The 1,153,433-nt window shown below is 43.5% G+C and overlaps 3 protein-coding genes and 4 long non-coding RNA genes across 23 annotated transcripts in view; 5 read left to right on the top strand and 2 right to left on the bottom strand.

Annotated features, from left to right (window-relative positions):
* LRMDA (leucine rich melanocyte differentiation associated) overlaps positions 1 to 103,467 on the top strand; it is a 1,095,033-nt gene extending 991,566 nt beyond the window's left edge. Inside the window, exon 7 of the mRNA XM_082425763.1 lies at positions 90,483 to 103,467. Within this exon, the coding sequence (XP_082281889.1) occupies positions 90,483 to 90,562 (80 nt within the window). The 3' untranslated portion in view covers positions 90,563 to 103,467. The remainder of the gene's footprint in view (positions 1 to 90,482) is intronic.
* A 98,031-nt stretch (positions 103,468 to 201,498) lies between these two features.
* LOC309643219 lies at positions 201,499 to 272,665 on the top strand. Its single transcript, XR_014253629.1, has 3 exons — positions 201,499 to 201,650; positions 256,046 to 256,209; positions 270,037 to 272,665. It is a non-coding gene; the product is annotated as an uncharacterized lncRNA (long non-coding RNA).
* Positions 256,219 to 356,841, bottom strand: LOC309643208 (uncharacterized protein). 2 transcript variants are annotated; one of them, XM_082425791.1, is made up of 4 exons: positions 356,413 to 356,841; positions 333,443 to 333,556; positions 279,883 to 279,961; positions 256,219 to 264,522 (listed from the first exon to the last, which is right to left on the bottom strand). In XM_082425791.1, exons 1-4 carry the CDS (start codon positions 356,573 to 356,575, stop codon positions 264,462 to 264,464), a joined length of 417 nt encoding a protein of 138 aa, XP_082281917.1. In that variant the 5' UTR covers positions 356,576 to 356,841; the 3' UTR covers positions 256,219 to 264,461. The 2 variants fall into 2 exon arrangements, 1 of the variants encoding a protein (XP_082281917.1); XR_014253618.1 differs by lacking the exons at positions 279,883 to 279,961; positions 356,413 to 356,841 and adding an exon at positions 339,824 to 346,908.
* On the top strand, positions 286,693 to 289,750 carry LOC309642442. Its single transcript, XR_014253204.1, has 2 exons — positions 286,693 to 287,936; positions 289,135 to 289,750. It is a non-coding gene; the product is annotated as an uncharacterized lncRNA (long non-coding RNA).
* A 7,674-nt stretch (positions 356,842 to 364,515) lies between the features above and the next one.
* Positions 364,516 to 1,115,915, bottom strand: KCNMA1 (potassium calcium-activated channel subfamily M alpha 1). Of its 16 annotated transcripts, XM_082425676.1 has the most exons (31): positions 1,114,739 to 1,115,303; positions 893,191 to 893,352; positions 738,338 to 738,399; positions 674,305 to 674,398; positions 673,342 to 673,453; positions 609,712 to 609,787; positions 601,855 to 601,930; positions 599,622 to 599,792; positions 597,938 to 598,029; positions 578,977 to 579,087; positions 576,329 to 576,434; positions 574,502 to 574,584; positions 570,487 to 570,556; positions 563,656 to 563,811; positions 534,826 to 534,935; positions 522,229 to 522,297; positions 512,934 to 513,020; positions 506,297 to 506,373; positions 495,702 to 495,875; positions 465,091 to 465,184; positions 445,046 to 445,169; positions 440,542 to 440,766; positions 436,796 to 436,988; positions 406,326 to 406,439; positions 405,476 to 405,556; positions 401,420 to 401,550; positions 384,547 to 384,741; positions 382,412 to 382,530; positions 380,297 to 380,521; positions 377,970 to 377,998; positions 364,516 to 370,935 (listed from the first exon to the last, which is right to left on the bottom strand). In XM_082425676.1, the coding sequence occupies exons 1-31, from the start codon at positions 1,115,108 to 1,115,110 to the stop codon at positions 370,781 to 370,783; spliced, it is 3,945 nt and encodes a 1,314-aa protein (XP_082281802.1). In that variant the 5' UTR covers positions 1,115,111 to 1,115,303; the 3' UTR covers positions 364,516 to 370,780. The 16 variants fall into 16 exon arrangements, 13 of the variants coding, with proteins under 13 accessions (XP_082281802.1, XP_082281804.1, XP_082281806.1 ...); XR_014253611.1 differs by lacking the exons at positions 377,970 to 377,998; positions 405,476 to 405,556 and having other exon boundaries at positions 364,516 to 370,117; positions 370,730 to 370,935; positions 1,114,739 to 1,115,292; XM_082425678.1 differs by lacking the exon at positions 495,702 to 495,875 and having other exon boundaries at positions 1,114,739 to 1,115,294.
* LOC309643231 lies at positions 585,763 to 596,897 on the top strand. The gene is made up of 2 exons (XR_014253642.1): positions 585,763 to 592,788; positions 594,560 to 596,897. It is a non-coding gene; the product is annotated as an uncharacterized lncRNA (long non-coding RNA).
* On the top strand, positions 835,455 to 846,770 carry LOC309642441. Its single transcript, XR_014253203.1, has 2 exons — positions 835,455 to 845,421; positions 845,481 to 846,770. It is a non-coding gene; the product is annotated as an uncharacterized lncRNA (long non-coding RNA).
* Positions 1,115,916 to 1,153,433: the final 37,518 nt, after the last annotated feature.

Raw genomic sequence — 1,153,433 nt, 5'->3', positions numbered from 1 at the left:
GCCCTCAACTCTACTTCACATCAGACCCAGTGCAGAAGACCCCCTCAGACCGCTGCACTGTTGAATCACTCCTGTTGGAAACCCAGCTGCTCAGGGGCCATAGATATCTTGGTTGTATAACTTCTTTGGCTGCAGTTTGTTTTCATTTCTATTTTTTTGTTTGTTTTGTAAAAGGAGGTCCTTAGTAGACACTTTATAGAGCTTTCGAGATGTATTCATAACCTTTGTCACTTAATGCACAGATACCAGGAAGGCCTGAGAAGCCTGCTAACCCACTCTGAAACTTTGCAGCCTCCACCCTTCTGATTGTGAATTCCCGGTGTCAAGACAAAACAGCGATAAGCAGTCAGTAAAATGTGAAGGTTTTCTCAGGCCCTTACTAAGACCCTAGCCAGATGCACATTTCTTATTCCTTTTGGTAAATAGATTCAGATTTGGTATGATTCAACGAACTAAAACACATTCCCTACTTGGAGCTCGTTTCTGCCTGCTAATTGCATGAAGCTTAGCAGATCTTCCTCATACAAGACCAAATAAGGGCTGACTGGAAATCAAAACTGCCTTGCCAAGCACTTCGGATTTTCCAAAAGAGCTGTAATATTCCTGGAGCTGTTGATTAGTGGAAATGGGGAACTGTGTGGACCGGGGGTTAAGCCCCACAGGTTGATAGCCTGTTCTAGTGTTTATTATTTTTGACTCCAGGTTTTGACATTTTTCCCCACATCCTCCCTGAAAGGAACTTTCTCCACCATGTGGGATGGATAATGGGAGTGGGGTTCGATAACTCATGGAGAAATCCAAAAGGGAAGCACAGAATGTTAATAGGCCCAGGATTTTGCCCTCTGTTCTGTATCGCTGTGCCCCAAAATACAGAACCTAATTAGTGCATCCAGACAAGCGTTAAATGGATTTCATGCTGTTTAATAAATGCTTTACGTGCTTTGGTGCCACTGCAAAATGTGCGGTTGTGTGAGGGTGGGAATCGGGAGAGGAAATCGTTGCTATGAATGCTTGTGTACTTGAGGGTGAGCATCAGAGATGTGTGTTTATAACTCAGGCAGTTGTTTTTTTTTTTAATTTTATTTATTTATTTATTTATTTATTTTTGGCTGTGTTGGGTCTTCGTTTCTGTGCGAGGGCTTTCTCCAGTTGCAGTAAGCGGGGGCCACTCTTCATCACGGTGCGCGGGCCTCTCATTATCGCGGCCTCTCCCGTTGCGGAGCACAAGCTCCAGACGAGCAGGCTCAGTAATTGTGGCTCACTGGCCCAGCTGCTCCGCGGCACGTGGGATCTTCCCAGACCAGGGCTCGAACCCGTGTCCCCTGCATTGGCAGGCAGATTCTCAACCACTGCACCACCAGGGAAGCCCACTCAGGCAGTTCTTGTTTTCACCCAAGTTCTCCTCCCTTTGGCTATCCTATCATTTTCATGGGCTTTTTCCCAGAGGCCCATTTTCCAAAGACTTAACTCACAATTGTTCCCACTCTGAATAAGCAGAAATTGCTAGTGACTGGTATGCACTGAGCAACCCCTGTGTAATAAGCACAGGGACACTGGAGTTAGAAGGTGATTCATGTACCCATTAAAGTCTGAGGAGAAAGAAGAGTCTCTTAGAACTAGACTGGGAATTAGGAGACCTGACTTGGAATTGTTTTAATTCCTTCTGCCCCTCAGTTTCTCCATATTGAAAAGAACAAAAAAAAAAATGAGTCGAATAAGCCCTGCTCTTTCAGCTGATGGGAATAGTTAGTAAAAGGGTACCAGTAGAAAAGGTGCACTGATCCAGTGGCCAGAAGATCCATCGTCTTCCTCCTTACCCGCCTCCTCTTTGGCAACTTTCTTGGGTGCCCATCTCACTTTAAGCTGCTTTGGGGTTTGGCAGATAAGATGTCCCAGCCATATCCAGTTCCAGTTAGGAGGCGTTGAGAGTCTCCCACGGATGCCCAGATCTCCTGGCATCCTGCACCGTCTGTGCCTGAGCCAAGAGGAGTCGAGACTCCCCTCCTCAGACTTGCCTTCAAGGCAGCCTGTGCTTCAGGAGAACAGATGAGGACAGGCTCTGTCTCTAGGCCACCAGGAAGCACTTCAGCCAAACAACGGCCCTCGCCAGTTACTCAGCGCGTCCCGCCTTGGACAACTGGGAAAGCACAGTGGGGACGGTGGAGGTTGTTGAGCTCAACCCCTTTCCCGATAGTGCATAATTAAAGAAAACACCTGTGTGGCTGCTAAGTCACTTCCCACTGTTCCCCTGTGCAAATGCTGTGCTCAGTAACCCTACAGGTGCCTCATTCCTTCCACCCAAGTGAGGCAGCACTCAGAGCCGCAATGCAGAGAGCTGGCAAATTATTAGCTCAGGACCCCTTAAAGGATCTCTTAAGATTGATTTCTTACCAGTCCTCTGGGTGGGCCCCTCAGTCAGTGTGGCTTCCATTTGCCTGACTGCAGCCTTAGGAAGGCTCATGCATGAGGAGTGGACCTTCTCTTCCCAAATGCTCTGCTTTGGTCAGCAGTCTCTGTATCCCAAGCAGGCTCACGGAAGAGCTCTGGAGCTGCAGGAACCAGAAAACCTTGGACCACAACTGAAATACTGTAACCGTGGGCCGGATGCCACCCCAGGGGAAAACAACCAACCACAGTGAAATGAGATACAAGTGGGACGTATGGATTTTGTTGGAAACATAGGAAAGGGAAATGATAGTAAATCAAAAGGCAAGCCTATCATTCTTAAAGGGCCTCTTCCTGCCGCTGAAGTTTATGGGATGCTTTGGTTACCACCAGGATCTTGTGGGGCCCCAGCTGCCCAGAGCAGAGGAGATAGACTCCCCTCTACCAGCAGCTGCATTGGTAACAGGATTCAGTGTGATGACAGGCCAGCTTTGTAATTTACTTCTTCCAGGGCAAAGCAACACTGCTTTCACTGTGAGCTTTAGAGTATTTGAACAGATGAGTGAGTGAGCCTAAGAGACCCAGTAAAGAGAACTGCTGGATGTCAGAGGGGAGGGGAGGACTTCAAAGGAGCAGAACTGTATTCTGAAAGGACAGCTGTTTATTCACCCCACCGACTCCGAGCTACATCACTGCTTTAGTTTCTTCATAGCCTTTACCACTAACTGAAATTACCTTGTTTATGTTTGCTTACTTATTTATTATCATCTTACCAACTAAAACGTGACCTCTGCAAGAGCTGGACTCTTGTCTAACTTGTTCACAACTGTATCTTTAGAACCAGCCCACTGTCTAGCACATAGTAGGTATATAATAAATGTTTTGAATGAGGAAATGAATTTTTATTATTTGGGGACTGTTACCTTGAATAATTCTGCTTGGGCAACTTTCAGAGCTGGCATAGATCATCTTTATATTTTGGTGAATGGTAGGTGTGAGGGTTGTTTTCCTTCATGGAGAAGAGAGCATAGAAAATAATTCAAGGCCATTTTCTGCCTCCCAAAGGAGCTCTGTGGATCCTGTTTTTCTCCTTCAGTCTGTCAGGACTTTTGGAAAAGGTATGTTAGGTGTTCTGGCATAAAGTTCATAACAAACATTTATTAAGCACAGTGTACTTGCACTCTACGAAGAGTAGGGAGATAGAAGATGAGTATCAGAATTTCATGCTCTTAAGGATTTCATAGTGTGCTGGAAAGTGATAGATGTGCAAACAGACCAAGTCCATTTGTGCATAAGAGCTAGAATGGAGATGTGCATAGGTTACACCTGAGGGAAATACTTTGAACTTGGGAGAAAGATGGACAAAAGGTTAATAGCTTCCTGGAAGAAATTAAGTCTATTCTGAGTATTGAAGGAGGAATAGGAATTGGCTCCAGGTTAGATGACAGGGAAGGGTATTCCAGTTACTCAGGTAGACATATGAGCATTATGATGCTTCAGAGGCAAAAGAACCTGGTGTGTTGGGAACTGCAAGTGTAAGGTATGAGTGGACAAGCGGTGAGAGACTGGATTGGCTTGGTACCCATCCGTCATGCCTACAATAGACAGAGGACTTAAGAAAAGCTCTCTAAGGTAGAGAGGGGTTCCCAGATGAGAGACGGCTAGGGGAGTTGGGTGAACTCCAGTGACTGAATGCACTCAATGGACAGTTTAACCAAGGATCATTCATTTGTGCTTATATACCTGGATCGTCTTTCCAACTGTGACTTCTTGCTCTTCAAGTTCGTCTGTTGGCCATCATGTCATTTACCCTTTGAGCAAAAATAAGGAAAGAACCAGAAAAATGAAGTAAACTCAAATACCTCCGTAATTTCTCAGTGAGCAGCCCTGTCTGAGGTGTGAGTCTTTGTGTATCCATATCCATATGCATATTTATGTGATCATCTCTTGGAGGACATGTAGCACAAAAAAGACAGTATGACACATAATACACTCCTTACCCAAGGGACAGAGTAGCTCTTCTCTCCTCCCTGTTTCGACATGGCTTTGTGGACATACAGGAGAAGCAGATAGCAGTGCAGAGGTCTACCTACAGAACTGCTTCCCAAGGTCAAAGAAGAGAAGCTGTACAGGGCTGATATAAGTCTGTATTTTGGCAGACACATCCCCTTGGTGGCCCGTCAGTCAGTGCTAGAATACTCTCACTTCTACACTAATTATTGATAAATTTATATCGTACAAATACTTATTATCTGGTATTACCATTTCTCAGAAAGATATGTAGGAAAAGAAATCAAGCTTCTGGCACCTCGGTGACCTTGAGCTAAGGGTCCCAGAACATAAATAACATTTATAGATGAACGTATTTTCCTGAATGGCCTCTGACTTACTTTTCGGATTTTTGAGTGCAGTTGGCAATTTGAATCCAGTGTAATTTTTGTCTCCTGGGTAATGGGCAGTGTCTGTCTCCATGGTTCTTCTGGGATCTCAAGCACTCAAGTAATTAACCCCTATGATACTACTCTTGTGATACCAAGGCTTTGGGGTCACCAGGAACATTTGCAGCTATGGGCATATGAGTCTCCCCAAATAAAATATTCACTAAGTGCTGCCATGGAGGCTTTCTGGTTTCCTTGTGACTTGGGCTGAAAATTTAAGACCTGAGCATGTGGTTTTCTTTCTATAATTATTCTAGTGCACATAGGAACAGCATCCTGGCCCACGGTCCTTGCAGCATCACTACTGCCTTAACAGCTAAGTGCCACAGCCATTTGTTCACCCAAGACACTTGGTGCAGGAGGCACAGTCAACCACAACGATAATTTGATTAACTTGGTGCAACTGTTTACAATGGAGGCAAAATAAGGATATGTCCAAAATTACCCCCGAATCCCATCTTTGAGGGTCTGTTTCATAGGACCACTTCTGAGCACTGGCATACCAGTTATTTTGAAAGAGAGAATTTAATATAGGAATTGGTTAAACAGTGTAATAGTTTGCCAGGGCTGCTTTAACAAATACCACATACTGAATCACTTTAACAAGCAAAATTTATGTTCTCACAGCTCTGGAGACAAGAAGTCCAGGGTCAAAGGTGTTGGCAGGGTTGCTTTCTTCTGAGGCCTCTCTCTTTGGCTTGTTGATGGCTGCCTTCCGGCTATGTCTTCACACGGTCACCCCTAGGTTTGTGTGTTGGTGTCCTAATCTTCTTTTCTTATAAGGAGACCAGTCATATTGGATGAGGGCCTACCCTTATGAACTCTTTCTACCTTAATCACCACTTTTAAGGCCCTATTTCCAAATATAGTCATATTTTAGGTACTAGGAGTTAGGTCTTCAACATATGAATTTTAAGGGGATCCAAGGCAACCCATAGCAAACGATTATTGGAGGACTTGAAAAGGCAAGGTGGGAACATTGAAAAACACAGAGACAGTAACCGTAAGAAGTAGCTATCCTGCCCTTAGGGCTAGAGGAATTAAAGGAAGAGATTTAAGAGAACCTGGATGCTTAGATAAGGGGTCTTGCAGAACTGGTGTACAGACCTCTGAGGATCAGGTGCTAGTGACTGGTGCTGGCATCTTTTGGGGGTGCAATGCAACTGGTACTTGGGAGCATATGAAAAACTGGAAGGAAAATGTCCTTCCTCCATCCCAAAGCCTTCCAATCTCCCTTTAGTGCCCTCTATAGGTAGATCCTAACAGGTGTCCACTGGTAAAGGACAAATGTAACCCCCAATTCACAGCCCCAGCAATTATACAGCATATTACTGAAGGATAGATTTGAGCTGAAAGACAATATCTTAATAACCAGTATAAGTTCCTTTAGGTTCTTTTTAAAAAATCATGTCCTGCTCTGTAATCTTGCTTTTATTACTTAGTAACATGCGAAAACATTTCCAATGTCCATACTCTTCTAGAGCATGAATTCTAATGGCTGCATTATGTATTCCATCATAGGGATGTATCATAATTTTCTTAACCAACTTCCTATTCTTAGCCATTAGGTGTTTTGAAATCTTATTTTTATCAATGGTAATGCAGCCCACTAAATCTAAGCACATATCCTTAAATAATCCCTTAAGATAGATTTTTAAAGTGTAATTACTAAACTAAAGAACAAAAATATTTCTAAAATAAAATCTCACTTTTTCTAAGCTACAGAAAACATGAAATATGTATGGTTCCTTCTGTTCTGGAATATAATTGGGTGAGATTATACTGTCCTGAAACATTGGGTACAGGGGAGGGTTTAAATAGTGCCTGATGAATGCAAGCAAAAAGAAGTGGGATATAATTATTTCAGAGTGAAACAAAACCTTTCCTTTAAGAAAACATTTAAAGGCAAGGGGACTGTTAATAGTAGCATCTGCCTCAATTGGTAGAGACACCATGTTGTTACTGATTTTAATACAGTTGCATTCTTAGCAGAACTAATTTTTTAAAGCATTTCCCTAAACAATCCAATTTTGCTTGGTGCTTATGGTTTGGACAAAGGAGCAGGCAGGGTTTGTATTAGTATTTATGGAGTGTAGCCTTGTACAAATCACACTGGCCGGAGGATATTGCTATAAATCTATAATGATGGTTGTTTTTTTTTAAAATTTATTTATTTATTTATTTATGGCTGTGTTGGGTCTTCGTTTCTGTGCGAGGGCTTTCTCTAGTTGTGGCAAGTGGGGGCCACTCTTCATCGCGGTGCACGGGCCTCTCACTATCGCGGCCTCTCTTGTTGCGGAGCACAGGCTCCAGACGCGCAGGCTCAGTAATTGTGGCTCACGGGCCCAGTTGCTTCGCGGCATGTGGCATCTTCCCAGACCAGGGCTCGAAGCCGTGTCCCCTGCATTGGCAGGCAGATTCTCAACCACTGCGCCACCAGGGAAGCCCATGATGGTTGTTTTTGATTCCATCTTTAGTTTCTGAATTTTAGCCTTCATAATTAAAATTCCATATCATAAAATGTTGGCCCATGACAATTTAAATTTTCTCCTGGGAGGCCCTGATTTTCTGAGGTATGACACGCTCGGCCCTCCGTGAAGGACAAAAGTCTTGATGGTTCTGAGCCAGATGTTTGAAGCCCACCTTCCTGATGGAGATTTGGTATGCAAATTTGGGTGCTCCCTTCAGAAAATCTGAGTCCAAGCCTTTGTCATCTCCCTGAGGACAATTCTTAGAAAGTCCCTGCCCCTTGTGCTGGTTTCCTGGTGCTTGGGTATGCTCAGTTTTCATAAGACTAAATAAATTGATAAATTCAGCCGATTCAGAGCGTTTACATAATCTTTCCAATGTCAACAGTCATTTAAATTATCCTAACTTTATACTGAATCTCCAGAATCCAATTACTAGCTAATAATAATTGTCAGTTTTACTTTAAACCTCTAATGATAGGTCACCAGAGATGTGTAGCAGCAGGATTAAATCGCTGTAGACTGTAGCTATGCCCAACCTTAAATTACTCGCCTCTTATCTCTGGCTAACAGAGCCACTCTATGTTTTGTCACCATTTTTGCTAAATAGAATAAACGCCACCAAAATTAATTTCATCTCCCTTAAATTAGCTTCTTAGTGTGATTTCTCACTTCAGTCAAAATTTATTTCTTAAAGAACTTAACTTCATCTCTTTTATTTGAGACAGCGAGACTGTTCTAGAGCAAATGTCTTTTAATCACTGGCTGGCAAGTTTTGAGTCTTTCTTTTCATTAATAATTGCTGACCCTTTAGGGGGAGTGTTGGAGGATATTTCTGTTTTCTTTAAGCTATTGTATGCTTTTAAGCAGAGTAGACTGGGATCTTTCTGAGGAGTCTCAGAATAAGTTCTGAACCTTGCATAGACCAGGAAAGATAAAGTTACCACACACAAAAAAATTTTTTCCACATAAGGGATGATTCAGCAGGGAGTTTATAATTAGGTAGTTTAGTTGCTTTTACTACTTTTTAAATCATTTTCCAGTATATATCTCTGGCAATAGCTATCCTTTAACTGAAGCATATGTTTGGAAAGACTGGAGGGAGTGTAAAGTTAAACTTCTCGTAGAACACAAGAAAAACACAGAAGGGCCACCTAAGTCAGAAACATATCCTAAAGACAGGATGATAGCACCTGTAACAAATTCTCTTTGCTCATCAAGGGAAATCCCAAGGCACCAAAAGAGTTGGGGGAGGGGAATGGTTAAAAAAAAAAAAGGACTAAAATAGAGAGAGAGAGATCCATTTCCAGAAAGGCAGTGTGAGGAGCTCTGTGACCTGCTCCCCAGTGAAACAAGCATAACTAGTGACAATTATGAAAGAAAAAAACCCAACCATTTAACATCTCTGGATACTATCTTAGGGGTATACGGCAAATAAAGAAACATTTATTGGAGAAAGCCCAGTAAAACTCAAAAGAAATGATGAGATTCTGTGCCACTTGAATCATGACCCATTCCTTCCCTCCCCTCCCTAGCTTAGTATGATGAAAACTCTACAGTGAGCTTGTGTGCCAAGAAGGTGGGGATACCTAACCCTCGGCTCCCGGTCAAGAGGTATGGTATATTACTAAGAGAGACAGCCTGCTACCACTCCGTATTGCCTTCAACTCTGAGTTGTAGATGTTAAATTCCTGGTAAGCGCAACCATAATTTGGGGGGCTCCTTTCTCTACTTAACCCCCAATTATGGGGTAGAGGCTTTCTTCCAAGTGAAGCAAGCTAAGAATACTGGGGTCTTAATCACTCTTGCCCCAGTCTTATGATAGGGTACAGGTTCCACACTGGGAGAGGCAAGCTGAGAACACCAGACACTACTGACCCCTATCCAGTGGCTTAGGGGGAGAGGCAGTCTGTAAGAACAGAGAGCTTTGAAATGTTCTCCAGTGGAACTGACCTTGTTTGGAACAGAATGTGGAGAAGTTCAAGGCTAAGGGTACTTTGATAAAGAGTGGAGATTTTGTAGTAAGCAAATATGAAGAGTCCAATAACTCTATGAGAGCAAAAATCTAAACCAGAGTCTAGTGAATTTACCATAGAGAACGACAGGAAAAAGACAGCTAAGAAGAACTCTCCTGGCTTCACTATATAACTTAAAGACTACACTAAAAACTACCCCTGCCCATGTACAATTCAGTGGCATTAATTATATTCACAATATTGTACAAGCATCACCACCATATACTTCCTAAACTTTTCATTACCCTGAGAAGAAAATCTATAATCATTAAGCAATAACTCCTCACTCCCTCCCCACCATGGACAGAGATTAACCACTAATTTATCAGAAACAAGAGGCCAAAAACACAATAGTATGACGTATTCAAAGTACTGGAAAAAAATACCTGTCAAACAAGAATCTAATATCCAGCAAAACTATCTTTCAAATATGAAGATGAAATAAGACATTCATTTTGTTTACAAATTAATTCATTTTGTTTACCAAACAAAAGCTCAGTTTTCATTGCTAGCAGACATGCCTTACAAAAAATACTAAGTGAAATTCTTCAGGCTGAAAACAAAAGGACCGCACACATTAATTCAGAACCACATTAAAAAACAAAGATCCATTTACAATGCTTGGTGTCAGTCTATTTATCTCTTGTAAAAATAAAATACAGTGTGTGTGTGTGAAAAAAAAAACAAAAACAAAGAAAACCAGTGAAGATAATTATATAATAACAAAAGATAATATAGATGCATAATACTTCTCCTTTCTTCTCTAACTGGTTTTAAAAATAGGATATATGATCAATGTAGAAAAAACTCAATTGAGTTTCTACATACTTGCACTGAACAATCTGAAAGTGAAATTAAGAACACAATTACATTTTTTTTAAACATCTTTATTGGAGTATAATTGCTTTACAATGGTGTGTTAGTTTCTGATTTATAACAAAGTGGATCAGCTATACATATACATATATCCCCATATCTCCTGTCGCTTGCATCTCCCTCCCTCCCCCCCTCCCTATCTCACCCGTCTAGGTGGTCACAAAACACCGAGCTGATCTACCTGTGCTATGCGGCTGCTTCCCACTAGCTATCGATTTTACATTTGGTAGTGTATATATGTCCATGCCACTCCCTCACTTTGTCCCAGCTTGCCCTTCCTCCTCCCCATGTCCTCAAGTCCATTCTCAAGTAGGTCTGCGTCATTATTCCCATCCTGCCCCTAGGTTCTTCATCACTGTTTTTTTTTTCTTTACATTCCATATATATGTGTTAGCATACGGTATTTGTTTTTCCCTTTCTGACTTATTTCACTCTGTATGACAGACTCTAGGTCCATCCACCTCACTACAAGTAACTCAATTTCGTTTCTTTTTATGGCTGAGTAATATTCCGTTCTATATATGTGCCACATCTTCTTTATCCATTCATCTGTCATCGGACACTTAGGTTGCTTCCATGTCCTGGCTATTGTAAATAGAGCTGCAGTGATAATTGTGGTACATGATTCTTTTTGAATTATGGTTTTCTCAGGGTATATGCCCAGAAGAGGGATTGCTGAGTCTTATGGTAGTTTTATATTTAGATTTTTAAGGAACCTCCATACTGTTCTCCATAGTAGCTGTATCAATTTACATTCCCACCAACAGTGCAAGAGGGTTCCCTTCTCTCCACACCCTCTCCAGCATTTATTGTTAGTACATATTTGATGATGGCCATTCTGACTGGTGTGAGGTGATACCTAATTATAGTTTTGATTTGCATTTCTCTAATGATTCGTGATGTTGAGCATCCTTTCATGTGTTTGTTGGCAATCTGTATATCTTCTTTGGAGAAATGTCTATTTAGGTCTTCTGCCCATTTTTGGATTGGGTTGTTTGTTTTTTTGATATTGAGCTACATGAGCTGCTTGTAAATTTTGGAGATTAATCCTTTGTCAGTTGCTTCATTTGCAAATATTTTCTCCCATTCTGAGGGTGGTCTTTTCATCTTGTTTATGGTTTCCTTTGCTGTGCAAAAGCTTTTAAGTTTCATTAGATCCCATTTGTTTACTTTTGTTTTTTATTCCATTTCTCTGGAAGGAGGATCAAAAGGATCTTGCTGTGATGTATATCATAGAGTGTCCTGCCTATGTTTTCCTCTAAGAGTTTTATAGTGTCTGACCTTACATTTAGGTCTTTAATCCCTTTTGAGTTTATTTTTGTGTATGGTGTTAGGAAGTGTCCTAATTTCATTCTTTTACATGTAGCTGTCCAGTTTTCCCAGCACCACTTATTGAAGAGGCTGTCTTTTCTCCATTGTATATTCTTGCCTCCTTTATCAAAGATAAGGTGACCATATGTGCGTGGGTTTATCTCTGGGCTTTCTATCCTGTTCCATTGATCTATATTTCTGTTTTTGTGCCAGTACCATACTGTCTTGATTACTGTTGCTTTGTAGTATAGTCTGAAGTCTGGGAGCCTGATTCGTGTAGCTCTGTTTTTGTTTCTCAAGATTGCTTTGGCTATTCTGGGTCTTTTGTGTTTCCATACAAATTGTGAAATTTTTTGTTCTAGTTCTGTGAAAAATGCCATTGGTAGTTTGCTAGGGATTGCACTGAATCTGTAGATTGCTTTGGGTAGTATAGTCATTTTCACAATGTTGATTCTTCCAATCCAAGAACATGGTATCTCTCTCCATCTATTTGTATCATCTTTAATTTCTTTCATCAGTGTCTTATAGTTCTCTGCATGCAAGTCTTTTGTCTCCTTAGGTAGGTTTATTCCTAGGTATTTTATTCTTTTTGTTGCAGTGGTAAATGGGAGTGTTTCCTTAAATTCCCATTCAGATTTTTCATCATTAGTGTATAGGAATGCAAGAGATTTCTGTGCGTTAATTTTGTATCCTGCTACTTTACCAAATTCATTGATTAGCTTTACTAATTTTCTGGTAGCATCCTTAGGATTCTCTATGTATAGTATCATTTCATCTGCAAACAGTGACAGCTTTACTCTTCTTTTCCAATTTGGATTCCTTTTATTTCTTTTTCTTCTCTGATTGCTGTGGCTAAAACTTCCAAAACTATGTTGAATAATAGTTGTGAATGTGGACAACCTTGTCTTGTTCGTGATCTTAGAGGAAATGGTTTCAGTTTTTCACCATTGACAACGATGTAGGCTGTGGGTTTGTCATATATGGCCTTTATTATGTAGAGGTAAGTTCCCTCTATGCCTACTTTCTAGGGCGTTTTTATCATACATGGGTGTTGAATTTTGTCAAAAGCTTTTTCTGCATCTATTGAGATGACCATACGGATTTTCTCCTTCAATATGTTATTATGGTGTATCACATTGATTGATTTGCATATATTGAAGAATCCTTTCATTCCTTGGATAAACCCCACTTGATCATGGTGTAGGATCCCTTTAATGTGCTCTTGGATTCTGTTAGCTAGTATTGTGTGGAGGATTTTTGCTTCTTGTTCATCAGTGATGTTGGTCTGTAGATTTCTTTCTTTGTGACATCTTTGTCTGGTTTTGGTATCAGGGTGATGGTGGCCTCATAGAATGAGTTTGGGAGTGTTCCTTGCTCTGCTATATTTTGGAAGAGTTTGAGAAGGATAGGTGTTAGCTCTTCTCTAAATCTTTGATAGAACTCGCCTGTGAAGCCGTCTGGTCCTGGGCTTTTGTTTGATGGAAGATTTTTAATCCCAGTCTCAATTTCAGTGCTTGAGATTGGTCTGTTTATATTTTCTATCTCTTCCTGGTTCAGTTTCAGAAGGCTGTGCTTTTCTAAGCATTTGTCCATTTCTTCCAGGTTGTCCATTTTATTGGCATACAGTTGCTTGTAGTAATCTCTCATGATCCTTTGTATTTCTGCAGTGTCAGTTGTTACTTCTCCTTTTTAATTTCTAATACTATTTTTCTGAGTCTTCTCTTTTTTTTTCTTGATGAGTATGGCTAATGGTTTATCAATTTTGTTTATCTTCTCAAAGAACCAGCTTTTAGTTTTATTGATCTTTGCTATCGTTTCCTTCATTTATTTTTCATTTATTTCTGATCTGATCTTTATGATTTCTTTCCTTCTGCTAACTTTGGGGTGTGTTTGTTCTTCTTTCTCTAATTGCTTTAGGTGTTAGGTTAGATTGTTTATTTGAGATGTTTCTTGTTTCTTGAGGTAGGATTGTACTACTGTAGACTTCCCTCTTAGAACTGCTTTTGCTGCATCCCATAGGTTTTGGGTCTTCGTGTTTTCCTTGTCATTTGTTTCTAGGTATTTTTTTATTTCCTCTTTGATTTCTTCAGTGACCCCTTGGTTATTAAGTAGTGTCTTGTTTAGCCTCCATGTGTTTGTATTTTTTACAGATTTTTTCCTGTAATTGATATCTAGTCTCATAGCATTGTGGTCGGAAAAGATACTTGATATGATTTCAATTTTCTTAAATTTACCAAGGCTTGATTTGTGATCCAAAATATGATCTATCCTGGAGAATGTTCCATGAGCACTTGAGAAGAAAGTGTATTCTGTTGTTTTTGGATGGAATGTCCTATAAATATCAATTACGCCCATCTTGTTTAGTGTATCATTTAAAGCTTGTGTTTCCTTATTTATTTTCATTTTGGATGATCTGTCCATTGGTGAAAGTGGGGTGTTAAAGTCCCCAAGTATGATTGTGTTACTGTCGATTTCCCCTTTTATGGCTGTTAGCATTTTCCTTATGTGTTGAGGTGCTCCTATGTTGGGTGCATAAGTATTTAGAATTGTTATATCTTCTTCTTTGATTCATACCTTGATCATTATGTATCATACATACATCATTATGTATGTCCTTCTTTGTCTCATGTAATAGTCTTTATTTTACAGTCTATCTTGTCTGATTTGAGAATTGCTGCTCTAGCTATCTTTTGATTTCCATTTGCATCGAATATCTTTTTCCATGCCCTCACTTTCAGTCTGTATGTGTCCCTAGGTCTGAAGTGGGTCTCTTGTAGACAGCATATATATGGGTCTTGTTTTTGTATCCATTCAACCAGTCTATGTCTTTTGGTGGGTGCATTTAATCCATTTATCTTTAAGGCAATTATCGATATGTATGTTCCTATTACCATTTTCTTAATTGTTTTGGGTTTGTTATTGTAGGTCTTTTCCTTTTCTTGTTTTTCCTGCCTAGAGAAGTTCCTTTAGCATTTGTTGTAAAGCTGGTTTGGTGGTGCTGAATTCTCTTAGCTTTGCTTACCTGTAAAGGTTTTAATTTCTCTGTCGAATCTGAATGAGATCCTTGCTGGGTAGAGTAATCTTGGTTGTAGGTTTTTCCCTTTCCCATATCACTTTAAATATGTCCTGCCACTCTCTTTTGGCTTGCAGAGTTTCTGCTGAAAGATGAGCTGTTAACCTTATGGGGATTCCCTTGTGTGTTATTTGTTGTTTTTCCCTTGCTGCTTTTAATACTTTTTCTTTGTATTTAATTTTTGATAGTTTGATTGATATGTGTCTTGGCATGTTTCTCCTTGAATTTATCCTGTATGGGGCTCTCTGCACTTCCTGTACTTGACTGACTATTTCCTTTCCCATATTAGGGAAGTTTTCAACTATAATCTCTTCAAATATTTCTTCTGACCCTTTCTTTATCTCTTCTTCTTCTGGGACCACTATAATTCGAATGTTGGTGTGTTTAATGTTGTCCCAGCGGTCTCTGAGACTGTCCTCAATTCTTTTCATTCTTTTTTCTTTTTTTCTGCTCTGTGGTAGTTATTTCTACTATTTAATCTTCCAGGTCACTTATGCATTCTTCTGCCTCAGTTTTTCTGCTATTGATTCCTTCTAGAGATTTTTTAATTTCATTTTTTGTGTTGTTCATCATTGTTTGTTTGCTCTTTAGTTCTTCTAGGTCCTTGTTAAAAGTTTTTTTGTATTTTCTCCATTCTGTATCCAAGATTTTGTATCATCTTTTCTATCAATACTCTGAATTCTTTTTCAGGTAGACTGCCTATTTCCTCTTCATTTGTTTGGTCTGGTGGGTTTTTACCTTGCTTCTTTATCTGCTGTGTGTTTCTCTGTCTTCCCATTTTGTTTAACTTACTGTGTTTGTGCTGTCCTTTTCGCAGGCTGCAGGTTTGTAGTTCCCGTTGTTTTTGGTGTCTGCCCCCAGTGTCTAAGGTTAGTTCAGTGGGTTGTGTATGCTTCCCTGTGGAGATGACTGGTGGCTGTGTTCTGGTGGGTGAGTCTGGATGTTGTCTTTCTGGTGGGCAGGACCACGTCCGGTGGTGTGTTTTGGGGTGTTTGTGACCTTATTATTATTTTAGGCAGCCTCTGTGCTAATGGGTGGTGTTGTGTTCCTGTCCTGCTAATTGTTTGGCATAGGTTGTCCAGCACTGTAGCTTGCTGGTCGTTGAATGGAGCTGGGCCTTAGCGATGAGATGGAGATATCTGGGAGAGTTTTCACTGTTTGATATTTTGTGGAGCCAGGAGGTCTCTGGTGGACCAGTGTCCTTAACTCAACTCTCCCACCTCAGAGGCATAAGCCTGACACCCGGCTGGAGCACTAAGACCCTGTCAGCCTTGTGGCTCAGAAGGAAAGGGAGAAGGAAAAAAAGGAAGGAAGGATGGATGGAATGAGGGAGGGAGGGAGGGAGGAAGAAAGGAAAGAAGGAAGGTAGGAAGGAAGGAAAAATTATTAAAATAGAAAATAATTATTAAAAATAAAAAAAATTAAAAGTAATAAAAAAAGGAAAAAAAAAAAGAAAGAGGAGAGCAACCAAACCACAAAACAAATCCACCAATGATAACAAGCGCTAAAAACTATACTAAAAAAATTAAAAAAGAAAAAAGAAAAAAATGGACAGACAAAACCCTAGGCCAAATGGTAAAAGCAAAGCTGTACAGACAAGATCACACAAAGAAGCAGCATACACATACACACAAAAAGAGAAAAAGGAAAATAATATATATATCTATATATAAAAGAAAAAAATGGAGGAACTGAGCAAGCAAATCAATAAACAAATCTACCAATGATAAGAAACTCTAAATACTAAACTAAGATAAACATAAAACCAGAAACAAATTAGATGCAGAAAGCAAACCCCAAGTCTACAGTTGCTCCCAAAGTCCACCATCTCAATTTTGGGATAATACATTGTCTATTCATGTATTCCACAGATGCAGGGTACATCAAGTTGATTGTGGAGATTTAATCTGCTGCTCCTGAGGCTGCTGGGGGAAATTTCCCTTTCTCTTCTTTGTTCGCACAGCTCCTGGGGATCAGCTTTGGATTTGGACCCACCTCTGCATATAGGTCGCCTCAGGGCATCTGTTCCCACCCTGACAGGACCGGTTTAAAGTAGCCTAGCCGCTGATTAGGGAGCTCTGGCTCACTCAGGCTGGGGGGAGGGAGTGGTACGGAGTGAGGGGTGAGCCTGTGGCAGCCAAGGCTGGCGTGACATTGCAACAGCCTGAGGTGCACCATGTGTTCTCCCCGGGTAGTTGTCCCTGGGTCATGGGACCCTGGCAGTGGCGGGCTGCATAGGCTCCCGGGAGGGGAGGTGTGGATAGTGACCTGTGCTTGCACACAGGATTCTTGGTGGCTGCAGTAGCAGCCTTAGCGTTTCATGCTCATCTCTGATGTCCGTGCTCATAGCTGTGGCTCGTGCCCATCTCTGGGGCTCGTTTAGGTGGTGCTCTGAATCCCCTCTCCTCGCGCACCCTGAAACAATGGTCTCTTGCTTCTTAGGCCATTCCAGACTTTTTCCCGGACTCCCTCCTAGCTAGCTGTGGCGCACTAGCCCCCTTCAGGCTGTGTTCACGCAGCCAACCCCAGTCCTCTCCCTGGGATCTGACCTCCGAAGCCCAAGTCTCTGCTCCTAGCCCCAACCTGCCCCGGCGGGTGAGCAGACAATCCTTTCAGGCTGGTGAGTGCTGGTCGGTACTGATCCTCTGTGTGGGAATCTCTCCGCTTTGCCCTCTGCACCCCCATTGCTGCACTCTCCTCCATGGCTCTGAAGCTTCCCCCTTGCCACACCCCATCTCCAGCAGTGAAGGAACTTCCTAGTGTGTGGAAACTTTTCCTCCTTCACAGCTCCCTCCCAGAGTTGCAGGTCCCATCCGTATTCTTTTGTCTCTGTTTTTTCTTTTTCCTTTTGCCCTACACAGGTATGTGGGGAGTTTCTTGCCTTTTGGGAAGTCTGAGGTCTTCTGCTAGCATTCACTAGGTGTTCTGTAGGAGTTGTTCCACATGTAGATATATTTCTGATATATTTGTGGGTAGGAAGGTGATCTCCACATCTTACTCCTCCACCATCTTGAATGTCTTCTCCACAATTACATTTAAAATAGCATGGATGTGAGAATGGCACTATTCCCCCAAATTGATCTTACAGATTCAATGCAATTGACTTTCTTTCTAATTTCAAAATTTACACAACGCTGTAGAAATCAAGACAGTGTGATACTGGCACAAGGACAGACATAAAGATCAATGGGATAGAATTGAGAGTTTGGAAAGGAGCCATCACATTTACAGTCAACTGATTTTTGATGAGGGTACCAAGACAATACAATGGGGAAATAATGGACATTGCAGTAAGTGGCACTGGGTAATTAAATAAGTCACGTGAAATAGCATGAAGTTGGGACCCTTAGCAAGATTTACTCAAAATGAATCAAAGACCTAAGTATAAGATCTAAAAGTATAAAACTCTTAGAAGCAAACATGGGTATAAATCTTTGTAGCCTTGGGTTAGGCAGCAGTTTCTTAGATATGACACCAAAATCACAAGGGCCAAAATAAAATTAAATAAATAATAAATAAATTGGACTTCATCAAAATTAAAAACCTGTATTCTTCAAAGAACACCATCAACAGTGTGGAAAGACAAGCCATAGAATGGTGGAAGACTTGCAAATTATATATCAGATAAAGGGTTTATATTCAGAATACATAAAGAACACTTATAACTCAATAATAAAAAGGCAATTATCCCATTTTAAAAATGGGCAAAAGATCTGAATAGATATGTGATCAAAGAAGATACACAGATTGTCAGTAAACAAGCAACCAGATGCTCAACATTATTAGTCATCAGGGAATTGCAAATCAATACGTCAGAGATACCACTTCATACCCACTAGATTGGCTTTAATTTTTTAGAAAAGACAGACAAAAACAAGTGTAGGCAAGGTTGTAGAGGAACAGGAACCCACATGTGCTGTCGCTCGGAATATAAAGTGGTGACGATGCTTTGGAAGACAATTTATGTTAGTTTCTCAAAGGTTAAACATAGACTTACCATGTAATCTAGCAATTCTACTCCTACGTATATACCCAGGAGAACCGAAAACATATGCCCACTCAGAAAAACTTGTGCGTGAATGTTCATAGATTCATTACTCATGACAGCCCCTCTCCAAAATGGAAATAACTCAAGTGATGAATTGGATAAAAAAAAATATCCACACAGTAGAATATTTGGCAATTAAAGAAATGAAGTACTGATGTATGCTGTAACCTGGATGAACCCTGAAAACTTTATGCTAAGTGAAAGAACCCAGTTACAAAAGACCACATATAGTATAATCTATATTATCTATATGGAATCTATAGAGATGGAAAGATTAGTGGTTGCCCAGGGCTGAGAGGGTTGGGGGGCGGGAAATGAGGAATAACTACTAATGGGCATGAGATTTCCTTTTGGGTTCATGAAAATGTTCTCAAATTGTGGTGACGATTGCTTAACTGTGAATATATAAAAGAGCTTGAATATACACTTTAAAACAGTAAATTTTATGCCATGTTTATTATGTTTCAATAAAGCTTTTATTAAAAAAAACTAAACAATAGTCAGAAAACATGGATTTAATCCCCCATTTGCATTTTTCTGCCAATATGACTTTAGACAGTTTGCATATTTGTGGGCCTTAGTGTGATTATCTCTAAGACAATAGCTTGGACTAAGAGGTTCTTAAAGGAAGCGGTTGACAAAGTGGGGCAGGAGAGGGGGGCTTAGTTAGGGGTTACAGTGACCAAGAAGGCTCCTCCCACACAGAGCCAGCTTCATGGGTGCAACCTATGTAGTCACACTGGTCCCCCTACTCAGAATGTCCAATGCTTGGTTTAATTCTCTGCTGTTTCATTCTTGAATTTCTTAAGTTTTGAGCAAAGAGTCATGCATTTTCATGAAGCACTGAGCCCCATGAATTATGTCACCAGTTCCGATCCTACAGCTAGCGGGAAGGGGCTGGGGATCCTTTAACATCCTGCAGTGCACAGGGCAGCCCTGTACGGTGAATTAATTGCCCTGCCCAAAATGCCATGATGAGAAACACTGATTGCTAAGGAATGGTTGATCTCTGAAGTCCTGTGGTTTTTAACTACCTACTAGAAAACTAATCTGAAACTTTCAAACATAGTATGTGTCCTCAAGAAAGTTGCTTTGATGTATTTCCTGTACCTAAAAGAAAAGTGTAGAGGTTACAAGGCATTTGGGGGTTTTGTACCTCATTTTGTTTCCTGAGCCTGATGATATACTCTATATGAAACATCTATGCTTAGCCCTTCTTCTCTTCCATTAACTGGCCTGTCAAAATTTAGACAATTACAGCATCAACTTGTTTTATTGCTGGTATTCGGAGATTCCTTAAGAAATTGCCAACTTGGTAGGCTCTGTGGCAAAAGCAATTATGATTCCTAGAGAATTTCTGATGAATAATGAAGTTCTAAGCTGATGGCTTTACTTAGGTTGTTTCATCTAGTTTTCCCATCAGTCTTTAAGGTTGATTTTGATTATCCCAACTTTACAGGTGAGGAAACTGAATCTCAGAAAGGTTAACAGAGAAAGATCAGAAGAAAATAGGATGTCTTCTTTTTTAACTTCTCAGTGGCTGTTAGATGAAATCTGAAATCCATAGGTAGCTCTTTCCTTCATTGCCCTTTTTCCCAAACATACTAGGTCTTACTAGAAGAATTAGTGTTGGAATCCACTGATATACGATAGTGTTGTACAATTATAAAACCATATGGTGGTGTTACTTTCGTGTTGCACTGAGATTTATTAAATGCCCAGGTTGAGTATTTATTACTCTACCTGAGACAAAAATACTGAATTGGAAAGTGAAAGACGCAATCATTTATAGAGTCATAGAATGTTAGATCTGGAAGAAATCTCAAAGAACTCCTCTGCCAACCCGCACATTTTACTGATGTTGTAAAATGTGAAATCTGGGTAGGTTTAGTATCTTACCTGTGTTGATATAACTGATGCATGACATTAGTGACAAAGCCAGGGATATAATTTGTGAAATAAAGTCAATTCTAGGTTCATCAGCCTTTCTAAACATCACCTTGTCTCTCTGGTCAGTTTTGTTTACTTGAAATAGAATAACCGATTTGATGGTTTGACAGATTTCTTCTTCAATAGAAACAACTTATGTGAGGTTTAGACAGACTGTGGATATCCTGTATGTGTGATACATACCGGATACATAAAATACATCATTTTATTTTTCCTTGAAGAACTCTTTTAACATTTCTTACAGAACATGGTTACTGGCAACGAATTATCTCACATTTGTTTGTCCAAGAAAGTGTTTCTCCCTCACATTTGAAGGATAATTTCACTAAATGTAGAAATCTATTTTTCTGAAGTGTACTTCAGTTCTTTTCCTTGTTCGTTCACAGGGGCTTTTTATGTCTGTATTTATTGGAAGTTGGAGGGCTGCTATTGCTCCCGGGCTTGTATATAAAAGAGGCAAAACCAAAACAAACAGAAAAAGCAAAACAGGGAGCTTATCACTGCGCTATCCTTTGAGTACTGAGATTCTCACCCACTCCTCGTACTGTGATTCCCCTTTCCGAATCTTCCGGTGGATGCTTTATCATTTTTTATTCTAGAGGTTTTAGTTACAATTATGGCAGGCATAGGATGAAGTGTGTTTACTCCATCTTGTTTGGAACCAGAAGCGACATTTTTAGTATTATGTACATGAAACTATGGTCCTTGTTAAAATTCTCTGGAATGTGTTGATTTTTTTTCTTTTTAAGTAGGCACTCAATCCACTTAGGTTCACACTACAAATTCTGTCTTGCCTTCTGTACATGGTGGTTCTGATGTTAGTTAAGATTCATAGTGTTTGCTATACTTCTTGACGCTACCCAATGTATGCATCAGCCAGAGTTTGTCCAGAACTCAGCTCGTGGTTTATATCGTAATTAGTTCTCAAAGGCTTACTATTTTAGTTTAGTTTAGTTTAGTTTAGTTTGTTCTGCACATTCCCAGCTCAAGGTTGATTCTACAACTTGTGTCATATCATACACAGAATCAGAGGATTTCCTTATCCAGCTCTCTTCAAGATTCCCCTCACACTTTATGACTCCCAGGAGCCCCCTTTCCTGGTTTCTTTGGCTAGAAAATCAGTTTTCTGTCAGAGTTTAAGTCCCTGCACTGTCACACAATTCTATGTGACTAGGACCATTTGGGGGAAGAAGCATTGGGAGAAAAGAAATAAGAAATGGGCATTCCCTCTGTACTCTTTAGACAACAGAGGCTTCTTTTTCCAGTAACTCTGGCTAGGGAGACAGGTCTTCTCTCAGGGTTTTAGGGCACTCGCCTTGGGCACTGGCCTTGGGACAGGGCTGATAGGGAAAAAAGATGGGGGTGAAATGGAGAGTCCTCTTATATGCTCTGGTTTGTAGAGTCTCCCAGATACAGTTTCAACTACTTCTATTTGGACAACTAATAAAGATGTTAAAGCTAGATATCTGAATAAAGGCCAATTTACTCTAACTGAGATGGAAATTTCTTCCCCAGGCAATAATAATGTGCAGGACAATGATTATCAAAGTATGGTTCACAGTTCAGCTGCATTAAGTCCCCTTGTGAAGGATGTTAAATGTGCATATCTCTAGGCCTTAGTGTTGGCCTCTTTAATCTTGATTTCTAGATTTGCGTCCTGTATTCCTATGCATACTAAAGCTTTCAGACATTACTTATAGGTGATAGTGGATCAGCAAGACATCAAAGTTAAAGAGACTGACTGGTAGATGATTATAATATTGTAAGCATAGAATATCAAGGGCTTGAAGTTGGGCCAAGGCCATAGAAAATATGGGGGGAAACAAGAGACATATTTTGGAGGTAATGTCGAAGGTACTTGGGAGTTGACTTTTCCTGGAAATGAAGACGTACATCAAAAGATGATGCAGAGGAAGGATTTTGGATGTATGTGAGGATGATGATACCATTATTAGTTGAGAGAATGCCAACGTAAAGTCTAGGAGATAGAATGAGACTGTATTAGAGATAAATCTAGCATGTCTGTATGAAGCTCTTGAGAGCCTATTATGTTTTTGGTGGTGGGTATAAGATACATCTTCCAAGAATTTACGATCTGTTAGTGGGAATGAGAAATAGGAAAAAACATCAACTAAAACTAGCATTTGTTGAGCTCTTTCTATATGCCATAGCCTTATAAAGTAGGTACTGTGATAACCTTACCTTTTCAGATGAGGGAACTAACACTTGGTTGGTTTGAGCAACTTGCCCAAGATCACACAACTACTAAGGGATAGAGCAGGGATTCAAAACACTCTGTGCTTTTAATCTGTTTAAGATTAGCACATTCAAGGTAACTTAACCTCGCTAGCCATCAGCTTCCTCCTTTCTAAGCTAAGCATAATAATCTAGTAGAATTTGTGAGATAACAATGACATCATATATTGAAAGCCTAGAAATAGTACTCAAATTACATAAGTTTTTTTTTTTCTTTTTCCAAGGGATTCAGATAAAAAATGGTATAGGAAAACACTGTAGCTACAGGTCCTAGTTTCTAACTTTTCCCTTATTTTTGATGATCTCCACGGACCTTCATTAAAACTTCTGTAACACTAGAAGAAAAAAAAAATCTCTTTTTCCTCCTTCTTTTTCTATAGCTTTATAAAGCTCCTCTTGAAATACAATATAGTACACATATTTACAGTATACATTTTAATGTGATTTGTTGTGTGTATGCACTCATGAAAATATCTCTACAATCAGGATGTTCAGCATATCCGTTACCCCCAAATTTTCTTGCTACCCCTTTGTAATCTCTTACTACTGCCTCTAAGCAATCTGTGATCTGATTTCTCTCAATATAGATTACTTCACATTTTCTAGAATATTATAAAAATTAAATCATGCAATATATACTGGTTTTGGTCTGCCTTCTTTTACTCAGCATAATTATTTTAAGACTGAATCAATCTTACATGTATTAATAGTTTCTTTTGAACTTTTACTGCTCATTAATGCTCTATTGTACAGATATACAATCACTTGTTTATTCATTTACCTTTTAATGGGTATTTGGGTTAGCTCCAGTTTTCAACTTTATTTCAAATAAAGCAGCTACAAACATTTTTGTATGAATGCTTTCATGTGATAGGCCTGTGATTAGCTTTTAAAGAAACTGCTGAACTATTTTCCAAAGTAATTGTACCATTCTACATTTCCACCAGCACTGTGGAAGAGTTCCAGTTGCTTCAAATCCTTAACCAACACTTGGTATAATCCGTCTTTTAATCATAGCCATTCTATGGGTGTGTAGTGGTGTTCCACTGTAGTTTTAATTTGCATTCCCTTAACGGCAAATGATATTGAATAATTTTTTCATGTGCTTATTTGCCACCCATATATCTACTTTGGTGTAATGTCTATTTCACATCATTTGTTTATTTTTTTCTAGCGGGTTGTTTTCTCAATTAATGAGTTGTAACAGTGCTCTATATATTCTGGATATAAGTACCTAATCAGACATGCATTTTGCAGATATTTTCTCCTAGTCTATAGTTTATTATTTTTAAAATTTTCATAGGTGTCTTTTGAAGAGTAAATATTTTTAATTTTAATAAAGTCTAGTTTATTGATTTTCTCTTATATAGTTCTTGCTTTTGGAGTCATAGTTAAAATATCTCTGCCAAACCCAAGGTTACTTTTCCTGTTTTTTTTTGGGGGGGGGGGGTTTGTCTAGAATTTTTATAAATACTACTTCTTACATTTAGATTTATGGTCTCTTTCCAGTTAAATTTTACATTTTGTATAAAGGGTGAGGTAATGAGCAAGGTGTTTTGTGGGGTTTTTATATGAAAGTTGTTTTTTAAATTTTTATTAGATTATAGTTGATTTAAAATGTTGTGTTAGTTTCAGGTGTACAGGAAATTGAATCAGTTATACATATACATATATCTACTCTTTTTTTTTTTTTGGATTCTTTTCCCATATAGGCCATTACAGAATATTGAGTAGAGTTCCCTATGCTATACAGCAGGTTCTTATTAGTTATGTATTTTATATATATTAGTGTGTATATGTCAATCCCAGTCTCCCAATTTACTCTTCCCCCGCCTTATCCCCTGGTAAACTTAAGTTTGTTTGCTACATCCGTGACTCTACTTCTGTTTTGTAAATAAGTTCATTTGTACCCTGTTTTTAGATTCCACCTGTAAGCGATACCATATATTATTAGTCTTTCTGTGTCTGACTTGCTTCACTCAGTATGACGGTCTCTAGGTCCATCCATGTTGCTGCAAATGGCATTATTTTGTTCTTTTTAATGCCTAATAGTCCACTGTATATATGTACTACTTCTTGTTTATACATTCCTCTGTTGATGGACTTTTAGGTAATGGGTAGAAGACCTAAACAGACACTTCTCCAAAGAAGACATACAGATGGCCAACAGGCACATGAAAAGATGCTCAACATCACTAATTGTCAGAGAAATGCAAATCAAAGCTACAATGAGGTATCACCTCACACTAGTCAAATGGCCATCATCAAAAAAAATCTACAAACAATAAATGCTGGAGAGGGTGTGGAGAAAAGGGAACCCTCCTACACTGTTGGTGGGAATGTAAATTGGTACAGCCACTATGGAGACAGTATGGAGGTTCCTTAAAAAACTGAAAATAGAACTACCATAGACCCGGCAATCCCAGTCCTGGGCATATACCATAATTCGAAAAGATACATGCACCCCAATGTTCACTGCAGCACTATTTACAATAGCCAGGACATGTAAGCAACCTAAATGTTTTGTGTTTTTTTGGCTGACTAGCTAATTGTGTCAGCACTAACACCGTTTGTTTAAAAGATTATTAATTGCTCATTGAATAGCCTTGACATATTTGTAAAAATGAATTAATTATGTACATGTGGGTATATTTCTGAACTCTCTCTTTTGTTTCACTGATCTGTCGATTTTAATGCCAATACTATACAATCTTGATTTCTGTAGCTTTATATTAAGTCTTAAATATGGATCAGGTAAGGTAAGTTCTCTAAAGTTCTCCAACTTTTTCAAAGGCATTTTATCTATTTTAGGTCTTTTGCATTTATGGATAAATTTTAGAATTAGTTTGCCAAATTCTAAAAGAAAATCTTGCTGGGATTTTGATTGAAGTCTTGTAGATCAATTTGGGTAGCACTGAAATATTAATGATATTGATTCTTCCAATCCAGTTGCACATTTCATATTTCCAATTTATTTAGGTGTTATTTAATTTCATTCAACAATGTTTTCTGGTTTCAATTTACAGATTGATCCCTTAGTATTTTTTTTTTTTAACAGCTTTATTGGAGTATAATTGCGTTACAATGGTGTGTTAGTTCCTGCTTTATAGCAAAGTGAATCAGCTATATATATACATATATCCTCATATCTCCTCCCTCCTGTTTCTCCCTCCCACCCTCCCTATCCCACCCCTCTAGGTGGTCAGAAAGCGCTGAGCTGATCTCCCTGTGCTATGCAGCGGCTTCCTACTATCTATCTGTTTTACATTTGGTAGTATATATATGTCCATGCCACTCTCTCACTTCGTCCCAGCTTACCCTTCCCCCTCCCCGTGTCCTCAAGTCCATTCTCTATATCTGCATCTTTATCCCTGTCCTGCCCTTAGGTTCATCAGAACTATTTTTTTCTTAGATTCCATATGTATGTGGTAGCATACGGTATTTGTTTTTCTCTTTCTGACTTCACTCTGTAGGACAGACTCATGTCCATCCACCTCACTACAAATAATTCAGTTTCGTTTGCTTTAATGGCTGAGTAATATTCCATTGTATATATGGGCCACATCTTCTTTATCCACTCATCTGTCGATGGACACTTAGGGTGCTTCCATGTCCTGGCTATTGTAAATAGAGCTGCAATGAACATGGTGGTCCATGACTCTTTTTGAACTATGGTTTTCTCAGGGTATATGCCCAATAGTGGGATTGCTGGGTAAATGGTAGTTCTATTTTTAGTTTTTTAAGGAAGCTTCATACTGTTCTCCATAGTGGCTGTATCAATTTACATTCCCACCAACAGTGCAAGACGGTCCCTTTTCTCCACACCCACTCCAGCATATATTGTTAGTAGATGTTTTGATGATGGCCATTCTGACCGGTGTGAGGTGATACCTCATTGTAGTTTCGATTTTCATTTCTCTAATGATTCGTGATGTTGAGCATCCTTTCATGTGTTTGTTGGCAATCTGTATATCTTCTTTGGAGAAATGTCTATTTAGGTCTTCTGCCCATTTTTGGATTGGGTTGTTTGTTTTTTTGATATTGAGCTGCATGAGCTGCTTGTAAATTTTGGAGATTAATCCTTTGTTAGTTGCTTCATTTGCAAATATTTTCTCCTATTCTGAGCGTTGTCTTTTGGTCTTGTTTATGGTTTCCTTTGCTGTGCAAAAGCTTTTAAGTTTCATTAGGTCCCATTTATTTATTTTTGTTTTTATTTCCATTTTTCTAAGAGGTGGGTCAAAAAGGATCTTGCTGTGATGTATGTCATAGAGTGTTCTGCCTATGTTTTCCTCTAAGAGTTTTATAGTGTCTGGCCTTACATTTAGGTCTTTAATCCATTTTGAGTTTATTTTTGTGTATGGTGTTAGGGAGTGTTCTAATTTCATTGTTTTCCATGTAGCTGTCCAATATTCCCAGCACCACTTATTGAAGAGGCTTTCTTTTCTCCATTGTATATTCTTGCCTCCTTTATGAAAAATAAGGTGGCCATATGTGCATGGGTTTACCTCTGGGCTTTCTATCCTGTTCTGTTGATCTATATTTCTGTTTTTCTGCCAGTACCATACTGTCTTGATTACTATAGCTTTGTAGTATAGTCTGAAGTCTGGGAGCCTGATTCCTCCAGCTCCGTTTTTCTTTCTCAAGATTGCTTTGGCTATTCAGGATCTTTTGTGTTTCCATACAAATTGTGAAATGTTGTGTTCTAGTTCTGTGAAAAATGCCATTGGTAGTTTGCTAGGGATTGCACTGAATCTGTAGATTGCTTTGGGTAGTATAGTCATTTTCACAATGTTGATTTTTCCAATCCAAGAACATGACATATCTCTCCATCTGTTTGTATCATCTTTAATTTGTTTCATCAGTGTCTTTTAGTTCTCTGCATACAGGTCTTTTGTCTCCTTAGGTAGGTTTATTCCTAGGTATTTTATTCTTTTTGTTGCAATGGTAAATGGGAGTGTTTCTTTAATTTCTCTTTCAGATTTTTCATCATTAGTGTATAGGAATGCAAGAGACTTCTGTGCATTAATTTTATATCCTGCTACTTTGCCAGATGCATTGATTAGCTCTAGTAGTTTTCTGGTAGCATCTTTAGGATTCTCTATTTATAGTATCATGTCATCTGCAAAAAGTGACGTCTTTACTTCTTTTCTGATTTGGATTCCTTTTATTTCTGTTTCTTTGCTGACTGCTGTGACTAAAACTTCCAAAACTATGTTGAATAATAGTGGTGTGTGTGGACAACCTTCTCTTGTTCGTGATCTTAGAGGAAATGGTTTCAGTTTTTCACCATTGAGAACGATGTAGGCTGTGGGTTTGTCATATATGGCCTTTATTATGTTGAGATAAGTTCCCTCTATGCCTACTTTCTGGAGGGTTTTTATCATACATGGGTGTTGAATTTTGTCAAAAGCTTTTTCTGCATCTATTGAGATGATCATATGGTTTTTCTCCTTCAATTTGTTAATATGGTGTATCACATTGATTGATTTGCATATATTGAAGAATCCTTGCATTCCTGGGAAAACCCCACTTGATCATGGTGTATGACCCTTTTAATGTGCTGTTGGATTCTGTTTGCTAGTATTGCGTTGACGATTTTTGCATCTATGTTCATCAGTGATATTGGCCTGTAGTTTTCTTTCTTTGTGACGTCTTTGTCTGGTTTTGGTATCAGGGTGATGGTGGCCTCGTAGAATCAGTTTGCGAGTGTTCCTCCCTCTGCTATGTTTTGGAAGAGTTTAAGAAGGATATGTGTTAGCTCTTCTCTAAATATTTGCTGGAATGTGCCTGTGAAGCCATCTGGTCCTGGACTTTTGTTTGTTGGACGATTGTTAATCACAGTTTCAACTTCAGTGTTTGTGATTGGTCTGTTTATATTTTCTATTTCTTCCTGGTTCAGTCTTGACGGTTGTGCTTTTCTAAGAATTTGTCCTTTTCTTCCAGGTTGTCCATTTTATTGGCATATACTTGCTTGTAGTAGTCTCTCATGATCCTTTGTATGTCTGCACTGTCAGTTGTCACTTCTCCTTTTTCATTTCTAATTCTATTGATCTCAGTCTTCTCCCTTCTTTTTTGATGAGTCTGGCTAATGGTTTATCAATTTTGTTTATCTTCTCAAAGAACCTACTTTTAGTTTTATTGATCTTTGCTATTGTTTCCTTCATTCCTTTTTCATTTATTTCTGATCTGATCTTTATGAATTCTTTTCTTTTGTTAACTTTGGGGGTTTTTTATTCTTCTTTCTCTAATTGCTTAAGGTGTAAGGTTAGATTGTTTATTTGAGGTGTTTCTTGTTTCTTGAGGTAGGATTGTATTGCTATAAACTTCCCTCTTAGAACTGCTTTTGCTGCATCCCATAGGTGTTGGGTCGTCGTGTTTTCATTGTCATTTGTTTCTAGATATTTTTTGATTTCCTCTTTGATTTCTTCAGTGAGCTCTTGGTTATTTAGTAGTGTATTGTTTAGCCTCCATGTGTTTGTATTTTTTACAGAGTTTTTTCCTCTAATTGATATCTACTCTCATAGCGTTATGGTCGGAAAAGATACTTGATGCAATTTCAGTTTTCTTAAATTTACCAAGACTTGATTTGCAACCAAAGATATGATCTATCCTGGAGAATGTTCCATGAGCACTTGAGAAGAAAGTGTATTCTGTTGTTTTTGGATGGAATGTCCTATAAATATCAGTTAAGTCCATCTTGTTTAATGTATCATTTAAAGCTTGTGTTTCCTTATTTATTTTCATTTTGGATGATCTGTCCATTGGTGAAAGTGGGGTGTTAAAGTCCCCAAGTATGATTGTGTTACTGTCAATTTCCCCTTTTATGGCTGTTAGCATTTTCCTTATGTGTTGAGGTGCTCCTATGTTGGGTGCATAAGTATTTAGAATTGTTATATCTTCTTCTTTGATTCATACCTTGATCATTATGTATGTCCTTCTTTGTCTCATGTAATAGTCTTTATTTTGCAGTCTATCTTGTCTGATCTGAGAATTGCTACTCTAGCTTTCTTTTGATTTCCATTTGCATGGAATATCTTTTTTTGTCCCCTGACTTTCAGTCTGTATGTGTCCCTAGGTCTGAAGTGGGTCTCTTGTAGACAGCATATATATGGGTCTTGTTTTTGTATCCATTCAGCCAGTCTATGTCTTTTGGGTGGTGCATTTAATCCATTTACCTCTAAGACAGTTATTGATATGTATGTTCCTATTCCCATTTTCTTAAATGTTTTGGGTTTGTTATTGTAGGTCTTTTCCTTCTCTTGTGTTTCCTGCCTAGAGAAGTTCCTTCAGCATTTGTTGTAAAGCTGGTTTGGTGGTGCTGAATTCTCTTAGCTTTTGCTTGTCTGTAATGGTTTTAATTTCTCTGTCGAATCTGAATGAGATCCTTGCTGGGTAGAGTAATCTCGGTTGTAGGTTTTTCCCTTTCATCACTTTAAATATGTCCTGCCACTCCCATCTGGCTTGCAGAGTTTCTGCTGAAAGATCAGCTGTTTACCTTATGGGGATTCCATTGTATGTTGTTTGTTGTTTTTCCTTTCCTGCCTTTACTATTTTGTCTTTGTATTTAATTTTTGATAGTTTGATTAATATGTGTCTTTGCGTGTTTCTCCTTGGATTTATCCTGTATGGGACTCTCTGTGCCTCCTGGACTTGATTGACTATTTCCTTTCCCATATTGGGGAAGTTTTCAACTATAATCTCTTTAAATATTTTCTCAGTCCCTTTCTTTTTTCTCTTCTTCTTCTGAGACCCCCATAATTCAAATGTTGGTGCATTTAATGTTGTCCCAGAGGTCTCTAAGACTGTCCTCAATTCTTTTCATTCTTTTTTCTTTATTCTGCTGTGCAGTAGTTATTTCCACTATTTTACCTTCCAGGTCACTTATCCATCCTTCTGCCTCAGTTATTCTGCTATTGATTCCTTCTACAGAATTTTTAATTTCATTTATTGTGTTGTTCATCATTGTTTGTTTGCTCTTTAGTTCCTCTAGGTCCTTGTTAAAGGTTTCTTGTATTTTCTCCATTCTATTTCCAAGATTTTGGATCATCTTTACTATCATTACTCTGAATTCTTTTTCAGGTAGCCTGCCTATTTCCTCTTCATTTGTTTGGTCTGGTGGGTTTTTACCTTGCTCCTTTGTCTACTGTGTGTTTGTCCGTCTTTTCATTTTGCTTAACTTACTGTGTTTGGGGTCTCCTTCGCAGGCTGCAGGTTCGTAGTTTCCATTGTTTTTGGTGTGTGCCCCCTGTGGCTAAGGTTGGTTCAGTGGGTTGTATAGGCTTCCTCGTGGAGGGGACTGGTGCCTGTGTTCTGGTGGATGAGGCTCGATCTTGTCTTTCTGGTGGTCAGGACCACGTCTGGTGGTGTGTTTTGTGGTGTCTGTGACCTTATTATGAATTTAGGCAGCCTCTGTGCTAAGGGGTGGGGTTGTGTTCCTGTCTTGCTAGTTGTTTGTCATAGGGTGTCCCATACTGTAGCTTGCTGGTCGTTGAGTGGAGCTGGGTCTTAGCGTTGAGATGGAGATCTCTGGGAGAGCTTTTGCCGTTTGATATTATGTGGAGCCGGGAGGTGTCTGGTGGACCAATGTCCTGCGCTCAGCAGGCACAGGCCTGACACCTGGCTGGAGCACCAAGACCCTGTCAGCCACATGGCTCAGAAGGAAAGGGAGAAAAAAAGAAAGAAGGGAAGAGAGAAAGCAGATAAAGTTATTAAAATAAGGAATAAAAATAAATTATTTTTTAAAAAATTAAAATGTAAAAAAAAAGAAGTGGACAGACGGAACCCTAGGACAAATGGTAAAAGCAAAGCTATACCGACAAAATCACATAGAGAAGCATACACATACACACTCACAAAAAGAGAAAAAGGAAAAATATATATATATTTATTTTTTTAAAAAGAAGAGAGCAACCAAGTCAATAAACAAATCTACCAATGATAATAAACTCTAAATACTAAACTAAGGTAAACATAACAGCAAAAACAAATTAGGTGCAGAAAGCAAACCCCAAGTTTACAATTGCTCCCAAAGTCCACCGCCTCAATTTTGGGATGATTCGTTGCCTATTCAGGTATTCCACAGATGCAGGGTACATTGAGTTGATTGTGGAGATTTAATCCGCTGCTCCTGAGGCTGCTGGGAGAAATTTTCCTTTCTCTTCTTTGTTGGCACAGCTCCCTGGGTTCAGCTTTGGATTTGGCCCTGCCTCTGCATGTAGGTTGCCTGAGGGCATCTGTTCTTAGCCCCAACAGGATGGGGTTAAAGGAGCAGCTGATTCGGGGGCTCTGGCTTACTCAGGCTGGGGGGAGGGAGGGGTACGGATGCAGGGCGAGCCTGCGGTGGCAGAGGCCGGCGTGACGTTGCACCAGCCTGAGGCGAGCCGTGTGTTCTCCCGAGGAAATTGTCCCTGGATCACGGGACCATGGCATTGGCGGGCTGCACATGCTCCCAGAAGGGGAGGTGTGGAGAGTGACCTGTGCTTGCACACAGGCTTCTTGGTGGCTGCAGCAGCAGCCTTAGCGTCTCATGCCCGTCTCTGGTGTCTGCGCTGATAGCTGCAGCTCACGCCCGTCTCTGGGGCTCGTTTAGGTGGTGCTCTGAATCCCTTCTCCTCATGCACCCCTAAACAATGGTCTCTTGCATCTTAGGCAGTTCCAAACTTTTTCGTGGACTGCCTCCTGGCTAGCTGTGGCGCACTAGCCCCCTGCAGGCTGTGTTCACACAGCCAACCCCAGTCCTCTCCCTGGGGTCTGACATCCAAAGCCGGAGCCTCACCTCCCAGCCCCCACCTGCCCCGGCGGGTGAACAGACAAGCCTCTCAGGCTGGTGAGTGTTGTTTGACACCAATCCTCTGTGCGGGAATCTCTCCGCTTTGCCCTCTGCACCCCTGTTGCTGCACTCTCCTCCTTGGCTCTGAAACTTCCCCCCCTGTCTCCGCCAGTGAAGGGGCTTCCTAGTGTATGGAAACTTTTACTCCTTCACAGCTCCCTCCCAGAGGTGCAGGTCCCATCCCTATTCTTTTGTCTCTGTTTTTTCTTTTTTCTTTTGCCCTACCCAGGTACGTGTGGCGTTTCTTGCCTTTTGGGGTCTGAGGTCTTCTGCCAGCGTTCAGTAGGCCTTCTGTAGGAGCAGTTCCACATGTAGATGTATTTCTGATGTATTCGTGGGGAGGAGGGTGATCTCCACGTCTTACTCCTCCTCCATCTTGAAGGTCTCTCTCAGTATTTCGTATTTTTATGCTATTGTTTAATTTCAATTTACGACTGTTTGTTGCTTTTATGTGTTAATTCAATAGATTTTTGCATATTCATCTTGTACCAAGCTACTTTAATAAACCCATTTTTAGTTCCAATCGCTTATTTCTGTACATTCTATGTGATTTTCTATAATATATATACAATCATGTCTTTGGCCAAGAATAGCAGTTTTACATATTCCTTTTGTTTCTGTTTCTTCCTTTGAAACACTGGTTAGAACCTCCACTGAAATGTTGAATAGAAGTTGTAAAAGTGGCCTTCCCTTGTTCCTGATCTTAGGGAGAGATTTTAGCTCAAATTAAGTTTATTTAAGATGTGTAGTACTACTCAGGCTCTGTATTTTTTCTTGAATGAACTTTCATGTTTTGTATCTTTCAATGAATTTGTCTATTTTATCTCAGTTGTTGAAATTATTGGCATAAAATTATTCATAAATTTCTATTATTATCTTTTTAATTTCTGTAGAATCTGTATTGATGTTACTTCTTTCATTTCTGATGTAGCTAATTTATGTTCTCTCTCATTTTTTCTGATTAAGTCTGACTAGAGTCATATGGTTTATTGATCTTTTCTAAGAACATCTTTGGTTTTATTTTTTCTTTCTTGTTCTTCTCAATCTTATTGATATTTGCTCTTATCTGTATTATTATTTCTCTGCTGCTTACTTTGCTTTTAGTTACCTCTTTTTTAAGTTTTTTAAGTTAGAAGCTGAACGCATTGATTTGAGACATATTTTTTTCTAATACTGAACTTTAGTGTATCAATTTTGCTCTAAATAATGTTTCAGCTCCATTCCCCAAATTTTGATACATTGTGTTTTAATTGTTAATTAGTTTAAAATTCTTTCTAATTTCCAGTTTGATTTCTTTTTTGACTTATAGCTTTACTTAATATTTTGTTTCTAAGTATGTTGGTATTTTTCAGTTACCTTTCTGTTATTTACTTCTGATTTAATATAATTTTTGCCACAGAATATACTCTTTTCTTTGTATCTTATTAAAAAGATCTTTCATTGGCCAAACATTTTTAATTTTGATGAGTTTCAAAATATCAGTTTTTCCTCTGTGGACTGTGCTTCAGTCTGAACTGTAAGAATTCTGCCTAGTTCTGTATTCCAAATATCTTTTTGGAAAGTTATGGAGTTGTATTGTGTTCTAAATTTAAGTTGATGTTTCAGTTTGTGTTAAATTTGTGTAAAGTATGAGATTCAGGTGGAGGTGTTTGTTTGTTTGTTTTGGCTAATGAATGTCCAGTTGCCCCAGCACCATTTACTATAAGTGTTCTTTCTCCTCCATTGAATTGTTTTCCTCCTTTTTCAAAAATCAAATGTTCATATTTGTTTGGATCTTTTTCTGGGTTGTCTATACTGTACCACTGATACAGCTGTCTTTCCACCAATAACATACTATCTTGATCACTACACTTCTGTAATAAACCTTAATATTCAGAAGAGTGATTTCTCCCATTTTATTCTTTTCAAAATTGTTTGGCTATTTTAGCTCCTTACCTTTCTGTGTAAGTATTAGAATAAGTTTGCCTATGTCTATAAAGATATTTGTGGAGGTTTTCATAGGTATTAAACGTGTAGATCTATTTAGGAAGAACTGATATCTTTACTATGATGAATCTTCCAATCCATGAACATGGTATCCCTCTCCAAGTGTTTTGGATTTTTAAAAGTTATTTTTCCCAGCATTTTATAATTTTCATCATAAAGATCCTTTATGTACTTCGTTAAATTTATACATAAGTATTTCATATTTTTTCAGCAACTGTAAATGGTATGGCATTATTCAGTTCAGATTTCTCTTGTTCATTGTCAGTATGTAGAGAATACAATTGATTTTTTGTGTTAATCTTATTTCCTGCCACCTTATTGAACTCACTTATTTTAGGAGGTATTTTGTAGATTCACTGGGGTTTTCTAAGTAGACAGTCATGTTGTCTGCAAGTAGAGAGTTTTATTTCTTCTTTCCAATGTGTATGCCTTTGGTTTCTTTTAAGTTATTGCCTTTCAAGGTTTGCTTTTAAATTTTGTTGGTTGGGACAAAAGCAGCCTTAATCTAGGGATAATTTTGCCCTACAGTTAAACCTATATCCTCTGGGTACTCTACCCAAAGTCCCATGATTTAATAGATTTTCCATTCTAGGTAGTGAGAACATGAACTATTCCCAGCTCTGTGTAGTGTCTGGTGATTGTTCCCTGTGTTCTTTTCAGACTCATATAATTGCCTTATGCACATGCCCTAATCAGCTGAAGACTTGAGGCTGATTGTCTGCAGTTTTCTGGAGCTCTTTTGGTGCAGCTCTCTCCTCTTCACTAGTCTACCCTTTGAACTTTAGCTACCTTACCTTCCTTTTGCTCCCAGCTCTACCTCTTCTCTTCATAGAGACTCTGGCCTCCATTTGGGTCCCTGTTTCCTGTGGTGTGACCTGTAAATTCTCTTTAGGCAGTAAACTAAACAACCCTGGAGATCACTTCATTTGTTTCCCCTCCCTTAGGGCGCACCATCCAGTGCTGCCATACATTTAATGACTGAAAACTCTTCTTTCGTATATTTTGTACAATGTTTTAGTTGTTTCAGGTGTTGAGGGGTAAATCTGGTCCCTGTTATCCCTTCTTGGTTGGAATTGAAAGTATCAAGAAAGCCCTCTTTTGATCCAGCATCTCTTTGAAGCTCATTGCTTATTGATTATTATACTTCAAAGTCTACTATGTGCTTGCAAGCAAAGGAGGCATAGACCAAGCCATCTTTGTAAGGAACTTGTTAGTATTTCCTGAATCTTCTGGCCCTGATGCTTCCTTTAAGGGACAATGCCTTTGGGATCTAAATATGGATGTTTGTTCCACCAAGAAGAATCTGCATATTTGGCTAAGAAGTTTCTGTTTAAAAAGGCCTGGGTGTGCTCTGCTAAGTATAGAAGCTAGAGAGAGCACTGAGTTGGCAGGCATAACATGGAGAAAGAGGCTTTGATGTTGTACAGTGACTTTTAAATTGTCTAAGAAGATATTTCCTCTATTCTTTAACTTTGTGTTGGTGGTGGGTTGGGGTGTAAGTTTCTTGCCTTCCAGTCCCCTGAACAGATTCATTATGGTTAGTTTTGTGTATTATATGGGAGAATAATGATTTGAAAGGAAACAAGTAAGCATTTAATAGCTAGAATTGTATCAGCAGCTTTAAATTGTCCCCTTTTCTTCACCCAGTTCCTTAACATTCCTTTAATGGGGGGATGTACTTCCATGACCCTAGTCTTTTTCTTCCCTATAAAAAAGTTCAACTTTCTTTTTATATATTTATATATTTTAAGCAAGGAGATGGAACACAATGTTGCCCACAGTCTTATAGCCGAAATATACCTAGGCCTATATTTATAGCAACACAGAATCCTGATCTGGTTTGACATTCCAAAATTATGGAGGAGTTGCCACTCTTCATACCATTGTTTTCTGGCGGGACTCTTAAAGACTAATATGGAAAATGTTGCCTTCGTCAAGGCAACTCAAGCCCACCCTGCCCATCATGTCTTATCTTCCAGCCTGCCCACAGCTGCAACCCAAGTAAACCCTCGCTGGTTCCATTCCAGTGTAGTGGTGGTGAAGGTGTCAGATTGTATTCTCTTCCTTCTACTTCAATCCCATTTTTGAAGAGGATACAAACCAACCAACCAATTTACATCTTGAACTGGCCCCAAATAGTATATTTATAGTTGGAACCAAGTCTTAGTGCTTTCTTAATGAAAACCATGCAGGGAAATAGAGGCATCTCTGGAGCTGACATTGCATTTGAGTTAAAATCTGGCATCTCCACACCATTGACAAGTCTGACAGCTGGAGCAGCAATCACCTCATCACATCTCTCAGTTGTGTCTCTCCTGGTTTTTGGCATCCTTCCTGTCTAAATTTTTATCAGATGAGCACTTTTCCTTGGCAAGCACTTTAAATGCCTTCAACTTGTTTTATCTCTGAACTGTTGCCCTTGCCCTCAGATGTCATTCCTCACATGTATGACTGGAGGAGATTCGGAACAAATTAGTTAAGAATGTAGCTTCAGAGAGCAATTCCTTTTGGCCTTCTCCCCTTTCCATTCTCTCCCAAAATATCAGAGCTTCCTTTTGAGGGGCACTCCATGGACATTTATTAATTTCAGAAAAGCCTGCTTCATGGGCTTGTACATTGGAGCAGTTGTTTGTGAATTTTGATTGTGACACCTCAGGGCTAGCTCTGCCTGTGTTCAGCCATCAGCATTGTTTTCTTTGGCTGTGCTTCATTCGCAATAATCAAGCATGGGGTGCTGTGACCAGCAAAGAGCAAGCCTCAAAGTCCTCTCATAAATTCCAGCCAAATACTGTGTTTGGAGGCTCCACAAGATTAACGACAGTCCTCAGCTCTCTGAGGCTGCACGGAGACCTGAGAGAAGGTGGTGTTCATGCTGACTTCAGTGTTACCACTTGCATAGATGGGAGATGGTCTGCAAGCCCCAAGAGCTAGAATGTGGGCCTGTACAGGGTGTCACCTTCATATGTGATCATTTCCTCCTGCGTGGCATGCAAAGCCCTTTAGAGTTTGCCCCCAGACCCTTCCTCTAAAAATTCAGCTTTTTGTCACCCTGCTCAAGTTTTGCACCTGCAACAAACATACCTGGAGCTTTTCTTGCCTGGTACATTGAGGGCTGAACAAGGATGCATGGCAGTAATGCAGCCCTTTGAAAGCTGAAAAAATAATTTAAATTGGTTATTTAGTAAACAGAAAGACAATTCAAAAGAAATCTGTAAAAGCTAAATAGATGAGTATCTCTCTCCTGGGTCATAGTTTGCCCTAGTTTTCTAGCATCTTCATCTGTGCTTGATGAAACGGCCCCTCTTCAACCCTTGTTCTTTTCTCAGGGGAGAGAGAGATTGTTTGGTATCCCCATGGAAAGGAAAAGACAGTTAAATAACTACGTCATTTTCCCCCAGCCTATTTATAAGCCTTACAAGTTAATGCTGGACAGGCCATGAGTTCCAGTGAGGAAAAATTGACAACAGCAACAGTAATAATACTCGTGATCATTGTTAGCAGCAGCAGCAGCAGAATGTACCACATTTTTTTAGGGCATTTATATGTGCCAGACACTACTCTTTTTTTAAAAAAATTGTTTTATTGAGATATAATTCACATACAATAAAATTCACCCATTTTAAGTATGACAGGGTAGTTGTTTTTTAGCAAGTTTACAGAGTTGCACAGTTGTCACCATTATGTAATTTTAGGACGTTTTCATTATCCCAGAAAGGAATCCCCTATTCATTAGAAATCACTGTTCATTCCCCTATACTTTCCAACCCCTGTCAACCAGTAATCTACTTTCTGTCTCCGTAGATTTTTCAGTTCTGGATATATCATATGAATGGAATTATAGAATGTGGTCTTTTGTGACTGGTTTCTTTCATTTAGTATGATGTTTTCAAGGTTCATCTATGAGGTCGTATGTGACAGTACTTCAGCCCTTTTTCTAGTTAATAATATTCCATTGCATGGATATACTACATCTTGTTCATCCATCCATTAGTTGATAGGCATTTGGATTTCACCTTGTTAGCGATTTGTTAGATATCATGCACTATAATTTTTTCAAATCTTTCATTTTGTATTAATTTCCAACTCACAAGAAGTTGAAAAATTAGTCAAAAATATTCAGAGTCCCCAAGTGTTAACATCTTATATAACCACAGTACAATTATCAAACATTGATACAATACTATTATCTCATCTAAAGACCTTACTCAAATTTTTCCTATTGTTGCACCAGTATTCTTTTTCTGGTAGAGGATCCAACTCAGAGTCACTCATTACGTTTAGGTGTCACATCTCCTTACTATCTTTTAATCTGAAACAGTTCCTCATTCTTTCTTTGTTTTACAAGACTGATTTTTTTTAATTAATTAATTTATTTTTGGCTATGTTGGGTCTTCGTTTCTGTGCGAGGGCTTTCTCTAGTTGCGGCGAGCGGGGGCCACTCCTCATCACGGTGCGCGGGCCTCTCACTATCGCGGCCTCTGTTGTTGCGGAGCACAGGCTCCAGACGCGCAGGCTCAGTAGTTGTGGCTCACGGGCCCAGCCGCTCCGCGGCATATAGGATCTTCCCAGACCAGGGCTCAAACCCGTGTCCCCTGCATTGGCAGGCGGACTCTCAACCACTGCGCCACCAGGGAAGCCCGAAGACTGATATTTTTGAAGAGTACTGGGCATTTATTTTGTGGACTATCCCTCAATTTGGACTTTTTAGGTATTTCTTCATGAGTAAATTAAGGTAATGCATACTTGACAAGAATAACATGCTGGGGCCTTTTCATTGCATTATATCAAGACGTACATGATATTAATTTGTCTCGTTTCTGGTGATGCTAACTTGGATAACTCAGTCTAGGTGATATCTATCTGTGAGGTTTCTCCACGGTTAAGTTGTGATTTTGACTTTGAATTTAATAATTATCCTGTGGGAAGATACTTTGAGGCTATATAAGTAGTCTGTTTCTCATCCAAGTCTCATTCGCCAATCTTAGCATCCATTGGTGGTATCTCCCTGCAACAGTTATTACTGTGGTGTTTGCCAAATAGTGGTTTTTCTACTTCCATCCTTCCTTCCATATTTACTAGTTGAAATTTTACTGTAAGGAAAAGTGTACCATGCTCTTCTTCCTGTCTGTCAATGTATTCATCTAACTATATATTTGTTTATTTCATTATGGTCTCATGGAGTCTCACTTTATCCTATGGGTTATAATCCGTTACTCTCATTATTTATTTTGTCTATTGAATTGTCTAAGATTTTCCCATTTGGAGACCCTTCCATTTGGTCTTGTATTTCTTTTGTTGTACTGTTCCTTATTTTTTGTTCCAGGATTATCTTATACTTTTCTTGTCCTAACCCTGGAGTCAGCCATTTCTCCAAGGAAACCTAATAACTTAAAATTCTTTTTTAACATCTTTATTGGAGTATAATTGCTTTACAATGTTGTGTTAGTTTCTGCTGTATAACAAAGTGAATCAGCTATATGTACACATATATCCCCATATCCCCTCCCACTTGTGTCTCCCTCCCACCCTCCCTTTCCCACCCCTCTAGGTGGTCACAAAGCACCGAGCTGATCTCCCTGTGGGATGCAGCTGCTTCCCACCAGCTATCTATTTTACATTTGGTAGTGTATATATATCAATGCTACCCTCTCACTTCGTCCCAGCTAACCCTTCCCCCTCCCCGTGTCCTCAAGTTCATTCTCTACATCTGCATCTTTATTCCTGTCCTGCCCTTAGGTTCTTCATAACCTTTTTTTTTTTTAGATTCCACATATATGTGTTAGCATCCAGTATTTGTTTTTCTCTTTCTGACTTACTTCACTCTGTATGACAGACTCTGGGTCCATCCACCTCACTACAAATAACTCAATTTCATTTCCTTTTATGGCTGAGTAATATTCCAATGTATATATGTGCCACATCTTCTTTATCCATTCATTTGTCGATGGACACTTAGGTTGCTTCCGTGTCCTGGCTATTGTAAATAGAGCTGCAATGAACTCCATGACTCGTTTTGAATTATGGTTTTCTCAGGGTATATGCCCAGTAGTGGGATTGCTGGGTTAATGGTAGTTCTATTTTTAGTTTTTTAAGGAAGCTTCATACTGTTCTCCATAGTGGCTGTATCAATTTACATTCCCACCAACAGTGCAAGACGGTCCCCTTTCTCCACACCCACTCCAGCACATATTGTTAGTAGATTTTTTTGATGATGGCCATTCTGACTGGTGTGAGGTGATACCTCATTGTAGTTTTGATTTGCATTTCTCTAATGATTAATGATGTTGAGCATCCTTTCATGTGTTTGTTGGCAATCTGTATATCTTCTTTGGAGAAATGTCTATTTAGGTCTTCTGCCCATTTTTGGATTGGGTTGTTTGTTTTTTTGATATTGAGCTGCATGAGCTGCTTGTATATTTTGGAGATTAATCCTTTGTCAGTTGCTTCATTTGCAAATATTTTCTCCCATTCTGAGGGTTGTCTTTTCGTCTTGTTTATGGTTTCCTTTGCTGTGCAAAAGCTTTTAAGTTTCATTAGGTCCCATTTGTTTATTTTTGTTTCCATTTTTCTAGGAGGTGGGTCAAAAAGGATCTTGCTGTGAGTTATGTCATAGAGTGTTCTGCCTATGTTTTCCTCTAAGAGTTTGATAGTGTCTGGCCTTACATTTAGGTCTTTAATCCATTTTGAGTTTATTTTTGTGTATGGTGTTAGGGAGTGTTCTAATTTCATTGTTTTCCATGTAGCTGTCCAATATTCCCAGCACCACTTATTGAAGAGGCTTTCTTTTCTCCATTGTATATTCTTGCATTCTTTATGAAAAATAAGGTGACCATATGTGCATGGGTTTATCTCTGGGCTTTCTATCCTGTTCCATTGATCTATATTTCTGTTTTTGTGCCAGTACCATACTGTCTTGATTACTGTAGCTTTGTAGTATAGTCTGAAGTCTGGGAGCCTGATTCCTCCAGCTCCGTTTTTCTTTCTCAAGATTGCTTTGGCTATTCTGGGTCTTTTGTGTTTCCATACAAATTGTGAAATTTTTTGTTCTAGTTCTGTGAAAAATGCCATTGGTAGTTTGCTAGGGATTGCACTGAATCTGTAGAATGCTTTAGGTAGTATAGTCATTTTCAAAATGTTTATTCTTCCAATCCAAGAACATGGTATCTCTCTCCATCTGTTTATATCATCTTTAATTTCTTTCATCAGTGTCTTATAGTTCTCTGCATGCAGGTGTTTTGCTCCTTAGGTAGGTTTATTCCTAGGTATTTTATTCTTTTTGTTGCAGTGGTAAATGGGAGTGTTTCCTTCATTTCTCTTTCAGATTTTTCATCATTAGTGTATAGGAATGCAAGAGATTTCTGTGCATTAATTTTGTATCCTGCTACTTTACCAAATTCATTGATTAGCTCTAGTAGTTTTCTGGTAGCATCTTTAGGATTCTCTATGTATAGTGTCATGTCATCTGCAAACTGTGACATCTTTACTTCTTTTCCGATTTGGAAATGTATTCATAGTATTGGATAGAGGAGGAGGTATTTCAGCTGAGCCTTCAGAGATGGTGGGATTTAAATGGTCATAGTGGAATAAGGAAGGCTGGGAGACGGGCACTTGGATTATGGCTCAGGACCACTTATTTTGACATCAGAAATGACTTTGGGGATAGGGGATGAATTTTGCCTTCCAGATGCAAATCATTCCTTCTACAAGAGCATAGTCTTCTGTGGGAAGGTGGCCTCCATCTTGTCAGATATCCAAGAAATGTGGGTACCTCTGTACTATACTATATAGGCCTTCCATCCTATTGGCTTGATCAATTTTGCAACACATATCATTGGCAGCAATTGAGGAATATATATATATTATAATGAGGACAGATGATCTTAGGCAGAATTAGAATTTTAATTTATTGGTTTAACTTTGCCAGGGTTCCTAATGTTCAGTATCACAGTTGATTCTGGGTCCAGAAAATTGGTTTGCTGTTTCAGTGGAATATTTTTGTAATTCATGTCTTGGACCTCAATCTATATAAATCTGTGTTTTCATTGGTTTAGAAAATAACTTGCACATGATATACTTAGAGATGCTTTATTTTAACAGTTTAACTACAGCTTACAAATTGTAAATTCTGCTGGAAATTTTGGGGCTGGATACTTAATGGATTCTTTTGAATGTCCTGCAACTTCCTTGAACCTCCAGAAATTGTTTACTAAATTTTGTTCATTGGAATACATGCATATTTTCTAGGGATAGATTTATAGTTTTCATAGTATTCTCAAAAAGTTCTCAGAACCCCTAATATTTAAATACTACCATCCTAGAGTTATGCTGTCCTGTATGTTGGCCACTTGCCACATATGCTTATTTACATTTAAATTCACTAAAATTCAATAAAATTAAACATTCAGTTCCTCAGCCCCACGTTTCAAGTGCTCAGGAGCATCACGTGGCTAGTGGCTGTGATATTGTGCAGTACAAACATGGGACATGGTTTCCATCATTGCAGAAAATTCTGTTAGGCAGCATTGCAAGATGTTGGTTCTCAAATGTTGGCATGCCTCAGAATCACTCAGGTGGCTGTCTTAAAAAGATTGCTGAGCCCCAGTTCCAGAAATTCTGATTCAGTAAGAGAGTGAGTGATGTGTGATTAGGGAAGTATGAGTGAGGTGAGTAAGCAGTCAGTGTAGGAGTCAGTATGTGACTAAGGAGGGTCGGGAATTTGAGTTTCTTGCACGTTCCCACGTCAGACTGATGTTACTGGTCTAGGAACCCCTGGGATAGATGAGGGTGGCTGGGTTAGTGGGGGGTTGGCTTTAGGTCATGGAGGAGAGGGGGGAATTTCTACCAGAAATTTTCTGTGACTCAGAACTTCTTGGCAATCAAGTCATGGGTCTGGACAATGCCCATGGGTCTATCTTTATTTATCTCCATTCAAGAGCCATATATATATATATATATATATATATATATATATATATATATATATATATATATGTATGTATGTATGTATGTATGTATGTATGTATGTATAAAACAGCAACTCTACTGGGGTTTTTTTTTAGGATTTTTTAATTCGGGAAAGTATAATGATGACTGATAGTAAATTTAAATAAATAAATAAAGCAATCAATCTACTGTTAAAACTACATTGTGTCTGCCTCATAACCAATTTCGATAGGCCGGATATGAACCAAGGACGATACGCCTTTTGGAATGTTTCCTTCTAAAGCTTATCTTCAGGAGAAATACGGATTTTATAGTGGCTTCCATCTTATCTAGAGTCCAAGAGGTACTCGGGCCTTGTTATGTATGGAGTGTTGTCATATTACAGAAGACAATGGTCTTTTCAGTGTATGAGGGGAGAGGCAGAGTGGATGAGAACAAGGCTAGGTGTGTGGTGGTCTGTCAAGCCAGTGTTATCCTGGGAGAGCAGTAGAGGCCTAGCCCAGAACTCCACAGAATGAGTGTGCCCCTCCCTCATCTCTACCTTTAGCTGTAGTCTCACATTCTACATAAATCAAGAACCAAAACCATGCAAGAGACTCGCTGATTATTTTCCTATAGCTCAGGCCATCATACATCACTAATACATTATGTCACCCCTTCCTTGGGAGCCCAAACAGGGCCCCCAAATCCTTTCCAAGATAGGACTTAGGCAACTATACCAGTCAAATGAAACATATTTGCTGTCCTGGATGTGAATGATGAAGAGTTGAGAGGGCAGATTTTTCTCTACCAGAAAGAGGCAGAGAACACTCACCCACATTTAAAGCATCTTACAAACTTACTTTTTGAACATCTTCCACCACTTCTTGAAATTAGGCTGAAATGGGGACTTCTTAGCAACACTGAGGACTGGTTGTGCAAACTAACAAGGAGGATCCTAACTTGTCAAGATATGTTATGCGAAATGCAGCCCCTACAAAATGCTAGCTTTGATTAATTTGGGGAAATGAGAATCAGTTTATTCTTCCCCTGCTGGCACTGAATGATGGTTTGTAGGATCACTGCATGAGAGATCTGAGAGTGGCAGCTTGACTGCAAAACACTGAACCTGCCTTTGTGAAGGCAGAATTCCATGAGTTACATCATTCCTGGGATGGTTCCCTTTTGGCCTTCTGGCGGGCATAGCATCCAGGTCACAGCTGGTACAGGCAGACAGGCTCAAGCCAGGATACGTGATATTGAGAGTGTGTGTGTGTTGAGGTGAGGGGTCAGGGATGGGTTCAGTCTGGATTTTCTCAAACTCAGACCCCTAACTGAGTGCCTGGGCTGCTAAACAGGGATGGAAATGAGAGCTCTGAGCTGAAGTTTAGGACCAACGTGCTCCAACCAGGCTGAAGAGGTAGCTGAGTGTCCCAAATCCCCTGATGTGTAAAGTTTCAGACACAAACTTGCAGCATATTTTTTTCAGGAGGCTCATGCCAAAGTCATTTTCTTCCCTATCAGAGAGCAGAACAAAGAGCAGTAATGATTGGAATCCTTCCATTGGTGAAGACCATTTCCAGAGAATCTCAGGAAAGTCTGATCTTACATGTAGACTGAGTAAATGTAGGGAGAAGAGCACAGACAGGGAGTCCAGAAGAACCAAATTTTAATCCTGCCACAAGATCGTGATGTGACCCAGTAACCTGAGAAAGCCACTTAATTTCTCTAGGGATTCATTCTCTGCTTGTACAGTGAGTAAGACAGATTAAATAATCTTATAATTCCTTCTGGCTCTAAAATTCTGTTGCATGAATGGATGACTCACGATCATTGTTGAGGTGAGGTCTTCCAGAGTCTGTGACTCCAGATGTGATGCCTTGCCAGAACTTTAGCCACTCTCCCGTCTATGACTTTCATCCTGTCACCATGTCCTACCTGATCTGCCCTTTCATAGCCCACATTTTCTGTCTGCCCAGTCTTCTTCAGGTTAAGCTTTAGAGTTCAGGGATTTTAAAACTATTGACCTCTGTCTTCCAATGTATTCCTTCTTTGAAGACCAGGTTGTAAAGTAGAAAAAGAATCAACTCCTTTTGATAAAGCAGGAATGAGGAGGTTCTGTAACCTCCACCTGGCTTGCCAACATTGTTTTCCCAACATTGTCTTCCCAAGACAACCTCACAGAGATGCCAGGAGTCAGAAGAGTTGAGTTAAAACCACACATCTAGACAAAGACAGCATGGAAGACCAATGGCCAGATGATGCAAGGAAACGTTTGAAAAATATTATTCTACCACACAAGTTACTTCAGTGCAGTGTGGTAAGAGCTACCACAAAGGTAGCTTATTGTGTATTTGTTTAATATACAATAAGGGCACGTAGGTGGCAACTAAAGATGCTGCTTGGATGGAGAGAAATCTAGAAAGACAGTAGAAGAAACACTTGATCAGAAAGGTGAGGAAGATACAAAGAAGAAAAGACATTCTGAGCAAAGAGCACAGGGCTGTGAAAGCATGGCAGGTCATTTGATATCGTTGAAGAATTAAGTTCAAGGTGAGGGAGCATTAGAAAATAAATCAAGAGTCATTTTATGAAGAGTACTCTCTGCCTTGAAAATCTGAAATGTTGTCAGGGGTATAAAAGAGCAAGGGATCTACATTTTACAAGTGTACCTCTGGCAGCAGCCTTCTTGGGAGATCTGGGAAACAGACAGCAGAATTAGAAAACCTTGAGTAGAGTTAGCAATGGATAATAAAGGGGAACTGAGACTTACAGCTGCAGAATGGGGCATGGGGACAAAGAAAAGAGATGTTAAGAAGGGTGAATCTGTAAATACCAAAGCTAATCAAAAGCTTTCTCGAGAGATTGTTTCTTTCCTACCTTCCTTCTTCTTTCCTTTTCTTTTTTTTTCTTGAATGTGTTTGTTTTACAAAGGTTATGCTAACCACATGCTTTTCAGAAGAAAACTTGTTCCAGTGCTTATTTTCATTGGATGAATAATTCAGCACCAATGGAAATTATACTTAAATAGATACAAGGGCCTAATTAAGCTAACAAAAGACAGGTGTCTCAGAAAAAGTCTCAGGAATCTATATTTCAGCCAAATCAAGCCACATAGCACCCAACTCTATGTTTTAAATTAGACCTATGGCTCCCTGGTAGGATTTTTAGCTCTTATCTGTTCTTATTAATGATAAAATAAATAATAAACATTCTTCATAAAAACTTTGAAAAATACATGAAATTATAAGAAATAGAAATAAACCTGTGATCCTACCACCCAGCAGTAAATACTTCTAACGTGTTTTCTTCCATTCTTTCTTGTACACATGTATGTGTGTGCATACATTCATAATGAAAATTGCGATTATATTGCATATTGATTTTTATATTTTTTTCTCACAATATTTTATCATGAGCATATTCCTCTATTATTAAATAGTTTTCAAATATATAATTTTTAATGGCTGTATTTAACCTTGTCCCTGTTGTAGGATGTTTGAACTGTCTCTATTTTTTGCCCTTTGTCTTATTGTTGCCCCATAGTGAGTGGGATCAATATTTCACTTCCTCCCCAATTGGTTCAGATGTCAAGATTAATGATGCCACACATGAACCAAGTGAGTATGGAAACATTTATTGCTTACATCATCAGGCTTTCTGGCTATAGGAGGGGAAGTACCAAGCTGGTGTACTTGGCCTAAGTGGGGAAGGGGCAAGTGGCTTTGGCTTTTTTTTTCTTTTTTTTTTTTTTTTTTTTTATATTTTTATTTATTAATTTGGTTGCACCGGGTCTTATTTATTTATTTATTTTTATATTTATTTTTGGCTGTGTCGGGTCCTCGCCTCTGTGCGAGGGCTTTCTCCAGCTGCGGCAAGCGGGGGCCACTCATCATCGCGGTGCGCGGCTCCAGACGCGCAGGCCCAGCAGCCGTGGCTCACGGGCCCAGTTGCTCCGTGGCATGCGGGATCCTCCCAGACCAGGGCTCGAACCCGTGTCCCCTGAATTAGCAGGCAGATTCTCAACCACTGCGCCACGAGGGAAGCCCTGGCTTTTATTATGGTTAGGAGTAGGCTGGCATGAAGGTTCCCATGTGCAGGCTAGGGTTTGTGGATTTGAACTTCCAATGTCAAGTGAAGGAGTACCTGGACTTTCTTATTGGCTTGCCCAGATGTGGGGCAAAAGGGAGTGGAGAGGGATGAGGTCTGAAAGCTTTCAGCCACCCGATGGTGAAGTCAGATGATCTTACACGTCAGAAAATCCCAAGGAATCCTCTAAAAATCTGCTAGAACTAATAAATGAGTTAGCAAGATTGCCAGGTACAGATCAATATACCAAAAAAGAAAAATATTCACATGTATTTCTATACATATGCACTGAATAATCCAAAAATGGAATTAAGAAAATAATTCCATTCACCGTAGTAAACAAAAGTATAAATTACTTAGGAATAAATTTAACAAAAGAAGAATAAAACTTATACTCTAAAACCTCAAAACATTGAAAATTAAAGAAGACCTAAATGAATAGAAAGACTTCCTATGTTTATGGATTGTAAGACAATGTTATTAAAATGAGAGTGTTCCACTACGTGTTCTACAGATTCAACGCAATCTCTGTTAAAAACCCCAGCTGGAATTTTTTTTGGTAGAAATTGACAAGCTGATCTTAAAATTTTTATGGAAATGCAAGGGATCCAGAATGGAAGACACAGTCTTGAAAAAGAAGACAGAGTTGGAAGACTCACACTTCCCAGTTTCAGAACTTACTGCAAAACTAGTCATGAAGGAAATATGGTACTGGTGTAAGGATAAACATGGAGATCAATGTAATAGATCTGAAAATCCAGAAATAAACCCTCATGTGTAAGGTCAACTTATTTTCAACAATGATATTAAAACATTTCAGTGAGGAAAGAATAGTCATTTCAACAGATGGTGCTGGGACAGCAGAATAGCCATGTGCAAAAGAATAAAGTTGGACCTCCTCTTCCTTACCCTTCACCCAGAAATTAACTCAAAATGGATTATAGACCTAAATGGAAGAACTAATAATGTAAAACTCCTGGAAGAAAACATAGGAGTAAGGTCCTCATGACCTTGGGTTAAGTAAACTCTTCTTAGCTATGACACCAAAAGCACAAGTGACAAAAGAAAAAATAATGATGCACAATATCGCTATTAAATGGGAAGATGGTAAAAACAAAAGCTTCCTCCTTTAAGTACATCTTGTATCTTGGGTCTTAATTTCCATAAGTATTTTTTTAATCTATATTAGGCCATATTAAGTATTTTCACCAGAGGTAGTATTCCCATTTTGGACCCGGGAGGTCCCATTCTGTCAAGCTGATCTTAAATATCAAAGATTTAGTTTTATTTCAATTGATTACTCATTGGGTCAGAGTATCCATGTCCACTATGGGATATGCTAAGATGGTGGGCACTAAGATCATGGGGAATTTAGATGAGGCAGTAGTTCTAATGATTAAGATAATGCATACCTGTCTGTCTTCTGTTTTACATTTGATAACTCTTCTAAGAATATGGGGTTCCTTTAAATTTAGTGAAGTCCCCAGTTACAGATGTAATTTGAGCCCCAGTGTTAGTTGAGGCCAGGAACGTTTGCCAATTTGTGCACCTCAGCAGAGATTAGAGTTCATTTAGAACCTGTGTCTTAGAGACAACAAAAGCCAAAGCACACCCTTTTAACTTTTCTATTGTTAAATTCTTTCAGTGAATTTTAGATTTCTAATTATGGACTTCCATTTTAGTTTTCTCCTACCCCTCGCTTTTTTTTTGGTGGTTGCTGGATATACTTTCATGGGGTTCTTCTCAACGTTGTTCAGATTTATGTAAGTTGTCTTCCTCCAAAGAGTGCCAATTCCATGTCATCAGGGTTAGGAAACTCCCCCCGTGGCAGTGGTTGTTTTATTGGATGTAGAAACACTGGCTTAAGTAGGGTTTGAATGAACCCTTTGGCATGCTGATAAGCCACAGCACTGAATGTGATGGAACATCATATCTTTGTCAGTCAAGTTTACAGTTGTCTGGTAAGGCGATGATGTCCTCTGCCACTTTAAGAGTTGTGGGGATAAAGCGTTCACGGTCATCCTTTATAAGGGTCTGTACTCCATGGTGCATGAATGTTCTTTCCCTGTAACTCTGAAGATCAGGTTTGGTTTTGGTGACAGAGACATAGGCAGCAGCAGTAGAGGCATTTAAATCTTTGTAGGGACCTAGCGAGTGATCTGTTTCTAGGATGTAGACCTCAGCACAACCACGTGGTGAGTGGTCATCTTTACAGGAGCATCACCCAATGGGCCTGTATACTGCACAGGGTATCAATGTTGATCTTTCCCCTGATTATATAACAGGGCCCGTGCCTGGTTGAGAGACTCAATCAGTGGTCTCAGGGTAAGAATTTTTTCCCTGAACAGACCATGGGTCACAGCTTATGCTGGAGCTGAGGTACAAATTTAATCTGAGGTGCAAAGATAGGTCTGGGCTAAGGCTACTTTAAGGAGATCCCCAATCCCCTATTCCTGTCCCTAGACACCAATATTGAAACTTTGACTTAGGTTGGTTTCAATATAAGAGAGGCTTGATGGGACTCAGCAAATTCAGCTCAACATGTGCGCTAGCCTGCAGGCTTCAAAAATACACACTAACCAGCAGGCAGCAGAGCCTGAAAGCAAGTCAAAAGCAAAAAAAGAAAGTCCCCCAGATGATGGTGGTCATCACCCTGACCATACTGCACACAAGGCCAGTTGTCTTGTCACCCCCTCCCAAATTTGGATCCCATGTCAAGACTGATGACACCACACGTGGGCCAAGAGGATATGAAGACATTGATTACTCATGAGGCTTTCTGGAGAGAACAGGACAGACATCCAAGCTGGCCCATTTGGCTTCAATGAAGCGTCTTTGGTTTTTATTGTGGTTAACAATAGTGCCAGGGAGAGGGTTCCTCTATGTGTGCCAAGGTTTGCGTGATTTGAACTTTCCCACTGGTGCCCAGGGGAGAAAAAGGAAACACCTGGGCTTTCTTACCAGCTTGCCAGATGTGGGGCAAAGGGAAAGCAGAGGAATGGGACCCGTAAGGAAAGAGACCTGCAAGCTGTCAGCAGTCAAATATCAAAACTGGAGTCAGATGCTTTATTACACCAATATAAATAGTTCTGTAATAACTATCCTGGTGCACACACATTCATGGGACTCTGACGAAATGGGCTTTTAGAAAGCTAGAAATATGGAGATACAGTATTGTTCAAGTACAGTTGAGTATTGACTACTCTCCCCCCCTGTTCAAGAACCAGAAGAGTCCTGTATCTGTAAAACTTCTCCAACATGGAAGCACATACATCGTTGTTATGCCTCCTTCTGGGATGATTATGCAGCGTTTGAGAAGTAAAAGGGCAGGAACATAAAAAAATGGACTTTTCAATACCTTGCATGGACATGTCCCAAGCTACTAAATATACTCCTTAGGGGCTCTGAGAAGTAAGAAATCCTGTGATGTGCTGTATCTACTCCTATTCTGTGTGGCCACCTCACTTATGATAGACTTTTTGTCCTTGGTTATTAAATTGGGAACTTAATACAATCTTAAAATTGAGTCTGTGGAGGGTTTGTTCTCGCAACTCCATAGGCCACCTAAACTTCAGTTTACAGTATCTCTGCATATCTCCTTAAGCTAAATTTCCAGGAGATAAATGAAATGGCCAGTCTATCTACCAAAAAAATTTTTTTTGGAAAACTTCATTAGTTAAATCTCATTATTTGGGGGTGAATTTTTACCTTGAATTTAGTGCTATCATTCCCACTAACTTAAGTGTTTATATTTTTGTGTGTGTTGAAAATAATGTGTATTAGAAAGCATGACAGACTAGGCACCCTTAATACCATCCTCTTTAAGATATCTAGTTTCTAGATAAATAGTTATTGTTAATACATTTCTGGGTCAGCTAGAAATAGGAAATTTCGCCAAAAGGGAAAAAAATCAAGAAAAACATTAAGCTGAAGTCAGTGAGGGAAGTAGGTATTTGCTTCAGATCCAGACACTGAAATATGGAGATGAAGACTTGGACCCACCACAAAACAGGGGATGTGAACCCAAAACTTCTTTATTAAGTCTGGATCTTTGAAATTTAATCAAGTGGTCTCAGGTCTGTAGCACAGATCCTTTCTGGAAGAAAGCATCATCAGTTCAGGCTGTCAAGATTTCCACAGGTTGAGAAAAGGAAAATATGAGCACACAGTCCGAAATCACCAAACAGTCGAAAACACGTAAGTGTAAGGTAGCCAAGAAACAAATTAAACTCCCAGTGACATCAGATATTAGAATTATCACAATCTGAATATAAAACAAAGTTGTATCAAATGGTTAAAGAAATGAGATGGAATGAAACAGAAAAAAAACCCATAAGAGACAATAAAAAGTAACCAGTCAATTTGAAAAATATCTATTTAAAACTTTTCATATAAAAATATATATATTAAATAATCTGGTTAGATTAAATAGATTAGATCATTGAAGGGAATTATTAGTAAACCAATGAGTAGATCTATAGAAAGTATACAAATGCAACACAGAAATACAAGGGGATGGAAAGTCCAACAGGTTAGATGACATGGAGGCTAGAATGAGAAGGTTTTCCATTAAGGAAATCAAAGTCCTAGAGAGAATAGAAAAGAAATCGGAGAGGCAATACTTGAAAAGATGATAGTTGAAAATTCTTCAAAATGTTGAAAGACATGAAAACATATCGGAAGACATGATATGATAGAGGAAGCAGGATAAAATTTCCAAAACTGCATCTAAACAGAAGTATTAAAATAAAACTGCAGATTACCAAAGACAAAAGATTTTATAAGTAACTAGAGAAAACACAAAATGCCCTACAAAGAAATGACAATTAGAGTGAAGGCAGAGGGCAAGTTTCTTACCATCAAAATGAAAGCCAAGAAGCAGTGGAATTATATTTTCAGAAAATTGATAGAAAAATATTAGCCTAGAATTTTGTTAGAAGTGAAACTGTCTTTCAAGAATGAGTGCAAAATAAAGAAATACTGACGTGTACAAAATGGGAAGAATTTACTACCCATATAGTCAATTAAAAGAACTTCAAAAGCATGTACCTGAGAAAAAATGGAAATAATCCAGGAAGGAATATTTGGAATGATGTTCAATGTGGGGAAAAAAAGTGTCTTACAATCAATGTACTATGCTCACCTCATTGCATATAAAGCAAGTATTTACATAAAAAGTAAGGAATAGAAAAGTGTATATAATAGTCAAAGATTTCAAAATATTTCTCTCAATTTCTGATAAGTCAAACAGACAAACAGTAAAGACATAGAAAATCAATACAGTTAACAAGCTGGGTGTTTTTTGTTTTGTTTTTCTTTTTTTATTGAAGTGTAATTGATTTTCAATGTTGTGTTAGCTTCAAGTGTGCAACAAAGTGATTCAGTTATACATATACATATTATTTTTCAGATTCTTTTCCTGTATAGGTTGCCACAAAATATTGAGATAGTTCCCTGTGCTATACAGTAGGTCCTTGTTGTTTACCTAAAGGTAAACATCATTAGTTTTTTAAGATCATTCAGTGATCTTTTCAGTGATCTAATCCACATATAAGTGATAGCATATGATATTTGTTTTTATCTGTCTGGCTTACTTCACTTAGTATGATAATCTCTAGGTCCATCCATGTGGCTGCCAATGGCATTATTTTATTCTTTTTTTGGCTTAATAATATTCCACTGTGTGTGTGGTGTGTATGTATATATATATAAGTGTATATATATGTGTGTGTGTGTATATATATATATATATATATATATATATCACACCTTTTTTATCCATTCGTCTGTTGATGGACACTTAGGTTGCTTACATGTCTTGGCTATTGTAAATATAATGGGCAGAAGGCCTAAATAGACATTTCTCCAAAGAAGACATACAGATGGCCAACAGGCACATGAAAAAATGCTCCATGGGACTTCCCTGGTGGTCCAATGGTTAAGACTCTGTGCTCCCAATGCAGGGGACCCGGGTTTGGTCCCTGGTCAGGGAATGAGATCCCGCATGCCACAACTAAAAATAAAATAAAATAAAATAAAGGATCCCAAGTGCCGCAACGAAGACCTGGCGTAGCCAAATAAATAAATAAGTATTTAAAAGAAAAAAAAAGAAAAAGAAAAAATGCTCCACTTCGCTAATTATTAGAGAAATGCAAACTAAAACTACAATGAGGTATTACCTCACACCAGTCAAAATGGCCATCATAAAAAAGCCTACAAATAACAAATGCTAGAGAGGATGTGGAGAAAAGGGAACCCTCCTGCACTGTTGGCGGGAATGTAAATTGGTACAGCCCCTATGGAAAATAGTATGGAGGTTCCTTAAAAAACTAAAAATAGAGTTACCATATGATCCAGCAATCCAGACAAAACTATTTAGAAAAGATACATGCACCCCTATGTTCACTGCAGCACTATTTACAATAAACAAGCTGATTTTAATGGACATATGAAGAACTGTGCACAATTAGAGAATAGACATTCTTTTCAAGCATATAGAGAACAGTTTAAAAATTGACCACATCCTAAGCTATAAAAGCAAGTTTTAACAAATTAAAAAAACTAGGTATCACTCACATGTTGGACTATCATTTTTAGTATTTGTACATTAATAAGTTAACTAGAAAAACCTCATAAGTTTGGATATTTTTAAAACAGCAGTTATAACTCATGCTCATAAAAATAATAGAGATTAAAAACTCCTAATGATAATAAAATGATATGATAATTTAAAATGTTTATAGAAAACTAGTAGCATGCATCCATTTATAATAAAAAATCTCTCATGGAACTTGAGGAATTGAAGGGAACTTCTTAACTAAATAATGAGTGGCTACAAAAAACAACCAAAAACAGAACAAAACAAGTAAAGCATATTTTGTTCTTAATGGTCAACAGTTGAAGCATTTCTTTTAAAAATAAAGAGTTTATTCAGTAAAAAGTAAATTGTCCTCCTAACCCAGACTATATTTCAGAGTATGAACATGCTGAACTACAGTCTGAACATGCTCAGTCAGTTTATTGGGTATTTTTATTTTTATGTTGTAAACAGTTGTTTGTATTGTTTACCCATTTCCCTAAGGAGATGTTAATAATTTTCATCTTGATTTGTAAGAAATATTTACTACATTAGAGATAGTAACCTTTTGCCTGTCTTAGATGATAAATCTAAGACATCTTTTTGTTTGCAATTTGGATTTTTCTTTTTTATGATGTTTTACCATGTAGAGACAACTTTTTACAAGACCAGATCTGACAATATTTTCCTGTATTATTTCTGCCTCTGACTTTATGCATATCCGTAGAGATTGGAGCTTCTCCAATCATTTTTTGTTATTATTATATGGATACTTTTTGTACATTTGACTCTCTGGTTAGGATTGCAGATTTATTTTGTCCCTTTAACATTTATTAAACAGGTCTTCATTTCCTCACTGATATAAAATATCAACTTTATGATGGTCTAAATTCCTTTATAATGGAATCTTCTTTTGCTTTCTTTTTTTGTACCATTAATCTCCCTTTCATTTTTTTACAAGTTCCATGTTTAATTATTGTAGCACTGTTATTTATGAGGCAATGATAATTTTCATCACCCACCCCATTCTTCTTCTTTATCTTTTTTCCTCCATTTTTATTGGACACTTTGTGAAAAATTACAAACACTATGCCTGCTCTTCTTTTTCAAAATGATCTCAACTATCCTTTTTTAATTTATTAACTAAGTCGAAAGTCACTTCCTGAAGTTGAAAACTACAAACATAACCAATCCTTTTGATATATTATTTTTAATTTCATTTGTCCCATAAACTTGGATAGAGCTCAGGTAGGATTGTAAAGTAAGAAATACATCTATTAGTTTGAAAAGGAGAAGGTAGAAAGGAAATAGTTATGCTCTGACATAACCAAAGTTTTTAAAAAATTATCCAGTATTATTTAGCTAACATTATTTCTCCAAAGCATCCCATCTACTCTAGCCAGACAAATCTCTTCATTATTCCTGCTTTAGGCCATGCACATTTCAAATTCTCGGCCTTCACTGAGAATATTCTTTTCCAGGGATACTTTTTCTCTTTTTTTCTGTGTATTAAGAATTGTTTCTTTAAAGAATTTTTAGGGCTAAACTTTAGCTCCTCCAGCATGAAGCTTTCTTTCAATATTCATAGCATTTATAATCTGTTCTATACACTCTAAACATTTTAGAACTTTTTCTAATTATAAAAACAATAAAACAAACTCACAGAACATTTGATAAAGAGAGAACACATATTTTATATAGCTCTAACTCCCTCTCTCTTGTATATATTCCCTGACAGTATTTTTAATATGAATACATAGTTGTAACCCTGGTGAACTTATAGTTTTGTAGGTGATTTTAGCAGAGTATCAAGCTTTTCTCTGTTGCTTCATAGTATTCATTACTACCATTTTAATAGCCACCCAATATTCTATAGAGTCAATGTACTATTATTTACTTAATCTTTGCTTTAATCTCTGTTCCTTATAACAGAAAACTCTGCAGTAAAATCTTTGTTGTGTAGTTTTCCTCTCTTTGGGGAATGATTTCCTTAAAATAGTTATCAAGAATTGGAATCAAAGGGAGAAATTGTAAGAGTATTTTCAGGGTGTCAATATATGTTATTGGATAACTATCAGCCATCAGTTTCATGTGTGAGAGTTCTGGTATCCCAGCAGCTTTGATTTCACTGGGCATAAATATTTTTCTATTGATGATTTAAAAGAGAAGAGAAAAAAAAGCATGTTAAACATGTTTGTCCTTAATTCTCTGTTGTGTGTATTAGTTAGCTTTCATGATTTAATTTTTGTTTCCCCAAAGAGATTGTAAGGTCCTCAGTGAGAGTAGAGACAATGATTTTTGTTTATTCTTTGTGACCTACAATATCCTAAAAAAAAAATGTAGCAGACGTAGTTGTCTTTGGTGTTTGCTTCCTAATTGACTGAAACCTTCACAAAATGTCTTTCCGTTGCTCAGACTCAGGGTCAATAGTGATAGATGCATTTGGTGAGCAGCAAATTCGTGGCATATCATCTCCAAAAACAAACACTTACCCTAAGCTCACCTAGAGAGGTTATGCTTATCCTTGGAATCAAGGTTAATTGAAATTTCCTAAATAAATATGTATTTTGAATTCTTTTTGGAATTTCAGACTCATTTATTCTAGCTATTATTCAATTAACAAGGCATAGCTGTTCAAGCACCATCACTTTCAGTGTTTGGCCATAGAAAGATCAGGCAAAAAACAGGGCTCTGGTCCTCTAAACCTCCTGCCCTGGGATTCGAGAATGAACCTTGGCTCCACATGAAAATAAAAGTTATCTGTGATAGAGAAGTACCCTATTGCTGAGAGTTTGCAGCTACACTTCTTCCCCACTTTATCCTTGGTTAAGAACAGTGTCAGGGGTATGATAGACAGTCCATACATATGTATTCGTTGAATGGTTGAATGAATGAATCTGTGTGCTTAGGTTGAATTAATCAGTCACTCTGCAAATATTTATTGAGCTCCTGTGAGGTGCAAAGCCCAGGGTACTTGTTACTGTGAAAAAAATAGATAAAGTTGACAGATCCTATACATAGCAGGGGATGGATCTAATGACCTTGAGGTTCCATCCAGTGCATTTTTCTCCAATTCATGTGCATTCCTTTTGACACATGTCACATCCACAGGCCAAATAAAACTCCTCGAGCTGTGTTTATATGATGCACGATGACCCTACCCCACCTCCACCCTCGCCACACATACCCATCTCCCCCAAGGGCCTGAAAAGGAGTTGTATGATGTGGATTCTTAGTGCCAGCGACTCCTGGGCTGGGCTGAGGAGGGCTCCAGATGGAGGCTTTTGTGGAGGGCTCCCTTTCATCCTCGGTTGTAAGCAGCCTGAGCTGTTATATTATAAATGAGTAATTTACAGCCTCCTCCCCAAGCCCTTCTCTGTAGGCTGTTTCATGGACTTCGTTACCACAGGCTACCAGCGTGCCTGGTGCCTTTGATTTCTGTGGACACCCTGGACCAGAGAAAAGAGTTGTCGCCTTGAGCATCTGCACGTTGCCTTTCACATGTCCTGCAAATGGGTACCTGCCAGCCCTCTTCCCCAGATGTCGTCCTGACCATTGATTTTTCGCTGCTCACTTTCGCAGTTATTAGCCAGCGTGAGGCCAGGGCACTTAGCTCTCCACTTTAATTATTCATCCTTATGAAGAAAAATTTCCCTCTCGTGCTTTACCCTCCTCCAGCCCCAACCTGAGCACACGTGGACTCCTCCTTCCTTCCCTCCCCGAGCGCCTGGTGTGCTGAAGGGCCTTTCACCAGGGTACTCGTTCCATTTATGCCTTTAATATGCATTTTGTGTTTTGCCAAGGGGGTCAGGAGGGCACATGGAGAAGCCAGATGGCTTACCTCTTCCCTCAGGAAATGCAGTGCTATTTAGCTGGGCACCTTCCCAGCTCAAGGCAGGGTAAGATTCCACTGTTTCAAGGAGAGTTGATTCAAATGCCACTGTCTCTGAGGGTACAGCTCCAAGTTCCTCTCAGGCTGTGCGTTTCTGTCCTCCTCTGCCACTCTGGAGTTTCCTGCCAGAAACAGAATTTTAGGAAATACTAGGAAAAGGGTGGGAAGGCGTGGCGGGGGGGGGAGGGAAGGAAAAAGCAACGCATTTTATCGATGGCCTTTTCTCAGACACAAGTTTCTGTTATTTTAATCCGACTGAAATAAGAAACCACAATCCATGGATGAAAAGACAGTGGACAAACTCAGTGAAGCCATGAGGACGTATGTTTTTTCCCCCCATTTCTGGTTTTTAATGTTCCTTCCCGGCTGCCATTTCCCAACTTCAACTTTTGAAAAGCCAAGCAGTTTAACTGGCCAGGCCCGGGAAACTTATTTGTATGCAGCACAAATTTCAGAATCTGTTCTCAGCCTGTGCCGAGTGAAAAATGGCCTGCATTTTCTTGATAGCCCATGTGGTTGTAAAGAATAAATGGCTAATGAATTACAGATGAACATTGACGCAAATTAATCTTCCTGCTGTCCCTGGGTTATATGGCAGCCATTTAAAAGTTTAATCAATACACTAAAGTTGAAAACATGCAGGCACTGCAGTTGTTTGGATGTAATAAACATCAGAGGGAACCGGGAGGTTTGCACTCAGTCCATGTATCATAATGACAGCTATTTATGTTTAATGGACTAAATATTTTTTATTGGAAGGGAGCAAATGTCAGCTTAACTTTGTGAGCCCCGCATTCAACTTTCCTTTGAGGTTGGTGAAAGATGGCTGACGTGTCATTGGAAATGAAATGTTAAGGGGGGAAAAAGCACAGCGGAGACAAAGTGAGGAGAAGGCGTCGTTTGGAGATGTGATGCAGCACGAGCATTCGGCAGCAATTTATTAACGAAAACGTAAACTCTGATATTTCTAATGTTGTCGTAAAATGGTTTACTAGGAACAACTTTAATGGTTATTAGGGAAAACAAGTGCCCAGATCTGCCAGATATGCCTTTTGGTGCAGGCTTTTGTTTGAAAACTCTTTACCAGGTCATATTTGCTAGAGATTTATAATTAGTCTTTTTTCTTAATGTGAGAAGTGGGGGAAGAAACAACGTGATGGCTCTCAGCCCTTGTATTCCATAGATCTTTCCTTTTGAATCGTGTCCAATGACTTTAAATAACCATGTGTTCTCTTTTGGAATACTTATATCTTAATTACTTTCCAAGTCGATATTTTGTAGCACTGCTGTGAGTCTGGTAGGGCCATGGCGGCTAAAAGAGAATGGACTTTGCCAATAGCCATGCCATCTCGCTGGACAGAAACAGACTGAAGTAAAAGGAGAGAAATAGCTTTGTCTGAACAAAATATCTATATCTATATCTATATATATATGCGTGTGTGTGTGTATGTGTGTATATATATATATATATATATATATATATATATATATATATATAGACACAGTTCAGCTTTGCATTTTCTTTTCTTTTCTTTCTTTTTTCTCCCAAAATAAAACAGGCAAAGTATGTTATCCCTGTGGAGCATCGGGTCTTGGAAAAAGGCATACCCTTTATAAAAATAATTAGAAACATTTCAAACAATGGAAAGCATGTTTTTAATGTCCCTTTTGCAACCAATTGTCTCAGACCCTCTTCAGTGTCTGAGGGTTCCTAAAAGTCCTCACATTTTATGGCAGAGCTTTGAAGAAAATAGTTCAATAGTTATCAAGGTGGACCTGTAAGATACCTAGCTACTCAGTGTTCAGATCTTTAACATACATATATGTGTGTGTGTGTATGTATATTTTATACATATATATATAATATGTATTTTAATGTTATTTATAGATATGGCATCTTCTTATACATTAAAATACATATTATATGTATGCATTAAAATTTTTAAGGGCGAGAATTTGTGTTCTAATTGGGACTAAGATTTGGAAGAACTCGGCACTATGTGACATTAGGTTAGTCAACCAAACTAATGGATTCTCTGGCCCTTTGTCTTCCCATAAGCAAAACAGGGAGACACTTTTTATTCTGAAGATCAAAGCATCACTCTTTGTTCACCGTGATGATATCCCACCCAACCTGCTACTTCTCATGCCTCCCTCCCTGTGGCCCCTGAACCCTTCTTTATTTTTCCTCCTAGTTTTTCTCACTGTTTTAGGTGATTGATTGATTTGTCTGTTTGTTCATTTTGTGTTTCCACCATGTTACTGTACAGTCCATGGTGGGTGATGGGAGAGCAGGAATGGGGGAAGGCAGGAACGTGATTTTCTTCTTTGCTCCCATGGCCTGACCCATAGTAAGTTTTTATTAACAGCAGTTAAGTGAATTTCAGGCTATTATTTCTTATTGCCTTTAAAATAATAACTACAGTCATTTTTTGGATCACCTGTTATGATTTCTAGGCACTATGATAGTTGTTTTACAGATAACACTGTACATGATCTTAGTTGGAACCCTAGAAGGTGTGTGTAGCAATTCCAGAATTTGACTCCTGTCCTGTCCGTCTCTCCTTCAGCTATTCAGGACTCTCTCATGTTCCTGTGCCTCATGTTTTCACTGGGGACTGAAATCTCACTCAGTAACCCTAACTTTTTGTTCTAGTCTACGACCAGCCAGCTCTCCAACTGGCTGCTAATAGACAAAGGGATTTGATTCAGACTTTCTCACCTAAACCTGATGTCCTGAGGCCTACCTGTGGAGAACATTGAGCCCTTGACTCTAAAAAAGTAAACATTGGATGTTTGGTGATGGACAGTGTGAGTCTCGGATACGTGTCTTCCGTGGTCCGGGGAAACACAAGAGGCTCTGGCAGATGGTGCGGAAAGTGTATCAGATAAATATATATTCAGCTTCAAGCAAGTAAATCCAACAAATAGTGACCTAAATGTTTGTGTTTATTTTTGTTACATAAAAGTAAGCATGGAGGTGGGCAATCCAGGGCTGTTGTAGTGGCTGAAAGAGCAGCCCAGTAAGCACCCAGGCTCTTTCTGTCTATCCTACTATCCTTCGCATGTGAACTTCATCTTCATGTTCTCAAAACGGCTGCTACTCTGCCTGGAATCATTTCAGCAATCCAGACAGGGTGAAGAAGGAGGGTCTTTTCCTGTAAGGCATTCACTTTTTATTTGTGGATAGATAGCTTCCTAAAGGCATCTGCCTATTTCTCATTGCCCAGCCCACATCACTGGAAGGCTGGAAAATCGAGAATTTTAGTTTTCACACTTTTACAGTAGAGGGAGGCAGGATAAAAGGGTGTCAGTCCATAGTGTCTGCTACATAAGATAAATCACACTTTTTGTGTTCCTACAAAAGGCTTGAAATTGTGCTAGATGCCCATTTGTATAGCAAGTTACATCATCTTTACAACTACTGTGTAACAGAAGAATATTTATTCCCACATTCTAGGAAGTGGTAGAGCTGAGGTTTGAAACTACATTGTCTGAAGTAAAAAGTCTAGACCTTTTCTATAGCCATGTTATTTTTGATTTCACAGTGAAAGATGGTAGGGTCACCAGCTCTATCTGAATGTGCTGTCTTGTGAATTCACTTAATACACTGGGTCTACTACTTTGACAGTTAAGTAGTAGCAACTTCTATTGTTTTGTATTCAACCATGGAACATTCTTTACAAAGTGGTTGAGAAGGTGGGCTCTGGCATCCGTCTAGATTCAAATCCTGGCTCTATCACTTACTACCAAAAACAAATTGCATAACCTCTCTGCTTCAATTTCTTTATCTGTAAAATGGAAATAGTAGTAGTATCTACAGCAGGAATGTTTTCAGAAGATTAAGTGCTTAGAACAGTGTCTGGCACTCAATAAATGTTGGTTATTACTATCACTATTATTATCCACGTTCACTGTCTTTGGTTTTGCCTGCATGACCAGATTTAACTTTGGGAGGCCAAGACCATGTTTTTCCCCCTCTCTGTATCCCCAAAATACATAACAAGTTTCCAGGCACATTGGAGACACTGAGTGAAAACTCATTCTAGAATCACACTGCATAAGTTCACATCCTTGTTCCGTTGATGTAACGTCTCTTTGCCTCAGCTTCCAAATCCAAAAATGGGGAGACTAATACTATCTACCTCACAGGGTCATTGTGAAGATGGAATGCAATAATGCACTTAAAGTTTTTAGAATAGTGTGTAGTAAATAGAGAAAGCTCAGTGTTAGCTATAATTATTGTAATCATTCATGGATCACTAGTACTCAAAGAGTGAAACTCCATGGGATGTAATCTAATCTGTAATGATTCCAAAGGCAATTTCTCTCAGGCCATTTCAGGTACATGATTATTAAAGAATAACCATATCTTTCTGGTGAAGCCATGTAGAGTCTATCCTATGATCCAGGGCATGTGATAGTGGTGATGAACATGAGCAACGTTCACCCTCAAAAATAATCAAGCACTTGAAAAGTAAAACTACCCTAGGATATAATTTTCCATTTATTAAGCTATCTAAAATGATCTAATAAGCCATCCTTTGTGCTATTGAATGGATTGGGTATATGCTGGTATGTTTTAGAAAAGCATTTTGACTCTATGCACTGAGTCTAGAAAATATTTAGATCCTTTACCTAATAATGAAATCTGTCCAAAGGAAGGAATCTGAAATGCATAAACAAAGCATCTTTATACATTAAAATGTTCAGTGTAGTAATGTTTATAACATCAAAGCACAGGAAACAGTCAATATCCAACTAGATAGGAATGCTAAGTAAATTATGACATATCCACGGAGTGCAATGTTATATAGCATTCAAGTGATGTTTAAAAAAATTTTAATATGACAGGCAAATATTTATTCAATAAAAACAAATGAAAAAATATATATATTGATATATATGTGAACTCATCCATGTTTATGACATAGGAGTAGAAAAAAGACTAGAAGACAAAACATCAAAGTGTTAACTGCATTTAGTTCTAAGCATTGGAGTTATACATGAGTTTTATTTATTTTTCTTTGTACTTTATTTTTTAACAATGAGCATATAGATCTAATAAGAAAAAATTGAAAAACAAAGCCTCCCAAAACAGAATGGTTTTTATGAAAATAGTTCTAGAAGAAAGAGTAGTGATAGTACAAAAAAGGTTTTACATACGTTAGGAATGGTATTCAACTGCAACTAATAAGCACCCTAAATAGCAGTGGCTTTAATAAGATACTTTTATATAACATGAAACCCAGATGTACACCTTCGATGGCTGGTATGATACCACCAGGAATCCAAGCTTTTTAAATTTTTATTCTGCCTTCCAATAGACTAGCTCCCATCCTCAAGTTTGATTTAGGTCACAATATTGTTGCTGTAGCACCAGCCTTTATTTCTGTGTTCCAAGTAGCAGAAATAAATATCAAAGTAGGAAGGATATTACTCAAAAGCAAGGCAATTCTCTTTTAACGAGGTGTCCCAGGAGTCCTTCACAATATCCCCCTTTATCTTATGCCCACCATCAATGAGCATATTGCCATGCTCAACAGCATAGGGTATCTGTGTGTGAGGTAAAAGAGGAATATGCATGCTGGGTAGCTGACCCTACTTTGTGATTTTAATTCCAACTCTGCAACTCATCAGCAGGTTAATTTAACAAAGTCTGTTGCATCAGTGGCACCAAGGAGGCCTCAAGGAACCTTTTTCAATACTGCATCATAGGCAATCATTATCATAAATTGTGCTTTGTATACAAGATGAATCCTATTTGTCATTCTAAAACCCTGGTATCCCTTGTGCTTTCATTTCTTCCCCTTTAAGATAGGCATAATGAAATTTTTATCGCCTTTTAGGATTGTTGTAAAATAATATGGTTTTATAATTGTGAAAGTCTTTTTGGAAAGGGTAACTCTGTTATGCAAATGTAATTTTTATAAGGCTAGTAGCTAATGGAAATTGAGTGCTCACTCCATGCAAGTCACTGCTGGGCTTTTCATATGCAATATCTCATTTAATCTTAGGAATTAGATATTATGAGTATCCTCATTTTTCAGGTGCAGCTATTGAGGCACAAAGAGATATGAACCCAGGTTGTCTGGCTCCCGAGTCTATTACACTGATTCCCAAACTTTAGTGTGCTTAAGGATCACTATATACTTGTTAAAAATACAGGCATCTGGGATCAGAAATCAGATTCTGCTGCAGGTGGGCTGCAAACTACACTTAGTTGGTCTCAGTTCTACCAGCTGTAAAGTCTTGATTTTCCAGCAATGTGGCTCTGTACCTCAGAGGAGGGCTCCTTCTGGCCCCTGAATTCTTCTCTGGCAGGGAGACTACATCCATTTGAGCAGCTATTTTAGCAGCATGCCAAGTATCTGGGAGGCTTTGTCATCTCACATGGAAAACAGGGCACTCACTTCTGAGGCGACCCCATCTACAGTATTTTGGGTACCCTCAGAGGTGACAAGAGTTGGGCCGATAGGTTTGATTTTGTTGATTGGATTTTCATTATTTTTCAAAGAGAATCTCTTTGAGGTCAAGCATAAGGACTGATGGGCCAAGGGAAGGTGAACAGTTAGCTTCCAGGAAGATCAGGAGTATGTACCACACATTTTACTTTTGAGCTTTCTTCTTGGCCTATGAGTAACAGATATGCAATGAGAAGGTCTGTGTTTGTCAATGGACAGGCTCCCTGGAATAGAAGACAAGGACAGTGCCATTCAAAGGTCTCAGGAGACTCATTTCCAGCTCGAAGGCAGGAAGAATATAAGAGCAACTGAATTTTGGGAACATTTTCAGTTCTTTTAAAAACTGTTCTTTCTGGCAATGGATAAGAACCATCCATTCAGATCGTAGGCTGTGATGTATTTGAGCACCAAGGGATGTAGGGAGAGGGAATGAAAGCTATGGATAAGGATTTTTATGAACTACATTGTAAACCAACTTGGTGGCCTTCAGGGAGAACACAAAGTTTCTTAAGGACTCACAGATTTGAATTCCGTTTAGATCCATTTTATAGGCAATCTGTAAAAAAAAAAGGGGGAGAACAAAAATAATACTAGTTATCTCATAGGGTTGTTTAGAGGATCAGGTGATGAGTCAATCCATGTAAAATGCTCATTACAGTGCCTACACACAGGAAGCTCAGTAAAGTTAGCTATGATGACGATGGTGATGAGGAGGAAGAGGAGGAGGAGGAGAAGGGCAAGTAATCTGCTATTTTTTTCCATAAAATGTCTTTCAGTTGAAAAATTGCATTGTAAAGGAGAAGCTGTTTATATAACTGGAAAATTCATTTTGAAAATACTATCATGAAATGAAACAGAAAACTTTTTTGAAAAGGTCCGAAGTCACAGAACCACTGCTCTTCGCATTCTTCTCTGACGCATCAAACCCTAAAGTGATCTTTGTTATCATGGAAAGAACCCTGAATTTGTAGTCAGAAGAACTAAAAGCTAACCATAGCCTTTCCTTATAGTGTTTGTGTCTCTTTGAACACATTATTTACCCTTTGTAAGTCTCACTTTCTTCTAATGTGGACTGGGGCTAATAAAACCTACCTAGTGGTCATGGCGATCATACAAGAACGATATATTCTAGAGTACTTGGTATGGTGTCTTGCACATAGAAGGTGATCAAATAAATAATTGATGCTGTGAAGACAGCAGACAGAGCTCTTCAGAATGTGCTGTGCTTCTGGGGAACAATCTGTCTCCATGTCCAGGAACACGCCTTGATGCAGAAGACAGTTCTACGAACAACACTCAGAACTGAGAGCTCCCTTTTTTATGTTAATGATTAGATGGCCTAAGGACTTATTGTTCCATGTTTAGGGGCAGAGATTTTGTTATGATGTTCCTCTTAGTGTTAGAAAGAAAATCCTCAGGCCCTCCCCATCATCACCACCCAACACAGTGCTGCTCAGCGTGTCCCAAGTATATACTTCCTGCTCTTGGGAATCTACCTAGTGCTTCTCCAGTAAGAGGAATGGTCTTCTCTGTGCTGCAGCTGTCAGGGACTTCAATTGCCTTCAATATCCCAGAGTGGATTGCTAGATATCATACCACACGTGCCTATAGCACAATGGCATGGGTAATTCTGGATGAGAAGACTGTGAATGTGTGAACTGAATAGCAGGAGTGACAGTGGGTATCCCATCTTGTTCCTGATGGAGGGAAAGTACTCAGTCTTTCAATATTCAATATGGTGTTAGCTATGGGTTTTTTTGTAGATGACCCTTAGGAGGTTGAGGAATTTTCGATTTATTCCTATGTTTTAGAAAGTTTTTATCGTAGATGAATGAATGTTGAATTTTGTCTGTTTTGTTTTTCTGCATCAGTTGAGATGATTGTATTTTTTCAGTCTGTTGATATGATGAGTTATATTTATTTTTGAATATTGAACTAACCTTGCATTTCTAGGATAAACAGTAATTGGTCACGATATATTATTATGTACACATACACATATTTATTGTAGATTTTATATGCATGTTCATGAGGAATAGTGTTCTGTAGTTTTATTTTCTCATATAATTCTGGACTAATAAATTGGAAAGTGTTCCCATCTCTTCAATTTTCTAGAAAAAATTGTGTAGAATTGGTATTATTCTTTGTTAAAGAGAAAGTCTGGCTCACTTGCTCATTCAGACATTCCTGTATTCATTCATTTAGCAAACATTTTAACCACATTTTAAATTCTAGGACCTGTGATAGGTATTATGGATTCAAAGATGAATAAGAAAGTACCCCTGAGTAACTCCAAGTTCAAGTAAATTACATTGAAGTGGGAAATAATAATGAGATGATGGGTTATGATGCAGTGAGATATGGGTACTGGTTGTGTAATAAATAGTACACAGGAAGAACAAGGAAGGAACCACTAATTCTGCCTGAGGAAATTTAGGTCAACTGTGTCTAGATCTTTGCCATATAAGACCCGAGTTCGTGTTTGTTGTTATTGTGGTTGTGACTGTTTCTGTTGCCTTTCCACAGCCATGTTGGCCTCCTGGAACATTACACTGCCATCCAGGAGGTTGCAAATTCATTGTTTTAATTAATTAATGGAGGCTCTTTGGAAGTCAGTGCTCTCTTGTTACTAATTTTCAGTTAAAGGCACCTGTTGTGATTTCCATTTTAAAAATAGATGCTGTCTACTTGATTTGCTTGTTACTCTTTGGTACTAAAATATAGCTATAATGGCTCTGTGGAGTTGTCAGTTATTTAAGTACTCATGCATATTTAGGTAAAGCCTGGATGGCTTGGCATTATTTTAACATGACTAAATGTGTCATAAAAATTTTTGCTCCGTGAGTATTCTGTAAATGCCTCTGCTCGATTTGGGGAACAAAATATAACTTTAGATTTCAAAACATAAACGCTTAGCAGAGGCTTATTGTTCCCTGTATGCTGAGCACAGTGCTAGGCCCTCCAAAGACTGCATTAGACAAATCAGATTTCCTGCTCTCATGGAGCTGGGAATCTGGTGGATATACATTCATTCACTAACCTTGAATACATACTGAAATTCCTATTGTGTGCCAGGCTCTGTTGATAGGTGCTGTGCTTTGCTATACAGGTGAAAACATCAGTATATTGTGCCTGGAACATAGTTGGCACATAACAAATATTTAACTGATTATAAAATTACCCTTTCTATTCTCTTTAACATATGACATTATTTCATATTAAGGAAGAATGTGGAAGGAAAAATCCATTTTGGTCATAGTAGCAGAGATTGCTTTTTGCTCACTAAAATACATGCTTTCTTCCTGTTTGGGGGCTACAAAGCTAGACTTCATTTCAGTCTCCCTTGCAGTTAGACATGGTTAAATGAGTGTGTTTTAGCCAAAGCAGTGTTAGTGCAAGTGATGGTGTCATTTCATAACCAAGCCTTGTGAGAAATGGCTGTGCCTCCTTCACTTTTTCTCCAACAGGACTGATGCATGTAACAGGACTTGGTAGGAGATGGCAAAACCACAAGGATCACACATGGTGGAAGCTTCCTGGAGGAACCTTCCTGAGTAAGGAAGAGATGAACGTCTATTGTGTTAGGCCACTGAAATTGTGGAGCTTGTTTGTTGTAACAGCTTGCATAATCCTTACTAATACAGTAGTAGGACAGTTATAAGATGGCTCATTCTTATAACAATTATGACAAATTGTCAAGGTATATCTAAGATATGTTGTCATTTGGCAACGATAATACATATTATTCAGTAGCTGGCGTTCCTCATAGTTACCTTACTGGGGGTGAGGGCTACATAGGCAAGGATTATCATTCCTATTCTAAACAGGAAAATTGATGTTCACATAAGTCATGTGACCTGCCAAATTTCTCAAGCCTGGAGTACAGAGCTAGCCCCAAGGTGTTCTGTTTCTTAGTTCTGTCCTTTTACTCTTTTACTACCTTTATTATAGGTTTACCACCTTTGTTATATTTATATCTAAAATTATTAGTTATTTATTTTTAACTTTTGTCTATTTGCTTATTGCCTTTCTTCCACCACTGGGTTGTAGTGTCCATGAGCTGAGACTTTATCCACCGCTGTATCACCATCTATGAGAACACTAACTGGCACATAGTAGGGTCTCGGTAAATAATTGTGTAATGGAAGAAGGCATGACTCAGTAACTGATTAAATAAATCCCTTTATTAGTCAGGCATGTTGTAATGCAAATTAAACACAGACCTTATATATTTTTGTGAAGGAAAGTTGGAAGGAAGGAATGAAAGAAGGATGGGTTGTATATGTGGACTGTGTGTGTGTGTACACACAAAGAGGAAAACACAGAGTGATGGGATTGGAGCGGGAGGGACTGATAATGTTTCACTCTCAGGTATTTTGTTTTGAACAACAGAGTGCTATTTGTGGAAAACACACATTGGCCTGAAAGAGTCTCAATCATTGCTAGCTTGAGATGCTTAAATAGGTCACCTAACAGAATCAGGAGAGGAGCAGGCAAAGAAAGTTAGCACAGATTTGAAAATTATTCCTGTGGTCATTACTGTATAATTACAAATATCATATGCCGAGATAAACAAGCTTTTTCCTCCAAAATGATGACTGTGAACATTTTCAAACCTACAAAAACGTCAAAAGACTAGTACGTTGAACATATATATATATATATATTCTTTACCTACACTTATTGTTAATATTTCGCCACATTTGTTTCTCTACATGTATATCTATGAGTCTGCGAGTGTATAGAGACATTTATGTAAATCACAGACATCATCATACTTCATCCCTAAATACTTCAGCATGCATCTCCTAAAATAAGAACCTTTTCTTACAAAATAACAAAAATGCTACGAAAATTAACACAAATTCAAAACCATTACCTAATACAGTCCATGGTTAAATTTCCTCAGTGTTTCCAATGGTGTCTCTAATAACTCCTTCTGTGTTAATCTAATATCCAATCCAAGTTTGCATTTGGTTATTAAGTCTTTTTTTTTTTAATATAGTGCAGTGCTTTTTGCAGCAGTCCCCAGCCTTTTTGGCACCAGGGACCGGTTTCCGTGGAAGACAGTTTCTCCACAGATGGGGGCGGGGCGGGGGGGTGGGGTGGGAGGATGGTTCAGGCGGTAACGTGAGCGATGGGGAGCAGCCGATGAAGCGTTGCTCTCTCACCCACCGCTCACCTCCTGCTGTGTGGCCCGATTCCTAACAGGCCACAGACCTGTACTGGTCCGCAGCCCTGGGGTTGGGGACCCCTGCTCAAGGGTAAACTCCCAGATCAGCAGCATCAAGTTCACTAGGAAACTTGTCAGAAATGAAAATACTGGAGCCCCGTCCAGACTAAATGAGAAATGAGAAACTCTGGGGGCAGCCCCAGCAATCTGTGTTGCAGCAAGCACTCCAGCTGGTTCTGAGGAAGGTGATTCTGAAACTGAAGAATCAATGATCTAGAACATACCTCCCACACTTCCTGGTTTTCATGACATTTCGTTTTTTTGAAAGCCTTGGTCAGTTTCGTTGTAGAATGTCCTGCATTCCAGATTTTTCGGATTGCACCCCCATAATTTGGTTCGGGTTTAACATTTTGGCGAGTATAGGTGATGTTGGAAATATTTCATCATGTCGAGAGGCACATGATGTTAATGATCTCTTTTGTAGTAAATGCTAAGATTGATCATTAGTTAACATGGTTATCTCCATATTGATGTCATGTAAAGGTGTATGTTCCCCTTTATAATTAATAAGTAACCTAAACAGTGGTGATCTGAGGCTGCGTGAATATTTTCTTCCTCAAAAAAAACTTTCACCCAGTATTTGTAGCATCCATTGATAATACTTGCCTGAATTACTACATTGGAGTATGGTGATTTTTCTAATTTTGTCATTCTTTCTACATTAAATAGCTTATGTTCTTTAAATAAGAGCTTGCTCTTGTCTCTTGTACTTACTTGTTTATGTGTTTAAGTATCATTCTGGATTTAAATTCTTTTTAATTCAATGTGGCAAGTTAATTACTGTCATTACTCTCTTTGATATTCAGATAGTGCCAAACTGGGCCAGAGACATCCTCTTCAAGCCACTGACTGTGTTCTTTCCCTGCTTTCTGGAACAAGATGTTCCGGGCTTACTTGTACATTTCCTGCCCACAACCTGAATTAGCCATTTCTTCAAGAAACCCTGATTATTTTTGGTGGAAAATATTTTCTGGAAACCAGTATCCAGGTGCTAGATGTCCTACACAAATGTGTGTACACACATATTTATACATGTATAATTTTTAATTATGATTTCTTATAGATCCCTCCAATTTAAATTCTTAGAGTCACCTTCTTCATCTTCGTCTTTGTTTTTGTCTTCATCCTCTTCTCCTCCTCCTCCTCCTCCCCCCTCCCCCCTCCTCCTCTTCCTCCTTCCACCTTCAAAGCCAGTGGTGTTGCGTCTCTCTGATCATTCTTCCATAGTTACATCTCCCTCTCTGACCACAGCCTTTCAAGTTTCTCCCTTTTAAGGACTCACGGGATTAGATTTCACCCGCCCAGAAAGAACAGAACGTCTGCATCCTGGGTCTGTATCCGTAGTCACCTCTGCAAAGTCCCTTTTGCCGTGTAAGGTATCATATTCGCAGGTTCTGGGGATTAGCATGTGGACATCTTGGGGACCATTATGCTCTCTACTACATCTTCTCTCATTCTTTGTTTGGTTTCCCTTCTCTCACAGTGAAAACTCTTGACTTCCATCCATTCCAATATATTTGCACATTTCCTCTATCCTACAATATATATAAAATAATTTGAGAATTGTAACAATACCACTAACAACAATAAGCCTGCTAAGTAAAGCTCAAGACTTCTTTGCAGTTTTTGTTGTTGGTGGTGGTGTTCTCAGGATACATCTCACTCAGGTGTGTAGTTGAAGTACAGTGTTCCAAAATTAATTTCTTTTCCTGTGTCATTATATTATCGATTTGGTATATGGTTAGGTTCATTTTTTTCTGTTTGTATCCAGTTTTAGGATTTGTTTTTTCCGTCCTTTTTTCAAATTTTATTTTTAAATATGCAAAATATATGAATATAAAGAGAGATATATCCAGAGAAGTCCCATCCCAATACCCTCCCCCCTACTTTTACCCATCCACCACATATATCATTCTTAGTAGTCTATGGTTTACGCATTACCCTTTCTGTGTTTCTTTTTGCAAAACACATATGAACATTTTTGTTGATTTTTAAATCTTATTTTACTTCTTCGTTACTCAAAAGTAACTAAGTTTATGCACAATTTTTTGCTCCTTACATTTTCACTTAGCTGAATATTCTGCATTTGTATCTATACCTATATCTCTCCAGCAGTGTATCTCCATCAAATGTTCATGGAAATCTTGAAAGAGGTAATTATTGTTTTTAAATATACCTTCTGTATTGTTTAACTTGTAACAAATATTATGTTTGTGACTTAACATGACTAAAAAGAGAAATACAGAGGAAATGCCCCTTTTTTAATGCCTCTGCTCACTCACCTCATGACATCTTCTTGTTCTTGTTGTTTGTTTAAACATTTTGTAGATAACATTATTATGGCAAATTTTATTGGAATTATCTTTACCTGACAAGTTGTCTCCCTTTCTGGCTTGTTAGTTGCTCACATGTAGAAAGAATCTCTCCGTTTCTTCTTTATTTTGGGTTTCATTGATTGTGCCTGGCACGTAGGGCTTTCCCACTTACCTGTGTTGCCTGAAATTCCATTAGAGATTTATTCGGTTGGTCTATTTTTTAATGTGTCTATTTTTTTTAAGTAAAATATTTTATCTGAAGTGATGAAGCTCTATTTCATTGTCAACTATTACCATCCTAATGTGAATTAGTTGATCAGAGAACTAGTTGTTTCTTAGAAAAGGTGTAAAAGAAGATGTGGACAGGCTTCTAAGAGAGGACAGTTATATTTTGATTCTGGAATTAAAACCCCAAGAAAGGCAAGAGGGTGTATGGGGATCATGAATATTCTAGGAGGGAAGGAGACAAACCAAGGAAACAAAGAGAGGGGCATGTAAAAAAGGTCTATATTGCTGTGTCAATTATGTGAGCTATGCATAGCATAGAAAACCTGCTTAGATGAAAATAGGCATTATATTCATTGGGACAGAAGTAGCTGTTAGAGAGCGTTTTCTCCAGATGCTAAGAAACTGAAGCCCAGAAATTGACACGCTGTGCAAGACAGTTACTACAACCCAGGAACTAGAACCTGACCTTTGGACTCCACCACACTTCCCAGAGTTGATATGCCCTTTCTTGTGCTTCCAAAGGGATACTTGAGGAATCAGAGACCCCCCCCACTGCCCTGAGGATGGCCTGAGCCTTCTGTCCTCTTTGAGCCCATCGAAGTTGGGCTGCTGATCTCAGGACTGACATATACTATATCTCCATCTTTGCTGACCTCCTTCAGTCAAGTCAGCTGTATTTGTGGAGGTGCACTGTTCAGCCTCAGAGCATTGTTTCACTTTCAAATCAATAAAGAAAAGTGAGCCAGTAAGAGTCACAGACTAAGTGCCCTCTGTATGAAGAGGTTTATCCTCTGCCACATTTCTGTTGAAATCCCGAGAAATGTGAAGAGGCTGGAGCAAAATGAAAACAGACTAAAAATGATGTCAGAGACCAAAATGCAGTAAGGTGACTGCACCTTTGGCAGGTAATCAAGAATTGGGTGGCTTCGAGTTCTGACTTGGCATAATGGTGTCAACATATTCACACCAACACACACACCATGTGCACACACAACACACTTGTGTAGGAGATGCACACACACAAAAAGGACCCACACAACATGTATAACACAATTCATAGCAAGACACACAGGGCACACATACAGCAGTACATATACAAGTACCGTGTGCCCACATGTAACTCTCATGCACACAAAACACACACTTGTGCATACACACACGTGAATTGGTTCTTGACTGGTTACTATAAAGATGTAACCCTTCCATGTGCCAATTTATCCACACATTTTTATTTTGATGAAAAAAAAGTAGCAGTAGAGGGGAGAAAATCTCTTCATCAGAAAATTCAGTGGAAAAAAAATTTCCAAGACATTGTCATGTACTTCTGGTTATTTTTGGCGGTTAAGAGAATTATTTGAAAACAAAGAAGCCTTTCACAAAGCCTCTAAAATACAAAAGATTTAATAACATTTACATCTGTGTATCAGCCATGTCTGTAATGCGAGTCATGAATAACACATAAACCAGAGCACGGAAAGAACAGAAGTGCTCACACATCATTTAAAATCTGACCCACCCCATCGTCAGTGGAATCAAATACACAGCAGGAGCAGTTCCAGTTGACACACACACAATATAGTCATTGAAAATGAAAACATATTAATTATGTTCCTTAAGGTTAGGAGAGAAATGGCAGGATCCACTAACCTGTTCAACTTCTCTGTTGAAATTCTGTACCAAAAAGTACATCATGAATTGCTTCCTTACTTTTTAAGAAATTACAGAATGAGCATTTGTGTTTATTTGTCTTGTTTTATTGTTCATTTGAAATCTGCACTTGGGGCTCTGTCCTGCCTCCTTGCTGAGCTGAAAACGGGGGGAACGTGGCTTAAGATCCTTGTTACAAGTGAGTAACTTGCAAAAAAGGAATTCGTTGTTGAGCAATGGTATTTTAAAACAACAATACCTGCATAACCTCCAGGTGGTATATGTGGAAACCCACGCTGCTAGGGGAATAGCTGTCAGTTACCAAAACCTAGAGCTCGTGTAGCAACATGTTTGAAACACAGGGAAATCCTCTCTTATCCTGATTCGGCTAACGCTCTGAGGCCCAAATTTGGAATTGTACCTTTCTAGATCCGTTCACCTGGCTCACGTGAATTTCCAGGCATCTCCTACGCTTTTCTGTAAGCTGCAAGATCCTGAAACTCTGCCAGAGGGAAGTCTCTGGTGCCGTGATGGAGAAGGACTAGTGGAGGGACATGACTTTTGTTGGGTGTTCACATCTGGTATTTGTTTATACTTATTCTGTGAGTGTTGTCACCTTTTACTTCCGGGAGGCAAGAGAATATTCAAATGATGTTAATCTTGAATCGGCACTTTTGTGTGCTGGCTTTTTTTTTTTTTTTTTTTAATTGAAGTATAGTTGATTTACAATGTTATGTTAATTACTGCTCTACAGCAGTGATTCAGTTTTTATATATATATATATATATATATATATATATATATATATATATATATATACACACACACATATGTACACACACACATTCTTTTTTATATATTCTTTTCCATTATGGTTTATCATAGGCTATTGAATATAGTTCCCCATGCTATACAGTAGGACCTTGTTGTTTATCCGTTCTATTATATATTGTTTGCTGGCTTTTGCTTTGATGTTTGTTTAACGAACCTTTCCTCCTCTGGTTGTTTCCCCTTCTGTCTCTAGGCGGCCTTCTGTTGGTGCCAGACCCTCTCATGTGGGTCCTGAACAGCTTAAAATGAGCTCTGTAAATGTCAGGGAACCCCTTCCTCTTCTACTTTGTATCTCATTTCAGTGTGAAATTTCAAGCATCTCACAGTCGTCACTGCAGCAAAAGGTTAATAGTCATCTCTTTTTTATGTACTATAAATGCTCAATTCCTAAGGACAGTGTTTCAGGGCAAGTTGAGTGTAATTGCTAAGTAATATAGTCATTCTCATTTTAAAGGAGTAATACTTCCGTTGTTCCCGATGCTTCTCCCTGGGTGTGTGTACGTGTGTGTGTGTATAGGCAAGCGTGTGTGAGACCTCCTCTGGGGGGAAGAAGCCACAGCCATCCCATAGGAGTTTGCACATTTAAGCATTTGGATTTTAAATGTTGTGCCACATCCTGAGCCTCTTAGGCGCTGCAGATTATGTGTAATAGATGACCTGCATTTACAGAGATGTGTGCTATACAGATGTAAATGTTATTATAGCTTTTATATTTTATGTTCTTGTTGAAAGATCATTTTGTCTTTGAATAATATGGCCGTTCAGTTTTTTTGGAGGGGAGGGGGTTATCTTTAAAAGAGGATATGAAATGGATATTGCACATCATATATTTCTTCAAAGTAATTTGGAATTTTAGGGTCTGGGATTGGGGCTGACTGATACACTGCCACGATGAGATATAACCCCTGGAAAATAACAGCACCAGCACATGCCTGCATCTGTCCAATCTCATAATTCACTTTCACATTGGATTATGGATGTCTGCGTTCAGTGGGTCTATCTTCCCTTTAGGTATTATTTCAGCCCTTTGAGATAATAAGGAAAGTTTAATTGCGTTGTTAATTGATTTTTTGCACAACATTATTACCTTGATTGATTGCCGAGTTGATGAAAATGTTAGACACAGGCAGCGTGGAGTATCAGCCCAGGAAGGAGTGGGAGCCTTGTGGAGAATAGATAACCTTGATGTTAAGAGCTATATCCTTCAGATATGTCTTCCCTTGACATATTGATGGCCCTTGAAAAGGGAAAAGCTGATTGTATGCAGAATGCAATCATTAAATCCACTTCAGCTCGCTGTTGATTAATTTGTTTTTTCCTGAAGGATCTAGTTATAGGGAAGGCCTCACTTGTACCAACAGAAACCATTTTCTAGGCTCCAGCCTGTACTTAACCCTCTGGGTGCAGAGGAATAATGAGGCTGGCATGGCTAAGACAGGAAGATGGTCTCAGGGTGTTTAGAAGGAGGACTTGACTCTCACAGACATCCTCACCCTCAGCAATACGTTCTTTCCCCCACCATAGTGCTTATTTTCCCCCAAATACCAATTCTTTCAAAATTCCAAGGCCAGGCAGCCTTTTATTGAGACCTGGAGTAGGACGAAATGGAAACTTTGGATGCCCAGGAAGGTTTATTAACCAGGCTTCCAGTGGTTTCTGGAGAAGACACGGCACTCAGGAGTTTTGTTGTACATTAGGTAAAACCTTGCATAAACTTACTCCCATGATTGGTGGATTTGGTTGTTATCGGGGGGTGTGTGTGTGTGTTTGTGTGTGTGTGTGTGTGTGTGTGTGTAGGGGGGATTTGTATGTACATGGATAAGAAGGGATTTCTGGAAACCGTTCATTATATTTTCAGTTACTCTTCTCCCCAGCCCTATGTAACTCTTACCAAGAAACATTTATTGAAAGTTGTCATGGTAACTACAATCCAGAGCCGTCCTCATGGTACCAAAAATCAGGTTGATTGATCAGCTGCATGACTGATTGATCCATTGGACTCCTTCCCTCTTTCTCTCTCCCAAGCCCACACTACTTCATCCATAGCTGCCCAATCCTGTACAGAGACTGAGAGGGCAGGCCTTATGGGGAAAGGAAGTTGGCTTGGCCATCTGCAGAAGGATGGAAGCTCATATACGCGCAGTGACTCTAGACAGCCCCTATCTTCTAGGGAGAAGGGTGGAGTCCCCCTTCTCCTCTCCCCACCCCCACTTCTACACTTCTAACTCGTGGAGCATTCTGGCTTCTTTTGCCCTCTTCTTCCCTGTGTGGCTATCCCCAATACTCATTTAAACCAAATTTTAATTGTATAGCATTGTTGGAGGCCTACCAAGAATTACATCATCTTCCTGGGGTCCTGAGCCCCACAGGAGAGGTCACGTGGGCTTCAGGGCAGAAGAGAGACAGCTCACGAATCTCCTAGAGCCACGTTGTAGCCTGCAGATGGAACTCACACTATGGTCCAAAGCACAGTTACTCCTCCGTCGGCCACCCCCGCCTCCATTCGGAGTCTTTCTTTTGCTGAACTAACGACTGGCGCTCGGGGAGTCTAATATCCGCGGAGTCTGGGCCCTCAATTACCGTAATGGCTTATAATGAGATTTTGGCCAAGTAGCAGGTAGCGGGTTATTCCTTCCTGCTCAGCATGGGCAATGTCTACGATGTTAATTTGTGTGGCCGAATGTGGTTCAGAGCTGGGCATCAAACTGTCAGAGCCAGATGTATTCTATTAGGTGGGAGGCTCACATTGGCCCACGGGCAATTTTTTTTTTCAATATGGAGGCATGTTAACTCACCGCAGGGTGAATCCTGACAAACTCAAGCCAGCCAAATAAAAGGGGTAATATTCCAAGCCGTCAAAGTAGTATGTTCCAGAGACAGATAACACCTGGTACCACCCACTGTCAGCAATGTCTCTCTGCCCCAGGCCATTCCATCGATAGGCAAAAAGTATACCCCTCTTAATATCGCTGGAGAGACTCTGGTGCCTTCATTAAGTTTTAATGAGCCTGACCCTAATGAAGACCCTTATAATATGCTCTTCTGTTGTTTACTTTGTCTTTATTTTGGCAAGAAAAAAAAACGTACAAGAGGTTCATATTGCTCGTATAAACTGCTTTCTGCTATTAATTCTTACTTAACCTATAGTTTCTTTCTTTGGCGTTAGCATACATATATATATGCTTTTTGTCCAAAGCAGGTTAGAGGTTGGGGAGTTGAAGATCAGGAAGTAATGAAAAATCTTTTGGCATTTTGCAGTGAGAATTGCTAGTGCCCAAGAGTTATTCTGTGCTCCCTGCAATGACATACTTTTAGTTATTTTTTTGTAATGCAGACTTCTTTCTGTTAGATCATATATCAGCAGATTCTCTTCGTGTTCCTTTTGGAGAAAGCAATTTAAAGTGTCCTGGAATTAGGAAAGATTATAGTAATATCAGTACAGGAAAAGTTTGTTTGGAGTCTAATGAAGGGCAGATGGAGGCTGGACTAATGGGCCTAAGAAGGAAGGTCTTGTCCTCAATTCTTGCAGAGTTTGAATTATGACAAACCCAGTTGTTACTGGGTCTGCTTAATTTTATTTGAGAGGTTCTTTTTTGCAGCTTGAACAATGAAAAAAAGAAAAAAAGCAACTTGTCTTTATTTTCAATGACTCTCTTGAGAAATTTTAGCCTGAAGAACCAGACAGAACTGTGGATGTTTTCTCCCCTTTTGATGTGAGCTTTCTAATGGGAACAGACCTGAAACCCAAAAGCAAATTTCTGCTTGAGAGCAAAGCCAAAATTCCCATTCAAACTCTGCAGGAGGACCCCCGCTGCTCACATTTGTTCATATAAGATTCTGTCATTTTAGAGGGAGGCTAGAGACTTTCTGGGAAATTTTTTCTGCAAGTTTTTTTTCTTAGACTTCATAAATTATGGTTTGTAGGTTCAGTTCCAATCTACTTATCCAAAAAACTCTTTTCTTCTTTTCTTCTGTTAATGTAATCTGCACATCACTTAAATTTAAACTTTCATGTTTTTTGTTTTATATTAAAGAGCTGGAGCAATCTATTATTATCATTATTATTTTAGGTATGGTTTGTTTTCAGGCTGCTGTTAGGAAGACAGTAAGACCTCCATTTACTAAAACTTGATACGCTAGGAATCTCAGTCAACCGGATTTTTAATCTCTGAATTTGAGTGGTGTTGATTCTACAAGAAGAAAAACTGATGTCAAGAGTTTTACTTTTTAAAAAGGGAAAAGGGGGCCCTTTTAGGTTGTCCTAGAACATTGTTTCTTAAAGTGTGGACCCCTAATCTGCAGCATCACTACCCCCTGGGAACCAGCAAAAATGCCAATTCTTGGCCCCGACTCAGACCCCCTAAACCAGAGACTTTGGGGTGGGGCTCAGCAATCTCTGTTTTAACAAGCCTTCCAGGTGACCCCGGTGCAGGGGAAAGTTGGAAAATCGCTGTCCTGGGGACAAGCCATGCAATTCCTCCACCTGTCAATGTCCAGGAATGTGTAGCAAACTCTGGGGTTCAGAAGAAGTATTCCGAGATCCTTTCATCTCTTCTACAGTAACAAGCAATCTATTGAGTATCTCATGAAGCATGGGTGAAAAGCCGGCAATTCTGCCCTTGGGGAGCTCCTATAAAAAAGTGGTCTTAAGACCTTGAGAAATGTTCAATGAGCAGTCTTCCCACCCTAGTGAGACCTCTGAACTGTATCATCCTCACTATAAATCCTCAAAGAAATCCTCACGGAGTGACATGGACATATATACACTACCAAATGTAAAATAGATAGCTGGGGGGAAGCAGCTGCATAGCACAGGGAGATCAGCTCGGTGCTTTGTGATCACCTAGAGGGGTGGGATAGGGAAGGTGGGAGGGAGAGGCAAGAGGGATGGGCTATGGGGATATATGTATACATATAGCTGATTCACTTTGTTATACAGCAGAAACTAACACAACAATGTAAAGCAATTATACTTCAATAAAGATGTTAAAAAAAAAAAAAAGAAATCCTCATGGGTGGTCACCATGAGATACCTAGTAAGACAGTAAAATTGAATTTGGTTTTGTATAGTGTTTCATGTGTGAGAGAAAACTCAGAAAAGGTTTCTACTGAACCACGAATTAATGAGATAATTTAATTAATTAACTGGAACCCAACATTTCCCTACTGGCTAGTCAAGCTCATGACTGTTGTATTAGGAAAGTCGACAGGAAGAAAGTGTGAGAGCCATTTTATATTTGCTTCACTGACCACTGGAGCGGGTTCTCGGCTGACACGGAGAGTCACACCTGGACTCCACTTTCCTCTAGGCCAGTAGATCCAATTTTTGTTTACTCCCTTCTCTGATGGAGTCCACTCATTTATTTGAATTCTACAAATTCTCATTTAAAATGCCATTCCCTAGAATGTCATAACCTTTATTGCTGTTTCAAAAATAATATGTTTGAAATCCCTGGAAACCCATGAATACCTTTTTTCTCCTGAAGGGGGGGTGGTCATTTGTTGTTCTAGGCGTGAAAATAATCACTAGCCCATGGGCCAGAGACCAGTGATAGGGACCACATGATGATCAAACAGAAGCTGGAGTTATGATTTTATTTTTATTTGAGTAGTTTCTACCTCTCTTTTCTTTCTTTCTTTTCTTCTTCATTTTTATTGGAGTATAGTTGATTCACAATGCTGTGTTCGTTTCAGGTGTACAACGAAGTGAATCAGTTATACACCTCCATATATCTATTCTTTTTCAGATTCTTTTCCAATATGGGTTATTACAGAACATTGAGTAGAGTTCCCTGTAGTATTCCGTCGGTCCTTGTTAGTTATATATTTTATATAGAGTGGTGTGTGTGTGTGGTAATCCCAAGCTCCTAATTTATCTACCTCTCTTTTCTGATTAACCTGGGCATATACTCTGAGAGGGACGACAACAGCTGTGGGTTGGAGGAAGCCAGGGTTTGCTTGGGTAGAATACATATGCTTTCTGTATGTTTTATTGATCCAGGTTTTATTTAATTCTTATGTTTTTCACTTTTTTCACTATCAAATGATGATTAGTAACTCCATGCCCTTGAGTGGCATATTTCCTTTTGGACTTGCCTGATAAAAATCTTTTTCTAAGAAATGTGGGAAGCTATCTCTGTTTATCTTTGCATGCTTCTTTACATTTATGCAGGTGATACGCAAATTTCCCCAACTCCTGAGCCCAGAAGATTAATTTGAGCAATTGATAGTAAAGAAAATGAGTCCCTGAAATCGAGATCAGAGGCATCCAAAAAGCGGGGGGGTGGGGGGGAGTGGGGGGAGTGTCTGGGAGCCCCATTCCCAGAAAGCCTTCAGCACAGATTGAGCAATCATGACATATTGATCATCGCAGAACCTATAACTGGTGACCGAAAGCACAGTGTGACTTTAATGGCCCTCTCTGAATCGTTGCCATCGTTTATTTATTTATTTATTTTTTTAAAGCAGCTGTTTTTCCTAAATTCATGCTGCCCTCTAGTGGCCGTGCTCCCAACCTCACTTGAAAGGTGGCAAAGATGAATGTGGAGATAATGGTGGGAATGGCAGAGGTGGTGAAAGGGGGAAAATTGTTTTCTTTTTTCTCTCCTGTCTGAAAAATTTCTGAGTTCCTTGGTCAAAAACCAAGAAATAAAAACGAAGGTGTACCACTTGACCACTGTCTGTTTTGACTGACAGCCTGGTTTGTGGGACGTCCATCTTTGAGCAGCGCCGAGGGAACTTCATAAATCTGAACTCATTTGCATCCCATCTTGGTGTGCCCTTTGGAATCCAGCCCATCTCAGATCCATTAAACCCCACTTAGAATAGGGAGGTGGGAGAGGGGAACACAGGCACACCACATGGTTTTGAAGATTCGTTTCCCCCGTTGGAAAAGTAGGTAGGAGTCAGGCTAAGTCAGGCTGTGGATCTTTGACATTCTCCTGTCCTAAGGGCAATGTCCTATAATTCAGAGGGATTTGGACTAGAAAGGTAGCATTGCTGGAACTTCCCTCATGGTCCAGTGGTTAGGACTCCACGCTTCTGCTGCAGGGGGCACAGTTCGATTCCTGGCTGGGGAACTAAGATCCCACAAGCAAGGAAGAAAGATAGCATTGTAGTTGTCTAGTGTCTGGTCAGGTACTGTGACTTTGGGGAAGCCACTTAGAATCTCCTCTTCCTCCTTAACGAAAATGAAGATCTTTAAATTCTGTCCCAGGGAGAATTCTTCAATACATTTAAAGAAATACTTTCAAAGAAAATTTTCCTCTTCTGTGTTCAAGCTTACTAGGAAGTACAGCAAAATAATAAAGTGTCATAGGAGTGTAAAAGTAAATCATTGTTCAGGAAGTCAGAGTGAAAACTGTTTCTGGCTACCTTCTTAACTGGCACAAAAAAAGGTAACCTGAGAATAAAACCCAAAATCTGGATTGCTAAGAAGATTTAGTAGTGGTGGGTTGTTGGTTGTTTTTCTTGTTTTCGTTCCGGTTTGGTTTGGTTTTTTGGAGGAGGGATGTTGTTGGAGCATGGAAATATTTACTGTGGTGTTTGACCGCTGATATTTACATGTTCCTCCTTGATTGAAATATAGCATGTGTTGAGGTAAGAGCCAATCATATTACCGATGTTCAAAACCGGGAGCCAGGGAGCCCACCCTCAGACCTGGAATTCTTTCCCATCCGTCTGGCCTACCCAAACGACCTCCAGTACAAAATAATTTAAAAAGCATTGACATCTGAGGAAAAGCATGTTGACTCTGTTTCCTTTCCAGGATTCACATCATGGAAACATCCGCTGCCAGATAACTTTTAAATCTGTCAGCTTAATATTTCCTCGATGTGGAGAGGACATTGAATGGCCTGGTCAAGTCTGGGTAGGGCCACAGCATGTGCAACTGGAGCACAGAGACCAAGGACTCACACTGGGACAGCAGATCTGGTTACTAGGGATCCGCTCAAAGGTGCAGTTATCTCTCGGACTTGCACCCGATTTCACATTTCCCACTAACAGGTTATGTGAGGGAGAAACTGGCCCTGCATTTTTTTTTTTTTTTTTTTTTTTTTTTTAATCCTCTCCTCCCTCCTTCTCTTCTTCTAAAAGAGCAAGCCTCATTTCACCTGCCCTGGGAGCCCGGAGTGCATTTTCCACAGGCTCTGGCTTATCACATGACAACTTGTCTGCCGCTCACGTGACCATTCCTGCAGCCTCCCTGGGCTGGGAGATTGGCTTCTCGGCCTTGCATTCCTCTCACCTTCAGTAGAGATTTTGCCAGTATACTTTCCCCACTGACTGGTTTCCTTCCTCTGCTTTTTTCTTCCTTACAAACACGTGAGTGAGACTTGACAAGGCCCAGCGTTTGTCTAAGGAGGCTGTATAATCTGTTTTGTCTCAGTGGAAAGTTTAACCTTACATCGAGCCTCACTGGAGGGGGCCGAACAATGGGGCCCCATGTCCTTTTCTCAAAGGGATATGGTGCCTACATTTGTGTCAGCTTTCTTCCAGGATATCCAAACCTTTGATTAGGTAGCTCCTACTCTGTTTTTTGAATGGTGCTTGGTAAAAAGCATCGTATCATAACCCCACAATTTATTTCCTCTCCTGCATCCAGAATGTTTACATTTGTCCTGCGTACTCTTTGTGCTACAAATAAATAGAAACCACCATTTACTTTAATCTATAATAAACTGACAGCAACTAAGCCTGCACATCATACAATTTATTATGGATGAAAATGTGACCAAAGATTTATATCTTGTCAGTGTATTGAAAACTGCACAAATTCACGGGAAGGAATTAGCCTTTGTAGAAATAATGAAAACAAAATAAAGTTGAAGTGAACTAAAACGACACACAATAAAATGTGTTGTCTAAATTTCAGCAGAGGACTCAAGTCTTCCTGTCACAATTTAGATCTGCAAAATTTTACTCAAGGAAATGTAACCTTGTGAAAATAAATAACTTAAAGAGATTTAGAAGGTAGAACTGGTAAAATTTGATATTCGCCAAAAGCTGATGGAGGATTTTCACCCTAATGTAAAAAATCACATGGAAAAGAACTGATCCCATTGAAAATAAATTCAATAAAAGAGAAATGAAAATGTTCAAAATAGAATATGGTTTTAACTTTGAATTTAAAAATTAAGGAATTAAATTTGTGAAATGTAGTAGTAACTATTTCTACAGAAAGTAGTAACTAATTTCTAATTAGTTCTGAATAAATAATGCTTTCTGAAAGAAAAAGTACCAGGCTGGTTTATGTGTTATATTCATAAGCCTGAAGCCAAACCATCCTGGGGGTCAAAATGGCAGAATTCAAATGTCCACCCTTGCAAAATACCAGGGTCAGCAGAGCAGGGTGAGAATACCCCACCTCGGGTTGTTTTGTATAATAAAGGAGAAGAGCTCAAAAGAGTGAGCTCATTTGAGAGACTAGGCAACCTCCCTAGAGCAGTGTTATTTGACGTGGTCACTGCAGTACTTTGCAAGGACGGTGTGCCCACCAGTCAACGGAGAAGACAGCAGGTGCCCTTATAGACGTTTTGGGGTTTAGCAAGCATTGCATGACCACGGCACCGCATTCCAAGCTAAGCTGCAGATTATAAGCTGAGACGCTTGCCTGAAATCATGCTCAGCTAGTTTGGGAGGAAGTCCCACTTTCTTTGTCTTCTCTACTCTTCTGTGGGTCAGGCAGAGAGCCTTTCCCTGTTTCATTTCCAACCTAAGGCTTCCCAGATGTGTCTGCAGATGAAAGGGAAATATGCCCCTCCCCACCCCCGTGGGGGATGGACTTTGTCCTTCCCCCGAAACTGCTCCTAAGCAACCCCTTCGCTTAAGACCATTTTAAAATCTCTCTTCATTTTGCCTTAGTGTTGAAGTAGCTTACTCTGAAGGAGGACGTTGTCCTGGGATCCTGTAATTCTGCAGGCTCTGCTAAATCCTGTGCGATGTCCACAGCAGAGCTGATACTCCATCACACAGGCTGACCTCAGGGTATTGCTCCAGCCACTTCTCAAGATCATAAAACATGGGTGTTTATTCCTTCCCAGTTCCCAGTTTACTCAGGACCCGCACATAACAAAGTCCAAGGAATGTGCTTTCTGGGGAATGTCCTTTCTCCTGTATGATGTTTACAGCTCTTAAGCCTGGATGGTAACATTCAGTCCACCGCTCTCTTTCCCACCAGACATCGTGATTGCTTTGTTTTTGTGGGAGGAAAGTGTTGAGCATAAAAACAACACCAGTGTTGAGGAGCTGAGGCTGTTGCCTTCTGTTACTTTGCCCTCTTCTGTAGTAAGGCAAGCATTTAAGCGGCGTATAGTTTTTAAAAATTTCAAATGCCTGTCGTCTTAACAGAGGTTAAAATAGGAGTGTTTAACAATTGAAATTCCTTACTTTATGGATTCTGTCTAAATTGGGGTATTTAATGGTATTAATTAATGTATCTATTCAAATATTTATTGAACACTTCCTTGGTACTAAGCACTGTTTCAACCACCACCGGGTACTAGAAATTGGGGAGGAGGGATTATTGTAGAGGTGACATGTTAATGGTATGTATGGTGTCACGTGGAACCTTCCATAATAGACAGGAAGACTCTCTGAATACTCTTTCCGTCTCTGCGCCCACCCACTTCTTCACAACACTGTGAGCACTCTTCAGAGGCCGTGAAGAGGCTAGTTCCTTGCTTGCCTCTTACAGATTGGAGAACAGGAGTTCCGTGAGGAGCCCCCTGCCCCTTGCCTGTTTTGTAGCACTAGCTGGAAGGTGCTAGTGATCACAAACAGATTAAAATCTGTTTGTCATTGCACAGTTACACTTACAAACCTTTGTGATAGTAGCGTCTAAAACAACGATTGCCGAAACTAACATTAATAGTGATAATAAAATCGATATTTTACTTTTTCTGTTTTACAAATATGAATTTATTGGTCCAACCCATACTCCCTCATCAGGTAAGTTTTCGCATTTGTATGAGTAAAGATGATTATTCTTTCACAGCTAAAATATGAATGGTAGACCACTTACTCTGCTATTTAGTCTTTAGTTCTGTTGAATATGGAGTTAGAAGACTAGAGCTTATGTCAAAGCTAGGGAGATATAGGCTAATTAGTGGTAAGCACTTCCCAGGTCTGGGTATGAAATACAGATTGCAGGAAAGTTAGTGGAAATTCTTTCCTTGGGGATTTTGAGGTCCAGCAGAGCTCCCCTTCTCTATCTAATGGGAAAATGGACTGGATGTGTTTCAAGAGCTGCCTTGGTCCAAATCAAATTTTGATTAACTCACCACTGGTTCTGCCTCCTACATCAGGCAGTATGGTACCTGGCATCCTTATCTTCATAAGGGAGACATTCAGAAATGCTAAATCATCTATTTCAGAACTAAGGTGGAAATCTGGGATACCTGGCCCCTTGCCCTCATTTTACAAATGGGGAAACCAGCCCAGTGAGGGAAAGGTATGTTGCACATGGTCACTTAACTGTTAGGGGTAGAGCTGGATTTAAATACAGGTCTTTCTCCCCCTCCCCTTACTAAATAGATGGTAGGGCGAGGCCATCCAGAAGGTCAGGGAGTCCTGAAGTGTTTGCTGGACTCTGCATGGCCGTGCAAAGACGTCCTTCCCAGGACACTCAGGGTTTTCCTTAATACTGTCCCTGCCACCATCACAGTGGTGCATCCAAGAAAAGAGGCTGATTCCCACCCCCACAGGCAGCCCCAAGGTCATAACTTAACCTGCATAAGTAGAACACTCATTCCAGTGAGGGGAAACATCTAAAAGAAAAAGGACCTCTTTAAAACAGATTCTTCCCAGTACATTTTTTCCCATAACTATAGTTTTAAGAACTTACGGCAATGGCAGAGCCGGCTACTTAAGCAAAATTAGGGGCCTCATTTGGCAGGAGAGGATTCCCGAGGGGACAGGGCACTGTCATTTTTCCAGGGCCCCCCAAAAGAAACCCCCCCACAGACAGCTACATGTCAGCCTGATGCACGGCAAGCCTGCTTCGTTTATGATGGGCAATGCCAGATATTTTAATTAAAAACACTACATACACCATTAAACGTGTTGTTCCCCTTCTAGTCCCAAGACGTGTAGAGTCCGGGGAGACACAAACAAGGGAATGCATTGCAGATGTACACGGAAACCACCGCCTACCGAGCCACCGCCCGCGGGTTCCCGAATTCCAGCCTCAGAGCGCCTCCCCGTCAAAATGTTCTTTGCCAGCAAACTGTTTCCTCTGTAAATTTTCTCAGTTTATGGCAGTGGCCGTGTTGGAAGGAGGAAGGCCAGGGGGAGAGCAGAAGAGAGAAACCCCCAGTCACCACGTGCCTTCATTTATGAGCAGCTCCTATGAGTTTACAAATAGCCTTCGTGATAAGTGAAGTCTTATGGCCACACATGGGACTGGGCAGGGTTTTTCCCCCTCCCTTGTTAATGTTATTTACTTATTTATTTATTAAATACAAAAGTCCCATTTTGGGGGGGGGGTAATCCCTTCTGAGCTGTGAGCTCAGGTAGGCAGCTCAGTGGAGGCAACCACTTGGTTAATTTAAGCAATCGTAGGCGGTGCAAGTGCAAAAATCTCATCCGATTTTAACTGTCACTAGCCGGACCACCTGTCTCCACAGGGAAACAGCAGCGGCAGCTGGATTTCATTGTCGGCTGCCAGGCTGTCCCCACGCCTTCCTTTAGGAGCCCGCAGCCTGAGTGCCTTCCCTTTCCGGATTTTATTCAAGGTGACAGTTCCTCACACGTTGGCGCTCTGATCACCTCAAGTAGCCGGGATATCGGCGTGGGGGGTGGGGGATGAGTGTGGTCCTCCTGCAGAGCCCAAATTTAGATTGACTGAGGTCATCCTCGGGCCTCGTGACCCCGGCGCTCTGACAGAACAGGGCTGCCAGGAACTTGGCCGCGGCAGCGAGTTTTGTAATGATGTCTGGGGAGAAACGTTCTGCAGGAGCAGGCGAAGAAGACCCCAAGTGCTAGGGAGTGATGTCAGCTTTCGTTAGCGGGGCAGACAGCGTTAGAATATCCTTGGCATAATATGGCTTTGGTATCTCTGTCAGCATCTCTGTTTTCTGTCACCACACACAATCCTGGGCCTGTCTCGAGCCCTGACACTGTCTTTTCAGATCAGGTTATTGCCAACCCAGAGACTCGTTCTGCCTCCCACCACACAGCCCCTTTGTTTGAAGTCGGCCCTCTTGTCATTAATGCACTTGATGTCTATTTAAATCTGAGGGCGAGCACGGTATCTGTTTTCCCGTCAAGAGATCATTGACAATGTTAATACCTCATGTCCTTGCCTCGTTTTCCAAGCTCTGACACTTTGCCACAGTCTCCTGCATTCACCAAACAGCCCTCTCTCACCAGGGTGTCTATAAACATTCTTGCTTCCAGGCCCAGAGGAACAGGGCAGGCCTTAAAAAGGGCTTTTATCAATGCTGACCAGAAGGCAGGGCTGGGGAGTGTGGCCCAGAACATGTCACCTTCTTCCACATTATGGCCCATGTTCAGGAATATACAGCCTGTTTCTAGAAGGGCACTTGCTGTCCAGGTTGTATCTAGACTAGGCAAGGTCTGCAGTTGAGGTTTACCGTGGAGAGAGCGCAGAGAAAAGAATTCAATCCAGAATGTGCTGGAGAGTTTCCTGGAGCAAATGCACCCGCTGGTGTGTTGTGTGTGTGTGCGTGTATGTGTGTGTGTCTGCCTTTCCTTCTCTTCTGTGTTCTTTATAATATCTGACAGCCCTATCCATTCCTTTTTATAAAAATTCCTGCTATCCTGGTGCTGTAGAAAGAAATTAACATCCCTCGGCCTCATCCTTCCAGATTCTTGAGGGTTTATTGGAATCAGTTATGTTTAAGGAAGCCCCTTGCAGATTTTCAGAGACTTCTGAGACACTCCCACCCAGGCCTGCAGGGGGTGCTGTTCCCGGAATGCAGCCTCGCTGGCCACGCCCACATCCTGTCCTAGCATTGGTGACAATATCAGCACAACTCCAGGTGCTACGTAGTTCAGCACAATAAAGGGAACAGCTCAGTGACAACAGGCAAAAGAATAATTTAGGCCCCAAGAAGGGTCTCACTCAGGGAGGTTTCATCCAAGCTCAATGTTTCCAGGCGCCAGACCAATACTGAAAAGCAGAACTTGGGGATTGGGGGCCAAGGAAAAAGCATAGCCAAAGGGGAAGAGTGGTCCACAGTGAACTTGCTCAGGGGACCATGGCAGGAAGTAGAGGTGATGACAGCCAGCTCAAGGCCCAGTCTGAGGCCATGGAATGGTGTCGTCCCCTCCCTATTGCCAGCTTGCAGAGATTCTGAGACCCCAGCAATTCTCCACTTTGTCCCGAGCCATCTGAACCAAGGAGCATCTGCCTTGTCATTCAAAGTTTCTGAGAGTCATTTTTAATCCATGTTTAAGAATACGGTCTACAGTTCTGTAGTGGAGAAACATCTCCTGTACAATGACCCAAGTATTTACCACGTAGGACTTCTGATTTGAAGAACCTGAATAATTTCAAGTGCTAATTTATCCCAGTTGAATAGTAGATGGTGGTTGCTGGTTTCACACTATCATCAGAATAATGGGGAAAAAAACATGTATATAGATAGCTATTTTTACAGACAGATTTGTAGCTCATGAATTTATGTTTTATGGACACTTCTTTGGGTTGTTTCTTTTTTTTCTGGTTATGCACACTTCAGAGACTCGCATAGTATTAGTAATAAGACAATTCCATGAAGCTGAATTTTAAGTTTGTTTTTCTAAAATTAAAAGGAAAAAAACCCAAGGTGGCAAAAAGCAAATTGTAGTTACAAATATTTTCTTGGAAAAACTGATGTTTTCTTAATAATACTGTCAAAATAACTGTGGCAGGTGATTTCTTATAGATATTTAGAGTAAATATTGAGTTGATTGAAAGGTTTGACCTTATTCTAGGGGCATTGTTTATAGTTAAGTCTTCTTATGATCTCCGTGAATGACGGGAAAGCTGTATATGGAGCCACAAAACTATTTAAAATAAAACTGAAGATGAAAATCAAGTGCATTCCAACCTGAGAATACAGTTCAGGATTCCCCTGTAAGAAGAAGCCATTTAATGTCGGAGGCTCCGTTACTTTCCGTGTGGCGTTTTGTGAATACCACCATTCTTCCTTAATCATCCATTATGTACTTGATGTCTGCTGGGATTTGGAAGGTTCTCTCTGGAAATTAACAAAATTGATTCATGATAAAGAATTTGAAAAGAGTCACATTCTGGGAAGATTGTTTTATATCTTTTGTTTGGGCTGGGCCCATCTTTAAACTCTTAATTTTCCATTTTTAGAAATTCTACCAAGAGAACTTGGAGAGAGAAGAGGGTTTTGCTTTGTTTTGAGAAGTAATTGGCCAAACTAGAAAATTCTCTAAAATGTGGAAAACAAATCATGCAGGAAAATGTTACTCCTAGGAGCCTGTGCTCTGGTGACATTTTATTTGAATGTCAACTCTGAGGACAAGAAAGTAGGGTCCTTCCCTTCTGGGGCTTAATCCATTTGCTGCCACCCATGGGATCTGTGATTGTGTTGTATTTCTGCCTTGCAGCACCTGTGTTTTCTTGCTATACTACTTGTGCCACCTGTAATGATGTGTATCTTTTTATTTGCAGGTATCCTGGGGAAGTGTCGCTATGTTTACTATGGGAAAAACTCAGAGGGCAACAGGTTTATCCGCGATGACCAGCTCTGAAGGCAAGTTCTATATGCCTTAGCCAGTGACATGAGAGTAAAAGAAAAAAGGGGAAAAAAAAAATAAAGAAAAAGCTAAATGAAAAGACAATGGCCCACATCGCTTTTCTGTGGGAAAGCTATGACTTCAGCTTTTGGTACCTTCAGCTGACTTTGCCAGGCCTGTCAAGATCATCCTTCTGCCTTAGACTGAGTGGTCACATAGAGATTGACATGATTGCCCTTAAGCAGGTCTCATCCACCACAGTGACAGACAGCAGTAGCAAAGCACCAGGGCTGACAGGATGAACACCATGATAGATTGCCTGGCCCCTCCACTGCTCACAGGGGAGCAGAGGTCACACCTGGGGCCTCCCTAAGCATGCTCAGTGGCTTTAGTCAAGTGAGAGAGACTGTGTCTTTAGCTTGCCTATTGAGTAGAGATCCTCCTGATACCATCGTGCTGTGGGTTTATTTTTAGTGAAAGAGTCACAGTTTCAAGGAAGGCTCTACTCCCTTATTTCCCTTAAATCTTAACCTCTTGTATTCTGCATGGTCCCCTCCCACCCCACCCCCATCAGCCTTTAGCATCTTTATCACGGGCAATGCATTTCAGTTTGCAGTTTTTCAGAGAACAGAAGAGGTAAGTTCTTAGACACGTTGTACGTTTATGGTGAGCTTTGTGTTCTTACAATTCGTGTATTGGAGTAAATTGCTTTCCCTAAATCCCTGACTACAAAAACATGGACTTTATCATATTTTGTTCACTTATAAATCCACTTCTTGCCCTGAATACTAGGCAGTGTCAGGCATCTTTCACAACACCGGGTTCTGGTTGTACCAAAGACTCTTATTTATTTATTTTTAACCACACACCCTCCCAGCTATGTCTATGGCCTTATGTGTGTTTGGAGCTGGCTTGCTCCTTTGGGTGCTATTTAAAGGGAGTGAGGTGATAAAAGATAGAGTGATAGGTCAGGAAGTTAAAAAGGAAAGTGAAGACTGCAGAAAACACTCACCAGACCAAACAGTTTTTAATAAAAGGCGCAAAACCCTTTGAACTTGGTATATTTCTCAGGATCTCTCAGAAATGAAATCCACAGCTTGTGAGATGGTCTTTGTGCACCTTTGGCTATATTCCAGCCCTAATGTTACAAGGAAAATCAGCGTGATCATACTGGTTGGGTGGCTATAATTCCATTTAATATACTGGTACACCAGTAGAAGATGTTTGAAAGGCTTGTTGCTCTTGACACAGTAGCATTTATTTTTGCTTTTATTTGGACCAGGTGTTCATTGTCCTGGGTCTCCCAGTATTCGGTTAGTTTGAGGACAGCAAAACATGAAAGAGAATCCTTCCCAGTTATAGATACCAAATGACTAGAGAGCTGCTATGGTAAAAGTCTTTAAAGACTCAGAACCCCTGAGACACCCAAGAAGAACCTGCTTTCTCTGTTTTAGTCCGTTTACACGGCCTCTGGCCTACTGAGTCAACACAATCCTTGAATGACTTGCGCTGGGGCTGGCAGCAGTCCGTCCTGTAGATTACACAACACTTGGTGATCAGTTATTGAGACAAATTTAGATGGAAATCCTTAAGACCATTAATTATTAGAGGATATTGAATGTTTGGCTTTATCTCTCAAATCCGTTAATAACCAGAGTCAAGTACCTTTGCTCTGATCTACAAAACAGCATTGGGATAATGCTTTAAATGAGTTGTATTCAGTCCCACCCTGGTCCTTTGTTTGGAAGCACCAACACATGTTTTGTCTGTGGCATATTATGGGCAGCCAGAGTTCTGTGCAAGGGCAGCTAGACTAGTCCAATGTCACATCCAATCTAGCGGCACGTATATCCTTGTCTTTATAAAAGGCTTTAACCCTGCCTCAAACAATAAAAAAGCACTTGTGAACTGACCACAGAATTTTTCCATCTTTATTTTTCTTACTTGTTTACTTTTCTTAATGTCAGAACCATTTGTATCATGCGCAGGAATGTCTCCCTCAATGCGAGCTTTGGAGGCGAAAAATATTTTTGGAGTGAGTTATTGACCACATTGTTTCCCTCTCTTTGGGTTGTTTATTTTCTTCCAAAATGGTGTAATAACTTTAACTGAGACTAGCTTTAATTATAATTTACGTAATGGCCCTCACGACAGTATATTCATCTTAATGATAGAATTATAGTGAGTTTTGTTTCTCTTAAAAGAGGGATAATGATAATGAACTTGGGTTGGGTTGTTTACAATTCCGCTGTTTGTTAAGCAAGATTTTTCTGTGCTTGAGCTAGATTTTGGTCTGAATTGGCAGAGGAAGAAGCAATGTGGCATGCTTATCTTAAATCCCTAGGAATTTCGCAAATGTTGTATTTCAAAGTAGAGAATTAGAAGGTAATAAATTCAATGCAAGCTCAGACATATTTCATACCCCCTTTCACCGCTTGGTCTTTCTGCTTTTGACCCTATTCCACTGAGCTTTTTCTTTGGGGATCATGGTGCCTGGCATCCCTGTGTCCTCTCTCCCAGGACACCCATCTGACTTGAGAGCCCCCTGCAGTACAGGCTGTCCTGGGAGTCCTCTGTTGCCTCAGCAAAGTCAGGGCGGACTGTCTCTTTCCTAAGTAATGTAATTTTATAGAACAATTTGTTCCTTGAGGAATAATGTTTTCAATTGTGGGGAATCCTATTAAAAGTACAACTATTACAATCATTTGCTTTTACTTTTACCAGCCGTGCTCATAAACCCTCCATCTGTTTGTTGCTTTAAATAGAGGAACATTATAAGAGATTATTACTCGCTCAGACTACACGTCTGAATGTTGCACATTTTCACACATTCACGTGTGCTGAGGAATACAAGAAAGCAAGCCACAGATTCTGGATGAAAGGATTTTTTGTTTGTTTTGTTTTGTTTTGTTTTGTCTCTGTGTGTGTGTTTTCCAGCAGAGATGTATCTTGCACATTTTCAAGGGAAAATGTCTTTCTTGCTGCTTCTGAGAAATAACCTGGCTTTCTCGTCTTTGTTAATATGCAGATCAAAAACAATCCACAGGGCTCTTTTCATCAAAACAGTAACAGTGTTCAGTGGTTGCTCTTCGTAAGAGCAGCCTAAGTCAAATGTGTGTCGCTGCTTAATGCCCAGGGTGGACAACACAGGGTCCACTGAGACCCTTACGTGTTGGCCATACAGCACAGCTGATCCAACATGACATTCACCATCTGCTTTTCCCAATTCTCTTGCCAAGAAGAAGCCTTCACCAAAGAAGGCTGTTAGCATGACTTGACTCTGGTCTCTGTAACGTGTCTAAATACCATGTTGTAAACTACCGTGACTAAGACCTAGAAAGGGAAAGAACACTGGAAGGGCACAAAACATGTTGGTTACCTGTTTGTATGACAAACAGACCATCAGCCTTTGGTGGGGTACTGTATGTTATTTCTAGTACATCAGCAAACACTTAAGGTATTTGAAGAACATTCAAAGACAGTCACCTGTCTGAAATGATTATCTTCCTACAAATTTACCTGAAAATTTCCAGCAGTAGTAGTTCACCTTTGGGTAATTATAATCCTAAATGTTAAGTTGTCACTTTGTGGGTGGGGTAGGTAATGTTATGTGTACATATTAATGTATTAGCATATGCTAATTTTTCTAAAGTAGCTTGGAATGTGGCAACCTAGGACAAGGGAGTTTTCCTAAGAAAGAAGAGAAAATTCTGAGTTTGGAGTGTGTCTAGGGACGAGTTGTTAAGGTGAGAATGATGCAAGTGGTAATACATGGAATTATACCAAGGGAGAGCATGAAGCAGAGCCTGACGCAGAATTAAAGTGGGGACTCTTAGTGGATAGTGATATAGGGGGCTGAGGGAATAAGGAAGAAGGAAGGGAAAAGACAGTTGATGCCAATTAGAAGATTTGCTGATGTTTAGCACTAAAGTGGTGTTGAGCAATATTTTCTCCTCAAAATGGAATCATCCTTAAGTGAGGAGTGCCACCATTCAGTGACGTTTTACAAGTTTCTCTGCCTAAGACAATGAAGCAGTGTGGAAAAGGTTGATGACAAAGCGCTGTGGGAATAAATGATCATGCATGCGATGGCTACATGTGAACAAAGATGACTACGGTTTGTGTACAGTCTTCCACAGAAACCAGCATCCTAAGCTTAGTTCCCTAGCTCTTTGTGGGACTGAAGATCCTGGCGATAGGATTTGACTGTCTCTGGGTGCAGGCAGTAGATGAGAACTCAACTCATAGGAGGAGTGGATAACATCCAAGTTCAACTGGATGACCTGAATTAACATGCAGAATATTCTGGAAATAATTAATGTTTATGTTGTGTCACATCGATTACTTTAAATCAACTTTTCCTTCTTTATATTGGAATAGGAATGAATTTGAAATGCACTTGGGGATAATCTCCTTTAGACACCAACTTTTCAGTTTGAGTATTTGTAATGAGAGGGGCAAAGGCACCTTATGGTGGGCTTAACCAAGATATTCAGACTATTCAAGTTATGGAGCCTTGAAATAGATAAAAATTAATATACATTATCCATTTACAAATGTTACATTTATTAAATAATAGTTTAAATAATAATAATTAAGTGGTGCTATAAAAGAAATTACATTTGGAAAAATGTCTATTCAGTTCTTTTGCCCATTTATCAATCAGGTTTTTTTGTTTGTTTTGATGTTGAGCTGTATGAGCCATTTATATATGTTGTATACTAATCCCTTATTGGTTGTATCATTTGCAAATATTTTCTTCTATTCAGTAGGTTGTCCTTTTGTTTTGTCAATGGTTTCCTTTGCTGTTCAAAAGCTTTTAAGTTTCATTAGGTCCCATTTGTTTATTTTTGCTTTTATTTCCTTTAGGAAACAGATCCAAAAAATTTTGCTATGATTTATGTCAAAGAATGTTCTGCCTCGGTTTTCCTCTAGGAGTTTTATAGTATCTGGTCTTACATTTAGGTCTGTAATCCATTTTGAGTTTATTTTTGTATGTGGTGTTAGAGAATATTCTAATTTCATTCTTTTACATGTAGTTGTCCAGTTTTCCCAGCACTACTTATTGAAGAGACTGTCTTTTCTCCATTTTATGTTATTGCCTCCTTTGTCATAAATTAATTGACCATAAATGCATGGATTTACTTCTGGGCTCTCTATTTTGTTGCATTGATCTGTATCTGTTTTTGTGCCAGTACCATACTGTTTTGATTCCTGTAGCTTTGTAGTATAGTCTGAAGTCAGAGAGCATTCCTCCAGCCCTGTTCTTCTTTCTCAAGATTGTTTTGGCTATTTGGGGTCTTTTGTGTTTCCATACAAATTTTTTAATTGTTCTGGTTTTGTAAAAAATGCACTTGGTATTTTGATAGAGATTGCATTGAATCTGTAGATTGCTTTGGGTAGTATGGTCATTTTAACAATATTAATTCTTCCAATCCATGAACACAGTAAATCTTTCCATCTATTTGTGTCATCTTCAATTTCTTTCATCAGTGTCTTATAGTTTTCCATGTACACGTCTTTTACCTCTTTAGGTAAGTTTATTCCTAGGTATTTTATTCTTTAGATGTGATTGTAAATGGGGTTGTTTCCTTAATTCATCTTTCTGATGATTCACTGTTAGTGTATAGAAATGCAACAGATTTCTGTATATTAATTTTGTATTCTGCAACATTACCGAATTCATTGTTGAGCTCTAGTAGTTTTCTGGTGGTGGTGTGTTCAGGATTTTCTATCTATAGTATCATGTCATCTGTGAACAGTGACAGTTTTACTTCTTCCTTTCCAACTTGGGTTCCTCTTCTTTCTTTTTAGTGCTTTGATTTTTTACTGTTACTATTATTTAACTTAATCTTTCATGAAAAAATGTACTCCAACTTCCACCCTATATTTAAAGTTTGTCAGGCTACTTTTATGCTAGAAAAAAGGTTTTTCTGGGCTTACAATAACTTAGTCAAAACAACAACAGTGAGAGCTACAAAATCTTCTAAAATATTGTAACTAATTACTTGACTTATCAGAAAGAGTTGTCAAGTCATCCTAAATAGCCTGAAAAGTGTGCGTGTGTGGGTGTGTGTGTGTGTGTGTGTGTGTGTGTGTGAGAGAGAGAAAGAGAGAAAGAGAGATCAAGATCTGTGTAGAGAACTCCTATGACTGTCATTGTAAATAACTTTCTAACTTTTTTGTAAACACCACAGTAAGTTAACGTTTACTCCTGTTATGATGTTATATAGACAAATGTACGTTTCATACCTAATTAACTAATGTCTACTTTGTGCCCTCCTTTCTTATAAATTGATTAGCTACTTTTTATGACTTACTTAGGCTCTGGTGTAACAGTATCATGATGTTTTTGGTTTTCCTCCTTCTAGACCTTTGAAACCTAGTTTGAACACAACGAGATCATTGTTCAAAGTATAACATAGAGCTGTTTTGTTCCAATTAGGTGATGTCTTTGATACCCAGTGAAAAATAGGTATGTGAGTTATTTCAGAAAGTTAATATATAAAACCAAGTTTTATTCATAGACTATCCATATTTCCCTGTTTACGTACATTCATTCCCAATTTCCATGTCTGCCTACTTGCATATAAAGGCAGTCTTCCAAAAAACAATTCCATTATCTGCAGAGCTGTAGCATATAACCCACATTCTGTAGCCACATTGGCTTTCTCTATGTTGCTCAAACGTAATAAATGTAGGAGCATGCCTCCAAATGGAATACTTCTCTCCCCTTCCCTTTTTAAAACTTTACTTGGTATATACCCACTGAGAATGATCCATTTTCAAAGGATCACATTATACTGTAAAAGTTTTGAACTTAATAGTCCATACATTCCTTGAAGGTCAAAGAGTGTGTGATGATGATGGAGGTTACTATCACAAGAGTCAGTGTAGGTATCTTCATAAATTAGGTTTAACTGCTGCCTAACAAATTATATTTAACTGAAAAAAATTAGAATCTCAACTCCAATTTATTAGCCAGGCTTATAGGTTTACACTTGTGAATATTTGTATGTATAATATAGATATAGGACATTGACTTATCACATGTTAAAATGGATTTTGCAACTCTCTTTTGGCAGTTTGGTCAATGGACCACTTCAGTGGGTAAAATTATTACTGGATTCTTTGCTCTGCTTTTTTTATACACACATGCATAAGCACATATGCATATTATAAAGATATAATTATTTTCCTAGAATTATTTTATGATATCAACATTTACTCAAGCACTTAATACCTATTTTATTAAAATGCAGTAGTCAAGAAACCAGACCAACATATATGGATGACATTTGTGGGTACACAGGGGCTCTAATTATTTAATTTAAAACTCTTTTTGCACGTACTCCTCATTCCCTCCTACCCCTACTGGGTTACCGATTTCTCTAGAAATATTTTCTAAATAATTCCATGGTTCAGGTCATCCTCTCTGGATTTGAAACTGTCTTTAAAAACTATGCTAATCCATATCCAGAAGGATGCACTTCGGGCTGCACTTACTCCAAAGATATTTATTGGGCACCTTCAGCATACTAGAAATTAGAAACACAAGAGTAATAAGAGGATGACTTACTTTTGGACAACTTTTATCTGGAGAAGGCTGATATACATAAACATAATCATTATATGCTGTGATAGGTACAAAGTTAGAGATCGCACTAAAGAACTATATGAATTAAGGCCCAGAAATGACAGTGAGAAGTTAATTCCAAATGTAACCATATTCCAACCATGTCTACAGTTAACATCTTGATCCCAGCTGCCATCATTTCTTACCTAGATCATTCATCCCCACTCTGTGCTTACCAGTCTCCTGACTCTACCCTTGCCTTTCTACAGCCTGTTCTTGACAGAAAGTCAGTGCAATCCTTTAAGAAATGCTTAATAATATCGTGTGTCTCCCATACCCATATCACATCACTCATTTCCCAACTCACTTGGAGTAAGAGCCAGAGCCCTTATGAGACCCTACATGGCCTTGTATGATCTGTCCTAGAGAAATCAGTGTCCCAGAGCTGTGAGAGTGAAGCAAAAATAAATGCAAATACCATTCCCTACCACTCTCCCTGCCTTCTCTCTGTTCCAGCCACACTGGTCAGTACTGGACTTTGTACTTGCCATTCAGGTCTTTGCTCAGATGCCACCTCCTTAGAGAAGCCTTCTGGGACCACTGTATCTAAAGTAGCACCCCCAACACAGTCCACTTACCTTGCTTCGTTTTCCTCTGTTGCACTTGTCATCACTTGACATATTATATATTTATGGGAAGGGACATTTTTTGTCCAAACAAAGGGAAGGACTTGTTTTGTTCTGAGGCTAAAGGGTGCCTTGCATGTACAGGCACTCAATAAATGTTTTATGAATGAATGAAAGAACAGTTCCCATTCACAGAGGTCTATTAGGCTATGTTTACAGACATACCGTTGCACATTAAATAGGATGAATCTCTTTCATCAAAGGGATTTTCACTTGAAAAATTTCTACCTCTTTTCTTTATCTTGGATCAAGCAAACAAACTACTTCATTCTGTTTGGGAACAATGTACAATGTAGAAGCATGAAAAATGGGCAGTGGAAATGGGTTAACAATGAAACAGGAAAGGAAAATGAATGTCAAGAAGTGAAATGACAAGATGATATGCAGCTTGACCTTGGATGGGTTTGAGATGCAGTGTCAGCTTTATAGGGCCTTCTCTAGTTACACCTCATGCAACCAGCAGGCTGTATGGATTTGATTGTGGACACACCTGTGCATTCTGTATCAGCGATTGTATGTATGGACGTGGAAGCTCTTCTCATTCATTCAGGTAAAATTTTTCAAACAAAATCTAATCTTTATAATTCTTATATACCATTATAATAATAAAATATATACAAAGCAAGATTTAAAGAGAAATTCAGTCATATTATTTATGAAATGAACTCTTCTCAGACATTATTAAATTATTATTTTATCCAACATGAATAGAACTAACTTATTTTAACTTTGTAACTTAGCCTCACAACCTTGTCAAAACTTCAGATAGGTGAAGGTAAAATAATGAGATATTTTTCCTGTCAGGAGTGGGGTACAGAATTTATGAATCTAGTTAGGTAATTACAATTATCAGTTATATAAATGCTGTAAAAACTCTTTACATGTATTCGTTAATTTAATCATGTAACAACTTCATCCGGTCGGTGCTCTTATCCACATTTTATTTATTTATTTATTTATTTATTTATTTATTTATTTATTGGCTGCGTTGGATCTTCATTGCTGTGCACGGGCTTTCTCTAGTTGCAGTGAGCGGGGGCTACTCTTCGTTGCGATGCGTGGCCTTCTCACTGCAGTGGCTTCTCTTGTTGCGGAGCATGGGCTCTAGGCGTGTGGGCTTCAGTAGTTGTGGCTCGTGAGCTCTAGAGCACAGTCTCAGTAGTTGTGGCACTTGGGCTTAGTTGCTCCGTGGCATGTGGGATCTTCCCGGACTAGGGATCGAACCCGTGTCCCCTGCATTGGCAGGCGGATACTTAACCACTGTACCACCAGGAACGCCCCTCTTATCCCCATTTTAAAAATAAGGAAAGCAAGGCCCTGAAAGGCTCAGTCCTGTGGACTAGGTCACATACAGGTAGTAGTTGTGAATTCCAGGAGGTTAATTAGGCTCTCTGGGTCCAGAGTCCATGCTCTTCACTGCTGCAATATCTCTGCGAGAGGCATTCTCTTACTTCGTAAAATTCACATTTTTCTGATGATGGAGATACTGCTCAAAACATGTTTGAAAGTTCTCTTTTGGAACAAATCTTAAAACTCTTTTACAAATCATTCATAAAATGAGGCTTAGTGTGAACACAAAGAATAAGTAGCAGTCTATAACTCAATGACCCAATTCATCCCCTGGAATATGTTTTTTACAAAAGCACTCTATAAATAAATCTAAGTTACCTTCAAATGAAAAATATTTTCTATGATTTAAGATTTTTTTAAGACTTCCTATGAACACTTAGCACAGTGACTTGAAAGAATTAATTGCCTGGAAATCTCACATCCTGGTTTCTGCTTTCAGTTAGGAAATCATTAGTTATGTTGAAAATTTGGGAAAACTCCATCTTAGTGGATGGTTGTGAATGGTGCCCCAGAACCTACAGGCCTGGGTTCTCTTTCTGCTCTGCTCCCTGCTTTGCCCCTCTGTCTGGCCTTCACTTCCTATGCCAGGTAAGGGACGAAATGGAAACTGTCCAAAGGCAGCTGAACTTAACACCGTTGAAGGCGAAGCGGATCCCCAGTGTCTCTCCAAACTTGGAATTTAGTGACTTTGGGAGATATGATGTATATGAAAGTGCTTTGCCAAATAAAGTGCTACCCCAGTGTAAATAATTATATGGTAAATTGAAAATTCTGAAGGCATTTTCAAAAAGGAAGTTTTGGAAATGTTTTAGGTGGTCAGTTTCATTCTTAGAGTCAGGGCATAGTCTCTCAAGTTGGCTACTTTAAAACAGACAGAAGCACAATATTTGCATCATTCCTAGAGTGGGGACTCTAAAATTAGTCACCTTTTTATAGCTGAGTCTCATATACTCAGTTGCCTACTGCTTTAGTGTTGTTTAGACTTCATGGGTGGTATTTTTCATGTGTCATGTTTTCACTTGGTAATAATCGTTTGTGGCTTTTCACTTACTTTATGCAGTGACCATACTTGGAAGGAAGGAATTTAACATTTCCTCTAGTTTCTGTTTATTCACCAGGGCTGGACTTGGGTGAGGTAAGTGAGGCCCTCACCTTGGATACAAATGTAAGTGGGCCCCAAAACTCTCAGTAATAAAGAGAAATAGTATTTTAATCCAATATCTTAAAAAGCAAAGATTAGTGCAAAAAAAGTTCATGATGAACAAAACATTAAATGTTAAATAAAAAATGTTTCCCTTAGCCCAGGCTCCAGTGTGGCTCGACACAGCACTATATTCACCTGTTCTGTTCTGTCCTTAAAGCATGAAAGCCAACAAACTCACATTCTATGTCCTAGGTCTTGTGCTTAGTCGATACTTATAAACTAGACCAACATGTTTTCTAAGTAATCACTCAGAAATGCCCCTTTCCCTTCTTGCTTCCAACATGTTTCATCTGTTCCAATTTCTTTGACTCTATACTCCTTGTATGTCTGAACTTAGTGCCACTTCTAATTTTGGCCATCCATTCTCATTTAGTTTTACTAATTTTTCAGAAATCCCTCCTGGCTTGACTCTTCTACCTTGGGCCTTGACAAGTCTACCCAGACCTTTACTTTCCTTAATCCTTTGATGTCCCCAGTTGCCTTGGGTAAGAAATTTCACTTCAGACTACTGTAATCCCAACCCTGACTAGGTCATACCCCTTGGGGAAGGTAGGGGGGAATTTGGACACCACTTATTTGATGTATATTTTAAAAATCCTTAGTCCTGTCAACACTCAACACTGGTTTAATTTACAACTAAAAATCCTAAACTGTGGCTTGTAGCTAGCTTCATTACTGCAGGCTAAGTTTTATCTGTGATGGTTTCTCTTATCTTTACATTTTCTCCATTTAGCTATTAAAGCAATTCCCAGTGGTTTTTAGTTCTCACGAAAGTTGTTTTCCTCTTCCATAGATTGGCAGAAACTGGGAAAGACTGTGGCCTTTTGTTTGTCACTGCCTGTATATGAAGAGAATAAACCCCACATTTGCTTTTTCCCTCCTAGTTATGAAGTGCTATTTTTCCCCACCTAAGGAGGACTGAGAACTAGTGTATGTATATATGTACGTACATATATACACATACATGTGTGCACATTTATATACTTAATCCCTTCTTTTTATACAAATGGCTTCATATGCAATGTCCTGCACCTTCATTTTTTTCACTTAACATCTCTAAAGAGCAAAATGGATGATGTGATGGTCAATTATATGTGTCAACTTGACGGGCCATGAGTGCCCATGTTAAATGTTATTTCTGGATGTCTCCATGAAGGTGTTTCTGGATGACATTAGCATTTGAATTGGTGGACTCAGGAAAGTAGATTTCCCTTCCCAATGTGGGTGGGCATCCTCCAATCCATTGAGGGGCTAAATAGCCCCTCAAAAAGCAGAGGAAGGAAGACTTTACCCCTTTTATTCCTGCCTCACTGCTTGAGCTGGGACATCTCATCTCATCTTCTGCCCTTGGATTGAGATTTACACCACTGGTTCTTCTAGTTCTCCGACCTTTGGATTCAGGCTGAATTACACCACCTGCTTTCTGGGGTCTCCAACTCACAGATGGCAGATTTTGGACTTCCCAAGCTCTGCAATCGCATTAACCAATTCATCATAATAAATATTTATCTATATCTATATCTTATTGACTGTGTGTCTGGAGAACCCTGACCAATACAGATGGTATATTACTGCTAAAAGAGACACAAAATCAAAAAGATATGATCATGTGTGCATATATATCTATCAATATAGGCTCACATATACAAAAAACAACTGATAAAACAATGCAGAGAGGAAGAAGAATAAGCAGTTTTTGTTGGAAATTTGTAGGCATACATTATTCAGTGTGTTTCAAGACTTAGTAAAGTTTTAAGCTTTAGTGACTCTAGAATTTTAAAAGCTACGCAGTTATGAATATATCATTTGGCAGTATATTTACATTGCTCTTCCACTTTTTTTTTGTGGGTTTGAAAAGTAAATTTTTAATTTTAACTTATTTGGGTGCAGTAGTTTGTGATAACACTTTCTCAGACAATGGCTCAGTGGAGGAAACCTCTTGCTTGGTCACTTAGGTCACCCGATCTGTCTCTATTAGATTTTTCCTTGCAGGGTCATGTTCAAACTGTCTGTCACATGCTCATCAAAACCTCCTTCTTTGGAGGATCTTGAGGCCAGAATTATAAATGCAGTTCTTTCTGTCACTGAGAAGCAGCTGAGGAAAGTTTTTTTTTGTTTTGTTTTGTTTTTTGTTTTTTTTGTTTTTTTTTTTTCCTCTTTAAAGATATTAGTATATTTAATGTACTTGACTAGTATATTTAATATACTTCAACACATAAATTTAAATTTTTAGTCGTTGAAAACTTATTGGATACGTTTGCTTATTTAACCAGTACAAGCAGTACAGGAAATTTAGGAAGTCCAACGTAACTCAGATTTTCAAGCCAAAATAAAGCCAAGACTTACATAACAGTATATTATACCACCATTATTTTCTACATCATAACATAATCTGAAAATATATATATAGTCGTTTTTAGACCAAAATTATTAAACCAATCTAATTTTTCTGAGTAACCTCGATAAAAAGCACACGACATGACATAAACATTTTAAATGTCATTATATGTAAAATGTATAAATTATTTAAATTGCTTAAAAGTATTAAGGGTCATCTTTGTAATCCATTTCATTTCGTTTCTCACTGTTGTTCCGAGTAATCAAGACCATTAATTTAATCTACAGCTAAATCTGTTATTGTTCCTTGTCACCAATTCCACAACAAAATTTTTCCTTATATAAATACCACATTGAAAGCATAAGTAGTAAAGCATTCTTCCCAGAAATGAAAGTTTTTACAAAGTTTGAAAATTGACTAGAGTGATGGGTAGCACAAGACAGTAGTTACGTTGAATTTTAGAAAGAAAGATATCAATATTTTAAAGTAGTTAACTTTTCAGGTATTATCATTTAAGTTACTAGCACATGCAGTTCTGAAATGATTAAAGCTTAACACTGCACTAAGACTCTTGGGATTCCCTGAATAATCTAGATATGAAAACTTGGTTTTAATGTGTTAACAGATCATCTTTTGTGAGTCTTTGGTTTACCTTTTAACTTTATTGTCTTTGAATGCGATCAGATTGCTTAATATTTATAAAATATAGGTATGGGAGAGTGCCAGAGCTGTGATATGTCTGAGGAAATTCTTGAAATACCTCGAAATCATGAAGTTATTCTATATTTTCTTCTAAAAGCTGTAAAATTTTGACTTGCGTATTTAGGTGTTTGATCCATCTGGAATTTCCCATGTGGTGGTGTGATGCAGGATAGAATTAAACTTTTTGACTACATGGCTGGCTTATTGTTCCATTTCAAACTTTCTTTCCTTTTCAGTGCCACCTCTGGCATTGCCAAATTTGTGTATATGTGTGGAATTATTTCTGGGCTCTCTGTTTTTTTCAAACGCGTGTAATTACCTTTTCTTGTGCCAATATTACCCTATTCTAATCGCTATGGCAGAGTGATTTTTTTCTCCTTCCTTCCTTTCTTCTTCTCCCTCCCTTCCTTCCTTCCTTGCTTTCATCTTCCTCCTTCCTTCTCTCCTTCCTTCCTTTCCTCAATTTTATTGAGGTATGATTTACACACAGTAGAACAATAAATTACTTCATTATAAGTTTAGATTTCAATGAATTTTGCCAGATACATTAACCTGTATAATCACAATGCCAATCAAGATTTAAAACATCCCCATCACCCCTAAAAGTCCCCTTGTACTACTTTACAGCCAGAACCCCCAATCCTACTCAATAACTCATTTATTTTTGTCACTATAGATTAGTTTTGCTTTTTCATGAACTTCATATAAATGGAGTCATATAGCATATACTTATTTTGTGCCTAGGTTCATTTGCTCCCTATTGTATATCTGAAATGTACCTATATTGTTCGTTTTTATTACTGAATGGTATTCCAGTGTATGGAGATAACACAATTTGTTTCTCCATTTTCCTTTGTGGACATTTGCCTTTTATCAAGTTTGGTGGTATTTTCTCTTATTCTTTTATTTATTCTTTTATTTTTTTCTTATTCTTGATAAAATATATATAATATCAAATTCGCCATTTTTAACTGTATACTTAAGTGACATTAACTACACTCACAGTTTTGTGCAACCCTTGTCACTCCGTTTACAGAACCTTTTTATCATCCTGAACAGAAATCCCAAACCTGGTAAACAATAACTCCCTATTTCCTCTTTCTCCAGCCCCAAGTAACTTCATTATACTTTCTGTCTCTGTGAATGTGCTTTTTCTACATACCTCAAGAGAAATAATTACAGTATATATCTATCCTTTTGTATCTGGCTTATTTCACTTAGCATAATGTTTACAAGGTTCATCCATGTTATAGTGTGTATTAGAATTTCATTCCTTTTTACAGATGAATAATATCCCATTGTGTGTACATATCACATTTAGTTTATTTATTCTTCTTGATGGATATGTGCATTGCTGCAACCTTTTGGCTACTTGGCATAATGCTGCTATGAACATGGATATACAAGTATCTGGTTAGGTCCCTGCTTTCAATTCTGTTGGATATATACCTAGAATGTGAAATGACTGGATCATAAGGTAATTCAGCTGTTCAACTTTCTGTGGATCTGCCATACTCTTGTCACAGCAGTTGCGCCATTTCCAGCAACAATACGTAAGGGTTCCAATTTCCGGATTTATTCCTTCTTTGTTTTTTCATTTATAAGATCCATTTAGTGGTGTGAAGTGGTGTCTCATTGTGGATTTGATTTGCATTTCCCTCATGACTCAGATGTTGAGCGTCTTTTCATGTGCCTGTCGGCCATTTCAGTATCTTCTTTGGAAAAATGTCTATTCAAGTCCTTTGCCCATTTTTTATTTGGGTTGTTTTATTTATTTATTTATTTATTTATTTATTTATTTATTTATTTATTTATTTATTTATTTATTGTTGTAGGAGTTCTTTATATATTCTGGATCTTAATCCCTTATCAGATATATGATTTGCAGATGTTTTCTCCCACTCTGTGGGTTGCCTTTTCATTCCCCTGGTGGTGTCCTTTGTTTCACAAAACCTTTAAATTTTGGTGAAGTCCAATTTATCTATTTTTGTTGTTGCCTTTGGTGTCATATCCAAAGGCAATTAAGAAATTATTGCAATAAGAAATTATTGCCAAATTCAGTATTTTGAAGATTTCCTCCTAATGTTTTCTTCTAAGAGTTTTATAATTGTAGCTCTTTCTTTCAGTCTTTGATACATTTTGAGTTAATTTTTCTATATAATACAAAGTAAGGATCCAATTTCATTCTTTTGCATATGGATATCCAGTTTTCCTAGCACCATTTTCTTTTGTTTTTTAATTTATTTTTATTTTTTTAACATCTTTATGGGAGTATAATTTCTTTACAGTGGTGTGTTAGTTTCTGCTTTATAATAAAGTGAATCAGCTTTGCATATACATATATCCCCATATCTCCCTCTTGCATCTCCCTCCCACCCTCCCTATCCCACTCCTCTAGGTGATCACAAAGCACCAAGCTGATCTCCCTGTGCTATACGGCTGCTTCCCACTAGATATCTATTTTACATTTGTTAGTTTATATAAGTCCATGCCACTCTCTCACTTCATCCCAGCTTACCCTTCCCCCTCCCCGAGTCCTCAAGTCCATTCTGTATGTCTGCATCTTTATTCCTGTCCTGCCCCTAGGTTCTTCAGCACCATTTTTTTTTAAGATTCCATATATATGTGTTAGCATACAGTATTTTTGTCTTTCTGACTTACTTCACTCTGTATGACAGACTCTAGGTCCATCCACCTCACTACAAATAACTCAATTTTGTCTCTTTTTATGGCTGAGTAATATTCCATTGTATATATGTACCAGATCTTCTTTAACCGTTCATCTGTCGATGGACACTTAGGTTGCTTCCATTTCCTGGCTATTGTAAATAGAGCTGCAATGAACATTGTGGTACATGACTCTTTTTGAATTATGGTTTTCTCAGGGTATATGCCCAGTAGTGGGATTGCTGGGTCATATGGTAGTTCTATATTTAGCTATTTAAGGAAACACCATAATGTTCTCCATAGTGGCTGTATCAATTTAACTTCCCACCAACAGGGCAAGAGGGTTCCCTTTTCTCCACACCCTCTCCAGCATTTATTGTTAGTAGATTTTTGGATGATGGCCATTCTGACTGGTGTGACGTGATACCTCATTGTAGTTTTGATTAGCATTTCTCTAATGGTTAGTGATGTTGAGCATTCTTTCATGTGTTTGTTGGCAATCTGTATATCTTCTTTGAAGAAATGTCTGTTTAGGTCTTCTGCCCATTTTTGGATTGGGTTGTTTGTTTTTTTGATATTGAGCTGCATGCACTGCTTGTAAATTTTGGAGATTAATCCTTTATCAGTTGCTTCATTTGCAAATATTTTCTCCCATTCTGAGGGTTGTCTTTTGGTCTTGTTTATGGTTTACTTTGCTGTGCAAAAGCTTTTAAGTTTCGTTAGGTCCCATTTGGTTACTTTTGTTTTTATTTCCATTTCTCTAGGAGGTGGGTCAAAAAGGATCTTGCTGTGATTTATGTCATAGAGTGTTCTGCCTATGTTTTCCTCTAAGAGTTTGATAGTGTCTGGCCTTACATTTAGGTCTTTAATCCATTTTGAGTTTATTTTTGTGTATGGTGTTAGGGAGTGTTCTCATTTCATTCTTTTACATGTAGCTGTCCAGTTTTCCCAGCACCACTTATTGAAGAGGCTTTCTTTTCTCCATTGTATATTCTTGCCTCTGTTATCAATAATAAGGTGACCATATGTGTGTGGGTTTATCTCTGGGCTTTCTATCCTGTTCCATTGATCTATATTTCTGTTTTTGTGTCAGTACTATACTATCTTGATTACTGTAGCTTTGTGGTATAGTCTGAAGTCAGGGAGCCTGATTCCTCCAGCTCCGTTTTTCTTTCTCAAGATTGCTTTGGCTGTTCAGGGTCTTTTGTGTTTCCTGTAGATCTTTTGTAGCAATCTGTAGATTGCTTTGGGTAGTATAGTCATTTTCACAATGTTAATTCTTCCAATCCAAGAACATGGTATCTCTCTTCATCTGTTTGTATCATCTTTAATTTGTGTCATCAGTGTCTTATAGTTTTCTGCATACAGGTCTTTTGTCTCCTTAGGTAGGTTTATTCCTAGGTATTTTATTCTTTTTGTTGCAATGGTAAATGGGAGTGTTTCCTTCATTTCTATGTCAGATTTTTCATTAGTGTATAAGAATGCAAGAGATTTCTGTGCATTAATTTTGTATCCTGCTACTTTACCAAATTCATTGATTAGCTCTAGTAGTTTTCTGGTAGCATCTTTAGGATTCTCTATGTATAGTATCATGTCATCTGCAAACAGCCTAGCACCATTTTCTGTAAAAACTATTTGAAAGCACTTGTCACCCGTGTTGAGAATCAATTGACCATACATGTGAGGGCTTATTTCTGGACTCTCTCTTCTGTTTCATTGCCGAATATGTCTGTTTTTATGCCAGTACCACACTGGTTGATTATTATAGTTGGAGGTATTTTGAAGAGTGCTGCTATGAACACTCTTGATCATGTCTTTTTCTGGATATATACTTTTATTACTTTTGGTAAACACTTAGCTGTGTAATTGCTGGGTTATATGCTAAGAGTATGTTTACCTTCATTTAAAACTTCCAAATTATTTCTAAAGAAGTTGTACCATCTCACACTCTCAACAGCAATGTAGGAGGGTTCAGTTACTCCACATGTAAGCCAACATTTAGTGTCATCAGTCTTTTAACATTTTAGCCATTATATTTCGAATGTAGTATTCTAATATTGTGATTTTATTTGCATTTCTGTGATGTTTAGCAATTTTGAGCATGTTTTCATGTACTTGTTGGACATTCATAGGTCTTCTTTTGTGAAGTATCTGTTCATATCTTTACATTGGTTCGTGTGTCTTCTTATGATTGAGTTGTAAGAATTCTTTATATAGTCTTGATACAAGTCTTTGTCAGATGTATGTATTGCAAATATTTTCTCCCAATCAGTGGTTTGCCTTTTTGATTTCTTAACAGAGTCTTTCAAAGACCTTTTTTAAAAAGTTTTCATTTTTGAAATAATTTCAGATCTACAAAAATTTGCCCCAAAGTAACACAAAGGGTTTCTGTATACATTTCACCCAGCTTTCCCAAATGTAACATCTTCATAATTACAATGCAATTATTAAAACCAGAAAATTAACATTGGAAAATACTTTTAATCTATAGACCTTACTTACATTTCTTTGGTTGTCTCACTAATGTCCTTTCACCTATCAATGATCCAGAAGTTTATAAGAAATTTATTAATTTTTCTTATCTTTTTTAAGAACCAGTTTTGGTTTCATTGATTTTTCTCATGTGTTTATTATTTTACATTCTTACTTTGTTATTTTTTCCCTTTCAATTCCTTTGAGTTACTTTTCTTTTCCTAGTTTGCTAATATGATAACTTTGATAATTGACTTTTAAACTGTCTTCTTCTCTAATAAAAGCATTTAAAGCAACACATTTCTTTCTAAATACTATTTTAGCTTCATCCTCACATTTTGATTTGTAGTGATTTTTATGTCATTCCTTTAAAAATATTTAATAATGTCCTTTGTGATGTCTTCTTTGACTTATGGATTATTTAGAAGTGCCTTGTTTAATTTCCAAATATTTGAGTATCTTCCAAGTTATTTTTCATATTCATTTCCTGTTAAATTTGTGTGTATGTGTGAGAAAATGTACTCTGTGTGACTTTGATCCTGCTAAGTGTTTGAACTTAGCGTATAATCCAGCTTGGTGGATGTTCTACAAGCACTTAAAAAGAATGTGTCTAGTGCTATTGTAATGTATTGTCCTACAAAAGTCAACTAATGCAAGTTGGTTTATATTTTTGTTGAAGTCCTTTATGTCCTTACTGATTCTGTACATAAATTTTAATTAATTACTGAGAGATATACATTGAGATCTCTAACTATAATTGTGAATTTTTGTATACATCATTTTAGTCTGTAAGTTTTTGCTTTATATATTATAAAGCTGTTATTAGGTGCTGTTTACTCATTTAGAATTATTATATATTTGTGATCATTTGTCTTTTTTAATTTTTAAGTGTCCTGCCATATTTCAGATAATATTTCTCATCCTGAAATCTGCTTTATTATTAATATAGCTATTTCAGTATTAGTATGATTTCTCTTTTTTCATTTTTACTTTTAACCTGTGTCTTTGTATTTAAAATTACTTTTTTATTCGTAGCATATAGTAGCTTCTTGCTTTTAAAAAGTTGAACAATCTCTGCCTTCTAATGGAGTGTCTAGATAATTTACATGTAATGAAATTATCAGTATATTTGGTTTTAATTCTACCATCTGGCTATTTGCTTTCTATTTGTACTGTTTGTTCTCTGTTCCTGTGTGGTCTTTCCCTTCCTTTTTATTGATTAATCGTTTCAGTATTCCATTTTACCTTTTTTTTGTGGTTGTTCTAGGGTTTACAATAACAATCTTCAACTTATCACAGTGTGTCTTTAATCAATATTTATTTCTCATGCATTGAAGTGCCTTACAACAGGGTACTTCCATTCCCTCCTTCTATCCTTTGTGCTTTTATTGTCATAGATTTTATTTCTATGCATAATGAAATAAAATGCATGCATAATGCTTTTAAAATTATTTTTATTTAAACAGCCAATTTTATTTTATTTTTTTATTTTATTTTTTTTTCTTTTTGCTAAGGGGGCGGGTGTGAACGAAGCCAGTGGGCAACCGGCAGCCGAGTGATGTCCCCTACTTCCTCTTCCTCCCCTCACCACTCCCCCCACCCCCCCACCCCACCCCTGAGTCAGCCTAGCTTCTCCTCCCTTAAACAGCCAATTATCTTTTAAAGAAGTGTTTAAGAAAAAAAAGGTTTATGCACACACATATTTTTCTAATTTAGGTATTTACCATTTCTGGTGTTCTTCATTTCTTTCTGTAAATATAAATTCTCAGTGTTCTTTTTTGCTTTATGTAAATCTGAGTTTCCATTTCGAAACTTTAGCGTGAAAACTTCCTTTTGATTTTTGCTTGTGATAAATTCTCTCAGCTCTTGCTTGTTTAGAAATGGCCTTATTTCACCTTTGTTTTTGAGGGATATTTTCACTGGATATAGAGTTGTAGGTTGGCACTTTTCACTTTCAGCACATGAAATATGTCACTTCATTGTGCTCTGTCTTGCATCATTTTTGATCTATGGTCATTCTAATCTCATTTCTCCGTATATAATGTGGCTTTCTTTCCCTGACAGCTTTTAAGATTTTCTTTTTATCATTGGTTTTCAGCAATTTGATTATGATGTGCTATGGTGTGGTTTCTTTTTGTGTATTCTTTTTGGGGTTTGTTGAGCTCCTCAAATCTGTGAGTTTATAGTTTTCATCAAAATTGGAAATTTTTAGCTACTTTTTTTTGTATTTAGAAATATAGTTTTTCCATATTTGCCTTCTTCTACTCCTTTTTTTAAAACTTTCCTCCAACTTGGTTTATTACCTGTAGTTCATGGGGTGCAATTTGCCTGGTTTTTGTACCAGCTGACTCTCATTATGATTTTTTCTTTATAATTTCCTTCTTCTTTCCCCTCTTCCTCCTTTTCCTCCCCCTTGTTCTTTTTTTTCTTCTTGATGTTTGTTTGCCAAGATCACACTTGATGCTCTGCATCAAGTATCTCTATTTGGGCAATTCCAAATTTGCCTTTGTTAGGAACTTGTGGGTATTACCAATTCCAGAGTAGATATTATGTTCATTTTCTGCTTGTAATTCTTTCCGTAGGAGTGAAGTGTAGTTTTGAACTCTCCACATCTACCACTGCACAGACTTGGGTTTCCAATTTTGTGTGAATGAATCCTTTACCACATACTGTTCAAAGCAGTTAGTTGGATCACATGTCACATCCTTTCAGGCTCAGTGCCTTATTCAGGATCTTAGGTTCAGTTCATTGTGCTTAAGGGCCTGGAATCTAAAACTTCCTCCCCTCAGTATTTATGCTTGTACCCTATGCCCCTGTGGGCCACTTGATTTTTATTTTCATACTCATCTATGGCTTTCAGTTTTTTGTTTTTATTTTTGGGGGTTTTTCTTTTGAAAGCTGAAAAATTTTCTTTCTCACTTTCAAGCTCAGGTGTGTGTATGTGTGTGTATTCCAACACTTTATAATGTTTGCAGTGGTGAGAGTTTCTTTTTTTTTTTAACATCTTTATTGGAGTATAATTGCTTTACAATGGTGTGTTAGTTTCTGCTTTATAACAAAGTGAATCAGCTATACATATACATATATCCCCATATCTCTTTCCTCTTGCATCTCCCTCCCTCCCACCCTCCCTATCCCACCCCTCTAGGTGGTCACAAAGCACCGAGCTGATCTCCCTGTGCTATGTGGCTGCTTTCCATTAGCTATCGGTTTTACAATTTTTTCATGTTTTTATTCTTAAATATTAATGGAAAATCAAGAATCCTTAAATACTTGAAGAAAAAAATATGACATGAGATTGAGTCTAAGATAAACAAATGAAAAATAGTTTCAAAGGAAATAGAGATATTCAAGAATAGGGGAGGAAAACACACAAGAACCCCTTTATTAATATCCTCAGAGACATGTGAGCTGATACTGCATCCACAGTACAACAGGATGCTATAAAAAAAGGAAGATTCATAGAACAGGAATGAGATCTTGATGATTAAAATATTATTAACACAACAAACATTGAGCAGAAGAAATGAGTTGAAGGATTGAAATAAAAAATCCCAGGATACCTTCCTTCATAAGTAGAATAAAAAGAATGTAGAGATGAAAATATGACAGAAAATATAAATGACAGAGGACCAATCCAAGAGGTCTAATAGTCAATTAATAGAAGTTTTAGAAAGAAAAAATACAGGAAATTAATGAAATAAAATATTCAAGTAAATAATGGAATACAATTTTGAAGAGCTAAGGGATATAATAATTGAAAATAAATGGAACAATCATTCTCTTGAATGTTGAAATTTCAGAACATTAAGGATAAAGAACTAAAAGCTTACAGAGAATGAAAATCAATCAATCAATCAGACAAATATGACACCTCTGTAGGACTAACCTCTTGTCATAATAGTAAATGCTAGATGTTGGTAGAAAAATACTTTTAAAGTTCTGATGAAAATGATTTTCAAGTGGAATTCTATACTCTGCCAAAATACAAAACAAATGTGAGTCAAGTAAAGATATTTTCAGACATGAAAAATGCAGAAATCTGTTCCTCACAATGATCCATTCTTTTTATTTTTTCTAGCTCAGCAATAGAAAACATTTTTTATTTAGACATATTCCAGCTAAGCTAAAAATATTTCCTTCTTCTGCCTCCCTTGCAGCTATGGATGGCTATATAACCAAGTTCTGGCCAATGTTGTGGATGGCCTTCATGGAGATATTGTTAAAAGAGAGGGCTTGTTCCTCCTTCTAATTTGTAGGCATGGCCACTGGAGCTCTAACATTCATTTTGACTTGGTTGGCTTCCTTGAGAATGAAAGCCACAGTTGGAGGATAATGGAAAAGAAAGATGGGAAACTATGTCCCTGATGACAATAGGAGCCCACCATAACAGTTCTGTACTGCCTACCTCCAAATTTCTGTTTGTAATAGAGAAATAAAATTTCATTTTGCTAAAGTTACATTAATTTTAAAATATTCTCTTACATGCAGCTGTACCTAATCCAAACTGACAGAGAAAGCTATTTGAGGTTATATGTCAATTAATGATGAATTGATTTTTATTTTTGTATTGATCTGTCCATGTGACCATGATCTATAATGGAAGTACTGTGAGGGGACTACAAAGAACCAGTACATTTAACTCAAGGGAATTATCCAAGGAAAAACCAGGAGCATATCTGTGTAAAAGGCATTAAAAAAGTGGGGGGAAAAAACTTTAAGAAATAAAGGCAACTAGAAACTCCAGGGAAAATGTAAAGCATTTTAAAAATGGCATTACTTTGTTCTATAGTGAACTATAGTTATACAATCAAAATCATTTAAACAACAATAAAGGTCCTTACAAGGGGAAGCTTTCTTCCAGAAATGATCACTATTTGCTTCTGCTAGGAAACTTTATTCAAACTAAGATAATTACTGAAAAAATTACAGTTCTTCAGGATACAGTTAAATGTTGATTTTCTTTCATGAATTTACCTTCTATATGGTGACTCCTTTGTAACTCCACTCTTATTCAGCTTGAGAACATTTTTTTATTATACATCAATTATTATTTATATTCCACTGATTCTGATAATTTCTTAATGATTGTCAATTATAGCATCTTGCAAATACCTCAGTAATAGTACTTTTAACTTTTATTTTACTTGTATGTCTACCTACTTTCTTTCCCACTAGACTGTAACTCATTTGTCACATAAACAGTATTTTTCAGTTCCATATTTCCGTAACTTAGCCCACCATCAGGCACAGCGTAAGTGCTCATGCTTATTAAATGGATTAATCTGAGGAAACTTGATCTGATTATTATGAGAACATGTTACCTTTTGGCTGTTTCCTCAAGAAGGGAGAAAAAAAAGAGTGAGAGAAGATGTGATTGAAGAGGAAAGGAGAATACTGAATACATTTAATAGATGTCCCCTCTCCAAAGCACTTAAGCATCAGCAAGCATACCCTTGGAGCATGTCTGATGATATTTCAAAGCCTCTCTTCACAGATCACCTTGCAATCCCAGGTCACAAGGTGGGAGCTGCCAGCAGTCCTGGTATTAAACCACTGCACCGGCTTCCAGTCCGCCTGTAAGTGAGGTGGCTTGCGATGGACTAGCCTAGAGTAACTATGCCAACTTGCAGCTGCCCTGTCCTTGTCTCCCTGCCAAACAGACTCAGATTTCAAATGAGTAGTTTCACTTGAAGGAATGGATATTTATAAAGACAAGTTATGTCATGGTCATATTCACATAGCATCACCATCAGCTCAGCATCCAGGCAAACCAGAGCCATATCCTGTGAACTGTTGGCTTTATGGAATGCAGGAAGCTGGGAAGAGAGACACACAGGGAAAACAGGGGGCAGGTGGGTCTGACCAACTTAACCACATGGAAGCATACAACCTTTCTTCTTTTCATATAGGACCTTTGTCAGAGGCATTTGATCTACAGTGGAAAGAGCATGCATCTTAGAATTAATGGACCTTGCTTTAGGTTCAGGGACTGCTACTTACTGGGTCTGTCATTGAGCAAGTCCCTTCCTATCTCTGGACCTGGTTTCCTTGTTTGGAAAATGTCAACCTCATAAAGTTATTTGGGGGATTATAAAGAAATAATGGATGCGAGCATCCTTTGTATAATTTACATCCAATGTAAATTATATTGTCCTTTTTCACACTGGGGTATGCCTCAAGGCTGTTCAGCATATTGTGTTCAACTCATGTAAATAATGTTAAAGAGAAATATTACCAAACCAGGACGAATTGCTTGTGTTAATAAACAGTCTGAGGGGGGAAACTTTGCTAATACTTAATGTTCTTATTTATTAACCCACTAGTCAAATATTTTGAATATATCATCACCGTCATCAAAAAGATTTGGGTGTCTATTATTCAGTTATTCAGGCAACATTTATCAAGTGCTCAAGTGAAAGGCACTAGGTTAGCTCCCATGAGTGAACTAGTAAGGAAAAAGGAGAAGAGAATCCACATTCAGAATTAGATAGTTATAACATTTCAAGGCTGTGTGGACTAAGTGTTATATTTCTAGTAATTTCTAGAATTACAACACATCAGACATGAATGCCTCTATAATATCTCACCCCATTCAACTCTTACCGAAGCCATGAATTCTGTCTATACTGTACTTTGATAATTAAAAAACTCACTCCATGGGGGATATTCTATTTCTAGTAGACCTAATTGTTGGAAAACTCTTCCTTATATTCACCATTTGGTCCTATCTTACAACCACGCAGCTAGCTTCCTTCTGTACGTGATGGTCACCACTTGGATATTTAAAGATGGCTATCGTGCTTCTTCCCATGCCTCCTTTCTCCACAAGGTATACATAGCCCATGATCCCTTCCTCTCACCATCCTGCTCTGTCTCTTAGGGGCCTGCTCAGTTTTTTCCTGTGTCCTACTCAAAGTGTCACATTCAATCTGGCCTCAGAATTCCACGAGTGGTTCCACCAGGGCAGAATGGGGTAGGACTGTAGTCTCCATGGTGAAAGTCCTCGCTGTCATTCATAGTCCTAGAGATACTGGCAAACCCTAAATTTGTTTACTATAGTGTATCTCCTTTCACATGTATTTGTACCCTCATTCTGTATTTGTGAAGTTTGTTTTTTAGAACTGCAGTCACAACTTCACAGTTATATCTACTAAATTTTATTTTCAGATGTTGGCCTAAGCTACCTCTAACACACGTCATTTCCACTATAGTACTGTCCCCACTAGGATCACGGGGAGAATGATTCAAGCGTCAATGCATAGTTTGTAACTCATGCTTTGCCTCTGAGAATTCACCGGGGATTCACTTTTAATTGCTTCCCACAGTTCTAGTTATGATGTCAGTGTTCTTCAACGTCCTACAGAAGTTGCCAGGGAAAGGGTCCATGTGATTTATACCAGTAAGAATCTCCCATTAAAATTTTGAATAACCCTTTTCTCCAGGAGTCAAAAAACAATGAAAAATTGACATAGGAGTCAGATAGGGACAAAAATATCAGCTTTATTGTTGATATAATTAAATGCAAGTATGTGGAATGGCACCAGCAAAGACTGTACAGCCCTTTTGCCAGTTGGCCACTAGAGGTGCTCTCAGTGCTCCTGTAAGCTTCCCTACCTCCTGGCAACCAGAACAAAATAGGAAATCAATACCCTGCAGGCAGGCAGATGGACAGCATAGAAAGAGAGCCCAGAGGGGCAGAGCTGCACAGGCTATGGCTGGAGCCCAATTTCCCACAGCAGATTCACTCCTCCCTTGGGGTGGGCTGAGGCACTACTTTTGAAGAGCAACCTTCTCCCTTTTCTGAGCCAAAGAATACTGAGCAAGGGAGAGAAGGGTTCCCTCACATCTCCTTGCACTCACATAGAGGCACTGAGTCCCTTTAGCCTTGTCAATTGCAGGATGGTGAGGCTGGCTTCTGTGGGTGCAGGGACCTACTCTGAGGTGACCTCCCTGTCCACACACAAGGCCTATGACCATGCCCCTTTGTCCATGGCCTGTGAGTTTTTGTATGAGGGGCTGACAGCCCCCATGTCAGCCTGGGAACTGCTCACATCTGGCCCAGCACATCATTTCCTCTCCATGGAATTTTGTACTCTGTAACAGCCAGTGTTACTTGATGCTGGACACCTGGATGTGGAGGGAAATATCTGCCCCATGGCTTTGCTTTTCTCTCTCTGAAGTCCCTGTCCTCCACTGTGTGGTCCTGTGTGTGAGCCTAGAGGGGAAACTGCTGGCTGAGATGAGGAGCATTGCTGTTGACAGGCCCCTTCGTCTGCTCCTCGGGGACCTTTGAGAGTTGCCTGTTTATATTCCTCTCCCTTCCAGATTTCCCTTTTACCCTGGAGACAAAGCCCGGAGAGGCTCCCCCACTTTCACTATCACCCATTATGATCGTATTCTTCTCTTTTTATTCCTGGGATCTACTAGTTCTCCTATCTTGTGAAAGTTACCTGGAGGCTTTTGCAATCTCCTGTTCTACCCTAAAGCAATTCAAATATATAGTATGTCTTTTCAGTCTCCCCACTCAAGCTGTGTGTCTCTACTTCTCCTTCACCTTCCAGAAGGTAGTCATCACTCTGTCATACAAATGTGCCTTCTGGGTCTATTTGCTTGTCAGATGTGATGGTTGAAGAAAAGCTTGGTCATAGAACCCCATTTGCAGTATTTAGAAGATATGTGTTTGTACTAATTATCCAAACTTTCTGCACCCAACCACCCTCCCCTCCCCTCCCCCCCCCTTTTTTTTTTACTAGTGATACCTTTATTCTTTTCAAAATAATTTCATAACCGTTATCTCATTTGGGCCTCAAAAGGATCTCATGAGTGAGGCAAATCATGATTCTATCTTCCCATTCTATATCCAGGGACAGAGGCACAAAAAGGTGAAGTCATGAACCCAAGGCTTAGAAAAGAGTTGGGGCAAAACAACACATCTGACCCTGAAGCCAGGACACCTTCTACTGCATCTGTGTGTACAGACCTCACAGGACAGTTACCAGTCACTAGGGCTCCATGATTGACAAGATCCCCACAAGAAGCCAGCCCCGTCAGCCCCCAGTTGAATGTCCTGCTTTGAGAAGGCACATCCCCTGAGTAAATGGAAAGAATATTTATTGTGGGGGCCAAAATAAAACAACAAAATGAAGCACAGAGGTTTGGGTTACATTTAGGTGGAAAGAGCCAGGGTTTAAGCGAACTGGACCCTGAGGGGAGATGAAGCAGTAGAATGACACAGCTTAACTCTCTGAAACCTGTTTAGAGTGTTGTAATAGCTCAGATGGACTAAAGGAAAAACAAAACACTCATTTTGTCCGGAAAGAACCCTAGTACTATCTGTTAAATCCACTGGGAAAAATTTGGATGGGCCAGAAGCACCACTTCCTCATTTACATGTTTGTCCAAATTATGTTAATGAAAAGAGTGAATTACAGACACACATCCACATAGAGCTTGCAACATTGTGAAGGTTTTACTTTAATTAAGACCTGTGTTTTTGCCCCTCCATCCTTTATTAAAATGAAGAAAGACCATAGACAGCTAAAACCTCCCACCGAGAAAACCTCTGCTATTTTGGATAGCTCATATGCCAAATTATTCCACTTTAATGGAAAGAGAAAACTAATGCAAAGGAATCCATGTGTACAGATGACTTCAGTGCATCCACCCATCTCCCAAAGCAGCACATTTCCAAAGGCCACAGATAGCCTCCTGCGATGCCTCTTTTGTTTGCTTAATTTCCTCACAGTACATCATTCTCTAGAGAGATGTGCCCAAGTTCTCTGTCTCCCACATTGTTTTCAAACCTTGTTACCACCGCATGCATTTCTAAATGACAAGGCGACTGGGTCTAAACTTTGATATGTCGCGAGAAAACCCAAACTGACAGTTGGAGGGGGCAGAAAGAGGAAGACACTGCCCATTCCTCCCTCATCCCAAATGTCATCCCTTCCTAGTGCAGGCTGCCCAGGCAGCCCTGATGAAGAAACAAGCAGACACTTGAAAGTTTCTGACAGGTGTCATGGGCGCAGGCACTGAGAAACCAGGAGTGATGGAGCTTGACGTGACAGTGGCAGAGCCATTGAGGCTGGCTCCAGGACATGCAGGGTTTGGTGTATGTCAGTTCCAATACTTGTCATACTCCTACTCCATAATGGTAACTGCAAACGGACAGAGCCAGCGGGATGTGTTCAGAAAACTTAAAAACATCCTTTCCTGACCAAGTGATGTTGCCAAGCCGCAGTAATGTAGGATCAGCCACCCACAGTGGGTGCACTCCAGCTGGGTGGGGTCAGGAGCAAGAGGCAGGGCTGGTCGCACTGGTCTGGTTTGAGTTTGCTTGTTGTCTTTCTTTGTACCCTGCCTTGCCCTCCAAGCCAAGGGTTTCACTCTCCCAATTCCTTTCCACATCTCTGCATGTGATTTTTGTTCTGCCAGTATCTTCCTCCACCAGTAACTTCTGATGACTCTTAATTCCTTGCATATAATGATCTGTGCAGCAGATCCTGCTTGATCTAAATATTTGGCAGTCCTGCTCTTCTGACCCGGCTGGAGAGTGATTTATGATGGGAGAGGAGAGCTAGCTTCTCGGTAACACTGTGCAAATAGTTTCATAAATATTGCTCCATTGCATTAGTTTGAAATATTACTTATTTTAACAGTCTGCCAAAGTCAAATAATTCTGCTAAATAAAAATCTATGACTAGGCCTCTCACCCAGCCAAAGTAACAGGTGGTAACCAAGCTCACCTGGTGGGAGAACCTGACTTGATTAACTCCAGCCCAGAAGTGATGGTTAACTCGCATTAAGGCATGATGGATGACAGCAGGTGTGTGTATAATCTTTTACCCAGCCTTCCAGCCTACTAACAGAGGGTGTATTTATTTAATAGTTCTTAACTCAGTACACTGGCTTGTAGTTAAGCATTTTCAAATAACATAAGGACTTTATAAGTGCATTTATTTTAAAAAAATCCAACCAATAATTATTTGATAAAAAGTCAGTGGCACATATAAACTCTGAGTCTGGTTTCCAATGAAAATTCCTTGGAGCCTCAGGCAGAGTGATAAATCAACTATGGTGTGACTCTCTCCCTCTCCAAATGCCAAGAGTCAATGCTGAAATGGAAAGAGAATTCTGGTGTCACAGTGACCCAAGATGAGCCTGAAATTTGAGAATGGCAGGGGCCCAGAGTGGATATTTTTATTGCAAACTGCACTGTGGAGTGTCAAGATAGGTTTAGGCCACATGTGCTGCTGTATCATAGCTTCAGCCAATTTCTGCTCCGGTTTTGTGTTTGGTGACTGGAGGGGACCCTTTTAACAGAATATCTCCTTTCCAGGGGGCCTGCCTAAAAGCAATGATGTTTTCAGCTCATATCAGGACCCACAAGTTCTCCCTGTGTACACACCACTCCTGGAATCTCATCCTTTTCCAATAACTCCAGCTCAAACATCTACAGTGTTGACTCCTAAATATGGTTTTCTAACCAGTTTTATCTTCCAACCTCTGACTTTGCATCTCTATGCTGACAATAACCCCTGAAACACATATATGAATGTACCTGCTTGCTCCCATCAACCGTGTTCTCTGCCGGGTTTCCTACTCTGTGGTTCTTCCCCTCTCCCTGTGGCCCCGTCTCCAAATCTCAGCAGGACTTTGAAATCTCCTCTTCCTCTGCTCCCTAGAGTCAAGCAGTCATCCAAGCCTGTCAGTTTCAGGTCGGTGCTTTGTGTCCACCTAGAGGGCTGGGATAGGGAGGGTGAGAAGGAGACGCAAGAGAGAGGAGGTATGGGGATGTATGTATATGTATAGCAGATTCACTTTGTTACAAAGCAGAAACTAACACACCATTGTAAAGCAATTATACTCCAATAAACATTTTTTAAAAATTAAAAACAAATTATAAAAAAAAATCAAAAAAACCTTCTACATCTGCCCCCCCACTTTAATTTTTGAAATAATGTTTGTATAATTTGTTTTGTTTGCATGTTCATCATGAACTTTTCAAACAATATGGCAAAGCATAAAGAAGAAAGAAAAGTGCAATCAAAACCAAAATATTTTTAAATAATATCCAAAATCATATTGCTCATATAGAGCTCATAAAATTAGATGACATTCTTCTAGATTGCTCTTATGCACACGGATGGATGGATGGAAAGAAATCTTAATAAAACAAGATTATGCTACCCATGTTATTTTAATAAAAATATTAAATATAATCTTATTTGATTTTGACAGGAAAAAAGTAGAACAATGAAAATGAAGGGAACTGTTTAACTTCACCTGTTTCTTTACACAAGAGATAATAAATGTCTAAATTATCTAAGGATAAAAAAAAGAACTTCCAACTTTAAGAGATTGTGGAAGTAATATTCTTCTTAAAATTCCACTTCAATTTTAATCAGTAGTGACCAAATTCACACTAAGGGAAGTAAGAGGGTAGCCCTTTTATACTTCCTGTCAACACTTCTACTCCCACTTCCCAAATTTACTTACCAAGAGGCATAACATTTATATTCTATAGTCAAAATGTCCAGAGTTTAATCATCTCAGTTCTTCATTTGAATTAGTTTATTGCCCACGCTCAACACCAGTCATTTCTCTGAATTTTCTCCATTGTGGTGTGTTGTATTTTTATTCTCTCTGCTTGGTTAGATTTGACTGTGGAGTACTTTTCTCTAGGAAGAACTTCAGTGCTGCATTCATTGAGTTCTTCACATACTAAAGGCAGACTATCATTCTGTTAGCAAGATGTAGACATTGTACTATTGGTTTCTGAATTTGAGTACTGCATGCTCATAATGCTACATCATCACCATTCTTTTTCTTTTTTTTATGTATTAACTTAATATCTTTATTTAATTGCAGATTTAATTGCTAAATCACTATGTCCCTCAGCTTAAAATGCAGAGACCAGACCTTGTTGGATGTTTGTTAATTATTATTAGAGCTCAATTAAACTTCTTTTTTTTTAAACATCTTTATCGGAGTATAATTGCTTTACAATGGTGTGTTAGTTTCTGCTGTATAACAAAGTGAATCAGTTATACATATACATATGTCCCCATATTTCTTCCCTCTTGCATCTCCCTCCCTCCCACCCTCCCTATCCCACCCCTCTAGGTGGACACAAAGCACCAAGCTGATCTCCCTGTGCTATGCGGCTGCTTCCCACTAGCTATCTATTTTACGTTTGGTAGTGTATATATGTCCATGCCACTCTCTCACTTTGTCCCAGCTTCCCCTTCCCCCTCCCCGTATCCTCAAGTCCATTCTGTAGTAGGTCTGTGTCTTTCTTCCCATCTTGCCCCTAGGTTCTTCATGACCTTTTTTTTTTTTTTTTTTTTAGATTCCATATATATGTGTTAGCATACGGTATTTGTTTTCCTCTTTCTGACTTACTTCACTCTGTATGACAGACTCTACGTCCATCCACCTCACTACAAATAACTCAATTTCATTTCTTTTTATGGCTGAGTAATATTCCATTGTATATATGTGCCACATCTTCTTTATCCATTCATCTGTTGATGGACATTTAGGTTGCTTCCATGTCCTGGCTATTATAAATAGAGCTGCAGTGAACATTTTGGTACATGACTCTTTTTGAATTATGGTTTTCTCAGGGTATATGCCCAGGAGTGGCATTGCTGGGTCTTATGGTACTTTTATTTTTAGTTTTTTAAGGAACCTCCATACTGTTCTCCATAGTGGCTGTATCAATTTACATTCCCACCAACAGTGCAAGAGGGTTCCCTTTTCCCAACACCCTTTCCAGCCTTTATTGTTTGTAGATTTTTTGATGATGGCCATTCTGACCGGTGTGAGATGATATTTCATTGTACTTTTGATTTGCATTTCTCTAATGGTTAGTGATGTTGAGCATCCTTTCATGTGTTTGTTGGCAATGTGTATATCTTCTTTGGAGAAATGTCTGTTTAGGTCTTCTGCCCATTTTTGGATTGGGTTGTTTGTTTTTTTGATATTGAGCTGCATGAGCTGCTTGTAAATTTTGGAGATTAATTCTTTATCAGTTGCTTCATTTGCAAATATTTTCTCCCATTCTGAGGGTGGTCTTTTCGTCTTGTTTATGATTTCCTTTGCTGCACAAAAGCTTTTAAGTTTCATTAGGTCCCATTTGTTTACTTCTGTTTTTAATTCCATTTCTCTAGGAGGTGGGTCAAAAAGGATCTTGCTGTGATGTATGTCATAGAGTGTTCTGCCTATGTTTCCCTCTAAGAGTTTTATAGTGTCTGGCCTTACATTTAGGTCTTTAATCCATTTTTAGTTTATCTTTGTGTATGGTGTTAGGGAGTGTTCTCATTTCATCCTTTTACATGTAGCTGTCCAGTTTTCCCAGCACCACTTATTGAAGAGGCTGTCTTTTCTCCACTGTATATTCTTGCCTCCTTTATCAAAGATAAGGTGACCATATGTGTGTGGGTTTATCTCTGGGCTTTCTATCCTGTTCCATTGATCTATATTTCTGTTTTTGTGCCAGTACCATATTGTCTTGATTACTGTAGCTTTGTAGTATAGTCTGAAGTCCGGGAGCCTGATTCCTCCAGCTCCATTTTTCTTTCTCAAGATTGCTTTGGCTCTTCCGGGTCTTTTGTGTTTCCATACAAATTGTGAAATTTTTGGTTCTAGTTCTGTGAAAAATGCCATTGGTAGTTTGATAGGGATTGAACTGAATCTGTAGATGGCTTTGTGTAGTATAGTCATTTTCACAATGTTGATTCTTCCAATCCAAGAACATGGTATATCTCTCCATCTATTTGTAGCATCTTTAATTTCCTCCATCAGTGTCTTATAATTTTCTTCATACAGGTCTTTTCTCTCCTTAGGTAAGTTTATTCCTAAGTATTTTATTCTTTTTGTTGCAGTGGTAAATGGGAGTGTTTTCTTAATTTCACTTTCAGATTTTTCATCATTAGTGTATAGGAATGCTAGAGATTTCTGTGCATTGATTTTGTATCCTGCTACTTTACCAGCTTCATTGATTAGCTCTAGGAGTTTTCTGGTACCATCTTTAGGATTCTCTATGTATAGTATCATGTCATCTGCAAACTGTGACAGCTTTACTTCTTCTTTTCCAATTTGGATTCCTTTTATTTCGTTTTCTTCTCTGATTGCTGTGGCTAAAACTTCCAAAACTATGAGTGGTGAGAGTGGGCAACCTTGTCTTGTTCCTGATCTTAGTGGAAATGGTTTCAGTTTTCACCATTGAGAACGATGTAGGCTGTGGGTTTGTCATATATGGCCTTTATTATGTTGAGGTAAGTTCCCTCTGTGCCTACTTTCTGGAGGGTTTTCATCATAAATCGTTGTTGAATTTTGTCAAAAGCTTTTTCTGCATCTATTGAGATGATCATATGGTTTTTCTCCTTCAGTTTGCTAATATGGTGTATCACATTGATTGATTTGAGTATATTGAAGAATCCTTGCATTTCTGGGATAAACCCCACTTGATCATGGTGTAGGATCCTTTTAATGTGCTGTTGGATTCTGTTTGCTAGTATTTTGTTGAGGATTTTTGCATCTATGTTCATCAGTGATATTGGCCTGTAGTTTTCTTTCTTTGTGACATCTTTGTCTGGTTTTGGTATCAGGGTGATGGTAGCCTCATAGAATGAGTTTGGGAGTGTTCCTCCCTCTGCTATATTTTGGAAGAGTTTGAGAAGGATAGGTGTTAGCTCTTCTCTAAATGTTTGTTGGAATTCGCCTATGAAGCCATCTGGTTCTGGGCTTTGTTTGTTGGAAGATTTTTAATCACAGTTTCAATTTCATTGCTTGTGATTGGTCCGTTCATATTTTCTATTTCTTCCTGGTTCAGTCTCGGAAGGTTGTACATTTCTAAGAATTTGTCCATTTCTTCCAGGTTGTCCATTTTATTGGCATAGAGTTGCTTGTAGCAATCTCTCATGATCCTTTGTATTTCTGCAGTGTCAGTTGTTACTTCTCCTTTTTCATTTCTAATTTTATTGATTTGAGTCTTCTCCCTTTTTCTCTTGATGAGTCTGGCTAATGGTTTATCAATTTTGTTTATCTTCTCAAAGAACCAGCTTTTAGTTTTATTGATCTTTGCTATCATTTCCTTCATTTCTTTTTCATTTTTTTCTGATCTGATCTTTATGATTTCTTTCCTTCTGCTAACTTTGTGGGGTTTTTTGTTCTTCTTTCTCTAACTGCTTTAGGGGCAGGGTTAGGTTGTTTATTTGAGATGTTTCTTGTTTCTTAAGGTAGGATTGTATTGCTATCAACTTCCCTCTTAGAATTGCTTTTGCTGCATCCCATAGGTTTTGGGTCATCGTGTTTTCCTTGTCATTTGTTTCTAGGTATGTTTTGATTTCCTCTTTGATTTCTTCAGTGATCTCTTGGTTATTAAGTAGTGTATTCTTAAGCCTCCATGCGTTTGTATTTTTTACCGATTTTTTCCTGTAATTGATATCTAGTCTCATAGCGTTGTGGTCGGCAAAGATACTTGATATGATTACAGTTTTCTTAAATTTACCAAGGCTTGATTTGTGACCCAAGATATGATCTATCCTGGAGAATGTTCCATGAGCACTTGAGAAAAATGTGTATTCTGTTGTTTTTGGGTGGAATGTCCTATAAATATCAATTAAGTCCATCTTGTTTAATGTATCATTTAAAGCTTGTGTTTCCTTATTTATTTTCATTCTGGATGATCTGTCCATTGATGAAAGTGGGGTGTTAAAGTCCCTTACTATGATTGTGTTACTGTCGATTTCCCCTTTTATGGCTGTTAGCATTTGCCTTATGTATTGAGGTGCTCCTATGATGGGTGCATAAATATTTACAATTGTTATATCTTCTTCTTGCATTGATCCCTTGATCATTATATAGTGTCCATCTTTGTCTCTTGTAGTAGTCTTTGTTTTAAAGTCTATTTTGTCTGATATGAGAATTGCTACTCCAGCTTTCTTTTGATTTCCATTTGTATGGCATATCTTTTTCCATCCCCTCACTTTCAGTCTGTATGTGTCCCTAGGTCTGAAGTGGGTCTCTTGTAGACAGCATATATACAGGTTTTGTTTTTGTATCCATTCAGCCAGTCTATGTCTTTCGGTTGGAGCATTTAATCCATTTAAATTTAAGGTAATTATCGTTATCTATGTTCCTACTGCCATTTTCTTAATTGTTTTGGGTTTGTTATTGTAGGTCTTTTCCTCCTCTTGTGTTTCCCGCCTAGAGAAGTTCCTTTAACATTTGTTGTAAAGCTGATTTGGTGGTGCTGAATTCTCTTAGCTTTTGTTTGTCTGTAAAGGTTTGAATTTCTCTGTCAAATCTGAATGAGATCCTTGCTGGGTAGAGTAATCTTGGGTGTAGGTTTTTCTCCTTCATCATTTTAAATATGTCCTGCCACTCCCATCTGGCTTGCAGAGTTTCTGCTGAAAGATCAGCTGTTAACCTTATGGGAATTCCCTTGTGTGTTATTTGTTGTTTTTCCCTTGCTGCTTTTAATCTTTTTTTTCGTATTTAATTTTTGATAGTTTGACTGATATGTGTCTTTGCATGTTTCTCCTTGGATTTATCCTGTATGGGAATCTCTGTGTTTCCTGAACTTGATTAACTATTTCCTTTCCCATATTAGGGAAGTTTTCAACTATAATCTCTTCAAATATTTTCTCAGTCCCTTTCTTTTTCTCTTCTTCTGGGACCCCTATAATTCGAATGTTGGTGTGTTTAATGTTGTCCCAGAGGTCTCTGAGACTGTCCTCCATTCTTTTCATTCTTTTTTCTTTATTCTGCTCTGCAGTAGTTATTTCCACTATTTTATCTTCCAGGTCACTTATCCTTTCTTCTGCCTCAGTTATTCTCCTATTGATCCCTTCTAGAGAATTTTTAATTTCATTTATTGTGTTGTTCATCACTGTTTGTTTGCTCTTTAGTTCTTCTAGGTCCTCGTTAAACGTTTCTTGTATTTTCTCCATTCTATTTCCAAGATTTTGGATCATCTTTACTATCATTACTCTGAATTCTTTTTCATGTAGGTTGCCTATTTCCTCTTCATTTGTTAGGTCTGGTGTGTTTTGACCCTGCTCCTTCATCTGCTGTGTGTTTCTCTGTGTTCTCATTTTGCTTAACTTACTGTGGTTGGGGTCTCCTTTTCGCAGGCTGCATGTTCGTAGTTCCTGTTGTTTTTGGTGTCTGTACCCAGTGGCTATGGTTGGTTCAGTGGGTTGTGTAGGCTTCCTGGTGGAGGGGACTAGTGCCTGTGTTCTGGTGGATGAGGCTGGATCTTGTCTTTCTGGTGGGCAGGTCCACGTCTGGTGGTGTGTTTTGGGGTGTCTGTGTCCTTATTATGATTTTAGGCCGCCTCTGTGCTAATGGATGGGGTTGTGTTCCTGTCTTGCTAGTTGTTTGGCATAGGGTGTCCAGCACTGTAGCTTGCTGGTCATTGAGCAAAGCTGGGTCTTGGCATTGAGATAGAGAATTCTGGGAGATTTTCGCCATTTGTTATTATGTGGAGCTGGGAGGTCTCTTGTGGACCAGTGTCCTGAACTTGGCTCTCCCACCTCAGGGGTACAGCCCTGACGCCTGGCTGGAGCACCAAGAGCCTGTCATCCACACGGCTCAGAATAAAAGGGAGAAAAAAAAGAAAGAAAGAAAGAAGATAAAATAAAATAAAATAAAGTAAAATAAAACTAAGTTATTAAAATAAAAAATAATTATTAAAAAAAATTTTTTTAAGTAATAAAAGAAAAAGAAGAGAGCAACCAAACCAAAAAAGAAATCCACCAATGATAACCAGTGCTAAAAACTATACTAAAGAAAAAAAAAAAACAGCCAGATAAAACCCCCAGGACAAAGGGTAAAAGCAAAGCTATACAGACAAAATCACACACAGAAGCATATACACAGACACTCACAAAAAGAGAAAAAGGGAAATATATATATATATGTCATTGCTCCCAAAGTCCACCTCCTCAATTTGGGATGATTCATTGTCGATTCAGGCATTCCACAGATGCAGGTACATCAAGTTGATTGTGGAGATTTAATCCCCTGCTCCTGAGGCTGCTGGGAGAGATTTCCCTTTCTCTTCTTTGTTCGCACAGCTCCTGGGGTTCAGCTTTGGATTTGGACCCGCCTCTGCGTGTAGGTCGCCTGAGGGCGTCTGTTCTTCGCTCAGACAGGACGGGGTTAAAGGAGCAGCTGCTTCGGGGGCTCTGGCTCACTCAGGCCACGGGGAGGGAAGGGTACAGAGGAGGCGGGGTGAGCCTGCGGCGGCAGAGGCCAGCGTGATGTTGCACCAGCCTGAGGTGCGCTGTGCGTTCTCCCGGGGAAGTTGTCCCTGGATCCCAGGACCCTGGCAGTGCCGGGCTGCACAGGCTCCCGGGAGGGGCGGTGTGGAGAGTGACCTGTGCTTGCACACAGGGTTCTTGGTGGCGGCAGCAGCAGCCTTAGCGTCTCATGCCCGTCTCTGGGGTCCACGCTGATAGCCACGGCTCGCGCCCGTCTCTGGAGCTCCTTTAAGCGGCGCTCTTAATCCCCTCTCCTCGCGCGCCAGGAAACAAAGGGGCAAGAAAAAGTCTCTTGCCTCTTCGGCAGCTCCAGGCTTTTTCCCGGACTCCCTCCTGGCTAGCTGTGGCGCACTAGCCCCCTTCAGGCTGTGTTCACGCCGACAACCCCAGTCCTCTCCCTGGGATGCAACCTCCGAAGCCCGAGCCTCAGCTCCCAGCCCCGGCCCGCCCCGGCTGGTGAGCAGACAAGCCTCTCGGGCTGCTGAGTGCTGCTCGGCGCCGAGCCTCTGTGCAGGAATCTCTCCGCTTTGCCCTCCGCACCCCTGTGGCTGCGCTCTCCTCCGTGGCTCCGAAGCTTCCCCCCTCCGCCCCCTGCAGTCTCCACCTGCGAAGGGGTTTCCTAGAGTGTGGAAACCTTTCCTCCTTCACAGCTCCCTTCCAGAGGTGCAGGTCCCGTCCCTATTCTTTTGTCTCTTTTTTCTTTTTTCTTTTGCCCTACCCAGGTACGTGGGGAGTTTCTTGCCTTTTAGGAGGTCTGAGGTCTTCTGCCAGCATTCAGTAGGTGTTCTGTAGGAGTTGTTCCACATGTAGATGTATTTCTGATGTATTTGTGGGGAGGAAGTGATCTCCACGTCTTACTCTTCTGCCATCTTGAAGCGCCTACCATTCTTTTTCATTAGCCTGGATGTCATCACTGAATGGTTTTATTCCCAACCCCACCACCCCACCTCCAAAAAAGGAAAAGGACTACAGGTTGCTGTATGCTCAAGTTGTATCACATATGAAAATGCCTTTACTTTGCTCCTCTAATTGAATAACATCTTGACTCCTTGTTACATTCTTTTTTTTTTTTTAACATCTTTATTGGAGTATAATTGCTTTACAATGGTGTGTTAATTTCTTCCTTATAACATAGTGAATCAGCTATACATATACATATCTCCTCCCTCTTGCGTCTCCCTCCCACCTTGTTACATTCTTAAAGCTTGTTTGCCCCGCCCTGTAATGTTTTTTGACTTAGTTCCATTGTGTATTATAGAAATCAGAGGTCCCTTTTTCTTTTTATCCACTCTCAATCGTTATTTCTTTGTTTCTATGTTTTATCCCAAATGAATTTCAAGAATAGAGGAAAACACCTAACAAGTTTGATGTAATAATCAGCACTCATTTTCAGCAAATTTTAGCATTTTGATTTATTTACTTTGAATATCTTTACCCTATAAAATAAAACTTACAAACTCATGTATATTATCTTGTGCCCCTCCCTCATTTTATTTCCTAATACTCTTCCACAGAGACATCTCCTGTCCTTAATTTGGTGTTTACAATTCCTATACATGTTTTTGTAGCATTCTTACATATGTATGTATCCAAGAATTATAGATACATAGTATAATATTTTACAGACTGTTTCAGATTCCTTAAATGTTATCATACAGAATTTATAGTTCACACCTTGCTTTTTTCCTCCAGTATTACCTTTGCAAGATCTGTCAGTGTCAACATACATAGTTCAATAATTTTCAGATTTCTCCTATTGATGGATATTTAGTTTGTTTCCAGTTTCGCTATGAAAAATAATGCTATAGCAAATAAAACTTGTTCATTTGTAGTCTTTGAGATGTGTGAGAATTTATGATAAGCATTCAGAGGTGCATTTGGGGCCATGTGTGGACTGCGTGTGTCTTTCACTTTGACATTTCTAAATATCTAGGAACATTTTATATCATAATCAGGGCTGTATTATACTTCCCAATAATTTACATCCTCACAAGCCCTTTAAATTGTCATACTTTTTTTTTCATATTTTCCCATTTAATAAACATTAAATGGTACCTTAATATTGGTCCCTTTTACATTTTTATGAGTACTGAGTACCAGTGAGATTGGGCATATTTTCAAATGTTTAGTGGTCTTCGGTACTTCTTCTTTTATGATGTATCTGCTCATATCCTTTGCCAATTTTTCTACTGGGTTGATTTTTTTCTTATTGATTCTTAAGGGTACTTTATATATGCTGATTTCCAATTCATTAGTCGTATTACATGCTGCAAATGTCTTTCATAATTCCATATCTAATTGTTTAACATTTCGTGTGGTATCTTTTGGAATAAGAAACATTTTAATATAGTTGAATTTATCTATTTTCTTTCTTTGTGATCTGCGCTTTTTGTATATCTTTCTTAAAAAATCCTTTTGAACCATGAGACTGTAAAGATAATCTTGTACACTCTTCTAAAGTGAAAACTATGTTTTTTGTTGACAATCACAGCCAACATTTTGAGTTAGTTTATTTTATATGTAAATCTGGAATCATATTCTAAATAATTTTGTGTCCTGATCTTGTGAGCATTTTCCCTTGATACTAAATGCTCTTTATTTTTTCTTTATTTTTTTATTGAACTGTAGTTGATTTACAATATTGTGTTAGTTTCAGGTATGCAGCAAGGTGATTCAGTTTTATATATATATATTTATATATATATATTTATATTTATATTCTTTTTAAGATTCTTTTCCATTATAGGTTATTACAAGATGTTGAATATAGTTCCCTGTGCTGTACAGTAAATCCTTGTTGTTTATCTGTTTTATACAATATATAGTGGTGTGTATCTGTTAATCCCATACTCCTCATTCATCCCCACCTCTTTCTTTGTTTTCTATGTCTGAGTCTGTTTCTGCTTTGTAAACAAGTTCATTTGTATTATTTTTAGATTCCACATATAAGTGATATCATATAATATTTGTCTTTCTCTGTCTGACTTACTTCATTTAGTATTATAATCTCTACCTCCATCCATGTTGCTGCAACTGAAATGTTTCATTGTTTTTTTTTTTTTAATTTTTATTGGAGTATAGTTGATTTACAATGTTGTGTTAGTTTCAGGTGTATAGCAAAGTGAATCAGTTATAAATATATCCACTCTTTTTTAAGATTCTTTTCCCATATAGGCCATTACAGAGTATTGAGTAGCATTCCGTGTGCTATACAGTAAGTCCTTATTCATTGTCTGTTTTATATATAGTAGTGTGTATATGTCAATCCCAATCTCCCAATTTATACCTCCCCCTCTTACCCGCAAGTAACCAAAGTTTGTTTTCTACATCTGTTACTCTATTTCTGTTTTGTAGGTAAGTTCATTTGTACCATTTGTTAGATTCCACATATAAGTGATATCATATGATATTTGTATTTCTCTGACTACTTCACTCATTATGACATTCTCTAGGTCCATCCGTGTTGCTGCAGATGGCATTATTTTGTTGTTTTTCAAAGCTGAGTAATATTCTATTTCATATATATATATATATATTTAGGTTGTTTCCATGTCTTTGCTATTGTAAATAGTGCTGCTATGAACATTGGGGTGCATATATCTTTTCAAATTAGAGTCTTCATCTTTTTCAGGCATATTCCCAGGAGTGGAATTGCAGGATCACATGGTAACTCTATTTTTAGTTTTTTGAGGAACCTCCATACTGTTTTCCATAGTAGCTGTACCAATGTACATTCTCACCAACAGTGTAGGAGGGTTCCCTTTTCTGCACACCCTCTCCAGCATTTATTATTTGTAGGCTTTTTGATTATGGCCATTCTGACCAGTGTGAGGTGATACCTCATTGTAGTTTTGGTTTGCATTTCACTAATAGTTAGCGATGTTGAGCATCTTTTCATGTGCCTGTTGATCATCTGTATGTCTTCTTTGGAGAAATGTCTATTTAGGTCTTCAGCCGATTTTTTGATTGGGTTGTTTGCTTTTTTAATATTAAGTTGTATAAACTGTTTGTATATTTTGGAAATTGATCCCTTTCGGTCACATCATTTGCAAATATTTTCTCCCAGTGTGTAGCTTGTCTCTTTGTTTTGTTTATGGTTTCCTTTGCTGTGCAAAAGCTGTAAGTTTGATTAGGTCCCATTTGTTTATTTTTGCATTTATTTCTTTTGCCTTGCGAGACTTAGTCACTCTTAGTTTTTATTGTTGTAATGATAACCTAAAGGGATAGCAGTCTCTTAATTAACTTCTCTCTTAATCATTATTGCAAGACAGTGATGAGGATGACAGAATTTTGAAAGCAACTATTGTAAAAGTATCTTCTCAGCAGACATTTGCAACATTTTACTCTGATTCGGAATTAAGAGTTAAGTGCTGCATATCATCTAACATGACTCTCCTGGTTAACAAAACATACCTGGTTTTTCATCTTCAACTGGGTTTTTCTCTGAGATGTTATTTTTCTCCCTGAATATTATTTGAAGTTTGGGCTGAAGTATGATAGGCCACTTCTGCCATTAATTGTCTAGTATTAAAACAGCAAATAATTTTAGGCAGTAGTATTTCCAGATTAAGTGTGTGTACATGCATGTGTGTGTGCATGTGTTGCTTTTCTTTCTTTTGCCTTGGGAGCTTGATCTAAGAAAATATTGCTGTGCTTCATGTCAAAGAATGTTTTGCCTATGTTCTCTTCTAGGAGTTTTATGGTGTCATGTCTTACATTTAAGTCTTTAAACCATTTTGAGGTTTATTTTTTTGTATGGTGTGAGGGAGTGCTCTAACCTCATTGATTTACATGAATGAAAGCTTTCCCAACACCACTTGCTGAAGAGACTGTCTTTTGTCTATTGTGTATTCTTGCCTCCTTGGTCAAAGATTAAATGACTGTAGGTGAGTGGGCTTACTTCTGGGCTGTCTATTCTGTTTCATTGATCCATATGTCAGGTTTTGTGCCAATACCACCCTGTTTTGATTACTGTAGCTTTGTAGTATTGTCTGAAGTCTGGGAGGGTTATGTCTCCAGCTTTGTTTTTTCCTCAGGATAGCTTTGGCAATTCTGAGTCTTCTGTGGTTCCATATACATTTTAGGATTATTTGTTCTAGTTCTTTGAAAAATGTTATGGGTAATTTGATAGAGATTACATTACATCTGTATATTTCTTTGGGTAGTGTGGCCATTTTAACAATATTAATTCTTCCAATCCAAGAGTATGGGATATATTTCCATTTCTTTGAATCATCTAAAGTTTGAAGACTATGCTTTTTAAGCTTATGTCTTTAATCCACTGAAGGAGTGAGATTATGGCAGATTGGCATGAGATAAGAATTGAATTTTTTTAATAAAGGAAAACAGTGGGAAGTATTTTTCTTCTCCCACTAATTCTAGGCTCTTTATTCTGTTCCATTTGTTTAATTGTCTATCCCTGGGCCAGTAGTTTTAATTACTGTAGATTTATTGTTTTCATATAAAACAGGGTAAAACTCTAACCTGTTTTTCAGTAACCTACTAACTATTATTTACTTTGGCCTTTGTTGGCTTTATATGGTACAAATGTCTTCTCTCACAGTGGGATTTGCCTTTTTATTCTCTTAAGTGTGTCTTTGAATGAGTGAAAATACTTAATTTTATGTACCCTAGTTTTTTAATCCTGTTTTATGGTTAGTATTGTTCTTTCCCATTACAACATCTTTGTTGCATCAGCCTCAGAAATATAGTCTTCTATGTTCATGTTATCTTCTAGAAGCTTTAATGATGTGCCATTTATATTTAGATCTTTATTCCACCTTGAGGATCCATCTACTATTTGTATGGTGGAAGGTAGTGATCAAATTTGCTTTAACACATGAATATCCAGTGGCCAACACCATTGATTAAAAAGACCTTTCTGTGATGTCATCTTTGCCACAGATAAAGTATCTCCGTATGTGTGGACCTGTTTCTGGACTCATTTTTGTGTTCCATCAATCTATTTGTCTTTCCTTGAACAAGACCACATTGTCTCAACTAATGTAATTATATAAAAGCTCCATAACTATTAGAGAAGTTTTGTAATTCGGTTTTTTTTTTCTTTAACATTATCTTCACTATTTTTGGTCCTTTGATATTCCATATAAACTTTAAAATCAACTTTTAATTTCTGTAGAAAACAACCTGCTGGAATTTTGATTAGGATTATATTGAATCTATATATCTCTTTAGGAAGAAATTGTGTCTTTGCCATACTAAGTGTTCAGATCTCTGATGATCATATATCACTCAATTTTCTCTTTTTTTAAAAATATTTCTAAAATATACTGTATTTTTTTGCAAAAGTCTTCAACTTCTTTTGTTAGATTTATTTCTTTGTATTTGATATTTTTATTAAATTATGAATTTAAGTTCTACATTTAACAGTCCATTCCTATTTTACTGAAAGTTTTAAAATTCAGGAATAGATGTTTAATGATGAAATGTTTTTTTCAGCATCTGTGGAATTAATCCTAAAATTTATTTCTGTAAGTCCATTAATATATTAAGTTATATTACTATATTTAAAATACTGAATCATCTTTGCATTTCTGGAATAAATTCCACTTGTTCATATTCTGTTATTCTTGTAATATACTTATAAATTATGTCCAAAATTATTTAATTTTAGAATTTTCAATTGATATACATGAGTGACTTTTTATATAGTTTTTTCTTATTGTGCTGTCTTCATTGGATTATGATACCAATGTTATACTCACTTCATAAAATAAATTTGGACTTTCCTTTTTAGTAATTTTAAATGGTTTATAGAGATTTTGAACATAGAGTTGTGTTTTGCTTTTATTTTTCCCTATCAGTGTTTATGTACAAACATGTCATTATGAAAATTTTATAATGATCAGCAAAATTGAAAGACTTTTACAGTGAATGCCCATGAGTTTTGCTTTTTAATCCAACCCAAAATTGTGTCTTAAGAGACAGATTTAGTTCATGTGAAAATATTTATATGTATGTTCTTTTAATTTATATTATTCTATAGTTTGCTTTTTTGTTATATCACTTAAAATATTTCAGTATGTGCTCTTTTCTCTGCTTTTTTGATTTTATAATTCTCTAAATATTTAGGAAGTGTTGTACTTTTGCTAGAGATTACTTTCATATCTATAACTACATACTATACCCTTAATCATCTCTTTTTGGAAATTATTATTTTCTGTGATTATCAGCTTTATGTGTCAACTTGACTAGGTTATAGTACCCAGTTATTCAGTCAAACACTAGTCTAGGTGCTGCGATAAAGGTATTTAGTAGATGTGATTAACATCTGTCATCAGTTAACTTTAAGTAAAGGATTATCCTTAATAATCTGGGTGGACCTAATTTAGTCAGTTGAAAGGTCTTAAGAGCAGGAAACCTGAGGTTTTCCTGAGGAAGAAGAAATTCCCACTGTGGACTGCAGTATCAGTCCTGCCCAAGAGTTTGCAGCTTGCCTTTTCTGTGGAGTACACAATACACTAGGGCTTGCCTAGCCAATCGTACAGTCACTGAAGCCAGTTCTCTGCTCTATGTGTGTGTATACATATATTTTTTTTCACTCATTCTGTTTCTTTGGTGGAACCCTGACTGTTACAGTGTCCTAAAATGGGCAATAAATAAATTGTTAGCTTACTTTAAATTTCTCCTCCTCCTCTGCTACCTGATTTTATTCAATTATATATCCTTTATAATGTTTCCTTCTTAATATTTTAATTTTATTGGAGTATAGTTGATTTACAATGTTCAGGTGTACAAAAAAGTGATTCAGTTATGCATATACAGATATTCATTCTTTTTTAGATTCTCTTCTTTTATAGGTTATCACAGAATATTGAGTAGTTCCCTGTGTTATATGGTAGGTCCTTTTTGGTTATCTATTTTATATATAGTCGTGTGTGTGTGTTCATCCCAAGCTCCTGATTTATCCTTCCCCTCCACGTTTCTCCTTTGATAACCATAAGTTTGTTTTCGATATCTGTAAGTCTGTTTCTGTTTTGTAAATAAGTTCATTTGTATCTTTTTTTAAAAATTAGATTCCACATATAAGTGATATCATATAATATTTGTCTCTCTGTCTAACTTACTTCACTCAGTGTGACAAGCTCTAGGACCATCCATGTTGCTGCAAATGGTATTATTATTTTCTTTTTTATGGCTGAGTAATATTCCATTGTATATATGTACCACATCTTCTTTATCCATTCTTCTGTTGATGGACAGTTAGGTTGCTTCCATGTCTTGGCTATTGTAAATAGTGCTGCAGTGAACACTGGGGTGCATGTATCTTTTCAAATTAGAGCTTTCTCCAGATATATGCCCAGGAGTGGGATTGCTGGATCATGTGGTAGTTCCAGTTTTAGTTTTTTAAAGGAACCTCCATACTGTTCTCCATAGTGGTTATACCAATTTACATTCCCACCAGCACTGTAGTAGGGTTCCCTTTTCTCCACACCCTCTCCAGCATTTATTGTTTGTAGATTTTTTGATGATGGCTATTCTGACTGGTGTGAGGTGATACCTCATTGTAGTTTTGATTTGCATTTCTCTGATAATTAGTGATGCTGAGCATCTTTTCATGTGCTTTTTGGCCATCTGTTCTTAGTGTTACTAAGGTTTAGTGTTTTTGTGCCTACTGGAAAAAATCTCATTTCTATAAAACTGTCTCCTAAATATAACAAGCTTTGGGAAAAATAGAGTTAGGCTCAGACTATTCAAAATCTATGTGACTTTGTTATCAGAGCAAAAACAATTATAATCCCAACAAAAACACTTGACCAGTAATGAAGCAATCAATCAATAATGTTAAACTTCTAATAAATGGAGGAATGGAAAATAAATACAGTATTTTTAAAAATAAAAGTGCAAGTAGTTTGAAGGGAGGAGGTATAAGCAGGTTGCTGGGCTTTATGTGTAGTCTTGTACTCCTCCGGGGCTTTCTACATTCATCTGCTGTTCCCTTGTGGTTTGAAATTTAACACTCTGATAAATATCATTCATGGATCAATGTGACTTCCTCAGTATGCCAGCATCATCACTACCAGTTTCAAATCAGGTACATATGATCAAATTCGTGTAACAGAAATAGCATTGGGAAGAACAGATCATACTTGATTTGTGAGCTTTAAATGATGTACTTTGAGTTCTAGCTGTTAAAAATCAGCAGACTTGTCTACCTCCCTTCTTTTTTGCCTTTCATTGCTCAATTTTCATTTGTATAATTTCTGTATTATTGGAGCATGTATTATTTGCATTCTGTAATGTTGTCCTAATTGCCAAGCTTATTTATTTACTTTCAGTCCTAATTTTACAGTTTAATCTTTGTTATACACTCAGTATTTAGCTATTAGATGAAAGAATGCATGTCTTTTGTCCCTCTTAAAGGGCCCTGCTCTGTGCCTGTCATGGACTGAATGTCTGTGCCCCCTTAAAATTCATACGTTGAGGTCCTAGCCCCCATTGTGATGGTGTTTGGAGATGGGGCCTTTGAAAGATAGGTTTATATGAGGTAATAAGGGTAGGGCTGCCATGGTGGGATTAGTGCCCTTATAAGAAGAGGGAGAGAGACCAGAGCTCTTGTTCTCTCTATGATGTGAGGACATGGTAAAAAGGCAGCCATCTGCAAACCAGGAAGAAAGTTCTCACCAGAGACTGAATCTGCCAGCACCTTGATCTTGGACTTCCTAGCCTCCAGAACTATAAGAAATAAATGTCTCAAATCTAAATCTAAATGCTGCTCAATCTATGGTATCTTGTAGCAGCTCAAGTTGATTAAGGCAATGTTCCTCCTCATGGAATAAAGAATCTACAATAGCCAAGAGGAGGCACCCACCCCAAGCCCACATACACCCATCTACACCACGTTCTGATCAAATACTCTAGAGTTGTCTGCGCAAACCACTCTGAACTCACTTCTAGGACTTGAAAACAGCCAATATAAAGATGCATTACCTTTAAAAGAAACAATAAAAAACAGACAGCTGAGGTCCCAAGAGAAACTATAGCAGCCTGAGGATAACAGAATGATATACTTAAGGTGCTGCAAGAAAACAACTGCCACCTTATAATTCCATACCTAACAGAAATATCCGTTATAAGTGAAGAGAAAAATAAAGACACTTTCCAGACATACAGAGACTGAGAGAATTTGCTACCTGCAAGTCTGGGCTAAATAAATACTAAAGAGAGCTCTGATAGAAGGAAAATAATCTGACCATGTGTAGTTGAACCACACTGACTCCATTTGGTCAGCTCCATCTTAGCCCCGCTCTCCTACACCCTCCCCTTTCCCTGTGACGGAGCTTTAGCCTAACTCACAAGGAATGCGCCTACACTAGATGAGTTCCCTATCGAATTCTACCCTTGCCTTCATCTAATATGAAGTCTGGAAGAATGCCTTTTGGTGAGGCATATGGTTAAATGGTCATGAGACCCTCAGGGAGAAGAAAAATCCCTGGTTCCCGTCTTGCCTAGCCAGATTCTATTTTTACCTTTGGCCCCTTGTACCCCTTTCAGCTTCTCAGAGTGCAGCTGCAAACGCCTCTGGATCATTGTGCCCCCACCCCCAGTCTTGCCTGTATGTAAGTTCTCCACAATAAACTTCGTAATTACACTTTATGGAGTCGCCTGCTTCATTTTTCGGTCTCAAATTTTTTTCTCAGTTTTGGAGGATATTATTCAATATCTCTGCCTCCCAACAGACGGAATCAAGGATATGCAAGAAAGAATGAAGAGCACAATGGGAAAGGTAAACATCTGGATAAACACAAGGGCGTATTGACTGTACAAAAAAAAATGTCTTGTGTGGTTTAAAATATATATACAAAGTGAAAATGTATGATAACAACACAAAAAACACCAAAGATACTAAGAAATAAATGGAGGTTAAGTGTTCTAAGTTCAGAGTTATCCGGGAAGAGGTAAAAGTACTAACTTAGGTTAGATTCTAAATAATGCATTTTTGTAATATCTAGGATAATCTCCAAAAGAATAGAAGAAAAAAATCCATTGTAATAGCAAGAAAATGAAGAGGAAAGAAAGATAAAAATATTCAATTAATCAAAAATGTTTGAAGCAAGGAGAGAAAAAGGAACCAAAGGTAGGTGATAAGTGAAAAATATCATTAAAAGATGGTAGCTATAAACCTAAATACATTAGTAACAATATTAAATGTAAATTGCATGAATATTTCAATAAAAGGGCAAATGTTATTAGACTGGATATGGTATTATACTTAAAAGAAGCAAGACAATTTATAGAGAGATTGAGAATCAAAAGGATGGAAGAAAGATATGGAAACACTAACCATAAGAAACCTGATGTAATATCAGATAAGGCATGAAACATTACTAGAGATAATTTCATAATGACAAAAGGTCGATTAGCCAGGAAGACAGAAAAACTGTATATTTTTATGAACCTAAAAATTACTTTAAAATATATAAAGCAATAATTGAAAAAAACTAGAAAAGAGAAAGAAAGAAAACCATAAGCAAAATGGGAGAATTTAACATACCTCTCTTAGTAACTGGTAGAACAAGCAGACAAAAAATTATTATGAATACAGAATCCACTAAGAATGTAATTAACAAACATGAATCTAATAGAGGAACGAATTGGACAGTGACAGAGTCACATTCTTTTCTAGTAGGTGTGAAACATTTACCAAAATTTGTGACAAGCTAGACTTTAAGATTAGTGTCAACAGATTTCAAGGTTTCTCATCCTGGATACTCTCGACATTTGGGGCTAGATAATTCTTTGTTGTGAGAAGCTATCCTAGGCATGCATTATAGGATGCTTAGCACTATCCCTGGCCTCTATCCACTAGATGCCAGTGTCAGGGCCCCTCCAGCAATTTTGACAAGAACAAGTGTCTCCAGATATTGCCAAATGTTCCCTGGGGCGGGGGCAAAATCAAGACTGATATAGAGTATATTATTTTTAAATGGTTTAATGAAGCCAGTAATCAATAATAAAAGATTACTAAAAACTCCCCACAATGTGCAATTAAGCAATACAGTTGTACATGACCCATGAGGCAAAGAAATAATCAAAATGGAAATTAGAAAGTACTTTAAATTGAATTATTATGAAATAAAACATATCAAAAAGTATTTAATACAGCTTAAGCTGTTCTTAGAAGGAAATATGTAGGATTAAATGCATATAGTAACAAGAAGAAAGTATAAAAGTCAAGGATATGAAGGTCAAGACTTCTGGCTATGGCCAAATGAGATCAGCAAATCCTTTCCACAAAAAGTTGGACAAAATTGAAAAAAATTATCAAGTCATCAAAGTCATATAACAATCTGCTGAACTTAAGGCAAGAACAATGGGAGTCTATGGCATTCAGGCTTGCTGCTGGGACTGCTCTCATTAACCCCTCCTCCAGCAGGTGATGTGGATGTTGTGCCAGGTGGGGCAGACCATGAGGACTAACGGCTTCTCTGACACAGTTGAAGGGGATTCTTTCCATTTGGGGCAGTGCATAATGCTCATGTTCAGTGGAAATGATGTCTCGGAGACAAGTGGAAAGGCCAATGGCTTCATTCTAGTAGCTTGAGGTTGTAGTCCTGATGGGGGCAAATGTATTCTTGGCTGAGTCTGTATATATGCTCAGTGGAGACACAGCATCTCCAAGCTATTCTCACACTCCTGGCTTACTCTGAGGCTGCACACACAAAATATGAGACTCAAAAGGGACTACAGGACAATAAAAACCAGGGGAGACTGAAAACAGCCTGGATTTTTAATGCCTCATATTTAGCATATTTAAATCATTCCTTTACCTAATAATAAGACAGAAATCCAATTAAAATATAGGTAAAGTATTTGAATAGTCATTTTATCAAAGAATATGTAGAAACGGCTAATAAGCACCAAAAAAATCCTTAACATCATTAAATATTAGAGGAATGCAAATTAAAATCACAATGAGATATCACTACATACCCACTAGAATGGTTATAGGCAAAGAGAAAGATAATATCAAGTATTGTTAAGAATGTAGAGAAATCGGAACCTTAATGTATTGCTGATGAGAATGTAAAATAATACAGGAACTTTGGAAAATAGTTTGGCAGTTTCTTTAAAATGTAAATGTAAATTTACTGTATGATTCGGTATTTCTACTCTTAGTAATCTAGTCAAGAGAATTATCTAAGAGAGCTATGTGTTAATATTCAGAGATGCATTAGTCATTTATTCATGATATTTACAATTTATGCCTTTTCTCTTGATAAGCCCCTAGGAAGATCGATCAAGGAAAAAGAGAAAAGGTACAAATTACAAATATCAGAAATCAATAAAGGGATGAAAATACAGATCCTATAGACATTAGAATGAGGAAATCATAAACACCTTATGCCAATAAATTTGAAAAACTAAATGAAACATTCAGATTTTTTTTTAAAAAAGCAACTCACTAAAACTGACACAAGAAGAAATAGAAAATATGATTCATATATCTGATAAAGAAATTAAAGTTGTAATTAAAATCTCTCCCAAGAGAAATCTTCAAGCTCAGATGGCTTCAATAGTGAATTATTTCTATTGTATGTGGAAAGTAGAATCAATAATAATCTTACATAAACCTTTCAAGAGAAGAGAAAAAGTGGGTATCATTCTCAACTCATTTTATATAGCAAAAAACTCTTGACACAAAATATGACAAAGACATTACAAGAAAGGGAAGTTATACATTAATCTCACTCATAAGAAAGATGCAAACTCTAAACAAAACACCAGCAAAATGAAATCTAAAGATATAAAGAAACAAGATATATCACAATCAAGTTGGGTTTATGCAAAAAATGCAAGTTTGCTTCAACATTCAGAAATAAACCCAATAATGTGAGGAAGATTCCTTAACAAGGGTATCTAATAAAAATTTACAGCTAACATAATTTTCATTTATAGTCAAATGTTGAAAACTTCTCCCCTGAGATCAGGAACAGACAGATGCCACCTATCACTACTCCTATTTGGCACTGTAGGTAAAGTTCTAGACGTTTCAGTAAGGGAGGTAAATAAGATAAAATGTATGAGAAGTTTGGAAATTAAGAAATAAAACTGTGTTATTTGCAGATGATGTCGTTTTTGTGGAAAATTTAAAAAAGACCCACAGAAGGAAAAAACATTAGTGTTAATAAGTGAATTTTGCAAGAATGCAAGAAATGAAGTTGATATTAAATAATAAACTATATTACTATATACTAGCAACAAGCATTTAGAAAATGAAATTTTAAAAATATCATTTAAAACAGCATCATAAAACAGCACATTCTGAAGAATAAGTCTAACGAGTAGTGTACAAGCTCTCTACACTGAAAAGTACAAAGAAATATTGAGAGAAATGTAAGTAGGAATAAGTAAAGATAGGGTTGGATATACCCTATTCATGTATTGGAAGATGTAGTGTTGTAATAATGTCAGTTCTCTTCAGATTAATCTATCAATTTAACAATGCCAAATAAAATCCCATAGACTTTTTTATCATTGAAATTAAAAACCTTCTTCCAAAATTGATGTGGAATGGTAAAAGGCAAGAAGAGCCAAGATACCCTTGAACAAGAAAAACAAAACTTTATGGTAAACTTTCTTATAAAGCTTCAGTGATTAAAGCATATTGTACTTGTGCAGGGGTAAAATATAGGTTGACTTATGGGAATAATAATATGAAGAGGCAGGATGATTACTCTCACAGATGACAGTCATAAAAACTAGACTAAATGATTAGATTAACAAGAATTATCTGAAGGCACAGGAAATTGACCAATGGCCATTTCAATGAGAGGAGTTGACTCTTGCTAGACTGCAACTGCATCAGGTAAGCACTGTGGTTTTCTTGTCTTGGGGTGCCCCTTAACCACCATCCTGTCCCCAGGCCTGGTGGTGGAAATCCACAGCCTTACTGGCTTGAGATAGCAGGTGGCAGAGTTCACAGCAGCAGAGCCAGGTAGACATTGAAGGAATAAGTTGGGAAATGAGAGAGCCACATAAGGGCTGAGATTCAAAATCTTGCACAAATTCTCAGCTAAATAATACAAGAACCCAGGGAGTCTTTTTTAAAAGCAGGCAGAAACTAGAGAAGAAGGCCTAATCTTGAAAGATAAAGTTCATCCTGTTGAGATTTGTCAGCTTGCTGCATCATTATCTGGGTATGTTCTCCAACTTGCACACAACTCAGGCAGAAATAAAGAGGAAAACTTACATACCAGAGACATCACAGGGAAGAACTCAGGGCTGGCAGAGTAACTGGCATTTTGAGGGTGGAGAAAAGCTCAGAAGGAAGGTCGCCACATGAAGCATGTGCCCTATCATCCAAGTATAAACTCTTCCCAGATTTCCTACTGTAGAGGGGTACTAGGCAGGCAGAGGGGAAATTCACTCCCCTTCCCCTTCAGTGGCCAGGCTAAAAGCAGCAACCTGAGGCTAAAAAACTGTATGATGACATCTGCTGCTATACACTAGGGGGTAGGGCAAAGGAGTTTTTGCAGATTGTGTCCAGGCAAGCAAACTGTGTTTTAGTACAAAACAAACAAAATGACAACAAAACAAAAATCATTGACCCTCAGAAGAATAAAATAAATTTTAGACTTTCATCTCAATATTTTATCTACAATATCCTATTGGCAAGCAAAATTATTAGACATTTTAAAATGTCTAACAAAGAAAGAGGAAAGTATGACCCCAATATGGGGAAAAAATAGACAAGAGAAACTGACTCCAAGTGGGCCCACATGTTGGACTTAGTGGACAGGGGCATCAAAGCTGCTTTTGTAAATATGGTCAAAGAAAATATGTTCAAAGTATTAAAGAAAAATATGTATTAATAAATGGACAGATTGGGGTTATCAACGAAATACTCTTTTAAAAGAAGAAAAACAGTAGAAAGTCTATATATACAAGTACCATTTCTAAGTTAGATGGAATAAACACATTGCATCCTGTCTCTCTCACTGAAAGCAGCTCTAAACTTTAGGAACTTTTTGAGGACAGTGAAAAGGTAATAGGTAGACTGTGGAAGAAGATCTGAATTCAAAATACCACTGAACTAGCAGTGGGTTTACCACGTTTTTCCCTTCTGTTATCCTTGGTCTGGACTCAGTACAGTCTGCAACACAGAAGGAGATATTTACATGAACAGTGAAGAGCTTCAGAAGAAGTCCTGTAGCTCTGATGAGGAAGATGTTTCTTAATGCTCAGTAATAATGTGGAAATCTCTGGGGAGTATTTGCTCTGTTTCTCTTCTCTGTCTCTCTCTCATCTATCTGTATCTGTCTGTCTGTCACCTCTCTCTCTGACTCTCTATCATCTATGTTGTCTGTCTCTATCTCTTCTCTCTCTCCCTTTCTTTCCTGTGTTCAATTGCAAGCTAGCCTTCAAACATTTCTGGATGGGGTGGTGACAGTAGTGGGGGCAATGGAGACTGGTAGAAGCCTACGATTGTGAAGGAGGGAAACTTCCTCTCTGACTGGAGGAGTTTTAGTTCCAAGAGCGTGGAGCAAATCTCCATTGCTTTTCTCTCTCTGTCCTCCTGCCACTTGGCTAACACAGTTTGTGGGAAGTGCACAGCAGAGGAATCATTCAACTCCCAACTTTCTTGTCAGAGGACTAGAAAAGGAGAGCCCCAGGAGGCTGAGAAGTATCAGGAAGTTTACAGAGAGGGAGAACTCAGGAAGATGACCACTGAAAGTTGTTCGTAAACTCCTAGTTCACCCCCTTTGCAGTCCCAAATTTGGCAATACACATAAACCTAGAGATGCAAAAATCTCAGTGAACCCCAAACAGGAGAGACACACACACACAATCCATGCACAGACACATCACAAACTGAAGAAAACTAAAAACAAAGAAAATAATCTTGAAAGCAGGAAGAGCAAAATGAATCATTAATTAGGGCAATAATTATTAGAGTGACTTGATTTCTCAACAGAAACTGTGTATGCCAGAAGGGAGTAACATTTTAAAAGTACTGAAAAAACAAAACAAAACTGGGCAACCCATAACTCTATACCCAGCAAAAGTATCCTTTAGGGATGAAGGTAAAATAAAAATGTCTTAGATGAAGAAAAACTAAGAGATTTTATTGTCAGCAACAAACCTGATCTAAAAGAATTGCTAAAGGAAGTTCTTCAGACAGAGGGATATGACAACAGAAGAAAACTTGTAACTACAGAAATGAAGGAAGAACAACAGAAATAGTAAATATCTAGGTAAATAGAATGAACTATCCTTGTCCTATTGAGTTCTTTAAAAATGTAATCCTTTGAAATAAAAAACTAAAACATTGTCTCAAGGGGTTTTCAATGTATATAGATGTAATATATGAAAAGTATAACATAAAGAGGGGAGGGTAAAGGGATCAATATTATGGTACACTTCCTACATTACCATGAAATGGTAAAATATTGATTCTAAATAGAATGTTAGAAGTTAATATTGTATTTTGTAAATCCCTAGAGCAACAACTAAAATAATTATATAAAGAAATATATTTAAATATACAATATACAATTTAAAATTGAATACTAAAATAGTCTAAATAACCCAAAAGAAAGCAGGAAAGAGGACCCAGAGGGAAAAAAACCACAGAAAACAATAAAATGATATACTTACACCTAAACATGTTAATTTTGCTACATGTTAATGGTGTAAACACAATAATTAAAAGACAGAGATCATCAGAATTGATATATATATGATATAACTATAAGAAACTATAGAAGTCTGGAAGTATGATATATAAGTAGATTAAGAATGTTTTAAAAGATACACTTTGCAAATACTAACAAAAGAAAGTCTATTTTAATATTAGACAAAGTAGGATTTAGAGAAAAAATTACCAAGGATAAAGATGGACAATATATAATGATAAAAAAATGTTTACCAAAAAGACATAACAGTCCTAATTAGGTATGCAACCAACTACAGAGCTTTAAAAATGGCCATTATAAGTTGAATCGTATCCCTCCAAAAGATCTGAGTGAGCCCTAATCCAATATAAATGGTGTCCTTATAAGAAGACGTAAAGAGACACAATATGATAGATCTTTTAATAGTTGTTACCTTTGGAGGAGCAGTGACTGGAATGGGTCATGAGGGACCTTTGGTGGTACCAGTAAAGTTGTATTTCTTGATCTGGGTGGTGGTTATATGGCATGGCAGTGTCCACATTGTGGAAAACCTATTGAGCTCTACTCCGTTATGTTTTGTGTAGCATTCTGCACATACATCATATTCCTATAAAATTTTTACTCAAGATATCTAAAAATAAAGAACTAATATGCCTGTTATTACCATGCCTACCTCATACAGTCCAAGAGCTAATTTTGACTTCTAATAATGTACTCCAAACAAATAAACAGATTGATACATGATAGATGATAGTTACATACATACATGATAGATGATAGATAAGTGATAGATGATAGATGGATAGATAAAGTGATAGATGATAGATAAATGAAGAGATAGATGATTGATAGATATAGATAGATGATGGATGGATGGATAGATAGATAGGCAGATACCCAGGGCTCCTTGGAGAGTACTCATTACATGTTTGGGCCAGGAGAGAATACCTTGATGTTGGCATAAAACAAAAATATCAGAGCAGTTCCTGGGAATAGTGTTAAAAAATAATAGAGCAGTCAGCCTGAAGAGGAGGATGCCTAGTTGTCCTGTAATAACAATTGGAGGCTTTATAAAATAAAAAAGCAATTCTTACAATTATGAAAATTTGTTAACCCATGAAACATTGTAAGTCTATTTCTAACCTTCAAAACAGATAGATATACTCACAAAAATGTGCAAATTGTTCCAATGATAATGTAACTGACTCATTTGCTTGATACTGTAGTCTCTCCTTATTGTGTAGTTTAAGTGATAGCTGTATACTACCCTTAATAAAAAAAGATATTTTAGAAAGACAAAACAGCATAAAAACAAAACAAAACCACAAACCAAACAAATTTTTAAAAATCTACTGAAATGATACTACGAGAGTATTGACTGTCAGATCAGATTATACACTTCAGGAATGGCTGTTATGCATGCTTGAAGCATGAGCCTGCTGGAGTTCACCAGATCTGGAAAATTAACCATTCATTTATGTGGTCCTGAAGCAGAGAGGAATGTGCTAGAATGTATAGCATTCATTACTTGCATCCGATAAGCAAGCAGGACCACATTTAGAGACTTCATATCAGGCAGGTAGGTTAGGGAAGGGGAAGACAGGAAGGTATTTTTAAGAACAGGAGGGTGGCAAAAGCAGTCTTCTTGCAGCTGGTTGAATCCTCCTTCCATGGGGCGTTGTTCACCACAGCTGTTCGTTCTGTGAAGGGCTTGGGAACTGGGAAGCCCCTTCCTGTATCTGGTATCTGGGGTCAAGCTCTCATCTCATGCATTGTCAGAACATCATTTCCCATCCTTGACCACTAGAAAAAGTCATATTCTCTAACCATGTTTGTTGATGTCTTTCGCTCAGTATTATCATCCTACTGGCCAACCATGCATGTAGACACAGGTACTCAGGGAACCAGGTTCTGAGACTCTGAGGTTTGCATGCAGGTCTACTGGAAGTATCCTCAGGAACTAGTCCTATAAGGAAGTGAGAGGAGTGGGACTGGGAGAGAAAGTAGTTAAGTTGAATGGAGCTGCACCCTCTCCCATAAGGGCCTCTTTAGCTGGGACCTTCTTCAGAGTTGTCCTGCCCTGAGGCAAGGGAATCAGGCCTTTGTATCCCCATGTGGACCAGTCATTGGACGCAAGTGCTCCAGGAAGGGTGGGTGGGGAAACTCTCTTCAGCTTAGAGCAATTCCCAAGGATGGAGGAGGGGAGGATTAGCTTCTTGGCCCTGAAGTAAAGATTCTGCAGGCTGATTCCCACCAACCCTTCTCAAGTAGGTCCCATGTTACTCTTTTTTTAATAGCATGCTATTATTTTCCCTCCTAGCTTTATTATGAATCATAATTACGTATTCATGTGTATGTACCTGACTACTGTCTGTCTCCTCCAGTAAGCTCTAACAATCATGAATGTAAGGACGAAGTCAATCATAATCATCACTTTATCCCTAGCATCTAGCAGGGTGCCTGCACATAGTAGATACTGAGCCAGTATTTGTTAAATGAATGAACGAGTGAATATTAAAATAAAGAAGTAAAGCAAGAAAGCAGACATGGCTGACACTGGTGGTTGGATCAGAGCAGCAGCTCGGAGTGTAGCCTAGACCAGGGAAGGGGGGTGCTGGTATTACGGGTCACCTGAAGCCCCTGGGAATCACAGAGGTAGAGACCACAGTGAATGAGGTAGCGTAAGAGAGTGTGAGTCTAAGACATACCTGACCAGCCTTTGTTTTGTGGAAGACCAGCCACCTCTGACTTTGCTGACAATACCAAAGGGCTCACGCTAACAGGGTGTAAAGCATGAACCCTGAACCGGAAGAACAACCGTGAGATACTCTGCAGAGGCTGGTGCATCATCAACAAATCTCTAGGAGAATTCAGAGTACTTCCTGTCAAAAGATGGTTCGTCTCTCATATCATGGGGCTGACAAGTGGTAAAATTAAATGTCAGCCAGATAACTTCCTGTGTGGGTGAGTGGTTTCCCAATCTATAATGCATGTTCGCATGGTAATACATTAAGGGTGAGGTTTGACATCAAGGCTAAGACACCAGGTAATTAATCAAAACCCTAATTCATTCCCACGGACCTCTGTGCAATGCATCGAGCTGAACGTTGTGGTTGATACAGGACTTTCTATTTAAATGGGACAGACTATACAGCTCAAGACAATATGAGGTGGGAGTGTGGAAATAATGTCATTTAGGGGGGAGTACCTTAAAGACTGAGGGCACAGGCCTCACGCCCCATTTCACACAATCTTGTGCTGCAGATCACAGATTCAACCTCCCACCCAAGGACATGTTTAAGCAAAATATTTTAATAAGAAATTTAACCAGGCTTATAGACAGTGTAAACTCATAGCTACTATCAGTTTGGATATAAAACAAGGAATGGAAGAGGGGCATTTTGTTAAGCCCACAGCTTAAGCACTGGTGAGCAACTCTGGGTACCTAACTGAGGCCTTTTGATTGGAGGCAGTGTCAGCAGAAGTTCATCATTTATAGCCAGCACATACACCAGGGTTGTTCCCCCACTTGCAGAGGGTTTGTGCTCATAAATCTTCAGGGCAATGTCTGTGATTCACGGAATCAAGATGACACCAATTCATCTTGGTGTCAGAAGAATAGATCCTGGTAGCCTTGCTAAAATGGTAGTATTCCTAAAAATTTACTTTTCTGTACATGTTGACTTTCCAAGTGTAGCTTCCCAATGAGAGCAGCACAGGCTGTGAACATCACAAGGTTTGGGAAAGAAACCGAGTGTTGAGGAAAAAGCGAAAATGTCTCAGTGTAAACTGAAGACACGCCACTGCAGAGTTCTGTATGGAGTTCACGTAGCACAGTGGCAGAAGCACAGGTGTTACAGTCAGACCTACTTAAATTCAAATGCCGTGTGACCTTGGGGGTATTACTTGACCTCTCAGAGTCAGTTTCTTCATCAATATCATAGGGCGTTAACTCCAGTCTCAGAGGGACACACATGATGCCACACACTTATTTTCGTAAGAATGGTAGATATTATTATTGTTGTTATTACCATCTTGCCTAAAATACAGTGTCTCCTACATACAAACGAGTTCTATTCCAAGAGCGTGTTCGTAAGTCCAATTTGTTCATAAGTCCAACAGATTTAGCCTAGGTACCCAACTAACACTATCAGCTATATAGTACTGTACTGTAATAGGTTTATAATACTTTTCACACAAATAATACATAAAAAACAAACACACACAAAAAAACATTGTTAATCTTACAGTACAGTACCTTGAAGAGTACAGTAGTACAGTACAACAGCTGGCACACAGGCGCTGGCATCGAGTGAACAGGCAAGAAGAGTCACTGACTGGAGGAGGGAGAGGAGGTGGGAGATGGTAGAGATGAAGGATCGTCAGCAATGGGAGACGGAGGGCAAGCTGCAATTGCACTCAGACCGGACATTGATGGCACAGGTTCTGGTTCCTTGCTCAACCAGATGCACGTTCACATCTTTGCAAGTTCACAACTTGAAGATTTGCATGTAGGGGACTTACTGTATAGGAGCTATAGAAGTGGGGATCTCTCCTGAGCAGGTACCCCAGAAAATGGAGCTGATCCAGTGCCCCTTAACCCTTTTGCTGTCAGTCTCATGTGTGGTGTCCTACCCTTACAGCTGAGTGCTGCCTGCAACTGCATTTCCACAGCAAAATAGCTACCCTCGACAGAATGCAGCTTTGGACCGAGTTTGCACTTGGCCCTGGAGACATGGAGAGTAGCGAGAATCACGGGGCTCACAGTCACTGAGGGAAGAGACAGGGAACAGGTCACTCCCTGTGACATGTGGTGGCGTGGAGGGGGAAGCCTGCAGAGGTCAGAGAATGCTTTCTGGAAAAGGATGAGTCAGATGGGTGTGACTGCCTAAAGGTTGGCACCAGTTCCGTCGTGCCTCCATGCTCCAGCAGGTACCTGCAGTCAGCCCCTTCCTCGCTTGAGTAAGAAGGTCTTCTTCAGATCCAAGGTCACCTAGAACTTGTCATGCCTTCAAGAATCTTGCTCACAGAATACTTGGAAATTAGATGAAAACTTGCATGATTGAGATACAGAGCATCCTAGTAAAGAGCAGTAGTGATGCAGGACTTTAGTGACTTGACAGAACTAGGTAGGAATCATGGGAGAATCACTTGTCTTATAGGCTTTCTTGGTCCGCCACACTGTGTCTCGGGTACCTCGCCAATTGCTGGAATGCACCATCATGAACTCGGTGCCCTAGCTCTGGGTCAGGAGGAGGCGACAAGTTGCCTTAAAGAGAAAGTCCCCCACTGCCATGGAGCTCTTGACTTGGTGAGTTTTGCCTGGAAGAATGTTTCCAGTGACTAGAGCAGGTGCCTCCTATGTGAATCCTATAGCAAATCCCCCAGAAATTCATTCCCCTCTCAGCTAGACCTTAGACATCTCCACATGGTGTTTCCAGAGAGGGATTTCACTTCCCTCTTTCCCTCCTCCCTCTTCCCCTCCTCCCACCCCTCAGTGGGAGCTCAGGGCCTCAGCATAGCCAGGGGCCCTCCCAACGCACCCACATTGCTTATGGTTGTGGCCCCATCTCCTTATCCAGGATCCATGCTCCTCCTGTGTTCCTCATGTCCTGGGATTCTGACATCCCTCAAGGTGAGTGAGTGGTCTGATGCCAGCCAGAGTCTGGGAAATGAATCATCCACCCCAGTTTTGGGTATGGGAGGGAGTGGGTAGGGGTGGGGATGCAGCAGCAATCCCATTACTGGTTCCAGGGGCAGCAATCGCCCCCTCTCCACATTCTCAACGTAGTCACATTGGTTGCATATTCTAAAATGATAGAGTACCACACGCTTAAATACATCACTGATTTGCCAATAATAGGTATCAGTGTAGAAGTCTAACTGGCGGAACAGCCACCTGAGGGATTGATTTTACTGTCTAACGGTTGAGAGAGATGTTATCTTGATTAATTAGAAGTCAAAAACAAATGCATCTTCTATTAGATCTCTTGTGGCATTCACCGGAAAAAAATTCTACATGTGTCTCAAAAATGTTGGAAACCTAAAAGGACAGCGTGAGGAGGGAACAAAACACCCCTTCCACTGCCTGTTCTGGGTAAAGATAACATGGGTGAGTACTGGGCAAGGTGATGTGAGCTTATCGACCCAAAGGAAAGGGGCTGCCCATCTTTCTTTTCTGTCTAACTGCAGCCTTAAATACAGAAATTAAAAAGAGAAAGCACCACTGAACACAGAGCTTCCCTTGGAGTCGATACTGTAGCCTTTCTGATCTTGGCTGGATGTAACTGTCCCACTTACCCTGCCATCCCAAAAACTGGTAAACAGTCAGGTACAGGATTACAAAGGCATTTCAGAAGCACCTATGGGATTATTTCCAGAAGTCGTGGATAGAGTGCTGAATAATATTATTCTTAAAGATGAAAGACATATGCATATCATCTGCATGATGGCTAAATTGTGGTCAAAGGATACTTATACAGAAAACTCAAAGGAGTTTAAGAAAGAGAAATATTACTTGAGCATTTTCAGTGAACTTTAAAAAAATTATCCAGTAACTCTAAAATACCAATTTATCCAAGATGATAAGGCATCATATAAAACAGAACTATCATGAGGGCTGATTTTCTTTTGGATTTGTGAGCTAATTTCTAAAAAGCAATCTACGTTAGGTTGTTGTTTTTCTGTATTTTTCTTTATGATCTAAAACTTTCTCTGCTCTTCAACTTGAACTCTACCTGTATCACTGAAGCTGAAGGTGAATCTCCCTGCCATGTAGGCATGGCAAGAGGCTGAGGTATGAGCACACCTGGGAAACATTTTGAGTTACCTATGCCACAATGTAACTGCTCTGCCATTTGTGAGCTGTTTGCCATTAGAAGAGTGATGTGGCCTTTCTAAGCCTTAGCATTCTATCTGCTCTCACTGGTTTATTCAACAAATATCTATTAACAAGTATTTATCAAACTGAGGAGAATCCGGTGATACTCAAAAGATGCCTGGTCCCTGCCCATATTGGAGCTTAGTGTTAGTTGTGCCATTTTAAATGGGATAATGTATGTAAGAGGACTCGGGGGTCTGTGATCTGTATACTAACTATAAGGTACTATTGATATTGTTATTGTAATCGCTAGATGATTTCTGTCTTCACTGGGGCTAAATTTAAGCCATTCCATGTCATGTTTATTCAAAAGTCTACAGATTTGAAACACTGTTTCCCAAGTTCACTTCCCAAGTTCACTTTATTTTTTTAAGGACATTTTTCCAACCAGGAGAGAAGTGTTTACCTGCAGAGCTCAGGTTAGAGAACAGTCACCTGGGTCAAGGTCACCTTGCTGAAGGCAGCCCTCCCCTTGAGCTTAACTGAGAGTCTATTTTTCTTGCTAAGTGTCAGGATGCTACACTTTCCCAGAATGCTTCCCCAATCTCCTTGCCATCCTTCAGTTTCCACATTAGCCAGATCAGATCAAACCAGATCTTGGCTTGAAGTTAATTTGTCTCTTCAACTGCCAGTGCCTGAGTGCCCACTTTGGGCTGGGCTGTGTGCCATGGGGCAGGGACGTGGTAGACTCTTCTGCCCTCGTGGGGCTCACCGGTCTAGCAGAAGGCCCTCAGAGAAGTCCCCCTTTCCTCCTTTTCTGTCAACTTTGAGGGAGAAGCACAGAAATGAACCCTGGGCTGCCTGGGGATGAGGTGGGAACTTGCATAATAATCTTCCCCCGATCCACCTATTTCAGCAGCTCTGCACACTCAGTGAAAAGAATGGCCTGAGAAAGCTGCCCTCAGCACCACACAATTTATAGGCAGAGAGTGGTTTAAAGGAGCCAATTTTTAAAGCTTCATGTTAAATTTATGTGGGTTTTTCCAAAGAGTTTACCAGGAGAAAAAATAATATATATAGTGTAAAATGTCCACAGTTTAGCTATTCAATTATCCCCTTCTTCCTTGTGGGGAAGGGACTTCACAAAGGGAAACTCCTTTTCTCTGACCCACTGAAATCATTCACTGAAAATAAGAAGCACAAATTCCTCCCCAAAATGCCGACACATTTATCAGACCGTCCCCCCCGGGCAGGTCTAATTGACACTCCATCATCTATCAAGTCTTCATATCTTGGCCCATACAATGAATGGGCAGCGCCCATAGCAACCATGGGAACTCACACTTTTCCTCTGATTCTTGTGGGATATGTGTGTGGCCATGGTTAATGGCAAGTGGCTTTTGATTCTTACGTGTTCATCTTCTCGAGCAGAGTCAAGGCTGTCAAGCTAATTCCTCCATAGGGATCATTCATTTGAATCTCTCTATTTCATAGAAGAAGAAATTGAGGCCTGGTGATGAAAAGAATTCTCCCAAGATCAGCGAAGAAGTAGAAGGGCCCATGATAGGCCTTATTTCTGTGTCCACTGAAACCTCACCCATTCTTCAAGATCCAATTCAAATCCCACCTCTTCCAAGATACATTCTCTGAGCCCTGTTCTTCCCCTGGGTGAGCTGCTCCTTCCCTACTTGGTGTCTGGCTGGCTCCTTCTCATCCTTCAGGACTCGTTCTCAGTGACCCATCACTGAGGTGGGTCATCTCAATGATGACCCTCAATGATGACCCATCAAAGAGGAGGATGATGGGTAATCATCCTCCTCTTTGATTACCCAATAAGAATTAGATCTCCCCCCACATTTTCTCTGAGGGAACTCATTACTTTCTTTCATAATACTCATTCTTTTGCTTGTGTTTTGTTTAATGTCTGACTGTCCCATAGATTGGAAGCCCCATGAAGGCAGGAACGGATGTCTACCTGGTTCACCAAATTAAAGATGGCATTTAGCCGTGTGCTGCCTCAGAGTAGATACTCCACTGAATGAATGAATGCAAGAACCTCCTGCTCCCGTATAATATCCTCCCACAGACTCTGGTAGCATGTGTTTTCATCATCACTTAATGCTTATGATTACATCACATATGGATTTTTTTCTTATATTTTTATATATTCATGTGTTACTTTTTCTGATAATATTACTTGCTAAGTATTAGTAACAATATATTTAGTGTTATTATTTGTCAAGAACTGCAGTAAGTGTCTTACACCTACTAAAACAATTTATACTCGGATAAACTATTTTGGAAGTGAAGAAACAGAATGACTGAGAGCACTATAATTCTGGCTAACTCTTAGGGCAAGAAAGTAGTCTTATACTGAGGGTCATTGACTATCCCAGTTTGCTCTTAGCACAGAAGGTCCAGGGACCCATGAAATCCCTCAGCCCTGAGCACAGTGGGACAGTTAGTCACCCTATTTATACTCCTTTGTAGGTCAAGTTTCACTGTGCTGTTTATTGGATAAATAGGTTACATTTATAGACTATCAACCCTTCCCATGAAAACAAAGTTCATTTTCTAGCTACACAAGTGTTTGCTGTTTTGGACTCAAAATATTAGGTGTTGTCTAGGTATTGAAAGTTATAAGGCTCATGTTTCACACAGTGTTTCTTCTCTCATTCGCCTTATACAACCATGAAAATCAAATCTCATGAGGCACATTGATGTCCGTGTCTTTGTAGACACAGGAGCCAATGTCCTCTCCCACATGCTTTACTGTCCTTTACTGGAATATTTGTCCACCAGGGGTCTTGGCTCTTGCACCAGCTGTACAATGAGTAATACTGAGGACATATAATAATAATAATAATAATAATAATACTGATATATAATATATATTAATTATATTGATACTAGTATATATATCATACAAGTGCTGGGGCCTAAAGTCCATGGCAGACAGCCAAGAAATAAAGACAGATATGGCATGGGGAAATCAAGGACAGGCTGGAACCTACAAGGCTGAGCTGGAACTCGGGAGGACAGTCTGGAACCCATGTTGGTCTCTTACCTCCTATAGACCTCCAGCTTTGAGCTGGGGGTGGGGGGTGGGCTATAAGAGAAGCTGGTCCCATTTGTCAAGCTGGCATCTGTTTTAGGCATGAGGAAAGCTGAAGCAGAAGACCCAGCAGGAGCTTGAGATGCTGTGGGCCTGACTTCTGTCCCAGGCCACTTAGATGAGCAGACAGATAAGTGACAGCACATGAGCTGCCTCCACTGACCTCCCAAGAGTAAAGGGATACAGCCACACCTCCACTTCCCCCTTCCAAATCTCGTACAAAATGTCTTGTGTGGCCCACGTTAGCTTGGATCTATGCAAGGGAGAGAATTCTGGGAAATGTTGCAGTTTAACTGAACTCATACAATAGAAATCCTCCACAGTCCACCCCTTGTTGAGTTGGCTTCCATCAACAGCCCCTTTGGCTGTAAATAAAGACAATAGCAAATTATGTGAAGGATCCCAGTGTGCCTAAAACTGCCCTAGAGATCCCACAGTCTCAAAGGCCTTCTAAGATCTTTCCTGAAACAAGTCATATCCAGTGATTTTCCTGTTCCAAAGCTCATATTTCACCCTTATTCTCAGCACTCTACTTTGCAGGTGTATGACAGAGTTCTTTATTCAGTGTTTTTATAATTTTTCTCAATTTATTCCTACCAAACTTTGTCTGGGAGGCAGGTTGGGTTTATTCAACTTATGCAGCAGATTTGAATTTTGAGAGCTTGTGTCTTGCCCAAGGCCCACACGGAGGGCCTTGAATTCTGGCCTCCTGACTCTCCTCCCGACTGGGTAACAAAGCACAGGTGAGCCTTTCTTTTCTGAAGTGCCTTAATCTTTTAAAAAGAGAATTCATGTTGCCCACTTATTTTGGACAGCACAAAATAGAGCAAAAGTACCCATGGCAGAGAATACACTAGGTGGTATTTCCAAAGGAGAGTTGCGTTTTGTAACGCTTTCCGTCTTGTAAATATATAACTTTCGTGGGTTTACCTAATGCTTTGAGAAAAGACTCTGCATCCCTGTTTGTGTGCATGTCTTGTCTTCCAAATTAGCATGCATGCTCCTAGAGCAAGAGAATCACATCATTTCTTGTGCCTCCTCCAAGTGTGTCACACACGCGGGTGCCCGCTTTTCACAGCAATGTCTGACGGAGTAAGGTGTCATGCCTCCAAAACGGTTTACTAAAATTGCATGCCGAATAAACTTGAAACACAAGGATAGTTTACACAATTAACTCACAAAAGGGCTTTTGGATGAGAGGTGGCCAGGGAAACTATCCACCTTGCCTTCCAGTGAGCCCCAAATGACCCCACAGCAGCTAATACAAAGCATAAAAGGCATTTCCCCAGCTTCCATATCATCACCTGAGTTGAATGCAGTTGATGGTTAGAAGAGCTTGGCTAATTCAGTCGGCTTGGCTCTCTCTGCCCTGCTCTGACTGACAGGCTGGGCCCCTGCTCATCCCTGAAAACTAGCATCAGGGAATGACATACAGTTTGATAACATAAGATGCTTAGGTTTTTTGGCTCAAGTGAGATGTTCAGAGCTAATAGCCCTGTGAGCTGAGTTTTAGCTGCGATCTGCACCTTGAGATATCTGTTATGTCTGGCTCAGGGAAAAGGGAAAAGAATGAGAGCTTATTTCTAGAAAGGTTTCCGATGAGCAGCATTTGTCATTGAAGGGGAAGATGGGTATAATTAGCTTGTCAGTCTAGTTTGGGCTGAGCAGGCTGTCTCTGCTAAGAAAGATGGACTAACTGCCAGAGCCACTGACAGGCAGTCGATAGCGCAGCAATTAATGTCATAAATAATTCCAGAACCAATTACATCAAAATGGACTCAGAGCTTTAAAAAGGTACAGAATTCTCTTATTCTTCCTGCTAACAGCAAGAAACAGCTTTCATTTTTCTCTGTAATTACTTTTCATTGTATATAGCAATACAGCGGAGCTTTTCTGTCCATATTTAAGCCTTGTCTTTCTCCCAGACTCTTCCCCCACCGCCAGGCTCCCTCCTTCACCCCGCAGGACAAGGCTGTTAAAGTCGATCTTCCCTGCCAGAGCAGTGGGGGTGAATGTATAATCTTTTAACTTGGCCGTTGCTGGAGAACTCCAGCTACACCTAAATGATTAAGAGCCAAGTTTTCGAAAATGTCATGGACGATGACAGCCGAGTACCCCAAACAATGGCATTTGGAAATGAAGACATTTGTGAAATAAATGGATTTGTCTTATTATTTTAAAGGTTGCTGTGACTTTGCTTACACTGAATTTATTGATTTTTTTCCCCCTTCTCCTTCTTCTTCTTCTTCTTCTTGCCCTTCTCCTTCTGTGTAGTTGCAAGCATAGAAGCCAGGCCAAACTATTCCCTCTACACTGCAAACGCCATTCAATACCGCCCATGTGTGCTAATGGGCATTTTTTTTTTTTTTTTAGAAAGACGATCAGTCTCTTTAGCATAGCGTTTTGCTTAAAAGCTTTTCTCTTGAGCTGTCTCAACTCTTCGTCTCATTCTCTGTGCATTACAGTACACATGTAGATAACACAAAGGCTATTATAGCCATAATCGCAACGACGTACCAGTTACCCCTGGTGCTAATAGTCTTTTTTTTTTTTTTTTTTTTTTGCTCTAGCCCCATCAGTTGCTTCCCTGGCTGGTTTAGAGAAAGGAGGGGATTGTGGGAAAGCAAATTACTGTAGTATTCATTCACAGCTTTGTTCCAGGCCTGACAAACATTTCCAACTTTTCAACCATGGTGGCATTTACTCCAGAGGGACCAGAGAAAATGGCTTATGAAGCTCCCACAGCTTCGAAACCAGAAACAGCTGCTGGTGTCGCTGGCAGTTTGCTGAGTGGGCTCTGGCTTTGAGCTCCTGCAGCTGACGGCTCTCCCTTTAGCAGGAGGTGTCACTGTGGTGAGTGGTAATTACAGTGGAAGATTTTAGAGGACATGGGATAATTAGGCCAGCCCGCGCAGGCATAAACACTGACATTTACCATATTAAAAACTGGAGATGTGGGCATTTCCCTCCCTCCCCCTCCTAAGACCACAACAATAGCAACCTCACCAACAAAGACACATTTTCAAGAGAACAAAGGGTCTTTGCATTTGGCAGAGTTTGGGCGCCTGGTGTTTGGCAGTTGGTCCCGAATGGGTTCTGCTGACCTCTTGGGAGAGGGTCTGGCTGAGGTTATGTGGCTTATGTCCTATACTCACACTCCTTCCCCTTGGATATGCAGAATGCCATATCCTAGGTTTGGATGATGGAGGGGAAGGTAGACATGATAAGTGCTACCATCCAGAGAGCACCTCTCCCCTTCCGCTTCCAGTGGGACATTGGTAGGCTCTCTCCTCCACCTGGTACCAAGGTGATTCCATGGCAATAATATTAGGTGTATTTCCTGGCTCTTTGGCAAATGACAGTCAGGCAGGAGGAAGGTAGGAGACTTCAAACACTAGTCCTATAAACCCAAACCACCCCTCCAAGGGCTGAAGCTGTAGGGGTGCCCCTCACGCTCTGTCCCAAGTAGAAACGGAACAAATGCCTGAAAAAAAGTTCAATACTACCTAGGGTGCAGCTGAAACCTCAGTAGGCGATACCAGCCCGCATCTATTTCTGAAGATACACTTTAAGTGTGATGCTGTAGAACCAGAAGGACCTGTGTTTGAATCCCAGACTGGCCACTTTCCTATTAAAGGGCCCTGGGTAACTCAGATCTGTAGTTTATCCCCTCTATAAAATAAGGAAATACAACTATCTAGCTCATAGGGTTGTTTTAAGGATTAAGAAGTATAATTGTATATTTATAAAGCGTTGTACACACAAAGAGAGTTTAATAAACTGCTAAATAAAATGGTAGGAAGAATTTGATAAAATGGTAAAATGATTTATGGTTGCAGAAGTTCATTTGCCCTAAACAGGGAACTGTGTTTGAGCTTGATTTTCCCGAGAAGAAAGAAGGCTCAAGTCCAAGTTTTCTATGCTGGGTAGAGATGGCAGCGGTTAAGTGAGGAACCCTGGGTGCTCTCCGAGTACAAGACCGGGAGAGGTGTTTGTGCTGGATAATGAAGTGGTGTGAATCTCTTCTCATATTTCTCCCTCGCTGACCCTGCAGATGTAGGGGAGGCTTTTCTTCAGGCTGAGACCAGACTCTAGCTTCTTGGATGGGAACTTCTCAATATGGTCTGGATTTTCAAACATACTCCTAACCACGGAGGCCTTCATGGTCTATCCAAACGTCTTACTTCTCTACAGTGAGGGCTCAGGGCCTGCATCCCCTGAAGTGGGTTGTTGGGAATGGGGTCATGGAGGCTTGTGGTCTGGAGGGAAGAGCAGTGTGGACCCGTGGAAAGACGTGGCAGCCTCGATTTAGGTGACTATGTGCTAACTTATTACTCTGGGCAAATTACTTTAACTCTCTGAACTTGAATTTCCTCCCTTATACATGACAGAAGATAACTCGCCTCCACCCACCGGTGCTGTGGGAAGGGTAAATGAGCCATCTCAGGTGAAACACCTGCCTACTGGATACTAAATCCCTGGCCCTTCCTTTGTGTAGTGCCCTTCTCATCTGTAAGACACCTGGCCTACCGCACAAGGAGTTTGTGAGGATCTGGTGTCAAGTGGCGTATACATATGGAGTACTTTCTTGTTTCTATTCATGGTACCCTGAGGAGCTTTCTCCATGTGGCTATTCCCCTGTTCGGGATGTCTGGCTCTGCGTTCCTTGTCCCGATGCCTGCAGCAGTGCAGCCCTTCTGAGAGATCAGAAGCCGCACACGCTAGCAAGCTGAACTGGAGATGGGTCCTGGCTCGATCAGCTGTACTTTCCAAATTAAAAATAAGCCCCATTAAACTTATTTCAACTATTTTTAGCTATAAAAGTTAGCCTAAGAGTGTTTTGGACACCTAAAAATCAGAATTCCCAGAATATTTCAGTGACTTGTCAAAGAGTCACTGTAAAAGGACCACATATTTTAAATGGTTTCTTTCTTGGACAATTTAGCCCCACTGCAGATAGCGATCCCCACAGATAGGAACTGAGAGGATGGTCCAACAGTGATCTGTACCAAACAAAAGTTTGCCAGCACAGAGAGGGTCAAGGCAAGATTTGTGGTGACGCCAACAAGAGTATGTGACCTATGAGCAGCATTCAGCACTGGGGTGGTCTTTTTGGATGTTGTCTAAGATGGTCCAAAAGCCATGCTCCCTGTGGCCTTCTTTGCTCTACTAACAGTATTTTCTGCTGTTTAGGATCTTGGGCATCCATTCTTCTTCCCCTCTTTTGCTTGGCCCAAAAGAAGCTGAATTCTTGTCCACCCTATAGGTATTATGGCTTATTGGACAAGCACATAGGTTTTGGGGTCAAGCAAACTTGGATTGAAATTCTAAACCCACTATTTTCATTCTAGACAATGTTGGACAAACTAATAATTCTTAGTCTTGCTTTTTCTTTCCTAGGGTAGAGTAATATCTGCTTCATAAGGTTTTATGGTGAATTACATAACATCCAACAAAGTAATCATGAGAGTAGTACTAAAAGTAATAGTTGTAAAGTAGTAGTAATAATCATACTGGTAGAAGATACTATGATTTACACTCTTACTCAAGTTGCAGATAAAACTGATTGTAGCTAAAATCCCAACCCATTTTCTGACTTGAAAGCCCCTTTTGAAAACACCGTAAAACATGCACAAAGCACTGGGCACACGATAATCTGTGATTATTGGTTTCCTTCTTGCTTGAACTGGATGACAGTCCTAGGTCCTCTGGTTGAATTTTGGATTCATTTGAGACATGTGGATCCTCTGTTGGACTTTTCTTCCTCCCAAGTGGGTTTGGTGGAGATCCTGGCTGTGATGTACCTGAAGATGCATAGAAGTGGGTGGAAAACTTTAGCCCAGGGTCACAGATACTGTAGAGTATTGGACATTTACTAAACTCCTCATTTTGTTTTATTTTCTTTATAATTCAGAAAGTACCCAGAGCCTACTTCCACTCCCACCCCAGCTAGTTTCTCTCTCATTTTTCTCATCATCCAAGTCTGTCCCTTCTTAATTCTCCTGCTAATAAAGGTGGGTCCCTCTTGGTATGTTCCAAAGTTACTTCTTTCTACTTGACTGTAAGCCTGAGAAGGGTAGGAAATTTTACCATTTGTGTTTATCAGTATATCTCTACAGTGGAACATGGAAACCATTCAGTAAATATTTGTTGAGTGAATGAATGAAGGAATGAATGAATGGCTTTAACTAGAGCCCTTTAAAATTTCAGATGCTCAAAGAGCTTCTTTTCTCAAAATGAGGAAAACCATGTTTTCCAAGAGCAAACAAAACCCAACCTCTGAAACTTCTGGTTAAATTTAATTCTCTCAAATGACCAAGCTCTATTCTTATCAGAAATGATTCAAGTGCCTCTATCTGGTAGGCTTTCTACAAGCTCAGGCTGCTGGTGGCTGACTTAAAACTACACTGTAAGTCATATATATTCTGAATTTGAGGACTAATGGAAAAAGCATTGTCGGTATCTCTTTGAGTATAGATTCCTTCATCAAAGCTATGTGTCATGTGTAGATCTGATAAGTATACTTCATTGTCATCATTGAAGTCTTTGTACAGGAAAAATAATATCAACAAAAACATTTTGAAAAGTTATCTTTTTTTATCATGTAAGCTATAATACTTATACATATAATTACATTAAATATAAATATTTATTACTAAATATGACTACTAACTACGCACATTTTCTGTGCTTCCTGACTAGGCAAAAATCCAATTCTGTGGGGTTGTTATGTTTTTTTAGATGGTAACTTACCCTTTCTCACCATCACTCTCCATAAATAATCTCAATAGTCCAGCATAAATAAACTTCTTTCTCTTCTAACAGAACCAGCTCTCTGAATGGACACCCTAGAGTGACACTTGTGTTTATTAACCAGTGAAAATATCACCAGGAGCAGCACCCAAGAACAGGAGCTAGGATATCATTGAGTAATGCAGCTCAAGAATGTGTGCATTGTAAAGAAGGGAGACACCCCCCTCTTGAGCCTATGATTAATAAATAGAATGCAGAATTGAATTCTGGGCTTTCAAACCATCTATATGCCAACTTACTTGACCTGACTGTGCTGCTGCTCTTAGATTTCAACCTGATTTGAACACATATATTCAAGACTTAAGAGGACATCTCAAAAACCAAATTTAGAAATTTTGTATTTCTTATACTGAACAAACTGTGTCCATGTTTGAAGAGTAAAGAAGATACATTTACTTGGAAACCCTATAACAAGGAGCACAGGTGTAGGGTAGTACAGAATGATCATTCCTCTGGTTTCGTAGAGAGCAAACATTTTAGATTTCTCATGACATCATATGAGCCCTTTTTAATCCAGAAGCGTCTGAAGCCAGTCATGTGAGCCTGTAGATTGACTTGAACTGGGTTTCTGTCTCTTGTAGCTGAAAAAGGCCTAACACAGTATCAGATGGTTCCCTTTTCCATTGAACTTACATTATCTTTCTTTCTTCTTTTCTCTTTCCTTGTTCAACTCATAGGAATATCTTACTGTTTTACACCTTCAGGAAATTTGCAATCTCATTTATCACCATTGCATACTTTATAATATTGATTTTTTTGATGTAGATGCTTGTTTTTTATCAATAAATTGCAAGTTCATAGAAAGTAAGATCATATACTTTGAATTACACCTAGTATAATTTCTTTGCACACAGTAGGTGTTCAGTTAGCATTTGGAAGTGAGAATTAATGGCAGATTCATGGAAAAGTTCACATGCTAAAGGGTTAATGAAGTCTTCACTCATTAGTTCATTCATCAAATATTTATTAGATATTTACTATATATGTGGTACTATGATAATGAAACTTGTCTGAAGATACATGTGTTCTTCAGAAATGTCACAGATTCCTGGCATATTTTCATGGATCATTCAGGAGAAGGAGATTTTAGAAGAACCAGGTCTTAGTATCATTTCACATTCAAATACAACATACCGCTCAGCCTACTGGAGAGAATACAGATGAGAATTCCCTGTGTTTAATATCTGTCATTAAAATGACAGCAATAAAGCCTAAAACCCAAAAAGGGAAAATCACCTGGGTCCTTATAGATTGTTGCAGCCAAGAGCAATAAAAACTAAATCAATCACAGATCATGGCAATAGATAATTTAGCTAGTACTGGAAATTAAACGAAAGGACATTTCCAGCACTCAGACCCCATTGTGGGAGGATGAACACACTTGCAGAATTCAGATGGGCTCACTGAACATTCTAGGGCGAAGATCGGGGAAAGAAGCGAAAATTATTTAAATGAGATTTAAATTGCTTTGTTTCCTTATTCCTCCAAAGGTTGCCTTTGTTATTATATTGCGATATTTAGCCATCAACATTTCTGACGTACCATGGGTTTCTTGGCATTTCCACTCTCTTTCAAGGGGAAGAAAAGTAGCTCTGCTGAGAGTGGGCCTGTAGTCTGGGCAGCTAGAGGCCAGTCATCAGCTTATTGCTAGGGCCAGTTTTGGAGAAGGGATTTTTGGTACAGTGGCAAACGTGGAGAGGAGTGAAGATTATTCCTAGGAGCCAGGAGATCTCTGTTCCAGACCTGTTTCTGCCACTGTCAATCACAGATCAACAAATCTGGGCTTCCAAATTCTCATTGGCAAAGGGAAAAGGTCAGACTCAATGACCTCTCAGATTTGTCTGGTGGTTAGACTTTGTGATTCCATTATTAATGATCAGTATGTGTCCCAGTATCATGACCTTGACCTTGAGGAGTTTGGCTCTCTTGAATTTAGGAACTCCTCCACCCCACCACCCCAGAAGACATTATATCTAGAATTAATGGATGAATGAATGACCAATGGGCAGTCTTCCATTATTTGTGGATTGGCTGTAGTTCACTGCAGTGTTCCCAGTGAGGGACCATTTTCTTATTCCAAATACAGTATCACTTTTTCCTTTGGGCTGATGTAAGGGGAATCTCTGCATCCATTTCCAATGTTTGCTTTCTCTGAAAGGGGACTTCCATTGGATATTAAGCCACCTTCTCTGACCCGTCCAATATGGGCTATTTGCTTAGTATTACAACATGAGAGAAAGAGAGTTCATGCCACTTTCAGGAGAAGTGGATGGGGCTCAGGGGTATTACAGCTACCTGTGCAGACAATGAAGGAACAAAACACCTGCCCCCTCCCATTGGCATGAAGAGTTGATGTAGGCCAGTCACTTAAATCCAGATGAATGAACTTAGACATAAGACGTGTTACCAGTAAGGTGGGGAGTCCAAATGATAGTGGGTAGTGCCAAGAACAAGGAATGGAAAGGACAGAGTAGAGGAGTGATTGGGGAGACTCCTTGGAGAATGTCAGCTGATCACTGAATTTTACAAGTATGTCCAAGGCCTCAAGAAATTTCTTTGGATATGAAAGTAAATAATACCTAGTGAACTATTAGTAAAGGGACATGGATAGCCTCTGTGAAGAACTTTAGGAAAGGGGCCCAGTTTGGGAATAGAAAACAAGTTAGGCTCTTAGACATTCTGACTTTCATTTCTAGCTTCAGCGTTGTGACATGTTTCTGGGACCCAGCAGGCTTTCTGTTCTTCCGGGACCCTGTTTTCTCCACCAACCTACATTATTTCGTTTTCCTCTTTAACTCCCATTTCAAGTCCTCTCTCAAACATGAAGATCTGCCAGATGTTCTCAGCAATCTCTTCACCATCTATTCACAGAACTTACAATAATGGCAAATATTTGGTGAGTGTAGCAGCCTTTGAGCTAGGCACATTACGTGTATTACCTTAATTGACCCTATCAAGAGGAAAGTACACTTATTATCCTCATTTAAAAATAAGAAGGCTGAGGCTTAAAGAGGTGAAGCCAATTGCGCCCAGTGGAGCTGGACTCAAATTTAGGCATCCTAAATCTGGGCCCATATGTTGAACCCACTACACTACTGCATTACCTCTACAGTAATGGTTAGAGCTGGCCCTTTAGAAATAATTATCCACTGTTTGCTTTTGACATGGTTTTTATTTCTGCATCCCTGTAATGCTATTTAGATCTCTTCTGCCAACCTAGCTCTAAAGACCCAGGCTCATGCCCTTTCCTTCTTTGCTGCTCCCTCCTCTGTCCCCTCCATCCTGCAACCACAGCACAATGACACCAGCATGGCGGGTCTCTCCAAACCCACTCTCTCCTTGGGGCCCTAACTAATTGCTCATTCAAGACCAATTTCCTTCAGAATTGTCCTTTTGTCCCCCTCCTTCTCTTTGCTAAGCTGCAAGAAGCCCAGGAGGCAATGTGAAACGATTAGTCCCCATGTGTACATAAAGCCTCAGCGCACCTGGGCTGCAAAGCCAGTTTATTATCTTAAGGAGAGGATCTGGTTTAGCCTGAGTTTACATCTCATCTGCCTCCCATTCACTAGATGGGCTCCGGGCTCAGCTTTCATTGCATAAACTCAGCTGGTATGTATACAATGCCAGCAATATGGAGGAGGCTAACATGTGTTGAACACATCTACTGCATCTTAGGTCTCTGAAGGTCACTCACTAAAGTAATATATGGTGCTAGTGTTGGTGGCTGAAGGTCAAGTCATCTTGCTTTTCATAATGCATAAACCTGAAACTCACTCAGACACCAATCATATGACCTAAACCTTGGAACAAATATTTTACTAAGTAAATCAGTGAGCATGCTGGCATTTCTATTAACCTTCAATGCACTGCTGACAGAAAATGAATAATGATAAATAATAACTCAAGCCTGTAAATCATGCTTAGCATCAGAAGCAAGAAAAAAAATGCTCATGTGTGCTACCATCTGTTAGGAGGAGAGCAGGGGGACAGGAGGAGAGGGGCGGGAGAAGAGGAGAAGGCTGCTTGTGGCTGGGGTAAGCACCTTTCGGATTCAATAAACTGACCCAGGAAGGGTAGGCCACTCAGAGTAGGATTGATGGAGTAAGAAAAAAAACCCTTTTCCTCCTGTCTCCTGTTTGATGGACATCGGTTCCTGACTTTGATCTGCCACCCTTGGGTCTTTCCTTTTTTCCCCATCTTCTGCCTCATTAAATCTGTTTCCACTTTACCCGCTAGGTTTCAGGGCCATTTGTAAAGGAGTCTTCTAACTAAGCAAAACCCTCTTGGGGACATTCCTCCCCTCCCCTCCCCTCCCCTCACTTGCAGCAATTGGTTCTTCTTGCCCCATGGGCAGGGGTAAGAGCTGAACTGTTGCCCCCAAGTTGCCACCCTTCCTCATAAACATCTCTGCAGAGGGCGATCCCAGGCAGAATGGCCTCCAGCCTCCCAGCACAGAATAATTCACTGTGATTAAAAACAATTTCACAAAACCAAAACCTGACCCCTAGGTCTCCAAGGCATATGAGATGGTAAAGGCTCCAGTGAAACATTCCCCCTATGGGGAAACCCTCAGTTCACTTGGGTGGGGAAGTTCTAGAAGTTGATGCTTGGCATCCAGGAGCACCTCTTCCTGGGGTTGTGGACATGCATTTGCTCTTCTTTCCTCTTTCTTTCAGTGGGGTCAACATTTGCCAAGTTGTCATCACCCTCAGATGCATTCTAGCCAAGAAACAAACAAAGGCATGCCCTATGTTCAAATTTCTTGGAAAAAAAATCCCCCCTACCATTTTTGCGGACTCTGTGGGCACCCCAAGTGCCAAGGCAGCTCTGGCCCTGGATTCACTGAGAAGTCTGACTCGAGGTCACACTGACCCTTTCTCTTTTCCTGATGATCCCAGCCTACCCAGACAACAGGCTGCTGGAAAGGAAGCCAGGACTTTCAACAGGCTTTCCATCTCAGACCTCATGTCTTTTTCTCCACGAGAAATGGGGAGCAGCCATCCTTGCAAGGGCACCAGCTCATTGGATTGAAAAGGATATTGCTGAGTGTAATGTGTGGCCCTGGGGTTCTATCCAGGCTGGCTACTTTGTGAGTTAAGTATGTTCTTCTCCTTGGGAATTATATAATCAAAGAGTGAATGTATTCCTTTTATTGTTTGAAACATGAGTCTTCTTTGAATGCCGGTAATTTAAAGTCATTCTCTACCCCTCAAGATCAGAGTTGTGCTAAGCAATGATAACCCAGATAGTGTAAATGGGAGAAAAGTAGTGCTAGCTGCTCACAGAAGTTTTGGCTTTGGCCTTTCCTTTATTAGCTATTGGATCCATTTTCCCATTTGGATTTGGGACAAATTGCCAGGGAGATGCAGCCAAAGAGCACTGAGTGTACAGTGGGAAACCTAGTGTGAGGTCCCCTCTTCACTGAGTAACTGTGGGCATCACCCCCTGGGCCTCAGTTTCCCCTTCCATAAAATTGTGAATTTGTGTTATAGGTTTTCTTCTCATTGTCTTTTTCCCCTCCCTTTCTTTTTATTTCTTTACCTTCCCCACTTTTTAATTAGAAGGGAAAATAGATGAAAGGAAAAGCAGAAAATTAGCATTTTCTTGGCTGTACATTTCAGTTATGAATACTGCAATTTGAAGTAATGAAATTCACAAAATGTAGGAGGTTTAAGGTTTTCCTGGTGGGGTAAACTCTGTCTCATGGTATATGGCTTGAATTTCAAGGTGAGGTTCATTATGCAGAATGCACAATGTGGGCAAGCTAGCAATGCCATAAAACCTTCACTTCTGCATTTCTTGACTTTAATGTTGCATTACTGTGGGTTTTGGGTTTTAATATGCTGTATAAATACGGAATACCTATTTGTAGTACAGGCGCCGTGCAAGGGAGGATTTTTCTGTTTTAAATCTCAGGCTTTGAAAGCCCAACCGTGTTTGCTCTCTGCTTGACTTTGTTAGAAAGCAGGTGGGAGAAAGTAGGGCAGGGTGAGTTACCTAGGAACAATCCTCATTTATGTCCAAATCCATTATGAAAGGCAGAGGCTTGCTTTTTGCCCTCACTGCAGTTTGCGGAGGATTTAGTAATGGAGACCGAAGGCTCCTGGGAGGGGAAGCATCAGGATAAAGGAGAGATTCTGCTTGGCTCATCCCTGGCACCTGCCCAGGCCAGCCCTTCCTCTGGCTCTACTGATCATCAGTGCCAGCTCCCTCCCTTGTTGTGTCTCCGATTAATGACGTTGCTCCCACTGAGCAGTGGGTGGAAGTCTCTGGGCAACAGAAAAGATGAGAGTAGCTGCACAGTTTGCCTCTAGCAGAGGGCATGGTAAATTCCCTGTACCTTATTACATGGCGGGTCAGTGAATATGGGATGGATGCTTTACGGGGGGTAATGTTGGGTCCTCCTAGGCCCCCAGCCAGTCTGACTAGGTGCTCTCCACTGGCAGAGGCAGCAAATGGACCACTCTTTTCTCCATTAGGGACGTCATCGTCAGTCTCAGCACTCGTGGTTGTCTGATAGGAGGCCCTTTGACCAATGGCTGGGCTCCTAAAGTTATTCCTATCGGGCATGGTCTGAGATGGGAAAGAGTTTGATATTGTAAAAGAGACTCATATTGCTGGAGATACTTTTGGGGGAAGAAAGGCAAAAACCAACTTCTAGAACTCCAGAAGGAGATGCTTTACACCCCCCAGGACTTCATTTGTGAGCCCTTATGCGTGACTCACCAATCTGCCCCTAGCACCGTTCTGATCCATGCCATGCCTCCAAGGTGACAACATCTCTGCGTCTCAGCATCACACATGCTCGGAGCCAAGGGAGGCCCTCAAGGTAACACGGCTCTTCTCAGTTCTTTCCTCCACTAAACTGCCATAACCTTTAAGACACGCACCTCTTCTAAGATGCTTGGCACCTTCTACTTTGCCTTGACCGTTGGTTTACTCTCCTATCTCCTCTACTTGCCTTTGAGGTAAGATTTTCTCATGTCCTAATCAATCAACTTAGCATTTATGGCACCTACCATATGCCAAGCCCTTGATATCCATGATATCCATTTAATAATACATAAGACAATGGTCCCTGCCCTCACAGAAGGATATTACATGAATAAGTGGTGCCCATTCATTGCGATGGTGCTGTGGTAAATAAGCACACACATAGGGAGGAGAAATTCTCTCTGCCTCAGGCAGTGGAAGCTGGGAGAATGAAAGTGCATTCAGGAAATGTCAAATAGTTTACTCTAACTGTTACTTGGGACAAAAGGGTGGTCCCAGTGAAGTTGAGACTGGAAAGTAGGCTGAGGCCGGGAGGTCAAGGGCATGTCTATGTCCTTGCCTAGAATTGCACACTAATACCTGGTGATCTCAGAACTGGATCTTGAGGCCTGAGAGGACCCACATCTGAAGAAGGTCTTCATGAGACCAAACTTGGGCCTTCTAGCAACTGCAGCCAACCTAGGGCGTCCCCACTGCAGTTAGTAGAGTTACTGGGGCGCTCTGCAGTCTACATGCTGCATTTTGAAGAGCAGACATAGTCTCCCCTCTCCTGAAATACTTTTCTATAACCTTATCTCAAAACTCAACATTTCCATTGTTGGTGTTATTCATGTGGGTTCATGTATGGTGTTCTAAAGGCATAGGTTAAGCTCCAAATATTTTACCTGGTGAAGATAACATGTTTTGATGTTATCTGTCATGAAAACCTGAGACCTTTTCAGAACAGCTGTAGCCACCAGAAACCCAGCATGCATCGCAGGGCGTCTGGAACTAGAAGATACTAAGTCCATGATAGAAGCCCTCTTGAAGGGAGTGGAAATGTGGTTCTAGAAGCAAAGATTACTATCTGTCCTGACCTAGAACAGCTCTCAGAGCTCTACCTCCCCAAGTCAGAACTGGGGACCACGCCGGGGCATGTGTTGGTGTGTATTTGTGCTAATCGGAAGGAAATTACCCTCTCAATGCTAGAATACAGAGGCGCCAGCTGATACATTAACATCCTGATCTGACATGGCTGTCAGAAAAATTATCCATGACCCAGAAGGGCCACCCAAAAGTGATTTATCCTCTTACTTGGCTTAGGCTGAGCTCTCCCCAGAGAAGGCCACGCCAATTAAGCAAAAACTAAGGCAAATTGTGTGTGTTGTGGTGCCTGGTGTCAACTGCCTCCCAGAGAAACTTACAAATTAATTTCCTCATCGTATCCTTGTTCTGAAACCAGTTTCAAAATGGAAACCTCAGCAGTTTATCTTCTTAATCTCTTATTCCCTTCTTCATCCACTTTTTTTTCCAAAACAAAATTAAATCGTTTAACCATTTTAATAAGCACTAAAAAGTGTAATGAACCAGATAATGAAGAAGGACTCACATTATTTTCTTTATCTACTTTGCACTTAATTTATTTTATAGTTTCCTTTGCATGCCTATTCCCTGCGAGTGTTTTCAACAATATTAGGATTGTAGGTAAATGTTTCATTTAGTTGCATTGAAACCTGGTAAAAAATCCAGATTTGAAGGCTGGATGGACTCCTGTCCAGACCACCCAGGACAGAATTTCAAAGCTCATGCCCAGGGCATAGCTCCCCATTTTGGGATTTGGAGTCACTCAAGCTCTAGTGAATTCCCCCTCAAGATTCAAGCCAAATAGGTCCCTCCTAGGGCTAAGGAAGCCATGCTCGTTTCCACTTTTAATGTGAGGTACAGTCGGAATAGGAAGTGTGGCCCAAGCTGGTCTGGACTTCTCCTAGTCTGTGATTATGATCCTTGGGTGAGAGGATGCAGACTAGGATGTAACTGAAACAACAGGATCCAAAGTCCAGGCATTCCCATCTCCTAGGAGTCCCGCCACGTGGCTGAGCATCATTTTCCCATTCTCTGTAAGATGCTTATTACTATTATATAACCTGTGAAGCGTGTATATTGGGTAAGGGGAATTAGGCGGGTATTCCTTCCTAAAATCCTTCAGTGGCTCCCTGTAAGAATGGTCCAGGCGATAGGACAAGCAGAGTGAACAGGCAATTGAAAGTGCACTGCTCTAATGGACACTGTGTCCACATTACAGTCCCTGGAGTGAGGCAGACTGATCAGCCTGGGGAATTTAGATGGGATGGATAATAGAGAATATGCACCAGAGCCATCTTTTTTCCCCAAGTATATAGTATTTCTGTTTAGGTAAAAAGAAAATATGAGTACATTTGTTAAACCCAATCCCTAGGTTTAAAAAAAAACATGAAGGAAGGGAGGAAGGAAACAAAGAAGGGAAGAAGGAAAAAAAAGAAGGAAGAAAAGAAGGGAGGGAGGGAGAAGGAAGGGAAGGAGGGAGAATGAGGGAGGAAGAAAAGTAATTCACTTATTTAGTTCACTTACTTAGTTAGCTATCAGGACATTTTTTTAAGGAAAAATAAGTCTATTAAATGGCAAGAAGCATGACCCTGTTTGGAATATCCTTGAGGATGGGATCGAGGACGAGGTTCCCCGAGGCTGTTTAGTGTACAGGATCACTAGCGCCTCTGGAAAAATTACAAAAGGAAAAGAGGTCAATTGTGGAAGATATTTGCCTCCCAGAGGGGCAATCTGGGGCTATGTCTGAAAGGAGAAACAGAATCTGTGTAGCAGGAGGACCCCTGAGCTTCTGGACTCTGGGGAGAAGTATGGATTGAATTATAGAGAAATATTACCCAGCTCTCTCGGGGTCCTTCATGGAAGCCTGGCGTGGAGCAGAATGGGTCATACAACCTGGCTGTGAACCCTGGCTTTGCCTTTACTGGCACGCTGGTTTCTCAGGGCCTCAGTTTCCTCATCTGCACAGTAGGTATGAAGAAGATTGGCCCTATCCCATGGGCAGCTCATGAGTATTACATGGGATTAAACTCGGTGACCCAAGACCATGAACGCTGGTGGGACTTAAAGCCACTGTGGCTTGTTTGGATGCTTCCTGTTGCTCTGAGCCCGTTCCTCTCACCCAAACAAAGGCTCTCCTTCTCCCCTGCCAACCCCTGATGTCCTCGGCTTTGTGCTAACAGGGTGTTTTCTGGAGCGGGGATTGATTAAAATGTAGTGGCATACCCTCATTTTGCGTCACCGCCTGTGTGACTAATAACCATGGAATTCATGCCACAGATAAATAATTGGCCCTTCAGCCATCTTCCATGTCTTCAGAGACGTGCAACCATGATCTATCACAGCCGCAGACATCTCAATGAGCATCGTCTCTAGATCATAATAGATCATGTTACATTTATATATGCTCTGGAACATAATTTACTATTATATGGGGCCAAGATCAGCTCCAAAAAAATTATCCTTCCACGAAGGTGGACTCTTCGACTACATTATATGCACACTGTGCTTCTTAAAATATTAATTATATTGTAAACTAAAGGTTTACTTTATGTATCATAAATCTGAGCGTCTCTTCTTTCTGTGTGCCCAATAAATATACTTCTCATCAACTTTTAATTATGCTGTTTGCATTATTCTGTGCTGAGGATGAGAGGGCATGCTAAATCATGGCCTTCTAATGTGGACTACAGCATAAGTTTAGTTAATTAAACCATATATTTTATTAGTTCTTACACCTCCATCTTGTAGAACTATGCATTATTATGTTGAAGTTGGGGGGGGCATAAAATAACACAGCAAGGGTGTTTTTATTGTTATTGTTATTGTTATTATTATATCTGGAGAGTCAGATAATTTAGGAAAAGTTGAATTGTGTTATCTCTGTGTGGTCCTGCTGTCCTCTGGACTCTGGCCATGCTGTCTTTCCGAAAGCAGGAGAAGGGTGGACATATTATCAAAAGGCCAGGATGCAGTTTTGAGACCAGTACCAGAGCCAAGGATGGAAACTCAAGCATGTGGTATGGCGTAAGCCCTCTGCCAAGCCAAGAGCAGCTCCCCAGATAGACCAATCCAACCTAACTCTTTTCTTCCTTTATTTTGTGCCTTTGGGCAAATGGCCTTTGGTCTTTAGGACCATTTCTCTCTTCAATTCACACACAGAATAACAGGGGCTTTGAGATATAATAATTCTTGTTCCAAGTTTTAGAGAGGTTGGCCATGGGTTCTAGCATGGAAGTCTGAGCCATCTCTGCAGGCAAGAAGTTTGAGAAGCGAATGAAGTGATAGAGAGACCCAAAGCCCGATTGGGTGACATTGCAGTTCTGCCTCTGCATCGTAGGTCACGTGGCGCTGGTAAGTATCGATAGAAGCTTAGGAGCCAAAGGAAATTGAGTTGAAATCTTGCTCTGCCATTTACTAGCCATGTGACCAAGAAAATAGATACATGGTGCCAGGCTCAGTTTCCTCATCTGCAAATGGGGTGCATAAAACTACCCCTTCAAGCTATTGTGATGAGTAAGATATAATGTAAGTCAAGTGCTTGACACAGTGCTGATACACGTGTAATAATTGGGGTACCTGTTGCTGCTACTGCTGCTGCTACTCTTACTGTTGACATATGCAGAATCTAACAGGTCTAATGAGTAGCTACACAGCACTGACCTGAGCTGCAGGCCCAGAGGACCAAATCTGCAGGGTCACTCAATGGCTGTACCACAGCACAGCTTGACCCAAGCCACTCTCGAGTGAAGGCGACCGACGCTAATAGCTAAAACTATTGTTTCTGGAAAATTCTCTATGTTCTCTTTTGTGCCCATGTTGACCACTGATTTGCATTGTCCTGTAAGGTCCCAGTTGCCCCGTCAGCCCTTCCCTTGGCATTGTCTATAGCCATTTTTCTGGCTTTCCCATGGGGACATGCATCCCCATCCTCTTCTCTGCAGGAGTAGAGGGAGGCCTGTCACAGAGATGCAGGTGCCATCCCATTCAACAGTGAGAAGGTCCCTTTTGATGCCTGCTCCTCTCTAAGGGACTCCCGAGGAATGTGCTGCCTTTATCAGTTGCCATATTCCCCTCCCCCTCCCTCGCCACCAAAAAAGTAAATAAAGAGCAGAGGCAAGATCTGTTCTGTTTCAACTTTTAAAAGGCTTTGAAGGCATAGCTATTTGAGAACATAAAAAAAAAAAAAGCATTTTGTTACTTAGCTGCAGCTCAGGTGGCGAAGCCCCCCTCATCCTTCCCACAGGGAGGGGAAGAAAGGGAGGCTGTGTTTTATGGTTGGCTCAGGCTTTTCTGCTGTCCCCTCCCCCCTCAGAGGGCCCTCCATGTGTGCTGCCCTCCAGCACAGAATCCTCAGCAGAATTTGCAATAAGTAAAGGCAGTGAGTCACAGCAACATGGCCAGGGTTGACTGGAAGAGCCTTTGCATGCAGCCCGCTCCCCTGCGGGAATGTGGGTGGAGACCAGGGGAAGGAGTTCCCAGAGGAAGACTTCGTGCGTATGATGGATCCCATATGCCGAGGGCTGAGTTCTGATATTCTCCAGTCCCGAAGCACCTAGGCTTTGATTTTTATTTTATTTTTGGATGGGTGGAGGGATAGAATCAGTGTGCTTGAGCCTCAGATCTCAAGTTGACAGTTCAGCATTAAATAAAGCATTAAACACAAATGTTAATTTTTTTCCAGTGTGCTTGCGTGTGGTCTTACCTCCTCCTGCTGCCCTGTGAAGCTCTCAACTCCCTCTCCTTAAGACTTTCTTTATCTACCAGTTTAAAAAATTACAAAGAGGTTCATGCTCTTTAACTATGAGAATGTCACTCACTTCCCCCTCATCTAAGGATCCTAAAAGGAGGCTGACACTTTCCATAATGTATCTCCCTGTGGATGGGATAAAGCTGGGAAAAGTAGGGGAGAGGAAGGGAAGGGGCTTCAAAGGAGGTCCCATACCCAAGTGTTAACGATTCTAGTCCAATCGAGTAGTTGAGAGCATAAAAATCTAATTTGGGAATTTTTTGTGCCTTGAACTAAACATTACATAGACTCCTCCCATTTTTGATGCTATTTTGTAGAAAGGAAAGCAAAGAAAGTTATAGCAAGATCTAGCTTGTTGACAAATAGAAGTCTTCAACTATGTTCTAAAAGTTTATAATGCATAAGGCCAAGCAAGGGCTCCCCAGCTCTATTTTTTAATCTAATGTCAAGTTCACACCCATTTGTGAGTGTAAGGAATTTCAGTAATCAATGGCTACAGGTGGGGAACTTCTGAAAGGACATAAGCTTGAACCGTCATAGACTGAAATGCCCCCCCAATCCATTGACAAATCCAAGAGGACCCGGATGGAGCACAGACCTGGAGCAGTTTGCATTTGATCTGATGGACTCCTCCTCATCTCCGTCAGGACAAGGGGGCTTTGCAGGAAAGCAGAAGCCAAACTAAATTCCAGATGGAAAGGAAATCCAAGTGTCACCCTGGGATGCCGATGATCTGGTTTAGTCATTAAGAAGCCACAGCTAACAGAAAGCTTCAATATGAGCCGTAAAGAATTTACTAGTTTTGTCTCTCAACCCCTACTGCGGGAGACCCCTGAACCTTTATTTTCCTTCGAGGCTGTCCTGGGTTTTCTTCTTTAACATTGTCCCTGATTTATGGTATGTCCACATTTCCCTGGATAGTACCATCTTTTGAGTTATACATCATCAGAGTGACTCATTCTGATGATGTATGGCCCCAATACATCATCAAAGCTCCTTGCTCTGCCGTTGCACTAATGATATGTTAGTGTAATACATCACCGGGCTGAGCCGCAGCTGTGATGGATGGCGCCAAGGGTGATGGGAGCCCATGGAGAGGGGAGCTGAGGAGCAGGCTCTGGGTAGGAACAGGAGGAAAATCAGTCAATCCCAAGTCTACCTTCTTTCCTGGTACCAATGCCCATATTGAATTAGTACTGTGGCGTGCATCCTGCAACCTTAAAGAAACACAGAAACATGCATTACTTGAGTATATGGGGAGGGGGAAGGGTAAGATGTGACAAAGTGAGAGAGTGGCATGGACATATATACACTACCAAACGTAAAATAGCTAGCTAGTGGGAAGCAACCGCATAGCACAGGGAGATCAGCTCTGTGCTTTGTGACCACCTAGAGGGGTGGGATAGGGAGGGTGGGAGGGAGGGAGATGCAAGAGGGAAGAGATATGGGAACATATGTATATGTAAAACTGATTCACTTTGTTATAAAGCAGAAACTAACGCACCATTGTAAAGCAATTATACTCCAATAAAGATGTTAAAAAAAAAAAAAAAAGAAACATGCATTATCCCCAAAAGGAGTGTTGGCTCAGGGCTCATGCAACTTAGAGGTACCTTAGAAGAGATTAGATAGATAGATAGATAGATAGATAGATAGATAGATAGATAGATAGATAGATAGATAGATGTCTATATCTATATTTATATAACCATAATTAAAAGGTAGGAGGCAGCTGTTGAATTGAACTAGGCAAAGAGGAGCAAAACAGAAGGTGTGCTCTGGAATAAGGACTTCTTTAGCAGAAGGGAAGTGAGGGCTTACAGAAGAATGCAGGTATCAGAAAGCTGCTACCCTTACTGGTAACTCCCCAGCAGAGTTTGGATGGGATTGCTCTGTGGTTTCTCAGCTGCTTTTCTCTCTGCCTCGTTGTCAGTGCTTAATCCTGCCCAGAGCTCCTGACTAGCCGTAAACGTTGCCTTAAGGGGACTTTGAAGCATGAGTGTTTGTTGGTGGACGGACCTAAGTGCTGGACTGAACCCACGTCGTCCATTAAAGAGCTGGGACTCAGTTTCCTTATCCGTAAATGGGATTAATAATATAACCTCCCTCGCAGAGCTGTTGCGAAGGTTCTGGGAGTGAAGAGCTATAAAGTGCTGGACAGAGTTTAGGACACACGCTCGCTAATGTTAGCCATTACTATAGCAGCTGCAATACCACTGTCAAAATCAGACTTCCTAATGCCACCCTGAAATCCTGTGTGTTCTATCTCTTACTTGGAAGATGTCAGTGTACACTAGTTTATTAAAACAGCTGAGGTATTCTGCCATTAAAAAAACGAAATGCTACTTCTAATTCCAATAGACTTGGTACTCTGACAAATCCCCCTACTAAAATATACCTGGAACTGGGAAAATTACTGCAAATAAATATTTTTTGAGCTGAAATTCACATAACATAAAATTAACTATTTTATAGTACAATTCAGTGGCATTTAGTGTATTTCCAATGTTGTGCACCACAACCACTGTCTAGTTCCAGATTTTCATCATCCCAAAGGAAAACTCTGGACTCATTAAGCAGTCACTCTCCATTCTCCTCTTTCCCATTCCATGGCAATCACCAATCTTCTTTCTGTCCCTGTGGATTTAACTCTTCTGGATCTTTGCTATAAATGGAATCACATAATTCGTAACATTTTGTGTCTGGCTTCTTTCGTTTAGCTTAATGTTTTTGAGGTTTATCCACACTGTAGCATATAACAGTACTTTTTTTAAAAAATTGAAGTATAGTTGATTTACAATGTTGTGTTAGTTTCAGGTGTACAGCAAAGTGATTCAGTTATATAAATATATATATATATATGTATATATATATATATATGTATATATATATATATATATATATATACACACACACACACACACACACACACATATCCTTTTTAAGATTCTTTTCCATCATAGGTTATTACAAGATATTGAATATAGTTCCCTGTGCTATACGGTAGGACCTTGTTGTTTATCTATTTTATATATAGTGGTGTGTATTTGTTAATTCCAAACTCCTAATTTATTCCTTTCCCCCCTTCCTTTTTGGTAACCATAAGATTGTTTTCTATGTCTGTGAGTCTTTTTGTGTTTTGTAAATAAGTTCATTTGTATCATATTTTTTAGATTCCACATATAAGTGGTATCATGTGATATTTGTCTTTCTCTGTCTGACTTACTTCACTTATTATGATAATCTCTAGGCCCATCCATGTTGCTGAAAATGGCATTATTTTATTCTTTTTTATGGCTGAGTAATATTCCATTGTGTGTGTGTGTGTGTGTGTGTGTGTGTGTGTGTGTGTGTGTGTGTATTACATCTTCTTTATCCATTCATCTGTCAGTGGACATCTAGGTTGCTTCCATGTCTTGGCAATTGTAAATAGTACTGCTTTGAACATTGGTGTGCCTGCTTCGAATTAGAGTTTTTGTCTTTTCTGGATGTATGCCCAGGAGTAGGATTGCTGGATCATATGGTAACTCTATTTTTAGTTTTTTAAGGACTCTCCATAATGTTCTCCATAGCAGCTGCACCAATTTACATTCCCACTAACAGCATAAGAGGGTTTCCTTTTTCCCACACCCTCTCCAGCATTTATTATTTGTAGAATTTTGATGATGGCCATTCTGACTGGTGTGAGGTGATACCTCATTGTAGTTTTGATTTGCATTTCTCTTATAGAGATGTTCAACAATTTTTCATGTGCCTGTTGGCCATCACAGTACTCTTTTCTTTTTATGGCGGAATAATATTTTTTATACACACACACACACACACACACACACATATGTACACACACACCACATTTTGTTTATCCATTAGTTCATTGATAGACTTTTGGGTTGTTTCCACCTTTTGGCTATTGTTAATAGTGCTGCTATGAACATTCCTGTACAAGGATTTGCTTGTGTACCTGTTTTAAATTCTTTAGGGTATATACCTAGGAATAGAATTGCTGGATTATATGGCAATTCTATGTTTAACTTTTTGAGAGCTGCCAATTCTTTGAGTCAATGTTAGTTCATGGAAATTGTCTGGAAATCTCTCTCTCTTTCATTTTCATTCTGGAGAGTTGGTTTTTCTGGTTACACATTCAGCATTTTACATGTATTATCCATCATCTTCTGGCTTCAATTATCGGTACTGCTTTTATCTCATATCATTTTTTAGTGTCTGATTTTTCCCTTTTGCTCTTTTTAAGATCTTTTGTCTTTGGTGTAATACGGCTTTTATTATTATGTGTCTAAGAGTAAAGTTCCTGCAATTTAATAGCATATATTACGTCCTATATCTGTGAATTATATTAAAGAAGATTAAATATATAATTATTAAAGAAAATTACTTGATTGTATCAATAGTTACAGAAAAGTCATTTGATAAAATCAAGCAACTATTAACAAAAAGGAAACAAAACAAAATGAACAAACAAGACTTAGGAACAGAAGCGTTCTTCCTTAACTTTACAAAAGGTATTTTTTTAAAAACTACAGAAAATAGCATTATTAACAGTGAAGTTAGAGTTATTCCCTAAAAAGTCAGGGGGAATAAGGGAGTCCCAATATCATCACTTCTATTAAATATTGCAGTTGAGATCCTAGTTGGTGTGGTAGGAAAAGGGTATAAGGATGGAAATGAGGAAATAACATTGGCACAGATTGTCTAATCATTTACACTGGAAACTCAGAAGAATCTAAAGATAAATTATAAAAATTAGTGACAACTTTCCAAGGTGGCTGGATATAAGATCCATATAAAAGTACACCATTTGTAATAACAATAAGATATACCTAGGAATAAATTTAACAAAATATCTGCAATTCCTTGGTATAGAAACATTAAAATAAATATTGTAAGACATTAAAGAAACTTAAACACATGGAAAGTATTCTTTGCTTATGAATTGAAAGACTCAAAATTGTAGAGATGTCAGTTCTCCTAAATTGGCAATGTAGAGTCAATGCAATTCCAATAAAAATTCCAATTGAGGTTTGTTAAGATACTTGACAAGCTGTTTCTAAAATGTATACAAAAGAGCAAATGCACTCAAATAGCCAAGGCACCTGTAAAGAAGACGATTAGGATGAGGGGACATTATCTACCTAGATATCAGGATTCATTTTAAACCAAATAATTAAGGTACTGTCACTATTTTGTAGAGAAAGTTAATTTGGAAGAAAATAGAGTCCAGACAGAATTCCATGCATAAATGAACACTTGATAAATGCCAGAGGAAACATCACATCACTGAGGGACCAGTGAATAATTGGTTCAGGGATGGATGGCTTTACTTAGGAAACAATGAACTAAAATTATATACTTACTTCATACCACACAATCAATTCCAGATGAATTAAATACTTAAATATAGATATTAAACAATTAAAATTTGGAAGGATATATAAGCAAATATCTTCATAAACTTGAGCTAGGAAATGATTTCTTAAACACAACTCAAAAAGTGCTAACCAAAAGAGTTAAATCCAGCGACATTAAACTAAGTATTTTTGTTCCTCCAGGGACTTCATAAAGAGACAAGGAAAAAGTGTTTGTGTTGCGTGTTACCAAGGTTAGTATCTGGGGGGGAAAAAATGAACTTCTCCAAATTAAAAAAAAGATACATTTTTTAAAGAAAATAGTTAAAAGAAACCCTAATGATCCCCCACCACAAAAAGATTGTTAGAACTAAGAATGAGTTCAACAAAGTTTCAGGATACAAAATCAACATGCAAAAATCGGTTGCATTTATATACACCAATAATATATAATCTGAAAAGGAAATGAAGAAAATTCCACTTATAATAGCATCAAAAAGAATAAAATACTTAGGAATAAATTTAACAAAGGAGACAAAAGACTTGTATAGTGAAAACTAAAAAATGTTGCTGAAAGAAATTAAGACAAGACAAATAACTGGGAAAACATCTGTGTTCATGGATTGGAAGATTTCATGTTATGTCAATACTACCCACAGTGATCTACAGATTTAAGGCAATTCCTACAAAATCCCACTGGCATTTTTTTTCAGAAATAGAAAAATCCATTCTAAAATTTAAATGGAATCTCAAGGGCCCTGAGTAGTAAACGCAATTTTGAAAAAGAAAGATAAAGTTGGGTCTCACACTTCCTAATTTCAAAACTGGTTGAAAAGGTACAGAAATCAACAAAGTGTGGCACCAGCATAAAGACAGACCTACAGATCAGTGGAATAGAACAGAGAGCCCAGAAATAAATCTTGCATATATATATATATATATATATATATATATATATATATATATATATATATATAGTCAAATGGTTTTCAAAAAGGGTGTCAAGACCATTCAATGGAGAGAGGACAACCTTTTCAACACTATGTTTTTTTATGACGATTGCTTTTTGCAACACTTGAGAAAACTGAATATACAAATGCAATAGAATGAAGTTGGATCCTTCCCTTACACCATATACAAAAATTAACTCAAAGTGGATCCAAGAAAGATGTAAAAGTATAAAAGTCCTAGAAGAAAACATAAAGGAAAATCTTCATGATATTGAATTTGGCAGTGATTTCTTGGCTATGACACCAAAAGTGTAGGCAACAAAATTAAAAATAGATAAACTTGGCTACATCAAAATTCAAACCTTCTGTGCATCAAAGGACACAATCAACAGAGTGAAAAAGCAACCTACAGAATGGGGGAAAATATTTGCACATCATATATATAGTGAGGGGTTAATATCTAGAATACATGAAGAACTCCTACAGCTCAATAACAATAATAACAATAACCAGATTTAAAAAAGGACAAAGGACTTGAATAGACATTTCTCCAAAGAAGATATACAAATGGCCAACAAGCATATAAAAAGATGCTCAATATCACTAATCTTTAGGCTAATGCAAAACAAACCACAATGAGGTATCACCTCACATCTATTAGGATGGAATTTACTTTCTAAAAATTTGGCAAGAATTTGAGAAATTGAAACCCTTGTGCACTGTTGGAGGGAATGTAAAATGCTGCAGTCACAATGGAAAATAGCATCGTGGTTCCTCAAAAAATTTTTTAAAATTACCATATGATCCAGCAATTTCACTTCTGGGTATACATCAAAAGAATCAAAGGCAAGATCTTGAAGAGATATTTGCACACCCATGTTTATAGCAGCATTATTCACAATAGTTAAAATGTGGAAGGAGCCCAAGTGTCCATTGATGGATGAATGGATAAAAAAAAGTGGCATACAGACAATGGAATATTATTCAGACTTACAAAGGAAGTTCTGACACATGCTATAACATGTATGAACCTTAAGGACATTATCTTAACTGAAATTAGTCACAAAAAGACAAATACTGTATGATTCCATTTACAAGAGATATCTAGAGTAGTTGAATTCTATTAACAAAAATAGACTTGTAGCTGCCAGGGGCTAGGGGAAGGGGAATATGGGGAGTTGTTGTTTAATGGGTATAGAGTGTCAGTTTTGCAAGATGAAAAAGTTTTGGAGGTGGGTTGTACTATCAAGTATATGAATATACTTGATATAACTGTATACTTAAAAATGTTTAAGATGGTAAATATTATGTATATTTTACCACAATTTTAATGAATGGTTAAAGGACCTGAAAAAACATTTCACAGAAAAATTATTATAATGAAAAATAAAAATAGGAAAAAATGATCAAATTAATTAGTAGTCAGGGATATGCAAATTACCACCACAATGAAAGACCATTTCGTACCCACTAGGTTGCAAAAATTAAGAAGTTTGACAGCACTAAGCAGTGATGGGATTGTGGAATATTGGGAACTCTTACACCTAAAGTGAGTGGGCTTCTGAGCAAATATATTTTTCAGGAACTGTGTCTGTATGAACAATTAGAATCACCCTAAATCAACTTGTCCCCTCTATTCTAGCAGCCCAATCTCACACAGTCCTGCAAAAGAAATACTATGTCAGCCAGCAGAAGCAATGCGCTGGCCAGGCCAAGCCCTGGAACAGAGACCCCACCTCTGGGCCCCAGGACAACCCCATAGATGAAAGTCTGGGGACTCTTCATGTGTGGGTGGGGCAGATGGATTGGGGTGGAAGGTTAGAGGGACAGAGAGAACCCTAAAAAGACTAAATAAGGCCTAGAATGCCTTACCAGTCACTGCTCCTGGGCTGAGCCAGTGTTAGTCACAGGAGAGAAACAGAAAATTTTCAGGAAGGCAGTTCAAAGTACACAATCCCTGTGGTACAGGCCTGGGCAGAGACTTCTTGCCTGGGTATAAAGCCAGTACTGTTCTTATATGCTGCTCCTAGAGAATGCATCAATATAAGCACCTTAGGAAACAATGTGCTTTTATCTTGTCAAGTTAAACATGCACATTACTTATGACTCAGGAGTTCTCTTCATAGGTGTAGACATACATGCTAGACAATTTCTTGCATGTTTTCCATAGGCATCATTTATAAGGCTATTCATTCCATCATTACTCACACTGCCTAAAAACTAGAAACAACTCAATTGTCCATCTACAATAGTACAGATAAATAAATAGTAAGATTTTACATCATGAGACATTAACAGTTTCATGATCTACAGTTACATACAATGACACGGATGAATCTTAAACATATAATGATGAATGAAAAAAAAGCAAGTCTTTCAAAACTATGTACAGTATAATTCAATTTTTATAAAATTGCAAAAAAGTAAAATTAAATGTCTAACCACAAACACATATATATACACATATATGTATATATGTATATTATAATACATACATATATATGTACGCACACATATTGGGGGGCAGTTGAGGGAAACAGGGAGGAGTTCACAAGTAGATTCAGAGATACTGGCAATGTTTTCATTTTGAAGTTGATTGGGGGTTCATGGGTATTTATTTTACCATTAAGCTTCATAGCTTATATGTGCCATATATTCTTTTCATGCATCAAATATCACACATTAATTCACCTCCTTTTTAAAAAAGGAAATAAACTTAGAAAATCCTTTAACTAAGAATTTCCCAAACATGTTTGAGGACAGAACATTCTTTCTAGGGGACTTCATCAATATGCAGAACCGGTGCCCTTGGAATGCTCTAAGTGCCTGATTTGAGAGTAAGCTGAGCTTTATTAATGTGGTTTCCCAAGAGAGCGGGCCAGGATGATGTTTGGTTTTGCATCTCCTCATTTCAACAGCAGTGCCACCCAGGAGGGGACCATGTTCAACCTTGCAGCTCTCCAAAAATGGGAGAGGAGACTATCTGAGACGATGACAAATAATCTAAACCTGATGGTCCTCAGTACTTGACTCCTTTGCTTTACCTTCCTTGTGAGTCTGAAGTATTTTCTATTTAGAGAAACATTAGTTCACTCTGAAACAATAAGCACTATTAGTGCCTTTCTGCCTAAATCCAATCCATCTTGCCCTTACCCACAGCCTATCTCTTCTCTCAAAACCTAAACTGTGAATGAGAAATTATGTGTAAATTGCCCACCACACCTTCATGGTGAGCAGCGCTGGTGTTTGGAGACCCAGTGATGTCAGCCTAGTGCTGGATAAGGAGGTGTTTTGACTCTTTGATCAACATGTAACTAAGGAAACTAGTTAGGCACAATCATCCTTCTCCCCGACGTGAGAGCAGAAGACCTCCAGGGAACATGGCAGTCATGTTCTCTTCTGAACAAACTCAGAAATTTGGTTCTTGGCCGTGTAACCAATGCTTACTCATTCCCAGTTGAAGTCAACAGATATCTATTGAGATTTATTGTGTGTTGGTTACAATTCTTGGACTGTGTGATGGAAGAACACAAAGAGGAATTTGAAACTATCCCGTCCTCAAGGAAGTTAAATGAGAGGCAATGTTGAAAAGGAAAGAGGTTCTCATCTTAGCTCTGCTGTGAACTTGCTGGGTGGACCCAGGCCACTCATTTTATTTGTCTGGGGTTCTTTTTCTTTCTTAAAGTGTTGGGACTGGATCATTTCGAACATTCCTGCCAAAGTTAGAAATTGATGTTTCTTTGAATCTGGTTGAGTAGATAAGACTAATCAGAGAAACTTCTGATTACAAGCTGTAAAGGTCATTTAGTGATCCAGTTCCCTAGTTTGCAAACATGGAAACGCAGGCTCAGAAAGATGACGGGACTTGTTCAAGGTCACGTTAGCCACAATATAGGAAGTACTGGGGTGGGGGGTGGTGGCAGGGAAGGAAGTGTGACTGGGTGTTTTGGATGCACTGAAGTCTTTATTTAGTTTGGAATATAGTCTGTGGGCTATGTCGGAAAGTCAGTGGACAATGGGAAGTTGAGCTGACCCTCCTCCCTCTCATATTTCTGCTTTAGAAAGGGAGAGAAAAATTGACCCTGTAGATGAAAGAGTTACATGATGAACTGTGTCCAAAGGACCATGTTGCCAGAGAGAGTTTGCATATAATATAATGGAAGATCCTAAGGAAAATTAAAACAGCAAATGAATAGATATCAGAGCATTTGCTCTCCTTTTAACCACAGCCAGTGTGCCTTCCCCTCTTTTTGGCCTTGGCAACTCAAAAGCACTTATATTCTATTATCATCTCACTTCCTTCTGCTGATGTCCTTTCCTGAAATTAACCTGAGTTAATAGAAGGATTCACTTCCCATGAATCCTGCCTACAGTCATTTATGAACAGTGGTCATAGGACATGGGACAAAGTGGGTCAGTTGAGCTCACCACAGGACACTTACAGAACAATTCTGGAGGAAGGATCTGTGGCCTTATTTCCCAAGCCTTGTGTGCAGGGGACAGTCATCTCGAAAAGTTATCAAAGATTGGACTTGAGACCATGTCTGCATTGATAAGAGTATCAGATCCCAAGGATCATTCCAGAGATTTTAGAGCAGGCCAGGAATCTCTCCTTAAGTATTGAGAGTTGGCTCAGTTAGCTGCTGCTGTGTAACAAACTATCCCAAACTCAGTGTCTTAAAACAACGATCATTTATTATTATAGCATACATATCTGTGGGTCAGCTGGGTGTTCCTGATGAAGACTAGGTTTGCTTCATCTCAGCTGGGCTTGCACGTGTGTCTGAGAGTTGTCTGGGGGCTTTGTCCTGAGGTGAGCTTAATTGAGGCACATTGGTTATGGCACCTCAGGATTCCTCATCCTCTTCTCAGGACCAGCAGTCTGGCCCAGGCATATCTTTCCTATAGTGATGGCAGAAGCCAAAGAGACCAAGCAGAAGCACACAACATCTCTTAAGGCCCAAACATGGAACTGACACACTAAATTCCTAATTCCACTGTTGAAAGCAAGTCACAGGGCTGAGCCCAGATTCATAGATTCCACTTCTTTAGCAGCAAGAATTACACAATCCCATGATCGAAAGGTGGATGGACAGAGGAAGGTGAAGAATTTGAGTCATTAATGGAATCTACCACAGGAGCCTGGAAAGGGCAGTGCTTTTTATTTTCACTTATTTATGCATTTATTGTTTGTTTATTGAAGTATAGTTGACTTACAACATTACATTAGTTTCAGCTGTACAAGGTAGTGATTTATTTTTATAGATTATGCACCATATGAAGTTAATATAATATTATTCACTTTATTCCCTATTCTGTACAATACATCCCAGTGACTTATTTTTAATATAACTTGTAGTCTGTACCTCTTAATTCCCTTCACTTATTTAGCCCATCCCTCACCCCCCTCCCTTCTGGTTTGTTTTCTGAACCTGTGAGTCTGTTTCAATTTAGTTATATTTGTTTGTTTGTTTTGGTTTTTGGTTCCACATATATGTGAAAGCATATAGTATTTGTCTTTTTCTGTCTGACTTTGACTTAGTTCACTTAGCATAATACCCTCCAGGTTCAACCATGTTGTCGCAAATAGCAAAATTTCATTCTTTTTTATGGCTAAGTAACATTCCATTGTGTGTGTGTGTGTGTGTGTGTGTGTGTGTGTGTGTACCTCACATCTTCTTTATCCACTTCATCTGTTGAAGGGCACATATCTTAGGTTGGGTCCATATCTTGATTGTAAATAATGATGCAGTGAACATTGGGGTGCATATTATCTTTTCAAATTAGTGTTTTCGTTTTCTTTGGATAAATAACCAAAGAAAATCTTGAGAAAGAAGAGCAAGGCTGGAGGTATCATGCTCCTGGACTTCAAACTATACTAAAAAGCTATAGTAATTAATACACTATGGTACTGGCACACAAAAAAACAGACATATAGATCAATGGAAGAGAATAGTATGCCCAGAAATAAACCCACCCACATATGGTCACTTAATCTGCAACAAAGGGGGCAAGAATATTCAGTGGGGGAAAGACAGTCTCTTTAATAAGGCAATGCTTTTTAAGGCATGTTTGAAAAATTGATAGACAGTTTTGGGTGAAATATAAAAGAATGCAACCTCTCCAAGACAAATCTGTGGTATGTAAAATATACTTACGTCTCTGGGATTTATTAATTCCTTGAAGTCTATTCATGGACCTCAAATTAAAATTCCTGGCCGAGGGTGTCAAGATGGCTGACTAAGGGGTGGCTCTGTATTTCTACTATGGAGAGAAGGACACTGGCGCACAAGTGAGTCCAGGAGGGCGCTCCACATTTGAGATGTGCTAATCTATTGAGAACAGGGATTTTTCTATCAAAGGGTTAAAAGTCTTGAGATCAACAAGTATAAGATTCGGTGCCAAAGTATGTACAGAATAAAGAGCTCTGTGTGGGTGGCTATTCTAGAATGTACCACACTGACATTCTATCTTGGCAGTATTTTCATTACATACAGTACTTTATGAATTCCAACTTTATTGCTTCATTAGCATAGTAACAGGAAGTTATATTTCACTTTTCAAAATAAGATTGTCTCTCCTTAATGGCTTACTGCTTCTAGAGAGGACATAAGCAGTGAAAGGCAGTTAGGCCTGCAGGATAGGTGCCAGAGCTGGTTCTTAAGAAACGCGGCTCTATAGGCAGAGGTCCCCCCATCTCCCACCAGCCAAGGAAAATGTGACCAGGCCCAGTGACCCGCCAATCATGCAGTTGACATGATTGTGCAGTTGACAAAGGAAGCTTGAGCAATTCCAGTGAACTCTAAGGATAACTAGTGAATCAATAGCTCCCCATAAACTTACCTCAGTTTGTCTATTTTCAGTGAATCGACCCTCTGAGTAAAGTAAGTAAAATAATATCCATTTGATTTATTCATCTTTCCTTGGTTAATTAAGTCAAAACAGATGGATTGTTTATGAAGATGTCATTTTAAAAAGCAGGGAATCTCAATAAACTGACTTAGGAAAACAAAGTAAGAAAGGCTACATGACAATACTCAGTTGCTTACATCTTACAGCAGCAATTGCCTTAATCTACAAAACCAGAGCTCAAGCTAGAAACGTTTGCTCCTTTTAGTACTCATCATGTTTTCAATTCTTATTTTATGTCTGCATCCTTCTCTGGATGGTGAACACCATGGAGGGTTGAACCTGCACCTGCTTTTGTTCCCTGTTGTATTTCTAGCACCCACACAGCGTCTAGCACACATTGGGTACTCAGCAACTTTGTCAAATGAGCAAAAAGAATATGTGCAAAGCACTGGGAACAGTTCTTTCCACACAGTACGTGCCTTATTGCATATTAGCCATTTAAAACACAAATGAACCTATATTTATAACTAAGATCACTCTCCTTGGGTTTTGCAGTATTTTCAGGATTCCCTGGGGAGGAGTAGGAACTTGAAAATTGTGGTATTATAATGGTATAATTTGGAGTCAAAAAATTTATAATGAAGCCGAATTCAACCAACGATTAAAATGCAAAATTTGAAAGCTGTTTTCCCACAGCGGCTGTATATGATGAAAATATTTTTAAGGAAATTTTTTTCTTTTGACTCAGTGTTTAATCAGGAAATTTTAACATGTTCTATTTTACATAAAAAGTTGAGCTTATTATTAACAATAGGAATATTAATTGATAGTCCCTGTGCACTCTAATACTGTCTAGCCTTTGGGATGAACAATTAATTATCATCATTTTTTTAAATTAATTAATTTATTTATTTATTATTTTTGGCTGTGTTGGGTCTTCGTTTCTGTGCGAGGGCTTTCCCTAGCTGTTGCAAGTGGGGGCCACTCTTCATCGCGGTGCGCAGGCCTCTCACCATTGCGGCCTCTCTTGTTGCGGAGCACAGGCCCCAGACGCGCAGGCTTAGCAGTTGTGGCTCACGGGCCCAGTCGCTCCGCGGCATGTGGGATCTTCCCAGACCAGGGCTCGAACCCACGTTCCCCGCATTAGCAGGCAGACTCTCAACCACTGCGCCACCAGGGAAGCCCATCATCATTTTTTTGTTTTTATTTTATTTAAGCGCTTATGCAGCACTTTACATGTTTGATGTATTTGATAACCATTAATTACAGAATTAATGTGCAAACATAAATTTTACATGTTCAGGAAAAAGAATCATCTTTAAATTACGAATAAAGGAGCTGTTAAGTTTGTGTAGTTTTTCTCTTTGGGGAGAAAATTCTGCCCATATATAATAGGAGGTTCAAAAAGCATTTTCCTGTGAAGAATGACAGGACTGGTAAATGTTAACTGATCGTTATTGAGAAGGACTTGTGGCAGATACTAAAAAATAAGTGGTTTAACTTTTTTAAAATATCTGTTGTTTTCAGAAATACATCTTTTTAGGAGCTTAATGGTTGATAAATATGCCCAGTTACCCTTGTGCAGCTGAGTGATTAAAAGAGGAGTATTTGTGCATTTTTCCTCCTCAATGGAGGATTTAGGGGAAGAAAAATGGAGACACAGTTGGAGGATAAGGTTCACCGTGCCTTTAGAAGCAGGGGAGAAACCTGGGTTTGGGATGCAGAGATTGGCTTTGTGAGGGTTTTGACTATGAAGCACAGAGAGGCAGGGACTAAGGGCTGATGAGCTGGGGAATGTCTGTCATGAGCCCTGGCAGCCTATTTGGTGGACCCAGGAAGGAAAGGGAAGCGTCTCAGAAGGAACTGTGCTGAGAAGGGATTGGCCTTGGCTGGTAGAAAACAGTCCTTGGAACTACCCTTCCTGAGCTAATAAAAAATAGACTGTGGGAGGTAAAGTGTGGCCTCTGGAACGGGGTTCAGTTATCCACATGATTTTGGGCAAGTTCTTCCATCTCTCAGATCCTTAGTTCCTTCGCCTGTGAATTGGGAGCAATAATTGTATGCATCTCATAGGGTTGGTGTGAAGGTGAAATTAGTTAAGTTGTGTGAAATGCTTTAAACAGTAGCTGGTATATAGTAAATTCTCCTTATTAGACATTTTTGTTTGTTGCAAAACTAGGCAGCTGTTTGAAAATGATGCACCAGAGTCCCTGTCATAAGAGAGCTTCCTTGAGAAAGATGACAGTCCTGCTTTGACAGGCATCAGTGCAGGTTCTAAGTTCACCTGCTGGCTGCTAAGGAGATGAAGTATATGCAGAAGAGGGGACTCATAAGAGGAAAGCGATGGAAACCATCCTACATGAAGGGCTCTGGAGGAACTGGGGACATTTTGATTAAAGAACAAACTTAGGTTCAGATATCTGAAGGAAATAGAGTTGTTGCATGACCCCAGGCAGCAGATCTGGAAGACCTGTGTTTATAGAAACATACAGTTCAGTACTTGGAACAGAGAACCCAATATGTTTGTTGAATGGAGGAATGAATAAATGAGAAAGTAAATTTGCATGAGAAAGAACTTTCTAAAAGCACCATTGAAAGAGAATGAGCCCCTTTCACTGGAGGTGGGCAAAAATAGTATAGGAGAAAACAGTGACTGAGAGCTGGACTCTTTGGAATCAGACAGACTTGGGTTAAAATTTGGCCAGTGCCACTTAAAAGCTACATGACCCTGGGAATTTTACCCAACTCTTCTCAGCTCTTACTCCTCTACCTGTAAAATGTGTACATTAGCTGTAGCCATCTCATAGGGTCGTCGGGAAGATTAAATGAGATAATGCATGTGCCGTAGGAGTTCAATAAATCACAATCATAATAGCAGTAGGATAGTTATTATTGTCATCAGGCTGGGAAAATACAGGTCAAAGACATTGTAGGTGGACCTGGGGGATCAGATCGGAGATGAGACGGAATGACTTCTAGCTTTCCTTTCAAATTATAGGTCCTCTGCTTCTGTTTTCAGTAGCTCTTATTCTCTTTTATAGAAACTTTTGAGAGTAGAAAGTGCGCGTCTGTGTGTTACAGAGAGAGGCAGAAATCTGTCTGGTCATAAAGAGAGCAGCTTGTGGCCAGGGAAAGGAATAACAATAATAGGTACATCTGAGGAGGGATTACCTATGTGACCATTGTTTTATTGGTGCCGTACTCTAGCTACTAAGCTAACCAACCATAGAGCTAGCCACGAGAGACCAGAGGTCAAAAGAAAAGAACTAAGAGTGGTTTCCCAGCAGCTGTGAGCTTACCTGACAAGCTCTGGGTCCCTCTGATTAGGGCCATTCTCCATGGTCTCTCTATGATTCAGCGCAGGATCAACTAGAAACATCTTCATTCTCTTACTGATTTGCTCACTCAGTTCTCCTTGGTGCTAGACTCCAAGCTGAAACTTCTTTTGCTAGAAGGAATCCCTTCATAAGACAGATCCAACCTGTTCTAGATGGTCCTAGACAGCAGAACCCAGGTCCAGGATGTGAGAACCAAGCAAGGCGGGATAAGGAAGAACTTTCTCATAGCCATATCAGGGCCACCATGTTGCATAATTCCAGGAAGTGTCATTAACGTGATTCTGTACTGCAGCATTCCTGGACCAGCATGGAGGTCTTCAAAGTTACTACATGCCTTGTCACCAGAGATGGCCAGGGGAGGCTGGAAGACCAGGGAGTTACGATGAATAGACTGAATATTGGCTCTCTCCAAACCAGAAATTTTGGATGCTAAATCATTTTAAGACATACATAACTGTTTTCCCTCCTTTGGGGAACTCACATTCTCTCTAGGCAAAGGACTCAGTTAAGATACAGTCATCGTCATCTGTGACTGAATACCATCACAGTTGCACAGGTAGTATATTATGTATTATCTAATTTGAAATAAAATGTTATTTTCATAATCTGGGCAAGGCAGGAAAGAGAGACTTTACTAGTGATACTGCAGTTTTTTGGTGTTTTTTTTTTTTTTTTTTTTTTTGGAGGGGAAAATTGCTTATTCACAAAACCATATCCTAAAAGAGAGAGATTGTCTTTTCACACTTAAATATTTGCCTCTTAAAAATACAGATTGATAAGGCTTGAGCAAGTGCAGTTTGGTACATACAACCTCTGGGTCAGAACCTAAGGTGGTGAGTAAAAAAATAAGAAAAAAGACAAGATGAATTTGTTTACTTTGGCATGTGTTAACCTGGAGAGCCAGAGGTGGGAATGGAGCGCAACATACGTACAAGAGGGTAGTTATTTCTAACACGTGGAATTTATTTTGGGGACCTTTGGAGATGCTCTGTAAACTGTGGCTGTTATCCCCAGAAAAAAAGGCATGTATGTGTGCATTTCTGTGCATGTAAATGTCTCACACATACATGTGCACTCTTACATACAGAATCTCCTTTACGGACCCTGGAATTCCTGGATTCCACGTAAGGAACTCATGTGTAGAGTAACCTTCATTGCTTGGCAGTTAGGCTCCTGATGTTTCTAGGGGGAAGATTTTGCTTCTGCAATTTGTCTGGACTCTCCCAAAGAGTAAGAACTTCATTTTCCTTTCTAGCGCCTTGGTACCTAGTGCGATGCCAGATATAAAGATAAGTGTTTAATAACTTCAAGTCAAATGAGTAAATGTACAAAGGCTGATTCCAACGTTAGACCCAGAACTAGCATTTTCTCCAGCCACCCCAAGCCTAAAGAAAAAAAATCGTGTTTTGATATGATTTTCTCCTCTCATAGAAGGTACTCACTGGACAAGCAAGACCTTTCAACAGCTCTGCTCGAAGGAGCACAGCGATTTCTTCACTCTAAAAAGAATCTAAAACCTGGCTCCAAGAAGGAGTTTTCAAAGCAGGGAGAAACAGCCCCAAGCATGCAAACAAACATCAGAAAATATCAAAATAAAATGACATTAAAGAGTGACTGTGCCAGGGGTGCCAAGGAGCTTGAGAAAGTTGCCTTGGGGAGGCCTTTAAGGGAGGTTCCCCCACCCAGTTCCCTGCAGTGCCCTGGTCACAAGGGCTGGATTTTGGAAATGTGTCTGCCTCCTTGTTCTTGGCCAACCATCCCCTCAGCCAAAACCAACTGGGACATAAGGAATGTGTTCCGAGGGAGTGCGAATGTTAACAACTGGCTCCTTCATGAGCCTTCCTGGAAGCCCAGCGGTGCTCCAGCCCCACGGCTGGGACTCACCAGTTGGGACAGCCCTTTGACATGAACCTGGAGGCTCTTCCAGGCCGGGGCTCAGACCCTGGAAAGTGGAAAATGCCATTGAGACCGTTGGGAGCAATTCAGAGAAGACAGGGTGGGAATGCTGCAGTGGGTCAGGCCCCTTCTGTGGAAGGACCAGCACAGGGTCACTGATTTGGCGTGAAATAAGAGAAAAGATGCCTACTGACTAGTTTCACTGAACAACAATGGGCCTCTTGTGGGGAGAGAGAAATAAGAAGGGAATTCAACTTCCCAGCTGCCCAGATCTGTCCTTTTGGGTCCAGGCTGGGTAAGACTTATGTCGCCTGGGGCCGAGACGCTGACTTACTCATTGGCATTTCTGCCAACGCTGGGCTCTTGATCAACCCTCACAAGGCATGTATGCGATTATTTGAGTTCTCAGAATCTGGAAGACCAAGGTCTTGTGGCCCATATTAAGCATGAGGCCTTGGGGAAATAACCCACTTAGTTATATGCCCCATTTGTGAACTCAATCAACATTTACTTAACATTGGCTTTGAACAAAAATGAGCAAAACTCAGTTCTTTTCCTCTAGGCATGTACAGTGTGGAGAGGGGAGATGGATACGGACCCAGGCAATTGCCATGACAGAACATGATGATGTACAAAGGCCAAAGAGCAAAGGGAGCAGATTTCAATTATAAAGATCAAGAAGGCTTCATGGAGGAGGAGGTGTTTGAACTGAGATACAAAGAGGATGATGTGAGAGGAAAATAGCACATGGTCCACCCAACCTTTAGAGGTTCTAATAATAAATACATACGTGATTATGTAGTTACAGGGCTGAGATTTCCTTGGAAGAAAACACTGAAGACCTTGGTCTTTGATAATCACCTAATGTAATGACAACATACTGCTTGTCTGATACATCTCAATAGCCAAGCATGAGGAGCCAGCTGAGGCCTGACAAATACCGTGCCCTTCCGAGAAGAGAAGACACAAAGGCGAGAGTTAAAAGTGGCAACACTGACTTTCAGACAGAAGGTGTCCACAGCTTTGGGTCAGATTAACATCTTCAATATCTTTAAGACATAATGTTTTACACTGGGATGGTCAGACTCACCTGAGTTTGAATCCTGATTCTGCCAATGCTACATGGGTGATCTGGGGCAGGCTACTTAGATACTCTGAACCTGAATTTCCTCAACTGGGCAATGGTAACAGTTTTATTCACCACACAGGGTTCTTATAACAAAGTAAAAGCAGTGATGCTTGTAAAGCACCTATCAGGTCCTCAGTAGAGGTTAGTACCTCTCCTAACATGTCATAGAATTATGACTCTTGATAGGCCTAATTCAAGCTACCCATCACGATCCCCAATCTACAGCGATAATTCTCTTACTCTTACTCCAGCTTCCATTTGTATAGAGTAAAAACCAAACTTCTTGGGCCTGTGTAAATTTCATGTGTGCCTTGGACTTACAGCTAATTGAGTTTAAAATGACCACATGGAGGCTGCAGCCACTAGGACCATTATTCTCTCCCCTGTCAATTTCCCACTGGGGTCTCCCCCGAGATATTCTCTCCAGAAGGGGCTTTCATTTAGTCAATATAATACATTTTTACCACCTTTAATAAACAGAATTTGAGAGTAAAGCTATCCAGTGGGGACCAAAGCTTTTGATTTCCATAGGCTTAGATCAAGCTGTAGAAAAGATCAGAGTTTTTTATGGTCTGAGAGGAGTCTGTTCTCAGAGTGTTGATCCCACTGTGACCGCATCTGCCCACATCACCCTGTCAATAAATCTGTTAGTGCAGACGCTGCTGCCAAGGAACAGGGACCTGCTGGAGACGACCTGACAAGTGGCAGCCTTGATTCTGGAAATGCGGACCATGAACACCTTCTGTCGAATGTGCAGAATCGCTTTCGCTCCTTGATTCATATACAAGCAGACTCATGGGACTCAATGCAGACCTAAGGGATAGGGCGGTGAATTGCATGCTTGATGTGTCCTCCAGTAGATTCTCATGCCCACTAGAGTTTGGTATTTACCATCCAGATGAGGATAACAGTGGCTTTCCACCAGCATCAAGCGATGGCCATCAACAAGCCTCAAATTCGTGGAAAGACGCTATGGCTCAAATTGAGGAAGGTTAGAGGGGCTGGTGAGGTCATGTTTGGTATAGTGGGATGACAGGTACCTAAGGGCAAAACATGACAAGAGGTCAGAATCATGCTGAGCAGACACAGCTGAGGAAACAAAGGGTCAGAGCAAGCAGTAGGGAGCCAGCTAAGAGTAAGAAAAATATACTGCCATTTCCAGAGATGTCATGGGTCCTGTGAGGATTCTCCAAGGTGCTTGCCCGGGCTCGCGGAGGAGAAGAGAGCAAGATATCAGATGTCTAATCAGAGAGGACTAAGATCGTCTTTGGCATTTGTTCACAAAATTCCCCAGACAATCCTGAATCCCAGTGTCCAGCTCCCATCTGTCATTTAGCTCTGATCATGGGACATTCATTAAACAGCAGCCACGGGTCACATCGGTGCAAGGAGCAGAGGCATACATCAGACAGTGTCCTGCACATTTTGGATATTAATCCTGACAGAAAAATCTTTTGCATTGTATGGATTAGTCAATGTAAATTCATTAACTACTTGTCATGACTGGAATATAATCTGGCCTGACCGTAAAGACTCGACAGCACAGTGTTAATCAAATCTACGCAGAAAACAACGCATCTCTGTTTAGACTCAGCCACTGCTCCTTTTGCCAGATCACAGGCTGGTGCTTTCAGGAGGAGAAAAGGGTGCCCCTTTGCACATCCCCGGGAGGGGCCCTCCTGTCTGCCGACGAGGATCACAAGCCGTGACAAGTTGAAGGCACCTTCCGCTTCCAGCCAACCTCTCATCTTCCATGTAAAGGAAGGCCGTCAATCTCCGGTCCCCATCAGTGAGAAGTTCACAGATAATAAAGCAGAATGTATTCTGTGGGGTTGAACATTTTCTCCCAGGATGAGTCATTACCAGGTTTTAATCACGCTCATTAGCCAGCCATTAGAGTCCGGTCCAGGTTTTCACCGCCAGAAATGAGAGCAGAGAATGACCGTGGTGGGGCTGCACCCTACCTAGTGAAATACTCACCATCTGTTCCCAGTTGTAACTCTCTGTATGAAGCATCTTGGTTTATGGCTACAGCAAGTCTTAGATCCCCAGCACTGAATCTCCTTATTTCTCCACATTGAGCCAGGCCTGAGCCTGTCAGAAATTGAAACAGTACGAATGTGACAGTCACAAAAATCAGAGGCAAGCCGGCACCAACTTACCAATCAGGAGCTTTCCGTTTCAGCAGAAATATGCATTTTCATTTCTATAACTTGGTACATGAAGGATCCAGCTAGAACGTGGCTTTGAAAAAAATGAGTGCAATGGATATTACAATGAACCTGTTTTGTTTTTTCCTGTTCTGGAAGCAACTGCCACTGAATAAACCAACACGTGCCTTATAAATGCAGAGTGAGTGAATTTTTAAGATTTCTAATATCTTACTGTTTGTACGCCATTCTCTGTCACTCCCCAGTTGTACTTTGTCTCTGATTGGACTGTTCTATATTATCTTTATACAAATCTATGTTTTATTTGAGTAGAAAACCTGAGAGAGGGCTTCATATACTATAGGTGTTTTATAAAGTTTTGTTGAATGATGGAATAGCACAGCTGTATTTTCTTAGCTACGAATGATGAATACGAAGTGATTTCATTTATTTCCAGCCTAAGAGTTTTTCTTTTTGTGCTTAGGGCTAGTGCCCCAAAACATCCTGCCTGAATGTTACCTTACCTTACCTATTACAGTACCTTCGCCTTTTCATTTTATAACCTGTGCATTTAGAATTGTGTCTGTACTGTAGAATAGCAAAATTAATTGAGGTTTTCACTGTCCTTCCTTGTTGTAGCAGCTATAAAATCTCTTCTTCCTACTTTTGCCTCTTCCTTAGACTCAGATTCTAGTTCACGTTAATTTCAGTGGTAAGTTTTCCTATCTTTTCTCCTTGCTCCTCATTTAATCCCCTGGAGTGCTCAAGGCAGTAAGATGGAACAGGTGGGCAAGCCCTTGACCTCTAACTTGATGGTCTCCCCTTCCGGTGTGGGAAGTCCAGGCGGGTGGTGAGCATCCCAACAGCACAGTGTCCAGGATGGTCCAGGAAAGAGTTTGTATATTCCTGCGGGTCAACAGGTGGAGTTTGCTAATGGGAAGTAAAGGAAAAGCCACAGGAAAGTAGACCCCCTGAGTGGATAGCAGCCACAACAATCAGGAATAGGACACTCCAGCAAAACTAGAACATCGCCACAGTTCCGAAAGAATGTGGTCTTAAAGTAAGACCTAGTCATTAGAACTGGGCATTTGGCCTCCGGAGTGAGGTAACCAGAAGCAAACCTCATACCCAGAGCCAGTGTGTTCTCTGAACATCAAGTTTGAGCTCTTAGTTACCTCCTGACCTAGGACAGGAAGTCAAGAGCTCAAGTAGGTTGTAGAAAAATGGTCCCAGCAGGGGGAAGAACCTAGCTGTGAAGGCTCCAAAACCAGTTTTCTTTCTTTGAGAACAAGCTGCATTCCAGAAACGATATGCCAAGAGATAAATGTTGCAGAAGGAACCATAGTGAAACTCTCCGTATGGCCATGATTGCTGTGAGTTCAGTGGGGTCACTTACTGACACAGAAGTACCCCCATTTCTACTTTTGGCCAAGAATTGCCTCTCTGAAAATGAAGACATGTTCTTATCAAGAACCAGATTTTTTCCATATATACTCTTTTTCCAGTGCCTGTGAATTGGTAGATAGTATGATTGGTGCAAAGTGTTTCTTTTGTTATAAAGATGGTGCTATAATTCATTTTCCAGGGAAAACTTTTAGTTCTCCATTACAAAGAAGGACAAAGAATTTTTTAAGGAAGAGAAGGGATAGTCAAAGCCCTCATCCCTACACCTTTTACTCTACCCCAGACTCAGCATCCCAATAGGACTAAGAGAAGCAAGAGGTTGGGATAGTGACTGGGGCATGGTGAACAAGGAGTATAATGAGGCAGGGTGTGCTGGCAACTCCAGATTGCACCTTTACAACTATGGTGTGAATGCTCATTGCAGCTCTATTTACCATAGCCAGGACGTGGAAGCAACCTAAGTGTCCATCGACAGATGAATGGATAAAGAAGATGTGGCACATATATACAATAGAATATTACTCAGCCATAAAAAGGAACGAAACTGAGTTATTTGTCATGAGGTGGATGGACTTAGAGTCTGTCATACAGAGTGAAGTAAGTCAGAAAGAGAAAAACAAATACCGTCTGCTAACACACATATGGAATCTAAAAAAACAGTACTGATGAACCTAGTGGCAGGGCAGGAATAAAGACGCAGATGTAGAGAACGGACTTGAGGACACAGGGAGGGCAGAGGGAGCCGGGACAAAGTGAGAGAGTAACATTGACATATATACACTACCAAATGTAAAATGGATGGCTAGTGGGAAGCTGCTCTATAGCACAGGGAGATCAGCTCAATGCTTTGTGACCACCTAGAGGGGTGGGATGGGGAGGGTGGGAGGGAGGCTCAAGAGGGAGGGGATATGGGGATATATGTATACATATAGCTGATTCACTTTGTGGTACAGCAGAAACTAACACAACATTGTAAAGCAATTATACTCCAATAAAGATATTAAAAATATATATATGGTGTGGGGAGCTCTTGAATCAGACAGTGGTGGAATCCTGTCACTGCACTCACTAAAGGATTAATGAATTAATGGATGTAATGCATTCAGAACAAAACCAGATCATGATAAACCTGCAATCATTGTTATGATCATTACTGTGATTCTTGTATTAAAATTATATACTCCAATGGTTCCTTTGTTTGGCAGGAAGGTGTTGTGGACTTGGCACCAGGGAAAGAGAGAAGCTTTTTTGATATTAGTTCTTCTGGTATTAGCAGGACTTTCAGCAGAATCTTGGATTATTTTGGAAGCTGTTGAAGGTATTGGGGAGAAGGCTGTGGGAAATGATCCAATTTAGGTACTGAATTCTATAAGTGATGTATTTTTTTTTTTTATTTACTGAAGTTTCATTCATATTAGTAATAGAGTCACAGTGTTATAGAATGTTGAGACCCTTCCTTTTGCTCATAAGGAAACCAAGGCACAGAGGCAAAGTACCTTCTTGGTTGTTCTTTGTATTTTCTAACTCTTTGCTGAAAACCTCTAACTTCTCGCTCTGTGCATCCATTCTCCTCGCGTGTTCTTTGATCATCTTTACAATCATTACTGTGAACTCTTTCTCAGGTAGATTGCCTGTCTCCACTTCACTTAGTTCTTTCTCTGGGGTTTCATCTTGTTCCTTCCTCTGGAACATGTTCCTGTGCCACCTCATTTTGTCTAAGTTGCTATTTGTATTTTCATCTATGTGGTAGGTTAGTTACGTTTCTCGGCCTTGGAGAAGTGGTCCTCCGTAGGAGGCGTCCTGTGCATCATAGCGGTGCACTCCCCTCTCATCACCCAAGCTGCATGCTCTAGGGCTTCCCCCTAAGAGGGCTGCATGGGTCCTTCTCTTATGGCAAGCTATGTGGTTGGTCTTGTTGGCTTGGTTGGCCCCTAGTCTGGTTGGTCGTCAGGTCCTGCCTTGTGCGGAGGCTGCTGGCTGCTGCAGTGGTGCCCGGTCACCAGGTGGCTGATTGCGGACTCCTAGGGGGCCCCGGGGCTAGTGCTCGCTCACTGGTGGGCAGACTCAGGGTCCCGAAGGCTCTGGGGCTGTTGCCCGCCCACTGGCAGGTGAAGCCAGATCCTGGGGTTAGTACCGGACTACTGACAGGCAGAGCTGGTTCCTGGAGTCTGGCTGCAGGGCCCAGGGGTCCCAGAGCTGGTGTCAGATCACTGCCAGGTGTGGGGCGGGAGGGTTCATGTCACAGCTGGGTATGGGGCCCGGGGTGTCCCGAAGGTCATGTTGGCCTGCTAGTGGGTAGGGCCTGGGCCCAGCTGGTCCCAGGGTAGCTCTGGCCTGGGTTGCGGATCTTATTTTTCTTGTTTCTGGAGTCTGTCCCCCTGGTGGGTGAGGCTGGCCTAGAGGCTTGTGCAGGCTTCCTGGCGGGAGGGGCGGGTGTCCGTCCCCTGGTGGGTGGAGCTGGGTCTTGGCCCTCTGGTGGGCTGGGCCCATGCGTAGGGGCGAGTCCAGAGGCAGCTGTGGGCTCTTTAGTTTTTAGCCTGTTTGCTGGTGGGTGGGGCTATGTCCTCACCTACTTAATTGTTTGGCCTGAGGTGTTCCGGCACTGGCGCCTGCAGGCTGTTCGGTGGTGCTAAGCCTTGGTGCTAAGGAGCTGAGATACCAGCCACCGGCAGCAGTGTTCACGCAGCTGAACGGTCCCCAACGTGTCTGACACCAGTGCCTACGCCCCCAGGGTGAGGCACAGCCGCCCCCGCCTCTCCAGGAGGCTCTCCAAGACCAGCAGGTAGGTCTGACTCAGGCTTCTATCAAATGACTGCTTTTGCCCTGGTCCCGGTGCGTGTGAGATTTTGCGCGAGTCCTTTAAGAGTGAAGACTATTTCCCCCAGTCCTGTCGGGCTCCCGAAATTAAGCCCCACTGACCTTCAAAGCCAAAGGGTCTGGGGGCTTGTGGGAAGTACCTCCTTGGGCTTGTGCAGCAAGTAGAGACAGAGGTAAAACGAGAGCCCAGGTCTTCCAGCTCCTGCTCTGAGCCGTCTTCTCAACTGTTTTGTAAGGTGTGCAGGCCTGTGAGGACAGGCCCTGGGGGACAGCTTTTCTGCAGGGCCCAGCACAGCCCCGGGCAAAGAGAAATGCTACGTCAGACCTTGCTGGTTGATCAGACGTTTGACTAGGGCCTCTGCAATGATGCCTTCTCATTCTCCTTCCACTCAAACACCAGCCCCGGCTGCTTAAGACGCCTCCTCATTTCAGCTGTGTGGCTTCCCTTACAGCTCAATCCTTGCCTCTTGAAAACCTGGTCTCCCTTTCTGTGACTGCTTTCCTACAAGCTTGTCAATCACCTTCACTTTGTTTCTGGTGCCTCGGCGGTATCAGGTGATGGCTAAGAGCTTGGACTGTAGAATCAAGCCAGCCTAGATTCAGCTCACACTTCAGCTCTGAGACGTCAGGCAAGTTATCTAACTGCTCTCAGTCTTGGTTCCTTCATCTGTAAAATGGAGGTGATAATGTCTATGTGTTTATGGGGTGGGGGAGGATGAGAATTACATTAGACGATGTTTTTTTTTTTAACATCTTTATTGGAGTATAATTGCTTTACAATGTTGTGTTAGTTGCTGCTGTATAACAAAGTGAATCAGCTATACATATACATGTATCCCCGTATCCCCTCCCTCTTGCGTCTCCCTCCCACCCTCCCTATCCCACCCCTCTAGGTGGTCACAAAGCACTGAGCTGATCTCCCTGTGCTATGCGGCTGCTTCCCACTAGCTATCTGTTGTACATTTGGTAGTGTATATATTAGACGATGTTTTAAATTGGATTAAGTTAGGTGAAGTATGAGGAATGTCTGGCTCATGCAAAGTGCTCAAAATCTGACGTCTGTTCATTATAATATGCGTCCATATTAGAGGTGGGGGCAGTAGCTGGCAGGATTCAGTGCCCAAAAGCTATATTTAAAGATGTCCTGCTCTTTTTCTAATCCTGTTTCCTGATATCTAGTATTCCATGTTGCCAGTCATTTTTTCTCAAATCATCTTGAGCTCAGAGATAGGAATTCAATACTGTCCTTCATTTATTACACATTTGCCAAGCACCTGCTCTGTCAATCAAGGGGATAGACAGCAGACGCCCTGCCTCCAGCCCTGCTTCCTTTGCAAAGTTGGGTTTGCTGGACTGAGGGTAGTTCACAGATTCTATGATCCAAGGGTCCTAGGAGTGAGATGTGACATTTGTCAGTTGTATGGGAGGGAGTTTGTCTGAAGGTCTCCCCTGAAGACACCACAGGCTCCCTTGTCTCCTCTGGAGGGAATCTCAGTCCAAACAACAATGTACTTACACATCCTTAGATACAGAGTCCTCCATGCTTATAGCGAGAGGGAGGGAGGGGGGTTTTTCAGTGGCAAGAAGAGGAGAGCCCTCCGATCGCTGACCCTGCATTGCCATGACAGCACCCCATCCTTCCATGGCCCATCTATGGAAAAACCACTTGAGAGTCACTCCCATTCTCAGACCCTGGGGCTGGGGCCTCCATTGGCCGCAGAGCCCGGTGTCATGACAGCCCTAAACAGGATAGTAAAGAAACATCACTTAGAAGACATCACCAAGCCCAGGAAATGAACCACTCACTAAAAATAGTGACTTTTACCCTTTCTGTAATTTCACGTTTCCAGGTGAATCACATGAGCTGCCTGAGAACAGGGACTCCCCCTTGCAAAGCCGTGCATTGCTTTTACTTCCACGGTGCCTCACACAGTACCAGGTGTAGTAGGTATTCGTAAATATTTGTTGAGCAAATGATTTCCAGGTGTCTAGAGGTGATCTTCCAACACTGAAGAGCTTATTATATGCTGGATACCACTGGGCACACCTTACGCAAATTAACCTCTCCACCCTTCAGTATTCTCATGAGTAAAATTGGCATGATATTAGGAATAAGACTTATTGTCACGTGTTATGAGTTTAGTAACTTGTCCAAGGTCACATGGCTAACAGATGATGAAGGCGGGCCATCCAGATATCGGGTCTATGCCATGTGGCAGTCCTATGGGAAACTCTGGATGTGAAGTACTGCAGAGCTCTTCCCTCTTCTCCCAAGCGCACTTCCCTTACCCTTATCACAGACACAAGTCATGAGCTAGACTAAGCTCCGCCAGGACAAGGGTTAAATCTGTCTCATCCATCCTATAACTTCCTTGCCCAGAATAGTACCTGACAATAGCAGGGGCTAAAAACAACTTTGTTGAATGAATGAATGGTGAGATTACTGTGTGATGGGTAAGGATTTTTTTAAAAACAAAGAACATCGAGTGTAACTGTTCAGGGTTCAGGAAGAAAAAGCCAGTAGACATAATTTTCTTTTTTTGGGACTCAAGTTTTGAATTAAATCCCAGAACGCAGATTCCAGAAGAGATGACAAAAATAATTATCTTTAAAACTCACATTGTGTAGTGTGACTTTTCCTTGGAAATATTCAGTACACAATTTTGAGGATGCCGGTTGGGAGGGAAGATTTTTTTTCCCCTAATAAAATAGTACAGACCACTTCAATTATCTCTGGGAAAGGGATGTTTGTTCTTCCCTCCGCCCGTCTTTCACTGAGCTCTGCCTGCCTCGTGAGGAACTATGGGAAAGAACGGATGTGTCTGCTTCTTTCCTTTCCTCTAATAAAGTTTGTCATTTACTGAAAACTAAAATGCTGTCCTCTTCCCTGCATGATTCATACCCATCCTCTCCAAGTTTGGACCTCTGAGCCACTGGCGAGGGATGGAGCCCCATTGTCCTCCCTCCCACTGGAGGCTGCTCTGTGCTTGTATTAGCTTGGGCCAACATATTAGCCAAAGGGGAAAGATTTGTGTTTCTTTGCTCCTTACCAGGACTTCTGGGTTGTTTTCTGGCTCTCTGCAGATAGGAAAAGCTTAGATCAAAGTTGGCCTTTCTCTTCTTTGGGGGATCTAGGGAAATATAGAGCATGCCACAGCTAGCTGTCTTGGAGGGGGCCATCCCAGCCTGCGTGAAAGGACATGAAGAGATGGCTGTTGAGTCTTCTTGCTGAAGCAAGGGCAGCATCCGTGATATGTTGACAGCACATAAGTGCCACAAGGACAGGGATCCTTATCTGTTGAGTTTACTGATGTATCCTAAGTCCCTGTACGTGTGCCTGGTACCTAGTAGGTGCTCAACAAATACATTTTGAAAGGATGAATAACTCTGGATAGTTTTTCGAAAAACACATCATCTTTCCTCTCCTGGAATGTCTTTCCTGCCTGGAATACCCCTCCCTCTTCTACCCTTCCTAAGGCAAAGTCCCATTTTTATTTCCTGGGCAGTACAGTGTGACCTCCTCTGGGGCATTTTTCAGTACTCTCCGCCCCAGGTGTAGGTATTACTGCCTCTTCCTAGCCCTCAAAGCACTTGATGCATTTCACTTTTCTTAGGGAAATGGGCACGTGAAGTTGCAATTATGTAGTTACATATTTTTGTCCTCCAAAAAGGTTTTTTCGATTAGACACCCCATTTGTTCATTTCTTTGTCCCTAGCATCTACTAAAACTATTACCAGTCATTCTAGCACGGTGACTAAATGCTGCCTCTGGAGCCAGAAAACCTTGGTTTGAACTCCAGCTCTGCTATTTGCCAACCATGCAGACCTGGCCAATTTCTCACTTCATGCTTTTGTTTTCTTTTTTTGTAAAATGGTAATGTTAACAGTATTTGTCTCCGAGAAGTTGTGAGGGCTTTAATGAATTAATACATGTAAAGCACTTAGAACTCTGCTTTGTGAAAATTAAGCACTCAATAGTCACTTTTATTTTTTATTTTTTTAGAGTGGTACTTATAGTTAGTATCTTTTTTAATTTATTTATTTTATTTATTTATTTTTGGCTACGTTGGGTCTTCCTTGCTGCACGCAGGCTTTCTCTAGTTGCGATGAGCAGGAGCTACTCTTTGTTGTGGTGTGCAGGCTTCTCATCGCAGTGGCTTCTCTTGTTGCAGAGCACAGGCTCTAGGCGTGTGGGCTTCAGTAGTTGTGGCATGCAGGCTCAGTAGTTGTGGCTCACGGGCTCTAGAGCACAGGCTCAGTAGTTGTGGCACACGGGCTTAGTTGCTCCGCGGTTTGTGGGATCTTCCTGGACCAGGGCTCGAACCCATGTCGCCTGTGTTGGCAGGTGGATTCTTAACCATTGCGCCACCAGGGAAGTCCCTAGTATCCGTTTTTAATTTCTTTTTAACAACGTACTTGTCTTTTGGTTGTTTCCTATTCAAGCAATCTTTTACCAGCAGTAACCTTTGATTTTTGTTTGGGAACTCATCTCACCCTAAATCCTAAATCTCAGTCTCTGTAGTTTTCTCAGAGCTACATTCTCCTCTCCCTTCCCCAATGCAGTGGACCTGTGAATCAGGTCTGGCCAGTCATTTCCCTGGTTCCATGATTGGGTCAGAGATGGATACCTGACCTCATCACAGAGAGGAAAGTAGTGTGAAGCTTTTGTTGGGATTCCTGGGATGGAGGAGATTGCCCTCTCCACACTGCACTGAATCTGGAAAGATTTGAGTCACTACTCCAGCTTTCTCACCTACAGAAGGGTAGGGATTATCTGAAAGCATCAAGAAGAAGAAGAGCTGGACCAAGAGACAGAGAGGAGAAAGCTGGATCTTTGATGACACTGTTTGAGCCCCAATCAATCTAGGCCAGGAGCCAGCAACACTCTTGGACATTTCCTTTTATGAGCCCTATTCCCATGGTGATGGCTGCATAACAATTGCTCCTCAATTTAGTGGCTTGGTCAGTGGCAAACTGCATTTTGCTCATGAATCTTCAATTTGGGGAGGGTTCAGCAGAGATATCTCAGATCTCCTCCATTAGGTGTCAAAGGTGGTGGCCCGTGGGCTGGGACCATCTGAGGGCTTCGTGGTTGATGCTGGCAGCAAGGGGATGGGGGATCAGCTCCTCTCTTTATGGGTCTCCTCCTGTGGATTTTCCTCATGAGCTAGTCTGGGCTTCCTCCCATCATGGTGGCAGCTTTTCCCCGAATGAGCATCCCACTCTCACCCCCAGTAAAAGAGAGAAACAGGCAAAAACTGCATCCTTTTAATGGAAAGTCACTCGGCACTGATTCTGCCATCTTGATTGGTTGGAGCACTCACAAACCAACTTAGGTTCAAGAGGAGGGGAAGATCAAAGTTCTGGAAGAGCATGTGGGACTGGAAATATATAGCTGTGGCCATTTCTGGAAAATGTTATGTGTCACAGACCTTTCTGATAAAGTTTGTTGTTTTCCCCTTTAATCAAGCCACAACTTTTATCATCTTTTGTTCTGCTCCAAATTTGTTTAGGAAGAAAAAAATCTTGGATTGTAGGGAAACCTAACAACAGTGGCATCTAAATAGATTTATTCAAGTAATTAGCTTTGCCAGTCAAGGCAGGCTCACTCTGCAAGCCTTAAGCAACATGGCACCCGAGATATATTTGTGCAAGCATTCTAAGCCTCTCAAAGCACTTTCATACCTATGAAATATCTTGGCCCATCCAATAACAGGGGGCAGGTATTGTTAACTTTGACTTACCTGACCCCGTTTAAAGATTAGCAGAGCTTGATAGCTAGAGAGAAAATAATAGTACTATGTAATAGACGGTAATGAGTTTAATAGAAGTCCTAATTAAAATTGCTATAGGCTCATATACATTTGGGGAAAGTTGGGATGAAACAAAACAAAACAAGGGTTTCTTTTTAATTTTCAAGCTAGGACTTTCAAAGTCCTTAATGTGTCATTCACCACCAGAGACTAGAGCACAGACTATTCTGAGCTAATTGGACCCTGGAACATTTTCTTCTAAGACCCTCTTGCTCAATTCTAGTGCTCCTAGGAACACAGTTTGAGAAATGATGGCATTCCTAAGGTCTTGGAGGCAACTATAAACTCTTTGTATTATTTTTCCTACTTGCTTTTTTTAAAAATGCTTTTTTTGTGTTATTATTTTCTCCAGCCTATTAAATTTCATAGTTTTCATATAAACACTCCACAAATGGTGTCCATATGAGAATGACATCTTCTGATTTATTTGGGGGAGTAACTGCTATCTTCCTGGGTGGGATAATGTCTTTCATCTGTAGAATGTGAGACTCTATGGTACGTGGTAACATTGACATGCCATTGAGCAAGGTAAGTCTGCCACCAAGAGAAGTGCCCATTCCCAGTTCGGAGGGGCTCTAATTCTTTTTGACAGTCTCATGGGTGCGCTGTGTCTGGTATATATTTCCTAGCTCTGGAAACTGGATCTAATCCTTCAAACCAGGACTTCCTTTTAAAGGCAAGCCTATGAGCCAACAAACAAATAGTGGATATTCACTTTTCTTTCATAACAGTGTTGCTTTGCTAATACTCATTTGTTGTGTTTATTTAGTTATCGTTTGCTTGGCACTTGGCCCGTTTGTGATTGGTTCTTCCAAGCAGACAGGGGAGTAGAGCAATTCTAGAAATGTTGGCTTCCTCTCAACTTTTTTCATTTCCCAATGAAGTTCCCTGGTACTTGCTGCCCCCTGAGCATTCTTATCAGGAAACTCCTCTATGGTTTCACGTGGTATTTGGTACCTATTGTCAAATATTTACAGGCTGCCAGCACTCAATGTGTGACATGGAACACATCCCCATTGGATTGAGCATCGACCCAGCAATTTAGAGTTCTTCTGTTGTGGGTTTCTGATGGAGAGAATATCACAAACAGCAGGAAGAAATCTTATCCACCAGATGACACAGAAGTGTTACTCTGTTCCAAATCTCTCTCTCTTTAAGAGAAGATTCAGCCCAATAATACAGAGGTCGTTAGAAAAGAGATTGTGTTCCTTATTTAGATCTTGTAGGCGATGATAAGAGAAAAGGGCAAGGAAATAAACAAGGGGCAGAGAGAGAGGGCTGATATTTGAGCCCAGCATTGCTCAAAGTATTTTCCAATTAATATCCATTCTGCAGAATTGTCATCAGTTGAAAAAGAGAGAGATTGTTTAGTCAGATGAATTTAGGAAAACTGCCTTTAAGAACAGTTTTTAGTGTAGGACTCAGGGAAGCCCTTAATACATTAATGTGTTTATGCATCTCCACAAGGAGGTAGTCCAAAAGGACAATGTTCTAGACATTTCACATGAATTAATTTCTTTTAATCCTCACAATTCCATGAAATAGGTAATATAATTACCCTCATTTTACAAATGAGAAAGGCGAGGCACAAAGTTAAGACATTTCTTGCCCAGAGTCACTCAACAAACAGGTAGTGGAATTAGAAATTAAACCCAGGTCATCTGACTCCAGAGCTATTGCCCTGACCCACCATACCATACAGGTTTGATAAATAGTGAGGAAAGTGTGAATGCACCATGGGAGTTATTTCAGGGAAGTGAAAGGTCATTGCCTTTAAAGTGGTTTTACAGCATGTTTCAAGGAGAGAATCTGATGGGAAGATATTTGTGCCTTTTCATGTGATCATCATATTCCTGATTCTTTCTAATGGCACCAGCTTCTCCCACTCGCATCATGTCCTTAAGCGTGCAGTGAATGGTCTATGGGAGGGCACTGTGAATCATGGTATTGTATCTGGTGGCTCCTTCTTGACCTTGGAAAACGAATATTCAGGCTTTCCTCTTGCTTAAGATGTTCTTAAATTATACCAAAATTTCATGTGTCTTTTAAAAGCTAACAGACTTTATTTGTTAAAGCAGCCTTAGGCTTGCAGAAAAATTAGACAAAAAGTACTTACAATTCCCACACACCCCCTCTTCCCCACTCCCATAACCAGTTTTTCCCATTATTAACATCTTGCATTGCTGTCGTACATTTGTTAGAATTGATAAACTGATATTGATATATTATTATTAATTAAAGGCCATAATTTACATTAGGGTTCACTTTTTGTGTTCTGTGGGTTTTGACAAATATGTAATGTCATGCATCCATTACATGTGCTATTACAGTATCATGCAGAATAGTTTTACTGCCCTAAAAATCTCCTGTGCTCAAATGATTAATCCCTCTCTCCCTAGATCCAAACCCCTGGCAACTGCCTTTTCCAGAATGTCATATAATTGGAGTCTATAGTATGTAGCCTTTGCAGATTGTTGTCTTTCACTTAGCAATGTAAATTTAAGATTCCTTCAAGTCTTTCACAGCGTGATAGTTCATTTCTTTTTATTACTGAATAATATTCCATTATATGGATGTACCACAGTTTATTGATCCATTCACCTTTTGAAGGACATCTTGGTGCTTCCAAGTTTTGTCAATTATTAGTATAGCTGCTATAAGCACCCATGGCCAGGTTTTTCTGCAGATGTAACCTTCCAACTCATTTGGATAAATAACTAGGCATGTGATTACTGGATCACATAGGAAGAGCATATTTAGCTTTATAAGAAACTGCCAGACTACCTTCCAAAGTGACTGTACTGTTTTGCATATCCAGCAGCAATGAATGAGAGTTCCTGTTGCTCCACATCCTTGCCAGTATTTGATGTTGTCAGAGTTTCAGATTTTAACTATTCTAATAGGTGTGTAGTAACATCTCATTGTTTTAATATGCAAGACATATGATGTTGAACATGACATATGATGTTGAACATATTTCATGTGCTTATTTGCCATCTGCATATTTTCTGTGCTGAGATCTGTTCAGCTCTTTTACCCATTTTTAAATTGGGCTGCTTTCTTATTGAGTTTTAAGGGTTTTTTGTATATTTTGGATACAAGTCCTTTATCAGATATGTGTTTTGAAAATATTTTCTCCCAGTCTGTGGCTTGCCTTTTCATTCTCTTACTAGTTTCCCTCATAGAGAAGATTTTTAAAAATTGTAATGAAGTCTGACTTCTCAGTTTTTCTTTCATGGATCATGGTTTTGATGTTTTTGAAAAGTCATTGACAAACCCAAGGTTTGTTGATTGTGTTAGTTTCATGTGTACAGCTGTAATGGTATTTTGTTGTGGCTTAAATTTGCATTCCCTTTGTGAATAAAGATGTTGAGCACGTTTTTTGTGTACTCAGCCACTTGTATATCTCCATTTTTCAAGTTACTGTTCAAATCATTTTCTAATTTTGAATTGGGTTGTTTATATTTTGAGTTGTATAAGTTCTTTACACATTTTGGATGCACATTCTTTGTCAGATATATATTTTGTAAATATTTTCTCATCTGTGATTTGCCTGTTTTCTTAATGTTGTCTTTTGACAAGCAGTGTTATGAATTTGGTGAAATCTAAAAAAAAAAAAGTCATTGACAAACCCATGGTCACCTATATTTCTCCTATATTATCTTATAGGAGTCATATTTTTGTATTCTACATTTAGGTCTGTGATATATTTTGAGTTAATTTTTGTGAAAGATGTAACATCTATGTCTAGATTAATCTTTTTTTCCATGTGAATATCCATTTGTTCCAGCACCACTTGTTTAAAAAGACTACTTTTTGCATTGAATTGCCTTTGCTTCTTTGTCAATGATCAGTTGACTATATTTGTGTGGATCTATTCCTGGGCTCTCAACTCTGCTGCATTGATCCCATTATTTCACCAACACCACACTGTTTGATAATTGCAGCTTTATAGCAAGGCTTGAAATTGGGTGGTATGAGTGTTTCAAATATCTTCTTCTTCTTCTTTGACATTGTGTAGGCTATTCTAGTCTATTGCCTTTCCATATCAATTTCAGAAACAGTTTGTAGATATCAACAAAATAACTGGTGGAGATTTTGATTGGGATTGCTTTGAATCTAATATAAAGTTGGCAGCTCTACAATATTGAGACTTCTTATCCATGAACATAGAATATCTCTCCATTCATATTTAGATTTTTTATGATTTCTTTCATCAATGTTTTGTAATTTTTCTCACATATTTTTGTTTATTATTTGTGTGTGTGTGTGTGTGTGTGTGCGCATGTGTGTTTGTGTGTATGTATGTAGTATATGTTTTGTTAGATTTATACCTAAGTATTTCTCTCTTTTTTTTGGTGCCAATGTAAATGATATTGTGTTTATAAATTAAAATTTCAATTCCAATTGTTCATTGTTGGTATATGGGAAAGCAATTGACTTTTTTATATTAACCTTGTATTTTGTAACCTTGCTATAATTACTTGTTAGTTCCAGGAGGTTTTTTGGTAAATTCTTTGCAATTTTCTACATAAACCATAATGTCAGCTGCAAGCAAAGTATTATTTCTTCCTTCCCAGTTGTATACCTTTTATTTCCTTTCCTTGTCTCATTGCATTAGCTAGGAATTCCAGAATAATGTTGAATAGGGTTGGGTAGAGGAGACATCCTTACCTTGTTTCTGATATTATGAGGAAAGCTTCTAGCTTCTCACCATTAAATATGATATTAGCTGTAGGTTTTCTGTGATGTGTAGTTGTGGAAGTTCCCTTCCATTCCTATTTAGCTGAGAGGTTTTATCATGAATGGATGTTGAATTTTGTCAAACACTTTTTCTACATCTATTGATATGATCATCTGATTTTTCTTCTTTAGCCTGTTGATGTGATGGATTACAGTAATTGATTTTTGAACATTGAAGTCACCTTGCTTAACTGGGATAAATCTCACTTGGTTGTGCTGTATAATTCTTTTTATACATTGTTGGATTTAATTTGCTAATATTTGGTGAAGTTTTTTGCATCTATGTTTTATGAGATATATTTATCTGTAGTTTTTGTTCTTTTATAATGTCTTTGCTTGGTTTTGGTATTAGGGTGATGCTGTTCTCATGAAAAGCAATAGGAAACTTTCTCTCTAATTTTATATTTCTGGATAAGATTGTAGATAAATGGCACAATTTCTTCCTTAAGTGTTTGGTAGAATTCACCCAGTGAAAACATTTGGACTTCACCAGTGAAATCATTTTGGCATCACTAGTGAAACAATTTGGGCCAGGTGCTTTCTGTTTTAGAAGGTTATTTATTTTTTTATTTTTACCATAACCACCCATTTCACCCACCCCTGCCTCTGGCAACCACTAATCTGTTCTTTCTATCTATGAGTGCAGTTTTTTGTTTTTGTTTTTTAGATTCCACATGTGAGATCATACAGTATTTGTCTTTCTCTTTCTTACTAATTTTACTTAACATAGTGCCCTCAAAGTCCATCAGTGTTGTTATAAATGGCAGGCTATCCTTTTTTATGGCAAAAAATATATACCTATGAATATATATCACGTTTCCTTTATACATTCATATATATGCATTTCCTTTATGCACTTATATATAATATATATGTGAATATTTATCACATTTCCATTAAGCATTCAGCTGTGTATGAACCCTTGGTTTGCTTAGCTTGTTTCCATGTCTTGGCTATTGTAAATAATGCTGCAATAAACATAAGGTGCAGATATCTTTTTGAGACAGTGATTTCATTTCCTTCAGACAAATACCCAGAAGTGGAATACCCAGAACGACCATACTAGATTGTATGGTAGTTCTATTTTTAATTTTTTGAGGAAACTCCATGCTGTTTTCCATAGTGGCTACACCAATTTACCTTCCCACCAACAGTGCACAAGGATTTCTTTTTCTCCATATCCTTGCCAACATTTGTTATTTCTTCTCCTTTGGATAACAGCCATTCTTACAGATTTGAGGTGATATCTCTTTGTGTTTTTAATTCACATTTCCCATTATTCATTGTTTTAATTTCTTTAGTAGATATAAGCCTATTCAGGTTACTTATTTCTCTTGGTGTGAGTTTTGGTAACATATAATTCGAGGAATTGGTACATTTCATCTTAATTATCAAATTTGTGGGCATAGAGGTGTTAATAATATTCTTTTATTATCCTCTTAATGTCCATAGGGTTAGTAGTGATGGCTCCTCTTTTGTTTCTAATATTAATAATTTGGGTCTTCTCTCCTTTCTTCTTGGTTAGTGTGACTAAATGTTTGTCAATTTTATTGACACTTACAATGAACCAGCTTTGTTTTCATTAATTTTCTCTACTGATTTCCTTATTTCAATTTCATTGATTTCTGTTCTAACTTTTATTTTTTCTTCTCTTCTTATTTGGATCTAATTTGCTCTTCTTTTTCTAGTTTCCTAAGGTGGAAGCTTTGGTTATTGATTTGGATCTTTCTTCTTTTCTAACGTGTCCATTCAACGCTATAAGTTTCCCTCCAAGCACTGCTTTTGCTGCATCCCACACATTTTGATAAGTTGCCTTTTCATTTTCATTTGGTTCAAGATATTTTAAACTTTCAATTGACACTTCTCTTTGGTCTACATGTTATTTAGAAGTATGTTGTTCGGTTTTCAAGTACTCAGAGATTTTCCAGCACTATGTTATTGATTTCTAGTTTTATTCCATTGTGGTCTGAGAGACTACTTTCTATGATTTCTATTCTTTTAAATATGTGAGGGTATGCTTTATGGCCCAGAATGTGGTTTATCTTGGTAAATGTTCCATGTGGGCTTTAGAAAAATATGTTCTGCCATTGTTGAATGAAATATTCTATAAATGTCAACTAGATTCAGTTGATTCATGGTGCTGTTATGTTCAGCTGTATCCACATATAGTGGACCATTAGATCTGTCAATTACTGTTAGAGGGTCGTTGAAATCTCCAACTATAGTAGTGAATTTGTCTAGTTCTCCTTGTAGGTCTGTTAGGTTTTGTCACATGCATTTTGACACTCTACTGTTAAAACACATACACATTAAGGATTTTTATGTCTTCTTAGAGAATTGACCCCTTTATCATTATGTAATATCCCTATTTATCCCTGATAATTTTCCTTGATCTGAAGTCTGCTTTGTCTAAAATTAATATAGCTACTCCAACTTTGATTAGGTTTAGCATAGTATGTCTTTCTCCATCCCTTTACCATCAATATATCAGTATCTTCCTATTTAAAGTGAGTCTCTTGTAGACAATGTATAGTTGGTACTTGTTGCTTTTTGTTGTTGTTGCTGTTATCTCCTCTCACAGTCTATCTTTTAATTGGCATATTTAGACCATTCACATTTAAAGTGACTATTGATATCATTGGCTTAATATCCACTGTATTTGTATCTATTTTCAATCCAGTGCTCTTTTTTTTTTTAATATTGAATTTTTTTTTAAACAACCTTATTGTCCACTTTATTTATTTATTTATCTATTTATTTATTTGTTTGTTTTATTTTTGGCTGCTTTGGGTCTTCGTTTCTGTGCGCGGGCTTTCTCTAGTTGCGGCGAGTGGGGACCACTCTTCATCGCCGTGCGTGGGCCTCTTACTGTCGCGGCCTCTCTTGTTGCAGAGCACAGGCTCCAGACGAGCAGGCTCAGTAGTTGTGGCACACGGGCTTTGTTGCTCCACGGCCTGTGGGATCTTCCCAGACCAGGGCTCAAACCCGTGTCCCCCGCATTGGCAGGCAGACTCTCAACCACTGCACCACCAGGGAAGCCCCAATCCAGTACTCTTATTCTTTGTTTCTTTTCTTCCACTCTTTTTCTGTATTCTATGGTTTTAATTGAACAGTTTACATGATTCCATTTTCTCTCCTCTCTTAACGAATCAATTATAATTTTTTTGTTAATTAGTGAAAACTATAGTTTTCAGTATAAATTCACAACTTATCCAAGTCCACTTTCAAATAACACTTTACTGCTTCATGGTTAGTGCAGGTATTTTATAACAGAGTTTTCCCATTTCCTCCCTCACATTCCTTATAGTATTGTTGTCTTTCATTTCACTTATCTAAATGACAGTCACTGAAAACATTGTTGCTGTTATTATTCTGAACAAGTTGCTGTCTGTTAGACCAATTAAAAATAAGAGAAAATAAGTTTAATTTTACTCTCATTTATTCATTCTCTAGCACTTTTCCCATCTATTATTTGCTTGTTTGTTTATTCATTTTTATTACAGTTGATTTACAGTATTATATTAGTTTCTGATATATAACACTTTAAGTATTTTACTCCACTCTTTTCTTGCTTGCATGATTTCTGTAATTTGTAATCTTGTTCCTCTATATGTAAAGTGCCCCCACCTTCTTGGCTCCTTTCAAGATTTTCCCCTTTTTTTAAATTTTCTGAAGTTTGAATATAATATGCCTAGGGGTAGGTTTCTTAGTGTATATCTTTTTTCAGTCTCTAAGCTTTCTGGACCTGAAGTTTGTTGTCTGTCATTAATTTTGGAAATTTCTCAGCCATTATTACTTCAAATATTTCTTTGGCTTGTTTTCCACTCACTTTTCCTCTGGTATTGCCATTATGCACATGTTACATCTTCTGTAATTGTCCCACAGTACTTTTATACTCTGTTCTTTTTAACTTTCTTTCATTTTTCTCTCTACCTTCAGTTTGGGAAATTTCTGTGGATATATCTTCAAGGTCACTGATTCTTCTCTCAGTTGTGCCCAGTCTACAGATGAGCTCTTCCAAGACATTCTTAATTTTTGTTACAGTGTTTTTGAATTCTCACATTTCCTTTTGATTCTTTCTTATGGTTTCCGTCTTTCTGTTTATATTACCCATTTGCTCTATACTCCACCTATTCCATTAGAACCTTAGCATATTAATCAAAGGTATTTTAAATTTCTAGTCAAAGATATTTCAGAAATTTCTAATTTCTGCCATAGTTGAGCCTGGTTCCAATGCCTGCTTTGCCTCTTAAAACTGTGCTTTTGCCTCTTAGCATGCCTTATAATTTTTGGTTTAAAATTAGATGTGATATATTGGGTTAAAGAGACTGAGGTAGATATGCCTGTACTGTGAGTTTCTATGTTTATCTGGCTAGAATTTAGGCTGCATTTGCTACTTGCTGTGGCTGTAGGTATCAGAGGCTAATTTTTCCTCTCTTATTTTTGTTTTTGCCTCCCCTGGTCTCTCTGGGTTTCCCTAGAGGCTTCTTAAATAAACTCCAAGCCTTGAAGTTCATTTCCCTGTAAAGCACTGTTAACAATACAGGAGTCTGATAGATGTGGTGGAAAATGTGGGAGCAGTGGAAGCATCCTATAGGCCTGTAATTAATTCTCATTGTTTTAATGAGACTGTGATCTGAACTGTGACATTCAGAAGAGCTTCTCAGCTTTTTTCTCCCTTAGATGAGACAGGAAGTCTAGAGCGTGATGTACATGGACATTTCCCTTCTCCTAGATGAAGTCTAGAAGGGCCTAGAGTTGGGTATTTTCCTTCCTCCAGGTCAGTTAGTCTCTGATAAAACCCAAGTCATTAGGCTCTGATAAAATGTTTCTTTTCTTATACAAATTTATTTATTTATTTATTTAGCGGTATAACTGACATACAATATTACATTAGTTTCAGGTGTACAACATAATGATTTACTATTTGTGTATATTGTGAAATGATCACCACATTAAGTCTAGTTAACATCCGTCACCATACATAGTGGTTTCTATGTACCACCATTCATAGTGGTACATAAAAGTGTTTCTTTTGAGGGAAGTCCTTTATTAAGCAGAATGGAATATTCTAGAAGTATTTCAAAATCGCTATTTCCTTACTTCTCTTGCCCTCCTCCCCACCAGAAACACAAAAGGATGTTTCTCCAGCATACATCCTGAGAACTTAGTGGAGCTCCTGGAGGTGAAAGCTCACAAAAGTGCATGGTCCATCCCCGCACCTCTCCTCAAGACTTTGTCTGTCAGACTAGTCTACATTGAGCTTCTGGAAATTTTTCCATTACACTTTAAGTGTTCCTACGAGAACTGGCTTCAGTGGCAGCCTCTGTTCCTGGCCTTCTGCTCTAAGTATCCACCTCTGTATCCATCTCTCTCTCTAGCTTTCAGGGCAGTGATTTATCCTATACCTCAATTCTCTGATGACCCAAGAAGAATTGTTGATTTTCACTTTAGTAGCTTTTTTATTGTTGTGAGTTTGAAAGTGACAACTTCCAAGTTCTTTACATGTCATACCAGAAACTAGAAGTAAATTTCATGTGCTTTTGAGGAGAAACACTTCCCACACTCCATCTGCTGTCTCTTTGGATTATTTTTCCTGCTTCTGCACCTTCTCTTCTATTAGAAATTCTCTTCCCACCTGTAAATAATGATAAACATTTTACTGCTCATTTGTTCCTCCACCAATGCACAGTGGATTCTCTTCACAGAAAACGTTTGTAGTACTTATTCCCTATACCATCCATCTGACCCAAACTTTTGTTTTGCTTTGACTTTTTCTGATCATTTTGTGACCCGATCTTTCCAGAGAGACATGTAAAAGGCTTAAGGTGAACTAAAACAACCTGAGAGTTGATATGATTCCTTTCTCCCTAAGGGTCTCCTGAGACCTTGCAGGGTGAATTCAGAGATGAGAATTCATGAATTCTGACCATAAAGGGCATGTCCTCCCTACCTCTCAATCTCAAGCTTCCAGCCACCCATAGGGTGACTTTGTAAGAATAAGAAAAAGGCATTCTTCCCTTAAGAACTCTACTTCTAGCTCTCATTCATTAGCATTGTAATTTTGTGAGAGCAAGTTACTTTACTACCATCTGCAAGGAAATGTTGTAATACAGGCACATCCAAGATGCTTACCCTGTGAATGGAGCCCTTTTGGATATGCATGCACAATCTGTACATCCAAACTGGGAGGCCCTGCCTCTGATTGCTTAAGACATTTAGAAAGGATTCTCAATCAGAACCATAAAAAAGCAGACCTCTGAATCCCTCTTACTAAATTTAAAAGCTAACATTTTATTTCTTTAAATGTTCTCTTTTGATGCTCAGTTAAATCTCTTCTCTGTTCATTTCACTATTATCTGTTCTTCAAAACCCAGCCTAAGTCCTACCTTCTCTAAGACAATTTCAATAAATGCTGCAAACCTCACTGATCTCCCACATCTCTTAAAATCTACACCACTGATCTGCCTCATAGAATCCATTATATATTGCCATGTCTTGTTCACTGTTATCTCAGAAACGTTAACTTTTCTACCTAAGGAGGTTTGGATGCCCTGAGCACAGAAACAACACTTTTACATTGTTTTATGTCCCCCATTGCCTTTATCTGGGGGCACTGAGTGGTCTTTTTGTAAACATATTCTGGTTAGATGATAGTATCATTAGAAGACAAATGAACTGTAGGTTCTCCTAAACTTTTGTTGCCTCAGCCTTTGATGGTTGACTCCCTGGGTCTCAGCTATAATTAATCCTCTCCATTTTTTTTATAACTTTACACCTGGATAAAGACATAAGACACCTCTGAACAAAGAACAATACCCTAGATTGAGAGTGTGAATGAAATAATCACAAAAATGTAAAAGTGAGCAAAAGGAGGTTCATATACATTTTTAGTGAATTTTGGTGGTTTTCTTTTTTGTCTGTTTATTTATTTAATTTTTATTGGACTGTAGATGATTTACACTGTTAGTTTCTGCTATAGAGTTCTGTCCACTTTTTTAGACTCTTTTCCTATATAGGTTATTACAGAGTATTGAGTAGAGTTCCCTGTGCTATATAGTAGATCCTTATTAGTTATCTATTTTATATGTAGTAGTGTGTATATGTCAATCCCAATTTATCCCTCCCCCCAACCCTTCCCTCCTGGTAACCATAAGTTTGTTTTCTACATCTGTGACTCTATTTCTGTTTTGTAAATAAGTTCATGTGTACCATTTTTTTAGGTTCCACATGTAAGTGGTATCATGATATTTGTATTTCTCTGTCTGACTTACTTCACTCAGTATGACAATCTCTAGGTCCATCCATGTTTCTGCAAATGGCATTATTTTATTCTTTTTTATGGCTGAGTAATATTCCATTGTATATATGTACCACATCTTCTTTACCCATTCCACCACCAATGGACATTTAGGTTGCTTGCATGTCCTGGCTATTGTAAATAGTGTTGCAATGAACATTGCGGTACAGGTATCTTTTCAAATTATGGTTTTATCCAGATATATGCACAGGATTGGAATTGCTGGATCATATGGTAACTCTATTTTTAGTTTTTAAGAAATCTCCATACTGTTCTCCATAGTGGCTGCACCAATTTACATTCCCACCAACAGTGTAGGAGGGTTCCATTTTCTCCACACCTTCTCCAGCATTTATTGTTTGTAGATTTATTGATGATGGCCATTCTGACTGTTGTGAAGTGATACCTCCTTGTACATTTTATTTGCCTTTCTCTAATAATTAGTGATGTTGAGTATCTTTTCATGTGCCTCTTGGCCATCTGTATGTCTTCTTTGGAGTAATGTCTATCTAGATTTTCTGCACATTTTTTGATAGGTTTTTGGTTCTTTTTGATATTGAGCTGCATGAGCTGCTTATATATTTTGGAGATTAATCCCTTGTCAGTTGCTTCATTTGCAGTGTTTTCTCCATTCTTTGGGTTGTCTTTTGGTTTTGTTTATGGTTTCTTTTGCTGTGCAAAACCTTTTACATTTCATTAGGTCCTATTTGTTTATTTTTGCTTGTATTTTCATTACTCTAGGAGGTGAATCAAAAAAGATCTTGCTGTAATTTATGTCAAAGAGTGTTCTGCTTATATTTTCCTCTAAGAGTTTTATAGTATCCAGACTTACATTTAGGTCTTTAATCCATTTTGAGTTTATTTTTGTGTATGGTGTTAGGGAAGTGTTCCAATTTCATTAATTTACATGTAGCTGTCCAGTTTTCCCAGCATCACTTATTGAAGAGACTGTCTTTTCTCCATTGTATATTCTTGCTTCCTTTGCCATAGACAAGTTGACCATAGGTGCATAGGTGCATCTCTGGACTTTCTATCCTGTTCCATTGATCTCTATTTCTGTTTTTGTGCCAGTACCATAATGTTTTGCTCACTGTAGCTTTGAAGTATAGTCTGAAGTCAGGGATCCTGATTCCTCCAGCTCCGTTTTTCTTGAGATTGCTTTGGGTATTCAGGGTCTTTTGGGTTTCCATACAAATTGTAAAATTTTTTGTTCTAATTCTTGGAAAAATGTCATTGGTAATTTGATAGGGATTGCATTGAATCTGTAGATTGCTTTGGATAGTATAGTCATTTTGACAATATTGATTCTTCCAATTCAAGTACATAGTATATCTCTCCATCTGTTTGTGTCATCTTTGATTTTTTCATCAGTATCTTATAGCTTTCTGAATACAGGTCTTTCACCTCCTTTTGTAGATTTATTCCTAGGTATACTATTCTTTTTGATGCAATGGTAAATGGGATTGTTTCCTTAATTTCTCTTTCTGATCTTTTGTTGTTAGTGTATAGGAATGCACAAGATGTCTGTGTATTAATTTTGTATCCTGCAACTTTACCAAATTCATTGATGAGCTCCAGTAGTTTTCTGATAGCATCTTTAGGATTCTCTATGTATAGTATCATGTCATCTGCAAACAGTGATAGTTTTACTTCTTCTTTTCCAATTTGAATTCCTTTTATTTCTTTTTCTTCTCTGATTGCCATGGGTAGGGCTTCCAAAACTATGTTGAATAAAAGTGGCAAGAGTGGACATCTTGTCTTGTTCCTGATCTTAGAGCAAATGTTTTCAGTTTTTCACTGTTGAGAATGATATTTGATGTGGGTTTGTCATATATGGCCTTTATTATGTTGAGGTAGGTTCCCTTGATGTCCACTTTCTGGAGAGTTTTTACCATAAATGGGTGTTGAATTTTGTCAAAAGCTTTTTCTGCATCTATTGAAATGATCATATGGGTTTTATTCTTCAGTATGTTTATGTGTTGTATCACATTGATTTATATATATTGAAGAATCCTTGCATCCCTGGGATAAATCCCACTTGATAAGGTGTATGATCCTTTTAATATGTTGTTGGATTTGGTTTGCTAGTATATTGTTGAGGATTTTTGCATCTATGTTCATCAGTGATATTGGCCAGTAATTTTCTTTTTGTGTGGTATCTTTGTCTGCTGTTGGTATCAGGGTGATGGTGGCCACGTAGAATGAGCTTGGGAGTGTTCCTTCCACTGCAGTTTTTTGGAATAGTTTCTGAAGGATAAATGTTTGATAGAATTTACCTGTGAAGCAATCTGGTCCTGGACTTTTGCTTGTTGGAAGTTTTCAAATGATAGTTTCAATTTTAATACTTGTGATTGGTCTGTTCATATTTGCTGTTTCTTCCTGGTTCAGTCTTGGAAGGTTGTACCTTTCAAAGAATTTCTCCATTTCTTCTAGGTTGTCCATTTTATTGGCATATAGCTGCTTGTAGTAGTTTCTTATGATACTTTGTGTTTCTGTGGTGTTCATTGTAACTTCTTTTTCATTTATAATTTTATTGATTTGATGAGTCCCTGTCCCTTTTTTTCTTGATGAGTCTGGCTAAAGGTTTATCAATTTTGGTTATCTTTTCAAAGAACCAGATTTTAGTTTTAGTTTCATTGATCTTTTCTATTGTTTTCTTCATCTCTATACTATTTATTTCTGCTCTGATCTTTATGATTTCTTTCCATCTACTCACTTTGGGTTTTGTTTGTTCTTCTTTCTCTAGTTGCTTTAGATGTAACGTTAGGTTGTTTATTTGAGATTTTTCTTGCTTCCTGAGTTAATAATATTGTATTGCTATTAACTTCCCTCTTAGAACTGCTTTTGCTTCGTCCCATAGATTTTGGATCATCGTGTTTTCATTGTCATTTGTCTCTAGGTATTCTCTGATTTCCTCTTTGATTTCTTCAGTGATCCATTGGTTGTTTAGTAACATATTGTTTAGCCGCCACATGTTTGTGTTTTTTACAGTTTTTTCCTGTAGTTGGTTTCAAATCTCATAGTGTTGTGGTTGGAGAAAATGCTTGATATGATTTCAGTTTTCTTAAATTTACTGAGACTTGATTTGTGGCCTGAGATGTGATCTATCCTGGAGAATGTTCCATGAGCACTTGAGAAGAAAGTGTATTGTGCTGCTTTTGGATGGAATGTCCTATAAATATCAATTAAGTTCATCTGGTCTAATGTGTCACTTAAGGCTTGTGCAACACAGAAAACAATGAGAGAAATCACATACAAAGCCTTAGAAAACTAGGCAGAGGGCAGCTTAGGAAGTAGACATCAGCAACTAATAGCTAGAAGTCAGTGGAAGCAATTTAAAGATACCTCGGAGGAGCACAAGCTGGACAGAAGCATACAGGAGAGTTTGTAACATGGAATTGGGCAGCCTTTATAGCAATGCAGCCCCAGCACCAGTACTCTGAGAGCATGATGATATTCAGTGGACTTTGCTTTCATTGTGGTCTCTTATCTTCGCTGTCTATTACAGTAGTCACTAGCCATATGTGGGTATTTATATTTAAATTGTTTAAAATTAAATAAATTAATTAAATTTTTTAAAAATTCAGTTTCTCATTTGCACTATCCACATTTCAAGTACCCAGTAACAACATGTGGCTGATAGCTACCATATTACAGAATACAGAATAGACTGTTTTCAGCATTGCTGAACATTCTAATAGGTAGCATTGGATTAAACTATCGCTTCCATCATTTCAGTTAATTTTCCCAAGAAACATATGTGCTCAGACATCACACTTCTCTTTTGTTTGCTGACCAGTTTAAAATAATGAGAAAAAGAGAGTAGAATTATTCTGTTCATGATAGATCCAATATAGAATCTCCAATGAGAGGCTTAAGCTCAAACCTGGAATTCAGTTTAAAATGTTGATTATCTATCCATTGCTACACTTATCCCCCTGTGTGCTCTCTTTTTCTCTTCCTCTAAGCATGTCCTGTCAAGTTAGAAAATAAGTGATTATTGGAAGCCAGTCAGGTTGAGTAACAGACACCAATTAAGTATCTATTGAAAAGAGCAAACATGATGCTGGTTAATTCTGGCTTTTGGACTCCATGGCCCCCTATTGGTATTATGCAGACCTCCAGCAGGGTTTAGGATATGGTTCTCCAGTTCCTCTGTCAGACACCCACAGGGCACCCTGGATGCTCTTGACAGCATCAAGGGAAGCCTGGAGTTCCAGGACTGAATCTTCTTGTAATTGCTGAAAAATATTTACAGCTGCTACATCCCCAAGTTGTAATATATGTTTCTTATCTTAAAGGAAATGTCATGGCACATAGAAGATGTCCTTTTGGTTTTATAAATGTACTGGAGATGAATTGGGAGTGTTTTGAACCATCAGTTTGCAGGGAAAAAAACGGGGAATGGGATGGTAACAATCATGGCCAGACGCTATGCTAGAGACTTGACAACAAAGAGTTCCCATTTAAATATAACAAGAACCCTGCCATGTAGGAATTATACCCACTGTTACTGATGAGGAAACCGAGGCTTAGTGAGGTCAAGCGATTTTACAACCATTTCAGATGTTGCCATTAAGTGGCAGAGGTGGGACATAAACCCATCATTGTCTGACACCAGTTTTGAGTTCTCCACCTTATACTCCAGCAGTATTTGCTGTACAGATAAGAAAGCATGGCCTTTTGACTGGGACCACCTCCTCCACTTTATCAGAAGTCCACACAGGCTCCAATTGGGAAGTCCTAAGAATTTGGGCACTGTTAAAGTTGGAAGTTTTTTACTTTTGTCAGGGGTATATATGTAGGGATCTTGGCCCACATCTTGTATTTATTGAATCATTCTTCTTCCAGCAAACAGTTATTAAGAATCTATTGTGCATCAGATGTTGGGGATATAGAGATGAATAAATAAAGCATGAATTCTGCCTTCAAGTAGCTCAGAATATCCTATATGATATAGATACATCAATAAACTATTACAAAGCAGGGTGACAGATGTAGTGAGAGAAGGAACCATAGGGTGCTCTGCAGTGGCACTCCAGAGGTAAGATGGCAGGAGGAGCAGACAGGAGCAGGCAACGAGGGGATGCATTGTGGAGAAATTAAAAGTAATAACAGAAACAACTAAAAGTTAAGCTTCTTTTTAAATATCACCACGTGGTAATAAATTCTAGGCAATGTAAGCAATAAAATTCTCCTACTCCCCCAAATAATTTCTTGGTCTAACTTCTAAATAATTGCTGATGTTACTGTTGAATTTAAATAATAAATACATAAACAGGAAATTGGCACATTTTTGTTACCTTTCCTTTAGGAAACCTTTCACTCTACATGGAAGTTAATTCAGAAAACTCCCAGTTGTACCATCAACTCACCCCCCACACACCTCCATCCCCCAACACATACCTAACTACACTCATTTGTTTCCAGAGTCAGTTCATGATAGTACAGATGAGCTCACCTCTGATGTTGTTTGTCTCCAACCTCTGAAGTACTATGTATTCCTGCATTTAAACAGTAGATTCAAAATAAGCAATGAGAGCACAATGGTTGGAAGGATGACAGGACTAGAGTTACTTCATGCTAAGTGACCACTTATTTGATTTAAAATTAAAAACTGAAACAGTACAAACCTGTAATAGTTTTATTACAGGTCAGGAGAGATTTTAATTCATACGTGAAATATTTTACAGATTTTGTGAAAACCTTTTAAATTGGCATTTATTCTTTTAAAATTGTCAATTGTTTTTAAACTAGTGAACACATTAGGAAAATAATGATTATTATGAATTATTATGTGATTTCAACTGAAAATAATTTCATCATTTAGAAGAGAGAGGTGTTAAAAAGAAATCTGCTCTGGATGTTTGATACACTAGGTCCAGCACTGGTGCTGGAGGTTCAGAGAAGGAGGCTCCTGACACCTATAGGTCTGAGAGAGCCCAGTGCATTTGAAGAACTCAGGATAGTGGGAATCTAGGATAGGTGTTAGGAGGAACAAGAGCTGAGTTTGATGAGGCCAACAGGGACCAGGTAAGGAAGGCCAGAGGCTTAGAAGGTTTTGAACAGGGAGAGAAATGGTTAAATTTGTGCATTGAAAAGTCTATTGACAAGAAGTACGACATAGGCAGCAGCCTGTTTTTTTATGTCACTTCTGTTTTGTTTTTTTTTTAATTTTAATTTTTTAATTTTTTATTTTTTTAAACATCTTTATTGAAGTATAATTACTTTACAATGGTGTGTTAGTTTCTGCTTTATAACAAAGTGAATCAGTTATACATATACATATGTTCCCATATCTCTTCCCTCTTGCATCTCCCTCCCTCCCACCCTCCCCATCCCACCCCTCTAGGTGGTCACAAAGCACCGAGCTGATCTCCCTGTGCTATGTGGCTGCTTCCCACTAGCTATCTATTTTACATTTGGTAGTGTATATATGTCCATGACACTCTCTCACCCTGTCACCTCTCACCCCTCCCCCTCCCCATATCCTCAAGTCCATTCTCTATTAGGTCTGTGTCTTTATTCCCATCTTGCCACTAGGTTCTTCATGACCTTTTTTTTTTTTTTCCTTAGATTCCATATATATGTGTTAGGATACTGTATTTGTTTTTCTCTTTCTGACTTACTTCACTCTGTATGACAGACTCTAACTCCATCCACCTCATTACAAATACCTCCATTTCATTTCTTTTTATGGCTGAGTAATATTCCATTGTATATATGTGCCACATCTTCTTTTTCCATTCATCCGATGATGGACACTTAGGTTGCTTCCATGTCCTGGCTATTGTAAATAGAGCTGCAATGAACATTTTGGTACATGACTATTTTTGAACTATGGTTTTCTCAGGGTATATGCCCAGTAGTGGGATTGCTGGGTAGTATGGTAGTTCTATTTGTAGTTTTTTAAGGAACCTCCATACTGTTCTCCATAGTGGCTGTATCAATTTACATTCCCACCAACAGTGCAAGAGTGTTCCCTTTCCTCCACACCCTCTCCAGCATTTATTGTTTCTAGATTTTTTGATGATGGCCATTCTGACCGGTGTGAGATGATATCTCATTGTAGTTTTGATTTGCATTTCTCTAATGATTAACGATGTTGAGCATTCTTTCATGTGTTTGTTGGCAATCTGTATATCTTCTTTGGAGAAATGTCTATTTAGGTCTTCTGCCCATTTTTGGATTGGGTTGTTTGTTTTTTTGTTATTGAGCTGCATGAGCTGCTTGTAAATCTTGGAGATTAATCCTTTGTCAGTTGCTTCATTTGCAAATATTTTCTCCCATTCTGAGGGTTGTCTTTTCGTCTTGTTTATGGTTTCCTTTGCTGTGCAAAAGCTTTTAAGTTTCATTAGGTCCCATTTGTTTACTTTTGTTTTTAGTTCCATTTCTCTAGGAGGTGGGTCAAAAAGGATCTTGCTGTGATGTATGTCATAGAGTGTTCTGCCTATGTTTTCCTCTAAGAGTTTGATAGTGTCTGACCTTACGTTTAGGTCTTTAATCCATTTTGAGTTTATTTTTGTGTATGGTGTTAGGGAGTGTTCTCATTTCATTCTTTTACATGTAGCTGTCCAGTTTTCCCAGCACCACTTATTGAAGAGGCTATCTTTTCTCTGCTGTATATTCTTGCCTCCTTTATCAAAGATAAGGTGACCATATGTGTGTGGGTTTATCTCTGGGCTTTCTATCCTGTTCCATTGATCCATATTTCTGTTTTTGTGCCAGTACCATACTGTCTTGATTACTGTAGCTTTGTAGTATAGTCTGAAGTCCGGGAGCCTGATTCCTCCAGCTCCATTTTACTTTCTCAAGATTGCTTTGGCTCTTACGGGTCTTTTGTGTTTCCATACAAATTGTGAAATTTTTGGTTCTAGTTCTGTGAAAAATGCCATTGGTAGTTTGATAGGGATTGAACTGAATCTGTAGATCGCTTTAGGTAGTATAGTCATTTTCACAATGTTGATTCTTCCAATCCAGGAACATGGTATATCTCTCCATCTATTTGTATCATCTTTAATTTCTTTCATCAGTGTCTTATAATTTTCTGCATAGAGGTCTTTTGTCTCCTTAGGTAGGTTTATTCCTAGATATTTTATTCTTTTTGTTGCAATGGTAAACGCGAGTGTTTTCTTAATTTCACTTTCAGATTGTTCGTCATTAGTGTATAGAAATGCAAGAGATTTCTCTGCATTAATTTTGTATCCTGCTACTTTACCAAATTCATTGATTAGCTCTAGTAGTTTTCTGGTAGCATCTTTAGGATTCTCTATGTATAGTATCATGTCATCTGCAAACAGTGACAGCTTTACTTCTTCTTTTCCGATTTGGATTCTTTTATTTCTTTGTCTTCTCTGATTGCTGTGGCTAACACTTCCAAAACTATGTTGAATAATAGTGGTGAGAGTGGGCAACCTTGTCTTCTTCCTGATCTTAGTGGAAATGGTTTCAGTTTTTCACCATTGAGGACAATGTTGGCTGTGGGTTTGTCATATATGGCCTTTATTATGTTGAGGAAAGTTCCCTCTATGCCTACTTTCTGCAGGGCTTTTATCATAAATGGGTGTTGAATTTTGTCGAAAGCTTTCTCTGCATCTATTGAGATGATCATATGGTTTTTCTCCTTCAGTTTGTTAATATGGTGTATCACATTGATTGATTTGAGTATATTGAAGAATCATTGCATTCCTGGGATAAACCCCACTTGATCATGGTGTATGATCCTTTTAATGTGCTGTTGGATTCTGTTTGCTAGTATTTTGTTGAGGATTTTTGCATCTACGTTCATCAGTGATATTGGCCTGTAGTTTTCTTTCTTTGTGACATCTTTGTCTGGTTTTGGTATTAGGGTGACAGTGGTCTCGTAGAATGAGTTTGGGAGTGTTACTCCCTCTGCAATATTTTGGAAGAGTTTGAGAAGGATAGGTGTTAGCTCTTCTCTAAATGTTTGATAGAATTCACCTGTAAAGCCATCTGGTCCTGGGCTTTTGTTTGTTGGAAGGTTTTTAATCACAGTTTCAATTTCAGTGCTTGTGATTGGTCTGTTCATATTTTCTATTTCTTCCTGGTTAAGTCTCGGCAGGTTGTGCATTTCTAAGAATCTGTCCATTTCTTCCAGGTTGTCCATTTTATTGGCATAGAGTTGCTTGTAGTAATCTCTCATGATCTTTTGTATTTCTGCAGTGTCAGTGGTTACTTCTCCTTTTTCATTTCTAATTCTATTGATTTGAGTCTTCTCCCTTTTTCTCTTGATGAGTCTGGCTAATGGTTTATCAATTTTGTTTATCTTCTCAAAGAACCAGCTTTTAGTTTCATTGATTTTTGCTATTGTTTCCTTCATTTCTTTTTCATTTATTTCTGATCTGATCTTTATGATTTCTTTCCTTCTGCTAGCTTTGGGGTTTTTTGGTTCTTCTTTCTCTAATTGCTTCAGGTGCAAGGTTAGGTTGTTTATTCGAGATGTTTCCTGTTTCTTGAGGTAGGCTTGTATTGCTATAAACTTCCCTCTTAGCACTGCTTTTGCTGTGTCCCATAGGTTTTGGGTCGTCGTGTCTGCATTGTCATTTGTTTCTAGGTATTTTTTGATTTCCCCTTTGAGTTCTTCAGTGATAACTTCGTTATTAAGTAGTGTATTGTGTAGCCTCCATGTGTTTGTATTTTTTACAGATCTTTTCCTGTAATTGATATCTAGTCTCATAGCGTTGTGGTCGGAAAAGATACTTGACATGATTTCAATTTTCTTAAATTTACCAAGGCTTGATTTGTGACCCAAGATATGATCTATCCTGGAGAATGTTCCATGAGCACTTGAGAAAAATGTGTATTCTGTTGTTTTTGGGTGGAATGTCCTATAAATATCAATTAAGCCCATCTTGTTTAATGTATCATTTAAAGCTTGTGTTTCCTTATTTATTTTCATTTTGGATGATCTGTCCATTGGTGAAAGTGGGGTGTTAAAATCCCCTACTATGATTGTGTTGCTGTCGATTTCCCCTTTTATGGCTGTTAGTATTTGCCTTATGTATTGAGGTGCTCCTATGTTGGGTGCATAAATATTTACAATTGTTATACCTTCCTCTTGGATCGATCCCTTGATCATTATATAGTGTCCTTCTTTGTCTCTTGTAATAGTCTTTATTTTAAAGTCTATTTTGTCTGATATGAGAATTGCTACTCCAGCTTTCTTTTGATTTCCATTTGCATGGAATATCTTTTTCCATCCCCTCACTTTCAGTCTGTATGTGTCTCTAGGTCTGAAGTGGGTCTCTTGTAGACAGCATATATATGGGTCTTGTTTTTGTATCCATTCAGCCAGTCTGTGTCTTTTGGTGGGAGCATTTAATCCATTTACCTTTAAGGTAATTATTGATATGTATGTTCCTTTTCCCATTTTCTTAAATGTTTTGGGTTTGTTATTGTAGGTGTTTTCCTTCTCTTGTGTTTCTTGCCTAGAGAAGTTCCTTTAGCATTTGTTGTAAAGCTGGTTTGGTGGTGCTGAACTCTCAGCTTTTGCTTGTCTGTAAAGGTTTTAATTTCTCCATCAAATCTGAATGAGATCCTTGCTGTGTAGATTAATCTTGGTTGTAGGTTTTTCTCCTTCATCACTTTAAGTATATCCTGCCACTCCCTTCTGGCTTGCAGAGTTTCTGCTGAAAGATCAGTTGTTAACCTTATGGGGATTCTCTTGTGTGTTATTTGTTGTTTTTCCCTTGCTGCTTTTAATATGTTTTCTTTATATTTAATTTTTGACAGTTTGATTAATATGTGTCTTGGCGTGTTTCTCCTTGGATTTATCCTGTATGGGACTCTCTGTGCTTCCAGGACTTGATTAACTATTTCCTTTCCCATATTAGGGAAGTTTTCAACTATAATCTCTTGAAATATTTTCTCAGTCCCTTTCTTTTTCTCTTCTTCTTCTGGGACCCCTATAATTCGAATGTTGGTGCGTTTAATGTTGTCCCAGCGGTCTCTGAGACTGTCCTCAGTTCTTTTCATTCTTTTTTCTTTATCCTGCTCTGCAGTAGTTATTTCCACCATTTTATCTTCCAGGTCACTTATCCATTCTTCTGCCTCAGTTATTCTGCTATTGATCCCATCTAGAGTATTTTTAATTTCATTTATTGTGTTTTTCATCGTTGCTTGGTTCCTCTTTAGTTCTTCTATGTCCTTGTTAAATGTTTCTTGCATTTTGTCTATTCTATTTCCAGGATTTTGGATCATCCTTACTATCATTATTCTGAATTCTTTTTCAGGTAGACTACCTATTTCCTCTTCATTTGTTAGGTCTGGTGTGTTTTGACCCTGCTCCTTCATCTGCTGTGTGTCTTTCTGTCGTCTCATTTTGCTTATCTTACTGTGTTTGGGGTCTCCTTTTCACAGGCTGCAGGTTCGTAGTTCCTGTTGTTTTTGGTATCTGTCCCCAGTGGCTAAGGTTGGTTCAGTGGGTTGTGTAGGCTTCCTGGTGGAGGGAACTAGTGCCTGTGTTCTGGTGGATGAGGCTGGATCTTGTCTTTCTGGTGGGCACGTCCATGTCTGGTGGTGTATTTTGGGGTGTCTGTGGCCTTATGATTTTAGGCAGCCTCTCTGCTAATGGATGGGGCTGTGTTCCTGTCTTGCTAGTTGTTTGGCATAGGGTGTCCAGCACTGTAGCTTGCTGGTCGTTGAGTGAAGCTGGGTCTTGATGTTGAGATGGAGATCTCTGAGAGATTTTTGCCGTTTGGTATTACGTGGAGCTGGGAGGTCTCTTGTGGACCAGTGTCCTGAAGTTGGCTCTCTCACCTCAGAGGCACAGCCCTGATGCCTGGCTGGAGCACCAAGAGCCTTTCATCCACACGGCTCAGACTAAAAGGGAGAAAAAATAGAGAAAAAGAAAGAAAGGAAGAAAGGAAGGAAGGAAGGAAGGAAGGAAGGAAGGAAGGAAGGAAGAAAGAAAGAAAGAAAGAAAGAAAGAAAGAAAGAAAGAAAGAAAGAAAGAAAGAAAGAAAGAAGCTATAATATAGTGAAGTAAAATAAAGCTATTATAAAGCAAAGCTATACAGACAAAATCTCACCCAGAAGCATATACATATACACTCACAAAAAAAGGAAATGGGGAAAAATTAATATATCCTGCTCCCAAAGTCCACCTCCTGAATTTGGGATGATTCGTTGTCTATTCAGGTATTCAACAGATGCAGGCACATCAAGTTGTTTGTGGAGATTTAATCTGCTGCTCCTGAGGCTGCTGGGAGAGATTTCCCTTTCTCTTCTTTGTTCACACAGCTCCCGGGGTTCAGCTTTGGATTTGGACCCGCCTCTGCGTGTAGGCCTCCTGAGGGTGTCTGTTCCCCACCCAGACAGAACGGGGTTAAAGGAGCAGCTGCTTCGGGGGCTCTGACTCACTCAGGCCGGGGGGAGGGAGGGGCACGGATGTGGGGCGAGCCTGCGGCGTCAGAGGCCCGCGTGACGTTGCAGCAGCCTGAGGCGTGCTGTGTGTTCTCCCGGGTAAGTTGTCCCCGGATCACGGGACCCTGGCAGTGGCGGGCTGCACTGGCTCCCAGGAGGGGCGGTGTGGAGAGTGACCTGTGCTGGCACACAGGCTTTTTGGAGGCGGCAGCAGCAGCCTTAGCGTCTCACGCCTGTCTCTGGGGTCCGCGCTGATAGCCGCGGCTCGCGCCCATCTCTGGAGTTCATTTAGGTGGCGCTCTGAATCCCCTCGCGCGCCACGAAACTAAGAGGCAAGAAAAAGTCTCTTGCCTCTTTGGCAGCTGCAGACTTTTTCCCAGTCTCCCTCCCAGACAGCTGTGGTGCGCTAACCCCTTCAGGCTGTGTTCACACCGCCAACCTCAGTCCTCTCCCTGCGATCCGACCAAAGCCCGAGCTTCAGTTCCCAGCCCCCGTCCGCCCCGGCGGGTTAGCAGACAAGCCTCTCGGGCTGCTGAGTGCTGGTCGGCGCCGAGCCTCTGTGCAGGAATCTCTCTGCTTTTCCCTCTGCGCCCCTGTTGCTGTGGGATCTGCTCTGATAGCCGCGGCTCGCGCCCGTCTCTGGAGCTCGTTTAGGCGCCGCTCTGAAGCCCCTCTCCTCGCGCACCAGGAAACAAAGAGGGAAGAAAAAGTCTCTTGCCTCTTCGGCAGCTGCAGACTTTTTCCCGGACTCCCTACCGGCTAGCTGTGGTGCACTAACCCCTTCAGGCTGTGTTCACGCTGCCAACCCCAGTCCTCTCCCTTCGATCTGACCTAAGCCCAAGCCTCAGCTCCCAGCCCCGCCCACCCCTGCGGGTGAGCAGACAAGCCTCTCGGGCTGGTGAGTGCTGCTCGGCGCCGAGCCTCCGTGCGGGAATCTCTCCGCTTTGCCCTCCGCACCCCTGTTGCTGCGCTCTCCTCCATGGCTCCAAAGCTTCCCCCCTCCACCACCCGCAGTCTCTGCCCGCAAAGGGGCTTCCTAGTGCGTGGAAACCTTTCCTCCTTCACGGCTCCCTCCCACTGGTGCAGGTCCCGTCCCTATTCTTTTGCCTCTGTTATTTCTTTTTTCTTTTGTTCTACCTAAGTACGTGAGGAGTTTCTTGCCTTTTGGGAGGTCTGACGTTTTCTGCCAGCCTTCAGTGGGTGTTCTGTAGGAGCAGTTCCACGTGTAGATGTATTTCTAATGTATCTGTGGGGAGGAAGGTGATCTCCGCGTCTTACTCTTCCGCCATCTTCTCTACCTCTATCCATTTCTTTTTAACTTAAAAATTTTTAACAACTTATTTTAAATTAACTTCAGGCTTACAGAAAAGTTGCAAAAAGACTTTTCACATATCCTTTGCCCAGAATCCCCAACAATTATATCTTAGCAGGATTGATACAATACTGTAAATACACTACCATTATCTAATCTATAGACCTTATTTGAATATCACCAATTTCCCACTAATACCCTTTCTTTTGGTCTAGGATTCAACACTGAATTTAGTTATTATGCTTTTACTTAGTATCCCCTCGAATTTGGGACAGTTCCTCAATCTTGCTTCGTTTTTCATGACCTCAGCACTTTTGAGAAGCACTGGCCATTTATTTTGTAGCCTAATCCTCAGTGGGAGTTTGTCTGCTGTCTCTACGTGATTATATTCTGATTTAATTTTTCAGCAGAAATACTGAAAATTTGATATTATGTCCTTCTCTAAACACATATCAGGAAACACTTGTTGATTTGTGATGTTACTGATAATGTTAACATCACTTTGTTAACAGGATATATGCTAGGTTTCTTCAATGTGCTTATTATTTTTTCCACTTGTCATTAAGAAGTATATTGTGTGGAGATATTTTGAGACCATATAAATATCCTGTTTCTCATATTCTTCCACCCACAAATTTTAGCATCCACTAATCATCTTTGCCTGAAACAATTTTTGCCATGATGTTTCTCAAATGATGATTTTCTATTTCCACAATTTCTTCTATATGCCTTAGTTGGAATTATGCTGTAATGAAAAGCTCTCTTATTTATTCATTTATATCAGCATAGAAATGTATAAATGTACATCTATGTAAGTATCAGTATGTATGAGTATAAAGCCATGAATTCTTATTTTAATCTATGGCTTATAATTGATTACTGTCATTATTTATTTTGTTCCTTCAAATTTCCCAGACTTGGCCATTGGAAGCCTCTTTATGTTGACTTCTGAGTCTTTGTAACATGTCCCCAATGTTTTTTTCTTGCTCAAGGTAACTAGAAAAAACAGAATTTGGATATATTAGGTCTCTTTTTTCTATTATTGACATTAGATCATTTGATATTGTCTTGCAGCTCTAGGCTGCTCTGTTCTGTGTCTCCCCACTTCCATTCTTTTTTCAACTTGTGTTTCAGTTTGGGTAATTTCTCATGACCTATCTTCCAGTTCACTGATTCTTTCCTCAGCTGTGTCAATCTACTGATGAACTCCTCCTGAGCACTATTCATATCTGTTACCACGTATTTTTATTTCTAGGATTCACCTATGGGTTTTTCTTATAGTTTCTTTATTTCTTCAAAAATTACCCACCTGTTTATGAATGCTGTTTGTTTATGAATGCTGTTTACCATGTTTACTGGCAGCTTTAGCATGTTAATCATATTTATGTTTAATTCCCTGTCCAATGTTTTCAACATCTGGTTTACCCTTGAGCATGATTCTGCTGATCGCTTTGTCTCTTGGCAGTGGGTGCATTTTCTTGCTTTTTATCATCTTGTCATTTTTGATTGAATGGCAGACATTGTGTATAGATCAGTTGTGGCTGAGGTAAATAGTATTTTTGCCTAGAAACAGGCATATTTCTTCTGTTGGGCCATTAGTAAGGGGGTTTGGTCAGTCTAGTTAGGACTTGAACTGGGTTTGGGTTTTATTGTTACCTATAATGTACTCTATCTTTAAATTCTTTAGCATTACTTTGTGTTTAGGTTGTTGGCTCTGGCATGGGTAGCACTTCTCAGTGCCCCTGTTCCACCTTCAGCTGTCAGCCTTCCCCATGCACCTGTGCCACAGAGTGGCTTCTCTCCATGCTTTTAGCCATTCCGTACTTTAGTAACTTCTGTTTTTGATCTGTGTTATTTTCTTCCTTGTGCTTTCTTTTAGTTTATTTTCTTGTACCTTTTTTATATTTTTGTTGAGCTGAATATTTAAGTTTTTTACTTTGATTGTTTCATTTTTATTTATAAGAGTATTTATGGCTATGCAGTTTCTGACAGTCATTGCTTATAGATTCTGATAATCGGTGTTTTCATTACCATTAATTTTTTTAAAATTCTGTATTTTCAATGTGTACTTTACATGAGGTTGTTTTCAATTACAAGTGAAAGGGCATTTTGGATTTTTTTATTTTCTTAATGATAGCTAAGTGTTCATTGGTTTTTTTGCATAGTGATCAGACAGTATTAGCTATATTTCTATTTTATGAAACTTATTGCTAGTTTCTTTGTAACTTAATGTGGGATCAATTTTATGATGACTCACAAGTAGTTTAGAAGAAGGTATATTCTCTGTTATCAGTGTGGGATGTATGTGTGTGTTATCAGTGTGGGATGTTTGTGTGTGTGTGTGTGTGTGTGTGTGTGTGTGTGTGTGTGTGTGTGTGTGTGTATCCTTGAAGCTCAAGAATTTTTCTTTTATCTTTGAAGTATAATAGTTTTATATCATTATCTCAGTGTTGATCATCCATGGTTAATTTCCCAGTAATTTTATGGGCCCTTTCAATATGTAGATTCAAGTTTTTTGTTTGTTTGTTTCTGGAAATAGTACTGAATTACAGTTTTAAATATTAGATATGCTCAATTATTTTAGTTTTCTTGTTCTGGGCCTCCAATTATATGTATGTTATTTCTTCTTTGCCTGTTTTCCATTACTAACAGTTTTTCTCTGTCTTTCTTCCTTCTTTCTTTACCTCATTTCCGTTATCTTGGCTATTTCCAACCTTTATTCAATACTGTTTATTAATTTTCATTGAATCTACTTTCCCCTGAGAATCTTACAATTTACTCTTAATTTCTGAAATAATTTTGCTTGTTTTTATTCTTTTATTTCCTTGGTTCAATAAAATATCCTTTTATTTTTTTCTTGCTTTTTATATATTTTTGTTTTTGCTTTTTGAATTCCTGATTCAAGGTGATTTTTCATATTTCCAAAGTCTTGCTCATATATATTTAATTAACTTTGCAATGTTGTCTTGCAAGTTATTTCTACTTCATGATTACTTTTTGAGGGAGAATTTACATCAACTAAAATATGTTGACTCTTGCTTTCGAATTCTTATTATAATTTTGAATAACTCTTGTTTTCCATTGAATTTTTTTTAAGATTTGATGATATTTAGATTTCTAATTCAATGCTGCCCTCTTCTGCCAATTCTAAAGTCCAGTTCTTTAGTGGGGGGAGAGAAAGAGAGAGAGAGAGGGAGGGAGGGAGGGAGGGAGGGACAGAGATGTGGGGAAGATGTTCCATGTCCTCTATTTTTTTTGTGGGTTTTTTTTTTTTTTTTGCTTGTTCTCTTGCAGAACCCTAAAATATTCCAATTTTTTTCTTTTATCCTTTACTATTTAATTGTCAAGGGGGTCGTCTCCCTTTCTTTTTCCCTGTTCCTCTCCCTGAAGCCATGCCTTTCAAAAACTGCTGTTTCAAATCATGTGTACTTTTAAGCACCTTTCTTGTCATCAATAATCAGATTTGTCAGTAGAATTTTTTTTAGTACTTTCACACCTAAGGTGAACTTTCTCTTTCTGGCTGTGGTTTTGAGAAATTTTTGTCCACCTTTAGCTTCCATCTTCTCATTTTCTTGTAGTTTTTTTCAAACTTGTTCATCTTAAACAGTTTTTGTTAGGAGCACGAGTGACAGATCACTGGGATTTGATAATTGTTATTTCCCCAGTTATTTTGAAATTTGGTAATTCTCTGTGTTCTAGTTAGGCTGAGACTGTGGGGTTTGTATAGTTTTATTTGTTCTTCTTATTGTTCTCTCTTATTTTTACAGGATATATGCAAAATGTAGACCTAGGTAGCTGCTATTGTTTTCAACTCCCCAGAAGTTCTCAATGTATCATTGTAGAACAACACTCCAATTTTAAAATCAAAGATTAAAATAATATTTTAAGCTGTATGGGTAGTATACCCAAAATCATGCAGTTCATCAGTGACAGAAAGTGAGAACAATAGAGTGTAGCAATAAGAGTCCAAATGATAGGTTAAGATACATGTGGTTTTAAATACAGGTTTCTACTGTGTGACCATGCATGACTTATTTAACTACTCTAACCCTTCCATATCTTCATCCAACAAATAGAGATTATAGTACTTACCTCACTGTTCTCTAATGAAAATTAAATTAGATACACTTTTAAAAGTCTGTACTACATTCTCTAATATGATATGTCTCCACAGGTATAAATGGAAGCCCCTCTTCGAAACAAAAAAAATGTTCTCTTTACAACTTTTTCCCAGAGTTTTATAATATCCTACTGCCTGTCTAGCCAGAAGGAACTTTGACCAGTGCAGTCTTGGTTTACTCCAAGAAAAAGTTAAGTTCATCCTAGCATGCGAGTATTAAGTGTGACCCCAGTATTTTCCACACATCAAAAGTAATGTCTCAGAATCAGAAGGGAACGTGAGAGTCTAATCTCCCATAGCATTCCTAAACCCCTCCACAGGGTCCTCAGCAATTGGTTATTCATCTCATCTTGTGCGTCTCCAGTTGTAAACAAAATATCACTATTTCCTAAGCAGCCTGTTTTTCATTTGTTGTTGTATCTGTGGTTACACAGATGTCTTTGTTTGTTTGTTTGTTTACTGGATATCTCCCTCCTTTAAACTTCCATCCCCTGGACCCAGTCTTCCCATCTAAAAGTCACTGTAATAATTCTTCTTCCCAGTGCTCTGAAGGCCTCAGAAATAGGTCTGGCTCACAGATGTTGTGAAACCGAGTTCTCCCTTAAGCCTTTCTTCCCAGACTGTGGAGCCTTCATTGTTTTTGGTGGCTGATTCTTCTCTATTTGTAGAAATAACTAGACTTCTGCATGATTGAACCTAAGGTGGGTTGTAGGATGTTTTTCCCTATTTACTAATTGTACCAGACCCCTGTCAGAAATGGTCATTTTGGATCTTTTCTAGATCCCAGCCCTTCCATACAGAAGTACATCTGTGGCGGTGATTTCTGCCACAGATGCTGAAGTACATTACCTAGTTATAGGATAGAAACATGTGCCCAGCAGGGCTCAAGATGAGTAATGAAAGCTATCATTTCTGATTTTCTCTGATGCTTTCTCTTATTCAGACTTTTTCTTGGGGGGCGGGGGGTGGGTGGATGGATTCTCTCACTCTCACTCTTACTCTCCCCACTCCTGGCAGCATTTTATTGTATATGATTGAGTAGGTCAGTAATATAAACTGATAAGTTGCATAGAAACATGATGCAAATATAAAGACAGATTTCATCAAGCACGTTTAGAATGGCTCCAAGTTTTAAAAATAGTTATAAATAGACTTGTCATGGAACCTCAGTTTAGCAGCAAACATGACAACAAAATAGTCAGAACACTGTCTAAAAACTTGTTACCTGTATATCTACCTTACCCACCATATCTATTACAATGCCCTGATTTCAAATAAATATCTTTCACCACTTTATGTCACATGTCATAAAATTTTCAGTTAGTCAACACAATCACCAAACCCATAAAGCATGTGACATTCCTATTTCCCCAACTCAGTCATTATCATCCACAAAATTGTAGTATTGTTAGTAGCTGTGGTAATAATGATGAGAGATAGCTTTTATTGAGTACTGTGTGTCCACTGGGCTAAACACTGTATTTAATTTAATCATCATAAAAATCCTATAAGTATTCCACAGGCAATGCCTTTTCCTAAGTTTACTATAAAATATCTCTTTCTCTTCACCAAACTTCTTGAAAGAGTCTCTACTTCATGACTTGCCTTTGCAGCCCTTTAGCATATGGCTCCTGCCCTCACCACTCTACTGAGACTCATCACCAGTAATCACCTTGTTGACCAATGCACAGGCTTCTCTTTATTTCCTATCTAGGTGGACCTTTCCTGAAGCCTTTGACATTGTTGACCACTCACTTTTTCATGCAGTTTTATAATAAGTGTTGTTATCTTCATTTTACAGATGAAGTTGAAGCTTCCATGGGTTGAATAACTTGCCCAAAGTTACACAACTATTAAGTCAAAGATTCAAGTTTGACAAATCTAGAGTTCATGTTCTTTACCCTGTTAGGCAATCCCGTATCCCCAAACTCAAACTTCATAGTTCCTTAACCAACTCTACTCCAAAGATAGTCACTTCCACTCCACCTGGGTAGGTCATCTCTATGGCTATACTTTGTGGACTTGAGATTACAAGATCATAAAATAAAATCATGATTTACTAATCACAGCCATCCCCATGTAACCATGTCTTCTTCTTTTCTTCCTCCTCCTTCTCTTCTCCTCCTCCTCCTCCTCCTCTCCCTCTCCCCCCCTCAATCCTTCTCTCCCTGGTCACATTGCTGCATTCTCTGTCTCAACCCCAGCACCAGATAGAGAATCACTTAGCTACCCTATTTCTGAATAGTTGCCCTCTGTTGAAAAAGGGAATTATTTCGGGAACATCTTCAGTGCTCTTAATTCTTGTATTCTCATCCACTCCCTTTGCCTCTTTCCCTAAGTCCAGCACTCCACTTCTGTCCCTTCATTCTCAACATATGGAACCTTTTACTTCTTTCATAGAGGCCACAGACATATGAAACAGTATAGTTTCCTCCCTTCTTCCTCCCAACTTATTTTTACTCATCCTCATCTTCCCGCATCTACACCTCAAAGTTAGTTGCACATTAGAATCATATGAGAAAATTTAAAATTCTCAATATCCAGCTGGAACTCTAGACCAAATAAATCAACATCTCTTGGGGGTGGGACAGGCATTGATAATATTTAAGGCTCCTCAGTTGATTCCAATGAACAGTCAAGTTCAAGTGGACCACTGCTCTAATCTCAAATATTCCTAGAGCAACTTCCCAAACCTACTTGATCCCCAGGTCCCTCTGGTGGAAACACTAATTTAGGAAGTCTGGATTGGGGCCCAGTAATATAGTTTAACAAGTATTCCACAGGTAATTCTTGTTTACAGGTTAATTTAGGAAACATTATCCCGGATTTTCTGTATCTCCTCTCTAATATTTTCACACTCTATCAGCTTCTCTTCTGACCTCAGATATCTAAATATGCCTCATTCTTAAATATCTTTTCTCTGCTGTATATTTTTCTAAAGTTATTACCATACCCCTCATCTTTTTTTATCATCAAAAGTCTTGACAGTGGCTCCCGTTGAGTCCCCACCAAGGATAATCTGTCTCTTATCCATACTACTCTTCTTACCCAGGGTTACCAACAATTAGCCCAAACTTTTCAGTTCTGTTTGGGTTTTTAACTAAATTCATTTTCCGGTAGCTTTTGCTGTTAACCACCCCTCCCCTCCCCTCCAGAAACATTATTCTCTCTTGATTTTCCTCCTACTTCTCTGACCAGTCTTTCTCTGTCTCTTTCCCTGTTCCCTGTTCTCCCTGTAAGTGCTTAAGTGCTTTTCATAGAATTCTACTTTTCTCCCTCTTCTCCCCAGACACATTTGGTGGTGGTGGTGGGGGTGTTCTCATCCATTTCCATGGCTTCAACAACAGCTAAATACTGACTAGTCTCAAATTATATCCTCAATTCTAAACTCTGTATCATTATATTCAACAAGCTACCAGTTAGCATGTAGGTGTTTCTAATTCATCATGCCCCAAAGTAAACTCAATATCACTCTGCCTACATCATCTTTCATCTTCACTACCTCTGTTAACATCACCCTGCTTTGAATTGCCCAGCTAGAATTCTTGATATTCTGGTGCTATTGATTGTATGTGAGTCTATATGAGCCCATGTATTATTAAATCTCCCCACACTGGCACCTCACCAAAGTAAGGAATCATCTCCTGCTCACCTTAGTTCTGAACAATTTGTCCCAACCATATTTCCAGCTCTACCTCCTGACCTGCACCAACTCTCATGAGCTTCTCTTACCTCAGCAATCCAATACCTCACTCTTACCTTTGTATCATCTTCCATACTTGGCTTTTAAAAGCTGTTTCCATGGTGACATTCTTGGCTATGCTCTTAGACTACATTTCTCCCTAGGCTGTGCTGCCTTAGTTGGCCCTGTGCAAATTCTCCTCAAGGTCCTACACTCCTCCAAAGCCAACCTTCTTGGAACAGATACTGGGGTAACCCTCCAGCCATACCTGCCCTATCCCCAAGAGGAGACGCTTGATAGAGTCTATTTATAAAACATTTCTCATATTTTTGTCCTTCTCTCTATTCCCTGACCAATCCTAATCCAGGATTTTATTCTTTTTGCCTGGAATTATTATAATAGTCTCTGTGTAGCCTTTCCTTGTGTCCACACAGCCATCTGATTGCATTATTCCCCTGCTTAGTCATTAATTGCTCTCTATTGCCTATAGATGAAAAACTCTGAATTCCTTAGCTTGCCATACAGATGCCTTCATCTTGTTCCCAGGTACCTTTCCAGTCTTTTCTTTTTTTTTTTTTTTTTTTTTTAATATAAATTTATTTATTTATTTATTTATTTATGGCTGTGTTGGGTCTTCGTTTCTGTGCGAGGGCTTTCTTTAGTTGCGGCGAGCGGGGGCCACTCTTCATCGCGGTGCGCGGGCCTCTTACTATCGCGGCCTCTCTTGTTGCGGAGCGCAGGCTCCAGATGCGCAGGCTCAGTAGTTTTGGCTCACGGGCCCAGTTGCTCCGCGGCATGTGGGATCTTCCCAGACCAGGGCTCGAACCCGTGTCCCCTGCATTGGCAGGCAGATTCTCAACCACTGCGCCACCAGGGAAGCCCCCTTTCCAGTCTTTTCTACAACTACTTTGTCCCCCAAAGTCTTCTTCCCCTCTCATTTCATTTGTCTTGTTTGTTTCCTGCCCCCCCATCTGTCTCCCTCCCTCCCTCTCTCTCTCCCTCCCTCCCTCCCTCTCTCTCTCCCTCCCTCCCTCTCTCTCTCTCTCTCTCTCTCTCTCTCCCTCTCTCCCTCTCTCTCTCTCTCACACACACACACACACACACACACACACACACACACACACACACACACACACACACACTATAAACTTTGGCCACACTAAATCTGTAATGCCCTTACGCACCTAGAGTTTCTTAAATGTATAGCCCTGATGTCTCCTGTTTTCTATCATTTTCTCTGACCTCTTTTGGCCTAGGAAGAATGTATCACTTTCATTTCTGTTTTTTAAACTACAGCACCTAATGTACAATATTATATTTATGCACTCAGTTAGCGGTCTTCTTCATTACACTGCACGTTCTTCAAATGCAGGGACTATGTCTGTTCCATCTTTAACAGCTAATCCTGTGCCTCACGAATAGAAAGCATTCTATTAATATTAGCTGGTTAAATGGAAATGCTACAATCTTTTCGGTCAAGGGTCTGCAAACTGCAGCCAGCAGGCCAACATGGTCCAGCCTGTTTTTGTATATAAAGATTTTCTTGGAACACAGCCACCCCTACTCATTTACATATTGTTTATGACTCCTTTTATGCTATAATAGTAGAGTTCAGTAGTTGCAACAGAAATAATAAGGTCCTTAAAGCCTAAAATATTTACTCTCTGGCCCTTTACAAAAAGAAAAAAAAAAAAAAAAAAGCAAATGATGAGCCTTGTTTTGGGTTATTGAAGGGTATACTTAGCAAATGTTAAGTGTAATTTTCTATATAAAATTTTCATCCTTGATATCACTGTTCTAATTTGTTCACACTAGATCCCATGACTTTAATGCATCAAGAATAAAATGTCCCAGTAAGTTAGAAAAAAATAATAATTTCTCTCCAAGAATCTCACACTGCTCATTTCCTTCCTCAGGAGTTCTGTTCTGCCATGAGGCACTTCTCTTATTTTGCTGAACCATTGGATGGTTTGGGAAAAAATTGCTGTGGAATCACGGTCTTAGAAGATTTAAAATAAGGCAAAATGTTTCTCCAGGGAAATATATTAAAAGATCATAAGTCTAAAATAATCAACCAGAGCCACTGGGAAGAGTGGGCTTCCCGGCTGATGCAGAGGAGGCATATTCAGTGAGTGCCTTGTGTCCTTACATGTTGCTTTGGCAGGGTGTTAATGGGATTACCCACGCTTCATTTGGAGGAGGCTTGGCTCAGAATACATATCTGGATGGTACCTAAATACCAAAGGAGAGCTTCCTCCTCATAAACATACCTGAGCCCTTGCACAGATGTTAAAACCTTGGGTGCCTTTGTTGTGGTCCTTAATTTTGTTAATCGCCCTAGGTACAGATTGGCTGCTCTTGTCAATTTAATTCAGCTTCAAACAAAGCAACAAGGTCACTATTTTTTCCCCTTCTCTCTCTCTCTCTCCCTCTCCCTCTCTCTCTTTGCCAGCAAACAGGATTGAGTCCTCATGTAGCTCTAATAGGCAGCGTGGGGAATCGTTAGTCCACCTCAACGCCCTGACTGATGGGCACTTCACTTCAATCATCTGCCTGAGCAGTATGGCCCAGTACTATTGACACTGTGTCAGCTGCGAGAGAAAATGCCTTAATCGGCCTTGACACCCTCTGCATTGATTTGACAAGTTGCTGTAATGACCTTCTTGTTTCTCTGAAGGATTACTATTTACTCGGGAGGTGCTGCTGACTAAATGTACTTCATTGTCATGGAAACGCTGATGGTAGATGCTGGCCTCCCCACCAGGCCTGGGTGGAGGGTGACATTGATAGGAGACTCTGAATATTTCAATGAACTGGTCTGTCCCAATAGTACTAATTCCAGCCCATTAATCAGACCTACTTTGAAGAGCCAACTGGAATTAGAGACCAGCCTTGTCAGGTCCCCTGTAAAAGACAGTTTGCTGTAAAACTCATTATTTTCCCAAAATTCATGTTGAGGTTTTCCTTGAAGTGAGAAGGCACTGTTCATTGTGGCCACCTCCTGGGTGCACCTGGAAATTATTATCATTTACATATTATTGAAGGAAGTTGCTTTCTCCTTCACAGACTCACCCTTGCATTAGAAGAAGGGATAAGAATGGAAGGAAAGAAAACACTTTGAACACCTACCATGTAACTGGCAGTGTGTCAGCACTCTTACATTTAGGAATAAGAATTGCTCTATAAATGGTAGGTTTTGTTATTATTTTATTTCACTGATTCTAAGATAGACAATTTGCCCATCCTAACATTTCTGAAATCAGGCACCTCATAAATCAATCTCAGTGTACATTTGTTGTCAGCCAGATGGCACTTGTGACACAGTTGGGAGAAAACGTTCCATTGACATTTTCTAGTAAGAATGAAAAACAACAGCATCAAAGTGTCTTAGATTCAGTATTGCAGATTTTTGCAATGAGTTCTTTATACAATACTTCTTTGAATCCTTAACAGATCTTGTGCAATTGCATGTTGTGTTTGGCTACAAGTAACAGAACCCTGTCTACAGAGGACTAACCACAAACGGATTTTTTTAATCAAATAACAAGAAATCTAGAAGTAAGAGTTTGTTGGCATTGTCTCAGCAACTCAAGGATGTCAGAGCCAAGGTCTCAGCAATTCTCTTTGTCTTTTCCTCATGGGCCCAAGATAGCTGCTGAAGTTGAAGACATAACATCCTAATTACAGATAGAAAGAAGGAATAAGACAAATAATATAGCTCTCAGCTGTATCAGCCCCCTTTAAAAGGATTCCTGTACATCACTCTTAACCATTTCCGCTTATATCTCATCTACCACTTCTATCTGCAGGGAAGCCTGGGTCTTTTAAAAATCATGCATGTTGCCATCCCTCCCAAAACTGGGATTATGTCACTAAGGAAGAAGAGCAGGACAGATATTGAATAGGCAACTCTGACGTATCCTATGAACAAGATATTACTGTATGCCCATTGTACAGATCATGAAATTAAAGCTTAAAGAGGTTAAGTGATTGAAGCCTCACAAATGTCCCATGAAATAAATATTCTTATTCCGATACTACAGATAAAGGATAAGCCAAGTTTAGAGATTAGGGAACTTGCCCTGATCGTCACAAGTCTGTCTTATCCTCGAACTTTGGCACCATGTACTACACCACAGGTCATTCTAGAGAAGGCTTAGATTCAATGGCAAGACAATTTGAAGATGGAAAGAGGAACTGGGCTAGGAAACACGATTGAGAGGATGTTTTCCTTCTTGCAGTGATCCAGCCAGTGGTCATGAGCAGAACCCATTTTGTGGATGTGTGTGATTTGTTTCATGTTTATTAAGTGAGCACAGAATGTCTGGCTGCTTTTCCAAGAGTCTTGAATGGAGACCATCTGCCCACTTTTACTGCTTCTTTTAAGGCTTATTGGCCATGCAAATGTTTTGTCTCTTGGGCTCTTGTTGACTCCTGACTTCCCTGGAAAGTCCTGAGCAATGTCATCTGTGATTTAAAGGATGCTTAGGAGAGAGAAAAAAAAAAAAAAGTTGAGACCTGGGTGGAGGGAAAAGGATTGTAGAGTCCTGAGTGTGGTTAAATAAGGAGAGATGACCATCTGAGGTGATCTGAGTCAAGGCACCTGGGTAGGTAAGTTGGAGAGGTGGTTTCTACTTCTAATTCCCCTTTTCTATGAAAGCTACTCTTCCCACTCCACCCCCCAACACACAACCATGACATGTGTTTCCGATGGGGCTGTTAATCATGGAATCCCACTTAGCCCCCTGCCCTAAGCTGGGCTCAAGTCTCCAGGCTAGACCCAAAGTGTAAACAAATCCAGTGATTAGTCCAATGACTGGCAGTGTGAACCTAGTAGGGCCATTCGGAAATCTCCCTGAGATTCGAAATCTTGACACTGAAAGAATGTCCCTATTCTTTTTGATGATGAGCTATTAGTATAAGGGTCTGGGGATGCTAACAACCATCTTTCTCACCACCTGGAAAGAACTTACCTGAGAATGATACGCACACTGGAGAGTGAACCCAGACACGTCAGGATAGCCAGAGCCCTGACAACATCATTTGAGCACCTGCATCTAGCATCACTTAAAGTTATATATCTATGACCTATTTCAAACTAGGTTAAATGAAGCAACAGCAACAAAAGAACAACAGCAAAGAAAGCCATTGGCTGGTGTAACTGGAAAGGCTCCATCACTTTTGATAACAATGATCCCGACTAATACTCAAGGGATGAAGCACCATTGCTAAATAAAGCCAAGGCACAGCCAACTAAAAAGTTTAAAGGAACATAAACAAGGCAGTTATCCAAGACTGTTTGGAGGACAAGTGAGGAATGAGTTGAGAAGAATGCCTCAAAACTGAGTTTGAGAACGTGGAAGATGAGATATAACTTTTCTTCACACAGTGAGTGTATATATTCAAGTATATATATGAATACATATACACACACACACATACATATATTTGTATATACACATATGCATATGCACACACATACACATATATACCCTGTAGTATCTCATGGGTGTATGTGTGCATGTGCAGGTGTATGTATGTGTATACACTGTTATTTTTCAGATCTATTTAAGTGCTACTGTGATTGAATTTGTGGTGCTTATAGACAAATCTGAATTTTCTCCAAGGTCCTTTTTATCATTTTCTAAAGCAACAAATAAGAAAAAATGGTTCCTACCCCAGTCACAAAAAGGTCAATGAATTTTTTGTTTTTTTGCTATGGTCTAGTGGCTAACTGAAAACTCTCCCCATCTCTTGCCCCGGAAAGAGCTTCAGAAACACAAAAGCTGATGCAGTGTCCCTAGTTCTTAAAGCTCCTCCTCCAGGCTCTTTCCTTTAATGGGTTTAAAAATTCAATAATGACTATGCATATTGGACCAGAATCAATTGTGTCATCCTTGTTTAAGTTTTTCACTATTTTTTTAACATCTTTATTGGAGTATAATTGCTTTACAATGCTGTGTTAGTTTCTGCTGTATAACAAAGTGAATCAGCTACACATATACATATATCCCCATATCCCCTCCCTCTTGCGTCTCCCTCCCTCCCACCCTCCCTATCCCACCCCTCTAGGCGGTCACAAAGCACCGAGCTGATCTCCCTGTGCTATGCGGCTGCTTCCCACTAGCTATCTATTTTACATTTGGTAGTGTATATATGTCCATGCCACGCTCTCACTTCATCTCAGCTTACCCTTCCCCCTCCCCGTGTCCTCAAGTCCATTCTCTACATCTGCATCTTTATTCTTGTCCAGCCCCTAGGTTTTTCAGAACCTTTTTTTTTTTTTAAGATCCCATATATATGTGTTGGCATACGGTATTTGTTTTTCTCTTTCTGACTTATTTCACTCTGTATGACAGACTCTAAGTCCATCCACCTCACTACAGATAACTCAATTTCGTTTCTTTTTATGGCTGAGTAATATTCCATTGTATATATGTGCCACATCTTCTTTATCCATTCATCTGTCAACGGACACTTAGGTTGCTTCCATGTCCTGGATATTGTAAATAGAGCTGCAATGAACATCGTGGTCCATGACTCTTTTTGAATAATGGTTTTCTCAGGGTATATGCCCAGTAGTGGGATTGCTGGGTCATATGGTAGTTCTATTTTTAGTTTTTTAAGGAACCTCCATTCTGTTCTCCATAGTGGCTGTATCAATTTACATTCTCACCAACAGTGCAAGAGGGTTCCCTTTTCTCCACACCCTCTCCAGCATTTATTGTTTGTAGATTTTTTGATGATGGCCATTCTGACCGGTGTGAGATGATATTTCATTGTAGTTTTGATTTGCATTTCTCTAATGATTAATGATGTTGAGCATTCTTTCATGTGTTTGTTGGCAATTTGTATATCTTCTTTGGAGAAATGTCTGTTTAGGTCTTCTGCCCATATTTGGATTGGGTTGTTTGTTTTTTTGATATTGAGCTGCATGAGCTGCTTGTAAATTTTGGAGATTAATCCTTTGTCAGTTGCTTCATTTGCAAATATTTTCTCCCATTCTGAGGGTGGTCTTTTCGTCTTGCTTATGGTTTCCTTTGCTGCGCAAAAGCTTTTAAGTTTCATTAGGTCCCATTTGTTTTTTTGTTTGTTTGTTTGTTTTTAATCCCATTTCACTAGGACATGGGTCCAAAAGGATCTTGCTGTGAGTTATGTCATAGAGTGTTCTGCCTATGTTTTCCTCTAAGAGTTTGATAATGTCTGACCTTACATTTAGGTCTTTAATCCATTTTGAGTTTATTTTTGTGTATGGTGTTAGGGAGTGTTCTAATTTCATTCTTTTACATGTAGCTGTCCAGTTTTCCCAGCACCACTTATTGAAGAGGCTGTCTTTTCTCCATTGTATATTTTTGTCTCCTTTAGCACAAATAAGGTGACCATATGTGCGTGGGTTTATCTCTGGGCTTTCTATCCTGTTCCATTGATCTATGTTTCTGTTTTTTGTGCCAGTACCATACTGTCTTGATTACTGTAGCTTTGAAGTATAGTGTGAAGTCAGGGAGCCTGATTCCTCCAGCTCTGTTTTTCTTTCTCAAGATTGCTTTGGCTATTCAGGGTCTTTTGTGTTTCCATACAAATTGTGAAACTTTTTGTTCTAGTTCTGTGAAAAATGCCAGTGGTAGTTTGATAGGGATTGCATTGAATCTGTAGATTGCTTTGGATAGTAGAGTCATTTTCACAATGTTGATTCTTCCAACCCAAGAACATGGTATATCTTTCCATCTGTTTCTATCATCTTTCATTTCTTTCATCAATGTCTTATAGTTTTCTCCATACAGGTCTTTTGTCTCCTTAGGTAGGTTTATTCCTAGGTATTTTATTCTTTTAACTGCAGTGGTAAATGGGAGTGTCTCCTTAATTTCTCTTTCAGATTTTTCATCATTAGTGTATAGGAATGCAAGAGATTTCTGTGCTTTAATTTTGTATCCTGCTACTTTACAAAATTCATTGATTAGATCTAGTACTTTTCTGGTAGCTTCTTTAGGAATCTCTATGTATTGTATCATGTCATCTCTATGTATAGTATCAGTGTCATCTGACAGTGAGAGCTTTACTTCTTCTTTTCTGATTTGGATTCCTTTTGTTTCTTTTACTTCTCTGATTGCTGTGGGTAAAACTTCCAAAACTATGTTGAATAATAGTGGTGAGAGTGGATAACCTTGACTTGTTCGTGATCTTAGAGGAAATGGTTTCAGTTTTTCACCATTGAGAACAATGTTGGCTGTGGGTTTGTCATATATAGCCTATATTATGTAGAGGTAAGTTCCCTCTATGCTTACTTTCTGGAGGGTTTTTATCATAAATGGGTGTTGAATTATGTCAAAACCTTTTTCTGCATCTATTGAGTTGATCATATGGTTTTTCTTCTTCAATTTGTTAATACGGTTTATCACATTGATTGATTTATGTATATTGAAGAACCTTTGCATTCCTGGGATAGACCACACTTGGTCATGGTGTATGATCCTTTTAATGTGCTGTTGGATTCTGTTTGCTAGTATTTTGTTGAGGATTTTTGCATCTATGTTCATCAGTGATATTGGCCTGTAGTTTTCTTTCTTTGTGACATCTTTGTCTGGTTTTGGTATCAGGGTGACAGTGGTCTCGTAGAATGAGTTTGGGAGTGTTCCTCCCTCTGCTATATTTTGGAAGAGTTTGAGAAGGATAGGTGTGAGCTCTTCTCTAGATGTTTGATAGAATTCGCCTGTGAAGCCATCTGGTCCTGGGCTTTTGTTTGTTGGAAGATTTTTAATCACAGTCTCAATTTCAGTGCTTGTGATTGGTCTGTTTATATTTTCTGTTTCTTCCTGGTTCAGTCTCAGAAGGTTGTGCTTTTCTAAGAATTTGTCCGTTTCTTCCAGGTTGTCCATTTTATTGGCATAGAGTTGCTTGTAGCAATCTCTCATGATCCTTTGTATTTCTGCAGTGTCAGTGGTTACTTCTCCTTTTTCATTTCTAATTCTATTGATTTGAGTCTTCTCCCTTTTTTTCTTGATGAGTCTGGCTAATGGTTTATCAATTTTGTTTATCTTCTCAAAGAACCAGCTTTTAGTTTTATTGATCTTTGCTATCATTTCCTTCATTTCTTTTTCGTTTATTTCTGATCTGATCTTTATGATTTCTTTACTTCTGCTAACTTTGGGGTTTTTTGTTCTTCTTTCTCTAATTGCTTTAGGTGTAAGTTTAAGTTGTTTATTTGAGATATTTCTTATTTCTTGAGGTAGGATTGTATTGCTATAAACTTCCCTCTTAGAACTGCTTTTGCTGAATCCCACAGGTGTTGGGTCGTCGTGTTTTCCTTGTCATTTGTTTCTAGGTTTTTTTTTGATTTCCTCTTTGATTTCTTCAGTGATCTCTTGGTTAATTAGTAGTTTATTGTTTAGCCTCCATGTGTTTGTATTTTTTACAGATTTTTTTTCCTGTAATTGATATCTAGTCTCATAGTGTTGTGGTCAGAAAAGATACTTGATACGATTTCAGTTTTCTTAAATTTACCATGGCTTGATTTGTGACACAAGACATGATCTATCCTGGAGAATGTTCCACGCGCACTTGAGAAGAAAGTGTATTCTGTAGTTTTTGGTTAGAATGTCCTATAAATATCAATTAAGTCCATCTTGTTTAATGTATCATTTAAAGCTTGTGTTTCCTTATTTATTTTCATTTTGGATGATCTGTCCATTGGTGAAAGTGGGGTGTTAAAGTCCCCTACTATGATTGTGTGACTGGCGATTTCCCCTTTTTTGGCTGTTAGCATTTGCCTTATGTATTGAGGTGCTCCTATGTTGGGTGCATAAATATTTACAATTGTTATACCTTCCTCTTGGATTGATCCCTTGATCATTATGTAGTGTCCTTCTTTGTCTCTTGTAATAGTCTTTATTTTAAAGTCTGTTTTGTCTGATATGAGAATTGATACCCCAGCTTTCTTTTGATTTCCATTTGCATGGAATATCTTTTTCCATCCCCTCATTTTAAGTCTGTATGTGTCCCTAGGTCTGAAGTGGGTCTCTTGTAGACAGCATATATATGGATCTTGTTTTTGTATCCATTCAGCCAGTCTGTGTCTTTTGATTGGAGCATTTCATCCATTTACATTTAAGGTAGTTATCGATAGGTATGTTCCTATTACCATTTTCTGAATTGTTTTGGGTTTGTTATTGTAGGTCTTTTCCTTCTCTTGTGTCTCCTGCCTAGAGAAGTTCCTCTAGCATATGTTGTAAAGCTGGTTTGGTGGTGCTGAATTCTCTTAGCTTTTGCTTGTTTGTAAAGGTTTTAATTTCTCTGTCGAATCTGAATGACATCCTTGCTGGATAGAGTAATCTTGGTTGTAGGTTTTTCCCTTTCATCACTTTAAATATGTCTTGCCACTCCCCTCTGGCTTGCCGAGTTTCTGCTGAAAGATCAGCTGTTAACCTTATGGAGATTCCCTTGCGTGTTATTTCTCCCTTGCTGCTTTTAATGTTTTTTCTTTGTATTTAATTTTTGATAGTTTGATTAATATGTATCTTGGCATGTTTCTCCTTGGATTTATCCTGTGTGGGACTCTCTGTGCTTCCTGGACTTGATTGCCTATTTCCTTTCCCATATTAGGGAACTTTTCAACTATAATCTCTTCAAATATTTTCTCAGTCCCTTTCTTTTCTCTTCTTCCTCTGGGACCCCTATAATTCGCATGTTGGTGTGCTTAATGTTGTCCCAGAAGTCTCTGAGTCTGTCCTCAATTCTTTTCATTCTTTTTTCTTTATTCTGCTCTGCAGTAGTTATTTCCACTATTTTATCTTCCAGGTCACTTATCCATTCTTCTGCCTCAGTTATTCTGCTATTGATCCCTTCTAGAGAATTTTTAATTTTACTTATTGTGTTGCTCATCCTTGTTTGTTTGCTCTTTAGTTCTTCTAGGTCCTTGTTAAACGTTTCTTGTATTTTCTCCATTCTATTTCCAAGATTTTGGATTATCTTTACTATGGTTACTCTGAATTCTTTTTCAGGTAGGCTGCCTATTTCCTCTTCATTTGTTTGGTCTGGTGGGTTTTTACCTTGCTCCTTCATCTGCTGTGTGTTTTTCTGTCTTCCCATTTTGCTTAACCTACTGTGTTTGGGATCTCCTTTTCGCAGGCTGCAGGTTTGTATTTCCCATTGGTTTTGGTCTCTGCCCCCAGTGGGTGAGGTTGGCTCAGTGGGTTGTGTAGGCTTCCTGGTGGAGAGGACTGGTGCCTGTGTTCTGGTGGACGAGGCTGGATCTTGTCTTTCTGGTGGGCAGGACAGCATCCGGTGGTGTGTTTTTGGGCGTCTGTGACCTTATTATGATTTTAGGCATCCTCTCTGCTAATGGGTGGGGTTGTGTTCCTGTCTTGCTAGTTCTTTGGCATGGGGCATCCAGCAGTGGAGCTTGCTGGTCATTGAGTGGAGCTGGGTCTTAGCATTGAGATGGAGATCTCTGAGAGAGCTTTCGCCGTTTGATATTACATGGAGCCGGGAGGTCTGTGGTCGACCAATGTTCTGATCTCGGCTCTCCCACCTCAGAGGCACAGGCCTGACCCCTGGCCAGAGCACCAAGACCCTGTCAGCCACATGGCTCAGAAGAAAAGGGAGGAAAAAAGAAACAAAGAAAGAAAAACATAAATAAATAAAGTTATTAAAATAATTTTTTAATTATTATAAATAAAAAATATCAAAAAGTAATTTAAAAAAAGAAAGAAAGAAAGAAGAGAGCAAGCAAACCAAAAAAACAAATCCACCAATGATAACCAGCACAAAATCTATACTGAAAAAAATAAAATAAAAAACGGACAGACCAAACCCTAGGACAAATGGTAAAAGCAAAGCTATACAGACAAAAATCACACAAAGAAGCATACATATACACACTCACAAAAAGAGAAAAAGGAAAAATATGTATATATATCTATATATTAAAAAAAAGGAGGAGAGCAACCAAATCAATAAACAAATCTACCAATGATAATAAACTCTAAATACTAAACTAAGATAAACATAACACCAAAAACAAATTAGTTGCAGAAAGCAAACCCCAAATCTACAGTTGCTCCCAAAGTCCACTGTCTCAATTTTGGGGTGATTCATTGTCTATTCAGGTATTCCACAGATGAAGGGTACATCAAGTTGATTGTGGAGATTTAATCCGCTGCTCCTGAGGCTGCTGGGAGAGATTTCCCTTTCTCTTCTTTGTTCGTACAGCTCCTGGGGTTCAGCTTTGGATTTGGCCCCGCCTCTGCGTGCAGGTCACCTGAGGGCGTCTGTTCTTCGCTCAGACAGGACGGGGTTAAAGGAGCAGCTGCTTCGGGGGCTCTGGCTCACTCAGGCCGGGGGGAGGGAGGGGTACGGATGCAGGGCAAGCCTGCGGCGGCAGAGGCCAGCGTGACGTTGTACCAGCCTGAGGCGCGCCATGTGTTCTCCCGGGGAAGTTGTCCCTGGATCACGGGACCCTGGCAGTGGTGGGCTGCACCGGCTCCCGGGAGGGGAGGTGTGGAGAGTGACCTGTGCTCGCACACAGGCTTCTTGGTGGCGGCAGCAGCAGCCTTAGCGTCTCATGCCCGTCTCTGGAGTCTGCGCTGATAGCCGCGGCTCGCGCCCATCTCTGGAGCTCGTTTAGGCAGTGCTCTGAATCCCCTCTCCTCGCGCACCCCAAAACAATGGTCTCTTGCCTCTTAAGCAGTTCCAGAGTTTTTCCCGGACACCCTCCCGGCTAGCCATGGCTCACTAGCCCCTTTCACGCTGTGTTCACGCAGCCAACCCCAGTCCTCTCCCTGGGATCTGACCTCTGAAGCCCGAGCCTCAGCTCCCAGCCCCCACCCATCCCTGCTGGTGAGCAGACAAGCCTCTCGGGCTGGTGAGTGCTGGTCGGCACCGATCCTCTGTGCGGGAATCTCTCCGTTTTGCCCTCCGCACCCCTGTTGCTGTGCTCTCCTCCATGGCTCCGAAGCTTCCCCCGACCCTCAGCCCACCCCCCGTCTCCACCAGTGAAGTGGCTTCCCAGTGTGTGGAAACTTTTCCTCCTTCACATCTCCCTCCCAGAGGTGCAGGTCCTGTCCCTATTCTTTTGTCTCTGTTTTTTCTTTTTTCTTTTGTCCTACCCAGGTACGTGGGGCGTTTCTTGCCTTTTGGGCTGTAAGAGGTCTTCTGCCAACGTTCAGTAGGTGTTCTGTAGGAGTTATTCCACATGTAGATGTATTTCTGATGTATTTGTGGGGAGGAAGGTGATCTCCATGTCTCACTCCTCCACCATTTTGAAGGTCTCCTCAAGTTTTTCACTATTAACATCGTGTATTTATAAATATTTTCATGGGAGGATGCATGCATTTTTCATATGCCATGCTGAATGTGCTTTCTATACAGGTTGTCAGGAGGCAAAATACAGGTACACATGAAATGTTCAACTAGATCATATACAACTCAGTTAAAAATACTGAGATGACAGACTCTAACAGTGATTCACTGTAAAATTGCTAATAGACTGTACATTGTCTGTTATGCCCATATTGTGTTGCCACTGAGTCAAATTAAAGGAGGAAGAAAGTTAGATGTTTGTGTCACTTTAAATTGAAGCCTGCTTCAATATGCTATTGAGCATAATAAAATAATACCTATATACCATCTTCTGTTGGCATGGTAATGTATTGAGCTAAGATAAATGGGGCAGCCATCTGAAGCAGGAACTAGTGATGGCCAGAGCAGCAGTTAACAAGCTGGGGACCTGACATGTATCAGGTTTTGAGAGACAGAGAAAACATTAACAGTCCTGTTGATCAAGATCTGATGAGGGTTTTTAAAAAAAAGTTCATTGGGTCTTGCTAACCCCACACCTAAAAGAAAGAGTCACTTTTTGTATTAGCAGTGGTTGGGAGGATTGGACCTCCTTATCCATACCTCTCCTCATGCCACCACCCCACCTATGTCATCTCAGGATAACTACCAGATGCCTTAAGGTACTTAATGAAGTGTACCTCTTGGCAGAAGGAAAAGAAAATTCAAACTGTGAATTATGTTTCAGACCTTAAATGATGGGGGTTTGGTTTTGGGGTTTTTTTTTTTTTTTTTTTGGTGTTTTGGATTTTTGTTTTGTTTTAGTTTATATCTTGAAAGATTTGTCCTACTCCATCACTCCAGGCCAGAATGCTGTCTCATTCAGAGAGCAGGGTAGTACCATCATGCCTCTGCTGGGCCACAACCAAGCCCACTCCTTCCTCAGCAGACTCTTAGGCCATGAGCCTGGTAAAAAGGAGTTTGCATTCAGTGCCCCAGTGCTGCCCCAGTGCTGCCCCATCTGTTTCCTTTTCTGTCCCTCTCTCTCCCATTCCATTCTGAGTGGTCTCCACTCCTCTCTTTTTCTTCATGCTGTATTTTTACCTATTTGTAATGAGCACCCACTGAGGTACCCAACCTCCCATTCTACCCCTGAGATACACCTCCTAGAATTTTGTTAGGAGATTGGGGCCATACGACAGTTCTGGAGAGAATGTATATATCTGCCTATATGAGCCCCGAGGCAACTATGACATGGACTGAAATGAACTGGTCAGTGAGTATCACATTGATTGTGTGTACATCTAACTGATCCTGACACAGTTGTGTATGCACGTCTATCACAGTCTGGGGAACATAAAGAGCAGTGACCTCTGTGCCGGTGAAGACATTTAACGGGGGCCAGATCGGCCCTCTGCTTCCTCAACCCCAGTCATGGATAAGTAGATATCCCGATAAACCCTTCTCTACAACTGTATTCAGGAGGATTTGATAGTCATAAATTACCTTTCCTGCATACACATGTGCATGTCATTAGGAGTCCCGTGGTGATCGGATAGATTAATAAGAATGCTACAATAGTGGGATTTGGAACCTCTTTAGCAGCCATTGGGACCTTCCAGTTCCTCTCAAAACCATCTGCAGAAGCAGTCACACATGTGATCCCTATAAAGAGCTGGGTTTTATCGTGGACAAAACCCCATCATTAACTTGTACATGTTTATTTTTCTCGTGCAGCAACAGAAACATGAAGTCGGTCCAGCCTGAGGCAGTTTCTCCAAGAGAAGATGGAGGAAGGACTGCTAAGTGATTGGAAGTCTGACTTGCCTTTCATGTCAGAAGATGACTTCATCGTTTGGAAACAACAAACCCTCTGCGGTACCTCAGTGGGATCGTTAGTGGTGAGTGAGCCTCTCCTGGACTGGGTGACAGCTCTGTTACGTTTACCTGGCCCCGAGCTGCCTCTTCAGCGTCACCTCCTTTCCCTCACCAGCTATACATTTCCGGTTCCAGCCAACACTTCCATTTCCCCAAGTGGCATCTGCCTATTGCCTCCAGATTTGTGGACATTCTCTCCTCCTGCATCTTCACCTGGAAACCTCTCAGTGATAGTCTAGGTCTAGGTCTCAGCTTCTGTTCTCTCTGCATACAATACTATCTCTAGCCCAGTAGTTCTCAAAGTGTGATTCCCAGGCCAGCAACACTGACATCGTGTGAGAGCTTATTAGAAATGCAAATTCCTGTGAGCCTATCTTGCTTATCTTTTTGAGAGCATGGAGACAAATGACCATGCAGTTACCTTTCATCGTGAGGTCTTATTCATCAGACCCATTGTCCTTTTGAGCCGAGATTGCACCTGTTCTTGCTTGTGTCCTTTGTGCCCAGGTGTTGTTGCTGGGGGAGGTTCCGAGCCTGGCTGATGGGGAGCTCAGTAAGTGTCTCTTGAATGAATGAATGATACAAAAGTGATTGGGAGGCAGAATCATAAGGTGGTCCAATGCCTACGCTGTGTAGCCACATTGCCTCGGAGCAAATCCTGGCTCCTGCATTCCTGGTTCTGTGACCCTAGACAGTTACTCAGTCTCTATGCTTGCTGGCAAAATAAGCACGGTAATGGCCCCAATTTTGTAGGCCCGGCATGTGGATTCGATGCATTAATACTGATAAGTACTTTGAACAATGCATGGCATCTAGTAAGCACCCACTATTATGAGTATTAAAAAGGACTTTAAGTATGACATATTCCAGTAGCCAGAAGGATTTCATTGGATTTCCCCAAAGAATACTTGGGATTAGAGTCTGGAATATACATATAGACAGTCTGTGACTTCCGATGGTTCAACTTATGATTTTGCAGTGTTACGATGACGTGAAAGCAATGTACATTCAGTAGAAACTGTACTTTGAATTTTTCATTTTAATCTTTTCCTGGGCAAGTGATATGCGTTGCAAGACTGTCTCATGATGCTGGGAGCGGCAGCCATGGCTCACGGTCAACCCTGACTGACAACCAACATACAACTACTCAGTACCCAGGCAGCCATGCTGTTTTTCATTTTCATTGCAGTATTCAATAAATTACACGAGCGATTCAACACTTGATTATAAAATAGGCTTTGTGTTAGATGACGTTGCCCAACTGTCGGCTAATGTAAGTGTTCTGAGCATGTTTAGGGTGGGCTAGGCTAAGCTGTGGTGTTTGGTAGGTTAGAGGAACTAAATGCATTTCCATTTATGATGTACTCAACTCACGATGAACTTATCGGGACATAACCCCATCATAAGTCAAGGGAGAGCTTGACTTATGATTATATATATAATCTTCTGATTCTATGTCTTGGCACTTTTCAACACAGTGTCTGGAGAAGAGCTTTGTTTGGTGATGTCGTCTTCCATCCAATTAACAGTGTTTATAAATTTGTAGCAGAGTTGAGGAGAATAGGATTTGCTGAAGAGTCTCTCACTACTCCCTTCACACCTCTCCTTTTGCTCAGCCCCCTTCTTCTTTTTTTCTCTTTGTCCTTCTATTTCCTTTTTCCCTGTTTCCCCTTTTTCTTTCTTGCTTTCTATCTGTCTCTCTCCTCTCTCTGCCCACCCTTCTTCTTCTCCCACACTAATGACTTCCTCCTTTCTCTTCCTCTCTCTCCCCCAGATGCTTCTGGATCTATCACACTGGTTTCTGCCAAAACTCTTAAACGCCACAAAGAGTCTGAGATATTATAAATGACTCTTAACAGCGCATGGTTTTTAGCCCAAATGAACATGCTAGGAAGGTTCCAGGGGAAAGAAACATTAATGCAAATGAAGTCCCCAAAGTTATTTTTCCACTGTACCTGAAACTGAGCTTCTTTACTATGCTTTCAGCTGAGAGCATCTTGTTGCAAATTGTCCCCAAAGCAAAGGCAGGAGGGGCTGTGCGGGGGGCACTTGGGTACACCTGGTATCCCAGCCCGCCAGCAGAATGCCAGTCTCACCTGCCTTGCAAAGCAGACAGACTGCAGGTTGCTGTGGCTGCTGCCTTGCATCGGATGCTTCAACCACCCCTGCAGCTTGCAGGGCGCCTATAATGGAAAGAGTCCGTGGTCCCCCTGTGTTCAGAGGCTGGGTCTGCCCCTCACGAGTACTGAGCAGAGGATTCTGATATTTAGTGGGAGGTTGGACAAGATTACCTCGGAGATTCCTTCGAAGTGGAAATTCTGTGATCATGTCAATTCTTGACTTCCAAACTCTTGCTGGAGGGAACTGGAATTCTGCTGTACTGTGGGTCACCCCACCTCACCTCTCTAACCACGGAGGCCTTTCTTAATGGTCAGCATCCTCTCAGCCCTCTGGCAGTCAAACGAATCTCCTCTGGGTTCCACCTTAGCGCTGTACTCTTTCTCAAGTATAAACAATAAGTCAAACACCACCTCCCTCTGAAGTGGCCAAGAAGATGGGGCTTTGCCCACCCAGGCCAGCTGATGGTGGCTTATCAGCTCAGACAGGGTGTGGCTCGATACAGGAGGGAAGTGATGGTGACAATGGACCATGCCCTCCCTCACCTCCCCTCTCAGCAGAGGAGCCCTCTCTTCCTCCTGGGGATGCGTCCTCTTCCCTTTTTAAAAGCCAGACCGAATTTATACCCCCTTGTCTCTCCCAGCCAAACAGGTGACTCCTGCCAGGGCAGGGAGAGAAAAAGGCCATTGTCTGCGTCTACCTCTGGCTCCCCTTCATTTCATTGAGCTCACGCGTTCCCTCTTCATGTCACTGAAAATGTTATTTATCGATCCTGCTGACAGCAGCAGTAAATAGAGCCCGGGCTGTTTTACATCACTGATGAGAAGGCAGGCTCCATAACTCATCAGGCCCAATCTGATTCTACATCAGTCCTCTTCCCCTTTTTTCTCTTCTGTATCTCATTACAGAAACAGGAATTAATACACATGGACAGAAGAGAAATGAGTTTGGCTGCTCCTAGGGCTTTTGTGGGAAAGCGGGCATCCTCAGTGGCTCCTTAAGAAAAATTGACAGAGGGTCAGCCCAGTTGCTGTCTGCAGGCACACCCTCACCCTCGCTGAGGACCATTAGCTGTGCCCCGATGATCGTAGGCTGTGGGGTCATCATCACACATGTGGGCTGGAGCTGAGATTTGGGGATTACTCTAGAGATAGCCCTCAAGCATTCTTTTGAATCTCAGTGTACAGCTGTGGGCCAGGGGTGGCCTGAACTGTAAGAAAAAATGGTGCATTTTCTTGGAATACCTGTTTTCCTTTAGATTGAAGGAGGAAATGTATATTAAAAGAAACACACATTTTAATGTGGGTTTGACGCAAATGGACATGAATTTTAACGGGAAACTTCCAAGAAATTTCGCTTTTGTGATGAGCCCCTTGGAGCTATGGTTCAGACCTCAGTGACGGGCAGTCCCTTTACTCAGGCTTTGGAGACTTCTCAAATAAAATACTTCCAGAAATGAGCCAACCTACTTATCCTACTCTTCTGAAAGCACCATCCTTAAACAGGGACCTCGCTTTGTGTTGAACCCACAGCAATAGACAGTGAGTCTACCCCAAGACAAGGGGTATCGAGTGGAATCCGTGCTGGATGTAGGGTGGGAACCCTGAGATTATTTTCCAGGCCCATCCCTTTGTTGCTGGACTTCAGGCATATAACTCCTTTTCCCCCAAAACTCACTGTCTTCCTCTATTTAATGGGGGGGGGTGGTATCTGCCTGCCTGGGCCCTTGTGAGCAATAACTGAGACAAAGAGGGGAACTTTGCTTGTCAGCAGTCTCGTACATGGGATTTTTCTGCAGTATTAAAGCACAATCAGCACCAATTTCTGTTGGCAGGTGCATCATCATAGGGATGCGTGAGAGGACTCCATGTTACAAACTGTCCCACCATGTAAAACACAATTCTTATCATTATTGAGCGCCCACTAGCTGAATTAAGGCCAGGCATGGAGAATACTAAGTGGGACTACAAGACGACTCTGATCTAAGGAACTCCCCGTCTAACTGGGAAAATTAGACAAATGTCACCCATGTGGGACAGCTAGCAAGCAGTAGCTAGATTGTGCAGGTGAGCTGCGTGTTCAGACTTTATAATAAAGGAAATAGGACAATCGCAGTGAATCTTTACGGAGGTTTAGTGTACACTAGGCATTGTCCTAAGGGCTTTAGCTGTAGTTATCTCTTCTAACCTTCTAACAAACCTCCAAAATGTATCTTCTTTTATAATTGAAGAATGGAAGCTTCATGAGATGAAGAGCCTTGCCCACGATCCTGTAGTGTTTGCACCAGATTTGTTTGACTTGAAAGCCTCTGACTAAACGGCTTTCCCAGGGAGCTGTGACCACGTGGGGCAGGGGGTGCATGAAAGTTGCCAAGAAAGTCCGATTTTCTTCACTTCTTATCCCCTGAGCACTAGAGCTCCGGGACCCCTCATTGTGCCTCAGTTTCTTCATTTGCAAACTAAAGTGATTGACTTAGTTGATCCCAGTTCTGAGGCTCTAGATACACTTGTGACAAAGGAAACTAGGCAGATTCAACCTCAGTCTACAAAAGCTCCTGATAGGTTTTGAAGTTTTTATTCCAAATGGAATGAAAAAGGGCATGATACAACCCTAAACTAGGCCTCATTTATCCCGCAGAAGATGATGCCTTTAATTTTGGAAAAATAGAGGTAGGGCAAAAACTGCATAACTCATCCACTGCTTTGAAATAAATTTTGAATATATATGTGTACGTGTGTGTGTGTGTGTGTGTGTGTGTATATATATATATACCTATATATATGCAAATATAAAATATAGATTTTTGTATATAATATATATGGTATATATGTACGTAAGTCTATGTATATACATACAAACATTTATCGTTACTATCATTGCAATTTTTATTCCCCTCCTTGAATTTTAGGCTGACTCTCCCTGTCCTATACTCAGAGCTTAGAGCTGTGAGTACTGAGACATCGGGAAATCCCAGCTTTTACCCCTTTGTTCGCCATCTTTAGAAGTTGCTGCTGCTTGTTCTCTAGCTATTTCATAGTTCCTAACTTTGCTTAAAAGCATTTCTAATTCCTCACATTGAAAAGTGGATGGCAAATGAAGTTTAATACGGACTGTTTTGTACCAAGAAAACTAATGCCCCATTTTCCCCCCTAATGAATGCCAAAATCATCACAGACTCAAGGCTCATGAATAATGTATATCGTCCAATTAAGTGCAAATGCTGTTCAGTTCTTGCAACTGGTATGTGATGCCAGTTCTGGCCTCAGAATGGGCCCTGAGGGTGGGGATGGGAGAAGGGCTTGAGGAGGGTTGAGGTTGTGTGTGTGGATGTCTGACAGCTAAGCCCCTACAACTTGTAGCGTGCTCATTATGTCCTGGGAGCTAAACTTCCCATGCTCAAGTCCACAGAGAGGTGTTTTTTTCCAACCATAAATAGAACTTATCTTAAATTTCTAAATCCTCAGTCTCTAATAGCCTGGGAGCTCTTGCCTGGTCATGTTGTCTTCTGCCTGTAAAACCATCAACTCTAATTGGCCAGCAGACCCCTCTCCCCAAGCTGAACTGCTTCAGGTGGTCAACCTCTGGAGGCTGACCCTCCAAGGGAGATGCAGCAGTGACTCTTTGTACCCACAGAGTACATTTTATCCTTTTGGCTCCTGATCCAGATGTCCTTCTTCACCAAGAGATCCTGGCAGCCTTTTGAGGCTGCTAAATTGGGTGTGATTTTGGTTTTGGGGTTTTTTGTTTGTTTGTTTTTTGTTTTGTTTTAGCATTTGTTTATTTATTTGCATACAATACTGTGGTCAGGAACTTGTTACTTCTCCAGGGAAACTGTTTGCAATGCATCACTGACAACTTAACAATTCACACTGATCATTCCCTGTGGTCTGCCATGGTGACGGTGATGCTTTCATGTGTCATGAGCATGAATTGGGTGTGTTCTTGATCTTCCACTGCCAAAAACACAGAGCCAGGAGGACGTGATATCAAGTCACTGCTTTTACACACCTGGTAAAGGTGGTTATTTCACATATCTGGGCCTCAGTTCCCTCATCAGGAACAGAAGATGGTAACTAACGATTGTTTTATCCAGGTGGGTGTATAAAGTAAAAGCGGTATTATCTGTAAATCCTGAAGCCTTGTGCAAATGTTTGTAATTGCCCTCTTGGCTTTGAGTGTATAGACATTCTCACTTGCAGCTTCACGACTGGACATGACAAATCTCTACGCCTTGGGCTTGCCCAAGCCTGATTAATGCTGTTCATAAAAATATTCATCCATCAGGGTTTGCATTTGTAGCATTTAGTTGTGTCAAATAACAGAGCCAGCCAGCGGTTTCTTAGAATTACACCGCCTAATAATGAATGCTGGAGACAGAATTTTTTTCAGCCTAAAATCTCTTCTTACAACTCAGGGCTGATGAGTACTGCCCTACATTTCTCGATGGATCCAATTTAACACCAGACGAAGCAGTGACTCAGACTAACTTAAATATCTCAAGATGAGTTTCACCTTTTCCTCTGAGGCCGTATCAGTTCAATTGCATAAGTGCAAATTTATTGAAAGTGGTTTGGTGCTTAGCTTTTCTCTATTGGCAGTAATGGACTTTAAATTTATAGCAGGCTGATGAATTTCAGATAAGAGAACCATTACCTTACAAAAACATTAAGGAAAAATATATAACTACAATTGCTGAACCTCAAATGCGTATTGTTTGAATGAGGGGAGATGGATGAGGTAGGCTGACATTTGCAAATGCGATTCCTTTCCATCCTCATGGTGCTAGCCCAGGAGTCTGAAAGCATGGCATATTCCAGAAAGGGCTCGGGATAGTTAGGCATTACAAGTGCATTATAACAAAATAGCAGGAGTAGGATATGCTCTAGAGGTGAGGGATTTTTCCTTCTCTTAATTAATATAATTGAAGGTGTCTTTTGGCAATGGACCAAGGCTGTCATAGGGCTTGGGTGGTTCATTTGGTACCTGTGACGTCCTTTCCCATATGTTATTTTCCTTTTATACATGGCTTTGTCTTCCCACGGGGTGGGACTCTGGCATTGTGTAGACTAAAATGAAGGATACCCAGTACAAATGTGAGGTCCAAAGAGACCTAGGCTTCTCCATTTTCTTGGGGCTTCTGGTATACTGGTGGGGTGGGCGGGTAAGGAGTGAAATTGAAACAGTTATATTTTAAAATATTTTATTATACTTTTAAATATGCTGAACAAATGAACTCTTTAACTTAACAAAATGCAATATAGTTGTGCTACACATAAGATAATCACAGAATTGATAAAATAGGGGTTATAGACAGTATTTTTCCACAATGGAACACAAGTTTTGGGTTGTGTGATGAACTTTATTTTTTCCCCAGTTCTGTCACGCATCTTAGCAATTGTGTGAACAACCTCGTTTGGAGATAAAGTCTCTTTTTTAAAGTTTATTTTTATTGAAGTGTAGTTGATTTACAATGTTTCAGGTGAGCGAAGGGACTCAGCATACATATTTTCTTTTTCAGATTCTTTTCCATTATAGGTTATTACAAGATACTGAATATAGCTTCCTGTGCCATTCCTTGTTGTTTATCTGTTTTATATATAGTAGCGTATATCTGTTAATCCCAAATTCCTAATGTATCCCTTCGCTGCTTTCCCCTTTGGTAACCGTAAGTTACAAACCGTAAGTTTGTTTTCTGTGTCTGTGAGTCTGTTTCTGTTTTGTAAGTAAGTTAATTTGTATCATTTTTTTTTTCTAGATCCCACATATAAGTGACATCATATGATATGTCTTTCTCTATCTGACTTACTTCACTTAGTATGGAGGTAACGTCTTAACATGAGATCCTTTGTGGGTTTGTGTGTCAAATAGCCTTTCTGCTTTTCCATTTCCATCCCATTCCCCTATAGGACATAGCTTTCCAAAAAGTTTCATTCTTGGGCAAGTTACTTATTTTTCTGGCTCTTGCTCTCCTTATCCATAAAATGCATGTGTGTCTGTGGCAGGGGTAGAGGTAGGGGATTCCCAGCGCCACTGTGGTCCAAGCTGAGACCCCAAATTTCCCCAGGATGCTAGGCATTTCCCTGCTTTTGAAGAGAAAAGTCACTTCACCCAGCCTCCAGGAAGACCCCTCCTGGGGTGGCTTCTCTGTGTTCCTCCCTCAGTCCAAGGCCACTTCTCTGTAGTTGATGCTGTGCAGGGGGAACCAGCCACATCTGGCCCTGAGAATGAGAAGAAATGGAGGAAAAAGACATTTCATTTCTACGAATCCCCCTGACCCTCCTGAGAAGCGAGTGGCTGAGAGATGAGCCATGAAAACTGCCTGTGTCATTTTATTTATTTATTTTATTGATGTATAGTTGATATACAATGTTGTGTTAGTTTCAGGTGTACAGCAAAGTGATTCAGTTATGTAGATAGATAGATAGATAGATAGATAGATAGATAGATATTCTTTTTCAAGTTCTTTTCCCTTACAGGTTATTACAAGATATTGAGTATATTACCCTGGGCTATACAGTAGGTCCTTGTTGATTATTTTATACATAGTAGTGTGTATATATGCTAATCCCAAACTCCTAATTTATCCCTCCCCATGCCCCTTTCCCCCTTTGGTAACCATAAGTTTGTTTTCTATGTCTATGAGTCTATTTCTGCTTTGTAAATAAGTTCATTTGCATCATTTTTTTAGATTTCACATATAAGTGATATCATATGAGATTTGTCTTTGTCTGGCTCACTTCAATTAGTATGATAATCTCTAGGTTCATCCATGTTGCTGCAAATGGCATTATTTCTTTCATTTTTATGGCTGAGTAATATTCCATTGTATATATGTACCACATCTTCTTTATCCATTCATCTGTCAGTGGACGTTTAGGTTGCTTCCACGTCTTGGCTATTGTAAATAGTGCTGCTAGGAACGTTGGGGTGCACGTATCTTTTTGAATTAGAGTTTTCCTCTTTTCCAGATTGGAATTGCAGAACATATGGTAATGCTATTTTTAGTTTTTTAAGGAAACACATACTGTTCTCCATGGTGGCTAAACCAATTTACATTCCCACCAACAGTGTAGGAGGGTTCCCTTTTCTCCACACCCTCCCCAGCACGTATTATTTGTAGACTTGGATGATTCTGACTGGTGATACCTCATTATAGTTTTGATTTGCATTTCTCTAATAATTAGCGATGCTGAGCATTTTTTCATGTGTCTGTGGGCCTTCTGTATGTCTTCTTTGGAGAAATGTCTATTTAGATCTTCTGCCCATTTTTTTGATTGGGTTATTTGTTTTTTTGATATTGAGCTGTATGAGCTGTTTGTATATTTTGGAAATTAATCCCTTGTTGGTCACATCGTATGCAAATATTTTCTCCCATCCCATAGATTGTCTTTTTGTTTTAGCAATGGTTTCCTTTGCTGTGCAAGAGCTTTTAAGTTTCATTAAGTCCCATTTGTTTCTGTCGATGGATATTTAGGTTGCTTCCATGTCTTGGCTATTGTAAATAGAGCTGCAAAGGTCATTGGGGTGCATGTATCTTTTCGAATTACAGTTTTCTCCTGTGTCGTTTTAGACACTGCTCCTCTGGCCTTTGTCCCAGCACTGCAGGCAGGGAATGGAAGTCCACTCAAACTGCCTTGCACACAGAGGGTTCTTCCTGTGTGGCTTGAAGTCTCTGTCCTAGGACACCAGAGGCAGCCCAACACTTAAAACGCAGTTAGCTTTAAGAGATAATCTTCAGTTTTCTATAAATAATGCCGGAGGGATTTGTGTAGAATGAGACATTCATTAGTTTTGTAGTTATACACACAGCAAATTTGAAAGAAAGGGGGCTGAATTCAGTTGGCTGGTGGATTATTATGAAAAGAACTAGCTATTAATTGAACTCAGCAAAGTTTGAATGAAATTAAATCGGCAAACACATGATGTTTTGCCAGCAGTTTTCTCAGCCAACAGCTTTTGGTGTGGCCCAATCTTGGAAAAGTTGATACTGTCATTCTGGGCCAAAGCAACTGACTGTGGTCCCTTGTTATAATAGCCCATTAGAAAAAACGCAGACTAACGTGGCCTTGAGGAGAAAATTGTATTTTAAATGCAAATTGCAGAACAGTGTCCCTAGCTGATCCAAGAACATCAATTATCATTTTAATGTGGAGTCTTTAAGGCTCTATCAGTAACCCTAGGTTGTTTGTTTTTAATGTAAGGACAATGGCACACACCAAAATAGTAAAATTAAAAGTAACCATAACTATCATATTACACTTTGATTCACAGACAAACATAATTTTGAAAGTGAGAGATTATTTAGTTCAATTTTCTTATTTTACATGTGAAGAAACTGAGACCTATAGAAATGACCCTGCCTTCCCTGGGGTAGAGATTCCAGCCCCATCTCCTCCTTTTAGTGTCTTGCCTTACAGAAATTGACATCATGGAGCTTCATGAATTAGGAAGGACAGATTATTTTTTTGGTCCCATTTTAATTTTTCTCAAAACTCATAAAATATCATTAGAGTGCTGTTTAATTTTTTCTGAAAAGCAGGAAATCGTAAGATTGATAAATAGTTTAATGTGAACCTGATGGCTTGATTAATTAATCACCAAGCTGAGGAACCACTACAATTCATATGTCAATTCAGACTATTTTCGAGAAATGATTTGAATCAATTGCTAATGAAATTGAGAAATTTAGGAGCTGCTTTCTGACTTCCAAATGACAGGGCTCATATTTAACTCAAGAGACGTGACAGTTAATGACAACATTAAAAAGTGCCATGAATTATTTTCCAGATCATGGGAAAATTACAGCATCTCCCCATTGAAACAGCTCTCAGCTCATCAGCATGAAAATAAACAGCCTTAAATCACATGCTAAGAAATCTTCGATGCTGTTTAAAATCTAGGTTCTTTTGCTGAAATAAACAAAGACCATAATCCTCAGGAATAATTGTAATATTTCATAACCTCTTCCTTAATACAGAGTTATTCTAACTGATATGACTTCTGAAACCCTATGGAAAAAAAAAATTGTGGATCAGTGTTCATAGATCTAATTACTTTAAATCCTTAAAATAGGTAGAGTTTAATTTTTCTTCCCTGCTTGAATTCATAGGCTGGGGTTTCCAATCCTGTTTACGTATAAAAGGGCTAGCTTTGTACATCTTTCTGTAACTTTTCATTTCCAGCCAGACCCTTTAATTAATTTAAAGTTACATCTAGATATAACAAGACAGTTATTATGTGTTAATGAAATATCAGTGGCAAGTGGGAAAGTGCACTGATCAATATTTAATCTAATTAAGGTGTATACTAAGGCAATATTGTTATGTAATTAACTCAAAATAGCATAAGTAATACATGCCTGTTTAAATTTTTATTAATATATTTGTTAAAAAATTTTAGGTCATGCTGTTTTATGGGCTTTCTTGAGAGATATAAAATTAAAATGTTTGTCAAGATGCTACCGGAACAACTATTAAATGTAGCTCTTAATCATCTTAACAGTCTTTAAGGTTCCCGTGCAGTTCTAATGGTCTCACTAAGGATGAAAGATGAGTTTGCCACAAACAAGAGTCCACATGTAAAACCTTTCTGGAATGGTCTTTTAATATTTTTCTTCCAAGTTCTCATGCTGCTTTGCAAGGAGAATGTATGACAGGACTTGGACATGTAAGAAAGTTTGAAATATGTTTACTATTTTTAAGTACATTCTTTAAAGAGCTACATGTTGCTGGGGAGAAAAATATATGGAACTGTAAATATCATGGGGTTACTCTACATATATCTTACGGGATTTTAATACCGCAGCTTCACAAATTCCTGTAGAATTGCAATCTGGGGGGTGAACTTTGGTAGGACAGTGATTATCTCATGCAAAGACCAGAATTGATTGTTGTTATGATTTTCAGAGCTCCAAATATACAAAGTTACAATATGGGAAAACACTTAAATGAGGATCTTGAAGCCCCAAATCCAGGAATAGGCCATTGTGCATAGAAATTAACATGGGTAGTGCGGTGGGATGCACATTTGTACTGAGTATGGTGAAGAACGGGTTCAAGGTTACAAAGTCGAAGCTCTTTTTTAGGGTCATTGCTCACAGAGTTTGCAGTGTCTCATGGTCCCCTAAACCCCACAAACAAATCTAGCTCTTGAACCAGAGAACCATCTCCTTGAATCTACCCATTCCATGTACAGATAGGTGTGGTTAGAGGCTCTCTGATCCCTGTAGCCGCTGGAACACTGAAAATACAGGGAGAATTTTTATCCAAATAAAGATTGAATGTGGTGGCACAGTGATTTTATTCCAAAGGCTTCCATTGCTTCCCTCCATCCTACCATTTTATTGTGGAAAGAGTATTGGAGTTGCTGGGACAATTTATTGTTCTCCGCCATTCCTGGTGTGTATATCTTGCCTAAATGCTGGGATGGCATTTCTATGTTCTTATCTCTGTGAATGAGGGAGTGAGGGGATAACTCATAACTTATGACTCCCCATCTCTCCTGTGCGCGGTGATAGCAACAGGGTTGAATCAGCATATATTATACACACAACGTATTTTTCTTCCTCTCTCTTGAGAAGGGCTGCAAACGCTGAAGATGACAGTTAGGGAAGATGAAAAATCCATAAAAGGATGGAATAAAGATGTTCCAAATAGAAGTAAACTTTTAAATACTTCTGTGTGACCGTGTTTGGTAATGAAGCCATTGATACGTGTGTAGCAAGCTAACAAGAATAGCTGAAAATGATTACCTTCGCCTCTGGGCTTTTTTCACTGTAGGTAGAATTATCTTGAGTCCACACTTCCTGTTGTGCTACAGATCTTTTAGAGCTAGACAGTTTTTAGGCCTAAGCAGCTGTTAAGGCAAGTAAGGAAAAGATTCACAATGTCCTTCCTTCTGTAGGTTCATGTCTGATCCCAGTCTTATGGTGGGGCAGGACAATCAGTCTTGGAGTTCGTGGGGCGAGGGGGAGGACTTTACCAGCCCAATCACAAACTCCCCCTCCCCCATACTGTCTCCCCACAGAAATGAGGAAAAGAGAATACTGGCATTTCTTTACCCTTTTCTTATCAAAACTGAAATTTTAAAGGTTCTTGGCCAATAAAGGAAAAATTGATCTTTAACCTTAAGGACAAGGAAACAAACCAGTGGAACTAAGAGAGTTTTCTAGTAGTCACTTCTGAATCCGACGGAATGAAAGTATTCCAACTGGCTTACTATATTATCCTCAGCTCTTAATTCCCAAAGAAAAATAGTTCTTTATTTTCTCTGTCATTCCTGAGCCTTTCTTTTTTATCAGCTTTGTTGAGGTGAACTTGACATAGAAAAAAAAAAAAAAAATCACGAATTTTAAATGTACAACTTTATGAGTTTGGCAAACATGTACAGTCGTTTAATAACAACAGTCAAGATACAGGATAATTCCATCACCCCCACAAGTTTCCTCCTGCCCCTTTGCAGTCAGCACCTTCCTGTGACAGCCATAGGCAACCACTGATGCTTCCTATTTCTGTAGTTTTGCCTTTACTAGAATTTTAATCCAATGGAATCATATAAGATGGTCTTTTGTGTCAGGCTTCTTTTATTAGCATGATGCTTTTGAGATTCATCATGTTGATTATTTCAATAGTTTGTACTTTCATACTGCTGAGTAGTATTCATTGAATGGATATGCCACAATATGTTTATTAATTCACCAATTAATATACTTTTGGTTTATTTTCCGTTTTTAGCTACGAAGACTGAAGCCCATATGAACATTTGAGTACAGATCTTTCAACAGACCTATGTTTTCATTTCCTTAGAATAAGTACTCAGAAGTGGGAATGCTGGACCAGCGGTAAAGGTAAGTGTAAATACTTAGAAACTGCCAAGATGTTTTAAGTGGCTATATAACTTTGTATTCACACCAGCAATGTCTGAGAGGTCTAGCTACTTCACATCCTCGCTGAGACTGAGATTGGTGGTCTTTTTATTTTAGACATTCTATTGGATGTGTAATAGTTTTTCATCTGGTTTTAATTTTCATTTCAATTCTGTAGAGATGTTTAGCATCTTTTCATTCCTCACTTAGTCATATATACTCTTTGGTGAATTATCTGATCAAACGGTTTGCCCTTTTAACAAAGTATTTTTTCTTAATAATCCATTGTAAGAGTGCTTTTTTCTGAATACAAGTCCTTTATCAGATATGTTTTTTTTGCTTTTTTTAAAATTTTATGTGAGTGTATATGATTTACAATGTTGTGTTAGTTTCAGATTCTTTTCCCATATAGGGTATTACAGAATATTGAGCAGAGTTCCCTGTGCTATGCAAGAAGGTCCTTGTTGATTATCTATTTTATATATAGTAGTATGTATATGTTAATCCCTACCTCCTAATTTATCCTTCCCCCAACTGTTCCCCATTGGTAACCATAAATTTGTTTTCTAAGTCTGTGAGTCTGTTTCTGTTTTATAAATAAGTTCATTTGTATCAATTTATAGATTCCACCTCTAAGTGATGTCATATGAAATTTATCTTCCTCTGACTTACTTCACTTACTATGATAATCTCTACGTCCATCCATGTTGTTGCAACTGGCATTATTTCATTCTTTTTTATAGCCAAGTAATATTCTGTTGTATGTATGGGTGTGTATGTGTATATATATATATACATATATATGTGTATATATATGTATATACATACACACACACACATATATATACCACATCCTCTTTATCCATTCATCTGTTGATGGACATCTAGGTTGTTTCCATGTCTTGGCTATTGTACGTAGTGCTGCTAGGAACGTTGGGGTGCATGTATCTTTTTGAATTAGAGTTTTCGTCTTTTCCAGATATATGTCCAGGATTGGAGTTGCAGAATATATAGTAATGCTATTTTTACTTTTCTAAGGAAACACATACTGTTCTCCATAGTGGCTAAACCAATTTACATTCCCAGTAACAGTGTAGGAGAGTTCCTTTTTCTCCACACCCTCTCCAGCATTTATTATTTGTAGACATTTTGAGGATGGCCATTCTGACTGGTGTGAGGTGGTACTTCATTGTAGTTTTGATTTGCATTTCTCTAATAATTAGCACTGTTGAGCATCTTCTCATGTGCCTTTTGGCCATCTGTATGTTTTTGGTTTTTTTTTTTTTGGAGAAATGTCTATTTAGATCTTGTGTGCATTTTTTGATTGGGTTGTTTTTTGATATTGAGCTGCATGAGCTGTTTGTATATTTGGGGGATTAAACCCTAGTCGGTCACTTCGTTTGCAAGTATTTTCTCCCATTCTGTAGGTTGTCTTTTCATTTTGTTTATGGTTTCCATTGCTGTGCTTTTAAGTTTCATTAGGTCCCATTTGTTTATTTTTGTTTTTATTTCCATTACTCTAGGAGACGGATCAAAAAAGATATTGCTGTGATTTATGTCAAAGAGTGTTCTGCCTATGTTTTCCTCTAGGAGTTTTATAGTATCTGGTCTTACATTTAGGTCTTAAATCGATTTCGAGTTTAATTTTGTCTATGGTGTTAAACAATGTTCTTAATTTCATTCTTTTACATGCAGCTGTCTAGTTTTCCCAGCACCACTTATTAAAGAGGCTGTCTTTCCTCTATTGTATATTCTTGCTTCTTTGTCGTAGATTAATTGACCATAGGTGCGTGGGTTTATTCTGGGCTTTCTATCCTGTTCCATTGATCTATATTTCTGTTTTTGTGCCAGTACCATACTGTCTTGATTACTGTACCTTTCTAGTATAGTCTGAAGTCAGGGATCCTGATTCCTCCAGCTCTGTCCTTCTTTCACAAGATTGCTTTGGCTATGCAGGGTCTTTTGTGTCTCCAAACAAATTAAAAATTTTCTGTTCTAGTTCTTTGTAATTGGAAAGGCATTGCATTGAATCTGTAGATTGCTTTAGATAGTGCCCTGATTTTAACCATACTGATTCATCCAATCCAAGAACATGGTATAGTTCTCGATCTGTTTGTGTCATCTTTGATTTCTTTCATCAGCATCTTATAGTTTTCTTAATACAGGTCTTTTGCCTCCTTAGGTGGTTTATTCCTAAGTATTGTATTCTTTTTGATGTGATGGTAAATGGGATTGTTTCCTTAATTTCTCTTTCTGATCTTGTGTATAGGAATGCACGAGATTTCTGTGTATTAATTTTGTATCCTGCAACATTACCAAATCCATTGATGAGCTCTAGGACTTTTCTGGTAGCATCTTTAGGATATTCTATGTATAGTATCATGTCATCTGAAAACAGTGACAGTTTTACTTCTTCTTCTCCAATTTGGATTCCTTTTCTTTCTTTTTCTTCTCTGATTGCCATGGCTAGGACTTACAAAACTGTGTTAAATAAAAGTGGCAAGAGTGGACACTTACAAAACTGTGTTAAATAAAAGTGGCAAGAGTGGACATCCTCAGAGGAAATGCTTGATCTCAGAGGAAATGCTTTCAGCTTTTCACCATTGAGAATGATGTTAGCTGTGGGTTTGTCATATATGGCCTTTATTATGTTGAGGTAAGTTCCCTCTATGCCTACTTTCTGGAGGGTTTTTTTATCATAAATGGGTGTTGAATTTTGTCAGAAGCTTTTTCTGCATCTATTGAGATGATCATATGGTTTTTATTCAATTTATTGATGTGGTGTAATCACACTGATTGATTTGCGGATGTTGCAAAATTCTTGCATCCCTGGGATGAATCACAGTTGATTATGGTGTAGGATCCTTTTACTGTATTGTTGGATTCAGTTTGCTTGTATTTTGTTGAGGATTTTTGCGTCTATATTCATCAGTGATATTGGCCTATGTTTTTCTTTTTTTGTTCTTTGTCTGGTTTTTGTATCAGGGTGATTTTGGCCTCATAGAATGAGTTTTGGAGTGTTCCTCTGCAATTTTTTGAAATAGTTTCAGAAGGATAGGTGTTAACTCTTCTCTAAATGTTTGATAGAATTCACCTGTGAAGTCATCTGTCCTGGACTTTTGTTTGTTGGAAGTTTTTCAGTCACAGCTTCAATTTCAGTACTTGATTGGTCTGTTCACATTTTCAATTTCTTCTTGGTTCAGTCTTGAAAAAGTGTACCTTTCTAAGAATTTGTCCATTTCTTCTAGGTTGTCCATGTTATTGACATTTATTTGCTTATAGTAGTCTCTTATGATCCTTTGTATTTCTGTGGTGTCCTTTGTAACTTTTCCTTTTTCATTTCTAATTTTATTGATTTGAGCCCTGTCCCTTTTTTTCCTGATGAGTCTGGCTAAAGGTTTATCAATTTTGTTTACCTTTTCAATGAACCACCTTTTAATTTCATTGATCTTTTCTATTGTTTTCTTTGTCTTTACTTCATTTATTTCTTCTCTGATCTTTGTGATTTCCTTTTTACTAACAAACATTGGGTTTTGCTTGTCCTTTCTCTAGTTGATTTCAGTGTAAAGTTAGTTTGTTTATTTGAGATTTTTCTTGTTTCCTGAGGTAAGACTGTATGGCTAGAAACTTCCCTCTTAGAAATGCTTTTGCTGTGTCCCAAAAGTTTTGGATCGCCGTGTTTTTGTTGTCATTTATCTCTAGGTATTTTTTGATTCCTCTTTGACTTCTCCAGTGATCTATTGGTTGTTTAGTAACATATTGTTTAGCCTCCACGTGTTTGTGTTTTTCACGATTATTTTCTTGTAGTTGATTTCTAATCTTATAGTGTTGTGATCAGGTAAGATGCTTGATATGATTTCAATTTTCTTAAATTTACCCAGGCTCTCCTTATGGCCCAGCATGTGATCTATCCTGGAGAATGTTCCAAGTGCACTTGAGAAGAGTGTGTATTCTGATGCTTAAGTTCATCTGGTCTAATGTGTCAGTTAAGGCCTGTGTTTCCTTATTGATTTTCTGTCTGGATGATCTGTCCATTGATGAAAGTGGAGTGTTAAAGTCCCCCACTATTATTGTGTTACTGTCAATTTCTCCTTTTATGGCTGTTGGCATTTGCCTTATGTATTGAGGTGCTCCTATGTTGGGTGCATATATATTTATAATTGTTATAGCTTCTTCTTGGATTGATCCCTTGATCATTATGTAGTGTCCCTCTTTGTCTCTTGTAACAGTCTTTGTTTTAAAGTCTATTTTGTCTGATATGAGTATTGCTACTCCAGCTTTCTTCTGATTTCCATTTGCATGGAATAAGTTTTTTCATCCCCTCATTTTCAGTCTGTATGTGTTCCTAGATCTGAAGTGGGTCTCTTAGAGACAGTATATATATGGGCCTTATTTTTGTATCCATTCAGCCAGTCTCTGTCTTTTGGTTGGAGCATTTAATCCGTTTATGATTAAGGTAATTATTGGTATGTATGTTCATAGTGCATTTTGTTAACTGTTTCTGATTTGTTTTTGAAGGTCTTTGAAGCTTCTCTTTATTAAACATTTCTTGTACCTTCTTGCTGTGTGACTCCATTCTTTTTCCGAGATCCTGGATCATCTTTACTCTTGGCTGTTCTTCTGGGGTATTATCTTGTTCCTTTTTCTGCAACATATTTCTCTGCCATCATCTCATTTTGTCTAATTTTCTCTGTTTGTGGTCTCTGTTCCTCAGGCTGCAGGATTGTAATTCTTCTTGGTTCTGCTGTCTGCCCCCTGGTGGGTGAGGTTGTTCCAGGAGCTTGTGCAGGCTTCCTGGTGGGAGGGACTGGCTGGCACCTTCCCATTGGTGGGTGGAGCCAGGTCTTGTCCCTTGGGTGCACAGGGTTGTGTCAAGTGGTGTGTTGATAGGCAGCTGTTGGCTCAGGACGACTTCAGGCAGCCTGTCTGCTGATGGGTGGGTTTGTGTTCCCACCCTGTTGGTGGTTTGGCCTGCGGCACCCCAGCACTGGAGCCTGCAGGCTGTTGGGTGGGTCCCCATCTCAATGCCAAAATGGCAACCTCTGGGAGAGCTCATGCTGATGAGTATTCCCTGGGGCCTCCACCACTGGTGTCCTTGCCCTCACTGTGAACCACTGCTGACCCCCACCTTCACAGGAGACCCTCCAAGACCAGCAGGTAGGTCTGGCCCAGGCTCCTGTGCAGTCACTGCTTTGCCCTGGGTCCCAGTGCATGTGAAACCTTGTGTGCGCTTTCCAAGAGTGGACCCTGTGTGGCTCCTGCACTCAAGCCCCACTGGCCTTCAAAGGCAAATGCTCTGGGGGCTCTTCCTCCTGATGCCAGACCCCCAGGCTGGAGAGCCTGATGTGGGGCTCACGCTCACTTCTGTGGGAGAACCTCTGTGATATAGTTATTTTCCACTTTGTGGGTTGCCCATTTGGTGGGTATGGGATTTGATTATATTGTGAAAGCGACCCTCCTACCATCTTGTTGTGGCTCCTTTGTTTTTGGATATAGCATATCTTTTTTGGTAGGTTCCAGTCTTTTTTGTCCATGGTTGTTCAGCAGTTAGGTGTGATTTTGGTGTTTTCAAAAGAGGAGGTGAGCTCAAGTCCTTCTACTCTGCCATCTTGTGTCCTCCTCCTATTATGTCTTGAAGTTTGGTAATGTGAGCCCTTCAACTTTGTCCTTCTGGATTCAGCATTGTGGAACTGTTCTCTGTCTTTTGCTTTTCCCTATAAATTTTAGAATTAGTTACCAAAAACAGCTTGCTGGGAGTCTGATTGGGATTTCAGCAACTCTGTAGAACAAGTTGGGAAGAACTGACATCTTAACAATTATGAAACTTCTAATGCATGAGTTTTGACTTGCTCTTCATTTATCTAGATCTTCTTTTGATTTATCTTACCAGTGTTTTATAGTTTTCCACATACAGATCCTGCCCATCTTTTTTTGATTTACAGCTAAGTAGTTCCTTTTTAGGTGCTATTATATATGGTGTGTTTAAAATTTTTTAAATTTCAATTGCTTGTTTGCTTATGTAAAGGAAAGCAGTTGAGTTTTGTATACTGAACCTTGTATCCTGTAACCTTGCTGTATACCCCCTTATTAATTCCAAGGGTTTATTTGTTTTTTATAATATGGTAGAGTTTCTACATAGACATGTAATCCATGAATAAAAATAGTTTCATTTCTTACTTTCCAAGCTGTGTAACTTTTATTCTTTTTCTTTTCTTATTGCACTACCCTGGGATTTCTATTATAATATTGAATGTATGTAGTAAGAGATGGCATCTTTTTTTGGTCCAAAACTTAAGAAGCAAGTATTCAGTGTCTTATACTGTTAGCTATAGGGGTTCTTTAATATATCCTTCACTAGTTAAGGAAATTCCCTTTAATTCTAGTTTTTAAAAATCCTAAATGGGTGCTGAATTTTGTTAAATGTCTGTATCTGTTGATATGAGAATATGGTTTTATTCAGTCTGCTAACTAACATAATGAAATTGATTTATGATATCAAACTGTCCTTGACTCCCCTGGAATGAACTCTGCTCAGTAGTGCTCTATTATCCTTTTCATATGTTGCTGGAGTCAATTTACTTGTATTGTGTTAAAAATCTTTTGTCTACCTTTATGAGCTATATATTGGCCTGTAGTTTTCTTTCTTGTAGTGTCTTCACCAAGTTTTTGTTTTAGGGTAATGATGGCCTCATAAAATGAGTTGGGATGTGTTCCCTCATGAAGAGAAAATTTTTCTTTAAAAGTGTGGTTGAATTCACCAGTTAAATCACCTGAACCTGGTGATTTCACTTTTGGAAGGTTGTAAATGATGAATTCAATTTCTTTAATAGTTGTGGTACATTCAGATTATCTATGTCTCTCCTTAAGTGAGATTTGGTAATTTTTGTAATTTAAGACATTAGATCATTTTATCTAAGTTATCAAATTTGTGGGCATAGAGTTGTTCATAGTACTTCTTTTTATCCTTTTAATGTCCTTGGGAGTAGCATGACCCCTGTCTCATTCCTGATATTTGTATCATCTTTTTCAGATTTAGCTGTGTAGAGCCTCATCAATTTTTATTAATCTTTTCAAATAAGCACTTATTGGTTTCATTCATTTTCTCTGTGTTTTCCTAGTTTAACTTTTGTTGCTTTCTCTTCTAGTTTTTATAATTCCTTTCCTCTGCTTGCTTTAGGTTCAGTGTGTTCTTCTTACTGTAGTTTTCTTAGATGGAGATTTAGGTAACCAACTGCAAATCTGTCTTCTTTTCTAATGTATGTGCTTAATGCTATAAATCTCCCTCTAAGCACATTTTGATGTTATAGTTTCATTTAGTTTAAAATTTCTTTGAAACTTATTTGACCTAGTGATTACTTAGAAGTGTGCTGTTTAATATCCAAATATTTGGGCATTTTTCCAGCTATATCTTTCTGTTAGTGATTTCTTGTTTGATTCTGTGGGAATCTGAGAGCATACGCTACATGATTTCTATTCTTTTAAAAATGTTAAGGTGTATGTTATGGCCTAGTATATCATTCTTTCTATTTTGGTGACTATTTCATGTGTTCTTGAGAAGAATGTGTGTTCTACTCTTGTTTGATGGAGTATTCTACTTATGTCAATTTGATCAAATTGATTTATAGTGCTGTCCAGGTCACTTATGTTTTTACTGATTTTTGGCCTGCCTAATCTATCAATTACTGACAGAGTTGTGTTGAAGTCTCCAAATGTAATAGTAGACTAACCTATTCTCATAGTCTCGTGCATTTTGATGCTCTTTTGTTAGTTACATACATGTTTATGATTTTTTATGTGTTCTTGGAGAACTGACTGACTTCCCTCTATCATTATGTAACATCCTTCTTTAATCCCTGACAATCTGTTTCATCTGATATTAATATAGTTACTGCAGCTTAATTTTGATTGATGTTAGCCTTATATCATTTACCATTGCTTTACTTTAGCTGGAGTCTTTATATTTAAAGTGGCTTTCTTCTAGATGGCACATAATTCTGTTTTTTTCCTCTGGTCTGACAATCGTGGACTTTTAATTGTTAAACTGTTTAAAGTGATTATTGATATAGTTGGATTAAAATCTGCCATCTTTTTCTAAACATTACATTTGTTCTTTCCTCCTGTTTCTCTTTTATCTCCTCTTGATGTATCATATTTCCTTTTAAAATGTTTTTAGTGGTTTTCTTAGGGCTCACAATGTATAGATTAAAAACAATCTAAATCGACTTTCAAATAACATTATACAACTTCATGTATAGTACAGGGACTGTATAACAGAGTATTCTCAATTCCTCCAACCATCCTTTGTGACATTTCTGTAATACATTTCACTTACCGATATGCTGTACTTACCCAATACATTGTTCCTTTATTGCTTTGAACAAAAAGATGTCTTTTAGATGAATAAAGAATAATAAAATATTTACCTCTATTCCTTCTCTGACACTCTTCCTTTCTTTAGGTAGATCCAAGTTCTTAACGTAGATAATTTCCATCTGCCTGAAGAAATTCTTTTAGTTTTTTAATAGCGAACTTGTTACCAGCAGCACAGTCCTATATTTTTGTCTGAGAAAGTCTCTGTCTCCTTTACTTTAAAAGAATACTTTTGCTAGACATTGCATTGAATTCTATGTTGGACATTTTCTTTCAATATTTTACAGTATTCTACTTTTGCTTGCATGGATTCTGATGAGAAGTTTGCTGTGTTCTTACCCTTGTTCCTATATTGGGAAGGTTTTCTACAGGTGAAGATAATACACCTAGGTGTGGTTGTTTTTGGTATTCTCTGAGCTTCTGAAAATTGTGGTTTGGTGTCTGTCAATAATTTTGGTACCCTCTCAGCAAGTATTACCTCAAACATTTCTTCTCCTGCCCCATTCTCTCTTTCTGCCAGTTCTTGGCTGTTCTCTCTTTTTCTGTTTGTGTTTCAATTTGGGAAGTTTTTATTGATCTATCTATCTTCAAGTTTACCAATTCTTTCCTTAACTATGTGTTAAGTCTACTTATGAGCCGCCAAAAGCATTCTTTAACTCTGTTTTTGATTTCTAACATTTACTTTTGAAATCTCCACAACTCTGCTGACATTACCCATTTGATCTTGCATGCTATTTTTTTTATTAACATATTAATCATGGTTATATTTCAAATGCCTTATCTCTTACGATGATTGCTTTTTCTCCCCAAACTGCCTTTTAATAAAAAAGTTAAAGTTGTCATGTATCAATAGTAGCTACAGGTAAATAGACCTTTTAGGGGCAGGATTTATGGTAATCTGGATATGAGTTGGACTGTTTTAATGTTTGCTATAGCAGAATGTGGAGCCTCTACTACCTAGTGTCATTATTTGTTTCGTCTTATGGCTTTAAGGCTTTTCTTTGTCCTATTCATACTTCTCAGAGGGAGTCTATGTTTTATAGCTTTTCAGTTATAATTCTCTGCTATGTTTGTTGGGTGCAGAGGAGGTAAGAAATAGTCTTTTAGTGGAGCTTCGTCTCAGGGAGTGGCCTTCCCAACTGTTTCTGTCCCTCTTCAAGGCACATAGCTCCTCCCATCTTCCTTGTAGCAAGTTCCCAGTATATTTCCTTGAAGTTCTGTCACCTGTTAACTTTGTCTCTTAGGTGAAATACAAATGCTAGAAGGGACTACAAGGGGAAGGAAATCTCTTTCCCCAGGTGAGATAAGTCAGTCTTTGTTATAGAGAAGAAAATGAGAGGATTACCCTTGCTGCTTTCCCCCTTCCCTTGTCAGAGCCACAGGAGATTTTTCTTGAATCCATACTGTGTGAAGCTGTAGGGTTCCTAGAAGGAAAGCCCAAAAGAGTGTAAGTACTGATTGCAGCTCCCAGGAATTTGTCAGGATCAAGCTAGTTAGCACTCAGCTTACAGCAAATTGTCAAGATTACTACTGTGTTTATACAACTTGTGGCTTCCCCTCCAGGTAAGCAAATTTCTAGTGCTATATTTCTCTGGATGCTCCAGCCTCTCTGATTTTAGAGGGACAGTTTGCCCTGTGACCCCAGTTCTTTGATAGGCTCAAGAACAGTTGTTGGTTTTCACTTTTCCTAGCTTTTTCTTGCACTGCCAAGAGCAATGACTTGTAAACTCTTTCACATGTTTGTTAGAGCTGAAATAGAGAAACCCATGTCTATCAACTTGGAACGGGAAAAATTAGATGTGCTTCATTTCAAGCCTAGAGACCCACATAATTTGCACAAATAGAAATATGTACATTGAACAATTAAAAAACTTTATATGAGATAAACAATAAAAACCAATAAATACATAATGTAATACAGATTTATTGTACTCTCCAGAGTAGGTGGTGTTCAGTAGAGAAGAAGGCCAGGGCTTGCTCTTTGGAAGGTGCATTCATCATTCTGCACCTCTTTCTTAGTTAACAATTTGAGTTTATGTTTTTACCACACACTCAAACTCTTTTATAAATAAAATCAAAGAACAAAACAGCAATCTAGGAAAAATAAAGGGTAAGTCTAGAAACATATGGAAAAAGTGCACAGACTGAAGAGCTGAGAAAGCAACTCTTCATCCTTCTCACTTGGCATAAATTTACAAATAAAAATGCTGTGGCTCATTGAACCGTGACCTGCAGTTTAAATTTGTTTCATATGATATTCTCTGACGAGAAAGTATGTCTAGTAAATTTGGTGAAGGGCTCTGCTTGAAAATGTAACATCTTAGAAAACACCACGTCTCAGATGGCATTTACTTAGTGTGTTTTTAGGTGATGTCAATTATGCTGAAAAAAAAGGAGTGGTGTCCAGAAAATGGTATACTATTTCATTTGAAGAGCTGTTATGGGCCAACATCATTAACTGAGCAGTCCCTATGTGAGGTAATTCTGTAACTTGCTGTAGTTTTTATTTCATTTCATTTAAAGTCTAGAATCAGCTAATTAGTAACTGTGTGTCCTCCAGACCAATGTAAAAATTTCACACGCTTTCAGTTTTCTTCCCCTCGCCTCCACCCCAATGTCCGTGTGGAAAATGCCTAGAATATTGGTTCATATTATTGTTAAGATTCCTTTCTTTTCATAACAAATACTTATTTAGACCTAGCAACAAGTAGTTCTCACTTCTGTTAACTGTATCTTCACACTTACTCCTGGCTTCTTTCTGGATTAACTTTCTTTCCTGATGTAATTCAGCCTCTAAAAAGTAGGTATTTTCAGACACAGCCTATGAACTCTAGAACTGCTGAGTTCAAACTCACCCTTACCTGACAGTATCTGTGGGCATAGAATTCTAGAATCAATCAAAGAATTTCCATCTGTACTTGCAAGTGTTCCACTGTCTTCTTGTTTCCAATATTGTTGATGACAAACCTAGTGTTGTTACCTGAATTCCTGAAGCAGGTCTGAGGCAAAGATGTGAATACGTAGATTTTCTCTTTACTGACAATGCCCTGATGTGTATACACAATGCATCAATATAGTTTTGGTGCTGTTGTGTTACTTTATTTTTTTTTAATTAATTTTTGGCTGTCTTGGGCCTTCAATGCTGTGCGGGGGCTTCTCTTGTTATGGAGCACAGGCTCTAGGCATGCAGGCTCCGTAGTTGTGGCACACAGGCTTAGTTGCTCTGTGGCATGTGGGATCTTCCCGGAACAGGGGTCGTGTTCCCTGCATTCTTAACCACTGCACCACCAGGGAAGCCCTGTTGTTGTGTTACTTCTATTGCTTTTCATTCATTCTCTCTATTCTTTTCTGCAAAACATAATATGTATTATGGTGGGACTTCTAGCCATGAAATAGTCTATACCTATTTTAAATTGGGTTGTTTCTTATAATGAAATATTTGGTGTTCTTTATATATTCTGGACACAAGTCCTTTATCAGATATATGTGACTGACTGACTGCAGATATTTTCTACCACTCTGTGGCCTGTCTCCTCATTTTCTTAACAGTATCTTTAGAAGAGCAGAAGTCCTTAACTTGGATAAAAAGTCGGTTTCTCCTTTTGGTAAGGAAGCTTTTCTCCTACAGTCTATTCTAGAAATGTTATAGTTTTAGGTATTAGATCCAGAGTTTGAGTTAATTTTTTGTAAATATTGCAAGACATGAATTAGTTATTTTTTGAATATCGATATCAACTTTTTTCAGCATTTGTTGAAACAGCTATTTATTCTCCATCAAGTAATTTTTGTCTAAAGTCAGCTAACCATATCTATCTATTTCTAGTTTCTCTATTCTAGTCTAGTCCATTTATCTTGACTCTAACATCACAGTTTTTGATTACTGTAGCTTTAGAACAACTCTTGAAGTCAGCTAGTATAATCCCTCCAACTTTTCAAAGTCTTCTAAAGTTGTTTTAGCATTTCTAGGTCCTTTATGTTTCCTTAGGAATTTTAGACACAGCTTTTCAATATCTACCAAAAAGCCTTTTGGAAGTTTGCTTGGAATTGCATTGCACTTACAGTACACTATGGCAAGAACTGATAATATACCTATCTCACCACTTACTTATGTCTTTTTCAATTACTCTCAATAGGAAGAAAAATTCCTCAACCTGATGAAAAACCTACAGCTGACATCATCCATAAGGCTGAATGCTTTATGTCCATGATTGATTGATAGGAAAGAAACAAGGATGTCTGCTCTCACCAGCTCAATATTTAATTTTGTGTGGGAGATCTACTAGTGCAATAAGGTAAGAAAAAATAAGTAAAATGAACAGATTGAAAAGAAATGAAGAAGACTATACATATTTGTAGATAACATGATCATCTAAGTAGAAAAATCCAAGGAATCTACAAAAAACTATGCAAACTGATGAGTGATTTTAGTAAGATGGCAGGACACAGTGTTTGTTAATACACACGATAGTATTTCTATATACTATACTAGCAACTGACAATTGGATTAAATAATAATACCATTTGCAATATCTGAAATATTTACAGATCAATATAAGACAATCTGTACAAGAAGTGTATGTTGAAAACTGCAAAATATTACTGAGAATTATACAGTGTTCATACATCTAGCGACTGAATAAATGTTAGAATGTCAAATTTTACAAAATTAATGTGGAGCCTCAATGCAATCTCAGTCAAAATCCCAAGAGATTGACAATTTGATTCTAAAATTTATGGAAGTGGAAAGCCCAGCATAGTCAAGGCTATTTTGAAAGTGTTGAGCCTTGGAGTGTAATACTAGTTAGCAAGACTTTATAGTAAGCTACAGTAATTAAAACAGTGTGATAGACATATAGTTTAATGGAATAGACAGTCCAGAAATAGTATTGCACCCATATGGTTGATTGATTTTGAACAAATCTGCCAAGGAACTACAATGGGAGCAAGAAAATTCTTTTCAACAAATGGTGCTGAAATAATTGGACCTCATATTGAAAAATAAACCTCAAACCTCAACCCTAATCTCACACCATATACAGTGAATAACTCACTCATCATAGATCTAAAACAACTGTACAATTTCTAGAAAAATTTAATGAAGAAATCTTAGTGGCCTGGAGTTAAACAGAGCTTTCTTGATATGATTCATGCTGTTTTTGTGTCCTAAGAAAAAAACTGAAGTAGTTTCACGAAAATTTAAGGAACACTGGAATAAAACCTACATAAGGAGGCTAAAGATGTGTACTTTGAAAACTGTAAGAAAAACTAATGAAAGAAGTTGAAGAAGACACAAACAGATGGAAAGATATACTGTGTTCTTGTATTGAAAGAATATTGTTACAATAACCATACCACCCAAGGCAATCTACAGATCCAGTGCAATCTCTATGAAATTACTAATGGCATTATTCACAGAACAAAAAATTTTACAATTTGTATGGAAACACAAAAGACCCCAAATAGCAATCTTGAGGAAGAAGAACAGAGCTGGAGGAATCAAAGTCCCTGACTTCAAAGCTACAGTGAGCAAAACAGTATGGTACTGGCACAAAAACAGAAATATAAATCAATGGAACAGGATGGAAAGCCCAGAAATAAACCCACACACCTATGGTCAATTAATCTACAACAAAGGAGGCAAGAATATACAATAGAGGAAAGACAGCCTCTTCAATAAGTAAGTGGTGCTGTAAAAACTGGACAGCTGCATGTAAAAGAATGAAATTAGAACATTCTTTAATACCATACACAAAATTAAACTCAAAATCAATTTAAGACCTAAATGTAAGACCAGACACTATAAAACTCCTAGAGGAAAACACAGGCAGAGCACCCTTTGACATAAATCACAGCAAGATCTTTTTTGATCCGTCTCCTAGAGTAATGGAAATAAATAAAAACAAATGGGACCTAGTTAAACTTAAAAGCTTTTGCACAGTAAAGGAAACCATCAACAAAGTGAAAAGGCAAACTACAGGATGCGAGAAAATATTTGCAAACAAACAATGCAACTGACAAGGGATTAATCTCCAAAATAGTACATGCAGGTCAATATCAAAAAAACAACCCAATCAAAAAATGGGCAGAAGCTCTAAGTAGACATTTCACCAAAGAAGACATACAGATGGCCAAAAAGCACATGGAAAGATGCTCAACATCACTAATTATTAGAGAAATGCAAGTCAAAACTGCAGCTACCTCATCATACCACTCAGAATGGCCATCATCAAAAAGTCTACAAACAATAAATGCTGGAGAGGGTGTGGAGAAAAGGAAACCCTCCTATGCTGATTTGGGGAATGTAAATTGGTACAGCCACTATGGAGAACAGTATAAATAGAGCTACCATATGATCCAGCAATCCCATTCCTGGGCATATATCCAGAGAAAACCATGGTTCACAGGGATACAGGCACCCCAATGTTCACTGCAGTGCTGTTTACAATAGCCAAGACATGGAAGCAACCTAAATGTCCATTGATTGATAGATGAATGGATAAAGAAGATGTGGTGTGTGTGTATATATATATATATATATATATATATATATATATATATATACACACATACACACACACGTATACACATACCTACATATGTATGTTTATGTGCACACACAATGGAATATTACTCAGCCATAAAAAATAATCAAATAATGCCATTTGCAGCAATGTGATTGGATCTAGAGATTATCATACTAAGTGAAGTAAGTCAGACAGATAGTCAAATATGATATCACTTATATTTGGAATCTAAAAAGATGATACACCTGCAAGCTGTGCAGCATGGCCAAAAATAATGGCTATACAAGAATAAAAGATGATACACATGAACTTATTTATACAACAGAAACATACAGACTTCAAAAACAAACTTACAGTTACCAAAGGGGAATCATTGGGGGAAGGATAAATTATGAGGTTGGGATTAACATATACACACTACTATATATAAAATATAATCAACAAGGACCTACTGATAGCACAGAGAACTCTGCTCTGTATCCTGTAATAACCTATATGGGAAAAGAATCTGAAAAAGAATGGATATACGTATAACTGATTCACCTTGCTATACACCTGAAACCTACACAACATTGTGAATCAACTATACCCCAATATAAAATAAAAATTAAATTTTAAAGAGAGACATAATCACCTAACTTTTGACAAAGGTGCAAAGGCACTTCAATGGGGAAAGAGTAGTCTTTCCAATAAATAGTACTGAAACAACTGGACATCTCTCTTTACACATAGACACCTCAAGAAGAAAACTAGTATGATATACATTGGTTATGACCTTTTAGGTACAAAAACCAAAAGAATGATCCATGAAAAAATGGCTAAGTTGGATGTTATTAAAATTAAAAACGTGCTCTGTGAAATACATTGTTAAGAGAATGAAAAGCCACAGACTGCTAGAAAATATTTGCAAATCACATATCTGATAAAGGACTTGTAGCCAGAATGTACGAAGAATTCTTAAAACTCAGCAATAAAAAATAAGCCAATTAAAAAAGAGTAAAGTATCAAGCACATCAGCAAAGTGGATATACAAATGGCAAACAAGCATATGGAACAACACTTAACAGCGTATGTCATTAGGGAAATGCAAATTAAGACAGCAATGAGATACCACTATCAAAACAAGAATGAAATATCACTACACACCTATTAGGATAGATGAAACAAAAACCCCAAAACAAAGTCTGACAACTAAATGCTAGTGAGAATGTGGAGCAACAGGAACTCTCATTCATTGGAAACAAGTTGGAAGGTTTCTTTGTTTTTTAAACAAAGCATATTTGAATTGTGGTAAAATATACATAACATGAAATTTACCATTTTAACAATTTTAAGTGTATAGTTCAGTGGCATTAATTGAGGATATTCACATTATTATGCAACCATCACCACCATTCATCTCCAGAACGTTTTTCATCTTCCCAAACTGAAACTCTGTATCCATTAAAAATTTATTCCCTGTTCCTCCCTCCCTCAAACATCATTCTCCAAGAAGAGAAACTAGGGCTTCCAGGAGAAATGACAGCCTTGAAAGCCAAGGCAAGGATATACAGGATGAGCCTGGAGCATCTTACAGTGTCAGAAAGTAAGGAAAACAAAACAAAACAAAACAAAAACCAGTAGGGTATGTCAGAGGGACACAGGAGCCAACTGAAAGAGCTCCCAATGTCCAAAGCTGAAACCTTGAGCAATAAAATAAATAACATGTATTAGAATATAACCCAATGTATAAATCTAAACATAAATATCTATGAGTCTATAGTGATGTAATAAATAATTAATTAACAAGAATAGGCAAATCTCCCATACAGAAGAATTCCTGACAATTTATGTAGTTACTCTCTCATCAAATAGGTGGAGCATAATTCCCCACTCCCTTAATTGTGGGAGGGACTGACTTCCCTCTAAATATAGTACAAAAAAGTGAGGGGAGTAACTTTACAGTGGAGAAAGTTGACAAACACTACCTCAGCCATGTGATCACAGCCATGTGATCAAGTTTAACATCTTGAGTGATAAATAATATGGGTAGCATATGCACTTAATATGATGTGAAAAAGCTATCACTTTACAAACACTGTGGTCTTCCAAGTACCGGCAAGCCCGATGCAATCAAGAGAAGAAAAAAAAAAATCAGACAAACCCAACTTGAGAAGCATGCTACTCAATACCTGACCAGTATTCCCCTAAAGTGTCAAAGTCATCAAAAACAAGAAATATTTGAGAAATTGTCATCCTCTAAAGAGCTCTAAGGAGTCATTAGGACCAAAGGTAATGTTCTATTCTAGATGGAATCCTGGGACAGAAAAGGGACATTAGGTAAACACTAAGTAAATCTGAATAGTTTGCACTTTAGTTAGCAATCATGAGTCAACATTGGTTAATCTGTTTTGACAAATATACTAAAGTAAGATAGTTAGTTCTGCTCTAGAACATGAATGATTATGGTCTTTAAAACATGATATATTAATACTAACTTTCCGTATTCAACCCCCAGAAGTTTAATAAATGCAGTAAACTATCAAAAATAAATGATCTCTTTTTTCTTTCGGAATCCCATTTCTCATTTCCTCAAGGTCCAATCCTCACAAGCCAGGACTATTCAAGCACATCCCAAACCCATAGTCATTCGTACTGTGACCCAGTTGAACGGAGCTATTGGTTTCCCTACAAGTTTTCCTTCTGTAGATCTTTGTGAAAGCTTGAACATCAAGCTTTGTGAAATGACTCTGATTCTTCACCATATCTGTATCTTGTTCAGTGGAGGACATGCAGTCCTGGAGCTGATTATAGAATCCATTTCAAAAATAAGCGGAGAGAGAGAGAGAAAGTGACTCCAAGCAAAATGTCCCTGACATTTCTTCATTCCAAGAAGGTATTTTTACCATAAGAAGAAATCATAGATTACTGGAGTTGGAAAAAGCCATGGATAAGATCCTTGTACTGGATGTAGAGATCAAGCCCCATAGAGATTAAATGACTTGCCCAAGGTCACAGTTTGTTAGTCTCTTAGAAGAAATAATACATTTTTCTAAAATAGGATGCTTCTCACATTTTAGTCTTTTACTGTCCTTAGCAAATTTAACCTTTTCCATGCAGCTGTTGAGATAACCTACTGGTTGTATAAGCTACATCAACACAAGGGACGTATCTCAGAAAATGCCCCCAGACTGCCTCCCTTTTCATTATTGAAAACCATGAGATGAAACTCTTTAATAACTCACTGCACAAGAGGACCATTACTGTCAGCATATACCACTCAGCCATATATTATAGCTTTTTACGTCTCCACACAAAATTGCCTTGAAATTTACATTTGCTATAAAGGATTCAAGTCCATCACCGTTAATTTCCCTCTACAAATTATGTTTAATTATCACCTCTTTCCACCTATAAAGAAGCCCCTCTTGTACTTCTGTCTCCATATAGCTCTCAAGAAGAGTTTCCCCAGCATGAATCTTTGATGGTGATTTTATATCCCTTACATGCCCTTCCTTGTCAAGCTCACACAGCCCACTTAGAGATATGGAAATGAATGGCTTGCCTGGCTCTGCATTTCCTGCATACATATGAAATCTGGTCTCCCTAAGCAGGAGAAAAAGAGGAACATTTTCCAGCTTTAGCCTGTGGACAATTAGGCTAGAAACATCCAATTCTAGGATTCAAAGAAGCTTTGAAAGTCTATCCATGATTGATTGCTTAACAGGTCATATACTACATCTAATCTTTCTGATGCTTCAAGAATCATCTTTATTCTCTCCCTCAGTTGGGAGCCCTAGAAGAAATCAGTTTAAGGGAAATATTGAGAAATCCAAAAATTATATTTTACTATTTTTTTCATTTAATTTCTATGCTTCCTTAGTACCATATAAAGAGCATGGTCTTCAGAGTCAAAAATATTAGCAGTCAAATCATAACTCTACCAAAAATTTACGTAACTTCAGGCAAATCGCTTATCTCTGAGTCCCTGTTCTCTCAACCTTAAACATAAAGCTATTTTAAGTTTAACTAAGATTAGCATGTATTATGCTTGGCACATTCAAGGAATTCAAATGTTAATTGTCCCCTTCCAGATTCAATGAAGCAGTATTTTTGTCTATAATCTACTGTCTGCAACTGATGGAAACTCAACTCAAACTAGCTGAAGCTAAAATGGAATTCACTGACTCACATAACCAGGAAGTCCTGGCATGTCTTTGGCTCTGGACATAGCTGGATTAAACTTCCCAAACAGTGTCACCACGGCTCTTGACTCTGTTTATCTCTGCTTGGAGTTGCTCTGAACATAAGCACTGACCAAATGACTGGCAAAATAGCTAGTATAAGTTAAAGATCTTCAGCCCCCTCTCTTAGTAGACGCTCAGTGAAGAAAACTGTCTCCTACTATTTACGTATCAAGTTCAGGGAAGATTCTAATTGGCCTTGCTTGAATCATGTGCCTGCCTCCCAGTCACTGTGACCAGTGGGAAGGGACTACTCAGTTTGGCCAACCTGGGTAAGGACCTACCATTGTGGTAGAGAACAAAGTGCCATGATTTATAGTCATAGGATTAAATGGAGTGAGGGATCCTGAAGAAACCAGAAGAAGGACAATTAAAATAATACTGGGAGAAAAAAATTAAATAAATGACAACTATAGCTTCCAGTGTGCATTTTTGTCAATCAGTAAATAAGTTCTTGGTTTCTTTATTCATAACCAGATTTTCTTTTGCACTCGAGATTGTCTTGTATGGGGATCTGTAGTCTATGTCAGGGATTAGCAAACTACAACCCAGACACCAAATGTGGCCCACTGCTTGTTCTGTAAATAAAGTTTTATTGAAACACAGCCACACTCTTTCCTTAATGTATTGTCCATGGTTGTTTTGACACTACATTATCAGGGTGGAGTAGTTGCAACAGAGTTCATAGAGACTGCAAAGCCTGAAATATTTACTATCTCACTCCTTTCAGAAAAAAGTTTGCCAACCCCTGATCTATGTTACAATAACAAGCTGATGAGAGAGGCAAAAAAAAAAAAAAAAAGAAAGAAAGCTTACTTAGAATATTTGCTTGAAATAAAATACAAATATCGATGACACTTTTTATGTAATTTGCATCCACAATCTGTTAGTAATAAAAGTATTTTAGAAGTTAGAAAAATATATCTTGTCCAACAAAGTGTCCTCCAAACAGTAGATGCTCAGGATATATATATATATATATATATATATATATATATATATCTTTATTGGAGTATAATTGCTTTACAATGGTGTGTTAGTTTCTGCTTTATAACAAAGTGAATCAGCTATACATATACATATATCCCCATATCTCCTCCCTCTTGCATCTCCCTCCCACCCTCCCTATCCCACCCCTCTAGGTGGACACAAAGCACTGAGTTGATCTCCCTGTGCTATGCGGCTGCTTCCCACTAGCTATCTATTTTACATTTGGTAGTGTATATATGTCCATGCCACTCTCACTTCATCCCAGTTTACCCTTCCCCCTCCCCATGTCCTCAAGTCCATTCTCTACATCTGCATCTTTATTCCTTTCCTGCCCCTAGGTTCTTCAGAACCATTTTTTTTTTTTAGATTCCATACATATGTGTTAGCATACGGTATTTGTTTTTCTCTTTCTGACTTACTTCACTCTGTATGACAGACTCTGGGTCCATCCACCTCACTACAAATAACTCAATTTTGTTTCTTTTTATGGCTGAGTAATATTCCACTGTATATATGTGCCACATCTTCTTGATCCATTCATCTATCGATGGACACTTAGGTTGCTTCCATGTCCTGGCTATTGTAAATAGAGCTGCAATGAACATTGTGGTACATGACTCTCTTTGAATTATGGTTTTCTCAGGGTATATGCCCAGTAGTGGGATACTAGGGAGAAAATATTTGCAAATGAAGCAACTGACAAAGGATTAATCTCCAAAATTTACAAGTAGCTCATGCAGCTCAATATCAAAAAAACAAACAACCCAATCCAAAAATGGGCAGAAGACATAAATAGACATTTCTCCAAAGAAGATATACAGATTGCCAACAAACACATGAAAGAATGCTCAACAGCACTAATCATTAGAGAAATGCAAATCAAAACTATGATGAGGTATCACCTCACGCTGGTCAGAATGGCCATCATCAAAAAATCTACAAACAATAAATGCTGGAGAGAGTGTGGAGGAAAGGGAACCCTCTTGCACTGTTGGTGGGAATGTAAATTGATACAGCCACTATGGAGAACAGTATGGAGGTTCCTTAAAAAACTAAAAATAGAACTACCATATGACTCAGTATATATTTTTAATACATATTTAACAGCACAACCATCCACTAAATTCACTCAAGCTCCCGAACTAGGAGCTCTCCTTGAAGCATCCTTTTCCCTCACACTCCACTTCATCTATATCAAATATATATATATATATATATATATATATATATATATATATATATATATATATATATCTCAAATCCTCTCAGGTCTACCTTCACACTACATCCTAAATGCCTCTACTTCTCTCCATCTTTCAGCTTCCTCCCTAGTGCAAGCCAACACCATTTCTTATGTAGACTAATGCATTAGTTTTTGGGTTTTTAAATAAATTTATTTATTTATTTTTGTCTGCATTGGGTCTTCGTTGCTGTGCACAGGCTTCTCATTGCCATGGCCTCTCTTGTTGCAGAGCACAGGCTCTAGGTGTGCAGGCTTCAGTAGTTGTGGTGCACGGGCTTAGTTGCTCCGCAGCATGTGGGATCTTCCCGGACCAGTGATCCAACCCGTGTCCCCTGCATTGGCAGGTGGATTCTTAACCACTGCACCACCAGGGAAGTCCCTGCATTAGTTTTGTAATGGTCTCCCTGCTTCTATTCTTCCTCATCTCTACTCCATAATCCCTTCAACATCCAAGTTGGACCCTTTTAAAAACAAATCGGGTAATACTGCTTTCCTCCCTAAAGCCCTCCAATGGCTTCCCACTTTGCTTTGACTGAAACCCAATTTGTTGTCCTTGGACTGCAAGTCACTACGTGAACTGGTCCCTGCCCACCTCTTAGCCTCAAACAGATTCACTCTAGCCCCTCTGCCCCACTCCAGCTATGAAACACTTCTTTGGTTCCTAGAATATGCCATGTTCATTCCCTCTTTAGGACTTTCCCTTCCCTCCTTCTGCCTGGACCTTTCTGCTCCCATCCCCACATGGCTGGCTGATTTTGCCTAGTAATTCAGGAATCCAAAGGTTACCTCTTCACTGGAATAAAAGATATTTTCCCGTAACTTTTATAGATTATATTGTGGTATTAAAAGTTATGTTCTGTTTTCTAACTGGTTACCACATACATTATGAGATTTGCATTATGTGTAATTACAAAGTAATTGACATCCATAACGTTATTGGTTATGACTTATCATCACATGTTAATAGCCTGACTTTCTAACATGATCTAGGTGGTGATTGGAGCGATATGAACATGATGATATATGCTAGGCGAATGACTCTTTTAATGAGATGTAGCAATACAATATTCATTTATTATTTTCATAGACTTTGACTAATTGTTTCATAATTAGCTCCAGCTCATTTACAGGTTTTGTGAGCTTGTTGTTGAGGTTAACAATCATTGGCTAAAATAGATTTGACGCTGATGTGTACTATGAAAATATGGGTCTATATAGTCTGTTTAGATAATTCAATGAAGCTGTATATTTTGACCCAGGAGCTTTTGACTTCAGGTAACTCAGACAAAAAAAAAAAAAATCATCATCATGATTAAAACATCAAATCTTATGACTTTTTAGAATATTGTGAGACAGGAGGTGTTTACAGATTTTCTGTTATAGGACATAGAGTTTTAATTGACACTGAATAAACTTTGATCTAACAGGGTGTTAGCACTACATAAAAAAAGCTTTTGTTGCACTACGACTGACCTCTGCCAGTTCATAGTTATTCTGAATAGCCACAGGTTGAAATGAATATATTAATGCAGGTGAAAACTAATATTTAAATCCATACCTTTTGGACTTCAGCCAAGTGCTAGCCACCTTAACTGAGTATGTCAACCCCATATTTGTCCACAAAGACATTTTGACGACTTGGTGAAATGCCATTTAAAAAAAATCCAGATACAGGGCTTCCCTGGTGGCGCAGTGGTTGAAAATCTGCCTGCCAATGCAGGGGACACGGGTTCGAGCCCTGGTCTGGGAAGATCCCACATGCCACAGAGCAACAGGGCCCGTGAGCCACAATTGCTGAGCCTGCGCGTCTGGAGCCTGTGCTCCGCAACAAGAGAGGCCGCGATAGTGAGAGGCCCGCGCACCGCGATGAAGAGTGGCCCCCACTTGCCACAACTAGAGAAAGCCCTGGCACAGAAACGAAGACCCAACACAGTCAGAAATAAATATAAAAATTAAATAAATAAATAAAGATTACTATTAAAAAAAAATCCGGATACAAACGCTTGATCTACAAACAATATCAAAAACAGGAAATGGGGTTTGTCTGTCATGATTTTTTTCTTAATGACCCCATCTTCGGTCCTGGTGGGAACTGCTTTTTCTCCTCAGTGCTCATAAAGCAGCTTGTAATTTTAATCAAAAATATCTCAGATCTGCAGTTTGTCATGCCTTTCAAGAAAACCAGATGTTGTCTCTCTCTTATCATCTAGCACTTCTCTTAATGTTAGGGAGCTTATTTGGAAGCTGCCTTCATACCTCAGGATATAAGGCCAACCATAAGGAGCTATGCACTCAGATAGAATGACGGCTCACCTCCTACAATCTTGCTAATTATCTAGGGTCTTAGTTGCCACACACTCAGTACTGCAGATTTCAGTATGAAAACAAAACAAAACACAACATTTCTTTGACCAAAAATACCAAAGAAAATGTGAGTTTTGCCCATTATATGCATTGTTATGAAAAGACTCAAAGAAAGAGCTCTAGACATTTGGGAAAAAACCTTAGCCTTGTCACTACATAGAATTTGTAGCATTTTCCCCACCATGGAGTCTCATCAGGTGATTGCTTCTCTTACATAAACTGAGAGCCACGTGTCTACCACTCACTGATTAATTGCGGAGACAGAGCTTTAATGGTAGACATTCCTGGAGTCTGAGTCATCTGTGTGTGTGTGTGTGTGTGTGTTTTAATAAATATGTGACCAGTTTGGGGCAGAGAAGAGGAGAATCCCTCAACAGATAACAAATCCAGTTTCCATAAATGGATGAAAGCTTGGCAGTTTTGTTTGTTTTTTTTCCTCACCTCTACTTCCCCCTCCTAAGCTCTAGCCCTTCTCTTCTCCCAAGGGCGGGTCATGTTGCCCGTTAATGGTTGCCCCAGTTTCCCAAAGAGACACTTCCAAACCCCATACATAAAACTTTGTTTTCCTAATTTTTTTTTTTTAATGATAGACTCTTAGAAAGGAGCTACTAGAAAATTTTGTAAAAAACATTTCTAAGGACCTTGTTATGTATTGCCAAAATGGCATTCCATTTATTCATCTCAGAACAGAGATCTCCTGTGGTTACAAAGTTTAACTCCCAGGACTGAGAACTCAAGACAGTTCTAGCAACATGATTTTACTCTTTCTTCCTGGAAGTTGTTGCCCACGAAGATAAGGCTATAAAGCAATAAATCACTTCACTGTTAGCTTCAGAACTTGTCTGAAAACTAAGTTATATGAATAATTAATTTTCCCATCTAGATAAACAGACCTTCTTGTCAAAACAATAGATTGTTCACAGGAGCAAACAGCTCACATATCAAACTATTTTTACTATTTTTACTTAGAAGACTTTCTTAAAGATCCTTATCTTGCAGCGCTCACCAATCTTAAGCTCTTGCATCATACTTTGGCCATTCCTTATCAGATCTTCACACTAAACCTGCCTTAAACCACTTGAGCCCAGATCCTCAAATCGTAGAGATTTCTACCCATGACCATCCTCTTTTGTGCCATGACTAAGACTCTGTTGGGGTACGTTCTCCCTTATTGCCATAGGTTTAATCAAGTTGGCTTTGCTTAAGCCTCAGTTTATTCTAGTGACATTTTGGCAAGTCAAAGTCAAAGCATCCAACAAATATGTATTAACTCGCTTTTTTGGGCTAGATATGGGGAATTGAGTGTTGACTAAAGGTGACAACAGTCCGTGTAATCCTGGGAGGGAAAAATATATTTGTCAAACCATTACAAATATATACATTTCCATTGTGATTAGTGTTATATGGGACAGTTATAAGGTGTTGTGAGAGCAAATAAGTAATTGACAAGTAAGTAACCGAATAATGTGACACTTTCAGGGAGAATAAGATGAATGCATTAAGTAATGTTTGATCTGAGATTTCAAGGATGAGTAAGTCTCAACTAGGAAAAGATGGAGAGAAAGGGGTAGAGGAAGAGAAAGAATGGAAGGGAAAAGGGATAAACACGGAAGAAGGGGAGGAGCAAGGAAAATGGAGGAGGGGGGAGACTAAGGAAGAGGGGAAAGGGGGAAGAGGGAAGGGAGAAGAGGAGGGAAATGAGGAGGAGGAGGAAGTGAGAGGGAGGGGAGAGAGGGGAAGTCGGAGAACTTTCTAGGCATATGGAAAATCTGTGTGAGGACAACTGAAAAAAATAAATAAATATATTCCCCTCATCCTAGAACAGAGAGCAAAGGTAAGACTGGGGAGGTCAATAGGAACAATATATAGGCATATAGACCAGAAAAGTCGTACAATTTAACCTTCAACCTTAAGTGTATGAGAGTGTCTGCTTTATCATATTTTCACTAACATTAAGTATTATATTTTCATCTTTGCTAACTTGATCCATGAAAATTATCCCATTATCTTAATTTTTAATCCTTTGTTTACTGGTGGATTTACAAAGAAAAGCTAATTTAACATTTTTATTTCCTCCATTATAACTTATCTCTTCGTTTCTTGACCTTAATATAACCATTAAGATTCTTGTTTTTCTATCTATTTGAACAAGATTTTATATGTTGTGATATTAGCCCATCAGCATAATTTTTACAAATATTTCTCCTAGTTCGTTGTTGGCTTTTAATCTTTGTATTGTTTTATAAATACATAGCAATTTATTTTTATGCATTATGAATATTTTTATTTGTGAGTTTTCCTTTGCTTTTCTGCTAAGAGAGTCTTTCTTAATCCAAAGATTTAATCACCTAAATATTTTAAAGAGTTTTATAATTTGCATTTCTCCATTTAAATCTTGAAATATTTGGTATTTATTTTGGAGCATATCATCTGTTAAGGATCTAAATATACTTCTTCCCCTTAATAAGTTTCCAATTGTTGTAGAATTATTCATTGACTAATCTTCCCATCTTCTCTCTACAAGTTCTTGATACCTCCTTCATCATATTTTGCCTTTTCAAATACTAGCTAGAAGCTTTTATAAAGCCACCTGTTCTACTTAGTCCGTTTGTTTATCCCTAGGGCTACAGTGATTTAATTATTGGAGACTTACACTAAGTTTTAATATCTGGTTGCAGCCTGTCCCAGCTCTCACCTGGTTATTCCTCCAGTAGCACTTTAGAATAACAGTATCAAGTTCTGAAGAAACAAATCCTTTTGAAATGTTAATTTGCAGGTTGTTAGCAGGTCCACCTTCTTATACTCTAATGCCATTCCAGACACTTCATGTAGCACATACATTATTTAGCCTGCTAATTCAGGTTTCCAGAGCTGTAATTAGAAATACAAATACCCAAAGACCTGTATTTGAGGTCAGATTTCACCACTTTCAGCATCTACTTATGGATGCCTTCTAATTTCTGCTTTCCCATGTATAAGATGGTGGGCCCTGTGCATCACGTGACGCTATCGCGAGGATGAAATCATGTATGAAAAAGCTTTTGTGAGCAAGAGGTCAAGGTAAGTGCTAGAGTCTGGAGCTAGGCTAGGCCTTCCTCTTGTAGCCATGACTGGGCCACAGTTACACCAGCCTCTTCATCTTCATCACCTTACCTGGCCTCTTCAGCCTAAAAACCTCCCAATTGTCAGGATCAAGTTTTGTAATTAATATTGTAAAGGCAAATACCTCAACGCTTAAACGGTACTACAATGTAACCCTGCTATAAAGTGGAGAGCCTTAAAAACAAACAAAACAGTGGCCCCTCAACCTGAAAGAGCTTGGATTTGAGGCCATTGAGTTTTCTCCATGACCAGAGGGGAGAAAATGATAGTTTCCTGTGTGCTCATTCTATGTGGAGAAAGGAAGAGACATGGGCCTGCCATGAGGTCAAGCAAATAGCTAACAGAAAAAAGAAAAGAGCAACAGGAGAGGCCCCTTTAAAATTCATCCGGCCCCCTCACCTAGGGGGCAGAGATGAATTGCAAAGAAGATGAAATTCCCTACCCTTTCCTAGATGGGATCTCTCTTCCTCCAGCCCAGAGTGCTGTTTGCCCAGGTCCAGCCTTACAGGAAAGCGGATCCCAGAGAGGCATCCCTGAAGGCACAGCCACCCTCCTCTCCTCTGAGGCTGGGCTCCAGGTTGTCACACACCCCAGCAAACCCCAACAAGTTAATTTGTAATCTTAGGGGGAAAATGATGGTCACACTATGTTTGTCACTGAGCACTCTCCCTGCCAGTTTAAACAGCTGATTAGTTAGCACCACTGGAATCGATCTGCATCAGTTCCACCTGCATGCACCCACCAGGAACCACTTTATTGTAAATCAATCATTCTGCAAACATCTCACAAAGGGACCAGGCTTTGCTAACAAGCCGTCCCTTCCTGCTGCCTGTTGGCAGCGCCCAACAAATGAGGAGTGTGATCAACATTTATTCAAAAATTCTCTCTTCAGGGTCTTTTGAGCCTGGGCAGGGGTTAGAGAAGCAGGAATGGATTGGGGCTTCTGAATACAAGCACATGCACAAGGTTGTGGATTGGTCTCCCTGGAACCAGGGCCAAGGTTTGACCAGACCCTTCCTTTAAAAAAAAAAAAAAATTGGGCAAAAGTTTTGAGTAGACAATTCACAAAAGAAGATATGTGGATGGCCATAAGGACATGACAAAACGCTCAATATCATTTGTCATCATGGAAATGTAAATTAATGCCTCAGTGAGATACCTACACCACCACCAGAATGGCTAAAAAGACTGACAACACCCAAAATCAGTGAGGATGTAGAGCAAACTGAACTTTCAAACATGGTGGGCGAGAATGTAAAATGAGATAACTACTTGAAAAAAGGGTTTGCAATTTCTTATAAAACTAAACATACATATACCCTATCGCCAGCAATTTTACTCCTATTTATTTACCCAAGATAAATGGAAGCATATGTGCACACAAAGGCCTGTACGCAGAAATTCACAGCATCTTTATGCACAATAGCCAAAATCTGGAAACAGCCCAGGTAATCATAACCAGGTGAATGGATAAACAAACTATGGTATATCTATACATACGGAATACTACTCAGCAGTAAAAATGACTGAATTACTGATACACACAACATGGATGAATCTCAAAAACATTATGCTGAGGGAGGAAACTTACCCAAAAGAGTACCTACTCTATGATTCCATATATATGACACTCCAGAGCAAACCAAACTAATCTATAGTGGGGAAAAAATTGTAATATTGATTGCCCCCGGGGAGGTGGGGTTGTAGATTGAGTAGGATGTGGCATGAGGAAACTTTTTGGAGTAATGGTCATATTCTATACCTTGATAGGAGTTTGGATTACACAGGTGTATGCAGATGTCAAAACTCAGTGGAGGGTCCACTTAAGATTTCTACACTACTGTATGCAAACTTTACCTCAAAATTCACAAGTAAGAGAGAAACATAAATAAATATTAAATTTAATTAAGTCTATGTGTGCTGAAGTATTTGGAGTGAAGTGTACCAAAGTCTGCAACTTACTTAAAATGCACTTTAACGTAAGATGGATTGGTAGGTAACTGGATAGAAGGATGGACAGAGGGATAGATGTGACATGAAGCAAGTGAAATAAAACCTAAGTACGGGGCTTCCCTGGTGGCGCAGTGGTTGAGAATCTGCCTGCCAATGCAGGGGACACGGGTTCGAGCCCTGGTCCGGGAGGATCCCACATGCCGTGGAGCAACTAGGCCCGTGAGCCACAATTACTGAGCCTGCGCGTCTGGAGCCTGTGCTCCGCAACAAGAGAGGCCGCGATAGTGAGAGGCCCGCGCACTGCGATGAAGAGTGGCCCCCACTTGCCGCAACTGGAGAAAGCCCTCGCACAGAAATGAAGACCCAACACAGCCATAAATAAATTAATTAATTTAAAAAAAAAAAAAAAAAAAAAAAAAAAACCTAAGTACGGGTGAGGGGGTTATTCACTGTAAAATCCTTTTAACTTTCTGTATGTTGGAAATTTTTTCATAATAGTATGTCGTGAGAAAAGAGAGAGAAGAGATAGAGGGTCTTCCTCACCTGGTCAGCATTAATAGCACACAGGGGCTTTGTGCCTTGTCTGAGTGTCCCATGGTCTCTAAATCAGTCTTTACCCTATCCACTGACTAAATAAAATGATTAAATTTTGACTACCCAGAAGACAAACCTGCCAGGTATAACACTGGAAACACACTCCTAAGTGAAAAAAAAATGTGCAGGAAATATTATAATTGGTTTCCAAGAGCCTTCTATAAAACAAGTTCAACTCTTTAATTAAGGAGACGGGACAAAAACATTTTGTCTTGAGGTATTTTCCCTCTAGCTTTGTGGCTTCTATGTGAATCTCAGTATGTGGGCAGGAAAGCCAGAGAAAACTGTGCTCCCATTCTGGGTAAGGGAGAGCTCTATTGTTTGAGTTTGGTTAGAAGGCATGAAGGTCATAACCTGATTTTGCCAAATGTGGTCCAGACAGCCTCATGCAGGAACCACTCAGCTCATTTGCTGACAGATGATTGCATTGTCAGCGCTGCACGGTTGAGGGTAATTGTGTGACGATGACTCCCCTGTAAACCTTACATCAGAAGGCAAAACTCTGGGCGTAGTGTGAGCAGTGGGGAAGAGGAGAATTGGACTGCAGGGGAGAGCAGCTGAACGCCTATGGTCCATCGACTTCGATGGGGGTTTGTGGAGGCACATTGGGGAGAACCACTGGCTCACTGAGGAAACAGTTATGGTAATACAACATCACAAGGTAATGGTTACAAGATAACATGGTTAGAAGAACCCTTGGATTGACTAGGACTTAGCAACCGAGGTGGAGCAGGATTTAAGGAGGCAGTAGGTGTGTTAAGACTGCTTGTACTGGTTTAGGAGTTAAGCACCCGGCTGCTAAATTTAGCTTTACCTGGGTTCAAGTCCCAGCTGACCATTTACCAGCTCTGTGACCATGGGCAAATTGCTCTAACTCTCTAGGCCTCTGTTTTACTTTATCTGCAAAACGATTTAAATAATTGTAGCCCATGTATGGTTATCGTGAGGCTTGTGAGCAAGGTAAAAAGCTGAGAATAATGCCAGGTGTGTGATGGCATCGTGTCAGTGTTCACTGTGACTTGAGGCAAACTGCCCTTCTTCTGGGCCTTGGGCCGTCTTGAGTTACAGTAATACAGGGTTAGGCTTCAAATATTACTCTCTGTTGCTTGGCTACTCTCAGCCCTCCATTCCGGTTGGATATTCTTGTTCTGGGCATGGGCCATAACTTATCAGGGTATAAATGCAAGATATGAGCAAGTCTGTTTTAGGCTGAGCAAGTACACCTTGAGGATTCTTTTGGAGAATTAAGGCACAGGGTCCCTAAACTTCTGGGTGCTTATCAAACGTTTCTAGGCCTTAGCTTTCTCTTGTTAAACTAGGGATAATAATGCCAGATTTTGCAGAGTTATTGTGAGGATGAGGACAATAAATAAAAAAGTGCCTGTCACCATACCTGGCTCATAGTAACTGCTTGATAAATCATATTCGCAGGGCTTCCCTGGTGGCGCAGTGGTTGAGAATCTGCCTGCCAATGCAGGGGACACGGGTTCGAGCCCTGGTCTGGGAAGATCCCACATGCCGCGGAGCAACTAGGCCCGTGAGCCACAATTACTGAGCCTGCGTGTCTGGAGCCTGTGCTCCGCAACAAGAGAGGCCGCGATAGTGAGAGGTCCGCGCACCGCGATGAAGAGTGGCCCCCACTTGCCGCAACTAGAGAAAGCCCTCGCACAGAAACGAAGACCCAACACAGCCAAAAATAAATAAATAATTTTTTTAAAAAATCATATTTGCATATATATATATACACACACACATTTATTGAGCAAGTAGTATATGCATATATATACAAAACGTAAATATATACACACATATAGCTGTAGTAATAATTATCGTATATAGTTATAACTAGATGAATGAGGGTTGCAGGTGAATATTTATCTAGATACATGAGTACCCTTTTCTTCAGGCCTAGGCAACTTAGAAAGCAAGGATCCAGCAAATGATCCATTTACATATGTTTGGTAAATTTTATTTAATTCTACCTGATTCTATTTAAAAGCTATATATATTATGGTACTAAAACTTATGAGATATTTAATACTCCATGTAGAGCAAAGGTTAAAAGAAACAATTTTCTGTGAAGCACCTATTAATAGTAATAGATTGGTAGTGGTTGTTCTGATATTGATGGTAACACAAAATACACAAAGTATTTCCCAGTTTAACGATGTATGTTCATTCAAATCCTTCTCCTTCTGAACATGTTAAAACCACCAAGCAAAATAACATGTACTCTTACTTCTACATATGTCTGATGAGCAAATTGAGAACTCGGGAAAACACGGAACTTCACTCATTCTTTCGTTAAACATGTTTGGTAACCCGTCATGTGCCCAGCATAGTGCACTGAGTTTAGGGCACAAGGAGGACTAAGTCATTATAACTGTGGACAGGGGATTAAAATCTAGGTAACATAGTGTTTTTCCAGGTCCCACCAGATATGCCCTAAAAATAAAAGTCTCCGGTTCAAAAAAATATGTGAATTGCAACATACTGCTTATGCCCCTGGTGGAGATTTGCAATGCATGTGGGCATATTAAATGTTCTAAGAAGTCCTAGGAAATGTTCACTATTTAACTCTGCACTTCAACAATTATTTGACCACAGAATCTTTTTGCCAACAAGACGTATTCATATAATCTGGGAATTCTGTACTAGAAGAGGACAGACATACACACACATGTGATGGCATATGACAAAGGCTGGGACAGCTTGGTGGCCTGAGCAGCCTGAAATCAGGACAAGGGAGTCAGATCTGCCTCTCTGCATTAACCAACGGTTCAAGAAACCTCCCACATTTGAGCTAAAGTCCTGTAGCCAAATGATGGAAGTACTGGGACCATCCCAGAGCACCTTGAACCAGACTACAGTGTTTCTAACAAGAAAAGACAGACTTTCCATGTTTACTCTTCACACTCAATAAGTATGATTTTTTAAGGTTTGTGCTCTCTTTGAGAAGTTCAGCATTGACTTCTCAACATGTAAAACAAAGAGGTTGAACTTGGTCATTTCTTACTGCATGCCGGCCTTCCATGATTCTCTGCTTTAAAGGTACACACATTCTGCAGGGTTTCATTAAGAGCCAGTGGTCCACAGGCCAGCAGAGCAAGGCATTTCTGCCCCAACCCCAACCAAGCTGAAAACCAAAGCTCTTTACAAAGATGTTGAACTTTTTAATGATGAAATGTATTGATTTAGGCTGGAGAGGATGCCAAATTGCATCATAACAGATACCACGAGAAAGAAGCTTCCAGGTTCGATTTGACTGTAATATAGAGTTGGGAACTCAGAAAGCCATAAGATAATTGCTTTGACATCTCCACTTATGAAGGATTTCATCATACCAATGGGTAACTCTGGGTTACTCCAGAACGTAGAGTTCTGTTCAAAAGAAATACAAAGAAATAGACTCAAGGACATAGAAAACAAACTTATGGTTACCAAAGGGAAAAGCAGGGGAGGGGGGGAGATAAATTAGGAGGTTGGGATTAACACATACACAGTACTATATATAAAATAGGTAAACACACTACTATATATAAAATAGGTAAACAATAAGGACCTACTGTATAGCTCAGGGAACTATACTCAATATCTTGTAATAACCTATAATGGAAGAGAATCTGAAAAAGAATATATATATATAAAAAATATATATAAGATATATATAACTGAATCATTTTGCTGTACACTTGAAACTAACATGGCATTGTAAATTAACTATAATTAAAAGAAAGAAATACAAAGAAGAGGTACATGTGTGAGTACCTTGTAGCCCCACACATATAAGCAGCACTCCCATGCAACCATCCTCCTGTACAGTCTTCACAGAGATCATTAGCATATATGGGATACCTTCTTACTCAAACTAGGGTCTCTAACTCCATAGGCTGACTACATATTCTCAGGAATTCATAAAAGGAGATTAAAAGAAGATAAAAAGAAGATCCTGAGGAAAAAGAACAAAGCAGGAGGCATAACGCTCCTAGACTTCAGACAATACTACAAAGCTACAGTAATCAAAACAGCATGGTATTGGCACAAAAACAGACATATGCATCAATGGAACAGAAAAGAGAGCCCAGAAGTAAACCCACACACCTATGGACAGTTAATCTTCGACAGAAAGGGCAAGAATATACAAGACAGTCTCTTCAGCAAGTGGTGTTGGGAAATTTGGACAGTCGCATGTAAATCAATGAAGCTAGAACACACCCTCACACTATACACAAAAATAAACTCAAAATGATTTCAAGACCTAAATATAAGACAAGGCACCATAAAACTCCTAGAAGAGAACATAGGCAAAACATTCTCTGACATAAATCGTACCAATGTTTTCTTAAGTCAGTCTCCCAAGGCAATGGAAATAAAAGCAAAAATAAACACATGGGACCTAATCAAACTTATAAACTCTTGCAGAGCAAAGGAAACCGTAAACAAAATGAAAAGACAACCTACAGACTGGGAGAAAATATTTGCAAATGATGCAACTGACAAGGGCTTAATTTCCAAAATATACAAACAGCTCCTACAATTAAATAACAACAAACAAACAAACAACCCAATCAAAAAATGGGTAAAAGACCTAACTAGACATTTCTCCAAAGAAGACTTACAGATGGCCAAGAGGCACATGAAAAGATTCTCAGCATCACTAATTATTACAGAAATGCCAGTCAAAACAAGAGTGAGGTACCACCTCACACCAGTCAGAATGGCCATCATTAAAAAGTCTACAAATAATAAATACTGGAGAGGGTGTGGAGAAAAGGGAACCCTCCTACACTGTTGGTGGGAATGCAAATTGGTGCAGCCACTATGGAAAACAGTATGAAGGTTCCTCAAAAAACTAAAAACAGAGTTGCCATATGATCCAGCAATCCCACTCCTGTGCATATACCCAGACAAAACTATAATTCGAAAAGATACATGCACCCCTGTGTTCATAGCAGCACTATTTACAATAACCAAGACATGGAAACAACCTAAATGTCCATCGACAGATGAATGGATAGAGAAGATGTGGTACATATATACAATGGAATATTACTCAGCCATAAAAAAGAATGAAATAATGACATTTGCAGCAACATGGATGGACGTAGAGATTATCATACTAAGCGAAGTAAAACAGAAAGAGAAAGACAAATACGATATGATATCACTTATATGTGGAATCTAAAATATGACACAAATGAACTTATCTATGAAACAGAAACAGACTCACAGACATAGAGAACAGACTGGTGGTTGCCAAGGCGGGGTGGGGGGAGGCTTGGGAGTTTGGGATTACCAGATGCAAACTATTATATATAGGATGGATGAACAACAAGGTCCTACTGTATAGCACAGGGAACTATATTCAATATCCTGTGATAAACCATAGTGGAAAAGAATATGAAAATATATATATGTATAATTGAGTCACTTTGCTGTACAGCAGAAATTAGCACAACATTGTAAATCTACTATACTTCAACAAAATTTTTCTTAAAAAGAATATATAGGGCTTCCCTGGTGGCACAGTGGTTGAGAATCTGCCTGCCGATGCAGGGGACACGGGTTCGAGCCCTGGCCTGGGAAGATCCCACATGCCGCGGAGCGACTAGGCCCGTGAGCCACAATTGCTGAGCCTGCGTGTCTGGAGCCTGTGCTCCGCAACAGGAGAGGCCGCGATAGTGAGAGGCCCGCGCACCGCGATGAAGAGTGGCCCCCACTTGCCACAACTAGAGAAAGCCCTTGCACAGAAACGAAGACCCAACACAGCCATAAATAAGTAAGTAAGTAAGTAAATAAATAAATAAATAAATAAATAAAATTAAAAAAAATAATATATATAACTGTCACTTTGCTGTGCAGCAGAAATTAAATGCAACATTGTAAATTTTTAAAAAGAACCTAATAAAACAAATATTAACTAATTTAATTCTCATAACATTATTATGAATATAGGTATTATTATCATCCCCGTTTCACAGATGAGAAGACCGAGGCAAAGAGAGTTTAGTGATTTGGCCAAGGTCACATAACCAATAAATGGTAGATCTAAGATTCAAACCCAGAAGGTGTGGCTCTTGCATCTATGCTGTTACATAACATTAATAATTTAAGGTAACACAAGGAGGATCTGTGAATTTTTTAAATATATTGCTCAAGTTTGAGAAACACTGTCATAGACCGTTTGATTCCTTGAGCAAAATGTAAAGAAGATTCAGTATAACATTCTTCTTTTTATCTAGAGGGAAAGAGGCAAATATTCTTTGGAATTATTCATTTGTTGCCTTGTAATGTTATTCAAGTTATTTCAATTGTCTCTGATCTCCCTATTCAGATTATGAAGAGACAGGGTTAGTGTCCTTTCTGTCTTCAAGGACCCTAGGACAGCACTGCACACAGAGTACAAAATTCACCACAGCTTAAATAGGCTTGTGTGAGATTTAGACCAGTTAGAGATCTAACTGGCTAAGCAGAGCTGGGACACATTTCTCTCCTCCCAACACAGGAGGTCCTTAATATGAGACAACACTGGCCTTTTTGGGCCACTGGGTTGACCCTAAATATCCACCCATATCAAATGCCCATTCCTTTCCTCGTCCTTTCCCGTTGACCTGGAGAACTCCTACTCAGATGGGAAGACCCAGTACAAACACTGTCTCCCTCCTGGTTCTCTCTGTGAGTTAAGGCGACTTGACTTGCTGATTCTCCTCTGTGCCCTCACTATACTGAGTATCTGCCTCTATTGCTACACTTCTTCCACTATAGTGTAATTAACTTTATTTCTGTTTCAATGACTGGATCCTCAGGGGCAAGAACTATGCCCCATTTATTTTTGTTGCCTTGCATCTAGTGTTATGGGCTGAATTCTATTCCCCCCCCCCCACATTTAAATTCTTATACTGAAGTCCCAACACCTCCGAATGTAACCATATGTGGAGATAAAGAGGGCATTAAGTCGAAATGAGGCCAATACAAGAAGAAGAAGAGGCACCAGAAGAACACACAGAGGAAAGGCCACATGAGGACAGAGCCAGAGCACAGCCAGAGCTCAGCCATTCTCAGGGAGACTGGCCTCAGAGCAAACCAGATCTGCAACACCTTGCTCTTGGACTTCTGGTCTCTAGAACTCAGGAAAAATAAACTTCTGTTGTTTACCACCTCATCTGTGATATTTTGTTATGGCAGCCCTATCACACTAATACAGTTAGTACAAGACGGTCGCATATGATTGGTGCTAAAGATGTAGGTGGGTATATATTTGTATTTACAATTGTTTTATGTTCATATCTACATTTTAAAATAAAAGTGACTTGTCCAAGGCCACAGAGTAAATTGTAAGAGACTGTGAATAGAAAACCAGCCCTCTGCCCATCCACCTCTCAACCCTGCCTTCAGCCCCAGGTTTCTGTGATGATATGATTCAATTCATGTGATTTTCAGTTTCTGTGAGGACCCTCCGAGAAGTACAATGTTTTGGCTTTGGCATCATCAACTAGATAAACAATTTCTTACATTTTGGGAGAAGATGGCTGGCTGATTCGATTATAAATATTAGGACCAATTGAAGTAAAGAATAAAGCAACAGAAGTGTGTGTGTGCACGGGCGTGCACACAATCACACCACAAAATTACACTTATCAGAATCCTCATGGGCTCTTTTTGGAACCACGATCTCATTCATACTTTTAATATTTCCCCCCAGTAAATGTTTGTACTTTAAGCAGCCCCTGAAGACAGGAAGTGCCGAAGGCTACGATAACCCTCTAAGAGTAGAAAAAGAGATGGAAAATCAGCGAATGCAGACATCTGGGTTCCTGGCTGGAAGCTAGAGCCAGGACAACCAAACGCCTGAGACCTGACTCATAGGAGGCACACATGGAGAGAAACATTTGGAGACAGAGCTGGTGGGAGCCAACACAGCACATTTAGGCATCTTCTCTCTGAAGCACACTCATGGCTAAGTTCAGTGCTGCCCTTTCTCAGACTTCAAATGCATTCTAAGTCCAACTCTGCACGCTGTTGAGTCTCAATAAGTATGTGTTGAATGGATGAATGAATCAAAGGAACCGATTTAACTGGGAACACTTTAATGCTGATCCTAGAAAAAGGAGGTAGGCTCACATACTAGCCCACAGGAGAGAAAGCAATTCAATTACCGACACTAACAGACAATAAACTCGGGCTAAAACATGGCAATTTTATGAGACACTTGGCTGCAGCAACTTTGCCTTTCTTGTCTTGGTTTCTCCTTTCCCTTTCCACCCCCTGTTGACTATGTGTAAGCACCACAGCGTGGTATCCCAGCATTTTTTTCCCCCCTGAATCTCCTCATCACTGTGTGGGCTATGGGAAGCCTTAGTTGTCTGATTAGTCATTTGTTTTTCTTTTTCCTTCCCATACAGTTGAATAACTCATATGGTCTACAGGCTTAGGTATTTGGCATTGCAAACACTGCACACAAAATGAATGGGAACCTTATTTGTTTAGAACGGGGAAATAGAGTCGGGAAGAAGTTTAAAGCACTGAAAGGCCAGAATTTGCCCTGACTCCCTGGTGGTTGAGCAGGTCAGAGAATAAATGTAACCTTAAGATTTCTGCATCCCTGAAAACAGGGCAAAGGCATTCAGTCCAGGGGATTAGCAAGTCTGTTAGTTAACACATGAAAATACCTTCACAATTTTCCCTGCAGGAGGTCGGAGAAGTGGTAGGGAAGAGGGATTAGTTGGGAGGGAAAAGAACCATGAGGAAAGAAGGATGCTGATTTTTAGAAGCAAAGAGAGGACAAAGTCAGACGCTCTTTGGAATCTGTCTTTTGGATGACTGAGGGTAGGATGGGGCTTTGATCTATATTTAGTCCCCAAAGCTCAAAGCTGCACGGCAACCTTTGTTAGGCCAGAGAGACTCATGTTGAACCCCAGAACAAGGGCAAGAGAGGACAGTGGGAGGGAAGAATTACAGGAGAGAGATGAGGGCTCACAAGGAGGGAGCTGCAGTTGGGGGAAGGGGAACGCTCTCTTTCCCTCCTTTGTGGATATACAGACAAGTCCGTCAAACCGGTGGCAGGCTGCAGTGATGGGAAAGATACGTAATATGATAAAGCTTGGTAGCAGGCATGTGTGATTGAACAGACCAATGAAGAGATAACATTTGAAAGCTTTACTGCTTGGAAAGCTGTTAGCAAGCTGGTGTCCCTCCATCATGTTTAATTTTACTTTTACTACCCTTCATTTGCTTTGACGGGTTGATGTTGCCATGGTGCGGTTGGAATTCTCATAAAAGTGCTGTTACCCTTTCAAGATGGCCATTTTTTTCTAGGGTTTATACCACATTTTATAGTTATGTCAGAAGGTTTACTTGGTTTATGAATTCTCCAAGCTCTAAGATTGCTCTCAAAAAACTCCGGGTTGCCTTCCATTTTCGCTGGTTAATTTGTGATCTCTTTGCAACAGTCGCATCGTTGGGTGATGTCCTGACATAATTAGAAATGCATTTTTTTGGTTCATGCAAGTAAACAAAGGGCACACAGAGAAACCAAGCCCACTTTTCCTAGGTTAGAAGCCCCTGAATCTATGTAACTGTCTATATGCTTCTGAATATTGCATTTGATGCATAAAAAGGTAATAAATAAAATAACTATGACCAACTATAACATCTAATGATTAATATGTAACCATGTAACTGGATGACTCCTTGATTTCCTCTCTAACAATTTAAGGCTGGTAAACTGTGTGAGAGGAAGACACTCTTTATTAAATCCCTGAGAAGCCCAGGCTATAGGTTATGAGTAAGCCTTTGAGTAGTTCTTCAACTTCATCAATTATTACAGTCTATTCACTTACTCAAAGAAATTTAATTTCTCACCAGATCTGGGTCTAAGAATTTTAGAAAGCAGAGGAATTCAAGGCACTATGTACCACCACGTGTGAGAGGTAATCCAAACCAAGACAGCCAAAAGAAAGACAATATGCTAAGATCAGTTACATAATTTCAGTGAACTGGGTTGTGGTTTTAGGTTAAGATTTGAGGTGAGACCTCAGAAATGTATTTTAAAGCCCATCTTTCAGGGACTTCCTGGTCAATAAATATTTAGTCTATTTTCCCACACTGCCTTGCAAGGTCTGAAATGTGGAAGTAGTTTTGAGAAATGACAAACTACCCATCTGTCTTAGTTTCCTATGGTTGTTGTAACCGATTACCACAAACTTAGTGACTTAAATTTATCATCTTAGAGTTCTGGAGGTCAGAAGTGTAAAAGGATCTCATTGGGCTAAAGTCACAGCAGCAGGGCAGCATTCCCCTGGAGGCTCTAAGGCACAATCTGTATCCTCACCTTTTTTAGCTTCTACAGGCTGCCTGCGTTCCTTGGCATGTGGCCCCTTTCCTCCATCTTCAAAGCCAGCAGTGTCCCATGTCCTCTGACCATTCTTCCAGAGTCATTCTGGAAATACATTCCAGTATCTGGAGATACATTCTTCATGTATCTGGAGATACATGGAGATACATGTATCTGGAGATACATTCTTCCAGTATCTCCTTTCCGACTCTCTTCGTCTACTTCCCTCTTTCACTCTTAAGGACTCTTGTGATTTCACTGGGCCCACCCGGATAATCCAAAATAGCCTCCCTATTTTAAGGTCAGCTAGGTAGCAACCTCAATGCCCCCTGCAACCTTAATTCCTCTTGGCCATTTAAGATCACATGTTTACAGGTTTGTGGATTAGGACGTGGAAATCTTTGGGGGGCTCTTTATTCTGTCAATCACACCATTCATGGGAGGTAGCAAGTAAGTCAGAGGATCCCTTAAAGCAGTATGTAGAAGACGCTCACATTAAATTAGAGTTGGACTAAATGACCGGAGGTCAACTTTTCAGCATAGGGATTATATGACACTTGAACATTGTACCAGGAACTGAATCTATCTTTAACTTCCCCCACTGCTAAAATGGGTATGGTAACATTTTACTACCAACAAGCAAGAGTTTCAAAAGCTGCAGAATATTTAGTTGCATATACTTAAAGTATTTAACCTTTCTCTATTTTGCATTTTAATAGGTTTGAATTTTACTATTAAAAATAACACTGCCATATACATCCCTATAGGGCTCTGATTATTTGCTTATGATAATTTCCAAATTGTAATCGTACTTGGTCCAATGGTATGAACATCTTTAAGGATCTTGATATTTTCCAAAATGGCAGCATAGGCACAAGTGTACATCCTAGAGTATGGACAAGGCAGGACAAATGAACCTGCTTATGCCCAGGCCGTGGTTCTTGAGGCCTGTCATGAAAGGCTTAATGATACACATTTTTATACATCATGGCCAGTAAATGCAAAGGAGTCACTTTTACGGTGCTGGATAAAAGAAACTTTAGAAAGAAAAAACCCTGTTGGAGTTATTATGTAGAAAAATGGCTAAAAATGTCAAAGTTCAGTGAGTTTTACAAAGCCCCCCCCCCCATATTATTCATCATGTGGTCATTTTTATGACATGCAGCTCCCCATTACAAATTGTCATTGGAATCTAACCTCTGTGTGAGATATGGTTCACTTGCGCCAGTGTACATTTGCACCAGCCTAGTACATTCAATGCATTTATTCAACCATATTTATTGAAAGTCAACTATATGCCAGGTCCTGTTCTAGACACTTGTGTTGCCTGAGTAAACCAGAGTCCTGACTTCATGGGGCTTACATTCCAACAGACTACATGTGGCTACTGTTGAGTACTACTGATTGAGGAAGGCATACTTAGATCAAAGCTGATTCGACTAACCCTAACTTGACCCATAAATAAGGCTAGAGACCCAGCTAAGCCATGTCCAGACTCCTGACCCCACAAAACTGTGAGATAATTCTGTAGGTTTTTAAGCCACTACGTTTTATGGATAACATATTCCTAACTTAATCTCCTACAAATGTCCATTGTCCCAGCCATCCTTTTGGTTGAAAGTAGTGATATAAATTGCTTTAATCTACTCAACATGACCTCTTTTTGGGAAATGCTCCTCCCCCATCACTTGTTCTGATGGGACTGACAATCATAAGACTTTTTCCCTTGACAGCAGGGGTAGGATGATAATCCAAGTAGAGCTAATCAGAATCTCTCCCCTATGGATTTAAATATCGGTTTAATCAGAGAAGGCATACAGGAATATAAGACATTTGGTGCCATACCTCAATATGAAAGGGCCCCAGAGAGCTGGACCCACTGCTGCAAGCCCTAGAGGGGGCTTGGCTGCTTCCCTTCCAGTGGCCTAGTTATTCTACTCTTCCTTTCAGTCTATGAACCCCCCCCCCATTATCCTTCCAATAAATTCCCTCCTCCCTCAAACCATAATTTTGAACTCTAGTTAATGAGAGTCCATTTCTGTTGCTTAGAATAGAGAACCCTAACAGATAGATACTGGATGCAATCAGCTGACCATATTGATCATAAAGAAATCCAGCAAGGTTTTCATTAGTGCTTCTTTTGATGGACCCAAAATTAAAACCATATAATGACAACGCTGTAGGGAGCGTAGTCCCCATCTAAAGTAAACTTCTGGCTTTTCAGGGGAGCAAATTTGGATCCAAAGTGGGGAGATGACTTGCACAAGTAGCCACAGGGATTTATTGGTAGATTCAGAATATTTTTATATATTTTAGGTCACACCCGTATCAACAGCAACTAAACCATAAGAGTTACTAGTGTAAATTCTGAGAAATAATGCAACAGTGTAATTTTAATGATTATATGGGAAAAGATTCCATTTCAAGTAGTAGCTGTGAAGATCACACATGTGTAGGTAGTAGCGGAGATGAGAAGGAGCACCTATAATTGATGATTCTATTCTTCCTAGAAGGATGATTTTGCTCTAAAAATTGGGAAGGAGGCTAACTGATTAGACCTTAGCTTTTAATTATTGTATGACGATTGGTCAAGCCTTGGAACCACATTTTTCCTTGTAGTAGATGACCTCTAAGATGACACCCAGTGATCTCCACCTTCCTGGTATGCACACCCCTGTATAATCTTCTCCCCTTGAGTATGGACTGACTGACCTAGTGACTTACTTCTAACCAATAGAATATGGAAAGGTGATGTGATAACAATTCTATGATTAGGTTACAAAAGATTGTGACTTTGTCTTGCTAGCAGACTCTGTCTAGCTGGCCTGGATGAAACAAGCTGCCACGCTGAAAAGGCCATGTGGCAAAGAATCGAGGGTGGTCTCCAGCTAACATCCAGCGAGGAACTGAGACTCTCAGTCCAACAGCCCTCAAGGCACTGAAGATTGACAACAACCAATGACTAAGCTAGGAAGCAGATCCTACTGCAGTTAAACCCTGATTGCAGCCTTGTGAGAGACCCTCAGATCGATGACTTCACCAAGCCATACCCAAATTCCTGACCCCCCCAAAACTGAGAGACAATAATTTTGTATTTTTTTAAGCCACTAAGTTTTGCAGTACTTTATTACCTAGCAATAGATTACTAATACCATCCTTGATGGAATACAATTTTTTTGCTTTCCTGGGAGACTAGGGCTTTCTTACCATGGTCACGTAAGAAAGGAAGTTGGGCTATGGGTTTTGAACACAGTCACCCTGATGGCCCCTGTGCAAAGCAGCAGAAAGTACATTATGTCTGTCAGAGCCAACTCACTCTAAAGTAACTAAGGATTGGGAAATGGGGAATTGGGATGTGCAACTTTTCCATTACCCACACGCAGAATTTACCACACCTTAAGAGAAACTTCTGCAGGCAAGAAAAGAATCAAATGGCACTAGAAGGAGAGAGAGTTTTTGAGAGATAGTTGGTCTCACCAGGGCCCTTAACTGCACATTTTTATTTAGTCTTGGCCAACTGGCAGTTAAACACAATTTTAATTATGTTAGCACTAGAAAAAGAAGAGTATCTAGTTTGAGTTTCTTGTTCCAACTTCCTTTCTTAATTGCCTTTTCATTCAAGCCGAAGACTTACGGTGGCAGCCACAGCCCAGCTGAAAAACAATTCATTGTATCAGTGACTGGACCTCATAACAGAGCACCTTAATAAGACCAAGTTCTGTACTTCCTGACTCCCCAAGATGGATTATGTTTCTAGCCCATTATTTGAACAAGGGTATCTGACTTATGGCAAATCTATCTGAAACAGCATTGTAGAACTGTATTTTATCTTTAAGAAATGCATTTTATAAAAGTAAGATATTTACTTCTGTTGCAGGAAGGAATTTAAGCAGAAAAATTTCTCTCTAATGTTTGTGGAATCATACGAGAAAGATGGGGGGAACAGAGTGATACATCAACCCACTAACTTGAAAAACTCAGTTGTATTTTTATTTCAGGAAGAAAGGCTAAGCTAAGGGTGCCCTATGGTATTGCATGAAATACTTTTCTTCTTTTTCCAAGTCATGCATATCACCCAGGAATTCACAAGGGTAGCATCTCTGTGCTCTATTACTTAAATTTGCACAAGCATGCGATCAATTCTTCTTTCCTTTCCTTCCTCTTTAAGGCTTGTGAAAGGAGTTGAAATTTACAGTCTTGGGGGATGGCAACCTTTGTTTGGAATCATAGAATCATAGACTGTGAGAACCAGAAGGAACCACAGAGATTATCTGGTCTGACCCTCTCATTTTACAAGTGAGGTAATGACCAAGGCCCTTTAATGAAAGATCTTGTCTGTGATTGAGGCTTTTAATGACACCTGGGGCCCTGAACCGGAAATCATGCATACCAGTAAGGAGTTTTAACTTCATTTTAGTTTTTTCGTATTCTTTGAAGGAAGTGAGAGCAAGAATAGAGGGACAGAGTTGCACAGACTACAGTGGCAGAGCCCTGGGGTCTCAGTCTGGCTCACCCGCTAACACTGTGACCTTGGAAAAGTCACTTAATGTCTCAATTTCAGCCTTGGTAAACCTGGAGAAAAACAATAGGACCAACCTCTTGAATTGTGGTGAGGATGACAAGAGTGACTGCATGTAAAGCTCTTAGCACAGGACAAGAGCTCATAAAGTGTGTGCAATCGTTACTGTTAGTTCCTACTAGTATTATACCATCTTGGCTGTGCTGATTCTTGCCAGTAGCAAATCATTTCACCTGTTGGGCCCCAGTTTGGGCATATGTAAACTGAAGGAATTTCAGCCTCAGGACTCTCTTGATCTTGAGTCTTACCTCCCACTGACCTCAATCTGAAAGCTATCTCCTCAGCCTTGAGTGGCCTCTTCCATCAGCTTCTACCCCAGCTGCCTCTGCACCACTGGACCGGAAGTACATTGAGGGTAAAGCTCACAGCTGACCCTTCACTTCTTTTCCCTCAGACCTAACACAGAGTCTTTGACTCCTAGGTTCCCATTTTAAATCAATACTTAGCTATTGAATTTTTATTGCTTCTAGAGACAAGGCAAGCTAGATAGGTTCATGCAGATGCAAAAGAGAAGATTCTGGCTAAATAACAGCTGAGGATAATATACCATAAATCTCCAAAGAGAGCTCATAATTAGCGCCAATAGCTCTGGGAATAGCGGGCTATCAAAGCACACAAGGCTACGGGAAGGCTGGTAGGCGGAATATGAAACAAGAATTGGACCAAGACGTCAATTTAAGAGTTGGGGTTGAATAAAAAGACCAGTTTTAATGGAGAGGGAGCCTCTAGTGGGAGGTTAAGCCAGGTTTAGTGGAGGAAAGGGATTCACAAATATTTATTAGTTATTTTTAGTCACTTATCCCTGAGGCAAAAGAAGAAATGGTGCCTTGGTTGATTTTTTAAAAAGTACTTGAACTGTAGTTGCAAGCATGAGCCTTTTTAGTTACCAGCAGAGCTTATTCCACGGAGTGGCCCTGGGGTGATTTTTCACCCTTCTCTCTTGCTTTCCGCAGAACTTCCATGACAGGCAAAAGTTTTGGAGAAAACAAGGTGCAGCGTGTCCCCTATTGTCAGGGCTTAAATTTTAAATCATTCTGGCCGCTCAGTGTGGAACCCAGCAAAGAGCCTTTGTCAGGGAAAGGTCAGATGCAGTTATTAACACAGAGTGACGACTGTACTTCAGAAAACATTTGCCCTCGCCCGGCCCTGCAACCTTCACAGAAGCCTTTGCTGACAATCTCTTCATTTCTATACATTGTCAGCAGGATATCTGACAGCACTTTGTTGTCCGTCTTTGCTCTCTCAGAAGCGTGGCCTGAGAGAGTGCAGTGTAACTTGGGAGAATAAAGGAGAGAAAGAACATTTTAATCTCTGGCCAGGTCAATTCAATGCCACTTCAGTGAACATTTCCCCCCCCCTCTGGCTAGCAAGACAGAGCCAACTCTGAGTCACAACCTTTGAGTTTTAGAGCTGGGAAGAGTTCCACCTACCCCCTGAGGAACCCCAAAGAACCCCAGGAATCTTTGACCCTGTGGCCAATGCTGTGTTCTCTATGGGGTCCATTCTCCATCACTCTATCTGCCTGAGATCTCAGTTACTAGTGGAAGCTCTTGGTTTCTGGTGACGCCAAGTCAACCAACGTGCGGCTGTGATTTCTCAACAGGTTGCGTCCTGGCGCTCCTTGCTGTTCTCTACCGTCATGAGGTTTAACTGAAACTATCCTGAATGGATAAATCAATGCATTTCTCTAGACTTTCAGGACTGGTTCAAAATGATCAAAGCTGGGAGGATATTTTGTCTTACAGTTGGTGGGGAAGCGACAGGGTTAACCCTTCTTGAACAAGCTACGTGTAGGAGAAAGGCAGTAATGCAAAATCTCGCAGCTTTCTATGACTTTGAGTTATGCATCGTGATCTAGGTAAGCAGGGATTACAGAAGCAGAGCAGCCAACTGTATCGATAACCTCCTGTCTAAATGTGTGTCCGTGTGTGTGTGCAAACATGCATGCAAGCATGCTCATGTTCCCAAGGCCTGTCACAGCTGGGCATATGAAGGGAGGAAGAAGACTGAAAGTGTAAGGAGGAATGACACGTGAGCTGCTGGCAGCCAGTATTATTTTGCATAAATTCCCAAATCAAGTAGTGACCGTGAATTACCAATTTCTGGTCCAGATGCTAGTATGAGTCAAATCACTATTCTCAGTGGAGGAATGGCCTCTGTAGCTCTCTGTTTTGTTAGTGTGCTGCTACCACGGATCCCTGAACCTGGCCAGCCCTGTCCTAGGTAGATTTTATAGGAAACTCTTTCCCCTTTGGAGCCTGTGGAAGAAAGGGAATCTGCTCCGGAGAGCAATGTTGAAACTGAACAAAGCTGTGACATGTGATAAAGTGATGAGCTCCCCGGGGAAATCTCCACAGGCTTGGCACTAGCTCCATGATTAGTCTTGTCCTCGTTGGGGGATGTACGTTGTCTTTTCCAGCCTCTTGGAAGGAATAAGGTATGATTTGGATATTACTCTGCTGTTGACATGCTGGCATTTCAGCTTTAACAATTTTTAAAGAAACAAGTAGAAGTTTACAGTGCTGGGTACTTAATAACCCTGGAAGACAGCTGAGGGAGGTTGCATGAATGCATATCACATTTTTCCCCTGTCTTCTTTCGGTCATCAAATGTACCCCAGGCACCTCATGTAGCAATTTGCACCCTATCTATACTCAAATAATAATTGCTGATAAGGTGGATTTTCAATAGATGGGGTTAGGAATTTCAAGTCAAAATCCCTCCCACATCTGATTTCTTCCTGAAGGTTGGAACTTTATTGCACTAGTGTTATATACACAGCTGATATGTTTCATAGCAGTTTAGTGTCAGGGACCATAATTTCCTCCAAATCTGTACAATAATAAGTCTTGCCAAAAATGGGTTTACCTCTGTTTTATCCATCAGAGATTAGATACAGAACCACAGGCAGAGGTCATGGTTTGCAAATCAGTTTTTGGAGATGTCATTCATTGGTCATCACCTCTAATTAGCTCCTGGTTCTCTTAAATGAGTCTGAATCACTTCAGGTCAATGACAGAAATGTATGTTCATTTCCTATGTGGAGGGTGCTGAATGAAAAAAAACACTGAGTTGAGAGAATAGAAAAGTTTACAGCAAGAGGCGAAGAAAGATTTTCTGGTTTACAACATTTTGGTGTTGTGAAAGGATCATTTTTTATTTGATTTTTTTAAAAAAAGAACTTGTTCCTGTTTATGAAGTTTAGATTCATACTTCTTACACATTAATGACTGTTTGCTTGCTTTTGTTAGGCATAAACACTGAGACCAAAACCACTAATCCAATGGCTCTGAGGGAGTGTGCAATTGTGGGTGCTGACGAATCTAAATAGTACTAAATTCTTGTTGCACTACCATTCCTCTATACTTGAAGATGTTATCACATGCCATGAAAACCCAAGGCTTCCATCCGAGGAGGTATTTGTTGGCAGTGGTCTGTCTTGGCACTTAAACGCAGGTTCACAGCAAGCATTCTTGATCATTTTATCTGCCCTCCGCTTTCCAGCATTAATGGAAGTTATTTTCCCTCACACATTTTGATTGAAATTGCATGTAATCTATTCATAAATTTAGAGAAAATTTTAAAATTGTGAAGATTGAAACTTTGCATGATTAAACACAGTGTATCTCTCCATTTATTTAGGTATTTTTCATGTCCATCAATAAAATTTATTTCTTTTATCCACGATGTTCTAAAAGCTTTGCTGCTGTTGGGAATTACAGTTCTTAAATTGTATTTTTGAATTGGTCACTGCCAGCATATAGAAATATTACTAATTTTTATGTTGATCGTCTACTTAAAAATTTTATTTCTAACACTTTGTAGAGTCTCTTGAATTTTTTACTATAGAAAGAAAATTTTACTGTAGAAGAAAAATTCTCAAAGAAAGGAGTTTGCTCCCTTTCTTTCCAATATTTATACCCTTTGTTTCTTTTTCTTCTCTTACTGTGTTGGTTAGGAGCTCCAATAAAATATTAAAGAGAAGCATCAATAGCAGGAATCCTAAATTTGCTTCTAACTTTAAAGTTACACCACTAAGTACACTGTTTTCAGTAGGTTTTTGAGAAATAATATTTTATCATATAAGGGAAAGATTTATTCATTTTGCATTTTGGTAAGATCTTTGCCTTCTTTTAATATCCACAATGAATGTTAAATTTTATTAAATTCCTTTTGTGTTTATTAAAATGACCACATACCCTTTTCTTTACTCTTTTTATCTCACGACTTACATAGAGAGATTTCCCGATATGAAATTATCCTTGCTTGTTTTAACATAGATATAAATTTCTTAATATATGTATTGATTTCACTTAATAAATATATGAAAGTATCTATTATATATTCAACACCTAAATATAATGTTTAGATACTTAATATATTCAATGGTAATATAGTAGAATGCATAGGGTTTTCTTCATAATGGACTATTCTTGCATAGCTCTCATAAATAAGCAGCTAAACCATATACATCACATATATTAATCTTATAAATATATACTCATTCTACTGTATTTAATATAAATGTTTGACTTCTGTATATAATACAATTAGTAATATTATATATAGGATTCTTGCATCTATGTTGATAGATAAAACTAATCTGCAATTTTATTGTCTTGATCTATTCTCATCTGATTATATTATCTAAATTATACTAACCTAAGAGAGTGAGCAGGACATTTTCCCCTGTTTTATAATCTGAAACAATTGAATTTGTGTAGGCTTGGTTTTGTACTTTCTTAGGGCAGACCTATGAAAATCTTAAACTCTTTCTTAATTAAAATTTTTTTTACTTGGAAGGACTCATCTTCCAAACTCTGCCCTCTCCATAGATTTTGTCAGGTCTTGGCTTTAGACTTTATTAGGGAGGATCTCTAGAGTAGGCTTTCTAGAGTAGGTCCCTATTCTTAAGGTTTGGCCTTTTTGGTATCTCAGTCGGATGCCTGAGATGTCAGTAAGGAGTTAATGAGAACAGCTGAACTTGTCTTGTGCCCTAGCATTGTGTGACCTCTAGTTTCTCTGTTCTACTCTCATCTCTGATGAACTTGCTTTTTGGAAATCCTCAGCGTATTTTGTTCTGTGCAAATATAGCCCAACACTTAGTCACAGACTTCTAGGGGATTGCCATGCCTGCTTCTGGGGTCTCATCTCTGCACAACTTCCTCCTGTCTCATGTCCTACTCACAGACTCCAGTCTCTTCAGCTGCCCCAAACTCTTATCTCCACCTCCTCAGTTCAGCAAGATGGCTGAACACGGCTTGGACCTTAGCTTACTGCACCACGATTTAAAAATTGCCCTCAGGCAGAGATCTAAGACAATCACTCTTAAGTGTGGCCTACTTCTTCCGTTTCTCTTCTTCAGGGATCAGTCTCATGCTTCCTGTTGTCTGATGCTTTATAAACTTTTGTGGGTTTTTTTTTTTTTTTTTTAATTAATAGTGGGAAGGCTAGTTCAGTACCAGTTTATCATAGCTAAAAGCTAGATCCAGATATAGTATTTTTTTTTATTCTAGAAATTTTATTTGATCTTTTTAATAGATTCTGCTACTCTAGTGACATTTTCCATCTTTTATTTTGGCCATCTTTATCTCTATTGTCTTGAATAAACTAATCACATTGCTTTTAAGGCCTTTGTCAGCCAAGTCACGATGGGTCTGTTTCTATTTTATGTATTATTTTCTCTCAGTTTTTGGTTAGATAGTCCTGTATTTTTGTTTAACTAGTATTCTTTTGAACTGACGTATAACATAAAAAATTCAAAAATCTTAAGTTTACAATTAAATGAATTAATACATATGTGTAATGAGTATGTAACAACCATTTAAATCAAGATAATAGACTATTTCTAGGTCCTGGAAGACTTGTTTATGCTACTTCCCAGTCACTAGTCCCCTAGAGGTAACCATTATTCTGATTTTCTATCTCTACAGATCAATTTTAAATCTTCATGTAAATGAAATAACATTTTAGGTACGCTTTTGTGTCTAGTATTATTCACTTTATGATGTCTTTAGATTCATCCGTGTTGGCCTGTGTATCAGTAGTTTGTGTTTTTTTTCCCCAATGTGTGTATTATTCCTTCACTCTTAAAGGGCACACATTATTTACTATTCCATTCTTGATGGACACAACAGTTGCTTCCAGGTGGGGGTGTTTAATTGTAGCTTCTATGATTATTCTTGTGCATTACTTTTGACATATATAAGCTCTCATTTCTATTGGGTTCATATCAGAGAGTAAAGTTATTGGCTTATAGTGTATATGGATCCTTTACTTTAGAAAATATTTCCAAATAATTTACCAAATATTTTATTCTCATCACTGTAGAACCTGCTCTTTGGGAACTTACAAATAATCTTGTCTTGTGCAAGTACAGCCCAATTCTCAGTCACAGACCTTCAGGGAATCCCCAGACATAAGAAATCCCACTTGTTCTACATCCTTTCCAACACCTGATATTATCAGTTGTTTTAATTTTAGCCATTCTCAAGGGTATATAGTAGTATATATACAGTATATAGTGGTTTTATTTTGCATTCCTGTGATGAATAATGATATCGGGCACCTTTTTACATGTTCATGTCCAATTCCATCAATTTATTTATTTTATAAATATATAACAAAAATGTAGAGAGGCAAGCTGGTAGTAACTTCTTCTAAAGAAGAATTCCTTTCCCTTCACGGGGCAGGTAGAGTGGAGTTTTAAGTGATGATATTTCTCTTATAGGTGTTTTCTGTTCCTCTGACTGTAATCCTGTGATGTGAGAATACACCTGTTCCTCCAGGCCTTTGTCCAGCCTTATTTTGTTGGAGAACTCCTCTTCCCAGGCTCCTCTCTGTTGGAATCCTATCACCACCCTAGGTGATACTCAATGGTAGAATTCTTAAATGGCCCCAGGTTCACACTCTTTCCTCTGATGGCCTTCCGTGGGCCCATAGGAAACACACGATGCCACGCGTTGTTGGGTGCAGGGTTATTTTCAAATGCAGACCTTTACTTTCCCTTGACCCTGATGCTTAGGGCAGCAGCCACAGTCCTTTCTTTGAGATTCCTCAGACATGGATCTAACAGTGGTCAAACTCCAGGGTACATACATCTACTCCCCAGGTGGTTTCCCGTAAGATATTAAGTAATGGAGCAGATACTTCCTCTCTTTTCCTACTTAGGACGCATAGCCCAGCTTTCACCAATTAAATCCTCATAATCCAGTCTTGACAGGTTTATGCCCAGCAAGTGGTTAAAGGTTTCAAGAATCATGAAGTCAGCTCAGTTACTTGCCTTGAAAATTTACTTTAAAGTTTAAAAGTGTCAACTTACTTTAAAATTTTATATCTGTGTTATTGTGGTAAGCGGAATAATGTCCCTACAAATATCTTTACATGCTGGTCCCCAGAATTTTAAAAATGTGTTACTTTACACAATAAAAGGAAGTTTGCTGAAGTGCAGAACCAAGATGGCATAGAAAGACCCTGAGCTCATCTCCTCTCATGGGCACACCAAAACCACAACTATCTGCAGAACAACCATCGATGAAAAAGACTGAAACCTACCAGAAAAGATCTTCTACAACTAAAGCCATAAAGAAGAAACTGCAATGAGATGGACGGGGGGACTCACGGTATAATCAAATCAAGTCCCATACCTCCAGGTGGGTGACCCACAACGAATAATTACAGTGCAGAGGTTCTCCCTGTACTTAGGAGTGAGAGCTCTGAGCCCCATGTTGGTCTCCCTCAGCCTGGGGGTCCTGCACAGGAAGATGAGCCCTTAGAGCATTTGGCTTTGAAGGCCAGCAGGGATTAATTTCAGGAGTCCCACAGGCCTGGGGGAAAGAGAGACTTCACTCTTAAAGGGCACACACAAAATCTCACAGGCACCAGGACCCAGGGTAAAAGCAGTGATTCTATAGGAGCCTAGACCAGACCTACCTGCTGAACGTGGAGAGTCTCCCTGAGAGGTGGGGGGCATGGGGGTGGCCGCTGAGGCTTACCCTGGGGATGTAGACACTGGCATCAGTCATAATTGGAAGTTGGTTCTACCACCTGGAGGAAGCCAGCACTTGGGTGACATCTTGGAATCCTCCCTCTAGCTCATTGGCACCAAGACCTGGCTCCACCCAATAGCCTGGAGACACCAGTGCTGAGATATAGAGGTATCTCCCACTTTTCAAAAGTTTGCTTTACGTCACTTCATGTTTAGGAAAGACCTACATTAGTACCAATTTCAAACTGAAAGAAATCCGAAGATTTTTGCTTTTATGGAAAAGGTGAAAAACACAAAGAGCATCAGCATTTGTTTTGCAGCGGGCCCTTATAGAGACATCCCTCACCCCAAGTAGTGAGAGTGGCACCGCCAAGCTCTTCCAGGAACAACACTCCACATCTCAGTGTCAAGCCCCCATAGCTCTGAACTGTGTCTGTCAGCATCTGTGCTTCAGCTCCATTTATTTAGTGTGTCAGTTAGCAAGAGGTGTCCTAAGGTAATTGCTATTTCGCTTTATACCAGTTTGGTTTATGAAAAGTTTTATAGCATGGCTCTACTTTCAGTTAGTGGGGGAAACCTGTATATAGATATATGGGGAGACACCAGCCTAGGCAGCAGTCATTGTTTTGGGGTCTCTGGAAGCCCAAGGTATGTTTTTAATAATTCATTTACCCTGGATTTTCTGTAGAAGAAAGAAAAGTTGTTTTGTCAAAAAATGGATTTCTCATGTTCTAGCCTAGGCTTGCCTTTGGCTGATTGCATTTGGGCTGTTTCCTAATGACTCCTTTCACCATGTGTCTAGAAAACCCATAAAAGAGTACATCCTCATTATGTGGAGATATTTTCTTAAATTTGAATGCCAGGTAACCTCTTAAAAGCATTTCCAGCCTGTGTGTATGAATTTATGTATGTGTATATATGAACGTTCTATGCATGTGTTTCATGTATATGTTTGTATATGCATGTAACATTTTGCTTCTCCCTACCTCAGCTACCCTCTCCCAGTGTCACACTCTTTACCTTGTAAACATCAGTCTACTACCTTCAGAATCATGATTTTTAATATTCCATTCTTAAGAGACTGTTAAATTCTTAATAATTCCTTAGCTCTCATCTGATCTTGTCAAAAGTTCAGTCTCCAATTCATTAATCCTACCATTCTCTCATAATCCTTTAGTTTTCTGTCCTTCCATTCTCTCCTCATGCAGGTAAGAGCCTGTCATCTATTACTATAATTCAGTGTTTGCAATCTCAGAAGTTTACGGGGTCAGGCAGAAAACATAAACAAGTGAAACAGGCAAGACAGAACATAGCAAGAATGTGTAGGGACATGGTGAACCAAATTGTGTTCCATTGAGTCATTTGAATGCTTAGTTTTAATACAATGGGCTAGCCAAACAAAGCCTGTCTCCAGGCTAAATTTGCCCATTCATCTCTCCCCTTATTTCCACTTATTGCTATCCTCCAAAACCTCAACTTTTGTTGAACTCACTCCCTGCTTTCTCCATGTCTGCATCCAAGTTGCTTCAGATTGCAGAAGGGAAAAATCATACAGTAAGGCTGACCATTCACTTTCAATTCACATCCTGAGGTGGGCATTCCACACTGAGCATCCATCCTCCCACACTTCCTAAAAAACTTTCTGTTCCACTCTCAGAGATGACAATTTCATACTTTCTCCTCTCCACGTACCTCCTTATTGGGATGCTTTTAGCTGCAGTAATAGAGTTCTCACCCACAATGGCTTCTATTTATAAGAAATCCTCTCTCTAACCTCAGTTACCTGTTATCCTATTTCTTTCTTTCATTGCAGTCATTATAATCTACAATCATTTGGTTTTGCTTGCTGATTTTTGGTGTTTTGTTTTTTTTTAATTTCCCTCCAGCAGAACACAAACTCCCTGAGGGCAAGGACCATGCCTCTCTTATTCACCAAGTAGCTCTAGAACAATGGCTGCCATATATTATTATAGCTACTTGTTAAGTAAGGAATTAACAAGGATGAGGACAAGGTTCAACATGTTTGAAATTCCAAGAAATTTGGGATAAAGCATTGTTTCAGGTAAGGTCTAGAATAAGGCTTGGCAAACTTTGTTCAACAAAGGGACAGATAATAAATATTTTCAGCTTTGCAAGCCATACAGTCTCTGTCACACCTCTTCCATTCTGCTGTGATAGCATGAAAGCAGCCATGAGTAACACACTTTGAATAGTACTGTCCAGATTTGGACCACGGTCATCATTTGCAGACCCCTGTTCTAGATGAACAGATTCTTTGTACAAACCAAAATCCTGGGCTCATACTATTACTTGTGGGTGCTCAAGAAATGATATATGCATGCCTAAATTCGCATCTGTACTATCTACTGAAAGGCAGCACATCAGAGGGGTTGAGAGTATGGACCCCAGAACCAGGTTGCTCTGTTCAAGTCTTGGTCTTCACATACGTGCTTTGTGACCATTCCATTTCCTCATCCTTGAAATAGGGATAAAAACACTATGTTGTAGAGGTAAATGAGGATTAAATGAGGTAATCTTTGTGAAACACTTAGAACAGAGCTTGGCACATAAATGCTAAATGTATGTGTTGAATAAATGTGGAATATGTTCTTGCTAAGCACTTTGCAGACATTGTCACATTTCCTTCTCACAGAAGCCCAATGAGGTAGGTATAAGTATTATCTCCATTTTAAAGATATGGATAATGGGATTCAGAGACATTAGGTAGGATTCCATGGTCACACAGTTAGTAAGTGATAGTATTAGGGCCAGATAAATACATTTAGAAATAAAAAGCTCTGAAAAGTATAATGCATTTCTCATCCTCAATATCAATTCAAAATAAAGGTAACTAATATAGACCGGCTTCTGCACTGGTTTTAAAACACAGCTGCAAATACTCTGATACAATTCTCATCAGGAGGAATCCCCTCCTCTTGAATCTAGATGGATTTGAGACTACTTCAACCAATACAGTACAATGAAAGTGACACTATGCGACTTCCAAAGGGCCACTCGGATTTTGTCTTGTTCACTGGAACACAATCATGTAGAAATCTAAGCCACTATGTAAAAAGTCCAATTACCCTAAGGCCCATGTTGCAAGGAAGCCCAAGCCAGGCTCCTGCCATGGAATCCTTGGGGCTGCAGCCTGGCAACTCGTAAGAGGTCATGGAGAGGATGTGACTGCCAGTTGACCTGCAGGCGGGTCCCACACACTCAGAAGCACCTCACATGCTCCCCTGACTTAGAATGTCCTTCTGCCCACTGTTCCCTCAGTGGGAGCTGTCCCAAGGACACAGCCTTGAGAGAGCAAGGTGTTGTTGAGACCATCTGGACTGAATACATGACTGAACCCAGGGACAAGAGACAAGATGGCAGAGGAGAAGGACTTCAGCTCACCTCCTCTCACAAAGACACCAAAATCACAACTAACTGCTGAACAACCATCAACAAAAAAAGACTCAAACCTACCAGAAAAGATATTCTACACCTAAAGACAAAGAAGAAGCTGCAACAACATGGTAGGAGGGCACCTTCACGATATAATCAAATCCCATACCTACCTAGTGGGCGAACCACAAACTGAAAAATAATTATATTGCAGAGGTTCTCCCACAGGAGGGAGAATTCTGAGCCCCACATCAGGCTCTCCAGACTCGGGGTCTGGCATCGGGAGGATGGGCCCCCAGAGCATTCGGCTTTGAAGGCCAGGAGGGCTTGAGTGCAGGAGCTCCATGGGAATGGGGGAAACAGAGAGTCTACTCTTGCAGGGAGCACACAAGTTTTCATATGCACTGGGACCCAAGGCAAAGCAGTGACTCCATAAGAGCCTAGGCCAGACCTACCTGCAGGTCTTGGAGGGTCTCCTGGGGAGGTGGGAGTCAGCTGTGGCTCACTGTGGGGGCAAGGACACTGGCAGTGGATGCCCCAGGGAATAATCTTTGGCATGAGCTCTCCCGAAAGTTGCCATTTTGGCACGGACACTGGGCCCCACCCAATAGCCTGCAGGCGCCAGTGCCGGGACGCCTCAGGCCAAACAACCAACAAGGTGGGAACACAGCCCCACCCATCAGCAGACAGGCTGCCTAAAGTCATCCTGAGCCAAGAGCCACCTATAAACACACCCCTTGACATGACCCTGCCCACCAGAGGGACAAGACCTAGCTCCAAACACCAGTGGGTGGGCACCAGTCCCTCCCACCAGGAAGCCTGCACTAGCACCTGGACCATCCTTGCCCACCAGGGCATAGACACCAGAACCAAGAATTACAATCCTGCAGCCTGAGGAATGGAGATCACAAAAACAGAAAGTTAGACAAAATGAGACAGCAGAGAAATAAGTTCCAGGCAAAGGAACAGATAAAACCCCAGAAGAACAATAAGAGAAACGAACATAAGCAATCTGTTGGGGGGAAAATTTAAGAGTAATGATAGTAAAGATGATCCAGGATCTCAGAAAAAGAATGGAGGCACAGATGAAGAAGATACAAGAAATGTTTAATAAAGAACTATAAGCTTTAAAGAACAAAAAAACAGATGGACAATAAAATAACTGAAATGAAAAATATACTAGAAGGAATCAATAGCAGAATAAATGAGGCAGCAGAACAAATAAGTGAGCTGGATGACAGATTGATGGAAATCACTGCTGTGGAATGGAATAAAGAAAGAAGAATGAAAAGAAATGAGGACAGTCTAAGAGACTTCTGAGACAACATTAAATGCACCAACATTCGCATTATAGGGGTCTCAGAAGGAGAAGAGAAAGGGCTTGAGAAAATATTTGAAGAGATAATAGCCAAACTTCCCTAACGTGGGAGAGGAAACACTAACTCAAGTCCAGGAAGCGCAAAGAGTCCCATACAGTATAAATCCAAGGAGGAACACACTGAGACACATATTAATCAAAATGACAAAACTTAGAGACAAAGAGAAAATATAGAAAGTAACAAGGGAAAAGCAACAAATAACATACAAGGGAATCCCCATAAGGTTAGCAGCTGACTTTTCAGCAGAAACTCTGTAAGCCATAGGGGAGTGGCATGATACATTTAAAGTGATGAAAGGGAAAAATCTGCCACCAAGAATATGCTACCCAGCAAGGTTCTCATTCAGATCTGACAAAGAAATCAAAAGCTTTACAGACAAGCAAAGGCTAAGAGAATTCAGCACCACCAAACCAGCTTTACAACAAATGCTAAAGGAACTTCTCAAGACGGAAAAGAAAAGGCCACAACTAAGAACAAGAAAATTGCAAATGGGAAAGCTCAACGGGAAAGGCAAACATAAAGGTAGGAAATCATCCACACACAAATATGATATCAAAACCAGCAATCATGAGAAGAGGGGAGGACAAATGCAGGATACTGGAAATGCATTTGAAATTAAGAGACCAGCAACTTAAAACAATCTTGTACATATATATACCAAAACCTCATGGTAACCACAAAACAAAAATCTATAATAGATACACATACACACAAAAAAAAGCAATCCAAAACACAACACTAAAGATAGTCATCAAATCAGAAGAGAACAAAAGACTAAGGGAAGAAAAAAGACCTACAAAAACAAATCCAAATCAATTAAAAAGTTGGCAGTAAGAACATACACATCAATAATTACCTTAAATGTAAATGGATTAAATGCCCCAACCGAAAGACATAGACTGGCTGAATGGATACAAAAACAAGACCCATATATATGCTGTCTACAAGAGACCTACTTCAGATCTAAGGACACATACATACTGAAAATGAGGGGACGGAAAAAGGTATTCCATGCAAATGGAAATTTAAAAAAAGCTGGAGTAGCAATACTCATATCAGACAAAAGAGACTTTAAAACAAAGACTGTTACAAGAGACAAGGAAGGACACTACATAATGAACAAGGGATAAATCCAAGAAGATATAGCAATTGTAAATATATATGCACCCAACATAGGAGCACCTCAATACATAAGGCAAATACTAACATCCATAAAAGGAGAAATTGACAGTAACACATTAATAGTGGGGGACTTTAACACTCCACTTTCATCAATGGACAGATCATCCAGACAGAAGATCAATAAGGAAACACAGGCCTTAACTGGCACATTAGACCAGATGAACTTAAGCATCAGAATACACACTCTTCTCAAGTGCACTTGGAACATTCTCCAGGATAGATCACATGCTGGGCCACAAAGAAAGCCTCAGTAAATTTAAGAAAATTGAAATCATATCAAGCATCCTCTCTGACCACAATGCTAAGATTAGAAATCAACTATAAGAAAAAAACCATAAAAAACACAAACACATGGAGGCTAAACAATATGTTCTAAGCAACCAATGGATCACTGAGAAAATAAAAAAATACCTAGAGACAAATGAAAATGAGAACATGATGATACAAAAACCTATGGGACATGGCAAAAGCAGTTCTAAGAGGGAAGTTTTTAGCAATAAAATCTTACCTCAGGAAACAAGAAAAGCCTCAAATAAACAAGTTAACCTTACACCTAAAGCAATTAGAGAAAGAAGAACAAAAAAAACCTGAAGTGAGTAGAAGGAAAGAAATCCTAAAGATCAGAGCAGAAATAAATAGAGATGAAGAAAACAATAAAAAGGATCAATGAAACTAAAAGCTGGTTTTCTAAAAAGATAAACAAAATTGATAAACCATTAGCTAGCCTCAACAAGAAAAAAAGGAAATGGATCAAATCAATAAAATTAGAAATGAAAAAGGAGACATTACAACTGAAACCACAGAAATACAAAGGATCAAGAGAGTTTACTACAAGCAACTATATGCCAATAAAATGGACAACCTAGAAGAAATGGACAAATTATTAGAAAGGTACAATCTTTCAAGACTGAACCAGGAAGAAACTGAAAATATGAACAGACCAATCACAAGTACTGAAATTGAAACTGTGATTGAAAAACTCTCAACAAACAAAAGTCCAGGACCAGATGGCTTCACAGGTGAATTCTATTAAATATTTAGAGAAGAGTTAACACCTATCCTTCTGAAACTATTCCAAAAAACTGCAGAGGAAGGAACACTCCCAAACTCATTCTATGTGGCCACCATCACCCTGATACCAAAACAAGACGTTACCACAAAAAAAATTATAGGCCAATATTGCTGATAAACTTTGACGCAAAAATCCTCAACAAAATACTAGCAAACCAAATCCAACAGTACATTAAAATGATCATACACCATGATCAAGTGGGATTCATCCCAGCAATGCAAAGATTTTTCAGTATCTGCAAATCAATCAGTGTGATACACATTAACAAATTGAAGAATAAAAACCATATGATCATCTCAGTAGAGGCAGAAACAGGTTTTGACAAAATGCAACACCCACTTATGATAAAAAAAACTCTCCAGAAAGTGGGCATAGAGGGAACCTACCTCAACATGATAAAGGCCATATATGACAAACCCACAGCTAACATCATACTCAACAGTGAAAAGCTGAAAGCGTTTCCTCTAAGATCAGGAACAAGACAGGGATGTCCACTTTTAGTCAACACAGTTTTGGAAGTTCTACCCACTGCCATCAGAGAAGAAAAAGAAATAAAACGTATACTAATTGGAAAAAAAGTAAAACTGTCACTGTTTGCAGATGACACAATACTATACATAGAAAAACCTAAAGACGTTACCGGGAAACTACTAGAGCTAATCAGTGAATTTGGTAAGGTTGCAGGATACAAAATTAATACACAGAAATCTTTTGCATTTCTATACGCTAACAACAAGAGATAATAAAGAGATATTAATGAAACAATCCCATTTACCATCGCATCAAAAAAATAAAATACCTAGGAATAAACCTACATAAGGAGGCAAAAGACCTGTACTCTAAAAACTATAAGACACTGATGAAAGAAATTTAAGATGACACAAACAGATGGAAAGATATACTGTATTCTTGGATTGGAAGAATCAATATTGTGAAAATGACTATTCTACCCAAGGCAATCTACAGATTCAGTGCAATCCCCATTAAATTACCAATGGCATTTTTCACGGAACTAGAACAAAAAAATTTTTAATCTGTATGGAAACACAAAAGACCCCAAAGAGCCAAAGCAATCCTGAGAAAGAAAAATGGAGCTGGAGGAATCAGGCTCCCTGACTTCAGACTGTATTATAAAGCTACAGTAATCACACCAGTAAGGTACTGGCACAAAAACAGAAATCTAGATCAATGGAACCAGATAGAAAGCCCAGAAGTAAACTCACGCACCTATGGTCAATTAATCTATGACAAACTAGGCAAGAATATACAATGGAGAAAAAACAGTCTCTTCAATAAGTGGTGCTGGGAAAACTGGACAGCTACATGTAAAAGAATGAAATTAGAACATTCTCTAACACCTAACACAACAATAAACTCCAAATGGATTAAAGACCTAAACGTAAGACCAGATACCATAAAAACTCCTAGAGGAAAATGTAGGCAGAACTCTCTTTAACATAAATTGCAGCAATATCTTTTTGGATCCACCTCCTAGAGTGATAAAAATAAAAACAAAAATAAACAAATGGGACCTAATGAAACTTAAAAGCTTTGGCAAAACAAAGGAAATCATAAACAAAACGAAAATGCAACCCACAGAATGGGAGAAAATATTTGCAAATGAAGCAACCGACAAGGGATTAATCTCCAAAATATACAAACAGCTCATGCAGCTCAATACCAAAAAAACAAACAACCCAATCAAAAAATGGGCAGAAGCTCTAAATAGACATTTCTCCAAAGAAGACATGAAGGTGGCCAAAAAGCACATGAAAAGATGCTCAACATTGCTAATTATTAGAGAAATGCAAATCAAAACTATAATGAGGTATCACCTCACACCAGTCAGAACGGCCATTATCAAGAAGTCTACAAACAGTAAATGCTGGAGAGGGTGTGGAGAAAAGGGAACCCTCCTACACTGTTGGTGGGAGTGTAACCTGGTACAAACATTATGGAGGTTCCTTAAAAAACTAAAAATATTGATAGAACTACCACATGATCCAGCAGTCCCACTCCTGGGCACATATCTGGAGAAAAACATACTTTGAAAAGATACATGCACCCCAGTGTTCACTGCAGCACTATTTACAGTAGCCAAGACATGGAAGCAACCTAAATGTCCATCGACAGAGGAATCGATAAAGAAGATGTGGTACATATATGCAATGGAATATTACTCAGCCATAAAAAAGAATGAAATAATGCCATTTGCGACAACACGAGTGGACCCAGGGATGATCACGCTAAGTGAAGTAATTCAGAGAAACGCAAATCATATGATATCACTTATCTGTGGAATCTAAAAAAGTGAGACAAATGAACTAATTTACAAAACAGAAACAGAGTCACAGACTTCAAAAACAAACTAATAGTTACAAAGGGGAAATGTGGGGGGAGGGATAAATTAGGAGTTTGTGATTAACAAATACATACTACTCTATATAAAATAGATAATCAACAAGGACCCCTACTGTATAGCATAGGGAACTCTACTCAATAATCTGTAATAACCTATATGGGAAAAGAATATGAAAAAGAATAGATATATGTATATGTATAACAATCACTTTGCTGTACACCTGAAACTAACACAACATTACTATACTCTAATATACAATAAAAAGTAAATTAAAAAAAAAGGAAGCCCAAGCCACCTGGAGAGGCTGTATATAGCTTCTTAAGTCAGTAGTCCTATCTGAGCCCAGCCTTGGAGTCACCCCTGCCCAGGAGCCAGACACGTAAGTTGAAAGTCTTCAGTCCCCAGTTATGGAGTAACCCACAGACATTAACTCTTCCCAGCTGAGACCCAGACATCATGGAGCAGACAGACCATTCCCACTGTGATCTGAGTTCTTGAACCACAGAATACATGAACATAATAAAATATTGATAATTGGTGGTTTATGTGACTAAGTTTCAGGGTGCTTTGTTAGCACATAGACAGACAGAACAGCTTTTTTTTCCAGATTTCCCTAAACTAGAATTATAATTAAGTTCATCAATGCTGGTCTCCCTTCATTTCTCAGTGACCTTGCTTTGCTGCTACCCTGAAAGTCTTTTGAATCACCCAGCATTAGAAAGAGCTTGGATTTGTACCCAGGAAGTCTTCCTTTGGAGCAGGCTGCTGACCCCTACACACTACTAGATGGTCACAAGCAAATCATTTCATTTCTTTGGGTCAGTTTCCTCTTCTAAAATGTTGAGCAAAGCCTGCTTTGCAGGATTGCCATGAGAATCATGATACCATGGGCACAAAACTGCTTTCAAGGAATTTAGACTCCAGGCTTACGGCAAGAGATCTGGGGCAAAGGGTAGTTTTAATCTTCCTGGAGTTCCAGTCTTACAAAGAAGCACATTTGCCCAAACAAATCCATAGTGCTGATGCCACAGCCATCAGAAGAGCAAGCACGCTTCTCACCACACGCTGGGGGCTCCTAAAGGGTCTGCGTGTGCACGTGTATGTAATTTTATAGTGGGCCAGCCTGGTGATTCTGAAACAACTCAAGTGTCTGACATGAAAGTGAGTGACAGTACTTGGAACCAGGGCCATGAAATGCAAGTCCATTGCAAATCACTCGGTCGTGCTGTCAGGGGAATCGTAGTCACCATATATATTTTCTAAAATGTAGTTTCCCAGCAAACCTTTCATAAAATTCACGACTGTGACTGACCTCTGCTACGTGCTTGCCTCCACAGCTTCCCCTTTGCCCTCCAATATAACCCGGGCTTGTAATGCACTTGTGGCAAACACCATTGATGGGCTGCTGAATCGCCATTCCCAGCACCCTTCTCGCTTTCTGCCCCCTTCTAGAGAATCCTGAAAACTGATACTTGCCATCCCAACTTCCCATGCAGCTAGCGGCAGCCAGCGTCCGTGAGGAATAAGCAAAAGTCTTTTGGGAAAGGTCATTCGTAAAATATTTTTCTTTCCTGCTATGAGGATACATAAAGTCACATAAAGCCGGCACAGCCTTTCCCACTTACCCTTTCTCCTGCCTTGAATGCAGAATGGATACAGCTGTAGCAGCCACTTTGAGACAATGAAGGCAACTCCAAAAGCAGTATCTGCTCTGATTTCTTTGAACCAACCACCTTTCTCTGGAAGAAAACACAGGCCCAGTTTGTGTAAGCCACTGGAATTGTATTTTTCTTTTACTTGCAGATGCAGAGAGTTCTAATACAAAACTTGTACCATGAGCAATTGAACCCTTGTCCTATGTGAGCAGGTAACTTTCCTTTCCCTGCCCCTTATGAGGAAGGTCAAAACAAAAACCCTTGAATGTAAAGTCACACTCAGAGGCCACGGATTTCTCTGCCTCTACGGTCCATGACCTCACAGACAGTCCCTCCCGTAAAGTTCTGCCACTCTGCTTAGACCACTGCCACAGCCTCCCTGATTTTCTTCAGTTCCCTATCCCAGTGCCCTCCCGTCCTCCACACTGAATCCACAGAGGTCTTTCCAAAAGCAAACGTCCATCCATGTATTCCTGCTGAAGGCAGCAAGCCAGGGCTTGCTCATGAAATCCTGAACTTCTTCACTCTGCTGAGAAGGCTTGCCTTGACCTGGCCTCTGGGTCCCTCTCCAGCTTCTGTTGCAAGCAATTCTTTTGAACTTTCCCCTCTCTATTCTCAGTTCTTCAAACTCAGCTTCAGCCACACTGAACTTAAACATCCCCCCTTCTCACTATTCTAATCCCTCTGCCTGGGTAACTCACTCTCACCCCAGACTTCTCTGCTCCAGACAGACAGACACACACACACACACTCCGCTCTAGATTTGTTCGTCCCACCACAGGCTCCCATAGTACTCTACACCAGTATTTGGAGCAGCAAATACAAAACACAAGTAAGTATCTTTCCCACAAGATGGTAAGCCACCTAAGGGCAAGGCCTGAGTATATCTTGTTCACTGTTGTGATGCCAATACGGGTATTCTGATCAACTCCTATGCACCCCCATTGACGCGGGACGAATCCTCCACCGTAAATAGTAGGTGGCTGAGCACCTAGCACCAGACAGATTATGAGCCATAAATACTCACAGAGAAGGGGAGGAGGACGCCTCAGGCCATGCAGGACCACACGAGGATTGCGCTTGGGAGCAGAGAAACCCGGCAGGGACTGTGGGACTCAGGCTCTGCGGTGAAGACAGTGAGGTAACCCTCCGTTCACGTGGAGGGATGTGATTGGCTTGTTTGAATAATTTCACGATTTGATGGGGAGGTGAAACCCATTAGGCTGAAGACCAGGTAAGGCGCAGCTGATTCTGCTGATCGGGGAACTTGTCAGGGAGGGAGGCTTTCCTGCTGGGCTGGGGAGGTGGGGCATATCTGGCAAGAACAGGGAAGCTCACAGCTAGGCATTTGGGGCCGAAAGAGGCTCAAAGTTGTCAAGGCAGCACTTGAAATTTGAGATTTTACAATACAGAAGAGAGAAAAAGGGGAAGAGAGGAAAGGAGGGAGGAAGGAAGAAAATTTCTCTTTATAGTCTGGCCTGACTTAATTCAGTGGTTACTGTGATAGACTATTTCAAGACCAAAAGTTAGGGTGACTTTTCAGTTACCACCTGGAGCACTTATTGATTGGCTGGCCCCAACCCCATTCCTAACCTCCTTTTCTTTATCTATTTTCCAGCCAAGTCTGGTCATGTGTCAAAGTGCTGGCCAATGGGACATGTGTAGAATCATGCTGTGGGATTTCCGGGAAAGTTTTTGCTGCTTGATTTAGGCAATATCCTTTTCTCCTTATTCCTCCTACTTTGTTCCTGCTGGAATGTAGATATGATGGCTAGAGCAGCAGCAGCCATCTTGTAGCCACCAGAAATAACCAGGAGAATCATAAAGATGTGCAACATCTCAAATAATTTGCCTTTTATTCATTACTTCTCAGGAAGCTTTTGTATAATTGGGTTTTACTTTTTTTCATTTAGGATTTAATCAAATATTTTTCATATGCCACTCAGTAGTCTTCAATAAGTATCACATTGTCCACATAGTAAGAATGAAAACAGGAAATCAGAAATGGAGTCATCAGTTGGGAAATCAATAAAGCATAAAGTATGTTGTGTGGTTGCAATCCAGGATGAAACTATGGACACTGAGTCAACACTAGGCCCTCTGTTACAGGATGCCTGCCTACAAGGTGGAAGTGGATACAAGAGGACCCTCTTCAGCTAGATAATCTTACTCTTCATTTTTTCTAGCTATTTTTCCAACTTGTGTATAGTGTAAACCTATTTCTATATGAAAAAATAAGTTTTAAAAATTGCTCTTACTGAAGTTGGGGGTAGGGTGGGGTGGGGTGGAACTGGCCCTATATTCTCTGTCCTTCCCTTCCTGCCCCCAGTGGCAGCCCTTGAGAATGTTCAGTGGATGTGAAGGGATCATAGACCATCCCCCATCATTCCTCTGAGCAAAGCAAGGCAAGGGTAATTCACAGTCCTCTGAGAATCTGATGAAATCTACTGACCCTCCTCTTAGAGAAAAAAATGCCCACATAAAACTGCTCACAATTTCAGAGGGTTAAGAATCCCACTTTAAAAACAACAGTGAAAAACAACAACAACAACAACAACAACAGTGAGGGGCTTGGGCTTCCTGGTTTGCACCTTGGTTAAGAATCTGCCTGCCATTGCAGGGGACATGGGTTCGAGCCCTGGTCCGGGAAGATCCCACATGCCGCGGAGCAACTAAGCCCGTGCACCACAACTACTGAGCCTGTGCTTCAGAACCCACGAGCCACAACTACTGAGCCTGAGTGCCACAACTACTGAAGCCTGCACGCCTGGAGCCCATGCTCTGCAACGAGAAGCCACCACAGTGAGAAGCCCGCACATCGCAACGAAGAGTAGCCCCCGCTAACCGCAACTAGAGAAAGCCCGCATGCAGCAACGAAGACCCAACGCAGCCAAAAATAAAAATAAAAATAATTTATTTAAAAAAATTAAAAATAAAAACAACAGTGAAATTCAGGGGCCATAACTGCCTCTTTCTTATTTCCTTCTGCTACTTTTTTGCTGCTCTTTCTCTGCTACTTTTATCAGTCTGTTCTTTAGAATTATATTCTTGGATCCCAGCCTATGACTGGACATCCAGATGTGCCAAGGGTCTCAGGAAGTGCAGAGGCAGAGTCACTATGGGACACTGTCTTCCTACCAATGAAACGAAAGTGGCTTATATCCAACAAGAGTTAAAGATTAGGGATAAAGAAATTGGGTAAACATGACTGTGGATAGCCCCAACTACGCTGAGTGCCCCATAATTCACATGGGAACTGTCTTTCCCCATCCAGGTGTTGTGAACCTCTGTCCTCACACAACTTCCCTCCAAAGAGTCCCCATGCTCTAGGGGACTCCTCACACTATAGAATATGCCAACTCTCTTTGGGATAGCCATCAGGTACACATCTGTTCCTCTCCTTTCCGGGCTTCATCCTGCTTTCCCCCTGCAAGGATTCTATTTATCTTTCATCAAGCCTCACTCTACCTTTGTGAAGATGAGCTTTTTCCTGCACTGATCTTCATCTAGACTCAGTCCCCAGCTCCTCACCTACTCATCGTCTGGGCTCCTCTGCAATTATATTTCTCCATGGGCAGAGTCAAAGGTAGAGATACATGGAATAATAGGCCAAGGAAGAAAGGCTACCAAGTGAATCAAAAAGCCAAGACCTAAACTCGATAGAACAGACAATAAGTACTAATTGAGTTCAGAGGAAAGCAGAATTAACAAGGGCTGTGTAAAGCAGGGTAAGGGTCACAGTGATGCCTGGATTTAGGTGAAGCCTTGAACCTACTAGGCTTTATTTAAGCATTTATAAAGCTTACCATGTGTTAAGCTCTGCACCAAATATCTCACTACACAAGCTCTTTTAATCCTCACAGTATCTCAAGGGAGGAATTATTATTATGCTAATTTTGCAGATGAGGAAACTGAAGCTCAGTATCACAGAGCTGGGATCTGACCCAGGTCCATCTGATGCCAAAGCTTTTTATGGACTCCAGAACATGTGATTGATGGTGCCTGGCACATAGGAACTGCTCTATGAATATTTGTTAAATGGATGAATGGAGTGAGAATTAATGAATGAAGCAGTCATGTGAGAATGAGAAGGCTCATATATCTTGTCATGTGGATTATACATCCATGGCGGAGGGGGGAAGCTTCCATGCAGGAAGTGGTTGGTCAGCTACTGAATCACTGATATTTATTGAGAGCTTACTATGTGCTAAGTGCTTTAACACTTCAGGACAATCCTCTGGAAGTCAACAGAAATATACTGAGCACTAGACACTCTGGCTGGCCCTGTTTTGGGCCCTGAGGATGGCAAATTATCCTCAGGCATTCTCAGCCCAAATGCAGAAGAAAGACCTGTACTATACTTCACACCACAGATGGGGCTACCTGAGGGTTTAATTTACCTACTCTCCTCACCCTCTACAATCGTGAACAATCCATCAGGAGTTAGATTTCTTTGGCTCTGGAGATGTTAGCGTGGTCCATGGGCTCTGAATATAGTTGGAATCCACGCCCCCTTTCCCACTTCTCACAAACTCCTCGTAATAGACTCCCATATAGTGCGAGTAATTTACAGTATAATGAATTTGTTTTATTCTGGTTCGGTCTGGGCACTGCGGCCCCTGGCTGCCTTCCTGTTGTTTTATTTACTCCTCAGCCATTCTCATTTTTGTAGCTATTCCCTTTAGCTCTCTTTTTTCTGTAAGGTCATTCTAAGGACAGGATGTTGCCATGGCCAAGATGAGTTGTGAACAAGTGCAAGCCAGGTGCGTGTTGGTGATTCTCTCTCTTCTTTTGGGCTCTCTGAAATGTGGCGCATAAAGAAAAACATCACACGCTCAAGATTTAAAGCCCAAATTCCGATTTTGAGGTTGGTGTCATTCAGATGAATGCCCCTGAGCCCAGGCACAACAGAGCAGTTACTGGGAGAGATAAGGTGATTCAGTGTCATACCTTAGTGAGCTATAACTCACAAGGGGTTGGGGAGACATTTTTGTAACCACTAAGATGTGTAAGGCCAGCCTCAGCCCTATATATTGCTGTTTTCCACAATGGTTGTTTCCTGGAGAATCCATCTCTTTCACCACAGGGTGCTAGGGGCACTGAGCATTAGTCAGTTTGCTCTGCTGGCCTTGTTAACACCTGTGGCAGGACATTAATACAGGATAATAGTAATCACATTGGTGTTAAATATTTGCAGTGTTAGGGCAATAACTTTGAATCTCAACTCACTACATACATTTGATTAATAGGGATGCTGATGGCGGCACCAAGGAAGATGGACTCCTCAGCCTTCTCATCCAGACAGTATAAACACTCCCGTGCTGAATGCTCCATTTATATGTGAATACAATTAAGATTAGCTTCTAATTATTTCTGGCACATGCTCTTTAATGCCAGAGCCTTTAAGTCACAGCGGTCAAAGGGTAATGCATCATAACAGGTTACAACATCCCCAAGGATTTCTTGATTGACATAAAAATGGGTTTTTTCCTCCAACTGATTGACACTATGGCAGGTGTGAAGTGATGGCTAAGTTTCTAGCTGTCCATTAAAAGATCTTAAATCAAGGAGGATGTGACTTCAATAATTAGCTTCCACATTTGAGGGTTGAGACCAGCTGGGCTATAGATAGTGTTCTTTTAGGAGTTAGGGTACGTCAGGGATGGTGGGACAGTTTTTCAGTTGAGTCTCTCGGTGCAAGCAACTTGAGAAATTGGTTTCCAAAATTTCTGGAATGTCTGTTTTATTTTCCTGGAGGAACATAAATTACAATAAAGCAACAGGATGAACTCCAGCTAGGGGTAGGAAATTTGCCAATAAGAAGAGTTAGCCTTTGTCTTTGTAGAAACCCTGTGCAAACAGGTGGGGTAATGTGTTTACCTTCAAATACTGGACCACGTATTTCAACCATTCATTGGTAAAGGGAGCAGATGTTGTGTCTCAGGAACTACAACATACTGTAACCAAATGGGTATATTTGGGAAGGGTTGCAGGACTAGCATCCCACTGTGTTCTAAAGCTCTGTGTGCCAGGAGGACAACATTCCCTTGACCTTCCACAACTAGTCTCCCATTCTCCTGCAACTTGATCTATATCACTGCTTTGATTTGGACAAAGGGGCTTCAAATGCATGTTTGTTCACTGGAATGTTGGAAGTTTTGGAGGCAAGAAATCCATGGATCTGAAGTCTGCTGTCCCCTCAAAACCTCCTGGGGAAAAAAGACCTGGATTTTTCTTATGTTTGGGACAGATGAGCCAATAAGAGGAAGGAAGTAGTACGAAGTAAAGATGATTCTAACATCCTGGAAAGGCAAACTATATATTTTGCTTAAAAATTAAATCCAGGCATACCTGTTCAATGTGTGCGATTGAGTTAACAGTTCTTAATCTTCTTGCCTTCAAGTTCTCTACCCAGCTAAACTGAATAAAAATTCACAGTGTCTCCTATGCATGCTGATGCTATAATCAAAAGAAAAAAGGCTTTTCAAGGAGCTCACTTTGTAATGAAATAGTAAGATATAATACATATACCAAATAATGAATCCTTAGTGCTAAAGCACCTGGAAAATGCATTCACCAAGGGGTGTGGAAGTACACAGAAGGAAAGGATTAATTTCTCAGGAAGAGAGAAATGATCTACAAAGCCAAGAAAGGCTTGATAGAGAAATTGATATTTAAGTTGAGCCTGAAAAATGAGTATGATTGTGCCAGGTAGAAAACAAATGGGAAAGTGGGAAATTCCCAGCAGCATGCCTAAGGTGGTGGCATCATGCGATCTTCACCCACTGGGATGTCCCAGCAAGGCAGAGAGGAGAGCAGCAGCGAAGCCTCCAAGGGCACATTCATTTCCTCAGGAACTGCTAGTTGAGAATCTACTATGTTTCAAGCACTGGACTATGCAATAAACACTATGATGATGTTGTAAAAAAAAAAAAAAAAAAAAAAAAAAATTAACGGAAACCTCAATTAAATAGAGTCAGGAGAACAGAGAGGGAGGGAGCCCAACAGGATAAAGAAAGACTCATCTTCTTTCCTGGCAGGGACTCAGTCAATGAAAGCCATGAGCTCTTTGTTTACTACAGCCCTCCCAACTTCCTCCTTCCCTCTATAAAAGAGTTCTCTTTGGACTTCCCAGGTGGCACAGTGGTTGAGAGTCTGCCTGCCGATGCAGGGGACACGGGTTCGAGCCCTGGTCCGGGAGGATCCCACATGCCCCGGAGCAACTAAGCCCACGCGCCACAACTACTGAGCCTGCGCGTCTGGAGCCTGTGCTCCGCAACAAGAGAGGCCGCAATAGGGAGAGGCCCGTGCACCGCGATGAAGAGTGGCCCCCACTTGCCACAACTAGAGAAAGCCCTCGCACAGAAACGAAGACCCAACACAGTCATAAATAAATAAATAAATAAATAAATAAATTTATGTTTTTAAAAAAAGAGTTCTCTTTCCCTTGCCCTGCAAGGACATGCACGTGGCTCACCATGGGTACAGATTCCAAATTGTAATTATTTGCTGATCCTAAATATACTCATCTTTGTTGGAGAAATATCTGGCAGCCTGTCTGTTTTAGGTCAAAATTTTAGTGGCCCATACAAGGACAGGGAAGACCCCCCCAAAGGCTCCAGGCTGGTGAGCAAACAGGTACAATAGCCACAGCTGAGCCCATTGTTACTCACTGCTTCTCTCACTGCCAACCCTAGAGCTCAAACGTATGTCTTTCTCCCGGATCCAAGCTCATTCCCTCTTTGCATTTGAAGCTCTCCAGACTCTTTTTTTAGGATCTATTTTAAGGTTTTCTCTTTCTGGTTAAGGTCTTGTTCTGTATGCAAGTATTCATTTGGCACTTCAGTCTGATTCTCAGATCAGACTATTTCAGCTGAAGCTGACTGAGAAGCCATCAGCCCATTCCTTCGGAATAGAGGCTATTCTCTGGAAACTGGCTGAAAAAGTCTTTGACCTGGCTTCTCCAGGACCAAGCTATTTCCTTAGAACTGGCTGGTATTAGCTTGCAGGCTGAGTTGCAAGCTGTTTGAATTGAGCTGTTTGAGGTGTAAGCTGTTTAGGATGTTTGAAAATTGTTCTTTTACTCGGGAGAAAAATTTCTGAGAAATGGAATTTCAGTTATCTAAATATTTTGAGGGCACCCCTCCTACAGGGACTCTGGCCGATTTTATGTTTAAAAACTGCAGTCTTTCCTCATATGCATTTCCAACTAAATGGACCAGCCTGACCAAAGACAATTCAGAATATCAATGGACATTATGGGGAACGTTTGAAAACCCCAAACTTAATTTCCTTAAAACCAAACTGGATTACAATAACTTCAACATTTCCAGAACGGAGTGGTATGCCTATTTTGATTGATAGTTTGAGGCTTCCAAACTTTATCAGGTGCCTGAAATTGCCTCTCTGAAGAATAAGAGTTTAAGATTAACTGAGGCAAACCAACAAAGAAAGATAAGATGCTTCCTGAAACCCCAGACTCTTTTCCTTGGCTTCTTCGCCTCAGGTTCCCCCTACAAAACCATCTTTTTTTTTTTTTTTTTTAATTTATTTATATTTATTTATTTATTTATTTTTTAACATCTTTATTGGAGTATAATTGCTTTACAATGGTGTGTTAGTTTCTGCTTTATAACAAAGTGAATCAGTTATACATAGACATATGTTCCCATATGTCTTCCCTCTTGCGTCTCCCTCCCTCCCGCCCTCCCTATCCCACCCCTCTAGGTGGTCACAAAGCACCGAGCTGATCTCCCTGCCAGCACAATCTTGTGTCTCTCCCTTGGCTCCATGGCCAGGCTCTGCTGCTGGAGCCATCTTCCTCTTTCCTGCCTATGATGCCTCCTCTATACCCTAAATTCCCCTGTATTAAGTTTCTCACCAGAACTTCCCCTTTTCTCTGAAATTCTTCCCACTACCTATTCCTCTGAACTTGTCAGACCTTATCCCTTTAAACAGAAGCCTCCTGAGGCTCCAGAAGCTAAACCCTTTATTTCTTATATTTCCTGGACTGAAGCTGAACTGGGAACCATAGTCAAAGATTTCCCCAAAGTAACTGAATATCTTCATCTATTTTTTGAGGAACTTAATATAGTCATTCAAACTTAGCAGCCGAGTCTCTCTGACTTATGTTGGTTGGTTCATATGCTTATTGGTGAAGGCCAGGATTAGCATTGGATGAAAAACGCTAACTGGGAAAATCCTGGAAGATCTCTAGAATTACGACTGGGGAGCTCGCTAACTTCCATGACCAGGTCCAGGCAATCACTAGGCAACTTCATCAAGCAATTCCTAGAGCTTTTCGAAAGCTTGTTGATCGGAACAAAATTCAGGCTTGCACACAAAAGTCTTGTGAACCTGTTCATGATGATTATAATCAACTGCAGATTATTTTTAAAGAAAATTCGGGTCTTCCTTCAGGTGTTGATTCTACCTGCATAGCTTTTAACTCTATGCTTATTAATGGGCTGAACCGGGACTTTTCTCTTCCATTGAAAAGGACCAGGATGGAACGGCAAACTGTGTCCACTCCAGATTCAGTGAATCTGGCAAACCAGCTCTCCCCCACTCTAGATAAGTCACCAAAATGGAAGATCATCAAAATTCTTAATCGTCAACCCCAGCAGATGAAGGTTCCTAAACAGAACCAAAACCCTTTTAGTTTCTGCTATTATTGCAAAGAGCCAGGACATTGGAAAAGGGACTGTTACAAATCTAAGTGCCTTAGGCACTTTCAACCCTCTAACCAGCCTTTCCAACGCCCTCCCAATTCTAATGACGGGCTCTGAAGAAGTACAGGGGCTCTTCCCAATCTTCCCTCTTAATCAGCTTGGAGAGACATTTCTCCAGAGTGGGGATGAATCTACTCCAGTCCTAACTGACACCAGAGCCACACGCCGGGTGCTCAACCCCACTATTATAAAGCAGCCCCTGCCTTGGAGTTCAAAAACAGTTCAAATAGTGAGGATCTCTAATGCACCTCAAGAGGTTCCTGTCCCTGAGCCTATTCCATTTTGCTTAGACCCTTTAAGAGATACACAATTTTTTCACGTTAGTTCCTCAGCCCCATGCATGTATTAAGCTGAGACTTCTTAGAGAAGTATCATGCCAGAATTTCTTTCTCTCAAAAGGGGAAGCAATTCTAGAATTTGGCAGTAGTCATCCAATCAGCCAACTAGGTGAATTAAATGACCCTTTGACATGTTTTATTTATTCCATCTTTGACGGTACTAGAGCTGATTCTGAAAACAGTGACCATCTGTCCCTATTGAATCAGCTACCACCTTCCTTATGGGCAAAATCTCCAACCGGTATTGGCAAAATTCACCGTGCACCTCCCCCGTCAAGATTCAAATAGATCCCTCAAAACTTCTTCCCAGAATTAATCAATACCCAATGGGTAAAGAAGCCTTCAAGGCATAAAGTCCAAAATAGAAGATTACAAGTCTCTAGGCCTCATTGTCCCTTGCACTAGTCCCTGTAACACCCCTATTTTACTGGTGAGAAAACCTATGGCCAAGGGTGGAGATTCGTTGAGGATCTCTGAGCACTAAGCCACATTGTCATCTCTGGACGCCCTGTTGTTTCTAACACTCCTGCCTCGCTAGCATCCATTCCCACTGGATGTAAATTCTTTACTATAACTGATCTATGCAGTTCGTAGATGATATTCTTTAATATTTCAGTTGATGAAGCTAGCCAATACCTTTTGCCTTCATTTGAGAAAAAACAAAATTCACCTGGACAGTAATGCCTGAAGGTTTTACTGAGAGTCCTTTGTATTTCTCACAAATCCTGAAGGCTGATCTATATGATATAAAGTTCCCTAGAGGTTCTATTTTGTTGCAATATATGGATGATTTGCTTCTTTGCTCTCCTTCTCAAGCCTTCTCACAGGAAGAGTGTCCACTTGCTAAAGCTTTTAACCTTAAAGGGACATAAGGTCACCAAAATTTTTTTTCAGTTTTCTGTAACCCGGGTTTGATATTTAGGGCATCTGCTATCAGAATTAGGGATACATCTAGACCCAGATAGACTTCATGATGTCTTAAGTTTCCCCAAACCCAAAACTGAGTGCCAACTGTGAAGTTTTCTTGGGCTATATGGTTATTGCCAAAATTGGATTCCAAATTTCTCTCTTACGGCCAAACCTCACTATATTTTACTAAGCTATAACAACACTGACCCAGTTTTATGGGGAAAACTGGACAACATAGCTTTCAAGGCCTTAAAGGAGAGTTTGATGAACCCACATGCCCTTGGGCATCCCAATTATGAGATTCTTTTTCCTTTTGTATATGAAAGGGAAGAGAATGCTCTTGGGGCACTCACCCCAAAACACAGGGACTACCATCAACCCATAGGGTGTCACAACCAGTAACTGGACCCTGTGGCATGAGGATACCACCCTTGCCATAGACCAACTATTGCCCTTTTGATTAATACCACCTAGAAAATTGTGGTGGGATCCCCTTTAACTGTTTTTGTATCTCATGTAGTAGAAGCCCTCCTGAATTCTCCTCACACTCAACATTTCTCAGTCCGTCGCCTCACTTCCTATGAAGTCCTTTTGTTAACTACTCCTCACATAATCCATTTATGTTGTAGTAACCTTAACCCAGTTACTTTTCTCCCCTCCATCTTTAACAAAATTCCTCATGACTGCTTAACGCTAACTGATCACCTCCTGACTCCTTGTGATGATTTACAGGAAGCTCCTCTGAGTTAACTGACTTCTCCTGCTTCTCTGATGGTTCTTATGTAAAAGGTGACAATGGCAAATATTGGGCCAGGTGTGCTATTGCAACTCCTTTTGATGTTGTTGAGGCAGCATCTTTACCTATGGCTACCTCTGCCCAGCAGGCTGAATTATACACTCTTACAAGGGCTTGTAGCCAAGGATAAAACTGCCAATATTTATACAGATAGTAGATATGCTTTTGAAGTAGCTTATGATTTTGGAATATTGTAGAAGCAATGTGACTTCCTTACTTTCAGCAGAAATAAAATTTAATGTGACCCCTATGTTCAGGAGTCATTGGATGCAATACTCTACCTGCCACTTTAGCTATTAAGATTCCAGAGCATTCTAAACTTTGACTCTCTGGGAGCTAAAGGAAATCACCTTGGTGATATTTCCTCAAGGAAATAAAAGGGACTAACAGCAGCCAAACCTCTGTCATGGTCCAAAGGGATATTTCCTCAAATGATAGCTTTAGAAAACTGGCTAGAGAAGCCAAACAATTGGACCCAGAAAAGGAAAAACAAGAGTGGGAATTCAACAATTGTTGGTTTGATAAAAAGAGAAAGCTCTGGTTTGGACCAAATAACAACCCCGTCCTACTGGAGACTAAAATTCCCACTTCTCAGCAATGTTGCATGCGTTAAACCATTGGTCTACAGGCAAAATTATAGTATTCATGAATCAATATTGGTGGGGAAACATTAACAAGGCCACAAAATGTACTTTCCTCAGTTGTCCCACTTGTCTAAAATACAACTCAGGGAAGCTTGTTGGTACTGCTCCCAGACATCTTAAACTGCCTAATGGACCATTGGAGGTCTGGCAAATGGATTTCATACAACTTCCTCTGTCTCATGGATATAAATATGTTTTAGTCACAGTCTGTTTTCACACCAGACTGAAGACATCCCTTGCAGACAGGCTACTGTGTCTTCTGTGGATAAAGTCCTTATGGAAAAAATTATTTTTACCTATGGAAGTCCTCTTGAACTTCACAGTGATCAAGGAACCCATTTTATTGGGCAGGTACTTGGAAAAGCCTGTACTATTTGCCCAGTTTTACAGCAGTTTTACTGTGCTTACCGCCCTCAATCCTCTGGTTTATTCAACTGCACTAAAGGCATTATTAAGACTATTGGTAAAAATTGTAGAAGCCCTCCAAATACCTTGGCCGAAAGCATTGCCATTGGTCCTTCTAAATCTCAGATTTACCCCTTTTGGAGCTCATAAAATCTCACCCTTTAAGATGGTCATAGGATGCCCAATACACTTGGCTCCTTCTTCTTTTGACTCACAACTTATAGAAGGAGAGATCCTACAACATTATAGAGGTCTAATTGCTTCTATTAAAAATAACCATGCTTTGGGACTTCCCTGGTGGCACAGTGGTTAAGAATCCGCCTGCCAACACAGGGGACACGGGTTCAATCCCTGGTCCGGGAAGATCCCACGTGCCGTGGAGCCACTAAGCCTGTGCACCACAACTACTGAGCCTGCGCTCTAGAGCCCTCAAGCCACAACTACTGAAGCCCACGCACCTAGAGTCTGTGCTCCGCAACAAGAGAAGCCACTGCAATGAGAAGCCCGCGCACCGCAACAAAGAGTAGCCCCCACTCACCCCAACTAGAGAAGGCCAGTGCACAGCAACGAAGACCCAACGCAACCAAAAATAAATAAATAAATAAAAGTGATGTTTTAATAAATAAATAAATAACCCAGCTTTGGTAAAGCAATCTTTTCACAGTTCACTCCTTAGAGACAAAGACCTTAAGCATCACACCTTACCTCCTGGAGATTTTGTCATTGGAAAAGATACCTCCAGAAGAACTCACCTCAACCTTGCTGGAGAGGCCTCTATCAAGTACTGCTAACCAACCCTTATGCCACCAAACTCCAAGGAATATACTCTTGGATTCACATGACACACTTAAAGAAAGCACCAAACCCTGACTGGCCTGCACATCATCTGGTGATCTGAAAGTACAGATTTCCCAGAATTGAAGCACATGACATCTGATGAGACAGCTTTCCCAAGATATCCCGACTAGGCCCCTTGGAACTTGGCCACCAAATCTTTGATGATGATACATAACACTTCAATGATCTCCAACGTCTGTGATAAAAAGTTCTCGAAAGTTCTCCCTCCTACCCCTCCTCGTTACTCAAATGTTACCTCACTAGGTTTCCAGTCTGTACGCTTTCCCTCCCATGTGAAACACTACACTCAGGCAAGGTCCTTCCTGGCACTGAGGGACAAAAAGCCACAGAAACTGGGAAACCTGACTCCTGATTAGTGATGCTTTTAGAGGAAGATCTTGATCGAAAGGGAGAAGTGTAAAAAAAATAATAATAATAAACAGAAACCTCAATTAAATAGAGTCAAGAGACCACACTCACTCCCTGCGAGGATAGCAGAGCCCAACAGGAAGAAAGAAGATGCCTGGCAAGAACTCAGCCAATGAAAGGCCATGGACCTTTTTGTTTACTATAGCCCTCCCAACTTCCTTTTCCCCTCCAGAAAACTGTTCGTTCCCCTTTTCCTTGCCAAGCAAGGACTAGCACATGGCTTGCCATGGTTGCAGACTCTAAATTACAATTCTCTGCTGATCTCGAATAAACCCATCTTTGCTGGAGAAGCATCTGGAAGTCTACTTGTTTTAGATCAACAGTGTAGATAGGGTACTGCTGCTTAGCTTTTTCTTTATCCCTTTTTCTTTTTTCTTTTCCATTATCAATGTGACGTTATTATAGGAACTCACTACCATATATTATGTATATACTATATATTATATAATATATACTCTTATGTATATGAGAAAGTAACTTATAAGAAAGTTAAAAGAGTTTGCATTTTATAGTAACTTGTGTTACTGTTGCGAAGTAGAAGAGGTGTGCTGAGGTGAGAAAAAGGAAATAATTGAGGTTTTTAAAAAACAATTTTATATATATTGTATACTTACAATAAGTATATATTAATATATTATATGCATTTCCAAACCTCTAATGTTTTTAGTAGTACTAAAGTTCTTGTGTCACAGTACACTTGGTCGTCCCCTCAAGTTTATTTTTAGAACACCAATGTTGAGCACCGATTTGGTATGTGGGTGAAGAACAGAGGAGAAAGGAAAGAAGAGAGGATTTAAAATGGACGTGAAAATTGACAGTAGATAGCCAAGGCCTTTAAATACCATTACTTGTAAGGAATGAAGCACCATTGTGTAAATAGTTGATCTGAGAGGATCACAAAATCGCATCTAAGTGTTAGAAATAGAATATTGTCAGTGGATGGCTAGAGGGTGGCCAGAAACAGGAAGGTAGGAAGGGGACCAGTTAGGAGGAAAAGATATATGAATTGTTGAGGACCTTAGCTATGCCAGTGGCTGTGAGAATAGATAGGAGGGGTCAGGATGGAGAAATATTCATTAACTGAGAACTGATTAGATGTGGGAGATGTTGGAGCAGAATGAAGATATAAAGATTGATGCTTAGGTTTCTCTCTTAAGCAGACTCATGAATGTTGTGCTATTACTGACAAAGGAAATCCAAGATGAAGGAGCAACCTGGGAGAATAACATCAAGTGCAGTTCTGGACCAGATGAGTGTGAGGTGTCTGCGGGTGTTTAGGAGAACTACAAAAAGTAGAAAGTTTGGGGAGATGAATACATAACAATTAAGGAACCACTAGATTTTAAATAAAAGGCAGGGAAAGTGTAGGAGAAGAAAAGCCATCGAGGAAAAGACAAATGGTCAGAAAGGTGGGAAGAACTAAGGGAAGGGAAATAATATTTATCTAGTTTCTGTTTTAAACCAGACACTGCTATGTACTTAACCTGTGTTATGGCATTGAATTCTCATAGTAAGCCTAAAAATAATCATATCCCACTTTATACATGTGGCTGAGATGTTTTGAAATACTAATTGACATTTTTCCTACAATATCTTTGTACCCACTAGCCTTTTCCCTTGTGGCATTCATTGATTCATAGAATAAATGTTACAGAAGTAGGAGGAAAAGGCTTTTGGTTTTAAAGAGGCTATGCCTTTAATTTTCAAAAATAAATAGATATAGAGGATCTGAAAACCAAGAGAGTTGTGTCTCTGATTCTCCTTTAGAGCCCTGGGGAGCAGGAAGCCCTGGGTAGGAATGACACCCTGGTGTTCCCAAGCTGATTGGCTACTGGCAGCCTCACAGAGTTCCTGGTGTCCCAACAAGACGCAAGGACAGTAGAAGGATTCAAGATGAGAGTGGCATGGAAGTGGGGAAAGGTCTTAAAGAGCCCCACCAAATTTCTGATAGCCAAAGAAAGCCAGGGAGAAGCAGACTGGCTCCTGGATACCCACAATGGGCATGAAACTAGCTCAGATAGGGGTGGGTCTGATGAGGCCTTGGGTTCATGCATGAGACCTGACTCAGGGGCAACCTGCATGGACTGACAACAAAAGATTGGATGGAAATGGGCATCTCAGCAGATGTCAGTGTGGATAGATCTTGACTAATCCAGGATGAGACATCCTCCCAAACCTTAAAACTATATGAGTCCCCAAGAACAAAGAAAAAACCTTGGGAAAAGAAAAGGGAAATCCCTGAAATGGCTGATATCGAGTATTTGTCCCCTAGCCAAGTGGGGGCTTTAAACATTGGAGAAAAATAAAGTTATATTTCTTGTGCTGCTAAAGTTGTGGTCAAAGATTTGTATCCACAATAATCAGCAAAACAGCATTTAGGAGAAGAGGTTAAGATGATTTTTCAAAGGCCACGCAAGTAGGCAATGATGGAGCTTGTATATAACTGTAGGTCCACCTGGCCCCAGAATCCTTGCTCTTGCTACTATTCCATTTGCAATGCACATTCCCATTTTCTAGACTCGGTCTGGCCAGGAAAAAGTCCCTAACCTTTCCTGCTTTTATTTCCCTGTGGTTCTGAGGGCAAATCGTAGAGTAAGTCAGCTAAAGACCAGACCCAGGTCTTTGTCTGTAAACCTCACATTGTCCCTTCTACTTCAAGAAGCTAGCAACAAAGTCACTACTTCTTCCTTTGACACATGAAGGGAAAGGTTAGAGTTGGGTAAAAACAACATAAGTTTAGGAGGGCAAGAAAGTAAGTTAAAAGCATTTGTATTTTACAGTAATTTTTGTTAGTTTTGCCAAGTAGAAGAGGTCAGCTGAAGTGGGGAAAGGAACGGGTTGAGGTCTTTAAAGCAATTACATAACGAAAGTTTACAGTGTGCCAGGGGCTGTATATTAGTGCTACTCAAAAGCGCAACCCGTGGACAGATGTCATTAATATCACCTGGAAGCTTGTCAGAACTATGAGTGCCTAGCCTCCATCCCAGATCTATTGAATCAGAATCTCTTGAAAGAGGGCCCAGAAATGTGTATGTTAATAGGCCCCTCAACTGGGTATTATTATGCACACTGAACTTCACCAAGGGCTGCTATAGAAATATGGAAAGCAACTGGTCAGAGATGAGGAAATGGATTATGGAGAAATATGGGCTCAGGTGAGCTTGGAAATCTTAAGCATGTAAAGTAGTCCATGATCGTGGTTATCATATTCTCGACATGAGATTGGAGATAGAATCAAAGAGAAAATGCTATGTTGATCCAGAATATGTGATATTTGCATTATAGTGAGCAAAAGGTGAAGAAGATGATGAAACTAAGGCGTCTAAGAGAGAGCAGCTGATGTGATCGACCCACATTAACAACACAGGGAGGGTCGAAGTAATCCCAGGATGGAGATGATTAATGGGGAGTCTTATCCAAAGTTAAGGAATTTAAGGATGCTGTGGTGTCTCGATGTCACTTTCTTGCAATGAATGGCAGGAGAGGTGGAGGGAGATGGTCAGATAAAGGTGTGGAGGTACAAGTAGTTTGCTGAAGTGGAGTAGAGGTAAAAGACCATGTCCTCTTAGCCACAATCGATTCCATACTTTTTCTGATTTAACAAGGAGGTCTGGTCACCAGCAATACGGGGACAAATTGCTGGTAAAACCAGAAAAACCATGCCCTTTCTGTAACCTCTTTCTTGGTTTTATTCATCCATGTCTCATCAGCCCTCGCCTTCCTCAGATGCTAGTGTTTCCTGAAGGTGAATAAATCTGCAATCCAATTCCGTCTCCCCAACCTGTGAATTAAGAGGGAGCTTCAGGATGTATACACACACACAAGCCTTGCTTCTCCATGAAAGGTTATCTTTTCTTTTGCTTGTCTAGAGAAATCACTTGACTTCTGTGTCTTGCGTTAGGCCACTGTCCGTAACAACAGTGGTGTCACTTTGATGTGCTCTATGAGGCAGTGGGCACTTTGAAGTTGAAAGATGGAACAGACATGGGTAAATAGTACTCTGAGCATACTGCTATTGCACCATTAGTGCCAGCAATTATTTCACCGAGTGACACATCTGATAAAAAGTCAGCTACCTTCCTCCGGGAAGTGTCTCAGTAGCTACAGCTAGGGACTTCTGTGTTTTGTTTTTTTTTTCTTTTCTTTTCTTTTCTTTTTTTTTAATGGGCAGAGCTTGTTAATTCTCTCTTGTTAAGTCTCCATTTCTCTGGGTGGGGGTCGAGGTTTTAGATCCTGGCTTCATGGGAGCTAGCATAGATTCAAGGCTGTTTCCTGGAATGGGATACGTAGTGGCCTCTTGATTGGTCCTTTCCAGGTTTCCTTTTTGCTCAGTTCCTCCTCTGCCTGTCATTATCCTTGACAGCTTTCCTTTTCTGGTTTTGGAAATGCAGATGTGACGGCTTAGAAGCTAACAGCTATGTCTAAAGAAGACTTAGCATTTGATGGGCTGTTTTTTTGATCATCCCATATAGCACTGTGTGTATGGCACTGTCTTAAGCAAGGCTACCAATATTAACTCACGCAGTCTCCATAATAATGATTGAAGGTAATTATTATCCACACTTTTTCAGACAGGGAAACTGAGGAACAGAGGAGAAACAGAGGCCAACAGCTCATGAACAGCAAAGTAGGATTCAAATCCAGGCAGTTTGGTTACAGATGACCCAGCTGCCTTCCTGGCTGTGCTACGCTCTGTGGACAACGTGACCTGGTGTCAGTAGGGGGAAGGGGGGATGTAGTGTACATAGTGATGAGTTAGAGGGGGTGGAGTTGGGCTTTCTGAGATTTGCACTGAGATTCGTCCTTCAGTGCTTGTTTTGGAAGAACAGTTGCTTTAAATGGCTGACACCAGGACTCTGACCGCTTGAATAGCGACTTCCAATCACAGAGGACCCACTGTGTTTGGGGTCACTACAGCTGGGGCTAGGACAGCCAGCTCCTGATTAGAAAATTGCACAGGGGAAAGATCAGATGCACCCATTGATGGGGAGGTAGTTCCAATGCCAGGGATGGAGTGACTACCCCCATGCCATGAGCCTCTGTAACTGAGCAACACTCAGGAGCCGGGGAATATGACCTGAGGCTGGGGGTGGTTGTGTCAGGTGCTGGGAAGAGAGTTGCTGGCAGGTATTCTTTGGAGCTGGCTGCCTAATGGTTGGTTCTGTAGCCACGACTAGTCTGGCTCAGTCCAAATGGGAAAGTTTGCTGAAATCTCTACATCTCTTCTCCAAATCTGACGCCAGAGGTAGTCCAGACTTGTGTGTATTTTCTTTTTTTTTTCTACAAAACTTATTATTTAGATAGAATTCCTGCTTTAAGCGAGAGTACCAGGACCTGAGAATTTTGCCCATGCCAATTCCCTGGCGTGGGAAAGACTATATGGTCCAATCAGATGGCATATTAATGACAATAATGAAGGCTGAACACTCTTACTCTGTTATGTAGAATTGAGGAAGTGTGCCTTATAAACATTAATAAACAGAAACCTCAATTAAAATCGTCAGGAGGCCAGAAGGGGAAACTCTCACGTCCTACGATGATACAAGAGCCCAACAGAAAGAAGAAATGCTTCTTCTTCTTGGCTGGCAAGAGCTCAGCCAATGAGAGACTGTCACAACTCAACCAATGAAAAGTCACTATACTTCGAACTCTCAATTCCTCCAATGGGCTCTTTGTTTACTATAGCCCTCTCAACTTCCTCTTTCCTTTTTATTTAATTTTTTGGCCACTCCATGCGGCTTGTGGGATCCTAATTCTCCGACCAGGGATTGAACCCTGGGCCCCCTGCATTGGAAGTGCAGGGTCCTAACCACTGGACCACCAGAGAATTCCCCCTTTTCCCCTTTTTAAAAAGCGTTCTTTTTATTTTCACTGGGGACTTGTACTTGACTCGTCATGATTGCAGACCCTGAATTACAATCCTTTGCTGATCCCAAATAAACTCATTTTTGCTGGAGAAATAACTGGCAGTCTATTTGTTTTAGGTCAACAGTCTTTAGCCAGATTTCACTATAAATGTGGCAGAATATTTCTACCTCCACACCTCCTTCTTTTCTTTCCCTAGTCCTACTGCTAGCTGGGAATTGGACTTTGGTAAAACTGGCTAAAGGAGTGGATTACCATCTGAAATTTTTAATTTATGTTGAAAATATGGCAAGGCAAAGGTTTATTCGTCTTGTAGGTATTCCAAGTATCAGTTCATTGTAGGTTTTATGCGTGTATCACAATTCCCACTAATTTCTAATATGGATGGAATAGGAGCAATCTAAAGAGCTGAATTTTCAAAAGTGTTACTAAGAAATCTAAGCAAGAAAGTCATTGAGTTACAAGGAGATGGCAAATGTGGAGTCAAAACTACGTAGTGAAAACAAAACAGAGTTGATCCAAATACTTGGTGCATCAAAAAGTGAGCAGACTAAATAGGAAGTATATGAAGAATGTATTACACCCAAAGAGCAGGAAAGTCAGTTTATCATCAGCCTTGGGATCTTGAAGCCGGAGGGGTAGTAAAGGTGGAATAGCTGTGGGGTAAACAAAAATAGTGTCTGCCATCCAGTGCTTAGGGGACATCTGAACCCATTCTTTCTTCTTGTGTAAAAGTCTTGTAATTTTCCTACCCTTTTGGGCCCTGTTAACCAAAGAGACACCCTCGCCCTCAGATCCAGGGGTGGACGGTTGATCCAGGATAAGGAATATGTATCCTCAGACTTTTCCTGGAACAATCATGAATGACAATTTGCACAGCTGCTCAATTATAAGCCTGGGGCTCCTGTTGGCTGTCTTTTCCATTCCAGTTGGGAGAGCTTACCTGATAATAAAGTCAACCCAGAGGAGAGCGGAGTCTAGGGACCCAGAGACAAAATTCTTATGATATCATCTGAGCATGTGAATCATGCTGCACCTGAAGCCATTACCCTGGACTTCCAGACTCATAATCAAACAGTTCACTCTTTTTGCTTAAGGTAGTTTAAGTTATATTTCTGTGCTTTGCAACTAATATAAACCTGCATTTACTCCCTTGAGACCATAAGAAGTTTTACACTAAAAGTGTTTTTTTGTTTCTGTCCCATGATCAGGAAGATACACCCGGAATTACTAGGAAAGAAGCATTTAAAGTTCCAGGGGTTGATGAGCAACAGGATATACTGTATAGCACAGGCAATTAGAGCCATTATCTTGTAATAACCTATAACGGAGTATAATCTGCAAAAATACCGAATCACTGTGCTGTACACCTGAAACTCATATAATATTATAAATCAACAATACTTCGTTTTTTAAAAAAGTTCCAGGGATTAACAAACTTTCTCTTAAAGTACCAGATAGTAAATATTTTGGGCTTTATGGACCAAGAGGCAAAACTGAGGACGTTATATAAATACTTATATAGCCATTTAAAATGTAACCATTTAAAAAAAAATGTGAAAAAAAACCCACATTCTTAGCTCCTCGGCTGTTAAAAAAAAAAAAAAGTCAGCTGCCTCAATTTAGCCTGCTGGCCCAAGAAAACAATCACACAACTTACTCTGAACATTCTTTCTGTTTCTGTCTCATAGAAGAAAGCATTCTTTTCATTTTCATCCTTCAAGACAAACATCTCCTTATCAGGCAGCTTCCTATGAGTGCCTTGGCTGGGTCTATAGTTCCTCTTTTGTGCTCATACCCCACCAAGCTTATAACCTTTATTTTATTCCTTCACATATTTTGACATTTTTAAGTTGTGAAACTTCGGACATAAAAAAATGATATAAAATATTAAAATAAACACTGGTGTAACGTGTAAAACCGAGCATAACAGTTAATGCAATTCCAATATATTTGAAGCCCATTTTGTATATTTCCCAAAACACGTTTCCTCCCTCTCCTCTACAAGTAGCTAGTATCCAAAATTCAGTGCCAGCCATTCTTTTGCATTTCATTGTAATTTTATACCATCTGCAATTAATCTTATGTATGTGAGCATAACATTGTTAAATATGTTTAAAGCTTTATATAAAATAAATGGATCCTTCTAAAATTTGCTTTTTTCCGTTTTCTTTTTTTTTTTCCACCTCAAGATTGTGTCTGTGCATCATCGAGGTTAATTTACATAGCTACAGTTCATTGACTTTTACTGCTCTATTGAAATGCATTTGATGAATACACCACAATCCATCTATTTTTCCTGTTGATGGACATCTACACTGCTTCCAACTTTTTGCACATGCAAAAACTGTGCTGCTTTGAAAGTATTGTGCCTGCCTCCTTGTATATATCTGTGAGGGTATCTCTATAGCATATATGCAGAAGAAGAACTGGTTGGTGGTACGTTATGCTCACCTTCAAATATACTTGAGATTGCTATATTTCTACCCAAAAGTGTACCAATCTCCTGACTTACCAGTATCTATGAGTACTAGTTACTCCAAAACCTTACTAAAACTTGGTGTTGTCAAAAAATTTAAGTTTTCTTTATGGAGAATTTCAAACATATAAAAAATAAACAGAATAGTGTAATAGACCTTATGTATCCATCACCCAGTTTCAAGAGTCAACATCTCGCGGTAGGAGAGGCAGGCTCATGATATAATCAATTCCCACAACCCCGGGGTGAGCGACCACAAACTGGAGGATAATTTTAGTGCAGAGGTTCTCCCGCAGGTGTGAGAGTTCTGAGACCCACATCGGGCTCCCTGGCCCAGGGGTCCCGCACCAGGAAGACAAGCCCCCGGAGCATTTGGCTTTGAAAATCAGCAGGGCTTAATTGCAGGAGCCCCACAGGACTGGAGGAAATAGAGACTTCACTCTTAAAGGGTACATACAAAATCTCACAGGCCCTGGGACCCAGGGCAAAAGCCTGGGCCAGACCTACCTTCTAGTCTTGGAGGGTCTCCTGGAGGGGTGGGATGGGGGGCGCAGAGGGGCTGCACCTCATGCTGCGGACACAGACACTGGCAGCAGGCATATTTGGGAGCTCCTTCTATGCGTGGAAGTTCGTGCCAGGGCGCTCGCTTGGGCTCCTCCCTCTTGCTCATTAGCGCTGACACCTGGCCCCGCCAACAGCCTGTAGGTGCCCGTGCTGGGATGCCTCACAGCTAACTGGGCGGGGACGCGGCCCACGCATCAGCAGATAGGCCACAGTTGCCTCTAGACATGCTCCTAGACACGGCCCTGCCCACCAGAGGCCCAGGACTCAGCTCCGCCCACCACTTGGCCAGCACCAGCCCTGCCCTCCAGGAAGCCTGCTCTAGCCCAGACCAGCCTCACCCACCAGGGGGCAGACTCCAGATGCAAGAAAACCACCATCCCCCAGCAGGCCAGACCCTGTCCTGGGACCAGGTGGGCCCTGGCCCTGCCCACTAACAGGCCAACACAACCTTCAGGGTACCCCAGATGCCATACTCAACTGTGTCAGGAACCAGGCCCCCCAACCCCCAATAGCGATCTGACACCAGCTCTGGGACCCCTGGGCCCTGTAGCCAGACTCCAGGACCCGGCTCTGCCTGCCAGTAGTCTGGCACTAATCCCAGGACCTGGCTTCACCCACCAGTGGAGGGGGCAACAGCCCCAGAGTCTTCTGGACCCTGACTCTGTCCACCAGTGAGCCAGCACTAGCCCCACGGCCCCCTGAGGTTCTACAGACTGCTGCCTTGTGACCAGGCCCCACTAACCAGCAGCCAGCAGCATTCACACAAGGCAGCGCCCATAAACCAACCAAGCCAGGGGCACTTGAAATTAAGAGAGCGGCAACTTAAAACTATCATGTACATATATAGACTACTATACAAAAACCTCATGGTAACCACAAACCAAAAATCTGTAATAGATACACATACAAAAAAGAAAAATGAGTCCAAACATAACACTAAAGATAGTCACCAAATCATAAGAGACGAGAACCAAAGAAGGAAAAAAGAAAGGGGGGAAAAAAAAGACCTACAAAAACAGGTCCAAAACAATTGACAGGTCCAAAACAATAACAATTAATAATTAACAATAAAAAATGGCAATAAGAACATTCATAACAATAATTACCTTAAATGTAAATGGACTAAATGCTCCAACCAAAAAATATAGAGTGCCTGAATGGATACAGAAACAAGACCCATGTATATCCTGCCTACAAGAGAATCACTTCAGATCTAGAGACACACACAGACTGAAAGTGAGGGGATGGAAAAAGGTATTCCGTGCAAATGGAAGTCAAAAAAAAAGCCAGCACAGCAATCACCCCAATGTTTATAGCAGCATTATTTACAATTGCCACGGTATGGAAGCAACCTAAGTGTACATCAACAGATGAATGGGTAAAGAAAACGTGATATATTGATATATACTCCCAGGTATTGGGAACAACACAGGCATGTTCACTATACCTTTTCTATTAAACACTGTACAGGAGGTATTCACTAAAGCAATAAGACAAAAAAAAAAAAGTAATAGAAGTATAATAACTGAAAATAAAGAAATAATACTGCCATGTTGGCAGATATAATTGTGTATGTAGGACACACAAAGGAATAAAGCCAAATTATTAGAATTGATAAGTAAATTTAGGGAAGTCACTGGATATATGGTCAATATACCATAATGTATATGGATGTCTATATGTGAAAAACAAACATAAACAATATGAAATTTTAAAAATGAATCCATTTAAAATTACATGAAAAAGCATTAAATATAGTGATAAATCTTGACCTTTGTCACTCACCAGTGCCCTCAGCAAACATTTTCTCTTTGAAAAAGACAGGTAGATAGATAGATAGGTAGATAGGTAGCTTTCCTAGCTGTTCTCATTGGAACATTTGGAACAATTTACCAGTTTGTGATTATCAGAAATAAAAACATCATCACCTTTTTGACAAATGGGTTTATGCTATTATATACAATATTTTATTATTTTTGATATGACTATTTTAAAAGTAATTTAGTTATTTACAGCTTTAATTTATGCCTTTGAATATTGTGTCATAGTTAAAATGCCTTTCAATCTGAGATTTATTTTTTATGCCTGGCATATTTTCTTCTACTACTTTTTCTTTTTAATTCTTCAGTTATTTATATCTGGTTAGTTATTTTTATTTGGCTGCAGTAAGAACACTTAACATGAGATCTGCCTTCTTAGATTTTTAAGTATATAATACAATATTGTTAGCTATGAACACAATGTTGCACAGCAGATCCAGACCTTATTCATCTTGCAAGTAATTTACTTTTTGCATAAAGAGTTAGATAAGTCTTGCATTAGTTTCCTAGTATTAGTTTCCTAGGATGATAATGAAGTAACACTAATTGAGTGACTTAAAACAACAAAAATTTATTCTCCCTCAGTGCTGAAGTCTAGAAGTCCTAAATCTAAGTATCAGTAGAACCAGGCTCCCTCTGAGACTCTGGGTAGACTCCTTCCTTGCCTCTTTCTAGCTTCTGGTGGTGGCCAAAAATCCTTAGTTTCCCTTGGCTTGCAGATTGATCATTCCACTCTCTGCCTCCGTCCTCCCATGGCCATCTTCCATCTGTGTTTCTGTCTCTTCCTCTAAGGACATCAGTCATATTAGATTAGGGGCCCACCCTACTCAAATGTGACTTCATTTCAACTAATTACATCTGTAATGACATTATTTCCCAGTAACGTAACAATCTGCGGTTATAGGGGTTAGGACTCCAACAATTGAATTCTCAACAGGCATGACGTTTTATTTTACCCCCATGACTACTCAAGTAACTCAAAATCATTTGAATTACCACCTTTTCTCCACTAATTTATCCTGTTCTAAGTCACCAGATATTTGGGAGAAATTTCTGGCCTCTTTATTCTATTTCTTTACTCTGTCTTTCAAGTCATGCATCAGCACTACAGTTTTGATTGCTGTCATTTTATAATGTCTTTTGTTTTTTAATCAATTTTATTGAGATATAGTTTACATGCCATAAAATGCACTGATTTTAACTGTGCGTTCCATTAATTGTGACAAGTTTATACAAGCACACAACCATCACTATAATTGAGACACAGAAATTTCCATCACTCCCAGATTTCCCTCATATTGCATGCCACTCAATCCTCTCCTCTGACACCTGTCCCCATGTACGGTGCAGGTGACCTCACCTGCCAGTCTAACACGGATAAACCATAATTGCCCAAAGTCTAAGTCAAACACATAATTATCAGATCTGTTTCTGGTTACTGTTTTGGGTGTGGGCCTGGAACCCCATTGTGGCCAATAGGACCTGAAGGGAAATGTACTGGGTTTCTCTAGAAAATATTTCCTCTATATTGAAGAGTCCCACAAGAGAAAATGTCCTCTTCTTCACAGGATATTGTTGTGTCTGTACATGGCTGCTAAAATAACTGCAACCATTGTTGACCATGAGCACAGACACTGCCAACCTGCTGAAGGCAGCAGGGCACAAAAGTGGAAAACACCGAGACTCTTGGTAAAGATGGCTCATTCCTATTATCAACCAACCCTGTGACCAACTCACCTCTGGATTTCCATTTTATGAGAGGCTAAACACGGAATGTCTCAGCCACTTCAGCCTGGTATTCTGTTATTTGTAGTCAGAATCATTCTGTTTAGTATCCCACATTGAAGAGGGTGTGGAAAACCTGGGACTCAGTGATAAATGGTAGAATTATGATTTAAGACACCTCCTTTGGGGGATAATTTGGCAATATTAATACAACCAAATGTTTTTTTAAATGACAGAGCAATTCCAGTTCTGGGAATTTCCCCTACTATTAAGCTCACATTCATGCACCAAGATATGTGCACAGGATGTTCATTGAAGCCGTGGGTGAAATAGAAGAAGACTGAAAACAACCTAAATATTTGTCAGTAGGAGAAAGGCTAAATAAATTACTTTTTACATGGAATACCATGTAGCCCTTAGGAAGATTGATGGATGGATTAAAAAATAATCTATACATTATATTGTTTTTAAAAAGCTATATAGAATGTATATAAAGTATATAGCATGTTATGCTTGGATTATGCTTGTATATGCATAAACTATTTCTAGAAGGATGAAGAAGGAACTATTAACCATGATTGTCCGTAAGGAGGGGAGCTGGGTGACTGAGAAATAGGAGGGAGACTTACTTTCACTGTTTACTTAATTTTATACATTTAACATGTGTGCAACTAATATGTATGATCTATTATGATTAACTAATAATTTTTGTTTTAATTAATTAATGGATAAAGGATCCTAGAAAGGCATGTCATTTCTTGAGATGCCTTGTTTAAAAAAAAGGAAAAAATCTGAAAAACAGAATAAGGCCATGATCAAGGCCAGTGTTGCCAAGTTGAAGCCTATGGAAAAGGGTAGCCTTGGAGCTTGGATTTCGGCAGCTCAGTCCAGGGTGCTGTGTTGGTGCTGGGTATGCAGTTACAGGAGGAACAGTTTGTGGTGGAAGAAGACACGTGCTTGCTAGCCTGGCAGGTCCAGAGCCCAACAATTACAGCAAGCTCTGAAGGGAGGAGAAAACGTCACCGTGTCTCATACTTGCCTGCTGTATATAGGACACTTAGAAATAAGGAACTAGGAGATGCAGAGCCCTAGAAAGGTCTGTTCAGTGAACAGAACTTCATTCCCATCCCGATAAAGCTACTTACATCGTTTGTGGTCTTAGGCCCATATACATTCATTTTTCCTAAAAAGAAGTGTCTTAAGCACTTTTCCTGATGATAGTTATTCATGTTTAATCTACCTAAACCTAAACAAAACAGAAATGTATAACGTGAAAAGCAATAGTCCCTCGTAGGTCTCTTCATTTTTCCCCTCTGCCTTCTGCCTTAACTTCACAATCATTGTTTATGGCTCGACCTTATTTTCTTCCAAATTTTAATGAATATATAAATAGACCTAATCAGTTAACAGTAATGGGATCTGACTATATGTTTTATTTTCTCCCTGTATGCAATATGGGTCGAGAGTCAGTAAATTTTTTCTGTAAAAAGTAAGATAGTAAATACTTTAGACTTTACATGTCATACAATCTCTGACGTAATTATTCATCTCTACTGTTACAGCAGGAAATCAGTTCGAGATGATACGTAATGAAAAGGCATTGCTATGTTCCAATAAAACTTGATTTACAAACAGGCATCAGGCCACATTTGGCCTATAAGACATAATTGGCCAACCCGATATACATAAATCTACTTCATCCTTTGTACTGAGTGTCTAGTACTCCACTGAATGTATGAATAAATTCATTTAACTCAGCTCTCATTGATAGAGACCTACAATTGTTTCTATTAGAAGCCCTCTTAACCGAGCACTACTTATCAACTAGCTGGGTTAGCTGCTGCTTCCTCTCCATCCCCCTGTCAACATGCTCACTGCTGCCCACGGTACACTGACATTTCATGCCTTGTGGGCCGCTCCTTGTGCTTTCACCAGCTGAGCTTACCAGCAGTCCCAGGCCAACCGAAACATTTGTGCTTGTAATTGTAGTATGCAATTGAATTAAATAGTATGCTAACCAAAGAAACAGAAGGACAAGAAAGAGCTTATTGATTCTACAAAAACAAAGTTGGTCATTTTCAGAAAGACCTGATTAAGGTAACTTGCTTTTAAAAAAATCTGTCAACTTAGAAATAGACTCACTGACATAGAAAACAAACTTATGGTTACCAAAGGGGAAAGGGGGGCGAGGAGGGATAAATTAGGAATTTGGGATTAAAAGATACACACTACTATATAAAAAATAGATACATAGCACGGACCTACTGTATAGCACAAGGAACTATATTCAGTATCTTGTAATAACCTATAATGGGAAAGAATCTGAAAAGGAATAGATATATAGAGATATAGATACATATATGTATGTATATATCACTTTGATACATAGATATATGTATGTATATATCACTGAATCACTTTGCTAAACACCTGAAACATTGTAAATCAACTATATTTCAATTAAAAAAAGAAATGATGACTTACCAAAAAAAAAATCTGTCAAATTAGGTATGGGTGAGATAACTACAAAAGACTGAAAACCAAGGTACATGAGGTGGGCAGTGAATGAGGAGACCCCTACTTTAGCTCTTTGGAAAGACCAGGCCAAGCAGCCAGGATGTACCTGGGCGCAGGCACAGCCCTGCTTCCTCCGCAGTTTTCAGAAGCTGGACTGGGCAGGGGAACTGCTTTCTGCCTGATGATACCCCATGGCCCCACTTGTCCAATCATTCTTTCCAGGTCTCAGGGGACCTCTTATCTCTGATTCTTAGCCTACATTTTCAGACTCTCTGAATGTGAAAGATTAGTAAGCATGAGATTCTGTTTCTTCTCTCAAAGCCCTGGTCCATTAACATTTAAAATAGTCCTGAGCCCATATTTACATTTTGATATCATTCATGCTTTATTTCCTTTGCACCCTGTCTATTCTGTTCCCCCCAGTTTTTCTCCCAGGCAGAATCTATCTTATCTGACGTTGCAAAGCAGTTAACATTGATTCTGGTGAATGGTCTACTTTGATTTTTGCTACAGGGAGATTTTAGCACAAATTCACATATATTGTGTTCTCAACAAATAGAAAAATATGTTCCACATTCATCGCGCTGGGTATGTTGAGCCTGCTATTTTGTAACTCACTGTCTCATCTCTTTCATTTGCTTTCTCTGTCACTGTCGATCTCTTCCTAATACTTCATCCTTTGTGCAGACTCCTTCCTTGGAGCCAAATTTGGCAGTGGAGTTTGCCTAACTAATGGGGACCATATGCTCTGCAATTACATTCCCCAACAACGTCCAGATTTGTTAGCAAATATCAGAGAAGGCAAGTTGAGAAACCAGGGTCCAAAGACTGTCAGGAATTGGCACATTCTGACAGGTGAACCTGCCTTGCTGACCCCTGGGAATGAGTTCTGGTTTGGGCTGGTAGTGGCTTATGTAGAATAGGAATTTGTTTCTCAAAGTAGCAGTCAGTTGGTAGATTGTTCTTGAAATGGCTAAGTGCTTCTCTTATGCCTTCCCAATGACATACTGTACTAACCCCTATAGGTTAATTTTTAATACATGACTACTACCTGTTTATCCCCTCCCAGACCGGAGTGGGGTCATGATGCTGCTCACTGTTGTATCCCCAGCTCCCAGTAGAGGAATGTGAACATAATAGCTATTCAGTAAATACGTGGCTGAGGAACAAATGAGACAATCTCTAGAATACATTAAATGCCAGTCATTATACACATCACATACATACAACCTGGGTGGCTTTTCTCCATTCTCTAGCTCCTTCCTTTCCTCCAGGCTAGCCCAGACTTAACTCTGGGAGTCCGGCCTCCCTAAAAGAGTTCAAACTTAGGATTCTGAAGATGATTTAAATGACGGCCCTGAGACCACAGCACCAATTTTTAAGAGGTTTTTTGTGGTCGTTGTCATTGTCTTTCTTCTTTTGCCTTGCGATAGAGTTTCATTGATTTCTCTGTGGGGGTGAGTGTGGGGCAGGATGAATCAAAACCTCTAAAGGCTGCCTTGATAAGCTAAATGCAAGGAAAAAGAGCACCGCTTCGCTATGCAGATATCAGGAAAGGGTAACTAGCTTGGTTGCAGGTGGCTGAGGACAGACATGTTCTAGCTTTCCAGGCGCCTACCTGAAGGCTGCCTATTTCTTTAGCAACCTGCATGCTGGAGGTTTCTGCAGGAGCTTGTGGGCCCTCTGGCCATGGTGTGACCCTGGAGGGATTGATTCCCAGGCACCACATCTAATGACAGCGGCTCTTCCTCCCCCCCGCCATCCATTGCTGTCTTGGGCTGGTACCCACTGACAGTCTCCTTGGAGGTGCAGGGCTCTGTTCACACTCGAAGCTGGAAAGGCAATGGAAGGCCATTCGCAGGCCTCCTATCAGTCCACAACTTTGCCTTCAGGGAGAGCTACAGCAACCTGATGGAAACTCAGAGACTCCACCCACCCCCCCACAGATGTGTGGGTGCTACAGAGACACAAGGCACGTTCGCCATTTTAGAACACAAATACATAAATTTTTAATCTGCGAAAAATACAAAATGAAACCATGTACAAGTTATGTACAAACCCTTTTTACAAGACAAGAGAGTTATCACTGGTTGTTACAGATGACAGAGTTGAGGAGATCATTTCAGAGCACCAGCATTTAGTCTCTCTTCCAATCCGGTTAGGTCATAGAAGTTCATCGTTACCATCATCATCATCATCATCAATCATCATCACCATCACCACCACCACCATAATGCCAACAATCAAACGTCTGAAAGACAGATGAATAAGCCACGCTCTTTTTCCTTAATGAACTCGTAGGCTGACCTCTATATAAGCATACTTTTTTTTTTTTTTTCTTTGTCCCCTGAAGAAACATTGAGTGCAGGTTTTGGTGTTAAGTGGGGGAAGGTTTCTTTTCAGCATCTGGGTGGTGGGATGTGGGCCAGAAGTTTTAGGCAGGATGTGATTGTGTCACCTGGGAATGGAACATTTTTAATTAGGATTTCCAGGCAGACCTTGGTTTGTGTTTGAAATGTTGCAGTTCTGGTCAAATGTGTCTCAGGCTGTGCTCAGCGGAAGGAAGGGAGGGCAGCAGGCTGCTCCGGGGCAGGGGGAGCTTTGGTTTAGTGTGGAAGTGGGGCTCCATCAACCTTGTTGGCAGGGCTCCCCTACCTGCTGGCTGCCTTTCTCACACTGACCCTGAATCCCACGTGACGGACGCTCTAGTTTGCTCTGGCGGGCGTATGACGGTGCCGTGTGGACATTTCCATCTAAGATTCTCAACAGCGGGCCCAGGAAAGCTTCCTAAGGCAGGCACACTGGAGCACTTTGGTGTCACTTTTGTCCCTGTTCTGCTGAATAGCAAGGTGGAGGAGAAGAAACACAGAAGTCCTCGAGGGGAAAAAATAGACCAAAGGAAAGCTTTTTAAATTTGAAATCTACCTAGCAATTAAGATTGATTTTCACCAAGCCGAAAACCCTCTCTCCTCATGTTGCCCGTCCAGAAAAGCCACTAAAGCAAAGGGATTGTTGCATTTGTTTTAGGAACGCTGAAACCAGAGCCGCCAGTGTGTGGAGATGAGGAACAATGGAATGACATGAACATGGAGGCAAAAGAAGAAGCACACCTCAACATCCCTCTCTTCTGATCCTTCTCCAGTGACCTAGAAGTCCTATCCAACCTCCATCGCCTACGGCATCCAAAGAAACACAGAGCGACCCACTGACTGCCCACCCAGAGCCAGGCCTCATGACAAGCTCTAGAGATCAAACAAGCAAGCAAAGTCCCTGCCCTCTTCGAGTGAGTCCTTTTACTTCTGAGTCGCCATCTCCAACACCTTCATTTCCAACCTCATGGATGACTCCCCCCTCTCTTTCTTAAAGTTTCCGTCTCTGGTTTCGCATTTTTCTGATTCTGGAGTACCCTAGGTCTCCTTTTCCAAGGAGTACCTACTTATTTTGCTCCTTTTAGCCCTTAAAAAAATATGGTTGTAGCCCCCATGTTTTTCTGCCTTCAAAAAACCTTCCACACCTACCCTTCCTCCTTCAGAGAACCCAGCCATACACTCCACTGTGTACATACCTCTGTGGTTCTGACGTCCAAATCCACAGGACCTTCCGTAGCCCTCCTCTCAGCTCCACTTTCCCCATGCCTTCTGCCTGAAAAGCCTGCCTTTATAGATCGTGCTCAGCTTCTTCCACTTTGAACTAATTAACACAACAGTTCTCAGCTGCCCGCATTCTTTCCTATTCCTCCACAGGGTTCCTCTATTGAGGTCCCAATTAACTGTTCCTCTCACAAAGAACCTTTTCCAGAACTACAGCCAATGACCCCAACAGCCAGCCCTCAAATCAGCCCCCAAACCAGCCCCTACCCTGCCATTTGACCTTCTACAAGTAGTAGGATCTATAACATTTATTTGAAGAAGGTAGGACTTCATGTGCTGAGCTGTGGACTTGGAGTTTGCACCCTTGAGAACTCCATGCTGCTGAGAAAATGTTCAACTCTGCATATCTGCTCTTGATGACTTCCAGGAAGAACTGACTTCGCAAAATATACAACCTAAAAAATGCACAGATATTGGTGTTTGTCACTCTTTGTTTAAAACATTTAGTGGCTTTCCATGAGTTTCTAGAGCAAGCCTCAACCTCTTAGCTTGGCCCTTAAGACAATTTACTCTCTAGCCCCTTCTCTGAAGTCTCATCTTACTTTCCCTCTGCTCCCCATAGTAAATGGACGGGTTCTGCACTGGAATTCCATGTCCAATTTGAATGATGTGTTTAGTCGCCTATAAGTAAGGTGACTCACGTTGCAATTGGTTTGATTTTTTTTCTCTCTCTCCCTTTCTACCTCTCTTCCTTCCTTGTTTTTAAACTGAGATTCTCTTTGACAAAGAAAAATGGTAGATGAAAATTAGACTTATGAATGTAAGTAGCAAAGAAATTGTTGGTGTACTAATGAAAGGAAAAAAAATCAAATAAACAGAGGACGGGAAATGAAGTGAGAAGTAAGACTGATACCTTCCTAGTGCCCAGATCCACGTGTGGAAATAAAACTGCAGAAATCTGGGGGTTGTGAGCCTCTAACTACATATTGGAGATTGGAGATATGGGTTAGAAATGAAGGGATTGATGGAAATTGAGCCTTGAGCCAATAAAAAAGGCAGGCCAGGATGAGACTGAGAAGAAAACCCTAGGAACACACAGAAAAATCGGATCAACATGATTCAGGTGAGTTTGAATTGTGAAATTTGCGTTTTGAACCTAAGGAGACTCCCAAATGTAAAGCAGAGGAATGAACATAACTGCTACGTGTCCAGAGCAGAAAAGGCACTACCCTCAGGAGGACTGCTTGGGTGGTGCAGCAAGAAGGACCATTATTCTAGTACAGGACAAGACTGTCTCCAGGGGCTTGGCTTGTTCCCATGCTTCCCCCCCCCTTTTAACTCATAGCACATCCTCTCAGATCTGAAAGGGACCTTAGAGTCATCTAGATGAATCACTTTCATTTACAAATGAGGTCACTGAGACTCAGAGAGTTGAAAGAACATTTTCGAAGTGCATAGCTAGGTATTTGCAGGTGTAGCTTGTGAACCCTCGTATTTAACCATAAGTAGGAAACTTGGACTCTTCGCTTTTCAACATGAAAATATCCCCAATGTTCTTATGCCTTCTCACTTTCTCCCTTTCTAATCCTAACCAAACAGTTCTAATTCCCTGTTTATTTAAAGTCCTCAATTAAATTTTATACAGAGTACATTATAAGATGCCCCAAGCTTTGGAAGGAAAGAGCTTCTGGGTGTTCCCCAGCATGACTTAGTCACAACCACTTTTATTGAAGGTGTTTTATCTTGGTTCAAGGGGCTATTTTAAAATATAAAATTGCTCAGATGAAAGCAAAAGTTTTCTTAATGAGGAAGATGATGATGGTGATGATGCTGTTATCAGTAGGTGCTTTCTGCTTTTAAAATAGCCTCTTGGTGAGTTTGATTCCCAAAGCACTTGAGTTACTAATTTGGGAAAATGGCTTTTCTGGAATCCTAAACTGGGGTGGGACCTCAGAGCCTTATAACATGGGCTATACCCATGATGGCCATCCTTGGTCTGTGCTGAACGTAGCCAGGAAGATAGGTCTGTCAGAGCGTGGTGAGGTGAGGATTCCCTCAGGGCCAGAGGGCTCAACAAATAGAAACAAATCAGGAAGCTCTGGCATTCCTTCAAGCCCTTCAGTGATCTTACGATCTCGTTTCTGTTTCCATTTCACTTTCCGTCTACTGGGTACCAGTTTTTGCCAAAGGAGCCACCAGCCCGTCGTTTTGTATACTCCCTTTAAAAAATGCCTTATTTCATTTTCCGGCCCCAAACAATTCATTATTACAAAGGCAAAACAGCACAACCTTGCTCTACCTTAGAAGAAAATGTATTCCTGCCAATTGGTGTTTGGAGGGGAGCCCTTGCTCCAGGAAACTATCTTAGCCATTTTGGTTTAAAAAAAAAAAAAATGTTTAGATTCAAATCTCTAGCCATAAAGGGCATGGAGTTTGTACTTCTGTTTCCAGTGTGCATTGGTTTGGAGAGATGGGGAAGAGAGGGCAGCAGGCATGGGACACCGTGGCCTAACTTCCTCTAATGGAAGAGCATTTAGGTGGTGGCCACCAGTGCCTGCCAGAGGAGACCAAATAGTTAAGACAAATTCAGAAATGGTTATCAAGTTATCAGGAACCCACTAGGGTTCATGAAGGAAAGAAGAGCGTGGATTGATGTACTAAGGTGAACCCAATACAAAATCGTTATGTAGAAGAAGGCCTAGCTTTCAGGAAAGTTGTCAACTCTCAGCAAGGGTTTCGCCCCACAAACCCATTTTACTTCTGTTGGAAACCAAGAAATGTTTATAAGCCTGAAGAGAATGCTGACGTCATTTTAGTCTGCTGAGTAGACTAGTGATTGATTATAAGTAATTTTTCAACAATCCAGTTGGACATACATTATATTCACGATACTTTTATAGAACTAATTCTACAAAAATGTGACGACAGGGTAACCACAGTCTGACAAGTCACTTTAGGACGACGCCTACAAGGTGGAAACACAACTACATTGGCTCTGCAGGGACGGGACAGAGGTGGAAGCTCATTTTGCCTACGTTGGTAATTGGAGTACTTAGTGGACCTATGTTTTCATGATGATTTCATTGCTTGGCTCTGATCTGATTTGCTGTAACATACTACGGACCACGGGGTCATGGCCTAATGGAATAGATAGCATGGGACTTTGGGGGATATTTTGGTTAGTTTGGTTTCTTCAAGTGTCCACAGTTTACATTTTTAAGAAAATAAAAATCACTATCACATCCATGCTGCTCCAGAGAGATCCTGATGTTTCTATCAAAGATTGATCATTTTGAAGTTGAAAATCATTTGGAATGGAACAATTGCTGGGACGCCATTACACTGAGCATGCAAGCAACAGCAGAGCTCGGAGACATCGGAATTGTGTCTGATGGTTAGAAAAATCTTTTTGACCACAGTTTGAAGTGGCTGATACATTAGATTTCATTGCTGGTAATTTTCAAAGGCTTTTTCTAACAGTCTGTATTAAGTGCATTCAATGCTGTCCTTTTGTTGTTATTATTTTTTAGGTTGCTGTAACAAGTTTGTGTGTTTTGTCCCAGCAACTAAAGGAAAGCCTGCAAAATTTAGATCTGGGCAAAAGTCATCTCCTCGATCATGGAACTTTTCTGGCTTTTACACAAAAACTCAGTGAATAGCATGAATGTGTTATCATATCCTGTGGTTAGGTAAAACTATTCATTGGTGTTTACAAACTTTCAGGCTAAAAGCCCTGGACTTGGGGAATGGGGAGAGAGTCCACCAGACCTTTCCAAAGTTGCAATTACGGCTTGGTTGGTTTGGAGATACGAAATGAGAAGCATAACAGCATGTAGGAAGGAGTCCCCACCATTAGAACAACAAACAGAGAAATGTCTTCTGTGCATCTGGTCCTCAACTTCCACGTCCCAGGCATGCTCACAACCCTCCTGGTATTGTTAGTTGGCAGGGTAAACCCGATCTGGCATTTGTAGAAAAGCTGCAAGAAGGTCTTCCCTTTAAATATATGAACAAAAGGATGAGAAATACAGGATGAAAACTAAAACTACAAAAATATGACTTTCGAAAATAAGTAACTTTCCATTTATTAAGAGCTGGTGTCAGTACAGCCAAAATACATACCCATCTAGGAAATTCACCTGCCCTCTTTTGTCTTCTTTTTTAAATTTACTAAAATACATGTTTATATTATTGGACCATTTTAAAGTTGTCTTAATAATCCATGTCCCTTAATTATAATTAACTGTGGTGGTGACCATCATTCTCCTCAAAGAAAAAGAGAGAAAGAAGAGAAATGTGCATAAGGAGTCTGGCCACATTCCTTTTGAGTTTGCATTGTTAGCTATAGGGAATATATATGACAATGGAAAAAAAAGAAAAAATATATTTTCCTTCTAATAAATAAAAATAATTTAAAATGCTAGAGGCTATACATGACTATTTTAGTATGTTCATTTATAAATGAAATCATTTTCTTTTCCAAAATACATGGAAGCAATATTCAAGGCAAAGAGAAAGATCTGTCTACTTTATTTTTCTTGCAATTCTTGCTTATCCTAACGTTTCCACCAGTGATTCAGCATGTAAGAGGAAGAAAAGTCACGTCACCATTTATGAAGTTTGTCAGGCTTTAAAAAAATAGTTCTGGTCTCCTGGGAGTCAACATTCATCTTCAACTTCTCTGATTGGTGGAATCAAGCTGCTTGTGGATTTATACTGGTTGATCTGGTTAGCCATGTGGGTACTCATGGGCTTGATTTGAATGTTTCTGGGATAGGCATTATCCGGTTCATCTGTAAACCATTTCTTTTCTGCTAAAGGGCAAAACGGATAGAGAACAAGAAGGAGAAATGAGAAGCTTAATTAGTCCTAGGGCAAAGACTTTGGAAAGTTCATTGAAAAATGCAAAAAAGGTAATCGAGAGAAGCTGACAGTGAGTAATTGGTAAGAGAGACAGTGCAGTGTAGGGAGAACCCCGGAACCTGAAACATACCTCAGCTGCCCGTAGCAAGTGATGAACCAGTGGGCTATTGGGACTTGGAGGCACCAGGGGTGGACTTCAGAGAATAAAGAGGGGTTGGAAGACTAACTCTGGCAGTGTTCTCTGGGGTTCCTTTCTTGGCCTGAAAAGCTTTGGTGGCGAGGAGATGGCGAATATAACAAATATTAGGTATGGGCATTGCACCTAAAGAAAGATTTGTGCATCCATTGATTTGAGTGGAAACTGATGGACATTGTCCCTTCCGCAGGCTGAGTGATCTAGAATCTTATGCAGGATCTCCTTCTTTGCTTGCACAAGCATACTTAAAGGTATATCTCAATCATACCACTCTTTTGTTTCTTCTGCAGCCAGTTTTGGGTATCTTAAAGTAAGCCCACAGATTTTTGCTGGTCAATGAGGGTGAAAAATCAGAATAGCAACCAATGTTTTCAGAGGCTTTTGAGATGGCTTTAATTTCAAGAAAGAAAACTCTATGTTGCTATAAAGTTATGAAAAGAATTTCTAGTGGCACTGTCTTAACCGACTATAATCACCCAAGCTGTCAACAAGGGAGCTTGACGAAGTCTTGGCATTTCATTTCCACCCTAAATCCAGAGATGGCTGAAAGAGAATGCTGAGTCAGGGCATTCAGAGGCCGGGGTGAGGACGAAAATGGCCTAGCATCCTCCTGGCAGTTTAGTGCTATTTCATAAGACTCAGCCCTCATCCCCGCCTCTTTCTACGATTGGAATTTTCTGGGAAATCAGCCATGTGTACAGATACAAAGGGACTGGGGCAAATAGTGCATTCAAACTTGAGAATCATATGCCTCATTTTAGTAGCTTAGGAAAAGTAAAGAAAAAGGGAAAAAGCTTTCAAGCACACCCACTGCTATAGAGACAATGGCCTCTCCGGCCTTCTTTTCTGCCTATCAGAACAATTCATCACTGCCTTGTCAGTGGTCCTGGATGAATACGTTAACAAAATTGCTCACCTGGCTTGATCATGATAGAGGACCGTGTGTGTGTGTGTGTGTGTGTGTGTGTGTGTGTGTGTGTGTGTCCCTGCATGGCTAATGATTTATAGATCCAGTATGTATGGTCAGCTCATGACCACTCTCCTTGTCTCTCATTGGACCATGCTTCCTCTTGCTGTGTCCAGTGCCCTGAGCCCCCATTGTAGACACCGAGCTGGAGCCAGGATGAGCCTTGGTGAAAGCTCACTCACTAACCTTTGTTCAGCAGCTTGGTTTACGCCCCCCAGGAAACTTCCTGCCTCTTGATCATTCTCCACCCCTCTCTCTCCTTCACTGCACTGGCTCTCTCACCTATTATAATTAAGTTCACTTTGATTTGAACAGATTGGACGATAGGAATTCATAATGCTCCATCCTCACAGTGAAGCTAACTGATTAAGTGCTTTAAATTATTCCCCCTGACAGAATGATAAAGTTACAATCTGTTCTAAGATGATCTACAGCTTGCCAGACTCCTACAGCTTCTTTCTACATTCATTTATCTTTTTGTCAAGCAGAGCTTTTTTTTTTTTCTAAGCTTCAATTCCATAGATCTTTTAAAGTCATCAGCACATCTGAATTATTAATGAGGCTTTAGAGGCAAGGTTCCTGATGGGCTGGTTAAAAAAGGTTGTATAGAAATCCGGGACTGTGTACACATCAAAATAATTTCAGCTCCATTTAAAAAAGCATTTAGTTCAAGTGTGACACAGGTGAACCATTATGCATTTGTGGAAACCAATTTTTTTGTGATCTACGATTAAACTAACCTTTCAGAGAGGAGTAAAGTATGATGGTTATCATGTTTTTAAAGCATTGCCAGGCCGCTGAAACAATTTCAAACTATGACTTTTTCCAATGGTTTATGTATAAAGATGATTTTCAGAAGAGCTGAACCCAGTGTCTGTGCTGTTTGCCTGAGCTGCCCTTGATTTTGGCTGCGCCCTTCTGTGGACAGATTTTGCAAAGGGATTTAGTGCTAGGTTGGACATGCCAGGTTGGAAGGGAGAGTGAACTCTACTGATGGAAATGAGTAGGCCTTCTGGGTGAAAGACCTAAGACAGCTGCAATTTGCTGAAATTTTTACAACTGCTGCAGAGAATAATTGTTCAGAATTTAGTCTTTACAGTTCAATTCAAAGTTGGCGTTTTGACCTTTCACGGCAGAGAGAATATCAATTTCCTCCTGCTATCTGTAAGAAAGAGAGCATTATTTCCCCACTTAAGCTTCTTTCTCTTTCCTTTTACATTTCTTGCCATAAATATAATCTAAGCAGAGTTCTCCCTGTGTTTTGGCCATTCAGCTTCAACACAAAAAGGAGCTGTGTTAAAGTGTATCCTGGTGACGGGCTGAGGTTTTCGTTATGCCTGAGAAACAGGCTTTTTAATTCGGGTGCCTCGTAAGATGTAAACAGCTGTTTTGTTGGAGACTCGGTTAGATATGATGTTGAAGAAATGGAAATAGATGAATGCTCTGGGCATTTTACTTAAATGTCTGGGGGCAAAGGTGTTTCTCCCAAAGGGCTTGAGAGGAACCACACTTTAACGACTGCCGGTCATTCTGCTCCAATGGAGAGAGCTTTGCTATGACAATGACAATTTGGTTTATCGAATTTTGCCTTCCAAAGGAGCCGCACCACTGGGTGCCTACAAGATTGGCCTTAAGGAAGAGTACTCAGGGAAGGAATTCACGTGAGTGCTGAAGTGGTCCAGGGTCGATCCAAATCCCTGAGCTGGTCTCCTCTCCCTGCCTCATCCCACGAGCCAAAAAGATTTCTGGGGGGCTTTATTTTCATCCCTAGGATGAGAAGGGCAATGGATCTGGTTTTGAGGGCCTCCTCCCTGCCAAAGAAAAAGAAATCCATTTGTTAATAAGCTTCTTGAAGATGTGATGCACGATGTCATCACTGTGAATAGACTGTGGGAAGTGCCTGAAGTCAGGGAAGGAGTGGCATTCAACAGTCTGTGGCAAGTGATCTGGTAGAACAAGATCAAACCCGGAAAATAACTGCAGAGAGATGTGACACTGCCATTGGGAGGTGTCACCTATCAAGGCCAGCCATGCCATGAGCCATCCACTGTAACCAAGGAGATGGCATAGAGCAGTAGGTTAAGGTCAAGGGGATCTGGTTCTCTCATGTACTAGTTGTGTGGCTACGAGCGCGTTGTTACATAATTTATCTTAACTTCAGTTTCTCATCTGTAAAATGGGGCTGATGGACCTTCCTAATGGTGTTGTTTGGATGAAAGGGGCTAGTGTGCATGAAGCACTTATCCACATACATGGTAAGTCAATGTGAACTGTTAAGACTGTCAGTATTATTAGTAATATTAGGGGGCATTATAGCATAAAGTTCATGGACTTTAGTTTTAAATACCTCTCTGGCACTTCCTGGCTGGGTGACTTTGAATAAACCTGTCCCTTGGATCCTGTATCTTTCAAATGGAAATACTAACAGCATCTACATCTGAGGTTATCTCGAGAATTGAATGAGTTAATATACATAAAGTGCTTGGAAGAGTGTCTAGCCCATGGTAAGCACTTGGCGTTTGTTAGTTTTTAGTATAAGGTCAGCATGGATATGAGTACTCTCTGTGCTAAAGGACGACATAAGGATAGGTGATACCTTTTGGTGTGATTGCAGATAAACTAGGGTGGAGAACTGAGGTGTATAAACTTGGGTGCTGGCCAGAAGAAAGGGGATTTTGGCAGCAGAGATGCTGGAGAAGGATTCGGTTGGGTAGCCCTCCTTGCGAAGGGGAGGAGAGGCAGGAGTGACACCCTTCAGTGGTACTTGTGTCTGAAATATTGGCTTTCAACTTGACAGGGGCCCTACCCCACCTGCAAGCCATCTGAGTCTTCCATTGCTACTTTCATCACTGACATTCAAGGGTCTAGAACAAGGGTCAGGACTTCGTCCAGCCATGAGGAATCCCAAGGGAGTAGGCTACGGCAGGGAAGGGCTTGAGACCTGGGCTGACATAACTGCCTAGGGACCCAGAAGCACAGCAACAGGCTGCACTGTGAAAACAGAGTCTCTTTGCTGGCTCTGTGGGTTGTCAGTGCTGTGGGATTTGGCCTTTTCACTTAACTACTCTCCAGAGAAGGGAGCATGAAAGGGGAGATGATGATACAGCAAAGGTACTTGGAATAATTGGGCCTTTTCTCGCTGTACCACAAGCTGAAGTTCAGAGAGAAAGGGCTTGAAAGGGAAAGATTCCATTTGGATAGAGATAACAGTTGAAAACAGTAAGAGCTAACAAGGAGCTCAAGCCTTCAAAGGTAACGCTGTGTGGTTTCACATCTCACACTTCTGAGAGCTAGTCTGGCCTTCCCCCGCCCCCTGCCTAGCAGACCCCAAGGCGCCAGAGGACCCCACCCACACGTACTGCCTCCTTTCCTCTCCATGGGCAAAGTATGGTTATTTCACAGAAATGAAAATTGCGCCAGAACCAGAGCAGTTTTTACTTAGGAAAACTGTCTCGCTCCTTTGCAATTGTCCAGTATGACTCTATTTGCCCCTTTTAACTGTAAGGCCGATGCTGCCATTCCCTAGGCAGAACAACTGCTCCCTCCTGGCCCTCTTCTGTGGCTTGATCCAGCTGACACCCCAAGGGTGGACTTTTCACTCCTCCCTTTCAGGCGGCAGGAAATGATCCCTGTCACCTCCCTATGTGATGGATGTACAATCTCCTGGTGGGAGATAGTCTACCGAGTTAGTGACAGGTGCCCACAGCTACTTCATCATCTTATGACAAAGCAGGGATGGGCTGAAAGAAGCTGATTGAGACATTGATTTTTTTTACCCTGTCTTGATTTCCGCAGGCCCTGAAGCTTCTGCGCTCTCTTCTTTCTCCTTCAGGAGCCTGTTGCTATAGGAACCTGGCAGGTTGATTTAATTGTCTCTATTGGGATGCAGACCCCTTTCGGCTTTTCCCATGCTGAAGAAGAGCCCGTCAAAAGGTTCCTCTGGTCATCTGGGATCTTGAGGATGCTGGCGGGAGGCAGAGTCAGTCTCTCCACTCACTGAACTTACGGGGGTGTGCCCCTTTCTCGGAAGCTGTGTACTCAGCTTGAGAAAGTGCCAACAACATGACAGCACTGTGAACCATCTACAGGCATTCCTTGAAATTGGCTAAGCCAAGGAGGTGAAGATAACTTATCAAATGATGAAAGATATAAGAATTTTTAAGGTCAATTTATTTCAAAAATATTTATTGAGCACCTACTGAGAGTAAGGTTCTGGGTCATAACCGGTAATATTCATAATAGAATTTGAAACCTCTCCCAATAATGGTAGAAATCTAACTATAAGTGTCCAAGTTTCTCTTTATCCGTTTGAACTGGCTTCAGGAAGGACCCTGGGTAGCAGATATTAGGGATGTTGATTTCATGATCACCTGAGTGTTGAGGCTGAGAGGGTTTCACTGTGCCTCCTGGTCTATCCACTTACTTAAGGTTCACCCCTTTCAAAGCCTAAAACAAATTGAACTGAATGGCTTACAAATTGCTTCTCTTTTAGAATGGTGCAGATAATTGAGTTTCTAGCTATTGTTCTCTTTAAGTGCACATCCTTTCTCTTCAAAAACTCTTTCGCTTTCCACCCTGACCTACATGTTTATTTTTTGGGTGGAAAGGGGGAAGAGGAGAGACATCATATGAAAACCTTGTATGCCTCCTTCCTAAGAGAACCTGAAAGAAGGATGAGAAGTTTGGGGTCACATGAAAACCCATGGAAGAGATTCTTCATTCAATTGAGGAAAGAACAATATAGTAGTTTGGGCTCATAAAAAATAGAAGTAATAATGATACCTTTTTCATCACTGAATATATCATTAGCCAAGTACAATCAACTCTCAACTGTACGCCTGAAGTCCAGGGAAAATCCCAAAATTTCATCACAAGTCACAGTCTGTTCCCACTCCATTCCCGTCACAAGGTCCTCTCATCAGAGCTGCTAACAGATTGTATAAAAAACACATTTTGGATTTACTTCTCTCTATCTGCCCGATCTCTGGTTGGGATTTCACAAATGTCTGAAAGGCAGGTGGGAGAAGAGACCCAGGTAATATAGAGACTGAATCATCAACCCCCAGATGACTGGGTGTGGGCTACTGAGTTGATACATACAGCTGAACAGCTTTAATTTGGGGGTCATACTGATGCAACTGCAAGGAGACCAATGCTTTTTACCATTAATAACCCTCCTGGTTTAAATTGAAAGGGGTAAACTGTTCACCAAGAAGCAAGTTTGCCAAGTGGAATAGCTGCAAATGTTTTCCAGAAAAGCTTATCACCTGGCATCATCACTTGATTTAGTCGGTCTTGCCAAGATAAACACAGAAATGTGGACAGACTGATGGGGGACTGGGTTGGGGTGGTGGTAATGGGGGGAAGTGGAGGAAGCTGGGTTTCTTGATGGGAAAATGCTTTTGGACTTGGAGCAAGGTACCAAGGTGGGCGGGGAGGCCACGTGCAGATTGAAAGGCAAGCCAGATGGAGAGAAGTTTCCCCCAGATTACCCAACCCCAAACCCAGGAACACCAAAACAAACTCTAAGGGGTCTAGCGGTAGCAGCAGGACAGCCTCATTGCGCTGAGCAATTTAGAAAGTGGAGGAAGGTGGAGAAGAAGGAAGGGAAGAGGCGGGGAGATGGGGAGGAAAAAAAAGCAAAATAAATAAATAAAACCACAAACAGAACAATAGAAATAAAAATAAACAAACCAATAACAGAATAAAATTTGTAACTCCTTTTTTTTTTTTTTAATTTCACAAAAGTTTTCACAAGGACAACGTTATAGAAGAAAACCCCCAGCAGTGGCTAGGTCATGCAGAACCATTAATTGTCATACCTTGGCCCATTCTATTCATCCTTGTTGCACTTTAGAGAGAGAAGTAAGCTATGTGAGTTTTACAATGCTTTTAAACTGTCATATTTCCTGTTGAGCACTTTAACTGGCACATTCTTATAGTTATAAATGTTCTGAGGGCATAACTTTATAACCTCCTTTACAAAGAACGTATGAAGAGCTCTTCATGATCCAAAACTAGGGGATATGTGTGTGTGTGTGTGTGTGTGAGTACGTGTTTATATATATATACACACACACACATACATCTGTATATATGTGTGTATATATATATATAGTTATACATAAAAAGACAGTTATATGTAATATATAAATCAATATATATAGGGACAAAAATAATTTGAAAAAAGTCTTCCACTCATAGGGCTTTTTAATATACATGGATACAATGATTCCCCACCCCAGTACTGACTGCAACACTGCACTGCTCTGTCTTGGGTGTGGGGACGAACGTTCTGACTGAGCCTCACCATTTTGACAGTAAAAGTGCTTGTCAATTCACACAGCAAGCAAATCTCCAAAACTATCATGCTTGGGGGGACAGGGGATCCAAAATCTAAACCCAAAACATTCACCATAAAAACACCTTTTTAGAGATGGTTACAGCTGTGACATTTTTCTCCTCCCCTCCACCCTATGCTGTTCGATGGAATTTGTTTTCAAGTAAACATTTCAAATACGTATATAGCAGCCCAGGGCTAGTCCATCCATACAAGAATTTGGTCATGGTGGAGTTGGCCGATTTTTAAGAACGACTGTACTGCCTAAAGCATGATTTGCATGCATAAAATATCTGACAACTGTATATTGAAAAAAGGGTTATTTTTCTACCTTTTCCCTCATGCTTACTAACTTTAAAAAAAAGAAAGAAAATGAAAGAAAAAATAATTATACCAAAATGTATTTGGCTCACTGTTGCACTCTTTTTCTTCTCTCCCATCTGGTAATGACAAGGGGGTCATTCTCTGTGACTGTCATTCACCTGCCTAAGTGGATTGGCTACGTTAAAGAAATTGACGATGAGGAATTTTTCCCACCAGCTTTCTGCTTTGGGAGAGCCAGCATCAGGCAGCTGTGCCAACAGTTGAAGGTAGTAGCTGGCTTTTGTCTTTGTTGAGTCAACTGTGGCTTGATCCTCCTACATTCTGATTTATTTAGCGTGTCGGCTCCTAGAAAAACATGATCTGCCGCTGGGTTTATCTTGCTCTCTCTACCGCGGCCCCAGCCCTTGCTCCTCCCTGGCATTGGGGCCCTAACTAATCAAACAAAGGGGAGTAAAAAGGTCCCCTGAGAATGCGTGGAAAAATACTTGCTCTTTCCTGAGCATTATTTATTCTGTACATAAGGTAAGTAATTCACCTTTTAAAAGATGTAAAAGTCCCAGGAAGGCAGTTTTTAATGACTTACATCTGATATTTATGATACATATGGCTTTTCATCCCAAATGTCAAAAGTGAGAGAAAAAAAATAGCTATTCATATGGCAGCATAAGGAGACAGAGTAACAATTTAATATGCAATCAAACCTCTTTTCACTTCAATTAAATGACTAGCATTTGATACTTCCACGAAGGGAACTATTCTTTCCTCCACAGTAAGGGAAGAAATGTTCATATGAACTCCCAAAGGAAGCTAGCTCTGGGACAAAAGGCCTTGGTGAGTAACTAAAAAAATCTCCAATGTTCTAACAAGCAGGTGCTTCATCATTATCTACATAAATGGCAAAAGCCTTTCAAATGCTTCGTGATACTTCGGCCCAGAGAGTGGAAAAAACCAATATGTTTTGGTTGCTTGTTTCAAATAAACATGTGTGTATATATTATTGTGTGTATATAAAAAAAAAAAAAGAGAAAGAAAGAAAAACAACAACAACAAAAAGAAAACCCAAAGCACCCTGATAATCCTTATACATCAGAATAAACTTTTCTTCTACATTAACTAAACTTGCTTTGCATAACTGATGTGGATCACAAACGCTCCCTTCTTATCTGTGAACTCATTCCTGCAGTGAGCTATTTATGTCTGGAGCATGCCTTAGGGTTATTTTTCCCCTAGAATCATAAATAACTTTTGGTCCGTCTGCTTATTTGCTGTTGTGCTCAAGGGTTTTATGGTGGTGGAATAAAAATGACAACCACATGCACACTATCATACATATGCAAATATGTGTAAAGAAAAGGTGGGGGGGACTACAGGGGAAAACGGGGAAAGTTACTGTTGGAAACACCCACTGGGAAAATGAGTGGCAGATACAGTTTCACACACGGAGGCAGTGGATACACATATCAGAGCCGCTCTTCCTGCACGTACTTCTGTTTGTCTCGGGACTCCCGGGACTTGGGCCGGTTCTGTCGGTTTGCTGTGGATGGGATGGAGTGAACGGAGGAGCTCTTCTTGCTGGAGGACTGGGACGAGTGGGAGGAATGGGAGAGGCTGGCCCGGGACTGGCCGGCGTTGTGGTCAAACTGCATTAAGCAGAAGATCAGGTCCGTCGGCACGAGCTCAAACTCGTACGGGGGGTTGGTGATGACATACCTGGACGCGGAGAGCAAAGAGGTCATAGAATGAGGATAATTCGGTGGAGATTTCACCTCTGAACCAAACCAGGTCTACCCGAGGATCTGGGAGATGGACTTCCAGCTGGTCCAAGGCCTTAAACAGTATCTTCCAAGTGGAACAAACTCTTCCTCTGTTTAGCTCAACAGAGGAAGTCAGCCATGAGCCCTGGCAGAGATGCTGAATTAGCGCCAGTCATGGGAGAACCAAACGGTACTTCCTGGGGTCTACGTACTCCTTTCAATACAATACCAAGTTCCCTTCTGATCCTGAGTGGCCCGAGTGCATGCAGGAGGTTTCCAGGACTGCACTGTACCTCTCATTCTAGAATGTTCTCACAATCTCAGACACAGGTCACAGGATCTTTGTTTACCATGATCTAGCAAAATCTTAGTCCTCCCTCCCTCTTTATCTTTTAAAAATCAACCTTGGTAGAGGATTTCACTTAATGCAAGAATATAAAATACTTCCCTGCCTACGTGTCCCTCAGGCTTTAACTGTTCTCCTCAATTTGATCACGTTTTTCCCTGGTTAACACCTGACATAACTAAAAATCACTTTGTTTCATTTCTAGCAGGGGATTTCAAAATGGTGGTCCTCAGGCCAGACATATCAGCATCATCTGGGAACTTCCTAAAAATGCAAATTCTTTTCTTTAATTGAAGTATAGTTGATTTACAATGTTGTGTTAGTTTCAGATGTACAGCAAAGTGATTCAGCTCTCTCTCTCTCTCTCTCTCTCTATATATATATATATACGTTCTTTTTCAGATTCTTTTCCATTATAGGTTATTACAAGGTATTGAATATAGTTCCCTGCGCTATACAGTAGGTCCTTGCTGTTAAAATGCAAATTCTTAAGCAACCCCACCCAAGACCTACTGAGTCAGACACTCTGAGCATGGGGTCCAGCAATTTGTGTTTTAACAAGCTTTACAGATGATTCTCATGTTCACCTAACTTTGAGAACCCACTGGTGTACAGCAATTATGCTCAACTCCAGCTCAACTGTAATCTCTGGGCGTTAAAACTACATATTTTCAGTCCATACCAGTTAAGTCAGAGTCATCAGACTACTTTTAAAAAGTACCTGCAGTGATTCTACTACGCAAGCAGGTCTGAGAGACACTCATCTCTAGGGCATTGTTTCCTGGGGTATATTACATGAACACACTGATTTTGGCAATTCTAGGATGTACTTTTAATTTTAGGCTGCTATGAATGTACTTTAATGCATATTAGAGAAATATAGCTAGCATATATGAAATGTTATTTTTTTCTGCTTCAGGTAATAATATATAGTTTTCTTTAAAATACATATATAAAAGTAAAAATAAGTCAATTGAAAAATACATTAAGTAAAAAGATAAGGTATCTATGAAAAAGAACATATATATATACACACACGCACACATTACTGAATCACTTTGCTATACACCTGAAGTTAACACAACATTGCAAATCAACTATACTTCAATAAAAAAATTATATATATATAGGTGTCTAAGACACAGCAAAGGAACCATTTACCTTAAACAGTAGCAATATGAAATATTTCTATATTAGGTACCAACAGAATTATCCCAGTAGCAGGAGTTTGGAGGACATGCTTGCCTTCAGACTTCTGTAATTAGGTGATGGATGGAACTATCCCATAAAACTTGAATTTTTCCCACAATGTCTTTATATCTGCTATTAGTAATTAAAGAAAAAAGCTTCCCACAACCAACAAACTCAGTGACGGATTTAATGTGGGCAGAGTAATTTGAACCTTGAGAGCGTGTATGTAGACCTTTGCCCTCATTGTGGGGGACAGGAGAGGGCGTTTATGCCTCTGCCTTGCGGGTGGGAGAGTGGAAGCATACTCACCTCTTCGTGCATTGGCTGGGGGTGCTGAGGTGAGCATCTCTCAGCCGATAAATTCCAAAACAAAGCATATTATATGTTTTCAGAGCTTTGCAGAACAGATCACCATAACAACCACCATCCTGGGAGTCAACAAAAGAACAGAGAAAAAAAGCATTTTTATTTGCCTGAAAGGAGAGGTCCCGGGGAGAAAACGGCTTTTTAATGAAAGCTCATTTCGGTGTCTCCTGAGTCGGAGGGTCTGTACCAAGGAACCGCAGCTGAAGAAGTTAGTGTGGTTTACAGCCTACACCTCAATACCGGTGATTTTGGGGGATCAGATAATAATGGGTTTTCCTCTGGTTCTCTCTAGTTTTCCATCTGCAGCGATGAGAGCTCTAAGGAGATGGGGCCTCTCCTTATTTTAAGTGATGGTGTAAGCTTGAAGGTCTCAGATGTCTGCTCAGCTGAGGAGAAGAAACCAGCTCTGCAAAATGGTGATGATGTTTAGCCCCAGCTCAGCTGTAATCACTGTGATCTGACCGTGTTGTCAAAACTGCTCGAGTGATAATGAAAATCACTGCCAGGAGAAAAGACCCCACCAGGTACTATGGTGACAGACTCTTTCAGAGAAGGACTGTGTGAAAAGCACAATTTACAGACCTCAGAGATGGCAAGGGTGGAAGGGAATGTGTTTCCCCAGGAGCTGGAGGTCTGCAGGCTGGATAACTGGGATTCACAGTTCTAATCAGTTCACAGTCACCTTCCAAGGGTCTGGGGCCTGATGCGGAATGTGAAAGCAAACTCATTCACTCAGAAATGCTGGCTTCCTGCAGCCACTTGGCTTCAGGTAGATATTATTATAGGAAGGGCACCGAAGGCCGACTTCTCTGGGAATAAAGTGACTGCATCTGTCCTTCCTGTTACCGAAATTTTCAGATGGGCATCACATTAGAGAACACAAAAGGAGTCAGATTTTATCATTATTTCAAATCTTTATTCTTTTAAAGTGTATCCATGAGTAAATGATGATAAAAAGAGCCACTAGCTATGGAGGTGGCCTTTTAAAAAAGCCCAGTCTAGCATAGATCCCTGCCCATAACCAAACTAAAATATAGTGCAAGTTGGCATCAGGGTTTCAGAAGAAATGGAGAAAGTGACCCTTTCCTTGGCTCCTTTTCCACTATTTGGACTTTCTGGGTGGCACTATTGTTTGTACAATGGGTTTACTGGCTCCAGCCCTTAAATGCATCCATGGAGGGAGTCGGGCTGGGAATAAGGGTCAAGACTGCATACTTCTGCCAGAGTGCTTGAACCAGGCTGGTGCGTAGAACCCAAAGGGAAGCATGGGTCCCTCTGCAGCAGCGGGGGCATGGGGGAGGGTGACTGGGTCCAGCCTCAGAATTAACAGCCCACGAGGAGCTTTTAAAAACCACTGACGGCTGTACTCAGCCCCCAGGATTCTGGGCATGACCCCAGCACTGGTGGTTTTCAGAACACCATAGCTTAGTATGTGCACGTAGACCCGCTGGCCAAACCAACAGCATCTCATGTGGATTCTTTAATGTCTCTAATTCCAGACCGAGGTCACCTAATTCTGAGGCTGGACCCATTCACTCTCCCCCATGCCCCCGCTGCTGCAGAGGCGACCGATGTCTCCCTTTGGGTTGCACATACCAGCCTGGTTCAGGCACTCTGGCAGACCTACTAATGTGCAGTTGGGGTTAAGTAGCCCTGAGTCATGCTAAGACCTGTAGAAAGGCTCCCAGCCTTGGCTGCATTTGGATCCCGCCCCCCACCCCCGATGCCTCCCATCTGTGGCAGAAGGTACCTGAGGGGAGTCAGTTAGCCCACAGGCTCTGAAGCCAGGATCCCTAGTGCAAATTTCGTATAGGGCCAGTCCTAAGTCTCTCTGAGCCCGTTTCCTTAAAGCGTCTGATAAGAGAACCTACGTCAAAGGGTCACCATGGGGATTAAAATGAATGAATACATGTAAAGCCCAGTGCCTGCTACGCAGTAAGCCATAAGCATCACCTCTTACAGCTCTTTTCCTGTAGAAAGTAGCAAAGGCAGAGACCTGGCTTGTCACTGTCTGACACAGTTGGATCCCGCCGTTCCCTGAACAGCCAGATCAGGTGCCCTCTGTCCCCTGAACTCACCCCCAGGTCCGCAAAGGGCCCGTCCAGCAGTGCTAACTGGGCCACGCGGCAGCGGTCCCTATTGGCCAGCGTCTGGGGGGTGCTGTAGCCCCCGCGCAGCGCATTCTCCTCGGCAATCAGAGCCTCCAGCTCCGGCGTGGCTCCTCCGGTCACCAGGGTCCGTATCAGGGTGAGGATGTTGTCATTGAAGTATGTCTGGGAAGAGAAGGGGGGTGTTCCTTTAAGCAAACATCCTAAAGTCATGACAACCGACATTCAAATTACAACTTTCCTTGATCTCTCCTGTTTAAAGTTCTGGCCTGTCTCTTCAAATAATTTTATGTGGGAAGTGAAAAGACAGCAGCCTCCAATTATTCAATTCTTTTCTCTCCTACTTGGTTCTGCCACGAGAGCCTGACTTTTAAAAACTGAGTCAGGGGATTTTTATTTAAGGGCTAACGTCGAAATGGTTGGTGTTTATCATAATCGGTGCTAATTGGGATGTAACTATGGCTTCCTCTCCTGCTTGCTCAGGGACCTTGGGTGTGTGTAAGAAAATGCGGCCTGACCCAGGCAGGACGGCCTCTGAGCTCCTGTAACCCATGTGCCAGGAAGCTGCCTCTTCCAACAATGGCAGAACTTCTCTCTCAGTTGGAACAAGATGCCGAGAGCATCATTAAGGCCACACGTTCAACAATTTTATCACATGCTTTGATAACAGGCTAAACCCGAAGTCTCTGTCAATTAAATATGCCAGATCAATTTATGACAAGATGGATCCCCTGGTGTTTTTGCTTTCACGTAACCTCAGTGGTCTGAGGTGAATATAGCTTATTAAAGAAGTTTCCCTCTACACGTGTACATTTGTCTCACATCTGAAACATAACAGGTCTGTCAGGAACAAGACAATGGGAGCTTTAAAAAATTAATAGGATGTCAAATAAAAGAGCTCAAAAAGACATTTGTCACACAGCCTAATTTGAGAAAAATCTCAGTTAAGGGTCTGTTTTCCATTTTCCAGTGTAAGAAGAAATCAAACAGGCTAAATAATATCAAGCCAAAGTTTGCCTGAGGCTTTTGAGGATGGATGGACCTTTGGGAGCAGGTTAGGCAAGACAGCTGCATTTTAACTTCAGCAGTTTTTTGGACAGTTCACCTGGCAAAAATCTAGTGGGGTAAGGATGAGTTCTCTCCTGCTTGGCCATCACTAGTCCTATGTCTTGGGGGAGGTTGCCTAATCATTCCGGGCTTTGATTTTCTCATCCGTAAAATAAGCACTGTCATTAAGATCAAGTTTATATGCAAAGAATTCCATGAGGACTTCTGAGTTAAGATGATAGCTGCCAGCCAGGCTGGAATCACTTTCCTCACTGAAGTACTCACAAAAATACCCAAAGTGATACAAAATTTCAATAGCAAAGGAAACTAGGAGTGTGAGTCAGAACCAGTCAGACCCTAAGGAGAATGTATCATCTACCAGAGCTCAGATATGCCCTGGGGCAGAGAAGCAGAACAAGAACAAGTAAGGGAGGAAATGTTGCTGTTGCGGTTAAGGGGGGAGAGGCAGGCTGGAGGTTTAACGCTGACCTCACCACTTAGTAGCTGCGTGACTTTGGAAAGTGATTTCTCATTTTTGTGCCTCAGTGTCATGAACTGTAAAATATAATAGAGTGGTTATAAGGACTATAGAGCCAAGACGTGTGAGGCACTTAGAAAAGTGCTTCACGCACAGGAAGCACAGAGAAATACTTTCCTGCCTGATATCAGAGACTCAGGCCTTTGTTGAGGAGAGGACCGGTCAACCCATTCCCAATCTTCCCTTTTAAAAAATCTTTTCTGGCTTTTTTTGGTGGGTTGGTGGTGGCAGGGAGAGGGGGGTGGTGCAAACCAAGGCCATTCATTTTACCCTTGAATCTGCACTTCTCAGGCTGCCTCCATGACAAGACCCCATTTAGACTGAGCAAAGGCCCAGTGAGGGTCAAGGGGGACTGCATCCTGGACTGTGACAGCCTCCACAGGACTGGCCACCACAGGTGAACTCTCATGGAGGCTGGTTCAGGGCACATGTAAAAACATTTCCCAAAGTCTTCAGAGGTAAATCCCCTTCCCTATAGTCCAACAGCCCATCATCAGAAGCAGAAGACCACCCCCCGACCCCAGCTCTGCAGCACATTAAATGAAGGAGTGCTGGACACAGAACTGTGACAGAGGCCTTCGTGCTATAATTATCCTTCTAGATCAACACCCAGGGAGGAGTCCACTGGCACGAAATGTGGATGGCAGAACATTCACGACCTCGTACACTGAAAAACAGACCTCTCCTTGCTCCAATGTACAGAGAGAAAGAGCGAGCCAATATAAATATTTTTTAAAAGGGAGCGACAGCATTTAAGATATAAAGGAAAAGCATTCTTTTGATTGGTTAAATAGTTACTGGAAGACGTAAAAGAAAAATTTAGGAAGCATTTGTTTTAGAATCAAAATCAATTTTAAAAAAATATAGAGTATCTATAACAAGTAAAAGATCAGATGGTAAGAAAGCTGACTTCATACAACTTATTCAATTATTTTTAAATGTAAGATATTGAAGTTAAAGTGGACGCAATAAAAAAAATGGTTAAAAAGAATCCAATGTTTTTTCATGATAAACACACTCAACAAACCAGGAGTGAAAGGGAATTTCCTCAACCTGATAAAGGGCATATATTAAAAACCCACAGCTAACGTCAGATTTATTGGTGAAAGGCTGGACGCCTTCTCTTTAGATCAAGAACAAGACCAGGAAGCCAACTCTCACTGCTTCTATTCAACATAGCACTAGAGGTCTTAGCCAGAGCTAGAAAGAAATAAAGTTATCCATATCAAAAAGGAAGATGTAAAACTATCTCTATCCACAGAAGACATGATCTTGTAAATAGAAAATCCTAAAGAATCCACTAAAATGATATTATAGGTAATAAATGAGTTCAGCAAGGTTGCAGGATACAAAAAACAATACACAAAAATCATCTGTGTATCTATGTACTTGCAATGAACAATATAAGAAAGAAATTAAGACAATTAAATTAAAACAATTATCATTATAATAGTTTCACAAAGAATGGAATACTTAGGAATAAATTTAGGAGGTTCAAGATTGGTACACTGGAAACTACAAAATATAGTTGAAATAAATTAAAGAAAATCTAAATAAATGGAAAGACATCTCAACTTCATGGACTGGAAGACTTAGCATTCTTAAGATGGCAATACTCCCCCAAACAATCTACAGATTCAATGCAATCGCTATCAAAACCCCAAAGACCATTTTTACAGAAATGGAAAAACTGATTTTAAAATTCATGTGAAATTACAAGCACACCCAAATAACCACACCATCCTGAAAAGGAAAAACAAAGTTGGAGGACTCACACTTCCTGATTTAAAAATATACTACAAAGCTACTATAATCAAGAGAGTATGGTATTGCCATAAGGATAGACATGGACTATGGGAATCAAATTGAGAGTCCAGAAATAAACTCATACACTTTGTATCAACTGATTTTCAACAAAGGTGCCAAGACCATTCTACAGAGAAAGAATATAGTCTCTTAAACAAATGTTGCTACCACAACTGGGTATCCACATTCAGAAGAATAAATTTGGACCCCTACCTCACACCATATACAAAAATTAATTCAAAATGGATCAAAGACCTAAATATAAAAGGTAAAACTGTAAAACACTTAGAAAAAAACATAAAGGTAAATCATTATGAACTTTGATTTGAAAACTGATTCTTAAATATGACACCCAAAGCATAGGCAACAAAAGAAAAAATATATGTAAATTAAAGTTCATCAAAATAGAGAATTGTGCACAAAGTACACTATCCAGAAAGTGAAAAGAAACCCTACAGAGTGAGAGAAAATATTTGCAAACCGTATATCCCATAAGGGTCTAGTATCCAAATATATATTAAAAAATCTTGCAACACAAGACCATAAAGAAAAGTGACTCAAATTTAAAAGTGGGCAAAATACTTGAATAAACATTTCTCTGAAAAAGATATACAAATGTTAAACAAACAAATGAAAAGATGCTTAACATCACTAGTCATCAGGGAAATGCAAATCAAAACCTCAATAAGATACCTCTTCACACCCACTAGGATGGCTAAAATAAAAAAGAAAGATCATAACAAGAGTTGGTGAGGATGTGGAGAAATTAGAACCCTAACACAATGCTGGTGGGAATATAAAATGATACAGCCACTTAGGGAAACAGTTTGGCAGTTCCTCATATGGTTAAACAAGTTACCATATAACCCAGTAATTCTGCTCCTATGTATATACCCAAGAGAAATGAAAAAATATGTCCATATGAAAACTTGTACATGGATGTTTATAGCAGCATTATTCATAATAGCGAAAAGGTAGAAATAATCCAAATGTCCATCACCTAATGAATGCACAAACAAGATGTGTTATATCCATGCATGATCATTAGGCCATAAAAAGGTATGGAGTACTAATACATGCTCCAACATGGATGAACCTTCCAAACATTATGCTAAGTAAAAGAAGCCAGTCACAAAAGACTACATATTATATGATTCCACTTATCTAAAATGTCCAGAAGAGGCAAATCTATAAAGATAGGCAGTAGATTAATGTTGCTTAGGGCTGGGGGGAAGGAGACAGAGGGGTAGTGGGGATAGCTAAGGATATGGAGTTTCTTTTTGAGCCAATGAAAATGTTCTAAAATCTACTGTGGTGATGGCTGTATGTATCTGCGATTATAGTCGAAATCATTGACTTGTACACTTTAAATGGGTGAATTGCATGATGTTAACGAAGCTCAATAAAGGTGTTTTTAAAAAAGAGTTAAAAGGTAACTAAGCTTGTAATGGCCAGATTTTTATCTGTTAAGAAGCAGTAATTAAAAATACTGTATTGTACACTGAAAAATGTGCTAAATGGGTAGATCACATATTAAGTGTTCCTATCACAATAAAAAAAGCAGTAAGCTGTAGAACTGAAAATCACACATACACACACACAAAAATGTGGAATTAAAACTAAGAAAATCACCTGAACAACTACATAGAGAAATGTATAGAGATTTCCTTCCTTCCTTTCCCTTTCTTTCTTTCTTTCTTTCTTTTTTTTTTAATGAGAATGCTAGTTGAGGAAAGACAACAGAGGTCAAATTGATAAATAGCAAGTGTTCACAAATGAAAGTTGTAAACAAAATTCAAACAGGTAAAAATGAGCAAGCAAGCAAGGAAACAAATGAATACAACCTGTCCTGAGCTGAAGAATGAACTGAAGATGAGGATGAAGATGGTTCACCGAGTGAATGCAGCCAACACCTAGACCTGTACTAGATGAACATTTGAATTTAAAATAGTAAAGGAAAAAAGTGACCTAACACAATGCTGTAAGGAAAAAAAAAAATGTACTAGATCAGGTAAGCCAGAGACTTATCTAGGAAAGAGCTATATCAATTGAGTTTTGAAAGGACACATTTATTCCAAGAATTCTACACATAGCTAAACTGTTGATCATTTGTGAAATCAACAGAAATATTTTTTATCTCTAGGTACCTAAGCATTTATGGATTTACTTCATTTAAAAAATACTTGGAAACAAAATCATCTTCCTTCAAGATCTTTTTAAACTTTTAAAAATTAAAAAATGAGCAAATTTTGTTTAAAAATACTGGTGAAATATATTAAAACATGGAAGTTAATAAAGGATATATTACTACAAAACTGAAGGCAAATGTCAAAAGTAATTCTTGAAAGAAAAAATATGACATAAAATTATCTATTAAAACAGTAATATTAAATTATTTTTAAAAGTCAGAAAAATGAGGTAGGAGAAAGAGGATGAAAGTTAAGACATGTAAATTCCCTGATCTTATAAAGGGAGGAATCAAGAGCTACTACATTTTTCTAGATAATAATACTAAGAAAATACAGTTTCAAGTATATTTACAGAGTGTCTGGTAACCACTAACTAGAGTTAAAAATAGAATGTATAATTTTCACATCACTAGAGAAAAGAAGCATACAAAATATAGACCATGTACCCAAAGACAGATAATAAAAGACACAATTATAGAATCATAAAGCATAATGCAAAATTTTAGCATTGTAGGTTATATAACTAAACATAAATGAGCTAAATGATTTGATAAAAGGGCAAAGATTCTCAAACTTGTTCAAAAACCAACATCAAACTCTGGTGTCTCAGAGATAAAGAGGAAAAAACAAAACAAAACAGGCAAAGAAAAGTATATTTAAAGGGAAAAATTTTAAATATTACGTTAAGTGACTTAACTCTATGTTCATAATTAAAAATTACAATAAATATATAACATATTTGTGGAGAAAATATTATAACTGGAATATGAACAGCAAAACTAATTAGCCATTATAGCAAATTAAACATGGACTGAGAGTCATATGTAAAATTGATATGTGAAATATCATTGTGTTTCTTGTTTTCACAGCTCAGAGACTGAAATACAAGGAAATGAAGGATGTAATAAGGGTATTTAGTAGATTTGTGCTAAACTTCGTAACATTTTAGATAGCTTCCAAACAATAATTACAAAGTATGATCAATGGCCCAAAGTATAAAATCTCAATATATATAATAAAGTATAAGCTGTATCATCTATATTTAAAAAATAAATAGAGTAGTAGGTACAAAAGTAAATATCCCAACACTTCCAAGTTTTTTTTAAAAAGTATCCTAAATAACTGTGGGTGAAGATGGAAATCAAACTCAGAATACAGAGTATTAAAAATTAAAGATTATTTGAAAATGACATATAAAAATGTCATGGATTGAGGCCAAAGCTACAGAGACAAATTCAGAGCCTTAAATGCTTTTATTATTAAATATGAAAGCATTTCAGCAAATAATTCTAAGTATTAAAAGAATTTTTTGTTGTTCTTTTTTATCTTAGAAAAACAGAAGGATGAAATAATAAAGCATCAATTAATGAAATAGCAAGAGGATATTTAGTGAGTTTAGTGAGTTGATATGTTTTTAAGCTTGATAAAATTATGCTAAATTTCCTCTGGAAACAGTTTATGAAATTGTCCTCTGAGGTATTATAATAAATATTAAAGATTTTATAACTAAACATTGTAGGCAATATTAAAAATTAGAAGATCAACTAGAATGGATTGAAAATCAGGGCCTTGGGCCAAATCCTTACTGCCACCTGTTTGGTTTTTTAAAATAAAGTTTTATTGAGACCCAGACATGCCCACTTGTTTACTAAAATGCTTTACTAAAATGCTTTCAGCTTTTGTGCTAAAATGGCAGAATTGAGTAGTTTCAACAGAGTCTGTATGGCTCTCAAAAGCCTAAAATATTCACCATCTGGCCCTTTACAAAAAAGTTTGCTGTTTTGTTTCTTAATATGATAAGGAAAGCATAATGCACCATGGAGAAGGGATGTTTACTCAACAAATGATTTAGGGGAAATTGGTTATCTGGAAAAAAATTTTTTTCAACAATATGGTAATGATTAAATAAATAATGATACACTTATGTGACTTACATTGTACAGATATTAATATTATGCTTTCAGAGCATGTTATGTTATATGACATAACATTAAAATATTCAAAAAGCAGGATCCAAAAATCACTATGATCTAAAACTCATGTTAAAAGTGCAGACCCCCACAGATATAGTTATAGTTATGTAAAAATATTTAGTATTATATAAATACTAAATACTTAGTAGTATTATGTTATAGTTATGTAAAAATATTATGTATTTAGTACCCCCAAATTTTACATGGCGATTAATTCCTGGTAATAGAATTCTGACTGATTTTCATCTTTTCCTATAATTTTATTTATTTTATATATTTTCTACTATGAAAATATATTTATTCTAAATTTCTAAAAAAGGCAGTAAATGGAATTTATACAACTCAGTAGCAAAAAAATCCCCAAAATTTGATTAAAAAATGGGCAAAGGAACTGAATAGACATTTTTCCAAAGAAGATATTCAAATGGCCAACAGTTACGTTAAAACAGGGGTCCCCAACCCCCGGGCCGTGGACCAGTACCCCTCTGCAGCCTGTTAGGAACCGAGTCGCACAGCAGGAGGTGAGTGGCGGGCAAGCGAGCGAAGCTTCATCTGCCGCTCCCCATAGCTCACGTTACCGCGTGAACCATCCCTCCACCCCACCCCCCCCGCCCCCATCTGTGGAAAAACTGTCCTCCACGAAACCGGTCTCTGGTGCCAAAAAGGTTGGGGACCACTGCCTTAAAAGATGCTCAACATCACTAATCATCAGGGAAATGCAAATCAAAACCACAGTGAGATATCATCTCACACCTGTTAGAATGACTAGTGTCAAAAAGACAAGAAATAACAAGCGTTGGTGAGGATGTGGAGAAAAGGAAACCTTTGTATGCTGCTAATGGGAATGTAAATTGATACAGCCACTATGGAAAACAGTATGGTGGCGCCTCGAAAAATTACAAACATAGATAGCTACCATATGATCTGGCAATTCCACTTCTGGATATATATCCAAAGGAAATGAAGTAACTATCTCAAAGTGATAGATATCTTTTGTACCCCACGTTCACTGTGGCATTATTTACAATAGCTAAGACATGGAAACAACCTAAGTATCCAGTGAGAGATGAATGGATAAAGAAAATGTGGTATATATACAATGGAATAATATTTAGCCATAAAAAGAAGGAAATCTTTCCATCTGCAACAACACGGATGAATTCTGAGAGCATTAAGCTAAGTGAAACAAGTCGGAGAAATACAGATATTGTATACTCTCACTTATATGTGAAATCTAAACAAAATGGATCTTACAGAAACAGAGAACAGATTGGTTGTTGCCAGGGGCAGGAGGTGCAGGTTGGGGAAATGAGTGAAGGTGGTCATAGGATATAAACTGCAGTTATATAATTAATAAATTCTGGGGACATAACGTACTATAACATAGTGCCCACACTTAACAATACCATATTGAATATCTGAAAACTGCTTAAGAGAGTAGACTTTTAAAGTTCTCAGCAACAATGACAACAAAAAATTGCTGGTAAGGTGATGGATTAACGAACCTTACTGTTGTAATCATTTCACAATATATACATATAACATTGCACACCTTAAACTTACATAATGTTATAAGTCAATTATATCTCAAAGTTGGGAGGGGAGAAGGAGGTAAATGCTATAAAACAGTTAAAGGCAAAAAATATAGCCACAAACAACCTGATGAAAATATAGCTGAATATTTAACCAATCTCAGGATGCCTGATGAGTTCTCTTGTTTAGCAAGCACTTTTTAGGCATAAAAACTATAGAAGAATTCACAAAAGAAAATATTCATTTACATGGTTATACACACAAATTGAAATTATGTGTACTTCAGAACTACCATAACACAATTAAAGGGCCCCCTAAGGAAAATGATAATCAGTGCCCGCTAAAGTGCAAGAGATGGCATTTACACACCAGTGATGGTAGTGCAACTGGTACAATTGTTTCTGGGGGATAATCTGGCAATGTCTACCAAGAGCTTTAAACATGTTCACATTTGTTAAAAGCCCAGTAAGCTTACCTCAAGATAAGAAGTTGCTTCTTGCTCAAAGATTTACGTACAGTAATACTTATCACAGGGTTAATTATTGTTAAAATAAAAAAATTAAAAACTGACATGCCCCACAATAGATAATGTTTAAATAGATTCTGGAACAACCATATGTCTGAGTTTCAGGAAGTCCTATGGAGGTCTTGCAGTGATACCCAAGAATATGACATGATTAAATACTCTGAGAAAAATACTAACTCTGAAAAGAAAAAAAACCAAGATATAAAACTGGGTGATTCCATATTTATCTACCCATCTGGAAGGAAATATACCAAAATACTAACCATGCTGATCTTTGGGTGTTGGGAATATGGTTTGTTTAAATTTTCTTCTTTATATATATCTGAGCTTTCAAAATTTTCCAACTGAACATGAATACATTGTCTAAGGAAAACACAGTCAGTGGTTCTTAAACAAAGAACACTCTAAGTTCTGCTCTGCAACGGTAAGTCAGGAAGGTCATCATGAAAGGCTATTGTTTCGTCAGATCTTTAGGATTTGACCTTAACATGTTTCCCCTTCTGTGTTGAAATCAGTTACACTGAAACAGCATAATCTTTTCGATCAATCAGTCGCTGACATTTATTGAGCACCTACTAATCCCTGGATCTTGGTTTGGACTGAAATTGTACGCTACTCCAAGAGTGTGTCACTTTCAAAATTGCTCACCAAGGGGTAAAATTTCAGGGTGGGTCAGAGCATTTTACAGGTCCCTGAAAAATTCTGGAACCACTCATGACACTGAACACAATTCTCTGCCCCCTGAGCTGGGACTATATCCCAGATCTCTCTCCTTTCTCTTTTTTCATGCAGGCATCAAGGAGCAGTGCTTTGGGCCACAGTACCTGCTGTGGCAGAGAATAATGACGTCTGTTAGCAGAGCACTCTTGCTCCCATTTTGATGCCCCAATATTCAGCTGCAGGGAAGTACTTTGAGCACTGCATATGGGTATGCTCCGAGCATGTTTCAAGGTCTCTTTGTGATCTGAGCAACTCAGTGGAAAGACAATGCTTCCCCTGAAAAAGGATGTCCAGTCAGCCATTTTGGAGGGCACACATTTCATTATGGGGCCAGGGTACCACTCACAGAGTACAGAGCAGTCTGCAATTAAATATCACATCTAGTGCTTTCTGCCTAGGAAGTGACTGTTTCAGCATCATGGGGGCAAACCAGGTGCTAGGACGTCAAATGCCAATCATCAAAGACTATTCCTGTGCAGGATGTGGCAGCTAGAATAAACCTCTCTACAACTCACCTGACCCAGAAGGCACAATTCTTTTCTGGGTTAATGGAAACACTAGATTGAAGAAACACAGAATTCTGTAATATGTAGGTGTGATCCTTTGCCTCCTACGCTTTTGTACTGCTAGTCTTTTCTGTGCCCTACCATAGCCCATGTTCACTATGCCTGTGCTAGAAGCCTTGTGAGGGAGTCTCACATAGAACCTCCAACCCTGGCAGGACTAGTCTTCAGGGATGCTTTGGCTAGAGGACTTTGCAATGGCTGTTCCAGTGTCACATGTTTGTTGGGGAGTTTAAGAGAACGGAGTTCTCCAGGGTCCTTCTCAGTGCCTGGGATCCAGAGACCTGTGTAGTCTAAGGAATATGGGAGTCCCTCTTCCCAGTGCTAAGGTCAGGGTTCCACATCTGGTCAGGGCAGCCTATCATCTAAGTATGGCAACATGGCACCCCTGGATCTATGTACAGACTTCAGACTTCAGCTGCTGTAGTTTAAAATCCCTGCTTTGCCTTTCAATAGCTATGACAATAGGAAAGTTGCCCAACTTTTCTAGGTCTCGGACTCCTCATCCATATAACAGGGATTAAAACAAAACAAAACAAAACCCAGATTACAGGATAGTGTTAAATGAGATAGTTTGTGTAATTCTAATGCACAACAAATACTCAATAAAGGATTGTTTATAAAAAGAACAACCAGCTAACAGTGCAACCAATTTAGAAAATCCCTTTCTCCCTGTGCCTCTGCATTCTCAGCTCTAATATCAGAGAGCTGGCCCAGATCACATGTGTGACCCCCTTAGCCTCTAAACTTTGGGGATTCTCAGATTCTGTAAAGTAGACAGAATATCAGACATTGAGGAAACCCAGAAATGCTGGGGAAAGGAGCAGCAGATTACACCAGGGAAATCTGAGCCCGCAGCGCCATCTAGCCTGCCCACGGAGGCCCCTCTGTGCCTGGGTCTCCAACACGCTGAAGCATCTTCCTTTTTTCATTCTTTTGAAGTATAATTACCAGAGCTTATGTTTCACAGTTAATGCTGTCAAGCCTTTTAAACTAATTGGTCTTTCATAGAAAATTTAACTGAAAATTAACACATCTTTTAATAACATTGCCTTAACTTTAATGGCACTTTGCCTTTCGTTTCTAATTGCTCTAAAATTGTCATTTTCCGTGTCATAGCTGCCATTTTTTATATTTGCCAGTTTTCATGGTGTAGATTTTTATTTTTAGTATTTTTCTTTCATGAGGGATGAGAACTATTTGATTTTCTTTTCCATCCCGGGCCTGCCTGGCCTGATGTGACAGCAGTGGCATGTTCTGAGTCCATTTGCCATGCTGACAGCGGTGCTAGATCATCTGCTGCACGGTGGACCATGGACTGTCTGTCCCTTTGTGAGCTACACTGCCTAAATGGTGGCTCTTGAGTGGAGTGTAAGGAGTAGAGCCACAGAGGAAGAATTTGTTGATGTAACTGACGTCACATGGCACCGGGCTGCCTGAGAACTCAGTCTTCTCGGTAACGCACCTCAAGGGTTCAGCCCTTCATGCGAGTACAGTTAAGAGAGTAAATCATGTGGTTCATCTTCCAGATGGTCCTATTCTCCAGTCTTAGCAACATAAGTTCAGTTATTTCTGGAAGAGAGGCCAGCTCTCTGCCTTGGAAAGCTAGTTACCCTCACCCCCAGCTGCTCTCTTCTGATTTTCAGTGTCAGCTTCCAAGTTATCTTCTAAGACAGCTTTACTCTGACCACTGTGGCTAAAATAGGTCTCCACACCCATTCAAACTATTTTATGTTCTTCAAATTAGTTATCCTTATCTGATATTATTCAGGTACCCACTGACATAGTTACTGTCACTTATGTAGTGACTGCCCACTAGAATGACAGTTCAAACCACACGAGGGCAGGGTCTTTATCTTTCTTCTTCACTGCTGGATGCCCAGCATGAATAATAGTGCCTGGCATTTAGTAAGTGCCCAATAACGTATTGATTAATAACAGTAAATGCATATAGAGCTTGTCATGTGCGAAGCACTGCACTAATCACTCATTCAATCATCTCAACAGTCCTATGAGGTAGGTACTACTATTATTCCCATTTTAAAGATGAGAAAACTAAGGCACAAAGAGGTTAAGGTTATACAACCAGTAAGTGGCAGTGCTGGGATCCACATGCAAGCAGTCGGCTCTTGAGTCCCTGACTAATTTTTTTCTTTCTAGGGAGGGTCCAGGTATAACTCAAACTGGGGTGAGGGTAGGGGAAAGTGGGTGCTGTGTGGAAAAGAAATCTACATACTCATGTGCCAGTTTTACCAAGAGGCTTCCTTTCATCTTTTTCATGTGTGTATGAGCATCAAGCTGGATCATTCTGAAAAATACATTTCTTGTGTTCTTCTTCTTAGAGGCATATACCCATAAGCATAATTATTCCCTCTCATCATGTGTTTCTGCTGTTGATTTGCAGGAAAAAGCCAGGAGGCCATGTTTGTAACATCCCTAGCTGTTCTAGGAATGCATGTGATGAATTGAAACATTATTCTTTTTCACAAATGAAGCAGTAAGCAGCAGGAGTTGAGTTATGAAGGACAATATTCAGAGAGTGTTTAGACACATGATTAAATGGCAATTTGGGGAGGAGCGCTAGAAAAAGGAGATCATAGACATCTAAAGAGATGTGCGTGTGGATGTAGCGATATTGCTTGTAAGCGAATGCCTGAAATGGAAGCTTACCTCCAGCTCCTGCTGTTTGGAGTCTCACCTTCTCAATTTATATTCCTGCCAACGCTTTTAGTTCCTTCTACTTACTGCCTTGGTACTAGATAATCTCCTATTTTTTTCATAAATTAGGGTTGGGGTGGAATGCCAAGAAATCACAAGTAATCAGAAGGTCTAGATCCAATTGGGTCTGTTGAACCAGACCCAATTTGAGACCTCACTGTGGAATGTGTTTATCCTAGACAATGAAAACAAGGCCTGGAATAAGTGGAGAGGCATTTTGAGTAATGATTTGAGAAGTCACAACAGTGGATCAGTTAAATAGGTCTTGCTTCAACACTTAAAGCAGGTTTATTCACATTATTGTCCAAAATAATATCGTCTGCAATAATAATAATGAAGCGCTTTGTACAGTTCTGGGCCCTCAATAAATGATGCTGCCGCTGATCATGACAATGACGGTTACTAGATTCCTGACACCGCTTTTTCCCAGGCTGGAATTGAGAAGTGCTGCTTTGCTAGCAGACTGCTGTATTCATACACGCCTTAGCCACCTTCTCCCAAACATTTTAGTTTGCATTTCAAAGGAGATGAGAGACAGATTTTTTAAAAAATGTCAAACCAATCCACTTTGATTTCTCAGCTGAGTTTCCCTCTACAGTGATGTTGTAGAGAGAACGGTGCGACTCAAAACTAGATGTGCCACTCACTCCCACCCCATGGCCACAGTGTGCCCCCTTGACTGTGTAGAGGTGAAGTGCTTTGGTGCTTAAAAACAGTTTTATTCCTTGGAACCAGGGCTGGCTTCATGGGTGTGTGGCCTGCGTTGTCACCCAGGGCCCACGCTCAGAAGAGTCCCTCATTTGGTTCAATGCTCTGCTGTCACCATTTTGAAATTCTTAGTAACTTATGAAAAAGTAGGCTTTCAAATTATGTGGCTGGCCCCACCTGGAATATACGGCATGTCTGATCTGTGGAAACAATTTTGTAAGTTTGGATTTTTAAAAATTTGGATCGAGTATTTTAGAGTTCTGAAAAAAATCTACTATAGGGCTTCCCTGGTGGCACAGTGGTTGAGAGTCTGCCTGCTAATGCAGGGGACACGGGTTCGAGCCCTGGTCTGGGAGGATCCCACATGCCGCGGAGCAACTGGGCCCGTGAGCCACAACTACTGAGCCTGCGCGTCTGGAGCCTGTGCTCCGCAACAAGAGAGGCCGCGATAGTGAGAGGCCCGCGCACCGCGATGAAGAGTGGTCCCCGCTTGCCACAACTGGAGAAGGCCCTCGCACAGAGATGAAGACCCAACACAGCCAAAAATAAATTAAAAAAAAAAAAATCTACTATAAACTGTTTCATCATCTTTTAGTGAGAACAGTCTTCTGAAATCTGTCTGATTAGGATCAGAAATAAAATGAAACTTCTGAGGAGATGGATTACAGAAATCTGTTTGAAAGTGGACCTGGAGACTGCGAGGACTATTACAGAGAATACACACTGGAATAAGCACCTCCTGTTGCTTCCATCACGCCCTCTGGCCTGCTTAGGGAGTTTGCCCAAACTAAGCCCAACATCACTGGCAGGTAGAAAGGTGAGGCTCAGTATCCTCAGACCATCAGAAGGGTCGTGAGCCCTGGGAAAGCAAGACGGCCTTCAGGAAGGGCTGCTTTCTCTCCTCCTTGGCTTGGCAAGCACTGGGATGGCATGAAGCCCAGTCAACCTTAATTCAGATGAATGTTGTTTCATATTTATTTTTAGATCTATAATTCTGATTTTTCACTAAGATATGCTTGTAGTTGGACCACATTCAGGAATATAGAATAACCTAAATTAGTCTTAAAAAGCTTTATGTTTTCTCTTTCCTCAAATAGAGGTCCTTCTGGGATTAGCTTTAATGAATAGATGAGAATAATGCATGATTAGCATATCAGTTGTTTAACACATGCAGGAGAATAGCCTTCTTTTTCTTTTTTTTTTTTTTTTTTTTTGAGAATAGCCTTCTTAAGCATTTGAAGAAATGTATGTGTATAAAAACTCTCTGGGCTATGTTTATGGTTTTAATGGATTCAATAGAACTCTATTTTTGTGGTTTCTCCAAAGGTCAGTTTTTATCCAGCCTATGTCTGTATTTATAAAAAGAGTGAAGTTGAGAATTCCCCAATAAAAAGACTTTTCTATATAATAAATAAAGCCGCTCAGTAGGAACACTTCATAATCTCCATTCTAGTCTGCTTTGCCATTTGTAGCTCAAGATGGCTTCTTTAAGATGGGACCTACTTTTTAATTGTCATTTGATTTTGGTCTCACAAGTGAAAACACAAATGCCTTGACTGTTTGATGCATATCAAGTTATAAAAGAAACTGAAGATGCTTTGGATCCCTGGGCCAGCCCGCCCTCCTCTTTCCGCCACCGCTCTGCCCCTTCACTGGGGCAGAGAACAGGCCAGGCCTTGCCTCACACCCACGCCTCTCCCAGGACTGAGTCTCGGTGACTGGCAGTGATCTAGGAGACACATTTGACACTATGTCCTCTTCCGCCTTTGCTCATATTCAATCTATTCCCAAGTCCTCTCAATTTTACTGACAAACACCACTCAAACCCATCCACCTTCCTCCAGCCCCGAGGGCTCTACCCTACTCCACGCTACGAGAGCCCCTTACTCAGACTTCCCGCTGCCATCTTGCCTCCTGAGCCATCCTCCACATACCTGCCCAGGCAATGCCCTCAAAACATAAACCTGATCACATCACTTGCCAACTTAAAACCCTTCAACGCCTCCTCACTGCTCTTAAGAGAAAGACCAAAAACATGAAAATGGGTTTCGAGGTCCTGTGGGTCCAACTCTGCCTTGTCCTCCCCTTCTCCTCTCTCACTGAGGTCCAGCGACCCAGGCTTTCTTTGCCTTCTTTGAGCCTGTCAGGTACCCCTTCTCCCCACCAGGCCTTTACCTTTGCTGTCCTTCTTTGGGGGATTCTCTTCCCCATAAAATCTCCCATCTTTACTGCTCAGATCTTGACATAAAATATATATTCTTTCTTTGGAGAAATCTTTCTCCAATCCCGAGACCACATCAAGTGCTCACCTATATTTACTCATAGCCTTCCTTGCACTTTCAAGAATTTATAATCAGACGGTTATCTGCGTGCTAATTTAATTAATATCAGTATCCCCTTCCAGACGGCAAGCTTGGTGTGGTTCGGTTCTCCAGGGTAGTTCAAGCTCCAGCCCATGCCCCTCATGCATGGGAGGCTGGAGGCGCTCTGTCCCTGGGTCCCCGTGTCCCCCACCTACTCACCGCGCTCATGAGTGAATCCAGGACGCTGACGGCAAACGCTGTCCCACATGCAAACGGCTGCGTGAGGTACAGCTCTGTGTCGGGGTCATCGTCATCGTCTTGGTCCAGAAACTGAACATTAGTATCGTTCACTAGGAAAAGCGTAAAGTAAGAATTAGATCAAAAGACCACATGCGGGCAGCAGAGTCAGAGAAAGAGCAGGCTATCGGTTTAGAAACACTGAGGTCACTGAAAAGGAAAGAAAAGCATGGGAGAAGCTGTTGATGGAGCTCAGGGTGGGGGTCGGTGGGACTCAACGGACTGCTCCGAGGTGCTTGTTCAAGGTTCCCAGGCCTGGAGAGCAGTGACGTCAAGCAGACGTGCTCCACGGCAGGCTGGTGGAGCTGGCGGACAGTGCTGGTCAATTCTTTGGTATAGTTTTAGATCGTGACGAAAAACACTCTGAAGCGTGCTTTTGGTAGCTAAGTCCTTTGAGAGATGGCTGTATTTCAAGGATGAGAAGCCATGAGGAGCCATGCTGGGATGGGAAGTTTAGCCACAAGGGAAAGAAAGCAATTTATCGAGAGTGAAAAGCAACAGACTGGGAGCATAGCAAAGGCAAATAGCAAGGAATCCACCCTCCGGCACCACCCACAGAGCCTGCCCAGGGGCGGGGGGGACGGGTCTAGGTAGTGCCTGGTGTCTGGCCCTTAATCCAGGCCCAAACCCAACAAGTCCTGTTCAATACAAAGGATGAACCCCTGGCTGTCTCCGGCTGCTCGCTGACAAAGATTTGCTCTGCATTCCGAGGTGCCTGGGGATGCCCACGTTCTCCCTTTTCCCCTCCTAAACAGCTCAATCTTTTACGTGCTTCAGCTCAAGCAGACGCAGCATTTGATGCTGTATTTCATTTCCATCTGAGGATTCCTCAAGGACTCCTCTGGCACGCACGTGCAGACTGATTGGTTGTGTCACCGAGATGTCTTTAACTTATTAAAAATTAAATGACAAATTAATTTCCATTCCCATCTTGGCATCAGAAATTATCAGTTTTGCAGAGCAAGTAATGGCGGGGAAAGTGTGTGGTGGGGGAGGAGATGAGCGCTTGTGATTTCTGGAATAATTATGGTGCTTTTAGGAAGAGAATAGATGAGGTTTCCTTTTTCTGATTCCTTTCTAAAGGTATCAGCAGCTAATTCTCTTTCCTAGAGTTATTGTTTTAATTTTTTTTTTCCGTAAGGAACTTTTGGGATCACTTCTTTTTTTGTTGTTGTTGTTGTTTTTAACTTTTGTTTGTTTATCGTATGAGGCAGAATAAATGATAATAGGATAAAAGGCTGGGCATGGAATTATTTTTAAATGACACCATCTTGTTTCCCTAGAGAAAGATCGTAATGGGGGAAAATCTTTGCTCTCTGTTCTTCCAACGTTTATCATGTTTGGGTGCCCACTATCCTCTCAGTGCTTGAGCTACAGGCTAGTGAAAATGCAAAACACCCAGGATCTGACAACTGGGCTTTGAATCCAGGCCCTGTCACTAACTCCCCCGAGCAAAGCATTTTATCATTCTACACCTTAGTTTCTCCCTCTGTAAAACGCGGGAAATATTAGTAGCTCTCCTGAGGCTGACAGGAGGCTCCTATGAGATTCTGCTTGGTGAACCTGGCCCGGCACCTTGATAAACGGTAGCTGCTCTCATGATTTCACGTTCAGTCCATGTTCTGTTGACACTATGAACATTCCCAGCTTCCCTCTGCCCCTCTCAGAAGCACGTAAATAAGGCCTTGCTCAGGGATCCTGCCAGGGTCATGCGGTAGCTTTTCCTCTCCTCCCTTCATTTACCCAGAAGCATGCTGTGGCCCCCAGTTTAGTCTTCCTGCTTTGTGAATGGGAAAATGTGAACCTGGGACGAGATGCAGATGGACCTGGCTTTAACTACCTGTAAGGGCTGCGGAGGGCGTACACATGGACACTGCCTAAAGGAAGTGTTGGTTACCTCTTCTCATGACGATGGGGAGGGTTTGGTAGACTTGACAGATGACTGGAGAATGTCAGCCAGCTAGGGATTCGAGTCTTTGGGAAAGAACTCCAAGGCAGGAGCCAGGGTTCTGGGTTACCTAGTCTCAAAGGGAGAGCAGCCGGTGTTACCCGAAACCTATTTCACGGGACAGTAATTATGTGGGTGCTAAGAGGTGATGAAAACAGTCACCCCAAAATGTTTGTGATCAAATACAACTGGGAAACAGGTTAAATAGCTTTAAACAGATTTCCTTCTTGTGGAACTTCTAGGAAGCCCGGACCCACTAACATCAATTGGGACTCCCCAGGTGCGTGAAGACTGGAATATACTATACAGTTTAAAAAACTTGTTTGACCTTGCGCCATCTGTGTTTTCTAAAAAGCATTTTACTGGCCTAGTGTAATGCAGAAGACGTCTCAGAACATGTAGGTAAACAGTAAATATTTGTGGGGATAGGGGGAGGTGAGGTGGCCAGAGGATGATGGTCTGAGTGCTAAAGGCAGTATGACGAGTAGGAAAATTGGGCTTAAGGCAGAAGATGAGGGTGGTTGAACACATGGAAGGTTCTCTGAGCCCATAAAAGAAATCTGGTGGGGGACAAAGGCTTCAGGAGACTCAATTATGCTAACTGAATACTTGAATTGTTGCCTCAGACTGGGGGCGCCATGCTTTTTCTTTTCTACTAGTCACAAATAAAGATATCCCAGTTAGCTGGCAGCGCATGAATTCCAAATAGACAAAGAAATTCCTGGCAGTGGTGATACTGAAATGCTGCTGAAGTTTTCTGAGACAGAGATGTTTGGATGAATTTTCCCAGCAGAAGTCTGGGCCACACAAGCTCCCTGGGTCCCTTACCACCCTAAGGTTCTGAGAAGAGCAATCCAGAAGCCTATGCTTTTAGCCAACTTCTCTAAACATGAAAAAGACACCTGTCCTACTGTTGGAAACAGAAAATAGTGAGACAGTCCTTGACCTGAGTGAATCTGTCCTGATAAACAGCTACATCGACAATAATGCTGTGCTGAATGGTGGACAATTTATTCCTTTGTTTCCAGACACCTGGCAAGCAAGATTACTGTGTTAAAAGCCTGCTCTATTATTTTGAAATATATTTTGGGGCCAAGAAAATGGCATGTTAGTTTCATTTGCGAGCTATTTGAAGGCAGACGCTCCCTACCTCTCGATCTACCCTCCACCGAGCAGCGCTTGCTTTCTCTATTTAGAAGATCAGTCCCCAGTTCTGAGACCTGCTGCTGATGGGTGCTTTTCATAGAGTTATTAACCAAGTCATGGGGAATCGTGGAAGAGCCTGACAAATGCCGTCACGACTACAGGCCTTCATCTTCTAGATGAGTCTGCCCCGAATCTCCCAGAGAGGGCTCTGGGCCAGCGGAGTGGGGGTCAGAGTGCAGGGCTGGGGCTTGGTGGCCGCTAACCTCATCCTTTGCATCCTTTCTTAAGACCTGGCTTTAGTAAGAAAGGGTCCCCTATGAGCTGGCTGCTTTTATGGCTTCAGAACCAGAGCTTCTGAGAAAGGGCTGAGTAGGGAAAAAAAAAAAAAAAAGGCAAATAAAGTCAGAATAAAGGAAAATAAACAGCTGGAGGGAAGGTACCGTCTTAGGTTTCTTATCTTAAAATTTTTATATTTCTCCTTTGACTTCCTCTGAGAGCTGTGAAGACATGTCAGTCAAACTGACAGTGTGTTGGAAGAGGAATAGAAGGGAGAAGGTGGGAGGGGGAGCAGGGGGACACATGGAAAAAAAAAAGGCCCAAGCCAAAGAAAATGAATTAGAGCAAAGATGCTTTGGAAACAACTGCCAGGTCAGATGGGTGTGATCAAAGGTTTACTGATGCTGTGTGGGGAAAAAATCATTAAGGAAGGCTAGAACAAGACAGTCGATTCCAACCAGAGCCACAAATAAAACACATTCAAAGCAGTGCCATGGGGTAGCCTTTCCGTTACAGCCGGTGAAATAAAAAACAAGCTGATGATAGTTGGAAACACGAACCACAAAACAAAAGGAGATACTGATGTGAAAGAAAACAGTGCTTCTTACCCAGTTCAGTTATCATTAGAATGTGCGTCCCACTGTTTTTTTCCTGATTGACAGATACCAAAGGCAACTTGCCAGGTTTAGCTAATGGGATACAGCAGTTAAGGGTTGGGGAAAGGGAGTGGAGGAAAGTACAGAAAAAGAAAAGAGTGAGGGAATAACAGAGGAGACATTCTAAAGTAAAGGGACCCAGGACCACAGGTAGTTAGTGTTTATCTTCGGGGGAAGAGACCACGCAGCAGTTTTGCAAATTCACAAATAGTAGCAGGGAGTGCCATGGCCAGGTTAAAAGCTGGATCCCACTGGCCAATGATCATGGCCCTCAAAACCCCATCATTTTTTGGACCAGAGCGGCAGTCACTGAAAATGGCCTTTAGCTGAAAAGTTCAACTAGAATAGATGAAATGTAAAATTATCAAATATTAGCCCAATGTTTCTACGCAGTTCTCAAAATGGGGTTGGCTTAGACCTGAGGCTTTGTACCTCCAGGGAGGGACCTTCCACAGATGCTTCCAATGAGAATCACTGGAAAAAATCCTTGGACCATACCTTTCCTCCCTTCCTCCCGCTTCCCTAATGTATGACCCAATCTCAAACCCTTCATCTCAGGCTCCTTTGAAAACAATGACCAGCATAAGGAAACTATCTATTCACCTCAGAGGAAAGATAGATCGGTTTTCCCTTGGGTCATCTGTCATATTTCTACCCATACCCTTCTCCAATCTCCCCCCAGACAAACCCCATTAGAGCCTAGCACACTGAAAGAGCTAAGACTCAGGCCAACCTCCTTGTATCCTGCATGGTCGGAAGAGAGGACCAAAAAAATCCACCCAAAGCTGACATTCACTCCTACCTAGTTCAGTGATGATGGGGATGTTGACCCCAGTTGTGATGGAGGGCTGGCGTAACATCCCATGTACCGGGCTGTTATCCGGAGAGGATCTGTCCATTCCTGGAGGTGTGAATCCTAGTGGGAAGGAAAGAGAGGAAGAAGAAAAATCAGAAATGTGGAAAATTTGGAAATGATGAAAGCATAGTATATATACACAATAAAAAAGTAACATATGCATTATTTACAAGTCAAAAATAAATATCCTATTTATTAAATCAATATCCTATTCCCAGGATAAACTCTGATGAGTTGTTTTCAGAAGAACAAAGCAGGAGACCAAACCATTATAAAAAATTCTAACTCACTTTGACAGTTCCCTAAAAACCAGTCTTTCCACCAATTATTGATCTTGCTCACAGATTTTTGTTCCCTTCCCCCTTCAGGCACACATGAGGATTGTACCTCTGTGCCTCCTTGAAGTTAGATATGACCACGTGACATAGGAAATGCCCTGGCCCATGAAAAGCAAACAGAACAACGCATATCATCACTGCTGGTACAAGTATTTGACTTGCCATCTCTCTTCCCAGGCTGTGGCAACAGTGGGAACACAGGTTACTATGGAGATGAAGGCTGGACAGCAGCCCAGACACACAAAGCATTCTGAGTGAAAAATCAATCTCTGTTGCTTTAAGCCACTGAGACTTGTTTTGTTGTTGTTTGTGTTGTTGTTGTTACCACAGCATAACCTAACCTATCCTGACCGTTATCTTAAACCAATTGATCACTTATTCTCTTGCCAGTGAGGGACTTAAACCTGGGCCTTTGACAGGGTTCTGGCCAAGGGGAAGTGGGAGGAAATCGGCCTGGGGGCTTGAGGAGACGTTTCCTTGCTCTTAAAAAATATCACATGGGAAGAGATTCTCTTTTGATCCACTGGACATTGCTTTTGTGTCTGTAGTACCTGGAACTGTAGCAGCCGTCTTGTAACTAGGATGGGCGCCAGCTGAGGACAAAGCCAACTTAATGAATTGGCTGAAGTGAATGATAAAAAGACTGAATGATAGGAAGAACTGCCCTTAGTTCCTGAATTAACCAGCCCTAGAATCAAAACCAATTGATCTCAGGATTTCTTACTACATGAGATTTTATACATTTATAAGTGAGATTATAATATAAAATGTAGTAACGAGCTTTTATATATATTATACACATAATAATGAGATTATGTATAATGTCTATGTTTATGTATATTTATGTATTTTGTACTATGTATTAAATATTTATGTATATATACATACAATATATGTACTATATATTTATATATATATGTGTGTGTGTGTATGTGTATATTTATTTTCCCCCCTTTTGTTTAAGCCAAACTGAGGAGTTTTCTTTACTTGCAGCTGAAATCATCCTGACTGCTCCATATGCCACCTGCTTATAGTGGACCCTTGAACTTCCCAGTATGCTTGACACAGACTCCATAAGGTAGATGTGGGCACAGTAAACTGGAGAGTAGCCTACTTGGTTCTGACTTTTGCAGTGTGGGCTTCTTTGGGTCTCAGACCCAAATCTCAATACATATTAGAATGAGCTTGGCCCAACCATATTTTCAAGTTTTCAAGTGAGAAAGTATCCCAGCTAGGCCAAATGGCTGCCTCTTTAAGGAGGTACATAGCCGTATAAACATGATACATTTATTTTCTTCATACATTCTTTTGGTGAAAATTAATTTTGCCACGTGGCAAGTGGCACTGCCAGCTCCACACTGGTCGCCATGCCCAACTGCCTTCCCCACCTTATAAAACAGGCAGACAGAAGTTCACGTTCTCTTTGTTTTCTCCTCTTTGCCCGTGGTGGATGGCTACCTGGGCTTATCAATGGATTAGGGAATTACAGATACAGTCACTTGCGAAGTTTCCAAGAACAAATTTCCGAAGATTGTGTGACCAGATTAGTGACTCTCTCCGGTAATGCGACAAGACTGGGTTGTTTCTGGCATGAAGGTATGTGTGAATCTTTATCTACCAGGAATGAAATGACAGGTGTTCATAATTGCCTGTTGCTTTGGAAGTACATCATGCATGAAATGCCAGAAAAATATAAACGAGTTTTCCTGTTTTCTGCTCCCCTGTGTATAAATTTCATCGGAGTGTCATATTTTCAGAAAGAAAAAAAAAGTTTTATTTACCATTCACTCCCTGATTGCACTTAATTTTATTCTTTATACTGATACCCTGTGCACAGGGTAAGTAACTTTGAGTGACAGTATAGTGCCCCTCTTTCTAAACTTTGGAATGTGTGTTTTTCAGCCAACCATGTAACCAAGAACACGCAATTGAAATGCTTGCTGTTTTCTTCCCCTAGAATAGTGCAGGGGGAAAACTAAACTGTTTTCATCAGAAGTTTCATTCAAAAGCATGAAAAACTGCAAGTGACAGCTGTGCAGATTCAGTGGATGTGACGTTTTTGAATTTCTTCAACTTGACAAGTAAACACCTTAAATCGGTAATGCTATATGCATAATACATGGCCTGTATTTTGACATCCATCATCAAATGCTGACTTGAGAAAATACGGGTTTGTACGTCAAGGACTAGCGCCCATAAAACAGGTAAAAATGCAGGTCACACGGTATTAGGAAAACTGTATTTCATTACAGAACCGGCAACAAACCAAAGCATCCTTTTATTTTATCTTATTTAAAGATTCCGTTTTCAGCTGTGAAAAGACTCAATTCCTTTGCATGAAACCTTCATTTAGAAATGACATGCTTGCCTCATAGGCCTCTTTCATTTTGCTTTCATATTCCATTTTCCCCTTCAGTCGCCAAGCCTGGTTCCATTAGCATCTGCAACTGACAAACTATGGTGGATGTCCAAAGACATCTCTCCGTTAAACGCCTTTCTCTCTCCTACACAGGACCCCAAGAACGGGGAGATTTTGTTGGAAAGAAAACTTCAGCAATGATAATGTCACTTTTTATTTTGCTACTTTTATAGCCACACATTTTTATAAGCAAAGGCAAAGATAAAAGAAATAGATTTTATCTTTTTTTTGCCCTTCCTGAAGAGTTGTGTTATTAAAGAGGAACAGAATTGATTAGCATTGTTTCATTCTTAGAGATCCTATAATGGGAAACTTGTGGCTTGAAATGGCAGAGCAGACCCTGATTCCCGATGTGGCCTTGGAAAGAACAGAAAATCAGGCACCTTCCTTCTGAAGAGAAGAGGCAATCCGGCCTTTGGTGCCATTTGATGGCATCTACCCCATTCACCATAGCAGCTGTTAATAAAGGGGCAGGTCTAAATGGTACCCGGGTCCCTGATGGTCTTGCTCCCCATCCCTTTGTTAGCTGCAGTGGGTACATCTTTGGTTGAATTGTAAGTCCCTCTACATAAAGCAGTGCTTCAGTTCTGCATGTGAAAGCGCTGGCACATGGAATATCCTCCAGGGACCCTGATCTACAGCTAGAGGATAGTGAAACTGGGAAACGCTCCTTCCGTTAGTTGAACTAACACGCGGGAAGTTAATTTTAGAAACAACCACTTATTTTGCCAGAAGAGATGATGAAGAATGTTGGCATTGGAGAGATGGAATCAGAAGTTCTCAATCAGGAAAAGATTCAAGTTTAATTAACTACAACACAAGCTCTTACCAAGATGGCCTCCTGGTTCTTTAGATGTACTCCCTTTCCGCCCTGTTGAGCATGGACATGGGAGGCAAGTTCTGGGCTAAAGATAACTTTAAAGACTGCCTGAACTCCTTACACTGAAAACCCCTCCCCATTTCAATCTTCAGGGACAGATAGGATGGGCTTACTTTACTTGTTCTATTCCTTTGGCATCAGGCAGAAATGGGCCCAACATTGCCCCCTGCCAAGCACGCTCACTCCATATGCTGCAGGAGAACTTTAGGTCAAAGACTGGGTTTTCTATTTCTTTAAACATCCCAGGTTGTCTACAAAATGCCTGGCCCACAGGGAAGAAACAGAGTGGAATAGCTAAGAGCATGTGCTTTGGAGTCAGATGTCTTAGGTTTAAATTCTGGCTCATCTACTTATAAGCCACACAACCATGAGCATAGCACAGACTCTCCAAACCTCTGCTTCTTTGTCTGTAAGCTGGAATTACCCACTATACAGGGCAGTTGTGAGAATAAAATGAAATCGTATATTTAAAACATTTAGTACAATGCCTGGTATGAAGAAAAAATACTTTAAAATGTTGACTACCAACGTTAATATTTTACTCAGTACACAATAAATATTCTGGCTAGGAATAGCATCCACTGCCTCCCCCTTCCCTATGGATAAAGACCTGAGGTAGCTTTTGGTAGAGTTTTTTAAAAGAATTTTCACACAGAGAAAAATCCTGGAAAATTAATGGGAAGGCAATAGCAGTATGGATATATTTTGGTAGAAATAATCAGGTCAATCCAGTGATAAAAATACAGCCTAAAATATTCAAGGATGGAGTATTTTGGATATTGGATGGCTAGGATTTTCTTTAGGTATTGAAAAACTGGTGTCCAGTCTTCATGAAAGAAAGGTTCTTAATGCCTTATAGCAACTGCAGACTCTCTGGAGTCTTCTGTTTTCTAGACCTAATTTCCCACTTCCTTTAATTATTTAAGGACATAATCTTTCTTCTTTTGTTTCTCGGGCTTTTAAAATGGTTTTCGCTGCTCTCTATATTCTTTTCCAGAATTTGTGCTCTCAACCATCACCACTGTTGGGTTCAGCTGAACAAAATCTGTAGCATCTGATTTTCTTTTTTATGATTGGTTATCCAATGGCAGGCAGCACTTGGCCTGTGTCAGGGAAGTTACTGGAAGGTTAAGTGACCTATAGTTAAATTTGACAAGGGCATTTCAGTTTGGATGGCTTCACATGAAAGAATTTAACACAAACACTTGACCTATTCCTAAGAAGTTCAAGGAGAAGAGGCTCGGGAATAACAAGATCACTAAGGTTTCATTTTTTAAAGTAACTGTTTTGGGTACCTGCTGCATGCATGCCTACAGACGTAGCATCCAAGGAGCCCCTGTGGGTTGCAAGCAAAGAGAGGCTGTGACTCAGATAAGATCTACCAGAGGGCATGCCTAGAAAAGGGTTCCAGGGTAATGTAGTTGTGAGTGCATTTGAAAATGAGAAAGACTCAATGTCATGGTCATTGTGGAACTCAAAGCAAAGGCAAGAACGTTCTGGATCTAGATTGACTAACGTAATTTTGAGAATGAAGAAGTCAGGCTTAAGTAGAACCTTAAGCAAAAAATAGTAAAATCCAACATTTACTGAGTGCTCAGCGTGTACTAAAATCTGCGCATGTTGTAACTTTAGTTCATACAGCCATCCTATGTAGACACTGCTATGTTACAGATGAGGAAATTGAAGCACAGCAGAGTTAAGCAACTTGACCCAGCGCATACATTTAGGAATGAGCAGATCTAGATCTCAGCCCAGGTAAACTGGCTTCAGAGCCTCCTCTAAGTCACCATGGCATATTCCTTCTTATTACGTGCCAAAGCTGCGCTAAGGGTTTTTTCACGGGCCACCTCATTTATTCCTCATAACAACCCTGTAAGTACAGGAACTGCTAATATTACCATTTTGTAGATGAAGAAAATAAGATTCAGAGCAGTCAAATAACTTCCTCCAACACCGCAGTTGGTAAGTGGCAGATCTGGGGGGCTCCAGCCAGACAGTCTGACTTCAGAGCCCAAGGATTCCCGTGCTCCATGCTGCCTTCCCTCCGTGTGTGATGGTCTCTCTTTCTCATGTGCTGAGCTTGGCAGGCAAGTTTGAGGCCTGAGCCAGTCTTACTCTTTTATTGTTTTCACTTTTAAACAATAGCAGATAACAGCTGGGACCCACTGTAGTTATGCTTAACTTGCTTTGGTATGGTAGCATGCACAACTCAGTACATATGACAAATGCTTTATTACAGTATTTTTCCGTGGGGGAAAACACAAAGTACTTTCTAAATCTTCCCTAGTTAAATCCCCAAGCTTTTCCAGGGAGAGAGGGAGATGGAAATTCTTATAAATCACCTCCCCTAAAATAGATGGAGAAATGAAGGTAAGTGCCTCCCCACCCCCATAGATTTAACATAAAGGAATTGGTTCAAATGGTGGGGCAAATTATCTTTTATTGTGTGCATATAAATGATGGTTAGAAATCCATATGCTACGTTAAACGAGGGAAATAAATTAGGCAGAGTCGTCTAGGTTTGCTGAGACAGGTATTCAATATGAAGTTGTAAAAGGGAAAGATCACCGTTAAAAATGATCTATAAAGGCATGTTAAAATCAAGAGACACATCTCATATTACATCATCTAGGAGATGAATTAAATTTCCTGTTAACGCCAGGAAAAAAAAAAAAACCCAAAGCCAAATGTCAGATGAAGTGAAGATCAATAAAAATATTTTGATAAGTAAATGCAACAATGTTACTTAACACATGATTGGCAACTGCTGAAACATAAATTATCCAAATTTCCCATTGCTGCTTATGGGAAAATTATGCAGATTAGAACTTGATTAGGCTTATATCATGAGACTCAATTTGGACTTTTAATCTATTAAGCTCCAATAAAGGAGGCATCTGAATAGCTCCCCTGAGCAAGTACAGTAATAGCCACAGCAGTCATCTTTTGCAGTATGTATTCCAACAAATTCTTCAGCAGCTGAAGTAAAGAAAATTCCAGGTACAGAAGCATGATTGCTTTCTAACTTGTAGGGGGAAAAATCCACGTGCCCAGGCTTGATTTGGGAAATAGGTTTTTTAGAAAAGTCTGCAAGAGAAATCCGGCCAAGGGAAAACCTCAGTTGAACCTTGTAATAAGTTTTTCATAGTAGTTTTCAGCGGCTTTCCACAAAGCTGGAGTCCTGAGTCATGAGAGCCAGGAGCTGACCAGTGTTGACTCAATAAAAAATGATTATTTATCAAGGCAGAAACTTCTCCTGACACTGCCCAAAGGCTACTCTAACTGAGCACTTTCCACTTAGGAGCTGGAAGTGGTGCCAGCCCCCAACAGGTTGCTGGAGGTCAACGCTGGGAAAGGTGGGGCAGGGAACACCCTTGCCAATTTCAGCTGTGTTATCTGCTTTATTTCAGGTAACTCATGAGCTTGGAGCTGATCACTGATTGTTCTCTACCCAGAGCCTAAAGACAGAGCTTAGAAATTACATTAATAGACAGTTCTGAGAAACCTAAACTATACCATTTGGGTCTCTTTTTGCCTCTTTACCAATCACTCTGTTAGGGATGCAAGAACTTTGGAAATCTTCTAATAATTACCTCCCTTTTACAGATGAAGAAACTGAGGCTCAGAGCAGCGAAGTTACTGTGTCTAAGGTTGCGGATCAGTTGGTGGCAGAGCCAGGATAGTTGATTCTGTTGTTACGTGCTCCCCTTCAACCTCTTCTCTACATGAGGAACCCATTCCCAGTGTTTGGTGGGGGGTAGGGAAGGGGGGTAACCCTGACCCCACAAGGCCAACAATATGGGTCCCCATCATCCTGGACACAGGGCTGGTTTAGAGATCCACTTGTCCTTCAAGCTGGGGCCAATCTGTGTTCTCCCCAAGACCTGATGAAAACGATGCTAAAGATGCTATCAAAACCACAAGGATGTAAGTACGGGGCTGCTGGTGAGCATTTAGCTCACCAGGGGACAAACGAAAACAGGGCAAATGAATCAAGAGGTAAAGAGAATGAGACAGAGCTCTGACATCACTCAGGCTCCTGGGCTCAAATGTGCCTAAAGCCAGAGACACCCCAGTGTTTCTTCCTCTTTATTTAAGGCTTTGGGGTTGGATTTCTATCACTTGCAACCAAAATGCCCAAATAGTATAGTAACTGAGAAAAATCTCTGTTCTTTTCTTGGTAAAATGGCTCATGCACGTCTGAGTTTCTACTGAAACAAGTGACTATATCTTCATTCAAGGTTTCTCGTTCATTTCCAGTGACCAGGGACGAGACCTGGGTCAATTTCTTTATTTACAATAAGTAACATTGATATTTTTAACAGTACTCTTTTCTAGAGACTGTATTTAATGAAAGCATTGGGAAGCTGCATAAGGTACTTCATCTTTTTTAGAGTTTCTGTCCTGGGTCTAAATTAAACCAAAGCAAACTAAACCAACCAACTAACAACCAATCAATCAACCAAAGTTCTCTATAGCTATTTGTCCATTAAGTTTCATAAGATACAGTCAGCACTTAGACAAGTCTCACACACATGAAACAAATATGTTTGCAAGAGTTGTCTCTCCAAGCAGACAGTCTCTTTCCTTAAAGTAAACTTAAAGAGCTTACTGTCCCTAAGTAAGAACCTGTCTCTCAGAGGGGTTGGTGTAAGGAAGGAAGGGGGGGGGGAGGGAGAGAGGGAGGGAAAGAGGGAAGGAAAGAGGGAAGGAAAGAGGGAGGGAATAAGGACGGGAGGGAGGAAGGGGAGGAGACTAGTTACAACTCAAACACAGTTAAGGCCACAGATTTGGAAAGAAACCTAATATTCACCTGGTCTAACCTCTTCATTTGTGCAAAAGCTCATGGTGTCATGATGAATGTTCCACAACTTCTCAATTGCCTTTTACCCCCTCTGAATTCATCTTACAACTTCAAAATAAGACGTAATTTGGCGATACAGATCAAATGATTTAAAATTTGACACACCCTTTGGCCTAAGCAATTTCACTTCTAAAAATATATGCACAGCCAACATTTCTTTATATTAAAGATTTGGTTACAATGGTCTTCATTTGTAGCTATTAAGTAACAGTATTAAAATGAAAACAACCTGAATGTCCAGTTTTAGGAAACTGATTATGTTAAGTATGCATCCACTAAAAATAATGCAGAAAAACATTTCATGATATGGAAAAAATTGTATCAAGACATAAAGAGAATGAGACAGAGCTCTGACATCACTCAGATACAATTTTGTGCAAAAAACAGGTACATACTATTATGTATGATCCATTTTGAGGGGTAAAATATTGACATCTGCAGAAACAAGACTAACGTTAACTTTCTTATGTCCGAATGCTAAGATTATAAGGAATGCATATTTGTCTTCTTTTTGTTTATACATAGTTGCTAAATTTTCTAAAAGAAACATCTTTCATTTGTGCAAGGAGAAGAAAATTTAGCAAAATTATAAATGAATAAAAGAAAAGAGCCTGAAACCTCACAACTTCACGTCATCTTCATGGGTTGAGAACAGCTGGTTGACACGGTGGAGGGACTCACGCTGACGAGCTGTAACAACCCTAAAGGTCATTTTGACCTACATGAATTTGGGGAAACTGAGGCTCTGGGCTAGAAGTGACCAAAAGTTACAGATTAAGGGGCTTTAGAAGAACAGAGCAAAACAGAGTTTTCAGGGTTCCCAGTTCTCTACCATTTCAACTTCCTACAATGTTGTAAGAGCCACTCAATCTCAGAGCAAAGGATGCTGAGAGCTTACATGGGTCCAAAGAGCCACAATGCTCTGTGCATACAGCTGAGGGGAGGAGCAGTCAGAGCTGGTTTCCAGCACAGAAGAGTGGCATTTGCTGATTCCCATCCCTACTCCCACCAAGTCTTACCCACTTCAGATATGCTGTCCCCTCCCTTCTCCCCCAACTCAGTTCCTGCCCCTCCTTCACCACCTCCAGGAAGCCTGCCTTGACTAACTTTTCTCCCCCCCCATGTAGTTACTTCACAAAGATATCTTTGCTGCACTTTTCCCTTCCCCTTTATTCACTATTTTAAACTGTAAGAATTACTACTGATTATGTACCAATTACTCCCTAATGTTTAAATGTTTCTAAAGCATCTTTAATGTTCTCTTTTCTTTTCTTCATACCTATTGGATTCTTCATTTCAATACGGCATGAACTACATCAGCCTTTCCTTTACTACTATTACCACTTCTTAATTCCTGTCCTGGACCCTCCCTCTTTGCTGCCACCGGAGAGTACAAAGGCTGTTTTGCCACTAATATAGAAACTTCTTCATGCTGGATCACATTTCCAGTAAACTAGAGGCATACTATGCCAGGGAAAAGGTAGAAGTACACATTGCAAGACAGCAATACGAAGTGGATACTAATAAAACACACAGAAACCCTAATGCTGCCAAGACTATATACCATTTTGTTTCCATTACATCAATTTTTTCTCCCCCTTTTGTAAGCATTAATCAAAGAAATGCAAAGAGCTCATTAAAGTGATAGATTGACTGAAAATGTAACCACCTTTACATTATAAACAGTTTCTTTATGTTCGCAGTGTTATGGGCTTTGTTTTTCAGCATTTGTCATGTACTTCGAATGTCCTTTTACATTTAAACACCAAATGCCAAATGGGCCCCAGTTGTTTGGTTTAGTACAAACCAATGGCCAGCGTAGCAAAAACCAGAGCTAGGAAATCACAAGCAAACTAAAACACCCATATCTTAAGTGCACAGAAAATTAAGTAGCTGTAAAAGATGGATTTGCCAAGTGGTCCAAGGCATTGCCCTGCAATTCAGGAAGAGCAGAATCCCATCACTGACAACTCTCAGCCAGCTGTCTCTGACAGGTTCTAGAGACAGGACGCCTGGACAGAGATAATGGCTGACGTTCCAAACATTTGATGGTCTTTTAAAAGAAAGCACTGTAAATGTTTTCTTTGAAGTTTGAAAGGCTTTCCTGCATATATGATGCTGGCAGATGAATATGTAACTGGAATCTTGGATTTTGAGAGTCAGGCATTCCCCACACACATAGAACTTCACTAAAGAAGAGGCCGATTGGTGCTAGTTTGATTTTGAACATCTCTTGTTTACACCATGATCAATATCCTTTGACCACATCCTGAAATGAGCCATAGCATCGTGATTAAGAACAGGAATTCTGCAGCTAGACTGCCTGAGTTGAGTGCTGCCTCCTTCGGTTCCTAGTTTTATGATATGGGGCGATGTACTTAAATTCTGTGTCTTAGTCTCCTCACCTATAAACTAGAGTAATATGTCATGAAGATTAAATGAGTTAAATAATACAGATAAACTGCTTATAACAGTGCCTGGCACAGAGTAAGCACTTTATAAGTACTAACTTATTTTTACTGCTGTTGACGTCAATGATAGACTGGTAATGCTGACAGAAAAACAGAGAATCAGAAGACACGGTTTTAGCTCCAGGTCATCCCCTAAAGTCCCTGCGACAATTTAGATTCAATGTCTTACCCAAACTTGGTTTGCCCATCTGTAAAACTGAGGCACGTAAGGCAATGTCCCAATGACTTCTGACTCTCAAAAACGTGTCATCCTAATTCTGGGGCACTGTAATATAATATTGGAATCATGATAACTCTGGGTTTGATCACTCAATATTCAGGAATGCCCGCAGTCATTCCTGGGGTCATTGTTTTAAGAAGTGAAAGGCAGGAGCCCTCCCTTCCAGTATCACAGCACATAGTTCACAACAAAAAACACACCAGTATAGGCATACGAGAGACACTAAATGCACCGCACCATGACAACCATGCAGCGTGCACATTACAACTCTGAGCGTGAGACAATATCCTGTCTCAGGAGTAGTCCATAAGCTATAATCCTCCCTCCAGGAGCCCTCCATCCAATCCACTCGCTAACAGACAATCCAGTTTCATCTCCTGCCGTGTGATCAGAGTCATGGCAACTGCTCCTGTCCTCAGTTTCTTCACCTGTAAAATGGGGATGACTTTAAAGTTCCTTTCAGCTCTAAAGTTTATGTCTCTTTCACAACCCTAAATTTTAATAATAAACTCATACAGAACAAACGAGCAAGGAGAATCAAGGGGGCCTCTTTTCAGAGGCCCTCACAAGCTGTAGTGCAGATCCTGCCTTTCAATTCTGTTTTATACCTTTGCCTGGAGAATGAAATTTCAGCGCCCAAACCAACGAGAAGGATGTACTTTCTCCAAAGTTGCTATAATGGCCAAAAAGGCCATAAATAACCATTTATTAAACAAACAGTATGGGCTGAAGGAAGAGAAACTGCCACAATTAGGCCCCTGGGGCCTGCAGGCACGGTACATAACAGTGGGACTCGCTTATAATCTTGGCAATATGTTATCAGTTGTTCCATTTTCTTGAAGTTATCTTCATAATCAAGATGCTATCCCAGCCATTGTGGGCTTTAGAACTATTTTTAATTTTAATTTAAAGAGCAATTAAAGAAAGACAATGGATATGCGGGATAATAAAGTAAGTGATTAGCAGCATGCAAATGACAGAGGCTTAATGATAATATGGTTCTAGTCTCCAAAGGGCTTGTCGAGAGAAAGCCCTTTCCACATGTGGTTGTTCAGCTAATGTGTCTCAACCCACAATTACAACATTGCTGACACCATTAACCAGTGAAACAACATCATTTCGAGAAATCCTTGTTGTCTCATTAAAATGGAAAGGGTCAGGTAATTTACCAGCGTTGTATGTCTAGTTTTGTTGTTGGTAATTAGCAAACATTACCCAGCATGGACTCCCGCTGGGAGCTGGAGAAACTTTGTGAAATATTAAAGAGGAAAGTCTTCATATTTCACTGGAAAACTGAAAAGAGGTGCAGTAATAGTCTCCCTGTCACTATTCGCAGTTAGGAAAAGGAAGGAGCAAGTTGGGACTCTTTAACTTAGGGAGAAATGTTCAGAATGCATTGGGAAGGCACTACCCAAACCAATAATACCCTGAATTGGGCTGTATATACTGGCCAGCAGGGTCTGTGTCCCTGTTTCTGAAAGGGGGTGGGGAGGAAGGGGAAATTGCAAACTACATCTTTATTGTTCTTACTTAAGTTCTCTGAATTAATCTCCTTGAAATAGAGGAAAGGGGCTATAAAAAGTTTTCTCTCTGGAACGCTTTAATGATTTAAATAAGCGCCAGAATTGTTTATTCAGAAAGTTATTTATATATAGTTTTAAATGTAGAGATGGAGGAAACATATCCCAGGGCCCTGACTTCCTGCCTCCTTGCTTCCTAATGAAAGCCTCTATAGATATTGGAACTGAGACTCCCACCCGAAACGCCAGCCAACACTTGGTGTGTTGTCAGGAAGCAGAATGGTATCTTATTCCTTAAATGGAACTTTTGGAACATAAAACGCATTCCAGTAAATTTGAACAGAAAATTATGAATTCATTAAACTACTTTGGTATCTTCAGCTATATATAATATTTATATTCCGACTACCGTAAAATATGCTTTAATATCTTTAGGCAACTATAAGGACTTAAATATTTATAAAATGGCTAAAGATAAAGTATGGCCCTCTTATTCCTACATACAGATGATGTAAGGCATGCAATCAAAGACAATAACACTCTCTGCCCATTCATCATCTTAAAGGAGCCGATCAACACGCCATCCCTCGTGTGCCATCTACATAAGAGTTGTTGCCGACACAGGCAACTCCAGAGGAGTTTGAGCCTTAAAAACTACCTAGAGTGCTATACTTCACAGAAAACAGGGCTTTCTGAAAATGGAGACAAAACAATAAATTTGCAGGCAAAACAGCTCTGAGACGGGCTTCAAACTACTGCTGTATTTATCTCTGGGACATTTGGGAATGGTAAGCATTTTGATTTAATATTTCATAACATAGAGGCAATTGCTTCCTTGCATGGTATATAATTAATGTTCATAAAAAGTAGGGTTTAAAAAAATTCTTCAGTATCCTAAATATAAATAAATAAATAAATAAATAAATAAGAGACGCACCTGGGCTTCCTTTAGAAATGTGGAACAGCCTCATATAACCCAATAAAAAGAAAGCCACTGTGAATTTATAATCACCTGAGGACCTATTAAAAGTAGGTTTATAGATTAAGTGTGAAACTTCAACCCTGACATTCTCATAATTTACTGTCCTTCCTTGTCATTAGAACCAGGGTTTGATTGATTTTCAAAATTTTTCCATTTCCTATGCCAATTAGGCCTTCTGAGACCTACCTGCCCCCACCTCCCTTGATCTCTCCCATGCACACTCCCCTGGTTTATTTCCTCTGCTCTTTCTGGATTGAGATGGTGTAAGGCTGGGGAACATGTAGACGTTCTTGAGTCAAAGGTCATTTCTCATATATACAGCATTTTCATAATGTCCATTATATACCATCCAAAATTCCTAGAAATCACCCTTAGGAGGCTGCCAGTCTATGGAGATTTAAGCTTAGTGAGTCCACAGCCCTGATATGAGGCTCACAGATGGTTATCTTTGGTAAAGGAGAGCCTAGGCCTGTGTTTCTCAACTTCGATTGCACCTTGGAATCCCTGATGCCTGCACCCTATGCCCAGAGTCTGATTTATTTGCTCTGGGATGCGGCCTGGGCATGGCAGGGTTTAAAAGTTCCCCAGTTGATTATAATGTGCAACTTAGGTGGAAAGCCACTGGTCTAGGTAAACTTCTTGAATGTGTATGCAAATATTTCTGCATACACCTATGGGGAGGTAAGGGAGGGACAGAGAGAAGATGCATCATTTTACTACGTATTTAAAAGGATCCAAAACCCCTTTCCCAATGAAGAACAAATCATTCCCAGGGCCTCAGGCTGAGGGCCAAAATTACTTTTTTTGAGGGAAAAAGAGGTAAAGGAGGGAGGCCAGGTGCCACCTACCATCTAGCTGGAGCAGCGTGAGCCCCACTCAGCCAGTAGCAACTCTGGATTGATGTCATTTCACCCAAACGTCAGGACTCCTGCCATAACCAACTGCCACAGAGCAGATGTGCGTGAGGTCTTCTGTCACTGAGCCGAGGCCTCTCCTTTCTGGTTCCTAGAAAGCTCCACTGAGTGGTACCACACTGGCCTGTCTACAGAGGGAAAATCCCAGTGGCCACTGTCAATCTGTCCCCATCCTTCCTCAACACTCTGTAGGCTTTTGTTAAGTCTCCCTCACCTGGATTGCTCACCTCCCAAAGGTGTCTTGGTTTCCACCATCATCTACTTCCCATGCATACCTAATGACAAGCTGAATCAACAGGAATTCTGGCTGCTGGGTACAAATGGCTAACCCTAACTTGTTCACTGTTATTTTGGGGGACCAAATGAAAGAAAATGGTAAAACTATCCAATATTAATAACAAAAAAGCTAATGTTGCTTGATCTCTAACTACACCCTAGGTAATAAGTGCTTTACATCCATCCACTCAGGGCTGCCATGTACGGTTACGAAGGTCGGACACTGAACAATAGCTCATCAAAGTGGGCATCACTCATACCATGGAATGATATATTTGCATATTTATTACAATGTTTTTATCCTAGCAGATGGTAGAAAAGCATACTGTTCAAACATAATCAGTATATTATGAGAATTCTTCAACAGACAGAAGTAAAGTATCTCAAAGAAAGGAGTGACTTTTTCTGACTCACGTAAAGGTACCATACAGACTAGAAAAAGCCCTATATCTCATTTATATCTCACAGAAGTTTGATGAGCCAGGTACAATTAGTATCCTCAGTGAGAAAACGGAGGCACAGAGAGGTTAAATAATTTGCCCAGGCCGAGTAGGTAGCAGAGCTGCATTCAAACCCAAGTTTTCAGTTCTAGAGCCCTCACACACCATGATTAACCTGAGTGCAAAATGCGATTTCTAAAGCCCTCGATGTTTTATAAAACCAATCTGTAGTCATCAGCTCCTTGGATTCACATACCATCCCTCAGGATATTTAGGTGGGGCTACTCTAACAAACCCCATTTCAGGGATGAAGAAATGAAATCAGAGAGTTTATCCAAAGTCAAATACCCCATGACTAACGTTAAGTAGGATTTAAAAGTTTGTCCCTTGACCCTACACGATGGTGTCATCCCTCTGACAGCCCCACTTGTGATTCACCATCATTAAGCAGAGCAACAAAACCCATCTGATTAACTGCCCCCGCCCAGGTGATAGAGCGCAATTCGCCAGCCCATGGCTGAGAGGAGTGAATGTCCATCTCCACGTGGCCAGGGAAGTGCTGAGGAACCATTCCAAGCCCCCTAGAGCAGAAAGCAGAGATGTTTTCTGTACATTATTGAACTCTGAAGGTCTCAATGCTATAGCCTCCTCAGGCCTTGGGCTGGTACTGTGCAATATACCTGTGACGAGGCCGGTAAAATGTTGAGGATCAGGAGCTATTAGCAAAGGTTAAGGGACTGGGATGATTGGCACTAGAGAACTCTTGGACAAGTCTGACCATGGCTCCTACTGACAACTTCAGCGTCTTCGATCTTTGGGACCCTTGCCCAGTACCCAGCTATCAAATGAATGGAGAGTGACTGAAGCCTGGAAGGAAAGGATGTGGTATTTAATAAAGGAACCAAACTGCTTCATCTCATTTGAGGGCAAACTAAGACAGAGCAGACTGCAAACAACAGATATGGGGATGAAACCATGTATTTGCTCACTCCACTAACCCCTACTAAGCATCTACTAGGTGTGAGGTGCTATGCTAAGCATTTAAGTATATTTCTGCCAGTTGGTGGGAGCGGGAAGGTCAGCAAGATGACAGAAAAGGCCATTCTTTGAGGGTCTATCCAAGTTAACAGTGACCTCACCTACAATCATTTCCTTTGACACCCTGAGATCCTTAAGTCCCTCAGCAATGTCATTAGTAGACACATAGCCAAGTGCCTGTCATGAATAAACTTGGCCTTTCCTGCTTGTGTGGCCTTCCTCACTCTGCCCCAGCCCTTTCCATCTGCCTGTAGCCCCTTTACTTACAATAATCATACCTATTTTCAAATTCAACTCCACTTACTCTGGAGCTACCCCCACCTCTGGACCACTGCAGCTCAAAGCAAATTCTGCCTTCTTATAACACACTGTGTGGTGACATCCATGTGGCACTTAAGAATATCCAGTAGTGGGCTTCCCTGGTGGCGCAGTGGTTGAGAATCTGCCTGCCAATGCAGGGGACACGGGTTCGAGCCCTGGCCTGGGAAGATCCCACATGCCGCGGAGCGACTAGGCCCGTGAGCCACAATTGCTGAGCCTGCGCGTCTGGAGCCTGTGCTCCGCAACAAGAGAGGCCGTGATAGTGAGAGGCCTGCGCACCGCGATGAAGAGTGGCCCCCACTTGCCGCAACTAGAGAAAGCCCTCGCACAGAAACGAAGACCCAACACAGCCATAAATAAATAAATAAATAAAATTTAAAAAAACAAAACAAAACTCCCAGAAAACTATGGAATCATCAAATGTTAGCTCTGGCCAGGTACTTTATAGGTCATCCAGGACAATAGTTATCTCCATCTTATTAAAAAACAAAACAAACCAACCAACAAACAAAAAACAGAGGCCCAGAGAGGAAAGGGGGTTTGCTTGAAAAAAAAAAAAAAAAAAGAATATCCAGTAGTAATTCTTTACAGGAGATATGTGATAAGACACTCCAGGACTACTATACTGCTTTTCCAGAACTGGGGGAATAAATTCCTCCAGAATTCCATGAAGTATAACCACTCATACCCTTAAATATTCTATCAATCCAGAACTATAGTCATTTATAAATCAGTTGGCTTCTTTGCAGGGCCATTTTTTTAAAAGGGAAATAAAGGTTTTAGGACTTCACATGAGTTTTCACCTGTAAAAGGAAGGGTAAAGACAAAAATACACTGGATGGTCTGTAAGCTCATTTGCTGGCTTGAGGCATGCGTGCTATCTTCATAGCATATGGATCACATTCATGCCTCAGCAAATTACAAATGACTCACACCATGCATTTTGCAAGGTACTCTGGAATGTTCCAGATCCCATATCGTTAAATATGTGCATTCAACTTGTGCCATACGACTTATTTTACACAGCTGTGTCACTTCTGCCTATCGATGTCCTTAGTGTCATGATGGCATGGACCATGGAAAGAGCAGGGACTAACCTCAGGCAACTTTCCTAAACTGACGCTCAGGAAAAGAGCTGTTGGATCCTTATCTGGAATCTCATCAGGGGCCTCAGAGAGTCTGTGGGATGACAAGATTTCTTTCACCTTCCTCTGCTTATACAACCGCACTTTCCTCCCACAGGACAATTTATCTGGACCATTTTTCTGAGCATAACATACAGCCTGAAGTCCTAGGCTTTGAGGGCTAGAGTGGTCTGTTCATTCTCTGTCTTCCACGGAAACTTCCACCTGGAAAGTGGGATGAGGAGATAAAACCTGGAAATATTTTATAAGTTTCTGAACAAAAGAAAGCAATATCTGAGTCTCAATCTTTCCACCCTCTTTTTGGCAGCTCCAAAATCAAGTCTATACTAACAGGGGGAGAAAAAGCTCAAGCAATTATACTGTTCAGAGGCAGCTAAGCAAAACTCTTCTCCCAACTCTGCTGTTGTTTGTCTGGTTGTCATAGCAATGAAGTCAGGGACCAAGAGGATCCTAGTGTCTCTGACTGCTCGGGTGGGGAGGGTAAGGGACCCACAAAACAGAGATGCCCAGAGACAAAAATATTCAAAACAAAGTCAGCCCTTGACTGCAAGAAGCAGTTTGGGAGTCTGGCATGCCTTGAGAGCTTTCCCTTCACTGAACGTTTGTCCCCAGGGATGCTTCCATGACCCTGAAAAGCAGATGTATAGATTCAGGCCCGTTTTCATCAGAATAACACTTGTTCTCTTTTATGTGGCAGACTGATGTAGTGAGAAAAGCACAAGGCTTTGGAAGCAGACAGTTTGGGGATCTGAGCTAAGAGACTTTGGACAAGTTGCTGAATTTTTCTGAGCCTCAGTTTTCTCATCTGTAAAATGGAGATAAGTCACCTCTGCCTGAGTAGCTTATCGGGGAGATTAAATGAAATATTGTCTATGAATGTGCCTGGTGCATGACTCACCTGAAGAAAAAGGGGGAATTATAATTTTTTAAAAGGAGCCTTAACTAGGCACATGAGCTTCGAGTAGCAGAGCAGCTTATGAAAGCCTGATGCTGGGACAATGAGCTCAGTCCCACCCCAACTCCACCCCACATCTGTTTTCTGTCTCTGAAGCTCAGATTTCCTCTCACTGCAGTTGTCCCAAGCTGGGCACAGCAGAAGTGAATTCTGCTAAGCAGGCCATTGGAAGGAATAGGTGATATTGTCCGTTTTTACTTTCTCTTCCCTAATCCATCCCCCTGGTTAGACCTCCATTTACGGAGGGCCTAAAAACCTCCATGGGTTCAGAAAGTAGCCCTCACTCTTCAGTCTCTTGTTACAGCTATTGTCGTGACGGTGGTTGCTTTTCCTTGTTTCCTTCACTGGGAATCTATTGCCAGACTAGTAGATGGCAGTCGTCAGAGCATCTCTCATGTGGTGAAATATGCTGTGTAGGAAAAAATCTCCCAAGTTGAAGTCATTTAGAAAACGGCTGCAATGGCTGCTTTGCTGAAATACAGCTACCTCACTGTGCTCAGATCCGTCTCATGATGTCTGCAGAAGAAACGGAACAGGGCAGACCCCTTTCTGTACCTGAGACCCGCTCGGAGCCCTAAGCCAGATTTTCTTTATTGTTTAGTAAGCTCTTTTAATGAAATGTACTCCTCTTATTATAGAGGACTGAAAATAAGATCTAAATCACAAACCAATAAAAGAAAGTTATTGGGCTGGGTATCTAAAGTTACTACCTAGAGGCTACTCCAGTGTGGTACTTATAAATCTCTAAACAGTTAAGTATAATTGTCTTTCTGGTTTTTGGGATGGAAGCCAACAGCCCTTTCAGTTACAACTGAAGAAAAATATTTTAGCGCTGAGCTTTGTTCGTTGGGTGGGTATAAAGAGGAATGACTTCTCCCCCACCACCGGCTCAGAATTGAGAGAGAATATTGTGGTAATGAAATGTTATATGGGAGCAGCTGAAAAAAGGCTTCTCTGATTTCAGGGAGGGACAATGTGTGTAGGATATGTGTATAGGTATGTTTGCAAATGAGAGCAGCCCGGGTGTGCAGGGGGTGAGGCTTGGGGGAGAGGAGGAAGGGAGAAAACTGGGAAGGGCAGGTGTTGAGGGGTGACATGGGAGTTGAAGATGGGGGTGGTCTGTCAAATTAATGGAAAAGCCAGATGTGCAGCTGCCCACCCCAATGCAGGCCGCTCCCCATCTTAGACACAAAGACAATGCCATTCTGGAAAGATGTGAAAGTTTCCACTAAAAGACCCATTTTGACCCCAATTTCACCAAACAGCAGAGCTCTCCCTCTGGAGTAAGAATGTAGATCTTCTAAAACACAGAGCTCTATGTCATCAGAATCAAGAAAATACCAGAGACCCTCAGTTGTAATGGACCACAGAACTCCTCTCATCTACTTTCCCCGCCGTCACAAAGGTCACGCCAGGATCTTCCATTTGGCAAACAGTCATGCGGTGATAGGACGCCCACTACATGTTTAGGCAGCCTTTCTTATGTGGGATTAATATCTGGTTTTCTGTAATCATTAGCCATCGATCCTGGTTTTGTTCAATGGAGCAGAAGATGGCCCTTTTGGTCCCCTAGCCCCGTTCTCTTAACCGCTGGGCAAGTGACACGTAGTCCAAGCATTTCCCCATTCTGGTCGCCCCCTTGGCAGCACTGCCTGTTTGTCAATGCCTTCCTTCAAATCTTCATAGATCTTGACACACTCCCTCTCAGACTGGCCAGGATGAAACGATCACTGCTCCAAATAAATTACACCTCTATCAGCAAGGTTTATCCAGCCTGTCTTGAGTAATTATTTGAAACTTAATGCTCAGCAGTCTTCATTCCATTCCATCCCATGGATTTTGTCCCAAAGTTCCAGTTTAGGAAGGCCCTTTTGAATCCTGACTTCTGTGATCCAATATAATTTAGAGATCTTAATTCACATGATCTCCCCCATACATAAAACAGAAGTCACATTTTCTTCCCTGAAACAGTAAAAGCTATCTCAGACTTCAGGATGTACCCTATGCCCCCAATTAATGCTGTCTCTCCAAGGACTACAGCCATACTTCCAAAGAAAAATGTCATTCCCTACTTGAGGCTCTTAACCTTTGTTGAAATTCAGACAAAGGAGAGCGTCTGCTTATATGTGGGCATCACTTAGTGTAACTGTGCCTGACGGTCACAGAGGGCTGTAGGAACTAAGGTGTGTGTGTGTGTGTGTACGTGTGTCTTGTGCTTGTGTGCCTGTTGGTGTGTTTATGTAAGTCCACTATAATTTTTTTAAACTTGTGGTTGTAAAGAGGCATAATATATAGACAAATTAATTTAGGGGAGGCAAGAGAAAGCAGGCAGCAGACATTTGTCCCAAAGTCTGAGACACATGCTCCTCCCTCCCCAGGAGCGTTGGGAACTCAGCTCAGCTGTGGCTCGGTGGCTCGTACCAATGGCTCCCTCTGTCCTTTCCAAGATGCTCCCCAGACTTCCGCCGTTCAACTCCCTTTCCTTATCCTCTCCCCTGAGGCTCTTCTCGGCCCCTAGAGCACGGGCAATGGGGCGGATCTCTAACTGTGACCCTCTCCTGGATTTAGGACTTCATTTCCACCCATCTGTTTTTTCAGGTTCACCTGGATTTTTCCACCAAGTCCATGCAGAAATGAATCATAACTGAAACCCAACACAACCAACACTGCTTCGTCCTGCAGCCAGCCCCTCCTCTCCGCAGGCTTCTTCCCACGAGCAGCCACTGTCGTCCATTACCGGGAAGGAAGCTCACGTTCACACAGTCTGTTTTACACCTACCCATCTTACCCTAGACCCTCCCCTTCTTTTTCCAGTTCCAGGTTCCTGGTCTCCTCCTGGGTAACCACTGTTCCTACCCAGTTTCCCTGCATTCTCTTCTTTCCCACTCCGAACAATGCTTCACTGGGCTGCCAGGTCAATCTTCCTAAAGTTCAGGTCCAATCCCATCACTCTCTTGCTTTGAAACCTTCCGTAGCTCTCTGGTGCCCACTGAATTACTTACAGCTTCCTAACTCACAGACTCATAAAAAATGATTTACAGCTTCCTAACTACAAAAAAGAAAAAGTTTCTCAATGCCCAACCCACACTTCAGCCTTCTGTCCCCCTGCTGCCTGACACACACACTGTGTTCCTGCCCAACTGTACTCACTGCTGTCCCTCAAACATGTCCCCATGTACCTCTGCCCCTTTTCCTCTGTTCTGCTCTCTGACTGCAGCCAGATCTGTTTGTTTCCAACTGCTGAAATCCTCTGCTTTTTTCCCAGAGTGTCTCTCAAACCCACTCTCTTTCTCTTCCTGTCCCTAGTGTTAGTCTCCAGAGATGGTAATTCTCCCATGGGAAGCAACCAGCATTCTGAAGCAGAGTTACTTATTTGCCTAGGAGGTTGCAAAGACCGGGAATGTGCTTTATGACCCCTGACTCCCCAGCAGTGTCTGCCGTGCACAGTCTGGGCACATGACAGATGCTTAGTAAATGTTCATGGAATTGGACTGACACCTTCAGGACAGGTAGCATGCATCAGATGAATGCAGAGCATATAACAGGAAAAAGAACAAGAGAGGAACCCTAACACCAGTATCCAAATTTAGCCCAGGCATGGATACACACCAGCGCCATCTTCTTGAAGAGACCCAGGGACTGGGAGGAACTCCGTGCTGGCTTTGAAGGTGGGCAGCGTTGCTGTTTAATAGCCGTGGAGTGCTGGCTCTCAGCCCTGCCACCTTTCAAAAGCTGTGGTCAAGAAGAAGGCCTGGGGCTTCCCTGGTGGCGCAGTGGTTGAGAATCTGCCTGCCAATGCAGGGGCTTCCCTGGTGGTGCAGTGGTTGAGAATCTGCCTGCCAATGCAGGGGACGCGGGTTCGAGCCCTGGTCTGGGAAGATCCCACATGCAGCGGAGCAACTAGGCCCGTGAGCCACAACTACTGAGCCTGCGCGTCTGGAGCCTGTGCTCCGCAACAAGAGAGGCCACGATAGTGAGAGGCCCGCGCACCGCGATGAAGAGTGGCCCCCGCTTGCCGCAACTGGAGAAGGCCCTCGCACAGAAACAAAGACCCAACACAGCCAAAAATAAATAAATAAATAATAATTAAAAATGAATATCTGCTTAAAAAAAAAAAAAAAAAGAAGAAGGCCTGTCCACAGGGCAACTAATATCCTTTACTTATCACCTTGAGACATATGACAGAAACAAGATGACAAACGTAGCCAGTTGGGCAAAAGTCAGAGCCTGGTTTCCCACTGCCTTCCCCTACCCCTTTTCTCCACTTAGGGATTTTCAGTATTGGGAAAGCTAATGATCAGCCACAAAAATATGAAAGGAAGAAGGTAGACCAACAGGTTTAAATAACAGAATTGTTATAAAGAAGCAAAATGATTTAAAGGTGAGGATTCCCAGGAAGCCAGGAAGACTCAGGTTAAAATGATTACTTAGCTTCTCAAAGCCTCAGTTTCTTCCTCTTTACAATCAAAATAATAACCCTCTTACTTCATACACGTCCTCTGAGGACCACCTTGGGCAGTGGTTCTCAACCCTGGCTGCACCTGGGAGCCATCAGGGAACTTCGAAAACTCCTGATGCCCGGGTTGTACCCCCTACCAGCTAAGTCACAACTGCTAAGGGGCAACCCAGGCGTTGATATTTTTTTAACATTTCTCAAGTGATTACAATGTGCAGGCAAGGGTGAAAACCGGTGATCTAAGAAACGTCTGTTGTCTTGGTTGACAAAATACCTACCACATAACAGCAGGAAACATTCATGAAGCGTAAGCATTATTATTATGGTTGCTGGTGGTGGTGCTGGTGGTGGTGCTGGTCATGGTAGTGGTGGTGGTGCTGGTGGCGAACAGATGGGCTCTGCTTTGGGCTCAGAGTCCTTGTGGAGAAGAACTGTTTTAGCGTGAACATGACCAAGATCTGTTCTGGCTCTGCAAGGAATATTTCATCCTCTGAGGTCATCACATCCTCTCTCTAATCAAACCTCCCACCCTTTGGCACTCTTTTACTCCACGTGCCCGTTCTTTGACCTCGCAGAGATTTATTTCTTGCTTCGTTTTTGGCCTCTCTGCCTAGAAGCCCCAACTCTGGTTTAACTTCTCCACCTACCGTCTTAGACCCTGGGACACTCATTTGAATATTCTCTCAACAGCACCACGGAATCCTTTGCCTCCTCCGAATCTCCATCCCAAGCTAAAGCCAAGTTCTAGTTTCTGTGCTTTTTTGCAAAGCACTGCAGAGAAAACTGCAGGGCAGTGCTGACTGGTTTTAGCATGGTTCCAACCCCAGCTGGTCCTCACCAATGCTCACGGTGCTTTCACCTACCTAAATCCAGTCCTTTCCTTATGTGGTTCCCATGGTGTCTGCTCTGAACCTTTACCACATCAGTTCCCTGTCCCAATTGGCCCACTTAACTCCTCAAGGAAAGCCAAGTTGGTTGCTTCATGAAGAAAGGAGGGGCCGTCAGACCGAACTTTCCTCCAGCTTCATCTTCCCCATCCAGCCCTCTGACTCAGAGGAACAAGGATCATTCCTTCTTTTTTAAAGGACACATCGTCTCTCCTGCTTCTCTCTGGTTCCTCCTTTATCGTTTAACAACTCTCTCCTGTAGCTTCAAACTTTGCCCCTCTATGGGGCTTCACCCTAGCCTACCATAGCCAACAAATATGGTGTATTTCTCCCTCTTCTAAAAACAAAAAGGAAATCCTTTCTTTGATGAGCTCCTCTGAAATATCCTATTTCTCTCCCTATCTGCACTTGAAAGAGTAATATAGGATCTCCAATTCTCACCTCCCATTAAGGTTTGAGTCCCCTGAATGCTCGCTTCTACTGGCAACAAGCTACTCAGCTGCTCTTGTTAAGATCACTGGGAACTTCCTGAGGGTCAAATGCACTGTTGCCATTTTTAGGCCCTCATCTACTTGACTTTTCTGCAGTATCTGACAGTGCTAATCACTGTTTCCTTTCAAATCAGTTCAGCCCAGCAAATTCTTCTGGCATGCCAACTCTGTGTCAGGTCCTGCGCTAGAGGGCCCGGGGACATGAAGATTAGCAAGATGAGGAAGAGTCTTTGCCTCTCAAAGAGCTCAGAGTCTGCTCAAGAAAACACACACAGCGAGAAATAATTAGGATACATCCTAGATCGCGACTCTGGAATTTATTCAACCCTCTTCTCCTTTACCTTCATACCACCCACTCCTACCCCCCAAAATCTGTGTCCTCAGCCCCTCTCACTGGATTCTCTTCTTCTGTTTGTCCCTTCAAGGTTGATGTTTCCCAAGGTTCCACAATGGCCCCTTTTCTCTTAGTTGCCCTGCCTTGTCTCCCTGGGAAATATCCACTCTCAAGGCCCATACACTGTCCATCACCAACGACCTCCGAATCTATAGCTTCAAACCTAACTTTATCCCTGTAACCACATGTTCTTATTTCTCACTGGATATTCTCCAGAAAATTTCAACTCAAATGAACCAGGACCTAATTGTTTTACCTTCTGCCCCAAGCTCGTTTCTCCTCCTGGGTCCTTTGTGAACTTAATCATTTTTACATCCACCCCGTGGCCAACCTCGAAACACTTTCCCAATTCCTCACCCTTGCTCATCCATACCTCCTTCCCACCAACTAGTCTTCAACAGCTATTCTCTCTATTTCAAATCTATCTCAATTTCTGTCTTGTCCTCACAACTAACATCACTAAGTTGTCCTGTCAGCCCTCATCTCATCCCTTCTAGTCCACTGCAGTAGTCTTCTCATATAGCTCATGCCACCATCTCTTTCCACCTCTAAACCATGCTCATATTTTTGTCTGCTATCTTTCTCAAAGATGGATTTAATCATCATCTTCCTATAAATCCAAACCCTTAGCAAGGCAGTAAGCCTATACTCTAGACCTGCACTGTCCAATATGGTAGCCATTTGTGTCCTGCGTGCTATAGTGCCTGACACATAGTGGTCACTCACTTATTCCTCTTTCTTTCCCTTAAGACTTATCCTTACTGGAAGGTTAAGCAGGAAGAAACTATAAATGCTCATTTCATAACTCAATATAAAAGCATAATGGCAAAAAACTAAAAATAGAACTACCACATGATCCAGTAATTCCACTCCTGGCTATATATCTGAAGAAATCGAAAACACTAATTCAAAAACATACATGCACCCCAATGTTCATAGCAGCATTATTTACAATAGTCAAGATATGAAAGCAACCTAAGTGTTCATCAATAGATGAGTAGGTAGAGAAGATGTGGCATATATACACATACACACACACACACGCACACACAAATATTAGCCACAAAAAAGGATGAAATTCTGCTATTTGCAACAACATGGTTGGACCTAGAAGGTATTATGCTCAGTGAAATAAGTCAGACAAAGGCAAATACTCTATGTTATCACTTATATGTGGAATGTAAAAAATAAAACAAGTGAATGTATGTAACAAAACAGAAACGGACCCACAGATATAGAGAACAAACCAGTGGTTACCAGTCAGGAGAGGGAAGGGAAAAGGACAAGATAGGGGTAGGGGATTAAAGATACAAACTTTTGATACTATGTATAAAATAAATAAGCTACAAGGGATACACTGTACAGCACAGGGAATATAGCCAATATTTTATAATAACTTTAAATGGTGCCTAATCTATAAAAATATTGAATCACTCACTATGTTATACACCCGAAACTAATATAACATTGTAAATCAACCATCATACTTCAACAACAAAAAAAGCATAATGGGAAATTCAATCGCATGAGCCTTCCTTTCAGGTTCTAATTCAAGTGGCTCTCTGAGAATAGACCCTTCCTCCCTCTGTTCACCCGCCTTTCCAAGATCTGACTCAGTTCTTGTCTTTTCGAACCACAGGGAGAGAGTCTGGCAAGAGCCACCGTTGTACCAGCTGATTTAAATTGAAATGTTTTCCCCAGATAAATGCGTGCTAAATAATACACCAGCTCTCCAGCCAAAGGGAAGTGACAGGCGCTCTGTAAATAAAGGCACTTAGTTGCTGGTAAAGAGCTGTAAAGTGGTTCTGAGCTGATGTTTGCTGACCAGCAAGAAGTGGCTTCACCTGCTTTATATAATTGTCACTGCAGTCTTGCCTGCTGTATATTAAAACTGCATCTCATAGACCCAACTGTCACATCGGATATACCATCCAGCATGGGGTATGCCACCTTTCTCTGTAATTGTTTTTGACAATCAGCCATCACATTTCAGATCTTTTCAGAAAGTATCTGGTCCAGAATCCCTAGGCTGGGCCAGTCCTGACACCATGTGGGCTAGAACAGTGACACTAAAAGGGAATGTGAAAAGACAAGAGGGAAAAGAGGTTTTGTGAGTCTAGGAGAGCAAATAACATGCAGTGGCAAGTGTCTGAACACAAATCCCAGTGAAGGCTCTACCTCCTCAATGTTAAGACACATTTTCTTGTTTCATTTCATGTTAGAACAACTCGCCATAAGTTTGCATGAATACTCTGGCCCAAGAGTACACACATCCGTCCTGGGGCCACAGTTCTGTCCTGCTGTGTTCTGGAGAGATGGTAACAGAGCTCTTGAGACAAAACAAAGGAATGGGTTTCATAAGGACTACAGAATAAAGAGTGATGAAAGGTGGGGTGTCAGTGGCCAGAAATCTCTGTAGTTACCTCTCATGGGGAAGTTAGATTTGTTCCCCGAAGTGAAAATAGTAAGACGAAATCCATTTTGTATTCCGTAATTCCAATCCACTTGGAGTTTGGTCATGCCAAATGCCCAGATGAAGGGTGACAGAAGTATCTGAGGACAGTGGGCGTTCCGGTGGGTCACAAGGGTCTCAAGGAGGGGGAGCAGCCGGGAATCTCAGCTCGTCCATCTGACCCCACGGACTGGGACGAACCTGAGGCGTGGGCTGTACAGCGAGCAGCCAGAGGTGAACTTACAACGCTCACCCACTGGGGAGGAAGCAACCTCCCGTGTTGATGGCCGCCACTGGACCACTGCTTTTTGGAAGGTCAGAGTGTCACCAAAGGGGAGTATTAGAAACCAAGGACAAGAGAGGAACAGACAGAGTAAGAAAATGATGGGAAATATGGACTCAGTGGGGCTACAGCTTCAACAGTCTCTCATTGAGAGCCAAACAGAATGCTTGCTGGCTACTGGGGGATGTACACTCCACTCCACTCCAATGCCAACCAGAAGTCTCTGAAAACCACCACTGGCCATAGGGCACATCCTCTGCCCCTTCTGGGGTGTGTGTGTGTGTGTGTGTGTGTGTGTGTGTACAAAATAAGAGCCCTTTTTTTTTTTTGCAGGAAAAAATGAATTCTCTTTTCCTTTCTTCCTTCTCTCCCTCCAAGACCTACTATTCTTGCTTATTCCTGTGATAAAAACAGTAAAGAAGGCTTTTGAGAATCGAGTAAGTGTTTGAAGAGGGGAGGGGAAGCATTTTTTTTACCAGTTTGGCCATCAAAAGGATCTGACAGGCTGGGATAAGGTTTAAGAGAGCTGGAAGGAACACCTATGTCGGATGCATATGTGACTATATTATATGTTGAGATTCTAATCTAGGACCTTGAAAATCACGATTATTGAATTGCGAGGAAACAGGCATGCTGGGGAAAGGGAGTCTTTTCCTGCCCCTCCACCCCCTATTCGGTTCCATCTCCACCTGGAGGGAGCACTTCCCCTGCTTCTACTTCTTTCCATTCCCTCTGCTAGCTCCTGCCAGGAGACGAGGCGCATCTAATGGGGTTGGTCAGTGCGTTCACTGGACCCAGTGTTGTTAGCGTAAAGATTTATTGTGCCTTAAAGCAGTGCACACGAATCACCTGCGGACGCTGTTAGGATGCAGATTCTGACCCGGTAGGTCTGTGTGGCATGAGAGTCTACATTTCTAACAGTCCCTGGGTGATGCCCATGCTGGGGTGTGGTTGGGAAGACATACAGTGAAGATCAAGTACTTAGGAGCAGGAACCGAAAGCTAGCTTGCCTCTTCCCCCTCCAAGAAGGCCAGCTAACTGTCTCCTCCCATCCTTTGTCACCTAGGCTCCCGGAGCAGGTCGTGCAGGACGCAGGAAAGAGTTAAGGCTCCTTTCTTAGGGCCTCGGCGCATGCTCTGTCCTGCGGGCACCGCTGAGCAAATGGAGACCAAGATTTAGATTTGGGGGGGAGGCAGAGGAGGCTGGAGTGGAGATGTCAAAACCAAGCTTCAGGCTGTATCAGCCAGGGTTATGTCAAGAATAGAAGCCACTCTATTCCAGGTACGATGAAAATTAGAGGTTGACACAGCCATGGGCAGGGCTGGAGGAGCAAAAGTCGAAGAGGCCACCATTAGCCATTTCACTTGCAGCACCAAGGGGAAGGTTCTCTTGAACTTCACCAGAAGGTGCTGTGAACCTCAGGACCCTCAGGGAAGCCCACACACCAGTCTCCATCTCTAGCAGCAAAGCCAGTGGTTCTCAAAGCTTCCCCTGAGAGCTGCTTTGAACTCTGCAGCTGCCTCCAAAAATCAAGACCTGTTTTTCTCTCCACTTTCCAGACCTCGCCCTAGTGCCCTTCTCTCATTGGCAGACTCCAGCCCAGAACCAGGCAGAGAAGGGGCTTCTAGAAACTATTGTTTCTGGCTTCGCTGCAACGTCGAGGGGACCTTAGAAGGAGGTGGTAGTCATGCTGAGTTGGCAAAAGATAATGTAGCACGTAGGTCTAGGCGGCAGGATCGAGCTGAGCTTTATCATATCAGTAAGATGGTGCTTCATAGCCCAGCAGCCATAGTGTTTGTGGACTGTACGCCCTCTATCTTTACTCTTGGAATGATGGCATTCAGGTCCCTATCAGGCACCCAATGCCACCTATCCAGTAGACCGCCTATGACAATGATCCTACAGTTCATGGCAAACCCACACAGAGGTGTTACTCGGCGGAAAATGCTTCACATCCCATCCTGCCAAGGCCCTGATTAGTGAGGTGGTTTGCTGCAGGATTTTTGCAGTGCTGCCTCTCTGAGACTCCTGGACAACATCTTCACTTGGAACCATCTGCCCAGGATCCCAGAGCAAATGACAGGGAAGATCAGGGCAGAGCAGAGATGGCAGATGTGTGTCATTTAACACTGTCATGCCTCCTATAGAGAACGCATGGGCTGACAAGTGTCACCTTTTGCGAAATGACTTTCAGTGTCCATATACCCCCCCACCCTCCAGAGACCACTGTCCCTTGGTCAGCCGATAACAACGCAAAGCTCAACACCCCCATGCAGCTGTAACAACGGCAAAGCTTAACACAGGTCAATGGCAAAAACAGATGCTGGGGAAAAACGCGGGGGATTGTTCAGCCAGCATCATCTCAGTGCTCTGACATTTAGCTGGCGACTCTGGTCCTAAAGCCACTGTTTGGGAAGGCTGAGGGGGTGGCATTTAAAGGCTGGATTCGTTTTGGGGAAGACAGCCTACTGAGAGCGTGGGTGTTAGGGTCTCAAGCCCACTGCCCGGGCTGGCAAGAAGAGGCAGAAGATGCCCCTTTGAAAGCCACGGCAGCCACGGTGTGTTTCTCTACCAGGCAGGCTGATGCGAGCCTCTCTGGATCACGGAGTGAAGGATATCCCTCTTGCCAGCCCCTGTCCCCCGTAGGCACAGCAGAGGGGCTGCCCTTACCTTGGGAATTAGCCTGCAAGACCCCGATGCTGTCATCAAACTGCATAGATTTGATGTTGAGCGACGCCAAGATGCACTCCTTGTCCTGCAGCGAAGTATCATCAATATTATTCTGATTGGCTGACAGGATAACGCACATGTCACAGAGGTTGATGTTGACGGCCCTTAAATCAGCCCGACTTAACGGCGTACCCTTTGGCATAGAGGAAAGAGAGAAAAAAAAAAAAGGAGAAGCAAAAGTGAGACTGAGGAACAAGAGGGAAAGGGGGGGGGGGGAAGAATAAAAACAAATTAAAGATTGAGCCGGAGCTTTGGGAAATTATTTAACAAGTATCTTTTTTATGCCTTGACGTTAAGCTGGCCTAACTACATTCAAGGGAATAGGAGTTGTGTGTTAATCTAAAGGGTAGTCGGTGCTGATGGCAGCATTTTAGGGTCGCTCTCGATACTCAATCAAGCTATTACTAACTAACGAGGGAGAGGAATTATGCCGCGGTTCTGTATCTTCTTCCTGCCTGGAAATTGTCTTGATTTAAGTAACTGTCCTGTGGCAACCTCTGGCTTTCAGAATGTAACGAGGGGATGGCTTTCAAATGCCTGTTTATTTAATAGCAGGTCACCTCTGTCTCAGGTAAAAAGACAGCAGCTCCAACTAGAATTCCCAAGGCAGCCAAGAGGAAATAGCCAGGGAGCACGGTGTGATGAGGTGGGGCTGAATTCGGAGGATGTGGGAGCGAGTGGAATTAATGTGCATCTTGCAAAGGGGATACGGAAAGGGGTGAAGCTTCAGGTGTATGATTTTAATGCATATTTTCAGCAAGACAAAAACAAGGAAATCACCTAACTGTCCAAGAACAGAGGCATGGTTAAATACACTATCAGATAATATATATACAATGGAAGTCTATGCAGCAGGTAAAGGGACTGAAAGACCTTTCCATGTAGGTATTGCCTTGGAAGCATCTCAAGACAGAGGAGCAATTGAAACAAATAAACAAAAAAACCAAGTTCTAGACAATTCAAAAAGTATGATTTCATTTATGTAAAAAGAAACCCACAGAATAGAACTATATATGTATGAATGTATTTATAAATGTACGTACACTCAGAGAGAAAGTTCAGGAAAAGTACACACTAAACTAATAACAGTAATTACCCCGGGGAGGGAAATAAGATTGGGGGTGAAGGAAAAGTTTGCTTTTGACTTTATATACATCTGCTTTGTTTGAATATTTTATAACAAGAACATACTTGTATATTACTGGAGTAATTAAAAATAAATAAGCCAGTAAACAGATTTTTTAAAAAAATCCCATAACAACAAAAAACAGTGGAAACAAATTCCCAGATCAAGGAGGTAATGACAGAGGCCAGGAATGCAGCCACTGGTCAAATAGAAGGGTTAGGGTTGGAGGAGAGGGGCATGACCCCCACCTGCTCTGTGTCCTCGGGGTGGGGGGGGGCCAGAGAAGAACTAATCAGGCCATCCCATGTGATAGGGCCCCAAGGGCATCATTTTGGAGTTCACCGCCAGCCACCAGCCTCCTTGATCCTCCAACCTGAATCCAGCTTCTGACTTGCCTTCATGAAGACCTGAGCTGTCTTCAGCTCACTGACCGTGTAGGGAGAGGGCCTGTCAACTGCCTGTGTCTCTGGATGCCTTCCTCTCGTTCTCCTTCCTGGAAAGGGGGCTTTGAGAAGATTGGACTTGGCTGCAGAGATCAAGCCCATCAGCCCTCTTTTATGACTCGGTGGCAGTCAGGATTCTATTCCCAGCCTCCAAAATGTAACTGCAAAGTGGAATTACGGAGGAAGAGGCATTTAGTGCTACGGGGCTGGGAAGCTACTAATTCCAAGCTCCGGAGGAGGATCTTTTGAGAGAATGAGAAGTCTCCCCCTTTTTACTGGGGTCTTTTGGTACAAAATAAGTCTGACCAACTTCCTGTATCATTTCACCAGTGTATAAGCCTCAATTGCCTACATCATATTCTTTTAATTTTCACCTTGTAGGGAATCCACCAGTAATTGTGATATAAGAAAATTCCTGTGCAGCTGTACACGCATGATTTCAAAACTCAAGAAATACAAATGACACACATAGAAACACCCTGTGTTTCTCTGGGCTGGTCCTGTATCTGGGGACCTGTTTAAACAATGAAATATGTGGAGACATAGGTGAAGGCCCATTTTGTACCAATATGTTGTGCTCAAGTGTGATAAATTTTGGAGGGTTTGAAAAGGCCCTGCAGATAGGAGAACTCATCCATATAGATGCAGGCAGATGAGTGGATGTGTACAAGAGCATACAGAAGGAAACACACACAACAAACACACACGCACAGAAAACATCACACACACACCTACACACCCAACACTATACACATACGCACATACATAGACTCCTGTACCCCAGAAAACTAATAAGCTCTTTACAAAATACTTTTAGACCCTAGTCCATTGTTCCCAAACACCATGTGGAAGAGCACATGTAGGAAAATAATCATGGAAATATGTAATCACAACTATCATGTTTCTGAAATTAGGTATATATCTGTTTATGCTCTTTTATGTATATGACTACTTTTCCGCAGGTGACTATTTTTAACCACATGTGTTCACTAAGTCAGTGAATTTGGGGCCCAGCAGCCAAAAGATATCTGTCTATATTTTTCTCACTTCTTTATATATTTATTGAGTGTCCACTGCGCCAGGCATACGTTAGGACACATGGTATTGATAGCTACGAATGGGCATTACTTGTGGATTGATTCTTATGTCTTCCTTATTGAATTATATTACTTGACTCTTCTTTTTCCATTTCCGAGGTTCTAGAAGCTGATAATAGAAATAACAAATTTCAGCTCTGTAAGTGGGAAAAAATCCAGACTTCTTAAAACACAGAATAAAATTTGTGTTCCTGTTTTAGGGATGTGAACTTCCAAGAAAAACGTTTGGAGTATAAGTGATATTTGCATGGATTTGTGACCTGGAGAACTATATCAAAGGTTGAAATGTACAGTGCTCTACAATTATTTGAAAGTTTATGGAAAATATATTGATTAATGATTGGGAAGTAGTTAGTTATGTGACTCCCAGATCACGTATCCCATGCCCTCTCATTAAATTGTGGAGTCCCAAATTGTTCCTTTTAGATTTGGGTCCTAGTGTTTTGTAATCAAGAACATCACATGCACACATGTATACACACACACACAATCTCATGAAAACATTACTGGGCTTCTAAATGACTGGGAGGGAGGGTGGGGTTGGCCAGCAGAAGGGGTTGGCCTTTTGTACAACAGAAATAAAGAACTCTGTTAAATACATTTAGCTAAAAACAGAACATGGTAAAATAAGATTTCTCCAAGCATTCATAATGTCATAAATAAAGTGATATAAATAGTTCCTTATGTAAATTCTGCTATAAGTACTATAATATTGCAAAGCGCTGGGTTTGGGTAGGCAAGAGAGAGACTGTATAGACACTGATACGGTTAATACGTTTGATACCAGCTAAACTCCATGCCTGGTGAGTGACTGAACTTGGCTGCAAATCCCTTTTAATAAGGTGTCCCAGGGTTTGGATATTCCTAGACAGAGCATAGGGGAAGGGCTGAGTCCTCAGGTCCATAACCAGATGAAGAAGCAGAGGCATGATCAAAGCTACAACCACTCTATCCATCTGGGATTTTTCTTTTGTGAATGAAAAGAAGACGAAAGCATTGATAACGTGACCTTGGACTTACAGGCAATATGGACACTTTGGGAAAGTTATGAAGAGTCTCCCATTCCCGCTTGAGGTACTCAATGGAACCCACAAACACGATGTGCTTGAGCTCGTGGTAGTGAAAGTTGCTGGCACGGAGTGGCATCACCAGGTTCCGGAGGCCAATCAGGGCTGAACTGACATCGCCAAAGATGCAGACCACCACGTGGCCACTCAGGACGGTCATGGCGGCTTCACTTCGAGTCTGCCGGAGGGAGAAGGGCACAGGCATTGGAGAGAAGACCTCATGGGGTTGTGAAAAGGACTGAAAAAATCACTTGTGTAAAATACCAAGTAAACAATTGCTGAGTGCTTACTATGTGCTATTATTTTTTTAATTTCTTCATGTTATATACATGCCATATATATTTATAATTAGAGTATGTGTGTATAAATTACATTGGTGGAATAAGTGCATGCAAACATATATTCACACATATCACTACCTTCTCTGAGAAAAGATTTAAGGAAGATATGCCATCCATACATAAGAGCAGAATTTTCAGGGGGAAAATAAGAAGGAATAGCAATATTTATGTCATTCGGAAAAGGAAGTCTTGGTTTCCAGGAAATTGTTGATAAAATGAGCTGTCTTGTCGGCTTCTGTTGCTGAGATGATGATAAAACAGTCAGACCCATGCTGGCCTCGGCTCGAGAAATGAGTTCCAAATTCTAGACTCATCATTGGGATCTCATAGGACATCACTGCATCAGTAGGTAGAACATGATATCCTGAGCCAGGGGCTGGCAAACTCTGGCCCATGGACCAAATCTGGTCCGCCACCTGCTTTTCTATGGCCAGTGAGCTTAGATTGGTTTTTATGTTTGAAAAAAACATTTTTTTTGAAAAAAAATCAAAAGAAGAATATTTCATAATATGTGAAACTTATATTAAGTTCAAATTCCACCAAATTTTATTGCAACACGGCCAATCTTACTCATTTAGGTATTGTCTGTGGCTGCTTTTTTTTTTTTTTAACATCTTTATTGGAGTATAACTGCTTTACAATGATGTGTTAGTTTCTGCTTTATAACAAAGTGAATCAGTTATACATATACATATGTTCCCATATCTCTTCCCTCTTGCATCTCCCTCCCTCCCACCCTCCCTATCCCACCCCTCTAGGTGATCACAAAGCACCGAGCTGATCTCCCTGTGCTGTGCGGCTGCTTCCCACTAGCTATCTATTTTACGTTTGGTAGTGTATATATGTCCATGCCACTCTTTCACTTTGTCACAGCTTGCATTACAAAAGCAGAGGTGATTAGTTGTGACAGAGACCGTATGGCCAGCAAAGCCTGAATTATTTATTATAGGACCCTTCCCAGAGGGACTTTGCCGACCAATGTCTACTGCTGCCTTGGGGTTTCCAGGGACATGACTGGAGTGACCACCTGTGTTAAGTCATCAGAGGAAGACTCCCAAACAGCCACTAAAAGGATCAGAACAGCAAGGGCAACAAACCCATGTCTTCCCCCAGCTTTAGGCCTGTACTTACAAAGGAGACAAATGAGAGAAGAAATCACCCCAGTTAGAGCTTCCCAGGAAATGCACATGATTAGCTACCGCTGGCCCCTCTGCTCACTGTGTTCATGCAGAAAGTAACACAGGAGGCCAGTTGTGCGCCTTTCTCTGCCTCCTTCTGGTCTAGCGCCTCCCATCTTGGCTTTCTTCCTCCCTGTCCACCCACTGCGTGTCTGGGTGGCCCCATGTGGCTTACGATGCTTTTGGGGGAGGCATATGAATGTCCCCTGCACATATCAAACTCTGCTCGATTTAATCCCTAGAATTGACCAGTGCATTGATTGTTTAAATGCCAATATTGCAATTCACGATAATGTCAGGGTTATTACAGTAACCCCCAAGGAGAGGGAGAAGCAAGTTTTCACTCCCTGATCGTTAGACTAAAGCAGGGGCTGTCACCAATATTGGTTTCTCTCCGCAACAGTACAGGGACATCTCAGACGGAGGGCATAAAAAATGTCTTATAAATGGTGACCAAGGAGAACCCACTAGGGGGTCACACCCCACAACACTGCTTCATGGATGACGCCTGGAGTTAGTTATCTTGGCTGCATGGAAGTGTGTGTGCCTAGGTACCACCAGCAGAGGGTCAACCAGTTTGTAATGTGCTGTGATGGGACCCCTGATTAATTTTAATTGACCAGGTCATCTGGGAGGCTAGCTCCCTTCAGCAAGCCTGACGAATACCAAGCGGGTCCAGAAAAGGGGCTGGAAATCTAGAATAGGAAGGTAGGGAAGGCATCAATTAGCAGAGTGGCCAAGGCACAGGTGCTGACCACAGGAAATTAGATCTGGGGACCAAAACACCAATCCTTAGACCAGCCACAGCAATATCACCTGGAGAACCTGGTAAAGATCCCAATTCCTGGGACTCAGCCTTGGGGAGACTCATTCTGCCGGGTTTAAGACGCAATAGAGAAACTACTTATGTGTGTATCTTGAGTTTCCTACACATTCTTCAAGGCCTAGTCCAAGTGGGGCCTTAATAGCCATAAACCCCTTCCAAGATCAACTGTTTGTATCCAACAAGACTTCCCCAGCCACTTAAACACATACTAGATTCAAACAGCACTTTGTGCCTAGTAACGCTTAGCTTTGAATATATTGTTTCATGGTACATTTATATCTTTTAATTAGATGGTCATTTCCTCAAGATTACGGTCATCTCATGTTTTCTAACCCCCAAAGCAGAGAGTATCCTGTGCCCAGAAAGCATCCCCATGTTGCTGGCTCTTCCAAGCATTCTCATCTCTGTGCAGGGTTACTTTAGAGAGGGCTTTTTGGGCCACACCGTCTAAACAGCACCTCTCTGTCCCTTTCTAGCCTATGACCTCACTTTATTTTCTTCATAGCACTTTATCAATATCTCAAATGTTATTACATATTCATTGCCTACCTGGAGATCTGGTCTTTGCCCCCACTAGAACAGAAGCTCTGTGAGACCAGTCGTTATCAGGGGTTGTACCCCCAGCAACAAGAACAGTGCCCAACATGTAATAGGTTTGTTAAACGATTTTATTTTTCAGGTGAGGGGAGTAGTAACTGGCCTCACTAAACCCTTTGGTGCCGGCAGGGGGGCTTTGCACTCCTCAGAATTATCTAGGCAAGCCGTTAAAACCTTGGATCCCGCAATGCCAACCAAGCCTTTGACCTGTCCCCAGGTGGGTAACACCAGGATGAGTTTATATCCCTAGAGCAAAAGTGGGGCAGATACAACATCAGAATGTAAATACATGGAGCAGCTTTGTGATGAAAACCATTTGCACTCCTTGGACAGGGGCTGTTTCCTAAGGATTCTGACTTTCTGTGCTTTTGTCTGTAACTTTCACACCTCCCAGACAGCCTCCAGCACAAAGCTGTATTGGTTCTTAATGCTCGATTAAAATTAAATTGAGAAATCACACACACATTCAGATAAAACACAGGGAAAAATCTAGTGGATTAGAGCACAAAGCCATTCTGAGGAACTGGAACAGTCCTTTCTTAGGAAGGGTGGCCATGACATCAGAAATGATAGGATTTTCCTGGTTGACATAAAGGAGCAGGCCACAGCAATCTGGGGATTAGAAAGCACGAGGGAGAAAGAACCTTTCCATCTGAACTTCCTGATTATTAATCCATTTTTCATGGATTAGCAAGACAATAAACGGTAGGAAAGCCGATGAAGGCATTAAAGCCTAAAGCTGTTAACCGGACAAGTCTAAAGAGTAGAGTGGATTGTTATCTACGCTGAAATTCTTGGGACAGACCAGAAGAAGCCCACTGCTGCTACTGAGATGAGTCAACCAGGAAACGGGGCTCTGAGCCCCAGCCTTCCCAAGGTGGACCATGGTCACCCTTGTCATCATCAGCAAATGTGATTTGCCTGCCTGCATCGTGTGCTAAGCAGGATCACAGATGTGCAAATCAATTATCTAGAAGGATACATGACACTGTTATAAACAAACGACAATACAGGTAGCATTCAGATTTCTTCATGGCATTTAATATATAATAATAATAGGTAAGTTTATGGAGTTCTATAAACTTATTAAAACGTATGGGTTTTAATCTTCACTACAATCCTATGAGTTAGGGTCATTCTCATTCCATCTTCTTACACATAAGAGATACAGTATAAAGGGCTCAAGTGACTCGTCCAAGGCCACACAGCTAATGGCACAGGCAGGCTCTGGCCCCAGAGCCATGTCCACAGGAGTTACGGTACATACTGCCTCCCATGATGCATTTCACACCCTATGGTAATGAGCCAATACATATTCAGTGATTGAAAATTCCACTCTCAGGTCATGTTCTGATGAGAGTTCTAGCTGTTTCAATATACGTCCTGAATATTAAGTGTCAAAAATAATCGGGCGCAGGGACTATCACCCCACCATCCAGTTAGGAGAATCTCATTCCTAGTAAACATAATCTGGGACAGAAGCGGATGGCATCAATTCTGCGATCTGTCACTCACCAGGATGACTTTCTCTATCTCCTTGGGTGCACACCAGTGAAACATCCCAGTAGAGTCGTACTTCTTCACATTGGAGTCCATGTTGTCAATCTGATCATTGCCGGGAATTAACAAGGGGTCATGCCTGGGGAGAAAAGGACAGGAAAACCGAAGTGGAAAATGTGATAAATTATAAATGGAAAGTGCCCCCTGCGTTACATCTCAGAGGAGATGAAAGATGCAGAGGAAGTGGTTGTCACTGGAGGCCACTCTTTTGCTTGCAGAACCCATCCTTTGAAAGATAACTATCTCAAACCACCACCACCTCCTGGACATGCAGGTGACCTTTGTCAGGTAGTAATTCTGCCTTTCTCTCCCGTTCCCCTTTTTCTAAAATGGACTTCACATCATTTTGTGGATTCAGTCTCCCTTCTTATGGATGTCTCACTCCTTCTATTCTCATTCTACCAGCTATCCAATCTCTCCATGAGACACACACACATGCACACACCCTGAAGTGTTGTTATAAGCATTGTCAATGAAGAGGAAGGAATAGGAATAGAGCCTCACGCTGACTGACTGGCATGAGGATGGAAAGCCAATTACTCGCTCTTTCTGACTACAACTTCTGACGTGATGCTCTTCGCAGTAAAAGCTTTAACAGGCTGCACTTTAAATATTTTAGCGATTTGCCCAATCAGATTTTGCTCTCCCTGGCTGAAGCCCTTTAAAGATTCAGCAGCATGTCACTTCAGAGCAGATTGACTACCAAATGCCCGCATCTGGAATACATGATTTCAATACTAAACAACACCCTCTCTCCTTGCCTTGACAACTGTATTTGCACTAACTGTCCAATGATGCTCTCCCCGACCCCTACCTTCACCTCCCAACTGCCACACTCCTTAGATGAGAGCCTCAAGCTCAGAGGCATCTTAATAAACTCGTCTGGAATTCTCAGAGCTACAGTCACCCTCTCTTGCCTTGTTTACTAGTGGAAAAGAAAGATGCCTCTACAGAGGCCTCCCCTCCAGTGGACGGGCAGAGCCTTACCAATAACCTCAAGAATTACAATAGAATCAGGCAGCTCTAACAAGCTTACAGCATAAGAAATACAACAATGCATCTTGCCCCATATCCATTGTCTAGATTCTATCTCTGATAGAGATTCTGCACCTCTGTTTTCAGGGAGGCATTTGGGTTTCTACAAGAATGACTGCATAAAATTAGGACAATGTCCCAGGCATAGTTGGCTATCTGTGCAGTGGAGCCATTTTCCCTGAATAATCTTGTCAATTCAAGATAGAAAATAAAACTAAGTTGAAATTCCAAAATTTACTGTAAAGTGAGTTTACCTTTTAAACCATCTATTTCAAGCATTAAAGAGTGAACTTTATTTAGTTCTTAGTATTTCTTCCTCTGAAATTTCTCTGATATTTCTCATTTGTATGTTCAGAACAAAGACAGTGGGATAGCAATCCCTCCTACATGGTCCAGAGACCTATTATTAAGTCTTCAGGATCTCTACCATGGCCCTCCTAATAGGCCTTCCAATCCCACTTAAGATGGGAAGACTCTCACTGCATTTATTTATTCCTGAGAATTTTCTTTTAGGCTACACCAAATGACAAATATCATGTGAAGCCATCCTGCAAAGTTATCTTCAATGAACACGCTAGATTACTATAGGAACTGTCATATCTGATCTTAAAAGGAGAAGAACAGTTAGCTCGGAACAACATCTCGGTTGCTGGGTTGTTGGAATGTGAGAGGTGTTGTAAACCAGCAGGTCACCTTTCAAATACTGAGCTCAGTCAAAAATGCTAAAATAAAAAGGCACTTGCTGATAAGAATGGGTCACAGATCAGGGCAAGATCGAATTTGAGTATTTTTGTCCTTGAAGACTCTTTAAGAGTTCTATAGATATCCACTACCCACCATAAAGAAGAGGTCTGAGAAAATGAAGAGAATGGACTCTTTCTTCCCAGACCTAGAAGAATGTATTTCAGTTGGAAGAGGACCTTAATAAATTTGCCCTTAAGATACAGAGCCGGGTTGTTTATTGGTTGGAGAGGAGGTATTATCTCAGGGAGATCTGAGACCTGCCCCCAGTGTATTCAGGATTTATAATCATATAATATTAGTAAGCAGGCAAATGATGTAGTAAGCTGGCCAAAATTCCTTTCAGAAAATATGTGCTTTGAGGGAGAGAAGATACATTTTGTTTCCCTGTATTTTTGGGAAGGAATCATCCCTTGGTTACTCTGGCCTCCAACCCTCATCCTAGAAAAGCTTTGAGGAAGAGAAGATACATTTTGTTTCCCTGTATTTTTGGGAAGGAATCATCCCTTGGTTACTCTGGCCTCCAACCCTCATCCTAGAAAAGTAAATAAGGTGGGAAGATGCCGAGTTAGCGTCTCCCCACAACTAGGGCACCTGCCGGCTGCTGGTGGAGGACCCTGACGCCCAAGGAGACGGGAGGAACCCCCAAGTGAACTGGTAGGACGCTGGGGGACTGAGGGGGGAGGAGAAGTGGAGGCCAGACAAGATTGGCGCCCCTGAGGCCGGGGAGATCAGGAGAGGCAGGCAGGAGGGGCCCTCGGGAGGAGTGGGAGAGGAGCAGAGGGTGACTGCCCCGCCCACTCGGGCCAAGGAGTCTGCTGGGCCCCCAGGTGAGGTCCCCCGCCCTCTGAGACCAGGGGTGGGGGGCACGCCTGGGCCCCTGCTGTTCCATTGAGCCTAAGCCTCACCCCTCTACAGCCCCCAGGGCCTTTTCCAGCCCAGTGGGTCCTAAGCATCGGCCCCGCCCACCGCCCAAACCTCACCCTTGCTTAGGCCCCGCTCTCCACAGTCAAGGCCTTTTCCCCCTTTTTTAATTTTCCTTTTCCCTCCTCCTCTTTTTTACTATTGTGGTACTGCTGTACCTACCAGTTGTTGATTTATCTATATTTTTATTTTTATATTCTTTCTAACATACCTATTAGTTGCCTAGTCTAATTTTATTTTTTACTTTGTTTCTTTCTTTTTTTTTTTTAACCACCCCACACAGCTTGCAGGATATTGGTTCATGAGCCGGGGGTCGGGCTGAAGCTCCTGCAGTGGGAGCTCTGAGTCCAAACCACTAGACTAACAGAGAACCTCAGACCCCAGGGAATATTCATTGGAGTGAGGTCTCACGGAGGTCCTCATCTCAGCACCAAAACCCAGATCTATCCAACAGCTTACAAACTCCAGTGTTGGAAGCCTCAGGCCAAACAACCAGTAAGACAGGAACACAACCCCACTCATTTAAAAAAAAAAAAAAAAAGTGAGACGGCAAAAAAATATGTCACAGATGAAGAAGCAAGGTAAAAACCTACAAGACCAAATAAATGAAGAGGAAATAGGCAATCTATCTGAAAAAGAATTCAGAGTAATGATAGTAGAGATGATCCAGAATCTAGGAAGGAAAATGGAGGCACAGATTTAGAAAATACAAGAAATGTTTAACAAAGATCTAGAAGAACTAAAGTACAAACAAACAGAGATGAACAACACAATAACTGAAATGAAAAATACACTAGAAGGAATCAATAACAGAATAACTGAGGCGGAAGAACGAATAAGTGAGCTGGAAGACAAAATGGTGGAAATAACTGCTGAGGAGCAAAATAAAGAAAAAAGATTGAAAAGAATTGAAGACAATCTCAGGGACCTCTGGGACAACACTAAACACACCAACATTCGAATTATAGGGGTCTCAGAAAAAGAAGAGAAAAAGAAAAGGTCTGAGAAAATATTTGAAGAGATTATAGTCGAAAACTTCCCTAACATGGGAAAGGAAGTAGTCACCCAAGTCCAGGAAGCACAGAGAGTCCTATACAGGATATACCCTAGGAAAAACACACCAAGACACATATTAATCAAAGTAACACAAATTAAATTCAAAGAAAAATATTAAAAGTAGCAAGGGGAAAAACAAAAAATAACATACAAAGGAATCCCCATAAGGTTATCAGCTGATTTTTCAGCAGAAACTCTGCAGGCCAGAAGGGAGTGGTAGGATATACATAAAGTGATGAAAGAGAAAAACCCACAACCAAGATTACTCTACCCAGCAATGATCTCATTCAGATTCGACGGAGAAATCAAAAGCTTTTCAGACAAGCAAAAACTAAGAGAATTCAGCACCAACAAACCAGCTTTACAACAAATGCTAAAGAAACTTCTCTAGGCGAGAAACACAAGAGAAGTAAGAGACCCACAAAAACAAACCCAAAACAATTAAGGAAATGGTAATAGGAACAAACATATCGATAATCACCTTGAATGTAAATGGATTAAATGCCCCAACCAAAAGACACAGACTGGCTGAATGGATACAAAAACAAGACCCATATATATGCTGTCTACAAGGGACCCACTTCAGACCTAGGGACACATACAGACTGAAAGTGAAGGGGTGGAAAAAGATATTCCATGCAAATGGAAATCAAAAGAAAGCTGGAGTAGCAGTACTCATATCAGATAAAATAGACTTTAAAATAAAGACTGTTACAAGAGATAAGGAGGGACATTACATAATGATCAAAGGATCAATCCAAGAAAAAGATATAACAATTATAAATGTTAGGAGAACCTCAATACATATGGCAAATGCTAACAACCATGAAAGGAGAAATTGACAGTAACACAATAATAGTAGGGACTTTAACACCCCACTTACACCAATGGGCAGATCATCCAAACAGAAAATAAATAAGGAAACACAAGCTTTAAATGACACAATAGACCAGATAGATTTAATTGATATTTATAGAACATTCCACCCAAAACTGGCAGAACACACATTCTTCTCAAGTGCACATGGAACATTCTCCAGGATAGATCACACCTTGGGTCACAAATCAAGCCTCAGAAAATTTAAGAAAATTGAAATCATATCAAGCAACTTTTCTGACCGCAACGCTACGAGATTGGAAATCAGTTACAGGAAAAAAAATGTAAAAAACACAAATACATGGAGGCTAAACGGTGTGCTACTAAATAACCAAGAGATCACTGGAAAAATCAAAGAAGAAATAAAAAAATACATAGAAACAAATGGCAATGAAAACACGACAACCCAAAACCTATGGTACGCAGCAAAAGCAGTTCTAAGAGGGAAGTTTATAGCAATTCAATCTCACCTCAAGAAACAAGAAAAATCGCAAATAAACAAGCTAACCCTACACTTAAAACAACTAGAGAAAGAACAAAGAAAACCCAAAGTCAGTAGAAGGAAAAAAATCATAAAGATCAGAGCAGAAATACATGAAATAGAAATGAAGAAAACAATAGCAAAGATCAATAAAACTAAAAGCTGGTTCTTTGAGAAGATAAACAAAATTGATAAACCATTAGCCAGACTCATCAAGAAAAAAAGGGAGAGGATGCAAATCAACAGAATTAGAAATGAAAAAGGAGAAATCACAACTGACACTGCAGAAATACAAAGGATTATAAGAGACTCCTACAAACAACTACACACCAATAAAATGGACAACCACAAAGAAATGGACAAATTCTTGGAAAGGTACAATTTTCCAAGACTGAACCAGGAAGAATTAGAAGATATAAACAGACCTATCACAAGTAATGAAATTGAAACTGTAATTAAAAATCTTCCAACAAACAAATGTCCAGGACTAGGTAGCTTTACAGGCAAATTCTATCAAACATTTAGAGAAGAGCTAACACTGATCCTTCTCAAACTCTTCCAAAAAATTGCAGAGGGAGAAACACTCCCAAATAATTTCTACAAAGCCATCATCACCCTGATGCAAAAACCAGAAAAAGATATCACAAAAAAAGAAAATTACAGACCAATATCACTGATGAACATAGATGCAAAACTCCTGAACAAAATACTAGCAAACAGAATCCAACAACAACGGATCATACACCATGATCAAGTGGGATTTATCCCAGGGATGCAAGGATTCTTCAATATACTCAAATCAATCAATGTGATACACCACATTAACAAATTAAGGAATAAAAACCATATGATCATCTCAATAGATGCAGAAAAAGCTTCTGACAAAATTCAACACCCATTTATGATCAAAACTCTCCAGAAAATGGGCACAGAGGGAACCTACCTCAACATAATAAAGGCCATATATGGCAAACCCACAGCAAACATCATTCTCAATGGTGAAAAACTGAAAACATTTCCACTAAGATCAGGAACAAGACAAGGATGCCCACTCTCGCCACTCTTATTCAACATAGTTTTGGAAGTCCTAGCCATTGCAATCAGAGAAGACAAAGAAATAAAAGGAATACAAATTGGAAAAGAAGAAGTAAAACTGTCACTGTTTGCAGATGACATGATACTATACATAGAAAATCCTAAAGATGCCACCAGAAAACTACTAGAACTAATCAATGAATTTGGTAAGGTTGCAGAATACAAAATTAATGCACAGAAATCGCTGGTATTCCTATATACCAACAACAAAAAATCAGAAAGAGAAATTAAGGAAACACTCCCGTTTACCATTGCAACAAAAAGAATAAAATAACTAGGAATAAACCTGCCTAAGGAGGCAAAAGACTTGTACTCAGAAAACTATAAAACACTGATGAAAGAAATCAAAGATGACATAAACAGATGGAGAAATATACCATACCATGTTCTTGGACTGGAAGAATCAATATTGTGAAAATGACTATACTACCCAAAGCAATCTACAGATTCAATGCAATCCCTATCAAACTACCAATGGCACTCTTCACAGAATTAGAACAAAAAATGTTACAATTTGTATGGAAACCAAAAGACCTCGAACAGCCAAAGCAATCTTGGGAAAGAAAAACGGAGTTGGAGGAATCAGGCTCCCTGACTTTGAACTATACCACAAAGCTACAGTAATCAAGACAGTATGGTACTGGCACAGAAACAGAAATATAGATCAATGGAACAGGATAGAATGCCCAGAGATAAACCCATGCACACACGGTCACCTAATTTATGACAAAGGAGGCAAGAACATAAAATGGAGAGAAGACAGCCTCTTCAATAAGTGGTGCTGGGAAAACTGGACAGCTACATGTAAAAGAATGAAATTAGAACACTCCCTATCACCATACACAAAAATTAACTCCAAATGGATTAAAGACCTAAATGTAATGCCAGACACTATAAAACACTTAGAGGAAAGCACAGGCAGAACACTCTATGACATAAATCACAGCAAGATCCTTTTTGACCCACTTCCTAGAGAAATGGAAATAAAAACAAAAATAAACAAATGGGACCTAATGAAACTTAAAAGCTTTTGCACAGCAAAGGAAACCATAAACAAGACAAGAAGACAACCCTCAGAATGGGAGAAAATATTTGCAAATGAAACAACAAAGGATTAATCTCCAAAATATACAAACAGCTCATGGAGCTCAATATCAAAAAAACAAACAATCCAATTAAAAAATGGGCAGAAGACATAAATAGACATTTCACCAAGGAAGACATACAGACGGCCAAGAGGCACATGAGAAGATGCTCAACAACACTAATTATTAGAGAAATGCAAATCAAAACTATAATGAGGTATCACTTCATGCCGGTCAGAATGGCCATTATCAAAAAGTCTAGAAACAATAAACGCTGGAAAGGGTGTGGTGAAAAGGGAACCCTCCTGTACTGTTGGTGGGAATGTAAATTGATACAACCACCATGGAAAACATTATGGAGGTTCCTTAAAAAACTAAAAACAGATCTACCATATGACCCAGCAATCCCACTACTGGGCATATACCATGAGAAAACCACAATTCAAAAAGAGACATGCACCACATTGTTCACTGCAGCACTATTTACAATAGCCAAGACATGGAACCAACCTAAATGTCCATCAACAGATGAATGGATAAAGAAGATGTGGTACATATATACAATGGAATACTACTTAGCCATAAAAAGAAAGGAAATTGAGTTATCTGTAGTGAGGTGGATGGACCTAGAGTCTGTCATACAGACTGAAGTAAGTCAAAAAGAGAAAAACAAATACTGTATGCTAACGCATATATATGGAACCAAAAAAAAAAAAAAAAAATGGTGCTGATGAACCTAGTTGCAGGTCAGGAATAAAGATGTAGACATAGAGAATGGACTTGAGGACACAGGGTGGGAGGGGGAAGCTGGGGCAAAGTGAGAGTAGCATCGACATATATACATTACCGAATGTAAAAGAGATAGCTAGTGGGAAGCAGCAGCATAGCACAGAGAGATCAGCTTGGTGCTTTGCGGTGACCTAGAGGGGTGGGATAGGGAGGGTGGGAGGGAGGCTCAAGAGGGAGGGGACATGGGGACATGTGTATGCATATGGCTGATTCACTTTGTTGTGCGATGGAAACTAACACAGTATTGTGAAGCAATTATACTCCAATAAAGATCTATTTTAAAAAAATGTTTCCTACTGAAAAAAAAAAAAAGTAAATAAACAAGCCTGATGATCAATTGTCCCTCAGTGAAAAGAAAAAAAGACAGCTTTTTAATGTCAAGCCTCATTAACTAGGGTAGAGATTTGGGTACACCAGGTATCATCTGACACTAGGGCTGTAAGCCAGGATTTGCACTGGAACATCCAGAAGCATCAGGCAAGTCTCAGTGGTAAGCCACGCTGCACTCCGTACTTCCTGCCGGACTCTCAGCCTGCCCCGGATCATTTAAATATAAGTCATCCAGGATGTTCCTAAAAGGGGCTGATCTGAAGACTGTCAAAAAACCTCCCTGAACAAAGATATTTCCGTTTCTGATCAGCCATGGTACCTGAAATTTGAACTTTGGTTTCTTGAATCAGCAAAGCAATCAATAAACATGAATCCCCTCTTCTGTGCCGGGAATGGAGGATACCGCAGTGATGATGGCACAGTCCCTAGTCAAAGAGAGAGTTACAATACAGCGAGCGAGAGAGAAAATGTCCATCAAGGGTTGTGATACACTGTGATTAAGTGTTATAGCCAAGTGAATGTACAAGGTGGTCTGAGAACACCAGGAAAGCTGTCAATTGCCTGGTATTTGAGTAACACCAAGAAAGGCTTTGCAGAGAAGATAACTTGTGATCTGAGCCCTGAAAGGTAAGGGGGAATCTCAGCATATTACAGTAATGATCCACTAGGAGCCATTCAGAGGATTGAGGCCCAAAAGAAAAGAGCCAAAGAAAGGCACCCAAAACCATGGCTGGAGATGTCGTATTGCCTGACCTGAGGTACAGAAGACCTGAGCTGCCCTCAGATGTGCGATGGGAGTCAAGTGGAAGAGATGGATTCGACTGATTGAGTATATGACCAATGGAGCTCAGACTAGGGATTTAGACAGAGCCAAACTCAAGTTTCCAGAAAGGAAGAATGTTATACAAATGGAAGGTATTTTTTAAATGACGTGAGTTGTTTCCCAAGGCAGTGGATTTCTCATCATGTGAGACATTCCTGAGGAGCTGTGAATATAGAGGGGATTTCATTATAAATTTCATTATAAATGTTGGGTGAGCCTGGAAGACCTTTAAGCACTCTTCTCTCAATGAACGAGCGCTGGCTGGAAGGATTTTGGAAATACTGAACCACTGTTGGGTATCAAAAGGCTGGAGGGCGTGGAGTAAGCACAGAAAAGTTGTTTTGGGAGCAAAGATGGGAGATAAGAAGCATTGAAGACTGATTACTAGAACTGCTCCTTATTAACTAGATTCACTAGACGTCTGGGAGGAAACTTGGAACGTGATTGACTTCAGCAACATGGGCCAGACAGGATACATTTCTTTGCCGTGTCTGTTCCTGTAGCAATGTTAAGTGCCACAGGCTGGCTTAGGCTACTTGTCTACAGGGACTTCTCCTTCTAAATTGGACTTTATATTAATAGGAGAAAGCCCAAGCATTTGCCATTGAGCATAACAACCAATAGTGCTTTGGTTGGGGGAGGAAAGGAGGACCATCAGAAACCTCCCTGAACAAAGCCTCCCAACATTATCAGTTTACAAAACGACAAAGAGAATCACTTTCACAGGCTCTCGGGCAACTCCTTAAAGATTTAGTTGGAACCGAGGCCCAATACTAGATATTGCCTTTCACATCTTAACTATTTTATATATTTCCTCAACTCAGAAGATAATCTCACCTCCCCCAAAATGGACCATAATTGATTCAAGGCTCATTTGTCACTTACCACTTAGCCAACGTACAAGCCTTATTTTAGGGTAAAACTATGAGGTGAAGTGTATCTGCTGTGTAGTTGTTATGGCCTGAATTGTATCCCTCCCCCCATAAAATTTGTATGTTGTAGTCCTAACTCTTAGTATCTCAGACTGTAACTGTATCTTGAGATATGGTCTTTAAAAAGGTAATTCAGTTCAGATGAGGTCATTAGGGTAGGCCCTAATCCAATATGACTGTCGTCTTTATAAGAAGAGGAAATTTGGGCACAAACATGTACAGAGGGAAGATGATGTGAAGTCACGGGGAGAAGATGGCCATCTACCAGCCAAGGAGAGAGGCTTGAAACAGATCCTTCCTTTGAGGCCTCAGAAGGAACCAACCCTGCCAACAGCTTGATCTTGGACTTCCAACCTCCAGAACCGTGAGAAAATAAATTTCTGTTGTTTGAGACATTCAGTCTGTAGTACTTTGTTATGGCAGCCTGAGCAAATTAATACAATAGTGCACCTTAAAGAAAAATGGGCACAATGTACCAGATGTCACTCCACTGATGACCCTGGCTGTCCTTCTTGCACCTTAGGGCTCAGCTGTTCATTTAAAGGAGAAAAGCATCCTGCCATCAGTTTAGGAATACATGGAAACATACCAGAAAGACACAGTATCTTCATGAAAGAGTTTGGGTCACATACATACACAATTGGATCTGCTCTATCTGGAAGGGAACTTCTCTCCAGTCTTTAACTTATACTTGCATTTGAGGATCAATACTTATGACAGTCCAACCAAAGAAAACAAGAAACCCGGACACTACCCAGTTAATTTGTTCAGTGGAACCAAGAGAGTTGACCTCCCAAGGGAGTGTTTGGAAGTGGATATCACTGAGGGCAGAAAACCATGTATTTCTTTAGTGATTAAGTATACTGGCTCCAGAGCCAAAATGTCTTTCATCAGGTTTTGGCTCATCTACTACTTGCTACATTGTGCCTTGCCTCAGTCTCTTCATCTGTAAAATGGGAATGTTAAACAACATCATTAGTTAATGGATTCATTTTGAGGGTTGCCTGAGTAAAAGACATGGCATGCACTTAGCACAGAAGTTGACACAGAGCATGCCCTCAATAAAGGTTAACTACTGTTATTATTATCATTCTTTATACTTTGCTTAGAACTCACTTATATATTTGTAGCTGTTACGATGGTGAAAGGAGACAGGAAACAGAGAGTGGTTCACTAATAAAGGTGTGGGCTTCTCCTACTATTACCTTGACTACTAGACTACTACTACTACTACTGTCGCTACTAAGATGACTAGCCAGCATGGGTTGAGCTCTTACAAATGTTGCTGCGCTAAAACTTTTACCTACATTTTGTGATTTACTCATCACAATGACACTTACAGGTAATTTCTGTTATTATCACCCACTGGTACAGATGGGAAACGGAGTGGATAACTAATGTGGAGAAGACAGTTAGTGGGAAGAGAACACTGCTCTGCCCAGAGAGGTCTTCTTAACTGGAAGTCAGTGCAGCGTGGCCCCCATCTCACCCCCTCCCACTTGCAGGAGGCAGCTGGATCGCGCTCATGCCCCACTGCAGCGCCCCAAGCCACAGTGCCCCCTACGTTGCAAAAAAGAAAAGCAGCATGGCGGGCATTTATGAAATGCACAGCTGGTGTGAATTATCAGTAGAAAATTTCCCCATGAGCCCCTGTCAGGACAACGTGCTAAGGAGAGCCTCAATAATCAACTAAGGCTGGGTGAGTTTTTGTCTTGTCCCAATATCTGAAGACTCCATTTAGGAATACCCACGTTTTTATAACAACCGAGGAGCCCCAGTGAGTTAAATTTTTCATAGCTATGCTTCTTGAATCTCAGCTCATACCTCCAAAGTCCGCAGCTAGATATTAAGCATGCCTGACTCCAAAAAAAGAATAAAAGATCATTGTTTTGAGGGTTTGCAGAGCAAGGAATGCCGCTTGCCATCAATTAATCTCAGGAAGTGAACTAAATGCCCAGCTACAGCAGACACACAAAAAGCTTGCCTTGAGGACAACAGCCTAAAGCAAAACCACAAATCTCTTTTCTAGCAAACCTGCTGGGAGGAAGCTGGCATTATATTTTAAAGAGCACAGTTCCCCTTGGAGGAAAATTCGAATTTTTTTGTGTGGCAGTGGGTTCAATGCTGGACTTCAGAAATTTACACTAAAGTACAAGTAACCAAACCAAACCAAACCGACGAACAAAAGGTATGAAAGGCGAAAGTTACCAAATGGTTTTAAAATTGCATCCTTTCCCTTGCTTGATTTTCAGGATCTCATTTCTCATCACATGATAAGGCCTTTCCTATCATTACAAGCGTCCCATCTAGATTGAGGCCAACTCTGCAGAAGTCTCCCTGGGAAATGGGAGGCTTGATAAAATTGGGCAATTTCTCATGCCTCTGCAGGCCTTTCACCCCAGTGGCAAAGACTGATTTTACTGAGTATCTGTTATGTCAGGCACCACAGTAAGGGTACCAGAACACTTCTGAAGCCTCCCGGTTTGCTTCAAATATTCCTCCTGTGCTGTCCTTCTCCATAACCTCAGAGACAGATATGGCTTTCCCCTCCTGGGAGCTCTTAACAGAAGTAAGATGCTCTTTCAGAGATAATAATTTGCACAACTATCTTACCCATTAGTCGGTGATCTTCTTCAGGGCAGGGAACTCCTATTTTACTCTTCCACACATTTCCAGAACCCAGCAGAGGACCCAGTAAACAACCAACTACCAAGAGAAGCTGATGAATGATCTCTGATCTCCGAACATCTCTAATCATTCAACAGAAACTCCCCAGACCCTCTATGCAGACCAGAAAAAGTGTCCAGTGAGAGCCTCTTCGCCTTTGATATCTTGTAACAATTTGTTTGCGGAACAATCAAGGCTCTTGCCCTGTTTTTCCGCTTTACAGGGACAGTACTTGAAATAGGGCATCGCGATCGGAAGGGAGACTCTGTAGTATGTCTCTAACCAGTCAGGCTGCCTGGAATGTGCCTGAGGCCAGCTGCTGTAACTGCTCAGCAGACAGGACTCATGTCTGATGTACAATGCGGTCAACACAGTTGTTCTTAACAACTGTCTCGTGCTCCAGTGCCAGGGCTGAACATTTCTGTGAGAAGGGTCCCCATCACGTGAAGCTCCTCCCACTGCCCTGATTCCTGTAAGCGGTGGTTCTCGAGGCATGACCCCACACCAGCTGCCTCGGCATCACCTGGGAGCTTGAGAGAAATGCAGTTCTCCAGCCCAGCCCAGACCTACTGCATCAAGCTCTGTTTCAACAAGGTGCTCTAGGTGATTCTGATGCATGCTAAAATTTGAGGATCATTGCTGTGAAGGTTTGCCCAAATGGAGAGGCTTTGTGGTTTGAGGCAATCCTACCAAAGTTAGCAATGATTTGCAACATACGGACCGGAAGGCTATGGTTCTATTCAACGAGGCCGGGATCAGAGTGAGGCCATCGAGGGGCCTCGGTGCAAAACTGAAGGAGGAAAAAAAAAAAAAAACTGAAGGAGGCACCTCACCCACCCCACTGTAGTCCTGGCCCTGCTATTCCAATGGAGAATGCAGCTCCGGTGACAAAAGTGCACCCAGCTCACCTGCTCTGACTCTCGCTCTGTGACTCTCTGGAACTTGAGGGGCCGTGTCAACACTAGATAGAAATTCCTAATCTGGAAGCCACGCACATGACTCTCTCTTGCTGACGTCTACCTCCAAGAGCTAATCAGCAAATAAACAAGCATAGAAAAGCAAATGAAATATTCTTTCTTATCAAGTGCAATGCTTATAATTCAGTTTTCCACCCTCCTTGCTTCCCATCGCTTTTTCCACTGCACAGAAGACAACGTCACAGGTAGTAACTAAGTCCTTCAGTGCAACGTTCAGGGGCAGCAGGTCACATGCATGGGTCTCTGGCTGCACCAGCCACAGGAGACTGGAGGGGGTCTCAGGTGGTCTCCTCAAAAGGGCCCATACTTAGGTTTTCAGCACCGTAAATGGCTCTGACTCAACGGATCTGCTTCTTTCTTGGGTGCATTTTATTTCTGGGTGAATTCTATTTCCTGCTATGTCGCAAGGATCCTGACTTCGGGATTCTGCCCTAACGCATCCTTCAAAGCTGCCTCCACTGTCCTACGTAATGCTCGTCTCTCTTGAGACGCAGCTGCCCCCTACTCCCCACCCCCATCTCCCCCAGATGGCCAACCTTGGAGCCACCTTGAGAAAACCTTCAGGCCGCTCTGGCCAAACTTTCTGTATCTCTCTACTTGCATTTTTTTTTTTTTTTCTGCCCAACAAGTAAACAATCAAGAACTGCTGCTCCCTAGTATGTCATCTCTTGCTAGATAGCCACCGTCCTCAGAGCAAGAAGGAAATTACTGCCTTTACATCTGGGAGACGAGCCGGGAGAGCTGACATGTTCTTCAGTCCTGGAGGAGAGCGGACAACATGCTTCTGAAATGAGGGGACAGGATAATGACCCTCTGCTGTGTATGCAACGTGTCCAGGGGCCTGTGTCAAATCCACCAAGCCTTGGGATGACGAGACCCACCACTTCTTTCTTCTGCAGTCCCGTGAGGGCCCGTCATTTGCTATGTGTTTGTGCATTAAGAGGTGAATTTACTTAGCTAAGCTGTCCTGGCCTTCCTTCTTCATTCTGCCCAGCGAAAGAGATTGGGAGAGTGGCATTCTGTCCCCAACTCTGAGTGGGCTCAGGCCACTTTGCCATTTTCTATTACTACAACCTTTCAAGCTGGCAGTCCTAACAAAAAGACCCTGTGAGAGGTATGCGTCAGAAGGGAGAGGCTGGGACTTAACAAGTAGATGAGTTTATTTCATTTAATGGTCAGTTAGGGCCCAAGAGGATAATCTGTTTTACTCTAATCATATTTCCACTCTGATTCAGAAAACAAATATCTAATGTTTCCTGGGTCTTATGACATGAAGCTCCTTTCACAGCATTCAATATCTGTTTTTAGTGCTGTCAGTTATCCTTGCTAGCCTGGCTGGGGGCTATCTCTTTGTGTAAAGCGTCCACCCAAAACATCCTGGGTAAATCCTCATAGCCCGTGGTACCTTACACCAAGTCCCCTCTAGCACCTGAGGGAAGCGGCGGTACTGTCATTATGTCAGGAATGCTGTGTGTCCTTCTTGGGAAGACTGTTTAGCCCACGTCTGGTCCACTATTCTAAAGCAGACCCCGAACGGTTTGGTACCCAAAGGCACCACGGGTCTCCAGAAGGCCCTGATGGAGGGTTCTAAACCCGTCCTTACACTTTCATCAGTGATCCTCCCAAAACACAAGTTAGGGCGCTGCCTCCTCAAAAACCAGCATGGTTTTGGCCTATGACAGAAAAGGCCTTCACGACTGGGTGCCAGAATATGCTCATATTTTCAACTCCGGTTATGCAACTCTAAGAATGCCTTTCTCCAGCCACATCAAGTCACTTGCAATGGCCTGAGCACTTTCCTATTCCCCCCATCGGGCAGAAGAATGAAGCAGTAAATAATATGGGTTTGGAAACCAAACCATCTGGGTTCAAATCTTCCCAATTAGGTAAGACTTACTAGATTTGCTACTCTTTATATCTCTGTGACTCAACTTCCTTATCTGTAAAATGGACGAGAGAGCAATCCCTCCTCCTGGAGCTGTAGTTAGGATTCCATGAATTAACAGGCCTAACGCTCTTGGAATGACGCCTGGCACCTAGGAAACAATGGACAAGGGTGGCTAGTGCTATTAGGCGAGAATTTTCCTCATCCTTCACAATCCAGGCTCAGCCTCCCAGACCAGAGGTGATGAGGGCACCCTCTGCTCCCACAGCCCATGCTGGTAGGTCTCTACTCTGTCCTTATTCCGTTTTGCTGTATATACTTGTCTGTCTCCCCCATCAAACCGTGAGCATTTTGAAGACATGTAACCCATGTAATTTGAAGAGTGTAATCCATCTTACTTTACACCCCTCAAAGACCTTCCACAACATCTTGAGTACGGCAGGCTCTCTCTAAACATTTCCCAGATGAGAATTAATCTGAGGAAAGAAATAGAAGCAGGCAGCTAAAACGCATAACCTTTCGGGTTGCATGTGAGGATACAGTGTGGGAGCCTGGGCATCTCCCCCATACCATCTACCCACTGAAGACATATTCTCAGCAGCAAAAAAGCATCTGTGAAGGTAACTACTCGAAGGTGGCTGTGGGAAGAACCAAATGTGATAGTAACTGGGGCCGGGATTTAGGAATCCAAGGATCTCCTTCAACTGGAGTCAAAATGGTGTCCAATGAACCTTCTTTTTCCTAGAGTTTTTCTAGACAGATTTCACTAGAGAGTCAATGGGGTCTGGGGGGCCGCCAAATTAAGAACCCTTGACTTAGTTATTCAGAGACAAAGTTCCTGCCCTCTAGAGCCTCACAACCGAAGGAAGACACAGCTTTTCTGACAGGGCACAAACCCACTGGGTAGGGAGAACGGGGCAATAGGTGCATGGCGATTTTAGAGGAAAACTAGGAGAGGCTCCTTAAATAATTCCCTGTTAAGAGACCAACAGGGAGATGAATAACAGGGCCCCGGTTACTTCCTCAGCCTGCTCCTTTGTGGGATTTGAAGCCAAAGGTCTCTATCATGACACACAGACCCCTGGCTTGGAGCACAGACACTCACCATTTGGCTCAGTCTGGCTGTGAGGGTTGTTTTCTGTGTCAGGGTAACTACAAAACATACGGCCTCGGGATCCAGACACACAAAGCGAGGCAGTTCATCTAATGATTGCGCAGAGAGTTAAGCGACACTTAAAAACCAGGGTAGACCTGCTACCAGAACAAAGGGGAGACAAAGACCATTAGTGCGGAGTCCCTGTAGCGTTTCCTGCTGGCAGATGGCTTGCAAGGACCCCTCACGCAGGAGCCTGTTTTATGTGCAGAGGCCACAGTGGTAAATTAAAGCCCAGCCCAGCCCATTCTGGGCTCTCGGTTTCTCTTGGAACTGTTCCTATCACTGCCCGTAGGCCACTAAAACCTGCCCGCATTCGGAATGATTGATTCTGCTCAAGCAGCAAGCCACAAACTCGTGTCGAAACACCCACTTCAAACGAGTCATTAGCCTCCTTTATGGACGTTTCAGGTCACAGGGAACAGGACCTGGGAGTCCTATCTTCTGTACAGTAGAAAGGGAGTGTTTGAAGATGTTGCAGGGGAGGACCCAGAGAAACCTCAAGGTGGTACAGGAACCCCTCTGTTTTCTGTCAATTAGCAAGAGGGAGCTAGAAAAAATAAGCCCCGGCAACCTCACGGCCAGGGCCAGGGATTCAAACCAAACCAAATTGCCCATGGGCTCTTTGTTCCTACCCAGGAAATGAAGGGTAACAGAGAGAGGGCTCAACACCCTGTCTTGGCTCCCACACCAGACAGAGTCTGTAGAGTACCTGGAACACAGAAAGTCAAGGTGAAGGAGGAGTGTCTGAGGCTTTCTGACTTGTCATGGGACAGCTTGTTCCAGCTGAGCAGCAGTCGAGGTCGTCGTAGGCTGGTGGGGTAAAGTGCCCTGGTGACAGTAGCCACGGCCATAGCAGCAGCCCAAAGCCACCAACACCAGAAACCCGAGTTCTGTAGCTTGGCAAGTTTCAGCTCACCGCCTGACCCATGTTTAGCAATTCTGATGTACCGCGGAGCAGACAGCTCCAGCCCGGGATGACTGCCTTCCTCAGCCCCTCTCCGACAGGCAATGAAAGCAAGATCCACTTTGAAAATTCTCCCCCATCATGCAAACTGACACAGGCATGCTTTTCAAAAGCCCACAGCCAATCTGTTGATCATTACTTATTTACAAAGGCCTTCGGGCAGAAAGTCCTGTAAAAACCATACTTGTTACAGCACATACTAGCTTTTTCTGCTTGTGGAAAAAAAGTCCCCCCAAGGCTACCTCAAACCATCACTTTCTATTGCACATAAAATGTAGCGTGTAACACTAAAGTATTTAATATATAGGGTATAATATATATACAGGAAAGGCATTTGTGTAGAAGTATGTTACCCTGGATTTGGTAATTTGATGTTTTGCTGAAGGCTACGACTTAAAGAAGCTTCCACCTCGTACAGAAGACCTGTCATCTTGGTACCCAAGAGCCAACAGAAGAAAGAAGTACCCTTAAGCAGCAAAACTTTGACACAGCTTTGAAGCATATGAAAACAGTATAACTCCTCAGAATTATTATTACTCAAGATCAGAGAAATGAGCCATACTTTACATAGCAAACAGGGACAGGGAATTTGGCTCCAAAGGTTTCAGATTTTTCAGACTTCTCTTTATTTATTTATTTGCTTCTCTAAATTTAGGCAAAAGAAAGCGCCTGGGCTTTTCTCTACTTTCGATGGATAAAACTATTAGCATGAGATGAGGCGATTACCTAAAGGTGAGTAAATGGAGAGCGGATGTGAGCACGACACCCCGCATCATAAAAGGGAGAGGCTTGGCAGTTGGCACATTTTATTCCTCCTCATAAACCGTAAACAAGCATGTAAATCAGCAACACCCAAGCAAGACTGAGGGAAGGGAAGGCAGAGAACCGTTAAGGAAACATTGAACAGGAAGAGAGGATGGTGACGGAAAAGGACATGGGGCTGGGTGAGTCTTCTCCTGGGACCTGCGTCCTCAACCATATGAAGACGGACTGTCCTCTCTCCATCCTAGAAAGGTGGTCATGGGGAGCCAGGAAGATGCAAATGCTTGGAGAAGGGGAGGAGGAAGAGGAGGAAATCGCTGTGATTTTTTTAAATCAATAATCAAAGGGAAGAGAGCAGCCAATGGCAATGAAAAGAAGAAACTATCGTCAAGATGGCAGGTGTTTCCATGGCAGGAACCATTTAGGGAAAGCAGTGCAAATCTGAAATCACTCCTGTTTCACTGAGGTGCTGGAGAGTTAGGATGATGGGGGAAAGAAGCATTGGGATTGGCAGATGAATCGAAGACAGAAAAAGGAAGATGAAAGATGAAGATTCCAAGAAGAGGATCCAACAGAATTCTATTGAAAATTGACTTCACTTGCCATTTCCTAGAGGAAGCTGCAGTCAAGATAGAAAGAAGAGAAGGAAGGAGGGAAGGAAAGAAGGAAGGAAGGGAGGGAGGAAGGGAGGGAGGGAGGGAGGAAGGGAGGGAGGGAGGAAGGGAGGAAGGGAGGGAGGGAGGGAGAGAGGGAGGGAGAGAGGGAGGGAGGAGAGAAAGAGAAAGAGAGAGAAAAAGAGTGCACACACGCTCTATTTCATAATTAATATTGCTTTTAGCCTGAGCAGAACTGGATTACTTTTGAACTTTGCTTTGGCAAGTCCACAGATTATTAGACTTTTTTATCAGTCAAAATCAATTAACAGAAATTTGATTTCAATCGACAGGATAAAGAGAAGGTAATCTTCAGGTTCATTTTTGATTGTGATGATACATCTCACATATGGCCTTAAGTACAGAAAACAGTCCTCGGAGAGACTCCAGCAGAAAGAGACTTGCTGGAGGCAATCTAACCACATGGGTTCCTCTGATTGGCTGCCGCTGTCATTAGTGCCACTGCTGTTTAGGAACTACACATAGACAGGACTTGGTGACAGCTCAGACTTTAAAGCCTATGTATTTTTCAAACAGCTTTTCAAACTGTTTTTCATGACAGAATTTTTTCAGCTCTATCATTAACTGCTGACAAGCTGACAGAATAAATACTTCAGCCTTTAAGAAGCCACCTAACGATCTCGTCCCCTCCTCCGCCACGAGCCTGCTGGGGAGGGGAGCCTCTGGGCCTGGCAGGGTGGGGAGGGGGCAGGGACAGGAGATGCAGCGAGAGGGGGCCCCACCGCGGGGCCCGGGCCCCTCTCCTTACCTCATCAGCTTGGGCGAGGAGCTGGGTGAGTTCCGCATGCCTCCGTTGCGCTGCTTTTTTTTGGGTGACAGTGCTGACGGCTGCTCATCTTCAACTGGAAATACAGGCAGCTCATGAGATTATGAACAGCTTGAGGGCAGACTGTGCAATACAGGCAAGATATCAAAGGACACACACGCACGGCTCAGTCACTCACTAGGAACTCATGGCCATCTCTTAGGACCCAATGACAAAGACCAATGCGTTAGTCAAAGAGGCCGGCTTAGAAAAGGTGAGAGCATCACCTCTTGACACTCCAGCGTTTGAACATGCAATTTAAACAGACTAAAACAGTGTGAAAACACCCTGCCATTAGAGAGAAAAGAAATTATAATTTATCTGTACACCAATACATGTATGTGTGTATATATATACACACACACACACACATGCGTGTGTGTGTATATATATGTGTGTGTGTATATATATACATACATATATATATATATATATATATATATATATATATATATATATATATGTATATATATATAGGAACACTCCATCATTCTGCTTAGAATTTCTTTTTGGTTACTTTGTTTTGCTGGGTAACCAAATAGGTTTTCTTGTAACCAAAATCAGAAATAAAGTTGTATTTGAAGCAGCAGCATAAGAGCTGCCAGCTGGCTGCTTCTGCAAATGGACCAATGTAACCAGGTCCTAATTCCTACATGCCAGAGGAAAGAGCCTTGCAAGGAGGCAGGGATTGGAGGCCTTAACAGCCAATGTTTCAGTCAGTCAAGACTGGGAACATTGGTATGTTCTGGTTCAAGAATCCCAGCCCAACTCAGCTCTCGTCCCTCTACCTCCCAAGAGGGAGGGCCTGCGTGCATGGGATCCTTTCTTAATTCATCAAGATGGGAGGAAGGGGCTGCAAGGTTGCAGAACCAGGCCGGAGAAGAGCGCCCAAACGAAGGAGGAGGTGGCCACTGAATGCTGTCATCGCTGAGGAGGGGCAGGGGAGGAGGGCAGCAGAGGGGACTGGAAACCACAGGCTGTTGTCCAAATGTCTAAACCACAGAGATCACTAAGCGATCCAAAGTTCTGCTCACAAACAACACGGCACACTCTACTGCTTTTGCCCAAAGACACCCACTAATAAGCTTTGGAGATGTATTAGCCTGTATCACGTTTCTTTTTAAGAGAGCTGCTTGATAATTAGCAGATGCATGCCCAGCCTGTCACCCAAGGGCACCAGCAGCAAAATCCTAGTCTTCCTCTCCCCACGCCCCACAATACAGGCTAAAGCTGTAATGTCAAGAAGGAAAAATAGGATCCTCGGATTCTTATTGTTGACTGCAACACAGACGGGGAGGAAGCACCCCTGAAACTCGAAATCACACGCAGTTACCTTAAAGCTAAGAAGAGAAATATTAGCAGCGAGAACATCAAAAGAAGCTTGATATATGTTAAAGGTGTGCAAGGCTGAGGTGGGGGGAGGAAATGCCATCTCAGCTACTTGATATTATCCAGGAAGACCCACATCAGAACATGCATGATATGGTACTTCCCTGAAAACCCTAAATAACATTTAGTGTGTTATGATACATGGTTCCAAAGAGATAATAGTTATCCAACGACCCTCCAAATCTGTTTCAAGGTATCACTCTTGGTACACTCCTTTATTCTACGGTCAGTCTGGGGTTGTCTAACTTCTGGCTGACACAGGGAGAGGGAACAAGAATGCGGGTGGAGATGAGGGCATGACCAGAAGAAATGAAGGCAAAAAAGCACCTGCAAATGCCCACAGCCCTTACACGCTACCACTTGCTCCCCCCGTCCTGTCCCCCGAGAGGGCCAGGCTCAGGCTGTAACCGTATCAGTCACTTAGGGCTCCAGGCAGGAACTATGTGGCCGGGGGCGATATCGCATCTTATCAGAAACAGAGTATCCACAGCAAATCACATAGAGACTAAATAGCACTTAAAAGATTAAAGGAAATAAATACAAGCCACATAAATGGTATTGAAAAAAATCACTTAGAGGTGATATGCATCTCTCAGCAAGCAAACAGGCACTCTGAGCTTGACCTGCATTCGTCTTCCTTTCATAGGATAGGGGGCCAGGCATCTCAGGCAATAATGGGGTAGAAAGGCAGTGAGATTGAGATTGAGATTGAGAGAGACAGAGAGAGAGAGAGAGAGAATGTGTGTGTGTGTGTAAGTGTACTTTTGCACTTTCCCCACCTTAGGATGGGGTAGAAGTCTTGCACTGACTACCCCCATAATACAAGGTCATCTTTTAATATGGACCACTTGCAATGGTTGCACTGTGTTCAGGATGACCTAGATTAGTTGAGTAGCATGATGTACTAAATAACATGTGTGCATGTGAATTGATCTAGTAGGAGGTGGAAATTCTTTTCTTCTCTATCACACAAGCCTTCTTGTGTGATATCCAAAAAGGTCTTTTAGCTAACCTAGTCTATGTGGCTAGCTTTATTCAAGGCCACCAGATGTTGCCATGGTTTTGTCTAATTATACAATGAGTCTATAGTCATTAAGAAGTCACACTCACTGGCATTTCTGCTAGAGTCTTTTTCTTAACTTTTCTTTTCCCATTTGCACTGGGCCAACGATACATAACCCTCTCCGGTTAAGTGCCCATTAACCTTGCACCTTGTCACTGTCTGTTTACCTGCAGTGATCTTCAGATGGAAGGCTGGCAAGTTAATACCTGTTCGCCAGCTCCAGGGAAACACCTTGTTCTGGTGCTTAAAGTCAGGTCTCCTTCTACGCAAGGAAACGATTTATTTCCATCGCAACTCAGAAAGATCATCCATCATAATCATACTGCATTTAAACTGGGATTTGTTCTCTTAAATGAAACGCATGTTCAAAGGTTTCCTCCTGCACTCATGGCCTGGAAATGCAGATCTTTTCCCTGAAGAGATGGGGGGAAATGTCTCCGGCTTAAATATACGAACGTTGTGTAATGGAGACCATTACATACGGCTTAGATCCCACAAGGGGAGCAGTGATAACTTCTGTCTCCTAAGTAGGATATAAACCATATTTAATTATTATCCTTTTATATGGATTCTATCAATTTCTGCATATTTAAAGAAAGCAGATCAAGGAAAACTTTTAGTTAAGCTATAAAATATAATTTTCATTTCATGGCTTCTGTGACTACATGAGAGGAATAAAAATGGAATTAAAAGGGAGACTTAAATTTACTTTCATGAAAGACAAGTATTGAAGGAATGGGCCGCTACCTCACGCCAACGCACGTTTCCAGGTTCGTAGTTAGCCTGGTTTCTGGCTAATTACACTACACCCCTGTCTCCAGCATTTCCACTAGAGTCGTCCTGCTGTGGTAGCCGTAGGAAGATTAGATCTTTCAAAGGAACCTGACTTACCAGCTTCTTTAAAACACAAACAAGTTCAGGAATCCAATGTGGAATTTTTATAGGAGCTGAACTCCATCCAATCTCAGAATACTAATAAAATTCAAGGGCTTGTTTTTGCACATCCCTAAGTATAACACTTAATGTGCTGTTGTAACTTCCCAGTGCTCGCTTGTCTAATAGGCACCGAATCTAACAGTTTTACAGTTTGGGAAGACTCAGTGCTAGAAAAATGTCAGGCAAGTCTAATGAGCTTTCAGATCCCTTGGTTTGCGCTGGAATTTAATTTAAAGTTACAATGATGTTTTAACATGTTTGCTTATACTTGACTAAAGAGGATTCATTATTTCAATGACATAACCTCCAGACAATGTTCTGGGGATTGATTTAAGATGTGGTGGTAATTCCAACAGCCTTAATGCAGAGCTGAACATCTGTAACAACATTTTACTCAACTTTTCATCAGCATTCTGTTTTTAAGCAAAAGCAAGGCAACATCTTCTAGAAACACTGGCCAGAACTCTGGGCTCACTTCAAGATGATCATATACTTTACTGGATTTTTTTAAAAAGAGAAATCCCTCTCTTTATTGGCCTAGTTAGCTTGCAAACACTGTGTCAAGGTTCACCAATGCCTCTTTGTGGGTACTTCGAGTAAAATGGGGCAACAATTCCAACTTTCCTGAGTAGTCCAGTGTTAACCCATGATGGACCCAATGCTCAGCTCCAGCCTGGGGGCACATTCCTTTTTCCCTGTTTCCTCAACAGGGTTTAGGGGAGTGATGCCCTTTGAGACTTAAAGATGAGTTTGTTGGCTGCAGTTAAAAAATAGTTCAAAGCAAATTAACTCGGAAACGTAATAAAAGGCAAACAACCCACAAACATGAGTCAACTGGCTATCTCCATTACGTTATTAATCACCACATCTGGAGAAACCCACATCTGTACACACTTAGCAGATCATTAGTAACGTCATATTCACACTGGAATCACTCAGAGTAAGAGGCATGCAAAGTGGCCTGAACGCAAATGCATCTAGCTAACGGGGCTTCCGACTGAAGTCTCGTGCAAGCTGCTAGTTTGGGGCTAGGGTAGTTTTAATGATTATTTATTGTTTTTTATGGGTTTTCTCTTTGGTATTTTGCTGCCCAGCAAGCTAAATGCATGCTGAAATCCACAGTAGTACATCTTTCTTCTCCCACTGAGCTCAGCATGTTAAAGTAGAACATGGAGGGGTGCAGTTATTAAAAATTGGGATGGATTCCAAAACTCCTTCATCTGGCTCGGTCACAAGCCGAGAATTGTGAGTTGTGTTCTTGAACTCAAACGGGTCTTTGGGATAGCGTGATCTAGCTCCAACCTTGACTGCCAAACAATAACAAGAAAAGGAAACCGAAATTAATCCTTGGTGAAATTTTTCATTAGAAAAGTTCCAAACCAGTTTTAACATTGACTAGGACCATAGTCTTAAATTAAAATGGAAGTTTCCTCCCTCACAGCTGAATTGCAGGGTCTTTCTTTTCTTTTCCCCTGATGACTTCTTGAAATTCTTTTTGCTGTGTTATGTCATCAACATCAGATGGGATAATACGTCACAGACAATCTTGTGTGTGTTATCATTTCCTCAGACATACAGAGTTCCCTTCTCCCCTATGACATACACAGGCACAGAAAACTCAGTTTTGCAGGAAGACCAGACCCATCATTCTCCTGAAACCTGCTAAAAATGCATCTTACTGAATAATCATTATAGTCCAACTCATCAACCCTCAATGTGAAACTCTCGCTTTCATCTCAAACCGCTGGCTTGGTCAGCCCCCTTGGCTGTGATATCGCTGCCTAACTTGCATTAAATGCCAGGGGTTTGCCACTCCTAGGAAAGGGAGATGTGTAGCATCTCCTTGTATCATGAGTGACGTCAGTGAAAATCGGGTGTGTGTTTTCAGCCTTGCAGGATGTGAATGTTGTTTTACTGAAAACGGCAATTTATGAAATCGTTGGACTAGAGATTGAACAGTGTGCTTCCTGTTTCCTGTGGGTTTATCAAACTGCTCATCCCCCCAAGAAAAATCATGTAAGTCATAGGAGTACAGTCATTTTGCAATAAAGTAATTCACAATGGACAAAACTTCCAAGCTGAGCCAACCTCTCTCTAGTACAACTGCTTAAGACTTTCACCAGGAAATCTGGGCTAGTTAACTCCAAGGTCTTACAACGTGGCCAGGAAAGAGCAATCCCTGGGTTGCAGCACAGAACGGCACCCTTTTTACAGAGGGATGTTTCCTGTCTTACAGTGATAGACTACCAGAATCCTGGCTGTCTGTCACTCAAACCAGACCGGTGAGAGGGTATGAATATTTCCATAAGCAATGAAGGCAAAACAACAAGAACAAGAACAACAAATGCCAGACAAATAACCCATACTGTGAGTTCGGTCCTATAACTGCTGTAAAGGAGCACCTGACTATTGTTTTAGCATGAATCTCCCAGTGGGGAATGCCATGGGCCCATCTGTGAGGTTGTGCAGCTAAGATAAGGGTGAGACAGGCATCGCGGCCAAGTTCTACGCCTACAGGGTCAGTGGGCAGCTCGAGATCAGAACACGGGGAAGTTAAAGTGGGTATATCCTCTGAATTAGAGTTTCAGGTCTGACAACCTTGGGACAACATATATCACCAAGAAGTTTGGTGAAGACTTTGAAGTATTATTGATAAAATCAATCCAAAAAAAAAAAAAGCTTACTTGTTTTGAAAGATCATGGTGAATATTAGTACACAGATAATTAAAAAATGAAGGTTGTTCCCTATCAAAAGCAATGCCAACAATAATAATAATATCACCAACACAATATATATATAAAACTATAACTGAACCATCACTTTACCATATACATTATCAGGCAGGGTAAATTCACAACTTCTAGCTGAGAAACAGCAAATGCATTTATTTGGAAAACCTAGAGGATGTAGGCAGGAAACAACAACGACCTGTTATTATGTAAAACGAGGATGGAAAGAACCGCCAAGCTGCCAGAGCCCAGGCACAGGGAGAAGCACCCCACGGTAGGCTGAGGGGGCAGGGAAGGGGAGGCTTGTTGGAGGTTTTTCCTTTCTGGCTTTTGTGGAGCTAACAGGAGAATGGGGAGGGAGACTTTAAGGAACAATAGGTTATGTAGAAGTTAATCACAGGGTATATTTCTGGCTCTGTTCACTGCCTAGGAAACCTGAATTGTGTTAAGTTTGAGTCCATCAACACAGAGTAATGAGAGAATTCAGCTCCTGCATGGGAGAGAGGAGAAATACGCTACAAATATATGAACAGAATCCACATGACCTGGATTGCAATGTTCTCTACAGAAATACTGTGGCCTAACAGATCTTCGAGAATCAAATTTGGTGGATTAGATGTACCTGCTGTACTCACACACCCCATCCCAGACCATAGCCTCATGTTCTATATGTATCCTGGATAGAGCCCAACATTCATCAAAATCCCCTGTATCTGGAATCTTAGCTAAAATATCTTTACTAAAAACTTGAGCTGTCATTATAACCTGCCCAATGCTCTTGCCCTGCTCAGTATGTGGTAGAAAAGTCCTTTTGAAGATCTGGTTGCCTTTGGTTCTTTTCTTTCTTCTTTTCTTAGAACAGACTGTCTCCATCACCTCAAGGGCAAAGAAGAGTCTCAAGCAAAGATCACTCGGTATTAGCTTCTCAGAGATGAGACACAGAAAAGAACAAGGGAAATCTAAAAGCGAATACATAATGGAAATGAGAAATGCAAGAATTTATTTGACTTATCGTTATGGAGTTTGGAGATTGGGAAGGCAGTAGAAGAAAACTTCTACTTTGAATCAAACAGAAAAAAATTGTACAAGAGTTCAACCCAAACAGCCTCTTCTCAACTTTCCTTTCCTTCTCTCCTTCTGCCCTACTCCCAACACCAACAAGATGGCAAAGACTTTGAGGCCAAAAAGCGTACCTGACTCCTTCTTGTAGCCCTGACACATGCAGTACATGTTTGTGGGGCTGAGTTGCAGAATAGGGATGAAATCTGCCAAGTTCCTGGCACCAACAGCTGCCTTCTTTCTTTTTATGTTTCTCAAGTTCCGGGATCAGCAAACTATACTCTGGAACATATCTCTGTAAAGCTTATGAGCTAAAAATAGTTTTTACATTTTTAAATGGTTAGGGCGAAAAAATCTAAGATGAATAATATTTCGTAACACATTGAAATGATATGAAATTCAAATTGCAGTGGCTCCAAAGAAAGTTTCTCATAACATGGCCACAGTCGTTTGTTTACCTGGCATCTACGGCTGCTTCCACTCTACAACGCGGAGTCGAATAATTGCGATTGCAACCGTGAAGTCCACAAAGTGTAACATATTTACTAGCTGGTCCTCGATAGCCAAGGCTTGCTGATGTATGTATCAGCAAACCTTGGCTATCTCATGTACCTTCTCACATTGCCCTAGCTTTCCAGTTTTCAAAAAGGACAATGCTCTCCCCCGTCTGCTGAGACAGCCAGACAATAAAAGCAACACACACAGAACTCACTTTAAGTGCACAGCTGTGGGGAATTCGGGAGGGATGGAGGTAGTTCAGAGACTTGAACGTCCTTCCCACCCAACCTGCTATTTGTCCTGCAGAACCCCTTGTACTGGGGGAGACCAGTCAGGTGAGTTTCCCGTTTTCCAATGCAAGCTAAGTTAGATTCATCCACTGTGCACGTCGATAATGAAGGCAAACCACATCCACCATGAGCAATTCCTTGGAGCTGTCAGTGTGTGCTCCAAGCCCACCGAGCAAGAGCCCATCCAAGACAAAAGATTAAACATTAGACTAGATCTGTTGAAAATATACAGTGTCAACCTTTCCCCAGTTAGCTCAGAGCGATATATAGATGATTATTTCAACCGTCAGCTGCCGCATAGATTTAAAGCCCTGTACAGTAACTCCTGGATTCATCTGCCCCTTGTCAAACTTGCACAGCTTTACTTGGAGGATACATGGTGTGGCAGTTTCACTGTGAATCCAGAATGATCCAGACGGCTGCTGTCTTTTTGTTAACAGGAAGCCAAACTGATGAGTTTGTAATGCATTTCTTATCAAAGGTAGTTTCAGAAAAGAAAATGTGCCCCATCAGTTTGGCTAGAATTTCACATAGACTAGATTATGGGCTTAATCAGAACATCTCTGAGATTTTCCTGAGGAAATAGATAATTCTGCATCCATCCCATGCAAATCACTTTATGCCAATGAATGATGTATTTATGAATTTATAATTATCCTTGATTTTTCCCCCTCCCGCAGTATACTTAATAAAAATCATCGCTAGAGCCTACAAAGCAATGGTTCTTAATAGATACAAGCATGCTAATATAGTTTTTAAAGTTAATGCTGATCTTTTTGAGCTGTGTGTCTAAAATGATCATTGTGAATAAAGGGATTGTAATTTTCAACTCATATGTTTAACAAAGACAAAATGGACTGTAATGGAATTTATGGAGCCTGTAAAGGAACTCTCTAATATAGTTTATTATCAAATAGATTTGGATTTACTGGAGGACAAATTGGGTCCCTCTGAAATGTATCAAGAGAAAATGCCTGTAAGGTACCGAACAGTGTTCCTGGTGCACATCAAGTGCTCACATAGATGGCAGAGGTGCCATTTGTTATTCTAACCCCTACTGACTTGTGAAATTCCGTACTTAATTGCCAGCATTAAAATCGCTATTTATCCTGTCTTTATTTTAAATTCTGACATTATATTCATCATGGATAATTTTTGCATTTTGATTTTTTAAAAAACTACTGCATTGAACTATTATTTTTCTTGATGACTGAGGTTTTTGGTGCCCCTTAAATTTGGTGCCCAAAGCAAGTGCCTCGTTCTTCCCACTCTGGTCCCAGCCCTGCCCTGTCCATTTCTCAAGGGTGTTCTAGGTGCTGGTTCTGCCACCCTGCCTGTCATTAAAGAGAAGTTACCTTAGTTTGTCTCTGCATGTGTGTCTATATGCTCCCTTGTTCCAAACTGGACAAGGCAAATATAAAACATGAATTATTCTTTGATCACTTCATGCTGTTTGCATGAGATTGTTCAGGAAAATCTTTGCAAGAAAGGCTTCCTGGTGGATTTACAAATTGTCAGACACCCGAAGGAGTGGAGAAAAGATCATGCAGCCTCAGGAATCTGAGATTTGCCACCAGCCCAGGGTGAGAAACAGAAGAGAGAGAAAGGGTCAGGTCTCTCCCGGACTTAATTTCACAGCTCACATCAAATTCTCCTGCTGAACACAATATTGATTTACATTTCCACTTTGGGGTAAAAGTTTTTATTTGCTTATATGTGTTGACTGAATTGTTACCTTCCTTCTCTTTTTGTTTTTCTTCCCCCTAAACAGCTTCAAATAAACATGACTGGCAGAAAATGTCAATCATATTTTCATTTCCATTGTCACTTTGCTGTTTACGTTTTTAGAATTAATGCTTGCCCCAATGATTCTATTTGAAGATCAGCCTAGAATCTAATTGTGTGTATGTGAAATTGTTTTAAGACGCTATACAGATAAGGACCATTATTATTATTATTAATATCATTATTATTATCGGCTCATCCATAAACACCATATCTGCCACTGAGCCAGTTTTGTCAAGAGCCCCCTAGCATTCTAATATGTATTCCAGATGGTCGCACTGATACTTTCTCTGAAACTCAGATAAAGGTAAAATGCATGGGTTTTTAGTGCAACCCAAGTGTACTGCATGGCCCGATGAAGAATGTCCTGTCAGAACACTTTAGAAATACTGTATGCTTTTAACCTTGGGAGGTAAGGACCAGTCTGGATTATGATTTTACACTAAACACAGCATTTAGTATATTTCTTAAGGGCACAGTCACCTTCTAAAGATGTTCTCAAACTATAAAATCATTATCTGTATTCTACTATAATTTATCTTCAGACATAGTCTCTGCAACATTTTAAAATGCTAGTGCACGGTGGGGCCCTTGCTGGTCAACACAGTTAGAGAACATGGTATGGAATGCAGAAGCAGGGCCGGACAAGGTTTAGGGGTGAGCAGACCTCACCCTCTTTGGGCTCAAGGCTATACTAATATGCAGACCCAGAAGCAGCCAGGTCTGGTGACTTCTAATCCACATCATTTGCTGTCAGAATTCTGCCCGTGAGGATAGCATGAGGATATGGGCTTCTAGAGTCAGGGCAACCGTCCAAGTTCTAGCTCCAACTCTCATTAGAGCTCTGATCTCAGCCAAGTTACTCAACACCCTAAGGTCACAAGATCCCTGCTGGACAGATGAGGACACCAAGATCTGGAGATGCTGTGGGATAAATGAAGATAACCAGCGGCCACATGCTGACAGTCTGAGGATAAATACTGTCTTGGTGTGCTCTGCTTGACACCACCCTGCCACTGCTCCATCGGATCTTATATGCAGGACAATCTTTAAGTCTGAAGATTATCCATAAAAATCTGGGTTTCTCACTTCTGTCTTAAAACCTTGCAGAAGACTAGGCTCCCATTCCAGGAAGGGAACTGTCTCAGGGGACATGAGCTTACCAGCTGCTAAAATAGCCCCAGGCTGCCTCCTGGACCCCCCAGTCATATGGCAGGTACCCCATGGTAGCATCTCTGGCTCTGACTCCAATGGCACTCACGTGTGCTACCCCTGAGATGAGCATTGTCAGGCTGGAAGGTCCCTCTACATACGTCAACTCATATTGAGCTGCGGTGAGGGTAGCGGTTAAGCACCCAGGCCTTGAAACCTGTGGGCTGTTAGGTCTGAACCTGGGTATTTGGTAAATTGCCTAAGTTCATTTTTCTCACCTATAAGATGGGAATAATCAGAGTACTTTCCCCAGAGGGTTGTTGTGAGGATAGAGTGAAAAAAAGTGAAAAAAAAGAGAATAGATTGAAAAGTGCTTAGAAGAGTTCCTGGCAGGCTCTTGATAAATGTTACCCATCATTATCTTGGCTTTGAGAAATCAAAGCAATTAGAGCTCTCTGTCATCGGATCCTTCTCCACAGTGCCAATCTGCTTTCTTTTGACTTTGTTCTACTCAAACGGGTTCACTATCTCTCCTCTGCCCCAAGCAACTTACCTGTTATCCAGGCGCTAGAATGGGGTGAGATTCACCACCCCCATCCCCATTCTCTGCATCCTGTTCGATGGTCACCTTTGTCCCATATTGCATATGGTCCCAAGGAACTGCTCGGGTCAAAATAATTAGGCTATGCCAAGTGCCATAAAAACAAGAAAAGCCAGAAAATGTTTAAATGGGCCTCAACTGAAGAAGGCTGGGACCGTTCAGAGCAATAACAAATGAAAGTCAGACGGAAATGTGGAGAAACCCCACTGTTCCCTCTAAATTACAGGAAATTCATGCTGCCTGCTTGTGAGGGGCTTTTTCCCTTCAAGTGGGAGGTCATGGGGTTGGGGCACGTACTTGGGAGGTGATGGGAGGGGCAGGGGGATGATGGGATAGAGGGGTAGCAACTCCTCTATTCCTTCCCACCAGATCTTCCTTTTTCCTCCCTACTCTATCCACCCATCAACACCCATCAAGAGACAGGTTAGCCTGCTTCCTCAGGAAGCCTTCCCAGATGACTGTAGCAAGGTAGAATCCCTCCTTTCTTTAAAGTGCCTTGGCACTTCTCATCTCACACCCCTCTGACTGACATCTCATTTTTTTTGCATTATAATTTGTTTTCCATTTCCACGTGTCCTCCCCAACTAGACTTATAAGTTCCTTTACGTGGTCTCCCCACCTGTGAATCTCTCAATGGTGCTGAGCCCTTAGTAAAGTTCCTAAGAAATAGTTCCTTGCTGCCAGAGAGGTGGCATTGCAGAGGGAAAAAGCACAGCCTAGTAGTGAGGAGCTCTAGGGTCTAGTCCCGGCTTAGATCAAATGTGTGGCCTTGGCAAGACTCTTCCCCTTCTGGAGGATTGGCATTAATTAAGCATAGGAGTTTTTCAGCTCTGCTCTGTAATGGTTCTGGGCTTAATGCTCTCTTCTGTTACTTGACAGATATCATAGGAACCAGCCATGGACTGAAGGCCTCATAACCCTACAGCCACAAATAATTATCCAGAACTTCCTACCACACTCAACCCCAAAGCACTACCGAATAGGAAAAGCAGGATTCCTGGTCCAAGGAAAGTGTGGTCCAGCTCAGTGGTTCTCAACTCTGCCTTTCTATAAAATGGATTGGAGAACTCTACAGAACACCAGACCAATTCAACACAAATCCTGAGGGGCTAGGGGCTGGGCATTGCTTTTTCTTTTTTTTCAAAACTCAATTTTTAACGATGCACAATAAAAGAGAACCACAAGGCTAGCTGGAGAAATGAGACAACTGCGTTAAAGATGCATGTATATCTATATAAAATTCACAAGTTATATGAAATAACAGTATGAAAAGTGTTGCATGATAATGTCAGGTGAGGGCTAAATGAAATGTCGTAGATAATAAGTGCTAGTAGGCCTGGGTGGTTAGGGAAAATAAGACTGGAAACAAGAGTTGGATGGAGAGAGATGCCAGCCTTATTCACCTGTGTATCCCCAGAACCAAACATAGGCCCTGGCGTGCTGGGGTCCTTAAGCTATGATGCTGAATAAACTAGGGGGGAGCAGCAAAGGGTGGGAAGGGCATGCTAGGTGGGGGGGGGGGCAGCTGGAGCAAAGGCAAGGAGGTGGGGAGGCACTAAGCTCAGGAACTATAAGAAAAGCAATTTGGCTGGAGCAGGAAGGTTTAGTTGAGGGCATAGCTGGGGGATATAGGGGGCAGATACTGTAAAGCTTTAAACTCCAGATGGCAGAATTTGGATAATGCTTGGTAATAATCTGACTCTTCTGAAAGTTATTTTTCCTTAGATTTCAATACTCAGATTCAGAGAGGACAGTGGGTGGTTTGCATCTTGGAAAAGTCTATCAGAAATCCCCCTAACTCAGCCCACTTCCTTTCTGGCCACTTCAAAGTTATAAGGGTCCAAGATAAGATGCACACATATGTGCATGGTACTAATAAGGAGGAGGACGCTGGCAAGGGTCAGGTTCCATTGGAGGTCTCGGTTTTATTCTAGAGAGTATATTTGCCAGGAAAATAAAGTTATTTAATGCCTGGGAAAGGGGTCTGTGAAACTCACAAGGCTGCTTCTTCATAGCCCAGCCCGGTAAATCCAACCTTTATACTGGGATGGTTATTTCCTGTCTTCAACTACTCACGTTGATCCCACCCCCTATAAAGAGAACTGGAAGGGAAGCTGTCAGCGTTTGGCTTTAACAAGAAAGCTGATTGCAGTCAATACTTCAAAAACCATTTTCAACAAAACCAGTGCTTCCAAGTGGATTCACCGAGAAGGAATGTTCCCCCGCCAATCCCTCTACTCCTTGATTTCACCTAACCAATAACATTTCAGGATTTTCTCTGTCAAAAGCATATAAATGAATAAAATAAGAACGTACATGATGTCATCTGGATCCTTAACCTACACCCCTTAGCCCAGTATGCTTAGAAAAAGTTTTTAAAAAAAAAACTCAAAAGAGAAAATTCCTATTGGATACCCAAAATTAATGGTTTGGAAATTTTAACTTACAAAAAGAGTAAAATATTTGCACCCAAATTTCTTTATGGTCTGATAGGTAGCATTTAACAATTAAGAAAGTAAACATATATGGAATCTAAGGAAAAAAAATAAAAAAGGTCATGAAGAACCTAGTGGCAAGATGGGAATAAAGACACAGACCTACTAGAGAATGGACTTGAGGATACGTGGAGGGGGAGGGGTGAGATGTGACAGGGTGAGAGAGTGTCATGGACATATATACACTACCAAATGTAAAATAGATAGCTAGTGGGAAGCAGCCGCATAGCACAGGGAGATCAGCTCAGTGCTTTGTGACCACCTAGAGGGGTGGGATAGGGAGGGTGGGAGGGAGGGAGATGCAAGAGGGAAGAGATATGGGAACATATGTATATGTATAACTGATTCACTTTGTTATAAAGCAGAAACTAACACACCATTGTAAAGCAATTATACTTCAATAAAGATGTTTAAAAAAAAAAAAGACAAAAAAAAAAGAAAGTAAACAAATATAGGAGTCATCTTAGAATGTATTTTAATTCTCCCCTTTCATAACCTCAGCAAATCCATTGTCTCCTAAACAGGCCATGTTTATAAACAAACACCCTGTTTAAAAGCAGTACTGTAGGTTAAAGGAAAAAAAAAAAAAAAACTTAGTAAAAAGATGTAGTTGTGTCTTTAAAGAAATTTAAAAGATTGAAGAATAACCTGTGCGTGGATGAAAAAATAAATAAATAAAAGTAAGTATTGCTTGTATATTTGTTTTTTTTTTCACTCATTGTTGCCCAAATTGACAAGTTGATCAGTCTTTGTGTGGATAACCTTATCGGAAAAGAAAAAAAAAAAAAAAAAAACCCAAAAACCTCTGATCCTGTTTGTCAGAAATTTAGTTCTGGCCTAAGGAGAAAAGCAAGCTTCTTTGGTTAACTTGGATTCTAAAGTAATTCTTGATGAAAGAGCATTACATTAAAATTATTTTTATATAGCACACTAATCCAGTACAAAAGCCCCCTTCATAAAAATGTCCCTCGTTATCCTGGTATGGAATGAAGCCTAGGGAATTGATCTGTATAAATAAACAGTAGTTAAAAATGCGACTTGCCACATAACAATGATCAGATGGCAGAGGTAATCCAGTCTTAGGGGTGAGATTCTGGTATTGTGTAGTTACCTTTTTAAAACAGTAACATTTATTTAACTAGGACTTGTTCCAAATGAGCATTAAATCAAGCAAGTTGAATTTAAGGAAATCTGAGCAATTAAAAGGTGTTGTCTTATTGGAGAACTATCTCCTCAACAAACAAACAAATGAACATAGCTTTAGACATTCATTGTAGAGAACTAAAGGAGAGAGAATCTGGAAAAGAAAAAGCAGAGTAGAGGTGGGGGTAGGACCTAGACTAGTCCAGGTAGACGGTTTCATTTATAGAAGAGCAGCGCCACCTGCTGGTAGATTCGCATTTCGAGGCCCTCTGCAGTTTGCTGGCTATCATCTATCTTGCAGTCTTTGCATAAATATACAGCAGTATTTCTCAGTTGCTGTTATACATAAGAATTTTATTACCAGTCGGCAGATTTCTAACACACTGGTTGCAGTTTAATAATGCTCTATTACCTGAAGTATGGTTATATAAAAACCTAGAATGTTAACTGTTGATAAACCGATTCTAATACGTAAAGTACTATAAGTCACCCAGTAAATATCCAAATAAATCAAAAGGGATAGCTCTTTTTCCTCCAACAACATGTTATTAAACACCTCAATTTGATCGTTTACATAAAAAAATGTTCATACATTTCGATATACTAAGAAATCAGGAAACGCGCATTATAGTCTTACCAACTGAGAGCTTTCCCTTCATTTACAGTTTAGAGGAAGGTGTTTTTGCAGAGAATATTTCCCCCTGTCTTTAAAAACTGTACTTGAACCAAGGTGTCATTTAGGGAATTTTCTCATATAACAAAACCTGAGTTATAAATAACTAAGATTACATCTATAAAATGTTATATTTTTTAAATGGCAGTAGAGGAGCCATGGAGCATATAAGTCACTGATAGAGTGAGCAAAGAAACAGTAGCTGTCATTTTTTCAGAAAAAGATCACACAAACGCGATAGCAAAGGAACACAATAAAAGGAAGAACAGGAGTGTGATAGGTGACTCTGATTATATCTGCAAAGGAAACTGTGAAATAAATTAACACCCAAGCACCCAGGAAAGGCATACTGTAGCTTCACTGCAAGTGATCGTTATGCAACAGAGAAGGCTGGTGATTTTGTAAGAACAGAAACAAGGTGTCGGCTGCGAAATCTGGTGGTGATAACTAATGACCATACTACCGACAACTCTGATTTGATCTCTAACAGAAAAAAATGAAAAAGCATTCTATAGGATAGATGTATACAATAGGAATCGGATTTTTCATTTGAAACGAATAAACCCCAAATGGGATCAAAAGGCCCGGTAAGTGAAAAATGACAGTTTCTATGTGGCCCTGATTTGATCTCAAGCAAAACGACCACGCTGATAAGAGCTTAAGAAGGTAGGGCCGTTCTTGGATTGTTATTGGAAGCGGGTGAGTGCCACTGTCCATTCAGCTGATGGGAAGCCCACTCTAATTTCAAGAAGTTATTGAGATTTAATCTCTAACAAGTACAATGAAAAAGATTGCTCATGCAGCAACCAAAGGGGCATCTCTTAAAACACACACACATACACACACTCAATTTTGTTATTTCTGATGGAAACTGTGGAATCCCTTTACATTCCGTTCTTCCACCTAAGCTGGCTAAGGCATACGTGTTAAGAGAATCAAAGGTCAGAGTGCTTCCTGTAAACCCAAAGCATCTCCAGTTACTTATCACATGGGACTTGAAGAGGAGGGACTCAAGCATGGGCAGAGAGCATCTCATCTCCCACCTCAGCTGGTTCCGACTTGTGTGGAGAGACAGGGTTGCCAGGAGCAAGTTCAGGCAGATGCAGAGGGTGTGGGGGACTCTGGGAGCTTAGGGCTGTCGAGATTTGAGCTGGGGGCTTGCCCTGCCTCAACATAACTCCCAGTGGGTCAGCCAGTGTATTAGCACAGCAAGAGAAGGTCCCCGCAGCTGTCTGGGGTCTGAGTGATGAAAGATGCAAGCCCGGCCTGCAGAGCAGTTGGGATAAATTCAATTAATGGGGAGTCAGAGTTGGATGAAAGGAGCTTGTTTGAGTTAGGAACGTATTGCGGACCTGAAGGGCAGAATGAGGTCGCTCTGGGAGGAGTGAAACAATGGGTTTGCCACGCATTCCTAACTCGCACCTCTACCCACCCAGACGCAAAGACCCGATGACTTCTGGAAGGGAATGCGTCAGCACCCCCACATCCACCACAGAGCACCACGGGCATCGAACACGATGCCCAGCGGAAGCAGTGAAAGAAATGCGCTCTCTTCAAAAGAAGCAGTGGTTAATTCTAGACCCAGCTCTTCAAAAGTGCTCCAGCATTCAAAGGAAGCAGCTGTTCAGAAACAAGTGTTTTGGTCAAGGTGGCACAAGAGAACAAGAAGCGAGACCTCGAGGCTCAAGATCCTCTTTTCTCTTGAGATAGGTGCCTAACAAGCTATGGAAACAATAATCCTGACACAGTGTGCATGTTATTCAGCAAACAGGTGTTGAATTCCTACTGTGCGCCTTGGCTGCTGTGTGCAATACGTTGAGAGGAATCCGAAGACTGCTGAGAGTTGTCTGTGGCTTGTTGCTTACTTCTAAAAAGCCCCAGATGAAAACTGCTCTAAATGAGGCTTATAGGAGTTGTTACAGAATTACAGACGAGAGATCCATCTGAGTTGGGGGGTGGGCAGTCAAGAAGTCGTCACAGAGATGGCACCATTTGAACTGTGTGTTTAAAGCAGGAGTCAGCAAGTGTTTTTCTGCAAAAGTCAGGTAGTTAACTATTTGGGGTTTCGTGAACCTTGTGCTCTCCACTGCAACTATCCATCTCTAGACCTGTCCTCACATCAGGTCTGCTCAAAGAAAGAGGCAAAGGCAGGGCGTGGCTGAAAGATTTGGGCACCGTCTTGACCCTGATCTTTGCACTAGTCTTACTAATGGGAAAATCAACAAGGAGCAGAGCCCAACTGCTCATAAAGAAACTTAGAAAAGGTGATGATGTGAAGCCTTAACACCATCCAGGCCTCAAAGATGGGCTGAGATCAAGCCCACCATCAAGAAAAGAAATTTGGATAGAATTTAAAAGAAATGTTCTCTCTCCCCACCATCTGTTCCCCTCTTGTTTGCTCTCCAACCTTCATCTTCCGAAAACACACTGAACTAACTCCATGTCGCTAGCTCTATGTCCATTTTAGAGATGGAAAAGTCATGAGGTAGTTTCAGTAAGATGAGGAATGATGAGACACAGAGTCACAGTTGGTCCATGAGATAGGTCCTATTATTATCTCCATTTTACAGATGAGGAAACTAAGGAATAGAGAGGTTCTGGAGCTGGCCCAAAGCCCCACAACAGTAAAGGAAGACGTCTATTCTGGGATTGCCTAGATAAAATAAGAGGATGCAGGTGCCTTGAGAAGTATGAAGACTCATACGTGTGTAAGGCATTACTCTCGTTACAGCAGTCAGCATCCACTGAGCAACCATTTCGTGAACATAGCAAAACATGACTGGGGCTTCCCTGGTGGCGCAGTGGTTGAGAATCCGCCTGCCAATGCAGGGGACACGGGTTCAAGCCCTGGTCCGGGAAGATCCCACATACCGCGGAGCAACTGGGCCCGTGAGCCACAACTACTGAGCCTGCGCGTCTGGAGCCTGTGCTCCGCAACAAGAGAGGCCGCGATAGTGAGAGGCCCGCGCACTGCGATGAAGAGCGGCCCCCGCTTGCCGCAACTGGAGAAAGCCCTCGCACAGAAACGAAGACCCAACGCAGCCAAAAATAAATAAATAAATAATAAATAAATTTATATTAAAAAAAAAAAAAACATGACTGCACCAGGACTGATTTCAAAGTCCTCAGAAAACACACAAATCTCACCCCGTCTCTCTTTTTCCCTGCCCTAAGCTTTCCTAGAATTTCAGGCTTTAATTGTCAAGGAGATCACTTAGTTCACCGCACAGTGAGGGGAATGGCTTGGGAATCCCCTACTATGATTCAGAGAAAAGACAGGAGATGTCTGCCTATCAGAACCCATCTTCGTCTTCATGGAAGAAAACCGTGAAGGAGTGGCCCTTCCAGCAACTAGCACCTTGCATATTTCACATCTGCGTGCTAAGACCTCCAGGCCACATGACCTGCGTCTGTACCTCATCCCTGCCTGCACTCTTAGCAAGTTTCATTCTGTCACTTTCACTGCACATCTCTTTTCTCTGCAGGTCATTGTACCTCCCTTTTCAGTAACACCTGTTTAGGGCTTTGGCTTGGAAGCATCCCTGCTGGACGTGTTCTCTCAGTTGGTTATGTTACAAGCCATATGTGGAAATTTACTCATCTGCACTGAAGAAATGGCCAGATCAACCTTGAGAAAGTGCAGAGAGCAATTCAAAGCCACTCAAAGGTAAGGGAAGGCTTGATACAGCCTGAGAGAGGTCTGTGAGCAATCAAGAAAACTCCCTGCCCACTCCATGTCTCGAGCAGAATACACAGAAAAATGACACAACAGAAAATATCCATGAGACACACAGCCTTCAGACACCTCAAGGTGGGAGGAACTGTCACTTGGGTGCTATACGATTGGATCTGCCCACCTCAAGTCAGAGTCAATGATCTTAATGGTCAAGAGTGGCCTCAAACATGTCTCCGCAGTTTGGCAGGCTGACTTGGTCATCGGCAAATGGCTACGGCTCTTTACAAATAGGCCCCTTTTCTCATATTGGTCCCACCTGATGCATTATTATTTTTGTGCCACCCTGACTCAACGAAAGTGATCAGGTTCATCAAAATTAGTAAAACGGAATGCAAATGTCACAAGTCCTTGATTTTCTAGGATACATGCTCTACATACACATGGACACTTTGTGCGGTGGTATCCCTGTCTCTCATTCGAAACACTGGTGGGTTTTTGCCTACCATGATTTTTTTTTCAGTCTTTGTTTCTAGATCTTCTCTCCCAATGTTTAACCTTCACAAAGAATATGGACTGTACCTCCTAGCTGATAATTTTCAAGATCCCTCAGTTACGTCCTAGTTTTTCTTTTTCTCGCTACATTATCCCCTGTGAATCTTCTTGTATCCTAATTGTGGGATGTCTCCAACTGGGATCCAAGAAGGTTGTACTCACACACACTATGTATATATCTATATATCTGTATCTATATCTTTATCTATATATCTATAAATACACACCCTATATATATCTATATATCTATATTTATATATACACACACACTATATATATCTATATATCTGTATCTATCTTTATATCTCTATATACCCACACTATATATATCTATATTTATATATGCACACACACTATATATCTATATATCTATATCTTTATATCTACACACACACTATATATATTTCTGTATCTATATGTACATCTTTATATTTCTATCTATATCTACACACACACTATATTGTAAGTGGCTTAGAAAGTTTTAGGAAACTTCACAGATCCGGGGCCATCCTGCTTCTGGCTGACCATCTATCCCTTTAACTAATGGCTGAGAATCCCTTCATTTATTCATTCTTTGACTCATCAAATATTTACTGAGCTGGAATCCTTCAGGCCACTTCCTACTCAGGTATTCTTGCCAACATACAAAGCCCAGCCAAGGATTCTAGCATAGTACATTTCTGGCCTTGGAGGGAAGGCAGGCAGCCCCCAGGTCTTTTCTTGACTGAGTGCAATCCAACTGGCTCCAGCCCAGAAAGCTGCCAAGGGCCAAAAGGAAGATCACATTAAGGCAAGCAGTCAGCTCCACTCCCAGAAGACGGCCCTTGCAGGTACCATCTTGTGTGGCTTCAGCTCTGAGGAGCAGTCTTTCTCATTTCATTTCAAAGTCGTTCAGTGCAGCTGATCATCCCTGACGCGGACCTGCCTCAAGAGCTCCCACTCTGAGTTTGCACAGGGTTTTCTCTGTTGCTTTTGGAGTATTTGGTGGTACTCACCCTGCCATGTTGAACGGGATAAAAGCAGGGCTTTCAGCTTTACTCCACGAGGCCAGAAGAATGTTTCTCTTGCTATTTCCCTTGGTTGTGGGAGGACAGCTCCTTCCGCGGATGACCAGATGAAATGGTCAGAGAAGGAAGAGGCCACTTTGGAATCTTCAGACCTTTTCCCCAGCTCATCTGAGGTGGGGATCAGAAGAATGTCTCCTCAGAAAAAAAAAATCTACGGGCTTGTCTAGAAGCTCTCTGCAAACCAGCCACTGACTATTTATAAAAAGGTCTTTTCGATGCTTTCTGAAATTTCAGCTGTGTGGGTCCGACAATGCTGAACTTGTTTCTGTCCAGTTAGATTCCCCTTGGAAAGATGTTTGGCTAGGGAAGCAACACTCTGGTAAGCAAATGTAAGGATGGATGATTCCTTGATTACCTAGGTAATTCAACATGATGGACTTCCCCGGTAGTCCAGGGGTTAGGAACTCCGTGCTCCCACTGTAGGGGGCGCGGGTTTAATCCCTGGTCAGGGAACTAAGATCCCACAAGCTGTGCAAGGTGGCCAAAAAAAAAAAAAAAAAAGAATGTTGGTTCAGGAGAAAACCTTGGAGAGAATGCCAGGAGTTGGCATTCTCAGCACACACGCTCCCCCCACTTCGAGGGAGCTCAGGACTCACGTGCTTTTCTGTGCTGTTTCAATGACCCTCTGGGGTCAAAGGTGTGCATAAATCTCCAGTCATGGGTGCTGACATACAGACACAATGAACGCAGATCAAATTCTTGTGCACAGAGAAATAAAAAGGAAAAGAAAATTGCTCCACGGTACTTAGAAATGCCACACGACTTCCTCGGATTTTGTGTGGCCGTACTTCACAGGAAATGTGTTTTGTATTTCTACCAGAGTCCGATGCTGGCTGGAAACAACAGTGGATTTTCAGTGAATGGGATGTGAAGCACTTTATTATTTTTTTCCCTCCACAGATGGAAGGAGACATGCTGTCTCCCTGAGAAAGATGGGAGGAGAAAGTCACCTTGCCATACACAGGGATTTAAAAAAGAATTCCCAGGAGCTCTAACTGAAGCCACCACAGGCAGCTCGAGCCACGACCCTCAGGGCTGGCCACATGCCCCAGCTGGTGGCCCTTGTTGCTTTGTTTCTGCCGCCCACCCTGGTTCAAGGCCATTCATGCCAGCGATTCAGAGCTGCCTGGCTCTGCCCCCATCAACACACTCAAGATGTGGGTCTTGTTGGAAATGTAGAGGCTGGTAAGGGAAGAAGAAGAAATACTGGTTCAAAAAAAAAAAAAAAATAGATGGAGTGGATCCCCAAGACCAGGGGCAGTGGAGACAGTCCAGTAGGTCTCCAGGCCCAGCCAAGATCTCAGGAAATTCTCCAATAAGACAACGACTCCACGGAGCCCAAATGGGAAGCACAATGACTGCTGAGTCAGCTGGGGAGAATTAAGCTCAAGAAATTTAACTAATGGAATTCAACCGCTTCAGCGCCATCAATTAAAATTTCTTTAAAATGATTTTAACTTCTTGGAATTGTATTTGGATAATGTGCTTCAGCTGGGAGTCCTAGAGGCCGTTAGATCGTCTTCCTTCCCAGGCTTCTCAGAGCAGCTCACTCCTGCCTCCTCCTAGCACATGCCCCCCCCAGCCACCCCCGGCCCCCCGCTGGTCTTCTCCACCCTCACAGGATGGTTCCCAAGGCCCTCAGCTCCAGCCCCTCTTCCCAGAGCCGCCATTGAAGTCCTCCCAAAACAAAGCCTCTGTGGCTCATTCCCCTGATCAAATCCCTTGAATGCTTTCTATTGTATTACGTGTGAATACAGTGCCATAACAGGGCCCTGCTCACCTTCAAGGCTCCTCTCCCCTCGCTCCCAGGCACAGGTCTTAAGCTCCAGCCAAACTGGGTGACCAGGTGTTAGACAGGAGGCTCCGGCCCTTGGCGCCCCCCTCCACTGCCATGCCCTCTCTCGTGCTGTCAGGCAGGACACCCTTTGCCTCCCATCCTCCAAGGCACATCTGAACTGTCCTCTCCTGTGGGACTTTTCCTCGGCTGACCAACAGGAGGTGACCTCTGGGCCTTTGCACTGCCAAGCACTTTGCCCTCCTCTCTCACAACGCCCCCCACGCTGTCTCCAGCTCTCAGGACTGGAATCCTCGTCTTTCTTCTCCTTCCTTGGAGACAGACTGACATACCCATCTTCTTCAACTGAGTAAGGAAAAGAGTAACTCATTTTGCTCCCTAGACTGAAGAACCAACTGTCCAGCCTATCCTCAAATGCCAGCCCCACACCGACTCGCCATGTGACCCTTGGCAAGTCACTTAACCTCTCTGTGCCTCAGTTGCCTCATCTGTCAATGCACAGATGCTTCAGTTTACAGCTGCCTCAACGGCAAATAACAGTTACTACCTACCCCATGGTAAGGACTAAGTAATATCTGTACAGGGCACAGAGCAGTGCCTGCAATGCAGCAAATGCTACGTGTGGGTTCAATTTGACAATAACAACAGTAACTAACATACACGTATCCACATACACACACCCCCTTGCAGGGCTGGCAGAGTCCCCTGCATACAGTAAGAGTAGACACTAAGTCTAGTCTTAACGTGAATGCAAGTTAAGCAGTTGGCCATTTCCCAGCACCACCACATAAGCCTCGGTTCCTAGGAATACACACACACTAACAGCAGAGGTGTCAACCTCGCCTCAGAAGAGGAAAGCAATTTTTCAGCAAATCTTAGTAGGCTTCACTCTTCTTTCCTCCTCACCGATGGGTATGACCTGTTTGTAATCTCTACATCCACTCTATTCGGAAAACGGTTCCCATTTACGCTGTTCTGTGCTCCATCGCTTCTAGGCTTAAATGCGCATCAAAGATCCCAAGCACTGAGAACTTGCCTGTAAGCACGCTGGCAAATGTCCTACATTTGTTGGGCCAGATGACAAATGTCCATCTCAGATCAAGGAGCACTCAACTGAAATGATGGGCACCGTATGAGAAGGGAGGATCCCCAGGTCCGATTGAGACCAGAACGCTGCCGATCAACTGCTCATTTCCGTCTGGATGGGATTTGGAAGCAGGATGCGGTGCAGCCTGGGCCGCCGCCCTGCAAGCCTCTCTCCGATGGCTTTACACCATCGTTGGTCTGATGCTAATTCAAGACAATGCCCCAGCGCATCACAACAAATTAGCCACAGACACGCGATAGCAATCAACTCAGGGCGCTGTCCTGAATGCGGGAATGTCCTGATTCCCTGTCTCTACGAGCTGCACGCTCCCACAGATGTTTCTAAAAGCCTCTTCCCAAAGGCCCATTTAGAGAGAAATTAAATGCAACTTTGACTTAATTAACGTTTTAAATGATAATGAATACAATGTAGATTCATGGGAGGCATTTACATTGTGTTGTAAAATTGATAAAAATTTAATAACTCTTTGTTAATAAGTTATGTCTCCCCAGACCCATAAAGCCTAAGGCGCTGCAAACTCCAGCCTGGGTCTAATCCAGGCTCCTGGTGCAGGTGGAGGAGGGAAGCGGAGATGGACTTGACATTTGCTCCAAGCCTGCTCTAATTCTAAACCTCTGCTTGTTCATCAGTACTTTATTTCATACAGTAAAGGTCAGGATTTGGGCTCAAGGCAGAGCCTTGACAAGAAAGCTCAAGTGAAAGGCGGGCTGGCCCTGGCATCTGTCGCCTGAGATAGCAGGGGGTGGGGGGGATGGAGAGCTAACTGGCCACTTCTCCCCTCCTCCACGGAGGTAACAGGCAGAGTCCACTGCCTGGTGGTAGGAGCTGTCAGGGTGAGTATGGTGACAACTGGCCACTGTCCTGAAATAAAAATGCAAACATAATTTCCATGTCGCCTTGCATAAGGACTTCTGCCTAGCTTACTTGTGGCATGCCAACATCTTTTCTGGTTCGTCCTTGAGGAGACCAGTCACTTATTAAAGCATCATATCCCTGGGGAGGGGGGTGTCCAAGTGACGGGGGTAAACACAGAGCACCCTTTCCTCTTCCCGACTTTTCTACTTCTTGTCTCCCAGCTCTGCTTCAAAGGACTTCTTGTGAAAAGTTGGCTGTTGTTTGCCTACTTTTCCCTTTCTCTTTCATCTACATGTGGTACCTCTTCACAGCATATTTATCTTAAAGAATTCAACTATTTTGGAGGAGGAAGAGAGTACAACGGGGTCTCAAAATGCAAGTCAATTACTTCTTCACCTGACACTAGCCTGAAAAGAACCCAGTTATTTATTATGAATAAAAACATGGTTTGTTTGGAGCTCTTTAGAGATGGGCGATTAAAAGGATTCTTTTCAAAGGAAACTTTGTTCAAGCATGATGGCTGCCTTACAATGAGCTGACCACCATATAAGCAAGTAGGAAGGCATCGTGCTTCGTGTCACCCCGCTGCTGAATGTGGCCACCAGAAAATCAAAGGAGAGGCATTGGCTTCTGTAGCCTTGCCTTCTAACAACAAAAGTGCTCTAAGATGCCCTCCCAGGTCCATTACTCATGGAAATGATTAAATGGTTGCCTAGGCCAAGTTGCCTTCCTGTTTTCACTTCCTGCAATGAAGTGCAAATGGCCAAATCAGGACACATGGGCCAAGGTAGCTAAAGAGCTAGGGTAGAATCCAAAGGGTGCTTTAGTGTTAACAGCAGTAAATGTATATTGTGAGAGAGAGAGAGAGAGAGAGAGACAGAGACAGAGAGAGAGAGAGAGAGAGAGAGAGAGAGAGAGAGGGGTGGGAGAGAGAGAGAGGGGTGGGAGACGGAGAGAGGGAGAGAGGGAGAGAGGGAGAGAGGGAGAGAGGGAGAGAGGGAGAGAGGGAGAGAGGGAGAGAGGGAGAGGCACTGCACCAGTAAGCATGAGAAAATGGGAGAAACTGCAGACCCAGAATGAACAGGCTTTAAAAACTACAGGGAGAACAATGATTAAATTGATTTGGGCTGAGTGTGCTTTGCCTATCTGTTTTCTTACTTTCTATCACTGATGGTGGTAGTGGGAAGAGAGTCTTTGTTTTCAAGGTCCAGAGTAAAATAAACAAATAAAATTTAGGACTGGGGAGCTTGAGAAAGTCGCCCAAAACTATACCTACAGAAAAGGACTGAGATAATTATGGGCTGTTGATTTTTAAAGGCAGCTTATTAAATTAAATCTCCCTGCAACAGGCACTGGAGACTGTCAGCACAAGGTGTGTCCTATTATAGACACTTTCCTAGAGCTATTTGCACTCCCTGCCCCAGTATCTGATTTTATGTACTTTGAGATGCCATTAGTTTAGTAGAGTGACTTTAGTTCTATTGACAATGTTAATTGTCTGCCTGTACAAACGAAAGGCTACTCGGGATAAGCTGATTTTTGCTTATTATCGGACAAGACTCAAGATTACACTAAACTGATTTTGGTATGTCTCCCTTCAACCTAATCGTATCGGACTTCTCCTCTCGACCGAACCACTGGAGTTGAATGCCTCCTTGTATTATATTTACACCCGAAAGAAAAGTCGTGCACCACTTAAAATTAGCTACAGTAGTTGGCAAGTGGGTGTATGTAATTGTGCAGGTTTAAACTATTAGTAAATTGAAAGGTTGGTGTGAGTGATCACACATGTCCTTTGGCTGAAACTATCTCCAAGTACAAGTTTAAAGATCTGTTTCTCTTCGAGCACATGATTAACTTGTTCATGTCAGGGTTACTGATGGTTCATGACCAGCATCATGTCAGGCAATCCTCAGCAGGTCTGAATCAATAGGCTCTTATGCTGTCACTGCGTCATAATTTTAATTGTCCCCTTTCTATTAGACTTAGCAATCAGATATCGAGCAAGAATGAAATAACAAGAATAAATTCGGAACAGAGAAAAGGCACTATTTTACAAAATTATATGGAGGGGAAGTGGAACAGATTCGAACCTCAATCTATATTGACGGCTGTGTGGATGTTGCTAGCCATATATTTTTTATGTTTGACAGTATTAGAACATAGCTACTTGTGGAAAGTCTGGGGCCCGTACCATCTTAGCGTCTTCTAAGAGAGCTGGTACTTTTGCCCAGGATCATCCAAAGTGGAAACAAAATTGGAACGATCCAAAAATGATGCTCTGCACACCAATTCTAGCCCACCGTATTGAATGATTCAGTCTTGCCAAAAATAGAATAGCCTTGTGATGAGTCCTTACTGGTCACTCTTTGCGTTACTTCTCTTACTGCTTTTTAAGTCTTCTGCCTTCCCTTCTCTGCAAATCTTTTTGTCAGCACAGTGTGGCCTGACATCCCACGAGTTCAACAGAAGGAGACAACCGTTAGAAAAGTATGTGACTTAGCAAGCAAGGGGCCACACCTCCAAGGAGAGGTACACGGAGCAGGCAGGGCTTGCTGTTAGGAAGCAGAGTTCTAAGACTGTGTGAACACTTTTAATATATTGCCACTCCTCTGGGAACTGGCTACTTCTCTTCCCACTTCAGAAAACACATAATGGGACTTTGTGTTTCAATTTACCGTCCCTCGAAAACGGAAATCTTTCCCCTTATAAGAAAAAAAAAAAAAAAAATAGTAAAGAGGTAGACGAAAGGCAAAAGAGAAGGAATCGGACAGTCCCCAGAGCGCTCCGGCTCAACTGGGAAACTGCGACCAAAGCAAGCTCTGTAATAATATAATGACCTTTAATGAGTGTCTTGGGAAACAATACAGCCCCAGCATAAAAGACAAAGGGCAAAACCCATCACGGCTCCGCTGACACTAATTCAAAATGATTTTCAGAACAACTAAAGAATGTAAGAGAAGTAATCTGATCCGCCCATCTGACCTCACTTTGATTCAAGGGCCCTTCTCCTGCCATTTCTAATTGTCAAACCCTCTACGTTTCACATCTGCTCATATTTAATGAAAAGCCCACTCTCACCACTGCTCTTTGAGGCAACCAGCTCTGTCCAATGGGCACCACCCAACCCCACCACCAGCGAGGGAAGCCCGGGGATTGCTATTGGAGCTCTGCCAGAGGAATTCTGCGTAGACGTAGACATTCTTTAATTGGAGAAGAAGGGCTTATGTGGGCCCACGAAGGGGCTCAAATTGGAATGGATTTTTCTAACTTATTATTAATGGTCAAAGGTGAGTGGACTCACACAGGGATGGATGAAATCTGCTTTTGTTTGACGGAGTGACGACGGCGGGGAGACTGATGGAAACAGAGGAGGCAAACCCCACCCCCCCCAAGCTGTCAGTACCAGTTACGCCTTCGACACACAGCCCAAAGCTCCACATTTTCCACGGTGGAGCTGATGCTGGAGGGGTAGAAAGACAGCAGGCTCATGCCCAGGATGTTTCTGAGAAGACGGGACCATCCCACCCCAAGTTTTTCTCCTCCTGGCCTCCATCAACACTTGGATTAAATTGCAGAGCTGAGAAATCCCTCCAATTATGGTTTCTCCTGGATAAGATGGAAATTGCACACACTGGGTATCATGGGCCTCACGTAGGGGACACAGATTTGCTGTGATTGGTATGGGTGGCTGGTGCCAAGACATGACCACAGGCCTTAGTTTAGAGCCTGAGTGGCTCCTTCCTTTTCTCCACTGGATTTCTGGCCAAGGTTTTAGAGCCTAGCGGTTATGTGAAAGTAGAAGTTGGGCCTTAGAAGGGTAACCGAGGGGGCTGGTGCTTACATTCACCACCATCAATCAAAGAGATGTGGCCAAACTGGGCCACCACAGCTCACCCCTCCACTCCTCTTCCCCAGCTCCTGTCTTTGAACCCGGTGTCTTGCCATACATCGTAGACAAACAAATTCTTTGTATGGTTGTGACCGAGTTCACCTTGGTGGTGTCATATGAACCAGACAGAACTGTGATGAGAATAAAGGAGGAAGGGCACGTACGACGGCATGTGCAAGAAAGATTTAAAGGAAATTTCCTTCCTAGGATTTTGGGCCAATATGATGGAACAGTCCAAAATCCCTCTCAACACCACGTCTATTCAGTATCACCTTAAAAAGTGAATCCTGTCCCTCGGCACTGTTCTGATGGAGCAGTGAATCATAAATCAGAGACGATGATGATTCTCTGGTCCTAGATCGAACTTTTCCAAATGCCTCTAAGACTGCTCCAAGCACAATAATGTCTCAGACCTGAACCGTAGTTTCAAACATCAGCATTGGGCATGGCACACTCCACTGCATACAGTAACGCGAGGGCTCCCTCAGCCCTGGACGCCCCGTAGATCACTGCCACACAAGCACACCATGCTGGGACCGCAGGCTCTTTTTCCTCCTTGTTGCCAGTATAAATTAACTGCTGCTGGTGAAAATTTAGTTCAACCAGCTCTGGGCACTTGGAAGAAAAGAGAACGGATAATATGGTTACCAACACACGTGGTGGGTGCTTTCAAGAGGAAGGGATGAACACAGAAGGATTGTCTTCTACCGCCCATGCTAGCAAAATTGTGAAAATAAGGTGACAGCCATACTTTAAGGTATCCAAGTCCTCAAGCAAAGCACAACCTCTTCTGCCCTTAGAAGAGGTCCCTCAGTGAACAAGCTGGAGCTTTCAGTAGCATCACCCACGTACCATATCAGTAAAACACAAGCAAAGTCCATGCTGAAGACAAGGATAGTGTTGGAGGGAGGGAAAGGTGCTCGGGAATCTGGTGTAGCTCAGCCTCGCCAGCTGCCACTGGAAGACCCTGAGAGACTCCTGAACACCTCTGAACTTGCGGGGGACAAAGACTGACCCCAAGGCTGCACGATGGACTCAAGGAAACCACAATGCTTCTCGGCTTATGATTTTTGTTGTCATTTGGAATCACAATTGCTACAAGATACCTTAAACAGGGGGCTATATTTCTAGAAAAAAATGAAAGATATTAATGGACTGATCCTTTGAATGAGTCATCTTTTTGAGGGGAAGCTCTAGAAACCAGCATAGGTTGGCAGATTCTTTTTCAGAGCATAGTAGGCAATCTGGCACTGGAGGAATGAGATACAGGTTAGGGGGACACAGTAAAAAAAAAAAAAAAAAATACCCATCTGCATTGAAACCCTGTTATATTTTGGAAAGCATCTAAGCTCAGTAAAAGCAATTTCATGCCAGAGTTGGCTTGTTCTCTCTACACCGTTTTCCTTCCTCCTTTCGACCCAATCCGGTGTCTAACCCCTTTCCCCAAATAGTAAGATATACATTCCCATGCATCTCTGTACCAATATAGTGTTTGATGTGCTTTCACATTAATTTCCAAGCACATTTATTTAAAGGAGAGAGGAATAATATCACTGGATTATAATATCACAGCCTGCACGCTCTTACAAGAAACACAACACGTTCACAGAATAGGGAGGGAGGCCTCCCCGGCACGTACACAGTGACACAGGCAGCGAGGGCAGCACATCACCACATACACTGGGAGGAAAACATCAGCCTGACTGACTCACAGCACCACAGGGCACGACACGAGACGGGGGTGATGCCACAGACAGCACGGACATGGAACTGTATGTGTTGGGGTTAAACTTACAGGCACGGAAAGTGGTGGAGCAATCATTAACAGAGACAGAAGAAAGTGGGAAGGCTCTCTCAAGGGTGTCCACGTTACCACGCACACGGCCTGACATGCACGAGCAGTCACGCTCAGAACGTCCGCAATCAAAACAACATGCCCGTCTCATTCTCTTGTAGATGGACATCTTGGCTATAACCATGGGGTTGGATGGGACAAGAGGAAGAGCGGTAGTTAATGGCAAGGTCACACACAGCAAGGCAGCTGGAAGGGAGCTGAAGGGATTGAACACAGGTCTTAGTTCACATTAACAGTCTTGACCCAGAAAAAAAAAATTCAGAGAGAACTGTTGGTAACACTTTGGTTGTACATTGGAAAAAGCAGAGAAAATATCAATTGCCTGTAGAGTCCCCCAAGGCTGTTGCATATTATTTTCCTACCCTGGGTAAAGCGGGTGACCACGGGAAAGGACATGGCTGATGACAATCGGCTTGTTGGATGAGAAGCAGCACACATTAGAGACAGCAAAAATGTAACCAACATTTTTTCCCCTGGCACAATTAATACAGGAGGACAAAATATACACACAGCCAATCAATTAATTGCTTATTGCGTACAATAAATGGTTTTTGCAAGATGCAAAAATATCTAGTATGTAGGCTTTCTAATTTCCATCCATTTCTGGGCATTAGGCAGAGGCTGGGACAAGCTTTCATCCAATTAGATATGAAACGATTACGTGTTGATATAGAATCTGAGGATGCCTCTGCCGAACTTCCCCAGAGTGAGTTTACATGATGCCCACAGGAATTTAAATTTACTCTTGACAGAGCAAATACCCAAATCTGTCCATATAAGAAATGCAGCTCCTCAAGGCTAACGCTGCCTATTTGACATTAAAGGCAGTTCACAAATAAGAAATCACCCAAAGCATATGAGATGTTGGTCTATTGCAATGCATTTAGCTACTCATGGGTGTATTTTCTGCTTGAAGCTGAGAGAATCTGAAAATCGCATCTGCTCTTCTCTCCCCCCGCCAAAAATTCAGAAAGTTATCGGGCTATTGGTTAACCATATTTTTTTCTTATATAGAAAATATCAGCCAAAAATAGATGAAAAATTACAAAACATGAAATGAGAGCATAGATCCCACATAAAATATCTTACTAAGATCTGAGCGAGGCACTGAGAGTTCCTCTCAAGCTAATATCATAGGTTCTGCACTGCCTGGGAATCCAACTTGAGTGCTAACGTACAGAACTTGTTGGACATCACTGTAATAGTTCTCAAGGCCCTGCACCTTCACCCTTCAAGCCAATTTATATTTCAGTACAAGAGAAGCTTTTTGTACCTCATTTTGATGCTACAGCAGGCAAACATCTTGGTTTATCCTTAGCATGAACCTGCCTGCTCCTTTTGCAAGATGGGAGAAGAATTCACGTTTATTCCAAGCATCACAGCCAAATAGTCAGCTGAACTGGAGAGGTGTTATTCCCTGTGCCCACACCTTCCATTGTGAAAGTCATTTTTCCCCCATCGTTTTTTTTTCTTAGTGGAGAAATGGTTGCACTCTTACTTTAAAATATGGCTAGTGGTTTTGAATGTTACAGTCACCAGGAAGAGGGGTTTAAATCTCTCCAATGGGTCAAGTCCTGTTCTAAGACCTTTATGACGTGCCATACAGTCTATTTGTCAAGCAGGGGCAACATTATGATTGTGAGGAACAGGCACTGGGGCAGATGAATGAGAGATCCCTTCAGCAGCAACTCCATTCCTGTAATCGTGGCTCACACTTTTAGCGACATGTTCTTTTAGCATCCTAGCTAGTCGGTTGTTCAGATCATCATCATGCAGCCCCAGCCCTGTTCAATGCGTGGGACATCATTCCTGAGCTTAGCTTTTATGAAAAAAAGAAAAAAGAAAAAGTTCCACTATAGCATTTGAATCAGAAGAATTTAGAAGGCATGGTGGGATTGCCCAGACACCCCAAACAGCAGTTGTCGAAGTCGAGAAAGGCAAAACAGTCTTCAGTTGAAGACATGAAAATAAAGTTATTTTAAATGCATCCAGATCTGGTGTACAACTCGCAGACCACTTGCTTGTTTTTTCCTTCTTAGTTCTTTTACTGGAAATATTGACTTGTTATTTATACAGAGGAGGGAAACGAAGATGATTTTTTGTTTCGCTGTAGATAAATTGTTTTGAAAAAAATTTAATCAAATGCTGTAGCAGAAGAGAAGCCCATCAAACTCTGAAATGCTATGCTTCTCATTAGCAACAGTGCCTGGTTTTCGTTTCCATACTGCCGTTTTGGGTTCATATACAATAATAGACTCTGACACATTTATAGGGAAAGAAAGTTCTTATATATATACCGTCTTTAAGGACAAGGGGAGGGAGGATGGGGGTGGAATAACTTTCAAAATGATTTTGTCAGAGGTAAGCCCATCATAATGGGTGATTGAAACCTCCTACTCGATAAGGGTTCAGGAGGAAACACAACTTCAAACCAGTGCCTCTCAGGGACTGTTTGCAATTGTTATTGTTGGCTCTTCTGGAGACCATGCATTGTTCTAAAATTTCATAGTGTTAGCATGCAGGAACAAGCTGAAATTGGTAATCAAAGCAGCAAAAAAAACCCCATTTTCTATAAGAAGATTAAATGCTAATTGTAAGCACTCACATTCCAAAGCAGTATATGCATAAAAAAGAAAACATGCTATTTCTCTTCATTCCTTCCCAGTCATCAGTTTTACAGTCACACCAAATCCAAAATAGAAATCTCAGAAGACAAACAAGCACCACCACAAAAAGGAAAAAAAAAAAAATCAGCAAGAATGATGGATGAGAGGCTCAAAGACAGGACAGAAACAGTTAAAAATGATTGAGCCCCACACATTGACAAACCTTTGTGAATTATTACAATGTCTAGACCAAGGTGCCACCAACTGCGAGGTTGGCTCTTTTGCTTGACTTCTGGAATAGTCCATTTTCACTGAGCCCCTAGCGGGTGTCTTCACCTATATACTTCTGGGTCCACTTTCTTAAAAGGTAAGGCCCGTTCTGACCTCCCATCTGTTGGCTGTGATCCATCAGGCTTGAAGGATGTGTGTCCCAGCCAGGAAGAGCCTTCCTCTGGGCCATTTTATGAGTCACGAATAAGCTCTTTAACTAAAAATGGATGAGGATTTGCCTCTCTGGTGGTAGCTGTTCCAGGAGAAGTGGATACTCTGTGTGTAAAATTATACTCTCAAGTTGTAAAATAAAATCATATCAAAATTAAGTCGTGGACCTCCGACTTCAGAAAATACCATCCCTCATCCCCCTCCTCGAAGCTCTCTGCTTCCTAATCCTTCAGTTTTGTTTCAGTGAATTGTGGATATCCAGAACCACTGGTATTTTATTTCCATGTCTCCATGATTGTTTCCTTTTCTAGAGCTGATGTAGGTTCGAAGGTTAATTTCAGATATCGGAGTGCCACTTAAAACTCCCAAGCAAGGTTAGGTTTCAAGGAGCAATTTTGAAAGTTTCAGTATTTATTTAAAACAGAAGTTAAGTTTCCTATCTACTCCCTGGCCACATAAAGTGCCCTCTCTCCTCTGGTGTTTGCTGATTTTCTTTTTTATCGAGTCACCCAATGCTCTCTTCCTCAATCTCAATCCTCAGAAAAGGGAGTTTTCCCCAGGATCTCAATGGTAATACTAAGTAGATCTGTGAGGACATCTAGTGGATCTGTGTGGAAGAGCAGTTAGTTAACAGAGCACCTGAACTAGCTGGGAGAGGACGCTGTGTGCCTCCTAAGAATTGAAACGTGCAGTGTCATTTCAATTCAATGGCTTCTCCCAATCCACAGCAGATGTTTGGGGAAGAGCGGAGATGAAGGCGAGAGAGGTTCTAGGACATGGTGCTAGATTGGTCAAAAGTGGCAACTTGCAAGCACATCGGCTCTGCAGCCACAGCCCGCAGAGCAGGACCACTTCAGCACCAGCTGGCTGGGTCTCCTTAAAGCCCTGCTGTAGCTTCCTGAGACAGGGAACAGACAAGAGTGTGTCTCTGAGAGGCGTTAAGGCTGCAGCCACTTGTCATTCCATCTTAGTACTCTTGGAACTTTACACTCAATTAATTGCCCCCATTGGCCGACTTAACTCGGAGAAAGCAGAAACAGAAGCCTCTGCAGACTCAGTTTTCTCCTTGGCCCCACATCCTCAGGTTCTTGTTCTTGGACTGGCACCACAGATGCAAAGAGGTTATGCAGTTGCCAAGAGTTAGACCCTGAGTCTCACCTTTCTCCTCCAAGAACTCTGTCCTAGCAGTTTTACAGTTTGAGAAAAAGCTTTAATGTGCTTGCCTTCCCCACGATGAAGTGCATATTCATCCAATGTTTCCATTATGACTTCCTAGTGCTATTTGTAGAGACAAAATAAAAGCATTTCCCTCATGGACTTCATCAAAGCCATTTATTGGAAGACTGAGAACTGGAGGATTTCTCAGACGTACTCTTGGACAACTTTTCTTATATATTCAAAGGTCTCAATCATGAGAAAGAAAACCTGTAGAGAAGGGGCTGCTGGAGATGTAGCTTAGTTACTGCTCTTTCCTTGTGTCAAACTGACAATCGGTTGTCAGGTTCAGGTTCTCTGCTGGTTAGCCCTTCGGAGCCAAGCCTGGAATGGAAGAGGGAGCTGGACGCCATCCTGCTCTCAGCTCCATCTGCCTCCTGCACCAGCAACCAAATTGTCAGCCAATTTCCAATTGTAGAATCTTAATTTCCAGGGTGGGTTGGAAGGGGCAGGAAAAGCAGTGCTGAACTGAAAAGCTCAGGTGGCATTTCCCAACTGCTGGGGAAAAAATATTTTAGGTTTCAAATGGAGCAATTCAAGGCAAGACCGGGGCAGAAGGAAAAAAAACCCTGCCATTCAATTCACAGACACTTGTCAGATTACAACTTCCTGTTTAAAATCAACCCAATGAAGGAAGGATTATTTCCAAGCCTTAACTCTGGAGCTGCCCTTCATATTCTCGGCAGCAATAAAATTTTAAGTTAAAATATCCATGGAAGAAAAAGTCCACCGAGGTGAAAGGTGAAGGCATTTGTTTGATGGGACAGTGGGAATCCAAGAGCATTCTTTCCAGTCCTATAAATGAGGAATGATGTCTTCACTTAGCAAAATTCCTCTGATTAGCTTCTGGAGGAAGGAGAAAGACCTTTCAGGTGGTTTTCCAAGAACGGAAAGAAGGGAAAGAAAAAGCTGGTTAATGTCAGCAGCAGAGAGCACACCAAACTAGCTGATCCTCCCTCGATACCATATTGTGGCTGGAGAAGACAGAGGAATTTGGCACGAGAGTTGTTTGTTGATTGACTTCACGGTTTCCCTCCAGTTCTGAAAGATCATTAGATACAGTAGGCAGCTCTGCAGGTAGGAAAGTGGTTCATGCCCTCAGGTCATTTTTCAAGGTGTTCTGCAGACAAAGGGAGCCATGGAGTCAATTTGGGCAGAATTTTGCTCTGAACCGAAGAAGGTCATTGTTTTGTTTTGTTGGTACATTGAGCATTCCATACCCTCAAACTGTGAAGACTAGCCCAAACCAGATGACCAACTTGCCTCTTCTTCTGCAAAGGAGCAGGAGAGGACCAGGTGTGGAGACATCGCCTGCAAACTCCAGGGCCGCTGGACTGGTCTACACGTTGGGTCTCTTGTAGGTGAGTAAAGACGAATGCTTATCGCTGGTGCCGCTGAAAGCGGCACTGCTCTAAGTCACACACAGAAATACTGGCCTACAAGCTCCTCGTCAATTGCCACATCTTGCTGGGAGAGATGGTCCTATTCCTGGAGTAACTGACGTGCTCAGAGACTTATATTTACTCATTCTGGCTTCTACATAGCGCATTAATGAAATGGAACGTTCTCTTCAAGCCATCTTTTTCTTCCTTAAACAAGTAAATGGATCTTGCAAGATGCCTAACACGCATAGAGGAACTAGGTATGTCCTAGTGGGTATTACTGAGGGAGAAATTTTATTTTAAAGCAAGGTGCTTCATAGACTACAGGAAATAATTACCACTGTAGAAATACTTGTCTCCAGTAAGGCAATTTAGATACTTACACAGTCCCAAAGCTGGGTGTCCACTTAATTCTCTCTCAAGCACTTTCTCGTATAGAGAGGCACGTATGGCGTAATAAATACATCACTCGCTCTATAAAATATCTCCACGCTTATATATAAAAATGTGCATTTTTACATATAAAGTACTGGTACATATCATATATATCACAGCACGGGAATATATATGTAGCATATGTGTTTCCTTCAGGATAGGGATTCAAGCTTAACAGCAGAGGAGACCAAGTATGATTTATCAAATGCAAGCATGACAATGGACCCCAACTGACGAAGCATCTAGAGCTAGTGGTAATTACCTCAGCTGACTCAGTGTCCCCTAAAGGTCCTGAGACAAGGCCTTCAAGAGAAACACTGTTGTTAAGGTCTTATTTTCAAGTGGAAAAATAAGACAGCGCCAGAAGCTGGTAAGAGGCTGGCGGGGGTTGGGTGGGGGCGGGGAGGGGGCAAGTGAATGAACAGAGAGGGGTTCCCTGATCGCAGGGTTCTCCAGCACCAGGCTACTCTGCAGACCGAGTTGGGGCATGATGTCACTGCTACATGCAACATAAATACCAAAAGAAAAAAGAAACTGCAACTGTACAGAAAATAAAAGAAGTATCTCTTCTAGAGAAAGACAAGGGGGAACTGGACTCCGGGCTGCTGGGAACCCGTTTTACTCACAATATATCACTACCAGTGTGCGGTTAAAATAGAGTAGGGGCAGTATTCCAAGGCAGCAAAGAGAAAGAAAATAAATCAAAAATATGTCAATGATTAGAAGTTAAAGAAAATTCCTTCAAACACAGCAATTTAGACATGACTTGTCCCCTAGGAGTCCACCTTTTGGCAAATATTTAGAGGCTGGGGGAGAAAATGTAAATCATTAGACTGGGTTTGTTATACAGAAGAAGAAAATAGGTAAATAGTAGATTCTGAGAACTTGCTCCTCGGCCAGACAGCTGAGTTTGACTCTCTTCCTTGATGGAGAACTATGAAGAAATGGGAAAAAATGCAAAAGTTAAGCTATACTACCAGAGAATTTCCAAAAATGGAGTGTGCACACTTGATATTTCTCCATATAGTATGACGCGAGATGTTTAAGGCTGTTGAATGAAGGTGAATGGGGAGGTTGGGGGCTGGGTGGAGGGTTATTCGGAAAGGGAAAAGCCAGGTTGGGAGGGGAGGGTTAGAAAACTGTAGATAAAGACCACTGATGTCATCGGCTCTGCCCTCCCGGAAACTTATCATTCCAGGGTGAATTATTAATACCTGGCCTAACAGGTTTGGGCAGTTGACTATGGGTCAGCTGCCCTCTCCAACTTAGGGCACCAGGCAATGTGCATTCAAAGGCAGGAACCCCCCTGCCCCGCATTATTAATCATTCTAGCTCTGCTTCTAACAAAAGTTTCTTTGCAACCAAAATCTATCTTCGCCAATTTCCTAACCTGCCTGGTATGCCCTAGGACGTTCATGTTTAATCATTCGTTTTACTCGAACCACAATTTACACATCCACATCCGCAACCCGCCCTCTGTAACACAGGCTATGACCTTTTAACGAGGAAGAATGATATTTGGACAATTCTGATTGTTATCAAACATTAACCTCACAGCTGAGGGCCTCTATGAGACAAGGAGCCCAAGGAGGGGAGAGGGGCGCAGAGAGAGAGAGCAAGACCCTGTCACACTGGCTTGGCTTTGCAGAGACAGTCCTTTTGTAGCAATCTGTACCGCGCAGGACGGGGAGATCATTCGATTCACTAGCTGAACCAACGTTAAAGGTAATGAGGAGAGCAGAATTATTTCAAACAATTACGTGCCTCGCTCTCCAGGATAAAGTTAAAGTCAGCTGCCGTTTGCTTGCCTGGAACCAAGATAGAAAAATATCCTAGAGGCCAAATCCTCATTTCTAGGACTTAAAAACCAGTCTGCTGGGTTCTACTATAGATAGTGCCCTGTGAGGAACATTCCAGCATCAGAGCAGGAGTCAGAGACGCTCGCTCTTCCTCCTGCCATTTCCACTCGTGCCTCCCTAGAGCCTGTTCTCTGTCCAGTCACCAGGGAGATCCTTTCAAATAAGAACTGATGATGTCATTAACTCGTTTAAACTCTTCCAATGGCTGTATTTATCATAGCACTAAAACCCCGTTTCTTCCCATGGCCCCTGCCTGCCTTTTTGACCTCGTCTCCTACCACCCTCTCCCCAATCCCACCAGCCCCACTGGCCTTACTGCCTTACCTCGAACACCACTAACTTATCCCTACCTTTGCCCTTGCTCTTCTGTCTACCTGGACTGAGTCTCAGCTTCAGTGTCACCTCTCAAAGGAGGTCTTCCAGACCTTTCTAGCTGAGGCAGCATCCCTACAAGGTCCCTCACACCCTCAGGCAGTCTCCTCTCTCTTCAGAGCACTTGTCTCTGTCTGAAGGCATTTAATTATTTCTGTGATCATTGCATGTCTCCATTCACTAGAGTGAAGGCTTCAGGAGGGCAGGGACTATCTCGTTCACTGCTCCATCCCTAGCACCCAGAATAGCTCCTTGCACAAAGAAGGCACTCAAATACGTGTGAATGACTGATCAACACGTGAAAGTAGCCTTGTCATTTCACTGATACCCCCATGGGGCCAGGTTCTCTGGCAAATATCTGGTCAAGGGTTATTGGCCTCAATACTCTCCCCTACATTCCCCAACCCTCTCCACTACAAGTGTTTTCTGACATGGGTTCATCCTCTTGTATTTGTTACTCTCTCTCATGTCCTTCTGCCTTGGGATGTTGTGTTCCTTCTGATGGAAGTGATCTGGGTAATGCCTGGTCAGCTGAGCTGTGTTTCTGTGTTTACAGATAACTGAGCTGGGCCGGGAGCACTGCCTGGTGAGAAGGGCCTTTTGAGTTCAGAGTCTGGGGGATTGGTTGGGGAGTGAGTTTGTTCTGTGTCTTTATAGGCCCTTGGATGCTCTTCCTGGTAGGTTGTCGGAACTGGAGAGTTCTTAGGCCCCAAGAAGTTAGAGGTTCCTGTCCTGACATATGGATACTCATTTTGGTGAGGTGTCAGAGCTGGGTGGAGGGGGCCATGTGCGTTAAGTCAGTGGAGAAGGGGGAGCAAAACAGCGGACCTAAGCTGCCCCAAGCTTGGGAACCAGCCCAAGAAGGTTTCTACAGAAACTGCTCTAGACCAAGAGTGTTCCTCTGGGTATTTACCCACGAGGCTGAGTGTCTCCTCCGTGCTCCAGCAGAGTGGTGTTGATGTCTCACTGATTTTGTACTTCCTGTGCTCCCCTTTACGGCTTCTGTGAAAGAAGCTCTTGCTCCGGTCAGCGTATCTCAGGAATGGTGCTCTTCTGTCTGGTGTGTGCTTGTGAAAAAGTATTTTATGCGGTGATCCTTTATAGTTGGGTTCTTACTCGTCAGACCCAACTTCACCCACCGTGTCCTTCTCTCTTAGAAAAAAGACTAGGGCACAGCACCAAGAGAAGCCTTCGGGTGAGCCTGAACCCCTGTCTGTTGGATCTATGTGACTCTCAGCAATCTCATCCTCCCATGCAACTTGGAGCCTCAGTTTCCTCTTTTTGTAAAACGGGATTAATAACACCATCTGCCAATTACGCAGGGTTATGGTGAGGAACAACAAAAATAACAATCATAAAGAGCTTTGGAAACATTAAATCACTGTGGGAAGGAAGGCATCACTATCGTTGTTTTCTCCAGGGTTGTGAACAAATTCTATTAGGCAATGCAACATAAAGACTGCAAGCCTCACTTGAAGCCCTCGTTTTTCGAGAGCTCACCATACACCATTCCTCATTTACCATATCCTTCTCAACAAGTCCCAGTGGCAAGCTGCTTTGTAAGGAGTCTGAGACGATATGTCAGGAGCTATCAAGCCCAATCTAGTCTATCCCAAAGAGCAATGGTGTTTGAGGTCGGTCACTGGGGCAATGGCAAATAAAGCCCATTGGTGATGACCAAGTTCCTTCCTTGGGCCAATCTGAGGGTATCACAATTGAAAACTCTGGCCTTTGGTACCCAAACTGGCAGGAATCCCAAATGCGAAGACAGTCAGCTCCCGTTTGGGAGACCGAATCCTCAGACCCAGTTTCCGGTCGGCCCTAGCACGGCCATCTTTCCACTTGACAGCCTCTCATCCACCGGAAATCACTATGCAAAACCACTCCCTCCTCCAGGGCCTTGGCTGCCCTCCTTCTCTCTCATACACTGCATTTGCTCTGTTTGACTGGACACATCTACCTAGGCATCCCTTCAGAGTCAAGAAGTGGGGATTAGGCATGAGGTTCACGCCGAGGTGTTGATGGTGGTGATTTTCCATCCTCTGCTCTGATCAAGTGAGGACAGGTATTAATTTCATGTCTCTTTAAACTGCAGGGTGAAACATAAACATATTCAAGAACCTCTTGATGTTTAGTGTTTCTTTAAAAGGAAAAGGAGAAGGGAAATGAATTTGGGGATAAAAGGAAGGAAAGAGGGAGGGAAGGGGGAAAGAAACACTACTTACGCCGTTTGCAGCCGCATTTTTTTATTCTTTTGGGATCCGTGATGTCATCATGACAGGCCTTGCAGTAAAAAAATGCCCTGGAGAAAAAGAATGGAAAAACTGACACGTTCCATAATCCACCCAAGTGAAATGAGGACCACATTTCCTCCACCATGGTGCCAAATTAATGAAACACGCCAGCACTAATTTCCTTTAATCTTCTGAAAGGTTTAGACGTTTACAGACGGAAATGTTTGTTGCGAGACCATTTATTTCAAACATAGGATTCTGCGATTTGAGTTAGTGCTTCTCTTCATAAACTTTTATTTGAAAAGGAGCTGGGAGAGAGATTGCTGACGTGACACACCACATCTGCTCGCTCCTCTTTCATTTTGGAGAACAGCTCTAAATGCCGCTCATCAGAACACATGGGCAACCAGCCCTGGGCCCTTGGCGGGAAGTTAAATACATCGCCGACATCCTCACGGTCTGGTCAAATAGGTATTAAAGGGGCATGAGGATGACATTCCTCAGTCAAATAAAAATAGTAGCCTACTCACTTGGAAAGCACCTTCTCTTGTCAGCCAGAGCGAGAGAGGTTGAGGAGGAAGGTGGAAAGGGAAAGTCAAAGGGGCCCTCTGTCAAATTCCTTCTGGGGTATCATAGCGCATATTTACTCCCAAATTGGCTGGCCCCACTCCCATATCATCCAGGCCTGAGAACACATCATCACTGAAGGTTTTCTTCTTACTAAGGAGCACAGCTCATGTGACCCCTAGGACGGGGTGGGCAGAGGGTATTATAGGATTGGGTTGGATAGAAGGAGACCCAGAGGAAGCAACCAACAAGAAAATCCTCTCCTGTGACTCAAATGTTAATATATGATTACAAGGTCCATTGGCTGTGTCGGAGATATTCTGGATGAGACAAAACAAGGTCATTGGAGCACTATTTTTTTTTTTAATTCATTAATTTATTTATTTATTTTTGGCTGTGTTGGGTCTTCGTTTCTGTGCGAGGGCTTTCTCTAGTTGCGGTGAGCGGGGGCCACTCTTCATCGCGGTGCGCGGGCCTCTCACTGTCGCGGCCTCTCTTGTTGCGGAGCACAGGCTCCAGACGCGCAGGCTGAGTAGTTGTGGCTCACGGGCCAAGTTGCTCCGCGGCATGTGGGACCTTCCCGGACCAGGGCTCGAACCTGTGTCCCCCTGCATTGGCAGGCAGATTCTCAACCACTGCGCCACCAGGGAAGCCCCAGCGTACTATTTAAAATGCACAGGAATAGGGACTTCCCTGGTGGCACAGTGGTTGAGAATCTGCCTGCCAGTGCAGGGGACACGGGTTCGATCCTTGGTCCGGGAAGATCCCTCATGCCGTGGAGCAACTAGGCCCGTGAGCCACAACTACTGAGCCTGCACTCTAGAGCCCATGTTCTGCAACAAGAGAAGCCACCACAATGAGAAGCCTGCACACCACAAGGAAGAGTAGCCCCCACTCGCTGCAAGTAGAGAAAGCCCGCGCCCAGCAACAAAGACCCAACGCAGCCATAAGTAAATAAATAAATACATACATACATTAATTAATTTAAAAATAAAAAATAAAATGCACAGGAATAAATGAAACAAAATAAAATGCACAGGGCCTAGAAGAACAGCACTGGGGGCCTGTGTCCTTTCAAAACTGGGGGATACTGTGATAAAATTCATTGGAACAGCCCTCTGGATAAGAGCATTAACAAAATCCTTGTCTCACCGCCTTCACCATTCCCAACATGTGACTGAATGCCAGGGATAAACACAGTCTTTCCTTGACCCGGGCTATAAAGAAATAAACACAATTCTTGACCATTTTATTCTTGGTTCCTTTTTGTTTTTCACGGGACTTCATTTATGGCTGGCACTGGTTGGAAAGCAACATTAAGACTCTGGGATCTGGGAGAGGTCTTGCAGATCTTGCAGTCAAAGTCCCTGGGACTCAGTGTCCTCATCTGTAAACTGGGGAGGTTGTTGTGACCTGCCCAAAGTCATTCTGTCTGGACCTTGGCCGGCTCCAGGACTTCTAAATCCAAGCCCAAAGTTCTTTCCACCCTAGCAGCTCACCCACTATTTAAATGCCAGTTCTCATCCATCTTGCAAAAAAAGGAAAGGTAGCTGACTGCTTGTCTGAGTGACAATGTGGCTAAGAACCCAATCGGTGATGACCTGCCTTGAAACGGGAAGGACAGAAAAGGAGGAAGTGATTTTGCTTCCACTTCCTTTGGCCATTTTCTCCCCCATTTGATGCTACACATAATAATAATTGTAACAAAAATAACAGCTAGCATTTAGAGAGCACAGATTATAGGCCAGGAGCTGTTCTAAGCATTAACATATTTGATCCTCGAACAATCCTTTGAAGGAGATATTATTATCTCTGTTTTACAGATAAGGAAACTGAAGCACAGAGAGGTTAAGTGGCCTGCCCAAGGTCACACAGCTAAGAGTGGCAGAGCCAGGATTCAAATCCACACAGTCTAGTGCCAGAGCCCAAGGTCTTAACACATCTCTACTAAAGAGATAGTGAAAGGATGATGAGTCTGAATAGACTATTGAAAAGATAAAGTATGATTACTTCATGAATTAAAGCTGGATTCTGAAAGTGAAATATTCGAAGGGCCAGACAGGTAAAGTTAATGAGTGGTGACCTGGAGACACCACCCCCCCACCCAACTGAAGGGAGCAGAGTACCTAAGCTCCAGCTGATTTTTGCCAAGTGGCACTTCTCTGCAGGCACCATTCTCTTCCCCATGCATCTCTGCCTCTCATGCTCACCTGGCAAAGCCCCGCCCTACTGCACACCTGCACCCAAGCAGCTGAGCATTGCTGGGGAAAGGACACACCTCTGTGCCGACTGATCTCACTTGAAATCCATGGCTGTGGATTCCGGGGGCCTTTTCACACTCTTCGGGATTCCCCCCCACCCCCCGGTACCTTCTCCTCCCATGTCAATCCTCTCTGCCCTCCTCACCACTCCCTCTCCTCCCACCCCTTCTCCAAACAGCTGGTGACCTGGCCCCATGCATCATCAAGACCAGATCTGCATCCTGCAAGGCTGGCCTTCAGGATCTCCTTGTCCTCAGGTTCTCCAGTTGTTTGGCCAATGGGAGGGGACAGCAGGAGACTGGAGAGTGGTCATGAAATGGTAGTAGTGACATTTCTCTACTGAAGGATACGGCTCCTGCCAGGCAGTCTTTCCTACACTACAATCTCTCTCTCCGGGTTCTGATAGCCCTCCTTCCCCTCGAGTCTGCAGATCCAGGGCTGAGAGTGGCTCCCCTCTGTTGCTAGCTCTGGGGTGCTTTGCCATCCCTTGTTAGTTTCCCTGAACTCTCTGCCCACAGCTTTATATGGTTCCTTCATAAAACTCGTCTCCCTTTTCCCATTTAAGTGTGTCATCTGTTTCTCGCCAGGACCCTCACTGATACAGCACCCAAATTTACATCTCCAGCCCTCACTTTTTCCCAGAATGCCAGAATCTCAGGTCCCGCTGGCTTTATGACACCTCCATGTGCGTGTTTAGTAGGTACTGCCTGCTTATCCTAGTCCAAATAGAATTCCTGATTTCCTACCACCTCAAACTTGCTCTTTCCCCAGTTTTCCCCATCTCAGTAAGATGGAGCCACCATCCCCCCAACTGCATAAGCTCCAAATCTAGGCTCCATTTTTTATTTCTCTTCGTCCCCTCACTTCTTATATCCAGTTCATCAGTGGGTCCTACAGACTATCTAAAATATATCCTGAATTGCCCTTACTTCTCTCCACCTCCACTCACCAATCTAGCCCAAGCTATCATGTCCCACCTAAACTATGCAGCAGTCCGTGAGTCTGTTGGCCTCCTCTCCCACCCCACCACATCCTATCCTCTACCACGCAGATGGAAACACCTCTTAATAACATAAATCAGACTACATCACCCCCAGCTTAAAACCACCCATGACTCCATTTTATACTAACACAACCTCTGTAAAAAGTCCTATGGAAACGAGCCCCTGCCTTTCCCTCTAACCTCACCTAGCCCACTATCTTCCCCTAGGTTCCCTGAACACGACAAAATTGTTCCCACCGTGTCTCCTCTTCCCTTCTGATCCCTGTATGATAGATTCTTTCCCATCACCTCCATCTCTGCTCAAATCTTTCTCCCTCAGAGCAGCCGTCACTTACCCCCAATCTAAATCAGTGGCAGCTGCATTAATTCTCTGCACCACGAATAAACCAAACTGCAGTTCTCTCCTCCCCAGAATGTGAGCCCATGAGAGCAGCATCTTCTCCCCACTGTTCACCACTGCTTCCCTGGCGCCTAGTACAGAGTGGTCTCAGAAGTGAGTGACCTGCGCACATTTGATAAATGAAGGAGTATGAGAATGCTTGGAGGCTTTCACTCCTCTCTTCCTAAAACACTGCATCTGAAGGTTTCTCTGAGCTACAATCCATTAACTTCTCCCGTTGCTTTTTTGCAGCAGAGGGTGCAAACTCAATACTAGATCATCATAATCTACTTTTCCATTTTTACAAAACTTGTTTAGTTTCCTTCAAACCTCCGATGCCCTTTCTGTGGGTTTCTGCAGTCTTCATCTATTCGAAATCCCCTAACTGCCAGCATTTGCTCTTGACACATCACACACCGTGGAAAATTACAGGCTGGCGTCGAGGCTGATTGTGTCAGCATGTATTTGTGAATACCATAAAGCACTGAAATGAGACATATTGCACTCCCTAATATAGGAGGTAATTTGTTTTTTGGACTGCCTGGTATTTGTGACATTCATTAGTGAGAGATGCAATAGGAAATAGAATTACACAAATGGGAGCTTCATATTATATTTGCTATCTGGGAGGTACCTGTGATCGATGGTGCCACTGTGCTCCCAGCCCCCATGCGTGGTGCTGTGCTGCTGTTTCCAGCTTTTGTGCCTCGCAGTTTGGACGGGGGCACAACCTTCTCTCCCAGAAGACCTGGAGGGGCTTCAGTCTCATTTACCCTCACACTTGCCTCTCTCAGGTGACCCCCGTTTCAGGGGTACTCCTGGAAAAGGTGAGGGTCCAGGAACTAGACTAGGAGGTTTTCCTCTTCCACACCTGAATAATGGCAATCCTTTCCCAATTTCCAGAAGTAAACTTAAATCATTAGATTCCTCAATCTCAAGGATATTTTTTTTGCTTCTGCACCCCATTTTTTCCTAAAAGCTTTTATAACTACTATGGCTAGTTTGTAAGAGTGGGTGAAGAAGAAGAAAATAAGTGTCAGTTATCAAATCTCATAGGTCTGTACTCCGCGTGGCAGGCTCACCTCTTGGCAAATAATTAAGAACATAAGCTCTGGAACGGGACTTCCTGGTTTTAAATCCTGACTTTACACTAGCAGTGTGGCTTTGGGCGAGTTAGTTAACCAACCTGCGCCTCAGTTTCCTCGCATGTAAATGGGAATAGTAATGGTACCTGTCTGAGTTTGTCGAGAGGATTAAATGAGTTCATCAACACCTGGTACCTGGTTCTTAAAACAGTGCAGGCGCACACTGAACTCTGCATAAGAATTTGCTAGTATTATTAAGTGTGGTCGAAAATGTGGGTTTTAGAAAAGGAAAGACCAGTTCTAATTGGGCTCTGCCACTTGCTTATGTGCTGCATGGCCTTGAACAAATCACTTGTCTCAATTTCACAGATGAGGAAACCAAAGCCTGAAGAGCTTTAGAAGACCTACCTCACCAGGTTATTTTGAGGAGTAGCATTAAAGAACACAGATCACCTAGCACAGGCCTGGCTTTGAGGAGGAGCTCATTGAATGAAGACAATAGGCTTATATAAAAATGATAGATCTTGACAATTCATCATTCATTTAAAATATTTTATGCAACATTGTTTTTGAGCTGAGTGACCTGTCTGACCATCTGAGTCACAGTTTCTACTAGTAAGTTTTTCCTAGTTCACAGGCTAGAATCAAATATAACAATAACTCCATGGTGTTCTGCAAAAAACCCTATGATTTCCTGGGCTGCTTAAACAAGTTTGAGGATACTAATAAGAGTGTCATGAAACACTGAGGCCAGTGAAATCCTGGGCCGTACCCATAGAGGCTTAAGAAGTGAACCTGACAACTTCAGCCACTTACCTAGAAGACCACCAATAAAAATACAGCCGGTTTAGTATTTCATCTGAAATTAATCCAAACCTTTTGAGATTCCATGTGGCACTTAAAGTAGAAAATGGTTAATTCTCGAGTAAATCTGTCTGGATAATATTAAGGAAACAGCACTAGACAAGGGGCCGGTTAGCCTATGTTGTGTTGTTCTGGGTCATCAAGAATCAGGATGATCCTGAACAATCACTTAGGCTCCCTGGGACTCACTTTCCTCCCCTGGAAAATGAAAGAGCAGGTATCTAGGGCCTCCTAGGTCTAAGATGTTATTATTCTAATTCAAAGGTGTGGAATTGATCGTGTGAAGAGGGATCCATGAAAGCATTTGAAAGCACAGTCTCTTTTTCCTACGATTCGGCACCATTTGATGCCCACAGACATGTTAAGAGGCTTCGGGGTTAGGGCCCGGTACACACTGAAAGCGTATCTCAGTGGATGGAGATACATATGTCTGAGCCAAAAAGGAAGGCAAGTGAAAATAAACCCTTACCTTTTAACTTCTTTGGCGTCGCTTGCGATGAAAAATCCTAAAGTACCTTCTTGGATCTTAAGGTGGTTTCCAGGATTAATTAATATACTGCTCAGTGAACAAAAACAAACAAAGAAGACATAGTTATGAGGTCGTGTTCTGAAGGAAACCTTGAAGGCTACACCGTACTGTTAACTTTATAGGGGGCCCACTAGTCTAATGCTTTCCCCAAAGATTTTGTCTACAGCCTGACATCCACTGTCCCACACATTTAATTGGATAACGCCATCATAAAGGTCTGCTGCCCAGTTCCCAGGCTGGCATACTCCCAGTTGCAGATATCAAAGCAAATCCAGGTTTTAGGGCCAGGTTTGTACAATGGGATTGCCATGGGCTTCTGATTTGAAGCAAAGTTCCTAATAATATATCCTTTTGGAAATTGCTGTTGACGGTCAATGTTGAGTGTTATTGGTCTAATAGAGCTATGGCTACGCTAATTTTCCATTAGATGACAGAGCATTAATGGGACCCCTATATGCATACAGAAACATACATATATGCACACCACATACTACTGCAGGGAATGGTAAGGGACACCTGTAACCAATGCAGAAGCAAACAGAACATCTGCATAACACTGATAAGGACATGGAAGTGGATTCCATGTGCAGCCTGGGTAGAAAGAATTGGACCTACCCTAACAATGAGAAAGAAAAATGCCAGCAGTTGGAAATACTTAATGATTCCAGTCTTCTGTTTACAAAGATGTATGGGAGTGTTTGATTAAGGTATGTGTCTAGTATATCCTGATTGGGGCCAACTGTAATTAGAAAACGAATGCAAATTATCCCCAAAAAAACTTCCCCTGCGGGGAAGTATGAACCTAAATATACCCTGTCCTATTTCAAAGTGGTATAAATAGATTAGCTGACCAAGTTGTGTTTGGACTGACAGAAGAGATAAGTGTATCCTAATCTAATAAATGGATGAAACAAACAAGTTTAATTGTCTTCAGATCAAAAGCAGAATACAGGGCTATCTGACACAGAGACTGAGATGAGGCTTTGGGCTTCATGGACACGGAATTGAGGCACTGTAAATGCAGCACTAGACACGACAGAGGTATTCTTTGATCTGAAAAGCTGGTGTTTAAGGTAATAGATGTTTGGAATCAGGCTAAAGGAAGTCCTCGACTGTCTAAAACAATCAAAACAGAGAATGGCATTTAACGTGTAATCTTTAACTGCTGGTAAAACCATTCCCAGAAAGTGCCGCGGCCAACAGAGTGATGTGCCTGTAGCGAGACAGGAAGGACCCAGATGGACCTTTGTTCTGTTCGGAGAACTCACAGCAGATCATTACTGCAAAATGCCTGTGGTCACCAGAAGTTCCATCATTACCCATAACAAGACCTGACAGGGGGAAACCAATCCTGTGACGTCGTTGCGATTAACACTAAATAATAGCAAGAGTCCATGAAGATTTGAGTGTTCTGCCCTAGAACCACAGACAACAGTGAGATTCCTCGCCAGTCAGGAAGCAGCAGGCCATGCCAACAGCACAGCTTGCGAGGGGCACAAGCTCCATTACAGGCACCTCCCAATCACCCCTACTACAGCCCTTCACCTTGGTTTAAGAGCCCTCTGACTTTTCAGGATCATGGGAGGAAAAGGGTCAGAGTTTATCACAGTTTAGATGGATCCCTTTTTCAAATCCAAATAAGTGGAATGTTGTAGAAAGGCAGGATGCTGGATTTTGCACTCTCCTGCCCCCTTGCCTGCATGGCAGTTCTTCTGTGCCCTGGTTCTGCAATCAGAAATTATGTCCAAATTCCAGCCCTGCCATTCAGTAGCTGTCTGACTTTGGGCAAGGTACTAAATCTTCCTAGAACTCAATTGCCTCACCTATGAGATGGAGACGAAGATAAGCACAGTCTTTTTTCAGAGGATTAAGGGAGATGACGCACAGAAAGCTCAATGCATATTAGTGATTATTTTTATTATTTATTATTGCAAAAAAATGCCCCCAAAATGCCAAAATTATCACTTTAGCTGGCCCCATGGAATGGAACACAGGACTACTTATCAAAATACCCTGTCTATAATGAGATAAAAAGTTACAGGGTGAAGAACTATACACTCCAGAATAATATATAGGGACATATATGGAAAGTTCTGGGTTCTTCTGGAGTTTAAAGGAACTAATTCCTTAAAGTTGGATAAGCCTACATTTTGATGTGTATTCATATAAGGGTGTAAAAAAAGCTTCTGAGTGAAAAAAAATCCTATCATGATTTTAACAATGCAATTCAAAAGAGGAAATTTGACACTCATCAATGTCTTGGTGACATATATGCGCAAAACAAGCCTCGCACAGAACCCTGTTTCCCTTTTTTACATCATACGCTTCATTAATTGCACTCCAGTGATCAAGCCCATTGTGTCATGGTTCCCATCAATGGAAAGTTTCTTTTCATTTCCTTTGTTCTTTAGCAACAGTGAATAAGAATTGGCATACAGTGAGAATTCGGGACTGTCATTCCGGAGATGGCAGGTTGAGATAATTTATTACAGCCTTCAAGCCTTGTTTTAGTCAAGTTAGTGTGGTGGAGGGGAAAGACTTTGGGCACTGATGTAGAGCAGATTTGTGTTCAAATCTCAGTTTCGCTGCCGTTAAGGGAGCAGGTGCCTGTGTCGGGCAGCCGAGCTCAGGTCCTGGCCTTGGGCATGTACCTGCCGATAAACCTCACTATCCTCATCTGTAAAATGGGGTGAATAATCCCTAGCTTAAAGTGTCACTAAGAGAATTAAAGTACATACTATGTGCAGAGTGAGGGCCACATAGTAGGTTCTTAATACATGGTCACTATTAATAGTAAGCCAGGTAATTACAACAACTAAACGAGAGGTAGATAATTTCTCACAGCATCACAGCTCTCGTTTTGCCTTTGGTGCTAATAAACTACCTAGGAGGCATCCCAGTGGCATTGAAAGACCTCTGTATCGACCGCAGTACCTGAAACATTTTATCTCCACGCCACATCTGGAGATGGGCTCATCTGGACTGCCTATTGGTTGCACAGTGGAGTGTCTCTCTGTTCTTTAAAGCTTATGGCTGATGGTTCAGGTACCGAAAGCACCTCCAAGGACATCACTGACCGTGGGATTCCAGGATGCCCTCTAGTTCTCTTCTGGACAGAGGGGAGAGGCTTTATATCATCTCTGTGTAATGATGTGAGGCTGCATCATTTGCAGTATACAGATCAGGCTAAGGCAGCCTTCTGGGCAGGAATTGAAAGACTGAGGTCAGCTCTCGAGAACAATGAAGGAAAGACATCTAGATACCTAAGGAAGCTCGCTGTGCTGGATTCCACTCACAGATTTAAGGGTTTGGTAAAGAAGCAGGTGCCCCTGATTGCAAGGGACCTTTGCATATAATACTTCCTGTGTAAGGGTACTAAGTTTCAAAGTCTCTCTGAGGGAATATGTTACTCTTTTTGATATTTTAGACATTCAGTCTTCTATCCACATTCCAAATCTAGAAAGTTTAAATAGAGTAAATCCTCCTCTCTTTGAAAATATAAAAAGATAAGGATCCTAGACAGAAGTAACTTTTTTTCCTGCCAAATGCCTGCTACCCTTAGAATATGTTATTGACCTTCTAATGTGAATATGTAAATCTTGCCAAAGATCTTTGATCTCAAAAGACTATCCAATGTTAAGTTTGTTTGGCTCTTACGGCTGCCAAAAGTCTCCCTCCTTGTGCCTCACTTTAAATCAGGCTTTTGCTCCAATTTTGTCTAATTCACTAGCTTATCAGAGATAAACTTCAAGATGTGTCATGTGAAGAATCAAGAAAATCTCTAAGAAAAAAGTCCATATATCAATTAGCAGAATTCCAATGGGGACATCTTCTTGGCAGGGGTGGACTTTCTCTCAGTTCAAGGAACTATAAATTATCCTCTTTCTTTTATGACCTTGTTAATTTCAACTGAAAACATTCAGTAACAGCTGGAGGCAAAGGGCTGGTGTGGTCCCTTCCCCAAGGATTCTTCTCTCTCTCTCTTTTTTTCCTTTGCTCTCAAACTAGTTCTGTATCTAGACTTATTCTTTGGCCCCTTATCCACTCCATGAAGCAAAGATGTATTTTCTGTAGGGAACCCATAGTTAAGTAAAAGAGTGAAAAACATAATCCTATTTTATTTACTTTTGTAAACAAGTTTCTCATAGTAGCCAGCTTAGAGCCCTGCATGCAATAGGCACATTTCAACTATCTGTTGAACGAATGAAAACCATAAGCAGTGGTCTCAGTTCCAAAAGTGTCTTCTTTCCCTCTCTAATAAAGAGAAAGGTAGTCACAGCTGTTCTTTCAAAGAGCAAGCTGCAATTCTTACCAGTCGGGCCTATCAAAGGAGTGACCACACCTCTTCTAGGGGTTGGCAAATGAGCTAACAATCTCCCAGGTGCATTAAGTATAAATATGTAAATATACAGATATATAAACGGCATGTCACTTGGGGAGTTGGAACAATTGATTTCAATATTGAAAACACCACTCACTTAGAAACTGAAATATGAGTTCCTAAACATGAAATACATTCACATGAAACTGCTAGCAGGGCTCAGTCTAACAGGGAAACACCCTGTCGGGTTCCTCCGGGAAGGGAGCTTCAGCTCTCAAGCTGCAACTCATTTCATGGTGTATCTCTTGCTGAACATTGGTCAGGTTGGAGATTTGGGGCAAAATGATTTATTCCCTTTCTCCACCACTCATGCATAACAACTGGGAAACATCTAGTTATCCCTTCTTCAGTCATCATAAACTTTACTTGTTTGCTGTTTTTGGAGACAACCAAGGATCAGTAATTCAACTGAAACAGACATTTTTTTAAAGGAAACTTTTATCCATTATGGATAAATATGACAGGTGCATATTTCTCTCCTCCCCGCCCCCCAATTTTGATAGGTGTAGCGTACCATTCCCTGAGCAATTACAAAAATATCACTCACATGAAAAGATAGTTTGTACTTGAGAACATGGTAATTATATCTGTGTCTAGCAAGCTAATGGGACTTCATTAACTAGAGCAAGAAGATAAGAACCATCTAGAACTTCAGTTCATGTTGTGCCCAGATGAATCATGCCACTGGGAAGTGGCCTTTCTGACCACACAAGGTCACAGATGATTGCTATTGCATGGGACTTTGTTTGACCCAATTGTTGCCCTGCAGTTTATGGGCTGTGTTACGGCACAGCCTACAGAAACCCCAAATCTCAAATCTTATTGCCTTTCTGACACTTTTCATTACTTCTATGCTTTAAAATATATTCTGCTGGAGTCCCACACAACTAGACACACGCACTTTTCTTACAGAATATATGTAAGAGCACAGTGTGTAGTCCATGGTTCAATATACTTGAGCCCAATTCACTGACACAGAGACAGCATAATAAAGATTGCTCCCAGTTGGTCACACTCAAATGACTGCCACTGTGGTCTGCCAATGACAGGGGCAAGGACTTGTTTAGCCTGAATCCATCTCGTTAATTTTAGAAATGGCATTTTTAAATCTATTTTGCACATAAGGAAAAGAGCAGCCATATGGGATGGGGAAGAGAGTTCATTTGGGAAGGACCATGCTGGATATTTGGTTCTGGGAGCAAGCCGTGTCACTTTCTGATACGCTTCAGGACAAGTCATGCCTACGTCACAACATGCCTTCACCACAAGATAAAAGCACTCAAAGGCCAAAAGCCAACAGCAGAGGTGCAACCACTGTGGACCTTTGAAGATGCAAAGTGTTGCAGTAACTTCTCGCAGTTGGATCATATCAATAATACCAAACTGACAGGAAGCCACCTCTACTCAAGAAAATCGCAGAAGAATCTGACTTTGGAAAGAGTTCCAGACAAATACACACACACACACACAATTACAAACACAAACACATGACAGTGATTACAATCACAGAGCAAAACAACTCTAGAGAAGATGAACGAGTAGGCATCTCAATAGTATGTTTTCAACAGTACTGTCTTCGAGAAAATGCCACTGGAAATATTAACCCAAAAAGTTGAAAAAAAAAATCTATCGATGAGGATTTGGTCATGCTTCGTGCAACGTAAAACAGCAGCAAAACAGGGTGAGGTCACATGGTGAAAGCTGAGATACTTCATATTAAGAAATATGCCCAAACACACTGGGAAGAAAGAAAGCCATGATGAGTTCATCTCAATAAACAGTACTCATTCAGTAAATCAAATGTGATGAGCTGGAGATTTAGTAGCAGTGTTCTAAGTCTGTACTGAGTACTGGCCCAGAGAGAAAGTATGCCAAATGTTATCATCAAAATTAGCGTAAGGAAAAAGAGTTAAGTGTAAGGGCTTGGTCTCTGTTTTGTGGATAAATGGACACAAATTCAGCTCTACAAACGGGAAACCGGACACAGGGCAGAGGAGGTCACTGGGAACGTGGATGTGGTATGCAGACAAATGGCACCAAGACACATCAGGACAGGACAGAAACAGACACCAAGGGCTGGAGAGAAGCATCCTCCTTTGTCAACTCTAATAGCATTTGTTCCCATCGGTGGTGCCATGACTGAAAACAGGATTGGGCCTCTGTTTTTGTGTAGGTTTCCTGCAAAGAAGTTAGTGCGTCATCCAAAAGAATCAACAAATCAAACAAGAAAAGCAATATGCTACTTTCAATTTTTATGGACTCTGGTTGGAGAGAGGTTTGTATATAAAAATACATATATATACATATATATGTATATACTAGACAAGGGAATGAGATTATATATACATATACACATATATGTATAATCTCTATCTTCCTGAATTCTTGGCAAAGGGTTAGTCCTGTGGTTAGACGTGAAGACGGAGGGTGGAAGTTGGGAGGAAAGTTAACGAAGAGAGCATACCGCTTTCGGCTTCTGCAAAACGACAAGAAAAGAATTGAAAATCAAACAATTGGATAATAAATTGACTGACACCAGAAGGATAGAAGGAATAAAACCTTTGTTTCAAATTATCTGAAGGATGTGTGTGAAAACAAGGTTTTTCAACAAAGCATGGAAACAGTATCATGGGATAACACCAACAAAGGAGGCAGTTCACACAGGTCGGAGGCACGGGGTGGGCGTGGAAAAGAGAAGCGGGGTTCTCCGAATTTTCACACCCGATCACTTAGGAAATGGGAGAGGAAGGGAAATGGGACATTTTAAAATGAAAAACAAAATCAAAACTATTATGTCAGGAAGGTCAGAAACTCAGTTCTTTTTAACGTGGATATTGTGTTTAAGTTCTGTGTTTTCTCGGAGGCCTGTTCCACATTCCCTCCAGCACATCTTTTTCCAGAAGAACCAATGTGCCTCCACACTGAGACCAAGCCACGTTTGAGGATTAAAGCTGGTAGCTGCACACAGAAAGCCAAAACCAAGCCAAACAAGTTCTTTTCTCCCTTTCCTGAAAAAGGAAATTCTAAAAAACTACTATCTGTATGTATAAATCTGGCTTTGTTGAAAACATCTCAGATTTGTGAATTAATGGGAACATCCATCAAAGAAGAGATTGTGTCTTCAGAGAAAGCTCTGAGTTATTTTTCTTAGAATGGTGACAGTGGATTCACACCGAACCATTAACAGCCTTTCTCTTTCCCTCCTTGTGACCAAAAGATGGCAGGTGGAAGATGGCTGGTCAAGGTTCAGGGTGCAGTCGCCTGCCGTGAAATTATTCCAGGATGGTGGAGAAGCGCTATTCAGGATCACCTGCATCGTGACTTTATTTTTTTTAAGAGATGCACAGAAGTGGTAAAGAGAGAACACTGAATTACACAAAGATTTACTGACTTGGCAACATGAAGAATATCATTTGCAGAAACCCAGGATACACATTTCCCCTACACAGGTACAGGTGTGTACTGGCAACAACATGGGCAAGCCGCAATCCCAGAAACATCCACCTTATCTGTTGAACAGCAAAGCGCCAAGGACACTCGGGTTTTTTGCAAATAATATTTTTCACTTTGCCAGCACAGAGAAGGAAGATGTATATCTGCATAAATAGTTGTTAACTGCTACAACCATGGTCTACCATGTGGCCACCAAATCTACCATTTTGTCTTCCTTTTGGTTGATTTGGATTTTCAAAATAGTTTAACATGTGATCAGATTGACTTTGGGAGCAATCTGATCTGGTGGGTAAGGTAACAGAGAACATTGGATTGACTGGCTTACAAATCCAGTGTTCGTTTTGTTTTTTTTTCTGTTGGTCATAGAGACACGGACTGCACATTTGGGGCTTTATTGAGTCATTCACCCAGATAATGAAAACTCCTTAAATGATGATAGCAGGAACCTTCTAGTCTCGTCCTGCACTCTGCTCAGTTATTAAGGCGTATGTCGGAGGGTATCTGCACCCTTCCCTTGGGCACCTAAAGGAAGACTTTTTAGCACAGCTAGGAAAAAAGCATGGTTGTCCTTTCAGAGGACACAAGCCTGAGCATTTCTCAGTGAGCTCTTTCTTCCAAAACTATTGATAAGAACTGGGGAGCAAAAATCATCTCTCTCCTGTCTGTAATGCATACAGTACTCCAATAAAATTCCTTGTTAATGCAACGCAGTAATTAATTAATTAATTAATTAATTAATTCTTTCAGCGCAAACTCATATATTGACTGGGGTGTTATCTATTTCGACCAGACCCAGTCCCTCATCGGTCTGATTTGCACATAATTAAGTGCAAAATAAATAAATAAAGAGGGCTTCTGCCTCCAAGCCCTGCTCTCCTGGCTAATTTCCATGAAGCTGATATTCATGCCACATGGATTTCAGTTGCACCGGGAGAGAAACATATGGTACACAATAGGCTGCTTGTAATTTGGCTATCAAGAGAGCTGGAAACTCCCATCACGACTCTGCCCCATGCCTGCTATGAAGGAGGCCAGAGTCCACCTGCTTTTTGATCACAGCAGTAAAAACGGGTCTAAGCGCAGGGTCTGTCCCCGGTTTTATACTTAGAGGGTGAAAAGTGTAAGTTGGCATGATCGGTTAGAGATCTGGATGCCTCATCCCTTTCCCCCGGAGAAATACTCTTTGGGTGCCCAGTGGGGCTTGGGATGCCAGGCGTGCCTGGGATAGAAGCGGCAGTGTCTGCCTGAACACACCTTGAAATGTGCCTTCGAGTCAGAGAGGTGTTGCATTAGGGTTCCAAACAAATAAATAATGCGTAAGAAAGAAGTGGACTGAACGTTCCCAGTCTGCACTCTTACCATCATAAACGTCAGCCAGCCACTGGGTCACGGCAAACTTACCGGCTCTCTCGGTTGGCGGACTTGTACTCAATGGCTATCATTAGAAGCTTGAGCTTCACAAAACACAGCCTGCAATGAGACGGAGAAACCTCCCAGTCAGTGCTTCAGAACGACCAGAGCCACAGAACAAACACTGTGACGACCTTTCCATCTCCTGATGCGGTCATTACCCAAGGGACCCGCATTCTACAGTCACTGTGCCAGAGGGAGGGCGATGTGAGCCACATCTCCCCATCCTCCCCATTAAACTTGATTTCTCACAAGTGATAAGGTGCTGAATGCTCAAAGTGCAAATTGCACTCAGGTCTGGATGTCTAGACACAGACCTGAAGCAGGGCTTTGTGCCTGGGGATTTATGCTGGGCCAGATTCATTAGTTACTCGGTTGGGTAGTAAAATGTTAACTGCAGGGGGAGGGAGGTATTTGGAGCAGCTGGACCTGTTATCTGGATTCCATTTCGGTCTTTTGTACAAATGGCTCATATTGTTGTTCTGAGCGGACCCCTGTGCGCTCGGAATGATGGTAATAATCCTTAGCCTCCGTGTTAAGTGCCCAGCACATGACGACGGCACTGTTACTCCTGGCTCCATCCAAGCTGTCTCACCGCATCTGTCCGGTGCTCTTGCCCGCAGCCCAGACTGCTTAGAGGCTGGCTGGCCCCTGCCTCCAGGCCTTCACTCACGCGGTTCCTACCTCTGGAATGCCTTCTCCTCTCCTTCCAACCCAAATTCCAGGCCCACATCAAATCTAACCTTCCATGTAGGCCTTCTTGGGCTACTGCCACCCTCTGATTTTCTGTCTCAGAACTCCTCCAGCACCTTGTCTGCAAACACGTCGTTTAGCCCTTAGCTGATTTTACACTGGCTGTGGTTGCCTCCTACTGTTTCACATGTCTGAACTTTATCTCCTCAACCAGTGCGACTTCAAGAGCTTTGGACTTGTTTGGAATTCCCCATAGTGCTCTACATAGCACCCCTGATACAGAGAAACTCAAGAAATGAATGATTTCTACTTACTGGGGTTCGGTTCTAAGAAAATAAAAAAAGGTTCAGTAAAGTATTTATGCATAGAGGTGTTCAAGGAAGTACTACTAATACAGAGTAAAAAAACTGAAAGCAACTTAAATGTCCAATAAAAAGGCAATGGTTAGATAAAGTAGGGTACAATATAATATTAGCATTCAAAATGACTTTTCAAAGAATATTTCAAGGTATAAGATCAACAAATATTATTATATAGGTACAAATATGTAAATAACCTGATACAGTTAGGTGAAAACATGTATTTATAAACTCATAGAAATAAAAGTTCACATAAACAGAAAAAGAATTATATACATTATATATCACAAGTTTCTAAAATGGGCATTATTGCTTATGTTTTAAGGACTTTGGGATAGTAAAACATTGGTTGGCTGATAGATTGAGAAATGAATTGATGGTTATTCAGCCCCAGCATTGTAAGGGGGAGGAGGTGCTGGGTCACAGGTCAGGGCCTTGCTGTTCTCATTTCATCCCCACAATATCCCTAAGACGGAGATACGACCCCAGTTATTCACACTTCTATTGGTATTTCTATTTTACAGGTGATGAAACTAAGGCTCAGAGAGCCCACGTAACTTGCCCAAAGTCCCCAGTTCGTACCTGGCAGGATATACAATATCTTTGTCCCAGTGAAGCCTATTTTATATTCGGAGAGACAGACAATAAGCAAATATACCAGTGAATACATAATAAATTTCCGGATGAGAACAAGTACTGTGCAGAAAATAAAACACCTAAGAGGATAAAGAGTAACTGGGAACGTGTGTTATCTGCGATGGTCCAGGAAGACCTTTCCGAAAAAGTAACACAAAAGCACAGAGCACTGGAGCATGATGAGAAGAGGCCGGCAATGAGAGGATCTGGGCAAAGAGCTTTCTAGGGAGTGGAAACAGCAAGTGCAAGGGCCCTGAGGTAGGAAGGAAGTCGGGGTGTTTGAGGACCAGCATTAAGGCCAGAGAGGCTGCAGCTGAGTGTGCAAAGTCGAGAGTGACAGTGATTAGGTCAGGGAACTAGGTGGGAACAAGATCATGAAGACTTTGCCGGCCACAGCAAGGAATCTGCAGCTTATTCTAAGTGGAATGGGAGGCTCTGGGTTGCTTCTAAATAGAAAAGTGACACAATCAGATGCGCTGGACCCGTGTATGTGTTGCTTGCAGGTAAGGTGCTGGTGAAGGCCTCAAGCTCTGCAGTGGGAATAAGACCAGTCGCTCATTCCTGCCTGGGAGGTCATGATCCCCTGTATTGCTGTAAATAGACAGTCAGATTTCAAAGGACCACTTCCATCCAGGCGTATTTGGGCTCTCCCAGTGATTTGCAGATTTTCTGATTCCTGCCAGCAGACTCTAATGACCTGGGTTTTGTGCTGATTATGCAGTTTGCTGAAACACCAACCCACATACCCAACTACAGCTGGAAAAATGCTCTTCTTAATTTATGTTCCATAGAGCACCTCTACCACATACCCTTTACCCTTTACGGGGCTGTTGTTAACCTCTGGAGCTTAAATTGTTTAAAATATCAGGTGGCTTATGCAATATTTGTTGAAACAAATTACCAGATTAAGTAACCACTTTCTAATGTAAATAACAACTAAGTGCCAAACTCAAGGAGAAGGCTGATCTTAACTTAGCATAGATCATGAAGGTGCTGATTTGCTGAAATCCTATGAGCAATGGCCACTCCGATTTGGGATTCTGGTGGTTCATGGGATCAAGGATCTTAATTGCTTTAATGACCTGACCCTATTGGTGAGAAGGGAAGAAACAGTTCATAGTAATGGTAGATTATGTCTTCCTAGCTACTACGATATCATTTACCACTTAGATATAAAAAGAAAGGAGCTTCCTAACTCAGAAAAGTCAATAAAATCTACATGGCCTTGGGCATATTCCTTACCTAGCACAGGGGGACCAGCCATCTGAGTCCTCTTTTGTAACTTTCAAATCAATATCTAAAGTGATTCTACGTGGCCTTATAGAAAGCCTCTTTTTAAGAACGCTCTGACCTAAAACAAGCCTTTGTTCACTGGCCAAAGGGACTAAGAAGAGAGGGACAGAGTGATGTAAACAAAGTGATCACAGGCAGACCTTGGAGATATTGTAGGTTCGGTCCAGGCCACCACAATAAAGCAATTATCACAATAAAGCAAGTAAGGTGAATTTTTTGGTTTCCCAGTGCATATAAAAGTTATGTTTACACTATAGTCTATTAGTGTGCAATAGCATTATGTCTAAAAAATCAGTGAACACACCTTAATTAAAAAATACTCTATTGCTAAAAAAAAAACCAAAACAATTACAATAGTAACATCAAAGATCACTGATCACAGATCACCATAACAAATATAGTAATAATGAAAAAGTTTGAAATATTGTGAGAATTACCAAAACGTGACACAGAGACATGAAGTGAGCAAATACTGTTGGAAAAATGGCACTGATAGTCTTGCTTGAACAGGGTTGCCACAAACCTTCAATTTGCAAAAAAAAAAAAAAAAAAATACAGTATCTGCAAAGTGCAATAAAGCCAAGTGTAATAAAAAGAGGTATGCCTGTACATGCAAACAGTGCCACAACCATAGATTTTCAGACTCAGGCACTTCAAGATTGGCTGGTCCTGCCCTTCTCGTACAGATAACAAACTGAGGTCCGAAGAAGGAAAAGCGACTTGTTCAAGGTTAAATGGCCTTTATGGAGAAAAGCCAAAAGTGGAAATCAAACAACTTGTTCAAGGTTAAACAATTTTCATGTAGAAATGTCAAAAGTGGAAATCAAGTCTCAAGGCAGTATGCTACACAGATGCTTCTCATAAAAGCAAAGGAAATGAAGTGGTTGCCAGAAACCCAACATGCAGACATGTTCTGTTTGGTCAGTACAGCATTTAAGGGGAAAAAAATAAAATCTAGAATTAGATACCAACAGGTGATTTCATATAAAAGCGAGCTTTTCAGTTTTCCTTGATAAATCAGATATGGCCATACTGGAGCCACATTCCATATGGCTAAAAGGGACTGCGAACTTCAGAGCACTTACCCCTCTGGATGGGACATGTGCTCTCCAATGTGCCACAGTCTCCACCACCCCCTATTGCCTCGGACCTCCTCATTCTAATTCTTTGTTGCTAACTGCCTGCCCCCTACGGGCATCTAAGCTATTACTCCCTACTCTAGTTGAGTATCCTCTGGATGTCTGCAAAGTACAAATCTTGAGTAATTTACAATTTACACCGGAAACAGAACTACGTCTCTCCCTGTTTAAAATCACAGGTTTTCGTGAGTTCCTGCCACAGAGAATTGGCGAAGGTCAGGGTACTGGGCTTAAGGCTGCCGCTGAGGTACAGCCTCTGTTGTGGTTCTGGGGGGAAGGGCAGATCAAGGTGAGTAGACAGGGAGTGGGTACGGTGGGGTGTGGTAATTACTTGTTTACTTGCCTCTCTGCCCTCTACACTGAGCTTCTTCAGGGCAAGATGTATGCTTGTCTCGCTGGTAGTTTGCAAAATGCAAAGAGTAAGCTTTCAGTAAATGCTGATTAAGTAAATGGATGAAAGAATGGGGAGCAGACTCTCATGACTTGCTAGAATTATCCACAACAGATAAAGTGGTAAACTAGGAAAGTCTAGTTTAGGCAGAGAAAGCTTGGAAGTGAGCTAGCATCGTGAAACGAGATGCTTTTTAACTTGGTGGATAGAAGCAGACAGATAGGAAAAGAAGGGCGTAGAAGGAAATAATAGCAGTGATATGCTCTGGGAATCTAATGTTTGCCTTCAATCCGCTATGACATGAGGTAAGTACAATTCTAAGATACAAACAGCGATTTCTCCTTGGAACCCTCTGCAGATCCTGTTACAAAGGATGTGCCTTTGGACTATTTAGAATTGATGTCCTGAAATTAAATATTTACTTGCATCATTTACACCATTTTTCTGGTAAAGCAAAATGGGTTTTGCTCATCCAATCCTTAAAGTCATTCTTACGGCTTAAACATATACAGACCTGGGCTGGGAAAGAGAAAGGAGGCTTAGCATGAGGTAGAGTATAAGAGAGAAACAAGGTAGCTTCCACAGTGTGATAAACAGGATGAAATCAGCCATAAGTTAGCAAGAATTTAATTCCTCATTTCTAAAATAAAATGTCCCAGTATGTCCAATGCAGGAAGTTGCCACTTGTTGCAAAAATAATTACAGGGGAATAGAAATGACTTCTTTTTTCAAGGAAAAAATAAAGTTAGATTGCTTTCTTGATAATTATTAAGTAGAGGTCTACCAAATTTGACATTATACAAAGCCCTCTTTTTCTTTTTTTCTTTACTGCCAGCATCATCTGTTAACTACAGTAGTTTCAACCCAGATGTTCCTGAACAAAGGCTCTTAAGAATTAGAGTCCAACTGTTTCTACCTACCCAGAGGGAAATAAATTGTTCTTGCTATTAAATCAGCCCCCTTGACTAGAAAGATTGCTTGCTGGTGTGAATTAAGCATAGAAACCTGTCGTAGAGTTTGCACCTTCTAATGTGTTCAGGAAGGGTATGCAAAGGTGTGGTTTGGGGCTGCCAAAGATGACTCACCTAGGAGTGAAGGGGCAAGGACAGAAGAGGCAGCTTTCACTGTGCCCCCCAAACCCAGCTCCTCCCGGAAGCGCCAGTCCCTCTTCAGTTGTCCAGAGGGACCCTGGGAATATCAGGCTGATACATGTAATCAGAGTAGATGAGGATATAAATACTGCGCATTGGGGAACCAGATCTTTAGGATCTAGGGGCTAAAATGAAAAAAAGATTCACATTTAGGAGCTTTGATTTAAAATGATAGGCTCTCAAAATGGAAACATCTAGTTAAAGAAAATTTGAACCAGCGGGATTTGTAAGACTCAGCACCAGGAAAATGGAAGTGATTTAAAATGCCCATGAAAATGTTGTTCAGATTTCCCAGCAGCTTTCATAGAGGTGGAGTGGGAAGGCTTTAGAACACCCCCAACTTTGAACACACCCACTCTCATAATATCTCCACTAGCACACCTAAGACACTTGAATTTAAATATAATTACATTCTTTCATATGGACAATGAACATTTGCCTAAAATGTCAGTAAATGCATTTTTTAGAAAGCCTTGCTATTATTATTAATCAGAAATATAAAATGTAAACTGTGTGTTTGCTATGTGTACCCAGCATCAAGTCAAGCCCCAGTATTTCCTACTGGACTGCCTCCCTGACCCTTCCTGTAGAGAATTCTAGAATCGCCACTGCCTCTGTAGCCTTCGATTAAGGGTTTTAATAGATTTTATGGCCACTGGTTTATTCACATGTGGAAGGATTATCGGTCACCTTCTGAATCCCTGTAATAGAAATAATCATAAACGCATTCCTATCTGTGTTCATATATGCTCAGTCCTAATTATAATACCCCCAAATAATTGGATGAATAGGGCCAGTTCTTTGAGGAAAAATATGTTTTAAAGATGAGACTCAAGCCTCTCCATAAATTCTCATAAAATGTTCATTTCTGCAGCCTGGCTAAATAAATCTATCATATAACAATAGAATCTGCTGACTTCTTTCTGCTCCATGTTCAAATTCGGATGCCTTCCTCTAAGAACTACTGATTTCACAGAACTCAAGTTAAACTAGCTGTAGCTTTCACTGGGCAAGAGACCCAGCTTTCTCTAGGCAGTCTTAAATTTAAGTTTCCTCAAGTGGCTTCCCTGGAAAGATCTGTCCATGCCAAACAACACAGGACGAGAGCATGATTTTCTCAATGTTAGGGCCCCAAATGCAGGTGGATGAGGGGAAGGAGAACCATGCCCTGAAGACCCCGCACTGTCTAAACCAGCACAGAAGCGTCCAGGCTTGCGTTTGGGCTGGAGGGCAGAACTCCTCTCCTTTAGCATAGGGAAGATCTGGTCAGAGTTCCTCAAGCTACCTAGGCATTAAATACTCCACATCAAATCTGAATTATAACAGCTGCAGGGGGACACAGAGACACGCAGTATTTCAAATACATCTTTTGTCCTAATCCCCCCTGAGCTATAAAACCTGATACAATTAAGCGTTTATATTTTGCAAGTGATGACTGACTGACTGATCTGCTCACCATGAGATTCAGGACCTGGCACATGGCATTCTTGCAGTAGCCAAACCTGTGAACCTGTGGCTTCCTCCTCTCCTCATTCCCCACCTCCCTCCTCTGCCCTCACTTTCCTACCTGGAGGCAGGGGGGTACATCCTCTCATTTGCTAGTTCTCATAATAAAAACACTACCGCTGTTTCCCGCTAAAAACATCACATGTCAAAAGAACTCTGATTTTTCTCCTTCTCCCATCTAAAGGGGAAATCAACTTGTTCTTGCTGGAAAATCTCAGAGACCTGGGTGTTAGAGAGTTCTCTGTGGCTCCCAGCCTCCTGGTTCCCTAACACTTACAATTCCCTCTTCCCTCTTTATTCCTTCTCTGAACCCAACCTCCATACAAGGTACAGCTCAAGTGTCACCTCTTCCAGGAAGCCTCTCCTGGCCACCCCAGCCTGCAGGGAGCTCTCCGCATCTGTCCCCCGGCTGTGTGCATCCATCAAACACTCATCAATGGGCGCTCATCTCTCCCTGAGGATGGGTATTATTTCCTTTCGCCAGACTGCAAACTCTCAGAAGGCAGCAGCTGCAGGGAAACAGAATCTTTTCCTTGGCATTTGAAAGTATTGCTATTAATCTTTTAATGAGCATATATTTGATCAAATCTAATTGCACCTTGCCTGGCACACTGGCACAAATACCCCAAGCTCATTAAATAGCTAGCTGATTAACTGGCTGGTGACCGATGGCAGAATTTTCTAAAAGGTAAGAGTAAATAAAACCTGGAAACGTCATGATATATTTCTTTCTTTCTTGGTGTTTATATTATATTCAGTGGGCAGAATAGAAGGGTGGTGGGAAGAGGATAGGCAGGAGAGGGGGAAAAGGACATTAGCTGGTACTGAGAGACACGTTCTATCATTCCGATTTTAGAGATGAGGAAACTGGGGGGAGCACTGAGCCCAAGGTCAGGCAGCTGGTAACTATCAAAAGAAGGAGGTAGGCAGAAATCCACTATCTTGTCCCAAATCACATATCCAGCAAGTGGGTTTGACCCCAGACCCTTGCGACTCCACAGCTCACACTACCTGACATCACACAGCATCCTACTATTTGAACCACTCAAAAATAGGACCCCTTTGTGGCAAGCATAGCCTCATATCCCAGCCCCGGCTTCCTGCAGGCTTGGCTGGCACTAGCCATCTGCACCTTCCACAGTCACCTACTGAGGAAGATGGGGAGTGGGAGGGAAAAGGAAGCGGGTGGTTTCCTGGTGTTCAGAGAACAATGGGTGGCACCCTCTCTTTCGGATCCCATAGCTCCTTTGCCTTGATCTTCCTGCCACACAGACCAGGGGCAAGCCAGCTAGGCAAAACCAAAGGGAAATGCTCAGGAGTTGCTGGCCCTTAAAAGGAACACCCTAAGAGCATCCTGAGGAAGGTCCAGGACATACCCACCACGGTGTCCATCAAGGCCAAGAGGCATCTGGCTGTGGCACCCTAAATTGCCCTTCTCTGCATTTGGTGCTTAACTGTTCTCCCCGCCCTGAAATTGCTTTTATGATCCCCAGTGGAAACCTGACTGAGAGCATTAAAGGGCTCAGTACCCCCACGTCTTTTTCCTATTCTGATTTGGATTAGGCGTGGGGAGTGAGGAGAGCAGTCAGCAGTTTGCCTGGCATGGTAGAGCGCGGACTCATTCCTATATCCATGGAGATTGCAGAATACCCTTCGTGAACAAGGAGCAATGGAGAGGAAGTGCCCACAAAGGCCCAAATCCTAACATTAGCTTGTAAGATGTGGCCCGCCTACAATTCTATGATTTGGCGAAAATCAGAAACATTCCAGTGACTGAGCCCGAAGTTGGAAGAAGAAGTTATTCCAGCCTGTGGTGTGGAGAATGGGGTTGCCGGGGGGTCCCCAGTCATCAGACTGAATCAGAATCACCCCACTTACCTACAAAAAAAATGCAGATTTGGGGGATCTACCCCAGATATTAAAATCTGGAGATGGAACCTAGAATCCTCTCTGTTTAATAAGCTCCCCAGGAGAATCTTAATTAGCCAGCCTTCATCTACCACATCCTCCAAGCTGCTCCCAATTGCATGAGGCCCCAGCAGCAAAATCCTGGTCCTGTAACTTGTCTGCTAGGTGGCTTTGGAAGGGGACACCAACGTCCTCGGAGTCTCGGTGTCATCCTTTATAAACCAGGGATGGTAATGTTCACATAAACGTCACAGGATTGTTGTGAGGATTCAATGAGAAAATGTAAGTGAAATATTTAGAAATGATACTGTATTTTGTCTAAATTAGTTATTGCTTTTGGAACAAAGCTCCGTCTTCTGGTGATACACACGTGAAGGCCAAAGGCTGGTGCAGAGAAGCTGGCGCAAGTCTTACCTGAGCCGGAGAAAGCATCTCTCTGCTCGAAATTCTTAAAAAGCTCAACTTGGGGGCCTCCTGCCCCTTCTCTCTCTCCTCCTCCCACATCTGTTCTCTTGGGAAACGACCTCAGATTTCACCCGTTAATCCTGCCCCCTTAGCTTTTCACTGAATGACTCTCCCAGCTTCTGAGAAAACTCCAGTCTTTTCGGTGTGGTGATCCTACCCTGCAAGGGGGCACTCTGCCAGCCCAAGGGAAGAGCAAATTTATTTCTTTTCATGCTTCAAGACGTTATTGGCTGCATATTGTTTTAATGCCGTGCATAATTACAGAGACGGCTCTGAAAATCTGTATATTTTATCAGTGCTTTATTATACCCAGAATATTCTCCAACTATTTTTCTTCTACATGAACCAGCTGAAAATATATTTTGGCGTCCTTCATGTCATCTTGAAATTGAATAGCCAATTCTTACTGTAATGAAAATACTTATGCGCCAGCCTGGTGATATACAACCCTACACTCTAATTACGGCTGTGCTTTAATTAACCTGAATTGAAGAGTGTTATCATTAAACTGCTGGTAACTCTGAGTTATGGCTTTTCTTTAATTTAAAGTAGAAAACACAGATAATTAAGCCTCCAGATAATCAAATGCTTGAGGAGAGCTTCAATGTTTTGGGATGTTCCTAAATCTCATTAAGTGTCCTTTCTTTATTGATTATTTCTACCTCTGCTGTATCATTGTGTTAAACGAATAACAGCAGTCAGTTGAACACATTCTCACTCACATCAGAAGTTTTTCATGATGGTATTTTGGTTTTTGGTTTTTGTTTTTGTATTCCAGAAGCTGTACCAAACAAACACCAAATTCTCTGACAACAAGGTATGTCTGAGGGATCTTCTCTTTCTCGGAACATGTTGTCAACAAGCAAATCAGTCAAGGGAAATATTTACAGACTACTGCCCAGCTCTTGAGCCAGCTCCAAAGGGCAGAGAAGTTTCACACACCCAATGGGTCAGAGTTGGCAAACTCACACATCGAGGGGGCCAGGCCCTGATGTAAATGCAAATCTGGCCAGTTTAAGACATCAGGGAGGGGAGGTCCTTCACTAAACCCCTCCTTACAGCAAACTGGAGTCCCTTAGCATTCAGTAGAAATGCAAGTCCCGTGTTGGTTCATCAGATTTTCAAAAGAGGCCAGGAATCTAGTTTTTACGTGAAGAACCACCTTTTTGAAACACTGGCGACTAACTTTTAAGAAATGAAACACTGTGTAGGACAAATACGTGAGTCAAACTGACCCCACAGGTATCCCAGCTGGAACTTTTAGAGGGAGAAGTTCTAACCTTCCAGGTTGACACTCTTAAAATGAACTCACTCAGTTTCCAGAAGCAAAATAAGAGAAGCAGTGGGAAAGCAGGAAGGGGGTGGGGGGAGGGACATGGACTAAGGGATTTGCAAGGCAGCACTCACGTTGACACCAATCAAGCCGGGGAGACTCAAAGACAAAGAAGGGGACTTCACATACTCCCCTGCTAATGCCTGAGGTGCCATAGGACTCCTCCAGGTGTTGGCAGTTCTGCTGTGGGCTCAGACCACATCTACACCAGACCTAAGAGGCCTCAATTGTCTTTTTATAGGACGAGCTTCTAATATAAGTCCTGAATCCTCCTGGAATTTTTATCCCAGGCAGGCCACGCTCCAAGATAGAGAAAATCCCCTGGGACAGCCTCAGTGTTCCAGGACCCAGTGCCTCTGAATGGTTAACTCCTTTCTATGGCAGAATGAGAAACAGCTCTCAAAGAAAGGAACACATGGGAGTTACAACGGGGCATCCATTTTTGGAAAATAACTCCTTCGGAATCAATTACCTATGCCCTTTTCCGGTCCATTTAGCGTTTAAACTTTCGCTTCGAGACAGGGTGAGAAATCTCAGTAAACAGTCAAACCATTCTGGATTGCTTAGGGTCTAGGCCCAGGGACAGGCAGGGTGCACCTGCTGTGCTCACTGACAGAAGTCACTGACAGGTAAACACCAAGCTACCAGGTGCTCTGGCCCCTCTCTGCTGTGCACAGAACAGCAAACTGTGAGACAGAGGAACCCAAGAGCCCCCCAGGACTGTCCTCTTCAGGCCGACCTTTCCAGAAGGTGGGTTTGGTTTGCAGGCAGGCAGACAGCACAAGGGAAGAGCTCTTCTTCCTCAGCCCAGTGGGTTCCCAGATTCCCCTGTTTCTTCCCAGTTTTTAGCAGTGAGACTGAGTTTACCAAATTCTTTGCTATAGTGTCGAAGTATCGGGCTTCATGTTTCAGCATTCCCAGGGAGTCTGTGTTTTCATAGGGACAAAGCCCCTGTTTGACTTACATCCAACATCTGAGCTTCTAGGTGGGGAATCTGAGGCATCATCCTGGTGGACGTTTCTTGGGGTCTGGGACACCTGGAGCTCCTGACGTCATACCCCTTAAATGATCACCTGTTTTACCTCGAGGGGTCATGCAGGCTGGGGCTACCCCTTGCTCAAATCCATCTTGCTGAGCCAGTACAAGGAGATGCTAAGCCTTTTTATTGTTATAACATACCAGTTGTCCATCTCGGGGCTAAACCACTCAGGACTATTTCAAAGCCTCCCTGTGTACATTTGGTTCCACATTGCCTCAGGAAATAGTGAAAGCACTTTGAACAGCGGCTTCTCTGATGTCTTTATGACCTGACTTAACTGAAAGAGATTAAAATTTCTTTCATCAAGGTGCTAGCAAGATTGGGTTTTGCCCTGGTAAAATCAGAGGCATGGGTTCATGCTACCCTTCATACATGTGTCTACATCATAGGGGCATAATTCAAGATATGCACGAAAACTGCAGTTCATAATTTAGGGCAAATGATGAATCCAAGCCTGAGATTCTCAGGACTGGAGGGAAAGGAGAGCCAGCAGAAATCCCCAAGGCAGGGGCCATAGAATGACCACCTTCCCCTTCATCACAGAAGGCTGAGCACAGGACACTTGGTAATTGTCGAGTGTCCCCACTGTGCTGGCCACAGGTGGGGTGCATTTCCTTCCAGAGACACGTTAAATGTTTCTGAAAGCCAAAGAGCATATGGTTAGCGGTCACTTACTCACAAACAGTAGGGAAGGACAGACCCACGAAGGCACTGGAGAGATATTCTGTGTACATTTCATTTGAGACTCCTTCCAAGTAGTATTTCTGCCACGTGTCTTCCTCAATCTAAGGGAGAAGCACACAGGAGAAGGGTTTAAGATAGGATAGTAAAAGGAAAGTGGGGTTACCCCATCTGGCAAACAAATGAATGCACTGGTTGTGTCGTGGCGACCTTCCTGAACAACCAGGAGCATACCCCATCACCACGTGAAGCCTTCCATGCCCCTAAACTCATAGACTAGATGGATGTCTCCCCTAAAGCACCACTTCTTCCTAAACCTGTATGATTTCCAAGAATGTGGAGGCATGCGCACTCATCCAAAATTGATAAAAATTTTTGAGAGCAATTTTTAAATTGTTATCAAAATGTACAAAAGTGCATACTCTTTTACACAATTCCATCTTAAGTATTCATAGCAAAGAAACAAGCAGATGAGTATACACATACACACGTACAAGAACATCCTTCTTGTTCTTAGAACAAGAAATTAGAAATAACCACAAATGGTCGGTTTATACCATGGAATACAGGGAAGCAATTAAAAATTATGATGAAAATGTATATATTTTCATAGAAAAATTACCTTAAAAGGCACATTACTAAATAGTGTGTATAGTCTGATCCTATTTTTAAACACCCTATAATTATCTGAATGTTCGTAAAGCCGTAGAAAAATCTAGAAAGCTTTATACCAAAACAGTAACAGTTGTTATCTCTGAGATGTAGAATGACACTTTTTCTCTATAGATTTCTGCATTGTCTGAAGGCTTTTGCAGTGAGCATATATGTTATAACATGAAACAACATATCTATTTCTACTTCAGGGAAAAAAGTAGATTTTTCCAACACCACCTTGACTATCACAAAAAGTAAAATGTAGGACTTCCCTGGTGGTGCAATGGTTAAGAATCCGCCTGCCAATGCACGGGACACGGGTTCGAGCCCTGGTCCGGGAAGATCCCACATGCCGCGGAGCAACTAAGCCCGTGCGCCACAACTACTGAGCCTGCGCTCCAGAGCCCATGAGCCACAACTACTGAGCCTGTGTGCCACAACTACTGAAGCCTGCGCACCTAGGGCCTGTGCTCTGCAACAAGAGAAGCCACTGCAATGAGAAGGCCACACACTGCAAGGAAGAGTAGCCCCTGCTCGCCGCAACTACAGAAAACCCGTGCGCGGCAACGAAGACCCAATGCGGCCAAAAATAAATTAAAAAATAAATAAATAAAATAAAATAATTAAAAAAAAAGTAAAATGTAGTTTCAGAAAGGTCTTAACCAAAATGTCATTAAAATGTTTTTTTGTTTGTTTGTTTTTTTTTGTCGTAATTAATCAAGTTCAACTGGTTTTCCCAACAGCCCTCTTCACGCTAGCTATTTCTGGAAAGGTTTTACCTTGGAATCGACCATTTAAAAGTATAAAGTGAAAACAACAAGAACGCTGAGCCCCTCTGGGAGCCTGGGGATGTCATGGATTCCCAAGGCAGGAAGACAGGCAGGCTGTGTGGTCCTTGGGTATCTGTAAGCTGCTGTCTCCCCAGTTCACTTCCACTGGAGGTTAGATAAGGGGGAGGATGAAAAGGAGCTTCCCAGCCAACTGGAAGTGGCTCTTAATAATGTCCTGTGCTGGTACTGAATTAAAAGGCATCTTGGGACTTCCTCCGTTGTCCAGTGGTAAAGAATCCACCTACCAGTGCGGGGGACGCGAGTTCAATCCCTGGTCAGGGAACTAAGATCCCACCTGCTGCAGGGCAACTAAGCCTGCGCGCCACAACTACTGAGCCTGCACCTCAACTAGAGAGCCTGGGTTTCGCAAACTATAGAGCCCACGCACTCTGAAGCCCTCGTGCCACAACTACAGAGCCAACGCACTCTGGATCCTGCGTGCCACAACTAGAGAGAGAAAACCCGCATGCCACAACTAGAGAGAGAGGAAAAAAAAAAAAAACCGCACACGCTGCAACTAGAGAAAAGCCCACATGCCACAACGGAGAACCCGCATACTGCAACTAAGACCAGAAACAGCCAATAAGAAAAGGCATCTTGCTTATGACCCAATAGTCAGTAAACTGGGGGAAATGAGAAAGACTTGGAAACAGTGGGAAACGCACACCTACCATCTACTTGGTGATGCTCTGGAATACAAAAGCTAGGAATAATTTAGAAATAAATTGAATGCTCCCTGCTTCTATGCTACGTCTGCTCTGTGTTCTGGCTGGGTTATTAGACTATGTGGGTTAACCTCATTAGTTTGTGCTGCTTCTAACCTACCACCACACGTTAGACGTGTGCTATGCAATACTGCTGGGTATGCACTGTTCATCTACAAATCAGTCTTCCCCAGAGCGGGGTCTTTCAAAACAAAAGGACTCAACCTTTTCTACTGCTAAACTTCATGATTTTAAAAATTAACTGCTATGTGTTTAGCTAAGCACAAACTTTTTAATTTCCCCGACTCATAAGATTTCAACTTATTTTTTTCAAATAAAAGATATTCTTGACTTCATAAGCAAAGGTTATTAATTCCAACTAATTTGAAGAAAGCTTAGTCTGCATTAGTAAATAGTTTGAAATATATAATATTTGGGGCACTATGTTATCACAATTTTTTATTGGTAAATAGGATAGTATCTGAGGGATTGCCAATTATAAATCCTCACAGTTGAGTTTTATGGGCAAATAGTTTTCTTGAAGTAGAAGAATTCAACCTATTCTTTTAGCAGGGACATTCCTTTTATAATATGTTGCTTATGTTGCTAATTTAAATATTCCACTTGGCTTTCAAAAATAATGAAAATATGAAGCTTTATCTCAATTATTATTGATTGTTGGTGCTATTCCTCAATTAATATGATTTTAATTTGGTTCTTTTAGTTATGGTCATTATTTTCATGCCTCTGTGTCCTAATGGAACTACTCTTGAGATCAAATTTTATTGTAGGTTCATCACTAAACTTTTTAAGTAGAAATAAATTCTTTTTAGGATACAAATATTATATTCATGTTTCTTTTGAACTTAGCATAAATTGTTCATTGATTCATTAATTCAGCAAATATTTTTGAGCATATTCTGTGTCTTATGAGCCATTCTAGTTACTGACTGAATTTTATTTAAACTGGTATTCATTTTCCCATATTTTTCTCTTTGCCAGAAAAAGCATCACATATACCTGTCTAAGATATATCTGACGATATACATCTGACTTTTGCTGATTTTTTTCCACATTTCGTTTCCGGCAAGTTTGTGGCTGATCTGAAATGCTTGAGGACTAAAAGTCAAAAAACTGGAAAAAAAAATGAACAGAACTTTTCTGGAAAGCAAAATGCCTCTTCCACAGACATATGCAGATGCTCAGATGGTATGTATAATGCAAGATGCAGAAGTACTGAACGGACTGTCTAAGAGCTGAGGAGTTTAAATTCATTGTTATAACCCTTTAAGATTTCTACATCTTTAACACAATTTCCCTATTGATAAGTTAACAAATTTTTCAGGTTCTGATAAATGTTCACACACACACACACACACAAAAACTTACTGAAAATGATTTAAATGGTAAAATGGTAAATTTTGTTATATGTATTTTACCACAAGTAAATTTTTTTTAAAAAACCAATACGTATAATATAAGGAGAATCAGTAATTATAATTAACACTTACACCCTTCAATCCTTAAGGGCAAGAATGACAAGTTGTGGCAGAACAATGACAGGAACAGGTTATCCCATCAGGAGAGTCAGGGGTAGAGCACCCAGCCTTATGACACTGTAATGTGTCACAAACTCAGACAACAGAACCTCAATCTTCATCCTGAGGCAAGGGCTTCAATTACCCCCTTCTTATCAAAGTTTCCCTTTCTAACTCTCAAGCATGGCACCTTTCACTTATTTTGAAAACAGCAAAAGCAAAATACACATTCCTTTTAGTTTTGTTAGCCGTAATCAAATACATTCTTAGGAAAGGAAAAATTAGTATAAAATACAATTTGTTGAGTTTAAAACACTTGACAGTGAACAAAGAGATCTAGAGACGGTAGAATGAGTTACTGTCATTATAAGTCCCCTTTAACAGAGGCACAGAGAGGCTAAGTAACCCACTAAAAGTCACAAAGCCAATGAGTGGTACAAACAGGATTCAGAGTTCATACTGTTAACCACCCACCATATTATCTCTTGCTAGAGATTGAAAGGGTAAATATATAGAGAAGCAGTGGTGCTAGGATCTTGGGGGGCTTGGAGGGTTTGCAGAATATAAGTATCTAAGAGGAAAAGCTCCTCAAGAACGCAAGATCTTAAACCCTGGAGCCCCTGACTTTGTGAGAAGTCAGTGAGAAGTAATATTGATTTTAAGTCGAGCTGAAAGGAGAGTTCAGACCTCCTCTCAGAGCACAACGGCATCATTTCTATTCTATAAAATGGAACCATCCCAGCCTACAACTTCTTGCCTAAAATAGTACATGCTGTTCTCCACATCTGTGTTGTCGAAATATTTTTAACTGTAATGTGAATACACACTTCCCAGCAGAAAAATGAAAGAATGGGACCAAAATGACTTAGGGAAAGGTGCCAAAATTAATTTGCCAGCCATTCAACAATCAGTCAAAGGCAAAGCATTTCCTGAGGCAGCAATTTCTCCTCTGGCTGTCACATCAAACTCCCGCTGCTTCAGAAGAGCACCTAGCAAAAATGAGCAGGTGATGTGCTCCGGGTCCTTATTCATCAACCACTCACAGATCTTCAGTGAGAAAAGAGATCTGAGCCGTGGGGCTCGCTCGTCCACACTTCTCACGGTCTTATTTATCTGCCCTTCATTACCTAATTTTTCAACCAGTCTAGTTCAATCCCTTAAGTAAACGGTTGTACACCAATCTGGGGGCCGATGGCTCCACCACCAAAGGCACCATCAAACTGGAAACATCAGCCGTGGCTCTGGGGGAAGTAACACCTTCTTGCTCCCAGATTTTGCATGTGTTACTAACGGTGGGTCAGGAACGACACCTTTTATATTTTATGCTTTCTCTGATTAGGGTGAAACTGTGTTTCTCTAACGTTAACAGCCCAGTGAATGTGAAAAATCAACCATCCCAGCTGTGGTATGTTACAATCACTGTGATTTCTGTTTCCAGCAAAGAGTCTGAATAACTGTGTTGATTACAGCCAAATAATTTTGCAGAAGTCCATCCCTACCTCCAGAGTCGTATGAATAATTCCAAAGACTATCATATACCAATCCTTAATCGAAAACAAGTACATTGTTTTAATCCAAATATACGTTATGTTGTGCACATCAAATATAATGAAGAGGAAATTATAAAAATCAATGACCATTATGTTAATAGCTGCAATAAGAAGAGGTGAGTTGTAACATACACACCAGTATTGCCCAAAACTGGTAGTAGAAGACTATTTATTGTAATAGCAGGTATTTATTACATTTATGATTTTTTAAAAATCTATCCAAATTCTCGATATTCTTGCTCTAAAGGATGTATAGTTTTAAACCATAAAAGTCCTTAATTAGAATCAATTAGCTACAGCTGAATGAATATTTGTACATATAAATTACACAATACATTGTCACTGTCCTTTGTAACGTGACCGTCTAAAACAGAGTGCACTGACAGGAACTGGCCGACGTATCTGAGATTCCACAAAAACATATTTACGCCCACAAAAAACAGAGAACACCCACAGAATGTGTCAAGCTCTTAATTACAGTAATCAACATGGAATCAGCATTGATGGGCTCTAGGGTGATGAGGGTGTGGGCTGATCACTAAAATGAGTGGGGTCCTTCATCCCCATCCCTCAACAGCATGCTCTGCCACTGGGAAAAATCTGATTCAATGTTGCATCCAATCATTTCTTGCTGGAAAGAACAATGCTAAGGACAACTGACTGTTAAGAAGACTTTATCACTGACCCAGTTCCTGGATTCTCTCTCTCCTCCTTTATTTCCCTCTATGTTCCAATGTTAACAAACTTGCCGCAGTTTTAACCACCAGTGGGCATGCGGCTCTTTCCCTCTCTCTTCCTCACCTCAACATAAACTCGTAGAATTAAAAAACAAAACGCTTGAGTCTTGCTAGCTTAGCTCCTCACGAGTGCCAGAACAGAGAAAGCCTCGCTGCACAGCTTTCTGGGGGGTGGAGGAAACTGGTGATAAAGTTGAAAACAAAGGAAAGAAACAGAAGAGATGGGAAACCAACAGTGATTTGCACCTTTTCAGAATATATCTCTTCAAAAAAAAAAAAAAGAATATATCTATTCTCTGTGCCAAATTGCATATCAACGCTGTCCTTCTTGGATGTGGACTCAGGTCGGCTGTCCTTCCGAGAGCAGCATTGGATTTCAGGGACTCCATAACGATTTGGCATTCCACAATTATGGCCTATTTCAGATTGTATTTTCCAGAATGTGAGAATAGAACGAAAGGATCTCAGATTTTTCCAAAGGCTTTGGGACAATGTCAATTAAAACACATTATTTGGAATTTGATGGAATGCAAGATAACTGGTTGCTTCAGCACTGAACGAATAAATAAACAACTCCAAAGATTAATTCTGGGGTGGACTTCCACTGAATCTCTTATTCCCAGACTAGTGGGCTGCAGGCTATCAAATGAGATTTCTTCCATCAAGCATTATGAAGAAAAAGATCAGCCCACATGAAGTGTTCAGAGAGAGATCAACAGACCACACCACATGCAAAAAGAGTTAGCAGACAGGGTATTTTCCCCCCTGCTATGTTACCCCAACTTAGGTTACTTCTGAAAACACAGAATGCCAGAGGAACTGAAGTTAAAGGAAGGGTTAACAGAAAGAGTGATATGAGAACTTTTAAAAATAATTATTATTTATAAATTATTTCAGAAAGTGTGGCCTATGTGGCAGGAAATTGGTAATTTTTTTAATATGTAGGTAGGTTGTTCTACCCTTTTCTTTTTTTCCTCTCCAATGTAGAAAAGGTATTTATGCTTAAGTGTTGCCAGGCCTTTTTAAAGATGGGCCTATTCACTATCTGTCCAAATAGGACTTTGGTTTTGCAATCTTGATAATAGTTAAGAACATTCTCACTTGTGCTTCAAATAATAAGGTTCTTAAAATACTACTAAAAATAATTCTCATCTGGGTAGGGCAAGCAGCAAGTAAGTGTTCTCAAGCAGACGCCTGCCAAGCAATCCTCAGGAGAACAATTCAGTCCCTGGCAGGCAGGATTTTCCAGAACAGAGCTTCTCAACCCATTTGGGGTGAGAGACCAGGGTTTTGTTTTTATTTCTAGTATCCATCGTTTTGCAGACTCAAACTTCTGCAAAATCTAACAGAAATGATTTCCAAAAAACAAAAAAAGAATATAGACAAGACATGCAAACTACAAGTCCAAAATTTCTATCATTAGATTCAACCAATATAAAATTAATCTGTCAAATTGCTCTAAAAGTTCCTAAGCATTCCTCTCATTTTCTGTACTTGCCACTTCGTGGATGAGTAGCAAACAGTTCATGGCACCCATCCACGGACTGCATTTGCAATTGTGCTGGTCCTACTCTATCTTACAAACCTTACTTCTCACAATTTCCCCCAAATTCCAGTAAAGTAGGATTATTCCCAACTAAGATTTCCCAAGGTAGCCTCGACAGAACTTATTAACAGGTGCCACCTTGAACATAAGAGAGTGAAGAGGGAGTTCTATGGTGTCCCCATTAAAATATAGGTTTTTTGAAGGCAGAAAAATTCACCTGAGTCTCCAGAGCCTGGAACAGTGCATGGAACATAGCAGTAGCTCAATATTTGCTGAATGGATGAAATACATTTGGGAAGTGCTGGATTTCACAAAGCCAAACTGGGGAGTTTTTTAGTGCAACTCAGAGTATTTCACATGTTACTATGAATTGTAAATCTCCAAAGGGGCAACATGGTACTAAGTCACAGAATCCTTTATTTCAAGGAGCAGCTCATGGAGACCAGCAATGCTATTCTGAAAACTTCCTCCCTCCGATCTCCCCACCACTTCGTTTCCCTGATCCTACTGTCAGAAATCTCTCTGTGGCCATTTTCAGCTGTCAAGATCCAACTCTACCTATAAAGTTCCCATCGTATGCCACCTCGTCTGTGAGGACTTTCCTCATTTCCCCAAATTGATGTGCTCTGCCCTGCCTTAATGGGAACACAAATCATGCCCACCTCTGGTGAGCTTGGGAGGGCTAAAAGAGATAATGGATAAAGAATGCTTAGAACATTCCCTGGTTGGCAGTATGCACTCAGTATGCATTAGTTGTCATTAGCTACCGTCATAGTATCTGAGTCTTCTAACATCTGACAAGAACTACAATAAAGTGGAATTTTGGAACACGAGACCCTCCCTTAGGCATTCAACTTTGTATCTTCTAGAACAAGCAGCATACTACCTTATGAGGTGCTTATAAGAGGTGCTTAATTAATATTTGTTGAATTGAACTGAGCAAGACAAAACTGGAGAAAGAGACACAAAGAAACAAGCACAATTTTTCCAGGCATCTAATCACAAGTCAGTGCTGCTAACTTCATAGCGTTTAGTGTTGACCATGAAAGGAACCAATTTCTGCCCCCCGAATGCTGAAAAATTCTGTATTCTTGGCATCTGACAGGGAACGTGTAGAGTCGGGTGATTTTTAAACTTCCCAGAACACTTCCTACTGAGCAGTACATTTCTGGGAAACTTTGTCATCACAGAACATCTTGGGCTACTTAGCAAGTGGCTTATGGTTTTCTAAATTCTAGATCCAATACCTTGGAGGCTTGAATTTGAAAGAAGGGACTCTCAGGAACTGGTGTATTTGCCAATCTAACAGAAGTCCTACCTCTTACTAGCTAGGAGTCCCACCGCACTCCCTGCAGAAAGGAGCCCCCTTTGCTCCGTCTCATGACTATGCTTTCTTTCCAATGTGACCTAGCCCTTTATCTTCTGGATTGTACTCTTTTGAATTCCAATGTAGGGTCAAACAACAATTCAACAGGAAATAGACTGAGCCCAGCAAAGGCTGCATTTGGCAATTCCATTACTCCTAAATTCTAAAACTGAGACCAAAAACAACTGTTTGCTATTAACTAATTAAGAACTGGGAGAAAAAGAAAGGAGTTAGATAGAAAAGCATTTGAATCAGCACAGGAATTATGAGGTTGCTTTTGATAAGACAAATAGTTAGAGAATTACCTATGCGTTTGCAAAATCTTCAATATTTTAGACAGTTTGGGGAGAATCCCACTGCATCCACTGAAGTTAACACAGGATAGTTTCTCACCAGTGGGCATGTCTAAGGCTGTGAGTCCAGTGCTTCCCAAACTCTGAAGAGCATGTGAATCACCCAAGGGTGTTAGTAAAATGTGCTTTCTGTAGTCCTGGGGTGGGGTCTAAGATTCTGCATTTCTAACAAGCTCCCAGGCAACATAAATACTCCCCAAACATGGACCACACGTACAGTAGCAAAGGTATTCCCAAAGAGAGTGAAGAACATAGAACAAGTATTCTCTTTGAGGACCATGCCTTTGAGGACCAGAGAATCAATCATGGCCCAAAGGATTTGAATAAGAGATGAAAAAGGATGCTTTCTATGAGTATCACTAAATATTGGAGCCAGTTACAGAGAAAGCCTGTAGATAATTAAGCACAAGATGGGTATCCCAGTGTTTGGGTTGCTGTGATAATTAGTCTAAACAATATTTCAGGGATCCAGATTTATCTACCTAGTCTCTCTCCATTGATCCAATGACCCCAATAATAACTTAGTCTCCACTTCAATGTGGGCTGTGTAAAGAGAGAACAATGACACAGCTATATTTAATTCAATTAAAATTAAAGTTTCAGAAAATGGCTCCTATTCGTATCCCTTATTTCTGTTTAACTTTTCCATTTTAGGACACAGTGTTGAGTGTGAGGACAAAAATGTTTGCCAACTCTCAGTTCTATTTTAGTGACAGCAGATTCTGGATACTTACGTCTCATATCGCTGTACAATACGGGCCTAATAAAGTCGAGCCAAAGAGACTAGATTTCATTTCAGAGCAAAGGGTTTCAGCCATAAACTTTTGCTTTTTGGCTGAACAGAGCCATTCAAGCCACGATTATAAATTCCGCTAGTTTTAGGTATCAGGGTGATTGGGAAGCCAAATGGGTTATTTGTGAGCCAGGTACCCAAGGTAGAGGCACCCGCTTTATTGTGTATTCACTGTTACCTGGAAAAATCTCTTGCCAGCTAGAGAATATTTTCACAGGAAGTTAGAAATGACTTGAAATTCCCCTCTGCGGCTTCCTAGAGTGGATTTTAGGCCTCGTCAAAATGACATTTGGTTCAGAGACCGAAAGGAGACAGCTTATAAATTGCTGAGGTATTTAGCTGGCCTTAGCAGTTTCTGTTTAAGAGGGGCCATGATCCTGAGTGCAGCAGCAATGTAGGAAGTACCAAAGCACATGCAGCCTCTGGGTTCAAATCCCAGCCTCACTGAACGTCCCTGGGTCAGTTGTATAACCTCTCCAAGCCTCAATCCCCTCACCTGCAAAATGAAAGCAACAATAGTACCTACTTCCTAGGAAGACAGATGAAATGAGGTGATCCATGTAAAACACCTAACATAGTGCCTGGCAAATAGCTAATGTTTTCTGAGTGCTTCCTATGTGATAGGTGCTTTGGCGGCTTAATCATACTAAAAGATGGCACTTACTGAGTATGTACCCTGTAGATGTTCTATAAATGCTCTATCATTAATAATGAGTGTTGGTGATGGTGATGGTGATTATGAAGACATCTCTACTACTCGCACAAGGGAACACAGCCAGTTAGACGTTGGGCCAGTGATTCATGGCTTCCTATTGCTTAGCTGCTACTGGAAAAACCTGAAACATCACTAATCAACAAATGATCCTCTGGACTGAGGAGAAAAACTAAGTAGCTTGAGTTTATCCCCAAAAGACAGCAGTGTTCCCTGGAGGTCCTCCCTCCCCCTCCCCTTCCCTAGTGGCCAGCAAGTTCACTCTGAATAGATAGGATGATAAGAGAGAAGTTAGGTATTTGGAGGAACTGACTGTCTCCCCAAATAGGAGAAAGGTCATACGTGGACATAAAGACCCAGCCTGGTCTCCTGAAAGGAGCCCTGAGACAAAAAGACCATGATGGGTAGACTGGATTGGCTACTTCCAATTTCTGGGCTTGACTCTTGCCCACATCCCTCCAGTGGAGACTCACTAGATTCTACTTTCATCTTTCATCCTCCCTCCTAGCAAATGGCTTTCCTCTTTGTTTCCTCTTTGTTTGCCAGGTATCAGTTCAGACTGATTCTGAACTGATACCTGGCACATCCTTGGTCCACAAGAAAGGCATGCTAATACTTCGATGCTTGTTCAAACATTATTTTTAAAAGTACTTGTTTAACTTGTATTTGGAGTAGAGGCTGAGTGCTGGGTGGGGATGAAAGAGAGAAGAATGACCCCAGGTCAGAGCCCTCAGCCTCTATTGCCCTCAGCAATTCAATCCTGGCCCCAATTTTGCATACTCCCTTCAGCAAAAGAAAAGCCTTGCAATTAAGTGGATGCGACTCTTCAGAAGGCAAATTAGAAAATATCTGTTGTTACTTGAACGTGGAGTAACATGTTCAAGGGAACTCATCCCTCCTATCCCAAAGAGTTTACCAAAGTATTCCGTCCAACCACAAACTGTATGCCTCCTGAGAAGAGTTCTGGAAGGCACATTTCCTCCTTCTTGTTGCATTTCTTGGAAGATTTTAGCCCTTGTTATAGTTCAGTATTCCCAGAAAACTGCCAGGATGGTATCCTACAGTTGGTATAAGATGAGAAGAAAGAGAAGACGTGTGATAATCCCGCTTGGTCAAGGAGAGGTCTCTCTGTTCCTGTGCCCATTGGTTCTACGAGCAAGTTCAAGTCCATAGTACATATCAATCCTCCAGGCAGGACCCGGGAGGTCACTACACTCTCTGAGTTCTCCACGGGTAACACAGCCCAGCACACAGCTATTCTCCTTCCAGGCACTGCCACTGCAGGGTTCTGTCCTGGGCAGGGCTGCACTTGCTAGCTGGACATTCATTACATATGGAAAAGAATAGCCAGCAAATCTCCATTCACTGAGGGGCCTGGGAAAAGCCATAAAGGTGCATCCAGGTTTCACCTGTACATGCAGGTAAAATCTAGCTGTGGGGGTAGGGGATGGGTTTCTGACAGAAAGGTTGAGGGACCCAGTGTCACTTAGGCTGATAAACAATGCTACTGCCCTAGAAAATGCACTCAGGCAGAAAATTCTACTAATTCTGTATCTCACCACAGAGTTCCAGGGACCTCCCCCAATATCAGTCATTTACAAAGACTTTGGCAACACAAAACTGTAAGCAGTATAGGGAGGGATGTCTTTACACCACCCTAGAGAGTGGCTTTAGATTAGGTTCATCCCTCTGTGTTCCCCCATGAGTGACCCAATCCTAATCCAGTGTCAGATCTCATCACAAATAGAAACCCAAACAGTACCACCAACCCCTAAGGAACAAGAAGGGGGTGAGGTACTGTCATGTACTGGTAATCTTTCCAACAATCTGCTAGGCTCTTCCACTTTTTACTGTGGGTGAATATGAAGCTCAGAAAGCTTGAGCAAGCAGTGCGAGGTCTTACAACAAATCATGTCCTAATTCAGAGGCTTACAACACACCCCCAACCCCAGCCTTCTGCCCACTGCACGGCTCCACAACTCCCCTCACACTTCACGAGTGAGGGAGAACAGGACGGGTGAGGCTGTGCTGGCACATCTGAAAAACATAGTGTTCCATGGATATATCTGGACAGGGGGACACCATCCAAGATCTTTGGATGATCAAGTCTAATACCTAATCCAAATTCCGAAAGAGGTACCAAATATTCCTCTTTCACTGATTCTTTCCTCACTAGTCCATTTAAGGAGAAGAAAAAATACCCAACCATTAAAATAAATGGCCTTCTCACTGCCAAATGTTAGCTGAAACAGGAAACCAACAGAAACTCCTTAAGAAATGATATTTATTTTGTCAGTCTAGGAAAAAAAGGAGAAACTAATTAAATCCATTGTCCTAAAAAGCAACACCATAAATATGGAGGCTAGGCATAAACACAGACTTCTCTTTGCAGACTGACCACAACAAAGAGCTTCTGCACCCCAAGGTCAGTGGACATAGAGCTGTATGTTAGTTTTTGGTGGGCAGAGATACTCTACCTGCTGACACGGTATGGGGGAAAGGGAGGAAGTGATATCTCTCACTTATATAATGTCAATTAATTCCATCCGCTTCCCAGCCTACTTCCCATCCCCTAGTGTACACAAAGCACAGCATCAAGGCAGGCAGGACACCTGTATTTCTTAGTACTTGAAACCCTAATCAGTGGGCCTGCATCACTCGTGCTACCATGGGATACATGTGGCAGCTGATAAAAACTACAAAAATTATACCCAGTTGAAAGGTTTTATTGCATGCCATTTTTCAAGATGGCAGATGGATGCTTAAATTGATCTCAGCATCATTTTACAGGTGTCCCAAAGTTTCTCTAAATCAGCTAAATGAGTCTGAAGTGGAAACAGTCACCTCCCATTGTTCTGCCAGGAGATGCACAGGATTCCACAGTAATGCAGCTTGCCAGGTTACATTATTCATAGTCTCTGATGAAAAGGTGGATTACCTCAAACTCACCCCAAAGAGAGTGATTATGGAATACGCTAAAAGGACATGATGATGATGACACTGCCTTAGAGGCAATATTCTCCCTGGTCCAGCTATAAAGGACAAACATAGAATATTGTTTCTAAAGTGATATCTGGTTTTCGGGCTCTGGATAAAATAGAATAAGGACACTCCACCCTGTGTCTTTCATTGATTGCATCTATTAAACTTGGACAAAATGCACGGAGCAGCTATTTGAAGTCTCTGAGACAAAAGGTAGCAAACAGATTAGGGAAAATGACCAGAATTGGAAGTACCACCAAATCAGCAGTGAGTTTACCATTGTTTTTGCTCTGGTATCCTCTAACCTGACTTTGAGGAAGCCCAGAACCTGTAAATGAAGACAAGAATGTGGAAAGACAAAGCCCCAAGAGAAGCTCTCATTCTGGCTCAAAGACCAGTAGAGGCAATTCCTAACACTCAGAGAGAATGGGGAAATCATGGTTTGGGTTCTTTTTTCTTTTCTTCTCTTTTCTTGCACCTCCACCCCTAAGGCACCCAGTGCCGGCAGTAGCAGCAGTGGCAATGGGAGATAAAAGGAGGTAGGAGAAACTTTTCTGGCTAGAGGGTCTGAGGTCCAAAGAGAGTGAGGCAAAGCCCTACTGTTTTTTGTCTCTCTTTGTCCTCCCACTGGTTTGTCCAGGTGAGGACACAGTAGCAGAAAGTGTATAACAAACCAGGGTAGCTAAAGCCCCAGCTTTCTGGTCAGAGGATAAAAAGGAAAACCCTATGGAAGCGCAAATTCCCCTGGAGATCACAGAGAAAGAGGACTTAAGAAAGGAGTCCCTTACAATTACTTATGAACTCCTGGGCTCAGCCTGAGCTGTGCAAGGATGAAACTGACCCTACACAGCATATATAGATTTTGAGGACTAGAGCATAATATAAACTATCACCCAGTTTGAGACTGATGTGGGGCAGATCCAAATAACACTGCCAATGTTTTGAAAATTCAACTCATATTGAAATTACAACCCATAGACGCTTGGCCAGAATTTCAGTCTAAAATAAAACAGGTCATTACATGCCACAATAAAATTATCAATGTGTTTGCAAGTTTTAAACAAGACCCAGAATTTCATAATAAAAAAACAAAGTGTCGAGAATACAATAAAAAAAAGTACTTGGCATATGAATAACTAAAAAAAAGAATCTCAACTTGCATCCAATGCCTACATGGCACAAATATTAGAAATATCTAACAAGAGCCTAAAGTAGCTATTATAAAATGTTCCAATAACTAACAGAGAACACTTTTGTAAAGAATCAAAAGACAGAAAGCCTTAGTAAAGAAACAAGATAAAAATAATTATATGAAAATTCTAGAATTGAAAAATATAATAACTAGCACACTCAGTGGATAGGCTCAATAACAGGATGGAGATGAAAAAGGGAAGAATCAATAAACCTTAAGCTAGATCAATATAAATTGTACAATTTGAACAACAAAGAAAAAATATTGAAAAAAAACGAATAGAGCCTCAGGGCCCTGTGGTATATTCAAAAGTCCAACATTTGTGTCATAGGAATTCCAGAAGGAGAGGAGAAAGAGTATGGTACAGAAAATATATATGAGGAAATAATGAAAGAAAACTTCCCAAATTCTATCAAAGACGAACCTAGAGATTCAAGAATCTCAGGCCCAACAGAATAAACCCAAAGAAATAATGCTTAAACTCAGTGTAATCAGATGAGAGAAAACTAAAGTCAAAAAGAAAATCTTGAAAGTAACCAGAGAAAAATGACTCATTACTTATAGGTTAACAATTCAAATGACTATAGATTTCTCACCTGAAACAATGGAGGCAAGAAGGAAGTGAAACAATATACTTAAAGTACTGAAAGAAAAGATTAGTCAACCCAGAATTCTGTACCCACCAAAAATGTCCTTCAGGAATGAAGATGAAATAAAGACATTGTCAGATGAAGGAAACTTGTATTTGTTGCCAACAGACTGATCTAAAGGAATTGCTAAAGGAAGTTGTTCAGACAGAATGGAAATGATTCCAAGGGGAAAGATGGAACATCAGGAATGAAGAGAGAACAACAGAGATGGGAAATATCAGAATAAATATAAAAGACTATACTTCTCTTGAGTTCTTTAAAATACGTTTGATGACGGAAAAGAAAAAGTTATAGCATTGTCTGATGGCGTTTTCAACAACACAAGTACAACAAATAATGGGGAGGGTAAAGAGACCTATAGGTTGGCAAGTTTCTATATTATGCCGGTGAATCACTGAATCTAAGTAGACTTGGAAAGTTAAGTAGGTATATTACAATCCCAAGGGCAATCAGTTAAAAGACTACATAAAGTTATATAATAAGAAACACTATAAATGAAATGAAATCTAAAAATATTCAAAATAACCCAAAAGAAGAAAATAAAGAGGAAAGAGGAGAACTAGAACAGAGAAAATCGACAGAAAACAAATAAAATATTAGATATAATCCAAACATATCTATAATTACATTTTATATAAATGGTCGAGTACACCTTTTAACGAATGGAGATTCACAGAATAATTTTTTTAATTGACCCAACTATAAGCTGGCTATAAGGAAATCACTTAGAATTTAAAGATATATTGTTAGTTTGGTTCAAACAAAAAAATCATGAGAACAGATACATTATTTTTCATGAAAACACTAAGCAAAAAGAAATATTGAGTGGGTCTATTAAATCAGATCTGAAGTCTACCAGATTTCAGAACAAAGAAAATTGCCAAAGATATTAGGGACAATATATAATGACAAAAAGTTCAGTTCATCAAGAAAATGCAACAATCCAAACATATATATCCTCAGCAGAGTTTCAAAATTCACAAAGCAAAATTTTACAGAACTAAAATAAACAAATCCATAATTATAGTTGGAGACTCAGCACTCATCTCATTGTAATGGGTAGAACTAGTAGACATAAAATCAGCAAGGGTATAGAACTGAACACCATCCACCAACTGGCCCTAATGAACATTTATAGAACACTCTACCCAACAATATATCAGGATATATATCCTATTTAAGCTCACATGGAACATTCACCAAGACAGATTGTATAAAACACACTAACAGGGCTTCCCTGGTGGCACAGTGGTTAAGAATCCGCCTGCCAATGTAGGGGACAAGGGTTCAGGCCCTGGTCCGGGAAGATCCCACATGCTGCGGAGCAACTAAACCCGTGCGCCACAACTACTGAGCCTGCGCTCTAGAGCCCATGCTCTGCAACAAGAGAAGCCACCGCAATGACAAGCCCGCACACCGCAACAAAGAGTAGCCCCCGCTTGCCGCAACTAGAGAAAGCCCATGCGCAGCAACAAAGACCCAATGCACCCAAAAATAAAATAAAATTAAAACACACTAACAAATTTAAAAGAAGTGAAATCATACAAAGTAGGTTCTCTTACCATAATGGAATCAGACCACGAATAAATAATAGAAATATAAGAGGAATATCTCCAAATACTTGGAAATTAAGCAACACACATTTAAATAACCCGTGGGTCAAAGAAGAAGTCTCAAATGGAATTATAAAATATTTTTAACTAAATGAAAAAGAAAATACAACATTTCAAAAATTGTGCAATGCACCTAAAGCAGTGCTTAGAAGGAAATATATAGCATTAAATGCTTATATTAAAAAAGAAAAGTATCAAATCAATAACCTAAGCTCCATTTAAGAAGCTAGAAGAGTAAAATAAACCCAAAGTAAGCAGAAAGAAAACAGAAAAAGAAAGAAAATAATGCAATCAAAAAACTTTGAAAAGATCAGCAAAATTTACATGTGTAAGACTGACAAAAAAATGAAAAAAAAAGGAAGGGAGGGAGGGAGACACAAATCAAAAAATCAAGGATGAGAGAGAGGTTATCATTACAGACCCTGCAGACATTAGATAGGCAATAATAGAAAACTACAAACAACTTACATACATCAATTGAACAGCTCAAATAAATTAGACTAATTCCTAAATTTTTCAAAAACCTCAAACTGCAGCAACTCACTCAGTATTAAATAAATAACCTAAATAGACTTACAGCTATTAAAGAAATTAAATTAGTCTGTAAAAACCTTTGGGAAAAGAAATTGAGGCCCAGATCGTTTCACTAGTGAATTCTACTAAACATTTAAGGAAAAAATAACACCAATTCTACACAATCACTTCCAGAAAATAGAAGGGAAAGACTTCCCAACTCATTTTATGAAGTCAACTTTACCCTGATATTAAAGCCAGACAAAGACAGTGTAAGAAATCTATAGAACAATATCTACTCACAAACACAGACATAAAAAATCTTCACAAACATATTAGCAAATCAAATCTATATATCTACCTATAAATAAATAAATAAATAAATAAATATATATATATATATATATAGAGAGAGAGAGAGAGAGAGAGAGAGGAATAGATATAAATAAATCACACTATGACCAAGTGGGGTCTATCTTGGAATGCACAGTGGCTGGTTCAATATTCTCAAATCAGTCAATGTAATCCACCATATTAACAGTGTAAAGAACAAAAACAACATGATTATATGAATTGAATCAGAAAAAGCATTTGGCAAAACTCAAAATCCATTCACAATAAAAACTCTCATCAAATTATTAATAGAAAAGAACTCCCTCAACCTCAGAAGACAAACATCTACAGAACACCTACAACTAACATTATACTTCATGGTGAAACAATGAATATTTTCCCCCTAAGAGTAGGAATAAATCAAAGATGTCCACTCTCACTCCACGTATTCCATATCCTGGAATAAGTGCTAGCCAGTGTAACATAGTTAAGGATTCAAGGTCAACATAGAAATATAATGTGCATTTCTACATACCACCAATGAACAATTGGAAACTGAATTTTTAAAAAATGCCACTTACAATATCTCCCCCAAAATGTAATACTTATGTATAAATCTAACAAAAATGTACAGAATCCATTTGCTGAAAACCACAAAACACTGATGAAGGAAGTTAAAGATTATCTAAGTAAATGGAGAGACCACGTTCATGGGTTGGAACCCATGTTCATGGAAGCCAATGCTCCCCCAAGTTGGTCTATAGGTTTAACATGTTTCAATCAAAATAGCAGTAGGATTTTTTGTAGGTATAGAAAAGCTGATCCTAAAATGTATATGAAAAGGCAACAACACTAGAATAGCCAAAGCAACTTTGAAAAAGAACACATTTGGAGGAATCATATTACCTAATGCCAATTCTAAGCCACAGAGGATTATTCCTGGATCTTAAAACCCAATGGAATTTGTCTGGTTGGATTTTGAAGGTACTTGGGGCTGGTAGCTCCTTTCTTCCTTCCATTTTCTCCCCTCTGGAATGGGAATGCCTATAACTGTTATCTTACAGCTGTCCTACTATTATAGTTTAGAGGCAGAATACTTGTTTTCTAGTTTTTCGGAAACTAGATGCCCTGCAAACACCTTGACTTTAGTCCAGTGAAACTGAATTCAGACTTTTGGCCTCCAGAAAAAGAAGAGAAAAAATCAGTTGTAAGCAACTAAGTTTGTAGTAACTTATTATAGCAGCCAGAGGAAATTAATACATATGGTTTCATTTCTCTTAGGAAGATACCTAGAACTGTTGGGTCATATGGAAACTCTCTATTTAACATTTTGAGAAATCCCCCAAATTTTCAAAATTAAAAACTTTATCTGGAAAAGACAGTGTTAGAAAGTTTCCTTTCTTCCTCTTCTTGGCATTGTTTAACCCTCTGGACTGCGTGTCCTCTTACTGATACGACTCCCCCCGCAAACCCCGATTGGAAATCTACCATACTTCATTCTGACCCACTTGCGCCCTCCTTCAGAAGGTTGGAACTATGCTTTTGAGCTTTCTTACATTTCCCCTCAGCAAATAGGTCATCATCTCCCTCCCCTGATCCACTGTGGCACTTGACTTGAGCAACAAATTCTCCCACATGACAAGGCATTACGGTCTAGGGAAAACAACAGTGCCTGGGTCTTTTCCAGACTAAGGCACCATGGAGGGAATGGGTGCAGCTGTAAGAATTTCCCACCTTTGAAAAATGTCTTAATTTTTATAGCACGTAGTTTGGCATGGTTGGAGAAACCTAGGATACTACTTTTACAAATATTGCAAAGTGAATTCTGTTCTTAGAAGCTATTGATTTGAATACAAAACCAAGTAGTGTTCATATTTGAGACATTTCTCCAGGGGAAGCAACGTGTAACAGTGGGGAAAGCACTGAGCTAAGAACTCAACCATCTTCCATCATCATGGTCCTTGCTCTATCAAATCCCATCCAGCATCATCTTCTATTGCCTCTTCTCCTATTTCTTCCTACCCTACAGGGGAGAAAGGGTCAGAAATGCCAGCTACTCTGCATGAGGCACATTTCCCAAATGATACTCGATACTTGTCTATCAAATGAAAATAATTTAAGTTAAATGCATATCTTATAAATTCTAAAGTGCTATGCACACTTAGAGTGCTATGATAACTTTAAAGATCTTGACAAAAATATCTCCCTTATCGAACCAATGGTGGTTTCTCACTTTGCACCCCCTAGGTATGTAGAATGGCCACCTCAAAGTTCCAGGTTCCTCATCATTATTCTGGGCATAGATTTATATTTGGTATCACTTTAGGGCAGTGATAACCAAGAGCTTTAATAAGGGAATCAGAGATTTTATTCCTAAGAGTTTAATAGCATTTTGAGATTTTTGCTTGAAAAGTCACTGATGGTGGGTAGCACCCCTAAAACCTAAGTTAGAAGTTGTAAGGGGGCGGGGGAAAGGCCAGGTGGATGCCCAGGTGCGCTCAGAAATGCACTCAATTAATAAAAGGCCAGTAATCTCTGAAAGAGCTCATTTTGATGTTGGACCAGAGGCTTGGTCAAGAGGGCCTTCCTTCACATTAGTGACAATATCCTGCCGGCTGATAAGGGCCAGGGAGAGCGGCAGCTTCTCCTGGGTTTCACGCTGAGCCCTGGCCACTGCAGTTTCTGTGGCTCCATCCTCTACAGGCACAGGGCTTTTGTATATTATGTAATCTTTCTGTGTTGCTTCCCCTTTGTTCAGTCCTTGCCAAGAGCCAAATAAAAGAATCCATATGTGATTACAGCTATAAAACCAAAAGGAAAATATTAGACAAAAATATAACATTTTGGGGTTTCTAAGTTTGTTTTACCTTTAATGCTAGGCAGACAGTTTACACAAATCATTTTGCTGCAAAGTAAAGAATAATGAATTAAATGTGTTCCCTGTCACCATCAATCATGTATGTTTGCCTTTGATTGACCAAACACATAAGACACATGAAATGACTTTCTAATCATGTTAGGGGGAGGAAGGGAGGGAGAAGGGGAGAAGATGGGGAAGGGGAGTTTCAACCTTTTTTATTTTATTCAGAAATTCCATTGACATTTTCTGGCAATTTTCTAACATGCTGTATGGGCTTCTCTTTGCTAATAATGTTTGCCTTGAGAATTTGTAAAGGTCTGAGAACTCTTTAATTCAATGTTCTAGAAATTACCAGGGCCAGAGGAGAACAGAAACCCTGTTAATAGTTCATGGATTAATTCTTTCTTCATTTGAAATCGTTTTCAGGGAAGTTGCTCTACGTTCAGGTGGGCGTTAGTCATCTTGGGCAGAGTCAAAGGCGTCGGGGGAGGCAGACAGAGCCCCTGATCTAATGAGATTCAAGCAGTAAGGAAAGGGGATGCACAATGATGTTGACCCAAATGGGATACTGAGGTTTAGCAAATTCATTTCAATCCATGGCTGTTTATTTTGATTTGTGAATTTAAACAACACACTGACTGGATTTTCTGGCAATCGAAATGGTTTATAACCAAATCTAACCAGCCTCTACGCATCCTCGCCAAGGATTATAAAGCTTTGCATTTCAAGTTTCTACATGGAGTCAAAGCTCTTTAATTGGCAAAGGAACCATGTACAGTAGCAAAGGAAGAAGGTTTCAGCACCAGAATCACCCCAAATTGTAAGTCCCTGCTGGTCCTGGCCCAACCCAGCTGTCTGGGATAAAGGCTGGTCAGGCCAGGCTCCAGCCATTCATTCATTCATTCGACATGCGTGTATTGAGGACCTCTTATGAGTCAGGTGCTGTTCTAGGCATTGGGAATACAGCAAGCATCTCTAGGCTTCAGAGTGCTTACCGTGTCTCCGGGAAAAGAGGCAATAAACAAATGCCGTGGAGATAAAGCCAGAAGAGTCGACAAGGATGTGCATGTATGGAGTGTGGCGGGACGGGGGATGCAAATTTTTAAAATGCAATTTTGACGTTTTTTCACATGGAAACTTTATTCACCCCATGAAGCCTAAGAGAACATCTAGAACCTTCCTAGAGAATCTGGTGAAGGGGGACATCTACTCCCTGTAGGGACCCTCAGAAGCCCCAGAGAAATCTAAGAGTTTGGTCACTTTCTTCTTGATCGTCCTATATTTGCCAGGAAAACTGTTGATTCATAAAGCATCCCTTTATTACAGGTATACCATCTTCATAGACTGGAGAACTCAACATTTTAGAGATGTCAATGCTCCCAAGAAAGCCCCAAAACAGACCCACACATACACTGCCATCTGGCTTTAAAAACAGGCGCTCCTGGGTTACTAATAATATACTGTTTCTTAATCTGAGTCCTGGTTACATGAGAGTGTGAGTTTGTAAATACTTAATAAGCTATCCATTTATCAGATGCACACTTTTGTTTGTATATTATACTTCAACTAAAAGTTTGCTTTTAATCTCTTTTTTCAAAATGCAATTCTTATGTTTTAGAAAAAGTTCCCCCTGAGAAATTAACACTGAGCAAGGATATGAGGGATTCGCTAGAGGGAAGCCATGCAGCTACCTAGGGGAAGAGCATTTCAGGCAGAGGGAACAACAAATGCAAAATTCCTAGACTAGCTAAACAGAGTGTAGATGATGTTTAGAAGCAGAAGAGTATTTAGGAGATGAGGCCAGTGAGGTCACAGGAACCCGACTGCTTGAGACCTATAGATGTTTGTAAGAACTTTATTCCGATGAGATGGGACATCATGGAGAGATTTACGCAGCGGGGTGACGGTATCTGACTCATGCTTGAGAAGGATGCTGTAATGAGAATAGACTAGAATAGGGGAGGGATAAGGGCAGAGCAGGGAGGCCAATTAGGATGCTGGTGTAATACTCTAGGAGATAGATGATGGTGGTCTGGATCTGATAGTGAAGTGAAGGTAGTGAGACGTGCTCAGATTCTGGGCTTATTTTCAAAGTCGAACCAAGTGGATTTTCTGCTGAATTGAATATGGTACGCGAGAGGAAGAAAGGAGCTAAGGTGGAATCCAAAGGCTTTAGTCTGAGCAACGGGAAGGATGACCTTGCCAACAGTGCAATGGGAGAAGACCAGGTTTACAGAAAAAGAACAGGAATTCCATTCTGGATAGGTTAGGTCTCAGAGGAGACGAAACATTCAAATAAAGATGTTGGGTAGCAATTAAATAAATGATACTGGGATCGGGTTCTGGATAGATATATAAATCTGGGAGTCATCTATATATCTAGGACTCCCGAGAATAAACGAGATTACTGAGGAAGTGAGCATACCTGTAGTGGGAGCAGCTCTCCACTGAGAAGGGATGTCTGTAGGAGCGCACTGTCATGATACCATTTGTGGGTATCACATTGCCCTTCGGTATGGAATAAGCAACAGTTTGCATCTCACTATCTAACTTACACCATGGGGGTTTATTTTGCCAGGCAAACCCTCTACTCTGGCACCATTAGCATTTCCTCCTGGAGCAGAAAGCCACCTAGATCCCAGCCTTATCAGTTGGAGCCCTGGCCCCATTTCAGCGATCCTGTTACCCACCACTCTCGCACTCCACACAGGGTTGATCCCTGCTTCTAACATGCTTCCCTCATCTAGATGAACCCATTAGCCAATAAGAATCGCTTGTTATCCCCCAGAAGCACCTACTTAAGCCAATTAGTTTCACCCCCTGAATAAAGCAGAGTGTAATGTCATTTCCTTCTTGACAGCCCAGTTCATTTTCCCACCTTAACTCATCCCAGCCTAGGCTAATTCCTCACCTGTCTTGATGCAGTGACCTCTGCTGTTATAGAGCTGGCCAGAGAGAAAGGCCAACAAAACCCACAGGATGGGGCTGTGCAAACATGTGCCCATACATCCCAGTCAGAACAGAAGCTTCCTGAAACTTATGAGTGCCTCCTAGCCGTAAGGATGACAGTGTGATTAGCACACTGCTTGCAATATGGTAGGTGCCTGGGGAATCTCTACTGAATCAATATTTCCCATAAAATAAGCTACAGAAAGTTATGAAGGTATACTCAAGGACATACTTGGAACCAGTGTACCTAGTTTAACATGTGAGTTTGTCAATTCCAAGCTTTATATCCTCACACAAGTTGCTGAACTTCCCTTAACCCACAGTGCCTGCCACTATAAAGAGGTGATAGTAATAATGCCAGGTTTGGGCGGGGTCATTGTGAGAATTAAATGAGATGATGCCTATACAGTACTTAGCATAGGGCTTGGCACTAAGTTAGAACCCAGGATATTCTACCTATTATTAAAGATTCTTGATTTCTATTTCCAGCTCCTAAACCATAATGTTTTTATACACGCATATATACAAACACACATATGCACATAAACATAACCCAAAATAAAGGGACTAAAAACAATTCCCTTGGCTACAATTAGCGCCAGGACTCTGCATTGCTGACAGTTTATCGCAATATGGTAACAGCAATACTGAGCAAATGGTTTCCAGGTCCAGCAAAGTCCACCTCAACCAAGATACAATCTGAATAAGACGGGCCTGGTTTCCCTAGTGCTTCCTCATTCAGAAATAGAAAATGTGATGGAGGGGACTGTGGTATGATCAATATTAAGTAAATTTCACCCATAAATTCCAAATCTTGGAAAATAGGGAAAGAACACAAGAAGTGCATCATGTACTTCCTCCTATATCATAATTGATTTATTCAAACAAGAAATAATTATGGAGTGGAGTGCATACCATGTTCTGGGGGTGTGTGTGTGTGTGTGTGTGTGTGTGTGTGTGTGTGTGTGTGTGTGTGTGTGTGTGTGTGTGTGTGTGTGTGTGTGTGTGTGTGTGTGTGTGTGTGTGTGTGTGTGTGTGTGTGTGTGTGTGTGTGTGTGTGTGTGTGTGTGTGTGTGTGTGTTTAAAATGGTGGATTAGCAGAGTTAAAATCGGCGATCCTGAGAACAATTTATTGAATAAATGTGCTAAATTTGAAGACTCAGCGTGGATTGAAAAGAAATTTTAAGAGTTAATCACCCTCTAAAACACATAATACCCACACACATAATTTAGCATGTCCAAGGACAGCTAATCCTAGTAAAAATAACAGCACAATTCACAAAGACGGGAGGTCAAGCCCCAGCTTGAAACCAGATATGTTGAAGACAAAGTTAAATATTACATGGTAAAACTCTAAAACCAAAAAAACATTTTTTTTTAAATCAGTGGATCTTAAATTACATGCAAGTGAGGATGCCAAGGAGAGATACGTGTGGCCACTTATTCATGGATGAGGCAATGGCTGATAGGCTAAATAAGTTCCTGTCTTGGTCTTTCCAGAAGACATTAGGAAGATTCTCACTTGAACCTGACAGGCGGGTGGTAGGAGATCAGATATCGGTCAATGAACAGGATGTTCTGGGCCTGGTTGATAACGTAGATGTTGACAAGTCACAGGAATCAGGGCATTTGCCTGCACTCCTTCAAGGCATTCAAGGGCGAGAGCTGGGTGCTGCTGGACAAAATGCTTCACCTGTTTCATGAGCAACAAGCTGCTGGGCCACAGGACCCCTGAGTGGCCAGCCTGAGCCTCTTTCATAAAGGTACTGGTTGTTAAGGTTAGCATGGATTTGTTAAACAAACCCCAGAACACCAGAAACTGCACAGGTCATGTCTTGAAGGTTAAGTGGAGCAAAGGACAAATAGCCAGAAACAAGTCTTTAGTAGTAATTAGGAATTCTTAAGGAAACTTAAGGAAATCATTACCCCCAAAGATGTGGGCTAAAATTATAGATAGATTCCCAAAAAGTTTAGATCAATTCAGAGTTAGGCTTTCAGGGGCAATGGCTTGGCGCCCTGAGGCATAAGTGGCCATGCTGAAAGGATAAACAGGTGCTCCCGCGTATTTCCTGGTACCTCAGGGCTGGGTCTCTCTGGTAGCTTCCATGTATCAGTAGTCCCTCTCTCTTTCATAGAACCTTATCACCCTCACTGACAGTCTTGGCTTTTTGGTCTCATGCTGGTGGACAGTCACTGTGATATATCATCCCTGTTTCAGTCTTGTTCTTTCTTCTTTCAGCGGGGGCAGAGTACCATGTATTCTCTAGGAGTAAAGAACAGGTATCATACCTGCCCAGGGCCAGGGAGAAGATGACCTCACACTCCACCTTTGGCTTCCAGAAACACTAAGCATTCTCAAGGGACCAGATGCTGCCAAAGCCTCATCCCACCTCTTTCCATCCAAACAGGCCTGCCTGTCCCCAGGGAAGTGCTGATGAATTCCCTGCTGTAGGACACATTGTAGGGGACAGTGGGGAAGGAAGCCATTTCTGCAAACAGTTATCCATGTATAGATGCCCTTTTCCATTCAACACCCCCAAATAAAAATAAGTAAAGGCTTTGTGATCCCTGGAATGGGAGCTAATATATAAAACATGCCAAGGAGAGCATCATTATGGGGTTTATTACGACCTACAAGAGACAAGGGTCTGGGATTTGGAGAGCACAAAGAGGACACGACAGAATGGGGAGCACGTGCTTTCAACTGTCTCTATCTCAAATGAAAAAAAAAAATATGAAGGGAAGCCTTGTTATTTCCAGGTCATGTGCCTTAGCAAATTCCAACACAAAGATCACCTGAATGTCAAAAGGCCATATTCAGAGAGCTACCTCCAAACATGGAGGAGTTGGTCCCGGACAGAAATAACATGGTAACATAACCCTGGGAGGGAAATGTGTTTTGAGTTACACCAGGGCCTGGCTGGGCCTCTCCCACAGGCCCTCCTAAACAGGAACTTGGCAGTGGGATTAGCTGGGCTGGAGGGGACGTCCTTGGCTGCAGAGGTGAGGCCCTTCAGGGTCTTGAGGAAAGTTGGACAGAGGTTCTTTCTCCCTGCTGGTAATAACACTGAAGAATCAGCATCACATCCATTTTATTAATTTTCTTGACAGGCAGCTCTAGTTTCCAGGCAGGCACCACAAAATCAAAACATACGCATGTCAAGTGCCCCATGTGTGGTGGGGCCCTGCCAAGGCCATGTTCATCAACACCAGGAAGCACAGCCCAAGTCCTCAGACATGTGCTGGTCCTGTGGGTAATCCCCTGCTGGAAGAAACCCCCGGAGCTTGGCTGGACGAGCCAGAGGAGCTCTCTTGGTGACAGTCCTTTATCCTGGTCTGGGCTCCTTGTGTTGAACATTAAGAGCCCTGGGAGACACCAGGCTGCCTCTGGTTTTCGGGCTTGTCTCTAAGTCCAGCCACAAAGACCTTCCTGCCGCCTCCTTTTGCCTACATTCAGCTGTATCCAGGCAGGGGACAGCCAGCCTGGATTAAAGAAGCCATTTAAAGGAAAGCCATATCCTTATTTGTGAGCTGGGTCTGAGCCAGGAGTTCTGCGGAGTCGAGGTCTTTGGGCATATAGTAAGTAAAGAATTTTTTAATCAAGGCATCCATTGCTAAAGTGATTGAACGGACTCCAAAACAATTTGTTCTTTTACGTAGAGTAATGTTAACTATAAATTGGCTAAATAATGTAAATGAGGTGGGTACAGAGGGTGAGGACCTAGAAAGAAATCCTGCTCTAAGTCACACAGCTTATGGATGCCAAGGGTGAGCCCTGACATGGAGTTAGTTCATCACCTGCATCTTCATCCTTCCCACGCATCCCTCTCACTGCATCCAGGGCCATTTCCTCAACCTCACCGAATAACTTACTGCCGGTGGTGGACACAGCAACAATGGCAGCAAAAGGCTGGAGATCTCACACCTTCGACTTCAGAGTTTCTGGCCCCTCTGCAGGGTCTCCCGGTGACCCACTCATTTCCCACCTCAACCACTAGTAATTCAGGAAGGGGAATGTAAATAAATGAATAACAGAGAGGGGACTATAAGGCCAGATCCTGAGCTAATGGCCACCAACGCCAAATCAGGGAGGCCCAAACGAGACAGGATTTACTGCACCGGTTTGCTACCTTGACTGTCTAGGCTGAGCAATCCAAGGAAAAGGACTGGTGTCATCACTAAGAGCTCCAAAAGCCCTCTTAGTAGGGTCCTGGACCCTCAACCTGATGTCCTGGAAACACTCCTGGCCTGGCCTATGAGGACAGAGTTGGGTCCTTCTTTGTCTGAGTTGGTCCAGTGGGCAGGGGCCACTTTGGAGGGGCTGAGCAGCCAGCCCTGTGGGGTGAATTGCTGACCGGGGGATGAGCACATCCAGACTGCCTGTCTCACGGTGTAAAGGGCCCCGCTGCCCACGACTCAGTTAGTTCCTCCTTTGACTCTCCATTCAAACAACCATGGCATGTCAGCCCCGCTGGCCTCCTTGATTGTGCAGAAATAAATAAATGAATTATGTTGTTAGGGTTTGGGCTTCGGCACAAACACATGGTCTGCATTTCTCTGCACAGTGAGAGGTCCACCAGCCACTTGATGTAAAAGAGCAAAAGGATAATTCTTTTCTTTAGGCGCTCTGGTGCCATATGGAATGTATATAAATCATAGTTTTGTTTTAACAGTGGAGACTTTGTTGATAGATAAACATGTGGTTTATCTAAAAAAAAGAGAGGATTGTGCTTTGAACAATCATTTAATGGCCGTGGATGTGCTAAATAAAAATAAAAACATAATTTTGAAAGAAGCTGGCCTCGTGCCCAAATCTGTAACAAGGAACTTCTCCTTAACCAAAGTGGTTAAAGCCCGCCGATCTGTTTTGAGTTTAAGCTGTGCTCTCTACTCAACCCCACGACAAATTGAATCCGGGGCTAATGTGCTCTAATAGGACGAGACGTTACCTTTATGAATGACCTCATGGAGAAGAGGTTGGCAAGCATGGTGGAGAGGCCTTGAGCCAGGCAGCTCTGGGCGATGAACCCCAGCTTCAGCTCTGCGAGGCAGATTGCATCATCCCCCTCTTTCCAATTCCAGCTTGGGATGTTTAGCAGATGGGCCTGCGGAAACAAAAACAGGTATGAGACCTTTCTTCGTTAAATGTTCAATTGGTTAAAATCTCCTCTGGGAAATGCAGCATTGCCCAACAGCTCAGGGTCACCCAGACTCAGCCTCCCTTTCCCTTGCCTGGGTCTGGTGTTTCCTGCTTTTTATTCACCTCTTCTGTTCATCAGACTTCAGTCTCTCTGGAACATTGCTTCTGTACATACCAAGCCCAAGTCCTCCCCTTGGGTTTGTCATCGAGCCAAATAGAGTCCAGAGGGAACTTCCTCTTGTGACAGACACGTCAGCCCGTGCTACTAGGATGTCTGGCTAGGTTGCTCTAAATTGGCTCCTCAAAAAACCTTAAGGCTGCCAGACGCCTGGGTATTTTAGATGTCGTTTTTTGTCTGCCTTCCCAGAACTCCTGCTCCATGGCTCCCAAGCTTGAGTGGGCATCAGAATCACCTGAAGGATTTATACTAATGCAAATTGTTGGGCCTCGATTCTTTGCGGGGAGGGTAAGCCTGGAGAATTTGCATTTCTCACAAGTTCCGAGGTGACACTGAGCTGCTGAGCTAGGAACCACATTTCAAGAAGCACTGCCCTAAACCATCCGGCACGTCACAGTGGAGATGTGTTACAATCTCTTGCAGATGGACTGATCCTATTCAACAGTGAGGTCAGACCCTGCGATGAGGACCCAGAGGCATGTTCATCCAATTATTTTTAAGTGGCAGGAAGCAGAGAGTCAGAGATGATACAGTGGATGAAAGAATCAAGGTTCGAAAGTTCTCCAGAGTTGGAAAAATGGGCAAAAATCAACCAGAAAAGATTTAAAAGAACTTAATATCAAATACAGCATTTAGGTTAAAAGAAAAAAATCAATTGTTTAAATCCAAAATGTGAAGCCCTTACTTGGCAGCAGACATGAGGGGACAGGAAAAAAAAAAAACAAGAAAAAAAAAAAACCCTTTTGTGTGGGTAACCAAAACTCCCCAAAAGAAGTCAATCTCGTGACAGATTACAGAAAAAGCCAGCGCTAGCTTGTTAGAAATGGTCTTCAGATCATGGGAAATACAAAGGTTTCCTTCTGTTGTGAACTGGTCAGGCTAGCTCCCTGGCACTTGATCTAGTTGTGACAGTCAGATTTTAAAAGGGAAATTGATAACTGAATAACTCCCAGAGAAATATGACAAGCATAAGAGGATACGTGGGTTCTAGAAAACATCTTTGGAGGAACAGTTAAGAGAGCCAGCAGCATTTGGTCTGAAGAAGGGCCACTCCTCCAGGGAGACAGGATAGTCACCTGGGAACACCTCAGGTGCTGCTGTGATGAGGAGAGATTAGACCTGTCTTGCTTTGTTCCAAGTGCCAGAATTAGGAATGACTGGTGTATATTACAAGAAAGCACTTTTTAAGCTTGTTTTATAAAGGAAATCTCTAAGGATGTAATTTGTCTAAAAAATGGAGAAAGCTGCCTCCAGAAATGCAAGGTCTTTTCCCCTAAAACTCAGTGCGCGTTTCTCCAAGTCTCAGTAGGTAGACTGTTGCTTTGCACGGGAGGCTGAATCAGAGCCCTTCGAGGCTCCTGCTAATGCCAAGACTCTGTGACCCTGAAATTACTGTTCCTCTCCACATATCAGCAAACACAAGGAGCAGCAAGGAGGTATATATGCAGGACAATATACGACAGGTGTGCTGCTAGGAGGAGATGGAAGACTCCACTGTGGAGCCAAGGCCAAGTCCAATGGCTCCGTGCTTGGCTTTCAGAAATACCACTCTTGTGAAATTCCCTCTTGCAAAATCCTGTTCTGTAACAATCTTGTGAATCCTAACCCGGCAGTGTTTACTACTGGAAGATTCTCCCTGATGAGAGCTGTTAAAATAGTCCCATGTGTGGGCAGTAGCAGATGGGAATTTCTGTCAAGCTGAGTATCAGAGACCTTCCCACATCATAGACTCAATTCCAGCAATTAGCCCTGCCCTTTATCCCATTTCTCTCCCTACCCCTCACTGGCTTAAGAAGGGCACTTTCCCCCTTTACTTCCCTGGCGTCGTAGGGAATACATCAGGCTAAGTGGAGACATACTCATTTGCATGGACGTCATCTGAGAAGAATGAGGAGAAATTAAATCTAAGTCATGAACAAGTAAATCATCAAGTGTGAAAGGAGATTTGGGTGGTCCAAGCCCCAGACAGACACTATGTAACCTTCATGGCAACTTCAAATAAACAAACAAACGAATCTTTTTAAGATGGTTTCTCGCATCCCCATATGCCATCCAGGGTATGAAGTCCAGGATTTTATGTCTTGGGTCCCTCATGTACCCATCTGGTATTGAGTTCCTTAGACATATTTTACATGTTATTACATGGAAAAGTCAAGTTCGTTTCATTTTTCAGCCTCCTCTTTTGGCCACTGTATCTTTTCCAATCGTGGGGCAGGGAGCCACAAGGGACATGCCAAAGGCTGGAAGGTCTGTGTGCACCAAACAAAGACGGGTGACTGACCCAGGAACTCAACTTGTTCGTTTCTGGCAACTCTGTCCTTTTTCATTTGAGGGAACTTTGGGTCCAGTGTCCAGTGGAAGATGCCAGCGTTACTACATAGCAGTCTAGAGGCAAATCCTCTCTCATCTGGAGAACCAGCCTTGCTAAGGCAGGACGAACAGGACTGGGGCTTCCCTCTGTTTGAGGTGAAAGGAATGTGAAAACAGGCTGTCCCGGAAACCACGAGAGATGAATTCCAGCCCCAGTGCCACCTCTCACTACACATGCAAATTTAGGGACGCTGCAATGAGGAAGAAAGAAGGTCATCTCAGAGAAAACACTTCAACACTTCTGCTCAAGTGTAAGGGTTTACAGTGAGAAAGCTCAAAGAACTTGCATCTCCATTTGGCCACTGGGACTTGGCTTCAGGTCAGAGACAAAAACCTCTTTCTGTAGAGTCTGCTGGGAACATTTTAGAAGTCCACTAACAGCTAAGTCATCAAGAGTGAACTTTTCCAAGATGTCCCAAAGCATTCTTTCCTTCAAGAGTTTTAAGCCATCTGCACTCAAAGCAGACAATGCCCTGTGCTGTCTCCTTTCCATGCTGGGAGATGGTGAGGCTGAGTGTTTCTCTCCCTGAATTCTAATGGGGGTAAGCAGATCCACTTTGGAGAACCTCCATCCTTCTATAAGTCCTACTCAGAGGAACCACAATTTGGCTCAACAGCCTGTGGCTCTACTGAATGAGAAGGTGGCAGTTGGCAGTTCTGTCTCTTAGCTCACTGGCTGCCAAGTGACCATGAGTTGTACCCACCAGAGACGCTCTGTCTGAGACAGAGCTTAGACCCACGGTCTGCAGTCACCCTGGGATACTAAAATGCACAGATGGTCAAATGCGGACTAAATGGAATAATGGATGTCAAAGCTCTTTCAAAACCATAAAATATGACACAAATGTCTGAGATTATGATGATGACAAACTCAGAAGGAGTTTTATATGGAGAGAAAGAAGACAGCTTCCCTACATCCCTCTAGGTCCTAGAATAGCACCATCATTAGGTCACGGGGGATTGAAATTCTTTATCTTTTAAATCTGATATCCAGTTATGGAATTAACTATCCTTTGGAATATGCTGACAGTGATATAAGTGTACATGCATGTACCAGGTTCTTTCCTGAAAGAAATTTTAATGGATGGAGATCTCTGGGCATCTAGTCATGGGTACAGAGAAAGTGCCAAGAGAGGAAGAAAAATAATATCGTAAGGGTAGACCGGAAGATCTTAAAAAACAGCAAAATTAAATCAAAACTACAATGCAATATCATCTCACACCGGTCAGAATGGCCATCATGAAAAAATCTGCAAACAATAAATGCTGGAGAGGGTGTGGAGAAAAGGGAACCCTCTTGCACTGTTGGTGGGAATGTAAACTGATACAGCCACTATGGAGAACAGTATGGAGGTTCCTTAAAAAACTAAAAATAGAACTACCATACGACCCAGCAATCCCACTACTGGGCATACACCCTGAGAAAACCATAATTCAAAAAGAGTCATGTACCACAATGTTCATTGCAGCACTATTTACAATAGCCAGGACATGGAAGCAACCTAAGTGTCCATCGATAGATGAATGGATAAAGAAGATGTGGCACATATATACAATGGAATATTACTCAGCCATAAAAAGAAACGAAATTGAGTTATTTGTAGTGAGGTGGATGGACCTAGAGTCTGTCATACAGAGTGAAGTAAGTAAGTCAGAAAGAGAAAAACAAATACCATATGCTAACACATATATATGGAATCTAAAAAAAAAAAAAAAAAAGGTCATGAAGAACCTAGGAGCAAGACGGGAATAAAGACGCAGACCTACTAGAGAATGGACTTGAGGATACGGGGAAGGGGAAGGGTAAGCTGAGACGAAGTGAGAGAGTGGCATGGACATATATACACTACCAAATGTAAAATAGATAGCTAGTGGGAAGCAGCTGCATAGCACAGGGAGATCAGCTCGGTGCTTTGTGACCAGCTAGAAGGGTGGGATAGGGAGGGTGGGAGGGAGGGAGATGCAAGAGGCAAGAGATATGGGGATATATGTATATGTATAACTGATTCACTTTGTTATAAAGCAGAAAGTAACACACCATTGTAAAGCAATTATACTCCAATAAAAATGTTAAAAAAAAAAACAGCAAAATTGTAAAGCAAGGTGAAGAATGTCTATTTGCAGTTCTCAAGGAATGAGATGACAAATAATGACCAGTGGACTTCCTGTTCTTTCTCTGCAAGAGAAAAATGAAATGATAAAGAGCCCTGTAACAAAGTCACTATGTCCCTTTCACTCTCACACATCTTATAAGGACAAAGTCTCATAAGCGACTTTTCCTAACTCTGAAACCCAAATAGATCGGGGTAGTTCTAAACAAAATGCGGTTTAAGCAAATAATCATGGGTCGGTTGATGTCTTCATCACTGTTTTTGAATAATGATAAGGCAGAGGTTTGTGAAAGATGTTCAGCTTGCTATGATCAGCTTGCTGTGATCGTGTGAATACTGACCAGTGCCATCTGGATCCTAGGTCCATGGAACTACTTCTGAGTTTGACAAGAATCACAGAGCTGAAATTCTCCTTAATTCCTTGAAGATGCTGCATTAGCACTCATTGGAAGGAGAAAAAAAGGAACTGACATCCCTTTCTAAACATACAACATTAATTTTCCTATTCAATCTAAATTCAGCCCCAAATCTAAACAACAGCTTAAAGCACTCCCACACTAAATGAAATTTCAAATCACAAAGGAAAGAGGGAGAGTTCCTTGCCTCGGGAGCTGTCACCAGCCACAGCCTTGCTCCTAAAATTCACCTCCACTTACAGGGGCTGCTGTCCAAAGAACTTCTCCAGATTGATGCCGGTGAGTTACCAATACCCTCACTTTTTCTCTCTTCACTGTCCTGGGGTTTCCAGAGACAAACAGGACACTGTGACCTTGGGTGCCCACCACCCAACCCACTGGCTGGAGCATGGCACAGCCTGCAGTGGAGCCACCTTGGAGGGCTGGGCAGCAGTGGGCGGTGGGCAGCAGCCCAGAAACCGACAGCAGGCTCCACAGTCAACGACGCCTCCGAAGGGCTTCCACACAGCGAAACGGGGCAGCGCTTGCCAGCAATTAAGAAATAATGGCATGGCACCGGCGCATTTGGCAGAAGGGAGTCCCCTCTGGGTCACCTGACTGCCTATTTCGTAGGGAATACGGCCCATAAGATGGGACACACGCTCACTCACAACCCAGCAGGGAGTGATTCTGTCCAGACAGGACACCTGGTGGCAGGTACCGAGCAGCCTCCGGTCTCTCATAACTGGTTCCATACCAAACACAGAGAGGTGCCACCTTCCCTCCCCCAAAGCTGTTTTCCTGGGAGTCTACTGATGGCCGAGCAAAGGAACATTGCCTTTGAATGAGAGACAGGACTCTGGTTTATGGAGAAGTAATCACAAGGGAAGCAGCACAGACTCCAACGTTTGTTTTCTTCCTGATCTCCCTGTAAACCGTAACACTAGGAAAATTCCTTTATGTTTAATCTCTGGATAGCCAACTATTTTCCTAAATTCAACGGTGCAAATTCTCATCTTGAATTTGAGGATGCGGTTTTCCACGTTCTCCACCCAGCGCGTGGTCTGTCCCGCCAAGTTCACCTGGTCTCAGATAGAAAAGTGGTCTCACTTCCCTGGGACACCCCACACCTTGACTGCAAAATCCCTGAGGGCACAGAACAGGGCTTCACTATGTCCACCGGGGCTGGGGGGTGTGGGTGAGGCCTAGTGTTGACCACACAGTAGTATTCAATAAATACCGATGGAAGAAATGAGTGCGGCACGTAAGAATTCGAAGTTGTTGGAATGGGATCTAAGGACACATCAATATTTCTGAACCTAGGGAACCAACAGATGCTTCCTGAATAAATGAGTCAAGACGTGAAGGAGTTTCCCTCCAGTGACCAACTGCAAACGAGGTGTTTGGATTGAAGAAACGTCCCAGGGAGGTTTTTACCCACCACGCCTCTTTACCCAGGCCTTTGGATTGCGTTGGTGTCTGTGCTCATGCACGAATGCACATGCGTGTGTGGCTGTCTGGGAAGGGGGAAGAGCCTGGACCCCCGTGTGCATCTCTGAGCCTGGGACAGGCTCTCACTGCCCTACCTTGTTATGATACTGCAGCATCTGAGTGATTATTCTTATCTTCGGGTGGTAGTTCTTTATGGAGATGACTCTGAAAAAGAAAAGAACAAAAGCTGAGCCCAGGGTGTGCCTCACCCTTGGAGTCTGGTGGGAAGATTAATTTGATTACATCCAAATGGAGTGAACGTAGGGCCAGCAGCCCGGACCTTCAGAGGGGTTGCAGCCACTGGGCCAAGTTACACTGTGTTTCCACTGCCATACCCTGTGGTCGTGTGAAAAGGAAATCACAAAAAGGCCACAGACCATGTCCTAGGCATAAAAGAAGAGAGAGGTCCCCATGGTGTCCTGGTGTTGGCATGTGTGTACCGGGCATGGGGGTTCTGGAGCAGGGGTCAGGGGCTTATTGCCCACATAGGCATCTAAATAAAACAAGCTCAACTCATGGGGCCAACAGAGGTTTGCCATCTCACATACCCTAGGGAGGAGCCCAGAAACAATTTGCTCTGAGGCCAATTCTCCAAGTTAACAACATGAGACAACGTGACAAATCATACAAGCAGCCTGACAAATGATTCTAATTGTCACGCACACATGGCCACTGTCACAAAAATGATTTCTGAGCAGGGCTCTTAGGATGGAGTCCATGACTCAGCCTGTGATAGCTCACAGCATCTAAACAATGACTTTGATGCTGGTTACAGATAAGCGTCAAGGCCTTGGGGAGGTCATGGGCTGGTGGAAAACTCCCCCAAACTGCTCTCAGTTCCCACTTAGTATTAACTACTGCCAGCCCCTACTACTCCAACCCTCCCTCCCGCTCCCCACAACACGCGCTGTGCTGCAAAGGGAGGGGCCCGGAGCAGAGGAACAGAAACACCTGCATTCCAGTCCCAGCTGTTACACTAACAAACTGAGCGACCTTCAGGAAATCCCTGGACTCTCTGCGACTGTTTCCTCATCTGGACACTGGGGGCAACGGTACCTGCTTTATGTATTTCACAGGCTTGGTATGAGCTGCACATGAAAAACCAGATGTGAAAATGCTTTGAAATCATTAAAAGCTCTCTCCACGTGCAAGTTATGGTTTTTGTCATTACCCACTCTGTCAGAGATGACATTGTACATTTCCTTCTGTGACAAGGAAGGCTAAAGACTGCGATTCCACAGAAAGGCCCACCTCCTAAGCCTAATCGGAAATGCGAGTGCATTGATCATGACCACCCCACAAACTTCGCACCAGGAAATGCCCTATGCCTCATCCCTTTTCATGCAAAGGTGGAGAGGAGGCAGCCGGGGGGCAGCTTTGTCTGAAAAGCTACCACTTGCAAATTTAGGCAATGGATCGCGCTGAAGCCTCTCCCTGCACAAATTCACCCATTTGGGCTTTTGCACTTGAAGGATTTCATTTTATTTTTGAAAAAGTGTTGTGTTGGCCCATGCTTATAATTCAAGGACTTTGAGCCTCTGTCAGCCCTCGGAATTCAGTTCACAGCATCAGCCAGTTTTCTGCATTAGCTCATTTCAAATGGATCTTTGACATTTTAATTTCAAAACGGGCAGATTGGTCTCATTAAACTAAGGGGAAAGGAGGATTATACAAATAAGGGAAAGACAGATCCCTTTCTTTTAACCCTGAGCTTCCCATTTCCTTTTGCTCCCTGGGCCTTAGTTCTGATTCCGTTAATGAGTGGCTGAATCACATTTCCGCTACTACCTTTTTCAGTCATTTTTATGCCTTGGCATCATGCCAATCACCCAGGTACCCTGTGTATGTCTTCATATTAACCCTATTGTAGTCAGGGCTGAAGTAAAATACTGTGATGAAGAGAAATGCCCACTTCAAAGCTATTATCATTTCAATTATTCACTTTAAAAAAAAAAAAGGCAGTGCCAGCCCTAAATTTCTCTGTGGGGTAAAACATTAAGCTTCATCTTCTTTTGGTTTTCCATTTGAAATCTTGAAAATAATGTTCCCGAAAACCTACATTTTTGTCCCTTCAAATGACACAAAAAAACGTGAAGGATCCAAATCCTAGTTCAAGGAAAGGGCCAGCTGATGCACCCTAAGCTGGGGCTGTGACTAGTTAGGGGACAGGCTCAGGTGTGGAAGCAGGTCCCCATTCCACCATCTCCCTGCAGCCTGGCAAGCCCAGTGCTTACAAGAGTTCATGCATCAACTCTCTTAAGATGACTGCACTAAGCATACTGCTGGAGAAAAGTGAGGAGAAAGACAACACTGTGCCAGATGCCGCTTGCCAGACGCAAGGACCAGATGCTGAGCGGAGGTTGTGCTTCAGAGGAATTCTGTCCCCTCACTGACGGGAAAGCTCGTGTCACCTGGGGCCACTGAGGAAAAGCAAAGCAAAGGAGATGCGAGCATCGTAATGGTGCAAAGGCAACTTCCCTACCCTCCGTCTCAGGTAAATCCCCAGGACACAGTAAACCAAGCTGTAGGGAGAGGGGAGTCTTGGTCTAGACCCAAAGGATGGCTGTTCACAATTAGTCAAGAGTTCCTGGGAATCTAGTGGGAGTGAAATGTTTTCTCTTGGTTCATCTCCTCTCCAGAAGGTTCTCTTTATTACCCCCTCCTCCTGCAATTTATGCTGCAGGAGACAAGAATCCAAAAGGGTTTTAACTATGTGGAGCAGAATATCTTAACTTTCTAGTCATTTCATAGTCCCAAGATGTCTGGAACATGGGTCTATGGAAAGAACAAAAATGGAACAGTTTTCTTCTGAAATGAGAAAAAAATAAGGAGCAGGAGTTGGCCAGAGAATGGCCTTAGATGGGCCCTGCGTGTTTATGAGAAAGGCACTGGGCAGTGTTTGCCAAAGAGTGACCCCCACCTCCCCCAGCCCTGCCAGGAGATGTTCTGTTAAAAAAAAAAAAGTAGGGGGAGGGGGTCTGTAGTCAAATAGGTTTGAGAAACTCTCTACAGAACATTATCTTAGAAATTCATATTAGTATTCAAAGCACTGAGGAGGCATTCAGTGAAGAAAACTATTTCAGGGTACTTCCCTGGTGGCACAGTGGTTGGGAATCCGCCTGCCAAGGCAGGGGACACGGGTTCGAGCCCTGGTCCGGGAAGATCCCACATGCCGCGGAGCAACTGAGCCTGTGCGCCACAACTACTGAGCCTGTGCTCTAGAGCCCGCGAGCCACAACTACTGAGCCCGCGTGCCACGACTACTGAAGCCCACGCGCCTAGAGCCCGTGCTCCCCAACAAGAGAAGTCACCGCAATGAGAAGCCCACGCGCCACAATGAAGAGTAGCCTCTGCTCGCCGCAACTAGAGAAAGCCCGCGCGCAGCAATGAAGACCCAATGCAGTCAAAAATAAATAAATACAATAATTAAAACAAAAACAAAAAACTATTTCATTTGGGGAAACTGGTTGAAACAAGCTGATTGGTTAACAAACCCCTCTTTGTGGGAGATACTCATCTATGTGTGCTATAGACACACTTGGAAAGCTCTAACCTGGGGCTCCTCAACCTTGGCACTATTGACACTTGGGGCCGGCTAATTCTCTGCTGTGGGGGGCAGTCCTGTGTACTGTAGGATGTTGAGCAGTAACCCCGGCCTCTACCCACCAGACATGAGCAGCACTGTCCCGTAACTATGACAACCAGGAACATCTCCAGCTATTCCAAACTGTCTCCCGGGAACAAAATTGTTTACAGTTCAGATCTCTCAGGCCCACTCCCCCTCAGGGAACATGGTACCTTAGCTCAGGCCTACTCCCAATGAAATCTATCTTTCCTTTGCTAGTCCTCCACCCCAGGACTGGTTGTGAGCCCCAGAGCTCCTATCTTTTAAGGATGAGCTTTCAGTTAATGAGGCCTTGTGTCATTGCCCTCTGCACCCACCAAAGCCTTAGTTTCCCACCCTGCCCTAGGCCTATGCAGATGGCTAGTTGTAGGGTGGCTAATGAGGAAAGAAGGTCCCACAGAGACAGTGCTCTGCAGGGGACCCAACAGGATAGCGAGTGGCCACAGAGCACCCAGTCCAGAGCCTTCCCGCCTCCCCACGGTTACCTCATGATGTTGGAGGCATCTTCAGCATCGGGGTCTGCGCAGTACTTATTGGCAAGGATTAGGCACGCATCTGCTGACTCTATCTGAGACACCAAAAGGAAAATCACAGAACACAAACATATAAATAGCCATGCTTGGTTGCAGTCTCTCTCTGTCGACAGCTCTGGGGGAACCTGGTGCTTTGCAAGGAAAGAAAAAAAAACAGTAATTCTGAGAGATTATAGTTTTTGTCAAAAGTGTAGGTTGCAAGTTCTTGTTATGGTATAAACATTTCATCTTGTTGCTGCTGGAGGGGACAGTGTGTACCTTGGTAACTACACTTCTCATTCTGCATAGCCTTTTACATGTAAGCCTTCTGGATTTCTTGAGATAACAATTAATTAAGCCTTTCGGTCCCCTCTCCACCTCCTTTCCCCACCATCTGCACCATCATCCTAACTTTTCCAGTCAGGAAATGGCGTTAGGTGGGCTAAACCTCTTCTCTCAGGCTACCGAGTGAACTGAGTCATTGGGGATTCAGAAATTTAGACTCCAAAGTCCTTCACCTAACCTTTTTTTCACATCTTCACCGTGGAATAAGAGGAAATGAGAGCCCTAACTCAGATAACAGCTCAGTACTGTTTAGTATTCAATTAGCATTCAGATATTCAAAAGGAAACAAATCTACGTGCATGAAATGATGTGTTACAGATGACCTCGAAATACAACCTACTGACTTATCTAAACATGTGCTAACAGAGACTTATTCCTTTGAGGGGATGAGGAGTGGTGCAAAGAATTGCTTGCATCTAAATCAGGTCCACAGACAATAACTATTTTCCCCAAGTTCCCATAAGATTCCACATTAGACATAACTTGGATCAGGTCTGGATAATATTAAGATTAACGGGACTCTGTAAGCGTAAGAATTCCCATTCTGGCTCAGGTCTGTCCTACTTGGGATGCTGTACTTATAACAGACCATTCTTGCATTTGGTGGGAGGCCACGGTTTCCTCCATGGTATGTCACAAATTGTCTCTAGTTTTCTTTCTTTCATAAAGCAAAGAATTTACCCAAATCCTTTTGGCTTATTCATGTTTGGCAATTACATTATTTACTGCATGATGTGGTGACCACAGTAAGCATTTAGATGTCAGTAGATTCAAAATATTAATCTATCTCCACTGGCGTGCAAATACTGAACGTGCTTACAAACTCTATGTGAAATGAGTAAAGGAGCAGATGCCATTTTGCTGTATCCCTTTCCCTTATAAGCCTTAGGTGTGCTTTATAAGGAGATTCTAACTTAGTAGGTTCTAGAAAGAAAGATTAGCTCATTACCAAGTGCTATCAGATACCTGAGTGTTTAGTTTTGCACCTTTAGTCCTTGGTGAGGAAAAAAAGAAGCTCAAAATGTGTTATGGCTTGGGTACACTTTATTTTATAGTGTATCCTTAATGTGCCTTCCTGATGTAAGTAACAGATTTCAGAGCTACACTGAGTCCAATTTAAGTATTCAAAATGGGAATTACTTGATTGTTATGTTATATACTGAGTCCATACAACAGGTCTACTTCCTTTAGCAGTGCTGATATTGAGGCAACCAGTGATGTCTAGCATGTTATGTACAACAAGTCCACGTGTGGAATGCTTACAGGTGGTCCACCATGTGCCAGCAGAACAAAGTCCTGGGACCAGTGCAAGGGTGATACCAAGATCGGTAGTATCTGATTTATCTCATTAGGGGTATGGAGGTGACTCTTGGCCACCCTGGGACGCATGTCCCTTCACCACAGAGTCACACCCCCCAGACGGAGTAAAAGCAGAAGTCACTTCTTCCTTCTTACCTTGACTCTCGCAAGATCGTGTGGATTGAGGACTGAACCCTGGTAAAATTCCACCTGAGTAAAATGTCGTTTGAACAGAGCTTCAAGCTCCAGGTTAGGGGAAATGCTGGGCAGGGAGAGAAAAAACAACCATTAATATAACAGACTCAGGTATTCGGTCTCCATGACCTCCCTTCCCTCCAATTTCCACAGAGAGGGACATGGGAAAAAGGTTTTCACCTTCAAAGCAGCCCCCTTTCTGGCCATAAATAAGAGGCTCACACACAAGAGAAGTAAAACCCCAGCCCAACTGAAAACCAAAACCAGTACGACGTTAAAATGAACAGGTTCATAACCATTACAGAGTCTGCGGCCTATGGGGCAAAATGTCTTCAACTTCATGATGAATAGAATCCTTATTTTATGAATGGAGAAACTGAGGCTGTGACATCAGGGCTTAGCCAAAAGTCTTCCGGGCAGAGCCTCCTGCTGTTGCTTCCATCAAAAGCCTTTGCCCTGCTTCTCCACCTCATGGACTTTTCACTCCCCAGGGCCTGGATCAAAAAAACGTCACCTCTGAGCAGCCATACACAGAGCTAATCCACTCTCAGTATCGTTCTTGATTCAGCATGTGTACACTATTCATCATTCTTGGTGCTGAGCTACACAGCCATCTTTCCCGTTGCAGGGCAAGGATTAAAACATTGGTTGACCTGTTCATTCATTTATTATTTCTGCAGAGATGAAAAATACCTACTCTCTGTTAGGTACTGTGCTAGGCACTGGGAGATGACACTTAGAACCTACTAGGTGCCAAGGACTGAGGTAATCAACCCTTGCCTACCACTTATGTAGTACTCAGTAATGATAATAACCGCTAATGTTCTTGAGCATTTACAATGTGGCAGGCACCATCCTAAGCACTTGACAAGGATTAACTCATTTAAACCTCAAAACAACTCTACAGGAAGGTATGTTATTAACCCAAAGCTTTGAGAGGTTAATTAACTGGGCCATGGACGACAAGGCTGACACTGATAGATGCTGGGGACACAAAGGCGAATCCTAGCAATTGAAGCAGTAACAGCCGGCTTGTTGATTCGGACTAAAGCAGTGGGTGAGAGAAAAGCAGCTGCCTGTGCAAACCCAACCAGTCTTCCAGATCCGTGACAAGTCAGTCCTCCTTCAGGAAGCCTGCCTGCCCTGGAAATACAGGGAGTGGTGATCTCTCCCCGATACAGATGCCCCGTGTGATTCTGCCACTTGATTAAACCGACATCAGTCCGTTACTAGAGGATCCATGTTGTGCCCCAGTTGTTGCCCATGGGCTCATCTTGAAATGCCCAACGAGGATGAGGGCAGAACCTATACACTGTACTTGTCTTGAACCTCCCAGATGCTCAGCAGAGGATGGGTCCCACAGCTGCCCATCGGTGGCTAAGCAGTTAATTGGATCTGTGGGTTCTGCTGCTCCTGCGCCCACGGCCTGGCTGGTCTTTTCAGAACTTGGATAAGTCAGTGCTAAGAAGAAAAATGCTGGTGCTGAAACATGGTCAGTTTCATATTCACAAATGCCGAAAGGAAGGAGGTGCACCGGATAGCTATAGGAAAGTCAACCTCAGTGGGATCTCAGAGCAGGACTGAGTCCTGGGTGGTCAACCCCACGTGGAGCCAACACCAACATGTGAGCTTTGTCCTTTGGCAACATGGGGCTAAGACTGGCCCCCATGATAGCCCCATCTCCATAAAAGAAGAAGAGGGTGCCACCCACGTCAACATGCCTGTATCCCCCAACTCTCCATCCCTGTGGTGGACTACCTTTTACCTAAAAGGGGATCAGGCAAGGAACTTGCTTTCCTCACCTGTAAAACAAACTTGATAAGACCTACCTCCTAAGTACATTGGGCAGCCTAATGTATTTTCTCTCTCATGATAACAGCTAACATTTATTGAGCACTTACTGTGTGCCTGATTCTGCTCTGTATACTTGGAATGGATTACTTCATTCTCAAAAGAGCCCAAGAAACCATTGTGATCGCCCCATCTTATGGATGTGGAAACTGAGGCCCAGGAAGGTTAACTTGTTCAGTACTTGGTTGAGTCAGGATTCAGATTGTACTGTGAGTCAAGCATGTACTCTTACTCCCTCTGTTGATTTCAGGAGAGGCTGTGGTGACCAGCACTGTGTCCTACACTGAAGGTTCCTAGGAACGACAGTTGTTGTTGTTACTGTTGCTATTACCCTGTGCCCTGCTTCCTCTTATGTCTCTGTCTTGCTTGGTCACTATGTCAGTCCTGCACTCATAAAGAATCTACACCATACAGCTAATCATCCACACCAGACACCGTGGACACACCTGGATCGCATAGATCCAGACAGCTGAGGGGACAGTAATGACGTGTTTGACCCATAATGAACCCCACCGTTATTTGCCAGAATCGCTTCCACAGAGACAGATACTGCTCTTATTCGCTGAACGAGTGCGTTGCTTCCTTTCCATCGGTCCCAGAAGGTCCTCTTCAATGAGCCCAGCAGGGATCGTGGCTGATTCACCTCTGCCCTGCCCCCCGAGTGCCGCCCTCACATCACCCCTCCTACAGACACTTGAGGAGTCCCCCTCGAGGTGCCCGGTTGGGTGGAGGGTCTAGAAACAGCAGGGGCCTCTTACTTGTGAAGAAAGACAATCTCCACGTTGACATCATCCCGGTCCTTGTGCAGAAAGTCCTTCAGGAAGTTGGAAACGCTCTCCAGCGTGATGTGTCCACAGACCACAATGTGCCTGGATGGGAGAGGCCAGTTAGATGAGGCCAGCCCAGCGACGCCCCGGCACCCACCCGCGGCCGGACAGAGGAAGCGCGCAGCTGCAGGGAAGCATTCGTCTCCCCCAAGGAGGCTCAGTAAAGCCCAGCTCCCCTCCCCAGAGGGCAGTGAGGCAAAGCAGCGGGGCTGGAAGGTGCTCAGAGACTCCTTGACAGAAAAGCATATGGCTTCTCACCTGATGCTGCACAAAATCCTATTAAAAGCCCAGCCGTTCGGCCAAGTGGTTTTACGCATTTAACAATAAGTGACATTATGCTTGCGCTTAAACGCTGCATTATCAAGTCCCTTGCAGATTCATATCTCTCCCTTTCTGCCCACAAAGCGTCCTCCTGGGAGATTTACCGAATGAGTCTTGGTTTATGACATAGAGCTTATCAGGTAATGAGATAACAAATCTTGTTGAAATGATGATTTTGTGTGTAAGAAAGCGGACTTTTATCAGGGTTGCTAATGTGCGGCTTGACACATTATGGGCTCTGCTGGCCGTAAGCAGTAAAAAGGAAATTTTGCACTTTTCCGCCATAACTCCTCCGACAACGGGGGCATGTAACACTTTACAGTAAGTGAGCATTACTCAGGGCTAAATGGGGATGGGACACCTATGGAATCTGAGATCCTGCCGCAGGCAGGCTGTGCATCCCCAGACAGCTGCTTCCTTAGGGTGCCTGGGATTTCCATGAGAAACAAAGGAATTTACCTCAGGATGGGGAGAAAAGCTAGGAAGGGATGATGAAGATGGAATTGTCTGCCTTTGTTTCGGGGTGGTTTGGACTTCTGTTTCTGGAGATGGTAACTCCCCCTGAGGAGATGAGCCCATCTTCCAGGGCTCCTGGAAGGAAGAACAGTCTGCCCAACATCTTTGGGCCCCTGGACCAATCTGACTTTGACACTGGGCTATACTATGGCCACTTACACTTGTTACCTATGATGCTTAGCCAGGAGGAAGCTCTTTGGTGCAAGAGTTAGCCCCGTGACTGACCGCGGAGATAAAACCTGCTGGCTTCTAGTAAAGAGACTGTAGCAAAAGGCTCAGCCCAGATCCCTGTGCCCCTCAGGCTGGCAGTGACAGAGGCTGACTCCCTGGCTGGGCTCTGAGGCATGGGCAGGTGGTGAACATGAAGCACGGTAATTTTGTGGGGAAATTTAGAATGGCCAGGCCCCTTGCACTTCATAATTGCTCTGTGCACATTCCAATAAGGCAGAAAAGCTCATTGGCTGGAGGCGGCTCCTAAGAGAAGGCGGCGATGATTGCTTATGCGATGTTCCATTAGATGCCATTACAAGAGCCTGCCCTTTTCGGTGTCATTTGGTGCTTGACTAAGTATGTGAGAATAATGCAGTAAACTCATTGGTGAAAGGATAATGATGCAGAACAAAGAGTAAATCAATAATATGCACGATGCAGTTAATAATATCACCATTATGGAGTGTTATCGTTACGGTGCTGCACTTAGCGATCGGGCAAGTGGAGGCCCTTGGAGGGGGTGGGGAGTGGAATGTCAACGGGCTCCCTCAGCAGAGACGTTTTCATATAATCACTTTGTTCTCAAGCCAGTACCTGCTAGGTGAAGGGAGGTCCCTTGGCCACTGATCCAAATTTTATGCCCCCAAACCCGTATGACTAACTCCCTTCTGAAACGCACAGTAGGTCAGAATACACGACGTTAAGTTGAACAACTGGACTATATACATTTTCATCAGGTCATATCTTAAACTGTTTCTTGTGGCGAACGTGCATTTACATGGACAAGACAGGCTGCAAGTGAATATGCACGTTCTGAATAAGACTTCTGATTTTGAACTTGCCAAGTATGTTCAGAAAGTGGTTGAGATACAGTATCTCCCTCCCGATATCTGACCTCTCCACAAATGACAGTGGGGCTGTTTGGGGGCGATTCTAATGCTTTCTGCTTACAAACTTCCGTCACTGAGAACAAGACCAGCATGAATCCAATGTATGGGCACCTCTGCGGGACAGATATGTGATTGGAACTCTTCCCGAAAGTAAGCCAGGTTTCATTCCCTGCTCTGCCACCAAGGATGTGTGTGATTCTGGGCAAGCTACTTATCCCCATTCAACTGAAGAGGGAGCTGAGAGGTTATTACTACCCATCCAGCCTCCTGCACCAGGCATTGCAAAGCTCAACGTTCTATACCAGCATAAGACTGGGTATCATTCAGAGCTAGACTCAAATCAATGATAGGTCCAGGGAAATGCCAGAACATTCATCCTGCCTATCCTGTACGCAAAGAACTGAATGAGCATCTGCCAGCATTCCCTTTTCCTCTTCTGAGCTCATTCATCTCCAGGACAGATGTGTGGGAAGCAGAGGGGAAGGAGATGCGTCCACCCTCTTACCCTGGAATCAAAGATTCAGCCAGCTGATTTATTCAGCCTTAGAAAGAGACAGGGTTCTCTTAGTTGAAAATGTGCTGGGTACATATAAAATATATTCCAATGCAATCAATATTATCCCTTAAGCCTTTAATTAGCTTTCACCTCTCTTAAGAAGTAGACAAAAGTTGGCAAGAGAGGGGAGAAAAAAAGGATTGACTTTTCTAATTTGGTGCTAGCTGTCCAATACCATTCCAGACAATTGAAAATATATATCTTTAAGCTACAGCATGATTTCTGAGGTGGAGAGCAGTCTCTATCAAAAAGGAAGAAAAAAAAAAAATCTTCCTTCAACATAATTGGTATTTTTGCTCAGAAAAAGCGAGACTGATTGAAAGCAGATTGCCTTTTTGCCCAAGAAGAGTTATTAAGTACACCAGCATGGCAACCTTGGGGCACCCATGTTGTTCCAATCTGTCCTCTATCTGATTTGAAGATTTACGGCTTCCTCCTTTTGTGCCAATAATCATCTCCCTCCATTTTGTTTTCCATACAGTGGAAGCTATCAAGGAGCCCACATATTGAAAATGTGTGAATGCAGTTAGAATAGGTGGATGGAGAGACGCTGCCTCTCTGAATCAGCATCTGCAGTAGAAGATCTGCTCCCACCAGCCCATATCTGAGGGAGCGCTAGGGGCCCTGCAGGAGTGCAAGGGATGGACGGTGAAAGGGGAAATGTTATTTTCCAGAAATATTTTCAGGACTTTTGAAAATTCCAGGGGCAATAGTTTGAAGAAGGCTGTTATTGCTGGGAGAAGAGAAGCAGAATTTCTCACATCTTCAGTGACTGAAAATATAATTGAAAATACTCTAAGATGGAGAGCAGGGCGTGCCCTCCTTGGAAGCAGAGTGATGGCTGTTCACGGTGCAGGATTTGAGGAATGCCAAAAAGATCTTCATCTAAAATTCTCTCTGTCGGGTTCCTTGACACCTACAAATCTACCATGTGAGATTCATACTTTGATAGCCCTGTGGGAGCTCAGCTCAGACACTAAATAACCAAATAGTCTTGGGCAAGGTACCAATTCTGCATTTTACAACTATAATGTCAGAGTCTCTGAGGGGCTGGAGCTAGTACCTGATTCATGAGGTTATCTTGAGGATTTATTTAAATAGATAATACATGTAAAGGGCCTAGTATAGAGTCTGGGCCATTTTAAGAATGATTAAATGGTAGGATTCATGTGATATCTGTAAATCAGGATGTAACAGATATAAAGTGCTCTATGGCTCCTGGAGTCTCTCTCACCTGATCCTCAAACAACCCTGTGTTGCTACTATCTGTATCTTTTCAAGTAACCTCTCTGAACCTCAGTTTCCTTAAGTCATGTGCCTGACGTCCCACGGCAGGTAAAGTGACTTGCCCAGCATATGATCCAGGTCTCAGACTCTAACTCTCACAAAGACAAAGGTGATGAAATGGAGAGAGCAGAGGTTTGGGTATTTCAGCTTCTGCTCCTTCACGACAGACAGGGCTGGGCCAACCAAAGGTCCTCTCAGACACATGCTGGAGGGGACGTTGGAGGGTCCTCCATGGGCCAGGAGAGAGGCCCTCACTTAAAGCATCACCACTTTGTGGTATCACTAGATTCTAGCTGCGTCTCATCAGCCAGGCCAGCAAGCTCAAGACAGCAAAGGCCGAGTGACAACAAACTCTAAACCAAGTTTTTAACTGAAGCCACCCGATTTGGCAAGACAAAGGGCTGCAAGGTGATATAAATGTCCATTTTAGACATTTTATGCCATGTCCAGTCCAAGGGTCCAGAAGATAACAAAAAGCTAAAAGATTCATTGACAACAGAGAATATTTAGGAAAGTTAGCTATGAAGGGCTCTAACGCTCTTCCCATCTGTGGCTCTGGACTTGAACTTCTTTAGACTACCAGCAATCTTAATGATGGATGTCTACAGGGCCTGGCCACTCAGTTTGTGAAGATGGCCAACAAACCTAAATCATTAACCATTTCTGATGTGATGGTCTCTCTGGTTTTTAAAGTTCTCTCAAGTCGTGTGAACAACTCTTTCTTGGGATAAACTAATTTTAATGGCTTGGATTAAAAGATCCAACTCAGATACATGAGGAACCATCTTAAATGCCAAAATAGTAGCCAATGGCATTTTGTGGGAAGGAGTTACTCATCCAGTGTAAGCAAGCATGCCTGGTTTGGGTAAGGGCCAGAAACACGGGATGGATTGGATTAGGAGTGGGTAACACTAGTGTGTCATGCAGCAGGCTTGGCATCAAGGGGGTTGAGTGTGACTTAATCAGAAGAAGAAGAATGCTTGACTATTACGAACTCTATCAGCTTCACCAGAAAGCTGCCCGTTGCTTATTTCATGGGTACATCTTCACTAAGTACACATTGGTGTGCCCCTCCCATTATTAACCATCTCTACTTCCAGAAGGAAATCCTGCACATTACCCTCAATCTATCTACTCCCTTCTTGGAGATGGGCCAGGAATGCCAGAATGCCCCAGGTGAGTTGGAACTTCAGTTTCAGAACTCAATTCCACTGGTGTCTTTCAGAATGGATCACTTAGGGGACCTGACTTATGGCAGGAGGCATAAGAGGACAGAGTGGGGTCTCCCAGACAAAGCTTCCCAAGGTTCCAGCAAGTGAGGCATCCAGAGATCCACTGAGATGGAGTGTAGCTCAGTGAGAACTAATAACTACACACTTTTAAAAAGACTCCGGTAATGTTTCTTAAAGGCAGTGGCCTTTGAAAAAGTGACAATGATAGGCTCCCTTCCAGGTTCTCATGTTTTTCTTAGTCTCAGGACGGCCCTTGGTGAATGTTTAGTCTAGTGCCTGCATTATTTTGATATGGAAACAGAGGTCCAGAGATCAGTGCAAGGTGAATGCTGGAGCATGGGCAGACCTACCCCCTCGGTTTGATGTCTTCTAAACCGAAGCAGCTGGTGTCCCTGAAAGGAGCCTGGGCTAGGAATCAGGAGACTGGGGCGGGGAGTGGGGTGGGGGGTTGTCCTGTGTGACCCGGGGCCAGTCACTAGAATATTAAGAGACCCAGACTGATGGGGCTGCACCCACAGATGCTGCTGAATCCTCTCTCGGCGTTCCAGTTCTCTGCCCCCACCCTAGTCCATGCCATCCTATCTTCTCTAGACATCTGCAATAGCTTCCTAATTCAGTCCCCTGTTTACTCCCCTCCCCCACACCAAAAAAAGCTAAAGAGTGAGGACTGAGGTAAATCCGACTGCATCAAGTCCCACGAGGGCAGGGAGGTCTCAGATCTCTCTTTAGCTGAGCCTCACTCTAGGAAGACAATGTAAAATGCACAGCTCTGGGCTGTTTATTTTTAAAGATACTATATCCATCTTTACTGGAACAAGTATAAAGAACTTAAAAAACCCATAGCTATCCTGTCACAATAAATCATACAGAGTAAATTGAAAATCCTATACAGCTTTCCCTGAATACATTGCACTCACTTTGTCAAAGAGGTAGATGAAATGTGGCATATATTGATCTAGATGCCTCTGTAAAACTATAATATTTATATCAAATACATATGCTAGAATCTTTTCTGTCCCTCTGCTGAGGCTTCTAATCATGCTTTCCTCATCCTACCTCTCACTCTCAGCGCCTCCCACTACTGGAAACTGTATCTGACGGGAATGAATTTTAAGAAGGACCTGTCAACGGAATTCGACAGCATTTTATCACATAGAAAGCAGGGCAGGGGTGACAAAAGACCCCACAACCCAAATCACACAGTGGTCCGTACTCAAAGTTCACGCTGTCCCTCCCAGGTGGAACTGAAACCATTCAGGGTCTACATAACTCTCTCTCCAAGACTCTGTCTCTCATGCAAGCTGAGATTCGAGAAGATTCTGGGCTTTACCTTCTGTCTCACCTGGTAGTGCTTTTTGTGGCTGCTTCATCAGGCAGCTTCCCCTGATTTGGGGCATGTCCTTTAGAGCAACTGTTACCCAGGTTTTCCCTTAAGGCTCATGACCCCACTGCCCAAAGGAAGAAGGTTAATCCTAGCCCTGCCTTCCCACTGCCGCTGGTACCAAGAGCCCGTCCCAAAGGAACTGCCTTCCACGTGGGGTGATCATCTTCAGCAAACAAAAGCTAACTCCAGGCTGTGTGGGCCCCGTCCTTCCATGCCACCCTGAGGCCTAGCTCAGGACCCCCAAAACTTGCTGGGCTTTCAAGAACTGTCTATTGACCAATGGAACAGTTGGCGAAGGGTGCCTGGCTTGGCCTGGTTTTAACTATTTCCTGTTAAAACAGATGAAAAAACAAAAGCAAGCCAACAACGACAACAAAAACAAAACCAAGGAGGTTCGGAGATAATTGTCTACCCAGGGCCCACATCTAGAACCTTGCTAATTGCAAAGGAAGAAAATGTCTTCTCCCTCCTAGTGAGGAAGAGAATAAAGTAATCATCTTACCCAGCTGTCAGTAGAGCTATGCTGGAGGAGACAGGCTGTTTAGCTGTTTCCCTAAATGGGGGCAGAAGCCAAGCAAATAGATCCCAACAGCGCAGCAAAGGCACCTCTGTAAAAACGGAGCCCCAAGGTCAGAGGACAGGCTACTGACAGCCCCAACAGAGAACACTGGGACGTCCTGACAAGACCAGAGCTTTCTGCATGAAGAGAGTGCGTCTCATCCTATGCAGACCATCAGGACCTAAACCACACAGAGGGATCTGTATCTGCACCTCCACCATCCCAAGTCACAGTTAGACCTCCATAATCACACCAGGCACGAGGAATGATCACACACCTTTTGTAGCTTGTTGCCTAAAAGGAACCTCAGTCCAAGTCTTAAAAATAAATACTGAGAACCTCAGAGCAGGAGACGTTGGCTGTATTTACCAGTCCAGCATGTACCCTCCTTTCAACAGCACCTCATTTTTTGGGGAAAAATTAAAATAGTTTATATTTAAATTTAAATTTTAAAATGATGTCAAATGAAAGAGAGTTTAGGGTTTATAAATCAATTAATTTTTGATCTTTACTCATTGGATTTGGCTATAGAAAGAGACTGCAGTTACCTAAATGTACAGATTCTTAAAATTAGGTGCTAGATATGTTTTGGACACACACACAAACATACACACACACACCTTTTTTTTTTGACAATGTCTTCAAAGTACTTGCAAAGAAAAATGCACAGATCAGGACCATGGTGAGGGCCCAGTGCTCTGGTTGTCTACAATGGCGCTCGTGATAAGATTAAGCAAAAACCTAAACCTTGGCCCGGGGAAAGGATGGGGGGAGAGGTATGAGAAGAAGACAGCAGATAAGCCCTGCTCGTGCACGTAATTAAGAAGCCGCCCCTCATCTGGAGCATGGGCTCTGTCCAACCTAAAGAAGAGCACCTCATTTTTAATTTGGGGAACCACCCCTCCCCAATCAGATGTAGTCTTGGGACCTTTAACCATGGTTCCCTGCCCAAACTAGGCCAACCAGAGCTTTCCAATCTTAAATGAAGGGACACTAAGTTCACGGTGGCAACTGATTGATCCTGATGGTGAAACCCTGTAAGGACTTTCACTGAATTGCTGCCTGCTGGATCCTAGGGCTGCTCTTCTAGCTAATCTCTGTCCTTTCCGGTATCTTCAGCTTTCCTCTGAATGCCATAAGATACTCTAACCTCCCAAAAAGAAAATTCCTTTTCTGCTGAAGTCAGCAAGAACCAGTTTCTGTTGCCTATACCCAAAGAATCCTAACTGTAGCATTTGTTTACTTTAACTTTAGCTTCTCATTGAATTCTCACAATAACCCAGTATGCAGGTTTTATCACCACTATTTTGTTTTTTTTCTCCTCCTTCCTTCCTTCCTGGAAGAGGACTTATACAGCTTCTTACGTAAGCAATTCCATAAGTGCCCACTTCTCACAAATTGCACTGGTTCTTCCTTGTGTCTCTCCCCAACACCCTCACTCCTCTGCATTTTATCCGTCCACTACTGCAGGGCTTGGTGGCCTTTGGCCATTTTTAAGTAAGCCAATCTTTCTTTGACCTGATTCTCCCTATCCTAGGTGGTTCTCTGCTCTTACAGAGAAATGCAGGCACTGAACAGCACTTTCCTCTATTCAGATCAAATCAGATTTGCCTGTTTCCACTTGGTAATGATGCTTCTGAACAGAAGGCACCAAGAGAAGAGAGGATGAAGGCAAAAGTCAGCTACACCCTTTGGGGATGAAGGTGCAATAGAGGGAGAATGAGTCCAGGCAAAGAAATGGTTCTTCATTTTGCCTTGTAGAGGGGAGGTAGTCTAGCTTTGATGTGCAAAGTGAGTCCCACCTCTTTCCTGAACACCCCTAGTAAATAATGCATCCTGGCCCTAGAACATATGCTGCTGGGATGGACCCTCCCATAACAACAATCAAGTTGACACATCCTGGCCACACCCAAGGGTGTTGCCCCAGCTAGCCTATGTTGCTAGCCCTCCACTTTGAGTAGACCCCAACACATTAAGCCTCCATCTGTTACACACATAAGTACTGGCAGGATTCTACCAGTTCCAGAGCTTGCTAAGGCATAAGATGCCACAGAGGGACTTTGTCAGATATGGAAAGGATCGGAACTCAGGGTGGCAGCAGCAGTTCCCCTGCCTCCCAAATCTTTCCACACCCCTCTTTTACTGGGTCCATCGTTAGACTCACAGGTTTTTAGATGCACAAGTCACCCCACTGTTACCTTTGCCCTAACTACTCTAATGGGTACATTTAACAATGTGAATTATCAACTTGCTTTTAGGAGCATTCCCTCTAAAATGCTTGTAGCCTTCATGATTGTTTTATACCTCTATTATTTTATTGAACAGAGTTCCTGCCAAAAGAGCATTTCACGGGGACGATGCTCCTCCGTCATCCAGCTTCTGTTCATCGGCTAATGGCTCCTTGGATGGTTCTGATTGGTCAAAGTCTCAGATGAGCTCCAGGAGAGCAAGAATCACATTTTCTTGCTCATCCTTTTAACCACGGCACCTAGCAGAGCGCCTGGACCATAACAGGGCTCAAATAATTGTTAGTTGAGCAAATATGTTGGGATAGGAGCTTTCCTAGATCTGTTCTATATACTAGTTGGCATTTGCCTTTGAGGTCAGTGGCTACGGCCATAAAACCTCTCACAAGATGGGCATGCATCTATCTCTGAACATGTGTCCTTACTGAGAAGGTATAGTGGGGGAGATAAGATTGTTTTTACTGACAAGTGGTACCCACATTTGGAGCAGCCCCTGTGGTTTTGGGGGTGGGAACAGATCACTGTTTCCCAATACCAGTAACAGACGTGGAGGTACAGAATCAAGTTTCCATGGGTTTCACGTTGCATGAGCCTCTAAAGATTGTTTTTTAATAAAAAGAGCCACCGGACTTGGCCAGTTAGAAAGTTTCCTGCTTTATTTTCAGTGTATGATGGCAGCGTCAGTGGGATGAACCCCAGATCTACTGGGAACCACTGTGCATGACTCTGGAAAGACTTCTATGAGAATGGATGGCATAGCCGGAAGACAGAAAACACGGCGCAACTTAGTCTTGGCTGGTTGTGTTTGTCCTTTACATTCAGAATCTACCCAGGAAGCATTCACCCAATCAAATGTGAGGTTAAGCAGAAAGAATCTTCAGGAACTATAATTAGAAAAGTCATATTCAGAATTCTTTTTCTTTAATGAAGAAAGAATATTTGAGAATGAAAGTCTAAGTCTGAATATGACTTTATTTTTTAAGGTACACAGTTCATCTCCCACCTACCTTTCTATTCTTGTTTTCAGAACAATAGCTGGAACATTTTGATAAGCGTGTGGAAGGGGAGAGAGACAGCAGAAAAATGTGGGGTGGGGAGAGGGGGGAGGGAGACAGCCTTCATTCCATTTGTATTATCAGGAGATTGATTTAATATGCACCCAAGTCTCTCTAAATAGAGCTTCAAGTTTAAAAAGGACTGAAGATGTGACTTACAAGAATCCAAAGCAGAGGCAAAGAGAGAGGCGCCCACATCCACACCCACCAAGACCCCTCTCATTGGAAAGGGATACCTGGCACTTTACATTACACAATACAGCATCTAATGACACTTGCTTTTGGTATCTGCCCCTTGGTACTAAATTTCAGAAGTAGTCAAGGGGTCATTTTTCCAAAGTATTAGGGCAATCTCACTTTTTTTTCTTCCCCCAAAAGTTTAATGCTAATCAAAGCAGAATGCCTAATCAGTCCAAGATGGCCTGTCAACTTGAATTATCTGTTTGTCTTCCTATTTACTCTGTCTGTCTGTCTACAGTTCTTCATATCTCTGTGAAGATCAGTTATTGGGGCCTGTGTTTCCTTCTGACTAGAATGGCTACCAGATGATCCTTCCTGGTGATATGTTGATGATTTGCTAATTTATGGCTTTTAAAATCTAGGAATCTGAAAACCTTGCTGAGAGTTCAGGCTGGGAATCACGTGGACCCCGCGAGGAGAGGGCTGAATGGCTTACTTGTCAAGGGATCGAAGTTTGTATAAAATGCAAAGCTTCAGTGACATTTCAACCAGAGGGATGTCTGTGATGCAGAAATCATAAATGGCATCTTATAGGGACCATGCCTCCCAGGAGCAGCACAGGCCATGGAGGAGGGGGAGGGAGTGTGGCCCGAGCTCCACGTGTATGGGAAAGGAAAGGACATGGGGCTCAGCCCGTGAATTAACCCCACGTCCTCTTCCCAAGCACTGGGGTCAGGCCTTCTCAGAAAGAGTAGAGAAAGAAGTGTTATTGTAGGGAGACTGTGACCTCTGGGAACCAAGTGGGGAGGTTTACACAAGCTCTGAGTTTGAACTCCCCGACCACTTTGGTGGCCAAATAATGTAACATAGAGCTCAAGACAGATGTGGTGTACTTGGAGATTTTTATGGGTGTGTAGAAATACATTTATCCCCGGTGTCTGGCGTGTTGCAAGCACTCAATAAACACACGTGGACTACATGAAAATGAAGGCAAGACTCACGTGAGTTCTCTTTGGGGGGCAGGAAATGGACTATGGGGTAGATTAAAGGAGCCTTTGTAAAGAAATAATCCCTGTTCTGGTGCAGCAGACTGTTTAAGATTCCAATTCTTTTTTTAAACAATGGTCTAGAACCAGGTGGGCAAAACCTGAGTGGTGGAGAAAATGGAATTTCCTGTTGATACAAGACAGCCAGGCAGGAGGGAATAGAATGTGGTCTCAGAAAAGAACAAAGGATGCGGAGGGAGATGAAGGGCTTATTTCTGATCAGAGGAAAGACACACAATTAAATGACCTGATAATCAGGAAGCAGGGAAGGGAAGCAGGATGTCCTCTCCTGGAAAGTCCGCGGATAACACTACTGCAGGCCAACTAGGGCCTGAGAGAGAAATGATATTTTAAGACTTAGTTTCTTGGAGGCAGAACTACAGACCAATGGTTTCAGGAGGGGTTCCCTAATACGAATTTTAAAACCTAGGGTGTTAGCTCCCCTTCGCCTAGGCGGCAACAAAAGCTGGGGTAGGTAGTTGTCGAACAGGTTGTAACAGCCCTTCCTCTGCGGTGTCACCTCTCCGGACCACTTTCTCCCTGTAAATAATCCGTTTTGCTCTATAACAGCATCTTAGGTCTTTTTCGTTTTTGCCACACGTATTAAAATCTGTACTTGGCACTTCCTTTAGTCCTACCCTTGCCATTGTCTGTCAATGCCATTGCCATTGCCCCCCCGGAAACGGTAACCTCCAGGTGACAGGTGCCGTGTGTAACTTGCTCACCACTGAATCCCTGGCACCCAACACCACCCAGCAACCTGCCCGACACGTGGTACTGGCTGAATGTCTGCAGCCACAACAAGTGAACCAGCGAAGGTGATAACAGGAGTGGATAGTGTGGCAGGTAACTGGTGCTCTCTGTTCTTTCTTGAAATTTTGTTCTAAATTATTGAATGCTTTGTAAAATATGAGCACTGACATTGAGGCACGTAATAAAGCACTCTGGTTCATTTTTAAATGGAAAAGCATGATAAAGTCTGCCCACCTCTACAGCTTTAAGGCTGCATCGTACGACCCCGAGGCCACACCTGAGGTTGAAGATAGACCGCCCAAACTCCCTCCTGGAGGACTCAGCCTCCTGAGGGGTAAAAGCTGAGGTTCCCACTCAAAGCCATGAAATAAAGCCAGGGAGTGTATGTATCTCGCCCAGGACTTTCCAGGAGAGACACCTGTTACTCTACTTCTCACTGACAGTTAAGAAACCACCATCAAAGAAATGCCCTGAGCTGTACAAACCAGCTGGGGAAGTGAAGGACCCAGGTGGATATGTCTGCCTGGGCAGAGAATGCTCTTCTCCAGATGATAAGCAGGTAGGCTCTGCCCAGGAGGGAGCCCAAGCCTGGTACATCACTACAATCCACCATGGCTGGTCCCCTAGGAAATGACCTCCCCAGGAAGGGGAGGGAGGAACTTGTTGAAACCCACAAATAAGGCACAAATTTCATTTTGGTCAATGACCTGTCTGTCCATCCTGGAGAGCCCCTCATTGTTAGACATGTTCAAGAGGTAAATACACTTCCAGTCTAACCAAATGAGAAAAATCCGGAAGAAATGGTTTTGTCCCGTCTCCACCTTTTTGTCCTTGGTGCTGAGGCCAGGCTCCATAGAGGCACTAGGTGAGCAGAGACAGGGGGAGACAGGCCCAAAGTGATGCTCGGGGTGCCTTTCTCTTCCTGGTCATTATCTGTGCAATGTTCTGGCCCCACTGTGGGTAGAGGTGGAGGAAAGGATACAATGATAGGATCATGGAGTTTAGAGCAGAGAGGGGTCTCAAGAGATGATCTAGAGAAGCAGCATGGCCCAGTGGAGCAGACTGCCCCTGGGTTCAAATCCCAGATCAACCCTTTACTGGCTGTGCGATGTCAGGCAAGTCACTGCAAATGGAGATGATAGTAATACCTTCCTCACATGGTTGCCACGAGGATGGGGAAGGATGCAAGCATTTGTAGATAGAATTTGTAGTAATTATTACTGTCAGAGAAGGCAGTCCCAGGGCTTGGGGTATATCGATTCATGTTCTCATTTCCAAAAGTATGTGGCACTCCTCTGTCTATATAAGGAGGAGGTCTAAGAGAAGCCACGGCATTTACATTTCACTGTTTTGCTCTAGAACAGAATCTTAGGTCGTTTTTGTTTTTGCCACACAGCTTTCAAGACAGCTTTCGCGAACTGGAGCTAGAGCCGGGTTAGTCTGTGACAACTATTCCGCTACCAGAAGAGGGCGCAGATTCCTCAGCCCGCTGGGGGACCTTCCTCCTAGTAAGTTACATTCAGCTTCCCATCCCCCTTTCCCTACTCCTTGTCCGCAACTGTCCATCTCTCTCTCTGCGTCCTCCTAGCATTTGGCTACCAGGAATCAGTAGAATAATCCAAACCCACCCATCCTCCCCTCTCCCAAACACCTGGCCTGGGACTCCCTCAGTTTCGGGCCCCAGGAGCCCGTCATGGGAAGTACAATGTCTGGATGGCTCCCCAGCCCAGCTGCCTCTGACAAGGGAGTTAGGGCAGATGGATTCCTCTCTCTGGCCGATTATTTTCCATGGCCCTTGGCCACGTGACCTCGGACCATGATCTTGTCAGTTCTCATACACGAACCAGGAGTGGGCTGAGTCACAAGCAGAGAAGAAACCTCTGGGGGAAACAGCAGGGGCTGTGGGAAGAAGAAGAGCAAGCTGGGACCCCAAAGGCCATGGGAGCCTCACCCCTCCACTCCCCCACCTCTGAGCAGCTTGGAGCTTACAGGAAGGGAAGGAGGCGGAGGCAGTGGCCTCGAGAGGCAGGCTGGGCTGCAGGAGAGCTACTCTTCTGAGTAAGATCTGAGGTCTCAGCCCGAGAGACTCACTGTGCCCAAGACCTCCGACTCAGAGAGACTGCCTGCCTGGACACTGATTGGACCTTCGGTTATCGACACCCAAGTCCCTATCTTAGGAGTCCCCCTACCTCATAATGGATAAACTAGAGAAGGACTCACACGCATCTCCCCACATCTACTGTTGGCCCTGGGCGTCCTGTGGGAGGTCAGGCGAGGAATGTTGATGAGAACATTGGCGTGAGCCTCTGTGGGCCCTGGATGCCGTGTTGCTGGCGAGGACGCTCTGGGGATGCTACGTGAAGTGTTTACGTTATGTCAAACACATAGCTTAGAACTGAAAATGAGGTGCCAACGAAATCTTCATATTCTCCAATATCCTGAAATTGGGTGTAGCGTGAACAAAACCCCGAGGTTCTCTACCTAAATTTTTTTTTTACTTTAAATAATCTTTGAATTTCCAAGTCGTGTGTCTCCGCAGCTTTGGGTTACACGTTACCTTGAGTTCTCTGACAAGTTAATGCATTGTTAGAGAGGTTATTTCTGAGCAAAATGTGCACATGTAAACAAATCCCTTAACTATGTATACGTTTTAATTACTTTCTGGGCATCCATCTGATGAAATCTCAGGGAGGAAAGATACAAGTACGTGCGTCCATGGGTACAGCACATATATTTATGCATACACAAGAACACGGGGCGAAGTGCGCTATTTTAAGAGTCTGAACTCTATCTTTCAGAAAAGTTTAGCTGCTTTCCTTTTGCAAATGCATTTAATTTTATCTGGAAACTTTTTGACGTTAGAAATAGAACAACTGTAGTTTCTCATTATGTTTGCTGCCAGAATCCATGCTTGGTTGCTCAACTAAAGACCTTATATCGCTAATTACTACCACATGCCCATATCCCAAGCGAAAGAAAACTTATTGATTCTGACAGCCCATTCTCTCAACACTGAATTCCAAATGAAAACTCAAATTTTGGCCAAACATAACATTTCATCAATCTTGTTCTACTGACTGGAAAAACAACATCAAACAAAGGGTGCTAATGGCCCTTTATTACCGTTCCTTTCCCAGGCTTATATTTTCTGATGAAAGATCTAAGTGACCAAAGGGCTTCTTTAAACTACTTAGTAATTAGCTTTTGAACCAGGAAACAATGCGTAAAGTAAAGTGAACAGTCCCGGTGCTGATGACAGAATGTACTTTCTGTCCGCAGGGTCGGAGGACCTCGGAGACCCAGAGTGAACATTAAAAGCAAAGTGTGTGCATTTTCATAAAGGGAGAAGAAAAAAGAGAGAGAGAGAGAGAGAGAGAGAGAGAGAGAACCAGGCTAAAACCGGTGATAAAAGATGCTGATGGAGCCAGAACAAAAGCTGCGGGAAGTCTGTGATCTCAAGCCGTCAGCACGCGGGGGGGTTTGAGTGGAGCTGCCAAGGCCAAGGGACAACCGGATGGGACTGGAGTGGGTGAGCAACCGTGGGTCTCAGGGCCTCCTCTGGGTCACCCGTCAACAAAAGGCACCAGCCAGCAGGCCCACCCACACTGGACTATGGCAGCTATTTTGGAGAAAAACCAAAACGTACGTGGAGTGAGAGTCAGGAAATATTTTCAACGTTGACGTCAAGGCAATTGATTTTATTGACTTCTTCAGGGGCAGTGAGTGAGCGGGAAGGCTGGCTGAGACAGTGGGGTGGGGAGGCCATAAAGGCAACCTGAGCCCTCGGAATGCCTTCTGCTTTATGGAGACCTGTCCGCACCTTCGAGGCAAAACGAACAGAGAAGCTGTTTTCCTCTTGGCCCAGAAAAAATGAACAATGGAAATCTCTGGACTTATTTGGCCTTTTGGATCCAACCAATGGCCCAGAAATCAGAACAGCTTGGTTCTCATCTCATCCAGGGCTGTTATAATAATAGGAGGAGGAGGGCTCCATCAGAGGGAAGGTGGGGAAACGTGCTGCCTCCACGGAAAAGACGCCCACTGGCCTCCGTGCCTTTGAAAGGAAACGGGTGTCCTGTGGGTAGTTCCAGAAAATGAGTCCTTTCTTCCATCTCCTCATTTTCTGAATGGAGGACTGGACATCTGAGCTCGGGATGCAGTGAGATCACTGATGGGATAGGAGGTTGGCTCCTTCCAATGTGACCATCAGGCGATGGATGGAAATGCGATGCTACCGCTTTTATTTTTCTCTTAAAAACAAAATAGGCTATTCAAGAGTTCATTTTAAGATGTATGAAATCTAAAAAAAACAAACAAAATCCTAGTTCTGTGATAGGAACTTCTGTGACTGGGAAGGAGAATGATAATTAAAATATCCTGCATCTTTTTCAAATTCTTTTCCCAATTAGGTTGTTACAAAATATTGAGCAGAGTTCCCTGTGCTATACAGTAGGTCCTTGTTGGTTATCCATTTTAAATATAGCAGTGTGTACATGTCAATCCCAAATGCCCTAACTATCCCTCCTCCCACCGCACCCTTCCCCTCTGTTAACCATAAGTTCGTTCTCTAAGTCTGTGAGTCTGTTTCTGTTTTGTAAATAAGTTGAATAGATACATGTATATGTATAACTGAATCACTTTGTTGTACACCGGAAACTAACACAACATTGTTTATCAACTGTACCCCAATATGAAATAAAAAGTTAAGGGCTTCCCTGGTGGCGCAGTGGTTGAGAGTCTGCCTGCCAATGCAGGGGACGCGGGTTCGAGCCCTGGTCTGGGAGGATCCCATATGCCGCAGAGCGACTGGGCCCGTGAGCCACAATTGCTGAGCCTGCGCGTCTGGAGCCTGTGCTCCGCAGCAAGAGAGGCCGTGATAGTGAGAGGCCCACGCACTGCAATGAAGAGTGGCCCCCACTTGCCGCAACTAGAGAAAGCCCTCGCACAGAAATGAAGACCCAACACAGCCATAAATACATAAATTAATAAAATTAAAAAAAAAAAGAGTTTGCATGCTGCAACTAAGACCCAGCACAGCCAAATAAATACATAAATAAAAATATTAAAAAAAAAAAAAAGTTAAAAAAAAAATCCTGCATCTTGATCTGGGGTGTAGTTCCTGGGTTTGTACATAGGTACAAATTCTTGAGCTGTACATTAAAGATGTGTATATCTTACTGCATGGAAGTTAAAATGAAAGCAAAAACTCAAAAGCAAACAAAGCTGAGTGCCCAAGAAAAAGCTTTAAAAAGAAAACAGTACAGGGACTTCCCTGGTGGCGCAGTGGTTAAGAATCTGCCTGCCAATGCAGGGGACACGGGTTCGAGCCCTGGTCCGGGAAGATTCCCACATGCCGCGGAGCAACTAAGCCCGTGCGCCACAACTACTGAGCCTGCGCTCTAGAGCCTGCGCGCCACAACTACTGAGCCCACATGCCACAACTACTGAAGCCCGCCTGCCTAGAGCCCGTGCTCCGCAAGAAGAGAAGCCACCACAATGAGAAACCTGCGCACTGCAACGAAGAGTAGCCCCCGCTCGCCGCAACTAGAGAAAGCCCGCACGCAGCAACGAAGACCCAACGCAGCCAAAAATAAATAAATAAATAAATAAATAAATTTATTAAAATAAGAAAGAAAGAAAAATCAAAGAAAACAGTACAGAATGGTTGCTTCCGCCCTGCCTGCCTCCAACCTTCTCCTCTCCAGACGGGAGGACAGAGCGGTCACGGCCCTGCATCTACTTAGGAGTAAAACTTCCAGTTGACAACGGACCCACACATTGACACTGATATTGACAAAATGATGCGAGCACAAACCGAAACAGTCCCCCATAAGAAAGCATTCATGAATGGGAAGTCAAACAACAGATGCATCAGGAAGAGCGTGCTGTGCCCTGACGTACCATAAATATAGTATTTCTTGCCAAGAAGGAATTTCAACTGAGTAATCAGTCCCTTTGAGGACAAGCTCGGTGCCTCCTAGCTAGAGAACTGGTTCCCCAGTGGCCACAGTGCCAAGGTGACCTCGATCTTGCCCTCCTTAGGACTTCCCTGTGGGAGTAGGAGCCCATGTTATGGCTGCACAAAAACCCCACAGGATGGCATCAGTTTCATCTGAGGGACCGGAATGTAATCACTCACCTAGTTAATATAAAGAATGAGTGAGCTGGGTTTACGTGTTAGGGATCAGAACAGAAAATATGACCCCAGTTACACATGGACCCCTTCCAGGATAAATCTATCGTGTCTCTTGGAAAGATGGGTGGGGAAGAGAGTTGTGAAAGGGAACAGGCCTCAGGAGTTGGTCCACGTGTGATAACTTCATGGGGTAACTCTGACATCACACCCCACATGGAATGTGGCCCTTCGGGGGGGGTGGGGAGGGGCAGGATTCAGGTCTCTCTGCCACAGGGGCTCTTAAAGTCACTCAACCACATCTTTTTTTAATGCAACTGACTTACTTTCTGCCTCCATGTTTGTTAAAAGTCCCGCCGAATTTATTCCGATTCAGGATGAGAGCAGCAATTTCGGGCACGTAGCGGGCAAACATTGCCTACATGCATGAAACAAAGAAACAAGAGCCAAAAAAAAAAAAAAAAAATGGCATGCAGAGAGGATTCTACCGCAGTGGAAGCAACAAAACCTCTTGGCATACTTACTTTCTTCCACTAACCGCACTATAGGAGCCCCCGTATTTCTTGCGGTTTCCTATTAACTCTATGATTTCAGGGACGTAGCTGGCAAACATGGCCTGAGGAAAAGATAGGAGACAGAAGAGAGACTAAAAAGACAGGCCAAAGAAAGGGGGTGACCTTTTCAGAAGTGGGGGGTACTAAGATCTGAAAACACAAAAGGGCTAGAACTGCAAAGGTACATATTGATATGTTAGATCGTAAAAAAAAAAATAAAAGCACAAAAAGGGCAAGCTCCTGAAAATACACAGGACAAAACAAACATTAGCCAACCTAGACAACTAAAAAAAAAAAAAAAAAAATCCCAGTCAAGAAAAATGTAAAGGAGACAGGAATAAATAAATTGACATCTAGCTCTTCTTCCTGAATAGAAATAAGGGAATGCATGCTGGAAAAATCACACACACACACACACACACACACACACACACACACACACACACACACACAATTTCAAGAGAAGGCCTTTCTTTCTAATTAAAGTTCACATGAGAATCTATGCCTTTATGAATGATTAAAGACAATAAACACCAAAAGAAGATTTAAAAATATATAAACTTTTCCATTAAAAAAAAAATCACTAAAAAGCACAAAAGGTAAATTTAAGAAATCACATAGGAAAGGATAGCAAGGAGAAACACAAATCTGCCATGTTTTGTCCAACAAACATTGTGCTTGTGGCTAGATAAAGGGGTCTCACCTGCAGGGACCTCGCGGGTGCTGTGAGAACACTATGCTAATGTACACACCACACGTACATTTATATACATTTTTCAAATGTATATGCCATATGCATACAAAACAGAGATGTGTATGCATTAAATAAATGCATGTGCAGTGTACATATGTGAAAGCTGTGTGTGAATTTAGGGTTTTAATCACTTACCTCACACACAGCAAAACTCTAAACGTCAAAGGAGCTACTTTGCAAGACAAAATGCAGCCACCACCGATGAGTTGCCAGAAATCCCCCTTGAAAAGCACAATACGTCATAAACCACCGTGATGATCTGCACAGACCAGAAAAGCAAATAGTGCAGCTTTCTGATTTACAGAGCGGGAGGGAAAATACTGTGTCAGGGAGTTGGTTGGCTGTTTACAAAACCATACTCAGCTCACGTGGTGATGTCCATTCGGAGGAGACCAGTGGGCTCTCCTTCCTCCGGGGCGGGGACACTCCTCTTTAGAGCAAGGCCCCAGCCACAGTGTTTGTTGGAAGTTCAGGGAGGGGGAAGGGGGCGGGGAGCTCTTGAAACCGCAAACTGTCTACAGAGTATCAACAGTATCTACCCGGTCAGGTGACAGCAGTGTCCTTGCAGAATATCAGATGCTGAATTACATTACAAAGGCACAAACACTCTCACTTGATAAGTGAACATCACTTTCTTAAGACAATTAGGTTTGCTCCGGGCTAAATGGCTGTCCCTCACAAGGACACCATGCCTGGGTCTCAGGGTAACAAATTCAATATACCAAAGAAATATGCAGAACAGTCACCATGGCGTTTGGATTGACTTCACCGGATTGTAACACTAAGGCAGTCGCTTGCCTCTAGCACAGAAACACAGTCTCAAATACACAGCTTTCAGAAAATGGATAACAGAAAATATTAATGACTACAAAAATCAACATTGTAAGAAAGAGTTTTTACCAGTCCCCCGAGGATGAAGAAGACCATGAAGAGACGCCCGAGCGTGGTTTTTGCATAAACATCCCCGTAACCAACAGTGGACATGGTCACCATGAGCAAATAGACACACTCCCAGTAGGTAAGGGCCTGGTTGTTTTGGAAATTTTCCCATGGGTCCCCTGAATTCTCCACCTAAAGCAAGCGGACAGGGGAGAGAAAGGAAGAACGTTACATGCGTAATAAACAAGAAACACAGAAGCTCCAGCATCTAGGTTGCTTCTGGATGCATGGCATCCTCAGCCCGGGGAGTTTGCTGGCCTGAGCTGAGCTCTGTAAGTAACGATCACAACCTCTGAGCAGGTAGTGGAGAAAGTGGAGTGAAAGCCACACTGACACGCCTGTCCAGCTGATTGGGGCAGAGAAGGGAAGGAACTGAGGAACTTATCCAGAGCCCATTTTCTTCTCATTGTTATAAAGATCTGAGGCCAGCTGAATTTTAGGGCATTGCCTCTAGCCACATGAGGCCAGAGGCAATGCACTAAAGAGCCAAAGAGGCCTGCCCTGGCCCTTCTCTTGAGTTCCTGCTCAGTCCCAAAGAAATTCTGGACCCTCCCACAGGGGACCTCCTCCTTTCATTGTTTTGACCAAGTAGCTGCCCGAGGGACCTTGCTCCTTCAGATCATATGAACGAACCCCAAAAAGCATCTCTTGCAGTCTGACTAGGCTTTCCTTGCTTTGCAGAAGATCAGTGATGGCTCTGTCCTGCAAACTGCAGAAATCTCCCTTGGAAGCACAAAAAGTGAGCTCATGAGAACTATCTCCATTTGCACACCCTTTAGACCTAGGGCCAGCAAGCTTAGTCTGTAAAGGGCCAGATGGTCAATATTTTTGGCTTTGTGGACCACAGGGTTTCCTGCTCTCTGCAGGGACAACTCAACTCTGCAGGGGCAGCAGGAAATCAGGCAGAGGCAACAGGTGTGGAGAGCTTCTGCCCCAGGGTTGCATTTGGCCCATCTCTGCGTTAGGCTCACAAACACTTGCTATCCTCCCATCATCTATGATCTGCTGACAAAGCTGTGAGGCAGGCAGGGGAGACACTTTAGAGGAGAGAGGTCCAGCCCTACAATCCACTGGATGGCCAACGCCTGTGACCTGCCAGGGTGGTCCCCTGTGGATGGGTAACCCCAGGCCCCCTCACCCCCCGGGCCTCCAACTCTGCCTCTGCAGAAAGTAAGTTTCCAACACCTGGCCTCTTTCACACATCAATGCTTGTCCTCAATGTGCCCTTTTCATGGAGGTTTCCTGGTGAAGCAGAAGGTACTTCACACAATAGTAAGGTGAGGTCACTGCTTATTGAAAACAGCCAATGAACCCTCCATATCTGTGATTTTTGGCACTTGGCAGAATTACAGAATTATCTAAGGGTGATTTCAGCCAAGAATCCCATCAGCATAAAGGAGTGGGTGGGAAACCATCAGATCTAGTGACCGAGTGATTGACGGGGCAGTCTTCCTTTGGATGATAATTACAAAAATCCCAGTGGGAGGGAGGGGTAACAATGCTTCCTTCCACCCCTTATGCAGACAGAGGGTCAGCAAGAGAAAGGCACCTTTACCCAAAGCTTCCAAGTTAGATGAGGCTCCTTCTGGCTTTAAAGGTTTGTGTTTGTTTGAAACACACTTCCCACAATAGCTATGCTCCCTAGAAAGCAGGCAGAAATCTGCCCTGGAAAGGTGAGAACAGCTTGACAATAATATAAGGCTTTGGAGTCGTTAATTTAAAAGAATTAACATTTTTGAGACACGAAATAACTTGACAAGCAATCAGGCCAAAGAATCAAAGAGGGCTTTTTGTAAGGGGGAAGTGGAGGGAAATTGATGAATCTGAATTTGTTGTTTACTAAGAGATGGGGGCCAGACTTGCAACCTGGTCGCCAACCTTTTCTGGTGATTGCTGAGGAAGCACTGCCATCTTGTGGTTATTTGGGGTTATTGCAGACAGAAGGAAAAAAAAAAAAAAAAGGCAATGAAAGCCCCCATAGCAATACAGGTGAGCTGAAAACCGCAGGTGAAGGGTGTGATCGTGGCTCACCATCTGGAGTAAAAGGACTGGAAATCTAGACAACTGTGCAGTTGCTTCTCGTTTGTTTTGCATTCTACAGCTGGGCTGAAGTTTGTCTCCCAGGTAATAAAATGACTCAGAGAGGGCCTTGTTCCAGAAACGCCAGCACTGAAGCGTCTTCAAGGATACTTACCAAATGGATGAAGCCGGCTGCTGTTAGCCATGTGCTGATAAATATGGAGAGCAGATTCACCAGCTTGATGGAATTACTGTGCAAAAGACACAAGCAAAATCCCCAAGTTACAGAAGAAGACTCACTTGGGGCTGCCTTCCAGAGGAACAGAGCCTCTTTAGTGCCCACTCCCACGCCCAACCCCCCAGAGCCACCACAAGGGAAGGATCTGAAAGGTGGCATAAGTAGCTCAGGCCAGAGCCTATAGGAAGATGACTTCTGAGTTACTGAAAGTGGTCCCTAAGTTAAGCCCTCTGACGGTTTAAAATTTTTTCTTAATTTTTATTTTGAAAATCTGTAAATCTACAGAAATAGTGAAAGAAGAATATAATGAACACTTGGATGCCCTTCACCTAGATTAACCAGTTAACATTTTGCCACATTGGTTTTTTTATCTCTATACATTTTCTCTTCTTCTTTTTTTTTCCTTTTTCTGGCTGAACCATTTTACAAGCACATTGTAGACATCATGACACAACCCCCTGAATACTTCAGCACTGAACACCTAAGAAGGACACTGTGCAAGACAATCATAATACAATTGTCCTGCCTAAGGAAACTGACACGGATTCAGTAATGTCATCTAATAGGCACTCCTAATCTAGATATCTCCAGTTGCTCCGAAATTAGGTTTACTGATGCTTTCATGTTTTCACCCTGATTCAGGAAGTAATCAAGGTTCATGCGCTGCATTTGATTATTATGTGGCTTTAATCTAGGGGTCAGGAAACTTTTCTAATAAAGGGACAGATAGTAAATATTCAGGCTTTGCTGGGTCATAAAGTCTCTGTTGCAACTACTCAATTCTGCTGCTGGAGCAGAAAAGCACCTTGGGAAACCTGTAAAGGAATAGGTGTGGCAGTGTTCCAGGAAAACTTTATTCACAAAGACAGGCAGTGGGCTGATTGGCCTAAGTAGTAATGGCTACTCAGTTTGCCATTCTCTGCTTTATTCTCCTTTAATTTGTAAGTAACACACCCCCACCCCGCAACCAATACACACACCCTTTTAAATCTGTTTTTAGTGCCAATTTAATTTTCTGTGCACCCAGGCCAGCTGTCATCCAGAATGTCCCATATTCTGGATTTGTCTGACTGTTCCCGCCTGATCAGATCCTGTTTCAATACGTCTTTTGAGAATACCCGCCTGGGATGGCATCACATCAGGAAATTCCAACTCAACTGCACCAGGTCCAGTCACCTGGTGAAGGTGGAAACGCCAGATGGCGCCACTGAGAGGTGCCCATTTCCCTTTGTAATTAATATGCCATCTGGGGAGTGGGACTCTGGGACCATATGAATATCCTATTCCCCAACGACCTTATACCTTAAAATTACGGCATCCACCAGTGTTCCTCGAGAAAGATCGATTGGCACTCACGAGATACTTAGCTCCCTTATGGTAGGGGCCTTGTCGGCAGGGACCCTGGGAGCAGTGAGTCCCTGGTGTACAGCAGGGCCTCTAAGAATCTGCACTGAGTGAGTTGGTCTCCCCTCTGTACTCGTCCCATCTGCCTTCACCCCGTTCACTCCTACTGGGTGTACAGCTCCTCAACCACTGTTGTCAGCAGGTCGCTGCCCTGTCCAAAGGCTGCTGTTGAGTAAAATATTATGTCCAAACTCCCACCTTCAACACCCTCTGAAGTTTCAGGTCCTCCTACCACGATTCTTTCTACACAAACCTTGCAACTTCCATCACAGCCAAACTTACTCACCAAGTCTTTGTTTATGCTATTACTCAGCTCGAAAGCCTTCCCCTCTCTCCAAATATTTCCCTTTCTTCAAAGCCTGGTTCAGTCCCTACATCTTCCTTAAAGTGGTTCTACCCACGGGCAATACAAAGTGACCTACGTCTCCTTCACCTCCAGCTATTCATTGGTAACCCATCCCGCTGTCTTAAGCATCGTTTCAGATTTCTATTCGACTCTTGTGTTCCCACCTGCGTCGTGCAGAAAAGAACTCTCTCTCTTTCAGTCTCCCCAGAGGGGCCTAACACTGCCCACGGCGTGGTTCAGCCCATCATCCTGGATGGATTGATCTCCGGCCCCTCCCACCTCTTTCTCAAGGGAAACCAATGGTTTAAATTCTAAGAGTTTAAGATCACAGTGATAAGGATGGCTGACACAGTTCTTTCACAGGGCTTACCATGTGCACCGCCATTTTAAGTGCTTCATGTATATTAACTCATCAAATCTTCATAATGACTCTATGAGGCGGTCCCAAGGTTAAGAAACTGACCCAACTTCAAAGCAGTAAGCAGCAGAGCTGGGACTTGAACCCAGGCAGTTTGGTTCCAGAGTCTGCCCTCTTGGCCACTACAGTGTAGAACACAGTCACAGCCTGGGATCCACCAGAAAGTCTTCCTTGTTGTGAAAGTGAAGCTGTGCCTTCCCCACACCCCGTGTAGAGGATATGAAGAGGGCCAGAGGGTACTGCCCCAGGGAGGATAGAGGCTATCACCATATCCTGTCCCCAACTAGTTTCTCAAGAGGAAGCCAAAATAAAGCAAAACCTCCCTGCCTCTGCTTTTTAGCCCTCTGAGGTGCATTAACCTTGGAGAGAGAGAGACTGAAGAGGGACAGGTAGCCAGTGGCAAAGGGAGAGATCTCAGGGAAGCCTGTGTTGTTCATCTTCTCAGAGGATAATTAAGTGCCAAGGTGATTCACTTACACAGTCCTGGATCCTTGGAGACTGAACAAAGCAGTGTCCCACCAATAACCACGTGGAGCCCTCTTGAGAGATCACAACTATGGGAGTCTCCGAGCCTCATGGTGCTTTGGAAAAACGACCTTATATGGTGATTATTAATCTCTGATTGTCACAGTGATATTAATAGTACTTAAGGGAGCTCTCTGTTGTGTAGAGAACATTTAATCATCGTTGCTGAAAGAGTCCCTATTAAGCACTGAAATCTGATTATTTTTTACGGCATCTGCATCATTACAGATGCCCAGTATTAGGAATTTGCTTTTCAAATGAAACTCTCTGACCAGGCAATCATCTACAAGCTCTGTGCAAGAGACACAAGATTAATTCTTGGTGGACTTTCTCCGTATTCTGAAACTTGAACCTCACCAAGCTGAAGAGGGCTCCTTGGGAAGAGGGAAGGGGTTGCAGGACAGGGTTGTGGGCTCCGCATGGCAAGAGACCACTGGAGATAGTCATAGACTTCAGGGCCAAGCCCAGGGGTCTGGACCAAAGGGCAAGTTCCCGATGGTTAGAATGATTGGAACTATTCAGGTTCTAGCCCCCTCACGATAAGGGACAGATTGTGACGTTAGCATGAGAACCTAACTTCACTTTCGTGTTTTCCATTATCATTTCTGGGCCCCTGCCCCATGAGTTCTCACTAGCCATTAGAGTAATCTGTATCAGTGGATACAGTGCATCATCGTCTACGGGCAGGCACAGAGACTTTTCTGTTCTTACAGATCAGAGACCTTTTTTAGGACTCCGTAGATATCGGGAGAGAGAGTCTGTCTCTGTAGATACTGGAAGAATGAATGTTTGTCTTTTTCCAAGATAATAGCTGAAAACCCAGAACCGCTGGGGGCCATCTCTGCTCTCAGTGTATTTAACAAGACATGTATGGGTTGAGACTGAAAATATCATCTCTTTCCAAAACGCAATACGAATTCATCTCCGTTCTACTTGACCAGTATTTTCCTCTTTGTTTCTGGCTGAGAATAGAGGCAGGTGCCAATGCCCTTATTTTGTTTTATTGTTACCTTTGCTGGACAGATGTGCAATCCCCTCAAAGTCAACTGCACTGTACCCCACGGGGATGAATGGCCTGAACGATAAGACACAGAGTGAAGCAAAATCAAGTTCTGTCAATTCTAACCCTTAAATATCTCTCGATCTCTCTCCCTCTTCTCCGAACGCCAGTCCCTAGTACCACTTGCCTGGACAACTGCCTCCTGACCAGTCTCATGGTCTATGGCTTAGATGTTTTAGACCCACTCTCTATACAATTGGTGGAACAGTGGATCTTTCTAAAATGTAAATCTGACCACGTTCCTCTCCTGCCCAAACCCCTCAACAACTCTTCCTTGCTCTCCGAGTCAAATCTATGACATCTGAGAGCCTTCACGATGTGGCCTCTGCCTGCAGTCTCTATACTGATAACTCTTTTCTAGAACTTTAACCTTGCAGCCGTTTCTGAGGTAATATATGTAGTACAGTGATTTCAGTTTCCAAAATGTCAAAAAAAAAAAATGCGTTGTTTAGGTAAATGATGGTACATACATAGAGTGGAATGCTATGTGGGAAACGGAAGTGACACGGTAGAATATTAGTGAGGTTATCTCAACCATCGATGGTGTTGAGGAAACTGTGCTTTATCCTTTTCTATATTGTTGAAATGTTTACACTGCACTTTAATAATTAGAGGAAACAGTAAGGCAACTACTTTTTTTTTTTTTTTTTTTAAAAAGCACTAGGTGCTCCATGCCCCCATCATAAGTATCTATATCTCCATCATCAGCATTAAATGAGGTATGGAATGACCGCCTTTAGACAGAGCTGCTTCCTTTGCTCGGACTGTATTAAGTCTGCTTGCCAGTTTGCTGGGCAACTGAGGAACTGCCAAAAGCTCAGACAATGGCACAAGGTCTCCCAGTGGCCCCTTCAATATGCCATTTATAGGACATGGAGCCTTTGAGGCCCTTCTGTTGGCTGGCAGTTTGGGGAATGACCCTGATGCTGTCCCGTTACTGTGACTTTCTGTTTTCTCTGTCATCCTGTTCACTCTGTCATCTTTTTCCTGACCTCTTCATCCCTTCTGTCTCCCTCTTTCCCCATCCCTCTTTCTCTTTCTCTCCACACCCCCCCCCATATATTTTTCTGCCCTGTTTCGTCCCACTTTGGGCCAGGAGAGGCAGCTGAAGAACGGAACATGAAACCACAATTTCATATCATTATTTCAAATCGCATTTCAATGTCTCCACCGCTACCCAATACCCCAGGTTGCTGGGGACTGGCCGCTAGAGAAAGTCATACAAAACCCCCGGAAAGATGATGGCAGGGCTCCACCCACCCTCTTGGAAGGTCCCCGTGAAAGCAGCAAAGTACAGAGGCGTTACCAGAAAATCCCTCAAGGTACGAAGCCCTACAAGGACCAAGGCTTCTGCTTCTCTGCGGCAGAGCCTGCGGGATCTGTGCCTGGGGCTCACGGAAGGAAGGGGCCGCGATCAGCCAGGCAGCTGGAGAGGGAACGGGCTCAGAGAGCTATTCTAGACCTCCCGAGTTCTTACAATCACATGAAGGTTCAGTCTGTGCCTGGTGACCTGGCCTCTCCCTGCCCCCCTAACCTCATCTTTCTCTTTTCCTACCATGGAAACCCCAGTCTCCAAGAGCACAGAATTACTCAACGTTCCCCCAAAGGCCATGCTCTCTCACTTACGTGTTTTCCTGCAGCTTCCTTGATAGGAAGTCGCCCCACTCACCCTCCCTCTCACATGCCTAATCTCCAGCACCACCAGAATGACACCTGGCTTTCTACAAGGCTTACCGAAGACACCCCCTTTGCCTTGAAAAGATCCTTGACTGTCTCACACTCACGCCGAGCCCCACTTAATCACTCTCCTCCATGCCTCCCAAGCCCTGGGTGTACCTGTACCAACCACACTAGGGGTCAGTCCTCCCCCAGGGAGCTCTCTGAAAGTAGGACTCAATCCTGGCACCCATCTCGCTGCTGCACAAATGGTTGCTCAATTCAGGCTTGAAGTCACCCTGATGCTGTCCCTGATTGTGGCAGGAACTGGGACAATCCAAGTGTGTGGTTGTGATGGAAACCACCCTCCCATAACACAAGGAGTTTAATTCTGTGGGAAGTGGGGTGCTTGGGGAAATGCTGTTTGGGGCTTAGGATGGCAGACATCCCAGTAGCCTGCCGCTCCGCGACTCTCCCAATGTACAGTCACCTCTTTCCCTCACTCGCTGCTTCAGATTTTCCCCCCCTGCACTGGGAGAATGAACCCCCATAATTGTAGAGTCATCAGGTGGAATGTTTCCCCAGGGAGGCTAGTGCTATTTCCTGCATCCAGAGGAAAGGAGTCTTCTCCAAGGAATGGGAAGTTGGCGGGTCTCTTGGCAAAAGCCTAGGAAGAGATAGTTTACTCAGATGGCTTATCGTTCTCCCAAGTCCAGGAAGGATCCACATGGAGTACGAGGAAGGTGAGAATACAGTTCTCTCCATGTTATTCCTCAGAGTAATGGCACCTTCTTAAGATGCTGGCGTCAGAGGATTAAAAGCCCCCTAAACAAGTAAACTCGAAACAGGGAGAGAGAGGCACTATACCATGTTAGACAGTGTGGATGACGCCATGTAACACCGTCCCCACAAGTATCTCTTAAATACAGCTCCTGTGATGGCCACTGGGTCCTCACCAAGTCTACCTGTAAAAATACAGTGTAGTGGAGCAAATATGATAGAGGCAAAACTTGAGGATTACTAGCTTTGTTGACCATTTTAATTTCAAGAGGAATATGAGTCTCTCGCATAGAAAAGTCATAAAAAGGTAGAAATGAAGGTTACTGTCACTCAGAAGAAATACGAAGAATAACAATATTCATTCCATATTAATAATAGTACACACTATTAGATGGAGCACCAACAAATTCTGACCCCAGGATAATGAAAGTAAAGGGTGTTGGGACACACTGTAGAAGATTTCCATGGCATTCGACGCTCATTTTCTTTTTAACTTGACTAATAGGAAGTGAATTTATTCCCCCATTCACGCAGATGAATAGTTAGCGAGGGGAAACCAATTTGAAATCAAAACAAACTAAAATAAAACAAAACACACTAAGACCCAAAGAGGAAAGCCTGTCACATTTGTTGGATGTGACATATTCAGGAAGCTGAGTCCCAGCCTCAGTTACTGAGAAAACAATGCTGAATCCAAGCTCCCCCAAAATGCAGGTGTATTAATTACAAATCACAAACATAGACATGTCCTGTTTTTCATCATTTATCAAACACGTTAAGGCCAACCAAAGAGGAAGTGGAACATTAGCAGTGAGCTTCTCAAAGTGTAATTTCCTATGAGAGAAATTTATGACCTGTACTTATTCTCCATTAAAGGACGTCCAACCTCTTTTATTAGTTTATTCATCAAGGCAGCCCTGGTTTCCGGCCAGCCCTGAGAACCTGCAGGTCCTCAGGAAAGGGGTCTCTGGGGGATTTTTTTCTCCTGGTCCAGTAGTGTTTTCCAGATCATAATACAGTTAACAGAAGTAGTCATGGTGCATTCGGCGGGAGGTTTTTAGATATTCCCCAGAAGGCAATTCACAGAGCAAGCCCCAGGGGCTACACGGGCTATAAAGTGAACATCTAGAATGTACTTTGAAATGAAATGATTTTCTGTTTGCCGTATGAGGTCTGTGATTGCCTCTCAAAGAGCACTGCTTCCATTGCTTTTATGGCCAGGTTCAATTTCTTATTTAGTGATGTAATAAAGGGGTGATTTAAAACCTGGGAGCAAGGACTTCCCAATCAATGAGCAGACCTATCCCTCACCCACTGTGCACCTCTCTCCATGGAGCTGCAGCCGGTGTCCAAGCAACCCCACAAGGTCCCCCCAAAACTGTCTCTACTTCCCCCCATACACAGCTGTTTCTTTCTCTTTACCATAGAGTCCCCGCCCTGCAGAAGACCCTACCTCGAGGCCTTCCCTGGGTTTCTGTGTTAGATCACTCCCTCTGTGCATAAAAGAACTCTAACTTTATCGTGATGAAAGTACACACACCTGATATTTACAACGTGGCACTGGGGACCAGAACGAGAAAAAAAATATGAGAAAGAACATCTTACCTTGTTTTCAGGATATTCAGAAACTGCAAAATTTCTGAAAACTGGATCAGCCTGAGAGCTCTTAAAAATCTCAAACCTGGAAAGAGAAATGAAATAGAGATGCATTATTTTCAAGGTGTGGTTTTAATGTCCACAGACTGCCGTTGGATTTACAGCTGCCAAGGTTAATGGGATATGAAATTCCTGCAGAAGAATGAACCATCCCGTACCTTGGATGTAGTTCTTCATCCTGATCCTTGGCTCGTTTAATCTCAGCTGGTAACCTGACTTTTTCATGAAAGGGGCCCTGTATGGAGCTGCTGCAGAGGATATTCTGGTGGGCAGAGCCCAGTTTACGGAGCTTTCTCATGTGTCCATCTCTGATTTAAAGCACTATTTCTAAGTTACATGGTTGTCTGAGAGGATTCTGTCTCTGAAAAATACTGGGAATAGCTCAGGGTAACCCTTGTGCTAAGAGCAGATTAGGAACAAATCAGATAACCTCACCTCTTCGGTGGATTTTCTTTTTTTTTTTTTTTTCAATCTTTACCTGCAGTTCTGATAAAATGAAGAGTATAGCCCACTGTGTTATCTGTTTCCTACAAGGTTCTATATTTTTCTTCCAATCAAAAAAAAAAAATCAAATCATTAAGATATCACACCCCATATACTTCAGGATTCAAAACTTATATAATTCTACTTTTACTGAGTGTCAAGATACATGCTTCTCCATTCTAAATCAGCAACCTCTCTTGAATGGAGAAGAAGAGCCAGTGTTTCTATGTAGCAGGAGAGAGAGGGAAATGGGGAAGGAAGACACAATTGAGGGTTCAAGAAAATACAAATTATTGTTGTGTTTTAATAGCCATGGGTAAAATGTATTTCTGTTGAGATCAAATTTGTGAGTCAAAAACAATCTGAATGACTCATGGGGCTTTGAATCTTGGCAGTTGTGCAAGAGAACTGTTTACAAAATACTTTATTACAGCTTTGAGACACTTTCAATATCACACCCACTCCCAAGGGGATTCAAAGCATTTTATTAAGCTTCCTCATGTGCCATGTGTGGAGCTGAGCACAGAGTGGGCTAAGTTGTGGACGGGCAGCTCGATGTCCATGGGTGAGAGTTTATTTGGCCCAGTATGTGAGGCAGTAAAGTGGGGAGGCGTGCAGAGTGGTGGGAAGAAGCGGTGGTGATTCTCTCGAGACCCCAGGGTGAATCAAGGAAAGGAGACAGACTGGAAGTTTTCCCCTGAACAGCTCCATATTGAGCTCAGTTAGATTACTCCTTGTTCAAGCATAAGGTGACAAGGAAAAGCTAACTTAAAGCCCACAGAAGGAAAAACCCCACTGCTCAAGAGGGACAAAAGGATATGGCTCAAAAGGAAAATTTCTCATCTAAAAGGATTTACCTTCACGGACAGAAGATTTTTCAAAAAACACCCGCCTTCTGTTCTGAATGATATTCATATTACTTTTATTCAACAAGAAAGTGCAGAGATGAGAAGGGATGTGGATGATATAAAAGTCTCAGGAGCCAAAAACCCAGTCCTAACCGAGCTGATGAAAGGTTGACCTCACACCGCTAACAACGGGATGCAGAGGACAGAATGGAGAGGTCATCTCACAAGGCAGAGAAAAGATGAAACTTAAGAAAACAGAAATGGAGTAGAGATCACAGAGATCCAATCTATGAATAAAATGTGTTCCAAAGGGAAGTGCAAACAACACGTAGATCATAAGTAGCGGCCAGGACATCACAGGATTGAACTTTCTGGATATGAAAAGAATGACTCGAGATTAGAAAAACAAATACAGTATGCTAACACATATATATGGAATCTAAGGAAAAAAAAAAAAAAAAAAAAGGCCATGAAGAACCTAGTGGCAAGACGGGAATAAAGACACAGACCTACTAGAGAATGGACTTGAGGATATGGGGAGGGGGTGGGGTGAGATGTGACAGGGTAAGAGAGTGTCATGGACATATATACACTACCAAATGTAAAATAGATAGCTAGTGGGAAGCAGCCATATAGCACAGGGAGATCAGCTCGGTGCTTTGTGACCACCTAGAGGGGTGGGATGGGGAGGGTGGGAGGGAGGGAGATGCAAGAGGGAAGAGATATGGGAACATATTGTATGTGTATAACTGATTCACTTTGTTATAAAGCAGAAGCTAACACACCATTGTAAGGCAATTATACTTCAATAAAGATGTTTTTAAAAAAAAAAAAAAAAAAAAAGGCAAAATGAACGATCAGCTCTGAGAGACTGACGCCAAGAAGTCTCTTATTGTTCTTCCCTTCAAATTTCAAGTATTAAAATAAATGAAGAAGTAAAAATCAAAAAGTGTCAGGGTGGGGAGAGGGTTACCATTAAGGCAACTAAGATCTCATTACGTAACAGTAAGTGTTAAGCAACGACTGGGTAACGTGCAGAATTTTAAAACAAGGAGAGTCTGACCCAAGATTTTTATACCCTGTCAAGTAGTTGTTCAACAGTGTAAGGGCAACAAAAAATACTTTCAAATATCCAAGTTCTCAGAAAATATATTGTTTGAACAAAACATTTGCAAAGAAGTTCAATAAGTCTGACTAAATCAGAATGGGGGGTGGTGCAGGCTGGAAAGTGAATGGTTAATAAACTCTCCTGTTGGTCCGAAGCATCCAGCCCAACCTGGATGGCTGATCTGACTGCAGCATCACTGGCACATATTGCTGGGAGGTAAAATAACACATTTAGAAGCTCGAGGTAGAAAAACACTGGCAGTTAGTACTGAAACCAGTCAGGGATATAAGGATGCTTTAGTAACATATTAGCCGCTAGTAGTTTCATCCTGAAAAACTGTGTGTGTGTGTATGTGTGTGTGTGTGTGTGAGAGAGACAGAGAGTGTGTGTGTGTACTTTCATTTATGGAAACAAAAATTGAATACAAATGGCCCACGCTTTGAATGGGATTTCCTTCTTTTTATCGTGAAGAAATGCCTTTTGCATCCTGTATTATTGGTTTGTCGTTTGTCATATTTTAAAGTGACTCACAAAAATAAGATAGAATAAAAGCTTTTCTTTTAAATTGAGGTATATGAAAATAAAGGTAGAAAAAAAAAAAAGAATGCCGCAGTCACAAGGTCCTGTCCTCTCGCTAGAGGTAAACTGTAGACCTAGGTCTGAGCTCTTTCCCAAGGAAAGCAAGCAGGGGAGGCACTCTAAGATTAAGAAAGGAGGAAAATAAGCTGGTTCTTAGGAGAAGAGGTTATCCCAGGAGAGGGACTCAAGAGAAATGTCTCCCTGCCAAAGGGGCCTGGGGTGATGCAGGAGCGACATTCTCACGGGCTGAACAATGGTGGGCTTTGTTTATTTGACTGCTTTGTGCTGGTCATTGTCACGGCACTGGGTTTCACTAATGCAAATGAGAAACAAAGTTCTACACAGGGCTAAAAAAAATCAGTCTACATGTTCTCCTCAGATCAAGCCAGACACTTTGGAGAAATGCCTGGTCTGAAGTGTCTATCCTTCAGGCCACAGCTCACAGCAGCTCCCCAACTGCTTTCTCCCCTGCGCCACTTGTGGTCTATTCTCAGCACAGCAGCCAGAGTGAGCGTGTTACCAGGTAAAATGGATCAAGCCGTTCCTCTGCTCAAAATCCTCCAATGCCCACATTCCACACAAAGTAGAAGTCAAAGTCCTTCAAGAACCTAAAGCAAGGCCAGCCCTCATTCTTTTTGGACCTGCTGGCCTCTTCCCCCCACTCATACTACTTTGTCTCTGATCTGGCCGTCTTCCTCAGTGATCCTTGACTGTGTACGGATGCTCCTGCCTCAGGGCCTTTGCACATGCTCTTCTCTCTGCCTGGAATGCTCCTTCCCAAATGGCCACATGGTGCCCTCGCTCACCTCCTTCAGGTGTTTAATCAACATAACTTTCTCAGGGAGATCTTCCCTGGCTACTCTGTCTAAAAGTGCAACTCCCCCCTCAGCCCCACCCACTCCCCAAAACTCTTTATTCCGCTTGCCTGCTTTACTTTTCTCCCCAGCATGAAGCACCAGCATCTTACTTATTTATGTAGTTTACTTTCTGTCTCCTTATCCATAGCACCAGCTCTTGGAGGGGAGGGATTGATGTCTGTTGTGTTCATGGCTGTATCCCATGTACCTAAAATAGTGCCTTGCGTAAGGTGTATACTCAGTAACTACTTGCTTGAATTGAACTGAATGAATCAGACTTCTGAGAATTAGATGGCAGAGAGCTAAAGGTTAGAGGCTCTGCATTTGGAACTCTGAGGCTACACATTGTTTACTAAAGGGAAAAGCCATGACCTCTGAAAGTTCACCTGACAGAGGCCTGGGCTGACACTCTTAGGAAATATGAAGAAGCCTAACCAGGAAAGAGCCTTGACCAATGGTCACGCTGCTATACTCAGAGAGGTCCTGAAAGAGGATAGACAGCAACCTCAGATTCCATAAAGAGGCCAAGAGAAGGAAGCAGTGGGATGGGCAATGCCAAAGTGACAAATTACTCATCTCCTTTGCTTTATAACACTATATTCTTATTATTTATTCTATATAATTTAAAATATCTGAAATAAAATTATTTTTTAGGAAATAGAAAATGGCTATAACAGAGTTGTGAAGAAGAAAATAACATATTAATTATGCTCTCCAAAAGTCTAGATAGTTTCATGAGCAAGTTTCCTTTAAACTATCAAAAAACGGTAAACTTCTCTACATATCAATACTCTCTATTATATAGTCAAGTAATAAAAATGGACTCTTCTCTCTCTTTCTGTACTTTGTATTGGTTAGAAAAGTGGTATTACCTGGATATAGGTTTAAAAAGAAAAAAATGGCAAGCTCATCACACTAATGACTATTGACTAACCACAAGAATCCTACATAAAATACTAGTGAATCACATGCGAGACTATATTGTGTGTGTGTGTGTGTGTGTGTGTGTGTGTGTGTGTGTGTGTTGAACTATTTCTTTTTTCTTAGCATCTTTACTGGAGTATAATTGCTTTACAATGGTGTGTTAGTTTCTGCTGTGTAACAAAGTGAATCAGCTATACACATATATATATAACCCCGTATCTGCTCCCTCTTGCGTCTCCCTCCCATCCTCCCTATCCCACCCCTCTAGGTGGTCACGAGACTATATTAAATAAATAACATGCATGAGCTATAGGGGGTGCTGTGGAGCACAGCCCAGATCCCTTTTCCCAGGATCTTTATTCATCACTGGCTCCTGAAGAGCAGCCTTGCCCACGGTCACACCCCTTACCAGGGGTGGCCTGCATGGCTGGTAGATATGGGGACAAAGGTCTGCTGCCTTGCCTGGATTTGGGACAATGCTGAAGGGCCATCCAGCTGCAGAGCTGTCTGTGGGATGGACAAGGCCTCTGGTACAGGTGCAGCACAGCTGAGCCCTCCACCCCATCCTAGTGCCCTTCTTCTCTCCCAGAGATGGGTATTAAAACCTGCCCTGGAGATTGTGTGCCAGAAGACTAAGTATTCAGCTAAAGCGTGGCAGGCACATTGCAAGTACTTGACAAACAGTAAATTTTACCATATGAAGCTATGGAATTGAAACAGCATATTATTGTTCACAACTACACAGAAAAGTCAACAAGACGGAATAGAAAGCCCATAAAGATACACACACACACACACATACACACGGTAAATAGTGTTATTGTTACTTTAAATTATTGGTAAAATGATGATGTTGACAATGATGTAAATCTATTATGATTGATCATCTGCTATTTTTAATTATTTCTACATGCCTAATCCTTTAGCTCTATCTTATTTAATCCATACAACCGAAGAAAATAGCTAAGGATAAACAGACTAGAGAATGTGTCCAGCACACAGTTTGTAAGCAGCACAGCACAAATTTCAACCCAAATTTATGTAACGCCACAAAACCCAAGCTTGTAACCACTGCCCTGGCACAGCCTTTGGTCAGTCAGTTCCAATTCCAAACATCAGCACTCAAGTAAGCGCTTCCGGCACTTGTGATCATCTTGCCAAACTCTCCTAACAATTCGCATTTCCGTCAGTAGGGAAATGCCCTTTGCCTACACCCCCATCAGACTGAGTATTCTGATTAAGACGGGAAGAAGGAAGGGAAAGGAAGGGAGGGAGTGAAGAGGGAGGGAGGGAGGAAAAGTAGGAGTCCCAATTTGATAGCCCTCAACCCCAAATAGAGCCCATCCCTGTTTTATTCTGCTTTTCTAGGTTAACAAATGAAGTTAACTGTGTTTTCACATAATTATTAGTCATTTTATTTTCTTCTTTAAAGTGCTTTATAATAGTCTCTGCCAGATTACCTGTGGGTTTATCTTATTCTTTTATTATATTTGAGCTCTTTCATAATGAGAATATTGTATGTTATATATTTTATCCCACGGTTCATCATTCTTCTTCTAATTTTGCTCAAAGTTTTTTTTTCTTTCCTAAGTCTTAAATTTTGCTTAAGGTGTTTATTTTTTTTTCCTGAATTCCAAAGTTTGTTATATGGTCAAATATATCAGACTTCCATCATTGTTTCTTTGCTTTAATATTAAAAAATGGCCACCTCCATCGTAAAAAACAGATTTTTTTAAATGCATGTACATTTTCTCTTTGTACCTTTAGGGTGTGAGTTCTGAACCTCGGCTGCACACTTAAATCACCTGGGAAGCTTTAAGAATTACTGATACCTGGGTCTCACTCCCTCTTCCCCAATTCTGACTTAATGGGTCTGAGGTACAGCCAGGCAGAGGGAATTTTAAAGTTCTGCGATAATCCTAACGAGCCGTCACGGCTGAGAAGCACTGAAAACTTTTTCTACAAATGAGCAGACAGTAAATGTTTTAGGTTCTATCACAACTACCCACTCTGCTGTAAATGACATGTAAATGAATGCACGTGACTGTATTCCAGTAAAATTTTATTCAAATAAATAGGCCATGGAGCCTAGTTTGCTAAGCCTGCTTTAGAGACCAGCTATTCAAATTCCATGTGCACATGAATCATCTGGGGTTTGTTAACATTCAGACCCTATTCCATGGGTCTGAGATGGGGCTTGATGCTCTGCATTTCTAACCAACTCTACGATGTCACCGATGCTTCTGGTCAGAGGCCAAACTGAGAAAACAAAACTGCAGGGCAGTGGTTCCCAGACTTTGTTGCCATTGCAATCACCTGGAAATTCTGGAACAACACTGGTGCCTATCTCCCACCCTCCGATATTCTGATTTAATTGGTCTGGGTGACAACCTGGGTGCAGAAATTTTTTATAACTCCCCAGATTATTCTAATGTGCAGCCAAGTGTGGGAACCACCCATTTAGGGTATCTTTTCTTCTTTTAACCTTTAATTTGTAAATCCATCTTGACGTATTTATTTATTTTGGTTAATAGTGTGCCAAAGGGACCAAGTTTTATTTTTTCCCCAAATAGTTAGTAAATTGTGTTTTCCCTGAGTAATCTAAAACCAGTACTGTATCCATTAAGCACCCTGTCTCTTTACTTTTAAAGAACATACTGGCTAACTATAAATTAGAAAAAGCCCATAGTATAATAATAGATTACTTATAAAATAATGCATTCAGCTCAAGATCTTAGGAAAAAAGTAGTCTTAACAACCATAGAAGAAAAGATGATTTCTACTTTAGTTTTTATACTTGAATAATCAGAGAACTAATAAAAATTAAAAATGATAAAAATTTTCAAATCATTTTATGGGGGCAAACAATAACAACAATAAAACAAACAAAACACATGCTTATCCAATAAAGAAACAAATAGAAAATAAAGTCATGCACAATTTCAGGCTAATAAAATTTGAAATCCACACTGAGAGGGACAACTTTCCAAAAAATGTAAACTTTGTAAGTTCATACACACAAAAAAGAAAACCATTACAGGATGATAATTGAGATATAAATTGAAATTTTTATTAATATCTTCCCCTCAGAGAGTTTGCACCCATGTAATTTATTAAAATTTTTAAAACATTTACATTTTAATGAAACTCTAAACTATTCCATGATACACTAAAAGAGGCAAAGCTATTAAACTTATTATAAAATAATCATAACCTGGTACCAAAAACTGCCTCTCAAAACACAAAAGTAAAATAATCTCACTAAGATTAGTGATGCTAAAGTTCTACATAAAATACCAACATATATAATTCATCCATGAATTAAAATAAGAATCCAGAGCATTCTGGTTAACCCTAACAGATTGAACAGAATGATTTCTCTCTGCCTCCTCTCAAAACTTCACTAAAATAATATTAAAGGGGGGAAAAATAGCAAAATCCCACAAGGGCAGGAAGAAGGGAAGAGAAACTACAGAACGTAAGAGAAAACCACAAAACGCTGGTAGATGAAAAGTGGATATTCTGTTGGAAATTAACTTGGCAAAGCTGAGAAACCTGATAACATATATAGTAAGAAACATATATATAACATAATAAAAACAAAATATCAGAAATGTTCTTGGTCAATACATTTGATAAGGAATTTCACAAAGACAGGTTGGTGGGGCCTGGTGGAGTGGGGAAATCATAGATAAGGAGAAAGCAACTGTTTAAAAGATGAAATGAGGTGACCAACACTGGGAAGTGGGAGGCTGGGACAACTAACTCACTGATGGATTGGGGTACCAAATAGGAGCAGCCAGGATAAAGCAGTAAGCGTGGGCACTGTAGTTGTTAAAGCAATATCCCACGTGAACTGGTGACTCTTAGAAGAAAGCTGTAAGACCAATTACTGGACCAAAATACACTGCCACATACCCACCCCATCACTCCTCAGACAAGGTGCATTAAGCAAAGACAGCATTCTAATATAGGCTAACAGAAAATCTCAAATCCAAAGAGGAGCAAAAATCAAGGATCACCAAATATTTGAGGAAAGTCAAGCTTTCTTTGAAGAAAGGCACGTAGTCTAGCAAAATTTACACTTAATGATACAACATTAACAAAGCAACAACTTTAGAAAAAGTTTGAAAAACAAAGAATTGTAAGAAAATATGTCAACTCAGCAAAGATAAACTAGATATTTTAGAAATTAAAATTTTAAACATCAAAACTTTAAAAAGCCAACTATTAGAAGAATGGATACAGCTACATACAAACTACAGGGCTAGACTATCAAACAGAGGTCTCTTCATACAAAGCGGAAAAGGGGTGAAAAGTACAAAAGGGAAGTTGAGAGACATGGAAGACAAGTGTAGAATTTTTAACATTTACGTAATTGAGTTTCCAGAAGGAAAAAATACAGGCAATAGAAAGCAGGAAAACTGGAAATTCCCTGGCGATCCAGTGGTTAGGACTCCAGGCTCTCACTGTTGGAGCCTGGGTTCAATCACGGGTCAAGGAACTAAGATCCCACAAGCCTCGTGGCGTGGCGAAAAAAAAGAAAAAAAGAAAGCAGGAAAACTCTCAAACATTAGAATAAAGTTTCCCAGATCAAAGGGATGACCTGCATCCTCAGATTGGAAAGGTCTGTTAAGTGTCCAGCAGGATAATTTTAAAGGACCCAAGCTGAGGCATATTACAGTGACATTTCAGAACACCAATGCAAAGATATAAACTCCCCAAAGCAATGAGAATCAAATTATTGTCAGAATTCTCCTGGCTGCACTGGATTCAAGAAAACAAAGGAAAGATATCGCCACAATTTTCAGGAGAAATTATTTTGAGCTAAAAAAGATATACTTAATCAGCTGAAAGAAAAATAAATCCAAAAGCAAGTGAGATACAAGAAGCAATGCAAGAAAAGAGTAAAAGTAACTGATTAGTTTATGTGTTGACTGAATATTACAAAAACTAATAAATAATAATTAATAATGATTTAAAAGTAAAACCTCTAGATGATACTACATGCAAGATAGAGGAGAGGGGGCAGTGAAGGTCAGAAAGTTGTGCTAAAGTTCTTGTCTTGCTTCAGGAGAAAGTACTATTAATTATACATATTAATAGAAAATTTTAAGTATGTGTATCAACAACTTAAGAATACATTTGGAATTATAAATTCCAAATCTCAGAAGGAAAAAAGAACAAAAGAATTTGATCAATCCAACTGAAGGAAAAGAATTGTGAAAAAAGAAAAGAAAAAAGCATATTAATTAGGATTAATGAAATACTATTGCAACAGCAAAAAGAATTATTTTTTAGTATCACAACAAAATTGAGTGAGTTAAATTTATCTATTAATTGACAAAGACACTCAGATAATATAAAAACAGCAGTAATCCATTCCAGAGGCATGTAAGAGATTCACTGAAAACAAGCAAAGTTAGAAATATGGACCAGACAAGTGCTGACCAAAGAAAAAGAGGCAAACAGAACAATAATGATATCATATAAAGTGGCAGCTACTGTGAAGATGTACAAAAGAAAGAGTAATACTTCATATTCATAAAAGGAGAAATCCACCAAGAATATGTAACAGTGAAAAAACTTTACACACCTAAGACTATATCTTTGAAGTACATATATGACAAAATCTGGCAAGAATGCATCAAACAACAAAAATTGACAAAGCCACATCACAGTGGGAGACTCTAATGTTCACTTTTCAGACACTAGCCAAAACATAAGCACAAATAAGAAATGTTCATATAACATTTAGTTCCTTGGGATGTATTTGTATATATCTATCTGAATGGATGGATAGGTAGATACATACATATATTATACCCAGTAAATAAACAACACATTCTTCAGTAGCAACCTTTGAACAGTCATGAAACTGACCATGTACTAGGCCACAAAGAAATTTTACCAAATTCCAAAGTACAGAAATCATATAGGCCACATTTACCACAAAGCAACAAAATAAGAAAAATCACAAAAAGATAAGCAGAATAGGGACTTCCCTGGTGGTGCAGTGGTTAAGAATCTGCCTGCCAATGCAGGGGACACGGGTTCGATCCCTGGTCCGGGAAGATCCCACATGCCACGGAGCAACTAAGCCCGTGTGCCACAACTACTGAGCCTGCGCTCTAGAGCCCACAAGCCACAACTACTGAGCCCTCGTGCCACAGCTACTGAAGCCCGTGTGCCTAGAGCCTGTGCTCCGCAACAGGAGAAGCCACCGCAGTGAGAAGCCCGCGCACTGCAAGGAAGAGTAGTCCCCGCTCTCCGCAACTAGAGAAAGCCCGCGCGCAGCAACGAAGACCCAACACAGACAGAAAAAAAAAATTAAAATAAATAAATTTTTTTAAAAATGATAAGAATAGATTATATTATATAGAGAAGAATTTAATATATGATAAAGAAGTCATCACAACTCAAGGCGAGACAAGCATTATGTAATAATGATGGAACAATTGGTTTACAATGAGATCAATTTAAACTGTCACCTCCTACCATAATTGAAATTAAACTGAGATGAAAATTAAAATTAAATATAAATAATAAGCCATAAAAAAACCAAAGAAAATATAATTACATACTTATTAGCCCTCTGAAGAAAGGAAGAATTTCTAGACTCAGATGTGAAAGGAATCATAAAAATTTTTAAATCAGCACCATAAAAATATCAAAATTCTACATGTCAAAAAAAAAAAAGTAATGAAGATCATAATCTATTAGAAAAATAATTAAAACAAATATGATATAATAAGTCTTCATGATGTCAAGAACATGTACTATATCACTAGTCCATAAATAGGCAAAAAGTCATAACGAGGCTTGTCATGAAATAGGAAATATAACTAGTAAACAACATTAGAAATTATTACACTTGGTTGAAATAAAAGATATGTCAATTAAAAATATAGTAACTTTGGTTTATTCTGCTTAACTAGCAATGTATTTGAATTTCACCTACTAGAGATGCCCTTACAATGAGATAGTCTTATAATTTGATGGTGGAATTGTAAATTGATACAGCATTTTCAGAAAATAATTCCACATTACAAATCAAACTACATTTCTGGGAATGAAGCCTAAGATAATATAACAAAACATGGAAAGATGCTACAGAAACAAAGATGTTCCTTGCAAAATTATTCATTAAACAAGAAAAACAGAAAGCAGCTTGCTACCTAAAAATAGGTCTTCTTAAATATAGTCCATCTATGGGATATTATAGTCAAAAAGTAATATAACAATAAAGAAAATGCTTATGATATAATGTTAAGTTAAAGAAGTAGGACATAGAGAGTAGAATGGTGGTTACCAAGGGCTGAGGAGTGGGGGGGAAAGAGTAGTTGTTTAATGCGTATGAAGTTTCAAATTTGCAAGATGAAAATGTTCTGTTTCACAACAATGCAAATATATTGTACTTAACACTACTGAACCGTGCACTAAAACATGGTTAAGATGGAAAAGTTTATGTTATATATTTTTTACCATAATAAAAAAATAGCAAACTGGAAGCATTTTTAAAAACTGGAATATAAAGTACATGTTCTCTCTGATAAAACTATGAAAACTATAGGTATATGAAAAATAAAAACTAGGAAACACATAAAATGATGACAGTGGTTGTGATATGGAGGTAGGATTTCTGGATTTCATTAATTTTCTTGAGTTTTTAAATTTTTCTGTAATACGTATTAAAAATTCTTATTTTTATTCATAATGTTTTGTTGCTGCTGTTATAAAGTTAATGGCAAGTCAGGACTGAGGACAGGTCTTCTGACTCCGAGCCTGGCGTCCTTGTCAAAGTTTCAGGAACCCGAGGCCAGCGGCTCTAGGCAGGGAGGACCCCTGGCCATTGCTGTCCCTTCAGAAGGTCACACTCAGCACCTGGGACCTGAACCACCAGGTTAGGCCATCCTGAGAACTACTGCCATGTAATTTTAGTGCTGGCCAACCACAAAAGTTAAGGGATTTAGGACCTCTTTCTCAGATGGAAGCAGAATAGCTACACTGACGAGAGATTGAGGGACATGCAGGTAAATGATGAATCACTCACCATTCAGGGTCCCCATTATCCCAAGACAGAAAGGACTCAGGAGATTCCTGCAAGCAAGGTCCCACTGGAGCACAAGACGAAGAAAACACAAAAGCAAACGCATCCCAGCCCAGGGTGGAAAGCCGGCCAGGGTTTTCCAATTTGCTGTTTTCCATTCCCTTTAACTCCTTAATCTTTAAATCCAAAAAGCTGAAAGGTTCAAATAAACCTCTGTCATTTCCAATCCCTCCACCCCCACGTAAATCCTGAAGAGCAATTATTTTTGTAGTGTCTGACAAGGTCAGAGTCATCTGGCCTTGCAGCTCGAGAGCTCAAATCGATGACAGGAGTCATCAGGGTAAACAGGGACAGACACAACCCCAGGGAGGGTTCTACAGGGTGGTCCCTGCACCCTGCTGCCATCCCCAGGTCCCACCTCCCATCCCCCAGCTACATCACTGCCTGGACCACGTGCTCTCACCCTCCACACAGAGAGAATCAGAGCCTCTTCTTCCTAGCTGGAGGGAGAGGACTGTCTTTCTTGCTCTCAAATGCCCCTGGGCTTTTGCTCCTCCAGTTAGAACTTGTGTTTGATAAATAGTGCTTGTTTGCCTGACCTTTTCAAATCTTTTCCCTCGATAATTGCTCAGGCTGTTCTGTGCCCCACCTTATCCCCCCCGTCCTGCTTCCTATCTGATAGATGCTAAACATCAGTTGATATTCCAACTGGGATTCTCACCCATTCATTCATGTTTTCATTCATGAATTCATGCCATACATGTGCAGTGAGTGTCTCTCTGTACCAGTCACTCACTGTCCGAGATCCTGAAAGCAAAGGGGTGAAGCTCCTGCTTGACAGTCTCCTATTTGAATAAGGGAGCCAGAAAGGAACCAAATTTTTAAAAAAGTAAACAAATAAATCTTGTTGATTTCACCTCTTAAATACATATAAAAAATAACTCATCTTTTCCCTTTCCAGTGCCAGAACCATGGTCCAAGCCACTGTTACCTCTAATTTGGCCAGCAGCCCCCAAGCTGGCCTGCACTTTTATTCCCTCAGCCCACCATGCCCCACCATCCATTTCCTAGAAGCAGCCAGCGTGATTTTTGCAGACATCAATCTGCTTCCAGCTAAAAGCCCTCAGATGGCTTAAGTTCAGATTCCTTACCTTGCTCTGAAGGCTTTCCATGATCTAGTCCGTATTCATTTCACTTCTACTCTCCCTATCCTCACACCTGCCACACTGCATCTCTGCTCCTGGAGTATCTCCCAGTTCATTCTCAGCTCAGGGCTTTCCCTTCCATTCCTTTCTGGAATGTTCTTCCCCTACATCATTGCAAGGCTGGCTCAACTGACACTGCCTCAGAGAGGTCTTTTCTAGCCACCCAATCTGGACCCGCCCCCCATTACTCTGTTCTTCTCTAGAGTATTTATCACAGTCTACAATGTTCATATTTGCTTGTTTATTTGCCGGTCTTCCTCTGGAGGATGTCAGCTCCACTGCAGCGGCACCTCATACACCTGTTCACCACTGTGTCCATCATCCTCCCAAACAGTGATGACGGGCACATAGTCAGCTCTCACTACTGAAAGTGAATGAATGAACCCCTTTCAAGGGTAAAGTAAGGAGAGTGAATACTAAGTGAAAGCTGGGGTTTCACTCACGTAACTCTTTCTCGGGAAATGGTCTATCTTCTCTTAGCTTAATAATCTCATCATTTTCACTCATCTCTCTAGCTGCCTTAATATCGGCCCTTGGCAATGCTGGATGTTATAAAGCACAAAGCAGTTCTTTCTTGAAGTGAAGGGAGAGGCAATAGAACAATCTGGTCAGCAGATCTAGGGTCACAGACGTGGGGGAATGAATATTTAGATTCCAAACGAAGTCCATGCAGATGTTACAGCCCAAGGAGGCCTTTCATGCCAGTTCCAATGAAAAGGATTGACTAGCACTCACCTATCACTTGCTTGCTAATTGGAATTTTGCTCTGCATAGTTGTATAATACAGAGACAGTTCAAGCTGGGCCTATCCATATCAGAATCTTAAGCTGGGTGTCAAAGGGACTATACTTCATTTTAAAGAAGCTACTTTTAACACTAACCTTTCTAGAAATAAAAGATATCTCTTCCTATGACTGGGATTGTTAGATACAGAAATGCAATGTTAAGTCATTTATTTCAAACTCCCATATATTACGGACGCCCGAATAAAACCAAATCCCTATTGGAAAGCAGTTGAGACAAGAAAATCTGTCCAGAGGATATCTCTTATGATCTCTGCTGGGTGAGAATAATGAAGTACCATCCAAGACAGGCAAGAAAACATTGCCACGGCCCAATATGAGGACAGAAGAAAGCAAACCAAAACTGCATTGTTGTCCCTGAAAAAAAAAAGAGTCAATAGCTTCAAACACCGCTCCTGAAAAATGCCGACTCACTGGAAATTATTACCACTTCATAAATGAAAAGGAAGCCGTTCCCGTCGTTTACCAAGCTTTCCCCAACATTTCTGAAATATATTCTTTAATAGCTCAAAAACATTCAGGAGCACTAGAGACCAGTTATATCCATCTAAAAAGGAAGGACAGGATTTCTGCCTGGCCCAGCTCATCTGCGCTCAGGGGGTATGCCAAGCACAGAGGAAGGGAGAAGCCCATCACTTGTCCACTAGCCCGCAGAGAGGGCACTTCTTTCCCAGGCAGCCTCTCGGAATACGGGATGCTTTTGGGGGGATCCTTACCCCAAGAGGCGCAAACCCTGCAACAAGACACCACCGACTGCCAGAAGCTCTGTGGTTCCTCCTTCTCAGCAGCGCTGGGCCCAGACCTCACCCGGAAGCCATTATGGAACAAATCTCCCAGGGACTTTTTGCGGCGCCTGGTGGGTCCATAGACCTCTGTGCTGGAGCTGCTGGATGGGTGGCTGGGTGGGTGATGGTAGACCAGAATCTTACTGGAGATCATGGCGGAGGCGGAGAGCTGGGCTGGGATCCAGGTTCCCTTTAGTTCACTTCTTGCACAGGCTGATGCTCTGGAAGGACCTGCGTTTCTCTGACCTGTGCTACAGAGAGGTCCTCCTGCCCAGCGCAGTGTGGCTCACCAGCGTCTACGTCCTGGTGGAGCAAATCGACACTCTCTCCTCCCTCACCCACCCGCCGACTTCCAAGAACCCCAGCAGGCTCTGGGCATCAGAGGCATGAAGCGCGTCAGAAGGGCAGTCGGGAGGGGAGAGGGGAGCGCTCTGACCCATGATGTCCTACGAGCTGATCCATCAGCTTCGTTCTGTAAATTACCACATAAGCTCCTTTGGACACGGTTTAGGGGAATGGAAGGAGAAAAGGCCGTAATTCCTTAAATCAGGGGATACAGAATACAGTGTGGGCGAGGCTGCAGTTTGGGGCCCCCTGGGCCATTTCTTTTATTTTAGTGATCCTGTCTGATGATGGATGGTTCAAAGGGAGGGCTCCTTTACAGGATGTGATGCCCAACTAGAGAGAAAAACCAACGGCTCCACTTCTCCCATCCTACCACCAACATAACCCAAATATGCAAATCCTCTGCTAATCCTACGTGTAGGACTGAGGCAGAGGAGGAACTGTGGGCCTCGCAGAGGGAGACGGGAGCAGACACTCCTGTTAAAGACCCTCGCCCCCCACACTCCCGTCTTGTAGTCCTCAGCATCTCCCCTTGTTACCAAGGCCAGGCCCCTCTATCCCCCAGGGCACTGAGTGTAAACAAAAATATAGCAGGGACAGACAGAGGGAAAATATGAAAAATATAAACAGAGAAATATCTAGATTCTGTAAGTTGTTAGTCAAGGCTCCCCATAATCTGGCCTCTACCTATTTTTCCAGCCTTCATACTGCCTTCTAGCAAAACTAAAATTATTAGATGGACTTTTCAAAGGGAACAATTTATTTCTCCTCAGTACAGATTAGTTCATTCACCCAACCATGATGTTTCAAGCATCTATTATGTACCAAGCACTGTGATGGGTACTGAGTATTCACCTTCCAACAGGAATAATACAAGTCCAGCCTTGGTGGACGTTACAGTCTAGTAGGAGAAAGAAGCAATATAAAGATTTTATCATAATTATAACGAATTAGTAATTTGGGTAAAGTGCTGCAAAGGAAAGTCATTAAATAGCTATCTACGTGAGTATGTGTGTATGTGTGTGGTACATATACATGTATCTGGATGTGTATGTTCATGGACTATGTTGTGATGTGTATATCAGAAGGGGGTTCACATTAATTCTGAATCCTAAGGGTTGAGCAGCAGATGGACAGGTGAGAAGAGATAAAGGTTGTGGTGAGGGGAATTTTTTTAGCCTGCGGCAACAGCATAACAAATATCGTAAAGAGCGAAGAAAATGATCTGTTCCTGATTTGAAAGGAATCCAATGTGAGGAAAATGAAACAACTGATGGGAGATTAACTTTTTAACACCCAGAGTCTTCTGAAAATGACAGACATAGCTACAGATCCTACAGACATTAAGAAGATAATGAAGGGCTATTATGAACAATATTATGTCTATAATTTTAAAAATTAAATGAAATAGACAATTTTTTTAAAATACAACTTTTCAAAATGACACAAGAAGAAACAGAAAATCTAGACAACCATATATCTGTTAAAGAAATCAAAATTTCAGTTAAAAACATCTCTACAAAGAGAAAAGGGGACCCTCCTACACTGTTGGTGGGAATGTAAATTGGTGAAGCCACTATGGAAAACAGAATGGAGTTTCCTCAAAAAACTAAAAATAGAGCTGCCACATGATCCAGCAATCCCACTCCTGGGCACATATCCAGACAAAAGCATAATTCAATAAGATACATGCACCCCTATGTCCATAGCAGCACTATTCACAATAGCCAAGACATGGAAACATCCTAAATGTCCATCGACAAAGGAATGGATAAAGAAGATGTGGTACATATATACAATGGAATACTACTGAGCCATAAAAAAGAATGAAATAATGCCATTTGGAGCAACCTGGATGGACCTAGAGATTATCATACTAAGTGAAGTAAGTCAGAAAGAGAAAGACAAATACCATATGATATCACTTATATGTGGAATCTGAAATACGACACAAATGAACATATCTGCAAAACAGAAACAAACTCACAGACATAGAGAACAGACTTGTGGTTTCCAAAGGAGAGGGGGTGGGGGAGGGATGGATTGGGAGTTTGAGATTAGCAGATGTAAACTATTATATATAGAATGGATAGACAACAAGGTCCTACTGTATAGCACAGGGAACTATATTCAGTATCCTGTGATAAGCCATAATGCAGGGACTTTCCTGGTGGTCCAGTGGTTAAGACTTAGCCTTCCAATACAGGGGGTGTGGGTTTGAGCCCTGGTTGGGGAGCTAAGATCCCACATGCCTCGTGGCCAAAAAGCCAAAACATAAAACAGAAGCAATATTGTAACAAATTCAATAAAAACTTAAAAAAAAAATAATGGAGAAGGATATGAAAAAGAATATATATATGTATAACTGGATCACTTTGCTGTACAGTAGAAATTAACACAACATTGTAAATCAACTATACTTCAATAAAATAAATTTTAAGAAAAGGGAACAGATTTTTTAAAAAATTCCTCTCTCCAATGAACTTTATTTTGAGGGGAAAAAAAAAACCAAAAAACATCTCCACAAAGAAAATTTCAGGTCTAGATGGTTTTCACTGGAGAATTCTACCAGCATTTAAGAAGGAAATAATACTGATATTAGACAAACTCTTTTAGAGAATAGAGGAAGAGGAAACAATTCCCAAAGTGTTTTATGATGTCAGCATAACTATGACATCAAAACCCTACAAGGGCATTACCAAAAAAAAAAAAAAAAAAATTACAGACGAACACACCTCATCAACATAGGTACAACAATCCTTAAATATATACTAGTAAAATTAATCTAGAAGTATATAAAAAGGATCATATATCATGACCAAGTGGAGTTTATCCCAGGAACACAAGATTAGCTTAACAAATGAAAACCAGCAATGTTATTCACCACATTAATAAATTCAAAGAGAAAATTCATATGACCATTTTAACAGATGTCAGGAAAAAAATCTGACAAAATACAACACTGTTTTATGATAAAAACTATAAGCCTACATGTGTTAAGTGTGTTAAGACAATGTTTTATGGCCTAAACAAAGACAAGCTGATTAATGAAACAGAATAGAGTCCAGAAATAGACCCACATATATACAGTAAATTGATTTACAACAAAAGTACCAATGTAATTCCATTAGAAAAGGAGCATCTTGTCCATAAATAGTAATGGAAAATCTGGATATCTATAAAGGGAAAGAAATGAAACTCAACTCTTTCCTAATACTATACACAAAATTAGTTTGCGATGGGTCAGACTTAATGTAAAAGCTAAATATAAAGCTTCTAAAAAGAAACAATGGAGAGTACCCTGAGGACACTGGGGTAGGTAAAGATTTTCTTAGGAAACAAAAGGTGCTGTTAAAAAAAAGTGATAAATTAAATATCATTAAAATGTTAAAACTTCATTTTACATTTAAAGATCATTCAAAGATAAGTCACAGATTGGGAAAAAATATTTGCAATATGCTTATCTGACAAAGAACTTAAGGAAATGCACATTGAAACCTCAATGAAATCTCACTACAAATCCATGAGAATGGCTAAAATTTAAAAGCTGACAATACAAATTGTTGGCAGAGAAACAAAGTAGCTGCCACTCATACATTAATGGTGGAACCGTAAAATGGTATACCTCTTTGGAAAACTCTTTGGCAGTTTCTTTTAAAGTTAAACATACATCTATCCTATGACCCAGAAATTCTAAGAAGAAAAATCAAAACATATGTCACAAAATCCCTTATACAAGAATGTCCCTAACTAACCATTTTATTCAAAATAACCAGAAGTCAGAAACAACCTAAATGTCCATCACCATGTGACTGGATGAACAAATTGTGGCATATCCATATGACGGGATAGTATTAACAATAAAAAGGAATAATCTACCGATACATACAACACGTATAAATCTCAAAAACCTTACCTTTGAGCGAAAGGATCTAGACACAAAAGAGAATATCTGTCTGATTCCACCTAAACGAAGTTCAAAAGCAGGCAAGACTAATCTATAGGGCTGGAAATCAGGACAATGATCACCTATGTTTGAGGGAAGAGGTCAGATATTGACTAGAAAGGGGCACGAGGAAACTTTTCAGAGTCACGGAAATGTTCTGTATCTTGATACGGGTGATAGACTGTTTCACACTGGTGCACACATCTGTCAAAACTCATTGTACCATCAAGATCCATGAAGTTAATCTATGTCTAACATACCTTACTAAAAATATTGAGATGGGCTGCCTCGTGAGAGGTCACCAGATGTATTCAAATAGAGGCTGCTAGTACCAACTTGGGGACCACTGAACTTGATGTCTCTCATATAGGTCCTCTGCTATAACCCTATAAATTCCCTCCCAACTCTGAGTGGACAGCATGGGGGGGAAACCCCAATGACTCAGAAAGACAACTGTTTAATGGAAAGCAGAGGACTCGTATTCAGGCTCTGCTATGACAGCTGTGTAGCTAAACAAGTTACGTGACCCCCTAGCCTCAGTTTCCTCATCTCTCAAACAGAGATGTTATTATAATATCTACTTCACAGATGACTGTCTAGATTAAATAATGTCCCCGCACAGGGACTGACACAAGATTGTACACAGCAACTTCTCCTCCATCAATTACCCAAGTCCTAGGGCTTGGCCAGACTGGTCTCTCTCCCACTCATAGATGCCCCATCATTAGTGGGCAACCTGGCCTCCCAGCATCAATAACCAAACCCCTTCCTATCTCCACGGAATAGGTCTGCCAGCTTCTTCATAAGACCCCACTGGAGTGGCCTTTGGAGCCGGACTGCTGGGATTTGGGTCCTGGCATCTCCATTTATGATCCACATGCTCTTGGGAAATGTACTCAAACCCTGCCTCAAGTCCCTGACCCTTAAAATGGGAAAAACTTCTCAAAATAAACCTGTCCGCCATAAAAACAGGGTTTCCTATAATAATTTTTTAAAATTTAAAAAGAATTCTCTGCAAACATATGCATACACTCAGATGAATCTGGGCTCATTTCTCTGGCCATATGTGTATTGTGAAAAACGGTCCAGTGCGTCCCGAGGCTGCTACCCTACGTCGTCTGCCCTAAGGAATTCAGTGAGGGTTTTATTTGTTCCTGAAGGCCCAGTGTTGCCAACATGGAACACTGTCCCTCATCTACAGAACAGGGTAGGGGGTAGTGGGGGAGTCAGTAAAGAAAATCATAAGAATATTAATCCATTCTTTTAAAAATATTGACCAAGCCAGAAATAGAGACACAGATGTAGAGAAAAAATGTATGGACACCAAGGGGGAAAAGTGGCGGAGGGGTGGGGTGGTGGTGGGATGAATTGGGAGATTGGGATTGACATATATACACTGATGTGTATAAATGGATGACTAATAAGAACCTGCTGTATAAAAGATAAATAAAATAAAATAAAATAAAAATAAAAATATTGACCAAGCAATTAACTCTGATGCAATTGATCTCTTTGGTGAAATCAACAGATATCCAATTTCCTCGATCCTATACAAATTGATACGACAGTACATTTATTCAACTACAAATTTTAATTAAGCACCTATTTAGAAGAGAGGCAGGATTCTGGACCCAGAACGATGGGATTCAAATTTCAGCTCTGCCATTACTTGGGAATGAACATTTACAAATTCCTTCTGAGAAACTCACGGTATCTCAGTTTCCTCAACTATAAAATGGGAATAGTAACAGTAACCTACCTCATAAGGTGACTGTCAGGCATAAAACAATGTATCTATAACAGTTAAAACTGTCCTTGGTTCACAGTAAGTATCAGAGAGTGTTTGCTATTATTATTACTATGAGTCAGATACTGATCTAGACACACTGCAGATGCAAGTAAGATTAGCTATAAATCCATCCCCAAGGAATTTACACTCTTGTGGAGCAGTTTACGATATACAATTGTATTTAGCTAGATAGGACCACCTATATATCATTTTATTTTAGCAGAAGACCTCCAGATTAACCTCTCCCCTCACTTGTTCATTGGTGCCTGAAATTTCACCATTAGAGCAGCAGCATTACATAGTAAGAAAGACCTATGTATCAGATAGATATGGGTTTGAACCCTAGCTTCCTTCCTTACACACGCTGAGAACCTGGGCTAGTTATATGAAACCTGCAAGCCTACTACTTCACGTAAAATACAGATAATAATTATGCCTCTAAGGGGTTGGGAAAATAAATGGATTTAACATGTGTTTTTAAACGCTTAACCCAGAAAATGTGTTACATAAGCACTCATTCCTGGTCTCTGAAGCCCCCGTACTTGACCCCTCTTCCTTGGATCTAATGGTCTGATCCTATTAAAATGCACAACTGCCTAGGGGTCATTGATCCCTCGGTTAGAAAATAAGGGGTTGATAGGGGTGAAAGAAAAACTAGAGCTCCACCTGGGCCTGGGGGAGGAGAGCAGGTGCAGAGGACGGAGGAGAAAGGGGCAAACTGGGAAGCAAACTGTGAACTAAAACCAACTCCACTTGCCGGCAAGCCATGGCCCTATTTTTAGCTGACAAAACAGCCATCCAACCTCTGTGATCTGAAACAGGGAAGGCAAATGTCAAGGGTGAACCTATGGCCAGGCACATATTACTTGTACTACAGTTTATTACCCAAACCCCAGATCATTTGAATTAAGTGCCTCCAGGTCATTTCCTCACACTTCTACTCTTTTTAAAATTGGAAACTAGAAGCTTGTGGCATTTTCACAGACCTCAAATTACAAGGGAAAATGATGCTTTGCTGTGGTCCCTGGTCCAGCTGTTCAAGAAAATTTTGCCTAATCTCCAGTTCATCTGCCTCCCTGCACTGTATGCCATCTTCCCCCCTCCCTCCCTCCCTTCCCCCCTCCCTCCCTCCCTTCCCCCCCTTCCTTCCTCCCTCCCTCCTTCCTTCCTCCCTCCCTCCCTCCTTCCTCCCTCCCTCCTGAGAACTAACCATCTAAGGGGGCAGATCAGTCTGTGATTCAGCCCCCTCTTCCTTCCCCAGCCTCCCCCTCACCCCCCAGTAGCACTGAATTTCTTGGTCCCTGTAGTTTCCTCCATTTCCAAAGTCACAGGTTCTGTCTGTCCTAGCACACCACGTGTGACGTTGGAGACAAATGAATCCAGCCCTGTCCAATATCCCCGCCTCTTCCCCAAGATGAAAACCTGAGCTCAACAAAGAGAACTGGCCTAACCCTCCCTAACCCTACTTCCCAGGCTGAGCCCCCGCTGGGAAGCTGACACAGAGCCCTGCACTTCCCCCCTGCCTGACATTTGGACCCACAGGGGACAGACGGCTGTCCCTGGTCACTGAAGTGCACACAGGTTTGATTTTTTGAGATCTGTACCCCTCTCTACTGCAAGGAGGACCTGACTCAGTTTACATGATGAAAAAAAAAAATCAAAACCCATATATAGGGATAAACTAGGGCAGGGCTCCTGCTTTCTGGAATTAGAGGGGATGGGCGTTACCAGGCATCTGCCAGCAGCAGGACAAGAGTGAGGCCTAAGAGGCACCTAGGGCACAAAATTTAAGGCAGCGCCCCTTTTTAAGGCCAACCCTGCCTTTCATCGCCTCGAGAGTGAGTGCCTCCTTAAAGTTTGCACCCTCTGCCCCTCTCTTGCCTCACCCTAGTCCCAGCCCTGGCACCTGCAATGAGTCCATTACTAAGTTCCTCTCTTTAATTGGCTCTGCATTTTCTGTCACCTATGGCAAGAGAGAAACATATACCAGGGTTGTGACTGTGAACTGGGAAAACCGATCAAGACAATTCAGAGATCAACGTTAACCTAAAATTAAATTCAAGCAGAATTTTTGTGCCAGCGGCTTTGAATAAAGACCGAGGAACACAGTGAAATATACCTTCAATTACAGTTTACAAAGAACAGAGGCACTCCTTCCAAACGGATGCTCCTGATTTAGCTTTCTATAAAGGCAGAAAGCAGAACGCTGAATCTCAGGTCAGTAAAAACATTTTCATAAGGGCCTCAGGTTCCCCAGGATTTGGCTATGTTTAATTCTGACGCTCAAAATTAATTTAAGGTAAACTGAGAGGACAAAAATGAAGTGTTTGGTTTTGGCGGAATTAATTTGCCACCAGCTATGTTGTGTTCTGATGCTTTAAATTAACAACAGGATAAACTTGGACAACCAAAATCAGGGGTCGCAACGTTTTTTTCTGTGAAGGACCAATAATAAATATCTCAGGCTTTGCGAGCCACACAATCTCTGTTGAAACTACTCAACTTGGCCACTGTAGTGTGAAAACCAGCCACAGACAATAAGTAAGAAAATGGGGTCGACTACCTTCCAATAAAACTTTATTTACAAAGATAGGTGGAGGACCAGATTTAGCCTGCAAGCCACAGCTTGCCAACCTCTGATTTAACAACATTTTGATGGGAGGAAGGAATAGTTAATTTGCTAACAGGTGCTTTTTCAAGTTAGTAACTCTTGGTATTTCCTTCGGTTCCCTGTAATACTCATTTTAGCGCCTGATATCATGCTCTTTTTATTTTCCTAGCTTAATTCAGGCACTTATATATCATTTCAGACTATGAACTCCTCAAGGTCAGGGGCTCTGTCTCTCTTCTTTGTGTATAATCTGTAATGCACAGCCGGGCACATTGCTCTTGCTTAAAATGATTTTCCCTTGCTGAACAAAGGTGATTCACACCTCTGGTTTTGATTTGTGAGGATCTGGAAATCTTTTTAACCTAAGAGGAGAAAGGGTTTCTGCCACAAGAAGGACTGTCACGCCCCTCCCCACGTGCATCATGTTTTTAATAAGTCCTGAGTACAGCTATGTTAAAGGCATAAAACAATTTGTTCAGATCAGAAGCAAGTTAGCAAGTCCCACTTTGTGATTCCAAAGTCCTTGGCTCGTGTGCTTTCATCAGCACATTTTTTTCCTACAAATAAATAGCTATATAACTTCTGTCTCTTTCTGTTCATATCCTAGGTGTCCAGCACATGGTAACATTCATTAAATACGTGTCGAAGAAATGAGGAGATGAATATAAGTTGGGTTTAGCTCATAAAACCTTTGTTACCCTCAAAACCTTTGCCAACCGGTTCAGGCAGTTACAGTATCTGTTAGGCAAGACCTTGTGCTGTGGGGCTGCCCAGTTCAAACCCAGATTTAGCACTGCTTAGTGAAATAAGCCATCTGCAGTCTCAGCCTGCATCCTTAACCCTGTCCCTGAGCACAAGGAGGTCCCTGATCTGAGTTTGAATGGCAGGCATCACTGACCCCCATCAGTTCCATCAGCTTCACCCATCTCTGCCTACGGGCTCTGAGTGACAGGAGATGAGGACTGAAATCGCCATCCTTTCACAGAATGAGGGCAGGAGGCACAAAACCGTCTGCTTAATGGTCATGTGGCAACAGATAACATCTCGAAAGTCCTTACAGTATATGACTTCACTGATGAAGATGGATCACACTTAAGCAGTGATGCTTGATCTCTACGAAATAGCTCATCCACAGCAGGGACAATCTCAGAGACAAGACAAACAGCAGCAAGCTGGTCTGGGACTATGAAAACGCCTGCCGAGACATGATTTATGCGAAAATAAATAAGGTGGGTCACTCCTTTATCATTAACAATAAGTGGATTCTTCCTGCCACAGATGCACTGAGGATGTAAATGAACAACACACTCGCGTTATTACTTATGCTGTTTTTCTTTACCCACTGCCTGAGGTGTGGGTTTCCAAATAAAATCAACCCACCATTATTCTGGACTGATTATTCAATTAGGGGGGCAAAAGAGGCCAGCCCTTTCCTCTTCTTCCATCAGATGCCTTCCTTGTGGCCATTTCACTGAGTGCATGAGGGGACAAGGGAGGAAACCAGTGGGCACCAGTTTCAAACCCAGCAAACAAAGGGGAAGAATATAGATGAAAGAAACGAATTAATCAGCAATAATTCACTGCATTGCTATTACATGTTTGGTCTTTTTTGAGGAGCTGTCAGGGCCAGAAACACTGTAAGACATGGTCCCTACTGTAATGAAGCACAAACAATAACAAAAAAGCAAAAATGAAAAACAGCAAATGAATAATCATTTTTTTGGAACAGACTAGGAATATCTTAAGAGTGCTGAGAGCATGGTCCACAGGACAGAAACCCACAGATAATGCAAAAACCTTATGCTGGTTGACAATTTAGACTTCCTTTCATTAGAATTCTTATATCAGAAGTGCTGAGAGAGACAGAGGAGACAATAAAAAGCATAAAAACTTGAGACTTCTGGTGGGTATGGAAAGAACATATGTATGACAGTTTGAACTAAGTAGATTCTAGTTTCAGGAATGTTCCAGCATACCCTGTCACCTTAGACCAGTCATTTTCTCTCCTTATGATTTAGGTTTCTCACCAGAAGGAAGCAAGGAAGGGAGGAAGGAAGAAAGGAAGGAAGGGACGAAGGGAGGGAGGGAGGGAGGGAGGGAGGAAGGGAGGAAGGGAGAGAGGGAGGGAGGGAGGGAGGGAGGGAGTTGGGGGGAGGGAGGGAGATGGGGGAGGGAGGGGGTGGGGAGGGCGGAAGGAGGAAGCAAGGAAGCAAGAAACTTGAAGAATTAGTAGTAGATAATCTCTAATGTCTCTTTCACATCAAGTTTCTATAATTATGTGTCTCTGTGCTTCTAGAGGTCACTCATGAACAAAGAAATAATATTTTTAAAATAGCCAAAAAAGGAAAACTAAAAACCATTCTCATAAAACTACAGTTTCTGTAGCTACTGTATAACCATGAGCAAAGGCTACTGTCTATGGAGCACTGACTCACTCCTGTAAACTTCCCTGTGTCTGTCTCAGAGCCTGGCCGCCCAGCTGGACCAGATGCATTTGATGCTGGAGCACTAGGCTTATTAAGATGCCTAATTTCCAAATGATCCCACTCACACCAGGAGGACAGCTTTGGAACAAGATGTTACATCTCAGTGGCCTCATCTTGTAGAATGATTTCTTTTTATAAATGCTAACTGCAACTCATTAATTAAGAAAGATGTTACACTGAGCAGGAAAATCATTGAGTCAGCGAATCTTGCAATTTTCTCCAGCATTTATCATGAACCAAAAGACTTTATCTGATACATTTTGGGGTGGCCTAGAGGGCAGTGTAGGAGCTGAATATCAGCTCTGACACAGGAGTCACCATGGGTCTGACACAGTGACATGGGTCTCCTAGCTTAGAAGGGGTCAAATGTCTATGCTTGGAGAATTTGTAGAGTATACTGGTTAAGGGCAGAGACTTTGAAGACAGGTCTGGACTAATTTATTTCTGTTTATTGTTCAAGACAGAGGGTTCTTTTTCGTCCTATTATCTCAGCATCTAGGCTACTGTCAGGCATACAGTAGGTGCTCAATAAATGCACTGCTTAAATTTAAATCTTGGCATTATCATTTATAAGCTGTGAGCTGAGCTACCTCCTGAAACCTCTTGGAGACTCTGGATTTTTTTTTATTGTGTTTTTGTTTTGCTTTTTTGTTTTTTGTAAAATGGGATATTTTGATTTGGCTTCCTCCAAAGCAGAACCTGAGAAAAGAATCTGCACATAGTTTATTTGGGGGGTGATCTCAGGAAACACCAGTAGGGGAGTAGGGACATGAGAAAGGGATGGGAAAGAAGGCAGCAATGAGGAGTTTATCATGCAAGTATCACTGTGGACCCCTGGAGCAGAATCCTGCGGGGGGACTCGTCAGCCTGTGTAGAAGGTACATGCAGAGCTTTCCATTGGTTGAGGGGAGTGTTAATTCCCGAGTGCTTATGACCTGGTAGCAGGCCCACAAGCAGGCTTCAGTGACTGGAGAAAGATCTCAGACAAAGAAATGCTGATGCTGACAATTCAAAATCCAGCCACATCCACCTGCAGGATAGGTGATGGCAACAGGATATGGGTAGGTGCACCAACAGGGCATGTCGCCCAAGGAACAATAAAACCTACCTCTTGGGTTTTTGTGAGGCTTAAATGAAACACCATATAGAAGTGACCTGGCATTATCACTGCTCTCTGCACTGTGCCTCCATTTCCAGAGGGCCTATTGTTATTATGAGAGAACAAGGAGAAGGTCAGGCTCTTCCCTAACACCCCTGGAAGGCCATGTTAGGCAGAAGTACACTACCCCAAGGGCATCTGAAGACACCTAAGGTCCGTGTCAGGTAGAAGTACACTGCCCCAGGGGCATCTGAAGACACCAAAGGTCCAGAGAGATGCCACGTCCTGTCCTTGGAAATTGACAATGTGCACCAGTATATTAAAGGCTCTGAGAATTCCTGCAGTTAAGAAATCCTCTAAACTAGGAATTCCCAAACTTACTTTACCATAGTGCTCTTTTTCTATAACGCTTAGCAACTTTCTCTGTAATCCAAAATTCCATGATGCACATTTCAGGAAAAGAAGGCCTGAGACTGATGAATTTTACCCAGGAAAGCATTCCATAATTTTCAGCTCACCATCCCCCGCCCCCAATTCTGCTGACAAATAAGTTTCCTTAGTTCCACCCAAATCTCTTGATTTCACCTCCTTTCTTGGTGAACTCAAACCCACACTGATGTTTCTCTTACTTTTCATTTCTTGGGCTCACGCTGGTGTTAGCTTGCAATTTGAAATTACTCTTTCTGGCACCCATATGTTCAGATCATATCTCCAAAGAAAGGGCTCCTTGCAATCTGCAGCATTACCTAATGGGCAGGAGCCTCCGGTCCTGATTCTGCCACTTATTTCCTTTGAGAGATTAAATAATCTTCCCAGTGTCATTTGTATAATGGGAAAATGACTCTAGTTCGTAGGTTGCTGTAAAGATTGAGTAAAACACAGCACAAAGCATCCAACACTATGTAGCACACAGCTGACACTCAATGAATGTCACCTGCCTTTCAAGTCTCCTGCTCTAACCACTCCCACAAGGGTCCTGATTCAAGTTCGTACTGACTCGGATAACTGTCATGTGGAGAGAAAATGGCATGATGAGCAGGTAGGAATGCTGCCTGAATAATTCAAGCCACTTGGTGATTATCTATTATCTATATGTGTATGAAGTCTGCCTGCTACTTTCTGATCTCTAAAAACTGCGTGCGTGTGTGTGTGTGTGTGTGTGTGTGTGTGTGTGTGTGTGTGTTTCCACCCAAATCCTCTAACGCTAGCATAAGCCTATGAAATGCAAAGTAAGGTATATATACGTAGGTAGGCAGATTGATAGATAGGTAGATACAGAAAGGTAGATGATAGATCTATATCTGTACAGCTACCTATCCATAGGTACATAGATAGATATTTTGTTCACTATTTATTGAGCCCCTGCAGGTGTCAGGCATTATACTCTCTGTGTAGCACTGAATAAGACAGACATGATCCCAGCCGTCAAGGAATTACAGTCCAGAGGGGCAGACAGACTATAAGAATAAATAACCAAACAAACAAATAATTACAAACTGCTACACGTGGTCACAAAGTAAACAAACTTCTATGGGGGGGCACATGAGACAATGTGGTCAGACAGACCAGGCCTTTCTAAGGAGGTGAGAGATGGGTGAGAACTGAGGGTGAGAAAGGGCCACCCCGGGGAGAAGCAGGAGCACTACATCCAGCAGGGAGAGCGGCAAGTACAGCGCTCAGAGCCAAGAAAGGGCAAGGATGCCCCCGCCTGCAGTCAGCGGGGCTGGGAGAGGGCAGGAGACCCCCGGACAGGCCTTGTGGGCTGTGTGGAGGACACTGGGTTTTAGTCTAAGAACAAGGAAAGGGGGGACCTTCAAGATGGCGGAGGAGTAAGATGTGGAGATCACCTTCCTCCCCACAAATCCATCAGAAATACATCTACACGTGGAACACCTCCTACAGAACACCTACTGAACGCTGGCAGAAGACCTCAGACCTCCCAAAAGGCAAGAAACTCCCCACGTACCTGGGTAGGGCAAAAGAAAAAAGAAAAAAGAGACCAAAGAATAGGGACGGGACCTGCACCAGTGGGAGAGAGCCGAGAAGGAGGAAAGATCTCCACACACGAGGAAGCCCCTTCACGGGCGGAGACTGCGGGTGGCGGAGGGGGGGAGCTTCGGAGCCACGGAGGAGAGCGCAGCCACAGGGGTGCGGAGGGCAAAGCGGAGAGACTCCCGCACAGAGGATCGGTGCCGAGCAGCACTCACCAGCCCGAGAGGCTTGTCTGCTCACCCGCCGGGGCGGACGGGGGCTGGGAGCCAAGGCTCGGGCTTTGGAGGTCGGATCCCAGGGAGAGGACTGGGGTTGGCGGCGTGAACACAGCCTGAAGGGGGCTAGTGCGCCACAGCTAGCCGGGAGGGAGTCCAGGAAAAGGTGTGCAGCTGCAGAAGAGGCAAGAGATGTTTTCTTGCCTCTTTGTTTCCTGGTGCGCAAGGAGAGGGGATTCAGAGTGCCGCTTAAAGGAGCTCCAGAGACGGGCGCGAGCCGCGGCGATCAGCGCGGACCCCAGAGACGGGCATGAGACGCTAAGGCTGCTGCTGCCGCCACCAGGAAGCCTGTGTGCAAGCACAGGTCACGATCCACACCGCCCCTCCCGGGAGTCTGTGCAGCCCGCCACCGCCAGGCTCCCGTGATCCGGGGACAACTTCCCCGGGAGAACACACGGCACGCCTCAGGCTGGTGCAACATCATGCCGGCCTCTGCCGCCGCAGGCTCGCCCGGCATCCGTACTCCCCCCCTCCCCCCGGCCTGAGTGAGCCAGAGCCCCCAAAGCAGCTGCTCCTTTAACCCCGTCCTGTCTGAGCGAAGAACAGACGCCCTCAGGCGACCTACATGCAGAGGCAGGTCCACATCCAAAGCTGAACCCCGGGAGCTGTGCGAACAAGAAGAGAAAGGGAAATCTCTCCCAGCAGCCTCAGGAGCAGCGGATTAAATCTCCACAATCAACTTGATGTATCCTGCATCTGTGGAATACCTGAATAGACAATGAATCAGCCCAAATTGAGGAGGTGGACTTTGGGAGCAACGATAGATATATTTGTTTCCTTTTTCTCTTTCTGTGAGTGTGTATGTGTATGCTTCTGTGTGTGATTCTGTCTGTATACCTTTGCTTTTACCATTTATCCTAGGGGTCTGTCTGTCCTTTTTTGTTTTTTTTTTTTTAGTATAGTTTTTAGCACTGGTTATCATTGGTGGATTTGTTTTTTGGTTTGGTTGCTCTCTTTTTTTTTCTTTTTTTCATTACTTTTTAATCTTTTTTATTTTTAATAATTATTTTTTATTTTAATAACTTTTTAAATTTTTATTTTTTCTTTCTTTCTTTCTTTTGTTCTCCCTTTTTTTTCTGAGCTGTGTGGCTGACAGGGTCTTGGTGCCCCAGCCGGGTGTCAGGCCTGAGGCTCTGAGGTGGGAGAGCCGAGTTCAGGACATCAGTCCACCAGAGACCTCCCGGCTCCACATAATGTCAAACAGCGAAAGCTCTCCCAGAGATCTCCAGCTCAATGCTAAGACCCAGCTCCACTCAATGACCAGCGAGCTACAGTGCTGGACACCCTATGCCAAACAACTAGCAAGACAGGAACACAACCCCACCCATTAGCAGAGAGGCTGCCTAAAATCATAATAAGTTCACAGACACTCCAAAACACACCACCGGATGCGGTCCTGCCCACCAGAAAGACAAGATCCAGCCTCACCCACCAGAACACAGACACCAGTCCCCTCCACCAGGAAGCCAACAAAATCCACTGAACCAACCTTAGCCACTGGAGGCATACACCAAAAACAACAGGAACTACGAACCTGCAGCCTGCAAAAAGGAGACCCCAAACACAGTAAGTTAAGCAAAATGAGAAGACAGAGAAACACACAGCAGATGAAGGACCAAGGTAAAAACCCACCAGACCAAACAAATGAAGAGGAAATAGGCAGTCAACCTGAAAAAGAATTCAGAGTAATGATAGTAAAGATGATCCAAAAACTTGGAAACAGAATGGAGAAAATACAAGAAATGTTTAACAAGGACCTACAAGAACTAAAGAGCAAACAAACAATGATGAACAACACAATAAATGAAATTAAAAATTCTCTAGAAGGAATCAGTAGCAGAATAACTGAGGCATAAGAACGGATAAGTGACCAGGAAGATAAAATAGTGGAAATAACTACTGCAGAGCAGAATAAAGAAAAATTAATGAAAAGAAGAAAAGAATTGAGGACAGTCTCAGAGACCTCTGGGACAACATTATACACACCAACATTCGAATTATAGGGCTCTCAGAAGAGGAAGAGAAAAAGAAAGGGACTGAGAAAATATTTGAAGAGATTATAGTTGAAAACTTCCCTAATATGGCAAAGGAAATAGTTAATCAAGTCCAGGAAGCACAGGGAGTCCCATACAGGATAAATCCAAGGAGAAACACACCAAGACACATATTAATCAAACTATCAAAAATTAAATACAAAGAAAAAATATTAAAAGCAGCAAAGGAAAAACAACAAATAACATACAAGGGAATCCTCATAAGGTTAACAGCTGATCTTTCAGCAGAAACTCTGCAAGCCAGAAGGGAGTGGCAGGACATATTTAAAGTGATGAAAGGGAAGAACCTACAACCAAGATTACTATACCAACAAGGATCTCATTCGGATTCAATGGAGAAATTAAAACCTTTACAGACAAGCAAAAGCTAAGAGAATTCAGCACCACCAAACCAGCTTTACAACAAATGCTAAAGGAACTTCTCTAGGCAGGAAACACAAGAGAAGGAAAAGACCTACAATAACAAACCCAAAACAATTAAGAAAATGGTAATAGGAACATATATATCGATAATTACCTTAAATGTAAATGGATTAAATGCTCCCACCAAAAGACATAGACTGGCTGAATGGATACAAAAACAAGACCCATATATATGCTGTCTACAAGAGACCCACTTCAGACCTAGGGACAAGTACAGACTGAAAGTGAGGGGATAGAAAAAGATATTCCATGCAAAGGGAAATCAAAAGAAAGCTGGAGTAGCAATTCTCACATCAGACAAAATAGACTTTAAAATAAAGACTATTACAAGAGACAAAGAAGGACACTACATAATTATCAAGGGCTCAATCCAAGAAGAAGATATAACAATTGTATATTTATGCACCCAACATAAGAGCACCTCAATACATAAGGCAAATGCTAACAGCCATAAAAGGGGAAATCGACAGTAACACAATAATAGTAGGGGACTTTAACACCCCACTTTCACCAATGGACAGATCATCCAAAATGAAAATAAAAAAGGAAACACAAGCTTTAAATGACACATTAAACAAGATGGACTTAATTGATATTTATAGGACATTCCACCCAAAAACAACAGAATACACTTTCTTCTCAAGTGCTCATGGAACATTCTCCAGGATAGATCCTACCTTGGGTCAGAAACCAAGACTAAATAAATTTAAGAAAATTGAAATCGTATGAAGTATCTTTTCCAACTACAATGCTATGACACTAGATATCAATTACAGGAAAAAAACTGTAAAAAATACAAACACATGGAGGCTAAACAATACCCTACTAAATAACCAAGAGATCACTGAAGAAATCAAAGAGGAAATCAAAAAATACCTAGAAACAAATGACAATGAAAACACGATGACTCAAAACCTATAGGATAGGGCTTCCCTGGTGGCGCAGTGGTTCAGAGTCTGCCTGCTAATGCAGGGGACACGGGTTCGAGCCCTGGTCTGAGAAGATCCCACATGCCGCGGAGCAACTAGACCCGTGAGCCACAAGTACTGAGCCTGTGCGTTTGGAGCCTGTGCTCCGCAACGGGAGAGGCCGCAACAGTGAGAGGCCCATGCACCGCGATGAAGAGTGGCCCCCACTCGCCGCAGATAGAGAAAGCCCACGCACAGAAATGAAGACCCAACGCAGCCAAAAATAAATAAATAAATAAATAAAGTGTAAAAATTTAAAAAAAAAAGCCAAACTTTAAAAAAAACAAAACAAAAAACTATAGGATACAGCAAAAGCAGTTCTAAGAGGGAAGTTTATAGCAATACAATCCTACCTCAAGAAACAAGAAACATCTCAAATAAACAATCTAACCTTACGCCTAAAGCAATTAAAGAAAGAAGAACAAAAATTCCCCAAAGTTAGCAGAAGGAAAGAAGTCATAAAGATCAGAGCAAAAATAAATGAAAAAGAAATGAAGGAAACAATAGCAAAGATCAATAAAACTAAAAGCTTGTTCTTTGAGAAGATAAACAAAATTGATAAACAATTAGCCAGACTCATCAGGAAAAAAAGGCAGAAGACTCAAATCAATAGAATTAGAAATGAAAAAGGAGAAGTAACAACTGACACTGAAGAAATACAAAGGATCATGAGAGATTACTACAAGCAACTATATGCCAATAAAATGGACAACCTGGAAGAAATGGACAAATTCTTAGAAAAGCACAACCTTCCAAGACTGAACAAGGAAGAAATAGAAAATATAAACAGACCAATCACAGGCACTGAAATTGAAACTGTGATTAAAAACCTTCCAACAAACAAAAGCCCAGGACCAGATGGCTTCACAGGCGAATTCTATCAAACATTTAGAGAAGAGCTAACACCCATCCTTCTCAAACTCTTCCAAAATACAGCAGAGGGAGGAACACTCCCAAACTCATCCTACGAGGCAACCATCACCCTGATACCAAAACCAGACAAAGATGTTACAAAAAAAGAAAACTACAGGCCAATATCAATGATGAACATAGACGCAAAAATCCTCAACAAAATACTAGCAAACAGAATCCAACAGCACATTAAAAGGATCATACATTATGATCAAGTGGGGTTTATCCCAGGAATGCAAGGATTCTTCAATATATGCAAATCAATCAATGTGATACACCATATTAACAAATTGAAGGAAAAAACCATATGATCAGCTCAATAGATGCAGAAAAAGCTTTTGACAAAATTCAACACCCATTTATGATAAAAACCCTCCAAAAAGTAGGCATAGAGGGAACTTACCTCAACATAATAAAGGCCATATATGACAAACCCACAGCCAACATCATTCTCAATGGTGAAAAACTGAACCATTTCCACTAAGATCAGGAACAAGACAAGGTTGCCCACTCTCACCACTATTATTCAACATAGCTTTGGAAGTTTTAGCCACAGAAATCAGAGAAGAAAAAGAAATAAAAGGAATCCAAATTGGAAAAGAAGAAGTAAAGTTGTCACTGTTTGCAGATGACATGATACTATACATGGAGACTCCTAAAGACATTACCAGAAAACTACTAGAGCTAATCGATGAATTTGGTAAAGTAGCAGGATACAAAATTAATGCACAGAAATCTCTTGCATTCCTATACACTAAAAATGAAGAATCTGAAACAGAAATTAAGAAAACACTACCATTTACCATCGCAACAAAAACAATAAAATACCTAGGAATAATCCTATCTAAGGAGACAGAAGACCTGTATGCAGAAAACTATAAGACACTGATGAAAGAAATTAAAGATGATACAAACAGATGGAGACATATACCATGTTCCTGGACTGGAAGAATCAACATTGTGAAAATGACTCTACTGCCCAAAGCAATCTACAGAGTCAGTGCAATCCCTATCAAACTACCAATGGCATTTTTCACAGAACTAGAACAAAAAATTTCACAATTTGTATGGAAACTCAAAAGACCCCGAAGAGCCAAAGCAGTCTTGAGAAAGAAAAACAGAGCTGGAGGAATCAGGCTCCCGGACTTCAGACAATACTACAAAGCTACAGTAATCAAGACAATATGGTACTGGCACAAAAACAGAAATACAGACCAATGGAACAGGAGAGAAAGCCCAGAGTTAAACCCACGCACATATGGTCACCTTATCATTGATAAAGGAGGCAAGAATATACAATGGAGAAAAGACAGCCTCTTCAATAAGTGGTGCTGGGAAAACTGGACAGCTACGTGTAAAAGAATGAAATTAGAACACTCTCTAACACCATACACAAAAATAAACTCAAAATGGATTAAATACCTAAATGTAAGGCCAGACACTATAAAACTCTTAGAGGAAAACATAGGCAGAACACTCTATGACATAAATCATGGCAAGAACTTTTTTGACCCACCTCCTAGAGAAATGGAAATAAAAACAAAAATAAACAAATGGGACCTAATGACACTGAAAAGCTTTTGCACAGCAAAGGAAATCATAAACAAGATGAAAAGACAACCCTCAGAATGGGAGAAAATATTTGCAAATGAAGCAGCTGACAAAGGATTAATCTCCAAAATTTACAAGCAGCTCATGCAGCTCAATATGAAAAAAAACAAACAACCCAATCCAAAAATGGGCAGAAGACCTAAATAGACATTTCTCCAGAGAAGATATACAGATTGCCAACAAACACATGAAAGAATGCTCCACAGCACTAATCATTAGAGAAATGCAAATCAAAACTACAATGAGGTATCACCTCACTCCGGTCAGAATGGCCATCACCAAAAAATCTACAAACAATAAATGCTGGAGAGGGTATGGAGGAAAGGGAACCCTCGTGTACTGTTGGTGGGAATGTTAATTGATACAGCCACTATGGAGAACAGTATGGAGGTTCCTTAAAAAGCTAAAAATAGAACTACCATACGACCCAGCAATCCCACTACTGGGCATATACCCTGTGAAAACCATAATTCAAAAAGTTGTCATGGGGACTTCCCTGGTGGCGCAGTGGTTAAGAATCCACCTGCCAATGCAGGGGACACAGGTTCAAGCCTTGGTCCAGGAAGATGCCACATGCCGCGGAGCAACTAAGCCTGTGTGCCACAACTACTGAAGCCCGCGCACCTAGAGCCCGTGCTCCGCAACAAGAGAAGCCACCGCAGTGAGAAGCCCATGCACTGCAACTAAAAGTAGCCCCCGCTACTAGAGAAAACCCGCGCACAGCAATGAAGCCCCAACACAGCCAAAATTAAAATAAATTTTTTTAAAAAAAGGAGTCATGTACCACAATATTCATTGCAGCTCTATTTACAATAGCCAGGACATGGAAGCAACCTAAGTGTCCATCAACAGATGAATGGATGAAGAAGATGTGGCACATATATACAATGGAATATTACTCAGCCATAAAAAGAAAGGAAATTGCATTATTTGTAGTGAGGTGGATGGACCTAGAGTCTGTCATACAGAGTGAAGTAAGTCAGAAAGAGAAAAACAAATACCGTATGCTAACACATATATATGGAATCTAAAAAAAAAAATGGTTATGAAGAACCTAGGGGCAGGACAGGAATAAAGACACAGACGTAGAGAATGGACTTGAGGACACGGGGAGGGGGAAGGGGAGGCTGGGACAAAGTGAGAGAGTGGCATGGACTATATATACTACCAAATGTAAAATAGATAGCTAGTGGGAAGCAGCCGCATAGCACAGGGAGATCAGCTCAGTGCTTTGTGTCCACCTAGAGGGGTGGGATAGGGAGGGTGGGAGGGAGACGCAAGAGGGAGGAGATATGGGGATATATGTATATGTATAGCTGATTCACTTTGTTATAAAGCAGAAAGTAACACCACTGTAAAGCAATTATACTCCAATAAAGATGTTAAAAAAAAAAAGAACAAGGAAAGGCATAAAAGAGTTTAAAGCAAGTGAACAACATGACTGGATTGAAAAGGATTTGACATTTTAAAGATCCCTGCAAACGATTAGCGAAGGGAGAGGAGTTTGAAGTTCTGAGAACATGCTTTCTCGCCTGCTACATACTTGTCTCCAAAAAGCATGATTTTCTAATATGAGAAACACTTCCAGTGGGTCGGATACCTTTCTGAGCATTTTTAAATAACTCATTTCATCCCCACAAAACCCTAAATGAGGGGGCAGTAGTTGTCCCCATTATACAGATGCAGCACCTGAGGCACAGAGAGGTTAAATAGCTTGCCCGAGCTCACCCAGCAATTAGGTGATGGAGCAGGGTTCAAGGCTAGGCAGTCCAGCTCCAGAGGTCAACAACACTCCTGCACTGTTCTACATCCCCCAAGTCCATGATCAGTCACTGCTCAGGCCTCCTCTACCCCGAGCCACACCTCCCACACCAGAAATTTCATCCTGAATAACCCTGAATCCAAGGATCTTCCTTCCCCACTACCATCTGCTCTAAAACAGTAAGAAGAAGCTCTGAAAAAACAGGACCTGGGGTGAGTACTTCACACTTTAAAATACTTAACTAAGACCAAATGAAAATGGGAACTCTAGTTCCGGAAGAGAATGTTATAAAACCTTGACAAATTAAAAATAACTAATTTGTGAGGGGAAAGCATGTGGGAGGAAATGTAAATGTGGTAACTTTCTCTCCTTTCACAGCAGAAAGTTCATCATTATTACATCAAATTAAAAAAAAAGTTAAAGCATGACTCCACCTCCATTAGTTTTCCTAATTGTTTTCTCCTAATCACACCCACATGTCTTAGGAACTAAAAGTTAGCAATGTTTAACAATTCCTTCAGTTCAATTTTTTTCCTGTTATGTTCAAATAAACTTAAATTTGACATTTTTATTTTTAAAACAGCATGTGTAGTATGAACTCATTTTATATGAATTTCTGTTTATCTAACATTCATTTATCTAATGTGTGGAAAGACGTCTGAAATGATCTTCACCTAATGTTATCAAAAATTGTATGATGTTTTAGTTTATTTGATGTATTCTTTGCATTTTCTGTGTTACTTCCATTTCTTTTATATGACAATGTGTCATTTTAATAAAAATTATAAAAGAATTATTTTGGAAACATACAATTAAGATGTCCAGACTTCTTTTACTCAATCCCATAAAATGAAATCTTCTTCGTGTTGGAATAAAATAAGAGCTGATCTTGGAGGGACTGGAGGCATGTTTAGGGTTTTGGAGAAGCAAGGTACCAACCAAAGTCAAAGCCCGTCATCCTAGGCCAAGTTCCTCAGGGATGGCCAAAGGCTGGGCGGTTCTGAGCAGGACACCGCAGTGTCCTCCAAGCCCCACTGCCTTTAATAGGGACAGCATCCTGGCACCCTCTCCAGGACCAGTGCAGTGAGCAATGGCCTCTGGTCACCTGCATCCCAAATGCCCCAGCAAGGCCCTTCTGCTCAGCAACGAGCTGCCTCCATTCTCCTTGCCTCTGGTGCCCCATGGGTTAGGGGCAGACAGGAAATGAGTCAGGAGAATGTAAGGGTCTGATCTAGAGAAGCCTGTGATCACGTCAAAGGAGGAGTATAAACAGGTCCTACACAGGGAAGTGACCAGATTTCTAACAGGCTCAGAGAAAACAGTCAGGAATAAGTGGAAAGACAGAAATGAGACTGAACAAAAGAAAATACACCGAGACAGAAGGAAGTCTGAGTCAGGTCATCATCCTTGAGAATCTTCACTGAGGTAAAAGGACTGCGTGCAACGAGAGGAAAATGAAACAGGCAGAGCAAGAGAAAAATAATGACCCTAGCCATTGGCTCAGGATTAAAAGAGATAATATATTTCCTTTGATCTTCACAATAATTCCCTTAGGGAGCAAAGGCAAGAGCTCCTGTCCTTTTCACAGGTGAGTTGTTCAAGGTCAACCAGACTGGCAGGGGCCCAGCCTGGACCATAATTGGGTCTCTGGACTCCTGTGCAGGGCTTTTCGCCCCTCATCACTGGGCTGCAGGGGTCTCCTCTCCCTCCACCTTCTCACAGAAGGCAGACTTGTATGAATCTGATATTTCCCACAGCCCCTCCTCCATGGGTCCTAGCCAGCTCCTGGCTCTTTCCCTTGCAGCTCCATAACAGGGACCAAAACCATGCTGACTTAGAACACGTGGTGAAGATCCCATTTATGGCCACCTAACAACTGTCCTACAGAGCCCCTTCATTTTCCAGAGAGAGATGATTCCCAGAGGAAGTTAGCTTTCTTGCTTGGGTTTAATGCGAGTCAAGGTCAAGTTCTGGTAGATGCTCAGGTATAATTTCAGGAGAAGAAGGGGTTCAAGGTGATGGCTCCCTTTAGGAGAGAGTGGGTAGGATTCTGTGTTCTGGATATTGCAGCCTGGCCCCCAGTGTGTAAGCATAATAAATAACCCTTACACCCCCAACCCAGCACTGCAAGAACTGTGCCGATAACCTTGACCCACAGCACACCACCCCTCCTCTATCAATGGGGGTTTAGATGAAAGAATTATACATTAAAAATAACAACACTTTACACACTTCCGGTTGTGTGAGTTTTCTCCCCATTCCTTTTTAAAGCAACTGACTTGGTATATAAATCACACTGCATGCTAAGGAATATATTACACATATTATGTAATACATAATATATTATTACATATTACATATTATATAATAATACATAATACATAATATATTATATAGTACATAATATGTAATATGTAATACATATTATGAATTACAAGGTCATAATTTTACCAGCAATTTTAGATGCTGCCATAAGCTGTCCAATGTCTAAAGAGAGCTCTAATACATTTTGATTTTTTCCTAAGCCCCCAAGATGGCATTCTAGGCCAGTTATGAAAAGCCACCGCATTTCTTGCTTTTGTATTAGGAAAAAAATAGTCCAGTATCACCATCTCCTCCTTTCTTTCTGTTCTTCTACTATATCACTGCCTTTTCTCTTTCTTCTTAAATTACTGTCCCGTTTCTTTTGTTCTTTCATTCATGTATTAATTCACTAAATATTGAGGGTTCCTTTTAGTAACTTCACTAAGATTTAACATGGTGCCTGGCACATAGCAGGTACACAATAAATGTGTGCGGAATGAAACAAAATGACATGAAATGAAGGAGTGGGTAGATGGGTAACTGGATGAGTTCCATCTACTGTGCATCTGTAGGAGGGAGCCAAAGAGAAGCTTAACCGAGTAACAGGGAAGGCTCTCCTCCAGTGCCTTGATCTTCCCCAAAGGGGCTTCCAACAGCCTGCCGTTTGCGGGGTGAATCCACTTGGGTTACGTTCACCACCGATGCAAATCCATCAGCTACCCACACACACAAACACTCAGATGCATCCAAACTAGTCTACTTACTGGCTCCCCAAAGCAGCATGCAAATTCCTCCTCCCGCTTACCTTTTTCTCTCGTCTGGAACACCCTCTCCTCTTCACTCCACTGAGTCAAACCCCACCTATGCTTTAAGGCTCAGATCAAGTCCCATCTCCCCAGCAAGTCCCATGGAATAGGCACAGCTCTCTGCTTTCAACTCTCACATACATGTGGTTCCCAAACCAGATAATAATTCACCTCATCTGAACATACACCTAAACTAGTCAGCACTGAGAAGGCAGAGCCCCGCTACAGCTCTCATATCAGAGTGGTAATGTGACTGGTAAAAAGACCCTTAATTCTAGCCCTGGCCATGCCACCTTCCAGGTGTGGGATATGGGACCAATCACAGGCCTCTCGGAACATCTTTACCCACGTTTGCCAAACCGGGGAGAAAAAGAAGCCCTACTCACAGAGTTGATTAAATACAATAGCATTCACAAAATGCTTTCATGCAGTAGAAGAGCTGTAGAAATGCTGTGTGTCTTACAAATACACGTAAACTCAAGCCATCCTGATACACCCCAGTTTCTGTTTGTCATGGAGGCCACTCCACTCCTATGGATACTCCCCTCTGGCACTGAGATTTCTTTCAAGCTAAGAATTGAACGTTCAAGCAGGAGACTCAACAGCTCAAAATTTAGGTCTGCTTTCACTCTCGCCATGAAATTCCACAGGGAGCTGACACCCTGCTCTTGACTTACAAGCCTATTTTTCTAGGAGGCGCAGTCTCTCCAAGGCTCTTCCATCCACTCAGTAAGGTCAGTCACAGGCTTGGCTGGCGCCGCCTGATGATGGAAACATTGTCTGCCTGTTCGCCATTCCTCGCCCATGTGATAGCCTTCAAGGGCAGATGTGGGGTAGGGAAATAAATAAGAGCTGTTTTGCTGATGCTGTATTCATTCACTCAGGGCAAGGTGAGCAGGACAAGGGAGGATTTTCCATTTGGAACTACTGGTATATTCCACTGGTTTTAATATTAGTTACTGCCTTGTGCCAACAAGATACCTGATCTGAGAAAGTCAGGCACATGAGGTTCTATCATTCAATTACTCTGCTCCTAAGTTGAACTCAATTACGTGTGTGTACAGATATGTGTGTGTCTCATGTAATCAATGCATGGGTAACGTGTGAATTCTATCCAAAGTAAAAAGTGCATCTGTGTGCACAATGCACATCTTTTCATGGTTACTCTTCAGTGTTATTATTTAAATGTTTATGCATTTCTGTTCTATTTACCTATTTATATTTACATGTTTATATGTAAAATTTACCCATTTACATATTTATGTGTAAATTTTACCCATTTACATATTTATGTGTAAATATAAAGCTATACTTATATACATTTTACATAAATGTATTTATGTATTAAACTATATTTAATATATATTCATCTGTTATATATATTGTTATATATATATCACACTCATCAAAGACTTCACGCTCCTGTTGTAGACGGGTATTTTGAATTCCCACATCCATAACAGGAATAAGCTACTCTAGGCTGAAGTTGTGTCTTATGTTTCACAGCATCCCACTCAAGGCAAGCGCAGAGCTACGATCAATACATTATCTGCTGAATCACGTATTAATCTCGAATTACATCCCCAAATCCTGCTCTTTTCTCTCTCTGCCTTTCCCAGGCTCCAAGAGGTACTCTGAGTCTACTCAAATTGTTATTACTTTGGGCCCAGTTAAAAACACCCAAAATTGGTACTCTGAGTGGCCCCATTCCAAGCATCCTTTTATATAAAAAGAACTATAATCCTAGGAGCAAGGAACAGTAAAAGTGACTGCAGCAGGGGAATTACTCCCCCATGCAGATAATGCTATGGCCCCAACAGTTCTAATAAGCAAATAAAATCTCTCAGACAATTAAGTTGGTGTTTAAGGCCATTTGCTCTGGAATCCCCAAAAGTATTTTGAAAGATTTCAAAATTGTTGGTGATAGAGAAATAAACCATTAGCTGGAGTATAACAGATTATTTAATTAAGACTGGCCAGAAACAGACAGACAAGAAAAGTATTATGCAAAACCTTTTAGAATCTAAACTTATGTTACTTGTATCATTACTAATGTTTTCCTGGACCACTTTCCATTGTCAGGAAATAAAACAGACAGGGACTTTTATTGTTTTCTGACTACAATGTAGAGATAATATCTTTGCCTCTAGTTTTGATCAAGATGGAGACTGGAAAGACCCAAGCCAACTGAGAGGAGCTAGGAATGTTTCTTCTTAAATCTTTTTTAATCTCTAACGAAATTATCTAAAAATCACAGAGAAAGACAAATGATACTGCTAATATGTGGAATCTAAAAAAAAAAAGCTACAAATGAACATATTTATAAAACAGAAATAGACACGCAGACATAGAAAAGAAATGGTTACCAAAGGAGAAGGGGGGGAGGGCTAGGGATAAATTAGGAGTTTGGGATTAACATATACACACTACTATATATAAAATAGACAACCAACAAGGACCTACTTATAGGACAGGGAACTATACTCAATATCTCATAATAACCTATAAGGGAAAAGAACCTGAGAAAGAATATATATGTATAACTGAATCACTTTGCTGTATACCTGAAACTAACACAACATTGTAAATCAATTATACTTCAATTAAAAAAAATAAAATGAAGTGTAAGAAAAAATGAAAAACGAAGAAAAGTAAAGAATAAAAGTCACCGGCAAAGGTGAATTTTTGGTCTCTACCTAGATGAGAAGTATCTGGAAACTTTTAAAACAATGGTTCTTAACATGGCATTCGTGGAACTTACATGGAAAGTAAAAATAAAAATCCACTGGCACTCTCCAATGGGCAAAGAGAGAGAGAACGCACAGAAAGCTTTTGAGCACCAGACAGGCAAACTGACTTAGAGGCAGTGGGGAAATCACTCCATCTACATTGATTTTCCAATCTGTAAATAGGGAATGTTGGAAAGATGCCTGTGACATTTGAAAGGTGTAGGCTGGAAATCCCCAATTAATTTTAGAGCGCCTCACGTACATTAATGAAATGGGCAGTGTGGTTCTTATTTACTACACTGTCATGACTCCTTCAAAGATCTGACGTGCTGAAGATAATGATCTTGTCTTTATACTGATAACTAATCATCATTCTGACTGCCGAGAGAGGCCAGTCATTCCAATTCTGTTTCCCCAGAGAAGTACAGAAATAATTATTCCTGTTTGACAGATACAGGAATTAAACCTTATGAGGAGAACTCTTTAAAAATTCACCAAAGAAGGAAGCACGAGAGATCCAATTACCCTCTCCTAAAACATGCCGCCCTTCACTATCTTCTGTGGGTGGGTGATGGTACCATTCATGGGGAGACATCCAAACCCAAACCAATCATTCTAGATTTTTCCTACCCCCCTCATCCTCCACACATCCATCAGCCACAAAGCCTATTAGGGTCTTTCTCCTTAATCTTTCTCTTGATCCCCTCAACCTCTCCATAACTCCTGCTTCTGCATTAATGAACACAGGCCCTTATGACTTCTCCCTTAGATTCTGGGTAGTCTCAAGTAGTCCCCCATCTCCAAACTACTTCCCTCCTGATTTCTCCCCACAGGGTGTTCTCCACACGCTTTCCTGTAGACTTCTGGATTCTAAAAGATTTTCAGAGAGACAATTCCAAGATCAGACATGCACACTGCAAACTCCCTCACACGTGACTCCAAGTCCTGGCCGATATGGCCCCTGCCTCCCAGGGCTGCCTTTCCAGGGCCTTGTCATCACACCTACCTGCAGGAGAGGGATTCAGGCCCCATAAAAGAAACTGCTTCGGAACCTTTCCTCACATGGCTCCTTCCCTGTCTATTCCTGGGCATCATTCAGACCTTGGTGGTGCAAACAACACCATCTCTGTGAATGGAATACAACTGACCACTCCTTCCCTGGGCCAAGCTTAGGTCACTTCACTATATATGTTTATTACACTTTTATTTTTACATGTATCTTCTTCAATTAGATATTAAACCATCTGAAGACAGACACCGTGTCCTATTTCTGTTGTATGTCCATTGCCTGGTACAGAGCCTGGCACAGAGCACGTCCTGAGTAAATGCTTGAATGGATGAGCCAATCAATCAATTAAAAATCTCATAAAACCTTTACGCTAACCATTAAGCTACTCCTATAGCAGCAGATGGTAAGCTGTAGCCTGTGGGCCAAATCTGACCTTTCACCTCTTGCCATACAACCTGCAAGCCAAGAATTTTTTTTTTTACATTTTTAAATAGTTCAAAAATATTAGTACAATAATATTTCATGGACATGAAATTGGATGAAATTAAAATTTCAATGTCCTCAAAGTTTTGGTGGGATATAGCCATGCCCATTCTTTCACGTATTGTCTATGGCAGCTTTCCTGCTACAAAGGCAGAGCTGAATAATTGTGACAGAGACCACCTGGCCCCCCAAAGCCTAAAACATTTACTATCTGGCTCTTTAGAGAAGTTTGCTGAGCCTTATCTTATAGAATGGAACTTGGGCACCCTTGTCATTTTATCATTCACTCAATGGATATTTACCATATGTCAAGTGTTCTGGCAGGTTCTGGGGGTAAAACATAGAGCCAAGAAAGGTACCTGCATGGTGGGACTCACAGTCGGGGTCCAGAGCAGGAGAAGGAGACTAAAAAATAATCTTATAAGTACCACTGCAATGATGAGTCTGGTGGGTGCTAAGAAATGTTACGTGGGCTAACCTCCCATTATACACTGACAGTTATTATCATTATTAGATTGTCAAATCAGTGCCCAAACTGTACAGCACCAAGGTAGATCTCTTTTTCTCCTTTCCCCCTTTTTCCGTCCCTAGACTCTTGGCTCTCAATCAGGTTTCGCTTTTAGACTGACTTGTGACAAGCTTCTGTTCCCTGTGTGACACCTGCCCACTTCATAACCCCGGGTCTGAGAACAAAGCCTGGCCCGAGAGGCACTCAGGCATCAGTGTGGAATACGTGGAAGAATTAATTAATTAGTAGAAGAAATGTGGGCCAATTCCTTGGCATCCCTGGGCCCCCGTTTTCTCGTAAGTACAATAAAGGACACATTGTTCCCAAGTCCTTCCAGTTTTGCTCTCTGCGATTCCTCACGTCCTTAGAGGTGGCCCCCATCCGGCTTTCTGATTCACTCATTTCCTTGGACATAAGGCAGCGTCCTTCTGCCTCTGTGGCCTGATGCATCGCCTCCTGAATGACACATGAACTCTGCCCAAGGCAACGCAGCCCACACCAATCCGTTCCACAGATCGCTGCTGACAGAGAACAGGGAGTATACCTTGGGGTTTCAGCCAAGGTCTGCTCAAGGTCTTTGGCATAAAGGGTGGCCAGACTGCACACACACCAGCAGAGAAGAGAGATAACGCTGGCTTCATAAATTGGCCCATTAGAGCTAAGAATCATGAAGATTTTCTCTCCACACACATTTTCAGATTGTGACTTCAACATGGGTTGGCTATTTTAAAACACACACAAACCACCCCCCCTGTCCTCCTGGACACGCACACACACACGCTACTGATCATTTTTGAAGATCCTGGAACCTGTAGGGCTCTGGAAACCTAATTCCAGGATGACTCAGTAGCTCTTTCCCCTCCGGAAGCAGTGGTTTTCCTTTGCTACCTATACCCAGTGGAAGCAATTTGGACAAAAGGAGGTCTGCACGCATGGGTATTTGTTTTTCTTGCCCTGTTAACTGCCTCATTCTAGCAGCCAGAGTCAGATAACTGAAGTGTCCCTTCACCAACCACAAATGCTTCCAGGATTCCTGTTATCCCTGGAATAACACAGCCAACTGCTCGAATGTGTTTCCTCCTTGAAATCTCTAAACTTTCCATATGGCAAGAGGGCATCCAGAATTCTGTTTTTCCTTCTACTGTAGCTCTCACTCCTCTTCTGGTCTCTTCCCCCCCTTTTTTTTTCCCATCTAAAATATATATATTTTTCAACTTTGCTGAGATGAAGTCCAGCCAGAGAGTCAAAGGAAATGACAGAAATGTCATAACAGGAAAAATAAACAGGCTTTCTCTTCCCTAAAATAAGTTGATACAATTCAGGATAAAAAATATTCACAACTTTTTTCGGCCTCTTTTCATATAATTCTGCATCTACTAGGGGACTGAAAGCATATTATACGAAAAGCTCTATTACCTTCTACAGAAATGACCTTTGAAACCCACCCAATTGTAATCAATGGTAATATTCTGCTAACTCGCCTCCCAGGAGGAAACAGTAAAATAACACTACTAACACAGAGGCATCTCATTTCAGCACCACAGTTCTGTTTCATATATAGGTGCTGCTATATTGAGGTATATGTATTATGACTACACTCAAGTTTATTAATAAAGTTCCTATTTCTGTTTAGGTTTGACAAACATGTCTATTCAGAATCTGTGAATTTTTTCATTTTTGTAAGCTGACAGCTTGATGTGTGAAAAGGAAAGTGACTGATCACTTCAATATTTCTTTCAAATCCAAAACCAATTCAGTCAAAAGACGGGAGGAAAATATCCTCCTGGGCTTAGAAAGATTATGTAAACAATCGAAGATGGTCCTTCACTTTAATGAAACAGGTAACACCTTCACTCTGGATTCAGGCTAGAATTCCTCTCCTCGACCTGTGTTGGATGCCCGCTGAGATGTGGTTTTGTTAGGGGAGTGGTTTCAGCACACGTTTAGCCTGAATACATATGCCTCCTTCTCAAAATCCTAGCTCTTGGACTGACAGTCATCTTTTTCAGGCTTCTATACATAGTCTGGGGACCCTTTGAGGGATGGGTTATCTTCTCAGCATCAAAAACTTAGACCTGGGCTTCCCTGGTGGTGCAGTGGTTAAGAATCCGCCTGCCAATGCAGGGGACACGGGTTTGAGCCCTGGTCTGGGAAAATCCCACGTGTCGTGGAGCAACTAAGCCCGTGCGCCACAACTACTGAGCCTGAGCTCTAGAGCCCGTGAGCCACAACTACTGAGCCCACGAGCCGCAACTACTGAAGCCCGCGTGCCTAGAGCCCATGCTCCGCAACAAGAGAAGCCACTGCAATGAGGAGCCCATGCACGGCAACGAAGAGTAGCCCCCGCTCGCCGCAACTAGAGAAAGCCCGCACGCAGCAACGAAGACCCAACACAGCCCAAACTAAATAAATAAATTAAATAAATAAATTAAAAAAGAAAAAACACCTGAGACCTAATTTCAGCTAAGGTCAATTAACCAGGATTCAAGAAGAGCGAATTCTGAGGACAGCAGTTCTTATGGTGTCCATTCCTACTTTCTCTCACTAGGTGGCAGCACTACACAGCAAATCTTTGCAGAACAGTGGCCTGGAAAACGCAAGGGTGCTGAAGCGAGGGGCTGGGGAGAGCCTCTGAGTTACTGGAAGAGGACAGACACCAGGGGGCAGGTAAATGCAGGTGAAAGCATGTAGCATCTGTGTTTCTCATAGGTCCCTTTGTGCTTGCAATCGAGCCTGGCCCTTCCTCTCCACCAGACTAGAAGTGCTTTGACTAACGGGAGGGAAGCAAAGGCATATCGCCTAAAATAAATTTAAAAAAAACGAAAAATCAGAAATAAGAGGGCCTCAGACAATGTGCACTTTGCTCCAGTGGCCATAACATTTGGGAAAGGATTTCTGACTTGGTTTGCAAAGTCAAGTTACAGTGTCCTAAGTTGCCTAAGATATTCACCTACCATATTAAGAATATTTAGCTGTTAATCTGATGTAACCTGTTCAGTGTTGTCAACAGATGCCAAGTCACAGGCTTTGTAATGATACCAGACAATAGATGTAGTAAGAGGGAAAACAGTCTAAGAAGACCATATTCTATAGAGAAGACACCAGAATTTCCTGTGTCCCTGGCAGAGAAATGGCCTATATCAGTTTCTAAAAGGCAAGTCACTGTAGCCAAAAATAATTGATCTGGAGGAGGAGGAGGAGGAGGAGGAGGGGGAACGGGGGGGAGGGGCAGGAGGAGGAGGGTGAGGAGAAGACACAGGAGGGGGGGGAAGGACGGAGGGCAGAAGGGGAGAGGGAGGGGGAGAAGTTGCCACTGGACATTGAGAAGGTGTCAATATGGCAAGAATCAGCCAAAGGTGATCAACGGCTATGCTTTTAAGAGGAGTATTCACTACCCAGCCAGACAGCCTTCCCTGTCAGGCTTCACTCCTTTGTCATCTTTCTGTCCCTGTAAACATTTGGGTTTACAGCCTGGGGTTTGTAGACTTGTCTTTCCCATCATGGGGGAAAGACATCTTACTCACAGTTTAAACTCCAAGCCCAGCACAGCAACTAACATATTACAGTTGTTTTAAGGTTTGTTGAGTGAAAGGATAAGTGAAAAAGATAATAACAATATAATAGGGTTCCTTAAACCAGGGCTGAGATTAGCGTAAGGTGAGTGAGGGGCCCAAGGAACAAAATCTAAGGAGGTGCTCGCTTTCAGGGCCACTGCCTCTTCCTAGTTCCCTTGTTACCATACGCCAGTTTTGTTTATATGCCTTCTCTCCTTGATAGGGTTTTTGAAGATTTCCATCTCTCCTCACATATAAGGGCTAGTACTGAACAGTAAGTACCTAGTAGTAATTAAAAGCGTAGGCTCTAAGATCACAAAGCCCTGAGTTCAAATCCTTACTGCATTACTTTCAGAAGTCAGAGCTAAGGAGATAGTTCACCTCCCCCAGTTCCAGGTTCTTCTGTCTTATAGGGCTGTTAAGAGGATGAAATGAGAAAGCATATAAAGAGTTTGGTGCAATACCTGCTACATAATACATGGTAACTCTAATCATAATAACAATAAAACAGCAAATATAAGATTTTGTTTTATTACTAGTACCTTTCTAAGCAATATCAGAGGAAAGTTCATTTTATCAAAACTGATTAGTAGCTAGGATGTGCAGACCTTTAGAGGAATGTACAAGAATATGTAACACAGTTGCTGATCTAGAGCAGGGGTCAGATCACAAACTTTCTGTAAAAAGCCAGATAGTAAATCTTTTAGGCTTTGTGAGCCATAAGTCTCTGTCTCATTGCCAAAGACAATATGTAAATGAATGGGTGGTTGTGTTTTAATAAAACTTTATTTACAAAAATAGGCAGTGAGCCAGACTTGCCAATTCCTGATCTAGTTGAGCCAGGACTTGTACGTATTCCTTATAAAAACACAGCCAACATCAGAAGACTGCCCATTCGAGATACAGATGATAATAGTTTTAGAAGAGTCCAGATCATAACTGGTTGAGTTCAGGTAAATATTTAGAGAGGACAGCTAGACAGGGGAACTACCAAAGTTGTGGAGATGGGATATATCTGCAATTGGGGTCGGAGTGGCTGGTAAGTAGGGTGGTTGGAGAAAAGAGGCGAGACACTCACAAAGAGGCAGACAAACAGGGGTGGAGAGGGAGACTGGATGAGAATATAAAGGTGAGAGACTGTGAGACTGAGTTTTTACAAAAGGGAAGAGTCTGCTGTGCCCCTGGTCAGGCCGGGAGGATGTTTTTCAATCCACCCAGGAAATACTGAAGGAAACAGTCCCCTTTGTGGGGTGGGTTGCTCAGTTCTTATCTGGGAAAAGAGAAGTTGAATATAGTGATTGTCATATGGGAGCAAAGTGGTGCCGTTCTGGTGTTTGGTACTTGTTTCTAGTAATACAGTGTGTTTCATTAAAAACAGAGCCCTGCTCATCACCCATCATCTGCCCTTACCTTGGCCAGCAGGCCCAGGTCCAGGCCTGGGCATCTCAGCGTCTCCAGGTAGGATGACTGGGGAAGAAGGTTTGTTAAAATAAATGATCCTGGGGGAGGAGAGGGGTCAGGCCCTATCAGAATCCTTTCCAGGAGAAGGGAGCTGAGGAACTTTTATCTCAGACGAGGGAGAAGGGCAGGCTTGAGGGAAGGGATGGGAGTTAGGCCTGGGATCTCTCCCCTCCCTTCTTCTTTCCAAATCTCCAACACATCCTCTTCCTATTTTCCTTAATGAGCCAACTCTATCCCAATTCAAGGGAGTTTAGGAAGAGATATCCACCCAAACTGGCTCTGGAGGAAATATGAGTGACCAATAAACACAAACAAAGGTCCTTATTCTCACTAGTAACCCAGGACTTGGAATACCGTAGAATAGAGTCACATATGAAAGATCAGAGGTCTTTCTAAAGAGGGCCCCTCTGTTCAAGTTGAAATTATACGGTGGATATAACACACTGGGTATATCTCAAGATGTAGATGATTCAGATTTTAATTTCAAAAATATACTGAAATAAGGGATTACATCCATAAAGATACTGATATTTTTGTAGGTAAAAATAGTAAGGTTTACTAGAATATGAGAATCCTGGAAACGGGCATAGCAGCCACTACTAGAAATCATGGTCAGCCTCATGCTAGGCTGGACTACTGGTTCCCAAAGTGTAGCCCCAGGCTAACAGCATCAGCTATTCCTCGGGAACTTGTTAGCAAGGCACATCCTCAGGCCCCAACTCAGATACACTGAATCAGAAACTGGGAATGGGGCCCAGCAACCTATGTTTTAACCAGCCCTCCAGGTGATTCTGATGCACGCCAAAGTTTGAAAGCCACTGATCTATCTAGAATACGTAGTGTCCTTGTTCTAAAGCAACTATCCTTAATGATGACCGGAGACTCTGACTCAATAGATCTGGGAAGGGGATCACATGTATTTGTTCTTGTTTCCTAAGTTTTTCAGGTATTCGGGTATGTTCCTGATTTAAGAACCACGCCTGTGGAGGGCTTCTCAGACTCAGCTGAACGTTGGAATTACACAGGGAACTCTGAAGCATTACGATGGCTGAGTTCCACCCTAGTGATTCTGATGTACTTGGTCTGAAGTACAGTCTGGCTGGGGCGGGGGCGGGGGCGGGGGCGGGGGCAGAGGGAGGAGGTGGGGAGGGAAGTCTCAAAGCTCCCCAGGCAATTCTAATATACTGTCAAGTATATTATAATACACACTAATATACTAGTGTATCTAATACACAGTTCAGCATGTATTGGGTTGGCAAAAAAACTTCGTTCGGGTTCTTCCATAAGATGTTACAGAAAAACCCAAACAAATTTTTTGGCCAACCCAATATGGCAATTACCTGGATAATTTATTAAACCAAATTCCTCAGCTCCACTCTCCAAAGAGTCTATAGGTTTGGATGTGGTCCCGAGAAGTTTCACTTCTAACGAGTTCCCAGGGAATGTGCTGGCCAGTACTGCTCTAGAGGAATATGCTTACTTTTTAGATACCTGGGATCCACTTTGGGCTGGGATGGCCAACTTTCCTCCCTCTGAACTCCTGGACATTTATTGTTCATTCTTCCTTATAAAGTACCCACCCAATTAAATTACCAACATCTTTAAGGCAGAGCTGTTTTCCCCATCTGTGGGCCACTCCTAGGAATCAGTGAATTGCACACAGTAGGTGTTCAGTTGAATAAGTGCATGAGTGTCTCAGAGCTGCTTCCCAGTGTTCATTTTCTCCCTACTGGATCAGCTAGCCCGGTCAATCCAGCACGGCCCTGATCTCATCGAGAAGAATCAAGGCATCTATTTTTTGAAGATGATGGGAAGGTAAATATCTGTCCAGTCCTAGAGATTTAGGTTGCTTGGGGAGACTGTTCCAGTAATACCCCAGATGAAGTACAGCCATCTGGAGAGGGTTTGGCATCGATGAAAACCTACTGCTGAAGTTGTTCCTTGAAGACATTCATTTTAGAATGTTATTTCCAATTTGGCATATCACAGAGCTGTACAAGTCAGAGAGGATTTAGAATCTCTGCTACCTACAGAGGGCATCTTATTTAAAGCATGTCCCTGACAAAGCAATATCAAGGGAACACAATTGGACATCTCTTACAGGGGAATAATTTCCCTAGAGGCAGTTTCAGCCACAGAAATCACTGGAACAGCAATCAGCTTCCTGACAAACATCTAAAACCTTTAGCATTCCACTTTGCTGGGGCTGCCTTCTTTGGAGCCCAATCACAGGGACAGAACTTAATGAATTCATTTCTTGTCCCACTACAGCAATTCAGTCTCAGTGCCATTGCCAAGGTGCATGTGCCACTGAGGCTTCCTGCCCGCCTCCAAAATAAAATAAAGCTCAGGCAAAGAGTAGAGCCCATATTCTCTAACATGATGGTCCATTCAAGATGGACTAACAATAGTAACATGGATGATTTTTACTCATTTGACTACTAGTATAGAATAAACCAAGAAGCTCAGAAGAGGGGGCTGGTAAAAAAAAAAAAAGTTTGAAAGCTGATAAGTTATAGAATTGTCATTAACTCAATTTTTCCAAAGAATGGAATGAGTTACTTTTCCTCTCAATTTCCTTTCCCACCTGGGAGTACCAATTCAATTCTGGTAGGATTTGTCAGGGGATTGGGGCAAGGAGGAAGCGTTAGTCTTTCATCTGATTGGACAAGACTGTTAGACTAATTTTTTAAAGTGTAACTATTATGGCTAGATAAGCTTATAGCTTAAGCATAATATAGTATTGAGAAACATGGACCTTGGAGGTAGATGCCCAGGTCCGAAGCCTGGCTCTGCCACGTACCTACTCTGTGACTCTTAGCAAGTTACTGAAACTCTCTATGCTTCGGTTTCCCCATTTATAAGATGACACCTATTTCATAGTATTCTTTGTAAGCTTACCTGAGATAATGATATATTGTATATGTATATGCACATATATACATATACATACACGTACATATAAATGTATAATGTGAACACATCTATCACTACTCTGGTTACAGACCTTTCTCTTTTAAAGCTCTCTCTCTCTCAACCTCTTTCTGCCCCCAAAGACATCAGACCCCAAAAAGAGAAGTCACACTTTTAATTTCCTTTATCATTATTATTATTATTTTAAATAAAACCACTGACTGTAGGGAGGGGTTTACTTGGAAGGCTTTGGACTTTAGAGAATCTAGATGTAGGAGTTGAAAGTCCAGCAGCCTCAGTTATGGAGTAGGTGACCTCTGGGGACTCTCAAAGGCCCTTCCTTCCACACCTTGGGCACTGTGACCTGGAACCCCCTTGGTCATCGTGGTTGAGTTGTTATCAGATGCCAGGTACCTTATGGGAGGGCAAAGTGAGCCAACCCACCCCTCTGCTAGCCACAAACTGCCCGTTTGAGTTTGAGTTCACTTGTCGCCCTTTCCTCTTCCATCTGACTTAATCTCACGCTAATCCAGCAAACTCCAGGACAGTCCTGTAGGGGGAACCAGAGTCCTTTCTTTTCAGAGCCCAAAAGGCCATTTCGGCTGCAGTAAGAGAGTCCTGGCGATGAAGTTGGGGCTGGTGCCAGGGCCTCTATTATACCTTTTTGCCTACTCCGGCCTTGCGTACATTTAATTCCATTCGGGTAGGGTGGTGAGGGGTTTCACTGACACCATACTAATGAATTTCCTAGCATCCGTCCAAGAAAGTGAATTATTTCCTTTCTATACAGGCTTGGTACCATTGGACCTTCCACTAAAAATAACTTCAATAAACACTTGTTAAGCTTCCACTGCGTGCAAGAGTGTCCCAGAGGTACAAAAAGTAAAAGTTCATGGTACTTTCCAACACAAGACTCACATCCGAGAGCAGCGGTGTCCAAGAGAATTTTCTACGACGGTGGAAACGTTCTCTATCTGTGCTGTCCAATACCTTAGCCACTAGTCATGTGGATCTCTTAACTACTTGAAATGTGGCCAGTATGACTGAAAAATTGAGTTTTTATTTTATTTAATTTTGATTTCAATCTACGTTTAGATAGTCAGATGTGGCTAGTGGCTACCCTATTGGATAAGCATGGTCTAGGCTGGAAAGCCTTGCTACTTAAAGTCTGGTCCCCAGGCCAGAACCATCAGCATCCTCTGGAGCTTGTAGAAATGCAGAGTCTCTGATCCCACCCCACACCTCCTGAATCAGAAATTGCATTCGAATAAGATCTCCTGGTGCCTCATGTGCACGTTGAAGCTTAGGAAGCACCCTTCTAGGGAGGAATTCATTCAACAGTCATAGTTAGAAGATACATATATATGCAAGTGGTTCTCATCTTTACTGTGCGTTAGATGCAACTGGGGAGTGTTAAAAAAAATGCTGAGCCTGGGTCACTCCCCAACTCCCAACCCAGATCTTCCCATTTAATTGGTTGGAGGTTTGGCCTGAACATGGTGAGTTTTAAAAGCTCTTCAGGGATTCTAAGAGACAACCAAATCTGAAAGCCACCCCAGCACAGACTAGGACAGTGGTTCTCAAAACTGGGTGGACATCAGGATGACCAGGAGGGCTTGTAAAACACACAGATTGCTGGATCAAGCTCTCAGAGTTTCTGATTCACTGGGTCTGGGTTGGGTTCTAAGAATCTGCGTTTCTAACAAGTTTTCAGGTGATGCTGGTCTGGCAACCACACTTTGGGAACCACTGGCTTAGTCGTTTTTAAAGCACCGACTCCAGAATCAGACTGACCTGGGCTGAGTCCTGGATCCACCATTTACTACCTGGGGAAGTTACCTAATCCCCAAACCTCAGCTTCCTAAGTTGTAAAACTGGACTAACAGTCCTTACTCACTGAGTTGCTGTAAATGCTAACTGAGATGATGCCTGTGAAATGTTGAGCCCAGTGTCTGCTCTTAATAAGCAATCAAGTTCATTATTATCGTTAGTGTAAGAAGACACCCATTCATTCAACAAGCACAAACTGTGTCTCAGGCACTGTTCCAGACACCGGGAACACAGCAAAAAAACAAGACGGTCAAGGTCTCTGCCACAATACCCACAGAACTTGAGTTCGAACTGAGAGTAGAAAACAGACTGATTATACAGCTCTTACAACATTAATCGCAAGAGCAAAGGTAATAAAGGTCAGGGAAGAATTCATTCCAGCTGGGAGGATGGGAAAGCTTCCCACAGGAGGTGGGGTTAGAGCTGTGCATTCCTGAGGAGAGAGATGATATTCAGAGCAGCAGGGAAAAAACTCACTCCTGAGGCAGGGACGAGGGAAGGCGAGCAGGGCAGATGCAGCCTGGTGGGGCTGCAGCTGGAAGTCTAAGGAGAAAGAGAGGCAGGCCTGAGTGCCTGGCACCGGCCTCCACTCTCTGCCCAAATCACACTCGGTTTTTTGTTTTGTTTGTGTTTTTTGTTTTGAATATCAATACACTAAAAATTACTGATGTCCAGAAAGTGAAACCAGCCAAAGGCTTTCACTCTTGATTACTCTCCCCCAATGCAGAGTTTAGTTAATGAAGGTTCTGATATGAACCTCACCTCACCTGTTGTGGAATTCCTCAAGCAAAGGAGGGGCCTTGGGGCGAGACGCCCTATAAAGTGGATGGACAACAGAGACTCCTGGCCCTTCAGCCGAGCCCCCCTGAAAGACTGATCACTGAAGGGGAGAGTGGGGCTCTGACCCCGCACGCTGCTTTCCTTGGGAAAATGGTGACAGACCGTCACAACTCATTCACTCATGTGGCATTCTCCAATTCCATTTCTCTCTACTCTTAAGTAAATTCCAATAAAGCAAGAAAGCATGAGCTCTAAGGAAAGAGGGCTTTTAAGCAAAGGATATGCAGACCAAGCAGGTTCTTCTCGGTCACGACAGCCTCACAGGAAGGGGTGCCCAGGCCTCTGCAACTTGCTTAAGTACAATGATAAGAGGCACATCTGTCTAGTAATTCATCTGTTCCCAGGAGGAGAAAAAAAAACAACAAAAACAAAACTCAATACTAGATAGAAATGCAGGGAGGGGTAAATTCTCTGGTTCCAAACAAGAGCTCCCCGTGGGTCTCCTCCCATGATAGGCTGGAAAAGTGCAAAGAGTCAAGGGCACAGAGGGCCCTAAATGCCTACTAGAGCTTTTGGACTCCAAAGCGTGATGTAGAGCCACTGGCAGGTCTGAACAGGGGCGTGGGTCCCAACTTAACAGTTCCTGGCTCTCTATGACTTTGGGCAAGTCACTTACCCTCTATGAGCCTCAGTTTCCTCTTTGGCAACATGGGAATAATAGGAATACCCCTTTCAGTAGGCAGAATAATGCCCCCACAGATGTTCATGTTAACACCCAGAACATGTGAATATGACAACTCACATGGCAAAAGGCAACTAAGATAGCAGGGGAATTAAGGTTGCCAATCAGCTGACCTTGAGATGGGGGAGGTTATCCTGGATTATCCAGATGGATCCAATGTAATCGTGAGGGTCTTTAGAAGTAGAAGAGGGAGGCAGAAAAGAGAGGCAGAGAGAGGTGAGGACAGAAAGAAAGATCGGAGATGCTGTGTGAGAACTCAGCCCACCGTGGCTGGCTCTGAAGATGGAAGAAGCGACCATGAGCCAAGGAATGTGGGCTGCCTCTGGAAGCTGGAAAAAGCAAGGAAATGGAATCTTCCCTGGAGCTTCCAGAAAGGATCACAGCCCCGAGAGACCTATGTTGGACTTCTAACCCACATAACTGTAAGATGATAGATGGGTGTTGTATTAAGGCGCGACATCTGTGGCAATTTGTTCCTGCAGCAATAGGACACAAACACATCCATCTGGCAGGGTTGTGAGGCTGATACCTGGCACGCTGTAAAAACACTTTCTTATCTCAGACGGTATTAGCATCCGTGGGCCCCTGCCATTCTCCAGACAGGGTAGCCTCCTCTCCCGCACAGAATGCTCGCTGCTTCCCACTCTGCCTGTCTCACCCATCGTCACAAGCCTCAGCCGAGCCCCAGCCCCTCGACGCCTCCTCGCTTTCCCCCGCCCACGTGAGCTCTTCTTCTCTGAACTGCCCCAGCCCTTACAGCCTGGACCTTGCAATTTCGGACGTAATTATATAGCTGATAGTGCTACCTGCTGCTGCTGCACGAGTGTTTATTTTGGTCCCAAAACTAAATTGAAACCTTGGTCCCCAACAGGAACTATGTTTTGTCCTGTCGTTGTTGTTGTTTTTAAGGACCTGTACTTTTTTTAACAGTCCTGTTTTTATGACCTTTTGACACAAAAAGGGACTGCTCAGGCATATATTTATAAGCAGATACTCTACATCATTTTAATTGCCCTCTGACTGAGCACTGTCTCATTTTTCTATTTTTTAGCAGAGTGTTCTATTTTCCAGCAGAGTTTGCTAAAGGGTCTAAGGTCTAAGGCCGGGTCTAACACAGACTAGAGAAGCAGGTTTAGTTTCTGACCCCACTTCAGTGACTGGGGCTCCTCACCATACCCTGATTTCATCGGTCAGAGAAGAGGGGGCAATGTTGGAAATCACAGTAAAACTAGGAAGGAAGGTGACCAAGCATGTGTTCCTCTTATCCCAGGGCTGAGCACACAGTAGGTGCTCAATAACGGCCAGTTAAATGACTGGCTGGCGCGTGCATTCTTATCTTTTCCTCCACTCTCTTCCTTTAACCCCACAAGATGACCCTCAACAAAAACACATCAATAAACAAAGGAGGCACAGCCCATTGACCTACCTTGGGGACACAGTTCCCACAAGAACGAGACAAACAGACAAAAGCGTTCTCCCCAGAGCATGTTATTCGAGTCTCAAAATAAGATTCATCTCTCATTTCAAGGTACATTTATTTTAGTGAGGATTTTGTGAATAAGTCGGCGTGTGGGAACAGGAATTAAAATAAGCAGCGACTTGCTGCCTGCCGCCATGGATGTCCTCACATCCCACTGCCTTATTTTTGGTTCCATTCTGGTTTGTTTTCTTCTCTGGGACTTTAAAATATGACAGGGAGGTTAGAAAGACAGACTGGGGATAATCATGGCTTCTGTTCATGAAGCTCGTGCTATGTACGTGGTCACTCATTACCTCACTGAATCCCCACTACAACTCCTTGAGGTGAGTGCTATTATTATCATCCCCATCGGACAGGTGAGAAGACTTGAGTTTAAGACGGGGAAAATGACCGTGCTCACAGCGACCCATTGGCAAGTGGCTGAGCACGATGTGAATCGAGGTGGTGGAGCCCAGGACATGATACCGATCCAATTAGCTCTACCGACCTAGGACCTGCAGGAGCCCCCGGGATCTACCTATATATCTGTTTCCCTCTCTTCCTCTCAGGTGGAGCAGGTCCAATCCCCAAGTTTCTAAGGTACGCTGGGACTCAGGAGACTGCACGCTAGCTCTGTTTGTTTCCCTGGTCTTAATGGCAGCTCTAGAAACTGGAGGTAGACAAGGAAAAGTGAGAAGAAAAGGAGACACGAGCTATGTGTGTTTTTAAGCAAGATCTCTTCCCTTCCCTGCCTGCCTGAAGTGAAGCTTCTATGAGATAGGACGAGATAGAGGGAGGCCAACATAAAGCAGCAAAAGCTGCTTAGTCATTCCTAACCCAGCCCTCAACACCCCAAATCTCTCAAGGGTAAGGAGAGAGGCAGAAGAGCAGCCTAAGAGAACGGACATGAAGTCAGACCAGATCTTGGGTAAAGCACGCCTTTTCCCTACTCCCAGGCTACAGGACCCTGGACAAGAAAGTTAACTTCTCTGAGCCTCCATCTCCTTATCTGTAAAATGGGGACAATAATTCCTACCTCATAGGTTTGCTATGAGGATTGAGTTCACGTTTGCAAGGGCTTATCAGAGCGCCCAGCACATAGCACAGCTGGAATTAATACTAGCTGTTTTTATTAATATACTGTCCAATGCACTAAGATGATGCATGCAAAAAAGTAAATAAATATTGTACTATATAATATGCAACCATATATTAAGAATAGGAAATCAAACGTGATGCAAGTTATGCTCCAGAAAAGGTAAGGAAGGCGGGGGTGGTGGTGGCGTGGTGTTCATTTCACTTTTTATCCTCCACGGTGCCAGCTATAGCACAGCTCTCTGCTCTCTTGACCAGGCTCAAGAAGTGTGTGCAGATCTGGGACAGACTTCAGTTTCCTGCATCTTGTCCCAAACCTCAGCCAGTAAAGGCAGTACTTTTCATTTTCTAAGAGGAGGGCAGCACTTTCTGAAATGCCCTATTTGATGGGATTATTCCTTTTACTTTATAAGCCATACCTCATGGGAATGTTCATTTTATCTCTGGCAGCTCAACGGTACAATAATTGTTTCACGGTGTAATAACCCATGTATTAAATCAGATGCAGGAACCTCCTTGAAATATCATTATACTGCATTCTCTAACATAACAGGCAGACCAGTTTTGGATTTTACCCAAGGGACTTAGTTACCAAAGAACCAAAAGTATGCCATTAAAGGTGTTTTCTCCTGCAAAAGGAGAAAGGTTATTAGTTGTTGTTATTATTACTTCATAGTCCCAAAGGTTGCTGGTCTTTTTTCCCAATTTCAATAGTACTTATGCTTCCTAACATACTATTTATTTATTTAAAGTAAATAGTAATTAAGTAATTAAGTAAATTAAGTAATTAAATTAAGGTAATTAAGTAATTAAGTAATTAAGTAAAAGTAAATAAGTAATTTACTTATTTATTAGGCTTGTTTTTTCCTGTTCTTCCCCCACTGCAATGTCAGAGGGTGGGGTGCTGCCTATTTTATTCACTGTTGTTTCCTAATCATCTGGAAAAGTGCCTGGCACATAGTAGCTGCTTTATAAACATTGTTCAATTCATGAACAAATTAAAGCACATTCTAGAGCATATTTTTTTGAAGAGCAACCACAACTGAAGCAAAGTGTCTCTCATTACTCTTTTCTCCCTCTCTTTTTTTTTTTTAACTGAACTATAGTTGTTTTATAATGTGTTAGTTTGTGGTATACAGCAAAGTGATTCAGTTATATATATATATGTATATATATATACATATATATTCTTTTCCATTATGGTTTATTACAGGATATTGAATATAGTTCCCTGTACCATACAGTAGGTCCTTGTTGTTTATCTATTTTATGTACAGTAGTTTGTATCTGCTAATTCCAAACTCCTAATTTATCCCTCCCCTACCCTCTCTTCTCTCTCTTCCATTTTTCTGTTCTCTCAGATTGATTTTCACTAGATCAGAACACACCTCCAAAAATCAGGATGACATCATCCACAAAAAGGCCTGGGTTGTTTTTTACAACATCCAAGTCCTCCAAACACTAAGATTCCAGGGAGCGTTTCACTCACAGCAAGGAGACCCGGCTCCGCACCCTGACCTGGGGCGAGCCCTACCAGCTGCAGAGAAGGGATGTCTCCACCACAGTCATGCAGGGGTCCTCTCCATCTTCTAGGACCACAAGGGACCCTGACATAAAGTTCAGATTCAGGAAGTATGAGGGCTGGAAGGTAATTTAGTCTAAACCTCCCATTTTTCTGATGGGAAAACTGAGGGTCCAGAAAAGTGAGTGGTTGTTCAAGTGCACAGAGGCATTAGAACACAGCCAGGAAGAGAAGGCAGATTCCTTTTCTTCCTCCTTCCTTCTTCCTTTCCCCCCTCCACCATTCTCTCTCTTTCTCTCTCTCTCCTCCCTCCCACTCTCTTCTTCCCTTCTTCCTTCTCTCCCTTCCTTCGCTCCTTGTCTATTTGTTTGGGGGGGGTGTTTGTGTGAGCCCTTCACAACAGGATGGTTTAGAAAGAGCCCCGGTTAGCAGTCCATACATAATCTTGACCCAGGTACGCTGGTGATTTAATTCACTAACTTCCCAGTCCTCTGCAACAACCAAGATCCCAAATTTTCTCAAATTTCCCATGAATGATGCAAGAGGCTTAGAGATTTTCTGAAATGAAAGAACCTTAGCGATTGTCTAACCCAACCTCTATTTCACAGATGAAAAACAACAGGCTGAGGGAAGAAGAGTGAGTTCCTCAGGTCACAAGGCTGGTTAAGAGCTCAGCTGAAATGGCTGGGACCCCAGGCACCAGAGCAAACTAACAAACAAACACTCAGGATGTTTCTCAGATTGGTGTGCAGCTCTAATGGTCTCATCCTGCTGGCAAGAAAACCCCATCTAAGCAAGCACCCCTCAGATCAGGAAGGAAAACATTTCCAATGAGCAACTGAATACAATGCTAATGAGAAAACTAGTAGAAAACAGAATCCAAATAAGATACACACACAGAGATACACACATACATGTATGTATGTGATTACTGCATATATTGTATATAAAAGATACTTATTTTTAAATACTTGATACTAGGTATATAATAAATTCACAGTGCTAGCAAGGACGTCAAAACATACTGCTAGCAGAAGCATATCTTGATACAACATTTTTGAAAAGTTCTCCGTTAATATCTTCACAAACGAAAATATACATTCTCTTTGATCCAGCAAGTCCTCTTCCAGGAATTCTATCTAGAGACAGAATTGCACAGATATGTGGATGAGAGTGTTGACTGAGCCACTGTTTACGGCAGAAAAGGAAACAATCATGTGGTGCATCATTTGGATCACGGCCGAATAAATGCAGTACAGCCACGTATGGGGTTCTGTGCAACTGTCATAAAATGAATCATTACGGAGCTGAAGGCATGGCTGTCATGTATTAGTTGGTAAGAAAGCCAAACTGCAGTGCAATGTGACTGATACAATGATTTTGTACAAAGACCACCACCTCTAAAACACTATTATGTGTGCACATCCGTGTTTGTTTGTGGTGAAATCAGCATGAAGAAAAGATGTGAAAGTCTATAACGCTGAGCATCCCAGGGAGAGGGCAGTGATGGATGCGGGCGGAAGAGACACTTAATATTTTCATTATGCATCTTTGAATGTTGATACTATTTTATATATATATATATATACACACATACATGTATACATATATTACTTTGAAAAAAAATAGGTTAAGACCAAACATTTCTGAAAATAAAGACAGAAGGAACCCACAACTAGTCCTCTGAGTCCTGTTTCAGCCTCCCTCCTTCCCCTGTAGACCCGTGACAGCAGGAACACTCTGAGGAAATTATTCAGTGTGGCAAAGAGAACCCCGAAGCTGTCTCTCTAAGCCTTTGGCTGCCATGACCATCCTCTGAGCTAGTTACTTTTCGCACCAAATTGTCTTAATCCTGATACAGGAAGTGACCTGCCAAGCAGACACAGGAAGTGAGGTGTGAACACAGCTCCAGCAAAAGCTCTTCCTTTAGCACAGGAAAGGAGCTTGATCTCCCTCAAGGTGAGGGTGACCCTAGACACTTACCTTATCTCCCACCCAACAAGGGAACTCACAACTGTAAATAAACCATGCAGGACCCACTCGTCACAAAACTAAGAAGCAGACAGAAGCTAACTTTGGCAGGCAGGCCTTCTGGGGCACCTGAATCAGCTACTCAGAAAGTTGGCCTTGTGCCCATGGGCTTCTTCATCCAGTCCTGACTCCCAGTTGAATGAAAAGTGACAGAACCATGAATGGAGAGGTCCTGGCTGTGACAGTGATGACCACTGGGCTTCAACAACGATAAAACATTCCCGGAAGCACTCACTGTACACATCCTTCTGGGCTAGTGCTTGCTTCCAAGAGGACTCTCACCATCAACTTCTAAAACGCCAGGAGTTGTTCATATGGATCCACAGAACTTTCTTCCTGTGGATTCCCAGTCCTCTGATGCACCCCAGATGCACCAGATTCTATATCTCAGCCATGGCTCAGAAACCAGTAAGAAGGAAGGAAGAGAGATTGACTTACCAAGCCAACTTCTGTTTAAGTACACAGACACAAACACGGGGGGGACCGTGAAGAAATCTACTACAGAGTTCACTTCCAGCCAGAACCACAGCTTATCATTGGCTGCAATAAACTGGGGGAAACAAAAAAGAAGAGAGAGGAAAAAAAAAATGAGAAGCATGGTGCCGGCATTCAAACTATACTCTTTTGCCAAAGGGTACGTTTTGGTTTTTCACAGGGGCCTGGAGGGAGAGTTTATGTTCTTCTTATATCTACACCAATCACATGCTATTTTTGTCTTCGAATTTGCATACACTCTCTAGTCTTTTCTAGAGAGTGACTGTAAGCTCTGTTAGCCTTGGAGAAAGATCAGGTAGTATATTTTTCTGTGGTTTTCAACAGCATCATAGGGAAGTTTGAATTATCTCACCTTTCTTAAAGTCTCTAATATAAATATAACTATAAATAAAGCATATATGTATGCATTCATTCACACACACAGTCTCTGTAATCTACATTCTGTACAGCTCCCTTCATAAACAGGGTCTAGTATAAATTCCCCAAGCCGCAAATTCTGCCAATCTAGCCCCTTGATTCAACCCTCACAACTCACTGTTCTCTCAGGATTCAGCTAAGTGAGCACTGATAAGCATAATTTTAAGACTAGAAGGTTTTTTTCCCTCCTACTTAAGGTAACCATGCATTCATGCGTGACTAGAGAGATGAAAAACAGTAGACCAGTAGAGGTGTAATAGTTATTTCAATGCCTATTTCTCCTGCTCGGAGCAAAATTAACATGTACTTCAGGAAATGCTGAGCTAAGGAAAGGGCTCTCTCACAGAAAATCAGAATGCGGATCTATCGTCTCCCCTGGAAACAACGGGCTTCAGCTTGCCTGCGGGAGCAGATGCTGATGGGAAATGGTCCCTGGGTATAACACTTGCATGCCTCTTCGTGATACTGAGCAGTGTTGTTCAAACTTACCCGCAAGCCAAAGTAGAGAAGGAAGAACACGTTGAAAGCCATGTCGATCTGTAATGTGAAATCTTTGTAGAAATTCTGGCAGGATTCTATTGGGCTATTAGACAGGAAGAAGAAAAAGCGAGAGGTAAATGAAAAGCATCGTCAAGTCTTCCACATTGCTGTGCAGTGGCGGTGCTTGGGGTAGAGGACAAAATGAACGTTCATAAAATAAAACATTTGGTCTTTCTATCCCCTGTGATCATCAAGCAAGCATTGCCAAGGGGTCTTTCCATTCAACCATACAGTCTTTTGTTCTTTTATTTGTTTTCATCATTTTATACATATATTATTTTCATCATCATTCAACAGTTGAGCTAAGAACCTAAAGAGGATCATGCAGACACCTTGGAGGAAGGACAAGCAGAAGAAACCACCAAATCCTCAATTTCATATTAACCCTTAAAGAACTGACTTCTTTTAGAGGACACAAACATAAGCTAAAAGCAGTCGCTCCTACTCTCCAGCACATTAGAAATGAAGCCCATTTTCAATTAAACACAATGGCTGTGTTTTGGACCTTTTAAAAGCCATCAGTTGATTAGTAAGAAAGGACCCAGGAGCACCTCAGGAAAGCTGTGGAGGAGAGGATCCTGGCTGATGTCCTGGCTAGACTAAATACGGACTTAAATGCAGCATTCTGATCTGGGGAAAGAAGCATTGCCCAACTGGTAAAATTCAAGACCATTAAACCAATATATTGAAGCAGTACTCTAAGGGTTAATTTTTTTTTTTTTTTTGGCATGCAGGTTAATTGCCTTTGCGTGTGTCAAGCAGCCAATGCGAATCCCCAGCACACTCTACTTTGTTCAAGAGTAGGCAGTTCAAAAGGGTACGACTATACAAACTGGTACATGGCTTCCACGTGCTTTCCTACATCAAACTGATCAGAGGATCAGAGTGTGAAAAGTCCCACGGTTTGGGCTGGGTGGGAAGCAGGAAAGCCTCATAAGCCTTTCAAAGCTGTGAATGAAAAGTCACAGTATACTGTTATCAGTAAGCAAATGGTACCACTCAGGCCAGGAACATCAAGAAGGTGAGGTGAGGGAGAGAAGGGAGGATGGGGAGAAGTAAAATACTTTCCCCAGATGGGAAGCAACATGGACCTCTGGGCCAGGAGAGGGCTAGCTTGAGAAGTGCAGGATGGAGGATTTCCGAGTATCACCACTTAGGAAATCGCTGTACGCGATACCAGTTAGTATAGTTGTACTTCTGTAACGGCAATGCTTGGTTGTTCAACAGGCAGGAATCTGTGCAGTATGAGAATGCAGGGCCCACTTAAAGGCAGGGTGAGTCAGTCTGTGGGACTCTCCGATCATGTTACATGCACCGGATTTATCCATTCTTCATCTGTATTACAAGTCAAACATGCCCTTTGTCATCTCCCAAATCACAAATACGTGGAAAACCCTCCAGACAAGCATGAAGAGGAATCTACATTTGCATTTACAAACTAAGCGGACTGAACAAAAAACAAACACTGAAAAACAGTTCTTGTATAAAGGAAATGGCAACTGCTAGGTTTTCACTAAGGGAAAGTGGGAGGAAAGACAGCATGGAGTTTGCTTAGTCCAATGCTGAAAGGAGGCAGGAGCAAAAGAGACTAAACACCACAGCCCACCCTGCTCTTTGCCTGGTCTCCTACTCAGGTATTGATTCAATGAAAAAAGGAGAATCCAGGCCTGGAGTTAACAAGTGACACTTCTATAATTCCCAAGCCATGATGGCATTTTGTTTTGTTTCAAGAACAAGACCCACAAGGTCCACATGTGTCAGAGTTCTTAGCTACTCTAGCTGCAAGGAAAAGTACATGAACTACGTTGACCAGAAGTCCACTACAGATCCCAAGGGATGAAGAGACAGTGCACCTCTGTGCTATGTAAGCCACTGGTATGACGTGCTACAGAAGTAGTGAAGAGTAAACAGTGTGTGTGTGTGTGTGTGTGTGTGTGTGTGTGTGTGAGAGAGAGAGAGAGACTGAGGATGGGGGGGCTCTGTTGGTAAATACTGTATTGCACTCATGTCTTCCCTTGTGACAGCAGTGACTTAGCTGTGCATTATAAATTCATTTTCATCAAGACTGATGTATACACAATTTAGGGGATGGACAGAAAGTCTTGGTTCTCAAGTCTATTATGGAAAACCCACTATCACTTCACCAAGGCCACACAATAACCTTACTATTGCTCTCACAATAGTTATTGGTGGTATATTTGAGGGTCCTATGAGTTCCCTAGCTCCTATTAATTCCATGGCTTCTGTAGTTAATTTCATAGTAACCTTGAAATACATCGAGCAGGGAAAGTATCTGCTAGGCTGTGGAAGAGAACGGAACAGTGGGGGAAGAGATGTTAGCTCATTGCCATTGAGGATATTTCGGTTCGACACAAATGAAAGTAGATGTTTGCAAGAGTATAAGGAATTAGGCTGTAGCAACTCATTTCCACTGTTTCTTGACTTCCTTGTCACTTCTGCTGTTCCCTCCTATATTGCCCCGTCCCTAAAGGCAGCAATGAGAGGGTTTGATGCTAAACGACACTCTGTTGAAAAATATACCTCAACAGCACTCCTGACTTACAGAGAACAATGTTGAAACCGTAACAGACCTTTTCTCTAGTCTTTCTTTCAAAACTTTAGAGAACTGATTTAATCATCCTTTTATTTCATTCCTTGAGTCTTAGACTTTGAGCTGAAACAATAAAGGAAGTAAATTATGCTGCTGGTGCTGGCGGCTTTCCCTCTGGCCGAGGCTCAGTAACATGAGCCACTTCACTAAGATGAAGACGGGAGAGAGAAGCAGGAAATTCTGCAACAGAAGAGGGCCAGCCCCCAGGAACCCAGTAGGACCAGAGTGATCAGGGAGTCTGTTTCTATCTCTCTCAGCTCTTTCCTGCTTGCCATAAGAGCCCAAGGAGAAATGTCCTGCCTAGTTTTCTCAAGTGGCATCCTCAAGGTTTATCAGGATCCCCTCCAAGATAAATCCTCTGAGCGCCTTTAGTCCATGGACTCACACAATCAAAGGCCACAGAGCAGAGATTCTAAAGCCCCATCATTTCATTCCCCAAATGGAAACAACCCAGGGAGACGTTCATTGATCTTATAAAAAGAAAATACAGAATTCAACAACTAAAGGGTTGGCCGTATCAGCCAGGATTTATTTTCCTCCCAAAGAGACTTTATCTTAATGATTAATGTTCATCGTAGGATGGAGAATGAAATACAAACTCCTCTTCCTTCTTGTGTAAAATAGAAGAGTTCCTTGTCTAGAAATTTTAAGAGCTAGAGATCACTTTATTTTTTTCTACAAAGGAAGGTGACTCTGAATTACACACTTAAATTTGGATCGCCATTCTGATGAGGCATGCCCACATCAGAACAGGCTTTTTATGGACATATGTTGCCAACAGAAAAATAAATAAATAAGTAAGAGTTTTAAGAACTGAAATAAAAACACTAGTCCTGGTAGTAGAACTGACTTTCCCTAAGTTGCTCTTGGTTAACTAATGACTTACTAATTAGAGGAGATGAGATACTTGGTAAGCTGATGGACTGTTCATTACTAGGCTCCCATAGTCCATGGATCAAGTGTGATACTAAAACCTTAAGCAAATTTAGCATTTTGATCAGGACTCTATGATTGGGGCACCTTCAAAAGAACCTCAATAAAAAGCTGCTTCTGATGGGATAAACTTTCAGCGTAGAACAGAGGTTGGAATACGAACCCTTGTTTCCTCTTGACCGTCAAGTAAGCATATCCTCAGTATTTGGATGTCTCTACAGAGGAAAATGAGACTCACCCAAGTGGGAAATATATCTCTCTTTTCACCTATTTAACAATACAGTATCCCACGAAGACCTTTGAGCAGGAAGATCCAACAGTCTTTCTTGAAGACTGACTTCAGAACTTGTCTTTCCAAAGCATGAGGCAAGCAATGACTACCCAGGTTTTCTTTCAAGGGGCAGGGGCTAAGGACAAATATCTCACTTCTAGCAGTTGTGATGCCTGTATCATCTCCAAGAAGGAAGTAACTGCCTCTCTTCTCAGCCTCTAAAACTTCCCTGGTATTTTCTGAAGTCTGTTTTCCTAACTCTCTGAGGCTGGCTTTCCAACCCTTTGAAAATATTTCTCCAAAACAGTGTTTCTCAAACTTTAGCATGCACCTGGAGGGTTTGTTAAAACACTGGTGGGCCCCACCCCCAGAGCTCCTGATACAGTTGGTCAGGTATGGGGTCCTGAGGACCACACTTTGAGAACCACAGCTCTTGAAGAACTTTCCTGCAACTACACACTCCTTACAGGTGTTGCTGCTCAAGGTGATTCCTATTCAGACCTGAACAAAGAGGATTAAAGCATTCGAGCCCATCCCCAGACAACCACCTGCCTACCACTTAACTAAGTGATGACATCAAGGGGTTGAACAGAGACTATCATTTTCAGATGTGAACAGGGCGATGGGGGTGGTGGGGAATTAAGACAATACAGGGAAGTAATTACAATGCCACCATGCAAGCTTCACCAATGACATTCCAATTAACAACCAGAGAGTGCCCGAGGAGCACATTTTTAGTTTAAGATTAAAAGGAAAAATGATGAGGGCTGGATGGGGAGAGGTTATGGAGACCGTCATTTATGAGAGACAAAGAAATGTTAAGCATCTTAGGAACAGCAGCAGCAGCAAATATCCGAGATAATTTAATAAATAACCACATGAGAGGGAAGGGACTAGCTGAGGAACAAAATAGCACTTTGTGAAATAATTTCCAACATTTAAATTCTCCTCACTCTTGTGGTGAGTCCCTTTTTAAATTGGATGGAGCCTTCTCAATTCCCACCAGGATTATGGACCACCAGAGTTCAGGCCCACACGCTACAGACGTGAATCAATACAATAAGCTTCATGAGTCCAGACTCTCCTCCTAGTCTCGCCTCTGCAATGTTGCCGGATTAATTTAATTAAAAGGTGTCATTCATCCACCATCATGGCTCTCTCCTGCCTCATGCATCAATTCCAAGTCTGGCTGAGAAAAATCTCTAAAACCTAGCTTCACCCTATATCTCCCACTTTCAACCGTGCTCCATGTCAAAGCCCTTTGCTGCCACAAGCTGGTATCTTCATAATTTCATGCATGTGACACCCCCCATATTCCTAATTTTTTTTTAAATTATTTATTTATTTATTTATTTATTTTTGGCTGCGTTGGGTCTTTGTTGCTGTGCGCGGGCTTTCTCTAGTTGCGGCGAGCGGGGGCTACTCTTCGTTGCGGTGTGCGGGCTTCTCATTGCAGTGGCTTCTCTTGTTGCAGAGCACGGGCTCTAGGCGTGTGGGCTTCAGTAGTTGCGGCTCGTGGGCTCAGTAGGTGTGGCTCGCGGGCTCTAGAGCGCAGGCTCAGTAGCTGTGGTGCACGGGCTTAGTTGCTCGGCGGCATGTGGGATCTTCCCGGACCAGGGCTCGAACCCGTGTCCCCTGCATTGGCAGGCGGATTCTTAACCACTGCGCCACCAGGGAAGGTCCCCCATATTCCTAATTTTAACTCTACGCTTCTGCTGTGGCCTCTTCAAATGCTCCTCCCTCTTTGTGTTCAAACCTCAGGCAGCTTTCAAGGCCAACCAAAAGGCATGGCGTGGCCAATTATTCCTGCCGTCCCTGAACTCTCCCATCTCTGAATTCTTATAGCACTAGGAGCAAGGAATTCTTAACTGTCTCGGAATGTTGATCCTCATTCAATTCAATATAATAATACCTGGCAATTGTATAGAGTTTACACATACTCTTGCATTTGGTCCTCACAACTTTGCAAAATATATAGTAGCAGACATTTTGTTCTAATCCCCATTTTGCAGACAGAGAAGCAGAGGCTCAGAAACCTACCCAAGATCATGTAGCTAAGTGGCAGAGTTGGGGCACAGACCCAGTATCCTTTCTGCCATACCACCTTACTTTTCCAGATAAATTGCCATATCCTTGGAGAGGAAAAAGAAGCATAAGACATGGTATCTGCTATCCACAGGGCCCGCCATGAAGCTTATATAAAAGCAACAGGGGTTGACAATGGGATATGACTGACTGAGGGAAGAGGTAAAACTGACCTAGAGAAACACGTATGTGTTTATCGAATGGTCTGGGAAAATTCAGAGGAAGCTGAACTCTCCAACCTGTATCTAACCCTCCTCTGTAAAGACTGTCATGTGGGACATTACTAATCCCCAAAAGTCCTTCCCGGGACCCTGAGTGGTAGTGGTGTCATGGAGCTTGACCTTATCTGCTGAGGCTAAGTTCCTCTGCTTATAGAGAAATAACTCCTAGTTATCCATCTGCCTAAAGATGGATGCCTCAGCCTCTCTTATTCTAGAAGAAAAAGAATGAATATGGTAATGGATGATAATATTTAGATACTTTTAACACTTCTAATCATGGATTAGACAATAAATAAGCTTTGCATCCCATTCCATTCAATCAAAATATAGAAAAATGAAATTATATAATCATGGATATTAAGAAACCTACCTGCAAAGGAGAGGTAGTAAATCTAAGTGATTTGAGATTTTCCTGATAACATTAGGATATATCGGATAAGCAAAGTGCTTTGGTTTTCCTGCTCACAAAATAGAAATAAAAGCACCTAGCTAATCAGAATATTTGAGACCAAGACATTTTAAAAGGGAGGCAAGTCTTTACAATGTACTCCAAATTAGAAATCAATTTTATTATTCATATAATTTTAGGTATCGCAAAACTATCTTGCAAGCTAATAACAGTAGTGGATTTTGTGTGAATGGTGTGATACTAATTAGTCATTGAGAAAGCAAGAATCTTTACGTAGAACATTGTCTTCTAAACTGGACAGCACCTCAGGACTGCCCAGGTCTTAAATGGGTCCAAGTTGAAAGCTTTCTATCTGGTGGCTTTTCCCAGTGCCTATCTTTTAATTCCCTTGACAGAGCTGTGTACTTAAGAGCTAATCTTTCCAATTTTGGTGCTTTGGTGTTTATACTGGGTGGGGCATGTATTCAGTAAGTCGTGTAGTTTTTATTAGTTTTACCAAACAGAAGCTGGCCTCTTCTGTTCACCATCATTGTGATTTTATCATAGAACATCTTGAAGTCGTTATCTTCTAAGATGTTGTTATTGCTGATGGGTAAGTTTTTGTTCAATCATTAATCAATACTAATGACAATAACATCAGAATGGGCCCTTTGTTTTTATTATAAAACACTTTTCTTAGACCTTGCAACAGTTCTAATGTGAATAGAAAACACTTTTTGTTACTTGCAGTATTGCTGGATCATGATCTCCAGCCAGCTGGTTAAATGGCTTTGCTGGGAAATCTTCAGTTATGGGTTTGTATCAATCGGCCTATTAATCTTTCTGACAGCAGCAGGTTTCTAATTATGTCTCTGCTCAGTTGATGAGATGTAATCCAACAGCCACAAGCATATGCCTCATTACGGTCATGTTGAAATGAACTGGAACAAATGGAGAGGTAGTATATAAACCCTCACTACTCTTTGGAATCCTATGTGCTCTGTCTTCTTGAGCTTTGAGTGATCTGAAGAACCCTGGAACAATGACAGCAGTAGACTTCAAAGCAGCTCTATGGCTCAGGGTATCTACCTGAATGATGAGTCCTAATAATTAAGCATTCTTCTAGGAGACAAAGAAAGTGACACAGATCGCTGTTGGAGAGAACAAAAGATGTCAGTTCCTTACACATTGGATTTCTCAATGAAACACATAGACCATCTGTTTTCATGAAATCTCTGTCACTTTCTTATGAAGCTCTTCTAAATTTTCTCAAAAAATTTCAATATACTATCTGAGCTTAGGTTCTCCTTCTCATCTTCATCCTGTATCTTTTCATTCACTAATGCACCCAAGTATGTAAATCAAAAGCAAAATGTGAGTTGACCTCAAGAGTGGTTAGCAGTTTTAGGTAGTTTTGGAGTTCAGTGGAAGAGATCCCAGCTCTATCACGTACTAGCTGTACGATTGTGGGCACATAATCTGACCTCTCCAAGCCTTGGTTTTCTCATCTGGAAACTGGAGAAAAGGATCAAACTTCAAAGGCTGTTGTGAGAATGAAATCGGATAATGAGTGAAGACTAATTACTGAACAAGTGATAGTTATCTTAAAAACCAAGGTAATAACAATAATGATAATAAGAACTGTTTGTAGAAAAATGCCCAAAAAGGCAATCATCCAAATGAACAAAAACTGACAGAATCAGTTATTTCACATTCTATTTTTTTGTATCTGCTTTATTGCCTCCTTATCAGGTATTGCGATATAATTCAAATGCCCAAAAGGACTTGCAGTGAGCTGACATTTGGGGTGATTCTATATATTACAGCATTAACTTTGGGTAATATTAAAAAAAAGAAACGCCTGGAAAATGATATTTCTATGAAGGCAGCCATACAAGTCTCATAAATACTAAATAATTAACCAAGATTTCCTGGCAGAGAAAGCCATAATTCACTTTAATGAGGGGCCACAGGACATTGTGTATTCTCCTTTTTCCAGGTCTTGAGCAGAGGAAAGAGTTTCATTTACCTGGTTGGCTTAGCATGGATGTGGAGGAGAGGCAGGGGGATTGAACCAGTCATAGGTCTTCTAAATATCTCTTCCAATTCTAAGTCCATAGATTATGTATTTCTTCACTGTTGGACTCTTGGAATGATGTCCAAGACAGCCTACCCACTAATGCTTGTTTTCTCCAGCTTATCTACAGACTACAATTATTTCAATCACAGTTGTTACCAGAGTGGAATTACCGTTCATATTTGCCAGAAACTTTTATGTAATAAATCAGAGTTAAGCTACTACATAAAACAGTCTTGACAAATGAGTGCTGGTTCAGTTTTCACCAAACTGTCTGAGTACTCCTGACCAACTGATTCTTTTTTTTTATTCTTCTAGATTCCACATACATGCGTTAATATACGATATTTGTTTTTCTCTACCTTCACTCTGTATGACAGTCTCTAGGTCCATCCAAGTCTCTGCAAATGACCCAATTGTGTTCCTTTTTAGGGCTGAGTAATATTCCATTGTATATATGTACCACAACTGCTTTATCCATTCATCAGTCGATGGGGATTTAGGTTGCTTCCATGACTGGCTATTGTAAATAGTGCTGCAATCAATATTGGGGTACATGTGTCTTTTTGAATTATGGTTTTATCTGGGTATATGCCCAGGAGTGGGATTGCTGGGTCGTATGGTAATTCTATTTTTAGTTTTTTAAGGAACCTCCATACTGTTCTCCATAGTGGCTGTATCAATTTACATTCCCACCAACAGTGCAAGAGGGTTCCCTTTTCTCCACACCCTCTCCAGCATTTATTGTTTGCAGATTTTTTGATGATGGCCGTTCTGACCGGTGTGAGGTGATACCTCATTGTAGTTTTCATTTGCATTTCTCTAATAATTAGTGATGTTGAGCAGCTTTTCATGTGCTTCTTGGCCATTTGTATGTTTTCTTTGGAGAAATGTCTATTTAGGTCTTCTGCCCATTTTTGGATTGGGTTGTTTGTTTCTTTAATATTGAGCTGAATGAGCTGTTTATATATTTTGGAGATTAATCCTTTGTCCGTTGATTCGTTTGCAAATATTTTCTCCCATTCTGAGGGTTGTCTTTTCATCTTGTTTATGGTTTCCTTTGCTGTGCAAAAGCTTTTAAGTTTCATTAGGTCCCATTTGTTTATTTTTGTTTTTATTTCCATTACTCTAGGGGGTGGGTCAAAAAAGATCTTGCTATGATTTATGTTCTTCCTATGTTTTCCTCTAAGAGTTTTATAGTGTCTGGTCTTACATTTAGGTCTTTAATCCATTTTGAGTTTATTGTTGTGTATGGTGTTAGGGAGTGTTCTAATTCCATTCTTTTACATGTAGCTGTCCAGTTTTCCCAGCACCACTTATTGAAGAGACTGTCTTTTCTCCATTGAATACCCTTGCCTCCTTTGTCACAGATTAGTTGACCATAGGTGCGTGGGTTTATCTCTGGGCTTTCTATCCTGTTCCATTGATCTCTATTTCTGTTTTTGTGCCAGTACCATATTGTCTTGATTACTGTAGCTCTGTAGAATAGTCTGAAGTCAGGGAGTCTAATTCCTCCAGCTCCGGTTTTTTCCCTCAAGATTGCTTTGGCTATTCGGGCTCTTTTGTGTCTCCATACAAATTTTAAGATTTTTATGTTCTAGTTCTGTGGAAAATGCCATTGGTAATTTGATAGGGATTGCACTGACTCTGTAGATTGCTTTGGATAGTATAATCATTTTCACAATATTGATTCCTCCAATCCAAGAACATGGTATATCTCTCCACCTGTTTGTGTCATCTTTGATTTCTTTCATTAGTGTCTTACATTTTTCTGAGTACAGGTCTTTTTACCTCCTAAGGTAGGTTTATTCCTAGGTATTTTATTCATTTTGTTGCAATGGTGAAGGGGATTGTTTCCTTAATTTCTCTTTCTGATTTTTTGTTGTTAGTGTATAGGAATGCAAGAGATTTCTGTGCATTAATTTTGTATCCTGCAACTTTACCAAATTCATTGATTAGCTCTAGTAGTTTTCTGGTGGCATCTTTAGGATTATCTACGTATAGTATCATGTCATCTGCAAACGGTGACAGTTTTACTTCTTTTCTGATTTGGATTCCTTTTATTTCTTTTTCTTCTCTGATTGCCATGGCTAGGACTTCCAAAACTATGTTGAATAATAGTGGTGGGAATGGACAACCTTGTCTTGTTCCTGATCTTAGAGGAAATGCTTTCAATTTTTCAGCATTGAGAATGATGTTTGCTGTGGGTCTGTCGTATATGGCCTTTATTATGTTGAGGAAGGTTCCCTCTATGCCCACTTTCTGGAGAGTTTTTATAAAAAGTGGCTGTTGAATTTTGTCAGAGCTTTTTCTGCATCTATTAAGATGATCATATGGTTTTTATTCTTCAATTTGTTAATATGGTGTATCACATTGATTGCTTTGCATATACTGAAGAATCCCTGCATCCCTGGGATAAATCCCACTTGATCATGGTGTATGATACTTTTAATGTGTTGTTGGATTGTTTGCTAGTATTTTGTTGAGGATCTCTGCATCTATATTCATCAGTGATATTGGTCTGTAAGTTTCTTTTTTTGCAGTATCTTTGTCTGGTTTTGATATCAGGGTGATGGTGGCCTCATAGAATGAGCTTGGGAGTGTTCCTTCCTCTGCAGTTTTTGGGGAGAGTTTGAGAAGGGTGGGTGTTAGCTCTTCTCTAAATGTTTGATAGAATTCATCTGTGAAGCCATCTGGTCCTGGACTTTTGTTTGTTGGAAGATTTTTAATCACAGTTTTAATTTCATTACTTGTGATTGGTCTGTTCATATTTTCTGTTTCTTCCTGGTTCAGTCTTGGAAGGTTATACCTTTCTAAGAATTTGTCCATTTCTTCCAGGTTGTCTATTTTATTGGCATAGAGTTGCTTGTAGTAGTCTCTTAGGATGCTTTGTATTTCTGCGGTGTCTGTGGTAACTTCTCCTTTTTCATTTCTAATTTTATTGATTTGAGTCCTCTCCCTCTTTTTCTTGATGAGTCTGGCTAAAGGTTCACCAATTTTGTTTATCTTCTCAAAGAACCAGCTTTTAGTTTTATTGATCTTTGCTATTGTTTTCTTTGTTTCTATTTCATTTATTTCTGCTCTGATCTTTATGATTTCTTTCCTTCTACTAACTTTGGGTTTTGTTTGTTCTTCTTTCTCTAGTTCCTTTAGGTGGAAGGTTACATTGTTTATTTGAGATTTTTCTTATTTCTTGAGGTAGGATTGTATAGCTATATACTTCCCTCTTAGAACTGCTTTTGCTGCATCCCATAGGTGTTGGATCATCATGTTTTCCTTGTCATTTATCTCTAGGTATTTTTTTATTTCCTCTTTGATTTCTTCAGTGATCTCTTGGCTATTTAGTAACATATTGTTTAGCCTCCATGTGTTTGTGTTTTTTATGTTTTTTTCCCTGTAACTGATTTCTAATCTCGTAACGTTGTGGTCGGGAAAGATGCTTGATATGATTTCAATTTTCTTACATTTACCAAGGCTTGATTTGTGACCCAAGATGTGTTCTACCCTGGAGAATGTTCCGTGTGCACTTGAGAAGAAAGTGTAACCTGCTGTTTTCGGATGGAATGTCCTATACATATCAATTAAATCTATCTGGTCTATTGTGTCATTTAAAGCTTGTGTGTTTCCTTATTAATCTTCTGTCTGGATGATCTGTCCATTGGTGTAAGTGAGGTGTTAAAGTCCCCCACTATTATTGTGTTACTGTCGATTTCCTCTTTTATAGCTGTTAGCAGTTGCCTTATGTACTGAGGTGCTCCTGTGTTGGGTGCATATATATTCATAATTGTTATATCTTCTTCTTGGATTGATCCCTTGATCATTATGTAGTGTCCTTCCTTGTCTCTTGTAACATTCTTTATTTTAAAGTCTATTTTGTCTGAGTATTGCTACTCCAGCTTTCTTTTGATTTCCATTTGCATGGAATATCTTTTTCCATCCCCTCACTTTCAGTCTGTATGTGTCCCTAGGTCTGAAGTGGGTCTCTTGTTGACAGCATATATATGGGTCTTGTTTTTGTATCCATTCAGCAAGCCTGTGTCTTTTGGTTGGAGCATTTAATCCATTTACATTTAAGGTAATTATGGATATGTATGTTCCTATGACCATTTTCTTAATTGTTTGGGGTTTGTTTTTGTAGATCCTTTTCTTCTCTTGTGTTTCCCACTTAGAGAAGTTCCTTTAGCATATGTTGTAGAGCTGGTTTGGTGGTGCTGAATTCTCTTAGCTTTTGCTTGTCTGTAAAGCTTTTGATTTCTCCATCGAATCTGAATGAGATGCTTGCCGGGTAGAGTAATCTTGGTTGTAAGTTCTTCCCTTTCATCACTTTAAATATATTGTCCCACTCCCTTCTGGGTTGTAGAGTTCCTGCTGAGAAATCAGCTGTTAACCTTATGGGAGTTCCCTTGTATGTTATTTGTCATTCTTCCCTTGTTGCTTTCAATAATTTTTCTTTGTCTTTAATTTTTGTCAATTTGATTACTATGTGTCTCAGCCTGTTTCTCCTTGGGTTTATCCTGCCTGGGACTCTCTGCGCTTCCTGGACTTGGGTGGCTATTTCCTGTCCCATGTTAGGGAAGTTTTTGTCTATAATCTCTTCCAATATTTTCTTGGGTCCTTTCTTTCTCTCTTCTCCTTCTAGGACCCCTATAATGCCAATGTTGGTGCATTTAATGTTGTCCCAGACGTCTCTTAGGCTGTCTTCTTTTCCATTCTTTTTTCTTTATTCTGTTCCACGGCAGTGAATTCCACCATTCTGTCTTCCAGGTCACTTATCTGTTCTTCTGCCTCAGTTATTCTGCTATTGATTTCTTCTAGTGTATTTTTCATTTCAGTTATTGTATTGTTCATCTCTGTTTGTTTGTTCTTTAATTCTTCTAGGTCTTTGTTCTTTAATTCTTCTAGGTCTTTGTTAATCATTTCTTGCATCTTCTCGATCTTTGCCTCCATTCTTTTTCCAAGGTCCTGGATCATCTTCACTATCATTATTCTGAATTCTTTTTCTGGAAGGTTGCCTATCACCACTTCATTTAGTTGTTTTCCTGGGGTTTTATCTTGTTCCTTCATCTCATACACAGTCCTCTGCCTTTTCATTTTGTCTATCTTTCTGTGAATGTTGTTTTCGTTCCACAGGCTGCAGGATTGTAGTACTTCTTGCATCTGCTGTCTGCCCTCTGGTGGATGAGGCTATCTAAGAGGCTTGTCCCAACTGATTCTTACTCCCTTGTTTCCCTACCTCCACTGACTTGAGCCAGTTCTTCTGTAGTGAACTCTTGTTTTTCTAGCAGAAGGACATGATGGAGTAGATAATTCAAATAGCCTTGGTGCGTATACACTCACACACAAATATTACAAAACAGACTGAGTTCTTCAAGGGCAGGGTCAGTGAACAATGCACAGGCAAGGGGTGGTATCCATGGGTGGGCACACACTTGTGTGCATATCTATAGCCTTCCAGCACTGATGTCTGCTCTCTATCCAACTCCAACCTCACTCTGGGGCCATCCACAAAACCGGACAGCCTGGGTGAGGTGACTAGAAATGGGGAGAAGAAGGGGACAAAAAGAAGTCCCAGGTCTGAATGGAGAAGAAGGAACCCAGACATAGTGCCTGGCATGGGGGAGGTGGGGCAGTACCTCTGACCCCTAGAGCCCTACTCCTCTCATGCCTATGAAAGCTTAGACTTGAGGAAGGAAGAATTGAGCATTCATCCCACCACTGCCTCTGCCTCCAATGCCTTTTTTTTCTGGATGTTAAATGTCATCATACCTGCCTTAAGAGGCCCATAAACAACCATCTCTAACCAGTAATAACCAATCATCAGGTTCTAGACATTGAGGAGCAATTGCCTGGTGTGCTTGGTTCTTAAGGAGAGAGCAACCTTGAGGAACAGCCTGGGGCACAGTCTCAGGGTGCTTCAGCCTCAAAGCTCCCCACAGAAGAAGCTCTCCTGATTGCAGAGAGGCTCCTCAGAAAAGCATGATCCCTCTGTTGACAAAGGCTGGCCCATCAAGGGCAAGGTTGGGCAGGTGGGTTGGGATTTCCACAACATAACAGGTTTTCAAATCATCGTGGACCTCTTTGGGCTGTTATTGGGTGCAGACTTCAAAATTCTTCTCTCTGAGTCTTCTTCTCCAGATGTTTGTCTTGGACTCTTCTGGGCATTTCCTGGGCACTCATTAGTCTCCCATTTAGCTTATGCCCTATGTTTCCATCCCTGTCTTCCTCCCCAACATAATCTCAGTACACCTGGATAGTCTGACCTTGGCAATGCCTCCTTGCTGTGGGTCTACCTGCCAGGACTTAGAGTGGGGAAACCTGTACTGGGTCCCAGTCTGGCAGTCTAACCAGATGGGTGTAATAAGGATGCATGAGACAGCTCCCCTTCCTATTCTCTTTGATGAAATCCAATATTCCATTGGCCGCCTAAGAGACCTACTACAGTTTCAACCCTTCTATTCCCCCAGCCACATCGGGACCCAAGCAGAATGGCAAGCAGTCCTCTCAATGGTCTCATTCAAAGGGCTACAGTGACAAAGAATGCCAACACTGAGGACCTGCCAGGCACCAACTGTAGGAGGCCCAAGACCCTTCAGGAAAAAATAATGGGAAAAAAATATCTATGTAAAGAGCAGTTGTCCCATTTACCTGTCACTTCACTTTGAAGACTAGAAAACACTGTCACATAACATATATATTCACCACCGGGACCCTGCCATTTGTTAAAAGCTACACATGGATGTATATGTGATGCTAAAGGGATAATTATGATAGCTTTATTTCTGACATCCTGTGGTTGTTGTTTTTTTTTTTTCGTTTGTTTTTTTTAAGAAGACACAGAGAAAGATCTGGTACACGTCTCTCTGACATCTGGCATAGGAAACAATTATACCTTTATTACACAAGGAATTAAAATAGCTGTGTCTTAGCTCTGTCTTTGGCCGACAGCTGAGGCATGAAAGTTTTGCAAGTATTCCTATTTAGGAGTTTTGTTGAGAGCCCAGCAGCCTCACGGCCAAAAAGGAGAGTCTGAGATATTGCCGATTAGAAGTCCTGAGTCTGCTGAGTACAAAGCAGACGTCACTCCTTAGGAATGTCATAAAGCGACCTGGGCCATGGAGACCAATGTCACCCCGGACTATCAAGTTACCTTAGAAACAAATCATCATCACTAGCAAGGAAAATGGTAACAACTTGTTAAATCTTATGCTTTCACAAGCATATCTTCAAGTATATACTTTTTTAATATCCTTCTTAACTACTTCATGAAAACAACTTCTTATCTCTTGGAACATTTCTTTTCCTTCATTTTTTTCTTTCCTGCTTGCTTCCAGTTAACATTGGAAATCACTTATTTATCAAAATAGTTCTGCTCATGCCTCAGAAAAGAAGAGCTCTTTCTACCATATCAATGGTGTCCACTTGACTTTTAGATCCAAATTTAGAAAGGAATATCATGAATTACATGTTCAATGGGTGAAGTTTCTTTTTCCTTCCTTCCTTCTGCAGGTCCTCTTTTTAATTCTATTGCCATATCTTTGATTTTCTCCGGAGTTGTTTTCCCTATCACTGTAAAACCATCTCTGGGAGGGATTCAGGAAGCCCCTAGAAATCTGATTCCTTATGATTTTCTCCTTTGTCTCTATAAATGGATCTACTTACCTCACTCTGTGTTGTGTTTCAGAAATCCTTTCATTTTATCCAGAAGCACTGTGTTTTTCAGAGAAAGAGGAATGGGTCTCTGCTGAAGAACCTCACAAGAAGGATCAGTTGTTTCATTTCAAACTCCCAGATGAAAGCTTGGGCAAGTGAGAGCATTTCAACATGCTGGTCAGCAACACCTGCTCTGCACAGGTCTGCACAATAATTCCATCTAAGCTCCTTTCAGAAAGGGAAATGCTTCCGTTCAAAGGACCTTTATGCTGGCTACCAAAAGGGCATGTTATGAAATTCTAAGTAAAGCTTATTTCTATAGTGCGAGTAGGACATGTTTAACAGAATAGAGGGGAAAAAGGTGTGGCAAGAGCTTCAATCTGCTAAATCCCCCAGATATGCAGAAATCACGATTCATGAGGGAAAAATAAAGACAGGATACAAAGCCTTCAATTTTGTGTCATTATTACTGCTTAGTGCATAGTTTTAATCTAATGGGCGCTGGCAAGCTAGTACCACCAGGAATCTCTAGGAACCCTCATTCATACCCTAGGATTATCAGAGCTTGCTAATGCCCACCTGTCATCTTTCTCAATTTACAGCCAACGTACATCTAAAATGTTTCTATTTATATGAAATAACAAAAAAATTCCAGTAAGAAAACAGATCCTGACAAGTATGCTGTATAAAAGTTCATTCTGAGAATAAAGGAGAGTAAAAAAGAGAAGACAAAAACGTGTTAAAAAAAGAAAAAAGAAAATAACATTTTTAAAGAAAGCCATAAGCCCTAAGGCAAAAATATATTTCAAAGAGAGAAAATGATCACAATTACAAATTAATAATGTAAATACAATGTCAACATGCTTTAACGAACATGATATTCCTTTTTAGTACTACCGTTTCACGTCTTTTAAAGTTGAATTAGTGGCATTCCTGTTTACACAATAATTTAAGAGAAAGGTCCATGATTGTATTCCCCAGGACAGTTAGCTTAAGAGATTTTTTTTTTAAGTATATATATTTAGATCTAAGCAAAAGATTAGATCTAAATTATTGGATCTAAGCAAAAGCAAACAAGGTAATAACGTTCAGAAAGATGTGATAAGGTACTGTAACTCTGGTCACTTTGGGCCCACCCATGCAGAGCTGGGCATCTACAGGACTGTAGGTAAGTTGTTACTTGGAAAACTGACCCTCACTTCTAAATTCCTTGTTGTTAGCCTTTGCTCAGCACATCCCTAAAAACAGAAGATTCATTTCTCTCTTTCCCAAGGTTCTAGGCTAGATTTTTCAAGGGACCGAGTGGCCTTTGTGATATCACAGCAAACTGCGGGCCCTCAAGGATATGCAAAGAGAACCTTAAATCCCAGAACTTCATTGTATTAGAACGCTCGCCGCTTCGATTCCATGCATGCGTCCGGCACTCACTACATTCAGGTCCGGGCCCTGGGGGAAGAACGCAACATGCATGGGCAGTGCAGGGAAAGGATCTGGTTAACCTGGAGGCGACAACCGAAAGGGTGACGTTGCATCATGCAATGAAAATCACAGCTTGGCCTTAGCTGCCATGCAGAAAAGACCTACATCAGAGGGTCTGCCGTGCGGCTCCTGGGTAAGAGTCGACATGAGAGAGGGGAGTTACTTCAGCAATGAAGGACACGGGCAGAAAAATGTTCAAACCACTCTAAACAGAACACTGTACAGAGCACTGGCATTACTCACGAGAAGAGGCAGCTTTGGGGATGAGGAGGGGAGAGACAGAGGAGGGAAGGGGAGGATAGAACTGGTCGTTACTCTGACCAGACGGTTTCCCTGGCCATCCTTTCATATGCAGGTCTTGTTATAATGTATGTTGTGTCAACAGATAACCTCGTTAGACTCTTTAACACTGATGTTTTGAAAATTCAGGAGAAGCAATGCATCAGTTACATGAAGATACACACCATGATTTCCTGGGTTATGGTTCGTTACAGAAGCAGAGCTGAGCTGGTCAGATAAATACAGACAGTTAAGTGCCAACATCCTTAACACGTTGGTTACAGAGCTCAGGGTGACTCCCAAGGCATAACACGGCATTGAAGGATCCCAACAGTCATGAAAGCTCAGGGTGGTGCAAGGGTAGGTAACTCTATGCTACTATGACCCCGAAAGCCACCTATGACTCTGAATTTAAACCCACTCCCAAGGGGAGCCATCTTTTCATCATCTCAGCATGCATGGCAGGTCAGAAGTGAGTTCACCCCGTATACCTTGACCATTTCATGGAAACTTAATTACAGGTGAGATTTCCCGAAAGTGTTTTTTATCAAAATCGATTGAACAGCAAAAATAATAATAGGAGTTTAAAGTTCTTTTTAAAGAAATAAAAATACTACTGATTCAGCAGGGGCCCATCACGCCCCCCTCTGACACTAAGGTCACAGGCCATACCTGAGGACTGCTTTCCTGGCAACGGCCTACTCTACATAACATCTGTTTTCTTTTTTCCTCCTCCTTTGCCTCTTGTGATCCCTGACACATTGAACACAACTCAGAGGATGGTGGATTTCTCCCTCCTGGTGCTGACCAGAGATAGTATTCCTCTTAAAATGTTCTGGAGCTCAGCCTTCACTTTTCCTGCACGTGTGATTACAGCCATGGGAGGGGACTCAGGCCCCGTGTGAATGAGCAGGGCATGCTCTCAAGCTTACGTGCTCAGGGAGAGCTGGACATCCGCCAGGACCCCTGGAATATGTGGATGGACACCAGTAGATTCCTCCCAGCACCCTCTTTCTCACGTCTCAAGATGCAGCTCTTTGCACTTGACCACAATTTATTCCCTTTTATTGATTAAAAACCTGAAAGTTTTAAGTTGAATGTTTTCAAAAACATTCTACAGTTTTGAACGAAAAGATAACAGTCTGTACATTCATTCAACAAATTTCTCCGGGCTTCTTCTTCTGTGACCTGCACTCTGCTAGTTTTAGGGAAACAGACTGATATTCTCTAAAGCGACTTTTACGGTGCTATTTAGCAGACACTCAAGGAAATGGTCAGGATCAATTGGGAAGGCATAGCCTTATTTCAAGAGAGTGTGATAGGTCTGTGTTCCTACTATGAGTTTAGTTTACCATGTTTTCTTCTTCACAAGTCTGAGGGCAGAGGGTTCATTTTTCCCATGTCAGCATTTGTACACTTTTCCTAGCTTCACGGAAACTCCAAGCGAGAATGGATTTGGAACAAATGAAAATCCACCAGACAAGCATGATCACATGGTCACAACAGCATATAAACAAAACTTTACTGTTTCTGCTTCATCAGCTGAGGGTACAGAGTCCCCACGACCCTTCTACTTGAAAGTTAAGTGAGCATCAAACATACTTGGTATGTTTTCCCTTTTTTAAAGTGAAAGCATACTATCCAAAGTGGTATTTTCCCTCTTGCTGTCTTGACTCAAACCAAAAGAAAGCTACGCCTCCCAGAATTCATATTCTTAGGCAACCCTCTGGGGTCTGAGGATATCTAAACCCATAAAGAACAGGACTCTGTGAAGGAAAAACAGTTTGTCATGCTCGTAGCAGCCTCAATGTACACAGGATTTGCCAGGCATTTAAAAGGCAGTGGAGTATGAGGGTTTGGTGGCATTGCTAACCAAGTTCTTTGGAAAACGAGCAGAGAAAGTGTTAGCCCTAAGTCTTCTACACGATATGAAGTAGAGCATTAGGGCCTCATCACTTTCCCCAGGTTACCCTCCTGGTACTTATCAGATGGAAACCGACTGGAAAATCACAAGAGCTAAGAGCTCCTGCCCATGTTCTGAAATGTCTTCCCCAGAAACTCAGTAAGTAGGTCTGCTTCACGTGCTCCTTGAAAACATGTGCTTCTGCCAAGAAGCAGTGATAACTGTGTGTACATACATATGTACCCATCCACCTGTGGTTTCAGATGAACATGACACGGTAAGAAAAACTTTTCAGTAAATAGCAAGTTTCCATCTTGATCAACAGAAGTGACAGAGGTTCGAAGATGCTTTTATTTGAAGAGTCTAAAAAGTGATTTTTTACAAAAACCCACATATACTGTATTCACAAGTAGTCAATTGAATTACAATAGTTTTTAGTGGCTTTCAAACCTCGATCTGTCCTTTTAAAATTAGTACCGTTAGTACTAATTTAACTAGTACTAATTTTAAAATTCATTAATGTGACCTTATAAAAATGTTGGTGCACAGTTTTCAATTTATTGATCTTTTTTAAAATTGAGTTTCTCACAAGGGAATTTCTTCGTGCTGATGGAAGAGTTCTGCATTCTTACTGGGGAGGTTAAAAATATAAAAACATGCGATAAAAGGTCCTCAAACTATACAGAAAAAAAAAAGTGCTTCTAAAAACTGGCAGAAACACAAAAAAGGTCAGTATGTGAGTTAAGAATATTGTGCCAATGTCAGTTTTCTGGTTTTAACAACATACTACAGCTATGTAATATACAGTGCTCTCACTGAAGGAAAGGTACACAGAAACTGTATTGTTTTGCAACTTCTTGAAACTATTTCAAGATCAAGTTATAATAACAAAATAATCAGTTATTTGCCTGCTTCATTTTACCTTAGCCAGGTGTCAGGCTAGTATTCTATTTGTAGTGATAGGAGGCTCAAAAGATATATACAAAATGATTTCTTTAAAAAGCATTTCTTTGGCCCCTGCTATCTGTGTAGTAATGTGTTTATTCCAAAAGATACAGAAGAGGTACAAGAGAGACTAGCAATGCCAATCAATATTAGCTTTCCTCCTCCCTTTCTTAGAGGAGCACCAGCTAAGGCAGAGATGTCATTTATCTACTATGCAAATATTCATAGACCATCTCTCAAGACAGAATCAACTGTCAAAAAACATAGACAGTTAATGTGATAAGGAAACTCCTAGAATTATAACCCATAGGAATCTCCTCAGGTAAGCAGATGTCAAGTAACGAGCTATGTTGAGTAATGCTGCTGATGTTATAATGACCTCCCCCACTTAAGGCTGGTCCTGGACTAAAGCTATCCTTTTGTTTGTTTTTTCAGCCTCTCCTTTTCCCTTCCTGGAGCTCAGTGCTTCCCATACTAAGGAGCCAATAACCGAGACCTGCTTAATTAAGGTACAAGATGATATGAAAAGATATTCAGATTTTAAAAAACAACCTAAAAGGCTTTAAGAATGAATTCATAATTGTAGAATTTCAGGTAAACTGCAAGTCAGAAGGAGAGATATTTTGGAGTAGAGAGGTCTTTGCGGCATCCCCCAAATCACCCAAGGGTAGCTATCCACTCTACCTACTAAAATGATGCTTGTCCTAGGCAATTCTATTGGACGTAAAGTCAAGGCCCAAATATGGCAGTAAAGATAGATCCTTAGAATGCCGATGACTTTACAAGAAACGTGTCAACTGTTTTATCTTTCTGAGAAGCTTCCCTTAAAACAAAAGAAAAATGGAGAAATGTGCAAGGAATAAAATCTCCTGGAACTGGAGCCTCACAAATGAACGTCTAGGAAGAGCCAATTCAATCCTCCCTGAAATAGAAGATGTGGCCTTGCTGTCAACCTAACGCTGTTATAACCTGCAGGTGGCTTGGGCTCATAAGGAGTCTGGAACTTCCATCTTCCCCTAGTTGTTTAAAGGACAAACAACCAGAACAGCTCAAACCGGAAACAAATGAGTTATTCAAACCATTCCCTGAGGAGCCAGAAGCTCCTACTATGAAGAAGGGTCCTATCCTAACGGCAATATATATATTTTTAGGAATCTGTTAACCAATGGAAAACAGAAGATTTACAGCACTATCCGGCATCTGTAACAATGAACACCAGCTAAGAAAGGATGGGCTGCTGAACTGACCATTCTGTTTCACACCCATGCTATTCGCTTGCAAACTTTTACTTATTCACCTTGGAACACAGCAGTGGTCACCTCCTACAGGAGGCCTTCCCTAATCCTCCCCTCGCCTGGAGGTAACTGAGCCCTTTTCTGGGTTTTCCCTTTCTTCATGGGTGCTTCCACTGTGGCACTCATAACCCCCTCAGTGGTCATTTTTTTGTTTGCTCATCTCTCTCCCTCCTCTGCTATAGATCGTGAGCTCCCTAAGGGGGGGCTGAGGGGTTATTTTTTCGTGTCTGTGTTCCTGCTAGCGCAGTGCCCAAGTAGTAGACCCTCAACAAATGTTTAAGGAAGAGGAGAAACATAAAAGGATAGAGCGAGGAAATGGAAGGATCTGGGGAAAACTGATCACAGTCCAATAGCACCAAGATGAGTGCCAAGCCTACTAGAGAAATCCCAGCTTCTCACTTGACTTTAAATGGCCCCAGGATCCTGTATGGATTGAGAACTTAAATAGTATGACAATTGCTACATCAGCCATGATGTTACTACAATGCCTAGTAGACGCAGTGTCCTCAAAAGACTAATTTATAGACTCCTCCTATGTTCCAGGAGGGTTACAGTTTATCTCCCCTAAGATGTGGGAAGGAGAAGATTCTAAGCCTTACAATGGGAATGGTCTTGCCGATAGCAAGATTCACCACTCAGTGAAGCCAACTGACCCACTAGCTGTGAAAAGCCAAAGCCCCGAGAGGGTTACAGGAGATTTTGAATCCTATGGTAGGAGGTTCTCCACTGGGGCATTTGATTTCTCTGTGTCACTAGGTATCACAAAATGAAATGCCTAAGACTAAATTAAACCTCATTTCTCTCAAACTAGTAGATCTGTGTTTTTCTCTTTAGATGAGGATTGTCCTCTATCGCGGGGAGACCAGGATGGAGATAATACTTAGAGATGACTGGAGTCTCAATTCATTCTTCTCTCTTTTCTTCAGATGATATCTATTTTGTGTGCTCTAGGTCAGGAAGGTTGATCCAAACTTGACATTAAGCATATTAGCAGCATAAACTGAAAATCCAGAGATATCAACACAGGTCACACTTGCTTAACCACTTCTCCAGGAACCCAATCCAAAGAATCAAGTGTTGAAGTAAGAAGAGACAAATTAAGGATCCCCATAAAAGCACAGGGGGCAGGAGTTCAGATGAGGATTTGAACCCAAAAGGTGTGCCTGCAAACAGACTAGTCTTACTGGATACGGAACATGCTCTACTATTCACATAATGCTGAATATAATGCATTCTAACCTCCGAAAACTACAATAACATTTAATGCAGTCTTAGATAGATGAAGATCAGTCCTATCACAGCTATCACTCCAGACTGCACATGTGGTGAAGGTTCCCTTAGAGATGGTCTCTGAACCAAGCATTTAAATCATTTAACTTTGACTTTCCCTTTAATTTGTCCTCTCAAATCAGCATATATTTTGATGGACAGCTCCTTCCAGCCATCTCTCTCCCTAAATAGCAAATGGATTTTTAAAAATCAGGATTATTGTCTAAAATTGTATGAAATCTTAAAAAATTTTAAAGTTGGCACTAGCTTCTGAAACACGGTGCTCTGTGTAAGCAATTCTAAAGACAATCTGTAGTTATGTGTGAGCTAACAGCAGAGAAGCAAAGATGTAATGATATTCATTTATTATGAGCAGCAACAAAATTCTATGAATCAAAACACCACTTTAGCTCAGATGAAACTATGAACAGCATGATATCATAGTGTGAACAGAGCAAACAGAACAAATGGATCCATTCAGTCGACCCATCTGCAAATGAGCCAGTTTCACGATAAATAGGGAGAACACTAGTTTAATTTAAAGCTTAAAAACAATCCCATTAAATATAAAATACTTTTCTGCATTTAAAAAAGTATGTATGGGGCTTCCCTGGTGGCACAGTGGTTAAGAATCTGCCTGCCAATGCAAGGAACAGGGGTTCGAGCCCTGGCCCGGGAAGATCCCACATGCCGCGGAGCAACTAAGCCCGTGTGCCACAACTACTGAGCCTGAGCTCTAGAGCCCGCAAGCCACAACTACTGAGCCCACGTGCCACAACTACTGAAGCCTGCGTGCCTAGAGCCCGTGCTCTGCAACGAGAAGCCACGACAATGAGAAGCCTGCGCACCGCAACAAAGAGTAGTCCCAGCTCACCGCAACTAGAGAAAGCCCGCACACAGCAACAAAGACCCAACACAGCCAAAAATTAATTAATAATTGATTAATTAATTTTTTAAAAAAGTATCTATGAGTGCTAAGGCCATTACATTAGAACAGCATCACCACTGTTAAAAACTGAAAAAAAAACCCAAAAAACAAAAAACGTAATGTCATTGTGTCCTAACTCACTGTTAATTCCATAAAAGGATTTTTTAGAATTATTAACTTGACATTGAATTCATTGTTTTTCAACTTGGTAGAGATGTTTTAAAATCCACTGAGTGGAGTTGTGAAGTTTAAATGAGTTAAAATCTAACAGGCGCTTAGATAGTCACTGGCACCTAGTAAGGGCTCATTAGCTCATTTCCTGTTGATGATGTTAAATGTGAAGCCAGCAGCCAAGCTTCCATCTGTCTTGGGTAGGTCTCGCTGCACAGTGGAACTCCTCTGTTTCTGCCGTAAGTTTCCTTCTCCACACATCATTATCTCTCTTGCCCGCTAAGATCCAACCATAATAATCTTTTTTCTGTTCCTCCAAATCCCCACATTTTTGTCCACTGCCACTGGAATGCAAGCTCCATGAAAGCAGAAAACTTGTTTTATTCATTGCTTCACCAGAGCCTAAACTAGTGCCTGGAACATAGTACTTGGCAGGACTCAATAAACTTTGCCAAATGAATAAACAAATAAATGGAGGTCCAAAGGAAGGAAGGGAAAGAAGTAAGGGAGGGAGGGAGGGAATGGGAGGGGCGGGGAGGGAAGGGAGGGAATAAGGAGGGAGAGAGGAGACAGGGAAATAGGAGGGAGGAGAGAGGCAAAGAGGAGGGAGGCAAGAGGTAGGGAAGAAGGAGGGAAAGAGGACTGAAGTCCTATCTCAACCTCAATAAGATTAAGTCTCTGGTTAATAATAGTGCTTCCCTTGTCAAACCACGATTATTAGCATGAGATTGCTCCCACCTCACTTCCTATGTATATATGACTTTTGTACCCACATCAAGGGATTTTCATCTCTCTTATTCCAACATAAGGAGTCCCTTGATAATTGAATAGTCTATAATATATGCACCTGGAAAGATGTTTGACATCTAATTTTTGATTTACACTTAATCACATACTTGCAATCTCACTTGAAGGCAAAACAGAACGTTTCCTTGTCAATTGCCTTCCTAGGTTATGTGAAGAAGAAATTGACAGCCTACTAATCCAAAGCTCTTCTTATTATGTACATTAATAAAAGAGTGCCCCTGAATAAATTTGAACCCACCCATGCAAATCTCCCACACTTAAAATGTGCTTACAATGATGAATTATCCAAGGTTCCACATATATTGGCATATAACAGGATGTATCATTTTGGAGTGAAGAAAAAGAACTCTGGATTCAGACCAGGGGCTCAAATTCTGGTCCCAATTAGTAACCATGTGACCTCAGGCAAGTTATTTAAACTTTGTGAGGCTCCCTTTCTTCATCAATCAAATGGAGAACATCACAGTGGTGCTGAGTAAAACAGTAATCGTTGCACATAGTAAGTTCTCAATAAATACAGAAACTGCTTACAGTCCTAGAGAGAGGAAATTGGAACTAAAGTCAGAATCCCTTAATCATAGCTAGCTAAGCCATTGCCTGACCTCATGACCATCTGATAAATATTGGCTGTAGAAATGGCTGCTTGCTGGTGACTGGCCATGTGGGGTCCCTCCCCTCCCTTCTTTGCTGATACCTGTTCAGTTTGTGTGGTGCTTCCTGCGCTTATGAGATGCGTTTTGTAGAATGTCTTTCCTTGAGCGTATTATCGCCAGAATTGCATGCATACCATAGATGCCTAGGTAGGGAAGTGCCTCTGTAAGACTCTGAAGCTAACTCCTGCTCATGCCTTTACCCATCAGTACAGTGTACTTGAATCTTTGCAATGGAATTTCTGTTTAGAAGAACAAGCCAGGAGCGGCTAGCGCAGGGCTGAGAAAATGGGATGCAGATTATAACGGCTCTCGGCAAGTTGACTTGTGCAAACTGCTTATGCTTCTTTTTTTTTTTTTTTAACATCTTTATTGGAGTATAATTGCTCTACAATGGTGTGTTAGTTTCTGCTGTGTAACAGTGAATCAGCTATACATATACATATATCCCCATATCTCCTCCCTCTTGCGTCTCCCTCCCACCCTCCTTAACCCACCCCTCTAGGTGGTCACAAAGCACCCAGCTGATCTCCCTGTGCTATGTGGCTGCTTCCCACTAGCTATCTATTTTACATTTGGTAGTGTATATATGTCCATGCCACTCTCTCACTTCGTCCCAGCTTACCCTTCCCCCTCCCCGTGTCCTCAAGTCCATTGTCTACATCTGTGTCTTTATTCCTGTCCTGCCCCTAGGTTCTTCTGCTCTCATTTAGAAAATAGCTTTGGCTGCTTAATATCAGCACATCCTCCATTTCACACTAAGTTTCTGAGATATGGAGAGTGGAATGGCACACTGTTGGCAAACCTGCTGATTACCATCGGCTTCACTTTATTGTATCGGGTGGACTTGGAGAGATGGGGAAAGAGATCTTTGGGCCCCGAAGTTCCAGCCCAACTCCTCTCTCTTAGTTCCAATTCCACACTTGCTGAACTTTCCAACACAACTGTACAGCCCTTTCCTGGGTGCCACTTTCCATAGCTGTGGGTTGAACTTAACAGGCACTAACCTCAATGTAGGAATGAATGCCCATCATAGCCACATAGAAAGTGAAACACAATCCCGGGATTACGGAGAAACCAAGGGACAGATGAATATGTCTAGATCAAGGCCCCTTAACTTCCACTGTCCATATGGGGGCTTCCACAGAAGAACCCACAGGAGAAGAGAATGTATTAATATGCCTTCGTTTTAGATTTAAACGCACATTTTTTTCCTCGTTTGTGCTATTGTAGCTATGCAGTTTGTTCATTTTTAATGCACAGGGGAGAGCTAACCCAGTACACTGATCCCCCAATCTGACCCTCAACAGCATCGAGACTTATTTTTATAGCGGTGTCAAGTACACGCACCAGCCATTATGGGTACTTTTGAAGTAATCCTCATCCTGTCAACCGCTGTAAGGTCCTGGAGCAGATGCTGAGCAAGCCCGGGGCTCAGTGGTTATGCAGTACTCGGCCAAGCCCAGAGGGTAATTTTGCCTAAGTATATATGTGCTTAAATGGCACCTACCAATTATATCTCTTTGTTGGAGCACAGAGGTGGCGGGCCTATCCTCCCAGATGGGTGCAGCTCCCACCTCCACAGAAAGCTCTCTGCCTCTCCTCTCTAGAAGCACCAGGGTAGCCCTTCTCTCGGGCACAGGAGAAGCTTGGGAACACTGTGACATTTACCACTATTCTCAATTCTGGCCCTGAGACTTGAGCCAGAGAAAACTTACTTTCAGACATGGCCACTACTCTGAGATGCCTCCACAGGAAAGAAAACAAAAACAAAAACAAACTGGTCCCCTGTGATACAGCACCTAGTTTTCAAGTTGATCTCAGCACCCCAGTCCAAAACTATCCAACAACTGGAGACAATGCAAATGAAAAATGATCATGAGTGCTATATTTATTCTGTATTCCGTATTTCAAATATTGGGTGTCTCTCCTATTAATTTTTGGTCTCACAAATTTAGTCTTGAAAGGACCATGCCAGGCTCCTGGCCCTAAAGTTCTAACTTCAAATAACAACCTCAGAAGGGGTTTGGGCAACAAAACCAAGGGTGAAGGAAAGAAAAAGTCAAAAGTGCCAGAGTGAGGTAGGTAAGGACTAAAGGCAAGTTTCAAATAATAAACTTGAATTGTTCAAACTTATTTGATTCTGGGCTCCACATTAAATCATACTGTACTGTTTTTAATTACTAAATGCCAAATTTGTTAATCTTCCCAGTCTCTCTCTCATCAATCTCCTCCTCTTTGCTCCCTCTTCCTCTCTCCCCTTCCCCCTTCCCTTATTAAAGAAATAAAAACTATCTGCTCTGGGGCATGGCAAAGTCGTATCAATATTCTTGCCTTTGACATCCTCGATTCTTACCACCACACTCTGTTTGAGGAAAATATGACAGGAAACTTCTAGACAAGGTGATTCCCTGCCATGATCCTTAAAGATCTGTCCAGACCACATCATTCCTTTTACTTGCTAATTGGTTTCATAAGCCTTCTTCCTTTACTTGTTTTCTTGCCTTGTTTTCAGGGCAATTGCCAATGTAGGCACAATTCTGGATTTTATTTTAAGTAATTTGTAGTTGACTATCATTTATTTGTGCAGTTGGTGTAATTAAATCTAATTACATGATTGGTGAAAGCCTGAGTAATCACATAATTAGAATGTACAATAATAACTGTTGAAATCCCATTGTTATGACGAGCAATGATACAATTATGATGTGTAAATAACGATGTGGTCTAATTCACAGGGCACACTGCAAAAGAGCAAAAACAGCTCTGGTCCTACATGCGTGGAATGCAGCTGAGGTTAGAGACCTGAAAGGTACCTTTCAGCATCTGGGCTTGGACTTTCTATTCCTCTTTCTCTCCTTAATCGAATCCTTGATGTTTATGTTCTGTGCAAATCAAAGGCAGCAGTAGAGGAGGCTTGAAGAAGGCACTTGTGAGGGCAGAAGCACCCACATCTCCAAGGACAGGTCACCCAAACCACCACCCTTAAAACATAAAGCAGGAGCTGCAAGGGATGGACTTGAATTTCTGAAACTTTGATTCCTGTACATCGATTTTAAATTCGAACCTGTATTCAAGGCACAAGAAACAGGGTGGCAAAATGTATCCTGATCACACACACAATTACAAGTGGGTCTAAAGGGTATGACTAAGGACCTACCTCCTGGCTCACGGTCTTCCCCATCCACGCCACCTCCTCTCATCGTCTTGATAATTGTGCCATAGATGAACCATCAGAAAGGCTGGCCTCTCGGTTCCTTGCTGTGCTTATATCTGTGACCTTTCCCTGTACTGCACGCCACCCGTCCACTTCCATGGACGTGCTCTGGACCTGGCTAGCAACAGCGCCTGTGGCACACCTGATACCATGACCCCAAACAACCCAGTCTTCAGCCATGACCTCTTACCTCTTGGGCTCACCTGCTCAAGAGTCCCCACTGGCATCATTCTTCAACCTCAGGGAAACCTCCAAACTCCCAAGCCCCTGGCCAGCCATCTGCTCCTGCCTCACCTCACACCCCTCTTCATCCAGCCTAATTTCCACAATCCAGCCTTATCATCACCCCTTTGGAGCCATCCTTCATCCCTAACAAAAGTCCTTCCCCACGATGGTCTTAACTCTTCCTCTGTTCCCCACGGGCTCTTGGGTAGCTGAAATTTCCCGGATAAAAACCACACAACTGAAGTGACCGGGTTCACTTTAAACTCATGATCTTACACTGCAAACTGACACTCATTATTAACCAGCAAGCTGCCATTTTTCTTGAACTGGTTTTCTTTCTAATTTCCCATTATTTCGTAGTTTCTCTTCTCCCTAACTTCCCTTGTCCTTCTCTGCACCATCATGCTCAGCTGATGGCCTCACTTCATACTGTCATTAAAACTAATACATGAAATCAGATCAAGTTTCACTCTTTCCTACCAGCAGCCCTCCACACCAGCACTCACAGCCGTCCACCCCTCCTCTTTGCCACCTCATCCAGCGGCGCAAGTTCCCCTCCTCCTATAAAAGGCCACACCCTCCACGGATGCTCTTTCAGCTTTGTTCTGTCTGTGCTGCTCTAGCCATCTCTCCCTCACGACTGGAACACTGGCATCAAAATATACACTTGCTCAGCTATCTTCCATAAAGATATAAAACAAAACTTCCCTTGATCCCACATCCCACTCAGATTCTCGAATCAATGTCTTTACAGTCAAATTTCCAAAAGAACTCCGTCCTCCGTCCACCTCACCCCGGCCCCCTCCCTACCACCTGCTAAGTCTGCCCTTGTCCAGGACACCAACGACAACAGTGTTGTAAACTCTGCAGGTGACCCTGGACCCTTGTCCTCCCTGATGTCTCAGCAGCGGACCACTTCCTCCTCCCTGAAACACTCTCTTCCCCTGACTTCCATCATCCCACCCTCCTGGGTCATGTTCTTTTCTCAGTTTCCCATCCAGGCTGCTCCTGCTTTGCCCAGTCTCTAAATGTTGGAGACTTTCCTCTCTCCACCCTGGGGCACTTTCTCCTCTTTCCCCTGCATGATCTCACCCATTCCCATGAGTTCAAAATCATCTTTTTATTTCCTGAAAGTATAACTCCAACCCAGAGTGTCTCCCAGGTTCTAGACTCTTGTATCCGACTTCCTACTTGATATACCTTCTTCCATGTTTCACAGATTTGTCAGATTTAACACATCCATGACAAAAACCCTGCTTTCTCCCCAAACAGCTTACTCCCAATGCAGCTCTCCCCTTCTCAGTAAACAGCACCGCCTGTTATTCAAGCCAAACATCTGGAAGGACCCTTTGTTCCTCCTCTTCCTTTGCCCCACATCCGTCCATTAGTGAGTCTTGCCCAAAATGTCTTTCTTCTCTTTAACTCCCTACTTTACCACCCCACTATGTCAAGCCACCGCGATCTTCTGTTTGACCGGTCTCCTCTTTAATTTTCAGGGCATGAATGCAGAAATTTTTCTAAAATATTTGTTTTATTTTTGCTTTTTTTTTTTTTGCCTGCCCCCCCCACTAGTTTATAAATGTTCCCTGATCATGTTTACTGGCTTGCTGATTTATAGTATCCAGCACAGATCAGGTAATTAAGTTTCTGTTGAATAAATAAGTGAATGACCATGGTGTTAGCACCTATGAGCTGCAGAGTATGTGACTCATAGTAAACTCATAAGGGTCACTATAAAAACTGGAGCCCGAACAGAGCTGATAATAAAAGAAGCCAAAGGGTCTCCAAAGGTTAAGCATAGAGACGCATATGCTACGGACTGAACTGTGTCTCCCTGAAATCCGTATATTGAAGCCCTAAACTCCAACGTGACAGTATTTGGAGATGGGGAGATAATTAGGTTTGAATGAGGTCATATGGGTGGGGCCCTCAGAATGGGATTGGTGTCCTTATAAGAAGAGATACAGAGAGCTTGTTCTCTCCCTCTCTCTCTCTCTTCCCCTGCCGTGTGAGGACACAGGAAGAAGGTGGCTGTCTGCAAGCCAAGAAGAGGGCTCTCACCGTGCTGGCAACCTGATCTTACACTTCTCAGCCTCCAGAACTGTAATCAATAAATCTCTCTGTTGTTTAAGCAGTCAGTATGAGGTATTTTGTTATGGCAGCCCAAGCTAAGACATTCTATGACCAATAATTCCACTCACAGATATATACTCAAGAGAAATAAAAACATATATCCACACAAAAACCTGTACACCAATGTTCATAGAAGCATTATTCATAATAGACAAGAAGTGGAATCATCCTAAATGTCCAACTAGTAAATGGTGAAACAAAGTTTGGTATAGCAACACAATAGAATATTATTTGGATGCCACAACATGGATGAACCTTGAACACAATATGCTAAGTGAAAGAAGCCAGTCACAAAAGGTCATGTATTATAAGATCCTATTTAGGTGGCATGTCCAGAATAGGCAAGTCCATAGAGACAGAAAGCAGATTAGTGGTTGTCCAGAGTTGGAAAGATTGGGGGCAGGGGTTGGGGAATGGGTGATAATGGGTAGAGAGTTTCTTCTGGGGGTGTTGAAAATATCCTAGAAGTAGATTGTGGTGATGGTTGCACAGCTCTGTGAATATACTAAAAACCACTGAACCATTTCAAATGGTTAAATTTTATAGCATATGAGATATATCTCAATAAAACTGTTAAGAAGAAGGAAGAGGAGGAGGAGGAGGTGAAGAAGTTATACGTTACACATGTGAAGTATAACTACAGCCTCACCTTTAAAACTATAAATACTCATTTTCACTGAATCTAAGTTGTCATCAATAGGAGAAGATGGACCACTATTTTATGTGCCCCCAAGAAGGAAAAAAATGTGCCAATTATTGCCTTAAGAAGCCATCAATTATAAAGACATTTCTTGATTATAAAGATGTTGTTAAACTATGGGAGAAAACCGTATCTTAAAATTAATGAAATATGTAGCTTTCTTCGGTTCTAGGCATCAGCTCCAAAAGCCTTCTAAATAGGAATTACTTCCTGAGAGGGAATTCATTCACCATGAACTCATTCATGAGAAAAAAAGAACCAACATTTATCAAATGAGTGCTATAGGTTAGACGCTGGCTTTGTAGGTGACTTTGAATTTGAACACATCATTCATCTAATCCTCAACAGCTATACTTCAAGATAAAGCACTATGCTCCCATTTTACAGACAGGAAAATGGGCCGCAGAAAGTTTGCATTGTTAGTACCTAGAAAAGCCAGGATTTTAAGCCCTGTCTCTAAGCCTCCACTCTGCCACAACATCATAAATGAAAAGTTCAAATGTGAAAATCTTGAGAGCAGAGGCCTCCATTATGTTGTTGAAGTTGTTTTGATAAACCCTACTTCCTCAGTATTGGCTATAGCGGTATAGATGCCAGATCAATCTCCATCATCTCATCCCCCACTTTTTCCTTGATCATCTCTTCCCAACAACTGGTACATATTAAAGAAAGAGGAATTATGATCCACTTATGATCCATTTATCCAATTACGGAGAGTGTTTCTGGCTTCCTACATTTAATATGTGGGTTTGCTTTGAAGTCCCCAGAAACTGTAAGAATGAAAACACAGAGATACTTAAAGATGACACAGACAGACCAAAGTGGAAAATGAAAAACAAAATGAGAAAAAAGTGGTATGAAGTGCAGGTGCACCTCAATTTATGCTGCAGATGTTTTGCTAAAAATTATGTGTAGATCAAATTGATTTATAAACTAAATCCTATTGTAAATTCAACAAGAACACTGTGATGGAACCTTGGGATGGAAATTTTTATAATGAGAAAAATCCTTTTGTGCTGAGAATAGTCAACTCCCAATCTCCATTCTGAATTCAGTTTTTTTTTTTTTTTTTTCTTTTCAAGTGGGGCCCACCTCTACATAAACATCCCATAACTCCCTTGGGTCCTTGGTGGACAGGAATATTATGAGACCAAAAGATTTTTAAAAGACTTTAAAAGTGTACCTGTCTACCCTATTTATAATAGAAATTTCCATTATGTTTTAATGGAAGGGCTGCAGGGATGCTTTCCAGAAAAGGATGAGGAAGTGTAAGCCCTGGAATGGAATTCTAGGACCACCACTGGCAGTGATGGGATGGAGAAGCTTGGAGGATAAGACTATCTCCATCAGGTCCCCCATAATCTGGGAGCCCTTCTCTTTGGACAGCTGAGGGGGTGGTGGCCAAAGTTGAAGGAGTATAGCCCGCTGTTCCCAGATGACCCCAATGGCTGCCCTGTACATACAAAGCTAGCTCCCTGGTCTTCTTCTACAGTCAAAGGTTGCCAAATGGCCAACCATATGGTTTTTTAAAATCGTTAAGTATTACATTAAAAAAAACCAAAAAACCTAACAACTGTATTTCCAGAATCACTTGAATAAAAAGATCTGAAAGACTTGCTCCATGTTCCTACCAGGCAATAATTCACTACAGTTGAGTGGGTGTCCCCTGTAGACAGGTGACCCCAGTCCCCACCACTTCTTATTGTATTACGTCCAGCCTGACTCCTATGGGAATTTTCTCCTTAACCCGGGAAGAAGGAAGAAGGCCCTTCAGAGCTAAGCCCCACCCTGTGGTTCAACCACATCAACGAGAGAGAGACAATTAGCTTTGCCCAATCCCACGGACAGCCCACAAATACCCATGATCTCAAAAAGGTCCTTGCTCCCCTGTGGGTCAGATTTCAAGGCTTATGAGACTTTTTCCTTTTTTTTTAAATGCGTTTTTGTTTTTTAGACCCATCCCCAAGTCTTTCACATCCTCTGCTCTTGTAGCGCCTGTCAGGGTCTCCTCGTCTAGTGACCATCGGTCCTCTACATCGCTGCCGTCGCCAGAATTAGCAGTGGAGCCACGGCTCTGGAGCCTTTGCTTCACAGATATGCTTCATACATTAATTTTACCCTTTTAGAGCACAGGGCCTAGAGAGGAGCATTGATTTTTTTTTTTCTGCTTTCCATCAGCATAATATAATCTTAAAATCATTCTTCTAAGAAGAACCCTAATACATTCATTCCTTCAAAGCACTATTACCAGTGAACTTTTTTCAACAGCACTATTACCAGTGAGCTTTTTTTTTACCAGCCCTATTACTAGAAACTTAACACACAAAGGACACAGGCACTCAGGCTCACTGTGCCCAAACTGAGGGGTGGTGGATAGATGTGTAAATCCTATACCCAGGCAGACGTGGCATCTTGGGCGCCAAGAGACATGCTGCCCAGGCCTTGTAAGCTTTGGCACTGACTGAAGCCACCTAGGACAGGGGGTGGTCAAGATCAACATTTTAAGGGCTCTGACCTGCTACAAGGTTTCTCAGCAACCTCAAGTCTTAATCCAAGTGGGAACTGCCAAGACCCACTGATGCGTTTCTTGTCACTGGAGTTATGACCACTGCTGCAAACACTGTGGAGCACGAATGCTCTGCCCAGCACTGTTCTCAGCGCACTGGCTGCATCGTTCATCATCCTCAAGACAACCCCAGTATCATCAGCACCCTTCTACAAGTGGAGAACCTGAAACTTAAGAGTCGAAATGATAATAATAATATCTAAAATGAGGACTTCCCTGGCAGTCCAGTGGTTAAGAATCCACACTTCCAACGCAGGAGGCGTGGGTTCAATCCCTGGTCAGGGAACTAAGATCCCACATGCTGCATGGCACAGCCAAAAATAAATAAATTAAAAAAAAAAAATTTTTTTTTTAAATAATAACAACAACTAAAATGCCTTGAGAGCACTGCTCTACTCCTCCAAACATGGCAGGCACTGTTCTAAGTGCCTCCATGTGTTGATTCAATTAATCCTCATAAAAACCTTATTTGGGTGACGATTTATGTTGTTATCTTTCTATTACAGAGGAGGCCAAGACCAAGTTCATCAAGTCAGTGAGTGGTCAGGAAGGATGTGAACTCAGGCAGCTGGCCGCCAAAGCTGTGCTTTAACCTCTAGCCTTTCTTGTCAAGGTCATTCCACTGGGCAGGGCTAGAGGAAAGAGTCTATACCCCACATGGTCAGAATCTAGAGCCACAGCAGCGGCCATGGGCTCCGAGGCTTCTCAGGATCACTGCAGAGTCAGGTCTCCTCTGGAGGGTCTCAGAAGACTGACCAACAGGCTCTGGGATGGGTGTTCTACCTCCTCAGGGCTGGAAGATGTTTCCTGGTCTTATTTATTTCTGAAAGCTCAGGAGATTACAAACTTCTAGCAGAGGAGATAAGCCACATGAAAGAATTCTGCGTTGCTGTGGTGCATGTTTACATGGGCCACTCTGATATTAGGGGGACCTTCTCCAGGCGTCTTCTCTAAATACAAGAAGCAGAGTTGTATTAAGTAGCCTTCCCGGTGGGTCTGAAACTCTATCTAGTATTGAAATATAAAAATCCCCAAGCTCTTGGGTCTAATCCTCCTTACCCTTTTTAGCCATATATTCCAGTTTCTGCAAAAAAGTGTGCCTGAAGACATATAAGACACCCACATTCATGAGGCCACCTGTTTTCCCTTTTCAAAGAAACTAGAGATTCCGGGCTCTGAGAAGTCTCTAGCGGTCTGTGACCCGGCCACCTGCGTCTGGGTTCTACAAACACTGGCCCTGGGGAGTACAATCAAATCATCAATCGCTCACCCCCACAGGTCTTAATAGACAGTGGATAGGTGGAAAGTTTATAAATCAGGATGAATCATTTGGTTTACTGAGGGAAAAGATAAATAAACCAACACTCTAATTAATTTTAACCTGAAAGAAGAAAGTGCTTGTAAATGGTACTTCAGCCAACTCCGGAGGGGCTGAACAACCTTAATTATTCACAGTGCAAATTGCTTTTACTGCTTGCTGGATAATTCCTTAATGCCATCCATCCTGCTTCCTCTTCTTCCCTTCTCTCATTTCCCCTCCATCCTCCTTCTCCTTCCCTGCTCTTTATTCCTAAAGAACCAAAAGGAAATTTCTGGAAATGGTCTTCCAATCACACAATCATTTTCTTTAAAAATTGTCAATGGATCTTTTACTTTTTTTTTTTTGGCCACACCATGCGTCACGCGGGATCCCAGTTCCCCGACCAGGGAATGAACTTGGGTCCTGGCTGTGAAAGCTCTGAGTCCCAAGCACTGACTGCCAGGGAATTTCCATGAATCTTTTACTTTTAATGAAGCTCCCCAAACCCTAATTAGCTTAACCTGAGATCCCAGGACTCCCCTAGGCCTACATAATCCACAGATGGGGTCCACAGTCCCCTAGACTGCTGGAAATTGAGTGCAAAACTGTGGGGTCAAGGTGTACCCTGACTCTCCGCCCACCCACAGGTCTACAGTTTTCATAAAAATTTTAAGGAGGTCTATGTCCACCACCACCTTCCAAAAAAAGAGCATTAAGCATTAAAGAACTACTCCATACCTACCTAACCACTGCATCACAAGGACATTCACGATGCAGAGTGGCAGAGTCTGGACTTTGGAGCCAGGCAGACTCAAATCCCAGCTCTGTCACTTACAGGTTGTATGAATTTAGACCAGCGTCCTAACTTCCCTGAGCCTCCATTTCCTCATCTGTAAAATGATGATGATAATAACATCTTCATTCCAGGATTATTAATTGATTAAACAAAATAATACATGAAAGCACATAGCATTCATCTACAGAAGAAGCAAAATGAAAATCCTCTCTACAGGAGAAAAAAGGTGAATCTAGGCTCATTAGCAGTGAACTTGCTCTCCTGTCTTTGGGAGATGCGTCTCAGGCTTTGTTACAGATAAAGGTCACTATTCTACAAAGACAATCAGGCTGGGACGGTCCCTAGGAAATCCACAAGAATCAGATAGTAGGAGCCCTCTTTTCTGAGCATCATATTAGATTATAATCATTTTTATGGATCTCATAGTGAAATGCCCAATCTGAATTAAAATAAACCTCCAACCTTCTGTTTCCCCACCCACTCTAACCTACTGCCCCCTCCCACCCAACATAATACGATAAGCGAGGTCTGAATATTTCAGTCACATAAAATGTGAAGCTGCATCACTGTAAAGGTACTAAAGTGACCTGAGGGAGCCTGCATAGCCAGCCACCAGGGGTCCTGCTGCAAGATCACATCTTCTCCATCCCAAAGACAGCCTGGTTCTACCTGAGCCAGCTGGCCCTCTGGGGTGAACGCCAACGGAATGATTCTAGACCCTCTGGCTGCTGGGGCTTCCAGAACAGCAGCAATAAATCCAGAAACATCCTGATTAGTTGGCTCCTGTTTTATTGGCCAGATTCCAGGGAAATAGGGCCAGGAAAACACTGGGGACAAGAGGACCCCATTTCTGCATTTCTGCTTCCCAAGGCAAAGTTGCCCTGACCCCCAGAAAAAAGAAAAAAAAAAACCTTTAGTGTAATTAGCTGAGACTAGGTCAGGGATTGGAGCTGACTGCCATTCTCTAGATATCTGATTTTACATCATGAATTGGATCTGGTGTGTGCTACTGCAGAGTTGAACTGCATTTAAATACTTATGACATTTCTCTTTGGCTATGAAGAACTATAATTTGGAAGCCATTTATAGCGGTCATAGTTTTTCTCATCAGACCATGTTGTGAGAGACTATGTTGGTTTTTTGGGTGATACTGACCTGGCCACTTGCTCACCTTGGTACTGCTCAGGTGATTCCTGCCCATCTGTACTGTCATCTTTAAAGTCCTACTTAACAGCCTTACTCTCCAGTTAAAGAAACTGTCTTTAACAAGTTTAAAAGGGAGTGCAGGAGAGTGAGAATGTGCCCAGGATGAACGAAGAATGAGAACCACATGACAGTGGTGATCTCTTAGGACACCTTCCTGATTGGACACGGAGACATGGTGGAAGGAAACCCAGAAGGCAGGAGGGTCAGGCCAAAGGTTCTAAGAGCCACTGCCAGGGTGGATGGCTGCCATGCCTCCTGTCCTTCCTCAGTTCTGGGGGGTTGTCCCCTGACCGAGGGTCACTTCCCTAGGCGGCGCATTTTCAAGGAGGGTGACCTTAGGCAGAGGTCATGGGCAAAGTGAAGAGGAGCACCTTGGTGATGCTGGCTCACTTGCAGAACCAAACAGCCCAACGAGCCAGAGATTCGGGACAGTAAGTATATGGGAAGTGTCACTACTTGGTATACCCACCTGACATCAGACAAGTTCCAGAAGAGGGTGGTCCTTGAGCAAGCCAACTGCCTCTCCCAGCACGAACCTGGCGCTCACAGAAGGGTGTGGACAGCTTTCCCTGCCACGCTTCTATCGGCCTGCTGCTAAAGCTGGGGCACAGACAAAGGGGAGCTTTCCATGCGCTGGTCTGCCTCGATCTCTGCCTCTGTCTCTCTCCTCTTGCCATATTTGCCATACATCTGGGATGTTACAGTTCCGTGGACCCAGACACACCCGGGGTTCAGCTCATCTAATAAGCCCTAGATGTGTCTGCTCCCAAAACAGAGAGTCAATTATTCCAATCTGTATTCTAACCAACAAGGCATGGTCCAAGGCCCATGACTCTTAACCCCAGTTTGGGAGAGGAGGCACATCACTTCTGAAAGAACCTGAGCCCAGTGCATGATGCCGAAGACCAGGACGCCCTGGGAAGACTCAGGACCCAAGCTCAAGCATCAGCTCCCTGGAGCAGCTTTTCCTCACCCACCAAGGTGCTGACCGCTCCCTCCCCTTACACCCACCCTGTCCCAGACCCACCTCAGCTGGAGTACCAATTTAGAGCATCCATCCATCCCTGGAGCTGGAGCTCCCAGGATTCAGGTGGCAGTGGTGCCACCCATTACCGACGTGGTGCTTGGGGAGCTCCTTACCTTCTCTGAAGCCCAGCTTCCTCACCTATAAAGTGAGGATGGTGATAGCGGCGAGGCTTAGATGGGCTGATAAGAAGGAAATGCTTCGACTGCGGGCGAGCACAGAGTAAGCACTCAATACACTTTTGTTGCTGCTGTTATTACCACTACCGTCAGGTGTCAGATTCCATTTGCGACTATGAGCCCCTCAGGGGCAGGAAACTTTTTCTATTCTCTTCTGTGGCCCCACCGCCCAGCACAGAGCCTGGTGCATAATAAGGTTCAATAAATGTGTGATGGATGCATGAAAAATGTCAATCCAGTAGGCGGTGCTAGGCTATTGACTCTCAGCTTTACTAGCGATGTTGCCTTACTGAGTCTTCCCCTGCAGTACCCTGAGAGAGGGGAGAATGTCACTGGGCTCACCAAGCAGAGACGATCCGAGCAGGGTGAGGACAGAGACAGAGGGGAATGGACGTTGCCGCAAAACAGGCTGGCATTGAAGTTGACCAACCGGGTGGTCTTGGCATGTACATTTCCTCTCAGGCCTCAGTTTACCCATGTGTGTGTATAAAAAGAGGCTATTAGGAAGATGGGGTATCATTTCAGGAAGAACTAGGAGGGGACGGGGAGCATGGCCCATCCTCCTCCACCTGCCCCAGGAGACCACCATGACCAGCAAGCTCTCAATAGGCCTGGCTTCTGAAGTCACAACGGAAGCCAACTGGTATCCCAAGTAATCTTCTGGGGTGTGCTGTTGCCCCCACGCACCTGGGAGCCAGTTCTTCCCTAGCGTAGGCCCTCAGAGTACAGCATCCCACTGTGTCTCCTCTCTGAACCCAGGCAGCAGGAGGCTTGTGACCCTCCTGCAGTTGGCCACAGGCAGCTCACAGGGCTGCCCTGGGCCGTGGGCCACCGTGTAACCATCACTGGAGAGGCATTTGTGGCCCTCCTCCTGTGACTTCAGGACCAGGACCCGGCAGGCAGCCAAGAGGCCACGGTGGCCACATGCCCACATAGAGGAGGGGAACAACCTCCTCTGAAACCGAAACTGCTGAGGCCCCGTCCACAGCTCAGACGGCACTATGGGCCCCTCCCGAAGGGTCATCATCTCACCTGAGCATTGACTAAACAACTCCGTGATGCTGCCGTTGAGACCCCAGATTCTAGCTCTGGAGGTACCTTCCCACCAACGCCCTGGGACCTCTGTTGCCAAGAGACATGCAACCAACACGCAGGAGGCCCACGTTCTCCCAGAGTCTAGGGGAGGAAGGAGGGCTCTGAACAGCTGGAACAGGCATGCTCCACCAGCCCTTTGTGATTTTAGACACGGTATTTAATCTCTTTTGAAATGCTAAATAATATTGAAGGAGCGCATGCTCTTTTTACGATTTTTCAGGAAGGGTCACAGACTAATAAGAGGTTGAGAACATCGCCTAGAAGGTTCATGCCCCCGCTGTGTGTACATATCGCTGTTCTATTTATAACTGATACTAGTGGCTTCACTCCTAACATGGAAACAACAGCAGAGCCCAGAACTAACAGATGTATCCATTCCTTTAGTCTATCTACTTTTTCTCTCGGATCTCGAATATTCTGGATTTTCAGCTAAAAGGTTAACATCAGCAGAAAGGAGCTGAGGAAATGCACAGTCCAGAAACAAAGATCCCTGTCCCTCTTTTGTCATCACCCAGGAGACAGCCTATCGGACCCATTCTGCCTGGAGATCCAAGCCTCCCACTCCCCCCCCAAGCATAAGATGGCAACAGAATGTCCCCCGCAGCCACAAACATCTGTCAGGGTGATTTGGTGAGGTTCAGCACTGAAAGCAATTTCTTACTCAGAAAATCATTTATCATGGACAGTCTGTCGAAAACAATCTCATTTCAAACTCTTCCCAGGGAGAAAAGAACTGACAACTAGCACTAAGTAACTTACAACATGGCTACTGGGAGTCATTTATCCTTCCCTCGCTCAGCCCAGGACTTGATGCTTTCAGGAGAGAAGAGGAATGAATCATATCGGCTCTGAGGAAACCTGTTCACCCCATAAGGAGGGGCTTCAGATAAAAGGGCGGGGGGGAAATTGGGACGGCCACACACTCCTGGGGGCATAACTGGAGATTCTTATGGTCTCCATTTTACAAACAGCCAATGTCCAGAAAACAATTTTAGTATTCTAAGAGAGAGATGCACCTCCCTCGTTGCAAAATATGCTATTTTTGTACTTTTAGTTTATCTTAAAAGCTAGAATTCTCCTTCTTAGGGAGTAATTAAGGAAAAGCTTATTGCTTTTTTATATAATCCAACTTCCCCTTTCCCTGGGGCAGTCATTTTCTTTGCCAGACCATAGCATGGAGTTTATGGCATATTAGATAATTATTCTGTGCATGCCGTTAACACTGACGTCAACACCCTGGAAACAGACAGAATATCAAGCAATTTAAAGTCCATGGAGAAAAGCAGAAGGTGGAAAATTTTCCGTTAGGTTCTTGGCACTTTTTTGGTAATTAGCTGCAGATAGGAAAAGCGATCAATTACTTTCTCTGCTGAGCGTCTGACTAAACCCAGGTTCTGGTTCTGAGGTTCACCAGGCCCCCCAAGATGCCTGCGAACTTCAGAGTCCCATCATTCTAAAGCTTTGGTCAGTCAGGGACTACTTGGAGAGTAATGCCGAATGCGAATTATGACACAATGCTAACTTCCTAGGAACCAAATTAAAACAGAACCACCTTTCTAGATGGGTAGCTCCCACCGGTTCTCAGAAAGAATTACATTACATGTATACTTATACCTAGTGATTATAACCGTTTTCGCTCTGAAATAAATCACTAGGGTTGGTACATGTGATATTTTAGGATCAAATTGTCCCCAAACTGCTTTCACTTGTTATCATTATCAGAGGATCTAGAATCCTGACTTTGAAAGAAATAATATGCAATTTTGCCCAAGACACATGTAGGGACTAAAGTTAAAGACGTGGATTCAAATCCTCCTTGTGCCACATCCTAGCTGCCACTTTAACCTCTCTGTGCCCCGGTTTCCTCACCTGTAATGGGGGTAATACTAGTGCCCACCTTACAGGCTGCTGTGAGGATGAATTAAGGTGACATTTACACGGGGCTGAGCACAATGCCTGCCACAGAGTAAGCATTTCATTAAAAACTTTTTGGAAAATTCTCGGCCAGAGATGAATTAGGGGCTGGGCCAACCGGTCAGTGTCCCGGGGGTCAATGTATAAGATGCCCGAGAGATCAATGGAAAAGTAACACGATCAAAAAATGGGATTTTCAGCAAGAGTACTGACTACGCATGATTAGGAAGAAGACATGGACAATCTACTTGTGAGGAGGTAAGATTCTGTAAGGACAAATTCAAAGACCAAGAGAGGCTCTCTGAACTGCTGAGGTGGCTGGTCAGAGCCTCAGAGGTACCTCTGCAGCAGTTTTCTTCCTCCCCCTCCTTCTCTTCCCCAACAGGAAGCTTAGTCTCTTCGCTAAATAAATATTTAATAAATATGTAAAGAATATCAATTTGAAGGCATGCAAAATTATTAGTCTGTCCAGGTGTCTCCTTGGTCTACCATGCTCTGAGCTATTTGGGCATTGGGCCTAAACACTCTTCCTGCTTTTCTCATTCTCCCCCATTATTTAACCACCACCAGTGATCAGAAATTCCAGCTCAAGCCACCTGTAGTCACGAGGCACCTCTCTCCATCAGGGCCAAACCCCAAGGGAGGAGTGGCCCTCAGCACTTGCCATGTGAGGACCTACAGCGCGTGAGACCAAGAAAAAAAAAAATCCACCGTGAAAACTGTATCGCTGGGACTTATCAGTGGGTGTTATTTAGAAGATGTAGCTGAAATTTTTATGTAGGGATGCAGGTTTACATCATGAGTAATATAAATAGTTGCTGACTTTTCCAAAGTTAATGAAGCAGCTTGTGGGCCACAGCTTTTTCATTTTGTTAGAATGATAAGAAGGCCACGTTCTGATCAATAACCACTCCAAGTCCATCCTGAACCATGGACACTGTGGAAAGTAAACAAAGATGGGTCACCCACCTGAGTAATCTCAAGATCAAGAGGTAGCCCAGTTTATCTTCCTGATTTTGTCATATAGATTCATCCCTCTCACCCCCAGCAACAGGTATACACATAGAGAATAAATATATTAAAATTTCAGTATTAATTTAATCAAGCATGATTTGGCAGGAAACCCACTGCAAAGAAAACACTCTATGATAAAGTTCAATACCAAAAATAATAAGAATTTAAAAGCAGATTATTTAAAATCCATCTCTTTCCCTCTACTGGTATTCACTGTTGAGGAAGAAGATAATTTATTCAGCCTACTATCTTCTAGGCATGTGCTAGGAAGTTATTCATATCTTCACCTTAGTGTTAAGGTAGGTAGTATCATGGCCATTATACAGGCGAAATGACTAAGACTCACAGAGATTATAACTTGCCCAAGGTTACACTCCTAGAAAGAGGCAGACCTGCTCTTCCCACATTGCCCTGCTGGCCCACTCCTAAAACTGTCATGGTAGATGGAGCAAACTCCCTCACATGAACCAGGGTGGGAATCAAATGCTGAGCGTAAGCTGCTTTTACTCCAGAAATCAAAGGCAAAGAATAGTGGCTATAAGCAAACAAAAACAAAACAAAAAAATAGGAAAAAAAACCAAGCATTGACAAGGATGTAGACAAATTGCAATCTTCACACATTGTTGGTGGGAATGTAAAATGGTACAGCTACTGTGGAAAACAGTTTAGTGATTCCTCAAAAATTTCAAATTGTTAGATGACCCAGCAATTCTACTCCTAGGTATGTAAGAATTGAAAATAGGAGTTCAAACAAATACTTGTACACAAATGTTCACAGCAGCATTAGTCACAATAGCTAAAAGGTGAAAACAACCCAAATGCCCATCAACAGATAAATGGATAAACAAAATGTGTTATATCCATACAATGGAATATTATTCAGCCATAAAAAGGAATGGAGTACTGACACGTTATGCTTGATGAACATGTTTAAGATACATAAATTCTTGAATAGATCCTTTCCTACTTACGCTGATCTCTTTCCGCTGAACAAATTTGCATTGGCGTGAGAAGTAGTGAGGTTAGTGGTTCATTCTTTCTGCCCTGCCTTGGCTTTCTGAAGTGTGTGGTTTTTACGTTGTTGCCTTAAATGCATGAGTAGGCATGTAAATATGTGTGTGTGCATATACACAATGAATACTCTTCCCTGTTAAAAGTTACAATGAAATTGATGATGATAATACCTTGCCACCCAGCTCTCTGAAATTTGTAGTGTTCAGGTCTACCACTAATCCTCTCAATATTTCTACAGACTGGAACTGAAACTCTGGTCTTCTATAAGGGAAATACTAGTTATTAAGGTTCACAACCTAGAAGTCACTCCTGACTTCTGTTTTCAACTAAACAGCACATTCTTTCCATGATACCCCACAGTATGTGCTCACCACCTCCACTGCCTCGCTCCTAGCCCAAGACATCACCCTCTCATCTGGGACTAATGAAACAGCCTCCCAAATACTCTCTTTGCAAGATAAAAATCTTGTGCTTTACACTCTCTTCTCTGCATCACAATCAAAATGACTATTTTTTGCTAACAGCTTTATTGAGTTATAATTCATATACCACACAATTCACCCATTTAAAGTGTACAATTCAATGGTCTTTAGTATATTCACAGAGTTGTGCAACCATCACCACACTCAATTTTAGAACATTTTCATCACCTCAAAAAAGAAACCCTGGGCTTCCCTGGTGGCGCAGTGGTTGAGAGTCTGCCTGCCAATGCAGGGGACACGGGTTCGAGCCCTGGGCTGGGAAGATCCCACATGCCGCAGAACAACTAGGCCCGTGAGCCACAATTACTGAGCCTGCGCGTCTGGAGCCTGTGCTCCGCAACAAGAGAGGCCGCGATGGTGAGAGGCCCGTGCACCGCGATGAAGAGTGGCCCCCACTTGCCGCAACTAGAGAAAGCCCTCGCACAGAAACGGAGACCCAACACAGCCATAAATAAATAAATAAATAAGACTTTCTATTTCACTGTCTTAAAAAAAAAAGAAACCCTAGGGACTTCCCCACTGGCACAGTGGTTAAGAATCCACCTGCCAATGCAGGGGACACGGGTTCCATCCCTGGTCCGGGAAGATCCCCCATGCCACGGAGCAACTAAGCCCGTGCACCACAACTACTGAGCCTGCGGTCTAGAGCCCATGCTCCACAACAAGAGAAGCCACTGCAATGAGAAGCCCGCGCACCGCAACGAAGAGTAACCCCCACTCGACACAACTAGAGAAAGCCCGCACGCAGAAGACCCAACGCAACCAAAAATAAAATAAATAAAAATTTAAAAATAAACATTAAAAAGTAAATAAAATAAAACAGCTGAAATTTATTAAAAACAAAAAAAAAGAAATCCTGCATCCTTTAGCTATCAATTCCCAATCTTCCCACTCTGCAAGGCCTAAAGCAAACATTAACCTATCCTCTGTCTCTATATATTTGCCTATTCTGGACTTTCACATAAGTGAAGTCATATCATATGCGGTCTTTTGTGACTGGCTTCTTTCACTTAGCACAGTGTTTTCAAGGTTCATCCATGTTGTGGCATGTATCAGTACTTCATTCCTTTTTATGGCCAAATAATATTCCATTGCATGGATATACCATATTATGTTAATCCAACTGTCCACTGATGGACATTTAGGCTGTTCCCACATTTTGGCTATTATGAATAATGCTGCTATGAACATTCAGGTACAAGTTTTACATAAGCATATATTTTCATTTCTTTTGGGTATATACCTAGGAGTGGAATAGCCACGTCTTATGGCAACTCCATGTTTAACTTTTTGAAGAATTGCCAGACTGCCTTCCAAAGTTACTGCATCATTTTACATTCCCATCAGCAATTTACAAAGGTTGCAGTTTGTCCACATCTTTGCCCTTGCCAACACTTGTTATGAGCTATCTTTTTTATTACAGCCGTACTAGTATGTGTGAAGTGGTACTTCACTGTGGTTTTGATTTGCAATTCCATGATGACAAATGTGTTAATGAATATCTATCCTCTGCTCCAATTTTTCATTGGGTTGTATTTTATTACTGAGTTGTAGGAGTTCATTATGTGTTCTAGATACAAGTCTCATCAGATATACGATATGCAAATGTATTCTCCCATTCTATGTGTTGTCTTTTCACTTCTTGGTAGTGTCTTTTGAAACCCAAAGTTTTAAATTTTGATCAGGTTCAATTTATCTATATTTTTCTTTTGTTGCTATGCTTTTGGTATCATACCTAAGAATTAACTGCCAAATCTATGCCACAAATGTTGACCCCTATGTTTTCTCCTAAAGGTTTAATAGTTTCTGCTCTTACATTAGGTCTTTGATCCCTTTTGAGTTAATATTGTATATGATGTAAGGTAAGGGTCAAACAAACTTCATTCTTTTACAAATGGCTATCCAGTTGTCCCAGCACCTTTTTAAAAAAAATACTACTCTTTCCCCACTGAGTACTTTTGGCACCCTTATAAAAAAATCAATCAACTACAGATGCATGGGTTTATTTCTGAACTCTCAATTCTGTTCTGTTCATCTATATGTCCAGAATGGCTTCTTAAAAGCAGAAATCACATGATTCATCTCTCAGTAAACAGCTCAGCCCCCATCACAAATCACTCTCTATTGCCAAGGTTCTTACCCAGGGGCCACAGAGTCCCAAGAAGTCCTTGGATAATATTTAGGAAGTCCATGAACTTGGATGAGAAAAATTACATCTTTACTTTTATGAACCTCTAACTCAAATTTGCCATTTCCATGTGTGTATGTATGTGTGTGTGTGTGTGTGTGTGTGTATATATATATATATATATATAAAAGTGAATGACAAACTAGAAGAGTATTAATGATACTTCTAACTTTGTTATCAATAAAAAATCCCAGATAGTTACATATATGATTATAACAGAGGCAGATATCTCAAAATGTCATTTACATGAATCCTACTTTAAAATTATAGGGGTGTATTAGAACTGTTGCTCTTGGTCTTGATAATGCACTAATCAAGAAGCACACATCCTCAATAATGAATTTGTTTTTATATTCTGATAACTGTATTTCAATATAACTGGTTTTCTTGTAATCCAATGTTTTTATATTATGCATTTATAAATATTGTGAAAGGTGGGGTCATAGTCTTCACAAGACCACCAAAGGAGTCCTCAGCACGAAAAAAGCTAAGAAACCTTGATTTTCCCATCACCAGTTTTATTTTTTCCCAGCAATGATCATCAACTTATTTATTTATTTGTCGACGTGTTTATTGCCCGTTTCCCTCTGACACTACAATCGGTAAGTGCCCAGCGCTTAATGTAGTGCCTGGCACATAATACCCATTCAATAAATATTTCTTGAGTTAATTACTGAATCATCAGTCATTTTCTAAACAAGAGTGAAATCATCATCTTAATGAAAATAAAAATTACTGATACCAAGTTAGTGATGTATAATTCATACTGAAAATAATTTCACATTTATATTATCATCATCAGATTTAATAAGTGCCAGTATGTCCTGTGTCCTGTAGTACGTGCTTTATGTGCAGTATCTCATTTACTGTTCTCAGAACTAAGGAGCAGGAATGATTATTATCCATATTTAGAGTTGTGGAAACAAAGGCTCAGAGAGGTTAATTTTTTCCCAAGGTCACACAGCTAGTAAGTGACAGAGTCAAGATTTGTAACCAGGTCTACCTGCCTCCAGAGTATCAGTTGTTTTACTACAACAAAACACTTCTAGGGGGAAAAAATGGGAATTTCAGAGAAAGAGAGGAGGATTTTTCTTATTGTCCAATTGAGAAAGCTGAAATCCTGTGAAGTTAAGAAACATGTCCTAGGATGTAGAGTTCAGCAGACATTTCCAGTAAAATGTTCTTTCCACTGTCCTGTTGATGAGCCACAGCAGAAAAACCCCTTAGCAAAAATACAGCAAAACTATTGGATTGCCTCACATGAGAGGATAAATATTTGAAAAGGTTTATTTTGCAAGCACAATTAATACTAATAGGCATTAACTGAAGTCTGTTCTTTGCTTTCCTGGGGTCCAGTTTGTTTCTCTAATTATTAGGGCTCGGCCTCATTCGGGACATTAAGCACTTCATTAAGCTGAAATCCAAGTTAATTTGATTGCACAATTACAAACCGTCCCTGGCTGGAGATTGTCTCATTTGTCAGGTGGCAAGCAGGCAGCATGGCCTGACGATACACCGGATCTGCATTTTATCCCCAGCTTGAGGCCTCAGTGTTTTCTGGTTTTGACCTCATCAAGCCTTACAGTAGTAGGGAAGTTAAACTGAAGCAGGGAGACAGATGTTCTCCTTACCAAAGCTGCCAAGGGCACCTGGAGACCCATCCACTGGGTCTGCAAAGGAACAGGGCACAGGAAGACTCCTGGTCACTTTGAGATGGCAGCAAATGGGGTGAAAACAGAGGCCCACTGTGCCCTGGGCAGCTCGGTCACGTGGGGAGCATGCATCCAGCAGCCCCCTTCCTGGCCCCTGTGCCCAGTTTCATTTTACCAGCTGCAGGCTCACCTGACAAGTTATTCAGCTTGGGTGTACATGGGGACCGAGGGGACAGATAATCACGTTCAATGGTGATTTTGCTGACATTAACAGACCGGGGAAACACCACATTTTCTAAAGTGGTATTTCCCTCTCCTCTACTATTCATGCGTGTGATCGAAAGACCCACCCCCAGTCTTCTCCAAGAGAGACCCCTCCTCCAGCCAGCCCAGTCCCCCCATTGACTGCTGTAAAGATGCTAGCCTTGCCCAAGAGAAGTCTGCCCTCGGCCCTCAGCTGCTGGGAGGCATTCTCTCAGTCCTTGGGATGTCATGTCTGAACAAAGTCTTTGCCTGGGGGTCTTGGGTCAGCCAGGTAGTAACAATAAGATTGGGAGCAGGGGGAGGGTGGTAAACCACACAAGAAAGTCCAACAGTGTGATATACGTGGAGGCTTTGGGTCACGTGGAATCTGTCAAGCTCCAAAGTGGCTGAAGAGTAAGGCCGGCCACGTGAGCAGTCACCCAGGTTTATGTGATTGAGTCTCAGTAAAAACTCCAAGGTTCAGTGAGCTTCCCAGGTTTGCAAAATTGCGCATACGCTGTTATACATCAATGCTGGAAAAGTGCCACTGTCTTGACTCCAAAGGGAGAGAACAGTGTGGAAGCTCTGTGCTTGGTATTTCCCTGTGTCTGCCCTGTGCGTCTCTTCCCTTGGCTGATTTCTCTTTTTTTCACTTTTTTTTTTTTTTTTTTAACATCTTTACTGGAGTATAATTGCTTTACAGTGTTGTATTAGTTTCTGCTGTATAACAAAGTGAATCAGCTATATGCATACGTATATCCCCATATCCCCTCCCTCTTGCGACTCCCTTCCACCCTCCTTACCCCACCCCTCTAGGTGGTCGCAAAGCACCGAGCTGATCTCCCTATACTGTGTAGCTGCTTCCCACTAGCTATCTATTTTACATTTGGTAGCATATATATGTCCATGCCACTCTCTCACTTCGTCCCAGCTTACCCTTCCCCCTCCCTGTGTCCTCAAGTCCATTCTCTACATCTGTGTCTTTATTCCTGTCCTGCCCCTATGTTCATCAGGACGATTTTTTTTTTAGACTCCATATATAGAAAGAGAAAAACAAATACCGTATGCTAACACATATACTTGGCTGATTTTAATCTGTATCTTTTCCTTGTAGGAAACTGGTTGTGAGCATAACAGCTTTCAATGAGTTCTGTGGTCCTTCTAACAAATTATCAAAGCTGAGGGTGGTTTGGCGAGCTCCCTGAACCTGCAGTTGGTGTCAGAAGTGAATGGTCTTGTGGACTGCTCACCTTCTCCCCTTCTTCTGTATTATCTAAGTTCCACCCATGCCTGGGGACCCAGACCTAGTCTCCCTTTCTCCCTGAAGATGCCCTAAATTACTGCAGCCCAGAAAGCATGCCCTCTTCTGGACTCAAAGCTTGTGTTTCTCAAGCTGCTTTTTAGCAAAACCCACAGGAAGAAATATATCTTACATCACAAACCAGTACACACTTATGTTTACACAGTATATAGAGATCTGTATATATTACTGAAAGAAAAGTTTCACGTAATCACATTGACCTTCCAGAGCAATATTTTTATCTAAGGCTATTCAATCTCCCTTTTTTAAAGATGATTGCTGTGGCCCACTCTAATGCTTTTACAAATCAGTAACGAGTTGAGACTTGCAGTTTTAAGACACTCAGGTCTGGCCCACTACCTTGATAATTAATCACGTCACTGCTTTGCAATACATCTTGGGTTTTTTTGTCCCCTTAACTTTAATGTGTTCATATCGTGTCTCTATTTAAAGACCTGATTTAAAGTTTCAAAACAAACCTCAAAAGGACAATAACAATCATATCTAATGCTTTTTTGGCCACTTTCATGCTGGGCAGTATACTAAGAGCTTTTACATGCATCACCTAATTCTCACCACACACTGCTCCAAGGAAGGCATCAGCATCATCCCTCATCACCATTTTCACCCTACTGCACAAAGCTGGGAGAGGTTAACCAGCTTACCCAAGGACACACAGCACTAAAGTGGTAGAGCAGGATTAAGTCCATGAAGGTCTGATTCCAGAGCCTGCTGCTAACCACTGGGCAGCACTGCCTTTCCTTTCCACCCATTCTCATTCCCAGCCAGAGCCCGCCAGCCGACCTCCCTGCCCCTCAGTGGATGGGGTATCGACAACACACATGAATGTACAATCCTGGCCCAGGCAGCTCGGGGAGGAGGGAGCTGGCAAAAGTCTCCTCTTCACTCAATGCTCTTTCCAAGCAAGGGTCAGTGACCTTCTGCCTGCACGCAGCCCTCTCAAGCCTGTCTGTCAGGGTTCCCCCCTCATTCATCTCTGGGGAATCTCCGTCTTCCAGAATGCCTGTCACCCCTGCCTGCTTCTCCCCATCCTGCCTTCCCTGCACGAATTAAACTGTCACAGTCGACCGGCTTGGAGACAGGTGAGGGCAGCAAGAAATCCAAAGGAGGCAGGGAATTAAGGGGCGATGGGGCTTCTCTCAGAAGCCACTCTTCTGTTTTCTGTCAAACTGGTCTGAAGACTGGTCGGATGCGCCCACAATGGTCCCCAGCGACCCTCCAGGGGTGGGGAAGAGTCACAGCCTTGCGGAGAGGTGGCAGCTGCTTTTTGCATCTGTTTGGGCACCCCAACGATGCCCAGGTCCTGGTGCTCCAGAGCTGGGTCTCAGAAGGAGTGGTTTTGGCTGGAGATTATATGCATCCCTGACTCACAGATCAAGGAGGAAAATTTCCCCTAAAAACAGGTGCTTACCCACAATGTATAAGAGATGCACAAAACAAAGAGTATTTAGGCTCTGCCCTGTAGACCCATCCCTCTTTACATACTGCTTTCCGTGTTGCCTGGTATTAAAGGAATAGCTGGGGGGTCTAGGGCCTCCCTTCCCTAGTCTCATTAGCATTGCCCCTACATTTTCAAGATTTCGAAAGCAGTGGGGGAAAGGGTATGATGCAAGAAGAGATATCCACTGCAGAGAAATTCACACTGAGTCATGTTTTGTATGGCAGAAGGGGGAGGATTCCCCATCAATCTCCGCTTAATCTTTGGCTATGAAGACTGCCCTCTGTCTGCCACTTGATCTTAATGGCACAAGAAACAGGAATGAGTGAGCAGAGGAGCCAAGGATCATCTACAGAGCAGAGATCCTTAGCTTAGGGTTCATGGACCAACTCGAGGGTCCCTGGCAGGCAAAAATTCCTATAGCGCTCATCAAATCCCCAAAAAGGTGCTTGACCCACAGAAGAACCACCACCATCGTACACAGTAATCTACACACAGTGCTTTCTATCATTTTACTTGCCGTAGCTCCCAACTGTTACTCATTCGTCCTCCTCCAAGCATACGTACATGCATGCATGAGACACACAGGCCCCACGTGCCCCTCCTTGCCTACCCCCCAGCCTCACCACGTACTTGATAACAGACTGTGCTCGAAGGCACAGCCAGGCCGCATGGCTGCCCAGAGCACTTCTCAATTATTAATGCCGCTCTTTACAGACCTTGCCTCATTATTCCTGTTCATGCTATTATGAAGAGGGCAAACTCCTTAATGCACTCCTCGCCCACTCGCTCCCGCTGCTAGAGGAAAAAGCATGATGTGCCAGGTGGAGTCATCCAATAGCCTCATGTTCTTCACCTTTCTCTACATACGGACTCTGCAGTTCCCTCTAGGGCATCAAGATCAAGTGCATCTCAAACTGGGCTGGGGGTTCATTTTCTGCATTTTCTGAGGGGGCTGGGAGGACGAGGTAAAAACACCAGCTCTCAAAGCAAGAAACGGGGACTCTGTCTGAATAGGAGGTCTGCATGACTAGGAACATGGGTAGAATATCTTTGTTGAAAAGGACAAATGCCTTACTGTAGATTCCAACATCTAACAGGTAGACCCTGGAGCCCTACCTATGGTTTCCTCCTGAGAGAATCATGATCAGTGAAAGGTAGTATGAGTATTTTCTATTTGGACACCAGACTGATGAAGCAGCTCTACCAGAATCAGGGTTATCATAATGGAATTGTCATCTCTTTTCCAGCTCTGAGAATATCTGAGCTCTGGCTTCTATATTGAAGCAGAGCCTAATGCTATCCTAAAATTAACTGCCAAGTTTCCATGTAAAAAGTGAAAAGTCAGGAGATAGCGATATAGCTCAGACTTGAGACCATATCTGGGAAGAAAGGTCCAGAGATGCTTTCGATTTTGTTTTTGAAGAGGCCATAACATGAGAGTTTCATCAGCTGACCCTAACGCTCAGCAAATTGGAAACTTTAAGGGTGATGAAACTACAGCCAGGGTTTATCTATGTTAACCCATGCTTTCATACCCACATATGTTAGAAATTAAACCAAGGTTCATGCAATGTGCCCATTTAGCCGAGCAAGTCAGAAAATAGTCTCGAGCAATGATCAACACTGACACGCTTAGTATAATCAACGCTGTTTTGGTCAAGTTAATACACTAGTAGAACAGACAGATTTGGGCCTCTTTTCTTATAAAGAATCTGACAATTTAAGGGGGTTATGTTCACTTCCATTTATGTCCTGGAAAATACACTCTCGTGACTCAGCAACCATGTTTAAAAAACTCTTGCAGTTCTTAAATAAACAGAGTGTATGTTTATGAGGTCCTAATGACGTTATTTTCAGGGATGATGTAGAGTTAGTGATATGCGGCTTTGGGGATTTACAGTAAGTTGTGGGTGATTTATTGCTGTGACATACAGTATTTGCCTAGAGAAAGGTGGACATTCACTTTTGCAGCGTTGGAAGACGTGTTAAATGGGAAACAAGCTGGGGCGTGTGGAGACCAAGGACTCCTCACCATGGAGAGAGAAGGGCCCCTTTTTGGGAGACAGAGGTTCAAGAGTTAAGAATATTTTCTGGCACTCAGGGAGCAGAGCTAATTCAAGACCAGAAAGAGAGACAGTTTAGAATAGAGATTGAAAACGGCCTACGGAGGTGTTTTGTTTGGCCCATAGAGTACTTTGAAAAGTGGTGGAGTCACGGGCAATATTTTAAAACTGAAGATTCAACGTGAAAGCCCAATTTCTTCTCTTCTCTCTGAAACGGGGTAAGATCTGCCTGTACGAGTCTGCATTTTTGCTTGGGGACAGTCAGCCGGAGCTGGGAAGTCATTTCAGGGAAGGCTCGGGCTCTCAGCTCCTCCTGGACCTCACATACCTGCTTGTCTCATTTCTAACATCTGCCCACCCCTTTCTACTTGAGCTTGCAAACCTCAGTGCAGGAAATGGTCTTTTTTACCGTGGTACTTTCAGTGAACAGACCTCTTACACTGGCAAGACTCATTTTCAGATATAAGAATGGACAAAGCACATGTGTCTCCAAAATGCAACAGGAAAGCAAGATTATTAGGTTTTCTTTTAAAAATTGACATATCCACGGGTGCCATTTTTGATTAAATGATGGGCTGCTGATGTTAGTATTTCCCAAAGCCAAGTCATAAGACGTGGTTTGAAATGGAATGTTTAGTTTTGTTTTCTCATCTGAAACAATTAGATGACACTGGGAGGGGTGTGGTAAGAGGCGTCTGTCTCTGGGCATGTTTTCTTATCTGTGAAAATTTCCAGACGGCTGGGGCTGACAGGAAGGGAGGAAAAAGAGCCAACTTCTCCATCAGGCACTGCAGACCCAGGGCCGAGGGCCCACCACACTTCCAGCCAACCACAAAAATGGCTGAATTCCAATTTCTTTAAAACCAGAAGAAAACAATAAATATAACAATGAATAGGTCATAATGACTCTAGCCTGGATTACACTCACCTTTATAGGAACACAGCAGTAAAACATAACTTTTAATATTCTTTTTGGAGAATGAGACCCAAGAAGGCAAAAGTACCTAGAGCCCACGAAAATCACCGTGCAGCCCTCCAGGCAAATGCTGGTCTCCAGGCCAGCATCTCGGGTTGAGCCGTGGCGGGTTTGCCCATAGCATGACCTCACTTTTAGCCAGGACTGTCATCCCCCCACGCCCCTGGATGCTCTGCACGTGGCAAATTCATAAATGAGGCCCCTGTAAGGCACATTACACCCTGACCTCAGTTTCAAAAAGACGGAGCAGCTGCCTTTCAGCCAGCCACTTCTGGAAAGTGTCCAAAGGTTTTCATCATGTGCAATTGGAGAATAGGTATTACCACCACTAAAGACAGTTTGCTTTTCTGATTCTGTTATGCCATTCTGAAAGCATTCTCAGTCCTTAATCTCGGTGGCCAACTTCAAGGCAGGGCTTCTCTGGACTCAGCACAGACTGAAAACAAAATCCAAGAGGCCAAAGTGTGTGCCATAATGAGAGCCCCTCTTATGGATTCCTAAAGGTTGCGGGGGGAGACTGAGTTTTCTGTCTCCTCAACTCAAAATCTCCCCAGGGCCAAAACACTCTATAAGATCCAGCGATCTTTTCAGCTTCTGAACCTCCAGCACTTTTTGTTAGCAAAGCTCATATTAGAAATTGATGATATATAGCCTAGTGATACCTCACTTGTTATCTTGTTTTGTTACCTCATTTTTCCTATATTTATGGCTGGACTTCCTGAACCTTGTGAAAATATATATAATTTAAACATCTTGATGGAAAAAAATCTAGCCTTATACATAGTATTTGAAATACCCTAATACCTAGAAAAATGTCTCACACAGAGTCTGTACTTAACATACATCTATTACTTTACTGATACCTTTAAGGTACATGGCTCTCAGCCCCATCTCTGTTATTATGATGATACTGGTGGCCAATCCTCCCATGCTACGCTTTCCCATCCATTTACAGGTGGGACAGGACTGTCCCCTACGTACACGCATGCATGCACACACACACAAACATACACATGCCCTTCTCCCAAATGCTGGGAGCAGTGACATGTACATCCAAAAAGTCCCAAGGGCATCCTTACTGCAATGGATTCTATTTTTACAACACAAATAACTCATCACTGACCAGGGTCTCCCCAAAGCTTTAATTTGTCAGGCTGTCAGGAAGAAGGACAAGAGGAATAAAAGCAAAGGCAGAGGTCACGTCTGTGTGCAGCCCACAAACCCCGTTATGAAGCTGTACCAGTCAGCACCACACCCCAGCATGACCATGGCTGTGTTAAGCATGAGTTCTGTCCCTGAGTTTGGATTAAACCATTCTGAGCTCTAACCTTTCCCTCCAGCTGGCTTCCGTACTGATCTCTTGGCAGTTTCTGAATGCATGTCTGGCTGTGGCTTTAGGTAAAGGACCAGAGCTGCGCAATGGGGAGAAGATCCAGCCCTCTGGTGGTATAAACACATGTTAATTGCAGAAGACACAAATAGCTAACTGGGTCTTAAAGGGAATGCATCTTCTTCATCTGCCCTGAAACAATCATTCTTTTTAAAGAAAAAAAAAAAAAGGCAGAGGGCTGAGAGAGTGTCAGATAATCCAAGGGTTTCTTTTTAAATTCTAGAGAGTGGTGAAAAGAGAAGAAATAATTCATTCTAATTTTGGAGGGTAGAGTAGATATGGATTTATAGAAATAGTTATCAGATAGTGTTTTCATAGGAGAAACAAATGAGCAGTGGGGCAAAATGTCCTCAAAAGTTATGTGTAACAAATTCCAAACAGCCCAGACCAATGCATTCAGCCTGGTCAACCTTCCACAACAGAGCTGAATTCTTACTTCCCCTCTGAAATAGTACAGGAAAAAAAAAAAAAAAAAAAAGGAAAGAAAGAAAGAAAGAAAAGCAGGACCATAAAATCAAGAAATTCAAAGCCTCTTGCCAATGGGGAGGAAATAAACTAATCTCCCAAGCACCCACCTGGCTGGGTTTGGTCTTTTCCACCTGGGATTATCTTTGTTCTTTTCCACGTCCCTAAAGTTTCCCCCAAGATAACAGCCTAAAACTCCAGAATTGCGTAAAAGGTCATTATTGGCATTGCTAGTCAATGGATAATATTCACTATCACATCTTTATTCATTTTTTATTTAGTAGAAAGAAACCAAAAGATCAAGTAGAGAAGGGACTGGACTGGGCAGGAAGAGCTCTGACTTCTGGCTCTAGCTCAGCCCCTGGCTGGTTGAGTGACCTTGAGAAGGTCACTCAGCCCTCACTCGGCAGGAGAGGACGCTGAGGCGCAGGGAACAGTGTTACCGGCTGGACTCTGAAGCCTCTTCAAGTTCGAGCGTTTTATTCTAACGTTGTCTTTTGCACTAAGCCTGGAAGGTCTAGCTCCATCTTCCTTCCCGCTCCTAACAGCCCTTGATTTTTGCCTCAGGAAACGCCAAAGATGAGCAGTTCCCTTGATGCTTCTAAGTGTGGTCGCATGCGGTGCCTCTGTGTCTCCCTCAAAGTGAGAAGTGAGCACGGAAGCCGAGACCACTGCACAGCGTGGAAGACAGAAGGAACAAGAGTGCTTACCCCCTTGGCACACCCGTCTTCTCTACCAGGTTTACAGCCCACTGATGAAAGAAGGGCCATTTGCAAAACCAGATGAGGTAGGATGGTTGAGTTCGGGTTGCTCCCATGCCTGAGAATCAAGGGTTGCCATTCAAGGTTAAATTCTGAAAGGGGACAGGACTTCCCATTGGGAGTTATTTACAGGCTCTTTGCCCCAAAGGCATCTCCTCTTCCCCCAGCCTGCAGTGGGCTCGCCTCCTCCACCATCTGACATGCCATTCTTTCAACAGCTGCTAGCTCTCCTGTCGTGCTCCCTTCACAGATGTGCAGTGCTGTTCTGAACACCCCGCCCTTGAACTTTCCCTACCCATAATTTTCCAAACCAAAGCCTGGCAGTAAAAATGTCAGTGAGGGATGGAGAAAATTGGAGGGAGTATTTAGAAAGGAAAAAGAAAGAATAGGGAGATGCTTTACACACACAGCGATTTGTGTTGACTTCCTCAACAAAGGTTAAATGCATGCCACGACTTCTCGAAAAGGGCCTAAAGGCGGAGAGCTGGAGCAGATTTCTCAGAACACTACCAGAAAGATCAGGTTCCATAAAGGAACTGGGTCCAGAATAAAATGGTGAGCTTCCTTCTCGATGCCACGGGCTGCCCAGCTGTTCCTGCTATGGGGCAGGGTGTGTGCCAATGGTGACAGTGAAAGTAGCATTCACAGTGCTTTACAGGTTACAATGCACTATCGTGGAAGTAACCTACACTGCCCTCACAGCTCTGCCAGGTGCCCACTATGAGGTCAACACCTATGTGCACTGTGGGTAATAACAAGACTGGAGGTGGAGGCTGGATATCTTACATGGTTTCAAAGACCTCCAAAGAAACCTCCTTGGGATCAAATTTTCCTAAAGTCCACGGGTTTGACATGCACACAATGCACTAACTCTGTAAGCACACAATGCAAAACTATAACAAATTAACTATACCCTGCAACTCTCTAAAGAGATAAAAGAAACTAATGGAGAAGCAGAGCCTCTCTGGTTATCTACTTTAGTCTGCCAAATAACTGGCTCAGAGACCTAGGTAAGGATGGGGAGGGCAAAGGGACTTTCCACCGGGAAAGAATCCCTTAAGTCGGAGGAGTCCTTAAGACATGATCAACTTTCCCTGTTCTTTGCTAACTTGACCTTAGTCCAACACAAAATGCTGCCACTCCACTGAGATGAAAGGGAAAAGAATATTTTTTGAGCCACAGTTTAGGAAGAAATGAATCAAGGCCCAAACAGACACGAGACAGCACATGGCCCACACGCCCCACGTCCCAGTGAGAAGGCTCACAGAACCCTCGTGAGCACAGCTGCCTTGCAGACTTGGCCCCAAAGGTGCGAAATGGGGAGATGAAGAAAAAATGAGAAAACAAGACAGATGAATTGGCAGGATGAGGCTACGTGACCTCCCTTGAAACATCTCACTGAACCCACGTAGTCACTTCCATATCTGGAATTTTACTTCCTGACTTGGAAGAGAGGTGCCTTCAGACACATGGATTCAAATACTGGCTCCACGACTTACTAGCTGCGTGGTTTTGGGCAAATGTTGCAGTTTCATGTGTAAAGTGGGAAAGGTCATAGTACCCACCCTATCAAGTTGCTAGGAGAATTTAATGAGACTGCACATATAATTCATTTTAAAGTGCTTAGCGCTATACCTTGACACAGCACAGGATCAGTGAATGTTCTTCCCTCCACCGCCCGGCCCTCTCTTCCCTTTTAAGGAGAATTTCTAGGCAAAGGAATTAGAGCCTGGCTGTGTGAAGATCTGGGCAGGTAAAATGGTGGGGTAACTAGCCAGTTCTGTTAAAGCTCTTGGTATCCCATTACATCAATGATGCCCATGTTATTTTTAGAGACTATGAAAACAATCTGGTCAATTTCTACTGCAATCTTAAAGATAGTTTTCTTTAACCATAGCCAACCTCAAGCAATTTGACCGTGTGGAAAATATTCAGCATGATCACACTGAAGCTGTCTCGAATGAATGGATGAATGGATGGATATAAAATGAATGAATCACTGAGTACAAATGTAAAATTCTAAGGACTGGGGGAAGGCCCCTTTCACATCGCAACACCACTGTTAGCCTGGAATCTGGTCCAAATTTTGGATGCTCTCCAAAATTTGTGCTGCTTTTCCCTTCCCCTTCCTAATGTGCATACCCCCCAAAACAGCACTGCTGATACCAGAAGCCGAGAGCAAAGACCGGTGAAGTCAGCAGGTGCCCCCACTGTGTACCAGCCATTTTGGAGCAGATAAAGTCATTAAGGAAAAATTTAACAATGTATAACCTTTCAGCTTTACTCTGCTCACAGCAGGTAGCATGCCTTTTAGAGACACAAGCCAGCACTGAAGTCACCAGTGAGCAGGACTTGACCTTCATTTCCCGTGTGTGCAACGTTAAATATTCATAATCCACTGAACTGCAGCATAAGAAGTGGTGGAGTTTAAACATGAATCAAAGGGATAAATATCTTCACACAGGTGAGTCATCCTTTCCAAGAATACCCCTGGAAAAAATGCAAATACCCAGGGCCCTGAGCCTCTCCCTCTTCCAAAGTTCTTCCCTTGAAATTCTAGAAGCAGCAGGAACTGATGCATTATGCAGTCCATGAATCCTGCCCTCACACTGACATCTTTGGGTCTTTTTTCTTTTTTTGCTTTATCTATTAGAGAAGAATTACTGATCCTATGTCAAAGGGAGGAAATAGACTGGGATGGGACCAGCAACGGTGACATTATCACCCACGGGGCGTCTCGGGGCACTTCTGACTTCGTTGTACAATTTTTAAAAAAGCTTTGCTTCACAGAAGATCAGAGTATGTGGGAGTAAAGGGGGGGTGGTGTGTAGGTATCAAGAGACGTCAAAATTAGAAGTTGGAGTGCCTTAAATTGGGCACCTTTAAAAAAGAATGAAAGTTAAGAGGGTAAATCCTGGAGTGCTCATCACAAGGAAAAAAAAAATGTTTTTTCTTTTTGTTTAATTTTGTATCTATATGAGATGCTGGGCGCTCACTAAACTTATTGGGGTCATCCTTTCATGATGTACGTAAGTCAAATCACTATGCTGTACACCTTAACTTATACAGTGCTGTATGTCAATCGTATCTCAATAAAACTGGAAGGAAAAAAAGAAGGAAAAAGAACTGGAGTTTTTTGGGAGAGTATCTGCCTCATGTGGCCATTTAATGTCTTTGGGGGGATGGAACTACTGTGTGTGGTGGGCTTAATGCTTCTCTGTGTCTGTTAAGGAATTGACATCTCTGTCCATCCAAAGACTGGGTGGAACATCTCCCTCTGCTTGGGTGTTTCTAGAAAGTCTACTGCTGCGATGTTGAAGCATAATGTTAACATAGTTTCATGGAATTCTCTTTGGCTTTCCAATCTAGGAGCTCTGAGCACAATCTGTCGCGGCCAGATAGTAATCACTTGAGGCTGCACAAGTGATTCTTCTGTGGCGACCACTCTAAGAAAATTAGACCCAAAGAAGGGCTTCCCAAACCCTTGAAGGTAAAAGACCTACTCAGGGATCCATCTTGACTTAACAATGGAAAAGGAAAGAAGTCTGGGAGAAGAAGTCTTTGGAAATGACTTACCTGCTGCCTCTTGATGGTGAAATAAGCTTTGAAAGGTTAAGAAGATCATAAACCCACCAATTTGGACATTTATCTGAACTGCCTGTCTACTCATACAACCTGCATTGGCCTGCCCTGACAGTGAGTTAGCAGAGCCGACCAACAGAGCCTGTTTTCTATATGAATGTGCGTTCCTTGCACTATTTAAAGGGCTAGGTCAGAGAGCCTCACATCTTGAACTTGTGCTGCTGGGGCATTCCCCACCATGTTGGTTAAAACTCACCGAGACAAGCCATTTCATGGACCATGTCTGCCCAATTAGGTTCACACAAGGGAAAGCCTATGCACTGTCTTTTGATTTATTTATTTGAAGAGTATAAATACTAGCTAAAATTCATCTGAAGAATACTAGGTACTTTTTTCCAGGGTGATGATTTAGCATAACTTCCAAGAGACGTCTGAAGCTCTCTTTCCAAGATGCCCAGATGGCCAGCCAAACCACGAGTGTGTAAAACCGGTGACAGTTTTGAATGAAAGGGAGGGATGAATTTTAAGAATTTACATTCTGCTTTCTTACCCGCTTTTCATTTGCATCTTATATGTGGATAGAACTTCTTATCTTGTTTACTAGGCTTGATTATAATTTATCTAATGGGCTCTTTTTTCATTCCTGGGAATGAATCTATGGCTTATCGTGGAGGTAACTTTTAGAGTCTACTTTAATTCATCCCCTTACTTACACAGTAAGCATCCTTACTGGCTTTCCCCAGGAAGATAGTAGACCCTTGGTATTGACTATGCTGATGAGTTCCCCCATAGGACAAACTCCTGGGGTTTGACCTCAGAAACCAACGTAGTAATTCCAATGAAAAGTAGAAAGGGCTACACAAATAAACATATGATCTTCTTATAAACAAAAAGGCTCACTATGCCAAACCACTCAGTTTAGTGACAGAGAAGAAAGACTGAGGTTAGGATGAGGCTCAAATAGTCCCCAGGGAGAGTGAGGACAGTCTTGGTTCTAAGATTCTTGGCATTTTTGCTGGGGAAAAGCTGAGCACAGGACCGAAGGTCCATCCTTAGAATAGACTCTTTGCAAGTCCATAAAAGAAACCAGAACCAGAGAGGGTTCCCAGTACTGGCTTTCCCAGGCTCAGCAGAATCATAACTAAATCCAAAGGACACTGAAGTGGTGCAGGGCATCCAGGGAAGAGGGTCTTGCCTTGGGAGATTCTATTCCTTTCCCTCCTTTCATGTGGAGTTGAGAACACCGAGAACTACGGAGCAAAAGACCGCCCCATAGTAGAGACTGTAAAAAAAAGGACACAGTTCAAATCCATCTTACAAGAGCATTTTATTTCTGAGAAATACAGAGGAGCAAAAAGGAAGAGACAAGGAAAGAAGGCGCCAAGGCATCTGTCCTTCTGGCCGATCACCACACTCACCTCCACGTGAGGGTCTGCCTGCTGGGGCTCACAGACTACATGCCGGAAACTACTTTCTGAGCCCCGGCACAGAAGTTGGCAGGGTACGCACCCCATAACTTGTGAGAATACTCCTCACCCCTGGGGAGAAAACGCAGAAGTAAGACCAGGAGCTTTAAAAGATCTTCGGTTCAATTCAAATATGATCGAGAATTATTAAGAGGAGATATCTAAATGTCGCTTACCTTCAATGACATACCAATTGGAGTTTTCCAAACTTAAAAAAACTCTTCTCTTTCTCGGCCAGGAAGAGCTGATGGAAGAGGGCGTGGAATCTCAACTCCTGGAGGACTTTTAAAGGCCCCTCCACCTGAGATGGGCAAGGGCAGCCCAGCCTCGTGCATGGGGATGGGCTGAAGGACCGCTGATATTCTAGATGTGGCTGGTTCCCAAAGACAGGCGATGATGTTGTCTTTATTTTCCTTGGCATGATTTTGGCTCAACACCCAAATGCACAAAATCCTTTGGCTGGTGACCAGTAACTCTGAGAAATTCAGAGTTTAGGCATGCATGAAATTACTACAGAAAAAGAGCCACAGAAAAAGAACACTAAGCTCAAAATTCAGACACACCAGGCTCTGAGCCAACAGGGATACCAAGCAGGTTTCCTCAGATCAAACTCCAGCATCCAGGTGTACCAGGGTGAGAGTTCAGGGAATCAAAAACACTCTTACAGTGGATGATGTAGGCAAAGAGCTCAAGGCCACCATCCAGGTGTCAGGTGCATGTCCCCACAGCAAGGAGTCAGACCAGCTCAGCTCCAGTTTCCCAAATGCTGTCAACTTCAAGCTTGTGACAGAACATTTGGAACAAATGATGTACCGAGGGGGTGACACGTGCAGGAACCAGGGCAGAACTGGCTGCCACCTAGCAGCTCTGCTCAGTGCCCCCTTCTGCCTCCTTCAAAGCCTTTTCTGTCCATGGCTCAGACGGACCCCAACCCAGACTCACCCCAGAGCACCAGCTCACTCAGCTGGCACCCCAGGGGTCTGCACGAGTGTCCACTATAGGAAATCTCAGATGGCCATGGGCCTCTACCTCTGGGAGTCATCACAAACTCCTCCATCCCATCTCCTTGCCTTCACAAGTCAAGAAGCACCAGCCAGTGAGGCTTCAGCTGAATATTCAGTTGGGAGGCACAAAGGATAGCATCAGGCTTTCTATGCTGACCTCCAATAAGAGTAAAGCTTTGGAAACCCTCACAAGAAAAGGATCCTACCACCACGGCAAGAATGGCTCAGACCCTCACCGACTGGACACCATGACTCTCTCAGAGGTTGCAAATTCACATCAGAACCCTCTTGACCTCTTGACATCTTCAGTGCAAATACTGCACCAGGAAACAGCTATTTGAAAATCAGTAATACCCAGGGAAAAGGTTTGATGACCTCAGATTCCTCTCCCGCCCTCCTAGGCCAGCATAATCAAAGTAGTCTTCCTCGTGAGAGCTTGCTTTCCCCTTCAGAAAATCCGCACAGACAGCCCTCCTTCCTCCAAAAGTCTTCCACACTCAGGAGGCTCTTGCAAAGGTTGGTGTTAAAGTAAATCAACTGATCAATGTAAAGGCTCATGATGGTTTTAGAAAAGAGGGCAAGACAACATATTTGAATACTCACTTTGACGAATCTATGAAGTATATTACAAGTGCACCAATGCTGAGAGCAAAGACTAAGACAACCTGCAAAAGAAGAGAGAAACACCATCAGTTACGAGGTGAATGCTGGGAAGTTTACTTATTTATTTTTTGGACACATGCAGCTGCAGCTCGGAACATGGTGTTTTCAGGGACCTGCTTGGCAATGTCGTCCCCTTGCTGCGCCCACATACTACCCTGCTCATGGCTCCTCACCTCGCAGTGGATAGCAACCTCACTGCTGGCCAACAGGGGTCAGGGCAGACTTTTGTATCCCTGGGCACTGGGGTTTTATCTGGCCCTGTTAGCTCAGGGTCCAGCTTCTCTGCAGCTGAAGTCAACACACTTCAGTGGGAAAAAAGCAGGTAAAAAAACTGCAGTGATACATTTTTCATATTATATGTAACCTAGGCTCCAAAGGAACTCAGAGACAGGGACATCAATTTTTAACAGCTTTGCTGAGGTATAATTTACATACCATAAATTCACCCATTTTAAGTGTACAATTCAATCAATGACTTTGAGTAAGTTTATCAAGTTGTGCATCCCGCAGTGTAATCTACTTTCAGAACATTTCCATCACCCCAGAAAAATCCCTCCTGCCCATTAACAGCTAATACCTGTTCCTACCACCGACCCTAAACAAACACTAATTTACTTTCAGTTTCTATACAAGAAATATTAATCAAAAAGCACAAATGTCCATATATGCGTACGTATGCATATTTATGTTCATTGCATGAATGCGTGTGTGTGCATGTGGTTGTACTACTTCTCGGGTATTGTGGAGACAGTTTAGGTGCAGGAAGCCAAATTAGGTAAGACGATTGGCCAGGTATATGACAATGTTCTTCTTCTTTACACTCTTCACTCAAAATTAATCACCACTGATACAAAAGACAGTTTTGGCATCTCCTTCAAAGGATACCTGCCACAGTAAAGTCCATCAAACGAATATGCAGCAGATGAGGCCGACGCTGACACTTCTGTCCTCACTCCACACTCTAATTTCTTTCTTTACTCCTTCACAGAGGAGGCTAGGAGTGCAACTAAAAGGACGTACAAAAATAGAAAAGACGCCAAGAGCCAACAATGAAGCCTGAGAACAGAAAATAAACACCGCCATCACACATAATGCCAGGGGGCAATAAATATCTAGTAGACGTGCTAATATCCTAAAGGGGCTGCAGGGTGAAGGGTGTGAGAAGTGTCAGCCTCTTCGGCATATCTTCAAACTGACATCCCTGTGGCATCGGCTGGTGGATAGAGGTGAATCCCGATTTATGTGACGATTAGGCATGATGGAGTCGTGTGTGTGTGTATGTCTGTGTGTGTGTGTGTTCACATGCACATGAGCCAAATGGGCTGATAGAAAATGAACTCTGCATACGTATTCACTTAAAACATTACAAAATTCCATGAAGCTACATCCATTCCGTGGATGGTGGGCTACGAAGCAGACAACTGACAGTTGAAACAAGTGGATATTATAAGAGGAATATGTGGTTTCATAGCATCTGATGAATTCCCCTTATGGAAGGAAGTGTTAAAACAATACACCCCCTGGGCTGATTTTATTCTTCCATTTTGTGTTAAAAACTGAAACGGGCTCCAGCTGAATCCAAGGAAACTCCTGCAGTCTGTCAGTAATTACCCTCGGCCCAGGGCTAATCCCCCTGGCAGGCCCACCTCAGTCTCTTCTCCTCACACATGCACTCATTCATTCATTCATTCATTTATTCATTCATTTCTTGCAAAGTTATACACAAAAACAAACAAAAACATCAACAGGCCTCTGCTTTTCCCTCTATTATCTGAATGAGGCAGCAAATCAAGTAGCTTAAGATTAATTTTGATCTGTGCTGCTATTTCTGAGACATAAGCAGTTAGATCCGGGCCCTGACCTCATTCTCAAAACGCTGCAAAGAGAAGGGGTGTGGCCAGATCAGAGGGGAAGGACCTCTTCTTCATTCATAAACAGCTGATGCAAGACTAATCTCTGTCAATTTGGCTCTGCGTGTGTGTATGTGCATCGTGAGTGCAGAGCTTCTCTCAGAGCGGGCTGTGCAGGCCTAGGCCATTAAAGCTAGACAGAAGATGAGGGGAGAGGATGGGGGAAAGGGGAGGAGAGAAAGGGAAAGGAAAGGGAAACAGTTCTTGTACACCGTATCTGCATCATTCTGAAACGGGCTCAAAAATCTAAGCTCTCCTGCAGTGATGATGATTTCCCAGCATCGGAGGGGACAAAGTAGCTGACACTAATGTGTCCCAGCTGCCTCTGTGATGGGGAGTAATGTGCAGCTTATTTAAGCGAATCAGCCAGTGACGGGGGAGGGGGTGGGGGGGCGGGTGGCGGGGAGGCCTCTTGCTCTCCTCTTCAGATGCAAAGTCAAATATCAGCATCGCTCTGACAGGATAAGGGAGGAAGAAAAACCCAGGAGGAAGATGACTCCACAGTTCCCAGGAGCTGAAGATTCTGAGGAGTGGACGTATTCTTGGGTCCACACGTTCAGCTGGAAGACTCTCAATGAGGTACAGGGTGTCCAAACTGTCCCATCCTCATCCCCCACCCACCTGCCTCCAGACACGAAATGATCAATGGGAGGGGGGCAGGATCTGCTTCTCAGTATCGAGGCCACCATGCGTGCGATTTTTTTTTTTTAACATCTTTATTGAAGTATAATTGCCTTACAATGGTGTGTTAGCTTCTGCTTTATAACAAAGTGAATCAGTTATACATATACAATATGTTCCCATTTCTCTTCCCTCTTGCATCTCCCTCCCTCCCACCCTCCCCATCCCATCCCTCTAGGTGGTCACAAAGCACCGAGCTGATCTCCCTGTGCTATGCGGCTGCTTCCCACTAGTTATCTATTTTACATTTGGTAGTGTATATATGTCCATGACACTCTCTTACCCTGTCACATCTCACCCCACCCCCTCCCCATATCCTCAAGTCCATTCTCTAGTAGGTCTGTGTCTTTATTCCCGTCTTGCCACTAGGTTCTTCATGACGTGCGATTTTTAAACTTGCTAAATGCCTCTTTATCATGTCAGGCTTGATTACATTGTCAACTCAGATCCAGGTGCTGAAGATAATGAATCAATCCTTTGGATTTGGCCATGAAAACAGGAATCCAACAGAGATGAATCTTCTACAGGGCCCTAGCAAAGGGCTAGTTCTCTCTCATCTTGCATCTCTCATCTCTATCTCTCTGGCAAACACCCCACTGTCTGAGAACCCTACTCTAAAAATGAAAAACTTCAGTTCAACTATACAAACTGATTAGATTTTAGCCTAAGCGGTAATGGTTACATTACAGAGCACCTCAAATAATCACCTAAGTATTTCACATTTGCTATGCACAAGGCCCTAGGAAAAACAAAAGGAAGAAATCCACTTGGAGTCATAAAATATGCTCTTTTTCTGCAGTAACCCTTACATAGATGAGTCCTATGCTATTATGCAATTAGTGCTCAATTGTAGGGTACAGGTAGAGTCAATATATAGTAAGATACGGACTAGATGGGACATACATAAATGGAGGAGCTAGGGAAGGGCGGGAATGACAGAGGTTCTTGTCTCAACAGCCAATTCCTTCTCAAAGTGTCCCTTCTTCCGACGTGTTATGGCTACTCTAATATCCCTTCATTAAGGGGGAGGGCCACTGGGAATCCTTCCGTGAGCAACTACAGTCCCAGGGACCAGGGGCAATGCAGCCCAAGGGACGTGGTAAGATGAGACCAAGAAAAGAGACTGGGAAACACTCGCCCTCTAGCAGCTGAGTCACAGAACACCCCTAACAATGACCAAGCACTTTACAATGCACTGTCGCAAACGAGAGTGTGTGGACACAGTCTGACACAAGGGATGAGGTGAGCAGTCCCTCTCAGCACACCTTGTGCCTGTCACGGGAGCCCGGCCAGCCTTCCTAACTCTTCATAGTCTGGATTCACCAAATCACCTTGGCTACCTTGCGTAGTGCTAACTGCCATATTCTTAGGTTTACTGCAAACACCCATATGCTGTGTGGTGGTACTGAGTCCTGAGTGATATTTACAGAGTGCCAGATTCCTAAAAACAAAAGCAGTTTGATAAATGTCATTGGAACAATGGTGCCCGTAAGTCATCTACTTTCAAAACCCCAAGATCAAACATGACATGTGTTTGTACAGAAGAATGCTAGGTACACAGACACACACACACACATACAGTATACTAAAAGAATGCCTGTCCCCAACACCTGACACAAGAAGTCTGATGATACGGGATTTCCCTAGCAGTCCAGTGGGAAGACTCTATGCTTCCAATGCAGGGGGCACAGGTTCCATTCCTGGTCGGGGAAACTAAGACCCACATGCTGGGCGGCCAAAAAAATAAATAAATAATAAAAATTTTTAAAAGCAGGAAAATTATATAAAAATACAAGTCTGATGATACATGGTGAGCAGAGAGGAGAAAGCCACAGCCATCTTCACGATGGAAATTCGAGTAGACCCTGAAAACCTTCCAGATGTCTTGGAAAGTTCAGAAAAATGCAAAAGAGTATGGCGAAGCACAGAATATCCTCCCTCAGGTCACTGAAGCTCCCCAAGGAAAAGACAGATCCGTTGATGCGATATGGAGGTGAATGAATCTGGAAAGCTGGCTCTTCAGAGATACTGCCTGTTCTAGAACCTGGTTTCAAGCTTTCGGGTTTAGGCTCAAATGCTTTCAAACCCACACATAAGGCTACATGGGCCTTCAGACATGGATTTGGAGCAGAGGGTCACAAAGGTTGCTGCCACTCAAGTCCTATCACCTGAGGAGCTTTCCTTAAAAGCCCTCACCTCACCGGGGGACCAGATCATTGAGAACTGGGGTGAGGGGGAGGCCGCATATCTCTATTTTTAATAAGCTCCTCCAGTGAATCTGATGTGTGGCCGAGAATGGGAGTCACTGAATTAAACCCATTAGAGAAAACCACTTAGCTCAAGTCAGAGATTAATTTACAAATGTCGCCTTAACGATTAGCCCATTAGAACACATGTATGAGGCCTGCACACTTTGAGAATTGTGCTAGGAGTACTCTAAAAAATACAGAGAGGAGGATGAATTAATCCTCCCCTGAGCAGGTTTTACACATTCTACTCAGCTCACCGCAGAACAAATGACCCTAGTTAATGATTCTGCATGCTTGATCAGGGCCTAGCCAGCTACTGGCAGCAGCGACCCCTCAGAAAATGAACAATTTTCGATATAGGATCCCAAAGGCACATTACTTTTTTTTATTGAGGTATAATTTATACACAATAAAATTCACTATATAAAAAAAAAAGACATGAGGACTCCCAAGGCCAAACAATCTGGGGACGGTTTGTTTATGAGAGATAACATCATTCCAGCATCCAAATTATAATGTTTGGTCTGGCAAATTTAACAACTCTACAATCAACCTTTATTGAACTCCTCTGCTTGAGGTCCAGAGGGAGAGAGAGGGAAATCGAAAACTGAAATAGCTAAGTCAGGCCTGATCTTTGCCCTCAACTAGCATGGAATCCAGAAGTTGAAATTACTCAGGAGTCCTTGTGAATTTTATAAATGCTACACATATAAATAGACACTTCTGCGAAGTCCAAGGAAGGAGGGGGCCTAGAAGTAACACCACCGCAGTTGCAAACTCCCACAGTGGAAGAGGAGGAGGAGAATGGAAAACCAAGGAGGAGGAAGGGAGAATTCCTGATGCTCCAGGTCCACCTGGCTGGTCCAGGGAAGGGCAGACACCAGGTGCATGGGGTAGCTGGCACGTGGCGGGGAGAACGCAGGACTCCAGTCGGGAGGCCTGCCTGGGTGTGAATCTCAACTCTGCCCCGATAAGCAGCATGCTCTTGAGCACATCACATAATGTCTCTGGGACTCAGTTTCCCAATCTGTGAAATGGTGGGATTAGAACAGATGCTTATCCAATGGGGACCTTGACAGGTTACTGTAGACAGTGAAAGATGAAAAATGTTTGGCTTGAAAAGGCAGAGCTCTTTTATGCCAACTGTATGCCACTTCTGCATAATTATAATCCAGCATGATGGCAATAGCGTGTGTCACTGATCTGTGTCAGAGAGGCTTGTTTCTTTCATAAAATCACAAGCGTGGACTCCATGGACACTCGGATTCAGAGTCTGCGTTTCCAGTAGCGCAGTTAGTTGTCCCTGTAGCTTTTCATCCCACAAAACTAAAAACCTAGACCCACCAGCTGCTGTCTCCTGAGTCTGTGCCTCAACTCTGCCATCGCTACAGGGCACTGAGTGGTGGTCTGACACAGCCCGCTCTCCTCCTACCTCGGTGATTCTCTAAAAAACCTATGTTTCTGCCAGTTTTACCCCAAGAAGCTCACAATGAGTCTCAATCTTTTCTCAAGGGAAAAGGGATAGGATTTCTTTTTCTTCACTATATGGCAAGAATAGTAGTATGTTTTTCTCATCCTTGAACTATTAGCTGTTCTCAACAGGAGAAGACATAATCTTGCTACCAAAAAAGGTATTTTTGGTATCCTAAATAACAAAAGATTTGTAAAGTATAAAACCAATATTTTGACAGTGCCATTTAAACAGCCAAATGTCCCCTAAGTTTCCAACCTAACATTCTGGTGCATTACATTTGACTTACGTTAACTGCTTACACAAAAATGCCGTAAGTGGATTCACTGGAAACCAAGACTCCAAACAATAGTTGAGGTGCAGATGTATTCAAGATGAAAGAAAGGAAGGAGAAAAAGGAGCTTTCAGCAGTCGGTATTTAGAATTATAGCATTAAAATAAAATACATGGGACTTCCAGATAAGAGTAAAACTGTGCTTTATTCAAATGTAAGGAAGCCTAGTAAAAATGCCTGTGATTTTGTGGGCATTCAAATCTGGTGTTTCCAAAAATGCAATACTATAAAGCCATACTCAGTGTAGAATGGACTGGATTTTCAGGACACGTGATATAAAATGGCGAGGGCCCCCCCTCAATTGCTGCAAATGATTTCCATGGCTTTTGGTATGAAGAAAAACATCCCTGACACAGCTTAGAAGACCCTGAAAACTCTGGCCTTTTTCCTCCTCTCTGGCTTTATCTCACACTTTCTCCCTCTCTAGATGCCAATTAATGGAAATTTCAGTTCTTATTTACCATGTGCACACCCCCCCCAACCACCCAACCACAGGGCCTTTGCACAAGCACTTCCTTCCTCCTGGAAGACTTACTCCCCCTCACAGACTATCCATCCTTCAGATCGCAACTCCACCATCACTTCCCTGCCCACATAATATAGGAAAGTCCCCCATGAGCACAGTCTGTACCTTGTGGCACTTAGCACAGGAGCAATTGTATGTTTCTTTGTGTAATTGTTTGATTAATTCCTCCCTCCTCTACTGGACTGCAAATTCTATGAACACAGGGTGCATATCCATTTTTACTCATCATTAAATTCCCAGGAGCTAGCAAAGTGTCTCGATCAACATTTGTTAAATAAATAAGCATATGGAGAAAAGACTGGAGAATGGGTTTGGAGACTGCGTGCAGTGAAAGAAAAAGAAAGCTGGAAGGATATGAACCCGCACTGAGTGGGACTTCGGAGTTTAAATCCTTCCCTGTGATGGCAGGATCCAAGGGACCCCTGCTGAAGTGGAGCGGGGCTGAACATCACTGCAGTCAGGAGGACAAGGATGGGGGATGCACAGGGGCCAGCTAGCACATTCAAGTGCACAGACTGGAAGGTGGTGGCCAGAGGGGCCTGGAGGTCGGTAGATGAAACCAGCAGGGAGAGTAGACAGAATGGGGATTTAGTCAGGTGCCAGGGGCCTCAAGAGAAGAGGTTTTGCACAGGATGGAAGAGGCAATGGAGGGCCAGTGTGTCCAGTGATCCCTGGGCTATGGAGAAACAAGCCACCTCCATACAGAAGTGAGGGAAACTACAGCTCTAAGAGAAACAGGTTCAGTTGAGATGGGAGATGCCAGGAGTGTTATGTGAAGAGGTTGAGAATTTAGATTAGGGTCAGGACTAGGAACCTGAGGGAACAAAGGGAAGCCCAAGTCCTGAGGAGGCATGATACAAAATAATATAAATATAAATGCATAAATGGGACATGAATATATATGTACGTATGTAGACACACACATACACACACACACACACACACAACAAAGAACACAAAGACAAACGGATACTCTGCTAATTAATCACAAATGCTGGACGTCTATCAATATTTGTTAACCAACTACATTCCCGGCAATGTGTCTCGGTCCATTTTCAAATTAGGTAGTAATTTCAAAATGACTATAGATACAGAGAAGCCCTGGAAGATAATAAGGCTCCTCCTTAGTGTAAGCTAAAAACAAGTTTATTATAAACCATGCGTCTGCTGGTATACAGACAAATTAAGAACAACAGTCGGCTTTCTGGAGAGGGTGGAGGAGAAACTGACTAATACAAATAGAAACGGAGGGTCTGGATTCTTCTTGGTTTGTTATGCTCCTCAAAGAAGAATCTGGGACCTAAGTTATAAGTCAACTGCCTACTCTCTTCCCCTCTGAGGATTCATGTGGAGTGTGAGTTGTGTGAATTTCTGCAAGTTAATGTCCCCAGCTGTCACAGGAGGGTCATCTGTCTTACATCCTGGATTTCATTGACCATGCTCATCTCATTCTGCACAACTTAAAAATACAGAAGAGTTCAATGTGTTCCTCTAAGGTCTAAATTTTTTAGAACTGAAATAAGAAACTGAAATGATGGAAAGCAATAGTAACATTACGACAGAAAATTTTCCCTAAAACCTGTGTCCTTCCTGAGAGTTGAGGTTTAATGACACTGAAATCTTACGCCACTGCATCATAAAATTTTAAAGGTTGATTTCTGCATATTTTAACCAATGGCATGAAAACCGTTGCCTTGGCAAACAAGACAAAAATCTTCCATTTGAGGTCTAAAGTTGGAAAGACCTTTCCTGTCTAATTATTGAAAAACCCAGGGGAAAACATTCCATCAGCTGGTGGAGCTCCCAAGATTGCAGCTAATGAGCTTTTTCAGAAATTGTCTGGTTTAAGTGCATGTGAGTTTGGCCAACTGGACTGTTAATTTAATTAGGTTTATAGGATGAGAAAAACTTCTGTGGCACTGTCAGGTCACCAGGTGCCGCTTATTGTCACCAAGGACTAAATTTATGGCCATCTTTGCCCTACTTTTCAAATTTTGCCAGTTGAGTATATTAAAGGGAAAAATGGAATTGAAAGCTGGGACTCCAACAGCCACCTGTACACTCAAGTTCACAGCAGACAAAGGTGGAAGCACCCAAATGTCCACTGACGGATGAATGGATAAACGAAATGGGGTCTGTACATACAGTGGAATATTATTCAGCCTTAAAAAGGAAGGAAATTCTGGCACATACTACAACACGGATGAACCTTGAGGACATTTGCTAAGTGAAATAAGCCAAACACAAAAGGACAAATACTGTATGATTCCACTTATACGAGGTACCTAGAACAATCAGATTCATAGAGACAGAAGTACAAGGGGGGTTGCCAGGACCTGGAGGAGGTGGGGATGGAAAGATATTGTTTAGTGTGTATAGAATTTCTGTTTGCTTTTCTATAAAGAGCTGAATAGTCAATATCTTAGGCCAGCAGGCCACAGGGTCTCTGTTACAACTACTCAAGTCTGATACTATAGTGCAGTGGTCCCCAGCCTTTTTGGCACCAGGGATGGGTTTCATGGAAGACAATTTTTCCACGGACTGGGGGTGGGGAGGTCTGGTTCAGGCAGTCATGCGAGTGATGGGGGGGACGGTTCAGGTGGTAATGTGAGCGATGGAGAGCAATGCGGAGCCAGATGAAGCTTCGCTCGCCCGCCCGCCCACCGCTCACCTCCTGCCGTGTGGCCCGGTTCTTACCAGATCACTGATGGTACGGTCAGCGGCCCGTGGCTTGGGGACCCCTGCTATAGTGCAAAGCCAACGGAGACAGCACATAAATAAATGGGCATGGCTGTGTACCAATAAAACTTTATTTACAAAACCAGGGGAAAAAGAATTTCTGTTTGTGCTAATGAAAAAGAAATTGAAAGTGATGATAGCTGTGAACATTGCAAATGTACTTAAACCACAGAATTGTACACTTAGAAATGGCTATAATGATAAAATCTTATTTTATGTGTATTTACTACAGTAAAAAAAAAAAAAAAAAAAAAAAAAAAGAAGGAAGAAAAATTCTGAGAACCTGCAAGTGGAATCCAGCAGTATATATTTCAAATCTCAAATATAATCACCCTCTCAGAGTGATACAAATACCTCTCCTTTCAATAGCAGTGGCTCTCTCCAAGAAACCTGTATTACATACATGTGATTCTTGCCTCTCTGGGATGTTTGATCTTATCCCTCAGTTAATTCGAATTTCTCCTTTAGCTTCCAGAATCTCTCCCCATTTAGCGATAGACACCTTATGTGAGTCCCCACCTTCCCCTCCCCCTCCCATCCTCGTCTTTAACTGATGCACAAAGTGGGCTATGACTTTCTCAGGAATCAGGGAGCTCACTGGAGCCAGAACCTACTTTGTCTTCCGGTAACTGTAGCTAAAGTCCCAGACATGATTGAGAGTCTTTTAAAAATGTGCCCTCGACCACAATTAAAAAAAAAGAAAATAAATAACAAGAGTGTGCCCTTGGCTTATAACCACTTTAAAAACACATAACAATTTCCTCTAAAAGGTAATGGACTAGACACAGGGCGCTGGGTCTCCAAGTCTAAACCTCAAGGCCAAGCTGCAGTAATGACTTGGTCACAGGTCCTCAGTGTGTTAGTGGGACCCTATAGTCACACCTAGAAACAACCTAAAATTTCCTTCTTCTACAGTAATGATTTTGCCGCCAAAGGGGTGGCTTTTAAAAAGGATTGGCATGCACCCTAGAAAGTAGTGCATCAAAGCCCCTCAACACCAAGGGAGTTGGCTAAAGACGATGAACAGCCACTGAACTGAAATTACGACACTGACACCAACACTGACCAGGTTTCAGAACCCATTACCCACCCATGCTAGGTGTGGCCACCGATATGCACGACTTGGTTCTGAAAGCATCACACTGTATTTTCTCCTTTGTAGAACTGACTCCTGACCATAACAAATGGGTTGGCGTTGGCAAACACTATCTGGGCTAAGAATGAAACTAGCAAGTACCTTTTATTAAGGTCTACAGCCGAGTGAAATCCAGGTCTCCAAAGAGAAGGCACTAGATTGTCCACTTCTGATCTCTCTCCCTCCTTCCCTTATTCAGAGGAAAAAAAAATTATTCTGTATATTTACTATTGAATTCTTACAGATAATCTACCCTTTCTGAAGGAAGTAGAAGGTTTCAAGAGATAGCATTCCTCACGCTCACAATTTCCACTCCCACAGCCGGGAAAATCACAAGTCAAGGCATAAACCTCAACATGGAGGTATAAACCTCACTATGGTTGCCCTGAGTGATGACCGGATGCCCCATCAAACACTGCACCACTACTAATTCAGAAAGGCTGGACCACAGCCCCGGCTGCCGCCCCACTCCCTGCATGGGTCTCCCTGTCACCCCATGAGGATCAGACGCTCACAACGCCATACAGGGTGACGGGAGCTCAGGCGGACCAGAGACCAACAGTTGGAAAACCACAAGCTCCACTTTCACCCACTTTCACGGGGCACACACTACAGGGTGGGGGGAACGTGAGCATCGTCAGGTAACACAGGCTGGCCCGCCTCTCAGCCTCACAACTACTCTGGGAACAGAAGAGGGCTGTGGAATGCCACGTGTCTTTTCAAGGCCATTTAAAATGAGGAACAGTGTGTGTCTGACGTTCAGGGCTGCTTCAGACTTCAGACTAGGTACACGGTCAGCCCTTCAGCAAGGCAGGGGCCAGAAAACGTGGGAAGGATGATTTATTCCTTATTTTTAAGAGCTTCGACATACTGATCAAGGAGAAAGCAGAACTGAGGTGCATGTCCTTCAGGCTTTTGTATGGGTTTTTCAAATTTTCGGTTTCCATGTGGGGAGAACCAGCACCTTCTCGAGGTTTGCGGGCTCTGTTGTCATAATCCAGCAGCGCATTTCTTTTTTTAAGAAATTAATTAATTAATTAATTATTTCTGGCTGCATTGGGTGTTCGTTGCTGTGCGTGGGCTTTCTCTAGTTGCGGTGAGCGGGGGCTACTCTTCGTTGCGGTGCGCGGGCTTCTTACTGCGGTGGCTTCTCTTGTTGCGGAGCACGGGCTCTAGGCGCACAGGCTTCAGCAGTTGTGGCACGTGGACTCTAGAGCACAGGCTCAGTAGTTGTGGCGCACGGGCTTAGTTGCTCCGCGGCATGTGATATGAACCAGGGCTCGAACCCGTATCCCCTGCACTGGCAGGCGGATTCTTAACCACTGCGCCACCAGGGAAGTCCACCAGCAGCGCACTTCAGCCCCAGCCTGATCACCAGATTCCCCTCTCCATCCACTCCGTTCACTCCTCTGAACTCCCCGTTCCGTTCTCCACGCCCTCATTCATGGCACCCAGCTGCCGAGTGTCCGCTATGGACTCGGGGTTGAGCTGGAAGGGGATACCGAGCTGGAGAAGAAGGCCCCTGTTTTATACAACATGAACGCCAGCTTTCATTCTTGTGCAAGGCAGGATGACAGATGCCAACATGAGGTTCCTAGCATCGAAAGCCTTTTGAGACGTTTGTGCCCCAGCCTAAGAGTGGTTCTCAACCTTGAGTGCACATCACAATTCTCTGCAAGGCCTGTCAAAACACAGATTGCTGAACCCATCCCAGAGATTCTGGTTCTGTGGGAGCCCGAGAATTTGCATCTCTAACAAGATTCGGGTGATGCTGAGGCTGCCGGTTCAATGACTATATTTTGAGAAACTCCTGCTTTAAAACCCTCATAAAATAATAAATAAATAAAAAGTTTATCTTTTCAGGATATTCTTTCTTTTTTGAATATGGATGGAAAAACATCTTAAATTGGTTATTTTAGGTATGCACTATTTGGACAAATTTCCCTTAAAATGTCTATAAAAACATACCTCAAAGACTTCTGGAAGGAAAAAAAAAATTGGCTAGAATTCTTTATCTTGAAATATTATTCAAATCCATTTTCACACTCTAGTTTGATGTGCTAGTCAATGCCAGCAAGATTTTTTTTTAATTAAGTTGACATATCTTCCCCCATAGAAAGCTACCTCATGAATTTAGCATATGATGTCACTACTGCTAATAAAATGATTAAAACCCCCATTTCCAGGGGCTTCCCTGGTGGCGCAGCGGTTAAGAATCCGCCTGCCAATGCAGGGGACACGGGTTCGAGTCCTGGTCTGGGAAGATCCCACATGCCGTGGAGCAACTAAGCCCGTGCGCTACAACTACTGAGCCTGAGCTCTAGAGCCCGCGAGCTACAACTACTGAGTCCACACACCTAGAGCCTGTACTCCGCAACAAGAGAAGCCACCACAATGAGAAGCCCACGCACTGCAACAAACAGTAGCCCCCGCTCGCCGCAACTAGAGAAAGCCCACACGCAGCAACAGAGACCCAACGCAGACAAAAATAAATAAAAATAAAATAAACTTATAAAAAAAAACCCATTTCCAATATGTAGGCTTAGATTTCTGAAGTCCTAGTTCCACCCAGGATTATAGATTTGTAAAGGCTGAGGAGACTTGGTTTCCAAAGATATCAATAGTCCCACAAAGGGAAGATGGGAGCTCATCAAAAAACGATTTCCTTTATTGCTGGAAAGAAACAGTGTGAAAGAAGAACAGCTGCCAACATGGCTTCGAAAAACAAAGGAACCAAAGGCCATGGCTCTGCCCATTCTCCCCAGACATGTCTAAGACCGAGGGAGGACAGACCAGTGCCCTCTGTTTGGGCTCCACCCATGCAAGAACCTTCTGGCAGTCGTTGGTCTGCCCCACCTTCATAAGAATGTGGGTCTGCTTAACACCATCTCTCCCATAGCAGTCACGATGATCACCTTAAGTTGCCTTTGTACATTTTGTTGTAAATGCTATCAACACAGGGTGGTTGAAATTTTTTTTAAGCCTTGTTTCTTTTTCCTTTTCTTCTTTGTTTGTTTTTCTATTGAAAAATCAAGGACTTCCCTGGTGGCGCAGCGGTTAAGAATCCGCCTGCCCATGCAGGGGACACAGGTTCGATCCCTGGTCTGGAAGATCCCACATGCCGCAGAGCAACTAAGCCCGTGCGCCACAACTACTGAGCCCGCATGCCACAAGTACTGAAGCCCGCGCACCTACAGCCCGTGCTCCGCAACAAGAGAAGTCTCTGCTCGCCGCAACTAGAGAAAGCCCACGTGTAGCAACGAAGACCCAATGCAGCCAAAAATATATAAAATTAAAAAAAAAAAAAAAAGAAAAGAAAAATCAAGCCACTCAGATGCATGTGGGGTGACAATTCTTAGTCTTTCTCCCAAAAGTACCCTTCCTCTGCTGCTCCACTGAGGGGACCTCTGAAGGAGTCTGGGGAGACTCCAACTGAGGAATTTTCCCCATTCTCTACTGTAATCACCAGTTTTCTTCTCATTCTCTCAAATATGATCTCCTTGAGGGTAGAAACTATGTCATTCACGTCTGTGTCCCCACCATTCCCTTAGTCATTCCACAAACGTTTATTGAGGGACTACTGCGTAGCAAGCTATGGGCAATGCCTGGATATATAGCAGAGAATAAAAGTGGGCCCTGCCTGCATGAAACTCACAGCCTAGAGGAAAGACAGACAGTCAACCAACGGTCACACGAACGAGTAAAAATCGCACATGGCGAGAAGGGCGCTAACGAGGAGGAGAAGCGAGCTTTGTTGACTGTGGGGTCCATGGAGACGTCCCTGAGGAAGAAAGATGAGAAAGAATTAACTAGAATAAGATGAGCATTTCACACACAGAACACAGCACGTCCAAAGCTTCTGAACCGTCGTCCCATTTGTATTTGCTGAGTGAACAGAGGAACCAAGATGGTGCTACCCATCACCATGACAGCATGGAGTGAGGGCAGGGGAAACACCGACCACACTGAGTTGAACGAAGACCCACCGTCCTCAAGAAGGAAGAGGTATCTCCATTCTGAAGGTGGAGAAACTGAGGCACGGGGAGCTTAAATATCTTGTGAAATAGGCAGAGCTGGGCCTCAAATCCATGTTTGGCTCCCTGCCTTTGTTCTTTTAACCCAAGACGCCAAAGCTACTTCCTGAATTTGGGATTATGAGGCCTCCAAGGTCCCAGAAACGCTCCGCATCACGCCTTCCCTGATGGAACTCTGGAGTTTCATCAGCTTTTTCTGAGTTCCTTGGTGAAGAAGCAGCAAGGCTGAAAAGTGCCCTTGGAGGGTTGTGATGGGAGACCCCCCAAAAATGAGGACACAAAAGGTAGTCAGTGACTCCACTGGCCCCAAAAACCCTAAGCAACCCTCTCTCCCGTCGCTACAGACACTGTATGTTTACTGCTTTACTATACACATTATTAGCATATTTTCCAGTTTTATACCCCATATTGGAAAATTCTTTTATTACATTCTAATCAGTAAGGATCATCCAATAATGGAGTAGGCTGCTATACGTGATACTGAGCTTTCTGTCCCTGGGGATATTCAAGTAGATGCAGGAGATCACCGGCCAGGAATACCATGGAAGGAATTTGCTTATTATATCAGCTTCTGATTCCATTTTTAATAAGCCAAGATTAGAAGATCTTTACAGCAGAGATTGTGTTAGGTCTCTAGGCCTCTGCTGACTACACATCCCAGTCTGCCTGGTATCCCGGAATAATTATTAAGAACACTCCTTTTCGTTCTCAGGAGTGTTCTTTGCAGAGGACAAAGAATATGGTCATGCAATTTAAGACACACTTGGACGCTTGCAGAGGCCTAATGCATCCTGACACACTGGCTGTTAAATATCCAGAAGATGGGAAAAGATGGTTTAGAATTCTTAAAGCCACATCAGAAAAATGTCTTGTTCTCTGCTTAATAACCTGATATACCTGACCCAGCAACAGGTGAATGATGATGTCTAAAACCTCCATTACGTCTTACAAATTCTCTCTCTCTCTCTCGTGTGCATGTGTGCACACATACAGGAAACTGTATGACATGACACTCATGCCATTTGCATAGTACAGGAAAGACATAGGAAAGACAGAAGCTGGTAGCCTTTCTATGACGCTTGTGCTACCTTAATGAATGAGTTTTCTTAAAAAAGGTCTTGGCTGGCAGAATATGACTAATACATTGCTGGAGATGATGGGGACTGACCCACTCCAACTGAATCACTGGATGTTGAGAAGAAGAAAAATGGATATCGAGATTTCAGATCAAGAGCAGTCCATTAAAACCAGTTCCTGAGGCCATGGGAAGTGGCATGTGCACGCTGGAGGAGCATCTAACTCAGCATGCTCTCAAAGCTGGTTCCTGGTGAAAAGAGCAACGCAGCCCCTGACCCCACGGTGAACTCGAAACTCATGGGGAGTTCGGGCCTGTGTCACTGTCATATGCTCTCCGCACAAAATAATAAAAAGGGGAGTGACGGGAGCAAATACTTATAGATGCTATTTTGTTTATTTCTTTTTTAAGCTTTATTGAGGCATAATTGACAAAATAAAAACTGTATATTTAAGGTTTACAACGTGATGATTTGATATATGTGTACACTGTGAAATGATTACCTCAATCAAACTAATTACCACATCCATCACCTCACATAGTTACCATTTTCTTGTGTGTGTGGTGAGAACACTTAAGGTCTACTTTCTCAGCAAATTTCAAATATGCAATACAGCATAATGGACTATATAGTCCCCATGCTGTACATTGGGCCCCCAGAAGCTATTCATGTTATAACTGCAAGTTTGTACCCTTAGACCAACATCTCCCCAGCTCTCCACCCCACCATCACCCAGCCCCTAGAAACCATCATTCTACTCTCTCTGCTTTTGTGAGTTTGACTTGTAGATTCCATATATAAGTGAGATCATGCGGTATTTGTCTTCATGTGTCTGGCTTATTTCACTTCGCACAGTTTCCTCCAGGTTCACCCATGTTATTAAAAATGGCAGGATTTCTTTCTTTTTTATGGCTGAATAATATTCCATTGTAGACAGATATATAAATATAGACATTTATTACATTTTCATTATGCATCCAACCATCAGTGGAGACTTAGGTTGTTTCCATATCTTGGCTACTGTGAATAATGCTGTAATGAACATGGAAATGCAAGTATCTCTTTGATCCGCTGAAGCTGTTTGTTAAAAATACATTTCCAAATATTCTGATCCTAAAGGTTTGAGGAAGGGCTCTGAAATCTGCATTTTCAACAAGCAACACCATGCCCCCATCCTCTGTAATTCTGACACATTTTGAGAGAGGTCTATTTAACGCATCAGTTCCTCTCTGGCAAGAAGAACTTAAAAGTTTTTAAAACCCAGAATCACCAAGTTGCACCCCAGAGCAATGACATGAGCATCTCAGAGGGGAAAGAACAGGCATCAGTATTTTTCTGATGTATTAGAAAATAAAGCTCCTTAGGTAATTCCAGTGTGCAGCCTGGGCTAAGAGCCACTAACAGCATGTATCTGAAATCTGTGGTCACCTGAGCAGTGAGTGACTGGGAGGCATCCTAGGGCAGAAACATGCAATGACAATTGAGGGTATGGGTCCGTGAAGCCCAACACGGAGAGTCAGGGTTCTGTGCTGGCACGTGGGGAGCTACCTGATTCCCCAGCATCTCCACTGGAGTGACCCTGGAAGAGCAGTCCTCAGTGAACCCAGTCACTGAGGAGGCCCACCTCTCCCCCGACACACCCACACTCCTCTCTGAAACCAAGGCCAGCAGGGAGGCTGTGGCATGCTGAGCCTCAGGGTGGTGGGGGACACAGATGATGGTGTGACGGCGAGGATGGAGCCAGAGCCTGGCACTGACTGGACCATTTCCTGCCATCTGAGCATCAGTAGCCTGAGTAGCTTTGGCAGGCTGTTCCCGGGCTCTGCAGGGTCCCTTGAGCAAGCACAGCCATCTCACCCCCTGCTCCTCGGCACCTCTGGGTCCAGGTACAGGGTTTGGCCCTCAAGCACGCGGATGGGTAGACAGCTGCTTCCTGCCAGTGGCAGTGCAGGCCTCAGTCCTTGCCAAGAAACAGGCAAGAGCAGAAGGTGTAAGTGGGATCTGGTTCGGAGATCCCCCAGCTCCAACCAAATCCACATCTTTTTCAGCAAAACGAGGGTCATGTAAATGTATGACTTCCCACAAACTTCTTGTGGCACTCTGTCTGCAAAACCTTAGTAACAACAGTACATGTTGGTCTCTGGGAACTGGGGACAGGAATGAGGATAGTAAGGACCCAGAAGTCCCTGGAGAACTGCCCATCAGGATGATGGCTCAATGTCCACCAAAACGCAATAGCTAGTTCCTGTCTGTTCAGGCACCCTACCCAGTGGCATGAGGGTCAACTGCAGGCCAGTGCCATGCAATAGAAATAGAATTCAAGCCACGTTTGTAATCTTTAGTTTCCTAGTACACACATTTTTTTAAAACTTAAGTGATATTCACATTTTCAATATTTCCTATGTAATCCATTATATCCAAAACACTTAAGGGCATTAAGAGGGATGTAACATTCAAAACACAGCCTCAAGGAGCTTGTAGTCTAGTTGGGGAGATAAAACATATACACAAAAATAGTTAAATACCTATATCAAGTATTGTGGAATAGAGTGCCCTCAAAATGTGAAAAATGGGGCTTCCCTAGTGGCGCAGTGGCTGAGAATCCGCCTGCCAATGCAGGGGACACAGGTTTGAACCCTGGTCCGGGAAGATCCCACATGCCACGGAGCAACTAAGCCCGTGCGCCACAACTACTGAGCCTGCGCTCTGGAGCCTGTGAGCCACAACTACTGAAGCCCATGCCACAATGAGAAGCCCGCGCACTGCAACGAAGAGTAGCCTCTGCTCGCAGCAACTAGAGAAAGCCCATTACCCAACACAGCCAAAAATAAATAAATAAATTTATTTAAAAAAAAAAAATGTGAAAAATGGTATGTGCTTTGGAACATCAAGCAAGGAGAAGCAAGGGAATCTATAATCAAGGAGGGAATTCATTCATTCATTCATTACTTCAACATGCAATTATTATCAAAAAATTATTAATGAGACACTAAACACAACTTGTGCACCCAACACACCCACTGCAATACAACTATTTCTTTTGTGATGCCACAGTTGTTACATTTAGTGAAAAGTAGTCCTACTAAAACAACAAAGTTGTGCTTAACAGAAAAATATTTTATATTGCCTTAGTTTTGAGGTTTATATTGAAATTAATTGAGGTTAAATAAAATTTGAAAACTCCGTTCCTCAGTGGCACTAGCCACATTTCAAGAGCTTGATAGACACATGCTAGTGTCCACTGTATTGGACAGCACCCAGAGAGGACATTTTCATCCTTGCAGAAAATTCTTTGGGGGAGCATAGCTCTAGACCCTTAAACAATTAGAAAAGGTCCCCATTGTCTACCAGTCCAGGATGACAGTGCTTGGAAGTGTCCTGAGTGACACGGATGGTCCCTCCTCCCGTGGAAAGGAGCATGATGGTTAAGGGCCAGAACTGTGCACTCAGACACTCACCACCACGTGACCTTGAGCAGCTCACGCTCTATGCCTCAGTTCCCACATCCATCAGAGGGGAGTAAGAAGAGCACCTACCTCAAAGAGTTATAAGGATGAAATAAGTTAATATTTGTAAGGCACTCAAGACAGCGTCTGCCATGTAGTAAGTGCACTATCGATAAATGTTAAATAAATAAATTTCCAGCACGATGTCTGCCGATTGGGCACACTGAATATTACATTCCAGAATGACCTTACTGGAAGATGCAAAAGAAATCTCACCTATAAACAGCTACCAACCTTCTAGATGACAATATCATTCATTGATTCACTCAAGGAATATTTATTGAGTTCTTACATTACACAAAGTACTACAACCCCAGGCTCAGAAATATTTCAGAATGTCTGTCCCTTTCCCATCCTCCAAACCATATCTTCCTGGTCCTCCAAGGCAAGGATAGAATGCCACCCATCTGCAGGCTCCCTTCCTTATTCAGGTCTGAGCTCAGGTCAGCTCCTCATAGAAGCCTTTCCTGACAATCCTTCCTAAAGCTGTGTCGCGGGTGTGCTAGTGAGAGAGTCCGTGCACACAGGTACACACTGCACTGGCCTGTCCCCTCACGCTGTTCATTTCCTTTGTTGGCTTATCATTCCCTGAAATTACTTTGTCTCTTTACTTCTTTACTTGTTCATTGCTTATCTAACCCCGAGAGAAGATAAACTCTGTAAGGACGGAGATATGGTCTGTTTTGTCCTTGCTTTATTCCCCGACACACAGATCAGTGGCTGGAACACAGTAGGTGCTTTATATAGAATTGCTGAATGAATGAATGAATGAATGAATTCTCCCTTTGATGTATAGATTCTCCTGCTTCTTCTTGCTTGATGTTCCAAAGCACATATCATTTTTCACATTCTGAAGACACTATTCCATACTACTTGATATAGATGGTTAACTATTTTTGTGTATATGTCTTGTCTCCCCAACTAGAGTACAAGCCCCTTGAGGCTGTGTTCTGAATGTTACATTCCTCTTAATGCCCAGCATAAGGCATGCCCTCAATGAATACTTGCTGATGAATGAATGGGAAGGATTAAACACAGTCCCTAAATTAATTTTTTTGGTCACACAAGGTGGACTATTTCTACAAGTAATAATTTGTAAAATGAAGTAAATATATATATATACAGCTATATGTGTGTTATGTTTCACATTCTAATTAAATGAAGCTATTTTTGCAACTATTTTCCAATCCAAGAGTAAAACTGTAAAGAATAATGTTAAATGTTAGATCATTAAGTCAGCTTTCTTTAATTACATGGCAGTGTTTCAAAAAAGCTTTGAGTCATCTTTAAGATTCTTTGCCAGGGGTACAGCATGCTACATTTAAAATAGCACTTATTTTAGTAAACGCATTTCTATTGCAAATGATTTGTTCCAACAAAGCAAATCCTTGGCAAAGAGCTGCCATTTCTTTTAAACCCCCTACCAAGAAGAGATACATGGGAACATTATAAGCACCAGAGATGAGAAAACTTGAAAAGCTCCCTTTATCAGAAATCACCAGGAGACACTCTGTTTTAACAGAAGCATCAATTTGTCTACCCTCTTCAATTTCCAATCCTATGACACCTACTTTTTGTAAATATTTTCTATAAGATAGCTGTAAGTCCCCAGAACTTATAATAAAGACTTACGGATATCAATATACATCCATACGTCCTTTCTCTTTTATTCCCTGTTCCCCTGTCTCCCTCCCATTCTTCTTCTCTTTCTGTCTTTCTAAAACAAAAATCTGGCAGTCGGTCACATGCGTTCCTGAACGATTAAGCATACAAACCAATCATTTGAAGCAGAAAAAAAAAAAAAATCCCATAAAGGCTAAATTATTTTCTGATGTACTTATTACATGAAGGGTCTATTATGATAAGCTATTATACTTGCGAGACGAATTGAATTCACATTTATGCAACTCATCTATTCCTCGAGAAACGCAGATAAAAATTGTACAGCAACCTGAAAAGGTTTGTGAAATGGATCTTAAAAAGATCAATACTCTAAGATTTTAATGTCAAATTGAGACCATGGAAAAGATGGTCCACAGCAAGGACTCAATTTCCAATAAAAAAGAAAAGAGTTAATCAGGTGAGCAGAGGGGAGCATGGTCATTTGGGTGGGGGCTGCTGGGGAAGGAGCTGGTGTAAGTCTGGTTAAGCTATTAAGGAATAATGGGTAGAACTGGAGGGTGGAAAACAGTCCACTTATGACTTCACGTATCCACGCATATGTATTGACCTCCTATTATATTATGGACAACATTCCCAGCAGGAGGGACATCACAGAGAACAAGGGACAGAGCCCCTTACGCAGCTGACATTCTGTTGGGGAGAGGACCCTTTCTAGAAATTAGTTATGACAAGATATGCACAATGTGATGTTTATATGTACATGCAGGGCAGGGAAGGACTTTTTTTTTTTTTTTCTTCTGTTGCCTTTCTCTTGAGTTTGGAAGGTTTACCTTTATGATGACATCTAAAATTTCTCTGGGCTTTGTGAGATTTGCATTACAAACAAGGAGCTTCCTCTCATGGAGTCTATCTTTTCCTTTCTCCTTCCCTCTTGCCATTATGAATCAGGGGATGCAGTTAATGACCGTGACAAATCATAAAAGATTTCTCCTAACTTCTTCAAGTGTGACTATCCTGATCAGAGCCTGTAGGTACAGCCAGCCGTGAACCACATGCTATTTATAGGCTTAAAACCCAGGCAGGATTTGTGTCACAAATGATGAAAATGCCAGCCTCTCCCAGGACCTAGGATCCTAAACAAATCTCCTCTTCCCTAAATCCCTGGAGGATGCCCACACAGTTCCTCCCATACATGTGTTTAATCAGGATCCCCTCCTCCACCCCTAATCAAGGAACACACAATTACCGAGCTAATCATTTAAATGATGCTAGTAAGAAACAAAGCCATTTTCCTTGTTAAAAATGTGTCTGCTGTCCTATCCATTTATCTGTTTTCTTGGCAGTGTTCTGTATTAATTTATTGCTCAATAAAGCACAGACAACCAGCAGAGTTGCTGAGCCATGCCTAGTGGAAGGCCCACTATTTCATCCAACAAAGACAGCCCATAAGCCAAAGGCACAAACAAAAGCACACTGGGCCTCACAAACCCTGGCTGGTTAATCCTGGCTCCATTTGCTCTCCCAGAGACACAAAAGGGAGGCAAGGGTACAGCTTTGGGGAGAATGCAGGTGACTAATAATTATCGATTATCAGAGGAAATGGTGTACGTCTGGTCTGTTAGCCAAGTGCCACTGGGTTTCCCTGCTATTGTATAGTAAACCTCACCACCACAGATGACCTCGTGGTGAGCTTTGACGGGAAAGAAGCTGAAAAGGGAAATGATAAAGATGAAGATGGGGGTGGGACCTGGCTTGCCAAGGTGCCTGCCATTCCAGGAGATTCTCCCTCTAGATGAAAGTGATGCTTGTGTATGCACTGATGTGTATAAAATTGATGACTAATAAGAACCTGCAGTATGAAAAAACAAACAAAACAACTAATACTAAACTTTCATTGGGTTATCTCTATGGAAATATGTTAATATAAATGTTTCAGACATTACGTGAAATTTCTAAAAATCTTATATGTTCTGGTATAATGTTATAAGTCATAATTCTAGTTATTACTTTAAAATGTATATCTCAGAAAAAACTAAATTTCCTTGTCAATTGCACTATTATGAACTTTCATCAACTCTTTAACCGTGGTCATTTTTAAGTCTTTTGTCATTTACAGACAGTTCTGGGTGTACTCTGATGCTTTTGCAAATATGTTCCTATAAAAGGGTTTCATCTTCAAGGAATTCATAGAAAAGACTCTGACAAGTACAGGTTTCTGGTAACTGTACTGCTGAACCGAATGAATAAGCATTTTCAGAACTCTAATGAAAAACTGATGAACTCATAAAAGTGCTAACAAAAGATCAAGATGAAAAAAAAAATTAATTACATGGGACTGAGTGAACTGATGAGGATGATTATAATTTTTGTGACTCTCTGTTTGAATTAAAAAATAAAAATCCCACAAGGACTCAGAGGCAAAGAATATACAAATCAATTTTCACTGCAAAGTAAAGGAGCTATTACAGTGGAGGATTACTGGACTGAATGTCAATATTATGACATAGTATGAGTGTGTTTCATGTTTGGTAATTGCAATCATTGTTGCTTTTGTTGTGGTCATCCATCTACAATGCTTGGTGTCAGTCTATTTATCTCTTGTAAAAATAAAATACAGTGTGTGTGTGTGTGAAAAAAAAAAAAAAAAAAAAAGAAAGTGATGCTTGTGGCTTCCTTTGCAGTTAAGACACAGTGACTAATCACAGGGTCCCTGTTCAGATCTTTGCTTCAGTTGCAAAACCTTGGCAATGATCACCTTGCATATAGAAGGGCTTAGCATCTGAGAATCTCTTTCACGGATGATCACTGGATGGTCAGGGAGGGTCAACCACACAGACGCAGGTTCTTCCTATTTGAAGACTTAGACCTCAGAGAGCCTTTAGCAACTGAAAGTTCATCAACTAAGATCTGAAGGGATGGCCGCGGGTATCAGGATTCACTTCTAGACTTCTTAACCAGCACCAGTCTAGCAGAAGGTTTCCAAGGAGAATGAGCCCAGGAAATCGGGGCCTTGCTCAGGAACCTAATAGTGAAGAAGGAAGTTTCAAAGCCAAGAAAACCGAGCACCAAGGATAGTTCCAAGGATTCAAAAAAGTCATTGACTGTTAACTTTAATCATCTTGTCCTGGGCCTGAATTTTAGGGGAGAAAACTGGGACCCAGTGAGGAATTGACTTGTCCAGGGTCCTTCTATGAGTCGGAGACAGAGGCAGAATTAGGAGGATGGATGACAAAGAAGGAAGGGAAATGCCCAGTGGGTCTGCCTTCAACTCAGTGGCTGCTGCCCCAGAGAGGGCACACCTGGCCAAGCTACTCCCAAGCAAGAGACATAAAACCACAACAAAACCCACAAAACAGATGGACATCCTTCCCTTCTGCAGGAACTTCTCAGCAAGCTGCACGGGTATCACCATCACTCAGCAGAAGGACAAGAGCGAGAAGAGAGGCACATGTAACACTGTCACCAGGAAAGAGAAAATGGCAAGGGAGGTCCAGCACTCACCGAGGTCTAATCCACTCCTGCAACCCCCTTTCTGCCTCTCGTTGTAGTAACTGGTGAGGTTAGGCTCCCTTCCATCTCTCCTCCTAGGGTCCCCTGGTGAAGGCATAGGAAGGCAGTGTGAAACAGCCTTCTCTTGCAGAGAAGGTCTTCAGTTCACCAGAGAGAGTGGGGAAACGCCCGCAGGGGCCCTCACCAGCCCCTGTCACATGCCATGTTCCTTTCACCTCTGAACCTTCCTTCAAACGGTGTCACCATGCGCACTGTCCTCGCCCCCTCCTCCACGTTCACAAATCGTACCGGTCTGTGGAGCTCCGTTCATGAACCTTCCTCTGGCCGCTCCTGTCCCTATGACATCACCCTCTTCTGAGCACGGACAACGTGTATCACGACCTCACGAGTTAACTGGGTTGATTCTCGGAGCAGGCACAGCACATGTGCACAGAATCAGTGCCTGCTATGCACTTTAATTTAATTAGATGACCACTTCCATGACCAGACCGCTCGGGAGCTGAGGTCATCCTTTATATACCGCCCACTGTGCGCCGGGAGTACGCCCTGAAGCTAACGTGCAGATGCCGAGGCCGAACCTCAGAAGTGCAAACTCAAAATCCGGATCCAGGTCAGGAATAACTGCCTCAGAGTGCTTCCCACCGCAGTGGGCGTGCAGAGGACACGAGGAAACGCTCGCTGACCTGGCAGTGTCAATGCCGACCGTGGAGAGGGGGCTGGGCTTGGAGTCAGGAGACCTCGTTTCAACCCTGCGTGGGTGGCCCTGGTAGTTTCTTAACCCTCTGGGCTTCTGTTTCTTCACACCTGTCACAGACACTGCTCAGGGATGTGAAGTTTCCGGCACAGATCTAGGTGTAAGAGGTGCTCGCTTCCAGGTGTTTGTATGAGGAGTGAAATCTGTGCAGGATTGATTGATCCAGAAACTACCCTGAACCAAATCCATAACAAAAGGCTAGTGACCGGGCCTGGCTTGGGGGTATACTAATAACATAATAACTCTATAATAACTCAATATAATAAATACATATGACATAAATGAATAACATAATATTAATAGCAGTCAACATGTATATGATACATATTTTGTGCCAGGCACTCTTCTAAATATTGTACTTATATTAACTCACTTAATCTCTACAAAACATTTCAGAAGATAGCACTGTTACTATCACACCCACTTTATAAGCTAGGAAACTGAGGCCCAAGGCTGCTGGCTCATTGGCTCAACATCCCAGAGCAGTCAATGGCACAGAGGTGACATTCTTACGCCCGTCACTCCTTCCTGAGATGTCTGCCAGGTGCACGGTTCATCCCTTCTCTTTGTGGTCTCTGCCCTGGGATGTGCTAAGATGTTCTCAGCAAGCTTGCCAAATAGAGAGCTTTGTCTTCCCCTGGAAAAAGCCCTCTGTCCCCCAGGGGAACAGAGGAGGAGGTCAGGAGCTGCTATCCCGGTCCATTCCATCCACCAGCAATGTTTGCAGGGCTGAGCTCCGGGCCAAATCTTCACAGGAAGAAGCATCCCTTGGATCTCTATGCCAGGAGCACAGGTTCCCAGCCCCACACAATAAAGAAGCTGACTAATGCAAAATGCAGAGGTGCACCCTGTTAGCTGTTCCATGATGTGGCTGGGCTCAGGACAAAGGGATTGTCGATTAGCCGATGCATTTTTTTTTCATTAATAATTTTTTATACTGATTATATGTTAAAATGGTAGAATTTTGGATATACATTGAGTTAAATAAAATGTGTTATTAAAATGAACTTTACCCAATTCTTTTTCCTATTTTTAATATTAGCCCATGCATTTTTAAACTTCTCAATGATCGATGCTCTCTCCCCAGGCAGAGAAAGTAGCTGAGAGGAACGCACAACCCACATGCCAACCCGACAGAGAAGCTGGGACTGACTACAACATGGACACCAGCCCCCAAGATCTGCCCCTGACAACTCACCTCCAGGGACAGGGAGTGTCTCCAAACTGAGGGTGACATTCCTCCTGGGGCTCATTCTCTGGATTCTGGCATCACTGCAAAGGCCCTGATCATTTATCCACATAACTGGCTCTACACCTTCTAAATAGATTCAGCAAATCACACTTCTCCCCACTCCCATTGCATCAAACGAACTCCAAGGCACCAGATTCTTTCACTGTTCTCCTAACTGGTCACCCTGCTTCTACACATGACCCCAAACACTGTGTGGGTCAGTGGGCAGGTACTGATTTTCAAAGCTGCCTGAGAAATCTACAATTATCCCCATGGAAATGGGCTGTTGAGTCCTTTCAGTTTCTAAGAGTTCATCCAAGGGACAAAAGAATGTTGGAGATGTTTCCGTTCCATCTAAACAATTAAAGGGTTATAGCCTTCCATTAATAAATGCCATCTAGCTCAATCACACGGACCCCACCCCCATTCAAAAAAAAAAAGCATGGCTTATTTCTCAAGTCAGTCTTGCTGATTATATGTATACAATCAGCGTGCTCTGATCTTTGTGACACTCTACTTGGTGCATGTCTAGCCAATGCCATTTGCATTTAAGAACTTGGAAAGAATTTGCTCAGCACCTATAGTAACTTGGGCTACCAGCTAGGTGCTACAGAGGACACAAGAGAAACAAAATATGATTCTCTCTTTTAACGAATATATATATCCCATGGACTGACAAAATGAATACCCAAAAAACAGCCTGACAATCATATCAGATTGTGTATGGTTAAATGGAACTATCAGTAGGACAGATAATAAAAGCCTTAGAACTGAGAAGCAGATGATCAGTGTGCCTAGAATGGCTGGGGAAATAATCTATCAAAAGTAAGGAAGGTAATGCTGGAGAAAAGGGAACCCTCTTGCACTGTTGGTGGGAATGTAAATTGATACAGCCACTATGGAGAACAGTATGGAGGTTCCTTAAAAAACTAAAAATAGAACTACTATAAGACCCAGGAATCCCACTCCTGGGCATATACCCAGAGAAAACCATAATTCAAAAAGACACATACACCCCAGTGTTCATTGCAGCACTATTTACAATAGCCAGGTCATGGAAGCAACCTAAATGCCCATCGACAGACGAATGGATAAAGAAGATGTGGTACATATATACAATGGAATATTACTCAGCCATAAGAAGGAACGAAATTGGGTCATTTGTAGAGACGTGGATGGATCTAGAGACTGTCATACAGGGTGAAGTAAGTCAGAAAGAGAAAAACAAATATTGTATATTAACGCATGTATGTGGAACCTAGAAAAATGGTACAGATGAACCGGTTTGCAGGGCAAAGTTGAGACACAGATGTAGAGAACAAACGTATGGACACCAAGGGCAGAAAGCCGCAGGGGGGTGGGGATGGTGGTGTGATGAATTGGGCGATTGGGATTGACATGTATACACTGATGTGTACAAAATTGATAACTAATAAGAACCTGCTGTATAAAAATAAAATAAAATAAAATTCAAAAATTAAAAAAAAAAAAAAACTAACTAACAATAGAACTACCATACGACCCAGCAATCCCACTACTAGGCATATACCCTGAGAAAACCATAGTTCAAAAAGAGTCATGTACCACAATGTTCACTGCAGCACTATTTACAATAGCCAGGACATGGAAGTAACCTAAGTGTCCATCAAGAGATGAATGGATAAAGAAGATGTGGCACATATATACAATGGAGTAATACTCAGCCATAAAAGGAAATGAAATTGAGTTATTTGTAGTGAGGTGGATGGACCTAGAGTCTGTCATACAGAGTGAAGTAAGTCAGAAAGAGAAAAACGAATACCGTATGCTAACACATATATATGGAATCTAAACAAAAAACAAAAAAAAATGGTTCTGAAGAACCTAGGGGCAGGACAGGAATAAAGACGCAGACGTAGAGAATGGACTTGAGGACACAGGGAGGGGGAAGGGTAAGCTGGGACGAAGTGAGAGAGTGGCATGGACATATATACACTACCAAATGTAAAACAGATAGCTAGTGGGAAGCAGCCGCATAGCACAGGGAGATCAGCTCCGTGCTCTGTGACCACCTAGAGGGGTGGGATAGGGAGGGTGGGAGGGAGGGAGACGCAAGAGGGAGGGGATATGGGGATACATGTATATGTATAGCTGATTCACTTTGTTATACAGCAGAAACTAACACAACATTGTAAAGCAATTATACCCCAATAAAGATTTAAATAAATAAGGAAGGAAGGAAGGAAGGAGGGAGGGAGGGAGGGAGGAAGGAAGGAGATAAATGTGGGAAATGTAATCCTAAGTGCACTGTGTCCTGTAAAGCGAAGAATATTCAGTGCACGGGATTGAAAAGCTGCTGCTACTCCTCACTCCTGCATTTGTCTGGAAATCACAAAGCAGTCTCCAAAATCCAGCCTCATCACACTATTATGGAAACTTGTCATGGCGGTGAAGACAAAGATCATTTTCCCCGCCTTACTGGGTCACCCAAAGCAACTTAGCAACTGAAGCAAGGTACAAGGGATTTGAAGTGGTAGAAGTTAAGAATCACGTGACTCAATTTGTAAAAGAATGTGACCTCAGCTCAGCGGGAAAACTGAGGGACAGCAAAGTTATTAAAGCAGCACAGCCAAAAGGAAAATAAGTCTTCCAGCCACTATTAGCTATCCCACTGCTAGTCAGTTTCGTGAATGGAAGCTGATTGAGTAGACACACAGCGTATGACACTGAAAATGTTATAGACATTCCTAAATCAGTGGCTTTTTCTCATGGAGTAAAAATACACCTGAAGACCCCCTTGTGATTAATAGTAATGGAGTCATTTTTAGGCTCGTAGATCTCAGAAATGTCCCATTTTTTTTTTTTTTTTTGGACGCTCCAACATTTTCCTTTCCGCCACCTGCAGCACTGGGGCAGGAGAGCCCTGCCTGGCAGAGCTGAAGAATTCCATAAAGCTGTGACAAGACTAATTTTGAATTTATAGCAAGTTTTCTAAGACAACGTGACACTCTGCTACATTTAGAATAATTATTCCATCACCTATTTACTTAAACATTTTAAAGGAAAGGAAAGAAACTGGGGTAGATGTTTTGGGCTTTTTTTCTAACAGAGTTTTCGAAGGTAAATGGAAAAATCCCAAAGCAGCCATTGAAAATACTTAATCCCATGACGGGGGGCTCACTTGCTACAGTGGAAATTAATGGTGGGGAGAGAGAGGAGATGGAAGAGAAATCTACCCAGCAGGAATACAAAGGGCAAGGCTGAACAAATTAATAACACCACTTCCCGGCTAACTGGTACCTTTCATCACGGAACCTCAACGCACTTTACAAATAATACTTATTTTCCTGTCTCAAAGAGGCAGGGAGATGAATGGCAAGCCCAAAGGTCACACAGGAAGTGTGTAATGATTTTAAGAATAAAAAACAGGCCTTATTCCCCAGTCTCTGGTCTAACAGGTTCCTCCCTTCAAACTCCCCTGTGCATCTCACCCTTGCTCTTTCAACCGACCCCAGTGTCTCTGAAAATGTCCAGATTCTTATTCCTCCAACAAAGAACACCACACACCAAAGGCCACTTGGGACCTGAGGGAAACATTGTCCCCATCTTGAAACCTCAAATGGAACAATAAAAGCTTATCTACATGCACCAATGCGCCAGAGATGCCACGAATCACCAGTGGAGGGGGAAATGTGTGGTTCTATAGAAAAAGATGGGTTGTCAGACCCTAGAAAGCACCCTTTTGGGTTATCTGATCCTGACTGTATGAAAGCTACTTCGCAGTTCTGTAGATTGTAGATAAATGATAGCAATGCAAATACTTCCTGTCTATAGACATGTAAATTCTGTCCTGTCCAAGAGAGGTTCAACTGACTACTCCCTCCCCCTGTGGAAAAAACCGTTTTTGCACATTTGCACATTCATTCTTATATTTCTGATCTACAAATGTGTCTGTTCTTTTCAACCGGTTATAACATCTGCCTGATTCCCTCACTGATTAGGAAGTAGAATAAAATCTTTAACACGTATTCACTTTGATATCTGACAGTCATGATTTTACCCTTGTTGTGAAAATTATGTCTTAACACCAGTTCAACCACAGAAATGATCTACCCCAAAGTTAGAAACACAGATGGGAACAGCAAGGGATGTCAGAAGTCAGATGAGAACTGACGGAGAAAATAGAGAGGTTGAAAATTCCTCTTGCTCCTAGTAGAGCTGCAGATCTCCACACACAAAGCAGGGGATGTTTTTCTTTGGGAACAAATCCATAAATCAGAAAATACCTGCAATTTCATCATCTATCTTGTCACTATCTAAATCTTAACTCAAATATAAGACATGCTAACTGGGTCTAAGATCTCAGCTCTGACAAATGCCAATGACAGGGCACCCCTGCTGGAAGCCCTGACAAAGTTTTGTGGGGGTTAGGGAAAGGTCCCCTCCCCCTTTGGATGAAACATAGCCCCATACTGGAGCGCATGGCTTGGCATGTGGGATGCAGATTTTATCTGAGCCCTTTCTTGTGCCTTCAGCTGGGCACTTTTGGGCAGCGCTCAACCTACAAAACTGTACATGGCGGCCCAGACAGAAAGAATACTCATAGCCCAAGACCCAGAACCATTAACAGGAATGTACAGCTAGAAGATGGCTGCTGCTCAGCAGGGCAAGAGAGGAACTGAGAGGCCTGTGTCCAGGCTGACCTGATCTAGACCATGGGGGTCCAAAAGCATTGCAGACAATCACTGACTCTGTGGCACCGTGTTCCCACCACACATGGGAACTGACTGACAACTGCCCCATGACTGAAGGCTTTCCTCAGGGGGTCAAGAAGTAGCTGAGCAGCAATAAAAAGGAATAAAGTATTGATACTGCATGCTGCAACATGGATAACATTTGAAATCACTATGCTAAGTAAAAGAAGTCAGGCACAAAAGATCGCACATTGTGTGATTCAATTTCGATTAAACGTTCAGAATAGGCAAATCTGTAGAAATAAAAAATAGATTCGTGGTTGCCTAGGGCTGGGGGGTTGTGAGGAGAGTTGAAGGAGTTTCCCTAAGACATCCCAAGCGATGTGCCTGGATGTTGTGACTGATGATGGTAAAGGGACCGGGCATTCAGGGAAGGGAGATTGCAGTGCAGGTTAACAGGAAAGCTAGCTTCATTGTTAGGCTTCACTGTCCCAACCGTTATTACTGGCTATCCTTAAATATGCTTAGAAACACTATTTTCAATTCCTGTCGCAGCCTTTCGCCTCAACTTTTTCCCACTTTCCTTCCATCTCCTAGATCCAATTCCTCACCCCCTTTATTCTTCGCCTGACAGATGGCAGAACAAAATCTGTGCAGACTCAGTCCCTGTCACTGCCCTGTCATCCAGGTCAGGCTCCATTTCCCTCTACAGCTCCAGCTACAATGGCCTTTCCTCAGTGACTCAGGTCTGCCTTCCTCCACATTCCACCAGGCCTGGGCAAATGTGATGCGCTCTGTCTGAAACATTCTCCCTGACCCCCTTCATCCTACCCCTCTCTCATCAGATCTCTTATCCATCCTTCGGCTCTCAAGCCAAGTGCTGTTCTGGGAAGCCTTTCTTGATCTTTAACCCACTGGCTCTCACAGAAGTACTTCTCACGTGTGTGTCTGTGTATGTGCGTGTGTGTATGTGTGTGTGTGTGTGTGTGCTTGCACATGCAGGGCAGGTGTATTTGAATTCTCTAAGTTAAACTCACACACTGTCAGACTGTTGACTAGATGATGGCCAGGGAATTGGAGGAGGCCAGGCTCCTGCTGTGGAGTAATTTTTGCCCATTCTGCCTTTCTCAGCTGCCTCCCAGCCTCCAGCCTGCAATAACAGACTCATAAGAGACACAGGTGGCCCTGGGGCCAGATACATTCCCACCTCTGGCGGTATGAGCTTCCCTACCTTTGGAATCAGACCAGGGCGGACAGAAGTTTGGAAGCATGTAGAGTGGAAAATACCTAAGCTTTAGAGCCACACAGGCCTAGGTTTAAAGAGCCCTTTCTCTCTTTGTTGGTCGTCCGCTTCCTCATCTGTGATGATGGACGAAGGAAAGGAAACAATGGGTGTGTGTACCAGCACGGCGCCTGCAACGCAGTGAGTAGCTTATAAATGTCCATTTCCTTTCTTCACTTGCATCTTCTTCGTTCTTTATCAATAATTTCAGTAAGACTTTATTTCCTCTCCTGACAATCTCCAAGCTCTCTAGACAGAACTTAAAGCCACCACAGCCTGGCTTGAGGAAGAAGGTAGAAGAGGCAGGGTTTCATTTCCTCATCAGCCAGTGCACTGCAGCCTGGAGTTCCTGCTGCCCTGGCAGAAACCTGAGTGGTCCCACCAACTGGCCAGGATCAGGACAGTGACACACGGTGTACAGACTGACAGGGACGGACACTCTCCCTGTCGAGTTCTTGATAAATTCCAGCAAATGCCAGGAATTCTCTGGTGCCTTCACATACCTGCCACGTTAGATCAAAATCAGAGGCCATGCCAGTGAGAATGGAAGGAGGGTGACGGAGAGCTGGATTCCCTGACACCGAGGGCAGAGGTTGGCCAACACTCCTATCCACTTACGTATTCCACAAATACTTAATTGAGTGCTTATTATGTGCTGGGCACAAAGTTAGATGCTGAGGAGGGTTAAAACTGTAGCAAAAGCTAGACTGCAACTGCCCTCAGGGAACGTAATTTACTGAGGGAGGTAGACACTCGTCCCCCAGTCACCCTCAAGGAATGAGGGAACCCAAACGGAGATAAGAGCGTTAAAGTGCACAATCCTAGGAGAGCCGCTAACAAAGGAACAGGGTGAAGGGAAGTTTCCCGAGAAAGCTGCACTTGAGTTGACATCTGCAGGAGACGTAGGTGCTATCCAGGTGAAAGATGTGCATTCGAGGGGGAGATGAGAAAGAATCCTCTAAACAGAGGGAAGAGCATGTGCAAAGAAAGCCCAGTGACGAGAGGGTATGAAACCTTGGAGAATGGGACGAAGCCAACATGACAGAGCCCAGGCACTGAGGAGAGGGGTGAAATGCGGGGCTTGGGAAGAGGAGGACGCGTCCTGATGGCTTGGGAGAGGTGACTAGGGGTACACTTTAAAACTCTTAGCTGCAAATACACCCCCATAGTAAGCAACTAGAAATAAAGTACCCAGACCAAAACCCTGCAGGCCTCTTGGAGAGCAGAGTAAAATGCAACTGAAAAGAAGTTGAGATTGACCATCCGTACTTTTCTGTATTTCTCAAAATGGGCAACGTTGTGATACAGGCATATTACAAAGTTAAAAATCGAGCAGAACCAACTCAAACATATCTTTGACTGATGAGGCATGGTTTTGTAATCCTTTCAGGGGAGACTGTTAAGCTAAAACCGTTGAGCTAAACTGCAGCGTTATTTCTCTGTAAATGTATGTAACTGCCTTTTAAAGAATTCTCAAATGAAGGTTACAGCAGCTAGTGATAAACATTCATTTCTCACAATATCAGAGAATGGGACCAGCATTAACAAGCTGCCTTTTCCTGTTTTCTTATGAAATGGTCTTAAGTGGTCTCATTTATCGTGAGTTTCTATAAGCATTAACAATTTGTAAAATGAGTTAATTATGTTCTTGGAGGTTTAATAAAATCTACCAACATTAAGTAATATCCTGATGGTCTTGAAATTTACTCACAAAACTTATTAAAAAAAGAGTAAATGCATTCAGCTGAGCTGAACATCCTGTATATTTATAGACAACATATATTATCCTACAATGGCCATTCTAAATACGTAAGAATACTGCTGACAGACTCTCAATCAAGCAAAGTTGCAAAAGGACCCCTCCTTTAAAGTTTAAAAAACCTTCGCGTCAATGTATAAATACTGGCAGATAGCCAAGCCAAGCATTTCAAATCCAAAGGCTTTGGTGGTCCAGACTTGAGAGAAAGAATAATCAAATCTAACCGTTAATGAGCAAAGAAGGAATTTCAAGAACATCCATCGGTCTTTAACAGTCATCAGCATGAGGGAAACAGGGAAGGGACAGTGAAACGGAGGTGAAAATTAAGAAGTCACACGGGGATTACATACAGGTTTCAACTGCTTAATTTTACATTGGTATTTTCTCTCTCTCTCTTCTTTTTTAAATGTGTTTTCCTTCTTCCTCACTATAAACTCAATTTGCCAATAGGTAGTAAACTGGAATGCCTAGAGTTTTCTCTTATTCCGTTTCCCTGGTCATTTGCCTGGTTATTAGGTGTGAAATGGGATGTGGCATAAGGGTGAAGCACGAGGATCTGGAGTCCAATTGCCTGTGTTCGAATGCTAGCTCTGCCCCTTCCCAGTCAAGTGTCTTTGGAAAAGTCACCCACCACCGGTAAGCGCCAGCTTCCACGTCTTTGAAACAAAGGGATCGTAGTAATACACATCTCATGGGGTTGTTTGGATGATCAAATGAGATGTAGGAAAGGTACTTGCTTAGCCTCTAAAGGTTAGCAATCAGCGCTTCTCTGCTGGAAAGGGTGGCAGTATTTACAAGGTGGGAGAGGAGCCCATCCCCACTGTCCTCCCCATCCCCCGAAATCAGAGCACTCATCATCTTCGATGGCAGGGTCGCCTAACCTCCATCACTCACATCCTATCCCAACAGACAACATGTTATAACCGGGTTCCACCTGCACAATTACTTATCAATGTTTCTCTCTTTTTTAATAAATTTATTTACTTATTTATTTAGTTTTGGTTGCACTGGGTCTTCCTTGCTGCACGCTGGCTTTCTCTACTTGCAGCGAGCGGGAGCTACTCTTCGTTGCAGTGCGTGCACTTCTCATTGCAGTGGCTTCTCTTGTTGCGGAGCACGGGCTCTAGGTGCGCGGGCTTCGGTAGTTGTGGCTCGCAGGCTCTAGAGTGCAGGCTCAGTAGTTGCGGCCCACGGGCTTAGCTGCTCCGCAGCACGTGGGATGTTCCTGGACCAGGGCTTGAACCCTTGTCCCCTGCATCGGTAGGCAGATTCTTAACCACTGTGCCACCAGGGAAGTCCCAATGTTTCTCTAGAAACTGCATCTTTCGAAATTTGTTTCTCAAATGGAACTTTATATTACTATCAGGAATGGAAAGCTCGTCTCACTTGCCATAACTAGAAAGGAACCATAGATATACAGCAAAAAAGAAAACCCAGATCATCTAGATTCTACCTTGATACTGTTACGCCAGCAAAGACTCAGAGCTTGAGGCTGATTACTACAATTTAGAGAGGCATTAACAATATGACAGAACCAAGCCGGTGGTAAACAGAATGTAAAAGGAAACATAACCCTCTCACCACTGAGTCTGTAACACCCGATGCTGGGACTACATGTCGTCTAAAATCCCAGTAACACTCATCTCTCACAGTATCATCTAGAGTGACTTCTGTTGCAACTTGTGGGGGTCTTACGGATAAAAAAGCAGTGGTGCATGGCAGCTAAGAGTGATTCCAACACTCCCTTGGAAGGAAGGCTCCCAATTAATTGTAGCCCGTTCATTTCTAAAACTGCAGAGTGAGACGTTAGAATTCATGAAATTTATAGACCTGTCAATTCCCCTGGCAAACAGCAATGTTATTAGATTATCAGTAAGTCTATGTAACTTTGGCTAGAGATGGTGTGCATGCATACACACACACACACACACACACACACACACACCCACACACATATATGTATGTATAGGGGGTGGGCTACTTAAATTTTATGCATCCTCAGTCAGACCCCCATCTCTCCTGAAGTTAGATTTCTAAGTTGATGGTTCCTACTTTCCATCTCTGTCTACAAATGCCTTTGACCCAAATATCGTGTGAGTCCACCAGTACACATGTCCTTTAAAATACCCTAAGTGGAAAGCATTGCCTGTTGAGGATTAAAGTAGACGTGTAATCACGTTTCATCCTGAGCTACGGCTTTCATCCAATACAAATGCCACATTCACTTAGGAAGGGTATCTGTACACCGTAAACAGCAAGGGAATAGAGGACGGTTTCCTGAATGGGCCTGCTCAGCAAATCTCAACTCATTCAGCCACAGACCCAGTTAGTTCATGCTTCAGGGTTTGCAACACTCTAATAAGATGAATGAAAAAACAAACACATACACGTGGAGGGAGTCCCTTTGCTGTGCACACAATCAACTTCTGCTTTGCCGGAACGTATTACACAGATAATTCAGAAGCACCCAACAAACAATCCTTGCATTCACAGAGCCTGCCCCGGGAAAGCACAGACTCTACACGTGCACGGAGAGGCTCTGAATCCACGTTAGTTCCTCCTCTCCCGTCTGTCACATTTGCTTTAGCAATGGTAGATGATGTCACCTCATCTGGAAACTCCATCAGCGACAGGAAATCCCAGTCTGGGATTCTAAATTTGACTATAGATCATTCAGATGGACAATGGGAATTATCTGATTTGTGGACTGAGCAAAACCCAAAACTCTAAACACCTTCTGTGCATCGAAGAAAATGTATTTCTAAGTCAAAGGCATTTATTTTTTAGATGGAAGCTGGCATGAGTATCGCCTGCAAGGAGAGAGAGAGGTTCCCTGGAAGGGGGTGGCAGGCTGAGTGCTGAGCACAGGGACACGTGTACAAGCTGAAAGCACACCAAGTGCTTTTCCCCACTACCAGTGCCTCACACGTCAGCTCAGAAGGCTGACAGGTCCCTGATCACTCAACAGGCAGGCAGCAAACTCTCAGGGCAAAGGGACTTACACGGCCTTATCTTGAGCTGCTCTATTAAGAAACTTGTCATCACTAAACCAGGTTGTTAGTCACTGGAACAATCTGATGGAAAGACCACCACCAGGGAGAAACAAGTTCACCCAGATGGGCTGGCCGAGGGGATCAAGTGGCAATAAACTCTGTTACCTCTCCTGGTCAGCGAACAAAAAGTTCTTGCTTAGCAAACATTCCGGTTCACCGTGAACTCCTCCACATACCATATATGGAGGTCATTATGCAGATGAATAAGCCCCGTAAAAATATGCTTAATGTGGAAACTCGACCAGAGTGATAGCTTTCTCCAGTGACTTGGGTTTGTCGATCTAAAAATTAATTACTCTTGTTTTGACAAGGCATGAGTGGCCAAGTTAATAGAGAGTTCCAGTTAACCAAGTGCCCAATTTACATAGATCATCAGCTTTCTGTTTTGCATTGTGAAGAAAGGGATTAAGAGCCAAGGGATGTCTCTAGCCCTGGCTCTGCCCCTGGACACATCACTCAGCCTTCGTAGACCTCAGCTTTCTTCTCTGAAGAGTGAGACTACTAGACTCATAAGCAGTTTTCAATCTGAACATGGCAATACCCTGGTGAAGAGTCCAGATACAGAGTCCTCAAGATTAACTTCTAACGAAAGGCTGGTATTTGTTAGTTGCTTTACATGTACTGACTAGCGAAGGAGGCACTATTACCATCCCCATTTTACAAAGGGGGAAACCGTGGCTCAGAAAGGTCGACAACTTGCCTGAGGGTCACCCAGCCAGCCAGAGGCCGAGGTGGGACTTGGAACCCATGTGGCCTGGCTCCAGAGCCCTGCTCTTAAGGACTCCACTGTATGCCTCTCAATAATGGTTAATAGCAGCTATCAGTTATAGCCAATCGACTGACAGATTGTTGATTACAGGAGATCTGAGGCTTAAACTAAAAGGCTATTCTCGCCCCCATTTCAACATGGGTGTTTATTTTTGTTTTGTTTTGTTTTGTTTTGAGAGACCAAGAGATGGGATTACATAACACAACCTGAGGCTTGTGTCACAAAAGTAAACACAACCCGCTGGCTAAACTAGAAGACAGATTGACAGGTATCTGCTGACCAGACAACACAGCTGGTTCCATGCAGGCTAAAGCCATGATTCCTTGGGGCTTTGAGAAAGCACGCTGCAACGTGCTCGCTTCCCTTCTGGCAGGACCAAAGCCCTGCCTCTCCGCACTGACAATCCTGGGCCTGAAACAGCTGGGAGGATCTTGACAGGCTTATCTCCTCCAGCTCCTGGGGTGTCTCCTGTTGGCTGTCAGATCGAGATCACCAAACCAAGTCTCCCAATCACCTCCTTGGCAGGCATCCACACCGGAGCAGGGCCTTGTCCGCCGTGGACCGAGCAACCTCCTGCCCCCATGCAGACAGCCCGACTGTCCTGGCAGAGCCCGGCCCCAGAGGCACAGGGCTCCCGAGGGCATTCATGTGGTCCCTGCTGCCACCACAACGAGCGTGTGGGCTGTGTTTGAGCAGCCCCGTGACTCCAGCACACTTGGCTGAGTGCATAATATTCTAATTACCAGCAGGCACCTGGAATTCCAGCCGGCCTCCCTCCAGGCACACAGCCTACACCTGACTTACGTAAGAGGAACGGACAGCAGCCGAAAGTTACCAGGGGCCCACTAGGTGTCAGTGTCTGGGACAGAAGTGAAGGTCTCAGAGCTGCCCGTCAACTTCTACCACCAACTCCTGAGTAAGTGCTCCTGTAGGGAACCACTCAAACGCTTCCAAGCTTAGACGAAAGGAGTAAATAATGATACAGATGACCCCAAAGGATGAGTATCTACTTCAATCAAAAGAGGCCCATAAGACAAGGCAGCCTCAAAAGGTCACATACTGAGGGTTCTACTCATGTGACATTCTCAAAAAGACAAAATTACAGTGATGGAAAACAGACCAGTGGTTTTGCCAGGGGCTATGGGTGGAAGGCAGGAACTTTATGGGATAAAGAAACAGTTCTGCATCCTGATTATGATGGTCATTACATGCAGCTATGCATGTGTTAAAATTCGTAGAACTGGGGCTTCCCTGGTGGCGCAGTGGTTGAGAATCTGCCTGCCAATGCAGGGGACACGGGTTCGAGCCCTAGTCTGGGAAGATCCCACATGCCGCGGAGCAAATAGGCCCGTGAGCCACAACTACTGAGCCTGCGCGTCTGGAGCCTGTGCTCCCAACAAGAGAGGCCGCGACAGTGAGAGGCCCACGCACCGCGATGAAGAGTGGTCCCCACTTGCCGCAACTGGAGAAAGCCCTCGCACAGTAACGAAGACCCAACACAGCCAAAAATAAATTAAAAAAAAAAAAAAAATTCGTAGAACTATACACAGAAGTGGGGGGGGGGGGGGGAGAGTCCATTTTACTGTATGATAATATAAAAAATAAAAATGTGTAAAAGGCCCATGAATAGGTTTTCTCCCAGAAGCTGACTTTTCTTCATATTTTTTTTTCTAAATTGAGTCCTATTTAGAATACTATTGATTATCTCATCATAACTTTAAATGGATACAGTTGCAGGAGAGATTAAAGGAAATAACATATTAAAATGCTTTTAAAATAAAAAGGACATGGAAGATGTAATAGGAGAAAGAGTGCTTGGAGAAAGAAGTCAAATTAGGCTTTACAACCTCCCATTAGATGAGGGTCTGAAGGCCTGGGTGCCCCCAACTCCTGCAGCCCAGGACCGCTGCCCTTAGAACTTCACTTCCTTCATGTGTGGAAAGGGGCACCTGAGGGAGAATTACTGCTTCGTGACCTTAAATGCTATTTCACAATTACTTAAGGGCACAGACCCGTAATTGGGAGTTAGCTGTTTTCCTTTAACACTCAAAATAGGGCAAGTTTGTCCCTTAAAACTGAAAGTACTAAGGTCATGAATGAAACCTGATGAAATTCTAGTCTTGTGGGAAATTCCACTTTCTGACAGCCCTGATGGTGCCTCTCACAAAGAAAAACACAGTGACTCTGCTTCTGACGAGCAGGGGACAGAAAGACTTAACCAGTACTCTTCAAAGCCTGGAAGAGTCTGTGTCATCACAAGCTTGACTAAGCCCCGTCCTGTGAATTGACAGGGGAGAGGTTAATTGTTTGGAAAGCTGCAGCATATTTTTCAGCAGTGTCTCATGAGGCTGACTAGGAGTGGCCGTGGAAAGATGATCAGGAGATTCGACACACAGGATGTTCACCAGACGTACAGCATTTTAAAAATACGCCCTTCACCTACCGTCGCATTAGCGATTCAGACAGAAATCTTGGGAAGTTACACACAGACGCCCTCCACCACTTTCCTCCCAAACTACGGCTTCCTGTGCATTTCTTTCCCATGAATTTAGTGCCAGCTCCCACAGGCTGTCACCTTCCAGTCTGCAATTCGATCGAAGTAACTTCCAGAAATGTCTTAATTACAGGTAGGCATCACTGTTGTATTAGAGGCTTAAATAAAAGTCTCTGGACTTGAACCTGCAGAGATTTCCAATAATAAAAGGTACTTAGGGAGCACCAGTCAACCCTAACATTTAAATGGGAAAAACTGTTGCAGCTCAAAATTCAATCCTCGAGCAAAACTCTTGAGGATAAGGCAGCAAAAGGTACCACCTCAGCAAAAAGAAAGAGCAAAAGAGGAAACAAAGAAAAAGGAAACACATGCACTCCATAAATTACCCACATAAATCACTTTAGGCAGACTACAATTTTTTTTAAAGGCAGAAAAAAACCCTTAAAGACAAATTCATGGAAAACGCACAATCACTCTTTTAGCAGGGCAAAGTGTCACAACGACAAGGAGATGTATTAATAAGTGGCCAACCACTGCGTTTGCTCCAACCAAATTCTTCCATAGAGGATAGTCAGCAGGAGGAAACCTGAAAATCAAGGCAGAAGCTGGGACGAGCCATGGGTGGGACCTGGAATAGGGGACACCTGGGCCACCTCCCAGTTTTGGGAGGCGGGGGGCAGGAATGGGAAAGGAACCAACATTATCAAGCGTCATATGTGCTAGTGCTCTACTTGGAGTGTTTCTTTCATTATTTCATGTTCCCTCCAAGGCGTTCCACCCTACAGACAAATAGATGCTCCTATGCATTGAATCAATTCCCCAAGGTCACCAGACAGAGATCATAGGGAATGTGGGATTTAGCTCTGGTCCCTTAACACCCTGAGGCCATGTATAAATCCAGGACTCTGGGAAGGGTCCCAAACGTTACAAATTTTAAAACTGAACGAAGGAATGAAAGTTTAAAACTGTCTTCAAAGCAATTCCTCAAGTAACATAACTCTGTACATATAAAAGAATCAGCGGGCTCGGATTAAAGGACTCAGGAAAGAAAGTTATTTTCAGAAATAAGAATCCTTTTCCCTCCCCCGGGACTGGGGCAGCAGAGAGAGAAGACACACCAGGCTCAGAACCCATCAGGCCAAGGCCTCAGAGCTGCTCCCTCTCAGGTCTGGCTTTCTCACAGGGATCCGCCCGATGAGAACTGCTATCAGTAGTGATGATACGTGTGGACTGGTGTATGCCATTCATTCATCCATTCGACAGCAACTTATTGAGGACCTATTACGTGCCAAGGACTCCAGAGATGCGGGGGATGGAGCAAGGTGCCAGTCATGTGCGTCCTCAGATCGATTCCCCACCTTTCCCCTGCCGTGTTTTTGGTGACAGCGGTAACCTCCACAGACTCTATGTTTCTCTGGTGGCATCCCTGGCAACTGGTGCACAGCTGGCTTCCGCCAATGGGAGCACTAAGGGCGCCGGAGGGCCGAGGGAAGGAGAAGCTGGCGAGCGCTTGTTCTTCTGCTGCCTTCCTCTCCTTCTCCCTTCCCATCAGGTGAAGTGGAATCACCATCTCCATCCCTGGTCCCTCCAGGCCCAGGTTCTCTTCTCTTCCTAACCTCTGGGTGGTCCTGTGGTGGCCTAGTTGACCTTTCTGCTCTTCCTAAACCCAGGTACCTAGTTCCCCACATTAAATTCCCTCTCGAGATCCACCCTGTTTTCCTGACCGGACTCTGACCCCTACAGGCATTGAAGACGACCAACCAGACCCCTGCCCTCTTAGAACTTACATTCCAGTGGGGAGAAACCCAAAGGGCAAGAAAACAATCAAATTAACAAGTAAATAGTGGCTCCTGGCTGGGTTAAGGGTTATGAAGGAAATCAACAGCAAAACGGCAAGAGTCAGGGGCACAGGCTATATCAGATGGCAAGGGGACATCTCCCCAAGATCTGAACAACACAGTGGCATCTACCTATGAAAGACCAGGGGAAAAGCACTCAGGCAGAGGAAACAGCACGACAAAGGTCGTGACGCAACCACTGGCTTGGTGTGTTTAAAGAGCCGCAATCGCTTTGGCCAAGGTATTAGAGAATGTCCCTTATTGCCCACTGAGAGATTCTCAAATCCCCCTCCCCCAAATTGCTTCCCTATCCAGATACATTACCCCTTCCGAAAGACATCTAACCATCGTCGTGATCAGCTTGCACAAAGGAGGACAGAGGGGACAACCACAGCCCCTGAAGTGGGTTTTGGTCCCCTTGATGACAGCTCCAGCGTGTTCTGAGGTCAAAGGAGAGGAGAGGTAAACACCTGTGTGCACGATAGCCTGTCACTCAAAGGTCCTGACGGCCGCCCCTCACCCCACCCCGTCAACCATTTTGGAAGGTTCCTGGTGGAAAGATAGGTGCACACCAGCATACCCTTGCATGCCGAGGGGGTCCACCAGACTGTCCAGACTCTGGGAGTCAGACCCTCTCACCTGCCCCCTTGGACCAGCAGTGCTTTGCTCTGCTTCCCAGTTCTTTCTCTGCTACATCAGCCGGCCTCTTTCTCATTTCCTCAAAGTGACAAATGTATGCTGCCAAACAAGGCTGCGGGAAAGGAGGAAAGAGAAACGCAGTCCCCATCGCGCCTTCTTTCCCGGAATGCTACTAATCTGGCATTTAGGTTGTTTGCTCCTTTAATCAGAATGCCATTAAGAAATCCTACTGGGTTTCTGTACACGGTTTTTCTCTAATGAAGCATCAAATCTCTTTCACAAATAATAGCTGTTTCACCTCCAAGCACGCTGGCCCCAGGCAGCCAGTGGGGCTGCAATCTCTGGCACGTGCAGTGCCTCTCTCAGGTCTGTTCCTTCCAGAAGGGCCCACCACCCTGGTCCTCAAGTCAAAGTCTCAACTCTGTCTGGCTCTAGCAATCTGGAGAGACAAAAGCAATCGGCAGTTTTCAAGGAGACAGTGTCATGTCCCCAGCATCTGACATAGTATCTTGGAACGGGATTCTTCGTGAATATACTTTTGAATGTCCATGTCCCTCCTGGTTGCAACTCTGGGTTCAGGTCTGCAGTGGCTGACCCAGCGGGGGGTGACTTGGAAATCCTGGACTGAACCCCTGCAGAGTGAGGGCGGACATGGTCAGAGATAAGTCTACAATGAGGTGTCCCAGGGGTGATCAGGAACGGACACAGCAGGGCCCTGCTAAGCTTGCCATTTGGCCACACCCAGGGGCCACAGTCTCCAAGTACATGTTGATATATTCCTCTTGGAAGGCAATGTGGCAATAACTATCTAGGTTTAAGATGCACATAACCTGGCACCCGACGATGCCCCTTGTAGGAGATTACTCCATAGATAAACTGGCACATGTGTGCAAAAAAAAAAAAAAAAAGTAAGAAGGCACTTGTTATAACATTGTTTGTTACAGCAAAAGATTAGAAACAACCATAAGGTCTCTGAACAAGGGGCTGGCTGGCTGCATATATTCTGATACATCAATGCAGTGGAAAACTATGTAGCTGTGAAAAAGGGTAGGTACAAAATCCTGCTATGAACAGATCATTAAGAAATATAGTAGTATGAAAATGAGCTATCATCGTTTTTTTAAAAATGGGAATTGTACATATATGCACACGTACGTGTGCATATATACTTGTATATGCACGCATTCTTACCAGAAGGATACACTAGAAAATGATAATGAACACAGTTTTCACCTCTGGGAAGAAGAAATGGGCAAATGGAGCACTACAAACCAGGGGTGAAGACACATTTTTAAGTAGGTTTTTGGGTTTTTTTGCAAGTACATTTTATCTCTTAAAAATAGTTTTTTAAAAGAGCAAATGCAGTGCTCCCTGAGGCTTTGGTGAATAAAACAGAGAAATCACTGACTGGAAGTTGGGGTAGACAGGATAACAGTCCCCCAAAGATGTCCACATCTCAATCCCCAGAACCTGTGAATGTCACCTTACATGACCAAAAGGACTTTTCTGGTGTGATTAAGTTAAGGCTCTTAACATGGGGGAGATGATCCTGGATTATCCAGGTGGGCACTAAATGTAATCACAGGGTTCTTATAAAAGGGAAACAGGAGGCTCAGAGTCAGAGAAGGAGATGTGACAACAGGAGCAGAGGTCAGAGGGACATGAGGAAGAAGCCATGAGTCAAGAAATGCTGGCGGCCTCTAGAAGCTGAAAAAGGCAAGTAAATGTATTCTCCGGAGCCTCCAGCCCTGCCAGCGCCTTGATTCTAACCCAGTGAGACTGATTCTAGACTTCAAACTTCCGGCACGGTGAGATAATAAGTTCGTGTTGTTTTAAGACACTAAGCTTGTGGTAATTTGTTATAGCAGCAATTGGAAACTAATACAGAAGTATACCTTTAAAACAGTCTAATTGATGTGTCAGAAGGGGGACAATCAGACAGGCTTACCCCAAGGGGCGGCTCGTCAGCCCTGACTGATCTTTCTGCTGGAGACATGACAACTTTTCCATAACTTTCAGTTACAATAAAGTCTGACGAATGACAAACATCTCCCTTAGTCAGCCTGATACAGCCGCCATCCCCAGCCCCCCACTGGGGTGAACTCAGCATCCGCCAGGCCTAACTGCTACTCTCTTAACAGGATGGCACCTCTACCTTAGCATGTGTCAATCTCATTTGTCAAGCAGGTGATTTGGAGATAGGAAGGAAACAGATGAGAGGTCCTACATGCCAACCTGCTGAATGGGGGTTATAAAACGTAAGAGGAGGGGCTTCCCTGGTGGCGCAGTGGTTGAGAATCTGCCTGCCAATGCAGGGGACACGGGTTCGAGCCCTGGTCTGGGAAGATCCCACATGCCGCGGAGCAACTAAGCCCGTGAGCCACAACTACTGAGCCTGCGCGTCTGGAGCCTGTGCTCCGCAACGGGAGAGGCCGCGACAGTGAGAGGCCCGCGCACCGCGATGAAGAGTGGCCCCCGCTTGCCGCAACTAGAGAAAGCCCTCACACAGAAACGAAGATCCAACACAGCCAACAAATAAATAAATTAATTAAAAAAAAAAAAAAACATAAGAGGAATGTCTAGGGGGCTCATATGGAGAGAAACAAAGCTCTTGCAGGGGCTCTGGAGAAGCCCATTGTGAACCTGAACTTCCCTCTGCCTTTGAACCATTCACCTGACTGCACGCAAGACATCTAAAGAGGATGTAGACCTGTCTCGTTGTTCCAGAAGTTAAGACCACCCCCCACTATGCGACTGAGGACCTAGGCTGGAGGCTTTGCCGAGATACAGAGGAGACGGTGGGAGGCAGAGTTTATAATCACAGCCTTCTGGCTTCCAGAGGACCACAAAACCCAACACAGAGTCCCACTGTCTCTTGTCCCAAGAATAGAGCCAAAACAGGTGGCTCTACCATATTCAACATAATGCAACGTGGAGCCCAATCACTTGTCTCAATCCACATTTCACCTACAGGATGCTGTTGCCAAAATTCTTAGGTATCTTAGGTATCTTAAACACGAGATCACTAAAGAGCTAAAGACATATTATAATAGCAAGAACCTCAATGGAAATGTTAGAGCTATTTTTTTTTTTCCTCTGCTTGGGGAACACAAGCCTTTATCATTTTCTTTCATTCAAGTGACAGCTTCACCCAAGCTCCATGGTTGCCATGTACGGTGCATGGTGCTGCTCTGGTGATTTATAACCCATTGAATCATCATCTCACCAAGTCCAAGGAGATTAGTACGTGAACCCACTTTGTAAACTGTAAGGCACTGCGCACGTGTCTGGTGGCGAGACTAGTAAAGCTCTAAATACACACATAATTAATTTGGCTGTGCTCTAAGACAGATGGTACAAAAACAGACAGCCCTTACGTATGAGAGGAAGGGCAGAAGAAAAATAAAACCCACTTGCTTGTTCATCCAGGTTATATCTGCTCTCCCATTCCTCAGCCTCTTTATTGCCAGGATCTGAACATCACAGGTGTGGAAAAAGGAAGATGCACTTCCTCTCTTTGTTAATGTCTCCTGCCTGGACTCCAAAAGGGAAACCCAAAAAAAGAGAGCTGTGCGTTAATTGGCTCCCAAATGAATGCACACAGTGGTCCCAGTAGCGACACCAAGTGATGCTGGCTAACCCTCAGGGCAGCAATTGGCATCCATCCCAAAGGCCTTCAGCTTACCATTTCCTCCCAAGGCAGGCCCTCGAAGTTGTCCAAAAAAAAACCAAAAAAAACCCAAAAAAAACTAGCAACCTCTACTTGTGCATCTAAACCAGCTTCATGAATTGTCTCAGAAGAATTCAACGACTGTAAACTAGTGTGCTCTGCAAACCAGAGAAAGCTTGTCAACAAGGAGAACAAAGGGGCCTCAAACGCCTGTCTGAGTCAGGAGGAAGGAGTTCTCAGAGGGGCCACCCGAACCATCAGAAATAACCAAGAAGCGGGACTTCCCTGGTGGCACAGGGGATAAGAGCTCCCAACGCAGGGGGCCCAGGTTCAATCTCTGGTCAGGGAACTAGATCCCACATGCATGCTGCAACTAAGAGTTCGCATGCCACAACTAAGAGTCCACATGCCGCAACTAAGGAGCCGGCGAGCCGCAACTAAGACCCGGTGCAACCAAATAAATAAATAAATAAATCTGTTTAAAAAAGAAGAAGAAATGCTGCAAGCCTAAACAAAAATAAAAAAAAAAAAAAAGAAAGAACCAAGAAGCATATTAAAAATGGAAGTTTTAAAAAAAAAAAAATGGAAGTTTAGGCTCCACAAAACATCCTGTAATGAGGAAGAGGAGGGTAGCTCTACTGAAAAAAATCCCCAGGTGATTCTAACAGCCAGCTGAGTTCAGGCCCTACTGAATCAGATGACCTCCCAAAGGTCCCCTCACTTAAGGCTCCCTGCCACTCTCTGCCTGATGGCCAGCAAGTCTAGAGAGGAAGGGGCCTCAGCATCCAGGGTGCCCTTTCCAGTGCCCAATGGAGTGATGGCCACCAAACCCACAGCCACTCCGGGCTCCCATTGTGTGGGGGGCAGGGAGGACAGTCTGTAGGAGATCTTCCCCATGGGCAGCTGGGCAGAGATGCTCCTCGACACCCACTCTCCAGGCACCCAAGGAATCTGCACCCCAGAGCATCAGATGGGCCTCCCTGTTTAAGGAGTAATAAGGCAGTCTTTGGAATAACCGATTTTGTTGTTGTTGTAGCTCTTTCCCCACATACATCTGCTCTCCAGCTGGCTCTACAGTCACGCAGCCTTATTGCACAGGGGATCTTGGGGGGCTTTTTTTTTTTTTTTTAACGTTCATTTGCAGAGCCTGCAGACTGTGATAATTTAGATTGTGTGCTTTGGGGAATGTGATAGGGACCACACCCTCCAACCCCTACCCACCCCACTTTCTGCTGCCACCCACATCCCTCATTTAAACATCACTGTAATGCCAGCTGCATGTGTTGATTAAACATTCCCCCCAATCTGAAATTCTCCCCACAGAGCAACGTTTTAAGGCTTCCAGCGAGGGTCTTAAGGAGCTGCTGCTTTACCAGCCCAAATGAGCAGCAAAAAGACCTCCCTCACCAGGCTAGTGTCTGGATTTCCCATCTAGCCCATGCCTGGAGCTGCGTAACCCACTGGCCCTCCTCCAGTGAGCCGCAAAATGTTACTTCACATTCTGGGTCCAAATGGATGCTTTCTGAGAAGTCGGTGTAACCCATCAAGCTTTGGAAACGAGTTCAAGTTGTTTTTGTACTTTCCATTACCCGGGTTGTTCTGGAATGCAGCTTCTAAGAGATGCAGTCTGCCTTCCCGTCAAGGAGCTCTCAAGAAAAGGGAAAACAAAGGAGGCGAAATCTGTGCCAGAGGGCCTGGGGTCGGGAACTCAGAGCTGTTGGTTCCCCGTCAGCCCGCCGCCCTCCCGCATTTCCACCACGCTTGTTGGAGTAAACTGCCAGGGAAAAGCACAGATTTTCTCCTGAAAGCACAGCAGCAAACACCCCAGAGCTAGAAGGACCTCAAATTCCTTCTCCCTCATCCTCCTCCATCAAACAGGTCCACTACACTGATTCTTCACGAAGCTGTGCACAGAGGTGAAAGAGCCGCCGGCAAGGGGAGCAGAGGCCCTGCTCACTTCCACCGGCTCCTCTCCTAGGGCAAGTCTCCACCACTCACACTGAGCCCCTGTGGAATTAGAAGAAACAAACCCTTTGAGCTCAGGGCCTGGTGAGGGACTCAAACCGGATTTTCACACCCTCTCATTTCTTCAGCCAGGTACCCTTGTGCAGTGCAAAACAGGAGCAACCGTATAGTACAGTCCTGCCTCATTAAGGGAAAGCCATCTCCCTGGGCTCTGGAGAAGGAGAGAAACCTGAGAAAAGTGCAGCCTTGGCTCTCACTACATTTTCTGTGCTACTTCTGAAAACCAAAATTCAATTCAAATCCCAGTTCCATCACTGACCAGTTCTGTGACTTGGATCAGATTATTTAACCTCTCTGTTTCTTAACTCCCTACCCCATAAAACAGGAAGATGGTAGCACTTATTTAGAAGGAGTGTCGTGAGGATTAAATGAGCAGATGTATTTGAATCACTGTCTCATTATGTTATTAGATCAATTCCAAGAGTCACATTTTCCAACACAGAATGATTGTGAAGTAGAGATTTATCTTACCACCAATGCATATTTTAATACATATTTAATATAGCATTTTTTTCCTACCCCTTTCATCCAAAAAAAGCAGTTATTAAATCAGTGGTGCATCTTACTAAGCGTTATATTTTAGAATCAAGGAAATTTAGGAAGGAAATATTTTATTCTATTTTTATTATTATTATTTATTTTTTTTTTTTTTGGCCATGCCGCAGCTTGGGGAATCTTAGTTCCCAGACCTGGGGTTGAACCCGGGCCCCCCGGCAGTGAAAGCGCCGGTCCTAACCACTGGACCACCAGGGAATTCCCAGAAGGAAATATTTTAATGACCATTTCACGCATAGCAACAGATGCAATGTTCGTTCAAGACTCCCTTCTTCTTGGGGAATTTTGCAGCTTAGTCCAGCTCCCCTGGAGGAACAGGTGCCACCCAGCCAGCATCTCCTTCCTTCCCCAGCCCCTCCAAACCCCTTCCAGTGCTCTCAAACCCAAACCCCTAGGAGCCTTGCAAGAGGAGCATGCCATCCAGTGGTTCTCAGCCCTGACTGCTCCCTGGTACCCTCGGGAGCTGGACCACCCCCAGAGGTTCTGATTTAATTAGTGGGAGTGGGGTCTGGGCATCAGGATTTTCAAAAGCTCCCCAGAGGATTGGAACAGGATGCAGCCAGGATTAAGAACTACGACTCTGGTCCATCTTATCACCATCTGATGTCTGATTCCCCCCGCCCAGCCTGGCAGTTAACAATAGCTGGCAGCCTCCTCTCAAATTCCAGAAGAATGGCAGCCCTCACTAACTTAGGTCACAGAACACTACAAAAAAGGACAGCTTCTTCCTCAGACAGGGACTCTTTTGTTTTGAGATGACGTTAAGACCTTGAAGGCAAATTTAAGCTCAGAAATGAGGAAACCTACCTTTAAAAAAAAATAAATAAATAAAGACCCCTTCTTCCTAGCCAGCTAAGCTGAGATACCTGGATATTAACCTATTTTGAATTTCATGGAAATCTTTTGACTTACAAATGATCTAATTCTCGAAACCAACCTTTGCTGAGAATGCAAGACAACTTTTATGCTGTCTGGATGCCATAAGAAATGGTGAACCGTAAGGATAATCGTCAGAAGCAAATTTCTTCTAACATTTTAGGTAAATCTGTTTCTAGGTAAACAAGATCCACTTTTGAGGGATTTTGTTTTCCCTCTTGCATCCACGCCAAGCTTTTCCCTTTATTGCAGACCTTGTTTCCCCTCCATCTTCTCCTTTCGGAGGTACACTCCAGCAAATTATAAACATTCTTCATTTCACCAACCACAAAGACACCACCCCGTGTTGAAGAATTAGTGTCAGCTGGCTTCCACGGGACTTTAATTGACCCCCCGGGGGGTGTGCATGTAATTCCATGTGTATCCAGCATTAGAAACTGTGATTGGGCACTAAATGTTTAATTCTCTGAGAAACAAAAAGCTACAAGAGGCAAAAGCTACAAGAGGCATCCAAGATGCTTTTAAATCACAATAATGCGAACACCTCACAACGGCTTAGTGTTTTCAAGCCACCGGAAAGCAGGGTCCCAGAGAGCCAGGGGAGCTCAGGGGCAAATCAAAACCAATTGAAGCCAGGCAGGGTGGCCTCTCATCCCAGAGTCCAGGGCCTGGGAGCAGAGAGTTGCAGTGGGCCCGGTGGAGAAGAGCTACCAAATATTGAAGGCACACTGTGTGCCAGGAGTTGGGTTGGGTCCTTTATATAGTACTTTGCCATTTAACTTCCTTGTCACCAGGAGGCAGGTCATCGCAGACCTGGGATTCAGCCCTGGTCCCTCTGACTTCCAAGCCTCTTTCCACCAAAAGGTGGAGCAACTTGCTCCCCACCCACAGATCCAGACCTGGGGAACAGGGTGTTTCAATGAATTCCAGAAGCTCTTGGTTGAGAATTCTGTTTTTGCACCTTTGTATTGCTCCCCGCCTACACTGTTCCTTAAGCACTTAACTAATGATGTGACCTGTGACCAATCTTGTGTTCAAATCCCCACTCCACCGCTTAGAAGCTGTGTAGCCTTGGGCAAGTTATCTAACCTCTCTGGCATCAATTTCTGGCCTCAGCTTCAAAAATGAAATAATAATACCCACTATGCTACGAGCATTAAATGAGTTCATTTATGATGGCAGTTAGAAGAGGGAACAAGAATTGGCTGTTCCCTCTCACCATTACTGATATGATGAGAGAGCTGTCTGTCTCTCACTGAGCTGTGAGACAGCTGTCTGCCTTTTCAAGGGTGTGTGTCTTGTAAACTCCTTCAGGGCAAGTCTTGTTTTTCTTTTATCCCCTCAGGGCCTAGCTCACTGTAGGTGCTTAATAATCACTGTCTCATATTAGATTCTGAAGTCTAATGAGGTCACTTTCCTAAACTGAAGGGACGACTTCTTTTTTTTTTAAACAAGTTTGCAATTTTATTTACTTATTTATTTATTTTTGGGGGGTCGTACCGCACGCACGGCACGCAGGATCTTAGTTCCCTGACCAGGGATCAAACCCGTGTGCCCTGCAATGGACACACGGAGTCCTAACCACTGGACTGCCGGGGAATTCCCTGCAGGGACTTCTGACAAACTTCTACTACTAAACCCAGCTATCCACTTGCCCACCTGTAACCCCCATTCTAGAAAAATCCATAAAGAGATATCAGTGTAAACCTTATGTTGCCACTGGGCCTCCACAACTTTCCAGGGTGGATCAAAGAAGGCACGTTCCCTCCAATACTAGGCTCTAAACCTGCCACTCAGTGTGGCCTCCAGACCAGGGGCACCAGCACCCCCTGGGAGCTGGCTAGAAATGCCAATTCTTGGTGCCCAGCCCATGGAGTCAGAAGAGCTGGGGCTGAGGAACAGAAGCTATTTCAACAAGATGGCAAGGCAACTTTCATAAGACTTATGAAGCTGTAGACCCCTAGTTCGACACCCTGGCTGCACATCAGAATCATCTGAGAGAGATTTTAAATATACTAAGGAGCCGGCCTCACTCGCAGAGATTCTGATTTAATTGATACAGGGAGTTGGGGTTTTCAAAAGCTCCCTGAGTGTTCTAATGTGCTCTGACAAAGAAATTCCTCACCAGCCCTCGATGGTCCACACCACCCCATCAAAATGTCTTGGCCACGTTCCTTTATATTTAAACGACTGGCTCCTAAAAATCTATGTGGTCCTGAGAAAGTGCAATTATAATTTCAGGTCTTCAAAGACAAGCTGTGTAACCTTGGGCAATAGCATTTTAGCAAATACTTATGTAGTACCTACTATATTCCAGAAACTGTTCTAAATATATGTTAACCCAAGAGTATTATCTATTAACAACCCTATGATATAAGTACTAATATTACCCACATTTTATATATGAAAAAACTAAGGAACAAAGAGGCTAAGTAACTTGTCCAATCTAGTGAATTCAGACGCTGAGCCCACGGACTTGGGGTCTGTGCTCTTAACCATGAAGCTATACTGTTTCTTTATCAGCAATAATATTGAGAATCATATGCACTCAATCTACTCATTTTCAGCTCTATTGACTTCAACACATTATTAGCTTTTCATATTAAATTAGTTAGGTTATTATCCTTTCTTATCTTCCATATCAGAGATAGGGCCGGCAGTTTCACAGATGTCTTCCTGCCTTGACCCAAAGGAGCAACAAACATAGACATTTCAGGCCAATGCTAAGGAATCAATGGGACATGCTGATGGACCACAGGAACATAATGGGTCCTTCATATCACACCTCAGCTGCCTGATTTTCCCCTCTCACGGAGCGGGACTGTCTCATCACCCAGAAATATATGAAGGGAAAACGGCAGAAGAGAAAGTAGGCAAGAGAGGGAATGAGGCCACAATCTCCACCCTGCAGGCATCTTCCTCAACTAGGGGAGGTATTTGAGAGTAACTGAATGTGATTAGCAAGTGATTGGAAAAATAATATTATCTTGCCATCTGTTATGGCTTAGCAGTAGCTAACCAGCATGCCTTAGAGACTCTAAGGTCCCTGGAAATGATCCCACTCAAGTCCCCCATTCACTAGGAGTCATACCTCCTGTCTTCACCTCCACAAGAGAAGGACCCCGAGCACCAGGGTCTCCACACACTCTCTGCCCTGGTCCTTCAGATCTCCTCAGTCAGTGCCTAAGGCCAGGAGCAGGCAGCTGGAGAAGGACTCTCTCCTTATTTGCTTGGTTCTGGAGAATGGGTCTTCCAGGCAAGGCCAATGTGTGCTGTGATGGTAAAATGACTTAGGGAGGACATTTTGGGGTGAAGGGTCAAAGAAATATTTGCCTTTGTCTTAAGTCACCCAGAGGTGATGGTGGCCGGCTGCCTGATCTTGGTCCTTCCCGGCCCCTGAAGAACGCAGCACTTGAATCCAGAACAGCCCGAGCCATCAACATTTGCCCAAAGGGCAGGATCGACCTCAGCTACTTAAAGATGTTACCCCTGCTCTTCTGGCTCTGAAATGTGCGGTGGGTTAAGTTCCAGAAATACCGATTTATGTCTGTGCTCCCTGTAGGCTGCTCACATCTAGCAAGCGGTTTTAACAAGAAGATTTTTGCAGATGGGAAAATATAGGTGGCTTGGTGACAAAGGTCCTTCTTCTGGTTCATTGGGATTCAAAAAAGAGATGGGTGGTGGAGAGGACTTTTGGGAGCACCACACAGAGAGGGAGAGGCAGAAGAAGACTAAAGAGAAGTAGGAGGTGAGCAAGAGATTCACATCCTCCGGGCGCGGTGAGACAGCAGTGAGGGGGTGACTTCGTGGTACCCTGGGGAGGATGTACCATTGATACAAGTTTCCTGTCTGCCCAGAAACTCCCACGCTCCGTGGGCAACACAGATGCAGCAGAGCCCCAAACCCAAAAGGACTCGGATGTCACAATAAGAATTTCAGCAAGGACCAGGTGCACACATGTTAGTGTCCAGAAGCCTGGGACTGGATGCTTTCTGAGACCCAACAGCTTTGCCCAACCCAGAGTAGGGGGAACTCCCCCAAGTAAACATGTAGCTGAAACTTAGTCAGATTTCAGTTAATTAGAAGATTAAAAACTAGAAATGATTTTGTTTGCACACCTACACTGGTGAAGTGACGCACCCACGACAAGTGCTACAGTTATGGATTAATCAACCACCCAGTGTCCGCGCCTTGGTCTGCCTGATTCTCTCCCAGAAAAGCCCACCCATTTGTATTTCCATCCATCAGGTCCAGCTACAGCACCATGTCTTCCACGAAGCCCTCCCATAGCCCCAGCTCTCAAGGTTCTTTCCTTCTGCCTATGCCACGCAAATCATAACTTACATTCCACCTCGTGTAAATGGTGGTATTATTTCTGTGACTTTGGTTCACCTCACCAATGCGAGAGCAAACTCCTGGAAGGCAGAGCCCACGACATCATTTTTTCTCCACCTCTGCCTAGCAGAGGGCTGGGCCCAAAGCATACGCTCACTAAAGCCCTAGGCTAACGGAAGGAACAGATCCCTGATCAAAGCACGGAGACCAAACTTGAACTCAAAAGGTGCTCTTTGGAAGGTGAGCTGGGGCAGGGTGGCCCTGACAGGTATGGTCCTTTCCCCAAAAGAAGATGGGCTCTTGAAGATCCCAGAGACTGGCAGGACTGCTGCACCTCAAATGCGGCATTAGGGGAAATGTCATTACCTCCCTCCTCTAATTGCCCAGAGTTAAACAACAGGCAGACCTCATCTGCATATAGGCAGGCTGAGGGCAAGGCCAAGTACAATTCCCGCAATAAATGTTTAAAGCGCCTTCTCAAAAGCAAATCCAACCAACACCACCTAAAGGACCTACCTTCCCATCCTTTGCCCCTCTGCAGCTCCAACCTCCTGTTTGATGCAAAGACTCCAGAGTCACCTAATGCACTGATGCACCTAATCTGGTCTCCAAAGAAACCTCCAAGATAGAACATGTGCAGGCAGAGAATAAAGACTTCAAAGAAGACCTGGAAAAGGCAGACATTGGCTCACCTCTGCATCAGCTTTTGGAGGAATACCTCCAATGACTGCCCAAAACACGGAGGGGAAGCCCTCTAGGTGGAGGGTACAGGAGTTGGTCAGGCTGCTGGGAAGCAAGTATATCTAGTGCTGTCCAGGCAAGGCCTCCTCCTCTTCCTAACGGGTCTATCAGCACAAGAACCGTCAACACTGTTCAACTCTGAGACATGCTTTGCGTCTGTGCTGGTAAAATGATGATGATTAACAACAACGATAGGCTTTCTCATGCATGATCTTAGCAAATCCCTCCGCGATCCCTGGGCTCAGAGAAAGTGGCAGAGAGAAGGCAGGGACCACATCTGCCTGCCCCATGCTGCAATGCCCAGGCCTGGCCCAGTGTCAGCACTTGACAGACAGTAAATACCAGCAGAAAAAATGAGAGATGAGGCCATTTTACCGTCTAAGCTTAAACGACCTGTCCAAGGTCACAGAGCAAATTAGGAAACTTGAGTTCCAATCTCATACCTTCTATTTTACTCAAAGACCTATGCAGTTATATTCTTGAAGCAGTGATAAGGAAGAGGAGGAGGAGGAAGGGAGGGAGGAGGAAGAGGAAAAGGAGGAGGAAGGGGGGAGGAGGAGGAAGTGGGGGGAGGAGGAAGGGGGAGGAGGAAGGGGGAGGAGGAGGAAGGGGGAGGAGGAGGAAGAAGAAGGGGGAGGAGGAGGAGGGAGGGGAGGAGGAGGAAGAGGAAGGGGGAGGAGGAGGAGGGAGGGGGAGGAGGAGGGGGAGGAGAAAGGGGAGGGGGAAGGGGAGGAGGAGGAAGGGGAGAAGGTGGAGGATGCTAATGGTAATATCAGCAGCAAATATACCCAGTGCTGGTGAGGTACAGGCCCTAGAGGCACTTTTCTCACATAACTCATGTAATCCCCACAACAACCCTATAAAATATGTCCCGGTCCTCCCCATTTACAGATGAGGAAAATGGGGCCCAGAGAGTACAAATAACTTGGCCAAGGTCACTAGGCAAGGAAGAGGCAAAGGCCGTACTACTGAGAGGCAACAAAGTAGTGGCTCCACAGACAGATGCTGCATCAGGCAACCTGGGTTCAAATCTCAACTGAGTCTTGATTTAGAATCCTGCGCTCATTCTCCTGCTCCACTCTGTTCTCCTCTTGCCAAAAGCCACCTCGGTCCAAGACCCCAAGGAGGAAGGCCCCAGGGGTGACTGCTTCGTGGGGAGCCATCATCAAATGTGATGTTAGGGCTGTGGACATGGTGTGTTAGAGCCAGAAGTTACCAGAGAGTAATGCTTCCCAGACTTCACTATACCCACCAACCAGCTGGAAAACTTGTTAAAATGTAAATGGTTGGGCCCTACTCACAGGATTCTGAGTTGGGGGCCTGGTGTAGAACCTGAGAATCTCCATTTCTAACAAGTCACCAAGTGATACTGGTCCACAGACCATACTTTGAGTAGCACCACTTTCATGATCAAATCTCTCATTCCACTAATGCAGAATCTGGGATCAGAGAGGCTAATTTGCCCAAGGTCACCCAGCATGTCAGTGACAGAGTTGGGACCACCTGTCCTGACACTTAGTTTATACTTTGTTCCCATTGAACCAGGCTTACTTCAAAACAGCAATCATCATTATCATTTTATTACCTATAATTCTTCTTGAATACCAAGTACTTTTCCTGTTTCATCTCCCCTTACCTTTACAATCACCCTTTGAGGCTGGGGACAGTGGTCACAATTTACAGAGGAAGAAAAGGAAGTTCAAAAAATTAACAACAAAAATTGGCTCAAGATCACAAGCTAAGGGGTAGAACTGGATTCTACCCAGTTCCGTCCAACTCACCACTGCTTCTCCTCAGACCTCCTCAAGCTCTCAGAAGGGAAGCCCTCTCTACAAAGGGTTGAATGAGAAATTCCACATAGCCATTTTGCTTGCAGGAAGGAGGGCCCCTGAAGACTAAGGTAAAACTAAAATAATAAAACAGTGAACAAAATTGTTTTTAAATGTTTAAAAAATTATGGCCAGGAGGAGAGCTAGAGGTAAGGGCCCCGAGTCCCAACCTCTCAAAGACTGCTTATCCTTCTCTTTCCAAAACCTTTCAGGGGTTGAAGGCCTGGGTCCGCATGTCTGACACCACACATAGCCCTATAAATTCTGTCCCCAAGAGTCCTGGCTCTCTGCAAACAAAATTAATAGCCTGTAAACTCTAAATGGGTGATTACAATCTATAAAGCAGCCCATAAATTGACATCATGGGGATTCATATTTATTCTCTCCCACCGATTTCCACCATAAATTTGCCCAGTTTATGAGTTGACATAGTTTCTTCTGCTCTGTGCCTGGGCATAAAGCTCATCTAAAGGCAGAAACATCTGGCTGAGTTGCCTGGAGCTCCTTTCAATTCCAGTGGTTCCCTGGTCCACAGGACACATGGTGGGAACCTATGAGGAAGCTCTAGAAGTCCAAAGGCTCCACCACTTCTATAAGCATGTGCTGAATCCTGCTGAATTGCAGGCTATGAGCTAGGTCCTGAGCAGTAGCCAACAAGATTGGGGTCTCTGCCCTCAGGGACCTTGTGAGGGGTTGGAAAGAGGAAAGGAGGGGAAAAACAGACATTAAATGTCAAACAAGCAAACAAACAAAAACTACGCAGATAACATATGGCAATTCATGAGATGCTACAAAGGCAAAGTTCAGCAAGCTGTGAGGTATGGGATGGGAGCAGGCATCTTGGTCTGGTAAGGGATGAAGCTCATGAAGGATGAACAGGAGGGAGCCAGGCAAAAGGTGGGGGATGGAAGAGGAGAGGGGAGACATTCCCAGTAGAGGGATCCACATGGGTAGAGGCCAGTTGTTTTTTGTTTTGAAATTACATTATAAGAAGCACATGGAGAATGAGAAAAGTTCAGGAGCAGACAACATGTGACAAGGAGACTGGATTTTCTTCTAAGTACAATGGGGACAAATGAAGAGCTTCTAAAAGGGAATTAACATGATTAGAAAAACATTTTTAGAAAGGTCCCCTGGCCACTGTTAGAAGAATGGATTGGATGGGGAGGGGTAACGAGGAGGGAATGTCAGCAGATTTTTAGGCCATGACTGTAGCTGTCAACACAAGAAGCGATGGTGGCCTGAACTAGGTGAGGAGCAAATGAACCACAGAGACACCTAGGAGGTTGGACTGATTGGGTGTCACCCTCGGCTCGGGACCTGTTGGTGCTCAGCACAACACAGGGCAGGGCAGGCCAGAGGAGTTGCACAAGAGCTAAATGGCCAGCATTCACTGACATTCAATGATTTGCAACACACTTTGAATCCAATCTCATTAGCCAGAGTCATAGCTGGAAACCACTCGGCAGCCAGTTTTGGTACTGAGTCAAGTGACCACCTATCCAGGCCACCATAGCACATGTATGACAAATCCAAGCAGTCCCCAAGCCAGATGAAACTCTCAGCTTGCAAAAGGAAGAGGCAGAACCCCTTTCCTTCTATTAAACCCAGGCTCTGTTACTGCCTCAGGCTCAAAGTTCATCAAATTCCGAGTCAGCCGAAGGGGCATGGCCCCCTACAATAGGTGCACTTTCCAATCAGCTGGGCAGGCCTCTGGTTTTATAAGCCAGTCTCTTCCTGACTTCAGAAGTTTCTCCATCTTCTAAGCTCCAAGGACATTTACGTCGGCCCTATACATATCTATCCTGCTTAGATTCTACTTATAACCATAATTTATACTGTCTTTTATTGTTGTCTAATATTTGCACGTTCATTAATCACATTTCCCCAAAAGACTTTAAACCACCACTAGAAGACAGGCACAGTACACCCAGCAGGGTGATGTCCCATGGGAGTGCCAACTAAATATCAGGGAATGGAATTAAAACAGAAGACACCAATGGGATATTCTGATGCCACATAAACCAGGAAGAGTGAGTAGGAAAATGGGCTCGGAACACCGTGCTGTCCACAGTTGTCCTCATGTACTGGCCAAGACAGCTGTCACTCCCTAGATGCCCAGAGACGGTGGCTTCCTTGAGCAACTAACCTAAAAGGAGGTCCCCCAACCAGATTCAGTCATTCCTTTCCACACACTATCTGGCCCGAGTCCCATGCCGAGCGCCACCCAGATGAAATCACTGCTTATATATACTTAGAGCACAATCACAGGGCAGTCCTTTTCGCGTCTCACCCCCCATGGAAGGAAAGACCTTGCTCTCTCTCACTCAAACATTAGCTGGGCTTACAGAAATGCATTCCCATTTCTTAAAGCCTGCTGTGATTCCAGGTAATTCCTCTAAGTACACTATTAAATCCCAGCAGCTGTTCCAGATACCAGCAAAGAAGATGATTCCGGCTGCTGCCTTGTCAGAGCTCAGCAAATGAAGCAGACCAGCTGGCAGTTTCCTAACCCTGAGATGTGGCCAAAATGGCAGCCCAAGGGGTCACTTGATGTGCAGGTCTCTCCACCATCATATATACTTCTTCCTGCTATGAGTTGACCCTGATGCCTGAGGCTGAAAGGCTCAAAACTCTGGGTCTTTTTCCCCTGAGGTACCCAGCTGTGTTTATCCTTGGAAGCCCCATGATAAGGAACCTGGAATTTACACTGAGCCCCTACCCACAAAGCAGCCTCAAGTGTTGTGGAATTGCCCAAGGCCAGTCAGTTGGAAGGCAGCAAAGTCCGGATTTGAACTCCAACCCTGTGTGCTCCAAAGCAACACGCTTCCCTATCCTATTCCATCCCCTACTGTTCCAGGAGCCACTCTCTGTGTCCCTCACCCAAAGAAGCCTGTCCACCTCAACAGTCCTTTCCCCATCTGCGCCCATCACGTGCCAACCCAGTGCATAAACAGCATTTTTGTGACCAAAACTGTGCTTCCTCAATGGCTCCAACATCAGCATCTTTGCACCTGCTACTTTCCTTTGGAAGCATTTTTCCATGATGCAATGACAGAATTTGCAGCCAGCAAAAGGGATTGTAGACACACATGCACACACAAACACATTTATCTCATAGCCTCTTAGCCTGAATAACCCCTCCAGATGTTTCTGTAATCCAGGTGCTTCAGAGGCTGGTCAGCACTTCTCTGACAGCACAACCAGTCTGTCTAAGGAATTTCCATTTGAAACAGGTTCTATAAAAGCTAAGCCAAGCAGGTGTCTAATCAACAGTAAAACTTCACCCATCCAGAATGTGGTTGAAAGTTCACCCCCTTGCCCAGGTGGGTAAGAATGACACCAATGCTTTTAATTTCCCCAGCACTCCAACCTTTGTGTGAGTACGGGGGAGGGGAGCTGGATGGGAGACCTTACCCACTCTTACTGCCTGGCCTCAGTTCTCCCAAGTGATGCATGCCATCTCCAAAAAGTTGTGTGTTTTCCCCTTATCTGCCTCCCCTCCGAGTGACTCAGCAAGCATGTGCTAGGGTAGGAGGGTGCTACACAGGCTGGGGGCTGACTCTGTCCTCATTCCAGGCTGAAGGAACAGCCTCACTCATGGGGTACTGTACAAGAAGCTTAGGCAGTGGGTCTGGAGACCAAGGTGCTAGACCTGTTCTTGATGACTGGGATGGCCTGGGGCAAGTCCCTGCCCCTGCCCGTGCCCCTGCCCCTCTCTGGCCCAGTTTCTTCATCTATGATTCTCAGGCTGAATGCTCTGTGATCCCCTGACTCAGCCAATGGCTCAATTGGCCACACACAAACAACCTTCCCTCCTCTTTCTTCCCTCCTGGAGTAAGAACGCAGGGCATGAGTTTCATGGGTTTAGAGCTGAATCGAAGTCATGTATGAGGTTGAATTTGAGCTGGGTCTTTTGGGTGGGATTCAAAAGGGCAGTGAAGGCGTGGGGGGCGGGTACCAGTGGCACAAAGACGTGGAGGTAGGGATTTGCTTAGCATCTCTGAAGGCACCACCAGGGCTGACACTTTAGACAGGATGCACTGGTACCACCAAACAGCCCTCTAAAATACTGAAACCTCTCGTGCTGGTTGGCAAACAGTCAATGCCCAAGCCCCAAGAGTGTCCCCTCAGCTGCCCCTGCTGCATCCCCCCAACAACCCTATGATCCAACAACCAAAAGGTTAATACCTGAGGTCTTGATCCAAAAGGTGCCCGTACCATGGCACCCCCAGGCCAACAAACACGGCCCCTTGGTTGAGTGTCACTAAATGTCAGGTGCCGGGTTAGGCATATTTGCATGTATTACTTCCTGTAACCTTCACACTGACCTCTTTAAATTAAGAAACTGAGTCTTGGAACAGTTAAGTGGCTTGTCCAAGGTCATTTTACCTATGAGTGGAAATGGCAAGACTTGAACATTGACGATAGGCCCAAGCCCACACTCACTTCATAAAAATCCCAGCTGCTTCTGAGCAGCGTTGGACCACAGACAGAGAAGCTTTGGAGGCAGCGGGAGGAATCTGGCCCTGCTATAAGGAAGATCGCTTTAAGATCGAGAATTGTTAGACAGTGGAACAAATTATTGTGGGAGCTCATGATGTCACCTCCTCCAGAGTTTTATATACAAGAGGGATTAGAATAGGCCTGGAAGCAGAGAGATGTATGAGATGACCTAATAAGGCCCTTCCCAACCCCTGAACTCTTCGGTCCCACACACACATGAAAGCCTACCGATTTTTAAAGCCCCAATTTAACTCCTGGTTCACTGAGGAGATTTAACTATGTCTGAAAGCAAAATAAATTTTTTCTTTTTTCTCTTTCCCCCAACTCCAACTCTTCATTTTAGATTTTCTTCTGGCAGGTCTGACAAACAGACCCTTCCAGGCAGAGCTGCTGGCAGTTCAAAAGTTTAGTTCTGGCATCTGAAGGCCAAACTCGGCTCAAGGCTGATCTCTTTCTAAAAAGATCCTTAAATCCTGTTTGGAGTCTCTGACAGAGGAGAAGCTGGTGCAAGAAAGGAAAAAGAATGGCACAGTGCACTGTGGCCCACTTTGCTAAGCCTGTCCCATTTATATTAGATGTGTTCCTCCAGCTTTCTCTCCTAGAAAATATGGTGACTGGTCCCAGCGCCCCTAGCAAGGCCCAGCCGCAGAACCAGCATCAGCGCCTGTTAAAGGAGCTACACTTAGCGGGGAGAGCAGCCTGCTCACGCTGTGGGCTGGTTTCCATGGCAATGGATGCTGCTTCTTCCCTGTCTCTTTGGCTCCGGGGAAAGACGTTGGCAACTAGCGGGAGGAGAAGTAGCAACAGGCCCCCTTTTCCTCTCGGCCCAGGCAGCTGCCACCCCACATGCTAGCAGTGATAGCTCTCACTGACCTCGGGCAAGTCACGCCCTAGCTCTGGACCTTGGCCTGTTCATCTGTAAAGGGAGAGGGCTGGACTCGAGGTGATCCAGCAAAACCTTTCCAGCTTCAATGTCACAGAATCCAACGGCTTACCTAACCGGGCCAGTCACCGGGAATGGCCTTCCCTCGTCTTGTAGCCCTCAGTGTAAGAGACATAAACTAGCACAGCATTCCGCGGGACGGGAATCTGTTTGCCTCATTCAGAGGCCTGAGCCTTATTCAATCCCCAAGCCATGCTACCTCCCTGACTATGGCCTGCTCTGGAGGAGATCATCTCAGTGGGCCCATCTCACACATTCCTGGGGTGCACGGGTCTCCTGGGGCTCCCTCAAGCCATGGTATGGCAACTTAGCGTGAATGTCATCCCACCCAGCCACTTGCATCCCATCTCGATGACATAATTAGGTTCAACCCTCAAATTCAGATGTGCACAGCTCACTAGGGGCTGGCCCCTGTTGTGACTGAGCAAGTGAAGAAACTCACGAGAGAAGAACACAAAAAGAGGTCATTCTGTTCAGTGTGGAGAGTGCTGGGGTGAGCCGATCATGGGGAGTGTGAGGGAAGCGCCCAGGCAAAGGGTAAACCACAAGCAGAAGCAGGGGGTCTGTGAACTCCAAGAGCCCCTCAGGTTTGGGGAAGTATTCGTAATTCTGGCTGATTGGCCTAAAGTGGAATGAGGGGTACAGCATGTGATGAGGGTAAAGAGGAAAAAGAGAAATATGGATGAAGACTGTCAGGAGGTCTAATGACGTGGTGGTATTTCCAGGGCTGGACTGAGGGGAGAAAAGGGAGTTCTCAGGTTGGGGGTACAAGCCATGTGCCAAGTGTTGGCCTTCTGAGGGGTGGCAGGGGCTGGAGGGAGAGGGTAACGGCCCTTCCTGAGGGCCAAGTGGTCACTTAGCCTTCCCCTCGAGTCTGCTAGTGGGGGCGTGGGGGGCGGACTTGCTCCCATTTTATGTATGAAACATGAGCAACTCAGAGTCACGGAGTGATGGAACCTAGTCAGCGAGCTGCTCCTTTCCAGGAGCATATAGTCTTGCAGGGCAATCAAATAATCATAAAAAATTTAGCACATGACTCTAAACTGACATGTGGCCACCCTCAAGGGTCAACACTGACAGGGACATCTGAGGATGGGATTCTCACTACCCGGGAGCCTTAAGGAACGTCCAGTGCCCCCCACCCTCCTGGGCCCAGTTCGCCCCTAACCGTCTGGGAGATGTTTAAACAGAGCATTTCCAGGACTCAAGTCAAGAGTCCTTCCTTAAACCCTAGCATAAAGCGGGTCTATACAAAAGAAATCTGATTAGCTCCCAACTCTGAGCCATCTTATTTTATTAGGCCCTACAAGTCAGTCCACAGGATCAGTGGTCTACATAGGAAATTAATCAATACCCAAGCAATTAGTGTTCCTGACACATGTGAGAGGGACCAAGAGGGGACAGGGCCTCCACAGCCAGCCTTTGTTTTCTAACGTGTGTTCATTTTGAGTTTAGTTTTTATTAACAGCAGCATCTTAAACTCGGCTATTGGACTAAGACTTTAGGGCCAAATAGTTCACGCAGGAACATCGAGGAGAATGTGCTGGAGATGAAGCTCAAGGGTCCTTCCTCCCCTAGGGAACTCAGGGCAAGCAGGAAACCTACTCCGCGTCCCTGTAACTACGAACTCTTTGAGGGCAGGAGCCACGTTTTATCTACTTTACAAACTTTATATCACCATGGCCTAGCACAGTACCTGGTGCATGGTAAGTAATAAGTGGCATGAATGAGCAAGCAAGTGAACCAATGACTGATTCATAACAGATGGTTTTCAGTTGATCTTCTACAACTAAAGACATGAAGAAAGGACCACAACGAGATGGGGAGGAGAAGCAGACTCGTAATCAAATCCCATAACCCCTGGGTGGCCAACCCACAAACTGGAGAGGTTCTCCCACAGGAGTGGGAGTTCTGAGCCCCACATTGGGTTCCCCAGCCCGAGGGGGGGGGGTCCTGCATCGGGAAGACAAAGCCCCCAGAGCATTTGGCTTTGAAGGTCAGCGGGGCTTAACTGAGGAGCCCCACAGGACTACAGGAAATAAAGACATCACTCTTAAAGGGCGCACACAACCTTCGTGTGCACTGGGCCCCAGGGCGAAAGCAGTCCTTTGTTAGGAGCCTAGGTCTCCTGCTGGTCGGAGAGAGTCTCCTTGTAGAGGCGGTGGCAGCTGCAGCTCACCCTGGGGAGTAGACACTGGCGGCAGCCATACTTGAGAGCTCCTTCTAGCACAGAAGCCCACACTGGCAGTGCCATTAGCTCATTAGCCAAAACCTGGGACCTGCCCCACCCAACAGCCTGTAGGCGCAAGTGCTGGGGCACCTCAGGCCAAACAACTTACTGGGTGAGGAGGACACAGCCCCACCCATCAGCAGACAGGCTGCCTAAAGACTAAAGCGCTCACACCTGCCTCTGGACACGCCCCCTAGACAGCCCAGCCCACCAGGGGACAGGCACGGCCCCAGCCACCAGGAAGCCTGCACAAATCTCTAGACCAGCCTCACCCATCAGGGGGCAGACTCCAGAAGCAAGAAAACTACACCCCCACAAAGCAGGCCAGACCCCACCCTGGGACCAGCTGGGCCCTGGCCCTACCCACTAGCAGGTCAATGTAACCTTCCGGACAGCCCGAACCCCACAGCCAACTATATCAGGAACCCCCGCCCCCACAGCGATCTTAAAGTAGCTCTAGGATCCCTGGACCCTGCAGCCAGACTCCAGGAACCAGCTCTGCCTGTCAGTAGTCCGGTACTAACCCCAGGATCTGGCTTCACCTGCCAGTGGGCGGGCAACAGCCCCAGGGTCTTCGGGGCCCTGACTCTGCCCAGCCAGCCAGCACTAGCCCTGGGGCCCCCAGGATCCAGGAGCCAGCCGCCTCATGACCAGGCACCACTGCAGCAGCCAGCAGCCTCCTCACAAGGCAGGGCCCGGCCACCAACCAGACTAGGCAAAAAAGAAAAGGCCACAACTAGAACAAGATAATTATGAAAGGAAAAGGCTCACCGGTAAAGGCAAACGTACAATAAAGGTAGGAAACATTCCACGCAGAGCTAGTAGGAAGGCTAAAAACAACTTTATCTAAGAGTCTGCTACACACAGAATTTTACACCCTAATATACTGGTGATTTATATTGGTTTTACAGTATTTGGGGTTGAAAGGGAATTTGAATGTAACCTAATCTGCTGGGTTTTTTTTAATTGTAACCCATTGGTGGGTCATGAAATTGACCTACCTAATGAGTTTCGACAAACATTTTATAAATAAAATGGGAATGGGAACGGAATAGATCAGAATGCATCACATGCAGTAAGGCTAAGTGTACTGGGTGTACCCTGTCTTAACAAGTCCAAAACCACTAACAATTCCAATATTCATCCACTGGTTTCACCACCTTACAGACCACATCTGGGACAAGTGATTTTCTAGCCTTTCTGGGCTCCTCTTGTTATAGGAAATGAATTTCAGCCAGAAGTCACCTGTTCCACTTACAGAGACTATGGCTGTGGGAATTCCAGCACGGTTCAGAATACATCACATCACATAGACACACCCATGCCCATATATACACAAACCAAAATACAGTTTCATGAAGCAATACTTACTCTTACTATGAGTAATACATGGAGATGCACTATTTTATTTTACTCTTTTTCATTTTTTACTGATGTTGGTGATGACTCATTAACTTGATTTCACAAGCTACTAATACTCTGAAAAGGGCAGAATGGGGTTGGGGGAAGAGTTTCACGTCAATCCCATTTCTTTTCATTATGTCCATCTGCAGGCTTATATTTGACTATATGTAGAGGAAGATAACGGCCTGGTGAGCTGAAGCCCGGCTGCTCTGGGGGCTCACGAAGGAGTGGTCAGTCTCTGGCTTGTCTCTTACTGCCCCTGTGGGCACACTCATCCAGAGAAGACTGTGTGAGTCTTGTACAGAGCACGCCAATAGCTGTTGCAAACACATAATTATTCTTGGTTCTCTTGCTGATAACAACAGAGTGGCCATCAGGTGTTTCCTCTTAAGATTGGAGAGCAAAAGCATTTCAAAGATTAAAGGTCAAAAAAAAAAAAAAAAAAAAAGATTAAAGGTCAGAAGCAAAGTTTGAATGGCGATTTTTTTTCCCTGACTCAACTTGGAAGAATTTGTCTTTGGAGAACCAACCTAATCAAATAAAGTAGAATCAATTTACTGCAGACATAATCCAACGTGCATAATTGTCCTGGCTAGTTTATACCACAGCTGTTTACAAGGACATGGTTCATTAAATAATGAAGTCTTCATCAGACTCTCCTTCACTGGACTGCAGTGTTTTTATCCCACACCACCAAAAAAGTGCTGCCTTCATCAGTATGCAGTATCAATGATCACCAGTGGGGTAATCAGGGAATTTACTTTTATGACACTCTATTAACTAGACATCATCAACTGCATCAACTAAAAGCCATTGTACTTTCCCCAGTAGAGAATCCCGCCACTAGATAATCACACTAGACTGTGGGTTCCCTGTGGGCAGGGACCACATCCTTTCATCTTTCTATTCCCAGTCCTAAGCAAAATGCCTGGCATTTGGTGGGTGCAAGATAAGTATCTGTTGAATCAAGAAGAAAACATCTCCAGTATGGGATTCCTAATGGCTTCACAAGATCTATGCTCAGAAGTCTGGCAGCACCCTGGTTGCATTGAACATTTGGTCTCAAATTGTGTCCCATTCCTCTCCAGTTTGCTAATTTTCCACTTGACTAGACCAGATTGTCCAAGTTCACATGAAACCAGACGGGACTCTCAGAATCCCCTCTGGCCAACAGAAGGTTCAGCAATGACAGTTTTGCTGTCTTCAAGCTCAGAGGCACACTTAACCCCTCTGGGTGCCGGAAAACCTATGCCAAACCCAGGATTCTGGAATAATTCCACTGCTAAAAGAGGCCACCAGAAGCTGGGCTGCTGAGAAGTAGCAGCTACCTTGTAAATTTCCTCGGGTGTGAGAAGTCAGCAATTTGGTTTACAGAGCATGGGAAGGAAGACTCACTCTGAAAGTGGGAAGATTTATGACTTAAATAGTTTAGACCAACTCAAATGTACTCAAACACAGATGGCCAGCCCCACCCCCAGAGTTTCTGATTCAGGAATTTGCACCTCTAATAAGTTCCCAGGTTGACACTGCTCCTCTAGGCATCCCACTTCCAGAAACACTGGTTTGGACTGCTGATTATAAGCAATGCTCTGGAGCCAGTTGGCTAGGTTGGAGCCCTGAATCCACCGCTTACTAGCCTGTGGCTTTAGGCAAGTCATTTAAACTCTCCCAGCCCCGTGTCGTCAAGTGTCAAAAGAAGGCACCAAGAGCATCTTTTTCCCAAGGTTGTTGTGAAGGTCAACGAAGAACATCCCTTGCTTAACAGGTGCTTGGCAGGTAGAAAGGTTCAATTAAAGTTACCCAAATATGGAAGAAATGTACAAATACAGTCTGATGGAAAGACTGTTCGACAGGGAAGCCAGATACCTATTCTAGTTCTAGCCCTGCCACCAATGACTAACTGTGTGATCCTGGACACAGAGCTTGCCCTCTCTGGGCTTCATGCCCTCATTAGTAAAATGAGGGCATTGGACATTTTATAATGGACCAAGGATGCCTTTGAGCTAGAAGCTTCCAAAGCACTTTGCTCCTCCATTCAGCACCATACATCAGTTCAGCCTCCCCAGACACTCCCTACCAACCTCAGGCTTCCCATTGCCAGGTCGTCAGCAGGACAACTCAAGACTGCCTTGGAATCACGACCTGATTCCTCTGCCCTAGAGGGCCTTCCCGCTTAGATATATCCCATCTGACTCAGCTAACACAAGCTAAGGGCCCCACTTTCTCAGCAGTTCAACCCGGCATTCTTCTTGCTGAAGCCCTACTACACTCCTCCAAGATGTTGTTTTCTCCTCTCATCTACAGCCAGCTCCACTCATTGATATTCTTTTATGGTGGCATCCTAGACTGGAAAGTAAGCAGGATTCATGGAAGTGTTCAGAGGGGACAAGCATGGTTTCATCGGAAGTGTGGTGTCCAGATGGGTATTGGAGGGTGAGGCATAGGCTCTCAGAGGGACATGCAGCTCTGAAATTGACTTTCACAGCCCAGTTTGGGGGAGGGCACCCCTGGAGGAGCTTCGAAGTCCAAGTTCTGCACTGAAGATAAAAAACTCATTTCTCTTCCCCACCTACATTTTCATTAGCCCCATTGCAGGCTGCTGCACTAGCTTTCTGCTAACAGCTGATGACAGAGAAAGGGCTCTTGTTGGCACAAGGCTGCTGTGTATTTCACTTTTATCAGATGCTGACAAAATTTCCCCATCAGGGAAGATAAATTCGAGGTGATATTAATAAACCTCCGAATGCGGAGATCAGATCTGGCTGGCACTCTTAATGATCCCATCAGCAGCAAGCCATTTCCAGCCTGGGGAGCCCAGAAGTTTATGATTCTGCACAAGGCAACCTGAAGGCTGGAGTCTCCTTGCCCCGCTCCTTGCGGAATCTGAAGCCCAACTGGGGCTCCAGCGGGAAGGTGGGGCTCCCCCAGGCCCCCAGGCGAGGTAGGAGCTGAGAGAGGAGGGGCACTGGCCAAAAAAAGCCCTGAGTAAATGTCACCAGGCAGTGTTCTGCACCCAGAAAGTGCTAAATGTTTTGTACCCGTCTTCTCATTTAATTATCATAAGCTCAGTGAGGGAGGCGCTATTTTTAGGCGAGGACACTCCCACTTAGAGAGGTTATCCTTAGCAATATCAGCGTCATCATACTGGCTGACACTTACGAAGCGCTTTCTCAGTGACTGGGCTTGAGATTTTGTCTGAATTTTCACAAGCCTATCAGCTCAGCCCTATTACTGTCCCCATTTTTGAGCTGGAACTTGAGGGGGAGAGAGGTTAAATGCGCGGCTTGAGGTCACGTGGCAAAGATGCTTAGTGGGTATTGGAATCTACGACTGGATTCCAAAACCCACACTGCCATGTGCTGCCCTCATCAGCGGGGTGCTGCAGGGGATACCACCAGGGGGGATGCTCTGGCCTCTGTCATACCACCCACCACTCCAGGCTGCAGCACATATTTTCCTGTGCTTCCGCCTTTCTGTAGGAAAACTGTGTGCAGTCACGGGCCACGTCTGCCAGGAGGATGCAGCCCCAGCTTCTGCTGTAGGGCCTGGCACCTAGTAGGCACCCTTTAAATGTGGAATATACAAGTGAACAAACGGTCAGTGCCTACTCACATCCTAAAAGACTGCAGATGTGCCTCACTCCACTCTCCTTTGGGGGGGTGAAATTAGGCTCAGGGAAAAGTGAATTTCAAGTTCACTAAGATTGGAGCAAGGTAGTGAGGACGTTAAAGAAAAAAGAACCCAGCAAATCCTGCAGGAGGAGAGCTGGGCCCCGAAGCGGCTATCTGCACAGCAAACACTTCCTTTCACAGCGCGGAAGCATCAAAGTCCTTAAATCCTTTACCAATGTTAATGTAATTAATCGTCACAGCAACCCATTTTATAGATAGGAAAAGTGAGGCACAGCAAGGTTGAAGTACTTGCTCAAGGATCCATGGGTTATGAGTGGTAGAGCTGGGATTCGAACCCAAGCCATCTAGCATGGAGAGCCCATGCTCTGGATCTCTCCACTCACTGTCTACTGGGTGTTGGCTGTGTGCAGGGATGGGGAGGTTTTGGGGGCCAGAGAGCTCCCGAAGAGTCCACCCCACCAGGCCTCAGGCTCAGGCTGAGAGGAGAAAGCTCTGCAAAGGCAGCAGCTGGAGGTTAAATTCTGAGTAATTAACATGTTTATCCATCATAGCAGAATTGTTCCCCAGAGAATTCAAGTGTCATTTCACTGTGCCTTTAATTGAGGAATGCTTTTACTGTGTCTTGCCAGCAAACACTAAGGGGGGAAGGGGCTGGCAGCTCCTGGACACAAAAAGGAGGGAACAGGGGCTTCTGTCTGGACCAGATGGAGCGTTACTGCTCGGACTGTTTTCAAGGAAACCGAGCTAGGGATGTAGGGGCAATTCTGGTCTGCTTTGGGGGCCCCAAGACTTGGAGCAAACAGCCTGAAGCACCTGACTTAAAAGTCACAGTCGGAGGGAGAGGAGGGACTGCACAGTCATTAGAGACAGCGACTCTGGACCTGGGCCGGGTTCAGTCCTTGGCTGTACCCCTGACCAGCTGTGTCACCTTGGCAACTTACTTCTTTTACTGCATATATAAAATGGGGATAATAATAGGAGTCTTCAGCAGAATTCCTCCTAAAAGCAGCCCTGAAGTCCAACACCTGGTACAAGTAATTTATCTGGAAGACGATACAGGGAAACAACGTAAGGTGTAGGGAGGTGAAACAAGACACCTTACCTACAACGTAAGGTGTAGGGAGGTGAAACAAGACATCTTACCTAAACGTAAGGTGTAGGGAGGGGAAACAAGACACCTTACCTACAACGTAAGGTGTAGGGAGGTGAAACAAGACATCTTACCTAAACGTAAGGTGTAGGGAGGGGAAACAAGACACCTTACCTAAACGTAAGGTGTAGGGAGGGGAAACAAGACACCTTACCTAAACGTAAGGTGTAGGGAGGGGAAACAAGACACCTTACCTAAACGTAAGGTGTAGGGAGGGGAAACAAGACACCTTACCTAAACGTAAGGTGTAGGGAGGGGAAACAAGACACCTTACCTAAACGTAAGGTGTAGGGAGGGGAAACAAGACACCTTACCTACAACGTAAGGTGTAGGGAGGTGAAACAAGACACCTTACCTACAACGTAAGGTGTAGGGAGGTGAAACAAGACATCTTACCTAAACGTAAGGTGTAGGGAGGGGAAACAAGACACCTTACCTAAACGTAAGGTGTAGGGAGGTGAAACAAGACACCTTACCTAAACGTAAGGTGTAGGGAGGGGAAACAAGACATCTTACCTAAACGTAAGGTGTAGGGAGGGGAAACAAGACACCTTACCTAAACGTAAGGTGTAGGGAGGGGAAACAAGACACCTTACCTAAACGTAAGGTGTAGGGAGGGGAAACAAGACACCTTACCTAAACGTAAGGTGTAGGGAGGTGAAACAAGACACCTTACCTACAACGTAAGGTGTAGGGAGGTGAAACAAGACACCTTACCTAAACGTAAGGTGTAGGGAGGGGAAACAAGACACCTTACCTAAACGTAAGGTGTAGGGAGGGGAAACAGACAACAAACCAGTGATGGGTGCATTGATGAGTCGATTATTCCCACGGTAGGCAACCGGGGCTCAGTCCCTCCAGGGGCTCTCCGAGGGGGGTGTCCCAACTGAGGGTGAGAGTTGGGTTGTCTGTTCCACTAACCCACCCATCGTTGCTAGAGGGTCCCTGCTGGCACTTCAGGCCTGGCTCTCACGGAGACAGAGCACCCTCGGGCAGGAGACGTAGGGAGGCACCTGTGCAGACGAAGTCCACCTTCAGAACCCACCCTCAAGAGACCTCTGGGACTGGCCATGGGAATATGGGTGGGACACTGGGAACATCTGCTTCAAGGCAGGTAAAGTACTTAGAAGAGTGCTTGGTTACGAGGGGACACTCCACCCTATTTGCTGTCACAGTGATGATGATGATGGTTACTATTACTACTACTGGCCTCAGGACGACAGAAAGGAAAACGAACTATCCAAGGATAATGTGGCAATAGCTGATGGGATGGCCCTCCTCTCCCCCAAGTCCGGCCCCACCTCCCACCTATCACCTGCCATGAATCGAGGGGTATCCTGCTGAAGGGAGACCTGCCTCCCCTCTGTGCCCTGGGGGAGGCTCAGAGAAAGACCAATAGCCGAAGGGCAGTGATGGGATGACATTCAGTAGATGGGGAAGTTGGAGAAATACCAGGATTTCCAGGCTGCAAGCCTCAAGACCCCACGTGAGAGTTTGGGGACCTGGAAGACAGAGGTTGGTTCCTCAATAAATCGACGCAAAGCCCAGTGACATTGATGAGAGGATATTCACTGGTTCATTGAACAGTCTTGACATAACATCTGTCTTTCTAGCATTGTGCTAGGCACTGGGGGTCCAGAGGTGAATTAGATACTGACCATAGCCAGCAAAGTGTGAAAAGGACAGAGGAGGGAGAGGGACAGGCATGAATGAAGGAAACTAAATGACTCCTTGGGGAAGGGCATCCGAGCGGGCTCTTGTCTAGCCATCATCTTTCAGGGCTACTCAGGGCTCTATTCCACATGGCCGGCCACACCTTCCAACATGGCTCCCCCACTCTCCCCCCCTTTATTCATGTATTGATAAAAAAAAAAAGCCTGTATAAAGTGGTTTTCCGTATCTGGCAGTGCTCCAAAAGCTTCACAAATTAACTCACACCAGCCTTATGAGGTTTTACAGAGGAGGAAAAGGAGCTCAGAGAGGTTAGGTAACTTGCCCACAGTCACAAAGCTGGGAAGGAGTAGAACAGTCCGCAGTCACAATCCACCCCCCTTCACCCCTCCCCCCCCACCCCACCCCCCAGCAGAGCCCTCCCTGCCTCTGCCCTGCGGAGCATGCAGTGAAGCCCAGGGAGAGCGCTCCCTCACCCAGGGTCTGACAGCCCTGCCCACACAGCTCTTGGGGCCCCTCACAGGCTGACTCATTGTGTTTTATATTCCACGTGCCTGTGTTTAGTCTCCCACTAGTTTGGGGGTTTTCTTTAAATTTTTTTTAAATTTATTTATTTATTTATTTTTGGCTACATTGGATCTCTGTTGCGGTGCACGGGTTTCTCATTGCGGTGGCTCTCTTGCTGTAAAGCACGGGCTTCAGTAGTTGTGGCACGTGGGCTCAGTAGTCGTGGCTCGCGGGCTCTAGAGCGCAGGCTCAGTAGCTGTGGCGCATGGGGTTGGTTGCTCCGCAGCACGTGGGATCTTTCCGGACCAGGGATCAAACCCGTGTCGCCTGCATTAGCAGGCGGATTCTTAACCACTGCGCCACCAGGGAAGCCCAGTTTTTTTTTTTTTTTTTTTTTTTAAGGAAAGGACTTTTTTTTTTTAATTAATTAATTTATTTATTTTTGGCTGTGTTGGGTCTTCGTTTCTGTGCGAGGGCTTTCTCTAGTTGCGGCAAGTGGGAGCCACTCTTCATCGCGGCGCGCGGGCCTCTCACTATCGCGGCCTCTCTTGTTGCGGAGCACAGGCTCCAGACGCGCAGGCTCAGTAGTTGTGGCTCACGGGCCTAGTTGCTCCGCGGCATGTGGGATCTTCCCAGACCAGGGCTCGAACCCGTGTCCCCTGCATTGGCAGGCAGATTCTCAACCACTGCATCACGAGGGAAGCCCGGAAAATACTTTTTTAAAAATAATTTATTTTTGGCTGCGCTGGGTCTTCGTTGCTGCGCACGGGCTTTCTCTAGTTGTGGCGAGCAGGGGCTACTCTTTGTTGCGGTGCGCGGGCTTATTGCTGTGGCTTCTCTTGCTGTGGAGCACAGGCTCTAGGCGTGCGAGCTTCAGTAGTTGCAGAACGTGGGCTCAGCAGTCGTGGCACGCGGGCACTAGAGTGCAGGTTCAGTAGCTGTGGCGCCCAGGCTTTGTTGCTCCGCAGCATGTGGGATCTTCCCGGACCAGGGATCAAACCCATGTCCCCTGCATTGGCAGGCGGATTCTTAACCACTGTGCCACCAGGGAAGTCCCTCCCACTAGTTTTTAATCTCCCTCAGAAGCGAGACCATACTGTCAATATTTATGGATTCCCAGAACATCATGAATACTTCAAAATAAAAACAACCCCATTTATCCACATGAATGCAAGCTCCATGAGAGAAGAGACCTTTGTTGGTCTGTTTGTCCTCTGCTCTATTCCCAGGGTCTGGCGGAATGCTTGGTACAAAACAGACACTCTAAAAATATTGCTGATGATTGAATGAGCAGACACATTTACTTGCACTCATCATGTGCCAGGCATTGTATCAGGAGCTCCGTATGCACTATCCTATGTTATCACTGCGGATGATAGAGGGGATGAATGATGTCATAAATAAATGAATGAAGGGGTGAGTAACGAATGAATGAGTGGGTAAGTGAAGGAAGGTATTTCAACGATGGCCTCCTATCCATTACCCTCAACACCCATGTGTCTCACTCCGCTGCCTCCCATCCCCCAACCATGTCCTGGTCCAGGGCCCCAACACTACCATCCACTTCTCGGCGTACAGGTGGAGCCACTCTCCAGAGCCAAATGTCCATCGGCACAGGCGAGAATAGTCGAGGAAGCTTTCTATATCCCACTTCAAGATCAGTGGGAGCCTTCGTGCCTTTAACAGGGTTAGAAGTTAAGGCTGGATGTGGAGTGAGGAGAGCTGCTCCCTGAGTGAAGACCTTTTCTGGCCCGCCCCATATCGTCCCCTGGCTGCCCGTCCACAGCACGGCTTCAGAGCACAGGGGAGAGAGGCAGAAACACACTCACTCGTTTACTCATTCACCCACAAACCAGCCTCAAGCAACTGAGCACCTACTGCATCCAGAGTAGTTCTGTGCTCTGCAAGGGACATGCATATAGATAAGTAGCAGTCCCTGACCTTGAGGAATTTATGATCTAGGAGGAAACATAACAGGTACATTAACTCAGATGTCGGCCATCTGGTTTATCCAGTGCCTGGTACCATGTGTACGGCCTCTGGTTTTGCCCTGAATGACTTACATCCTGGATGTGGCACTTGTTTGAGACCTTCCCTCCTGCCCTGCCCTCCACCCCATGCTCCCAGACACAGACATTAGGGAACAACACAGACATTCAAAGATTTCACAGGTAAGGTGGAGAAGGGATTTAAATCCAGTACCTCATGACAAGTGGGTCTAATAGGAGATGTTGAGTTTACCCAGTTCCTTCTAGGCCATGGTTCAACCAAGGATTCCTTCCCTGACCCTTCCCCACACAGCCCCTAAGGTAGAAACATGGTCCTGAGAAGCCTAAGTCCCTCAATCTCCCTCCAAAAGCCCCTTGACCCTCACCTTCCCACTAGATTGAGCTTCACTTCTATGGACATCATTAGGGATATTTACAAATATTGCAATTCTTTCCTCTTTCTGGGCAATTGGTAGGATATCTTCCAGTCTCCTTTGAAGTTATGTGTGGCCAGTGGTTTGCTCTGACCAATGAATCATAAGCAAAGTGATGTGTGCCATTTCTGGATAGAAGTTTTCCATCTAGAGGTGTACCATTATCTTAGGCTGGGATGATATGGGAAGTAAATGCCAAGATGGAGCTTCATTCAGTTTGGTTCACTGAGTGACTTTAATGACGAGCCTCCCCCTCTCCTCAGTGATTGATATTATACATGTAAGAAACAGGAAATAAACCTTTCTTGTGTTATGCCACTGCCAGGGCTGTTTGTTACTGTAGCATAGCATGGCCTAACCTGACTGACACAGCCTCTTTGATGCAGGACAATTCAGCCCTGCCCTGATCTATAGGCAAACTGTCGTACTCAACTAATTCTGGTGCTCACCAAACAAAGATCCTCCAGGTAACAGAATCCACACTCTGCAAAAGGCAGTTGATGGCATCTTTTGTTAGCTGAACATTCTCCCTGAGGTCTCACCCCTTGTTCTCAAGGGACTCATCAACACATTTTTTCTAAACAACATGGCAGAGACTCCCAAGGGGAATTCCAGAGAAGGAGCTTCTAACTGGCCCAAAAGAAATATAGTCTGGTAAGTGCCATGAGAAAGTGGGTGTCAACACAGTGGGGACATAAGAAATAGTGGGATTAATTTAGATATGAGATGCCTTCAAAAGGGAGGTGTGATATCCCCCAAATTTAATGAAGGTTTTTCTGTAAGAAAGGAAGGGAATAGTTCCCTAAGAACTGAATTTGTCTGTGGCTTTGAACTCTAAAGCTGATGCCTGGACCCCAGGCAAACTTGAAGAAACAGAAGGAAGAAGGAGTTCTGGTGGCTTTCTGGTGGCACTCTGTGTCACTGGGCCAAACCCTTCTCGACATTCAAATGTCAGAGCCTTGGCAGGCCTACCCACTCCTGCCCTCCTCCCAGCCACTCGCCAGGCCAGGATCCACAAAGGTAAGCACTTTCTGATTTGGACCCTGCCTCACTTCTCTCTCCTTCTTACCCGTCAACCCCACTACATCTGAGAATAGCAGACAGATCATTTGACCAATATATGATATGACATGACTCCAGCCTGAAAGTTACAGGAAAAAACCTGAACACAGCTCTAAAACATTTAGGAAGCCTGCGTTTAATGTAGAAACAAAAATCGACCCCACAGGACCTTTATGACAAACCAAGGCAGGCACCCATGGCCTACCCTGAACAAATGAGGACCTCTCATTGCCCAAGTGCACTTCAGTGTCCAAGGTCAGAGCTCTCAGGCTGCCTGGGTCCTTCACTGCAGCATCCTGCACAGGTTCACCCTGCCACGTTCTGTCCTTAAGCAGCTCACCTCGTGATTTCACATCCTCCATAAAAACGGATCTGACGGGAGAGCGGCCAATTAGACTGAGCTCACAGTCTCTCACAAACACAGCAAAATTGCAACTATTTGCAGAACAACCATCGAGGAAAAAGACTGGAACTTACCAGAAAAGATCTTCCACAACTAAAGACCTAAAGAAAGAACCACAAGATGGGTAGGAGGGGCGAACTCACAATGTAATCAAATCCCATACTCCCCCGTGAGTGACCCAAAAACTGGAGAATAATTATAGTGCAGAGATTTTCCCACAGGAGTGAGAGTTCTGAGCCCCACACATCAGGCCCCCTAGCCCGGGGTTCCGGCACTGGGAAGATGAGCCCCCAGAGCATCTGGCTTTGAAGGTCAGCAGGAGCCCCACAGGACTGGAGGAAATAGAAACTTCACTCTTAAAGGGTATGCACAAAAATCTCATGGGCACTGGGACCCAAGGCAAAAGCCTGGGCCAGACCTACCTGCTGGCTTTGGAGAGTCTTGGGTGGGGGTGGGGGGTGTGCAGGTCACCCTGGGGACACAGACACTGGCAACCACCATATCTGGGAGCTCCCTCTACCTCAGAAGCTGGTGATGCCATTAGCTCATTAGCTCCAAGACCTGGCCCTGCCCAACAACCTGTAGGCACCAGTGCTGGGACACCTCAGGCCAAACAACTAATTGGGTGAGCACACAGCCTCACCTATCAGCAGACAGGCTGCCTAAAGACAAAAGAGCCCACAGCTGCCTCTGGACACGCCCCTAGACATGGCCCAGCCCACCAGAGGGCCAAGACCCAGCTCCACCTACCAGGGGACAGGAACGGGCCTCTCTTACCAGGAACCTTGCACAAGCATCTAGACCAACCTCACCCATCAGGAGGCAGACTCCAGAAGCAAGAAAACTACAATCCCGCAACACAGGCCCGATCCTACCCTGGGACCAGCTGGGCCCTGGCCCTACCCACTAGCAGGCCAATGCAACCTTTAGGACACCCTGGGCCCCATACCCAACTGTGACATGAACCCTCCCGCCCCACACCTGGCAGTGATCTGACACCAGCTCTGGGACCCCTGGGCCCTGCAGCCAGACTCTAGGAACCAGCTCTGCCTGCCAGTAGTCCGGTACTAACCACAGGGTCTGGTTTCACCTGCCAGTGGGCGGGCAACAGCCCCAGAGCCTTCGGGACCCTGAGTCTGCCCACCAGTGAGCGAGCATTAGCCCCGGGGCCCCCTAGGAGTCCGCAATCAGCCACCTGGTGACCAGGCACCACTGCAGCAGCCAGCAGCCTCCGCACAAGGCAGGACCTGACGACCAACCAGACTAGGGGCCAACCAAGCCAACAAGACCAACCACATAGCTTGCCATAAGAGAAGGACGCGTGCAGCCCTCTTAGGGGGAAGCCCTAGAGCATGCAGCTTGGGTGATGAGAGGGGAGTGCACCGCTATGATGCATAGGACGCCTCCTACGGAGGACCACTTCTCCAAGGTCAAGAAACGTAACTAACCTACCACACAGATGAAAATACAAATAGCAACCTAGACAAAATGAGGTGGCACAGGAACATGTTCCAGAGGAAGGAACAAGATGAAACCCCAGAGAAAGAATTAAGTGAAGTGGAGACAGGCAATCTACCTGGGAAAGAGTTCACAGTAATGATTCTAAAGATGATCAAAGAACACGAGAGGAGAATGGATGCACACGGTGAGACGTTAGAGGTTTTCAACAAAGAGTTAGAAAATATAAAGAACAACCAAACGGAGATGAAGAATACAATAACTGAAATGAAAAGTACACTAGAAGGAATCAACAGTAGACTAAATGATACAGAAGAATGGATCAGTGAGCTGGAAGACAGAGTAGTGGAAATCACTGCTGCTAAACAGAAAAAAGAGTGACAAGAAATGAGGACAGTTTAAGAGACCTCTGCAATACCATCAAGTGCACTAACATTTACATTATAGGGGTCCCAGAGGGAGAAGAGAGAGAGAAACGGCCTGAGAAAATATCTGAAGAGAAAAATGAATCTGACTGTGTCCATTCTCTTAGGGATTTTTCTAATGAAATTTCATATTTATGCTGTTAATGACTCACTACTTTGCTCTCCCTAGGAAGGCATTTAATCACTTCTGATTTAATCAAATCACTTCTGGGGATGATATATCTTTAAGGTAAAGAGTTGCATTACTCACAGTGGAAATTTTTGCTTTGCGATGGATCACAATGGAAAGAAGACCATTCTGATGTTATGACGCACAAAAGACCTCTTCTTGAGTACCTTACACTAAACATCATTCTATCATATATACCAAGTAAGCCTCTCACACACAGCTCCAAGAATACCACATGAGCATTCATTCCTAAATAAGTGACTTTTGCCCTTGTCAGAGGAGAAAGGATCAGATTAGGTAACTCTGCCTACACGGTAAAATTCCCCTGAATAGGAAACCTCTTCTCCCACAGGTAGAAAAGCAGCTCAAAGAAGCCCAAGTTCTGAGGATATTGTCACCCACAGGTCATAGCTAGTTACTCATTAATTAATTCTGAACTAGCTTTGTCCCATGTCATCCAGCAGACAGAAGAAGAAGAGACTTACAAGCTGTGTGCATTTAAATTAATATTTTTAAACATCATGAGTGCACAATTAATACTTTCAAAGAACACGTCCACACCAGATCAGGCAGTGTTGTTTTTTTCTGCCCCTGTCCATATGCCTGTATTTTTAATTCCTTTTTGGGAGGAAGATAACAGTCCTAAGTTTGTTTTTTTTCTTCTGTGGCTCAGAATAACCATCTTCTTTCTGCTTCAGTAAATCATCATTGCAGCTTGAAAGGGTTCCTAGAAAGTTCTGGTTCCATTCAGTCTTTAGGAGGAGAAGGAACCTACAAATACTGAGAACTAGTAGCTTCATGCACGAGGGAAGTCGGCTTCCAGATGATATGAAGCCCATTAATCAGGATAGGTAAGGTTACGCTGCAGTAACAAAGAAACTCTAAACGTCCAAAAACTTAACTTTTCATTGTTTATTTCTCACTCATGCAAAGTCACTTTGGGTCTGGTGGCTCTCCAAGGCAGCTTCTTTAAAAGAGATGACTAGGAATCCAGGCTGGTTTCATCATGTGATTCTAGCATCTCAACACACAGCTTCTGCGATCGCCATGAGAAGGTAAGAGTGGGCACAGGGAAGCAGGTAGGGGCTTAGCACTGACTCAGGCTGGAAGAGACACATGTCATTTCTGTTCCACAGTCCACCCAACTGCAAGAGACCTTGGAAGAATGGGAGAATCCATGGTTATCTGGTGGTCATTAAATGTCTCTCCACAATGGTTATCACTTTACAGTCTTGGGACACTTTAGTATGTTGTGATCTACTTAGCAACTCTTGAATTCCAGACCTTAAAGTCTGTGCTCCAAGTTCATCATGAAATCATCACCAGAGGTAACAAGGGGATACAGAACACGGTGCAGCTCACCGGGGATGTGGCACAGGTGTGTTTATTTGAATCCAAAGGTTTCTTGTCTTTGTCCTCTGAGTATCCCAGAAGTGCCATACGGAACTACCACTTGTGCTTTGGAAAGAGAAGATGGGCCAGAAGAGAGTCACCTTGAGCTTTTCACGAGAGCCCTGCTCCTCAAAAGCAGAATAAAAGTTGTCAGGGTGAGAGAGGGAGTGAGCGCTGGGAGGATATCTCACTGCAAATTTTCCTCTGCCTGGGAGCCAACAGATAAATGAGATCATTGTTCCCAAACGCTGGGAGGAGGACTGAGATGTTAAAAATATATATAGACTCTAGAAATTCTAATTTAGTCAATGTAGAGCAGTTCCCAGGAATCTGCATAGTAACGAACACCCCTAGATAGTCCTGATAAACAACCATATTTGGCAGCCATTGCACTGGAGGAAAATACAAGTTCTCCACCAGCAGTAGGACTGATTTATTCAGTCTTAAAATGATAGCCAGGACCAAGTAATTGGCTGAACCAAACTAAGATCAGCAGACCACTGGGCTCCCATCAACCTCTGATGGAGGGCAAAGGGTCTGAGGCTGGTGTTCATACTGAGAACAGACTGGCACTTCACAGAAGTGACTGGTCCTCTCATTGGGAAACCAGAGCTCCCAGGTGTTTGATTTTCCCTTTAGTGACAGGTAGAACTCCCTGGCAGGATGTTGATGAGCTTGGAAGAATGGGTCTGAGGTGGGAAGAGACTCGAACGAACAAAGCCTTTGTCAATGGTAAGCTCTGGCCTCTCCATTACCCTACCAACTTGGGAAGCCATTTGGACACAGGCACAGGATGGGTCCAAAAGAACAGCACTTTGCTCTGGATGTGTGGGTTTGCTTCTTATACCCTCCCTAACTGTGCTCAGGGCCATCACTTTTTAATAACACAATTCTGTAGCAAGAGCTTTATCATGATGTACCTACTAAGCTGTGAGAGGGGTAATATGAATGTGTAGATAGCTCTGGAAAGCTAAGAGTGATAACTTAGTGATTGAAGAAAAGTTGTGTAATATAGTAAATATATATATATATATATTTTTTTTTTTTTTTCCCCACTTCTCTCTCCTGCCACACATATCACTGTAAACCTTAGAGGTCAGGTGTCATGTCAGGCCTGTGGGATTTCACTCCTGCTGTAGAGTGAGGGGCATGGGGATTCAGGGGTAGGAGTGTTCCAGAGCTGAGATTGGGCTCAAAGCAGCAGAACCACCCACTGGCCTACAGCTGTCATGGGTAAGAACTAAGAACTGGAGGCCATTTCTGGAGAGAACATTCTATGAGCTTCTGACTGGTCCTGAGGTAGATACTCAGATGCTTGCCATGATCCAGTTTCAGCAAGACAAGAGGATAAGAAGCAATATCTTCTCTGGGGATTCTGGGGGCAGGGTGGGCACTGAAGCAAAAGGAATATTTCTTCCTCCTAACACCTGGACTCACCACGCACCACCGCAGGCTGCCAGAGTGGATGGGACCAGAGAGCATGGCACCCAAGACAATGCCCACTCTTCAGACTGATCCATGCTCCCTGCAGGAGTGGGATGGCAGCTTCAGAGTCAGGTAGATATGGCATCCTTCCTAGCTCTGGACTGCCCAGCTGAGAAAATTCTCCAACTCTTCCAGTTTCCTCATCTATTAAATAGGACAACTAGACCCACCCCACTGGGTCCTGGTGACAATTAAATGATGCAACGCAATGAAAGAACCCAGTACCGAGTCTGGCACATTGTAAGTATCCAGGTCTTAGTTTCTGCAGCGAGAGTGGCACCCATCCTGCCCATCTCACCAAGCCACTGGCAGATGATAAAAGGGAAAAAGCCCTGGAAATACTAAAATCCTTGTGTGGCTATGTAGGTGATTTTTGTCATGTTCTTAGCTTTCCTGAAGGTACACAGCAAGAGTTCAATCAATGCTCCATCCTGCCTGGAAATGGGTTTCGTTAGTAGCTGAAAAGCCAGGCCAAAGTGGAAGCATTTCAAAGTGTCCAAGTTGTCTGGGCTGGAGCTGCAAATTTAGGGTTATCAAAGAAGGAGCCAGGGAGAGGCAGATTTCTGAACAAATCACTATAGCTCTGGTGAGTGAGTGAGTGAGTGTGTGTGTGTGTGTGTGTGTGTGTGTGTGTGTGTGTGTGAGTGACAGAGACAGAGAGACAAGGAGAGAGAGATATTAACTTTGAACTGACCAGAAGCCTTTCCTTCATTATCATGCTGATTTAAACTGCCAAGACCTTAGCTGGGTCAGGCCACTGAGGAGGAAAGACAATAGGAAAACAGAAGGTGACTCAGGAGGCAAACACCTCACTGGTGCAGCGCGGTAAATGGACTCACTCTTTTGCTAAATGTCAAGTTAATATTTCTCTTGGCACCAGCTGCGTCCCTCCCCTCCTTCCCCCCCACAGTGAGCCTGGTCTCCGGGAAGCCCGCCCTTTGGCAGCCGCCCAGCCTCAGCACTGGGACTTGAGGAGGGCACGACGGCTGGCACACTAAATGCACACACCCCCAGCTCAGCCGCAGAGGGGAAGCAGCCTTTGTGTGGAGTAATATCCCCTGCTGGCCTCCGGATCTGGCTGTGGGGAGCTCTGGGCTTCAGGCTGCAGCTCTGGCAGCTGACCATGCCAGGGAGTGGCACTAACAGAAGTTTTCCCCTGTCCTGCTCACAGGCAGGGAATAGGCAGACAAGGAGAGAGGATGACCTTCAAGGCCAGTTACCAGTTGGGACTTTGTGCTCCCTGCACTGCCCCAACAGTCTCAGGCCATCCTCCACAGGATCAGCACCGTCTCCCCAAATGGATGACCTGCCCAGATCACTCCCTAACTCAGAATCCTTCCCTGGCTACCTCTGGCTTTTAATATAAAGCCCAAACCCTTAGCAAGCCATTGAGGACTCAGGTTGACTCCACTGCTCAGAACTCACACGATCCCTTCACTTTGCCCCTTGCCCAGCCCTAATCATCAGGATGATGGTTGTCTATTTCAGGGTCTTCTCCCCCCATTCTTTAGTGCAAGGTCTGTGTCTCTCACCTCTGTATGCCCAGGACCACCTTGCACTTGCATGGGGCCTGGAACAGGGAATGTGCTCAGAAGCAACTGGAAGGTCATTCATTAATTCCTCAGGGCGTTCTACACATTGTTCCCCGGTCTACCTTCCACCTTCTTCACTCCAGAAACCATTCAGGCGTTCCTCACTCTCTAGAGGGTCCTGCCCCTCCTCTTCATTTTCACCATCCTAATCAATCTTTGCAGCTTAGCTCAAGTCCCCTGCAAGTCTCACCTTCTCTGTGAAGCCTCTTCACTGTTCTGTTTTTTCTAAGCATCTATTGTACCTGATAAACTGCATCTCCCATGTGGAGCTTCATAATGGAAGGTTTTGTAATAGTTACTTAACACCTCTGAACCCAATCTGTAACCATGGTTAATAATAGGTTTGCCGTGAGTTTTAAATTAAGACACAGTATAAATAAAGCACATAGCATAGTGCCTGGCACATAATAAGTGCTCAAAATAGGTTTCTTTGATGGTGATGGTGGTGATGATAATGGTGATATTTCTTCTTTTTTTTTTTTTCCAGTATCTCAAACCCCAAATTTTCAATCCCCTCTTTGACAGAAGGACCACTGCTTTCTTTGTCTTGACAAACTTCAAAGCATACAGCCCAATGCTTAACCCTTGGTGGAAGCTTTATTGATAATATTAATACCACTGATAATATTTTGTTATTGATATTAATCATGTTTGCAGGTTTGACAGCATAGTCATGGAGAGAGCATCGGATTAGGGGGTCAAACACTGACTTTTAGTCCTGCCTTCCCACTCTGTGACTCAGCTTCCTCTGCTGTATAAAAATGAGTTTTCTAGAAGGATCTGAGGTTCCATCTAGTAATGATATTGCAATTCTGTGGTTATTAATGAGACTAGTTGACACCAAAGTGAGCTGGCCCTCCATCCATATGGGCCATCCCTTCCCAGTATGCCTGACACAAATGCAAACACACCAGTGGGGAAACAGCAGAAACTGGGATTTAAGTCAGCCGACCAACAGGACACCAGTCCTCACTGCAACATGCAAATGTTTCCAGTTTTAAAAGTTACTCCAGGCAGTGTCAGGGTTGACATTCCCTCTCCCAGCAGTGGGTTAGCAACAGATGTTGCAGCAAAATGATCCCGACTGGTGGTGCTTATTAACCCTTCTGCACGGCGCACCCATCTTTGCTTCTGGGCCCACACCTTATGACTCCTGAGGCAACTTCACCTGCCATCCCTGGCTTCTAGAGTATCACTGCCCTCCTGTCTGGACAAATTCGGATCATTAGCAGAACAAAGGACTGAGCATCAGTCCTATCATCAAATACAACCACATCTCCTACATTTCTGCCCAGAAAAGGCTATCCCTGCCTTTCTATTCTGAGGACCCCAGAGGAGTACACACAAGATGACCCCAAGGATCAAAGTATGGACTCTACTCCAGTGTTTACAACCTGACTGGGTTATCTCAAGTAAATTATTTAGTCTCTCTGTGTCTCGTTTTCTTCATCTATAAAACTGCAATAGCGGGCCTCCCTGGTGGTGCAGTGGTTGAGAATCTGCCTGCAGGGGGACACGGGTTCGAGCCCTGGTCTGGGAAGATCCCACATGCTGCGGGGACACGGGTTCGAGCCCTGGTCTGGGAAGATCCCACATGCCGCGGAGCAACTGGGCCCGTGAGCCACAACTACTGAGACTGCGCGTCTGGAGCCTATGCTCCGCAACAAGAGAGCCCGCGATAGTGAGAGGCCTGCACACCGCGATGAAGAGTGGCCCCCGCTTGCCGCAACTAGAGAAAGCCCTCGCCCAGAAACCAAGACCCAACACAGCCAAAAATTAATTAATTAATTAATTAATTTAAATAAAAAAAAAAACACTGCAATAGATATCCACATCGCCTAGGACTGTCGTGGTTGTGGGGCTTAAGTAAAATAAAACATGCAGAGTACTCAAGGCATAGCCTCGTTTACAACAAGCACTCGATAAATGTGTATTATCATCACCCATGATACTGAAGAATGGGTACATGCTTATTTCTTTCTTTGATTTTAGAACCAACCACACTGAAGGACCAAAATCTCAGGCAGGCAGGCCGCAGTGTAAGGCAAAGCCCATCAAGTCCCAATAAAGCCAGAAAAAGCAAAAAAAGGCCCATTACCCCACTCTGCAGATTATCCTTGGAAACTGTTCAAAGCATTGTACACTCTGATGTCAGCATGTGTGTACTCAGAAAACGCTAGTGTGACTTCCTATAAGGCTTAGAAAAACGTCCCGTGGAAAAGAAACTGAGCCAAGAACATGGGTATAGCTTAACTAAAATGTTTGCCCACACCAACACCCAGGCCCCCGTCCATGGTCCTGAAAGAGACAAGTGGACAAAGGCTGGTAGGAAGTCATGACTTCTAAGAGACTGCCAAGGCGGAAAGGGAGAGACTCTTTGGAATTACGTTCGAATAATGCAATTATTGAGAATAAATGTGTTCTGGCTCAGTAATTAGGCTTCGCCACCTATTGTGCTCCTGATTCTAAACTTATCATCAAAAAGAACCTCATAATGCATACCAGAGCTAACATAAATTACTTGGGGAATCATTGGCTCCCCTCTGTTGGCCTGGATAATAAGAAATTGAGCAACATGAATCTCCTATCCTGAAATGAGTTAATTCTTCTATTCTCTAATTTACCTACTGCAAAGAGATGGCAGAGAATATTTATTAAGAGTGAGGCTAACTCCTCATCTAAGAGGAGGCACTTTGGGGCAATTTCTTTCACCTCTTCATGTCTCATTTCATTCATCTATAAAAGTGATCATAAAATAGTACTCAGTTCATAAGGTTATTTAAAAATTAAATAAGTAATGCACCTAAATTGCTTACAAAGTACATGTATCACTGTAAGAACACAGCAAGTATAAATATTATTATTATTAATACTATAATGGTCTCCATTGTTATTATTGTTCCAAGTCACACTTAACAAAGATGAAAGCTTCTTTTTCCCTCCTGCATCCTGGTTTGCGTGGATGTCCTTCCTTCTCCTGCTCCTATTATCAGCTTCCTCTATCCCCCTCCTGAGCAAACGATGGAGACAGACCAAGTTAAGAGATGGGAAAGTTTGTTTACTCACCCACCCACTGAGTTCAACATAAAAAGAACTCAGAAATTTCAAAGACAGTAGAACCACAAAGGCCACAATTCCCCTAAAGGCCATGGAGAGCTTAAGTGCCCTCAGTTCCTATCATGACAGAGCCACTCTCCACCCCTTGCTCAGCCATGCTTGAGACCACACCCCACTTGCTTCTCCATCACTCTGTCAGCCTCCAGAGGAGCTCAGCAGGCTCACAAGGCTGACACAAGCTGTGCAGACCTCCAAAGCCCAGGCTCCAATAGCTTGGCTCCTGTGAAGAATGCTCAGTGCTCCCAGCCCACGACCCAGGAAGTTCAGCAGCAGTATGGAAGACAAGCAATGAGAATGATCCCATCTGATCCTGAACCCCCAATACTTTCCTAAACACTGCCATGCACCTTACTTCCTTCAATCTTCTCAACATCCCTCCAAAGCAGACAAATAGTGTCATCCCCATTATACAGAAAAGGTAGCTGAGGTCCACAGATTGATGTGACTTTCTACAAGTCACACAGCTACCAGTGAACAGCAAATTCAAGACAGCCCAGGCTGGCTCTTCAGGCAACAAGGTTTAGTGAGAAAAGCATGGGAAAGTAGCTGGGGAGAACTCTGAATCCCAGTTCCACCTCTTACTAGCTGCATGACGTAGGAAAGGTGACTTCACTTACGAGGACTCAGTTTTTCTCATCTGTAAAATGGAAATAGTACCTTCAGAACGCTGAAGGGTGAACACTAACGTGGCACAGAGATGGAGCTAAATAAGACGACGCTGGTGTCATTATTGTCACTATCAGTCTAGCTCAGTTCTCTTCCCAGTGTTCATAGCCACATGGCATCTAGACTAAAGGAGGCAGTAACATAGACTGGCTTCAAACAAGTGCTAGTGTCCTACTGTCCCCTCCCCCTCCATCCTCCCTGATGTACCTGCCAGGCACCTGGCTTGAACAGCAAAGAGCTCAGTGATCACATGTGAGTTACCTGGAAAACTTTTCAATCCCATACTGGCCTGGCTCACCCCACCTGGCCTACTCCCAGGCTCCTAACACTGGCTGGCAGCAGATCTGAGCATGAAGAATATAGTAACTAATAATTCAGATAATCCTGATCATCCTCATGTTCAGTGTATAAAATGTGCTTTATGTTATATGGCATCATGGCAACAGTGGGTCAACGAAACATATCCATTTCCATAAACCATCTTTTCCGTCTTGACTGGAACCAATAAGGATGAAATGATGCTGAAGACAGAGGCAGTGAAAGGCACTTTATAATTATTGATATTTAAACACCACCGATATTCTAATCTTTATTTAATAAATATGGCAATGATCAAGAAGATAGATAATCTGTCCCCTCCCCCCCCAGACTGCCCTATGGAAGGCTGCAAAGCCTTAAAGAAATAAATTTTGGATTATCTGCTCTTTTGGCTTTTCCAGGCTGCCATGTCCTTTCATTTAGTGGATAATCACAAGAAGTCTGTAATTAATTAAATGATATCGTGAACATAGATGGGATTTACTCAAGGCTACAAATATTCACAGCCCCAGGTATACTTTTCGGGGCCCTGGAAATAACAAAGAGGGACAAGACACAGTCCCAGTCACCAAGGAAGTCACCACCCAGTGTGGGAAAAGGATTACAGAGGCAAATTCAGAAGTAGTGTAATTGGCCAAGAGCTTGGAGCTGTGGAAGCACAGAGAAAGGGGCACTTTGTTTGAACTCTGGGCACTTAGCTCAAAGCTGAAACCTAAAGGGGGCACAGGAGTTGGCCAAGGGAGGGGAAGGGAGGGGAGAAATGAGAAGTTGCCCTGAATCAAAGAAACATGTGGGCAAAAACCCCTTTGTCAGAGAGCTTGGGGACTTCAGTGCAGACACTGCAAAGACATGAGGTGGTGAGCAGCAGGTGGTCATCCATAAACACAGCAACTCCCCGTCACCCACCCAAGGGTGTTCTTGGCTTGCTCAGGAGCTGAAGCAGCCCCCAGCTGCTGCCACCTTCCGCCAGCAGGGCTGGTTCCAGGTAAGCTGTTCTGCCCCAGGGTCGTGGATGATTTGGTATCTCCTTCAGGCTCAGCCCTGAAACCCCACCTCCCCACCTGCTGCTGTAACTCTAGCTGCCCCTCCACCTGCCTCCCGGGGTGGCAGAATGGACAGCCCCGCCATCTGCTTCCCTCCCCAGAGCGCCAGATATGGAACACTGGGGATTTGTGGGGTCACCAGGCAAGAGCTAGGAGAGTTTGGGAGTAACAGGGAACTAGGAACATATCTGTGGGATGGCAGCGAGGAAGCCGGAAAAGACAGGTTAGAGACTGAAAGGAGAGAAACAGAAACCACAGAAGCACGTGGCTCTCAGAAGAGAGTCATTTAGCCTTGTCTTAGCTTCCAAATTTCAGACAAACTCAGAGAGATACTGGATTCATCCAGCGATGAGTCTCTGCCGTAACCTAGTTAAAGACAACTTTTCTAGTTTCAAAGATGAAGTTAACAAATAAAAAAACGATTCTTCACTCTTTGACCAAGTGGGGCCCTTACAAAGAGAATGCAGACTCATCAGCTATGAGAAAAATAAACATATTATTTTCATTCTGTTTCCTGCCTGGAGCTCCAGGATGGCTTCACACGGTCAAGGTGGGTCTTGATTCTACCAGCCAACTCCAGAAGGTAAAATAGTAAAGGCACAGGTGTAATAAGGAGGATGTGAGTCTTAATACCTTAGACTGCCCTGGACAGAGGGTCTGTTGGTGCCCCTCTTAATGGACTAAATGGATGAGACACAACTTGTACCAAGAATAGCCTGGCAAGTGGTCCACACATCTTTCAAACCACATCACTTCAAACCAGTCCTATGCTTACAGTTCAAAAATAAACTTTGTGCATAAATTCCAACTACCACACTGCAATGAAATTGCACCGTTTTTAGCCCTCAACTCATTTTGGGCTCAAAATGATAACGAGAGCCTCACAGCATTTGCTTGCAGGACCCAGCCTTCTTGAGAGGAATCTCCCCAGGCAACAGCTCCAGTACATCCTGCATTAGAGCATATTTCTGAGGAGAAGCACTTGTGCTACCTGAGAATACTATAAAGTCACTCTGCAGCTGCTGAAGTGTTGCCTAATTGAGAATCTGCTTTAAAGAGGATGTGAGTGTGATGTATAATTGGCACATTTTTCATGCTTCTGAGACTAAGCTATGAGCTCCTTGAGAGGTAGAACCCACTTCTCAGCTCACAACTGCCGGAAGCATATTAAAGGGTTTCAACACATGTATCTGTTGAATGAATAAATGAATAAAAGACACATGATATTAGGTGAATTACTGAAACAAGAAGATAAAGTGAGCCCCAAGAGACTTGCTCACCTTCTTCAGATGTTGATCACTTGTTATTTACTCGATGATGCCCCATGGAAGATGTGCAAGTCACCCACCTGACCCCACTGCACCTCCTCTCATTTGGCCTGGTTTTATTTTTCTCCGGGCTGCTTATTATGCCACCTGACCTACACACATTTTACTTGGAAATGTGTTTATTTTCACACACTGTGTAAGGTCCAAAGAGCAGGGATTTTTATCTCATTCGTTCACCGCTATAGCCCCATTACCTAGTACTGGCCCATAGCAACAGTTCACGAAACATTTTGGGAGAGCTTCAATCATAAGACTTTTAAAAAATGGCTCCATCTCTAAATAGAAATGACTGAAGATATTTCTGCTCCATATAGCCTGGATCTTTGTATGTGTAAATTAATCTAGCAATTAAGATGTACTTGAGGAGCATTACTCTAAGAAATGTAACCGTTTCATCTTGCATGGTTTTTCAAACCTTTGCATTATGGCCCCAACATAACATTTGAGCTTTATTATATCATTTTCATCTCTATCACCATCATCAACGACAAGCACAGAAAACATCTACTACTGCCTGCTGAGTACAATATGTGCTGATAATAGGTGTTTGGCAGACAGAAAACGAACAGGATGCTGAGGTCCCTGGCCTCAAAATGCCTGTCTGAAGGAAGCATTAAGACACACACATATATATGAAACAGATACTGTCAAATGAGAGGTTAAACTAGTGCTGTCTGATAGAAATGGAATAAGGTGAACTACACAGGTTAAATTTTTCTAGTAGCCGCATTAAAAAGTAAAAAGAAACAGGTGAAATTAATTTTAGTAATATTTTTACACAACCCCAACAGATATTATCATTTCAATGTGTACCCAATATTTTGAAAATTTTGTCAATGAGATGTATTATTTTCTCTTTTTTGTACTTAATCTTTGAATACGTATATGACACAGCACATCTCAATTCAGAGTAGCCGTATTTCAAGTGTCTAATAGCCATATGTGGCTAACGGCCACCATATTGGACTGCTTCAGTTAGACCAAAGGGTTTTCAGAGTATAAAGGAGAGGTGTACCTTAGGGGGCAGGAAAGTCTGGAGAAGGCCCCATGAGGGACACCCCTCTCTTCCCTCCTTTCTTCCTCCTCTTTCCTTCCCTCCCATCCCCCTCCGCCCACCCCTTGGAAGCAAGGATGGTGGTGGCAGGGACACACAGGCATCCCAAGAAGAAAAGGAACAAAAGGAGTGCCTAGTCCTACCCACTGAGAACCCTGGCTCCATCCCATCTCTTGTCTTTATTCTCTCAGGCACAGTCAGAAAAGGTAAAATCCCATCCGAGCACTAATGAGAGATCTGGGTCTCTGCCTACAAGCACTAATGTAAGATTCCTCTGATCTCTAAAGAAAAGAACATTCAGGCTTTAGGCAAGCTGAGGGACTTGAAGTTGTTCTCAACCCTTACAAGCATCAGACTTACCTAGAAGGAGTTTTTAAAGTGATGATGCCACAAGCATACACCCCCAGATTCTGATTTAATTGGTCTAGAGTGAAGCCTGGGGATTTTGGCACACTTTAAGGGCTCCTAGGTGATTCTAACGGTGTCTAGGGCTGAGACCTGCCGGGCTGGGGTGTAGGAACTATGGGGTAGAGGAGAGGAAAGAACAGCCTGTTCACTATAGACTCTGTTACATACAGTGCTCAGCACTGCACTTTATGTACATTTCCTCATTTGATCCGTATGAGATAATATACCCCTATGAGACAGGTATCACTAACCCCATTTTACAGGTGAGGAAACTGCGGCTCTGAGAGGCTAAGTGACTTTTCCAGGGTCACACAGTCAGCAATGGGCAAAGAAAGAAATTCAAACCATGTCTGACCCCAAAATTCACGCTCATCCCTTATCAGCCCTTGTCCGTCCCTCATTATCCATCCCACCCCCCATGTCTCCCACCCCAATCTTGGTTCAAGGTGAGAAACTGGGATGGGAATGAGAGGACAAAGATAACCAGGCAGGAAGCGGTTGGGGGCGGGGCGGAGGGGGTGGTGGGAAAGAAAAATAGTAGTGGATGCATCAGGAAGGGGGAGGCAGTCTTCAGAAAGGGCCAGTGTTTCCCGGGAGACTTTTGCAAGTACAAAGAGACTGAATATTGAAAGAGCATGTACGGGGAGGGCACCAGTACCGATCGCTAAACTTGTTTGGTATCATGACAATGAGAAAAGAAGCCCCAGAAAAAAATAATCATTATCTGGCTTCCACAGGGGAGCCTGCCTTCCCCCATCAACGTACAGACTGGAAGGAAGGCCAACGACCAGAAGATAAAGAATAAAGTGGCTGTAAATACAGATATGCTCTCTTTCTTATAGTTCTTATCCTGTCAAATCACCAAGCAGTGAAAAATTAACCCAGTACTTAAAAAAAAAAAAAAAAAAGGGAAGAAGAAAGGGGGGAGGGGGAGTGAGAGAGGGAGAAAGGAAGAATCTGGTGATACTGGAAGAGAAATCAGTCTTGCCTGACAGTATTTAAATTGAATGTCTGTGAGCATGGCCCATAATTTTTAGCGAAAGTAGAAGCTATTAAAGAGTCAGTGCACCAGATTAAAATTTAGAATGCTATTTTAATAATACTGAATTCTACTCAGTTTCAAATGGCTGTCATTTTTAAGCTCCACCAATTTGAGAACATTTGATGGATGGCGTTGGGAGCTGAGTGTTGGGAAGCCTGAACTTGACGGGTGCAGCTCAGCTGACACAGCCAGAGAGATGAGCTCCCATCTTTAAGGAACTAAGCCGACCAGGCTGATGGGCCAACTCTGAGACTGCGTGGCCACCTGTTCACTAGCACAGATAGTCTCTGCCTTACCTAAAGGAACAGGCAGAATAAGAGGATGAAGGAGCCATCATAAAGGAAAGCACTGTGAAGGGAAAGAATGCATCACACACCTGCCACGTGTGGGGCTGTGCTTGCCACTGGTTCATGGGCCATTTCTTCTGGAAGCTTCCTCCATCCCACTGCCCATTTCTAACTTAGAGAGTCAATCAACAAGCGGTTGGACTAGTGGCATGTCCAACATGTGGCTGGACACAGGCATGCCCAGGGTGTCCTGGAAGCCAGAGGCAACTCATCTGTCACCTTCATGAGACGCCCCACCCTGAGCAACTGGGATTTTGCTCTGTCTACCAGCACTGTACCTGGTACACAGTGTGTGGGTCCTCAGTAAGTATCTGTAGGCCTCCCTCTCATTCAACATATTCCTTGCTCTTAGGTGTTTTAACTTTACTTGGGGCAACAAATAAATATTTACCAAACAGCACATACGAGCATTAATGGAGAGGGAATCAGAGCGCTACACAGAGAAAACAGAGGGAAAAAAGATTTCTCCTCGATCCTGAAAAATCAGTTTAATATCTTCATCCTTCATTATTACCACTGTGGTCATCCTTAGTGCTGTTCACAAATATCTCCTGCTCTTCACCTACGGGCACATGCAGGATTGTGTTTCCCTGCCCCTCTTTGAAGTTAGGCTAAGCCAGGAAACCTACGAGGGCCCATGAAATGTCAACAGAAGTGGCAGGAGCCACATCTTGGCAGAAACTTCCGGAGCTGTGCACAGTTCTTCCTGTGCTCTCTTCCCCCACCACAGCACCAGTGGAAGCACATGTGGAAATAAGGCTCTGGGGAAAGACAACATAGGCTCCAGAAGCCTGTCCAGTGTAAAGCATGGAGAGCAAGAGCACGAGTGGGAAACACACTTCTGTGGCACCGCCCTACTGAGATTTGGGGGTTGTTTGCTACAGGAGCCCATTCTCATTGATCATCACATCCAAAAGAGCCCATGTAACTACCTGCCTACCGTAGAGGTACATCACCCTGTACGGGAAAAGGTGAGTGAGCCGGAGGGTCTTTGGAAAACAAGCAAACAAGATTCTAGTCTTTTTCAGTCACAGACTCTGCTACTTTCTTTCAGAGATTTCCTCTACCGGGACATTCTGAAAAGACCACCCAATTTCCAAAATCTTCTGAGTTAGGAACCCCAGATTCCTGCCTTTTATGTCTGCACCTCCTGCCCTAACCCATGAAGGAAATGTCCTTGTGCCTCCTGCCAACTGTGCTCAACATCGGGTCTGGATTCCTGGCTCAAGACCACGTTCCATCCAGACCCCGTAGGATAAACAGGCCTCCCCGGGGCTTCCTCTTGTTGCCTGGGATGGCTCCACCCTGGGCTCCCTCAGCTCCCTAGTGAGAATCCTCAGCTTTGGCCAGGGTCCCATCCTGGCCCTCAGCCTCCTACCTCCCTGCTGTCCCCACTGCCTGCCTGCCTCCCCTTCTCATTTCTGGGTCTTCAAAGCCTGTTCCCATCCACCTCCTCCGGAAAGTGCCAGCACAGACTCCAGCCCATTCTGTTCCCTTACCTCCCCAGCTCTGAACCCATCCGACACTCAGCCATACCCTGTCATAGGAAGAGTGTCACCTCGCTCATCTGGGCAAGTTTGGTCTCTTCAAAGGAGTGCACCTCTGAACCTTGATGCCTTCATCTGTGAAACGGGGTCACAGCTCTGACCCATTGGGTGAGATCATGTCTCTAAAGTACCTGTCTTGATGCCTGGCACATAACAGCTGCTCAAGAAATGGGAGATTCCTCCCCACTCCCCTTCTGCACAAGGAGGTCTGAGCGTAGAGGGTGGGGCCAGCTCTTCCTCTCCCCAAGGAAGCCCATATGTGCCCCCCAGAGATGTGTCTAGTGCACATATTCTCAATGGGGCATATCTCCTCCAAGGGGGCAAAAACGGGTATTGGGGCAGGGGGGTGTGGGTAAAAAAAAAAACACCTCACTCCTCTTGGGTATAAGCTCAGATAATATATACAGTATGTAAACAGATAAATTGCGTATCTATGATGTTAAAATTTCATCGGGGGCTTCCCTGGTGGCGCAGTGGTTAGGAATCTGCCTGCCAATGCAGGGGACATGGGTTCAAGCCTGGTCCGGAAAGATCCCACGTGCCGCGGGGCAGCTATGCCTGTGCGCCACAACTACTGAGCCCGCACGCCACAACTACTGAGGCCCGCACGCCTAGAGCCTGTGCTCCGCAGCAGAAGCCACCACAGTGAGAAGCCCACGCACTGCAAGGAAGAGTAGCCCCCGCTCTCCGCAGCTAGAGGAAGCCCACGCGCAGCAACGAAGACCCAACGCAGCCAAAAATAAATAAATAAATTAATAAATAAAATTTCATTGGGGGAGGGTGGGGATGATGATTAGGGGGGAAAAAATGTACAACAAGGCTCCCTAAGCAGGCAGCAATGAAAAACTGGTTGAGAAACGCTGGTCAGATGCTACCTCCAAGCAAACAACAGGCAGCCTCTCTCATGCCCAGCTCAGCCGAGCCTCTCACCACCGGTCTCTTACATTTCCTCTCCCGTGTCTCTTCCAAATCAATAATATGATATTTTCGAAACTTCTATCAAACCCACATTCATTCCTCCTCCGCTCCCTTCCCAGCTTCTTCACTCCTTCACTGATCTAATCTGCTGCCTCTCCTGGGACGTGAGCCGCGCAGCTGGCTGCCGAGAAAGCAGGCGGTGGAGAGCTGAGAGACTCCAGTCCTGGTTTTCCAGACACGACAGACAGGGTGGAGCTCATCCCCACCTCCCGCAGCAGCAGGGCTGGAAGGAGCTGAGTGCCCCTGCCTCCCCCACTCCTGCCCCTCGCCTCTACCCAGATGAGGCCACCCGTCCAGGCTCGCCTGCAACTTCCCTGGGAGCTAAAGGAGCCCCCCCACCACCACCCCCGCTCCCCAGGGGGGGCAGAGAGGTGCGGGGGAGGCTTGCCCGTGGGTGTGGGCGTCATTGGTTTGTTGGAATATGTCAGACACTGTAGCTGGGCTCACCCAAGGTGGATTCCTGCCTGTCCTAGAGGCTTAAGGCCTGCCTAATCACCTCTTCTGCAGCTGTGGATGGCCATGTCATACCCTCTGCATGGGAAGAAGGCTGATAACAAGGAGGAGGGAACGACTTAACCTGATGCTGCCCTTCCCCCCTCTTCTTCCTAAAATACACACAAAGTCTGATGCCGCCCATTCATCTTGTGACCCTGAGGGAAAAGCCAGAGAATCTTGACATCCTAGAGAGGTCAGCCTTGACATGCTATAGCAGCTGAACTGGCCGCAGCAGCTACCTACGTCTAGACTTCTTTTTGTGCAGAAAAACGCTTCTCTCTGTTGGTCCCCCAAAGCATCCTAAGTAACACAGGGGTCAAAGGTGAGATGCATAATACTCTCCCCCACCTGCTTTCTCTGCCGTCTCTTTACAAGTACATCTCTACTACAAACAGGAGTGCCATATGTCTCTCACTGTCTGGGCATGCAACAGGGCTTAGAGGTGCTCTGCCACATTGGCCACACTCCCAAGGTCACGGCATCTCTGCAGGGGGATAAGCATATGGGTTTTGCAGTCAAGTGGACCCAGGTTCTAGTCCTGAATCTCCACCAAATGCTGTGTGACCTTAGATAAGATACCTGACCTTTCTGAATGTCCATTGTTTTTACTATAAAAAAGAGAATGAGAGGGGCTTCCCTGGTGGCACAGTGGTTGAGAATCTGCCTGCCAATGCAGGGGACACGGGTTCGAGCCCTGGTCTGGGAAGATCCCACATGCCGCGGAGCAACTGGGCCCGTGAGCCACAATTACTGAGCCTGCGCGTCTGGAGCCTGTGCTCCACAACAAGAGAGGCCGCGATAGTGAGAGGCCTGCGCACCGCGATGAAGAGTAGCCCCCGCTTGCCATGACTGGAGAAAGCCCTCGCACAGAAACGAAGACCCAACACAGCTATAAATTAAATAAATAAATAAATAAATAAATTACTTTAAAAAAAAAAAAAAAAAAGAGAATGAGAATGGCACTTATACCCTAATAGTACTGTTGTGAAGATTAACGGGATATAATATGCAAGCTCATCTCAGCGCCTGGTACCTATTCGCTATGTACTTCATGGCTAACGTGACCATTTACTACCTTCCTTCCTGTGAGTCTGTCTGTCTCACTGTCTGACTCTTTTTCCAAGAGTTTTCTCGTTGCCTATTGTCTCTCTAGTTCTCCCCGCCTCCATCTCTCTGCAGGTGTCTCCGTTTCTGACTTTTCCCCTCCCTCATCCCCCACTCCCATTTGTTTTCACAATGGAAGGACATAGCAGTTTGCCTGGTTTTCCCAATTTCTGAAGATCTCATTCCTTTCAAGCAGAGCATCAGGTCCCCAACACAGGCCAGACCCAGTCTCTTGTTACAGCTACTGGGTTTGGCTGAGGCTGTGGGCTTGGGGGCGGGGGTGGGGGATGAGTGGAACCCACGGACCTTGGGCCCCAAACCTCCAGGAGGCCATCGTGCCCTCCCTCGAGAGTGGAGCTTCCAGATGTGCCTTGTGTCCCAGGACGCCCAGCCAGGGCAGCCGCGAAGGGCAGGAAAGGGCTCAGAGGTAGTGCCCAGCCTCTGCTCAGCCTCTGAACCTAGATCAGACCAAACTGCTAGTGCTTTCCAGGACCTCATGGCCCCATCCCCACAGGGACAAGCTGACATTGCCCCCAGGAACTCACTGGGGACAGGAAATGTATCCACTTTAAAAATCAAACAGCAAACAACTACAAGGAAACGGTTGGGGAAATGTTGGTTTGCTAATTTTCCAGAAGATATGCTGATGGAATCCTGTCTTCCTCCAGGTCAAGGGAAAGCCCTGCCCGGGCTCTCAGGCATAGTTCTTTGGATGGAAGTCCCCCAGAGCCCCTGTGTTCCTAAGTGCTGTGAGGGGGTGGGAGAGGAGGTGTGGCTTCCTGCCGGACAGGCTGCTGAAGGGTCAGGGCTTTTAGTGGAGAGGGCATGGGCTGGTGAGAGAGGAGTGCTGCTGCCCTCCACCAGGAAGCATACTCCCTTCGAGGCTAGATTTATCAGCTCAGCCTGAGAGCTCTGGAAGGAACCACAGCATCCACAGACTTCACTCCCATCTCCCTTTCTGGCCTGCTCAGGGATTCCTAAGCAGAACTCAGAACCGTACGGTAGGGAGAATTCCTTCTCTCAAGAAGCTGACTGCCCCAAAAGGAAAGCAAAACCTATGTACATAAAGTAGCCCAGCCCGCAGAGACCGCTCTCCCTGCCTGCTTCTCTAGGCCTCCAAAGCACCCCAACTTCCCCCTTTGGTGAGGCAAGCAACTCACCCATAATAACGAACAACGGCTAACCTCCCTATGCACTTACTCTGTGCTGGGGCAGTTTGTTCCAAACGCCTTTCGTGCACAAACTCATTGATTATCAGCTCAAGCCACCTCTAGGCTTGAACACGCAGACCACGAAGGGCTGGTCACCGAGCGAACATTTCCTGCTTGGTCTCACAAAATGCAAAAGGTGCTAGTATCACAGAAGCCAAGGCTGCTTGCAAACTACAGAGGTGACACGAGGTAAATTCATTTCCTTCCTGTCAAGAGAGACTCAACAAGGGTATAATCAGAAGCTAATGTGTGTGCCTGTGATTGGGCCCATCGCAGGGGTGGTACATAATTGAACAAGTTCTCCGTGCCCAGAGGAGCAGAGCAAGGCCCCATCACTGGAAAGTGTCACTCATCTGGCCAGCATACCTCACTTTTTAATAACATTATGGAAATATTGCTGAAGGACAGGGAAAAGGACAGCGCCTTGAGGATGGGGCCTCCCCGTGCCATGGAGAGCTTTAACCTTGAGAAAAGGACCTTCTGCCCTCATCCAGGTCAGCCACTTTTCTCAGGGACCCCTTCCCTAGGTTGGATGGGGTCTAAGGACCAGGGTTCAGTGTGGCTGTATCTTCTTGCTGAACGGACCCCAAGGGCTCCCAGGTGAGCAGTGAGGCCAGGCCTCTAGGTTACTGATAGGGCTGCCAAGGGGACAGGCCCCTCTCTTCCCACGACAATTGGCAACGATAATACTGAAGGGCCCCTTACTATGAGTGAGGCACTTTCCTGAGCTGTTTACATGTATTAACTCACTTTATCTGAAAAACAATCCTAGGCATTAGGTACTGCTCCTCTCGGATTTTATAAATGAGGAAACCGAGGGCACAGATGAACTTGGCCAAGGTCAAAAAGCTGGCACGTTGTATTGAAGCCCCAGCAGCCTGGCTCTGAAGTGCATCGTCCTGACCATACATTCTACTGCCTAATGAGTCAACACAGCCGAGCCCTGAAGAAGGGGAGAGGGGACGGGAGAAGTGGCAGGTAGGAGGGGAGGTGCCTCTCTGGCAATTGGCATTCATTCATTCACATTCTTTTTTTTTTTTTTTTCCCACTTTAAAAAAAATCAAATTAAAGATTCTTAAATGCTATAGTGCTTTACAATTTTCAAAAGTTTTGCACACGTGATTTCATATAATCCCATAATAACCCTCTCTCCCGCTATCCCTGTCTTGCCCCTGCCCCCTTCTTGCTCCCACCCCCAGGATCCACTCGTTTGTTCTCTGTTATCTGTGAGTCTGCTTCTTTTTTGTTTTATTCATTCACATTCTTATTGAGCACCTTCTCTGCACCAGACTCTGTTCTAGGCACTGAGAAGACGGTGATGTATAAACAGACAAAAGATTATAGTCTAGTGAGAGGACACAGAAAATATATATAAAACACTTAAATAAGATAATATCATATGAATGGCAAATACGAGAAAGAAAATAAAGCAGAGAAGTCAGATACAGTGATTAGGCAGGAAGAGGTGTGGAAGCTGATTTAAGAGGGGAAAAGTTAACTTTAATAGAAGCAGGTCTATCCAAGGCTGAGCAACCCACTGGCAGAAGTTTTTGAATGCCTGCAAAATACAAGGAGTAACAAGTCCTTCAGGCCCAGAGAAGCCAGGAAGTTAGTGACCCACGAAGACAAGGGGATAGGGGGCTGCTCCACCCACCCATGAAGACAAGGGGATGGGGCCCAGGCTGACGGAAGCTCTGCCATCTTGCCCTGGACCACATGGGCATCCCCTGCCTCAGCCTGGAAGTGATGTTCTCCCCACCTCCTAGGTTCCCACGTCCTTCCTAACTGTGGGAGCTGGGAAAGGTACACGAGCCACTGGAACGTCTGGTGAGCTTTCCTGCCTCAGCCACAGACCCAAAGGGGGCACAAATGGAGACAGCAGAGATGCGTGAGGGCTCAAGCCCTAAAGGCAGAACCCAAGCCAGACAGAGTGCAAAGTCTAGGAGCTGGGATTTAACAGATTTTTCTGAATGAATGGCCCTTCATTCCAATTCAAGGAGGCGAGGGGATCAGGTGAAGGAAGCCAGGTGAAAAGGAGGATTAATCCATCTATCAAGGACCTTTGGAACTGAACACATAAAAGATGAATTCATGTGTGAGCCATCATGATTCACGACCAGGAGAAATAATTATCTTGAAGCTTGTTTGGCCCCAGAATCAACCTTTATTTAGCTGTATTTATTTAACTGTATTTATTTTGGGCCGCTCATCCTGCTTGCCTCTCTTAGAAGCTCAAGGAGTACTTTCTCCCTTCCTCTTTTGTGTGTGTGTATGTGATAAATTCCAAACACTTGCTTATTTCATGTTTTTCAACAGAATGATCTTTGTGTGGGTCTTTCCCTCTCCCTTCGCCCTCTCTACGTATTACTGATCCTCACCCCTAATCATTCACTTCCCAGGATTCTCTTCTTTCCTTAGAGCACTTATCACTATTTTAGAATGTATTATGTATCAGTTTATTTGCTTTTTTGATAATCCGGCTCTTCCACTGGCTCTTCCCGCTGGTAAAAGCAGGGACCTTGCCTGTCTCCACTGGCTAGATCACACCACCAGACCAATGAACAGCAATGGAACAAATGAACAAAAAGATACTAACAAACATACATAACTCCTAACCTCTTTTAGTCCTTATTACAACTTCAATTTATTATTATTGATTATTCCCATTTTACAGATGAAAAAACTGAGGCACAGAGAATAATTAAGTAACTTGCTCAAGGTTACAGCTCAAGGCTGTAAATAAAACAGCCAGGATTTGAATCCAGGCAGTCTGGCTCCAGAACCCATGCTCTTTTTTTTTTTTTTTCCCCCCATGCTCTTTTGACTTAGGTTTTTAAGAAATGATTCTTGACTGAATGTATGAATATTAAATGAATAACTGCCATGGGTTTCCTGATTTCCTACCCAGTGTTATTTGTTTCCAACTTTTCCTGGACCCCCTACATGTCTGGCATGGTTCTAAATTCTCTACATGTATGATTCGGTTGAACCCTCACACCTACCCTGCTCTCCCTGACACTTAGAACTGTGCCTCATTCTCCAGCTCAGGTCTCCTGGCTCCACTTTACCAGGTGATGCTGCCCTGATCTGCAATCATGGACTCAGTTCCTTCAGAAAGAAAAAACCAACCAAAGATTCAGGGGGAGGTGCTTCCCCTGAGAAGCACGTGGCTGACGGCGGGTCTGGAAGACGCCCCCACCCCGGCCCCGCCACTCCATTCAGAAACTGAATCCAAAAAGATGAAGTTATGGGTTTCATGCCTGTGTCCACCCTTCAGCCCGACGGACAAAGGCAAAATAAATACCAAATGCTAGATGCTAGGATGGGAGGGAGGGAGGGAGGGAGGGAGGGAAGAAGTAAAGTGCTTTTGCTGCTAAATTGGCTCTGAGAGTAGAGAAGAACCAAAGTGAGTTATTGAGGAAGCATCACCATCATCCAGGTCTTCAACTCCCACTGGAGCACGCCCTCCCCTCCCTCTTGCTGTCCCCATGGCTGACTCTCTGAGTGGCTGAGTGTGGTCCCGCTGGACACATCCATCACCAATCATCATTCTCACCCATCACGGCTTTATGCCCATGCCTTGAGCAACACCTGGCACATAGTGGGTGCTCAGTCAATGCTGACTGGATCAACGAACGAGGGAGACAGCCCCATTCCCTCCCAGCCTCGGCTCTGCCTTCAGCCCTCACCCCCATGGCTGCACAGTTGCACCCGGCTCCATCCCCCTGGACCCAAATCTTGGTCACATTCATGTACTGACCACCGTTGGGTATGTACTCCCATTCCCCACAGGGATGCTTACAGGACCCTGAGCCAAAGAAGGTAGAGTAGGGATATCCTGAGAAAATGTGCTTTCGTTGAGTGATGGAACCTGCTATTCTCCACAACCATCCCTGAAACGTGAGAATACTGCAGCGACAGTTCTTCCCAAATTGCGGGTCTTTACAGACTTAGGCCAACACCAAGTGATGCTTCACTGAGCACTTTAAAGCCCAGTCATGCAAAGCCAAGTGTGTTTTCATGTCTAGGAAACAAAAACGTTCCAACTGCTCAGCACATGCAAGTCAATACTCCCTTAATAACCCACCTTGGTTCTCTCCCTGCACTCTGAAAGCCAGTTGAGTAGGAAAGCCATGCTAGTAATCTCAGACTCTCCCTTGCATTCCGTCCCTCCTCCTGTCTTGCATCTGAACCTCTGGTCATTTGTTTTGCTCTTGTCCCTCAAGTTGAAGGGCATCCATGGTTTTGAAATCATTAACTAGAGTTTATCTGGAGAATTCAGATTAGGAACTTGTGCACTCTCTCTCTCTCATTGTGCTGCAATGCTTGGGCTCTTCCCCAATCAGCTAAAAGACTGGCTAAGGACGTCCTCAGTTCACCTTGCAGGAAGGTGTCTCTTCTGGTTACTTGGACTGTTAAATAGGTAAATAGGTTCACTGGGGTTTCTGGGCCCTGTACTGTGGCACAGAACTCTGACCCAGCCAAGCATGCACATACGAATGGGCCACCATCTCTGACGGAACTGCTGGACCCAAGACCAGAGTTGGTACATCCTTCCTAGGGAAACAGCATTAGACTTCCGCCTTATTCTCCTGGCCCAGGAACATTGTCTTCAAGCCCAAGTGACAGCACTGTCTTACACAGACATGATTAAACTGTCCAGTGCCAGTCTGCACTGCTGACCAAGGAACATGGCCACACACCAGCCCTGTAAGCATCCTAGCACATGGCTCTGAAGAAGACGAATGGGGAAGGGGTTTCCACAGAGTAAGGCTGCTGGTGTTTCAATCTCAACTTCATAATCTGTGGCCTTAGGACCTTGAGCAAGTCACTTAATCGCACAGAGGCTCAGTTTCCCCATCTGAAAAATGAAGAGTACAGATCTCCCAGGGGTGTCAAAAGGATTACACGAGATCGTGTATGTAAAGCAGCCTGGTGCAAAGCCAATGCAGAGCATCATTGTGAGCTGACACGTACTGAGCACTAATGATATCCTGGGCCTGTAGTACTTGACCCTTACACAGCATGTGCCCATTAGCCTCACTGTGCACATAAGACGTGGATATTACCTTCTCTATTTTACAGCAGAGGAGACTGAAGATCAGAGAAGTCAAGCAACCTGCACAAGGGCAAACAGCTAGGGAAGGGTGGAATTTGAATCTGAACTGAGGGCTCCCTCGCCATATGAGGAGGATCCACTGGGAGGGTGCCTCCTACCAGAGCTGACACCAGCCTCCTGTCTCTGGGCCCCATCAAGGGCTGGTTGACAGGCAGCTCTACAGAGATGCTGGGGATCATGGACTTGGAGCCAGCCGGCCTGACTCTGAACCCTCCAAGTGTTGTGTGACTTAGGACCAGTCTCTCTACTGCTCAGGTATGCTTTGTTTCCTCTGCCATAAACCAGGACAACGGCAATTTTCTTGTAAGACTGTCATGAGGCTTAAATAAAACAATGGTGCCTTGCCATCTTTTCACCCAAGGTAGGATTCTTACACTATGCCACGCTCTGTGACATGAAAAGAAGACAATAACAATACTCAGCACAGTGTTAAAAGCCTTTAGAAAATAATAATTTATGAGATGAATAATAACAGCTAGTAAATACAGGCCATATTATATTTCAGGAATTGTCCTAAGAGCCTAACTAAAGCACTTAATCCTCATGACAACGCTATAAAGTAGGTACTTTTTATCATCTTCTTTTACAGATGAAGAAACTGAGGCATGCCACGGTTAGGTAACTTGCTCAAAGGCACAAAACTAGATGCTGGAAACTTCCAAGCTTGCTATTTACCTGGCTGCATCTGAGCTTTATTCAAAGGATGAGGCAGTCCAGGACAGCAACATCAGGACCCCAGCATCCTGGTCTTCCTGGGAACTGCTGGGATAAACAGAGGCAAGCTTGTCCAGGTCACTTTACTACAGGACTTGCACGGTCTTTAGGGTAAATGTGCATGAAAATCATCAAGAGGGAGACAGAATATGCAGCCTTCCCATCATTTGAGGGGCACCAGTATGCTCTGAAATAGGGTTTGAGAAATACGACATCTGGGTCATTTACTCTAGATAGAACAGTCCCCCATCAGCTGCTGGAAACACTAAGCATAAGGCAAAAAGAGAGAGAAGGGAAAACGAACAGCCCAATGTCCTTCAACCTCTGTTTTGTCTTCTGATCCAGATCTGTAGAAGTGTGTGTGCCTGCAGACCCGGACACCCACAAGCCCCTCACCGAACGGAAGACCCATGGAGGCCCCAGCGAGGGGTGGTTCCAGGAAAAGGAGGTCAGCCTGGCACAGTCCTGGGAAGCAGGGGCCCTGCTCACAGCCTGCTGGGAATCGGTGGCCTTTTTTAACACAAGTGTGACATTCACCTGTACTGTTGGGACTCCTCTGGTGGGAAAGAAGGAGGTTTTTATATCCCTGCTCTTACCCCCAGCAGGCTCCTGAAATGTATTTCTGTAATTCACTTAGCTGATAAGTATGAAAAAGAGAATACTGAATATTCCAGTAGGGATCTGACAGAACAGGGGCACATTCATTAGCTGCTGAATTTCCCAGTGACTCCTAGAAATTGCCACAATTAGACCAAATTAAGCGCTTCCATTCCAAGAATAGGCAGCCACTGTTCTTTAGGGTATATCTCCGCACTGCTGGCCTTGCAAAGGAAGGTTCTGGAATTCCAGACAAAAGCAGCATCTCCTTCCTTTTTGCTCTCACTGAGCAAAACTAAAATCCAGTGCCAAATTTCTTGGAGCTGATTCTAAACTGGGAAGGCTTTTCTCATAAGATTACTAAGATTGAATTGGCCTTTGAGGAGGAGTTCCTTTGCTCTGCAACTCACTTTCTTAATGCAATCGTTGGAATTCTATCCCATCCCCCATTGGCTGGGCAAAAGGGTAACATCCCCCCTCATCTCTATGGTGGATATGGAGACTCAGGATGTTGTTCCCAACCCCTGGGTGAGTCAGCAGGGAAACCAAGTTCAGTAAATAAACTCAGCTCCTTTCCTCCCCATCATCAGCTTTCTCCTGTAAGAAACTGATCAGCAGTTCTTTGGCACATAGAGTCAATCTGAAAATCATTAACGAGGTTTAGACAAGAGGTCATAGTTTTGGTTTCTCTTTTTCAGGTTCAGAACAAGAGCAGTAATGATATTTTATGGAGCATGGCAGTTAACTGGCTCTAGGATAGAGGCCAGCCATTCCAACTCTCTGGACCTACAATCAACATTTTCAAAGACTTCAATCTTCCAGTGAGTCTTACATAGAATTATTTATATACCCATTTCACAGGCAAGAAGACTGAGGCACTGGGACATGACACATTAGAGACAAACAGTCCTTGGAAGACAACGTTCATTCATCCTTCTGCAAGAGCCAAATGCACCCGCTAACACTAGGACTGCAGTTGTTTTGTTCCTGGTGGCACAGTGAGAGGCCAAATGAGTACAACGGATGACCACAGCAGGGACTTCCAGGTGACCACGCCTGAGTCTGCAAAGCAAGAGGAACTGGAGCAGCCTGGATGAAGTTCAAGGTAGGCTGGAAAATCTCCTGAGGGTCTTCGCAGCAGAATCGCTGCGTGAAGCACACAGCCACTTTGAAGACAGGCTACGTGGAGGCCAGTGCTCAAAAATTCTACCTTGCCTACGAGGAGTTAAGAGTTCTATGAGCCTAAGGAGCCAAGTTCTATGAGCACATGCTCTACTCTAGAAAACAGCCTCTAGGGAATCTAGACCCTACCCCACAGTGACCTTGGATGAGTCCCTTCCACTGCCTTCCTGTCACGACATACCCTCCTTGAAGGGGGCCAAGCAGTGTGCGGGCCACTCTCTCCTCACCAGCCGCCTCCCTAATTCCAGGGGCACCACATCACTGCGATGACAGGAGGACAGAACACGCACCCGGGCGACTGCGAGCACTTACCGGGCAATGCTCTGGATCATTCGCTGGAGACATGGGCTGACTCAGAGGCTCGGGGAGGGTTTGCAGGGGTAGAGGTCCAGTGAGCGGGGCTCTACCCTTTCTCTCCCTTCGGCACACTCCACTTTTATCTGCACTATACATTGGGTCCTAGCTATGGTTTCATTTGAACAAAGATTCTGAAGGACGCCAACACCAAGAGAGTTTGAAAACTACTAGGATGATGCTTCACGGAGGTGGGGGGGACTTTATTCAAAGCCTGCAAAAATCCAGAGATATTATTATGCTTATTACTGTGGTATTTTTAGAGTACTGTAAATCTTTTAAGAGCTTTATCAGTGACAAGAAATTCTCATCTCAATGTCATCAGTCAATTCTGAGGGGACTAAAGGTCAAATGGCACCAAAAAGATGACCCTTAACAGGGGTTGAAATTCCCAAAATGCCATAATTAGCTCACGACTACAAAGACATATGGGAAGATTATCCTCTTGTCCTGAGACGTCTGGTCTCTGGACAATTCTACAGAGATCCTCCACCAGACGCCAGCCTATTTGGTAAGCTGACCACAGACGATTTGGAACCCAATGACCCTCATACTCACCAGAGGCTCCAGGCACTGCCGGATAAGCCTGTCTCAGGCAGGATATCAGCCCTTCCCTGCGCTGAGCTCTGGCCGTCGGATCTCAGCTCTCAGGGGCAGCCCTGGATCCTCCTGTGCTTTCTTGTTAGCCCAGACAGCCAGCCAGTGTCACCCTCTGCTTTTCCTTCCTCCCAAGGACAGAAGGATTCAGAACCCTTGTCCAAGTATGTGTATTAAACTCTGCAAACTGATTAAATTAGTCATTCTCAAAATTAGGTCTGGTGGGTCCCCAAGAGATCCACAGACTTTTTGCAATATTCATGCAAAGATGTTTATCTCTTTGATCTGGTGCTATCTGGTAATTTACTAATAGCAACAAAACAGCAGGAAGCATCATCAAAAGCATGTCTGTTCATTGCTGGTGTATGCTTTTTGAGATGAATTAGTAGACTGGGCTGTCCCAAGTAGATTTGCCCACCAAGTAGTCAACAGACAAAAATGTTATAGCTCTGATTGGACAGAAATATTTAATATCTAGTAGTTTTTCTGAACCCCTTTCTCTAACATAAGCAAGGCTCTACAGTGCCTTTCTGGCCACATGCATACCAGTCAGCAATGGGTTGAAACACATGTAATATGCTGTCCAAGTTCATTGTTCGTATTAGGTAACAAAATACACATTTATATTTCTCTGTAAGAGAAAATAAATCCCATTTTCATGGAATGTTTATGTTAGATCAGGGAACAATAGTCTCTCACTTCTCCTGGTATATGGGTGCTTGAAAATTGCAGGGGAAATAGATGCAGAGAGTTAAAAAAAGAGGAATATTTAATATTTGTTGGTCTGTGGTACTTCGTAGCTAAACGCTAACACCCATATGCCAGTTCCCTCTCCCTTTCTCCTTTACGCTAAACGTTGTCCAGCACAACTCTCTGTATCAATGGAAATGTTCTTTCTCTGTGCTGCGCAAGACGGTAGCCACTAGCCACCTGTGGCTATTGAGCACTTGAAGTGTGGCAAATGCGACTGGGTAGCTGAACGTGTAATTTCATTTAAATTTAAATAGCCACAGTCAGCGAGTGGCTACCATATTCAACAGTGAACTGATCTAGAATTCAGGACCTTGGAGGGAGAGAGAGAGTATGTACAAGAAACACTACTCTAAACCTACCATAAATCCCTTCTGTGGGGTGTTTTACGACCCCGAAGGAGATGCAAAGACCACTCATCCATGTACAGACAAATATTACCACAAACATCCTTATATCCTATTGTTTTCCAAAGAACCCGTTTATCTTTCCTGAAGAAACCTATCTGTGGGAATTCCCTGGCGGTCCAGTGGTCAGGCCTCTGTGCTTTCACTGCTGAGGGTCCGGGTTCAAACCCTGGTCGGGGAACTAAGATCCCACAAGCCGCGAGGCACAGCCAAAAAAAAAAAAGAAACCTATCTGTTCTTCCCATAGAAGCCAATTCTCCCCTCTCCCTTTTCCCTATTAAGTTAGATTTATAAACCTTTAACTTGCACCATTTAACATGTTAGCTACTTTTTTGGTTGGCTCCTGTGTGCATAGAAATAAACCTTTTCTCCTGTTTTTTTTTTTTTTTTTAAAGAAAGAAAGAAACACTACTCTTTCTGCAGTGAGCATTGTTCTGTGGTCAGGGTCTAAGGAATATGCACAAGGTGGGTACCTGAAGTTCTAGGCTTCTTGCTGCTCTAAGGTTTTACCAAAAGAAATTTCTTAGTGCTCCCTCTGGGCAGTACAGTTTGACATCCATTAGGAAGAGGAGCACATGCATATAGAGAAGCAACAAAAGGTACAGACACACGAGAGGCAAAATACAGATGCAACCTTGTAAAGTGGTAGATAATTCAGAAGGTGACAGCTCTCCCCGACTTAGCTGGAAAACCAAATGCCAAATGGGAAACATCAGTCTCTTCACGTCCCTGGAAAACAATCCCCTGAATGCAAAATTAGAACCTGGTGACTATTTCCTAATCCAGCCCTTTGTATTTTTCATGAAGCTTAAAAGGAGATTAATGGGACAATCAGGGTATTACCGATGAGAACCACATGCATTTCAAAAGAGGCCGTGACAAATGGCTGGGAAGCCTCCAGGCTAGGTGGGGACGGGAAGGGGACAAGGTCAGGACAGGGAAACTCCTCTCCATGGGTCCTGTCCTAGTCCCATTAGGACACCCTGGGAAGGCATTCAACCCTCTCCTGAGATCCACTGGACAAAAGAAGGAGTCCCATCATTGAGTAGTTGTGAGGTCCAAGGGGACAATATTAGCAGCAAACACCCCAGAAATGATCAAGTTCTATTGCAATGACTCACATTATTATTAAGCAGTTCAATCAACCTAACTATTATTAATAATGGCTAACATTTATCAGGTGTCTGCTATAGGCCAGACAATACATATGCAATGACTGTAAGTCTCACAGCAGCCCTACAAGACGTACAAGACATATCTAAATATCCTCGCTGCTAGTGCTTACTAGCCGCTGTTCCAAGTGTTTTCCACATACTAACTCATTTAATCCTCACAACAACCCTATAATGTGGATATTTTTCTTATCCATATTTTACAGAGGGAACAATTGAGGCCAAAGAGAGAAAATGACAGACGTCACCCTCCCAATTAGATTGGAAGCCAAATGGCAAAAGGACACATCAGAAAACACCCCCTTGAATGGAAGAATGAACCTGGTGACTATTCCTGATCCAGGCCTAGGAAATGGCAGTGCCGCGACATGAACCCAGGCACAGCCTGGAGACAAGCTCAGACTCAGGCAATCTGGCTACAGTCGGTATTCCCCACGCCACACCCATACTGCCTCTTAAGAAGTGACAGCACCATGGCTTGAAACTGGGCCTGCTCTCCTCCAACTACTCAGGCTTTCTAGAGCCACCCCGCCTCAGTTTAATCCATGATCCGCCACCTGTGGCTAGTGGCCTTGCATATTTCTTCCTCTCATCAGTGCAAGACATCTTGGGAAGCCCCCTTTTTTGCCATTCTATGACTGAGAATAAATTTAGCTACCCCACTAGGAAGGAGAGAGTGGTGGTCTGGGAGGTTGGCAAGAGTTTTAGAAAATGCTGTGTCAGATTTTTTTTTACCCTCTTTTAAGAAAGACGTTCTGCAAAAGGCCTCAGAAATTAGCTGCTATGAAGTTCTAGACCATTTGGTGTGGTATTTATGCCATCCTGCCCAGAGAACCCTGGTCTGTCCACAAAATTCACTGTAGTCTAATAGGGAGTGGGCGTCCTCAGACCAAATCAAAGCAAGCTGGTCCAGAAGACAAACTAGGGAGAGACAATGGAGACAAGAAAGGTAGTTCATGACCGGATTGCCCAAGGTCAAGCCCAGAGCTTGAGCATCCAAGGTTATGTGCAGTAGGTATATGCCACCTTCACTGCTCAAAAGAAAGAGAATATACAAACTTGAGTGCCGTAGTGAACATTCTTTAAAGCTTTCCCAGCATCCACTGTCCACTTCCTCCTTCCATCAGTCCCCAAAATCTCATCTGAGGATTCATGTAGTTCCAAAGAAATTGACTCCATCAGTGTGCTCTGTCCCTTGGCTACAGTGATCAGCTCAGGGCCGGGCCTGTGACCTAAGCCAGTCCAATCAGAGTGACTCTCAGGTCTTTGGCTGGGAATGCTGGGACAAAACCACCTTTCCTTCCAGGTGGGCATAACGAAGCAAGCACACAGCCCCAGGAGATTTGTCAGCCATTGTAGGGCTCTAAAAGGAGCCAGCATTTGAAGAAAAATGTCATTTCATAAGACAGAACAGGGAGATGGGAAGAAACCAGACCCTTCGTGAGAGTGTTCAACCAGCAGATGAAGGCTCACCCCACACCAGCCCGAATTCTGTGATTTTCAATGAGAGAGACATTAAATCTCCTTTATTGTTTAATCCACCTTGTCCTGGGGTTTCTATTCTTTTCAAATGAAAGCATCTGAACTTATACAAATGTATATCACTTTGGCCATGCGGTAAAATGAGAAGGCAGAGTCCAAGGTGATATTACATCTCCTAAAACTGGCAGCTCCATCTCATATAAAACTCATGCATTACTCAGTGAAAGGACAAATTCCCTCTGTACTGTACCCGCGTGGGAAACTCCTACTCATTCATCAAGGCCTAGCTCAAATGTCCCTTCCTGCCTCCGAGACTACACTCAGGCAAAATTAATCACTTCCTTCTGTTCTATTGTTTATGCCCAAAGAAGCATGTTACTCATTCTTTTATGTAACTATAAACACACAGCAGTTCCATACTGCTCAAAGGCAGAGAACCGTGGCTTATGCATCCCTCCTATAAGCCAAGCCTCCTATAAGTCAAGCCCAGCACAAGCACATAAGCATGCTGCCCGCTCCACGCTGCGTGGCCTTTGACAGGTCACAGAACACTCTGACTGACCCTGTCTCCTCTCGTGCAAAATAGGGCTAAGTGTGCATCTCATAGGGTTGTTGGGAGGACCTGACTTAATGTTTATAGAACACTCACACAACTGCCTGGGACATAGTAAGTACTTAATAACAGGCAGGTGTAGGTATTTCATAAAAATGTGTTCAATTAATACAATTAAATAGTTCAAAGAGTAAAACTGGATGGATAATTTCTTAAGTCTCCAAGAGTTATCAGCTCTCAACTGATGGCCAAAAATTAATATTAATCATATTGCGTGGAAGGGATTTGTCACCTCTATAGTTGGGGAAGAAGTGTGGGCACAGAGCTTGCCTTGTCTTATATACATCAGATCCAGGTGGTAAATTAGGTTCTGCTTGCCTAATTTCCAATATCTAGGAGCAAGACGGCAGGAAGACCATGCAAACAACTGAGATACGCTGCAGGTAACCAAACAGGAAGACACTGCCTAACAGGATCGGCTGGCAAACACGGATCACCCCAGGGCTGGCTCCTCTCATCTACCTAACCAAACCATATCGTAGTGAATGGCTATTGTCTTTACCTGCCTAGCACCCACTGCCCCTCTGGTAACAAAACAATCCCTCGCTCTCAATCCTCGTGGTTCAGCAAGGGTCCCAGCTCCAGGAGTGGGTGTCCACCAGGTTTATCCGATAAGAGCAGCAGACCCATCTTCCTGGCCAGGGTAACTTGTTCAAAAGCAAGCATGTGAACAAACCTGTTCCAGTGAGAGTCAGTTCTGGGATTTTTGCTGGAACGTCTGTATGTAAAAGAGAAGTTGTCTTTCCACTGAGAGTTAAGGGTAAGAAGTGAATATGAAATGCATTTGATTCTGTTGCAGGATCCCACGTGGAGAAAGTATAAAACCAACACAGAGGCAGAAATGTGAGATGGAAGGAGAAATGGAGTGAACCAGTGAGAACAAGGGACTTAGAGACATCCTTCAAGTGCCTGGAGTCAGCTAAAAGAAAAGCCAGACCTAACCTCTGGGCTTTTCAGTTACCAAAGTCATCAAATTCCTCCCTACCCTTTCCTTCTGTTTTTTTGTTTTTGTTTTTATTTTTGTTTGTGCTTAAGCAGCTTGAACCAGATTTCTCTCATTTGCATACAAAAAAATCCCAGACAGTACATGCATTCATGCTGGTAAGACTTTCCATCCCTTTGCACCCAGGCTTTGCACCCTGACATTCTTGGGGTTTGGAAGGGTCCAGAAGAGGGTCTGATTGACTCTGCTTAGGTAGGGTTCACTGAAGAGGAGAGATGACAAATTTAGCCTTGATTTAAAAATCTAGTCTTGCAAATTCCATTCAGTACTTCTCCTCCTCCTCTATTCCCCAGGCTTCTCTATAGCTGAATAAAGAATCATTTTTTAAGTAAACAGCTTCATTGTTTATCCAATCCAAGAGTTTTCTTCTTTATTGGAATATGCGATTTTTTAAAAAAAATTAGATTCCCCATGGGATGCAGTCATTTAAATTAAGGGAAAAGCTAGTATTTCTTAAACTTCAGTTTCTTGTGCACAAATGAAAGTTTTATAGATTCCAGAAACTTCCATAGTTATGAAGAAGGCCCTCAGGTTTACTGCTGGGTTCAGATTCTCTCCATTACTTAAAACAACATGAGAAGGATTAGTCACAAATATAACCTGGAGAAATGCAGAAAGAACCACTTAGGAATTCAAATGTCAGCTTAGGAAAGAAAGAGGAGCCTAAAGATAAAATGCAAGATGAGGTGAAGAGGGCTGGGGTCTCTGAAACAGCAAGTCACAAAATCAGCTTAGAGTCAGGGGGAGCCTGACGATGATCGGATTCAGGATATAAAGAAATGTTTCAGTTCCTGATTCCCTTTTCCAAATAAAATATTTAAGCGTAAGCACAATATAAGAAAAATATATAAGTGGAAGAGCTCTTTCAAAGGGGGGGGTGGTCTAAGGAGGAGCAGTGAGGGTCAGCTGAGAGGCAGCCCCGAGGACCCCCTACAGCCCAGCTGACAGCAACGGAACTGGGGCTCCTCCGTACTGTTCTCCAGCATCCCAGAGCTACACAGCTCTAGCTGAGATATAACCACACCCATCAGAAGTCCTTCCAGGGAGCTTTCATGATGAGACCAGTCTTCTTCCACTAGGATCTTCCATAAGTATACCTGGTAAAGAGTAGCACTTACTGACTGAGTAGATCTGGTTAAATCCAGTTGACAGCCTCCTTCCACACTTTCCCACGCCCAACCACCAGAGCAGGATGTTATCTATGAACCGATATCTCCCCGACCGTCCCATCTAGGACACTGCACCGGGATACTGCCTAGGACCTAACAAATGATTGCCCCGCCCCCCCGTCCCTGGACTCACCTCTTCTTTTTCCTCTCAAAGGCCCCAGGGACCTGGCCCTCCAGCATCTTTTGCCAGGCTGCTCTCTCCCTCCAGGAGCCGGCCAAGGAGGAGGATATGCCCTACTACCCCTACATTCAACCTAGCCTTCTCCACAACAAGTCCACAGACACCTTTTCAGGATGATTACGGCTACACCCACAGGGAGGGAGTGATAAAGTAGCAAAAACTAGGATGATTTTATAAAGAAAGAGGAAATGTTCTACATCATTATAAAATATTTGCGAGACCCTCATACAACTGTCCAAGAAGGTATGCCTGCTTCTTCTTCTCTTCTCATCCCACCACCCTCATCCTTCTCTTCATCTAAGAGTTGCTTCATGTTAAGTCTTGCTTTAGAAACCATCCTCGGTCAAGCCTTCCCTCTTTTACAATATGGGCAGAGCATCCTCAATTCCTCGTTAATACTGAATGTAAGCCCCATTTTCAGTATGTGGCCGCACCATTTCCCTAAGCTCTCGCTCCTGAAGATAACAAGGGCCAAGTGAGACGCTTCTTCTAGGAAGACTCGTTCATATCCCAGAGGAGGTGATGTTCTGTGTGCTTTTCCCATTATGCCCAGGATCAACCATCCAAGCCCCGTTCCAAGCCAGAGAGGCGGAGATGTGCTCACTGCCCAGCAGGTGCTTACGACCTGCAATTCTGCGGAGAGACCCTTCTTCGCACCTCCTAGGCTCAAATTCTCTTGCTTGAGTCTGCTGGGCGTCACAGCACACACAGGTACCGTTGGTCCTGTACCTGCAGTGTGGGAACGTGGGCTGGCAGGGAGGTGCAGCAAGGTGTCTCCAGCAGGAGGAAGGGCAGGTAAATGAGGGTGCAGTGTCTGAGCCAGGGTGGCAGTGACAAAGCTGTTGCTGCTGTGCGAGTGTTTACGCGGGTGCTGCTTATTTCAATGTGGCATCTGTCGAGGCTCAGTGAGGATGACAGATGTCCCTCTGCTCCAGGAACAAACAACACTGCCCTGTGGGGGTGACAAAAACAGCCTCAGCCAAACCAGCCTGGAGGGGTGCGATCCTCGGAGAATCCTCGGAAGACAGTGTGTAGGGATCCAGGAGCCACCACACACCTGCTCCCCTAAAAAAAGCGCGTTCTCATGAAACCTTAGGAGGAGGCGCCAACTGCAGGAACAAGTGTGTGTGAGCCTGGATGGCCTCATTCATTACCAGATGTACCACTCATTCAAGAAAGACCTGAGGTGTATCCAGGAAAACGCCCCTCAAATACTCAACACCCAACTGAGCTCCCACGGGGATCTCGGCTCCAGCAGTGACATCATTAAGCTGAGGAATTAAGCCTCACCCTAAGTCAGCCCTAATACTGTGCTTTTCAGTTGCGTAAGACAATTTAAAAAGTGTTCATTTCTGCACATCCAGCACCTAGAACAGTGCCTGACATGTAGTGGTTGCTCAATGGCTGTCTATTAAATAAACAAATAAATGCCAAGGAGGGAAAAGCAGTGGGAAGCAAAGCTGTAAAAAAGAAACAACTAAGCGCAAAACGGTAATAAGAATAATTAGTAATACCTACTACAAAGAAAGAATAATCTGATCTAAGTACACAAGAGTATAAACTCACTGTGTATGCTGAATTATGCCAGTGGTTTTTTAAATATTTCATGGGACTGACTAAGCACAGAAGAAGAGGCTGTCCCAGGCTTAGAAGAGTTCACAGCCTTATCTTAGAGAAAAGGAAAAAACATATATAAAGTGGTAGATAGACTGCAATGCAACAGATGTTCTAGAATAAGGTATGGAGCCATGATTCTGGGGCAAGCAGAGAAGACTTCCCAGAGGAGGTGACAGTGAGTGGGCCTTGGAGGAAGGATGGGAGCCTGGGGGAGAAGCAGGATAGCCACTGCAGACTGAGAGAACAGCTTCCAAGAACTGTCTCCTCTGTGGGCCCAGGGGATGGAGAGCTGCTGGGCCTCCCAAGTCCTCCCAAGTATGGGGGAGCCCAGCTCTTGGTGGAGCGTGAGGCTTTGTCCAGGCTAAGGAAGCCTTCCTAGTTTGGGTCTCTAATGACCTCAGGGAAGTATGGAGTCAAGGCCAGCAGCATCTCACTCCACCTTGGCCTCTGCAGTACCAGGGAGGGCACCCCCTCCCTCCCCTCACCACACCCCCTCCCCCGGCTCAGGCCACTCTAAGATGGATACTTCCCTGAGCACTTGGGGAGATGGGCGCCCTCTGCACTTCTGGGGTCTTCAGTCTTCTTTTCCCATTTTTCTTGCTTCTTCTCACCTTCCTATCCACTTCCCAGATGTGTTTCTCAGGCCTCCAAGGGGAAACTCAGGAGAAGCTGGGTCAGGCTGCTTTGAGGTTCCTTCATGTCCAGCACTTCCCAAAGCCCACAGCCCAGCTCAGGCAGTCGTAGAGTGGGGCTCTGCGCACACACGTGGAGGGTGAGGGAGGAACTAAGGAGCCAGGACACTGGTGTGGCCGGGGGGCTGAGCCTCCTCGCTGCCAGGGTGAGGGAACTGGAATGGTCTGGAGCCCTGCCAGCCCTGGGGCGCTTCTGAGTGAGTGACCCTGGGGCTCCATGAAGTCATGGGTCAGCGCGCCCTGGTGGACAGAGCTGGGCTTGGGGTCACCAAGATGTGGGCACAAACCACAGCTCAGTAACCTTCCAGCTGTTTGAACTGGGCAGTCACTCAACCTCTCTGAGCATGAACTTTCTCATCTGTAAGGTGGCTATAGTGCCTGTCTTGCAGGGATGTTGTTAGAATGAAACGACATGGGGTCTAAACTGGCACAAAACAGGCAAGTGGTAAATGACAGCTATTTGAACTGCTATTGGTATCACTATCATCACCATCACCATCATCAAGTTTGGACGCATCTCAGACCAGGCCCCAGGCTGCCTAATTCTGAATCCAGAGCCCTTTGCTCTGGCAGACTAGAAGAAGAAGGTGGGCCTGAAGTGGGACAGGCCTGGAGGAGTCCCAGTGTGTGCTCCCAAACCCAAGACCTATCTGCCGGGGAGGTCTCCATGCCACATGCCCGGGGTTCCATCTTTCCCCCAGCAACAAGGTAACTGCCTGGCCCCTGGATGTGCTTGTAGCAAAGAACAGGAAGGCAGAGCAGGAAAGCACAGGAACTCATGAGATTCTGAGAGCTTGAAGATTAGAGGCACTTGGAAGGGTGTTGCCGTCTAATTGTTCCACCAGCTCCCACTGCAGCTGCAGAGAAATTGCAAGGAGGAGGTGAGAGCAGGAGGAGGCAAGCTGGAGGGGCCGGCGGTCCAGGTTATCCACGGGAACACTGGCTCCAGCTGGGAGCGGCTCAAGGGACTTTCTATGGCCAGACAGGACAGGGCGACCACTGCTCAAAGCCAGCCCATGTGGTCCATCTTGCGGGCCAAGAGCCGCCCCCGGCTAATTCTGGGCTCGAGGAAGCAGGGATGAGAGGGTCCACACGTACAGCCCTGCAGGGAGCAGCACGTCGCGGCACTCCCTCCACCGTGCCAATGGAAGCTGGTGACGTGCGCTCAGGAAACGCAGTTTCTGACCCAGCCCAGGCAAAGCGTGGCCTAACCTTCAGTCCCCTTGGAGCTGAGCCAGGACCAGGGTCTCCCCCAGCAGGCTGCCGGCAGTCCTGGCTGTCCATTCTCACCTCAGCCTCCTCTCCTGCGCTCTCTCCTCCCTAAAGATCTTTCCCATCCATTATCTCATACAGGCTCCCAGCAGGCCGGCAAGGTGGGTATGCTGACCCCGCTTCCCTGGGGAGAAAAGGACGGCCTGCTGACAGGCCGAAGGCAATACTCAGACCCTCCCAATCCAATGCCCCTTCACTGCACCCGCCCCCACCCAAGGACACTGCTTTAGCGTCAGGACATGCTTGGGAGGACCGCATCACGGACCCTTTCCTCCACGTGCACGCACAAATAGGAAGCTGGAATGGTCTATGAGACAACGTGGAAAGAGCCAGAAAGATCTGCACCCAAATCCAGTTCTACCTTGTGTCTTAGTCTGTTCGGGCAGCTGTAACAAAAATACCAGAGGCTGGGTGGTTTAAACAGCACAATTTCTCACAGTTCTGGAGGCTGGGAAGTGCAAGATAAAGGTGTCGGCAGATTCAGGATGTGGTGAGGGCCTGCCTCCTGGTTCATACATGGTCATCTTCTCTTTGTGTCCTCATATGGTGGAAAGGGTAAGGGAGCTCTCTGGGGTCTCTTTTATAAGGGCACTAATCCCATGACGGCTCCGTCCATATGCCCTAATCATTTCCTAAAAGCCCCACCTGCAAATACCATCACACTGGGAATCAGATTTCAACACAAGAATTTGGGGTGTGGGAGGGACACAAACATTTAGTCTATATCAACCCCTTCTTGCCCATGTGAATTTGGGCACTTTATGTGAGCCTCAATCGTTCCATCTAAAAGTGGTACATCACCGGGAAGGATACATGTGATGGCATGAGGAAAGGCCAGAAGACAGCAGACTCTGAATAAATGTGAGAACTTCTTCACATGGATCGTGGCCGACATCCTGCATCTGACCTGGCCGCCAGCTCATAGGGCAGCGGCCGCCTTGCAGGACCCAGGAGCCGCGGCCTGTCTGCCTGAGTTCCCCTATCTCACTCTGCCATACGCCCTCTTCTTAGTTAGAGGGGACTCTCCCCTGGATGGTTAGCTTATAAAGAGATATGCATCTGTCCAATGGGCCTTTGATGAATCTCTCCCTGGCATCTTTGCTGAAATAAACAGGAAGAACACAGAGAAAAGAGTCCCTGCTTCTCTCTAGGCCAAGGCATTCCACAGATCAGGCTGAAGTGGGCACAGGGGACATACGTCCCCTTTCAGAGTGTTTGGGGTCCTCCCGTCAGTGGGAGGAAAGAGGCACAGCTGACTTAGTTTGACTGATCTCCCAGTAGGGACAAAAGCACCAAGATCACTAGGCCAAGAGGCAGACAATTCTAACCCTACGCTGTCAGGTGACTCACAATACTGAGAGTCTCCCGAGTTTCTAAAGACTTTTCTTTTCCCCCTGAAGAATACATGGTGAGCTTCCTCAATCCAGCTTATTCCAGCTGAAGCCACAGCTTCACTGTTCCTCTTCCAAGCAACAGTGGAATCAAATGATCAAGCTGGAATTCCAGTTCAGGCCACACAGCTGACATCTTCTGGATTCCCACTCTTAGGGATTCCCGAGACATGGGAAAGTCTATGGCTTCAGATGGGCAGAACCCCACGGACCCCAGAGGCTGAGCCTGTCCCTAGCTCCATAAAGGACCAGAGTCAGGGAGAACCAAAGACAATCATCAACGGCCACCACCCTTGCCTTAGGCCAGCCCTCAGCACTGAGTGCGTGGGCTCTTCTCATAAAAAGGCATTGTATTCTTACAAACTTTTATTCAATTCAACTGCTCCTAATAAATAGAATTACATTACTTCCTTGTTTAAAACCCTTCTACGGCTTTCTGTGGTGCCCAGGATAAGATGCAAGGCCTGTGTGCTCCTACCCTTCTCTCCAGCCTCCTTTCAGCCAGGCCCCTCCTTGCTCACCACGCTTGGGTCTCCTGGCCTTATTTTTCCTTCCTTGAAAAATGCACAGCTCAGGACTGGACACTTGTTCTCCCTCCTCTTTTGCCAGTTAATTCCCACCCGCCTTGCTGGTCTCAGCTCAAAGGCTGCCGCCTCAACTCCCTTAACTACTCGCCAGGACAAGTTACCCCCACCCTCTTCTCTCTTCCGGGTCTTTTAAAAAGAGACTGATCAGTACGTATGATTGTACATCTCTGGGTTCACTGTCCTCTTCTTCCCTACCACGTAAGCTCTAGGAAATCAGGGACAATATCTAATTTTCTCCACCGGCTCGCATAATGTCTGACGCCTAGCAGATTCTCAATGATCTCTGATGAACACGTGTGTTCATTTATTCATTCCATTCTGCACAGTCTGACTTCATTCATTCAAAGAGCTTCAGTGAACCAGGAATTAAGAAACCACTGTCTACCGAGCGCTGTCCTGGAGGCTTATGTGAGCTCATCTGTGTTTGTAGTTAGTAACGCTGCCATTTTGAAATGGGTCAATCCTGACTCCAAGAAGCTAAGTAGCTTTCACAAGTCATGGAACCAGCAAGTGGCCAAACCAGAATTGGATGCTCTGGCTCATAGCTTCTTGCTTTTTCCACCATATAATAGAAGCGACAATAACTTGAATACCCAGGACTGAATGGGGAGTAGGTCTTAACTGTGTGAGGGTCTCCAACCCTCCAGCAGCCAGGATCAGCCCCGGCGCGGCAGGGTTCCTCCACCACAGCAGAGAGGGCTGCTTGGACAATGAAATGGAATTGGCATGTTTACCTCCCTCTCACCAGAGTTTTTACTTGACAGCAGTTGCTGAAATAACTTGGGCTATAAATAAATAGGAACTGGGCTAGAATCTGAACCTGCTTTCAAAGCTGACTCCTCTTCCAAGGGAGCTGCACAAAGTCCAATCTGCTCTGGGGGAAAAAGGGAACAAGGGAAAAAAGGCTTTCATCTCTGTGGTATGTTAACTAAAGATTACTTGAGGTTGTATGCTGCAAGGAAGCTACTGTTGAGGAGTCATTATCAAGAAAATTGAGGTGCAAGAGCCGTCTGCATAGAAGAATCAACTAAAGTTATCAACCGAAGCACAACTGAGGGCAATGACACTTGGAGCAAATGACAGAGGCATGAAATGTCACACCCCAATGCCTGAACCTAGGAAATAGGTCTCCCTTGTCCTGGAGGTCCCTGGCTCCTCTCACTGCCATTCCAGGGCAGGCAATGGCAATTCATGGACATCTTCCACTTCCAAACGTTGAGCAACCCAGATACCCTTTCCAGGGACCTTCTAGAGATGAGGCTTTCATTGACTTGTTCAAGATCCCTCAACAAGGTAGCCATCAGCTGCAGGAGGAGTGAAGCCTGGATTGTCTGACTCTACAGAGCCTCTCATTCAACACTGGAACTTTCATGCAAGACCTCCTCTAATTGGGGGCAGAGGAAAGATAATTAGGAGTTGGTGATAATATGACTTCCCACAGACTCGCCACTTGACAGAGTCATCATGTACTAGACTAGAACCTACACTTGACAGTCACATTTGGTTTCCTCTCTTCTTTCCCCCTCCCCTTGCTCTTTACTCTACCTCCATCCAGCCTTTGATATTGCCATCTTCGAGCTGGTGTGTGAGCTTGCAGCAGACTCCCCGGGAAGAGTCCTGAGAACCTATTGCCTGTGCTTTGTGCTCTGTGAAGATTCAGCCCACTTGACATGCCTCTCACAGGGATCCCGGGTACTCTGGTGGGTGAGAAACCAGCTTCCTCCTTACTCTTTCCTTAACAAGCTCTATGACCTTAACTGTCCAGGGTCTCGTGATTATTACCTGCAAGATAGGGAGATGAACCCCTGCCTAGGATTCCACAAAAATGTAGGTTATCTAAAGAGAATAATACATAAGAGCTTTGAGAAAAGTAGAAAACTCTGACAGACTGTGCTGAGGTGACTAATGCAATTTTGTCTTCCTTGGACCCTCTTAACCTAGTCTAGAGCTAGTTCCAAGGAAGCGCTTTGCAAATTGTTAGTCACTAACAATTGATGAAGTGTTTGTTCAAGTCTTTTGCCATTTTTCAATTGTCTTCTTGCTATTGAATTTTAAGAGTTTTTTTTTTTTTTTAATTGGGGTATAGTTGCTTTACAGTGTTGTGCTAGCTCCTGCTGCACAGTGAAGTGAACCAGCCATATGTATAAACATATCCTCTCCCTTCTGGATTTCCCTCCCATCCAGGTCACCACAGAGCACTGAGTAGAGTTCCCCGTGCTACACAACAGGTCCTCACTAGTTATCTATTTCATACCCAGCGGCGTATATATGTCAATCCCAACCTCCCAATTCATCCCACCCCGCCCTTTCTCTCCCCTGGTGTCCACACATTTGTTCTCCCTGGCTGTCCACTGGTTAAGACTCCATGCTTCCACTGCAGGGGGTGCGGGTTCAATCCCTGGTTGGGGAACTAAGATTCCGCATGCTGTGCGGCATGGCCAAAAAAAAAAAAAAAAAAGAAAGAAAGAAAGAGAGAAATCTGAAGAGTTCTTTATATATCCTGGCTATATACAAAGTCCTTTGTGAGATATGTGATTTTTAAGTATTTTCTCACAGTATGCAACTTGTCTTTTCATTCTCAAATAGTCTTTCACAGAGCAAAAGTTTTTAATTCTGATGAAGTCCAATTGATCCATTTTTCTTGTATGGATTATCTTTTTGGTGTCATGTCTAAGAACTCTTTGCCTAACTACAGGCCACAAAGATATCCCCGTTTTCTTCTAAAAGCTTTAGAGTTTTACATTTATATATAAGTGGTCTATTTTGACTAAATTTTTGTACAACTGTGAAGTTTAGGTTGAGGTATATATTTTTTTTCTTTCAGGTGTCCAATTGTTTCAACTCCATTTGTAGAAAATATTATCCTTTCTTCATCAAATTGCCTTTGCACCTCTGTCAAAAAGACAATTGGCATATTTGTTGTGGGTCCATTTCTGGACTCTATACAGACATGTAGGAATAGGCCTACATGTCTATTCCTTTGCCAATACCACATTGTCTTGATTACTGTAGTCTGTAATGAATCTTAAAATCAGGTAATGTGATTCCTCCAAATATATACTTTCTCAAAATTATTTTATCTATTCCAGCTACTTTGCTTTTTCATATAGATTTAGAAATTAGCTTATTTTTATCTACAAAATGTCCTGCTTAGAATTTGGTTAGAATTGTGTTAAAGCTATAGAGAAATTGAGGGAGAACTGACATCTTTACTGATGAGTCTTCCAGTCCATGAACATGGTATGTCTTGTCATTTATTTAGGTCTTCAGAATCTTCATTTTAACAAGATCCCCATGTAAACTCTGCACATCAGAGTTTGAGAAGCACTCTGCTCTAGAGTGGAAATCACAACAGAGTCCTCTGGGAAGATTTACAAAACATGGCTTCCTGGGTCCCAACTAGAACAACTGAGTAAGAATCTCTGAAGGTGGGCTTAGGCACTGGAATTTTTTTAAAGTTCTCCAGGTGATTCCAAGCAGCAGACAGGTGTGAACCCCTACTCTAGACTCAGGCGAGGGCTTATGTGAATCTGGGCTCCCATGGCTCTGGCCGATGCACATTAAGTCAGTCTGATTGAGGCCATTGGTCCATTGCTTCTCAGCCCCACTGCACATTAGAATCACCTGAGGACAGGAGTTATCTCACTGAGAATTTTCAAGGAACAATTCTGATTGATGGATTTACCCAACTCCCTCTGTTGGTCCAATGTGCTTCCTTGAGGATTGCCTTTCTCTACCCAACCCAGTAAGTGGAGCAAGATTCCAGAAGCCCATCTTCTGGTTGCCTCCTATCTTCACAAATCTCTCTGGAAGTTACTGAGGCAGCAGGAGATAGAGGAGAGAGAGAACATGTGTGGGCACAAGAGAAATGTCCAATTGCATAAGTCTGATCAATAAGATCCATGACCCAAAATACTTGCTTCACGGCAAGGGAACATCTTTTGCTTTCATATCCACCTCCTTCCCCTGCCGAGTCAGAAAAACAGTTCCATATTTGAGAGAAAAATCCTCCTCTAATCTCTAAGGGCAAAAGGAAGTTTTGCTGTGTCTTTTTCTGTGGCTCCTTGTAAAGGTCAAATGCGTGTCTCAGCTACAGCAAGGTGGGACATGACATATTGGTCCCCCAAATGTGAACCAATTGGATGTTGTCTGAAGAGAGCTCTGTTTCTGTTATCTTTTAATGAATTTGGGGTAGAGAGGAGCTGACATAGATAAAATAGATGTAAAACTTAATGCTTTCATTTTGGATGTGCACCAACCCCAGCCAGCCAAAAATAGACTTAACGCATCAATTACATTTCTCTTTGAAGTTGCAGGTCCTTTGGGGGGTTTACGAACATTCATAGAAGACAGAAGGGCAGAATGATGAAAACAGCAGAAGCTGCATGCTAGGCCCTCAGGTTGGGGCCTCGGTGACAGCCAAGCAGGAATATCTGTTTTTTAGATTCTCTTGTACCTATTTCCTACAAAAAGCCCTTCCAAGAATGATGAGCACACATTCTTTCCTGCAGGGCTGCCAAGTTCATTCTCAACACTGCTGCCGCTGCCTATCTGAGGATGACACATCTGATTCCTAGTTCTTTGTTTGAAGCTAAATGTTCAAAGGCCTTTAGAATCATAAAATTCCAACATATGAATACTTCAGTTGCAGAACCATGGCACCCTGAGGTTGGAGCAACGTTAGGAAACCCTGAGGTTTCCTCTCTTGCTCTTCTGTGAGGAGGTGGAAATGACCTATCCAAGGTCAATGGGTGAGATATGGAGCACAGGGAGGGACGCAGCATGTGCCAGAGCAGTAGTGGGGTCCATGGGAAAGGACTTGGCCTGTGGAATCAACTGACCTGGGTTCCAATGCCAGCCTTGCCATTGATCAGCTCTGTGACCTTGACCTTGAACGAGTCACAGTATTCTCTACTTTGCCGGGCAGCTTGGAGAATCAGGAGAGGTAGTGAGAATGTGCGCAAAGTGGCTGACACATGGTGGGTACTCAGTAAACAGCAGGAACTTCTACAACCCTGACCTCCCAACTCACAGTCTAGCGCTCTTCTCACAATCCCACCATATGAAGACCCTGAACCATTCCAATAAGCCCAGATGTGTTAAGGGCTAGATCCCCTGCCCTCCTCACAAGTACAGGCCAGTACCATCCAGGCTTCTTTAAAGACAACAAGAAACTGGATTCGCACTGCTCACTCAACCCTGAACCAGACACCTCACTCCCTTTTCCTTCAGTCTTTCTTTTGTTCTGGGGCTGTGCTTCCTGGTCGGGCTGAGCCCTGCTCGGTATTGTGACCCCTGGCCACAACTGCACATGGTCCCGACCCCGAAGCTGTCTGTTCCTTGCTCAGTTCTCCAGGTCAGCAACCCCCTCTTGCCTCCACCATCTGCCCTGTGACACCCAAGGCTGTAAGGACCTTCGATGACCACACTGCCTGCAGAAAAGTGACAGGATGGAGCCCCGCAGGTCACATCTATTTGTTGACCCATGGAATGACTTTAATTTTTTTTCACTTAGTTGACAACATGTAAAAAACCAACAGACTTCACCAAAGTGCAGATTTCCTACTTCCCTTGAAAAATCACAAACTGGTCACATGGCCACATTGGCTAGAGCTCCGAGGCAGCTGCTCCCTCCCCCTGGGAAGACTCTTGCTCCACTGATCAAGGCCCCTACCAGGCCCTCTTCCCTATCTGCATGACCTTGCTAGCCCCTGACAGCATCTGAGTTTTAACAAGATACAATATGGACCCCGGTTCCTCTGCTGGACACTCATGGTGCTTCACCACCTGGCCCATCGCACCTGTTCAAACTCTTCTCCCAGGAATCCTGGAAAAGCTTCCTGCTTCCAGGCCTCTACTGGGAGCCATTCGCCTGCCCAGAATGCCTCCCTGCTCTTTGGTTTACCCAAGAGGGTCTCCTCTCCAGAAATTCTTCCTGACCACCCAAAGGCACAAAGAGCTCCCCTCCCCCCCGAGCCTTGAGCCAACAGCCACTTTACCCACCATCACACAGTGCTGGCTTTTCCTGTGAGTGTGTCCTGTTTCCCCAGATAAACTGTAAACTTCTCGAGGAGTTCACCATTGCTTACACGTGTTCACCTTCCCTAGAGGGCACCTGTAGGCTCTGCATAGAGAAGGTTCTAGCCAAAAATGAACTATTTGGTCAAGGGTTATCACCCATATCATCATTCAGCTCAAGGCCGGGCTCTCCCATCTCTCCAGCCTGACTGGTCTCCACACCACCCCACCTCTCTCCCCTTCTCCCAAATGTACCCAAGACTCCGGTGTCCTATAAACACTCCAAAAGGACTAGGATTTGTTTTCTACTTCACCAGTAAGTGTCCCCATCTCCTCCACTCCCTTCACATACCCCAGGGTCAAACACAGAACTTGGCACATGACAGAAGCTCAACACAGATCCAGTCAATGAAAAGCACCTTATTTTTTATTCCCTACATCTTTGCATATGCCATTCACCTGGTCAAGCATGCCTTTCTTTTTTTTTTCACCAACCACCTGCTCTATGGGGCTTGGAAATTCCGTATCTAATATTCCTGTCTTGGTCCTTTCTCTTCCCTTCCTCTGCCAACTAACTCCTCTGTCTAGGCTCCTGCAGCACTCTGCCCTTTCCTGTCCCAGCCACTGCCAAATGGTGGTGCAATTATCCACACAAGTCCATCCATCTCCTGTGGATGCCATGTTCCTCCAGTGCTGGGACTACGTGACCTTCTTCCATGTACCTGCCCAATGCCAAGCCATACATGAGCAGAACCAGCCCACAAGGGAGGTATTACAGTCCTCATTTTGCCAATGAGGAAATGGTAATGAGGACCCAGACTCCATGCGGACAGAGGAGGGAGGAGGAGTGGGTTTGGTGAGAAGACTTGGTTCTATCATCAGGGTTAAAGCACAAGAAAGGCAGCACATCCTTTCAATGTCATATTTGGGCCACTGTTTGACAGCCACCCAAGGAATCTTTAATTATATAGGGGAAAGTGCCTTTGTTTGATTTGTTGTTTACTTTCGATTAAAGGCTCAGAGTCTGTGAAGTTGCATGTTCAAGGATGGAGTTTTGCCCGGTAGAAATGCAAATTATTTCTGTTCAGTGGAAAAGATAATCCCAAAGTTTATGATTTTATGGCCCTGTAAAACATTAACTAGTTTTATATCTAATCTAGCCATCCTATTCCAATGTTCTTTCCCTAGCACCTATAACTCCGTTTTGCTCTTCTGTTGATTCCCTCATTAGGGAGCTAAATGAAACTTTTGATGTGTGCACATTCTATATTTGTATGAGGCACATTTTTAACTTCTGAAAACTATATTTTAACACTAAGCCCGCCACCAACTCTGAGAGTGTGGGCAAGTCTCTCCCTTCCCTCTTTTGGGCTCTGTTTCCTCATCAGTAACATAAGGGAGTGAGTCTAGATGGGGAAATACAAGCCCTAGAAATTGTTTATTTTAGTACAGAATTTTCAGAAGAATTATTTTCTCATCGGGTTGCACATCTTATGGAGTTATTTCCAAAAATTACAACAACAATAGCAATAGCTAACACTTATCCAAGCCCAGGTTCTCAAGCACTATCCCATTTAATTCCTACACAATGAGGTAGGTGCTATTTTACTAGTCCCACTGACAGATGAGACTAAGAAAGCTGAAACATTGTGTTTTTTAAATCAGGAGGCACTACATTCATCCCTCCGTCCATGTTTCCTTCTATTCACCTCTTCACCTGTCTACTCACCCAGCCAGCTGATACAAAACAAAGATGGTTCCCACTTTCACACTGAATCTAATTGACTGAAATGGCATTTAGAAGAGGCAGCGATTGCTTCTAGCTGGTGGGTCCAGGAAGACTTTGTGGAAGAGGTGCCACTTCGAGTTTGCCCCTGAAGGTTCGAGCAGGACTTTTTAGAAAGAGGTCACACTAGCATCCTTGGCTGAAGGAACCCCTGGTGGCAGAAAGGGCCGGAGGCAGGAGGAGGGGACGTGCACAGTGACCAGGGAGCACAGTGGCAGGCTGCTGAGGAGGCTGAGGGAAGGATGGATGGCGGCAGACAGAGATGGAAACAGATACTGATTGGTCCCGATATATGTCAATGTCTTATTGAGCATCACCCTAAGTGTCCTTCATTGGATGCTTCTCCACAATCATCCAGACCTGGATGTACCGCACGTAGTGGAAAATCAGTAGAGACAAACTCTTCTCCAGTGTCAAAGCCGGGCACTCCAATGACCAGAGTTCTAAACCCTTGGATGGTAGAGTTGCAAACAACCACAAAGGGAATCTACTCCAACCTCTAGCCTCCCTTCCGGAACACGTGGCCCCGAGCTAACTGCAGCTAGCCTGAGCTCACCCTGCAAGCAGCTGTCACAAGGCGCTACATCAAAAGACTCCCAAGGCCCAAATATTTCACAACCCAGAACACTCCCTAATTCTATCCAAGGGGGAAAAAAAGCTATTCGGGTTTCTTTTCTGGACTGCTCATTTCTTACAAACATGCCAGGGCCATTTACAGCTCACAACTCACTGCTCTCTAAACATTTACACATTTCTCCCTCTTAACACGTCCTTGGTCATTTGACTAAGTGGCAGGTCACAGAGGCTGGACATCAAGGCCTTGGAACCTTTGGGTTTTATCCAGACCTGCTTTCAAAAGCCTTTTAATGCTGGCCTCCCGCCTTCAGTAAACATGGGGATCACTGGTCTCCTTCAGCCTTGCTGATGCCTTGGTCTGCCCCACATTTGCTTTCACAGGTACATGAGGTAGGAGACATACAGACCCCTCAAGAAGACATGAGGGCATTCTACCAGGTGGGCTTCTAGGGGGCAAGCCGGTGGGTTCCCCCAGGACCCCTAGGGCAGAGTGTGCACCAGCATTTCACAGCACCCTCATTTCCAGAGGGGAGGGTTAGAGACGTAGCTCTTTTAGGGGGAAGGAAGCTGCCCACACCAAACGTCCTGGGCTATGAGCATGGGAGCCTCACACAAAGCCTGAATCAGCACACATACAACAGCTCCGCCCTTTGGAAGTGTGCAGTCTCCTGGGACTAGTGGGACACATCAAGTGCAGCGAAGAGAGAACATAATTATGGCCAGCTAACAAAAGACAAGAAACGGTAGAAGCCACATGGGCTGGAGAAGTGGGGAAGGCTTCTTGGAGAAAGCATGGAGAAGTGGCATCGCAGGCGGGGGAACGGCTGGAGCAAAGGCACAGCGGTGAGACTGGGCAAGGGCCAAGGGGTGGCCACTGAACCCTCACGATCGCAACTATCCGGCTGGCTCTAATTTCACAGGCAATTTTGAATATGGGGAAGCCCAGAGCCTTCAGAGTTGGACCTGAGTTTGAATCCTGATGCCTTCCCCAAATGGCTGTATGACCTTTGCAAGTTCCTCAACATCTCAGAGCCTCATTTTCCTTATCAGCAAAATGGGGTGCTAGCATATACCTCACAGGGATGCTGAGGAGAGTCCTGGGGCTGTGGGGGATCAGGTACCCGCATGGGGCTACTGAGCGGCACCAGGTACATCCCTCCACGCTGGCATCCAGCGCGCTGGAGTCTGAGCCACAAGACGGCAAGCACTTTAGAGACAAAGACAAGCCTTTCAACTCTACCCACGGTGGCTCAACACAGCGCCTGAACCATGAGAAACCTCGCTGCCCAGCTGCTGGGAGGGCTGCGGGCAGCCTCTTCAGAGTTTGCTCAGCTGCAGAGAGCTGCAGAGAGCTGCATGGCCCAAGGTCACGCCCTTTGGGGACCGCCCAACTCCTTCCTATATGACCGGTTGGGGCGAGGAAACAGAAGCCCATTTCAGCTCATCCCATGGCAATGCTGGCAAACCACCTTAGTTCCAGCTTTCTCCACGGGGTTGGCCGAGGCTGCAACAGGCCTGCATCACAGCCCGACCTCCATGCAATCCGGCCTTGTTCCCCTCCACCCGTGGGCACTGGTCCTATGGACACTCCCTGATAAATATCCCTGATAAGCACACTCACCTTGCCTCGGAGTCTGCTTCCCAAGGACACTGCCTGCCACAAACCCTGAATTTGTTGACTGAATACATGTCAGGAACAAGACTCCTTGCCTGCTAAATCCAAAGTAACCCAGACCCCGTGTGCCCAGACAGGATGTAGTCCTGGCCCAGATTCTAGGTCCTGGGCACTCTTGCTGCTGGCATGGCCAAGACAGCAGGGTAAGCAAAAGGGCACACGGGGGGTGCTTTGACCACCCTGAGGGCCGTACTTCTACATGAGCGAAGGCCCCATCCAGGGAAATGGGGTACCCAGTTGTATTCTAACAGGGGCTGGGAAGTTTCAGGTAGAGGTTGGGTGCTGTAGACCTTCTCCACCACAAAAGCCAGCAGGTTCAATTTCCCCATGTAGCTGGGAGAGTCAGTACTGGGTGGAGAGATAAATGAAGAAATGGAACACACAAGGGGGAGTCCTGCAATGGGACAGCACCCACTTTTTAATCCCAGGCATCACTGAGGACCTTCAATGGCTCAGATAAATGTAAATGATGAAGGATGGTCACCTCAGGGCATTATCTGGAAACTCACCCTGAGGGAGGAGGAAGCGTCTACCAATACCAGAAGAGCCAGAAACCTTTTTTTTCCTAGAAAATAAATGTCTAATTTCAAAATAATTATTTTATTGACTTCTGTATACGTTGTTTTTTTTCTTAGCTTTTTAAAAAATGAAATGCTTCATTTTTTAAATGAAGCACTGGAACATTGAGATCTAAAATGCCAGCAAGTTCTTTCCTGGCAGCGAGGTGAAGAAGAGACGCAGTTCAAAGACGTCCCCAGCATTTAAATTGCTTAAAATCTGAGAAAATAAGGCCTAGCTCTGAGAGCGCTCTGTCCTCATCCACCAGAAACAGTGCTGGTCACCATAGCCCCAGGGTGCCCCGGAGTCAAGGCATGAAAATAAATGCACTGACTCTCCCCTCCAGGAGGAAGGGCTTCATCGGGATCCTGCCAAGGTGGTGAGGATGTCCCTTTTCTGGGATTCCTCCGTTTGCGCCTCCTCATCGCCGCATCCCCATCTCACGAGTGCCTGGGGTGGGCCAAAGGCTCAGATAGGAAGAGTTTAAGACATTTGCTTTTGTCTTGACTCTTCAGGGAAAGGAAGGAGTATCTGTCTCTTGCTAAGGTGAGGGGCGCAAAGATGGGGAGCTAACCTCACCGAGTTCTCCGTTTTCTACTTTCAGCACAATGGATAGGATGAGGTCTACCCTCCGCCATATGCATTCAGGAAGAAGCCCTGGCTCTGGAGTCTGGAGACCTGGATTAGGTCAACCGTCACTGTTGATTTGCTGTATGTCGTAAGGCAAGTGACATAACCTCTCTGATCCTCAGCTTCCACATTGTAAAGAGAGATGTTGGTTTCAATCTCATTACTTCCAGGACATTTGCAACGTTCAAATACCAAACAAGATAGCGTATGAGAGAACACCTTGACAAGTGAACGTCACTGTATGCAAATATAAAGCACTCTTATCTTCATTATAAACCAACTAATCTATGGTGATCACTTGCCAGGAAGGATGTAAGGAAGTAATTTCAAGACAGGATTCTTATTCATTGTAGGATTATTTGTGTAATGTTGTAAGTGACAGCTCTTCACCCCATCCTCTGATTCAAATTAAAAGCTTCATTCCATGGCCCTCACTCGTACATTCGTTTTCATTGTTCAATTACAGTCACCAAGATGAGATGCTGATGAAACCCTTGGTGATTGTCCTGTTTCTATTCAGAAGTTCTTGGTTCACGAACATTGTTTTATTTGATGTTTGGGGAATAACAAGGCCTTCCCCTGACATTGTAAAAAAAAAAAAAAAAAAAACTGTTTAACGATTTCTATGTTAAATTGAATAATAAATAATCAAGAAAGATAATGGACCAAATTCTCTGTTTAACAGAGAACTGTGAGTCTTCCTCCCCACCCCCAACAAGGACACAGTCCACTAGGGAATCAGAATATTCTTCTGATACTAATTAAGTTAAAAAGCAATTTGATGTTATTGTATTTAAAAGAGAGACATAGTAAATCATCAACAATTTTAAAATTACAGCATAAAACTCTTCTCTACTCAATAAGCAATAAGAACACACTTGAATTCTTTTTCATGGGCATTTAAGGGATACTAATAGGTACAGAGAGAAAAGGGAAAAGTAAAGAAAACAGCTGGATAAATACCTAACAGGAGAAAACAAGAGTGATACAAAAGAACGAGACAGAAATGATTGAGAAAGGCCTCTAGGATGCAGACAGAAGGAGAAAATCAGACAAAAGCAGAAAATAATCAACTCAATGAACAACAGTAAAATGAGAAATAAAGAGAAATTTTCATAAAGCAACCTCTAATTTTGGAAGATAACACTGAAAGCTTTTAAAGCTATCTTACAGATTTAGAATTACAGGAGTTAAAGGGTATGTAACCTCTTGGTAACTACTTCCTTAGTGAGATAAGATCATATCAAGACTACATCCAGCTCAAGGGCTAGCAGGTCCTCATCCCTGTCCCATAACGCCATGCGAAACCATTTCTCATGTAAACATTTCAGGTCTACATGGGTGAGCATTTTTATCAGGGCTGCCACTTACTAAGGCAAGTGACAGCTCCCCCATGCCACAGTGCCCTCACCTATAGGGTCCACAGAATGAGGATGAACATGGCAATCGCTTCATGGTAGACACCTGAGGATTAAAGAGGTAACACAGGGAAAACACCTGGCATCTTATGTGGCACTTAGTAAATCTTTAATAAATATTAGCATCTGTTATAAGCTGGGGTTACAGTTCATCTCAGGTGGAGAAAAAGAAGGAATATATGTGTGTAGATTTTTTTAAAGTATTTCAGGGGCTTCCGTGGTGGCGCAGTGGTTGAGAATCTGCCTGCCATTGCAGGGGACACGGGTTCGAGCCCTGGTCTGGGAAGATCCCACATGCCGCGGAGCGACTGGGCCCGTGAGCCACAACTACTGAGCCTGCGTGTCCGGAGCCTGTGCTCCGCAACAAGAGAGGCCGCGATAGTGAGAGGCCCGCACACCGCAATGAAGAGTGGCTCCTGCTCGCCACAACTAGAGAAAGCCCTCGCACAGAAACGAAGACCCAACACAGCCAAAAATAAAATAAAATAAAAAAGTATTTCAGAAATTTTATAGCATCATCTGAAAATTCTGCATTAGGTTGAAGGCATCATACTCAGAGCCATCCTCCTCTCATACCCCACCTGAAGAACACTCCGCATTTTCTACCCTGCATCTCCTTCTGGGCTTCCACACCCAGCCCTCCGGCTTAGTCAGCCTCTTCCCCACCAGTCTTCTTAGGAACCCCAGTCTGGACTCTGATTTTGACAAGCACTTCTCTTATTTCAGGTCTTCATTCAGCCCGTGGTTCAGCCACAGAATCACCTCTGTTTCCTTCCTTCATTTCCCTCACAAAGGAATCCTCTCATCTAGAGCCCCCTGAAAAGACTTTCTTCTCGCATTACTTTCTTGCTCAGCCTACCTTTCCAGAGAACGAAAGCACATTTTAGGAACCCACCAAAAAATATTAATCCTTCTCTCCCTCTCCTACTCACGAACCCTTATTCCCTTAAACACACTCATACGCAAGCCATAGGTCCACAACCAGCTCAGAGCCTAGCACATAGCAGGCTTCTGTGTTCACAGCTTTGATTCCAGCATCCCTTCATTTGGAACACCTGCACCTCTTCTGCTGACCTAGTGAAACCCTACTGGAACTTCATAGGAAAGGTGCCTTGTTTTGAAGGAATGATGCCCCAAGCATCCACCCTGTGTACTCTGTACATCAAGCAGTACAGTGAACGTGATGATAGGAAATGACTTCTCTGCTTCAGAAGAGCACAAAATTCCAAAACTTAAGGATCTCTTCAAAAGTGATTATTTATTATAACTTAGTCCTGGGCAACTCTATGCCTTTCTGACCTTAGAGTGCCATTTGGGGTGGAAGTGATTTTCCTATTTCTCTCCAGGGACTATGAACTAGCTAGATCTTTGAGACCCATTAGCTCTCATCCCTTCCTTCAACAGATTCATTCATTCAGCACGTACTATACTCCAGGAACTAGATGCTAATGATACTTGCAATGACCCAAACAGACAAAAATCCTTGCTTTTATGGAGCTAGTAGGAATTCTAGTGGCAATGGGAGAAGATAGATGACAAATAAAATAAATAAGCAAAGTATATACTACAGTAGAGAATTATAAATTTGTAAAGAAAAATGAAAGATGCAGAGAATAGGAAATGGGAGCAATTTAAAATATAGGAAATTTATTTCAAAATGATTGAAAGTTACAGAAAATATAAGGAAAACTCCTTCAGAAAACTGACGCTAATTTGCTGTGTAAACATGGGCACATAGCCTGCTCCCTCCAGGCCTCAGTTTCCTTCCCTGCAATACTCTGTATGGTACCTCCTAGCACTGAAATTCTATTTCTCTAAGCAGTAGGTAGCAATTTGAAATGAGACTAGAGTTGGTCGAGACCTAATGACTGGGATCTAGGGTTCAATGACATAAAGAACACCCCGACGTTCCCCGGAGGTCCCCCCAAATCCGCCACGTGTGTTCTTGGTCCCAAACAATTGCGAGGGCAAACATAAATTAACTGTGATTTTATTTTCTTCAATTGTTGACTCAGAAACAACCAGGCAGGTCCTGCCTCCCCCCAGACATCTTCCTGATAGGGAGGGCTCCTAAAAAGGGTCAGAAAGTGAACTCTGAGAGCAAGGATGCTGAGCAACCCAGCTGCACGCAGCACCTCACCCGGGAGCCAAGTGCGGGAGCACAGTGGGCTTGAGTTCAATGAATTCAGACCTGTCCTGATGACGCGGCACCCAACGAGGAGTTTCCTGTTTTGGATCTTTTATTTTCCTCTCTGTTTTCCTCCGAGCTGATACAAGGCTCAGGAGGAGACCCTTCATCTAGGAAAAGTCATCTGGGGACCCATCCAGAGAAGGAAAGCCGTCCATCAGGTACTCATCAGCCACCTCTGATAGAAAGCTCCCCACTGTGAGGTGACTCCTCTGCTTCTCAGAGTCAGCACCCTGCCTGCTGGAGGAGCTGTAATGAGCTGGCTCTGGAACGGCCACTGGCCGCCCCCCCCCCCCCTGCTTCTGATGAGAGCTGAGCTTTCTCAGGTTCTTCCTATGGGCCAGACTCGGTTCTGAGTGCTCTACATGTATCAGCTCAGCTCACAACCCTAGGACGCAGATGTTACTGTTATTCCCATCTTACAGACGAAGCAAATGAGACCCAGTAAAGCAGCCTGTCCAAGGTCACAAACTTTACAAACAGGAGAGACTACCCCAGACCCCGTGTTTAACCACGAATGCTACAGAGCAGCCCTGTCAAAAGAAATATCATACAAGCCACGTACGTAAATTTTAAATTTTCTAGGATGCCCATTTTTTGGACACTTAACTGATTTATTTACAACTGTAGCCAGATTTAAAGACAAATAATAATATTCCAAGTAGGAGAAGGAAGTATTTAAATTGCTTTTACCCGAAGCTCACATACATTGATTTTCTTGTACATTGTGCTTTAAGGCTGCAGTGCTGGCTACCATTTCCCCCCAACCTTCCTTTAGAGAGCCCTGCTTCAGGTACGCAGGTGACTCATCACAGAGACCCTGGCCTCATTCTTCGGTAGCCCTAGTCAGTCTGAGCCAGCCAGGTGGTCTCATTCTTTTGCCAGCAGTTGGTTTAGGACCAGGCATGTGACTCCATTCTGGCTCACGAGATAAAATGGGGAGGTGTCCTGCAGGCTTTTGGAAAAATGGTCCAGACTTCTAAGAAAGAGGCCTGGAAGAGATGGTTCCTTTCCCACTGGGCATTTTTTTTTTTGATTGATTGATTGATTGATTGATTGATTGATTGCTGTGTTGGGTCTTCATTGTTGTGCACGGGCTTTCTTTAGTTGCGGCGAGCGGGGGCTACTCTTCGTTGCCGTGCATGGGCTTCTCGCTGCGGTGGCTTCTCTTGTTGCAGAGCACGGGCTCTAGGCATGCAGGTTTCAGTAGTTGTGGCACGTGGGCTCAGTAGTTGTGGCTCACGGGCTCTAGAGCACAGGCTCGGTAGTTGTGGTTCACGGGCTTAGTTGATCTGTGGAATGTGGGATCTTCCCGGACCAGGGCTCGAGCCTGTGTCCCCTGCATTGGCAGGCAGATTCTTAACCACTGCTTCACCAGGGAAGTCCCCTTTTTGCTTTCTTTTAATTGTGGTAAAACATATAATGTAAGATTTTTCATGTTAACCATTTTTAAGTAACAGTGAAGTGGCATTAAGTACATTTACACTGTTGTAAAATCATCACCCCATCCACCTAGGAGCACCTTTTTTAAAAGTAAAAAGAAACAGGTGAATTTTAATAAAAGTTTATTTAACCTAGATTAGGTTCTGGTTAGATGGTCCTAAATATTATCCTTTCAAGATATAATTGGGGCTTCCCTGGTGGCGCAGTGGTTGAGAATCTGCCTGCCAATGCAGGGGACACGGGTTCGAGCCCTGGTCTGGGAGAGGCCCGCGCACCGCGATGAAGAGTGGCCCCCGCTTGCCGCAACTAGAGAAAAGCCCTCGCACAGAAACGAAGACCCAACACAGCCAAAATAAATAAATAAATAAATAAGTTTAAAAAAAAAAGATATAATCAATATAAAAATTATTAGTATCAGTAATATTTTGCAGTCTTCATACTAAATTTTTGTACTAAATTTTACACTTACAGCATATCTCAATTTGGACTGGCCATATTTCAAGTGATCAATACCCACCTGGGGTTAGTGGCTCCCATGCTGGACAGCCATGTCCAGAGCTTCTCCAGCCCATGCATGCTCAGCCAGCCCATGGGCATCCCCAGGGAAGAACAACAAGCCATCCGTTTATGAAAGGTACACACATCGCCATCAGCTCTCCAGGGCAGTCTGTCATTCACTGCAAGACTCTGCATGGCATCTGACTCGAATGGTTCTAGATGGGCATCTCTAAGTTTCCCCACCCCCGATCGCCATCATCATGATGACGTCAGCACAAGATCTAGGCCCTAAAGGAGAGCGTTTCCTGGTGGGGCAAATCTTGTGCCTCTGGCCAATCTACCTGTGGGTCCATCTCCAAACTGAGAGGGTGACCTCAGCAGTGAGGGTGGAGACGGCACCTACATAGCCACTTGAGCACTCCCGGGTTAAGCCAGTAATAAACAAACACACGCCTGCGTGGAAATCGGGAAGTGTGTGAGCAGGACTGAGGCAAGCAGTGGTTGCCAAGGAAACCAGCCAGCCTCACTCCAGACTCTACCCTGACGTCTTGATTATTCGGTGGCTGATGAAGCCCAGTGGAGAGGCATTGTCCCTGTACCTATGGAAACCTTCCAAATGGTCCCATTATGATGAAAGATTAAAGAGGGAATGGTTACATACCAGTTATCTCCATCGTCACATCCACCTTTTGTCCTGGGTATTACCCAAAGGAGCAGAAACTAAAACCATCCTTGCCTCATAGATACATGCCTGGAGGGCATCGAGGTAAGACAATAGGGGTGAGGTGGCCCCCAAAACAGAAGCAATAAACCACTCCAACTGTCCACCATAGGAAGTGCTTGACTAGACAAATGGTCATGGCTTCAGGGGTTTACCATCTTTCCAACCTGACTGAGAGCTCATCCCATAAGGCGAATCCCTGGAATGATCTCTTCCCAGAGCCATGTGTCTTTGGGATGCTCCAATGTATTCTTTCACACATTCATTCATTCCTTCGCTCATTCATGAATGAGAAGCACGACGGTACAGTGGCAAGAGTCTAGGCCATCAGGTCACAGGAACCCAGGTTTAAATTCCAGTTCTGATGCTTACTGGATGTATGGTCTTTCCTAAGTTATTTTTTAAAATCCTTGTAAATCAACTATACTTCAATTAAGAATTAATTTTTAAAAAATCTTTGTGCCTTGGTTTTCTCATCTGTAACATGGGAATGAGAACAGAAAAATGTTTGTCACTTGTCTTCCATATGGTCATAATCAACGTCTTTAGATACTGACTTACAACTCTTTTTCCCTAGACTGTGAGCTCTTTGAATATTCAAACCATATCTCATTCCGTTTTGATCATTAACAACTACCTAGAAGAGTGCCTGGTACTTCCAGATACTCAATAATATCAGTTGAACGACGAAGTGACAAAGTGCTTTCCCTCTCTTTTAATTTCATTCTCACAGCAATCTGGTTCAGGATTATTTTAGCCCACTGCAAGACAAAGGGGATTATAATATTAAAATACATGCTTCCTATTCTCAAGGTATTTACTGTTTACTGTATTTGTTTAACAAACAATTTATATAATATTTAGTGTGTGCCAGCTACTGTTCTAACCACCTTATAAATGTTAGCTCACTGAATCCTCATAATAATCCTACAAAATAGGCGTGGTCTGTAGGACTGCCACTGGCCCAAGGTTACATTAGTACATGGAAGACCAAAAGTCAAATTCAACCAGCTTGGCTCTACAGCCAGTGTTCTTAACCACTTGGGTGATGCCTTTAATAGGGCACATAGGTCACCTGCACAAGTGTATGTGAAGAGTGTACAAGAGTGGTGAATTACAGAGGAGGGGAAGACCCCGCACTGCATCTTAAAGAGGAGTAGGATTTGAACACACAAGAACATTGGAGAAGAGAGGGAAGGCTGGATGGAAAGAGAGTGGGGGCCAGATGGTGGTCAGCTCTGACCATCTGCATAAGGAGTTTAGGCTTCAGGCCATGAGATGCCACTGAAAGTCTCTGAGCCATGGGGGAACCTAGGCAAAGCTGGCTTCAGGGAAAGTTCATCTGACAATGGCATGCAAGGTGGACTAAAGGGAGGAGATGGAGCAAATGGGGAGTGTGACACAGCAGCTGTTATAATGGGTCAAGGAAGAGGTGACGGGGTCTAAACCAGGACCACGGAGGCTGAAGCATGGAGGGCAAATCCACAGGACATGGCTACTGCTATGATGTAAGATGTCTGTATCAGTTTCCCACCAAATCGTTCAAATTAGAAACAAGTCCTAGGGAGCGCTCACTGGACACTTCCCCAGCCATCCAGAGTGGCACAGGGGCAACTTGTGAAGGTGAAACATGGGGCTCTGCTAAGCAGTGCTTGGAAATGTAGGCTGAGCTCTTCCCATTTGTATGCAGCTGGTTACTGAAGCCAAGATGGCAAATTCAATCGTGACAAAGAATCCCAGCCACCTCAAAGGTGAAAGACAGCCTGGTACCTCAAACTGCAGTCCTGTCTGTTATAGTGCCTTATCAATCACCACCAAAGAATCTAAACCCAACCTGGGCCTTACAGCTAATGGAGCTTTCTATTCCAATTCCCATCACACCAGAAGGGAAGGAGCAAGAATTGAGGAATGGGTGAGGAGCGTGGGGGTGAGTTATGGCTCAAGAACATGATTTGTCAGCCTTCTTCCAAGATCTACCGATTGTCTGAAATCCTCTATCCAGCCACAGTGTTGCATGAATTCATACAGAAGGTTCTCTTTTACATCAGAATGAAATAGATGCCAGAGAATGACATAACTGGTAGACTCATAAAACTGGTACAGAGAACTTTGCTCTGACAAAAGCTGGAGTCTTCCTTATTGTTTATCTACCATATTTGAAGGCTTGGAATCCCATTTTCATCTTGATGGAGGCAATAAAAGCTTAGCCAACTTTTATGGCCCCCAGGACGAAGCTGAGAACTCTACCGCTGTTGCCACCCAGCAACGCTTACAGACTTTTCAATTCAAGTCAGGGCAGAAATTGCTTTTGGTCAGAGGCAAAATGTATTTATCTTTGCAAGCATAGCCATTAAGATGTGAGCACGAATACCTGAAGAGATAAAACATAAAGGGAGAAAACAGGAAGAAAAAGAAGGTGAGGCTTCTGAAGCAAGAGAGGAAATGATGACAGAACAACCCCCACCAAAAGCTTTTTATGGTGCAGGGGGAGTGGGAGGTGGAGAAAGGCATCTTCAGAGATGGGGAGAATGGAACCCCGGGAGTGGGCCGAGGGGAAAGCTTTGCAGAGGGAGGACTGTGAGCAACCTGTGCTCTGTGCTAAAAGAGTTTTGAGAGTAGACCTAATAAATGGGAAAATCGTGCCTGCATTTCTGTTTGTCTGTAGGATCACTGTGGATCTGAAATCTACCCCCTCCCACTTCTCCAAACACTAAAGAAAGTCTCCAGATGGAAAAATCTGAAGTCAGGCTGCAATAAGAAGAAAAAGAAAAGGAAGTCTCATCCAGGAAGCTGACAACTTTCTGCTCCTCTGAGATCTAATCTATGGAGCTAGGGTATCAAATACTAGACAGAGTCAGGAAACATGGGTTCTTGACCATTTGCTGCTTGGGACTGACTGACCACGGACAAGCCTCACTTAAATCACTCATAAAGTAAACTTTAGGGAAAATGATCGAGAACGGAGATAACTAAGGCAGAATAAGGCAGAAATAACACGGGTACTGCCACCCTCCAAGCCATTGCTCATGGCAGACATCACTAATCAATCACAGCATTCTGTAGAGCAGGAGCCCCAATTACTCTGTTGCTGAGCCTTGAATCTTCAGCAAAGCATCCTCAGTAACCACTACTGATTAATCACAACGGGCCCCAGAGATGAAACATATTCACCATCCCTAGACTAGATCTCTTCTAATCCTTGAACACCACAGCTATAAAATGCTGCATGTCACATGTATTCTCATAACAGATACCCTTAACTAAGGTCTGTCTCTTTCCTTTTCTCCTTGGTCTTTTTTCCAAGCCCTAGCAACGAAGGCTATGAAGAAAAAAACTGGCTGGAAGGCCCTTCCGTTAAACCCATGTCTGAAGCTCCGAAAGTGACCTTGTGCATTCTTCTTGGACCTCTTTACCTTAGGTTCCCTCATTCTGCTAAAAAGCTCCTCCTGGGGCCAATGTCCCCTCTATCCTCTTAAGGATTTCATCAAGGTAGAGAATTCTATTCCTTTTCAAATGCTTCCAGATCACTGAAGAAAAGACAGCCTGGGGAAGTTCAAAGACATTTAATTATTACCCTCAGTTCTTTTGAAAATTATTAAAGAGCCCAGAGTTAGAAATTCAGATTTCCTCCAAATCCCCGAGAACAAACATCTCACTTGTAAATGGCTTAATGTGTCTGTTTCATGTACACAAAATTATTTTTCAGGAAAGCAGATTGTTTTTCATGTCATTTTTCATCTCTAAAATATACCACCTCTGGCAAAAGGACTGGGCTTCAAGGGCTGACAAAATCTACAGCAGAAATAATTAACACCAGAGGCTGTGTCTAAAAGAGAGTTAAATGAAAGAGAATCAGGTTACTTATTTATTTCTGTTCTCTGTATCTGGATCTCTCCATCGTAACCCGGGGAAGAAGAATTGGATCTTTCGAGGCTGGAAGGGTGGTTTGCTGAATTGCCTCTACGAGGTTGGTGTGTCGGAGAGAACCCTGAGCCCCCAGCACAGTAACTCCCTCTGGTCCAGGGAGCTATGAAAATCTGCTTCAGCACTGAAACTTTCTAGGAAAAACCACCAGAAAAATCTACGTGTTTGCAAATCAGGCCCAGAGAAGAGGAACAATGACGTTTAGTCATTTAGCATTCAAGGAAGGGCTCAGTCCTAACTCCCAAGGATATGGACAGTCTTTGCTTAAATCATGTTCATCAAATTGGAAACACTTGAAATAGGCAGCAAATTGAGGGTTTGTTGTGATTGTTTTTCAAGTTCATCTAAGAAGTCCACCTGAAATAAAGCTTCATTTGGGGGAAACTCTGCAACATCAAACCCACTAATACCCACAGTATTCACACCTTTGCTGTACATTTGGGGGTTAGCCTGGAAGCTCCCGCCAGCCCCCTGGGTACATTAGTTACCTTGTTCCCAAAATAAAAAATGACTCTTACCATGGTAACGTTTCCTTGCTCCTCAACCCCTCCTGGGGGCCTCCGCCAGCCCCTATTTTAAATAAACGTGCCTCTTATGAAATGTTTACAGGTACAAAGAGATGGAGCTGCTTCTGCCCAGAAGAGGAACAGACTTTGCAGGAACTCCGAGACTTTCTCCAACAGCACTTCCATCAAAGTGAAGCAAACAGCAAAGGACAGAGGCCATATCTCAACCAGGGTCGCCCCAAGCAGAGGCTGCTCGATCGGAAAGAAAGCTCTTCAAGTCGATTCTGGTGCCGGTGCGGTTACCAAGTCAAAACGTGATCCCCTCAGAGGTTTCTGACTATCTGAAGATGGCTCAAGGAGGGCCATCCAAGACTGAAATGATTTAAAAGAAGCCAACTTCTCCAGGGAGGAACTGGCCCTTTAGGATGTGACCCCTCCTCCCAAGGCATCCTTCCTCCTGCCCAACTCCATGGTCACAGGCCCTGCTCCTGCTGCCAGATGCTTCCCTTCTCTGCATATGGAGATGCACCTGGAAAGGAGTCCAGGAGGAAAAGAATCACAGGAGACAAATGACAGGCAGAGGCCTAATGACACAGGGAGAGTTTATGTTTTTATTTTAAATGAAACACAAAGCCAGGGGAGGGCCAGGCAAGATCGGTCCTTGACTATTTCCTGCATCTCTCCAGTTGCTCTGGCAGCTGAGAAAGGACTATTCTTTCTCCTTTTACAGCTCTCCCAGTGCCTAGCACATTGCCAAGTGCACCACAGGTCTGAGATAGACCCTCGCTGCCTTTGCTGACTGAAGGACAGTAGAGGGAATGAGAAAACATAGAAACATTTTGGACTCAAGGGAACAGACTATTGCTACTCCCTCATTTTATCCACAGACACATCAAAACCTTAAGAGGGAACGGACTTGTCCAAGGTCACCAGAAATGTCATGACAGAGCCCGGATTAAGAACACAGTTTTCTGGGACTTCCCTGGTGACGCTGTGGTTAAGAATCCGCTTGCCAATGCAGGGGACATGGGTTCAATCCCTGATACGGGAAGATCCCACATGCTGTGGAGCAACTAAGCCCGTGATCCACAACTACTGAGCCTACACTCTAGAGCCCACAAGCCACAACTACTGAGCCTGCGTGCCACAACTACTGAAGCCTGTGCGCCTAGGGCCCATGCTCCGCAACAGAAGAAGCCACCGCAATGAGAAGCCCGCGCACCACAACAAAGAGTAGCCCCCACTCGCCGAAACTAGAGAGAGCCCGCGCGCAGCAACGGAGGCCCAATGCAGCCAAAAAATTAAAATTAAAAAAAAAATTAATTAAAAAAAAATTTATTAAAAAAAAAAAAAAAGAACACAGTTTTCTGCTGGTCACAGTTCCTCAGATGAAAGGAAGCGATGGTCACCTCTGCTTTCATATCCCAAACTGATCTCGAACACCATCACCAATCCCCAAGGCCCAGACTGACACACTGCATGAAGCTAGGTGAGTAAACTCTTTTCCTTCTTTCTGATGATCTAAGCTCTCTTCCTGCAGAGGTCGAAGGTGGCCAAGAAACCAAACGGCCCACCTCATGGCAGCTTTCCCGGGAGCCCAGGCAGGGGTCTGTGGGATTAAGCAGCCCCTGAAATCAGCCGCTCCCCTTCACAGGAAGTTATGTGTCACCCCTGGGGCATAAGCCCAGGCAGAAGGTTCTGTGAGTGCCCGGCTAGTAGAGGTAACTCCGGATAGATCTCGCATGCACAGAAGAAGAATGGTCTGGCACCCTCCCAATGGGATCCCACACCCCTCGCCCTCCTGTGCAAGTTGGGGCCCAGAGGCTAACACACCCAGCAGCCTCATGTGGCCGCCAGGGAGCCGGCAGCCTCTGCCCGGTGAAATGCCCCTTTCTTGTCATTTGGCCTCCGTTTCAAGCTATTTTTAGTGTAAGCAAAGCCAAAATTTGAGGGAGGCTGATGTGGGAACAGGGCCTTGTCTTCCTCTCTCCTTTTCAATGAGCGGCTCCCTGTTTCCCTTAGGACAGCTGCTTCCTCAACAGCCACCAAGAAATAAAGGGGGGAAAAAAAGGCTGAAAAGAGAAAAATGGGGAAAAGATCAAAATTCAGCCTCTTCACTAAAGCAGTCTGGGAAGGTGATGGTTTCTCAACCCTTCAGATTAATTCTCTGGATCCTGGCTTCTCTACAGGTACAAGAAACCAGTATGCCCAGTGCATTTACTGTCCCAATTAACCCACCTGCAACAAACAAGGAGGGAAGGCCCAGAGGTCTGCTTGCCCCAGAAGGAGGCACGTACAGTTTACAGGTGACCCAGATGTCCTCAGGAAATATCTGTGTCCCCAGAGGCTTGTGAAGCAGGAACCAAGCTTCCACTCAGGCCCCTGGCTCCTCAGCTTTGTTGTGCCTTCCATGTCAGCACGGGGCCAATTTTATGAACTACAATTAATTAGATGAGCAGAAAGATAGCCCTGGTGCTTAAGAGGCCTGGGTGCATTTGAGTTTTCAAGTGCCCTAATTTCCTAAAGAAAGACAGAGAAGCAAATGTCCTGTCCTAGTTCCCTCATTACTCAAACACACGGGAACATTTTCTGCAATAAAATTTTTAGGGCAAATGGTGGATTTCTGTTGTTGTCATTCTTCTCAAGTAGTTGTTTTTTTGGAAGAAGCCTCATTCTGTACCCAGACCCTAAAAATGAGGCTTTTAGTGTACGAATTTGGGGTGTTTGGGGCCTGGAGGCATGAGTCGGTCTGCCTCCTCCTAAACATGGCCTAGTAAATAAACTTGGAAGCATCAGCTCGCCTGTGGTCCCAAGTGTGACTTTCCCAGCACGTGCTTCCCGGCAATGACAATGGCTGGTAACTCTGTCATCGTCATCATCATCTCTATTTTTGAGTCTCCCTGTTAAACAAACTTCTTCACAGCTGAAGCGGAGGCTCCAAGGAGAGTCTCAGTCCACAAGGATATTTTCCTGCCAAGTAGGGGCTGCTAAACCATCAGCGTTCCCCGAAGGCCCCGGGGGAAAAGCTAGGTGAGAAAAGTGTCCCAGCCCAAGATGGTGGGCTCCAAATACAGGTGTTCCGTTTCCTACAAAGCCTCCAGGGGGCGCCAGCTTTTACTGGCTGGGAGACGGGGAGGGAAGGGGGAGGGAAGGAGTGGGGGAGTGGGGAGGGAGGGAGTGGGGGACGGGGAGGGAGGAAGGAAGGGAGTTAGCATAACATTAGTCATATAATGTTAAAGTCAGGTCCCTTGTGTCCAGTAGCAGGAAGACACAGGATATATGATCAGGATTAGAAGACCTGGGCCCCCAGGCCTGTCCAAGGATGGATGGAGAGGTCACAGACTCTGATTTATCACCAAACTACTTCAAAAACCTTGCCACCCAGAAGCACTGTAGCAAAATGCAACATAACATTTTCACTTCCAACACTTGGGATGATTTCACTTTACAGATTTCGCTAGAAGAACCAATATGTGTCCAGTGACTTCAATAGCGTCTGACACCTCGCAGGTGCTCCAGGAATGTCTGAAGAAACGGATGAATGGCTCAGAGAAGATGCCTGGCATGTACAGTAGAACCCGTGTCCTTATCTTCTGGTGACTTAACACACTTCCTTGCATCCTTCCAACGGATTTGTGGTTGCTGCCTGCCAAAATGGGCATTAAAGACATCTCCCCACATCAGAGGGTGCTGACGTGCCCTCTGAAACCAGCCCTGTGTTTGTCAGTCTCGCCCCACATCCAGGGATGACTGGATACATGAACCACAGTGAGTACACTTGACCCTCTTTCCACAAGATTCATCTGTCATACTGCCAGGGTGTTTCCTGTGACACACATGCCTACAATGTACAGCTCCCAGGGAAAGCCCAGCCAGCCCTCCGGCCCCGCCAGCTCAGGACAGCTATATGAAGTGAGAATTTCCTGGCTGACTGGACGATGACGAGTCAGGCTGGTATGAGCCAGCTTCAGAAACGACAGAGCCTGAATTGTGTGCATGGACCAAACATCATCAGCTGGCTGGACGCAAACCTGGATCCTGGGATACTCAGACCTGCCTAGGATACTCAGACCCCTTTCAGATGGCCATGCCCAGAGGTAGCTCAGCACTCTGAGACGACATCTGAGGTTTGGTGAGGTCTAAGGGCTGCTCCATCCCTGTCACAGGAAAGGGTTTATCCTCCACTCCCTACCCCTGTGTGTCTCCAAACCAGCACGTTTCCTCCATGACATGGTGACTAGGCTCACTCAATAATAACAAAAAATAACAATAGCAAATGTTTATTAAGCACTAACCACGTAATAGGCACTATTCTGAACATTTTACATATTTTGATGAATCAAATCCTCCTAACATTAAGAGGCAGGGACTATTATTATGCTCATTGAACAGATGAGGAAACTGAGGCACCAAAATGAAGCAACTAGCCCAGAGGAAAAGCCCTACAGAGTGGTAGAGCTGAGATTCAGCAGAATGACTGCAGAGGCTGGGTTCCTAACTGCCCTGCAGTACCACACGTAGCAGCCCTCCACGGGCCAAGGCATCCCTTCCCAAGGATGCACGTCCCAGGGAGAGAGGAAAAGCAGGAGCTGGCAATTTGGGGATGCTAAGTGCTCCATCTATCCTTCGTGTTGGTTCCAATCAAATGAGACACCAGGCCAGATAGAGAGCAAAAGAGAGTAAAAGCCCCAATTCAGATGATGCTGGATCAGCCATGGGCAGGACTCTTATCTCCCAGCCCAGACAGAGGAGCTGAAACAGAGTGAACAGAGACAAGGGAAAGCCCTGAGTGTCCTGCCTTATTGATCAGGCATCCACTGACTGGGTGCTGCATTCAGTTCTGTGTGCCAGGGAACACCAGTGAAGTTATGTGGATTGGATCGATGGATGGATCAGTGGCCATAGATGGATAAGCAGACAAATGGATGAGACAGAAGAACAAAACAGACACCCACTCCCAGCAAAATCCCCAGAGGAGAGAAGCAGCAGCAGCGTAAGTATGGGGTTGACCAAAAAGTTCGTTCGGGTTTTTCCGTAAGGTGTTACGGAAAAACCCGAACAAACTTTCTAGCCAACCCAATACTTGCCACCAGAGGCCGTGGGAGCCAGGGATGAACAGCCGGGACGAAGCAAGCTGCTCCTGCGCCAGGAGGTTCTTCCTCTCTCCAGAACTCTGCGAGGACTGACTTCTGAAACTCTCCTTCACTCTCACGGCGGGAGGCTAGAGGAGCCAACCCACCAGCTAGTAAAATTAACGGCTGCTCTTGACCGAAGATGCTGGAGAGGCTGGCACATAGAGCATAGGGCCTGCAGACGGGAAGCACAGCCCGGCAGCTGGCATGGCTGAGGCACCTGGCCTGCAGGTCTGGGTCAGGGGTGTCTTCCATGGCAGGGACTAGACGCTGGGCTACCGGGCAGGGCCTGGGGGACACGGACTGCAGGGGTTGCAGGCAGGTGGAGGGGGAGACAGAAAGTGACCCTGCTACAGAATTCCCAGACACTGTCCACTGACCTCGGGAAGGGGAAATTCCTATGCTGAGCCAGCTGTGGAATTTGGGGGGCCACCTGGCTCTGGCCTCTGTGTCCCCATCTCTACCGTATCATCTAGTTGAGCTTGTGGAAGTAAATGTAGACGGTCTCTGTAAGAAGGGGCTAGATGGTACATTTTATCCACTGCCTTGAATCATGGGAACAAGTCCTGTTGGCCACTTACAGTGGCCAGTCACAGACCAGAAGGGGAACTTGATGATCTGGTTTGGGAGTTGCCAAGTGCATTCTGTTTCAGGACCAAACAGTGACTATTTTTGGGTGGCATATTTTGGACTCTGTGGATACTACTCAATTCTGCTGCTGTAGAGTGCATTGCGAAAGCAGCCATGGACGATATGTAAATGAAAGCATGGCTGCGGCCCAATAAAACTTTGTTTATGAACACTGAAATTTGATTTCACATAATTTTCACATGTCAGAGAACATGCTTCTTTAGATTTCTTTTAAAAACCGTTTAAAAATGTAAAAACCATCCTGAGCTTGTGAGCTGTACGATACAGGCAGTGAGCCAGATTTGGCCCATGGGTTACAGTTTGACAATCCCTGGGCTGGTTAAATGTTTCCCAAAGCGTGTCCTTTGTGATGCCCACAGATGTTTCATGGGGAAAGGGAGGGTTCCGTGGTAAAACGGGAGTGGGAAATGCTGGGCCAAAGTCTTTCTGCTTTCTTACTGCAGAACTTCTTCGAGCCTCACACGCTGATACACATTGGACAATCTCAAAAAGGGGATGAGAAACGAAGTCTGTTCAACTTCCAGGTAAGCATTTTTATTCTGGAGCATCTCTGACATCTTAGTTTTCTGTATAACCTAACTAAAGCCATGAGGATGAAGTCTGACCAATCGTCAGCAACGGCGCCACCAAACGAGATCCTGCCTCTCTTTGACCATCTCCAGTGACAGGCAGCTCACTACCTACCATGGGTTCCGGCTGAATTCAAGTGACTTCTCTGACTCGTTTTCTCACCCCATGTTGCTGGGTCCCAGGTAACAAATCTAGTACAATCTAGTGCACCTTTCATCAAAGACAAACTTTCACGTTTAATAATATAAATAAAGCATACCTTCTTTGATTTACCGATTCATACCCCAAATATAAACTCTATTTATGCACAGGATAAAATAAAGAGCCATTATTAAGTCCTGGGAGGGGGTGGATTACCACTCGGTTCCTTTAAAAGAAGCCTCACTTAGGAGAGTTAAACTCAGACAAGATCTCAATTTATTCCCAATTGCACATAAAGCAGGATCTACCTGTTCACTATGGGGGCATTCTTAGTAAAAATACAGGCCCATGCAACCTATGATCTTTCTGCTACATGGGGCATCATCTGCAGGGGATATAGACATTTTATGTAGATTTGCCTAAAATGCAAAAAAAAAAAAAAAAAAAAAAAAAAGGGAGTGGGAAAGGGAAGGGAGCAGAGGTGAGGAAGAGAGAGTGAGATGGAAATGTGAGGTGTGTGCGAATTTGCAACCAGGCACCACTGAAAACAAAAGGTAGAGGATGCTAATGAGAACTGTCACCAGCACCATGAGGCACCTAAAGAGAGAAACGAAGTCAATGATGTCACCTGTGTGATTAAGCTGTGCCCATGTGCCCTCCATTTTATTCAACTTGTCCAATTTCAGGTGCAAACAGCACAGCAGTGAACATATCTGTTTAACTCTATTAAACGAATAGGATTATTTCTCTTTGAAAGGCGTACTTGTTACTTTTTTGGGGGGCCCTAGGAGATAAGGATAGAATGGTCCAGGCTATGCATACTATGTTAATATAAAATGCCACACATGCAGTATATTTAGGAAGATAAAGGGAAAGACTGGCATTTTTCTTCCTCCTTTCAACAAATCATCCCCCAGACAGTAAAGCAAGTAGTATATATTTTCAGCTCATGGATTAGATGTGTATGTTTCCTGGAGCAATATTTAAATGTAGTAGCATGGGAATATGAGGAAAATAAGCAAAAAAGAGTCATTCTAAACGCTCTATCTTTGCTCAAGGAGCTGACAGCTATATTGGCAAGACCAATCTTTGAAGTGAGCACAAAAGACTGAATCTGTACAGGGGCTGAGCAGCTACACAGCCCAGCCATTTATAGACTTTGCTTACACCTGGAGGTGAGGTCATGCTTGTTCACATAGTTTTTTTAAGGAGACAGTCACTCTGAGATTAATGTGGAAATTAATATGAATATTCAGAAACAAGGTGCTAATGGAGATGGTATGAGTGTGTGTGTGCCTATATTTATCTGTATGTATCTGTCCATAAATTTCCCCATTATAAATGGGTTCACTGGTAGTATCACTCTTGTACTATACTGTCTTAGGAAATCACTTCCTAAAAATTTTCTTTCGATTTCTGCCTCAGAATTTCTTAGTTTATAAAATAAGGAGTTGAACTAGACCAAGAATCAGTAAACTATGGCCCATGAAACAAATCTGGCCCACCACTTGTTTTTATAAATAAAGTTTTACTGAAACACAGTCACACCCATGTATTGTCTGCGCTGCTTTCAAACTACAATGGCAGAGTGAAATAGTTGTGACAGAGTCTCTGTGGCCTGCAAAGCCTAAAATACTTACTATCTGGCCCATTACAGAAAAACTTAACCCTGAACTAGACAATCTCTAATATTAATTTTGGCCTATGATTCTGTAAAGTACAACCAAACAATACAAAAGCCCACTCTGTGCTTCTTACCCTTTTTATTTATATATCCAGGCATAAGTCGCTTTACTGCACTTCGCAGATACTGTGTTTTTTGTTTTTGTTTGTTTGTTTTTATAAATTGAAGGTTTGCGGCAACCCCGCCTCAAGCAAGTCTATAGGGGCCATTTTTCCAACAGCATTTGCTCACTTCATGCCTTTGGGTCACATTTTGGTAATTCTCACAATATTTCAAACTTTTTCATCATTTCTTATGATGACCTGTGCTCAGTGATCTTTTGATGTTAGTAAATGAGTCGCTCAAGGCTCAGATGATGATTAGCATTTTTTAGTAATAAAGTATTTTTTAATTAAGGTATGTACAGTGTTTTTTTAAAAACATAACGCTACTGCACAGCTAACAGACTCCAGTACAGTGTAAACATAATTTTTATATGCACCAGGAAACCAAGAAATTCGTATGACTTGCTCTATGGCGATACTCGCTTTATTGCAGTGGTCTGGAACCGAGCCTGACATATCTCCGAGGCCTGCCTGTACTGCCTTACTCTTAGAAAGATTTCATTCAGCTCACAAAACTCTATGGAGCATGTAACCACACACGTGTAAAGTTCAAATAGGAGGCAAAAGGGAAATGAGAGAGTACACTTGAAGACGAAGCCGGGAGGCTGTGAATACACAGGAGGCAAACCCTGAGATGCTGTGTATTTTCAATGGGCCACAAACTTGGCTCCCAGCAGCCACTACAGAAAAAGGGCCAGGATCCCTTTCCCAATTTAGATTGTTCACTGGAGGTTCACCAGGAGGACCACAGCAATCCTGGCATGAAGAACGTACCCACGTCTGTGCACAAGCAGATAACGTGAGACGTAGGGAACTAAGTCCCCAGCAACACCCAAACAGCTGCGAGGCATCTCAATGGCATTTACTGCAACGCTGAAATGCCCCTCATTGTGGACCGACTCCAAATCCCAAAGTGGAAATGATCATCATTTGGTATATTCCCGAATTCTGAATTAAGCACACACCAACTTTATAATCAGAAAATAATAAATATGTTTACTTTTACAAAACGATAAGGGAAGCAGTACTCCTTGACAGTTTGGGGGTGCACTCGGAAACAGAATCCCTCAGCCATCGCTCCAAGAGAAGGCCCTATGCAGTCTCGCTGATTTTGTAAAGCTAAGCCTGAGTGCCGAGGAGAGAGACAAGACAAAGACAGGCTGTTCTGCGAACTGGTCAAGGAATGTTTCTCACTTTGATGATGAAGCGCCAAGTGTTAACTATTAGAAGCGCCTGCAAATGGTGACTCGCATTTGTCACTGTTTACACTGAGCTCTACAACTTTTTTCCTAGTTTATCAACGTAAATAATTCACACCCTGGGTCTCTGGTGCTCACTGGCCCATGCCCAGTGCCTGGAATAGTGCCTGGTGCAGGTGAGAAATAAGTGCTTCCTGAATGAATGATGTGCTCATCTGAGAGATCCTGGGCAACCAGTGCATCTACTGATACGCTGAGGTTGTCTTGGCGAATCCTTCCCCAGCTGGGCCTTACCCACCATGCCCTGGTTTTGAAACTCTCACCTGTGACAATGAGACAGGTGAGAAAGGGGCCCAGATGTGGAGGGCCCAAGCTCCTGAGCTGGGCGCCAAGGAAAACACATTAAACATTGAAAAGGGAAACTGCACAGCTGGTGTCTAGTCTCGCTTGAGTCCCATTGTTGCAAGGATAAACACTGGGGCAGTTCAGGACAAACACAGCTTTGAGTTCTGAACAGGCAGAGCTACTTTCCCTTGAGCATGGAGCCTGCAATATGAAATCTGTTCCTTGCTCAGAGCAAGGACCTGCCTTCTCTAAAGGAGAGGCCTGTTCTGAAGGTACCGCCTGAACTCTGAGCTGCCTGCTCTCTGGGCAGTGCGACTGCTCCATCCTGAGTGCACCAGAGCAGCCCAGGCAGCATTTTCTCCAAGGAGACCTTCGGAGAGCAGCTAGCCTCATGGGCAGTCCCAGGCAAGGAGGCCTGAGTGCACCATGCTTGTCCACACAAATGTTAAAACAATCAGGTCAAGCAGCCTCAGGACCTAACTGGCTCAGAGACAGTAATGTCAAAATGTCATAGCCAAAGCAAGAGCTGACCGTGGCTTCAAAAAGAAGGTATCATCTTCAAACGGGAAGTAACGACACGGGAAGAGCACTGGACGGGGAGTCCGGAGGCCTGCAGGTACTAGCCTGGTTCTGTCACTTCACTGCCCTTCCTAGGCCTCGGTTTTCTCAACTGTAAAATGGACATGAATTCATTGATAAGACTGGCTTTGTGGCTTCCTCGTCATGAACCCCTACAACACAACAGCAAAATGGGAGATATGCAACGAATACAACATGGTCCTTGCCCTTCAACCTGATTATAATGCATAGGGCTTAGCGCAGTGCCTGGCTCCCAAGATGCTCTTAATAATGTCGTTGTCAGCAGTAGTATCCAGGTGGCTGCTGGGTGCACATGGCCTGTGGCTTCTACTTCCAAATATCACACACATCACCTACCTGCCTCCGCCGCGTGCTGCTAGTTCAGGCCTTGCCTCACGGGGTCCACTGCAGCAATCCTCTCCTGTTGTGTCCTGACCCAGGAGCTCACCGCCCCAACCGCCCTAGCATCCCTGAGCTCCCGGCGCATCAATTTAGTCTCTACTTGCCCATTTGTGCTTTCTCAGCACAATCACCAATCACGATGCCCCTCCCTCAAAATCTCCTTCTCCTGCAAAACGCAGTCCAAAGTCTTTAGCTCGGCATTTCAAGACCTGACTAGCTGTCTCCAGCCCACTTTCCCAGTCTCACTGCCCCTCAGGTGCCTCTGTGTTGGCAGCCCAGGCCTCATTCCCACAGCACACCATGCACTTGCTCTTTTCCTGCTGCCCCCTCACTGTGGAATCACTTCCTCTCCTTTGACTTTCAGGATCCTAACCCACATTGCCAAGCTCAACTCAAATGCCTTCTGTTTTATTAGGTGTTCTTCTCAGCTTCTGGCCCACTAAGTAGTCCCTTGTTTTCAAGCTCGGCTATGTTTTTATTTTTGATATCATCTCTATCATCAAATGTGCTCGGTTCATCTTGAAATGGAAGTTTCAGCTCAAAGGCTTTCCCCCCCATGAAGCCCTGTGAAGGCTTTCTTGACCCCCTTCTTCCCCACACTCAGCCTCCCCACCACACACTCACACGCGATGTGTGTACTCAGAGCATTTCTCCTCCAGACATTCCTTCAATAGCTTCCATCCATGGTGCGATGGAATCAGGATCATTCCTTGTTTTCCACAGGGATGAAAAGACACCTGGCCCAGAGTTGGTGTTCAGTATCTCTTAGATGTATCTCTTAGATGATGTTGATGAAGATAATCAGGATGGTCCTCGGTGGCCACGGGGGAGCACCAGGCATCACATGTGTACAACCAAACTGTCTGCTGTTTCCCATCCATCACCGCCATACATATAGAATGCACTGCCTCTATTTCATCCCATGTGAATGCCCAGACCCAGAATTCAACCTCCTTCAGTTTTCCACACAGAATCCACTCACACACAAGTGTGAAAAAGCAACAGGGACTTTACAGAAGACTCTGGAGGGGAGATGAGGGTGGTGGTCACACAGCACAGCCCATGACTAGCCACCTTCAATTCCTCACGAGACACTCAGGGCTGCCCAGTCTCTCGTGGGTCCCACCGACCCAGACTGTCCCCCTCCGTCTTCCTCCATACAGCAACTGGCCTCACCACTTTCTCTCTCCTCCTTTCCAAAATCCCAGCTTCAAGTTGCTCCGCTTTCTATTTTGCCACCAGTTAACATCAGCCAGGGCTTCAAAACCAGATTCTTCAGAAGGCTCAGCTCCCAGTGGTCCCTCAAGTTAACAGAGCCCTGTTCTCCTTGAAGGCTCTTTGGCCACCACCTTTGTGACTCAAGCATGACATTCAGTGACTTACTCCTTCCCTCAAGCAGTTTGTGAGATATTTATCCCAAACATAATGTAGAGTTCCCCCCCCCAAGAAGGATTCTGATGGGTGAAATTTCACCATCTCCCAACATCTAGGGTCATCTTCTACTGAGTTTTTGCCATGAAACATCAAGAGTGATGGCATCTATCTTCCAGCTTCCCTGCCTGATCTCTGATCCCCCCAACCATCTGGACACCCCCATTCATTCTACCTCTGAGCCAAATGACTCGTGACTGTGCCCCAGCATCAGGTCCAGGAAGGGCAGCCCACACAAAACTGCTTCCAGAATCACGACAAGTTATTTGGAATGCGACATCCTTCTCAGGGAAACTCTTGACTCTGATCAGACTCAAGAAAGCTGGTGGACAGGGCTACCCAGGGACGGAGCCCACTGACGGCAGGAGCCTGGCCTGACCAGGGTGACCGACTCATGCCTGTTCGCCCACAACTTTCCCAGTCTTTGCACCAAAAGAACCATGCCCCAGGTCCCCCAGGTAAACAGGGATGGTTGGTCACTACAGGCTTGTCCCACCCACAATCCCTGCCAAGAAGCAGGAGCTCAGGAGGCCCATCAGTGAAGCCAAGCTCCACACAAGCAGATCAGAGAGAATGCGGGAAATGCACAGAGGAGGGGCAGGATGAGCCTGGGCTGCAGGTGGGGCTAGGAGACAGCCTCCTTAGAAGTAAGGTCACACGAGCAATGCTCCAAGCACGGGGCCAGCAGTCTCAGGTGGGCTGCCAACGAGTTTCACCACCAGCATGACTGAGGATTTCTACCAGGAGCAGGATCCTGATGACACAGGGCAGGAGACTAGAAAACTATGGCGGCCAGAGGACAACAGTAACATTCCCAGGAGGCCACCAAACACACACACACGCACGTGCGCGCGCGCGCGCTCACTCAGAGCTCCCTGGATTCCGGCATTTATGGAGCCCCTGCAGAATTCTGAGCACACGTTTCTTTGACCCTTTCTCCTCTCCAAGACTGTCAAGCTGTGTGCACGTGTGCGTCCGTGTGCGCACTGTGTGTGTGCACGTGCACACCTATTCTGCTAGCAGAGGAAATGCTCTACATCCTCTCCAACAGACCCTCTCTGCCCCAAACACTGGCCCGCTCTGCAAATGCCCCACAAATCACTGGCTCAGCTGAGCACAAAGACCCCAGCCTCTCCTCCACGACCACATGTAAGCACTCGCCCTTCACCCCCACCTCCCAATAGCCAATGGCCTGGAGAAGACCCAGCGAAACATCACATCCCCACAAACAGAGAGATCACGGACCAGATAGCAGACTTCTTCGTGTGAGGAGGGAGCTGGGGACTCACCAGGACTCTGCCGGTCAGTGTCTGGGCAGATATCATCACCCCCGCCCAGTCTTTCACGGAGGTCATCCAGCCGACCTCGGCTGCCACCGCCTCCTCTTTTTCGTCCACTGGCTTGAGAGTGCCGTCCGCCTGGCCTGAGCCATTGTTAATCTTCTGGGCCTCCTGGCAACAGAGAGAACAAGGGATGAGACGTAGCCACCAAGCGGATTTAAAAAACACAATCTACCCAAAAGAATCAAAGCTAGACGGGCCCCCGCTGAGGTGGGCACTGGCTTGAAGGTACAGGGGTTGGGAAGAAGGGACGGATTATGGCTTTGATTGTTTTTTTAATCTTTTTAAAAAGGATCTTTCCTTTGTTTCCTCTTAAAATATCTTTGTGAAAGAAAGAAGAATAAAATTATTCTCTTCTTATTTTAAAGAAAAAAGTCATAAAACTCAGGAGGGAAACCATCCTGTCTAGGGTCACGGAGTGGCTAGACAGGAAGTGAGGTCAGCATTCTGTAATCTCCACCTGCCCAACCTTCATACCCTTCTCACAGATGCACCTTACTTTCCTAAAAAAAAAAAATCCCCATCTCCTCATCTCAGTCTGTGTGGTTCAAAAGGGACTGAAGGTCCACACTGTCTCCAGGAATGGAGACTCGTCAATCAGACCAGTCCATCCCTCTGGCAACAGCAATTGGGCCAAGGATGGTTATGTGATCCCATGCCAACCCAGTATGACTCAAGCCTGGGACTTTTGCTGGAAAGAATAAGAAAGGTAATCCTTCCCTGAGAATGAAGCCACCACAGAGGAAACTAGGAGAAGTGGCAGAATACTGATGTCATCATTTTGAACACCTGGATCCAGCTGTGCCTGAAATCCACACAAGACCTTTTTAGTTACAGGAGGAAATAAATTCCCCTTTGTAGCTAAAAATGTGCTTGAGGATCAAGGCTGACTTCATCAGATAACTGAGCCCCACGTGGGGTCCTAAACTGTACACTTCTGCATACACTGTGCCCTCTGCCTAGAATACTCTTCTCCCACGGAGGGTCATCATGGCTTACTCCCTCACCTCTCTCAAATCTTTGCTCAAGTATCACCTTTTCAATACATCTTCTCTGGCTACCCTTTTAAAATTCCAACTGTCTTCTGACAGCACTGCCTTTCTGCTTTGTTTTTCTCCAAAGCACTTAAAAGTTCTAACACACTCCATAATTCTCTTACTTATTTCATTTACAGTCTGCCTCCCCCAACTGCTGAATGCTGAGTGCCTAAAAGAGAGCCTAGTATATGGCTGGCTCAATAAATATGAAAGAAGGAATAAAAAGGGTTATGAATGTCAGCCCCTCACTGACTATAGAGCCTGGGCTTAGGGGTTGCCAAATAAAATACAGGAAACCCAGCAAAATTTGAATTTCAAATAAACAACAAATAATTTTTCAGTATAAGTATGTCCCAAATATTGCATGGGACATACTCATACTAAAAACACATTCATTGTCTAAAATTTAAATGTAACTGGGCCCCCTACTCAAATAACCACTGAGATTATTTTTGCAGACACAGATGTTTAAAAAGATGCCAGCAAAATTACGTTCATCATTTAAAACGCTAGAATTAATTAACAAAACAAACTGACCCTGGGGATCATTGTGAACTGGAGTGACGAGGAAAATCCAGAGGCAGAGGTGAAAATCTTTATCTGCACTGAGTGGGGGTGGGCCAGAATGAGGAAAGGAGAGCTGGGAGGCACTGAGTGAGTCATCCACCTGGGGACTTGTAGGCAGGCAGGAAGCTGCTCCTCATGCCTGCTTCTCCCCCCGCCAGCCACCCCGACTCAGGGACGCTGGGCAAACAGATGGAGCATCAGTAACACCGGGCGCTCATGTTTCATTTCCAAGTGCACTGGGCCCCCCAGCGCTGGAAGAGTCCAAAAGGAGGTCTGGGGCAGGGGCACAGGGTGGGCGTATTTGGGGGCCGTCTGCCGACATCTGTGGAGCCAGCTGCCCAAGCCACCTAAGGCCAGTCCCAATGACCTGTTAGGGCCCCGAGTCTCAGCCATGTGGAGACTGCACAGGTGGGTGTCCTGAAAGAGACAGAGACCCTGCTGCGTGGCACCCTTTAGTAACTGAAGGTGTAGATGCAGGTCTCCTGCCCCTCCCTTGTAAGATGGGGACAATATCGCCTGCCCCATAGGTGTTGGCCGGGTTAGATAGTGTCCAACGGCACACAGTACACGTTTCGTGAATTAGTCTCCCCACCTCCCTCCTCTCCTGGAAGCGCAGACACTCTAGCGGTGGTTCTCAAACTTCAGCAGCGTCAGAACCACCTGGAGGACTCGTGAAAACACAGAGTGCTGGGCCCCACTTCCAAACCCCCGTTTCTATCAAGTTCCCAGGTAATGCTGCAGCTGCTGCTCTGGGAATCCCAGTTCGAGCGCCACTGCTTGTAATCATTCTGACCTGACTTGATCGTCACTGCCTTGATGTGAAATGGAACATGAATCGTAACCCTCAGCTCAATCCTGGCCTCTCCCTTCGCCCGGACACGGAATAGATCAGGGCAAAGGGAGGGCCCTCAAATCAGAGGCTCTTATGTCTCCTTTTGAGCAGTGCCTCCCAGAGACATTTCTGAGCTGGTCCAGGGCCACAGCCTGGGGGCCTGAAGGACCAGCTAGCTCTCTGCTCCTCAATCCTGGGGGTGCAGGCTCCCCAGCCACCTGGCTGACCCTGGAGGAGGCAATCGGCATGCAAAGGGCTGGGAGTCAGGGAGTCCTCTCCAGTCACAGTGGTTTCAATGCATCAGTAATTCAGAGCACAAGAGGTACATGGCAGATAACACTCTCTTGCCAGCCCTCTTACCTACTGTTTTACAAGTCATTCATTATTTTAATTACTTTATGATAGGCAAGGAAAAACACAGACGAAAGGGAGATAATGCTCTCATTATTATTTGCTTACACAAGATGTTGTGAGCGTAATTAATTACCTGTGGAGGCAGGACTGGGGGTGGGGAGCTGGGGGAGCAGGGAGGCGAGCACATCACACAGCCTGACGCCAGGCCACGTCCGCGCTCCTCAGTCTGGAGGGAAAGCCCCTCTGCACCACTGACCTCACTCTGGCCGAGCATCCCCCATCGGGAGCAGGTGTAACTCCTGCTCCGGAGAAAGGGGGCGGAGGCCCAGAGAGGTTAAGTGGTCTTGCTGGGGACACACGGGGTGGGTTTGGGGGGAGGAGTGGTAAGGAACAGAGCCCATTACAATAGCGACTGACCACCACTTACCAAGCCAGAACTGGGGGCCAGCAACTAAAAATTAAGTGCCTTCTCTGCATTATCTTGCTTAGACCTTGTAATCAATACGACAGGCGGGTGGAATGATCCCCATTTTACAGATAGGCCAACTGAGAGCAGGTATTTCTCAGGGGAAGGCACACAGAGCCTGAGAACTCGGGCTGGAAGCAGCAAGCCCATCTGGGCTTAGGTCTGCTCTGCCACTTACAAGCTGGCTACCTGGGACATGTTAGCGCACAAGCTCAGCCTGCTCCATGTAAGACTGGGGACGGGCATGCAGACCCCAGGAAGGTGGTGGTGAAGCTTATGTGAGATAAGCAATGCACTAGTGCTTAGCACAGGGCTTGGGGCGTGGTAGTTACAGCTGCTGTGGGACGGGTTGGCTCCAAGGATATTCAGTTAAAACAGCGCCATCGACTGGGGGCTCTGGGAGGGACACCGTAATAAATAATTACAGAACAGAGGATGAATGAGCGGCGATTCTAACAGCTATGAGGCTTCAGCTAGGTAACAGGCCACCAGGAGGTAAATGCCCAGCTTCTGGGCAGGTTCCAGCAGGAGCTGTGCGGCACTCCCCCAGGACAGTGGGGGCAGGGATGCCTACAGAGTCATCCCTGGACCAAGTGACCTCTTAGATCCCTCTGACTCTAAGCTCCGTTAGATCAACTTCCCATTGTGATGAGGCGACTGGGGACCAGAGGGAGGCTGCCCCCTGGCTCCCAGTACACTGCTGTCTCTCCTGTGCCCCGCAAAGTGGGCGTCCCTCCATCCCCACGCCTTCCACTTCCCACTGTAGAGAAGGACCCCGCCACTCTGCCGGGAGGACTCCTGAGTCGGGCCAGACAGGCTCCCCCTGGTGTCAGGAGTGAACTGGCCCTGATTCCTGCTCATCCTCCAGGAAAAAAGAGAGAAAGAGAGAGAGTGTGTGTGTGTGTAAGAGAGAACCCCACCAGTTACAGGCTCCAGCTACCCTAGCCTCAGACAGACCATCAGAGATTTTCTGAAACGGAGAAAAGGATGCCTTTGAGGGAAGAGAAGAATAAGGAGGAGGGAGGAGCAGGGAAAAGATGAGACTGGGCGGGGCCTGGGGACGTCCTGGAAAGCGGAGGTCCAGTCGCAGCCAGCCTCCTGAGGCTCCGTCCTGCCCTCTCCCCCACCAGAGTCTTGCGCAAAAGAAGCCATAGCTGCCTCCTGAGGACAACACTTGACGGTCTCTAATCTCAGTGCCTGGACTGCAGGATGGGGAGGGCTGTAGGGTGAGGGTGCAAGTACAGGAGGCTGCGTGGACACTGGGGAGCAGGGTGGCCGGCAGCCCCCCGCCATCGCAGGCCCACACGGGCAGCCTCTCACAGGCCGGGCTTGGGCACGTGGCCTCACCCCTTCTTGCCTCCTCCCCATCCCCCCCTCAGTGACTTCTGACATAGCCACGGAGGGCCTCGCCCCTCCTATGTCCCCTGTGGCCAAAGGCCTGGCTGGACCTGCCATAGTCACCTGCCAGGTGCTCACTGTCCGGAGCACATCCCTGTTGGATGTTTGGGCATTTCCCCCGAAGCACCAGGTCAAAGACCAAAGCCTGAGATGGAACCTCAGCCATGCCTTCAGATGCCAACCCCGACTACGGAGGGCCTGGAGGGAAGTCACACACCCAGTGCCACCCTGCCTACCTGGGAACCACCAAGCCAAGACACAAACCCCCAGCTGGCTCTATTCTCTTCCCTCTTTTTGCCTCCCCAAGAGGGTGATTCCATCAAATCTAGCCCAAGGGAACCCATCACTCCCAAGCAGATCCCTGCCTCGCCAGCCTGCAATCTGGAGCCCGAGCGTTCCCAGGGCCAGCGGAAGCCTCCACCTGGCCTGGTATGGGGCGGGGTGGGGGTGGGGGTGTGGGAGCCCCACAGGGCAACACGTCTCATCTTCAAACGTCCCAGCTTTCCCCAGCAGTGGGAGCTACCCTGGCCCAGCATGGGAGAGCAGGCCGTGCTAACCCCAGGACCCCACCGCTTCGGGTCCTCAGATCCAGGCTGTCTCTCTGTCTCTCACCCTTCCTTCACTGGACCCAGTATCCTGGGAGCCTCAAGGCTGTGGTGTGGTACGAAGAGCTCTGAGGATCAAAAAATACCCAAGTCCAGCTCCTCTGGATGGCCTTGGACAAGTCATTTCATTTCTCAAAGCCTCTTCTGTAAATAGGGATACATCCCGCCATATAATCTGGGGTAAGGTGGAGCACAGCACTTTCTGAAAGTACCAGCTTCTTTACGAAGGGTGGGCAAAGATGGCATCATGGCTCAACTCTCAGATCCCCACCTGCCTGCAGCTTGCTGGGCAGGGCCTGGTTATCTCCCTGGGCATGAGCAGAATGTTGGCATTGCCAAGTCCTTCCAGGTGGCCCACTGTGCTGGCCACACCCTCCCTATGAGCCTCTGCCACTCCTGCCCAGCTGGGCTCACTCACCCCCAGGTGCCAAGGCCACCCTGGGCACCACACCTGTAGGGATGGAGGAGGATTCCAGAGTCACCTTGATCATCCCTGCTGAGGCCACCCACCCCCTGCAAAGCTCCAAGTCTGCCTCGGGTTTAGTTACATTTCAGTTAGATCTGGGAAGCTGTTTAAGCAGTGATTGCCTGGGAGGAAAACTACGCTTCAAAATGTAAGTCAGATCATGTCGCTGCCGTGCCGACCCCCTCCTGGGGTTTCTCATCCCAGTCGAAGCACAAGTCATAGACTTCACACAGTGCAACCCCCCAATCTGCCCGCTCCTGCCGTCATCCTACAAGCCTCCCACTCACTCCCTTGCTCGCTCCAGCTGCACTGGCCTCCTTGTGCTGCCAGAATGTTCCAGGCCCTCTCCAAGCTGGGGCTGATTGCACTGGCTGCTCCCTCACCTCACACTCTGTTCAAATCCTCACCGTACGGGTGAGCACTTCCCTGCCCACCCCCTTGAACATGACACCCCAGCCCTCCAACCCTCCCCGATCCCATCACTCCTCATCTATGCTCCACGCTTCTCCAGAGCATTTATCCCACCATCTGGCAGCCTGAATACTTTAATCATCATCGACTGTCTGTAAGCTCCATGAGGGGAAGCATTTTCGTCTCTTTTGTTCACTGCTGTATCCTCAACAATGAAACATTATGAGCTCAGACTAAGTAAGCACTTGATACATCTTGGTGAAAGGTAGGAAGGAAGGGGGAAGGAGGAAAGGAGAGGAGGAGGGAGGGAGGGAGGGAGGGAGAGGAGGAGGGAGGGAGGGAAGGAGGGAGGGAAGGAAGGACGCACGTACGGAGGGTAGAAGTATAAAAAGGAGGAAGGGGGGGGCTTCCCTGGTGGCGCAGTGGTTGGGAGTCTGCCTGCCAATGCAGGGGACACGGGTTCGAGCCCTGGTCTGGGAGGATCCCACATGCCGCGGAGCAACTGGGCCCGTGAGCCACAACTACTGAGCCTGCGCATCTGGAGCCTGTGCTCCGCAGCAGGAGAGGCCGCGATGGTGAGAGGCCCGCGCACCGCGATGAAGAGTGGCCCCCGCTCGCCGCAACTAGAGAAAGCCCTCGCGCAGAAGCAAAGACCCAACACAGCCAAAAATAAATAAATAAAAATAAATAAATTTAAAAAAAAAAAAAGGGAGGGAGGGAAGGAGAGCTGCAGCAGACGGGAAGTCAACTGTTGGCAAGCACGATAACTAGAATAGATAACATTACTAATAAGTAATGATGATCACAATACCCAGCCACCGTTTCCAAGCATCATCACAGTTAACTCTACGAGGCGGGTTTGAATGCACTCATTTGCAGATGAGGGCTTAAGCAGCTGGCCCAGGAAGACACAGTTGGAATTTAATCCCCGCTGTCTGACACCAGAAAGAGACAAGCACCTGAGCTGACTTCCTCCCAGGGATAATGCGCGCAGAAGGATTACGGGCTGTCACAAAGCGCCCAGGAGAGGTTTATTACCATCAGGAACACTTAATTCAGCCCACGTCTGGGTACTGCGTGTACCGCAGAGACCCTTCTTCAAGGTCCCTGCGCCTTAAGACGGTGGTTAAAACAAGGACAGAGGAACATGGTTCTTCTTCTCTACCAAGAACCAGCTTGGAACCAAAAATCACCCTTCACGGAGCAGAGCAGCAGATGGGAAACGAACGTGGTCGAGTTGACAGGCTGTGAGCCCTCCTGCTCAGCACTGAGGTTCTCTATACAGATGCTGCTGCAGGAGGAGACGGCTTCCCGGCTTCCCTCATGCCGTCTGCATCCTTAACAGGGAATCCTGGCCCAAGACTGCAGGGCCTGGGGCACCCGAGGGGTGGGGCACTGATGGCGACCAGAGCATCTCCCGTCCCTGGAAGCCCCAGGCCTGCACCTCTCTCTGCCCAGGGCCTTGGTGCTATGGGGCATTTCCTGGTTGCTCAACTTCCAGAGGGCTGTGGGGAAAGGAAGGACCCGGAAACCTCCATCTGTCTTCCCCTTGTGTCTCACAGTCCCACTTTGTCCTCAAATCTCCCTGGTCGACATCAAAAAGCCGTTTCTCCTGAGCCTGCATTGACGGATCCTGCTTCAGTCTGCCTGAGACCCCCATCCTCACGCCATCCCCGGCAGCAGCTCCCCGCCTCTCCCTGCCCCCTCTCACCCAGCAAAACCGACCCAGCAGCCTGGCGTGCAGCTGCCCTCAACTGACCACAAAGCAGGAGTCCAGAAGTCCTCGTCTCCTATTAGAAGGAGAGGAGCAGGGCCAAGAGCTCTGGGCTGCAAGTTAGGAGGCCTGCATTCTAGCCCTGGCTTTGCGAGGCACACGCTTCGTGGCCCTGGCCACTCGCTTAACCTCTCTGAGTGAGCAGGGTCCCCATCTGGGAAACGAGGGGAAACAGTGGGTTAAACCCATAGTTTTCTGTCCCTTAGAGGCCAGCACTGTGTTCTGTCAGGTGCCTTAGGGGGTTAGCAAGGGATGGCAGAGGAGGCAAGGCCCCTGGCCCCCGTGAAAATCAAAGCACCACTACGCTGAGCGGTTTTCACCTATTAAGGTTCTGTGCTAGACTGCACCTGAGTAAAGGGGTTTTCTGAGGAAAAAACGTTTGAAATCCACTGAGTAAAAATCCATAGGCCTGTTTTAGCTTTTAGAAGAGGCTCTATTTCATGGCAATGATGATGGCATCCTGTGCCCTAAGACCCAGAAATGCCTGAGCACCAATGCCCATAAACCCACGGGGCTTCCAGGACCTCTGGACAGGCCACCATCCTGTCCCTCTGCCCCAGGTCTTCCCCAGGCCTTAAGGCTGGGGAACGGTCCTCCAGCCGCCCCGACTCCTTCCAAACAGGCCAAGAGGAAAATGTCCTCCCCTGCCCCCAACGGCTTCTTTCATATCCTGGAAGGATGGCCCAGCCCTGGGATTCTCCCAGGTACCGATAATCCTGCGTATGAGGGATTAGGCCGATTACCTCAAGCAGCTCAAGCAAATAAAGCAGCATGTGGGCACCACCAGCTGGGATTTTCACAGTGAGAGTTCTGCAAAGGGAGAGAAGGGAGGAGATAGGTACTCTGGCACTCAGGGACGGGGAAACGAGGCACCAGAAGACTCAGGTCCCCACCAGGAACTCCCGTCAGCGGGTGGTGGAATCAGGTTCTGCCCTTGGGAAGTTCCGATGATCTGACCTCTCTCTGTCAGGACGGAGCCTCCCCTGCACCTTGCAGCTTCCTCATCCAGCCCCCAGGACCCCACATGCACGTGGGGCACCACGTCTGTGCCAGAGGAACCCATCCAGCAGCTACTGCATCTGCTAACTACAGGCTACACATCCAGGGAAGGGGCAGGGTGACTACAGATTCAGGCCGCAGGAGCTGAAAAAGAAGCTCGGACAAAGCCAATTGCTCTAGGATGTCAAAAAAACCATCCTGTTGCCTGGTAATGCATCATCACGTGCATTTTTAGCTATAGCTTTCCAGGGGCAGTGTCCAGATTCTCACTTCTAGGAGTCCCCCGTGCTGTGTGTGAAGACACAGGTCATCGCGGAAGGAAAAAGGTGAGCGCAGAAAAAGGCCAGGTGCCCTTTAACAAGTCGATGACCATCTTGTGCCTCAGGTTTCCTTGCTTCAAACTCAAAGGGGCTGTGTAAACGCTCCCCAAGGTTCTGTCTAGCTCTGAAACCGCCTGACCTTGACATCTGGACTTTGAGTCCTGCACTTGCCCCATCCCAGTGGTGTAAGCTGCTGGGAGAGGATGGGGGTCCTTTCTGGCCCTTCTCAGGGCCGTTCTAAGCTGCTCACCAGTGCCCTGGGGGCTAAGGGGAGTCAGCTGGCTCTTAGGAAATCCTTGACTCCTTCTCGTCTCTACAAGCCATGTTCTCTCCTTGGCAGTTTTACACCATCTTATTTAATCCTCAGAACAAGCCTGCAAGGTAGGAATGTTAACGAGGCTCAGAGAGGTTGGGTAATTTCCAACATCACTCATCTTGTAAGTGGCAGAGCTGAAATTTAAATCCAGTCTCTTCTAAGACCGAAGGCCATGTCTTTTTTTCTGTTCCTTGCTGCCTCAGGATAGGCAAAATGTACAAAGAAGAGATGGAATCTCCTTATAAAATGCTGTTTATTACTAGCACTGAAACAATCATCTTATACCCTATGGCTTCTAAATAACAAAATTTTGTAGTACAGACATCCGGTTATAATCAACCAGGTATGGAGAGGGAGTTGGAGAAATGGCCTAGGGGAGGGGGGGGTGCCAATTTGGGAATAAACTGACCCATTAGACACCATATCCCGTGGTGAGATGTGTTCTCAAATGGCCACATTTGCTGCTTAAAATTAATAAGTCAACCCATCAGTCCAAAATTCAGGACTGAGGCATCCATCTCAGCCAATATACCACGTCTGCAAAATAAAGGTCTCCTTCTCAATCAATTAGCTTAATAAAATGGGAACATGTAAGTGACAGTCCAGAATTCACTATCTGGACCTCAGAGACCTGGAACTGCATTAGCCGAGACCTCAGCTCTGATCCCTCAGCCAGAGTGACCGGGCCGGTTCCAAGCCGGCCCGCTCACCTGCAAAGACATGGTGGTTGAGCTGCCGTTCTGCAGGGCAGTCTGCCCTGTCCTGGGAGAATGGCTCAAGAACCACAGACACAAGAAAACCATCACAGGGGCCCCGGTCAGAAGACAAAAATCACATTTGTTTTCCAGTTGAGGAAGCACTTGTAACCACAGCAGGGAAATCTGAGGCAGGACCATAAATTCAGAAAGAGTGATAATGGATGTAACTTTCTGAATGCCTTGTATTCTCTTGGTTAATCCTGTTAACAAGGTTGCAAGTTAGGCACTATTATGCCCGTTTTAAAGATGAGCAACTGAGGCACTAAGGCTCTCTGAAGGTCTACGGTTAGCAGAGCAGCCTTATAAACCCCACTCAGGCCCATACGCTCAATACAAATCCCTTTTCCTTGTAGGAAGAATCTGGCATTGTATGGGAAAGCAATCCAGTGTGAGTTCTTGTTTCAAGGAGAGCACTCAAACCCCTTCAAAAAATGTGTTGTTGCTGTTTTTTTGTTTGTTTTTTAATGAAATGCATCTCAGAGTCATAGATCTGTAGAGGTCAGAGCTGTGAGGGACCTGAGAACTTATGTAGGCCGATTCCCTCCCTTCAGTAAGAAGCCTAGGGTCAGAGAAGGGCTGGGGGCCTCTTCAAAGAAACACAGCTTGTTCACATAAGAGACCGGGTAGGCCCACATGTGGCTGAGAGACGGCGCAAGAATGGTGGGAGGCACAGGTGTTGTCCCCGGAGTCCGCCTCCTGGCTTCCCCTCGTACCCGCTATGCAACCCGGCACAAGTCACTCTACCCCATCCAGCCTCAGGGTCCTCAACCAAACGATGGGCTTGCAAATTACCTTCCTCAGAGAGTCTCTGTGAGGAGCAACCATGATGACGAAGGCAAAGCAGGTGGTGAGAGCTCAGTAAATAGTATTATCCACTAAGTGCCAGAGTATGCACTTACGTGACCTTGGACAATGACCTGCCCAAGGTCCCACAGCTAATAAAGAGTTCATCAGGATGGGAATTCAGATTTGCCAGACAGCAAACCCCATCTCTCTCCTCTTCACCAAAGTGGTGGCCAGCTTTGTTTCTAATCAGGACAGACTGGATACGGATAACTAAGACCCATAGGAAATCCAAGACCCTCATTTCCATTAAAAAAAAAAAAAAAAGGCAGAAATCTCCAAATCACAGCCAAGTTAACTTGTATGACTCAAGTTAGCAGGGAAAAGGCAGATGGAATCAAAACAAGGATGTGAACATGACTGGGGAACAACTGAATCCTACCCAAAGACGCAGAGTTTCAATGTCTGAGGGACCAGTTCATCTGGTCAGGGAAGTCACGGGCTCCTCCTCTCTCCCACCTCCTGAAAAGAAGCCCGGGACAGTCTGGAGAGTCCCCACTTCTGGAGAGGAGTTACTGAGAGAGAGACAGTGGGAGGGTCAAGAGGGGAGAAGCAGAAGAAGGAAGGGAGCCCATCGCCACCTGAGGATTGGGAAGGATCTGGCTCCCCACAGCAAAGCATCCTGGGAGGTTGGCTCTCAGGCCCTCTGGTCCCGTGGTCCCCACAGCACTGCTTCTCCAGGACAGAGTGTGGAAATGGAAAACAGCAGCACAATGTAACGTGTGTGTGTCGGCGAAAGACAGCAAACGCTCCTCCCCAGGGAAGAACTGTCCTTTTCTTTGACATTATGTCATCATTCCTTGGTTGGATATTAACATGCCCTTTGAATGAAATGACAATGATGGTAGAGCTGGCATTTGACAGTTTCTTTCTTGCCTGTCAAAATAAACAACTGGCAACCCTGTGATATTCTTTACGGTTTTTAAACTTTAATTGAGTGCCCCATGGAAAGTCTAGGGACCACTCACCTAGTCCTCATGCTACAGAGGGGAAATTAAGGCCCAGAGAGGCCATGCTCATAGTAGCCAGGCCCCCCTACATGGAGCCCAGGGTGTGTCTGTCAGGTCAAACAAGGACAGCCTTGGGGCCAGGAAAGGTAGGACCCAGGGGACGGAGACGAGGTCCCTCGGGGCTCCAACAGCTCAGCTAGTGCAGGCCCAGAGAGCAGGGAAGAAGGGAATGCATCAGTTTTCACAGCTCAGGGTCATACCACAGGGCCCTGAGTTCCCAGCCTCACTGAGAGTTCTGAAGCCCTCATTGCATCTGTAGCAGGAAATGCACAGCACCTGAACAATCTCCCCAGAAACAGTGCCACTGTTACCATGGCCCCAAACCATCCCCTTAGCTTGCTGCACTCTTCCTCATAACCATTACCACTGCTTAAACATTATACCCGGGGGTGCTTATTCCCCATCAATCTCCACTAGAGGGTAAGCTCCAGGAGGGCAGGGCCTTGGCCAGATTTGCTCATTCCATATTCTCAGAGCCTGGAACAGTGGCCAGCACATAGTGGAGATTTAACAGCATGTTTAAAAAGTGATTGAAAGAATTCTGGGTTTTGTTCTATTCTGCTTTGTTTTCACTCTGTTCACATTTTCTGGAATCTCAAAATTCTCCCCAGTCCTCACTGCCCACAGCACACAACTCAGACACTCAAGGCCTGGTCTTCAGGCCTGTCTGCTCCTCACTAAGCCCATTCACCCACCAGGCTTCTCTCAGAGGACTTGGTCCTCCACAGCTTTGGGCCAGAGGTTCCCACCCCTGGGATGCCCTCTGCATTTCTCTCCACCCATCTTCATCCTGCTACATCAAATCTCAGGGGCCCAGTGAAGCCGTCTTCTTGGTGACACACCCACGCTGCTCCCCCTGTCCCAACTCCAGTGCCCACAATATACTCCTCTCTCTCAACACTGCACAGGCCCTGGCTGGCAGCCTTAGCTGTCTTTTCACCCATGCATGTCAGATTGCCCTAATTAGCTTGAAAGCTCCTTGAAGTCAAGGTCCATTTTTTTAAATATCCAGAGTGCGTGGCATACAGCAAGTGATGAATAGGTATGTACTGACTGAGTAAATTGAAAGTCTGCTCAGGAGGCACTGGAAATGCAAGCCCTTTCCCAGGCACCGCTGATGTCCTGGCTCAACCAGGCCAGTTTCCATGACTTGAAGCTTGAACAGGAGTGCTGGCTCCCACACTGCTGCTCCTCAAAGCGGCTACATTTTCAAATACAAACACTAAATCCCAAACAGGAATAGATGTCACTGGGCTTCTGAGAAGCACGTGCCTCACCAGGCACGTCAGTCAAAAAAAGATGAATGTTCTTGTTTACAAAAGGATTTGTCCCGTTCCAGGAAGATTTCTACCACAATTTAGGACCTAATCCAATATGTGCCTATAGACCTCACCAACTGAAGATTCTTCTACCTCTTCCGTTTGAACTTGGATGTGGTTTGGCTTCAGGTCAAAAGAGCTGTTGCAATGAGGTCATCCCCCACGGCCTTTCCCCATGGGGAACATGACCCTCTTTCAGGAAACCAAGGCCTAGCAGGTCAGACAGACCTTGGGAGGCAGGAAGATGGCCACGTGACCAGGCATACAGATTTACTCAGGACCCGGCAGTGCTACCAGCCGCCCAGGATGAGGACCCAGGCTCAGACCACCGGGTCTGCACAGAGGCCTGTCTCCCTGTGCTCTGAGCTCGTACCCGCCTCGGAGGCCTGGCTGGGCTCTGAAACCCCAGGCTCCCCTGCTTCTGGGTTCCCACAACCTTAGTCTGGATCTGGGTTTCCAACACAGCAGCCAAATACAATAGAGTCTGGCCTGGCCCTTAATGTGAAATAATGACAATAATTCAACAGCCAGGGAAGAGGGGAGGGGGACTTCTATTTCTATCGGGTTCCGACAACTGCTTCTCCTTCTCCTTCAACTGGGAGTTAAGAATGGCGAGCCCCCCAGCACTGCAAAGCCTCAGCTCTCCCTTGGCACCCCTGGACCCATCAATCTCCTCCCTGTGGCCTGGGACCCCCTCCAACCCTGAACACTGGGGAGAGGCTCGGCAGCTGTGAGAACCTTCTTTCTCGAAGAAGGTTTTTCCAAAATTATATCAGGTTTCCTTCTACCCCAGCTTGTCAGCGGGGGACCCTTTTGCCTAACATGGTTGAAGAATGTCTTAGACACTGGTGTGATTCGGTCTGGCTTCAGATGAGGTTTTCCACCCAGACAGAGCACACCGAGTGTCTGGACGTGGCGGCGGCTTGCGACCCCCCGGGGCACCCACGCCCTTTCCCTGTCTGCGGACCTCTGTCAGGAGGGCACACTTGACAAAGTAGCAGGTCCAGCCCAAAGATGAAGTCAGAAATAGTCAACAGGAAGCCAAAAGAAAGTGTGTGCAGCCCACATACTTGCGAACACAGGGGCCTCCCTCCCTCCTCACAGCAGCCCTCCCTATGCCCCCAATTTTCTGAATTTGCAAATCTAATTGCGATGCACCCAGTATAAATATTGAAGAGCTACTGGGGGAAGTGATTCGAGAACTGAAATCTCAAAAGGCACACACTGTTCTCCTGGAAGACAGGGCAAAGCCTTTCAGCCTTCTCTTCCTATGGAAATTGTTTTTCCCCTCGTGCCTATTCAGATGGGCCTCCTTCCACAGATACAAACTCTAATCAGAGAGGCGCCCAAGGCCATTGTTAGACAAAGCCGTTGGCAAACAATGTCGGAAGGCTGCAAGTCAAGTTTGTTAGTGAATTATTACTGAACTCTTAGTTCTGCTATATTCTCACCTGAGGACCCACAATCTCCCCTGGAACCAAAGCAACATTCTCTCCCTCCGTTAGTGCTCCAGCTGCCATGCTGAGGTGCGGCTGCACCAGGTGGGCACCGGGAGAAAGGTAACACGAGAGAGGAAGCGTCTTTTAAATCTCAGAAGTCTCTTACTGTAAGGATATAACAACTGCAAGGAGAGAAGAGCCCTACAGGATGGGAGCTCCTGTCTGAGTGCTGTGGCCATCACCTGAGCCAGCATCCTGCGAGCCCACGTTTCCATAACAACTGTCAGCCGGGCCCCTAGAACTCATGGAGACGGGACCTCCTTTATGTGGGCAGCTCTGGAAGAAAGGTCAGATGGTTGCCTGAATCCCAAGGCTCTGTTTTTCTTCTTCTGCAGCTGATTTTCTGACCAGAAGCCAGACAGAGAGTTGTTACTAGGATTTCTTAGCATTGATGCATCAAAGGTGAGAAGCCAGACAAGGAGAAGGGACCCATGGAGAAGATTCTGGGGATACCAGCATATTCTATTTCTTGACCCAGTTGGTTACATGAATTTTCTCATGATTATTCACTTTTATTACTTTCATGTTTTATACACCTTTCTGTATATTTGTTGTATTTCACAATTTTTGAGAAGTCTTTTTAAAATAAATCAGTCAAACTGTTCTTAAGGGACCTGTCATCATCACCCACATTTATTAAGTATCTTCTGGCACAGGACAGAAGACTCAGACTGCAAATAACCCTGTGTCACAGCCCTGAACAACAGGACAAAGAACCAGAAAGAACTTCATTGAAAGTCCTTGTCAGCTGCATCATTTGAGAAAATATTTGCAAACTATGTGACTGATAAGTGATTAATTTCCAAAATATACAAACAGCTCATGTATCTCAATATCAAAAAAAGCAAAAAACCCAAGCAAAGAATGAGCAGAAGCCTAAATAGACATTTCTCCAAAGAAGACATACAGATGGCCAAAAGGCACATGAAAAGACGCTTAACATCACAATAACTAGAAAAAAGCAAACCAAAACCACAATGAGGTACCACCTCACACCAGTCAGAATGGCCAGAATCATCAAAAAGTCTACAAGTAACAAATGCTAGAGAGGGTGTAGAGAAAAGGAAACACTCCTACACTGTGGGAACGTAAGTTGGTGCAGCCACTACAGAGAACAGTGTGGAGGTTCCTTTAAAAACTAAGAAGAGAGTTACCATATGATCCAGCAATTCCAATCCTGGGCATATATCTGGAAAAGATGAAAACTCTAATTCAAAAATATACATGCACCCCAATGTTCACTGCAGCACTATTTACAAGAGCCAAGACATGGAAGCCACCTAAATATCCATTGACAGAGGAATGGATAAAGAAGATGTGGTATGTATACATACATACATACATATACACACACACACACACACACACACATATACATACAATGGAATATTACTCAGCCATAAAAAAGGAATGAAATAATGCCATTTGCAGCAACATGGATGGACCTAGAGATTATCATACTAAGTGAAATAAGTTGGACAGAGAAAGATAAATATCATATGATATCACTTATATGTGGAATCTAAAAAAAGATACAAATGAACCTACTTACAAAACAGAAATCAGAAATAGACTCACAGAAATAGACTCACTTACCAAAGGGGTAAGAAGGGGTGTTAAACTAGGAGTTTGAGATTAATAGATACACACTATACATAAAATAGATAAGCAACAAAGACCTGTATGGCACAGGGAACTACATTCAATCTCTTGTAATAAACTATAATGGAAAAGAATCCGAAAAATAATATATATATATATATATATAAAACTAAATCACTTTGTTGTACACCTGAAATTAATACAACATTGTAAATCAACTATACTTCAATAAAAAGTTGTTTGTTTTGAAAAAAGAAAGAAAGAAGGAAGGGAGGGAGGGAGGGAGAGAGAAAGAGAAAGAGAAAGAGTGAGAGAAAGAGAGAGAGAGAAAGAAAGAGAGAGAGAGAGAAAGAAAGAGAAAGAAAAGGAAGGAAGAAAGGACGAGAAAGTCCTTGGTCTTGAGGCACAGCCGGGGCACGCACCCCCCAGAAGAAGAAAGTCGAAACAGAGATGACGCACAGTCAGACCAGCCATAGGATGAATGGGCTAGGAACCCCCACCCCCCAGAGGACTTACTGATACAACAGTTTGCTGTTGGCTCGAGGCAAGGGGCTGAGCCTATAAACAAGGTCGTGGGGAGGGGGTGTGTTTTTATCATTTATACCTGCCTTGGGAGGTCACGAAATGAGGTACGCAAGGCCCCTGGTCATCAGAGAAAGACAGAGCCTTCCCTTGCCCTGCCGATTCACTCCTGAGAGTCGCTCACGGTCTCAGCACAGCCTCGATTAAGGTGGCAAGAACATTAAAGTGATCAGGAGTCTGGGTCAAGTTCCAAGCCAGATCAGGAGCCTTGGGACCACCTCTTCACCCTCCATAAGCCTCCACTCATCACTCATTCCAGCCACATTGCTCCCCGAGCCGTTCCCTGTACACACCTCACACTGTCACAAGTCCATTGTTTTCCTGCAGCTGGATTAATTACATCTCCCCACCTTTCCAAATCCTGCACATTCTTCAAGACTCTGTTTTAAAGCCACTTTCACCACGAAGCCTCTCCAGATCTCTTCATCAGAATTAACACCTTGCAGTGTGTTCACTCGACCCTTACTCTCTGTCCCCTCAGAGTGTTACTTGATCCTTTGGTTATTAGCCCTCATTATGCTCAAGTATCCATCTTTCCTCCCAACTAAGAATCTTGAGGTCAGATACCTGGTCATATCATATTAATTTTCACATCTACAGAATATATATATATTCTATAGAATACACTCAATGGAATATATAGATTATTATTAATTCTTATATCTACAGAATATAAATATATATTCTAGATAAATATCTAACTATAACTACATCTACATAATATCAATATATATAACAAGAATATATGTATTCTTATTAATTCTTACACCTGTAGAATATAAATTTATATTCTACATAAATATATCTCTACATCTAGCGCTGTTGCCTAATGGACATACAGTAGGTGTGCAGCAAGCAATCAATGCTTATTAATAAATCAGGTCCAAGAGGATGCGGGCCCAGCACGTAGGAAAGAAGGTTCTTCAGGCCATCATGGAGCACACAGGGCCCAGCAGGAGGAGAAGTGAGCCTCACAGAAAGCCTCTGCATCTCAAGTCCACACACTTCTCTCCACCTTCACCTTCTCTCTCCTGATCGACTGCTAAGCTTCATAATTATTTATAAGGTGTCCACTCTTGCTCCAGTGCCCCACTCATCCTCCACACTAAGCCAGAGAGACCTCGCAAAGTTTCCATCACTCACATCATTCCTGTGTTTAAACTCTTCTACAACTCCCCACTGCTCTCGGGGTAAAGTTCAAAATCCTCAGCATGGCCTTCAAGGATGCTCTTGGATGTTCGGCTTTTGCCTAGCATCTGATCACGTACGAAACCACTCTCGGCCTCACCTTCCTTATTCTCCAGCCATACTGGACTTTCTTCCGTTCCTTCCATGAGTGGTTCTCTTTTATGACTCATGGACTTGCATGTAGTATTTCCTTTAACAACCTTCTCCACTCGGTCATATTCCAGACTTCCCACTCATCCTTAAGATCTCTCTCCAGAAAGCCTTCCCTAACGGCCCCTCCAGCTCCACCATCAGTGAGGAAAGCTCTTCGGTCACGTGATCCTTGTACTCCTCCCTCCAGAACACTCAAGGCACCTGCAAATACTTGTTCACAGACTCTTTGCTTCAGGAGACCAGGAGTCAGCAAACTGTTTCTGTAAAGGGTCAGAGAGTGAATACTTTAGACTCTACCAGAGCCTAAAATCTCTTTGACAAATGTCCAACTCTGTCACCATAGAACAAAAGTGGTCAGAGATAAAAGGTAAACAAACGAGAGTGGTTGTGTTCCAATAACATTTTATTTATGGACACTGAAATGTGAATTTCATATAACTTTCACATTTCATAAAATATCCTTCATTTAACATTTTTTTCATATCTTTAAAAAAATGTAAAAACCCTTCTTAGTTAGCAGGCCATAAAAAAACAGATGGTCAGGCAGACTTGGCCTGCAGCCTGCAGTTTGCCAGCCCTGGCACAAGTTCTCAGTTCCAGGGAGAGGGAAACTATGTCTTCACTGGTATATTCCCCCACCACAGGGCCTGGTTCTTAGAAGGTGATTCTTAAAAAGTTTGCTGAATGCCTTCATATGCAGATGAGAGCAGTGTTTCCCAGTGTGTACTCTACAGAACACCAGTCCAATGGGATACTCCAGACAAAAAGGACAGTTCTTTTATCAATGATATTTGGAAATGCTACTGTTTCCCTTCCTGGACATTTTCAATGTTTGGACCATAAAGCAGATCAAAAGCTCAGAACTAGTCAAGGCACTTGTTTGACTTAGACCAGTACAAACTCATTTGACCAAAGAACTGTCTACTTTAACCCAAAACATCTACCAGCATCCACAGGCAACCCCATTAGAAAGCACTGCAGTGAGGACAAAAGGTAAGAATTTAGAAGAATAGTTCTTGAACTGTAGCATCAGAACCACCAAGAAGACTTGTTACAACAGAGGTGGCTGGACTTCACCCCAGAGTTTCCAATTTGATAGGTCTGGGGTGGGGCCTAAGAATGTGGCATTTCTCACAAGTTCTCACCTGATGCTACTAGTCTCGGGACCCCACTTAGGGAAACACAGATCTGAAAAAAAGGACCTTCAAGGCTTAAGTCCTCCACCTGAGGTTTCCTCCTCCTTCCAGGGACTCCTAATCGTCAGGAGAACCCCAACTTCTTCATCTCCTCACACTGGCAGAAGAAACCCTGACCCATCTCTCCAGCAGTCAGGCAAAGCACATGTGGTGGGTTGCACCGTGTCCCCGCAAAATTTGTTTAAGCCCTAAACCCCATAGCTGTGAACATGACTTTATTTGGAAATAAGGTCTTCGAGATGCAATCAAGTGAGCCCTGAATTCAATATCACTTGTGTCCTTATGAAAGAAGGAGAGGAACACAGGAAGGGGGACACCATGTGAAGACAGAGACACAGGAAGAAGGCCATGTGATGGCAGAGGCAGAGACTGGTGTGATGCAGCAGCAAGTCAAGGAGTGCCAAGGATGGACGGCCACCCCGGAAGCTAGACAGAGGCAAGGAGGGATTCTCCCCTACAGGTTTCAGAGGGAGCACAGTCCTGCGAATCCTTCATTCTGGACTTCTGGTCTCTAAAATGATGAAAGAATGAATTTCTGTTTATTCAAGCCACGCAGTTTGTAGCACCCTTTCCCCTAAATACAGCGTTTCTCACTATCACAGATACGAGACACACACACACACATGCACAGAACCCAGATGAAGCTCTGGCCAAGCCCTAACCTTGGTTGGTGTCCATATGAACTTCAAGGGAACAATGGGCCTCTGCTCTCTGATCCTTTTGTCATCTCTGCATCACTGCTAGCTGGGAGGAGTTTGAGTTAGGGTCTCTCTTTGGAAATTAGATTATCTGATTAGTATGATGTTTTGCTGGATTTCTGCCCCAGGGCTGGTTTTGGCCAAAAGCATGTGATTATTTTCTAGTCTAAAAAAAGAGTCAATGAATAAATTAAGGAGACTTGGCTTTCCCCCATCCTGGCTCCACTGGTCCCATTTCTCACTAGGAGACAACTCATAAAGGGCTTCTCGCTGACAAATGAAGAGTTTTTTCTCCTCTGGGTCTGAGCTAGAAATGCCTTCTCTAATCGACATGGAAAAGTCCAAGCAGTAGATATTTTCACAGTCTGAGCACCTTGGTTTTAGTCACAAATTATACCCCTCTCCTTTTGGAAAAATAAGGGGTATAATCTTTATTCTCGAAAGAGGCAGACACAGTTATGTGCCCAATACCTTAGGAAGGTGCCAGGAAGGGAATGTGGACACAGCTTGTCACTGTTGATGAAGAGAAAGGGGACACCAGGGGATGGGGACTCTGTATTCTCACGCTCAGAGGCCACAGCATTAAAAAAAAGAGAGAGAGAGAAACACAACCAAACACCTTCTTTGCCTCTCCAATCTATGCCAACCCAGGGCTGGCTGCTCACACAGAGTTGGTGTGAAATTGGAAACCTTCAGATATTTTACAGGTGGGTCAAGGCCGTATTTTCTGCTGCCGCAGATCATGAGATTTTCAGGATGCTGTTCCCACTCTAAGGCCCTTGAGAAATAACAGGGGGGTCTGATTCTTTGAGATGGACGGAGCAGAGTCCCTCCCCTCCCCAAAACCTGGAAGTTAAGTGTCCCCTCCCTCATCCCTTCCAACACCAGCGTCTAATTACAAATGTCCAGTCGACCCACGAACAGCATGTTAGTCTCTGGCCAGGAGAGTGGACTTCTGGAACATCCACATCTCTGCCTCTGACTTAGAGCTGAGAATTAATCTAGCCAGAGAAATGGCATGCTGTCACAGAGGACAAATCTGCCTCATTTTTTGTTTTGTTTTATATTAAAATCTAAATTTGCCATGCAAACTGTAGCAGATTAGTAAACCCTTCAAAACCTCAAGTTTCTGAGCTGTAAGATAAAAATTATAAGAGATGCTTTGCAGGGAGTTTGTGAGGATTTTGTGAGATGTTGGATGTGTCTTGTACATTACTACTAATGCATAAAGCACTTGTTGTAGCCAGGTATGAATCTAAGCCATGCACATGCACTCATCCTTTTCATCCTTACAACTAGGACTAACATCTCCCATTCTGCAGATGAGGACCCAGAGGCACAGAGAAGTCAAGGCACTTGTCATGGTCACACAGCCAAAAAGCAGCCAAGCTGAACTCAGGCAGGCTGGCAGTGGGCGTGTGCTCTCATCACAGGGATCTGCCATATCCCCATAAGGGGTCTCTGGGGTTAGAAATGAAGGCCTATATTTATTTATTCATTCAACAATTTACCTTTGCACTGCTCACAGAAGGAATGCTCACAGGAAGTTCTGAGACAATAAAATATAGCCTCTCCTTCCAGGGTGTAAGATTTAATAAGAATATACATTAATAAGAATATATTAACATATATTTATTAATAAGAATACATATTAATCAATAAGTATATCCTTATATGTGTATATATTTTATATTATGTAGATATAAATATATATTTATATTTATCTAGAATATATATTCTATAGACATAGATATAAATACACATCTACATCTAGCACTGTGCCTAACGAATATGCAGTAGGTGTGCAACAAGCAATCAAAGCTCACTAACAAGTCAGGGACCAAGAGGATGCAGGCCTAGCACCCTGGTGGGTCAGGTAGGCTGCCCTCTGGCTTTGCCCAGGTGGCAGGACTTCTGCTGAGAACAGAGCCAAGATCCTGGGTTCCCTGGAGCTGAGCCAGATGACTAAGCACCCTAATGATTCCGGCCGTTCTCGAGGACCTTCCTCCAAAGGCAGGAGAGCGTTTAAAAATGCATGGGTCTCTGCTGAGCCACACTTCCTATCTGGAAGTCTCTTCACTACAGCACTTCAAAGAGGGGCCTGAGTCTGTCACGGGCTCCCAGCCCAGGCGGGGCCTTGCTTCTGAGACTGAGAGAGGATGAGCCAGGCCTGGGGCAGAGCAGGCTGCTGACACATCTCAGACCTCAGCACAGCCCGACAAGGCCGTGTGGGAGGCGCAGCAGCTTCAAGAGCCGTCAGGAAGCCAGGTCTCCCAGTGGCTGTGTGCGTCACCCCTCAGGGTGGGCCTGGGCACTCCACAGAGCCAGTGTGCTTCAAAACCCTCCCTCTGCCCGCTGGGGAGAACAGTACCCCTTTCTCAGGGCCAGGAAGGGACCAAAGCAGCCACATCTTCGAAGGAAGCAGTGGTGGCAGGCCAAGGACAGAATGTGTCCTCTGGGTCAAGAGCGCAGGCTTCAGAGCCAGACCAACCTGGGTCTGGGCCCTGGCTTGGCCCCTCTTTAAACACTCCACATCCCCATCGTAAAATGGGCATAACGAGTCCCACTTCTCTGGACTGTAGGACATACATGGAAGACTCTGCACAGTGTCTAGAATATATTAATGACAAGAAAACAGTGGTTATGGATGATCATAATGGGAAGAAGAATATTAAAAAGTAACCGTCAAGGCCTTCTCGAAGTCTTGCCTTGGTAAAGCTTTCTGTTAGGCACTCAAATAAAGCTCGTATGCTCATTTTTATATAACAAACATATATACATATATATACACACACACACACACACACACACATATATATACACATATACACACACACACATATATATATATATATATATATATATGCATGCATGCCAGGCATTGTCTGAGCATTCTGTGAATACTAACTCAATCTTCATAACAACTTTATGCAGTGTGTACCATTCTTATGCCCACTTTACAGATAAGAAAACTGAGGCACAGAGAGGTTAGGTGATCTACCCAAGGCCATGGAGTTGTAAGAGGTAGAGTCGAGCTGGGATTTAAACCCAGGCAGGCTGTCCTGGGGTTCATGCTCTTAACCACAGCTACGTTGCACTGCTCCATTATTATTCTTGTAGATGTTGCCTGTTACATCCTCTTGTCTTCTTGGGTAGAGCTGCTCCCTCTGACTGGAAAGGAAGAACTCAAGGGCTAGCAGGGGCCTCCTCTCTGACATCTCTGAAGCCCCCAAAGCACCAGTAGAGCCCAGCTCAGAGTGGGCTCTCAGCTAATCCTTGCTGACCAACCTACCAAGACCTGCTGTACCCTTTTTCTCCTTCAACCCATCCCCCAGCAGAGATTCAAAGAGCAAATACAGCATGCCTGTCTTCGGAGTATTGGCTGCATGCCCAACTCCCCTCCAGGGCAGTGCTTTCAAATTTGTAACCTTCACCCAAAGTAAGAAATTTGTTTTACATTGTGACCCATACACATCTAGTACATAAGTAACAGCAACAAAGGACTCATGTAAAAACATCTAACGTATTACATAGGACATACTTCCATATCTTTTTTTTTTTTTTTTGCATTGATTGTGACCCGATAAATTGATTTTATGATCCACTTACGGGTTGTGGCCATGGCCTGAAAAATTCTTCTTAGGGTAGTTCAGTTCTAACATGTGCACATGAAATTTCTGAGCACACAGCAACCCTTCCCAAAACTGGAAAGCCCTGTCTACTTTGTGTGAGCACCATGGTGATGTCACAGCCTAGGCAGGCAGTCAGACCCTTGCCAGAGCCCCGAGCCTGGAGCACTGAGGCCGCAGAGACCGGGTACAACCTGGGAGCTAAGGACCCGGATTCAAATCAGCACTCATGGGAGGCATAGAATTAAGAGCATGGCTTTAGAGTCTGCTGGAAATGGGTTCAAAGTCTAGTTACAACTTGGCGGGTTCTTAACCGCCCATGAGCATCAGTTTTCTCACCCAGAAGTGGAGGTTGTCAATGTCTACTGCAGAGGGTGGCTGAAAGGGTGACTGGGAGGGTAGATGGGTGGGTGGATGGGAGGGTGGCTGGGTGAGTGACTGGGAAGGGGTCTGGGTGGGTTTACCTGAGACACAGAAAGCACTCAGCAAAGTGCCAGGACCCGTAACGCTGAATCGTGCTGACTGCAGCGGTGGGAGATCTTTGCTGCCCCGTCTGACGCCTGACCCAAAACCCTACAAAGGCCTTCAGTCCCCCTCTCTGTGTCTCCATAGCTGCAGGCTCTACAACCTTCAGGAGAAAGAGCGGTACTTCCCTAGCACATGGTTAACACTCAATAAATGTCTGAATCAATTACGCAAGAGCCTGGGACTTATTCGCCCAACAAGTCACCCGTCACTGAGTGTTTTTTTGGAAAAGGTGTTTCATACAACCCACTCCAGGGCCAGTGGTCAGTGAAGTTTGTTGCATACATTCCACTCATTTGATCTCATTTGACATCTCTGGACACAGGACAACGCTCCCCCCTCTAGGATGGAAAAGACAGAGATGACAGATTCCAACATGGTTTCCCCAAGGCCTTCTTAAGTTGCTGTTGGTGAAAGACCTGGCCTCGCTAAGCCTGCCGATCCTTGCCTACGCTGCCTTCCCAGGGAAAAACAAGCTTCTTCGTAAATGGCTCTTACTCCTAAAGATAATGAGGCCCCCTGTGATGAAAATAAGCACAGGACTGATGGGCTGGGAAGCAGGCAGGAAGTGTATTTCCACCTTGGGTTGGACTGTTCATGTGGCCCAACAGTGGCAGAGAATCCTTAAAGAACGTGTACCTCAGAAGCCCAGAAAAGGAAGGGATACTACACAAAGAGTCTACCTTGAGCCATGGCAGGCTGATTTCCCTGAAGTTGTACATAGGAGAATTCATTTCTGTGAGAGGCTAATTAGTCCTAACAGCGCCGTGCTTCAGATATAATTGCACTGGTCCCATTTGGGTCTCTGTGGGTCAGCCTGCGATGGAATTTCCATTACCTATTGTGTTTTGGTTACTGGAGGAAAATGTGTGTTTAGAGAAGGGGGTGTGGTCAAGAAGAAGCATGAAAAGCGGGAATATCTTGAGTATCTGTCAAACCCATCTGTGATTTTAAAACTTCATAAAGATGATGAATCTCTGTGAGCTGAAGATTCTTCTTGGAATCTCAGCTCTGTCTGCGGGAATGGCTCCTGGCAGGCAGTGTGGGCTTTGAAATCCAAGTCTCTCAGGCAACAGAGCAAAGTGAGCTCCCCCACCTTGGCCACTGAGAGTGGAAACAAAACCCAGGAAAGGGAGACTTTGTGTTCTGCTCACCTGGTCACCAGCCCTTGAGCTGCCAGAAACGCGGACCACGGTTACTGAATATGTGGATATACGGGTATACGGCTCATGAGCCAGGTGCGCAAGTATCGACAAGGATGGAGCAGAACCACCTCACCTCTCCTGCCTTCCAGACAGCAATGGCATTCAAGGGCCAGACATCCCTCTGGGTAAACAGGTGTACCAAGCTGGCGAGTGTCACCAAATGACCCACTCCCCCAAGCGTTAGAGCTACGAAGGGGATGGCTGCTTTAGGGACCACCTTGCCCAGGGTTTCTCAACCTCGACCCTAATGACATTTTGGCGGGATAAACCCTTGTTGTGGGCATCTGTCCTGTGTGTTTTAGAATGTTTGGTAGCATCTCTGGCCTCCACCTACTGGATGCTAGTAGTACTCTTCCTCCCTCCCTAGTTGTGACAATTAAATGTCTCCGAACATTGCCAAAAGTCACCTAGGAGACAAAATCACCATGGATTGAGAAGCACTTATCTAGACTAGAAGTACCCAAAGTGGATTCCAAGTAATATTAGTTCAGTAAGCTCCTCTATAACCCAAGTATTCCATGGTCAACTGAGTTCGGGAATCACTGCATACTGTACCCCACGGCAGTGATTCCCCTATTAGTATATATTAAGGGCTCTGAAAAGTTCCACAGTAAGAAGAAAACTGTTTAATAACTTTAACCTAGTATTTTGCAAACTTTCTCAAACAAGATGCTTTTATTATCTATTTACATCTTTCAGAGCTTAAAGAATACACTGTGAGATTTTTACATATGTGTGTGTACAGGCACAATACACCAGGCAATCTTCCTCCCGTTGACTAGATGAAGTGAAGCAATAAGCCAGCCCCGTTCCTAAGTCCCATTAACGGACGCATGGCAGAGCCATGTCTAGAAGCCTGGATGCTGATTCCCAGTCTACCACATCCAGCGTAAATGATTTGGATGTTATCCACAATAAGATAACAGTCCATCGTCTCACAACCATGTCACAATTGGGTTCTACCAACACCACTGAGAACATCCACCTGGAAAGCTAAAGCTAGTGAAGTATCAGCACGATACTCCCCCCAGGGGAACAAACAAAACAGGCACTTTCTGGAGGCAGAGTCCAGGAGGACCTCACAAAGGGGATCACCTTGACCACGGAGGATGCAGGGAGGAGCCATCCACTCAACATCACATCCACACGTGCCTCACCAGCCTACCTAAGTGCAATTCCCAGCAGAGTCACTCAACCTAACTCATCTCTGTCTCAATACAATGCACCTTCATATCGGGGCTGGCACAGAGTGGGCTTCAATTAAGTTTGGTGAAGGGAGTATGTTAACCGACAAAGGTCAAGGCCTTGACCATCAACATGCCTTGATTACCATTCACAGATCACCAAGAATCACGATAGGGGCTTCCCTGGTGGTGCAGTGGTTGAGAATCTGCCTGCTAATGCAGGGGACACGGGTTCGAGCCCTGGTCTGGGAAGATCCCACATGCCGCGGAGCAACTGGGCCCGTGAGCCACAACTACTGAGCCTGCGCGTCTGGAGCCTGTGCTCCGCAACAAGAGAGGCTGCGACAGTGAGAGGCCCGCGCACTGCGATGAAGAGTGGCCCCCGCTCGCCGCAACTAGAGAAAGCCCTCGCACAGAAATGAAGACCCACCACAGCCAAAAATAAATAAATAAATTAATTAATTAATTTTAAAAAAAAAGAATCACGATAAAGCCTCCCCACTCCTCTCTGCCCTCTTCATGCTTTTCTTGGGTGCCATTCCACCCCTGGCCTTCCAGGCTGCAGAGAACTACTCTTTTTAGGGGTAGCAGCTGCCCCCTCCTCTGAACTGTCCACTGTCCATCTCCCCACTTGCACCAGTTCCAGGAGGTAAGAGATCAATTTCCAGCTCAGATCAGCTGGCCCGGTGGCCCTCCTAGAGGCAGTGTATCAAGGCGCCAGCTTCCTGCCCCTCTGGGCCCAACCAAATGCAGCTGATAATTCACTCTCCTGGTGGTCTCGGCTGCCCAGACCGAGCGCTGGAGGGACCATAGATGGCTCTCATTCTCGGACTGCAAGACAATCAAAATAGTATGGAGAGGGGAAACAGCTGACATTGTGACATTCTACAATTTTGCACGAGGACTGAAATACAATTCTACCTCTAGGTCTCTGGCTTCCCAGGAATATTCTTTCAGCCCTGGGAAGCAGAAGAGGACCTCAGGGATTGCTCCCGGCCCTTTGTGACTTTCCAAGCAGAGGGGGTGTAAGGACAGGGAATGGGGAGGGTTCCAAGCTGGAGGGCAGGCCTGGGACCCCTCTGCTGGTTTACCCCGGCTCCAGCCAGTCTGAAGACTCCAGCGGTGACCGCAGACCACTGAGCGGAGGCTGAGGGCTCAGCCCCAGGGCAGCTGCAGCCAACGGGTGTCTCAACAGCTGCAACATGAATGCAGCAGCAACTGCCGGCTATCTGCAGCTTTCCCCCCGCAACCCGCCGCCCCACCGCCAAGTCTGTGCTGTTCGGCAACGGACAGACAAGGACTGGGAGGCCGGGACCCTGGAGTGGAAGAGCACACAGCCAGCGCCTCCCCCGTGTAGGATTGCATACTCAGAGCCACATCGTCACTACTGCTTTCTCTTTCCTCTTCCCATGCCAGCACCTTCGAGTCACTAGGGTGAGGTCATGCTTAAGGAGAAGCCAAAAGGACTTTGCCTCCTTTGGGCTCATTTACTTTTGCACAAAACTCACACAATCACCTCGTGTTCTTTCACTCCATCAGCCTATTTTTATTGGCACTGTTATAGGCCCAGCGCTGGGCCTATGGTGGTGAACGAGACAAAGACGACCCTGCTCACTTGTTGAGCTTTATTATGATACCTTCCTCATGAAATTCATCCACAACAAGCGGTTGTCCTGATTTTACTTCCTCATTTCACACCTGTGGAACTCAAGCCCAACCATCCAGGGTCAGACTCACAGAACTTTAAAATGGAAAGAGGCCCTGGAGATTAGCTTTGGCATCCCTTGTCGCACCAAGGAGCAGACTGACTTCCGGAAATAAAGAGACTCATTCATCTGGCCCAAATCCCTTTGATGGCCAATGAGAAAACGGAGCCCCATGAACATGAAAAGCCCCAGGTACTAAGCATGGCAAGGCGGTGGCCCTGCCAGGCCCAGAAGGCAGGGAACTCAAAGGCCCCCACTTTCAATCCAGCCTTTTCCCCACACTGTCATCTCAAAGCTGGGACATTCTAGTACAACTTAAAAAATAAAGTGTTAAACTTTCAACGTTCTTTTTATTATTAAGCAAGATTCAAAACAGACTTTGTTATCCTATGCGTGGGTGAGAGAGACTATTTATAGAGGGGCCAGGGGTGGGATGGGGAAGAGGGATAGTGTGAAGAATGGTGTGAGGCAAGGGATTGAGTGAGGGTCATGGAGGGGTCAAGGTCAGGGATAGAGTAGGGTCGGGGTGAGGAAAGATCAGCGAAGTCTCTTCATAATAAGAAAGAAACAATGACTTCATATTTCAAAACTGAGGAAGGTCAGGGACTCGAGAATCAGGCAACGATCATAATGCCTGCTTTAATCTTTCAAAGAAAGTGATTTTATTTTTTGACAGATCATTCTGGCATCACCAACCTACACAGTGACATCAAGCCTGAGTATAGCACAATGTTCTACTTGTCCCAAGCCTGGATCCCAGGCCACAAAGGTTAACTGCCATGCAATCAGAGCCACAGCCAGCCAGAGAATGCCTCCCCACTTTGGGAAGCGCCACTAAACGTTTTCTGGCACCAATGTGCCATCGCCTCAAAGGAACCCCTCCCTCACCCAACACAGGACTTGTATGCCCACATCATCAGCTAGTGTGAGCTTCCTTCTGCTTCCCAACCACACAACCACAGTACTTGCCTCGTTGAAGTAATACAGGAAGGCGAGACCTTAGAGCCGTGTGGAGCACTGAGGAGGGCGGGGGCTCAAGCACATCCTCTGACATCTGCAGCATGCCCGTCTCTCACCTTCTGGACCACTTCCCCCACGGAAGAAGCGACTGCTAAGAAATCAGCCTCCGCCAGAACACGTAACCCTCCTGCCGCATTGACCAGCTCCTGGGCAAGGACCCTGGTTCCGGACAGTGTGGAATAGAGTTGGAGGCAACCAGAACCAAGTGATATCATGTTCTGGAGAAGCAGCTGTTACTGAGAACCCCGTCCCCCACACACATCTCTCAGCCAACATCGAGATGCCAGGTCAACCCTCTCCTTGTGGAGAGGCCAACCTGTTAGTGGGAGGCGTGTTTTGGGTCATTATGAATGGAGCAGGAACTCTTTCATAGGAAGACCGTCCACATTCAACCCAGCATCTCAAGTGTTCTCAAGCCCTGCGAGCCAGAGGCATGCTGGCTCTCACTCCTGGACCCCCAGGACCAGCACAAGCCCCTCAATATGTGTGTTAAATAGCTGAATAACAATATGTCATGGTACCTGTGAGGAGCACGGGATGACAAGGATGAAAAAGACGGTGCCTCCACCTTCAAGGAACTGTTTGGCTGGGGGAAGCTGCCCCAATGTGATCTGTCAGTGGTGAGGTCAGAAATGGAGTCAAGGTCAGCAGTTCGGGGGCTAATCCAGGAGAAGGACTCAGTCAGTGCCTCCTAAACTATTCACACCTACCCATCACAACCTCTGCCCTACCTGCATGCCACCTGCACCACTAACTTCTTAAGCCTTTTCTTTAAGCGGACTCATATTTTTTAATATATTTTAATAAAACCTTATAATACTGCCATATGTGAAAAACTGATGCTACTTATGAAAAAACAGAAGATAACTTTCAAAATAACCACAAGGCAAAACAAAACCAGGTCAGGAAATTCCAGCTAGATGCCATTGCCGGCAAAGGCTCATGGCCTGAGGTTGGCTGTGCCTTTGTTCAAAGGGGACATGACCAAAAAAAAAAAAAAAAAAAAGCAATATGGCAGCGCACTGAGAGGTATTCAAAACACCAAAATGAGACACTCTCCCTGAGATAATCAGGACTGGAAGAAAAGTGAAAAGGGACTCTCTTCTGCCTGGTGATCCAAGGTCTTGTCCAAGTATCACTGGAAGGTACTGACACCACCCACCGTGTGCTTCCCGCACTTGGAGAAACGCTGAAGCCTGAACGAACGTTTCCATCAATGTCCAGAATCTGTAACACCACAAGTTTATGACTTAACGTCAAAGATATCAGGCACAAGGATGTCAGACAATGCTCAAACAACACTGGGTTGCTGGCTGATTTAGGTTTCCAAATTTTCCAGCTCCCCAAGGTTAAATATATCCTACAGGCTTCAGGTTACAAACCAGGACAAAAAAGACCAGAGAGGGGAGAGAAAGAGCCCAGTTCAGCCAGCGGGCAGTGACAGAGTGAAGAATCCTCAGTCTTCGATTGATCGGGACCCAGAATCCTGAAGGAGGAGAGGGCTTTTTAAATGATTTTATTCCCAATTTTAGACCATGACTGGAATTCCACCAAAGGACCCCCAAGAAATGGAGGCAGTGAATCAGTCTTGGCAGGTGAACAGCATATGTGAACCGGGAAGGGAAGCCAGAACTGGATCCCCAGAAGCCCCTAAATGCTGCTGGAGGAGGCTTGTACAACCTCCCAGTCCAAAGTCCATTCCTAAGAAAATCAGGAAGACCCCAGCAAAGCTGACCTTCACAAGCCACATACTTCTCAATCAAGACCCAACTGGGGAAGAGTTCCCAGAATCTCAGGTAGAACTGGGCAAAAAAAAAAAACTTAACAGGTTAAACTAGAGGGTTACCAAAGTTAAAAACCTAAATTGGAGTTAACTATTTACATTTCAAGAAGATTCTTCCCTCTCGAAAAGCAGTCCTTTGTAATTTGAGCTTCCCTGGAACACTTAAGTGTTTGTTAACAGGTTATTAACTCCTTGGCAGGTTCTCAAGCTCTAAAGAAAACTTGCAGGGAAAGGAAGGGCGAGGGAACTGGAATCCCTGCTCTGTTTGTTTGCCTGGCTTTCTGCTTAGTGTGTTACATACTGTATCTTCTTTAAGTAACCCGCCCAGCAGGGTTAGGCATGATCAGCTCCATTTTATGGAAAAGAAAACTGAGCACAGAGAAGTAAAGTAACTCACACAAGGTCACACAACTACTACAGCACCAAAAGCATGGGCTGTTCCTAGCAGCACACAGCATGGCCTTCCCAGGGAAGTGCCATTTGCATTTATTATGACCGTGTACTGAAATATGCCTTCTGGCATACAATTCAATGACTGTTTGAAATGAACATACGTACATGCTAAGAATGCCATACATAGTAAAGATGACTGTATCAAGTGTACAACTTATTATGGGTCAGAAGCATCAAAAGAAAATTACCTCAATATACCAGGCTAGAAAGGGAGGGGGTTCCTGGTGCCTAAAACTCTACCATTCCAGTCCTATCTCACACACACACACACACACACACACACACACACACACACTCCCTCAGCCAAAATGTTCCACTTGAGATGGAAAAGCAAGGGCTAGAGAGGTGTTTCCAGCTCACCCGAGGCCTAGCTTCTCCTCCTCTGCCTCCGAGGATCTGGAAGTTATCTGGTCAGCCAGACTGCAGAACAGAGAGCTCCATTACCAAGGGTGGGCCTGGGATGCTTTCTGAGCAGGATCGGGGGGACTGTATCCTCCCCTTCAGGAGATAAACTCTGAAGGTAGGATGGAAGCATTGTGTTACCCAGAGGTTATCAGGTGGTGGAAGGATGGAAGGAAAGGGAATGAAAAAGAGGGAGGGGAGGGAAGGGGAGGGAAGGAGGGTGGAAGGCAGGAAGTTGACTTAAAATATATATTGTCAGTGGCGCAGGATAAAAATAAGAATAGTTTTTTCAGTGACTGAAAGCATTTTTTTTAATGAAAGACAGGGACAGCTGCTACGCTATGCTGGTGGGATTATGGTTGGTTTTTTAACTGTCTTTTAAAGTTCCTATTAAATAGGTTTTTCAACAGGTAAAATTTTGGAGTGAAAAGGTCTATGAACATTTGTGGATAGAAAATTCAGAGCAACTAACCAAGGGGAACTTGGTTCGTGATAATGTCATAAAACAGTTGTACATACAGTAACTAATGCAACTGTTTGGGCCCGAGAGCCCAAACCAACGCCCACTGGAGCAGGCTTGTGGGATTTCATAAAGATTGAATGTGGCGGGGGGACTTCCCTGGTGGTGCAGTGGTTAAGAATCCGCCTGCCAATGCAGGGGGCACGGGTTCGAGCCCTGGTCCGGGAAGATCCCACATGCCGCAGAGCAACTAAGCCCGTGCGCCACAACCACTGAGCCTGAGCTCTAGAGTCTGTGCGCCTAGAGTCCGTGCTCCACAACAAGAGAAGCCACTGCAATGAGAAGTCCGCGCACTGCAACAAAGAGTAGCCCCTGCTCTACGCAACTAGAGAAAGCCTGACCGCAGCAACAAAGACCCAATGCAGCCAAAAATAAATTAATAAACTTTAAAAAAAAGATTGAATGGGGCTTCTGGTGGCAGGGCCTAGAAACCCACAGAGGGAGGGGCTACAAGATACAGAGGCAAGAGACCTGCACTGGGATCCAGGACCGTGCTCTGTGGACAAAACGGGTGACCTTGGGCATGTCCGTTAACCTGGCTGGCCACCGGCCATTTCCTAAAAGTAAGAGGCTGCATGACACCAGGGGTGACAAACTCAAATGCTTTAAAGGGTTAGGCTGGAGACACAGGACTGAAAGGGTCAGCAGGGACGATGGTGACCTAGAGACCACATGCCCAGGCCAAGGAGGCAGCTGCCACTCAGATCCAGATCACTGTCAGGTCCCATGTGGCCAGATGAGTTGATTTTTTTCAAGAGAAGCTAGAAATCTATACCTTCACATGGACATTCAATTTCCCTGTTGGCATCTAATTTTTAAAACGTAGACACCCTGGAAGATGGCACAAACCCTGGAAGTGTTCCCTGGATTAGATGTTCCAAAACTCCCTAGAAGTGTAGAGTGTCAAGTCCATCGGCTAGACGCCCCCTGCTTTATTACTGCACAGTGCAAGGAGCACTGGCCCCGTGGCTCCTCCAAGACACCACTTCTGTCAGAGCAGACTGACAAGAGAAAGAGCAACAGAACACTTCTGGGTGGCCCCATCTGAGGTTCCCTGACCCCAGGGAAAGGTGACAAAATGCCTGGCTGGACCGTCTGACTCTGCCTCCTGACTCAGGCTGTGAGACTGAGCATCTGAGCATCCTGCCGGAGCCTGGCCACGCCCTTCCCGCCCCGCAGTTCCACAGTGTGGTCCAGCTCAGAGCTCCTCTAATGGGCACAAGCATTCTGCTTTTCTAACAACCTCATAGGTGACGTGGCTACTGCTGGTCCTCGGAACCACACTTTGAGGAGCAAGGCAGCACATCTATAACTTCCCTTCCCTCCTGTCCTTTTTCTCTCTTCCTGGGGCCCACAAGCAAGTCTCCTCTGTCCCCCAAATTCCTGTTCCTCTCAAGCTCTCACCCCAGCTCGCTCTCCAATTTCTAACAAGTCTTCTGCAAGAGAGGACTCCACTTATTGCCTTGACTTCTCCACCGCCTTCCTCTCTGTTGAAACCCCTTCTCTGGCTTCTCCTCCCCACCCCACCATGTTCCTAGAATTATTCTTTCGGGTTACTAATAACCTGCTAATTGCCTCATTCCAAGTCCTCTTCTAAGAGCCCATCCAAACAAAGCTGTCTAATCGATAATAACGGCTGATATTTATTGGTTGGATATTAAGTGCATCAGTCACTGTCCCAAGTCTTTGCCTAAAAAGTACTTCAAATGCACTATCGTACCACCCTAAAATATGTTCTTTGATTAGCCTCATTTTTACAAATGAGGAAACAGGCTCAGAGAGGTTAAGTAACTTGCCCAAGGCCACAGAGCTGGAAAGGAGCAGAGCAGGGATTGGCTACTCGGACAGTCAGCTACAAAGTCCTCACTCCTTCTCCCCACAATGTGTTATTATAAAAAAAATTTCAAACACACAACAAGGTTGAAAGAATTTTACGGAGAACACCTGAATACTCACCACCTAGATTCTATCATGAATCTCATTATATCTTACTGTATTGCTTTATCACAAATCTATCTGAAAGTTAGCACCTTTGGCTCCATTTGAAAAGCAGCCTGGAAAATACTTTCAAGGCTTGGCTCAGATGTTGCCATTTCTGAACCCCCTCACCTCATTCCCTCCTGGGCTAGGGGTGGGGCTGGGGGAGCAGGAAGGGGAATATCCGTGTGGGAACACCTGTGCATCTCATCACACCACATGTCCCAGCCAGCCTCTGATCTCTCCCCTGGCACAAAGCAGGGAGGGAAGGTGTTTGGGAATAGCTCACCACCTTGAAATGCCTCCCCAAGCCCTGAGGGGTCTTTCAGAAAGTAGCCAGGGGACAGAAGGATGGGCAATATATAGGAAAGGGCAGCCATGCCTACCTTCAGAGGATTTAACCTGTTCAAGTGGGATGAATGGCACCCCTAGGCTCTGATGCCTTTGTGCCTTCCAGCTGCAGGAGGCCTCAGGCTCCATCACCATGCCCAGGAGTATGATTAGAGGGTTGTCGGAAACTTCCCATCCCAGGGCCTCTTTGTACACCTCAAGGGAAGGCCATTCCCATAGAATATGATGTGAATGATTCCCCCTGGAGTCCTGCAGGGCAGTGGTATCCCTGCCAACACCCATCCATCTGCTCCAGGGGAAGGGTGTTCAAGCATAAAATAACAGCTTTTTCTCAGTGCCCCTTGTAAAGTAAAGCCCCTCAATGGGGCAGCATATGCAAAGCAAGGCTTTGGGGCCCTGGAAGCACTGGAGTCTCAGTCCTGCCACCTTAGGCTCTCCACCACCTTCCTGCTGTGTGACCTTAAGAAACCCTCCTACCCTCTCTGGGCTGGAGCTTTCTCATCTGTATAAATGACAAGACACCAAATAAAACAAATAAGCAAATCTGGCCTGTCCAACTATGTCCATGGCAGTGGGTTGGGGCTGGGTGGAGGAGAAGTAGGCACACAAAAGGTCTCAGCAGACACTACCATGCCCTGTTCTAAGCTCTTTTTTGCCTTTTTGAATCCTTACAAACTCTTTGAGGTAGGTGTGATTTTTAGCCACATTTTATAGGTGGGGAAACTGAGGCATAGAGAAGTTAAAACTTTCCTAAGGTCCTATGGTTAGTAAGAGGCAGAGCAAGGATGAAACACAGGAGGCTGTGGAATCTGTGCGGGGCGACTGCCACACCCGGCTGCCTGCTGGAGAAGCCTACAACCCTCTCTTCACCCTCCAACAAGACTCAGTCCAGTTGAGGTGGCAGGACAAATATGAAGATTTAAATGCTGATGAAATATTTAAATAACTCTTTGAGATAATAGTGGGGAAGATACTGCCAGGCAGAACATGATTAACTGCCAAATGAAAGTGTTTAGACAGAATTGCTCTAAAGGTCCAGAAAAAAAAAAAGTGAGATCATTCCAAGACTGGAGGAATCCCAGGAGATTGAATGTGAACCGGCTTTTGCAGGGTGAGCAGGATCGGAACAGGCAAAGAGGACGTGAAAGAGAATTCCAGCAGAAGTCAAAATTCAAAGAGGCAGCCCCCCTAACTAGAGACGTGGGGAGCCCTGAATGTCTCAAGGTGGCTTAGGAGAGCAGGGTTATGAAGCTGGAAAAGTGGGCCGAGGCCAGGTCTCGGATGCCAAGCCAAGAGTCTGAATTTTACCCTGTAGGTAATAGGGAACCATGGAGGAGTTGGAGTGAGGGTAGAGAAGTATCATAAACAGAGTGTCTTCAGGTGATACACTGGATACACTGGGGGTACCAAGGGGGGAACCCGATGAATTATCACAGGCTTTGGCCAAGGAGCCCTTGGGTCTTGACAAAGGAAAGTAAGACCCAACCAGGGAGGGGGACACCTGAAGTCTTCTGTTGGGCTTCTTCCTAGGGCTGTTTAGAATTGAGCACACTGTGTCAGCTGGGAAGCAAGCAAATATAATACAAAGAGCCCCCCAGGGTCACATCCAGTGAACAGCATTTTTTTCTAAGTGCTATTTTTAATCCTTCTGTTGACCAAAAACACAATGGGAAGAAATGAAGCGTGAACATCAACAAGAGGCTTTCCAAACTCTCCTCTCTCCACCTATTAGCCACGTGGCGGCCCTGCAGACTCACCACATAGCCCACCAGCCAGGTAGCCCCTTCTGATGATCTAGGACAGGTTGATCTGCTTAATTATTTGGTGGCTATAAATGGAAGGGTTGGTCTGTCTCGCATACAAAGATAGGGTCCCCAGTTGGCAGAGTGAGGGTGGCGAGGGCCCAGTCACTCCATCAAGGCCACAACAGCATAAGGCGGCTTCAGAACAGCTGGGGGTTCTGCTGTGGAGCCCCCTCTGCTCGAGGAGCCAGCAGTGGAGATGGCTTGGCCACTCACAGCTCTTAAAGGGGGCTGGGGTGTCAGGAAAGAGACCCCCCAGGAGACTGGAAAGGATCATTTGCTCTGAGCTGCCTCCTTGCCCATGGGGTCAAGACGTGGCTCCAGCCACCCAAGGCCATTCCTCTTTGCCACCCGCCGTGCCCCGTTCAACCTGCACTCTGGGCCCCACCCACTCCCAGGCTACAGCAGCCGCCCCAAGGACTGAATTCCCCAGACCCAGACCCAGGAGGTAAGCCAAGCGAACATTCAAGGGCAGGAACACCTGTCCTGGGTTTTCGGTCCCAGGGCCCCACCCCGTTCCCCTCACCACCTGGACCTGTGCCACCTCCATCGCTGGCTGTCACTGCTGCCCCACTGGTCCTTGCACCGTCCCAGCTGGGCTCTCTGCACTCCACACGTTAGCCCTCTCTTGCCCCAGCTCCTAAGTGGTGGTCCTTCCAGCCCTGACCACCCAGGGGGACCCAGGGTTAAAGTCAGATGAGCCTGGCCTGGCCTTCTGGATCTGCCACTTTACTAGCCATAAGACCCTGGGCAAGTGGCTTAATGGCTCGGCGCGTCTGTTTCCTCAACTGTACAATGGGCACTGGCCTCCCAGGGCTACTTATGAGGGCCAGCAAGAGAGAGCACGTAAAGGGTTTCTCCTGGAGCCTGGCACGTGGCAATGCTCCCTAAGGAGCGTCACTGGCAGTTTTTATCTTCATCCACCACCACCACCACCACCACCCCCGCCCCCACGCAGGCACTGACTCAGCACTGTGAGTGGCTGCCTCCCTCCCCCCTCCCCTCCCCAAGCCAGAGGCAGGGCAGGTGGCAACGGGAAGCAGCACATTCGACCTCTGTACCTGGGGCTCCAGATCCTGTCCAGTGTGAATCTGAACCCATTTCCCTACGTGTCTGACACCTGCTGTCTACCCCGTCATTGTCCCCTCCTCCCGTCCTGGCTGGGCAGGGGGGCTTACTCTGCACAGGTGGCCAAGGTGTAGGGAGGACACTCCTTCCTAACATGTTTGGTTTTCAGCAGATGTGTTTGCCCAGCGACACGGATGCCGTGGTGACAGCACAGGGTCACCCAGGATCCAGGAGTGGATGGATACACACAGACAGAAGGGCAACCAGGCAAGAGAAAAAGCCCTGGGGGCCACCAGTCCCCCCCACTGAGGGGCCAGACTGCCTCCATAACGCATGTTTTCCCAAGGGAAAGGTCTTCTCAGTGGTCCCAGCAGGCTCCTGGGATGCTCCTGCTGGCAGGGGCTCTGTTCCTCTTGGTCTTGAAGCCCCTGCATCCACAGAATCCACCAAAGACACTTACTTCCTTCAGATCCATCACTAAACCCCTGGTGGGCATTTTCAGAGCCACTTATGAGTGGTGATTGTGGCTTGGAAAATTCTTCGTAGGGGAGTTCGCCTAGGCGGGGCTTCCTGGGAGCCAGAGGACAGGGTAAGATACCTGCCCATCAGAGAGCATGACAGCCCTCGGGAAATACGGAGACCTCAGCTCACATGGAATCAGGTCTGCCTAGCCCTGCACTGGCTCCAAGGTGGAACTGAAGGGATTGGGGTTTGGAAGCAGAGACCAGAGTCAAATCTTAGCTGTGCCACTTCCTGGCTGGGTGAACGCTGGTGATCCATTTAACCTCTCTGAGCCTCAATTTCCTCATCTGAGAAATGGGACCAGCACAGCTGGCTGTTCTGAGAATACAAGGATATAATTTAGAAAGGTGACAAGCACATAGTAGCAGCTTGCTTAATAGGGCTGAGACTTTCCCACCTGAGGAACTGCTGTGGTGACTTGTCCAGACTCCTCCTGCTCTGGGGAAAGACTCAGTCCTGAGAATCACCCAGTGTTTCACCGAAGTAAATTCTCCAAGGATGAGCTGCAGGGAAGAGACCTTTCCCTTCTCTCCTTCAAAAGCTTCAGGCAGCCAGATGAAGCATGGTGTAGGTGGCCAAGCCGCTATACCCTTAGATAGTAACTAACACCTCTGATGGGAATTACTAATGAAACGGCACCTGTTAGCTGACTTGAAGCCACCTTAATTTGACACACGGCAGTTATATTCACTACTCTATCAGCTGGTTCGTGAGATATGAAATGCCACGTGATATGCCTTGGTCGTCTCCATGCTACGAGGGGGACGCTGTCCCTAGGGTGGTTATCAGCCCGTGTTCCCAACCACCCCACAGGTTATCCTGCAGGCTTCCCAGGAAGCCCCAAAGGCACAAGGGCTCCCTGCCCCTGTGAGCGCTGCTGAGCCTGACGGAGCAGCTGGGCGTCTTGTCCGAAGGTGAAGACTGCCTCTGAGCGAGGGGAAAAACACCCCCCAAGAGTTCCTGACTCCCCATGGTGTTCACCATGCTCGGCGCCTTGAAAAGCCTTGCTGGTTGGCACAGGGAATTCCCAACTCAGGCCAGGAGCAAAGAAGTCACCATGACCGTTATTCCCAGGTCAGGGGCAGCACATGGAGAACTAAAAAGGCCCCATGGCAAGTCATGAGATTGGGTTTCTATAGCAACACAACTGCAGCTGCAGGAGCACCTATGAGATGCCCAAGGCTTGCCTTAAACAGGCCCAGAATGCAGAATCCTAAAAGCAAAAACCACCCAGCAGTATTTTAGACACAGAAAACAAGCTTTGCTCAGGTTCAGAACAAAACGACAGGAAAAAAAAATGTGGCGAGTATCTCAGAGTTCTATCAAGGCGAGCTCGAAGAATATCTTGTGCGCCGAGCTGATGCCGGCCCTATGGGTTAGCTAAGCCGTGCTGGGAGTTTCAAGGGAAACACCCATTCAGGATCTTCCATAGAAAAATTCTCTCTCTCTCTCTCTCACACACACACACTCACACTCACACACGATGCAAGTACATATGGAAAATTTTAAATATATCAAGGTCCCTACAGTTCATTTGTAGATCAGAAAAAAAAAAAAATCAATGAAGGACCAATTTCAACAAGATCCTTCAATGAAAATTTCTAATTAACTTTACCTTCAGACACTTCCATCAGTATACTTGTAGTTATTTTAGCTATGCAACATCTCCTATGAGAACTCAGCATTTAGCGGAGAGAGCGAGGGAACGGCTGAAACCCAAACACCATGCAGGTACAAGCTGGCACACTTAGCAGCCAGCGGTCTGGCTTCCTGACGGCCGATATGGAATAACTCAGGAAACTCAATCCCACGGGGCTGCACTGGGGACCTGCTTGCTGTCCACACATGCCACTGCGGTCATCAATCAAGGAGGAGGGAAGTTAACCACAAACGGGCCACCAGGCCACTCCATCTCCCCTCCTTTTGTCAAATCCCAAAATACCACGACGGCACCCAAGCCAGGGCCTCTGAGGACACTCGAATGGAAATCCAACTTCATGCAACAAGGACTCAAGGTGTGGACCTCACTGGCCAAGTGGCAGCATGGGCTAGAGAGCCAGGGGAAGGCGGGAGGCTGGGAGAGGAAACAGGGAAAGAAGAGGATGTTGAGCAGGAAGGCAGGTGCCATGAAGGAGCTGGCTGGGCCCGGGGAAGCCGTCTCAAGGATGAGGCTTCTGTCCCCATGCTCTTTCCTTACAGCCCCTAATGCCTCGAGAGCCCGGCTCAGGAAATGCCCAGACCACCAGTGAAGCTGAACAGAGTCACCACCTACCAAAATACCCTCGGCTCCAGAGCTGTCTCAGGAATCAAAACCACCAAGCCATCAGGCCAAAGACCAGTCTTTCTTCATCTGCGGGGGTTCTGAGATGCCCAGCAAATACGATCGCCTGGCTGGCGGCTTCTCCTAGATGCCGGTCAGAGGGCGAGGGCAGCCCCTGCACACTTGGAAGGTGGGGTGCTCTACCGGGATCCCCCACACCCACCTCAGAAGAGCGGTGAACCAAAACCAGCTGCCAGGTCAAGGAGATGCTCAAGGCCCTGGTCCACTGCCCAGCAGTCAACCTCCACCTTCATCAAGTTTGAGCCCTGAAAATCCAGGCTCTGCGCAGGAAGAAGCAGATCATCTCCCCAGTCGCGCAAGTGAACAGGCTGGAGGACACGGAGCCAAGGCCATCCCGGGGCACTTGGAAAGACACATCCCGTAAAGGTGATGGGAATAACAGGCTTCAGAGGCTCACTAGAGAGCAAACAATTAGGAAGGTCACACACAAGATGTGGCCCCCTGGGCCACTTCTCAATGATGACAGGTCTCTACCTAGATGCCCAAGCTGCAAAGATTTTCATACTGACTCTGGCTCGAGATGTGCTGTTTTCCTACCTCCATGCCTTTGCCCACACCATTCTGCCTCCCCGGAAGCTCTCCCTGTTCCTCCATGATAGCCAAAGCCCAAGGTGTCCTTCAGGGTACAGGTGGAGCCCCAGCTCCGTCCTCAGCTGTGCCTGCCTGTGGGATGCCCTGGTCCCATACCCCGCCAAGGAAGGATGCGTCGCCCAGCTCCAGGGAGGGGGGTCAGCAGACAGCCTCTAGCTGTCGGCTCCGTCAGGGTCAGCCTCGGCTGCAGGGAGTAGCTTCACCCAAGATCACACCCTTCCTGGGACCGTCAGCATCTGGTGAGGTGGGGGGATACAGGACCAGCCCTTCTGGCCCAAAGGGACCAACTCTATTGGGCAATATTCACTCTCTGAGAACCCTGCTGGGCTGGCCGAGGCTTGCTGGAGCCTGTACCAGCCCTCTTCTTGTCCCTGTGGCCACTCCTGCCTCTAGCCCCTCCTCCTTTCACAGGGGTTGACCCCTAATAAACATCCTGTGCCCAAACTCGGGTCCATCTCCAGAGAACCCAGTCTGCACCAGTGCCCACACTCTCTTAGTATTCAGTGGCTGGCCATTAATATTACAACCTTGGTTTCTCCCACAGAAGATGCTCAATAAATGTCTAAGCAACAGATGGAATAATGTCATGTTCCCACCTGCTGACAGAGCTCTCACAGAGCCCACACACCCCTCTTCCAGGCCCACTCAGAGTAGGTGTTGATCAGGTCGACAAAATGTTGCTGAGGCCAATGAAACGGAAACACCATTACAAGAAAATGCCTTCCTCTGGCTCCCCCAGAATCACACCGGACCCTCGCTCTTTCATCTCACAAGTGCAGCCTGAGGACCACATGGGATGTTCTGGGTCCTGGGATCCAGGACAGTGGTCTATTGGGTCCTCAGCCTTCTAAGTCGTGGCTCAACCTTCTTTTCCTGGAAGGTCAGCTTTAGTGGCACCTTCTCATCCGCAGTGCCGCCACTGGGTGCAAACTGCCTTGCTCACCATGACACTTGAATCAGGATGGCGCGGCAGCGTGGTAAATGTTAAAAAAGGTTATAATTAGAGATGCTGTTAAAACAACCCAAGGCTTAGTGTTACTAAAGATATGTGCAGAGTTTAGTACCATATAAATAGCAGGGTTTACGGTATCATGCCTACAATTTTGAGCAAGCTGACACTTCAAGGGGACACTCAGTGAGTGCCCAGCTAAGCTGGGACTGCTCTTGCCTGACTCTTCTCTTCCTAATGTCAGATTTCTCAGGAATAGTAATGCAGGGTGTCCATCCTAATAATGGGGTGATGATTTCCTGCTACTCACAGGGCCTGGAGAACCACACTAGGACACAAACCAAAGCTCAGTGGAATAGATGCAGCTCCCCAAGCCGCTGGAAACACTGTCTCCTACTTGGGGAGCTCACAGCACTGTGATTCCCGTCAGCTCAGATTTAAACGCTTTCTTGCGGAGAAGGGCCAGCACTCATCAGAACGAGAGGATTGCTTTTCAGCACAATTTCAGACTGAGTCCGTGGATTATACATCACACAGAGACCAGCAATCAGTCATTCAACAAAGACGATAATGATAATAGTGGCTACCCCTGGCCACTGGCTGCCTCTGCACACACCCATTTCCTCCTCACACTATCCGACAAGGCGATTGTTGGCACACCCATTTTACAGATGAGGAAACCACGGCCCAGCGAGTGCGTAATTAATTAATTAATCCACCGTCACACAGCTAATGAGCAGCAACATCCAAATTCAAATTCGGGTCTCTCCAATTCCCAGTTTGGCTCTATCAGGGCTTATTTCTGAGTAGATATGGGAGGTTGAGGAGGGAGGGGCGCCTTTTACTTTTCACTGCAAATACTTCTGCGTTGTTTGAATTTTTTATAAACAGCAGGTGTTCAGGCCTTACTTTTTTAATCTTCGAAACATCAAAAAGAATTTATGGGCGAGAAAAATGGTCCTATTTCTATAGGAAAAAATGTATCATAATTTGACAGTATCTATCAACAGCCACAGAAGTTTCTGTCCTTTGCTGTAATAATTCCATTTCTGGAAATCCGTCCTAAAAAAATAAGCTGGGGGGAAAGCAAAATTATATGCAAAGATGTTTTTATTTTAAAGCGTTTCTTTTAATAACATAAACTGGAAAGAAACTAAATGTCCCACAGAGACTAGAGATGGAACATCTTCATGATGGACTGCGGTGGTGTCATTTAAAATATTTTTGAAATATCAGTAGCAACAGGAGGAAATGCTCATTATGTATTTCTAGGTTGAAAAAGTAACAAATAAGCCTTAACTACTGGTGATTATAAAAGCTAGTATATGCATTTCTTTTTCCACATCCCTTCCCCCCACCATATGGAGGGATACAAAATAATCTTTGAAGAGTAGATACCTCTGGAGAGAAATTTCAGGGATTAGGGTGGATGGGTGGGCAGAAAACTTTTACTTTTCATTTATATCTTCATGAATCATTTGAATGTTTACCATATATGTTACTTATATTTTAAATAATATTTTAAAGCTTTACATATAGTATGATCTGATGTTTTCAGAACACTTCATTATAATAATAAAATACACCCAAATATGACCACTGCATTGCAGAATTACACAGGAGATTGCTTTCTCTTTATAATTTCTTTATTTTCTGAGTTTTATATCATAAACATGTAATTTTATTATTATAAAAAGGCTTTTTTTTTTTCCCAACTTTAAGACATCCTATTAGTAAGAGGATGTACTGCTTCTAATAGATCTTAGAAATTTCAGAGATTCACCAGTCATGTCCTACCTCAGATCCACACAAAGGGTCACACTGTCCTGAGTCCAGGGGAGGGAAGGAGGCACATGAGACCCATGACAAAAAGCCAGCTAACGCAGCAGACCCAAACCCTCATTGGCTTAGCCCAAATCCCAGCTGACACCACTCCGCATCAGCCCTCGGCCCCTGAAATACAAGGGCCGCCTGACCCAGAGGCACCCCAGAATCAAACAGGGAAGAATCATCCTCTTATTTTTCACCCTGGGCAATACACTGGGCTGGACATTAGGCAGATTAAAAAAAAAAAAAAAAAAAAAGGAACCACTGGATCCTGAAGGTGCTCTGTCCCACCAGCGAGAGGTGGCATCTGCTACGTGCACAGCCCTGAAGGGGTCACAAAGATGACCTAGTCCTGGGCCTGGCCCTCAAAGGAGGGTGCAGACCAGATAAGGGGGTAAGCAGGTATTAACTCAAACCCAGGCAGAAAGTGACCAGAGCCCTAACAGCAGAGATATGGGTGAAGGACGACTGCAGTTCAGAGGAAGGAAGCTCACTTCCAGCCTGGGGCACACAGACGGCTTCCAGAAGACATGGCGAATGAACTGGGTTACACTCTGGGTGTATTCAAACAGAGGCCAGGCGCTCACCTGCCCAGGTGTGGGCAGTCTCTGCAGCATGTGGACCACATACTTTAGTGACTGCCCCTCCTCCTTACGGGCAAGGCTGCCAGCCATCGCCGTGTCGGGGCACCTGTATTTCCAGAGACCTGTGTGCTTGCTTTTTTCTTCCCAGGGCATATAGCTCAATGACAAACCTGCAGTCAACAAAAGTTTGTGTACTTTCACAAAAAAAATTTTTTTTTTTTTTTGAAATTCACAAATCTTTTCACCACAGGCAACTAGGCCTAACACGTATTTTCGGTGGAACACCCCTGACTCTGACCAAACACCCCACTTAATGTATGTCTCCTTCCCACCAAAACTTTGCTAATAGTAGCGAAAATAAAAGCACAGATCCTATATTTGCTTGGTGCTCTGGACATGAGCTGGCATTCCAAGAGAGCAAAGTGCTCTTTTAACAAAATTCAGCAAGACTCTGCCCTCCCCTACCTCTCCCTACCTGGCCACTGGAAGGAGGAAGTTACCAGATTCTGATTTTCTCCCTGCCTACCCCCAACCCTGGTTCAGTCTGGGTCCCCCACCCAATGGGGTAAGGCTGCTCATGCCTCGTGCGGTCACCCAGACCACACACGGGACCCCTGATCAGGCGCCAGGATCACACGGAGGGAGTCACACTCAAAGGAGAGAGTGAGGCGGGCGCCTAGGAGAGCAAACAGTTGACATCTAACCACAGTTCTTCTCTAGATGGAGTCACGAGGGTAAACTTTTAGAAAAGTTTCTTAGAGAATAAAGTAAATGGGTTAATTTAATTGGAGCATGAAAGATTTTTTTTTAATTAATTTATTTATTTTTGGTTGCACTGGGTCTTCATTGCTGCACACAGGCTTTCTTTAGTTGTGGCAAGCAGGGGCTACTCTTTGTTGCAGTGCACAAGTTCTGGGCACGCGGGCTTCAGTAGTTGCGGCTCGTGGGCTCAGTGGTGTGGCTCATGGGCTCTAGAGCGCAGGCTCAGCAGTTGTGGCACACGGGCTTAGTTGCTCCGCGGCATGTGGGATCGTCCCGGACCAGGGCTCGAACCCGTGCCCCCTGCATTGGCAGGCGGATTCTCAACCACTGCGCCACCAGGGAAGTCCCGGAGCGTCAAAGACATTTTGACAGTGATGAGGAGGCGATGATTTATTTATAATCTAGAAGGTTGTATCCACCCAGCTACTGGGATAATTATACACTTAAGAAATGCATACTCATTACACGAAAAGCCCCTTCACACAATGAAGACTGGGACCATCAAGAGGAAGTCCTGCCAGGGAAGCTGGTGTGACACCACCATACCATGAGAGTGACACCACCACAAAAGCTATTGGCCACCGGCCACTGCTAACCTTAGCTATAAGTTGGGGACTGAATAATCTCTAAGTTCCCTTCTAAAAATGAGGCCTTTTCCTGGAATAAGTATTTAGTCGCCATCTGCTTCTGGGGATGTTTTCTTATCTCAATGCAGGGACAAAGAAGGAGCCTTCATCTTGCATCTGATCTGTTGTTTTTATTTTGCTGATTTGGGTTGAAGTTCCAGCTCTTGGATCCTCCCTAATCAAGATGCTGATGAAGATGTGGGGCAATATAGCATCTCGTTTAAGGGCCAGCAGAACTGAGATCAAACCTTAGATTTGGGGAATGTCCTTCATCACCCTGCAGTTTCCTCACCTGGAAAACAGGGATGCCAGCACCTGCCTGACAGGGTTGCTATAAAGACAAAACCTGGCACAAAGGAAATCCTGGTATGTAGTAAAAACTCATAGCCGTGACTTAGGGTGAAGGAAGTCCTGCATGTTGACATTGGTTCCTTAATAACTGGTGGGTCCAGCTTGACCTGTCTGTATGGTGACCAGGCTGGCTCCTGTGACCACCACTTGCATCTCCAAGGGCTCACAAGCACTCAGCTTAACAATCCAATCAAACATTATTCCCAGTGATAAGCTACAACATCATTAGAATAGAAATTCCAGAATCCATCTTCTAACACCCACTGAGAAATACTAGAAACAAGAAGTTCTGGAACACCAGAGATGCTCCCCACAATTCAAAGACTCCCCAAAGGAAGTAGCAGGGAGTAAATTTACCCACTCTCCTGAAACAACTAAAAAATCAGTCGTGACACCTGAAACAAGAGTTTGCAGACACTGGAGCCCAGATAGGGCAGGACAGAGATCCCTGCGAAACAAACGAGATAGGCCCACAACTGCCACAGCCTCCAGCCTGGGGAGTGTCTGGGCTACAGCACAGAGAAAGGGGCCCAGGCAGAGCCCAGGGGTCTTGTTGAGTTGAGAAGACAGAGCTGGGATTCCAGGGAGGCCCAGGCACCTACAGTTCACAGGGCAGGGCACCAGAGAGGAGACAGCTGGCCAGACAACACTCCAGAGACCAGCAGAAGGGCCCCCTTGAGTCTTTAGCTAAGTACTGAGACTCAGTACCCAAGGTGGGGGAGAGAAACACCCTGAAGGAGCACAGAGAACATCTTCTGGAACTCGCGTGGGGTTGGGAATAGGTCATGTCGCACCAGCCAGAGCAGAAAAGCTCAAAAATAAAAACACTGTTATGGGCTGAACTGGGTTCCCTCAAAATTCCTACGTTGAAGTCCTAACCCACCCACCGCCCCACCCGCACTGCGCCTCTGAACACGGGTGTATTTGGAGACAGGGTCTTTAATGGAATAATTTATTCAAAATGTGGTCATTAGGGTAGACCCTAATCCAATATGGCTGAAGTCCTTTTAAGAGGAGATTAGGATACAGATAACACAGACAGAGGGATGACTACATGAGGATACAGCAAGAAGACAGCCATCTGTAAGCCAAGGAGAGAGGCTTCAGGAGAAACAAGCCTGCCAACACCTTGACCTCGGACTTCTAGTCTCTCCAAAACGGTAAGGAAATAAATTTCCATTGTTAAACCTCCCAATCTGTGATATTTTATGGCAGCCCTAGCAAACTAATACAGGTACTCAGACTGCTTATCGCCTCTGTAGTGGGGACAAAAATTAGTCCTAGATTAAGGCATCTAATAAAGCTTAAAAGCAAAACCCAAACGGAGCAAACTGTTTCCACGTCACTTAACCACGTCCCAGAACAAAGCTCAAGAATATTTATAGGAGTACTAAAATATCCAGCACCCACCAAGGTAAAATTTACTGTGTCTGGCATCCAATCGAAAATTACCAGGCAAGCAGAGGAGCTGGGAAATACAACCCATAATAAAAAGAAAGATCAATCAAAAGACTCCCCCGCCTCCCCCAGCAACTCTACCATCACATCCGCACTGTATTTCAAGACCCTGCCACAGAACCCACCTGGACCCAGAAATGCATTTTAAAGCGATTCTCCAGTTCCCTGCAAGAGACCTGCTCTTTTTCCTTCTAAAGAGGGTCATTCTAGGTGACGACAGAGAGAAAGCACAGAAATGCTCACTTTCCATTTTGTTTCTCTGCTAACACTGCCACCTTTCCCGAGTAGAGATACTATCCCATCTTCTTCATCGTCTGACCCTGGGCCTATTGTTTTACAAAGGTCTGTGGCTATCTTTAGCTGTTTTCACCAGTTTTAGTTCATTCTGTGTTAAAGCTGTGCTGAACCTCTTTCAATCGGCCCTAACTTAGATGATTCTTCATCCCTTCTTCATAAGGGTATGTTAAAATCCGAGTTTGCTGGCGATCACTGCATATGAACGTGTTCTCTCTTGATGCCTTCATCCTTTCCTTCTTCATTTGGTGATTAATTATGTAATTGCTTAATTCATAGAACAGACTCAAAATGCCATGTTTAGAGCCTTCCATCACTCTTGGCTCTATTCTCTTTTATGGTCCTCCTTTGAACACTTTTCTAAAGCAGTCTAGAGGAGCAAGACACCCATGAAGAGGACTAGCACCCCAGTTGTGCTTCACAGGCATGCATCCTATGTGAGCAGGGCAATCTGCAATCCGTCCCAAGACACATCATCTTGCAATGAGGGTGCCCGAAAGAGTTGGCCAAGCCCCTGGGATGGGGGATCTCCATGGGTACCTTGGAACCATCCACCTTAACTTCCTCCCTGTCACTGTCATGTTAACCCTGGTTCCATATAGTCAGAAAGTTCTAGAATAATATACCAGCTTTGATCTTTTTTTTTTAAATTTATTTTATTTATTTATTTTTGGCTGCGTTGGGTCTTCATTGCTGCACGCAGGCCTTCTCTAGTTGCGGCGAGCGGGGCTACTCTTCTTTGCGGTGCGCAGGCTTCTCATTGCGGTGGCTTCTCTTGTGGAGCACGGGCTCTAGGCACGCGGGCTTCAGTAGTTGTGGCATGCGGGCTCAGTAGTTGTGGCGCACGGGCTTAGTTGCTCCGCAGCACGTGGGATCTTCCCGGACCAGGGCTCGAACTCGTGTGCCCTGCACTGGCAGGCGGATTCTTAACCACTGTGCCACCAGGGAAGCCCCAGCTTTGATCTCTTGCAGTGATTTGTGCATGCTTTCATTTAAGCAAACAGATAGTACCTACTATGAGCCTGGCAGCACTTTCAAGCCCTATATCCCTTTGGAGTCTCACATCAATCCTGAGGAGGAGGACAGACAGGTATCACTGCCCCCATTTTAGTAGTGAGGAAGCCGAGGCCTCTCAAAGAGACCAAGTAACCTGCTCCAGGTCACCCAGCTAATGAAACATGCAGCCAACCCAGGCCTCCTGGAACCAAGCCTCTGTGGACACGTCTTGCCCACTCACTGCAATCACAGCCCTAACTGGTCACAGCAATGGGTCAGAATGCCCCCTGCCCTCCCCACTCCAGGACTCCTCAGAATTCGCCGTTTTGATGCTTCTTTGCAGGCCAGAGGATTAGTAATTTTTTTCCTCCCAATTCATTCATACTTTGTGGGTTCATAAAAAAATTAAAGTGATCTTCACCTAGATCTATACTTGCCCTCATTGCTAAGGGGATAGGGTAACATCAGGCAGGCCTAAAGGGACCAAGATGAACTCAGGCAGGGCATGAGGCCGTTACATGCTGGGACCCTCCACCCCTCCTCGTGCGCTCCCTTCAAGGACACTTCCAGCAAGCCTGACTAGCACAGAAGGTCTGTCCCCCATGAAAGGGCAGGCTGGAGAAGTGATCGGCCCCGTGGCCAACACAGAAAGAGCCGAAATGCAATTCCCTCCCCCATCACTGCTGTGCTGGGTGGAAACGGGGTCAGAGCCGGCCAGCCCATTCATTTAATCCAAACTCCCCCTCTCCATTCAGCTTTTAGTCTTCAGAGTTTTCAGTCCAAGGAAGCATGATTTCCTCTGCAAAATACACAAAATAAATTAAGCCCGTGCTCTTTGATCTCGGGGCTTTTGTGCAACTGATGGCCTGAACAGAAGCAATCCTCCATCCTCCTGGCATCTCAAAGAGAACAGAAAAATTCAGCCACTGTCTCAGGAGGCAGAACGCCAGCTTTCAGCCACCTGCCAGACACCCTGCTGAGAACGGGGCTTGGCTAAGGAAGGGGTGCTTTGCCGCCCATTCACCCATTAAAGCAAGAAGATTCTACATGAGGCAGGGCAGGGCCTGTCAGACAAGTCAAAAACTCTAAGGTAGGAGCTCTCATTTAGCCCATTTTTGTTGTTGTTGTTTTCCCTCATTCCCACCCCAGGGCCTTTGCACTGGCTTTTATCCCCATCAGACATGTTCTCTCTCCAGACTTTGGAAAACTGACTCCCTCTTATCCTTCACATCTCCTAGGAGAGGCCTCCCCCATCAAATTAGCTCCCGTACTCCACTCTCAATACTCTATCCCATCACCTTTTTCTGTTATCTTCTTGGCCTTTATCACAATCAGGAATTATCTTGAGTTTTTGCTCTGTTTACTTTCTGACTCTATGTCTACCTCCATAACAGCAGGGACATCATCTCTCCTGATCAGCACTGTCTCCCCATGAGTTAGTTAGCAAAGTGCCTGGCACACGGTAGGTGTAAGGCACGTGTTTACTGAAGGAGGGAGACTGCATGAAGGAGAACTGGGTTCTATTTCCAGTGCCAGCTCTGCCTGCCCCACACACTGTGTGGTGCACCTGGACCAGGATGCAGATCGATGCATGGCTGCCACGGGCTGCAGGAGCGTGTCTGCGTGCTTGAGATCAGGAAGGCTGATGAGACACATAGCTGGTTCTGGAGGGGCAGAGAGCAGAGAGGGGACTTTCCCTAACAGGCTTGCTCAGCTGGGACAACTGAAGGACAACAGCCAGTTAGCAGAGTATATATAATAGATACAGATATATAGATATATGTATACATATAGGTACCAAGAGAATAGGAACCTGTGGGTGTTTATCTGTGCCCTTGGATTTCCCAAGCGTAAGACAAGACGGTTGGATTATTGATTATGCTGAATCTTTCGGTGGTTTCAGACCAACCTGAGAATCTGAAGAAAGATAGTGACTCCAGTGAAATGCACAAGCATACACAGAAAAATAGTGCCTACATTTCCTAGAGGTGCACAGACTTCGAAGCTCATCCACAGGCCCCAGGATGAAAATATCTTATCCTAAGGCTCTTTCTCAGGCCCCCATGCTAGTCCTTTGCCCGCTTTTGCCCTCAGACCCAGTCCTGACTCCTCCTCTATACTCCCCTGGCTCCCTTCCTCTGCCTTCTGGTAGGTCTGGCCAATATGAATTCAGGTAGAAGACTATTACGCCTGTAAGAAGAAGAAGAGAAACCAGGTGCTTCTCCCACCTCTTGCTGCTTTGGGTGGTGTCTCCACAGTGGCTCTAACACCTCTGGGTCTCCTGCCCTCCCCAGAGAGCCCCTCCCTCTGTGGTCCTGCCCCAGCCAGCAGGCCTTCCAAAGGGCTCGCATCTCCAAGTGCTGCTGGATCCTGGGCTCCAGGAAACCAGCTCGCCACTGTCTCTCCAGCCCTAGGGATGCTAGCAGCTTCCTGCTATTGCGGTTTCCTGGTTGCCTCTCTGTTTCCTGCTTGACTTTGGATGTCTTCCAACACCTGTATACTCAGCTCCCCATATAAACTCCATCTACACTTACTGGCATGAGCAAAGGTTTCCTGAAAGTCCCTGACGGATCAGCCTCCCCCCAGCACGGGCATTCTGGAAGGCTCTAAGCTTTGAGAAAGGTCAGAACAAACCTCTAGGAAGTTCAAGAAGACGGAGGGGGCTAGGAAAACCCACAGTGCCAGCAAGCGCAATGCCCCTGTCCTGTCCAGTGCCATTTCAGGAAAAAGCTAAAAATTAAAAGCCTCACAACCACCACCTAGCTAAACTGATTACAACTTTTTTTGTGGACAAGGGAAACAAATGTGAGGCTCTCAGCAGCCATCCGTTCAGTCGTGGCCCTTCTCTGATCTAGCAGCAGCCAGGGTGAGTTTTCCCAGCATTCCTGCTCAGGAGCTCATGCTAGCTGCTGAGTGCTCCCTGCCAGAGACCCAAGTGCACAAAGGCAGGTTTAGGCACTCCCATCCGGGAGGCCTGGGGCAGCCAGGGTCTGTAGCATCAAAGACACATACCGTCTGGATTCCGTCATCCGTGAGCAGGCATCCTTCCACCCAGAGAGAGTACAGCTGGGACCCTGCACCTTGGAGCAGCCCCACACAGGAGGGTACCTTACATTCTCACTGTGCTCATTTCTTTTAATGAATAGCTCCTTCCATGAGCTCCCTTGTTCCTACCAACCATTCTGCAAGGCAGGTAGGGCAGACGTGCAGGCAGGATTATCCTCACTGAGGCACAGAGAGGGTCAGTGGCTTGCCCAAGGCCACACAGCTACTTTGACGCAGAGCCGGAATTGGAACCCAAAGCAGGGAATGACTTCAGCCGCCCTCCCACGGCTTGCACACAGGAACCAACATAAACCTGGACACCCCATGTGTGAGGCTGCGTTCCCCCAGACACAGACCCAAAGTGGGGACTTCAGTGCAAACTGAATCATGAAAGTACTGACATTCAAACATTTTTTCACCTAAAAAAAAGGGCAATTTCATATGGCTTGGAGGAATACAGGTGGTCCCTGATCTGACATGGTTCAACTTATGATTTTTCGAATTTACGATGGTACAAAAGCAATAGATACTTGGTAGAAACCATACTTCAGATTTTGAATTTTGATCTTTTCCTGGGCTAGCCACGTACGGAACGATACTCTCATGATGCTGGGCAGTGGCAGCAAACCACGCCTCCCGGCCAGCCACCCAATCACAAGGGTAAACAACTGATACACTTACCACACTGAACAGGACAACTACTCTGTTTTTTTTTTTTTTTACTTTCAATACAACATTCAATAAATTATATGAGATATTCAACACTTTATCATAAAACAGGCTTTGCGTTAGATGATCTTGCCCAACAGTAGGCTAATGTAAGTGTTCTGAGCACGTTTAAGGTAGGTTAAGCTAAGCTACGGCGTCTAGTTGGTTAGGTGTGTTAAATGCATTTTGGACTTATGATATTTTCAACTCACAGTGGGTTTACTGGGATGTAACCCCATCATAGAAGATCAAAGAAGGTCTGTAGTTTATTTGGGTAGCAATTCCAGGGAAGAACCAGTTAGGGAGGGGGGAGGTGAGATTCAATGCAGAGTTTGATGACAGTCAGGATGCCGAGATGGACATTCCCAGGGGCTCAGTCCTGCTGGGGACCCCTGGGAGGCACCGCAGAGTGGCCCTGCTCAACATGGCAGGCACCATGTTGGTGTCTGCTTACTGGCTACTTACATAAAAATTACTTAAAATTAAAAATTCAGTTCCTCAGTCTTATTAGCCACATTTCAAGAGCTCAATAGCCACATGGGCCAGTGGCTGCCATATTGGACAACACAGACATAGAACGTCTCCATCATCACAGGAAGTTCTGTGGGCAACGTAGGGGTAGAACATGCCTCAGAGCTGTGCCACCTGAGGGCCAGAATCTGGGGTATTTATACTCCCATCGGAGTCTATGATTGGGGCTGTTCCTGGGGGCTTCGCCTCTGGGCACTTCCAGCCATCCTGGCTCACTCTGGCTCCAGGAAGCAAGGGTAGAGGCATGGGAGGTGCTGACAGTAGGAGCAGCTGGGTGGGATAGGAATGGAGAATGCTGGGGAACACGGGCAGGGCACTGACAGCATCTGCTACCATCACTAGTCCCTCCTGCACATGACTCTCCGCTCTTGTGGAAGGCCCTCTGGATACAGTCCTGATAGGACTGTGGTCCTGGAATCCCCCGGCCTCACGAGAAGTCATTCTCCCCTGGACAACACACGAAGAAAGATACAACCCAGGCCTTCCAAGCATTTATGATCTATGACAGGCAAGTAAGATGCAGATCATAGCACATGGCAACTGTACAAACACTGACCAATAAACTAAATTAGGAAGTCTTATGGAGAAACCCTTGTGAGCAGTGCCCAGCCAACGGCAGGCAGGTGTTGCCTCCAAAAACTATCTAGAACTTAAGAGATATAGTTTGGAGACTGATACCCCCACCAGGCTGGCTAGTCCCTGAATATTCAAGTTATGGCAATTTCCAAAGCAGAGTTCTGAGATATCACTGCCCTGGTTCAAAGCCTGGCAAGGTCAAGGTAGTGCTCTGAAGACCAACACTCAACATTTTCTCAGCCTATTCTTCTTCTCCAGGGGCTGCTCTCAGCACAACACGGTGGCCAGAGCTCGGGCTCTCTGGACCCCAGCCACCTGGGTTCACATCCCATATACCTCCTAACTGTGTGGAGTTAAGGCACATTATTTGATATCTCTGAGTTCGAGTTTCCTCATCTGTAAAGTGGGTACAATAATACCTTCTCAAATTATGAGGATTAAATGAGTCCACATTTGTAAAGGATTTAGAATGGGGTGGCAGACTTCTTCTGTAAAGAGCCAAACAGTCAGTATTTTAGGCCTTGCCAGCCATGTGGTCTCTGTTGCAATTTCTCATCTCTCCCCTGGAGCCCAGTACAAGCCATAGGCAATATGTAAATAAATGGGCATGGATGTTCCAATAAAACTTTATTTATAAAGCCAGGGGGTGGGCCAGATTGCCAGCAGGCCGTTTCTTAGAAAATGCCAACTTCTACCTTAGAACAATGCCTGTTCTATAGTAAATGCTATATTAATGTTGGTTAAATGAATGAATAAAGTATGCTGTGCCCTCTTCCCTCTCAGATTCTCCTTGCATTGCTTCCTCTGCCTCCCCCTCCACTCATCTTTCAAGACCAAGCTCAAGAAGACTTCCTAGACCTTCCCTCTTTTCTCAAAACCCAGAGCACTGTGCTTGCTCGTCTATCATAATACTTGTCCTAGACTGCCATTTGTGGAGTAACTTGTTCAGTTGCAGAATTTAATGGTTCCTGTAAGATGAGAAGATGATTCAGTATCTTCTTTTTTTATCAGTAGGGAAGTGAGGCCCAGAGAGGCCAAGTGGCTTTCTCAAGGTCACACAGTGAGAGTCAGGATCAGACATGGGGTGTCCTGAGTCTTAGGGTTAGCGAGGCTACAATACTGGATGGGACGGGGTACAGATTTCTCTACTGTCCACCTACTGTCCATTTCCAGCGTCGCACCCAAAGTGAGCTCACAGACACACAAATTCAGACACATACACACAAGTACTTGCACACACACACTCGGGCATGTACTCACACCTGTACACACACACATGCACACAGAGACAGAAATACAGACATGGGCACACATTAGCATAAACACACACAGGCTCAAATATTCACACAGACATGCACACATATATACACATATACAGACACTGACACAACACATGAGCGCATAGGTACACAAACACCGACAGATACATGCACACACTGACACATAAGCACACAGACACACAAGCACATGCACACTAACACATAAACATACACACTAACAGACATATTTACACACAAACACAAATAGGCACACTTGAAAAGACACACACACATACACACATCCCTATACATCATCACACAGACCCATACACACCTTTACGCATGGGCGCACACACATACCCATGCACACACACGCATGCACACCCCGCCTGATGCTTTTAGGTTTTACCTTCACAGACATACACAGCGTGCTTTCCCAAAAAGGGACTGTGCCCTGTTCATTCCCCTCCCCTCTCCTCTCCAAGACTTTAACACTCTTAGCATCCTGCCTGGTGCTGTGAACACAGCTGGTGTCCGTGTTTAATTGGTAGGACAACAGGTGACGCTGTCACATCCAGGGGCCTTGGGTCCAGGGGCAGAGCTTTGTTAAGAAGGCCCAGCTGCTGGCCCTGTCAGCCCTGAGTTTCAAAGCAGCTCTCTGCCCCCATCCCAGAGAGGCCTCCCCAGCCCCACCAGCCTGGGCACCAGTCTGCCTCTTGCCGGCCTCCTGGCAGGGTGCTGCTCATTAACACCTCTGCCGGGGGTGGCAGGGACCTAATGAAACTCAAACCAAGTCATTTGGCCACTTGTCTGGAGCTGCAGTCAAAGGTCCCCTGGGGTGGGGAGGGTGTGGCAGAAACCACAGGCTTAAGTGGCCCTGGCTTCTAGGACATATATACACTACCAAACGTAAAATAGCTAGCTAGTGGGAAGCAGCCGCATAGCACAGGGAGATCAGCTCGGTGCTTTGTGACCACCTAGAGGGGTGGGATAGGGAGGGTGGGAGGGAGACGCAAGAGGGAGGGGATATGGGGATATATGTGTATACGAATAGCTGATTCACTTTGTTATGAAGAAGAAACTAACACACCACTGTAAAGCAATTATACTCCAATAAAGATGTTAAAAAAAAAAAAAAAAAACAAAGTGGCCCTGGCGTCTGTCTCCCAGCGTGTGGATTTTCCAGCTGAACTTTATAAATAAAATCAGAGCCAGGCACTCACTCTACCTGAGGGGGACACGGCCTCCACCTGACCTCCCTTCAGACCCCGTTTCCAAAACAGTGGCTCGCAGAGAGCCTGGCTCTGCTCCGCCTGGGAAGGTGCCCCTTTGCCATGACCTCTCCCCGGAGGGGAGGTGAAGGGCTCAGGAGTCCTACTTCTTGGCACCATCACACGGCACAGCCCGAGCCTGCCCGACACCCGCTCTGGGCCTCAGTGTTTACGCCACATCTACCAAACGGGGCGGATAATCTCTCAATCCTAAATGATAAGGATGCAGTGCCGAGGAAAAAGGACTCTGACCTCTGGAGGGATGGGAAGGAGGAGGGGGCAGCTCGCAAAAGCCTGAGGAAGAACATTCCTCACCGGTACCTCTCCACTTAGCGGAGGACCCGCTCTGCAAGTTAAGTAACTGATGGAGCACACTCTAAAAATACAAACTGGGTTAGCACTCCGGGTGGCAGATCGCTCCGAGAGGGAGTTAATTCGGGCGTCGACTCTCCATGGAAAGGGGAATGTGAGCCTAGAGCAGCAGGCTTGTGAGCCAGGGGCCCCCAGAAACCGACTGAGACACGACCTGAGCAAGATGAAACTGGAGAAAATGGCCCGGGAAGCACTGGGGCGTCAGCCCAGGCCTTCCCAGCACAAGGGAAAGAAAACTCGGGAAAGAGTTGAGGGTACACAAAGCAGTAAGGAGGTGGCGGAAGTTTTACACAGGAGAGCTCATTCCACTTGATCGGGCTGCAAAGGGCCCAGCCTCCTAGCTTTATGGAGCCCCTTGCTCCTCCAAGCCATGTCCCCAGACCAGCAGCATCAGCATTGCCTGGGCCCTTGTCAGAAACACAGAATCTCAGGCCCCACCACAGACCTCCTGATCCGCATTTTCACAAGATGCCCAGGAGATTCTTGAACGCATTAAAGTTTGAGAAGCACCAGATCGGGAGTCAGAACCCCCTGATTCTGGCCCAGCTGTTGCCATCAGATTGCTGTGTGATTTTCTGGGAATTGCTTGACCTCTCTGGGCACTGGAGTTTCCTCATCTGGGTTATGGGGTGAGTGAGCTTTGTTTCTCTCTCATGGATTCCAGGAGGTTTATGTCAGATCCTCCACCTGCAAGCCCTTGGAGACGTGGGAGGGATTTTACAAGTAATGATTCCATTCCTACCAGGAATCCTACCCTTTCCCCTTCTGGACGTTATTAGTGCAGAGAGGGAGGTCAGGAGATGATACTTGAAGGACGCACGGAGGCCAGGAAGATAGCCTCCTAATTTCTTTTAAACCTTAATGGCAGGCTTCCCTGGTGGCGCAGTGGTTGAGAATCTGCCTGCCAATGCAGGGGACACGGGTTCGAGCCCTGGTCTGGGAAGATCCCACATGCCGCGGAACAACTAGGCCCGTGAGCCACAATTACTGAGCCTGCGCGTCTGGAGCCTGTGCTCCGCAACAAAAGAGGCCGTGATAATGAGAGGCCCGTGCACCGCGATGAAGAGTGGCCCCCACTTGCCACAACTAGAGAAAGCCCTCACACAGAAACGAAGACCCAACACAGCCATAAATTAAATAAACAAACAAACAAAACCAAAAAAAACCTTAATGGCTCTCAATTCAAAAAAAAAATTAAAAAGGAGAGGGGGCTAAAAAAAAAAAAAAAAAAGACATAGCCTCTTGCTAATGGGAAAGCAACAAATCTGAGGCATGCTAAGTAAGCTAGAGCATTCCATCTAGAAATCCTAGGTCTGGCACTGTCCTTTGCCTTCACATAATTCAGGTATCACTACTGAATACCCATTTGAGAAATGAGGCTTCCTAGGCTCAGAGAGGTTAAGTGAGCGAGTCGAAGTCACACAGCCAGTGAGAGGCAGGGCCAAAAGAAGGAGCCGGGCTCCCTGTCCTCTAAGGCAAACTCTCTTCAGGACTTCAGGGTACCCATGTCCTTGGCAGCCAAACCCAGACCGATATGCGAACAGTAAGGGGAAAGCCATTCTAATACTGGTCTGAGTTGAACAGAATTGAAAAGATAAATCTGCCATGGGAGGAAATTACATCAGAGGGCTTAGATAGAAAGTCTCTAAATTATTGCTTATCTGGTTTCATTAAATTCATTGCTTCCCTCCATTAGCTCCAGGGGCTGAGCTGGCCAAGCACCTGTCTTCTATCAATACACAGGCCTGTGGTTGTGTGTAAACCCACAGGGGAAGGGAACAAAGGGATATGGCACAAATTCTAAACCAAAACCAGACGAGAGACCTAAGTATACCCAAAATGGAACACACACACACACACACACACACACACACACACACACACACTCACTCACTAGCAACCCAGAAGTTAAACTCTGAGAAGGCCAGGCCTGGATCCTTCTGGGCCCTTACCTGGAGCCCAAAAACGGTCTCTGGTGAGGCTGGAAGTAACAGGGAGAACTCAGCAGAAACGGGGTTCTTTGCCCATAGCTGATTTCCAAGAATGCTGGGAGCAAACTGCTTGGTCTTCCCGGGCTGTGGGAAGGGCTCTTTGAGGCTGGAGATTCAGCTAGGGACAAAGCTGGCAGCCACTGGCCCAAAGGCACCAGGCAGTCTACAGCTACAAGCACATTTTAATGTAAATGGAAAGAAAGACATCCTGGCCAGGCCCTCCCTTCTGGCTTCAGGATGGCACCCCTGTTTCTGGAGCTGCCTGGCTTTTCTCATGTCTTAGGAGGCATCATGGTATCACGGAAATACTTGAGGGGGGGTGTGGAGTTGGAGGAGCCTGAGTTTGAATCCGAACCCTGCTACTTACGAGCTGTGCCCACCTTGGGTGAGTCACTTAAACGCACTGAGCCTCAGCTTTCTCATCTCTAAAATGGGGATAATAACAACGCCAGCCTCAAAGGGCTGTAGGGAGGATTAAATAAGATACCGTATACAAAGCATCTTGTTGGCACCCAGCAAACAGCAGGCATCTAATGAGCATTGGTACCTTCCTCCAATGTAAAACAAACAAAAACTTTTTAGGGATGGGCCTTTCCTGGGCCTATATTAAGAGAGTGGCCAGCCCCTACCAGATTTCCAGTTCCACCCCTCAGCAGGGGTGGTCTTGTGGTCTTAACGCACGGTGCCCCTCACCCAGGACTGGGCAGTCCACACCTACGGAGATGTCCATGGGATGCTGGGAGGGAAAGGACAGACTGAAATCTGCCCTGGTAGGGAAGGAGGCCACCCCAGCAAGAGCTCTGGCGGGGGCTCAACTAGCAGGAGGTGGGGAGTCCAGCAAAGGCACACCCTTGGCCAGAGCAGCAGGAACTGACCACAGCTGCCAAAGGGGGAGGCGACGACGGGCCATGTGGCTCAGGGCTGACCCGCCACCCCTGGCTCAGAGCTCCCGTGCCTCACCGCTCACACTAATTGAGAACAGGATCCTAACATGACCCTTCTCCTCCTTCACCTGGTCTCCCCAACTTGACAGGAAGCTCCCCACAGGCAGGGGAGGGACTAGTGTCACTGCAGTCCCCTTGAATGGAACAAGCCCAGGCCTGTGTCATCTGCTGGCTAGTGGTGATGCTTTGGGCAAGCCACCCAGCTATCTGACCTGTTCTTCAGCTCCAAGAGAAGACTGACATACCCACCCACCTACCTCCCAGGGTGGTTAGAAAGCCCAGATGATCTCACTCACTCCTTTAACAAACGTGCATTGAGAACCTAGTGTAAGCCACATACTGTGCAAAGCTCCAGGAGTGTAAGAGTGGGAAAGGCAGACAGGGTCCCTGTCCTCAAAGGGCTTACAGTCCAGCGAGAGACAAAGATCAACCAAGCACACAAACATAAATATCATGTATGTGTTCAATTGTGACAGCTTTCCAAAAAGGAGTCAGGATGCTTTATAATCAATCATTGACAGCATCAAGAGTTATAGAAAGAGTAGTGCATGAGACAGGGTAAATCTGGCTCCAGTAAGATAGTAAGGGGCCAGAGAAGTAAGAGAGAGGGGAGAATGTGAGCAGATAACCCATCTACGCAAGAGACTTCCCTATGCTGTGATGCCCCTTCACAGCACAGAGGGCGTTCACGTTATGACACATGGAATGGTGATGCCCACCAGCGAGGTGAGTTATCACCTCTGATTTGGAAGGCTGGAGAAAGTGAAGCCTAAATCACATAAACAGGATTCACAAGAAAAAAAGGAAGAAGGAAGGAGAGAGGGATGGAGGAGAGAAAAAGAAAGGACAAGGAAGAGGAGGAAAAAAGTAAATAAAAATAGACAAAAGGAAAACAGAAAGATAGAGACCTGCACAGGGAAAACCCAGCTGGAAGAACGCAGAGCCTCTCTCAAGATCTCAGGGTGACCTCTGGGCCAGGCTGTCAAGGACACCATGTGATAAAGCTATCGCCACCTCTGCTTGACAGGCACACTCACCTCCCATGGCTCCTGGACTTATACACCCATCTGTTAAAACAAATCTTACATCGTAGAGGCTATTGCTACACTGTTGGTAGGGCAGGCTCCACACCAAATAAATTTGCTTTAACCAAGCCCTCTTGACTGATTGCGTTTTTTCACTATGGAAGGTCTGTCTCCCTCACAGTCATCCACAATGATGTTCGCAGAGAAGTGTTCAGTGGATGTCACACCAGGCGACTAGAAGACCCAGGGGTTCTGGGTGCCATCGAGGATGACCCAATAGGGTTCCACACATTGCAATTCAGTTTTGCTTAATATGCTGCCATAGAATCGAATGACAGAGCTCTTAATCACAGCATCAGAGTCGTGAGGATGTCTGGAGCTGCCAGAACCCATAAAGGTCACCTTTTATTCTAACACCTCCATTTGCAGACAGGGAAGGTAGGCTGGAGGCGTTTGACCCTCCCAAGGTCACTCACTGCTGCTTCCTGGCAGAGTTGAGACCAGAACCCGTTTCCAGACTTGGGAGGGAGCAGAGCACAGCGGTTCGAGACCAGAGACTGGGGAGTCACAAAGTTTAAGAAAAGCTGCCCGAAGCAGGCAGGGAGGTGCAGAAGGCCACTAGACAAGTTCTCTGTTCACAGGGGGTCTCGAAAGTAGACCTCAAAGCTATCCCTGAGGAGGTTATATACGCATCCAAGGAGATGCACTCATGGGCTGGGGAAAAGGTACCACTGCTTATCAAGTTCAGACTTTATCCTGTTACCAGATCTCACCCCTGTAATACTCTAGGGATTAATATTAAGTTTACATATTAAGTAATTATCCTTTGACTATCAAGATCATATTGTGTTCGATTTCTTTTTCTTTTCAAAAGCACTCCTTTATTGAATTTAGGTAAACATTTAAAATAGACCACAATTTGCATAACCCTGCTTTGGCCTGTCTTCATTTTTTTTTTCTTTTTCCTATATGGACGGAACTAGGGCTTTCTAGCGTCAGACTGTCTGAACTCTAATCCTGTAGCTGTGTGACCTCAGGCAAGCTACTTAGCCTCTCTGTGCCTGTAATGGGCTGAACTGTGTCCCACTCTAAAAAAATTCACATGGGAGTCCTAACCCCCATACTTCAGCATGTGACTGTATTTGGAGATAAGATCTTTAAAGAGGTGATTAAGCTAAAATGAGGCCATTTGGGGGGACTCCAGTCCAATATGACTGATGTCCTTCTAAGAAGAAGAAATTTGTACACAGACATGTACCCAGGGAAGACAATGTGAAGACCCAGGGAAATGAGGCCCATCTACAAGCCCAGGAGAGAGGCCTGGGATAGATCCCTGCCTCACGGCCCTAAGAAGGAACCAATCCTGCTGACACCTAGATCTCGGACTTCCAGCCCCCAGAACTGTAAGAAATTTAATTTCTGTTGTTTAAGCCACCCAGTCTGTGGTATTTGTTACAGCAGCCCTGGCAGCCTCGCTTTCCTCATCAGGAGAATGCAGATAACACTCGGGCCTTCCTCACAGAGTTGTGCTGAGTACCCAGTTCCTGGCACTTAGTAAGTGCCCGATACATGTTTCTTACGCTTATTACTAACATGGAGCCTTAACCCAGCCTGGTCTTGGCAAACTGTTTTCTCTCACTCTTCTGTGTGAGCAGAAAGCAGAATGATAAATTCAGCAGGCAAGCCCAAGTTCTTCACGATCCCCCTCTCTCCGAACAACCCCTTCACCCCAAGTCCCTCAAAGCAAAGTGGTTTGAACCCCCAGACCTGCACCCACAGGACTTTCCTTTTGCTCCTCGCTCTCGGCTAGCTGTCGCTGCCCCCCGCCGCCAGCACTGTTTTAGGACCTGCCTGTCTATCCCTACGCTCTCCCCACCCAACACCACGGAGGCCCCAATAGGAAGCCTGATTCTCCTCCAGCTTATCAAAGTTAGACAACACAGGATGCAGCTCCAGAAAACAGAGGTGATAGGAAAACAGCTACACAACATCCAAATCCCCAAATTATGAGAATCAGAGGCCTGGCCTGCCAGTTTATTGGAGAGGGAGGGCTTCTCTACTTTGGGATGAGCTGGAGGGCTGACACAGCTCTGGACGGCTCTCCAGCCGCCCAAGGATAACCCAGCCTGTTGGTGGCGGCTTGAGAACCGTGTCTCGTTCTCAGTTTGTCTTGCAGAAGGCCCCCAAACCTAACAGTCACCAGAAGGAACTCCTGAGGGCCTAGACTAAGTTAACTGGCAGTGATGGAAAACTCTTGGGGTATGAACTTACCTAAAGCTGACTGAGAAATCACCTGGGACAGGCCAGGGAAGGAAGGGGCACAAAGACCCTCAGAAACCAGTAAGGCTTCCAGAGGGATCACCCGTGAACCCGGAAGCTTGGCCCAACTGTAAAACCCCAGCTCTCTGCTGCCTCAGCAAGTAGCAAGAGATCCGGTGACTGCTGAAGCTTCCAAGCCTGTACGGCACTGGTGATGAAAATTAAGGTCATTTAGAAACTAAAGCTGATCTGACTCTGAAGGGAATTTTAATTTGTTAATGGATTTTCCAGCTGACGGTTGGTGGGGGAGAGACAGCAATTCACCATGGGTTTGAGGCAAAAATAGGGCCCCATAAGCCAGCAAGTCACGGAGAGCTCTTTAGTCTTTCTTCAACTGCATCAAGAACAGGCTGTCCGGGGATGCAGATTTTTTTCCCCCCATTTTCATCAGCTAATAGCAGATGAACACCTGATGATGCGGCCAAGATTCTTTTAATCCCATCCGTCAGGGGGAGCGAGGGTGCAAAGGGCAGGTGCCTACTTGTGCCTCTATTGGAGGGATGTAGGATTTGGTGGCTGGGGCAGAAACCCCAGGGGCCAGTTTCTCCACTAGTCACAGACTGTTTGCAGAGAACCGGGAGAGAGAAGCAGGTGGAATTCTCTCATCCCTGTGCCCATTCTGCGGAGGATGTTAGAAATGGAAATATGTTCACTTACCCCACAAATGATTATGGACGGCCTACACTACGTCATGACTACGGCAACGACTAAGATGGACTCAGTCTCTGAGCTCACTGACTCGATGGTCCAGCAATGAATGTGACAGAGCAAACCAAGGAGGAGATGCCACAGAACCATGTCATTAAAGGCCCTCATTAAACGTTGCAAAGGGAGGACTGGGGTGGGGCCGTGGGGGGTACCCAGAGGGAGTCTCCACGTAGAGGAAGAGTGAGTCAAGAGAAGAGCTTCGGGCTTCCCTGGTGGCGCAGTGGTTGAGAATCTGCCTGCCAATGCAGGGGACACGGGTTCAAGCCCTGGTCTGGGAAGATCCCACATGCCGCGGAGCGACTGGGCCCGTGAGCCACAATTACTGAGCCTGCGCGTCTGGAGCCTATGCTCCGCAACAAGAGAGGCCGCGATAGTGAGAGGCCCGCGCACTGCGATGAAGAGTGGCCCCCACTTGCCACAACTGGAGAAAGCCCTCGCACAGAAACGAAGACCCAACACAGCCATAAATAAATAAATAAATAAATAAAAATAGATAGATAGATAGAGAAGAGCTTCACCCAGAAACGTAAACCAAAAGCCACACACCTCATCCTGAGCACCCAGAGCTTCTGAGAGGCTCAGCCGCCACCCGAAGCCTCTGGACCGGACTCCCGTTGGGAACAACACCAGAGCTCACAGTGGTGGCTCTATGGTGAGGACAGACAAGAAAAACCTAATTCCTGAATCTTACTTTCAGCTGCAAGCCAAGCAGAAGAGTAAAAAGAAGCCGCTTGACTAGAAAATCCCAATCATACAAAACGAGTCATTTAATCCTTTTTAAAAGCCCGCCCACAGGATCTGCCATCTTGGTGGCGTCTCACTTCGGAAACTCTCATCTTATTTCAAATGACAGAAATTTCTCTAGAGGAGTCACCAAAAGCCATTTCCCTGAGAAGTGCAATTTCCAGCCATTTGTTTGTCCCGAAACTTGGACTCTTCTGTTGTGTTCCTTTAGGCAATGTGAGTAACTATGCCAGCTGAGGAGGTGAGAGGAGGAAACTGGGGTGGGGAGTGGGAATGGGCAAGAAGGCATTCCTGCTCACAGGGAACATTCCTGGGTTGTCCAAAGAATAAATACACACATGCATACATACACACACACACACACACATGCATGTAGTACATGTACATGCATGCATGCACTACATACACACCACATACACACGTGCACACACACAAACACATACACACAGTTTTCTTGCCTTTAATAGAAAATAGAGCTTTAAAAAGAAACAGAGAAAAAGTGGTATTTGGACCATCAGCCCAATCCTATACTATGACCGCTTTTACAAAATATCCTCTGAAGTCTGATTTTCCCACATCTGAAAACTATTTCTTTTTGTTCCGTTGTTGTTGTTAGGCACTAAAATATAAGTAGCTGTGCACACAGAGGCAGCTTCCCAATCTTCCATCGGTGACATTCGTGGAGAACTCTGGAGCTGGTGTGTATTCACAGGACGCAGCCTTGCGTGAGACGCACCCTAGGCTCCCCCCATCAGGGGCACCACAAGTGTGGCTAAAGGGACTCCATCATTCTCAGGGCGGGCAGAGTGGAATGTGCAAACCAGAGCTGCCCAGGTGCTCATTTCTCAGAAGGACCACACATCAGGGTTCTCTGGCCAATCCCCTCAGTGCTGTGGCCTGAATGGGTCCCCACAGGGGCACAGTACTGCCCCTCACCTGGGTCAGACCCCCTCTATCAAAATCCTCAGTCTCCATCTTTCTCCTCACCAAACCAATAACACAGGCACCTGCTGAGTGATTTCTCTTCAGAAGTAGCCTGTTTTCCCCAAAATTCCTCAACAAAGGCCAGTTGACTACAAATGGCCAAGTTTCATCTGGACCCAGAACTGGAGCAGTGCCATGAGGCAGGCCCTGAGGAAGGTCCTGGACCCCAGAACTGAACATTTACTTTCTTCAAAAAACCAAGGTGGAGGGCTTCCCTGGTGGTGCAGTGGTTAAGACTCTGCCCTGGCAATGCAGGGGACACGGGTTCAAGTCCTGGTCCGGGAAGATCCCACATGCCACAGAGCAACTAATCCCATGCGCCACAACTACTGAGCCTGCGCTCTAGAGCTCGTGAGCCACAACTACTGAGCCCGTGTGCCACAATTACTGAAGCCCGCATGCCTACAGCCCGTGCTCCGCAACAAGAGAAGCCACCGCAATGAGAAGCCTGCGCACCACAGTGAACGAGTAGCCCCCGCTCGCCGCAACTAGAGAAAGCCCGTGCACAGCAACAAAGACCCAAAGCAGCCAAAAATAAATAAATTAAATAATTAATTTTTTTTTAAAAAAAAAAACAAACAAGGTGTAGCTATATTCTGAGAGGAGCTGCTGAAGGATGAAGCGGGGCTGTCAGCCTAGAGCAGCGACGGCCAGCAGACCTTCAGCCCTGTCTCCAAGGCCTCTGAAGAGCTGCCAAATAGGGGGACATATTCTCTCCATCCCCAGGGTGGACCCAGACCAGCAGATGGAAGATTTAAAAAAAGAAGAAACTTCCTTCTCACTTACCTAGGACAGGATGGCCCTCCTGGATGGAATACGGGAGGCATTTAAGAAGAGGTTGGGGGCTGCCCTGGTGGCGCAGTGGTTGAGAATCTGCCTGCCAATGCAGGGGACATGGGTTCGAGCCCTGGTCTGGGAGGATCCCACATGCCGCGGAGCAACTAGGCCCGTGAGCCACAACTACTGAGCCTGCGCGTCTGGAGCCTGTGCTCCGCAACAAGAGAGGCCGCGATAGTTAGAGGCCCGTGCACCGCGATGAAGAGTGGCCCCCACTTGCCGCAACTAGAGAAAGCCCTCGCACAGAAACGAACACCCAACACAGCCATAAATTAATTAATTAATTTAAAAAAAAAAAAGAAGAAGAGGTTGGATGGTCCCTCGGTGGGGACACTTGGAGCAGTGATTCAAGCATCAGGTGGAAGGGTGCGTTGACAGGACCTTGTGAATTCCTTCCAACCTTTAGAGTCTCCAGTGGGACAGAATAAACACAAAGTCCCTGGGAGACCTCCTGGTCACCTGCCTGCAGGGCTCTCCTCTAGGCCTAAAAATAAGATTCCCAGAGTCCTGATCCAAATTAGATCCTTAATAATGTGTCACCATGGCTATAAATATGTCTCTTTAAGAGCCAGTTAATATGATTATTTTAATCAGCTACGCTCCCTAGAAGGACTACCAGCTCCCTCGTCGGCCCCGAAATGCGTGCGTTCTGAGTAGACTGGAACCTCCTGTCCTCACTGAGCAGGTCCGCGGAGCAGTCACCGTTGGGTAAGTGGGGGGGGGATAGTCATGGGCAGCCCCTTCTGCTTCCCCTTTCCAGTGTCCCTGGGATGCTCATTCCACTCTGGGGTCTCTCCTGATCATTCACCAAGACCCCCATAAAGACAGGGTTGGATGCAAATGCCCAAATGGTGTAAATCAGACACAAGGTAATATGAGAAGGATTGTTGGGGGCTGAATCGTCCCCCTCAAATCCATATGTTGAAGTTCTAACCCCCAATACCTCAAAATATGACTATTTGGAGACAGGGTCTTTAAAGAGGTGAGTAGTTAAAACAAGGTCACTAGTGTGAGCCCTGAGCCAACCTGACTTGTGTCCTTATGAGAAGAGGAGATGAGGACACACACACACAAAAGGAAGACCCTGTGAAGACAGAGGAAGAAGACAGTCATCTACAAGCCAAGGAGAGAGGCCTCAGAAGAACCCAACTCTGCCAGGACCTTGATCTCAGACTTCTAGCCTCCAGAACTGTGAGAAAATAAATGTCTGTCCTCTAGCCACCCAATCTGGGGTTATTTGTTACCGCAGCTCAAGCTGACTAATACGGGAAGTGTGCTGCATGCCCTGTCCGGAGACTTTAAATTCTTTTTCTTTTTTTCCTTTCTCCTACAGATCAGCCAAACAAAACAGTCTTGTACCTCACTTTCACCAGTGTATGACCCCTGATGGAATTTCAAGGAAAGAAAGGCAGTAGGGTATAGGAGAAAGGGCAAGGGATTCAAGGGTCCTTGAATCAGGAGAGCTGGTCATCCCAGGCTATTTCAACAAGCTATGTGGTCATGGAGCCACTCAATCATTTTAGCCCCCATTCCAGCATCAGTTAACTGAAACGGATGAGCCAAACAACATCTAAGGGTCCCTCCAGCACTAACACTCTCTCCCTGCAAGTTTAAGGCTTGAGGACGCTAACTAGGCAAGGGCAGCTTTGGGGCACGAGCCCTGACGGGACAAGCCTGGAGGGCAGGTTGCAACAACAGCAAGAGAAGCACACAGAGGTTGGAGGGTGATGCGATCGGGCTGTTGGGCTGTTTCCTGGAGGTGGAAGCTTCCATTCCTGACCCGCCCCTGTCTTGTTTCTTGGTTTACTGGTTGCATGGCCTTGGGTACCTTCCCCATATCCTACTCCCATCTGTAAATAAAGTAACAAGAGTGTACATGCTGTGTACCGGTAAAACATCCTACCTCTCCAAGCATGCTCACCATTACTAGTGGGCAAGAAGGAAGGGCGTACTCCTAGGAGTATCTCAGGACTAACATCCACGTCTGAGTCCCCACAAGGTGACTCCCTGGCAAGGCAGCGTGAGTCTTCAGTTAGAGTAGGACCTGGAGCGCCCACCTTCTCCCCACCACAATCCTGGGCACCAAACTGCTATGAGGGCCTAAAGATGCTTTAGGAGAGCAGCCCTGTGAGGGATGAGGCAGTGAAGAAAACATAATGCACCTCTTCCAAAGGATGGGTGCAAGGCTGCAGTGACCATATGAAGAGCCCTCATGCGTGCCTAGTGCTTTGCATTTTATATAGTTTCCTGAAACTATCTTCTGAGTATTATCATTCCCATTTTACAGACCAAGAAACCAAGGCTAGGGGGAGGTTAAGCAAGACAATGAGGTAGGGTGGGAAAAAACACAAGGCTTAGGCTCTTATCTCGACCTTGAACAAAGTTATTTAATATCTTCTTATCAAACTGCATGCAAATGAAGTCATGTAGCTGACCCAGGCAGAGTCACTATGTGATCTGATGGCTCCAACTAAGAACTCATGATTTCCACATTTCATGGATTCAAATCATCTGAGAACTGGTAAGGCCCTGGGCGATCACAGATCTGATTCCCTCAGTCTACAGGAGAGCAAACTGAGGTCCAACGAGTTCACTGACCACAGTCCCACAGGCTCTGGCCAGGCTAGGACCAGAGCCCAGCGACCTATTCCTTAGACCGCCCTGCCCTGTCCGTTTGCCTTGAAAATATTCCTCTTTAAAAACAAACAGACCACAAACAGAAGAGCTTCCAGGACATTTGTATTGCGTTCTGGGGAAAGGTTTCCATGCCTACTCCCCAAATCTGGATCCTTCCTCCAGGCCACATGCCGCTGGCCTCCTGCAGTGACTTTCAGCAGGACAGCAAATGTGTCAAGTGCTCCTCTCACAGGATAAGGCTGCTGGGAGCAGCTCAGAGGACTGGAATTAGAAATTCTAATTATTACAACTCTCGGAATGCAATGAAGGACAATTTATAATTAGCACATGTCCAAAGACCATCCCCAAAAGGACACATTATAACTATGAAAACAAAGATGGTCCAGAGAGGGATTGGGGAGCTAAGCTATTTGGCCCTCCTACCCTTCCCTCCAGCCCTAAATCCAATCTACCTCCTGCCCCTCCACACCTCCTGGTACTGGGCCTCTTTCCTGATGCCTTGTCCCAGCGCCAAGCATGGGGGTCCCTGTTCCCCCAGTCCTCCACCCTTTGAAGCAGAAGTGCTGCCACTCTTCTGGAAGTCCTTCTGTGCAGAGATCCCTCTATTCGGGACCCAAGCAGATCTCACCCCGGGTCCTGAGCTGGTTAGAGGCTTGTGGCTCCTGCTGTCAAGGGCTGCAAATAAGGACTTAAGGACTAGCCTCTTTGTGGGGAAGAAAGCCTCCAGTGAATAGATAATGTCATCATTGGCTGCACAGATGCATGTGCCAGGGCGGCCTCCCAGCCAGAGCTGCTCTTGTGATTAAAGCTCAGGAATTCCATAGGAATTCCTCCCCTATGTCCAAGATTTACTCTGCTCGAGTTTTAAAGGGGACCTCTCTCTTGGCATGTCAGCATTTGGTGAAGAGTCTTCCTTCCTAGGTTGCTCTGCTCACGATTTTATACAACTCTTCTATGTCTGTGCTAATTCCAAACAGAGCTGGGCTGCAGTCAAGCCCTGAACTACTTATGCAAAAAGAGAGCTGAGCAAATGAACACTGTGATCACGGCCAAGCGGGGAAGAGGACAGGCTATGTCCAGGCCCATCAGCAGCATCTGTGCACCAGGAACGCTCCAAACACAGCCTCAGTGAGATATGGGGAAAGAGGGCCCCTTGGGTGATCTTAACGTTTCCAGTTAGAACCACAGACTGTTGGAGGCAGGAAGCAGCTTCAAACCCATCTAGTGACTACAGACATGGAAACTGAGGCCCAGAACAATTAACCTGCCCATGGTCCTATGACAAGCCAGGGATAGTGACTACAGATAACAGCACCACAAAACTGCATATTCTTAAGTAGCGCATCTATGTGCCTCTTTGCTTTTTCAGATGGTTTCCTCCCAAGTCCTTCCATAGCATTCCCAATGTCCAACTCTGTCTAAAAGCCCTTCTCTCATGGCTAAAAAGCACACTGTCTTGCACACTACAGATACTCAAAGTTTTTTAAATAAAAGAACAAATGAAGTAATGTATATAATTCTGTAGAAAGATATCCAGTGTAATTTCTATGATAATAACAAAAAAAAGGAAAAATGAAAGGAGAAATATGAAGAAAAGGGGTGAGTATCCAAATCATGGCATATAAGCCATTTAAAGATATGTTTATAGTCTCAGTAACACCTGGAAACGCTGATAATATGATGATGTTAAGGATAAAAGCAGAACACTAAATTGCACGTAGTCTATGATCTCGGCACTATGAAGAAAAATGCATGATAACATTGTTAGGAGAAAATGAAGCAAAATGTGAAGAGTAGTAGATGCTTCTGGCGTGATTATGAGTGATTTTATTTCTGCCTCTCTGCACTCTTCTGTTCTCTGCAAATATTTTGCACTGTGCCCATAAGACTTCCGAAGGCAGTAGGAGAGGACTAGGAAATAGAAAAGAATGTCCTCAGATACTATGCGTCCTCACTGGGATCTGGAAGGACACAGAATTCCTCTCTTCTCACATTAAGCAGCTAATGAAACGAAGAGACACAGATGCTGAGCACGCAGGCAGGCTCCCCCCCTACCCCCCAACCCCAGCCCCTGCCCCACGGCCAGCCAGTCACTCCTGCTCTGGACTGAGTAGGTGCTGCCTTAGGACATCTGAATTGCTGCCCACGCATCTCGTCTGTGAGGCCAGTACGAGTTGCTGTAGAACCTTTCCTGGTGTGTCTCTCTCTCGCTTCCCTCAATGGACTGGAGTGTAGGCTCCTTGTGTAGAGGAGGCCATCCCGGCCTGATAATTCCTGTGCCCCCTACAGAGCCAGGCCCAGGAGACTTTTTTCAGTACTTGACACCTTAAGTCTCACGAACTACTCGCTCATACTTGCTCATCGATGGACGGATTGAACAGGCTCACGAGGAGAATGGTCCCATGGGACACGTTGGCTTTCAACCAAGACAAAAGCCAAAGGCACCTCCCTCAGGACCCGCTGGCCTCGTCAACCAGGACACCAAGGGGTATCAACTGTGATGCTGGCATTTGCCCCCAGCGGGACAGAGCCACCAACGAAGAAATCGCAGGGCACTCAGACATCAGGATGTGTCCCTTCCTTCCCACCAGACCTGGGCTGGCTACAGGCCAGTGAAAGGGAAGGGCTGGCCCTGCTGCCTCCCATCTGGCCACGGGATCCAATTCCAGTTTCTGACCTGCAGGTAGGTATGGCACGGTGACCCAGGGCTCCAGCAGGCAAATCCCAGTCGTAAAACTCTGGCCTGATCCCATCCCACCCACCATGCTCCCCCCGAAATTGCAGCAGAGGGGCTCTTCCAGCTGAGCAAAGGCACTCAGGCACAGGTGTGTTTACTTTTGCTATACTATTAAACACCCCAGGCACATAAGGAACTGGTCCCCCTCTCTCCAGGGGCAGGACACTCCGCAAACGCAGGCCTGGGGCAGAAGACTGTATCTGCAATTGTATCTTTCAAGCCTAAGCCTGCCTCAAAGTTGCTGCACGGTAGGCTGTGACTCCCCTCTCTAAATCCTTTTGAAACCACAGGGGCTGCTACAGGTTTCTCCTAAGTGCTGGCCTCATGCCTTGCCCTACGCAGGTTTCCCCTCCCGGTAAAGCCTTCCTATTAACCCCACCTCTAGTAACCCCAACCGTTATGAACCTTTTCTCTTCCTGCATGATGAACGTATTAAAACACACACACGTACATACGGAGATAGTGTAAACGTGTTATTTCCCCAATGAAAGCATATTTTTCTTAAGAGCAGGGATCCAATTGTTAAAGAATGGACCCAACAGCCTTGAATTAATGAATAAATGAACAAAAAGCGGGCATGCTAATGGACCGATCAATCGATAACTCCAAGGAACTGCAGGCAGCAGCCTACAAAGCAGGCCTCCAAAATCATGCCTTTCCAAATCCAAGGAGATACTCAACCACGGTATTGTAGAAATAAAGTAATAATCATAGTAAACATGTCTTAGAACCTACTAGGTGAGGCATTTGATATATATCACATAATCATCTTTTAAGTAAGGTATTACTATTATTCCCATTTTACAGGTAAGAAAAATGAAGACAGAGGGCTATCCAAGGTTGAGGACATTTGAGTCGGGATCCGTTGGGACACTGCTTTATCAGCCGTAAAGGGATGCTGGTCTTAGAGCTGCCCTTCTTGACCACAACCTGGGCAAAGTCCAGAACTCTGGAGTATAGAGTCGGTGATGACACGTGAAGCAGATGAGTTCTACAGGACGCCAGCTGTTCCCAGGGACAAATCCCAGGCAGAAAGTAACCGCCCTGACTTGCCTTTTGCTAAAGTGCTGAGAAGCCAATTCCCATCCTTCAATTTTATTTAATCAGAGCAAAGAATTCATAAGAATCTGCAAGCATTCATTCATCAGGCAGATAAATATTTGATAACCCTGCGGTTGAATTTTTTATGGCTCAGTGTGTGGTGAGAAGCATTCCCAGGGAGGCCACCACTGTCCCTGGGACAGAGCAGCAGCCAGAAGCAGACACGGCGGGGCTCTGCTCCATGCCTGCTCACCTACCCTGACCACGATAAGATGCTCGTTCTGGATCCGTGGGCCAAAGGGCCACAGCTGCTGTTTTCTAAGTTCTTACGAGAGAATCTAGAAAAGCAAAGAGAGGTTGTGGGGAAGGCAGGCTGAGAACCTGACAAGGTCAGGGAGGAACCCAGGTGACCCAAAATGTCCAGGTCCCAGGAAGGGGAAGCAGTCTCCCGCTTCTGCCTCTTTCCCAGGTCACCTGACCACACAGGGGAGAAAGCTTCTGAGCAAACGTGTGACACGGCAAAAGGGCAAAGTCATCCCGTCCATCTCCCCACCGACTGACAGCACCATGCAACCATTCTGGACCTTTCCCTCCCCCTTCCAGCAACACTCTTCAGTCACAAAGGACGTCCTTATGCTCATTTCAGCCCTCAGGAGGCTTGCGAGTCTACAGAGAAAAAGAAGAATTTGGAGGCATGAGTGCTTCACATCCTGAAAACTCTCTTCTCCAGGGCTAGAGAGGGTCTCCCTCCCAGTCCTTTGATTCTCTTCAAGATGAAATTCCAGCAGATTTTGTCTCCTCTACCCCAAAATGCTCAAATCTCCTTTCAATTTCTGAACTGCCCGCAACTCACCCCCATACCCGCTGTGAGACACACACACCTCTCCCTCTCTGCCCACCACAGGAAGAACTGGTATCTAAGCCTTCAGCTGATCCCCCCCCAGTCAACATCCATTCAATTAATTTGTTCAAGGGTTTAGAGGGGCCAGGAGAGCAGATCCCTGCATTCCAGCAGCCAGCAGAGATTTCTGTTTTAATTTCTTTTTTAACTGGCTGCACCACTAACAGCATATCAGAAATCTCTCCGCTCTGACCCTTCTCCCCTCCACTCTTCCAGGGGAAGGATGTCCCGGCATTTTGCTAGGAAAGTAAAGAAATGCCACTGCAGAGCCCAACTCATTTTTCCTGCTGTCCTTATTCATCAGCAGCCTAATGAGGAGTCGTGGTTGTGACATAGGCCCTCACTTCATCAATGTGTGGCTCACTGAAGCAGGCGACCAGGAGGACAGCGGCAGGCCTCTCTTCCCAGAGAGAAGAGCTATTGCCTCCCCATGGTAAATCCCAGGGTGGAGGGCTCTCTTCCCCAAGCTCTCTGGCTCTATCTCCGCTCTGCAGACACCCTCTCGGGGCCCTCAGCACTCTCGGGAGAAGACAGGAACCTTCCAGCAGCCTGCGCTGGCTGGCTCCGGGCCTCTCCGGTGATGGATGTGTTGTCATTGGACACCATCACGGAAAAAAAAGTGGGAGTGTGTGGGGAAGGGAAAGCTGTTTACCCATTTTCCTCATTTAAGAATCTGGTGAAATTATGAGCAAAGCTTATCTCCGCACTGGGACAATTCACGTTGCAAAAAACAGCGCTGAGACACTTAAGGGAAGGAGGCAATTTATTTGATGACTTGGCAGGGCCCACCCAAGCAATTATCGTAATGACCAAAGGACATGCTGGACAGTCCCCACCACCCTCCCCTCCTCCAGGAAGCCAGGCAGTGTTCATGGCTTGCAGTTGACATTTTAATAGGGGCTCAACATCCGAGCACAAGGGAATGCAAGTTGAAGACAGGATTTGGTGGGTAGGATCAGATCAGGATGGGAGGGAACAGAAATGGCACGGAGAAAAAAAATAAAGTGGTCCTGGGGGCAAAAATGCCTTCTGTGACCCAGCCTGCAGGTCCTGCATGGTGGGATTTCTGACTTTCTTTTATTATTTGGGGAAAGGGGATATATTTTCCAAGAGGACAAAGGACAAGCCACCCCAGTAAATAACTCTCTAGAAATGTCTCCTATTGGATATTTTACAAATTACAAAGCACTCATGTCATTTGATCCTATTATTGATAGACAGGTGTGGTTAGGCACATTTTATGGAGAAGGAGATCAACTTGCCCAAGGTCACAGAGCTAGTGAGGGAAGCAATTTGGGAACCAGGTGTTTCTGGGCCTTTTTTTTTTTTTTTTTTTTTTTTTTTTTTTAACAGAAGCTGCTACCACCCCCATCCAATTGCATCCAATCAATGGGAAAAACAATAACTGAGGCCGGATACCAAACACTCCTATTTGCTCTGCATGGTGCTCGGCACTTTACACCGATTATCTCCTATTTCCACTCTCATACTAAAGTTAGGAGAGAGGTGTTACAACCCACCTTAGTCAGATGGGAAAACCAAGTCTCCAAGAAGGCCATTAGTAACTTGCCCAAGGCCACAGAGCCAGCAGGGGCAGAACCAGGACCCAAACCCCATGCTCCTGCCGGGGTATCTCAGCGGTTCTCAATTTTGCCTGTGCATCAGAATCACCTGAAGGGCTGGCTGCAACGAGGCGTGCTGGGCCCCCTCCCCCAGTCTCTGATTCTAGGAGTCTGGGGTGAAGCCTAAGCATCTGCATTTCAAACAAGTTCCCAGGTGATTCTCTATGCTGCTCGTCTGGAAACTCCACTTTGAGAACCCCTGCTTTATCAACCACTGCCTCCCACCACTCATCAACTAACACGTTCATCCTGTTAGAGATGTGATGACACAAGGTATACGAAGCTGACTGCAGGAAGCTACCTCTGTGGTGCACAGGACCGCTCTCTTGAGACTTGTTAACATAAATAGGGTACACACCATCCGTAGAGGCACTTAAGTACCATCTGCATCAGTTAAACATCAACAGAGGGATGTTCTAAGCCAATTCACACTGATACTCACTCTCTTCATCTGGACCTCCCCCCTGCTGAAATAGATTCTAACATCTATCCTCCAGCCAAGAGATCTCACTAGGCATGAAAACATCTCTTCTTTAGAAGTATGGGGAGCATTCTGGAAGAGCAGCCCCCATCAGCATACACGCCCATATGTGCCTATGTATGTGCATCACACAGAATACTACATGAATATTACATACACTATAAAGTGTACACAGAAAGTCATTAAGAGGATCATAAAAACAGAAACCGATGCTTTAATATTTTCTTCCCATATTCCAAAGGACAGTTTTGTACCTCCCACTTCGGAGAGTTTTGGCCTAGAATTCAGGGTTTTCCAGGATCTGAGTGTGAGAACCTGTCAATTGCCCCCTGCCCCTGCTGAACAATCACTGTGTCTGTGATTCAGGAAGAACGAGTTCCGTTTCACTAACTATAAGCCCCTAGAGCACACATACTGCCCCTCAAAGAGTTACCCCAATAAACCCCCCAGCACATCACAAGTGCACCACCAGGAGCTTTCGGCCAAAGCTTCTTGATTTTGGGGGGTTGTTTTTCCAAAAGAGGATGCGAAGCATCAAGGAAACCAGAGAGAAGACAGCAGCTGCCTATAAAAGCTGTGCCTTAAAAGTGCAGAGCAGGAGACCGAGCCTCACTTCTAGAGGCTGCAGGAGGAGAGACTACTGGATCAGGAATCAGGGAGCAGCCCCTGGAGCCAGCCTCCACCAAGAACCATGGTGAGGCTCAGGGCATGCTTCCCCCCCCACCCCGCCTCAGGCACCAGTGTCCTCATCTGTCAAATGAGGTATAGGGTGACCAGCTGTCCTGGTTTGCCCAGGACTGACTCAGAGGTTTCCCATGATGCCAGACTTGCAGTGCTAAGACCACAATAGTCCCAAGCAAACCGGAAGACTGGTCACCCTAGGTGTGGGACCAGGTACCGGCTCTGGGTGAGCCAGACTGTTGATCAGCCCCTTGACCTTGACCTCTGCTATAAGGTGTCCTGAGAGAGCAGGAGGGAGCCTGAGGCCAGTGCTTGTTCTTGAGGGCTTTGCAATCGTACTAAGACAGAGGTATAGTAATGATAGTAATCATCATCATCCAAACCAAATTAAATGTCCATAACAGGTCAAAACAGAGGTTGGAAAGAGGGGCTAAAGTAGCCTGCAGCAGCTGAACAGACTCTATGGAGGAAGCCAGGGTCCAGGAGCAGAGAGCACAAATCAAAGTCTGCTCTCCCCTCACCTTCGCCTTCATCTTCCTCCGGCCCCTCCCCACTATCGTCTGGAGCAGGACAGCAGAGCAATTAACCCAGGCTCTGGAGTCTCACGGAATCCACACCTGATGCTGCCCTTTTATTTTTGGAGAGATCCTGGGACAGGTACTCAAATTCCCACAGCCTCAGTATTCTTTTCTTTAAAATGGGGCCAACTGCACCCCCACTTCCGAGAGTTGTTTTAAAGACTAAAGGAAGGAACACGGGCAGAGTGTTTCAGAACTGTGTCTGAGGGCGTGTGCTCCATCAACATTGACTGTTCTTCACCTCTCTTAATCCTTCTCAATCTATTATGAACCTAAGGTGTTTTTAAAGAACAGTGCTCTACACACAGTAAGAGCTATTATGAATACTTTTGTGATGAATGATGGGGAGGACAGGCTTAGTTCTGCTCCTGTCTCCTACTCCTGAAGCCAAAGGGGACACAGCGAGGGTGTGTGGAGGAAAAATCCCAGGGAAGGTGGCTCTGGCCCCGGGCAAAGCCCAAGGGTTTCTCCTGGCCCTGTTCAGAACAAGAAGCACACCTTCCATCTAGAGCTCATAGCTCTGAGCAGTCACCACGGACAGGCTTTCGTCCCTCCTCAGCCCCCAAGGTTGTGAAGAAAGAAAGTTACCTGGGCCTCTTCCCCCTGCTTTGAGAGTGTTTCCCCTCAGGCCAAGACAAGTCCCAGTTAAGCATCAGCTCAGGACCACTTAAGGCTCTTGGAAATGAGCTTTCTAAGAACATGGCAGGTTTCAAGAATCCTGCAGCATTCCCCATGAACTCAGGCAGTGAGTTGATGTTGGGGACCAGGGAGGGTGCCCTCCTGCTTAAGCTGGTCTCTATCAGGTCAGCCCTAGAAGTACGCGTATATAATAGAATCCAAATCTGTAGGCCCCCACAAACACTTGGGTCTGAAAGTCCACCATTAGGCATTCACTTCTTTGATACTAACATGTCTTCTTTTTTAGGCAAAGACTTTTTTTTTTTTTTTTGGTTGCCTACCGTGTCCCCAGAACTAGAACACACTTAAAAAAGGAAGATCAAGATTCACCTCAGCCTCTTCCCTTACGGATCTCACAGGTCAACTGGGGAGACAAACCACACAGAAGTGCAATACACAGAGAGAAAGAAACACTATCACACTTGCCTTCGAAGAGGTCCCTCCCAATTGCTCCTTCCCCTGTACTCCTAACTGTACTTCCCACACAATACCCCAGTAAAAGCAATTAGATTAGTTGGCAATTGTTTTTAATGTGCAGTTCCCTTGTTGCACACTGGGTTCCATGAGGCCATTTTTATCTTTTTATCCCCCAAACTTGGTGCATGGGACACAGTAGGACAATGAAGATTTGTTTGATTAGTTACTTAATGAATATTTTAATAAAAGTAGAATTGAAATGCAAGGCATTTGAGAAGGACAATCATTTTAGCTGGTGATTCTCAAAGTGTGGCCCTGGACCAGCAGTGTCACCTGGGAACTTGTTAGAAGTGCAAAGTCTTGGTCCCTACCCCAGAACTATGGAGCCAGGAATCCTGAGTTGGGCCTGGTCTGCTTTAACAAGGTCTCCAGGTGATGCTGATGCCCGCTCAAGTTTGAGAACCAGTGGCCTCAACCTTTATCAGTCACTTCCTACATATGGAGTTTCCGTGCTTCTCTCCCATGTATTGGTTCACCATGCACTTATTATGCACCTACACAGCAAAGGCCACTGGTCCTCAAGTGGCCCATGGATGTCCAACAAGATGGCAGGCAATATGGTAAATCAGTTACCCCTGAAGACCCTCAAAGGCTGTTCCTGGTCAACATGAAGAAAAGCCACCATATCAAGGCTATGGCCAGCTGATCACCCTTCAGGAACGGCTGTGGGGATGAACTCCCCCAGCAGGAAGCTGCCCTGGGGAGAGGGGAGAGACAGCATCCTGACACCCAGGAGCAGCAAGCCTGGACCTTGGGCGGGGAGCTGGAGGGGATGGGGCAGAGCAGCAGCTGACCTCTAATTGCTCTGGAGCCCCGTGTCTGGGCTAGCGAAGACAAAGATGCAGGACCGACAGAGGGGGCGGGGCAGGGTGAGGCTGAGAGGGCGGAGCAGCCAGGACAGCATCCCTTTGTCACCTGGCCTGTTAACAGCCGCCACCTCTAAGCCTCTTCTAAACAAAGGGGCTGAGCTTACAGGAGCTGGCAGCCGCTGGGCTCAGCAGCTCAGAGGCAGCTCTGTGGGTGTATCCTGCTGCCCTACCCTCCCCTGAGCTGACTGCAGCTGCCCCGCTCCAACCCCAGGGAACAGACCCAGAGCCCAAGGGTCACACAGGGATATCACCTCAGTCCTGGAAGGTGCCGTGGCCCAGCTGAGCAGCCAGTGCCCACAGCCCAGGTGCTCCTCAGGCCCAGGTGGCAGTGTTCTCAGGAAGCCAGTGGGATGAAGGCGACCCTGCTCCTAATTCAGGGGTCAAGTTGCCAGGACTTCCCCAGACCTCGTGTTCCAGGGACACAGGCCACTTGCTGACACTTCACTTAAACTATTCTCCAGTTATAAAAAGGGACATCTCGGCCACCCTCTCAGCTTACAGGCCATCTCCCTTTAGCCCAGTGTGGATGGCCAGTCCCTCCCTGGCACCTGCGCCAGGAGCTGGGGATGCCTGATCCATGCTCAGGGCCACCCTCCTCTTTCCACCTTCCCCCTCCAGGCAGAGGGGCCTCTGAGTAACGCCAGAAGCCTCAGGCAGGGGCACAGAGGTCCCACGGCCTGTGTGTGATCTCGGGGCAATGGGTAGACACCATAGGGTTTCCAGGTCAAAGTAGGATACCCTCTTATGTTTTAACTTCAGATAAACAAGAAATAATTTATTAAAATAGTATGTCCCGAATATTGTAGAGGACATAATTTAAACCAAAAAAATTCTATCTTGCTTATCTGAAATTCAAATGTCATTAGGCATCCTGTATTTTTATTTGCTAAATCTAGCGACCCTTCCCTATCAGCAGGCCCCGAATAAGGAAATCTGGCTTTCCCAAAGCAGAACTTAGGAGATCACAAGAGAAAGTGACTTGAAAGTGATGAAGTATAAAATAAGATCTCAGTAGCATGATTAAAGTTGATGATTTGCTTCATATAATGAGATGAAGGCACCAAGGTATAATAGGAAAAGGCCTGGCCTCTGGTCAACCAACTCAGTTCTGGGTCCCAGGTCCACCTCAGACATGACCTTGGCAAGTCACTTTCCCCTGCCAGGAGTCAGTTTCCTCAGCTTAAGCAATTAGCCTAAGGTCAGGGAGTCCACCTGACTCCAGAGCCTGTGCTCCTTCTACTATATAAACATTCCATCACATACAGTTCCTACGGGGAATGGGAAATTCACTCCTCCCTGGGCCTCCATTCCCAGTAAAACACTCATAAGGCTCTCATCTCCAGGACCCAAATCTCTAGGGACGATACAAGGCCAGCAGACACAGCGATGCAGCTGCCACTTCTCGCCTTGGACCACACAGAACCCCGGGCCCTCTGGAGCTGCCACACACACACAGCACGCTTGGCTTGTAAACGTTTCCTGACCTGGCCTTTACTTTAAACCACTCTTTGTAACTCCAGTGTCTACTACAGAGCCAGGCCCACAACAAGCACTCAAAAGATGCTTGCTAAATGAGTCATTGAATGTTCCATTTCAAAGATGGGGACACTGAGGCCCACCTCATTCAATGCAGCTATAACCTAAGGGAAAACTGGCTTCTGGCTCTCAAATTCCCTTTGTCCTTCAACCAAATTCCCCCCAAGTGCCTATTCACTTTGTTTTTGTAACTGCTCTAAGGACACCCTCACTCCCTTTTGTATTATGAGTGAATGGAGAAGTGATTGGCCTTGTGTGACCCGATCACCTGGTGGCCCCAAGGAATGGGCCTAGAGACCACTAAAGAGCCTCGGCCTGGAATGAGGGCCTGGAAAATTGTGTTTCTGTGCCCTCCGTTACTAGGGCACCTTGAGCGGGGCTGCCTAGCTGTTCTGTGGCCCAGTTTCCCCCCTGAACTGCGCACTGAGCAAGATTCCCCCCACCGCATGCTATTATTACCTGGCACACCAAGGAATGAGGCCGCTGCCACAATAAGGCCACCCCGCCCCACCAAGATTCTTCAAACTTCTGCTCCTCAGAGCAGGACAACCAGGCAATGTAGGGCAGCAGCCGCTCCAGTTCGCAAAGGACTGGGGTTGGAAGGGGGCGTGGCAGGGGTGAGCCGGTAAACAGGGCTCTGGGACATCCGGTGACAACAGGAGGAATCACAGAAAAGGGCACCAACTGTGGGCCTCACTTAGGGGGAAATGGATTTAAAATTCTCTCTCTCACACACACACACACACTCACTCACTCCAGGGAGTCCAATTTTAGTAGCCATTTGCCCCAGCAAAGCACTTTGCAAGCAGTTATTTTGAGAAATGCTATTAGCCACTGGGATATTTTTAATGCCCCTTGTGGGACAGGCATTTGTGACACAAACAGCAGCTGAGAGGCAGTAAACTCGTAGCCTTGGATGTGTCCAGGATCTGGGGACCAGCCCCTCGGGATAGCAGATGGCAGGACTGGGCAAGCATCCCATGTGCCCTGCTGTTCCCTCCCTTTGTGAATACTGCTCTGTTCACCAGAGATGGGCGCACATTTGAATGAATGAGAAGGTCCCTCCCAACCATGACAGCCAACTGCTAACAGGCCAGCAGACTCTGAAATGATCCGCCATAAGCATGACACCCTCAGAGTCTCCCCACGGCTCACAGGTCAAAATTCACAGCCAAAGTCCCCAGCCTAACTTCCCAAAGCCAGCGTTGCCACATAGACTGCGCTCCTGGCACCCTGGCCTCCTGGCTCTCTGCTTTCCCACCTCCGCTGCCCAAGCTGACCCCCTCACCTAGAACATCCCTGCCCCATCTCTCCTAATCCAGCCACACTGAGTTCCACACTCTAAACACCTATAAAAGAGCTGTATCATCCTGTGGGCATTCTGCATATGACAGCTCGCATTTTTGGTAACCTGTGCACATGTGTTTCTTATTGAAAGAACTGCTGCCATTTACTGAGTGCCTAGGACATATGCCAGGCATCCTCCTAAACCCTCTACAAAGCTCAAAAATTTCTCCTAAGGGTCCCCAGTTGGTACCCGCGTCATCCCAATTTTAAAGATGAGGAAACTGAGGTATCGGGAAGTTGTCCAAGATCCCATAGGTCGGTCTCAGCAAGGCCACGGAGCGTAGTGGTTAAAGGTACAGATCAGGGGCCAGACTGCCTGCATCAAACCCTAGCTTCACGCCTTGGAACCTTAGACAGTTGCTTCTAACCAGTCGGTGCCTCGGTCTTTCCCTGAGCTCCTGTGTGGATGAAATGAGTTACCACTTATAAAGCCCCTTTAAAGGTGCCTGGCACACAGCAGGCACTGTCTCTGGGTCAGCTCTAATCGCTGCAGTGGAGATGGAGGGGCCAGAGTACCTTAAGCTAATATTTACTGGGTACCTACAATGTGCCGTGTGCTATGCGACTGCTCGCAGAAACCTTGTAAAAGTTTACAATGAACTTAAAAGAAATGAAATCATTCACTTCAGATCAAAGCTAGTAAAGAGGGATTTGAACTGGTACTTGAACACAAGTCTGAGTTTTAACTAGAATTTTCTGCTGGTCTTGTCTCTCTAGAAATAGCGATTGTGTTTTCAAATCCCCCAGTTCCTGGCACTGGGTCGGGTCCTTTAAACGGAAACAATGACAACTGTCGGTTTCTAGCAACGCTAAGTGGGGGCCCTGACTGCAGACCAGGAGCCCTGCCCCTTCCCGGGGGGCCCAGCTTCTCATCTCCTTCTCCATCAGCCCCCAGGCAGGCACGGTGCTTCAAAAGCAGAGGAGAGGCTGCAGAACGCTGGAGAAGCCTCACCTTGGGCCAGAGTCTGCTGTTCAGATGACAACAAGCTACCCATGGGGACCCAAGGCCCAAAGGTCAGGAATTTGGGACAATCCGGCCATGCCACCGTATGCTGAAGAAGTCCAGAATTGTAAGGCGTCGAGCGTGAGCTGGAGGCTGGAGGCTGGATGGCAGAGAGAATGCAGGCCCGGCTGAGCAAGTACGCAGAGTGAATTATGCGTGTGGTTCAACTTTAGGCAGCGGGTAGATCTATAAAGCTCATCACCCTCCTACGGTTGCCTGCAAAAGGCCGCACATTGACACCACACCCGTCAGTCGGCACAGGAGGGGAGTGTGTGCCCAAGCAGGGCTGGGAGCCCAAGGGCTACAGCTAAGAGGTTATCCCTGTCCTTGACGGCTCATGGTCTTAGCCAAGGACACGAGCTTGGCACCTATGGAACACTAAGGGCAGCCTTAAACATGCAACTCTGATATGGTGCCAATCAAGTCACACAGTTCCTGTGAACCTACTTTGTGCCAGGGGACCCCTGTGTCTAGCTCTGCTTGTGAAACAGTGAAGAAATCACTCCACCCTGGAGTCTTGGTTTCTTCCCCTGCACAATGAGGATGATCCTGATAAAATGCCCCACACAGGCCTGCTGAAGGAGGCAAGCCCCGGGCAAATGCTGGCTTCCCCTGTGCACGAGTGAACAAGACAGAGAGAGGTTTTTGCCCCCGGGGACCTTGTAACTAATATAAAGGGGATGGAATCGAACATTGAAAAATCAATACAGGGCTGGGGGGATAAACACACAACTGACCGCGTCACTCAGTAGAATGGGAAAACCACGCAGAAGACTTTGAATGCCAAAGAAACTCACCACAGAGCACTTGACTTTAAAAGGTGGCCCCTGCTCAGTCTGAGCGTCTCGCTGACCAGACTGTGAACTCGCCAACAACAAGGCCCTAGCTTTCATCTCCCAGCCCCTCCTGAGCTGAGGGCCAAGGGCAGGCTATGAACTGGCAGCCTCTGACCGGAGGAGCTACCTGGATTCCCTGTGGCTCAGAGAGTAGCTTCTGCCAACCAGATGGGAGGGGCTCAGAGAGTAGCTTCTGCCAACCAGATGGGAGGGGCTCAGAGAGTAGCTTCTGCCAACCAGATGGGAGGGGCTCAAAGAGTAGCTTCTGCCAACCAGATGGGAGGGGCTCAGAGAGTAGCTTCTGCTAACCAGATGGGAGGGGCTTATCAGGTCAGGAGGTCACACAATGATCCTTTGACATCAGTGGAAGCAGTTTTCCAGGGCGTGGAAAAATGGGATCTGGAAAGCTTGGTGTATTCATTTGCCAAGGGCTGCTGTCACAAAATATCACGCACTGAGTGGCTTAAACAACAGAAATTTATTGCCTCACATTCTAGAGGCCAGAAGTCTGAGATCAAGCTGTCGGCGGGGTTGGATCCTTCTGAGGGCTGTGAGGGAGTATCTGTTCCATGCCTCTCCCCTGGCTTTTGGTGGTTTGTTGGCCATCTTTGACATCCCTTGGCTTGTAGGTGCATTACCCTGATCTCTGCCTTCATCCTCACGTGGCGTTCTCCCTGTGTGCCTGTGTTCAAATTTCCCTTTTCTATAAGGACGCCAGCCATACTGGATTAGGGCCCACCCTAATGACCTCATCTTAACTTGATCATCTGCAAAAACTGTATTTCCTACAGATGGCCAATAGGCAAATGAAAAGATGCTCCACATTGCTAATTATTAGAAAAATGCAAATCAGAACTACAACGAGGTATCACCTCACACCAGTCAGAATGTCCATCATTTAAAAAGTCTACAAATAACCAATGTTGGAGAGGGTGTGGAGGAAAGGGAACCCTCCCTACACTGTTGTAAATTGGTGCAGCCACTATGGAGAACAGTATGGAGGTTCTTCAGAAAACTAAAAATAGAGTTACCATATGATCCAGCAATCCCACTCCTGGACATATATCCAGACAAAACTCTAACTCAAAAAGATACATGCACCCCTCCGTTCATAGCAGCACTATTCACAATAGCAAAAGACATGGAAACAACCTAAATGTCCATCGACAGATGAATGGATAAAGAAGATGTGGTACATATAAAATGGAATACTACTCAGCCATAAAAAAGAATGAAATAATGCCATTTGCAGCAACATGGATGGACCCAGAGATTATCATACTAAGTGAAGTTAAGTCAGAAAGAGAAAGACAGATACCATATATATCACTTATATGTGGAATCTAAAATATGACACAACCGAACCTATCTATGGGACAGAAACAGAATCACAGACAGAGAACAGACTGGTGGTTGCCAAGGGGGAGCGTTTGGGGGAGGGATAGAATGGGAGGTTGGGGGGGTTAGCAGATGTAAGCTTTTATATATAGAATGGATAAACAACAAGGTCCTACTGTATAGCACAGAGAACTATATTCAATACCCCATGATAAACCATAATGGAAAAGAATATATAAAAAAAGAATGTGTGTATATATATGTATAATTGAATCACTTTGCTGTCCAGCAGAAATTAACACAACACTGTAAACCAACTATACTTCAATTTAAAAACATTTAAAAAATAAAAAACAAAGACTATATTTCCAAATAAGGTCACATTTATAGGTACCAGGAGCTAGGACTTCAACATCTTTTGGAGGGGGACATAAATCAACCTACAATACTTGGGTCCGCCAAAGAAAAAACAGTTTTTTAAAAAGCCAAGTTGGAATTCCTACCATTACTAATATACTGGGGCTGAGCCCCGAGAAACAGGCTAGACGTCTGAAAAAACTTCCCAGCTCCACCCTAACCCAGGACTTTGTGGTCTCATGCCTGCATCACTAGACGGACTCCTCGCTGCTTGCCCTGACTTTGGTCTGTCTCCCTTCTGTGCCCTCCAGCATCAGGCTGTCCGACCTTGAGTCATACCATCAAGTCCCAGCTTTGTCATACCACCTGTCCTGCTCTTCAGCCCCCAGTGGCTGCCTACTGCCCAGAGGACAGAACGCGGCCTGTCCCATTACCCCTGGCGAGTGCTCCAACAAGCACATTAGCCGACAAGGGCCCTTGACTTCTCGGGCCCTGTTTTCTCATTTGTGAAAGAGAGAAAAAGCAAACTCCCTGGAATGTTCCCGAGACACCCACAAGGAAGCCCAAGCCAAGGTTGCTGCCCTAGAGGCTGGTGCAGGTGGACACAGTAGCTATCCTCTGGCCCCAGCCCAAGGGGCTGAGCAGAGGGGTGGGAAGAAACCTCAGGCCAGAGATAGACATCTGGTTTCTCCAAGGAGGAAGCAGAGGGCCGCTGAGCCGTTTCTGCCTTGCTGCCGCCTGTGGTTTCTCCCAGAAGGCTGCCAGTCTCTGGAAGTCTTCCTCCCTGGGAGGCTCACTGCCACCAAGGCTGGCTGAGACCATCTGCCAGAGATTCCCAGCAAGCATCAGTCTGATCAAGCAGCAGAGCCCTCCTTGGAGGCCTCGGAAGAAGGCTCACTGGGTGTGGACAGTCTTAAATGGCACGTAGTCTCCAGTAAGATTGCTTTGACGACTCTCTCACCCGCCTCCACTTCCCTGGCCCCGGGGTGCCTGAACTGTCCTCGATGCAGCTGTACCCACCTAACCACAAGGGCTGGCCAGCCCTCAGTTCCATCCTGGATTCCAGACCTTTCCCTGCCACCTCAAAAACAAACAACAACAAAATCCCATCTACCTGTTACTCTTCTCATCAAAATCCTCACTGGGGGACAGGCCTTCCAAAGAAGAGAACTCCTCGTGACTGTTACAGAGACTATTCCAGAAAAAGCATCCTTCGAGGAAGAGATGTTGAGCACCCTGCCAGACCAGCAGGCACTCAAAGCAACACTGTACTTACTGGCTCACTTGATTTCACAACAGCACCGTGAGGGAGCTCCGAACATTCTCACTTTATAGGGAAGGTAACTGACGTTCCAAAATGTGAAGTGGGCTTCCCAGAAGAGGGCTAAATAGGAGGCCGGTGCCACCCACTGCACCCCCGTGGACATATTTTCCCCACTCCTGCTGCCTACTGGCTGTCTGTACCTGGTATCTAGTGGGTACCTCAAACTCAACCTCGCCAAAGATCCACTCAGTGTCTTCCCCTCCTTGGGCTTCCTGTGCCCCTTTCTCACCAGCCCCCCGCCCACTGACCTTGCTCTCCCTGGATTCTTTCTCCTCGCAAGGTCATCACCATCTACTCTGCTGGCAAAGCACACGAAGGGACCAGGGTCGTCCCCCCCCCCACCCCGCTCCACCCAGGTCTTTACATAAAGGCCAATGCATGACAGCAAGCAGCATCTCAGAGAGCAAACCTCAGACTCGCCCGGGAGTTAACCACTGATCTGACCGTGCCCCCTTCTTGGTTTTCTGTCCTAGCTTTCATTGGAAAAATGCCACCATCATGCTTAATGAATTTTCTGAAGGCAGACAGTGCTTTATTATCAACTGTCATTTATGAATAATCAACATCCAATGGGGAAAGATCATCCTTTCTTGGCCTGGGAGCGAAGGCTGTTTGCATATCACATTTGATCCCTCTGGAGTGTCAGATAACCTTGGCAGAAGTGACTGTCAATCAACAAAACCTCAAGGATGTGAGCGTGCCTAGCACCTGACCCAGATGGATTTGGAAATGGTACACACCAAGTCCACACCCTGTGAGAGTGAGTGAGCTCACACACACAGTCTACTCCCGACACTGCTGTTCTTACCTCCTGACAATGAATCAACGCCACACGAGGACATCCACCTCTGGGTTCCAGAAACCCCCAGACAGGCTTCTACACCCTGAGTTCCTCGCCTAAGAGCCTGTGATGTGTAAGGAGAGCTGGCAAAGGACCTACTCCTTATTATAAAGTCTCTTGATCTCCTAAAAGAGAGCTTAGTTTTACCTGACTTCGATCACCAGGACCAATGCTGCCACAGAGTCATAGCAGCTGAGGCTGCAATGGCTTTATCCAACTCAATGTCAAATCCAGAGGCCTTAGTCATCTTCTCCTGCTAAGACTTAAGATTTAAGGTGGAGAGAAAGGGAGAAAGTGGAAGGCTCAAGTAGAAGGTAAGGAGAGGAGAAGTCAGGCAGAAGCAGTGACCTGGCCCCATCCCCACACTCAGGAGCACAGCCAGTGGAGGGAGAAAAGCCCTTCAGCCAGCCTCAGAGGGAACTGTCCACTGACGAGACACCATGGCAACCTGGCACACGCTTGTGATGCCCTCTTGTCCAGATTCCTGTTGACATAACCAAACGAGTACAGCAAGCCTGGGGAACTTGCACAGGTCAGGAAACTTGGGATAGGTGCCAGTCCTGTGCCAGAAACCTAAAAGAATCTCTGGGGGAAAAAAGGGATGAGGAAAGAGAGAAGGCAGTGGGCCCCTGGGGCAGCTGTGCTGCGTGAGAAGTGGCAGAATGGCTGTGCAACCAAGAGTGGAGGCCATCGAGACCCGCACGGCAGAGCTGCCCAGACTGGAGGACAGAACCGGACGGTGAGCCAGGCACAGGGCAGAGAAGCCACACACACCAGGTCCCTCTTGTCACGAAGGAGCCTCAGAGCACGGCGACGTGCGTCAGCACAGCCCCGGGAAGCCCCAGTGATCACATGGCAGATACACCAAGAAGAGAACTGGCCGGGGGCAGAGACTTGTCCCTGACAAGGCAGGTGGCAGCTCCAGGAAGAAGCACAAGCCCGAGCACAGTCTGTACCTGGCACAGTGGCCAGGTCAAACCGCGAGCCAGATGTAAACAGTTGGTTCGTGATGCAATGGGCTTACCACACTCAAGGAAGAAATATCACAGGGATTAAGTTTCTCTTCTGGAACGACTCATAGCTCGAGCTCATTCGCTTGGCCTTATAGTCCGCTGGATCTTAGAAGACCTCATTTCATCGACCTGTGCTCTGATGGAAAAGCCGAGAAGAGCACTGTATCAGCAGTAAAAGGGACCCAGGAGAACTGCCCCTCCCGACTTACGGGCAAACGCTGTCCACGTGCATGGATGAAAGACACAAAAACCTCCCACCAGAGCTAGGAAAGCATTCTTCAACACACAAAGCAGAGAACATAGCACTCCAAAAGAAGAAAAAGGGATGTGGAAAAGGATTACTGGCTGGAAAGGCATCCTATCATCGTGGCTGAGAGCACAGCCTCTGCTGTGAACCTGGATGACCCTGAATCCCGGCCCCAGCTCTCACGAGCAGGTGAGGCTGAGCAGGGTTCAACCTCCCTGAGCATCTGTTTTCTCCAATCTATACAGTGAGTAAGGACACTCAAAGCACATGCCTGTCAGACTTGTTCTAAGGATTATATGGGGTAAAGCACGCAAGTGCTTAGCACAGTACCTAGAGCATGGTTCTCAGTATACAAGAACTCCTACAGTACCTGGAGCATTGAGAAACCATCTATGCTCTGTCTGCAATAAAAGTTAAGAGAACTTACTTCTAAAACAAGATGTGTTGTACGGGACAAATTTAAAAAGCACTCCCAACGTGAAGAAGAAGAAAGATGTAAGCAGAAATACTGAAGATCTAAGACAGCAGGTTATACAAAAAGATGGCAGATATAGAGGACAGGCAGCCAATTCAGAATGAACTGAATTGAAATGAAAATACAAGAAAACTTTCTAACAGTGAAGACAGACCTAGGTCTGAATGTCAAAAGGCTCAGTGACAACTAGGTACATGTTTATTTATTTATTTCATGATGAAGACATAAAAGCATCCAAACAGAAGATGGCAGATTACCTATGAAAGGAAGAAAACCAAGGCGGGTATCTGGCGTCTGCAAAACTCAACAACAGGGCCAAGTTGTCATTCATGTTGGAAGTGCAACGAATCAGGATAAATTTTTCAGGCAGGCTCCATAGGTGTTAAGCTTTTCATATTTATGACCAAGACATTAATCAAACTGAGGAATTCAATAGTAGGGGATGCCCCTGGGAATAAAGATCTGGCAACGAACACTCAAATCCATTAGGTCTAAATAACTGTTATAACTGTGATATATCACTAACCAAATGAAAATTAAAATAAAACGCCTTTAAAGAGAAGATAACAAGGTAAAAAATGTAGTAATAACACAGTAGAGATTTAAAATACCAGATTACACAGTAAAAGCATGAATGTAACATTATAGGGGTGGGGGAGGAAAAGATGGAAAAGCCTATAGTTATTTACCTCACATGGTAGGGAGTCAACAGAGGCTGTTTCATTCTGGACATTAACCCTTAGCAAAATATGGTTGCAGAATAATTTTAAGCATCTGAGAAGCAACAAAGGTAGAGCTAACATTCTAATTTACTGAAAAAAGTATAAAACAAAATTTTAAATGGTTCATTTTTGCAAGACAAAGGAGTCTGCAAAGAAACATTAAAAAAAAATCACAGAAGCAAGCCAAGACATAGTCACTTTTAGAATACACACATACACACATATATACTATAAAACATATGGTATAATAATATGGTGAATAAGTACATAAATTATATATTTTTATAAAAAATGTACCCTAAACAAAGTGATAAAATGAGGTTAAAATTAAAAGAACGGACCAAAATATGTTAGCAAAAATCAAGTAAAAGGAATGATGCCATGCTGGAGGCACTGGTATCCAAACACAGAAATTTTAAAGACAAAAAGATATTAGATTAGACAATACAAGAGGTTTTATACTGAGAAAGAGTATAATCCAAAGTGAACGTCTAGAATTCAGGGACTTTATGCACTGGCTAATAAAGCATCGAAACATATAATAGCAAATTGTCAAAAATAAAAGGAGACAAGTGACAGAAACACAGTGGCAGCAGGCAAGTTTATCAAACTGCTAATGCTCTGTCATAAATTAAATTGGCCAAAACTAAACATAATTATGAATGGTTAGAGGATGGCATTGACGGTAGGAGACTCCAACCCTCTCGTTTCACAGGCAAGGAGACTGGGATGGGGAAGACGAGTATAGAACAGTGGTTCCCAGAATGTGGTCCCTGGCCCACAGCATCAGCACCACCTGGGAACTTAGTAGAAACGCACATTCTCAGGCTCATCCCAGACTCAATCAGAATCAGAAACTAGGGGGTGGGACCCAGCCCTCCAGGTGGTTCTAATACAAGTTTAAGACTGATGCAGTGATTAACCCCACAGGCTCCCAGGGCCAGGAGCGTTCAGCCCCATTTAATTATTGCTGGGTGACTTCTGACAAGACGCTTAACCTCTCTGTGCCCCAGATTCATCATCCACAAACTGAGACTAATAATAGTGCTTCCCTCTTGGGATGGCTGTGAGGATGGGATAAGATCACTTCTGTAAAGCACTCATGGTGCCTGCAGTGTGATCTCACTTTGACGGCCCTCACTCTGATTCAGGGATACACAGCAGAGCCCCCCTTGAACCCTGCTGCTCTCCTGTCTCCAAGTTCAGTGAACCTTCTTCTGCACCCACTCCTCCATGCCTGTACCCTGGAAGGATGTGCCACCCCCTGACAATGAACCAATGCCATCTCATGGTTGGTCCCTTGCCTGCTGCATGAGGCAGTGCCATAACCCCCTCTCTGACTCTCTGCAGCTGGAGCAGACGCTGAGTGACTCACTGAGCTTGTCATTTCAGGGCCTCCTTCCCCAGCCCACATTGCCCTCCATCCCTGCCTCCCAGACCCTGGTCTCTGCAGAGGAAAGAAAGCCAACACACAGGGGAGCCCTAGGCATGTCCCAGGACACAGCCTTCAAGTACCAAACAGGCACTGCTACCCAGCGGGGAGGGACCAGCAGCAGGCAGAGGCCTCAGACCACAGGGCAAGTTCAGGGTGAGGTATGTCCTAGTTAAATGAAAATGTCCCAGGAGACAATTTTTCCACTCATAAAGATGTAATTCAAATTTCAGATATGGCAGGGATTTCACTATTGCTGCATGTCATCATGATTAGATCATACACTCAAGCATTTTAGAGCTGCAAGTGCCCAAGGAAATAACCAGGGTAACCTCTCATCTGGCAAGTGAGACCCAAGAAACAGAGAGGCTCTGGGGCAGCCCCAAAGTCACACAGCAGAAAAATCTACCAATGAGGACTAAAACACACATCTGAGGACGCCAGAAACTTCTGCTATATCAGGTTGCCACGAAACACAACAGCTGTGGCGCCTGGAAAGAGAGAGAAAAAGTCACAAAAGAAGTTTCTACCTGACATTCCTACTGATAATCATGCTCCTGACACCGAAACGCCTGTTCTTCATAGCGCTCTTTCTCACGTGGAGAAAATGCTTCTCTTACTGCTTCATTCCTAGTTAAACGTACCCAGGAAGATGGGAAGACTGAGGCCAGAAGGCTTGAGTGAGCTGCCTCTGAACCCTTTTCTCGGGTTATTTCCTCCACTCAAAATGCCCGTCCCTCACCCTACCTGCCCCAAAGCTCCCATGTTTTAGGCCCTTAAAGAGCCCTCTCCCTCCAGGAAGCCTTCTCTGCAAACTTCGTCTAACCCTACGCTTTTCCACCAGGATCTCCCAGAGGAATCAGGGCTCAGATTTAACCGCATACCATCTGGCTTACCCTCAGACTTCCAGCTGTGTCTGATCTGGAAGGAGAGAACATGGCCCCTACAACTCTGGCACCACCATGGACATCAAGAAAAGGACCAGGTCTGTCTGATGGCAAAGCCTAAACTCCCACCTCACCGAGTTCAATTTTCACATTTACCATTAACCTCCCTGCGTAATTGGGCAGGCCACTTAAGTTCTCTGGGTCTCATTTTTCCCTCCTGAAAAGTGGCAATAATAACACCTGCCAAGCTGTTGTGAGGATTAAATGAGATCACATGGGTAAAGCTCCAAGGACCCCCCCCCCAATAGATACTGAAGTCACTATAATAAAAAAGGCAATGACAATGATGAAGGTAAACAACATGAGTGTATAATACAGACCTTTCAACTTGGTTTGTTTCTCCAAGACCACTTAGCAACTGTATCAAAGCAGCACAGACAAGTGAAGACTCTTGCTGGCTAAAACGCTGCAGATACATCAACTCCATACCTTCTAGGTTAAGGAAGGAGATGAGGTAGTAACAGACTTCTTCGTTTAAAAGGTAATAATAAAATCCATCTTCTGAATGAAAACTAATCTAGCCACTTCAAGTATCTCAGGGAAGTATACAAAGGATAGTTCAAAGGGGAAACTATCACCTCTTCACCTTAGGAATTGTTAAGTCTTTTTTTTTTTTTTGAGTAATGAATACATAGGGTACACAAAGGCACAAAACACACATCACACCTGGGGCTGATATCATCTCATATCTGTCAAAATGGCTATCGTCAAAAAGACAAGAAATAAATGTTGGTGAGGATGTGGAAAAAAGGGAAACCTCATGCACTATTGGTGGGAATATAAATTGGTGTAGCCACTATGGAAAAGAGTATGGAGGTTCCTCAAAAAATTTAAAATAGAACTACCAAATAATCTAGCAAATTCCACTTCTGGTCATTTATCCAAAGAAAATGAAAACATTGATTTGAAAAGATACATGCATGCCTATGTTCACTACAGCATTAATTACAACAGCCAAGATATGGAAGCAACCTAAGTGCCCATCAACAAATGAATGGATAAAGAAAATGTGGTATACATATATACAATGGAATATTACTTAGCCATGAAAAAGAATGAACTCTTGCTATTTGCAACAACACGGATGGACCTAGAGTGTATTACACTCAGTAAAATTAGATACAGAAAGACAAATACTATGTTTGCACTTATACGTGGAATCTAAAAAAACCAACAAATATAACAAAATGGAAACAGACTCACAGATACAGAGAACCAACTAGTGATTGCCAAAGGGGAGGGGGTGGAGAGACGGGTGAAATAGGTGAAGGGAATTAAGAGGTACACTACCAGTTATAAAGTAAGTAACAGGGATGTAATACAGCATGAGGAATATAGTCTATAACATTGTAATAACTTTGTATGGTGTGTAATTATAGAAATATTGAATCATATGTTGTACACCTGAAATCAGTATACTACATACTATGGTAAGTCTAATACAGTTAAGAAAAAAAAGTTTGTTGGAAAAGGAGGCCAAACTCATATGAGGAAAATACATCAAAGGTAATACACAACTGAGAGTGTCAGTGATTCACTAGTAAATAGCTGATGGCCGATAACTAAATGTAATTACTGGCCCAACAAAAGCAATCTACATGGAGAAGCATGGCAGCCTTCCCAAAGACTGACTTGTTCATCCCCTCAAACACTGGTTTTTTGTTTGTCTTTAACTCTGTTCTTTAATTATGAATTAATTTCTAATACGTCTTCATAGTATTCCAATCTACCTGGGCATTTTAAAATACGCAAAGGCATTTTAGTTTACTCTTATACTTGAAAACTCAGGATGAAACAATAATGAAGGATTTCATTATGCCAATGAAATGAACGCTGTGGATATCGCCAGACTGATGTTGATCTATAAAGAAAAAAATTAACTGGCCAAATTTTAACATCAAACTCTGCTTTAATACACGTCAAAGTTTCTTTCTTTCTTCCAAGGCTCAGAAAGTTAGTTCAACACCTTAAAGAGAGATCACACTCATCTCTCCCCCCAGTACCAGTGGCTTGGAGAGAAAGGTCACTTCGCATACACTCTAGACACAGCTAGATGTGGGAACTCCCACCCACCCACCCAGCTGGAGCATTCCACGAAACTCAGAGTTTAGTTTAGGCTCCTAAAGACAGATCCAGAAAAGCCTGGTAGCTTTAGTTCGAATTGAAGAGGTCATTAAATTCACACCATTTTAGCAAGTAACTTTCTCAGAGGTTCTGAGGACATCCTCTGGGCCCTGGCTGCCCCCCTATGTTAATGGACCTACTTCCTGCATCTGGCCATCAGATATCAGCCCAGCACCTACTCTGAGCGGGGCACTGCTCCAGCAGGTAAGACTACAAGGGTGAATCAGGCAAGTCCCTGCCTGCATGGAAGCTGGCATTCTTTAAACAGTTTCTCAGAAAACCCCAGGGAGCAAACGACCGGTCCATCCCCATGTTGGAACTGCTGGCAGTGCTGTGGGATTCTCCAGTGCAGGAAGGGTCAGTTACAAGGTATCAAGCACCAAAAAACTTTGCTACAGCATCTTTAGGTGTTTACTTATTTTACAAGTCAGGTACTGAGGGCTAGAGCACGAGACTTGCCCAAGGTCACACAGCCAGGCAACATTCAGCACACCTAAGAGATGGGTGGTGTGCGAGGAGGGGAGGAGCACAGGTTGCTGGGATGTGGCCCTGGAGGGTCTCTCCAGAAGCAGGTACCAATGAGTGGCATCATCAGCTGAAGTGCTTCCAACTGTCCCTTTATTTTGGTTATGTTCCTGCCTGAAAGAAGTGTTTTTCTCATACTGATCCCCATGGGCATACACCTTACTAGCTATGTAATTTATTCTACATGTACTTTTCACAGTCTTACCATGTTTCCAGCATTCATGTCTCACCTCTGGCAAGACAGAGCACCAATGTCCCTTCCTCCGTCGTTCTCTGGATCCTGGGTCTGTACAGCTGGAGGGATTCAAACCCAGCTCTGTGCACTCCCCAAGTCTAACTTTCCATCACAGTCTACACTCTGCTGAAGATCAGCCATGGGGTGGGGAGGCAGGTGGTGATGGGGAAACTAGCAACCAGGTGCAGGGGTGGCTGAACAAGCCAAATCATTACAGACTTTTCCATCACAGCCCCTGCAGGTGAGAAGAATGAACACCGACCTCCCTATCTCAGATCCCGGGCTGCAAACTGAAGCAAGCAGGAAGCTTCTTTAAAGTGTTACATTTTCTCTTTTAAAATACCTGCAAATTTGCATCCCTCCCGGTGATAACTATGATTGAATATTAAAGAATATGTATCCCTAAACCCTCAAGAAGAACTGCTTCTCCAGGAAAATGTGCCATGTTTATACTGAGGCTTCTAGCACTCCCCATGAGGCCCTGGGTTGTGTACTTCTAAAGCTGGGAAATCCGGATCCAGAAGATCTGGGTCCCCTGAGATTCCATGACCAACTGTTCATTCATGCCATCCACTCATTGATTCACAGCCCGGAGGAGCCCCAGGTTAGCAGCAAGCGGCTGAGTCAGCAGCTCTCAAGGTGATCACCTCTTCCCATGAATCGCTAACCCGCTTGCCCCTTGCTATGTGCCTGGAAATACACGAGTGTGCTTAAGTGAAGTGGTACCTGGGCAGCAAGCTGTCACCAGCAGGAAGCAGCCCAAGTGAGAGCAGGGTGAAAATAAAGGATGATCGCCACCAGACACCCTCAGTCATCCGTACCTTTATTCATCAAATACTATGGCATATTTGCCATGCGCAAGGCACCCTGCTATGGTGAATCGGAGCTTTACAAAACTCGAGGACGTAAGACCAGTATTCAGAAAACTCTAACAGAAGGTCCAAAAATTTTAGTGCTTTAAGAGAGGGAGTGGAGGAGGAGGGTGCTGGTTAGAGGAGAGTGAGATGACTTTTGGCTTGAGCACCAAAAACAGAAGCATCCTGGAAGAGCTGGCTTTGGCCCCAGGCTATGAAAATCAGTGGGACTTAGGGGTAAAACAGACAAGGAAGCAGAAAGGACAGAATATGCTACCACATGAGGCAGGAAACAGAAGTGCATGGACAGGGACATAAAGGGGAAGGGGAGACAGGGAGGAATTATGGAGATCTTTGAACACCAAGAAAAGATGTTTGGGCTTTTTGTTTCCCTTTGGCTAATGAGGAGCCAGGAAAGAGTATTTGATGAGGAAAGTGAAATCATCAGCTAACATTGAGAAAGTTTAATTGGGTAGTCAGATGTCTGACTAATCGGAAATGAAAGTTATGAGGCCAGCTGGAAGACTACTGCAATAGTCCAAGCAAGCAGCAATGGAAGCCTGGAACTAGGCAATGGAGAGGAGGAATGTACACAGGGAACGACTGAGGGAGAATCACTAGGATTTGGCAACAGACTAGAAAAGGCACAGACAAAGCTGGTCCTGAAAACCATGCTGCCTGGGAGAGACATACTCTTTTTTCTCATTTCCTCTTAGGAAATGGTGGCATGGCTCCCCATCCCTCTTTGGTGAATTCAACCCCACTGGCTCATGTGGGGTTAGAAAGCTAATTAGACTTTCTTCTGAAGGTTCTGAAACGACCAACAGGGAGCCTCCTTGGACAGACCTGATCGTCAGGCCCATGACTTATCCCGTTTCCTTCCATCGATTCCACATCCAAGGGGTGCAGCTCAAGGGAGCCCCACTCCTTTCAAGAACAATCCAAAATCAAAAGGATGTTTTAGGGGGCCTTGTTGGGACTTCCTACATACAGAGAGAAACGAAGGACACAGAGTTGACGTTCCCAAGTATCGTGTGGGGGGGGGGGGGAAGGGGTGGGCTTTTAAATGTGCGGAGAGAGAAAAAGGGAGAAGGACAGCAAAAGAAAGATGGAGATAGATTTCTTCCTCTAAAGCCTTTAGCTCCCAGCCATCTCCCAGGCTCAGAATTCTAAGCCCCTCCCACCACCCATCACAGAGCTTAATTCCAGAGGAACCAGCCATTCATTGCAGACCCATGTTTATCTCGTCAGCTCAGAAGAAAGAACAGCGCACTAGTTCCCCCCAATGGGCTGGGGTAAGCAAACATTTTTTTCTACAATCCACAAAAAAACTTCTAAAATTTAAAAAACAGAAAATGCTTCTTTGCAGCCTCCCTTTTTCTTTCGCTCAAAACGTAAATGACTATATGGAACATCACAGGAAGATATATATGCTTGCAACTTAGCTTAGCTCCCTATTAAATAGAAAAACGTCCACGAGAAAGTGGGCACTGTTTTCTCACTCCTTAAAATGGAATACCAGGGTAACTTGGAGAAAAGCAACATGGAGATGGCTTTCAAATGTTCCCGGCCCCAACCCCGAAATAAGATCAGAGGGCCAAATCAAGAGGCTCAGTGAACCCATCTGCCTGGCTCAGCAGACTTGCGGCACTGCTCCAGCCCAGAAGTGGCCTGGCAATCAGCCCTGATAAAAATCTCTAGACTGGAACCACAGCGCCAATATCAAGGGATTATCCCTGAACTGGCTGTTCTTTCCCACAGGCAGGCTCAGAACCCCTGGCCGTTCATAGCACTCATCAGCCCTGTCCTGGCTCACTAACCAGGTGCCCACTCACTGCCCAAGAGAAAACATGCACAGGCCAAGACCCAGCTCTGAGGTCTGCAGGGACCAGGCTGCCTCTCTCTCTCTCTCTCTGTCTCTCTCTGTCTCTCTCTGTCTCTCTCTGTCTCTCTCTGTCTCTCTCTGTCTCTCTCTGCATCCTATAGGTTCCCCTTCCAGGAAGGGGGAAAAAGCTAATGGGAAAAGACACTCCTTCTCACCCACTTTGGGTGAGACCACATGAAAGCAGCACAACCCTTCTGGAAAGCAACTTGGCAACGTGTACAGAGATTCTTAAAAACATGCACTTCTCCACTTCTAGGAAACAATCTGTGATGTGAATAAAAATGGACATATACAGACCTTAGCTAAAGCATAGCCTGAAGCAGTGAAAAACCGAAACTAACTTAGAGGACCAACAGTAGGGAGATGGTTACATAGATTAACCATCTGTTTAAGTAGATTGCGGTGCAACTACTTGAAAAACTAATATGCATCACTAAAAAGCATACTTTCAAAGAAGTGTTGATTAAATAGGAAGAGATCTCTATATGCATGTAAATGCACAGAGAAAAGATTGCTATGAATAAAAATGGACATGTACAAACCTTAGCTAAAACACAGCCTAAAACAGTGAAAAACCAAAACTGAGAGGACCAACAGAAGGTAGATGGTTGCATAGGTTAGCCATCTGTTTAAGTAGATTGCAGTGCATCTACTTGAAAACTAATGTGCATCACTAAAAAGCATATTTTCAAAGAACTGTTGATGAAATGGGAAAAGATCTCCATATGCATCTAAATGCACAGAGAAAAGACTGATATGAAACATCAAAATATTAACAGCAATCGTCTCTGGGGTATAATAGTTCCTTTCATTTTTATACTTTTTAAAAACTTGTGGTCAAATACACATACCATAAAATTTACCATTTTAAAGATTTTTAAGTGGACAGTCCTGTGGCATTAAGTATATTCACACTGTTGTGCAGACATCACCACCACCCATCTCAAGAACCCATCTTCCCCAACTGACACGCTGTACCCATTAAACAATAACTCTCCCTCCCCACACCTCATCCTCACTCCAGGCAACCACTTTTTTACTTTCTGTCTCTAGGAATGTGACTAAGTATCTCATATAAGTAGAATCAAACAATATCTGTGCTTTTGTAACTGGCTTATTTCGTTTGGCATAGAATCTTCGAGGTTCACCCATGTTGTAGCATGTGTCAAAATCTCCTTCCTGGGGCTTCCCTGGTGGCGCAGTGGTTGAGAGTCTGCCTGCCAATGCAGGGCACACGGGTTCGAGCCCTGGTCTGGGAGGATCTCACATGCCGCGGAGCAAATAGGCCCGTGAGCCACAATTACTGAGCCTGCACGTCTGGAGCCTGTGCTCCGCAACGAGAGGCCGCGACAGTGAGAGGCCCGCGCACCGCGATGAAGAGTGGCCCCCGCTTGCCACAACTAGAGAAAGCCCTCGCACAGAAACGAAGACCCAACACAGCCATAAATAAATAAATAAATAAAAATTAAAAAAAAAAATCTCCTTCCTTTTTTAAAGCTGTCTAATATCCCAGTGTATATATCACATTTTACTTATTCATTCTTCTGTCAATAGACACTTGGGTTGCTTCCACCACTTGGCTACGGTGAGGAATGCTCCTATGAACACAGGCATACAAATATCTTTTTGAGTCTTTGCTGGCATTTCTTTGGGGTATATACCTAATAGTGGAATTGTGGGATCGTATGGTAATTCTATGCTTCATTTTCTAAGCAACAGCCCTAGCAGCTGTACCACTTTACATTCCCACCAGCAATGCACAAGAGGTTCCAATTTCTCTACATTCTCAACTCATTTTCCATTTTGTTTTTTTTTTTTTAATGAAAGTCATCTTAATGGGTATGCATTTTTATACTTTTCTGTATTTTCAGAGTTTCCTACCAGGAGCACGTGTTATGATTAAGTCAGAAAAATAATTACTGTTGTTTTTTGAAACTGTGCTGAAGGCTCATCAAATGCTGCCCACCTCATCTATTATCAATGCCGCAGGGCTTCAGCCCTCCTCGTGCTTCATCCTGCACGGCATCAACTCCCAGCTGTCACTTGCGGGGTCTGGCTTTCTGCTCCAAGAGTGGCTCCTGCCTCCCTCTCCCACCAAGAAAGAGAAAGGGATGTGATTTGGGGTTCAAAGTCCCAGCTCCACCACCTACCAGCTGTAAGACAAGCAATTTCACTTTTCTGTGCCTCATTTTTTCCTCATCTGGTAATTGAGACTGATGGTATCAACCCCTTAAAGCTGTAGGGCCTTGCGCTCTGCCTGCCACAGAGGAGGTGTTTGATAAATAACGATCCCTATTCATTTCTGGAATCATTCGGAGCTTCTGCCACAGGAAGGTACACAGCACACCTACGAGTAAATACTGCTTAATTGACTGATTGAAACTCATCATCGTGAAGATCCCAATTCAATCACTTGTATCTCCTCCCAGAAGCCTCTAGGGAGTGCAACGTTTTCACAAACATTAGTCCTGTTATTTGCTCCCACAAAAAAAAAAAAAGGATTTCATGGTCAACTAAAGTTTGGGAAACACTAACATCAGTATCTCCAAAAAGAGCAAAAGAAAAAGCAACAATTAAAGGTCTGCAATAAAGAAACCCATGGTTCTCAAACATATTGACCACAAACACCTTTCCGGCATAACACCTACTAACATCACATAGAACTGACTTTGGGAAAGTCCTCATCCTATCTGAAGGCTTGAAATCTGGCTCCTTGAAGATACACAGCCTTGGATTTCTAAATGCAAACTCCTGCTAGTATGTTGGGGTTGATGTGGACCCGTGGTCTCAAAATTGAGCAAGCATGAGAATAACCTGGAGAGTTTGTTAAACCACTGAGTGCGGGATAGATTTCAGCCTCAGATTCTGACTTCGTAGACCCAGGGTCGGACCTGAGCATTTGTATTTCTAACACATTCTCAGGTGATGCTGTTCTGCTGCTCCCTGGACTCCACTTCGAGAAACACTGACTGTAAAAACTCCTCGCATATAAGTTAAACACTGGACATAGATGAAATCTACTTCCTGCAACACCAAAAAAATCAAGTCTAACTCAAAACTTGAAACATCCACTCTCTTCTGGGACAAGTTCTTAAAAGAAGCGTTTCACAGGAGGCTGATAAACAGACTCTGGAATCAGAAAAGAGCACATGTGCCAATCCCCACTCCACCACCCAGCCAAAGGAGCACAGAGAAGTTACTAAAATTTACCGAAGTGCAGTTCCCTCATCTCTAAAATGGGGATGATAATAATGATAACATCTAGCTCAGAGAATTTCTGTGAAGTCAAAATAAGGCATGCAGGATGACTAGGAGACTGCCTTGCACTTAGTAAGTGCTCAATAAATACTGGATATTCTTTTTGGTAACTTTGCTCTTTAACCACCTGACCTGGCAAACAGGTCATCATCTGTGTGCTGTGAGGTGGCTATAAGAGATGCCGTAGTTTGTTTTTGCTCCCACCCACCACCTTGCACAAACACAAGGCACTTGCTCTCTTTGGGGACACCATCTGCCCTCCCACGCTTATGGCACTGGGACTGGACTCCTGCATGTGAACACTTGCCAATCTCTTAATGCTGGCCAATCATCATCCTGGAGACAAACCGAGTGTGGGTCCTGAGTGTTCAAGGGAGAGCAGCATCTCGTGTAAACTTCATGCTGCCTGCCGAGCTGGCTCTATAAGGATAGGGGCTGTGAAGGGCTGAATTGTGTCTGTCCCCCTAAAATCAACACGTTGAAGTCCTAACCCTCAGGACCTCAGAACATGACTATGTATGGAGACAGGGTCTTTAAAGAGGTAATTAATTAAAATGAGTTCATTACAGTGAGCCCTAATCCAATATGACTGGTGTCCTCAGAAGAGCAGACACAGACAAGCATAGAGGGAAGCCCACGTGAGGACACAGAGAAGACAGTCATCTACAAGCCAAGGAGAGGGGCCTCAGAAGGAACCCACCCTGCCGACACCTTGATCTCAGACTTCCAGCCTCCAGAATCACGAGAAAATCAACTTCTGTTGTCTAAGCCACTGTTAGAGGAGGTCATGGAGAGGACAGGACCGCCGGTTGACCCGTGAGCTGCACCCGGGCAATCAGAGGCTCCTCACTCCTTCCTCTGTCCTTAGAACGTACGTTCTGCCCACTGTTCCCGTAGTGGGAGCTGACCCAAGGACACAGCCTTGAGAGAGCAAGGTGTTGAGACCATCTGGATGGTGTTATGTGACTAAACCCAGTTAAGGCCTCCATAGAAACTTTAAGATTCTGGTGGGTAGGTGGGGAGATCTACTCATCCAGAAGTCGCCCAAGGCAAGCCTGGTTTGTAAGTTCCTTTGCTTATGTAACCTGCCACCTACCGATCTGGAGCGCTCTGCCTCTTTCTTCTCTCTCTCCTTACCCTCCACGTACAGGGGCTGGTTTGCAAACTAACAGCCACCCAGTCAGTGGTATTTGTTATGGCAGCTGTAGCAAACTAATACAGGGGCTACAGGGACCCTCCCCACTCCTGCTCATGACCCAGCATCACGTCGTGCAAGAGAGAGGTGGGAGGCCTCCTGAGGCACCACAGCTGAGGCGAGGAGAGTGTGGAAGTCCTCATACAGGGGCTCTGGTGGCAATTTTTAGCCCTGCTGCTCACTAGCCATGGGACAAGTCATTGGTACTCTTTGAACCTCTTTTTTCCTTTCTCTCCCTACTGGGGCTGCTGTAAGGATGGAGATGGATTATCTGAAATGAGCCTTAGAGTCCAATCCACGGTCGCACCATTAGCTCACCAAGGTAAGGGCAGTAGCCTCCTAATACGTCCTTCTGCTTCACTCCCACCCTCACTTCCTGGCCTCACTGCTGCAAGAGCAAGCTTTATAAAAATGTTCGTCGGATCACATGCGTGGCTACTTAAACCCTTAACGCCCCATCACACTGAGCAGGAGCTCCAGACTCTGCACCATTGCCTGCAAAGCCATACAAGAAGCAGCCCCTGCAACCTCCTTCCATAGAACCTTCCCCTCTCCCATGCTCTAAACTCCATTCAGAGGGGCTTTTTTGTTGTTTCCGAAACAAGCCAGCTTATTCTTACCTCAGGGCCTTTGCACTCACTGTTCCCACTGCCTGAAAGGCTTTTCCCTCAAATTTCCACCTGGTTGGCTTCCTCTCTGGTCAAATGTCTCCTCCTCAGAGAGGCCTTTCCCACCCCTCCTAAAGAAACATGTGGTATCACTTCACACTGTTGTCTCCCTAGGTGTTACTAGTAATAGCTTAGCCCCACGTCCTGAGAGCAAGCACCGTGTCTGTCTGTTCAGGGCTGCCTCCCCAGCACTTGTACAGCGCCTAGAAGGAGCTCAGAAAATACGTGCTGCCTGAAAGTGCTTTGCAAACTGTAAAGTGCTGCAAAAATGTGAGTGTCACAAGCACCCGAAAAAGCCAACCAAGTAATTCAAAGAAAAATAGCGTGGAAAAGGAAGGGGAGAATGGATGGTTCAGGGTGAACGTGGAGGGACTTCAAACGGTGATTTAAAAAATAAACCAAGCAACCCATTTTCTTAACTATATGAGGCTTGTGGGCCAGAGAAGCACAAACCACACTGACGATTCATTTCATTCTAGTCGGGCTTTATCTGCTCCACCCAGCCATAGGACCCACGTAAATTACAGGCAGCCGCAGTCCTTCCAGAGCCAGGCAGCAGAACCCCTCCTCGGGGTGGCCCGGGAGGGGATCCTGGCCTGGCAAGCAGGGCTGACTCACACTCATTGCGTTAGCCCTCCCTTCCTGCATCTGGGTCCGTCTCACCGCAGCGCTGCCTGCCCGGAGCCTGCACTCCCACAGCAGGCGGGCCTGTGATTCACAGATGGCCCATCACTCCCGGTGCCAGCAGAGCACCACCCGAGCCTATCTTTAGAAGTTCCGCAGGCTGGAAAATCAATTTACCCACCTGGCACCCAGGCCTGGAGCCTCCCCACCAACATCAGCGGCGGGCAGTGTGTGGCTTCTCCTCCTACCACCCACCCTGGTGCATCAGGCCTTGTTCAAAGTCCGGAGGGCCTGGCAGTGCCACCTGTTAGATTTCTATACCCAAAGACATGCTGGTCTGCCCTCAGAGTTAGGCCAGGTCTCACCAAAAACTGCAGGCCAACACCAGACCTTGGAAAGCACTGGCAAGGAGGAAGCAAACTGCTCTGGGTCCTGGCTGCCCAACTGGCACACTCCCCAGGTAGTCATCTGACACCTAATCCACACGTGGGCCCACCAAAGCAGCTTGCCCAGGTGCTGTGACTTCAGTCTCCTTCTCAGAACACAGACCACAGAACAGAACAAGACTCCCCATGACAGTAAAGACTCAACAGGCAAGTTCCCAATGCAGTGCCTCCTCCCAGCCCACCCCCGGGCTGCCCACTTACTGAAAATGACCATGTGTGAATCCCAGAAGCCACAGGGAACCCAGTGCTCTGGGGCGCAGGGGAGGGATGACCATCTGGTTAGACCCTGACCTTTTCAGTCATGTCTTCTTCCTTCCTAGAAAGACTCACTGGGCGCCCAGCTCGGTGAATGCACTGGGATGAGAGGGCAGTTGCAGAGTAACAGAGGCGGCCTCCCTGGCGTCCCCACCCTCTGTACCCGTGAGCTCTCTCTGCTCAGCCTTTGAGAAGGGACCTCTGACCTTCACATCTTGACCCACATCTAGACACCATTTTTTACAGATGTTGGGAGATGTGGCCTGTGTCTTTCAACAACGCAGTCTAGAGCCCTGCCCACTCCTACTTCTCCCCATTATTCCTGATAGACAATGACATCCAGCTGTCCCAGAGCAGGTCAAAACAGAGAGGGGCTCCCACCCACTGGCTTCTAGTTGAGAAATGAGAATGACCTGCAAGAGTTTGAGGGCTCAATCCCTGAGAACTTGCAGAAGCACAATCCTGGGTTTGTTTCCTTAATGCAAAAAATGGGGTGCAAGCTTGCCCATGTGCCCCCCCCGCAACCAGGCTGCTATGGCAAGAAAGGGGCTCTGTGTGGCACGGTTTTTTGTTTGTTTTTTTTATGGTCCTTTCTCCAAGTGAAGGGTTGCTATCACTAAACAAAGGGGAAACACTTTGTGCTATAAGCACAGGCAGGAGCAAACCTTTAAGTAGCTGAGCCTTCACCAGGACAACAAACTGGAGGCGGGAAAAAAAAGAAACATTCCACGTCTTGTCTTTTACTGTGTATGTGATTTGAGCTTCGGTGGTTAAACATCTATATGTTCCTTTCCGAGCCTCATGTTGAATTTGTAAAGGTTCAGTCACTCGCTGAACCGCGAGTGCTCTCCCTCACCAATCCTCACCACGAGAACACAGGTCCCTAAGTGTCCATCTTCCACCTTTTTTCAAGGAAAGCTAAAAACCCAGTTTTTTATCTGAAAAACTGTTTGTTAATATAGGCAATTAATGCCAAAAAAGAAATAACCCATAAAGCTATGCAGACCACCAGTCTGTTCCCCCTGAAAAAGAGAGGGGGGGTGACTGGATTCTGAGAAGCAGATACAGAGGTCTCCACATCCTTCTCTGCTTCTCCCCAGAAAGGCCTTCCTGGACTGCCTCTCAAACAGCAACACCGGCCAGAAGGTGGGATCCAACCGATGAGACGTGAAATTTGGCCCCCACCACTTTGAGGAAGGAACCAGGATGATGACCAGGAGGGATGGCGAATTCCCAGTTGGGCACTGGAGACGGGGACAGGCAGCCTCAAGACTTGCCCCTTGACGGCGTCAGCTCGCTTGCCAGGGGAAGCATTTTAGACCTGTCTTGCTCCCTTCTTGGCCCGGCACGAACACGGCAGGAATGTAGGCGTAAACAGCGCTCCCGCACCATACATCGTGCGGGTGGCATTTCCCAAATCCTTGTGGGTCACCCCTCTGCCGGCAATGTCTTTTCTTTCCTCTCATTCAAGGCTATTTCCTCTCCTTCCTGAAGATTCTGTAAAGTTTCAGCTCCTCCAAAGAGCTGCCCCCTATGCAGTGCCCGCCTGCCAGCCCCTGGGTCCACCAGCCCAGGCACATCCCTCTCGGGCAAGCACAACATTCACGCATCCTGCTGGCCACTTTACTAGCCAGAAGCTGCTCCAGGGAAGGGCTGGGTCTTTCCATCTGGTCATGCCCGCAGCCAACACGGATAGCTCAGAACACAGAAGCAGCCCCCTGCAGAACTGAGGCAGACAAAGCATCAAGGAGCAAAGGTTTTCAGAGCTCCAGCCCTCCCGGGTCCCATCCACACATCCGTACTTGCTGTTCCTTCTTTCCCTAGTGCTCTTCCCCAGTATCTATCTGCTTAAAATTCACCTTACCACAGAGCTTTTTCTCACTGCCCTGTGTAAACCAGCACCCTCCGCATCACTATTTTTTCCCTTTCCCACCTTTGTCTGTTTGCACCTATCACCAACTGACTTATCCTGTTTACTTAAACATCCCGTTTATGGTCTGTCTCCACCGCTGGAACGCAAACCCGGGAGTGCAGGGCCTGTGTCTGCTTTGCTCTCTGCAGTGTCCCCAGTGCCTAGGACAGTGCCTGACACACCGTGGGGCACAACAAACGTTGGCTAAGTGAACACAAGATCCTCCCCCAGAAGCACTGCACGAAGCCAAAGCCTCTGAGAGCCCCTGACACTCCCGAGAAGCAGCCGAGACCCCCTGCCTCTTCCTCCCCCTCCTTTGCTATCAGTGAGCAGGACACCTGCAGAACTTTCCATTTCTCATGTCTCATCACATTTCTGTGGCTCAGGTGCTGCAAAGCAGGTCAGGAACCCCTTCTGTGTAAGTGCAAGAGGATATAGTGGGGATGCCCATGTGAGGGGACCAGGTGTGGGGTGAGCATCTGAGTGTGTAGTGGGCCCACCACGGAGGTGTGGTTGGGGAGCTGCCGGTGTGTGAGCAAGTGTGCAAGATCGGGGAGTGGAAGTATGTGGGCACAAGTGAGCGGGGCAGGGGGAGGGTGTCTGTGGACATGGGGATGTGGGTAAAAAAAGGCGAGGGGGAAGAGAGGCAGGCAAGCATGTGTGGGTGTGCACACGAGTGTGAACGCAGGGAAGGTGTGTTGGTGGGTGAAGGTGCTGGTGTTTTCTCCCCCTGCTGCAACCGCCGGCTGGAGGGACAAAGATGGGGATGAAAAGGGCTCTGCCCTGGGTCCTCGGCAAGAATTTCTCCTTCCCCTTCCTGCCGCCAGACCTATATCACACTGTATGGGAAGGAGATAATGTAACCGGAACCCAGCCCTCCTTTATTAAAGGACCAGAAAGCAATTACACAGCTGCAACCGGGCAATCAAATCAGCCCCTGGAAGACACAGGCCAACACCAAGCATGGGTGTCTTGGGCTCCGTGGGCGTGGGGTCACTAGCGTCCCTCGGAAGGAGCCCAGGCTCCTAGTGATTTTGCACCAAGGCCGAACACATAGATCTGGATCCCTGGAGATTCCAGGAAGCAACAGAAGCACTAGTGCAGGGTATGGGCACTTCATTACTAGCTACACATCTAACAGACATCGCAGCCTCTGGAAACAGCCGAGCTCAGAGGGGCAATGACCTGCTGGTCTTTCTACTGAGCTGGGGCTCACGGGGCCCTCCCAGCAGGCCATGACACAAGACACAAATGCCTAAGAGGTGTTCTCAGCCTCTCCATCACCTGTACGTGGAGGGGACTGCAGACAGGAGAGAAAATGCAAGGGGCTGCTTTCCAGAGCACAGGACCGGAAGAGAGACCCGGGGGCTCTGTGCCCACTTCTGGGTAACCTCACTCAGCATGTTTCTTTCTGCCTTATTGCTGAGAGGGAGCTCTGTTGTCACCTAAGGCTTGGGGATTTCAGGGAGAGGGAATAGATCAATTAGGAGAGGAGACAAGTTCAGCTGCCTGCCCACTTTGCCATCAGGGACAGCAGGTTTGTGGTATGACCTCCCCCATGGCTCACAGTGGGACGGCAATAGAAGCAAAGTGGGGAAAACCCAACCACGGTGGGAAGCCACGTGCGCCTGTATTAATGCACACTCTGGGGAGATCATCTCCCAGTTGCTAAGCGCCGGCTGTACACACACAGTTACTATTAGAAAGTTAATCATGGAAAATGCTGAGGTCTCTTTCCCCTGCCTGGCATCTCACAACTCCACGCTACGATTTTATCTTCCATATAACGTTACTGGACAGTGCCATTGGCTCCGTCCACTCCCTCGTCCCCGGCCTTTATGACCTTTCCATTCCCTTCAAGCTGCACGCCACGTCAGCCCCGCAAGAGCTCAAAGACACGCTGGCGTGGGGCTGGCCTGGACCAGCCCACTGAGATTTTCCAGCCAGCAAAATACTCAGGGGGCATTAAAACAACTTGCTCCATCACCCAAGATGCTTTAGAAAAGGGAAAAACAGCACTAGCTCCACCTTGGCTGCAGACAAAATCCACACACCATCTGTACTTGAGATGAAAGGCCAGAGCAAAAACTGCTTCTCCAACCCTGACTAGCAAAGCAGGGATTAACTCCCACCTTGCACTTGCTAAGGATCACCAGGGAAGGGAGTCACATTGGAAGGCCAGCCTCATAAAAGGCTTAGTCCGTATTTGTTAGTCAACACCCCAGGGAGCAGATAATCAATTGTTTTTGTTTTATGATTATTTGTGGGCACCCGTTCTCATTCCCTTAGCCTGGATAACAGAGAGGAGAATGCAAAAGAGTATTAACATCCCAACCAAGGTCACCCAGCTCCTCCTGCTGCCTCTCTAACCCAAAGACTGAGTTATTATAGCTTTTATTAGTAATAGCAAGAACAATAAATAACATGAATGCTTATAAAGCCAAGCAATTCTATTGTCTCAACAGGTCAAGGCCTTCCTTGGTGAAACACAGAATGCAAAATTGTTTTCTAAGGTTCAAGCTAGGAGTCTCTGACAATCTAAGTGCCTTCTGCCTGGGGACACTAAAAACAAGAAAAGGGACTTGTTTGAGGGGGTGTATAGTGTGAGGTCTGGGCCTGGCAGGGGTGGGGTTCCAGGCTCCACCAGCTGTGTGACCTTGGGCAAGTCCCTTCACCTGGCAGGTTCCCACATCACATGGGTGCCAGAGAGGACTCAGCAAGAGGACGCATACAGGGAGGGCTTGGCATGGCATCCAGCATGTAGCACCACTCCCTAAACATTAGCTTCTATCATAATAGTTAACATGAGTGTAATAGCATCTCAAGCACAATGATGGGAGCTCTTTGGTCCCCACGCCAACCCAGGAATGGAGACGAGGATGGCGTGTCCTCCCTCCACTGTCCCTCAGCCTGGCCTTAGTGCAGCACTCACGCCAGGGGAGGCCACTGGGCATCCCACACCATACACTCCTCTGCTCCCGGGAGCCAGCTCACCCCAAGCCTGCTCCCTTGCCCTCTTCTCCTGTCCTTTACTGAGAGAAGCAGGCATCACCATCCCCATTTTAAAGTGGCAGCCTGTGAGGCATCCAAGAGACTTTCTCCAGGACTGCCCTGAGGGAAAGGCATGAACCAAGGCTCAGATGATGTCCCCGTGTTGGCATGGGTATCAGTTACCCTAATCACCCTGGCCTCTGGAAGACATCAAATTCCCAAAAGGCTCAGCTGCAGAAAATTCTTCCAAACTTCTCAGTACGGTTATTCCCCCAAAGGTCCAAGAGCTTTATTTCTCATCTGCTTACTCAGCAAACACTTACTGAGCATCTTCTATGTGTCAGGCTCTGAGCTGGGCACTTGGGATACAGCGGTGACCAAGGCAGCCAAGGTCCCTGTCCTCATGGGACTTACCATGGGAGGTTAGCAGACAAGGATCAAGTAAACAAAGGAAATAATTACAAATCTTCCTAAGGGCTTTGAAAGAAGCAAACGGGCTGCTGAAATAGAGAATAACAAAATCACACTGCAAAAATTTTTCTTATATGGTGTGTTTATTATGTATTTTCTGTCTCCCCTCAATAGATTACGCTCCTTAAGAGCACTGATCTGTGTCTTTACTGATTTGTGTCATTACTACATTCCATGTACCTAGAATAATGTGCATGGGCACACAAATATTTGTTCAATGAGTATTGTTGGATGGTCAGGAAAGCTTCTCTATACCAGTGGCTTTAAGCTAAGACATGACAATGAGAAGGAGCCAGCATACAAAAAGTAGGCAGAACAATCATTCTAGCCACAGAGAACAGCACATGCAAAGGCCCTGAGGTATACAACAGCTTGGAATGTTCAGGGTGAACAGGATTCTAGGGGCAGATAATGTCCAGGACAGACTGACACCTTTGTGTCACTCTCATCCAAATGCAACCTTTAAAAAGCCACAGGAGACACCATCCTCAACTCAGCAAATCTCTCTGAGCCCTATCTCTTGTCTTCCCCTTCCACGTTCTTACTCTCATCTGGTTTCCTCAGTTTCCATTCTGGTGCCTAGTTCCTGGTGACAGCAAAGTGCAAAGTTAGAGGCGTGCACCCTAATGCCGGGAAGCCAGGATTTCAACCCCAGCTCTGCCACTTACTGCTGTGCTGACTTGGGGCAGGTAACTTAACCTCTCTGTGCCTCAGTTCCCTCATCTGTAAACCATGGGTACCAATTCTGAGAGCTGCTATAAGGATAAGACAACTTAAAAGATATGAAGCTCTTAGTTCCTGACACATAGGAGGTACCCTATAAATGTGCGCACTGTCATTATCTGTTTTAAGCATCATCATTTTTATTATTAGATTCCCCTTCTTCATCTGGCCCATTGGGAGTGATGACTGGGTAGATGAATGACACTCACCCACCCCGGTACCACATCCAGATTCCCAAACACCCCACACCCCTCTTACCTTGGAGGTGGGTTATCCGTCAGATATGCCCATCCCAAATCCTCACTCAATACACTGACTTCTGCGGACCCTAAGGGGACTCAGGGCTTCCCATATGTTCCCATAAGCCATTTCCAACTGGCTCCTCAGGGCCTTCTCTAGCATCTTGGGGCAGAGGAGGGGGGACTCTGTGATCCTACAGAGGGCTTCTACAGCCATGCCTGACACTTGCACTTCTCCCAGCTGACATTCTTTCCTTTAACTTTTTAAAACAACACCCCCAAGATGTTCTGCCTTTTCAAATCGTCTCTTCTCCGCCTCAACACTCCCCACCTGCCCCCAAGTCCCCAGTAGTTTCAAAATCAAGTAGCTGTTGGGAATTGCATTTAAAGATGCTAATTTAAACACACACGTCAGACAAGGCGAGCTGAAACAGCCTTCTTAGCAACAGCCCTCACCAACATCTCACAGCTGCTGCTGCCCAGGAGGAGGGCTTGAGGAAGCCGGCAGGGGAGCGGGATTTGCAGGGAGCAGAGTTTGAGGAGCCTAGCTTAGGTCCTGCTTCCGGCCTCTACCTTCGGAGGGCAATCTCCAAAGGTTCAAAGTCTGCCAAGCTGCCAACTGCATGAGAAATGGGTCTCAGGGCAGCCAATTGTTTAAGTAAACCCGTTGTATCCCATTTTGAACTTACAGAACTGCTAACACAGAGAGTTCTAATTTCCTGTAATAAACCCCCAATCTTCCCTCTGAGTCAGCTTCATGCATTAAATAGCAGCACTTACCCTCAAAGTACAGTAAGACTCCTTTCCCTGTTGTTCACATCAGAAATGTAAGCGCGAGTTCCATCAATGGTCAGAGTGACGTCTCCATGCTGTCGTGTAACATGTCCCCTCCTTCACCAACTCTCCTGAATCCCCCTCCCCACCCCCAGGTGGGGGTGGTTTTTCCCTCCCCTCTCTCTCTCTCATAACTCTTCTGGTATCTCGCTTATGTAGCAAGTTCACGGTCAAGTGTATTTTGTCTCCCCCTAGACTAGCACATCCTTGAGAAGAGCAGCCATGTCTTACTCAAGCTTTGATCTTGTCTCCACTGCGCTCACATCGCAGATAAACACACAGTATCTGCCAAAATGCCTGGCCTATAGTAGTTGCTTGATAAATAGTTATGGGTTCCTAAGGTGAATCATTTTATAAATGCTAGACAGGAGTTCGCCCCTTTGAACAGTAAAAAAAAAAAAAAGGAAAGCAACACTGGTGTTAAATAAGGCTGCCCGCAGTTGATCTCACTGGTAAATATGGCTTTTCATATGCTGGGTTTGCTTAAAATGGAGGTATATGAATACGCATACAAAAAGACAAAGACAGAAGCTGGGACGTAGGAAATGCAAGCCAGGTAACCCCACGTGGGAGAGAAATTCCCACAGTCTTGTGAGGAGCAGGTGTGTGGGTGTCAGAGGAGTGAACACTGGAATGCAGAAATGCTCCAGAGAGAACATAAACAACTACAGATACAAGGCACATGTATTTCAAGACATTCTGAAGACGTTCTGTTTCTTGACTTCAGTGTAGGTTACTTGGGTGTGGTCCATTTGCACAGATGCCTGGACTTTATGGTATTTATGGTCACTTTTCAGTATCTTGTTATAGTTCAATTAAAGAGTAAAAAAGAAATGATTAAACCACATTTCCCCCATGGAAATTTACCTTCACTGTCCAACTGAAGTTGATGTGAGAACAGGATTTGTTTTATAAAAATTCACTCTACAGAGAGCTCAGCTGTTACCACCTATAAAGTAAGACGGGTCTCCACCGCACAAAGGCGAGCAGCAGGGCCATGTGAGGCATCAGAAGAGAACGCGGAATGCATGAGTAATAAAACAGATGCAAAGAACTTTCCATCTGCACGACCAGAGAAGAATCGTTGATGGTGTTTGCTCTCCCACTGCAGACTGACCGGACTCAAGAATCCAAATGCTGAGGAAGCCAAGAATGTGCAAACTACACTCTCTCATTAAATCTCTGCTTCATGCATAGTTTATGGTATACTATATTTTCCTTGTCATTTTCACATTACTCATGCTTAATCAGTAAAAATTAAAATAACAATTTTAGATACTGGTTAAAAAAAAAAAAAAGAAGGCTACTCCTTTCTCCTCTGAGAACCTTCAAATATTTTGGAGCTTCTGATGACACTCTCAAGATCGCACAGAAACCAGAGCCTGATTTTAGAAACCTTGACATGGTGGGTGGGGGGGGCGGGGTGGGGGGGAGGTGTGACGTTCTGAGTTCTGAATGATTTATAGCCATGGTGCCTCGGTTCTAGAGGAGAAAACGAAAATGCCAGGCACACGAAGGCAGCTGTGGGTTGCTTTTTTGCTTTATTTAGGGTGGAACCCAGGGACCGAGAATCTGGGTCTAGCTGTCCGCCAGCGTACTCCCCACCTACATTTTCTGCAACTGACGGCAGACCACAATAGACAACCAGAGCCACCATCACAACGAGAGAAGGCTCTGAGGAGTGCCCTGAGGATTATGCAGGTGGCAAGAGGAGGATACACTTCCTCTAGACACTGAGGTCAAGGGCAGTCATGGATGACCTGCAGGGATACGAGCTGCAGGCTTTCTCAGCACCAGCGGGCTGTGCCCACATCACTGCCTGATTCCCTAGCAAGGTCACTACCCAACCATCAAGACCACAGTCCCCAAATGAGGCCAAACAGGTTCACTTTCCCGAAGGTGGGTAGTTTAATATTTTTCTTTGGAAAATCTTGTCTAGAGAATTGCTACCACGACTTAATTGTATAGCCGCCTTGTACAGGTTAAAATAAGATGAAATCAACATTTTCTGGGCCTCGTGCAGCTTTAATTGATGCAATTCGACACGCATTTATGGAGGGCCTGTTGTGTTCTAGAATCTGTTGCAAGTCCTTGGAATCAGAAAGCGAGAATATGAAAAATGAGAACAAAATGAGAACTGTCCCCAGAAGAGAACACATACCAGCTTTGGCTATGCCCTCGTGGGTTGGACTTCTCTTGTGGACACATTGAGGCTTCCTTCTGTACTTTTCCTTGTAGCACCCAGAGAATGCAGGATTAGAGACTCAATGGTGGCTCGATACATTCACTGAATGAAAATGACGGGCCCTACAAATAGTTTCCAAAAGGCCTGCCAACACTCTCCCACCCTGGGTTCTGGTCCTCTTCCACAAGCTGTGTAACATCAGCCAGAATACCCCCACCGGCCCACCATGCCCACACAGTTGGAGCCTGGTTTCCACAGTGAATTGGGTGACTTTGGGCAAGTTGCCCCGACTCTTGGGGCTCAGTTTCTTTATCTGTAAAAGGAAAGGACTGGGGTAGATTGTCTCTATTTCCCTTCTAAGTTCTAGCATTCCATGATGCCCTGTACATTCAGGTAAATGGGAGCTGCCTTTTGCTACTTATGGATAAGAGCGACAGCTACACATCACCCTCTTCCTCTTTTTTAGCCTGGCCCTCTTCTTTCAGGTTCCTACCACTTTTCTCCACTGCCCTGGGCCTCAGGCAAGCTGAGCCCACTCCCTCGCCAGCTGCTAGGTCCTGCGTAGTCAATATCAGTGGGCATTCCCATCCCACTTCCACTGATTGACTTAGGGGTGGACAATTGGCCTAGTTCTGGTCCATGAGACAGATGGAGAACTTGCTGGAGGGGTTTCCAGGAAAGGTTTCCTCTCTCTATAAAGTCCTCACCAGAAGGGATGGTCCCCATCCTCCATCTGGACATTGCTATGTCCAGATGTGATACCTGGAACTGCTGCAGCCATTTTGCAGCCATGAGAAGAACCAGATTTAGGATGAAGCTGTCACTAAGGACAGCAGAGCAAAGACACAGAAGGAGCCAGGGCCTCAGACATCACTCAGCCACTGAGCCATCCACACTGGAGAGCCCTCACCCCAACCCCAGCCACCTCTGTTCTACTTATGGGAGATACACTTCCTTACTGGTTAAGCTGATTTGAGTCAGCGTTTCCCATTACATGCGGCCAAAAGCATCCTAACGACCATAGTGGACCACCAATTTGAAAAGAAGTATTCTGAAACGAACTTAACACTAAAACTATACTATACACAGCTGAATCTTCCTTTAGTGTCTAGGAAGATGCTCTAGGACACCATCTGGATGGAGGTTACACTTTCAAGTGAATCCCTGACATCCCTTCTTTTTCTTCTTCATAAGCCAAGAGCATCCAGATGTTTGCACTCCGTAGTTGCTTGGTTTCCAGAAAAATGTGAGGGGCCCAAATATTCCAACAAGAAACAGCACTGACTTGCCCTTGTCCATGGAAACAATGAGCACAGCCATGAACTCAATCACAAGAGCAGAAGAGTCCAAATTGGCACTTTGAACAAAGAATTCTATGTTGTATTAGTGGTTCCGAGCTTTTGAAGTGTTATTCGTTTTGTTTCACCTGTAAATGGGTCCCAGATTTCTCAATCTGCTTACTAGCTGAGACAGATTTCAGCAAAATATCAGGGAGAGGACAGACATAGGGACATGGGTTTCCTCCTCTCCCTCTCTCTTCCCTGCCACCTCCCCTCAACCTCTTACCAAGGTAACAAAAAGAAACAATAATTAAAGTCAAACAGCATTAAATGTTGTTACTGCTACCATGTGCAGTAAAAAAAAAAAAAAAACAAACAAACAAAACCCCTCCCATCTTACACTGCCATTTCCTTTTTATACCCTTCGGGGCATTGTGTGCAAATATAGTACACAGCACTAGAGGGAAATAATGTCGCACATACTTCTGGGAGCATATCATGTCCCTTTAAGACAAGGCCCACTGTTCAGTTCCATTCTAGGCCAGAGCTCCGGTTTCAAGCTTGCGGTCCCCTTACTGCCTCATGCCATATTAATATGGCCCTTGGCATGCTCCCAGATTTGCATTGTGAACCATAATCTGGGCCAGCTCCCACACGACAAACTGGTTTGGGGCTTCCCCTTCATTTCCCAGGAGGGCTTTCCCCCTCTCTCAGGCCAGGCCATCCCTTTCCCGGGGTTCCCCACCTTCCGCCTCAGCCAGGGGAACACGCAAGGGCTCTTCAACAAGCAGTTAAGAGCCCTGGCGTGGAGTAGCCTCTGTAAGTGCTGCTAATACAACAGCAGATGAGGCAGACTGTGCTGTGGACAGTCACGGGGGCTGGGGAGAGCTCAGACACCAGAGCCCAAAGCCCAACTCAGAGTCACCTCTGCAACAGGCCTGGTGGTCCCCTGGGCTCTCCGCAGATCTGCTGGAGGACCGCTTTCTCTCTCCCTCCCACCCCTGCCCCCAGCCCTACTGAACCGGAAAGCAGGGGCTTCCTATGGTATTATTTCTAGGAGAGCTCACAGAACGTTTTCATTTATTGAAAGGGAGAGAGGTGGTGAGGCTGGCAGCAAGGTGGGGGGTGGAGGCACACGGTAAAAAAAGACACAAGCGTGAGGGTACAGCTGAATGGGCCCCAGGTGGCCCTCAAACCCAGGGGCTCCTGGGGGCTCCACGCTGCACACAGCCTCCCACAACAGGAACCCCGCCCACCGCCCACCTGGCTCAGCCTGTGACCTCATCTGTGGACACTGCCATCCTGAGGCATCATGGGGTGTGTCAGGGCAAGACCGGGCTCTGGAGACAGGCTGTCTGGGTTCCACACCCAGATCCACTACTCACCAGCAGCATGACTTTGGGTATGATGCTCAACCACTCTGAGCCTGTTTCCTCATCTGAAAACTGGGAAGAGGAACAGAACCCACCTCCTGGGGTTACTACTGAGGATGCAAAACCCTGCCTGGCACACAGTAACTGTTCAGTCCATCTCTCAGAGCTTGTACCTAACAGCACACGTGAGCAGAGCGCGACCCTGAGCAGAGGGTGGAGCCAAAATGTACCCTCAAGAATCCTGCAATTTCCTCAATATGTTAAACACAGAATTGCCACTGTAACCCAGCAATTTCACTCCTAGGCATATACCCAGAAGCACTGAAAACAGGCGTTAAGGACATCCCTGGTGGCACAGTGGTTAAGAATCCGCCTGCTAATGCAGGGGACACGGGTTCAATCCCTGGTCCGGGAAGATCCCACATGCCGTGGAGCAACTAAGCCCGTAAGCCACAACTACTGAGCCTGCACTCTAGAGCCCGTGAGCCACAACTACTGAGCCTGCACTCTAGAGCCCGTGAGCTACAACTACTGAGCCCACGCACCACAACTACTGAAGCCCACGCACCTAGAGCCCATGCTCCACAACAAGAGAAGCCACGGCAATGAGAAGCCCATGCACCGCGACGAAGAGTAGCCCCCGCTCACTGAAACTAGGGAAAGCCCGTGTGCAGCAACGAAGACCCGACACAGCCAAAAATCAATCAATTAATTTTTAAAAAACAGATGTTAAAATAAAAATGTGTACACAAACATTTATAGCAGCACTATTCACAGTAGTCAAAGGTGGAAACAACACAAATGTCCATCCAACAGATGATCAGATCAACAAAACATGATATATCCACACAATGGAGTGTTATTTAGCCATAGAAAGGAAGTAAATTCTGACACACACTACATGGATGAACCTTGGAAACATTATGCTAAGTGAAAGAAGCCAGATACAAAAGGCCATATATTGTATGATTCCACTTATATGAAATATCCAAAATAATTCATAGAAGCAGAAAGACGATCTGTGGTTCCAGGGGCTAAAAGAAGGAGGAGATGGGTAGTGACTGCTAATGCGTATGGGGTTTCCATTTGGGGTGATGAAAAAGTTCTGAAACTAGATGACGGTGATGGTTGTACAACATTGTGATCATGTATTTTTAAATGGCTAAAATGGCAAATGTTATGGTATGTATATTTTGCAACACAAAAAAATAAGAACTCAGAAAAGGCACAGCATGCAGACCCTTTTTCCCTGAGACCTCCTACCTGATGGGGGGTTAGGAGGACAGGGGGACAGGGTTGGGGGGCTGGGGGGTAGCTGTCACATGCTGAGTTCCATTCCTGTGCTCCTGCCTGCCCCTCCTCACTCCCTGCACCACGCTGCCTGGGTTTCTCACCTATGCCCTGCAGCCTGTCCCCTCCGGGCCTTTCATGTACTATTCCTACATGCCCACCACCATCAGCATGGCATGCAACATCCCTCACACCCCAGGACCCAGTTCAGGCACTGCCTCATTTGTAAGCCTTTCCCTCCAGCCGCCTTCTCCCAGGCTGGGTTAGGTGGCTTCCTCCTCTGGGCCCCCACCTCGGCACCCCACACTTAACCTCATCGAAGCATGATGTTCTGTGCATTCCCGACAGCGCTCCCGACCTGTTAGTTTGTTCCAAGCAAGGGTTATATCTAATTCACCCTTGCACCCCTAGAACCTAGCCCAAAATAATTACACACATGAAAAACTGAGTTAAAATTACAGACTATTATCTAGAAATCTTGAGAAAGGAAATAAGTAGTAGTGTAAGTAAGGGAGATTCAGTTCCTAAACCACCTAACCCACCCCACCCGCCATGCCAGAACCTCCCCCAGGCAAAAGGACCACAAGTCCCCAAGCTGACAGGGACCAGGCCAATGCAAGGCACCAGAATGAGCCTCTGTCAGGAAAGTCGTGGGTTGGGGAGCCGGGAGGTCGTGAGCTCAGTCTACAGTTGACAGATCAACCTCAGTCTCAACTACATTGACCGAGGGAGCCAGGCACTAGGCTTTCCCCCATCTTGTCATTCAAACCTGCAGAGGTCAAACCATCTTCTAGAGGACGAAACTCAGGCTCTGGGAGGTCGGCAGCAGCCCCAGGTCACACGGCTAATCTGCAACACTGCCGGCACAAAAAGCCAACCCTTATGATTTTAAAATTCATTTCCTCTCCTTCCCACGGGGTCTGAACAGTTGGACCTCCAATCCTCTCACCAACGGGAGAAACACAGAAACGCAGGCAATGCTGAAGAGTAGATCTTCACGGTCCTGGACTTACACATGTCGACTGAAAAAATGCACAACCTGAAAGCTGAGAACTATGTCTTATTTGGCGGACTTTCTGAGGACTCAAGCCCGGGAGGCAGCCTCTCAGATAGCTCTGAGGGACTGCTCCAAAAGGTGAGGAAGGAGCCGGGACATATGGGGGTTTCTGCAACAAAGACCAGGTGGTTGGAACATCAAAAGATAACTGTTAAAGAAAACCAGGTATCTCAAGTTAATGAATTTAGCGCTTTTCTATGTATGGGTAGATGCAACAGTCTGGGCTCATTGAAATTATTCCTCTGGTATGCACCTTAGCTGTCTAGGGCCAGTATCCTGTTCTTTCACATCCTGAGTTCCCTCAGGTTCGCCATGGGGGGAGGTGGTAGCAGCGGATGGCTTTATCGCCCCAGCATCCTTTGTTTGCTGACATGGCAGGCAACGCTTTTCATCCACACACATCTGAGTCCACGCGGGTCCTGTTCTGAGAACACACTTCAAACAAGGAAGCTATTGCCCATGATGGGAAGCAGCACAGAGGAAAGAAAGATCTTCAGGGAAAAACGCCTAAAGATTTGTCCCAGCCATTCCACTAACTACTTGTGTGTCTTTGAGTAAGTCCATACCTCTCTGGGTCCTTTTTTTTTTTTTTTTGGTAAAGTAACTATTTTTTAACCACCAAAGTCTACTATAAAATGGAGTAGATTGTCTGAAAGATCTCTTCTAGCTCTAGGGCTCTAATTCTTTAATGACTAACACCTGCCTGGAAGGATCTGGAGAAGTGGCTGTCTTGTCCTTACTCATTTAGCAGGACTCACAGCTGGGAGTGGATAGCGTCCCCTGTCAGGCTGATGCAACATACAAAGCTGAGATAGCAGCAATTTTTCTCTCTGAGCTTCTTACACCAGCGCCCTACACCTTCCCTGAACCAGGAGCAGACAAGAAAGCAAAGACACACCGACTCTGCTCCTACCATGCATTCTATATGAGATTTTTAGTACAACAGAGCTCGGTAGTACCCAAAATTCTGTCCTACTCGCCCACCTTCCTGATTCCCGTCTGCCTGCCCTGCACTAAAATTTACTGCCCGTTATTCTTTAAATCAACTTTAAATTGTCTCACTTCTTGTAAAATTAGCATGTCCTAAGCAATAATATCTGTGAAATCACGAGCTCTGATGTGCCGTTTCTATTTTTTCACGAGCGTATTCAAATACACAACTATAATAAGAAATTCATCTGGGTCCCACCTAAAAGCATCCCACGGGTGTCGGGATGTTGCAAACCCCAGCAGTCGCTCACTCTGTCTTCACCAGCAAACCTCTTAGGTCAATGTTACTTTCTACCATTTACAGAAGGTGAACAGAGGCTCAGGGAGGCTCGTGTTTAAGGGGACACAGCCCAAAGCATCACTGCCGGGCTTCAAACTCGGGTGTGCCTGATTCCAAATGCCAAGCCTTTGCCACTCTTGTAAGCATCCAGCCTGTCTACAGCCTACGGGGGTGAATAAAAAGTCAAGAGATTGTAAATAACGCTGGCAACCTTTATCACCTATTCTACTTAATCCTGTCCTAAGAACGTGGCAGTAAGATTTTCCATGATAATCTGAAACAAGAGTAATTCAGCTATGCATAAGCAAAGCTGACAGCCAAGAGCACCGGAATGGGGGGGAGGTGAGTCCAGTACGTGCAGCCCCTCAACCACACGGGCAAGGTCACGGTTTACTCCCCATCTGGGCAACACTGGGTTCAGGCTATCCCAGTCCCAAGGCTGCACCACCAGCCCTGCCAGCCCTCCTGAAAACGCACAGCTTAGTCACAAGGGACTCTGGCTGAGCGTATGTGTGACTCAGCACACATCTATCAGGCCTCCTGGGAAAACAATGGCAAGACCACACTGAGTCGGCGGTGTCATCTGTGAATGCAGGAATGCCCGGGTCTTCACACACCAAGCCACCAAAGAAAAGGGCTTCCACCCCAGCCTGGAAATTGTAAGAACTCGGAGGGCCAGCACCCAGTGTCATCTGGTCTGATACCCGCTAGGGCAGCAAGGGAAAACCAGAGCCCGGCAAGAGGCAGTGAGGGACTTGCCCACAAGCACTCGTCTGTATCAAGCCAGGGCTGGGCAGAAGTGCCCCTGTCTCAGACAAGAACCCTGGTCCTGGAGTGGTACAGCTTCCAGCAGAGTCAGCGTCCACAGGTGCAGTCCGTCTCTCTGCCACAATGGGTGGAGGAAATCGTCAATTACAGAGCCATCCCCTAAATTCAGGAATCAATGAAGTGTTAAGTGGAGAACCCAGTTACCCGTATGAATTCAACAACAATAACAAAGAAAAATGAAGAGGAAAACTACCCAGCTCATTATCCCTCTCAAACATTTTCCAGTAACAAGTCAAGATGCATCAGAAATAATCGTCTAAAAAAGCAGCAACTGGGGGGGAAATGCACTGAATTGGTGCTGGGAGAGAGAAGAGGCTTGCCATGCATTTCAGCATGATACAAACCCTGCCGGGTGTCATACAATATGTCAACCGCAGAAGGATTCCCCAAGCAGGCATGTGCTAACCCATCATTTGACTCCATCGAGATGCCTTTGAGCCTCCCCATGATGTGTCGAAAGGGGCCTATTGTCCCCTGCAGGGCAGGGGGCTCTCTGGACCATCTGACCGAGAGAGGAGGGCAAGAGGCTGGCAGCAGATGAGGGACTGACCAGCAAATGAAAAGAGAGGCGCACCCCATACAAAGCATGCTCCCACTGGGTGGGAAGGAACTGGGGTCAGTATATTTCTTCCCAGATCTTTTTTTATTCATTGAAACCTGGAAACACTGCCCTCTAGATCCCTCTGATGAGCGCAAAGTAGGGTTTTTCCCAAGCCCTGACGCAGGAGGGTAGATCGTCGCCTGCTTAAGCTTTGGTTGTGGGAGAGAACTGCCTGTTACTTGTTGACAACTCAGGGCAGAAATACCAGAGGAATGAATGTGGGGAGGTCATAAACGTATGGCTGCTCCTTCCCACCCTGTGCCCACCTCTACTGCCTCTGTAAAACCTAATCCCCGAGAGGCATTCATTTTCCCTAGCTCTGTGCCTGAAAATCCTATTCCTGCCTAAACAACGGAGAACCCTCCCCTCTCTCGCTCCATCTGTCCCAAGGCTGGCCCACTATACTACCCAGTGCTGGCCTTGGGGCGGGTAGCCCCTGCCAAGGGCACACTTGAGCCAGGCAGCCGTGTAACCCCAGGCCAGGCTTTCCCCAGCCTCCCCTGGGCATGACAAACACCCAGCTCCACACCACCCCTGGAAACCTAAAGATACCATCTTCAAGAAAACTCAGCTCTAAGATGATTGTTGTTTCCTTAGTTAGAAAGCCCCTCAGTACAAGCAGCCTAAATACCCCACTCAAGAGAAAAGCTAAGCAATGGTGGTACATTGCTTACCACCAATGGTGGTACTGAATAGCATGCAGTCACAAAAAATGTTACAGACTTATAACAGCACAGAAAATGTCTGTTATAATAATGGGAGGGGAGGCAGCATACAAAATTGGATAAACAGTACAGTCATAGCTAAGGAAGTTAAAATAATTTGAAAATCTGTACAAAGTAAAGAGGCTTGAAGGAATTCCATCAAAAGGTAACCAGAGACAAGGTCCCTCCTCTATCTATGTTTATGTGTATTTACAACAGCCAAAAATAAACACTACCTTTGAAACATCTCATTTCTCAAGGAGGAACATATACCCAGAAAGATCAGGGATCGTGGCATCAAAAGATCTGGGTTCTAGGTTCAGGTGTGTCTGTTTCCAAAGGCATGTGACTCTGAGAAGTGAAAAGCGCTTTGTTCTATTTCTTACCTACAACCTATCCTTATAGCCTACAACCTACACCTACAATCTATAACATTTACCTACGACTTACACCTCTAATTTACAACCTACATCTGTAAACAATAACCTACTTACAACCTACACCTGTAACCACAACCTACACCTACAATCTACAGCCTGCACCTATAACCTACAACCTATATCTACAACCAATAACATATACCTACAATGCACATGTACAACCTATGCCCACAAGCTATCATCTACAGCCTATATCTAACTACAAACTATGCCCATACCTATAACCTACAACCACAACCTACACCCATACTTACAGCCTAAATCTACAACCTACAACCTACAGGGTTGCTATTAGGGTTGTGGGACTCTCCGAAGCACCGATCTTTACATGAAGATGTTATATGAAGGTGAGGCATGAAATCATTACAATCACTTGAGATCTACACACACATACACACTCCAGTATCAACAATGTATCAGTGCACTAAGTGAATCTTGATTCCAGAAAGAAACACTAACATACCAGAAAATTCCTAAGAGGGCTCAAAAGTCCAAATGGCCACCATGTACCTGTTCATGCACCCAGCACTTCTCAGGGCCTCCCGGGTTTGGTTCAAGAAGTTTATCACCTTCTTTTTGAAAATATAGATAGAAGAAGCTTTACTTCAGCTTTAAAAAAAAAAAAAAAAAAAAGACAAAGAAAGAAAAGGAAAATGCACCATGCAGGTGCATTGTGTGTAATTATTCAGTTTGAAAACTACTCTTTGTCTAGGGATAATGGTCTAGAATTTTCCCTCAGGTAAGGGCTGGGAGCCAGCTTCTAGGATCAGAGGGAAGCCAGCACCCTTTCCTGTTAAAATCTGAGAGCATGGCTTTCACAGAGGGTTTACATCCTGCCGTGGCCTTTCTTCCCAGTGTTCTTCAAAACGCGCTGAAGACACTGCCACGGAGACTGAGCCCCCTAAGACAAAGGGCCTCTCCGCTCTCTATCAGATGTCACCTCAAATGTCAAGATCCTGCCTCTTCTCCCCTATCTGGCTGGTAAGAGCAGAAGCAGCTGAGGCCAAGGCTGGGGCATGATCCCCACTCTCTGCCTCCCTGTGAAGCTGGATGTGAATTCCAGCTCCTCTAGGTACCAGTCAGTGACCTGTAGGCAAGCTCCTCACCTCACCAAGCTTCCATCTCCTCGCTGGTAATAGTAATACATATATACATATATATATATATATATTTTTTTTTTTAGCACTTAGAATATACTAGATACTAAAGCTAAGGGCCTTACATCTAAGGACGTATCTGTTCTTTGCAACAGCAGTATTATGAGACTGGCAGTAGGTACTATTACTAACACTCCCATTGTAGAAATGAGAAAGTGGAGGGAGAGAGAGTTAAGTAACTTGCTCAGGGTCCTACAGCTAGTTGGTGGGGGCAGGAGGGGGAGAGTACTGAAACCAGGCAGTGTGTCCCCCATGCTTTTACCATTACACTGTCAACTGGAGGTGGGGAAATGCCCATCTGACAAGGTCATCATCTGGACTTTAAAAACCAACTATCTAAACCACCACAGTAGTTCCTCTATAAATAGTTAGTAGTGCTAGTTTCCTCCTAACCGTCAAACTCTGCACCATTCTCTCCACAGCCATCTTGACGATGCTTCCTGTTGGATACAGGGAGGATGCATAATTCAACGCAGCCAATGACTAAGAAACAGAAAACAAACTCATAGTTTCCCGTGAGTCCTAGGGACTGAGTGTGTGGTCCTAGGGGCAAATGTTGTGTCTCATTCATTTCTGAGCAATATGGACAACCAAGTATAATGCCTAGCACAGAGAAGGAAATGGAAAAAAGCTTACTGACCCTCATTCATTTCCTTCTGAGGTGCTCATTATTATTATTGTTATTATTATTATTATTATTATTATTTTGGCTGCACTGCGAGGCATGTGGGATCTTGGTTCCCCGGCCAGGGGTTGAACCCGTGCCCCCTGAAGTGGAAGCGTGGAGTCTTAACCACCGGACTGCCAGGGAAGTCCCTGTGCTCCTTATTATTTTGTGTTCATTTTTATTTCCCAGAGACAGCCCTAAACATTGGGTAGCAACGATTCTAAAATCTACAAGGGAACACACAGAACCCCAGAGCTGGTGGGAAATGTGTCACCTAACTGACACTCCCAAGATGTGCAAATTCTCTCCAGAACCAAGCTTCTCTTTTGTATCACCTTCCCACTTCACTTTTAATTCCAGTGACAAGAAATGCCCTCCTTCTGATCCATCCTCTGCCATGCCTCACCACATGCCAACTCAAGGGATGTGTACTCTTCAGTAGAATCAAGATGAACCTGCAGTGCCCAAGCCATGCCACGGGAGAAAGCCCATCCCCGCCAGCTCCCCCCTGGCCCACCTTCCCCAAACCATGGACGAAGCCCCAGAAGGGCCTGCGAAGGGCTCTTCCACAGTCAGAGGCACGTGAGCCTGTTTAGAAAGTGTCTTCCATATTAGGATCCTCCCATGACTGCAAAAAAACAAAAATCACTCAGAACCCTCCTTCTTCTGAGAGCTTCAGAACTGACTCCATGATACCTGATATCTCTCAATCTCTTCCTCCTTCCATTCTGCTTTAAAAATATATACTTTTTAAAAAATCTACCTAGCACTGAGAAACTGGAAACAATCCATTATTCAGAATACAACAGCTCCTAAGGAGCCATTAAGAGTGTTGGTGGCAACGCTGGCCCCACTGTCACCCAAATCATCACAATGGGCCACTAGGACCATAAAACGCTGCCTGATCCTCTGCGGGTGCGAATGTTCTTTATGGCTCTCCTTTACTCTAATTTTTTGGTGGGGCTCAGAGGGAATGGAATGGGCTTCTGTTATGATGATAGATGAGCCGGCTGCCGGCAGAGCAGGGCCGTTGGGAGGCACTCTACACACACACACTCACACACACACATAACTCTAGACCCACTCTACACCCTACACACACACTTACACACACTCTAGACATAAGCTACACTCTACAGCCTACTCATGTACACTCACACACACTCTATATATATGCTATACCCTACACTCTGCACACGCATTCACACATACTCAGACTCTCACCCTTGGCCACCAGCACCCAGAAACTCCCACTGTGGTCTTATGGGCCAGGATTCCCTGCCAAGCTCTTTGGCCACTGAAGCAGCCCCATAAGCCCTTTTCTCTGTCCCCTTCCAACCCTAGGGCCTTTGTTGGTATCATTACCCCCGGCTTACTCTTTCGTTAGCCAGACCTGAGCTCAAATCCCAGGTTACTAGCTGTGTGGCCTTGGCAAAGTCACTTAACCTCTCTGAACCTCAGTTTCCTCATATGTATCTGGGAGCGTGCCAGTTCCAAACTCCAGGGCTAATATGAAGCCAGTTCTCAACAGCCCAGCCAGATCATGAGTTCCCAGTCTATGAGTCCCCAAGTGCGCCAACCCTGCTCCCTCCTCCATGGACACCCCTGGATCTTCCACAGCCTAAAGACTAAAGGGTTAGAGCCGGACCCAACAGGGGGTCTCTAGGATCCTGTTCCAGCTCCACAAGCAGCATCTAATCTGACTGGTCCATGCCTATGAAGGGCTGGTTGCTAGGATGCTGATTCGGTGGGATACTGGATCCTGCAAGAGAAGGGGTTATCACAGGCCCTGGCACCGAGTCCCTGCTTAGCAGAAGTTCCCTCCAAGACTAAGTTGCTCGGCCAGCGGGTCCCTCTTCCTGCAGAGCAGTGATCTGCCTCCCTCATGCCTCCAGTCATGGTCCTGCATCTACCCGCGGGGCTGGACAGATTCAAATACCGGCTGGCTAGTCCACAAGGACCCCTGGGAAGAGGCTGGGAACTGTGACCTGCACCACCCGTATCTCAGCTCCCCTTACCCCAGGTAAGCAGCAGATGACCCCAAGAAACCCTCTTCTCTTTAACTCTCCCCCAACTCCAGAGCCTGGAAAGCCACTCTCTCACCTGCCCTTCCCAACTTCCCTGGCCCAGGTAGCGAGGGCAGGTGTTGTTGCACTGCACTTTACAGATGGTGGAGCGCCCATGTCAGATGGCTTATCCAAGAGCACGCAGTGATGGAGCTGGAATTAAAACCCAGGTCTCAACTCCTGACCCCTGATCCACTAAAATACCTGTAATTCTAATTTTACAGGTTAGGGAACAGACAGACACCCAGGCAGGATAAGTGAGTGGCCTAGGACATCCCAGACAATATATTGTGGACATAAAGCAGAACTGAGGTTTGGGGACCGGAACTCTGTCCTCTAACGGGTCGATCTGGAAGACATCTTCAGGGATGAGACCCGGCTCTGGCAAGGTCCCTCATCCCCAACATTCAGGTTCACACTACGACAGGCCCTTGCTATTTCCAGGGTCCGTCAGAGGCAGGCGACCCAGGCACTGGGGAGCCACGGGCTGGATTCCCAGGCGTGCTTCTCTGTTCTGAGCTCAGCCTGTGGGCACCGGACATGGGCATCGCCCCCTCTCAGAGTATCTGCACCAGCTACCTCTGGGAACGCTGCGGTCGCTGAGGGAAAACAGAGCAAAGCTCGCGGCCAGCCCAGCCCTGCTTAGTAATCTGCCCTTTGCATTACCGGGGAGCAGTGGGGATATAGCTGCAGTACCTGATGGTACATCTAAAAAAAGCCAGCTGAGGGGGCCCACAGACTCCCACCTATCCTCTCCCACCTGCCACTCCGGAGAGTGGCAAGGAGCTGCTGTTTCTTTTTTCTCCCACCCCAGGGAGATGAATATGTTGTGCAGAAACAACTCCATCCAACAAAGCTCTACTTTACACCTACCTCCTTCTGGACTGTCCCTCGCATTCCGCTAATTCACCAATAATTCCTCCCAAAATCATGATTGATTTCCCAGGGCTGCGTTGCCCCCTGCTTGGCTGTGTCCCAACCAGGTGGCGCTGAGCAGTCACCTCAATGCTCAGCCCACCGGAGCTTTGGGTGAGGCACACAGAGCCAGAGGGACACTCAACCAGAACCGGCTTTCAGGGGAACAAGGTAAGATAATGAGTCAAGGCTAAGATGTTTGAAAAGGGAAGTTCAGCGTGGTATCCATAAAACGGTGGCCAATTATTGACCACCTACTGTGTGCTAAGCACTTGAAAAGATTTATCTCACTGAACACTCAGTGTAACATTTTGTAAACGAGAAGACTCCTGCCAAAAGAAGTTGTCATGAGCCCAGACACAAAATGCACCGAGACACAGTGCTTCTGCCTAACAGACCCTCCTTTGGGAAAAACTGTCACTATTCAGACTAGATATTCTTCTGAATAATTTTCATCATGTTCAGCATCTTGATAATGTACTCATGGATAAAAATGATGCTTAGCAGCTCTTTGGGTAAAATGATGATATTAATGTTAACTGTAGTGTTGGCAGTAGTAAGAGCAAAACTAGTATCTGGAAATTAATATGCATTTTAATGACTGTCAGGTACCGTGCATCCTTTATACACAGTATTTTATTGATAATACTGTATCACTTTCAATGTTCCTAGAAAAATTTTTGGTTAAGTATGTATGCTAAGAATGTAAGAGGAATCACTAAGAGAATAGAATGTGACCTACAGCTTGTGAACCGGCAAAGGAAAAAAGGAATGGATGTGGAACCATCTGTGCACGTAAGACAGGAAAGGTAAAAGAAGAGCAAAGAAAAAAACTGGTCAACAGAAACCCATAATAAAACAGTAGAAAAAAGCTCAGAAATTAATACAAGCAATAAACAGATTAAATTTACCTATTAAGAGACAGAAATTATCAGATTGGATTAAAAAGTTGAGCAAAATTCAACTGAGATGATTACAAGAGACAAATCTAAAACAAAACTTTATTAAAAGGCTAAGGATAAGGAGACAGAAAAGAATATAGCAGGCAAGCACTAAACAAAAGGAAACGGGTATAACATGTAGTTAATATCATTCAAAACGAATTTGGGTCCTCAGAACAAGCCTCAAAATGGCACAAGGTAGATCTGAAATCCCTTTTTTGCACAAGGAGACTGAGGAATGGAAAGGTCAGGTTACTTGCCCGAGGTCGCTCAGGCAGTAGGGGCATAAAGAGGATCCACACTCAGGTGTCTATTACCCCAAAGCCCACGCTTTCAACCACAACACTCTACTGTTATAAGTAACATTATGTTGGGAAATATTTAGTGGGTGGAAAATACATGTTCCATAACCAAGGCTTGGAGGATACGTAAAGGAAATGGAGAAAGGGTCATGAGTCACTAAAGAAGTAAGAACAATCCATTGGTTCTCAATCCTGGAAGCAGGTTAGTTAGCTAGAACACCTAGGGGAGCTCTAAGAAAAGGCCAGTGATTTGGGCCCCATCCCAGACCAATTAACACAGCATCTCTGAGGGTAAGACCCAGGCATCAGTATATTTTAAAAGCTTCTGAAGTTATCCTAACGCACAGGCAGAGTTGAGAACAACTATCTGTAACACAAACTCAAGGGCAAGTCTCCTGAAAGACAGAGGGTACTTTTAGGTCACTGTGGAAAGCAGAAATTAGATGACCCACCAACCTCATCCCTCCTACCTACCGTTCAAAGAAGAAATAATTAGAATAAGAGATATGTGACCCCTTCCCTCCATGATGAGGGGAGACCACGACTGAGAATATCTGGGAAAAGAGCTGACAGAATCCCTCTGCTAACTCCCCCATCCCTGTTTCTCAAAGAGAACAGAATGAATCACAGCATCTTAGGGGTGGAAAGACTCTTATAGGAAACTTAAAATGGATCCTACACTTGGCTGACTGGTAAAACTGCCTTGGAAACTTGCTTAAAATATAGATTTCTGTGCTCCAACCCTAGGGGAATCTGAGTCAATGTATCTGCTTTAGCATGGGAAACAATATTCTTCAAAAGATACTCAGACAGTCTTTTGGAGAAGGATGGCAGAGTGGAGCCACATCACAGTAATTCCCTGTCCCAACACACAATTACAATTAAGCAAAAGAAAACAAAAACAAAAAGGAGGGAGGAAAACCAGCAGTGATCAAACAAGGAATGCCACCAACATCTAAAAGGGAAGACCTGGGCGGGGTTGGGGGGAGAGGATTTGGCACGACTTGGAGGTTCCTGTCCCCACCCCACCGCCCCCAGGAGCATTACTGGTGAGGCCAAAATCATGAGACTTTTCACTAATTACTACATGTTTGGAAAGAAGCAGGCTATGGTTGCATTGTTATTTTTTCCTTTTCTGACCTGATAGGGAAAGAGATGAGGGGACAAATTGGAAACTGCTAGGAAGAGGACGATAAAACAGGGTGTGAGGAGTTAGGGACCCCTCCTCTCTCTCCCTCATAGAAGCATAGACACCAAGGCTCAAAGCTTAACTGAGGGGATCATCTAAATGTCAAGGGCACCTCCTCATGGAAGATGGTATATCCCCCATGGGTGGAATGAACCTTGGAATAGGACATTTAACAAGATCTCAGGAAAGCAGAATGTAATCCTACCCAAAGGAACACACAGCTCTGAGCCCTGACCCTCCCAGATGCCCATGTTCCCCACATCAGACATCAGAAACCATCTCAAACTGCAGCTCAGATACCAAGGCAGGGGTTTTAGATAAGTTCCAAAAGGAGTCATAAAGCATTTGCCCACACTATCAGAACAATTAGAAGGACCAGACAAAGCTACCCACGTTCAGCATAAGCAAATTAAAAAATATCACGGCACTTGTACGTATACACATACTACAGGGGAAGAAATATAGAACATGACATACCAGAAGATGAAAAACCCTGTCTTGAAAGAATAAAACCAAAGAAACAGAGGAAATTTCCAACTAGTGCTTAATGCTATAGAAGAAATTCATCAGAATATATATTCAATAAAACAACAAAAGTTAGATTACAAAGAAGTTAGATCAAAGAAAACATACTGAAGACCAAAATAACACCATTTCAGATCACTGAATAAATTGGAGACATAAATAATACAAGTGAAAATTGAATTCCTACATAGGGGAAAGGCTTGAGACTAAACAACCATGGGACTTATTAAATATTATCAACCTTAACAATGGAAAAACGATACCATTGCTAAAATAAGGCAGTGGCAGGAAGTAGGAGCAAGTATATGAATGCTAATTTCTCCATCATTTATAGTATGGACTCAAAAGTCTAAAATTGAAAATAGTTAACAGAAAGTAAATCACTCTGCTGTACAGCAGAAATTAAACACCGTAAATCAACTCTACTTCAATAAAATTTTTTTAAAAAGAAAGTAATGACTCCAACCTTTTAATATTTTTTCATCTTAGTGAGATCTTTTAGAAAATCTGTTTCAATGAAGAAATATTTACCCAGAGCTCAACACTTCCTTCAGATGTGTCCTATTAGAAAATTAAGCCAAAGAAATTAATACTCTTCGTTAAAATTAGGTTGTAGAGTGTGATCCTATTACTCCAAAATTATTCCTGCCAATCTATGATCTATGAATCCTTCCAGCTGTGTATATCCATAGAAAGATTCTTCAGTGATTTTTCTCCTACTGTTCAAGATGGTTATTTTGAGATGGTGAGATTATTAATTATTTTTAAAATTCCTCTACGAATGTTGGTGTTGCTTGAATTATTTGTAGTGCATATTTTCAAAAACAACTGTTTTAGAGGAAAAAAAAACCTCCCAGGTGGTTGAGATGGTCACAGCCAAGTTTGAGGACCACTGAATCTACTTAGCAGTGACTCCTAAATCTCGCCCATGTATCTCCAGGCAGCACTCCTGAGAAGCCAGCCTCCCAGCTGCTGCCAAAATCTCCAGGGCTGATGATACACTCACTACCCACCAACTGTCCCATCCCACTGCAGCACCGCAGGGCAACTTTAATTTTATAGTACAGCTCATTTTCTTACTGCCGCTACCCTTACTATCATATGTTCTAGCAATAATGCCCACTCTTGGGGACTTCCCTGGTGGCACAGTGGTTGGGACACCGCACTCCCAATGCAGGGGGCCTGGGTTCAATCCCTGGTCGGGGAACTAGAGATCCCACATGCATGCCGCAAATGAGAGTTGCATGCCACAACTAAGGAGCTGGTGAGCCCCAACTGAGACCCAGCACAGCCAAATAAATAATAAAATTTTTTAAAAAGGTAACAATGATCAACTAGATTAATAGAAATTCATGAATATGGGGCTTACAAGAGATACATTAGCATTAAAAAGATATGACAAGGTTGGAAGGAAAAGAATGGAAAAAAAAAATAAACTAGGAGAAAAAAAAAAATAATGCCCACTCTTTATTGAATTGCCCTAACTATGAGCTAATCATATTCTTCTACATTCTCCTTTCGTCTTCAGAGCATGAGCTTACAATGTTTCATTACAGTTCTCCCCATTTTTCTGTTGAAGAGACTGAGACCCACAGAAGTGAATTTTCCCGAGGGTCCCCAGTTAGTGGGTGCTAGATCTGGCTTTCAAGCCACACTCCAGTTGACTCTGAAGTCCATGTTTTTAATCAAAATGCTTTGCTAGAAAGTGATGTCTTGTATTCATCCAACATCCACCTTACTCTGCTCTACGGGAACACACCAAAAAAGTCTAACCCCTTTCCACACAGCACTGCCTTCCAATATAGGAAAACAAAAATCACGTGACCCTCATCTACCCAGCCTTCCTCCCCCAGGCCATCCCACATTAGACGCAAAAGATACAGGGAAAAGATGGCATTTTTTCCTGATCCATGATGAACCTGTTGAATGATGAATTTAAACAAAATCACGAAGTTTCCAAGATGCTCTTGTCTATATGCTATCATTTAAGTTCCACTTGCAACATTTCCTAATACTTGGGTTCCCTGGGAAGATCTCCCAAGAGAGTTTCATGCCACAGACAACTCTCTGGGTTAATGGACGGGTGTAGTGATGTGGATAAAGTAATTTATATCTGGCACAGACGTGTATTATATGCATTTTTCAATTTATCTTCCGAGTAATATTTTTTTCACTGACTCATATTTAAATGAGTTTCTACTCCCCTAACATGCATTGGCTGGCAGTGAGGGGACGGAAAGTAGGATGAAAATGTTAAGTAGATTTTCCCTACACCATCACCAAGTGCTCTCTGGGCTAGCAGGGGGCTGCGGGGTTTGGCAGGGGCCTCTCTTTGGTTTACAATCTATCTGAGTCTGATTTTCACATACAGATGCAACAGGCGTCCAGCAGGCAGTGTACACGGCCTGGCATCTCCTGTGCCGCGAGCCACAAGGCAGCTGGGCACAGGGGCCCCCCCCCAGGCCTTGCCCGGAACACATTCTCCCAGGACTGCGCACTTCCCAGCAGGGTTCCGTTCCAGGGAAAGATTCCACTGCCTTAGTTTTGCACAGAGGCCGCTAGGCCTCCACCAAAATGCACACCTGTGTTGGCAGCAGGGCCATGGAACAGGGCCTGGAAAACATCGCCCGATGCCTCGGTGGAGGAACAGAGACCCAATATAGCTCAGCCCAGACTAAGCTGGGCTGCCGATCCCACTACCCTGTCCCCAAATCCTCTCCCGCAGTGTCCTTGATGTCACCTCCGTGTCCTGAAATCCCAGCCCCCAGGCCCCTCGGGCACACACATATCACTCTCCCTTCCTCCTGGCAGCTTTTCCCCAGGAGACATCTGAACTCACTTATCCCGACCCCTCAGTCCCTCGCAGGGGAGGGGAGACACTCAATGCCACAGCCCAGAAGGAACCGCCGCAGGGAATCAGTCAAAAGCCAGACACTAAAATTACATTTTCTCACTCCCTTCTCATTTCTAGGGGAGTCTTGTGAGGTTGGCTGGGATCACACACTCTCTGTGGAAGTGAGAGCTTATCTCGACTGCCATCTCCTGCCCCTCCCCTCCTCCTCGTCCTGTCCCGGCTCCCGGCCTGCAAGGCCTCCCTCCTCCACTGAACTCCCAGCTCACTGCCTCCCACTGGCTCCCCATGGGCCGGGGGCACCCCGGAAAGCCTGCAGAAAGCCCTGGCCCACCGGCCAGGAAAGGGTGAGCGTAGCCCCCCGCCCAGCACAGATTCGTAGGACACAGGGAGCAGAGGAAGTAGACAGGGTCTGGACAGAAGGTACCTCACACAGGAGAAGAATAAGGGAACATTTCAGCCTCCAGGAGCCTATAAAAACACCGGTACAAGGAGAGGAGCAAAACGGTATAGATGAACTTATTTGCAAAACAGAAATAGAGACAGACATAGAGAACAAACGTATGGATACCAAGGGGGAAGGGAAGGTGGGATGGATTGGGAGACTGGGATTGACATATACACACTACTGTGTATAAAATAGATAACTAATGCGAATAGACTGTACAGCACAGGGAACTCTACTCAATGCTCTGTGGTGACCTAAATGGGAAGGAATCCAAGGAAGAGGAGATATACATATACGTGTGGCTGATTCACTTTGCTGTACAACAGAAACTAATACAACATCATAAAGCAACTACACTCCAATTCAAAAAAAAAAAGAAAAAGAGGTACCAACCATTATGTATAAAAGGAAATACTGTACAACACGGGGAATAGAGCCAGTATTTTGTAATAACAATAAATGGAGTATAACCTTTAAAAATTGTGAATCACTATACTGTACACCTGTAACTTACATAATATTGTATATCAACTATACGTCAATAAAAAAATAAATATTAAAAAAAAAACTAGCTCTGCAAAGCTAGTAGTCCAAAATATCCAGAGTCCCAGGCCACTCTTGTCTCTTTCTTCTGGAGAAGTTCACACAAGAAGGCTACGTCTCAAGATTCTCAGACACAAAGGAAACCATAAACAAGACGAAAAGACAACTCTCAGAATGGGAGAAAATATTTTCAAATGGAGCAACTGACAAAGGATTAATCTCCAAAATCTACAAGCAGCTCATGCAGCTCAATATCAAAAAAACAAACAACCCAATCCAAAAATGGGCAGAAGACCTAAACAGACATTTCTCCAAAGAAGATATACAGATTGCCAACAAACACATGAAAGGATGCTCAACATCACTAATCATTAGAGAAATGCAAATCAAAACCACAATGAGCTATCACCTCACACCAGTCAGAATGGCCATCATCAAAAAATCTACAAACAATAAATGGAGAGGGTGTGGAGAAAAGGGAACCCTCTTGCACTGTTGGTGGGAATGTAAACTGATACAGATACTATGGAGAATAGTATGGAGGTTCCTTAAACTAAAAACAGAACTACCATACGACCCAGCAATCCCACTACTGGGCATATACCGAGAAAACCATAATTCAAAAAGGGTCGTGTACCAAAATGTTCATTGCAGCTCTATTTACAATAGCCAGGACACGGAAGCAACCTAAGTGTGCATTGAGAGATGAATGGATAAAGAAGATGTAGCACATATATACAACAGAATATTACTCAGCCATAAAAAGAAACGAAATTGAGTTATTTGTAGTGAGGTGGATGGACCTAGAGTCTGTCATACAGAGTGGAGTAAGTCAGAAAGAGAAAAACAAATACCATATGCTAACACATATATATGGAATCTAAAAAAAAAAAAATGGTCATGAGGAACCTAAGGGCAAGACGGGAATAAAGACGCAGACCAACTAGAGAATGGACTTGAGGACACAGGGAGGGGGAAGGGTAAGCTGGGACAAAGTGAGAGAGCGGCATGGACATATATACACTACCAAATGTAAAATAGATAGCTAGTGGGAAGCAGCCGCATAGCACAGGGAGATCAGCTCGGTGCTCTGTGACCACCTAGAGGGGTGGGAGGGAGACGCAAGAGGGAGGAGATATGGGGATATATGTATATGTATAGCTGATTCACTTTGTTATAAAGAAAAAACCAACACACCACTGTAAAGCAATTATACTCCAATAAAGATGTTAAAAAAAAAAAAAAAAAAGATTCTCAGACACATGCCCCTTCCCCCTGAGGCTGCCTGGCTCCCAAACTGCCTGAATGTTTTCACTGGAAAGAGAAAGGGACAGGCCAACTCTCAGAAATGCCCGTTCACCATGCAGTAGCCGGCCCTTTCAGGCCTCCTTCACAGTTCAAAATATTACTGCTGGGTGGTTACTTGTCAGGAAAGCACACAGACAGCCTCAAAGATGTTGAAACACACCTGGATAGCTGAACCAGACCTGCCTCTTACAAGCGAATTTTTGTTCTCCTCTATAGGGCACCTACTGTGTGCACATACCAACTCCCATTCAGTCCTCCAGCAACGGTGGGGATGGTGTCATCACCCTCTTGTGCAGGTGAGGCCTGAAGCTCAGAGAGGTTAAGGATCTTGCCTGAGGCCATTACAAGTAACGTCCCACAGCCAAGATATAAATCTAGTCCCAGAAACCATGATCTTCCTACCACACCAAACGGTTTCCCCTAAAGAGTGCCCATAACTCCACACAGGAACCCAGCCCAGCCTGGATAATCCAAAGTAGAGGAAGAAAACTCCTGTCAAAATGAAAGAGGCTAACAGCAAGGGTGTTTAGCTGGGAGCATTCAAATTTCCATTAAAAAATCTCCTTGTACAAAGATAAGCTGAAAAACATCATGCTGAATCTGCCTCTTAGAAGCCACTACCCTCCTGGCAGCCGGACGTCTACCCCATGTTTACTAAAGAGCCCCCCTGCTTCCCCACCGACCTGCAATCCCCACCATGATTTATTAAGGAATCATGCGCGCTCAGCTAAAGGAACGGAACTGGTCAATTATATTTCACTTTACCCACTAAACCTTAAATATTATGCCTAAGTTTGGACAGGCCTTGCCTTTCGTTTTTCTTGGCTTTAAGAAGGCAGGGAAAGGGTATGGAGCCAAAAACCCAAGTGTCTGAGCGTTTACAGTAATTCAGCCTCACCCAAGACTGGGCCCCCCACCCAGGCCCACCTCTGCATGGTTTTTCCAGATCAACTGGAATTTGGGGTGACAGCCAACCTTTCCATACACAGTAAGCCTTCTGCATGGAAGGCACATGTTTCCAGAACCTCCCAGGCCCTCTCCTGCGCAGGTATTCTAGGAGAAGGGTTTTGAAGCAGCAGCTGGGAAGTCAACATGGAATTGCCTTCCCCCTTGGATGACCTGACTCAGGCAGTACCCAGGACCAGCAAGACCAAAGGAAATGGGCTGACCACAAAGACGATCATTTAGAACAAGGGTTAGCAAACTAACAGCCCATGGGCCAAATATGGCCCGTTGTTTTTGTAAATAAAGTTTTATTGGAACACAGCCATGCTCATCTGTTATGCAGTGTCTACAGTTGATTCCATGCTACAAAGGCACGTTTGAGTAGTTGCAACAGCATGGCCCACAAAGCCTAAAATATTTATTATCTGGCCCTTCACAGAAAAAAAAAAAAATTTTTTTGCAACCCTCAATTTAGAAAAACTTTCACAAGTGGTTGGGCCTATTTCTTGAGACCATTTAAGAGCAAATAACATCTCTAGAATATAATTGGTACAGTATTGCATGGAGGAAGAAGAATGGAAAAAATGTCCCTGGAGGGTCCTTCCAGCCCCATAGGAAGCCAAAGAAGGGACCAGGTGCTTGGTACTCAGTGCCTCAGGTGACAGATGTCCTATTTACAGGACAACAATCTGTGGAGAAAAGGGAACCCTCCTACACTGTTGGTGGGAATGTAAATTGGTACAGCCACTATAGAAAACAGTATGGAGGTTCTTTTAAAAACTACAAATAGAACTACCATATGATCCAGCAATCCCACTCCTGGGCATATATCTGGAGAAAACCATAATTTGAAAAGATACACGCACCCCAGTGTTCACTGCAGCACTATTTACAATAGCTAAGACATGGAAGTAACCTAAATGTCCATTGACAGATGAATGGATAAAGAAGATGTGGTACATATATACAATGGAATATTACTCAGCTATAAAAAAGAATGAAATAATGCCATTTGCAGCAACATGGATGGACCTAGAGATGATCATACTAAGTGAAGTCAGAGAAAGACAAATATCATTTGATATCACCTATATGTAGGATCTTAAATGATGCAAATGAACTTATTTAGAAAACAGAAACAGACTCACAGACTTCAAAAACAAACTTATAATTACCAAAGGGGAAAGGTAGGGGCATAAATTGGGAGATTGGGATTGACATATACACACTACTATATATAAATTAGATAATCAACAAGGACAGCACAGGGAACTCTACTCAGTATTCTGTAATAACCTGTATAGGAAAAGAATCTGAAAAAGAATGGATATATGTATATGTATAACTGAATCACTTTGCTATACACCTGAAACTAACACAACATTGTAAATCAACTATACTCCAATACAAAATAAAAATTAAATTAAAAATTTAAAAACAACAACAATCTGTACACCACCTTTGGGAGGCCAAACCAACACGCCTGGCATGACCGTGCATAAGGAATTAGGCAAAGGTGGAATAACCATAGCCTCAAGCTTGGGTCAATATAGTTTAAGGAAAATGGTGCCCCCTTAAAACTGGTATCTTGGTGGTAGCAGCAAGAGCTGAGAAATTCCCCAGGAAATAGATAAAACTGGACAGTCATTGACATCCAGCTACCTTTTGCCCACTTGATGTATTTTTCTCCATTGCCAACGCTGGAGGGTGAAAGTGCTAGTTTATCCAGGGAGACAGCATCCTCCTCTTCTGAAAGAGAAGCTGTTAAGAGGGGAGAGAGAATGATGAAGAAAGATGTAAGATTCAGGGGCCGTGCAGGCGCCCTGACCCTAGCCATCCAAGAGACTCTCCCGAGCCGGGCAATGACGCTCATGGCTGATCTGCTCACCACCAGGGCTAGGGTAGAGCAAAGAAAAAAGGAAAAGAAGGCAGAGACAGAACTCCCTCTGGGGGAAGTCTGGGTGCATCTGGTGGGGAGGATGGGGGTCGGAAAAGATGGAGGATTGGCCCTGCTCCCAGGCGGTATTGGATGATCTCTCCCCAGAGGCTCCCATGTTGGTTCTGGCTGGAGCTGTCTCTCTCAACGCCTACAGTGTAGACTTGAGCATGTTTGCTCCCCAGGGGTGCCACGGCATCCGGAGCTGTCTTCATTCTGCTGCTGGAAGCGCTGGGAAGCCCCTGGGGCCTCAGGCTCCTCTGGGACTTCACACCGTTCTCTCCTGCCTTGCTTTCTCTTGTATCTCTTGGATGAACATACTGCTGTGCCATCGACACAGTTGTCAGCATGCCTGTCTTGGCAGTGTGACCTCGTGTAGACCCACAGAACAGAAGAGCTGGAGGAGGCCTTGGAAAACATTCCCGAGCAAGTATCTCAGACTCGGGCATGCCTCTCCCCAGGGACCCAGGCTGTGTCTAGGCAGGAGGAGGCCAGGGAGTGGCAAGGGCTGTGTATGCTCCTTCTGAGTACATTTTCCCAGACGGGGCATTTTTAAGGTAAGATGTTGACATAATCGTTAAGTCTGGAAAGGAAAGATGCTAAAACAGTGTGAGAATAAGACCCTGAGACAAGCAGAAGAGGTAGTAGTCCATGAGGGGTACTATATGCTGCCCCCTCCAATCCAAGCATGTCCCACGCCCTGCTCCCCAAGCTCTGCCTCCCAGAGGTAAGGCCCCAAGATTTTGATGTCAGGGTTCAACACAGCCATTCAAGGGACAAACTCTTGGAGTACAAAACTGATTCAAAGATGGAGGGCAGGAGACCAAGATGGTGGAGTAGAAGGACATGGAGCTCACATCCCGCACAAAAACATCAAAAGTACATCTACCTGTGGAACAATTCTCACAGAATACCTGCTGAAAGTTGCCAACAGATCTCTTACACTAGCAAAGCTGCAAGGAAGATCCCCACGTAACCAGGTAAGACAAAAGGGGGAAAAAAATGCAGGGAGGACACAATTTTTATACTGAATAAAACACACATCATGCAGGGACAGAAAACCCTGCACAAGTTTATTAAGTAAATGTTTTGCACAGTGTGGGTGACTTTGGATTTTGCTGCTATATTTGAGGGAAGAGATGGAGGTGGGGCTGATTTACCTTCATCCTTCTCTCCCTTTTAAGGACTTCAGTAGAAAATTCTCAGAAACACCAAATTTCTTTTTTTTCCAGCTTTCTTGAGATGTAATATTGACCTATAATATTGTGTAACGTTAGGGGTCATGTTGTGCACCCAATTTCTAATGGCCCCATTTTACAGATGAGAAAACTGAGACCCAGAGAAAACAAAGAGCAGAAGCCGACTGGATCCCAAGCCCCTGAGCCCCACGATCAGTGCTCTTTCGAGGAAAGTACCACCCAAATTTAGGAGCCCCCCACACAGGGGCCAGGAACAGTCTCCAATTTAACTCATCCTGCCCAGTGACTGGAACAGCACGCTACTAAGAGGCAGCCTTAATTAAATGCTTTTGATGAGTACAGTGATGCTCTGAGATTCCAGCCAGGGTTCAGCTGATGCTGCAGCCTTGATCCTTCAGGGAAGACCCCTTCCTCCGAGGACGAAATGTGTGGAGCACTGAGGGAAGACCAGGACCCTCCGGTCCAGCCTAGCCAGCTCACCTACTCCAGCCATCACCCAGACAGCAGATGTGTATTCAGAAGTCACCCTCTCCTTCCAGGGATGGCTCTGGTGATTTCCACAAAGGGGACACTATGGTTTTCAGCTTACAAATGCCTGCACAGCCCAGCCTCACTGAAAAGCCTGAAGTGGCAAGGAGGAGGTCAAATGCCAGCGACAGAGGTCTCCCTGAGGCCTCACACAGGTGTACACCACAGAAACAGGCATTTATCAGGCATTCCCCTGACGGGAAGGGGAGGGCACTCATTCCAGGGAAGTGAGCTGGGTGTGTGGGTCATAACTGGGAGTTGCTGAGATGTGGCTGATATCCTTCAGGGGAAGGATGAGCAGGACCCTTCTTCACGGGCCAGGCGACTGTATGGCAGAGTCACAACGCCTTCAGTGCTTCTTGGGCCTCGATCTGAACCCTAATAAAACTCTATGTATCAAAGGTCATTTCTGACTCTTATAAGAAGTGAGTATCCAGAACTGAAAACACCACAAATCAGGAGAAAAAAAACCAGAAATGTAGACCTCGGAGAGAGAACCTGAAAATCAGAATCAAGGAAGAGTCAATCTCTCTTAACAGGAAAAAAAAAAAATCATTTACTAAAATGACACTTCAGTGTCACCTGCTTTTTAAAGCTTGTCTTTCTGAACTGAACGTAAAAAAAGCAATTGTAAAACCATAAGTTCTGCTGGTTCAGCCAACTTAATGACAAAAAAAATCCAAGCGCTTCTCGTAGCTGTAAGCAGAGCCCAGTACCGAGCATCTTGAATTGTTCCAAGATCCCAACCCCCAGGCTGGAGCTAAGAATGATGTACGAAGCAATATAAAAAGATCATTTTCCATTTGGCACTGAGCAGGTGGTATAATGCTTTGGAGGTTAAACTAAACAGATGAGAAGGGAACAGTACAGAGATCCAAACTTTGCTCCCCTGTGCCCCTTGGACACACATACAACCCCACGAGGGGGGCACCCAGAGATGCAGGTGGTACCAGAGAAGCCAGAAATCTGGGCTATGTTTTGGGCCTCCGGTTCTGTGCTGGAATCGGCCAGGTCAATCCCAATGAACTATTACAGTCTTGATTATCACTACCCAAGGATTAACTTAGGCAAACACTGATATTCTATAAAGAATCAATAGCAAAATGCAGGTTTTCTAAAGCCTTTTGAGCTCCTCTCAAAGAGGTCTGGACGAGAATCCAGAGTGAATACGTGGTGTGGCCAGGGAAACAGCTTGGGTTTCAGATCAGGGTTCCAAGCCACTTTCTACCACCTACCACCTGGGGAACTTTGGGTCCATCACCCAACCTCACTGAGCCTGTTTCTTCCTCTTTAAAAATGGAATGAGAGCCTTCAAAGTGATTAGGAAAAATTAAATCATAACTCAGCTGGTAGACTTCTGTCACCTCTAAGGTGCTGCTACGGAAGTAGCTGTGCTGTTGATGAGGAAGATGCTGATACCATGAGGCAGGGCCTCCACTCCTCACTCGTCTCAAGGCCATGATCATGCTGCATCAAGTGGAACCCAGGACCCTGGAGATATGGACCAGATCCATCCAGAACTGAGGATTAAGATGAGCATGGACACACCCAGCCAAGCGCCCCATGCCCAACACCAGGGAACCATCTTCCGTCAACACCCAATGGTCACGCTGCTGGGATGCGCATCTGTGAGCCAAAAACATCCGAAGAAAACACAAATGCTGGAGCATTGCCCCAGCTCCAGCCTCCAGCCCACTGACCACAGGCACAATCATACCCCGATGCCTCTAACCCATCTCCCATGGGCCCTGCCAGGACGGAGACTGAAAGTCACGGAGGCAATCAAGCATATGATCACTTTGATGGTCCTCTAGCAGCCATAGTTGGTTGGTTGGAGACTAAGATAAATAACTCACTCAGAAAATCCTGGCAATTAAGTCTGGCAAAAGAGCCAGAGATGGTTGTGACATATACTAAGCAAAGACCAGCACAAGAGGCAGGTTTCTGGAAGGGAAAGAGAGCTATGCAAGGAAATTAACTCCAGAGCGGTTTGCAGGGAATCAGGGGCTCCGGGCTCATTATTTCAATCTTGGCAGCTGTCACTCACTGACAAAAAGCAGTTTAATCCTGCCCCAAAGCTTTCAGAAGCACTATAAATCAAGGCCCACAACTGGCCCTTCAATGTTGAGTTCCTGAGTTATGGGCATCCACCAGCTGGGAGGGCACAAGCTTCTCCTATATGGCGTGTGCCCTGGGCAAGAAGAATGTGTAGATAAATACAAATACCCAGACAGCCAGAGGTGACAGAAACAGGTCTATAACATTAGCCCGACTGGGTTTATAGGAAACAAGTGTGCAGTTCAATACTGTTTATATGGTTCATGGGAGACTCTTGGGCAGTGATGGAGAATGTAATTCTCATCCTCCTTAGGGTTTCCAGAGATGAAGAGAAAATGTAGGGAAAAAAACAGTAATAATGTGCTACCAGAAGAAGGGCTGGGAGATTCGGGATCCCCCCTCCTCCATGTTCTCAAAAAAAAAAAAAAAAAAAAAGTCAGCATCTGGCCAGGTTAAGAAATTCAGCCTGCCCAGGAAGTGATTTTTTTCTCTTTACATCATTCTCTAAACAAGCAAGCTAACATCCCAGACTGGAATTATAGAAAGACTGCACCAGTCAAATGAGACATCTGGGTGTTCAGATGATAAGAAATGCTAAACAGTCACAACAGTAATTAATAATAAATTCTTTTCTTTCCCCTTGAGCTGAATAATCTGCAAAGCTTTCTTAAATTCTCTATCTCACTGGATCTTCACAACAAAGCTCTGAAGCGGGTATTCTTAGCCCCCGGGTCAGGATAAGGAAAAGGCTCAGAAAGGGTTCTCATGTCTCCAGGCAGGTAACTCCTGGAATGTTTGTAATTCTGATCTTACAAAAACAAGAACACAAATGGAAGGACAGGTGCCAGGAGTCAGGTGATGCCCGGGCGGCACCTCCCTCAGCATATAGACTTACAGAGGCAGGGGTGTGCTGAGGACCACTCCCCTCCCAGCCATGAGTAGACAGCTATTTCATCAGATCCATTTGATCATAATGATGCTGGGGGAGGGGACCCATCAAAGCCCTGGAAGAGAGCAACTGAGACCTCCCACCCGTGGTTCACCAGCTTCAATGCAGTACAGGGAAGTGCCTTAGATGACAGGTGTCCCAAGGGAGAGAAGCCAGGCTTCTGGCCAGTTCCGATAAGATAGGTTCCTACAATACAGCTGGTATTAACTGTATACCTTTTTGTCCTTAGGCCTGCCCCTACCAATTGAGAACGCTGCCACACCTCAACAGCAGTCTTGGAACTCCAAATAAGACCTCTGCCTATCCAGGTGGAAGAGAGCAGAGACACAAAATAAACCCAAGAGGCAGAGGCATGGATGTAAGGGTCAAGCCAGGCATCTTGACAGAACTCCTGGCAGTCCCCATTTGCTGGGCCTCAGGGCCTCCCCAAGCAATACACCTTCTAATGAGTCTTTCTTCCTTTAGAGTAGTTGTGACCTAAAAGCCTTAGATGGCGAGCCGCTGATACAGCTTCATCAGAACACAGCAGTGTATATTAAAGGCTCCAATGCTACACCGGGAAATGTGGTGACTGACTTCGGGCCACATGCTTGAAAAGGCCTGATGGGTTATTTTTGCCTGGGGGCTTCAGCCCCAGAAGGGCAGCCAGTCTCCATGCCCTTGGTCAGCCCGTGCCCTGTCAACACTCAGTAGGCATTCAGACCACCCTCAGCTGGTCCCTAACGGTGGTCTCTTTAAGATTACCTAAGGCAACAGGGCATATGCCAGGGCTGAAATTCAGATGTCTGCACTGGCGCAGTACTACCGGTGTTAAAATACTGAAATACTTTTTACATGTTAGTAAGTAGCTTCTGCTCCAAACTCTTGCATGCCCACCACCATGACCCTGACCCCTCCCCAGTGACCCCAGACCTTCCCAGCAACTCAAGAGTCACCACCTGGTGGGGCAGGTGGGTGCCTCTCCAGGACCGAATTGGCGCCCGGGCTGTGCAGCTGAGAGAGGACATGAATCCCCTCCCTGCACGTGCCCCGTCCATGATGCTACAGCTGGGCTCACCCCCACCGCGGTGGAAAGACTGGAGGCTCCAGCTTCGCTGAGAAGTACTTGGGACCACACTATCTACTGTCCTCCACGGGGGGAGAAGGGGTCACCCCCAGCTCTCCTCTTCAGCCAGGGATCCTCCCTTCGTTCCCTCTGGGCCTGGGAATACCGGAGGAGGGACCATAACCCTACACGTACTGTAACCTTGGAGTCAACGTAAATACCCACTCGTCTTCGAGGAAAAGACCAAAACAGAAGCAGCAGCTCCTGGCTCCACCTCTGGAATTAAAAATCCGGTTGGTATCATCCACTAGACATTTCACACAGCCTCTGGCCCAACAGCCAGAAGCCACTGCTCCCCCAGTGCTGTCCCAACAGAACCACAGACAGCACACCGCACTCAAGGGCCCTCCGCTCTCAATTAGCCTGATGTTTTCCAAACTGCGGGTTATGACCCATGAGCAGGTCACAGAATCAGTTTAATAGTTCACAATCGGCATTTTTCAGCTGAAATAGAAAACCACCTAGCAGCATAGAAAATAGAAGGCATTGCATATAGGGAAACCTTTCACTACATACATGGATGGGTGTGTTGGGTTGAAGAAGAAAATGGATCCCCCGTTGTGGGTCCCAAGGAAAAAAAGTTTGGAAGCCCCTGATCTAGCTAATTCCACCCTATCGATGATGACGAACCCGGGACCAGAGAAGCGGCGTGACCTATACCGGGAGCGTGGAGGTGGCTTCCGGTCCACGCAGTCTGCGGCCCTCACTTCTCTTCTAAGTGGCTGTGGCTCTGGAGGCAGGTGTCGGGTTTCCTGGACACTGAAGTGGCTGGCTCTGCAGCCCCCAAGAGCTGCACTCAAGCGGTCTCTAGTGCCGTTATGACTTTCGCCAGCAGACTAAACCTTAGCACTGGACCTCCTGACTCTGACCAGGACACTCTGAGAGACATACTTCCAGGGCTGCCAGGCCCACAGCCAGGCTGAGGTGCGGGGGTGGGGGGTTTGGGCCCAGCCTCCACCTTGAGCACCCTCACTTGCACCTCCAAAGTCCCGAAAGACACCAGGAAACCGGGGGGCCATGAAGCCTGGGCCCTCCCTCAAGCTGAGGCTTCAGCAAAGGAACTAGGGCTCTTTAGCCAGCCTCCCCGTCCCCACAGGCCCACCCTGCATCCGCTGGGAGAATGAGGAGAGCATGACCTTTGGGAGAGCCTGAGACAGGTGAAAGCTCCTTCGGATCACATTATCTCACTCGATACAGAATGCAGCAAAGCCCTGTGATACAAGTGCGTATATGGAGACCACACACGCATGCACGCACACACACACAGAGCCGTCCCTTCTACTATGTTTATTCTATTCTAAGTAGTTCATATGATATATTATTCAATCTCACCACCAGCTCGATAAAGTAGGTGCTACTATAATCTCCATGTTGCAGGCAATGAATTGAGGTAAGAAAGGCTACATGACTTGCCCAGGATCACACGGCTAACAGATGGCAGAGCCAAGACATGAACCCAGGTGGTCCCACTTCAAAACCCACCCTCACAATTCCCTCCACTCTACTGCTTATGATTGGCTCGATGTTCAGGTGCAGAAACAGAGACCAAGAAAAGTTCTACTGTTTGTACTGAGTCCACCCAGAGACTGTACTCCTAAGCCAGGGGGACGGTCAATATGTTTAACGACGGGTAAGTCAGGGCCACGACCATCAGGATGGATGTGAGCCTAGGATGAAGAGCCCCTGCACTGCCAGACCTTGAACCTTCAGGAGCTGCCTCAGGGGAGGTCCAGAGGCTGTCAAGGAAGGAGCCAGAGTGAGGAAGGCAATCCCAGAGCTTAGGGCAACGGCTATTTTAACCAGAAGGGGCATTTCTTAAAATATGTTGTCAGGAAGCAACCTAAATGTCCGTCAACAGAGGAATGGATAAAGAAGATGTGGTACATAGATACAGTGGAAAATTACTCAGCCATAAAAAAGGACAAAATAATGTCATTTGCAGCAACATGGATGGACCTCAAGATTGTCATACTTAGTGAAGTAAGTCAGACAGAGAAAAACAAATATCATATGATATCACTTATATGTGGAATCTTTAAAGAGCCTACAAATGAACTTATCTACAAAACAGAGTTACAGATGTCCAAAATAAACTTATGGTTACCGGGGGGTAAGGGGGAGAGGGATAAATTGGAAGATTGGGATTGACACAAATACACTACTATATATAAAACAGGTAACTAATAAGGACCTACTGTATAGCACAGGGAATTCTACACAATATTCTGTAATGGCCTATCTGGGAAAAGGATCTAAAAAAGAGTGCATATATGTATATGTACAACAGATTCACTTTGCTGTACACCTGAAACTAATACAACATTGTAAATCAACTATACCAATAAAAAAATTTTTTTAAATATGTTATCAATTTTGACCACCGCAAACAGCCCAGATAAGGAAGAGCTAAAAGCTCTTACTTGAATCTTTGAACTTGGGCTTGTTAGTTACAGGGTTGGGGATCTGGAAAGGACCATAGAGCATATATGATTAGATACCCTCATTTTACTGATGAGGAAACCAAGGCTGCTATGTGCCTCATTGTGCCCAAGGTCACATAGCCAGTAAGTAACAAAGTTGAGATGAAAACCCAGGGGGCCTGGATTGGGGCTTTGAGGGTTTGTCCATCATGATTTGTCTTTTCTCTGTGCATGCTGATGCAGCAAAATTATGTGTTGATGTGTACATCTAGAGCCTGGTCCACAGCTGATATGCCACACCCTAATAATCCTGGGATCCTAAGGGAGGCTCAGCTGCCCAAATTTCCACCAGAGACTGTGCCAGCCTCCCGAGTATTGGGATTTTTTAAGTAAGCACCTGAATTTTGTGTGACTGACTTCAGCATCCACTGGAGGCAGCTTCTAAGTTTAGAATTAACATCCGAGGCAGTCTGTTGCACCAGAGTTTACTTGCTCAGAAGATGTGGTCAGAAACAGTAAAACTGACATACATAAAACAGTTTCTTTATACCTTAATAATACCGAAATGCAAAACTAGAGCCTCTCAAACAAAGCTTTAACCATAATACACTTCAAAATTAACTACAGTAGTCAAGGACTATCCAGAATTTTTTTTCTAATAAAAATTCAGACGTGTCCCCATCCTTATTCTCACTTGCCAATGCAATTCCCTAGACCTGACAGTTCTCTAGACACTTGTCACTACCTAATCTAGAGCTTTAGTAATTAATTTTTGGGGGGTACTAACCTGTACTTTATGTGATAGAACCACCTTTGTAGAAGTTGAAACTTCTATTAATTTTAATAACTTCCTCCTTTGCCTATCCCAATTAGTTACTTATATTCAATTACACACATCTCTCCTATACTCTGCATATTCAGTTGGGCCAGGAGAAGGGAGTGGGTGGGGCTTTTGCTGAGGACGGCTTAACCAAGTAGACACTGCACAGCAGTAACATAGTGGGACTCACAACTGACGTTTACACACAACCTTCCATCAAAATGCCTTAACGTCCCTTGCCAGAACAGATGGAAAAAAATTACTCTTATGCCCTGAAATTTTCCATTCTTGATCTCAGCCCAAAGGTGACTTTTTTATTTTTAAACTTGAACAAAAAAAAAAAAAAAAAAGTTCAACTATTTTTGATTCATGCCTGGGCTAAAGAAACACACTTTGTTCTTGTTAAAGCAAAGCAAGATTTTTTTTTTTTTTTTTAAAACACGTAGGTAGCTCAAACAGCTGAGCTTCAAAAGCCCGAGCATTCCAACCAGCTCGTGTTCACAGAGGCAGCACCTTCACTGTAACTGCAAAACCAACCATCAATAGCCAAGGCGAGAGGGAGCTGGGATCCCATTTTCTATTTACCTGGTCTTCAGTTCCAGTAAATACTTTAAAGAACCGCATGGCATTCTGAGACTTTTAAGCTGGGTGGTCGGGACTGAAGCTTTTCCTCCTCTCTAGGTGCTAAGGAGACCCAGGGGCTCATGCAACTCCAGGGAGAGGTGACAGGTCCCCTGACTGCCTCTGTCCCCAGGCCTTGCTCACCTGCTCTGCTCATCCGTCCTGTCCAAGTCCAGCCCCACCTCCCAGCCCTCTCTTCCTTCTCGTCTAGCTCCATCAGCTATTCTCAGTCTCCACGGAGGAAGAGAAGTGGAGTTGCCTGAATAAGAATTAGGAGAACGGAGCACCCTTTATCTAACAAGGTTAGGTCACCCCAAGTACCTCCCTGCTCCTTAATGGATGCCCCGGATTTCAGTTGCAAGACTCTCCTCTCCACTCTCTCATCCTACCCTAACATACACCTGACACCCACTGCAGGCCCAGGGGAGAGTCCACAGTGAAGGGACTGCATCCATTCATCCTTCTGTGAGGCTGTGGGGCACTCACATGGTAAGACCCCAGGCCCTAGTCTAGGCTCCGCCAGTTGTGAACCACGTGCCTTACCACTCTGCAAACCGGGGCTGATCATGTCTGTCCTGCTTGTCCCATACTGTTATTATGAGAGTCAGGGGGAATCACAAATATGAGCATACTTTGTAATCAGACCCCAATATAAACACATATTCCTATTAATAGGCACATGGTGCAGCAGTGCGGTATGTTCCTTTAGGATAAAGTCCAAGAGATACTGCCAATAAAAGAAAGTGAATTTTTCAGGGCAGAAAACAAGGCACTGAAAGAGAACAGAGACTGGGATCTATAGGACTCCAGCAAAGGATGAGTTCACAGTGATGGAGCAATCTGTGAGGGCTTCCCGGAAGAGGAGGCTTTGTAACACAGCCTGGAGTAGCTCTCACCGCATTGATCAAAGGCGCTTCCATAGATGCCGCGAGCCTAGACCGAGAGCGCTTCAAGGCGACCGGTCTTGTTATGTCTCAGTTTTCCCAGCCTTTTCCTGGCCCTGCGTCCCCTCATAACAGAGGAGTGTTGAGTGAATGAAAGAATGAACGGAGCCCCGAACGAACAAGGAAGTTGGACACCTGGGAGAGGAGGAAGGAACCCCAGATAAGGACAAGTGTGTCGGGAGGGCTTGTTCAGGGCACTCTGTAGACCAGGCCAGGTGGAGGGGGGTTTGTGGGGGGCAGACGAGGAAGGGGAGATCGGAAAGGCAGGGGGGGCGGTCTGAGGGCAGAGGAGCTCAGGCTTCTGAGCACCGCGGGGAGGAAGGGGAGTTCAGAGTGACATCATGAAATCAGCATTTGGGACATTAATCTGGCAGCTGCACTCAGGGCAGCCTGAAGAAGGGAGTGAAGTGAACGTAGCAGAGCAGCCAGGCGGCAACTGCAATAACTCAGGCAGGCGGTGAGAAGGGCCGGGGTGCCACCGCCTCCCCCAGCCGAGTCACACTTCTGGCAGCACCATCTCTACGACAGTGGGAGCCCCATCGAGGGCCATGCTCGGTGACGGTCCTCGCTGGCTGGACCTCAGATGTCCTCTAGTCCTCCCGCCCAACACCCGGCACGGGCTTCCTGCAAGTGGTCACCTTCCCCTTCCTGAATCCCTGTAGCGCGGAGCCAGTCCATTTTTAGATGACAGCTCCCATAGTACGCGCTCCCTTCAAGGAGATAAACACTGACGGGGCAGGGACAGAGCTTTCTCGGCGGAACACAGTTTCCCAAACTGGTATGTTCTCAACAACTGAAGAAACTAATAGGTTAATGTGACAGTTAAGACTACAGCAAAAAGAGGGCAGAGAAAAAAGTGTGCAAGAAAAGGCTGTCGGGTTCAACCCACATTAAAACCATGCTGAGAAGTAAATCCCGGTGGTTTAAGAGCTAGGGGGAGGGGAGCTCCAACGTCAGACTACCTTGATTCCACTCAGCCCCCTACCACTTACCAGCCTGTGACCTTGGGCCACTGGACTCTGTGAATCAATTATGCCCATCTGTAAAGTCATGTTAATGATCGTTCCCACCCAACGGAAGAGTCATGAGAATGAAATGAGTTGATCGGTACAGCACTTAGCACTGGGCCTGATTGATAAGTGGCCAGTAACTAGTAACTATCAGGGTACTGTGCTAGAGGTTGTCTGCTGAAGCATAAACTGTCTCTAACACCTGAGGCTTATGAGCAAGTCCACTGCACTGCGGCTGTTCCGTAGCAGGTGCGGCGATGTGAGCTCCCACCCCCACTGGAATCCCAAGATGAAATATGCCTCCCCACAGCCCTAATTCTCTTATCAGGGGACACACAGAACGAGCCGATGCCTCTTCCCCATTACAGACCTTCAGATATGGCAAGGCAGCTGCTGCGTCTCCACAGAATAGTCTATTCTCTAAATCTCTGTGCTTCTCTCTTGCTTCATTTCTCTTATGTTCACCTGCTGCACAGAGAAGATTAGGCAGCAGAGATAGGTAAATAAGAAAATACTTTTTTAATGGAATAGCAAAAAGAGGCCTTGAAAAGTATTGCCTAGGAATGGATCCCATGGGCTCTGAAGACCTGTTTAAATGGAATTCCACTGACAAAGCTGCAGCCCTTTGGGGAATGTCCCTGCATCCCACCACCAGGAGTCCTGCCCCAGGGAAGATGGGGGCTTCACATCCCCATGGTGTCCAGGGCAGCCACCTGAAAAGTCTCATGGCAGAAACACTTCTCGCCATGCACGAATGCTGTGGGAAGCATTTGAAAATAAAGTTTCCAGTTACTGCTGGCATTTCCTGAGTGTCCTGTTGGCTGCAGCTGTCCCACGGAAGGCAGATGACGTCATCCACAGGCCTGACCATGCTTAGTTCCAAGGCTTGGCTGGGCCCACATCACTGGGGAGTGGGGACCTGCCATTTCCTCCCTGAGGTCAGCGCTGCTCAGGTTCACGACTGCCCTTCCTGGGTAGAATTCCATTGTCATGACTTGGACTCACACCAGGAAAGATCCAGAAGCTTTTCCAAGGTCCAAGACAACCCCACTGGACAGCTTCTAAAATCTTACCGTGTGCCAAGCATTGTCCTGGGTCCAGGCCAAGCCCAGATGAGACCTACCCCCCAAATTCTCACTGTACTCATTTCCCAGAATGAAAAAAAATACACTCTTGCAGTTCTCAGCCAGAGAGAGAGAGAGAGAGAGAGAAGAGACGGGAGATAAAAGGGGAAAGAGAAAAAAGGAGAGAAAGAAAAAGGAGAAGAATGTGTGGGTAGAAAGTGAAAGGAGAGGCGAAGAGGGAAGCAAGGAGGGAGAAAGGGAGGGAAGAAGATCTGGACACCCCTACCAGGTTCCTGCCATCCCCCCTCTTCCTCCCCACGGTCCAAGGCACTCAGGCCCTGGGACAGTCCTGGCAGGTCCTGTTCTCTGGGAGAGCTGACCAAGAGGACAGGACACAGTATGCCTGCAGGACACTGTAACAGATTGGGCCTGAGCCCTGAAATAGAGTTCAAGTTCAATGCAAAATTCAGATTTCCCAACAGCCGGGATTAGGTTAGTTGGGGGTAGGATTTGCAGGCTGTATCTGACTGAAATCCGTATCTGTCGGCATATTAAGCACACTCAGGCCCGTCTCAAGGTCAGAACGCTGCCATCCATCACCACCCTAGAATGGGAGGCCTAGCCAGAGCCTTGCTACCTGGAACTGACCCCTCTGGCTGGCAGCCTGCCTTTCAGCCATCCCAGCCCCCTCCTTATAGGGCACCCACTGTCCCCCACCAGCTTCCAGATGAATGTGTGTAGCTCCTGAACACATACAAGTCCCCAGAGGAACTCTTGGCGATTATGACACAGTCCCCTCACATTCACTTGAGGAGCTAATTTAATTAACAGGAAACTGCAGGACCCTTCCCCAGGGAGAGGGAGGTGGGGGAGAGATGTAGTCTCCAGAATCAAAGGTAGTGCAGGGAAAAGGGAAATCAAGACCCTTGCAAAAACTATCTAACCGAACCCTCAGAGCAAACCTGTGGGGTCAGATTACACAAGAGGAAACCAAGAATCTGAGAGGTTAAGAAGTAACCCAAGGTCACACAGCCATGAAATGAAAGACTGCCTAGCTTCCACATCTGTTTTTTTTCTGATACATTATAATGCATTCAATCGTACAAAACTGTGCAAATTAACATTTTTAATGTTTTCTTTGATGTATCCTCATTCAGCATTGCTATCTTGATGTTTCTAATAAGAACCTGTGAAAGCACATACCTAATGGTGAGCAGTGTATGCTCAATTTCAGTTATTATATTTTTCATTTCTGGATGTTCTATTTGTTTTTATTCAAATTTGTATAGATTTTTTAAAATTAGTATAGTGTTTCCTGCTCATTTTTTTCAACAACTTGTTTTATTTTATTAACATTTTAAAGACATTATATCAATATATCCAATTGGTCTTCTATCTGAAACCCCTGGGGGTCTGATTCTTCTGTTTGTTGTTTCTGCTGACTTTCATTCATGGGGACTTGCTGCCTCATCTGTTCTGTAACTGAGGGTAAAAACTTGTGTCAGAATGGCTGGGTTTTACCTATAGGAGTCTTTCAGGGCTTGAGCTATGAGTACAGCCCTCCAGAGATGATTCTCATTTGCTTCTGACAGACACGATGGGGTGCCACCAACCCCAAATTATATCAGACTAATTTCACAGCTTGGGGTTTCTTGGGCCACACAGGTAGTACAAATTCAAAGTTGAACTGCATGAAGGCAGATCCACGATTACAAATTCTCACAGGAGACACTGCTTCATCCTCCCACCACCAAGCCAAAATCAAAACAGGCAAGTCCCCTGCTGGGTTCTCTTGGCTCTCTGGCAGGTGTTTGCTGACTACCTGTTTTCTGAGGATGGAGCCCGCCTGGAGGGGCTGGTTTTATGCAGGACTCTCACTTCCAACTTCCCACCTGGCAAGGGCCTAAAGTTTGGTCTCCTGGGCCTTGGTAAAACCCACACTTTCATTCCTGGCTTAAAGTCTGACGTACACTCAGCCTGATTTCTTTTAGACATATCCGAGTATTTCTCAGAGCCTGCCTCTGTGCCATTTCCTGTAGATAAATGAACACTGGATACACCTTCCTCTAGTCTCAGGAGCCCAGAGTTCCCAGGGCCCTCGAAGGCAGAAGCTTTAAAAACTGAAATTTTGACTTTACTGGGAAAGAAAGCAGCAGAGAGGTTTTAATGACCTATGAGACTAATAGTAAGGAAGAAAAGTGCACGACTGTGTGCAGTCAGCAGTTTCTAGGAAAGGGCATCTGAATATTACAAAGAAGGAAGAACAAAGAAGAAGGAAATAGAACAGAGCAGAGTAGATGTGAGAAGACTCTACAACGAATGCAGAGACATTCCTCTGTCTAACTGTATTTTGCTTTGTTATTCTTCATCTGTGGCTCAGCAAAATAAAGTGACACATTTTCAGCCCCACACACACACACACGATGTGGGCCTTTAAGTTGGAAATAAGTGCATTGTTAGAGACTACAAATCAATTTTCTAAAGAAACCGCACTGCACCAAACACCTTACACAGGTAGGAACCACTCTAGTTTCCCAAATGCTTTCACAGCCATCTCTCACTTCACCCCCAAAAAACCCTGAGCTTCATTTTGTAGCTGTTAACAGGCAACTTTCTGATAAGTGGTCCTCTGCACTTTCTGCCACCTAGCACTCCTTCCTCTCAATAAACATTCATTGATTAATCAATAACACACACACACACACACACGTCAAATATATCTACAGGTCCACAATCCCTTACCCTGGGGCAGGACTCTATTTCAGATTTTAGAAAATAAATCAGGCGTACCTGTGGGGTCTGGGTCACACGCTCCAGCCACACGCACTCCCATTGCTGCAGGGAGACGTCTGGCTCTTTGCACTGAGCTGGATGAACAAAGACCATCATCAGCCCCACAGCAGCTCAGGGCAGGTTTGCCTCCACAATATGTAAAAACTCTCACTTTTCAGAGCTCTGGGAATTTCGGAATTGTGAACCAGGGGTTGTGGACCCAGATAAATGAGTTCTCTCTCAAAATGCCTACAATGAAATCCACTATCCCCGAATCTTGGGACTCCATCTCAAAATCCGCACTCTGGTTCTCAGAAGGGGCAGAAAAGAACAGCGACCAGGAGAGGTGCAAAGCACTGGGGTGGGTGATGGCCAGAGAGCGCCTGGCCAGGCCTGGGAGCCTCGGGTTCACAGTGCATCCACGAGAGGAGGCAAAGAGTGGGCACGAAACTGCAGAACAAGTCAGCAAATGGCTCCAAAAGGTTCTTGGCGAAGTCTCAGGTAGGGCAGGGTCGGCACAGGGTGGGTATGGCCATCAGTAAAGCTGGACCCTAGTCTCAGATTTGTGCCTCATATGTAATGTGAGGCAAAGTTTCAGCTTCCTCTCCTGCAGTGGGAGAGAGCTGGGCCACACCATTAATTCACAAATGGCAGGACGTAGCCCACTAGTTGATCATGAAATCTACTTAATGAACTGTGAGCCGTATCTTTTGGAACAGAACCAAATATACGTCAAGATGCTCCATGTGGTAAGAACAGCCATTATTCCATTAACTTTCCTTTCTGTGATTATATATATATATATACACGTAGGTAGACAGAACAATGTTTTATATAGAGATACGGACACACACATGCATAAATATAATCCAGAACAGTATATACATATACGTATACATAATATACACATTACACATATATACACAATGTACAATGTGTTTCTTAATGTGGGACATGGTCTAAAATCTTTCAAATTTACTGTGTGTTGGGCTGCACCCCCCAGGCCTGCAAGACCTGTACCTGCCCAGCTTCAAGACGGAAGAAAGAGCCTGGAGTCAGTGACAGAGACATCAGTGGTTTAATGGATGCAGGAGCTTACACATCTGAAGCAAGGTCCTGGAGCGACACCCCACCATGTGCGGTGGAAGGCAGAGCGGGACGTGGCTGCAGCCTTCGTTCCCGGGGTCAGGGGGAGGTCACCAGTTATAGGGGTAATTGACATCAGGTTGGCTCATCAGTTATTAGGAGAGCTCACAGAAGGGCACACCCCTCACCGCCCCTTTGATAAGAACAATCACCAGCTGGGGAAGGGGCAAGCACGTAGGAAGGTCAGTCAGGTGAGTAGGGTGAAGCAAGCACTGTTGGAGCAGGGGATGTAGAGAGCAAGAGAACAGCCATCTTGGAAGGCCTGACCATACATTTCCCCCCCTACATAACCCGCATGACCCTTAGATCCTTGGTCCACCCCTCTTCTGCCATATCCCTGGAGTCAGGTATGTAGGGGGCACTGCCACCAGATACCACACACACAATGCAGATAGCAGCAGCCAGAGAGGATCAAGAGTACGATACCTAGTATGCCGGGTACACCTCGAATACCCAGTATGCTCAGAACAGTCATTCGCCAGCATGTGGGCAAATTCTGCAGCCAAGTGCTTACGGGGTCAATGGAGAGGGAGTCTATGGCAAAAGTGCCCTGTCCAGTTATAAGGAAGGTAAGGCCACGCCTGGTTTTCACAAACCCAGAGCCACCCCCATGTGGAAGGGAAGGCCCCGGCTCTAAGAGAAACACTCTGTTGGCCTAGCCAGGTGTCAGCAGTCACATTAAAAGTCTGATTGCACTGAAAGTCTGATTAGCAGAGTTAGTATTAGTTAGTTAGTTCATTAGTATTAGAGTTTAATACCCACTGAAACACAGTATTTTTCTCTCTAAAATTACCCTCATCTCCACCAAACATAGCCAAATCAAGACTAATTTGTTTGTAAGTTAAGTCTGGTCAACTGACCACACAGACTCCTCCAAACTGGCTCTCATGGAACTCCTCAGATGGAGCCTCAGGCTGAATTCCCAAAAGGCCTCTCAAGGCCAGGAAAGCCATCAGACTCCACCTGGGTGGATTTCTCTCTTCTAGAGGTTCTCAAAATATCGAGATTCCTGCATATGCCAGGAGACAGTTTTTCCCATTTGCCTGATAAGGCTGCTGGGAACCCAAGAGTCTCTAATTTCTGGAGGAACCAGGCAGAGAGAAAAGGAAAATGTGTTTCAATTCTACCCACAGGTGTGGTTTACCCAACTCCTGTTAAGTCATAACTAACTTGAGCGGAAGGGCTTCCCTATATCTGGAGAACAGATCAAAACCAGTAATACTTCAGACAAAAACCATAAAAATTATAACCATATTCAACAGTTCACTCAGTAACAAATCCTTCTGTTAACTTTTAATGAAGCCATTAGGTTTCCCATTAGGATTCTTTAATTTCTTACCCAGTTCAGCAGTATAATCTGAAATTTATCAGAGACCTGTACTTATCAAAAGCCCTTCTTAGGAATCTTCTTGAAGATGAAGCACCTTCGCAAAAGCATTGAAGTACAACAACTATCTATATATGACCAAAGACTTAAAAAGGCACAGTTAAACACCTGATTACAATGTAATCAATAAGGAGACTTGGTTACAATAACTAGAAAGATGACTAACTATAATCTTAACCCTTAAAAATCTTAATCTCTGGCAAAAAACTAAGAAGCAAGTAATTGTTAACTGTTTGTCATACCAGCATTTCCTGTTTGGAAAACTTATGCTTTAGCCTTCCTCTCCTACGAAGGCAAAGATAGGTAGACTTAGACCCACCCAGCAATTAATGTTCCAATAGTTTATCCTATTTGAAATAACCCAGCTAGTCAATGAATTCTCTTCATTTAACTTAGTTTAGTTTCAAAGTTACCAGTATCTACAGAGACTTTTATAGACAGACATTCCCAAAACAATTATTCCTAGAGTTTTAAAAGACTTCTCTCATTTTTCTTTACTCTTAGAGGTCACGTAGGATTAGATTAAAGTTCCTGAGAGCCTAGGTAGATAATTTACATCTTAAAGGTACAAGCAGAGAAATACCAATTCCTTCTAGAAAGCTAGCGTACCCAATTACAAAAGGCTCACTTTGATACAACAGCAGAGCCATTAGAGGCCACTCTTCTCCAGATCTCCTGGCAGCCCCCATTCATCAAGGACAGCCGCCACAGGGCCCCCCATACTAGTGGACAGCCAACGCAGGATTTCCCCTGCAACCTCTGGGCTCCATGAGTTACTTCAACGAAGAAGGACCCTATGGTCCCTCCCCACCATGTCCTCCACCTGCCTTTTGCCTGTAGAAAAACTTTAGCCAAAGAATAAGTTTAATCCGAGAAGTGAGAAAACGCAAAAGCAAAAACAAGCGTTCAAACAGGACAAAACAATTAACAGTTTAGTCACAGTCAAGGACCTTCGGTTGCTCTTCAAGGGCTATAGATAATATTCTGAGCCGTATCCTGCGAGCTGTCCTGTAGATGCTGAAACCCCCGCCAGGTGGAAGAAGTTAACTACGTGATGACCAGACCATAGTCAGGACATAAGCTACCACAATTCTGAGAATTAGCCTCAAGGAAATGGGAACAAACCGACCCTGGAACGGAAGGGTAACTGTACTTAAAATAATCAAGATGATGCTGGTCAGACCACCCCACGACCCATTTCGAGACGACCGTCAGAGCTGACTGTGCTGTTGCCACATGTAGCCCCCCCTCCCTCCGCCTATAAAAGCTCTTGTCTAGCGGTTGTCAGCGGCGGGAAATCAGTCTTCGGACAGGAGTCCGCCCTCCAAAATAAAGCAAACTTTCCTTTCCACCAACCTTGCCTCCTTACTGGCCTTTCGGCGGCGAGCCGCCAGACCCCACTTTCGGTAACATCAGTGGACGGCCACCCCGCGACCACCCCCGCAACTTCCGGGCCCCACATGGTCGTGGACAAGCCCAACCTTCCACTCCCCGCCCTTCTTTCCCAACACCTCGGCGCTCACGGGAGTTTCCTCGGTCTCTGGGCTGACGCCGCCAATTGTTGGGCTGCACCCCGCAGGCCTGCGAGGCCTGGGCTTGCCCGGGTTCAAGACCGAAGAAAGAGCCCGCAGTCGGTGACAGAGACGTCAACGGTTTAAGGGCTAAGGGGGAACTTACAAGCAAGGTCCTGGAGCGTCACCTCCACCGTGCGCAGCAGACGGCGAGCAGAACATGGCGGCAAGCGTCTCACCAAAGAGGAGAGGAGAAACCTCCCCCTCTTATAGGGGTAATTGACATCAGGTTGGCTCATCAGTTACCAGGGAAACTAACTGAGGGGCACGCCCCTCAATGCTCCTTTGATAAGTTACAGGTGGAGCTGTTCTGACCTAAAGATTAGGACAATCATTAGCTGGGGCTGGAGGCAAGCATGCAGGAAGGTCAGGCGAGTAGGATGTAGGTGAAGCAGGGGATACACAGAGAGTAAGAGAACAGCCATCTTGGGTGACCCGATCATACACTGTGTTAGACGATCTCCTGTAAATCTTTTCAGAACAAATGTCCTGTGAATTATTTTTCTGGTGTTACATAATCCAGGCACTCTGTATTAAGTCATTCCCGACTGGAAATTAAGAAGAGGTTTCACTAAACCCTCTGTTTTTCAAGATATGCTTTGACGGTTAGGACCCGATTTCTGATTTTGTCTCTGCTGCTCACACACTATGACCCCTGGGCACGTACCTAACCTCTGGGTCTTGGTTTCCCCATCTGCGAGATGCAGAGGTTGACCATCACAGACCCCTGAGGAGCAACTGCTTACGTAAAATGGGAGAAATAATGGCACATAGGTCATGGGGTGGTCGTTGGGGATCACATGAGGTAACACTTAGAACAGCACCTCCAGGCGCGTGGGAAGCAGCATGCAATCTTGTTTTTAACATTAGATTATGACTACATTCCACATTTGGTTCCGAAGCCAACGTAAAATGCACATGCAGCTTGCCCCTTTGCAGTTGGAACCAACGGCTATTTCCACGAGCCCTGAGATGCCGGCCACTGCAGGGCCTAGGACTGGAGACCATAACCACCACCCTTTTTCCTGCCTTGTCCCAGCCCTTGGAAGGCTCAGCTCATCCCCACCATAAATTAAAACCAGAACTCTGTGTTTGTTACCCAGCTTCCTGGGAGACGGGCAGTGGCAGAGCAGAGGTATTACTTTGGGTAAATATTTCTCTAAACCTCATTGTTGCTACCACCCGTGCTCAGAGGCAGGGGGCCCAGCTCCGCAGCAGGCCCCACCCATGCTAATCCGAGGGAGCCCGGGATGGAGCAGGCTTCATCGTCTCCCCAACACTGAGCAAAGGACCCCACTAAGAGCAAGCGCCAGAATTAGGCACTGGGGGCAGCGGGGGCAGCTTACACTGGGCTCTCAAGGAACCAGCAATCTCCTTCCCCGAAACAGAGCTATTGCAGCAAGCAGGGGATCGTCTTTACAGCACTTAGTACTTGGATCAGCCAACCACCATGTTACAATTCCACCCCTAAGGCCATAGTGGGCATCCCATCCCACCTCCCCTCAGCACAGGAATCTCGGTGCACCCTTCCTGACAGATGGAAGCCTGTCTCCTGTGTGCTTTTCCAAGTCCCAGACAGCTACATGAAAGGCTCCCCCAGGCCCTTTCACTGCACCAGTAGGGAAACGGGGGTTATTCTACCCAATATACAGCTGAGAAAACTAAAGCCTAGTCCATGGGCCTAAAGCACTGGTTCTTAATCCCGGCCGCGCATGAGAATCACCTGGGGAGCTTCTGACGTTCCCAACGTCCCTGCCACACCGAGATGCTCTTTCTGACCCAGGTGTTTCCTCTTTTTATCTTCCCAAGTGATTCCAGCATGCAGCTGGGGCTGACATGTTATCAGCCTCCTGGTTATCAATCTCATAAGTGCTTCAGAGCCACCTGGAGGGATGGTTAACATGCCACCCTGGCCCCACCCCAGGGGTTCTCATTCCCCAGCTTTGGAGGGGAGCCTGAGGATTTCCATTTCTAACAGGTGAGGGCTGACGCTGCTGGTCCAGGAAAGAATCAGTGCTTCCCGGGGACCCAGGGAGAGAAGCAGAACTTTGAGAACCAGGCTCAAGGCCCAAAATAGCCTGAGTTTTCCCAGCGGTAGATTGGGAAGAGTGGCTCCTGGCTTAAGGAGCACTGGTCTAGAACAGGGCTCCTCCAATTTCCATGCCCACAGCTGAGCACCTTGTTAAAAATCAGATGGGGGAGTTTCCCACAAGGAACGCTGGTCTGAAGTGCCAGGTGCAAGGCCTCTGCACAAAACACCCTATGAGCAAGTGGACCTAGATGAATCACAAAAGAAAAGGAAAAGAAATCTATGAAATGGAGCCTCTCAGAGCTATTTCACTGCTGCTACATCTAAAGATGTCTTTTCCCTCTGCCTGGTGTGAAAACTGAACTAATTGTGAAGAAGCCATGTGGCTGACAGGGTCTTGGTGCCCCAGCCGGGTGTCAGGCCTGAGCCTCTGAGGTGGGAGAGCCAAGTTCAGGACATTGGTCCACCAGAGACCTCCCGGCCCCACGTAATATCAGTCAGCGAAAGCACTCCCAGAGATCTCCATCTCAACACTAAGACCCAGCTCCACTCAATGACCAGCAAGCTACAGTGCTGGACACCCTATGCCAAACAACTAGGAAGACAGGAATACAACCCCACCCATTAGCAGACAGTCTGCCTAAAATCATAATAAGTTCACAGACACTCCAAAACACACCACCGGATGCGGTCCTGCCCACCAGAAAGACAAGATCCAGCCTCATCCACCAGAACACAGGCACCAGTCCCCTCCACCAGGAAGCCTACAAAATCCACTGAACCAACCTTAGCCACTGGAGGCAGACACCAAAAACAACAGGAACTACGAACCCACAGCCTGCGAAAAGGAGACCCCAAACACAGTAAGTTAAGCAAAATGAGAACACAGAGAAACACACAGCAGATGAAGGAGCAAGGTAAAAACCCACCAGACCTAACAAATGAAGAGGAAATAGGCAGTCTACCTGAAAAAGAATTCAGAGTAATGATAGTAAAGATGACCCAAAATCTTGGAAATAGAATGGAAAAATACAAGAAACATTTAACAAGGACCTAGAAGTACTAAAGAGCAAACAAACGATGAACAACACAATAAATGAAATTTAAAATTCTCTAGAAGGAATCAATAGCAGAATAACTGAGGCAGAAGAACGGATAAGTGACCTGGAAGACAAAATAGTGGAAATAACTACCACAGAGCAGAATAAAGAAAAAAGAATGAAAAGAATTGAGGACAGTCTCAGAGACCTCTGGGACAACACTGTACGCACCAACATTCGAATTATAGGGCTCTCAGAAGAAGAAGAGAAAAAGAAAGGGACTGAGAAAATATTTGAAGAGATTATAGTTGAAAACTTCCCTAATATGGCAAAGGAAAGAGTCAATCAAGTCCAGGAAGCACAGAGAGTCCCATACAGGTTAAATCCAAGGAGAAACACGCCAAAACACATATTAATCAAACTATCAAAAATAAATAAAAAGAAAAAACATTAAAAGCAGCAAGGGAAAAACAACAAATAACATACAAGGGAATCCCCATAAGGTTAACAGCTGACCTTTCAGCAGAAACTCTGCAAGCCAGAAGGGAGTGGCAGGACATATTTAAACTGATGAAAGGGAAAAACCTACAACCAAGATTACTCTACCCAGCAAGGATCTCATTCGGATTCAATGGAGAAATTAAAACCTTTACAGACAAGCAAAAGCTAAGAGAATTCAGCACCACCAAACCAGCTTTACAACAAATGTTAAAGGAACTTCCCTAGGCAGGAAACACAAGAGAAGGAAAAGACCTACAATAACAAACCCAAAACAATTAAGAAAATGGTAATAGGAACATATATATCGATAATTACCTTAAATGTAAATGGATTAAATGCTCCCACCAAAAGACATAGACTGGCTGAATGGATACAAGAATAAGACCTGTATATATGCTGTCTAAAAGAGACCCACTTCAGACCTAGGGACACATACAGACTGAAAGTGAGGGGATGGAAAAAGATATTCCATGCAAATGGAAATCAAAAGAAAGCTGGACTAGCAATTCTCACATCAGACAAAATAGACTTTAAAATAAAGACTATTACAAGAGACAAAGAAGGAAAATAATTATCAAGGGATCAATCCAAGAAGAAGATATAACAATTGTAAATATTTATGCACCCAACATAAGAGCAGCTCAATACATAAGGCAAATGTTAACAGCCATAAAAGGGGAAATCGACAGTAACACAATATTAGTAGGGGACTTTAACACCTCACTTTCACCAATGGACAGATCATCCAAAATGAAAAAAAATAAGGACACACAAGCTTTAAATGACATATTAAACAAGATGGACTTAATTGATATTTATAGGACACTCCATCCAAAAACAACAGAATACACTTTCTTCTCAAGTGCTCATGGAACATTCTCCAGGACAGATCCTATCTTGGGTCACAAAGCAAGCCTTGATAAATTTAAGAAAATTGAAATCGTATCAAGTATCTTTTCCGACCACAAGGCTATGAGACTAGATATCAATTACAGGAAAAACACTGTAAAAACTGCAAACACGTGGAGGCTAAACAATGCACTACTAAATAACCAAAAGATCACTGAAGAAATCAAACAGGAAATCAAAAAATACCTAGAAACAAATGACAATGAAAACACGATGACCCAAAACCTATGGGATGCAGCAAAAGCAGTTCTAAGAGGGAAGTTTACAGCAATACAATCCTACCTCAAAAAACAAGAAAAATCTCAAATAAACAACCTAACCTTATACCTAAAGCAATTAGAGAAAGAAGAACACACACAAAAAAACACCAAAGTTGGCAGAAGGGAAGAAATCATAAAAATCAGATCAGAAATAAATGAAAAAGAAATGAAGGAAACAATAGCAAAGATCAAGAAAACTAAAAGCTGGTTCTTTAAGAAGATAAACAAAATTGATAAACCATTAGCCAGACTCATCAAGAAAAAAAGGGAAAAGACTCATATCAACAGAATTTGAAATGAAAAAGGAGAAGTAACAACTGACACTGCAGAAATACAAAGGATCATGAGAGATTACTATAAGCAACTATATGACAATAAAATGGACAACCTGGAAGAAATGGACACATTCTTAGAAAAGCACAACCTTCTGAAACTGAACGAGGAAGAAATAGAAAATATAAATAGACCAATCACAAACACTGAAATTGAAACTGTGATTAAAAATCTTCCAACAAACAAAAGCCCAGGACCAGATGGCTTCACAGGCGAATTCTAACAAACATTTAGAGAAGAGCTAACACCTATCCTTCTCAAACTCTTCCAAAATACAGCAGAGGGAGGAACACTCCCAAACTCATCCTACAAGGCCACCATCACCCTGATACCAAAACCAGACAAAGATGTTACAAAAAAAGAAAACTACAGGCCAATATCACTGATGAACATAGATACAACAATCTCAACAAAATACCAGCAAACAGAATCCAACAGCACATGAAAAGGATCATACACCATGATCAAGTGAGGTTTATCCCAGGAATGCAAGGATTCTTCAGTATATGCAAATCAATGAATGTGATACACCGTATTAACATACTGAAGGATAAAAACAATATGATAATCTCAGTGGATGCAGAAAAAGCTTTCGACAAAATTCAACACCCATTTATGATAAAAACCCTCCAGAAAGTAGGCATAGAGGGAACTTATCTCAACATAATAAAGGTCATATATGACAAACCCACAGTCAACATCGTTCCCAATGGTGAAAAACCGATACCATTTCCACTAAGATCAGGAACAAGACACGGTTGCCCACTCTCACCACTATTATTCAACATAGTTTTGGAAGTTTAAGCCACAGCAATCAGAGAAGAAAAAGAAATAAAAGGAATCCAAATCGGAAAATAAGAAGTAAAACTGTCACTGTTTGCAGATGACATGATACTATACATAGAGAATCCTAAAGATGCTACCAGAAAACTATTAGTGCTAATCAATGAATCTGGTAAAGGAACAGGATACAAAATTAATGCACAGAAATCTCTTGCATTCCTAAACACTAATGATGAAAAATCTGAAAGAGAAATTAAGGAAACACTCCCATTTACCATTGCAACAAAAAGAATAAAATACCTAGGAATAAACCTACCTAAGGAGACAAAAGACCTGTAGGCAGAAAACTATAAGATACTGATGAAAGAAATTAAAGATGATACAAACAGATGGAGAGATATACCATGTTCTTGGATTGGAAGAATCAACATTGTGAAAATGACTATACTACCCAAAGCAATCTACAGATTCAATGCAATCCCTATCAAACTACCAATAACATTTTTCACAGAACTAGAACAAAAAATTTCACAATTTGTATGGAAACACAAAAGATCCCAAATAGCCAAAGCAATCTTGAGAAAGAAAAACAGACCTGGAGGAATCAGGCTCCCTGACTTCAGACTATACTACAAAGCTATAGTGATCAAGACAATATGGTACTGGCACAAAAACAGACATATAGATCAACAGAACAGGACAGAAAGCCCAGAGATAAACTCATGCACATATGGTCACCTTATCTTTGATAAAGGAGGCAAGGATATAGAATGGAGAAGAGACAGCCTCTTCAATAAGTGGTGCTGGGAAAACTGGACAGCTACATGTAAAAGAATGAAATTAGAACACTCCCTAACACCATACACAAAAATAAACTCAAAATGGATTAAAGACCTAAATGTAAGGCCAGACACTATAAAACTCTTAAAGGAAAACATAGGCAGAACACTCTATGACATAAATCACAGCAAGATCCTTTTTGACCCACCTCCTAGAGAAATGGAAATACAAACAAAAATAAACAAATGGGACCTAATGACATTTAAAAGCTTTTGCACAGCAAAGGAAAACATAAACAAGACAAAAAGACAACCCTCAGAATGGGAGAAAATATTTGCAAACGAAGCAACTGACAGAGGATTAATCTCCAAAATATACAAGCAGCTCATGCAGCTCAATATCAAAAAAACAAACAACCCAATCCAAAAATGGGCAGAAGACCTAAACAGACATTTCTCCAAAGAAGATATACAGATTGCCAACAAACACATGAAAGGATGCTCAACATCCCTAACCATTAGAGAAATGCAAATCAAAACTACAATGAGGTATCACCTCACACCGGTCAGAATGGCCATCATCAAAAAATCTACAAACAATAAATGCTGGAGAGGGTGTGGAGAAAAGGGAACCTTCCTGCACTGTTGGTGGGAATGTAAATTGATACAGCCACTACGGAGAACAGTATGGAGGTTCCTTAAAAAACTAAAAATAGAACTACCATACGACCCAGCAATCCCACTCCTGGGCATATACCCTGAGAAATCCATAATTCAAAAAGAGTCATGTACTACAATGTTCACTGCAGCACTATTTACAATAGCCAGGACATGGAAGCAACCTAAGTGTCCATCGACAGATGAATGGATAAAGAAGATGTGGCACGTATATACAATGGAATATTACTCAGCCATAAAAAGAAATGAAATTGAGTTATTTGTAGTGAGGTGGATGGACCTAGAGTCTGTCATACAGAGTGAAGTAAGTCAGAAAGAGAAAAACAAATACCATAGGCTAACACATATATATGGAATCTAAAAAAAAAATGGTTCTGAAGAACCTACGGGCAGGACAGGAATAAAGATGCGGACATAGATAATGGACTTGAGGACACAGGGAGGGGGAAGAGTAAGCTGGGACGAAGTGAGAGAGTGGCCTGGACATATATACACTGCCAAATGTAAAATAGTTAGCTAGTGGGAAGCAGCCGCATAGCAGAGGGAGATCAGCTTGGTGCTTTGTGACCACCTAGAGGGGTGGGATAGGGAGGGCTGGAGGGAGATGCAAGAGGGAGGGGATATGGGGACATATGTATATGTATAGCTGATTCACTTTGTTATACAGCAGAAACTAACACAACATTGTAAAGCAATTATACTCCAATAAAGATGTTAAAATATATATATATATATATATATATATATATATATATATATATATATATATATATATAAAATGTCTTTTGTACATAAAAAAAAAAATCAGAAGGGGGCTCGGTAGGTGTGGGGTAGGACCCATGCTGCATGCCTTGACTAGCTTGCCTAAATCCCAGGTCGGAGCTCCGCTCAGGCCTCTTCCTTCAAGCAGGCCCAAGGCCCAGCAACTTGCCCTTTCCGTAATGGAACTCAGCCTCCTTGACACTTCCACCTGATATCCTTGCTCTGGGGCACAGGATAAAACGAACAGGGTCCCTCTCCCAGGAGAGCTCCCAGGTATCTTGTCCCTACCTCCACCCCTTGCCTCTCTCCATACAAAGCAAACAATCCCTGTCCCTTGAACTCTTCTTCCTCTGTCACGACAAACACAGCTCTCCGCTGGAACATGCTTCCCACCATATGCTGTGTCCAGGGCTAGGCACTCAGAACCCAGCTGGGGCACAAGGAAAGAGACACAGGAAGCAAACAGCATTGTTAAGAGAGGGTGCCCTGGGGCCCAGGAGGAGAGGCGCTAACAGCTGGATAAGAGCACTGCAAAGGAAGACGACCCGGCCTCCCATCTTCAGGCTGGGGCATCTCAGGACTGCTGCCCTCTGCCCACTAAGATATTGGCCCCATTGTCCAGGGGACATAAATACATTAGCCTGGAGATGCTGTCATAGCCAAAGTCATAAGAGAAGAGGAGAATCAACAATAACGAATTACACTGTTTAACAGACATTGTGTACTAGGCATTGTGCTAAGTGCTCTACAGGTACCATCTCATTTAATCCTGCCAAAACTCCATGGAATGCTCTTTATCATGGTGCCCCATTTTACTGATGAAGAATGGAGACCTACAGATGGGAAGTAACATGCCTAACGGGAAGTAACAGAACTGAAATTTAACCTATACTCTTAACTGTCACACAGCACCCTGTCATCAAAGGCTGGGAGGGCCCTAGACTCAGCACTCTTCCAAGATCAAGGTTTCTGCATAAGATGCTCACTCCTGGGCAGGTGGTGTATTAATGTCCACATGCCATTTCAAACAGTAATAAACAATAAATAATTTTCTTATACCTAAGATACCAGGCTTCTCTAAATATATATACATATATATGCATACATTATATATATATATAAATATATATATAATATATATGTAATTAAATTATATAATAGAATAATTATATAATTATGTATTATATATATTATATATAATTATATATAAATTATATATAATTATATATAATAGAATAATTATGTATTATAAGGTGTAAATACTTATATAAACCTATATGTACAATATATTACACATACACTCATTTAATGGTACAACATCCTTACTGTGTACATATTATTAAGACTTTATTTTCTAGATGAAAAAAATTGAAGGACAGAGAGTTTGAGTAACTTCTCCAAGGTCTCACAGCTGTGAAGAGCCAAGATTTGAGCTCTCACAGTCTGGTGCCCAAAGCGTGCTCTAGACCTGCCCCCGCCCGCACTGTTCACACTGGCTTCCTCTGACTCCCCTACATATGGAGAGCAAGGTTCAAGGGTTCTAGGTGCTTTCTGTGCCCACGCCAGGCCCAGCCCAAAGCCTGAAGCCTTTGTAGGTACCTTGATAAATGCCTACTAATGACCAAACAGGTGTTTCCCACCCTATTTATAGCTCCCAGCACGGCCAGTGGGCTATAATTAGCACAGCCTTCCACAGGACTGGAGCTAAATTAAACCAGGGGGATGAGAGGCCAACAGCTTCGGACAGTGCCTCGGGCCACCTCCAGCCAAGAGCACCGGTGAGACGGTGAGACGTGGGAGGATTCTCTTCAAGGACACAGCCTGTCTTGGCCAGTGGGCCTCTCTCTTGGATGGTGTGGGGATCCGAAGCGTTTCCCAATGGCCTCTACTGGCCTATCTCAACCCTGGGGACTGATTTCTCCTGGCATTCCCCCCAGTAAAATCAAAAGATGAGTGATCTCTTTTTTCTGAGGGTCAGGAGTCCAGGATACTGGTGCTGGCTCTGCTTCTAATTAGCCCAGTGACCAAGGGACCCAACTTCTCTGGGTTTCGGTGTTGCCTCTTAAAGTGGCACCGAGTCTGTGGCTGAAGTTCCTAGAGTCGTTCCCCAGATCTCAAAAAGGGGCTGCCGGTTAAGTCCCGGGGTTCAGATTAATGCCAGGAGGCTCTGGGGAGGAGCCAAATGGAAGGAGCGGCCCACCCCCAAGGGAGGGCTGTGACCTGGGAGCCTGGCGTGACTCCTCAGGCTGCTGACGCTCTGGGCCTGGGGAAGAGAGAAGCACTCCCCACCTCTCACCATCTCCTCGGGCTGAAGAGCAGAAGGGGAGGGATGGCATTAGAAGAGATCTCCTCTTCCCCTCCCTCCAGAGCTCCTGTCTGCCCGGTGCTCTGCCTCATTCAGGACTTGGACGTCACCTCCTGGAGGCCTTCCTGGCTTCCTCATCTAGACCACCCGCCCCTCCACCAATCCTACCCTGCTTCCAGAGCACGAATGAGGACGGGAAACTCTTCCTCACATGTGTGTTAATGTTCCCGTTCACTGTCTCGCCCCCTGGAATGGAAGCCCCACGGGGACAGAGCCACAGGCTGTGAGTCTATGTGTCCACCCCTCAAGGGCATGGTGTGTCCCATCCCATCCACATCTGCTCACTGGGTGAGTCATTTCTGCCCCCTGTGCTGCTTCCCTTGTGCTGAGCTCCCTACCCCCAAGCTCTCGGGTTTCTCTATATTTTCCTTTCCAAACAGTGAGTCCCAGAGCAGGGTGTCACTAAACCAGAGACGCAGGTCAGGGAGGTCTCCTGGAGGAGATGATTTCTGCAGGGATGAGTCAGTGACATCTAGCCAAGGAAGGGGAAAGATGGAGAGAAAAGAAGGGACAGAGCACAGAAGTGAAAATGGCCCATGCAGGGGACCTCGAAAGGGTTGGGGGTTCTTAAGAACAAAAGGGGCAAAAGAAGTGAGGTAGGGGTGGGGAGGCAGGCTGGCGGCTGATGGCAGCAACAGAGCCTTAGGTGCTGTGCCGAGAAGCCTAATTTTATCCTACACCTCAGGGGTCAGCAAACTTTTCTGTAACCACCTGTGCAATTTACTCAACTCTGCCATAGAGGATACAAAAATGAATGTGCATGGCTGTGTTCCAATAAAACTTTATTTATGGATGTTGAAATTTGAATTTCTCATAATTTTCATGTGTCATTACTGAGGTTCCCTTCGCCTTCCACAGTCCTTTGCTCAAAAAGAGGCTGTACATTTCTGACACTGCACTTATCAAAGTGCACTGACACGCACCCAGCTTTCACCCTGTGGCCTAATGCTCTGCGTGCACTATTATCTTTTTTAAACCTCACAACAAGCCCGTGAAGGATATACGACTATCCCCATTTTACAAAGGAGGAAAACTGAGTACAATCTGTGTAGTCACACAGGTCCCTGCACCTAGAAAGGCCCCATGCTTGGTTTAAGTCACCATCTTAATAGTTTTTGAACAAGGGGCTCGCATTTTCACTTTGCACTGGCCCTTGTAAGTTATGTAGCTGGTCCTGCTGAAAGGCAAGTGGCTCAGGTCACATGGCTCACTAGTGACCCCAGGCATTGGACCCTAACACCTGCCTGCCCGACCATGCATAGTTAGAAATTACATCTGTGAAGTACCTACTTGATTCCAGGCTTCTAGAAGGCAAAGCCAGCACAGACACCAGGATCCATCTGACACCCCAGTCTGAACAAAGGCTCAGTGGCCTGGGCCAATCAGCCCTGAGCCCAAATTGCCTCCTTCCACCACTCTCTCCTTCCGTGGGGAGCAGGCACCCCTCCTCACGTGGCCATCCCCATTTATTCCATAGAGACCTTGGGCTGGTGACTGGGAATGCTTCACAGGGGTCACATGGAGGACGGCCTTGCAAGGACCACCTGCCCTGTCCAGTCCAGCCCTGCTCTCTGGCTCTGACTACAGGTGCACACACCCCTAGACAGGTGAAGGGACAACTTCAAAGGTCATCTGAGTTTTAGGAGGGGTGCGAGAGAGCCAGGACAAAGACCGGTTCTACAAGCCTTCATCCGTCTCCTGTAACCAGGCAAGAAAGAGAAAGTAAAACCTCTTTTTAAAAATTCAGCAAACCAGGAGACATGCCCTTGGGATATGGCGCTGAGGTTCCACTTCTCACATTTTTCAAGGGTTGAGATGATTGGCAATTTCTCCTGCAAGAACAAACGCGCCTCAACCCAGCCCCACCAGGGCCAAAGCAGAGCCCATCCTCAAGGTCATCGACACTGACACTGAGCCTGGTGCACGGCTCTGGAGCTAGTGGGCCTGGGGTTGAATCCAACCCCACCCTCCACTGTCCCCCCGCCTTGACACTCACTAGCCGAGTGCCCTTGGCAAGTCATTTAGCCTCCTAGTTCCTCAGCTTCCTCCTCTGTAAAACAGAGACAACCAGGCCCACCACACAGGGTTGTTACGAGGCGTAAACGTGTTAATATATGTGGAATAAGAGCCTAACAATTGCTAGCGATTAGTATTAATATCATTATCTTCAAGCTGGAATTTAGGAGCTGGAAGAAATGCACACGCGCCAGGAAGCAGGCTCTGCTTTGCCACACCCTACATCACTCCCATCTGGAATCCCCAAGACAAGCAAGAAGTATTGCCCTCTCTTGACCAACTGCAAGGAAGCACCTGCCCCTGCCAGGATACCCACGAGGGCAGCTCTCAGAGCCATGCCCCTCTGGGGGGCCTTCTTGACCTGAGTGGTTGAGGTCTTGGCAGACACCCAGGTGTTTGGTTCCATCTAGCTAAGATGAGACTCTCAGCCGACTTTATTTAACAGACGTGTGACTGCTTAGCTAGGGGCATGGCCCCAAAGCATGGGGCAAGCGGCCAGCAGGGGAGGCCCCACTTCCTGTGTGCTTTGCCTGCACCCATGCCTGGCCACCAGCCCCATCTGCCAATTTTCAGGGCAAAGTTGACACTGGCGAGGTGACAGAATTCCAGCATCTCCATCCCCTCCTGCTTCATTCAGCAGCACTGTGGGCCTCCGACCTTCCTTTGGCTACAAATATCACTCACAGGTCCAGGACAGTCATGGTTAATGGGCATCTCCGTGCCAAACTCATGAGCAGGGCTGTTCTGGCTGACCTCGGACCACTCAGAGCCTGGCCCTCGTGGTTCTGCCCACTCCGCCTTGGTCCTGACCCTTTGCTTCTGTTCCCTGGACTCCCGGGATGGGTTTCTTCCTTTCAGCCCCATCGTGGCCTGACCACAGCTGACTCCATTCTGAGCAATTGGAGAGCATCAGAAATCAGGTTAATGTATATCACTGGCCAAGTTTCACAGAAAGATGGATGGGGACACAGATGGCACTGGAATCCAGGTCCTGGCAAACTCAGGCTTAACAGAGACTGGGTGGGTACCATTTCTTACACAGGGACACCAGTGCAGAAGGCACGATCTCTGGGGACTGGTCTAATACCTGGAGATTCTAATCCCAAGAAGAAATGATAATAGAAGTTTTGGCCTTGGAGCCCATGCTGCTGTAAGTTTCTAAGATCTGAAATCTGTAACACAATAATCAGTCTCATGACAAAAAAACCATCTTTGAGGGAAACTGGTCCACCATTCTCTGATCAGTGACTTAACTTTCCACACAGGCAGAGCAGGGTCAAGGTGCGTCCTGAGTTTTGGGGTAACCTCCTTGGCTCTGTGGCAGAAGACAGGGGTGTTGCCTCTTTGCTCTTTGGGGTTCTCCCAGAGGCAGCCCATCCTTGTCACCCACCTTCCAAGTTCAGCCTCAGCACTGGCTCAACAGGAAAGGCCAACACATCCAACCCCACTTCCTAAAGGCCTGGTCTCCAACCCTCAGTCATGACCACAGCCAGGTAGGAGGCACTGAGGAGGTGTAGATTTCAAAGGAATTTTCCATTTCTGAAAAGTAAAGTCTCATTCACAAATGACACAGATCGCAGGGGCTTGATTTATGGGATAGGATGATTAACTTGTTTCCTCTTTCATTTGTCATGCTTTATCATCCTTTACCAAGGACGTGACTTGGTGACAACTGGTTGATGTCTTCAGGTGATTAGCTCAGTTACAAAAACCCAGAGAGCAGATCTTTGGTACCGTACCAGTCAGCAACTCAAGATCAGAGAATTGCTGTCAGTCTACGAGCTGGTTCTTTTATAGCCCCCTCAATGCCTTGGGCCAGCCTCGGTCCCCACCCCCGCCGAGTCTTCCCTCAGCAACAAGCACCAATATATGATAAGAGCATTAGTCTGTGAGAAATCCTCATTTGCCTCTCTAGCCACAGAATGTGGTACATTTAAGTTGTTCAATAAATGTCTGTAACCAAGAAAATGCTCCCTGGAATCCAGGCTGTGGGTCATTCAGTCCCAGCCTCTCTCTCTGATAGAGACACCAACAAGTGAGTTGAGGAAGGGTTTGGCCATCTGCTGTCACCTCAGAGGTTGGAGATTTAACCCCATCCTTCAGACCCTGAGAAATTCCCAGAAAAGCCAGCACTCCCTGGTCCTTAGGGCCCACCACAGCCTCCAGCTACCTCTCCAGCAACCCCTCCAGCTCCCTATATGTACCCCATGCTCCTGCCCAAGGGACACCAGCCTCCTTCATTCCGTGCACTGCCCTGTCACTTACCCACTCTGGCCCTTTGTCCACATTCTTCTCTTACCCAGAAATGCCCTCCCTAACCTTCTCTGAGCTGTCCCTCTAAACCCAGAGGTGTGCTCCTTAAAGTCTCCATAGCACATCGTTTGTACTCAGCCTACATTTACCAAGCTCAGGCCACATACAGAACAGTCTGCTGGATGACAGGGGAACCAAGAGGAGTGAACCGCATCCCTGCTCGCAAGCCGCTCACACTCTAGTAGACAAGTGAATCACTGTACCTCGGGGTGAGACGTGGCAGTGCACGGGGCCGTGGCCAAGCACACAAGCTCCAGGGTCAGGCTGGCACCTGTGAGTCCTGGCTTCATGACACATCAGCTGCGTGAACCTAAGCAAGTCACTTAACTGCAAGCATCTCATCTTCCTCTTCAGAAATTTGAGAACAATTATTATTCTTACTGCAACGGGCTGCTGTCATGATCAAACAAATTAACGCAATTAAAGACAACGTTTATTATTCTCAATAATTTCTGTAAGGAGTGAAGATAAGTACAAGGAATATTGCTCAGTTTTATACCAAGCTCTTGTCTCATTCTTTTCACTTGATGGAGCTCTATGCACATAACAGGCTCTCCAAAAATATTCATTAACCTGCCTTGAACAAGCTGTGCACATGATCACTTTTTTCTGTTCCCTTCACCTCTTCCATCTCTGTTTGTTTATAAAATGTATATTCATCAAGGATGGGCTCAGATGCCACCTCCGTAAGTCAGCTTACATGCTTCGTGAGTCTCTGGATGAATGGCTTTCCTGTCCTGTCTTCAGAGGTCTTTGGCATCCAAGAACCCAGGTCCTCACCACGTTTGGTTACACCCTTCTTTGCAGGTGTGCTGTATGTCCCATCAGACAACACGCCCTTCCGAGGACAAAGACTGAGTTGACTCATGCTTTCATCCTCCAGCACCAAGCCCCAGTGATCAAATGATTAGAGCAGTGCTGTTTCTGGCGGGGGAACACACCAAAACTCCCTTCTGAAACCTCTTTCTCACAGCGCATGAGCCAGACTGGCCTTCCAGAACCTCATTTTTGTCAAAAATAGAAGCCAATTTGACCGAGCACACTTTCTATCACCATGAAATTGAATGTCCAGATCAAACAATGTGTTTATCAACACACATTTTCTGTCCCCTCTATATACTAAAGGGCTCCAATTTTCATGCAACATTTTTCTGAAATTGGTATGTAACACTCTCCACTTGCAACTCTAAAACTAGTCAGTTCACAGCCATCATTGGAGAGACTCCATGCCAGATCTGTCTTCACTGAAACACCACGTGGTCACTCCACTGAGCTATACCCACCCGTGCTCTTGGTTCTGGTGATGACAGAGAAAAACTGATTTTAGCATTTAGACACAGACTGTAGTGTCCCAGGTTTGACAGCCTCGTCTTGTGCTCCACATGAAACATACCCTGGATCCTACACAGACCACCCCTCCTCTGCTGTCCACTTCCATAGAAGCACAGCCAACAAGCCCAGTTTCTGATAGGTAATAGTTTATGCTCCGTTTCATGAACAAACAGGGATGCAGTAATAAATTAAATGATTTGCGCCCTCATCAGTAGACAGTAAATGTTATTGTTTATTAAAAAGCTAATAATCCATTCAATTTTTTTAAATTAAGCCATAAGCCTCTAATATAATAAATTGGAACAATTAAGCCTACTATTAATGGAGCAAAATCATGAGCGAGGAGGGGAGCCAGTTCTAGAACCTACATTTTTTCCCCCACATAAAACATGCTGATAATGAAACAACTGGAGAAAGAAGTTTTTATCCACATGCCATCGAAGAACTTACCTGCCAAAGTCAAGGTTCCCATGTATGCTTAGATGGTTGTAAATGTCTAAGGAAGTATAGAGAATTCTCCTAAATCGGCCCTCACTGTTGAGTCCTAGTCCTGTTCTTATTTAATCGGTTTTTATTGTTTTATCTCCTTCCACTACAGACTAAGAATTGTCTACTCCAGTTAGACAGAGCCCTAACCAGGATGCAGGTTTACAACCCTGATGGGCGGTCTACAAAACACTGTCTTCTCACAGTATGAAGGCAACATCGTGTTCTAAACAACCTCACACAATGATTCTAAACAAAGCACTGTTTGATTATTTGTTCTGAAATATCACCTTCCTGCCACATAACTGTAAAGAAGACATGAACACTGTGTCTGCCTGGAGACCCAGCACAGAGGTTGTGCTGTCACACCCTGAAGAAGGCAAGAAGCCCTTTCTGAGGCCGCAGAGGACAGACTTGTGTAAACAGGCAGTAGAACTTGCTGAGCAGAGATGAAACATTTGCACTTCTCTCTGAGCATTTTAAATGGGAAAGCAAAACTCATTATACAAGCCAAACCCTCTTCTACATTCTTAAACGTCCAAGCAAACTTTTCCCCCCCCGCAGCATGCACTTCTATGGCTTTGCATTATTGGGATAAATCAAAGGGGGAGGAAAAAAAGGAGCCTTTTCGCATCAGCCTATGGAGATCAAAGTAAAGAGAACAAAGCTAGGGAGACGCACAGGATTCTGCTTGGTGAGCGTTCTCAGGGGGGCTGAGTTTCTGTCTGGGCTGCCAAGCATCCCGGGCTCTGAGGCCATCTTCTACAGAACGAGTAGAAGGTATACATCAGGCCTGCTCCTGAGGATAATCCCCTGCTTTGCAGAGCCTGTTTTGCTTTCCCGAGCACTTTCCTATCTTGTCTCCATCAACAAGCAAACATTTACAGAGTGTCTCCCAGATGCAGGGCCTGATGCAGGAGGTAATCTCACCAACAAACCACCTCCCAGCCCTAATCTCCATATAAATGTGCTACTCTGAAAAAAAATAAGACCCAGCTCTGCTGTCAAGATGTTTCCAGTTTATCTGAAGAGAAAATGAAGAGTCCCATAAAAAGATTACTACTGCAAAGCACTCTATTTTAACTTAGCATTCCTCAAACTTCAGTCACAATCATAACCATACTAGGAGCTTGTTAAAAAAAAAGAAGCCTGGATCCCACCCTTGGAGATTTACTTCCATGGGGCTAGGGTCTGGGCTTGTTTTTTTTTTTAAACAAGCATCAACAAGGATTAAAAAAACAGCAACAAAAAACACTACACTGGGTGGCAATGAGAGTCACTCATGCTGGTCAAGGTCAGAGGACTCTAGCAGGGTCAGCATAAGGGGGACCTGCAAGACCAGAGAGCAGAGAAGCAGGAAGGGGAGAGGGGGGAGGGTCCCAGGTAAAGGAACAATAAATATGCAGAAAATTCTGGATGCAGCAGGTGGCACTGGAGCAGTGACAGATCAAGACAGACAGGTAGGTCAGGGTCAAAATAAGAAGGGTCATGAATGCCTACTGTACAGCACAGGGGACTCTGCTCAATATTCTGTAGTAACCTAAATGGGAACAAAACTTGAAAGAGAATAGATACATGTAAATGTATAACTGAATCACTTTGCTGTACACCTGAAACTAATACAACATTGCTAATCAACTCTACTCAGATATAAAATAAAACTTTTTTAAAAAGAGTGCAAAAAAAAAAAGGGTCATTATACAACATTGCTAATCAACTCTACTCAGGTATAAAATAAAACTTTTTTAAAAAGAGTGCAAAAAAAAAAAAAGAGGGTCATTAACGAAAGGCTCAGTGTGTACTTTCGCCTCTGGGCGAAAGGAAGCCACTGAGAGGTTGGTGCCCGGGGTGCAAGAGTTTCAGAAAGAGAAATCCAGTGCTGAGCTACGTTAGAATCATCAGGAAGACTGGAAGCTAGGCCTGCAGTTCTTACTAGAATTGTCTTCTAGTATTCTGCTCTATCCTCACCGTAAATCGATGAACTCAGCAAGGCAGACAATATTATCCTCTTTCTCCAAACAGAAAACTGGGGTGCAGAGTGGTCCAACAGTGGGATGAAGCCTGGGGAAGCCAGGTGGTGGCTCCAGCCCTGCACACTCAACCACTGACCAAGTGACCCACTGCCTTTCAAGCCCAGTCAACATATATTTATTGAGCACCTACTATGAGCGAGGAACAGAAGATGCAAAGGTAAATGAAACTCTATTCCTGCCCTCCAGGAGCTCACTTTCTGGTGCCGGAGCTGGCAAACTTTCTCTATAAAGGGCCAGACAGTCAAAATGCAGGCTATCGGGTCTCTGTAGCAACTACTCACCTCTGCCACTGTAGTGCAAAAGCAGCCGTGGCCAATACGTAAACAAATGGGCACAACTGTGTTTCAATAAAACTTTATTTACAAAAATAGGCAGTGGGCTGGATTGGATCTGCAGGCTGTAATTTGCTGATCCCTGATCCCATACACAACTACGTATAAGAGAAGTCTGTTATAAAGCAACTTTGGTCCACAGAAGAAAGAGAGAGCCATTTGGTCTGCCCAGGGATAGTTGAGGAGGTGACATCTGAGCAGAGCTAGCCTTTCAAGATCTTGGTTAAAATAATGGGGTTGAACCAGAAGCACCCTGACATCCCTCTTGTCCCAACTGTGGTTCTATGATCTGGATGACATGCTGCCTTCCTGCCCAGGGTGTTCCAACAGCACAAGCAATACGGCCTCCCCAAGCTTGCTGATGCTTCCCCTCACCTCTAACACCAATTTTTGAATGTCACTTAAAGGAATTAAAAGTCCTAAATGATTCTGGAAGTTTAAACCCACACACACACACGTGTAAACATTCCTATCATCACTGTGTGTTAAGTCCAAACATAATTTAATTATTTATCTCCCTGAAGGCTTTCTTCCTCCTTCAGAATTTCTTTTTCCCCCGAAAAGAACCCATCTGCTTCCACAGCAGATACTCTAGTGAGACTGAAATGTTCTACCTGACCAAGGGCCAGCCTCAGGAAGAACATGGAGCCAGAAAGAAAGCAAGGGTAGCCACACACCTCATCTGCCCCCGCTGAGCTGGTGCCAGACAGGAAAACAGAAATAGAGCCACGGAGACCAACGGCAACACCTCTGACGGTGCCAGGAGGCAGCGGGCACGGCCCAGGCAAATAAACACATCCACACAGCCTGTGCAACACGGGGCGCTTCCAGACCTTAGAGTGACTCCATCCAAGCCAGCCAAGGTCAACTTTTGTCAAAGGCTTAGTCAGACTCCTCTTCTGGGGGCTCAGATCCCCCTGGACAAGACTGCTCATGGTACCGAGAAGGCCAGACAAGGCCATAGTGAGGCCAGAGGCCAACAGGGCAAAGGCAGGCAAAAGGCACCCACGGTTTGCATGTGATGGCTGTGTGTGACCGAAGCCCCACCCTCACCGGTGTAAATCCCACCCCACTCCAGCCTCACCTCCTCCTCCATGAAGCCTTCCTGGTCCTTGCTCGTTGGCAGTGGCCTATTTCTCCTCTGAACATCTAGAGCAGCGGTTCTCAAAGTGGGGTCCCTGGACCAACAGGATCAGCATCACATGGAAACTTGTTGGAAATGCAAGTTCTCAGGCCCCACACCAGACCAAGCGAATTAGAAACTCCGCAGGTGAGACCCAGCAATCTGTGTTTTCACAGAGTCTGCTGGATGATTCTGAACCAGGCTGGAATTTGGGAGCCACGGACGTAGAGTCCAGACTCTAGACCATTAACTGTCTGCATCATGGCCACTGGTCCTTCTCATGCATTTCCCTGGGCTCTTGGCCCACAGGGAATATAAATGCACTTCAGAGCCTGGATCCTAGGTGCCCAGCACAGGGTTCCACAGTCAGCACCTGTTCAGCTAACACCTGTGGAATTTTATGAACTTGAGCTCATCTATCACAGAATCTGATTATAAAATCACAGAATCTGAATGTTGGAAGAGGCCTCAGGGCCCACCCAGCCCAGCCACCTACCAAGGCTCTGCCGGCACCCAGCTGCTCTGGGTTTCTCCCACTCCAGGTCAGGTGCTCGGCTAAAGCTGGGGAGTTCACCACCTCATCCGTCACTTGGCAAATATCAATGCAGCACGTGTGCCAGGCACTCCAGCGGGGGCTGGGGTACATCAGCGAACCAAACAGGCCAGGATGCTTGCTCTGGGGGAGCCAACAATCCAGTTCAGGGAGAGACCCAATAAACAGTAAATAAAATCAGTACGTATTAACCACAAGAAGACACAAGACAAACCCAAATTGGAGGACAGTCTACAAAAAGAACTAAGCAGGGCTCTTCACAAATGTCAAAGTCACAAAAGATGAAGTCATGTCACAGATTGGAGGAGACTAAGGAGATGTGTCAGGGAGAGGCAAAGTGGGGTCCTGGATCGGACCCTGCAAAGGGAAAAGGGCGTGAGTGGACATACTGGTGACATTCGAAGAAGGTCTGTAGTTCAGAGAGTAGCATTATACCAACGTTCAGTGCTTGGTTTCCAGCCTTGCTCCGTTCTGTGGTCTTTAAGATGTGAACATCAGGGGAAACTGGGTGAAGGGTAGACAGGAGCTCTCTGTATGAACTTGCAATTTTTCAGTACATTTTGGATGGTGAATCCAGTTCAGCAAGAGAGGTCAAAGCATGGGGGTGCAAGTCACATGCTCAAACAGCAGGGTTCCTGTAGGCCTCATCTAGAAGGTGACATGGGAGCAAGACCTGGAAGCAGTGAAGGGTTCAACTAAGGGGTGAATGAATAATGAATATGAGGCCAGAGTCAGCTTTGCCAGAGCCTCTTCCCACTGGTCCCTGTTCTATCTAAAGTAAGCCTGACTGCCCTCTGAATACTTAAAGCATCCCTCCGTCTTCTCTCCAGAAGGGGCCTCCCCATCCTGCAGCTATGCCTCGTGACAGCACCCTGGTGGCTGGTGCCCCCCAAGGAGGGCAGACAGAGAGTCACGAGGAGGGTGGGGCCTGCTAAGGACCACAGTCAGGAGCAGGGGCACCTCTGCCTGCCTTGCTCTGGAATTGCCCTGGTCTCCTTTCCTTGCTGGCAAACCACTTCAGTTCCTATCCCTTCTTTCTCAGACCCTATGCCCAGCTCTCTCAGCATCTGAGCGTATCCTCAGAGCACTGTCCAAATTCGCCCAGAACCTCAAGCAGTGGAGCTCCGAGTGGGGTCAGTGTGAGCAAGCAGACATGAGTCAGAGCAGCAACTCCACCTCATGATTAAGGATAAATATCCCACCCAAAGCTCCTGGTTTCTAGCCTCTTCAGAAAGCACAGGGTATCGTTAACCCAAAAAAAGCAAAACAGCCCACTCTGTAGCACTGAAAAGTCTGAGTCTCGGGCTCCAGGGACCTCAGACAAGTCCCTCCCCTCCACAGATGTTTCACCACATACAAAGTGATAAGGCTGGACTAGTTAATCCCCAAGATTCTTTCCAGTACTAACATTCCATGATCATTAAGTATCAAATGAAATTGCACATGGTAATCGCAGCTTTGAAGTACAATGTGGGGCAGTAACGGTAAAAATGATGAGAGTTCTGACCCCAAATGAATCACCACGATTGCAAATGACAGTTGTTACTAATAATATAATACCTTATATTGCAGCGTGCTTTTCCATTTACAAAGCACTTTTATACGCATTATCTCATGCGATCCTCATAAGAACCAGTGAGAATGATGGGAAAGATGCTATTTCTTTTGCACAGATGAGAAAACCAAGTTCGGTGGTTTTCTAGTCCCATTCAACTAGGCCTGACAGTGCCAAGCCCTGCACAGTGGCCTCCTGACCCCTCATCTTCTTTCTGTAGCTTGGTGCTGCCTTTGCTACCTCAATGATCCATGCATCCACCTATGATTCTGTCTCTATAGGCTTTGACCAGGTCAGTTCAAGGTCCTTCACTCTACAAGGAAACCCAGGAGTCCACCCTGGAGAAGAAAGCATCCAAAGTGTGCTCAGTCCACCCAGCGGACCCTTGGAGGCACAGTCCTTACTCAAAGGGGAGGTGACGGCATCATCCCACATTTGCTTCCCTGCTGCTCAAAACAGAACAGATGAGATATCACAGCTCACATGCTGATCTCACTGCAGCATCAGAGGTTGCAAAATAATTACATAAAAGGAAATGGGAGTGTGAAGAGGAGAGCCCCAATTTCCAGGCTACTGTCCCAGGCAAATGATAAGAAAGGGACAGTGGACAACGTCAAGGTGAGGGGCAGCTCCCCTGCAGGTGCCAGGTTTACTGCGGTTCTGTCCTACGTGGGCCACGTTGGCCAAGCCTTCCTACCAGCAGCAGTGCTGTCACCCCTCGCCATTGGGCTGCTATGTCCAAAGGGTAAGAGACACCATCCCCTCTCACCACACACCAGGGTAGAGGATACGCTCGGGCCAGCGTCCACTGTCCCCTTGACAAACGGCCCCACGCACAAATGTTGGCTCAGGCATGCCCACAGTAGGTGACTGCTTGGTGTCATGTCAGAAAGGGCCAGCCAGGTGAGAGCTTTGTTCTTGAGCCCACTCTCCCTGCACCTGTGTCCAGACCTAAATGCCCCACCTTGTGTAGGATACCAACCTCCCTGGGCCGTGGCCTCCTCGGCTCTGAATAAGGGTTAAAAACATCCATTTTACCTCTCCCTTACAGAACTGTCAGATCACAGTTGAGAAGACACTTTGGAAACTTTCAAGTCCCACACGGCGCTCAGAGATCATGGCACACCAGGCACCTGGGGTCAGGACTGGGCACCTGGGGCACACGCTGGCCTCCACTGCCCAGCCTCCCTCTGGTTAATCAGGACACAAGACTGAGTTCTGGCCAGTGGCACGTGGGCAGAGCATCTAACCCATGAAACCTTCCCACACACAATCCTCTTCTCTCTTTACCCCTCTGGCAGCTGGGGACCCAGAGGCAGCCTCTGGGAACCTAGAAAGGGCAGAGCCACGGACAGAAGGAGCCTGGATCCTTGACCGGACACTTGGGGGGTTGCCCCATCAGGAACACTCACATGGTGTTAATAATAAATATCATAGAGGTGGAAGATGCCCTTGACTGTGTTAAGTTATTGAAGTTGGGGTCGTTGGCGATAGCAGGTAAGCCACCTGGACTGGCATAGTGACCCAGTGAAGTCACTGCTTCAAAAACTCCAGCAAGGGAGTTACTTGTAAATTCAAGCAAATGGAGAAAAAAGTTATAGTAACAAACAACCAAGTTTCCTCAGAGTTCCTCAAACCTGTGATAGGATAAAAATGAGACCACGTGAAAGACGTTCCCAGGCTGATGGACGCCAGGGTCAAAGAGTTCTCTGTTATGTCTGGGTTAAGCTATTTGAGGAACAGTCAGTACACACACTTGTCCAAAGGCGACCATGATTGAGTTTGTTGTTGAGACGTACCTCCTTTTCTCCAACACCTAGGTTTTCACTCCTGACGATAAAGGCGATGTGGATCGACCTCTAACTAGTCAGACAGATGAGGTTATCTAATCAGAGGGTTACATGTCCGCATAATGTGGACAGACCGTGATGGAAGGGGCCAGATAAGGGACTAAGAATCCACCAGGAAAATAAGAAGGACAAAGGATCTGAAAGACGATTCACAAACATAAAACAGAAGTATCTCGACTGTCTGATGAAATGTTTGTCCTGACTCCTGAGAAATAGATACAAAATGAAACGGCAATGAGATACATCTCACACATCAGATTGGCAAAATCAAAACGTGTAACAAGACCCCATGTGGCCGACGGCACTCCTGGATGGGGACACCGGTCCCTCTCCAGAGGAAAGTCAATTTCGTAATATCTATCAACACATCAGCAGCAAATCCCTTTTGATTCAGCAGTTCTATTTCTAGAAATCTACCCAACAGATATCCTCATCCATGTGCCAAAAGACTCATGCACAAGATTATTCATTGTTTGAATTGCAACAGACAGGAAACGGCCTGAATGTCCAACAGTACAAATCATCCAAGTACATACAGCTATAAAGCAGATGAGAGGTCGGCTTCAACGTTTACGAGATCCCACTGGGAATGCTGGGGGGCGTGGGGGCGGGGGCAAGCACACGCCCACCGCCATTCTACCAGCATTCACAGGCGCACGAGATGGGACACTAGGGAGAAGCCTTACCCTTAAGATGCCACAGGAACAGGAGTCGGTATCCCATGACAAGGTGTGAATCTGTGGCCATGCTGTTCCTCGTTGTTATGCTTATTTTCAGCATGTGGAAAATTAGCCATAATGCAAACAACACAGCAACAGCTGTGTTTTCATCTTCTCGGCTATCTTGACGTCACAACCATCAAATACAAGCTCCCCAGAGGAGCAAATGATATTATTCCCAGCAGCACACTCCAATAGGCCACACACCTTCCCACCAGAGGAAGGATTCCAGGGCTGTCCTTTTTTTCTAGGTGTGATTTCCCCTCTTTTCAGAGCAGCTATTTAGCAACTTGTGTACAAAGCGAGCCATCTGAGACTTAGGAACAGTTCTATCATAGAAAGCAGTTACAGCCTTTCTGGAGAGAAATCTAACACTATCTATTAAAATTAAATATACACGTGCCCCTGACCTAGAAATCCCACACTCCAACATGTAGAATAAAAGCACCAGAATGGAAGGCAACATGTACGAAGATATTTATTACAGCACTGCCCTAGTGGGGAAAGAAACAACCTGAAAGCCCATTAAAAGAGAACGGCTGACAGTGGGGAGAGGCAAGACATGGGTAGGGGATTAAGAGGTACAAAATACTACGGATAAAATAAATAAGCTACAAAGATACATTGGACAACGCAGGAAATATAGCCAATATTTTATAATAACTTTAAATGGAGTATAAGTTATAAAAGTTTTGAATCTATGTTGTACACCTAAATCTAATATAATATTGTAAATCAACTATACCTCAATAAAAAGATAAGATAAAATAAAAATTAGGGGCTTTCCTGGTGGCACAGTGGTTGAGAATCTGCCTGCCAATGCAGGGGACACGGGTTCAAGCCCTGGTCTGGGAAGATCCCACATGCCGCGGAGCAACTAGGCCCGCGAGCCACAACCACTGAGCCTGCGCGTCTGGAGCCTGTGCTCCACAAGAGAGGCCGCGATGGTGAGAGGCCCGCGCACCGCAATGAAGAGTGACCCCCGCTTGCCGCAACTAGAGAAAGCCCTCGCACAGAAACAAAGACCAAACACAGCCAAAAATAATTAATTAATTAATTAATTAATTTTAAAAAATAAATAAATAAAAATTAGTAAAAAAAAATTTTTAAGAGAATGGCTGAATCGATTATGGTAGATGAATATTTGGCAATTGTTTCTAAAAATAAGATCTTTATCTGTGGACCTGGAGGGATGTCTGTGATGCATTATTAAATAAGAAAAGCAAGTTGTGAGGGAAAATAGCATAATAAGATGCCCTTTTTGCCCACAAGGCCCTGCCCAGTCTTCCCTCTTCCAATTCCTACCCCCTCTCCCTGTGACTTCATTTCCTACCTCTTTTCCTGTCACACACTCTGCTCCAGTTGACAGAGTGTGTTACCAGGCACAAACCGGTCACAGGGCCTTTGCACTTACCCTCAGCCTCACTGTTCCTCCCCAGAGATCTTCATGTCTCCCACACGTCCTTTAGGCCTCTGTACAAAATTTGCCTTCTCAGTAAATTCTACCCTGACCTCTTCATTCAAAATTACAAGGTGGGGTGGGGGTTTTTTTTCAGCTTTATTTTTCTCCACAGAACTTACCATTGGCTGACACTTTAGACATTTCACTATTAGATATTTCCACCTTCTAGACGGTAAACTCCATGAGGGCAGGGATTTTTGTCTCTTGCTCACTATAGTATCCCCAGCATCTAGCACAGTGCCTGTCAATTCCCGCTGAAGGAATGGAAAACCTGTTTGCACCAGGAGAAATGACTGGGAGAATGTATATGAGGCTTTTACCACCCAGTGGGTGAAGCTGCAGCAGAAAGCTGTCAAAGAAGAAACAGGACTACCTTTTCTCCTGTTATTATTCCACCAGTTGCAGTGAACGTACGTTATTGTTATAATTGTTGAAGAGGCATTTAAGGAAATAAGAAAGCAAAGATGTAAATCGGACTAAGAGGAAACAGTGGAAAGCAGGCAAGTCAAAATGGAGACAGACGGAACCCAGAGCGCGCCCAACAACTGCTGGCCTCTCTCCTCCCTCCTCCCATCTCAGGCCAGGCACCCTCAAAGCCAACCCCACCCAGCATCTCACCCATAAGCACATTAGGAAAGACAAGCTGTTGCTCATAAGAGAAATCAAAGAGTACATTCTAACCCGAGTATAAACGTTTCTGGGCCATCACCCCCGCCCAGCTCTGCCTCTATTGGAGATGGGCAACGGAGGACGAGACCAACTGGTAGAGAAGATGAGATCTCAAGAGGGTGGTGGAGAGTAGCACAGGGGAAGGAGCGCTGATCTCCCTGCGAAGCCGGGTCCCAGCGCTGCCTCCTGTGCACAGAGGGACCTTGGGCAAGGTCACTTGAACCTCTCAGAGCCACAGGTTCCTCTCCTGTGAAACTCAAAATAAAGGTATCTGTCTTTTATCGCACTGTACACAGACAAGTAAGGAGACAATCGCCACCATGGATGCCATGTGGACAGTGTCAAAACCCCTTACTACACAGAGCCCTGGCTTCCTCTACTCTGTTTTCCAGTTACTTGCCGTTGGTCTACGAGAAAGGCATGCGTTTTCATACTTGACCTTTGGCCACCTGGCTGAACTCTGTTGCTCCTAATAATTTATAGATTCAGAGTCTAGGATTTCCTCTAGCCAGATGATCAGATCACCAGCAAATAATAACACTTTTATCTCCTCCTGTCCATGGCTCGTGTCTCTCTTGTCTTTCTCTTGTCTTACTGCACTGGCTCGAACCTACAGTCCAACGTCAAACAGAGGTAATAGTGGGCGTTCCTGTCGTATTAACTTGAAGGAAATTTGTCCCACGTTTATCTATTAAGAATAACATTGGCTACAGATTCTAGTAGCTATCCATCACCAAATTAAGAAAGTTCTCTTCTGTGCCGAATTTGCGATGTTTTCTCATGAAGTGTCAACTGGATTATATTGGAATGCTCTTTCAGCAATTAAAGAGATTATCACATGGTTGTCTCCCCCTTAATGTGTTTTTCTGTTTTTTGCTTTAACTGATGTATAGTTGATTTACAATATCATGTTAGTTTCAGGTGTACAGCACAGTGATTCAGTTAGATAGATAGATAGATAGATAGATAGATAGATAGATAGATAGATAGGTGATAGATAGATATTCTTCTTCACATTCTCTTCCTATAAAGCTTATTACAAAATATTGAGTATAGTTCCCTGTGCTATACAATAGGTCCTTAATGTGTTTTAACAGAGGCCTGCACAGCACTGGACACCCCAACCCAATGCTGATTTTTCATGGTCAAGTGCAAGCCTGTGACCCTAGTCATAATGATGTCATCCTACCTCGGCTCCAGTGCTCTCCTGATGGCCGCCTTCTCTCTTCAACCCTACAACTCCTAAGCTAATCTCCTCCACCTCCACCCTGAACACTCACCAGTCCCTAAAATGCCCCGGGCCTTCACCTGTTATGAAGGAGACATCAAGTCAAGACAAACTGGACTGTCAACCCATCTCTACGTCATGAAAAATCATCCCACACTTGTGGGAAGGGGGCCAATCATATCATTTTCTCAAGATGAACAGCCCATTATTTTAATGTAAACACTTCACCATCCACCTCGGCATAATCCAAGATTCACATGAAGCTGTTCCCAACTGGAACAGGATGCCGCGGTGGGTAGTAAGCTCCCCATTCCCGGGGGTATTTAAACAGAGGTGGGAATGCCCCCCCCACAATATTGTTACACAAGATGAAAAGTGGCTCAGGGTCTCCCCACCTGTGAAATGAGGGTAACAGATGAATCAAACGGAAAAGGAGGAGCCGGAAGGAGGATTTATTGAGCATTTCCAAGCACTTTATACACATTTCCTCAGTCCTCACAATAGCCCTTTTAGGTATTAGGATACATAGAGAAGTTGCTACCATACACACACACACACACACACACACACACACACACACACCCGTGTTCAAGGTGACAGAGCCAGGTATGCACAAGGGCCTCTGCTCCAGCCCTTATGCCCCCTCCGTACCACCACTCTGCCTCCTGCTACAGGGCATGAAACTGCTTGTTAAGTTGCCTAACACAGCGATAGCCACCTAATGGGCACTTAATGATTCTCCCCAGACTGAGATGGTCAAAGGTCCCTCCCGCTGAGCAAAGGCAATTTCCTCCTCTGCCAAGCAAAGGAGAGACTTCATCCTGGCCCTTCATGCACAGGAGGTCTGACCACGTGGCTTTACGGCCAGCCCTTTCCAGCTTTCCAAAATATATTCAGAAACATGATCTCATCTGAGCTTCACAGCTCTTGACAGAGAGGCTCACTGAGGCTCACATATGAAGGGTCTGCCCACGTTCCCACGGCTGCACCAACACATTCACGTCCCAGGACACCAGGGACCATCCTGATCTTCATCCCCACCAAGGCCTTGTGGGTAAAAAGAAAGGACAATCGCAAACATTTCATCAAAAAGCGGCAACGATTAAACCTATGTTCAAAGCCAAGTGTGTGGCATGGATGAATGGGTGACAGGCACTCCGTAACTATTTGGTGACATGGATAAGGAAGCAGTCAGCCCATGGTTTGGCCAATCAAGCACAAATGATGCCATCACCTTAGACTCGGACCTTTAAACCCTTGGAGTACACAATTTGCACCTCTTATATAATCTAGGAACCAAAGTATCTATTGGTAGCTCATTCCCACCAGCCCCAGGATGAAGCAGCTCCTGCATTTGGAGGCCAGAGTCTAGTTCCAAAGGTATGTTTATTGTCAGAGGTCATCACCATGGTGCCTCCCCTCCCCACAGGCCCTGGTAAGCATCAAGGCCGCTTTATTGGCCAGTGCCTCAACCAGAAACCATGTGGACCTCAAGGCAATTTCTTGGCCTTCAAGGGCATGGCCAAAGTCAAGCTGGTCAAGAGATGTAGCCAGTTATTTGGACCAAGAGCCAAAGCAGATGGCACAGACCAGGCTAATGTTTACATCCAGGCAGCACTGAGTTCCGAGCAATGAATAGTAGATGCCCAGCCCTTGCTCCTTTGTTTGCAAGATGATCCATGCCACCTAAGAAACTAACCTTGCTTCTCACCAAAACTATACCACACTAAGGGGCATTGAGAATGGGACCATCCTTTATACGTTTCACCGTTCCAGTTGGTTGACGGCTTTCTGAATTTATTCCAACTTGCGAGGCACGTGAAACTCACCAATGCATGACAGCAAAATCTGATGGCATCTCCCATCTCCACCAGGGCACTAAAGCCTGGGGTAGGAGAGAAAGATGTCCTTGCGATACTAACTTTTCAGGTTCTGATGACTCTCGTGTCTACTGTAGACAGAAGTGCTCAGAGAAAAGGACATGAGGCTCACTCTTGCAGCATGACACGGAGATCAGAGAGGTCACACACTGTATGATCCCATTTATATGAAATGGCCAGAACTGTCAAATTATAGAGACCAAAAGCAGTCTAGCGGCTGCCAGGCTGGGGAAAGGGGGGTAATGGGGAATGACTGCCCAGGGATAAGGGGTTTCTTTTAGTGGGGGGATAAAAATGGTCTGGAATTAGATAGTGGTGATGGATGCAGAGCTCTGTAAATATACTAAAAACCATTTTAAATGGGTAAACTTTATGGTATATAAGTGATGTCTCAATAAAGCTGTTTTGTTTTTTTTTAATGTTGATGGTAGAGAGGGAAAAAATGAGTGTACTAAGTTAGGAAGTGCTTCCCTGCTTCACATCCTACCATTGCACTGGGTCCCCATCTCCTGAGCACTCCGAGCAGTCCTAAAGCTGTGGGACCAGCACCCCACATGCTGTCCTTCACTTGTCCAGCCCTCAGCAGGCCCCTCCTGCCAAGCGACAGCCCTCATCCCTGCCACGGACTCAAGGGTTCTAAGCAACCAAGGCAGGCATGGGAACATTCTCAGAGCAGTCCCAGGAAACACATCTGGGAATATTCTTTCATCTGGTAGAAAAGCTGGCTGCTTTTGCTCGAGCCCAGGATGGGGGAGAGCATGAAATCAGAGAGACGGCCACGTTCCTCCTAGGAGAAGCAGGAGCTGGTAGGAAGGGAGACCTCAAGCCCAAAGGGTGACATCATCATTCGTGCTCCTCCAAGCTGTGTCGAAGGAAAAATACAGTGTGGGGCTGCAGGCAGGACAGACTTCAGAACAAAACAAACCAGGCATAAAAACTGCTAGAGGTTCCATTAGCAAGACAGAGCAAAAAATAGGATTCCCCCATCCCCCTGTTACCCTCAGGGCCCCTCCAACTGCTAAAAATAAAGCAACAGGCCCTGGTATTTGTGATGCCGGAGTTCTCAGGAGTCCCTGCAGCGCCAGCCTCCCTCTGGGCTTCCTTCCATCATGCTTGCCTCCCTTTCTCCACCACTTCAGCATGGATTTCCACAGCACCAGGAGGGCAGCCAGGGGTCCAGGACTGAGAAACACGTTTCCACTGATCAGGAGGCTGGGACAGATGTCCCACTGCAAGGATGTGGTCCAGAGTTTGAGAATCGAACATGTAGATGCTCAACCGAGCATCTATATTAGTGGGGCTGGGGGTGGGGGGTGGGGTGCAGATCCATTCAGTGATTGGACATCCCACCCCTACCCTCTGGGGTCCTGGCCATTGCTTAGGGGAAGGAGTCAAAAGTGGGCGGGTGGAGAACAGCTGGGGCAATATGTAGGCCTGAGCTCACACCCACCGTCTCCCGTTACACAGCAGGGAGGGCCACCTCTTGCCCCTTCCCCAGACCCCCACTCCCAGGGCTGCCTGATACTCATGCAGAACCGTAGTCTCTTGGAGAGAGAACAGCCTCAGAGCAATACAGCTTAGCGACAGGAGTGCAAACCTTGCGTCGGACTGCCTGGCTTCCAATCCCAGCTCTACCCCTTCCTAGCAGGGTGACCTTGGACGAGGTACTGAACCTCAGTTCTCCATCTCTAAAAGGAGGATAAAACGCTTCCTACTTCACAGGGTTAATCTGAAGCTCTTAGTAAAGTGCCCGACACATAAAAGTGTGCAATAAACGCCAGATGTTACTGGGGACCCGCTAACAGTGTCTCTCTAAGGAAGCTGCCAGCCCTGGGGGCTGGGCAATTCTTGTTTGTCCGGGGCTACCCCACACATGGCAGGACATTGACTCTTCCTGGCCCCTAGGAAGTAATTGCTCACAGCCAAGTAAATGCTCCTCTAGGCCGGGTGACAGTCAAAGCAGTTGTTGAGCGGGAAGGACAGGGTTCAAACCACAATTTGCCTGACCCTAAACCCATGCCTTTAACCCTCCACCAAACTGCCCCCTGTAAAACCACAGTGGACACACAAAAAAGCCTTTCTTGTCAAGGACAGTGAGGAACAGAGAAACAGGAATTGAAAAAAATAAAATAAAATAAGCCTCTTCAAAAAAACAATTGGCAGGCATGGCATTTATTAGTTTTTAAAAGTTATCAAATTCTCCCCTTCAGGGCCTTTGAGTTTACCTGATGTCAGAGCACACAAATCACGCCCTCCTTAAAGATTAGCAGATGGCTCTCATCAGAGGTGGGTGCCGGGAAATCCAACGCTTTTCTCTGAGGGCCTCAGGGTGACTGGAAACCCTAGGTCCTGGCTTTATGGCCTTGGTCCTCCCCCAGCCCCTTCCTTTCACGGGCAGCTCGGGGTGGCCACCATATGCCACTGCGGCCCGTACGGGCTCTGGGACATCCCAGAGGACTGGCCCCACCTGAGGTGTGGCTCTAAGAACACAGTGACCCATAAAACAGCCTGGAGGCTGAACACAAGGAAACAACCATAAAAAGGGGCAGTTCTAACTGCAGCCACCCCAGCATCTGCAGCAAGGAAGCCACAGAGGGATGTTCCCTCCCCAGGACCCCACCCAGCTGCTGCCAGGGACACGGGATTGGAAGGTCCTCTGAGGCCGCCTGGAAGAAGAGGCCCCTCACTGGGTGCTCACTGGCTGCCACGGGCTGCACGGGACGCCCTCCTGCAAGGAGGGCAAGCAGGTAACGAGGAGAGAGCTGGCACCCTGCCTGCTGCCAGGAAGGACTCCGTGAATGGCACCCTCATCTTTCCTAAGCCTAAAAGCACCCCAGCAAGTTGGGCATGATTCCCACCTTACAGATGGGGAAACTGAGGCTCGGAGAAGTTACAGAACTAGGAAGGGACTGCACTGGGCTCCAAGCCAGGTCTGTCTCCAAACATGGGCTTTGCCCACGTCCCTCTTTCTTGACGGCCCCTGGAGAGGCCGGGTGATGGGGCTTGGCAGCCTGTCAGCCCTCTGCTAAGTGCCCCCCACACACAGGGCATGTGGGCTTCTGGGGCAACGTCTGGCTTCTGCTGGGATAGTCCCCAGCAGTGTCTCAGGGGAGTGAGCCCGAGCAGCCTCTCCATACTCTGCCATGGCTGGGGGAGGGGGTGGGCACCATCTCCCACTCCCCTTTCTGGAGGCCAGAAAGGCCTGCAGGCCATGGGGCCGCAGAAACATGACAACGTTAAGAGAAGCAGCTCATACTTAGGGTGCTTCCTAAATGCCACCTGCTTCCCCGGTGTTAGCTCACTGCATGGGCGCACACTCTACGAGGGAGAGGCCCATCTTACAGAAAACCAACATGTACAGATACACAGCTTGTCCAAGGTCGTGCAGCTGCAAGTGGCAGGGCCAGGGCTGAATCCACGCTCCCCGCAACACCACCCCACCTCTGGGGACACAGCCACAGATGTGTCTACTTGTACCATTTTCCAGCCACAGTGCAACAGCTGTGGCCTGGGTCTCCTCCTCAGGTTCCACCCTCCACCCTTCCCCAGACCCCCTGGCCTCCCCTGCCCTCATCCCTTTGCAGCTAAAACTGCTAAAAGGCCAGACTGGCTCTAACTTTAGGGTCACCCTGCCCTGTGTCCCACCCCCACTGTCAGTAAAGAAAAGATGAGACAGTCAGGTACCAGCCCCTCCTCCAGAGAAACGCCCAGACCCCAAAGGTCCTTGACATGGCACTCCCTCCTTAGAGTCAAGAAAGACATGTCTGCTCTGGCAGTTCCCTTCTTCCTAAGTCTTTTCTGGGGCCTCAAGTCGAGAGGAAATGAGCAGACAGCACCACTCCGTCACTGGGCCCCCTTGGTGACCTGAAGCACCTCCCTTTCTAAAGCAGGCAGAGCCATCCGTGATTTACCATGTTCAGCCAACAAACTCTTGCAAAGAGCCATCTTGGTGGTCCCGGTGCCACCTTGGGCACACTGACCAAGGGGAAGACCCTATGAGAACTTTGGGGATGCTGACCTTCCCAAGGACCCTCGCTCCCACCCGCAGCCGGCCATGGCAGTGGCCTTGCCCCATTCTCCCTCCCTGTGACTGTTTGTCTCCAATAAATCACCCTGGCCAGCTTGGAGTCGGACTCACCTGACCCGACAGGGCATGCGACACTGTACTTAGGACACCTCCAGGGCGAGATCTTTAGGCAACCTTTTGCAAATACTTACAGGGATTTATCAGATAGAAAGGGAAACAAGACAGGAAGAAGAACTGTGGAGTCGGGAAGGAGCTGAATGTCAGGACAGGGTGTGAGTGGGGTGCTTCTGAGACTGAAGAAGCAACCTGGTCTCACTCAGCAGTGAGAAGGGGGAGAGGCGGGGCAGCCCAGGAGGAGGAAGGCAGTGCTGCAGCCAAGGGGAGGACTGGTCTCCTCACCTCTGTCTTCAAGGTGCTGCTCGGTCCTCGGAGGACCTTGCAATCCCATGTCCCTGGGCTGTAGCTGGGTGGGGTCCTGGAGAGGGAATATTCCCCTGCTGCACGCGCTTCCTGGAGTCCCCTGCCCTCTCCTTCCCTTAAAAACGTCATTCCTTTACACGCTGTGGTCGGCATGCCCCGCCGCCGTGTCCACGTCCTAATCCCCAGAACGTGAGAAGGCTTCTTCCATGGCAAAGGGGGCTCTGCAGGTGTGATGAACTGAAGGCTGTTGAGATGGGGAGAGTAGCCTGCATGATACCTAAATGTGCTCACAAGGGTCCTGACGAGAGGGAGGCAGAGGAAGGTTTGACTACAGAAGAGAACGTGGGAGATATGATGGGAAGAACAGAGACCGCAGTGATGTGCTTGGAAACTGGAGAAAGGAGCCACAGGGCAAGGAACACAGGAGGCTGATGGAAGCTGCAAATGGCAAAGAAAGGATGCTCCCCTCGGAGCCTCCAGGAGGAAGCAGCCCTGCAGATGCCTTGACTTCAGCCAGTGAAACCGATTACAGACTTCTCATCTCCAGAACTGGAGGAGAATAATTCGTGGTGTCTAAAGCCACTGAGTGTATGGTCATTTGGCATCGCAGTGATAGGAAACTAATACACAAACTCAGTCCACCTGAGGAGGGCGGGCGCTTTCTCCAGGCTCAGCACCATACTAGCCACTGGAGGTAAAGCCGTGAGCAACAGAGACCCGTTCCTGCCCTCCTAGAGCTTCTGGTTTTTCTCACCCCTCCTCCATCTCCCCTCCTAGGGTCCCTGAGGTCTGGAATACGCTGCCATCCGCCTCTCTAAGTCCTCCCCATCCTTGCAGCTTCCAGCCCATGCACGCACATGTCTGTATAAGAGGGAGATTACCTGTTCCATCAGGCCCTGACAACGGGATTACTTGGCCCTGAAGCCAGGGATGTCTCGTCCACTCCTGAATCCACTACCACCCGTGGTAGGCACTTTCCCGATGCCCCCTGCCCGGAACTGCTTTATTTCCCATCTCTGCCAGAACAAGCCATCCCAGGACTGCTGGGGTATGGGCTCTATGCTGTGTGCCAGGTCCTTCCTCCCGACTATACAGACTCCCTAAAGGCAGGAAGCTCATCTTCCCCTCTGTCTCCACTCACCGACAGAGCTGACTCAAGACATTAGCCTAGAGAGCTCCCAGGGGCGCGTGACATCGGGTGTTCGTCTAGACTAGGCCGACGGTCCCTGGAATTTGGACGACAACACATTTAAAGAGAAAGAGCATGAAAGTCTTCGATCACATTTTTCTTTAAGACACAAATAAATAAATAAACAGCTGATCGGCACCCTCGGGTCTGAGTCAGAAACAGGAGGAAGTCTGGGCTCGAGTCTCAGAACACAGAGATAAAGCCCCAAACAGACGCCAAAGCCTTCAGGGAGGAATCTCACCATGACCTTCAGGCAGTGGTCAAACCCTTTCAGAACAGAAGATGCAGGTAAAAGAAGGCCCCAGTGAGGGAGGCACCACTTGGGAAAAGCGGAAACAAGGTAGCAGCGTAACCATCACCTCCGCCAGGTCCCCACCCTCGGGGCCCACACCGGCCGCTCCTCAACCTGGAGCACGTGCCGCCCCCCCCAATTCTGCCCGGCCGCCTCCATCCTCAAGCAGGTCTCAGCTCAATGACACCTCCTCAGAAAGGCCTTCCCTGGCCACCCACCAAGGTAGCCCCTCAAGCACCCTGATCCCATCCCCCAGTTTCCTCCGTTGTGCCACTGGAAATTATCTCATCCATTTATTGGCGGATTGTTGATTATGTGACCCCTACCCCACCCCTGCTCCCACTCCCCAGCCCTTTTCCTTACTGTTCTCCCAGGGCTTCAAACGGTGCCTGGCATATGGGGGTGCTCGAGAAAGCAGAATGATCCCTCACTGTGTACCTCTGGAAGATACTGGGGTACAGAGAGCCCCCCTCACAGAGCCCCAGCCTAGTGGCTCCCCAAAAATAAACAGAGAGCCCATCTTCCTCTCTCTGTCTCTCTCTAGCACAGAATCTCTTTCTTCCCCAGCCCACCAGCAGCACAGTCCGTTTCACAATGGGTAAGATGGGAACGAAGCATCCTGAGGTCAGGCACAGCAGATTCCAGTCAAAAACATTTGCTGGCTAAGTGAAAGGAGGCAGACACAAAAGGCCACATATTATGTGACTCCATTTATATGAAAAGTCCAGGTTAGGCCCATCCACAGAGAAAGAAAGTAGATTAGCCAGAGGCTGGGAGGAGGGGCAATGGGGAGTGACGGCCTAATGGGTACAGGGCTTCCTTTTGGAGTGATGAAACTGGAATTAGATGATGGTAATGGTTGCACAACTTTGCAAATACACTAAGAACTACTGAAATTGTGCACGTTAGAAGGCTGAATTTTATCTCGGTTAAAAAAAAGAAAAGAAAAATGCCATGAAGCGGTCAGAATTGCAGGCTCAACTCCTGGCTCAAGCCACGAGCTGTGTGAACTCAGGTAAATTACTTGGCCTCACTGTACCTCAGTTTCCCTATCTGTAAACGAGAGTAGTAACTGTGCCCACCTCGAGAGAGTGCTGTGAAGATTAAATTCGACCCTGATGTGTAGGGGACTTTGGTTGACTGCTTTCCAAATGTCCATCTTCCCCCTTCCTTGCAGACCCTATTTTCCATTCAGGGATCTTTAATGTTCTGAAGACTCTGACCATACCCCCTGGCCTCAGCCTATCTAATTAGAGTGACCCTCAGGACCTGTGCAAGGTATGCTGGAATAAAGGTGCTTTATTTCCTGCCATGCACGAACATAACAACACGTACCCTCCGGAGCTGTGGCAGCCATATTGGAAACCAGAGGCAAAGCAGCCTCAAGATGAGGCCACCTTTAAGGAAAGTAGATTGGAGAGACAGAAAGAAACTGGGTCCTTGGAGACATCATTGAACCTCTGGATCAAGCCTCACATGAAGTCACCCACCGTTTTAATTATATGAGCCAATGAAGTCCTTTAAATGTTTAAGCCAATTAAAGTCATCATTTCTGCTACTTGCAATCAAAAGCATCATAACTGATTCAGCTACATAAACTCCTTCTTCATTCTGGGCCTGGTACATAGCAATTTCTCAAAAGTGTGAGCTCTTGCAATTTTTTTTTCTAAACTTGTCCTATGCTCTTCACCAGGGTCAATGTTCACCCAGATGTCTAGAGCTGAATACTATTGGCTTGTAACTGGATATGGGCTTATCACCTTATAATCCAATTCCATGTCCCTGTGACGGCAAACCACAGACAACTTCACCAAAGACACTAAAATCAGTGCACACACAAGCACTCATGGGGTGACTTACCGTGTGCTCAGACAGGACCAGGGGAGCAGGGGGAGGAGTATGAGAGAAGAACAAGGCACGTGATCATAACCCAGCAGAGGAGATCAAGGTCTGCAAAACAGTCAAGCATATAGTTGCCTCCTCACGTGATTTAAGTGATTCTACATTGAAAGCTAAAAGGGTTCAAGGAAGAAAGAGATGGGAGTCCTGGTGGCTTTCTGGTTTCTCCTGGTTGGTTCCCTCTGGTCCCACTCATGGGCCAGATCCAAACACACTCCTCCTGAGAACGTATGGAGGAAACAGCACAATCAGGCTCAGTACCAGGTCTCGATCCCACGAACCCCAAAGACAACGTACACATTCCATGTATGTGGCCAGACACCAGCACATCCTTACACGTGTGCACAAAGCTGACTAAACTATTCAAGGAGCTCAGTCAATTTCTCTTCCCCTAATTTCTTTCCTTCTCCCCTTTTCCTCCCAATGCAGGAAGAACGTGATGCGTCAAACAATTATTCTTCAGAACCCAGGGGCAGGTGGGGAGCCTCAAATCCAGAGAAAGCAAAATGTAAATGATACAGAAAGAGATCAAGAGCCATGAATATTCATCTTCCTTTTTCCCTTATGATGGAAACCAGATTTGTGGAGGATCATCGAGCTCCATTTCCTCTGAATTCCTCGGAGGAATTCACGCTCGGCATCTCATCATTCTGCCTGAACACGTAACGCAATGCGGGGTTCTTGCCTCCAAGAACTGGAGGTTACACAGGTACATACATACCTGAAAATTCACTCACCTCAATACTTAAGATCTGTGCATGCCCTGTGTGAATTTAGACCTCAGTTTTAAAAACGAAAGTCGAAAGACTGGCAGATTCCTTCTCATCCTTCAAGGCATGTTTCAAATGTGACATTCTGAGGAGGAGTTTTCCTCTCTCACCACTGAGAATGAGTCCCTACCTCCTCGCCTTGCCCCGCACACATCCCTGACACAGCTCCCGGTCCCAAACGGAACAATGAAAGTGAAGATTCCTCTAGAGGCTGTTTGCTCCCAGGAAGACAAAGCTGGGGCCGATTCATTTCTGGATCCCTGCACCAGGCAGAGGCACACAATAACTGTTTATTGGGGGAATAAACTACAAACGGTCTGGAACTCTTTCCCACACAATAGGGCTGGAAGTTCTCAAGGTCTCTCTTCCACCTCCTGGGACGTCTGTGTGACCCTGGAGTGATGACTTAACCTCTCTGAGTCTAAGCTCCTGAACAGCACCTGCCCTTCAGTGTTGCTGTGAAAATTTTACCAGCTAAGCTGCAAGGCAGCCAGCTCGGAAGACGACATATTTTAAGCTCTCAAGAAATGCCAACTCCCCTGCCCCAACCTTCCCCCAGTCACAGTACAGGGTTTAAAACTTCCCAGGAGCCCAATAAACCCTGGTTGACCGGAACTGAGCGGGGCCCCACCCAGGGTGCTCTGTGCCTCTCTTCAATACACACTGTGCCTCCTTAAAGAACTCAAAGCCAATCAGGCCCGAAACAATGCTTTTGTCTAAAATCAGACCCGGGACTTCCCTGGTGGCGCAGTGGTTAAGAATCCGCCTGACAATGCAGGGGACACAGGTTTGAGCCCTGGTCCGGGAAGATCCCACATGCTGCGGAGCAACTAAGCCCGTGCACCACAACTACTGAGCCCGTGCTCTAGAGCCCACGAGCCACAACTACTGAGCCCGCGTGCCACAACTACTGAAGCCCACGTGCCTAGAGCCCGTGCTCCGCAACAAGAGAAGCCACCGCATTGAGAAGCCCGCGCACCGCAACAGAGTATAGCCCCCGCTCGCCACAACTAGAGAAAGCCCGCGCACAGCTACAAAGACCCAACGCAGCCAAATAATTTTTTTAAAAAACTCTTACAATCAGACCCAATGGGGGTAACAGTAAATCAGGAAGCCCATGGAGGCATTTGGGCCGAGTCTGGGTTCCAAGGGGCCTTCCTTAGGGGAGGTGGCTCAGGCTGCAGGCTGGCTTGGCTCACGCAGCATAAGTGCACACCTAGGGGTTAATCGGCATAAACAGATGCCTTGATTCTCCTCTGCGTGGTCATCCCCACCCCCGCAAAACAAAAATGATAATCGCTCTGTCCTCTGACAGGATGTTTGCATTCGAGCTAAAATTGCCTTCTCCGTCCCATTTGCGGTAATTCTGTTCAGCACAGCGTGATGAGGAACTCGGCTCCCCTCACCAGAGCTGGTGGCTGGCCTGACAGAGGCCCTTTCACGCGGGGAATGAAACAAGGAGGTGGTGGAGCAGGGGCAGAAAAGAACAAATTTGTCATTTTAGCAAACACAGGCAGAGGCTGTCTGTGCAAGGGAAGCTGCTGTCTGACACACACACAGAGCACACAAAATACCCTTTCTTCTGGGGAAGCCGGGCGTGAGACACTTCAGGACCCCGGGCCAAGCGACGGGCAAGTGGGGTGGGGAGAGGCTACCTTGGAAGGCTCACCCCAGGCGCCCACCCCCTGCCACCACCCGGGCCTGGACAAACGCCTGTCTCCTCTTGGTGGAGGTGTCCTGAAAGGTTCAACCTCAGCTTCAAGAGGGAATTAAATACCCTCAGTGCTCACGAAGCCACAGACAAGAAAGAGACTCAGTGCCCAAAATATAAAGGTAACCAGTGTGTACTATTGGTCAACTCATCAGGAGTTTGCTGAATGCCCATTTGTTCATTCATTCGCCAATTTCCACCAAGTGCCCACCTTGCAGCAGGCTGCGTGCTTGCTTCTGGGGATACGGAGGTAAAGGAAGCCCGCAGGCCAGCGTGTGCCAAATCCCAAAGGATCCAGAGTTAGGACCTTAAAATCTAGCCGGAGGGCTGGGCAAGTGAAGCAGTGTGGCATTCTCTGGGGCTGGTCTCCATCCCCCACCTAACACAGTGCTTTGTATAAGGTGACTCATGGTGGCTTGAATACATTTGCTTCTGATAAGTGACATCATTACACCTGGATCCATAATCAACGTGGCCACTATCTATTGACCAGTTCTCATGTGCTAGGTAGAACTTCCTCTGTGGTCTTCATCTTACAAGCAAAGGAAGCTGAGGCTTGGGGAAAGCAGACAACTTGCCCGAGACCACACAGCCCATCAGTGGGGAAGGCAAGAGCTGAGCCCAGGTTCTGGCGCCCAGATCCCACACCCTTCCCACCTCACTGCAGAGGCGGAAGAAAGATCACCCATGTCCATCCCCCGCTCAGCCCCAAATCAACTGTGGGCTCCCCCAAGGAAGCACCACCATGAGTGATGTCCGGGGGATCCTCTTCAGAGCCCAGCCCAGTGTAGGACAAGTTGCCGAAAAACAAACTATTTGCTTAACTGAGTGACTGTGGCAGGATACACTTGAGATAAGAGGGCATGGGAGGGGAAAGAAAGATGATTCAGAAGTCTTCCTGGAGGAGCTCGGTGTACAGAAAGATGTTTCTGGTGCCTCAGAACACATAATCCCCAATGGAGGAAAAAGTCTGAGGACAAATACTAGAGGTCAGGTAAACCTTAAATCAGGCACCTGGCCTGCCTCAGTGCAGCAGTAACACGTGTTCCTCAATGGGGGAAACTCAAATAACAAGTAACCCCGGCAGGAAGGCTGAGGCTGGAGAAGGGCCTTCTTCTTGGCCCTTAGAGCCCCAAAGGTTCCCTGGTCCATTCACAGCTCACTGGGCCCCTATGGGCATTCACAGGATGGAAAGGTTGCCCAGGAGAGAAGACAGATGAGCCCACCAGACTCAAAAGCCTCTTCGCAGACCCTCAGCCTTCTGGTAGAAACACCTTCCGGGCCCTCCAACACTTTCCATCCCTTTTATCCCTCTGCTATTATCTCCATCCGCTGAGGTTGAGGAAAGAGGTGGTGCAGGGCAGAACACGTAGAGGCAGAATCAAAATCCTTACAAAAACACCGGGCACCCTCGGAATTGCCTCATCCAACCCTCATTTGGTACTCACTGCTGGCCCCCGGCTACCATGCTCCCTCAAATGGTCTCTTCCTCCTCATCTCAGTGGCATCTTCATCCAGGGCTACAGATCGCGGAGAGGGGTCAAAATAACATTCCATCTTATCATAATAGGAGCCATCTATTAAGCACCTAAGAGGCACTAAGTGCTCGAGGTGATCATCTCATTTAACCTGCACAAAAAACCCTACGTGGCAGGTATTTTCAATACTCACATTTTACTGATGAAGAGAGTGAGCTTGCCAAGGTTAATTGTCCACAGCTACCAAGCTAGTAGTGCAAGGTGGAGCTGGGATTCAAGCCCACCTTTGTCCAACTCCAAGGCTAGGCTATAAAGTTCACAAGCCTGAATTTAAAGAGGCCAAAGTTAACATTCAAAACCAGTGCTGCCCCTCTGCAGTGGGGAGGGGGGAGGGGCAATGACACATTTGCTCCAATGCTGCCAAACCTCAAAGCATTTCCAGAACTTTTCTTTGGAAATCACCTACAGAGGTAATTTACACACCACCCAGAACTTTCAGATTCTTATGTGCAATCATAATTACACATTTGAGAGACCGGAAATACCTTACCCACACTGGCTTCCTCTCTTGTTCATTATACTTGCCTGCAAACTCCCTTGGACAGTTTTCTAAAATCAAATTGACTTTCAAATGCTGAGAGACGTCACCCCAGCAACATTCAAAAGAACGCAACGATGCTATCACCAACCTGTTCCCAAGGAGAGACCTTCATTCTCCAAGTAAGGATGAAACCATTTGTTTGTTCAGTCCTACATTTATTCAAGAAGAATTTTGTGATGCTGGATACTGCTGTGGGTTGCTAATGAAACAGAGATAAACATAAAAACGTCCCTGCCATCTTGGAGCCCTTAACATGGGGACAATACTGCAGGCAACTTTTGCATAGAACCTCCAATCCCAAGCACCACAGATGCAAAGATGGACAGCATAGAGTCCCAGACTTCAGGAAGGCTACATCCCAGCAGGGGGACAGACATGCCAGCCATCCCTCTGGAAAACAGAGTGACCACCTAGGAGGTGACTGTCACGGTCCATGTTAGGGAGAGTCAGTCTCCCAAAGGCGACCAAAGTTAAATAACAATAATAACTAACACTTATCTAGCACTTGTGAAGTACCAGATGCTACTCTAAGTAATTAACACACACTATCCTCCCAACAACCCCATGAAGTGATTACTAATACTAGTCCCACTTTCCAGGTGAGTAAACTGAGGCTCTGAGAGTTTAGGCAATTCATAAAAGGTCTAAAAGTCAGCAACTAGCGAACTATGATTTAAGCCCACAAAGTCTGGCTCCAGAGGGCATGCTCTTGCTAACTACATCGAGCTAACTGGAATGAGAGATGCTGTCCATTTGGACACGTACATTCCGGTCCATTGGGTTTTTTTGTGTTTTTTTTTAACATCTTCATTGGAGTTTAATTGCTTTACAATGGTGTGTTACTTTCTGCTTTATAACAAAGTCAATCAGTTATACATATACATATATCCCCATATCTCTTCTCTCTTGGGTCTCCCTCCCTCCCACCCTCCCTATCCCACCCCTCTAGGTGGTCACAAAGCACCGAGCTGATCTCCCTGTGCTATGCGGCTGCTTCCCACTAGCCATCTATTTTACATTTGGTAGTGTATATATGTCCATGCCACTCTCTCACTTTGTCCCAGCTTACCCTTCCCCCTCCCCATATCCTCAAGTCTATTCTCTAGTAGGTCTGCATCTTTATTCCCGTCTTGCCCCTAGGTTCTTCATGACCTTTTTTTTTTTTTTAGATTCCACATATATGTGTTAGCATACAGTATTTGTTTTTCTCTTTCTGACTTACGTCACTCTGTATGACAGACTCTAGGTCCATCCACCTCACTACAAATAACTCAATTTCATTTCTTTTTATGGCTGAGTAATATTCCATCGTATATATGTGCCACATCTTTATCCATTCATCTCTCGATGGACACAGGTTGCTTCCATGTCCTGGCTATTGTAAATAGAGCTGCAATGAACATTGTGGTACATGACTCTTTTTGAATTATGGTTTTCTCAGGGTATATACCCAGTAGTGGGATTGCTAGGTCGTATGGTAGTTCTATTTTTAGTTCTTTAAGGAACCTCCATACTGTTCTCCATAGTGGCTGTATCAATTTACATTCCCACCAACAGTGCAAGAGGGTTCCCTCCACTGGGTTTTAAAAGAGCAGCCACGTCACTCACGTTATTACCCACATTCGATATCCCCTGTTGTCTCAGCAGTGAACTCCTGAACTCACTCTGCTAAAACATGACATCTGAACTGGATGGAATGGGCTAAAGGGAAGTGACATGTCCAAGGGTGAAGCACTTCACCACGGTGGGTGCAGGCAAGGGACCTGGGAACCAGCCTCTGCTGTTCATCCCCCTTCTGCTTTTGATGTTCCAGGCAAAGAGCCCCTCAAGGTAACACTCAAAGCGGGAGACAGCTGAGGGGAGGACAATCCTTTCACATCACAGGGAGGATGTCAATTCACACCACCCCTTACCCTGGTGGAGAACAAGGGCCAATGCCACCTGGTGACAGCCAAGACGCCTTTCTCTTTGTTCTCCTTGGGATGTGGAGGGAGGAGGCATTTAAGCCCCTTGGTCCCTTTGTTTCTGAAGGTGTTTAGGAAGCAGAATAGCTTACAAGCTGAAAGCAGGGACAAGAATGGGGAGAGCTGAGGGAACCCCAGAGCAGCTAGGAAGTGGCTAAGAGTTAACACTCTGAAGCCAGAAAATTCTGAGTTTGAATGGAGTCCTGCCACTTACTAAGTGACACCCCTTGGACACATGCTATACCCACTGCAAGCCACAGCGTTTGCTCAGCTATAAAATGAGGATAATGGAAATAATATCTACGACACAGGCTTTTTGAGAGGATTACGTGAGATAAAGCATGTAGAGTGCTCAACAGCGTGTGTGATGCCTTATAGCACCCCGTGTTAATATTCGGTATTATATTCTGAATATTCCATTTTAACACTGAATATTAATATTAAGTATTAACATCCAGAGTTACTACTGGGCCATGGTCATCTGGTCATCGTTAATTATGGCAGAGCCAGCTATGGACGGCAAAAGCCCTCACCCAGTGGCACTCTGGAGCCCCTTCTGCCGTCTGGGTGTTCTCTAAATCCATTTCCTACTCCTCCTGGGTGCACTACATTCCCCAGGATGCCTTGCAGTTAAGGTACCATGTGAGAGTTCTGACCACTGGACTGTGTGGGCAGAAGTGATGTGAATGGCTTCCAGGACTACTTTCACAAAACCATACCTCATGATCCTTACTTGTCATTCCGCATCTGTCAGATGGATGCGGGGGATTCAGCAGAGACCTTCAGGGCCCCCTAGAAATGGCAGGTCCACAGGTATAAGGAGCCAACCCTGAATGACTGCTTGGAGCAAGTCCCTACCCCATCCTCCCAAACCTCCACATATTCTATCAATGGTACTTTCTAAGAGCAATACACAAACTTCTGTATTAAGTCCTTGAGAGGTTGGGGTTGCTTATTACAGCAGCTGGCCTAGCCTAATACACATAATTAATCAAGCCTCAAAGTAGACTCATAGGCCCCTCTTGGCTCACTGCTTCCATGACTACTGCATGCACCACAGAAGAATCGAGATACCATAATATGGTCCAAGAGAGCAATTAGCATCTGTGACTGGTTAGGTGTGGAAAGCACGAGGAAGAGCCAGCAGCAACTCAAGAGAAGCAATGGAAGGACCACTAGTCTAGAAGAAACGGGACAGCCCAGCAGTGGTGTTACCCGTGCTCACGGTGGGCTCCAGGCCCTTCATGAGAACAAAGGAGGAGAGTGGAAAAACCATGGTCTTTGAGGCCAAGCAGACCAGAATCCGTACCTGCCCATGATTTACAGAAGAAAGTAAACCTCTGTGAGCTTCAGCCTCCACATAACGTGGATAACATACCTGCCTCCATGTTCTGTGCCATCATGCTGATATCTTGAAATCAGCCACGGTGAGAGTATTTACACCATGGGAACTGACAAATGCTACAAATCGGGGCTTCCCTCCTAGAGATTAAACACTTACCAGCACATCACTGGATAAACAGGAGTCAGCTAAGTGGTACAGGAGACAGAGGATAAGGAAAGAGAATTCCAGCTCGAGTGGACGGCATGTGTGAAGGCCCAGAGGTATAGAAACAAAACGTTTAATGAAGTGAAGAAAGTCCTATATGGCTGGGTGCAGGGAGCTTGGGAAGAAAGTCTAAGAGGAATCCAGAGAGAGGGCAAGAGCCAGATCTTGTGGAAGGACCACCCTTTAATAGTAGTTATTTGTTCTAATCATCTACTGCTGCATAACACATCACCTCAAAATGCAGTGGCTTAAAACAATCATTTTAGTTTGTTATTGCTTTTTAGGAATTCAGGGAGGGATGCGCTGACTGGCTCAGCTCTGATTCATGTCAGCTGGGGTTGGACAATTCACTTTCAAGATGGACTCTTCCCACCACGTCCGGTGCCTTGGTGCTCCTTAGAGAGTGTCCCTCTCCCCCCCCAAGGCAGCACATCCTCCAGGCCTCTCCAAGTGACCTGGACTTCTCACAACATGGTGCTCTCAGAGGAGTCAGACTTCTTTATATGGCGGCTGGCTTCTCCTAAGCCAGTGCTCCAAGAGGCCAAGAGGGAAGCTGCAAGGGTTCTTCTGACCTAGTCTTGGAAGTTGCAGGATCATTGCCGCCACGTTCTATTGATTACGAGCAAGTCACGGAGCCAGCCCTGATTCAAAAGGCAGCACTACCCAAGAGCACAAATAATAGCAGGGCTCATGGGTCACTGGGGGCCTTCTCTGAAGACAAGAGAAGGCCACACTGTTACTGATCAGCCAACACCCACTGCCCACTCCCCACGACTACCTGGAGGAGGCACCGGAGCTCAAAAAAGGAAAACCACCAGCCCTGTCCACAGAGAGCATTTGATGGACAATGCTCACACCGATGGAGGGGACAAGGCGGGCGTATCAGAGGAGAGGGTGAGCCCTGACTCAGGTGAGCAGAGAGGGCTTCCCGGGAAGCTAACCTTCCCAGCACATGAGCCAGCCTTGAAGGACGTGGGAGGCAGAGTGCAGAGTTGGGAGGGAAGGAGCGGGCCACCCGTGAGGTCGTTACCAGCCTTCTACCACATCTGGACCAGCCGCGGAACAGGCCAGACCATCTCCACATTTCCCAGTCCAGGCATGTCACCCAGGCCTGGGCACCCTGCAGCCATGGTCGGGCAGCTCCAGAGCAGAAGCAGCTCCCGCCCGTGCCAGCCCATCACCAGGCCCGTGAGTCTGTCCAACGCACCAGGGTTCGGGGAGGAGCGGTGAACTGTGGACCTGGTTACTCCGCCTCAGCCTCCTCACCCAGAACCAGCAGCAGCGACCGGCAGAAAGGCCAGCTGTGCAACCACCCCTGCAGCAGCCTGCCAGCCTCCGAGACCCAGCCCGGCCACTAGGCCTGGTAGCTGGACTGCTGCAGCCTAGCAGGCCGGCCCGGGCTCCCACTACCATTCTCTGGGCAGGCACAGGATGCTCTGCTGACAAACACCTGGGGACAGCAGGGGCCGTGGGAAGGAGCTAAAAATAGCACGGCTAGCAACAGAGGACTTCTGCAAATCCTCGGGGTCTTGTTATTCTTTGTCCACGGACCTTAGGAACACTCATGGGCTGGCACCCGAGCTTTCACCCTTCTCAAAGGCTCAGGCTAAGAACAAGCATAGGGGTCAGGGAGGCCTCCTATGTCACAGTGCTCAGAAGTCATGGAAACAGCCTGTCCTGGGGGCTGGGCCTAGGGATGGGCAGGCTGGGTCCACTTTCACACACCCCCACCCGCATTGAGCTCTCTCTCTGGCCACCCCACTCGGACCAGCTCTCAGTGTTCTCCAACTTTCCTGAATCTCAGGTTCTTGACGTTTCTCTTACTTGTTTGGCCGTTAAGAATTACGGGCCTCGCACTGTACTTTTAATTTCTCGTGTGAGTGTATTATACACCCCCAGCCAGATGGCTAGAAAAGTCACATGTGTGGACATGCGAGCTGCACACTGCACAATTCCAGGGGCATCATTCACGGCTGTGATGTGAATGGTGCCCCTGGAATCATGCAATGTGGCTACTGGTGTTGCCAAGGAGGGAATGATCTCTTACACAACCCTGTGTCCGTGGACAAAGGACAGCCACGCAAATAAAGATTCATGGACCGACCCATTCGTCTCTGCTACCAAATAGTCTGTGCAGGCGGTTTGGCAGGCACAAGGCCGCAATGCCCAATGGTCTAGAAAGAAATCCATAATGTGATACAATAATGTATTTTCAGGCCGTGGAGGTGGAGAGGGGCAAAGAATCGATCTTTCTAAGGGAAAGATTCATAACCACTGAATAAGCTACCACTACCTCCTTCTCAGTGTGCAGATTAAATTCTCTGTCCCACCGACATTCAAAATGCACTTTATTTATAGCAGACCAGGGAATTCAGAGATATTTATTTGCTTTTCATAGAATTTCCATTCTTTTAATAACACAGTTTTGGAGCTTGAGATATGAGCAAATAGCATGTGGGAATAATAAGGCATCATTCCACATTAGGATGCTTGGTTCAGAGTTTACTGATAAGCCTTTGCTGGCGGGTGTAAAACTATTTCACTACTCTGCGCTCTTCTGTGTATGAGTGTCCCCATAACCCCACACACACCTCTCAAGGTTTTTAAAATACGCTTGAATTCTGCATCCTACTCTCCTAATATCTTCCATATATGTGTTAACATTAAAACTATGTTGGGCTTCCCTGGTGGCGCAGTGGTTGAAAATCTGCCTGCCAATGGAGGGGACATGGGTTCGGGCCCTGGTCTGGGAAGATCCCACATGCCGCGGAGCGACTAGGCCCGTGAGCCACAACTACTGAGCCTGCACGTCTGGAGCCTGTGCTCCGCAACAAGAGAGGCCACGATAGTGAGAGGCCCGTGCACCACGATGAAGAGTGGCCCCCACTTGCCGCAACTAGAGAAAGCCCTCGCACAGAAACGAAGACCCAACACAGCCATAGATAAATAAATAATTAATTTTTTTTAAAAAAACTATGTTTTTATCCAAAACTTCTAGGAAGGCTGATACTCAGAAAAATACCCCAATATGTGTTCTGTGCCTCCACCTACCCCGCCCCCAGCACAGGGATATAGTATATGTGCCCTGGTTCATAAAATGCAATCATGTATTATTTGATGTGAATCTCATAGCAGCCCTACAGTTGTGCAGTGAGCAACCTGCACAACTGCACACAGCACACCTGCCTACCAGGTAGAGAAAAGGTGAATTAACCTACTTTCCAGCAACGGAAACCAAGGCGTAGAGAAAGTAAAAGGACTAGATAACCTTTAAGGTTTGTTTCTATCTGGATAGTATAGAACTCTCTGAACCTGTCCAAGGGATCTCACATCTCACCTAGGGATGGATGCCTGAGTCTCCACACAATGACTCCTCTCCTCAGTCCTATGTCTTCACAGTTTCCTTCACTCCGTGGCAGGGATGAGCTGAGCAGAGCCCACCTACCACTACAGGAGGTATGACGTATGATTGTAGGTGAACAGTGCAGTGGTTAGACACATGAGCTCCACTGCCCACGTGCCTGGATTTACACATGGCTCTGCCCTCACTAGTGTGTGACCCTAGGCAAGTCACTCAACTTCTCCACACCTCTGTCCTGTAAAGGGAAGATGATGATACCACCTATTTCACTGGGTTGTTGTGAGGATTATATAATATAAAGAGCTTAGGAACTACAAGACACACAGTAAACACTCAAAGTTTGTTATCCAAAAAAAAAAAAAAGTATTATGTATGCCTCAGTCTTCTAATCTGTAAACTGGGAATCATAAAGGTATTCACGCCACAGGACTGTGTTGAGGTTTAAACACCATAATAAACATAAGGAGTTTTAAAAGAGTGCTTCATGCATAGTAACTACTTTCAAGAGTTTATTAATTTTTTTCCCTAAAAAGCCAGTTACTCCAGTTCACATAGAAAGACTTAGCAAAACAAAAGTGCCAGTAAGTGTGGAGATCAATGCAATGTCTGAAGAGGGAGAGAAAAGGCCAAGAGAGAATGTTTGAGAATCAGGTGCTGTTTTCTAAAACAGGTGGTAGGGACTTCCCTGGTGGTCCAGTGGCTAAGACTCTGTGCTCCCAATGCAGGGGCCCAGGTTCTATCCCTGGTCAGGGAACTAGATTCCGCATGCTGCAACTAAAGATCCCGCACGCAGCAAAGAAGATACTGCGTGCCGCATCTAAGACCCAGCGCAGCCAAATAAATAAATACTTTTTAAAAATAAAATAAAACAGGTGGTAGACAGGCTGTACTAGCAATTACAGCTCTCTTTTTTATATAAATTTATTTATTTTACTTATTTTTGGCTGCGTTGGGTCTTCGCTGCTGCACGTGGGCTTTCTCTAGTTGCGGCGAGTGGGGGCTACTCTTCGTTGCGGCGCGTGGGCTTCTCATTGCAGTGGCTTCTCTTGTTGCGGAACACGGGCTCTAGGGCGCGTGGGCTTCAGTAGTTGTGGTGCGCGGACTCAGTACTTGTGGTTTGTGGGCTCTAGAGCACGGGCTTAGTTGCTCCGCGGCATGTGGGATCTTCCCGGACCAGGGCTCGAACCTGTGTCCCCTGCATTGACAGGCGGATTCTTAACCACTGCACCACCAGGGAAGCCCTACTGGTCTCTGTTTTAAGCGAATTCTTTCAGAGGTCAGGAAGCAAAGAGAAGCAGGGATGAAAAGTCACTGGTGGGGCAGGGAGGAAAGAACGGAAGCGCTCACTTACTGGCTTCTCTTTTCACCATTAAAATTGCCGTCAAGCCTTGCCTAGCATTTAAACAGCATCATCCCTGGAGATAGCTGTTTCAGTTTCATTACAGTCTGTGTTCATAGAGTACAAATAGAAATCTTCGTGATTTTATTAGTTTCCATGCAACTCAGGAGAGATTTGCATGATGACATTTCAGCTCCTGACTTAAAGAAGGGACCAATTAAGAACACAGTGCTTGCATTGCCTGTCGCTGGAAAATGAAAAGCTTCCCAGAGTTTTCAAAAATCTCTGTCCTATCTGGTTCATGGCCATAAATCAACTGTTCGGTCCTGCAGATACAAAAACTACGTTCTTACATTTTTAGTTCATTTTGTAAGGAATACTTGCAGGATGTCTGCACCCTCCAATAAGAGTTAAACTACAATACAGAAAATCTAAGGAAGTATTTTTTGTCTGGGCCTCGTCAAGTCCGACCATCATCACCAATTTGCTCAGTAACACCCAAAAACTACCTGGCACTCTGTGGATCTGTGAAGTGTTAATGTAATGTAGCTGTGACAAGTTGAAATTTAATATATGGCCCCAGTAGCATAATCTGATTAATGTTATATAACCTAAGAGACTATTCAGCAGGTCTGATGTGCTAGCTGCTTACGATTTGCGGGAGAGATAGGTATTTCAGAAGTTACTGACCCCATCAGATACCCTCTCCTTTGCCACAGAAACTGTGGTCATCTTATTGCTGATTTTGGCAGCTGGAGTGCTTCGTGGAACAGGGCTGTGATGAACGTTCTCGCTCTGGGGTTGCCTTTTGGGGCGAGTTAAGGAAAAACACAAAAGTAAGTGGATTTGCATGACCTCCTCTTTAATCAGATGTTTCTTTTTATTCCCAACCTCAACAAAGCCAACCTATCATAGTGTACTGTTTATAGTCTAGTCTATAATCCAAGACCTTTTCAACTTTTCTCCCACACCAGAAATTAAAATTAAAACCTCAATAGTGCTGCGGCCATGTCATTAGAAGTAACAGCACAGGGACTTCCCTGGTGGCGCAGTGGTTAAGAATCCGCCTGCCAATGCAGGGGACACGGGTTCGAGCCCTGGTCCGGGAAGATCCCACATGCTGCGGAGCAACTAAGCCCGTGCGCCACAACTACTGAGCCTACTCTCTAGAGCCCGTGAGCCACAACTACTGAGCTCACGTACCACAACTACTGAGGCCCGTGTGCCTAGAGCCCATGCTCCACAACAAGAAGCTACCGCAATGAGAAGCCCACACACCGCAACGAAGAGTAGCCCCCGCTCACTGCAACTACAGAAAGCCCGCGCACAGCAACGAAGACCAAACACAGCCAAATAAATAAATAAATAAATAAATAAATAAATAAATAAATAAATGTATTAAAAAAAAAAAAAAGTAGTAGCACAGTCACAGAAAACTATTTGAGTTGTTTTTTTTTTAATGACAAGTTTGACTGTATCTCCAATGGGGTCCGTGTCCCCAGACTGTAATTCTTAAATATGCCACCTTATTGAAGTCAATATGGAAGTTCTGGGGACATGTCAATCAAATTTCACTCTTGGGATTCATAGAGGCACCAGAACTACTCCCTGGGCCCACTGCCTTGAGTAAGTTAGTCTTGGGTTCTTTATCAGGTAAAAATGATAGCTTTCAAATCTGACTGAAGAAATGGCTGTATATTGAAATCACTGAATCAGAGAGCATGTTACATATGAGAAAACTGGAGCCCAGAGACAATCACTTGCCTAAGATACCGTAACTACTCATATGTCAAAATCAAAAATCCAGTGGTCCTTTAACTTCACACACCATCAAACCAGACTTGATGGGCAGAAACGTTGTTCAGTCTGTTCTTCTTCTCTCACTGTGGGTACCATCTAAATCAAACAAGGCCAGCTGGGGGGCACTTCTCCTGGGACTGCCATTTACCAATCCTCAGAGGAAAGAAATCAGCTGCCCCACCAACAAACACAAGCACCATGGTGAAGAATGTGTCTGAAGATAATGATAGTCATCTCCAGGAAGTGGGGTTTAGAGGATTTTTTTTTCCTTTCTTAAAAAATTTTAATTGTGGTAAAATAGACATACCATAAAACTTACCATCTTAACCATTTTAAGTGTACAGTTCAGTAGTATTAAGTGTATTCATATTATTGTGCAGAACCTTCTCGTCTTGGAAAACTGAAATTCTATATCCATTAAACAACAACCCCCCGTCTCCCCCAGCCCCTGGTAACCACCATTCTACTTCTGTGTCTGTGCAACTAGGTGCCTCATATAAGTATTGTAGGATCACACAGTATTTGTCCTTTTGTGACTGGTTTATTTCACCTAGCATAATGTCCTCGAGGTGCATCCGTGTTGTAGCACACATCGGAATTTCCTTCCTTTTTCCAAATGAATAATATTCCACTGCAGGTAAATACCACATTTGTTTATCCATTTATCCATCGATGGACATTTGGGTTGCTTCCACCTTTTGGCTATTACAAATAATGCTGCTATGAACAGGGATGTGCAAGTATCTTCTTTTGGATATGTACCCAGCCGTGGAATTGCTGGGTCATATGGTAGTTCTATTTTCAATTTTTTTGAGAAACCACCATACTGTTTCCCACAGTAGCTGCATCATGGTGCATTCCCACACACAGTGCACCAGGGTTCCAATTCCTCCACATCCTCATCAACACTTGCTGTTTTCTGGGTTTTGATGTAGTAGCCATCCTGGTGGGTGTGAGGTGTCCTTTTTTTCTTTAAACACCTCTCTGTCTTGCCTACATTTTCTACAGTGAATATATATACACTTAGGATTAAGGACAAAAGTGTAAAACGCAAATTGAAAAAGAAATCTTACGGGGAAAATAGGGTTGCACATGAACGTAAGAAATGGATTTCTTTTTTAAGACAGGCGAATTATTGACTTCTCTTATGGGTTCAGCTGGAGACACCATTCCTATACTCTTCAAGAGTCTTACCACCTGGTCAGCTGTGGCTGCCACAATCTATGAGGGAAACGGCCGTAAGTTATGGGTAGCTAAAGCAATTCCTCTAAGCACTAGGAGGAAAGTGCTCCCAGATGCACAAAGAAGAAAAACAATGTATTAAGCGGTGGCCAGCTAATGTTGGTCGTGAAAATCCCCAGCCCTTGGATAAACCCTCTCATCTTCCAGATCTTTCCTCCGAGCCTTAAGGGCCCTTGTCTCAGTTCTCCATTCGCTAATCATTGTGCATCTACTTTTTCCCCTTCCAGAGCCACAAAAAGTCTACTTTCCAAAGTCACGTAAAGGGAAAACAAACTCATGCAGCAATTTCTCCCAAAGAGAAGAATTCTGCTCCTGCATAAACAGGTATACGAAGAGGAAGAGCCCCCAGAAACCTTATAACCCCTGGTGTCTGGGCCACAGGGCCACACAGGCCCCACGCTAGCAGTTCATTAGAGGGAACTCACTTGAAAAGCTAAACTCTTCCAAAAGGGAAAGCACTCTTTCCACTGGTCTTTATATAATGCTGCACACCTTAAGCATGAGGTCACTTGTCATGATTTATTCATTAAGACAAAGGGGAAGGGACTAAAAACAAAATCCATCCAATTATGTATTTATCCAACCTCCAGCTCCCAGACGAGAAATTCTACTTTTCTTTGTGTGAACATCTCCCTCTCCCCGCTGCCCTCCCTCACCCTCCCCTCTTGTATTTTCTCTTTCTTTTCTGGTTTCTTTCTGCTCAGCAAAATAGGAGAAATGGCAGCAGTAGTGCATAGAAGCCCAGAGGAGAAGAGATAAGATGAGCAGTTGGAGAGGAATAATCTTCAACTCTCGGAGCAGCTGTATTTAAATGATCCAAAAAGAAGCTCAAGATCACTGTCTGTTCTCTCTCCTTTGGGAAGAGCCAACACCTAGAAAGCAGAGTCCAATGCGGGCTTCTTAACAAAGGATCTGCACTCTACATCTGGATCCCTGGTATTGCCCCCAAATCACATCTGCTCTCAGCCAAGCCCAGCACTAAACTCTGAAAGAAGCTGAACTTTGGAATCACTGGGCACATTCCAGTGACAAAGAGGCGACCCAATGGCTCAGGGATGGCCAAATCCTCACCCACAGCTTCTGACAAGACCTGACACATTGCACAGGACAAACAACCAGAACCAACAGCCAGGATGGGCTGCTGTGTAAACCCTGGGGAAGAGGGCATGGGGAAACCTCACCGCCTCTGGAGAAGAAGGACATCGGGCAGTCACGAGAGAGAAAAAGAAGGTGGTTTGCACGGTAGCAACAAAAGTTAAGGGCATTCTACATCTCAAGAACATTGCTGACACTTAAACCCCACCCACCTCTGGGCCTTCTTGGGCCGGATTTAGAATTTGAAATCTATCACCTACCAAGACATGTTCTGTGTGCCCTAGAAACAGCCGAGAAGCAAAGAGGGTCTAGTGCAAGGAGAAAGACCTTTCCATTCATGCTTAGGTGGGTCTGTGCCCCATGGAATGGTGGCCTCAGAAGGCCATGAACACCCCTGTCCCTTCTGGAGATGGGGCCGAGGGCTTCCAGCACTGGCGCTGGGGAGGAGGTAGGACCCCGACCCCAAAGCACCTTTCTGCCCCTATGACGTCACAATTCCACGTGCTTCTCATCTTGCGAGATCAAGCCTCTATTTGTTGTCCGCTAACCTGCAAACTTCAGTCCCTCTGCTCCTGGACTTGGCAGGAATCACCAGGAAAGAAAGGAAATCAAGGAAAGGATGAAGAACAGAAGGAAGGAACACAGGCATTCCTGTTAATTACCTTCGAAATACCCAGCGTCAACTGGATCTGGCCCCCGGGAAAACCTGGTAGGGAGGCCAATGAAACAGCATAAAGAATACCAAGTAAATGAGATGTTTTAAATAATTTCGCTTTTGGCCATGTAAAGAAGCATTAGTCATACAGGTAATGAGATCTTATGGGGAGATGATTCGGAGGCCCGGCTTGACAACGTGAAGTATATCCCTTCCGGACCTGGAGGGCCAATTACACTTCCAAATTGGCAATTAGACATAATGCCCCAAATAATGCCAAAAACAAAGCAAATTCCATCTTCGAGCAGCCATTCTTTTGAAGCTGTCCTTCTGCCCCCCGCCTGACTCATCCACCTCATGAACAAGTGCTCATCGTGAACAAATTCTTGTTACCCACTGGTCAGGGGAGACCGGGGTGGCATAAATAATTAAAATCCAGAAATGACTCAAGCCCATCCCTTTCACCCAGAGTTTCTCCACAGCCTCTAACAAATTACCCCAAAGAGCAGCAAAATGTATTTGCACCTACAACATTCCCACGGAGCCTCCCACAGACCACTGTGGAAGGGCCCTCCCAACATATATCTGTGCTTGTATCTGTATGACTCAGTTACTGCCCTCAGGGGGTTTGAGGCAACTTGGAGACCAGACATGTGCATACCCCGTGAGAAGATAACTGAATTTTTCCGTCCCTTCCATCAAACAAACTGGGTCTTATTTTTATCCCTAGCACCTAGCTTGGAACAGAGGATGCACTCTCTATGTAATAAAAGCCAAAACAACAACACTAATAACCACAAGATTTATTGGAGGACCTACTGTGTGCCGGGCATCATGCTAAGGCCTTCATTTAAGCTGACGATGCTCATGATAAATGTTTATTCCAGGTTCTCCCCTTTGACGATGGAACAACCCAAAAAGCACATCTCCAGGAAAAAGCCCCTGACAGTATGAGCTGTGAAAACCCTGACAGTATGTTGAGAAAAGGAGCTACTTCCAGCTTCATCTGCTGGAATTCTCGAGAAGTACCACTGGAGGGTGGCACAGCACAGTGCCGCACGTCTCTCCCCACTCCGTGATCGGGTCTTGAGCCCAATCCTTTCACACTGCACCCTCCGTTTGGAAAAGCCCACCGAGGTCCCTATGGAAAATCAGGCTGGCAGTTTTACTGCCTGCTGACTTCAAACAGTCCGGAGGGAGCGGCCAACAGCTGGCTTCCCGGAGCATCGCCACAGTGCAAACCCTGGCTCCACCACGAGCCTCTAATTCTGCAAGAAGGTGGTTTGGCTGAGTTGCCATCCGGGACTGCGGAAAGTCCCCTTGCAGCGTGACCCACTGGCGCGAGGCAGAGCCCACAGGCTGATGGGCGACGCACAGACCACACCCCCATAGATCTGCAGGATGCTGCTCTGGTCACCACAACCCAACCCCAAACCAACAGCGCTGTGGGTCCCTAGGGAGCAGACACCCGCGCAATCAGCTTCAGCAGGGAGCACCCAGACTGAACTGCAGCAGCGCGGGGAGGCCTGAGCCGAGTTTTCTCCACCTGCTGTCCTGGCACAGGGAACCTTCCTCTTCTCATCCCTCCCCACTGCTGAGAGCTGAGAACTTCCATATTTAAAAACAGCCCTGTCTTCAGAGAGGGACTGCCTGGAGACCGAGGCAGGGACCAGATCCTTGCTTCTCAAAGCACGGTCTGCTCAGCATCGGCATCACCTGTGTCTCGTCAGAAATGCAGAGTCTCAGGCCCCACCCTGGACCTTCTGAATCCGAATCTGCATTTTAATGGCTCTCCAGGTGATTCGTGTACATGTAAAGGTGCGAGAGGCCCCAAAAGTAGACGGACTAGATGCTCTCTGGCCATGGGAGGGAGAGATGTAATACCCCAACTGAACATCCCTTGAGCCTTCTCCCCGGAGTGCTGGGACACCCCTGCCTCTCAGGCTGGGGCCCCCGAGCTTCCTTCTCCATGTGCCCAGGGCCAGGGTTCCACCCACTCAGAAGCATCTCAAAAAAGGGCACTCTCTTGATCTGCTCCCTGCTGTGCACAGAAAGGCTGTGTGATTTCAGAGGTCCTGTGGGACGCTGACCTTGCCTGACCCCCCAGCAGGTCTCATGGAGACCAGTGCTCCCCGCAGGGCTCCAGGAGCTGCGGCGTCACGGCACCAACACAGCCCTTCTCACCGGAACCACAGAGGCGTCCTTGCAGGGGCTCCACAGCTCTGAAGTCCCAGGAAGGTGGAGCTGGCTGCTGTGATTCGCAGGCTAGCACAGCCACTGCCACTGTGAGCTGGGACACCGCTGCTGCCCACATTGGGAAGGAGGCCCTGGCATTGGAATCTAATGCCAACCTGACTGCCTCAGCACCAGGCTCCTCTTGCCCTGGTCAGAAAGAGATACCCAAAGCAAGTACTCTCTGTACCAGGCACACAGTGAATGTCCCCATCCAGGGAAGAAGATAATGGTGAGCCTTGCCCTTGGAATCCTTTCTCCCCCAGGCCAAACACAAGGGCAGCTCTTGCTTTCCTCCTGATGCATGTCTGGACAAGGCCCCTGGGCACCCAGAAATAGGGCCAGCGCATAGCTTGCAGTCACCAGTGTCCTCCTAAGAAATGCTATAAAGTGGGGTCCCTGAGAGTACCTACCCCAAAGGGCTGAGCTCTACTAGGACCCCCGGTTTACAGATGAGGAGACTGAGGCACAAAGCGGTGAAGTCCTTGCCCAAGGTCCCAGGTTGACCTTTGGGTACTACACGGCGAGCGTGACATCTAGGCCCTGCTGCTCAAAGTGAGCACGGCCAAGAGCAGTTTAACCAATTCCTCTCCCTTGGGACTTCTCCCAGCGCATGAACTGCAAGGGCAAGTGCTCCACAGAACACACTTGGGGAAATACTACTCTGGAGGCCATCAGGGTAAAGCTGGTCTGAGTACAGAGCACCCTGGCGGGGAAACTGTTACATCGTCAGGGGAACAGGTCTGTGGGCTCTGGACTGGGGAGAACAGGGGTGGAATTCATCCTTTCTCAAGGGACATTAGACAGCCACACCTGCCCACCAAACCTTCCACTTCTGCTAGGTCTGCAGCTCCTGCAGCCCCACGATGACAATGCTCCCCCACTGACTTGCCCGCCATCAAAGCACTAGTCATCCTGCCAAGCCCTCAGCCACGGAGCCTTCCCAGGCTGCCCTTCCCCGACCTGCCAGCCTTGCAACAGCCAAGAGCTAGGAGCCCAAATCTCAATCTGACCCTAACTGGTTGTTTGACCCAAGGACAATTGACTCCAGGGTCTGGAGGTCCCTTTTGGTTCAAGAGTTCTATTTGTCGTAGTCTGTGCCCTTCCAGGGCCAGAAGTTCAAGGAATCAAGGAGAAAATTTAAAACCTGCCACTTTGCGGAGCTATGATAGCTCCCATTTACAGGCCTGCTAAGTGCCAGGCATTTCCTGGGTGCTGTATACCCAACATTGTCACTCCTTATAAGAATTCTACAGGAATGGGATAGGGAGGGTGGGAGGGAGGGAGACGCAAGAGGGAAGAGATATGGGGACATATGTATATGTATAACTGATTCACTTTGTTATAAAGCAGAAACTAACACACCATTGTAAAGCAATTATACTCCAATAAAGATGTTAAAAAAAAAAAAGAATTCTACAAAGTAAGCATCATTACGCTCTTCTTACATGTGAAGAAACCATGCTTAACAGGGCTGCCAGCCACAGACGCCCAGCTAACAAGTGTGGAATCCATGATTTGCACTCGGGTCTGTCTGACTGCAGCATCTCTACGGAAGTGTGCATTTCCACAGGGAGAGCCAGGAACAAGAAGCAAAAGTTCTCAGGACAAGGGAAGGTCACCTGAAACTCCCCTGTGCCTGGGACCTGAGCACTTCTCCAAGGCCCCCCTAAGTGATCCGAAGGAGCATCTGAAGGTCGTCCGATGCAGACTATCTCCGGGATGAGATGAGGCACCAGGGCCAATCTGGAATCAAGAATTCTGAGGCACTGAAGTTCCAGCCCTGATTGGATGATGCGTCAGGCCAGACCCTGGGTAATTACCAAGCCGTAATGGGATCTGATGTTTATATTAGTCACGAGTCTAACAGAGAAAACGTGTTGTTTTCTCAGACACAGCCATGGAGACAAACCTCCGTAATTCATTATATGCAGACCAACCTTAATCAAGCCCAAACTTCTACAGGGAGGACAGCTCCAGCTGAGCCCAGGATGAGTCTATAACCCACAGCAAACCACAGCTCCATAGGAAGCTGGCCTCAGTTTCCCCAGGCTTTTAAAGAAAAGCAGACTGTGGGCTGGAGGAAGAGCAGAACATGGGAATAAAGACACGGAAGCACTCCGAGGCTGGAGAGTTACAGAACACGTTCTGAGCTAGAAACTTTACCCACAGATCACCGACTCCTTCTACTGTCTTCCACTGAGTCCCAGAGCAGCAAGGGACATGAGCACTCACAGAATTCAATCCCACATTTTACACACCAGGAAAGAGACCAGAGAGGTTAAACTACTTCTTCAAGGTCACAACCTTATTCAGGCTGCCAGAGCTGCTCCTTGTTCACCGCAGTCTACGACTGGCTTAGACCCTGAAATGTCACGGCCAAGTAAAGAGAGGGCTCTGATGAAACCCAACAGAGAAAGAAACAATGATGTGAAAAAGTACAGCAAAGAATATAGTACTGGAATGACTGTGCCCAAATTCCCAACTGGGGGAAAATGAGATTCTCTTTCTTCTTTATTTCCTAAAGAAATCCACATAACTATTCTTTTCAGGATAGTAAAGTCATTCACGATTTGAGATTCGGAGGCCAGAGGAACTAAGGATGAGATGCCTCATGATGTACATCCAGTTTCAGGTTCCTTTGATCAAAAAGGATGGTGCAGTCCCAGAGGCCAAATGCTTGTGATTCTGGAGCTCCTGCTAAAACTTATACCCCTAGAATTTCAGATGCTAAAAAGACCAGCCTTCCTCTGGACCCTAGCTCCGGGTCAAACCATCTTGGGGCTGAACCAGGATCAGGGTGAACATATCTGAGGCCTGGTAGAATACTAAGGAAAAGCAGCCTTAGTTTGCTTGAGAAACCCAACACTAAAATAATTATTCCAAACTGAAGCCAAATGCATTCTTCTGAACAGCGTCTTGATGACTACCAAATACTTGGAAAGCAAAAAGAATGAAGGACCAAAAAAAAAAAAAAAAAAAAAAAGAATGATTGCAGTAAAAATACAGACCTCAAGAGTAGAAAGAAAAGCTTATAAAAGGCCTAAGTAACTACTACTGGGCAAAATGAGATGGCTACACACACTGTTAAACTGAGCAAATCAAGGGGCAAGTATTAAGAGATTCTGGGCATGTTTTAAAGGGGACTCTAATGGTACCAAAAGTGACGTGATCTCATTCTCTACTGGCCTCACATCTTCCCAACCAACTGCAAGCATCTCTCGTCCCAGATGATTCTTTGTAGAAAGTTCCAGTTTAGTCAACTCGGCATGTCTTGGAGCTACAAAATATAGCCTAATATATAGGCATTGTTTTTTTTCTAATGATCATTGCCAAAAATGTATTCTCTTGAGAAAACTTACAGAGGTTATGCTTGGTCATCATTTAAGAAAGAGACTCTTTATGTGAACGATCCAATCAGCATTTCATCAGAAGCACTGCAATAGCACTGATGTACCCCCTAGAGTAAAAAGACTTTAGAAGCTGTGTTTAAAACCCCAGGATCACAAAAGCACTGAAACTTATTTTGACTCACTGAAAAAAAAGTTTTCATTATGATCAAGCCTACCCAGTTCCTGAAGGATAAGGAGGTCGTTAAAAAGTTCCCCAAAATCACTCAGTCTAGAAAACGTTTGAGATGCATGCGACTACAAGTTCTCTTTCCTCTAAGGGTAGCACGGAATCTCGGTAAAGGAAAAACACTCGCAGACTAAAGACTGGTGGGGAGGCAGAGGAGAGGGAATGCGTGAATAAGAAGACTATATGAATAAGCACTGGTCAGGAGGGCTAGGCAAGGGGCTGGGTCTAGGGGGTCTCAGGGTTAGGATTTTGCTTAACCTAATGGCTTCTCTGGAATGTGGGTGGTTTTCCACCCTGACAAGTAAGGAGAAACTGCTAAGGCCAAGGAGGTAACTCCAGAGGAAACTGACTGACTAACATCTGGAGGTCTCCGGAGAAGTAGCAGGAGGAGGAGGAAGCGAATGATGGCTTTTATTTTTCTCCCTTATTTCCAACACACCAGTATTTTCCAAAACACAAATGTGCTACCACAAAACACAGCTGAGCTCCAGCACCCAACACAATGTATAATTAATGATCAGGAGAGAGAGAGAGAGAGAGAGAGAGAGCTTCCCTTCACCCTTGTGTGTCACCCACAGCCCCCATCTTACCTACTCCCTCCCCGTAGCAATTAAGGAGGCTGCTACAAGTTGCTGTGCCCCGTGGAAGTTTCAGGTGTCCTCGGATTAACTTCATTAGAAAAGGTGTGAGCATTCCCACCGAGATGTGCCACGGCCTTGCACTGTTCCCTATCCCCCTCTGAGCTTCCCTCCCTCTGAAAATGCTGGCGCTGGTTAGTCCCCTAGGTTAAAAATTAGTCAAACAGAAAACAGCTTGGTCACTCTTTTTTCCAGTTCTTTCTTTTTTATCCTGCAGTTTTCTATGAAAAACTGCCCGCCACCTCACACCTTCAGCCAGTGGGGTGAGGGGCGGGGGGGGGGGGGGGAAGAAGACATCTCTAGGGCCACGACGGCGACAGACCAGGCAGTCAGCCTAGCAACCAAACATAAGGTGTAGTGAGCCTCGGTGCTGGTGGGCGTCTCTGCGCCAGGAATAGCTTAAGCCGACATCCAGCCACCTCAGAAGCGTCGGGGACGAGGCTCGCGTGAAAACCTCGGCCTCGGCGGGCTCTCGGGCGGACCTCCCGCTCTAGCTCCACGCTGCCGGGGGCACTTCCGGGGACCTGAAGGCGGTGGCAGGGGGGCGAGAATACAGATGCCGAAGAACTTGCGGTGGGGGTGGGAATCTGCTCCAAGAGTCGGAGAGGGAGGGGACATCAGTTTTGCGACCTCGCCACATTCCTAAAGTGGCAGCATCCGCGGGTTGCCTCCAAAACTGGGATGCATCTCCCCAACTTTCTCTCGCCCCTCCAGGTCCCCCGCCCGTCCTCTGGTCATGTTCCTCCCCTGGGATTCCCTAGTCCAAAAGATGTCCTCCCTTTCCCAAAGGATTTTCCTGCCCTTCTGATTTTACGAACTCATCTCCCCAACAGGTTTCTAAAGTGCGGGCTGACGTGCTCCCCCTCGCCCACCACAAGGAGCCGAGTCCGGGCAGGTGAGCCGCGCGGAACGCGCACCGAGCGGCCCTCAGCTTGCTCGGTGCCCGCCGGGTCGGCTCTCCCTACCTCCCACTCCGGCCCCAGCCGCAGCCACAGACAACCCTACAATAAACAAGGGGACGGGATTGGGCGTCCGCGTCCCGGAGCGCACCGGTTGGGGGCAACTCCTCACCCCCGGCGCGCCGCCCGAAGCCCCAATAGGCGGGCGCCAGGAGAGCGGAGGGAAAGGGAAGGCGGCGAGGGGAAGGCAGGCAGGGATGGAGGGAGGCACGGCGCTGTGAGAAGCGAGGAGGTGGGCTGCAGGGGACGCCGAGAAGCGGCGGGGCTGGCGCAGGGGGGAGGCGCCGGGGCGCGCGTTACCTTCGTCTTGCCCCCGCAGTGGCAGCAAACGGTCCACAGGTACTTGAGCGTCCGCCAGAGCAAGATGATGAAGAGGCCCCCGAAGAAAGTCACCATGGAGGAGGCCAGGAAAGCCCACCACATGCGCTGGCCCCGGCTGTCGCACGGCACCTCCATGGTCACCGGGATGATGAGAGCATCCATCTTGGGCTCGTGGACCGAGGACGAGGAGGAAGAGGAGGAGGAGGAAGAAGAGGAGGAGGAAGAGGAGGAGGAGGAGGACGCGTCTAGGCTGAGATGGTTCGCGTGGATATTGCTACTCATTCTAAGAGCGCTGCCTCCGCCGCCACCGCCGCCGCCGCTGCTGCCGCCGCTGCCGCCACCATTTGCCATAGCTAGCAACGGGCAGCCGGCGCAGGGGCTCGGGGGAGCTCCTCCCGCCGCCAGCGCCACCCCGAACACCCATCAACAGCCATATTGCTGCTATTGCTGCCGCCGCCGCCGCCGCGGAGCGCGGGGAGGGGGCGGGGAGGTGCCTGGGCTCGGGGAGCTGTGCGCGACCTGGCGGGGTGCGCGGAGATATATACAGCGGGCCGCCGCCGCCGCCCGCCCTCCCCCCGGCCGCCGGCCCGCCCGCCCAGGGGGGAGGGGGACGGAGCGCGCGGGCAGCTCCCCTCCCCGGCCCGAGCCCCGCTAGCCCCGGGCTGCGCGGGCCCAGAGCGCCGAGAACGAAGGGGCGCCGCGGGCCGCCCCCGGGCCCGCCCCGGCTCTGCGCGCCGGCCCGGTTGCCTGCCGCGCCGCGCCGCGCCGCGCCGCCCGCCCGCCCGCGGTGCGCCACGCGTTTGCGCCGCGCGCTCCGGCCCGGGACCCCTCCCCGCACGCAGCCTGCGCCGCTCGCCCGCCGCTCTGGGCTTATTAGGCGGCGACTCGTTAATAATGTCTCATCAGCCCCCTGCCGGGCGCCCCCGCGCCAGCCCTCCTCTCTCGGCTGCGCTCGGCTCCCGCTCGCCGCCCCGGTGTGCGCCGGGCCGCTGCAGGTTCACCGCGCCCGGCCCGGCCCGCCTACGCCGCCGCCGCCGCCGCCGCCGCTAGCCCATGTTCCCGGGATCCCCGAGCCGCGCCGCCACGCCGCTGAGCGTCCTCGGCCTTCGCTCGATCTTCCTCCCCGCTTCCTCAGGCTCCTCCTCGTCCCCGTCCTCGCCGCCCGAGCCTCTCCTGCGCGCGCCCCGCGCTCCCCGCAGCCGCCAGCAACAGCAGCTGCAGCAACTGGAGCGGGCGCGGGCTCAGGCCGCCCGAACGAGAGGGGAGGAGGCTCGCCGCGCTGGCTCGCCTCGGCTCCGCGAGCTGTGCAGGGTGCCGGCAGACCCCTTGGCGACAGCCTGGCACGCACCCCTGAGCCGCAGTGCGAAAGGTAGAGAGCCCCAAATCCAGGCGCGGGACCCGACACCTCTCTCCAAGGTGCTGCGCCCCCAGCCGAGCGCCCTGGGGGACCCGAGGAGGATGGCGGGGCGCCGGTGGCGGGCCATTTTTCCCAAAGGAGCCCCCAGTGGGGAGGGGAGAAGTGACCAGCTGTTGATTGCACAGGCCGGACGCCCCAAGCTCCTCGGGCTTAGGGAGTGAGGAGGACCCTTCTCCAGGATACACACCCTCGTTCGACCCCTACCAACCCCTGTCGCTCTTCCCTGTCGCCTTCCTAGGTGCCCCAGTGCCCCCTGTGTTCTGGAAAGCAGGGCCATGCAGGGGCCTGGCAGGTGGTCTGTGGCCTTTGACAGCAGCAGGTGGTTTTTCTGCCTTTTCCTTATTAAGCGACAGAGGCTGCCTAAGACAGTAGGCAAAGATGGGCAGGGCAGACCTGACCTCAGGGACTGTGAAAGCTCCTATAGACAACAGAGTTCCCTAATGTCACTCCCCTTTTATTCAGCCTCAGACTCCATCGTGTGAGAAGGGCAGCTCCAAGCTCCATTAAAGCCCACCTTTCCCCATTTAGGGTCTTCTGTCCTCCCCACTTAGAGGTGAAGAAGGTGCCTGGGTTTGTTCAGCAGCCTCTCCCTAACCACCAGGGGAAATCCCCCTTCTGATTCTCTCAACCTCTGCTCCCTCTGGACACTGCCCTTCCTTATGCTACCAGCTGGACCACAAGTTTTTCCAGCACTAATTAAAAGGAAGATGATCACATTCACCCCTCACTGCCCACAGTGGTTTCCCCAAAGTTTCCAGCTCAGTAGTTTAAGCCTAATTGGAATTCTCGGGTTGCTTTCAGGCCTTTCTGTGGTGAAGGCCAACTTAGCATCCTTCACTGTATAGGCCTGTGCTGTTTCTGCCTGAGCCAGAGTTCAGCCCCTCCCCTTGCCCTTGGAGGCCCTAGGATGCAGGGGAGGATGGGGCAAGGGAGGCCAAGCTGGGCAGAGAAGCTCAAGGGGATGTCTGAAGCTTCCTTCTCCTGCTTGATTCAGAGTACATTCATTGGGCTCAGGACACACATCCATTAGTACAGTCAAGGACAAAGTCAAAGGGGAAATGGAATGAGGTAAGAGTGCTTAAGTGTTTGGTCCTCAAAAGCAGTATGTAAAAGGGAGCTCCAGACAATATTTTCCAGAAAGTGAAATTGTCTGTCACCCACATGGTACCTGCAGCCCGGTCCTCCACGTTCAGAAACCACTCTGGGGACATCCCTGCCGCATCAGCCCCATGCATGCAGAGGCCCTGGGTCCTTTCCAGCCCTGGGTTGGGAGGATCAGCCCCAGAAGTGCTCGGGGGACGTGCAAGAAGGTGGCTGAGGCCCTGTGGTTCCTTGATTTATTAGCCTTCTAGATGGCTGTACTTTGCTGCCTTTGGGCCTCAGCATATGCCAGGAAAGTTAAGGACTTTCCTTACATTTTAGATTTGAAATTTAAAAACAAAACACCCGTAACACGAAAAGAGCAGCAAAGGATAGGACTGTCTCCCCAGTGGGATATGAAACCCCCAGAATGGATTCCCTCCCCCCATATAATTGAGCTTCCACAAACCAATGAATGCCCTCCAGGCTTTCCTGGACTTTCCCCACAGCCTGGGCTCCCTTCAGACACCAGTCTGGGGGCTAGTAGCAAGAGGCCGCTGACTGCTGTGACTTCTATCGCCCCAACTGCAGAATCCCCAGCTGTGTTTCTCCTCCATCATCACCTTCATCATCTCATCATTCTTGCAGAGGTTCTGGGAGGCCCCTGAGACATCATCTCCTCTGCTCTCTTCATCACTCGTCCCTGTGTCGACTGAAGCTTATAGCAACTTCCGTGTTACACAAAAATGAGGCTTAGTCAGGATTCTCAGAGACCCTCACCATCAAAGTCAAGAAACTACTACTCCTACAATCCCCAGTTCTCACCACCTCCTGACTGGTGGGCACCAAATGAGAGAGTGGCCACCATTCACCACCACGCACCAGAAGTAGACCTCATCAGGCCATGGCCCAGCTCTCCCGCTACCTCCTTACCAACCACAGACTTCAGAAAACCTGGCACCTGACCTCACCAATTTAGGCCTCAAACTTAAAGGGAACCTTAGGTAACCCTTCATTCATTGTGCTTTCTCATTTGTAAATTGGAATAAAAATAAGAACTGCCCTGCCTACCTCAAAGGATTGTTTCTAAGGTTGAAAAAGAAAACACACAGATCTTCTTTGTAATTACTATGACCCAAAAACAAACAGCCAAACATAGATCAGAGCTTCTGACCCGCCCCCCCCCCCAAGCCAGTCCCTGTGTTTGTGTAGCGGGGGAGATGGGTACAGGCAAGATTGTCGCTCCCTGACCCACACTGCTGTCCTGCACCCCATGAGGCCCCTCAGTTGGGATGAGAACTGAGGCACAGTGCCTCTGCCTTCTGCTGCAGCCGTTACACAGCAGCCCACATGGACCCACAGACAGCTGGCTATGGACAGACTCCAGGGCGTTACAGAGCCGCTCCAGGCCGGTGGGCCCTCAGAACCCTGACACGCACACCCACTCCCCACCTTCCCACTCCCTGGGATGGCCTTGGGAATGTGAAGGCTATCGAGAAACACCTACAAATTGCCCCAGTGCATTTCACCTCCTGTAGGTGTGTCTGCAGGCTGGGAATTGAGAGCCATTGCACAAGAACTGAAAGTCTTTATGAAAGTAGAAATTCCAACCTCCCCCCGTTCTGAAAACAATACAAGGCACTTATTTATTTCTAGTCACATTTATAAGCTTCTCAGCGAGGAGGGCAGCCTCTTTAGCATGTCAACATGTGCCTGTGGCAGGCATCACAGCAAACTGGGGTTTCACGTTTCTAAATTATTCTACTCTGAACAATCCCAACCGATTTAAAAGAAATAAATAAAAGTGCATAAACACACAAACTAAAAAGGCAGAGAGACGGAAGTAATAGCCAAGGAGAACAAAGAAGCTTATTTACTTAAATGTCAGCCCAACATCACAATTAACGTACATAGATTCCATTTTTTTCAGGCCTGGATCTACTTCCCATACTCTTGACATAAATCTGGGTGATTCCGCTCTAAAGAAGCCAGGTGAACTCTGTAAGTGATTTAGCGCCCTCTGGTGGTTCTTCTTGGCACATGACATGATTTTGTGAATGTTCAAAAAAGGAGCTTATTAAAACAGAAATTTGAGATATGAGAATTCCAAAGAGAAAACTCTGCTGTAAAAATCTACAACGACAATAATATTAATTATCCAGTTGTCAGTCCTACTAGCATATACACTGTTGTGATAAAGGCGCTAACAGGGTTCACGTTGTCACCCTGATTTGATGTCAGATCTTCTAAGCTATAACTACTATTGGTAACCTAACACTCCTTAAATTACCACTGTGTTATCTTCTGAACGACTAATAGTACTCTCACTTTCCTTACCCTAGTCTTTATAATCTCTTTGTAGTGTCAGAAAGGGCAGTAGCTATTCTCCCATTTACTGGCAAGGAAACTGAGGCTTAGATCTGTCCAGTTATCACGAGAGACTGTACCTTTGGAGAAATTTATCTCTTTGTGATTTATAACAAAAGAAGAAGACCACTGCAGCACATCCCTTGAAACCATGCTCAAGGGCCTCTGAGTACCAGAAGGGAGCACTGGTCCCCAGGATGGAGAGAGGGACTCAGAGAGCAAGCTTTGAGGGGTTTGTTAACTATAAATACCTTTTTCTACTTATAAGAATAATTCAGACTCATAAAGTTTCATAAAAGAGTATAAAAATCACCTAGATATATACAAATATAATTGTCTTTTATATGTTGACCTTATACCCTTATCAACCCATCTTTAATTTGAAAAAAAAACCCTATATTTCTCAGTTTCCCTTGCAGTGGGTGTGGATCATGCGACTAAATTTTAGCCAGTGGAATCTGAACAGATACTACATGCACTCTATAGGTTGTACGGTTAAAAAGAAGAGACATTCCCTCTATTTCCCATCTCTTCTCCCCACTGGCTGGAATATGGATGTGATCTTAGTTCATGAGGTTGAATAACTGCCTCTTTAGCACGCAACAAATAGAAGGAGTCTGGTCCCCCAAACACCAAAGAGCTAGGACATCAGCCCATGGTTGTTTAGCTCACCCTATTAAGTGAGAGGGGAAAAAACTCTCACTTTGTCCCTGTTATCTTGTGGTTTGGAACAGCAGCCAAAGTAAATTTCTTAATAAAGGAACATTATTTTCAGTTGTTAAAAAAAAAAAGTCACCTAGAATCTCACCATTAACAGATAACCATTATTAATATTTTTAAATAAATTTATTTATTTATTTATTTTTGGCTGCATTGGGTCTTCGTTGCTGCACATGGGCTTTCTCTCGTTGCAGCGAGCAAGGGCTACTCTTCGTTGCAGTGGGAGGGCTTGTCATTAGGGTGGCTTCTCCTGTTGTGGAGCACGGGCTCTAGAGCCCAGGCTCCATAGTTGTGGCACACAGGCATGTGGGATCTTCCCGGACCAGGCACTGAACCTGTGTCCCCTGCATTGGCAGGTGGATTCTTAACCACTGAGCCACCAGGGAAGTCCCACCATTATTGACATTTTTATATATTTCTTTCATGTGTTTTCTTGAGTGTGTATTTTTGCAAAATTAGGGTTAGATTGAACATCTAATTTTTATTCTATTTTCCCTTAACATTACACTGTAAGCATTTTCTTCCATGTCATTAAATATCATAGATACTTTTTTTTTAATAATTGAATAATATTCTATTAGATGGCATACTGCTGACACTTAGGTTATTCCAAAACTTAACATCTTTTTAAATAAGTCCCAAACCTGTGTCAGTGATTCATACTAGTCAAAAAGATGCCCTGAAGATTTCCACAGACATTCTTACTCCTAGCCCCAGCACCTGTCTTCTAGAGAGGGTGCATGGCCAAGCCAACCTGCCTGTGGGCTACTTCCCAGCCTTGCCCTATATCAGGGACCTCATATCAGCCAGTTCCAAGTGAAGAATTTGGGAGCCAGGACATGGCACCCAGAGAAAATTCTCCCCTTTTCTCACACATGAAAGCCAACGGTTCTGGGGAAAATAGTGTCTGTGATCCCACCATATTTTTCTCAGTCATTGTTCCCAATGCCAGCCAAGATACAAACTGAAAGAATGTAGCCTTCATTTCCCTAAACTATTGATACATCCATGGCTGGGTCAAAGTAGGCCCAACTCATGGACCATGCCCTGCTTAGAATTCGTCCTCCACTTCCATCCCATCAGACTTCTGGAAATTCCCGCCTCCCTTTCATCTCTGTGAGCAATGTCACCCCATCAGGACATCAGTACTGTGGACCTTGCCTCTGGGAGGTAGGCAGGGCAAAAATTCATCCACCCATTTTCACGGTGGGAAAAGAAGGCACCAAAGGAAAGAGGTTCTCCTCGGTACTCCTCACTTGTTCTTCTGACTCCCAGACCAATAGACTTTCTCATCCTTTTCTTAGAAGGTCCCTGATTTGATCTTTGCGAAAGCTCTGGTTCAAGATCTGGGCAGTCTAGAACTCAACTCCTCATCCCTCGTGCTCCAAGGTACTCGACTGACTACATTATAAAAGGGGTGGAGGGACTTCCTTGGCGGTCCTGTAGTTAAGACTGTGCTTTCACTGGAGGGGACACGGGTTCGATCCCTGGTCGGGGAACTAAGATCCCGCATGCTGTGCGGTGTAGCCAAAAGAAAAAAATAAGAAAAGAAAAAATATATAAAAATAAACGGGATGGACTGTGCAGATGAATCAAGGGGTTTAATCCTGCCTCTGCCTAGAAGCTCTTGCCACTTGTGCAAAAAAGGACAACGCTGAGGCCATCCTTCCCACTTACAAACCCTCTTGAGAATAAGGAGAGATGAGTCAAAAGTCAGACGTCTCTGTGGGTTTCACTGACTTCTAATTTTGACTTACACTGTTGGTGTCTGCTTTTGGCATAACATTATCCAGAGCAGGATCACCCTGTTTCACACTGACAATTGGCCCCCCTTGAAGTCACATCCCTTCTTTAACTTTAGTATCTATCCCACAGTTGCCAAGCTTCCTGCTTCCCAAAGATGAGATCATAATTTAATGGCTTAACAAATTATAAACCATGGTATTTTAATGAGGGTTAAGGCTACCTGTGTGAAACCAAGAAATTCTGCTTTTGCAATATTTTTGCAAAAACAAACAAAATAAGACAAAATCCCAATCCAGCAATATCCTGGGAGTTGCAGAAGAGTAAGCCATTAAGGAAACACAGCTCCAAAAACTGGTGGCTGAGTCCAAGAGGAAAAGTCATTACAAGTCTTTATGGAAGGAGCTTGCCACGTTTCAAGCTGAGTCCTTGAGTCTGCCACCAAGGGGAATTCTGCACAGTTGTCCTACTAATCCAGAGAGAGTGCTGTGCCAGTGCCTACAAGTCCAAACACAGAGAGCAGTGACCTCTGGCTTCTCCGGGTGCTGAAGCTGTTTGGCGGCATCCGCTGAGTGCCCCACCAGCTCTTCCTCCCTGGGGACCTCTGACATAGGCTTATATGAGCACCAACTTTGGATACTTTAGATACTTCTAGAAAGTATGCACTATGCAAAAAGTATGCATCCCTTGCACTATGCAGCTGGGACAGAGCAGACTGTTAGAGGCAGATACCCCCGGGGCACATGGCTGAGTCTTTGCATTCAGAAAGCCCCGGGGACCCCCGGGATGCTGTGCTATATGCATTCCCTGCGAGTCGCTGTGCTGGATTGCAGGCTTATGGAAACATCCCTTTGCTTATCTGTAAATCTCATTTTGTTCTTCCCTCCTTGTAACAAAATTGAAAGCTGTGAGTTGAACAAAGTAACGCACAAGTCGTCCTAACCATTCTGGGAACTCCCTGGGTGACGGATAGTCGTGGACTTAACAGCTTTTGATTTCACTTGCTCCTGACTCTTCTGTCAAGATCTGTCTTGGTGACACTATACTGAGACATACTGGCTGATATGCATAAGTGGCATTTACTTCAGAAGGTAATACATGTTCTGGTTAAAGTACAATGGCTCAAATGGGAATTCCAACCCCTTTATCATTAGTGTAGAAATTCAATGGTTCATAATCTGGTGACCCATTGAAATGACTTCCCATTAAACTCAGTGGGAGAGACCATTTGAATCAGAACCAATCTAAAGACTGAACAGGATTTATCCCCACACTGCAACGCCCAGAAGGCTCACTCTGGGGAGACGGCGTCATCAGCACTACCTGGGAGCTGAGGTGACAGGCAGAGAAATGGCATGTGGCAGTACATGCCCTTCCTTCAAGGGCAGGAATAGTCATAATTACCCACTAAAGAGGTCAGGGACCACAGGAAGCACTTGACATGTCCCCAGATTTAATGCAAACATTTCCCCCAATTCTTACATCGCCTTCACAACTTTTACCATATCATCATGCTGCCTGAACTATTACTTAATATTTGTCTCCAACTGATTGCTTTTACTTACTCAAATTTATATCAAAAGGATATTCTACAACACTGCCTTCGTGGAAAACCAGCATTGCTATGCACAGAAGGTAAATAAATAATAAGAAATAAAATTAAAATAAATAAGATAAAATACAAACATAGAAATAAATAATAAATAGAAGGAAAGTGTAAAAACAGACATAATAAATAAAAACGATGCTATCAAGTCAGAACTTGATGTTGTCAACAGCCAGGCCTTACCCTGAGGCCTGGACTCCCTTTGCTAAACGGAGAAACTGGCGAGTGATATCGATGTGTTGCAGTCACTCCAACTGTCTCCGTGACAACTGGGTTTGAGAAAGGATTGAGCAGGGCCTGACTTTGTCATTGAGTGCCAGGATGGAGGATGAGCTAAAGTCAGCCTGTATACCACCTGGGGCCACACAGCTTATCCTTCGAGAAATGCTGTGTTTTCTTTCTTGGTTTAATAATTCTAACAGGATCCCATAAGTAGGTATTACCCTCACTATACAGATGTAGAAACTGAGGCTCAAATAGGTTATGTACCCGCCTCACCCAGAGTCACACACAGAGCTGGTATTTGTTCCAAAGCCTTCCTGGGGTCAGTGGACAACGTCAGCCTCATGGTCAACCAGCCCTCAGCCCCCTCCTGGGACCATCCTAACTCTAGAGCTGGAAGGACTCTAGAGATCATTTTCTCTGACTTTTTCTTTTGAAAGGGAGGAAAATGAGGCTTGGAAATATTATATAACCTGCCCAAATCTTCGCTCACCAGGGACTGAGCTGAAGTTGGAGTCCAGCTCTCCCCCGTTCTTATCTGTGCCTTTCCTGCCCTCTCAAATGCCACCTGGGCAGCAGATGGGCCTGCTGGGGGCCTGGGGCTGGTGAACTTCCCTGGCCATCATCCCCTCTGTTCCCAGCAGGTCTCAGAAATCCCTTCTGGCTGACCTTTCTTTAAAATGCTGATCTGGGTCTCTGAGCCCCATGGGGCCCTTTGCTCCATTGGGAGCCCACTGCCAAGGGAGCCCCCGCGGTGGGTCAGCACAGAGGGCCTCGGAAGTCCCCCGGGCTGATAGCAGGCACCCAGGGAGTTCATCCCCACAGTATCGGGGCCTCCGGGCACCCTGCAGGGGCCAGGCATCCAAGGTAGCCCAGGAAACGCTCCCCAGTGGGGGACTTTAAACTCAGCAGGTGCATCTGGCAGCCCAGCTCCTTGGCCTCTCCCTGGAGCCCGGATGCAGCCTGAAGCCCAGAAGGGAGCTTTGAAGGACCTCTGTGGTATGAGCCCTGGGGCTTCAGGCAAGCCAGGACCTTCTCAGGGCATGGTGGGGCGAGGGAGGAGGGAGGACTTGGTGCCGTGCTGTGCCTTTGGAGAGAAAGAAGGTGTTGGGAGGTGGATGGAGCGATGGAAAAGTTCACAGAAAGCAAAGTGTGAGGCATGGGAGAGGGACTGGGAGAGCAGAGAAGGAGAGGGAGAGACAACAGGAAGAGTTAAAGGAAGGAGAGGGAGAGAGATGGGAACAGAGAGAGAGAAAGACACAAAGAGGGAGGGAGGGTGGGAGGGGGGGAGGAAGGAAGGCCAATAAGGAGACCAGAGATACAAGGAAGACAAAGGGACACACCGTTGCCCAGTTGGTGGCCTCTTCTGGGTGCTCCGCTTCCCTGGCAAAGCAGACAGCTTGCAGCTGTAGTATAAGGGGGCTCCGAAGCTTCTGCAGTAAGAAACAAATCGTTTCCCCTCTAAAGGAAAGACAGAATCCCGGTGGCAAATTCCTGGCAGTGCACCTTCCCACTATCCCCGACCCGCCTAACTCCCATCACTCTGGGTTTTCTCCTTTCCCAGGAGAATAAATACTTGAGATGCTGGGCCTACCTGCAAAGCACAGGTCTGGGGAGACCCTGCAGCTTGGACATTCCAACCCAAAAGACTCGGGGTCTGCACTGGTTGGGGGTGACCCTGGGCTGTGTGTGCAGGAGATGGGGACAAGGGAGGAATCCCTTCATTGTGTGGTCTCTTCTCGTCACCAAGATGGAGACTGATAATCATAGGACTCAGCACGATCGATATCTAGAAACTGTCACCCAGCCGAGAGAGTGTCCAAACGGCCAGGCAGCAGTTCCTCATCACCGTGTCAGCTGCAGTATGACATGCTTCTCAAAAATCCCATCCAGCCCAGCCTCCTCACCAGGAAAAATGACCAGGACACTAGTCTCTCCAGGTGACTGAAGAGGACTTTAAAGCCAAGGGAGGGGAGGGGGAAGGGTAAGATGTGACAAAGTGAGAGAGTGGCATGGACATACATACACTATCAAATGTAAAACAGATAGCTAGTGGGAAGCAGCCGCATAGCACAGGGATATCAGCTCGGTGCTTTGTGTCCACCTGGAGGGGTGGGATAGGGAGGGTGGGAGGGAGACGCAAGAGGGAGGGGACATGGGGATATATGTATACGTACAGCTAATTCACTTTGTTATAAAGAGGAAACTAACACACTATTGTAAAGCAATTATACTCCAATAAAGATGTTTAAAAAAAAAAAAGAACGTAGATAGAAAAAATAATAATAATAATAAAGCCAAGGGAGGAGCCGGGGAGGAAAGCATCTCAACCTAACACATCCTATTCCACTGCTCCAGGACTCAGCCCCTCAGTTCTACAAAGGAAAAAACCTGGTTGTTTATTAGGCAAATATTTATTAAGCACCCACCACGTGCCATGTGCTTTGTGCTCTTGACAATTTCCATAAACGGGGTCTCCCCGTCCTCAGCAGCTCTCCCTACCACCGCGTGTGGGTTCCCTGGAGGAGCTACCACCTATATTAAAGTATTCTGAATCATAACCCAGTGCAAGTGCCAGCTCAGCCCTGAAGTGCCTACATGTTCCTGCTCTGGAGTTGGACAGAGCTGGGTTCAAATTTCAGCTCTGCTCCTCTCCCAGGCTGTGGGGTGTGGGTTACGCTTCTTAGCTTCTTGAATTTCAGTGTCCTCATCTGTGTATTAGGGAGAATAGAAGTGCCTCCTCAATGAGTTGTTATGAGGATCAAAGGAAAGAATCCAGATAATGCTCTTAGCACAGTCCCTGGCACATGGTTAACGCTTGGCTTTTCGCTGTGCTCTGCTATCATTAATAAAAGCAGAAACATGGGTATATACCTCTTCCCACTTTCTCCAAGTTCTTATCCTCCACACAGTGAGATACCTGCCCCCCTCTTTGGTCCCTTGCCATGTTACCCTTGTCTTTTTTTTTTCTTAACGTCTTTACTGGAGTATAATTGCTTTACAATGGTGCGTTAGTTGCTGCTGTGTAACAAAGTGAATCAGCTATATGCATACATACATCCCCATACCCCCTCCCTTTTGCATCTCTCTCCCACCCTCCCTATCCCACCCCTCTAGGTGGTCACAAAGCACCGAGCTGATCTCCCTGTGCTATGCAGCTGCTTCCCACTAGCTATCTATTTTACATTTGGTAGTGTATATACGTCAATGCTACTCTCTCACTTCGTCCCAGCTTCCCCTTTCCCCCGTGTCCTCAAGTCCATTCTCTATGTCTGCGTCTTTATTCCTGTCCTGCCCCTAGGTTCATCAGAACCATTTTTTTTTAGATTCCATATATATGTGTTAGTATACTACCCTTGCCTTTGCTCCCCTCTCTCAACCCAGAGATGACGGTAGTCTTGTTTACTCCTCTTTGTTTCCTGCTCAATGTTTTCTCTCTTCCTGCGACTGAAGGATTGTTCCATCCTCTTTTCCCCCTTTCCAGAACTTTTGCTCATTTCTCTTCTCCTGAGGCCAGCCACATTCTCTTGTCCCACGAATGTATGTCTCAACAACAGTGAAAATCTCAGATTCATAAGCAAAAATGCTTAGAGAGAATGTGGAAGAGAAACAGGTCTGCTCCCAGTAAAAGGAGGGGGGCGGTAAGGAGATTTATTTATCTTTTTGTAAGTTGTCCATATCATCAACAAAGACAAGACTTTGCTGGGCATCTGGTATACACATTAAAGCTTACTAATTGACCAGAATTTTAAAAATTTGTAAAAGAAGATACACATCCTCAACTCACAATGAGAAGGATTCCCAAAGATAAGGCTTCATTGAATAGGAATTCACAATCCAAAATTTCAAAACCCATGAAAAAACAATCACATCAGGGGCAAATGTCAATAGATAAAAGGAAAGCAAGATCAGCTAGGGCTGTCAAGAACTTCTGGTAAATGAACAATAAGAGAGAATATAAAATTAGTTATTTTAAATTACTAGAGGTATAAATGGTACAGATGAACTTATGTGCAAAGCAGAAATAGAGACAAAGACGTAGAGAACAAATGTATGGATACCGAGGGAGGAAGTGGTGGTAGAATGAATTGGGAGATTAGGATTGACATATATACACTACTATGTATAAAATAGATAACTAATGAGAATCTACTGTATAGCACAGGGAAATCTACCCTATGCTCTGTGGTGACCTAAATGGGAAGGAAATCCAAAAACGAGCGGATATATGTATACATATAGCCGATTCAGTTTGCTGTACAGCAGAAACTAATACAACATTGAAAAGCAACAATACTCCAATAAAAATTAATTTTAAAAATTATTAAAGGTATAAAAGAAGGAAATAAACTGAAAAAATGCAATGGAACAAAAAACAAGCAGATTTGGAAAAGAACCAAAAAGAATTTATGGAAAAAGAATTTAATAGCCACTGAAATTTTAAAACTCAGTGATTAGGATAAATAGCAAATTAGACTCGGTTGGACTATAAGAATTAGGCAAATAAAAACAGATCTGAGAAACACACCCAGAATGCAGTTCACAAAAAGAAAAAGGTAGAAATAAGAGCACTGACTTGGCGGGCAGAGCAGATAGAAGGAGAATGTCTATCCTATGGTATCTAGTGAGAGTTCCAGGAAACGATCATGGAGAATAAGGAGAGATAATATTCAAACAGGTAATGGCTGAGAACTGATGAAAAACAAGACTTCATAAATTCAGGAAGCACAATTCTGGGCAGGATAAATAAAAAACCAAACCCTATAGATGCTTTGTAGAGAAACCATAATTCACCAACGTCAAAGAGTAAAATATGAAAAGCAACAAGAGAGAAAAGAGAAATTACCTATGGAGGAATGACGATTAGCAGACTTCTCAACAGCAAAACTGAACCCAGGGACAGCAGAACAGTATCTTCAAAGGACTGAATGAAAATAACTGTCAACCTAGAACTCTATGCACAACTACATTGTGACTCAACCGTGAGGCTGAAATAAAATGTTTTTAGACAAATGAAAACCGAAAGCATCTGTCACCAACAGACTCTCCCTGAAAGAATTTCTGAAGGATGAACTTCAGGGGGCAAGAAACGGAACACAGAAGGGAGGAATGAAGAAGAAACGCTGATGAGCAAAGATATTGACTACCACATGGGTAATAGTCTGCACGCACTAATTTCTAAAACAACCACAGCAATATTAATGACCAATTTGGGCAGGACCAAACAAGATGGAACCAAAATACCAGACCCAATAACATGTTAGAGAGTGTGCAACAGGGTTGACCATATCAAGATACTTAGATTTGTCTGTAAGAGGGTTAGAGGTATGAATCAAGTTGAGATTAAGTCAAGTGAACATGTTAAAATTTTAGGAGTAACCACTGAAAGAATAAAAATGGAATGGATCGCTCCCAAATCAAAGAGGGATGAAAGGCAAATAAAGAAAGCGGAAAAGGGAGCAGGGGGGAAGAGCAGCATAAAGTAGGATAAACAGAAATAATAAAAGAAAATGACAGAATGTATTCAAACAGATCTGAAATTTCAGTAAGTGTAAATAGATTCAACCCACCAATTAAAAGAAACAATCACCTGAGTGGGTTTAAATGATTTAGGAATGTGCTATTTCCCAGAAACACATCTATAATTTGAAGATCCAGAAAAGCTGAAAGTAAAGGACTGGGGAAAGACGCAGCAGACAAATTCTAACCAAAAGAAAGCAGTTTGGCTGTTTTATTATCAGGCAAAATAGACTTTAAGATAAGAATAAGTAGAACTGACGTAAGTGTCTTGGTGGGTGAAGAGGGGCTGCCATTGCAAGCAGAGAACACTGCGTGAGCAAAGACACAAAAGAAGGGTGTAGCTAACACATTTCAGGAGCCCAAATTCAAACATGGGGTAAATAGACATCCTTCCTAATTGTAACATTATTTTTTGTTATTTTTTTTAATGTATATTTTTAGTATCTAGATGCCAGGCACCTTGCTAACTATTCTATATATATTCTTTCTATTTCTTTGATAGACCTCACAATGTAGGTACTTTGTTACAGAAAACCACCTCAATTTAAATCAGTCTAAGTGGAAAGTAAGGACCGAGATGGAGCTCCCACTGGAAAAAAAAACCCATGGAAGGGCTCTGCCTGGCTGAGTTTGAGTCACAGCCCCACTCCCAGCCCACGAGTGAGCTCAGGAGGACAGGCCACTGTGATGTGACAGCATCGGTCAAGTGTCTACCTAGCCTGGGACGTGGGGTATTACAATCAAGACGCCCAAATAAAACCTCATGACCGACGTAGGGAAGGGGCATTTCTCCGATAGAAGGGGACTGACACAAGAATGGGTTCCACAAGACTAGATTTTATTATCATCATTTTACAAATGAAATTCTGAGACTCAGAGGCGAAGTATTTGTCCAAAGCCCCAAGCTCCCACATGGCAGAGCCAATGGGAAACCAAGCTTTTTTTTCCTCTAAAAAAGCTGTACTTTTTCTCCAAGTAATAGACACAGAACTTTGTGTACAGCAGGTTCTCTAGATATATATGAGTCGATGTTAAAGAAGCGATCACAAATAATGATAATTAACCACTTTTCTTCCTAGTCACTAAAAGTTTTGGAACAAAGAACCTGAAAGCCAACAACCCTACAGCATATGGGCCTTCCCAGCGTCTTCCACAGACACCAGTGAACTTGGCATCATAAATGATCCTCCTGCCTAGAACCCCTTTGCACTGATAATCTGTACTGTGCAGTTCAGCCCTGAAATCATCTTTCATTGTTTCATAGCTAGTCTGAGTCTAGGGCATCCCTGTGTCTCCCACAGCCCTCAGCTGAGCCAGTAGTAGGTATTTAGACTGTTAGCTCTAGGTTCTTTGGCTAAAGCAATTATTTGTAACAGGTTTTTTTGTGTAACAGTTTTTAACTCATGGATAAATCTGGAAGATTGATGAGAACTATGGGATCCCACCCTCAGGGGGGAAAAAAATCAATGCCTGTTTGCACTTATACACAAAACTTTCAGTGGCTCTGCAGGCCCCCTGAAGTACATTCATGAACAATGCACTTCATGAATTAAGGGGGTTAAGAACTGCCTCGGCAAGAGTAGAAGAGAACTTTATTACCCCCAAGAAATAGTACTGCATGCTATTTAATCAACTTCAAAAGCATGGGGCCAATTCATTTGTGACCGCCTTAAGTGACCAGGATGTGCCAACCCTCAAGTTACACCCCATAGTCTGCGGTCGGCTACATGGCTCCTGCTCAGCTGAGCACCTGCTATGTGCCAAGTACTCTGCTGGCCACGGGGGCTACAAACTAGACTAGGGACCCTGTCCTGGATCCCTAGGAGCTCAGACAGATGCGTAAGCAATGACCACTCTAACACGGTCAAAGCTACCATAGAAACGTGCAGAGGTCCTGTGTGAACGCTGGCAGGAGTGGGAGGTAAGGGAAGGATTCCTGGGAGAGAAAGTTTCAGTGGAAAGAGGATCAGGTGGCTTCTTCTCTGGGGAGGAGAGAACCATCCCTGATGGTAGGAACATGAGCAAAGATCCAAACACAGGTGGAGTGACCTGTGCTGGGAACCCTGAGCAGGTATCACTAGAGCTGTGGTTCTCAACCAGGGTGATTTCGCCACCCCACTCCCAACCCCCCACCAGGGACACTTAGCAATGTCTGGAGACATCTGTGGTTGTCACATCTAGTGGGGATGGGTGTTGTTACTAGTACCTCGTTGGTAGAACCCAGGACAGCTGCTAAACATACCTCAATGCACAGAACAGCCTCCAACAACAAAGAATTATCTGGTCCACAATGCCAATAGTGTTGAGAAGCCTGCCTTGGAGGATGGAGTGTGAATAGGAGAGCGGCCACCTGTGGGAAACCAATATTCCTGTATCTGGGGAGCTGCTGCCATCAGACCTGCCTTCCCTAAAGCAGAGATACAAGACCTGCACCACATCAGCAGAAGAAAAGAGTGGGAGAGGTCTATTCTGGAGAGTGAAAGTATAAATAAGTTCTTGGATCCAGTTTGACGTCTGCACTCATACCTCAGTTGTGTTTGTTGAACAAGACTCTGCTGTACCAACAGAAAGTAACCTGGGGGCCATGATGGAGACGATTTGTACGCCCATCCCAGGGAGCAGCAGGTCACCCAGTTTATCCACGGGATTTGGTTCGCCTGGTTAGCCCACAGTGGGACACAAGAAGGAGAACTGGAGCTGTTCCCAAGGACCATCTGGGATCAGACATGATCACCAAGGACTGCGGAATTCCCTCTGCAAACCCGGGAACATTTCCTTCGGGAGAAAGAAGCTCCCAGTGTAACTGTCTCTACAGTGAGTTCCCAACTCTAGGAATATGGGAACACTTTCCTTAAAAGAGCTGTCAGGAAATGCAAATCAAAACCACAATGAGGTATCACCTCACACTGGTCAGAATGGCCACCATCAAAAAGTCTACAAATAATAAATGCTGGAGAGGGTGTGGACAAAAGGGAACCCTCGTTCACTGTTAGTGGGAATGGAAATTGGTGCAGCCACTATGGAAAACAGTATGGAGGTTCCTTAACAAACTAAAAGTAGAGCTACCATATGATCCAGCGATCCCACTCCTGGGCATAGATCTGGAAAAAAACCCAAAAAACTCTAATTCGAAAAGATACATGCACCCCAATGTTCATAGCAGCACTATTTACAAGAGCCAAGACACGGAAGCAACCTAAGTGCCCATCAACAGACAACTGGCTTAAGAAGATGTGGGGTGTGTGTATATATATGGAATATTATCCATAAAAAAGAATGAAATACTGTCATTTGCAGCAACATGGATGGACCTGCAGAATATTATACTTAGCTAAGTCAGGCAGAGAAAGGCAAATACTGTATCACTTATATGCAGAATCTACAAAATAGTACAAACGAATCTATATACAAAACAGAAACAGACTCACAGACAGAGAAAATAAACTTATGGTCACCAAAGGGGAAAAGGAGGGGGGAAGGGGTAAATTAGGAGTATGGGATTAACAGATTCAAACTACTCTACGTAAAATAGATAAGCAACAAGGATTTACTGTATAGCACAGGGAATTGTATTCAATATCTTGTAATAACCTATAATGGAACATAATCTGAAAAAAAATAACTCAGTCACTATGCTGAATACCTGGAACGAGCACAATATTGTAAATCAACTATACTTCAATTCAAAAAAAGAGCTGCCAGGAAGCAGGCTGGGAACTTTATGAAAGATCCACGAAATTGCAGAAGCAGCATCTCACTGAGGTGTTTACTGAAAGTTGCTACAGGAAAGAGAAACTCCTCCCAGCATAGGCCAATGGGAGCGACCACTACCAACTGTCACCAACCAGGGGAGACCTCCGGGCCTCACTAACAGCCCACAGCTGTGCCCGAGAGCGACACAGGAGCCAGTGCTTCCGAAGTTTCTGATGCAACCCCCCACCGAGATGGTCAGACAGAGTATCTACTTTCAGGGACTTGTTTATCAGAGTTCTCTCTCCTCATCCAAGCACGGGCCACCCTAGACATCTTTGTAGGAAGTATCATGGGCTTTCAACATACCCATCACTGAGAGGAAAAGCCAGGCCACCACCAACAAACTTTACCAGGAAGAGGTCTAGAAACGCTGGTTTAGCCAGGAAGACTTGAACTGTCACCCTGTGCTCGGATCCTCGGTGGACGAGATGGCCTGAGGGGAGATGATATTCTGAGATACCTTGGCTGACAGTTGTGGCCAAAACCAAAACAAAACAAAACACTACTTTTTCTTTTTCCTACCCCAATGCTACGCCCAAACCTGCTAGTCTGGCTGTGGGAAATCAGCTGAGACAAGAAAAAGAGAACACAATAAGGTCATTTATCCTGAAACAAACTGGTTCTTCAGTTTCCACAAGACATCACATAACTCACCCCTCCAGGGAAGCACTTGCACGTCAGTTGCCTCGCTCTCTGGGCACAGAGCACCATTAACTTAAAAAATGTATGAACTGTTGTGGCAGAGACAGGTCATCAAGCATGGTGCTGGGGAAAGGGTGGTTTGGGGTCCATTTATGGAAACACACCAGGCATTCGCAGGCTGCAAACTTCCTCGATGGAATCTTTTGAAAAGGCTTCTCCTTCCCTCTGGCAATCCCACCAGCAGCAGACATGTGCCCTGGGAAATGTAGCCTGGAATTTCCATCTGCCAAACACCAGGGCTTTTGCATCTCAACTTGGGGTCCCTTCCGTGAAGTCATTTGAGGATGCAGCCTGCTGCTTTACCGCTGGACCCTATTTTTAAATGTCCTGTGATCTAATTATTTTTACAACTAAATTTTCATTTGACTGTTCGGCCTCCTCTGGGACTATGTAATTACTCAGCCCTATTTGCAGGTTTAAGTGCACGGCTCTGAGGTTGTCTGAACACAGGAAAAGGTTTTGTTGTGCGTATGTGTGCATAATGCCTTCATTGCTAAGTCATTCCTAAATCGTTAACCGCTTTAAAGACGTGTTCCATAAAAACCTTCTTCCGGGCTCCATCCTAGCCGGTGGAGCCAGCATGGTCCTGGATGGATATTTCAGGAAGGTGAGGAGCAACCGCGAAGAACTGTTGTGCCTAATCATGTCCGGATACAGTAGGAAAATTGCAACCAAAAATACCTCCTGAAGACAGAATGACTACATGGCCTGGGGCCGACTGGAAGCGTCAAGGTGTTGGGTTTTTCCAAGAATGGCACATAGAAGAAGACTACTAAGGGTTGAGCTTTACTTGGAAAATGGCCCTGTCAATGCCAGGAGAAGCACTGGCAGTGTGGAAAATAAAGAAAGCTCTCGTGTAAGAAAATCTACCATGGGGCAATGGCATGATGGGAAGAATGGCACAGTCAAGAGCCATGTGTGGCAGCAGACAGATCTGGGTTCAAATCCCAGCTCTGCACCTTTCTAGAAGTGTGGCCTTGGACAATCTAACTCCTGTGATTGCCAGTTTCCCATCTATAAAAATGAAGATCATTGCGTAAGGAACAAAGAAGATCATAAAGTATTTAGCATAGCACCTAGAAATAGTAACTGTTAAAGCATTATTATCGCAACTATTTTCTCATATTAACTTCTTATATCGGTAGAGTGTTTTAGAGTTTGCAAAGGGCCTTCCTAATCATCCTTTCTTTTTTTAGAAAAACTAACTAGGTGATTTATTCATGCAATTAAAAATTCAAAACAATATACAAATACACAATGAGAGTCTAGTGCCCACCTGTGTCTGTACACCCACTCCCTTCCTCACCGCTGCTCCTTCAGGCAGCCACTTTCTTTAGCTTCTTATGTATCCTCCGGTGTTCTTTTTGTTTTGCCTTTTAAACCCGGGCCTTGGGCAGTGAAAGCACAGAGTCCTAACCACTGGACCGCTGGGGAATTCCCCCCAGTGTTTCTTTATGCACACACAGTATGCATGTATTCAGATATTTTCCCTTCTCTTACACAAAGGTAGCATTCTATTTACACTATTCTATTCTTTGATGTTTTCACCTTATGATAAATCTTTACTATGGACAGCTCCTACAACTAAATTGTATTCCATGGTGTGGCTCTATCCTAGTTTCTTTAACCAGCCCCTTCTGGGTGGACACGTGGGCTGTTCCCAAGGCCAGCCTTCCATTACTCCTGACACTGCTACAGTGGAGACCCGTGTCCATTGTCATTTTGTACAAGAGCAGGCACGCTCTTAGAATAAACAGAATAAATAGCAGTGAGATCGAAGGACACGAGCATCTGTGATTCTGATCACTGTTGCCAATTGCTCCCCATCAGGACTGTACCATTTTGCACCTCCTCCAGCAATGGACAAGATTTTGACAAAGAAACAATCCCTTTGAACGCTTTCACTGTTTCTTCTGCTAGCTACCCACCCCATGTCTACAAATGTTATGACTAGCTGCTGTTTCTTTACTTTTACCATTTTAACCATTTTAAATGTACAATTCAGTGGCATTAAGTACATTCAAAATGTCGTGCAACCAACACTCCTATCCATCTCCAGAATTCGTTCATCATCACACACTGAAGCGCTGTACCCATTAAACAATAACTCCCCATTCCTCCTTCTATCCATCCTTATCCTGTCCTGGCACTTATCCATGTAGCATGGTTTGAAGGGAACCAAGGCCCCTGCCAAGCCTCCTGAAATACTCCCATTTGCTCTCAGAACCATAACATTCTTTCAGTAATAAGGGAACAGAGATTTTCATCGTATTATGAGAAATCAGCTTGGTAGAAAAAAATTGCCCTGGAAGAGGAAACCATAATCTTAAAGTTACACATTAACTGGTGCATAACTCACTTCTATGCGCAGCTTTCCATGCAGGTTGGGGTGGAGGATGCTGGAAAGGGGAGTGATGATGGTGTATCTCATGGCATGTGCAGCTAAGAGGATCAAAAAGGGAAGGCTGGGGCTTCCCTGGTGGCGCAGTGGTTGAGAATCTGCCTGCTAATGCAGGGGACACGGGTTCGAGCCCTGGTCTGGGAAGATCCCACATGCCGCGGAGCAACTATGCCCGTGAGCCACAACTACTGAGCCTGCGCGTCTGGAGCTTGTGCTCCGCAACAAGAGAGGCCGCGATAGTTAGAGGCCCGCGCACCGCGATGAAGAGTGGCCCCCGCTTGCCGCAACTAGAGAAAGCCCTCGCACAGAAACGAAGACCCAACACAGCCAAAAATAAATAAATAAATTAATTAATTAAAAAAAAAAATCTCTCTGATTCATCTTGTTGTTTACACCCTATCGAACCCATCACAGCCGCTCCAAACCCTCTCCAAAAAAAAAAAAAAACGGGAAGCCTGAGCCAAAGGACACATTTATCTGCTCACTCCACTAAGGACAAGGCCTGGTTATCAGATACAGAAGGGTGAATCTATTTTTGCAACAGGCAAATACTTTGTTTCCTAAGCCCTACAGTTCTGTAAGCACCTCCCTACCAGGACCAATCTCTCCCCGGACTCTCCAGCCTTGTCCAGATTCCTTGTTCCGATCTCCAAACCTCTCCAAAACTACAAGCCAGAGGGGTCAGGGGATAGGGAGAGAAAAGGAGGTGACAGTACATAGAAGGGACGCTAACTGAGATCATGCAGGTGAAGTGCTTAGCAGAGGGTCTGGCGCCCAGTACGTGCTCAGTAAATGGTGATGATGATATAGATGATGAAGACGATGATAATGTAAATAATGGACAAGCTTCCTCCAGTATTAGCTGCTTGAACGATGGCTCAGCTCCTATCTATTGTAGCTGCTAACTTCCTTATTCTGACCTGGAACCTGTCCCCCTCCAGCTCCCACCCATGGATCTTAGTTCTACCTCTTGAGCCACCCAAAATCTGATTACCCTTCCAGGTATACACACCACCTACCAGTGGGTTGAAGAGAGTGATGATGGTTCTTTCTGGCATCTCCTCTTCTCCAGTTGGAACATGCCCTCATTCTTCACACATCCTTCATAAAACTTGGTTTCTAGAGCCTCATCAAGTGTTTTGACAGATTGGAACAACGGAGGCAAGGAGAGAGTGGTTCCTGTCCTGTGAAACATAGAGATGGAACACAGCTGAGGAGCAGGCAGAACTTGATGGACACAGAGGCTGAGGGAACAGGATGAAAAGTGAGGGACCCCCTGGCTCAGAGGCTCAAAGAAATGATTCCTGACGTCTCACTCCAGAGTGGAGACCCATGAGGGCACCAATACTGGACTCTTGGCTGGGTCAGCCCTGGACCAGGGCTTGATAGGGATCCACGGCTGAATCACCAGAGATTCTGTTATTTAAGTGTGCTACTTCTGAGGTTCACCTCATGTGAGCCCATCTAAGTGGGATATTAGGGAGACACCTTCTCAAAGCCACCCTCTCTATCTTTAGGTAGAGAATTAAGCTGGGGTATGATAACTTTGAATTTCACGTTCCAGGGGCCAAGTCCCACTTTGACCAGAAGAGATCTCTCTCTCTTTCCTGTGATAACCTGTTAGCAGGACAGGTCAGAGTAGAGGAACAAAGTGCCGTAGAACAGGGAGGAGACACTGAGTACAGCTTTTCTCTCGTCCCCTGGAAATGCCTGCAGACGCCACTGCCTGTGGGCGAGTGACAGCATCAGCATCAAGATCTACTAATCAATAGTGGTTAATAGGTTGGCAGATTCCTGGTGCTGAACTCCAATTAGATTATATGTCTACACACATTTTTTTTTGTCCCATGTGATTTTGCAGCTCAAACTATCCAAGTATGTGTTCACTACTGCAACTCAGCAGCTTAATTTCCTAAACCTTCATTCATTCCTTCCCATGGAGAAAATCTCCTCCATCCATTATCCTCCTTCCTCACATCACTCTTCTAAAAACCTCCCTAGAGCAAATGCCCACAAACACCCCCTTCTCTATTAAGCCCAGCAACAATTTCAAGAATGAAGGCACAAGTGGTCTTTGATACACAGAACACAGCACCAAGAAAGAAAGTTCATGGCCACTGGTGTCTCCTCTAAGGGTGTCACCAAACAACTGTGAGCAGAATAGCCATCATTGGCTCCCTGCTTCTCCCAGTTCACCAACCACAGGGTCGTGCAGCCAGTTGCAAGACACTTGGTTGGTGTGAACAGTCCCCATGACATCACCAGCTGGGTTACTTGTGCATGCCAGGACAGATCCAGGTGGCTCGGCATTGGGGCCTGGAGGATTCTCCTACACAGTGTATGCATGTGGAGGTCAAGTTCAGGTTCTGTGGCCCCAGGTGGAGGATAGGTGTTGCTGCACATAGCCAGCCTTGCCCTCTCCAGGTTGTGGCCGTAAGTTCTTCCCAGCAATGTACCATCTTTATTGATTCTGCCTAATTTTTCTCCCCATCCACCTTCTCTTTTCTTTTTTGGATGGTAGTGACTGCCTGAGTTAGCCCTTATGAGTCAATTCCACCTACTTTTGGTCAAACTCCACTCCTGGCTTGGTGATCTTCCAAGACAAATGTAGAAGCCACAGGAGGCTGGAGAGGTGCCCTGGCAGAGAGTTGCCTAACAGAACTTCAATTAATTTCTCAAGTTGCCATCAGGATCTCCAACATGGGAGCAGAGCTCAGCGTCCAAGCCTGGCAGGTCACCTGGCTGGCATACTAGGTAGACATTTAGGATATCGGGGCCTCTTTACCTCTGCCTTTCAATACTAGAACCAATTCCTGATTCCAACACTCATACACACAAACGAGAGGGAAAAAGCTTTTGAATTTCACATACTTCCTAAGTCAAGAGGCAGAATGAAAGGAAGGCGAGAGAGGCAGTGAGGAAGGCAGACACAGAAGCAGAGAGAACATCACTTCAAGTTTGGCTCTGGTCTATCTCTCACACTTAGACCCTTAACTGTGCTCACTCCACACTTCAAACTTACAGCCCTCCTGTTCCCCAGCACCCACGGTGGCTCTAGAATTTTTATATAAGAAATTGAGAATCTGATTGGAAGAGGAACTAGGGGACTTGTTTTGAGGCCACAGTGGCTTATTAAGCACAGTATCTTGACGTTGAATAAATACTTCTTGGGGGTGACTGATAGGCACGATCAGGGTATTCCCACTGCCCAGCAATCGCCACTCCAGTTGGTTGAGTCATTCTCTTTCCTCTCAACTCATGATGTCCATGCCATGGACTTAGCTTTGCTCCTCTCCCTTCCTTCCCCTTACCCAGAAGAACACTGCACAGACCTTCCCATGCTCAGCCTCTCAATGAGACCCAATTAAACACATTCAATGAATACTGCTTATTTACTTGGCAGCTGGGTATGGTACCTGGATGGATGCCAGGCACTGCCTAACAAGCCCTGAATCTATTCAAGACTTTACAGTTTGCAAAGCTTCCACATTCAGCAGCATCTTCAACTCTCACAACTATTTAGAAGAGAAACGGTCCTTATCCCACCTTAAAGATGAGGACAAAAACAAGCATGGCAACACAAATTTTAGACACAGAGACCTGAACTGAAATTTCACCTCTAATAGCTATTGCTCTGTGTGAGGGGGGACAGGTGTGAGTCTCAGTTTTCCCATCTATATAATGGGACTGTAACTACCCCCCTTGCAAGATTATTGTTAGATCTAGAGAAAACATATTTAAGGTGCCTCACAAAGTATGTGGCATGGAGTATAAGCTCTTAAATGGTAACAAGTTTGATGACAATGAAGATGATGGTGGTGGTGGTACTGGTGATGACGATGACTATACTAACCAAGATGTTGGTAGTGGTTTTGTTGTTTATCTATATTTTCTAATTTTTCTACAGACTACTATCATCTAAGAAAAAAAAATGATTCAAGTCCTTTCACATCCTCCTGATGAGAGCCTGATTCTTCTACTCTAGGGCATCACGTTAATTCTGAGAAAACCCACTAGGAAGCCAGCAGCTTTGGGCAGGTGCCATCTTAATGCCTGGCCAAGGCCTCCTTCCCCTTGCTTGGTCTCACTCACCACATATTCAAGTCCAGGTAATTGTTCCCAGCAGCCACGGGCCCCGTGTAATTGCCCCTAAATTGCTCCAGGAGCCTTTCTAGGCGAGAGAGTTCTTCACAATTAGTCCTCGCATCACGATGTTGAAAGACAAGTGATTATTTGGGGGAATTACTTGTCAGCAAGAAGACCCGGCTCTGATAGGACATAATAGAGGCCGTGTGTTAATTACAAGCTGTGAGATGCTATCACATCATTTCTTAATCCTCAGCTCATTAGGCAGTCCAGCCTCAGCCCTCTGTCGTTACTGTGAGCTTGTTACACATGCAAAGAAAAGCATCTCAAATGAGGACAGTTTCAGGTCTGTGAGGATGCATCCATAGGCAGGTGGTCAGCAAGCATCTTCTTAATGAGCCTAATTTTGCCTTGGATCCAAAGTACCACATGCACTTCTTTGAGGGCAAGCACGCCCACACGTACACAGAGGCAGGCATTCTTAGAACATCTTGTGAAAAATATCCAAACACTTCCTGATTACATTCCTTCTATTTCGCCTTCTCTGGGTTTTGTGTGTGTGTTTTTTTTTAAGCAACTAGTTATGATTTCTTGAGATAGGAAACCAAAATTCTCAATCAAGTATTCAGTGTATCAAGTATTCTCAATCAAGTGTTCAAAATTCTCAATCAAGTGTTCAAAATTCTCAATCAAGTGCTAAGCCTGACGTAGGCACAGGGGGATAACAGAGAAGGAGAACACATGTCCTCATGGAGTCTGTAACTGAGTTAGAGAGAAGTGCTCAGTGCCCACAGAACAAGGAGCAAAAGAGTGGCAGCAGCAGGAGAGCAGGAGGGTAAAATCATATTCCAAATATTCCTGGCATTCTGAGAACAGAAGGGAGAGTACATCGGGGGAGACCTAAGGGAGAAGTAGACATTGGGTTTAGCCTAGAGGAATGGGTCAGGCAGCGGGTAGAAGCAGGGAGGATGGTCTTCTGTGAGCAGAGGGAAAGAGAAGGGATGAGAGAGAGAGAGAGGACGCGTGTGTAAATCTTGATGAGAAACGCGACAGGTCTCCATGGCGCTAATCTGACGCCCTTGTTCTCCGGGGTAGATTAAAGAGTTGGGGGTAAAACAGACAGGGGTTAGGAAGCTAATGAGGCCCTTGCCCTCAGGAAAGTTTAAGGGGAACTGGCTCCTGCAATCTTGTTTTATAGCTTAGAACCCCATCTTCCAATTTGGCAGGACTCTTCTGTGTCAATTTCATCCTTGACTGGGCGTTCTTCATGCTTGCTGAGGGTGTCCGTATTTGGGGATCACTTGTTCCCTACAGCTTAAGGAGAGCCAAATTCCTAAGGACAGTGGCCTCAGATTTCGGCCCTCTTTGCCCATCCCATAAGTATGAGCCTCCACTTTCATTCTGCCCCACCTCCCAAGCCAAGTCATTTTAGGATGTAGCCGCAGGGGGCCAGTGCTGGGTCAGCTCTCAGCCATGGGCAGGAGGCTTACAGGGATTAAGGCGAGGCGGGGGACACCAGATTTGGTTTCAAAGCGATCTTCACCAGGATATTGGATGGCATTTAAGGAGCCACTAATGGAGATGGGGGAGGGAGGTGGCCAGCCCTTTGGAAAATAATAACCCCTGAAGATTTTCCGTCCTGATAGTGAAATCGAGTCGCCCAACGGCGGGCCACCGCTCGGAATCGCTGCTCCACTTTGCTTGGTTAGAGGGGAGTCAATGACACCAGGAGGACTTGTACCAGGCCAGGGAAGGAAAAAGCCACCAGCAGTGCTGTCTCCAAGTCAGCACCGGGGCAGGACAAAGGCCTCCTGGGATCAGAAGCCAGTCTGGGCTCAGGAAGGGGATGAAAAAGTAGTTAATTACCATTTTGCCAAGGTCGGCATTCAGGGAACGTGGCCTTCAGGATTGCTGACTCAGAAATCACCCTCTAACACAGAGCCTGGGCTTAATCCCTCTCAGCTCTCCTTCCTGCCAGACCAAACTGTTTACCCATCCTGCTCAGAGCCTGCTGCAGCCTCCTTTCTGCCTTTCCCCAGGGCCATGCATGTTCCTCCAGTTCGCCTTCCGGACAAACCTCCCTGATTCCGTCCCCTGGTGGGACCCAGCGCTGCCACCCTGGATTTCTCTGTCTGCATTAGCGAACTCAGCAAGGTGCAACGAAAGAGCACGGGCGCTGCAGACCCAGGGCTGGAATTCCAGCTCTGACACTCGTGTGCGGGGGGAACTTGTAACCCTCACTCTCTGAGACTCTGTTCATGGACATCCTTACAGCTCACTCTTTTTTTTTAAATTAATTAATTTATTTATTTTATGGCTGTGTTAGGTCTTCGTTTCTGTGTGAGGGCTTTCTCTAGTTGTGGCAAGTGGGGGCCACTCTTCATCACGGTGCACGGGCTTCTCACTATCGCGGCCTCTCTTGTTGCGGAGCGCAGGCTCCAGACGCGCAGGCTCAGTAGTTGTGGCTCACGGGCCCAGTCGCTCTGCGGCATGTGGGATCTTCCCAGACCAGGGCTTGAACCCGTGTCCCCTGCATTGGCAGGCAGATTCTCAACCACTGCGCCACCAGGGAAGCCCGACAGCTCACTCTTGATTTGTGGCGAGGACTAAGTGAAATGTGATGGAAGTGAGCTGGCCAGCCTCTGGCCAGGCACATAGTAGGCGCTACATTATTTCTCTCTCTTCAGAACATGGGCCCCTGAGAGTAAGGACTGGGTGCACTTCCTCTCTCCTTTGTGCCATCCAAACGGGGCTAGAACAGGACTGTGTGTGCAGGGTGGGCTGGTGGCCAGCGCCCAGAGGTCTGCATTACCCTCCATAGAACCACCAACCCAAGGGGCCAACGTAGCATCGCTGTCTGGGCTCCAAGACATGGCAGCTCACCTGGGTAATGAGTTGAGAACTGCCCAGGCTGCCACCCCTCTCACTCACCAGCCCCACCACCCCCAGCCCTACCCCACATTCCCAGACACCCACACAAACCTACCCTTTGCTGGCAGGGGCAAAATCAGCAGCAACTTCTGGGGGGGCACAACTTCCCTCACTCACTCCCTTCTTCCCCCTGTGCTGACAGCTTTTCTAAAAGTCACGTTTCATTATCAAGACGGAAGATCTCCAGAGCTGCTTCCCAAGGGACGGTCAACTAAGCAGCAGAACAGCTCAATGGAAAGAACCAGAAGGCTATGACAGGATCCTGCTCTGCCATTTATTAGCTGAGCAACCTTGAGCCAGTTGCTTAACTTCTCTGAGCCTCTTTTTCCATATCTGCAAAAAAGAGAATTAAGAAGGAAAAATTGGCAGGGTTTTCAGTGAGAGGATAAAGCAAGATAATGTATATGAAAGGGCTTTTTTACCAGAAGGGGCTGTAAAAAATGGGAGGGGTGGTTGTTAGGAAGGACATTTTTTACAGGAGACAGCCTAAGGCTATCTGCTTATGAAACGTGTCGTTTCATTGACCACGTACAGATTATGTACTTCCTATGTGACAGGCAGGGCACTAAGCTGGAGGAAAACAGAAGGACCTGTTTCTGCCCTGGAAGAGCTTCCATTCTCATGGAGGAGAGAGACAGTGAATATGTCCTATGCCATGGGAGCAGGGCTACGAGGGATGGAGCAGGTGGGGGTTAGGAAGCTGAGGAGGCTGGGGTTACTGGTGTATAGGGCGTGGACAGGGAAGGCCTTTCCAGCAGGACTGCCTGTCCACAGAGGCCTCCCATTGCGAACTCCCTTCCCCTGAGAGAGTTTGATGGCAGCCAAGGGAAGACGAAAGACCCCCTCCTATTGGTTGGCAGATTCTTGCCACCAATATCATTGTTGAACATCGTCCCAGAAGTACAAGCCAGTGCACTTAGATAAGGAGAAAAATAAGAGGCACATATATGAGAAAGGAGGAAGCAGATGTAATATGATTTGCAGATGGTATGATTATATATCCAATTAAACTGAAAAACTTTAGAAAGAAAAAGAGAATTGAGGGCATCCCTGGTGGCACAGTGGTTAAGAATCCGCCTGCCAATGCAGGGGACATGGGTTCGAGCCCTGATCCGGGAAGATCCCATATGCCGCGGAGCAACTAAGCCTGTGCACCACAACTACTGAGCCTGTGCTCTAGAGCCCGTGAGCCACAACTACTGAAGCCCGTGCACCTAGAACCCGTGCTCCGCAACAAGAGAAGCCACTGCAGTGAGAAGCCCGCACACCGCAACGAAGAGTAGCCCCACTTGCCGCAACTAGAGAAAAGCCCACGTGGAGCAACGAAGACCCAACACAGCCAAAAATAAAATTAAAAAAATTTTTTTAAAAAGAGAGAAAATTGACTTGGGTGGTTTCTTCTCATACAAACAACAGCCAGTTACAGAATATACTGGAAGAAAAGATACCATTTACAATCAGAAGAAAAATGATAAAACACCTAAGAATAAATTTCACAAGAACTGTGCAGGAGCTATATGAAAAAAACTTTAACCCTCCATGGAGGAATTTTAATAATATTTGAATAAATTAAAAGACATAAATTCTTGAATACAGAATCTTGGTATTATAAAAAATTCAGTTTTCCTCATTCAAAGCAATTCCAGTTAAAGTATCAACATAATTTCTTTTGATGAGACAAAGTTAGTCTAAAGTTTACCTGCAAAAACAAATATAAGAGACTTGTCAGGAGAGTGATGGGGGAAAATGAAGATGGACTTCCTTACCAGATATTTAAAAGTACTCACTGTAGGGCTTCCCTCGTGGCGCAGTGGTTAAGAACCAGCCTGCCAATGCAGGGGACACAGGTTCGAGCCCTGGTCCGGGAAGATCCCACATGCCGCGGAGCAACTAGGCCCGTGAGCCACAACTACTGAGCCCGCGTGCCTAGAGCCCGTGCTCCACGACAAGAGAAGCCACCACAAGGAGAAGCCCCCTCGCAGCAAGGAAGACCCGACACAGCCAAAAATAAAGTAAATAAAAATAAAATTAAAAAAAAAAAAAAAAAAAGTACTCACTGTAAATCTACAATAACTAAAACACTTTGGGACAGTACATTAAAAGACAAATCACTGAACAGAAGAGAGTCCACATATAAACCCAAATGCATACTGGAATTTGGTATAAATAAAATGTAATTCAAATCAGAATTAAAAATTAGGTTAGTCGATCAAATGGGATGGGAAAAACTGCCTAATCATTGGGGGGTAGGCGCAGAGAAACTAAGCTACTTAACACCTTACATTGAAATAAATTACAGGTGGAGCAAAATTTTAAAGAAAAATGTAAACCTTAAAAGTTCTAGAAAGATACATATTGACTTAAAAAATAATCTTGGGGTAGGGAGATTCTCTTCTCCTGGCATTACACAAAACCCAACAGTCACTGGGAAAAAAAAAAGACCATGTAAGAAAAACTCTAAATCTGTATGGTTAAAAAATAAATAGCATGGAAAAGGTCAAATAGCGAACACCACACATATTTATTACAATGTTAGAATAGGCTATTTGCTAGGTATTTTGTATACCAGTTAGCAGAGATTAACTACTATTTTTTTAAAAGATAGACCCTAAAATGCATAATGGTTTAAGCTCAGTGGTTTCAATGAACAGCACAGAACAGGGCAGCTTTCCTTCTCTAAATCATCCAGAGGCCAGGCTGACAGGGGCCTTGCCAGCTTTGACCCTTGGCATCACGGAGGAGGGTTGGTGGGAAATTCTAATGGGCTAGGCCCCCGCCATAGTGTATGTCATCCCTGCTTGCAGCCTGTTGGCTAGAGGTCAGTCACATGGCCCCACCTACCCTAAAAGGGACTAGAAAATAGAGCCTTAGCTGGCAACCTCTTCCCAGGAGAATTCCACACGTCAGAAGAGAGAGCACACTTTTTTTTTTTTTTTTAATTAATTAGTTAATTTATTTATTTTTGGTTGTGTTGGGTCTTCGTTTCTGTGTGCGGGCTTTCTCCAGTTGCGGTGAGCAGGGGCCACTCTTCACCGCGGTACGCGGGCCTCTCACTGTCGCGGCCTCTCTTCTTGCGGAGCGCAGGCTCAGTAGTTGTGGCTCACGGGCTTAGTTGCTACACGGCATGTGGGATCTTCCCAGACCAGGGCTCGAACCCGTGTCCCCTGCATTGGCAGGCAGGTTCTTAACCACTGCGCCACCAGGGAAGCCCGAGAGAGCACACTTTCCTTTGATGAATACTCAACTATCTTAGCCTCATTGTGAATTTATGTCACGCATAGAAAAGTAAAAGGCAAATATTGCTAACTTAGAGTTTTACAAATCTATTTAAAAAAGACAAGCAGAGCAAAGGATATGAACTCAGTGTTCATAGAAAAATAAGTGACACTACCCATTACAACGGAAAATGAATGATGAAATGATGAAAAATGCTGAAGCTCACTCAAAATTTAAAAAGTTAAAATAAAAACAATAATAAGATACCACTTTTTATTTATCAGACTGGTAAAGATGAAAAAGCGTGGCATGGGTTCGAGCCCTGGTCAGGGAAGATCCCACATGCCGCAGAGCAACTAAGCCCGTGCGCCACAACTGCTGAGGCTGCACTCTAGAGCTCGCAAGCCACAACTACTGAGCCTGCGCACCTAGAGCCCGTGCTCCACAACAAGAGAAGCCACTGCAATGAGAAGCCCATGCACAGCAACTAGAGAAAGCCCGCGCCCAGCAACAAAGACCCAACGCAACCAAAAATAAAATAAATTTTAAAATAAATAAATAAATTTTTAAAATGCTGCTTCCTTGGGGTAAGAGGATGCAAGGCCATCATCTTTCTTGGAAGGAGACGTTGGTTTGCAGGTGGGAGAACAAAAGGGAACCAGCCGTTGCCAAATCCCTACTATCTGCCATGCAGTGAACCTGAGGTCCTTTTCATCACACATATTCCATCCTCTCTACAATGCTGGGAGGTAGGGATTCTTATCCACTGACTTTTAGATGTGAATGGGAACTAGTCAGTCACACGTGGTGGGACTAGAATCAGACCCCAAGACCTCGTAGATGCCTGGCTTTTGCTATGGGGCTGCAGGCGCCAGGACCGGGGGTAGCCCGCAATTCAGGCAGTGGGAGCTCTGCCAACCCCTCTGCTGGGCTGAGCACTTGTCTAGTGTACCTGGGTCCACCTATATTTTTTTTCCATTTCTATTTAGAAAGCTTCCATCATCTGCTTTCTTTTAAGCAACAACCAGGACCATGGGCAATAATACGTTTTAGGAATGTTGAAGAAGTAAAACTGAAACATGTGAAGAGGCCTGTTCACAGTGCCTGGTCCTTAGTAGGTCTTTAATAAGTCATAGCTGTTAACATAATTGTCACTATTCCCTTTTTCCCCCACTCCTTCTCTCCTTCCCCTCCTCCCATGAAAGCTTTTCAAACTGTAAAGGTTAAATAGCTCTTCCTGCCTCTCAACTATCCAATTTGGGCTGCTAATGAGCAGATGTCCTTGGAGATCAGAGGGAGTGGGGGGGAGGAGAGGCAGGGGCTGTGTGCACGGGCTTCCTCTGGGAGATGCACCCCGCAGGCTCCAGTCACCTGGGGCCGTGGAAAGAGCACCTCTTCTCAAGTGCGCAGCCAGAGGCCTGGCCTGCATCTCAGCTTCTCCTATTTGTTGGCTGTAAATGTTGGCTTAGCTGGGCCACATCCCTCTGCTGGGCGTTTCCTGCCCGTAAAATAAAAGGGTTGGACTAGATAGCATTTACTTTCCTTTTCAGCCCTTTCATTCAAGAGGTATTCCCTGAGTGCCTACTGGGTGCCGGCCCTGCCTAGGCAGTGGGGCACAGCCATGAACAAGACTCGGAAGGCACTACCCACCTGCTGCTTAGCAGAAAGCTTTCCCAGCCTGGGTTCTTGGAGTCTGAGGGTCCTTGGCATACTTCTCCATCCTCTGACTCCTGGTCAGAGGCACTTCTACGGTCTGTTCTGAAACGACAGAAGGAAAGGTACTCAGACCAGCCGTTGATGGGCCACCCACCCTCTACAGTGAGAAATCCGGAGGACATTCACAGTTCACCCCAGTCAGGGAGAAAATGTCACCAAACCCATTAGTTGCCTGCTCCCTGCCCAGGGAGAGTTGGGGTTAAATCCCAGGTGTGCATTAGGGAAACACAAGTCAAAGCCACAAGGAATACGACAGCCCATTCACTAGGATGACTAAAACAAAAAGACAGACAATGGCAAGTGTTGGCGAGGATATTGGGAAGCTGGAACTCTCATACATTGCTCACGGGAATGTAAAATGGTGCAGCTGCTGTGGAAAACAGTCTGTCCTTTCCTCCAAAAGTTAAATATAGGATTATCATATGACTCGGCAATTCCACTCCTAGGTATATACCCAAGGGAAATGAAAACATATGTCCACACAGAAACTTGTACACAAATGTCCATAGCAGCATTATTCACAATAGCCAAAAAGTGGAAACAATCCAAATATTGATCCACTGATGAATGGATGAATAAAACTTGGTATACCCACACAATGGAATATTATTATTCAGCCATAAAAAGGAATGAAGTTCTGATACATGCTACAATATGGATGGACCTTGAAAACATTATGCTAAGTTAAAGAAACCAGACACAGAGGACCACATGGCATATGATTCCATTTTTGTGAAATGCCCAGAATAGGCAAATCCATAGACACAGAAAGGAGATAAGTGGTTTCCAGGAGGAAATCCATCCCTGAAATGCATCTGGTTGAAACCTGGTCTTCTTATTAAGTCCTTATCACACCCTGGGAAGAAACAGAACTGTATTTAAAAGTCACCAGGGATTAAAGGATTCCTTTTAGAAACCCTTCCTGCGTGAAGTGCATAATCACCTACTAATTTACCTCTCCTTCCTCTAGCCAAGTTTTCACATCGTGAGCTTGCTTCAAGCCAGGTGTTGCTGTATTTTCACATAGGTGCTGTGCTAAGCAGGGCATCCCCCTGCTGACCGCGTGCTGGAGAAAATATTTCAAAGCACTTTTCCAGGTTATAAACAAGGCCCCAAATGAAATCTGTTTCTCTGACTGTCTCACTCTCCGTGATAAATTGGCTCCCTCCGCTACCACCCCTTCTTTTGAAAGTGCCCCTGGACCAAATCAAATAAGGACAGGCTCCATCTCAGAGGCCTGAGTAAGGAAGCAGACAATCATCTTTTAATGGAATCCTGTTTTTCAAACCAACATTTAGCTTACGTGAAGCTCCCGATGCAGCCAGACTTGGGAATGGGGAGGCTGGGGCTGGGGGCTGGGGGCTGGGGGCTGGGGGCGGGGGGGAAGGAGAGGCTCTGGGGAGTTTGGAGATGGAAGCCCAGCGGCAGAGCAGGCTTCTCCTGCAGGGCCAGCAGGTACCTATGGTGGAGCCCATCTCCTTCCCTGGACAATGGCTGTTGAAAGCCCACCCTGAGAAACCATACAGGAGTTGAAGAATCCTGTACGAGTGAAGGTGGAAGGAATGTCAGAGCTGCAAGGGACCCTGGCAATGGTTGTCCAGCCAAGCACCTCCTTTTATAGATGGCGGGACAGGGGTGAGGGGCATCTTCCCCGGGCCATGTCAGGCTGCAGGGGAAGGAAACAACCAAGGGCAACTTGTCTGGATTGATGCCTGAGCAAGTGGGCATTGGATGGAACTGCTCAGGGAGCAGCCTGCTTGCTTTTCAATTCATCCCCAATCTTTCCAATGATCTTAAGGAAAAGCCTTTTGGGGAGCAGATCTCTCTTTAGCAACTAACTTGTTATCTCCATTTTGACCTAGACAACAAGGCAGGTGATAGTACACAGCTAGGATTTGATAACACTGTTTTAGTTTGTGGTGGTGGTGGTGATGGTGATTTTAACCGTTATCCTCTTTTTATACCACACGATTCTGGTTTTCTTTAAATAAATATTTGTGTCCAAAAGAGTGAATTATTTAAAGAAAAAATTATATATAAATAATTAAATGGGTCCCAGATATGTCAAAAATCCAGAAGATGGTACATGGATGAGAAACATTAATCTAGTGCAAGCCTACAATAGTTCTGTGAATCGCATTCTTCCTCTGACACACACACACACACACATACACACACACACACACACACACACACACACACACACACACACGATCCCTGCCAGATGTTTATCCAGTCTCAGCCTGGATATGACCAGTGATGGAGCATTTACTAGCTTTCTAGTGAGATTCTACAGTCTACGGTTGAGAGCTCCTGCTCAAAATAAAGTGTTTATTTAATGCTTCTCAGCAGCAACCCCCCCCCCCAAACACACTGGCCCTATTCCCGCCCCTTGTTGAATGGGTAGGATTTGGCCATCTGCCTGGCACGTCTAGAGCTGAGCTCCATGGGTCACTGGTGCCCAATACAGGGCAAACCTGAGTTTGGCGATAAGTGCTTGATAATAACTCTGAGGTCCCAGCTGGAGAGAAAGAGCTTTCTCTCTCTCTCTGAGTTTGTGTTTGGGCTGGGGGGAGGGGAAAGGCCAGGAGGGCCACGTGGCCTCCTGCCTAGGCTGGCCTTACAGGTGCAAGCTGGCTGTGTGCTGCGAGTTCCGGGGCCGCAGAGGGGCTGTGACCGCCCTGAACACAGACCTCTCGGACTTCCTCCATTTTTGGGACACCTCTGATACAGAGGAACCTTGAAGCTCCTGGGTCAGCCCCCAAGGTTCTCACTGCCACACACACATGCACGCATACACACACACACACACACACATACACACTCACTCAAGAGGCTCCACAACAGGGAGCAAAAAAGGTCTCCCTTTCCTCATCTGACTCATCATTTTCTAGCCTGGCCACCATGCCTTTCAGGGATACCTGCGGTCCTCCTGCGGCCAGGTGAGTCCTCCGACCCCTCCCCTCCTGGGCCCGCTTCCTTGCCATCAGCTTCAGGAATCTTCCGACTCTGGGAACTCCTCAGGGCAGCTCCCAGCTGCACCTTCCTGACTTCCTTCCTCCCTGGCCCCAGTGTCCTCGCTGCCCTCTCTTCCCCTCCTGTGATTCAGGTCACGGAGGCTCTTTTCTTTCATCCTGGCCTAGCTGCCAATCAGTACACACCCAACTGAGCACGACCAACAGACCACAGGAGGTAATAGTTCCCAGGCTTTGCATAGAGGTCTTGCCCGCTGGGTGCTGGAGCCATCCACCACTCCCTCTGATGGCTCGGGAAGGCTCCAACTCTGTGCTGTGACATTCATCCCTGCACCCTCCTCCCACCTCCCCCGCTGTGGGCTGCTTCCCGTGCCCAGGAAAAGTCGATTGAGGTCAGTCATGTCATTCTGCACTGCTCAGGAGTCCCTGGAATCACAGCTCCTATCCTCCCAGCTGGCTTTCAGCACATGGACGCCTTCTCTGGCCACCCCACCCCGGGATGGCAGGCACCAGGAGAGGCTGGCCCGGGGACAGGCTCTGAACAGCTGGGAATTTTCCAAGCCTTGGGGGTAATATCCATGCAAAGAGTTGGATTTGGTTTTTCCTTCTTGAGCCTTTTTTTAACTGATCTGAAGCAAAAAGGGAAAATGTGGTTCCTTACCCCTTACTCGGAATCTTAAGCCAAAAGTAATTTATAGCTTCCGCTTTCCAGCTCAAACTTGATTCAAATCTCCTGTCCCCCCCACTATAGGATCAGAGCCATCAGCGACCAGCCAGCTGGTGTGACCTGGAGCAACGTCCTCTGGGTCAACTCCCTCTCTGACAGTCCTTAGAAGGTGAGAGCCGCTGACCTCCTTGCCTGTTCCCATCCACCTGGCAATCCTGCAAATGGTGCCAGAAAGCCTGCACTGGGGATGCCAATCAGATGCTCCTATAAAGGGACACAGTGGGAAATATGTCCAGCCCAGTCCCAGAGGCAGGCAGAATGGTATAGGCTCCCTGAAGGCAGGCCATTTTCAAATTCCCAAAGACCCGCTCGACTCTGTGTTGCTTGTCAGATGTAGGGAAGCTGAGAAGTGAGGAGGAGAGAAGATGGAAATCGTTAGTCCCAAGACTCTCTCGTTCTCCTGAGGGGAGTGAAGAATGGTGCAATCTTTCAGGGGACCCTTGGCAATGCCAATCGAAGTCTTTCACAAACAGGCAAGACTAATTTATGGTTAAAATAAGTGATCAAAACAGCAGTTACGGGACTTCCCTGGTGGCGCAGTGGTTAAGAATCCGCCTGCCAACGCAGGGGACACGGGTTCGAGCCCTGGTCTCGGAAGATCCCACATACCGCGGAGCAACTAAGCCTGTGCACCACAACTACTGAACCTGCGCTCTAGAGCCCGCGAGCCACAACTACTGAGCCCACACGTCTAGAGCCTGTGCTCCACAACGAGAAGCCACCACAATGAGAAGCCCGCGCACCGCAACAAAGAGTAGCCCCCTCTCGCCGCAACTAGAGAAAAGCCCGCGCACAGCAACGAAAACCCAACGCAGCCAAAAATAAAATTAATTAATAAAAAAAACCCAAAAAAACCCAGCAGTTACCTCTGGGGTTGGGGGTGGAATGACTGGGATGGGACATGAGGGAACGTTCTGGAGTGATAAGATTCAGTGTATGCAAGTTTTAACTCAAAAGAAAAAAAAAAACTGTAAACAAATATTAAACTCGGAAGCAGCGCTGTCCAACAGAACATTCTCAGTGAAGGAAATTGTTCTGCGTCTGTGCTGTCATCAGTCACTGCGGCTACAGAGCTCCTGACATCGGGTGACTGAATCAGGTTCTGTGACACACAGGCTCTCCCAGATCCTCCCAGCCCTGTGGCCGGCGGGGCAGGGCGACCTTCACGTCAGAGACGAAGGTGGTTTTGAACAGAATGGATAAGGAACTCACCCAAGGTCACACAGAGCAGCGAGACGACCAAGGGCAGAAAGTTCTGAATCTCCCCATTCTGAGGTGTAGTCTCACTTCCTTCACATCCCAGAGGGAGAGAAAAGCCTAAGAGCTGGGGGTAAGGACAGACCTGGAAGATGGAAAAGCTCCGGGAGTCTCCGCAAGATGCCAGAGATGCTGAAGGCCCAACTTAGAGAGGACAAACTTCTTTCTGAAGGGGACAAACTCTGGTCTAACAATGACAATATTCTAGTCCATTCTGACACTTGAAACATGTAAA

The sequence above is a fragment of the Balaenoptera physalus genome, assembly GCF_965194825.1.
Source record: "Balaenoptera physalus genome assembly, chromosome: 14".
Classification (NCBI taxonomy): Eukaryota; Metazoa; Chordata; class Mammalia; order Artiodactyla; family Balaenopteridae; genus Balaenoptera; species Balaenoptera physalus.
Note: the sequence above shows the minus strand (reverse complement) of the source record. Positions and strands in the feature narration are given on the sequence as shown.

Coding starts and splice junctions, on each gene's coding strand:
- KCNMA1 (XM_082425676.1), bottom strand. CDS start 1,115,110: ATGGCAAATGGTGGCGGCAGCGGCGGCAGCAGCGGCGGCGGCGGTGGC. Junction 513,021..522,228: donor TCCGCCAACCGAGAGAGCCG/GTAAGTTTGCCG, acceptor TTCACTGAGCAG/TATATTAATTAATCCTGGAA. Junction 406,440..436,795: donor CTTGCAGGCTAATTCCCAAG/GTAAGGGCAGCC, acceptor CCTTCCCACTAG/GATTCACACCTCCAGGAATG.
- LOC309643208 (XM_082425791.1), bottom strand. CDS start 356,575: ATGAGCAAGAGGGAGGAGCCCAAGCGAGCGCCCTGGCACGAACTTCCA. Junction 279,962..333,442: donor CATTCAAGGCAGGAGAAAGG/GTAAGTGGGAAA, acceptor CTTTCCTTCTAG/GAACCCTACAGCTTCACACA. Junction 264,523..279,882: donor GAAGGGGGAAAGCAGCAAGG/GTAATCCTCTCA, acceptor TCTCATTCTCAG/GGCCAGATGTGGCTGGTTCC.